Source organism: Acromyrmex echinatior, chromosome 1, assembly GCF_024713525.1.
Source record: "Acromyrmex echinatior isolate Ae372 chromosome 1, ASM2471352v2, whole genome shotgun sequence".
Taxonomy (NCBI): domain Eukaryota; kingdom Metazoa; phylum Arthropoda; class Insecta; order Hymenoptera; family Formicidae; genus Acromyrmex; species Acromyrmex echinatior.
This window is the reverse complement of record NC_141852.1, coordinates 6,150,743-7,196,887: the sequence shown is the minus strand read 5'-3', so window position 1 is coordinate 7,196,887 and position 1,046,145 is coordinate 6,150,743. Positions and strand designations below refer to the sequence as shown.

The 1,046,145-nt window shown below is 34.6% G+C and overlaps 43 protein-coding genes, 8 long non-coding RNA genes and 1 pseudogene across 127 annotated transcripts; 32 read left to right on the top strand and 20 right to left on the bottom strand.

The window, feature by feature from the left end:
- Nucleotides 1-4,267: 4,267 nt before the first annotated feature.
- CdGAPr (GTPase-activating protein CdGAPr) lies at nt 4,268-17,577 on the bottom strand. Of its 4 annotated transcripts, none has more exons than XM_011062341.2 (8): nt 17,050-17,577; nt 14,945-15,151; nt 13,747-13,884; nt 13,280-13,684; nt 12,830-13,160; nt 12,409-12,742; nt 11,412-12,327; nt 4,268-11,067 (listed from the first exon to the last, which is right to left on the bottom strand). In XM_011062341.2, the coding sequence occupies exons 2-8, from the start codon at nt 15,023-15,025 to the stop codon at nt 8,614-8,616; spliced, it is 4,659 nt and encodes a 1,552-aa protein (XP_011060643.1). In that variant the 5' UTR covers nt 15,026-15,151; nt 17,050-17,577; the 3' UTR covers nt 4,268-8,613. The 4 variants fall into 4 exon arrangements, with proteins under 4 accessions (XP_011060643.1, XP_087267300.1, XP_011060644.1 ...); XM_087411174.1 differs by having other exon boundaries at nt 17,185-17,577; XM_011062342.2 differs by lacking the exon at nt 17,050-17,577 and adding an exon at nt 16,529-16,636.
- On the top strand, nt 16,786-45,477 carry ACC (acetyl-CoA carboxylase). Of its 7 annotated transcripts, none has more exons than XM_087411156.1 (12): nt 16,786-16,902; nt 29,735-30,038; nt 35,266-35,389; nt 35,478-35,808; nt 36,017-36,314; nt 36,410-36,623; nt 36,687-37,020; nt 37,097-37,557; nt 37,698-41,537; nt 41,735-42,014; nt 42,097-42,377; nt 42,459-45,477. In XM_087411156.1, the coding sequence occupies exons 2-12, from the start codon at nt 29,845-29,847 to the stop codon at nt 43,071-43,073; spliced, it is 6,972 nt and encodes a 2,323-aa protein (XP_087267282.1). In that variant the 5' UTR covers nt 16,786-16,902; nt 29,735-29,844; the 3' UTR covers nt 43,074-45,477. The 7 variants fall into 7 exon arrangements, with proteins under 7 accessions (XP_087267282.1, XP_087267293.1, XP_087267281.1 ...); XM_087411155.1 differs by lacking the exon at nt 16,786-16,902 and adding an exon at nt 23,351-25,317; XM_011062338.2 differs by lacking the exon at nt 16,786-16,902 and adding an exon at nt 27,339-28,061.
- On the top strand, nt 20,416-22,256 carry LOC147910905 (histone-lysine N-methyltransferase SETMAR-like). The gene is made up of 2 exons (XM_087413357.1): nt 20,416-21,264; nt 22,137-22,256. The coding sequence occupies exons 1-2, from the start codon at nt 20,416-20,418 to the stop codon at nt 22,254-22,256; spliced, it is 969 nt and encodes a 322-aa protein (XP_087269483.1).
- A 2,404-nt stretch (nt 45,478-47,881) lies between the features above and the next one.
- Nucleotides 47,882-53,636, bottom strand: LOC105149726 (SID1 transmembrane family member 1). 3 transcript variants are annotated; one of them, XM_011062335.2, is made up of 10 exons: nt 52,956-53,238; nt 52,701-52,882; nt 51,720-52,015; nt 51,452-51,599; nt 51,298-51,381; nt 50,236-50,550; nt 49,427-49,973; nt 49,090-49,358; nt 48,820-49,029; nt 47,882-48,726 (listed from the first exon to the last, which is right to left on the bottom strand). In XM_011062335.2, exons 2-10 carry the CDS (start codon nt 52,872-52,874, stop codon nt 48,439-48,441), a joined length of 2,331 nt encoding a protein of 776 aa, XP_011060637.1. In that variant the 5' UTR covers nt 52,875-52,882; nt 52,956-53,238; the 3' UTR covers nt 47,882-48,438. The 3 variants fall into 3 exon arrangements, with proteins under 3 accessions (XP_011060637.1, XP_087267311.1, XP_011060636.1); XM_087411185.1 differs by lacking the exon at nt 52,956-53,238 and adding an exon at nt 53,437-53,636 and having other exon boundaries at nt 48,820-49,358; XM_011062334.2 differs by having other exon boundaries at nt 48,820-49,358.
- Nucleotides 53,637-54,588: 952 nt separating this feature from the next.
- On the top strand, nt 54,589-65,361 carry Pi3K92E (phosphatidylinositol 3-kinase 92E). The gene is made up of 10 exons (XM_011062333.2): nt 54,589-55,337; nt 57,548-58,006; nt 58,085-58,522; nt 58,611-59,041; nt 59,116-59,406; nt 59,487-59,765; nt 60,041-60,310; nt 60,391-60,705; nt 60,796-61,258; nt 61,341-65,361. The coding sequence occupies exons 1-10, from the start codon at nt 55,173-55,175 to the stop codon at nt 61,470-61,472; spliced, it is 3,243 nt and encodes a 1,080-aa protein (XP_011060635.1). The 5' UTR covers nt 54,589-55,172; the 3' UTR covers nt 61,473-65,361.
- A 136-nt stretch (nt 65,362-65,497) lies between these two features.
- Nucleotides 65,498-71,313, top strand: LOC105149723 (eye pigment precursor family transporter white). 2 transcript variants are annotated; one of them, XM_011062331.2, is made up of 11 exons: nt 65,498-65,598; nt 66,710-66,938; nt 67,061-67,371; nt 68,152-68,350; nt 68,427-68,565; nt 68,631-68,967; nt 69,117-69,248; nt 69,987-70,032; nt 70,096-70,215; nt 70,640-70,745; nt 70,825-71,313. In XM_011062331.2, exons 1-11 carry the CDS (start codon nt 65,509-65,511, stop codon nt 71,096-71,098), a joined length of 1,983 nt encoding a protein of 660 aa, XP_011060633.1. In that variant the 5' UTR covers nt 65,498-65,508; the 3' UTR covers nt 71,099-71,313. The 2 variants fall into 2 exon arrangements, with proteins under 2 accessions (XP_011060633.1, XP_011060632.1); XM_011062330.2 differs by having other exon boundaries at nt 69,987-70,215.
- A 1,852-nt stretch (nt 71,314-73,165) lies between these two features.
- LOC105149724 (protein scarlet) lies at nt 73,166-86,556 on the top strand. Its single transcript, XM_011062332.2, has 15 exons — nt 73,166-73,399; nt 74,731-74,871; nt 74,935-74,983; nt 77,892-77,941; nt 78,019-78,158; nt 78,969-79,139; nt 79,205-79,443; nt 82,292-82,487; nt 82,567-82,598; nt 83,182-83,287; nt 83,423-83,650; nt 84,227-84,362; nt 84,438-84,543; nt 85,056-85,156; nt 85,222-86,556. Exons 2-15 carry the CDS (start codon nt 74,742-74,744, stop codon nt 85,389-85,391), a joined length of 1,854 nt encoding a protein of 617 aa, XP_011060634.2. The 5' UTR covers nt 73,166-73,399; nt 74,731-74,741; the 3' UTR covers nt 85,392-86,556.
- A 10,549-nt stretch (nt 86,557-97,105) lies between these two features.
- RhoGAP19D (Rho GTPase activating protein at 19D) lies at nt 97,106-139,714 on the top strand. Of its 6 annotated transcripts, XM_087414912.1 has the most exons (23): nt 97,107-97,816; nt 104,375-111,966; nt 118,391-118,574; nt 119,324-119,515; nt 119,596-119,835; nt 120,308-121,949; nt 122,319-122,405; nt 123,045-123,248; nt 123,371-123,448; nt 124,256-124,373; nt 125,794-125,911; nt 126,010-126,093; nt 126,180-126,395; nt 126,563-127,090; nt 127,176-127,556; nt 127,637-127,775; nt 128,010-128,128; nt 128,293-129,084; nt 129,387-129,525; nt 130,220-130,280; nt 132,821-133,143; nt 135,380-135,624; nt 136,294-139,714. In XM_087414912.1, the coding sequence occupies exons 5-23, from the start codon at nt 119,596-119,598 to the stop codon at nt 137,272-137,274; spliced, it is 6,495 nt and encodes a 2,164-aa protein (XP_087271038.1). In that variant the 5' UTR covers nt 97,107-97,816; nt 104,375-111,966; nt 118,391-118,574; nt 119,324-119,515; the 3' UTR covers nt 137,275-139,714. The 6 variants fall into 6 exon arrangements, with proteins under 6 accessions (XP_011060627.2, XP_087271034.1, XP_087271038.1 ...); XM_011062325.2 differs by lacking the exon at nt 118,391-118,574 and having other exon boundaries at nt 97,106-97,816; nt 104,375-104,436; XM_087414911.1 differs by lacking the exon at nt 118,391-118,574.
- Nucleotides 139,715-139,857: 143 nt separating this feature from the next.
- LOC105149761 (mutS protein homolog 4) lies at nt 139,858-151,255 on the top strand. Its single transcript, XM_087414925.1, has 17 exons — nt 139,858-140,713; nt 141,455-141,593; nt 142,424-142,497; nt 142,554-142,702; nt 142,852-143,045; nt 143,573-143,694; nt 143,772-143,989; nt 145,532-145,726; nt 145,813-145,999; nt 146,089-146,228; nt 146,292-146,395; nt 147,165-147,384; nt 147,461-147,562; nt 147,826-147,939; nt 148,372-148,580; nt 150,041-150,236; nt 150,324-151,255. Exons 1-17 carry the CDS (start codon nt 140,605-140,607, stop codon nt 151,182-151,184), a joined length of 3,333 nt encoding a protein of 1,110 aa, XP_087271051.1. The 5' UTR covers nt 139,858-140,604; the 3' UTR covers nt 151,185-151,255.
- A 145-nt stretch (nt 151,256-151,400) lies between these two features.
- On the top strand, nt 151,401-153,491 carry LOC105149760 (uncharacterized). The gene is made up of 2 exons (XM_087414928.1): nt 151,401-152,484; nt 153,367-153,491. The coding sequence occupies exons 1-2, from the start codon at nt 152,265-152,267 to the stop codon at nt 153,489-153,491; spliced, it is 345 nt and encodes a 114-aa protein (XP_087271054.1). The 5' UTR covers nt 151,401-152,264.
- Nucleotides 153,492-159,304: 5,813 nt separating this feature from the next.
- Nucleotides 159,305-189,533, bottom strand: LOC147910904 (uncharacterized). 2 transcript variants are annotated; one of them, XR_015547545.1, is made up of 4 exons: nt 187,801-189,533; nt 180,503-183,656; nt 165,126-170,888; nt 159,305-160,792 (listed from the first exon to the last, which is right to left on the bottom strand). It is a non-coding gene; the product is annotated as an uncharacterized LOC147910904 (long non-coding RNA). The 2 variants fall into 2 exon arrangements; XR_015547544.1 differs by lacking the exon at nt 159,305-160,792 and having other exon boundaries at nt 164,709-170,888.
- Nucleotides 189,534-189,967: 434 nt separating this feature from the next.
- On the top strand, nt 189,968-219,506 carry LOC105143865 (MAP kinase-interacting serine/threonine-protein kinase 1). Its single transcript, XM_011052400.2, has 5 exons — nt 189,968-191,565; nt 207,039-207,173; nt 212,327-212,683; nt 213,118-213,688; nt 213,782-219,506. The coding sequence occupies exons 1-5, from the start codon at nt 191,511-191,513 to the stop codon at nt 214,236-214,238; spliced, it is 1,575 nt and encodes a 524-aa protein (XP_011050702.1). The 5' UTR covers nt 189,968-191,510; the 3' UTR covers nt 214,239-219,506.
- LOC147910903 (uncharacterized) lies at nt 207,180-212,058 on the top strand. The gene is made up of 2 exons (XR_015547546.1): nt 207,180-210,262; nt 211,237-212,058. It is a non-coding gene; the product is annotated as an uncharacterized LOC147910903 (long non-coding RNA).
- A 142-nt stretch (nt 219,507-219,648) lies between the features above and the next one.
- On the top strand, nt 219,649-228,975 carry LOC105143869 (uncharacterized). Its single transcript, XM_087413780.1, has 2 exons — nt 219,649-227,635; nt 227,717-228,975. The coding sequence occupies exons 1-2, from the start codon at nt 227,460-227,462 to the stop codon at nt 227,850-227,852; spliced, it is 312 nt and encodes a 103-aa protein (XP_087269906.1). The 5' UTR covers nt 219,649-227,459; the 3' UTR covers nt 227,853-228,975.
- A 611-nt stretch (nt 228,976-229,586) lies between these two features.
- On the top strand, nt 229,587-234,082 carry Skp2 (S-phase kinase-associated protein 2). 9 transcript variants are annotated; one of them, XM_087411606.1, is made up of 8 exons: nt 229,588-229,884; nt 230,321-230,386; nt 230,744-230,875; nt 230,968-231,288; nt 231,425-231,713; nt 231,794-232,230; nt 232,301-232,428; nt 232,495-234,082. In XM_087411606.1, exons 3-8 carry the CDS (start codon nt 230,832-230,834, stop codon nt 232,839-232,841), a joined length of 1,566 nt encoding a protein of 521 aa, XP_087267732.1. In that variant the 5' UTR covers nt 229,588-229,884; nt 230,321-230,386; nt 230,744-230,831; the 3' UTR covers nt 232,842-234,082. The 9 variants fall into 9 exon arrangements, with proteins under 9 accessions (XP_011050697.2, XP_087267732.1, XP_087267737.1 ...); XM_087411611.1 differs by having other exon boundaries at nt 230,321-230,430; XM_087411624.1 differs by lacking the exon at nt 229,588-229,884 and adding an exon at nt 229,902-230,059.
- Nucleotides 234,083-235,543: 1,461 nt separating this feature from the next.
- LOC105143863 (GIGYF family protein Gyf) lies at nt 235,544-246,160 on the top strand. Of its 5 annotated transcripts, none has more exons than XM_087411566.1 (16): nt 235,544-235,674; nt 236,558-236,602; nt 236,692-236,926; nt 237,906-238,079; nt 238,486-238,687; nt 238,776-238,986; nt 239,062-240,028; nt 240,355-240,717; nt 240,789-241,103; nt 241,225-241,317; nt 241,402-241,832; nt 241,920-242,121; nt 242,237-242,437; nt 242,531-242,930; nt 243,062-243,291; nt 243,725-246,160. In XM_087411566.1, the coding sequence occupies exons 2-16, from the start codon at nt 236,571-236,573 to the stop codon at nt 243,848-243,850; spliced, it is 4,182 nt and encodes a 1,393-aa protein (XP_087267692.1). In that variant the 5' UTR covers nt 235,544-235,674; nt 236,558-236,570; the 3' UTR covers nt 243,851-246,160. The 5 variants fall into 5 exon arrangements, with proteins under 5 accessions (XP_087267692.1, XP_087267689.1, XP_087267686.1 ...); XM_087411563.1 differs by having other exon boundaries at nt 242,528-242,930; XM_087411560.1 differs by having other exon boundaries at nt 242,237-242,443.
- PIG-A (phosphatidylinositol glycan anchor biosynthesis class A) lies at nt 245,765-251,616 on the bottom strand. Of its 2 annotated transcripts, XM_087411645.1 has the most exons (8): nt 251,131-251,616; nt 250,812-250,968; nt 249,825-250,004; nt 249,524-249,758; nt 249,142-249,439; nt 248,610-248,970; nt 247,874-248,069; nt 245,765-247,769 (listed from the first exon to the last, which is right to left on the bottom strand). In XM_087411645.1, the coding sequence occupies exons 1-8, from the start codon at nt 251,154-251,156 to the stop codon at nt 247,735-247,737; spliced, it is 1,488 nt and encodes a 495-aa protein (XP_087267771.1). In that variant the 5' UTR covers nt 251,157-251,616; the 3' UTR covers nt 245,765-247,734. The 2 variants fall into 2 exon arrangements, with proteins under 2 accessions (XP_087267771.1, XP_011050696.1); XM_011052394.2 differs by lacking the exon at nt 247,874-248,069.
- A 158-nt stretch (nt 251,617-251,774) lies between these two features.
- Nucleotides 251,775-254,117, top strand: LOC105143859 (U5 small nuclear ribonucleoprotein 40 kDa protein). The gene is made up of 6 exons (XM_011052393.2): nt 251,775-252,022; nt 252,093-252,222; nt 252,303-252,616; nt 252,825-253,097; nt 253,583-253,748; nt 253,857-254,117. Exons 1-6 carry the CDS (start codon nt 251,909-251,911, stop codon nt 253,907-253,909), a joined length of 1,050 nt encoding a protein of 349 aa, XP_011050695.1. The 5' UTR covers nt 251,775-251,908; the 3' UTR covers nt 253,910-254,117.
- Nucleotides 254,118-254,422: 305 nt separating this feature from the next.
- RhoGAP93B (MyTH4 and RhoGAP_KIAA1688 domain-containing protein RhoGAP93B) lies at nt 254,423-269,186 on the top strand. Of its 4 annotated transcripts, none has more exons than XM_011052387.2 (11): nt 254,423-254,932; nt 256,517-256,618; nt 258,806-258,944; nt 259,632-259,796; nt 259,874-260,417; nt 260,554-261,123; nt 261,217-261,624; nt 261,706-261,894; nt 261,980-262,833; nt 262,940-263,383; nt 263,673-269,186. In XM_011052387.2, exons 1-11 carry the CDS (start codon nt 254,919-254,921, stop codon nt 263,865-263,867), a joined length of 3,624 nt encoding a protein of 1,207 aa, XP_011050689.1. In that variant the 5' UTR covers nt 254,423-254,918; the 3' UTR covers nt 263,868-269,186. The 4 variants fall into 4 exon arrangements, with proteins under 4 accessions (XP_011050689.1, XP_011050688.1, XP_011050690.1 ...); XM_011052386.2 differs by having other exon boundaries at nt 256,514-256,618; XM_011052388.2 differs by having other exon boundaries at nt 256,440-256,618; nt 259,874-260,378.
- Nucleotides 264,511-299,011, bottom strand: LOC105143857 (pancreatic triacylglycerol lipase). 5 transcript variants are annotated; one of them, XM_087411592.1, is made up of 10 exons: nt 298,679-299,011; nt 274,473-274,642; nt 273,307-273,461; nt 271,021-271,140; nt 270,529-270,675; nt 269,925-270,153; nt 268,753-269,184; nt 267,445-267,571; nt 266,221-266,436; nt 264,511-265,631 (listed from the first exon to the last, which is right to left on the bottom strand). In XM_087411592.1, coding segments are annotated over exons 1-10 (1,701 nt in total). In that variant the 5' UTR covers nt 298,681-299,011; the 3' UTR covers nt 264,511-265,528. The 5 variants fall into 5 exon arrangements, with proteins under 5 accessions (XP_087267718.1, XP_087267723.1, XP_087267725.1 ...); XM_087411597.1 differs by lacking the exon at nt 298,679-299,011 and adding an exon at nt 276,405-276,514; XM_087411599.1 differs by lacking the exon at nt 298,679-299,011 and adding an exon at nt 274,925-274,991.
- Nucleotides 299,012-299,109: 98 nt separating this feature from the next.
- On the bottom strand, nt 299,110-316,721 carry LOC105143858 (pancreatic lipase-related protein 2). Of its 2 annotated transcripts, none has more exons than XM_011052392.2 (8): nt 315,630-316,721; nt 312,532-312,803; nt 311,820-312,090; nt 306,268-306,507; nt 305,403-305,636; nt 303,204-303,531; nt 301,489-301,650; nt 299,110-299,197 (listed from the first exon to the last, which is right to left on the bottom strand). In XM_011052392.2, exons 1-7 carry the CDS (start codon nt 315,775-315,777, stop codon nt 301,539-301,541), a joined length of 1,605 nt encoding a protein of 534 aa, XP_011050694.1. In that variant the 5' UTR covers nt 315,778-316,721; the 3' UTR covers nt 299,110-299,197; nt 301,489-301,538. The 2 variants fall into 2 exon arrangements, with proteins under 2 accessions (XP_011050694.1, XP_011050693.1); XM_011052391.2 differs by lacking the exon at nt 299,110-299,197 and adding an exon at nt 299,512-300,405.
- A 34,399-nt stretch (nt 316,722-351,120) lies between these two features.
- Nucleotides 351,121-352,630, bottom strand: LOC147910902 (uncharacterized). Its single transcript, XR_015545698.1, has 2 exons — nt 351,525-352,630; nt 351,121-351,408 (listed from the first exon to the last, which is right to left on the bottom strand). It is a non-coding gene; the product is annotated as an uncharacterized LOC147910902 (long non-coding RNA).
- Nucleotides 352,631-365,353: 12,723 nt separating this feature from the next.
- Nucleotides 365,354-372,804, top strand: LOC147910901 (protein Cryzl2). The gene is made up of 4 exons (XM_087409878.1): nt 365,354-365,743; nt 367,035-367,213; nt 367,392-367,532; nt 370,593-372,804. Exons 1-4 carry the CDS (start codon nt 365,567-365,569, stop codon nt 370,771-370,773), a joined length of 678 nt encoding a protein of 225 aa, XP_087266004.1. The 5' UTR covers nt 365,354-365,566; the 3' UTR covers nt 370,774-372,804.
- Nucleotides 372,805-374,688: 1,884 nt separating this feature from the next.
- On the top strand, nt 374,689-907,309 carry heph (polypyrimidine tract-binding protein 1 heph). Of its 18 annotated transcripts, none has more exons than XM_087409779.1 (18): nt 374,689-376,952; nt 413,995-414,019; nt 592,673-592,828; nt 658,751-658,807; nt 691,394-691,447; nt 746,696-746,800; nt 785,655-785,804; nt 826,285-826,473; nt 852,632-852,769; nt 876,231-876,282; nt 881,736-881,794; nt 886,182-886,401; nt 888,813-889,027; nt 892,046-892,079; nt 893,663-893,755; nt 894,520-894,736; nt 894,813-894,954; nt 895,647-907,309. In XM_087409779.1, the coding sequence occupies exons 1-18, from the start codon at nt 376,945-376,947 to the stop codon at nt 895,713-895,715; spliced, it is 1,983 nt and encodes a 660-aa protein (XP_087265905.1). In that variant the 5' UTR covers nt 374,689-376,944; the 3' UTR covers nt 895,716-907,309. The 18 variants fall into 18 exon arrangements, with proteins under 18 accessions (XP_087265905.1, XP_087265927.1, XP_087265913.1 ...); XM_087409787.1 differs by having other exon boundaries at nt 374,690-376,952; nt 888,828-889,027; XM_087409782.1 differs by having other exon boundaries at nt 374,692-376,952; nt 888,816-889,027.
- Nucleotides 376,959-378,093, top strand: LOC147910900 (uncharacterized). Its single transcript, XR_015546253.1, has 2 exons — nt 376,959-377,156; nt 377,420-378,093. It is a non-coding gene; the product is annotated as an uncharacterized LOC147910900 (long non-coding RNA).
- On the bottom strand, nt 388,834-395,367 carry LOC147910899 (uncharacterized). Its single transcript, XR_015546255.1, has 2 exons — nt 395,233-395,367; nt 388,834-393,494 (listed from the first exon to the last, which is right to left on the bottom strand). It is a non-coding gene; the product is annotated as an uncharacterized LOC147910899 (long non-coding RNA).
- LOC105143852 (uncharacterized) lies at nt 393,458-413,344 on the top strand. The gene is made up of 2 exons (XR_845804.2): nt 393,458-397,658; nt 413,195-413,344. It is a non-coding gene; the product is annotated as an uncharacterized LOC105143852 (long non-coding RNA).
- LOC147910898 (uncharacterized) lies at nt 430,432-451,553 on the bottom strand. The gene is made up of 2 exons (XR_015546256.1): nt 444,012-451,553; nt 430,432-443,912 (listed from the first exon to the last, which is right to left on the bottom strand). It is a non-coding gene; the product is annotated as an uncharacterized LOC147910898 (long non-coding RNA).
- LOC105143853 (esterase FE4) lies at nt 457,128-465,246 on the bottom strand. Its single transcript, XM_011052378.2, has 9 exons — nt 463,363-465,246; nt 462,443-462,583; nt 461,905-462,064; nt 459,948-460,414; nt 459,688-459,856; nt 459,222-459,397; nt 459,025-459,169; nt 458,009-458,150; nt 457,128-457,767 (listed from the first exon to the last, which is right to left on the bottom strand). The coding sequence occupies exons 1-9, from the start codon at nt 463,594-463,596 to the stop codon at nt 457,491-457,493; spliced, it is 1,911 nt and encodes a 636-aa protein (XP_011050680.1). The 5' UTR covers nt 463,597-465,246; the 3' UTR covers nt 457,128-457,490.
- Nucleotides 501,847-510,313, bottom strand: LOC147910897 (uncharacterized; annotated as a pseudogene). The gene is made up of 2 exons (XR_015546243.1): nt 504,241-510,313; nt 501,847-503,899 (listed from the first exon to the last, which is right to left on the bottom strand). The product of XR_015546243.1 is annotated as an uncharacterized LOC147910897 (transcript).
- Nucleotides 662,717-690,437, top strand: LOC147910896 (uncharacterized). Its single transcript, XM_087409884.1, has 2 exons — nt 662,717-671,433; nt 671,500-690,437. Exons 1-2 carry the CDS (start codon nt 671,351-671,353, stop codon nt 671,795-671,797), a joined length of 381 nt encoding a protein of 126 aa, XP_087266010.1. The 5' UTR covers nt 662,717-671,350; the 3' UTR covers nt 671,798-690,437.
- Nucleotides 907,310-916,678: 9,369 nt separating the features above from the next.
- LOC105143851 (uncharacterized) lies at nt 916,679-921,695 on the bottom strand. Its single transcript, XM_011052377.2, has 4 exons — nt 921,607-921,695; nt 919,613-920,206; nt 918,340-918,523; nt 916,679-917,502 (listed from the first exon to the last, which is right to left on the bottom strand). Exons 1-4 carry the CDS (start codon nt 921,691-921,693, stop codon nt 917,252-917,254), a joined length of 1,116 nt encoding a protein of 371 aa, XP_011050679.2. The 5' UTR covers nt 921,694-921,695; the 3' UTR covers nt 916,679-917,251.
- A 589-nt stretch (nt 921,696-922,284) lies between these two features.
- LOC105143850 (uncharacterized) lies at nt 922,285-924,139 on the bottom strand. Its single transcript, XM_011052374.2, has one exon. The coding sequence runs from the start codon at nt 924,009-924,011 to the stop codon at nt 923,280-923,282; it is 732 nt and encodes a 243-aa protein (XP_011050676.1). The 5' UTR covers nt 924,012-924,139; the 3' UTR covers nt 922,285-923,279.
- Nucleotides 924,140-925,855: 1,716 nt separating this feature from the next.
- LOC147910895 (uncharacterized) lies at nt 925,856-927,749 on the top strand. The gene is made up of 2 exons (XM_087410414.1): nt 925,856-925,965; nt 927,195-927,749. The coding sequence occupies exons 1-2, from the start codon at nt 925,954-925,956 to the stop codon at nt 927,678-927,680; spliced, it is 498 nt and encodes a 165-aa protein (XP_087266540.1). The 5' UTR covers nt 925,856-925,953; the 3' UTR covers nt 927,681-927,749.
- A 4,823-nt stretch (nt 927,750-932,572) lies between these two features.
- LOC105143868 (uncharacterized) lies at nt 932,573-935,544 on the top strand. Its single transcript, XM_011052403.2, has 3 exons — nt 932,573-932,753; nt 933,618-934,236; nt 934,860-935,544. Exons 1-3 carry the CDS (start codon nt 932,742-932,744, stop codon nt 935,033-935,035), a joined length of 807 nt encoding a protein of 268 aa, XP_011050705.2. The 5' UTR covers nt 932,573-932,741; the 3' UTR covers nt 935,036-935,544.
- Nucleotides 935,545-939,418: 3,874 nt separating this feature from the next.
- LOC105143867 (cuticle protein 2) lies at nt 939,419-942,263 on the bottom strand. The gene is made up of 3 exons (XM_087408178.1): nt 942,105-942,263; nt 941,169-941,425; nt 939,419-940,333 (listed from the first exon to the last, which is right to left on the bottom strand). The coding sequence occupies exons 1-3, from the start codon at nt 942,117-942,119 to the stop codon at nt 940,120-940,122; spliced, it is 486 nt and encodes a 161-aa protein (XP_087264304.1). The 5' UTR covers nt 942,120-942,263; the 3' UTR covers nt 939,419-940,119.
- Nucleotides 942,264-945,094: 2,831 nt separating this feature from the next.
- Nucleotides 945,095-946,517, bottom strand: LOC147910894 (uncharacterized). The gene is made up of 2 exons (XM_087408171.1): nt 946,356-946,517; nt 945,095-945,817 (listed from the first exon to the last, which is right to left on the bottom strand). Exons 1-2 carry the CDS (start codon nt 946,365-946,367, stop codon nt 945,326-945,328), a joined length of 504 nt encoding a protein of 167 aa, XP_087264297.1. The 5' UTR covers nt 946,368-946,517; the 3' UTR covers nt 945,095-945,325.
- A 1,200-nt stretch (nt 946,518-947,717) lies between these two features.
- LOC105143849 (cuticle protein 2-like) lies at nt 947,718-951,387 on the top strand. Its single transcript, XM_011052373.2, has 3 exons — nt 947,718-947,945; nt 948,734-949,030; nt 949,549-951,387. Exons 1-3 carry the CDS (start codon nt 947,934-947,936, stop codon nt 949,756-949,758), a joined length of 519 nt encoding a protein of 172 aa, XP_011050675.1. The 5' UTR covers nt 947,718-947,933; the 3' UTR covers nt 949,759-951,387.
- Nucleotides 951,388-955,677: 4,290 nt separating this feature from the next.
- LOC105143847 (uncharacterized) lies at nt 955,678-957,125 on the top strand. The gene is made up of 3 exons (XM_011052372.2): nt 955,678-955,823; nt 956,077-956,358; nt 956,631-957,125. Exons 1-3 carry the CDS (start codon nt 955,812-955,814, stop codon nt 956,802-956,804), a joined length of 468 nt encoding a protein of 155 aa, XP_011050674.1. The 5' UTR covers nt 955,678-955,811; the 3' UTR covers nt 956,805-957,125.
- Nucleotides 957,126-958,987: 1,862 nt separating this feature from the next.
- LOC105143845 (MYG1 exonuclease) lies at nt 958,988-962,973 on the bottom strand. Of its 2 annotated transcripts, XM_011052366.2 has the most exons (6): nt 962,839-962,973; nt 962,544-962,666; nt 962,070-962,165; nt 960,532-960,768; nt 960,262-960,463; nt 958,988-960,190 (listed from the first exon to the last, which is right to left on the bottom strand). In XM_011052366.2, exons 2-6 carry the CDS (start codon nt 962,660-962,662, stop codon nt 959,843-959,845), a joined length of 1,002 nt encoding a protein of 333 aa, XP_011050668.1. In that variant the 5' UTR covers nt 962,663-962,666; nt 962,839-962,973; the 3' UTR covers nt 958,988-959,842. The 2 variants fall into 2 exon arrangements, with proteins under 2 accessions (XP_011050668.1, XP_011050667.2); XM_011052365.2 differs by lacking the exon at nt 962,839-962,973 and having other exon boundaries at nt 962,544-962,767.
- LOC105143846 (apoptosis regulatory protein Siva) lies at nt 962,657-964,724 on the top strand. Of its 6 annotated transcripts, none has more exons than XM_011052368.2 (5): nt 962,657-962,798; nt 963,596-963,843; nt 964,025-964,218; nt 964,288-964,439; nt 964,512-964,724. In XM_011052368.2, exons 2-5 carry the CDS (start codon nt 963,720-963,722, stop codon nt 964,555-964,557), a joined length of 516 nt encoding a protein of 171 aa, XP_011050670.1. In that variant the 5' UTR covers nt 962,657-962,798; nt 963,596-963,719; the 3' UTR covers nt 964,558-964,724. The 6 variants fall into 6 exon arrangements, with proteins under 6 accessions (XP_011050670.1, XP_011050673.1, XP_087268018.1 ...); XM_011052371.2 differs by having other exon boundaries at nt 962,663-962,798; nt 963,696-963,843; XM_087411892.1 differs by lacking the exon at nt 962,657-962,798 and adding an exon at nt 962,880-962,897.
- Nucleotides 964,725-964,838: 114 nt separating this feature from the next.
- ATP7 (copper-transporting ATPase 1) lies at nt 964,839-989,036 on the bottom strand. 5 transcript variants are annotated; one of them, XM_087411821.1, is made up of 15 exons: nt 988,510-989,036; nt 987,792-987,848; nt 986,479-986,530; nt 972,667-973,073; nt 972,036-972,346; nt 971,700-971,921; nt 971,068-971,297; nt 970,809-970,998; nt 970,484-970,717; nt 969,517-970,387; nt 968,850-969,436; nt 968,558-968,761; nt 968,261-968,481; nt 967,979-968,140; nt 964,839-966,634 (listed from the first exon to the last, which is right to left on the bottom strand). In XM_087411821.1, the coding sequence occupies exons 4-15, from the start codon at nt 972,953-972,955 to the stop codon at nt 966,505-966,507; spliced, it is 3,651 nt and encodes a 1,216-aa protein (XP_087267947.1). In that variant the 5' UTR covers nt 972,956-973,073; nt 986,479-986,530; nt 987,792-987,848; nt 988,510-989,036; the 3' UTR covers nt 964,839-966,504. The 5 variants fall into 5 exon arrangements, with proteins under 5 accessions (XP_087267947.1, XP_011050665.1, XP_087267940.1 ...); XM_011052363.2 differs by lacking the exon at nt 987,792-987,848; XM_087411814.1 differs by lacking the exons at nt 986,479-986,530; nt 987,792-987,848; nt 988,510-989,036 and adding exons at nt 975,371-975,476; nt 976,284-976,634.
- Nucleotides 989,037-989,448: 412 nt separating this feature from the next.
- On the top strand, nt 989,449-993,735 carry Alg11 (ALG11 alpha-1,2-mannosyltransferase). Of its 2 annotated transcripts, none has more exons than XM_011052356.2 (8): nt 989,449-989,955; nt 990,491-990,721; nt 990,986-991,218; nt 991,588-991,805; nt 991,892-992,176; nt 992,249-992,508; nt 992,968-993,102; nt 993,182-993,735. In XM_011052356.2, exons 1-8 carry the CDS (start codon nt 989,936-989,938, stop codon nt 993,267-993,269), a joined length of 1,470 nt encoding a protein of 489 aa, XP_011050658.1. In that variant the 5' UTR covers nt 989,449-989,935; the 3' UTR covers nt 993,270-993,735. The 2 variants fall into 2 exon arrangements, with proteins under 2 accessions (XP_011050658.1, XP_011050659.1); XM_011052357.2 differs by having other exon boundaries at nt 989,449-990,003.
- On the bottom strand, nt 991,474-997,148 carry Rtca (RNA 3'-terminal phosphate cyclase). 6 transcript variants are annotated; one of them, XM_011052360.2, is made up of 8 exons: nt 996,055-996,636; nt 995,228-995,345; nt 994,841-995,162; nt 994,616-994,757; nt 994,399-994,538; nt 994,024-994,177; nt 993,683-993,949; nt 991,474-992,613 (listed from the first exon to the last, which is right to left on the bottom strand). In XM_011052360.2, exons 1-7 carry the CDS (start codon nt 996,094-996,096, stop codon nt 993,725-993,727), a joined length of 1,143 nt encoding a protein of 380 aa, XP_011050662.2. In that variant the 5' UTR covers nt 996,097-996,636; the 3' UTR covers nt 991,474-992,613; nt 993,683-993,724. The 6 variants fall into 6 exon arrangements, with proteins under 6 accessions (XP_011050662.2, XP_011050664.2, XP_011050661.2 ...); XM_011052362.2 differs by lacking the exon at nt 991,474-992,613 and adding an exon at nt 993,136-993,255; XM_011052359.2 differs by lacking the exon at nt 991,474-992,613 and adding an exon at nt 996,711-997,148 and having other exon boundaries at nt 993,538-993,949; nt 996,055-996,199.
- A 61-nt stretch (nt 997,149-997,209) lies between these two features.
- Nucleotides 997,210-1,001,065, top strand: Vsp37A (Vacuolar protein sorting 37A). Its single transcript, XM_011052355.2, has 5 exons — nt 997,210-997,451; nt 997,882-998,071; nt 998,656-998,770; nt 999,254-999,778; nt 1,000,113-1,001,065. Exons 1-5 carry the CDS (start codon nt 997,363-997,365, stop codon nt 1,000,457-1,000,459), a joined length of 1,266 nt encoding a protein of 421 aa, XP_011050657.1. The 5' UTR covers nt 997,210-997,362; the 3' UTR covers nt 1,000,460-1,001,065.
- Plod (procollagen lysyl hydroxylase) lies at nt 1,001,066-1,013,042 on the bottom strand. The gene is made up of 9 exons (XM_011052354.2): nt 1,012,803-1,013,042; nt 1,009,533-1,009,764; nt 1,009,025-1,009,365; nt 1,008,081-1,008,534; nt 1,007,449-1,007,676; nt 1,003,106-1,003,427; nt 1,002,929-1,003,033; nt 1,002,685-1,002,831; nt 1,001,066-1,002,002 (listed from the first exon to the last, which is right to left on the bottom strand). The coding sequence occupies exons 1-9, from the start codon at nt 1,012,900-1,012,902 to the stop codon at nt 1,001,718-1,001,720; spliced, it is 2,214 nt and encodes a 737-aa protein (XP_011050656.1). The 5' UTR covers nt 1,012,903-1,013,042; the 3' UTR covers nt 1,001,066-1,001,717.
- LOC105143836 (immunoglobulin domain-containing protein oig-4) lies at nt 1,003,632-1,005,076 on the top strand. Of its 2 annotated transcripts, none has more exons than XM_011052350.2 (4): nt 1,003,632-1,003,791; nt 1,004,098-1,004,285; nt 1,004,361-1,004,510; nt 1,004,630-1,005,076. In XM_011052350.2, exons 2-4 carry the CDS (start codon nt 1,004,103-1,004,105, stop codon nt 1,004,786-1,004,788), a joined length of 492 nt encoding a protein of 163 aa, XP_011050652.1. In that variant the 5' UTR covers nt 1,003,632-1,003,791; nt 1,004,098-1,004,102; the 3' UTR covers nt 1,004,789-1,005,076. The 2 variants fall into 2 exon arrangements, with proteins under 2 accessions (XP_011050652.1, XP_087268038.1); XM_087411912.1 differs by having other exon boundaries at nt 1,003,642-1,003,791; nt 1,004,082-1,004,285.
- LOC105143837 (immunoglobulin domain-containing protein oig-4) lies at nt 1,005,724-1,007,435 on the top strand. The gene is made up of 4 exons (XM_011052352.2): nt 1,005,724-1,005,883; nt 1,006,110-1,006,292; nt 1,006,675-1,006,824; nt 1,006,970-1,007,435. Exons 2-4 carry the CDS (start codon nt 1,006,116-1,006,118, stop codon nt 1,007,126-1,007,128), a joined length of 486 nt encoding a protein of 161 aa, XP_011050654.1. The 5' UTR covers nt 1,005,724-1,005,883; nt 1,006,110-1,006,115; the 3' UTR covers nt 1,007,129-1,007,435.
- On the top strand, nt 1,009,771-1,011,540 carry LOC105143838 (uncharacterized). Its single transcript, XR_845803.2, has 2 exons — nt 1,009,771-1,010,447; nt 1,011,422-1,011,540. It is a non-coding gene; the product is annotated as an uncharacterized LOC105143838 (long non-coding RNA).
- Nucleotides 1,013,043-1,017,169: 4,127 nt separating the features above from the next.
- On the top strand, nt 1,017,170-1,019,997 carry Gbeta76C (guanine nucleotide-binding protein subunit beta-2). The gene is made up of 6 exons (XM_011052348.2): nt 1,017,170-1,017,570; nt 1,017,836-1,017,981; nt 1,018,422-1,018,721; nt 1,019,199-1,019,400; nt 1,019,491-1,019,707; nt 1,019,793-1,019,997. The coding sequence occupies exons 1-6, from the start codon at nt 1,017,502-1,017,504 to the stop codon at nt 1,019,897-1,019,899; spliced, it is 1,041 nt and encodes a 346-aa protein (XP_011050650.1). The 5' UTR covers nt 1,017,170-1,017,501; the 3' UTR covers nt 1,019,900-1,019,997.
- Nucleotides 1,019,998-1,020,372: 375 nt separating this feature from the next.
- Nucleotides 1,020,373-1,029,629, bottom strand: Neurl4 (neuralized E3 ubiquitin protein ligase 4). The gene is made up of 13 exons (XM_011052349.2): nt 1,029,188-1,029,629; nt 1,028,506-1,028,721; nt 1,027,986-1,028,429; nt 1,027,094-1,027,294; nt 1,026,776-1,027,001; nt 1,026,597-1,026,696; nt 1,026,071-1,026,247; nt 1,025,638-1,025,946; nt 1,025,363-1,025,556; nt 1,024,774-1,025,063; nt 1,022,201-1,024,692; nt 1,021,476-1,021,628; nt 1,020,373-1,021,405 (listed from the first exon to the last, which is right to left on the bottom strand). Exons 1-13 carry the CDS (start codon nt 1,029,335-1,029,337, stop codon nt 1,021,210-1,021,212), a joined length of 5,148 nt encoding a protein of 1,715 aa, XP_011050651.1. The 5' UTR covers nt 1,029,338-1,029,629; the 3' UTR covers nt 1,020,373-1,021,209.
- A 4,046-nt stretch (nt 1,029,630-1,033,675) lies between these two features.
- On the top strand, nt 1,033,676-1,044,844 carry LOC105143832 (retinaldehyde-binding protein 1). 3 transcript variants are annotated; one of them, XM_087404949.1, is made up of 6 exons: nt 1,033,678-1,033,933; nt 1,038,621-1,038,689; nt 1,040,090-1,040,430; nt 1,041,397-1,041,525; nt 1,042,895-1,043,129; nt 1,043,635-1,044,844. In XM_087404949.1, exons 3-6 carry the CDS (start codon nt 1,040,131-1,040,133, stop codon nt 1,043,664-1,043,666), a joined length of 696 nt encoding a protein of 231 aa, XP_087261075.1. In that variant the 5' UTR covers nt 1,033,678-1,033,933; nt 1,038,621-1,038,689; nt 1,040,090-1,040,130; the 3' UTR covers nt 1,043,667-1,044,844. The 3 variants fall into 3 exon arrangements, with proteins under 3 accessions (XP_011050647.1, XP_087261075.1, XP_011050649.1); XM_011052345.2 differs by lacking the exon at nt 1,038,621-1,038,689 and having other exon boundaries at nt 1,033,676-1,033,933; XM_011052347.2 differs by lacking the exons at nt 1,033,678-1,033,933; nt 1,038,621-1,038,689 and adding an exon at nt 1,039,652-1,039,757.
- Nucleotides 1,044,845-1,046,145: the final 1,301 nt, after the last annotated feature.

Below are 1,046,145 nucleotides of genomic sequence, written 5' to 3'. Positions count from 1 at the left end.
TGCGCGTGTCAGGCGGGTGGTGAGGCGCCTGCGGGGCACGTCGTGCTTCCAGTTGGGGTGAATCCTAATACCTAGATAATAGGAAATAATTGCGAGGGATCAGAGCGAGCGAAGCTACTCTGTCGGCTGTCGGGCTCGGGGGCAGCGGGATGCGTATAGTCGTATAGTCGTATAGTCGTATAGGAAGAGGAAGAGAGAGGAGGGAGAGAGGGAGAGAGCCGAGAGAGGGTGGCGCCGCGTTTCCATCCCTCCGTTCCCTCTTCCCGCTTCTCTCCTTCCCTACTTTCCCTTCTCGCCGTCGATTCGCGGGGGTGGAGAAAGAGGACGAAGAGAGGATCGTAATCGTGTTATCGGGACGAAATCACGAGGTACATTCTCGGATATACATCGGGTAGATGGATACGCGGCATTGCGACCGTACGCGAGACCAATTCGCGTGGAGATTTACTTCCGGCGAGATATATATATATATATCGGGGAGAAAGAAAGAGGGTGAGTTTGTATCGATGTCGCGTGTTCCGTAGCGCGTTTGAATTCTCGAAGGAAACGCTCTTTCAGAATTTCACAATTTCTTCTAAACGACATATTGGAGTAATACTCGCGAACGAAATGCGAAAGCCGCGCTTTGCCGGCAAGGCAAGGCAAGGGGAGGTCTTTGACGACTCTGAAGTCTGACACGCGCGTTCTGAGTTTCTAAGAGTAATAGTGGAATGGAGGGGGACTTGGCCTTTGATGTGCAGGAAGATAACGTTGGCGTTGTTTAGAGGAAGAAACACACCCGAGCTGGCCAGGTAAGCTGGTAAGCTAAATGAGATCACGGTGCCATTTATGACGTTTATTAGATTCCGTTAAGACGTCTATTATTACGGTACGTAAATAAAAGGGGGAGAATTCGCGCCCCTCGTCGAGGGAGACGAAGCGGAATGCGGCGAAAATAATGAAATAAAGGACAATGAAGTGGCAGGTACAATGGCCAATAGGGCATAGAACGAGAGGACGGGCAAGGCGCCAGCGGGCGATGAGGCCTCTCTCTCTCTCTCTCTCTCTCTCTCGTACGTGGAAGGGGTGTTGCAACAAGGGGTTACAGAGCGCGGCTCGCTTTAGTTCGGCGGGCTAAATGCAGTGGGCGTGTTCCATTACTTTCATTATTTTCAGTCGCCGGGGGTTCGGTGGGTATCGATGCCCGAATGTAACCGTAGGTCGCCTCGTGCGTGCAACGTAACGCAACCAGCGAAAGGTGGGCGACCTACGATTTTCGCCCTTCGAGTCGATGCGAATCCATCGACGGCGACGCGGCGACAGCGAATTCGCTGTATCGAAGCAGCGATGTATACAATATTATACATGTGCGAGCGCATGTGTGTATGTGTGTCGACCGAGATCAATTTAATCCGTTCGAAAAAAAAAAAAAAAAAAAAAGCGAAGAGAAGGACGAGAGCATTGGGCTTCGAGTCGAAGAGGCCGCACGCGAGGGTGAAGCCGTTAGCTTAACAAGCTGTCAAGACGTCGCCGCGTGTCAATCCGCGGCTCTCCAACGATCCCCGAAATAAAGCCGCCTAAAACCCTTCAGTCGTCTCTCGTGCGCGACGAGCCGCGGATGAGAGTTTTCAGTCCGGTCGCGAAACGTCCGGGTTCTTCTCTCCTTTTCTTCGAATTCAAACAATGCCTATATGCACATTTATATTTATATTTCTGGAAATATGACTGTAGATATTAAATACCTACAATTTTTTTCTCTGTCCTTAATACTAGAACCGTGCCAACTCAGCTGATAATTCTTTCTTTTTCGCTTAATTTATATTTGAAGCTTTACATATTTGCGACTTTTCATGAACAAGGAATTACAAATAGTTTTACTTTTTTGGTGACATCCTTCCGTATAAAAATCCAGATTTACCTTGAACCGCGATTGGGTTAATTTAGACTTACGGTTCTATGTGTTAATTGTTTCACTTTTTATTATTGATTTAGTTATACAAGATGAAAATGAATAAACGTTAAATATTTTAGGAATGTATTCCCATTTATCAAATATTAAAAAAGTATGGATATAGAATATAGTGTAACTAAAATAACACCTACTATCATATAATGCTAATCATATAATGCTATTCCTAATAAAAAAATTGAGATGAAAAGTCCTCTACCATTTTCCAATTTTCGTAATATTTTTTTTTAATTATCCAACAAAAAAAATATTTAAAATTGTGACGTATAAGGCAGCTTTAAGATTTCTTTAAGAGTTCTTTAAGAAAAATTTTCAAAATATTTCACAAAGAACACGAAAAGATTAAAATTGTCTTATATTATCGATTTTATCTGTTTATTCGGCAATATTTGAAAATTAATATCTCGTTAACTATTGCGAAAATTGCAAAATGATAGAGGATTTTTCGACTTAGTTTTGTATTAGAAATAGCACTGTATGATTAGTGGACGTTATTTCAGTTACACCTTGTATACACGGAGAGATTTTCTTTTAAAATTTATCCTTAAAATATGATAGTTGTGGTGCAATACAATATTTTAAAGATTTTTACCATTTACACTTTAGTAAAATTAATCAAACTTATTTTATATTTTATTGTAATTTTATTAATAAATGAGAGAAATTTACATTCTTCGAAATAAATGTCCCACGACTATCATATTTTCAGGGTAAACTCTAAGAAAAAGTTCTCTCCGTATAAGTTCTATGAACGCTTAGTTTTAGAATTATTAAAAATTTTGCAATTTTTTTTTATAGTTAGTACATATATATATGCAAGATTGAAAAATATGAAATATGATATGGCTAGACCATTTTGAATAATTTTTGTAATAAAATATTTAAATGTTTCCTAAAAAAAATAAATGTTCAAATGTTGAAAAATATTTAAATATTTATTTACTTATTCTGTTATTTTTTCAATATTGTGAAACAATAAAATTTCTCCTATCTCAGAAATTAAAGAATCTTATAGATACATTTTTTAAATATTTGGTCGATGGGAATATGTTTCTAGAATATTTCATGTACCTATTTACACTTTTCCATGTAACATATAAATAGTTTTTTCTTTTCATATATTATACTTGTTACATTATTATATATATTATTGCTCTTATATATATTTACTTTTCAAGCATAATCTCTGTATGATTGATTTAATGGGACTTGTCTCAGAAATATATATAAGTAAATGATGCTTCTGTTTTCTCTCCGCGCGAAAATTCCAGGTCGATCTAGCCTGCGGACTCGCGGGAGATCGCATGGGAAGAGGACTCGCTGAAGACACGTGACACGCGAGGCGAGGAGAGGATATTCACTATAGAGACAACGGCGTTACTGCCCACGTGCCGTTTAACTCGATCACAGTGGCAATCTGGCCTCGTTTCAACCTCCGGTTACTACGACGCTTCCGCTAACAAATAATATTGTCGTCGACCCTGCGGGGGCGTTCTGATTCGATTTACGCACCGTGAAAGCGCGCTCGGGGAAGGAGCGACACGCGGTGGCGAGCGGTGGATGCGAGAGGAGCGACACGCGGCGAGGATGAAAGGCCCCGGTCGGAATTGTCGGAAATGCCCCGCTCGTATGCTCGTCTCTTGGCGCGCTCCTAATCAGTAATTTCGAGATGCGCGAGTCGGCGCAACTGTTTAAAAGCCGCGCTACCCCATGGCAGAGCCGCTATATGTATACTCGCGCAAACTACGGGGTGAAGACACGGCACCCCGCGATACATTCTGTCCCTTTCTCCTTCTTTCTCTCTCTCTCTCTTTTGGTACTTGACGAGATCACTATCTACACAGCGTGTTTAAAAATAATTGCCGTAGTAGATCCAGCGATAGTCACGGAGTCGCCCTCACCTCGGCGCTTCCTGGCCTCTCGAGTGGCCCTCGTTTCTACGATATAAAGGCGAACCTCAACCCCTCGAAGTTGTGCGAGGGCACACGCCGACCTCTTCCGCCATCGGTCGAGTAGTACCCCACCTTTCATCCACTTTATCACGGCGTTTAAAGAAGTAAAGACTAAAGGTCCTTTATACGTGTCGAGTGAGCTCACCTCAAGATGGACCCGCTCGAAAGCAGTCGAGGCTTTACTCGTGGCTCGACAACGTGACGACGACGACGACCATGACGGAAGGAAATGAAGCGTCCGGTTTGTCGCGCGAAACTAAAAAAAAAAGGAATGTACTGATACAGTTCCCATTTAATTATCGCATTAATTATCCATGCATTACGTAGATATGCGCGGTCATGGAAATTCCAAGAAACATCACTCTGCTTTCTCGGTGTTTACAGTATTTATATTTATTTCACGTACAACTTGCATATATTATAATTATAATCGACAAACAGTAGTCTCTCATAACGGAAACAATTATCATTAAATGCGATTATAACTAAAAGGGGCAAAGATGCGCCCAGCCGGATAAGGCGTGAGCCTCTTACACTCAAAAACAAGATTACTATATATCTATATATATATATATTAGCCTTTGAATATTACAGAATTAGTCTGTGTGTCTGTGTGTGTGTGTGTGTGTGTATCATTTTATAGGAAACTTTTTACTTTCCAATAGTTTTTAGTATTGTTTCGTATCGTTTCTTCCTCATGCCTTTAATAAGAACTTCTATCGACTATTTTATAGGAGACTGTGGGAACCTCAAACTTATTAAAAATACACATCGCTCGCGGATGTATTGTTATTGCGCGTTATATTGTGCACAAGCATTCGTCATTAGGTACCTCTTTGTAAGGGGGTTTTTAGAGACGTTGTCTAGACATTTCTCTCTTTTTAGGCCATTACCATTTCGGATAAAAGTACCCAGGGAAGCGCGCGCAAGCGCGACTATTGGATCTCTGTTTTAACAATTAATAGTCAATAATCGTAAATGTACGTTATAGGTGCGGCATCCATTTGGCATTACAAATACTTCGAAGCTTTTAATTGACCAATCAATAAATGCTACCGGAACATTTGTAGCATCAAGTGAACCGTGGCCCATGCGTATCTGAATGCTGCTTACAGATTTTCGCGACAGAGTTACATGACTAAGATAATCGAACCAGGAATACAGGGCATGCGGGAGAGCACAACAATGCAACGATCGTTGATATCAATTTCTGATTATCATACGACTCGACGTTAATGCTGTTCAACAAAAAATTTTTTTTCTCGAGCACAAGAAGAAGCGTAATCGTTTCCTAGAATTTTAATAAAAATAACTTTTTTGACTTTTTAGCATTAAATACGATCTTGTGTCCAGATTGCTTAATTACGTCACAATTTGGAGGTATTTTATTATTTTAATACTTTGATAGTCATGTCACTCATATCTGGGTGACGGTTTTATTCATCCGATATAAAAAAAACAATTTTATTAAATATATAGACGTTAACAAAAAACAATGTATATATTATATAAAGACATAAAAAAAAACATTTACAATAACACATCGAATTTATTGAGATCAGTGTCGAAATCAGAAGTTAAAGCGTTAAAGTTACAAAAGAGAGTAATTTTAATACATTTTAGTATATTGTAATTATGATGTTTGTTAAGTCCGACCTACATAGTGCGCAGAACGCAGGTCACAAGTCGCAAATGAAACACATTTCAGATTATAATAGGTCGCAGACCGCAATACGTAGAACGCGAAAGTTGAAGTTCAACTTCCTGTGTGTCCTGCAACCTATTATAATTAAAATACATTAAGTTAGTTTCTAGTCTTGTAACCTGCGATCCATGTTATATAGATCAGACTGTAAAGAAATTTTATTATAATCCAAATCAAGTGTGTTGATTGTTACATTAATTTATATTAAGTACATTTAACTAATTAAAAGGAATTGGTTTTGTGATTAAAAATATAATAGTGTTAAAAATATTTTACAATTATAGGATCTATTGTGTCAAAGTTGTGACTTTAATGTTACAATAGACTTTATTAATAATGCAGATATTTTTAACCGTAATCGACAAAATTGTTTTTAAAGTCTTATACAAATCATATTTGAACAATTCAGCCAATTGACCAATGCGATTAATCAATTTTTTTATTGACCGAGATCTCGAAGCAGTTTCTAGTATTGTGAACACAAAACTTAAGGGATGAAAGTTCTAACATGCTTAATTTTGATCGCAATAAAATTTTCTCAACACGTCATATATATAGTTACGTCGACATATACATTAAAATGATCTTTTTTGCAACTTTCATTTTTCAAAATTATTATTTAATAGAACAATTTGATAAATAAGATCGTATTCAGTGCCAAAAGAACCTAAATGGAAAACTAATTTCGTTCTTGTGCATTTTTTATTAAACAGTTTAATTAACGTTAAAAAAACAGTCATGTCGACGAGCGAAATGAAGAAACATTGTTCAATACGAAAACCACGATTTCGAATCTTCGCATGCAAGAATTTAAACATCATTGCGCGCGCAAATAATAATTCTAATTAAATGCCTTGAGAATATGCAAGAGCAAAAACTATGGCTGCATTCGCTTTGACGCTCACAGCTTTAAGCATGTCTTCATCCTTGTTATTTATCAAATATTAAAGATAAATACTTAATAAACGCTACAAGCATCAAAGTGAACGCAGTCTATATTTCCAGCTCTTGGAGTATTAAATTGCAGTTTGTTCGTTCGTCGCGTTCACAGAAACAACGCAAATACGACCGAAATCGTATTCAAGAATTAGTCCCAGTCTTATTAAACGGTTTTTAAACCGTGTTTAAAAGAAAGAAATGCTCAGCTTTTTGCGCTTTTACGAAAACGATAAAAAAAAAGGAATATTTCGCGCGCGAAAATATCATCGGTCTCTTTTCCATAGAAGAGACCGATTAAAACTGCTGAGAAAAAAAAATGAAATGAGATAAAAAAAAATTACAAACGTAAAACTAATCTCAATGTCGCATGACATATAACTTTGTCCCTAATAGGGGTGGGATGAGGCGAGATGAGGTAGCTAAGCAGAACTGCTGCTTAGTAATACAATATAATGAAACGCGAGGCCAATACACGCGATACTATAGAATAACCGCTTATTTAAGATAGGAGAAGTAATCCTGTGATCCGATAGTAATCTTGATTTTAAGCAAGCCTTCCGTCGACAAGCGCATTGTTATAGAAATTAATATGTTACACACATATTAACTAACTGAGAGAATTAACATGTTTCCAAAAGATATATCTGTAGATATCGCCATTATGGACCAGTCCATAATGTGAGAATAACATTAGCGCGCGAATGAAACGCTCAGTTTAACGTCGTGAGTCCATCGAGACTCGCAATGCGCAGTTAAATTTTATATTGTATATACCAGAAATTTCCGCTGCTACGAGAGAGAAAAGATGCAAGACTCACCTAAATTTCGGCGGAATTATAATTTCGCTAAAGAGACGACTAGGTTTTATGTAGCTCGTAAAGGAATTTAATCTCTCTAAAGAATTTCAAAAGATTCTTTTTTTCTATAACCCCAGATCTACAATAGATTTTTAAGTCTTAAGTTAAGGAATGGACGAATCACTTATTCTCCTCGTATTCGACTGTAATTGAATCAATTTCTTACGGCTTACGGCTTAAAACACCTATTGTAGATCCGGACTAAGAGATTTTTACCTATGACATGTAAAAGCAACAGGTGAGTCCAACGTCTCGTGTAACGTCGTGAGACTCTACATGAGACGAGATATTATTGACTCTGGTACATACAAAGCAGCTGAGATATTACATGCGCACGCGCGTTTCCTTTTCACTAGCGTAACAGTACAAAGAATATAAGTAAATATAAAAAATCAAATATAATAATATTAATAATGATAATAATAATTACAAGGAAAATCGTTATTAGAGCTTCTAACAATAATAAAAATGAATACCTTTCTTCAAATTCATAATAAATTAATAATATTGAAATTTAAAAACGTTCGTACAATTCAGCTAACAATGGCGATCGACGATACAAAGATAGATCGCGCAACTCGTTTCATCCTCATCATAATTCACCTTTATTATCAACCACGATATGCTGCGGCCTAACTGATGAGATTCAAGTGAAAGCGATTTAGTGAATCTAGTAAAAGAGCGTTTGGCAAAATTACATAAACAATATGTTGTCGAATGCAACGGCATTCGCTCGTGTAGTACAAATAAGCCCAAGTTAGCGTACATATATATATACCTGGGATATTGAATATAAATTCAATAAAAATATATACGAGCCGTAAAGTTATGTAATTTAAGATAAACGCATTCTCTATTATTACCGTTTAGACATACATTTGCTCGATCAGTCCCATCATTCTAATTAGTTGCCTCATATTCAAAAACAAAAGCAGACATGGCGTTAAGAACAAGGTTGATAGAATTTGGTCGTATGATTGATTAACTTGACAGCTGTCCTACGTAATTCGCGCTTGTTCTAAAATGCAGATAGATAGTAGATATCGCATTACGCGTTAACTACTCAAAAATTTATTTTTACTACTACAAGAGAACGATCTCGCTCTTTCTCTGTCTTTCTTTCTCTCTCTCTCTCTCTCTCTCTCTCTCTCTCTCTCTCTCTCTCTCTCTCTCTCTCTCTCTCTTTCCTGATCTTACAAAGATCGATTTTTATTAATGAAGAGACGGTCTTGAAGCTCTCTGTTTCAACCTGGTTAATAACGCCTGCTCACTGTCATCTTCTGTTTTTGATGAAACTCCGCGAAAACTCTCCGACCGATACTTGTCTCTCAAGAACGTCCTTCTCTCTTCTTTGTACTTTTCGATTCTTTCTCTACACTGCGGATCTCCTAGATCTAGACCGCCGAGATTCCTCAGGTGAATCTTTTCGGAGACGCTCGAGCAGATACCGGAGCTGCTACCGACGTTAGGCGTCGAGCAATGCTGCACGTCCTCGGACGTTGGTTTCACCGACAGAGAGATGTCTCCCGTCATCCGGTTAAACTTTGCCTCATCCAAGGAGCGGCTCAGCGTTGCCCGAGTCGCCCTCGCGTGACGTGCTCGCAAGCAAGGTGGTAAATGCTGAGACGGCTCTTCGAACTTGCCTCTCGCGCAGTCCAACTCCTGTCTCATCTTACTCTCTCTAACGATCTCCCTGCCGATCTCCGAATCGAAGCTTCTTCGCTCTCTAATCGTTTCGCTCTCGTATTTTCTTCTTACGGGTATGGACATGTCTCCTACAGCGCCTCCAGACAATCTCTGTAGGGCTAACTCCTGCAAGATCGCCGCGGTATCCCGTGGTGGAAGAACCACCGTGTCGTCGACAGTCGGAGACGAGGCATTCGTGAATGTACTCGATGTGTCTAATGTCCGTTCCATCAGCTCGGATGCCCCTTCTGGGGCGTGCGCTACTTCGCAAGGCTCAGCCGCATTCTCCGAAGGAATTCTCACTTCGATGTTGCCTCGTATTTGACTGGCTTGTAAGCTAGCGCCCTTGTGACTTTCGTCGCTACGTTTGGAAGCGCATTTGCGTATCTGTTGCGTATTACTCTGCTGCTTCTGTAAATTATTATATCCGAAACTTTGGCACTTTTTTGACAGTCCGTTCGTACAGTGGTCGTTGTCACAATCGTCTCGTATAACGCTCGTTTCCTGATCCCCCTCAGGTTTATTCGAGAATCGCGGATGATTCGTGACGTGTAAGGTTCGCGTCGCGCAATCTCGTTGCTGCGCGCTGATGTCTCTCGATAGACGACGATAGTTCTCGAAGGTTTCCATTTCCCCAAACAGTTCTTTATCGTTGCGTACTTCATTCCGATTTGTACCAAATACGTTTGCGTTGTCCGCCTCGATGTAACACGCACGAACCTGTTGTTGCTGCTCTCTCGCGTTAGACTCCTGGCTCGTATTTACATTCGTAGTACAAGAATATCGATTGCCATTCTCCCGGTCGCATAATCGAGAATGGGCGTCGTCCACAAGATTATCCTCGTTTACGAGGCTCAAACTCGTCTGTAAATCAGCCTCTTCTCGTTCGTGCTCGTGACTCGTGTACTTCTTCGTATCGGTAACATCGAGTATCATCTCCTCGCTTTCTTGCGTCGATATACGACTTCCCGTCGAATTGTCGACTCTCATGCAGAAAGTCTCCGCGGTTGGAGACAAGGTGAGTTCCAGCAATGTTCCGGGAACGTTCTCCGACGCTAGATTCGCATTGCTTTCCACGAAGGAATCGTTGGGACTAGTCGATTCGCTAATTGGCGTTGTAAAGGAATTAACCACTGTTCTTCCGACGATTACCCAGTCGCCGGAGTCGTTGCTGCTGCCCGTTGCGCGCGGACTTTTCGCATTGGTGAACACTTTGTCGGAGGTATCGCAAATTATGAATTCGGACTCTTGCAATTCTTGCAGAGTTTGTTCATATGACATCGGAGAATCGAGATCGGTCGTATTAGATGACAATCTTGGCAAATCGGCGGTAAGGCTATTCGATGGATCGGATTCGTCGCATCCTTTAACTGTTTCTTCTTTCTCCTCATATGATTTAGATGATGTCTCCACAGAATGTAAACTCAGTCCGCTTGTCACGTCCTTACGAGATACGGCAACCCCACTAGATACTGTCTCTTCGCACGAAGAGGATAATTGGTTACACGATGTCATCTCTGTATCATTGAAAACGGAGGCAACCGTACTCGAATGAGTTGCGACGCGATTTTCAGTGCGCGAAAGCGATGTGGTGGTTACGTTCCTATCGCGCAATTCCGCTCGCCTGTCGTATGTTATAATCCTCTCACATGGCTCCAATCTTTTGTCCCGATCTTCAAAATTTATAGATAATCTATGGTTAGGATCCGACGATTTTTCGGAAGACGACACACTGGTTTCCTTCAACTTATTCGTATCGCTTCCATCGCGCTCATCGCCAATCTCTAACGGCAAAGTGAAACTTCGAAAACTTATTCTAGGGCTATTAGCCGGTGCCGGTGAGGTGGAGTGAGACGTGCCTTGCAATGTGGCAGGGGTTAACGGCGTAGAGGCTTCTGATAACAGCGGTAGATAGCCTGGTGTTTGTAATGGAGACGGAGTATCGACACTGTGAATATCCGCACTTGTTGCTACCATGACCTGAAACATTTTAATTAGACATGATGTATGCTCGAATTTAAATGGCTAAACTTCGGGAGCATATAGAGAATTCGGAATCGATAAGTTGAGAAAAAAAATCCTTTAGAGATATGCTCGTTTTTGTTTGATTTGGAGAAAATCGGTAAAACGTAAAAAAATAGGTAAAACGTAATTTTCGAAGTATTATTATTTTTAAAATGGAATATTATTGTTTTCGTGCATATCTCTGAACTTTTTTTTCTTACTTTATCAATCCCCTACACTCCCAAAGTTTGACTATTTACATTTGGAACATTTTCCTGTATATGGAAATTGATTTATATTGACTAATTTACGTTAATTACCTGATCGGGGCTTTGGCTATCTATGAAACGCAACTCAACGTCGCAATGCAGTCTTTCTTCTAAACGAGATCGTTTTCTCTTAGATCCACCGGTTGCAGTGGCACATTGATTTCCTTCGGTTCTCTGTCGACGCGGCGAGGCCTCTACCGACGCCACTCCGCCACCTTCCTCTTCCGAAAGCATTCGCATCTCTCGCTCTTCGAGATCAAAATTGAGTTGTATTTCTGAGAGATCCAACGGCGAGGATGCGTTGGGCGCATCAGCCAAGTGGTCAAAGTACGAGTCATGCGAAACGGATCGACTATGACCGCAGGTTCTGATAGGAGGTGGTCCTCCTAAGAGGGGACCCAATCCATCCTCGCCGTCTAGACTGTCGGCACTTTTGACGGGTCTTAATCGTCGCAAGGAGTTCATAGAACTCGGCACTGTTTCCACTTGAGATGGCGTGCCAATTTGTCTCGTTTTCTCGACAGCACCCTTGCCGAACAGTGCTCTCCAATTAAGAGAAGGTGATCGTTTCGAGCCATTTCGTTTGCGTGGTAGCTCTATGACAGTATGATAACGCAGAGGCAGGCCAGTCGGACCCGCACCTACTTCTATGTAATCGGGTTCACCTCTAAAACTTCTATTGCGCGCTTCCTCCAAAGTAAGCAGTCTCGCGGACGTAGTGATTGCTAAAGATTTTGGTCTGCCGACTGGGCCGTCCCCGAATATGAGTTCCGCGTAGCAAACTAGAAATTCCGTCACGACTGCTTGGACCCCGACGCCCTGAAGCGCCGCCACGCCACCCACTTCCAATTCCTTGCATCTTAAGAGATTTGGCGCCCAGACGATGGCCACGTTGCGCGGAGTCATACCTGTTTCCGTACCACGTGCGGCTACCCTCACCAGATGACGCATCAGATATTCCAGTGTCCTGAGTATGATTTGAAAGATAGAATAAACTGTTGATTGCTACGACAGAACGCCATAAAGTGAAAATAAAGGACAAAATTACCTGTAATGCGGTGGCGGTAACTTTCTAACTGCGTCTCTCATACGTCTCAATCTCTCGGCATCGCTGCCAGCTTGAACCGCATTGACAAAAGTGGAATAAAGTTGGTATGTGCACAATGGATTTGGCAGCTCTCTAAAATACATCTTCAATAACGACGCTACAGAGTGGATATCTTGCAAAATACTTTCATCGGAATGCAACGCTGGTACTCTATCTTCGTCAAAGGCGTTCCGCAGTTTTTGAATGTTGGACGTTACGCCACTAAGGCGGTATATACCGTCGACTAGACCATGTTTCTCTATGAATTCTGCACAGCATGTCAAAACGGTAGGCACTACAAAATAAATAATGTTTCTTTTTCTTTGTACAGTTTATACTCAACAAATATAAATTATTAAATGTGCTATAGAATAAAATTTACCATCTTGACCAGAGTTTAATAGATGTTCTCCCAAGTCACAACCAAATACACGTTCTCGCAATATACCCGATTGTTTTAATCTCCGCCTAGAGGGTCGATTTAGTATAAAGGATCTAAAAAAAGCGATAAGTTTGCCATGTTTCCGGAGCACGGGCTTTACTGGTAACCTTGATCTGACCGTCGTTGAAACAGTCAAGTGACGCGGTACTTTGTCCCCAATTACAGCGACGCATTCGGCTGGGAAAAACCCAACCGCGAATCCATGCTTTCCACGCCACCACGTGCTTTCCCCCGGAGGGGGCATGTCTATAACGGATATCATATCGCCTACCTGTTTGTCACGCAAATCGTTTTAATTAGTAATCGTCACAAATTTTCATGACACAAACATTTACAATGTAGCCAATTGTATTTTTTAAACAAAAGCGTTTTAGTGAGTTATGCCGTTACCTGGAAAGAGATCTCATCTTGTGCTTGAGCGGTGTAAGGTCTCACGGCGTATGCTGCAGCGACGGCTGGAGTATTAATAGGACAGGAATCTGATTCGGGTACCAGAATTCTTCTTCCTCTGTTATCGAGTTGTAACCAATTTAATACTGGGCCGCAGTTTAGGCCATCGTGATTCAGCTGCGAGAACCGATTCAAGTAATCTTTTAGCATATCACAGGCATTTTTTGGCCGAACATCTGGAAGCTTCGTTAAGGAGGAAAACTTTCTGTCGAATATGCACCGATGTAATTGCTTATCAAACATGACAAAGTTGTCGTAAGATCTCTGTAGCGTCCAACACGCATCTCCGGATGTTATTCGAACGGCGTAGCTCTCCGAGTCGTTGGAACCTTCATTGACGGATACCTGAAAGCCGAGTTGTGTCTCTTAACTGGATCTTTCGCATGTGTTTCGCGTGTCTAGCGTACCTCCAGAGTACCAAGCTCGACATGCTCGTAGTGAAAATGGGCACATTCGTCGAGTTTCGGAAAGCGTGCGATATTACTCATGTTGCTGCCAGAACTAATAGGCGTGCCGAAATCATCCGTCCGATTACCACCCAAGCTCTGTAATTTCATTCAAAAGAATAAACATTGAGAATTCAATCTGGAAGTTAATATCAAATTTATATAATAAATTCAATATTCTCTTGCCTAGGTTTCAAATCTGGTCTACAATATATATAATAAATCTTTAAATCTTTTGCCCTAAGCTCTAAACTTTCCAATTGTAATTTGATTAGTATGCTTAAAGCTTATGATTCAAGGAAGTATTGGAAACGCTTCTTGCTAGGAAAGCAAGACATCACAATTTAAAGCATAGAACAAAAAGTTAAAAATTACATTCATTGTAGATTTTAGTCCTGATCTATTAGCGAATTCGATTGAATTAGTACATTTGGTGCATGTTAAAGCCGTTATACCTACATTTAATTTCAATATAAAAATGCAAATATTTTGAATTATACAATATATTTTACTTTTTCTTCTCTTCTTCTTCTTCTTCTTCTTACGTTAGGTCTCTAACCTGTGTGTTACACCTCTCTCATATACTTGTGGTGTGCTGATTATTCAATTGCCACGGGAGTATGGGATCTACACTTTTAATGCCGATTCTAAACGGCGGAATTTTTCGAGAGATGTTTTTGTAAACAAGAATACTCTCGGGAGGTTGCCGGTCTTTTTCGAGAGGAGACACGATAAATAAATATTTTAGTTTCTACTGGGATCGAACCTCTGAAATGATAGATCAGTGTCTACCATGCCAACGCTCGCACTCGACATTTTATCTAACAGTATAATAAAGTGTATTGAATATTTTATGATTTAACTGGTTTTTATAATAAACATATATCTTTATGTACAACAGCTTTAATGTATACCAGTACACACCGAGTCAATCGAATTCACTATGGCAGGTGTAACAAACTTTTAGTCCTTTGCCTTAAATTCTAAATTGTAACGTTTGCTCTATAAACTTTATAGTTGAAATCTAGCTTGCTTAAAGCTTAGAAATTATGGCTTAAGGCAGCAGTGGAAATGCTTTTTGCCAGAAAAAGACGTCACAACTTAAAGCTTAGAGCAAAAAGCTACACGAATTCATAAGATGCATTTTAATTTCTTTAACCTTCGTCTGAGACTCGATGTCGGTGAGTCGGTGAGCACGAGGTCTCTCCTGCGTCGTCGACGGCCCGGGCATCTTTTGCATCCTCTCCGTGGACGAGGATGAGGAGGACGAGGATCCAGGCCTTTGACCCGATTTGCCACGTGCCAGGGTGACGGCCGAGTTTCACGTTCCTCTCGATCGAGCCATCGTTTCCTTCTCGCAGTTTTTCTACACAGACGAGATGAGAAATCTGAACACTGTTTTCAAGGCACGCTAGACACAAAGTTCTCGTAAGGATGCCTCATTCGCATCTTTCAGAGAACAATCACTTTTGATGTTGGCTATTTCAGAACTCTGTTCATTTAGGATTTTAATAAATTCACTAAAAATATATCTCATGTCAAAATCGATAGAAATTTTAATATAATCATGAAACACAGCGCGATTTTATCGACCGACGTTTCCCTCTCATCTATGATACATCTTTAGCGTGTCTGCGATCGTTCGCAAAGAAAGCATCCGCTTTTGGAGATGAGATCCGCCTGCGACACTTTTTTTTTCCTCAACAGCTCACCACATGCGCTGTGTATCGCCTGTTATCCAACGATCAACGCAGATAAAACTAAAAATAAAGCCGCAGTAGATAAAAAAAAAACAAAAAAAGATCTTAACTACATAATTCTATTTCGAACGTATCGTAAACGTTATTTTAGCACGAGCAGAGCGAGACGAACATTTTGAATTTCGATATTTAACTCAATTCTCCGTCATTCCTCACGATAATTCCACATCGTCGGGACGTTCTCGAGCACGGCACGGCATCGTTCCTCCTGTCGTCGTGTAAATCGTGTCAAACGCGCTTCGGGGCGTTTTGATTCGATCGACTCCTGCGTCCGTCCACGGTGCGTGATCGAGGAAGGTTGTAATGCGCGCGGAGGGGGCTGTCGGCACTCGGCACGCTTAACAAGGCGAGTCTATTATCTAAGGCGCGCGCGGAAGTGCCAATAACCCGAAGGCGTACGTCGACAGCGGCGACGACGACTGTTGTCTCCGTTTCAGCCTCCAAACGGTCGCTCAGTAACCATGCGAATCAATATACGCTTTTTACGAGAGGACTTTAAAGAGCCAGAGATCCACTATTTCAATCAACTCATTTGAAGACGATACGGCCCATCGAATTGCCAACAATCCAGGCCTAAGAAAAGGGAGGTCTTCCCGACTTCAAAACTCAACGCGGGGCGTATTTTAACATTAAAATTTAATATCGAGCTTTCCGACGCGTCGCGCGACGACGTGAGAGAGAAATCGCAAATTCGCGTGCGCCGTGATTCTTGTATCGCATGTTGCAGCGCGTTGGTACGATATGCGAAACCGCGAAGCAACAAAGTAGCGGATTCACGGCACTCACGCACGCACGCACGCACGCGACTCGAGCGAGGGGGAGAGAGAGAGAGAGAGGGGGGGGGGAGGGCGAGCGGGAGACGTGTATATTTACATCGCGACGTGAACGGTAGGCCATGGGAGGTAGAGAAGAGGAATCGCGGATACGCGGGACTGAAGGGGATAGACGCGGAGAAGCGGAGAGAAGGAAGGGTTTATACACACATCGAATGTTCGCGCACCGGCGAAATCGCAAAGACTGCGAACAGCTGTGAGCCTCCGCAGCTTTTCCCCCTCTCACGTACGGTCCGAATCTTCCTTCGCACGGGGGATATAACGGCGCTATTATGTCACGAGAGTGGTCTCTTTCTCTCCGCCTCACTTTCTCTCTTTTTCGTTCAGCGGGACGTCCGACGCTCTGTCGCGCACGCTCGAGGGTTGGACCAGTCGAGAGGCATCGAGAGGCATCGAGAGGGGAAGGATGGGTCAACGCGACACGACGTTTACCAACGTTTACGAAGAGAGCCGCTCCGTTCGATCTCATTCTGATTTCTGACGTTCTCTCATCGTTCTTGTATTAATACGGCGCAACTGAAGAGGTATCGCTTTGGAAACAAATGCTACTTTGATTACTTCATGTCGGATAATCATTGGTCATTAAAGAGGAACACAGTGCTCCATCTTGGAACACAGGCCGGGCGCGGAGTCGCGGACTTGATTCGACTTCCGAAAGGGAAATAACGTACCCGCTGCTGTCGCTCCCGAGTCCCGATGTCCCGATTATGAGAACCCCTGGTCAGCCGGATGTCCCGCCGCGTGTCAGAGAGGAACGTACGCGCTTTCGCACCGCGTCTGACTCCATTTGCCCTTCGTTTACGTACGAGCGCCGTGACGTGACGTTGAGGCCGTTGAGGTTGCTGCTCGCGCGAACCGAGTCCAACGCGACGGCGATGATCTCGCTGAGGTCGCGTTTTCACTCCGCATCACTTCACCGTTCCGCTCGCCGCCGATCACCGATTCCTGACGATCCTGATGCGCACAAACACAATCGCAAGGGCGGCCGCGCAGAGTTAACCTTCGTCGATAACAGACGATCGACGATCAAAGATATTTCTTTTCGACGCGCTGCCCACCCACCCGCTACCCGCTGACCCACCTATCTACAACTACTCCTCGATCTAACCTAACTTTGCTTAATAACCTAACCTAGATGAACTTAATTCGACGCCAGAGTTAGGATATATCCATACAATTTGCATAGCCGCATACACTTATGCATAAAGAAAATTATCCAATCGTATATCTCTTACAAACTTGCACGTAAAATGTGATTGGATAATTTTCTTTATATATACATTTATGCGGCTATGCAAGTTTGTGGATATACCTTTAGGGGGCTCCACACAATAAAAGGAATAGGGAACAGAGAACAGAGAATAAGAATTTCAACCTATTAGAAACTATATATTCCACAATACATGATTTTTGATAGTTGAAATTCTTATTCGCTATTCTCTCTTCCCTGTTCCTTTTATTGTGCGAAGCTCTTAGGGCCATTCCACACAACTTGCATAAACGTATGCTTAAAGAAAACCATTCAATCATATCTTACGTTTGCCTTTATGACAGAAATGTGATTGGATAATTTTCTTTATGCATATGGTTATGCAAGTTGTGTGGAATGGCCTTTATGACCGCAGCACAGACTTTTGCACAACGCATAACGCATAGTGTATAAGCGAATCAACTAATCAGAATCTTTCCTTTCTTTCCATTTCATAGAAAAGAAGAATTTCGGTTGACAAACTCCTTTACAAACTCCTATTGTTTTGTCGGTACCGGAATCTGCAGCGCCCTTGCTTAAATAACTCATGAGCGAGAATTAAAATCTTATGTGCTCCGTCATATTAATGAAAAATATATAATGGAGTAAATTTTACTTCCACGAATTCGAGTTGAAGTACAAGATGAATCAGTGATTCCGTCTATGACCGCATCGAAAGAGAAGTATCTCCAATGCTGGCTGATTTTTGAATGTCTAAGAAATCGGACTGGTCTTCCTGCTAAACTATGACTTTCAACGGGGGATTTCGTGAGTTTTTTTCAGCAAAAGACTGACGTGTTTTTTCTTGATTTTATACTCTACATTTACCAACGAGAAAATATATCAAAGACGGCCGACCTTGGGAAAATTTTTGTGACTATCAATAGAATCTGGGAGATTCAGAGATAATTGAAGAACGATAACGTTATCGACATTTGATATAAATTTGCGATTATTGATATAATAATATTTGGATAATACATTACTAAATTCATGATTTCTTATTACGTAAATGCTGCATAAATAAGTATGTATATTTCTTGTATATTGCCGCACAATTATTTTTTTCTCTCTCTTAGTACTGTATTATTAATTTTTTTACTCTTAATCACTTAAATTTTAACAGTCGTGAACTTCCATAAGATCGGCTACTGTTTTTAATAATATTTCATTGGTGCTATATTCTAATCAAGAAAAAACACGTCAGTTTTTTGCTGAGGAAAACATGAAATCCCCGTTGAAAGTTTAGCAAACGAAAATGGATTGAAATGAATTGAAATCATGGATTCAGATTTTCAGAAATATTGATTCACGAATGTTAAAATGAATGCTTTTCAATACTAAATGCATTTATATTCATTTATAAGAATTTATAAGAATTTTTATTTACTAATAAGGTAAAATGCAAGGTGAATCAGTGATTTACCACACCGAAAAAGACCAAGTACCTCCAATAACGACTAATTAATTTCTAAATGTTCTAAGACTTAAGAAACAAAACGAATTAATTTTCTTTCCAGCAAACGAGAATGGATTAAAATGGATTGAAATTTTTTTCTATCCGAATGCGTATTTTAAATAACGAATACTTTTTTAGATTTAATTGGATTCAATTGGATTCAATTAGATTCAATTGGATGCAATTGAATTGAAAAATTGTATTTCCTATTCACAAAATTTTGAATTGAATAGTATTCACAATGCACAGAAAAAGTTAATATTATTTTTAGATTGAAAGGCATAGAGATATGCTTCATGCAATTCCTATAAATGAATAAAAATGTGTTTAAAATTGAAAAGCATTCATTTTAACATTCGTGAATCAATATTTTTGAAAATCTGAATTCATTTCAATTCATTTCAATCTATTCTCGTTTGCTGGGAAGACATCTTTTAGTTTTGTCGGAAAGACAACTTAAAAAAAACATCTTTTCGTCATCTTTTTTTGGTTGTCATTTTGCAAAGCAAAAGATCGACTAAAAGATATCTTTTCGTATTGCCGAAAAAACAACATGAAAGATATTTTTTCGTTATTTTGGTACTTTTCATCACTCATTTGCGAGTAATGCGCGAGATCGCCACCAGATGGACGTGATGGAGTTCAGTTTCTCGTTTGAAAATTATATGGAACAGAATAAAAGATGCAGCATTATAAGAAATTTTACTCATGTTCTAACGAATACTAATCAAATATTGTTTTGTAATCGGGTCCCCAAAGGAGACTATGATGAAAGAAAATGACTCGCACATAGGACGCGATAAAGATTGCAGAAAATGGGACGTATATTGTCAGTCATGCAATTTTATTTTGTTTTGAATAACAATTAATTTAGGAATTCGATGTTATTAAACTTTATATGTATCAAAATATAAAAACTAAAAGAAATATTAAAGATGATAAAAGATATCCAAAGAAGTCATTCTTTAAATATTATATGGATAAGACTATAAAATTATTAATAGTGCGACATCTGTCGTCTTTTAATCATCTTTTCGTCTACTATACCAGCTTGATCAAAAAGTTTCCGGAAGAGACCACCAGGTGATGCTCTGAATCAGTTGATTTGAGTTCTTTTTTTTGGCTAGGTTGCCACATCTATCATTGACATTTCCATCAAATTTTATCGCCATAGCTTGACATTTGTAAAAATTACGCCGTCTTGAGTACATCTACCTCTGCGCGTGTTTTCGATTTTTTACAGTTTTAAAAATGGAGTTGAATTTGCAACAACGAGTTTGTATTAAATTTTGCGTTAAAAATGGATTCAATGGTGCGAAAACCTTGGAAATGTTGGGAAACTGTTTCGGCAGTGATATTCTAAAGAAAACAACCGTTTACGAGTGGCATGAACGCTTCAGAAGTGGTCGTGAATCCGTCGAGGATAACGAACGCAGTGGCAGGCCGTCGACATCGAAAACCGACGAAAACATCAATAAAGTGAGAGAAATGTTGGCCAATAACTGCAAATTAACTATCAGAGAGCTGGCAGAGGACTTAAACATTGCTTATGGATCCGTTCAGGACATTGTAGTTAATGATTTGGGTTTGCGCCGTGTTGCTGCAAAGTTGGTCCCAAAGGAACTGAATTTCATGCAAAAAAGGGACCGCGTTGACATCGCCAAAGACATGATTGCCAAGACTGAATCCGACTCAACATTCATCAAACGCATCATTACTGGAGACGAGACGTGGGTTTATGAGTACGACACGCAATCCAGACATCAGGCGAGTGAATGGAGAGCTCCAAATGAGCCAAGACCAAAAAAACCACGTCGTTTTCAGTCGAAAAAGAAAGCGATGCTCACGGTTTTCATGGATTACAACGGTATTGTACATCACGAATTTTTGTCAGAAGGTCAGACAGTTAATAAGGAGTATTATTTGGGCGTTATGAGACGTTTGCGTGAAGCAATTCGCCAAAAAAGAAAGGATTTGTGGATAAACAACTCGTGGATTTTGCACCATGATAACACACCGTCGCACAGTGCCATCATTATCCGTGAATTTTTGGTCAAGAACAAAACGAATACCATCCAACAGCCATCGAATTCACCCGATATGGCTCCCTGCGATTTTTTTCTGTTCGATCGAGTCAAAAAACCACTGCGGGGAACGCATTTTAACAGCCGAAAGGAGGTAATGGAAAAATCGAAGACGGCTCTGATGGCTATACCAATAATAGAGTTCCAGAAATGTTTCGAGAGCTGGATCAAGCGCTGGCATAAGTGCGTTGCAGTCGCTGGAGAGTACTTTGAAGGGGACAATATCACTTTTGATGAACTTGTATTTTGAATTTTCTGAATGAATTCCGGAAACTTTTTGATCAAGCTATATTCTTATAGCTTGATCAAAAAGTTATAGTATTCTTTCACTAAAAGATATCTTTATGACAATTAGTTATCTTTTAGTTATCTTTTAGACCACTTTGTGCTCTCTAAATATCTACCTAATATTCGTTATCTGTATTCTGTAATCATATTTCTTGTGTAATTCTTCCTATACAATTATTTATTATTATAAATTTTTATAATTAAAGAAATACATTTTCATGTAAAATAAATATCAAAAAATACAATATATTTTTCTTCGCTATTTTAGATAAACTTACTTTTTACAAATAAAATATAAAATTTATTTCATAATCTATATTGTAATTAATTTTTTAAGTAATCCAATTATAAAAAATAACATTTTTTAAAAAAACGTTTTTTAAAATTAACTTTTATTTTAGTCCATTAATTTTAATTTAATTCAATTAACAGAAAAGATTAATTTCTAATCTAATCCTTAAAAAAGAACAAAGTTTATGTCTCATTTTTTGTTTTCTTGATATTTTCGTCTTCCATCGTCTCTGCTTGTTTCTCCCGAGCGGAATGATTACGAGATACGATCGATAATAAATTGGTTGAAAGTGTCATTTGCGCTCCAAACGAGCTATCTGTTCGTAATACCTCGAAGCAATGATCCCGAAAATTGACATTCCCACTGTGTCTGATAATATCGCTTAGTGCGATGCTCAGTACGCGACAGGATTTGGAATTTTGATCGGAAATGTCATAACTATGATCTACGGTTTTTTTATTCATGCTCAGGTTCCGTTAAGCAAATCCAAAACTGCTTTAATTTAAGACGTTCCTGTGATGCGACTTTGTCCTGCAATTAAATTCGATAGAGAATAATGATCAGTATGACAAATAAAAATAAACGAGTTAATAAGGAAAAAGTGTATTCCGATATTTTATATATGTTATTTGTGTATCACTACTTTTACTCGTAAATCTTAATCACATCCGTAGTTAAGAATTGGCCAATTACAGTCATTTTATTCTTCAGAGGAATATCTATGGTCCGTTTCAATAATTACGGATGTTATTAAATTCGATTAAGGATGCTATGTAAATGTAATTACTAACAAAATATTATTGGAGATCGAATTTTGTAGAAGTTTGTGTGAATAAATTTTGTTAGTAGTTTTTAACTAATTACTGTTCATAATAGATTGATTATTCATATCAATAATAATTGTAGAAAAAACTTTAGAGCGTTTACAATATAAGATATTATTACGTTATAAATATATGCATTCTTATTTATAAAATATCTGTACTATATTACATACAGTAGAGCTAATGTCTATTTTCAAGTCTATCTCTAATGCAGATCTATCGAATTTGTTACTCGGTAAAAAATTTTGTATACATGAATATATATAAATATGTATAAACATGCCTAACACGCATAAATATTCATAAACAGATAGAATTATACATGATGAAATTAATTATATATCTATATATCTTTTTTTTAATAAAATTTCTTAAATTTTTATTAAAAATGATAATATTTTTTTTTAACATCAAAAATAATTAATGGGACAATTTTTGCATTATTTGTTTTAGAAAAAACCAAATTTGAAAAAATGCCACAAAATTTCCTCATACATAACTATATACGTATAATTTTATATACAATTATTAGGTGTTGGAATTAATTCGTAGCGTTTTTTAATGAAAGAATGTTATTTATTTCACATGAGCATTAAAAAATACATTAATGAAAGTACTTCCCATCACTTGTAAAACGCTACGAATTAATTCCAACACCTAATACAATATATATGGGCAATTTTTTTACATTTTTTTTACATTTCTCTAAACTTGATTTTTTCTAAAATAAACAATGTGAAAATTTTCCTTTTAATTATTTTTGATGTTTTCTTATTATTATTATTTATAGTATTATTATTATTATTTATAGTACACTGAAAAGTATTGTAATTTTATAAATAAAAGAAAGGATATATGAACGCATATGCATGTTGACATATCTCATACATAATTATGTATCTTTATAAATATTTATACATGTGTGTTTATACATATTTATACAAGGTGCGTCCCAAAATTTTCCGAACTTTTGAAATAAAACAACGGTTTACTTTTTTTTTCAAATTCAAATTGTTTATTCAAAGTAGTCCCCGTCGGACTCAATACAACGTTTGGCACGATCTAAAAGCATTTCAAATGAGTGTTTTATGTCGTTCAAAGGCACGTCCTTCAGAATAGTGGTACAAGCCCTTTGGATGTCTTCTACGTCCACATACCGCTTTCCTTTCATGGACAAATGCATTTTGCCGAATAGGTAGAAGTCACAAGGTGCCATATCAGGCGAATACGGGGAATGGTTGATTGTTAAAATGTGATTTTTAGTCAAAAAATCAGTGACAAGTGTCGAACGGTGAGATGGCGCATTATCGTGTAACAAGCGCCAACTTCCTCCTTCGCGATATTCTGGCCGAATACGACGAATGCGGTGCACCAAACGCTTCAAAACGCTTACATAGAATACAGCATTAACTGTTTGGCCTGCTGGAACGAATTCTTTGTGCACAATACCCTTGGAATCATAAAAACTTCGATGGAATTTTCGTTAATTGTCGATTTTGGGCGACCTGTATGTGCGTCGTCATTTATGTCCTCACGACCGTTCTTGAATCGCGTATACCACTCATAAACACTGGCACGGGCTACACAATTATCACCATAAACTTGTTTCATCAAATTATGGGTTTCGGTAAATGTTTTACCAAGTTTAAAACAAAACTTAATATTGGCTCTTTGTTCGAAGTTCATTCTCGTACCGATGTATACAACATACTGACACTTGAGACGCCATAACTTCGTTTCCACTGAACCAAATGTCATGAAATTTTTACTGGAAGTCAGCTAGGGATGTACCTTTCAAATGCGCAATCGAACACACGGATGGCGCCACCCGACCTATCCCTTTTGAAAAAGTTCGGAAAATTTTGGGACGCACCTTGTATATATCCATGCATAAAAATTTTTTTATTAGGTACTAAACAGCAGAATGTCTAGATGACACATTCTTGGGATGTCCTTGAACATTCTTAATTCATTGTAATTCATTGTATCTTTTTTTTAGATATATTTAAAGATATGATCAAATATCTTCGTTATTTCGAATAATCGCCGCGTCTATTTATCTACTAAACATATCAATGGCCGGTATTCATAGTCGGATTTTATTATAATTAAGACCGCATTAGTGACTTAAAACATTACTTAAAACAGTCTTAAAATAAGAACCGACTATGAATACCGGCCTCTGATTGATCCATGACATCTCAAGACTGTACTTAAGACGGTCTTAAATATAAGATGCGACTATATGCGAATATCGGCCAATGAAATAATTATAATTCAGACTTTGCGTAGACGGCGTATTTGTGCGCCGCACCTGCATTGATCAGAATAACGTGTATGTCGTACATCTTGACTAATCCCGACCGGTAAGGACGAGCGCGAACGATGACAGTACAGTGGCATGGGCATACTCGTCTGTTTTTTACGTTTCACGTAACGATTGCGCGCGATTCAGTAGCGAACGTAGGGATCGTCCGACGTTCATGTGGAGAAAAAAATAATTACATATAGACGTATATAGTCACGCGGTGACGGTGATTCGGCCTGTCGCAAAGCGATCTCGACGATCTACCGGCGTCACTCAGATGAGGTATAACGAAACACGGTGAACGACCGAATCTCCGAATTTCCATCCCTTTCGCGAAATCGCCGACTCGTCTCGAATGACAGAACAAGAGCGAAGGGACGAACTTAACCTCCAGGAGAAGCAGCGGGTTGCTCCGGCCCGCAAGATTCGTCATCGGTGAGTCGACGTTGTGTCTCCTCTCATTCACGCGCTTAGATAATGAATAAATTTCTGCGAGGCGAGGCGTCTTCGCTTCGCGCCGGGATCAGATCGGCGAGTGTTGACACGCGATCTTTCTCGAAATAAAAACGTCAACACATTGACCAGATTCGTCAATGAGATCCGTGGTGCGGTGGGTCCAGAGGTGTTACGTGGATCGCCTACATGAAGCATCACCAGCATCGCGCCACGTTACGTCACGCCGCGCGCGCGCGCAGCCAATCAGCACCGTTCCTGCGTCGCCTGACATTCGGCTCAGCCAATCGTCGGCTCCCCTTAATTTTTCGACATTCTCGTGTGGAAATCTATGGACCACGCGAGGACCACAGTCCACGAGTCGTCCGTAATTTGAAATGGGACTTCAAAAGAGAAATCGAAAGTTCTTCCTTCTGACCTTCAGAGACGCATTTAGATTTTCGATCCGAGTGTTCTTCGAGTATCATGTTATTCTTGTTTAATATTCGGTAAACAGAAAAATGATACCTGTACTCCGTTCTTTCGCACGTGGAAGTTTCGCGCGAGAGGTGATACTCGAGAATTTCGAAAACTTAATTGACTTCTAGTCCGCGTGTCGAGGAAAGTTATCACATGTTTTATTCACTTTGATTTTCATTTCACTTTCATGTAGATGTAGATCATTCATTCGCGAGATCAAAACCGCTTGGGAAATTGTTGATGTTTCGTTCGCACTGAGAAAAAAGTGTTTGGTATTTGTGATTAATTGGATGGTAAAATAATTATGATTAGGAGCTCCATTTTTATAGTTATTATACTGTTATAATGTTAGTAATAATTATTATATTTTTAGTTCTGTCAAAAAATATATATAGTTAGCACCGAAAATGACTATAAATTATGATAAAGTGTATAGTGAAATAATTATAGTTAGGCTCTTTTTTTTATAGTTTATAGTTACTGTACGTTAGTAACAATTATATTTATAATTTTCAACAAAAACATAATCGGCACTGAAAATGACTATAAATTACAGTTATATTATAGTAAAATAATTTTACTGTAATTTTGCATGATGAAATAATTATATTCAACAATTCCATTTTTATAATTATTACGTATATAACGTTAATAATAATAATAATATTTATATAGACCTATCAAAGATACAGTTGGCATCGAAAATAACTATAAATTTATAGGTAAATGTAATTGTAAAACTATTATATTTTATCACTCGATATGCAAATATCTTGTTGAAGCACGATTGAATATATTTCCATGTATAACGCGTTCACAATACTTGGCGACAATGTAAACAAAAACGCATACCTCGACCTTGTTCTTTCATCCTTACGCGTGTAAATGAACGAGTGCCTATAGACCTATTTTTTTGCCTGAACTTTTACGTTAATTCATCTTTCTTCCTTTTCTTTTCAAGAGGAAAGAAGAGGAAGAAAGATGAACTGTTCCGGCTCACACAGCGAGAAAAATTTTGGATATTTGTAACTCTAAATACATGTTATTATAATTATGATTATTATTGCTATAATGTTAGTAATAATAACTACAAAATGGATACTAAATATTCTAAAAGAATTTAAGAGATGATTCCAAACTTTGTATATGATTAAAATTTCATCAAAATAATTCTAGTTGTCGAAAATACACACCTTATATCTTTGACTTTAATTTGTTTCGACTTTGTTTTCGAATCATCTCTTAAAATTTTTTAGAGTACTCATAGGATTTATTCTGTACGTTTAAAATTCTATGCACACATATATATATATATATATATATATATATATATATATATATATATATATATATATATTTGGCAACTGAAAATATCTATAGTTATTAGGTGTTGGAATTAATTCGTAGCGTTTTACAAGTGATGGGAAGTACTTTCATTAATGTATTTTTTAATGCTCATGTGAAATAAATAACATTCTTTCATTAAAAACGCTACGAATTAATTCCAACACCTAATATTACATTACAGCAGTAATAATCATAATTATAGTAAAAACTAATCTTAATATTGTTTATAGTGAAATGTAATTATAGTTACAAGTGCTACAAATTTTTTTCCCAGTATAAAATTCACTTTTGTTCATTTACCCAAGAATATGGCACGGCAACAAGAGATTGATGCGATTGTCGGGTGAAGAAAAAGAGAAAGAGGCGTGAGAAATAAGCTTGACGAGGATTGAAGAAGTAGGGCCTCAACAAAAAAACAGTCGTGAAATGTGGAACCTAGTCGTAGATCAACACGCTATATTTTGTCAATCTACAACTACGACTTACGTCTCACGACTCAGTTACGGTCGCTTTGTTAGACCCGTGGAGGCGGAGTAAATTTGCAATGAATACAAGACGCGCGAGAACTCCGCGTGGAATGGATGATCGACGTGATTGCCGCATGATCAGCCGACGTTACCAAGACGACCCTTGAACCTGGGCGAGCGTCAGACGTGTTCGGCTTGTGCGAAACGTAGTTGAATGCCCCGCCACGGGACAGTGCAACTTGTTTCACTTCGATCTCCCTGCTTCCAGCGAAGTCAGTGTAGTGCGCGCGATCCGGTGCGAGACGTTGTCGTCTTCAATATCCTTTCGGCCGCGTATCTCTTCAACGCGGTGGCCGGTTTGCTTCGAATTTACATGCCGCTCGTAAGAGAAGAGGAGATATCAAGAAGTGGAGTGAACGTAACTGGGTTACTACGCCGTCTTCTGGACTTTCTGTACGGTACTTCCTCGTAATTCATATACCACATACGCAAGTCCACGTGCATTTCTGGCGAAAGGATCGGAGCGTAAGTTGAATGTACGAGGAAAGTGACACTTCCAGGAAGCGGAAGAAGCCTAAATTGGAGCAGTGAAACATAAACGGGGGATTTACTTTTTGTACCTTAATACTTTGATTACCTTAAACGTTATGTTATATTTGGATGATGCGTAAAGAAATTCACGTGAGTCATCATTCATTTAGGAGTGATGGTTTTATTTATCTGATTTTATTACGCTGGCAAAAAAACTGGTTTTATTAATTAAATATGATGTCAAGGCTGTGTTCAGATTCTTACCAGCCGAATGTCATCCAGGTATCATTTTGTCTTTGTTGTTTACTGTATGTTAAACATGAATGACATGACATCTGGGGAGGAAATCCGGATGAAAATCCGAACACATCCCATTATGTTTGTTGGAAAAAGAACGAATTATAATGTTTCTAGAAATCATCATATGATTAATTCCTTCTTGTTAAGTATATGAGAATTTCTTGATAATGATATTAAAATTATTTAATTAAGTCAGTATAATTTTTTAATGAAGAAACGTCTAGTAAATATAATTAGAAGTTGTATATAAAAATATTGATTAAATTCTTATAGTTAAGTCTAACTACAACAATCACTAGTTACAACATATCGAGTCCAATCATGATAATCAAAAATTCTGTTTAGTTACTAAAATGTATTCTATCATATATGCTAATAATAAAAAATTTTTCTTAATGCAAGTATAATATTTAAGACATTAAAGAGTCAGTATAAATTATAAGCATTTAAAAAGTAATAAAGTAAAATAATATTGGATTTATTAAACTCAATATCGGAATCAACTTGGCAGTCAAAGTTTTAAAACGCTGCTCCAATTTAAGGGCCGCGACACAAACTTTTGCATGAACTGTAACGCATAACGCATAAAAGAATCAACCAATCTGAATCCTTCCTTTTCTTCCACTTCGTAGAAAAGAAGAATTTTAATTGATTGATTCTTTTATGCGCTATGCGTTACACAAAAGTCTATGTCGTGGCTCTAAACCTCCTGGAAATTTCGATTACGTTTCTGTCACTTTTCTTGTACACTCGGTTTACGCTCTTTTCTTACTTCCGCTAGTAACCGTGTCTACTTGACACTTGAGGGTCTTTCCCTTGAAATGATCACGGGATTCATGGACCACCACGTGCGATGCCACAATGCATACTCTTTCTTCTCTTCTTTCCTCTTCCTATTTTTTCAAAGGGAATGTCCCTTGCAATGTCTACCTGTTTTATATTACCGCGCGATCCTCTTAATAGTCGCGGGGTCTACAATAGAAGTCATAGCGGTCATTGGGTCTTAAGTTGTAGAAAATTAACCAATCGCAGTCGAATATAAGAAGAATAATCGACTATGACTAGTCAGTTTTCTACGATTTTCTACGACCACTACGACTTCTTTTATAGATCCCGCGCGTAAGATCCTTTATATCCTTTATATCCTTTTAATAATAAATTCTTTCGGACGAGTAGCAAGCTTTTCAAAGTGTCCTTAACGTTGATCCTTCTAAGAGAGATTGTCATGTGGTCCAAAATTTTCTTCAAAATTATCGATTCCACGGGTGTGTACATCCGCGAATGTGTTTTTAAAGGTAACATCGAACGCGTGGAGTTACCGCCTTCCGGTTCGGCGGAATCCAGTAAGGAGACTGTGGAGACTGTCCACTGTATCAATCCGTTGGAGTCCGTTCGCGCGAGAGAGATGGAATCGTCGGTGAGCTTTGTCGTCGGGGACCCCGAGCATGGCGAACAAGAGCTCAATCCCAATCGCGATACTGATCCTAATGAGGTGCAGGAAATCGAAGATATCTTCCCGAGCGATGGGAGCGATAACGGCAATTTGCAGATGCAGATCAATGTCGCGGCAGGATTGGTCGAGCGGCGTAAGCGCCTCAGGTGATTTTTGTATCTTTTTTTTTTTTTACCCCATTACATTGGGTGTGATAATAAGTAAAGATAGATCCCATTAGATGTCCCCCCCTCCTCCCCCCCCCCGATTGCTCCAAACGAAGAGAACTTTCAGCAGGTTTGCATCGATTTGGATTGGATAATGTTCTATTGGTTGACGTTATATGTTTTACCAATAGAAGAGCATACAACGTAATTAATCCAACATAGATTGATACAAACTCACTTGGGCCGAATACGCTATAAAGCTCATCAGGGCGCGACAGGATTTACCATTCGCACAAATCTTCGCGAAAATGAAGAATAGGACGGCTGAAAATTAGTAAATTTGTGTGAACTTTTGAGAAGTACATTTTTAAATCTATAGTGTCAAATTTAACCTGTTTTAAGTCGCCACTGCTCCTACTTAATGTATCGTTACTAAAACAATGGATAAATTTTATTGCTTTAGTACAAATTAATGATATATTGAATAGGAATAATGACAATTTAAATTTTTTATTTAGGTTAAATGTGACACTTTTAGATTTAAATATATAATTTTCATCGTATAATATTAATATAAACACGTATAGATTTAGAATCTTTAGTATTAAATCTACACTATAAGAATTATATGAACATTGCATGATGTTAAAAAGGTACGTCGGAGTATGACGGATTGAAAAATGTTATCTTTAGCATGTTGTGCTGTTACTGCTGTTAAGCAATTTATTTTGACAATTTAATTTGGTATAAACTAAATGTTTACGTTTTAAATAATACATATTTAAAAATGTCAATGATACTAATTTTGGCTAAGATATAATACAATAAAAAATGTATTGTTAAACTTTATATGATTGATATGATTCTTTGATTTTTAAGCATCTAAATTTTGATCTCATTTTAATCTTAAATAATGTCGCTATCGTTTGATCGTGTTTTCTAAAATAATAATTTTGAACAAAATGGCAGCCATTTAAAGTTATCAAATTTTCACCGAAAGTTGTTGAAAATTATTTTTTCTTAAAAAACCACGATCGAACGAGAATAGCAGCATTTAAGATTAAAATAAAATCAAAATTTATTTTAGATACCTAGAAGATTTATTTTAGATACCAAGATAAATCAACCGTGAAGTTCAAGATATTTCTGTATTATATTTCAGCAAAAAATTGTTTTTAAATATATTATTCAAAATGTAAATTTTTAACTTGTATCAAATAAAATAATAAAATTGTGTGTGTCAAATTAAATTGTGTGTGTGTGTGTGTGTGTATGTGTTGTGTGTCAATGTAAATTATTAATTAACATCACAATTGTATGCTAAAGATAACTATATTTTTTTATCCATCAACCTGACGTCTCCTCTTAAATCTGTATATTTTTTTAAACCCATATTTTTTAGAATTTAATTCCTGTAACCTTTCTCACCTCTGTGGCCGCGCGACAATGAACGTTTGAATATTCAAACAGTGCAACCTCGGTGCAACTTACAATCGTTTCCTTCTGCGAAAATAGAAGGTATTTTAAGTGCGTACTGTGTTGTCGTGGACTTCTTAACACTGTTATCAGGAACATTTGCGTTTTAGATAAATCATAAAGCATTCATGCGCGCTGTATAGATTGGTTTCTCCGTACATTTCAAACGCCGCGAATGTGATTCGACCTTACACGGTTATCGTCAGATACTTTTGAAGAACCGATAATGCAAAGACTGATTTTTTTTTATTTTTTTCTATAAACACACACACATACACGCGCGCGCGCGCGCGTGATCACTTATACAATATGAAATAATAAAAGGATGTTATCGGAATAACTTTCGACATGTGGTCGGTTTTTTTCTTTAAAAATTAAAATATTGGATGAAAAATCGTTGTTTTTATTCGTAAGATTATTTATACGTTGGACGAAAAACGAATCGTTACATAATATGTTATTACGCTGTGTTTCAATTTTAGAGTGTGTCGTAATTCCCGTGAATTCGCAATCTTTATTTATATTTAAGCATAAATATTTGAATGTTAATGTGTAACATTTAAATGTAAAATTTATCGCGATTTGCTTGCATAAAGGAAAAATAATCAAGCGAATTTGTGAAAAGATTAAATAGGTTTTTAAATTCTTTTAACGTGTGTAATTGATGACGATTGCTTTTCGCTTAGTATGTGAATAAGCTTGATAAGCAAATTCTAAAACGCCATACTCCAATTGCATGATCGATATAATGATATCAATACATCGTATAAATATAATTTTATCTTTTTTATTCCGATATTATAACTTTGTTAATCGTAATTATTGTTTTGATAAAATTATTGAAAGATTGCAAAGTAAAGAGATGTATCATATTTTATCATCTATGGAATATAAAATATATCGCACACGCAAATCTATCCTATTCAAAATGATTGATGCTTTTTGGCCTGTTTCGATACTTTTATAAACATAATATTAAGGTAAAAGAGAACTAATTCCTATTTAAAAAAATGTATATGTAATTAAATATGAATGTACATAATTATATCATTTTCTTAACTTTAAAAGTGATAACTTAAAAAATTAAATTTTCCAGAAAAAGGGACAAACTATTTTTCAAATTGATAGAAAATTATTGACTAATTAAATAATGTACAAAAAAAACAATGTATTATTAACATTATGACATTTTTGTTATTTTTGTTTCACAACTCTTAAAAAAAAACGATTTTTTTTTTAGCTGTGATGACATTTTAAAAATCTTTTTAAGTAGCGCCGATTTTCTATAAAGTTAAGTTAATTCACTTTTGATGAAATAAGATGATGTTTACTTAATTCGTCATTTATAGTAATAACTCGAAAATAACAGTTTTTTATTAGGTGTTGGAATTAATTCGTAGCGTTTTTTTAATGAAAGAATGTTATTTATTTCACATGAGCATTAAAAAATACATTAATGAAAGTACTTCCCATCTCTTGTAAAACGCTACGAATTAATTCCAACACCTAATAGTTGTGTCATTTTGTATCTTTTCTTTTTCTTGTATAATTTCTTTTTGCGTACAGGAAAAATAATAAAATGAAGGAATTGAAAAATAATTAGAGATAATTTTTGCATTTTTTTTAAATAAAAAAGTAAAAATTACCACATATACATAAATAGAACACAAAATATAATTGCTGATCAAAATCGTGTACACCAATGCCTACTAATGTCCATTAATACCTTAGTAATCTCCTAATATCTTAATAATGCCCATTAATACTCTAAAATTGGCTTACTAATACCCAGTAATGTTTTAATAATGCTCTTCAGTACCTAATAATGTATAATAATGCTTCATACCGCTTATTATAATACACAATATTATAACTAGTATACTAAAATTATATAGTATATTTACACATTTTTCACGAATTATGCTTACTTGAAGTAATGTGCATAATTTTAATTATAATAGTTACCGAGATATTAATTTCTAAAAATTGTCGAATAAGCTGATAAAATAAAATCGACGCATAAGACAACTTTAAGATTTCAGAATTCTTTGTGAAATATCTCAAAGGTGTTTTTTAAAGAACTTTTAAAGATATCTTAAAGTTGTTTCATGCATCGAATTTAGACATTCTACTTATTAGGTAACTAAAAAAAAGTTGCGAGAATTGCAAAATGGAGGACTTATCGACTCAGTTTAATCCGTCCTATCTACAGACGAGTGCTTTGTCAAAACTTACCAGACACCCTGTATATTGCAATCCTCTTTTTCGCAATCCTCTTTTTGATTAGATGATAATATGAGAAGTATCGGAAGTTGACCATATCGCAGAGCAGAAATTGAAAAGGTACTTTGCTCGCAAAACTTCAAATCGAAATAACTTGCATAATTTATAAAAATAATTTTGTTATATCATAACAAAGAACGTTAGAACTCGCTGCAACTTTTATTATATCATATTATTTATTTTACTTGCAAAAATTATGCATGTTCTTCCGTTCTCTAACATGGATAATTTTTCCAAATGTTCACTGTGCTCAGAATAGAATTTAAGTAGATACTATATTTATTAAGTTTATCTCTGCTAGTTTACTGCTAGTTTAAAGATTAAAAGAAATGACCACTTATTTAGGGATACCCCGTATAATATATAACCCCGTGTAACATATATAGTACGAAAATGTCTAATAATTATTATCATAAAATGGTTGCAATTAATTATAGTTAAATGATAATAATTGCGTTAATCTAATAACTAGAATAGAATAGAATTTATTATACTTCAGCATATACAGCCAAGAAGGGGACTTGGTTTATATATAAAACTTAATTCATTCACACTTCCATATCTCATTCGCATGCTATCACATATAATAATAATAACTATAATTGTAGTCATTTTTGGTTGCCAACTATATATATTTGTTGATTGAACTATACATATAGTTATTATTACTAACATTATGACAGTAATAATCATAATATATTATGGTAACATGTAATTATAATTACAATATTACAAACGTATACAAAATTATTTTCAAATATGTATCTATATATGCATATATATAGCTAAATTTTAGGCTTGCTCAGCAAAATCATTATTTCTGTATACTAGTTGTTTTCCTTTGCATGTCTGATCGCGTGACGGAAAGCTCTCGATAATTTTTTTATGACGATATGCAGATAATGATAATACCGAACTTGATTTACAGAATTATTTGTGCATCTCGAGATCGCGGATTTTAGCCAATATCTTCAAATTTTTCGTTCTGCTTAAATAAGAAAAATTCCTAGCTAGTCCATGAATGATCATTTTTGGAGTTATTTGATTTTTATCCTGATTTTTGTAATCGCGCGCGTTTATTCGTTTCTGTCACTCTGGATTTAAGTATTTAGATTTATTTATCTACGGGAAATCGCATGATGAGATGGATAAAGAGATTTATCTTGATATAAGAAAATACATAGAAAGATTCAAACTGAAGGAACTTTCTTATTCAACAATCCGTTAATATCTCTAAAAAATAACGAGGAGAATATCAGTCTCGAAGAATACGAAATGCGAAACATCCATTGGTTTCAAGATTTAAAAATGTAAATTTTATTTTGCGAATATATATGATATATTTATGTTGTTAAGCATCTTAAACTACTGTAAAAAATTTATTGTGAAAAATATAATAATTTGCAGAACTTAATATATGTCATCAGGTATGATAATAAATACTCATGAACGTATTATTGTTCAATAGGCCTAGCATGTCGCAAGGTACGGTGATGATCCAGACGCAAAATCGGCTTCATGAGAAGGACTTTACCGTTGCAACTCCTGAAGAGTTTGTCCATCGCTTCGGAGGTACCAAAGTTATCAACAAGGTATAAGCATTTGCTTCATCCGTTGCTTCAACTCAAAACTATTAAAATTTGTTACGGATCTTTATGTTATCTTGAATTATTGTTTTAGGTGTTGATTGCCAATAATGGTATCGCAGCAGTTAAATGTATGCGATCGATTCGACGCTGGTCATATGAGATGTTCAAAAACGAGAGAGCTGTGCGTTTCGTGGTGATGGTCACTCCGGAAGATTTGAAGGCAAACGCGGAATACATCAAAATGGCAGACCAGTACGTGCCTGTACCGGGTGGGACCAACAACAATAATTACGCTAACGTGGAACTTATCATCGATATCGCAATACGTACTCAAGTTCAAGCAGTTTGGGCCGGATGGGGTCATGCTTCAGAAAATCCTAAACTTCCGGAACTACTCCATAAAAATAACATCTGCTTTATTGGTATAAATAACATTTAAAAAATCGGATTAACAGATTAAAGAAGTTAAAGAAAACCAAAGATATGCACAATTTGCGTTTCTTCTGCTATTATTTTATAGACATTATTGATAAGAATAAAGAATTAATTATCGTGACAACTGTTCACAGAATTTTAATATTTGCGCATTTTCGTGTCGATTTTATATTACATTTCTACATTTTTCGATAGGACCGTCCGAAAAAGCTATGTGGGCTTTGGGTGATAAGATTGCATCTAGCATAGTCGCTCAAACCGCGGATGTACCAACACTTCCCTGGTCAGGATCGGAATTGACAGCGCAATACAGCGGGAAAAAAATCAAAATATCATCGGAACTTTTCAAAAAAGGATGCGTTGCCACCGTGGAAGAGTGTCTAGCAGCGGCTAACAAGATCGGCTTTCCAGTTATGGTGAAGGCGAGCGAAGGTGGTGGTGGTAAAGGAATAAGAAAAGTAGAAAACGCCGAGGAATTGCCCGCTTTATTTAGGTAAAACCCTAAAGTTCTGCCTAAAAAAAAAGGACTTTTATTACATATGTAACACTGTGTAATACATTTTTATCGCAAGGATTTCTAACGTTTAGGCAAGTACAGCTCGAAATACCTGGCTCACCAATATTTATTATGAAATTAGCCAAATGCGCTCGTCACTTGGAAGTGCAATTACTGGCCGACAATTATGGTAATGCAATATCATTGTTTGGGCGCGACTGCTCTATCCAGAGGAGACATCAAAAAATCATCGAGGAAGCACCTGCCGTGATTGCTAAGTCAGAAGTTTTCGAAGAAATGGAAAAAGTAAATATCACAATAATTATATCCTCGACAATATGTTATTGATTGTTTACTATCGAACAATAGGCCGCTGTAAGATTAGCAAAAATGGTGGGATACGTTAGCGCGGGAACCGTCGAGTATCTGTACGACACATCTGGCAGATATTATTTCTTGGAGTTGAATCCTCGTCTTCAAGTGGAGCATCCTTGTACCGAGATGGTATCGGATGTGAATCTACCGGCCGCCCAACTACAAATAGCAATGGGCTTACCATTGCACCACATTAAAGATATACGTCTTTTATATGGGGAGAGTCCTTGGGGCGATAATCCGATTGATTTCGACCAGCCTCGTCATAAACCTCAACCGTGGGGCCACGTTATTGCAGCTAGAATTACCAGCGAAAATCCTGACGAAGGTAAGATAACTTCTTATCTACCGCAAAAAATTTAATTTTTTTTCTAAAAATCATATAATTTATTTGAATTTTTTAGGTTTCAAGCCGAGTTCCGGTACGGTGCAAGAGTTGAATTTTCGATCATCCAAAAATGTTTGGGGTTATTTCTCAGTTGGAGCTTCAGGAGGACTTCACGAATTCGCGGATTCTCAATTTGGCCATTGTTTTTCGTGGGGTGAAGACCGTAATCAAGCTAGAGAGAATTTAGTCGTGGCTCTAAAAGAACTGAGCATCAGAGGCGATTTTAGGACAACGGTTGAGTATCTTATCACATTGTTGGAGACTGAATCCTTTCTACAGAATAATATAGATACTGCTTGGCTCGATTTGCTGATCGCCGAATGTGTTCGAAGTGACAAACCAGATATTATATTGGCTGTTACGTGCGGAGCACTTCATATTGCCGATAGAACGATTACAGCGGCTTTTACTGGCTTTCAAACTTCCTTAGAGAAAGGCCAAATACAGGCTAGCAATGATTTAGATAATGTTATTGATGTAAGTTCCTGTCCTGTTAATGTTATTTGATAATAATATTATTATACACAAAATGTGCTTTTTCGAATTATTTTGGCATTGATTTTGAGGTATATGTTATAGACTATTTTTATTTTTTTCTATTACATTTCGTATTGCAGGTAGAGCTTATTAACGACGGATACAAATATAAAGTACAGGCTGCCAAATCTGGTCCCAATACCTACTTCCTCGTGATGAATGGCTCCTATAAAGAAATTGAAATCCATCGCATGTCGGACGGAGGATTGTTGTTTTCACTGGATGGTGGCAGTTTTACGACTTATATGCGTGAAGAGGTAGATCGTTATAGGATCATAATTGGAAATCAGACATGTATTTTTGAGAAAGATAACGATCCGTCCTTACTGAGATCACCGTCGGCCGGCAAGTTAATCAATTTCTTGGTCGAAGACGGGGGTCACGTTAGTCCTGGTCAGGCATACGCCGAAATTGAAGTAATGAAGATGGTCATGACTGTTACCGCCAGCGAGATGGGAAGTGTTTTTTATGTAAAGAGACCTGGTGCTATATTAGAAGCCGGTACATTGATCGCGCATCTCGAATTAGATGATCCGTCATTGGTGACGAAAGCGCAAGAATACACAAGACAATTTCCTACGGCAGTAACATCGGCTGTACCGGAAAAACTGAATCATCTTCACACCAAGTATCGAAATGCTTTGGAAAATACTTTGGCTGGCTACTGCTTACCCGATCCATACCATTTGCCACGTTTACGTGAGCTAATCGAAAAGTTTATGTTCTCGTTACGCGATCCTAACTTGCCGTTGTTGGAATTGCAGGAGGTGATCGCGACGATATCCGGCAGAATCCCTGTCTCGGTTGAGAAAAAGATTCGCAAATTGATGTCTTTATACGAGCGAAACATCACGTCGATCTTAGCTCAATTTCCCAGTCAACAGATCGCTGCTGTAATTGATGGACACGCGGCGACCTTGTCCAAAAGAGCCGAGCGAGACGTGTTCTTCCTGACTACTCAAGCTATCGTGCAATTGGTACAAAGATACCGGAACGGTATACGCGGTCGAATGAAGACCGCCGTGCACGAACTTCTCCGACAGTATTACACGGTTGAAAGCCAATTCCAACAAGGTCATTATGATAAGTGTGTCTCCGCACTGATAGAAAAGTACAAGGATGATGTAACCACTGTGACTGGTATGATCTTCAGTCACAATCAAGTGACAAAGAAGAACGTCCTAGTTACTATGTTGATCGATCATCTGTGGGCTAACGAACCCGGTCTCACGGACGAGCTATCGAGCACGCTAACGGAATTAACGAGTCTGAATCGTACGGAGCACAGCCGCGTTGCATTGAGAGCTAGGCAGGTATTAATCGCTGCCCATCAACCTGCATATGAGCTTAGACATAATCAGATGGAATCTATATTTCTTTCCGCAGTGGATATGTATGGGCACGACTTCCATCCAGAAAATCTGCAGAAACTCATTCTCTCAGAAACGTCCATCTTCGACATACTTCACGACTTCTTCTATCATTCCAATCGCGCGGTGTGCAACGCAGCCTTAGAAGTCTACGTACGACGAGCTTATATCAGTTATGACCTGACGTGTTTACAACACTTGGAGCTATCCGGCGAGATCCCATTGGTGTATTTCCAATTCGTTTTACCCAGCAATCACCCTAATCGTCAGAATCAATCTCTGGTGGACCACAGAGCTGGCGCGATGGCGGCCTTTCAGGATCTCGATCACTTTAATCAGTATGCGGACGAGATTTTGGATCTACTGGAGGATCTATCGAGTCCCACGCCGATAGTGTGTCCGAAATTGTTGGAGGCGGTGGAAGCCGCCGGGAGCGAATCGAGGCACAGTACGTCGATCAATGTCTCTTTGAGTGCGGCTGAAACGACAACCACGACAACAGCAGCAACTACTAACGACAAATCCGCAGAGCCAAGTCACATATTGAGCATCGCAGTCAAGGAGAATGGCACCGAGGATGATGCCACTATGTCCAGAATGTTTGGAGATTGGTGCGCAAACAACAAAGATGAGTTAATATCTCGTGGCATCCGAAGAGTTACGTTCGCCGCACTCAAGAAAAGGCAGTTCCCCAAATTTTTCACCTTCCGTCAGCGAGAGGGCTTCGTCGAGGACAGAATCTACCGGCATCTCGAGCCTGGTTGCGCCTTCCAATTGGAATTGAATCGTATGCGAACATACGATCTCGAAGCACTTCCAACATCCAATCAGAAGATGCATCTGTACCTTGGGCAAGCCAAGGTCGCAAAGGGCCAGCAAGTTACGGATTATCGCTTCTTCATTCGCTCGATCATACGACATTCCGACCTCATCACGAAAGAGGCTAGCTTCGATTATCTTCATAACGAAGGCGAGCGTGTTTTGCTTGAGGCCATGGACGAGCTGGAAGTTGCGTTCTCGCATCCTCTCGCTAAACGTACCGAGTGCAATCACATTTTCTTGAACTTTGTACCCACAGTCATTATGGATCCTAGCAGAATAGAGGAGAGTGTGACGAGCATGGTGCTACGATACGGGCCAAGATTATGGAAGTTGCACGTCCGACAGGCAGAGATAAAGATGACTATTCGACCCGCACCAGGGAAACCGACTTCCAACGTACGTCTCTGTATCGCCAATGATAGTGGATACAGCATCGACTTGCATTTGTATACGGAAGCTACCGACTCCAAGACGGGTATCATTCGCTTCGAGTCTTATCCGTCTACTACAAACGGGACCAATTGGAGGCCAGGTCCTATGCACGGACTACCGATCTCCACGCCATATCTGACCAAAGATTATCTCCAAGCGAAGAGATTTCAGGCACAGAGCGCCGGCACGACTTACGTATACGATTTGCCAGATATGTTCCGGCAACAACTCGAGAAGTTATGGCAGAGATACGTTGAGGAGATGTCGCCAAGCAAGCAAAATCCGATTACGATTCCTAATCCAGTGATGGATATCGTGGAGTTAGTATTGGAGGGGGAACAATTGGTCGAACAGAAGCGCCTGCCGGGCGAGAACGACGTTGGCATGATCGCGTGGCAGTTGACTCTGTATACTCCGGAGTATCCATTTGGCAGGGACATTATACTTATTGCCAACGATTTAACATACATGATAGGCTCATTCGGGACGCGCGAGGATCTTGTGTTTTGTAGAGCTTCCGAGAGAGCGAGACAACTTGGGTGTCCACGTATATACTTTTCTGCCAATTCTGGAGCACGTCTTGGTCTAGCCGAAGAGGTGAAGGCTCTTTTCAGGATCGCGTGGGAAGACGAGAACGAGCCGGAGAAGGGTTTCAAATACATATATCTCACGCCGGATGATTATGCGCGCTTGGCCCCCCTCAACTCGGTGAAGGCATCGTTGATCGAGGATCCTGCAGGAGAATCACGTTACAAGATCACAGACATCATCGGCAAGGATGATAATCTAGGGGTAGAGAATTTAAAGTATGCCGGTCTAATCGCGGGGGAAACGTCAAAAGCATACAACGAGATTATCACAATCTCTATAGTGTCATGCCGTGCGATCGGTATCGGCGCCTATCTGGTCCGTCTCGGTCAAAGAATAATTCAGATTGAGAATTCGCATATTATTTTAACCGGTTATAGAGCATTAAATACTGTGCTGGGTCGCGAGGTTTACGCTAGCAATAATCAACTGGGCGGTACACAGATTATGCACAACAATGGGGTATCTCACGCGACTGACGATCGGGACTTGGACGGGGTGGCGACTGTGCTGAAGTGGCTAAGTTACTTTCCTAAAAATAAAGGTGCCTCGTTGCCGATACTGTCACCCATCATGGATCCAATCGACCGAGAGATCGGTTACGTGCCTACAAAAACAGCTTATGATCCGAGATGGATGCTAGAAGGCAGAAATTGTACCGAGTCGAACGTCTGGGAAAGTGGCTTTTTCGATCGAGGCTCGTGGCATGTGAGTCCTTCTGTCTTTCGATCTTAAAGCAACTCTAATGAAAATTTTTCTTATTAAAATTCTTTGTTAATTTTTAGAATTTTTATATAAATTCCCAAATTTTTTAGAATTTTTATATATAATTTTTTAGAAAACTCTTATTTTTATTAGAAAACTCAGCAGTATTGTTAACTTACTTTTGTGTTGTTACAAAACAGGAAATAATGAGACCATGGGCGCAAACAGTAGTAACGGGACGAGCTAGACTCGGTGGCATACCGTGTGGCATTATCGCTGTCGAAACGAGAACTGTTGAGCTGCATTTGCCAGCTGACCCTGCCAATTTAGATTCGGAAGCTAAAACTATATCTCAAGCAGGACAAGTTTGGTTTCCGGATAGCGCGTACAAAACTGCTCAAGCTATTCAAGATTTCGGAAAAGAGGAATTGCCGCTATTTATCTTTGCTAATTGGAGAGGCTTCTCTGGCGGTATGAAAGGTAAGCTTATCTTCGATTATCGATCATTGCTCGACTATTGTCCCAATTTCACTAACTGCTTTAATTCATTATGTGCTTACAGATATGTACGAGCAGATCATCAAGTTCGGCGCATATATCGTGGACGGATTGCAACAATATTGCAAGCCGATATTTGTTTACATTCCACCGAACGGAGAACTTAGGGGTGGCGCTTGGGCGGTCGTTGATCCTATGATAAATCCTCGTTTTATGGAGATGTTTGCCGACAATAACAGTAGAGGTGGCATCTTGGAAGCCGATGGTGTTGTAGAAATCAAATTCCGTAACAAGGACATCGTGAAGACTATACATAGAGTTGATCTTGTTATAATAAAATTAAAAGTACGTAAACGCGATTCTTCATTTTTTATATCAACTCTTGGTATTACACTTATGTAACGTTTATGTAACTGTGTATTCTAGGAAAAATTAACAACAGTAAACACAGCGGAGGAACGTGCCGAGATCGAAGCGCAAATTCGCAAGCGCGAACAAATTTTGGAGCCAATTTACCGTCAAGTCGCTGTTTATTTCGCTGATTTGCACGATACGCCGGAGAGAATGTTCGAAAAGAATACAATTCAGGAGATAATACCGTGGAAAAAAGCGCGTCAGCTATTTTATTGGCGATTACGCCGGCGACTTTTTGAAGAGAAAATTAAGACTGAAATTCTGTCAACGCAGCCTAGTTTTGACGTTAGACAAGTGGAAGCGATGCTTCGACGTTGGTTCATCGAAGACAAAGGAGCAACGGAGTCGTATTTGTGGGATCAAGACGAAGCTGCAACCTATTGGCTGGAAGCTCAATGTAAAACCGACGACAGTGTGGTATCGCGCAATATAACGTGTGTGAAGAGAGACGCGGTAGTAACGCGAATCAAGGAAGCGTTGGAAATCTGTCCGGAAATAAGATTGAACGCAGTGCTAGAAATTGCACACAGATTGCAACCAGCTGAACGAGCAGAGTTGCAAAGAACTTTATCGCAGTTAGAGACTGCGGGACAGGAGCATCACAAGGATTCAGGCGTTTCATCCTGAGTGCATTTCGCGTAAACGTACCTGCTCCATGTTATGTATTCATTCCAACTTATTAACATTTAAACGCACATCAATAGTACAATTCATCTTCAAAGACATATATAATTATTCATATTAATGCAAATCTCTTCTCTATTAAGGAGAATAACTGAATAGATACTTTGAATAAATAGTGTTTCATAAAACCTGAATTTTTCAAATATTGATTGGAATGTGAACACAATCATCATTTGTTATTAACATTGAATATCGAGGTTTGAATTTCGATAGTTTAAATTTCGATTTTATTGAAATTAAGTTTTATTTAAAAATTGATGATATAAGAAATTCAAAGTATACCAGAAGAGATAGTGTTTGATTAATTTATTAATGATTTTTTTTATCTCTTTAATGCAAAGTGCTTTATATATTCAAAGATAAAATTTAAGAAAAAATAAAAAAACTCGTCAGTGCCATTCTGACAGATTATAATTGTATACAGGAAATCAAAAAGATTCATACTAATTAAGATATTGGATGTTGCCTCAGTTCTTGAAATTTTGATTGTTCTCATAGAAGAATTTGCTAGATTTTTTTTAGTCTATTGAACTTTCAGAAATTGAACATTTTTATATTCGATTGTAAATATGAAAATTTATATTGCAGTAAATTAAGATGAACGTTAACCCAAAAATCAAGAGCTAATAATTTATAACTCTTGTCATCTTGGTGCACGCGTATCTTAATTTTTTTCAATATTCCACAATATCTTATGATTAATATTTGATTAGCAAGACTTATCAGTTTGGGGCAACCTGTATCATATATCTAAAAGAATATCTTAATTTATTAAATGTATAATATTCTGTATATAATTATATACATACACGTGCGCGCACAAATATATAAAGTGTATATTTTTCAAAGAAAAACGTTGTGAGAAACTTTAACATTATGGACAATATGTATTATTTAAATAACATAATCACGATAGATGCGAAAATGTACATTTTATGTAGTCCTTTTTTCTCTAAAAATTCTAATTTCTTTTCTCTGCGTTTTACGGAAAAGATATATATATTTTTTAAATATTATTATATATATTCTTCATAAAAAGTGCCATCGAAGCACTGGAATCAAAATTCGTTGCTTTTAACAGATAACTCATGGAATCGCATTTATAGCTTATGACGTTTATTCGGTCATAAGTTAAAAATGCAAATTAATCTAAATCGAAACTGGATGATAATGTGTAAAACTAATGTGTATTATTAACAATCCTTTAACCTGCATTTACTATGATGATTCTAAGTTACAAATATAGTCACTTGTCCTGACAATCTTTATTTATCAGATATACTCTGATTTGACAACTCATAAGACCTCAGATATATAATGTAAGTTTTTGGGTATCTTTTAAACAAAATTGATATTCTATTGTTTGCGTTTAATATTTCAATTTTAATATCCGTCTATCGAAATATTCTATCTATAATTCAATGGACAGTTGAAGATCTTCAATGGATGATTATTTCTGATCTGATTTAATACTCACGATATATTTTTGGTTCGACAAAACGCCTCGTTTATATTATATTGAAATTTAATGTAATGCTCAATATTTATTAATATTCAAAATTTATTAATATTTCGTTGTTACATTGAAGTAAATGGCCTAAATTGTAATTGTCTGTAATAATTTTGTTGATAACACTTACACACAAGTTTTACACATTACCATTCAGTGATACATTAGCTTGCATTTTTTATTTATTTCTTTGAAGTCTTATTATTCGAGATATATATTGTTTATTCGATCTAATCGATTTCGCACGCATTTTTTTTATGCCCACAACACGTTTCATAAGAAATACGTATACATACACTCTCTTTCCAAAAACTTTTATATATTTTAGACAATTCTTTTGTATAATTATTATTCTATTGTAGATTGATATTCAAGAGAATATTTTATAAAAAGTATCTTTAAAAAACTGGTTTTGACTCTGATGTATGTATATCCGTTAGAGCATCATCTAAAATAAGTAATATCAAAAGTAATATAAAAAAAAGGACAAGGCTAATACTGAAAGAAAATGTCAAATGGCATAAGAATAAAAAAAGTTCAATAATGCGCGAGTTTACAGGCTGATGTAAAAGTCTAAGGAACAATTAATTTTATTCGCAAAAAAGTACGAGGCTGCTTTCTAAAAAAGAAGATATAAATAGCGAGTGTGAGAAGAATCCTTGTGGCAAAGCTACAAAAATAGCATAAAATATTTATATTAATTCAAATTAAAAGGGTCTTAATTTTTTATACGACCGCAAAAAAGAGAAAAGAGAGAGAATGTATATACCTTCATTATTTATGTAAAAAAATATGTATAAAGTTAAATTAGACATAAATATAGCTGATAAAAACGCAGTGAAATTGCCTTGTTGATATTTCCGAATATTGCGAGTCCAACATCATATAAATTTTCTAGTACAAGTATATAAGTGTAACTATATGAATTTATAGTATAAGAATCTTGCTGAATAAAGCGACCGGAATATTTGGAGTAAGTGCTATACCGCAGTATGCCTTGTGTTTGATTCTCTTACAAGATATCAACGGCACACAAAATAAAAAAACATACTTGCAATGTATTATTCTTTTAAAAAGGCCTCTGTGAAATTTATATCGTCTCATGTAATTGTATTTGTACAATTAGAGAGAACCCAGATAGTCAACCGTGATTTAAGAGGGTATTCTCATTTGTAAAGCTAAAAATTATATGATTATTCAGGAATTTTTTTAAAAGAAATGAATTAATATATTAATATGAAACTTTTTGAAATTTTATTTATACAAAATAGATATTTAAAAATTATTTTTTCGTGTCCATATGTATAATATAAAAAAAATACGCGGTGATACGCAAGACGTGAAAAAATTTCTTTTTGACGCATTGATATCATTCCGTTAGTTCTAGTAGCCTGAAACCAAAAAAACCAAAGAAATTATTAAATTGTAAGAGTTACACTATTACTGGAACTATAAGGCGTATAATTTTGCTTATACCGTTTTTTTCCGAAATTCGAGGCTTTATTGTAAAAAACTGGTTATTTATGATTCAAAGTATTGTCCATCGCTGGCCACTACTTTCTGTCATCTTTCGGGCAGCATACAAATCCCGCGTCGAAAAAACTGGTCATCTTTTGAGGCGATCCACGAATCGATCCAATTTTTTACTTCTTCATAAGACCGGAAGTGCTGGTCAGCCAGGTTGTGTGCCATTGATCGAAACAAGTGATAGTCAAAGGGAGCAACGTCTAGAGAATACGGCGGGTGGGGTAGGACTTCCCATTTCAACCTTTCCAAATATGTCTTGACCACTTTCGCAACATGGGGTCGAGTATTGTCATGCTGCAAAATCACTTTATCGTGTCTCTCGTTGTATTGCGGCCGTTTGTCTTTCAATGCTCGGCTCAAACGCATCAATTGCGTTTGATACCGATCGCCTGTGATTGTTTCAGTCGGTTTTAACAGCTCATAATATACTACGCCGAACTGGTCCCACCAAATACAGAACATGATCTTGGAGTCGTGAATATTCGGTTTGGCTGTTGACGTGGAAGCATGGCCGGGAACTCCCCATGATTTTCTGCGCTTAAGATTATCGTAATGAACCCATTTTTCGCCCCCAGTCACAATGCGATGCAGAAATTCCTTCCGTCTTTGCCTTTCAAGCAGCTGTTCACAAGCAAACAAACGCCGTTCAATATTTCTCGGCTTCAACTCGTATGGCATCCAATTTCCTTGCTTCTGAATCATTCCCATGGCTTTGAGACGTTTTGAAATGGCTGATTGACTCACTCCTAATGATCGTGCCAATTCTTTTTGATTTTGACAAGAGTCTTGATCAAGTAATGCCTTCAATTCTGCATCTTCGAAAACCTTCTCTCTTCCACCGCTATGGTCTTCGACGTGAAAATCACTCTTCTTGAAGCGTTGAAACCACTTACGACACGTTCTTTCATTAATAACTTCACCATAAATATTTGAGAGCATTCGATGAGCCTCAGCCGCAGATTTCTTCATATTGAAGCAGAAAATTAAAACCTCCCGCAAATGACAAGAATTTGGCTCGTAAACTGACATTTTCAATCGAGAATAACTTTATGATGCAGACACAAATCGACTAATGTTTCTATGGTGTTATGTTGACAGATGCCCAAGTTTATTGTGTGACGTCTATGATCTATTTATTTCGGTCACCAATCAAAGCCATCTATACGAAAAAGGTATAAGCAAAGTTATATACCTAATAGAATATGAGAAAAAAATTGAAAATTGTTGAAACGGTAATGTTTTGAAAAATGGTATTGATTTTTACCTATAAATTTGTTTGGTTTTTTTTTATATATAATAAAGTGGAATAATCGTAAATTAAATTCCACAGTTCCAGTAATAAAAGAACATATACTAAATAGACACACAAAAATTCAAGTCGATCGGACGCTTAGTTCCCGAGATATTATGTCTACGCAGTTGAAAAATGTTATTTTGAGAAAAATGCATCTAAAGTTTCAACTACAATTTACAAATAGATTAATTGTAAATAATAACCTACAGTTATCTCAGTCTAATCAGCTATTGGCTTTGATAATATATTTTCAAGATTATCAACTTTTCGAAAATGCAATAAAAAAAATCGATTTTTTTGACCCGACAAACGAGAATATCCCCTTAATATATTAGGCAAACTATTATGTAATTAAAAATAATATTATATTGCTGGCGCGGGAAGGTGGAGGGAGAGGGAAGAGAGACATACACGCACAAATATATAAAATGTATATTTATTTTTAAAGAAAACATTATATAGAAGACTTTAACATTGTGAACGATGTACTGTGTAACTGTCGCAAACATATTACCTCATGACAGATGCAAAAATGTATATACTTTAAATGTAAAACATTAATCTTTTTTTCTCTATATTAATTTCTTTTTTCTACGTTTTGCGGATATATATATATATATATTTTTTTTTCCATTTTAAAACATTATCACATACATTCTTCATAAAAAGTGCCATCGAAGCACTGGAATTAAAATTGGTTTTATAGCAGGCAATTTATGGAATTGCATTCGTTCATACATTCATTTGACCTAATCGACGTCACATGCATTCTTTGGTACAAACAATATCCACATACACACTCTCCTCAGAGCCTTTTTTTATATACAAATTCTTTCGTGGAATTACTATTCTAAGAATTCTACAATTCTTTTTGTATAATTACTATTCTATTATATGAACTGTAACTTTACGTCCGAGAGAATATCTTATGTAAAATTATAAAATTTCATATAATTCTCAACTCTACATAGAGCTCTTCAAAAAACTGGTATTTGACTCCGATGTACATCCGTTAAATCATCATCTAAAGTAAGTAATACCATAAAAGAAAAGAACATAGCTAATGCCGAAAGAAAATGCCAGATGTCATGAGAATCAAAAAAGTTCAATAATATGCAAGGTTTATTATATAAGCGAGATTGAGCTGGTGTGAGTGCCCAAGAAATAGTTTTATTCACGAAGAAGTACAAGGCTGCTCCCCAAAACAGCATGGATAAGATGATATAAATCGCGGGTGTAGGTAGAATCTTTTCCCTGTGGCAAAGCTAGAAATAAGATTTTTCATATTAATGCAAATTAAATAATTCTTAGTTTATTATACGGCCACGGAAAAAAGAAAAGAAAAAGAATGTACATACCTTCATCATTATGTAAAAGAATGTGTATAAAATTAAATTGGACATCAGTATAGCTAGTAAAAATGTAGCGAAATTGCCTTGCTGATACATGTTACCAAATACCGCAAGTCCAACGTTACATAAATTCGCTAGTACAAGCATTATAAATCTTGCGGGATAAAGCGGCCGGAGTAAATGCCATATGCCGCAGCGCGCCTCATGTTTGAATCTCTGCAAGATATCAATGGCAAATGTATTTTGCGATGGTACAATAAAATCAAGGAGACATACCTGCATCATTCTTTTAAAAGCGCCTCTGTCAAATTTACATCGACCCATATAATATATTTGTACAGTCAGAAAGAAACATATTAGTAAATGCAGGATGGAAAATATTATTAAAAAGGTTTTGGAACCATTTAGAACTCCAATCAATCCTGCGAATATTATAACAGCTAACATTCCAAATGTTACCGGTGCTCTAGCGTTTATATCAGGATGACGATTTTGATAAATCTTGATCATACAGAGTACCGCGATTACGTACATGAAACTGGTGTCTAGAAATTAAATAATAATATTTAATAGACCACCAAAGACAATATGTTTTGTTTTTAATACAACTTACCAAATTGAAAATTGCTATGGCTAGGGCATACATGGTAACTCGCCGACAATATACCTTCCATTATTAATGCAGTGCCCATTGCATAAAATAAACCATAGTGTTGCGGTATGCCATAACATTTAATTTTCTCTTTATCTGGTTCGTTGTGTTCCCGAGAATAAGTCAAAAATATAAATAGTAAACCCAGCATAACGTATCCAAAATTTGAGAATAGATGATTGAAGTCGGAAAGCAAACCCAATGGATGAGCACATAGGAAATTGTAATAGCACATGTCTTGATTTCCAGTTGTATGAAGGACACGCTGATATGTTACCGCCAATTGTACGACTGGCAATGTATAGAATATCGCGACAGTTGTCAAGTAATATAAATATAAACGAGATTTATGTCGCAATATCCTTGGTTCTTTGCGAGCGAGATCACAGACCGAGAGAATGACTTTTGTTCGTATCACATCCTTATCAGAGAGAGCATCTTCCATTAGATCTATATCATCCTCATCTAGGGATGAATCTTCTTCCGTAGAATTCAATTTCGGACTATTCTGACAAAATATGTAATATAACATTCAATTACAAATATTAAAATTATTATAAATGTACTTTGCAAAATGCATAAAACACAGACTGCACGACACAGAATGAGGCATTTCTTTTTATTTTATTAACGCACTATAAATCTGCTTTGAAACTAAAATTTTTATTCAAAACATTTTTTTGTACTTCTTTAATTTTTGAGATATTCACTTATCACATTTTATGTGCCTCATTCTGCATATGAAATATGAATCCATTATTATTAGTTACCTCTTTTACCATTGATGGACTCGGTATGTGTTCATTAAAATCTTGGTTTTCATTTATCAAGTCTTGTGTCGCAAGTTTCTTACTTTCTCTGATACTGAACACTATTACAGCCGTTATATAAATGATACAAAAACCTAATACAATTGCTGCTGCTGATACCGATGCGACAACATAATCTCGTTTGGTAATAGTTGGATTTACGATTAATGTAACATTTTTAGTACGAAGAAGATTACTACTAGACAATCCATTACAGTCAGTGTCTTCTCCTTTGACAACAAGTACAACGAAGAATCCTAACGGATAAGCTTCTCTCTGAAACAAGTATTGTAACAAATCCATTCTTGGAATGCCAATGTTTCGTGAACCTTGCAGTCCACTTCATCAGGGCGAGGAACAGATACTAAGTATCAGGCTGCTCCTCGCCCTGATGATCTGGACACGAAGAAAATCCGCGAAACGCATAATCTTTATGTAGAAAGCTTCAAGAATATTAAATATTGTAACAATTTCATGTTGTGACAATTATATATAATACTGTTATATTATAATAGCATATTATAACAATTTTATATCATCATTGTATATGCAGGTTGGAACATGGAAATTGATTTTCAAAATTAAATAACAATATAAAATATAATTTAGATTTACTTTCTTATTATATAAGATGAAATAATGAAATATGCCAATCAGATACAAGAGCTAATTGAGCACTCAATGAGCAATTATAGTACTGAATGCCAAAACAGCTCAATAAACGCTCAATGATTCTTTAATTAATTCTTGTTTTTATTTCTTCACTAGATTATTGTAGGAACCAATCATATATATAATCAAGAATCATTGAGCGTTTTCTGAACTATCTGCTAAATGCAGTTACATTGTCCAAATATATTCAAATATACTCAAATGATATTCTATTTCCTAATGTTATATAATAAGAAATAAATTAATATTTAGTTATTTTGTTATTTTATTTTAAAAATTGTCAGATTTTCATGGTCCACCGTGTATAAAATACAATTACATATTCCGAAAGATTATTATAGTTCAACTTACCGGTACTGTAATACCTCCTCTTCTACTTACAGTCTGCCAGTGTCCAGAAAACTCAATGTTTCGTTCCAAATCAAATACAGGACACTGGAAAGGAAAGATAGAGATTTGTAAATATTTTATTAAGAACTGTGTCATGCATTTTATCATGCCTTACAGATGTATTCTGTACAGAAACGGTCATACAGATATCATTGTCTGATTCCACACGAACAATGACCGAGGAATTCTCCTGCTTCGAGAAGATGTAGCCATAATATATAGGTTCGGATGGAGAAATTTGTACTTCTACTTTTTTTTCAGAACTACAAAGGATAAAATGTAAAAATTTATATGCGAGCGTATTTTTGGTATGTTTCTTAATAATCTTGTATTTATATGATACTACAAACTACTTGTATTTATATGATAATACAAATACATGCCTTAAATAAAAGTCCATAACTTCCACCACACTAATAGAGAAAGTGATATTCTCATGACTGGCTGTGGAAATACCGACAATAACATGTTCATCATCATTTTGTGCGTATCGATAATACTTTGTGGAGCACAGAGTACGACTAGTTTTATTATATATCACAGTATCTAAATCTGCGCTGTTGACAAGCAAAGGTATTTGCCAGGACAGAATACCCGTTGTTTGACGTACTACTATTATTAATGGCAAACTATGAGTCGCGTTGCTTTCTATTGTAATCCTAGCAGTTTCCAGAGTGACCTACAAATATACCATTAATATATAATTAAATATAACAAATGTAAATATATAAATAAATAATATAAATAAATGTAAATCATATTTTAATCAATAATAATACAATACAATTTATTTTGATTAATTTTTTGTTTCTCAATAAATAAAATTTTTTATAATTTTTTTACACTGAAAGAAAATATACTTTTCTAAAAAAAATTTCATCACTCATTAATTTTTAAAAATTCTGCTTCGAATTTATCATATAATAACGCAAATTTATTATCTATAAAAATTTTAATATTTTTTTACAATACAAAAATAAAAGGAGTAATACAAAGTCCTTTTTATTGTTTATTATTACAATTTAAAATAATATTAAAATAAAATTTATTGGAAATATTTAATGTAAAAAATTACACCGATTTATAAAGATTTTGTTTTTCAACACCTGAATGATTTTTATTTTACTCCATAAAGAAAATAATAAATTGTTTGAATTTATAGTTTTTCAAAAATACAGTCCTTGATTTGTCAATATCTATAAATAATGAAACTTTTTTGAGGCTTTATCTTATTTTCTTTTTTAGTAGTTAAAAATATGTGATAATCATCATTCAGGTATTAAGAAATAAAAATCTTATAGCAGTATAAATAGAAGCAATGTAAGTAAAAGATATGTATTCAATGAATTAGTTCTAGGACTTACATTGCTGGCAGGATACAAAAACATATATTCAACCGTAGAATTTATGGTTTCATTATAAGAATGTTCATATTTTGCTTCTACAACGATTGGAGAAAAAGATGGAGATGATATATTTACAGCTCTTACAGCATCAAGAAGCAATAATACAGTAATCAATTTCAAAGCGTTTGGCATCTTTATTGCTAGAAAAGAGACTAAATGATTAGAACAAATTTTGCTAGACAAGAAAAACAAATTTAAATAAACGTGTAGTACCTTTGTATATATATATATATATGTTTGCAATATATATGTTTATAAGATAAAATTATACAATTTAACTACAGCACATAAAAAATCTATAAAATTAGGCTTATTCGATGCGTTTTTACATGAAACGGAAGAATTTGACAGAAATAAGCGTCATTCTTCCTTAAGAATCGAGATATTAAATGTTCAAGTTGACGACTATTAAGGTTAGGAAATCTGTCACAACTACGAAATACTGCGACACAAGCATGTACAAATATATTGCAACCTGCGGTCACATTTTCATGTTCTATCTCTATGGACAGTATGGCCACATGCGCGTGCGTTTTTGGTATTTCTCGAAATTTGAACTTAACAAACAACTGTTTTGAAACAAGCGCAATAAATTTGTTAAAAAAACGTGCATTAAAATAATCCTTCTCTTTTGCTATGAATGAAATTATATTGTTGAGAATATGAATTATAACATCGATCTGTTGATAATTACATTAAACTAAACGCGAGAGATGGCATTATTTTTGAAAGTTGCTCATCTGTCAAAAGTTTTGAACATCACTGTTGCTCTTCCCTTTTTTTAGATCTTGGTATCAAGCGGTCAATTGCGAGGCCTTGCAGCGGTGATATTTGATAATTTTCTCGTTTCAGATAAATTTGGAATAAACAACCTGTCACTGTACGAAGTACTAGAATTGATCTCTGCTTTGACTCGATATTGGGCCATCTAAAAAGTATTCGCGGTTTTTTGTCACTAGATGTGTGTTGACGGTCATATATCTAGTGACAAAGTACCGCGGATACTTTTTAGATGATCCAATATTAAGATTAATATTACACTGTGATCTTTTTTGAAGTTTTTGTTCCTCTCTTGCTTTCTTTTCGATTGTAAGTTCTGTTCTAATTAAATGACTGGACTTAAATGAATCGCGTATTCATTTTGTTTAGAAACTTTCAACAGCTACGTGTAAAAAATTGTAAATCCATGAACACGAGTTTACAGGTGTAAGAAATTTACTGGATATAGATACAACAGAGATACCAACAGCGTCAGGGCTGTGTGGCTTAGTGACAGAACGAAAGTCTACCAAATCGGAGGAGAGAACAGACAGGCCTGAGTTCAAGACGAGGAGTGTCCTGATATTTTTCTCTATGTCGTCAATTGTTTACACAGGTTTTTAAACCGTTGAATTGGGTATAGGATAGAATCTATCCGATAGAGAGATCCGAGGACTTTTCTGTCGTACACATATTCGTCGTGCGACAAAAACGCAAAATGAAATAGCACCCTAAGCCTGATAATTAAGAATTGACCAATCGTAATCAAACGAGAGGAGGATAATCGATTATAATTAGGTATCGATTATAATTCTACAGATTACGGCATAATAAATTGACAGAATACGGCCACTACGGCCAATATAAATAATCTTTGCCTGCTATAAAAGAGAATCGATTCTTAAAAAAAAAAAAGGAGAAGCGATTCCTTAAGAATCAAAATTCTCGAAAATCGATTATATATTCCCGACCAGAACATCGACTCTCAAGAATCGGGAAAAGAACGCGGATTCAACAGTCGAGTGACTGCTCGTTGTTATTGGTGTATTCTTCTAGATCATCCAATCAGATTCTTAGATCTAGAAAAATATACACCAATAGCAGTGAGAACTCGCTAAACTGTTGAGTTCGCTGAATGCGCCCAATTTCGCATGACTGAACGCGAGGTAAATAATGGCGGAACTGTGTATTGTTATTACGCGTAGACGATAATGGTTATTTGTATCTTGGCACGTAAACGTACGAGGTATCGGTCTTATTTGAAAAGATGCATCAATTAAGACGTGTTTCCGCCACGTCGCAAATGTGAGGCGACGCCCGCGGCGCGAGAACGCGCAAGAATTCCCCCTCGAAGAGAGAGAGAGAAAAAAGAGAGAGAGAGAGAGAGAGAGATTGTGTCGTAATTCGGAGTGAACAGCGACATACCCTGCACCGCGACGTTCCCCAACGTTTCCTGACGTTTACGATACCTATTTCGCTTCCCATTCGTAAAACGGACAGGATGAGCCGCGGTTTCGTCCGGCAACATGAACGGTTTAGGAGATATTTTTGATAACGCTCCCGTTTCCCCTTGTGATGTAAGGAGATCTTGACGTACGTGGTGCTTCGCCCACCGTACGTGCGTGTTAACTTGTGCCTGAAAGGAGTATTCGAGAGATTTTGTTATTCATCATGGTGCACGGCAACATACCGAATGCATACAAATATAACTTTTGGGCGGAGAGGCCCGGGGACGCGCACGAGCCCGCTGTGGTGGAACTCACGTGCCTGATGCCAAACGGTGTTGTCATACCGTTTGAAATCAATCGCAATATTACCTTAGATCAGATCAAGGAGGTGAGTATCTTGCGTATATAACATATATAATAGTGAATTCAGTCACTCGCTTTGCATTGGATGACTATATATTAAAAGCTGCTTTGTACAAAGTATTTAAATACAGTGATATAATATAATCAACTTTTGCAATTAAATAATATATGTATATTCTGTTAAATAAAGTGACAATATTTCCAAACGGCAAGTTATCCATAGATTGTTGTCAATTTATTTGAAACAGATTTGCTTAAGTTGCCTTCAATATTAAAAAAAAAAAAGAATAGTTTCTGATTTTGCTTATTGGATTGCTGATTCTTATTAATTGTTTAAAGTGTTTATATACTTTTATATTTAATTATGCTAATTTCATATATAGCAGCTTTTAGTATATTAATCATTAATTAAATGTAATGCAAGGGATCGAATTTGCTACAAGTCTGTTGTTTATTGCTGCAGTGGACTGTACTAACTTTCTTACTTTTGCCAAATGTGAAATGTATATATATATATACACATAAAATTTTAAGTATAAGGAGTATGTATACTACTTCAGTTATAAAAAACAGACCTCCAAGGGGAACAACATTCTCTTTCTTATTCTTTAATCCTTTGACTGTATCAATGGAATATATATTTGCATAGCGATTGATATACTAAATATATGACTTGAATATAAAAAATATGAAAATATGGTTACATTTGCATCTTAGGATGTTTTAGTTAATTGTTCACAATGCTCATTTGTTTTTATTTATTCATAAGGAAATAATAAATAGTGATACTAAATATGTGTATGTGAATTTATTATCCAAGTGACATAAGGATATAAACATAAAGACTTGGATTCTCTTATAGTAGTTGGATGAGTGCAAAAGTTTGTGCTAGATTACAAAAAATTTTTATGCAAGTTTAGAACACAATATTTTACTCATATTGACAATTGTATTGTTTAATAGAGTAAAATTTCAGCTTTAAGAATCTGTTTTTTTTTTAATTATACAATGATTTTTAACAGAGTTATAAGCAATCAAAGTGAAAATGTTCTCTCACTGACTTTCAGAGTCATAATCTTGTATGTCAAGGTCGTGTTTGGAGATTTGTAAAAATGAAAATAACAGGAACAATCTCAAAAGCCTTGATTTTGACAAATGTTACCAAAGTCATAATCCTGAACAATATTTGAAAAGTTTTATCAGTCTATATAGATAATGTTATAATATTGATGATATTATAATTTTCAAGCTTTAGAACTCAAAAAGTACTTAATGGAAAAATATTTCATTATAGTATTTTGAGAAATTCTCGAGATCTACAAGAATGTACTATATAATAAAAAAATGAGGATTGAAAAAAGTCGATTTAACTTTGACCCAATCTTGGCGATGCCACGTGTCAAAATGATAAGATCAGTAAAAAAATCTTTTTAAACTCTACGACTTTTATCTGAAACACTTTTCTGTAAAATTATATTTTACGAGATATTCAGGGGTTGCGGTACTTTTGTCTCACCCTGTATGTATATGTGTGTGTGTATATGCAGATTGAAGGTTTGTTCACGTTCCACGTTCTAGCATGCTCCAATGTGCTCTTGTTATAGCAACGAGTGCATTAGAGTGAATAAATGCTACAGTAGGAGCATTTTAGAGCATGTTAGAGCATGCGACGCGAATAAACCTTGAATCTTCATGACTGTATTAACGTTAAAATGAATTACTGCAACTGGAAAGAAGACAAGAGACCAAATATATGAGAGAGTAAAATATTCATCTCTCTTGGTAAAACGTTGGTACAACTAGATTAAGATTTATCTGTGTATAGTGAAATAACCATGTATGTAAAACATTATGTTTTTGATGAGAATCATCTCATATTCTTGCTTGAATTTCATAAATAATTATAAGGATGAAATTACTGCAAGAGTGTTACAAGCGTCACGCAACACATGTTGCATAGAACACATCTTTAGATATATATATATATATATATACATATTGTATATATAATATAAAAATGAAACGTATATTTATCTAACAGTTATAAATATACTTCAGTACACATATTGTAGCAGAAATACTAAAGAATATTTATTTAAATTTGCAATTATTTTATAAATATAACAATGTGAGCATAAAAGATTAGTCAGTGCACATAAAATATTCCAATATTGTACAGTTAAAGGATTACTATCATAATCATTGCAAAAATATAAGCTGATGGATACTTAACAGGATCTGTGGGATGAGGCTAGTAAATATCCTCTTCACGGAACATTGAAAGACGCGCCGTCATATGTATTTTCGTGTATTAATTCGAACGCAGAGATAGAAGAATTGCGAGATGAAACGAGACGTCTCTGTGATATAAAACCCTTTTGTTCGGTATTAAAAGTTATAGAACGGGAAGGTATAAAAAGTGATAGGAATTTAGACTCGCAAATTGGCGTTCTAATCGGTAAGGGATTGCACGAGTTCGCTGCCCTGAAGAATTCCGAGGTCAATGACTTCAGATGGAAGATGCGGCTCCTGGGAGACGACGTAGCATTAAATAGGCAGAAAAGATGTTGGACGGAAAAAGTGCATTATCAGTTTCCTTCGAGGATAGCGCCGACGTCTACCGTGCCTAAAAATATTGAGAGTCGTTTGAAGGACGGAAATATCGTTTTAGTCACTAAATTCGAAAAGTCAGAGGTAAGGCAAAATTATTTCCATCGAAGAAAGGAAATATCGTTCGAATAAATTCTCATAAAAAATGATATTGTTTTGTAGGTTGCGTTTACCTTTCAAATAGCACATACTACTACACCTCCTGAACTGATCGAGGCAATCCTGAACAAAAGGGCAAATACTCTTAAAACTCGCGGCGAACAACCAAACGATTTTACGCTGAAGGTTTGCGGGCAGGAAGAGTATTTAATTGGCGATAAAATTCCGCTTATACAATTTTGTTATATTCAAGATTGCCTAGCGAAAGACATTATGCCTACGCTGGTTACGCTCAGCAAACAGAGTGTACCTGTGGACCAAGATAACGCCTTCGACAATCCGGACGTGGATACGTTGCAACGTACGAAACCATCGTCCTCTACGTTAACATTACGTAAAAAGGGCAAGCATATCTCAGCGTGGAAACTCGAAGAACCTTTTGTCTTCAACGTAAATGGAATTTCTCGCCTTAACTGTGATGCCGCGCATCGTACTGTGGAGGTGTGTTTCTATTTCTTTGATATTTCTTTAAAATAAAATTATTTGAGATTTGTGTAACTTTTGTTCCTTATTTCTTTTGTACATATAGATTGGACTGCAAGCTGGCCTTTTTCACGGTGGAAAATCTCTCTGCGAAAGTCAGAAAACCAAAGAAATTATTGTAAGTTCCGATGGTAGCTGCGAATGGGAAGAGACTCTCAAATTCGACATTAAAGTGAGGGATATACCGCGAATGGCACGGCTGTGCTTTGTATTATATGAGATCAGTAAAACTGCGAAGGGTTTAAAGAGCAGGAGACTGATTAGGGATTCGAAGCAGGAGCTCTTCATAAATCCTTTATGTTGGGCGAATACGACAATATATGATTTTAAGTCACAATTAAAAACGGGTGCTATGACATTGTATACATGGACATACGCGGAGGACATACAAAATGATGATTTGCTTCATCCCCTTGGTACAGTAGTGTCCAATCCACATATAGATCGGGCAGCTGCTCTCATGTTAACATTTCCAAAGTAATTATTTGTTTTCTTATTTAGGAAGTGAGAATATTGCATTATGCGTCACATCTGCTTTTATTATTTTATAGTTATGGAAAAGATCAATGTGTCTTATATCCTACTCCGGAAAAAATGGTAGAATATGCCCAAACATTGCGAGAACAATCTAACGAACGCTTAACTAAAGACGAATTAAATCAGGAGTCTGATGTTGGTAGTCAACAATTGGAACAATTGAGATTGCTAGCCGACAGGGATCCGCTGCACGAATTACATGAACAAGAAAAGAAGACGATGTGGACGTTGAGGCATCATTGTCTTCGCGAAATCCCGACTCTTTTGGCTAAACTGTTACAATGCGTTGAGTGGAACGATCATAGGTAAGAAATTAATCGATTAATTGCTTATAAAGTTGTTAGTGAAAGATAACAAACAGATTAAGACTCGTGAACTTTTGTAGAGAAGTTGCAGAGGCCACAGCGCTTATACAACAATGGCCGAAACTGCCAGTAGAGAAAGCGTTGGAGTTGTTAGACTACGCTTACGCTGATCAAAATGTTAGAAATTTCGCTGTCCGCTGTTTAAGAGACGTGACAGATGACGATCTCAGTCTCTATCTGTTGCAGCTGGCTCAAGCCTTAAAACATGAGAATTATTTGGCATGTCCTTTGACAGAGTTTCTTTTAAAACGGGCACTTAATAATCAGAGGATAGGACACTTTTTATTTTGGCATCTCAGGTTAGAGGCAACAGAATTTGCATTTTATTTACTCATTATAATTTAAAATCTCTTTTAGTATTATTACATGCATTAGTTTATTGTTCTAAAAATAAATCATCTTATTTTTTATTGAAATTAATTGTATTATTAATCAATCTGGCATTTATAAATCGAGGCATATGTGAGGTGACAATCGAGATTAAATAATTAGTCGATCGCTTTACATGAAGCCTCACGATTATTTTTATTCCTTACACTTTAAATTAATTCACTGCTCATTTCTTGAAAATTAGATCAGAAATGCAGGTTGGCGCAGTGTCCGTTCGTTTCGGTCTCATATTGGAAGCATATTGCAGAGGAAGCCAACAGCACATGTTATCGTTATTTAAACAGATGAAGTGCTTGGAGAAACTGAGGAGTGTTTCGCAGCAAGTGAAGCAGAAGAAGGATCGTAAGACCGCCCTTCAGGGCTTTCAGGACATCATCCTGGAACCACACTGCCAGGAGGCGATATCCGATGTCCTTAATCCCCTTGATCCGAGTTTTAGATGGAATCACATCAAGTGAGTTTACTATTTTTATTTGTTGAATATGTTATTTTTTATAATACATTTCCTACATCATCTTGTTTTCGTTTTATCAGAATCGAAAAATGCCGATTAATGGACAGCAAAATGCGTCCGCTCTGGTTAGTTTTCGAGAATAGTGATCCTTTTGGCGAAGATATTTACTTAATTCTCAAACACGGAGATGACTTGAGACAAGACATGTTAACACTCCAGATGCTACGTATTATGGACAAGCTCTGGAAGAAAGAGGGTTTGGATTTACGTATGAATCCATATGGTTGCATATCTACGGAGAACAGAGTCGGGATGATAGAGGTGGTGCTAAATGCGGAAACAATTGCGAACATTCAGAAGGAAAAGGGCACATTTTCTGCAACGGCGGCCTTCAGGTGAGTAGTGAAAATATAAAATATAATTGACGATATAATTCAACAAATATATGTCAGTGAGATTTCTTCACAATTTCTTTGTATTTACAGGAGAGGTTCCTTATTAGCTTGGTTGAAGGATCACAATCACACGGAAGCGGCGTTGAACAAAGCGATCGAGGAATTTACTTTAAGTTGCGCGGGTTATTGCGTAGCGACATATGTTTTAGGGATAGCCGATAGACATTCTGACAATATAATGGTTAAGAAGACTGGACAACTGTTTCATGTCGATTTTGGTCACATTTTGGGTCACTTTAAGGAGAAATTCGGATTCAGACGTGAACGAGTACCCTTCGTTCTGACCAATGATTTCGTACATGTCATAAATAAAGGTCAAACGAAGAAAGGGCACGCTGCCGAGTTTCAAAGATTTCAGAATCATTGCGAGCAAGCCTTTTTAGTTCTGCGCCAACATGGAGGACTTATATTGTCTCTGTTTGCTATGATGATATCTACCGGCCTGCCTGAACTCTCGTCGGAGAAAGATCTGAATTATCTTAGAGATACTTTGGTACAGTAGCCATTAAATTATACATTAATATATCCAATTAAGTATAATGAGTACATTCAAATGCATTTAAATACGTTTACAGGTACTAGAAATGTCCGAAGGCGAGGCACAAAAGCATTTTAGGAGCAAATTCGACGAGGCTCTCTGCAATTCGTGGAAAACGTCGTTGAATTGGGCGTCGCATAATATGTCCAAGAACAATAAGACTACATGAATAGCAACAATTATCAATAATGTGAGAGATTCTACGCATCTAAAAATATTGTCACATGACGTCATCGAACGTTACATCACATTACAAAATGTAATGTTAAGACGTTGTGACACATCTGACAAGCACATCGCATTTGGCTGTTTGTCAGAGATTGGAGGATTGCAAAAAAATAAAGCTGTCGTTTCTGACAGATGTCGTCAGGATTGAAAATCGACGACCGTAACCAGTATTTGAGACTGCATAAAACGATCATTGCTGCTGATATCAGCGAACACGTACTATCGAATGATGATTTAGTAAAATGATTTCTCGAGACTTGGATACATTCGTACTGTTTTAGAGCTCTACTTTGTGCAGCACAAGCAGTGTCTATGTTCAATATGATAGTACTTTTCTTAACTAAGGACGATAGTAATTAAACAAGAAATCTTCTCTTTGATTAAAAATTAATTTAAAACATTTGGAATTCCATCGATTGATTTTAAATCTTAATTTGTTAAAGTCTAAGATTATCTTCATTTTGTTAGATAATTAAACCTTATTAAGATGGATATCATTCTAAAATCAACATTTATCACGAAAGCTTGTGATGATATACATGAGAATGTTACTTGCAACAATAAACCGCCAAATATCTCTACTCGTTAACATAAAAAAGCCGATCTTATTTTAACACGAAATAGACATTTGCTATACTCGATTTATCACAAATATAATACGGAAATATACGGCATACGCCATACGCCGCAATGTTTAATTAAAACAGGATTGTTAGCGGAAAATCTGGGAAAGCTGGGAAAAGTTAAGAGAATTAAAAATAAAAAAAAATAGAAGGTCAAAAAAAATCGGGGGAATCGGGAAAAATCAGGGAATCAAGGAATTTATTAACCTAAGATAAAAATAAATTACTGTTATACCAATTCTAATTTTTAAATTTTGCTTTTTAAAAGTGATTAAATAAAATTAAAAAAATTTTTTTAAAGCATTGTAAATATTTTTTTAGAATTTTTAATTTTGCAGTTAGCATATTTGTAAAGTCATTAACGCACATTGTTAAAAAGAAAAAAATCTTGTAAAAGTCAAAATATATATGTATTAATGACATTTCTAATATTAAAATTAATTAAAATGATAATTAGATAGTGTTTAGTGGGATGATTAAATCTCTATAAGAGAGCAATGTGCAAAATAAAGATAAAATATACTGTTTTCTGTAAAATTTCATTTGTTTTTTGACTCGTAGTCATGTTGTAAGTCGTATCGTATTGTTATTTATATTTGCAACTTGTTTCTTAAGGTAAATAATTCTTTGATTTATATGTATTATAATTATCGATTAACGATCTCTTTAAAGAAAAGTGCACGTAATACACAAAATATATAATCTAATACATGATAAAGAGTATACATATATACATTAAAAAAGTTTATGATATAATTGCAGATTATAAATATATTATGAAAAATCTTTATGTTTATGGCCGGTTTTTAACGTGACAGGAAATATTTTTCATTGATTTGCAATTAATCATTGTTCATGTCTGTGTTTTTTTTTTGTCACAAATTAATTTAGTATCGCTATAGCAAAGAGACCCATTTTAAAAAATCTTCGTTGTCAACCAAGTTTAAATATATTGGTCTTCTAGAATCACTTTATTCAGAGTTTCTTTCAGACTTTATAGTCAGAATTTTTTTAAAGGTAATTGGGAAAATCGGAAAATATTAGAAAATTTTCTTCTGTTTCGCTAACAATCCTGTAAAAAGAGCGAAAGGTTTCGATGATCATTTAGATAACAGATGATGACGGTTTATTCCGTACCACTGGCAATGACAGTGTGATAATTAAAAGCAATATCTATTTTGCGAAATTGCCCAAAACGATACCAATAAAGGTGTTACGACCAAAACGATCAATTTAGGATGATCTCAATTGAAATAATCGAATGTTACAATTCGATGCCTATTGCAAAAAATTTGAGCGGTTGTACGCACGTGCGAAAAATCAAATTTTATAATGCAAATAAATATTGATTGCGATTTCCAAAATCGTTCTTTGAGATCCTTTTTTTTGGTGGATTGTATCCAGAGATTGTTAAAAGTCTCACAAATTAATTGGTTCTAGAACGTTATACTTTTTCGTTCTTTATTTGAGATCTTGCCAAGTGACTAGTTGATATGATGACTTCAAAATTTTTATATTTATTGTTATTTTTGAAAAAATTAATGAGTATCTGAAACTATTTGGAATTTTTCATATAAGCACAAAGGACTATCTTTAAACAAATCGTATTTCAAAAGCGCGTTTGTACTTCTCCAGTCCTCCTCTTGTTAGTAAAGATCGAAATAGGTTTTGCAAACTTACAGTCAATATAATTACACTGAGTGCGTGCGAAAATTTTCTAAAGATTACGTAAGTATTGGTCGGAGACAGTTTTCTATAATTTCTTAGGAATTTTCTAGGAGTAATTAGATCTTATAAGAATATAACGTTGGTTTAAAGTTAAGTTTTAAGAAATACAAATAGCGCGATTTTTAAGATTTTGATGTCAAATATAATCGCAAACGCCGTGTCACTGACACAATTAAACCCACGTAACTTTTGGAACATAGTTATTTGTATTGTAAAATTTGATTCATCGCACATACAATCGCGCCTGAAACTCGCACTGGTTATTGTATTGTACAATCGCGCCTTAGACTTGCACTGGTTATTGTATTGTAAATACCACACACATATGTTAATGAGTCAAACAAGTAGATTTGAAATAACCAAGTGTTTCCTTTAAATACGATTGTGCGAAGACTTGCGGATTAATTATCGATTTGCGTAAGAGTGCGCTCTGCCGAAGATATTTTCTTACTTGACTTTTACGTTCACGTTCAAAAGTTCAATCTCGTTTAAATGATGATATATTTCGTGCTGATGACTCGTAAAACTTCTTAGTTATTGTCACACGTGATATCGTGTCTAAAATAATGGAAAAAAAAAACACTATGAGAGATATATATTTTGATATATATAAATATACCGCAATATATATTATTATTATCCACATTAGCTATATATAATTACATCAATAGGGCCATTCATACTTCAGCGCTGTCTTACGTAATAGACCGCTACGCTTTCTAAAACGGCTCTAAAACGCACGACCGTACGCGCGCTCTCCACAATGTAAGGTAAAATAATGATCTCTAATACATTAGGAAAAAAATAAATAATGTTGCAGACTGCGTCAATGCTGCATATCCATATCACCATCCTCTTATTACTTACTAGCACATTATATTTAAATTTTAAATTGTCGAGAAACGTACAAGGAAAAAGAACTTTATACGCATAATAAATATACATGATAGATACCTAACTATGTATGTATATATATATATATATATATATATATATATATATATATATATATATATATATATATATATATATCTTGAAGCCTCTTGATTTTATTTCTCAGTGCTGCTTTTGATTTCTTTATAGACAGATTTATGCGGATTTGATCCGACAAAGCGTATATAGGTACTGTAAATATGCAGTATACGGTAACGTATTGGATATGGAGAGGGGCATACATTCGTTCCTCGAACCAATCTCCACACGCGTATTTGTCGTGTATGTTCTTTCACATTGTACGCAGGTGTACGTCTGTACGCATCCGCGATACCGTAATCCCGGGGAAAGAAGCCGGCTTGCTCTTCGAACATATTTTCTGTTATATCTCGAACAACAATCATTCGTATAAATCGGCTATTTTTTCTATCGTCTCACAACAAAATATTTCTCGTATCAAAACATGTTATTTCGTACGAAACGTGAATAGATCTTCTGTATTAGTCTCAGTGTCTCTTGTAAATAAAACCAACTCTGAAGCCTGAATGTCCTTGATTACAACCGATCTTTGGAGAATTACTGCGTTATGCGAATTACTGTGGAATACGTAAAAGCGTTCTATTTATTAACAGATAAGAGACTCGTATTTTAATCAGTGTACTTGTCGGTGCGTCGGAGGAAAGTCGTATAAAAATGACGGCTACCGAAGAAACAGAACCATTGATATCTACGACATCTTCTGTTAATAAGATTCAAAGAGTCACTTATCGTACAATTTCCTTCGTAAGTAAGATACTTATATGATATAATTATCACGTTCTGTGTCAATGCGGTACATCGAGAAATAGCGAGTCGATGTAGCGATTGTGTGACAAATAATTTTTAGTTGGAGCGTTTTGCGTATTTTAAAAAAATTTATTTTACGCGTACATTTTATTCTCGTACTCGTGACAGCTTTTTTAAACTCAGCCTAGACGATTTTCATGCCTATGGCTTCATCAGCTTCGATTATCTGATGGATGTAATTAGGTACTTTTTTTTTCTTTTAACAAAAGTTGACACTAAAGTTGAGATTCATTCAATATTCAAAAATAATAGAACTTTGATAAATTAATTTTTAATGTTAGAAAATTAAAAAAGGCATAATAACGATAAATTTCTTGATATTTTTATTCAAAAATTTTGTTTTAAAATTGGCAAGAAATACGTAAAAAATATTCGATAGCTTGTATGAAATTCTGATGAAAGATTTCTTTAGAATGCTATAACTTTTCTATAAATTTTATAACTTTTTGAAAAATTTTCAGATTTTCTTATATGAATTAATTGGAATTACTTCAGAAATGCTGAGAAAATATCTGCATTTTTAAAATAACATTTTTTTCTAGCGAAAATTTTTCTAAGGTTTCCTCATATAATTTTTCGAAATTTCTGTATAATTTTATAATATTTTAGAAAATTTCTCAGATTTTTCAAATTGAAACACTTCGGAAATGCTAAGAAAGTTAATATCTTTTCTAAAATTGTTTATATACGTGAGTTCTAAAATATTCTAAAATTTTTCATTGGAAAATCTAATGAAAAATGGTGCGATTCGGTTTCGACAACTTTATTCTATATGGCCTAAATATATATAAATTGTGAATTCTAAATATTTTAAGATTTCTCATTCTATCATTTCCGAAGAAAACTTATAAAATCAAAAGAAGTTTAAGATCTTTTTTTAGAAGTCTTCATAAAATATGAAAAAGTTTTAAAAATATTATAATATAAAAATTTTTTTCCACTAGAGAATACTTTATACACAATGGAAAGAATACATAAAGTAAAGATGTACATTATTATTTCTCTTCAACAAAATCAAAGAGGAAAATACGTTTTACAATCATTATAGGAAGATGAAGGAAATACATTGGACAGAAACTCTGAGAACTCGTTTGATCTTAAGCCGATTTCGAGCTTGTCGACAACCGCAGATTTTAACAATGAAAATTTTGACAACAATATTACGTATATGTGGAGCAATTTGAATGTGTATTGCAGCGTGAAAAATGACAGAATTTGGGATCGGCTGATGTTCAGGTCCAGAAAATTCGTTGCGCAAAAGCACATATTAAAAGATGGTAAAATAAAACGAAAAAACAAAAAAACAACTTTTCGTCTATTTTTTGTACATTTAACAATTTTGCAAAATACATTCTAGTCATTATTCTAGTCTTTATTTTGTTCTGAAATATCATTCTAGCATACGGAGTAGCTTACCCCGGTGAACTGCTCGTAATTATGGGTGCGTCAGGCGCAGGCAAGACGACTTTATTGAACGCACTGACGTTTCGTTTAGCAAACGGACTGTCTGCATCCGGTCTGATGGCCGCCAATGGCCAAAGAATATCACCGGGCGTTCTTACCTCAAGGATGGCTTATGTGCAACAAAACGATCTGTTTGTTGGCACGCTCACCGTGACGGAACACCTAATGTTCCAAGCGGCAGTGCGAATGGATCGGCAAATCCCTCGTAATCAGAGAATTAAGCGAGTTAATGAAGTCATTAATGAAGTAATTTGATCGTGTTGTCAAATATATCATCACATATCTTTACTATATTGCAAGCGAGAAAATTCAAAATTTTTCTCTTAATAATTGTACTATTAATATTTAATAGTACGAACAATTATCAAGAGAAAAATTTTATAATGTTTAATAATTAATACTTAATATTTAGTAATTAATATTTAAATATTAAATTAATAAACCGAAATCGACTAATCACGGTCGAATGTGAGAAGAGTAATCGACATTAATTTCTTATGGCTTATAAGATTTAAACTTAGATAATGATTTATTTAGGAAAACTCATAAGTTAAAGAACACACGACAGAAAAACATTTTGAGTATGTTTTTAATTTAAAATATGATCTTTTGCAATCAATATACCGCTCTGCTTAAGTTTTTAATTTTTGCTATTGAGAGTTCTCATTTTTTACAATCGTTTTTAATTGATTTATTACAGCAGTTTCAATTTATAAAGTATCATCGAATTACTAAAGAAAATGTAACTTTACATCCGGTCTTCTCATCCGACTTGTCTTCCCCTACTTAATTCTTGTCTCCGAAACTATTGAAAAACTAAAGATTTGATATTCCAGAAATCAAGCTGCTGTAACCAAATAATTAAAGACATTTATAAAGAGAACAATTATTCAATTGATGATGCAAAAATTGAAAAAGAAAATAGATCAGAGCAATGTATATTAATAACATATTTTTTATTTTATACGATTATTGTCTCAAAATTTATGGACAACTTGTATTTAATGGCATCCCTTTTGAAAGTAGCTCGCTCTGTCGAAATGCCGAAACACAGTGATTGGAATACCCGGTAGAAAGAAGGGACTCTCGGGAGGCGAGATGAAGAGATTGTCTTTCGCTTCCGAGGTACTGACTGACCCTCCATTGATGTTATGCGATGAGCCAACGTCGGGTTTGGATTCCTTCATGGCTCATCAGGTTGTTTCCATTCTGAAAGCATTGGCGGGTGAGTTTGTGCCGATCCTTATTATATAGCAAAGCTATTCTGCATTGAAAAAATTAATAAATAGACAATTCAACAGCACGTGGTAAAACGATCATCGTCACTTTACATCAACCGTCTTCGGAGCTGTTCGCTCTGTTTGACAAGATTCTGCTGATGGCCGAGGGAAGAGTCGCTTTTATGGGTACAGCTGCGCAAGCTTGTACTTTCTTCAAGACGTAAGTCTAATCCAAGGATTGAATAGTTCATTTTTAAGCCGTTTTAAATTCACATTTTGTTGCAGGCTCGGAGCTGCCTGTCCCAGCAATCACAACCCTGCTGACTTCTTTGTGCAAGTGTTAGCTGTGGTACCGGGACGCGAGCAAACTTGTAAACACGCGATCGAAATGACATGCGATACCTTCCGGAGAAGCGAATACGGTGCAAATATCATTCTGAAGGCTGAGGCCGTTCATGACGAATTCGAAGATACTCTCAGATGGTTCAATCATTCCAAGAATTCCAGCCGATCGGTTTACAAAGCCAGCTGGTGTGAACAATTCCGTGCGGTTCTATGGCGATCTTGGCTATCGGTGATTAAAGAACCGATCCTCATTAAAGTCCGCTTCCTGCAGACTATCGTACGTTTCCCTCCAATATTAAATCTATTTGCAAATTTAATCCTCTTTACGCTCATTGACGCACTACTTATTTGCGCGAATAATCGTTGACAAGTATAAAAGATAACAAAGACAGTTACGAAAAAACGAATTTAAATTTTTTGCTACAGATGATCTCGTTGTTGATCGGCATCATTTACTTCGGTCAGCGAATAGATCAGGACGGTGTGATGAACATCAATGGCGCCCTATTTATCTTCCTTACCAATATGACTTTCCAAAATGTCTTCGCAGTCATTAACGTGAGACTTTAAGACGTAATAAATCATTGAATTGATATTTGTAATTCCGTGACGGTGACTGAAAACAATATGAAAACTGCAAAATTAGTATTCTATTAATGTGAATTTCTACCACTCTCTGTAAATTAAATTTAATCTCGGTTTAATTTATTCTTTATCTCTTTCTAATTCTTACTAGAATATCATTCATGTATCCATTTTTACCAATGTAGATTAATTTTAATCTCGATTTAATTCTCTCTTATCATCTTTTTTTAATTCTTAAGACTAGGAAAAGATAAAAAATAAATTAAACTGAGATTAAAATAATCTACATTGGCGGAAATAAACATCAGAGAAAAATGTTGCACCTTTTTCTAATTTTAATAGTAATTCTAATAATTCAAGTTAATAATAGTTCTTTTATACTTATTGTGCGAAGAAAACATAGTGAAAACACCTATATAGATGACAACTATACAAGTTTTATATGTAAAATTATTATATAATAATTAAATAAACTATTTTATAGGCATTGCAAATATAAAATAGTTTATTCAATTACGTATTAATTCTACATAATATAAAAATTGTATAGTCATCTATATAGTTGCTACCACTATATTTTTTTTGACAATGATTAATGAAAACTATTATTAATTAGAATTACTAGAATTATTATTAAAACTAGAAAATAATTTGAATCAAAACTAAGTAGAAATAGACATAAAATATACATGTGTGTTGTAAAATATACAGGTGTTCTGCGCCGAGTTACCGATATTTCTTCGCGAACACAAGAACGGTATGTATCGCACCGATGTCTACTTCATCTGCAAGACGTTAACAGAAGCGCCGATATTTTTAGCGATACCGATGATCTTCACCGCCATAGTTTATCCTATGATTGGTCTTTATCCAGACGTAAAGCACTTCTTCGTCGCTACTGCTATAGTAGCTCTCGTCGGCAACGTGTCGACTTCATTCGGTAATCGAAAGCTTACGGCATAGGTATATTCAGGATGTTTTTTACGGGGAAGATTTTTATCAATTTTTTTATCACATAGACGAAAACATTTTGTGATAATGAATCGTTTTTTTCGCGGATACTTTAAAGTTTAAATATTTCCTTCTCGTTTCTGATTTCTAATAGAAATTCTAACTAATGGAAGTTATTTACATGGTCATAATGGGCAAAAAATATTTTATATTTTATATGCCAAAAAATATTATTCAGAATCAAAAGTAGAGAGGGAGAATGATATTTTTTTTATAATTAAAAATGAAAAAATAGAAATTTTAGAGCAGTTTAAATCCTTCCAATTCTCCTGGATACGTTTAGATAGAATATATTAATATAGTGTGTTATCTTTTTTTTTTAATAATTATTTAAAGTTTTATTTCTCTTGCAGGCTATTTAATATCTTGTATTAGCAATCGCGTATCTGTGGCGCTCTCCGTTGGTCCCCCAGTTATAATTCCATTTTTACTTTTTGGCGGCTTTTTCCTAAACACAGCGTGAGTATCTCACATTATTTCGAATAACAATGACTGAACAACAATGCTGATTAAAATATCGATTTTTCATGTGTAATAGATCCGTACCATCCTATTTCGTATGGTTTTCATATTTATCTTGGTTTCGTTATGGCAACGAAGCACTTTTGATCAACCAGTGGTCAGAGGTCGATTCTATAGCGTGCACCAGAAGCAATGTGACATGTCCAAAATCGGGACGCATGATTCTCCAAACTTTTAATTTTAAAAAAGAGGACTTTTGGATGGATATTATCTGCTTATTTGTGCTTATCATCGCGTTCCGCTTTCTGGCATTTTTCGCGCTACTATCAAAAACCTTCCGCTCAAAGTAGCCTTATATATATATATATATATATATATATATCATCAGCAACGATTTAATTCTAATGCTGTGTGTACTTTTAATAAACAATTTTAATAACATTTTTGTATCTTGCACTTGAGTGTCTCCGCCATCAAAAAGATATTCACAATAACTCAATATCACACTTAATATATATATTATTATTTTGAAAAATTACTGCTTAAAATAAAAATTTACATACAACATTTTTACTTAATTTTTCGAAAATTTTCTTGCTATAATATTTTGAGCCGAAAATTTTGAGACATATAAATATTTATACAGCCTGCTTTTGTTGGAAACCATTAATCAAAAATGTTTATTATATATTGTAAAATGAAATTGTATATAGTAGAAATAAATAAAATTTTCTAGATAGCAAGCTGATGTAATTTGTCATTATTTTAACGTTTTTATTAATCATTTTGTATTTATTTGACATCAAAATTTTCTAGATAGCAAACTGATGTAATTTGTCATTATTTTAACGTTTTTATTATCATTTTGTATTTATTTGATATCAAAATGACAATAAATTATGTCAGTTTGCTATCCACATTGTGCATATAATTTAACATATAATATTTTTATTATTTTACTCATCTTATAATAAAATAAAAGATAATATAAAATGTTTGATAGTCCTGCAAATAACATTTTTATAAAATTTTTTACACGAAAAATATTAATGGATATTAGATATTTTTTGTCAAAATAACCATCCTTACATTTAATCAATTTTTTACAATTTTTTACTAATCTAGGAAATATAACCGCAAGTTAATTTTCTGACGGAAAACTTTTTCGTTTATCTTCTAAAATAGTTTACAATTTAGTTTTAGAAAAAAGTTTCTATATGACTGTAATTATTTTTTTTAATTAAACAATGCTACATAAATCACAACTCTAGACTAAAATATAATATTAATGATAAAGTTCATGAAACGTTGGCATTAGCAATAGATTACGACATAAATTGAACTTATATAATTTTTCACTAAAATATTACTTAATTTTATATGTGCAATTTCGAATCTTTTGAGAGAGTCTGCACATCTAGTTGCAAGTTTGGAAATTTACAAACATGATTATTAAGTGTAATTTATGAATGCTGTTGAAAATATCGATGTTGACGCGCGATGACCACAAAAGGCCACGTAATAAGAACTTGGAAAAAATGTGCTTTGACATAACGAAACAACGCGGTACAACTACCACCTACATGCCAGCCGCATTTCCTGTATCGGAGCTGACTCTTTCATTCGCTAGATATTATTACAAACCGGTTATCATACATACCGTGCGACCGCACGTGTGATACAGAGATATGGCAAACAATCTCGGGAGATCTTCAAGTATGTCGTAGAAAAAAAAAAAAATAAAAAGTAGAACACCGAGATCTATATAGATGATATATTACTCGCGATATTGCTGTCGGTCCGCGAGTTGAAGATTGTGCCGGGATTGTCGGCATTCGACTGGAAGCAGACAGGGAAGAAATAAGATACAAATGCGAGGAAAAAGACCGTTATCGTCACTGCTAATGTTAAAAAGCAATGTGCGACAATTCCAATAGCGAAATAAGATCAGCCCGAACTGGCCACTCGTCTGTCTCGCTTGACGTACGCGTAGGGTTTCGGTTTTCGATTACCACAAGTCGCCTGAGTCACGAACATTTACTACAATGAGGACGGTATTTTTTTTCAGAAACGGGAGAAAGCCTCGGATGGGTGTCTATGCGCTTACTTTACGCATCCGCGAATCGGCGAACGAACTGTCGATTCGTAAGTGTCAAATTATTGCTACAGCTGTTTAATCATTGTTCGCACGTGCCGACTCTGCAATAATCGCAATAATTTCACGTTTTTAATATTAATAATAATTTAATGTATCGTGATCATTAATATTAATATTTAATGAGAAAAGATAAAATGTGTGTATTCGTATCTCTCTAATATAAGCTTTTTGCGATCGATAAACTTGGACGAGTCTTTCTAATATTGTTGTTATATTGCGTTAGTACACGCGTGATGTTTGGTTGAAAAGAAGAAAGGAAGTGAACACAGGCGAAGTGCATCAGGTGTATCGAGTGGTAGACCAGTTACTCGCGTTGACGAGAAGCAAACGCGACGCCTACAAAAGTTGTGCTTTTATTGTGTCAATATTCATTTCGCGATACATCTTATCGGTTTCTCATCCTTCTACAGTCACGTGTAACGTTCTACAGTTATTTGCATAAATCGTTGTGATTATATCCTGTTGTTATCAGGATTACATCAATATAATAAAGGTAATTTATTTATGCCATATCATGTCTCTTACGAAAATATAGTATAGTCTAAAAATTAGATTTGCAGACACCTTGCGAAAATTTTTCTTAAAATTCTTATACATATTATTTTTAGAATTTTTAGATAAATTTCTTCAGAATTTTTTACAATTTCTATATAATTTTTTTAATTTGTCGGATTTTTTTTTTATATAAATCAAAATGTGTACCAGAAATGTTGAGAAAGTCGCTACATCTTTATCGAATTTTAAAATATTCTAAGATTTCTCATTATGTAAAAAATTTCCAAGAAAAAACTTATAAACTCTAGAAAAGTTTAAAAAGTATTTTTTTTAATCTTCAAAAATTTAATGTATTAAAAATATTAGAAAAATTTTTTCACCAAAGCAAGCTAAATTCTATCTTATAAAGACTTATCTTATTAAGCTTTGAAGATATTTCTGGTAAAAATTTTTAAAAAAATTTTTCATATAATTTTTTAGAATTTCTATATAAATTTCAAAATTTTTTAAAAATCTGTTACTTTTAAAAAATTTCTTGAATAATTTATCAAAAAATTTTTCAGATTTTTTTATATGAATTGTAATATTTTTTTTTAATTCTAAGAAAATCTACAGAAAATCTTTTCGAGAATCTTTATATATACAATTTTGAAATATTCTAAGATTTTGTTTCTGTTAAAAGTTATTTTTATCAAGTTAATAAACAAGTATATCGATTTTTATATATGGTTCTATATATTCTATTTAAATTTTTTATAATTTTAATATCATTTTACATTTTTGACACAATAAAAACACTTCACTAATTGCATGAAAATAATAATTTCGTAAAGATAGGCTTTTAACAAAATATATAATACTAAACAACATATCAAAGTATTGATAAATGTAATATTGATAAAGTATTGATAAATTTAGTAAATTATAGCAACACAAAGAGCGGAATCCATAGACGTTGCTCAAGATTCGAGATGATCCAGTGCTTGAAATATCTTGAGATTAAGAACAGATTATGAATTCCGGCCAGTGTTGCTATAAAAGAGTTATGTCATCATATTTAATATTGATAATATCATAGAACAAACAGAAAATTTTGGATATATTAAATGTAGTTGAATAATTATTAAGAATGTATGACATATCACTATCTACGTATGTATCTTGTTACGATTTTAATCTGACTATATTTGAAATTTTTTTTGTTATCGTGTTTGGAGATCGCTTTTGTAATTATCATAAGATAAAGATGTTTCGAAAATTGCATCTCTCTAAAGAAAACAATTGAGAAAAACCAGATAAAATTTATTCGTTTTGCATTCTCTTACCAAGTTTAGAACGTAATGGATGTTAAGCTTGATGTACCTCGACGTAGAATATATCAAGAAGGAACGATGCTTTCTTGGCAAAACTTATCTATTTATGCGATGGACCAGAACCGACGCACCATAAGCAAACAGCTCATCAACAACGGTATTTAAACAAAATATATTATTTCATATGTAACATAAAATGAAACGGTGATGGCACTTTCAGTTCGAGGTGTGGTACGGCCTGGCGAACTTACTGCGATCTTAGGCGGCAGGTAAGTTATCCATAATCACTGCACAATTAATACATAGATTAATTAATGTTCGTAATCAAATTAATAAATAGTAAAACTAGGTCAATACATTAAACAAGCTATACTTAGGTATACTAAACAATATTTATTAATCACAAATTATAATTTTCCAACGATAAGTTTCAACGATACATTTCGACTATACTTAGTCCTCATCAGCCGCAGAAATACATAAATAATTATATTATCCAAATATAATTATATTAACATATTATAAGGATCATCTCACATTCAAGTTACGATAAATAATATAACAGATTTCTAAAAATCATCTTACCTTCGTGTTACAAAGGATGGTATATCGCAACCATATCATATGTAGTCAAATTTGATAAAAATAAATGATATAGTGAAGAGTCATGATTCCGAATCAATCGGTTAATAGCGAGAAAGGGTAGGCAGTATAAATAAATGAATAAATTTCTGTTATATTAATGATGTAGCTTGAATCAAATCATATAAAAGGTTGTATGTACGTCCTTAATAAAATATTGGTAGATAAACTAAATAAAATAAATTATCGTCAAAATTGACTATAAAGACATTAAACAGTTTGTAACTTAAAAACTATTTTTAACACTTAAAAATATATGGTAAATCGATAATAAATTATAACTTTATGTACGTGTATATATAAAAATTTCATTAGAACAAAAGTACACCGCGAAACATAAATAACAAACACTTTAAATTTATAATGTCAATTAACAAAATTAAATAATTATCAAGAAATAAAGAATAAAGGTTATGTAACATTTATATTAATATGAAGGTAAATACAAATTATATATAATGGCAAGTTAATATTAATTTTCAAAGCAGAGAGAGACGTGCTATTGCATTATTCAATCCTTATTTTATATTTAATGAACGATAATATAAAATTAGACATAATAGCGCTTATAATGCTTTCATCGAATGTAGCCCAAGATATCATGTGTCCCTAATTTAATTTTTACACAAAATAACAAAAAATTGTACTATCAAGAAAATTTCATTTAAACCATGTTTCAATATATGTAGTAATATTAAAAATCTATATTAGAGGAAACCAGAGGGAGGAGGAGAGAGGGGAGAAAGGGAGGAACAAATATAACACGGGACAAAAGTAACAAATGTTATAAAAAAAATACCAATTGACCAATAATTGTCACTTTCCATCTTTATACTCTTCCATCAATCATATTCTTCCTTCAGTTATTGAATATATAATACGTATAAACAAGCGATTCTTTTAATTCTATTGTTTTACTGAAATATTACATTGAAAAATAAGTTTTTAGTATCAGTTTCAATTATACATCAAAGATCACTCAAGCTCATGATCTTGATAACATATGTTAAGGTTAAAGTCATCGGGGCTATATAACTCCCTCTATTGATATATTTACCAAAAAAAATTTAATTTAGTTATAAAGAATAAAAATTTTAAAAATTTGTTTACAATTATAATTAAGTACTCTTATAATCATTCTACTTTTAACCCTTATTACACACCTTCGAGTCATTTGTGTCTTGCGCATTTTTTTTCTTTGAAATACTGAGAACAATACTTGATCAAATACCGATCTCTCTTCTATTCCTAAAAAAATTTGATATCTAGAGAACAAGTTTCGTTGTCGGCCCTAATTCGTATATCTCATTGCGTGCATCCTTTAACTAGAAACTAGAATAACTCCGAAGTTCATCTCTGCGTAAACACAAATAACCCATCATGTGTACAGAGTGTACATTTTTTGTAACTAAAAAAATTTTTATTTTTTTCTATTTTCAACTGGTTCTCGTTTGTGTTGCGGGAATATTTTGCGAATTATTAAAAAAAAATTTAACCTTAGAACAACATTAGCCCTTAATAAATATGACGGTTTTGGCATCCTTGTGTTACATATTGTATGTAATATTATATATCTGCACTGTTATAAAAAATATTTTCCTAATAAATTATAAGTTTTTTTAATACAATAGTAATAATAAAAGGCATTATTTAAAATGGAAATGAAATATATCTTCAATTTGTAACCATTCATGCATATTAAAAAAAACATCATTTTCAAATTACTAAATAATTAAATTTTTTTGACAGGCAACACTTAAACTATTTTTTTCCTTTTATAGTTTGGAATGTCAACTTTAAGATATTGAAACAATTTTTCCTTTAAACATTTTTGTTTCAGAGTTTTATATTTTTGTATGAAAAGGTACAATTTTTCTTATTTTATTAACTGTATTTAGTTATAACAATTTATATACAATTTGTTATAAATATACAACTTTACAAATACTTTCTAAAGCTGTCAAAATATATATAAAAATCACTTAATAATTTTTTTATACTTGTAAAAGTGATAAAAATAAATCTAGGACAAAAGACTCATTGTGTGGCTACTAAAAACTGAGATGTACTAAGGGTTAAACATTTTTTCTATTTTTTATAATCTCAGCGATATTTTTACACTTCAAAAGAAAAAACCGATTTTTTTCTAAGAGATGTTTCACTCCTTAAAAATGCAACATTAAAAAATTCATGTCTCTTATTATTTTTGTCTATAAAACAACAAATTAAAAATTTATTAAAATCGAAGAGGAATGTTTAGGAAATATTTGAGGGGAATATCTTTTCCCTTGGAAGATAAATAAAATACATGTTAATTAACGTATCATAAATGTTAACGTTACTGAAAAAATATATACTTCCATATATGTAATTTGCTTACAAATTGTGTCAGTGTTACACCTGTGTTAATTTTTTACATAATATTTGTGTTATTTTTTAACATATTCTACATCTTGTATTAAATTAACATAAAAAATTGACTGTTTGGGACTCGTGAAATGTGTTAAACTTAACACAAATTTCCCAACTGTGTAGCGGTGCTGGAAAAAGCTCGCTGATGACAGCATTGGCATTTCGCGCAGAATGTAGGTAGAATTCTCATATAATTGAAGCTTTAAAGAAGACGAAGACATTCGAAACTTGTTTTTACTTGGATTGGCAGCCGGCGTTATGGTGTACGGCGATGTTCGCATCAATGGCGTACCAGCCGACTCTTCATATATGAAACGTCATAGCGGCTTTATGCATCAAGAAGACATGTTTATCGAGACGATGACGGTGCTCGAGCACATTTGGTTTATGGTGAGATAACTAAACAATATAGCTTAATATCTAATATATAGCTTAGTATCTAATATGGCCTACTTGTTGTTTGTAGGTACTCAGCCAAATTACATAATACAATGGCCTGTTAATTATAATTTCCCAATATGATTTTAATATAAACTCACGTTTTATATTTTAATTGTATCGTTGAATGAGAAATTACAGTTACAGAGATACGTTACATATATAACTAGTTGCATGTGTGTGGTATTTGCTGGGAGTTACATAGATAGTTAGAATAAGATCGTCTGAAAGTATACACCTCTTAAGAATTTGCATTGAGTTTTAAGATGTAGCTATAACAGTCTTTTCTATTGGGTGGATCCATATATTCGTTCGGTTTTTGAAGGTAAAATGAAACAAGTTTTTTTTCATACAAAGAATGAATTTTAATCAATGATATGATTCTCCGTTTTTGCACTACTAACAAAAACCGAACGAATATATGGATCCACCCAATACAATAAACTATTATCAAAGTTTTAAATCTTTTAAGTCATAAGAAATTGACAAATCATAGTCGATTATGCTTCTCATATATAACTGTAACTGGTCTGCAATTTCTTACGACTTAAGACTTAAAACTTAGGTAATAGTTTATTGTAGAAAGCCTATTAGCACAGCAGCTACAATTCACGTGCTTTTTTGGTTGGCTGATCTGTGTATAAAAGTATTTAAAAATTCGCAATGCTTAGATAGGCCATATATTGGTACATTTACTTTGAAACTTCAAATCCAGTCCAAACATTACGCGCGCTATATCTTTATATCTTTAACAATTTTCAGGCCAGAATGAAATTAGACGGGAGAATTCATTCCTCGGACATTCGTCTCAGGATCAATCGTTTGCTGAGAGACGTCGGTCTGATTGACAGATCTGATACTCGCATCGGTGACGGTGACAACGGTAAGATTTTGTCGGGTGGAGAAAAGAAAAGACTTGCTTTCGCCACTGAGGTGAGTACCCACGTGTAATTCTACTTTAGTAAGCGCTTTCTGCACATTTCCGGTTTTCCTTCCAGCTATTGACGGACCCCGAAATACTGTTCCTGGACGAGCCAACAACCGGACTGGACGCGCATTCGGCTAGTGTTCTCGTGTCGCACATGGTCTCTTTCGCATTGCGTAATCGCACGGTTTTGTGCACCATACACCAACCGAGTTCCACTATCTTCGATAGCTTCCATCGTATAATCTTTTTAGCTGGCGGTAGAGTGGCATTTGCTGGTACCAGTACGCAAGCAATACAGTTTTTCTCCAGGTATACATTTCATCATTCGGACATGAAGTAGATCAAATCATAATTTTATTGACGATAAATTGGTATAGAATATACAATATCAGTCTTCCTATAAAAGAATTTAGCCACGAATGATTTTGTCAAAATTCTACGAGAGAGAAAGATGTAGTTGTATACTTTCTCCTTGTATATACTATGTCATTCTAACTGTGTATGTCTCACTTAATCTTAATTAAAATATATAAAGGGAAAATGTGTGTATATATATATATATATATATATATATATATATATATATATATATATATATAATATCAGAGTTATAGAATATTGAAGTAAAAAATATCGTAATACATTGTTATTTAATTAATGTTTGTCATTCTATTTAATGCCTTGCCAGAAAAATTTTACGAAAAACTACATAGATTGAGACAAGATCTTAGAAATTCTTAGTTTTTCGTAAATATTCGTAGTGAAATATAAAGTAACCTTGTTTGAAAAAAACAAGAAATCCTTTGCTCTCCAACAACGACACCCTTGATGAAAATAAAACGTAAAGCGAGTCAATAAAGCGTTAATTGGAGTGTAAAGAGGGAGTAACAGAAACGTAAATGAAACCTGTAAGAAGCGAAAATTGAAACATGGATTGTAAAGGAAGCGGCAACTAAATGTTAAAGAAAGATAAATAAAAGTATAGATAAGTTCTTCGGCAAGCACGAACAGAATGTGTTGAATGTAAACGGAGCGTGATTAGGCAGTCTAGAGAATGTAAATGAAGCATCGTCGAGTTCTTAAAACGTGAATGAAATGGAATCGAAGTCCTTGATAAGCAAATAATATTTTAAAATATATTCCCTTTATTCGGTAAATATCTAAAAAAAAAGTGCTATGCTCTCTTCTTGGAGCCCTAGGGGCTCACTTCAAAAAATTATTTCATTACAACACAACTGAAAAATCTTTCAATGCTACGTCTTTTGTTCTGTTTGTGCGGTTTTTTTTAAATTCGAGAAGTTAGTTCTCGCTAAGTCCCTCTGGTAGCGGTGCCGCGTACTACTCAACTAGGTTGATTACAACGCTTCGTTTACGTTCGCTGTACAACTCAATGACGCTCCGTTTTAAAATAAATTTTTTTATTTCTATATCCTGGAAGTGTACACAAAGCGTACACTTTCGAATGCTCCGTGTACTTTTTGCCGAACGTTTAGGAAGCGTAAACGAAGTATTAATGAATGAAGTGTTTAGGAAGTGTATCAGTAACGTTCCATGCATTCTTTGCGGAGTGTTGAGGAGCGTATGAGAAACGTTAATGAAAAAAAAAATTTTAAACGTGGGAAATGTAACAGATGTTTTGGACACAGTTTACGGAGCATTTGAGGAGAGTTCGCGTGTGAATATTCAAAACCACTAAAAGTCAATGGAAAGTCAATGAAGTGTTTAAGAAGCGTTAAAATTCTTTGTTCACACTTCTTTGACGCTCCGACTAAGCTTTACTTTTTCAGGGCTTTATTTCATCAGGGAGTCTATGTTTCATTACGAATATCTACGAAAAACTAATTTCTAAGACAAACAAACCCTACTCTATATCCTACTAAATAGTTAGGAAAAATTAAAAATTTTTAAAATCTTGTCTGAATCTATATAATTTTTCTGTACTTTTTCGTAAAAAGTTTTTCTGTATTTTTTTCGTCCAAGGTGCTTTACAAAAGATACTAAAAAATTTCTTCATCAACATCAACACACTTTCTAGCACGAATTAATAAATTGTTTCGGACTTTTTGAAAAATATTTGAAGTTTCACAGATAATATTGATAATATTAAATATCACTTTTCATAATTGTTCTGAATTCTGAATCTCATTTTGAGAACAAATGAAAAATCTAATGACAATCTATTAGAATAAGATTCAAGAATCAAAACAATAGAATAAGGACATTAAACAATTATTTCGATTCATGTTTTCTTATTTTAATACCCCGTAACTCCCCGAAACCATTCGAAATTGGGCATATGTTTATTAGACTTATTTTCATATGCTAAAACCGTTGTAGCAGTTTTGAGCACTATATATAAATAAGGGACACACACTATATAAATTTTGAAATATTTTGAAATTTCTCATTCTGTAATTTCCAAAGAAATAAAATCTGAAAAAATTTAAAACGTATTTTTTAGAAATATACATAAATTTAAAATATTACAAATTTATAAAAATACAATATTTTGACATGAGAATTTTTTTTACCAGTCATTCTTTGAAAGAAGCCGCATTCTGAATATATTATTAGGTGTACAAATAAGTTTCCGCCGTTTGACAAAAGACGGCACTAGCAAGCTATGGTTAAAATTGTCTGATGTAAAATCTGATTATATCGTAAGGTTAGATATCTGTCAACAACATAACCTTGAAATACTAGCGATTTTGTATCAGCATCATATATTTTTTTTTGTGCGAAAATGCTGAGTTTTGAGCCGAATAAGCGTCATTTGCGGAAACTTTTGATTTACTTCTTTAATTTGAAGAAATCTGCAACTGAGGCTCATCGATTGCTTGTAGAAGCATATGGTGAGGCTATCTTAAGTGAGAGAAGTTGTCGTGAATGGTTTCAAAAATTTAAGAACGGTGAATTTGACATCGAAGACAAAGAACGTAGCGGAAGGCCGAAAGTGTACGAAGACGCGGAATTGGAAGCATTATTGAATGAAGATTCATGCTAAACGCAAAAAGAACTTACACTTACATTTTGACTTACATCAATAAAACATTATGTATCGTTCTTTCACAATAAATGCTTAATTTTTGATAAAAAACGGCGGAAACTTATTTGTGCAGATTAAATCATTCATTGTCATTACCATTGTCACCCATAGTCAAGGTTACGAGTGTCCATGCAATTATAATCCGGCCGATTTCCTGATGGCGACTCTAGCAATCGCACCCAGCGGCTCGGACGGTAGCGGAAAAATTGCACAAAAGATTTGCGACGCATTTCTCACGAGCGAAGCATGCAACGAGATCGATGTTATATTACAACGAGAATTCGATACTGCTTGTTTGCAGCGTCACGTAAGTGGAATTGTTACGTAGACAAATGTTAATGATTGATTTAAAAGAAATCACGCAGAAATTTGTCCTTTTGTTTCAGACCGGAGAAAATAGTCGCGAAACGCAAGCTTTGTGAGTACCTCATACTAAAAAAAATTCATTAACAGTGCAAATATATCAAAAGTATTTAAAGCCTGTATTCATAGTCCAGTTTTTATATTTCAAGACCTAAGTATTTAAATATTAATACGGATCTGTGATTGATTTATATCCTCTAAGACTGTAATTAAGAGATGTAGATCTTAAATGTAAGAACAGATATGAATATCTCCTAAAGTGTAGCCCAAACTCCGATAAGATCGCTGTTTTACCATCTATATTTTAAAATGTAGCACATCGACATATCTTTATCTTACTACTATGTCAATATCGTACGCACTCATATATATCAATTTTCGTAGATCAATAGTGTTTTAATTAGACTGAATATAATTCTATAAGCCTCAGCAGAAAGATAGTCGTAACTGAGTTACAATATTTTGGTCAACCTACAACTTATGTTCTATTGATTCAGTTATGACCATCTTTATACTTAGGCTCTAAGATGTTGCATTTTATCAATGGAAGTGATTTCGTCGGAATTTAAGCTTCACTTTAGGATCCCCTTAAGAAAATCTGATAACTTTAACTACATTTACGTTTTTATCTAATTCAGCGTAGAACCGCGTTGCTGGTTGCGGCTCTACTGGCTAATCTATCGTGGATTTTTGCAAGTTCTGCGGGATCCATCAGTGCAATTGATCAGGATACTGCAGAAAGTGGTAAGTAAACTGTGGAACAAGTCAGGTTCTGTGATCTTTAAATGATCCTAAAATCCGGATAAATATGCGTACGACGAATCGATTGAATGACTTGTCAGGATGTATATATTGTTATAATAACGGATCCCGTTGCAGAGCATCGCAACGACTGCCGGTCTGTGTTTCGTAGGAGCCATCCACCTTGATCAGTTAGGCATTCAGGCTGTAGACGGTGTTATTTATCTCCTGGTATGTGAAAACGCATTCTTCCCCATGTACACTACTTTGGCGTTGATCCCACAAGAATTACCGCTTCTCCTTCGAGAGTACAAGGCGGGCATGTATTCCGTCCATCTTTACTATTTGGCACGAATGATATCGCTGGTAAGTTCGATTCATCAAACAACCTACCCTTGGCAAAGATAAAAATCAGAACATAAATGGAATATAAAGGAAGCATAACAGAAGCGTAAAAGAAACTTTTCGGAACATAAATTAGAACAGCGAAATGTGAAAGAATCGTTTTAAAAGGTAAATCATCCAATAAAGAAAATTAACTCCAACCAGTAATATAACATCAATGTTATAATTTTACACTCAAAAATATAAATATCTAATAACGTATGGTACCTAACATTTATATTGTAAAATTCTAACATTGAAATTATTATGTGTTAGATGGTGATTACTGGGTTTCTTTACGTTTCATTGTTCCGTTTACGCTTCCTCAAAGTTTTGCTTTTGTTGTTTTCTCTTTATATTCGACTTACGCTCCGATTTTTATTTTTGCTAAGGATGTACAGATACAATCCATACAATACATACAAAAGCTTGCAACAACATTGGTGCAAATGTTACTGCAATATTGCTATAACGTTGCAATATTGTTGTAATATTGTTGGAATGTGCTGTATGGGAGGAAGTATACTTATCGATTTGCGAAAGCGTTGAAATTTTCAGATACCTGGACTGCTGATGGAATCAATTCTGTTCACCATAATAATGTATTGGTTGGCTGGTTTACGTCCCACAATGGACGCTCTTAGCCTGACCATTTTAGTAGTTATATTTACGATAAACGTGTCTACCGCTTGCGGTAAGTGTTTCTGTTTAAATAGCATAATGGACAATAAGTTTAAGGTCCATTTATGCGCGTTCTCATGTACTCCAGGATGTTTTTTCTCTGCCGTTTACCAGAGCGTGCCATTGGCAATGGCGTACTTGGTGCCCTTCGATTACATTCTTATGATAACTATGGGGCCTTTCATCAAGCTTAGGTATTTATGATTATCTAGGATACTTATAAGAGTACTTTAAAAGATTTTAATGATGATTTCTCACACAAATTCAAGACGAAAATTTCGTATCATCTATCTGATCATATGTCTGAATGACTTATCCAGATAGTACAGAGAGTTCAAAAGAATTCGAAAAGAATTCAGTCGAATGTCATCAATTCTGAACTCATTTTCAGATACAACTAGAATTCTTTTTGCATCTGAAAATGAATTCAGAATTGATATGACATATCACTGAATTCTTTTTGAGCTCTTTGTGCTATTTGAGTAGTTTCAAAGATACAGGATGTCAAAATTGAAGAAAAAATTTTTTTTCCAAAATTTCGAAAATCACTCAATTTATTTTGATGAAATTTTGAACAAACAAACATACAATTTAAACATACAAAGTTTGCGTTATACGGGGATCTACTGTAATGTAGATTTGGTCTTCCTTCTCTTTTTATATCGCGAAGCCTTTTTAATTCCTTTTATTGATGCACGATTATCAGTTCATTACCTGTATACGTACAATGGATAAGATACTTTTCCTGGCTACTACACTCCACAGAAGCTCTCACTATTATCCAATGGAAAGGCGTACATAATATATGTAAGTTTCATTGAACCTTATTACTCCTCTATGAGACGCATAATGGAACTGTTTTCTGTAAACAGCCTGCGAAATAACCGAGCTACCCTGCCTCACCGAGGGTGCTGAGGTGTTGGATCGTTACGATTTCAACGAGCGCGATTTCTGGCCTAACATTATCCTCATGGCTGTCATTTACGCCGTCTTCCATTTGCTGGCATACGTGTTTCTGTGGAGGCGATGCAAATCGAAATAAACGGATCTTAATGCTACCTGAACAAATGTCATATATGTGTTGTATAAGTTATATTTTCATAACGCATCTTAAAACCAAATGTTCCCCCCTAACTTCTGTTTCTTAATTAAGGTTTGCAATCATACGCAATCATATCCAAACTTGATGAACATTTTTTGTGGAATTCTTCAATGTAATTTAACGTAATTTTTCAGAATTTCTATATAAATTTTGAAATTTTTTTTAGAAATTTTGTATACATTATATATAAATCTTTTTTAGAAAATTTCTCAGATTTTTTCATACATCTAAATTGCAATACTTCAGAAATATTAAGAAAATCTACATTTTTTTTAGAATTCTTTACATACGTCAATTTTAAAATATTTTAAGATTTCTAAGATTTTTTAATCTAATTTTCGAAAAACTTACAAAATCTAAAGAGAAGTTTAAAGTTTTTTTCAGAAATTTTTATAAATTTAAAAAATGAACAATTCTTAAAAATATTATGAGATATTATAAGAATTTCTTTCATCAGGAAAATTTTTACAATTTTTTAAATTGATTAAACCGTTAAAAAGACTAATTAGATATATGTATACATGTATGTATATAAGAGACACGGTATAATATTTCGAGCTAAAAAAAAGTGCAGTATCGAAACGCGAGACCGATCGTGAATACACACACACACACACACACACACACACACACACACACACACACACACATATGACGGCATGCTTTATTTGGAAATCAGTTTAAAAATGAGAGTGGAATGAGAAATCGTTCGCTCTAGCGAAGCGACTGAACGTTGGTTGTCAGAGAGACGAGAGAAGGAAGAATAAACAAGAAAATAAAGCAACACATGAGTTGCTGACATCTCCGCTTTATTGTAAAACAATTTTGTCACAAAAATTCATTGCTCCAAGGGTTTCTTGAAAGGTCAATCTTTCCTTTAAACAATTCCCTTTCATCACTTATAAATCTACGATCGAATTAACCCTTATGTTACCACCCAAAAAATGTCACACTAATGACCACCCGGGGTACCCAGATAGTGCGGCTGCCTAAATCTTATACCTGCAGAGGATTATAAAGGTTACTGTATACGAATTTATTATTGTACTTTGCTCGAAATATCTCTATGAAATATTAATAAATCAATATTCATCCAATACATAAATTTATTTTCAAGTTTACGACAGTTTTACCTCAAAATTTCTGCATGGGTACCCGGGTACCCCGGGTGGTAACATAAGGGTTAAAAGGAGATGTGAAAGAGAATCAGCCTTCGATGTATATATGTATATGAAGCAGTGATAAAAATTTGCAGCTGACAGATCAACGATATTCGCCAGGAGAATACAATATGAATTTGAAACAAAAGTTTGTTCTTAATTGATCACTAATAAGATTACTAGTACATCGATTGGTCATTTATCCTAATCATCATCATTAAAGTATAAAACTGTAAATAATACATCGTAAATAAATGACATCATTAATTGGTAAAAAAAATAGTGACGTCATTATTAAATTCTTAGGTGATCCAATTCACGCTCACAATGCTTAAAAATCATTTCATCCTTGTTGTTTATTAAATGTCAAACAAAGATAAATAACGCTTGTATGATAAGCATTGTGAACATGAATCGGACCAATAACCTTAAATAGGTTATGACGTAAAAATTCTATATCAATGTCAAAATAACGACAGCTTGTTACCTGGGATCAATATTCAACAAATGTACATTAGAAATATTGTTAATAATAATAAATATATAATAAAAATAATAAGAATTATAAAAGCTAAGATCCAAAAAGCAAGGGATCGGTTGTATATTTCGAAATGAGGTGAAAATTACAAAAGTGAACAAATTCATTAGAATATTCATAATTTAATTTTATTGGTCAATATCTAGTGAATTTGCTCACTTTTGTAATTTTCATCTTATTTCAAAATACACAATCGACCTTCAGATTACATGTCAATAATTCAAAATGGCTAAATTAACATCAAAATGAAGGCAGCTTGCTATCTGAGAAACGTTTTATGGATCAATAAGGCAATTAAACGCGGCAATCCGCAACCGTGATTAAAATCTGTTCTTTTTGGCTGAACTTGCACCAGTTTATCTTTCTCCCTCTTCTTTCCTTCTGGAGAGAAAAGGAAGAAGAATGAATTGGTGCAAAAGTTCAGCCAAAAAGAACAGGCCTATTGAGAGAGCAACAAAGAAAGAGAAAATGAAAGTGCATGCGCACTTCGAATTTTGACGGACATCAAATCGAGCATCAGGAATTATGATGCTGTGGCATGTGCTATATTGTGCACTTGCGCTTTCAATAGTTCATTTCCTCTAAATTGTGCATGCAGTTTACATGCAAACTTATGAGGGTTTTACCATTTTTGTTTGCAAAACAATTAAACACGTTACGCTATGCAATGGCTTGATACTATTGCACAATGCACTTGATACTATTTGTTCGATACTAATTGCAACAACTACAGAAGTAACTATAATATGGATGAGTCCGTAACGTAGGATGTGAGTATTTCAACTCGTCATTTAATGTAAGTACATCTCCCAATGTTGATTAGTATCACCGACAAGATACTATTAAAGACTGATATTCATTCGGAAGTTCGCATATCTCTCTCTCTCTCTCTCTCTCTCTCTGTCTCTCTCCTCACTCTCTCCCCCTTCTCTCTCCCCTGCGCGCGTGTGTTAAATGTTCACTAAAACTAAAAATTTATGTGATTAATTAGTTTCGTAGATATATAAAATTGTATAAATAATACTCGATTTTTATTAAAAACTGTGATTTTAATGTCATCGTCCGGGTTTGATTATCGATAGAAATGATAATTGTAAAGAAAAAAATTTTAATTTTATAACAATACCATATATAAGAAATAGCATTACAAGTATGCATATTTATTTATGGAGCATTTATACATAATAAAAAATCATGAATTTAATAATGTATTAACTAAATATTTATGTTAATAATTTGGCAAATTTATAATGCTAGCGTTGAGCGTTCTTCAGTTACCTCCGGACCTTTTTATGATATGCCTATAGGCACATAATATTATTTAATATTAAGTAATATTTTAAGCATATTCTTAGAAATTATTGTACATTTAATTGCAACCTATAGGGAATTTTTGTCCTCACAAAAAGAGCCCGGAGGTAAATTACATTTAATATTTTAAGGAGAATATGCTTAAAATATTACTTAATATTAAATAATATTACGCGACTATAGGATATGTCTAGGGTTGACGGTCTTTAATAGTATCTCGTCGGTGTTTGTATTCACAGAAAGAATAAGAAAGTCGCATTCATATTTGAACCATCTACGTATTTATAGTTAACCGTGCTTAGCCTAATCTTACCTAATGGCTGCCTGGAACCTGCCAAGCTTTTACCCTTATTCCTGTCAATGCATGGATACACCGCTGGATTTCACTGCTACTACGTTGCACATGCCTCTAGAAAAAAAAAGCGTCTCTAGGAACGCATTAGTCTTGCAGACTCCTGTTCTTGTCAGTCATGATATGTTACAGTAAGAAAGACAATCAATCAATCGATAGTACTAAAGTATTCATCACGTTCACGAACCAAGCTTTTAAACTATCATATGTATGCTAGCCATTCATGACTCAAGATCCTTCAGACATTAGCATCTGCATTCAGCAGAACACAACAGTTTTGCAACTATTTTATTCTGATTGTCTGCTGAGATAGGACTATTCCTCTAAAAGTAATCTAATCAGCGTGAAAAAAACTTCCAATAGTTGCAACATAAATATTCTGTTGAACACAACCATTGTCACAGCTCCTGATATGAAGATTCTGTAGAACATTAATTCTCAGTTGTCTTATATGAACTCAAAATATTAATCTTCAGGCATTATCACGTGATATGACAAAGGATATGACATTCATATGTGCGTATATGATAGAGATTCCGTTAACGTATGTTATTCTTGAGACAAATGAATGATTAAGTGATCATACAAACTTCATGTACTATCAAGTACATTATGAAACCAGAATAAACTGAATCTCACTCTCGTGAAATCATATTGTGTATATGAATAATACTCACCCAGGATGTAGGACAATTAGTGACAAATTTACGAAAAAATATAAGTGAAACTTTACGGAAGGTTGACTTATCGATCGATCGATATAAAAATCGTGAATATATTTCACGATTTTTATCGTGAATACGCAAAGTATCATCTGATAATATAGTCTTTATTCTTTTCTTTATCTGCTGCTGTAAATATGATAGAAATATATCATGAAAGAGTCATATTATGAAATGAATTCTACTCATCACAAAAATAATATTGAAAAAAATTTATTATTATCTAGTGATGATAATTTATCAAAAAAAAATCGTAAACTATCACTATTTCACGAAAAATGGTTAGAGATTGAAGAATTGAAATATTGGTTACGCAAAGAACCACGTGATGCAACTAAATTTTTCTGTTTAATTTGTAATAAGTCTTTCTTGTACACTAAAAAGCGAATCTATTCTCATGCAATTAGTAAACTACATATACATATAAATATAGTTCTATTGAAATAAGCAAATCAAATGAAGATTTTAAATTTCAAATAGTAAATCGTTTGTGACATTTGAAAAGTATAGAAAAGAAGCGGAGATTAGATATGTCGCATTACTCACCGATCACAATATTTCTTATAGACATTCGCACAAGATACTTAATTTATTTCAATATGCAGGAGAAGGTCTTAATGTATCGAAAACTTTGCACATGGACAGAACAAAATGCACAAAGATTATTACGAACATTTTATGTCCAATCGAAACGAAACATCTCGTTAACAAAATTCAGAATACCAAATTTACAGTATTTATTGACTTCACGTCTGACATTTATAAAGATAATATATGGATGAGTTTTCAAGTTTGATACGTTGACTCAGTAACATTAGATGTACGTTCACAATTAGTTGAATTAATGTGTATCGATGTCAAAGATTTCAGTGCAGATAAATTATTTGAGAGACTTAGAAATAAAATATTGGAATTAAATATTCCATTTTCAAATATTGTTGCCTTATTATGCAACAACGCGTCTGTCATGACAGAGAATCATTCGTTATTTAAAAAGGAATTTAAAAAATTATGTCCACATTTAATGACGTTTCTATGTTCTTGCCATTCTGTTGCATTAGTAACGCATAATGCGTGCGATAAAATACCCACATTTTGCGAAAAATTTAGAAAAGATATTTTTACTTATATAAATGATCGCCCAAAACATTTGTCTACATTTAAGGAATTTTGTAAATGTTTCCAAAGAACGAATCATAAAATATTAAAATATGATATACACTGGATTTCTCGCTACACTTATGTAGAAAAATTTTTGGAATATTGGGATATAATTAAAAATTTTCTAGAAACTGTGAGAACACAGTTTGCAAATAATTTATTATTTACAATGTGCATGGTAGAAAACTTATTTTCTTTTTTTAAAATATGTTTTAAATTTCTTTAATACATTTTTTCAAACATTAGAAATGCAAATTTATTTATTGCAATCGCAATCTTTAATTCTTCAACAAATTTGTCAAAACTTTTTAAAGAGTGAGCATTTAACATCTTTATTAACAGATGTAGACTTCTCTTTAAAGAAGAATCAAAAAATTCTTAATACAATTTTTTAGGATCAAAATGTGAAGAATACCTTAATAAATTAATGATGCAAAGGCACGAAAACGTAGTTATGGCTGTTCGACAGAACTGTGTGATGTTTTATGTAACTGCTGCACAAGAAATTCATAAAAAGTTACCTGTGAAAAATATATTTTTATTAAAAAATTACAAGTTTTTAAAAATTTGTTTGAGACTGATATAGAAACATCGTTCAATGATGTTCCCTTCATAGTTAAAACTATTGGTGATTTTGATGAAGATGCTTTAAAAAAAGAATAGATTTCATTAGCGTTTACAATAGAGGAAAAACGACGCCTTTCTTTATTAAGTTTCGATAATATGTGGAAAGAAATTTTGTAATGTCGGCACCCAAATAATATTGCCAAATATCCACTTTTAACAAATGTTTTGAATGCTATTCGATCATTTCCAAATTCAAATGTCGATATAGAAAAAACGTTTTCTCTGTTAAGTTCTACATTGAGAAAATGTCCCATCATTTTACCAACTATGATTAATGCCATTTGCGTTTTTAAGTCAGCATTAAATGCGAGAGGAGAAACTTCCTTAAACATGACAATTGAGAAAGAATATATGTTTCTTCTATCGGCGAACGATTTATATGCTTATAAAGATAAAAAACGTACAAATAAAATCATAATAAGTTCAAGATAATATTAAAAATGTTTTATACATATTTTCAAAACGATAATAAAATTATGAAAAAATTACAGATTATTTTAAATCGTGTCTAAAAATAATACAACAAATTTGATTTACTATCTGGATCATAAGTTATTTTAATAAATAGTAGTATTTCTTTAAATTTGATCTAAAAATATAGAAATGTGTTATAAAATAAATCAATAAAATCTCAATTTTTTAATATAAGTACATTATATATTCAAGAGATTATTTACCTAGAGTTACATTGCGATGCATGAACTAGTTGTCCAGTAAATAAACTAAATATTTTTTTGTTCTATATTTTTGTAACTAATTAGTGAATCGCAATGAGAAATATAAATAAATTATTTTTAAGATTGGAAAGTAAAGCAGACCTTATAAAAAATGTAAAGTTTTTATCTTTTAAAAAATTTTAGTAAAAAAAGAAATAATAACCAAAAAATAAATAAAATTACAAAAAATATGTATTAACCCAACCTGATCTTATTTACATAACTTTTATACGTGTATAGATTTGAAGTGCAAGTATTAAACATGCTTCCAAATTTAATTTTTTTTGCAGGAACTGTATGTGCGATACATCCTCAAGTAGAAGTCATTTTATAAAAATTATAATGATTTTATCAAATGACTTCTGCTTAATATTATCATTTGATACACTTTATTATGATTTTATGGTAAATTCTTGATGGCAAATGATTTTTTTACAATAGTTTTCTTATCTTAGGGGTTGGAATTAATTTCGTAGCGTTTTTAATGAAAGATGTATTTATTCACTAGAGCATTAAAAAAAACCATTACGAAAGTAATTCCATCATTGTCAACGATCCGAATAATTCCAACCCTAATATTCTATTGTGGAACTATGTATATAGGAAAATAAATCGCGATTACATCAAAATTATATCAAACAATGTCAAAATAACAAAGTAACGTCTAATTATGATCAAATGTGAGTATATTTTTCTATTTTTTTTAACATCATTTTGATGGGGAAGATCCTGTTTGCCTACAATCTCGATTGCACACACCATATCAACTGATGCTTAGTAATTTTTCACTGCTTTACCAATGAGAATATTTTATTTTTAAATTGGCCAATTAGCGATGCATGTATGTGATATGCAATGTACAATCGGAGTCTTCCCATTTTGATGTTATTGTGCATTCAGCAAAATATTTATTTTGCGATTATTAAAAGTTTTCTTTGCTGAGATAAAGCATTTATTTCTTTAAATCTAAAAGTATAATCTTTACCAAAAAAAAACGAATGTAAAATAAACATTCTCTTGAATGTGGCTATTATGCCCAACAAACGAGAATGGATTGAAATGAATTGAAATGGATTCAGATTTTCAGAAATATTAATTCACGAAAATTAAATGAATGTTAAATGAATACTTTTCAATTCTGAATGCATTTTTATTCATTTATAGGAATTGCATGGAGCATATCTCTATGCCTTTCAATCTAAAAATAATATTAGCTTTTTTTATGAACAAAACACACACATTGTGAATACTGTTCAATTCAAAATTTTGAATAGGAAATGCAATCCAATTGCATCTAATTGAATCCAATTAAATCCAAAAAAGTATTCGCTATTTAAAATATAAATTCGGATAGAAAAAGTTTTAATCCATTTTAATCCATTCTCGTTTGCTGGATTTTATCTGAAATTTACATAATATATTTGTCAAAGAGTAAAAAAGAAAGCAATTAGATATTATATACTATTTATATAATTGTATCTTAAGAATTTTACAATGCTGTGTGTTACAATGCAAAATAAATCTTCATCAATATATAAATGCCATTAAAATGCATAAATATGACATAAATATATCACCAAAATCTTGTAATAATAAACTTTGATGTTGACAAAAAAAATATTTAATCATGTAATTCGAGTTTGCTAAATAATTCCCAAAGTATTACATGCGGCAATTATATAATTGATACGTAGCAAATCTTATAAAGATATTTCGATGTATCGCATTTTATCTATCGTAAAGATTTCGTCGGAGTTCGGGCTTTATTCTTAAAGAAAAATTTTCGAATCTAAAAGAGAAAAAAATAATTGTAAATACAAAAATTAAGGTCTCTTTCACCAATTCCAATTGCGACGATAATTAATGATCGACTCAATCATTATGATTGCCAACGTGAGGACCATGAAGAATAGAGATCAGTTGCGGGATTCTTTAAACTCTGTTTTATCGACAATTGTCGCTATCGTTAAGCGTGATATGCAATAAGTTACAAACTCTCCGTCGCCAGTCGCAATGCTTCGCAACAGCCAATCAGAAGCAATAATAATTAGTGATGTTTCGTATTTGGGAGTTTTCTAATATCGTGTATTTAGATACGGTGAAAGCTAAAGTTATGTTATTTAGTAAAAAGTCGAACTGCGCACGGTATTGCGAAACTCCCTATTATTAAAGATGTCTTTACATGGCAGCGTCAAACGTCGAGCGTCAGAGCATGCGTAATAATATGTTTAATAATTTTACTGAAATTGAATTTAATGTACAGTCGACCGCAGAAAGATTGCAACACCTTTTTTTCAATGGATTTCGGAATGCAGCTTAGGCCCAGTTGCAATATTACTTTAATTTTAAGCGAGGCTTAAAACTCTCTTTGTCCCTGTCTCTTTTCGACTTTAAAACGAGATAGAGAGAATTTTAAGTTTTGCTCAAAATCAAAGTAACATTGGTGCAACCGGGTTTTACTCACCGAGCGATTGATTCTTATTCATGAATCCACAAATAAGAAGCATCGCTCGGTGAGTAAACTGCATTCTGAAATCTATCGAAAAAAAAGTGTTACAACCTTTCTGTGACTGGCTGTACGAGATACACTAAGTGTGAAATCTTGTAGTTTACACTATATGTATAATGTGAATAAATATAATTTTCATCATTATATGTTAAGATAGTAATGTATATTATTGGGTCATCTAAAAAGTATTCGCTGTTTTTTGTCACTAGATGTGTGTTGATGGTCATATATCTAGTAACAAAGTATCGCGGATACTTTTTAGACAACCCAATATAATCTCCCATAATTTACCATTTTATTACATAAGAGTCTGGAGATTCAAACTTCTGCGCAATATAATCTGCGCAGATGTTCGACGCTTGACTCTTGTTCCCACTGAACTATATATTCAATGGTTACGTTCAGCAGAATACAACAATTTTGCAACCGTTTTATGATTCTCTGCTGAGATAGCATTCCTCTTGATTTAAAAGCATAACCCAATCAGCGCGAAGAAAACTTCCAACAGTTGCAAAATAAACGTTCTGCTGAACGCAACCATTGGAATGGGCATCGAAGAAAATTCGTATCGCAATTGATCAGCCGCCATTTTAGTTTGGACGAATCAGGAGCGTTCGAGCGCGCAGCAATCGATGTATCGATCGATGTAATATTGATATATGGAAATCGATATGGACATGAATGGTATGTAAACAAAAATGTCACTTCAATTTTATTAGTACATTCAATAAAATAACATTAATAATACTTTTCATATCCTACATCGTTAACACATGTGCAGGAATTGATATATTTAATATAAAAATTCTTATCTATGAAATGAAATGCCCTTTTTACTTCTCTGTCCACACCCAGGCACACAGTACTTCATGTTGATGCTTTGCATATTTTACAGTCATGCGATTTTATAATCTTTCAAAATAATCTTTCAAATACAGCTCCATACACAAGATAATCTTGCTGACATGCGTCTCACTAAAAAATACTAAACATAAGTGCGCATGAGCACCTGAAGGCTTTTGATTCGCTCTTATATTGACCAAATTAAAATGGCGATGATCAATTGATGCTACGATTTTCTATGCTTTATAGCGAAGGTGTATGTGATGTACATTCCAGTATATATATAGTTCAGTGTTTACTCCGGATCTATAATATATTTTTAAGCCTTAAGTCATAAGGAATGAATGAATCACAATCAATTATTCTCCTCGCATTCGACTGTAATTGGTCAATTTTTTACGGCTTAAGGTTTAAAACACCTATTGTACATCCAGACTAAGGCCGAAATCAGACTATGCATTGAAGATTGAGATTGAAGATTAAAGATTGAAATTTCATCAATAAGAATAAAGAAATTTTGGCTCTTTTTGTTCTGATTGGTCAAACTTCAATCTTTTAATCTTTAATCTCATTCTTCAATGCGTAGTCTGATTCCAGCCTAATGGCACTTTTAAAAACGGACGACTCTGAACAAATTTTGTAAAAAAATGATGACAATCAACTATTATTGAGTTTTATAACGTATATCTATAAAACTAATAAATCATGAAATTCAAGTTCTTACTTTTATCACTTAAATTTTAACAGTTATGCGAATTTTCGTAAAATTGGCCGTCTTTAAGTTCGGATCTACAAAATATATATATGAACCTTAAGCCGTAAAAAATTGATCAACTACAGTCGAATGTGAGGAGAATAAGTGATTGTGATTCGTCCATTCTTTATACTTTCTTCTATGTTCATTTCCTTAGCTCGGATTTACAATAGATTTTTAAGCCTTATAACTTAAGACTTAAAAATCTATTGTAAATCCGAGCTAAGAAAATGAACGTAGAAGAAAATATATTTCTCTAGGAACCAATGGCTGCGTTCAGAATAAACTTCAAAACTGTTAGGGGCTTCGCACAATAAAAGGGAACAGAGAATAAGAATTTCAACCTATCAGAAATCATGTATTGTGGAATACACAGTTTCTAATAGGTTAAAATTTTTATTCTCTATTCTCTGTTTCCTGTTTTTTTTTTATTGTGCGGAGCCCTTATATGATTCTTTAAGAACCATTTTCACCAAGCTCCGATTAACTTAACAGGGTCTAGTAACTTTACAGGATTCCAACTGAAGTCGGAGAAAAAATGCAAAGAGAGAAATTATAAATATAGATTTGTAATATTAATTTATGTAGCAAGGTTTCTCTCTGGTAGCTGTTTGTTAATAACCTATTTTTGTATTCAACATAATATGTAAAATTACAGTTAATTATAATTAATAAAATATGTTTAACTTTTCAGTTCACATTTTCTCTCCGACATCAGTTTCAGTTGGAATCCTGCAAAGTTACTAGGCCCGTTAAGTCAATCGGAGCTTGGTGAAAGTGACCCTAATATGATTAATTTATACATTTAGATGCAGATATGGAACCAATGGAGAGCAAGACTAATTACATCAAAGAAATTTACAATACAATAGTTACAATATAAAGCTGCTTTTTCTACTGAACGCAGCCAATAGGAGCACTAGTGAGAAACTGGGGACTTGATAGCGGGGTGGATAGCGAGTATTTGCGCTGGGGGAACGACGTTCTCGGCTGCGCCGCGCAGCGCAACGCGTCGCGCATTCGTATTCCGATTTCTGAGTTCGGAGACTTCGGAGTAATCGGAGCCATCGGAGGGAGTCCAGTCTGGCCATGTTATTAACGCGGTCATCTCATACGTCGTCGTTAATAAATCACAGTGCCGAGAAGATAATCGCGCGTTTCACGTAACGAAGTTTTCTCCACGACGACGGTCGACGTAGCCATCCTTCCGGGATACGAGGTATTGCGTGTAGAGCCACGGAGCCGCGGTTAGCTTAGCTACGTCATGTGCGTCTCTCAGGTCTCTCTAGTGTCACAGAATTGAGGACTCCCTCTTCCCTTGGTTGTCCCCTCTCTCCTCCTCCCCCCTTCCCCCCAATTCCCTCCTTTCCCTCCTACTCGTGTCGGAGTACTTCGACGGAGGAGCGAGAGAAAGACAGAGAGAAGAGAAAAAGAGAAGCGGAACGACAAGAAGAGCAGGAAGAAGCCACGCTATAATGCATCCCGGAACGGCGGCCCGTCGCCGATGCGTCGTTGAACGCTGTCGGACGTTTCTCCGGTCGCGCGAGGCTACGTCGTCAGTCTCTCAACGCAACATCGTCGGACGCGGATGAGAAGAGGCGTCCCGCGTCTTCGTGGGCCAGCGGAGGCGCTGCGAACAACTGCGATTAGCGCGTGATATACTCTGCGCGAGGTAAGTCCTAAGTACGTTACACGCAGGAAAGAAGCCTGGTCTGGTGAGCGCAATGAGCGCAATGAGCGGCCCCTCGTACACAATTCTCTTCTCGCTTCAGGGGTCTCAGGGGCCTCAGGGCCCTCTCCCTGTCCCCTTTCTTCGCTTTCTGTCCCGTCCACACGGAGCATTAATCCTTCACGGATCCTCTCGCGCGTCCGTCGCGTTCGTACCGGCGCGATACGACATATTCCGTCTTCGCGAACGTTACTCTGCGCTTAGTTCGTGTTACATTACATATTAGTTCGGAAATCGGGTCTACAATGAATTGGTAATCTGTAGCTAGTCTGAAGAATAATCGGCGAGCCGGTGAATCGAAATCGGTGAATCGGTAGAGTTGGCCAGCAGCCAACTTCTGAAGCTACCGCGACTACCGACTCATTGTAGACTCGGATTTTGAGATCGAGATTACGAATTGAAGATTAGAATTCAATCAGTCAAATAATAATAATAATTTTAACTCCTTTTGTTCTAATTGGCTGAATTCTAATCTTCAATCCGTAACGCGTAACATAACATGAACTTTAGCGCGTCTTGCTCCGAATTGAAGATTGCGGCTCTTTGCTCCAAAATGCCGTCGAGATCCCAATCCATACTCCATCGTCAACAACGTGAAGAGGAAAAGTCCTTGTTTCCGGCAATTTTCCAAGGAACGCAACTCTTATCCTGTAGGCGATTTGTTATTGAAAGAGACGCGCGTTTAACATTTTGCAAGTTTAAAAAATAGGATGGTCGGACAATTTCCTCCTAGAAAAAATAATTTGTACGCTCTAAATATATCGCCCGCATGGTATAGATTTATAATTTTATATATGCATCAACATGATGTGGATTTTAAATAACACGGGTTTTAAATCCATACTATTATGGTGTTGATATAAATATGAGAAGTTTGTAAATCTACACCATATTGATACTGATATAAACACTAGAAGTTATAAAGCCATTCCATGTTGTGGTTTAGATAATATTAATTCTTATACAGTAAGAATGAAATAGATACCTCATGGTTAAATACTTTTTAGAGTACTATCGATATGTTGAAATCTTGTCCCAATACCTTCCTTAATCTGTACGTGGAAAAAATTATTTAAAAAAAATCATTTTTAATAATTTTTAAATAACTAATTACCTAATATTTTTTAACTACGTTAGTTAATAGCAATTTAATTGAAAATAATATAGCGAATTCAGTCACTAAATTAGATTAGTGTATACTAAAAGCTGCTATACATGAAATTAGCAAAATTAAATGTGAAAGTATATAAATATTTTAAATAATTAAACTATTTAATGATATTACGTTATTTAACAGAATATATATATATATATATATATATATATATATATAATATAAAATTTCATTGTTAGTGTTGATTATACTATGTCAGTGCATATATTTTATATAAATTAGTCCTTTTAATATACATTAATCCAGTACAATTGAGTGTAATGCAAGTGATCGAATTCATCAATAAGTCCGTTTTTTATAGCTGAACTGGTATCAGTACACTCGTACTTAAAATGAAGTAAATGTGTATATATTTGAAGTTTGCGAAATGGCGAAAGGGAGAAAAAAGTTTTACTGCAGTTGCTAAAGAACATTGCTATTATATGTACAATTGTACGAGAAAAAAATCTTGTTGCGTAAATTGGAAATCTGGTAGATATAACTGGAAAGATACACTGAAAGAAAAGTGTTTGATATTTGCGATTATAATTGTATGGTAAAATACGTATTAAGAGTTCCATTTTTACATTTTCAATTTTTATTACTGTTGTAATGTTAGCAATAATAATTATATTTATAGTTGTACCAAAAAATATATTGGCACAAAAAATTATTGCTGATAAAATATATGGTAAAATAATTATGGGAATTCATTTTTATAATTACTGCTATAATATTAACAATAATTATTATTATTTACAGTTTTATCAAAAAAAAACATGTGTAGTTGGCAAGGAATATAAATTGTGGTAATTGCAATCATTTTTTTCCTTAGTGTACAAATCAAATACTTATATAATTAAGTTTATCAAATATTCTAGCTATAAATATTGAGATAGAAATTCCACTAAAAATTCTCTCTGTCTCTGTTTTCACTTTTGGTATCCATAATGTATTAGTGTAGATGTTTTGTTGGTATAACCATAATATTTTTAATGTTTTCATTGTCAGTGTATTATAACTTAATAACAATATTAACAAATTACATTACTTTTATTTTAATGAAATATTATTTAACACAGAAGTAAATAGAGAAGCGAAAAATGTCATTTATTAATATTGTTATTGACTCAACAAGATTATTTTCAACTAGATTACGAGTAATGCTGTCAATACATTTTATCACTTTGTAACTTGTATATAATTTCATTTTATGCAAAGTATTATTGCGAAAAGCTTTTGTAATTATCGGCTTTTGTAATTATCGGAGGGAAATTTAATTGTATAAGGTAATTCATTCTTCATCGAAGGAAATAAGGATGTACTAATTAATTTAGTTAAATGAGCAATTTTCTTTCTCAATGTGCGTGTATTTGTATTTTATGTTGTCGTCAAATGGTTGTTGTTTATTTTAAAGTTTCTGAGAAATGAAAACGCGAGCTATGTGAATTAGCGTATTAGGCTCGGTTTGATTTTCGAGAAAGCGATTGTTTTCGATGTGCGATAGCATTGAGAACAATTTATCGAAAACGATTCATGATGAATGTCGCCTCACAATAATAAATGAAGCGGTTAGAATCATACACACAAATGCACGCGCACATGCACGTAGAATGCATCAAAAGCACGTGCGTGGTTGCGGCTATTAATCGCTGATTACAAACTTGAAACAACATCGTGCTTTCGAACGAACGGCAGGATGAAAGGCGCCAATATTTTGCGCATTTACGTTTTCAACTGTTATCAATTTGTTACAACACCGCATTTCTTACGCGACGGTATGCAAAATTATATACCTAGTTATTTTGGTTTTAAAGCTGCACGGAGAAAACAGTTTTAAATACTTTATTGAAATATTAAAAAATTTAGCTAGATACAGATCTGAAAATGAATATATTTAAATATGTTAATTTGAATAATTATATTGAACGCTCAAGTCGGTTGTTAAAATGCTCAAAATTGTTTATAGCATTATTATTTTCTTAAGCCATCCTATATAATTATTTTGATGGTCGAACATAATTATTTTCAGATTTGTATGTAGCTAAATTTTTAAATATTTCAGCAAAGTATTAAAAAATTCTTTTTGTGTGCAGCTGTAAAAACTGAGTTAATCACTTGAAATATCTCCGTTGCTTGTACCGGTGCCAAAAAAATAAGTAAGAGATGAAAAAAGTTATTTTTTCACAGGAATAAATATCTTGGTCCACACAAAATTTTAGTCAAAACTTATTATAAAATTTTCAAATTTTATTATAATAATTATGTATTTTAGTATGAATTTTTTTTTTACATAGATTAATTTTCCTTGTCGTTTTCGCATGAAAAAATATCAAGACGGACTGCCGCAGAAATCAATACTTTACAAGATGTTTCATATTTTACGTGCCGATATATATTCCAACGTGAAACACGATCTTGTGCGGTATTCGCTTTTCAAGCGGTCAAGTTATAAGTACGAAACTTCTCGCACGCGCGCGTGCAAGAAACTCGGTATTTCGAGTTTTACCTCTGGAATAACGTCGAGGCGCAATTTCCTTTTTCGTTGGTTGTTTCGCTCGCTCGACTCGACTTGGAACATTCCGTTTCCGATTTCCATAAGTTCGCATCGATCGAAATTATCGCGCGGTGGGTGCGGCATGTGTTATGTATTTATGCAATGCGCTCTTTCCTTCAAAATTTACGATAGGCTCGCGCGATGATCGCGATGATCCGCTCGTCCCGATCGCGATTTAGCATTACGTGAAAAATCGCATGCGAGAGCAAACGAGGCCGCTCCCCGAGAGCCGGTAATGACGGATCGCTTTTTGCGAGAGAGCCTCTTGCGATCACCTTCCAATCGCGCGGCGATGCAGCTGCGGCGAACCGAAGACTTCGTCTCGTATAGTCCTCGACTTGTGTGCCCGATAAATACAAACATTTGTAATTGAGCTCCAAATTGTATTTATTCAAACTCAAATTGTATTTACTTTCACATAAAAAAAAATGTTATTATATAATATATTCATTCAAAATTTTGAGTTTTCAAAAAATATTTATTCACAAAAAAAACTATAAATATTTAATTATTCATATTCATTCAAACAAAATATAAACTGAAAAAGAAAACTCCAATAAGCAATCGTTACCTCTTAACTACAACCGGTACTTTGATGACTTTAAGTAAAAAAAAAATGAATTTTATTTATTTTTGTCATTGTAATGTTGATATATATTTTTTATTTATAAATCTATCTATTTGATAGAGCGCCATACATATTTAATATAATAATTCCAGTTATATGACAGTAATGTTATAAATAATTTATAGGAGATCTTGAGTGCGACGTTTATTGTGATCTGTGGACATAATTAAATTCCGAGATATATTATTTAGTCTCAATAAAAATGTCTTTGTTTAATCTACAGATTAAACAAGGAGGACGCCCGTCATATAAATCGCAGACTAATCGTAGCCATTGTTTTTATACAATAGATTTCTGTTTTCTCTTGTAGGCTTGCGAGCTATGTGCAGATAATACAGAGTAAAAGTGAATACGAAATGAAAATATTCGTAATTATATTTAAAAAGTATTCATTCAAAATTTGAAATGAAAAAATATTTATTCATTTCTTAATGAATAAAAGAGAAATGTATTCGAACGAGTATTTTCATTCATTTTTTATTCATTTATTCGAATATTAGATGTATCTTCGACGCACCAAGTAGCGACTGCGTGCGACGAGCTCGATCGCGATCTCTTCGCGGTGCAGTGCCGTAAAAAAAGATAATAAAAACAAAAAATAAACGCGAACACCCGTTGCGAGGAGAGTCAACCGCGTTTCGGAGTAGGTAATTACCTGCCGAGTGTCTGTACAACCGCTCTCGATTGGTATATTAGTACATATGTATACGTATATAACGCGTTTACATTATATATAACGTGCGGATACGCACGCTCGGTTTCGTCGTTATTCCTGTACAGGAAAAAATCGGTTGCATAATTATCTACTAGATAAATTTCAACCAGAAGATCGGATACTTCAGCTGTGAACATTTTTCTTAGAATTCTTCATATATTTTTTCAAAATGTTTACGTAAGAATCAGAATCTTTCAAAATTTCTGTATAATTTTATAATACTTTAGAAAATTTCTCAGATTTTCTTATAGAAATTGGAACTGTTTTTGAAAGAGAAATTCTACATCTTTTCTAGAATTTATCATGTATGTGAATTCTGAGAAACATGATATTCTAAGATTTTTCATCCTATTATTTATAGAAAAAACTTGAAAAAATTTTAAAATATTTTTTCAGAATGCTTCCTAAATTTAAAGTATGATAGATAAATTCTTAAAAATATGAGAATTTTTTTACGATTATATACAGAAATAACAGTTTTTCTGAAGTATCTAAAAATTTAATTACATACAGATCTGAAAATAATTATTTATAAATTTAATAATTGTTAACAAGTATTAATAAGTTTGATAGAATTATACATATAAGAGATTATTATAGCATTAGTAATCACAAAAATGGATCTCCTAAACCTTAATTATTTTATCATGCATTTATGGTCACGAATATTAAACACTTTACTCTCAGTATATGCGCTTAAAAATAACAGCTGATTAATTTCAGCAACTTCCCATGGGAACTTCCCTTGTGTAACCAAAAACCTTTTTCTCGTGTGCGTGCAATTTGCGTGCAGTCGAGGGAAAATTTTACGCTGACCTGTTCTGCGACACCCCGTTTCTCCCTTAATATTTTGTACCACGACACGTCACCGATCAACCGCAATGATAGCCAAGTTTGCCTGCGACAACAACGTTTTCCAATATGCGTGCGTGCGTACGTACGTGCGTGCATGCGTGCGTGCGTGCGTGCGTGCGTGCGTGCGTGCGCCAGCACTCGCAATGCCTTTCGTTTCTCGCATAAAACCACGTCAATTCGCTTAATGACGTTAATTCTGCGGATGCCAAGATGTCGTTCAAGAGTGAACGACGAGTCCCGATCGTGCGAGGTCAGATAGAGTAGTCGGCCGTTCGCGATTTGATGGGGAGAATCATCGACCAAGATACATCGCGATCGCTAATCGATCCTCGAGCAAATCGAAATCACCTAGAAAAGTACCCTTAAACAGCAGAAAATTTTGTACGATCTTCTATTTATACGTGAACCACTAATTCGTTCGAAAAATTCAGTTAAATTAGCCATAACTTGATAGCCTTGAAAAAACAGGATCAACGATTTATCAAATTCATCTATCCATGAAGTGGTTTAATTGATTTTATTTTATTTTTTTTTTCTATCTAACTTATTACGATAATATCTTCGTCTAATCTCGCTATATTGGTCGGTTTCAGGACAAGGTGCAATGGCTGACGACCGAAATAACCACCGGGGCTTCGTCAGGCAGCCGCACGGGGTAAGTGACGTTTTTCGCCACGTTAATCGCCAAATAGATTGAGTCGCCGATTAGCGTGTCCTCGCGGATTCGGTCCTCGGCGCAACACGCGGAATTCGCGTAATTTTAGAAAAGCTGTGGGACCGAAGAGCGAGACGAACGAGTTATATCTCGCGGTCGTCGAATCGACCACGTGGCCGCACCTTCGATCGTCCCTCCTGCGAGAGCGTGAATTTTTAGATCACCGTTCGGAATGCACTCCATGCTCTGACATTGACCGCACTGCCGCCGCACTCATCTCGCGAGCAGCGGCTCTCATTTTCCATTCTTATCGAGGATGGATTTCCTCCGTGAAGCTCGTCGGAGAGTAGTGTTCATAGTTTCATCAAGATCAAGAAATTCAAGAAATCTTGTCTTGGTTCAAGAAATTTTGTCTTGAATCAAGACAAGAGCAAAACAAGAAATTGGAAATTGATTTCAAGACAAGAAATTGTTATCAAGATCAAGATTTCTTGACAATAAGTCAGGAAATTTCTTGAAATTTCTTGAATTTCCGTGACAGTTTTTATTTTTAATGCTTTATTATTTTATTATTTTATTTCTGATTTGAAAAGCTTTGAATATGTTAGGTTTCAACATTTTTGTATTTATTGTATTTATTGTATTTATTATTTTGTATTTATAACAGGTTATATAATATAGAAATGTATATTCGTACATTTTCACTAAATAGCAAAATAGTATATGAGCAGAATGTAAATCGATTAATGAAAAAATGAAATTCCTGATTTAATCAAATTAAATTATACTCACCGATACTTGTTGTACCAGATATTAACCTTTACATTTATGTAAAGGAATCTGTATAAAATCAATATTGCGAAATTACTTGCAAAAGTATATTATGTATAAACATTTATATATTTCTACTGATAGTATCAATTAAATCAGGAATGATTAAAATATATAGTAATTATAATAATTATATCTAATAATCTCAGGAATCTAATAATCTGAAGTAGTTACATTGGCAGTAATCTCATAATATTAAAAATGATAATTTGAGAAATATTTTTAATTTTTATTAATAGAGAATTTGTCCATAATAGATAGTATAGGCACACTTTTAAACTGTGAATTTAAACATAGTAAATAGTATTTAAACATACGAGACGATTCGACATTCAATTTGTTTCTTATTATCTCTTATGACGTAACGTAGTCAACGAGCCACAAGGGCCCTGCTTAAAAAATCAAGAAATTTCAAGAAATTCAAGATTCTTGAATTCAAGACAAGAAATACAATGTCAAGAAATGGTCAAGACAAGAAGAATGAAATTTCTTATCTTGAAAATCAAGATAAGACAAGAAATCTTGTCTTGATGAAACACTATCGGAGAGAGACAAACGAAACGTTCGATTTTCCGGGGTTTTCGGTTTCACATCGATGACGTCTGGTCCATCGAGAAACGAAAGTAGAGAGAGTGTCATCATGTAATTTGTCGCGAATCGCTGACGTCTGTCATCGAGATGTTCCAAGACTCGCGGCTAGGACATTTCGGAAAATCGATGAGCCACGTAAACTATTTGACGGCTACTTATCATTTTGTTAGCTAAATGCTCTTCGCTTGAGGAAATAAATCACGATGCACAGTCATGCCGAGAATCAAGAAGATTTTTAGTAAACAAGAGAGAGAGAGAGAGAAGAAGAGAAAGATAGATAGATATCGTTATTTATTGAGCGCTTTAAGAAAACATTTTCTCAAGTTAAACAAAATATGATCGATAAAGTAAATATATTTTACTGTTTATTTGATTAACCAAATTAACAGTAAAAATGAAGTAATAATAATGATTGAAAAGTATAGGAAAATAATGAAAACTCTACAAATAATAGAAATCAAATAATACATAAGTATAAGTACAGAATAAAAAGAAGATAAGAGACAATAGTAGTAGTAATAATAATGATAAATAACAAGCCAAAAACAAATTCATGTAATGTATAATTCAAAGTAAATGGTCACATAATTTACATTTAAAGACACCTAAAGAGATAGCGTTATGAATGTCAAGTGGGATATCATTCCAGAATTTAAAGAGAGAGAGAGAGAGAGTGTTTGTGTTTGTGTGTGTTTGTGTGCGGTGTGTAAATGCGCGCGCGCGATAGCAGTTTGCGTAAATAAGCAGCTTAAAAATAGTTCACCGAGTGTGTTATATCGGAGAGCAAATAAAGCCTACCCGGCTTTAAAGTCATAGAGTACGAAAATTTCCCTGAATACACTCATCTCTCCGCTCTCGTTCGTTTACCGCAACGCGAAAAATCTACCGAGGCGGAGGCGTCGCCGCGTCACTTTAACGGGACACGTAAATAAATTTGCGTTCGCCACTTGAGAGAAGAGACATTTACATTTGTAAGAGATTCTTCATAAAACTAGAAATTTGTTTTCAGTTTGACACGACGCCCGCCTTGCGTACTGCACTTGTCAGAAAAAATGATATAGCGGTGTTAATTAATAAAGCTAACAGTACAAGTTTGTATGTAGAATTAATAATATATAATTGAATAAATTATTTCAGTTGTTGCAATTATAAAAGCAATATATGATTAACCCTTTTTTGAAATTTAAATCTCCCTCATTTTTGAAGATATTTATATTCAATTGAGCTAACAAAAAAAAAAACCGCAGGACTTTGTGAACAACTAAATACATTGATTCTATTACATATAAGATTTGTATATACCTTGTCACCTTTATAGTTGTTGTCATTAAGTTTTTTTCCAAGTATATGTATATAATTATTTCACGCGTTTCCATTTTATAGTAGCCGGCAACGAGTAGCGCAATTACTTATATTGTTCCGCCTATACATCTTACAGATAATCTTTTTCAAAGTGCTCACTTAAGTTTGTCTCGCGTTGACCCATGGCATAATCACGCAGAACGTACCATTATGCTCGTTCTTTCGCCACAATGCTCGCTCATCGATTACTTCTCCGATTAGTCCATCCATCGTGTGCGCCTGAATCTGCTTACGATGACGCAAATCCGGCCGACATGTCGGAGAGCATCGTGCGTTGTTTCGTTAAAAAAAAAAAGAGAGGGAAAACAGGCTCCGTCTTCGAAAAAAAAAGAAGAAGACATTTGAACGTAAAGGGCAATCTCGACGATCATTTCCAAAGTTAATGAGTTCATGAGTTTAATCGAACGTTGAAAACCCCTTGAATTATATACAGAATAAAGATGACTCGTGTCATCATTTAGTACTTGCTAAACTCATGAAGTGTTGCGTATTTGACATTTGTAACACTTACGACTAAATTACTATTAAATTATTATTAAATCGCAACGTCTCGAGTACCAACTCATCGTCGGTATAGGACGAGCTCTTCGCCCAGCAATTCGCTCGCAAATTCCTCGTTCAGAAGTCACGATCTCCAGTGAAAAGAGGAGACATTCGTAAGAGGCATTCCTCAGACCTCCTGAGATCATCACGCAACGCTAATTAATCAATTGTTGCTGCTCCATTCTCGTGTCTCTAATTTATTCTGGCTATGCCCGTTGCTTTGACCGCGCTTTCTGCAGTGTCTTCCCCTCTGTTTCCTTTTTCAATAAACATTTCGATACAGCTGCGTTCGTTTCATTCCGAGTTTAGAAAATATAATGCGGCGTGGCAAACAAAAGCTGACAGCGACTCGTGCCAGTCGCTTGCATGCGCTCGCGTGCAAAATATTACACGAGTCTGTCGCAACTGCTCGCGAAAGCGCGTCGGTCCGTTGCTGACAATGAGTCCTTTTCATCGAAAACGAAGCGAGAAACGTCGAAAGTTCTCTCTCGTTCCGCAATTCGCTTTTAACACATGGACGACGCGTTCCCTTCGCGCCTTTCGATGCCATCGCGGTTATCAATTCGATCTCGCGAATCTGACGAGTCGCTCATCATTTGCGAAGCAAAAGGCATAACGTAACGGTCGACAAAACAAGAAAATTAAGAAGATACATCCTGTAATTTTGTTTCAGCCTTTGACCACATTTCCATCGAGAAACTGATTTCGAAATCGTCTTAACCGCGTATATCGAAGAAAAAAAAAAAAAGAGAAACGTGTGAAGATTGCGTATTATATGACTTTGGAAAACTTTTGCTCAGAATGTGACTTTGACTTGAAGTGAGTTTCTCGATTGAAAGCAGAAAGTTTTATTTTTTATATTTGCACTTATAAACTGAACGACAGCTTCGAGTTCTCTTCTTTTTACTTCTAGCTTTTCTTATTGAGAATAAATAAGAGGAATTTATTGGATATTCATTTTTCTATAAAATGAAAAAATGTTTCCTTCGATTTACGGTGGAAGTTGTGTTATTTTTAGCAATCGGTATACATCGCATGTTTCAGTGGCAAAACCGAAGGGATCTCTCGCAGAGATCCATGATCGGAGAATTGATCGACCGGTTTAACTTTCGCGCATGACGAACTTTCGCGTTTTTCGACCGTGAGTGTCGTCTCTGTCTGTGTCACGAATTCGACCGCAACCTCCATTAAACTTATCGTTATGACGCACGCAGACGCTTTCACGTAAACCATTTTGATAAAGTATTTCGACAAATTTTTTGTTTTCCACATTCTGAAAACTTTATGTCAAACTTTACTTTGCACAAATGTGTTTTTATCTTCACTGAACGAGAGGCGGAGATTCATTCGTCTTTTTATATCCTATACCAACGCCAATGGCAAATCACATTTCAGATGTGATAGAGATTTATCAGTCGCGTATATCTGTTTGAATTCGATCGCTGAAGCCAAACAATGATCAAGCATAATTGGTCGAATTGATGATCGCTGAGGATAGGATAACGTTTAAAGTTATTATATTAAAGTTAAAAATTCGAGTTAAATCTAATAATCAAGTTTATTATTTCTAGAATAGTATTTCCTAGAATTCGAGTAATAGTCATAAGAATTAGTATTTTATATATTCTACTTGCGAGGTCATCGATCTCGACTAATTTCGAATTTTAGAATCTTGGAATGAGTATACATATATACGAGTTGACGTCAGAAGTCAGTAATAAAACTATAATTTTCCAACTTTTTTTATTTTTGGCACAAAGTCGATCAAAGAAGGATTTTTAAATCTGTACTGTATATAAAAATAGTTGTAAAAATACTTGAAATATAATCGACAGAACAGACTTCAGAATATCCTTAAGGGATCTTAAAGTGAAGCCCTGAACTGGAATTGTTGTTTTATTGATAAAATATGATAAATCAACACCTTTACATACTATACATCTATACATACATAAATTTTCGACAAATGATAGCGTTTTAATTATACGTCTAAGTCTAATTCCTAAGAACTCGACGTTGTTTTTTCGTGTAATTTATTACTTCGTAGCTTTCAATTTTATAAGCACAAATTGCAGAGCTTTTATATCAAGCAAATGTTGTTGTTGCGATTTGACAGCTTGACGTCATATTGGACTAAAAAATAGTTAAAAAAATCGCAATTAAAAAAATTTCTGTTGTTTTTGGTATTAATTTTAAATTGCAGATGCGTATTAATATGAATATGCGTATTAATTCTGGAGAAGAATTTCCAAATTTACAACAGTAATATATGCGATATTGTTCTATAAAAATTATTGTATTTAATCGATAAAACAAATGAGAATCCCTTATGGACATGCTGGCAATCATCTATTTTACTGACAAAAATACGAAAAAATATTACTTAATTACTCCATTCATTAGTTTTACAGAATGAAGATTCCTTTTCCATTAAATGGATTGAATGATAAAATATACATGCAGCTAATGCATCTGTGTATTTTGTGTCTAAAGCAGGAAAAAATAAAGAAATTACAGATTTCTTTATCCATTTTTATCTTAATATGGCGAACAATATTAGCAATTTATCGAGTATTTATTTACTTCGTGGAACACTCAAAATAAAAGTAGAACTAGATGTAAGATAAAGAAATTAATATATACGAATCGTTAAAATTAAATTTGGAAACATAAACACAAAAATATTTTAATATGCGACTAAACTGTATATATACAATATAATGTGCTTGCGATATTGATGTAGTATATAATGATATTAATATCTCGTAAATCGTATGTGTGTAAATCGCATTACTTAATTCTTGATCAATAAAACAGCGATTCCTTTAAATATCTTACAGATTCAAATTTGTTGGCGTAATTTCAAATTCTCTACGATCACTTTAAAAAATAAAAATAGTACTCTGAAGTAAATTTGAAATTGAATGAAATGTTCGAATCTTCTAAGAGTATCTTGAAAAACAAGAGCGTTCCTAAATGGATGAATCTGGATCAATATGTATGTTCGAAACGTTTTATGAGTATATTTTATTAGAAATTTTACGTTGCTTCATAACACACAAATTAAACCGTCTGTATAATGCAACTATTTTAATATATGATTTTTAATATTTAATTATCAATTAGATATTAAAAGACACACAAAACAAAATTTAAAATTTGAATCCGGAGATTACATCATGATATTCTTACGTATAACAATATTCGCTTTATATATGAGTTTTTATACTTTGTACGTATAAAAATCTTAGTTTGGACTAGAGATTACATGAAGAAACAATATTGAGTTCTTACAATTTAGGTTTAGGTATCTAATATGAAAGATTAGTTAAAAAATTTGTACGTACATATTAACATAGTAATGTATAGTGATATGTCAACGGCACATAAATCATATATGTGTAAATCCTAAATCAATCCTGAATCAGTAAAACAAACGACTTTAGGATCCTTTTAATCTCATCATTAGCGACCATTAGTTTGAGAACATCATGTGCCATTAAGGTGGTTCATTAAGGGCAGAGGACCAATGGACCATTTATCCATTAAAGAGAAAAAAGTTGAAAGAGCGTACTCCAAGGCATTTTAAGAGGACCGGATATCCGTGAAAGAAGAAGAAGAAGAAGAAGAAGAAGAGGAGGTCCAAAGGAGAGAGGACAGAGATAAGACGCGTCAAGTCGAGAGGTCCTCAGCCGTCACGTCGGTCACCGGTGATGCCGGTGACGGGGACGGCTCGAAAACGCGCGTGCCGTGGCCGCGGCTATCGCCAACGACTATCGCTGTTTTGTAGGAGGTGACGATAACGATGACGCTACGTCGTCAGGAGGGAGTAATGCGCATCGTGCTCGCGAATTCTCCATGGCTGGGCCGCCGTTGGACAGCAGTTGGTCGCGGCAGTATCGCCTTGACCATCGGCCATCGCGCCGGTTATGGCCGCGAACGACGACGTCGACGTGACGTTCACCGGTACCGATTCTTCCGCCTCGCAGTCCAGGTCCCGATAAACAATCATACGACGATTTCGTGCCGTGACAAACCGCCGTGCGATGGGTTCTCGTTGTCGGATGTTCCAACACGACGCCCGCGCCGGCGGGAACGATAACGACGTCGATCGCGACGACGATGGTTTACCCGGAAAATTAATCCGCAAGAGAACCCGTCCGTCATCTTTCGCGATGAGTTTCGCGCTTCATTGATTCATGGGTAAGTCGACCGACAGTCTAACGCGAAATTTGTCCGACGAGGAGCCGACTGAGCTTTTTCTTGGAGAAATCAAAGACGCCGACAGGCGCTTTTGACAGCGAAAGCGTGAATATCGTTAAAAATAATATCCATACATCTCTCTCTTATCAATTTTTCAACAAAATGGATCGTTTCCAAGACTAAAATTAGAAATGTAGGGCATTCGAATTTTGATAGCATTAAGCATTTAGCAGACTGCGGTTGTTCTCATAAAGATATCCATCTTTTAGCCTTGGAAAGAAAAGACTTCGGGCAACATTTTGCAAATTTGTACGACCAATTATTCGTTTGTTCAACTGGCTCAGAGTCTCCTGGGAGATCGTACGTTGCGTGCCGGATGTAATATTCTTGTCCTTCTGGATTAACCGATTTCACACTCGGCGTTAAAATGAATTTCTCGCGAGAGGTGCGAGTTTCCGGGCGTGAGATCCTTTCCCGCCCTTATTTCGCTCCTCGCTTTTCATTCACTCGCAGGAAAACGCAGTGGCACGTCTCTTTTTCCCTGAGTCGGTTCTTCTTTTCATTTTCTTTCGGCAACGCGCTACGGCGAGGTCACATCGTCGTAAAGCATTCTGCCTTTTAAATACAACACATTTAAGGCTCGTGCTCGCCTCGATTCGAAGCACGTACACGACGACGAAAAGGAAACGAAGGCGTGCTCGATGTCCGCGAGATCACTTTTTTTTCATTTCAAGATCGTCGACTACATAAGGCATATGGATCGCGAATGATCGATCAATGTATAAAATAAACTGTTAAAATTGTTTAATACGATTGGCTCATACATGACAAGGTCGGTTTTGCTGAAGTACCTGAAAATTTAGCTAGATAGAAATCTAAAAATAATTTTGTTGAACCGTGAAAATATTGAGTGAATGCGACAAGTTCGTTCTGATTCCAAAAAAATTTTTATGTAAGTTCAGGATGCAATGATTTTTCATGAAGTTGAAAAATATTCTTTTTATTTAATCTGCGATCACTTGGTAAAAAAATCTTAGGAACGATTTTTAAAAAACGGTTTTGTAGGGAAAATTTTAAGCTTTCACGTAAATAGTCGAAATTTGTGCAAATTTTTTTTTAACACGTAACAGACTCACAAAGTGAGAAGAACATTTTATCCTGCTCGTAGTTTTCTATACGTAAAAGTCACTAAACTCGCAGAAATTAAAAAAGAATGCAGTAATTTTAAGTTTAAAAATTCTTTTTGAAATTAAAATTTCATTTATTTCTAATGAAATTGGAACTACTTAAATTTTGAATAATAAATCAAACACTCAATGTTTGCACTCACCCAATAATTATGTAGAACGTTCAAAGAACGGAATTGCTAGAATGTAAGAATTTTTTGCAACATTTTGCTCATCATACTTAAAATTCCAATGTAATCATTTTGATGGCTCAACAAAATTATTTTCAGATCTGTATTTAATTAAATATTTCAATAATCGTTCTTTCCGTGTACATTTAAATTTTTAGATTCAGCGAGGAACTGAAGGCAAGACCAATTATATTAAAGAATTTCGTAACAGTTGCATAGCTATACTTTCTCTGTCGAGCACAGCCATTGTGTATACACACAAGTGGAATAAATGAAATAAACGAAGGTTCAAATGTTGAAATTCCAGCGAAATTTCGATTCTCGATGCGGCTGGAGAAGTTGGGAATCGACTGTCGGTCGTCGATCGGAGTTGCTTCTTATATAAGAGTCGCCGGTAAAACGAAATTACGTAAGCCACTCGTGAGGGAAGGCGGGACGTAGTACGTACTGAATCGTGTTAGCACTGATACAAGGAAACGCGAATAGTGCGTGACGATTGGCGTGAAATGAGAATAGTCGTCGCGTGTGAGCGATAGGAGACTAGGAGAATTTATCGCATATTATTGTTCGTGCGACTAAAGAGTCGAGTGCAAAATCTGACCAATTTATTTGTCTTCGAGAAATACACGAGAACACACGAGAACTCCATTTAATCATATCTTTTTCCTTGAAAAGCGAGCGAGCGAGACTATCGTTTATTACCGCTGTATATCCTGTTTTTAATATTCCGCACGTTTCTGCGCTGAGAAGTGAGAGTCGCTCGATCAACTCGTACAACGATCGTTCACTCGATATTTCTTTAAAATGGTAAACAAATGGCTGTAACGCTCCCCGGAAGTTGAGGTTATCGATGTCGGAACTGCGCACCGCGTGCTCCTCGTCGGCGAAGGTGAAACGGTGAACGTCGCGGTTAGCGAAAAGGATAACAGATCTCGAATCAAAGATCGGTACCTCTCGCGAGCGTGAACCGGTTTGCGATCGGTTAACGGCTGATTAAAACTTTAGACGAAGTTTCCGCGGGATCTGGAAGGAATTCTTCAGGAGAATCCCTATGTGTTTCGAAAAACTCAAAAACTTAAGCTAATGTTGTCTTTTTCAATCTATTTTTTTTTTTAAGTTTTCTTCTATCTATGACTCAAATGATTAACAAAAGACTGTGTTAGTTTCTGGCAAATCAGTAATAATAATAACAATTATTAATCTATCGTAAAGTATATACAATAGGTATAGTTAACAAAGAGACGAAAAGAAATATGAAAGATAAACATATTTAAAATTTGAATATGTTGGAAAGTGACATAAACATTATGGAAAAAATTAACACAAAATATATAACGCAATTTGAAATTTGTGATCGAATGATCGAAGCATATTTTTTCAGTAAAATTAATATTTTGATTTATTAAATTAACACGAATTATATTTCATCTTAGGATTTTGAAATATATTATTCTTGTTATTTATTTAATTACTCAAATTATATTACTTTGTCACTAATCAATTTAATATAAAATATTTAAATAACACAATTACATGTTAAATTAACTTACATGTAAAAAATTTACAACACAAATACCAAATGTTTTTTACACATAGCTGTGCACACAAATGTTGAGGCACTAATAAATCAAGTGTCAGAAAGAAAAAACGACAGACAGAATTCTTTTCTTTAATTAATTTCAAACAGAATGAAAAAGAGAGATATGATTTGAAGTTTAATTAAAGTTGGAAAAGAGAGAGAGAGAGAGAGAGAGATAAACGATTGCATGCTCATCAAAGAGAAATCGTCTCCAATTGATAATTAACGATTACGATAACATCCGGTAACGCGATAACGACATCAGGGAATATTTTACGAAATATCGTCAAGCGAATATCATGTAAACGTTACTTGGCAGCGCAATGAGGCTTTCATGCACGACGCCGTCGAGGGTGAGAAAATGAGTTCGTTAATGTACTCGCGACCTTGCATGGCACGGCGTTCCCTCTTCTCGCAAGTGGATTTCAATGTGCATACGTAAATATCTCTCTTCCTGGCCTCTGCCTCCCTGATTCCTCCCATCACCGACTTCCCGTCCGGGAGTAAGACGTGTTTAGCGATATATCGAACGTCGCGATTTACGATGCGTGTCCCGAAGACATCGCGACACAAACGTGCCCGTGTATAATTATTGACCGTTGTGCCGCTTCGCACTCTGCACGGTTTGGTGACCCACTTGCCGTTGACAACGCCTATTCTCTTCTGACCTACATCGTCATCGACGCTCGCTCACGTTCGTGCGATCTGTTTTTCATGCACAGGAACATCCGATCGACCGACTTCACTCGTCCGCGAAATACCGGAAAACCGCACGGTGCGAAACAATAATAACGGGAAAGGTACGCAGTCACCCTCGACAAAAATCCCGATATTATCGATTCCCTTTATTCGCGACTATCGAACAGGATGGCTGAATAAAAAGGAAGATGCTATCGATTGACGTTTCGAAATGGTACCGTTAATACGCGTAATTTCATGGCACTCGCGCGAAATGCATTCGAGCGGATTAGATAACGCGGCAAACCGCGCTGTCTTATCGCCATTCCGGCCATCGTTTACTTTAGTTTCTAATCTTATTCATCATCTTCTTATGTTTGAGATAGAAATTACACTTCCGTCATGAGTTATGCGGAAATTAACCCTTAAGTGCCTTTTCGATATTTTCTAATGATTTTTCAATGCTCGCAACTTTTTTATTAATCCTTTGAGGCTTTCTGACAAAAAAACTTTAAAAAATATTGTTTTTTAAAGATTTTTCGAGTTACTGAATTCAATTCTAGCCTCAGAATTGAAAAATATAGGTAAACAAATTTCAAAAAAATTTATCTGATTATCTCAGTTAAAATTCAGTAAAACTCAAGTTTAGGAGATTCTTGGAAGTATCGCTGAATGTGAATACAATCTGAAAATGTCGAATTTCAAAAGAGTGACTGCTTCCAATGAAGGAGGATTTACCGTTATAGGACTTATAATTAGAATTGGAAAGTCAGTTTGGAAATCAATATTAACTACTTGCATAGCACTGATAGCTTTAAATCAAAACTGGAAACTTGATATTTTTTTATCCCCCATTAAAAAAAATTCTCAAAGCTATATAGGATTTATAAAATTATTTCTAATAATTCTATATGTTGGATCAATCATTTTGAATTTTTCTTTTTGATCTCAGATTTGAATAAAACATTATCAAATTAATCTATAAGCCAAATGAAAATCAAGCAAGTAGTTTATAAATAAGAGATATGACTCCAAATGGGGTCAATTCACAAAGGATTAATGAAGATACGTAGATATGTTTGCTTACCTCTGTTATTTCTCTAATATCTGGCGTTTTGATTGACAAAAATTTCGCTAGAGAGGATCCGGATACTGGCTGTAATATTTTTCGCAATAATAATTCTTCAAATTGTCGATCAAATTTAATTTCGTGAAACTATTATTATTATTATTTCAGTTTGATTGTGTTGCAAGTTCTAAAGTAACCGGCGGGCAGTTATAAATTTAAAGTAAATGTTTGTAGAACAGATTATATTCCAAATTATATTCCAGAATTATTATTCCAACATCTAACTTTGACCGCAGTTGGTGCTTCTTCTTAATTGAAAAAAATTGTTTACATTAATATATTTATTTTTATGAAAGTCACAAGTATAATCGAATTAGATTGGATATGCTGTAAGTAAAGAGTGTTTTTTTTAAGCCCGATAGATTTTTTTAAGCCCGATAGAACTTAAAATTGTAAAAACTAACACAAAAATTAAATTATAATCAAAAAATTTTTTTTAGTCGAAAGATCAATGCATGGCATTAACATTTGAAAATGATTTCGGGCGTATGGCCACCGCGGCTGTTTAATTTAATTTTTTGTTTTATTTTTTACAATTTCAAGTTCTATCGGGCTTAAAAAAACACCCTTTATATATATATATATATATCTCATTCATTAAAAACAAGTTATCTTATATATGTATGTGTATATTAAAAAAGGGAAGAGAACTTGAAACGTTCATTTTATTCCAGAAAAAATTCCTTGATCTCTTGATCTTTTAGAATCTTTAGTGTTCGTTTTTAAAGTTTTATTACGTTGCATTTTTCTCGACAATATCAGTATCTCAGAGACGAATATTTCCTTGTGCTCGCTTCCGACTTTCATTTCGAGCAACACGAATTCCGCTCATCCCGCAAGGTGCGCATTATAGCGAACTCGAGCCACGTATTTTTTGGCGATTCGCCAAATTTTACTCAACTCTACCCGCGCGATAGAGAACGAGAATATGCTAAACGTCTTTCCAGCTCTCCGCTGCATCCGCCTCGGAGTCGGCTTGGAATAATTCTTGGCGGATATCCACGAGTCTGTCTGCCGAGTTTTCAAATTGGATCGATTTCCTAATATCAATCGATCTACCCAGACGGTACAAATCAAGAGAAGGAGAGGGAGGGAAGAGAGAAAGAGAGAGAGGGGGGGAGGGAGACTTGATCGATGTTTCGTAAATATACAGTTTGCGTGCGAATTTGGAATTCTATTTCGGTAATTCGAACCTAATCTGGCTTTTAATGTTTGACAACTGTGTGATGTTTTAGCTGTTCAAGCGATGATAGCTGCTAACACTCATGTTTGCGTATTGGAAATTTCACGACATGCGAGATGTATATTTTTGCGATAGGTAGATGTATATTCTTACTCGTCTTGCTCAAATGTGCTTATCATTAATAGTGAGCGAGAGATCGAGATAATTAAGTATAGTCAAGTGGTTTGAATTTAAAGGAGAAAAACATCTAACATTAATAATAAAATATATCAGATGGAGAATAAAATACAAATATAATTATATAATTACATTCCATATCATGGAAGGGAAAAAAGTCATAACAAACGTTCATTTTTTTCAATGGAATTCTTGACATTGCATTTATTAGTCATTTTAATTTTTAGACTTTTAAGAATATCTAATATATATCAGTTGTATTTTTAATATACTTTTAATCGACAATTTTCCAATTAATGTTTCTGGTATAACTAAACGAAGGCATAACCAGCTGCAGCGTTTGGCCGACGTGAAGGTGTGAACAGGATTGCGCAAGAATATTGCGAAAATTCTTAATATGGAAATGCCTCCGCCGGAATTTAGTTCTGTAATTAAGGAAAACACACGAGCAAAGCTAGTTGTGACAGCTCGGCGACATTGCGAACAAGAATGAAGTACCCTAAATGTAAGAAACGTACGTGCTCTGATCATCGCGCCCTTGTCTGCATGGATTGCTATTCTGACAGAAATTGAGTCATGCTCTAATATATCACACTTGTTTCTTTCTTTTTTATCAAGAAATTTGTTTTTTAATAAAGATAATAAATATTTTTTACAGAATTTTCACATTATACACATTTCTATTTCCCTCAAAATTATCCATTTTCAACACTGGATGAAAAATAGATCGTTAAAAAATTTGAAAAGAAACCAAAAGATTCGTATTCGATCTTTCCTCTTCAAAATGCAATATGAATTTTTTAATTTTGATAATTACAAAAAAATGGCGACCATTAAAAAAAAACATGTCATTTTTTTCAACGCAGGGTGTATTTCAATTTAACTATGCTTTAGATTGGGACAACTTATGCTGTGGATTTTTATTTTTAATTAAAATAATGTTTTTCAACATTTACATCACCGAGACGAAATTATTCCTTACCCTTTTTTCTTTAAATCGAAAAAAAATATCAATTTAGCTTTATTGTAAACGGAGTTATAAACCGCCAAAGCTACGTGATGCAAATTTACACCTATATGCTACATAAAAGTCGCGAAAGGTACGATATATGCGAGCGAAGTGTTAATACATTCTTCATCGGCGCTTAATAAAATTTCTAACATAACTAATTGTAAGTAATTGCTTCTTCCAAGGATTACCGTTAACAACAATCACCGAGTTTCGTGTAAGATTCATCAATTAATTGTACATAGGTAGGGCACTCGTCTCCACCGCCACCAGCGCCGAATTCAGGCCCTGGTTCAGGAGATCCAACGTCTCCTAGATCCGTTCAGAAGGAGAACTCTCCACCTCGTGGTCCTCGAACCCTCCTGCTTCGACGTAGCGAGAATGGATATGGATTTACGCTGCGACATTTCATCGTTTATCCGCCCGAGTCCTGTTACGTGAGTGTCATCGACCGAAGCGAGTAATGCGGGTTCTTGAAATCGAGTGAGAATGAAAGGGAATCCTTCACACGTTGCAGATGCTGTCGGGACACGAGCGGACCAAGGTTGACGAGCCCATGGACACGATCTTCGTGAAACAGGTGCGAGCAAATTCACCGGCGGCCGAGGCCGGATTGCGCACCGGTGACCGCGTCGTCTCCGTCGACGGAACGCCTACTCGAGGCGAGCAGTACGCCAGCGTGGTACAACGCATTCAACAAGCGGGACCGTGGCTGCGCCTCCTCGTGGTCTCCAAAGAGGACGACATTTTGCAGCGAGTACGTGAGATTTTTTTGCATTCGCACGAGTAACAACCTTTCTGTCCGCAAAATGCCACTTATTTTCTACTTTATTTCTGATATTTTTATTCTGATATTTCTGCTATTTTTTTCTCATATTTTATTAACGCGATGCCGTATTGATTTATTAATTTTTCTTAATTTCCAACGCGATTTAATATTTTCTCCGCTTTTATATGACTACACAGCGATTTTACTAAAAATTTATCTAAAGGTTTAGGCAAGTACAGATCTGAAACTAACTTTGGAAATCAAATTAATTATATAGTGAGAGGAATGTTTCGACTTTCTAGCAATCTTTTGATGGTTCAACAAAATTATTATATTTTCAGATGAATATTTTTATCTAACGTTTATCTAACTTCAACAAAATCGTTCTTTCCTTGTTTCCTTGTTTAATAAGAATGAACGATTATAATACGAATAAGAGATATTTTTCTAAATTTTTTAGTACTTTGGTGATACGGCGCATAATCCCGAGACGAATCAACGACCACGGTTACGTTCTCCGGAGAGACTGTCGCAGAAGCAACGTAGGTCAATGAGCAATATGATCCCGGGCGGATCGCCGAGAACGCGACAGTCTTGGGTTTGTACTCTACCATCGTCCGAGAGTCCAAATCATCTCGAGGAAGCAATGTGCAGGATACCGCCATCAATGATGTCTCAAGTTCCGATTGATTCTCAGATCGCGAGCGCATTGCAGCAGCGAAGAGGTATATCAGAAGCAAGCGCGTTATACGACCTTTCGGAGGATTCTCGAATTTCTGGAAGGAAGCTGCAATTGCTGCACGAGGATAACGTGCAACCGAGCGGCCGATTGTCCTTGGATTCCAAGTATGATCTGTACGACAGAACGCGACCCGAGTCAGTATACTCGCGGCCAAGCAACGAACAGCTCTATGACAGAATCAATGATCCGATTTACGAGCGTGTGCGTGTCAGCGAGCAGCATTATTACCAGCCGTCTTTGCTGCGTTATCCGGTGTCGCAGGCAGAGCCGCAGGTACCGATCTACCGGCCGATCAAGCGAATGGTGACGCGACGGGCCAGCGAGGGCAGCGGTAACACTCTCGATTCCGAGACGGCGAGTTACGGCAGCATCGACGCGCTGAGATCAAGCGAATCCAGCAGATTGAGCATCGAATCGAGACGAGACTCGTCGCCGGCCGCCAGCAAGGAAAGTATGTCTCCCTACGATTCCAATTCGACTCTGACCGGCAACGAGTGTTCCGATGATTCCGTCATCATGAACAGACTTCGTAAGAGCTTCGAGCAGAAGGCGGAATTTCTGCGGCGACCGAGTCATCCCATCGGTTGGTCTCTCGATTCGGCGACGTCGCTACTGTCAAATTTCAATCAAGCTTCAGTGATTCAGAGGGAATTCTACGCGAGGCCACAAAAGCTGCAGAGACAGATCTGGCCGCCCGGACAGAATGATCAACAGCAGAGACAGCAATCCCCTACGAGAAGATCTCAAGAGAGAAACGTCGTTACCAAGACTATCACAAGTCTAGTGAACAAGCCGTCGAATCAGAGTGTGCAGAGGATAAAGGATGTGGACTCTAACTCTGAGTATTCAAAGTCGCGAAACGATCAGCAATTTGAGAACAATCAAGCTAATGCCGGAGATCACTGTTACTCGTCATCACTTCTCTATGACAATGAGCTCGCAAAAGAACAATACCGAGGCACAAACAAAGGTAGTTTCGTCAGCATCCTGTCAAGAATACACGAGAATATTAGTACGAATCAGCAACAGACGTCGCAAGAGACGCGAAATGGTTCCTCATCGCTACCATCTTCTCCGGGACCGGATAAGAAAGTCAGCACCGACGCCAGGTTTCCAGTACCACCGCAGGGCCTACAGATCGTCTCGAGACGCGCCAAACAGTTTGAGTCTGGTCGTTTGCTGAGTGACGAAGACGAGCCCACGGGCGATCGAACGAATCTTTACAAGAGTGAGTTGTCCAGATTGTCGAACAAGAGAAGTGTACCGAATGTGGCTGTGCGAAAACGAGAGTTCGAGTCTAAAGCCGAAAATCAGGACTCGAGAAGGCTCCCGACCAGAGAAACAAAGTCTCTTGACACTGGTAAGCATCAATTAAGAGCAATGTAATCGCTTTTCCATTTTTAAGTTGATGCAAACTGATTGTCGTCACATTTGTCAAATAAAGTTGACATTAGAACAAAATTGAAGCAAAATTATCTCGCTACTGTCTTCATTATATTTATTTTTTCATTTGAGGAGATACTTTTTAATTCACAATAAATAAAAACTCCGACGTATTAACTTTATTTGTCGCGGAACGTGAAAAAACTTTTTGCACCTAGTCTAATATTTCATTGTAGATTCTTATCGACCGGTGCTTTGATGATAATTGTTATGAATCTCACGATTAGGATTAGATCAAACTAGTAATACTCAGATCAATGCTCAGTAAACAAGTATCATCGTTTAGGTGCAGTATTGACAGGCAACAGAATAATTCCTATAGGCAGCAAGCATATCCATTGCGAGCCACCAGCGGACTATAAAGAGAGTAAAGGTAGATAAAAAGAAGCTGTGTCGAATACTGTTTGTCGTCTTGTGCCGCTCTTGTGTTGTCAGTGATTCGTTTGCATTCAGTGTGAATGCGATCACGATGTGGCGTTAGCAATAACTTATACTATATTGATCATATTATAATCATCAATATATATATATAATAATTAATGCACCTTACCCGCTTCTCACGCTCTAACTAAAATAAAAGTAGATATATTTTTATTCCTACAGCGCGATATAGATAAAATTGCAATTTTAATAATTCATCGTTTAGAACCACGTGTCTGATAGAGACGCGCGCGATCTGTCCGAGATTGTTTCCAAGCGGAAGTAACCGGATAAAGCCGTGGAATTTGTCGATACAACATTATACACAAAGGGGACATTAACTGCCCCCTTGCATCCAACGTTTTTGTTGTCGTGCTTCTTACGATATGTCGGTTATTCAAAATAGCAACGACGTATCCGCTGGCGCTTTTACATAGTGACAACAACACAGCACATACGCTATATATATATATATACTCCACTTCCGTTGGTTATTAACAAAGCGATAAATGTTGATCGCAATCGTTTATATTAAAAATATAATAATACGCCGTAACGATGCCTATAATAATCTCGTCGTTTAATCGAGTAGATGTGCCTACTATGGAGACAGAATCAGTGCGTTTGAGAGCACGCAGCAATAGCGCGGAATCCTGGGAAGCTACGAATGGTCCAACGGCACGAAGCAGCACCAGGCATACGTGGCAGACCGCTGAGGAGAAAGGTAGCACCGAGGACAACAGTAAACCCTACCGCAACCAGGACAATTACTTGCAGTCGGCCAAACTGCAAATCGGTTAGTCCCTTCGACCGCTACCACTTGTCTTTACAGATATATATCGTATACTCACACATGTCCGTATTACATAAAGGTCGAGCATAAAGCGTTAATAATCGTCCCATTGATTTCTCTTTCAGCGCCAGTCAATGGTTCTTCGCCCAACGGCTCGACTAATAATGCCGCGGTACTTAGGCGACAGAAGAATGCACAGATCAGTGAGTTTAAACGATGAAGATATTTTTAACATTACGTGCAATTATTACGACGCATGCGTTAAGCGCGACGAGGACGCGTTTTATCGAAATTATGATCGCGCTCGCGCTTGCACCAGAACTTCTCTCTCACACGTAATAAATCAGTTATTTAAAGCAGATGCTACTTGACGATACAATACTGTTATAATTCAGTTTGATATCCGTGCAGAAAAAAAGTGATTGTTTTTACAAATATGTATTGAATTATAATACAATTGTAGTTTTAAGTGGTGTCTTCTTAAACAATTGATTTATTTATTGATCGAATCATTTAAAACCTTTATCAATGAGTGCCGCTTATATAGTTATAAATCTAAAAGTTAAAATAAAAATAAAATAAAATAATAATTGGTTCCAAGAATAAATCCAATACAAATAAAATGCTTATATACTTCTGTTGCTAGTGCGTAAATTATGCATTCGTAAGTGATAAAATACAATTTGCAAGCAATTAGCATGTATTAAACGAAGTTAAAAGTAAAATATAAATCTATGCAGACGTTTCGACTCTAAATTTGAATCCTGACTTTTTACTCTTTCTCTTTAAATACATTTTACTTTTAACTTTGTTTGATAAGTACAATATTTTATCGCTATAAATATATAATTTACACACTGACAATTATGGAGATTTACATAGGTATTTTATTGGTGTTTCAACATTTCAAAATGTAATTAATTAAAGTAATTAAAAGAAAGCGTCACAATTACAATTTCATGAAATAAAAAGGAAATGATATTAAAATCGATATAATCGTAATTTAATAGGTGACGAGGATCGTGCTACCAGACGGGTGTCTTATCTGAAAGCGACGTGGGGCGAACGAATGCATGTCGATAGTGATTTGGAGCTCAGCGATTCTGAATCCGTTCACATTCACAGAAGGTAAATAATCTTTTATAATTCGTGCTGAGATTTCAAGTCACCGATCTGTGTTTTCTCAAACGCACAAAGATATTGTCGATAATACATTTCTCCTCTCATGCTTCTCATAAGTTTTGCTCGCACAAGATGAAATAATGAGCAACGTTGGCAATTTCGTTATCACCTCAAAGATGTTAACTGTAAGTATGTCTCGAAGCTGTGCACCTGTTCGTATCCATGTTTCCAGTGCACATAGACGATGGCGACCGCCGTTATTTCCGAGCGACATAACGCCCCTGCGACGCATCTTTGAGGATATGACACAGGGCGCGTCCTTACATCGAAACTCTCATCATCGGTGAGGGCGAAAGATTCCGTTTGCGAAGCACGGAAAAAAAAGTTGTATTATCTATGCTCCGCGTCTCCTCCTCTAAGCTAATGTACATTTGCCTTCGCTCTCTCACTCTCGATCCGCTCGTCGTTTCTGTATATATACGTTTGCGCTATTTACCTGCCTGTAAATGGTGACGAGTGTCGAATAATCGCGTAGCAATGCCGATAGAGCATGAGAGTTGTATATTTTGTGTATCATCTTTTAGCGACATTCCGAAAAAAAGACATGGCCATTCATTTGTGTACTGTTTTTTATATCACAAAGTTAAGAGATTTAAAAACTATTAAAAAGATTATTATTATTATTTACATAATAAAAAATAGAATAAAATAAAAAATGAGAAGTTCTCGAAAGAAATGAAAAATTTCATCTACTACGCTACCAATAAAATTTAACACAATTTAAATGAAAAAAAAAACATTAAAAAAATAATGTTTACAAAAAATAAATTCAAGATGAAATGAGAATAAAAAATTAAATAGCTTAAAATCAAAAATAAAATAAAGAGTAGGAAAGTGTAATGAATAAAAAAAATTGATAATTTCTCAATAGAGATATATACTGAATATATCACGGCCTCGCAATTCGTACTCGTTAATTGCTCGCGAGTGGCGTTAGATAAGATATTCTTTCTTGTTTATTATTCCTACTGTGATAAGGGACATAGATGCATAAAATGCGACACATTTCTGTTCGTGGCTCTGATATTAAAATCATATGTTGTGTTCGTTCTGTTATGCCGTTCTAGATTTCCTGACACTATAGATGGATATGTTAGTGTCCTTTCAGATATTGATTTGGCTGATTGTTACTAATGGAATGACATTAATAAGCTAAAGATCGATGTGACCGCTGTTTTCAGTATCGTTTTCAATTTAGAAAAAAATAAGAGTATAGAAAGAAATGTAGTTGTATAATTTTACCATAATACTGTGGTAAAATTTCTCCTATTATTTTTGAAATCGAAGATGGACGACTGTATCACTCTATAGATAAACAGAAAGTAGCAGTGCACACATTTACAAACAACTTTTATTTCTTTTCCAGTAATAGCATTACTGCGGTGCATAGTACCTCAAATAGCTGCGACGAAACTGTAAAGGATGTTGAACCAGTGGAACGAGAGGGAACACTTCATGTTAAATTCACAGTGCTCGATGGCAAGGTAAGATTATAAGTTCAACAAATGAATTTTATTTAAATGCGTTAGAATGCATTGACTATTTTATATTTATTTTTTAATTATATTTAATAATCCTTTAGCGATCTACCGATCGTTCCTGGAAGCAAGTTTGGGGTGTTCTCCGTGGTCCTATAATATATTTCTATAAGGATCGTCATAGCCAGGTGAATAACATTTAAACGTTACTATTTACATATCGATCAGTAATCATCAAACAAAAAAAAGTATAATATTTTACGCTTCGTTATAGAGTCCTTCGTTGAGCACAGACAGTGAAACAAATGCGGGACAAAGTGTCGACGTTAGATGTTCTGTGGTTGACGTGGCTGAAGACTATACGAAGCGGAAACACGTGTTACGAGTGGCAAATCCTACGGCAGAGGTGCTTTTACAAACCGAGGATGCAGCATCCATGGCTCTTTGGTTAAGGTCACTTCATTCTCACGCTGCTGCAGAAAAATCATCGGTGAGCATTAATTATAGGATATTGTTTTCGGAATCATTTACATTAGAAACAATAAAAAAGAATAGATGAAGATACGAAGTTAACACTAACAATCTTCTGTTATTTCTATTTGAACAACTCCGAATTATCTAAAACTCCTTGTTACATAAAAACATATTCATTTACAGGACGCTGTATCTTGTACGTCGAAGCAGCAAGCCGTTCCGCAAACTCCCACAACTCCGAATAGCAGCATTCCTCCGAGTAACATCCAAAGATTGAGTCCTCTGCCGAGCCACAAAGGCATCAAGAAACTGACGTCATTTAGGAATCGATCGCCAACGGGTCAATCGCCGGTGAACAAAACGCGCAAGCCAAGTAATCAGATAGTGGAACCTTTACCATCGCCTAAGTCGAAAACTTGGAAGGGAAGAATGGCGAAACAATTTAGGAGAATGCATGGTCAAGCTGGTGGCGCGCCATCTTCACCTACGGCGCAATTACCACCAGAAGGGGCCACTTTCAAAGTACCCCTCGAACTCTGTCCGCCATCCTCGTTCTCCGAGTACGTGCCGCTAATTGTCGAGATGTGTACGAGCATTGTCGAGGCGAGAGGACTTGAGGTTGTGGGCATCTACAGAGTGCCAGGAAACACTGCTGCAATTGCTCAACTTACGGACAGTGTCAACAGAGGTTTCGAGAACATTAATCTTCAGGTATTCTATCTGACAATGCTTCCGCGAGGCGTGGATATTTTTCTTGAGATTTTTTTTTCTTGAGATTTGACTTAATTTCTTCCAGGATCCGAGGTGGAGCGACGTTAATGTAATATCGTCGTTACTGAAGTCGTTTTTCCGACAACTTCCTGATTCCTTGCTCACAGCAGAGCTGTATCCCATGTTCATCGACGCCGATAAGATAGAAGATCCACAGAGGAGAATGACCACGATACGAAAATTATTACGAGATCTTCCAGAACCTCACTTTGAGACGCTGAAATTTTTAATGCAGCATCTAAAGAAGATAGTAGAGCATAGTGAGATCAATAAAATGGAAGCGAAGAATTTGGCCATTGTTTTCGGACCAACACTAGTGCGAGCGAGTGGTTCAAGAGACAATATGGTCACTATGGTCACCGATATGTCGCATCAATGTAGAATAGTCGAGAGTCTACTGAATAACGTAAGCCTTCATTAAATAAGGAAAACTTTTTTTAAATGCTAATATAAAATATCGATATGTTTCAATTCAATGTATTTCAGGTTGATTGGTTCTTTTTGGAGGACGATCTGGACGATTTAAGCAGATTGAGCGTAAATTTAAGTCTTCCAACCGATAGTTGCGAAGTTGAACCAGTATCCAATCATAGTCTTCTATTAAACAACATTCAGAAAATCGAAGGTCATTATATATATTATTTTTTACGTTACATCATATCTACTTTCTTACGTATTATTTTATATTCAGTCATTTTTCTTATCTTCGATGTATTTATCTTAAATATAAATTTTGTTTTCGTTCTTTTTTATTCTATTACTAACACTGTTAGTACTTTTAAAAAATAATAGTTGGAGCATGCTATACATTTTATCTACAAAAGTAATGTATTTATCTCTTTTTTTATTAATCAAACAGGCATGCGCGATATGGCATCCGCTAGAGACATCGTATCTTCAATTATATCCGCAGCTAATAAAAAGATACAAAGAAGACGAAAGAATCAGGATGAAATCGACAACAGTGAACATGATAAGGTTAGTACTAATCATTTATGATCATAATTAGTTATGATTATAATATAATATTATATTATAATAAATATTATATTACATTATATTTATTATATTATGTTATAATTATAACTTTTTTGTCTATGTATATATCTCTCGACATATTAATTTAATATTTAATAAATTAGACCAAGTCGAAGCAAGAATCGGAAAATTTGCCGACGATTCGACAAAGTATGGCCTTAAATGAGCGACAGTGTTCCGTCAGCGAAATCGTGCAGATGCATGAAAGCAAGAATCAATCGAATCATTCTACGGATCGTTCTCTGTCGGTTGACGCGAACAGTGATTTGTCACACAAAACGTCTTCATTGAATCGTGCCAAATACGCGATTCAATCCGCACCTCCGTCTGTAGATTCTACGAGATTGTCGATTGATACTGGTCTAAGTTCAGCGGAAACGAGCTCCACCGTATCCAGCAACGCGTCTAATCAAACGAAGCAAAGTAACGACGAAGTAACGATTTTAACGTACGCCGGTTTAAGCGCGACCACTCAGGAGAGAGTACGACGATTCGAGGAGGAAACGAAAGCGATGCTGCAGAGAGATCAGCATCGACAGAAGCTCGAAGCTGAGAAAAGGGAGGAGGAGAAACGGAGAATTGAGATAGAATGGCAATTAGCGAAACGAGAGATGGAGAATGACGATCTGCTCGATAGTATAGTCGACACTACGGTGTCGCCAAGTCTCTTATCGGAACGTCTCTCCGGTCTAAACGAGAGGCTTGCCGATAAATCATTAATAGATCTGCCCGAAAAACATGGCAGATCACGATCTATAACGAGACCACCGCTATCCATAGCCGTGCAACAACATCCCACGATACATAAAAAAACCCAAGCTAGCAATCAACTAACTAGCATACTAGGGGAAAAGATGAACAACGGTGTCATTAAGAAATTTAAGACGGATAAAGATGTAAGTTAATTACGATTTTTGTTTGAACGATCATGGCATAGTAAAGAGTCAATTGTTTTCTATGTGATATATCAAAATCAAATAAACTTTCAAGAAATAGAAATTGACTTGCGCATTACTTTGCCACTTGATAAAAGATCTGTTTGCGTTGCTTGCACTTTTTGCAATATTTGCTTTCTCTCGTTTTAAGTACCAAAATATTTAAAGATTTCAAGCAGTGCGAATAAATCTATTGATACGAGATCTATTTTATTTTCGACTGATAGAGCTTACTTACTTATACGAATTTGTCGGTGTTACAGCCGTCCATGGAGTCGATTTGTTTACCGCCAGTTCGATACGGAAGTCTGGACTCTTTGCACGAGGTTCACAATTTTTCGCAGTCCTCTCCATCACCGTCGCAGCAGCAGCGAAGCGTTCCCGGCGACGGCTCGGATGATGGTTAGTATCACATTTTTTTGTAATTCTATGTAATGTCGTGTTCTGAGTCTTCTCATATGCACTAAATACCGAAGCAAATTTTTCGTGCTATTAATATATTTCCAGAGTTATATATTGCGATAAAGTAAAAGTGTATCTGTGTGAAGCAGTTTATGAACACACGACAATGTTTCTCTTGTACTCGACAGGAATATTCATAGATAATTAGCGAATATCATATAAAAGCTAATAATCGGAATTTGAGCGAGCCATAAAAGGTCTCTATATATATATATGTGTGTGTGTATATGTATATGTATATATAATGTATTATATGTTATATGTATAAATAGGGCTGCACAAGAAAAGTAGCGATACATGATTAAAAAAACAATTCCATCGCTATTTCTGCAGCATTTCATCTATATATTAATTTCGCATATATATATATTGATTCTTAAAAAACGTGAAAGTTAAAGCTGCGAGTTTTATAACGAGTATAGTAACGTACTCATTGTATAGGAAAGAATGTAGGTACATCATTGCTTATCTCTTTTCATTTCTCCGCGGATATATATTCGACTCCCATTTCTTAAATCCGTATATAATTAGGACGCGTTTTTTCTATCTCGTAATATATATCTGTCTCTATTCATATTCTCTTTTATATCTTTTTTCTCTGTATAATATCGCTTCTGACGATCGGTGAGTGTAGCAGGATCTTGTTTTCTGCAGTGGACACAGAAGATACTCACTATTAACAAAAAGCTTTCTAGGTACATTCTCTCTTCTTATTTGCTTCAAACGATTTTTGTCGATTAATTATACGATTATAAAATGTATGTTACAAAGTTATCACGGAAATCTTTCGATTCTCTTACGTTGCGTTCGCCATTATTATCGCGCGAACACAGTTCGGAGCGTAGCAACTTATTTCGCATATTCTTTAGTACGAACACATGTTCACGATACACGAGGCTTCTTGTAACGAAAACAGATCTTTAATTTTAGAAAATACTTATCTTAGTTTCGCGACCGAGCGCAAGGAGGGTCGGCCAGAAAGAGCGCTGGATAAAAAAAGAAGAAGGAATAATACGCGATACATTTCGTCCGAAGGACGTCGCGTGGACGTCATGATAGCTTGCACGTCATACAGATACCGTGACATGTGTAATATGTTTTTCGAGGTGTACTGTGTGTATATAGTCTCTGGCCTATTATTAGACGGATTTTTTGAAGTTTATCTTGAGTGATCGATTTTCTTTTTACATATCTAAAGTAAGGTTTTCTCATTTGTTTCTCAATTAATAAAAATATAGTTTTGTTAGTCATCCAGTATTTATTTTTTTTTTAATAAAAAGATATATAACGTATATGTTTTTTAACTATTTTATTAATCACCATTGGCAACCGTTAAAATCTTGATTGTAATAATATATAATATTTAAATTAAATCTTATACTGACAAATAAAAAATAAACAAACGGATAAAAAAAAGGAGTATGAAATCACAGCACTGGATGAAATTTAATAATTTATTACATTGATAAAAAATCGTTAGACGTTTTGACCACAATCTGGCCATCTTCGAAATCACAAATATTAGTAAAACGCAGAATTTACATATATCTAACATTCAATTCAGCCGTCGTATAATATAAATATGTATAAACGTGTTCTTTCATCTTGTGAAGATGCATCGTACAACATTGTTGCAACGCCAATTATCATATTGCAAATTATGTAGAACAAGAATTTCCAGATTGTGGTCGAAACACCTAAGGATTTTTTATTAATTCATGCTCCTTTTTTTATATATGTTTGATTTATAAATCACGTTCGTTATAATTATTTATTTTGATCAAATAAAACGGAATTTTTATAATAAGAACGGAAGATATATGAATTTTTTTCTCTTTTACAACTGTAAAGAGTTCATACTTTTTTATACATACATTGTAAGCGACGAGTGAATTAAAATATCCATTTTATAGACAACTATTTTCTTTACATATTTCAATCGGTTACAACAATGATGATAAATCTGATTTTTAAAAGACAATAAATTGTAAAAAGTATGATGTGTCTAATAATATGGCCAGGAATTGCGTATATCTTTTTCAGAGTTACACATCGCGCCTGTTGGCCGATCCTCTATTTATACGCTGTTGTCATGTGCTGCATGCCACTCTTTGGCTTTCGGCGTTGAGAAAAAAAAACAGATTTATTTCACACTGGCTGCTTCTGCGATCTTCAACGACTTTTTCTCATAGATGTAGTCGGCGTTGCAAGGACTGAGACATCTTTTTATCTTATTTTCTCTCTTTTATACTCGATATCTAACGGGAGAAAGAAAATACTCCTATTGGATATCGTTATGAAAATAATTAAAAAGAAAGTATATTTTGAACCCTTCTAACGCCGACTATGCAAATTGTCGGATAAATAGTTTCTCTTGGCATGCATGTTCTTGGAGGATCTATTGTAAGCGCTTCGAATGATTCTTCAACGATTGCTTGCCTTCACAATGATAACTTTCTTAGAAAAGTCACACTTTACGTCTCGATCGCGAGCAAAATTTTTTAACGATGCAGTTTGAAGGCATTTTCTTACACGTGACCATCGTAAGCGATAAGTTTTGATGGGGCGGCTGTTTTGACTGTTAGTGAAAGTAATCTAGTCTCGCACCTTCCCATCACACACGTGCGCATTTCTGAATTACACACTTATCTTACTGCTCGTCTGCCTGCCTAATTATGTCGTTAACGACTGCCTCTGCCGATTGATTGTGCTCTTAATTATATAAACTGATTATCTGCCCGCCTCAGTCTACGTCTTTGCGATCAGACACGCCCGAAAAAAAATATGATTTCATAGTTGGCCCGAGACGGCGTATTCCTTCGAAGATCCATGGGCTTTAAAAGGAACGAGGACTAAATCCGTCGACCACGGCTGAGAAATGGCTAAAAAATTCAATTTTCCTCGCTCTTTATCACCGCGCTTTTCTCTCTTTTTATTATTATTTTTTTTCTTCCTCTTCACTAAGCTCAGTGTTTAGTCTCTCCGTCGTGCAAGGCATTTATTTACGTTTTTTTGAGCGGATCTCAAAAAGATAAGATCTAACGCGGCGCCAATCGGTGAGGAATACACCTCGGATAAGAGTAACAGCTCGGATAGAAAACCATAAAGACATACGGTGAGTCCAGACGCAAAGGAGGAAGACGAGAGGAAGAAATTTGTGCTCTGCCGCGCCGGCCATCACGAATTATATGACGAGTGCGAATGACGAAACGAAATGGTTGAATACCACGTATAGGCATACAGCAAGCCCGGGTTTTTGGTGGTACATATCGTCCCACCTGTACGGTACCGCAGGTCCCGGTAGCGCCGCCCCGAAGACACCGACCCAGTCGCCAATGTCAATGCCAGTGCCGGTCGCAGCGGTTCCAATGCCAATGCCCATGCCCGTGCCCGTGTCAGTACCATCAGCAGGAGCAACAACAACAGCAACAGCAGCCGCAGCAGCAGCAGCATCATCGCTGGCAACTGTTGTCGCGTCTGCAGCAGCTACCGCATCATCGGCGACCAACGGCGACGAGCCCACCACCACCGCCAAGACTCTAAACCGATTCCTCCGAGGTAAATTACAGGTCCGCTCTGCCAGACCAGAGAGTCTGAAAATCAGCCGCATCCAGCATCCGAGATGTTCAACGAGCTGACAGCTGGCTCACCCGAATGCCTGGCTTTGACACACTATTTTCAGTTTTACATACATTACTAAGCACGCGTTCATACACGCAGACATATACATACATACATTGTTATTTGTGTAATACTTTTTCTACGACTAACTGTCTATTATACGTCCATTTCTCTCGTTCATGCTATCCACCCATTCTCGTTCGCGTTCATCTCTCGTTGCGCCCAATGTGAATTTGCTGTAAACTCCGTCAGTATCTGCAACTACTATCGAGAAGAATGTCAGCGAGTCTCATGGCTTTCACGCGCGCAATAACGCTGGAGACTGTTTCCTCGTTTTTTTTTTTTTTTTTTTTCTTTATTTTGACTCGCTAGACAGGAACTATCTTGTCTCGCTGGTAAGCAGAAGTTGCGCTCGACGAAACCTGCAATGTCGTTTCCCCGTGCTATTTTATTTTTACCGTTTGTGCTGTTCGGATGTTCGAGCGTATGATTATGAATGGATTCTATAACATATATGGCGTCACTAATTGCAAAAATGTAACACGTTATTTAGAATGGAAAGTATTTTATGCAAAGATATATCGAATCTCGCTCTAAAAAAAGCGATAATAAATTTGGCGATTTTAGCGGATGTTGTTTCAGTTTTTGATAAGTATTTGTTTAAGTATTTTTTTTGTTAAGTACACTTGGGAAGAACGACTTTGCTAAAGTAAAAAATGTAGCTAGATACAAATCTGAAAATAATTATATTGGATGTTCAAGTTGTTAGAATGTTTTTTTGCTAGAAAATTTTTTGCAGTCTTGTTGATCATTGAGCGTCCTATATAATTACTTTGATGGCCAACATAATTTTCAGATCTATCTTTAGTGACAAAAATTTTCATCTCATATTATTTTTATAAAAATTTATCTTTTTTTAATTTATGAAGATTTTCGAAAAAAATTTAAACTTTTTTAAATTTTATAAGTTTTTTTTTTCAGAAATTATAGAATGAAAATTTTTTTTAATTTTACAATATTAAAATTTACATATAGCAGGCCTGGGCAAAATACGTCATTAAAGTATTTGAAATACAAAATACTTCTAATTTTTTCAAATATAAAATACATCGAATAATCTTTTACTTGAAATACAAGATACAAATTACATTTCAAATACAAGTATTTAAAATATGTTCAGCTCTGATATATATAGAAAGAATTCTAGAAAAGATTTAGACTCTTTCAGCACTTCTGAAAAGTATTTCAATTCGTATAAGAAATTTCAGAACTTTTTAAAAAAGTAAGAAATTATAAGTAAAAATTATAAGTAGAAAAATAGAAATTCTGAAAAATACTAAAATTTACATTAAAATTCTAAAAAGTTATATATACAACTAAATTTTTAAATATTTTAGCCAAGTCGTTCTTTTTGTGTATATTTTATATGATTTTGAGCTTCTTAGCAATACTGTTCATATATTGTTTTTAAATACTTTTATGTATATCGCGTATCTCCCGTCTTTTCTTTTCAATCTCTATTTTTATGTTACTTGACGATGCCCTTTATGAAAGTTGCAATTTACAAACATTTACTTACATTACGTACATCTATGTACATATCTTTCTCTACATATACTATGTACATAACTTTCTCATCCTGTGTTTTCAATTGTTTAAAGACATTTTCTTCATCATTTTCATGCTTTAGCACGAAAAAAAGAAAAGGCGTTGATGATGCTAATTATGTTATTATTGCAATGTATACAGCTATCGAAACAACGATTATTTTATTAATAACAGCAATAATAACCGAATGATATGAGAATGCTGATAAAAAATTGAAAATGTTAATGTATTAATCAATTCTTTTGCAACAATTTTGCGTTTACTATCGACGGTGTTTCGATGCTGCCATTGTTATTGTTTATATTATTTCTATTGCAGTTTTTTTTTCGCAGCGATTTTGTTTCCGCAGGAATGCACTCACGCAAGAATTCACCAGTCGCGCGATAAACGAAGCGCATATACACTTACTGGTATTCACTCTGTTTAGCGATTGTGTCACGATTATGTCCGTTACAATAACGACCAAGTAACCAATTCGGTGCTTTGAGTGTTTTTTTGGCGTATGAGTTCGCGCCGCGTCGAGCCTTACATATTCCGCGTGATTAACACAGATCTCCTGTTACAGGTAGCGACCTTCTAACGAGCCTCACGACTACGTTCGATCGCAAGTGGAGGTCCCTCGTCAATCAGTCATCTAATCAAACGCAGCTTCCTCCAGAACCCACAGCCTGCAACAAGGACGACATTACGGAGCATCCGATACAGAAGTCAAGCACGTCCTTGAGATTCAAATATCCGTCTGCCGAAGCTTATCGTGACCCAAGTCTTCATAAATCGCTCGACAAGAGTCACCTTTCTCGCTCGAAGGATGTAAGTATGCGATATTGCGCGTTGTAAAGCTTCCGAAGCTATCATTATCCTCAAAGCGAATGGACTGACTATCTCAAATAACAAACTTTCGTTTAGATTTTAGCGAAAGCGAGTAATTCCAAAAGAATGCAATGTATACGCAAACACGCGATCGTATTCTAATGTGTAATAAGTCAGACAGACATATTTTGCTTAATACTTTGACTGCTATGTGTATCTAATTAGACTGTCGCATATGTATGCGTATCAGTTTAAATATACACACATTTGCTACTTAATATCACTGTGTCATGTTGGGGAATTTTCTTCTAAATTTGGAAGTTTTTTATCCAAGGATTTTTTTTGGGAGGGAGGGAATTTTTTTGTATTTTCTTCCCCCCCAAAAAAATATCCAAATTGTGGCTAAAATATTGAGAAAATAATGACAAGTTACATTAAAAAGTAACGAGTTACAAATTACAAGTTTTTTTCCAGTAATAAATGACTTTTCCAACCTGTTTTAAGTAACTATTGCGCCAACTTTGATATTATATTATCATAAAAAATTCGCAACGTTATTATCAAATAGTTATTATAATGTAGTAACTGAATAACGGCAATTACTAGTTATTTCCATCCTTTATAGTTATTATTTATCATTATCATCAATGTCCATTTCGTTTACCACAGGACGCTCCTGAAAAGGACACCGACTCAACGGTAGCCGATGACATGCCGCATCCTTTGGAATCCGTCACGCCGAACAACGACCGCGGCGCGAACGACAAGCAGAGATTGGAAACGAAGTCTGCGACAAATCACACGACGGAAAACGAGGATCAAAAAGATGTGGACGAGGGGGACGATCGTCTGCGTGTGGGAAACCCGAAACGATACGAACTGGCGAACGAAAAGAATCTTCAGGAAGGTAAATCGGAGAACAACGACATTAGTACAAAAGTGGAGGATAACAGCAGGAGTCATCATTACGAGACTGGAGATTCTAGTTACTCCAACAAACTGAAAAAATTTGAAAGCTTAACGAATTGTCAGGCGAGGTCTCGCTTAAAACGGTCGGAGTCTCTGAATAAGAGGACATGCGAGAACACCACATCGCGATTAAAAAGATCGGAAAGCTTAAATAAACATTCAACCGAGAGACTATTACCGCTCAAACGATCCGAAAGCTTAAACAAGCACTCCGATAGATCGGAGTCGCCGGGCAGTAAACTAAAACGCTCGGAATCGCTGACGAAGACTGAAAAGACCGAGTGCAACATCAGCAAACGGCGACAATCGGTGCGAAAAGAGAGCGCCACGAAATTAAAGCGGAAGAACGGGATGTCGGAACGATCGATCAAACGAAGGCACACTGTCGGTAGCACTAAGGACTTTGACAAGGTACATTGGCTCGATAATAAATTGCAATCGGAAGCCGAGAGAGTCATTAGAAGCGACTACAGACCGAAGAAGAGCCAGCTCAGAACCAGCTCCCCCGATCTCAGCACCAATCGAGTTGGCATGGCTGACACGAGCTTTCTGATCGAGGTGAGCTTTCGTGGACCCAGTAACGTCGTCTTCAACGTAACCAACGCCGCCCGGCCGCAGTCATTGCCGGACGCGAGTCTCGCGTCCAAGGTTTTCAAGGTGCCCCTCGAGAGTCACGTATAATATACACTTGAATAAGTCACTCGATATATTTCTATATTCATCTCTGAATAATACATGCACATGGTGCTGTTGTCATATCTATATCTACCTGCCATCATTTTTAATATACTTCTACCGATTTATATTATATATAAACGGAATTATATCAGATTTTTATATACTCCATAATAATTGGATCGCATCTTTGTTCGCCGGAAACGCTGACATTCATTAATCGCCAGTGTGCCAAAAATCTATCATTCTATGAATCATTTCTCGTTAATCGTTAATCGAATGATAATATCGAAGATTCATTATGACGGCTAGATGGATTAGATAAAGGAGAAAATATCTATCTCCACGTTCTCTGCACTACAATGTTTTAATATTTAATTGAGTGTAACGTTTAATATGAAATCATTCGAAATGATCGAAAAATCGTTCTGGCTTATCGAGCCAGAAACTATTAGATTATTTCTCTTTAAAGAAAAAGATAAAACACATTTTACTGATCTGCGGATAGCAAAAATGAAGCTAATCTACATTGAGGCAACGTAAGAAAGTTATTTAGTGATTATATATTGCATGTGGTATCTGCATTGTGTCAATTTTATATATAAATATATAGGTAAATATAAATACATATGTATACACATTATCTTTTACTTGTGAATTGTGATTGTGACATTTTTTTGTACATACGATGTATAATGCGAGCTGATTCGATTAAGCATTAACTATAGTAAGGTAACTGACTATATATATTTTACGTCTTTAAATTTATATTTTAATAATCACTTAATAATCATATTGCAGATGTTCTATTTGCGTGCAAAACTAGCTCGATCCTTGTGTGCGGATTATTGGCTATACGCGAGAATGCACTATTTTTAACGCAGATATGACAAAGGTGATCATTAAGATAAAAATAATGATCGTGCATGCGTTTTGTAGGCTTATAATTGCCGACTTTGCACGACATGTAGTCGCGAGCGATCGGTATACTTGAAAGTTCTTTAAAAAGTAGCATCCATAGCGTTAAGAAACTTTTTTTACGTAAGCTCTCCGATGAAAAGTCTACAATGTGATAAAAACTTAATTGATCGCGCGCCTGTACGTCGATGTACGTACACATATCGTTACGCGTACTACGGTTGTGTTGCGTGCATGCGTGCGTGCATGCAGAGATTTACACGAGCGCGTGAAAAACCTATTTTCTATGTGCATTGTGATCGATATTAACGATCAGTCCTGTACTCTGCTGCTGTTGCGTCATTGTAAATTTTATTAATACAGTAAAAGGCAAGGCGCGAACGGTGCCGTCAATTATAATATACATTCGGTGCCTCGCACAATGCGGAATCTGCCCGTTTTAAGGTAAACAACGATGAGAATTCCTACGCGAATCTGTTAGAATTCTCGACCGTTTTCCTAGATCGGCCAGATTTCCCATTGTGCACCGTTACGAGGATGACACGTTAATCGGTGCAAAACGTATGTGTATTGCTTGTATCGCCGTAAGATAGTTTACTCAATATCTCAGATGCTTGGGTCTCTTGTGTGGATCGTTAGTGTTGCATTATTTGTACCCCGAGAACTATATACTATGCAAAACTTTTTGCCTTTATCTTACCTTTGTAATTTGCGTTTAGCGCGCCGCGTCGCATCCAAGCTATCGATAAGCGAATATCAAACGAGAAATTTCGATCACTGATACACGAAAAAAAATGTATTAACAGCATTAATTAACAGCATCTAATTGAAAACAACCTTATTGAATCATGACGTCAAACGAAAAATGTCGTTCGCTTATGATGTCAAGATTCAATATGGCTAAGATTAAATACTCCAAGAGTCTTAATAAAACATAATATTTTATTAAAACACGATGTGTGTTTTATTATTAATATTGAATTAACATAATTATCTTCAACTAGTTAGTTATGCTGTTAATAAATCTTTTTTCTTGTACGATATCTGCGAATTATAGAGAAGTCTCTGTATACGCGACATATTAATCGCGATTAATTTTAACCTTAATATAAATGTAGAATTCACTCGGGATCGGCGCAATATGTTATACGTTAAGTTTATGTGTTAGAAGATTTAATCTGTAAATACGTACAGCTAAATTTTTTTTCGCGAACTACCGTACATCACGTGTTATCTCTTCGTCTGTCCGGAGCGAGGCGTTTAAACAACTTTACGTAATACCAGTTACTGTCGCGCGAATTGAGAAATCCGAAGAGAAATAAAGTAGCCGAAGACAATCGATTTGATTATGCATGTAAATACAAATGTAACTAAATTCTAAGAGATGACGATAAAAAGAGCGATAATTTATTTCGAGAGGGATATAATGATTGTGATCGTGTTATTTATTATTAACCCAAGTGAATAATATGTTCATCGTAAATTCTTAAAAGAACACGAAATTGTAAATAAATATATTACTATGAGATTGAGAGATAGCTTTTAAGTGTTTCCTTGTCTTCTTCTGTATATAATTTAAGTCAATTATGTTATCTCTCTAACGCTCAACATTTTTTGTATTTGAAAAAAGTTGTATCTATAATTGAAGAAGTTGCATACAGATATGCAACATTGTAAATATTGATTTTGAAATATGAATTAATAATTAATTTTAAATTCTTTAACATTCTATTATAAAAAAATGATTTGTTTATACTTGTTTATACTTTGTTTAACTTTGGAAGTAAATGGATGATGGTGTACAACACTGTATACGTATATAAATCATTGTTATAACTTTAGCTATAAAAACTTTAGCTATTACGTGGCATATATATAACATTTTTAGTAAAAGTAACAAAACAGTTTAAAGTTAAACAATGATATATACTACATTTTGAATATTTTATTTTAGGAATACTTTTACACCTAGATATTTTGCTTCGTTTCTTCTTGTTGGGAAAGATTTTTTTTTTTAAACCGCTATAAACAGACTTTTTAGTTATGAAAGAATAGTATACAAACATATTACTTAGTTATGTTGAAAAAATTAAGACTTAAAAAATATAGATATATGAATATAGACACATAAGAATTCAAATAAATAACACGGCGTTATAGGAGGTTAAACCAGGTTAAACTTCAAGCGATATTTCGAAGGATTTGATTGGCTGTATTTATCACATGATTATGAGAAGATACATTCAGGTGATTCTCGAAAGAATAAGCGACGAAAGAGTGTTGTTCTTTGCAGCTGAATTTTTTCGACCTTTGAGTTTAATACTGTACTACTACATAGAGATCTATTAAAATTTATACGGCAAGCTGCAAGATCTTTAAAATATTCTATAGAACCAGTTCGCCTCCTCGCTGAACAAAATGAATGTGATACAAGCCGCTCCGCCGAGAGGACGGCGTGCTTATGCGAGAGGCAGAATCGTTTCAATATCGAATGCGCAACGCGCCACGAATATCTTTCCGAAATATCGTAAGCATCATATCACTACTAAAAACTTAATGTACATCTCATTTCCATGATATACCGATTTACATTCAGAAAAATTAAGAGAGTATTCTTTTCACTTTAGTATTATTTATAATCACTTTTTTAGGAAATTTTTTTTTTAAATATAACAATCATAAATTTGAAATTTATTGTTACATTTATTCTTCGATATTTGAATATTTTTTACATGTATAAATTTGTTAATAAATATCAAATCGTTTATAATGTTTGAAGAAATTTGTAAAGAACATTCAAATATCGAAGAATAAATGTAACCAATTTCAAGTTTATGGCTGTTATAATAAAAAAAAAATCCTAAAAAGTGATTATAAAATGGTATTAAAAGCGAGAATATTTTAATTGAAGTAATACCCTTTTGAATTGAATTAATTTAATTAATATAAATAAGTGAAAAAGATTTTATTCAGTCAAGCGGATCTTGATGCTTAATATTTTTTTCGTAAATTAAAAAACATTTTCCAGTTCAATTAAGACAAAATGTAATTCAATTAAGAAAAATTTCAACAAAATTGTTAACGATTATCGTTACGGGAATTTACATGCTTCATTTCTAAAGGTCAATTGAGTGAGGTCCGTGATATTTATCACAATTTTTCGTCAATTTTTAAATGTCAACACATTTTTATTTTTAATCTGGCTACGTTCTCCATCTTGCCATTCGAAACTTGATTTGTCATGGATGTACTATTTCTACGGATGTAGAATTCGACTCGGGTTTTCTGAGACCACCGGCGAATTCTGGACCCGCAAATCCCAATGCAAAGACGCCAAGGCATAATCGCAGAGAAAACTACGTCTCTACGTCGTCCTATTTGCCGACCACTTCTCGCCGTAGTGTAGAGTGAGCTATAAATCTCGTGCCTATAAGTCTCTTTTTACAAAGAAGCTGATTCTACAATTTTGTCAAGGAACGCGTCAAAACTAATATTTCTTTTCTCTTGACGAATGATTTTTAACTTCTTGGTATTCTTATACACACACAATATGATTGAAGATAAATAATTATCTAAACTAATAATTATTAAGAAAAGAAATGTGTTTTATTTTAATATGTTCAGTGACAAATATATAAAAATATTATATTTTATCTTGATATTTTTAGACATTATGTTATAATTGAAGAGAGAAAAAATTACAATACAATTATAATAGAGATATCATAATATATTTGTCAATTGACATATCAAAACAAAATTTTTCTCTGTTAATTATTGGCTTTTAGAGATAATTTCATTTTTATTCTCACACAGTAAAAATATTTCGTATTTGTGATAGAAACAGACCATTCAAGTCCTAACATTTTGTGTTAAATTTTTTTCACGTATTCGAGTATTAATTTAATGTGATTATGTTATTTAAATAATTTAGAACATATGAAATGAGTTAAATTTGACATAAATTTTTCAACGGTGCCTAATACCTACTACATGATAGAAGAATAAATCGATTTATATAAAAAAGTTATATTTCTCATTAAAAAAAGGTACATATCTACATTTTTTTTCTACAGAGTCATCCTTGTATCTATGAAAAAAATAACACTATTTTTCTTTCATTTTTGCCCACACAACTCAATTATCCAAGAAACGTCCAATTTATAAAATCACCTTGTATAATCCTATTTTCCTGATATTTTTTTATTACAAAATATAATGTCTCGATATCTATTAGCTCGATTAATCCTACGAAATCGGCTACGACGCCATTCGGCACGTCCAGCAACGCGGAATCCTGCGTAGTGATTGGTGAGTGAATGTAAAATAATAAATAATGCAAATAACTTACTCTGCCTTATTCATAGCGTTAACTGCCGGCCGAGGAGATGCCAGGAACGAAGTCGGTTTGGCAGCAATAGATCTTCAATACCCATACTTGATTCTCTGTCAGATCAGCGATTGTCAAACATATGTGAATACTCTGACGAAAATCAACGTTGTCGATCCGATAGAAGTGAGCACGTTTGGATGAAGCTTTTTTAATTTTAGAAGATAAATAAATTAAATGAATTAAAGGGATCATTAATCCGATAGAAGAAATAATATTTTTCATGGGAGTTATATCCTCGTCATGCAATTTTTTTCTTTTGTTATATTTTTAAGATACTAATACCGGAAACGATGTGCGAACATCGTGGTCGTGGGAACAAATTGTACAGATCGATCAGAGAGAAATTTCATGCACTCAACATCACGCCGATTTCGCGAATACACTTCAACGAGTCCACCGGTATGGAACGCGTGCGAACTCTATGCGCCAGGGAATATTCAACCGTGGAGCTAATAGTAAAGCAAAAGTAACGCTAATCAAGATTAATTCCAATTAATTCTACATTACTCGTCTAGTTTTTTTTAACGTATAATTACTCGCGCACGCGGAATATTTTTGATATTTCAATTATGTTTTAAAATTTTCATCGTGCTCTTTGATACTTTACAATAATACATTAAATGAAATACATTAAATAAAGATTAATAATATTTTATGCAGTCTTTATAAATAAAGTTAAATGTAAAATCATTTTTAATTGTAAAAGAAATTTGCGCTGTATATAATAATGTGCAGTATAAATAGTATTTATACATTAAGCGAATTTATAAGTATCCAGGAATATCCTGGACACTCCACGCGAGTAATAAAGAGTTAATTATAAAGCGCCGATTATGTCCGCTATTCATAATAGGTTCTTATATTTAAGATGGTACAATTTTAAAGATATAAGCCAATCACAGAGCTGTATCAACATTTTAAGACATTACTTAAGATATTCTTAAGATAATAATCAACTATGAATATTGGTGCGGCTATCTGTTTCGATCGTAGGTATTACGCTTTAGCTGCTGCTGCGGCATTGCTGAAATATGTGGAGTACATTCAACATATGGTTTACGCTCCGAAATCGATGAGGATAGAGTTTCAAGGATCACCGAATACCACAATGATCGGTAAACTATTAATTCGAATCCTAGTCTCGTACGAAAACGGTGGGTGTAGGGTGATAATTGCAATTGGTATTGTGCAGATATAGAGAGTGCACGAAGTCTCGAACTGGTCGTCTCGCAGTCCAAGCAGTCCATCGTGAGTCTGCTGGGTACGATGAACCGCTGCTTGACCCCCATGGGCAGAAGACTCCTGCGCGCTTCCATTCTTCAGCCTTCGTGCGACGAGTGTTTAATCGCCTATCGACAATCTTGCGTAGCGGAATTAGTGGCAAATTATTCTCTGTGCACTAGTCTTCAGGTTGTCGCATGTGGCTTACTTAGACTGACATTTAGGGCGGTATCCGTAGTTTGTTCTTATTTTAGTTAATTTTGGTATCAATATATTTCTTTAATATATTTATACTCTTTAACCATGCCGATTATACATTATATTATAGCTATTTCAAGTATATTACTATTTTTTTCTTTTACACATTTTTTAGTTATTAGAGGAAAGGCCTCTATTTGAGATATCGAGTTCATTTTGAATAAATGCTAGATGTCTACAGGCAGAATTCAAAAAAATAATAAGGTCATTTTGAAGGGAATTTAATAAGCTTTAAGATAACGTTACATAAAATTTAATTCAAGTTCCAATTTTTTTTAAATTAAAGGAATGTAAAAAGTGAACAAATCGCAAAGTTAAAAACTGTGCTCCTAATATGAGATCTCCGAGAAATCGATAGTAAAACGCAAAGTATATCAGTATTGTAATTAAAAAAAAAAAAAACTTTATTTACTGTTTCTAAAATACAAACAAACACAGCCAGTGTGCACGAAAAATGAGCATGCGATAGATTATACCCAGAACTCGTTTTCAGGTAGTTGGAATCAAGCATCGCAGATATAAGCACTCAACGTTCATTCCGGTTGTCTTTTTTATTATTGTACAATAACATTTATACTTTAGCAACAATTTTCACTATAACATAGCAGCATGGATTATTTTATATGAGAAATACCCTATCTCATATTACATTATTTCATATTACGATTTCCACGTCTTATGATTTTACGATCATCAAATCTAACTTCTGTAATTAAACAATTCAACATATTCCGTATTTTGCTAGTACGACCTTACTCTATCACTACGTGAAGAATTTATTACCAAATATTTATTTATTAAATAGTAAACAAGGTTTAAATGCTCATCTCAATGAAACTTGAAAATGTCTAAATTCTAAAATCTTGTTTTACAATTATATATTATAGGCATAATCTAATAATGAATTTTTTCCACGAAATAGTTTTTCACCAAGAATAAATTCATGGTGGAACCAATAGATAGCGTTTATTAGTTTAGCAGAAACGCTGCTATCTCATATTAGGCGCCTATCTCATAATAGGGGGCTTTCCTCTATTAATTATTAATTATTAAATAGTACGCATAAGAAAATATTTGCGATTGCATTTATTATATAAAGATATTTATCATTCATATCTTGATATTTTAATATATTAATATTTAAAATTAGAGTACAATTCAAAGTACAATATTTCATAATCAGTAGAACTATAAACATTATTATAGACATAATTATTTTATCATGCAATTATAACTATAAATATTACGCACACGTATTACATATACTTACACATTTCTCAGTATCTTAAATACGATTTTGAAGCAGTGTACGGTAATTTCATTAACGGAATTAACTGGATGGAATTTTAAGATCGCCCATAATCAGGTTGATCTTGAACAAGATTGGAATGAATACTATATGAATGCTATAATAATTTCAACTTTTTACATTTAAACCAACAATTTTACCATATCTATAACGTCTGTTCATAGCCGGTGGTACAACGCTTGTTCGGTACGGATCGTTTATTGATGTTGGCGATTAAACCTCTGCACGTCAACGACATGCAAAATGCGGAACGAAATTTAAATTATGCGCTACTCTTAAAAAGCTGCCTGGACACCATTCCGGAATTGGAAGCGATTCTTGCGACCGGTGTTCATCCGTTCTTTGTAAAAACACGAAAGGTTTATGCTTTCTAGCAAATATTATAATGTTATCTGTTCGTGATTCATTCACGTTGATCACGCAACCAATGGTTCCATGCTTGCAGAACTTAAGAAACTCAGAATTTCAAGTTATGAAGGATAAAATTTTAACACTGATACATATGGACGCGAGATTCGTGAAGGGATGCACTTCCTTGAGTATGCAGCGGTGTTTCGCTATAAAAGCTGATATCAACCAGTTATTGGATGTCGCTCGCCAAATTTATTGCGAGTTGATCAGCGACATGAAAAGTATAAATATATTACAACAATATATTTAATACCGTATGAAACTCTAAATGACGAAAATTACTGAAAATTTTGGACTCTATTTAAATTAGATATGGTGGAACAGTTAGCTGTGAAACACAAGCTTCCATTATCCTTAGAATACAGCATAAATTTGGGTTACCATATAAATGTTGTCATACCAAGAGGTTCAAACATGACAATCTCGGACTTACCGGTGGAATTTATTCAGGTAACTTATTGCTAATCAACGCGGAACGAATAATAGCCTCTATTACTTTTCGTGATTATGCAGGCACGAAAGAACAGAAGGTCCATCACAATGACAACAACGGCGCTATTAACATTGAATAAACAATGCAAAAACGCTTGCGAGGAGATTTACATGATGAGTAACACGTAAGTTACTCTGCAAAAGCTTATATCATCATATTAACGCTTATATAGTGTACACATTGAGAGAAAAGTTTTTGGTATTTGTGTCTATGGCCGATATTCATAGGCCGTTCTTATTTTAAGATCATCTTTAAGTATATTTCTTAAGATACTAATACGACTTTCTGATTGGTTCGTGACATCTTAAAACTGTAATTAATTAAGACAGTCTTAACTATAAGAATCGATTATAAATATTGATCTATAATTACATGTTACCACAATTATTATATGCTTATTGTTACTATAATGTTAATAACTATATATATAGTTTTATTAATAAATATATACGTGCATGAAGTTACCACAAAAAAATGATTATAGTTACTATTATCATAAAAAAAGTTAAAATTACTATAATTTAATTATAATTTAAAGTCCATTTTTGAGACAATTATATTTGATATGGTAACCTCTATAATTATATAATCACAAATATCAAAAGTTTTTCTCTCAGCACGATAATTTTTTTATCCTTCACTGTATATATGATAGGTCGTTCATATTCTAAATTAATTTTTGTTAATTTTGTAAGTATACAAAAATTATTAAATGATTCTTCATATAACATCTTTAATATCTTTATAAAATTGTATATTAAAAAAAGAAAAGGATAGAACCAAGTACATACATTATTTAACCAGATGCTGTTAATATTTTAAAGAAAACGAATGTGATGGACACGAATGATCTAACTATGTGTACTAAGAATTAATCAGATAATAATTCGTAGATTGTTGACCAATTTACTGGAGGACATTCGACAACACGTCGGCTGCTTATTTCAATTAAGCGCTGATGTGGCGGAGTTGGATTTAATTTTATCGTTGGCGCAAATCAGTTCTAATCCAGAATACGTGAGACCGTCATTTGGAGCGAAATTAGAATTAATAAACTCGTTACACCCCATTATGGAATTATTTAACAGAGATCTTCCCGTGGCTAACGACGTGGTAAGTTGAACGTTAAACAACTTGTATATCTTGAGAAAATATATGATATTTTCTTATTTTATGTTGAAACTCGCAGAACGCTTCGATTACGCATAATTTTCACCTGATAACTGGACCGAATATGAGCGGCAAGTCTACGTATTTAAAGCAGATCGTTCTACTTCAAATCATGGCGCAGGTAACACAAATGATACATTTACTAATTGACTCCCTTCGCATTTGTCTTGCATCATTACATTAATTACATAAAATATTCATTATTATGTAATATGTAATAAAATTGAAATTTCTGTAAAAGAATCATTCCATCTGTAGCGTAATCACGTGTATGTATATAATATTCGACCAGATAGAATTTTTGCTTGATAAAAGCGTTTCGTAAAACTAGGTAATGAGCCGACATATCGGTATCTCGTACCCATTACTCGAATCTCATTGCAGATCGGTTCCTATGTACCGGCATCGAAAGCAACGTTCCGCGTTGCGGATCGCATACTTTGTAGGATTAGCTCTCGCGATGACGCCGAGCTCAATGCATCCGCCTACGTTCTCGAGGTGAGCGAGATATTTTATACTTTACATCAAAATATATATAGAATAAAGTGTAAAATATTTTGTAAATTATTTTAGTTCTCGATATTTTCACCTTAAGATTTTTACGCAAATTAAATAAAAGAATCATTTATGCATGAAAATTATATAATTCCATTTAAAAAATAGCATGAGCTCAAAAAATTGTTTTGTTCGAATATTAATTTTACCATTATTTGTCTCTCTTTAAACCAAACAACTTTTATTTTCGAAATATTTTTTATAAAAATCATTTCTCACTAAAGTGATCAGATACTATGACCATTCCTAACGTTACTCGACTTTAAACGTTTAACAAGAACCAGTACTTCTAATGCAAAACTGTTGACATCTAATTGTACTGATGATTTGCAGAGCGGCGATTAAACGTAATTACTGATGATTTGATTGTTTCAGATGAAGGAGGCACAATACATCCTGCAATCCGTCACGCCCAAGTCTCTCGTCATACTTGACGAGCTTTGCAGGCATACTACAGTCGAGGAGGGTTCCGCCATCGCTTGGGCGATATGCGAGAAATTATCGCTGACGACCGCATTCACGTTCGCCGCGACGCACTTTTTACATCTTACCGCACTGAGCAATATGTATCATAATGTAACATCGTATGTGAAAATCGTGCAGGAACATATTACACATATATTGATATATATATATATATATATATATATATATATATATATTAGGTGTTGGAATTAATTCGTAGCGTTTTTTAATGAAAGAATGTTATTTATTTCACATGAGCATTAAAAAATACATTAATGAAAGTACTTCCCATCACTTGTAAAACGCTACGAATTAATTCCAACACCTAATATATACAGAGTGATTTTAACATATTTCATCACTCATCATGAACAGGTAGAGCGAATCGAACTGAGTCGAAAAGTCCTGTACCATTTTGCAATTTTCGCAATAGTTAACAAAATATTAATTACTGAAAATTGCCAAATATTGGTCTTGAATTTTTTACTCAAATACTATCAACTTTATAGAAAAGCTGCAAGAGACAAAAATCATTTATTTTCTTCTCATAAAGTTCTGAAAATTTTTTCAGAATTTTTTAATATCGTATTTTCTCATGTTGGTAAAAATAAGAAAATGCAGTACTAAAAAGTTGATAAAAAATTCTGAAAAAATTTGTAGAGTTCTATGAGAAGAAAATAAATGATTTTTGTCTCTTGCAGTTTTTCTATAAAATTGATTTGAGTAAAAAATTATTAAAGATCAATTTGGCAATTTTTAATAATTAATTTCTCGTTAACTATTGCGTAAATTGCAAAATGGTAGATGACTTTTTGACTCAATTCGATTCACTTTATCTGCTCATGACGAAATATGTTAAAATCATCCTGTATATATATAGGGTGTCTCAGAATAACCACCAAATATTTGTGCTGGTAGAACGGACTAAACTGAGTCGAAAAGTCCTGTTCCCATTTTGCAATTTTCGTAATAATCAAGATATTAATTACTAAAAATCGACGAATATTAGACTTCAATAATTTTTTACTTAATTTTATTTGATTTTCTTATCACAGAGCTCTAAGAATTTTTTCAAATTTTTTATCAACTATTTAGTTCTGCATTTAGTTTCTTATATAGAGGGTGAATCAGAGTCGTTGAATTTTTTACCCTATGAAAAGATTATCGACTTCATACCTAATTGAATTATAACGTGTGCAATCAATTATTTTCTCATAGGATAAAAAGCTGGTTCAACGACTCCGATTCATCCTGTATGTATTGGCAACTATTTTGACCAACATGAGAAAATGTGATACTAAAAAATTCTGAAAAAAATTCTTAACACTCTATGAGAAGAAAATTAACAATTTTTGTCATTTGCTGTTTTTCAGTAAAGTTGATAGTATTTGAGTAAAAAGTTATTCAAGGCCAATATTTAGCAATTTGTAATAATTAATACCTTGTTAATTATTGCGAAAATTGCAAAATAGTATTTCTTCGAGACAGTTTAGTTCACTCTATCAGCACATGAAATATTTGGTGATTATTCTGGACTACTCTATAATAGAAATAAGATATTTCTATTATTGCCTTTCAGCCATTGTTTCGAGACGAAAACTGCGGAGTCGGAAGAATCGAACGATCTGCATCTAATATATACTCACAAATTGAATCCCGGAAGAGGACCTACAGATCACTATGGGATCGCTCTAGCGGAAGTATCCTCTCTACCAAAATGTGTTACAATTAAAGCGCGAGAATACGCGTCCCAACAATCCGTCAATATACAAAATGTGAGTCTATAAATAAAATATAAATGTTCATGAAATTACTGAACACATGTGATTATTAAACATTATTCGAATATTTTACTTTTTTAGAATAATTTTCGATCCATCACGACTTCTCCATCATGGGAAAAATCATGTTACAATGCAATCGTTCAGCTACGCGCACTATTGGAAAATAATCGTTTCACTTTCGCAAATATAATAAGTATCATGAAACAATTGGATCTAAGCAAGCAAACGAAAAGAGCTGCGCAAGTTCAAGTAAAATCCCCCAACGTCGTGCAGGAATGTAGAGAACAAGAGAAATGTGAAGAAGAAAAAAATCTTGTTGTTGCGTCGAATAATAATTTGACGAGGACAGAAGACGTCGTATCCTTGTTACCAGTACCGATGAATAAAGATGAACAAAAGGTGATTGAAAACAAAGTCCAAGATGAGCCGATGGAAATCATTGAAAATGACAATCGGAAGGCAGACGAGTCGATACATGACGTTATACTAAATCAAAAGGCACTTTCATTGCCAGAGACAGTCAATAGAAGTCCATCGATCGCTAATCCAGACTTTTCTTTACTGAACGATCCGCGATTTTACGTTTGCACGTCGTTCACGGCGAGCACTCCAAAAATAACATTGCAATTTTGTGAAGCAAATCTAGGATCGAGTTTTACTGCAAATTCATCGGTAGCGGCTTCTCCATCCTTTAACGCTTCTCAATCGATCGAATATCACGATTATTGCTTATCCGAGGGAGAATTTGACATCACTCTACCGTCTCAATCAACCCCGAGTGATATAGCGAAGATGACTGCGCGGTCGAAAGAGGCGAAGATTTTTCGACAAATCGAGGGCGGTGACTTTAACGAAGACAGTTTCTTCAATGATACACAAACAACATTAAAATTGAATCTTTCTATGGATAATGATGACGTGATGATGTTACCAATGTAAATAAACATGTTTTATTATATCGTTGCGTTGAAAAGTGACACAAATAAAAGTTTTCGAAATAATGAAAGGAATCAATTCTACAGAATTATTATTATTAATAGTATAATAGTATTATAATAAGAGTATTATTATTATTATTATTAATAGTATTATACTTTTGTAGAAAACCGTGTCAAAATGAATAGCTTTTCCGTAAAAATTTTATTTTTTAAATCTTGAATGGGACAATGTTTTAACCCTTCAATGAAATCGAGGTTGGATATGATCTCATGGCTTCCTCAGTCAAATCGTTTTTGTTTTACTGCAATTATTGAAAGTTAAAATTGTATTTTTTCATCTATAAATAAACATTCATCTATAAATAAAAAAAGGAAAAAGAAGTTTTATGTTATTATTTATTACTTTTTTTACCCATTTTGTATATTGATGAAAAATAAAGCTTTTATCATCCTACAGATATCTTTAGGCTGTCTCTGTGATATAATTTAGACTTTTCTGGTGTATGTACTGCAATTTTATTATAGTGTACATTTTATTCCTTATCAGAGTTGTGATACTTGTCCATGTAAGCAATGTGTTAACAAATGTCGTTTTTCCATAAAAATATATTAGATTTAATAACGATTTTCTTTCATTATTTAAAAAATGCTTATTTTTTATTTAATCTTCTATTAAAAATATATTAATTTATGTGTGTATACGGCAGAAAATAAACAAAAATTCATCAATCCGTCAATTAATTAATATCTTTATTACCGTTCATGCGGTAAAGATTAATTAATTAACGATCTATTTAACGTTTTATTTATTCTCTTATCATACCTGTAGAAAACATGCTGCATTGCCGCCAAATTCACATTATCAAACGGCGAACATATGAGAGTGAGACGAAGACCTCATAACGAAATTGACAGGTCCATTTTCGAGGAGATACATATAAAAATTACAAAATCGAGTAGCTTCACGACGTAATGAAGACGAAAGGACGATAATGATCTTCGTACGGTCGACAGTTATTTTCAATATCGCAAAATCAAAATATAAAGGTTAAACTACAGGGAACGAGACTTTCACGCGAGAATGTCTACTGACCTGCTACCGGAATCAGTGAACTTGTTTCTTGACGACTTCGAGACCAGTCTCTGCCTGCCCATTCTCGTGGTTATGGTGCTCTGCACTGCTCAATTTGTATTTAATCACGTCTTCGGTATCGGATACACGATCTATCAGAACGTAAAGAAGCCAGCGATGAAGGAGAAAGAGGAGCAGGATAAAATTAATATAATGGAAAAATTTAAAGGTCTCAAGCATATAATATTCTATGTGCCTCTCAAAATAGCATATAATATATAATGATATAATTACATATTCAAAATCTACAAAGAATAGACAAAATAATATGAAAAAATATACTATCTACTTGTTTTATTAATAGAAGTTGGCTTACCGTTAATTACAGATTCTATCCTTGTTGGAATAGAGTCACACATGCTTAAATAATATATAGCAATTGCTAATATAGTGCAATATATCATATCATTCTTTTAGCAGAACATCTTCTAATTGTTTAAAAGTCTTAAAAGATATTAGAAGAAAAAATGTGTTTCTGCTCTTCAATGTATGAATAATATTTAAATTAGGCATTGGTCAGGAAAAATGTTTTGGAGAACAGAAAGGCAATTTTGAAAAATAGAAAATTTCCTCTTCCAATATCATTTATTGCCTTCAATATCATTTATTACCTCCATCATTTACATATAAGCAATTGAAAGATATTCTACTAAAAGAATAATACAACATTCCATTGAAAACTATTCAAGCATTGAGTGGTTATTCCACAACAAGCATGTGTATGAAAATATGTATCAAATATGTATCAAATATGTAGGTCAACTTATTGATAAATAAGTGATATAATAAACAGTTTATTTCTCCCAGGTGTTTATATCATTTTGTTTATCCCACTTTGTTTCTGGTTCGTTAAGTTCTCGTGAATATTTAACAATTCCATAAGAGTTATGTGTAAAGTTGAATGAAAAATATCACATTTAAACGGCATTCTATTCCAAATAATTATAACTTTAAGAGATCAAAGTATTATCACTGTCACAATAATTCACAAAATTTTTATATAACGTAGGCGTTCATTGATTAACACAAATCCCTGTTATAAATCCGCCAGGAATGCTGACCACTCTAGGTATCAAAAAACCCGATGTAGTAACTACGAATCCACGTAGAAATCCAGGTTGCAATATTCAATCTCGTGAGGACGAATGGGATTACTGTGAAGAGGATACTGAATGAGATAACAGAATGTTCCTGTATATGTCATTACAAGTACAATATAAAGCGTATAGTAAACAAATAAAAGTGTCTTAAACAATCTTTTCCTCATTTTTGTCGTACAATCAATTTCAAATATTTACGTGGAATAACTTGAGGATATAAAAAGAGATACTCACGTTAAGATCTAATAATCGATTCGTTCACGATCATTATTGATAAGAGGAAACAATCTAACGTGGATTAGCCGATATTTTTATGCTGCATATCTTCGTCTTCGATAAGCGTCGTCTAAGGTTCAAGTTTTAAAGCGCGTGGTGGAACGTGGAAGTGGGGAAGAGGAGACTGGTCGAAGACACGAGACTGGGTCAAGGCTAACAGCTCGAAGCTCTGTTAGCTTCCACGTATATCGCAAATGAAGCTTAATTAAGTCCACTTAAAAGTAACGACCAAATGCGAAAATTGTCGGGCTATTGTTCATCGGGGAACACTTTTGACACTTCGCTGTCTCAGTCTTGCTCTTCGGAAGAACTGTCAGCGAGTTGAATCTCAGATTGATTGTTTCCACATCGAAAACTGGAAAAAAACTACTACAGCGTACGCTACACTATTTCTACATTCATTCATGTCTGAACTTTCCTAGACGATGCCAATCTGAGACGAGGCCAACGCCTAGCGATCTCGATGTTTTGCACCGCCGCGCCGAGTGGCCTTGTAATTACAATTGGATATGCGAAAACGTCACGTGTGAAATATCACTCTGTTGTTGAAAAACGATTTGGTACGCATTCGCGCACAACGTCCTCGAGAAATTGTGTTTACACGATCGATTACTATTATTGCCCACGATTTACATAGTTAACAATGAACTATGTATTCGGATAAATGTTTCGTTACATTATGCGTGTGTGCGTAAAATTGCGTAGACTGGTAATTCTTGGGTCTTTTCTTTCGAGCATGCATATTATATTTGTACAACTAACTTTCTAACGGATCGAGGAAGGAGGACATTTGCCATTTTGCCAATAAGTCTTTTGACAATATGTTTTCTTAACATACTTCAAGATACTTTTCCAAGCAACTACAGACAAAAGTGCGAAAATTAAAGAAAGCAACATCGTCATGTAAAAATATATTATAACTTTGATCAATTAGGAAAAGTTAAGTAATTTAACTTAAGTGCAAGAAGAACAAGTGATAGGAAAAAATACTAAATATATGTATATATTACAATTTTTTAAAAAATATTATTATATATCTTTCTTTATATTTAATTTTTAAAAATGTATGTGCATAAACACACTATAATTTTTATCTCTTCTTTTTACACTATTTCTTATATGTGCATAGTATTTTATGTTATTTATCTTATATATATATATATAAGAGTGCCGAAAATTTTTTCCAATCGCTTTTATGTAGATAGAGTAGACTAAACTGAATCGAAAAGTCCTTTACTATTTTGCAATTTTCGCAATAGTTAACAAGATATTAATTACTAAAAATTGCTAAATATTGGTCTTGAATAATTTTTTACTCAAATACTATTAACTCTATAGAAAAGCTGCAAGAGACAAAAATCATTTATTTTCTTCTCATAAAGAATTTTTTCAGAATTTTTTCAAAATTTTTTAATATCGTATTTTTTTATGATAAAAATAAGAAAATGCAGTACTAAAAAGTTGATAAAAAATTTCAAAAAAATTCTTAGAGTTCTATGAGAAGAAAATAAATGATTTTTGTCTCTTGCAGTTTTTTTTTAAATTGATAGTATTTGAGTAAAAAATTATTCAAGACCAATATTTGGCAATTTTATTTATTTTTTTTATTAGTAATTAATTGGCAAAAACTTTCGGGACACACACACACCCACACACACACACACACACACACACACACACACACACACACACACACACGCACGCACGCACAATATTTATATATCCAAGTCTATAAAAAAAATATAAAATTCTACCTAGAGGAAATAACATGCATTCCGCTGCTTGACGCGCAATACTCGTATCGACGATCAATATTTCTTTCGAAGGACGCCTGCTTAAAACGTCCAATTGAATTAGATTAAAAATTAGATATAGTCCAATTGCTTTTTTAGTTCGTAAATCAGGTTCTTATCTGATATATCTGATAAATTCTCTTTTCTTGTTCTTCTCTTTACATCGCATTGAAAGGTAAGTCGTTTATCATTAAAAAAATAATTCTTTCTTTGATTCATTATCAGATTATATTACGATATTTTATTTGAAAATAGACCATCAGAAAAAATATTATTAACAAAATTGTAATAACATAAATAACTTTAATTATTTTTATGCAAAAATTAGTATATTTTACGTTATTATTACCATTTTGTAACATTTTTTTAACGGTATTTTTAGTTCAATATAAAATCCACTGGTACATCTAACGACTGTACTTAAGATGGTCCTAAATAAAAGATTCAACTATAAATATCACTCTTAGTATCCTGTATATATATCCTCACATATTCTAGTCAATATAATGTACGTACAACGATGATTATTATATTACGACCTTTGACTTATACATATATTTACGTTACTACATACAGGCGTATCACAGAAATTTCTCTACAAAATACGAGATTCAAAACTAAAGACATACAACTCGCGGCTAGGATAACAATTGCAAATTTTTCGTTCGTCTATATGCATCACGCCTGGATGTGCCACACCTTGTATTCATACCTCCGAGATCTCCTGCAGTGCATTAATTCGTGCGAAAGTTAAACGTTAAAATACTCAGCCGCGCGAAAAGTGTTCTTCTCGCCGAGCGTTGGAGAGAAGAGACGAACACTCCTTGCAACCGTGAAGAAAGTCGAACCATATAACCGACGATGCGTGGGAGGGCATTAGTTACGAAGCAACGGCAAACAAGTCGACAAGTAGTACCGTTATTCACGTGATTTACGACGGCAGTGATCTATACAAGCCGCGGGAAGAGAGGAGGAGGAGGGAAGAAAAAATGCGTCGCGCCTTCCCTTTAAATTCATACCGTGAAATTAAATCCAATTTGAATCATTTTTAATCATTTCTATGGATCGTCACTGCTGCTACTTGTACACATCATTAATTTGATTAAAACAAAGTTAAACAATTTGAGTCACACAAATTTAGTTTATTATTTACACTAAGAAAAAATGTACTAAATTTTAACAAATATTTGTTTGAATAATGATAGAATATTCACTAAATATAAACGTACCTATATTTATTTGGTAAGAACCATTAATTCAATTTAACTATATCTTTTTATTCTGCAAATATTTATTTTCCATAAATCAACGTTATATTACTATTATTCAAAGAATTCTTTATTAAAATTTAGTACATTTTTCTCTCGGTGTAAATGCACGTAAACAAATATTTGATTAAATTAATTGATGATTGGAATTCTGAAAAAAAATGAACGATCCAGAATTCGTTAAGTCTACTAGAATTCTATTCTAAATTTAACCAGAATTCTGAGTTATTCATTTTCCATTAGAATCTCAGTTAATTCAACCAATCATCATTTCTCTCCGAGTGTACACATTAATAAATATAAATACTGTTTATTTTAAAACTAATCACGGAAATGAATCGGATTTACATTTTGACACACGGAAGTTAAAACTAAGAAAATATCATCATTAATTTGATTAAAACAAAGTTAAACAATTTGAGTCACACAAATTTAGTTTATTATTTACACTAAGAAAAAATGTATTAAATTTTAACAAATATTTGTTTGAATAATGATAGAATATTCACTAAATATAAACGTACCTATATTTATTTGGTAAGAACCATTAATTCAATTTAACTATATCTTTTTATTCTGCAAATATTTATTTTCCATAAATCAACGTTATATTACTATTATTCAAAGAATTCTTTATTAAAATTTAGTACATTTTTCTCTCGGTGTAAATGCACGTAAACAAATATTTGATTAAATTAATTGATGATTGGAATTCTGAAAAAAAATGAACGATCCAGAATTCGTTAAGTCTACTAGAATTCTATTCTAAATTTAACCAGAATTCTGAGTTATTCATTTTCCATTAGAATCTCAGTTAATTCAACCAACCATCATTTCTCTCCGAGTGTACACATTAATAAATATAAATACTGTTTATTTTAAAACTAATCACGGAAATGAATCGATTTACATTTTGACACACGGAAGTTAAAACTAAGAAAATATCATCATTAATTTGATTAAAACAAAGTTAAACAATTTGAGTCACACAAATTTAGTTTATTATTTACACTAAGAAAAAATGTATTAAATTTTAACAAATATTTGTTTGAATAATGATAGAATATTCACTAAATATAAACGTACCTATATTTATTTGGTAAGAACTATTAATTCAATTTAACTATATCTTTTTATTCTGCAAATATTTATTTTCCATAAATCAACGTTATATTACTATTATTCAAAGAATTCTTTATTAAAATTTAGTACATTTTTCTCTCGGTGTAAATGCACGTAAACAAATATTTGATTAAATTAATTGATGATTGGAATTCTGAAAAAAAATGAACGATCCAGAATTCGTTAAGTCTACTAGAATTCTATTCTAAATTTAACCAGAATTCTGAGTTATTCATTTTCCATTAGAATCTCAGTTAATTCAACCAATCAAAAAGATGAACGATCCAGAATTCGTTAAGTCTCCTTAGAATTCTATTCTAAATTTAACCAGAATTCTGAGTTATTCATTTTCCATTAGAATCTCAGTTAATTCAACCAATCATTTCTCTCCGAGTGTACACATTAATAAATATAAATACTGTATTTTAAAACTAATCACGGAAATGAATCGGATTTACATTTTGACACACGGAAGTTATAATAAAACTAAGAAAATATCATTTAAAAATATCATTCAAGAGCTTGCGTTGCCATTACTCCTTTGAAATCCAACGCGTCCAGATACGATTATAGCGCGTGGCTGACCACGCAACACCGGACGGACGCGGATAGTCGCGGCGATCGTTACGATCTGTGAAAGCGAGCCATGCCATATCGTACAATCGATGGGAGCGTTTATATGCGTGACGGCGTACAGAGAGAATGTGTGTACGCTTGCTTGCTTACTTACTTACTTACTTACGCCGTATATAATGTAACGTATGCAAAGCGTAGGGGCGAGTAATTTATGCGCCGTACGTGTTTACGAAGCGCGTACGTGCGATCGCGTTGTCGCGAATGCGAGATCGTAACTGTTAGACGAGAGGAAGTTTATGTAGAGGCCCTTGAGAGAGGTAGACGATGATCTTTCGGGCCGCTCCTCTCGCAAATGTTTATTTCTTTGCGAATTAATAATAATAATAATAATAGATAAGCCACTGGCGCGATAGTTCGATGCCTCGCTCGACGTCTTCATTTAAGTGTATAAATATCTATACTGATACATTAACTCTCTGAAGCCGATAGTGGGTCTTAAACGATTCCTAGATGATCAATATTATTGAATAATATTTGATATTGCAATATTATTGATTGACTGGAAGCCATATTGAGAATGCAAACTGTTTCTTTTGAATTGTTTAAAGGCATCAATATTCTACAAAATAATTGTATAGTATTGAATGTCTAGTGGTCGTTTTATTCAATTTATCGACTCAATTATACAGTAAGAGAAAAGTATTTGATATTTGTGATTACAATGATAAAATAATATGTAATAAATTGGAAATAAAGGTTCTAAACGATTCGTTGTGTAGCTATTGTGGTCTTTTAAGACACTTTGTATTAAAAAATAATTATGATCGAGAGCTCGATTTAGTTATTATACTAAATTTTTTTTCTTCCAATGTAGTGCTTTTAATTAACATAAATTAAATAATTTTTACGATCGCAGCGACAGTTAATTCTGTTAAATTGTTCAATCATCATTCATCGTATCCGTCATCTTCTCCGTTATGCAACGATAAGTTACGAGACTTATTATATCTTCGATTTCGCAGAAAACCCTACCGGTCTATGTTGAGACAGGCATGATACTGTCGCATAATTCCACAAATCGGGTCAGGTCAAGCCGTAATGTAACAAGAACGTTCTTGAGAGGCTTCAAATTCTTAATATGTAAGCGCCTATAAGCGCCTATAAGTTTTCGAGTCACCCGATCCACGGTAATGCCTTATCTATAATGCCGACATCTTGCCTCTTCTTGCTCGCGTCACGTCACGTCGGCTTCGCTCACTTCACAGAGAAGAAGTGCAAAAATGTTATCTCAATCAGGCGCGGACGTGAGCTAAGATATCTGCTTTTTTCCTTCGGTGTCACCAGTCAATTAACTTTCAAACGCAGTATAACCGACGCTGGGTTCGATAATGATACATTGAGGAAGTATGAATTACACCTCGCCAACATCAATGGATTTCACCAGGCGGTCATTGACCTGAACTGACGACGGAGTGGCTGTTGTCAGTCCGATTGTTCGATTATGTTTGACAAATACTAAACGGTCCTCTCCTTCCTGTACTCAGATGACCGCGGTTTCTCACGTAACGAACATTACACATTGTTAGATGTCAAAGGAGCAATGGTAGACCAATCCTTCGAGTTAAATATTTTGTCGTTTTTAACTTTCATATATGTTAAAATCAATTAATTTCCTTGTTAATAGTTTCGAAGCAAATATCGTTCATATTATATAACGCATTTAATAAATAATAAATTAAATTTGAGTTAAATTTAATGGAGTTTAATAAAATAAAATAATACAATTTATTTAATAAATTTATTAAAGTTAAGTTAAATTTTTTTGAGTTAAATTGTTTAACTCCATTGTTTCAAATTAACGGTATATTGGATGGGAATAGTATCTATAGAAAAGATTAAAAAGAACTCAAATTGGGTACAATATGAATTTAATAGTGCATGTCGCGGTCTTTATCATCGCAAGTGATAATCGGGATAATCCTCTTTGTGCCACCGATCCGATTTTGATATGCACATGTATTATACTTAATCTGTTATGAATAAGTACTGGAATAAAAATGTTGCGCAAACGAGGATTTAGCAATCGATGAAGACCTTCATGGCCGATCTCAACGTCTTGCGAAGAACGTGATAACGTTACGTAAGAAATTTAGCCAAGATTATTTAACATAATACGTAATGACTTTTATTAGTTCCTGTTTAAATCTTGTGTAATTCCATTTTCAAAAGTCCTTACTTGTTTTGAATATTCTACATATAAGGGGGAGTTAAAGGGATGATATATTACAAAAGTAATTGGCTGTAAACTTCTCGGGAAGAGTTATCAGATGATTTTTATATCTCTGCAACAATAAAATAAAATTCACTCACGTAGTTGTTTTTACTGTGGCTATTTCTTCCTATTCTTTTTTAAAAAATATTGAACTCTATATATAATAATTCCAAATAATTATAATTTATATTTTTTTATTTTTTATTGATATATATACACGCACGCATGCACACACACACACACACACACACACACGCACGCACGCACGCATACGCATGCACACATTAATGAAAAATAAATAAATAAAAATTATGATTATTAATTACACACACACACACACACATACACACACACAACACACACACACATACACACACACACATATATACGCGCGCGCGCGCATCGGTCGATTCCAATGCGTTGTTCTACATTAAAAATAATTTGCTTTATCTTTATACATATTTTTATTAATATTACTGAACATTTACTTACAATAAATAAATATATTTTTTCAATGAGAAAAATGATATAGTTAAATCAAATCAATGATTCTTGTACCAAAAATAAATTACGTATATTGCATTTAGAACTAACAAAATATTTACATTTAGTAAATATTTAATTAGTACTATTTACATAAATATTTAATAAAATTTACATTTTTTTTTTTTTTAGTATAGCTAATGTGATTATGCTCGAATATTTATTATACCGAAGGCACTGTTGAAAGTGTGGATTACGCGCGAAGGACGATCTTGACAAATATAATATCCACTACAATCGAAAGGCTATTCGCGTCGTGACGTCTAACACTATGTTACACATTGTATATTTAAATCCGCGTAATATGATCGAAGTGATTTGCGGGGGAAAGAAGCACAAGATTCCGTGACTGAAATGTTAATCTCTTCACGATAGCGAAAATAACTTTATTAACAACGAGACGATGTGTACACTGTGTGTACTTCGAATTTAGTATTCGTATCAAATTATAATCAACGTGTTGTATATTCCAAGAAGGTTTCCCTAAAGATTACGTAAATATACGAGTCTGACGAAACACGTAGTACAATTTATGGTACTACAGAAAAGGTAACAACGTGTTGAGTAATAAACTGTTAGCATTCGATTGCTAAGTATTACTATTAAGACACAGAATAAGTATTAGTGTATATCCGAAATACACGATATATATTATGTATGTTAGTGTTTAGTTCTTTACTCCTTATGAATATAGATGACACATAAATGTCTAGATGTGATAAATATTCATATATCTTCATTATAAAGAGATATATTTCTGAGAAAACGCCTGTTTAGCGGATGTTTATACACTGTAACTGTATACATTAACAAGACGCACTGACCATCCGCAACTATTCGTTACTTTATAATTATTATCAATACAATTTTTTTCAATACAAGATAATTCAGTTCCGTTTCTTCATAATCGATAGCTTATCGCGTTACCAATGTAAATTATATGTTGCAAGTACTCTAAAATTAACTGCAACGTTTTTCTCGTAGGAGTAAAAAGTTTTGATGTGTCACTGAAACATTTTTATGCGAATTAAAACAATCTCTATACGGTTGCCGCTTGGCATTGCAGTGGCTGCAAATAGCCATTACAACGCTGGCATAATTCCCGGTTTAACCGTATAATCGTTATAAATATCCGCTCTGCAAAGTCCTCCTTCCCCGCCGCCAGGTTACAATAAACCAGTGTATGCCCTGAGAATCTCGTGACCCGTATTAAACTTTGATCATTTTTGCCGTCATTGATGCTCGCATAAATATATCGTACTTGCGTGCGAAGAAACTTTCACGAAATTAAGCCATTGTAAATTGTGTCATGCATTTAATAGTTGATAGTATCAGAGAAACCTGTTGTGTTCTTCATTTTCGTACAATGACACCTGAGAGCGGAATTTTATTTCTTAACTTGCGCCAACAAACCGTGACAGCGATAAAGTTGGAAAATAACAGAGCGTAAAAATATTTTTTTAAAAACAATAAAAATATTAAATAACGTTGTTTGCGTACTTTGCGCGGTGACTCATTCGACTTATTGTAAAACTGTTCATTTGTAAAACTACTTTTTTACGGAAATGTAAATACATGCGCGATAAAACTGGTTCTTCTACGTAATGAGAAAAATGTTCCGCGTAAATGCTTTATTCTTGCTGGAATTAATCTGTAGCAACAGAAAGACGATATTGTTGTAGAATTTCTGTTGAAATCAGGACCGTCACAAGAAAATATGCACATTGACAAGGGGGACACTAAGTTAAGTTTTAATCCTTCGTCTATAATCGTATTTTTATTCTTTCCGTCTTCAATTTGAATTTTTTGCTCAGCCCTATTCTAGACTACCAAAAAATGTGAAATATTTTAAGATTATTTTTCAATATTTTTTCCCTTATTAATAATTGATATTTTAGGAGGGCAAAATCTAAACTACACTCTTCTTTATTACGGAGAAATTTTATTTGAACAAAATAATCAGTATAAAAAAAAATTCAGATTATAAAAGAAAGATTAAAATCAATTCTTCATTCCTAACTGTGTTAGCACGCTTCTATCAAATTTTTTCTGAAATGTCCCTTGGGAAAATTTACTTTTAACGAAATTAAAGTTTATAAAAATAATTAGAGTTTACTTAAAAAATTTTAAGGTAATTTAAAATATGTAAAAGGTTAAGCCAAAATAATCTTAATTTTTTTAAGTTTCTTAAGGACTTTAATATAATCGGCACAGAACGTTAGTTTGTTTCAGTTGTTCTTTAGTAAGTTTTAAAGTTACTTTAAAAAACAGTTTAATGTTTAAATTTACCTTATCTAAAAGATTTACTTTAGAATTATCTTAAAATTTACTGTAAAGAAAATCTAAAAGCCTTTTAGGTTTTCTCTAGTAAATTTTAAGTATTCTAAAGTAAATTTTTTTAAGTTTTCTTAAGTAAATGTTTCCAAAGGATGTATTTTGTATATTAATTTAAAGAAATCAAAATCTAATCGCAAAATCTATAACCATCGGAACAGATAATCATTTATATTTGCCGACATTACCAATTTGCCAAAATTTTTCATTATATGGACCATGATATACATACGTACAAAATCATCTTAGTATCAGGATACTGATTATTTTTGTAGAACAGAGATATAAAAAATATAAAATATCTATTAATTTTAATGATACAGAAATTTTCATTTTTCACATTTTCGTTCTAAAAAAAAAGTAACATGATTAATATAAATATATTGTTAATAATCCTTACTTAAAGATATTTATTTAAAAAAAATTATTTAAAAACATATTTAAAAAAATAATAAATAAAAATTAAGAGAGGCGACAAAATCTTTTTTTTCACAAAGGCATTTTAAATATCAACGGCGACCTTAATTGATACACGCTTGTCATATCAAATGTATATTGCACTGAAAGAAATCACAATTATTATCATTTAATTATTATATAATTTATAGTTATTTTTTATACCAACTATATATTATTTTAATAAAATTATAAACATAATTATTACTAGCATTATACTAGTAATAATTATAAAAGTAAATCTTCCACACTCATAATTATTTTACTATAATTTAATTATAATTTACAATTTGTATCATCAATTATTAATGCTTTCTAGTAACAGACGACACCATAAATATAATAACACAGTGCTTTTCAACTATGACACAAGTTGACACAATCGTACGCAGCTAAAATACTGTGTTTGACTATGTCGTCACTTTATACCCCTTCACGAAAAAAAAAAAAAAATCTTTACATTTCATTTATTTTTCCATTTATTTTTCTAGGAGTGATACTATAGGAGTGATAAGAAGTTTCAAAATTATATTCGAATATATTTGGACATAGATGTACGAGATCTTTTTGTTTCACTCTGATAGTAAAATAAAAACGTTAAGCAACGTTTCAACTACAAGTCGACACTGCGTATTACTGTGTTTCGAAAATACTTATTTTATTTTTTTTACAAAACTATAAAGATAATTATTATCACTAATATTATAACAATAACAACTTTAAAAATAGTGTTCCTAATCATAATTATTTTATCATGCATTTTACCATAATTTAATTATATAATTTATAATTATTTTCACTGCCAATTATATATTTTTTAAATAAAACTATAAATGTAATTATTATTACTAATATTATAACAGTAATAACTATAAAAATATTACTATTTTTCTAGCTTCTAACCATAATTATTTTATCATGCAGTTGCAATTACAAATAGCAAACACACTTTTCTCTCACAGTGCGCTGTGTTTCTACCCTGATTAAGATTATTCCAAAAAAGTTGAGATTGCGAATATCTTTTCTACCCACTGAATTTCTCGGAATTTTTTTCAGACGCTTTCACTCACCGATGATTAGAGAAGTGGCGCTACTTCTTTCGTTCTGCAAGAGTTGTTTGAAAATATCGTCCAGAATGATTATGTATCATTACATTAACATCGAATATTACATTTTATTCAAGTTGAAATTATCGCTTTCGCGATAAGAATCACAGTACGCGCGACTTTTCATTTATAGCATTCTAACTGTCACTAACTGGCACTTCTAACTGCCAAGGGAGACATTCGCTTGGAAATATATATACAGGCTGATTCATTCGATATTTATACTTCAAAACTTGTAGGTATAATTTTTTTTTTTTTTTAGAGATGCAATACAAATATTAGATAACTATATCTATATCAGGAAGGCCTTATTTAGTGAAATTCTGTACAAATGTTACAAAGTCTTGTTGAATAATCCGAATCTTAAATTCTTAAAGCGTAAACAATGTGGTCCGATGAAAGCGATAAGTGATTAAATATTATGTTTTTGCTACAACGCCAGAATATTACGTTTAGATTTAATCTACATCGTCCAAATATTGTGATTTTTTTGTCGATTGATAACTCACTCGTTCGAATACGCAACGTCATAATATTATCAGCAATTGCGATGTTACGCGAATAACAAGGTCAGTCAGATAACGCGATGCTGCTATTGGTATACCCGACTTTCGATTGGACGCATCGATGTGAAAGTTTTGCAATTCAAAAATTTCTTGCATGAAGAAGAAAGCTGTTTGATATTTGTGACTATAAAATAATTATAGTTAGAAATTTTTATAACTGTTATTATTATGATATTAATAATAACAACTTTATACTATATTTATAATTCTATTAATCATGAAAAAATTGTGCTATAAATCATGACATAAATCATTTCATATTTTAATATAAATATTTGTATGTAGTGAACGCAGTCGCAATTATCACAAGTAAAACTTTTTTATATATTTGCTTAACATTGATACGGTAATTTTATCTAAAAAATGTTTGAAAAAAATAAAAGAGTCCTTTTTAACGATGTAATTGTTGAATGCATAGGTCTGATAATTATATATATTATATATATATATGTATAGTATAGGTGAAGCGATTATATTTGCGTGGTTAAAACGACTATAAATACGTAATTGGCAAAATGACTATAAATGACAGTCGATTATAGTTAATTATTTTCTCAGTGTGTGTATGTGTCTATAAATACAAAATAAAATAGTTATAAGGTGTGGAAAGGGAATGACTCATGTTGTGATACCAAGTAAAAAATACATATCGCTCATTTGTTACAACAATGATATAACAGTTTCTCAGAAAATGAATTCCAATGTGTTGAGTCATTAAAATTTTGTAATATTAATTTTAAAATACAATTAGGTATAACAATGTAAGTAAAACTAATTATAAAGCTGATTATAAATAAAAGTATGTTTTTTAGAATAGGTATATTTCGTTTTCTCTTCCCGTCCTTGTCTGCAAGCATATAACTAAAAAATGAGTTATTTGAACTAATTTTTTAATTATATCGTTCTTGTAACAAATGTAGCAACAAAATAAATAATATATCAAGATAATTACATTTTCGATCTGTTATATTCGAGGTCTTTAAGAATGATCCTTAACAATGATCTCATCGATACACCTACATTGGTATTGTCGTTTACATGATAAATGTACAAACAGTTACGTTTCTCGCAATTGCGAGTACTCTTTCATGCACACAGAATACGTGCAATTCGGAGTAATTGATCTTTATTTTCTTTTTTTCAAACATATCATGGCATTGTTTTCTGACCCCGGCGAGGAAGCGACTTATTACGTATGCAAGTGTTTCATTATGCTGCACGGCGTTTCGTTTAGCCCAGCAGGTAGATAAACGATAAACATGCAAGTGCGCACAAACCTTGCACATGGCAGAACGTTCTATTCTGGATGCAGACAGAAGAGAAATCAATTTCGGCGATACACGTAGCACTTACATTATTTTTATCTCCAGCTAATCATTTCACGCGCGCCGGACTGAACTGGTATTCGTCAGTTTTTTTCTTCTCGTCGTATTACGAGAGCGAACTTTTCAAATCAAGGTAACAAAGAAAACGACGGCGGAAGTGATTGAAGGTCGTCGCGTCTATTCGCCGGAACGTCACGCTGAAGGGGATGCGATAGACATCCGTACGAGAGCATGCTCTACTCTCGGGAATACAAATTCGATTATCATTTCCCAGGGCCACGGACTATTGTTTGCAAACTACGAATGTGACGCGAACGAAACGATCCTTGTAAACCTAAACGTCCTAGGCCTTGAACTTAGTGAAATTTATGACGCCTCGATCTTCTATGACGAAGTCACGTTTTATTAAAGCGACATCAAGCATCGGCCACGCTCACCCGAGTCTTTAACCTTTGCCGTCGCGAGTTAAATTGTTCATTGGATTTTATCTTGGTGCATGTTTATATCTGCTCTGCGTTACGAAAGACTGTACGCAACATTTTACACTATTATTATATATATTTGTTTATAAAACATTCCTGCACTCTTCTTCCGTTTCTAAATCACGAATATGTGTGTTCTTATCTAATTCGTGCCAGAAAAAAATTAGATAGGATAAAATACAATAATATTTTCTATGATAAAAACAGACGCTTTCGAGTATGAGCAAGTTAATCTTCTCTCGTATATCTCCTTTAGATTAGTGCTGGCTGTCATGTATTCGTTGTTTATTTTATGTAAACACGCATACAGTGAATGCAAGTAATAATCGCACACAGATTTTTTTTATCAATAAAAACTTATTTGTAGAAAATAAAAATTAATTAGTAGTTTATTAACAATAAATACGTTCCGTTCTAAAACAAAAGAACCTTGTAAAAATAACTGTCGTAATTTGAAATTATAAATTTCTCGATTTCAATATCACATTATTAATATCGAAAAATTGCATTATTTGAAATAAATTGTTGTTTATTATTAAGATAATATATTTTAATTGTACATTTATTTAGATAAGATTATTTTTAAAAATATACAATCTACTTTTATTTATTCTTTATTAAATTGCAAATTAATGTTTACTTTCTAAAAATAAAGTTTCCTAAAAATATATCTAAAAAGATACGAATACTTTTTGCACTCACTGTATAATTTTGTAGTGTCTAAATGTAACGAGATATACGTAAAAAATTTACCGAAAATGGGTCGATGTTTTCGGATAAGAATCGCGATCGGTTGAGATTGATTCAATAGAGATTCGTAGGAATCGTGCATTCGTAACACGAAACGGAGATAAACGGTCGCAGACGCAATTCTTGATTGATCTTATCTTATCATTGTTTGTCCAATGGAAAATATTTGTGTTTTGAGCGCAAACGTGAACCAAAACGTGAACCGAGCAATGCAAACACATCGAAACGGTTATGTAATAATGGGGGTAATTTAAATCTGTACAATACTATATTATTACGATATCTAATCTCTTCGCGATATTTGCTGACAGTACACTTAAAAAAGTCTACTATTAATAAATTACTAAAGCTTTAGTAAAATAATTTTAGGTAAATGTTTGTTTAATATAGTCAAAATCAATTATATACAAACACTAATTTTACCTTTTAAATATTTAAATATTAATATCTTACTTTTATAATTATTACCAAACAATTTATTACTTTATTATGTTCGGAAATATTTATTAAATATTGCACCAATATTAAATAAAATATCCCATTTGATACAATAATCCAATTAATAAAACAGCAAGTCAATTGAAAAGTGATTTAACGATTATTTTGGAATCATTTTAACATCATTTTGATTGGTATGTCCGATGAATACACCTAAAATATTCGAATAAATGAATAAAAAATGAATGAAAATACTCATTCGAATACATTTCTTTTTTATTCATTAAAAAACAAATAAATATTTTTTCATTCCATTTGAAAATAAATATTTTTTTAATATAATTACACAAATATTTTCATTTCGTATTCACTTTTTTACTCTGTATTATCTGCACATAGCTTGCAAGCCTACAAGAGAAAATAGAAATCTATAAAAGCAATGGCTACGAGCTATTAGTCCGCGATTTATACGATGGGCATCCTTGTTTTATAGATTAAACAAAGACATTTTTATTGAGAATAAATAATATATCTCGGAATTTAATGTCCGTAGATCACAATGAACGTCGCGCCAAAGATATCCTATAAAATATTTATAACATTACTGTCGTATAACCGGAATTATATCGAAAGATATATGGCGTTCTATCAAATAGATTTATAAATAAAAAATGTATATCTTTCTAAAATATTTTTCAAAATTTCCTTTATAAAATCTGAATATTACAATGACAAAAATAAATAAAATTCATTTTTTTTACTTAAGTCATCAAAGTACTGGTTATAATTAAGAGATAACGATTGCTTATTGGAGCTTTTTTTTCAGTTTATATTTTGAATGAATATGAATAATTCGTAAAATATTCATAGTTTTTTGTGAATAAATATTTTTTGAAAACTCAATTTCGATGTTACTTGAGTACACTGAAAAAAGAATTTAGTAATAGTTACCAAATGTTGAGTGAAATAATTTCAATTGAACATTCGGTTGATATAACCAAAAATAATTTTACTTTTCTAAACATTTAATAAGTATTGCCAAACACAATCAACGTTTGGTAACACTTACTAAATGTTTAGAAAAAAATAAAATTACTTTTGATTATGATAACCGAATATAATTTGATTGAATTACTTCACTCAACATTTTTTTTGTAGCTATTACCAGACTCTTTTTTTCAGCGTAGCTATCAGATTTTTTTTAGTGCACAGAGAAAATATATGAAAAACGCGCTATATATTATAGAATAACAAGTTTCAATGGTCTTTCTATTATAAATTTTTACATTCCGTTTCGACGTTCTTTTTAACTCCTTCGTGCTTCCGCCGCGTCTCGACAAAGTCCAGAGGGTCCATAGTAATCGCCGCTGTCTCGATAGGTGGCTCGTCTGCGAGAGAAAAGGAAAAAAAGGAGCGCGAGCGCAACGAACGACAAAGTGCGCCGTAAAAAGGGAAAGGAGATGGCTGGCTGCGGCGCGTTGTCGCGGCGCAATAAAGTCAAGGTTTTCCGTGTGGCGTAACGCGCGCGCGAGCGAACGCGGTGCGATGTACCTTTGCGCGCAGGTTGATTGCACCCTGAGAATTCCCCTGGGATGCACACAAAACACACACACACACACACACACACACGCATATATAACACGCCGCGCGCGCACGCTACGGATTATTTACACGCCCGATTACGACGTTACCTTTGACCTAAAGTCCCGCGCGCTTTTTCCTCCGCTCGCTCGAGTCAACAGGAATAACTGCGTAGCCGTTTTTTAAATAACGACAAAAATAATAGCCATTCGATCTCTCGTATTCTCGGAGATTAATTCCCTCGGTGACGTTAATAGCGTTTCTGTGAGTCTCGTTCTAAAGAGAAGTCGGCGTGCTGTGACCTTTATCTCTTCCGGAATAATTGAATAACAGATACGTCTTCGATATGTGAGAAATTACGGCAATTAAGGTTTAGGAAAGTGTTTAATATAAATTAAATGATAAATTAAATTAATATAAATTCTTAAAAATGCAATCAGACAAATATAGTCGATGTACAAATATCTGCATGGGATCGATAGGTTGTCTCTTGGAAACGACTATATTTCGGGATTCGCTGAGCAAGAACAGCAGTTTCGGGTCAATCAAGTTCATCGCCTCTTTTTCATAAATCCTTCGGTTCAACTAAAACGATAATAATTAAAATTATAATAAGATTATCGAATATTAAAATATACATATGTGTGTGTGTGTGTGTGTGTGTGTGTGTGTGTGTGTGTGTGTGTGTTTATCTAATAATGGCATTCCATTTATTATTGTTTAAAATAATTCTATTAATCCTTACTTCCTTCATTTATATATTTGATGGATAAATAAAGTTTAAATATCTATCTTAACCAAACAATTCATTATCATAATTATTCATCGTGTAGAAAGCAAAACAAAAATCATCATGACTTCAAAATGACATCAAGGTGACACCGTAATGATATTATTAAGTCACATCTTGATTAGTTACAATTCATTTTAACGTTATTTTGACGTTATCGTGACTTGTTCTGTTTGGGATGATAAGAACACAAAAAGTCTGTTATTTGTAATTAAACTTACACTCATACTTAAGAATGTATTACACATATTTTTGAAATAATGAAAAAGTTGTGATAAAATTACAGATTATTCTAGATCACGTTTAAAAGTAATACAATAAAGAAACAATTCTTTTGCAAGTTTTTACCAAATTAAAGCAATTTTAGACACTATTTTATAGTCCATTGGTATGTCTTTCTTGTATTTTAAAATCATGTTTAATGATATTACTAGAAATACTTCTTTTCTTTTCTTTCTGCACCTTTCTATACATAATTACCTCACTACTGCCATAGCGTTAAATTTAATGATGCCTTTAATTATTTTGCGTATAAAAATATTAAGGTAAAGACAAAAAAACTGATAGTTTATATACTTAATATTTCATATCAATATGTGCCAATTAAAATAAAGTATAAAATATCTTATAATTTTATATAAATCAGTTTTTTGTATAAGTACTTTAAGTAGATAGATATTCAAAATATTTATGTAAAGTTACATTGTGATGCAGTGATTAGTTGTTCTCTAAATAAACAAAATACTTATTCTTTTTAAAAATCCTTGCAACGAATTTCTGAATCGCCATGAATCTTGGAATAAATCATTTTAAATACTTAAAGTATACAAAAAATTAAAATTTTTGCCATTATTTCTCTCTCTCTCTCTCTCTCTCTCTCTCTCTCTCTCTCTCTTCAAATTTAATTTACAATAAAATACTAAAACTAGTAATAAGTAAATAAACAATAAAGAAGTATTATTCAATAACAATAGAATGTTTCAAACATAATTTTCATATATATACCAAATTTATTAAAAATATAAATATTAAATATATTTGTAAAAATGAGTGCAATACATCCTTAAAAGAAAATAGATATATATTTGAAGTTTGGCGAGAAAAAAGAGAGCGAAAAAGAAAGTTTTAGTGCAATTCAGTGCACGATAAAAACCTAAAATTATAATCGTGCACATGTAATACTCAATTAATCGATCAAATAATGTTTCAATGCACATGGTGGCTGCGGAAATATATTGTATACAGCAAACGGTTATTTATTTCAGTCTGATTATTAACACGCGTGCAAACTTATTCGTTAAGCCACAAACCTATTGTAAGTACTCAAGCGTAAAGAGCTTCTTAATAAGCGAGCTACGCCATGCGGGAATGCGTAATCCTTTCTCCTTGGACGATTTTGCTTTCGTGAGTCATTCATTTTGCTGTTCGCTCCTTACTACGGAGAAAGACCACTCGGGAGCAGGAGGAGGGAAAATAAAAAAAAAGAAAAGGAGAAGTATTGTGTCAGTAAAGGTTTCAAAAGCCGGTTTTTACCGGCGACAAGTTATCAGTGCGATAACTATCTAATAAAATTTCATAATTTTTAAAAAAATAATCTATGTACAGCAATTTACGCGAATGCATACACCGAGAGAAAAATATTTGATATTTGTAACCGTAATAATTGCATGGTAGCTAGCATTATAATTTATAGTCGTTTTCAGTTCTAACTTTTGGTATACAGAAAGATTTGGTATACAGAAAATAATTTTGTTGGACTATCAAAATAATTATGTAGATCGCTCAAACTTGTTGCTAGAATATCAAAACTTTTTGCAGTATTGCTCATCACGTTAGAGATTCTTATGTAATTATTTTAACGAATCTAACAAAATTATTTTCAAATCCGCAGTTAGTTGTAAATTTTTAGATACTTCAGCAGTTCTTTTCGTGTATGTATAATAAAATCGCACCGAAGAAAAATTTGTTCCACTAACTAAACACATTGAACAATTTGTTAAGCAGACTACGATTGAATTCGATTAAATAAAATTTGTAGAATAAACCAAATCTGCAAACAACTAAATGTGTATTTAATTAGTTGAACAAATTTTTTTTTCCATGTACAAATATAATTATATTATTACTAACATTATAGCACAATAATAATTATAAAAATAAAGTTCCTAACCGTAATTACTTTTATATAATTATAATCATAAATACCAAACACCTTTCACAAGTATACTAGAGGAATAAAATAGTGCTTCGAAAGGCATTTACCCACACATCCACATCACTTATTGTATATATTGATATCTACCCGTATTCCTTGCATAATGCAATACGTATAATTTCCATCGGTAGCAAATAGAAGGTCGCAATAGAATTTGATAATACTCGACTGATCTGCTCGTGAACGACGACCAACAATTTATCAGCGTTTGACACACGACTCTGTAAACCACCTCGTGCTCTATTAATTAATTATCTATGTTACGAGACCGTTATTTATGGTTGGTACACCGCCGACATCGCCCACTTCTATAATACTTATCTAAACGTTATTATAGTCCGGACTAATTCTACTATCGAAACAATCGCACATAAAAATAAATGTTCTCTCTCTCTCTCTCTCTCTCTCTCGATGCGTGTCTTGTTAAAAATTTATTTGCGCGCCGACCACGATATTTAAATCAGCAGAAAGATAAAAGTATGTTTTGCTTTATCGTTGATAAATATCGATTCGATAGAAGCCGAAAGTCGTTGGCCACGGTGTGTGATTTTACGATGTGCAAGATAAAATACCATTTGCAACGTGTCTACGGAGTATTTCTCGTCCGCATTATGTCACGATTAAGTCTGTGATTCTTATTTGTCGCGCGTTATTTCAATCCTGATGCGTAGGATCGGAAGGTCATCAAGTTCATAAAACTTAGAAGGGGAACCACGGTCGAAAGAGGAAATAAGAAAAAGTTATAATATTCTGATTTTATATCCTTCAGAATATAAAATAAAGAAAAAAATATATGTTTCGTTAGGCAAGAGTTAAATCCATTCGCACACTTGAGACTATTAAACGCGATTGTCCATGGCAGATAAATCGATCTCGTATCGATAATAGAGGAACAATCATCCGTCAGAGCAAACATTGTTATCTGCGAAGTTAATTTTGTGCCGCGTTATCGAGGTATTTATTATTGACGACGGTGTTCGATGGCGAAATGTGATAGCTCTTTAAAAACGAACGATCTGGCTTTTCGCTTTCGATCGAACGATCCTTATCGATATCGCGTGACTGTTTGCGTTTTGCGCGGATCGGATCCGATCGATCCCTTCGAAAGATACAACGCATGTGTGGAACGTGAGGAATATGATTCATCTCTAAACGTTGCGTTACCCAGATTGCGCGAATAATTGAGCCACATGCGCAAGTGTGGCGACCACGGTTGCCATTTGCTACCTTCAAACTAGTACATGTTTCGCCGGAAGTCGAGTATCAAAAAAAGAGGAAAAATAGAGGAAGTAAACTACACAATAGTCGCTGCTTCCCCCCCCCCCCTCAAAAAAAGGTCATCAGATTAAACCTATCAAAGTTGCAAGATATTTCTTTTCAAAATTAGAAATTCCAATTAATTACCACATTTTCTTATGTCATTTGATTGTACCCGCACCGCCAATAAAACCGTGCATTGTAAAAAAAATGTGTAAAATTACATAAATAATACGTGTAAAAATTACAAAATTTATAGTAATCGGAAACTTCGGTTTAAAAAAGCTGAAGAAGGTAACTGTGTGGCAACGCCAGAAGAATAAATACTGACCTCCGTAAGGCATGAATAATTACCTCGTTAAGTAAAAATCACAACAACAATGTCTAACAATATGTCGAAATGTATGAGCGAGAAGACCCGGCATGTTTGCCGGCCGGCGCGACGCGGCGTGTCGATTCGGCCTCGTCGATTCTCTCGCCACTCGCTTACGTAACTTCGTCGCTATAACCGTCATACCGCGATCGTTCTCCTTTAAGCTCGTCGGGAACACGCGCGTTTCGTTCCATCGTGTGCAAAACATACTCAGCCCGCCCGAAATTTTTTAGATTACCTTCGCTCGCGTATATATACACGATAATCGTTTCCTTTATGAAGAATGCGCCACGAAAATATTTTCTTTGTGACACACAAGAATGCAATAACATCTACGTAGCTCGAAAATTTAAAACGAAAAAGTTTGTTTTATTTTTATTTTTATCTTTGGCACGAAAAAATCTAGTTGAAAGCGAAATCGCACGGTTAAAAATTTTTTGGTTTCTGTATCGAATCTGTATCTCGAAGTTTTAACTAAAATGTCTGGAAGTGAATGTTTCCAATTTGTGAAAATATATATCGAACAATATATAGAATCTTCCTTTGAAAATGATATTACATTAATTTAGTTGCTTGCATTAAACCAGATTAACGCATAAAAGCTGTTACATGAAATTAGCAAAGTTAAATATAAAAGTATATAAATATTTAAACGATTAAATATCCAATAATGATATTGTCGTGATTATTTAATAGAGTATATATTCCAGGCAAATGTTTCGAAATACTTTTTAAAAATTAATGATATTTTTGTACTCAAATATCCATAACAATGTGTTTTTTTAAATAATAATTCTTCAAATTAAATAACAGTTATTGGATTTAAAAAGTTACTCTAGTCTGATAAAACAATATTTTAATAAATTTAACTGTTTTTTAAATGTGTTTTTGCATGAAATTCGTTTCTTTCTAATTTGGCTATTATATCACAATTTTGAAAAAAGTGATAAAAAAAAACGATGATTTTTAAAGTTTTCATTGTAACGCCGGCAACAAATTTTTTTCTTTCAAATCTTGTCGATGCTATGCGAAATTATCAACTTTTATCTGTAAAATGTGTTTTGTTTTATTTCTGAAATATAGCAATTTGAAAATAACCGTATTTTGTTAATTTATAACTATAAAATGTTTTTTTTTATTTATGATCCAAAGTACGAAAACATTTATTTTCCATATAATGTAGTATTAAAATAGAATGAATTTTTCCATATATTATATATGGAAAAAAAGCTATTTTCAAATTGCTCTATCTCGAAAAAAAAAATCATAGCAAAACGGAACAAAATGCATTTTAAATGTTAATATTTTCCTATAATATTAACAAAATTTAGAAAAAAATTGCTGCCGATGCTACAACATCATAAAAATTCTTAAAATTATCGTTTCATTACTTCTTTGACGCCATTTTTCCACAAAAATATAACGTAACCAAATTAAGAAAACGAATTAGAGTTTAGTAAGCAAAAAATACAGCATTTAAAAATACAGATAAAATGATTAAATACAATCTATTATAGTACATTAATATAATTTTTCAAAATTCAATTATTAGATCTAAAGAATTATTATTAAGAAAAAAACATTATTATGGACATTCGAATAAGTAATTGTCAATCAAAAATGTCAATTTTTAAAAAGTTTTGGCCTGGAGCGTACACGTATTATTTCATTGTCAAACTTGATCGAATTATGCTGCTGAATTTAGATACTTGATTATGCGGAGTAGTCTTTTCAACATATATTAATTCAGTGTAGTGACCGAGTTCCCGAGTTCATCATTAGACGAATGAATTGCGTTTCAGGTTGAATTAATTTTTGTCTACGAACTTAATCGTCGCACTTACGTACGTAATCGTCATAATACTGGTGAGTCATAAGGACAGCGCGATAACAGCGCCTCCTCATTAAAATGAATAAGATTCCTCTTGAACTGTCGTGCGTATATCACAAACGATTACTGACCGGACGAGTAGTCATCGGAGCAATTAGCGCGACTTTTTAACGTCGATTATGCGTCGCTAACAGGACGCATCGTGTTTATTGTCCGCACGCTCGAATTTATGCGCTCGATTCTTGGCGCACGTCGACACATAACCACGTGCGATTACCTTTATCACGGTAAATATTATTTATTAACGTGTATCAAGAACGATGAATAACTACGGGATAAGCGCCAGATAAAAACCTGATAATTTGCCTTATGAAATAACGGGTATTCGTTTCGTGATACTCCGCAAAATCGCTGCGTAGTTCGCGGAGAGACCACGTTGATTACGAATTAATTAAAGCGTCAACATCTCGTTTGCTTTTACGCGTCGCAAGAATCGCAAAATGCGACGGTCGTAACGAAAAGAATATTCTCATCGCGGGAAGAAGAATGCGCGAAAAAAACAAGACCGTGCAATGTGGACAATCGAACAGAGGACTTATAACCGGGCAACAGAATCAAGGTTTCTGGTTACTCGTCATTATTATCTCGGATTGTGATGTCAGAAGTGAGAAAACACAATAAAAATTCTGACAAAATACAGAAATTTAGAAATATTTTTCAATAAAACAATATTTGCAAAAAAAAAATCCACAGAATAGATTTATAAATTGCACCGAAAGCTATCTTTTTATTTTGAGAAGGAATTAAATCATATTTATTTTTATAAATATATTGTTAATTTGACGGTTATCATAATTGTAAATGTACATTGCAGGCCAAAAGTTTGAAAATACTTCTTAAAAATTTACACTTTGAGATTACTTATTTAAATATTTTTAACAATGTGGTTGTTTTAACAATAACTCTTCATATTAGATTCAATAAGTTACTGGATCCACACACACAAAAAATTATTGGTAAAAAATATATTAAGGCTGCGTTCAGCAGAGAAAGCAACTTTGCAGCTGTTGTAAAATTCTTCAATACGATTCTTATCTTTATAATTTATTATGGATTTAAATATTGGGTCATTTAAAAAGTATTCGCGGTTTTTTCATTCAAAAATTGAACAAAAAATCGCGGATACTTTTTAAATGACCTAATATATAAATTAAAATCATATTGAAAAGTTTTACAATAAAGCTGCAAAGCTGCTTTCTTTGCTGAATGTAATATCATATTGTTATGAATGGTTAGGTAAGTAATTCTAAAAATATCAATTTTAAAAAGTCCAAATTTTAGGCCTAAAGTATGTTCACAGTTATGACAACTGTAAAATTAGATTCAATAACTATTACTGGATCTAAAGAATTATTATTATGAATATTTGAGTAAATAATTTCAAAAAACATTAATTATTAAAAACTTTATCATTTAATTTATGTTTCCAAACATTTGGTCTGCAGTGTAGCTTACATTTCGTATTCATCAATTATACATAATTCATTTCCAAATACGTAATCATTAATTAATTAAATAAAAGGAAAATTTTCGATGTATTTTACAAGTCGATTCTATCGATTGCAAGTGTTGTTTTATTGAGATATATTTTAATACATTTTACAAGAATTTTTAATATATATTTTCTTGCTTCATATCGCAATCCGAGATAGTATAGGTATAGTGATGAGTAAACAACAGTCTTAAATGCAAAATTTTTATTCACGTGTATTCTTTTGAAATGTCCGGCGGCAAAAAAGAAAGTCACGTGAGCATGTGCTGGCATAGGAAGACGCAAGTAGGTAGATTCAGTCCAGGCGATTCTGGTTCAGGCACGTTCGAGTGACTCGTGCCACGTGCAGAAACCGGTTTGGCACGATTATTAGGGACGATCGAGAGCACGAGAGTTGTGATGGTAAGGTCTTTCGAATTTTTGATGCGCGAGCGCAAGAAATCCGAAAGGGATTTCTTTTCGCGGAACTGAAAAGAAGCGGACGGCCAAGAACGACTCTTATGTCTATTTCAGCCAATATTTTAAATGACCCAACGTAGATTAATTTTACAAGAAAACCCATGGAAATGTTCCCCACCGATATTGATAAATTTTGAATATGTTATTTTCTAGAGAAAAATAAGGGGCAAGGTAATTTCTTATAAAATACGCCCAATCATACTTTTTTTTAGGGAGTATATCTCTTTGAAGAAAGAGATATCAGTGAATATCATCGAAACTGTAAGAAATATGGAAAAAAAATGTTCTAAATAAAAATTGAATGGCTAGAAAAATACTTTATAATAATTAAAAAATTTAAGATAAAAAAATTTTTATTTATAAAAAATAAAAATTAAAATAACTTTCTAAAAATTATAATTATTAAGCACTCTTGAAACTAATTTTTGTTTTAAACATTTTTTTCTATCTCTTACAATTCAATGATATTCGCTTCGAAAGACAATACCTAATCGATTTTCTTTAAATAGATGTTATTCCCCCTGAAAGTGCGATTGAGGCTTTATAAAAAAAATTCCTTACTTTTGTTTAGAAAACAACATATTTAAAGCTCAAAATCAGAGGAGGACACTTCCTTTCTTGTTAGTTTAACTTTTTATGTTTTTCTAGTTCTAAGAAAATTAGAAAAGGATAAAAAGTAAGTTAAATCGAAATTAAAGTTAATCTATATTGGTAGAAATGAACATTAAACCTTAGAAAGGAAATGTTATCTGTGTAGGAAAGTAGGGTCAATAGATTGGTCAGTGGCTTTTTCGAAGATCACTGTACGTACAGTGAGTACATGTACTTTCGCAATCGTGACGTAGACATGACACTCTTCCCGATTGGAACACCGAAGTGTCGACGGTCCTTCAATTGTATTATTAGTCATCTAAATCTAAAGTCTAAAGCTAACGATCTTACGTCTATTTCTGCCATCGACCATATTTAAGATTTCTTTACTTACTTGATTTAAAAGCATTTTATCGATTGAATTATCGCACAATGATCACACAATTAAAGAAAATTTTTTACATATAATATATTTATATATTTTTATTATATTTATATTTTAATATATTTATTATTTTTTATATGTTTTTATTTTAAAAATATATAAATATATTATCGATTTTTATTTAATTGTAAAGTATCAAAGAAAACAATAATGAGATATTTGAAAATTGGAAATAATGTTAAGATGTAACACGAGCAATTATCATTTTTAAAAACCATGTAAGAAATGTAGAATTATTTACCTATTTATCTATTAATTAATTAATTCATATATTTATTTTATAACTCTTATATGAGTGCATTATTATAACTGATGTGTGCCATTAATTAACGCATTAAAATTGGACGAAGGTATAGTGATTTTACAGGAGCTTCTTGTTAAGAAATCGATCTTTATTTCTAAATAATTGTTACACTGAGAGAAATGTTTGGTACGTACAATCAGTGATTATTCTAACCAAATTTTGATTAAAACAACACATTTTTTAATGAAAAAATAAGAAAGTTTTTATCAGTCACATATCAATAAAGAAATGATTATATGTACCAAAACATTTTTCTCAATATACATTATCACATGAAGATTGCACGATGTAGACGAAAATGTCAACAATGTTTCAATCGATCGCGACTCGAGGAAGGTTGCAATAAAAATTAATTAGCAAAGAGAAAGAATGTATAATTTACCAAACAAAGATGGATTCCTCTTTCGATGTAGACGAGTCCCCCAATGCTCCGAATTTCCTCCAAGAAGAACTTGTCAATTATCGCCAGTTGTCCTGGCGTCGATCGTTCTCGACGAGCATAGCGATTATGTAATCTTATTCGCGAACGCGCGATCGGTGGGTATTTTTTGCGATCTTCAGCCAGTCAGTCGTAAATAGTCGTGAGACGGAACGAGAGAGTCCGCGTCATTTCTCTTCTCTCTCTCGACCTTGAAACGGACGCCGAAGACATCAGCGAGACCGGAGATTAAAGCTATGTGATGATTATATTATATTTTTATACCCTCTCTGTCGTCCTCTTTCTTCTCCCCCCCCCCCTTTCTCTTTCTTTCTTTACTTTCTTTTTTTTCTATGGGACAAATTAATTAATCGGCTGATATTTTTCTCGAGATAAACGATACAACTTGACGCAAATGCTAATCTCGTACATTGCGGCAGCAATGCACGATATATTTCGACGGCGCTTTAACGGCGCTGATAGTATATTATTTTCGTTTCTGTTCTTAAATAATACGCATACGCTTCTCGAGAGATTACAGAGATGCGCGATTTACAAAATTATGCATCGTGAAAATGTGTGATTTTTCTTAAAAATCGTAGTGAATGTAATATATAGCATCACGATTTTTATCATGATTATAATTTTGAATTGTGCGTAATTTTATATTATAAATGCAATTTTGAAGCGTGTTATTTTTATATAATAAACACGATATTTTGAATTACATGTATTTTAAATTTTATGTTAAAATAATCAAAATGTGTAATAAAATTCTCAAAAAATGCTTTAAAAAAAGATAAACAGCATATACTCAATTATATAAAAATTATTTATCGAACTCTTACTTCTTTAACGTTAAAAAATGTATATCTATATAGAATAATATACAGTAAGGGCAAAAGTATTCGTACAAGAAAATTTTTTTATAAAAAAAATTTTATTTGTAAAAAATAAACATTAATTAGCAATTTTATACAATAAATACATTTTATTCTAATATAACTAAACAAGCTTCGCATGTATTCCTAATTTTAGAAGCTAAATTTCTCGAATTCTGTACGAATACTTTTTGAGCATCCAAACAACAGAATTTTTAATTTTTCCTTATTTTTCAGATGATGTACTTTCTATACTATATAATTAATACACATTTTTTTGATATATATATATATATATATATATATATATAATTTTAAGAAACATATATAGTCTATTATATTTTTTATGAATAAACTGTTCATTACCCAGAAATGATCGTCAATTAAACGTCAAATCGACGTCAAATTGGTATTGAAATCATTGTATTGATATCGATTCGATATCAGTTCGATGACTCACTTCTCGCTGGATAATATTTATTTTTTAAAAATAAAATTTTTTTAAAAAATATTTTCTCTGTACAAATATTTTTTGTACTCATTGTATATAACATAAAGAATATGTAAAATATCATATTAATAATAGAATAATTAGGAACATGATTAAAATTTATTTGGCATAGGAAACGAAAGATATACATTTATTGCCAAAAATATTAGTTGAGCTCACAGACTTGTATATAGAAGTCTATAGGTTAAACTGCATGCTGCTCTTAAACGCGTACACTTTTCTGTCATCACTTTTTTGCCTTTGCTAACAACTCGTTTGAATGTTAATAATTAGAAACAAGTGTGCCTCATGCATTTAAATCATTTGAGATAAAAATAATTTTCATTTTATCATTGTATACAGTGAGTGCAAAAAATATTTGTACAGGGAGATATCTTAAAAAAAAAACTGTTGTGTTAAAAAACATATTAATTAGCAATGTATTAACAAAGAATGAAATAAACTGTATATTTCTCAAAATTATCTAAGAAGTATAATAATTAAAATATAATATCTTAAAAATAAGTGAAAATGAAAAATAGTATTATATATTTGAACGTTCAAAAAATATTTATACCAGAGAAATTTAATTTCTGATTAGATCGTAAGATCGGAAACACATAAAGTGCTTTTGTTTATATTAGGACAAAATGTCATATAACATTGTTAATTGATGTTTATATCCTACAAATAAAGCTTTTTTATTAAAATTTCTTTTGTATGAATATTTTTTTGCATTCACTATAAATACTTCATTACAAGTGCGATTAAATGATAAAAAATCTAATCGCATATCGTACTGCAATACAAAAAGAATCGGTGCTAACAATATATCGCAAAATCGTACATCTCCTTGATAGTTGGATATTAAAGACAGAACATAAATAATCCATGCATAAGTAAAATTGGTCGATAAAAATAAGAGAAATAGAACGCGAAGATGGCCAACCTCTATCTCTTTTTATTCAATCAATTACAGTACGTCAGAAAGTAAAAAAGATTGGTCATCTATACGCTTCCCCTCTCTCTTATTATTTATTGACTATAAACAATAAGATTGGAAACAAGACCGTTAATGTTAAATACATTACTTAAAATACGAAGCGCCACTATGGTCTGAATGTTAAGATGTTGAACTATTATACATATTCATATCAATGAATTAATTTCAGAAATGATAATTGCATGCCGATATAGTTTTATCGGACTTTCAACGCAATCAATCTGAAATATTAATAATCCCCCCAAACTTAAAAAACTGTAATAAATTTTGTTGACTATATTTGATACACCATTCATTCTTACATTTGAGAGTGTCTTAAATATAGTCTTAAGATGTCATAAGCCAATAATTAGGGTTGTATTAGTATCTTAAGACGTTACTTAAGACAGTTTTAAAATAAGAACGGTCTATGAATATCGCCCTTAGATACGAATGGCGCAGTCCATGCTCTATGTCTTGATTGAATACCCACTATATATGTGCACACCGTTGCGTTGGCACCATCGCGTGTTTACACGAGGAAGTGCGCGTCGAGCTCCAAAACGATAAACAAAGTTCGGCAAACTGGCAATAACAACTAGTAGTGTTACTCCAACCGCCCTCATGTCAGTTTCATTGTCTAACGTAGGGTTACGTAACGGTGACGCCATCCCCGGGCTCTTTGGGCGCCGCGCTTTGGGAGGCGCGTTTTGCGAATTCGACGCAGTTCGGGGTCACATTCGTCCCTACCTCTGGTGTTCGTTTCTATAATAAAGCCATGCGCGTCCGCTCATCGATCAAGAGATTACTTTTCATCGTCGAAATTATATTATCAAATAACGTTTTAATGGAATGTTAAAATGTTTAAATTTAAATTTGAGCAAAAAAAAATGAGGAAAGAAATTTGAGAGCGAAATGTCGCTTGTGTCAAAAGAGATCTAGATCGCAGATGGAAGGTTAAAATTCTAAATTATAAATTATAAAATTTCTTCTCCCTTTTAAAGATTAGTAATTTTGCCGCCGCGTGGGCGAATACGCGTGGTTGTGACGTACTGTCGATGTATTGTTGAACTTGAGAAAACGTTTCCGGACCGGACGAATCGAACAGACAGACGGAACGATTCCACAGGAAAACGAATATATATAATCCTTCATCTGCAACTAGAGTTTTTTTTAGCACAAGCGGAAAGATTGTAAATCATATTTAGAGATGAAAATGACCAAATTTTACGATAAATTACTCGGTAATTTACGGTAAATTAGTCAATAATTTATGGAGGCTGGTAAAATGGTAATTTAAAAAAATTATAAAAATAAAGTAATTTGATTTAAGAGTATTTAAATTAAGTTAAAAAAGTTGAAAAACAACTTTATTTAATATATATCGATAGAATAATTAAGAAACCATATAGATACGTAGTCACTAGAAAAACTTCAAATAAATTTTTTATTAAAATTTTTAAAACAAAAAGTGTGACAAGTACAGTAGTCTTTAAAAGTTAAGAAGTTAATTATATTTTTCATATTTTCTAAACTTACCCTACGTAGTAAGTAGTAAGCAAAACTTTAAATAAATTTTTTAATTTTGAAAATAAAAAGTGTGACAGATACATAATCTTATATTACATTTTTCATACCTTATAAACTTATTATAATATTTTTATTTGCTTGCTATTTTATTTTTTAGCAACTGTCATATTTTTACTAGAAACAAAAATAATATAATCACATAATCATATAATCAAACAAAAATATATTAATTATATTTATATTAATTGATTTAGTGAGCTTTGTTCCGATTAAATTATACCCTACTGAAAAAGATTACGTAATTTGAAAAATCACAAGATATTAAAAATAATTTTATCTATCATATGACTTTAATTTTATAGTTATTAAATTTTAAATTTTAAATAAATTAAATAATTAATTAATTAAATAATAGAAATAGAAGAAAAAAATATATATCATCTAATTTTAAAATTTTATACATAAGAACGAAAATACATTCTATTTGTGCATAAAATTATAACAAACAAATTTTATCAAAATTACCATAAATTACAATAAATTACCATTTTACCGCAATTTTACCGTAAGTAACTGTAAGATTGAATTTTACGGTATTTTTGCATCTCTAATCATATTAATCACATAAAAGATATACTATTAGGTGTTGGAATTAATTCGTAGCGTTTTACAAGTGATGGGAAGTACTTTCATTAATGTATTTTTTAATGCTCATGTGAAATAAATAACATTCTTTCATTAAAAAACGCTACGAATTAATTCCAACACCTAATATATACAATATGCAAAATATTTGTAAAATATAATTTTTAAAGCAACTGATGACTAGATGCGATCTATTTGACATTATAAATGTTTCGAATTTGATTGACCAATCGGAAGAAAAGAATTTTACTAACTGACTAAACAAAAAACGCTTCGAACCATTTATAGTAACAAGTGGATCGTAGTCTATGTGTCTTTACACCAATTGATTCATCTCATTGTTCTGTGCATAAAAGTATTAATTAAGATACAGTTATCAAAAAATAAATAGGTTAGCAGATAAAGGTGTTTTCTAGTTAGTTCGATTTAAGTCAAAGTAGCAACTTTCAAATAGTGCTGTCGCAAAATCTATCCATTTTTTATTGGTTTACCTAAGAAAATTTTTAATTAGCATTGCATAATTTACAAAATCACAGTTTCATACTTCGGTTCAATTTGACTGAAGTCACGTTTTCTATATTTATGTGGAGTCTTCTCATTTTCAAATTCCTTCCACATATCAGACTAGGCATTATAGGATTGAATTTTTATATGAATTTGAAAAATTAAAATAGAGTTCACTAAGCTTGATAATGGTTTTTTTCTTCTGATTGATTAAATTTCAACTCCAATTCTAGGTTGTATAGTCTGATATCGGCTTTATAATCAGCGGGGCGCGCCATGTTGGTCTCTCTTCTATTATAAAAGAAAGCAGCGGATTTTCAGGACGACGTAGATTAACGAAGATCATAAACATGACAACAGTAGAAAAGGAGCAGAGAGAGAGAGAGAGAGAGAGAGAGAGAGAGAGAGAGAGAGAGAGAGAGAGAAGAGGGGAAATGAAAAGAAAGAAAGGCTTCTGAGTTATTGAATCATTAATGTCGATTGCATAACAATACACGCTGTTCGTTGGTTAAATTGGCGTGATGCCGATCCTGCTTTACTGGTAACAAGTCGCCGTGATCGCAACGTATCATGCGTATACACGCGTAGACACGAGATAGACACTTGTGCAAAGAAGAAAAAAAGAGAATAGAACAGGACATGGAAAGAATGAGCGAGTTGAAGCCAGTAAAGAGACTAGGCATGTTTGCCGAGTAAATGAGCATGATTGGTTCTAACTTATGGATCCAATCATATTTAATTATTGCTCGGCGAGCTGCTATGTTGACTTAATCGTATCCACTGATTTTGTTCTTGAAGGTACTTAAAAATGTAAATAAATACAAATCTAAAAATAATTATGTATATTAGATCATCAAAATACATGAAACTCAAACATGATGAGTAAAAGATTTGGACTTTTTAGCGACTAGCTTGAGCTACAATAATTATTTTGATAGTCCAATAAAATTATTTTTAGATCTGTTTTTATATTTGTTTTTAAATATCATACTTCAATAAAAAACTGTCCTTTCTATGAACCCAATTGTTATTTATGTACTCTACTATGACCTCCCTTCGGTAACTCTTAATGATAGTGTCAGTGTCATTATCGTTACGACATGCAGGTTTTATAAACGATAAGAAAAACTGCACAATGACAATATAAGAACATCGTTAAGACTATAAGTTTTTCATTTTCTGATTAATTATGGTTAGGCTTAACCTGATGATAATATAAAAATTGTATTTTTCTAGTTATCGACAATCACTAAACTGATTTTGTAGTAACTTTCAAAATTATCACTAGAAAACTATTGGTTTAATGATTAATCGTAGCTGAAAGAACACAATTTTTACATCATCAAGCAATAAGTTAATCTGAACTACAATTAAATTTAATCAGATAATGGAATGGGCTTAAAAATTAGGGGTTTATGTATCTTCAAGTGTTAAAGCATGATACATAATTAAATTATAGCATTATTATAAATAATCAGATATGTGACAGAAGTATTTTTTAAGTGAGAAACAAATAAGTAATTAAAAGAATAATATTCGGATACATTTGTGCAGTTCTCCAATTATGATATAAAAAGACCAAGTCTAACATTACGCATAATGACAGCTATAATGAGGCAAGTTTCTAATAGCGGCCTTATATTAACTTATAAAATGCCAATTCTGATTGGTCACAAATGTCATTACTTCGCGAATGACTGTACATCCTTGAAATTGGTTCACCTGGTCTTCTTATATCATGGTTCTAACTAGAGTTGTACAGAGAGAGGGAAGGAAGGAGATAGGGAGGGAAGGAAGAAGGAAAGGAGAGGGGGAGAGGAAGGGGGAGAGTGCGACGCGGCGAGAGGCTAGTTTCGAATTCTCGGCAAACTTCACGCCGGTGCCGGTGTCTGCTCGATGTAAACACAAAGTCCTCAAGTCTACGCAACCGTAATTAATATACAAATTTTATATATATATATATATATTAGGTGTTGGAATTAATTCGTAGCGTTTTTTAATGAAAGAATGTTATTTATTTCACATGAGCATTAAAAAATACATTAATGAAAGTACTTCCCATCACTTGTAAAACGCTACGAATTAATTCCAACACCTAATATATATATATATATATATATAGAGAGAGAGAGAGAGCGCCGGAAGATCAATGTATATATACATTATTCCGTATTCATGACATTTATGCGCGCGCCGCTCCGGCATGCTCCGCACTCGACTATCTTCTCACCTCCTCCCCGAATCACTCGTTCATTTCTAATACGCGTCCCTCGCCGTTCCGAATGATCTCGACTTGCCGAGGCTGCGCGATACGCGTCGGCCTGTGGCGTACGTGACCGGAGAACGGCCTGCGCGCGCATCCCAACGCCGAAAACAAGCGGTGGAACATGAGCCAGCGTCGCTCGGCGTCCTTGTCTTAACAATTTCGGCCACGTGAGGGACAAGGGCTAACGTAAACACGCCGAATGGGCCGACTGTCCTCCTCACGAAGGAGAGAAGAGTCGAACGCCTTGCTCACTTTTTTTTTTCTTTTTTTTCTTTTCAGGAGTTGGACGCGCGCAGGGGTTACGGCGTAGAAAACTCTGGCGCTCCCGTATTATTACGCGCAAAATGGCGAAGCCGGCGAGTTGGAGCGAGCGAAGCGACGCCAGCGATTCTCACTCGTGCGCATCTTCGTGTTGTCAATGCCGAGACAATTCACGCGCGCGCGCGCGCGCGCGCAGTTTCGAAGCTTCGCGAAGCGGAGGTATAGCTAGATATCGTATTCCGGTAGCTGTCGCGTCGTTTCGCGTCGGACAGATACGAGTATGATTTACGTAGCATATTGGAACTCGTGTGGTAAAAGTAAAATCAATGCACGAGAGCAAACATCGGTTTCCCAGGACGGATTTCCTAGGAATGATTTCCTAAAAACGTTCAGAGAATATTCTTAGAATATCTCTCAAATAAAGGGTGTTGTATGGGTAGGTTCCTTCTCTCCTTCCCCCCCCCTCCCTCCTCACTGCGTGACACCTGCTGCGTGAATCCCATTCCAAAGCAAAAATACAAGTCCCGATAAGTTGAAATGTTAAGGATTCGGCTATGTAATATCAGTCTCAAAAAATCAACTATAAAAAAAAACAGAAATAATTTGATCTATAATGACTTCATGCAGCGAAATGATTATATTTTGCTGCAACTTCAGGTAAATAACTTTTAAACGAATAAACGGATTCAAACGTATTGTATTTCTACACGAATGTTTATTGAAGTTTTATTAATTTGATTCTCATGAATTCTCATAATGCTACGAACTTATCAAGCAAGTAACTACTACAAAACGCGATTTTGTATAAAAAAAAAATTGAGGTTAACCAAAAATTAAATAACTTTTGAATTATTAAGAGTATTGGTTAAAATTTTATACAGATACTCGGGTATAATAATGGAACAATCTATGAATTTTTTTATTTTTAGTATAATATTTTGTGACGCTATATATTTTTAAAATAAAATTCTACAGATCATTCCAGCAATATTACATTGATATTGCAAACGTCACACTAATTTCTATGCTGTGTCGTAATTAAATGAAAAGTGACTTAAGCCTGATTGCACGTTACTTGGCTTTAAGTAAGACTTAAACATCTGTCTTTATCTTTCTTTCTAAATAAATAAAGACAGATGTATATTTAAGTCTCTTAGTCCCAGTTGCGCCAATGTTACTTTGACTTTAAGCAAGGCTTAAAACTCTGTCTCTGTTTCTCTTTCGCTTTAAAATGAGACAGAGAGTTTTAAGCCTCGCTTAAAGTCACGATGATGTTAATCATAGATTGGACCTTCATAATTATTTTAGAGCTATTTTGATGTCATCTTGAGATAATGATGACTCGTGTTTTGCTTATTGATATTCAGTACAGTACATAATTAATAATAAAATAATGAATAGAAAATAACAATATCAATTTTTTAAAGTTCAAAATTGCTAAGCAATATAATGAGAGGTCAGAAACGAGCTAATAATTAGGTTAATGAGAAAATCTAGTTTACTAAACATGAAAATCAAAGAAAGATAGGATTAAAACTAGTTTTTCAACAATAATAAGTCAATGTAAAACTGTAATCATCCTAGTTATCGCGCGATTAGCGATTGACGATTACTTTTGCACCAATCAGAGCAAAACAGTTGCTCCGAACGTCTTTCGATTAAACTCAGTCTTTCTAAATCGAATTAATAAATTACAATAGAGAATAAATTAAGAAAACAGAAAACTGAGACACATAAATACCGTAATAAATAAACATTGGAAGGGCACAGAAATAAAATATAAATACCTAATCGTATTCCAAGCTACTCGCGTCGCCGAGGCGAACGTCACTGAAAGAGGAGAGGAGGGGAAACGAAAAAGAAGTAACGCGCAAAACAGTCGCGAGCAGCTGCTCTGGCGGACGTTCGTCAAGATAGAAAAAAAAAATCAAAAAAAAAAAATCGTGCGATCCTCGCGTGACGTACGTGGCGGTAGCGTGAAATGTCACCGTATTCTTTCGTGATTTCGGAAGAAATATTCGCGAAGAAGTTGCGTCGCGGGCCTCACGCCAAGAAACCTCGCGGTTTGCGTCATTCTGCGGCGGAGCCGTTGTCTGAGAACCACGTTGCCTACGTGACTCGCAGGGCGTCGACGGAGCCTCGTGATTCGCCGGCGGATGGTGGCGAGAGAGAGAGAGAGAGAGAGAAAGAGAGAAGGAGGGAGAAGGAGAAAGAGAGAGAGAGAATCCACGCTATCCGCGGTGGGCGGTGAGACGGGTGGCGGAGTGTTAGTAAGCAGGAGCCGGCCATCTTGTCGAGCTCAGTCGGAAACCAACTGCCGAGCAGTGAGGGACGGTGATGTGGAAGAGAGGCCAGATGTGTTAGACGAGGGGTTTTTAATGCGCTTCCGAGCCCGATTGCCGCTACGTGCGAGAGGCTGTGCGATAGCGACGACGGAGCCACGACGACCATCGCGGGGCTTTCGCGAGCGAAAAGGCCCGGTACATCCGGTTAAAAACCTTCAGCTGGGCGGGAGCTGCGGAGGAGCGGAGAGAGGCGGAGGAAGCGGCGGCGGCGGCGGCGGCGGAGGAAGAGGAGGAGGAAGAGGAGGAAGAGGAGGAGGCAGCGGCAGCGAAGAGCAGGTCGCGGAGAAGGTTCTGGCGAGAGGCTGACACCGAGCTTAGCTTCTCATCAGCGGAAGGGCTTGGCCTGCTCGGTTGCGAGAAAAGGAAGACACACCGGCGAACAAGATCGACGCCGAGGGCGAGAGACAAAGAGAGAGAGAGAGAGAGACAGAGAGAAAGAGTGAGAGCAGAGGATGACCGACCGAGAGAAAGTGCGGTGTCAAAGTCTGTGATAGTATTTATTGAAAAAAACAACAACATCGTTATCAGTAGCAGCACCTGTGGACGTGTCATCTTCGTGAAAAAAAGAGGACGAGCAATTGCGGAGGAGATATATATATATATATATACATTAGCGAGAGAGAGAGAGAGAGAGAGATAGAGGGATAGGCTTTATATATTTATTTACATCTGTGATATCGACGCTGATATACATCAACCTTCTTCGCGAAAAAAAGGAATCGAAGAGGAGCGAAAGAGAGAGAGGGAGAGAGCGAGAGGCGAGTGACGTGAGATTGAGAGAGAGAGAGAGAGAGAGTGAGTGAAAGAGAGAGAGAGAGAGAGAGAGAGAGAGAGAGAGAGAGAGAGAGAGAGAGAAATATCGCTCCGAAGAAAGATTATATCAGTTTCTTAGTGGATAGGGTTTTTTGTATATACGACTGACTCTTTTTTATAATTATTACTATCGGTGCGAGGAGCGGAGAACACGCGCTCGAACAAGATCTCTCGACAGTGGTGAACCAGAAAATTCTCCGGTCTTTCCCGAACGATCGTTTTGCAAAGGCGACGAGAGTACGCGAGAGAGGAAACATGGTGGAGAAGATTCTGGAGGAACGAGAAGACGGCACTCAAGAGGCCGGACGAGGTGAGTAAAATTCCACTTCCATGTCTTCATAATAAACGAACTTAGAGAAACAGAGAACTTCGAACAGAAATTTCAAATTTTGCTGGAGTATTCTAAATTGATCGAAATACACAATTTTTTTTGGCTTGTTTGAGGTTTAATCGAGCGTTTGTTTCTGGTCTCTGTCAACATTTCCAATGAAAAAAATTCCGCCAGAAAAAAGGATTTCCTGATTCTTCGAGGAATCAGGAGCTTTGTTCTTGAAAAATATTGCATACAAAAATACTATAGTAATGTTTGTAGGCTGGTTTCTTTCTGAAAGATGCGTGTGCCATTCTATGGTTTTGTCTTCAAATTTGTCGCGTTACATGAAATCTACAAACTTTTTTTTAGCAAGAGAGAGAGAGAGAGAAAGAGGGAGGGAGGGAGGAAGAGCGAGCGAAGTGCTGATTGCAAAAAGTGCAAGCAACAGACCTTTCATAAATCATTGAATGCCAAAGATGTTTGTATTGACTGTCTCCTAAAATCCGCGTCGTATTACGAATTTGGATTTCGAGAAATTGTGAATTGAAGATTACAATTTAGCCAATCAGAATGAAGTTGATCAAAATGAAAATTTTCTGGTCGGAATTATAATCCCTAATTCTCGCAACTTTCAGTCTTCAATTTGTATTATAAGACAAAATCGAAACGAAAGCAGTCAGAATATATTATTGATAATATATTATAGATTTACGCGATACAAATTCAAGAATATTAGGCCCTGTGATTCGAGGAATCACGACAGCCAGTCACGGCCGTCATGGGACTGTCTTGCCATGTATTGATATACTATATTGATATTTGTTTTTACGAACCGGCTAACTTCTCAGAGTCGGCGGCCGGCGCGGCGGCCATTTTTGCCGGTCGATGTGTAATATAACGACCTGGTAACGGGTGAACGCCGGGGCGAACGTTCTTTCGCAATTTGCGTTTTCACCGTTGTCGCGAAGCGAGGTGGAAACGGCAGGGTGGAAACGGCGGGGTGGAGAGAGAGAGCAAGAGAGAGAGAGAGAGAGAGAGAGGCGAACGAAGGAAAGGAACGATTGAGAGGCGGGTTTGAATGCTCTAGTCGTTGACAGGAAGAGGGAAATCCTGACGAGAATGCGACGAAACGCTCGCTCGTTCAGCGATTTGCTTTTCGTCGCGGAAAATCCGCGTTGCGAATACGGAATGATACGGGGATCGACCGCGGAAGGGGCGAACGGAAAGAGAGAACTTTCTCGAACCGGCGCGACGGCACGTCATACAGTCGTGAGTCGCCTATCGCGCGTCGGCTGGTTAATTGAACACGGCCATTTATGCCCGTTCCTTGCACACAGAAAAGTACATACCGTACGCAAGTAATAATTATGGTAAATTCTGTCACTCATGCTGTACTGTGTTATATTGATACGTTTAAAAGCTGCTTTATATCAAGTCAGATAAAAATCATGTTTTAAATTGTTTAAAACAGGCTTAATCGACCTTATTTTTAACACGTCTCTTTTTTTGTAATGTTTAAAGCATATGTGAAACGTTAAAAATATATTTAAAAAAACTCAATATTTAAGTCAAACGTATTATATTTTTAAATACATTTAAAAAAAAAATAAAAATGAATTAAATTAGTTTACTCAAATGAATAATTTTTTTCTTTGTGTAGTCTTTATCTTTTTCTGATTCTTACGGCTAGAAAAAAACAAGACCGAGATTAAAGTTAATCTATATTGAAAGAAATTAATAAGCAGGAATTTGACGCGTTTTCTATATTTGTGAAGATAATACAAAAAGTTTAGTGGCGATAAAATTTTGATAAGAAATTGTTTCAACAAAAAATGGACGCGTTTTTAAAAAGTAATTATGGTGAAATTAGAAATTTTTATTCAAATTATAAAATTGTATTGTTAAATACAAATAATTGATCTACTATTTAAATTGCATATAAAGCATTAAAAACAATTTAAAAAATTAAAAAAAAACATTGTTTTATTTTTAAAAAAGAATATTCTCCCTGTCCTCTGTATGTAACGTGTAATTTTACACAGAAAGTATGAATTTCCAATTCCAGTGTTTTCCGCTTTTTTTTTTGCAGATACTCTACATCTGATACAATCTTAATACTGGAAGGTAATAATTAGACCACTTATTTTGAGTATCAAAAGTACTGTATAGTGCTTTTAATATTCAAAATAAATAATTAATCACTACTTTTCAGTACTAAATTGGTCGGTATCTGATACATGTAAGAGCGTTAATTTCGCGTTAATTTTCAGATAATGATAATAACGAGCGACGCGTTTACCGATTTTCTCGCTGACGGAATTCCGATTCGTACAACGTTTACGAGAACGGGTTTCGTCACGCCGCGTGGAAATGTGGAATCGCGACGTGCAAACGGGCTTCTCTGCCGAGGCGCTTATCGACGAGCATTATCGGTGCGCGTACATCGATTTTTTTCCTGTTACGCCATCGTGGTGTCGTCTCCGCATTCTACGCGTTTCGACGCGACTGTCACGTTCAACTTTTGGCTGTTTAGGAAATGCGACAAACCGAGTAAATTCCTGGTTCACTTCGTTTACGCGTGTCGCGACAAACGGTTTATTCCAATACACGTTCGCTTCTGTTTACGTGTACACTTTTCCGTGGGTTTTTCTACTCCTTCGGCCGGTTGTTAATCGAGCTAGCTGGTCGCTAATTATACCATGCCGTGTCTTCGTTATCTCTAAAAGCGGAAACCTGGAAGAATAGTCGAGGTCTGGATGGCGCCGCGTCGAAAATTATGCAATGCATCAGCGGGCATAATAAAGTAAAAACAGAGACGTGCAGTTAGCGTCCAAAATAACAGGATGACGAAACAAATGCGTTTCGCATAATCATCTCCCGCTCGACAACCTTCTAGCTCCACCTCGTTGTCCGTTCATTGACACAGTCAGTCCGTTAACACTATAGAAAGCGAGCGGTCATTACTGACCGTTTCTATTTTTTTAGATTAATATTAGATGAATAGGGGATTCTAACATTTTTGTCGATATTTCAATTCTCGATAATTTCTTTTATTATATTTTACTCTTTTATTATATTTACTGATGAAATATTTGGTTTTTCGTCATTTCCTTTATTTTTATAGCAATTCGCTTCGTCCTTTTCGACTCAGTTTTGTATTTTGTGGTAAACTTGTGGTTAGACTTGATTGGTGATAATATAAAAATAGATTTAATTTGATAATAATATAAAATTGTATTTTTTTCCAGCTACAGTTACGTCGTTACTAACTGAATTTTAATTTTTAAAGTTACCATTATGAAACCATAATTTAGTAATTAATGATTGTCAGAACGTAGTTTTTATTATTAAGTCACGTAAGATTAAATCTAAACTGCAGGTTAATACTAGAAAAAGCTACAAATTAGTACCAGAAAATGAAAAACCAGGCCTAAATGAATAAGAAATGTTGATATTTTCAATATTAACGGTGCACTCGCGTATTATTTATAATATATAACAGTACAGATATAAAATCTAGTAATTGTAATCATCTGCAATTTCTCCTTACACAAGTGAAGAAGGAAAAAAAAAAGTTTCTAGCTGCGATTGATTATGATAGTTTTGTAACAATTTTTAATAATAATTTTTAATAAAGTTATCACTATAAGTAACTTTCAAAGTTACCACTCACTAAAAACCGTCAGTTTAACGATTAATTATAGCAGAAAACATCATTTTTACTTCTAGTATTAATGGTACACGCGCATATATATGTAACAGTACATATATAAAGTCCAGTAATTATAGTCGCATCCGCAATTTTTCCTTATTAAAGCGGAAAAGGATGAAAGGCGAGGAAATAAGAGATCGATGTCTGTATAAATATACGAGATCGTCGAATTCTTTACTTCTGTCCACGCTGCGAAAGTTATTTCGCCTCGTTCGCGGATCGAATCACGCCAACGCCCGCTAATCTCGTTTGACGAGACGTCTCTTCGAGACGATTTTGCGCCAATATCTTTCGAATTTCGAAGAAATAATATTTTTGGAGCTAAATAAACTCCGCGCACGAGTGAACATTTTGCAACGTCGCTTCGAAACGGCGCATCGCGTCGCGTCATGTCGCGTCGCGTCGTTGGCACGGCGAATTATTTTTTGGACGGAGATAGAGGAGGGCAGGGGAGAGGGGGACAAGTGGGTTAGTCGGTATATGAGGTTTCGAGAGGGGGTCTTGGGATTTCTCGGCACCGCACCGGCGCGGCGGTTCGTGACGCGAAGGGAGAACGCGAGTCGGTTATAGGGCGACCCAAACAAAGAACGAAGGGAGGAAGGGTCCCGGGCTGCGCATGTCAACTCGACGCGTCCTTAAAGGGAAACACGCGCGATACGTGGAACAAAAGAGTCGACGGTTTACGTATCGTGTTTTATACGAGTGTACTGGCCGTTCGATCGCGCGAGCTGAGCAACGGAGAACTCGGCGAGAAAGCGAGTACGAGCGAGTACGACATTCGGCCGATGAATAAAAAGAGACACCGAGGCTATATATATATATATATATATACACGATACGTGCGTTATCGCGTCTTCTGCAAAGGAACCGGACGAATAAAGGAATAAAGGAATACGCGATGAGTAGGAGAGACAAAGCCACCAGGCGACGCGAGCGGCCCAAATATACTCGATGACGCCGCGGACAAAAGCGCGACAAGTGTAACTACGATTTTAACGAATTTATTTTACCCCACGCGAAATGGAAATGTCGAGGACAAATGTCTACGTTGGTGTTTTTTTTTTCTCTCTCTCGGATTCCTCCTTTTATTCGATATCAAATCGGACGAATTTCGTGAGCAATCACGGAAAGAATACACTGATAAAAATTTTGATAATAAATGAGTTTAGATGATAGTTACTAAAGCTCTGTGAAGTGAAATAATTTTAATTAAATGTTTGGTTAATTTTATTGAAATACCTAACAAAATTTAAATCTTATTTATATGAAAAATATCTCAAAAAAAATTGAGCTAAATGCAAATCTCGAAATAATATCGCTGTACCATCAAAATAATTAAAATGTAGAACGTTTAAATATATAGATGACAATGCTGCCAAAAGTTTAACATTCACAGGGAATCAGTTTCTACTCCTAACATAATTATTTTGATAGTTTTCAAACCAAGTTATTTTCAGATCTGTATCTGACTAAATTTATAAATACAATAATTTTTTGTTTAAATATTAATAAAAGTAGTATGTAACAATGACACTAGTTTTTTTAGTTTTTTTCTGAAAAACATAATTTGATAAATCTGGAACTTGTAAAATATGATATAAAACAAAACTGAGATATCTGTTCGATATATCATGTAGAAATGTAAAATAATTTTTGAAATAATGGTATATTTCTCAGCTGTCAACAATCATTGCAAGAATTTCAGAAATTATTTTATACTTTTACATGACTTTTACATGATTGTAGATCATCAGACAGATATTTCAATTTGTCACATATTTTATAGGTTTCAGAATTACGAAATTATTATATTTTTAAGGAAAAATTTAAAAAATGAGGCAAGTAATTTATTTACAATATGTAGTTTTTCCCTCGTATCGTCGCTAGAAAGTCTTAATATTTGAATGAATACAATGCAATCCAATTCTACAATTTATATTTACATACAATCCAATTAAATTTTTAATCTTGAAACGTTATTCAGTTGATATTTTTAAAAATGTTTATCAACGTAAATATATTTTTAAATTACTTGTTCATTTAATTTATTATATTACTATTCCAATTTTAATTAGGATTGCGTTTTAAGACAGAAAATTTAATTGACGCGCAGTTTGAAGAATTTGATATGCAAATTCATTCTAACATGTTATTACGTATGAAGATCAAGCTTGCATCAAAATTTCTTTTTTTAAAAACAATAAGTCTTAAATTAAAAAATAAATAAACTAATCAGAGGTGTCTTAAGATATTAAAATGGTCTTGAAATCAAAACAAATTATGAATATTATCTAAAGACTGAAGCTTAAATAAACGAAAATTATATGTCACAAATAAGTCATTAATAATAATTCAAAAATCAAAATACAAAAAGTAACGGTAAAAATCGTTATTAAAAAATGTTACTATATTACCGTTATGATTAAAAAAAAAATACGGATATACAAAAAAAGTAACGCGTAGTTATATAAATACATACCACTAAATTACCAAAAAAGTAACTTGTAACTGTAACTTTGTTACTTCCATTCCGTGGTTGAAGTTGAATTTCCAGTTGTATACGTAATTATTTCCAACGAAATTATATTTAAATCTATGTATTAAATTTTTAGATACAGAATTTTTGACAGAACTCCCGCGTGATGGTCTTTCCATGTAGGCGAAGCAGTCGATATGTTATTATCTGCGAGATGGAAAATTTCGAGATACGCGATTTCCGATCTTTCGCGTCACATATGTGCAGCCTCACGTAACGACAACAGCTGGAAAAATAGAAGTCACGCTCCGTCACGTCACGTGATTACCTCTCCTTCCGCCTGACCCTTTAATTAGGCAACGGCATTCGCGTCCCGTCGTTTTGCTCCTTTTAATTTATGCGATCGTTAATGATACGCTATTATACGGAATCGTATTGCCTTCCTCTCGAATTCTTGATCGGCCGAGATGATCTTCACGATTCGATATTTCGAACATGGCTTTCGGCAGGTTGAGTCTCAACATAATTATAAAGTAAACGGAAGGGTGGCGCACGAAATCTCCTACCATTTCCTTTTTTATACATGATAATACGTGTATTTTTAAAATGAAATTTTAAAATAGAATGTAAAATACAGAATTGATCAGAATTAATTATTAAAAAGAGTTAATTACCTGCCTGAGGAATTGGACAATTAAATAGTAATGACATTTACTATGTGTATTTCCTATCGTCGAATCGTTCAGGCGGCGTAATTATAAAGTTGATCAAAAGTATAAACGTATATAAAATATCACCCCACAAATTAACTTAAACGGAATTAATTAAACTTTATATTTAATGAAAATTAAATTGGAACAATTTTTGTTGAAAGATAATATTTTTGTTTTTACAACAATTTTAATGAGAATATATTTATTCCTATTTATTTTTATTAAAATTTCAATAAAATGAATTTTAAAAGTAATATTTATTTTATTAGTCTAATATCTAATTTTGACCGTGATTGACGCTTTTCCAATTTGGTTGATATTCAGTCGATTTATTCACACAGACGATCCTGTTTATAATCTCAATATTTATTTTTATTAACATTTTGCTAGTTTCTCTTTGGGTTTCTATTACCGTTCATCGAGGATGCTTTATACTTTTCAAGACTGTACATTTCGGAAGCTACTTGCACGTGTTTTATTTTAATCTGACAAAGATTAAGAGTCTCGTTTATTTTCATATGTAAGGAGTATTAATTACGCGTTATATACCGATGTTTCCTTAACGACTTGCGTAAGAGAGATCACCCCCGTGACGATTTTCACGTAATCAGCAGCTCCCGCACGCGCGCGCATACACGAATAGAACACTATCGTACGTGCATATCTCGCGTAAGATGGCGGCGTTCCTTTTCTGTGCCAGTCATTGAACTCGTAGTGTCGGTCGTTGTGCGGCGTCGGTGGCGACCGGTGAGGCACGAAAATACATTCGCTGCACTACCGAAATTATGATCACGCGTGAAAATGCTAGAACTGGCCGCTACGCGCGCTGAGAGATTAACGACACTTGATACGAAATCAGTGGAGAAACTGGAGAAGACGTCGATCGTCTTTTACTTCCGACCGAAAGTAAAATAGAGGAAGGTGAGTCTCGCGTGACAATTTTCAGTGAGGAGCGACGCGATCCTGCCGAAGTTTCCTGTCCAATCCTGTCTCGTCCTTACCTATCGATTGTCTTTCCGTTCGAAGAGACGCATTCGAGTAACACTTGAGTCGATCGATTCGTCTCGAGTTTTCCAGAGATATGACGAATCCTTGAAGGATTCCGCTGCGATTGATGTCAATTAATATGTAAATTAACTTTATCGATTTAACTTATTTTTTCTCCCGGTTCTAAGAATTTAAAAAGAGTACAGAGTAAATTAAACCGAGATCGAAGTTAGTTTACATTGGTAGAAATGGGTCTAATGTTTATTTCTATAGATACGTAATATCGATTTTAAACATGGTGAAGAGTAAACTTACTCTTCATCTTTTTCTAATTCTTCAAACTTAGAAAACTTAGATTTTTAGAAACTTAGAAAAAGGTGAAGGATAAGTTAAACCAAGATTGAAGTTAGGCTACATGATAGAAGTGGGTGTACGTGACTTTTCGTTCCGTTTTTGCATCCGAGCCTCGAGGGTGGCCTGAACTATATTTGTCATCGATTAACGCAGTCATCGTCACGCGAGTTAAATATAACTCGCGTGCACCAGGCAGCGTCCACGATCAGATTGCTCCGGGCAACGCAATGTGGCGATTCGAGCTGTCTCGGTGGTTCCGACTCAATAACCGCTTTTCCCTTTGTCGTATTTCGACTCGATCCCCCCGCCAAAACTCTCGAAAGTCAATCGATTATGATTGTCCGGGGACATGAACAACAATGAAGAGTCAGCCGGCCTACAGTTATGCGGCATTCATTCCCGATCTGACTCTGATTTCTCCTCGACCCACACGAGCGATCCGCAAGTGCTGTCTGTCCATTCTCGAAGGAGTGGCACGAAGTCGAGTCGATTCACTCGCGCATTCGCCGGTACTCTTTGTTATTCATCGCTGTTGTGTACTGCGAGTCACCGGCGATCGTCATCGCGATGTCCTCGCCCACGCATCAGCGCGAACCTCTTCCGCGTCGCGTCCGCTCGAAAAACACGGCGCGGTTTATCCTTGTAATCCATAGCCACCACGTCATTTCCTCCGTTGTATCGTTATACTTAATCTTTAGTTTTTTTTTATTCCTTGGTTAACTTGCGGTTAGACTTAACCAAGTGATAATGTAAAAATTGTATTTTTCAAGATATGGTTAATATATACGGGGTGTCCCGAAAGTTTTTGCCAATCGCTTTTGTGTAGATAGAGCGAACTAAACTGAGTCGAAAAGTCTTCTACCATTTTGCAATTTTCGCAATAGTTGACAAGATTAATTACTAAAAATTGCCAAATATTGGTCTTGAATAATTTTTTACTCGAATACTATCGACTTTACAGAAAAACGGCAAGAGACAAAAATCATTTCTTTTCTTCTCATAGAATTCTAAGAATTTTTTCGGAATTCTTTATCAATTTTTTAGTTCCGCATTTTCTTATTTTTAATAACTTGAGAAAATACGGTATTAAAATATTCTGAAAAAAATTTGAAAAAATTCTCAGAACTTTATGAGAAGAAGTAAATGATTTTTGTCTCTTGCAGCTTAACCATAGCTAGAAATACAATTTTTATACTATCAGACTAAGTCTAAATCATAAGTTTACCAGATAATGAAAAATTTTAGATTTTAAAGTTATCTCCACAAAACCATAAATTTGGTGATTAATCATAATTAGAAAGATGCAGTTTTTATATTATCATCAAATTAAGTAAGATTAAATCTAAATCTCAAATTAACTAGAAAATGAACTGATCTTAAATGAGTAGATGAAATATTTACAACAAATCAGGTTTAGTTTTCTTTACAATCTTGTTCTGGAAAAGGAAAATAAAAAGTATTGCTCAGAAATCGTCAGTCATTATCTTCCTTTATATCTCATAAGAGTATGTAACTATTATAAATTTAAATATAACATAATATATATGTAAAAAGCATAACTATAAAATGAAAAATTTTTTGGAGTATTCTAAACAGCTCATCAATCAATTTGCGTGTTTTTAAATCATCTTCCCACTTAAAGGTTAAAGAAATCGATTAAAATTCTTCAAGAAGATTTGGTTCTCATTTGCATTTGATTATAACTTTTTGAAACTTAAATAATTTTTAATCCTTTGTGATGTTTAAAATAAATGTTTCTGTTTCTCATAAATAAACGAAATATAGATATTTTCAGCGTTTTCAATTTCATCGACTGATTTAGTATACGATTTAAGGAATTTTTATTACTTGGAGAAATTTATGTAGATCCTAAAAATATAATTTGCCTAAAAATATATTTGCTATTTTTTTATAATAGCATATGAATGCAATAGATTATTATAATATACGTTGAGGCAAACTCATAAGACCACAAAGAGTCTGTCTATAAATACTTTATCTAATTCACCATTGTGCCATATACTCAAGATTACGTTTACATGGAATTTTTACGTATAGATACGTTATTAAATTTACACGAACCTTTTTCATATAGGCAGGTAATACAAATAATGTAAAATATGCAAATTATAAATAGGATAACACAATACAGAAAGAAGTTTTAGTACGAAAATATATTCCGTGTCTCACTCGAGACGTGACGGTCGCGGAAACGTCGCAGTAAGGGCGCGTTCACACCTCGACGGAAAAGCAGAAAGCGGAAAAGCAACAGCCAATCAGAACTCATTTCTGGTAGTCGACAATTTCGGTGTCTTTTGTCCTACTTACTACCAGCGCGAGTTCTGATTGACCATTGACTTTTCCGCTTTCTGCTTTTCCGCCAAGGTGTGAACGCGCCCTAAGATGCAGCGTGACCCCGAGCGGTGAGATATACATCTCGCGTAAATATCTGCTGCCGTCGTATATCTCCGTTAACACGCGGATCGTGAATCGCGTACCGGTTATCGGTCCCTCCTGGAGCTGCGCCTTCGCGAGTGAACTTTCCCAGCGGAGAGAACAGAGAGGGAAACGCCGAACTGCCGATGCCGCCGCACCGGCACGACGGTCTTGGTATCAGCGACCAACGATCCCATTTTTAGCGGCTGAATTAGAAAGTGCGAGGACAGAGAACCTATATTTACAGTGTGTACCGACTAAGCTGTGCAAGATCAAATCGCTGGTCGTTGTCGCGAACCGGCGTTAGATTCTAGGCGAAGTAATTTCACTTCCAGGACATTTTTATTCGGAACTTAATCGACCGTCGCGTGGATTGTTGGACAAAGACCGATTGTCGACTGTCACGATTAATCTTCCTGCTGACGTCAAAATCTATGACACAGTTAATGACGTTATACTCTAAAAGTAGGTGTAGATTTAACACTCAATTCTCAAAACACACCAACATGGTGTGGATTTGACACTATGAGTTTTAAATCATGATGTTAAATTCCATACCATGTTAAAATATAAGTGTGGACAACACCATGCTGGTGTTTATATAATTCTTATCGTACAATTAATGTTAGTACAAACATCAACACAGTGTTGACTTAACCATAAATTTTAAACTATATGTTAAATCGTCATTAATATGTTTATATTAACATGATGAAAATTACATAAACACCACATGATTTTTATTCCATTTACATTCCATTTCTTACAATGTGATTTTCTGCAACCTATTTAATTTCAAGGAACCAGAATGGCAATTCGTATTAAAAAGAATTAATATATTTAATAATAAATATATTTTAATAAGAATAATCAAAAATTTTGTGTAACATGCAGAAAATTAAATTGTTTCACATCAAATAAGAGCTTTTCGAGCTCGGCTTGTATTTGTGTGACTGTACTCGTATTATTAATATCAAATATTACATAACACACAATATAATATAATTTCAAACATTTCGACCTTTCATGTGATCCTTCTCAATGAATAAATTTAATAAATAATGAATGAATTGTTTGACATTTTTGTTAGAAATATAATTGAGTGGTTTCACTAGACTGTTATAACTCCGAAGGGTTAAACATTCGTGCGGCTACCGTGTTCGAATTCTACGAGGGCTCGGCCCATCGGATTATTCTGAAACGTACACGTGTCCAAAACACGCATAGAGAACCTACCAGAGAAGCTTCGAGAAACTGCCATTGTTATGCCGAAACGGTGGGGACAGGGAGAGGTAGAAACGTACGAAGGGGGGAATTATTCCCATCTTCATTTAGCCTCCGGCTAAATCGATTGCGCTTCCCATCTCCGCTGGGCACAAAAGTTCGGTCCTCCTCTGTAATCGTGGCACCCCTGTGGAATCCCGGGATTTCCCCCTCTCCCTTGCGTGTATTATTACACAGGGGAAGTACCCCATGCGATATTCGAGAGCCCGAGGGAATGTTCGGCCAAAAAGGGATGATGAAATAGCAATTCTCAATAATATTTCTCTCCCGCTTAATTATTATCCCATCATTTTTACGATTAACACGATATTTGAGTTTCTATTTTGAGGTCGAGATAGCGCAGACCGAATTATCGTGATCGCCACATAAAAACGCATTAAACGCCGGTAATTTTACGATGCGTTGGAAATAGCTAGGGATACGTCAACATCTATCAGGTGATAATTATAACGATACGCGAGCATTATTTTAAACCATCGACTAATGAGAGTATGGTTATTCATAAAAGCGATGTATCTCGATGAATGCAAAGCTCCCCTGGTTACGCAGCGTGAGACTCTTTTTCATAACAGTTCCATTATCTTTTTTTTTCCCTTTTTCAACGAACTTCGAACCGCGTCGACATCAAATGTCGATTGCGCGACGTATACGCACTCGTGAAAGTACAAAAAGCAATTAAGATAGAACGCAATATGCACAATAAGCGAAGGAAATTACTTAATGACGAATCCTCACTGTGTATATACGAAAAGAATGGCTTGTTGAAGCATGTAAACATTTAGTTAGATGTGTAAATTGTGTAAATAATTATGTCGGATCATCAAAATATACACAGTGAGTGTAAAAAGTAATTCGTACAGAGAAAATATTTAAAAAAAAAACTTTATTTTTAAAAAGTAAATATTATCCAGCGAGAAATGAATCATCGAATTGATGTCGATCGATACGCTGATTTTATCACCAATTCGATTCGATGTTTGATTGATCATTTCTTACTGGGTAATTAACAATTGTCCATAGATAATAAAATAGACTGTATGTTTCTTAAAATTATATATACTAAAAAGATATGTATTAATTATAGAAAATGTATCATCTGAAAAATAAGCGAAAATAAAAAATTCTTGTTTGGATGCTCAAAAAGTACAGTCGAGATATTTAATTTTTAAAATCAGGAATACATGCGAAGCTCGTTTGTTTATGTTAGAACAGAATATATTCATTGTATAAAATTGCTAATTAAAGAAGCGTCGAGTAGCTCCGTGGTCGGTTCGCGAATTTACAATTCGCGGATCCGAGTTTCGATTCCGCTTGCGTCTCACATATGTGTTTGTTTTCCTGTTCCCAAAAAGTTAATAACTTGTTTTATATATACATATATATATATATATAAATCGCACTGCAAATATAAATTTTGCACATAGCAAACAAAACCGCAAACTCGTGGGTGGAATCGAACTCGGGATCTTTAGATTCTGAGTCAATCCACCTCAGCGAGTAGCTAAAACCCACAATTTGTACTATCAAATATGGCAGTAAAGTAAAAATTCAGTAGATTCTGAAAAAAAATTATAAATATAATATTTATAATTGTATATATTTTTTACAAATAGACTTTATAAAAAATTTCCTTATACAAATACTTTTTGCTCTTACTGTATATATTAGACGTTTAAACTGATTGCTAAAATGTTAAAATTTTTAGTTTGTCTTATTATACATATACTTCATGTAAAAAGTTCGGAAATGCTTAAAAAATTGACGTTTTTGGGATTACTTATTCAAATATCTGTAACAAAATGTATTTTTTTATAATAATTCTATAAATTCAATAACGACAATAATTATTAAATTTGAAGAATTATTGTTAAAAAAAACACATTGTTATGAATATTTAAGTAGATAAGTAATCTCAAGATAAGTAATATTTTTTACAATTTTTAAAAAGCATTTCGAAACTTTTGGCCTGGAGTGTAATTATTTTGATGGTTCAAACATAATTATTTTCAGTATTTAGTTAAATTTTAGATATTTTAGCAAATATTTCAGTAAAATCGTTTTTTCTGTGTACCATATTAATTTTTTTATTAATTCCTATTATACTTTTATTACAACATGTGTGATAGATTTAAAAACGTTATACATCCGGTGATGAAAATTATCGTTAGTGTGGTAACGAGCGGTGAACTCTCGAGAGAATGACTAACAGTCGCGTCGCGCGATGATACCGCAGGCGTCGATAAGCTTGCAATAATAATAAACGACGATAACGCGAAACGCGAGTCCGTCACGTGTGGTAGGCCACGATCACTTTGTCCGCAAATAAACATGCTTGTTGCGCAACCACGTCTTCAGAGATGCTCCGTTTTACGACGTATATGCATATTCACGCTGAAAAATTACTTAACTATTTTTAGATCGCACCGTCTTTGTCTCGTCATTGGGTCAGTCTTCGTTCATGTTAATCGTATGAAAAATAGGCGAATTAGATTAACAGTAGTTTCAAGTGCTGTCCGCACTTGTGAAATATGAACTTATTCATGTCCATTAATGGAAATCCGTTAAAATCGTTAATGAAAGTTTTCATACGGAAAGGACGGTTTTGCTGAAACATCTGAAAATTTAGCTAGATACAGATCTGAAAATAATATTTCATTGGATCATCAAAATAATTATAAAGGACATCAAACTGATTGTGCTAGAATGTGCTGAAATTTGTTTGCTTCATTGCTCATTTGCTTAAGGAGTTTTTACGTGATTATTTTTATACCAAAGAATGATAAAAATTTAGCGCTAGATATAGAAATTTGAAAATAGTTTTGTTAAATCATAAAAATAATTATGGAAGACATCAAATGATTAGAACGTCAAAACTTTTTATTCGTCACGCTTGGAGTTTTCTTATAATTATTTTTATGCAACAAAATTATTTTCAGATCTGTATTTGATTAAAGTTTTATACGAAAAGAACGATTTTGCTGAAGTATCTATAAAACTTTTAGAGGTTTGAAAATAATTTTTGTTTGAATCATTAAGATAATTTGCAGCATCGTTCATCGTGCTAAAGCTTTTCTTCTACATAATTATTCTACATAACATTCGAACAAAATTATTTTCAGATCTCTAATTAAATTTTTAAAAACTTCAACAAAATCATTATTTTTTTTTGTGCATTAAAGCTTACTCTACAATGTGTTCTTTGTTTCCTGTTTCTTATTTTTTACCTTTTGCTTTTTTCTCCTTTGCATTTTATCAACAATTGTATTTTTTGCTACGTATTATTCTTTTCAAAGTTCGTCAACTTTTACTTCAGACGATATATAAAACAAAAAACCTATAAGATAAGAAGAAAAAAGACAAGATGTGAAAAAATAACAACAAAAGGCGAGAAATAGGAAACAAAAAGCACAGGCTTTCGTAGAACAGGCTTAAAATCCATCCGCGGAAAAAAAGATGGAATTGATCAACGAATTGACAATATTTAACAATGAACAATGATATGTTTCAGGCGATGGGACTTGCCGGGATGTAGCTTCGACAGGAGAATCTATGAGCGCGGTGCAGGCTCGTCAGGAGGAGGCGAGACGCAAGAGGCGCAGGAAGAGACGCTCCGGCTCCTCTGTGGTGTCCTCCTGCTTCCAAGGTAAATTCGCACATATCGGCGCTAAAACATAAGAGAGGGTGTTAAGAGCGTCGGTGTTGTCACGCGAAGAAATTGCGCGACGGTCCGGATTTTGTCGCAAGAAGGGGAAGGGGGAGAGAGAAGATATTAAACAAAGAATTTCTTGGGCCCTGTAAATATGATTACGCAACAGAGAATAAATGCCTTTCACCATCAAGGTGGATCTTAATTGCTGAAATGATTCGATATGTGAATTTATATACTACATGTGCAATCATTTAAATTGCTCGTCAAAGGAAACGAGATAAAATGAAGAGAGTAAGCGAGAGGGTGCGGGATAGAACGGCGATTCTCGATTTTTTGCGGGACAACGCGATGTATTATTTCATGTACCTACGCATCCCGCAGCTCGCTCTTTCTATCTATCTGTCTGTCTGTCTTAAACCAGTGACTTGCAGTCTTTCTTCGTAGGTCCGACCTTGAACAAGTTCGGAACGCTCGAGAAACTCACGCGGGACGGTAATCGATCGCGCAGGCGGCCTGGAATTTTGCGCGCCGCTTGTTTATAAACACCGGAAGTCCGCCCTTACTTCTCCCTCGACGTGCCGGGTATCTCTAAGAGAATAGACCGAAGTAGAACAATGGCAGGATCCTCTTTCTTTTTCTCGGGAGAATCTTGAGTGGATTTCTTTTCTGCTTACGTGTCTATATCACGCACGCCGTTCCATTTGTACTGCTGACGTAATCGAGTGAAGAAACGTCGGTATTTGCGATCCTTGGAATAACTTACGCATAGAGGCGGTTTTTGCACCCCCTAGCTGGTAAACTGGTTGAGAGATGCGAAGAACGCCGGGATCGGAATTAATCCGAGCTGGCTGCGCAGCTGGCTGGCATTGCTGGCAAATACGGTTATTCGGCCACGGAGGCTCGATCGATACGACGCGCGGCCCACCAGGGAGCCATGAATTCGTTGTACGTGTTTTCGGCACGGCAGCCTCGCTCGACCCTCGAACTCGAGGACGTTTCATATTTTAGCATCGTAATTTGTAAATAATGTATTATACAATTATTCATCAGCTATTGTCTCTGGGTTAATTGATCAATATTAATATCGTGACACAGAATAATTAATTTTTTAAAGAGACTTAATTTGTTGGAATGTTCCTTTTCATTTTTAATTTTGTTCGATGACTAGCGTGAATAATTTTGATAAATATCTATATATAGATATAATATGATTAGAATTAAAGAAGTTAATGTTAGATATAGATTTTTTATTTTTATTTTTTATTTTATTTTATTTTTTTTTTTTAAGTAGTACATTGTACAGAAGTGATGTTATTAAAATATATACGAGAAAAAATATTGTTGAAATTGTTTACGAAATTTTGGAAATTTTATTTTTACTCTTGCCAGACGAGCGTACATTTATTTACGTTTCAGCAATTGCATGAAATGTAAATAAATAAACATTTATCTTTGATGAAAGGAATTAATGCGATCTGTAACATTTCCTAAATTATTTCACTACTTTCGCACGTATGTTATTCTATTCTTTAAGAAATATTTATGTAACTTTAATTTCTTTAATTCTAATAAATTATACTTAATATTTTTTAAAATTTTTCGTACAATTATCCGCATTAATGACCGGATGTTAACGAAGATGTACGATTAAAAATTGATCATTGTTACGCCATTAAGAAATATTGATCACTTTAAATAAACAAGAATCAAGTTCACAATCTCGGCCGGTTGCGTCATTCCACGTGATCGATTCGCGAGCTCGGCTCAGCTTCGAGAAGCTTCCACTGTGCTCTGAAATCGTATATACCATCGGCGTATCACTAAAAGTCGACATTTGGCCGAGTCCGCCGAACTTGTACACGAAGGGTGCTTTCCTTTTAGTGACACAAATCGAAACAAATGTTTTATTTTTGTTCCTCATTGATACACCAATAAAGATAGAAGATATTTCTGTTACTAATGTCCGTTTCTATCAATGTAATTTAATTTTAATCTTGGTTCATCTGACTTTATTTTCTTTGATTCTAAGACTTAGAAAAAGATATGACTATATGAGTAAGTTAAATTGAGATTATTTGGTAGAGCAGAGTTGGTAAAGACTGTTTTTTTTTTTTTAAGAATAAAACGTATTGTGTTTTTTCTTAAATATTTTTAATGCTTCAAATATGCTTTAAACAGTACTATAAAGAAACATATTTAAAACATAATAAAAATCAATTAAGCATGTTTTAAACTGTTTAAAACACGTTTAAAACATGTTTTTTTACCAACCCTGGTTGGTAGAAACGGAGATAAGTGGAAAACATCCAATATGTCATTGGACATCATCTAAATTCATTATCAGGCATTTCCAATTTCCTCAAAGACGCTTTGCGATTGCGTCGTTATCATCCTTAGTTTGCGATATTATTGTTCTCGGATCTCTAATTGCGAGTGGGTCGATGATCGCGCAATTTTCGAGGCGCTATTTTCGAGAGGGCCGCTGTTAAAATTGGCACAGAACGACGTAGAGAGACGTGGAGGCATATTATCGGCTTCTGGTTGCTAGGCGCTGAGCGACGCTGCCATGCGCGCGTATTCTGACGTATAATATCGGAGCGATGAGGAGGTGGGATGGGTGGGTGGCGAGGGACGCGGTATAACGCTCGAGAGGCGGACGGCGGTAGGGATGGACCAGGGAGAGACGCGCGAGGTAGAGCTCGACGTTGTTGGAGGAAAGGAGCCGGCGACGTAGCCTGGCGCGCGGACTTCCGAGAGAGAAGGAAAATTCGGTGTATGTGCGTCGTAGTTCCTCGCTACGATCTCGGCCACCCCCTCTCGACCTTGACATTGCCTGGTCGTTAGAGCAGGACGCACACACACACACACACACATACACACATACACGCTGAACACCGCACGTACGAGATCCAGAGCCTGTTTAAACCAGAGATAATTGGGCCTTTTCGAGCGTAACAGGCAATCGCGATCAAACACGATACGCATCATCAAAAAGGTCAACGTGTGTGCGTTCCTCCTTCAATGACTCGCAGAGAGTCCGAGATGATACAAATATTCTGGTGTTCGTCGCGACACACAGAAAAGTATATTCTGTTGTACGCAAGTAATAATTATTACTTCTCTGAAAAATCCGTTTAGTTGAATCAATTAAGCTCTTCTTTCACAAACAGATTCTTGGTTGATGCAATATAAAATAACTTAGTTCAAACATCTGAGAAACTTATTTTGTTAGGAGCAAGTAAAATATTGCAATAATCAAATGTTTTATTTCGATTAAATTATTTTATTGCACCATTCAAGGATTTGTTTGTCCAAACTGGAAATTAATTGATTCAATTAAATGGGTTTCTCAGTGTTGTTTCAAGTATTTTAAAAATTCATGTATTCTAATTTCTCACTAAAAAAAGCTTATGAAAAGCATCAAATTTATTCAATATATATTCTGAAAATTCTAGTAAGTTTAATTATACTTCAATCAAGACTATTAAAACAAATCCGACTTATTTTTATTGTAAAAATCGCTTTTCCGAATAATTTTATAATATTCTTCAAAAGAAAATAAATTCTTGTTTTGATGAATACATAATGAGTTTAAAATTTGTAATAAGTATATTTTAAGATTCTTGTCAAGAAAGTATTCTTTAAAGATAATCGTTACTTAAAAGGAAGAAAATAAATTAAGTAATTACTTTTCTTAGTAATAGATTGATATTTTTCTGCATGAAGGCTACACTCTAGTAGTACATACATTTATGTATTTTTTTAATACACAGAAGAGTTTTTATTAATTAAAAATCATATGGTGAGTGGTATCATGAAATTTTTTCAAACTTACAGCGTGATATTATTGTCTATTATATTTATAATAATTTATTGTGAGGAGAGAATCCATTAAGTCACCTAGTTTTGAAATAAACTCCTGTTGCCTCAATACACTTAGGCTTGTGATGAACATATGATAGATTTGTGGATATAACGAACTTTTGAAATACTTGAAACAAGTGGCTATTAGGCATATACTATTTTTCTGTGTGTAGTAATAAAATTTGTCTTGCAGGGATTCCGGTTAGCGCGACCAATCGAACTGAAGGAAAAAAAAGGGTGTCTCGACTATTTCGTCGCCAATGACGCCGATCACGTCGCGGAGGAAAAGCGTTTCTAACGCGCTGCTCTCGAGCGCTTCGATCGATTCGTTCTCGGTGTTAGGTCCCTTCTTGCCATTGCAATGACAACGCGATATGGTACAACGTAATCGCCAATCGCGCGTGCTCATAGAGAGCGACGCGCAATTCCATGCCGAATGAAGTATCACGCGGTCTGTCGCATTGATTCATCGCGGTGAATCTATACGCTCGCGGATTCGAGAAGTTGTAATGCCTTTTGCTTCGATGAATTTGAAAGTTTCGCAAGCTTTGGATACATAAGTGTATGTTTGATTCCAGAAATGCCTTAACGTTACCGCAAATATCTGAGCACTTAGTAGAGATGTTTGTACATCTCGAAATTATACGTCCGGCGAGCATGCAAATGTTTGAACGCGTAAAAGATTAAGGATAAGAATAAAAGGTTATTAGCGGATCACATAATAGTTTAATTAACAGATAAAAGTATGGTTTTAGATCTTTTAATAATTTAATCTAGAGATACAATGGATAATGATTTGTCAGATAACTGATATCGGATCTTATCCGATAAAGTATATATTTAATCTTAGCTACGAGTATGAAACAAAATTTGACGTAAACATTTTATATCTGATGAAAAATAAATTAAAAATAGTTTTATTAAAAAATAATGTTAATTTTTATAACTCTTTCAATACTTATTTTTAGTCCTCCTTTGATTTTTATTACTGGCAGTTCATATTTTTTTTAGGAAATTGAGAATGCTTTATACTCATACCTAAGGCTATATTTTTATTTTATTCGGGAGTGCTTAATATGAATAACAAAACATTCATGCGGCTTACGACACTTGCTAGATTAGTAGATGTGTGAAGTGTGTGTGAGAGTGTAAGATGTGTGGAATTGTCGAGTACTTTCAGTTTTTCATTTTCCTCCGTTCTTCTGTCGAAGAGTATGATGTGTCGATCGAAGAATTAATCTAAGAAATGAGTATATAAAGAAGAACTGACGTTGCTGTTACAGAACTGTACAAATTGACTGGAGAAGTTCTTGGGGAGGGTGCCTACGCCTCGGTCCAGACCTGTACATCTCTTTACACGGACCTCGAATATGCTGTGAAGATCATTGACAAGATCCCCGGACACGCGCGTGCCAGGGTGTTTAAGGAAGTCGAAACGTTTCACCATTGCCAGGGCCATCCGAACATCATACAGCTAATCGAGTTCTTTGAGGACGAGGAAAAATTCTATCTTGTGTTTGAGAAGATCAACGGTGGCCAGCTATTGAACAGGATTCAGGAACGGATTCACTTCACTGAGAGGGAGGCGAGCCAGATTGTCAAAGAGATTGCGAGTGCGCTTGACTTCCTTCATAAGAAAGGTAATTTCGACGAGGCGGGGAGGAATAATCGCACGAATTCATATAATTGATAAAAATCGATAAAAAAATGACCAATGATCTTTAGAATATATATATCATTGATTATTTTTTTATCGATTTTTATCAATTATATGAATTCGTGCGATTATTTATATAGTTTGTTATTCTCGAAACAGGATACAATTCACTTCTTATATTCTTTTTAATACTCTCTCTCTCTCTCTCTCTCATAACCTTTAATTTTTCAATTAACCTCTTGTAAATAAAAGTATATATAGAAGGGTATCGGAATCAATTCAGAATCAATCACTTACGAGTTGACTACTCTCAGATGCATGCGTCATATAGAAATATAAGAATAATTTTATATAAGATAAGAATTATTAGGAATTGGTCATAATCTTTATATCTTATATATTTTGTTGTGTGTTCAGGTATTGCTCATAGAGATCTCAAGCCCGAGAACCTCCTGTGCGTATATCCGGACAAGTTGACGCCAATCAAGGTATGTGACTTCGATCTTGGATCGGGTATCAAGTTCAACAACTCGCTGTCTAGTCCTGTGGCAACGCCGCAACTTTTGACACCGGTGGGCAGCGCCGAGTTTATGGCGCCGGAAGTGGTTGAGGCTTTCATCGGCGAGGCCAATTATTACGACAAACGTTGCGATCTCTGGAGTCTCGGTGTTATTATGTACATTCTGCTCTGCGGTTATCCGCCCTTCTATGGAAACTGCGGCACCGATTGCGGTTGGAGTAGGGGAGAAAATTGTCAGGCCTGTCAAGAGTTGCTCTTCACCAGTATTCAGGAGGGCAGATACGAGTTTCCCGACAAGGAGTGGAGATGCATCTCCGAGGATGCGAAAGATTTGATCAGAGGCTTGCTCGTTAAGGAGGCCCACCAGAGGCTCAGCGCCGATAGTATTTTGAAACATCCCTGGATTAATCCCGGGCCGACCTCCGTCGAAACTGGTGATCGATCACTTACCACGCCTCATATCATAAGGTGAATATCTACCTGAGTGTGTGATTACTTCTTTTACGTTTTTGTTTTTTTTTTTTATTATTGCATAACATGTTCGTTAATGTTTATCTCCAGGAGGAACAACTCCGCTAGAGAACTCTCAGCATTCGCTGAGTCCGCAATGGCTGTGAATCGCGTGGTACTTCAACATTTCTCTCTAAATCTCGAGGAGCTGGCGGAGAACCGGGAGCCCAGACTATCCACATCGTCAACCGATGACGATAATCATCCGTACGGTCACATGTCCGATTCCAGCAGCGAATTATCTGAGAACAGTAAGCACTTGACGACGCATTCATCCAGCGAGTTTGATGGCACGCGACCAAAATCCTGCTCTGTACGCTCCAGCGTTGATTTGAACGATCCCAAAATCATCGGAAAGAATCGCGTCATCGGTAAGGACTCGCTGCAGAATTGGTTTGGGCTATCACCGCCGACCGAGAGTCGTCTGATGCAACGCCGTTTGAAGGCACGCTCAGACCTGCTCGAACGTCAAACCGGCAAAGCGGTAATTGCGTCTCCGAGTGGCTGAGAGGTCGCTGTAGAACCGATCACTTTTTCTCGCTACAGTATCACTTGTCTCTTTGTAGCTACGTGAAAACGCAAACGATGTACAATACCTTTTCCAATGGCTTAGGAAGCTAATGTAGCATGTAAGTCGAGTCTCTGATTCTGCGCGGATAATGAGAACAGGCTCAATCATTTACGATAGTGACGACAGCGATAATAATCGAAAAGTATTCGCCGCGAAAATAATCGAACAGAATATTGTCGTTATCTTCTTTTTTTCGATAGTCCTAAGCTTCTTTTGTTTTAAACCTTTCCTTTTAACAGGCAGTTGGATGATAACCAGATTGTTTTTATTTCCAAATGTAAGATTTCTTCACTCTTAAAATTAATTATATATATATTAATTGATAACGCGATAGTTATGACTTTAAATAATGTAACTATTAAATTAATGTTTGAAGAAAAATGTAAAGTATAATATAAGAAATTTGTATAGAGATTTTTGTTTAGAGTGTAAATTGTAATCGTAATATAATGGTATATGCGCTGCAAACGCATTGTGAAGTGTACCCTGCTGCGGGTACAAAGACGATATTTATCATAATCGAAGCAGGAGGAAAGATAATATACCACAGTTTGACTTCAATCATCGACGTTGCGCCTCCGTGCGCGAGTAATTCCTTTGTCATATTTCATGGAAATAAAAGCAAGTCTGATTTCTCATCGAACGCTGTTAATCGCGCTGCGTGTAATTATTCACGCAGCCGTATGTTGTATATTGTACAGAGATAGCTACACAACACGCGCATCGAACATTGTATCATCATTTGCAGAATATGAATATGAATTTACATACATACTGATATACATTTGAATATTTCGTTCATTCGCACGTTTGACATCGTGTTGTGCAAGTGAATCAACATTGTGGATAAGCATCCCGAGCATGATTCGGAACAGTACGTTGATGTGTCAGTTGACACGATCTTATTTTTTTGCGTAGTAGTGTGTATGTTAAGACACATGCGCGCGTTTGTGTATAGAGTCTGGAAGGAAAGAAGAAGAAGAAGAAGAAGAAGAAGAAGAAAAGGAAAGTAAAGACCCTCGTGATCGTGATAGTTCGTGCGCTGCTGAACGTACGAATGTCCTATTACGTAAATATAATTTTTATTTTTTTTGTTTGCTGAATTCTTTAAATTCGAAAAAGAAGAACAGAAAACGATCGACAGACGCAACCGACGTAAGGCGAAAAAGATGTTCCTTTTACTGCTTTTTTGATATTGTTTCACATATGTTCGAGCTGTAATATATTCTCGAATCGGAGCAAACAGGGGTGAGCGTATCTCGGCCCACAGGTGCAGATTTGTTTGCTCATGTTAGATTAATAGAAACGCGATAGATCATAAGTCGGCAGATTTCAAAGCAACATTTGAATGATTAGAAGTTACGAAATTGGATAAAAAAGAGAAAATGGCTAGTTTGTTTAAAATTTCTCAGTTGTTAAATTACGGGATATCGTTTATTGATTTATGTGTTAAATGCGTTTTGTAGAGTTTTATCGACCAAAAATTGTTTTAATGTCAACCCATCCACGATAATGCTTTATATCTTCGTACAAATTATTATATTTTGTCTTTTCTATAAACTTTGTTCTATTATTATGCACGAATCTACAAAGCAGTTTGGTTCGAGTAAAAATAAATTATCGATATATTTCTTTCTTACTTTATCGTGTGTTTTAGATCAAAAAGAAAAAAAAAATATATGAGAAAAATTTCTTTCATTCACATCTTGATGCGGTGGACAGATTTTACTCAGGGCAGCTGGGAGACCGCTGCGCACGTTATTCTATACTCGTACAATTTGAAAGCGATGAAGATGGAGAGAGAGAATGCGAAGAAGCTTATCTGTAAGATTTACAGAATGCGGTCCCTCTGGAATTAACGTTGGGGTTGTATTGGCATTTACTTCAGGATTCCGGTATCGTCCTTGTAGAAACGTGTAATTCCGGAGGGCTGCGAGAGCGTAACATGCGTTTGTACATTGTAATTGCATCATTGGAAATTTTCTTAGAGAGTCATTCGCTTGCTATAGGACATGGCGGATATGGCTTTTGTCAACCTCTGTCTTCTTTGTACTTTGTAAGTACCGGTAAGATAAAGATTTAAAGTTTATAGCGCGCGTGGATGAGATTATATGAGAATCCGTGTAAATAAAAAAAAGCTATGATGAGAGATACGGAAAGCAATATATATAATGCGAGCTCTCTTAAGAGGAAATATTGGAAGATTAATATATTTATCGACCTCTTTGCGCAAGGTTGAATAACTTTTTGCGTCATTCCTTAAGCTGTATAACACAAAATTATCTTTTTACCATAAAAAAAAAAGCTTATTTTTCTGCTTGTCTTTTTTAATTTGTCTTGCGCGAAGTTTCATACAGTGTAATCCACTTTACACATTAAGCAATTAAGCATGTACCGCTTGAAAAAGCTATAAAATTGTTTATTATCTCTTCTATCGAAAGGATTCCTGAAACGAAAGGATTTTTCTTGTGTCGATCGTGCGTTTTGGTAAAGTATCAATATAGGCTCGAATGTGAATGCTCTTTCTTTTTCTTAAAAAAAAAAAATAGAAAAGAAAAAGAATATATATTATAAGAGGATATGAAAGTGAGGTGCGTGAGGAAGTGTGTTCGTATGGAAAAAAAATATAAAAGGAAAAGAAAAAAATATACAAATGGCCATAATACACAGATCTGTAAGCGTAACGAGTTTAAGATTGTATAATAGAGTGTGAGTATAAGTGCATGTGTACACGTGTGTATGGTGTGAGAATGTGTGTGTGCGTGTGTTTTTGCAAGCTTGAAAAGGAGAGGATGTGGAAGAAACTAATTGCTAGCCTTTAAGAGAAAACCCAACACCTTATCGTAAGATGTAGCGTAAGGTACCGCTGTGTCATACCGACCGATTGTCAGATTGTTTATTTTTATCTTTTTACAAGCTCATCTCTCCACATTGTACCGTTTCGGGAACGGCTCGACCTGATGCCCTTTCGTTCGCCCATTTTACGAGAGTTAGAGTGGCCAACGGTAATTGTTTTCGATCGCCGAAGATTGGAATTGTGATAATGCTTCTTGTGCAGTGGCTGGACCATAATATTGGACTTCGGTATAGCGCAGCGGTCGATTGTATTGTACATGCGAAACGCGGACATCATCATTCTCATTTTCTTCCCTATAGTACACAGTAAGCGTTGTAAATCCTTTTGCCGAGTGGCAGTTAACGAGAGAGAATGTAACCGTTAAGAGGATTAAGATGGGAGACGTTGGTGTTGTTTTCGCGTCGTGCCAACGCTGTGGCGCGGTAAAAATCTACGAGGAACGAATCACGATGCGAGAAGAGCGGAGAAATTTTCGTTACACTTTTTCAAGAAAAAAAAAAGCGCGGAAAAAAACGAATAAAAAATAATCGTCATGTGTATATCGTCATATATATATATATATACATATATATATACATATATATTTTAAGTGGTACGCATCCCGTTCCTCTCATCTTCTACTCGCACACTCTTCGTCGGGTTTTGTCCCGTCGTGAAATCCGCTTGTCAAGGTAGTACCCGCGCGGTTGACACATATCTTCACAAAGGAGGCGCGTCTTCTTTCTTTTTTTTTTTTTTAAAGAAAAAAAAAGAAGCTTTGCATCATCAAGTGAACGACGAACGCCATCCTCCTTTTCACGGGAGAGAAATAAGAGAGATATTACGCTCGAAAATATGTCACCGGCGGTCTTTGATTTCGATGAAAATGTTCTGTTGGAATGTAAAAAAAAAAAAAAAAGAAAAGAGTGTGCGGCTTGACAAGAGCTGATTTTCCATCACTTTTCTTATTCTTGTAATCGTAGTAGGTATATCGAGCGGTGACACAGCAAGAAAAAAAACTGGAGAATGTAAATAAGATTTATCTCGTAGCTTATAGTGCCTATATCCTAAAAGAACTAGATCGATAGGTAGTGCTCCCCAGTTTTCACTCTACCAATCTTCCCTCCCTTCCCCCACAAAACACAACGTATCTCCCCTCATATTTTCACGGCCTTCTAACCTGGTACCATTCCTTTCTCATCCGTTCCTTTCCTCTCTCCCTCGAAATTGAAACATTCCTCTCCGAATTAACCCCTCCTACCGGGTCCTGCAGATCCTCTCTCCTTTTTCCTGCGTCACTATCCTTACTTCCATGCGTCCAAAAAAAAAAAAAATTGTTATAAAACGAGAAAAATGGCCAAAAAATATTTTTTATTTTTCATACCCACTTATATGTAGAACATATACGATATATTTTTTTGACACGGTTGAGGAGACGGAGCTTGATTGCGAAGAAAGAAGGGAGCGGTCGTATCGCATTCCCGGGACCATTTCTCTTCAGATTCTGATAAAAAATATCTGGGAGAAACGTCGGGGGATACGATGGCCTCTCTTTTATTCCTTGCGTTTGGTGCGATATCTTACTGCTTAGTATTAGTGATTTTGTAAACCGAAATCGCTCTTCAGTTTTGTGAAAGAGTAAGAGAGAGAAAGAGAGAGTGTGAGAGCGAGCGAGCGAGCGAGAGAGAGAGAGAGAGAGAGAGAGAAAACGTTCGAGAACAAGGGCTGAAGTCCATTTAATAACGTGCTCACGTACAATTTTCAAAACTTTATTATACAAAAATATTTACGCTTTTTTCTTGAAAGGAAAAATATTAAATATAATTAAACCCCCGCAAGATTCTTTCTCATTTTATTGCAACAAGATTAATCATACGAATCGTTTAATTTTGATTTGAAACATTGTCGACAGCTTTTCGACGTTTGAGTATGGGCGATGTTGTCAGATTCTAAAAAAAAAAAAAGAAAAAAAAAGAAAAAAAAAAGAAAAGGGTACGTCGTGAGCACGTGAGGCGCTAATTTCTCGTACGTACTTTTATCCGTATTTTAAGTGGCGCGCGTTAGTAGCCTAGCGCGAGAAACATGTAAATGTTGAGACTGGATTATGAACGTACAAAAATACCTTATACCTGTAAACAAGACATGTTAATCACTTTGCGATTCGATCAACGCGTACGATCGTCCGAGGGAGCGAAAGAAACGCTCATGATGCGATTTTTTATTCGATCCACGTGCGACAATTCTAACGACTCGAACATTCGGTCCACGAATCTGATTGCAGACCTGCAATGGCGTGATTTGATGAAAATCTGATTTGTCATTAATTCCTCACACGATTGATCATTAAAATGTATATTTTTTAAGTGAAATATTAAGACATTTTATTACATTCTTTCCTTACACACACACACACACACACACACACACACACACACACACACACACACATACACATCCTACAGCACAAAATTTGTAGCAACATTGCATGTTGCAGCAGTATTGCAGAGATTTTGTAGCAATATTGTTGCAAATTCTGTGCTGTATGGAACGAAATTACAGAAATTTAATACTGTAAGTATTGAATAGGTTACAATAAAAAAAATTGATTAAATCTTAATGTATTTTTTCATAAACTCACAACATCTCGCACATTACACTTGTCATTTTTGTTATACTGGATATTCATATTCTATTCACACTAAATTTATCTGTATCTGGATATTCATCTTGATTCTATTACTAATTTTTATTTAGACACCTTTAAGTATTCTGTTATACTGAAGATATTCGTAGTTTATTTCTTAGTTTCACGATTGTACATTTCAAATCGATATTCACCTCAATAATATATGTGATTTTATAATTAATAAAGTGATCGAAACGTTTGTATATGTTTTAGTTTATTTATCACACAATAATATATAGTATTAGCACACAAACTTGCTAAGCTCAGACAGCCCCTTCTTATTACACAACTTTGAATTGTTATTCAGTTGAATCTTTTAATTATTATATTAATTAATAAAATATCTATTAATTTTTATTTATTGTAAGGATAAAAAAAACAGAGCCAAAACGTCTAATTTATTTGTAATTTTTTTACTAATATATATTTTACACATTAATGTCTTGTGCCGGCTCACATTGATTTATTTTAAGTTTCTGAGTTATTTCTTGGATCTTTATTCGGTTATATATTATTTTTTTTTTCAATGATACTAAACACACTTACAGTAAATGAATATTTACTCGATAAGAATAACAATTAAATCAAATTAATGATTTTTATATTAAATAAATATACGTTTACATTTAGTAAATAATTTAATATTATTAAAATAGATGTTTTTTAAAGTTCAGTACATTTTTTTCAGTGTAGTGATTAATTACTTATTTTGAGTATTAAACGCATTGTGCTTTTATAATGCTCAAATAAATAATTAATCACTAATCAATTTGATACTTACAGTATTAAATTTCTCTAAAGAAACACACACACACACACACACAAATATACTCACACATATATCTCGACATCACATTTATTTTCTCTCGATTTACCTGGCATATCCGCGCCATTGTTTTGCAATCGTTCAATCGATTAGAATCGGTAAGGTTCATTTTATTTTAATTGCAGAGAAATCACGGTTATTGAATGATTCACAGGCAAGCATGCAACTGGAATGTTGATATTAACTTTCGGAAACTCGATTTCATTGATATTGATAAATAACACGCAAAACGAGCTGTGAAAGGCATCAGTTAGCCGAGGACAAGATATACATATATTGATACATATATTGATCCATTGGAACATGAAAACCAGATTTTAATTCCGAGAACATTAACGTCTCATGATCTCATTCGCAAAGACGTATCAAATTAACTTATTATTAGAGGAGAAGCCCTCAAAATATTGAAGATTTGTGTAAAATCGTGTCCATGTCGAACGAATTAATTAGAGAGTAGCTGACTTGTATACTTAACTAAAAAAATAAAAAAAAAATAAAAAAATCTAGGGGTTCGTCGAAAGAATGCGGGAGACGTCAAAGGATTGTTACGCTCGCGTCGATCTTAAAGCGCTTCTCGACGGGATTTCCGGCATGGGATGTGCATTTCGACATGGCCGCGGTTCCGGGGAACCAGGAGACCATCACGAGATCGTTATTTAATTTCATACATGCACGCCGTCCTTGCGCGACGTTCAAGTCGGCCACAAGCGTATAAATGAGTACAAATTGCAGCCCTTTAACCTTCGTGTTAAAAAAAGTACAGGCGGGATGTAGCCTTCTAACGAGTGTAAGAAACCTTGACGATTCGTCGTGTTGTCAAAAATGGACATATCTTCCAAATGGTTACGCTCTTTCTTTTCAAGTTTACTCTGGTGAAAAAAAATCTCATAATATCTCATAATATTTTTAAGAATTTGTCATATTTTCAATTTATAAAGATTTCTGAAAAAACTTTTTTAGATTTTATAAATTTTAAAAAAAAATTATAGAATATGAAATCTTAGAAGTCGTAGGATATTTCAGAATTCATATATATGAAGAATTCTACTAGATGTAGACAATTTTTTGTAAAAAGTATTCCATTTTCATAAAAAAAATTTTTTAGAAAGTTATACAAGTTATATAGAAATTCTGAAATTTATTTAAAAATTCTGAAAAATTTTATATGAAGAATTTTAAGAACAATTTTCACCAGAGTACTTTTACCCTGAGCGATCGTCGATGCTTTTTACACTTTTTATGAAGCACTCTACGCAGTCGACGAAGGCAATCGACAGAAATACAGTTGGACCTCTATATTCTAATCTTCTATTCTTAACTTTTACAGTTTACGAAACGTTCTGACATCACGAAATCAATATTATATTTTGCATCCTATTATATCTTAAATATATAGAAATTAAGAAATATTATTCAATATTTAATTAATATTTATTTTATATGAGGAAACATATAATTATCTATAAGCGTTAAAATTTTGCTTAGCTCATTTGTTTATTTATTACAGTAATGGAAATTTTAATTCGCTGAGTTGATCTTTGGATACTATTAGATCATTTAAAAAGTATCCGCGGTTTTTTGTTCAATTTTTGAATGAAGAAACCACGGATACTTTTTAAATGACCCAATATTATTAAATATGTAATTTTGTGATTTTAAAAAAAGAGCTTGCGGTCCTTCAAGGATTAAAGTGTTAAATTTCCACAATTGAATTTCCACAAATTTCATTTTTTTTCTCTTATACTATTCGATTTCTCCACGAGATTTATGTCGTCTTTCATTCACTTTCTCATTCCGAATTAATCGCTAATGTACTATTTTGTTTCCCGTTTAAAATTATTAGAATATAGGAGATTAAAAATAGGAAGGTTGCGAAATTAACTAAGAATACGGAGATTCGACAGTACATCTGATCGATTTGTAGTTACTGAAGCGTCGAATCGTTTCCTCTACAAAAGAAAACGATATCGATTTATCTCCCGCCCCGCCTTCGAACGGAGAATCACGATCGTGTTTTACTAGCCTCATTCGACAACGAAAAGCTCCATTGAAAGCTAAAGGATACTTTCGAACCGGTCATATCCTATAGAAAAATATTATGTCAGGATACTAAGCGCGAATTGAATACAAATGGATAATAAATCACAGGGACGAAAAAGAAGCGGAAATCGGCGAAGGTGAATTTACTTTCCGCTTCCGGCGAACGCACTGCCGATTGTAACATGCTTTCTGCGTAGCGAAACAATCGAGAGGCTTAAAATTCGGTATCTTTGAGAAGGCCCCCAAGTATTTTTCTATAAGGACTCGAGGACGTTCTTTTCGTGATAGAGTTTTAAGAAAATTCGTCCTGTATGTTTGCGTGCGTGTATATCAATCAAGTCCGGAATCACATAAGAATCTTGTTGACCTTTTGCGATGTTTAATTGCAGTTACGCGGTTTCGGGATTAATGAGAATCCCTTGTTAAATCTTGAAACTATTTCTATGGAAGAAAAGAGAGAGAGAGAGAGAGAGAGAGAGAGAGAGAGAGAAAGAGAGGGGGGGGGAGAGAGTATGTCGTCACGGTGATCCTCGAACCTCTATGTATTTTTCGATTACGCAACGGCGCGGACGGTACGCTATGTCGGTATGTCCGTATTAATAGTTCATAATAGCCGAGGCAAGGAATATAACATCATGTTAACATTGACTTAACTTTGATTGCCATATCATCCATATCCAGGTGACACATAAAATTCGCAAGTTTCATCATTTATGGATGATCGTCACTCGCAAATATTCTTTATATTTTAATTAATGATAATTTGCATTGTCTCTTTAATATCTTAAAGTCTTAAATACTTAATAAAATCAAACCAATAAAAATTGTCAGTAAGAGCCACAGTTATTAGTGCTGAAATATTAACAAATTATTAATAAATTACACAGTGCTTGTAAAGATGGATACAAATAATTTAAACATGCAAACGTATTTTTACGATGATATGATTATTACACCAGATTAATTATTGTATATTTGTATTGTGTATTTGTCTAACTTTGCTGATTCCGGATTACTCTTACGCATGTCTTTGGATTTTATATAATTTGACTATCAGAAATTTTATTCAATTTGCGTTGCGGGAGCTGTAGGGATTGGAATTTTTTTTACTTTTTGTTTCTCATTTATCGAAGAGGACTCGAATTAGACGAAACGTCTGCATTAAATTGTTTGTCATCATCTTTGCGAACATTACGTAATTTATTAATATTTTAGTATTAATAACTACTGTAACTCTTATTGGCAATTTTCAGTGGATCGTGATTTATTCTTGGAGCCAAGAAAATATATATAATATTTTATTTAATTTAATAAAATTATTCTTAATCGGATGAATAAGATAATGATTTTATTTATCTTAATCATCATTTTGTTTATCCGATTAACTTTTACAAGATGAGAGAAAAGCCACTATAATGGCAATGAAACAATATCATATTTTGAGACGAGAAATAATAAAATAACGAATTACATCAAATCTTATGCAAGAAAAAACTAACATTTAAAAAGATCCTTATCGTCCTTTTAAAAGTTAAGAATGATTTTATTAAATATACTCATTCGTAAAAAATATGGATCACTGTATCGATAAGTGATCTATAATATTTACAAGTGAATATTTAAAATATTAAAGAAATAATATAAATTATAATTAATTAAAATGAAGAAAACAGTAAAATATTAAAATGATACACTATATTTATTAAGCTCAATACCGAAATCAGCTTGGCAATCAAAGTGTTAATATATTATCGCTATGAATGACAAGGCGATGATTGGTTTCGATTCTTTGAGGATAGAAGTGCAGAAATCTGAAAAATAATCGTGAGACTCGACGATAACGAGGACAAATCGAGATAGTGTTAACGTTATGTCAACGGCTGATTTCTAAGAATTTTACGAAGCATTACGAAGCTGTGAAATAAATCTGCTTAGACACGATTATCACGTATATAGATCGCGCGGTAAGAATGTAACGAAGGCTGTAAACGTCCTATAATTAATGCGAATATAACTGAGGATTCTGAGGGGGCTGCTTTTTGTATAACACGAGGTAACGAACGCGACAAATACAAGATAGACTGAAAGAGAAAAAATAGAGAAGAAAAGTTGCATGTGTATGTGTGAGTGAGATCGAGAAATTCTTCGCCGGGAAAGAAAATAAAAGAGCGATATTTTCGCTTTCCGAAAACGGCCGCTCCTTCTCTCGGGAGCTCCATTCGTTGATATGTAATTATTTAATCGGCAGGCAAGCGTGAAGAGATAGCACGGATATTAATGGCGATAAGGAGATAGAGAAGCGCCAAAGTCGATAAGAAGAAAACGAAGAGAAAGTCAGAGTCAAGAGAGATTTGTAATATCGTTGCGCCAGATTATAATTACTATTAGCCGTACATATACTTTATTGGAATATATGAATTATTAACGGGGAGAAAAAGTCGAAAATAAAGAGAGAGGCAAACATGGAAACATTGTCTCGATCTTGTTATTCTACAAAACCCATTCTCTTCCAATTTCTAACAAAAATAAAAATCGGAGCGTATAAGTCGAATGTGAAGGGAAAATAACAGAAGCGTAAACGAAACTTCTAAGAAGATTGGATCAACGAAACATAGAAAAGCATTTATATCTCGTAAAACGTTTCTTTTATTTTCCACTCCAATGGTTCTCATAGAAATTTCGTTTTTTTTATTTACGTTATGGTTATAAAATATTTTTTTTAATTCATCATATAAATAATTTTTCAGAATTTTTACGTAAATTTCAGTATATTTTTATAACTTTTTAGAAACTTTAGACTTTTAGATTTTTTTCTTATACGAACAATTTTATTGGAACAATTTTCAGAAATGCTGAAAAAAATCTTTTCTAAAATTAATATATATGTATATAAAATATTTTAAGATTTTTAAGATTTCTCATTCTATAAATTCTGAAGAAAAAGTTTAAGATTTTATTTTTTTTGGAAATCTTCATAAATTTGAAATATATGACAAAATTCTTAAAAATATTATAATAAAATTTTTTTTTATCAAGATACTTCTGTTATTCTTTCTTTACATGAGAATTTAAAATTTTCAAATAATTTTATTGCGAAAATATTTACATTTTACACTTAGACCAAATCAATGCACAACAGCTTTAATATTAATATGCCCAACCGAATTCGCTATTAAATTTCTTCCTGAGGAGGAAGGGAGGAGATTTCTCGGCCATCTAAAATAGCAATGACGGAATGACGTCTAAATTGTTGTCCTTGCAAATGTGATATTTTCGGGAGGAGAATGTCACCCTCGCTCGCTTATTTCTGACAGCGTATTTCACAGACAATATTGATCAAATACGGTGGTTCATGCACGTCGCGGAGACACGCACGCGGCACTCAACGTAAAGCGGAGACGAGACTTAGTTGAGTATTCTCGACGACAACGAGACGAACGCGACGGAAAAAAATTGTGTTGCGAAAATATGTCCGAACAACAAACGGATTCGTACGACTCGAGACCGGTAACGTCGAAGAAGTCAGAGAGACCGCCGTTTAAATTGTGTTTCTCGCGAAACCAGCAAATCGGGAAATCCGACGCTTGCATATCAAAAACAAACGGTATATAAATTATTAAAAAAAACAGGGTGACTTCTATATCCAATTAAAAATCCATTATTAATTACATATTGTATATTATGGATTGTTCTGCAATTTATCAGTATTTGAAATCATTATGTGTATAGATTTATTCAATATTTAAAAAAAAGTAAATAGAAAATTAAATAAAAAAAAAATAGTTTAGATTCTCGATCAGTAAAGAAAATTATTGTGACTGAGCTTTATTTTTTCGTTGCTGGAATGTAAAAATAATTCCATATTATTATTTCCGGGTTAATATATATATTTCGTCAATGGCAGAGAATTTTCTTAAATTTTACTCAGATAACGGCGAAAGGAATATCCGATGGATTTGAGACACCAATACAGATTTCGAAAAATGACACGTATGTCAGAAACGGGAATACTAGTATATATTCATAATCTCTGTACAATTTTGTTAGCTTCAAATTTGAGCTATCGATTAAAAATTAACGAGACTGCCATAAAGTCTTGCCGCGAAATTAATCCTTAATTGATATCTTGGAATTATAACGAATTCAACTTGTTATTAATTTTGTTCGGCTATTAGCTGAGTAAAATTCTCAAAATTGGAGACATTAACTATTCAACAGTCAAAAATATTTTAGTTTCTTTTTAAAATAATTTTTAAAAAAATATTTATTTCCTTAGACAAAATACTGTTGTTTTTAAATGCAATACCTAAATACAATAAAATTATTACAAGAAAAATAAAAAATTGATACACTGATAGGAAAAATGATCGTTATTATCATATTTATAATTTAAATCTAATTTTTAATCATTTTCTAACATTATTATACTAATATTACTAACATTAAAACATGGAATTATAAAAATGAAGCTTCCAATCATAATTATTTTATCATGAAATTATCACAAATACCAAACACTTTTCTCTCACAATTAGTATTTATTTCAGCGTAAAATAAATTGTTCGCTGATGATCCCACAATACTTTACATGTAATAAAAGAGGAATATCAGTTAAGGATTAACTTGCGGTGGATCGTTTTTCATTGGTGAACTTGCTCAATCTATCCGAATTTATTAAACACGAATGAAAAAGACGCAGTGTCGGCGCGATCGCGATCTCGATTTTAGCAAAGCGAAGCTACGAGCCAAGCGTAATACGATCTGAAATAAATGCGCACGCGAAGTTGCAAATCAATTGCAGCGGACTTCGTCACGCCGAAATTCTACTCGAGGGAACTCGAAGACGCGCGAAATGCGGACGTAAGCGACATGCTCGAGAAACTCGCCACGGAACAAGACAAGAAGCCGAGGAACTTGTACCAATTGCCGTTATTGACTAGCCACACGTAATTCCTGCATCTTAACGATCCGCACGTCGATTTTCTCGGATATCTACCGTTCCAACAGCTAATTATGACAATTTTCAGTTACGGTTGGTGGCACGACAAGGGGATACATCCGAAGGACGCGCGGTTTGACTTTCACAAGAGAACGTCCGACCTGGTGAGCTTCCAGATGAAAATTTACGCCGAGGATCGAAAGTTGAAAGGCCTCAAACAATAAACTCGAAATCAATATTCGCGAATTCAGCTGTTTCATATTTCATCATTCGCAATTGAAGTATAGTATTTAAGTATAATATTTAATAATAATTTATGTAATAATAGTAATTTAATTATAATTCTATAATACAATAAATTCAAATGCATATTCTGATTATCATATAATAGGATTATTTATTCATTTTTGAACCTTTTTGATAATAAAAAAAAAGTGTTTTATTATAAATGATATGTACAAATAAAAATAATTTTGCTATGAAACGCAGGGCTTATAAAAAATTGTCAAATTTGTTTGCTGTTTTTATCAAATAAATTCACATGTTTGATAAATATTTTGTTCCAAATCGTCTTTTGTAGCGAGTAATAGTAATGTTTCCATTTAAAGATGCTACTCAAGCAGAACAATAAGTCAAAATTACGTTAAAATGAATCGGAAATGACTAAAAAATGATTTTTAATGATCATTTTGAAGACATTTTGATATCATAATGAATGATTTGTTGCTCTGCTTGGATAACTATAAAATTAAAATAGAGCTTAAAGCAAATTCATGTTAAAATTTTAAAGGTCTGTTGTAAATCGGAATATTAAAGTCTCAGTTGGTTTAAACGCATTCATTTCTAGTAATATTAAATTAACATTAATCTCGATTTAATTTACTTTCTTTTAAGTTTTAAAAAAGATAAAAAATATACATCCGCGTTTTGAGAGTTGATTGATAAAAAATGGATTATAAGGGTAAAAATTTAGTAAAATTTAGCTATCACCCGGGTATTATTCTTGTTTAATATTCGGTAAACAACAAGGATAGAGTGATACCTGAGTGATATGCGGGTGGAAATTTAAATATAGTCCTCGTGGATTGTGCCATTCGTGTAAAATCGATAAAAATGAGAGAGATAGGACGCGAAGACGATCAATTTCAATCTCTTTCTATTTAACCAATCATAATATATTAGAAAAAGAAGGAAATCAACTGTCTTTAGAGTCCAATCGGAACCACATTTTGACTTTCGGCCGAAACCGAAAACGAATATTCGGTTGCCGTTCAATTTCGGCCAAAAACAAAACCGAAACTTATTGTTAGATAAGTCTTACTTTAAAAAAAAAAAGAGAAAGAAAGAGAGAAATTAAAACGGAGTCACATATTTTTCTGCCGGAAGAGTCGAAATCGACACTTTTGGATTAAATTGACAGAGATCATATGATTTTCAGAAATCATGACAAATTTATGTATTCTTTAAAAAATAGGATTTTATTAAAATATCTAACTATAATAATATAATAATATTGCATTCTCAACTTTTAAAGAAATCAAATCACATCAAAGTTATTATCGAAATTTTCTCTTAATTTCGGTTGAAACCGAAATTTCGATCGGTCTCTAGTCGTCTTCACGATCCTTCTCTATCATCTTTGTTGATCACATTATCATTTAGATAACGCAGTTTATCTGCTATTTCATGTCTCATGCCTTTATTTACCTTTTCAGCTAGGTATACACATCGATAAAACCAAATTCGGTGCGCATGCACGAAAATCAGGACGCCGATGAAACGTTGCGCGAAACCACGCGATGACGCGGTCACGCTCGTAGCCGAACTCCGAAGTTGAACATGAAAAAGGCGCGAAATCGAGATGCACGGTGCGCGGCGCTGCTGTCGCGCGTTGCGCATGCGCGGCGCACGTTCCAGCCGTTTCGATATCTCGCTGCGTTCCCGCCTTTTGACGGCCGGCCAATCTACGGTCGTCTCATCGAGCCGGCTCGGCGGGATAATCACGCGCGCGCGGGACGGATCGCTACGGAGCGATTTGTTTTGCCAGGATATACCAGTATATACGGAGCCAGTGGGGCGCGCCTCAACGAGTGGATTTTGGTATCTTGCGGAGATTTGAAAGGATATCCAGGCTGGCTCGCGGCGGTTTTCGCTAAGGATGAGTTCCATTGTGATCGAGCACGCACGACTACACGAAAAATCGAAGAAGTTCCGTCCGTCGAGATCCCAGGAGTCAGAGATCTCCCTGCCCGAAAGGTTAGGCTTTATATCCTTGTCATGTCGCTTTTGGTTATCTGCTAGATCGGCCTCATACCTACTCCAACTTCTTTACCTGTTGCCTGTGCTTTCTTGGGAACGGGGAGGGGGGGAGAGGAAACAGGACAGCAGGTGTACACTGTACACCCGCGCGCGCTCTTTCGCTCGCCCTCTTGTAAGTAAGGTTACCGAGATATGCTCGGGGCGTTTTGTTGTCTTTTCTTGGTTGCGAGGAACGTTCTGAATAGTATTGAATAGTGCTCAAAGTATTCTACGACCGACTGTCCTGGCTTTGTTGTGCCTCACAGTGAACGCTCGAATGTACTGCGATCCATAGTCGAGATTTTGCTGTCGAGAAATCGCCACGTTTTTGGCTGTCGGTCGTAAGTTTTTTCCTGTATTTTCGCAAACAAATTCAATGTTCGTCATATTTTAGGAGAGTTTCGGATTTGGGAAACTTCGGTTGTAATCTTAACGGATTATCTTCGTGATTTTGTCAAATGTAAGATTGAAGTTCGCAATTGTACCACTCATGAGATTTATGGAGTAAATATGTGTTCTTAACAAGTAAAATAGTAAATAACAGCAAAACTATGTATATTTTTTTTGGTAGACCTTTGGCAAGGATTGGTTCAAATAATATTCTTTTGCTTTTTTATATGCATGATCATATATAAATGAGTCTCTTAATTTTCTCTTTGCTGTTATGTACTTCTTTGTCTTTAGTTTTATTTAAGAAGACAAATTTATTCTTTTTGCGATTTGTATGTAACATTAATAGTATTTTGCATTGTGATCTTTGTGATTAATATCTAATATACTTTGTATGTGTAATTCAAATACTAATCCTTTCCTACAGTATTTGTCTGGTTTTATAACAGTTCATTGTAAGAACTTGATATCATTTCAATTTGGAGAATAAGAGCTTCTGTATCTGTTCACATATAATGAATAAAGATCCATCTTCTTCATCATCACCTTGGTGGAACAGGTTTATATATAATTTGTTCCTTTACAATTGAATTGGTATGTTTGTATTTAAGTTGTTTTTTTAATAAAAGAGTTCTCCATATATGTTCACAGTAAACGATTACGTTTGGACGACGGCTGTAATAACAATTTAAACAATACTCTCAACAGTCACTCTGAAAATAGTACAAAATGGCCATATTCTGGAGATGCCAGTCTCATTGAACCTGAAATCCTAGAAGATATGGGCGTTAGCATGTTAGAAGATGGAATAACTAATTGTGAAAATACAAAAAGACTACAATCCGAAGGGTGTACGATCTTAGCGGAGAATTTAGCTAGTAATAATAGATCAATAATAGATGATTCTGATATTTTTGGATATCAAGAAGAAGTTTATACAAGTTCTAGTTTGGAAATTGCGATTTCAGAAAGGTTTGTGATAACAAAAATTGCTGGTTTTAAATTATGTCTATTATTCACACACACACGTGTATATATATATATATATATATATATATATATATATATATATATATATATATATAAACATATATAATTATTCTTACAGGGTTCAACAAGATTCATGTGATACAGATGATTTAACTGGATTTGGTGGTACAGAGAATGAATCTGGCTATTCTTCAAGAATGGAAGCTGATTACTTTGGAGATTTAAAAGACAGCTTTACCAAGGAAAAGATTAACACTTCTGCCGAAAAAAATGAGCAATCTTGTTTAGATCAATTTTGCTTGTTTAGGAGAAAAAAAAGACCTTCCGTTTATGGCGAGGATAAGTTTAACAAGTTATCAGATGAAATAATTTTGATGATATTGAAATGGTTACCTAAGAAATGTTTGGTAAGAATAGTAACACAGTATTAAATGTAATTTAATAAATTATGTACATGTCTCAATTGTATAAATTATTTCGTGTGCAGGTACGCTCTATGCTAGTATGCAAACGTTGGTGCCAAATAGCTCAAGATGAAGCATTATGGACTAGATTAGATATGGGTAGTAAAGTTTTAAATGAAGGCACATTAGGGCATATATTGCCGCGAGGGGTTCAAATTTTAAGACTGGCACAGGCGGAAATTGCGGATCCTGTCTTTTGTGAAGGCAATCAAGTCCTTAGCGATTCTTATATCAGTAAATTACAGTACTTGGATTTGTCTATGGCGGTCATATCACCAATGAGTTTGGCTATCTTATTATCCAAATGTAAATGTCTGAAAAAATTGTCACTGGAAAAATGTATAGTAAATAGAGATTGCTGTAGAGCGATTAGTCAAAACACTGAATTAGAAGTTTTGAATTTAACAATGTGCGAAAATATAAATATCGGATGTATTATGGATTTAATGGAACTTAAATGGTAAAATTATTAATCTATTTCTATATGTAATAAATGTTTTCCCAATTTTAACACAATCGGATTGTTTCAGCTTAACTGCCTTCAACATAGCATGGTGTTCTTTGGATAACGAATGTATAACGTTACTTTGCAGAACATTGCCAAAATCCATTACTCGCTTGAACTTAGCGGGTTGTAGAAAGACAATGACTGATGAAAGTAAGTATGGTAATTAGGATTTTTATTATTTACTGACTTTAACATGCATTTTTTTCTAAATTTCAGACGTAAAGGACTTGTTAAGAAGATGTCCGGATATTATAGAATTAGACCTGAGTGATTGCGCTATGCTTACAATGCATACCGTCCATAATTTATTAAACTTTTCAAAGCTCGAGCACTTATCACTGAGTCGTTGTTACAGCATCCCACAATCGGCATATATAAGATTAGCTACTATGCCGTGTTTATTGTATTTAGATGTTTTTGGCTTAATGACTGAATCAGTGCTTAAATCATTACAAGCTACTTGCCGTGAACCTGAAATTAACAAGTACCTATATAGTTCGGTAGCGAGGCCAACAGTCGGTATTCGAAGAACCAGTATTTGGGGTCTTCGAGTTAGAGATTAAATTTAATATGTAGGCAATTCATCAATTTACAAGAGATTTCATCGATAGATCGAGGGATGGATTTGACCAAAGGGTAACTCTGATCTATATATAATGTTGCATTTTTCTACTCAGACTGAATATTGTATCGATAAAAAGTTAAATTTAATTTGGAGAAATGAAATGTAGATTTTTAAGGTAATAGTATAGTTCTTCCAAAGTTTAATATTGAATTGTTGCTCAGATATATAGAATTCTTTGTAAGTAGAATATCTCAGACTTATCGTTAATGGCAGTTTTCCCAAGGTTGTTTTGACATGAAAATTCCAATACTAAAATGTAAGTAATATATTTTAAATAAAAAGTGTTTATACGCGCACAATAGTGAAAATGTTTTCAAGCATCATTGATATAATTCTGTATATGTATATATCTTCACTGTTATGTGATGTCATATTTGAGCGAACAAAATTAGGAAAATTTGATCGCTCAACTTTAAACACTTACTTAAAAATTATTGTTGAAAATGATTAGGAATCTGCCATTAATGGGTATTATAAGTCTGCAACACTTATATACGTACTATTCCTATATGGAGCATTTGCTGATATTTAACATACTAAGTTATTTCGGCTGTGTGAGACCGTTTTACTATTTTACAATTTTCTAATCATGGTATATATATTGAATTTTGTCAAGGACTTATTTTGCTATACATGTATTAATTTTTAATAGTAAAGATCTCAAAAAAATAATATAATGATGGCCAGGTATATATATACATATTCGTATATTATTTACAACAAAAAGAAGTCATAAAATGCAAAAGTTCAAATTTACTTTGTATTTGTGATAAAAAATAACTGCCTACTATTAGTAAAAATAATTATATAAATTGATCAATTTGTTGTGCATACAATAAAATTGCTTAAACTGAAAATTGGGTTTTTTTTATGTTGAATACATATTTGTCATTGTCATATTGTTATATTGATATGCAGTTAAAATATTTTTAATTTAAATTTATATATAATTTTTTAGTGTTCTTATATTAAGCAGTAACTTTAGTTAATTATTCGAATAAATATTATTGTACGTTTAATTAAAATTGCAACAATTATGTATGTATTTAGGCACGCATATATCGTATTTAAATATTTGTATATGAATGATTTTGTGTGTGTTTTGCATAATAGTCATGATTTTATTCATGTTAGAATAGTTAGCGGAAAAGAATTTACAAATAAAACTTTTGAAATTGACATTCGAAGTTTTGCTTTGTGCGATTTTCTATCCCGTCAGATTTTTCTAATTCTGATTTTTCAAAATTTTTATTTTTTCCGAATTGAATTTATTACTTAAAATTTAGAGATTTACTCAGAATCATAATTCTTAGAATTAAAAAAAAATTTAATAATATTAATATAATTATAAGATTAATAATTTATATTAATAAAAAAGGCTGATAAGAAGAAAGAGAGAAAGAGAAAAGAATTGAACTGATTTTTTGTGCTAATACGTGCATCACAAATTAATGAATATATAATGATAAATTAATAATAAAATTATACAGACGTGCGTTTCGACTTTTAATGCAATCATCTTTAACGCCAATCGAGTCAAATAATAAAAACTAAACCTAATACAGCAATTAAAATGTTGGATTTCGATCAAAAAATTAAAAGTAATCGTACGTATATTTTACACACACACACACACACACACACATTGTATCGATGATTTCTTCAAACTATTGTTAAAAATTGTAGCACGCATAACGATTTTAATATTAATTATCCAAATATAACAAGTAGGGCTGTTTTCTTTCGAAATTTAGGAAAATACATTATATATTTGTAAATCTATATTTTTAAATAAAAGTATATATCATAATTTAATATAACTATTAGCTACATTCAATTAACAATTGTATAATTTCGATTCTTTGATTTTGAAAGATTAATAGCCAAATTTCGAAGTTTCAAAGTTCAAATGTTTGAACACACACATTTTGCTATAACCTACACTTAGCTCTAATAAAAAGAGCGTTGCATATATTAACAAAGAATGAATAAATCTCTAGAAGTATGCCCCAAAAATTGTGCTGAGATGTCAGACAACAACAATAATTATTGTATATGCTAGAGAAATATCGTCAAATAAAGGATTTTTTAATATTTCCATTTTTACAATTTGAATTTTATGTATTTAAAATTTTTATTATAACTCTCGAAATTTTAATTAATGTTACTTTTTATCCGATTATATTTTTCTTTGATAATTTTTGAATTTGTATATTTTTGTGATTTACAAATATCGATGATTATGTATGACCGATAAAATCAGTATTACTTTTATCGATCGTAAATAAAATATATTATCAATACTTAATTTCCTAGAAAATTTAAATTCAAAAATAAACAAATGAATTCGGGAGAAGATTTTTAGGTAAGAGATAAATTACAAAAATTCGAAGATTTGTAGTATTCCAAGAATCTCTCTCGAAAAATAACAAAATACTCAAACATCAACGGCCTCTTTCGCGTGTTCTCCAAATATTAGAAAAATTAAAATTAGCCTTATCTCCATTGAAGGAAGTTCAAGAAGAAGGGGAAGAAAAAGAAGACATGTGCCTTCCTTTAGAATCCCTATACTAAGGTTCTAATCTTCCAATCGTTTCCTATTCCGATCAGTTTCCTCTTTATTCGCATGCGCGATAATTCTAGTAACTTTCCACGCCTCCTCCTAAGCATACCACAGACGGAGTTTCGCATGCGCTTCATTCCAAAAAAAAACCATCAGCCATATTGGTGTGTTGTATCGCTGTCCTCAGTAATTTCGAAGATCAGCAAAGGTATTTTTCCCGTAGGCCCGTCGCCGTGCTCTACGTCGCGGTCGTGCGGGATCCGGCCGACTGATCGTTTTCCCTGTGGCCGCGCCGTCCCTTTCGCGATCCGTCGCGCATGCAAATCACCCCGATGTTCGCCAGCAAAAAAAGTTTGGTTAATGTTGCCACCTCGGCTCGCGGAGTAACCAGCTCCGCTCGCGCTTTATGAGAGCACGTCATGGAATACACATGAAATACGCGACTGTCTCGCGGTAACGCGCGTCCGTGACGCTCGACGTTGCCACCGTTGGCTGTGTCGCGACGCCATGTCCCCCGGGGGGATGCATGCGATTAACGAGGTTCGCGCTGCTGCTCTGTTGTGTGCCACCCTCCGTTCGTTTCTTTTCAAATCTACGTCGCTTTACGTGTCACCGCGTTCGTCGAGGTGACGCGCGCGCGATCCGGTACACCTTTGAGCAACAGGTACAGCCTGTCGGCTTGTACATCCTGCTCCGCGAAATCGTTGCGTTAGATTTTTCGTATCATACACATCACAGGTCCGCATTCAAGTTGTAACAGATGACGGATCTCCCGCCGTGACGGGGAGCAAATTTTTTTATCTATCTGTGATTCCTTGCTAGAAGTTGCGTTATCCTACTGCCTTTCAGTTTCTTACTAATTTTCACACAGTCTGGCAAACATTTGTTTTGCGAATATCATTCAGCACCTGATAAAAAACACCTCGGAACTGTCACGTTACACAATCTGATTCCTGTGTATTCAAGATTTTTGTAAGATGCTTTCTAAGACTTATCTTTATAGCGTAACATGTTATGTTTTTTTATATTATATTATATTGTGCTTTTTTATAAATTGTAGATTTCATTTGTCTTGTTTTTCTTTTTTTCAGGAGATAGTGCATCATGACTGATTCCATGAAATTTGGTCCAGAGTGGTATGTGATTTATGTCACTGGTGAAACATTAGAACGTCATTTAGTTATGTTTAGAATTGTATTGTATTTATTATATTTATTGTATATAGGTTGCGCAAGGTTTCATCAGGTGATAGTTGCAATACTGGTAGTGGTGGTGGAGGGACAACAACCTTGAGTACACCTCGTTATCAGTTAGCAGAGCATAGATATGGTCGGGAAGAGATGCTGGCCTTGTTCGATCGCAATTGTAAACCTTCGGAGCCATTGACAACTTTTCCAACACTGTATGTGGAGAAAACTCAGTTTCCATTGGCTCTCACAACCATGACAGATGATGAAACGGTAACTTATCACATAAAAAGTGTAAAGTGTATGTAATAATACTTTGTTCTTTGATGATTTTGTTTATTATATGAAGCCTAATTTAATTTATTTTTGCTAATAAGGAAAGAAAAACGCTATGAAATTGTAATATTATTGTATATTCTTATTTCATCTTATATTAGAGATTATCTAAAAATTAACAATTCCAGTTTTCTTGCAATAGAGTTCTTATAGAGTTATCATAAAATTGGAAATCAAAGAATTAGCAAGGAAATTGAAAACGATCAGGAAAAAATCAGGGAATTTTGCAAAATTTTGTTGAAAATAAAAATTCTTGGCTTTAAAGAAGTTTAATGTATTTTCATCACACTGATAATAGTTTTAGGACATTACCAATTTAAAAATGCAAGTGTGTTAGTAGCATTAATGATAATTTACATTGCTATGTTAAATTGATCTCTTAACAAAATATAAAACGATTTCCAATCTGGACTAAAATACAAAAAAACTTCAAAATTTTATTAAATGTTAGAGAAATCATGACATTTGTAAAAATCAAGGAAATGTTAATGGAATTTTAGGATGAGAAATTCATGAATACACTCGTATGTTTTTATCAAAAGTATTTGTTTGTTTGCATTTTAATGATAATATTAACGATAAATTATAATTAAGTACTTTTATTTGATATTTTTTTAATTTGTTATTACAATGTATTATATTAAATATTTATTTTTAATTGGGCATTAACCCAAAATAAATTGAATAAACATTTTTTTTTACGGCAGAAACGGTGTTCTCGGTTGTAATCTTGAAGTTTTGAAAATTTTCGCTTTTTAAACACTATTTTAACAATATTATGAAACAAATGTATTTTTTTTGAATAATGTTTTTATATGACTGCTTTGTTCAGGGTTAGGTATTATAAAATTATATACAATTGGAATAAGTTTATTTTATGAAATATAATGTAAATATATGTATTTGAATTTTGCAGCGTATGTGGAATGGAGGGATAACTAATATTGGTAGTAGCCGTGGAAGAGGTAGCAGTGTGGATCGTGGACGTGGTAGAACTGGAAGAGGAGGCTTGTATTCGTCTCATTATTCACGCGGAGTTGGTTTTGATGATTCCGGTGATGGGATACGAACCGAGAGCCAATCATTCCAGGTATGGAAAACCTTTTTTTAAGATATGAATGTGCTTTTTACTAATTTATTTTAAATATAATATTTTCTCTCTCTGTATTTTCCATTATATATGTATAAATTATGCTTAATATATATGTTACAAAGTAAAATCTCAAATTTTACTTTGGCTACATAGCCCTGTTTAGACTAATCTTCAAGCTATCTCAATTTTTTTTACACAGTTTTGATATATCTTAATATTTACTACCATTCCAAGTAAAACCCGATATTAAAGTATTTTTTATTATTTCTTTACCATAGAAACTTGAGAAACTAGATATATCTTAAAATTTATGTACTAGTCCTTTTTATTAAAATTTGTACTTTATGATCAAATGTAACAGGCTCAACACAAAGTGGCAAAATCTCGTAAATTTGATTTATAGGGAAGAAATAGGACGTTTGATAGATCTCAAAGCGAACGCAGCTGGTCAGAAAGAAACGGCGCTTCAGATCCGATAGAATGGAACGGGTCGACTAGTCCTAGAAAGGATATAAATCGTGGGACTAGTAATAGTTCGCTTATGGAGAGTAATTGGAGACGTCATCGTGGAAGCGGAGAGGACGATGATAGTTGGCGCAAATGGGGTAAATACACGTCCTGTTTTTTGTATTTCTTTCACGACTGTTATACGCATATAATATAACTATATAATGAAACAATATATTTATATAGGAAGAAATAATTGGCGCGAAGGTGGTAGCATGGATCGGGATAGATTGGATCGAAATGAGGGTGATGGAGAGGAGGGTAGAGGTGGACCGGGACGATGGGAGCATCGAGGAAACCACAGACCTTCCCATGATTCTGGTCATCATCCACCACCTCGCACTGCTCGCACTTGGGAATCTAATCATCACGATAATCATGACAATCTACCTGAATGGCATGTTGAATGAAATGATTTCTCTCTGTAGAGAGTATATCTCTTTTATCTTATATTCTAAATTTTATATTATAGGGCAACGGAGAATCCAAGTGAGAGTGGCAGTTTTGATGCTTCGGGTGCATTTCACGGTGGAATGTATTCGGATGATGATGAGGACGGTGCAGCCGGTGCTTCCCAACAAGGCAGAACTCGACGCGTCTCGGAAGGAAGTGCTTCGAATGTAGTGAGATCTAATAGCAAATCATTAGCTTTTGGAACAGGTTCTGTTCAATCCTTGAATCGCCATACAAGTAATACAATAGCCAATACATTAAGCAAGGAACGATCAAAACCATTGGATTCGCTTGAAGATAAGGATGATTCTATGCAGAAAGAGAGGAGATGTACCTCACCTTCTGTTAAGTCGACTACTGTGCCGTCGACTGAGAGCATTCCCACAAAGACTTTAGCATCCTCAGATCTCTTGCAGAAGAAGACTATTGGATCTACAAATATGGATAAAATTGAGACTTTAGGTGAGAAATCTAGCGAGCCTCCGAGCGGATCTCATAATAAGGAGAACGTACAACCAGAGATTAAAACGGAGCCACAGATAACTGCTGTGACTAATCGACAAGTTCCTTTAGAGCATCCGAAGCTCGTACATAATACAGGAACTGCTAATGTCAGGCAGAGAACAGAAGATGATCTAGATAGAATGAAAGAGGAAGCCGACGCTTTGGTAGCCAAATTAATGGCAGATGAGGAAAGTCACAAGGAGAAAACAGCCGCTACTAGTGTTCCGCCTGCAATTGGTAATCAATCTTCCACAGTTTCCTCCACGGGTAATCCGGAAAAATGGTTTTACCGTGATCCGCAGGGTGAAGTTCAAGGACCATTTTTAGCTAGTGAAATGGCTGAATGGTATAAGGCTGGTTACTTCACTACGGGATTATTTGTGAGAAGAACTTGCGATGAGAGGTACGTCACACTTGGTGATTTGATTAAGATGTTTGGAAGAGTACCGTTCACGCCTGGTCCACCAATACCTCCATTAAAGGTATGATTTATTATATCATACTTTTATTGTGTTTTAACAGTATTTTACTAATTCAGAACTTGTATATAGATTACACATCAATGTAACCAGTTTATATAATGTTGAGAAAAATATGAAGTTTAAAATTGAATAATATTAGAGAAGAAAGCAAAAAAGGAAAATTTTATTTATAGTCATCTAAAATATTCAAGTTTTACCGTATAAAGGGAAATTCAGAGATTTTGAAAATGAAGCTCATGAAGTTATACATTATTATTACATTCTCAACTTTTCAATTGTTGTTGAATATATTCATATTAGTAAGATTGAATATTTTCATTTGTTAGCAATTAGCAGAACAAGTGATTCCACCACCTGTTCCTAATGCTGTACCGGCTGGACTAACTCCTGGTGTTATTCCAAAGGCTGGATTAGAAGATCCATTACTATTGATGACATATCAGCACATGCAGATGCTACACAATCAGATGCTATTCAGGCAAATGAGAACATCAGCGATAGCGAAATTGTCGCAATCGGAGCACTGGTCTACATTAACTCCTGTGGAGCAGAATCAATTGATTTTACAATACGTCATACAAGATGGAATGCAGGAAATTCCGGAAGTGCCGATAGCGACAAATCCGTTTGTGCCTCACCTAACGTCTCAACCTAATCCTGTTATGCAACTTTTCACTCAAATGCAACAAGTAATGTCTTAGTATATTTTTGCTAATCTGACAATTTATTTTGCATCGTAATAATACATGATGTTATGCAGGCGAAAACGCAACCTGAGACTCATTTACCAACGAATCCACATACAACGGCGTCGGCCCATCCAACAGCAATGGATCCTATACAGCAACTTATCCAACAAATGGGCGGTTTACAAAACTTGCCCACTATGCAACAACCAAATATTGCTCCGACACCTACACCGACGCAAGAAGACAATCCAATAAAGTCTTTGTTACGTCAACTTAATGTCAACACAAATGGTCATCCTCAGGCAACCACCCATATGGATACTGTTTGGCCGCAGCCCCCGCCGCAAATGGTTCCCCAATTTAATGCGCAGAATTGGTTAGCGCAGGTGTGTTGTGGTTATAAATTAATTTACGTAAAAATTTAAGTGTTTAAGTGCTAGTAATTTAAGTGTTGATGATTTTTATCTATTAGTAATTTCATTTGTCTATTAATATCTTGTTTTCCAGGTCGGACCCATTCCCGCGATGCCACCAGGTCAATTACCTGGTTCTCTCTGGGATTTACATGCTAAAGATATGAAAACCGAGCAGCAAATATTGGTAAATTGGCTTTTATTCGGATCTCTCTTTGTATTATTTTTCACGTAGTTATAAGATAATCAATGTCTGATTTTCTTTTATTAGGAAGAACAAAATCTTAAGTTACAAGAAGACAGAAAAAAGGAAGAATTACGAAAACAAGAACAATTGCAGCGTCAAGTGGAAGAAGAGAATGCAAAAAGGAAGCAAAAGGAGGAACAAGCTAGACAAGCTGAGGAAGCAAAACGTAAAGATGAGGAAAGAAAGAGAAAGGAAGACGAAAAGAAACGAAAAGAAGAGGAAAAACGTAAACAGGAGGAAGAGCAAAAAAAGAAAGAAGAAAAGAAACGTAAAGAAGAAGAGAAAAAGCGTGAGGAAAAGAGGAAGCAGGAAGAGGAAAACTTTAAGAAGAGACAGGAAGAAGAAAAAAGAAAGCGGGAAGAGTTTAAAAAACAAGAAGAAAAACTAAAGAGAGAAGAGGAAAAAAAGAAAAAAATAGAAGAAGAGCAAAGAAGGCAAGAAGACGAGAGACTCAGGTATGTCTGTGAAATTATAAAAAGTTAATATTAGCTATTAACAAAGAATAAAATGACAAAATAAAATTTGCATGATGAAACTTATAGAAAAGAGGCGGAAATACGCCGACAAACGGAAATAGAAGAGCAAGCGCGTCGTGCGGAACAACGACGAAGAGAAGCCGAGGCATTGCGTAAACTTCAAGAGAGAACTAAATCCCCGTGGGCTCAAGCTCCACGCACATTGACTCCCGCCACTCACACTGCTTCGCTTGCTGAAATACAGAGACTCGAGAGAGAAAAGAAAGCGGTAAATTATATATATATATATATATATATATATATATATATATATATATATATATATGTATACACATATATATATTAATATGTGTTACATGTCTACATCTATTACCTTCTTACAGGAAGATCAACGGCTTCAGCTATTGATGCAACAACAGTTGGCACAGCAAAAGGCAGTAGAAGCAGCACAAGAAGCATCGGTAATCGACTCTTCAAAGCGATTGCAGTTCAAATGGGCAGAAAAGGCTATTACCGCTAGTAAACCTCTGCAAGTGAAGAGTCTCGCGCAGATTCAGCAAGAAGAGCAGGAGCGCGTCACTAAGGTAAAGGTACTTATTACCTCTTAAATATGCGAATAACGCAAAATATTGTTTTTGAAAGATTTTACATAATGAAGAATTGAAATATCTTAGCAGGAAAGGGAACGGCTAGAAAAAGCTAGTCAGAAAGAATCTGCGAATATGCTGCAGAATTCCGGAATATGGGGTACAGCATCACAGTGCTTGAATTGGGCTAATTCGAATGCATCAAGCAGCCAAATGTGGTCCACAAATTCCGGTACTACTACTGGGTTCTGGGATCCTACTCCTATTAAGTCGTCCACCCCCATAAAGCAGCCCGCTAAACAAACTGTAATTACAAAACCTGCCTCCAGCCAACAACAGCAGCAAAATAATAATAACAAAGCGTCCAAAAGTAAGAATAAGAGAGAAGAAGAACTAGTGAAGAAATTGTTTGAACAGAACACTGCCAAGACCGACGAATTCACGCAATGGTGTAATAAAGCATTGAGTAGTATACAGGCGTCTGTGGACAGTAAGTATTTTATATTGAATATTCTCAGAAAGAGAGAAAGAGAGAGAGAAAGAGAGAGAGAGAAAGAGGTAGAAAAAAGAGAGAACGAGAATGAGAATTTTGTTTTATACGCATATATAATACATTTACAGTCCCTACGTTTGTTGGATTTTTACGAGACATCGAATCGGCGTATGAAGTTAAGGAGTACGTTCGCGTTTATCTTGGAGATACCAAGCAGAGTGCGGAATTCGCCAAGCAATTCCTTGAAAAACGAAGCAAATGGCGATCAGCGCAACGTCCTCAGGCACAAGCGGATGACTTGTGTAAGCCAGCACCCGCTGTTAATCCAAATGCACCTGCAGAATTTCAAGAAGTTAAGGTATAATTAGAAGTTTATAATTACATATATTATCTTTGTTTTAAGGTATTCTTGTTAATATTAAATCATCTTGATATAATTATATATATAATATTAGGTGTTGGAATTAATTCGTAGCGTTTTTTAATGAAAGAATGTTATTTATTTCACATGAGCATTAAAAAATACATTAATGAAAGTACTTCCCATCACTTGTAAAACGCTACGAATTAATTCCAACACCTAATAACAAGACATAATATTTAATTAGATTTATTAAAATAAATTATATATTCTCATCAGAAATAATTTTCTTAGTACAATTTACATTATTATAAATATTATAATATTAAATTAATATTAAATATAAGTATTAATATTAAGTACAAGTATTTTTTTTCTCACATCTATGAAACATTGATTATTGAGAAATTTTTTTTTTTTTTTTTTTTAGGGAAAATCCAAGAAACCAAAGAAGGGAAAGATGTTCAAAGTAGATAGCAGGATCCTTGGCTTCAGCGTAACTGCTGCTCCCGATCGTATTAACGTAGGTGATCGCGATTATGGCGAAGGCGTCTGAACTGTTTCACCAATTTACCTCGTAGAAATGATGCGACGCTCGTTTCATTAAACGGTTCGTTATTTATTTATTGTACATGCCAAACCGGTGCTGAGAAACCCAATGCGGGTATCTCTTAAAGCATATGAAGACTTTTTACAATCCAACACACGAAGAAAGAAGCTCATCCCTTCAAAGTTGATCGTCAATAAAGCGATCTTTATTTAGAACCGGCTGAGCGTGGCGTTATTTTCTTACATTACACACAAAAACTCCTTTGTACATATTACTCAAAGAATATTTCGCATGAAAGAAGATGGACTTACTTTTTCCTATGTACACAACTAAGGTTGGAAACTTTTATAACATTTCATCTCGCCATCGTCACTGAAAATACACAAGAAAAAAAAGGAGAGAAAAGTATGCCGACCGATAATTGTTCATGCGGATATATGGCAGTCAATAGCAATATGTGTATGTAAAGGTGTTCAATGACAAAGAAAGCAACATTATAGAACGTGCTTGAGATCGCGAAAATCATCACTTCTACGTCAAATACTGAATATACGGTGCGTCAGTATTTGTCCTTATTGAATCCTATGGATTTTCGCTTCATCGCAGACACACGTCGAGAAAAGAGATTTACTTTATATTACTATACATCATTTTGCAAATGATTTAAGGTGCAATTTAGCATGAAGAATCTTCCCTCACTCTTTAATACTTCTTCGCTGTCATAATATTGCAGTAATGATACTTTAAGCAGAACATATGATTATCGTATATGAAAGAAATACAATAACAGAATGGATACTTGTATTATATTCTGAAATGATGGACAAGGAGAAAAAGCGATTCAGAGCGTTACTTTCCTGATATTATGAGGATAATTATATGAAATAAAACTAGTGACTTTTGACTCAGCACAGTATTCTTCATTAGAAACTTTCGGTTTCATGATAGAAACACAATAGCGATTAAAGGTAATGTTCATAATGTGTATTACTACTTCCTCAAGAATATCGCATCAGATATCAGCGTTGATATCTTGGATGAAATCCTGGTAGCACTGATTACTGCATATATGGATCTCGTTGTCGTCGACATAGACTTCTTCTATACGCTGTAGTCGATCATATAATAATAAACATTTGAAAATACGAAAAGTTTGTGAAAGATTTAAGTGGAAGACGTAATACGTACAGAGAAAAATGGTATTTCTTTTATAAAGTTTTATTTTATAACTCTGTAAATGTCGCGTAGCTAAAAATCCGTAACTGCTTTTTAGCATTTTTAAGAAGGTTAATTTGGTTTTTTTTCTAATTGGACTAATATGCGTTTACACAAGTACGACGTTGGATAAGCGTGGAATGTTGTGACAGATCTGACCACACGTAATATTATGATGGTTGTTAATTAAGGTTCACTGATCTTCTTTTGTACAAGATGGAAAACAGGAGAAGATCATAGATCCTTACATGAAAAGATTTATGTATAAATAGATTAATGTACAGAGTAATATAGTGATGATTAAACAAACCGATTAAAGCGATATAATAAAAACAGATAATTGATATTGTATCAATATATTCTATTATTGTATCTAACATACAACGTAATGAAATAAATATTATTATATTTTCAATTTGGCTTTCTTATTGTTTTAGAAATTAATTTATGTATCGAAATTAGATCTTATAATATCGAAAGAATTATATATGTGTATGTATATATGTATATATATATATATATATATATATATATATATATATATATATATGGCTATAGCTGTATATGTAACAATATAAAATGTTTTTGTTAAAAGATAAATGTATAAAAACATTTGTATATTTTTTCTTGTAGATTAATGTATTCTATACTTTATATACTCTGTATATGTGCGGGTGATAATAGATGATTCTGAATGAAGATACATTTGTAATGGAATCACAAGTTCGAGAAGTCATTTTATTGATTCTTATAAAAAAAAAAGAAAAACCTTAGAAAAAAAAAGATATTGATAACAGAATAATGTTCCACGACGGGATTACATGAACATGAATTAACCTTTCTACTCCACATATTGCTACAAATAACTGCTTAAAAATTAGCGCGGATTGTTTTAAAAGTAAGCATAAATGATTCGTAATACATGCGACGATATTTTGTAATGCTAATGGACGCAATAAATCTTTCTTAAACATATGTACTAAATGTATGCGGGGTGAGCGGCGTTGCGGTTGGATATCGTTACGAATTGTTATACATGTTGTGCATTGATTCATACGATGTCATGTATCATAATAAAAATCATTTAATGGACAAATTAAATCTCTGTGTGATAAACATCTAGGCATGAATATCTCTGTACATATTTATATGTATATATACATATGCATGCGTGCGCGTACACACCACACACACACACGCGCGCGCGCGCACACACACACACACACACACACACACACATACGCACAAAAACTATAATATATATATTATATATAATATATAATATATTAGGGATGAGATATTCGAAAACCACAAAACTCTGAAAAGTTTTAAGTTTTCAGAACACGAAACTTTACGCAATTTTTATTTTGATTCAAAACTCGAAACCTGAGGAAGAGATACTAGTTTCGGGACGCAACAGCATGTGGAAGGGATACAGCATGTGAAAGAGATAATAGTCAGCAATCTATAGTAATCTAATTGGTAGATAAAAGTCTGATAAGATTGCCATATTTTGTAGATGAATAATCATCCCCTTCACAGCAATATATCCTTTCATCAACTAATATTAGTAACGCTCAGTTAAAAATATTTCTTTTGATAATAAAATACATAAAATGAGCTCTTGTACATTTTTCACTAAAAAAAATCGACCTTTCGACATTTAAAATTGAGATAAATATAATTTTTCTATATTAAGAGATAAAACAGGATCATTACATGAATACATCAACTAAATAAAAAAAAAATTATGATCAAAATTAGATATTGGAATAATATTTCTATATATATTTTAATAATATATTTATTTCAGATATGACAGCGCGCCGATTACTTTGGGACGTGCAATACAATGAAAATAATAACAATAAAATAATCTGAAATAATAACAATCTTAATTAAATTTGATCGTCGACTTAATGCTACTAGCATCTTTAAACCTGTAAAAAACTTATTGTAAAAAATATTACTCTAGCAGAAATTCAAATTTGGATCTTTCAAATTCTGTGCGGGCGTCCTCTCAATTTGATTATCGAGATATGTAATATTTATCATAATAACACATTGAAAGATGCACAATTATATATGTGAGATAAATATATTTAAAAAAAAAAAAATATATATATATATATATATATATATATATATATTTCAATATAATTTGACTACAATTACCGTTTCTCTTACTATGATTGTTTTCATTGGTAGAAAATAATTTTATCAATATTTTAATAAAAAAATCATGTCAACATTTTTTTTATTTATTATCTTACGAGTTTTATAATTACCCTTTTAATTAATATTTCAAAATTTTCAGAATTTTGAGAATTTCGATGTAAAAATAAGGTTTCGATTTATCTCTATAATATATAATATATATTTATATATATATATATATATCATACATATATATTATATATATATATATTATATCATATGTATCTATATATATAATTATATTTTTTTAATTTGTCGGTAAATGCAACGACAGTTATTCTTCTATGCGAAGATATACGATAATTACCTGTATAACAATAACTTTTGCTGAAAAAACAAATTTTCTGGAATGTTTCAAAAGTGTAGAATAAAATATTTGAACACATTGAAAAGTTTATATTCCAGGCTTCTGTGATGATAGTCAATCTTCTTTTCTTTTCCCATTGGATGATACAACATTAATATCGCTGTAATCTCGTGCAATATCGATATACTGAAAAATATTATTTTTATAAATAAACAAATTTGTTTACTTGTAAATATAAAAATTATTTTTGATATATATACACAGTAAGTCAAGATCGTGGTTGGCCTTACTCAAAGCTAATAAAAGATATCGCCCTAAATCTATCATGAATCTAGAGGGCACCTTTGTCCTTGATGCATTATCAAGGAAGATGTCATTGAACTTTCTTAAGAGAATCACATTAAGCACCATGAGTACCGAATACGTATCACGCTGTGTTCCTCTGCATTCACCCGAAAGGTCCAAAAATGTCACAATTAGCGACTGCTAAATATATGAAAAAATCGAAATCATTCGTACAGAAGTGGGTGCAGCGATATAATGTGGCAAAAAATGTCGATGATTTAGCGGAACGTGGCAAAGTTGGATATGCAAAGTGGACAAAAAAGACGATAAAAAAATAGTGAATCTATTTTAACAGGAAATCCTGGCTTAACACTGCGTCAAGGACAAGCAAAATTGAAGCAGAAAGGTTTAGATATATCATACGAAATTATTCGAACCTATCTCAAGGCTAATAACATGAAATAATGCAACACAGCTTTTTTATAAATTAACTCGACCACGCTCTTACTTGACTTACTGTATATATATATATATATATATATATATATATATATATATATATATATATATAAAAGATGTGCTGCATACATTAGTAAACAATTTTAAAAAGTAAAATTAAAATGTAAGCCAAAAAATAAAATTTACGCACAAAAAAAAAATATATATATATATATACACACACACATTAGAATTAAAGCATACAAACATAAGAGAGTTAAATGAGTCTGATTTTTTTATTACCTTTCTTGGGACGAGAAATTCCAGAATTTGTAATATTATATAGCACAATGACACTACAAGCAAGTAGGCCAATACACCGCTTTGTATTTGACTAGCTAATCGTTGTCCTAGATTTCGTTTTGCTTCACGTTTTACTAAATTATACACTATTTCTGTACGTTTGGTAATGTTGAACCAATTATAATATAAACCTATTCTCCTATGTATCTCGAAAGGGCATCCGATATCGCCCTTTTTGTAATCCATTATAGCCATCTCCAGTCCTTCAATTAATGCAGGTACAGTAGGTTCCACGAGGTAAATCAGATCCGGTGGCAAAACTTCCGGAATACCTCCAACTTTCGTTGACACTACTTGCAAACTATAAAACAATATTTGTTATTGTATATTTATTTTCGTTTATTCAAAAACTTTGTTAGTAGAAGAATATATGATAATTATTATTTGTTAAAACAATTAGATTCAAAATAAAATCCAAATTAAGGGTACCATAAATATGAAAGACGGCAAAGTGTATTATGTCGTAACTTACCCACAAGAGGCTGCTTCTACAATAGCCATACAGTAAGCCTCTGTCAGGCTCGTATTTAGGAAAATATGACCCTTGTTCAGAACGTGTCTGACTTGAGAATGCTCCAGACTGCCTAATAAAGTTACTCTATGTTGCAACAGATTTCTTTCCCGCACCTCTTCTATGAGCCATCTTTTCGGACCGTCTCCGCCAATTAAGAATTGTACATTTTTGTGACGTAAACAGATCTCGGGTATTACATGGGCTAGAAGGTCAACGCCCTTCCTATATACTAATCGCGATACTATTACTATGGTAACTGGAAAATCATGATTACAATTATGGCAATCAGAATGAAACCTTGTTAATACAGACAACTATAGACCTCGGAAGCTAAACTTACTAAAATCGTTGTTCCGTTTACTGATATCGGGTGTAAATAATGTGGTATCAACTGCATTTGGGATAACCGACACTTTTTCCTTTTGCACTTTGGCTCGTAATACTGTATTTTCCTTTCCAGTATGAGACACGCATATGCAATGATCGCAATCAACTAGCGATATTTCGAGAAATTTATTTGTCAGAATAGCGGACGCGTCCGCAAAACCAAAAAGAGAATGATCCGTGAAAACAGTCTGCAAAAACACAGCGTAGTCACTTGATACTACCCGAATTTTATCATTGGATCAATGAAGACTTACTTTTAGTCCCATTAATCTACCGATTAACATCCCTTCGTGGGCTAAAGCAGAGAATGCAGAATGGCCATGTATTATCTGTATCTCCTCTCTGATGAAGATATATCTAATGAGTGGAAGAGAGCATACCATCGTTGGAAGAACACATTGGTTATAGAAAACCTTGACAGGGATATAATATACCTTAAATAAGACACAAGGATATAAGAATAGAAGACAACATGAAGAAGTTTAAAGAGATAATTGAATAATGATGATTTCATTCACTTGCATTACATTAATAACGAATTTGATTAGACACTCAAATGTGCACTGTTGCATATTAAAGCCATTGTATTGTATTTTGAGTAAAATGAAATGCAAATATTTCAAATTATAAAAAATATATTTTACCTAACAGCATAAGTATATTAAAAATTTTGAGTTTAATCTGTTTATTATCTAAGTATGAAAAAATAGCTAAAATAGATAAATTTTTAGCAAGTACTGCAATATTGATGTATATTGCATCTAATCATATAGATGACAGACATAGAATTTAGATTTATACTATAATTCTATGTGTATGATACATTAATTTAATCAAATACAAAAAAAAAACAGCTATAATTCTGGAGCAGCAAAATATTTCTTTGAGTATATATTTATATTATATAATCATATATATTTTTACATGAATTTGTATACAATGACTTTAATATCAATGTGTGTTGATGCTTTCAATAGAATTTGTTATTAATTGTACATTAAAGGTTGCTTTATACAAAATATCTAAATGCAAGGTATAATATAATCAACATTAGCAATGAGGTACATATATATGATTGAATATTAATTATTCGAAATATTGATACATTATTATGATTTTACATTTAATTTTACTAATTTCATATAGAGCACTACAGCAGCTTTTAGTATGCATTAATGTAATATAATGCAAGTTCGAATAAGAATTCGAATAAGAGAATTCATTATAAGAGTGAAACATACTTTCAGACCGTTTGTCATATATCTTATTCCTACTCTATCTCCATAGGAGTGGGTGAGTATTACCACCTTGTGCCCATGTTCCAGAAGACATTGAGAAAGATTGAAGATATGCTCTTCTACGCCGCCCATGTTTGGATAGAAGAAATCTGAGACCATGCTGTTTGAAATAGTATATTATATGTGAATAAAATAAAATAGATATAATATGTTTATAAATAATGTGTGTGTGTGTGTGTGTGTGTGTGTGAGAGAGAGAGAGAGAGAGAGAGAGAGAGAGAAAATAGTACGTCATTAAAACGAAAACATTACGAGTACGAACCAAATTTTGTGTCTTGCACCGTTCATCTTCACACCCGTGCATGATTTATACTGTTAGATTTAAATTTGCGATTGCAAATTTGCCGTATCATCGCCGAGCGCATTCGCTCATCACGCCGTTTTCGCTTGATGATTCTATTACTATCTCATTGTGGCGCATGTCAATTTTCCTCGAATCATGTTTATGCATTTCTAATCAACCTATCCGCGTTGATTGATAGCTATAGACAATAGTGAATAACTAATGCATATCCATGAGAGCATTCTAACCTCAACAAGAGAAAAAAGATCCAAATTCTCTTCGCGCGGGATTCAAGCCACTATAGGAGAGAAGTTGCGATAAGGACATTGAAGGACATAACCTGCACAACACTGCTCTCTGGCTGTGTTTCAAATTTAGTTTACTGCCAGTTTACTGAAAATGCGACAGTTTACGTTACGTGCACTATAGATTTCCAGTAAAGGCAGTACAGGCAGTCAATTTTGGAACGTACAGCCTCTGTATCATGCAGACAACTTGTGTTCTCTCTGTCGATACATCGATTTAATTAACCGATTATCTACAAGATTATCTATCGGTAAAGACAGATGGATAATAAAAGAGTTATCGGCTGTAGACAATCGAATTATAGATTCGAAGTTTTGAATGCAGATGTCATCAATTCGTAACAGATTACTTAAGTGTTCGCGTCTTCTCGTGCTGTTGAAACCAAATAAATAAATAATAAGAAATAATAAGTAAGTGCTGCAGTTGAAGTGTGAATCGATATTCTGTTGAGATGCCGATCTTGGACAAAAGAAAAGGGGACGATATTCTAGCATTGGTTCCTGCTTCGAAAAGGACCAAAAATGAAGTCGTCTTCAGCAGCAGAGAGAAGGCGGTTGTGCAAAGCGTGAGTATAGCCACAAGTATATATCTCTTGAAACTCTTGTAATGTTTGTGCACATAATAAAATTTTAAAGGGCCCACCACGGACATCCTCCTTAATGTCAATGATAATGCTCCTCGAGGGTCATCAAGGAGACATTTTCTCAATAGAGTTTCATCCGGAGGGACAGTACCTCGCATCCACGGGATTTGATCGACAGATCTGTATGTTTTATACATAGATCGACATATTTGCACATAAATTTTAATTAGTTTATTTAATGAAGTATATTGCGCCTTTACAGTCATTTGGAATGTTTACGGAGAATGTGAAAATATTGGCATTATGACTGGACACAGTGGAGCAGTGATGGAATTACATTTCAGTCCGGATGGCAATCATTTATACACAGCCAGCACAGACATGACACTGGGTTTGTGGGATATAGTAGCTGGTACGCGAATTAAGAAGTTGAAGGGCCATACTTCGTTTGTAAATTCTGTATCAGGCGCACGAAGGGGACCTACGTTGCTCTGTTCGGGCAGTGACGACAGTACGATACGTATTTGGGATCCGAGGAAACGGGGGCAGTGCTATACATTGAACAATACATATCAGGTACCATACAATACATAAAAGTATTCTTGTTGAATAATTTAAATTATGTGTCTATTGATTAATATTTATAATCTGTTTTTATTTTAAGTAATGCCTAAGATGTTAACACATCTGTGATTATTTTATAATATCTTAAGATTATATTTATAAGACTAATTATAAGAACCTATTGTGAATACTAGTTTATGTATGAACTTTTATTATCTAGGTTACTGCAGTGACGTTCAATGATACAGCAGAACAAGTGATTAGCGGTGGTATTGACAATGACATAAAGGTGTGGGATCTTCGAAAGAATGCTGTGCTCTACAAATTGAAAGGACACACTGACACCATTACCGGATTGAGTCTCAGTCCTGATGGATCTTACATACTTTCCAATGCTATGGATAACACGTTGAAGATATGGGACGTGAGACCATTTGCTCCTTATGAACGTTGCGTGAAAATACTGTCTGGACATCAACATAACTTTGAAAAGGTAGTCTAATATTTTTTTCTAATCTAATTGATATCCATAAGTTACATTTGACATCGATTCTTTTTACTTGATTTATTTAAGATGATTTTAATCCTCTGAATTTAATGACAAAATTTCTAGCACAGTTATTAATGTTGAATTTGTAAGATCTATTTAATTTGCTTTAATTGGAAAGCATTAATTAACTTCTAAGAATCAAAATGACATAACTTATATAGAAATCTCTCTCAATATGCTAGATATAGTTTAATACGAATAATTCAAATTTACAGAGGTAACATAAAGAAAATTCTATTGTTTGATATTTTTGGCAAAGAGATTTATAATTGAGTGAATCTTATAAACTCATCACTGTCAGATTTGGAGGGTTAAATATAATAGAACAGACTGTATGAATACCAGTCTGTAATAGTTTGAGAAAAGAAATATTTATATTATAAATCTTGGGATATTACATTGTTTGATAAATTGTACATTTTTTTTAGAATCTTCTGAGATGCGCGTGGTCACCGGATGGTAGCAAAGTATCGGCGGGATCGTCAGACCGATTTCACTACATCTGGGATACTACGAGTCGTAGAATATTGTACAAATTGCCGGGACACAATGGATCTGTAAACGATATCGATTTCCATCCAAAGGAACCTATAGGTATGTAGTGATTCCATAAGATAAACGACACTATAAATATAGAGAAATGTAAATTTTGTATATTTTCTAATTTATTTCGAGGAATAACAATGTTCCAATTTATTTCAGTGTGCTCGGGATCTAGCGATAAACAAATCTACTTAGGTGAAATCGAGACCTGATAACACGGAACTCATATTTAATACATTTATGTATTTGTAAAAAAAATAGAGAGAAGAAAAGACAGAACCGTCTTTGAATATCGATAATTTTTCTCTTTGTTTCATTTCCTTTACTATATTGTGCATTGTTCAATTCGTATGTGATATATTTACGTATTTATAAAAAAATAAAGAGAACAAGAGAAAGAAGTGTCTGAATATCAGTAAATTTTTCTTTCATTAATTTCATTTCCTTCGCTACATTGTGCATTTTCCTATTGTCCTTTCAGAGATAATCAACATCAATAAATCACATGCGAGCTCATAATAATACGCGGAGCCGATAATAATAAGAGTCAATCGCCCGAATCGCTTTCTACAATTTCTACGATCGACAATATAACAAGCGCATCTCTCTGGCACAATGCACATACAGTACAATCGTTCGATTAATCGCTCTCGATTAACTCGTGCGAGAGTTCGCGGCGCAGTTCGTGGCGCAGAGCGGGGAGCACACGCGACGTGCGCGTGCGAGAGAGCGAATTTTTGTCACTACCCGTAGGGGAGTGCTGGCGGCGGCGGCGGGGCGGCGAAACTAACCACGAACTAAACAGAAGAAAAAAAGATGGCCGCCGCGAGGCTGCCATGAAGGGGCCGCGTCGCTGCTCGCGCTCGCGGAAATGGGACGTTGCGACATCCGAGTGTCATCATCGTCATAGTGAGAAGTGTCAAGCGTGCGGTGTACATCGGCGAGGGTGACACGGTGCGCCGAAGACAGTCGGCGGGGTGATTTGAGTCTTGAGACTGGAGTGGAGTGGAAGAGCGGAGCGCGGTAGCGCGCCGCACCGCGCTGCACTCGTCCTCGTCGCGCGTTCTAACGACGACGGTGACGAGAAGAGAGAGGACGGTGACGGTGACGACGACAACGACGACGGCCGCAGCGGCGACAGAGGGATCAGAGGGCGCGACAGCGACGAGGACGACGACGACGGCAGTAGCGACGGTGGCTGGCAAACTAGAGACGCGCGAGATGGCATCCGACGGGTAAGGGCCATCGGTCAGACGAGAAACCTGTCTTTCCCTTTAATTGCACCCGACTGCACCCGCGGGGTGCAGCGCCGTTTGCTACTCTAGGGAAAACGCGACTCACACGGGTACGGGACCGACGGTGCTCCGCAGATCGATAGTGAATTTTTTTTTACATGCACCCGTCCCAGTTTTCTCCCTCTCTCCGCGTCTCCGTCTTGCACTCTACTGTCTCCGTTCTTTCCCTTCGTACGAGCAGTAAGAAAGAGAAAGAGAAAGAGAGAGAGAGAGAGAGAGAGACACAGGAGACTTCACCGTCGCCTTTCTGATAACGGAGCGTGAGCACAATTTTCCGCTGCACTCCGTACTTCTTTGCGGCGCTTTCGCTCTGAAGTTCGCCGCTTGAAGTAGTTCGCAATTGGGCGGGTCTCTCTCTCTCGCTCGCTCCTTCGCGTGCGCACATTTTTCGCAGTTCGCGTTTTTCGCTCATTTGCGTTGGTCGCCGTAACGCGTTTTCCTTTCGGTACCGTGTCTCCATTTTTTTTTCTTCTCCCGTTCTCCATCTGTTCTATTCTCCCTCTTTCTTCCTTCCTCCTTCCTTCCTTCTCTAAAACGATATTCCGCACATACGCTCTCAATCCATGCGCGAATGGATCTCCGCGGCCTATTTCAGCCAATTAAACGGCCAGCATGACATCAGAGTGGACAGCCTCTCTCGTTGCATCGCGGCCCAGCATTCCTATCAATTTGCGGGGTCCGTTAAGGCAGGGGTGCGGCAAGGGCACGGACGGATGGACGGACGGATGGACGGGCGAAACACCCTCCTTCTTCGTTCACCCCGATTATCATCGTGTCGTCGTCGAGAACATTCTTGCAATAATTCTTGCGAATTTTAGACGGTCCCTCAATCCTCTCTTTTTCCAGCCCCCCTCGTTTAGTTTGTAGCGACGATTTTTTTTCCCCTCCCGAGATCGAGCAGTACGACGTTCCAATTAGATTCCTCGATTAATAATCACAGTTAATCACCATCGTTGCCCGCTTTGAAACGTACACATACTCGCGATATCGCGAGACATCTCTTTCTTTTTCACGCCCGGTCTATCCCGAATTCCTCGTGGAGATCGATGTTGCCGACGTATTTCCCGAAGATTGCAGCGAAATGCCGTGGATGTAAATAAAACATGGAAGCTACGGTGCTTCGTCGGTCCCGTTGCAACGCGACGATATTTCCGTCGATGTCTTGCACCCGGAATCGCCTTTGACATATCGATCCCGCCTTACGATTTTATCGTGAAATATATATATATATACACACATGTATATATATATATATATATACACACGCACACACACACACACACATTCATCAAAAGTATATGTATGTACTTCACTTCATATATATCATTTTGTGAGTGATAAAAAATTGTCAGAGGCGCAAGTAACTCGTAACGAGTGAAAGTTTAAAGGAAAAGAGTGATTTAGAGCTGTTGCGCAAGGTATATACCTTTGTCGCCGGTTATTTTAGGATTCGATAGATTCGCGATCGCAGGAGAAGTAAGGCTCCCCCCGACGATAGATATTAATGGCTGACAATTACAGTAGGATGGAATGGGTGGAGATCATAGAGCCACGCACCAAGGAACACATGTACGCGAACCTGACCACGGGAGAATGCGTATGGGATCCTCCACCGGGTGTACCTGTGTAAGCTACTCTCCTATATTGACTCTTTAATGCCTATTTCTATCAATGTAAATTAACTTTAATCTCCGTTCAACTTATTCCTCGTCTTTTTCTAGTTTTAAAGATTAGAAAAAGATGAGGAATAAGTTGAACGGAGATTAAAGTTAATCTACATTAGTAGAAACGGGCGTAATAATTTTCGTCCAGAATCCTAGGCAAATTTTTTTTAATTTTTTAATATAATTTTTTAGCATTTCCATATCTTCTGAATCCCGTTTCAATTATATGAAAAATTGAACCCGGTGAAATAATTTTCACACACAATGTAGGATGCATTTCATCTGGCGCTCACAACATTTTTATTTGAAAAGCAGTATTTGTAAAACATTTGTATTTTATATTTCAGCAGAGCACAAGAAAGTTTTTGTATTTTGTACTTCATGGGAGCATATAAAAATATTTTATGTTTGGTATTTCATCATACTTATTAATAATAAAAGATTGAAAGTATTTCGTATTAAGATCGAGATTATTCTTTAAATTACAAAATACAAAAGATTTTCAATTTTTTGATTTTAAATGCAAAATACAAAATACACTTATATTGCAAATACTATGTTTTAAGTAAAAGTATTTCAAATATACATCTTTCCAAGCTCCTTATTCAACATTTGATTTGAACAAGAAATAAATGGCTGCGTTCAATATAAAAAGCAACTTTGCAAGTATTGTAAAATTTTTTAATATAAATGATTTATACATATAAGTCTATACCTATATTTGAAATTGTTTTAAATACAATTTTAAGATGTAAGCCAATCAAAGATATTAATATCTTAACATAACATTACTTAAAATAAGAATGAACTATGAATATTATTCTTAGATTCAGTGAGAAATTAAGGATAAGGCTAATCATATTAAAGAATTTTACAACAGTTGCAAAGCTGCTTTTTCTGCTGAACGTAGTCATTTGATTCCAAGAGTGTTGCAGGGATCAAGTGGAATGTAGTCATAGTATTGTGGTAAACAAAAAATGTTATATAGACACAAGGCTCCATAACGGATAGTTTTTGAGTAATGGTATATCAAAGGTGTAAAGCTTGGGATAATTGAAAAACAATAGGAACAAGAAATAACAAATTTTAAACTATCAGAAATTGTGTGTATATAGATAAGTTAAAATATTTATGGTTTCTAACAGATTGAAATTTGTGTTTCTTTGTTCCTATTGTGTTTTTTAATTATTTTTTAGGTTTAAAATTTATATTCATAGATCATTTGTACACTACAGTTGCTTTCCATTAGACACAAGCCGATACAAGCTTTATTTTATTTTTCTTAGTATTCAGTGAAGATAGAATGAACAAAGACAAAACGACTTGTGTCACTAAATAGAAAGTATCCTCATAGCTTAAAAGCTATCTATTATTGAGTCTTGTGTTTATTTCTTTTTTTGTTTACTACATTATAAGCTATTTTATATGTAAAAACAAATTCATTTCACCGGGATCCAATTTTCTATATATATAATTAGTCTTTTTTAAAATTAGTCTTTTTTATAATTAGTCTACCTTTTGTCAGAATTTCTGTATAATTTTATAACTTTTTAAAAAATTTCTCTAATTTTTTATATAATTTGGAACATTTGGAACATCAGAATGTTAACAAAGTCTATATTCTTTAAGAGTTTTTTTATGTATGTGTGAATATTCTGAAATATTCTAAGATTTCTCATTCTATATTTTTCGAAAATATTTATAAAATTTGAAGAAATTTAAGAGGTATTTTTAAAAAATCTTTATGAATTTTTAAAATATGAAATATTCTTAAAAATATGAAATTTTGTAAGAATTCTTTCGTCAGAGGTTTTCTGCATCTATTCGATATTCCTGAAAATTCATGAAAAAATTAGCCTCGAAATATTTGTTACAATAAATCTATATAGGTTTTTTAAATCACCGGTAGATAGTATATTTTCAAAGTTGGATCAATATGTAAGACCTAGTTAACTTTTATTTTAAAGTTATACTTTAAAGTAAGTTGTTAAATTCAATTATATCCACTTAATTTAATTATATTATACGTACCGGCTAATTATTTTAAAGTGGTATTATTGTAATTACTTTAGAGAAAGTTGTCTTAGAGAAAGTACTAAGTCATCAGTTATCACAATATGTAGTACACGTCCCGTTTTATAATCTATAGGAAAAAGACGGACAACAATCAGTGGTGGGAGTTATTCGATCAGAATACCTCGCGGTTTTATTATTACAACGCAACGTCTCAGAAGACCGTATGGCACCGCCCGACGGATTGTGACATCATACCGTTGGCGAAACTTCAGGTAAAATAAACATTTCGATATCGTTTGATTTGATTTAACACATTTCTTATACAATATTGGTGCTGCGAGATGTGAGTCACACATTGATTGAGCTACTCCAGTGCGTTCAAAGTACGATAAAATCCAGATAAGATCGTGCCCCTCATTGGGATATCTGTCGGGATCTGTACTTATGAATCACATAAAATCTGCGAGTTCCGCATATCCTCTCGAACGCGCGCGAATGTGTACATATTCATAGATGTGTGTAATGATTTGTGAGTTTCTCTGGAATAACGTACGTTACAGAACTCGTGTATCTTAAAGTGGCGGAGATATAAGTGTGCAAGCGCGTCTGCTCTCTTCTCAGCTATAAATAGACGTTTGCAGCAGGGAGAAAAAATTCTGGTTTACATTATACTACAGTACTATCATGAAACTTCTTTCGTGATAATGTTATTAGTTCATTCTAGATTTGACAAAAATATGGTTGCCAGATGTTCCGGAAAACTATTCTACTTCACACCTACCTATTATAATATACGATTAAATGTAACATTATAAATTACTCTCTATTTGTGTCATAAAACATATTGTATTCTACATTTTATATATAGAGAAGATTAATGTTGGCGATTAATTATCATTAACTTATAATTATGTTTTATAAATCCGTTAATTTATTTATAAATTCTTATATTTGTATAGACGCTAAAACAGAATACGGAACCTGCAAGCGGTAGCACATCCGATACTCAAAAGGTAACTGAGCCGAGAAAGAAAGAATCTGTTTCGACGCAGACGCAAACTCCTTCAGTTAGTCGATCGACACGATTTAATCATCAGGAAAATACGAATCTCACTCCGACATTGGTAAATTTAATTTTCTCACAAGGATTAGACGATACATACATTTGGAGATTTTTACATGGCTACATTTTTTCTCGTAGCAAGCTCTTTCTCTTGGTACGAATAAAACACGGACTTCTACGGTTGGCGTTGATCTTCAGACTTCTCCTCCTTCTCCGTCTCCGTCCGCGAGGCGACATCATCATCACCATCATCATCACAATAACAGGCATCACAGGCACCATGATGTACCTACAACACGTACCAGACAACACAATCATTCACAGGATTCTGGTAGATCCAGCGACAGTTCCGTCTCGCATAGTAGGACCTCCTTGGAGTCGACCGGTTATCGTTTGTTGGATTCGCCGCATAGGCACCATCATCGTTCAGCCGCGCAAACGCCGGTGAACACCGCACAATCCTCTCCTAGGCAGCACAGTAGCGGCACTCTGGAGACTAGATGCCACAAGAGTGGGACTCTCGAAAGTGTGAAAAATCAGAAATCTGTATCGTTAGTAGGAGAACCACCGCCACTGGGTCTATCACTTTCGACCAGCACACCTCTGTTTAAGAAGAAGACATTCACTGATCCACAACGCGAAGGTAGGGCTGGAAACTTGGACCTAGACAAAAGTAAAAATGGTAAGGATGTATAATATATTTATGTTTTTATGCTTTTGCCATAATTATTTGTTGCAAGCTCCCCCTCCCCCCCCCCCACACACACACACGCGCGCGCGTATTTTTCTTTGTATCGATTGATTTTTCGATATTTTAGGCAGAGAAAGTAGTAGAGGCTCGTATGGTCCTGAGCCGAGTACATCGCCATATCGCGATTCTCTGATGGAATCCCGAGTCTTCAGGCAGGAAATGCCACCATATCGTCCGCCTGAGGTTCAACTTAGCCATAGTTACAAATCACAGAGCGAGAAGTATGGTTCCTTAATGGAGAGTGGCAATCGTTACCATAGGGATAGAGAACGGGAAATGCAGCAACATCATCGAGAACGAGTCAATAGTCTTGACAAGACGAACCCGCCAGGCTTTTATCCGAGTTCCATACATTCAAGAAACATGAATAAACAGCCGCAGGATGGTACAGGTAGCATAGGTAGAAGACATCATGGATGTTCCGCGTCGCTTTCGGAAGCAAATGTCAGGGACGTATATGGTGCAATGTTATCTGAGAGAAACGATCCTGCCAAGAGTCTCGGCAGATCTGCTGGCGTACATAGTGGTAATTCTTCAAAACAAAGAGGTCTTGAAGCGGTAGAGCGGGAGAGAGAGCGGGAGCGAGATAGGGAGAAGGAGTATAGGCGAAACACAGCGTGCAATAACTCATTGGATAGTAAGCAAGATAATCTTTATATTTCTTTCGCCACCTTCCTGTATATATGTGCACGTATCTTTTGCAATACATGAGTAATTATTATTTTACAAGGTGTGCCGCAGCCGTTGGGTCGTAGTTACAGTTTTGTGCAACAGCAAAAGCAGCAACAAAAGATACAGCAACAGTTACAGCAACAACAGCAACAACAGCAGCAAGCTAGAAGGAGAGAACGAGACGACGATGCTATGCACGAACGTTACTTGATGATAAGTCAAACCCACGAACAATCTAGACAGAGACTCAGTAGTAATACTAGCAGTAGTAACAGCAGCAACAGCAGCAGCAACAGTGCCGCGGGTGAAGAAACTGAGGGTCACGCCGAAGGAGACGATATCAAGAAGAAAAGAAGTAATGGAAATCCCAGTCCTCCGCCATCGCCGTTTTACGGTAACCTTCTGGCTGATGCTGATCATCTGTTACCGTTACAACATTATATCCTTCAACAAGCAAAATTATCAGGTAATAAATCAAAAATTTTTATGATATTGCAATTTTGTGCGATGGAATGTTTTATTATTTTTTTTCTTTTATTCACAATAGGTTGTTACAAGTTTGGAGATCCTTTATTAGTAGAAGAAGGGGAAGATTCTTTAGATGAAGAAGGTGGTAGAGGCGAAGGTATTGGCGGAAGAGGTGATGACGATTCCGATGATCAATTCGCCGACGACGAAGCGGCCAGCAATCAAGGCGATTCTTCCAGTCAAGAATATCTCGAGGATCATTACGCGGGTGAGATATTATTTTGAAGAGCATAAAATGTTATACGTTTTTATTGAACAGTTGTAATTAACGACGTATCTTGTATGTTTTTTAGATTTAGGTAATTACGATACCGCGGGCTTAGCGACTTACTATACCACAGCCGATACCCTGACAAGGCCGCAAGCGCGACCACCTTCACCGCCGAATATCGTGTCTCAAACGGAAGTGAGAGATAGCGTAGTGACTACTAGACAGGTCTCTGTACCCACCGTAAGTTCAACTCCGAGTATTGGTATAACGAATGTCGATAACACTGATCTGGAGGAAGCGCGAAGAGACGACAGTACGGGCGGTGGCGACATCGAAAAATATGCACAGGACAATCTCAATTTGAATTGCGGCAGACCGAAAGGACTGAGACTGCTATTTCGAAAGAAGTTCAGCGTTCGAGACATTCTCAGTTGGTCGAAAGATCCAATTCCGCAACCGATGCTCGCGATGGTGGACGGTGAGAAACTACTAAAAAGAGAGGCTTGCAATTTATTCCGATTGGTTCAAGTATATATGGGAGATCGCAAAGCAAATGTTGGTATGACATTGGACGGCGTCGCCATGGATATCGTGAATACCGCGTTCACGAAGCCGCCTCTGCGGGATGAATTGTACGTTCAGATCTGCCGACAGACGACGGAGAATCCGCGGAAGGAGAGCCTGCGACGCGGATGGGAATTGATGGCTGTGTGTCTGGCTTTCGTGCCGCCTAGCGCTACATTCGAGCCCTACCTGGAGGGCTACATGAATAGGCATCGCGATCCAAACTTCCAGTTTCCTGAGGTCGCCAAGTGGCCAATACACGTGCAAGTCAGTCATTACGCGACTGTAGCTTGCAGACGATTACAGCGGATCGGCGCGCACGGTAAACGACAGCCTCGCAAAGCTACGGTGGAAGATATCGACCAAGCGAGGGTAATAATTTGCACTAACAATTACTAAAATATCAATTATCGAATATAGATTAATTCACTTTGCATTACAATACAATATTCTGACATCCTTTGTGCTTTTTTTATAGATACAAATCTTCCGCGCGTCTATGTTCGGCGCGACACTCTCGGAAGTAATGGCTTTACAAAGGGACCGCTTCCCGCTTAGAGAGTTACCATGGATACAGACTACGCTGACACGCCAAGTGCTTGTGCGTGGTGGTACGCTAACTGAGGGTATCTTCCGGGTGTCTGCGGACGCCGATGAAGTCAGCGCGTTGAAATCTTGTCTGGACAGGTTTGAGGATGGTGCGATTCTGGCAGCTTCACAGGACGCTCATGCACCCGCCTCCTTATTGAAATTATGGGTACGCGAGTTGTACGAGCCGTTGATACCGGATTCCTTCTACGTAGAATGCGTGTCCATGCGGCATGACGATCCGGAAGCGTCTGCGGCAAATGTGGCTGCGCTTGTCGAACGTTTACCGGATCTTAACCGTCGTGTGCTGTGTCATCTAATACGCTTCCTACAGGTAAGAAGTCATTTTATACATAAATCGATAAGAGAAAGTCGAATGAAAATTTGTCTGTTATTTTCATCGTGCGCTTAGCGATGTGCAATCGTGTGATTCTAAATTTATATCGAACAAAATATCACACTTCTTTAAATAAAGTATAAACCTATATACACAGTAACATTTAATGTTATACGCATGGTGAGAGTATGAAGACTCAAGAGCAGCATGCACTCTATATCATTGAATCAAATTGAATTGAACGTCTTTGGAGAACATGTGCTACGATACTGAAACAATTTTACAGATATTCGCTAGACCCGAGGTGGTTGCCCGTACTAAAATGGACGCCAATAATCTTGCGATGGTGATGGCGCCGAATGTATTGCGGTGTACGTCCCAAGATCCTCGGGTAATTTTAGAGAATGCACGGAAGGAGATGGCCTTCGTCCGTACTCTCATCGAGTCATTAGACACCGCTTGGGTCGATGATCTTCACTGACCGTATCCTATCGCGCTAGAAAAAAGTCCGCTCTAGACTATTATGCCAAATGAATCAGCTGTATAGTCACGTCTATTGTTAGTTATCTCTTTCTCTCTCTTTCACTGTTCTCAATTTATCTTCACACACTCTTCTTGTTTGTCCAGTCACCAGTTTTTCCCCATAGTCCTCCTATATAAATGTTCTTCGTAACGGTAATTTAGTGCTAAAGTCTACCAAGCTAATCGATCAAACCTGCTCCCTTATTTCCTATTTATTATTTATATACAGATTCTATGTTATATGACAGATTTTAGAGATTATATTAGATTATATTATGTATATCGCTATATTATATCATATTATATATTTTACCAATCCCTTGTTACCGCGTCGAACAAACGTGGACGGCTTTTTTACTCAATCATTGTTGAATCTCGTGTAAGATAAAAGAGAAGAATCATGTGTTACCGTGTATAGCTGCGCTCCGCGATAATCTTTTTGTATAAGCGACGGATTAACGTGTAAAGCGTTTTATCGAGGAGTAAACACTGCGAAAGATTAGCAAGCTGTAGTCGCAGGTGTGTTTCTTCCCCCGAGATCTCCAAGAACAAATATAACACATTTTACATAAACTTCCACGAATACACAAATCTCACATATATTTTATAAAAATATCCCCATTTTATTTTTGTGCAATAGTATCCATACTTATAACTAATAAACTTTATTTTACAATGCAACAATCTATACAGATATAAAAAAAATAGCTCGGAGTATTCTTGTCATAAACAAGAATTGCCTTTTCATTACATGTTTTGTACATTTTATTTATAAAGATTATGAGCAAATAGCAGTATAGTTTGTCGTCTTTGAGTCACCGCATTTTGCGCATCTTTTTTTTTTTTATAGTTCTTAAGCAAGAGAATATCACAACCTATCGTTATATTTGTATTGCGAGAGACAATACGATAATCATATCATCGTATGAAACAGAATAAGTGTTAATGTATAATACATAGATCGGCTTAATAGAAGCCTTACATTAGTAATCACTCAAGACTCTCTAGCGATAATCACATCCATAAGAAATTAATTTTAATGCGTTACGTCTACTGTTATATACAACATGTACATAGTAAATTGATCAATACTAATACTGAAGAAATCGTTACCAAAAAGAAAAAAAGCATAGCGAGAAGTTCAACTTTTCTATCGAAAGCACGCTCATGGCTTTGATTTCGCTTCTAGACGTTTATTCGCTAAGAATTTCTCTTCTTACGAACTGCTTTCGCAATCAATCGTGTTATTAGAATCTAATCTTCGCCGACGGGACAAATCTCCAGGAACTCGATTATAGATGTGTAGAGCAATGAGTTGCGTCAGATCGTCTCGTCCATAGAAGTGTTAATTGGTAGCTCGTGCCGCATTTGAAGAAAACGGCAGATCGCGATAAATAGAGAAAGAGAGCACAAGTACATAAAACCGCCTCTTCCATCGGTATATTGTCGGCGAAAAAAATTACGAGGATTACCGCGATTCTCTCGTTTCGTTTCATCATCATTATCGTCATCATCATCATCGTTGTCCGACTTTCAAGAATCGCCTCTGGATAGTAGCAGCTGCGTTTTTGTAATTATATGACGCGCCCAAAATGCGATTTCCCGCCGCGGAACGGATCGTCAGCAATTGTCGACGAACGTGGCGGTAGATCCGCTCGCGATCTCTGCGTACTCTTGTCTGCTAACCGAGCAAAGCTTGCTGGAGAAATCCGCTTCGCGTTTTCTAAAAGCGGTACAAAGTTAAGTGTATATCTACAAGAAGACAATCCCAAAACCATTATTGGTTGCATTCAACAGAAAAAGCAGTTTTTGTAACCCAGATAGCACACAAATGTTTTGTGAATGTTCTATAAATATTCTAAGAATATTCTACGAATGTATATTAAAAGCACTGTCAAATATTAATGATATATTTATAGTATATTCAAATGGCATAATTATAATGTTCTGTGAACATACTTAATATTTTGTACAAAGTTTCATGGAATATGCTATGTATTTTTATACGAATATGTTATGGAACATTCTATAAATGTTCTTTTCATTATGAATATGGATCTAAATAGAATATTTTATGTATATTTATAGAACATTTGAGTCAAATATTATGAAAAATATTTGTATTTTACGAGAATATTCATCGAATGTTTTATGCTATTTGGGAAGATTCTTTAATATGGTTTTTAACGTCTTACCGAATTTAATATAAACTAATCATATTAAAGATCATATAGATAATCATATTATCTTATAACGGTTGCAAAACTACTTTTTCTGCTAAATGTAGCAGTTGTCACACTCTAGTTTCTCACCCTCTGCCCGGAAGATCCATAGCATCCACTTTGACGCTGTTAACATACAGACGATCATTACACCAGAAGAAGCACAGGGATCTGGGCTGCAGTACGTCCATGTCGTAGACCCAGGAGAGTTCAATTCGTCGTATCTTACCGATGTTGCCGATGGAACCGGTCGGATGAGCAACGACCATCCGCGCGGTCGATCCGTGCTCCAGTTTCATGTAACCGCTGCGGGGGAGGGATAGTTCGTTAAAAAATAGGCAGGTAGAAAAGAACTGGACGGGGGAGGGGGAGGAGGAGATGGGCGTTCGAGCGCTAGAATATATATTCTCCGATGTTTTTATGTGGCTCGTTGTTTACGATCACGCAGCATCGGTTGCGAAACGTGAAATTAAATATACATATATAGTTGCCCTGACAACAATTTTTCTTGGAATCCTTTATATAATTTTTCAGGATTCAGGATTTTCTGAATTTGTCAGAATTCTTGTATAATTCTGTAATTTTTTAGAAGTTTCACAAATTTTTTACGGACTGGAACACTTAAAAAGTGTTGAGATAGTCCAGCAAATAAGTGTAAGTCAAAATGACGAAAAATAATATCAGCTTGTTTGCTGAACTTTCTCAGTATTTCGTCAAAACGACAACAAATAACGTTAACTTGTTTGCTGGACTTTCTCAGCATTTCGTTAAAACGACGACAAATAACGTTACACGGAAAGAATTTTTTTTAGAGTTTATCCTGAAAATATGATAGTTCTGGGACAACACTATTTCGAAGAATTTTATGTAAATTTCTCTCATTCATTAATAAAACTACAATAAAATATAAAATAAATTTGATTAATTTTACTAAACTTTACCTGCACAGTAAAAAATTTTCAAAATATTGTATTGTACCGCAACTATCATATTTTCAAGGAATTGAATTTTAAAAGATAATTCTCTCCATGTAGCTTGTTTGCTAGGAGTCTAGATATATCTTTTCTGAAATTTTTTAAATACATAAATTCTGAAATATTTAAAAATTTCTCAGTCTATCGTTTCCGAAGGAAACATATAAAAAGTTTAAGATATTTTTTAGAAACCATCATAAATTTAAGACACGATAAATGAGAACTTTTTTCACCAAGATGATTAATTTGTATTATTAATCTTCGCAGTCGCAATGACCAAGAGCGACATAGACGAATGTGGGTTGTCGAAGCGATAACGTTCGCCAGCATGATTACTTACCTGGGCGTAAGATCCATGTTGCGTATCATGCCTTTGTCGGCGTGGAGAGTGACTTTCATGAAGCCCTGCACCCAGCTCTCCGCGGTCGGCGGTTGGGCGAGGTTGATGGTAATTCTATAATGTCTTCCTAAAAGGTGATTATGATTGGTATCAGAGAGTATCTCAAGAGAGATCGAGGGGGAAAGAAGAGAGAAAGAGAGAGAAAGGGGGAGCTCCGTTTACTGCTTTTATCGCGGTACGCGCGCGGAGAAAGTCGCGTCTTTCGCGATAGAGAAAAGCCGCATTGCTCAGTAGATATTCTTCTCTTCGCATCGATAGCGAGAAGTTAACAGACGTCTATACAGGCAAATTGAATAAATTTCGATCGAAATTAACGTTCATATCTGGCGGGCAAGATTTTTAATTGCGATTGCAATATTTCTTGCACGACGTTATGATATACAATCAAAATATCTATTTAAAATCATGAGAGAACATTGCATTGTAATGAAACATTGTAATGGAAAGCTGATGATTTCGATGATGTTCTTAAGCTACAGTTATTATTACTGGGAAAGTTAATAGTTATCGTTTTTAATTTTATAACGTCAAAATTCATCAGCATTAGCATAAGTAATCTTAATATCGAAGATTATATAGCCAACCTGGATTATACGTATCTATAGATACTAGATAGCAAGAAATAGCGTTTGAATTTATTTTCGTTAACACCATTTAATCCTTCGGAGCTAACGATGAACTCCACGAGTTTTTATTACAGTTACTGACGTTGGATTTGTAAGACTCATTTAATTTATGTTAATTAAAAGGCTCTCTAATTAATTTCAAAGGACTACCTAAGCGGAACAACAAATCACAATAATATTAAAATGGCGTTAAAATAGTAATGATTGAAAAGTAACTGTTATTCATCATTTTGGAGTCATTTTGGTGTAATGATGACTTGTGTTCTTCTTGAGCAAAATGACATAACTCGTATAAAAAAGAATGTATGTAAGACCAGTATTTATAGTCGGTTCTTATTTTAAGATCATCTTAAGTAATATCTTAAAATATTAATGCAGCCCTCCTTCGTAATATTTTAAGTCTGTACTTAAGACGGTCTTAAATATAAGAATCGATTATAAATACCAGCCTAAGTATATTTCAATAAGAATAATCTAAATTTGGAGATGTAACATAAAGAAAATTTGAATTGTTTGACATTTTTGACCAAGAGATTTATAATTGAGTGGGTTCAATAGATCTACCGTCACTTCCGGAAGATTAAGAATCTGCTCAACCGCTTTCAACAGATATCGTACTCACTGCAATAAGGATCATCTTTGCCCGTCATAAAGAAGAATTTGGAGCCCAACAAGGACGAGACATCTTGTCCCATGGCTTGGCGTTTTATCAGCGCAGGACTGGTGTCCGCGTGGTAACCCATTACGCCGCAGCTCAGGCTATTGTTGCTCTTGCAGGAGAAGCACTCGCCTCGCAAGAAGCTTGCGTAGCTCGAGCACTCGTGCGCCACGTACTGGCACTTGGAGTTGATGCTCTCGATGAAGAGTTTGAGCGCGCGCACGTGGTTGCAGGCGACCAGGACGCGCGAAGCCTCCTCGAGGCCCTCTCGTATTAAGGTAAGCGGCAGTGATGGCGTGGTCTCGCTCAGATCCGTGCAGCCGGGCTGTTCCTTGCCGTTGTTAGGATAGAAATCCAGGTGTCCGCAAGGCTGGCTCATCCCATATCCTGGAAGGCCTTGCCATGTACTACGTTAGTTTAGAGAATGTGACTCACAGTGGGAATGCGACGGAGCTCCATTTATTAGAGAATGATTATCGAAATGATGACTGACGAATATTGTTACACATATATTTAATAAATAAGGATTTTATCAAATAAAGCTATATTCTATCTAGAAGCTATATGCTATCTAGAAAGAAAAAAATCTGATCGTATTAATTGAAAATTGAATAGAGTATGTCTTGGAAAATAAACGAAGCAAAATTCTTCTATAAATTATGAGATAAGCATGATTAAGTCCTTCCTGTTAAACATACTAAAATTTCTTGATAATAATATTATATAAAATTATTTAGTTTGATCAATATAACTTTTTAATTTAAAAAAAAAAAGAACATTTAGTGAATACATTAGAAATTTTTTTAAATCTGTTTACGTTGCTTGAAATTTCCAAAAATTTTTACACTTAAGATATTTCTCTTTTTAAGAAGTTTTTGAATTACCAAGTTTTCACATGAGATTTTATAAATTGATGAACTTAGTTTTCTGAATTCTTGTCATTCGCTAAGTTACAAGTGTTTTATAATGTTCTTAGCTGATTGGAAAATTAAACATTGATTTTTTCGTAATTCTAGTAGATTCGTCATCTTTCGAGTGTTCATTCTAATCAATAGAACTTCCTAGTTTTTCGTTACATGCACGGTCGAACTCAATAAGAAATCTATTCGAAGCGGTAGTGTCTATTGCGCGTTTACCTAAGAAAAATATGCTCTTTCCATCGGTGTGAATTACGTCTACCAGTCGGGCGTCCGTGTAATCTAGGCGAAGATGGCTCGGCATTCCTTGGAAATATGGCTCCGCAGGATCCAACCCGGTAATACGTCCAATATTGCCACCCAATTTCTCGCCCGCATAACCGGCTGTGTGGGCACCGAGGCTGTGCCCGATTAAATGTACGTCGTTCGGATCTAGGCCGTAATTTGTCTGAAATTTTATCAGAAATAAGAATAAATATATAAATACAGTATTTTGCTACAATCATACAATTAAAAAAATATATAACATAAAACTATAAAACGATTTACGTCATACTTGATGCTACGAATGTTTTAGAGATTTTTTGATTAGTCAATTAATAATAAAATTCTTTTTTCTGATTAATCAATTAAATGTTTCGCAATACTTGTAGCGGTAAGTGGATCGGATTATAATAATGTGTATAAATGACGTACTTATATATTTAACGTTTGTATATATTTGTATATATTATATTTAGTGAATTTATAAATCTAGGATGACTTGGACACCCCACACGCGAGTAATAAAGGATTAATGGGATAATCTAGAAACATCTCTTACTTGTAAGTGCTTGATGAGATGAGCTATTTCGAGTCCAACCAGTCTCGTGTTCGCTGTCGCTTGAGTGTACAAAGGTAGACTTCCACCAGCCCAATCGACCACGATAACATTGTAATCACCGTGCACCAACAGTTCACTCCTCATTTCCTACGAGTATATTTTGTGGGTAAATAATTGGCGGTAATTTTCGCTTGTTATTTAAGAAACTGCGTCTGTCATCAAATGTAACTGTGTCACTAGGTCGCGTATATCTATTTGAAACATTGACGCAATGTAGCAGAAAAGTACATTTCTTTACCAATACGTCTAGCTCGCAATAGACGACGATGGTCGGGCGATGGAGATGCACGATGTAGACTAGTTTTTTACATACATGCAATTGGTATTATAAATACGACAGTTTGATTGCGAATACATAAAGCAAAGATTTCTATAAAAATCTAGGACGATAAACGAGTATCTGTATAGGAATAATAAAAGAATAAAGCTCACCTTGACCCAGTTGCTGAGTGGAGTGTCTATAAAGCCATGTATAATGAATTTGGTTTGTCGCTTAGGATTGAAGTTCGAGTTTTCGATGGATTTATTCTTGGCCACTTTTAATATTTGACCCTGAGGGAAAAATGACTGGACATTATTAAGTGTACACATCTGTGAGAGAATAAATTATTCGAAGAGTTTGTTCAAAATCATTTATGTCAATTTTAAATCTCAAATGCATGACGCATATACATTATTATTATTGAGAAAGACAAATGCATGCTAATTGCAAGAATTATATTCATATATAGATACGCGCGTATTTGTTTCCAAGGAAAAAAATATTAGCAAAAAAGAAAGTTATGAGATATCACAGATTTGCATTATGTTTTTTTAAAAAAATTTACAATTATCTTATCTTAATTTACAATTATTACCATTCGAAAGCAAAGTGCAAGTTTCAGCTTTAAGAATCTATTTTTTGAATTGCAGTGCGACGATTTTTAACGGAGTTGTAAGGACGAAAGTTAAAATGCTTCTTTTATTTAATTCGCGAACTCAGTAAAAAATTTTAGGAATATTAAAAAAAAAAACAATTTTGTAACGAAAACTTTTACGTTAAAAAGTCGACATTTTTCTCAAATTTTTTAAGGCATATAACAGGTTTATAGCATGAGAAGAAAATTTCCTATTTTGTTGAGCTTGTAAATTTTCTGTGTAAAAATTATCAAACTCACTGGAACTCAAAAAAACATAGTGACCTTCTAAAAATATTGATTTGAAAGCTTCCAAACTTTTTCTTTTAATTTAAATTGTTCATTTTTAATGAAATTATACACGCACAGCTAGTTGAACATAGAAGTTCGATATAGAACTACGAGCTTTCATTTCAATCCAATATTTGCCAATTCCGTCAATCGTAAAGCGTATATGCAAAAGCATTTTAATTTCACGATTCAGCGGTTTTATGCGAAGTAAGTGATATACGTTTGCGTGTGCAGTTATGGTAGAGGTATGTGATTTCACCGCTCATGTTATGTTGCTGATATATCACGCTCGATACTTCGCACAGACCTGTGGTTCTCTTCCTCCTATTCATTAATTCATAAATCAGAGATCTTATCAGAGATCTTCGCGCACGTAAGAATAGTGTGTGGCACATTGCACCGCTGCCTGCACATTGATATTAATGGAGTTAATTAAGATATCCATTGGGTTCAATATCGACAGCTGATCCTATACGCGATATGAGACAAGAGGATGGAGGATATTCTCATTCGGTTATTCTTGTCGCAAGACAGACTCTGATGAGCTCTTTCAATACAATTTCTCAATATACGCGGTTATATGCGGAAGCGTTTACATTAAATTTACTAGCTATGAAATTCCAGTCGTCGAAGAATTTTGATCCATTTCACCCAGGTTTCACTTTCGCGTTAAGAGCCAAAACGCAAGACGTACTTTCGAAACACCCGTGCGATTTTTATTTGTAAAGTATCATCCACCTTTTCAAGACGTTCTATATATATATATATATATATATATATATATATATATATATAGTAAAAATCGTTGTGGATTTGTGTTGGAAACGATTCACTTACGGTTTTGTTAACAGTTCGTGTCGAATTTTTTGAAACTAATCACAGAAATGGATTAATTTATATTTTGACACATATGAAAATTAAAAATATGTTATTTATGTTATTTAATTCAAAATGTTATTTAATTCAAGGGATTGTATTATCATTGCTCCTTTAATTTCTAATAGCGTGGGGATAGTTAGGATTTCCTATTCCAGGTTCAAAATGAGAGTAATATTTTTCATAATAAATTCTTCGTATTTTAAGATGTTTATTAAATGGATAATCAATTTAATTTATGATATTATTATTTCAGCTTCAGTTTATGATTACGTTTTAAATCGGATAGTAATTAGTGTGCAGTTTATACAGGATGATTCACTTTATTAATCTTAACAGGTAAATATTTTGAAAATATACAATTTTATCAAAAAACATTTCAAATAAAAATTGTACAGTATATAGAGAGACAATGATAATAATATTAGTTTTGAATGATGATAATATTATTTTTGAAATATTTATCTGTCGAGATTAAAATAAAATCTGTATAACTGGAAGATGTATTTAAAATTTACATTTTATTTATTATTATAGGATTTAATCTTGACTACGTTTAGCCTTTATTTACTTTACTTTTTTCACTTATTCGATTGATTATGTAGCGGTCTAGTTTAATTTTTTGCTATTTATCGAAGCATTGGTCTTTACTTACGTCCAAAGGATTTTGATTCGTGTAGAGGATGAATCTGGTATTAATAACTTCTCGCGGCAACGGGAAAACGTTGAGAGGTCGATGAATGAGGTGATACCAGCTCCTGGTGATGTTTAGGCAACCCAACTCGTCATAGCAGCGTGTCTCGTTTTCGACTAGAAAAAATTGTCTCTTCAGTGATTAATTTTGTTCGTTATAACAAAATTTAATTCTATATTCATAAATAATATGTATCTACTTTACAAAAAGAAAAACTTCATTGCTGGCAGCCCACAAGAGATGCATGTGTAAAAAATAACAAATTTTAATATACATATATTTCATGTATTGCACTGCCGGTCGAAATCATATATAAAATTTAAGAATATTTCAATGAAACATTACTTAAAAGTTCTGTTACATGCTTTATTTAATTTTTTTTCTTAATTTGAAGTAAATAGGTTAGTTGTGATTAACATAGTACTATTCAATTTTAAGAAACTGCTGCAGTAGAGTCTTTTTTCTAAAATTAAACTATTTCACACAACTGTTGATTATTTTAGAAGATGAATAGAAAAGTCTTCTATCAGGAAAAAAAATTTGTAGCTAGATCTAGATGCAATAAGTACAAAATACTCCTAAAATGTATGAATATTTTATTAATCTTTTTAATATTCATATAACATTCTAGTAATATTGTGTTTTATGGAGATTATTTAGATTAGTAAAATAATATATGAGATTAATTGTTAAGGTGGTTACTTTAACAAAAAAGGAATCTAATTTAGTGCTTTTATTGTAAAAAAAGTTGGTAAGAACATATTTTGTAAAATTTTCAAACATTTTATATTATTGTTCATTTTATTATAAAATATTGAATGAAATAACACACAAAAATTAAATATTATATTACGTAATCATAGTATATAATTGTTTTAACATAATTATATTATGAAATATTATATGTCATGATACATGTTATATAATAAAAATATATTAAATTATACGTTATAATATTATATCAATTATATTAGTCTGCATATTATTCATATAGTAGACATTTTTAATTAATGGTCTCAAACTTTCGGCCGGCAGAGTATACGTGTCTTGGACATTGTAAAGAAGAATAAAATGTACTCCCAACATTACTGCGATCGAATTTTTTATCTAATCTGTATGATAGTTACAAGGCAGCCAAGGTATGTTGACTTCGATCCGATCGCTGCGCGCCCACTGCCAAGGGTCCAGGATTCCGGCGGAGCAGATAACAGGAGTCAATGCGACGAGGAGCAGGATCAAAGTTCCTTCGCCATTGTCGCCGACTCCTCGTCCATTCATGCCGCTCCTCATCCTCATCCTGTAAAAAAAAAAACCCGACGCGATCGATAACAATTTACACAGTGTCGCTAATTCGCTAATGTACTAATGTTGCGTACTAATGTTTGAATCATGATGATGAGTTTTCTTTCATTTTTTTATACTCAATCGCCAATTAAAATTAATGTAAATTTTCTCCAAACAAAAGGATTGTTTTGATAAATAAAAAAGTAAAGAAAAAAGTATTATATATCGAAGATTATTACGGAAACATATTGCGAGCGCACTGGAATACGAATGCATGCAAAACTATTGAACGAACACTATGACTGTTTGTCGAACTTGTATTGGGCAAATATTGCGTGTTGCACGAGGATTAAATCACTACTAAATGTTTGAAAGGATGATCACTGAATCTAAAAGCGCTGAGAATAATGTTGGTGGGAGTTGAAGAGCCTTCGAACTCTTGTGAGCTAATAAAATCTCCAATCGTTTAGGGGAAAGATATTTGGCAAGGCGGACTGCACACATTTATGTTCAGATCACCTCGATGTTCAATTAATTGTTACCTCATGCTTCAAAAAGAAGTGGCCGGATTTTTTAATTCACTTCTAAATGATCACGCATTTTACTTTACATTTGACATTAGCGTCTATAACGTTTAATGTTAAGGTCTTGGTAGAAAAATTTTCATGCATGAATATATATATACATATATATATATATATATATATATATATATATATATATGCAGAAATATGTATAAATATTCACATACATATCTAATTATGTACGAAATACATCCATACATTTTTTTCTTTTAAACTTATTTTTTGTAAACTTTTTGTTCTTTTAAACTTATTTTTATTTTTTGTAAACTTATTTTTTAGTGTAATAAAAATAAAATAATAATAATGAGAAAATATAAAAAATAATTGAAGGGACAATTATCGCATTGTTTGTTTTAGTAAGAAAATCACGTTTAGAGAAGTGTAAAAAAAATTGCTGGAAAAATGTAAAAAAAATTGTATGTATAATTTTACATACAATTGTATATCAGTAACTTTTTTACATTTCTCCAAACTTTCTTCTAAAACAAATGGTGTAAAAATTATTCTTTTAATTGTTTTCAATGTTTTTTCATTATTATTATTTTTATTACACTAACAAGTAATTTTAGAAAAAAAGAAGGACATATTTCATATATAACTATATATATTTATAAGTATTTAACAGAATTTTATGTTTACACATATTTATATACATTCATGCACGAAACATTTTATAAGCCGACAGTAACATTTGTTTATCCGGGTCTTTGTCTGTTCGAATTGACGTTGTCATAATCACGCGATGTATATGCGTATATCATTACTTGCTCTACGATATTCGTACTGCGTGTGATTTATAATGACATGTTGGCGGCCACGATAATAGAATGAGGAAGAGGAAGCCAAACCTCAGTTAACGTATTGGATATTTCGATGATATAACTCGGCCTATCTGTGTTCATCGTTACGGGTTTCAGACGTCACTTTTGCAATAAAGAAATGATCGTTAATCATATATTTGTTGAATAATAATCGCGTTGCTAATTGCATTCATCAATGAGCGAAATTTGCGAGTTTTTCAAGAAATTCTTTGCCATGCATCGGAATCGAGCTCGAACATTAATGGAATGATTGTTCTACTTGCAGCCTTCATTAGCTTATGCAATGAGGATTAGCTTATGATTATGCAATTGCGCGAGTATCGCATCTCATTGAATCTAAGATTATGTCATGCGCGTATATTGTACTTACGTAGAGATCGAGGGTTCACGATTGCAGGGATATATAACGGCTAGAAGCAACTCCTTGTGAGCATTATCACGTTAAGTTACCATTGATGCACGCTTTCACCGGCCAACTAAGCTATTCCGGTTATTCGTAGCGGAAAACGTGCATATTCAACGATCGACGTTAATAGATTGTTAGTTTAAGTGCACTATCCGGTAAACAGATCGCATCGAGTCATTTGGAATTGGTCGAGATCAACGAAGTGGCACGAGAGATCATTATTTGCTGGCGGAAACGCGATAGAGAGTGGCGAACAAAATGTCTTTATTATAAAAGAATCAAAATAGTTTCCAGAGTTTAATGGAAAATACGAATGTTACACATATATCGGCACCTACTCTTAGCACCGAGACATTACCGTATCTTTTGATATTTCTTCTTATTGTCCAACATTGATAATGAGAAAAAATATGTGGATACATAAAAAAAGAAACGATTGTCATGGATTGATTATCATGGAAATAATAGCAACATGTAAACAAATAAAATATTAAGGAAATATTCATATTTACTGTAATAATATTGCAATTATATTTACACAATTGGATAATTTGCATTAAAATTAACACATTTTATATGTTCCAAACAATCCATTTAAATTTTTGCATTACTTTAATACTAGATAAATATGTTAGAAAGTAACACAAATATTATATAAAAAAAAATAATATAAAAAGTGTACTGATATAATTTGTAAGCAAACTGCGAAAGCATATTTTTTCAATAAAATTTATAATATATTAAATTAATATGTATTTTTATTCACTTATTTTAGAATTTACGTCTTAAAATGCATTATTTTTATGTTACTTATTCATTCATTTATAAATTGTGTTATTTTAATATTAAAAAATGTCGAACATGATTTAAAACGTTCAAATAACATAATCATAAAAATTCAATACAAATTTTTGACAAGGACTTGACAAAGACGTTTCTAACATAAATACAAAAAATGTTTTTAATATATACAAAAATAGTATTAATTTTTTTTAGATCTAATTTTTTTTACATCTTGATATTTTGTACTATATCAATACTAATTTGAAATTATCATGATTTATAGTAGAATTTTTCATAATTAGTATAATTATAAAAATATAAGATCACTATTACTACATTATAATAGCAACAATTATGAACATTCTTGACCATAATTATTTTATTTATAATTACAAATACCAAACACATTTTTCCTTTTAATAAAGCCACAAATTTTTTAATTTTCGCTCTTCAGAAAATCTCGGAGCATTCAATTTTTCTGCGCAAAGATAAAACGGAATTGAAATCCGATAACATCTTTTTCTGCCTCTTCGTAACATCGCTGAAAGACGTCATGAAATTAAGATTGGAATGGAGTCTCTGGTTATCGTTTAAGGTAAATTATTCTTGAATTAATTATTTACAGCGATAAATAGATAGATATCGGGGTGGAGGTATGCATTGGAAGGAACGGAATGTAACGGGTGGAGCAAGAATAATTCGAAACCTGTTGCCGAACAAATATGGGCAGCGCCGCGCGTTATTTTCTGCATTCCTCAAATGAGCAGCTGTATATTGAGGCCTGGAGGCTTGTCTTCCAATCGCATACGTCGTTTCAATGAGTCACGTATAAAGAATACAGTATAAACAGTGTTCTGCCTTGGAGCGCTTTATTATCCGCCTCTATCATGATTGTGAGCAATTCTGAGGCGTATACACAATACGTGTATATCGTTTTCGAGCTGTATGCATGAACTGTTCAGTTCATGCATACAGCTCGTTCATCAACTGCTCATGATATGGCAGTTGTTTTTTTTTTGCCTTTGTATCGCCACTTTCCCTCTATTTCCGCAGAATATTCCTAGAGGCGAAATATGTAAATGTTGCGATTATTCTCGGTTATCCATGTCTGATTGGCGTAGAACGACATTGACACAATAATTACCGCAGTATCTCGAAAGTTGTATGTTAATGTCCTTTTATCCAGTCGTTGCTTTATTAATTGCTTGCGTTGCTTACGATTTTAATATGTAGAATAAGGTTGCTGAAATTGCATCATTTTTAAGATAAAGGCTTATAACTCAGGAATTGTAAAGAATATTCTTAAGTTTTTTTTTACAGCATAACAAATTATAGTCTCTTTTCTCTTCCTTGTATATTTTTATTATTTTTTGCGTTATAACGTTTTAAATGAGAATTTTTAAATAAAAAAAATTTTAAAATTAAAGGAGAAAGATTGTATTTTAATATGCTGTTAAAAGTTTAAGAATATTTTTCATAATTTCTGGAACAAATAGTAATATTTTAGAAGGTAATTCAAAGAGTTTCTATGTGAAAAAAATAAATACTTTGCAGATTTAAAGACATATATATTTTTATATATATAATAAAAAGGAATAAAAATGTAAGAAATTATTATAAGTAAGTAATATAAAGCATGCGATTTAGAATCGAGATTAGATTGTGGTACAATTTAGAAAACTAAATAGAGTTTTTTGCAAAACTTTATTTATTTAATCTATTGTAAAGAATGTAAAAAGAAACTTTATAATCTTATTAATCTTATTTTAATAATAGCATTTCAATCACGACAATGTATCAAAACACAGGCTATTTAACTTACATTTTCTGCAATTCAGCTATATGAAATATGTTGAAAATAGCAATACTTACGTTTTTCCTTATTTACATAAAAAACAACTTCTATATTGCGCTTTGTATCACTTAGTAGTGCAACACAGCAGTGTTGCACGAGTATCATCCCATGTAGTTCTTGAATAATTCATGAGTAAGTGTGTAAGTATAATAATTGAATTTTTAGGCGAGATAATGCTATTTAAGAAGTCGGTACAATTTCGACAATCTTACCTTACACGGAAAGAATTTTATCTAACATAAGTATTTTAAGTAGATCTTAAATTAATTTTGTTGGCCCATCAACACGATTATGTATAATAAATTCAAACATGACGAACAATGCTACAAAAAGTTTTGAGATTTTAGCAATCAGTTGAGCGTCCTATATGTATAATTATTTTATTTAATAAAATTATTGTGAAATCTGTATCCAATTAAATTTTTAAACGAAACCGTTCTTTCTGTGTACTCTGAAAAAAGTCTTGTTGCATTAATTTCAACAGTACGAAAGTTGCAGCAATATTGCTTCAATACTTTTATATCGATCTGTTATATATAACTGGATATTGTGAAAAATATTGCATAAAAATGAACATTTAACAATTTCTTTTTAATTAAATTTCATTAGACATAAAAAAATATTATGATAACGAGCAAATATATGTGCCTTCATTAATAAAAAGATTGTAGCAAAAGTAAAAAAAATCTCGAGTATGACACACTAAGAATGACACCGAATAGCTAATTGAAATTTTTATAGATTCAACTAGAAGAGTGCAAATCAAACACTTACAAATCTATCGAACAGTCTGATCGAAGTAATCAGAAATTCAATTACGATAACCAGAATTCTGATCAGTATGAATTAGAATACGTTTTGTTTGTACTTTTTATTGGTACAATTATTTTTTTCAATGTAAGGTCGAGATAACGGTCCACAACGGTCATGACAGGCTTCGAGATCATGTTTTTGCTTCGTTCGAAAATTACGGGTATTGTTTTTGTGCCTTTTATTGCTCTTGCCATTGCAGTGCTACCGACTCTCGGAAGCTGTCACGAAGTGGGAAGCCGAAAGGAAACCGGTCCCCCTCTTTCTTTTTCTTTCTTTCTTTCTTTCAGTCGAGTCCCGCATTTCACCGTTTGCTTCGGGTATTAAATAATTATTATTTCGAAAGCGGGAGAGCGTATATGTAATATACGCGGCGCCAGTCGCTACTGGAGGAAAGGAGAGACGCAACGTCGGCCTCCTGTAATTGTGGCCCAGATTCGGCGTCCTTCCCTGCGGCAATGCTGTACCACTTCCTGTATACCTTTGTGCGCTCTCTCTTCTACTCTTTCTTTCTTTCTCCCATACGCCCTCATCCGTAAAATCCATATCAGACTGTACAGTAGTTAGAAAATTGTCTTAAAAACATTTTACATAACCCAAACGGTTCACTTAAACTTTATATTAATTTAACAAGATAAATATGTTAGAAAGTAACACAAATATAAGGTAAAAAAATTGACACGAAAAAATGTAACACTGATATAATTTATAAGCTAATTGTGGAAACATTTTCTTCAGTCAAATTAATATTTATGATGTATTAAATTAATACATATTTTATTTATTCATTCTAGAATTTTAAAACACGTTGTTTTTATGATTTACTTACTTATAAATTGTGTTATTTGTATACTAATTGTAAGAAACGTTTATATTTCTATTTAAACGTTGAATATCAATTTAACACAAAATATTCAAATAACATAATTACATTATATTAAATTATATATGTATGTTAAGAATTTAATATGAAATTTTAACAAAGACTTGACTGGACCGTTTCTGATATACGTACAAAATGTTTTTTACTGTGTACGTTCGAATTTATGATTATTGTTACGTTTGTTTATTTATTCATAAATTAATGTTGTTTTAATTGTAAGAAATATTAAACATCAATTTAATTAATACAAAGTATTTAAGTAATACAATCACACATTGTGTTAAATTAATAGTCAGGTATTTAAAAATTTAGCACAAATATTTTGAGGATTGTATTAACCCAAACGAAATGTTTTCTGCTGTGCATCCTTTTCCCATGTCAGACTGCAAATTAAAGATTGCGGATTATGAACTGAAGATTCAACTGTAAATTTTAATCCTTCTGATTGATGGATGGATTCTAATTTCCAATTTGTAATTTTTTATTTCCAATATGTAACGAATTTTATACATTTGAGCCTTTTACACATTCCTGACTCCATTCATTTCTGTTCTCTCTTTTCCCATTCTGGCAAGCTTTTATGTTATTCTTGCGACTGTGATTACGCAATTATTTTACGTTAAATTTCCCTTGGAGAGGGATTTTCAACAGCTGCTTGCGTAAAAATACGCATGACAGAAATTCTATACCGAAGAAATGTTATCTTCTTTCTTGCTTACAGCTAATATGAACAACGACACGTAATAATCATCACATTTTCTCGTGACAAACGAAAATCTTCCGCGAAACTCCGGGTGATTCTGTCCTTCCTTCTTATCTTTTCTCGCAGTACATTTTCCGGTATATCTCCGTAGTTTTCCTTTCTTACGCGAGCAACGTGATGCCGTGACTGATTGTACAGGAAGTTTATACTAGTATGTTCTTTATCCTCTCCTCCACATTCTTTGTTTATGTCTATCCTCTTGCGCTTTCGCGATCGCCAAGAGCATTTTTACGACACGTACTCAAATCGATTCGCGTACTGTGTTACAAAACATATCTGACGTGCGAAATCTTCAGTCTGAAAGGTTGAACTTTTCCACAATGTTTATACAATAAAATTTCGATTATAGATGTTATTATAATTACATCTCACTTGCGATTTTCGCAAGAGTATGTAGTATTAACATAGACCACTATTCATAGTCCGTTTTTATTTTTTAAGTAGTATCTTAAGGTGCTAAACGGCTCTATGATTGATTGATTTATGATGTCTTAATCCGTACTTGAGATGGATTTCTAAAAATAATTGACTATAAATACCGACTATAAATTCATATTAAGAATCTTCTTCTAATATTATTCTGAATGTAAGAAATGTCGAAATTCTGAGAATTAATATTGTGCTACAGTAATTAAAGTATAATTATGTTCAATGCATTAATAATTCATTAATTAAGCATTTTAATGTATCGAGAAAGAACATTGTTTCGTGTTATTTTCTATATCCAAAAAAAGTTCGCAGGTAAATGTCTCAATGACTAATACAAAAAGGTATATACTGTATTATATCATATCGATTGTATCAATTACTGACCTTCTAATAAAATAAATTGTTTAATTTTAATTTTTAATTTCTTACAATCATAAAAAAGCGCACTACACATTTATTAGATATATGGTATATATAATATTTTTAAAAAATTTAAAAATATAGACTGCCTTTCTTAAGATAGTAAGAAGATGAGTGAAAATATAATATAACTACGAAATAAATAATTTTTGTCGCAATATATAACTTGCGATCAAAATTATATTTATTTATCATTTTCATATAAAATATATTTAATTTCTTCTTCCTTCAATTTACCTTTTTCTTGCTATTATTGACAAATATCTTAATAATTACAAATATATATATTATTAATTTTTTAAATCACTGAGCACATTCAATTACTGGGACATTTATTTTAATCGACAATTCGCTTGACGGATTCTAGAAGAGCGGAATGTCTCGATGAAGGACGCGTTTTGAAATCGGGACGAAAGTCAAGTTGAATCGCATAAAGAAAATGAGAGAGTGCGGCAGAAGAGCGTCAACATCATCGTCATGACCTAATCCAATCTCGAGACAGGAGAAATTCTTCTTCCGATCTTTTGCTTACTCGCTACGTAATCGCACCTTTCTCTATCTTTCTCCCCCCTCCCTCTCTCTCTCTCTCTCTCGTTTCCTCATAGTCGCTCGTGTTTTTATGCGTTCTTCTTTCGCGCGTTACGCAACACGCGTGCGGCCGTAAATTCGTACGGACCCCGGCATAAATTTCACCGTCTCATCTCATCTCGGGCTCGGCACGTTCGCCGAGGCTCGCATCGCGTCATCACGACGATAATTTAAAAACAATTTCCACCGCCTCGTTTCTGTTCGCGCCCGATGTAATCAGAGGTATCGCGTAATTTAGCGAACAAAGTACTCGTTTTCAGCGGTTGGCGCGTACGAGGGATCTTCCTTCCCTCCTTCCGTCCTGCAATCGTGCGATGTGTAATATAGGTTTCATGCGATTAAAAAGGAGCCGGATGAGATCCGACGAAATCGAGGAAGTCAGCTGGCTGATGGGAACCTTGGTATGTACGAACATTACGCGAGTTTCGACAGCTGCGACTCGCGCAAGAAATCCACGAGAGATAATAATATACCGAGAGAAAAGTTTTTAATATTTGTTACTACAATTACGTGTTACTATAATTATGATTATTACTGCCGTAATGTTGGCAATAATAACTATATTATGTTCTATCAACAAATATATGTAGTTGGTAACCAAAAAATAATTATAATTATAGTTATTATTACCGTAGAAATAATTCTAATTGCTATAATTTATTTTTTGATATATAATATGGTAAATTACTAATAATAATAATAATAATAATAATAATAATAATAATAATAATAATAATAATGATAATAATAACATGTTACAGTATCAATAAAATTACCATAAATATATCATTTTTTGGAATAATTATATAATATGGCTGGCCCAAAAAATGACTATAAATTATAATTAAATTAAATAATTGAAGCCATTTTTATCGAATTTTTACTAACATTATAACAGTCGGTTATTACTAACATTATAACAATTATAATAATTATAATTACAGTGTAACATGTAATTACAGTTACACAGTTAAATACCGAAAAATTTTTCTCTCAGTGTAACGTCACATCTGAAACGAATATCCAATTATTTCGCACCGCACGGTTACAGATCTTACAGCGTATACGGTACAATGAGAATTATGACGTCACGTAATTGCGACTTTACGCGTCGAGGACCACAACTTTGCGTGTCCGCGCAAAGCTTACAGAAAGGAAGACGCTTCGGCCGGCGCGATTAGTTTTTACGAAATTACGTTTCTCCACGACGTGCGATTTTTCCGACGGCATTTATTTATCATCGCTAAATTGAAAAGCGACGTTTTAGTAGTTAAGCGCGCGTAAGTGAAACGCGAGTACGGAAGTACATATCGCGCGTTTGTCGTCATTTTGATAAGCCGTTCTTTACTTCTTTTCTTCGTCCTCTTACGACGACTCGCCACTTAATTGCCGCGACAAGTAGCTTTTCTCGTGTCGCACCGCGAAATCTAATCTCGCAACACCTCGGTGATTCGGCGTTCACTGTTGTCGACGGACGTCGGACTCCCCGCGTCTCTGTATAGTTACGTGCTTTAACAGTCATAGTAACATGGCTAACGATAACGTTCTTGCAGTACAATTAATTTAAGATTACGCGAAGTCCTGACGAGTCGTTTTACCGGCAAACGAGTCGTTCAACCCGGAATACAGGAATCATTTTATTACACTCACACGATTATTTTCTCGTCTCCCGTTGATATAACGAAGTCGTGTTTATTGCAGAGATAAGTTTGAGCATAGATGATAGGAGAGAAAGAAAAAGGAAAACGTCAAATAATCGGACCTAAAATAACATTTAATTTTGTCCAAGATTATTTATGTAACGACATATGTACATATGTGTGTAACTAATTATTTAATCAATGATTATTATACCTTATTTGTAGTTACAATTTGTAGTTACGATTGTTTGATTGATCCAAGGACAAAAAAAATTGTCAAAAAAGGATCCAAAAATATCATAAGAAAATGATTAAATAATCATGGAACAAAATAAATATCTGAATAGTTACAAACAAAAAATATATAAATTGTACAAATAATGATGTTGTTTTAGCATTTCAGCGAAATATTGTCTTTTGTCTGAGCCGTGTAACAAATGCTTATCGAAATGCTCGCCGTTCGAAATTTGGCTCGATAATTTGGGCATTTTTAAACCATACAATACAGGAACATTACATGTAAGGGTGGCCCATCCAAATTTGATTGCTTATAATTTTCATAAAAATGAAACTTTCATATTATTATAAAAATTTCTTTTTAATCGAGACGCCATATATTAAGGATCATTATAACAGTATCAAGCAAATGTATGTATGTTCGTTACAAAAAATTTAATAAACAATGGGAGAAGCATTTAAAAAGTTATTGGAAAAAAAGTTAAGTGTACCATATCAGAAAAGCGTTTAAGGATTAATGGTTCAGTTGGTTGTTAAAATACGTCATACAGTAAAGAAATTTATTGTTCATATCATTTTTCGTCGCTTGGTTCTGATTTCTAATTACGTGTAAGTTTTTATTTTATCGTGAGGAAGTCTGTCGTATAATAATTTATATAATAATAAGTTATTCGATTTAGCCTTTATCACCAAATAAGTCGGAAACACACAGTTATGTTGATAGAAACCGTATATAACAATCTCATATTTTTATAACATCGGACTTAATTCATGCAAGGTAAACGAATCAACTATGGACTTCCTACAGGATGGATATTACCAAAAGATTTTAAGGGATGATTTCTTACATAAATTTAAGATAAAAACTTCATACATATGTCTAAAATTTAACGATTTAATTTCAAAGGTATAGAGTGTGTCAAAGTTGAAAGAAAAATTTCGAAAAGTTATTCTGCTCGAGTTATTCTTATGATGAAACTTTAAATGTACACGAAATAGATGTCAAAGTATATGAATATATCTCCGTTTTAACATTTATAATTTTTAAAAATTGTGATACAACTCTTTTAGACGTACTTGACGCTTGTGTTTTATTTAACTTATTTTTGACATTTTTAAGCTGTTGCGTTTTTCTACGACATGATTTATATGAAAACTTTCTTTTTTCTATTCTAGTTCGATTTCTATTCAACATTCGATTAGTTAAATGTTTTGCGAACGAAAAGAACTTTGTTTAGCGGAAAAGTTCCGCTTAATTTCATTAAACGTACACATGTTTTATTAATTTAATATCTATTTTTGTTCACTTACTTTTTTTTTAATCTTACATTTGTCCGAAAAAACATTCCTGCATACTTGAAAGCTTTAACCACGAATTTTTACTATCACAGAAATCGAATCATGTATTTTACTTATTTTATACAGCTTTTAATTTATCTACCAGAATTCACAAATATCGATTGTGCCTTTAAATTGCAAATTTGTCGACAAAGTGTTAGTAATATAATAGAAAATAGGATAGAAGAATTGTTATTTGGATAATTTTTACGGTAATTATATAATATACAAAGAAATTTCCCAAACACTCTCTTCCCCTCTCTCTTTTCCCATCACGAGTGTGAGTGATACCCGAGTTTGCCGTCACGATTGATAGCTTTCCCAACGATCGGCCTTTACACTGACCTACATACCTGACGTAACAGTACTCGGCTGGTGTATACATATATATATATACATATACCTGTAGAATCAAAGTAACGGCTGCCTTGCAATCTGCATGTACTCACGCGTGCATACAGCTCGAGCGAGGCTTGTTCACGCGTGCCATTACAAGCTCGTGAAGACGAATGAAACGGATGCGACCGACGGCGCCTAGCTTAGCGGTGAAGTTTAATGCGCACCGTTGCACAAACGCTAAAACGAGGAACGCTCGGAACAACGATCGGTGGCACCGTGACGTGCAGCTCTCGGTTGCGAGAAACTCTCCTTGCGGTGAAATCCTCCTCGGTGCAACGCCGCGATTTAACGTGGTGGCCGCACTTTGACGAGCGGCCGCACTTTGTAACGTTACGAGTGTTACATGTTACGGAGATCTTGCGATTATCAAGACTTTAAATAATTCGCGTAATCGTGAGAGTGTCGTACACGTATTTAAATAATATTATGTAACGAATATACTGTCCTTCTGGCATTTTAATTACAGTGCCGAAGAAAAATTGCTTCGATTAACCTGAAATACGCATATATACGCATATAATGTAGGATGGAATTTGTATTAAAAATAGATAATGGACCGATCTCTTATTAATAAAATAAGTAGTGTATTTTTCAGGTGTTTACATTATTTCGTTCGTTCTTTGTATGTTATGCGTCTTCGATTTTATTTTTAATAGCGGAGAGATTATAAGAAGTTCTCTCTAATTAATCCTCAATTATAGCTGTGAAAATTATAATTAAGTTCTAAAGAGTCTCGTGTAAAGAACCGAATGCAAATGAATCTCCGTCTTTGATAGAGAAAAGTTCAGTTTTTTTTTATTTATTTCAAGTTTTAATTTATTCAATTTAGGACTTCATAATGCATAGATTGTGCAATTCAAAAATTTTTGCTTCGGGTTTATATAAATGACTCATTGGTTTATAAATAGAGGTTGTATAAATAGAGGTAAAATTATTTAAAAAAGAAAAAAGAAAATTGCCTTATATACCTAAGGTATTTTAATTGACTGTGCATCTGCATTAGTTAAAAGAGAACAAAGTTATTAATAAAAACTCATATAATAGTTCAGTATAATATTCAATTTAGCATGATGATTGATTTAATGGATAAAAAGAAAGTGTTAAAAAGGAATTAATTTTAATTAAAGATAGAAAATATAAATATTGCTATACGAGTTTCCAACATAGACGATGGTCCAAATGAGGAGTTGCTGTAGTTGAGAGTTAAACGCGAATTGAAATGCTATATTATAATTAGAAGTTGATGCAACTTTCGGAGTTTTAATTCATGACAATGTTAATTCGAATTTTTCAGGTTTCACGCCAGGAATTTGCTTCCATTCCGCTCTAATTAGATAATCGTCGTGTTCCCTACTTTATTACGAACACGAAGAAAGCCGACGTTTCATCTCGCACAATTTTTATACGGCACGAAGCTGTCGCGGGAAAGGCTAACTTTTTTGCAGCTAAATCTAGCGTGTATTTCTCGCTCAAATGTAATTGATTCTCGAGTGATTCTAGGATCTCTAGTCGACATAAAACACGCCGAATTCTTTCGAGTTTCTGAGTTCCATCAGAAATAGACCTTATTTTCGTAAACTCACACTGAGAAAAATGCCTAGTTAAAAATGGGCACATCAGAAGATTCTGATTTTAATCATTTGATGTTAATCAGAATTCCAGTTTACAACTGGAATTCTAATAGATCAGAGAAGTCTGATTCTCGTAATGTTCAATAAGAATCGGGATTAATTAAATCAGACATTTTTTTCAGTGAATGATTTAGAGTTTAAATATTAGGAAAATTTCATATAAAAAAATCATGATCTAAAATAATTTATCATAATTTGAAGATTTTTTATTGATAACTTATTTCGTATTTTATTAATAATTATTTGACGATATGTCTCTATTGACATTTTGGAATTAATGTTTACTTTAGATATATGTCTAATTAAACAATATATGCATACATTTGAAATTTTTATATATTTGAAAACATTTCAAAATAGAAAAGCTTGATTAAACTGCGAGAATATATACTAACTTAAAATTAGTAAGTAATAAATCCTCAATGTTTTCACAAATTTGAACCAAGGCTGGTAAATAAATTTTCCGCTTTTCTCGTGGAATTTTCTCTCGTATAGTCGCAATTAAGCGCCTTCGTTGCAAACAAGTTCTCATCAGACTAATTACTCCTCAGTTCGGAGGAGTCATCGATGTACACCGCAATTTCCTCCGGCGTCTTTCAATCTCTTCGATAAATCAACGCGACGCGAATATGCGTATCTTCAGTTTCACCTGCGACCTGCCGCGGCAGAAATTCAATGTCATGACATTTGCACTTGGATGACGTGCCGGAATGGAGCTGCATTTTCCAATTTATGATTCAATTTGCGTTTTGCCGGAAGCACGCACGGTGTTTGCGGTATTCCGTGTAATGAGGCTCGGTGTTTGAGGTAATTACTGCTAGCAATTAATGAGATAAGGCACGCAAAGCCGCAGATTCATTAACCAAATTTCTAAAAAATAAAGATGTGGTTTTAACACGCCGTGAGTGTTAAATATAATTCTCACGTGTCGGTGTTGATATAAACACCATTATCTTTTACAGAAATTTACTACTGGAAGGTCGTGATTAATTATTTGTTATTCAATTTGTTTTTAACAATGTTTTTAAAATAAATAATTTCCAGTATTAGCCCTCCGTTCGCAATTATATTTTTACTCTCTTAGTTTGCAATCTGAATTTTTTGTCCAGCTCAAGTTTTTTTTACAGATCTATAGGCTTTCAAAAAATGTAGAAAAATTCAGGGTTACTTTCTAACATATCTATTATTACCAAATAATCTATGATTTAAATGTTAAAATCTTTATTTAATAAAAAAAATTTAAATTTGAGCAAAATTGAGGAAGAAATTTAAAAGTGGAATTTCATTTGTGCTTAAAAGATCCAGAAAGAAATTATTAAATTGCCCATTAAGGGCAATTAGAATGTAAGGAATGGTGCATGTGGAGTAATACTATAAGTTTTAAATCGTGGCGTTAAATTCACATCACTTTGTACTAAATCCATACCATGTTAGTATTTGTATCAACACTAACGTGATGAAAATTATATAAATGCCACATAGAAATGGACATAATCGTGATTATTCAATCAATTATCTGTTATTTTTTTTGTCTTGAATAACAGACAAGATTATTTGTACTTTGATTGCACTATAGTCGATAAACGCAATCGATTTACAGTCTCGCATCTATTTAATTAATATAATCATTTTCAAAATCTCTAATTTAAAACATCTTATTTGTTTGAATTAACAGATATTTAGTTGAATTAACAAATATTTGCTCGACAATCCGTGATCGCTACATTTAGGGATGAATCAACTAATATCTTTTTGATACAGCAACTTTTTTTCTCAGTGCATTTAAGGCGTTTGGCTAATCTCGTGTCGAAAGCAGCAAGTTATTCTATCGCTCAATTAGCTCATAATTAACACGTCGTTAATCGCCTCGTGAAACGACGATTGCTGCCGCGAGCATCGTTTCGTCAAGATCCTTCTCTTCGATATGCCCCGGCACGATCGATCTAATCCTCGCGCTGGCGCGCACAATTCCGCTTTAACGAGGCTCGAACGGACGCGGAAGCGACGGACGCGCGCTCGCGAGAGATGCGGCTGGCAAAATAGGAATGCAGATGCATCGCGATGCAAAGCGGACGACGACGATCGCGAAAGTTGCAGCCGCCGGCCCGCCGAGTTTCTATACGTAATGACTCGCGCCATGTGCTCGCGCGAGCTGCGATTTTTTTCTTCCTTTACTTAAACATTTCTCTGCCTCTCTGGCACCGACGACGATCATGCCGTTGCTCGGTGATCACGATTTAGCACTTCAATGTCGCGTCCATGTGTACGTTCCGCTTTTCTTCTCTGTTCATCGCTAACGACGAGATCGGCGACGACTGTGGACGAAAGACGAAGAAGACGAAATAACAGCAGAAAGATCGATCGTGAGAATAGTAACCGATTATTAAAGTGACTTGAAGTGACGATTGGGGAATCAAAGGGAGGCGTGCTAGACAAGGTCGGTAGAGATCCTCAAGTCAGAGATTGGACGCCATACGTTTGATCCGCCATGTTTTTCAGGATGTGCTTTGGATAGAATAAAATAGATTATGCGTAGGACAGAATCTACGTATTTCATTCTATCTTGAGCATCCTAAGGAGTATGGTGGATCAATCAGAAGTCGACTAAACGGTCCTATCTCTGACTTGAGGATCTCTAGGTCAGTGTAGATTACAGAGGAAAATAATGTGAGGAAATACATTTTGTGTCAGTTCCTCGTGATGAAATATGAACGGCAAAGTTCACGAAACATTGGCATTAGCATTGGATCACGATACGGCGATAACCCGCAAACCTTTTGGCATCTCTAAAGATAAAAGACATTAAATAAAGGTATAAAAAAAAAATATTAAGTAATATCAAAATAACGTAGATATTAAAAGCGATAAATGATCACGAAAAGTAATAAATTCGATATCTTCTCTCCAGAAAATTTTAATATAAAAAAAACATCTTTTAAATTAAGAACCGGTTCTTTTACTCGATTTTTTACTTCGAATTAAAAGGAACCTGTTTTTTTTTTTTTCATCTTTGCCCCGGAAACACCTGTCCGAGAGTTTGTTTGCGACAAAAGAAACTCTCCGATCCGCGGGCGCCAATTCCTTTTCCGGCTGTAATTTTCTATCGGGTCCGGCCTACGCGCGCAAACGATAATTTATAACTGCACACCACGTTTCCTCAGGCTCGCCGAGAGCAAGTCGTTGAGATACGCTGCACGAGCCGTTTTCACGGTTTTCGAGCAGCTTGCTCGTGCCGACACGCAGCCCGCGCTTTTGCACGATTAACGGGGAAACCGCGTTGTCTTGCGGAAGTGCCGGGCACGCCGTGGAAAAACACCGCCCGTATGCAGTACGTACAATCGTATAACTCGTATGCAACGTTTTCTCATTTGCTGATCATTACATAAACGGGCCCCGCGAGCGGCCCTTTACGAGACCTTCACGCTTCGAGATCTTCGATTAAGAGATTGAACACCAAATATATTAGGTGCGCAACTAAGTTCTCGCTGTTATTTTGATGCATTTTCATCAAAATAACAGCGAGAACTTAGTTGCGCACCTAACATAATCCGCTATATTTTTCAAGAATAAATTAGATCATGTATCTATCTCATTCTATCTTAAGCAGGTCCTGAAAAATATGGCGTCCAATCTCTTACTCTGCAAATTCAATAAAGTAGTAAGCCTTAAGAAATTGATCAATCACAGTTGAATGTGAGAAGAATAATCGACTATGATTGATCAATTCTTTAAGGCTTAAGGCTTACTACTCTATTGTGTTTGCGAGGATCTTATTTAAAGGCCGCAGTACAGACTTTTGCATAACTCTATAACTAATCATAGTATGATACATAAAAGAATCAACCAATCAGAATCCTTTCTTTCCCTCCAAGAAGAACTTTAATTGGTTTAGTTTCTTATGTACTATATATTATGTGTTTAATTTACAATAATGTGTTCTTTGCTTCTTGTTTCTTGCTTCTTATTTCGTGCTTTTTTCCTTCTTTGCTATTTTCTTTGCGTTTTATCGACAATCGCGTTTCCCTTCACGCTTCTGTTTCTTCCGAAATTCATCAACTTTTATCTCGGGCGACAGGAAATGAAAAAATAGAGATAACTAAGAGGCAAAAAGGCAAGAAGTAAAACATGGTAAAAAGGAAGAGATAATAAATAAAGAACATTGTAGATTAAAATTAATTACAATAATGAAACGGGCATAGAAGAGTCAAGCAAAAATCTTTTATTCTAGAACGTTTTTCTTAAATTATCAAATCCGTGTCGGCTTCCTTTCATCATCAGTGTACAATTCATTTGCTTTATTTCTCAAATCTCTTGTGGGAAATATACGTGACATCGAGATTTATTTAGTCTCTACCACAGATTATTTTACTTTGACGACTATTATATTCAATAATTAATTTAATGAAGTGTCTCGAGTATGTATTTTGTACTTTTATACCGGATGACTTTCCACATATTTTGTGTGTAATTCTCGATTCCCTATGGATAAGTTTTTAATCAAAGAAAATTTAGAATTTTATCAAGTGAAGAATATCGTCTCATTGGAGGATCTAAGCCAGTTGGTTTGATAACCAGAGCGATATTCACAGTACTTCTTCATAAGGGATTTGAGAGATAAAGCAGATGAATTGTACTGATGATGGCTCGAAAAGAAGCCGAAACGTTTGTCAATTTATAAGAAGAACGTCCTAGAATAAAAGATTTGTTGTGCTCTAACTATCACGCTTGATTCTTATATGCCTATTCCATTATTGTAATTAACTTTAAGTTTAAAGAGTCTTAAATTATTTAAGAGGCTCAATTTTGATCGTAGATTAAGCTTTAGTCGATGTGAGACAAATAGAGACGATGTGACGACAAATACTGATTAGCCAGCGGAGGATCAGCGAAAAATCGAATTATTGCGACATTAGCGACTGTGCCGCGTTATGTAACGTTCTTTTACAATATTTTTTGCGATAAGTTACAACAAAATCCCGCGCGGTAAATGCGTTCTTAAAATTTTTTGCGTCTGTTGCTGTCGAAAGAGAAAGAAAGGTGAAACGCGAGAATATTCACTTAAGAAAACCGTGATGTTGACTAGACATATTCTTCATTCTGAATTTATGTCACTCGTACCTGGCATGACAGGCGCTAGAATCATCCGTTTAAGTTCCATGATTAATAGCGAAATATAAGCCTAGGATAATCGGCGCAACTATAGTCATTCCGTGATGAAATGCGAGGTCGTGCGTGTGTTAATTTTAATGGAACGTTTCATCTGTGGAAAAGCCAACGTCCGCGGAAGGAGAAGCCGCGATCATTTCCTTAGATAACGAGAAAATAATTTCTTTAAGCGATTGGGGTATCGCAGACTTGCTAGCTCGTTGAGACTTGCTACTCGCAAGCGTCCGCCAAACTACATTCGCCGCCGATTTCCTTTTTCGTGCCACTGCATTCGTGGTATTTCAAAAAAACCTCCTCTTATTTTTTCAGAAAGATTCGCGTCACATGTTCGCAGATCTGTAGGAGTGAGAGTTAAAGGAAGTTGTAAGGGCATATATATAAATATTTACACATATATAAATATTTACGCTTTAAAACTACATATACATGTGAAAGTTGTGTTCATAACATTCTGTTTTTATTAAGCAACACATTTTTATAGATTATTTATTTTATTTGATATTAATTTTATCGTTATAAACAAAAATTTTAAAAATAATAACAAAAATCTAAATTTTTTTTATATGTACACATATCAATGTTTTAAGTAAAATACTAAAAATGACTCATGCAAAGTTTCATTGAGATTCACCAATTAGTTTGTAACAAATAAATATTTTGTTTATTTACTGAATAATTAATGTCTGCATGTCAATGTAACTTTACATAAATATTTTTGAATTTATAAAATATTTATATATAAAAAAATTGAGATTTTTATCATTATTTTATAATACATTTTCATATATTTCTATTAGCGTACAAATTTAAAAAATATTATTTTTTATTGAAATAACTTTTGATCCAGATGATCAATTGTCTCTAATTTTCTTGTATTACTTTTAAATGCAATTTAGAATAATAATTTGTAATTTTTTCAAGTAATGCTTAACATATTGCATTTGCAATCTTAAAAGTTGCTCCGATCATCGTTGCGACGCAGTGAAACAGGATTCCACGTACATCGATCGTTAGATAAATTTTCAAGCGTCGTTAAATTTGATTAGATCACGATGATTGTTTTCATTGTTTCATTTACTTTGCTATCTTAATGCTTTGGACCTTGGCCAACATGTCTCAGAGACAAAGATCTTTAAATAAAAGGTGTTGTTTAAATTGTCTGGGACTTTCATCTTACTAACAGTGGAAATCTATTTCCACTGAGGCGGGATCGATTTATGTATGCAAGCTCGTTGACGCAGCAAATATTTAATGATGATTAATCATAGTAAATAAGCGTAAATAAGTACGCTGTAATTATCTCGAAACTTGACATACGAGTTGCTGACTTGAATACGAAAGGATAGAAAAAAGCGAAAATTATAAACGCGTTCTTACGGGTCATATGATTAGAGCTAGAACTAATCGACAGTACGTGCAACTTTAGGATTTCTGTGTGTGTGTGTGTGTGTGTGTGTGTGTGCGTGTGTACGACCTTGACTTCCTTATGCACAGAACAGTTTTACTAAAGTTCTTAAAATTTTAGCTAGATACAAATCTGAAAATAATTATATTGGACTTTAAATAACCAAATTGTTAAGTTGATAATGTAAAATCCAATTTGAGAGTATCCATTATCTTTAATCATTTCTATAGATAGCCTATTGCTTCTATTCAATATATCGTTAACTAAAACAGTGGAGTTAAACAATTTAACAAAAGAAACATATTTGACACAAATTTAGCGTTTCCTCTTGGGATACACTGAGTGTAACCTCGCATTACACCAGTTGCGTGTAAGTGCTGCACTGCAGTGTACATACACCATGGTGTACACTACTGCACTTCATGCTATCGTGTTTAATTCTACTTGACGTCCATTTTCAAATTTTTAATGTCACACTGACTCTACACCGTCTCTTTGAGATGGTGTAGCAAAACCCCATTTCGGGCATAAAATTTGCACTACACTATATAGCCACGGAAACACATTACACTGAATGAGTTCGTCTACCACCAGCCAAGGAAATACGCTATCTGAGTGTTGCACTGAGCTATAGTACAGCCAAGAGAAAACGCTATTAGTTTATTAAATAATATAGACGTTGTTTATTTTGGAATTAAGCAATTCAATTACAGAAATGGATCGATTTACACTTTTATATACATGGAAAATAAAAATAACAAATTGTTATTTAACTCAAGGAATAAAATTTAAATTACTATTGAGCCTTTGATGTCTAATAGCACATTGAATATTTGGCCTAAGTAAAAAAACAAATATTACTATCGACACTTTGATATCAAAATGATGTTATTTAATTAAATGATAATGCTGCAAAAAAATGTTTATGTTTTAACGACCTTCTTCTCACTTAGCAAGTTGACGTTATTTGTTATCACTTTGGTGTTGAAATGACAAGTAACTCATCACTTGAAAAGCTTTGGTTGCTAGGATGTCAAAACGTTTTGCAACATTATCAATAAATATGTAGGTTGATAGTTCTGCATAATTATTTTGATAATACAAGATAATTATTTTGTGTGATCTGTATACTGTTAGATATCAAAGGACAATAATAACTCTGAATTCTACTCTTTGAGTTAAAAATAACATTTTATTATTTTTAACTTCCATACGTATTAAGATGTAAATCAATCCATTACATGCTTAGTTTCAAAATAAATTACGTTCATATTAACATATGCACTTCTAATTAGTAAATAATAAACTAAATTTGAGTCAAATTTAATACATTTATTGAATTAAACAAATTTAATACATTTATTAATTATTTAACCTTATTGTTTTTAATTAAATTAACGACGTATTAAATAGGAGCAGTGACCTATAGAAATGATTAAAAATAACTCAAATTGATATAAATTTAACAGTATATTTGACTGAATTTTTATATTTCAATAAAACGATTCTTTCCATGTAGGAATCGTAATAGATCGGTGTCGTCGTAATCAATTTACGCGATGTGCAGCTTCATTAGTTTAAGGCTTAACTAGATGTCTGGTACGATTTCTGCCTTGCGATAGAAGGTCTGCGTGTACATATGCCTACGTATACATAGGCTTGTCTCTTGGAGAAAGTCGCGTTGCCTGTCTTTATCTATACATGTCTACAGTTGCCGTTCTTTTCATCGCAATCTCTGCACGCGCGCACATATTTCCGAAATCTTCAAAGCTATCACGTGAGAGCGCTTTCAGTTCGAGAAAGCTTTTTTTTTACGCGCGGATTGGACGCTTGATTCAGTTTTGTAGTTCCGTAAACCAGTTTTGAAATTCTTCGAGATGTACTCTGTGTATTGCGAACGCGTGATAAGCAGCTAGATACAAAACTCGTTATTCTACGTCGAAATGTACAATCATGATGTTAAATGGCACATTAGTTTGAATTATTTTTAATTATTTCTATTTATACACAATATCAGATCACAACTCCTACTTAATTTGTCGTTAATTTAATTAAAATAATGGAGTTAAATAATTTTACTTGAGAAAATATATTAAATTTGACTCAATACAGTTTATTGTTCACTATAAGCAAACGTTAATGTAGACGTTGTTTATTTTGAAATTAACCACAGAAATGGATTAATTTACATTTTGACATACACATGAAAGTTAAAACAAAATATTATTTAACTCAAGGGGTTAGATTACTATTGCTCCTTTGATATTTATAACAGTATAGGAAATGCATTGTTAACTTTAAAAAAAAGATGTTTTAACCCAACAAACAAGCTGATGTGATTTTGACTTCAAAGATGACATTTTGATGACATTTTGATGTCAAAATGATGACAAATAAATCAGTTTGTTTTCTAGAAGCACATTCTTGAACAATATCGCATATAAAAATATTGTAGTATACAATTACGTATATACATGTATATTACTCGAGGTTTCCCTAGTATCTTCGTACGTGATTTTTTTTAGAATAAATCCTCTGTATTAGAAATTTTTTATAGTAAAGAATAAAAGGAGCGTTATTGATACATTGACAAATAAATCGTATTGCAGCACTGCAAATAAAAAGCTACGCGATCAGACATCGCGTCGTGATTTTCGAACACGTGTTTTGAATCAGAATCGTCTCAAGAGCGACGCACTCATGCGTCGCATAAACGGTGTTTTTCAACGCGACATGAGTAGTTAAGTGCTTAAGAAAGTTAGCTGACGAGTGTAGGAAAACAATAGCGATTAAAATATTTATTTATATATCTAAATTATATATATAGATATATATATCTAAATAAATCTGAATAATATATCACTAAATAAGATTAGATATACATGCATTTCGGATGACTCATGTAATTACATGACATTATTTTGTCAAGGTCGTGATTATAATGTAACTACTTTTACGTTAAACATTTTGTAAACAGGAAAGAATCTTTCAGATATTTTTAAGCTTCCTTTAATTATTTTCTGATTGTGTAAAATTTGTTTTAAGAAATAAATGTGAGTGTCGTGTATGAATCGTATTAAGAGTTGATTGAGTTTATTGAGTTTTACAGTCATAAAAATATTTTTTTACTGTAAGCCCGTTCACAGTTTATCACTTATCACACAATAAGAGAAAAAATTATTGCAACAATTATAACTTAATTATATAATTTATAATCATTTTTGTGCCAACTATATACTGTTTTTGTAAAACTATAAATATAATAATTATTATTACTAACATTGTAGCAACAATAATTATAAAAATGGAGTTTCTAATCATTATTATTTTATCATATAATTATTATCACAAATATCAAACATTTTTTTCTCTCATACTTAGAGAAAAAATGTAGCAATTACATATAAAGGTGACAACTATTCAAGTTTTTATATGTAGAATTAATACATAATTAAATAAACTATTTTATAATTATTGCCACTATAAAATAGTTTATTTAACCTTTTTTTTTGTATATTATGTCTACATATAAAATTCATCAGATAATTGCTATTACTATGTATTTCTCTGCACGGAAAAATCAATTTTGAAAATTTAAATAGATACAAATCTGAACATAATTTTGTCGGATTATCAAAATAATTATGTAAGAAACTCAAGCATGATGAGTAATGCTGCAAAAAATGACATTGTAGCAATTAGTTTGAGCGTCAATTATTTTGATAGTCAGACAATATTTATTTTTATCTGTATCTAAATTTTTTTTTGCTTCACAAAATCGTTCTTTCCATATGAATGCAGTGCATGACGCTCAAGTCAGTGTTTCTCTTCTGTCACGCATATTCATTATTTTTTCAACGTTGATACGACGAATCCTTGCAATCAACTCACATTTTCGCAGCCGTTCTCTCATGTCACGCGACCGTCGTCCTGTCTATCGGTCCATCTTGCAGAAATTTCCCACGCAGCCGTTTAAATAGTAGTCGCGGGTATATCCACGTGATCTTCGTAAACCTAATGCTCAAAGCTCACATCACCCTCGCGAACCTCTCTGTAGATCCAGTGTACTTCGATACTGTATTTTGCTGACAGTCAATGCGGAACTCTGCCTTCGTTCCTCGTTCAGGAGAGAGAACGGCGAGGAAAAGTGCGAGCTGCAGCTCGTTCCGTTGACGTATTCGAGAGAGGAACGAAATGTTGCGCGGTGAGAGGCCGGCACTCGACTGTTCGAATGCACAGTGGATTCGCAACCTGCTCCGGAATACCTGTCTGCCCACCACCGGATAGACCATCAGGTGTCCGAGGTTTATTCGGGGGTATATGAAGGTTTATTCGGGGGTATATCCCGTCGGATTATGATCTGAGTGAAGACGTCTGGAGGAGGAACCTCCGTTATTTTTTTGAAAAACTCTGTGGGTGGAAAGAGAATGACGAGGAAAATTATCAATACTGAATTACCTCACTTATTAAAGATCAAGAAGTAAAACAAACTAATCTACGTAGCCAAACGTAGACGACGTGGCGATAGAAAACGTGAAGTGAATGCGGAACTTGGTTGCCAAGCAGCAATGACTTTGAGATAAATTATATATTACTTCCTGTATGTTTTTTTCAATTCGTTAATTTCGTCTTTTTTACTTTTGGACAGCTCTTATTTCTCGAGTCTGTGATAGACATTCAAGTATGTACTGAAAACATATTACTAATTACATATTAATAAAAAGTTTTGATATTTTTTCTAGTAATTTATTCAGAATATTGGCTTTTATAAATCAAATATCGGAATCACAATATTTTACGAAATATTTCTACATGAATTTCTTGTATGTACATTTAAAAATAATCCTTAAGAATAATCCATAATACAACTCTGATGAAAAAAATTCTGATAATATCATACAATTTTTAAGAACATTTTTGTATTTTAAATTAAGTAGATTTCTGAAAAAAATATCTTAATCTTCTTCAGAGAGAAAAAAAATCTTAAAAATCTTATAGAATGTTTCAGAATTTTTTTCATAAGAATTTTAGAAAAAAATGTAGACTTTCTCATTACTTCTAAAGTCTAAAAATTTGTACAAAAAATTTGAGAAATTTTTTAAAAAGTTATAGGATTACAGAAATTTTAATAAATGCTAAAATTTATATAAAAATTAATAAAGAATTATTTAAAAAGTTCTAAAAAATATTCTAAAAAATTATCATCAGGGAATTATGAACTTACTTTATATCTAATATATTATGTAATGAAGTGTATGTATAAATATGTGCTGGCTTGAAATTAAATAATTCACATATTATATTAAAAGTCTAATTTAGCGAAAGTCTAATTTCGCTCACTAAATCTTAACTTACAACATTGTCTTTCAGATCTCATTTCTTCTTAAATGAATTATGTTTGTTAAATCTAGCGATCGTAAAACTATATAAGGGCGAATCCTCTAACTAAATAAATCGACTCGACTCATATTTACCCTTTTGTGGAATTTTTTATAAATTTTCATAGCTCATTTGGTATGCAGAAATCGTACTCGTCGCACTTTGTATTACGGCCTACTTTTGCTTAATTCAATGCGACAAACGAGATTACGAAATTACCATCAGAACGTCTCTATCATCTGTATACAATAAAACAATCAAATGTTACACAATACCAACGCATTAATTGTCTTAAATATGCTACTAGTTCAGAAGTATTTTTTCACGCAAGTGTTTTTCAAAACATTTTATTTCTTTTCTCTCGTCTCATAACATCTCTCATTTCTTCTCTCCATATTAGAAACCTTCGTCATAAAATTTATTGCGCGATGCCATGTGATTAGTTACGCCATTGTTACTATTAAGCCCATCATAAGTGAACAAAGTGGGATTGACGCTTTTACGGTCACAAATTATGGGGTCAGCGACAATTTATTGATGTGACGACGACATTACACAAAAGCGTCTGGCGAAGGAGGGACAGAAAAAGAAAGAAAAAGAGAGAGGGAGAGAGAGAGAGAGAGAAAGGGAGGATGGGGAGAGAGAGAGAAAGAGAGAGAAAGAGAGAGACCCCGGGCGCATAATGACAGTGAAAGGATCGTGACTTTGCCATTGGCTGCGAGGGAAACCGGCGCTATTATATGCGATTCGTGCTGGGCTCGCGATCGGCTGTTCACCTATGACAGTCGCAAAATAAGCAACTCGTATCGAAACGGAATTTCCGGAGATTAAATGTTATCCACGTGAAGTCGATTCCCCTATGAGGATTATGAAGACAAGCGTTTAATTTATGGCAATTATTCTTAGAACTCCACGTAGAATAATGGCATTATATAGACTGAGAGGATACTTTTCCTGGCATTATAAATATTCTCCTTTATCTCTAACTTTCATAAGAAAGGATAAATGGAAAAATTTCTATAGCCTTCAACATTCTATCGTGCAATTTCCTTCGCGCAATTTCCTTCCCTAACGACTCTTATATATTTCTATAAGGCTACAACGAGAAGATCGTTGACTTTTATCATCGATCTCATTGTGAGCAAAATTTGAAACTAGTATAATTTCAGCGATTTTTTATTAGTTTTCTACTCTTTATCATGCTACGGATAGGACAGAATTCGTTCTTACGATACTTTCCGTAAACAAGAGATTTTTCATTTAGATATATCTCGCGAAATAATTATAAATAATTTCAATTATGTCAACGAAATTATACTTACTTCAATCCTTAATTGAGAAAAAGTGAATACACGTGGATTTTATTGGTTCTTTATATGAAATTTGTGTTGTGTGTGTGTTCCATGTTGCGACAATTATCCGTGGTAAGAATCTTAGGTTTGTTAGTGATTAGTGCTTTCGTATCGTCCGGACATAGCGTGACCCTGAAAAAAAAAAAGGAAAAATGGCAGTCGATTACGTAATTCTATTTAGCAATTGCATCTAATAATTATGTAGTTATCTCTGCGCAATTATATAAGTAATTACGCTGTTTAATAATTAATGCAACTAATATGTATATCTATCAAATTCTATAAATGTCAGCAACTCGTTTATTGCGCCGTTCCAACTTATTTCCTTTCATCGCTGTAAAAATATTCGCGCATAATAAAAATTGCACGGGAGATAAGCTGGAGCGGCTATAAAGCCGAGAAGAAGTTATAAAGATGCGAAGTTATAAACGTGCGAAAGAATAAGAGAGATTTACAATTATTTTCTTAAGAATGTGCTAGATGTATAAGTAAAATATTTGTAAAAAATGATTGAAATTGGAAATTTCTACTTTTTGATAAAAATAATTAATATTACATATATAATGAAACAGTTCAATAAGGTTAACAGATTTAGCATTTAATAATATAATTTTATAGTAAGTTTGAATGAAAATTTTACCACATTTTATCTTTAATACACTAATTTACAAAAAATTATTTTTTTTATTTTCAACCATGTGTTTCTTATAGATTGTTCAATGCTCAAAAAACAATGCTTTAAACTAAATTTCATTAGAACGTCAGATTTTTTAAATAATCGAAGTTAATATGCAAAAATTTTTTTTGCGACATTGATATTTTTTTCTAAAAAAGTTTAAATTATCTTATTAATATTTCATCAGACATTATAAACGTATTATTCATTCTTTATAAAATGTATTTTTTTAAATGTCAATATTTTACCAAAAAAGTTGTTTAACTATGTTATGAATGATTTAAATACACACAGGGTTTTTCTATAACAGCAAATTTTCTGTCTATGACAATAAAATCATATACAATTATAATTTCTAATTTATTGTTATTGATATACATATATAGATTATAAATTTTGAAAACATTTTTTTTGAAATTTTTTTGAAGATATTCGAGATGAACAATTAAAATGAGACATTGTGTGTGTGTGTGTGTGCGTGTGTGTGTGTGTGCGTGTGTGTATTTTTATGTGTGCATATATGTAGTAGAATTTATCATGATAAATTACACTATGTATGCGTAACCATAAACTAGAAATTATATATATATGAGTTCATTATCATAGGCAGAAACTTTACTATTAAAAAAACTGTATTTAAATTCTTTATAATATAGATAAACAGTAAATTATCGAAATTAAAAAAATGCATTATATGATAAATAATACATTAATGACTTCTGATTATAATTTCAAGATAACGTTAAATTTTTTTCACAAAAAACATCAAATATTGCAAACAATCATTCTTTGCACATTAAACCTCGCAATCACTTTGGAATACAATAAAGAAAAATTTGTAATTTTTTCTTAATTCTTTCATTTTGTTAAAAAAATATGTGTAATATATCTTTAACCCTTGCATTCGAAATGTCACGTGTTCAAGAATTCTTATGACATACGATTCCGATCTTTTTTACTAGATATTACTTCTTCGACAGCAAGCCGCGAGGTAAGCAGAATTTCTTACCCATGATCAGTCTCCAAGTTTTTTACAGTCAGCATGTCGATATAAACCCGTGGCGTATGGAACAGTCTCCATGTCAGTGGGTTCCAGACTCGGGTCTCATATTTCCAGATAATTTCCACTGAGTGCGGCTTCCCGACAACGTCACCGGGCAGTACGATGGTGTGGGTACTACCAGGCTCGTAGTACTTCGAGGTTGGACTCAGCTGCATCTCTTCGGTCTTTTTACCGTTTACGCCGATCACACGTACAACGAATAACCCGACTTCTCCGCCGTGTAACAAACTTTCGTTCGTCTTTGAGATATTTATCGTCAACTTATAGTGAGCTTCTGTAATTTAGAGAAACGGTATTCCAATTATTTGAATTTTAGTTTCAGTTCATCCATAAAGATAAATGGATTGTGTGACCCGCGTTTAATTTCAGTTTTACAATAAATACTTCTCTGCCAGCTTTAAAAGGCATAGTCGATAAGTTGATTTAAATTTTGGTAGATATATATAAAGAACTTTACTAGTCTTTACTAGTCATATGGAAAAATCAATTAATCAAATTGATTGAAACTGTAATATTTATTTTGTAACTTATAAAATGTTGATTGAAAGTTTCTAGACACAATCAAATAAAAAATGGACAGATTTTGCTGTAGCACCATTTGAAAGTTGCTATTTTGGATCTAATCGATACTGAAAAATATTTTTAGCTACAATACACATTTTGTTTTTGCATATGAGTAATGCAGAGTCCTTTAAATCTGCAAAAATAAGTAAAAAATAAATTCAACTTCTACGAGATAGTAAAAATTCGTTGTTTATGCTTTCACAAGTATGTAAGAATTTTTTCAGATTTTTGCAGTTTAGAACAGTGGAGTTATCTGGAATAGAGTTGTGCTTAAATAATTAAAATTATCTAGATAAAGAAATAAATTACATATAAGATAAAGATGACTTGCTAACATTTATTTTATCTAAAATAAAAATGAAGATAATACACATTTTAATAATGTAGATTAAAAGAAGATAAAACAATTTTAAATATTTGTATTAGATAAAAATATCTAATCTAGAAAATTATCTAGAGAATCATTTATATTAAATAATTTTATCTAGATAACGGTAAATACTGATCTAACACAATGTAAAAATCTACACTGAAGCTAGTATGCCCGATGAATACAAAAATTTGTAATTGAGCTCCAAATTGTATTTATTCAGAATTTTTACATAAAAAAAAATCATATATTCATTTCAAATTTTGAATTTTCAAAAAATATTTATTCACAAAAAAATTATGAATATTTAACGAGTATTCATATTCATTCAAACAAAATATAAACTAAAAAAGAAAGCTCTAATAAGCAATCGTTACTTCTTAACTATACCAGTATTTTGATGACTTTAAGTAAAAAAAATGAACTTTATTTATTTTTGTCATGTAATATTCAAATTTTATAAAAGAAACTTAGAAATTTTGAAAAATATTTTAGAAAGATATACATTTTTTGTTTATAAATTTATCTATTTGATAGAGCGCCATATATATTATATTTCTATATAATTCCGGTTACATGATAGTAATGTTATAAATATTTTATAGGATATCTTGGGCGTGATGTTTATTATGATCTGTGGACATTAAATTTCAATATATATTATTTATTCTCAATAGAAATGTCTTTGTTTAATCTATAGGTTAAACAAGGATGCTCATCGTACAAGTCACGGTTTAAGAGCACGGTGTAATCGTAGCCATTGTTTTTATAGGTTTTTGTTTTCTCTTGTAAGATTCGTAAAGTAACTTGTAAGTCTTCGTAATCATATTAAAAAAATATTCAAATGGAATGAACAAATATTTATTCGTTTCTTGACGAATAAAAAAGAAATGTATTTGAATGAGTATTTTCATTAATTTTTTATTCATTTATTCGAATATTAGGTGTATTCATCGGACACACTAACTGAAGTTCAATGAGTGTGCTGTATGTCCATAACTTTTTGGTTCTTCCGTGAATGAGTGAGTGTTATTTTTTAGTTCTCTTCCATGTTATATCCATTTCATGCAGCATGAAAGAAAACTAAAAAATCGTGGTCATAGTACGAAAGAGAATCACGGAAAAGAATCAAAATATATTTTACTGACGGAAGATGTAAAATTTAACATAGATAGAGGCCGATAAAAGGGTACAAATGAATTGTTACTAACTACAGAATGGTTTATCCGATCCGGTCATCAGATACACAGATGCGTGATAATTTCCAGGCTGAGCGTCCAGTCCGAATCTAGGACAATATTGGTTTACGCAGTCGAAACAACTGCCCTCTTGGAATTTGTCCCACGAGCTGCAGGGCACGGCTAAGAATGGGCACGGTGTATTTATGCTTTCAATGAAGTACTCGTAGCTACGGATATGATTGCATCCTAGAAATCTTTTAATGCCTGAAAAAAGAAGTGTTTTAGGTTTGAATTTGGATATATAATTTTTGGCAAATATATAAGTCGAATATTCTTTTCTCTTAAAGGATACAACGATGATTAAATAAAAAATCGATTTCTTTTATATTATCTAAAAGTTCAACTATTAAAGCATATATGTATTTAAACTTTTATTTAGAACTTCAAAGAACTAAGGAAATTATAAAATAATATTTTCGATAAAGTATATTTTCGAGTTTAAGACATGAAGAAAATGGTTTGATTTCTGTCCTATAAATCAAGTTAAGAAGAAAATGCGTATTTGATTTCGAAATTGTCAGAAAGAAAAAAAACTTGGTAGAAAAAAGGTACATGTGTTAATATTAAATTTAGTAAATAATTTCATAAAGTGTCACTATGGTTCTGCTATGCATACAAACTGACCTTAAATGATCGCTATTTTGTTAAAAATTATTAAAACTGCTATAACAACATAATTATTAAAATTCTACATAAATATTATTTCAGATGTCTAAAAGAGAACCTTGATAATCATTAAAAGTATGAAGTATTATATATTATTAATATTTTTATATTCTTTTATTTTAATATAAAAGCGTATTTCGAATTGTGATTAAATGAATCAGGAACTTACCACGAATGAAACTGCCGCGTTCCAAAGTAATGGAATTCAGCACACCCTCGTTACAGCCAGGCTGATTGCGACCGCTGTTCGGATAGAAATCAATGTGACCAACGGGTTGGCTAATGCCTAGGCCACCGCTAATAAAGAGATCACAATCGGTATGAATGGCTGTCACGAAGTTTGCGTCCGTTGGATCAAGCCGGACCATCGGATGTGTATTGCTAAAGTGCGGTTCCGCCGGATCAAGACCTTGAGGAGAGAAATTGTAACGTAACAAGTGTTAGCGTAAATCGTATTTCGTCAACCGAAATTGGCAACCGAAATCGGCGCACGAGTTTGGCAGGGACCACGCAAATACGATGCGTCGTCAGTGGAATAAATTTGTAGTAAAGAGAACGAATTCTGCATTGAAATTGGACGTTAACTGATAAAGAATTGTTGATTCTTCTAGAGATTTATCGTATTTTTTTCTTTAGTTTATGTGTGATCTAAATTTTGGCGAATATACACACATATTGTATATGTGTATAAAAATATATAAATATACAAATATAATATATATTATTATGTTAAATATTTATAATTAAACTATCTATATATATATAATTGTTTATAATTGTAATATATAATTACTTACTTATATATATTTGTATGTATATGTATGTAAATAATATAGATATATAAACTTTAATAACAACTTATAATAACTGAAGAAGTTCTTTAATAACTATTTTCAATTATTTTTTACTATTTTTAATAAATTCAAAAAATGCTGAAAATTATTAATGTACTTTAATAGTAGTTACGACAATATTTACATCGCAATAAGAATTGTGAATTAATGTTTTCATGTATGTCGAAGAAATTAAATTTTGGAGATGATACGAGCTACAGCATTTATTTTTAATGCAGGTATATCGTTCTATGATCTTAATGAATGTTTAATGAATGTCTTTTGTTCGATTCATAAAGCACACATGGTTCAGTTCCTGTCACGTAAGGATTACTGAAAGTTCTATCGTAATACTGTAATATATTACGCAAAAATGAAAGTTATTTTGCGATTTGTAGAGACAAAACATTAACCGTTCAGTCTCTTTACTAAGATAAATTTCGTTGCGATGATTTACCTTCGTAAACGTTCTTGCATCATGGCGCATAGCATAATTTTTGTTTCCCTGGACAAAATTTACAGATGGCATGCAGGAAACTCGGAATATTTTGCGTAGAAAAGATTTATTACAACGATGATTGATGGCGAACGATTTACATTTCAATATTAAGCCAGAACAGGATAGCAATATGAATGCATCAATAGTAAGAGAAGCGTCATTTACGGTTAAAACCAGATGTTGAAATAATACATCTATATGTATTTTAAATAAAGGAAAGTTTCAACTTTCACTTTTTCGACCGTTAGGGGATTTTATGATTCTATTTTCTTATTTTTCTTCACGAAAACTGAAAATTATCATAATATTGATGTTACACTCAAAGATAAATTGGTCGATATATTACAAAAAGAATAAAATTTTTATTTACGAAATTATTTCCAGTTATGCTTCAATCATTTAATTAATTCAGACAGTTGTTGAGTCCAATTTTTTAAATTAATTTTTAAATGTTTGAATTAATAATAATTGATTGATTTCGTAATGGTGTAATAAAGATTTTATTAACTTTATTTCACACACAGATTATATACCATTTTTTTCTTAAGTGCAATATCATTATTATGATGATTTTTGATCTCCATGAAGGAAAATAAATATATATAAAAAAAATGAAATAAAATAAAATAATTCTCAAATGACGGCAAAAAAAGTTGCATCCTCCTTAATATCTCACATACATACATTACTTTCGAATTTGCAACACGATCAAACTGAAATAATAATAATCCTCCAAATTAAATTAGACTTGACTTGCTACTATCTTGAAGTCTGTGAAGAACTTATTGCGAAATTTCGGATTTGCATTTCGCTTCGATAATTTTCCTCAGAACGCACTCTTTCACGCCTATGATTGATGATATCCCATTATCTTTCTCGTCCTTATTCGGGAACGAGGCCTATTCTCCTGCTATCCTGCCACTTCTTGGGACAACGTGCTCTCTTATTCTGGTTGTTTACCGCAATCTCGGACTCGGTCTTTGGAATGCAGTCTCTGGACGGGTCCAGGAATGACGTTTCCCTTTCGCATCTTCGACGCATGTCTTGTCTCGTCGGCTGTCCTCGTGGAACCAAGACATCCTCCTCATTAGGGGATATCCTGCCTCGTGGTCGCGCCGAGGCGGAGAGAGGGCGTCGATTCGCCTACCCTCGGCGAATTCTGCGGGTCGCTTCGCAGCCATTGACGATATAGGCCCCGCCGTCGCCCTTTAACACACTTTGCATCTTCTTCTGTTATCCTGGTAGTTCCCGATGGGATCGATAGCTTACGTAACGACCAAACCCATCCACCTCCGATCGGGTGCGTTCGATCTCATCGATACTGGCGGGGGAGGGAGATAGAAATTTTGCAAAGCTGTCTTTTATACGTACAAACTCGCTTTCGTACGCGTCTAATCGATTTATCGTTGGTATTGCAAATTACATAATAACAGTACGATTTACAAAACAAGAAAGAATGGAGTATTATTTTAAAAAGTGTGTAATAAAAATTAAATCTAGATGTGTCAAAATTTTGGTGAAATAATGTAAATCGAATGTTAATATGACTAAACGTTTAGTTTACTTTTCTAATGATTATCAAACGATTGATTACGACTATTACGTTTAGAAATATTTACTATACATTGCTAAACAAAATACATTTGCTCTTACTATTTTTTTTTTTTTAGTATATCCCTACACAATGATTATATCTTTTAATGTTATATGATTTTTAATTTCCGCATGTCGCGATACAGCGAATTACAAACCGTCATCATGCTCAAATGATACTTATTTATTCGCTGTCTTACGATACTGCACATTATATAAATTCCCCGATGGCACAGGAAAATATAATGAAAGTAACATAATTTTACAGTCGTTACATTCACTGTAATGACGATTGTTTCGTATTTGCTTGTTGTAACGAGAAGAATCGTTGAGTCTTAGCTCATTATGTTTGAAAAAAATGTTACTAATCATTTAAATTATAAGTTCGTGAAATGGAAATTCTGATGGAAAGTTGAAGATTCCGATGGTAAGTTTTAGATATTAAAATATATGTGCATGATGAATAATCAGACGAATAAAACGAATTTTGATTATATCAAGTAGAATTCTGGTTTTATCTTAATTGAATTTTTAATTATTTTAATTAGAATGTTTGATAAATATAAATATATATATATATATTTGTTTTGTTCTTTTTGGTTGAATTTATCAGAATTTTAATTAATGAATATTCTTTTTCCAGTGTAAGAATAATGAAGTTACAGAGTTGAAAAATTAAATTTAACTTGTTTTATGTATTCCAAACAGTCAAATTTTTGTGTTAATTTAACACAAGATGAGTACGCGTTAGAAAATAATATAAATATGTAAAAGTTAACATAATAAGATTAATACAAAAATTTTACGTTTTAACACAACTTAAAAACAAATTGTAAAACATTTCTTTAGTAAAATTTATATTTATAATATATTAAATTATATACATTTTTTATTTATTTATCTCAGAAATTAAACTACACTATTTTTATATACACTATACTTGTTCACTTATTCAAAAATTGTGTTATTTTAGAAACATAATATTTTAATTAAAAAAATATTAAGTAATAATTTAACACAAAGTATTAACATAATCATATTATGTTAAATTAACATCCGAAAATTAAAAATTCACAATAACAATTGTAATAAAAACCAATTTTAACCTAGTTCAAAATGTTTCTACTATGTTTACTGTTCGAGAAAGTATCTGACTTTTGTTATTAATAATTTTATTATTAAAATAATTTTTTATTCCAATTTTTACACGGTTAATAACGCTTTAAGAATGACGTTGAATCTTTTCGAGCAAGACGTTTCTGCGGCGACTGCTATCCTGATCATCTACGATTCAATCGGCTATCTTCGTAATGCTCCGAGCTGTTTGTGACTGTGGGAGGGGACAAGCGACCCACTTGATACAATGACCAATTTTAAGTAGAAAAAATGAGGAAGAGGAAAAAAGCACCGTATCGATCTGCACCTTTATTCTTTCACATATGACTTCATTCCGTGTTTTTCCTTTCTCCTTTTGCGTTTTCCTTTTGCAATCACTTCTTCAATCTTACATAAAGAGGGTTTTTACGCTCCCTTCTTGTAATCGCTTCTTGAACTTCTTATAAAGAAGTTTGGTTTTCTTATTGCGTAACATAATCTTCGGAGAACTAATCAGTTTACATTCTTGCTTATTTATCCACATTGTATAAAAACTTGCTTGCTAATTATTGTGCTATGTCGACTATGTTATATTGCGCTATTTGAAAATAGATAATATATCGTGATATGGTTGCATGGGTAATATATCGCTCTCTTATTAAGTTAAAGATGATAATTTAAAAAAAATTAAATTCTTCAGAAAAGAAGAAAAATATTTTTCAACTTAAGGGCTACATCTAGTTACAAAATAAAAAAAAAAACAAATTTTCGTGAATTTCTTTTTGGAAAGATGTATGTATAATTTTGTATAAAAGATTTTGTATTTGAAAGAACCTTTCTTGACAGTCTTCATATTTTTTTTTACACAAAAATATATATTTATCTATAATTCTATATTCTAGTTAACAAAGTTATAAGAAATATTTGGGAAGTTGATTTTTAAAAAGTATTTTACGATGAACAGTGCTGCTCGAAACCAGATTATTAGAGATCAAAAATTCAAAAAAATTGAGTTTATCTAGTTTTTAATCGATTAATATTTCAACAAATTGGATTCCTACCAAATGGCGGTTGTTTAATGTTAAGATGCCGATTTTCATTTAAAAACGGATATTTTTTTAGTCCATAAAATAAAAAGTATACATTGAATATAAAAACCCTTCGATTAAAGATTTTGATATTTAAAAAAATACACAAAGTGTGTGTGTGTGTGTGTGTGTGTGTGTGTGTGTGTGTGTTAGAGATAAATTAGTGCAGTGATTTTTGAAAAATTGATTTGTTCAAAATTTTTAACTAGACGTAACCCATTAATAGAAAATTGTTGACTATAGTCTAACTAATTCATGATAATAAGACGAAAATCATTTCGTCCAATTTCCTGAATTCCTTGTGTTATATTGTTAAATCTAATCAAATTTAACCTAATATGAGTCGCCACTGCTCTTACTAAATATATCCTTATTTTTTACTAAAACGATTAAATTTGACACTGTATAATGTTAAATTGACCCTGTATAGTGTCAAATATAACCATTGTTTTAATAAAAAATAATGATATGATTGAGTAGGAGCAGTGACGACTCACATTAAGTTAATTTGACACTATAGATTTAACAGTATACTTCTAAAGTAAGGAAACACCAATTGCATTTTATAATACATATACAAAATTTATATCAATAATTGTTCATTTAACTTTACCTGTAATTCGAGCTAGTGTATAGTTGTATCGAACGCGTAAATGGAATCCGACGTAACCGCAAGTGTGAGCGCCTAGACTGTGGCCGATGCAATGCATCTTCGAAGGTAGTAATTCCGTGATTTCGATTAGTAGTGCTGCCATACGAGCTGTCATGGCACCCACTAGCCGTGTGTTCGCCACCGCTTGTGTGTAGGGTGGTCCAGCACCGGCAAGCCAATTGACGATCACAACGTTGCAATCCTCCCGCAACAGCAACTCCTTCATCACTCTCTGGCAAAATGTTTACATGAATGAAGAGTTTGATAGCAGTATAATCGTATATTTTATAGATGATTAATAGAGTTCTGTATGAATAATAAATCGTGGACTTTATAAAGTGGACTTTATAAAGTAAAATATAAATGAGAGAATATTTGAAGCACAAATAAGTAAAAGAGCATTAAATATAGTCAAGGCTGAATCTAATAATCAGAAAACATGATAGTGTCTCAGTTAATATTTCTAAATTCCAAATACATCTTAAAGCTGAAAAATCATTATAGCTATATTGAATCATGACATCAGAAGTGAAAAATGGTAATTTTTGTCACGATTGAACATGGCTGTGGTGACTACTCAAGAATCTGATTACATAATTATTCTTTTTTGAAAGATATTTATGAAATATCGATTTTTCAAAAAAAAAAAAAAAAAATTGTGAGAGACACTCACCAAGACCCAAGTTTTGTCACCGTTGTCCAAAAATCCGTGGATAATGAAATACAAATTATTTTTCTTGTTCAAGGGCGATTTCCGGATTGTTGAATTTCCATCGATCTTTAATTCATAAGGTTTTCCGGTCTGTTCGCGTGTATAAAGGATGTAATGAGGATTGATACTGTCTGGTCTTGCGGGAAATGTGGACACCGGTCGATCCTCTCCAGACCAGGGTGGTCCAATGTAAAAGCATCCGAACGGCTCGTAACATCGCCACATATACCATTCTAATTAATAAAAAGTTGTTTTTACTTCTTTAGTATTTAACAACAATGAAAATACAACGATGATTTAAAGGAGGGTATGTACAAATCTGAGTCCAATTTTGGCTCAGAACGGACACATTAAAAATCTATTTATCATGAAGGTCCATAAAAAAAACTCATTTTATTCAAGAAAGCTTGTAAAAATTTTCAAAAGTCATAAAATAAGTTGTTTTAACGCTTTGCAAAAAAAAAATTATTTTGTTTCTAATGATGCGTTTAGATATTTTATTCTGACACATGTTGACATAAAATGTCTCATAAATATTTCATAAACTATTAATTTTTTGATAATCGTACTTTAATAATTTTATAAACAGAATAATAAAGTGAATTAATTAGTATAAAAAAACACAGTTGTTTATTTATGAAAAATTTTGCCTAAATTTTTTTTAAGCAACTATGTGTTTTTTTTGTACTAATTGATTTATCTTATTAGTCTGTTCTTAAAAGTATTAAGGAGGTATTCTCGCTTATCGTTTTTTACAGAGAAAAATGATTGATTAAATTAACAGGAATTTTGGTGGAAAATGAACGATCCAAAACTTTGATTAAACCACATTATTTTTTGATAAATCTATTAGAATTCTAGTTGAGATAACTAACATTCAGAATTTTCTTTAAATTATTAGAATTCTAAATTTACTAGAATTCTAGTAATACTTTAATTTAATGCAAAATAAAGGAATCATACAGTAAAAAATTCATATAATTTTATTTAAAAAGTAGAAGTGACCTTCATATCTTTTTGATGCATTCACTTAAAACGAAAAAAGAATACCCAGTGAGAAATGATAATAAAATCAATTTGACGTCGATTTAATGATTTCGTCATCGATTCGACGTCGATTCCATTATCATTTCTTACTGAATATGGACGAAATCCATAGTTCGTTCTTAATTTCAAGACAATCTCAAGCAATGTCTTAAGATGCTAATATGGTTCTCTGATTGATCTTAATTTCATGACATTTCAAGCATTATAGCTTAAGACCATCTTGAATCTTGAGTAACGTCTATTAATTCCGCCCTATATATGTGATCAATATACATCCCCTTTGAAACCACGCACGCGCGCGTTCTATTTTTGTCTAAAATATTTTTTTTCTAAAATAAAAAAAAATATTATAGTTATTGGGGATAGGACATTAAAATGGTCTATTATATATTATATTATATAAAGTTTTGACTCAGTGTCAATTGCAAATATTTTGACATGCATATCTAACTGGTTTATTCGCTGTCCTTTACTAACATAGTATCAACCGTTTCGAGAGACCAACATTAATGGGATTACTTTTCAGGGGTTATCAACGCACTCATATCTCCGCACGCAGTTCTATCAGTTCCTCGAAGACCCTGGTGATGTTTTGTCTCCGCGTTGGAGATCAGTGATTAGCGATAAGGGTAATATACGATTGCACGTGACCGTACACTAATTCTCACTTTATTATAATTTTTTTTCGACCTTTGGATATTTTCTTAACATTCAATCAGTATTCGTGAACCCGGAGATATTTCCAATTACGCCAAATATTGTGAAAAATTGTTTTAACAAATGTTTTTTACAAACTTATTTAATTTTAAATAATCTTATTCCTTATAATTTTAAATTATATAATCTTATTTCTTATAAATTTAAGTTGCACAATCTTATTCCTCACATTATAACCTTCAAAATAAAAAAAATCGTTCAATTATGTTAATGTTAAGCACAAAGATATTAATTAACTAGTGTTGTTTCCATTAGATATTAAATTTTTCAACGCTTGTAAAGATATAGGTAAATTAGGGATTAAATAAAAAGAATATTTAAATAATAAAAATGTTTCTAAAATTAATGAGTTTCATTTTATTAGCCTTTGAAAAATAAGAATCCAGCAAACCCACAGTTAGAACATGTAATATTTTTTCATGACGATACTTAAGAGGATCCTAAAGCCGTTTGTGTTACCAACTAAATTATATAATTTTTGTATAACAAATACTTTTTTTCTCTTTTACAGATTCAAAAATCTTTTATTCCAGGGTTAAAGTTTACGCATTAATTCGTGTTTGTGAGGTAGAGTTTATGCTGAGAACGATCAAAAATTTCGAAATCGATATATGTTTTTTCTTAGTGTCTCAAGCTGTCAAAGTTCGTGACAACGTTTGTTTGATACAGAAGTTTCGTAATCTGTACTTACAAAATAGTAATCCACAAACACGTTTGCACGAACAAATAACATCGAATTCTTAGAATTAGACTTAGACACTTTATTGCGACGAATTTATTATATGAAAATTGACACGAACGTGCGACTGAGTGTATCATAGGTTGAAATATTGGTGTGGTAGTATATAAGACTATAAGAGGGTCCGCACAAAAAAGGAACAGAGAATAGAAAAGAGAGAATAAGAATTTTAACCTATCAGAAATCCAAAAGGATAGTACAAAAATAACTTAAGCATTTTAAGGAAACAATAAATCATTAGAGGATGAACAACGTTTGGGTTGTCCATTTGTTATTGAAGGATAAACTACAATATATGTGCTATAAATCCACGAAAAAAATATGTAAACGTTACGAATAAAATTACTTTTCAAAAAAGTTCAAAGTGTTTAAATTTTTATCTAAAAATCCGCACAAACTTTTTTCGATACTCAACACAAAGAAGCAGCAAACACAGGTTATTGTTTTACATTCTCCTTCTTATATTCTTACTTTTTCACGGAGTATTTCAACCTACAGAGAAATTATTTTGAAAATAAAACAAGATTATAGTAAATTTTTCGAAATTGACACTTACGGTCGTCGAAATCAAATTTGTTCTCCACCTCCACCGGCGACAAAGTTGTAGTATTCTGAGCTACACTAATATTCCCTTCCTTTTCGGGCAAGGTAGACATCATTTGGGCTGTGTATGCCAACATTATCATCTCGTTAAGGAAAGACATGTTGGAATATTTTTTGTACTAACAGATATTCATACAATCTTCACGTTGATGTATGTATATAACTTACACTTTTTACAATATCGAGTTCTTTCGTATTACGATAATTTGATCGTATCATACATATTGTTGCACCAAATACTAAAATAATATTGCAACATTAGGCGTCTTCATAAAAACAAGTAGAAACCTTTGCACTGTTATTTATTTGTCGAGTAAATTATGTTATCACAGTGTTCTGATGTTAACTTCATGCGTTAACTTCCAATGAAAATAAATTATAGACGATACGTGAAGAATCTCTTTCTTTATTACTTCACTTTTTTTAATGTTAAAATTTGAACCTTATCACTTCACTTTCTCTCGAAAGTTAAAATTTGAATCTTCAGAACTTTCGTGGTCAGTCGAAGATGGACACTTCGCTTTAAATACTACAGAAATATGTTGCGACGTCCTTGGCGTCGATTCTACGAAGATCTCGTGAGTTCTAAATGTCTGTCTCGCCGACGGGGCAATTCATCAGTGCCAGCCACTATGTAAGCCGGATGATAAGAAGTAATAATAATGAAAAAATCGATTGACGCAAAGCGCCAATGATAGCACTCGTGTCGGTGGCTGTCTCGATATTGAGCGTTCGTTTCCAAATAAATGAAATTTTAATAGTGCGCGCATTCAGTCGCGCGGCACACTAATTGACTGTGATATTTCAAGTCATTAGTGTTTTCTCGATTCTTCTGGAAATTCTTAATTTTTATATTTAAGCAATTTTCTATTTTTAAATCTATAAAATTATCACTTTTTCATGTAGTTTCGATTTTTTTTAATGATCTTTAATTTATGTAGTTTTAAACTTTCAAAAAAAAAACACAATTTTCAAATCACACTTATTGCTGTGAACAATTCCCTTTTCGATCGATCGCTAAAAATTTTCTATCATCCGACAGATTGATTACGTGAAGAGAAGAATCGGTTAGCGATGACACGGTCACGGTCAAGCGTCGTCGATGAACTGCAGTCCACTGATCGGCCATGTACTAATCACTCAAATTTCTGCTGACCCAACTGAACATCATATGTTTTCGTTTCACCCCACTCCTCGAAGAGTTCAACTGGGAGCTTCTCTTTCTCCGAGCGGTCCGGTTTCAAAATGGAAAGATGAGACAAAGATTACTATATTATTTTAAGATTCTTTTTCTTACAAAAGTAGAATCACTCATTTTGACAGTGAGGTGACATTGTAACATATTGTATTATATTTGAATGAAAAACAAATTTTGGGATTGCTTATATCAAACACATAAAAAGTAATTATGTTTTTTTATATTATTAAAGAGAAATTTTTGGAATTGATTTGTAAAAACTAAATATAAAAAATTTTAGTTTAAAGATAATCAACAATTTAGGTTATGGAAGTTACTTATGTTTCAAGTTTATTTTTAATAATTTTATCGATATTCTATTATGGTCTGTTCATTCGATACAATTATCTTCTTTACTCTTTGCTTTTTGTCCTCTTCCTTTGTCGATAATTTTATTGTTAATTAAGTTTTCTTGTCTTATTTAGAAAAAATATATTTCCTAAATGTTACATTTGAGGTAGATTACATTTAAAGTATTTCTAAAATAAAAGATGGTAGTATTGTATAAAAAAAGATGATTTTATCTCTTGGAAGTTATATTATTAATTCAGATTTCAGATCGTTTTTGGAATCGTAATATATTTTACAAAATAAATAATATTTGTTATTTTTTATAAAGGCTTTTTCTCGAAAAACAAAGCGTTGAACAAAAATAGCTTATTCTATATTTTTGACTTATTTTTGTATAAGAAATCTCTTTCAATCCAGTTATATTATAAGTTTATTCTGTATTTATAACTAATTAATATATTTAAAAAAATTTACAACTTGTCACAATCTATTCCGATACTTATTTCCTACGTGGAAGATTATTAAAAATATTACCTTCTAATATTTATTAATGTGAAATAAATAAATTATAATTTTACATTAAAAATATTTATATTATACGTACACAGCTTTTGAGAAATCTTTTTGCGATATCCGTCTAATATATAAGTTGGCTACAAAAAAATCATGAAAGAAACGTAACGGTAAATCCCATATGTCTCCCATGTGTATGTGTGTAGGATGATTTTTAAGTAAGTAAAAAAAATTAAAGGGATCCTTGATTTATTTAGAAACAAAATTGTATGAACACATATCCTAAATTGCTTCATTTCCAAAGTATAACATATTAAAGTTGAAAAAAAGATGAAAGAAATTTGGAAAAAACTCTTAGAAATATTTTATTTACTAAGTTTGTGCGAGTATATATGTAGTATCATGTTCCAGGAAAATCATTTTATACTGATAAAATATTTTTACATACCTAGGACACGTATAGATAATATGTACTTTGAAAATAAAACAGTTTAAGACATACATTCACAAATTTTGTTTTTCTAAAATAAGCAGAGAAATATCCTTTTCAATTTTTTGCACTTACTTAGGCATCACTTTATATATTGACATAAATTGATATAAAGCGCAGAATTTCAGAAGATATACTTATTTAGACATTTCAGTAAAAGACTATTTATTTTTTTCATATAACAATATCTCGTAGATATATCCCAGTTTCTTCATTTTTTTCTTCAAATATTGAACTCGAGAAAAATCTGTCTAAGTTGACTGACACTTTGTGAGTAACAGCCGTTCAAGGCGGATCATTAAGCGAAGCATTTCTGTCTGTTCTACGGAATTCAGAGAGTATTATCCAAAGTACCTCAAAAAGACCGCCTTTTTTGTGGCAACCGCCTTTTCGTGGAAACTTCATCTCCTCTCAGACGGTATGAGACGATAAATCTGCCGGTAGTTCAGCGGCTCGCGGCTAATTAAACCAGATCAAAGGCACTCAAGTGCTCGTTAAGTCATTCGTTTTTCCTCCTCGTCCCAAGTAGCGCGACAACTGTTCTCCGCATCGTCAAGGTGCAGTATTACGATTGTCGTGACATGATCGCGTGCATAAGAGACCGTGTTACGAGTTTTTGCAAGTAAGAGCAAAAAAAAAAAGCAAACGCATGGTCTTGTTGCATCGAGGTCAAACTTTGTTCCTGAAGATGAACAGGCATGTGGGAGTAATTCATGCACGTAAGAAATGCAATAAAAATTGACTTTCACGTGATTTTCAAGTAGATCCTTAAATGTAAATAACGTATTAATATTGCCAGTTGAAATACAATTATTTTAAGCGGCTTCTGGATGCTCAGTATTATTGTTTATACAATTATATTGTACGATAATTATTGTATAATACTACTCTTTAAACAATTTAAAGCAAATAGCATAGAAGCTTAATATAGTCTCCAGACAATCATTAATATTATGCAATATCAAATACTCCGATGAATTAGCAATTTAACTGAAGCAATAATATTAACTGTTTGAGGATCGCCTTAAGAATTACTATTAAGCTAAAACAATTTTATATAATAATTTTAATTCTAGTTTTTTACTTTAAATAGTTTTTTAGTTTATTGGGCAATATAAACGGTATGAAAAAATTGAAAAAATGAAAACGTATCAGCTGTATTTTTCGAACAAAGAGGTATACTTGTTTTTCGGATGAAACATACTTATTTAGTGAACCGATGGTGAAACTATTGTTCACGAGCCTCATTCAAAATCCCTTTGAAATAGGATACGAAGTGGGCTTCACGCGAGAACGGGATAACACAAAAGCTGTTTTCCGGCTAGGTATATCGAACCGATCGATATACGGGTGGGTCGAGAGCCGGTAACGCGCGCCATAGAATTGGCGTACCGCCCTATGGGGTGCCATCAACCCCGGGGTTCTGCCTGCGTAAACGAAACCTCGCATATATCTCCAGCATCCCCCTTCGCGAGTCACCCCCGTGGGGTGAAAATTCTCCTCCTGCTCGATCGTGAATCCCTAATACCTCTCACCCCCAAGATTCTCTTATGGTGCGAGCTATTACTTATTAAAACATTGGCGAGATCGCGTAGTCGAACGATGCGCCAGGTCCGCGGGACTCCTAGCTATTCCTGCGGGCTTGGTAGTTGAATCGTACGACTGTTGCATCGTGATTACTGCGAAAAGTATGAATGACAGCTGAGCGGAATGCTGGGGTTGCAACCCCTGCCATCACCGGCCTCATGCAGGATCTGCGTTCACAATCCTGTTTTTTTAAGCGCACCGTGTATCTACATTTGATCTCGTGATAGTTTTAATATGGTATCCACAATAATTTCAATTTTTTTAATTTTACAAAGAATATTTCCTTTACGCATTAGAAAATTTAATTTAATCTGCAATTATATCTTTTACATTAAATACACAAATATTTATGTGTTAAATAATTATATTTATTTTTATGTTGAAAATAATTTATGTTCATATTCATGATTATATTTATTTGTATTCATAAATTATATTTATATTTATATTCATAATTACATTTACATTTATACTATATCTTAACTAATTAACGTGTGATGAAAGACTGTGTTTCTCTTTTACGCGGCACGTTTAAGTGTTTTTATGAAAAGCATGAGAAAAGTTGCTAGTAAAACCGGTTTTCGCGTTTACACTTTAATCAATTAATTAGCTAAATTGCGATATTACATGCGGTCGTTTACCCCAAAAAAGAAGAAGGCAGCATGGAGGAGAAAAAAGGGGGATTGAATGAAGAGGTGTGCTCGTCACTCGCGCGTGGGTAGCCACATACACCACAACGTGGGTCTTTAATGATACGACGACTGCCGTCCCCCCTTTGACCTTGAAGGAGCCCTTGAAACACTCCTGACAACCCTTGCTACCCTGTTACATTGCCCTATCCAATCCCCATTCATTTACATGCGCCTCCGTGCAAGGCGACCTTCGGGCTCGGCCGAGCCACGAAGTGATTTACCTCGCTGCGCCAGCAACATAAAGCAACCCGCACGAAGCGCCGTTCAGTTAAATTGCTAATTATTCATCGGAATGTGGTCGCATTGCGATGTACTTAGCAGCAACATCGTATTTCGCAACGAGTCTTTACAGCTGTATATTTACGGTACAATTTATCTTCAAATTATAAAGCACCTGTAGATTGATGCATTAAAGATATGCATATATTATCAAATGATAATAAATAAATTGTTAAAAAAACATTGACAAAAGAAAAAAAGCCTAGTAAAACTGACAAAGAACTGAAATATGAGTATAGAAATTTTAGTGGACAATAAATCGATTATTTAATACTTATATTTCAGTTCTTTTGTCAGTTTTACTTGGCTTTTTTTCTTTCTTCAATGTTTTTTAACAATTTATTGTTAAAAATTTATTGTTAAATTATTAATCTTTTACTTAATTTCTCTGACTTATCTTTCAAAAAGCTGACCGGCGAAAAGTTCTCTAAATTGCATGTACAATTCGAAAATTTATATTAAATTGAAAATATTTTATATGTTCTAAACGATCCACCCTAACGTTTTATTACGTATTAATTTAATTTTATACGTATTAAAAGTTTTATACGTAATTTAACACAAGATGTTAAGAAGTAACACAAATATTATGTAAAAAATTAACACAAAAAAAGGACTAAACTTTGTAAATAAAAATTATGGATGCACATTTTTATTCATAATATTATATACTAAAATAATTTGTTTTATTCATTTCTTATAATTTACGTTTTGAAACACATTATTTTTTATATACTTATTTATATATTGTTTTATTTTATTACTAAAGAATGTTGAATATCACTTACGTAAAATTTAAATAACACAATTAAATATTATATTAATTAAATATTAAATTAATACTCGGGTGTGTAAAAATTTAACACAAAAGTTTTGACAAAGACTAGTTTTAACATAAATACAAAATATTGTTCACTGTGAAGCTGACGTTGAGATAAATGAATAATATTTGTGTACTACATCACGATGATGTAAATTTAATGTGTAGACCTTAAAATTTTTGTTTGTGTATAATATTTGTTCGTTGAAACATGCGTCAAATCTGACTGTACTTTGCACTTTGTTAATCTCCCGTTTAGTTAAATATGTATTTCGGTCAATGTACATCAGATAAGAATTACGTCGCGGCATAGGTCAATCGTGGCAAGATTTTCTTTTAAAAGTAGATAAAATTAGAAAAATCCATGTCAATAATTAATGTTTATAAATGCTTAATTGCTTCCTTCAATATGATATCGTAATGAACTCTGGACAAGTAGCAATTTCGCTCTGTGGAAAAATGTGTGGCAAAGTTCTGAGTTGTAAACTTGCAATGTGATGATATAAAACTATAAACTTTGACTTTGTTGTTCACTTTTTCAACTGATGAACCAGGATTTCCGCGATCTTAGAAATACATACACTTAATAACAGGTTCGCTACAATTTAAACATTATTCTAAATATAATATATATGTAGATAAATATGAAACAACATTTTGCACTTTTATGAAGTTTGTAGTCTTAGATTTTATTTTAAAGAAATTTAATTTTACATCGACAAAAAAAGAAAGCAAAGAATATAATAATGATATCACCTATGTACATTCATTATAAATTATAGCAAATAATTAGCGAAATAGAATGAAAGTTGAAGAAGTCTGCGACTTCGAAGAAAAAAATCACGAGCTCGTAAATTCACAAACTTTTGGAATCAATCTTTTACAATTCCTTTCCTTCGCAATTCGCAGTCTTCCCTTCGCGTTTCCTCCCTACTTCTCGAGCACGTACGCCTTTATAGGGCTCACCGATTTAAACCTTGTTCGTCTTTATGAATCCCTGTTCTATTCGCCGACACGTGTCCGTCTGGGGTTGCGTAACCCTTTGAACGTGCGGCTCGACGTGCAAAACTGCGACACACATTATTAATCGCACGATGTCGTAGAAAAGTTAAATGAGAAGTTAAGCTAGAAGAAAAAAAAGGAACATACAAAACCAACTTCATTTTTTTTATCAGGCGAACATGAGAGCGGAGAAGCGAGGCTGCACGAATGTTACGCGACGCGATGCGACGCGACGCGACGCGACGCGACACGCCGTGGCGGTGCGTACGTTGCGTATAGTTTCATACGGTTCCATATCGTTGACCAAAGTGAAAACCACTTCCGCCTGCGTGTTTTACGAATACCAGCTGTATGTAAAGGTGCGCATATACCGTAACTAGAATTATACATATATATTGTTCCACGTTTAATGATCGACCTGGAGTGAAATTTTTGTAAACAAAAATTTGTATCGCACATCTCATTTGTCTTCATTCTAAGGAGTTTAAATTTAATTAAAGATCTGCGAAATCAAAAATAAATGGAAAAGTCTTATTTTTCAGATAGTTTTAAAATGTAACGTTTAAATAGAATTTTTATTTAATGTTGAATTTTTATTTAATTATATATAAAAATGAAGAGGTAAACTTTTCCACAGAATAATTATGTATCACCTGTCTTTGAGTCCGAATCTATAATAGGTTTTTAAGCCATAGAAATGGACAAATCACAGTCGATTATTCTCGCGTTCGACTGCAATTGGTCAATTTCTTACGGCTTAAGGCTTAAATCATCTATTGTAGATCCGGACTTAAGGAGCTCAAAGGAGTTCTTGCGAAATTAAAATCTCAATAAATAGATTAGTCTTATACGTCAGCCAGTTCTAAAGATGTGTCACTCAAATAGAATTTTTGTTTAATGTCGTTAATATAACATTTATATATAATTTTTACTTAATGTTTATTAAAAAATAGAGAGACAAACTTTTTCGTAGAAAGTTAATAGTTATTATTTATCGTCATGTATCATCAGTTTTCAAATTTTAAGGAATTTAAATTTAAGGATATCTCGCGAAATCAAAATTCAAATTAGTAGGAAATCTTATATTTTAGCCAATTTTGAAGATGTTATATAATTTTTATATTTTTTATTTAATAAAGTTTTAATAAAGACGCGAATTTTTCCATAGAAAAATGGTCTAGCCGTGCAGTCCTTCCATGAATGTATTCAACTCGCTTTGATTTTATTTGCGATAGCTTTGTGCACTAACACAAAACTCATCATATATAAATGAATTTAATTTAAAAAATAATTTTTAAAGACAGAGAGAGAGAGAGAGAGAGAGAGAGAGAGAGAGAGAGAGAGAAAGGGGGGTCACACACAATTATTATGAATGCATCGATGCACGTGAGAAGATGCACGATAAAAACCGGTAAAACGAACTAACATTTTAATATCAATCACTTTTACAACGTCACGCAAGCGATGTGCATTTCGCGATAAGCAATTTTCTCTTCATAGTCATGGATCCGGAAGAAAAAATCCTTTCCTATTATAATTACACTATTATTTTTATGATAATTTTACCATTATATACATACATTTTTATGATAATGATATAACTAGTGTATATCATTTTAAATTCCTTTATAATTTTAGCAACTCCAGCGCTTATGTACAAACGCATATATTGTTGATTCAAATATAGAAATAAATTCGAAATATAGTTTTTGAATTTTAATAATTTAGTTCGCTCAATTATAAATTATAAATTATATTGCTTCAATTATAAATTACTTCGAATAGCATTATCTTAAGAAAAAAAAATGGATAATTCTTATAGATAATACTTTTTTTATTTTGACTGATAGATTCGGAAAATTTTATTTTATCAATTATTAAATCATTAAAAAAGATTAGCTAATTTCACGTCATAGAAAAATAATTTAGACTTCCATTCTGTAACTCTATAAGTGGCAATAATCTATTAAATAAAATAAGCTAATTGTTTTTATTTTAACAAGTTGATAAGATAAAGTTTTTCGAACCTATTAATTGAGATAAAAAAATTATCTATATGAATTCGTTTCTCTTGTCTCTACTAACATTAGGAATAATAATGCTATAATTCGAAATAGTTTATAATTGAGTGAACTAAATTATAAAAATTTCAAAATCTGTATTTATTAGTCAATACATGATTCACATAGTTTTTTTTGTGTGGATGGAATTTGCGTTTAAAATTATAATTTATATAAATATGTCTTCATGAAATTAAAATACTGTAGTTTATATTATTCCTCTTAGGTGGAGATGTGCAAATGTTATATTTATTAGTTTCTCTAACCATTCAGATTTAGTCAGAATAACTATAAAATAATCTATTCAATAAAAAAAAAAACTGTCAGAGTTTTTTATCATAATTTACATAATTTTTATTTAATGATTGCAGCTAAAAAACTTATAAATAACTGATGATTTAAGTAACTATAACTATAAACATTATTTTTAAAAGTCAGTAACTTGTAATAGTAATTTGTAACAATAATTACTTTTTAAATAAAAAAACTATAACTGTAACTAGTTCACAAAGTAAAAAAATTCCCAATCCTGTTAATATATTAATTTTATTTTCTTCACTTTTTGTATTTAATTGACCTCTAATTAATCTTTATTGTAAAGCTGATGTTTAGATTTAGTAAAATTAATTCTACATGTAAAACTTGTATGATTTTCATTTTATATACATATATATAGTTGCTGCTACTGTCTTTTTCTTCAGATGCATTAGATCATGATAAATATATGATTAAACCGCTTCTGGCGTTATATCTTCAAAGACTGCCATTGCGCCATTGCCCTTTCGATAGGGATTATGGTGCAACAGTCAGGACCGAGAGTCCCCAAAAGACTTACGTGCGTGTTCTAAGACCCTGTGAATACGGCCCTTCGCGTGATGGCCCTAAAGGGGTCAATGAGCGCGTGACTCGTTCTGCTCGACGCGCGATTGTAATTCAACGACACGCTCGGCACGCGCCTCGTCGACAATGGTGTCGCCGTTGAAGGGAAGTCAGCTGGTGACACCGATTAGGAGAGCATATCTCGAGGAGTGCTGGATAGGCCGCGCTTGAAATTCAATCCTGATAATTTCCATTTTTAAAGAGATTTGCATAACACGTTGATGACAAAGCCCAGTTCGATTATTCCATCTTGCTTCTTCTTTTAATTGTCGATAACTATCAATCGATTTAGCCAAATGTGCAAAGAATATACACATTAGAAAATTTGTATTAAATTTAATACAGATTTGTCTAAAATAATCCATTCAAATTTTTTATCGATTTTAAGATGAATATGTTAGAAAATAATATAAACGCTATGTAAAAGAAGTAACATAAAAAATATACTTCGACACAATTTGAAAATAAATTGTAGAAGTATATTTCGTCAACAAAATTAATATTTGTAAAATTATTGTATGTTAAATTAACACGTGCATTTAACTTTTATTCTATCTCAAAGTTTAGGTTTGGAAACTACATCATTTTTATGTTGTTTGATTACTTTCTCATAAGTTGTGTTAGTTTGATACGTATCGAATTCCAATTTTCAATTAGAATCAAAGTTTTTTTTTTTAATAAAACAATATTTATTAGAAACTCAGAATCTTTCATCCAAAGAATAGGAAGTGAAACTTTTTATGAAAAGTGTAATTTTATGTAGTGTCTAATTCCACTAAGATTTGGTTTTATATTATTATTGTCTTTAATTAGCATTATGTATTTATAAATTCTCTGTCATGTATAATATTTCTGTCGACTTTATAAGAGTCAGAAATAGCGTTCTTATATTTTGTGTTCTATATTAAATTTTCATTGTAATTAACGATTAAACATGTTATGTTTATAACAGGTCGATATCGTCGTTTTATTAAGTACTCTTATAAAACAGCTAAGAGAATTGTTCTCAAAAATTTGTCGACCGGTTTATAGTATCCTGTTAAACTTCAACGCTGATTTGACTTTCACCTCTCGAAGCCCTTGGCAAAGTCGTGAATAACCGGAAACTACTTTCGTCGTTGAATCGAATGTGTTTTATCAGATATATCTCTCTCATCTATACAGAACGCTTTATATCAATATATTATAAGTTTCAATTTTCAATTTCGCATATTAATTATAATAATTATCGCATATCTGCTTATTTATGCAGTTTTAAGAATCACAATTTGCATAAACTCTGTAACGTTACATAATACTATATATATATATATATATGTATTAACAAGTTTGCAATATACATATTACGCGTATATTACTGCTTTCATATTGTGTTTCGTATTCGTTAATTAATGATGAATTCGGTTTCTTGCACTACACTGAATTAGTACACATTAAAAGCTTTTATGCAGCTTTATACAGATAAAATATCTAAAATGTGGCATACACTGTTAAATTCAATGCCAAATGGTATTCAATTTGAATTATTTTTAATTATTTCTATATAGCCACTATTTTTCCATTTAATATGACACTAATTTAATTAAAACAGTGAAGAACTAAAAAATAAATTTAATTTAAAGATATACATATAGCTTTACAAATACATTGTATTATATTAATATTTATATGTTAAACAAATGATATATATATATATATATATATATATATATATATATATATATATATAGAAAATCTGAGTTTATAATATTCTATTTTTATTGAACAACGTACTGTTATAATATATTTGTTACAATTTGTATTGTTATAAATTAAAATTTAAAACATAATTATGAGAATCTCAATTCCTTTATGTAAGTATTTTCAGTATTTAAACGATTTGTAAAGTTTCATTACGATCTGCAGTTACAAAGATTTAAAAGAAATATTTCGTTTTTACAAAACGACTAATGTCCGAATCGCAATGTAACTTTATATAAGTCATCTTGAATACTTAAAGTACATACATTAAAAAATTGTAATATAACAAAATAATAACAATGTAAAATAATGACAAAAATTCAGATTTCTGTCATTATTTTCTAATACATTTTTATACGTTTCCATTAGAATAAAGATGAAAAATATAATATTACTTATTATCATTGAAATAACTTTTGATCTAGATAATAAATCATCGCTAAAAATTTTATGTATTACTTTTAAATGCGATCTAGAATAATTTATAATTTTTTCAGAATTCTTTTATTTTGAATTCATTAATCATATATTCTTATGCCATAATTAAATTCTTGGCTGAAATTTAGTTCGTTATTTCCAAGTACATACATATGGATATGTTCATTTTGATGTTAAAATTAATTCAATCATAGAAATGGATTACGTTTTGATATATGTGAAAATTAAAAATAACAAAATGTCATTTAATTAAATTCGTTTAGCATTGCTCTTACGATAATTAATAATGTTATATAATCAATTTTAACATCAAAATAATACATGTATATTAAATAACGTGATAATATCAATAATATCAGTTGGCATTTAATTATTTCGAATATTTATATGCTTTTACATTGAACTTTACTGATTTCATATGATTTAATATATGCAGCTTTTAATATATACTAATCCAATGTGATACAATAGGCGACTGAATTTGCTATAAGAAATCGATGCGACGATGTGGTGTGGGTGTTGCAAAATGAAAGTTTCGCGTCGCGTCGCGTCGCGTCGCGTCGCATCGGCCGACTCTTGCGGACGAGCGTTTATTACATTAACGCATCCTGGAAAGTTCGTAAATACACTACGGCAAGAGGCCGTTATGGGCGCCTGGATCCCTTCTCAGGACTGCCGAAGGGCTCTCGCACGTGTTTCGACCAGTCCTTTCTTCATGGTTCCCTAGTAAAAGTGCGTAGGCGTATGCCCTTTAGGGATTAAGAGTCACGGGGTCCCCCATAAAAGGGTTCGCTCAGGAAACTCGCGCTGAGGGTGTGTCTTGCGGAATTTCGCGACCCCGGGGTTGTCCTTCGCGAGATCATGGGTTCCTGTTGCGTTAGTTTATCTTTAAATCAGAGCGTTGAGCGGCCGTCGCCCATAGCCTTGTGTTTACCTCATGTCATCGCCGACAAAAGGGCTCGTCATTGTCATCCTAGCCGCCCGCGAGAACGAAGATCCAGGCTCTCATTGGGAGCGTGAGACGACTGCGCATGAATACTAATTGGCACCGAGGAAGATGGAATTAGGCAATCATCTCTGCGTGGAGGGTACGCGTGTAGGAGGACACGAAGAGATTAGGGCGATTAAGGGTCCCTAAAGTGGAATTGTGGGACGTGGGGACGATGTCGACGTACCTTCGTACCTTATGAATTGTAAAATCGTTGAAAGCGGCAAACGAGAGGAACCGCCGCGCTGCTCGGTTCTTTTATCTTTCGCTGAAATGGTTGGAAATTGAACGGAACGCAGAACGAAAATGGACCGATCGCGAAGGTAATTAAGATTCATTTTTATACTACTTGGATGATAGTGCACTAAACGTCAGCGGGTGTTTGATTTTTTTATCAACTTCCGGATGACTCGATCAGGAAATCATGGCGTGATTGTGGCTCGCAACTATGACGGCTCGGCTAGCATGAAAAGTGGAACACGATTCACTATGGTACGCTTATTTCCAATTTACGGAAATCTAGTTTTACAGAAATATTCCTTTTTCTCTGCTTCGCGAAAGTGACACGCTCTTGTTGATTTTTCGCTGAAAGAAGTAGAAGCATATATATTTTTAAATAAAATTTTATAATAAAAATAATTATTTATTAATTACTAAAAAAGTACATATAATACGTCAAGCATATAAAAAAGTATCAAATGTTATATCCTTAAAAAAAAATTTTTTTTCTTGATATTTAAAAAGTAACAAATCCAAAAATGGATATAAAATCAATGCAATTATGACGTATACGTTAATGACATTGCAATCTTTTTTGATGAAACATTTAGCTAATTGCATCGATGTCCATTTTTATTCAGTTACTTTTAAAATACTAAGAAAATGTTTAATTTTGTAAAGGAGACATTTGATGCTTTTGTACTTGATGTACATTTTTTCTTTTGATACATGTAATTGATAAAAAAATTGCTTTTATAATTTCTTATACTTTTTATTCAAAGTAGAAGAACATAAAGATATTGAAATTAGAGATTTCTTCCGATTTGCGATACCTATGTAAATTCATTTGCGGAACTATTCTTACTCTTGTTGAATGATACTCGTAATTATGTGTCAATTGTCAGTTCCGCGCGCCAGTTTCACCCACACAGGTGAACGCGACGGTTTCGTTGAAAAATCGGTACGTTAAAAAGTGCGAGTTTTTTTTTTCGAGAAAGGAAGAACACGGAATCAGGAAACCATGGAGACTCCAAGGTGCGCAGAGAGAAACGCCCTTGCTGCGGTTAGCCGAACCATCGCGGGAAGTGCGTCGCGTCGCGATTGGCCGCGGGCTTATAAACCCCACCATAAAATTACGTTTGCCTCGTGGCAAGGCAAGACAAATCGCCTGGATGTCAACGATACCAGGAAATCATGATCAGGTCGCGACGGCCCACATTTCTGGCGGGATCGACGCGAGAGAAGTCCTTTTTTTCATCTTGACGCCGATCTTTTTCTCACCTTAATCCTCACTCTGGCAATCGAGTCTTGACTTTATATTAGAAATGCAGTAACGATCAATTCTATGTTGCGTGTCAAATTATTGCATCCAAAATATTATTGGCAAACGCGATTTGTTTTGCCAAATTATTAACTCTCAAACGATATAATAATGTCCAATTGTACTTAATTTGATTCATTCTTAATTATTTTTACAGATCATCGCAGCTTCTTCTCTATATAACGTTGATTTAAAATCATTGAAAGAAAAGATTGGCTGAATATGACATAACATTTTTAATTGGTTCCAGCCTAGTCAAACAATTTAACTTAAAATGATGTATTAAATTTCGAAATTTAATTTCGAAATTTAGTTTATTATTTTTTAATGCATTAATAATTGTTTACGTTATAATTAATCATAGAAGTGAATTGATATTACATTTTGACGCATATGAAAATTAAAGATAATAAAATATTATTTCATTCAAGGAATGGAACTGCCAGTGCTTCTTTGATATTTAATAGTGATCCACTTCAGATGTTTTTTCGAAGGCTGGCACTTCTAAAATTTTCAAAACTAATCTACCTGGCAAATTTGAATACATTAGGATACCCTTCTTCTTTGGCGTAAAGGACAATGTTAATCGTCATAATGTCATATTCAAATGTGTAATATTTTTTGAAACGTTCGACTATGATATATTTTATTTTAATTCAAAGTTTCTTTTTTTCTCGGAACAATATTTAATTTAAAAAGTCTTAATTTTTCACCTTTTATCTTGATTTTTAAACAAATAAAAATTAAAAAAGAATGATATTCCAAAATTCCTGTTTTCTTCTTTGTTGTAACTTTTCTAAATTAGTAATGATGTGAATAAAAATTTGTCGTTATTCTTTAAAGTTTAGCGTTTTAATTTTAAAAAATTGGTAACAATACATTAATTTTTATAAAAGTTATTAGCAACCAAAATTAGGTTAAATATGTCATGAATGTGTCGTTTCTGTGATAAGACGGATAGCGTATCTCTTATAATAAACTTGTTTCCGCTGATATATAAATATGGATTATCTCGGTATGTACCGTTCGGTCGAAAGCATTGATCCCTTTCACAACGATTTTTTTAATGATTTTTTTACGACGAGAGTCTCAGCGAATACGAATGCCCACGTTACAACGGTACACACAAAGCCATGTTCGCTTATCGGAGTCTCTCGCCTGTCATTCGTTCCTCTGACGCGACGCAAGGCGCAGACGTCGGGCGGAACAAGAAGGGATCGATAATCTTGGACAGAAACCGGGAACTCACCGAGGGTATTAGGATATTATGACTGTGAAATACATGACGTGGCCCATGGCCAGCTTCCTGATCTCCTGGGGATCACTGACGCCTGTCGGCGTTGATACCACGCGCTGGAGCGCTTATCGAGACGTGCGCGCGTCAGGCGACGCACACACTATCTGGATGACCATTTTCGCGCATACATTACAAGCTCACCTATACACTGTTATATACTGTTATATATCAAAGCAGCAATGGTAATTTAATTCTTTACGTCATGTATACACCCTGCCGTTGGTGGAGGAGCGAAGTAGTGTACATGTATTCCTCTCGTGTTCGGAGGAATTTGATGACATCCTTGTGGCCAGTCCCTGATTAAAGGATCTTTAATGCGCTAAGGAGCTTCTGTTTCCCCTAAGCATGATTTTACGAAATTTAAAGAGCTTCTCAATTCATGTGAATCGTGATCGATAACTTTGAAAAACAGCAAAAGTTTATAATCCATTTAAGTAAGTTTATTAAATATGAAAAAGCAGGGAACGGATAAATTAATTATTTATCTATGCGACTATATTTATATTTATTTATACCATTTTATTTAAACCGGCACTGCTCCTTTTAATTTTGTATTAAATACAATTTAATTTCTCATAATGAGATATATATGAGGAATGCCATTGCTTCTTGTTCTGTTGATGACGACTTTGACAATGATTTATTTTTAGATGTAAGGAGACTAATAATTGTAGTATTTGTTTATTTCGAAATTTGATTTTGATTCGTACCATTATTAAAAATTCAACTTTATTTATATTGTATAAGTCGTGAAAAGATAAAAGATGCGCACAGGTAAGTGTTTGTTATACAACTACACGAAGGACAAAATGTAATTTAACACTCCAATTCTTTTCGAAGAATACTCTAGAAATTTCTGATTTAAAATTTCTAAATAAGGAAATTTTATCTTTCTCGTTTCATCTTTCGAATTATCCCGTTATCCGAGTTATTTGAAAACTTATATCATCAATTCAAAACGTACGGTTCATCATCTGTCGCAACGTACGCGTCCGACATCTTTGTTTTTATAACTACGGAACACGTATAATCAGGATACCATGGTGTCGATGTGGCAGTGCTGTCTGTGACAGAAACGAGCGACAATGATGACGCCAACCGTTTCGGATTCCTCAGGAGCTTCGCTTGCGACGTGAGGTGACGCGTAATTCGCCGTTCTAGCGCAGCGAATTCAATTTGTCCCGGTTGAAGAAAGATAAATCGCGCAGATGTCAACGGTATTAGGACAACATGATCATAAAAGAAGAAGCCTAGGGGGACCAGCCGGCCTTCGAATCCCGCGGAAAATATGCGGTGGAGGCGACGATAAATCCCGTCATCAATCAGACGTCCCTTCTTGAAGAGAGAATCATCATCCAAGTGAGATGCCCTTCTTCATAAAAGATCGACATATTGTTTAAATGTCAAGAAACATTCTTCATGAAATGTGCTTCTGATTAAGAATGAACGTAGTTATTATATTTGATGGAATTACGAGGATTCTTTTTTTATTTTTAACTTCTTCCAAATATTTAAATAATAGTAATAAATTTGTTCATTAATTTACAGCCATAAATATGTGAAAATATTCAATATTCATACTGCGATTATCTTTGTGTCTGTCATTTTTATCATAGTCTTTTACCGATGTGATCACTTTCGACAATATGTATAGTAAGTAGTAACTTATTCATCGATGCGTTTTGAACTCGTATACATAATTTTGTTTTATTTGACATTTGGCTTTATTTATTATAATTACTATATATTATTTATCATAATTACTATATATTTGCTGACCACTCACAATGGTCTTATTGCCACTGCATCACTGTCTTTTTCTTACATTGTTTTATGAATCTGCATCGATCACACAAGGTACGATTACTTCGATCCCTCAAAATGAAAGTGATTTTCGGAAGCATTTTTAGCAAGGAACATGAGAAAAATAATAAAAAAAAATCCTCCAATCAACAGATACCAAAAAAATTAACAATTACAAACAAAAAAATATGATGAATTTCGCTACGTGTAAAAAGTGGGACCCTCTCTAGACAGGTATACTTTCTATACCGATTCGTACCCGAAATGTTGGCGTTATAAATCACAAACTCCCTTCGTACCGATTCACAAGATTATGCCAAATCTCAATTTGAAAAATTAATTGAAAAAAATTAGAAAGTTACATTCAATTATTAACTGATGTGTATATCTCTACGCAAGTCTCATGAAAGAATCAATTTAAAAAAAACAATAGATATGATATAAAGATAGAGTAAAGAAGACAAAAAAACTATTAAGAAAAAAAGAAGATCAAAGGACGTATAAATATACTAAATGTTACTAGACTGAGATTGATTTTCCGAGTAATTTTGGAATACATAAAAGCAACACAATCACAATTATTTGTTCGATAATGTTGCAAAGTCTAATAATTAATAGCTTTTATATATTTCATAATTTATTCATTATTTATTAAAAAATACTTTTTAATTTCATTTAGTTCAATCATTCATTTTAGTTCAATCATTTTAGTAAAATATACGCGGCCTCTAAAACACGCTTCCCTGCCGTACAGAACTCATTTATCGTGTCCTGCTTGTTATCGATCGTATTTGATGCCAAGATACCATTTTATCAAGATATCATAAATGAGAAGAAATTTGCGAAAGGCAGAGACTATAAGGTAATAATATAACCTATAGCAAACCGAAAATATAAATTTGCTTATTCTTATTGTTTAAATTTTTTATGTTCCATGGGTTTTAAAGTACAGCGAAAGAACACTGCATTTGTTCTGGAAGAATATTATATTTAGCTTCTTAGTGGATTTCAATTTCTTGGGGTAAAATTATCACTGAGAAAGTAATTTTCTAATTTTTATCTTATTCAAAAAAAGTGTACAATTACATTCTAATTTGAAATTATTTTAACGTTGAAATTCCCTTAGGTTGATTTAAATAAAGAATAGTACTCATAATATATGTATATATATATATATATATATATATATATATACAATATATATATATATACAATATATATATATTATATATATATATATATATACACATTAAACAAATGTTTTAACGGATTAGCAGTTATAATTATTCCATTATCTTTTTACAATGGTAAATTGTTACGAAAGACTATCTCATTCAGCGTTATCTTTTACAAAATCCCTACTAGTACCCGAATGTTCGTGTCACCAATAAATATATTTCTCTGAATCAGGGCTGAGTTGAGGAATTATGCGTGAAAATTGCTACAAAATCAGTAAATTGTGCAAAATCAACAGCAATTTTTGAACAGTAATTGTTTTTTATCTGAGCGATGTTCCTATGACACCCCGGACGGTTGTCCAAGTCATATATTCCACAGGAGAACGGTATCGATCGTGCAGCAATCCAGAATATCGTTTTAGGTATTAAGATATTATAAGCGAGGAACAACTTGCAGAAAGTAGAGACCGTAATATAAGGTAATGCATGATATAAGCTATAGCAAACCCAAAATGTGATTTGTTTATTCTTACTGCTTAAATTTTTTATGTTCCATGGGCTTTAAAGTACAGCGAAAGAATACTGTATTTGTTCTGGAAGAATATTATATTTAGCTTCTTAGTTGATTTCAATTTCTTGGGGTAAAATTATCATTGAGAAAGTAATTTTCTAATTTTTATCTTATTCAAAAAAAGTGCAACAATTACATTCTAATTTGAAATTATTTTAATGTAGTTGAAATTTCCTTAGGTTGATTTAAATAAAGAATAGTACTCATAATATATGTATATACTTACAATATATATATATATATATATATATATGAATATGCATTATACATTTATGTATAATATATATATATATAAGTATATATATATATATATATATATATATATATACACATTAAACAAATGTTTTAACGGATTAGCAGTTATAATTATTCCATTATCATTATTTTTACGATGGTAAATTGTTACGAAAGACTATCTCATTCAGCATTATCTTTTACAAAATCCCGACTAGTACCCGAATGTTCGTGTCACCAATAAATATATTTCTCTCAATCAGGGCTGAGCCGAGGAATTATGCGTGCAAAATCGAAAATTGTTGCAAAATCCGCAAATTGTGCAAAATCAGCAGCAGTTTTTGAACAATAATTGTTTTTTATCTCACTGACCGACCATGACACTTTCCATGACACCTCGGACAGGTCACCTATTCCACACAAGAGGGGGTATCGATTAATACTTGGGTTCAAGGATACCGTTTTAGATATCAAGATCTCATAAGCGAGGAGTAATTTGCAGAAAGTTGAGACCGTAAAGTAATGATATATGCTACAACAAACTCAAAAGGTTAATTTATTTATTCTTACTCCTTTTACGTGTTACTACTTAAACGTTTTGTATGCCATAGCCTTTATTTCTTTATGTTTTTCTATATGTATTTGCTTTAGAGTATAGCGAAAAAGGTTTCATTTGTTCTCAGAGGATATGAGTTTCTTAGTTAATTTCAATATTTTTGGATTATAATAATTTTTGAGAAAGTAATCATTTTCTAATTTTCATCTTATTCAAAAAGAAACAAAATAGTACTTATAACTTAATATACACATCAAACACGCAAATAGATTAGTTGTTATAATCATTCCAACACTTTTTGCGATGTTACTCTTTGGATTGTTACTGAAAGACTATCTTACTCATTTGATACTTTCTATACGACCCCGACTCAGGCTTGAAATGTTCACGTCTCAATCACAAACTCCCCTCGTCGATGGTTCGCCCCACCTCTTATTGATCGGACGAGACCCAAGAGATATCAGGCTATCATAAGCAAGGAGTAATTTGCAGAAAGCGGGTGCAAGGAGTGAATGATCGCGGTGGAGTTAGCATTTGAAAGGAGCATGAGAAGAGAAGACAAACGCAAAGTGATTTTCCCTGGCTTATCCGCCATATATCCGTGTTATTACCTACTCCTGAGTTCGTATTTGTTCTCATTACGTGTATAATGTGCGAAACGGAAAAGAGAAACCGGGGAATCGATAGTCATCTCAGTGGTTATTCCGAGACCATCCTCTCGGGAATAGCGAGCCAACACGCGGCGAGTCGAGCTCGGGGGTGGAGAACGGAAAGGGGACGGCTTCTGGCACCGACGATCACGGTTCTCTTTCTCCTTCTCTTTCTCTTGCTCTCTTTCTCTCTCTTTATACCGATCGTGGACAGCGAGTAGCGTCTTGGCACGCGTCAAGAAAGCCGAGGACAATGGAGCGACTTCTCCGTGTCACAGGGTAATATGAGCCTGGAGAAATCACCGAGTCGATCGATCAGCACGGGACACCACCCTGTCGCGTCCGCGACCAAGGAGGCCGACCGCGACCTAGGTCAATTAATCGAGAATAAAAGAATCTCGGTGTGCCGTAACAGGACAGCATGTCCGCTCCGGTCGTCGGCCACGATCGATCTCGTCGTGGTCGACGCGGATGGACGACGTGGGGGATATCGATGGGCGTTGGGTCGCCCTCCGATGACGTCACGGATACGATGATTCAGGCATGCGTCAGCGATGGCTGCCTATCGCCTCGTTTTGTCAGACCTTGCCAGAGCTCTCAGTCTAAACTCTTACTGTTAGACTCTAGTTTCTAGTTTATCATAATATTTAACTTTCGACACGCAAAAGCTTGAAATGACAAAGGATATTTGTATGTTTTATTTGCTTTAACGATTTTAAGGCTCTGTTCGCTCACTATGCTATATATCTCAAACTGTGAAGTTAGAAAGCATTATGAAAATTCTTGTAAATTATATTTGAATAGAAATATTTTTCAATAAAGTAACATTTGTAATAGAATAAATTTATAAAAATATTCAAACAAAACGTCTTATTTAAATTGTATTATGTTTCAAAATTTACAATAAACAGCTAGCTAGGAGTCCTCGTAGTCCTCGATTTATATATTTGATATTTATACTGAAAATTATTTTTTTCGTTTTCCGGAAGAAATTACATTATATTTATTTCTATACATATATTATTAATTTGTCATAGCTGTAAACATAATTTATTTCATTCTGGTTATGCAAATTCATTGTATACATATATTGTTATTTATTGATCAATGAAAAAGGAGAGTTTCCGATAAATTTTAAGTCAATTTTATAAATTGAGTTAATAAGTGTTGTTTTATTGAAAGGTACTTTCCTATTTTGCGAGAATTTTTATAGTTTTCTCTCTTTTGACATCACAGTTTGAGATAGTATAGTAGAGTTGAGTAAACAGGAGTCAGGAGCTTTAAGGTGGTACCTATAAAATCAAAACAATTAATGTTCATTTTTACTAATACAAATTAACTTTTATTTCAAGTTAATTAATCTTTAGCTTTTTTAAATTCTAAAATTAGAAGAAGAAAATTCTTCAAATTAGAAAGTAAGTTAAATTGAAATTAAAGTTAGTCTACATTGAAGGAAAAGGAGTAATTGTCGGTATTCCTATCCGACGCCTGGTAATTCTCTTTCCCAGAGAGACTACCGTGAGGCGTGGTCGCGTGGCCTCTGTGGGGTGGTGAAGCTAATTTAAACCATCGAAACAGTCGAGTTACTTCTCCGCCCAGATGCGGTCGTCTCGCCTGAGTGATTCCGCATAAAAGGAATGCGGTGACAACGATCAGGACGTCATAATGTCCGAGCATCTGAAGGTGCCGGGCCTCCGCCATCTTGCTGTCATCGGCAACAACCCTCGATAGGAGGGTCTATCCCACGACCGACTGCAGGCTATCGTCCGAGTACTATATATACGTATAATACACGAAAATGTTCGTCCGCGCCTTTCTGTGGAATCGATTTATTTAACTTGGCGCTCGGCATGATTGTTCTGCGGCGGCGAACGCGGAGGAAGAAGTTGCGAAAGGGTTGTAGGCGGTAACAAACCATTCATAGAAACTCTATCCGGCGATTAGGAACACGAGGAGGCGATTCGGCATTTGCTCCCCCTTTACGAATGCCGGCCGTTGCCGCTTCTAATTGCGGTGGTCCCTCGTCGGCTCGCATTCGGCACGACACGTTTGCTCGTCCGTGTGTATAAATCGTAAAGGATCACGGGCGTGGGTGACTTGAGGAAATTATGCCGATTAATATTAATAAAGCGCTGGAGAATAAATTCCACAGGTTAACAATCGTACAATCTAAGAAATTTATTCTTTATTGTAGATTGATTATTAAATACTTTATTATAAATCAACATATTGTAATTTATTGTTAATATCGTATAAAAGTATGATTTTAGTTCGGTAAACGAAATCATACATGGTCTTTATAGAAATTCAGTTTAATACTAAAAGATAATGATTAATTATCTTTTGAGTATTAAAAATACTGTTGTTCGGTTAAAATAAGTAATTAATTATTACTTACATTGAGAAAAATTTGTTTATTTGAAATTTAGTTGTATTTTATTTTATTTTTTTTTTCATTGGAGAATATATGTATTAAAGTATCAAATGTTTGACTTAAATACATACGTTCTTCATCGAAAGAAATAAAGAACTAAATTAATTTGGTCAAATAAATAATTTTTCTTCAGTGTAATATTTTAAGTTTCTGTAAGGTGATTGAATTTTCTGATAAAAACAAACAATTGCTTATCCGCTTCTCCAGATCTACTGCACGGATATAAAATTACAATTCTCTTTGAAAAGTAGAAGAACTGTATTTCTTGCAAAGAGAAAATTAACGTCGGCGCAATTAGCTTAATTGAAAACTAGAAAAGATACATGTTCCATAATGTAAGTTAACTTAATGTTTACAAAAATTATAAATCATAAAGAAATTATTTACAGATGTGTGCTAAACAAATCGTGAAAAATTAACTCTCCGGAAGAGTACATTACCATTCTGACAGTAACAAATGATACATGCAAGCACGTCTGAGGCTCAGATAAGATAATGTATAATTATGGCTGTTAGACGACGACCAGCTCAACTCCGATAAATGACTGTACACGGGTCACGCCTGCCCTTGTTCGACGTGTTATAGAGAAGAAAGGACTACCCCCTGTCGGCGCATGCAACCCTAGGATTTTCCACCAGTTTCCTTTGTTCGCGAGATTATCATTATATCCCATTATGTACGACGATTGGTGAACGGTCACAGTTCTGTACCGCAGTGTAATTGGATGGATTATTAACGGACGTAGGAGGATTATTGGCAGGGTAAACGAACTGTCAGGAAAGCAGAAAGCGAGGCGAAAGCCTATCGAGACGACCGATCGATCGTGTTGTACGTCCTTCTCTTCTTCATGCTGTATTATGTAAATGAAAACTGTGTAATAAATAGACATACCGTTATAAATTGAACTAGTGAGAATCAACGTGGAACAAATGGTGCGCAAATTATTTGAAAAAATATTTTTAATAATTCAAAGATGATTTAAGAATACAAGAAAGAAATTTTGAACTTTTTAGCCATTATTAGCAAAGAGAGCATACATTTTAGAATAATATCCGCATGTGCACGATTCTGAGTTATTAAAAATATTTTTACAACTAATTTGCGCACCTACAACTATTCTACGTCGATTTTTAATTTATTGCACGTTTTGAATTACCGGGAATCTTATTGTCTAAATTAGTGCAATAAATAGCTTTATATCTTAATGATTATTAGGCATAAATACGTTCTTTATACTTGGACGCGTCGCGTGGCAAAATATTAATTAATTAATTTGTTTTTATTCAAGCATATATACGTATATGTAAGATTTCTTTATTTATATATTTCAAATAGAAAATAGAATCTTATATACTTAGCTAGACATTCTTGCTCTTAATTAGCATTATAACCAGTTGAAATTATTACAGTTATCTTTCTCCCAATTTCTGCGTTTTGCACACATTCCGCGCGCTTTTTGCAGTAGTGCATTTAAATAAACATTTCCGTTTTATCGAGATCCTTACGTTTCATCCTCACTTATTGTACGTTCGCGACACTCGCCAAGGAGTTCGTTTCCGTGTCGTCTGTCATTCATCGCGAGAGTTTCCTCTGATTTTTTTTTCGACACCAGGACTGTATGGTGAGCGGGGGTGTGCGATCGTTCTATTTGGCGCGGCGATCAGGCGGAATTCGTTCTCTCCCTGAGTGTGGGTGGTTGGTTTCCAATCAATCGGCTGCTTCCGGCACTATCAGAGCAACATGAGCTGGCCGGGAAAATCGAACTTTCCTATCGTTTCCCGTTCGCGCGCATTTCGCGCGTGTGTGAAAAACGTGCGTGTCCCCGGTCGGCGATGCGTCGCTCCTGATAGACGGCGACGCGTCCAAGACTTTTAAAATCGTCCGAAGAAACCGCCGTAAGGAAATCGAGGGGGAGGGGACTCTGGGGGAGGACGGCTCGATCCCTCGATCCCACGTCGTACAGTCGCTGCGCCGCCTTCACATATGAGAACGATCGCTAAGACAGAAGGAAAGAGTTAGTCTTTCAAGTGCTTCGAGCCACACATCGCGACAGGGGCACCATGAAGCGGCAGAAGGTTTCCTAATATTCGGTGAGGTCGTTGGCCCCGAGACCGCCCCTCGATCCCACCGGATGGCAGATGGACAGCAGCCAGGAGAGCCTCGATATCCACGAACCCTCGCCATTCGGTTTATTGATTTGTTTGCGTGCCCGAATGCGCCAGGTAATCCCCACAGGGGATTCCGCGGACCTACTACAGGAGGTTTCTATTTCGGGTAAACTGCTTTCGCGGAGCGAACGAACACTGAGAGAAATACAAACACACCGAATGGTATATCATTTCCAAATCTGTCTTACACGTCAATGTTCAGTAAACGTTTTAATTTGAGAATTTTTACACTTTTTTAAAAACTAACGTTTGTTAGATTTTTTTCTAATAAATCACCTGCTTTGTACATAAAAGAATAATCGTCGTGCAAGAAAAGAAAGAAATATAGTTGTTGTGATAATTTATATTTCTATATTTTTTTATAGATATATATTTCTAACTGTAAATCAATTAAGGTAAGTACTAATATAAATTTCACAGTCGCACTTGATCGCGTATTCTTCTCGATTTAGCTTAAGAAATTCGAAGCTTAAGAAATTCTAAATCAGCATTTATTAATAATCTCTGTTATATGGCAATGCTAGAAAACGCTTTTAAAGAATTTATAGGCTTTCAAAAGCTAACGTATTGGTGATTAGATCTTTCTAGTAAATAATTACTCTATATACACAAAAGATAAGCAATCCTCGTGTACATGATAAAAGAATAAATTATATCATTATTACGATAATTTAGCTGTTCCTGACTACAAAATAATTAAGATACTAATATAAAATTCATAGTCGCACTTGTATTCATTTCAATATAGATTAACTTTAATTTCGGTTTAACTGATTCTTTATTTTTTTCTAATTTTTAGAATTAGAAAAGAATTAAAAAAACATACAGATTAGTTCAACCGAGATTAAAATGAAGCTGCTTTGATAGAAACATTAATCGCATATTTTTCTTAATTTTTAATTGATCTTTTATGAATTCTAAATCAGTATTCATTAATAATTTCTGTTCTATGGTAATGTTTAGAAAGTCTTTTAAAGAATTTATACTCTATCTCAGAAGTCAACGTTTGTGATGAAATCTTTCTTGTGAGTAAATCGTCTACTTTGTGTATAAAAGATTAGTATAATCTTCGTGTAAGTAAAAGACAAGACAAATTATATATATATATATATATATGATTAAGATAATCATTATTAATATTTAAGATATTGTTTCTAATGATAAAACAATTAAGATATTAATACAATATTTATACACTAAAAAGAGAAGTGTTTAACTTAAAAATATTAAAATATTTTGTTCCTGTCTTTATTTTTTAAACACTTAAAGATGTTTTAGTTTTAAACTTTTTCAATAAACAAAACACTGTATTCGGATTGAAAACCCTATGTATTAAAAAAAAACACATAGTGTTTTGTTTATGGAAAAAGTTTAAAACTAAACATCTTTAAGTGTATAAAAAATAGAGACAGAAAAAAACATTTTAATATCTTAAAATTAAACACTTTTTTTCACAGTATAGTCACATCTGATCGCATTAATATTTCTCTATTTTTAATTAAAGCCTTAATGAATTTTAAATCATCATTTATTTCAAATTTATTCTCGACTTATGATTCTCGACTTCGATACCTCCCAAGAATCACCTCGTCAGCTGCTGAAACCGGTTTAATCGAAAGGTGCTATCGAATATCAGATATTATAATTAATAACACATTCGGTTCGTCAGGGCAATCACGTGTGACGTTAATCATCAATTATCAGAACGTCAACCTTTGCAAAGGATGGGAAGAGGGACGTAGACGTTTCATCGATCGGTCTCTCGGCACATTGTTATGGACGAGGAACAGGCAAGAATCCTGACGAGGAAGCCGCTGGGTTTCTTGAGTTCGTCCTCGACGAAGACTGACCGTCCGTTCGATCGGCCGTCGTCGATAGGGAGGTGCAATGTGATGTTCGTTGGTATCAATCGTCCCGATAATCGGAAGGGCTATCGGCAGTCTATTGGTTTGATCCCCCGTTCCCAGGCTAGCAGAAGCGGCCGGGTGGTCGTACGAAATTCCCCGAGGGCCTCGTCGTCGTGGTAGTGGCGCCGTCATGGTAATCACGCACACGCACCGCGCGCAACGTCGACCTCGTCCGCGTCGCCGGTCGTCGTCTTACCGAAATATACCATTGTCGTATTGCGGTCGTCTCGACCTCTCGCGTATTTATCATTTTTTTAAGCCGTCAAAGCTTTCTCCTTGCTCGTACGAGACCGAACTAATTGTAAGGAATAATCGAAACTCTGCCCGAGTTTTTACCAATGAAATTGATAGTTGCGACCTTTGATTGATTTTCCATTGAATATCATTAAATTACTGTTTGTGAGAGAGACTTTTTCCTAGCTATAAATATTAATTCCAATGATTAAGTCGGAATTACGTCACTTGATTTTATTCACCAATTTTAATTATATTAATTTTAATTATATTAGAGAGCATTTTCTACTTTGATTAAATTAATAAATTGTTCTATGTAAGAATAATGTGTTTAATAAATACGTTTTTTAATCGCAATGAGCAGTGTTATAATTGCGCTGCTGTGTTATTACTTTTATACTTTCTGAGTTTTAGCGTTTTTTAAAATCATTTTTTTTTACTCATATGTATAGTCTTGTAAAAAATAAATCATTAATATACGTATAAAGAAAAACTTTATTCATTATTACATTCTCTGTATATGTACCTACCTACTGTTTACATTCTCTATTTAATTTTATTTATTTTATATGCTATTTAAAATTTTTTATTTAATATAATTTTTATTTATATAATATAATGTTAATATAATATAATTAAATTATTTTTTAATTTTACTTAAAATTATTCCAAAAAAAGAAAAAAATATTTCTACAATTTTTAATTTTATTAAATTTGTAATAAGATTTCTATTATTTTGTTACGCTTTACTTTATATTACTTTAATAAAATAATTTACAATAAAATATATAAACTGTCCTACCATTTATCTCTCTCTCTCTCTTTTTTTTTTCTCTAAAAGGCGAACGAGGCACGTTTATGACAAGCTATTCTTCCGACGTAGGAACGCCGCTCGCGGTCGCGACAAGGAAAGCAAGTCGATGACGGCAACCCCGCGGCGGGAATAATTTAATCCCGTGCCCGAGGGAAAGGGTTGAATAAAATATATTCACATATTCGCAGCAGGCGAGCATCCCGTGCGAGAAAGTTGCGTTGCGTCGCGTCGCGTCGCGTCGAGTCGCGTCGCGTCGCGCGCTCATAGCTTCGTTCCTATCTTCGTTCATTCGTTCGTTCGTTCGTTCGTTCGTTCGTTCGTATTCCCGGTATATCCGCGCGCGGTCGATCGTCAACGATGGCCGCCCGATCGTCGTCCTTGGGGACTCATGCTGCTCTGATCGCCACTCTCGCTCCTCGGAAACTATCGTTTCTCCCGGACGCCTCGTCCGAACGAGGACGCAATTAGACGAGAAGAGGAGGAGCAGAAGGAGGAGGAGAAAGAGGAGGAGGATGAGGAGGAGAACGTCGACAACGCGATTCTTCTCCGAGGCCGACAGGGGTTGGAGCGAAAGGGTTTACCTCGTCGGGATTCCACCCACGCTTTTTTCACAGGGTAACATCCGCGCGAGAAATCCGGTCCGCCGCTCTTTCGTCACGGGAGAACCCACGCTCTCAAGGTCGATGACATCGCGCTGAAGAAACTGCACCGCCTTGAGAATATACGCTAAATATACGCTGAGTCGTTGGGTTGGGCGGCGCATTAATATGTGTCGGCCACGCGAATCGCATATCTCGAATATTTGTATCTCGGAATAGTCGAGACATCACGTTTTGCTTTCATGGAAAATCGCGCGATAAGTTTTGTGAGGTTTTTTAATATAATTTAATTAAATATGAAAGTTTTATATTCTCGCGATTAATGCAGGATCTCTCTTTGTGCTTTAATATTTCTTGTGCGAATTTATACGTAATCTGATATTCTGTATATTAAGCGTCGTATTTTTCGATCTTGAAACACCATTATGAGCAGAACCAGAGTAATATCACTTTATTAAATTGACAAGCAATTTAATAATTTTTTATGCTAGTAAGCATCTAGTAAGAATATTCTTTATTTAAATATATCTCGAAAACTAATGTGGTTCTAATATTAAAACATATAAAAAATAACTAGACTAGAAGATTTTAATATATACAATTTTATTTAAATTAGAATCTGGAAATTCTTGTTCTACACTTTTCTTGATATAACAACTGGCGTTGTAACATTACTGTATGAAGCATCTTCACATATAAAAGAACATGTTTATTTAATTACAACTCTCGACTGTTGAATTTAATGTCAACTTGAAGTAACTCTGCGTTTTAAGAATATTATTGAATTACTGAAGATGGCCAGATTGTGGCCGAAACGTTTAATGTTTTAATTAATGTAATAATAATTAAATATCACAAACTATTATATAACTTGTGCTGTGGTTTTTTATGTTCTTTATTTAATGTTAATAATTATCTGCTAATAATCTCATTATCTTTTAAAGATAATATTTTATATGCGCTCTTGCAGATATAAAAGGAACTGTAAATTAATGAGATTATTTTGTTGCAAACATATTTACTCGCGGAATTATTCAATTTATTTAATTGATAATTAGAAGCTTTTGTAAAATTAAATCTCGAGATGAGAGATGCTCACCCTGAAATTAATCTTTATAGTAAAATAAATAATTTAAATAGTTAAAACACAAAACAAACACTGTATTATAATTACATTTAAGAATAATGTTATAAAACACTGGTGAGTTATGTAATTTGTTAAGCACATATGTATATATGTTAGATAACATAACTTTGATTGTAAGTAGCTTTTTCGTATTTATAATTGATCTATTCAAATAGATGGTCCTGTTTGTTTAATCTTAATAGGTGTTGTTTAATTTTTTAATCACATCCGAATTTTTATGTAAATCTCTATATGTATTAACAGTATAAAGTTTTCTGAATCCAATATAATGAACTACTCCCATATAAAAGTTTATATGTATCATATATCTAAAACAAAACATAAAAATTTTATAGATTGTTCTATTATTATGTCTGGATAATTGAAGCAGAATTCTTTTATTAGTTTAAAAGTTGTTTAATTTTTTTGTTTATTCTGATTCTTATGTAAAATTTATTATTGACATTATGAATTTAACAGTGTATATTATTCAAATTTTTTGAATGATATTGGTTGATATTAACTTTTTTTAACTGATTGTTTTGACTGATACTCTCATATTATAACTGAAACATCCTTAACATCTTCCATTCGATCATACGATTATCTCTTACTTTTTACGGTTATATCGAAGGGTTTTTAGGGTTGGCGCCTTGTTCGGCTTGGACGTCTGAAGACCTCCTGTAGGCTGATGGGTGCCTGGACGTTGTCACCTGCGGTGTAATTAATATTCATACGTATCCATTATGGGTATGATCGTCCGTATTCGCGCAACGTCCGTTGCTCGCACGTTGATTTTATCAGCGTCTGTAGCGTGTCCGAGGCGTGTCTCGGTATTACATCGTATATATTCGAGCGTCATCGAATCGATTGAGGTCACGGTCGGCATTCAGTTGGGGTCGCTCCAGAGAAGAGAAACCCTTTGAACACATTCGCGACCCAACTATATCAGGATACCATGAACCGCCGTGGACCGCCATTGGACACCATACAAGAGTGGTAGGCGAGCATAAATCGTGTCGTTTTCTCGGGGCGATGACTGGCTCGTCCGCAGCCGATCGATACGATTGTCCGTCGATGAGGATGCGAAAGTGAATGACGGCCGTTTGATGATCTGTGACCGATCTTAGACAATACAAGAGTAAACAAGTCGATCAGGTGGACATGGAAGGTGCAGAGGTGGTCGCTCGACCCTCGAATTAGGGGGTGTTGAAATAGGGGATGGCATGAGGCTGACTGCTAGTCCCCACCAAGGGGCGGTGCGGTGGTTAATGGCTTGAATCATCGATGGGTGATTCGCCGTTAGGGTGAAAACAGTCCTCGTCGCTCTGTCATCCCCGACATTCATCTATATTCAAATACGAGATTGCTTTTTGTATACCTATTATGCCACAGAAAACGTAATTTGACACATTCCTATTAGTAAAAATAAATAAAGTTAACATCAAACATATCGAATCGTTTCTTGAAGTATCTTTCATAGGAATTAATATATATTTATCGTTTTATTTTAAATTTTCATTTCTTTCGAGACGTAAATGTAATTATATTTATTAACGTCTATATAAGTAGTAATAATATGATATAATATAATTTTATATTTTACATTATAATTTTTTAAAGTCCGATAGTAATGGCGCGCAATCCTATTTCTGAGATAAATTCATTTAAAGAATATACGTGTATGTATAATATTAATTCAACATCTAACTTTGATCGTCTAATCGCGCTTCGTATTTAGGAGATGCCTTCACATAAACTTATCACAGTCTTATTTCCAATTTTATTAATATAATTTTATAAATATACGAGCATTCTCAGTTTATTGTTTTTCTTGCATGGAACAGGAGATTAAAAACAAAATTCAAGGAAGAATTTATAAAACGTTAAAATTGTTATAAAAATAAATATTATTTTCCAAAGTGTGCTAATTTATTTTTCATCAAATATAAAACGTTTACATCAAATTTGTAAGGACGCTTTGTGTTTTTATAACTTTGGCCAAGGCTGTATATCCAATCACGCGCGCGTGCAAGCAGGATCAAGTACTAAACCTCTGCGAAAACGTACAATCGCACCGCAACTGCAGAAAGAAACTAATAATTCCCAATTCAAACTCGGCAGACGCGAGTCCGTTCGCGATGTCCGCCTTCCACGTTGTTCAAGCGCTGGATCGCGCCAAGAGAATGTTGTGGCCTAATCGGTGTAATCAGAACACGGCTCATTCACCTATCGAGAAGGGCCTCCTACGGCGTGTCTTCTGGGCGTATATCTGTGCCGTCACACGGTATACACCTTAACCTTTGGGCGTTTCCGCTCTTTCTCGGCCTTTCGCCAAGGAGATCGTCGCGATTTCGAGCCTTCGTCGTCGCCAAACGCACTCGATACTTAGCGGTCGGCCTTGATTCTTCTGCGCCGATCGACGACCTGGACTTTCCCTCCGCGAGGTGACCTTTCGATCGCGATAAAAGAATATGTATATTCTTTATAAAATTATATCGCGATGTGCCGGCACGCGATTCCGCACCGCCTCTTCATGTCAGGGTTCCGCCCCGCGAGTTTGACGGCCTGCCCTCCGCGGGAGCCGCCCCCGCTCTTTGAACAGGAACACAGGAATCCCAAGGAACTGATCATCTGCCGATGAACCAGCGAAAGACGGCGCCAATTCGCGAGCTGGACCTTTAATGTCCGATCGAGATCTGTCGCGAATCACGTTACATTTTGTTGCGTATATAGTCGAACATCTCGTCCGACGAACGTATGTCCGTTGTCGTGTCGGATGACTGTCGAAAATACATCGATCGCTTCACCGACAATATGAGAACATTTTAATGGTTTCGCTAGTTTAATTAACGCCATGTCATGGTTTATGACACTTGTGTTACCACTTGTTGCACCGTATTGCATAGTTGCTGTTAGACATCAAAGGAGCAATGGTACATCGATTCTTTCGAGATAAAAATAATATTTTGTTATTTTTAACGTCTATGTATGTATCATAATACAAATTTTTCCATCTCTGTAGTTGAATCGCTCAGTACCAAAGTAAACAATGTTAAAATTATTAAATAATAACTTAAAAACTTGGCCAATGTCCGCCTTCCAGTTGTTCAAGCATTGGATCGCGTTACGCCCAAGAGAATGTTGTATTCTTAAATATAAATCGATAAAGTTTCTCTTGAGTTAATTCTTTGTTTTAAATTAATAATATATCGAGTAGAAGTGGTGATTTTTTAGATATGATTAAAAATTACTTAAATATTAGGTATATAAATTAATATTGTAAACTTAAAAACACACGTGTTTTGTCTCTATTTCTGCAGAAAATCTTTTCATGCGGTTCTGCTGGATTACGTTGCCTCGGTTTTATGCATTGTGATCCATCTTATCTTTGTGATCATCAGCATTGACACGTAATGGATGATTGTTCAAAATATTCAGCTAAAATTTAGCATGATGTATGACATTAATCATACCATAATAAGCTAACAGAAGATATTTCCTCGTTACATCGAATATTTCAATCATGAGCAGGAATTTCACGTTGAATTTGCACGCGTTGGATAAAGCAACGTATATCGCTGTGAAGTATACATATGTATATGTACATCTATTATACATATATCGCGCAATGTAATAGATGTGATGTCAAAAGAGAATCGTACCTCATGTTCTCCTAGCTCTTCAAGCAGCAATACCGTTGTAATATTGGTGCGATATCTTGATTGCTCTTGCGCGTTTCTGCTGTGCTGACTGGACTGTGTATAATGTGTCCAGTGTGGTCTTGAAATAGTGTGGATTCTAAGAGCGGTATATTCATAGGATCGTATATTTAAGATCGTTTTAAGTACAGTCTTAAGATGTCGTGAACCGATTAGCAGCCTTAATATTTTGAGACATTATTTATAAGACACTCTTAAAATAAGAATCGACTATGAATACCGATCTAAGATCTCTGGAATATTCACATCTGATGTTAGTCGCGTAAAAGACGAAGTGTGTATTTCATATATACACACAGACATACGTATACATAACACACACACACACACACACACACACACACACACACACACACACGTATACAAAACGTAAAAATTATTGTTTTATATATAAAAGTTTTTACGTGGAAAGTCAAAATCTGATTTAAAAATACTTAAAAAAATTAATTAACTAAATTACATTACATGTTTAATTACATTATGAAATATTTTCCACACGAATATATATTATTATATAATAAGTAAAATTATATACTATAATAAGTAAGTATAAAATAAATATAATAGTATAAAATATATTATAAGTATAAAATATATACTATATAATAAGTAAAATTAAGTACGAAGTCTCATTTGCAGATTATACTGAGAGAAAAGTGTTTGATATTTGTGATTATAATTATAAGATCAAATAGTGATTGGAAATTCCATTTTTATAGTTATTATTGCTATATATTATATAATGTTATCATAATAATTATATTTATACCAAAAAAATATATAATTGGCCAAAAATGATCATAAATATACCATTAAATTATAGTAATTGTGATTATATTTCCTCTCAAGACACGATTTAATAAAAAGTGCTTTCATAAATACATATTAAAAAGCTGTAGAATTATAAGCTTTATACTTATAACGTTGTATAATCCAATTAAAAGACATTAAAGTCTGTACTGAAATCTATAGGGTTTTAATCATGATATAAATACTTGTCAAGAGAAAGGTAGAGGAATGCAGTTTGTAGCTGCCGGCTGTTAATCGACATTGCTTTCCCGAAGGCTGTGGCGGTTTCCTCAACCCCCGTACGAGCGTCTCGTGGCTTACAATCGATTGACCCATCCTGCAAAGTCGCCACCCCGGGGATGCGAAAGACCAGCCCTCCCGCTTACCCTCGCCCAGGTCGAACGACACGGATCGTCCTTTCAGCATGCGTAAACACGCGGGCTGCACCCCTTGAAACTGCCGCTGGCACAGGGGGATGAAAAGCCCCTTCCAGAAACCCATAATGAAGCGCGCAGCGCGCATTGCGCATTGCTGGTCGTGTCCCAACGCGGAACACCGTGGGTAGGTTCCAGGATAGGGTAGATGAGCATGCGTGTGAATCGCCCAAAAGTGTGCCTGTGTACGTACAAACGAACGTGTAGGCAGTGATGGATTTTGATGATCGGATACCCGTGTGCCATCTAATTTCAAGACTTTTAAATAAAACATTTTTATAAATCGCAAAAATAGAGAAGAACGTTCATTACCTTTAAAGATTGAGAGAAGATACTTCGTGAGACGTGGAGTAATTTGAGCTGGGATGCAATTTTCACTTTTTTTTTTTCAGAAACAAAATTATCGTGATAATAATCACGAGAGAGTCACGAGACATTATCTCGAACAATCTACAAATCTTAGTTAATTCTTTTTAGCTGAACGTCACTTCATCTTTCGGCCTTCCCTTTTCACCTGGGAGAAAAAAAGAGAAAAGATAAAACTGTACAAAAAAAAAAAGCTAAAAAGAACAGATCTTTTATGAAATAGAAGATTTTCTCTTTCGAGATGCCTCTCGAAGGTCTCAGCACACATCTCGCGCCTGTAAGAGGATCCGCTACTGCAAATACGTGTATGTGTGTATGTGTGTTCGGTGTGCCGGAGGAACGGGCGAACGGATGCCAGTGTTGGGGGATCGGTGGCGAGGATAGGGCGAAGGGAGCCGGCTGGACCAACCTCGCGGCACCGAAGGCTCGCGCGGACGACGCGAAAGGAGGAGAGAGCGATCGGCGGCGGTGTGGCTCGCGGGAAGTGAAGCTGGTCGGCCCGGCCGGCACGGCATGGGACTGGGGACTCTGGGAGTCGCGAGGTTGGACGGAAGGGCCGGGCGCGCGAGCCGCTCGAAAAAGGGTGCGACCTTCGACGGCCTCGGCCAGCCCTCGGGGAGACCGCGCCCACGCATTTTTAGCAGGATCCCAGAAGTCGGCTGGAGCTCGTTTGGCCTTGGAACGTATCACTCCGTCTCTCTCCCGGTTCTCTCCCGTTCTTCCCTCCCCTCCCCTCCTCTCCCGCTCCTTTCTACCCGACTCTTCCTTCGCGCCCGTCGCGATCTCGCTCTCGTACGCGGTCCTCGTAAGGGTCGTGTCAAGGGCCGCGCCGCCGGACCCGCTGCGGCAGCTGCTGCTGCCTTCCCTTCTCTTTACGGCGCAGCGCATTGCGCCGATCGCGAGAAACGATCGGCCGAACGAAGAAGCGAACGAAGACCAAACGAGTTTTCAGAGGCCACTGACTGCTATTCCCTCACGCTCCGCTTTGTCGGATGTATGAGTCTCAAGATATTGACTTGCCTTTCGCTAGCACGATCCTCGAATTTTGGATTCCTGGTACTACGTTACATCGAAAGACCGAAGGGCGTAGTATGGGAGAACGCGGTGCAGGTGCAGGCGTTTTTTCGCGGAGCAGGTCTTTTTGATTGACGAATTTACGGAATTCATGAATACACCTGATTTTTATAGATTTCTCATAATTTTAGGGTAAAAAGATCGTTATAAAAGGCGAAAACGGAAAGCATTGCGTAAACGGAAGCATTCTATAACATTAATTATTTTTAATTTCCAAATCAAAATGTATTATTTTTAAACATATAGAGAGAGTTAAAAAAAAAAGAACCATATTTAATCAACCCATTTCTATCAAATTGTTTCAAACTAAACAGCGTTCATATTAACGTACATACATTTAAATAAAAAACTAATTTGAATCAAATTAATATTAAGATAATATATATTTATTTAAAATATATGTATACTCGTATCAGTTTAATACCTAATTTTGATCGTCAATAAATTAACGCTTCTCGTATTTAGTTAATTCATTAATATATACACTGAAAAAATTTTTCTGGCTAAAAATGAGCGAATCAGAAATTTCTGATTAAATTTATTAGAATTCTATAATAATTGAAATAATTCTGATTGATATAATATTTCTGGTAAAATCTACTAATATTCTTATTTTTACCAGAATAATTATATTAATCTGCTAGAATTCTAGTTATCTCAATTAGAATTCTAATAGATTTAACCAGAAAATTCTGATTTGTCCATTTTCCATTAAAATTACTATTTAATTCAACGAGATGATTTTTCTCAGTGTACACTTCTTGAGTTAAACTATTATATTTAACTCCGTTGTTCCAATTAAATTAACGACACACATTGAGCAGGAATAGTGGATCTACAGAAATGATTAAAAATAAATTGGATATAATTTGAAATTATGAATATTTAAAAATGTTTATATGGATGGTAAAAGATCCAAGAGCGCACGGGAGAAAGGAGTAGTCCTACTTTGGAAAATTATACAAAAATAACAATTTTGCTGAAGCTAAAATATCTAAAAATTTAGCAAAATACAAATTAAAAAAATAATATTATTGAATTATATTAACCCTCTACCCATATTCATATCATATATTATTTATCATGTTCAAAACTTGATCTTTTTGTTAATAATGTAGTAAGTATCACACACGAGAACTTTTTAAAAATGCTTGGTCAAAAAGACCCGAACACGGATAGAGAGTTAAAATAATTATATAGAATGCTCGAACTATATAGAATGTCAATTTCTCATCATGCTCCAGTCTTCTACATAATTGCTTTGATCGTTTAGGAAATTATTTTCAGACCTGTCTAACTAAATTTTTAAATATTTCAGTAACATCGTTCTTTTCTCACACGTCTCGATGTTCAAGAGTATCACAGAAATTAGCGATACTCTTTTACCGAGCTTTGCATGCCTGATACTACATTACATTGAGGATAAAAGGTGAAAAGGCACGATACAGCACGAGTGCGTATCGACGTGTTTCGAGAAGAAACATCTCTATGAATTACAACTATGCAGAATTTTTGAATTATCAAATTTTACACTTTTGACATTACACTACATGAATACTGAAACGTTGAAAGTCACGTTACATAACAAATGCAATTTACATCACATTATCATTATTAAAGCTTAGATTTCTTGTAAAATAATTGTTCGAAATTTGATTGGAAAGAATAAAAATAAGAAATTGATTTTATAGATCTGCACGAATTGTGTGATATATAAAAAGATTTTTATTCACAACCACAAACAAAAACAATTCATCTTGGAAAATTGGATCTATAGAAACAGACCCACGCATTTTGACCAGGATTTTATCACAGTTTAAAGGTAGATAAAGGACATGCGAATCCTTCAGGATGAATATATTTGCTCATTTATGGAAAATCTTTTTTAAAAGAAGATTATAATTTATATTTTTTACTATTTTCAATATAACATTATATGCTTTTTCTATGCGAATATTTTTTTTATTTTTTTATCCAGGGTTATAAGTCTTTTATTATTATCTATTTAAATCTATTATATATAATAATAAAACAAAAATAAATATAATAATAAAATTATCTGATATTATTTTTTATTATTATACATTTTTTATTATTACATAGTTAAAAAAAATATCAGTCCACGAATGCAATTTATGTCATATAAACGCAAATATTTATTGTGCTGAAATAAATATTCACAAATTGCAAACTTTAGTGCAAAGCTGACCGAATAATAGCAGTATTTTTTAATTCACTCATATTTCTCCGTATTTGCTCACATTTATAGTTTATTTATAATTTAATTTTTCATAATAATCATGATACGTGAACCACGTGAAATTACACGATTTTGCAATACTTCGTTTTAATAAAAGGCTTATTTTGTGATATAAAAACTTTCAAGACGTCCGATTATAATAATTATAAATAATGTAACAATATGCCGAATAATTTAGTTTTATTTCTACAAAGTAAATATTGTCAAAGATGCGAAAAATATTTAAAGAATTACATGTTTTCTGTATAAAGTTATTTGGACACGCATGGTGTGTAGCAAGAGAATCTTGCCGTATGAAGATATCACGCACCATGAAAATATGATGTGCTCGCATCATAACGTAGCTCCTGTACATTCTGTTCCCCTATCTTGCGACATATGAGAGATATGAATCGCCCTATCTACGATGTTTCCCTTAGTTGAGTATCCTTTTAGATTCCTTTTAACTTTTTTTATTCAGTAATATTTATAATCACTGATTAATTCGATTAATCGTGGTAACAATCGTGGTTTGAGAATTTCGATATCGAGCATTTCTTGTCGCAATTAGGTATCGATGAAAAAAACTCTGTCTCAAATATCGCTTGCAAATACCACTGTTAATACTAAAATATCGAAACTAGTAAGAAATAACGAGACGTTAAAACGATACGTGCAACGTGCATGATCGTCGCACATTTCGCAACGCACCACACACATTTTCATTACTATTTCAGAAAAAAATGATACAATCGCGTTACCGTCCTCCTATAAAGCTACTTGCCGGTCTTTACTCGGACTCAACTGTGTACGTAATAATAAATAGATGATATGACACAACGCTACCTTCTTGCTTCGCGATAATATGTGCCTCTGGTTCGCGATTTCCCGCCCTGTCACCTCCTCGGTCCGTTTATTCTCCTGCTATGCCGATGTAACGGAGTTGTTTACACTGCGCATGTAATATGGCATCGATGCGCTTTTCTCCCGTCATAATTCGCGTCTCTGTTTCCTATATACACTCCTCCTCAGCGTCGCGAGATCTCGCGTCTCCTCGTTTCACGCCGCGGCGTTTTTCAGCGTCTCTCCCTCTCGGCGGCGCATTTTTGTCGCGTACGATCATGTCATCTCGAGCCTCTCGTGTAATTTACATATATATTTATTCAATCGCGAAACCGCGCAAAACTAATTTCCTCGCATCCGTTACATGGACTCTTTCTCCTCGAGCGCGATGCCGTCGACGTTTTCGCGAAACACGGAGAGACAGGATCGCATTAGCGCGAGGAACTGGAATGTCCGTCTCCGATATACGCGATGGAGAGTATCACCGGAGATTTCCTGCGGGAGTTGCTAGCAAGTGCTAAACGCCAAAAACCGGTCTCAGGTTATCGCGATACATCTCCTACCAGGAATGTATCTCGGCTCGGAGCGTACAAGGCCGCGAAGGGAAACGCGTCGTTGTGATGAAACTTGTTATGCAAGCGAAACGACAATCGTAAATGGAAGCTGGAGAGCGAATAGCGATACACGACGGATCAGGATCGCAGCCCTTCGCGAAAGGGTAACGTGCTTCGTTTCCGGCGAGCTCGAGCCTCGAGGGCTCGTTAAATTCTCATTGCAGTGTGGCTTTGTGTGTGTGTGTGTGTGTGTGTGTGTGTAATTGATTTTTACGCTTAAGTGTTATCTCTTTATTTCTAGCGTTATAAAAATGATATCAGAGACTAAAGAAGAGACTGAATAAATATTTATAATTCGATCTGCTGTTATTTCTATGCGAAATGTATGATATATATATGGATGAGTTTTTTTCAATCTTTGTACCATAATGCATCACACGTGACAGTTCTCTTCGTTTACTCTGGTATCAGGTAAAAGAAATAAGATCCGCTGACCAAAGGGTCCGTAAGGTAGCAAAAAGGGTCATTCTGTTCATTCTGTCTATACTCCGTTCCGCCTCAAACCACAGAAACCCGATGATGAGATATGAAAAAAATGAAAAGTGATATCCGTGCTAACAGGAGACCATCATCATCGCGGAGTTTGCCGACGGAAAAAGCTGGCATTTACATTTCTCCGAAATCACGTTTTGTCACGATTTACATGGAATATTTGCAGCGCTCGGCTTTATTGATAATTAACGTTCAACAAATGCCGCGAAATATGTGGTTGCGTTAAACTGCATACACAGCATTTCTCTTTTTGTTAAAAATGACGTTTCGCAATTTGTTACACTGTTAAATATCAAAAGATTGATGCAATAACTTTGTAGTAAAAAATAACATTTTGTATATGTAATAAAATTCGACTTATATTTGTTTTATTATTTATTAAATACATACGTTAATGACGTTAATGGCGTTGTTTACTTTACCTATAAAGCAATTCAATCATAGAATTGGATTGATTTACATTTTGACATACATGGAAGTTGAAAAATAACATTTTTATTTTTTGTATGTAATTAAGTATAAATCAATCCATTTTTGTAAATTTGCTTAATTTCAAAATAAATAACGTCCTTTAACTAAATTTTTTAAAACTGAATTTGACTCAAATTTAAAACATTTCTTGAGTTAAATTAATTGATTTTATTGTTTTAATTAAAGTAACAATACATATGTATATTGAATACGAGCAATTTAAAAAATATTAACAATTTATAAAAATATTAAAAATAATTAAAAATAATTCAAATTAAAGAGAGCATAATTTGATATAAATTTAATAATATTTTTTGAATAAATTTTATATTAATAAATACGAGTTTGGAAAGAATAATAGTTAAATTTATTTAACTCTCGTTCTATATTGTTATAAATAATATAAATTAACAATATATTGAATAGAAACAATGGCAACCAATAGAAATAATTAAAAATAGCTCAAATTAAGTATAATTAAATGTTTTAAATTTAGCAGTGTATTCTTTGAAAAAAAAATTATATAAAAGTATGAGCTTGGAAAAGGATAATTGAAATGATTTCTATTGTTTTAGGTAAATTAACAACTTATTGAGTAGCGGCCTATAGAAAATAAATGATTAAAAACAAATCGAACATAATTTCACATTATGAATTTAACAGAGTATTCTTTGAATAGAAATGAAGAAAAAAAGAGTATGAAGTAAAAAAGATTAAAAAATGGGCTTGGAAAGAGAGGATTGTATAAAGATAAGTCGAGTAACGCGTCGCGTTGAAAAGTGGAAACGCGAGTTTCGACGAGAGATAACGTAGTTATGCGCATTGCGTTGTGTGCGCACACGCATATGTGTTTACGTGTGCATCAAAGCGCGGTGCATCCTGGTGTCTTCGTGCTTGCCAGCGGGATTCGCGGTGGTGTCATAATGACGGCAATTAGTTTCGCTCCATTGAGTTCTAAATGCGGAGACTCAGCCATCAGGGATGCAGAGCGCCTGAGGAGGCTCGAAGGATCCTCGGCCGACGGCGTTGGCCGCAGGAACCACGGCGGCACGGGTTCTCCTGCGGTTTCATCCTACTATCCTGGCCGCTGTCGCCGTCTTTCTTATTAATATGCTAATAATATGCTAATTTTATCGAACGTCCGAGGATCAATTATGAACGAGGATTCTCACGGGTCCCGTCTCGGCCGTGCCCGACGCCGCCGGCCGTTAATGTCCGCGTCGATGTCGTCCAGGGTGTTTCAGGGATTACGGCCACGTGTAATACGAAACACCTGCGATCAGGGAAGCATAGGACTATGCAAAGTGGACTTATCCCTCAGGAGCCACATCTCCGAGACGCGCGACGTGTATCTCGAAGATAACTGGAAGATAACGTTATATACCTGCAAACCTTCCCCGCGTTATTCGTGAGAAATGTAAATTAATTTATTTCCGTTTACAATGCGCAACATGGTGGTCCTTGCGGCGTAACGATTGGCAATGACAATTTCAATTTTTGTCTGTGAGTTTATTATTAATTTTAGAGAACACAACAGAATTTTATTGATAAGCAAAAACTCTATGGAATAATGACAACACAAATAATCGAAAAAGATTATATTCAGCCAAAGAATCTTTATTGTTAGAGCTTGAATTAAAATAAAATAAAATATGTCATAGTTGAATATTTCAAAAATGTAACACACACTTTGGTATGGTAATGTAAGTTATTATGAATTTTTAGTTGTTATTATTTAATTCGCTAATTAACGTTGTCTTTTATGCCAAAGAGTATAATGTATTCAAATATGCCAAGTAGATTAGGTAACTTTGAAAATTTTAGAAACTTGGAAAATTTTGTCAACCTCTTCGAAAAAAGCGTTTGAGTCACTATTAAATTTCATCAGTTATTATTAAATATCATCACAAGAGCAATGGTAACTCAGTTCCTTGAGTTAATAACATTTTGTTATTTTAACATTTTGTTTTTTTTTTAACTTCCATGTGCGTCAAAATGTAGATCAATTCTTTCTGTGGTTAGTTTCAAATTAAACAAAGTACACATTAACACACTTGATAAATAATAAACTGAAGAGTCAAAAATATATTTTCTTGAGTCAAACTTTTAATTGTTTTAATTGAATGGTACATTAAATAAGACCAATGACGATCTTTAGAAATGACAAAAAGTAAATCAATTATTATATAATTTGAAATTATGAACTCATAGTATTGCTGCTGAATAGTATTTTTGAACTGAAATTGTAAGATTCACGCAAAGACATTATTAAATACGCTTTGATCGAATACAGCGATTTTTCTCTTATTTATGTTGAGGATTGTATCATATAAGTCTGTCTTTCCTGCAGAGATATTAGTTCCCGATTCGTTTATAATGTTTTTCCCATCCCCTCTCTTCAAAGTTTCACTTTACAAGCGAAATTCAGTAGTTTGACGTATTTCTCTATAACGCCCCACGCAAGTTGCAGCACAACGCGATCCGATCGCGTCGAAATATAAATGTACATTGAATGAACGCGCTTCGCGCGAATGAATAAAATACGCGCACGAGCACGAGCTTAATTCTATTATCGACCTGCGCAGTGCGCTGTGAGTTTCTCGGCGAGGGCGGCGTAAGCCCGAAGGGTTGCGGACACGTTCCTGAAGACGGTTCCAGAAAGATCGGGATCGCATCAGGCCTCAGGATCGCTCATGAATGCCTAATCGGCCGCCCTTTGTTAATCCCCCGGAGGGTAAAAAGATTTGCCGCTTCAACGGCTTTGAAAGAAAGTGGGACTGCCGGCTGATCAGGAGTGCACGAGAAGATGGAGGCAGCCGAATCAGAAGACGAGTTTTGTCAGCTATGGCATACCCAGAAAGTCAGTACTGATTCTTCAAGTGAACCAAGAGCAGATGCTGGAAAGATAGGGAAACGCTTACTTGAATGATAGAATTTTTTTAACGCAAATTATAGAAATCAAAGAGGTAGACAGTTCTTAAACAGTCTACCTAGATCTTAAATGCTTGTATGATTCTTGTGTGAATTTATATACTACGTATGTAGTTCCTAGAAATGATTTTTCGGTCTTGAAAACGGTAACTCTACTAAACTACCGCAGTAATATCACGAGTTAAATTGGCTAGCAATTTAACAAATTTTTGATGCTTATTCGCGTCTTCGAAACGATCTTAATAATGTTGAATAACATATTAAAATCTATAAATAATTAATTCTTATTGCGAAAAATATTACCTCAGCCGGGAGTCGAATCCGGATCTCTTGCATTTCGTGCGAGTGTCCTTTAGACTACCGAGGCATTTTTTTATTTTCAATTAACTAGCTTGTCGAAGAATAGATTGATTAAATAATCTCAACAAAACTTTGCTTAAATAGAATTTTAATTCGAGACTTGATTTTATACAGATAATGTTACATGATAAAATGCAATGTTTAAAAACAAAACTTAAATTAGCAATAGGATTCTTAAAAAATTCATCTCAAGATTTCGTGACGGTCTATATGATAAATACAACGTCATTGATATAGCGATGGCAAACGCGCTACATTCGAATGAATGAGTTCGCCAATAAATGTCTACGGTGCCATCGCTGTTCTCACTGTTGCGGCGCAAGATGACGATCCTCGTTTTGCTTCGAGACTCATCGGCGGCCATTTGATACCAAACTCAGACTGCACCCCATCAGGGTATCATAACAACGTCGCGTATCATTTCAGTCGCGGGCAATAAACTCGTCCGCGTCAAGAAGAAGTTCTGATGCCGAATCAGTTATGCTTGAGCAGGTTCGAACAAATTTCGTCCTGGCTTCCAAGGATATTATAAAAAGCACAGCAGCGTCCTGTCTTGAGAGATAGAAAAAGAGAGAGAGAGAGAGAGAGAGACATCTTGAGATTTCATCTCTCTTTTCAGTTCAACGATGCTCTCACCATTCCGCGAGATGATTCCCTCGCATGCACGGTACCGATTAGGATTATACGAGCGTAATTTAACCGCAGTTGTAGGCGCGGATATCGTTATGTGAATTTTTACAAGGGGTGCGAACCAACTCGACTGGCGATTAGGGGTATATAAGACAGGTATACGACAGAAGGATAGCGAGTGGTTCAATAAATAGTTAACCACTTCATCTTCGATTTATTCGACCAGTCTAGCTCTCACATGAACAGGAGAACATCTCGGCGAGGGTAAGATGGACGGTAAACGGTGCCACGACACAGAGAACAGGAAACGAGTAGGCGTGAGTTATGACGACGTATAACTTAACGACCGAGGTCATTAAACTGTGCGTGTCCCATGAGTAGATCTAGCTTGGGACAAACGCGAGAGGTAAATGCCAAAAGCAGCGAATAGATAAACAACCTTATGGGGATCTTAGGAGCGAGCAGAAGGTCGAACGCATGCTAGAGCCAGCCCTATAGTAAGGCCGAGAGACGAGGGCTCGCCTGCCTTTTGTAAGAGAGTCGCTTACCTTGAAAGGTAAGTCGAAGATGATAGGTAAACTATCATCTGATGGTTTTTGTACGAGAAAAATTGAACGTTGGAAATTGGAAACCTCTGCAAATTGGAAACAACATCCAAGGAGATTGTAGGAAAATGGGCTACGCAAGTTTTAGAAAAAACTCAAGATTAATATATTTTTGATACTCTCTCTTTGCAGTCCATAGTCTGTATTAGATTGTAGGATTATTTCATTGAAATAAATTACGGTTGTGATATAAACGATACATTTTTTATTATAAATATATTGGTATAAAAAGCACTTATAATATATATGTAAGATTTAGATCACCTTGAAGGCTTAAAAAATTGAAAACATTTTTTGTCTTAAATAATTTATGTAATAGTCTTAACTTTATAGTCTTAAAAACAAGATATAATTAGTTTTAATACGAAATTATTAATACTAAAAATTTTTTATTTAAGTTTAAAATATACTTAAAAGTAATTACTTATTTCTTTCGTAATTTTGCTTTAAAAAATTCATAAATTATGTATGATTTTCGTGCCTCTAAGATGGTTTAACTAACGTATTTTGTTTTTTAGTGTAAAGTTTCTGTTTAGTATAACATTTTTCTTATCAATAACACGTCTTAACTTTTGCATTTACTTTTATTCTTTCAAACAATTAAAAAAAACAGCAATTTTTTCTAAAAATATATAATATTGTAGTTATATTAAATCTTTTAGACGATAAATATAACTTTTTAAGACTTTTTATAAAATAAAATTGATTATAAACTTTGTATTTTAAATTTTATTTAAATGTATTTTTTTTATAATAAGTTTTGAAATAATATTCTAGATGTTTCATATTACATTAAAGATCGTTTAACTGTGTCACATTACCATAATCATACAGTATGTATATTATATTCAGTACTGTTCAATCATATTTATACGATTTATCTTAGCCAATAGCAATGTTTCGCTTATATTTCACAACTTGCGCACAATAGGCCTATTCTTTATCGTTGCACTGTGGACTGCATTAAAATTTTCTCTCTTTTTCGCTTTCACTAAACTTCAACTATTTTATTTTAAGCGAATACATATTTATTCAGCAATAAAGAACAGATCTATGTTATGATTTAGTGTTAAACGACAAAAAGAAACAAATACGTGTTTTCTCATTCGCAGCCAGAGAGATTTATTATAAATCTTATTTAATAAAGAAACTAATTCAACAGTGGTGGTATCGATCGTTTATTAATTTTTCTGTCGTCCGCAGGGAAAACAAAACGGAAAATTAAATTATTTTCACATAGTCTTTAAAACTTTTCCAATATCTGTAAATAATAATAATAATAATAATAATAATAATAGGTGTGTGTATGTGTGTGTGTGTGTGTGTTAATAAGATTAATATTCTTATACCGCAACAGCTGATGCTGTTCGATGGACATCGAATGCATGAAGAAGGCTCTGTGCTATTAGTTGATCGTAAAGTTTTAAAACTAGATTTTATAAGATTGAATTTCTTAATAAATAGACGACATAACAAACTTTCACATATCGTCATACAGTCAAAATTATTAGACACCTTATTAACTGTTATTTAACGTTTTAATTAAAAAATTGATTTATAGCATTTGTTATAAATTAGCCTTTGTTGAAGAACTCTTTAAACTTATGTTATGTAGCAATTATATTTTGTGATATTATTAGCACAGTGATCGTTCGATTAGAAATCTCGTAATTTTTACGAAGTAAATAATCACACATCGAGAGAAAACGTAAAACATGATCGATTGGTTATACGATCGTCTTTTTTCGAGTAACTCGAAAGGAGGAATTTGTAGGAAATGTTTAAATGCGATTTGAGAGGTTATAAATTATGAAGTTGTTCGCTAACTCGCGAGCTGTTATTGAAAAAAATTTAAAGATATTTCAGCGATATATGAAACTTGATAAATTGGCTACAAGTTTAAAGAGAATTCGGAAGATAATCGAGCCAACGAGGAGTACGCAAACCGGTAGAAAACTACGAGCTGCAGTACTCCATGGACCATGTAATTTGAAATTAGACTACATTCCTGAAGAGGAGATTCAGCAAACACAGGTTTTTATTAAAAAAAGGCCTCTTCTTTCACGTAGTTCGTTTATTATCTTAAGCATTATAGAATAATTTTTCAAAGAAACTCAATATTTTCGGATTTAAGGCTCGTATTCATTTATTCCAAATTATATCAAAAGCGAGAAAACATACAATAAAATTCTTGCGAATTATATAAAAATACAAATATTTTTTAACAAAACAACATTTGTAATTGATATAATATAAACTTATAAAATATATCAAAAACTATCTTTTTATTTCAAGGAGAAATTAATTCTTATTTTTTCATGTATTATTAATTTGACAGCTTGTCATAGCTTATTTTATTTTCGGTTATGCAATAAAATAAGCTGTGAACATAGCTTATTTTTTTTCGGTTATATGTAATTATTATTTATTTCCGTATGATCATTTATTAATTAAGAATATATGAATCATAAATGAAAGTATTATTTCAAAATATTGTATTATCAAAACCTATTTATAAAAATTTTATAGATAGTTCTATTATTACATCTGTATTATTATAAATATTTGTGTACAATTTGAACACAATTTTTTTTATTGGTTTAAAAGTTGTTTATTTTTATGTTTGCTTTTATTTGTAGTACTTCGCAAATTTGAGGAAGTAGCATTACGAATTAAATCAAATTTTTTATATAAAATTTTAATAAATATTTATGTAAAATTTCACTTCATATAACAAATTTCGGAATCCATTTATATATATTATATACTGGTTTAAAAGTTATTTATTTAAACCTGTAACAAAATACGGTAACAAGATGGTAACTACACTGGACAAACTATTAAAAGCTAAATAATTTGTTTTGTTTTTTGCAGTTGATTTTATATTTATCAGCATATTTATGACAAATTTTTTTATATTAGCTAGTATTAATCTTTTTGGCTGATACTTTTAATTAATTATTACACAGCTAAAATATACTAAAACCTTAACAAAACAAAAAAAAAGTTTAGAGCATGGGCATACAAACAATGGAAAATTAAATCTTTGTTGTCCAATTTGTAACTCACATTGTTATTTATAATAGAAAGTTCGTTGAAAATCTTCAAAGGTTTTAATATATTGTATATAAGTATTTTAATAATTTTGTGTGAAGATATAAATTTTTGGCCTCTTTTCACCTCGGATTAAAATTCTGGGTATGCCGGTGATTGTAAGTGTCGTTTTATTGAAACATATTTTCGTATTTTGCAAGGATTTTTATTACGTATTTTCTTGCTTCTAATCATAATCTGAAATAGTATAATAGTAGCGAGTATGAGAACGTAGAAGCCTTAATTCGGATCCAGCGGCTTTTTCCCTGTCTCATCACGAATTGATCGCTACTTCCTGTTTTCCACACAGTAATTTCTACCGCGACTTATGAAGTCATACTGGCGAATTAAACGCCAGTCTCTTGGTGAACTTTAACGCCGCTACGCGTTGTAATGTCGCGCCATCGCGATTCCTGATCAAGGAATTTCATAAGGCATCGGTGGCTTGTATCTTCGCCTCGTGAAAATCTCGCTTTCACTTAAGGATCGATTCGCGATCCGAGCACTTTTAACGAAGGTTAAAAGTCGCCGGGCTGAAATTCAGCGAGCGATAGACACTTTCTCCGCTCGCTCGCTCGTTCATTGATCGGCCTTATCGCCGTCCTTCCCTTCTGCGCGAAATTCACGAGAGATTCGTTGAAAGGTTCGCGTGAACGTACACTTCTGCGGACTCACCGGAAGCGACGTACTCTTCTGGCGCGGCGAACATCGCAGTACTCCGAAGTCGACCATGGTCCTCGGTTTTGAGGTGTCCGGCACAATCCTAGAAATGGGTAGATTGGCACACGAGCAGACAGGTTATCAGATGGGAGAGGAAGTCGTCGTGCATAATTATCCCGTTTGCGGCGGCCTGGCCGAGAGCTGCTTGGCTCATTACAAAGTAGGACATTCTATCCTGAAGAAGAGAGGCGTCTTAATTTGTATGCTTCAGATCCGCTCGCGGATATCGCTGCGAGATCGTAATTTGTATATGTTATATGTAATACCAACGCCGTCGGTTTGTGCACGCCAACTTTCTTCATGCGCGCCGCATTCCGTCGGAGTCGGTCCCGCTGAGAGAATAATTGAACCGGATAAACGTTAGGACGTGTTTAGATTAATGAGACGGGCGTCTCTGAAAAACGCGGCGGCCGTCATGGACGATTATTTCTCGGCGTTATTGGCGATTGGTCGTCGAGCACGTATCCAAAGAAACGAGTGCCTTCTCGTTAACGCGAAACACTCGCGTTCTGCTCTCGCTGTCATCGATCTCGCCACACGAGTCTTCGGAGCGAAGGTATTCGTCTCAATCTGATTATCTTTATATATAAGTATAATGAATATAAGTAAATAATGAAGAAAAAATGAAAATTGCATTACATTTCTTTTTGGAAATATATCTGTTTTTTTATTAAAGCAATAAAATGAAATCAAACTCCTACGCACATACAAGGAGATTTTGTCGCTTAACTTAAAAATTTAGGTGAATATAAATCTGAAAGTACTTTTGTTCACTAACAAAAGAATCTAATTGTATTAATTCTAGTAGAAAAAAATGGACAAATCAGATTTTTATAGTTAAATATTATAGTTAAATCTATTGGATCATTTAAAAAGTATCAGCGGTTTTTTTCATTCAAAAATTGAATTAAAAACGGATTAAAAGCGGATACTTTTTAAATAACCTAATATTATAATTAGTCATCATGATTGGACATCTGATTATTTCAACTAGAATTATGTCCAATCATGATGATCGGAATTCGGATTCATATGATCAGAATCTATGGTTCACTCATTTCCAATCAGTAATTTTTTTTTAGTAATGAATTATCAAAATAATTATATAGGACGCTCAAGCTGGTTGCTAGAATATCAATATTTTTTGCAGCATTATCTATATTGGAAAATTTTAGTTGTATTAATTGGAATTCCAATTCTTGGAAAATAGACAAATCAAAATTTTCTGATTGAATCTATTATAATGATATTGAGATGACCAATATTTTGATTAATATGATCAAAATCTTTGTTCATCTTTCTTCTGGTTCATCTATTTTTAATTAGAAAATTTTTTCACAGTTAGAATATACAATACAGATTATTCCAGCAATATTGCGATGTTCTAACAATATATATTACAAATGTTGTAATATTGCTACAAGTTTTATGCAACATATTTAAGTTTTTTATACACATATAATTATTTTAATAGTCTAATAAAATTATTGTCCATATCTAGCTAAATTTTTAGGTATTTCAGCAAAATCGTTTTTCTGTGTATCTCAAGATCTCGATATGTTTGTTTTTTTATTACTTTTTTATTTATTTTTTTGACAAAGTTAATTATCTATAAAGATCTCGACATGTTTTTGTTTTATTAATTACTTCTGGACACCTATCATAGAACAAATCGGAATGGATTTCAATCCGAATTATTCAATTATTCCCTAGATTTCTATTGTGTTTTCTAGGGAAAACGGAATTCATTCCGACATGGTCCATGATAGATACCCTGTATATATATTATCTATTTTGTAGATAATTATACAAAGCAGTCGGAATTTTGCATTTTTTATTTTTTATAGCCGATAGCTATATGTGACGATGCAAGACGAGCTCAGTTATGCGCGAATCTCGGCGCGACGGTAATATATAGAAATGAACGTTGTCTACCGTACAAGTTGAAGAAAATCAGCGGAAAGGAAGAAGTGCGCGTGATGATCGAGACCGAAGGCGAGCCATGCATTGAGAACGTTGTTAAATGGTGAAATCATACGTATTATGTTACGAAATTAGATTACGAGGTTTCTTTTATTGGTAGTCGGAGGTGGCAAAAGTCGCGGTTGTGAAATGGAAATTGAAAGAGATGTGGAAAGTAGACCACCAGATGTTAAGATTTGTCCAAAAAAAAATCGTGCATCTTTGTGTATCTTCTTTTTCAGCTTGGAACACGATAGTCTGATTGCTGTCCTCGGTAGTGCGCGAAATAAACGATGTCTCGATTTTTTCTTTGTGCCAATGAACTGCATGATGTTTGCAGTCGCCGCGGAGTATTACAAAATTGCCGATACATTGGTATACAGGTCAATATTGTTTTTTAAGAACCAATTCTGACGATAATTTTTCTTTGAATCTTCCGTATAATTTTTCAGAATTTATATATATTTCAGAGTTTTTAAAAATTTTTATATCTTTATAATTTTTATAATTTTATACAAGTATAAGGCTAAAAAGGTCAAAGTAAACGAGTAAAAACAGATGTAAAATTAATCAAAATATGTGTACACAACTTAATAAATCAATTAAAAAGAACAAATCTATTTTCGGTCAAAGAGCGGATCTTGATGTTTAAGTATTTCAGAGTGAATTTATATACATATCCAATTTTGTAAGTCAATTTAATAAAGTTAAACGAGTATGTTTCGGCTCAACAAAGCTCTCCTGTAAAAATACAACAAATACAATTGAAGTATTTATTTTATATATATAAATATATATACACACATATATATACAGTATTCCAAAATGATCGCTAAATATTTATATCATGTGAAGAGTTGGTAGCGGACTAAACTGAGTTGAAAAGTCCTCTACCACTTCGCAATTTTCGCAACAGTTAACAAGATATTAATTAGTAAAAATTGTCTAAAATTGATCTTCAATAATTTTTTTATTCAAATACTATCAACTTTATAGAAAAACTGCAAGAGACAAAAATTGTTTATTTTCTTCTCATAAAGCTTTAAAAAAAAAGCTTTAAAAATTTTTTCAGAATTTGTTATCAACTTTTTAATACTGCATTTTCTTATTTTTATCAATATGAGAAAATACGAAATTAAAAAATTCTGAAAAAATTTTGAAAAAATTCACAGAGTTTTATGAGAAAAAAATAAATAATTTTTGCCTCTTGCAATTTTTCTGTAAAGTTAATAGTATTTGAGTCAAAAATTATTGAAGACCAATTTTCGGTAATTTTTAGTAATTAATATCTCGTTAATTATTGCGAAATTGCAAAATGGTTGAGGACTTTTCGACTTAGTTTAGTTTGTCCTATCTGCCCATGAAATATTTGGGACACCCTATATATATACGTTTTATTTAATTTGATATATGTTTTTGTTCATTTACTTCGGCCTTTTTAACTTTCCACTTCTATTTTAATACAAATAGCTTCCGCTTTTATATAATTTTATAACTTTTTAGAACATTCAAAATTTTTTTATATAAATTGGGACACTTTTTAGAAGTACCGAGAAGGTTTTTTAGAATTCTGCATTTTGTGAATTCTGAAATATAAGATTTATAAGATTCTGTAGAAAACTTATAAAATTTGGAAAAGTTTAAAATATTTTTCCAGAAATCTTTTCTAAATTTAAAATATGATAAATTCTTAAAAATATTATGGAAATTTTGTGTGTACCAAGAAAATGATCATTTGTATTGGATTGAAATAAAAATTCGTAGCGCTACTTTATTTATATCATAACTGTACATTAAAAAAAATTTGGTAATTATACCATTCAATAAAGCAAAGAATCTGTTTTTTGAATTACGAGTGTGATTTTTAATATTATTATGAGCAACCAAAGTCAAAATGTTCCTTTTATTTAAACTATGATAGCACAGTAACAAAAAAATCTTAGGAAAATTATATATATATATATATATTATTATAATAAGTTTTCATGATCGAAAGATGAAAATGTTTGAAAATTTTTTGAGCATGTGCCAACAAAGTGAGAAGAAAATTTTCCACCTTTTTTATCTTGTAGTTTTCTATGTGTAAAAATGATCAAACTTACAGGAATTCGAACGACATAGTTACTTTTCAAAAGAGAGATTTTAAGCTTTAAAACTTTTTTTTAATTAAAAAATAATAATAATAATAATACAACTAAGTAATGGCTTCTAGTTAATCAATCCAATATACAAAAAAAGCATGCAAGCCAATGTTGGTTCTTATTGCGAATATCTTAATGTTATTTATTCATAACAAACTGTAATAAAGTCTAAATTTCTCATCATACCGTAATTAATAATAATTATTAAGTGCTTTAATTGTCCACAGACCCAATTTAAAAGATGTCTATAAAAGACAGGGATCATACAGATATCATGTCGCAGCACAACCTTCACCATTGTCGAACAGAGTGTCATAAAAAAATGACTAATTTTGTATGGAGTATCGCAGATTTTTTAAATATATGTAACTTTATAAATGTTTTATCATCTAGTGACATTAAAGCCTGTTCTACAATGTGCTTATTGTTTCCAGTTTCTTGCTTTTTGCTATTTTTTTACATCTTGTCTTTTTGCTTCTTATTCGCTTTTTTTATCGCCTGAGATAAGAGTTAACGAACTTTGAAAGAAACAAAAAATACATAGCAAGAAATACAATTGTCGATAAAACGGTTGCAAAGAAGTTAAAAGCAAAAAAGGTACAAAACAAGAAATAGGAAACAAAGAGCACATTGTAGAATAGGCTTAAAGGGAACTCATGCAAGATTAACATTAATATGTCGTGTCCGACATTAATGTGTGGTGACTTCTCTCATATGCTTGTGATGCGCTGGTTGTGCACAGAGAATGGAGTGTGACTGGCAGAGTAGACAGCGCATGCATTTGCTATGCTAGAAATCCTGGGTTTGTTTCCCGATAAAAGTAAAAATATTTTATACACTCGTTCTTCTTTAGAACGAAGCGGCAACCCACCGAGAGTAATAATAATAACTATTGTAAGTGCGTTAATTGTTCATAGATCTAATTTAAAACATCCAAAAGGGATCATACAACTTGAAGATCATGCTGCGACACGATTCCTGTATGATCCCCTTGTCTTTTGTTGACATCTTTTGATGTAGGTCTGTGAACAATTAACGCACTTAATCATTATTATTAAGATATGATTGAGAAATTTAGACTTTATTACATTTTGTTATAAATAAACAAAATTAAGATATTCGTAATAAGAATCAATATTGGCTTGCATGCTTTTTTTGTATATTGGATTTTTTTAAATTTAAATTTCGTTTATTTTTGACGAAGCTATATTTGCTTGGATTTTGAAATGCTTAGTGCTACGTACTTTTGTTTCAAACCAATATAATTGATCGAGCAGAAGATGACATTTCCTTCTTTTGTAGAGAGACCATGCAGCATGTATTGGATTATAAGTCGGAGTGTGCAATTCGTCCTCGAATCTCGGCGATCTTCGGTCTGAATCATATCAATGATGCGTTCAATTATTACGCAAAAGTGCCGAGTGGGAAAGTGTTGATCGACTTGAAAGATCATGATCGGCTAATCTTATATGATGAATCTTAAGCATTAAATTTGATCAATCAATTTTATCTAATCAATTTAATTTATTGCTTCTTTTATAATAGCTTAATATTTACGTTTGTTTTACGAAAAATTTTTCAAGCATATGTTAATCGGCTGTAAGACAAAGAAGTTCTCAAATCTCTCTATCTTATAGCTAATCGACGGTTCGAAAAATTTTTTAGATGACAAATGTATGTATGAATATAAGTCTTATTGGTTTTTTCTTTTTTTTAAAATTAATTTGAGGTGATTTCGATTTTGCATCAAAATAATTTTAAATTAGTAAATGTAAGTGTGGACTTTTTTTAAATAATACGAGATTTTTTAAAATAATATTTTTAAATAATATGAGAATTAGAAAATATTTACTTTCTCAAGGACGATTTCAGTACAAGAAACTGAAATTAACGAAAAATTTAAACACGATATCTTTCAAGAATAAAAGTGAAATATTTTTTTGCTGATTTACTTTTTACTTTAAACAGATTACTTTAAACAGATACACAAAAATACACAAAAAGTTTAAATAGTAAGACATAAATCAATTAAGAGAAAATAAATCTTATTTTTTCGATCGTGAAGCAGAGTTAGGGCTTAGTACTTTAAATACTTTAATGTGAATTTATATACACATCCAATTCTGCAAATCCGCGCCTAAACCGTTTTCAATCTTAAAACGCACTCATGAAGAGGACTAGTATTGTAATATCACATTATACTGATAAACAATTTAAAAAATTTTTGATGTAATATAAGCATTTTAGAAAAATATCAATAACTTTATACTATTATAAACATTTAAAAAACTATAAATAATTTTGTATCAGTAAGACATAAACAATAGGCAAATTAATATTTTGATTTGCTATAACCTACGTTATTCACCATCTCTACCTACTTTCTGCAAATTCTCCTTAGTTATGATACCCTGATCTAAAATGGGATTGAGGTGGATCGATAAACTGAAAAGTAAAACCCATGACAATAACGTAAGGCAAAAACCAAGGTAGCATGGCGTAAGCAGTAGATAAGGGAAACGTAACATTAGATTCGCTATTGGCCTTACGGTCTCTACTGTGATTGGTTAATTCGCTTACTACTTACGTCTTACTGCCTCACGTTTCTGTGTGTGGACTTAAGAATGTGTGAGTACCCGAACATTCGGGACTCGTCCGTATTTTCGGGTACTCACACATCTATAACAAAGTGACATCGACGCGATGAGGGAAAGAATCGGATTGATAGCGCGAATATTTCGAGTGGGGATCTTATAGAAGGTATCGAATCAATAAGATAGGTCTTTGTTAACAATGTGCCGTCGCAAAAAATAATGATGAAGTTATTATAACAGCTAATCTGTTGAAACACTTGTTTGATGTAGATCTTATATGTATGCATGGAGAGGACAAATATTTTAACATGATTTTTCATGTCTTCTCCGATACGCATGCAATTTCAGATATATATTTTTTAAATTTAAATCAACCCGAGGAGATTTTGATTACATTAAAATAATTTTAAATTAGTTAAAATATTAATTATGGACTTCTTTTGAATAAAATAAGAATTAGAAAATAATTGACGGAGGAGATATTATGACCAGAAGATAGATATTGAGTTGGCAAGGAAGTAATTGCGTTTTTTCAGCTCAAAATTGTATATATAATATCTTCGACAATAATGAATGAAATTGAAATTTAAAGAAAGAATTTTAAAGTTTGAAATCTCTTTTAAAAGCTTACCACATTTTTTAAGTTTATATGGAGTTTGGTAATTTTTACATACCAAAAACTACGAGCTGAAAAAGATGGAAATTTTCTTCTCACTTTGTTTGTAACGTAAAACAAATTTGAGAAAATTTTCGACTACCTATCGTGAAAGCTTGATACTTTCCCTACAAAATTGTTTTTTAAAAATATTCCTACGATTTTTGGTTACAGAGTTATCGCAGATTAATTAAAAGAATCATTTTGATTTTAATTGCTCCGATTTTAATAACTCCGTTAAAAATTGTTGTATCGCAATTTAAAAAAGAGAAGAGAGAGAGACAAGCTGAAACTTTACTCTATCAAGATATATTGATATTGGTTGGTAAGAAAGTAATTGCGGTTTTTACTGATAGATATCTTTTAAAAGCCGCAATTACTTTCTTGCAATCTTCAATCCAATATATAACAATCTCTTAATTTCTCGTTATTAGATGGCAAATTCTATAGCGATTATTTACAAAATTATTAGTTCAGTAGTTTGTTACACTATAATGCTAATATGTCAATACACAATAATAAGTATTTATTATTGGTTATTAACCAAGTTACTTCATAATCATAAAATATAAATGGAGTGCCATATAATATCACTTTTTCCTGTTATTTTCTCAAGGATGATTTTAATATGATTTAATGCAAAAGAAACTGAATAAAGAACCTAAACGCTTATTGTGCTGTTAAGTATAAGCTCTATATTGTATAATTTAAAATAGTTGCATTTTACTTTTATACAGATTAAAAATCAGTATACAACTATCTTAATATGCACTAATTCGTTCAACTGAATTCACTGTAAATTCTAATTTTATCCTGCTCACGATATTTTCCAAGATGGCGTTAGCAGACGGTGCATATTTTATGTTGTAATTCATCATTATCATTTATAACGTTTTCAAATTGCCATTAGCAAACTTATATCTTCAACGATTAGTAGAAAAAATTTTTATATTCCTAAGATTATTATTTTTTTATATTTATATTTGATAATGCTATTTTTAAAAGTAATCTTCGCTGTAGTTTTCCATTTGCTTCTTGTATCAACTTATCAAATGGTATTACATATGATTATCCCAATTAATAAATATATGTAAAATTTGTGTATGTATATTATATTTATGAGACTGCAAGAGTTCATTATTGCAATCTTAACAATTAATAGTTTAATTATTTTTAAGGACTTATTTAAAAATTAAGCTTTATCCAGAAATGTTGATTTTTGATAGTATCTCGTTGAAATCTTAATGCAAAAAATATAAACAATATTTTATTTATTATTTATTTTAACAAAAATTTTTATAACATAAGAGTTTACCGGCTGTGGATAAAGTGGATTTCTTCTTAAGCAAGCTTGTGTAAATAAAAACAAGCAAAACAATTATAATTTCAACTATTCCATGTTCACTTTTTCTTTAATCAGAACCAACTTTGGTAATAACATTTGTAAATTATTAAAGAAATCAAATGCAATTTAGTTAAACTCAATGTCAACATCAGAATATGTATGTTCTAAGAATTAGAAATACATAAAACTCTAGCTTGTAGCCCCTTCTTGTTATTTATTGTTTAAAAATAAGCAATCCGTATAACAAAACAGCAAAAATCGATTTGCAGTCTATCTGTCTGTCCGATTTTCATCACATTTCAATTTTGCTGCGTCACGCATTTCTCGTAGAAATTTAATACTGGAAGATAATGATTATAATTGTTTAATTTGTGTATTAAAAACACTGTTGTTCAGTGCTTTTAATATTTAAAATAAATAATTTTCAATATTAATTTGGCTAATATTAAAGTGGAATAGATGTACTATAGTTTGATATTTAGCATAAGAAAAGAAATTCTATGTAATTTGATGCAAAAATAAAATACAAGGTTTATTTTTTAATTTTCTATAAGTGTAAACTGGTATATATTTTTGGAACTTAAACTTAAAGTAAACTTTTGGAATTTAAATGTAAACTAGATCTGTGAGTTTGACAAAAGCAAGAGAGAAAATTCCAGTACAGTTTAGTGCAACAATAAATAATATTAAATTTTTGGATCAGACTTACACGCATTTATGCTTAAAATATAATAATCTGTTGTATATCTACGTATATTTATATATTACATAAAACTATATAAACTATGTTTTACGTATCAACTATGTTTATGTTATCATTGCACTAGAGTACTTCTAAAATTTCAATCTCGTTTAAGAATATATTTTTATTTAACAATACTAAGGTCTGCAGATATATTAACATTCAAAACTTAATTACTTCTTTCTGTATCACGCTATGCAGTTTTTATAATAATCTATATACATTGCATGTAAATATTGTTTACATGAAAAATATTTAACTTAATGCAATTAACAACATTATTTGTCATTTATACGTAAATTTACACAAATCTTTTTAAATTTTTACGTATAGTAAAAATTCTGTATAAACGTAAGCTTTTATTCATAGCTTTTATTCATTATTTTATATTTAAAATTATCTTAAGATGTATAATCATATATGTGCAATCATAAGAGCCATATCGTAAAATATTACTTTAAAATGATAATTACGGTTTAAAATAAAAATAGTCTACGAATATCGTTTACAGAGCTGTATTAGTAGAGAGTTTTTGCAATAACGTAGATCCAGGTATAATGAACGCTAAAGTTACATTACTCTTTTTTTAATTAATTGTTAAGATAAAGATAACGTGATCCTTAGTGTTCACTGTATCTGGATAAATGGTATTGCAAAAACTTTCTAATATTTTAAGATATTACTTGACCCAGTAAACCAGAATGGATTAAAATGGATTGAAATTTTTTTCTATCCGAATGCGTATTTTAAATAGCAAATATTTTTTTTTGAATTTAATTGGATTCAATTGGATTTAATTAGATTCAATTGAATGCCATTGGATTGAAAAACTGCATTTCCTATTCAAAATTTTGAATTGAACAGTATTCACAATGCACAGAAAAAGCTAATATTATTTGTAGATTAAAAAGCATGAGAGATGCTCTATGAAATTCCTATAAATGAATAAAAACGCATTCAGGATTGAAAAGCATTCATTTTAAAAGCATTCGTGAATCAATATTTCTGAAAATCTGAATTCATTTCAATTCATTTCAATCCATTCTCGTTTGAATATAATGATGATGTGAATACAGGTCGTAATCTTGAAGCATACAGTGCAGTGCATTAATTCGCTGGATCATAGTAGCGGCCCGATTTATCGGAAATAATAAAATGCATTACTAAAAAGTTGATCAAAAATTCTGAAAAAAATTCTCAGAGTTCTATGAGAGGAAAATAAATGATTTTTGTCTCTTGCAATTTTTCTGTAAAGCTGATAGTATTCGAGTAGGAAATAAACGTCGATAAGTCCGGCCGCTATTATGATCCAGCGAATTAATGCACTGCAGTATGCAACTCTGCATTGGATTCGAGACGCAAGATGGCGGCACGCTGCGCGAAAGTGGCGCGCGTCGGACGCGACGATGCACTTCGCGACCGGACCGGCGCGGCGCAGCCGAAAAGCGGTCAGCGCGTGGTATCTGTTCGGCTGCGGAGTCCGGTCTTCACGTCGCGTTGTTACGATAGTAGATCTTCCCCTCCACGCCCGTTCCCCGGGCGTGCCGGCGGTGTATCGTCAACGTGTACCTCGACGGGCATCTTCGCGGGTACAGCATATCGTGAGTACAGTCCGAATTCGTCGTTTACGTCGCGGTAACTGACGAGGAATCGCGCGAGTGTGACTTGTCACATCGCCGTCTCGCACGCGGCGGGTCGACGGAGTGTATGAGAGAGAGAGAGAGTGAGAGAGAGGGAGAGAGTGAGTGAGTGAGTGAGTGAGAGAGAGAGAGAGAGAGAGAGAGAGAGAGAGAGAGAGAAAAGGATCGCGCTGTGGAAGAAACGCTAGAAGGGGGTGGGGTGAAGGAGCGAGACGGAGCGCGTGCGACGAGCACCGCACGGCGCCGCTGCATCGCGCTCGTCGGCGATCATATCGCGTCGCGTCGCGCCGCGTCACGTCATCCCGTAATTTGCCTCGCTTTTTCCTCGCGCGCCGTCGTCCGGCTGGCTCTCGTCATCGTCACCGTCGCGGTTCGCGGTTCGCGGTCTCGTGCCGTCGCGTCTCTCGTCCACCCGTCCGCAACGCGCGCTCGCTCTCGTCGATACACGTCGTCCGCCATATCTCGCGACGTACGAGGTACGAGACGACGGCGGGGACGGCGGTGGTGCATGCAACCTGTTGTTTTCTCGCGGCGCGCTCCTCAACCCGTCTGACACGCAGCCGTGCTGAGCGGCGACCTAGCGACGTGCGGCATCCGACGTGCTGGCGGCCGACCTAACCTCGCGCCCGCCGACCTGGGAAACGCGCCGGCTCGTCGACGCTGGGAGCTGACGGCAGTATGAACGGGTAAGAACGACACGCTAGATCTAGATGATTAATCAATTTTGTTCAACTTTGTCACCAAATAATATCTGCGAGAGAGGAAGGGAGAAGGAACGAGAGAGAAGAGGGAAGAGAGGAAGGAAGTGAGAGTGACAGTTCTCGGCTGAATGCTCGCATGAATGTATGCATAGACAAGGAAGAAGGAAGGGTGTAGTCTGTAGAGACTCGGTATGTATGTGTCGGAATGTTATATTGGGTTGAAGAGGAGAGAAAGAGAGAGTTAGAGAGAGGAGGGAGAGGGGCGGGAGAATGCATTGATTTGCGGTTGTATGTGGAGCAAGATAGATTATTGAAGGAGAGAGAAAGAGCTAATAACATAGGTATGAACTTTTCTTTATTATGTGCATTATTCTTTCCTCTCTCTCTTTCTCTCCCTTTCTTTTTCCTTGCTTTGTTTTTGTAAGAGTATATATGTGTAACTCTCGTTCCAGCTGCCCGGATGATGCTATCGCGTGCAGTTTGGCGAGATGAATGAAAAAGGAAAAGAGATCTAATTTATTATCATTGAAAATTAATTGAGCACTGTCAAAGTCCTTTAGTCTTTGATATTGCAATGTATCTTTGATATATGTTTTGGCTCTTTTACAAAAACCTCCTTTTCCATATACCATATATCCTCTTCTTTCGATCGTTTTTCAACGAGCGAAGCGAACGTGAGCCAATACTCCGACTCTGTAACTCTTAACGGCAGTATCGTTATATTGTCATTGCACAGATATTAAATATAATGACGTAAGTAGTTTAAAAACGTAAGCAGTAAAAAATCAACATGTTGCCATTCATGCTTACGTTATAACCCTAAGCTATAACACATTAGCGATTACACAGAGAAATGATATTTATGATTAACGATTGACAATTATTTTTTAATCAATCAGAGAGAAAACAGCAATCAGTCATCGTTTGCTTTGTTCTGATTAGGTGCGTTCAGCAGATTTAGTAGTTGAGTGAGCGCCTGCTGTTGTTGGTGTATTCTCTTAGAATTTAGATCATCCAATCGGACTTCTAAATCTAGAAGAGTACAAGCAGCAGACGTTCACTCAACTGTTGAGTTTGTTGAACGCGCTCAATTAAAAGCAAAGCAATTAATGACTACTTGATGTTCTGATAAAAAATAATTATCAAAAAAAATTTAATTAAAAAGTAGTTGTGAATCAAAATTGCATAATCACTATTATGATTACAGTTTTACAGTTTCCACTGTGTTTGGCCAATCTGCTTACTACTTACGTTTTACTACTTAAGTTTGTGTGCCAATTATCATATCCTTTATACATGATAAAAAAGCTGCATAACGACAATGTAAGTAGAGTGTTTACTTTCTAAATTTTTTAGAGTGGATCATCATTCTAAAGAATAGAAATTGAGCCAGTTTTGAAAAAGAGTGGCTTAATTTTCAATCTTTAAGAATGAGATTTACCCTGAGTTTTAAAGAATACCTGGAAGAATTTGAAAAACCTGGAATTTTTAGGGGATTTCTTTTTTACTGAGGAGTTTTTAAGGAATTTCATTGATTTCGGAGAAATTTTATATTCTATTTCTTTTTGAAAATATTGTTTTTTCTTTGATTATTTTTTTCTTGATAATGCAAAAAATGTTAACAATCGATTAGCAATAAATATGGCATACATATCCGTGTATATTTACGTACATTTTTACGTGTCTCGTGAATTTTTCTAAAAGAAACTAAATAATGGTATAAGACAATACTTATTGTTAGCAGAAAAGAGTTATAGATATAAGTTTCGTAGCTCCAATTATAGAAAATGATAGCTACAGTTTTGTGGAAAGTTTTCTTATCTTCTAATTTCCAATACATGGTTTGTTTGCGTTGTTTACACTCCACTTTATTTCAAAGTTGAATTTAAAAAATTATCTATTATAATATTTTCAATAAGATTAGAAACAAGATCATTTATATTAAATACATTACTTTAGATACGAAGCGCCACTACGTTTGAATGTTAAGATGTTGATCTATTATATATATTCATATAAATGAATTAATTTCAGAAATGATAATTGCCTGCCGATATGGTTGTTGGACTTTCAACGCAATCTAAAATATTAATAATCCCTCCAAATTTCCCAAATTTAAAAAACTGTAATAAACTTATTGCAAAAAATATTGCCTCAAGGCAGTTTTATGCGCAATTATCATTTCTAAAATTAATTCATTGATATGAATATATATAATATAAGTTTAATATCTTAACATTCAGACCGTAGTGGCGCTTCGTATTTAAAATAATTTATCTAACTTTCTATGAAATTTTGATACCTGGGAAAAATTCGGGAATTTTTATAAAGAATTTTTAACAACATATATCAGTAAACAATTTGAGTATCAAATTGTCATTGAAAGTAAATTGCTAAACGCGAAGCACGATGTATCGCCAGATATCAATACTACCAATGATCGTTTTCGATCGCTGCGAGCGCGTAGACTTTTTTTTTTTCCTGACAAAGAAATAGGTTCTCGTCTCTCGAGGTCGTCTCGCACTGTCTCGCAGAAATCGAAGTTGCGTACGTACGTCATGAGATATACGTAGCGAGGTGTATTTACGTGGGAACGTTATGCACTGTTCCCGGGCGACGAGCCTCCCGGAGCTTTTAGCCATGTTTATGAAAGCCAGCGTAGCCCCGCTCGGCTTTCACGCGCGCCGTATTTTATGAGTAATATTCGATTACACCGCGCAACAGTATCCAATACGTATCCAAAGCGCGTATGTACATTTACACGCCCGCTGGCGTCCTTTTGCCAGACCGTGCACGAATACGCCGCTTCCATAACGCGGCTCTACTTATATTTCACCGGCGCGGAGCGCCGTAAAACCGCAATGTTTTCAGGATAAATTCGGGTCTAAAGAGGGCTTTCTATCTGTACTCTGACTTCTCGGATTACTTCGCTCGTGTAGATTTAGCCCTACATGCATTTGTTCGATTCTTAGCCTTAGTACGATAACATCGTACGCGATTATATGAGAGATATATATGTTTATGTAGGAGAAAACTCGGTATTTAACCCTTCGGTGCTGAGAAGTAGGTCTATCGGACGCACTCAGTTATGGATCTCTTTGTCAAAAATGTCAAACAATTAAATTTTTGTATGTTACATCTGAAAATTTGAATTATTCTTATTAAAATGCATTTATTTAGGGCCGGTTATGAAAGCGTTATTTCATCTTCAGATAAACTATGTGATAATTTATTTTATGGAAAGAAAAGAGTAAAAGAGTAATGATGATTTCTTTATCAATAGATTAATTTTAATATCGGTTTAATTTTTTTATTTTATTCTGAGAAATAGAAAGAACAAATTAAACCGAGATTAAAGTTAATCTATATTGATAGAAATGGACAGATTTTATTAAAGAATAAAAAATAAAAAAAATAAGAGAACTCTGAAGTTTATCTATATTATGAAAGTTGAAATAATTCAGTTTTAGTATCCATTCTTTTCTATATGACTTATCATTTTGATTTCTTGAAATTCAATTTTAGTATCCATTCTTTTCTATATGACTTGTCATTTTGATTTCTTGAAATTAATTAATGTTTTTTAATTAACATAAATTAAATGAGTTGTATAGTTTTAGCGTCAGTAGCATAATAGATTTCGACGTTAGTTCCGGAAAGTTAACCCTTTTTATAAAGCGTTTTACGTACAAAATCGGTTAAAAAAAATATTTTATAGAAACAAGAAAGAAATGAAATTGTGTACAGAGGAAATATAATACTGTTTCGCTAAAAGTTTCACTATCGCATGATCTGTTTTTGCACTGTTCTGCATAAAATATAATGCTCTATTGATCGCGTTTGATGAAAGACTCGTTTCGCGTCTGATTCAGTATTCCGATTTCAGCAGCTGCTGATTTTAAAACTGCATTGTGAGGATGCTAAATAAAAAAAAAACAAATTTGCATATTCAAAAGAATTGTATATTTATCGAGTGTTCGTTGACGCGTAATGCGATTAGCGCAAATTCATATTATTTGTTGGCTGACCCTCTTTCCGAAAAATTATTGAATTTTGATCGCTTAGAATTTAATTCTTTTGCTTGCCGAAATAAATACGCTGAGATAATAAAAAGTTATCAATGCATATTTATATACTTCAATGACATAGTTAGGATTATCAGATCTAACCTAATCTACATAAACTGAGTAAATATTCCTGATTAAAAAGTAGTGCAAAAATAAAACATCAGAATTCAAAAGTAGGACATTTAAATTGTATACAAAATAATACAGGGTCCGGCAAAATGATCTCCCACATTTTGTTTTTATTAAAGATTAAAATATATATATGAACTCAAAAGTGGAACAAAAAGTATATATATTTCAAAATTTCAAGAACGATAAAAATAGGTAGTAACAATAATAAAACTTTATGTAAGAATACTTAATAATTTTCGAATATTTTATCATATATATATACACATATATATATATACAATAATGATCAGCTTACGCTGTATTATATTTCATGTACGATGGGCTTAATAACTTTCGGTCTTAGTTTTTTTTCCATAATAAGAATATAATATTAAAAAGAATATACCCTGGACACGCTGAAAATCTGGTCGAATATTCTCGGACATTTTAAAAGAGGTACATGTTTGAGAAAAGCAGGTCATTTGATAACCTTAAACATAGTGATTCCGATATCGCACAATTTCGATCGTCGAAGATTCTTTTTCTTTCTTTTTATTTATAGCTCTTGATTCACAATTTGAGATTTGATTTGGTCAGTAATAACCAATAGTCGGATTAAGTAAATATGGAATCGTGAATATGTGACAATACTTGTTAAATTATGTTATGTACACAAAAGACGATTAGTTCGTCAGAAATTTTCTTAGTGCAAAAAATATATTGGATTGGAACATAAATTTGTAGCGCTACGAACTTCAAAATTCATGCAACTCCATTAAAAATGAACAAAGTTTAATTTAAGAAAATGGTTTTATAGTTTAAACTCTCTACTTTCGAAAGATCATTATGTCTTTTGAGTTTGGTAATTTTTACATTAGAAAACTACGAGCTGAACAAAATGGAAAATCTTTTTCTTCATTTTGGTAGCTGTAACTTGTTTTAAAAAAAATTGTAAAAATTTTCGATTTTCTAACATGAAAGATTAAAGTTTTCCCTACAAAATCATTTTTTTAAATATTCCTAAGATATTTTTGTTACTGAATTATCATGGATTAAATAAAAGGAGTATTTTTTCTCTAAAAATATTTTCTTTAAAAATCACTAATTAAAAAAAAATCAGATTTTTAAAGTCGAAATGCTTTGCTCTATCGACTGGTATAATAAATTAAAAAAAAAATATACACGATACAAATGAAATAGCGCTATGAACTTCAATCTAATACAATTCTTTTTCTTATCTTTCAGAAACTTTAACAAAATTTTATGTCCGCATTCGGCGACTCTTCTAATGTAACTCGATCGTCAAGAACGGTTCTTTGGCGTCTGTCGCGGTTTTCTTGCGAAATGCGGCAGCGAGTTCGATTTCACGCATCACGGACTGCCACGTGCCATGTGTGTTGGCATCAGGCTTTAAACCCTTCGGTCGGTATTCGGACGCGCATGCGGTAACTCGCTTCCGCGCGAACAAACGAACGGATTTTATCAACCCACGGTCACGTCGGCGCCTCGATTTCGACAAAGTGTTTTATTTCGTCCCTATCGTTGGATGATAAGAATTTCCCTATCGCGATTATTTATTCCTTTTTCCTTGGCGCATATTTTACATGCGTACGTACCGGACCAGTTAGACGCGGCGAATTAATTAATTGAACGCTCTCAGTTTAATTAAGTCGCCGCTCGTTCCGCTGTCGTGATGAATTGACCGTTGCGTTTTACCGCCACTAGAGAGTTTACTATGTCACGGCGACCGCTATATTCGTTTCACGTAGGTAATGCTAAGCCGGAATTAGATTTCGTCGCTGCGAGAAGCGTGCAGTGAGAGATGCCTGGCAGCAATCGTGGATTTCGGCGCCAAGGAATGACTTGTTCGCCTGCGATTTGTTTTTGTCCGATCCGCTTCATCTGATTTCACTTTCTTCTTTCCTTATTCGCTTCGTTTTCGTCTGATGTTTTCCATCGAGTGATATCGAATAGAAAAAAAAAAAATCTACTCCGCGTAAGGTATCCGAATGCAGTGGATGGCCTGAAGCACACAAAAGCGAACAGCGTACATTCCTCGCAATTTTGAATTTTCGCGAATTTTTTTGCGACACTAGAATCTAGGTGACTGAATTCGTACATTTTGCAAAATCGTGTCAGATTTCACGCCGTATTTTCGTAAGGCATGACTCGCGGAAACGTGTAGCAACCTACGAATGTAGCTTTTGGTGGAAATGTTTCGTTGCGAAAGACTCGACTTATGCATTATGGATTGGCACTCCGCCGATGAGTCGGCGATAATGTCTTTACTCTGTCAATACTGATTTAGAATCGTGGTTTTTTCCGTCAAAGTTGGAGTTGTATTTATTTTTCTTGCGATTTAAAAAGCGATTTCGAAGCTTTATTTACATCTCTATAAAATATAATTTGTTACAATAATATTGTTATATATAAGAACTACATAAGAAGTGTAGAAAAACTCATTAATAGTTTTATTTAACTTGATTGTAAATAACTACAAAATATTGTAAAAAAATGAGAGAGAGATTTGAATATCTTGAAGTGTATCTCATTGTTCACTGAGAAAAAAAGTAGTAATTACCATAATTGAAGAATTTAATTATAGGTATTTTCAGTATCAACTATATATTTATGTAGAACTATAAATATACAATTCAATAAGCATGATGTACAATAATTTTTAAACTAAATATTTATTGTAAAAAAATGGAAAAAATACACATATAGTACACAATCAATACTAAATATTAATAAGTTGTCTAATCTTCATCAATTATTGTCGATAATTATTTATCTTAAAAGCATGCTTTTTACCAATTTTACGACATAGTCTGTCTAATAAAAGTGTAATCGGGAAAATTTTTATATATAGGAATTGTTACATCAAGAAATTTAAATGAGCAGAGTAGAGAAGAATTCTTCCTTTATTTGATCATATTTATTGTTTGACTTTTATTAAAGAATATATTTAATACAAAATTCGGAAATTTTTTTCTGTGCATCATATAAAGGACCGGAAATGTCGCAGGAAGCAGCTGCCAAAAAGTAGGCGTTTAGAAAGCAGCTGAAAAAGCAATATGAAACAACAAATATCACTGAAAATTTGCCAAAATAGTAAGACACGAAAAATGTTTCGAAAGTCATGTCGGTCATGCTTTTATTAAACAGATTGTAATCATTATTACCAACATTATTAGCAATAATTGTAAAAATGGAAATTCCTAATCGTAATTATTTTACCAAATGTAATTATAGTCACAAATACTAAATACTTTTCTTTCAATGCTCTCTAAAACCAGCGGATACAATGAAAAAATATTGTTTCATTAAATTCAATATTTATCTCGATCTTCACAACTTAAGCCAGCGGCGATACATGTTTTCTTGCTTTTATTTTAATAAATTATCAACTAGGAATTGTGCTGTGCAATTTTATTAATTTACTAGAACGCAATCAATCCATCAAGAAAACATGCATGTGCATGGCTCAAGCTGTGATTGGCTGAAGATCGAGATAAATATGTACTGAATGTATATGTAACGAATTTAATATTTTCTCTTCGTTATATTTTGTTTCTTTAAATTCTTTCAATCCGCATGCATACCGCACTGAAGGAATTAAATGAAAATGATGAACCGTACCTGAAAGAAAATTGTGTAAAATTATGCCTGAAAATGCGGAGATACAATCCGAATGCAGAATCGCTTTTGTATCGACCGCCGTCCAGTCACGTTCATCTTATATATGCAATAACGGCCGCGTTATTAATGTATGTGAAGACTAAATTAACGTGCATGAATACTGACTCGCCATCCATCTTCGTATCTGATATTACATTTCACTGCGACCGCGCAGCGCACCGTCGATGCAGCTGCGATGAACCTGGCAGTGCTTAAATCAGGCGGTTCGCGAGAATTATTAAACACGAATTTCCGCGGATCATCGAAACATCCATGAGTTAGGATGCATTCCGAGCCATTTGTTCGCAACGCATCGATAGAGGATCTCTCTTTGCATCCATTACGTTGCGCAAACGCCGCGGTAAAATTACCAAGTTCTGTCCGTCGTGTCGTGATAAAATTACCGAGTATTCGTATCACGGAAGTGTACTTCTTGTATTTGCGCGCGTGTTACACCTGTACGACATCCGCGGCGTCTTGCCAAGCATAAGGCCGGAATCAGACTGCGCATTGAAGACTGAAAGAAAATGAATTGAAATTCGACCAATCGAAACAATAGGAGCTAAAATTTCTTTGCCCTCTGTCATTGATCCAATTTCAATCTTCGATCTTCAATCTCAATCTTCAATGCGTTGTCTAATTCCGGGCCTAACTTAAATGCGATTCGCGCGAAGAACACGAAGGTGAAGATCTACAGTGAGACACGTATAAAAATTCGCTAAATCGAATTCTTTCATTACGTCGATGTTTGTACTTCATTTTCGTGCGAATTAAGGCTTTAGATATTAACAAACAACTGCTATCTTTGATCTAATCTAGGTTTTTTCCATCATACAGTGGATGTAGCGAAATTTTTTTGTTTTTTTTTTATCTTGACAGTTTTGGAACACTGTTAGATATTAAAAAAGTCAATCCAATTTCATGAATTAAACAACAATTTTATTGTTTTTAATTCCTATGTATAAATCAAAATATAAATCAATCCATTTCTATAGTTAGTTTCAACGTAAACATCTATATTAATGTATGCATTTAGTAAATAATAACTAAATTTAAGTCAAATTTAATACATTTTCTTGAATTAAATTGTTTACTTCATTGTTTTAGATAAATTAACGACATATTGAATAACAGCAGTGACCTATATAGAAATAATTAAAAATAACTCAAATTGAGTATATAATTTGACATTATGAATTTAACAATAAAGAAGAGAAATGGGCATAGAACTCTCTACTATTGTTCTGTACGGCGAATTTGGTTTAAGTAGAAGAGAAACAATAGTGTATTCTTTCAAGTGAATAACTGTATTATGACCTATCCTATACGTGTTAACATTGCATAAAGCGGTTGTCAAATTAAATATAATATAAAATTAATAAATATGATTTTAATGTAAAAATAACTTTCGACACAAATGTATCAACTTATGCGTAAGTAAAATTTACTAACAATAAATATCTCATAGTCTTGATTACATGACTAGTAGTAACGATTAAGATAGTTTCAATTCTGTACTCCATCCAATGCTATACGTCGATAGTTCTTTTTTTTTCTGTTCTTAGAGATTCTCAAATAAGAGATTGGACACCGAAATATCCTCAATATGGCGAATTAACTGCTTAAGTTAGAATAAGATAGATATCTCCATGCATCTCATTTTACTTTAATTAAGCATCATCCAGAAATATGACAGATCAAATGTTACATAAATCCAATCAAAAGTTACATAAATGATATCTCATCTCTAATTCCTTGTTGGATCTAACAATAAGTGAAACTTAAAACTAATTATATTATAGAATCACTGACCGTTTATTGGATGATAGATCAATTTGATCTAAAATGGATGGCGGTCGAAAGGAGTCGATATACAAGCCAGTTGTCGACATTAATAAATAAAAGAATTACGCTACTCTTGTTTAGCTCTAGTGTGAATAGCTCGACAGTGTCGCAATATTGCGTCGCATTATTTATTTCTTACTGCAACTTTTTACATCTCAATACGAAGTGTCGATAATGAAACCAACGAAGCGAAATCGAGGACAGGCGGAAACGACTCCTAATTTCGAATCTGATTAAATCGACATTGCGTTGTTACCATTCCGTTGTACCAATTCACCGGCATTAACTATGCCTCGTCGTTCCATCACGCGTTGCGAGCCTTTACGTTGTTGCGTTACACCGTAACAAGCCTATACCTTCGTGCGTGCGGCGCGCGGGTCAAACTTCATGCATCGTCACAGCAGCTTCATAGAATATCATAGTGAATGCATAGCACCGCCCGTATATGGTACCGAGAACGCGCCCGCATTTTGCCGCTATCGACGCATTCATCGAACCAGAGTCGTGCACGGCTCTCTGCCACGGGTAAATGCTTATCGGGCCGACCTGCAGCGCTCGATGATAATTAAAATAGACAAGACTCGCAGTAGCGTATACGCAAATATCTCAGCCGTCCATCAACAGCCGTCGTCATCGCCGTAGTGATCCTCTATGCGATATATTCCGTATTTAATAATATTCATTATGTCCTTCGTCGTGTCCCCGAAGTGCTGCTTACGTGGTGACGTAAGCAACAGCCAATCATTACACGTGCGAGAATTGATAAACGGAGAGTGCGAAATCTGTCTTGTCTTTCGACTTAACATGGTGTACAATTTTTCTCGGGTAAGATATACGAGCTTCTAGCGAGCGTTGCCGTAGGGACGTAGGATATAAAAACGAGTCTCTCTCGTCTGGCTTACGGCTTAATTTTTGAAAATTGCAACATTCCGCCTTGCCTCGGTGCACCTGCGCCGAAGTGGAGCGTTGATTATTTGAGTAGGAAGTGTGTATGTGTGTGTGTGTGTAGATAATACACCGAGCTTTTAAATAAGCTTTTGGAGGAGAAGATGCTAAAAATCGACCGAGTAAATCCGACGCTTATTTAGGAGATGCATTATCTACAGTTTAGAGCAGCTGGAGAGCAACACCTGTTTGCAATAATAACTTCGACAATAATAATGCGGAATGTTACATGGTGTTTCGAAACGCCGCGAATTTAATTTCTAACGCGGGTTAATGGCCGATTAACATACGGCCATTCACTTTCCGCCTTAATGAATACGATATGTGTAATACAGTACAATATGTCGTTTCCGAGAATGTCCGAGTATTCTGGTCGGCATTGATCTCCGACTCTGTTTCATCGTAAAATATAAATGTAATTTGTACGCGATATATCTAATGGCTTTGAATTTTACACAAAGTATGGAAGTATTACAAAGTTATCATTATATTTCTATTAGAGACCAGTCGAAGCAAAATGTTAGTTCAACGAAGGTATCGAAGTTATGATAAAACTCGAGATCTTATCGAATTTTACATAAATAAAGGTCGATTCTGAAGCAGTAAAAACTGAATGGACTTTATCTGAGATCGAATGTATTTTTTAATCGATTATGAATAATATCGTTTATTCATCGTCGATTTCTACATATTGAAAAAACATTTTGTATTTGTGTTGAGATTTATTCTTGAAAATTTTGGTGTTAAATGTTTAACATATTCGTGTATTTAATTTAACGTAATGCGATATTGTTATTTGAATATTTTTTGTTAAATTGATATTCAACATTCAGTATTTAAATAATACAATTTATAAGTAATAGATAACATAAAAGTAATAAGTGAATAAATACAAAATAACATAAAAATAATATATTTTAAAACGTTCTAAGATCAATAATAAAGGTAAATTCTAAAATAAATGAACGAAATGTATAAGTAAAATATTAATCTAACATCTAATGTTAATTTTACTGAAGAAATATTACACAATTTATTTCGAAATTGTGTCAATATCATATATGTATATTTTATTAATATTTTATTAGGTGTTGGAATTAATTCGTAGCGTTTTTTAATGAAAGAATGTTATTTATTTCACATGAGCATTAAAAAATACATTAATGAAAGTACTTCCCATCACTTGTAAAACGCTACGAATTAATTCCAACACCTAATACTTATACATTTTGTTCATTTATTTTAGAATTTACCTTAATAATATTTTATTAATTTTTTCATAATACATTTACATTATTTTCTAATATTCGTCTTGTGTTGAACACAAAAATTTGAGTGGCTCGTTGGGGTCAAATGGGAAATATGTTAAATTTGAAATTTTCCAACTGTAAGATATTTAACTCATTGCGATCCAAATTGCAAATAAGCAAAGATCAGATATTTTGTTCCCAATAATTCTTACCTATAATTGCGGTATAATTGGCTAGTTTTATCAAATGAAAAATAGGAATCAAATAATTATTACTCAGAGGAATTTATGGAGATTCCAAAAATATAATTTGCTGCTCGATTGTAATAGCATATTTACAAATTCAAATGTTTAAAGAATTATGTGCCATCGTAACGCGAGTCTAACTCGGTATAAAATCAAAAATTTAACAGTCTGAAAATCGCGACCTATTAAAGACCTATCGAGTCCGAAATATCGACTTCTAATATTTTAGTGAAATACTCGGGATTTCGGTGAAATATTTGACGCCAGGAATAGGTTGATCATTTTGAAATGGACTGTACAATGGACGAGACGCACCGCGGCTTCCCTACGATTTGTGGAATCCCGTGATCGAACGTGAATCGCACTAGATGGACGCTCGTGAGAGTAACGTGAGAGTAACGTTCAACGGCGAGCCGACTTCGCGTCTCCGCAAATGGCCGACGGACGACCATTGCCCGCGGAATTTTATTAACGGCCGTAACGTGCCGACGGCCCGATATTTGATGGTTACCTCGGCATCGATGTCGAGCGCGCGCTAATTAAAACTGACACACCATGTCCCATGACATACACGCATATCCGTGTTGAGAAGTGACGATGCCACGGGTCCGCATTTTGCGTTGACTTCATCTTGCATTGTCTCCCTTTTACTGACTTCGTCCTCGCTTCATCCGAGACCGTCATCAGAGGGTATAGTGCTTTAATCGACTAAACTTCCCTCTGATAAAATCTACAAAAATATCTAAGATGCTGAGATCACTTATACTTTAATCTCATTCATCCAACTTTGACCTATAAAAAAATTAAGGAATTTAACGGAAAGAATGGTTTTGCTCATATTTATTATCATTAGTGTGAATTTTTTTTTAACACTAATATTTTTTAGAATAAATATTTTTGGCAACATTGCTCATTATTCTTGCGTTCTTCACATAATCATTTTATACATAATTATTTTGATAGTTCAACAGAATTATTTTTCAGATTTATGTCTTTTTTATATTCTCCCCCGTGGAGTTTATTATTTCTTTGTCGCAATTTAATCCCTCTCTGCTATACCTAGGGTAGGGTAATATGAGAATCTAATTTCCGCATCTCAAACATCAGCCGAAAGATTTTCGAATGACCGGATTTGACGCGTTGTGTGGCAGGTAAAAATATTTATGGCGAATATCTGATCCGCCGAACAACTCCTTATATCCGCTTCGCGTTCGACTGGGCTCGGCGTCTCGAAAATCATCATCGTTGGGGAGAAACGCTGTTCGTAGCGGAGGGAATATCTCGACTCGACAAGCCGTCCCGATATTTCGATCCTAAAGGCACACAAAGCTCCACTCGAGGGTGATGCGCAAATGACAAATCGTTCGGCAAATAATAAATCGCGGAGGCGGCATTCGGCTTGGGGATCCAGGGGGGTCGACAACAGAAAGGTGAAGCCGAGGTTGAGGGGTCGCGTTCACAGCGTTCACGCGTAACGCAGGTCGGCGAAATATTGAATATTCCTCACGCTCTCCGCATTTTTCGTCAACCAGTTAAATCGGGAAGATCTGGACGGAATATTTCGTCCGGAATCTTGATTTTCGCCTGATCCATCGGAATATATCGCGTTGGATGATTCTGGAAGAGCTTTCGATACAAAGGCGTTATTTCGAGATCGCGAAGTCACAGTAAGCGGAAAAATGAAAGAAGAAAAGCGCTATTCCGAATTCTTATTGAACAAAATAGACGAACTTATTAATTACGATAAATTAACTGTCGGCATTAGAGACGTTGTTAACTAAAATTAGTCTGTAATAAATGTTATTTTCCAGTTTGCGTTTCTATAAATTATTGCATAAGTTATTCTGAAGTTTCATTGAACAAAATAAATAAACTAGTGGTTGTAATAAATCAACTGTGATTAGAAAAGTAGCGAATAGAAAAGCAGAAACACCCGTTTTCCAAATTGTTGCTAACTTCAAATTGTATTATATTAGGTGTTGGAATTAATTCGTAGCGTTTTACAAGTGATGGGAAGTACTTTCATTAATGTATTTTTTAATGCTCATGTGAAATAAATAATATTCTTTCATTAAAAACGCTACGAATTAATTCCAACACCTAATAATAAATATTATTTTCCAACCTGCGTTGTATAAACTATCTACGATAATTTAATCTTCACATCTTTCCTCTACAGCCAATTAATATCTCGATGATCGATAGTATGTTATGCGATCCTATATTTGATTCGAGGAGCACATCCTTGATTGCGATGCACTTATATAAGGACGAAGTACTTCCCTTATCGATCTCAACTACTCTATCGGTAGTCACTCTCGGAGAACATCAAAATTCGAGAGATATCGGTTTTACTTGCGAGCTCTCTCTCTCTCTCTCTCTCTCTCTCTCTCTCTCTCTCTCTCTCTCTCTCTCTCTCTCGGCACGTGTATCAGATTCGCTCGTTCCGAGCGTTTCCTAATTATTCCGCAATTCCTGCAGTCTAGCCGTAGGCAAGCAATGGTGTGGGTTCCTAATTTTCGTCGTTATTATGTTAATTTGGAATCGAATAGTCCAACGGGGTGAAATCGGATTTGCTCGCTTCGGGGGTGAGCATCGCGCGAGCGAGCACCACGTTCGGCACGGTGTAGGATTCTCTAATTTCATTCTAAGGGTCCGGGGGTTGCGCAGCCGCCCGCTCGCGTTCGCGCGTGCTCCGTTAATGCCGGCTTCTCGGGTTTACCGGGATTTAACGTGCGATATTACGTGGCCCTGATGGACGTGAAATCGGAGGTGACGCCGAGGAGGCGCATGAAGAGGCGCGCCGACGAGAACCCGTCATTGTTCGTTTCATTAGTCACATGACTCCCGAAGCTCGGATGCGTGGATTCGTATCATCTTGCTCTTCTTTTCCTTTTGCTCTTTTTTTTCTTCGCGCAGACGAAAGTAGGCATTTCCGTGAATGGAAATAATCTGAAAACAATATATGCTTGATTGAGTTTACTTTTTCTTTTTTACATCAATTTAATCTTTTAATGCCACTGTCGATATAGCATATCCAATTTTTAAAATTTTTTTTCCGAAATTTCTATTTTGTTGTTTACAATTTTTTTTTTAGTAATAAAATTACATACACGTTTGCTCGATATCGTTGTATTCCTCAATGTCTGGCGTTTTGATTGGGAAACAATATGTTTATTTTTATGAAAGTTTTAAATAAGCAATTAAAGTTGGATTGGAAATGCCATACACAGATTATTGTACTCTATTTTGTATGACAACGGTATAGTGTGTGGCATTGAAAGATTAATAATTATATATAAAAAGTTGGTTATAATCTTAGCAAATTCAGAAAAAAATTCTTTGTAAAGAATCATACGAATTCTACTTTAATGATTTTTTATTTCAATTATAGAATTTTGTTTTTGTGCAAAATTGCTATAAATTACTACTTTAAAAATTCAATCTTTCTCAGTTTATCTTCGTGTACGAATCACAAATTAAAAAATCACAATTTAAAAAATATATAATATATAGGTCTAAAGAAAATAAATTACAACAATATAAATGTTTGTAAGAACTTATTCTAAATATTTATGTATTTTACAAATATTAGATTATTAGAATATTATTGTTAAGTGCATTAAAAGACAATAATCTAAATGCTTCCACTCACAATTTTGATTATCTTTAGTAAATCTATAACTATTTACCTAAACTAAAATTATATTGTCGCATATTATCGTATTATAACAATATGTTAACAACATATAATCATGCGGTGATAAAATCGAATTATTCGGTTGTCATAAATAGATTTCCCGTAACTAGTATCAGAATTTCATCAAAATTGTAGGTCGAAATGTTTAGATTATTATATTTTAATGCATATTTAATATACAAAACACCAATACCCAATATACGTTTTTACAAGTATTTACATTGTTGTATCTCAAATTAAAGTTCCGTCAATACGGAAATCTATTTAAAGGTTCAATAAAAGATACGTCCTTATCATCTATCCGCAAGTCCAAAATTCAATTGCTGCAATTCGAGAATTTGATGCCGCACGTAGAGGCAACCTAAATTCCATCGAATTTTGCCTCAAGTGTCCGTAATGGAGAGATAGCGCGCGATTCCTGAGGCATATCCTGTACACCCTTCACTCCCTTCCGTCAGGCGGACCGCGCCATTGTACGTTGCCTGGGCGCGTACCCTTCGACCGGAAACCCTCCGTTGGGATTAACGGCTGGGAATGGACAGTTGGGCCGCGAACGAAAAGCCTGCGGGGATGGCGAAAGGTCCGTACAGAGAACCCTCTCGATAGCACGCGACCTCTCGCCGCTCGTTCGTTTCAATTTCGATCACGCGATTGTCCGTGTAGAAGGGAGAGGAAAGCTAGATCTGAAAAGAGCAAGAGAGAGAGAGAGAGAGAGAGACGCTCTCGTTCGCACAAGATTAACTCCGCTCTCGTCGCGTCGGGAAGTTAGTCGGACGTAGTAACGAGTGACACCAGTTCTTTTCTGCGTGTCCGATCGATCAACCTCCTCCCTTTCGCGAAATAACGAAACGCCATTATTTTGCGAATGGAAATTATATGAGGTCCGAACCGTAACGCTACGACCGTAAAACGGACATTGGCCGTAAATTGGATATTCGATATCATTTCCGGTAACAGCATCGTGATTGTGTGACGCGTGCTTTGGCGTTGCTTCTACTTCCGTGAAAAATGCGGATTAACATGAATGACATTTAATCCTTTTTTCCCCCCTTTTTCAAAATAGAAGAATCTCGAACATAACATGAACGATGTATTTCGCGACATCCGATCTCACGCATCGATTAATGTGTTTATTACAGAATATTGAAACAAAGTAAAAAAAAATTATGATATATTACTGTATGGGATACAGGAATATGTGCTGAATAAAAAAAAGAGTTTTAAAAATAGAATGTCATCCGCAATGGTTTTTTCGAATTGAACATTATCGATGTAATGAAATAATAATGTTCTCTTTTTGAAATTAACAATTTTTTTTTTTATTATTTAAATGACTGTATCAGATTATCTGTTACAAAGCCAATATGAAACAAAGTTAATATTTCTGTTTAATTTTAATTCAAAGGAAATGTGACCTATTTTAATATTTTAATATTTGTGTAGCTATCTAAAATATTAGTATAATAACGTATGTAGGTTATTCTATTCCAATTTATTTTATTCAATATCAAATTTGCGCAGTGTTCGATATCTTTCAAATATATGTAATTTTACCTGAGGAATTATTAAGGATTCTCTGTCGAAGTTATTTTTTGTCGTACCAAATATATACATATATATTGTATAAATATAAATCTAAATTTCAATTAATGACTATGCTCTAGATTTCGTGCGTCCATTCAAAGTTTATCGATATTGCTAAATTTCTCATAAAAAATAATAGTTTGAGAAAGTCCAAGTTATTCTGGATAATCCATTGATGTAGCAACCTCGCAGTCGATTGATTGAATTTGGGATTAGTTGCCCTTTTGCTAATTAAATAACTTACATTAATGATTATGTTACAAATCACACTTTCTGATCACACAAAAATGAAAAATCATTTATTAAACCATTGATAAATTGTTTAATAAATGTTGACATCACGACGATAATGCGAAATATTTAAATCTCTCTGGTATCGAGTATATTTCGATATGTTGCGTGTAAAAAGGGAATGAAAGGATGGCTGTAAATCACACGATACCGCCCGTTCTTTGCTTTGTAAAACTGTATGGGCATTCGTTTTGAAGTACTTGCATCATTTGTAAATTGAATCCTCTCTCGTTGGAAAGTAGTTCTTTCCTCTGTGATGGTATGTTCGAAAAATTGAGTATTAAATATCATAACGATCTGCTATTGACTGTGTACATTTCGACGACCAATCGAAGCAATTTTCGATGAATAAATCCTAATGGTTGCGTTTACCAGAGTTACGTTTGAATCTGCGCGAATATAAACGCGAGGAACAGTCATCTCGTTAGAAATATAGCGAGTGAAACGAAGCGCCGCGCGCCGTTCCGACGGATTATAATAAAAAAAGGAAAAAAAGAAAAAAGAAAAAGGTTGACTGAAAGCGTCGGCGACGAGCAGTTAACTCACCCTGGTCGAGCGTGACGCGAAGTGCGGCAACCTAATTATACGTCGTGCCGCGCCGTCCGTCTACGGCCGTATTAAAAACAAGGAGCGATCAGTATGCAAACGAGAGAGGCAGCCTCGTTACGTACCGAGGGAAAACTGTGCAGCATCGACTCCGTCGACCCAACGTCGACGTAGGAGAGACACTCGGCTGACTCGCTGCGTGCACGCGTGATATAAGCCGACGACGCGGGAAACGCAGCCACTGGACCGCGCCGGGACGGGATAAACGATTAAAATGCTAATTCTTCTGCGCGCGAGCACATTCTCGCAAAGAAATTCCGCTTATATTCCAATCGAAATTACATTACGTTATAATGTACGTTGCAGACGTTACGTTCTGCAGTACAGAAGATCGCCACACGGAGATACAGTGAGAAAATTTGTACCAACAAATTGCTACCCTATCTCCATACATTCAGGGCACTAAGGCATGAACCTAGTCATTACACGGAGAGAATTTTTTCTTAGAGTTTATCCGGAAAATATGGTAGGGACAACATTGTGTTTCCAAGAATTTTAATGTACAATAATATGTCAAGTAAGAGCGTGGTCGACCAGCGTGGTGTTGCACCATTTCATGTTATTAGCCTTGAGATAGGTTCGAATAGTTTCGTACGATATATCTAAACCTTTCTGCTTCAATTTTGCTTATCCTTGACGCCAGTGTTAAGCCAGGATTTCGTGTTAAAACAGATTCACTATTTTTTTATCATCTTTTTTGTCCACTTTGCATATCGAGCCACGTTCCGGTAAATCATCGACATTTTTTGCCACATTATATCGCTGCACCCATTTCTGTATGAATGATTTCGACTTTTTCATATATTTAGCAGCCGCTAATTGTGACATTTTTGGACCTTTCGTGAGTGCAGAGGAACACAGCGTGATGCGTATTTGGTACTCATGGCGTTTAATGTGATTCTCTTAAGAAAGTTCAATAACAACTGAATCTTTCTTGATAGTGCATCAAGGACAAAGGTGCCCTCTATGGATTCATGATAGATTTAGGGCGATATCTTTTATTAGCTTTGAGTAAGGCCGACCACGATCTTATTTGATTTCTGTAAATCTCCTTCATTCATTAATAAAAGTACAATAAAGTATAAAATAAGTTTGTTAATTTTACTGAAGTGCATGGTAAAAATCTTAAAAATATTGTATTGTATTGCAATTACTGTATTTTCGGAGTAAATTTTAAAACAAAATTCTCTCCGTGTAATGGATATACGCCTAGAAAAAAATTAGTTAAAAAAAATTATACTGTAGGGGTAGTTTCTTTTAATCCGATTAGACCTTAAATAAAAAAAAAATTGCTACAGTCAAATCTATCCATTTTTTAATGGTTATGTCTATGAAGATTTTTTTTTTATTAACATGTTATAAGCAACACACTACAACAATTTCAATCAATTTGACTGAGATCACTTTTTCATAAGATTAGTGCGGAGTTCTTTAATATATTTCACATTTCAAACCTTTCGCCTAAATTTTTCTGTTAATCAACACAAGATGAATATGTTAGAGATGTAACACACATATTATATGTAAAAATCCCGAATTAGGTAATATTTTTTGCAATAATAATTTTTTAAATCGATGACCAAATTTAATATTATTAATTAACGTAAGATTAATATTATTTCAGTTTGGTTGTGTTGCAAGTTCAAAAGTAATCGGCACGCAGTCACATCTAAAGTAAATATATTTAAAATAAATTACATATAAAATCACTATTCCAACATTTAACTTTTGATCATAGTTGGCGTTTCTTATTTAATTGGTTCATTCACATATTATTCTACATACAATACCTCTCTTTCAAGACTTCGCGCACGTAGTTCATTGGTAAATTTAATTTTGCAGAAAGCAAGTCCATAATTTTCAGATATAATGATATAAAGCTGCAAAAGATACTCGTAATATTTAAGAGCCATCACTTCAAGATATCGTCTTTGTGATTCTCTCTCTTTGTGATTTGATTCTCGCATAACGTCATCGGAAAATAACCGGACATCTAAAAACAACTTATCTTGATGACATTTGCTATTTTTATGGCAAATCCAATATATTCCTGCCGACTTCGTCGCCGACGGTCGGGTTGAAAAATTCATAAGACCCGATCGACCGCGCCGAGTGTTGTCGCCCGACTCTCGTCAGTGCGTCGCCTCGTTTCGCGTGCAGCATTGTGTGCGGAACAATGCACGGCTCCGGCGATTATATGCCGCTTTGTGTCCGATAGATTCTTACGCTCTTACATATTTCATGTCGAGCTCTCCGCTTTTCCCCGCGTCGTGCCATTAAAAGTTTCTATGACTGCCAAGTGGTTCGTTTCGCGGTTTCTTCCTCGTATTCGCCCCGCATCGTCAGAATTAATCATCTCTATCTTCGTGAGTTTTGAAATCTCTCTCTCTCTCTCTCTCTCTCTTTCTCTCTCGAGCTTATACGGAAAATCACTGCAGCGACCTGGTAAACTTCGATAATTGCACCCTTGGATTATTGTATATCCGACGTACGTCTTTTTCTCTTTCTTGTTTATACACGGCGTCGATTCGTAATTACTAACTTTTATCATCAAAATGCCTTGTCTCGTCGCGGCGCGAAATGCTATAAGTTTGCCAAACACGATGAAGATTCTAAAGATACATTTCTATTCGAGATGGCGCGTGATGTCGCAGCGTGCATATTGTCTTTAATAAACTAAAGGAGCTGTAACAAGAAAGTCTCTCACTTGTTGTATTCTATATACAGAGTATATAAGACAGAGTTACAGTTTAAGAAACTTTTGAATGTTATTGTACACGAGCTTCGTAATGTATATTAAATGTAGACGTATCAAATTTCTCAAAAGAGAATTGTTTTGTAACATGTACCGCGTCGTTTCGTGTTAGACGCCAGAAAGGATTTTTCTTTTAACCCCTAGAAATAGTCGTGGATATAAACAAGAATTTTAAAAACACGTAAAACACGTTACTGTGCGTTTTAAAAGCCGCTTAAGCCGCTTCGAGGTATTCGCGCAAATACTCGCCGTTCGATCGCGACCATAAATTCGAGCCAGCTCGGCGGAACTAACGACAGGATAACGAATAATAATCGTCCTCACGGTATTGAAAGTTGTTGCACCATTCGTTGAAAATTGAAGCCTAAGCTTCAATTAATAACGTTTTAAATTGGGAAAATATACCATCAAATATTTGACTCAAAAGCATTCACCGACGTAGGTTTTTTCCGGGATTTTTCGATAAAGTTAAAAAAAAAGTTTTCTGCCAACATGTGAATATTATTTTATTGTACACAATGAGTTGAATTAAAAAAGATAAATAAGATAAATAATAATTGATTAGACTTTTGAATGTATACATTTCTGAATCCATTATTCTTTGTTGATCGGTGCAATTTTGAATTGGCTTTTGCTTTTTGTGCAGAAAGAGAGCCAGAAAGAATGAAATTATTTCGAATGTAATTATCGTTGAACGCACTTTGAAATTTTTCTGCCCGAGGTATTTAAGGCCCATCTCTGGCACATTCTTGTGGGCACATCTCTGGAATTTCAACGTCAAATGAAACGATAACATTGTTTTATAATAATTTGTCGGAATTAAGAGTAACGTAATAGAGAAAGGGAACAGCAGCCGCAGGCATCGCAATGCGACGACGATAATAAATGAAATTATTAAAGAGAAGACCTTTCTTTTCTCTATTTTTATATTTCTTTTTTCTTCCCGACATTTTTTGCGGATAAAGAATAAGATGATATTATGTAAATAAGCGAACTTTGACGAAATTGAAAAACAAGCATTACGATTCTTGTTGTTCATAAATTGAAAAATGATGAACGCGAGGAAATGCAAATCTTTCCAAAGACTTAAAGATTGGACATCGTCCTAAATAGCAGACCAAACGCTTAAGATAGAATGAGATAAATCTCCATGTGTATCTCATTCTGCCTTATGCATCTGTTTTATTCTATCTTAAGCACTGTCTTAAATATACCGGACCAATCAAAAGTTGTCTCTGAAATGATTTACAAATCTCTTATTTGAGAATCTCTAACTTATGCACATAGATATCGTTCAGAATTGAGTTATTTATAAGAGAATTTAATATTAATAAATCATTTTCTGTTCGGCATTTATTATGTAAGTTCAAAAGCATAAATCAAGCAGCAAAATTAAATAGCAAATAAAGAATCAGTCGCGTTTCTCATTACTCAAACTTCTCTGTCAAATGTAACAGTCAAGGAAATGAAGTATTCAGCTCTCTCTCTCTCTCTCTCTTTCGATTTTCTTGTAGTTTTCCATTCTTTGTGACATCGCGATTACTCGATATTAAAGGGTGTTTTTTTAAGCCTGATAGAACTTGAAATTGTAAAAAATAAAACAAAAAATTAAATTAAACAGCCGCGGTGGCCATATGCCCGAAATCATTTTCAAATGTTAATGCCATGCATTGATCTTTCGACTAAAAAAAATTTTTTTATTATAATTTAATTTTTGTGTTAGTTTTTACAATTTTAAATTCTATCGGGCTTAAAAAAATCTATCGGACTTAAAAAAACACCCTTTAGTAGCTATGTATGTGTTTAGTTCTGATCTGATACATCAATCGTATAAAAGTTCAGTTTGAAGAATGCCTTAAGAGACATTTTTGTATAAATTAATAGTTTGGTACGAAGTCCGTATTCTTTTGCACCACTAAATTCTGCTTCATGCGCAGCCATGCATATTTTCATACGAAATTTACCGAAAAGGGAGACTTCAGTCCGGTTAATTCGCTTGTAGCCACGTTGGTTATTCCGTTTCTTTAGTTAATTTCAACTCTGTGTGTGACTCCCGTTCTTTTGCAAGAACAATATATTATCCGCTCTTGACCTCTCTCATCGTTCTAATTAGCCGTCGTATAATAAGACTGTACGTGTGGAAAGTATTAGAGGATGGGCGTGTCACGGAAAACGGTCGGCTTTTGATATTTAATCACGTTTAACACAAGCATACCGGATCGCTTTTAATTCTGTTTGTTTCGCGGCGGAAAGGTGAATTTCCCGGACGGTTCGCCCACAGGGATCCTGCAAAAGGATCATGGGATTACAGTATTGCTAACGGATCTATCTTGTTAATCTCTCTCTACCGTTCCTTTGTCTGATCTTCTGATTCTTGGTAAGCCTTATCTCTGTTATTATACATTTGACATTTTGCTCCGTTTTTGTTTATACCTACCTAGGCTTGAAGTATCAAACACACATTTGCTCCTGGGCATCTATTATAGAATTATTCGGAATTATTCCGATCGAAATTATTCCCTCTTCTCTAGAATCTGTTAAATTTGAAAAGTTGAAAAAATCTAGTTGATTGAAATCAACGAGAAAACAAGATGTTTTCATTTATTTGTACCTTCCAGGCTTAATTGGCCGAGATTTAAGTTAAACTTCTATTTCTATTTTCCAGTTTAATTCAAGATGAACAAAATTGTTACCAGTATTATTCCGCGATATATTTCATTCTATTTTGTACTTTTCTATAGAAAGGATAGCATTAATGTATTCAGTAGGCAATCTAAAGTTTTAATTAAGCGCGGTTTAAAAGGCACACCGGTCGCGTATGTACGCGTCGAAATTAACTAAATTTCACGTGTTTTCCCACGGTAACTGAGTAATCTAGTTCGGTGAAAAAATTAAATGTATTCTGTGCATAATATGACTCTAGACACTACGTGTGTGTCTACAAGTTATGAAATATTGGTGCTGCGTATATTTTTCTTCATCTTCTATGAACTGCCATAACTATCAACCTCTCCGTAAACAAATTTCTTGTTACTATCCGCAAGAGTGTTGCATTATCCCATGTATATCTCACGAAAATGAGAAAGAGAGAGAGAATGAATATTTTTAATATTTTTTAAAACAACTGATAATACAGATAAGCATAGTCTACTCATTTTTTAAGGAAAATGGAGTTTCAAGATTTAGAAATTATTTTATTAAATAATTTTAAATATTATTCTGCTTTTTATCTTATCTTTTTTCTTTATTTTTCTAAGCAACAAATACGATACTTTCTTGGTATTCTTCTCAAAATTATGACAAGGATAAATTCTGATTTAATATAACGTCAGTGAGTTAATTAGAACGTTAATGATGTTTTCAACAAATCCTTAATGTAAGCGCCACGATTTTGCTAGCTGTAATAATAATTGTATTTACTTAATATAATTTACTTGATGTAATCCCAGTTGGCGCAATACTGGTCAGTATTTACTGTCATCGCACGCGTCCATGCGTTCTCGTTCTCAACCAATCAGAACTTAATGGGATTGTAAACATTTGCGTATGAAGATCAAATAGAATATCTCGTCGGTGTCATCGTACCATCATACGTCATAGACTTGCGTCACTGATTGCGTTTGCTGAACCTCGAATTAGCCACGCTACTTGGTACAAGTTTTCCATGCATTTAATACTGCTTCATTTTTCTAAACCAACTGGGAACATTTAACACCACGCTCAAATAAGTAGCGTCCTGGGTACGTACGCCGATCGTAGCAGGTCGAGATAATTTATTTAAGACTCGCCCCCGCGCATTTACAGGACGGACATACGCTAATCGCGCGTAGATACAGAATGAAAACGGTAGGATGTTCGCCCCGTCGTCGCCGAGTTCATCCATGAAGCCTTCAAGATCCTGGCGATTACTCCGACCGGGTTTTTGAAATTAGCTCCGCCACCTCGGTGCCCGAAGTAATCCCCATTTATTCCCTCGGTTCGGTCCACCTTCTTTCCACCCTCGTCCACCATCTGCCTCCCTCTCTCGCTCTTTTCCCCTACGCTTCGCTCTTGCATCCCTTTGGCCAGCTGTAATACTTTTTAATAATGAAAATCCAGTCTGAACGCCACCGCCGCCGTGCCCTGTAAAGACTAGAAGGAGGTGAACGAGAGAGGCACACCCCGCTTGGGCACGAGCTCGGGAACTTTTTAATGAGCGAAAATGTAGCCGATATACGGCCAACGGCTCTCGGGAAATGGGATGAACAGCTCGTAAAAAACACCATCGGGTTCTCTCCTACTCCCGCCCGAAAAAAAGGGGGAGAGGGACTGGGGAAAGAGAGAAAGAGGAGGGAGGGAGGAGGGAAAAGTTAATATTGAACTTCGGTCTATCGCTCTCTCTGAGAGAGGTGAAATTCTAGCGGTGGTATTAAACTTTTAACCCCCGATGGATGCACGCGCGCGCGCCGGCCGCGGCGGTGGTTTTGCCGATTTTTATCAGTTCTCATCCGGTAAATAAAGTCCACGCTTTCGCGCCCCCCGCGAGCACCTTTCTGCGCCTGTTTTTTTTTTTTTTTTTACGATTACTCCGCGGTATCACTGTAGGACGTAAAATTGCAAGATTTTCGCTTGTAAGCACCTTCCGTGCCTACGTAAGAGCGTCGCGACGAGTCGTCGCCTTAGTATGATTTATCGTCTACATTTGCGGTAATTAATTTAGATTCTTTTTTTGATTGATTTTTGAGACGGTTAATGTTCATTTCTATTCACTCGTTTCTTTTTTTTTGTACACGAATTTTTTTCTAATTTTACACAGAAAGAATGGTTTTGCCGAAGTACATAAAAATTTAGTTAGATACAGATCTAAATATAATTTTGTTGGACCCTCAAAATAGTACGCTCAAACACTGATTGTTAGAATGTTAAAACTTTTTGCAGCATCCTTCATCATCATGCTTGAATTTCCCATGTAATTATTTTGATGATCTAAGAAAATTGTTTTTAAATTTGTATTTAAAGCTAAATTTTTAAATATTTCAGCAAAATTGTTCTTAATTCTGTGTAAGAATTAGAAAAGATAAAGAATAAGTTAAACCGAAGTTATTGATAGAAATGGAATATATATATATATATATATATATATATATATATATATATATATTTGTGTGTACATTTACAGGCATATATAATATAGATTATATATAATATATTTATGTGTGTAATAAATTGTACCGTGGTTTACAGCAGGGCCTCAAAATTTAGAGCGGCGACTATCGTCGTTTATAATTTTATGAAATAATTGAAACGAAATAATAATCATTTTGTTATGTCGCGTGTTTTCGACGAATCGCCATTCGATCCCAAAATTGCGAACTGCGAAACAGAAGGCAAAAGAGGAAGCCGCAACGCACGCTGTTTGATGTCATTTAATAATCAATTTGCTCAAATATACTAGAGATTGACTAAGGCGGAGTTTGCTGCTTAAATATAATTAATATTTGTCAATAATAACATAGTGTACACGTGCATTTGATTAATATTATTTGTGTGACAAATGTTTGATACGTTTTGAGATTTATGCAAATTCATGATAGCACTAAATGCTTTTTTCACAAGATGCCATTTTTGCATATAATTTTTAAATATTTCTATATTTTTTCTTTCTTTATTTTTTTGTATGTTTTGCATGTTTTCTGCAAAATTTTCTGCTAAAATAGCAAATGGCACATAAATTTATATTTTCTTTTTAAATAAATCAAGTAATAAATATCCTATAATAATTTTAGTTATTTAGAAAGATATTCATTTGGGACCATTAGAGCGGATTGAAACGTGTCTTCGAAGTTATTATTGTATAACTTAATCTGACATACTTATAGAACTCAAGAGAGTCATAATTGAAATCCATTCTCGCAGATAAAATCGGCGCAAAAAATCGCTAAGCTTTCCATTTGTGATTGTACATTTGGGAATGGCGTTTACTGGCGAAGAACGTGTAAAATGAATACGCGAAGATTATGTTTGGTAATGTAATGTAAAGTTTGTTAAGCGAAACGTGATGTGTGTTGCGTGATTCATATTTTTACTCGTTGCATTTGCATAGCAGCGCGTAATTATATTAACATGGAACTACAAGTCCATTTAATAAAATGAACAAACGCGGGACTTTTTTTGTGCGGCGATATTAAATTAAATATAGGAAGATGAGCGAGATATTACGTTTCATCCATTCTCTGTGCTCCCTCTGTGCAATTAAATTCCGTTAATTATTACGAAAACTTTTATTTTATTCTACATTATTGTCGCGTGTCGATTAATCAAAGTACGAACGCAATGCCTGTAATTAATATTGAAAAAGACAATAACAACTGCAAATATAACAGCTTATATATATAATAAATTATATTAAGTTGCTTATAAAGTACAAGATATTTTATACATTAATACACATTATTACGAGCACATTGAGTATTAAATTTTTTTTTTTATAGAAATTATAAAATTGTTTATACGAGCGTATAAACGCGTATAACGAGAATAACAGCATTACAGCTGAAAATTCTCATTTATCTCACGTTTTCCTCGCTCTAATTTTACCTTTCACTTCCTCATCTCATTATGACATTTCAACATTCTCGTCATACTTTGGCTATCAGTCAAACTGCTTCTTGTGGGCCACTTACCATTTTAAGGAAACCCCTTCTAGGCACTTATCTAAAACTATGTCAATTAAGCCGAGAAATTGGGATCAATTATCGCGAGCTGCGGAGCTACCGAAAACGTTTTTCCATTAATCCTCGCGGCTCCGACAAGTGCGAATACATCGGCCGCGTTGTAGCTGTGCACGCCTCATTTGCATCACCGACGGAAAAGTTTCTCGTTCGACTCATTAGCGTCGTAAATGCATGTCGGAGCCGGCCCCGTGAACCAAATGAGGATGGCCGGGCAATCTACTTCGCAACTCGAAGTTGACAAATCGAATTTCACGCTTTCGATCAGAATTATTCGTTTCGTGGACATCTTCCGTTTTGTTATTCTGACGACTTTACTTTTATAAATATGTTATAAAATCGCGTCCTAAAAAAGATTTTCTTACACTTGTGCGTGTGGATATATTGCAGGAATAATCACACTGAAAATTCATGATTTGAGATTAAAATCATAGTTTCGTTGAATATTAAATATCGAGCTGCAGAGGAAGATTATTTTAAGCGATTGCATTTTTAAAGAACGATATAATAATTATTAATTTTTATGAAATTTGAAGTCGACAGACGAACGAAATTGTACTTTATTATTATTTTAATATCTCGATACATCGTATTTTGTTTAAACACGTTTCGAAAAAAAGAGATATTATCTGATTATTTCTGATTTATTGTTAAAATTGTTTACGAATTCTCGATATTACATTATTATGCGTTACAACAGTGTAGTTTTTTATATTATAAGAATTATAAGAACAAAAGCGAAATACGCGCGTGATATATGATATGCCGCGGCATTAATAATCCTGAATTTTATTTCTACTGTGTATGGGATGGATTTCTATTTTTCTCTTTCCCTTTTTCTTTCTCTTGCGTGTTGCTCGTTTTGGCCGCGTGAAATGGAAATCATTTTACCAGTACGCTTATTGCCGAATGTCGGGGGAGGAGAAAAAAGCGTTCGTTCCAATCAACGTGCATCGGCTATACAGTTAACCGAAATATCAATCGTTATACGTCGCGGCCGATGCGTTGGTTCCATTAAATGAAAACGAAGTGCAAAACGTGGTTTCGTTCTTGGCTTGAATTATGCCGACCCTAAAAAGTAAAATATCGGAATATGTGAGACTTCCTGGCACCGATCTTTCGTACTGTGATGACGAATATTTTACAAGGACAGACTTTAGTTTTTAATGGAACGATTTGTCAGTTTTCAAGATAATGATTTTCTTCCATTATGAATTTAGCATAGACGGACTGAAAATAAAATGCGTTCATAGAACGTATTTGAATCCGCACAAAATTAAATTCTCGTTCAACTCGCATAGCGGCTGGGAATTGAGATTAATAAAAGGGATGGGAGAGATTTTTATTCTCTTTAGGGAATATGTTTTCCATTGTATTAATTACTTGGTATGGATTTTACAAAAGGAACTTTGAGCGAAACCATTGAAATCGGCGGTTGATCGCTTTGATTAAAGTCGCATATTGTTAATTTGTCAATTTAATTGGCTTGCTAAGAATCTTTGTGAGATTAAATGATTCAAGGTTTTCAAACAGATATAAATTCGCGCTATAAAATGTTTTCCGTTGTATTAATTATTTGTATGATTTTTACAAAAGGAATTTTGAGTCGAACATCAGTGGTTGATCGCTTTAATAAAGTTCTGTATATTATTTAAATATTAGTAAACATATTATTTAAATATTAATAAACAGACTATTCGAATTAATTTAACGCAGTTAAGGTAAAATTAGGTAATTTGGACAGGTTAATAGATTTATTGTATAATTCAAATTATACAATAGATTAAAGGTCGCGTAGTGTATTCAATCAAACATATGAAATATATATTACTGATGCAATAATAAATATTTTGCATGTTTGATTGAATCAATACATTATGTGACCTTAATCTTTTGTACAATTTGAAAGTCAAGACATTTTATATTGAAAGTTTCTGTTAAGGATGTTTCATAGATATTTTAAAATGATAATAAAATTATGAAAAAAATAATTATTTTAAATCATATTTAAAAGTACAACAAATTTCATAACGAATTTCATTTATTATCTGGATATAAGTTATTTTATTAGGTAGTAGTATTTTTTTAATTTGTACTGTAATAGAAATATGTGAAAAATGTATTATAAAATATGTATTGCAAAAATCTCAATTTTTTAATGTAAGTACTTTATGTATTCAAGATTATTTATGTAAAGTTACATTGCGATTTATGGACTAGTTGTCCAGTAAATAAACAAAATATATATTTATTTGTTCTCTAAATCTTTGTAAATTGCAATGAAACTTTGCATAAGTTATTTTGAATACTTATTAAAGTATTTACAAACAAATAAGTTTATGTTATCATTTTTAAAATTTTAATTTATAACATTAAAAATAATAGTAAATAAAATAAAGTAAAGAAACTATAAAAATGTGTTGTTTAATAAAAATATAATGTTATATGACACAACTTTTATATGTGTACAGTTTGTATAAAATATAAATATTAACACATTTGTAAAATATCCACTTATCCAAATTATCATGCTTTATCCTAATGGTACGCAAATTTTTTAAATAAAAATGTCTTTCATTAAAATTTATAACAATAAATAGATATGTTGCAAAACGAACATTTCGACTATGCTTTAAGTCATCTTTAGCGTAGAATTATTATACATTAAGCTGTATTTCACGTTTTTAAAAATCAGGAAAATCAGAATGAGTTTTCACTACCAATTTGAAAAGTATTATATTATAGAATTAATAAGACAAGAAAATAAATTTTAGCAGTCAGTGTTAGAATGCGGTAAAAAAATGGCATAATTAATTTGCAATTTAATTAGCTAAAAAATCTTTGTAAAATTAAACGATAGGTTCTCAAACAGACTCGTACCATAAACGCACCACTGATTACGGTAAATGATTAATGCTCGATGATGCAGATGGTGGAGAGTTCACTTTGCGACAGGATCACGCGAAATGTCATCATAAGTGCAGTTTGTGTACATGCATGTATGCATTAGCCGCTTGACGAAGCATGTAAGCAACCCTGTCAGTTTGGAGGCGCGTAATAACCAAGTAATTGAACTGTCCGAGATATTGGCAACAATAATTTGGTGCCCAGGTCTCCCTTCGTACAGGCCCGTCCCTCGTTCCCCTCCCCCACTTCGTTTTGTCTCTGTCCCCGTCCCTATCTGTCTATCGACACAATCACCCACGAGATGGTCCGTCCATCTCGTAACTTCGACGTTCGCAGCTTAAGTGGAAATTTCGTGCGTCACGCTTTGGCGGTGTCTCTTTGCTAATACGTTGCTTGTTGAAATCGCCTTTGACTTTGTCGACTTTGTTGCACCACAGCTTCGGTTACATATGCCGGAAATGGAGACGCGAAAGTTTCATTCACGTTCATTCTTTGTTAACTACTTTGCTAATAATAACTGGAGGCGGCGGAACATCCGCTTTTCACTTTGGCTGGTACTGAGAAAAATTTCTGGTTGAAAATGAATGAACCAGAAGATTCCGATCAAATCGGTCAGATTCAGTCAGAAAATTATGATTCGTTCATTTTTTTTAAACCAGAATTTCAATTGATCCAACCAAACTCTTTTTCAATAGGTACTACATTAATCTTGAAATTTAAGGGATCGTAATCTCGCTTTACCAGGTTCTTCCCGGCTGCCGCCGACTCTCTTCATTCGCTGTTCCGCCAACCGTAGTCCTAGGAGCTTCGAGCTTTCTCATCGGTCGAGCTTTCGCCGGAAGATAGCTATCGGCTCGGGCAATTAGACGGCTCCGTGCGCTTACCATTCGATCAATCCCTAATTACATTTACCTGTAGCTGCTGCATCATCCTACCCTCGCTTATCCGCCATCTCTCTAGCACGCGCGCACACAGCTACCTTTGACCGAGCACACATGCACGCATTTGCTCGATGAGGATGCCGTATGTACGGTATTCACGAGTACCAATCGCGATGTGGTATCCGTTGATGCGCGTGCATGTGCTCCCGAGTGTCTGTGAGGGCCTAGGCAAAACACGTCCTACATGTCAATACGACGAGTCCATACGAGTGTACAACGTGAGCTGAAGGAACGGTAAAGGATCACGCTGTGGATGATATCAGGATATTTTAACGTGATAATTTTACGTCGATCGCGTTTTATGTCGTGAAATATTCGCGACAGCCCGTTTCATTTTGTTTGATTTTTTTTTTTTTCAATTAATTTTGCTAGTCTGTTCAAATTTTCTATATGTCATATCGTTTGAGTCAATATGATTAAAAGACTCTAAGAAAATAAATAAAAAAAGTAAAAATTTTTAATAAAATATTAGTAAGAATATAAATTACACATTACGAATCAAATAGATCCGAACAGACCAGCAAGATTAATTATAGATAAATTGTAGATAAAAATAATGAGCTTTATCTTCCGCATCCATCTGTCTTTAGGCTTCTTATTATAAATTAGGCTGTAATTGCTATTGTTGTTTTTCAAATGTTTATTATATTATCGTTTAATAAAAATATATAGAAATATATGAAATAACTGATACGCAAAAGCAGTTAAACTGTAAAAAAATTGATATGGAGCCGTTTATATATTATGTAAGTATAATTGGGGGGGGGGGGAAGGTCAAACAAATTCTTACGAATGCTTACATGATGGGGGATCGTACATATCCTTACGTAAGATTTTGTCTGCTATTGATGAAAAATGACGAGCATTATTTGCAAAAAGCTTTCCAAATCTGCAGTGACAGATACACTGTTAGAAATGTTCTTAAATTTTATTAATTTTTAAGTTACACAATTTAAATTTAATTTCATGACATTACATTAAATTTAATGTATTTATAACTAAAAAGTATATTTGAGTACGTATATATAAAATTTAATGTATTTTTCATGAAAATTTATGAAATTTAATGTACTTTTCATAAAATTTTATTAAAAGTACATTAAATTTCATAAATTTAATCTACACATTCATTTCATTTAAGTAACTACTGTAACTTAATTTTCAGTTAAATTATTCATTACTTTTAATTTTGTCCATAATCACGAGTTTTATTTACATGTAAAGGAAGCTCGTGTTTACATTTTTAACAGTGTATATTATAAAGTATAATTTAAATATAATGAGCTGGAGTTGACAAAACTTCACGGACTAATGACCGCATTTAAGTTGACCGAAGTTGCTAGCCTATTCACCGAGCTATTGAACGTGATTGGTTGGATCTATAAGTATTAGAACCATTCATGTGCAATTACTCGACAAATAAGCAAATTGCTTTATCGACTTGAACACGACCATTATGCCAAAGAACCTAGCAAACATCAAGTGTAAAGTACATGTTAGTTGTAATTTCCCATTCAACAATATAATTGTAATATAAAACGTATGTTGTATTTTAATCTAATAAACCAATTTAACGTGCAAACAGTGCAATTCAGTATTAAGAAAAAAAATTATATTAGGTGTTGGAATTAATTCGTAGCGTTTTTAATGAAAGAATGTTATTTATTTCACATGAGCATTAAAAAATACATTAATGAAAGTACTTCCCATCACTTGTAAAACGCTACGAATTAATTCCAACACCTAATACAATAACATAAAATAAAATATATTAATTTTGCCAACAACATATGGTATTTATATATTTATTTTCTCACAATATATTTTAGATTGAAAATATATTTAATTTGCTGATATTATTAATAACAGTTCGTTTTGGCACAATTCTTGCAATGTTATTGTATGATTCTTTTAATAATGTAAAAAATTCATATTATTGCGTTGCAATTAGTTTTGACATGATAAAAAATGTCATGTCGAAACTAATTGCTGTCAATGATATCAGGAAATTAATCTTTTTTTTTTTGCGTGGCATGGAAAAATCTAGTAATTACAGGGGACAGAGGGAATCTTAGAAATCCTTACGTTTGCTTACATGGAGGAAGAAAGAGGTTAAAAATGGCCAAAAATGGCCAAAAATTTGCTTACGTAATATATGAACGGCCTCTTCTGGATTTCTTAGTTTCTTGAAATTGAATGTTTTAAAAATGTAATGAAATAGATACAAATCTTATAAAATCAAGTGAGAAAAGTGGGATCTAATTACAAAGGAAATTATATCCCTACTGTTATAGGAAGAAAAATGCAATGAACGTTAAATTCTCAAATCCCTATTATTGCAAATGCAGTTACATCTATCATAACTAATAAAAACACTTTAGTTTCCAATTAAAATTCTTTTTCTAGCTTTTCAATTTAGTTTCAAGTTAAAATTCTTTTTCTAGCTGCAAAATCTGTCAATTATGTTCTATTTTAATAAAAATTGTATTAGAAATTGTGTTTCACACTCCATATATTATATATGTGTATATATATATATATATATATATATATATATATATAAAATACATGTTTTGTTAACTAAATAATGAATTTTTTTAATTAACAAAAAATGTTATTACTTGAGAAAAATTATACAAGTTTTTTGCTCTCGATAAAAGAAATTTCAAATGGAGATAACGACTTTTGCCAATAGGCTACACATTTGATATAAATGTATGTGAGTGTCCGCAATGTATTGAGCTCGCGTTTATGAGCTCGCTAAGCCTAAATGACTGCGCGGATCAATTATTCCTGCAGGATTAATCTGACTTACGATCTACGGTATAGAGGGACGACACGTAATGTTAAACACCCTACATAATAAGTACATATAGAAAAGAATTTTATTCTAACGAGATTATACGCGATTTATGTACCGCGCAGTATCCGCATTATATAATCGACAATGTTGTGCGTCACCGTAGTCCGTATCGCTGTTTGTTGACATTGTTTAACATCATTAATTAGCATAATTAATACAACTAATGCAATAACGTACATTGCGTTGTTACGTCAGTATACGATTCCATTCCGATTAGGGGACTTCGATGATATATCGTGCAATAAGGGGAACTGGCGCAATCAGTATATTGCGATTTGGCTCTTCACCCGAGATGTTTGCTTACCTATAGCTCTAGTATACACGTAATCGGACTCGAAATAGTCCACTGCCTATCCACGCCACCTCGTGTGCCATTAATGTAATTATCTAAAATTAATGGACTTCATCGATATTATTTACAAATGCGGGATCTGTATTATATTATCACCATAACGAAAGGCTCACCGCATTTGTTCTATTAACAAAATTGTAGCATATTATCATTTCCATAACAATAACATTAATTTGCGAGACTTCTCAGCATAACAATTATTATTGTTAAGGCACTCATTACAGATATTTAGCGAGGAGGCATATATAATGTATTAATAAAAATTCTTTCAAAATATAATATGTTAAAACAATCTTAAGTACATCAGCAAAATATACCGAAAATTTTTTTTACTTTGGATTAAATAGAATTATATTTACTTCAATAGCTTGTGTTTTTTTTTTGTTATTTATTAATTAATATAAGGGAAATTTTCAGTTGTCTTATAAATTTATTCTACTCGATTGCAATTTTGTTTAATTAAAAAATATTTACATCTTAATGTAGCTTGCAAGAATTTTTTTTATTTTGTGTATTTTTCTCGTTTCTGACATCACAATGCAATATTACTGTACAGCCAAGAGCCTTAAATACACTGTTTTCTAATTATTTTAAGACTATTTAAGTTAAATTTTCAAGAGCAAACCATCGATGAAAAAGAGAATAGGCATTATGGCAACATTGACTGACGGGGAGGTGGGAAGAGGGGGGGGGGGAGGGTTTCTTTAACCATAATAGTAGAATAAGCCGCATCCGCGGCCAGAGTTGCGGTTTACTCGTTGTTCGCGTTCTAAGTCGAAATTCTGCTTACATTAAGTTTGTACCGTTGCGATCTGCACGCTAAGGGGAAATCCCCGCGTGTTATCGTGGACCAACAGGCAGCAATTCGCGAAGGGCTGATAATGCGCCGACGGCGTGCCGACTAATTAGAATTCGTCGCCGGCGGTACGCAAGCAAGACGCGAGTAAATTAAACACGCGGGGGCATTATGCGGCGCCTCGAAAAATCGCCTGGGCCATTGCGAGCCGAAAGTTTATGCAAACTTCAGCCGCTGCTTACGTAAATAGTATACCTAAGGGGAGAAACTTTGCCTTACGTGCTGGACTAAATTCACCTCGAGAGTTTTCTTCTGCTTTCGCAAAAATAAATTTCAATTGGAATTAATTTAAAGGAGGGAGTGAGAGTCTCGTTTAATTTTTGTTCGTAAAATTATTATACAGAGAATTTGTTATGTGTATAACATATATGTGTATATGTGTGTAATTATTCATTATGTTTATAGACGAAACCGCGGTTTGATTGCGCTATGAAAAAGTACTCTCGACTTTTTTTTTTTAAATCAAGTTTATTTTTAGACGACATGAAACGTTACGCTTATCTCTTCATTGTTTTCAGTTCCCTCAATCTGGGCTTTCTTTCAGACCAATGGTTGCAGCTACTGATATTCGAAGACGGAGACGGAGCTACCTCTCAATATATTTAGTTTTCAGATATTTTTAGTTTTTAAGTTGTAAATAAAAATTGAATAAATAATGTTGGGACGCATGATTGTGGTTTTTGTATCTTTTTTTTCATTGAACCTCTTATGCGCGCAAGTCGACAGAGTTTTATATTGAAGATTTTTCGCGATTTTTATAATATAAATACAGTGAATATCAATAAGAAACTTTAAACTAACTAGTTTTTCTTAATCAGTAATTTTTTAGATTTCGGCGCGCGGTTCGCAGAATTGGATATGTATATAAATTCATTAATATTTAAGCACTAAGATCGAAAAAACTTCGCTTCGACCGAAAACAGTAATTTTTTTATTTTGTCAGAGATAATATTTAATCACTGAAATTTACTTAATTCACAAAAATCGTCCATTCTGCCACTTTAGCTTTACATGTTTTATTTCTATCTTTTTACTTTTCTATCATCCATGTCTTTCTCTTTCTTTCTCTGTCTTTCTTTCATACACTCGCACACATTTACCTTCATATTATTGTGATCTTTATTAATAGAATTATGTTGAATTGAAATCGCCTACTGTATCCGCTCTCTCTCTCTCTCTCTCTCTCTCTCTCTCTCTCTCTCTCTCTCTCTCTCTCTCTCTGTCTCTCTCTCTCTGCCATATCTATCTATCTGTCTATCTACCTATCATATTTATGTACACTTTTTCTAACTCTTCTCTTTTCTGTTTTACTTTACAGAGATACTCTTCACAGCGGGCAGAAGGTACGAGCTCTCCCGTATACGCCACGTTTTTAGTTTTCTTCTTTTTTTTTTACTTCTATCTCTCGTAGAACTCTATATCTATATCACGCCCTTCCTTCTCTTTCATTCTCGTATATTATTCTCTTGCATCTCTACGACTATCGCTGTTTCTCTTTCCTAATTTCTTGGTGGAATTAGTACATCCGAAAAAAAATTGAAAAACGTAGTTAAGATATTCATAGAAATAAGGAGTAAAACTTCTACAAATTGAATTACTGACTTTCACATGATGTAAGAAAGAAAATTTTAATCAATATTGATAAATATTTATAAAATTGTAAAAATTAACGTCTTGTAGTAGTAAAATGTTTTCATTTTTATAATGGATTGAAATTTTGAAATGTCGAAATAAATAGCGCGATGCTAAATGTTAAAGAAATATCTTTTTTCGGAAGGAGCGTTTATTTACATAATCGCGAAGAATGGTATCGCGTTTTTTGAAAAAATCAAAATAAAAAAATTAGATAATGCCGATGATTGCTTTATCAAAATCGTACGACATATTTTGACTTCGGTCCTGTCCACTTGTAACGACCAAAGCCTGTCGATGTGATGTCCATACTTGCACTTGACAGTCCTTCCACCTATCTTCTTGAAACTTCTGCCATTTACACGTAAGTAGACCATTTTTTTTTTTTACTGACTCTGCGAATTTTTAATCAAACAATCATTTTTTTCTATTTATTAAGAAGAAATTGTTTCGAATTGTATACCAAACGCACATTTTCTACTTTTCTATTTTTATTTTACTTTCTTTTTTTATATAGAATAAAAAGTTTTCCAAAATAAAAGAAAATATGCAAACAAATGTAAGTACATATAAAAATATGAAAAACAAAAAATTTTTAATTACAATTTCCTGTTATCATGTGACAAAATAATCTATAATAGGTTATTTCATTACATGATATAAATGATTTTAAGTATATAATTGAACTAAAAGCATCTATCCATATTTGAATAATATGTTAGAATATTATATGTCCTTGATTTTGGAGCTTATAAGAAAAATTAATAGAAAAATATGATTTGAGTGTACGTACGCACGAAGTTAAATAAAATAAATAAATTAAATAAATTCTCAGATTGTATCATTTTATTAACTTTTTTTATAAGCTACAAAATCATAAACTCAAGGTCTTAAAATATTTTTATATGTTATTTAAATATGAATAGACAGAGAAGAGTTGCTAAATACGTACCGATTGCTTAAATCGTATCTCATAAAAATATTTTATATTATTACCTTGATTATGTAATTTTGTAATTTTGTAATTTTGTAATTTTTAATTATGTAATTTTTTCCTGAATCGATATTTTTATAAAATCTACTAATTGTAAGTTTTTCTAAAACGTATACTCACCATAAGATAAAACTGCAAAATTAATAATTGATAAACAAATAATTGCAAAAATATTCAAGTTTTATTTCAATATCCTTGCTTTTTTATTATTAGTAAATACTTATTAAATATTTGACCTTTTTTCAATAAATTATTAAAAGTAGATATTAGTTATGCATAATGATTCTTTTTGTTAATCTCATATTTAATTATTTTTATAAATAATTATTTTTATTCAAAATTCAATGCTTTTAAGGAAGATATGATCTAAAAGATCATAAATACGATTTAAGCAACCGCGGTTAGAATCGTATCTTTCACAGCATATTATAAAAAGACTTATAATAAATTAATTTGTTATTGATGAAAAATTAAACTACAAAATAAATGCCTGAAACATCAAGTTACAATTTCTAATACTTATTTTAAAAATTGATATCAAATGGAAAATATAATAAAAAATAAATTAAATGGTACACATTTCGCAACATTCCGTTACTTTTTAATTTGATTGTATACTTAAAAATAGTTAAAACCGTATGTGTGTAAATCGGTTTCAATCGATAAGACAATTCTATCGGAGTTCGGTTGTCACTTTAGAATATTCTTTTAAGTCGTTAATTTTAATTTTTAGGGTAAAATCGCTTTGGTTTTATTAATGTAAACGAGAAAAAGCCCGCGAATGTGCTTCAAGAGAAGTAACTTCCGGAAAGTATCGTCTGTGACGAAACTTCATCTTCGAGTCTCCGCGCGAACGTCGCTCGAGAATTAATAAAGGCAATTTATCAATCATTTTGGATCGACAGCAAATGGGATTTCCCGTACTTCCATGTTATTTACTGTCGGCTTCGAGAACCCATGGTGAAGATCCAAGAAGGATAGATCCGCGTGTATCGCGGGACATATTCTACCAATCAATTTTCAAGAGACTGCAACACTAACGTCAAGCAAGTAGCCATGTACAAGTATATTATTAATTTCTCTTTAAAAAGTTTCTGCGCATTGCAACGTTTACCTGAACTCGGAATTGTCGCATCACAATTTTTAAAACTACAACTTATCGATATTTCGTTATGATATTTCGTTTGCAATCTCGGACGCATTCCGTAAAATGCGTGTAGATTAGTAAAATTTATCAGAACAATCAATGAATAATTATTTCGCATTTAATTTTTTTATTAGTATTAATACTAATTTAAAGTAAAAATTGACTCTCTCTCTCTCTCTCTCTCTCTCTCTAATTATAGTCGATTTTATTCTCAAACTCGACTGTGATCAATTTCTTATTCCTAACATTCCCAGACAAAAAGAATAGTTTTGCCGAAGTATCTAAAAATTGAGATATACAAATCTGAAAATAATTTCGTTGGATTATCAAAAAATAATTATATTGAACTCATTCAAGCATGTTTAAAAAAATTTTACTAATAAATTTTACTAATAACCCGCTTGAGCGTTGAATATAATTATTTTAATAATTCAATAAAATCATTTTCAGATCTCTACCTAAATTTTTAGATATTTCAACCAGATCTTTCCGTGCGGACGCCTTAAAAAGAGAGAGATGACGTCCGGAGAAAAGAGAATAGCTCATAATTCTAACTCTAAACCCTGATTTGAATTACGTTTGACAAGCGGCTAAAATTTCGACGATTATTCTCAGCGTATCGAGTATTGTCCATGCGCATTTGTAGCTCTTCTTACTGGTTACCCAAGTAAGTTGACGCTGGCTAGCGAACGCGATATCAAAGTTTCTCCCCGAACGTGAATCGGTTGATATCCGACCATTGTTGGATTCCTATGTGACACGCAAGTTTCAAATGCGATCCATTCCGGCTCTTTGTCTATCGAACCCTGCTTCTTCGTTTTCCGCCCACTCTACGCTTGACGTAGTGCGTAACCTTTCGACGGTAACAAGATGACGTTTCTCTACCACGTGAATCTCCTCTCTCAGTTGCTTTGGTATTACTATACGTTGGATGTATCAAATTAATCAAATTGTGCTATCATTCGAAGAGTACGGATAAAATGATTAAATTTAAAATACATTTGTTTACTATTTTCTGTAATATCATAATGTAATAATGTGTACAATACTCTTATAATACCACACATATACGCACAAACATAGATTATTACGCGCGAAACGAAATTCCAAATATTTACGGGGCTTTAATACATTAACGCGAGCATTCCGGGAGGAAGGGGGGAGGGGGGGAGGGGGAGGTAACAGACCAACAACAACAAAGTCTGTTGTTTAAAACGCGCGCGTTCTCTCTCATCCTCGTGGGTAGAATTTTCTCTTTCCCGAACAGTGAGGATATATCGCAGTCTAACGAGTCTCAAGCCGTTTAACATTTTATCCGTTGTAGCATCGGGCGGAAACGGCGGTGTTGAAGGTTTTGCGGAGAGCTCGGCTAATCGGCACCGGTACCACCTCGGTCAAAGCGTCGGGAGCGCTTAAACGTAAACGTGGGCAAATACGATTCAAAGGCCCGGGTTATATACGCAGACGACCGTAAGTCGTGAAGGGGTGGGGGGGGGGGTGGGAGGGGGAGAGAGATAGAGGAGCTTGTATAATTTGGAGCTTCCTAGGCACAGCTAATGAATAACATAACAAACGGAATAGCGCGCGGCACGTGCAAACGCTATCGAGCAGCCGAGGATTAAGCCGCGCGGTCGCGATAATTGCCCCTTCCTCGCTATAATAACGTGGAATATTGTGTCAGGGACTTAACGGATTACGCGTAGATCACGTAATTGCGGCTATTTTGCCGCGACGAAATGGCGGTCCGATATATGTCGCGCCGCGCGACGCTGCGAGTATTTATGCTATCGATACTCACGAGTATTCCTGCGAGTATTTCGCGGAGTAACACACGTCGAAGCGAGGCGAATCGTCTGCTCGTTAGGCGCCGATCTAACGCGCGCAAAGCCGGATTTCGCGTTAGACATTGGTAATGGTAACACCTCAACGCCGTTTGCCTAACAAATTATCGGACTATATTCGAGCTGCGTACGTACGATGTAAACCTCGGATTAGAATATTCTAAGGAAACTGAGGCACGGAGCACAGTACATTTTATCCTCCGGAACTCAATTAAAAATCTCTTCGTTAAGAGCATTAAAATTTTTTTTATATTACATCTACAAATTTGAATTATTATTTTTATTAAGATGCACTGAGCTTTTCTTGCCATTCTTATCATGACAAATTAAATCCGAGATTTCTTATTGTATATGATACAATTCTTTTACTAATAAGATATATAAATATTTATTACTGTTATATTTCTTAATGCTTAGAGTTTTTATTGAAAAAAAATTTATATCTAATATGTTCGTTTTTATGCGATATTTATACATTATCCATGTGGTAGATAAATGAGAAAATGATGTAAAGCGAAGAGTTAGTATTTATTAATTTATTTACGGTGATCCGTTCCAATTGTTCGTCTGTAAGATTTCTTAGAAACAGATTAATTTTTTCAAATTTTGGTTTCGCCAATAAATACCCAAAGACTTTTGTTAGGTCCAGCGAGATAAGAATCATACACTTCTCAAAGTTGTTTTCTCCTAATTTACTTCTCTAAATTTAATTCTCTAGATTTATTGAGCGTGTAATTATTGCGAATGCATTCGTCATTCGATAATGATATCGTGATAATTCGTGATAACTTCACGACAGTTAAATATTATTTTAATTGTCACAAAGTTGTAACGAATCGACTAGAATTCATTGTCGTGAAGTTGTCACTAATTATCACGATATCATTATCGAATGACGAATACAAATGCATTCGCAACAATTACATGTACAGTAAATTTAGAGAAGTAAAATCTTTATATCGAAAGTGCTTCCAATTTTTTAGACTTTACAGGAGTATAAGTAGCTCAAATTATTACGACGGAATTTTACCGCGAGTTTAAAGTTTTTAGAGAAAAGACCTGAAGAAATGTACTATTAATTTTAAATCGTCATAAATCAGTGAAAAATATCGTAGCGTTATGATTAAACAAGCATTTTAAGAAGGAGATGTTATGTCTTACACTTAAATTTGCAAGAAAAATTTTATTCTTCGCGTATACGTCATCAAAGTTGAGGTTTATTCCTCAATTGTTCAATGTTGATTTTAAAATTAGTTTGTAATAAAATCGTTACAGAGACACGATATTTGAAGCATTCGAAAGATTTCAAAAAACTTTTTTAAACATCACTCTGCAATCATTTCTTACAAAGATACGTAACTTTGAATTTAGCTTTTCTTTTAACACTAATTTTAGGTGATCCTTTTGTTAAGTAATATGTATTAGCCTTGTTTAAACATGTGTATTGTTTTCATACACGAACGATTTATGTTTAATCGTCGCTAGATGTACGCTCATTCATCCAATTACACGATTGCAGACCGCATTCGTATCTTTCACATCGACGCGTCGCAAAATAATTGTGAACACATTCGTCGTCACGTTCGGCGAAATGTTATTCGTAATGAACTCACATGCTGGCAGACCAAGTAACATGTGAAAATCATGAAACAAGTCCGACACGGTAGTTAGTGTCGCGTCGCGTACCGACACGGTCCATCGAGATTCGTCGCATTGTATCGATATTCACCTGTGTGTTTGATAACAATGCATTGGTCATCAATGCATCTGTGTATCGTCGTCACGATAAAGCAACCACAGAGGGTCTTATATTGATCATTCGATCGTTCAAGGGTCTCCTCTCCGTTGCGACCCTTCCATCATCTTTTTATCTTTGCACAGAACACAAACCACACTTCTCTTTTCGTCCAACTTATTTCTTTATTATATTTCAACTATATTTGCTTATTTATTGATACGTTTATCTGGTAGAAGTTACTTAATTTTTTTACTTAAACAATTTAGAGTGTTTTCACACCTCATTTAAAAATCACTATTATTAATATATTATTGATTATTTTCTGATTTATTTTAGAACATTATGAATAAGGATTTACTCACAATTTTTTGAAAAAAGTAAGTAGAAATTAAGTAAATGTTACAAATTGAATATGTATATTAAGCCTATTATGAGAGTATTTTTAAAAAGTAAAGATGTTACTTAATAAAACAGTTTTTATTAAGAATTTTTGATGGAATTGCATATTTAAGGATTCATAAAGTAGTTATTAAAAAGAAAGATAATATATTAAGCAGCCTTCCATCATCTTTTTATCTTTGCACAGAACACAAACCACACTTCTCTTTTGAATCGTCCAACTTATTTCTTTATTATATTTCAACTATATTTGTTCATTTATTGATACGTTTATCTGGTAGAAGTTACTTAATTTTTTTTACTTAAATAATTTAGAGTGTTTTCACACCTCATTTAAAAATCACTGTTATTAATATATTATTGATTATTTTCTAATTTATTTTAGAACATTATGAATAAGGATTTACTCACAATTTTTTGAAAAAAGTAAGTAGAAATTAAGTAAATGTTACAAATTGAATATGTATATTAAGCCTATTATGATAGTATTTTTAAAAAGTAAAGATGTTACTTAATAAAACAGTTTTTATTGAGAATTTTTGATGGAATTGCATATTTAAGGATTCATAAAGTAGTTATTAAAAAGAAAGATAATATATTAAGCAGCATTCATTTAATAAATAATTTTCCTCTCTTCAATTCGCTGGGGTATAAAAACGTTAATTAAATTAGTGTAAATTATAAAACTCTTGAAGATAAATACGCGTAAAGATAAACGGATTATAAATCAATTAAAGTTAATAATTACATTATTGAGTCAAAGCAGTGGAAAAATTTCTTTTTGATTTATTTTCTTGCACTTAATTAGAAAAGGAAAAGAAGAAAAGATAGTAATTCTCTTATGTAGGTTTCTCTCTATCTTTTTCTTTTTTATATCAATCGAAGATTTGCAATTAATATGTACATGAGTTTTTACATCAATTTTTTTTTCTCACAAAAATTCATATATGTCCATTTTTATAAAATGATGAGTTTTGGTCAAATCGTTTTTTATTAATAACGTCATACTGTGAACAACTTTATTATGGCAAAAATCAAACAGAAAATGGAAATCATAAGAGTATAAAAATATATTTGCAAAAGATATTTGTTAAGAATAATTTGTAAAATTTTGTAGGCAAAGAGTGAAAAATTATATTGCTTTATACTTTAAATATTTCCTTCCCTACTTTTATCACTATTAATTATAATATTATTAAAAAACGTAAAATATGGGATAAATAATAAATATAACATCTTCGCAAGAGAACTAAACGGATTCAGAATTTTTTTATTTTTTTAATGAATCCTAAAAACTTTAAAACCTAAAACTTTATTCTTATACCTATAATATATGTCTGGAGAAAAATTATCAAATTTATAGAATGAATCATTTAAAGATGAAAAATTTTATTTCCTGAAAATTTTACTTTTTAGACTTATTTGTGTGTGGTTTTTGTGAAAAAATCTTCAATTACATTCCAATCATCGAATACTTTCAACCTCTTACCAATTCTTTCCTCTCTTGTCAGTTCTCTCGCGATGGTCTCTTGATCTCGAGGGCTTTACCGAGTCGACATTGGCGCTCTCTCTGAAAGCCATCATTAATCTCCTCGAATCGTTAATTAACCGTTTGATATTATGCTCTCTCCCCTTTATCCGCGTTGTGTATGCAAAGCCTTTGCCCGCTACTTGAAATGTGTTTGTTATTCGTGACAACGAAACATCGTTTAGTAGTTTGAGAATCCTCGACGGGCCTTCGAACATGAACGACGTCGCGTGGACCTGTTTCCGATTGAACGATAACGGGAATGAGGTTTACGGGTCATGCGGATTCGATAGAGCGATTGAATTTCGTTCGCTTTGTTGGCCTGAATAATGTCGATTCATCCATGGTGAGTAGTCCACCGATCAAGCGGCCAGCCTGCCTCTCCATTTTGCATTAATGGCAATAAATACTTGTTTAGGATTCGACAAATCGTTATTTATCGAACAAAATGACTACTTATTGTATTTTACTAAAGAAAAAAAATTAAACATTTGCGTCTCTGAATAAAAATGTGACCCATTATTAAATCTTTACATTGTGATAAGTCATGCCCATCATTTAATGGCTTCTCAATATCGATATACGTATTTTCGCACGCAAGATGATGATATGAGCTGATGGCGTAAGCTCGCTGATCGATTAGCGAGAGAGTCGATTTTCTCTCCAGATTAGTGCAGATGCGTAGGAGCAGGCAGGAGAAGCTTAACGGACATACGTCCACCTCGATCTGGCCGCGTATATAGTCGGATAATTCAGGTCAGTCTGGGTTAGGTTGTTGGGGTCACGTCGGCACTAAGGGATGATTTCTCTCCTCGATACACAACAATAGTCATTAACGGATTAGATACGTCGACGATGAGGACAGTGATGTTCATGACAACGTCGAAGAAGACGATAGCGATGACGGTAACGATAACGACAGCGTTGACGACATAATGGGCGTTGATTATACGCTTGCGAAACCTGCGTACAAAGCTAAATTGCGTAGCGCTGTACTCATCGAAGAGACTCTCTGCAAGTACTTTATACTCTTGTACTTGTCAAAGACTCTCTATAAATACTTTATTGATTGTTCACGGAAGACGAAGAGATACCATGGATTCATTTCGTTTACGGACTTCGTCAAGTATCTGCTTTGTGCTGTGATGAAACTGATTAAATTAATTTTCTAAGATGCTTATTAGCATTAATATTATTAAATTGCTTGTCAATTTAATATGTGATATTACTATTTCAATTTTCATTTTAGAATTGTGTTTTAAAATCGAAAATTGCCTTGACGCGCAATGCAGGACTATTTATAAATTTATACTGAAATATTATTTAAGTTCTACTAACATCCAGTTCATATCGATAAATTTCTCGTTACTTAGTTACGTATTCACATCTATAATATCATTTATTATTGTTTAATTAAAAATGATAAAACTAAGACTCTTAATATGTTAAATAATAATGAGTTAAAAAGGACATATTATATAAGAGTCACTTGCAGAATTTGTTGCGTAAATTATAAATAAGAAGTTTGATACGACAAGGTTTACTTATATAATAATAAATACGTTAACAATTAATATTACACAAATTGGTTTATCTAAGCTTAAGATGAATTTTCGAAAGCCAAATATATATATATATATAAAATATAATCAGAAATTCAATTACGGTAACTAGAAGTCCGATTATGATCAGAATTCATTTTGTTTTATTTCTTGTTGGTATATTAAGTACAAACAAACTAGAACATTTTTTTTTTTTAGTGCAGTTCCTGTTTTTGATATTAAATATTTCCAAGGAATTTGATAAGTTAGATGTAAAAAAAAAGTTCTCACGAGAAGTCTGGGAATGTTTCGCAAAGTATGTAAATCTTAGGGTCAAGTTATGACTCTTTGGTGAATAAAAAATGTACACATTAATCGCAGGCGACAAGAATCTTATCTCGGGATCCATAATCAGAGCGGTCAGGATCTGTGTCTCATGTATAAGGATGCGATACACCTGAAGGAACTTGTATATCACTATATTCATACATGCACATTATGTATACGGGTACATAGATCGCATCAGCGACCGCCACCTAACATGCACATTAAAAGGGACCGAACCTCTTCATGAAAGATTCAGGGTCCGCTTCTCTCGTTGATCCTGATGTATCCGAAACGAAGCTCGCCTTTTGCTGAACGCAAAGCACATCTACTCCGTTTCGCGTTGCCGACTGTCTTAACATCCTCACAAATCGTCCGCTAATTAAAGCACTTTCTTATGATAATGGATTATCTTTATTGCACTTGTACGAAGATGTTAAATATCTAAATTAATAATCAGAATTCTGATTTATATATAAGTACTTGTACTTAGTACAAGAGTACAAACAAATCAGAATATTTTTCTCAATGTGACTCTCATCTGCGGTATTAAAAATTCCTAGAGAAAAATTTGATAATTTAAATACAAAAGAAGTTCTCACGAAAATACTTGGAATGTTTCGTCTAAACTGGAGTGTGAGAGAGGAAAATTTTATAGTTTTCATTTGTTTAAAATATACAAAGTACCTAAATGCGTGAAATGTCATACCATTTAATTATTCAATTTTTCAAGTTTTAGTAATTAATTACTCTGTATCAATTTTGCAACAATTTTGTTAAAAATAAATGTGTTATATTTAAAGTAAAATGATGTGCGCCATCTTGTAGAAATATTCTTGATATTTCATGATATTCCAGCTTGCCAACAGAATTTGATACGGATTTTATCTATTCTTATATCATTTATGAATTTTCTAGATATCACGTTTGGTAAAAGCGAATGTACAGACATGTGTACATGAAATATTATTGGTTGATATTTTTATGTACAAATCTATAATAGTACATTATTATTAAGCCATCATTATCGTCGTTGCTTGCAAAGTCTTTTTATCGTGTCTAATAAGGGTTCGTTCTCGAGGCGAACAACAACTGACATGATTTCAACTTTTGTGATACATTGGCAAGTAATTCGAGCTCATTTCTACTTCGCTCTTAGCTGGAAACTTTCCAAGCCAATCCGAAATATCGAGCAATTTGGCCATATATCCCTTAATAATTCTTGCATCGTACCGTCCATGAGAAAAATTAGCGGTCGAGTGGCGGGAACGCTTGTTAAACGATTTAACTTTGGTATGCGCTATTCATCTGTAAAAATCCACAGTTCGAACATTCCTCCATTTTGCTCTTCACAATAATTGGCAATGCTCGAACAATATACGACAGTAACAACTGTATTATTAAATTTAACAGTTATCCTTCCGATTCACTACGCAACTAAATCCTGTTATTGTAGTTATTCGAAAAACATTTATTAAATATATCAATCGACCGTTATTTTAGGATTTTTGATTATTCAAAAAATCGTGAAAAAAGCTTTGTTTGGAGAAAACAAGAGGTGCTTGTTTCGCTAACGCGATTTTATTCTAACAATACGGTCTCTTTTTAAACTTTAATTTTTTAATTCTACATATTAATAATCTCAGATAGAGATAGTGCAAGAGAAAGCTGACGGAATAAACCTTCCAGCTTAAGAATTTTCGTTAGATGCTGTCTCCGTACGTCGTTTTCTAGCCTTACTTTTCACGATGCACAAACAATTTTGGCGCAAAATTACGTCGCCTTTAGAGGCTGACTGCTTCGAAGGCAGATCGAGGGGGTGAAGTCACTCGTGTGCAAAATGAAAGTCAGTTGGGTAGGAGCTTGCAGCCCTCATAGGCTCTAGTACTACGGCGCCGACGAGCTTAATAAGCTGCGAGGCTTAATTCGTTCGTCGTTGAGCGTTGCATATCCATATAGTTCATTCAACTCCGCGGGACTATAGAATTTCTTTAGTTTTGCAGGAATGTTAGGCGCGAATACGCCTAAAGCAATAAACACGGATATTTGGAATAACCAAGAAGTCAGACGAACAATTACAAATGATGAAAAAGAATAATCATTGACATGTAGAAAAATAGTGCATTCCTGATTTCAGTATTTCTGTTTGGTTTAGAAAAAGAACGTAATATTGAATCATGTCAGCATCTTTCTTCAACTTAATACGAGAGAGAGAGAGAGAGAGAGAGAGAGAGAGAGAGAGAGAGAGAGAGAGAGAGAGAATATAGACAAGATACAGTGAAAGAAAACGATATATTCAGTTATCTTGCTCTTTCTAAACCGATAGTGATAACTTCATAGGAAAGCGCAATCTATTTTCATTACATCTATGAAAATAAGAAGCTATGATACTGCATAGCAGCGATAACTTCGTTATGAACTAGTGTTATGAAATTATCGTAAAATTCCTTAAAATTCGCAGAGTGTCATTATTTTCTAAGGTAACAAAGAATGAGATTACTTTGTAGAAATGTTTATATACGTGATATTCGTACTTGAACGTTATAAAGAAATTATTCGTTATACTTTTAATTAACTTTAAAAAAGAAAAGGTAAATCTCTGTCTTTTTCCTTCTACATAATACCTCCCGTCTGTCTACATTACAATTAGATAAGCGTCTTACGTTACTTCAGTTATCAACTGTTCATACAATTCCGAGTAAATACGTCTCCAAGTTCTTCGCCGTAATCGGATATCCTTTCTGAGGGCCATAAATGTTTATACCGATTTTACTGGCTCAGCAGGGGTGTGCACCCTCTTCGTTAACGCATTAATTAACGCCCCGTGCCGACGACAGTGCGACGGAATGACTATAAAGACTTCGTTACCGCTGCTACCGGGCTTTCGTTCAACATTGAATTCCGTGTCACTTAACGCCATGATTCCTGCTCGGATTATACGCGAGACGTTTCTCCATGCGAGTGAATATCTTAGCTAGAACGATAAACGTAGGATTGGATTAGCGAGCGTAGGAGAAAGGGAGAGAGAGAGAGAGAGAAAGAGAGAATTTCGCCACCGTGATCATGATGTCGATTGTAATAAACTCATCGCAATTATAATTGAGGACGAATAAGAAACTTCGTCCGATCGCATGCAGTTGTCGTCACCGTCGCAATCAAATTAATCGAACATGAGACGAGTCAGAACGAGACAGGCTGTAAAATCACACGAGAAATATCATAAAATTATCTTGACTAGAGTAAATAGCTAGACTCGAGACTTCCGCCGTGGATTTACGACGCGCAATAAACGTACTATACGACAGATAGCGACATATTGATTTCGGTGTAATCCTTTAGTGAGTAAAACAAGCGTTGCCGTGCGAAATTAATAAATTGATGTTATGATGCGGTATTTGTACTTGATAACAAAAAATAAATGTTAGCGTTCCTTCATCGGCGTTGTTAGGATATTTAATAGTGCAATATGCTTTTTTGCCGTAACATTTTGTAGGTGTTACGTGCCACTTGCAACAGCGGTGGCGACTACACTTTCTACAATCGAACTGTCAAGTCAGTCTACAACAACAATAATAATAAATTCAATACATTTATATTATGATATCGCTTCTTTATTTCAAAAGTCAATAAACGTGAGTTTTGAATTGTTTTCATCCCTATATGTGTAAATGAATTTGCCGTCATAATATAGGATTAGCGTTCAAAGCAAATTTTTTTTCTCTGTGCTACTTCAATTGTAGAAAATAATAGATATTTATATTAATAAATGTCTCGTGAAATCTCTGTTTCAGCTAATTTTTAATTCATAATTTGTTTGCATTGCTTGCAGTCTAATTTATTTCGAAATTGCATTAAAATATTTTCTAATCTTATCTGGAATTTTAAACAAAAATATCTGAAAAATCTAGGAATTCTGAGGGAATTTTTTACCAGATTTTAGTAAACACCTTAATAAAGTACAACCTTAGCCGAAAGTATTAGGTACTTATATTTTTCATTTATTGTTTCCCAGTTATTAGCATTATGCATAACTTTAAAAGATTCTTGAAACAAAAGATAATTCACAGCAAATCTATTTGAGTTAAAACATTAAATAATGATTAATAAGGTACCGATTACTTTTGGCGAAGGCTATAGTTTGTTATGCTGCGCTACTTAATAAATTAATAATATTTGATAACGATAAGCGTCGTTTCGTCGTTGGGGTGTTTAACGACGCGGCTACAGTAATCGACATAAGATCGATATACGCCACTTATAACAGCGAACAGTTGAGACTTGCACAACTAACAGGAAAACTATCAAGTCATTCTGTTTCGAGATTCCTATCAGTGTCGCGTTTTCGCGCGACAGCGCATTACGATGATTAATGTCACGGTCTTAGAACCGCGCGAGGCGCTGTCATTGTTGCTGCTGTCGACTAATAGATACAAATGTACGCATTATGCGCCAAGATGTAATTACCGTTTAAGCCGTGCAGGCAAACCCATTCCGTGGTATCCTATCACCCTCCATATTGTCCGAGCGCTCCGGCTTATTTAGTGCCGTGGATGCCTTAAGCCCTCTGTCCGCATTTTCCCAGTTAACCGGCATCTTGACAAAGTTGGTTTCTTTCAATCTTTCGTTTCTACAATAAAGTCGTGCCCGAATAAACCAACGCGAGGACAATTCGCAGTTTCGAGCATTTTGCACGATAACTATACTTTACGTGCCATCAATCAGGAACTGATATCACCTGGAAGTAAGATCTCAGTTTAAATAGAATTAGGGAATATATTTATGTAAAGTTATATTAGGTCATTTAAAAAGTATCCGCGGTTTTTTGTTCAATTTTTGAATGACCCAATATTTATATGAAAATATATTTTACATTATAGGCACATATTACATTTTTGGCCAAAATATAAAGCACTTTTATAAGTAAGTAATAAAGCCAAAGGAGGACTAACAAAATATTAAAATTGTATAATAAAATTATAAAAATAAATATTCTTAAATTAATGTAGATCACTATGTGAAGATTAAATAAATAAGGAAAAGACTAATATAGTCGAGATTAAAATCTTGATATCTCTGTAATAATATTACATTTTTATATGTAAATAAATACATTTTTCAATTATATAAACTGCGCGCTTACTGTGGAACTTCAAATATAATAAACTGAAGCTGAAATGATAATATTACAATTATATTAATTATCGAGGTAACATTTTTCGCAATAAGTTTTTTTTTAATATTAGCATTTCGACGATTAATTTAATTACGATGTTATTTTACCTTTAATTTATAATTGCGTTTTTTTTTTAGTAGCGTGCAGGTTTATATGTAACTAAAAAAAAGAGGTCTTCAGAGTTTTCATATAAAAATATTATTAGGTATTTCAAGAACTGAATTTGCCCGCATATATTTAACCTTTCTTTATTTATAAATATGTATCTTACTAATTTATAAATACATATCATGTTTCAATAAAACTGCTTTTTAATTTATTTTTTGTTATAGAGGTAAAACGTTTATATCAATTTTCGAAGGATATTTTATATTAACATTGTGCTTTTTTGTTCATAAATATCGATTTAATAACGACCAAGTACCAGTAATATTAAATTATCGCCAACATTTCCCTAGTCACTAGTTTATTTTATATTCTTCGATAGAAGTATACGGTAACAACGGTCCCTGCGGAGCGAGCATTTTCACCGTTTAATTTTCCCGTTTCGTATTACTAGTTCTCCAGTTACACAATTTTCGATTCGAAACGCGAGAAAGGTGGTGAAGAAAAGGTCACGGCGCGGGAAACCGTCTTCCACGTCTCGACGTGAGTTATTCATAGAGAATATATTACGCGGGGACTTGGCTTTGATCTGGACCAGACCACGGATTATGCCGACCTCTCCGCACTCAGACGTGAGAGCGGGGTGGATCCTTCGGTTCACAGTGATATGTGCGGGTATGTCCGTGTGTATGTGTACGCACGGAAGCCTAACCGGGCAAAGTGCATTACTTATACAGAGTAATGTGTACGAGCGTACTTATCAGAAATTCGTAGAAAACATAGAGAAGCTTTATGCCTGAAATAGGGGATGTCAGTCTATAATTACAACTAGTTTATTAATTTTTAATGATTTTCATTACAAGGAATGGAAAACACCTTTTTAAAAATGTATTTTGGATTAAATTTGAATCTGTCATCAGAGAACAATCTGCGTTAGATCGAACTTTTTAAATATAGCATATTGATTGCACTGATAATGACGTTACATTATTATATCGTTTATTTGACACAGAAATATTGCACAGTCCTGTCTCGATTTGTATTACGAAATAGAAATGTCGAGAAGATGGTGTAACAGTTAATCCAAACTGTTTCTGTTGTTTATGGGCAATAATATGTGATTGGAATTCTAATATTGGACTCTGATTTTTATCGTCTGACGTATGTAACTTACATAAATAGTATTCAGGTTTATTCAGGTTAAAGTGAGTGTTCGTCAAGGAATCTTGGTAAACAGAGATCTTTCAACGTGAGACCGAGAGTGTCGCAGTGCCGATAAGTCTGACCAGTTATTTGTATTACTACTGAAGCACAAGCACACAGGTTCGTCTATGGGTCAGCATACGTAGCCGTCGTCATTGATTAATTTCGCTTGACATTTATATGGATCGACGTGACGGGACGATGAACGAGGATATATTCGAAACGTTATCCAATTCGATATTGCTCTTGATGGAAACAAACCGATGTCTTATTTACTTCTAAATGGAAAGAACGTCTTTCTGACGTTCAAATTAAAATCAAATTAAACTTATCCGCGCGTTCATCGACCCTTTATAAGCGAATGTTACAATCAATTGTGACAAATGAAATCGATTTGCTAAAGAATTGTGCAGATTCGAGTCCAAATAGTCGCATAAGGAAAAGATGATTTTGCTCAGACATCTAAAAATTTAAGGAAATCTGATCCGAAATTAGATCTAAAAATAAGTTTGTTGGATTATCAAAATAATTATGTAGGAAATTCAAGCATGATGAGCAATGCTACAAAAAGTTTCTACATAACAATCAGCTATTTGAGCTATTATTCTACATAAATATGTTGATAGTTCAATAAAATTATTTTCAGATCTGTATGTCTAGTTAAATTTTTAAATATCTCAATGAAATCGTTCTTTCTATGCATGAATTCCATACACTAAAGAAACGATTTCATTAAAGTATTTAAAAATTTAATTAGATACAGATCTGTGAAAATAATTTTGTTATACCATTAATATATAATTATGTAGGATCAAGTTGATTGTTAGAATATCAAAACTTCTTGCATTATTGTCTATTTTACGTCCTCTCTACATAATTATTTTAATAACCCAATAAAATTATTTTCAGATCTAACTAAATTTTTAAGTACTTTAACAAAACCGTTCTTTACGCGTGTGGTAGCGTATTTCTACAATCTACATTGTAGCATTATTATTATAAGTATTATCATTAAAGTATATAAAGTACTAATTTATATTTATGTTTCACCTCAATTTGTTGCTTCTGAAGTTTGCATCTGCGACGCTCTTCCACATAAATAGCTCGTACCGCCAGCTGAGACGAAGCCGACGATGTTATTCCCGGAGATGAAAACATACCGCCATACAGGCGGACGTTTCAGTGATTTTAGTCTGTCGCTGTAGGGAAACGCAGAACGAGGAAGAACGTTTAAGCATCGCGGAAAATTCAATTTGGAAAAGCGATCCGGTCTTGCGTATCTCGGCTTCAATTTACCAGTCTCGAAAGGATCATGCTCCCGTTATGGATACTGCGGATTCGACGTGAACTCCATATCGCGTTGCCAATAGAAACCAGAGACCGTATCAACCCCCGGGGCTGATAGAGCGCCGCTTTGCCATAACGGAGGCAAGTTTATTTCCGCATGTCGGCTTCTTAATTTAGAACGATTCGTTTCCGAGAGCGCCGCAAAGCATATGCTGATGAAATTGTTTCTTAGCGGATAAAAACGTGCGTAAGAACCCGCTTTTGCGTGACATTAATCAGCTCCTCCGGAGCTAAAATTTGCAACACTCATTACTGAACCTGTAAGATCCATTTATGCTCATAATTAAAAGGCTAATTAATTTCAAGGAACAAAAAAATAACATAAGTCATATAAAAAAATAAATATTAAGTAGATTTTAATAAAAATAATCCAAATTTGCAAACATACATAGAAAGAATAGTGTTGGTTAAGTTTCCTAAGTTTTAAAAATATAGATACAGATGTGAACAAATAATTTTTTTATTAACTATTAAAATAATTATATAGGACGTGCAACCTGGTTACTAAAATATCCAAACTTTTTGTATCATCACGTTTGAGTTCCCTACATAATTATGTTGATGACTCAGCAAAATGATTTTCTGTATCTAAATTTTTGAATACTTCAGCAAGATTATTCTTCCTGTGTAATATAAAAAATTAAATTGTTTGATATATTTGACTGAAAGACATTTATAATTGAATAGGTTCAATAGATCCACCGTCAACTCCACAGGATTAAACGAGACAAGCACATTTAAAAATAATTTTCTTTTTAGCGATTACATGATAAAGTTTTCTCCGATGATAACTTTATTACTTCGCTTATTTTCGACTTTCCAATATATGTATGAAGAAGCAATTTGATTACGTTATTTATTAATTACATCGTACATTTTAATATTCGAACTGTCGCGTTGCTAATTAACCTTATTGCTTCAATAACATTATTCTGAAACCGGCGGAGTCTATATCTAACGGAGAAGCACAATAGCGTAATCGAGGAGGAGTTATATAAGCACGAAGCCATCTACTTATCTGTCCATTGTGTTCATCTTTTGGTGCATTCATCCTTTGTAAGAAGTTTCCGTCCGCGATTAACGATATCGATTGTTATACTTCTCTCAGCCTGTACGGCAGGCCGTGAATCGATCCATATTATATGACGTTGTATTAGAATAGCGATATTATGCGTTTTGAAATAACCTCCCTTAAACCGGACTTCGGCCTTTTGAAATGATTTTATCGTACCTTTCGCGCGGTACAATAGTTATTAACATGATCCATCGAGAAATCCTGCTAGATAGAAATTTAATTTTCGAAAATTATTATACTTCTATTGCAGCATTCGCTTTATGGGATCAGCGTATTGTTTCTGAAATTTCTCTATTACTATTGTATTGAAATGATTAGATAATTCTTTTTCCTCTTTTTATTAATACATTAAAAAAAAAATAGTAAAAAAAGAAAAAAATATATCTGGTGATAGCTAAATTGAATGAAATAATTTCAATCAAATATTCGGTTAATTAGTATTAAAAATAATTGTATTGTTCTAAATATGTAGTAAGTATTATCAAATATAATATGATATAATATGATTTGGTAATAATTAATAAATATTTAAAAAAGCCAAATTACGTTTTATTATATTAACCAAATATTTGATTCAAATTATTTCATTCATCGTTTGGTAGCTATAATTAATTTTTTATTCAGTATTTCTAATATGTAAATTTTTGTGATGCAATAATTACATAATCCTTGTATATATGTAGAAGCATTATAATCTCATAAAACATTAAAGATTTATTATTATCGTTATCGTTATCTTTATCATTATTCTTACAAGGAAAGAACAATTTTATTGAAGTATCTAGAAATTTAAGTATAGATACAGATCTAAAAATAATTTTATTAAACCATCGAAATAATTATGTAGGAAACTTAAACATGATGTGTAATGTTACAAAAAAATTTTGTCATTCAAGCAACCAATATCATCGTCCTACACTAGTTTGATAGTATAACAAAATTATCTTCATATCTATTATCTGTAACCAAAATTTTCGAATACTTAAGCAAAATCATTCTCTCTCTCTCTCTCTCTCTCTCTCTCTCTCTCTCTCTCTTTCTCTCCCCGTGTATTATTATTAATCACACTTAATAAATTTATGATGTAATAATCTAAAGGACAACATTGAAAAGTTTCGGAAACAATACGATGATCTCAAAGTAAGTCTATTCCATGTATACTCAGGAATCATGAATGTTCAAATAAGCTCAGTTTTCCTGCAGTACACTATGGATAACTTTGCTTCAAGTTTGAATGTCACATCCAATGGGAATGTTGGAATATGCCGTTTGCTTTTCAATGTAGGATCGTAGCGAGAGAGGAGCAGAGAATGAGAGAAAGACAAAGAGAGCGAGAGGGATTTCCCAGTTGAGCTTATTTCATTTCATCGGCACCGAACAAAGTTCTAGATAACGTTGTAAGTTAGCCGGATCGGACTGCGCTCGCAATCAAACCGTCAACCGGAATTCGTACCAAAGCCGACGAGCAATGTCCACAATGTTCAGTCGTGTAGCCAATCAGCTTCGTGATATCCATCATCTCGGTACAAAGGGAATTGCAAAGTATTAGCGGTATTGCCGGTATCCTGATTTTGCGACATGTTATTGGAACAGTATTACATTACAGCTTACAAGTAGTAAAACTCGGGAAATGTAAATGCAACGTAATGACAATGCACACAAACATAGAGAAAATTAAAGCATTTATCATAAACCTCTATTTACAATAATGCGTATAATTGCAGATGAAATCTATAATGTGTTTTTACTATGAGTAATTAATTCAACGATAATGCGTTCTAAAGCTTGTTAACAGAATTTGGTTAATTAGCACATAGTAATGTATAGAGTATATACACCGCACCTATCAAAAATTTAATTTATTAAGTATTATTTACTGTGTTTAAAGCAAACAAATTATCAGTAAAAACTTTGTACTATCTACTATTATGAAAAAAATATTAGAAATCTGAAATATTTATATTTCGTATTAAAAAATGAACTTTTTCGAACCTTTGCATTTTTGCCATATATCCCATCCTATAAGGATGGGATATATGGGATATATTACTTATAGGAGGAGAGGGGGAGGAGTATGGCTCATAAAAAATTTACAAATAATGCATATAAATAAGACGTAAAATGACACAATAATTTATAAAATGCGTTTATAAAGTTTTATTAAGAAATAAAAATGATAAATATGTATATGAAGTAATATTGGGTCATTTAAAAAGTATCCGCGGTTTTTTCATTCAAAAATTGAACAAAAAAAGCGGATACTTTTTAAATGACCTAATAAATAATAATCTTCCCAGATGTATTAGGTGTTATGACATGAGGTACATATTTTATGTAATGCGTTTATTGTATTTAGTGCACTGAGTTCAATCTGCGTTACTTTGTATGCTTTGTATGCAATGGACATAAATCCCGCCTGTTAAAAATGCCATATATCCCAAACAGGTGGGATATACAAGACAACAAACTAAACAAAGAATACAAGAGCAAAGTACTTGTATTTTGTTATACAACATGCTTTACTATTCCTTTACACTTATGTATCACGAAATAACCACTTAGTCTTTTACACGTCCTATAGTAATCATTTTATGTAGATTATAATTTATGATGGCGCTATTTAACATAGTTAAGTAAATAAGACAAATCGATTAAACTCACAATAATTTCATTAATATGAATAATAAGAAACTGAAATCATAACACAATACTAATGTAACATAAAGGCATGTAACAGAGTAGTAGCGGGAAAATTATCCCCACTCCTTCTATTTTTTTCTGACTTCTGCGACTTAAATCCCAGTGCGGCGTATTTGCCGGAGTTACCCTATTATTTGAACAATAATAATAAATGAATATATCCTTCTTTGTTTAATTGTATTGTACGTTATTTATATGTAATAACGTTCATGTAATGTGTAGTGTGTAAATTTGAGTTACCCCGCAAGAACAAGGTTTGTGTGAGCACATTAAATATAACTCTTTATAACTTGCCTGAGTCAATACGGGCTCATTTATCTTCGTAGCCGCAGCGCGGCGGGGTTCGCTAAAAATCGCGTTATGCAATTGTGATTTTTTTTTTTATGGTATTGTTTCGATATGGCTTTTCAATTTAGATCCAGCATCCATCGTAAATTTAATTGCAGACGTAATACAGCCACCGACAGAAACAGATTTTGATGGACGTTACACATCTGGGTGCATTGTTACGAACTAATGATATTCAAACGCGGCAGAGAAAGAGAGGCGAAGCGAGCTGCTCGTTTGAAATACATATATTGTTAATGAATTGCGTAATTAGGTACAGGGTAGAAATTTGGTTTCGCGTAAATTCCGACCGCCACGATATTCCGGTGCTGCCTCCACGTTAAATCTACGCTCGGAATTGTTGCTCTTTGTCCAGGATACTAACAGCCACGTTGATGCGGACGCAGTCAAAGTTATCGTGCGGAGTACGCGCTAAATGTTTAATGCTTGACCTTTGACCCATTTGCCGCCGCGATATATACACTACGTGAGCGAAAAATAAAAGTGTCTTTTTTGATAAAAACGTAATAGACAAAGATTCGCTGAGGTTAGCATCTGTGCTCTGTTAGAAAGAATTAATTGAGTCATCTCAGCATTTTTCTTTAATACTTTTTCGATACTTTAGAGAAAGATAGAGAGAGAAGGGAGGGGGGAGGAGGGGCGTGATTTTAAGCTGTCTTACTCTTTTTAAACTAATAATAAAAATTTTATAGAAATGCAGAAACAGTGTATTTTTATTAGAAAAAAAGATAGTAGTGTATATACTGAACAAAAAGTCTGATAACAACTATCAAATGTTGAGTGAAATAATTCTGCACAAATATTTGATTAATACAATAACAAAAATAATTTTATTTTTCTAAATATTTAGTAAATGTTATCAAACGATTGATTATATTATTAATAATACTTACTAAATATATAAAAAATTAAAATTATTTTTGATTATTATATTAACCGAACATTTGATTAGAATTATTTTACTCAATAACAAAAAAATTCAAAAAAATCAGGGCAAATGAGAGTCAACGTGGTAATTAATATGCAATCTTAAATCTTTATCCCAAAAAATACAAAATAGTACATTTCAGTTCACTTTGGAATCCTCAGCAATACAATTTCAAAATATCAATCCCTTCATGTCCAAGAAAAAATCACCATTAAATTAACAAATTTGATGTTGTAATCTATTCGAAACATTAAAACAATTATCTTATAAATATTTCAAAACCATTCTGTCCAATAAATTACAAAATTAACATTAAAAAAACTAGTGACTCATAAATATAGACAAAATTCGTCTCGACATTGGATTAAAATCAATTAAAATTAAAATTGATTTTGATTCTTTCTGTCTTGTGAGTTACCAGTTTTAATGTTAATTTTGTAACTTGTTGGACAGAATGGTTTCGAAATATTTATAAAATAATTGTTTTAATGTTTCGAATAGATTACAACATCAAATCTGTTAAACTGATGGTGATTTTTTTCTTGGACATGAAGGGATTGATATTTTGAAATTGTATTGCTGAGGATGGTTCCAAAGAGAACTAAAACATACTTTTTTGGAATAAAGATTCTATTTTTTGGAATGAAGATTTAAGATTGCATATTAACTACCACGCTAACTCTTATTCGCCCTGATTTTTTTTAGATTTTTTGTTGTTGAATTTGGGAGAGATTACAAAGAAAGATTACATTATTACTATTTATTTTACTCAACATTTGATAGCTATTTTTTGCTATAGACTTTTTTTTATTGTAGGCTTCCATTCTTTTTTTTGTGTAATATTTTTATTTTTTGATTATTTTCAATTCAATTATATTGCAAACGATAATTTATTTTAGTGATTAAGATAGTGCACAAAATGGGAAGAATTGTTTAAATGAAAAGAGTAACTATATTTATGATGTAACTATCTGAATATGATAAGGATAAAGTTCCCCTTTTTAAGAATTTAATTTCTTTAGATCTGTTCAGATATTCCTTAAAGTACAAACAGTTTGAATTCGTAGAAAATTCTAACTGTATTAAGATGTTTTCAGATTCAGAAGTTTCTTTTCATGAATACGTTCTCCTAGCAATACTCTTGTTGATTCTGTCCTCGTAAATGTTTACTATGAGCATTTCTTTTCCGCTATGTAGATATTTCTAGAAACTTCTTAAAATCATTTTACAATGATAGCTACAAAGATTTACGAGAAACAACGTTCTGTAATATTTTTCGTTAAAAATCCTGGTGGCCCATCATATTACCCATTTATTAGAAAATCTAATGTAAAAACATTGATAAAATTTAAATTTAATTAAGTCTCAACGAAAGCATATTTATATAGTCATTCAAGCTTACTTATCTTCTAAAAATAGGAAAACAGCATCTGAAGAATTAATTTAGGATATAAACTCGTTATAAATTACCATATTAAAGTTAACATTGAAAATTATACAAAAAAATTTTAATTATAATAGATGAATATCAATTGTCAACAAAAAGATCACGTCAATCGTGACGACAATTATTTTACAGCTTTAATATTGATCTAAAAACAAGTAAAAAATCTTTTGCAAAAAATGATATTAATTTAAAAGTTAGAATTTCGAGTAGGGCTCATATTACTATCTTCTTTTTACATCTATAGATTTTAAATCGCAGTTCGAAAGATTGATCCGATCATTAATGTTCATATCAGAGATCAAGATTGGATTGGAATTTTACCAATCAAAGCAAAGTTCACTAAATCTATTGTTTTTTTTTTCAAGTAAGAAACAAAAAAGGCTTTAATTTAAAAATTATAAACAAAAGATAGAGTTACGAGCCAAAGCAAGGTCTTTAATACTGAATTACAGTAATAAAATTTAATTTAAAAACAAACGTTTCAATCCTAATCTGATTATTTTCAATGTTAAATACGCAATCAATTAAAAATGATCAGAACTGGTACATAATTAGTTATTAGTTATAAGTTTTTTTTCTTTAATTCCAATTCAATCTCAATCTTAAGTCTGATATTAGGAAAGGCATACAAGTCTGAGAGCGTTTTTGGGAGATTGGGACGTTTGACGATTAAATTTTATTACATATATGTGCAGTGTGCACATCCCAACATATCCGGCGGGAAAGCCGACTTTATTCCATGTCCTGCTTCTCCTCCTGATCTTCATTTTTCTGTCATGACCGTAAAAGACGCACGGTAAAGCCGCAAGGAGGATTATGGAAAACTTGCTGAAACTCGGCCACTTCCCGTGATTGCGGCTACCGTTACCATTCTTTTTCATGACTTCGTGGGTTATTTACGTCCGCGCAGGTTGTCGGCTATTTCTCCTCTTATCCTCTCGCCTTACGGCGAGGTGGGCCGCAGGTGCGAGTTCGCCCGAAAGTTTTTATTTTTCAATCTTTCCAACGCCGGCCGCACTGAAGCACTTCATTATTTTACATAGCGTGGATATTTCAGTATCCAACCTTTCCGAGTTGTGTTCAACGCGTTATGTATGCGGTATCTCGATTATGATTTTTACTTGAAATAATATTTCAAACTTTCGTAAACTATCGATACACGTCCGCGGCGATTACGATATCATTCTAATCGATTAATCGATCTGACGTATATTGCAGGCGACGCGATGATTTCACGTTTATATGCGCTCGTTTACGCGTTAATCGTTATGCGCTCGAAAAGCTTTGATGTCCGTGTCCCGTCCGTTGCTTTATTTCGTTACCTTCAGATCGGCGCCGCTTTTGTATGCCCGCGTACCGTTTAATTACAAACTTGGAGAAAGCTACGTGTGCACGCTTTCCCGTCTCGTTCGTCACTTTGTACTGCATTTTCCCATCGTGGTCGTTCTGACAATCCTGAATTGATCGGCCTCTTCCTTTGTTAATATCTTGCTCGCGAATGAGGCGTGTGTGCGCTAAATTTTTTACAACAACGAGGACAGAACGAGTCAACAGTGATACGAAATTTAGATTAAACGTCCAGATCTACTTTTCGCCTCTGAGAGAAAAGTGTTTGATACTTGTGACTACAATTACAACACATGGTAGACTAATTATGATCAGGAACTCCATTTTTATAGTCATTATTGTTATAATATTAATAATAATAATTATATTTGTAGTTGTTTGTAAAAAAAATATATAGTTGGCACCGAAAATCACTGATAAATTTATAACTTTTTCTGCCAATTGTAATATTTTTTAAAAATGGAGCTTCTAACTATAGTTATTTTATAATGCATTATAAACACAAATACTAAACACTTTTCTCTCGGTGCGTGATAAGATAATCTCTCGTGAACACGCGCTGTTAATTTATCGCTGGAAAAGAATAGAGCCAAGTACCAGCCAACTTTTTTGACGACACTTTTCTACGAACTTTTTAAGCTTACAATAACGATGAGCTTTAATACCTTCCCACCAGCACTTTGCCTTAGTTCCACAGAGGCGTACTGGACTTACCATGGGTCACTAGGGCTTATCGTATTATTTCGAAGAGGTACTGCGTTACGGCAGCAAAAATATCGCAGTCCTTTGGCAAAGGGAAGTCGTTAGTTTTTGCGGCAGGAAAGCGCGACGATCACAGGGACTTTTTGTCGCTGCCGCGCGATACAGCGCGACGGAACTTCCACCGGAGCGGAATATTAACACGGAAAGCTTTGTCGAGAAAGCAGCGAGTGGTTCCCTGTCGACGACGACGACGACGATGACAACGACGACGAGGTAGGAACCGCCCCGAATAAGAGAAAGAACGAGCGAGCTCGTCACTGACATGAAACGCGCAGGCCAGGAATAATAGCAGTGTCCTCGGCGGTTTTGGACACGGCTGCGGTTTTCTCTACAGTTCGCAAGCCCCGCTTTAGCCTGCGGTCGCACCTGTCGATTTCGTCCAGCGAAAAGCTACCTGGTGACCGCCGTCTTTTAGCGTTTTGTTCCCCTTTGTCGCCTTAGTTGCTGACGACTTAGTTTGTGATGTTCATTCAACGCGAAACGTCGGATTTTAGGATTTTCTTTAGAGACAAGACACAGAAGTTGCGTTTCTAACAGTGCAATAGTAAAAAAATTGCACGAACGAATGCACTTCTCGAGCCAGAGGGATCATTGCGATATGATTTTTGTGATAAGAGTACACGGTATTTTTTTATATCCTGTAAAATTAATAATGTATCTTCAACTGGCAGTTTACAGAATGTTATTATCCCCGCGGTCAGTTTAACTTAAGTGCACGATAAGTGCATGGAATTGGAAGGTAAAATCGTATTTTACTCGTTCGCAGGCAGAAAATCGAGATTGGTTTGAAAAAAATCGATTTACAGTAAAATTAAATTTTTTTCGTGGTTACATAAAGCGCAAATGTTTCGTGGAGAAATTGATTTCTTTTGAAACGAATTTTGTAGGGAATTTCGAAGAATGAATGCTAATTATACAATGGAAAACATTTGTGCATTTGTGTTAAAATCGATCCACTCAAATCCTTGTAAAATGTTTTTTTTTTTACAGTTTGTGTTTTTTTAACATATTCGGGTGTCAATATGTGATTATATTATTTGAATATTTTGTATTAAACCGATAATTAATATTTTTTCGTGTTAAAATAACACAATTTATACGTGAATGAACAAATACATAAAAATTAGGGATGCCGGATCGTAAAACTACCGGATATCGGATATCGGGCAGAATGTAACATCGGATATCCGAGAAGACAATTTCTTCGAGTCAGATATCCGACATTTTTTTTTCCGGATAAAAGCCTATAGAGAAAAAGATTGTAATTTGGCGACAATGTAGGGGAGACCGAGGCTAATAGACTCATTTTTCAGTTTCGAATTTTTACAGACAAAATTAAGAGACTTACCGAAAAATGAATTCTACACCAATGAGTTCTACTACATACATTTGACTACCTAATAATATTTTAATAATAAGGGGAAACATAACTAATATGAAAAAAAATGCATTTTTCTAATGCATTCCATCTGATTCAACTAGCCCCGGGACCGGAGTAATTCGACTAAGATTATTAAAATAAAGATTAACATATTTTAAGCTACATCTTTGGCTACATATTAATAAAACTTTTATAAAAATATATTTTAAACACAAACATTCGCTTCGCAGGGCAAACAATACTTCTTTTTGCAAAATTTGTCATTTCGTGTAAAAATACATCGAATAAGCCTAGTTTTCGAGATTGACATGAGGGAACTAAACTTATAACATTTACCACTGAAGAAAATATCTTTAAAGGAATAAAATTTTGAATAAGTATTATAAGAGTCGTCACTAAATGAGTCATACAATTCCATGCTGTGGTTAGTCTACTATCCTCATCCGTTCATTTTTTAAAAACATTAACAATATACATTAACAATAATTATATATATATATATATAATATAGATTACAGAGACACATAAACAAAAAAAATCTGTCAGACTTTATTAAATAAGTTACACTTACTTTCTAAGTAAAAATCAAATATCTCAGACAATCATATATGATAGTAAAACAAAAACTTTAAGAATAAAAATATTTACTTAGGTGTACGATTTTTTAAAATTGTGGCATAACTTCATAGATGTGTTCACAACAAGATGTTACAGCAGACTTAGCGACAGTCGCTGCTGCGTGCTCAGATACGTTTACGCATGTTCTTGCGTGTTTTTAATGTAGTCTCGCTTATTTTACTTACCCTTATATTCAACTGACCCCGGTCTCCCCTATAAAATAATGTATTACAGCATCATGAATATGCATAGGGTAAAGTCGCCTAATATTAGATACCTTTTTTTAAAGACTAATTTATTTAATTTGCAAGGTGCAGAAATCCCGCTATATTAGGAACCTATCCCATAATAGATGACCTTATTCTACTTATTTCTAGAACATTTGTATGAGAAAAAAATCAACAATTTAATGATACCAAATACCTCCCTGAATAATAGTGATATCCGAATAGTAAAAAGATTGAATAGTAAAAAAGTGCTGGATAATACCGGATACCAGATACTTTTCGGATATCCGGTGCATCCCTCATAAAAATAATATATTTTAAAACATAAATTCTAAGATAAATGAATAAAAAATACATAATATTTATATTACTTTCTATTTGTATTACTAATATTCATGGTGTGTTAAATTAATATAAAAATTAAAGGGGCACATTTTGGGACATGTGAAATGTGTTAAATTTAACTCAAATTTTCCAACCGTATAAGTCTTATCCATTAACCGACTACGGTGACGCAAGGATTCTATATTTTATCGAGTGTAGTAAAGTCAACTTTCGTCAATCTTCGGAAAGATAAGCGACAGTAAGGAAAGTGAAGTAAGGAGACTGCATCTCGAGGAAAGAAGAGACAGAGAAAGAAGAGACTGAAATGACGGAGAGATCCTGATTCGCTCGCACGCCACCGTCTCGCGAGGAGACGTTTCTTGCTTCGAACGGGACAAGAAATAGGAGGCCCCGCTAATTGTTGGAATAATGAAGAAAGTTCCTACTTCTCACCGCGCCACTCCTCTTAGCAGTTATTCTTGTCGCATATACATGCGCACCTGTTCGCGTCGTTATACCAGCAGGTTCGCCGTTGTCATCATCGTCGTTATCGCTCGTAATCCTTCGACGCTGCCTTTCATAGCTCGCTGAGGCTTTTGTCCCTTCAGAGAAATCCGAAAGATCCACTTTGCGTCTGCTCCTTATTGTTAGTCGTGGCTTACAAGTTGCGGAGCGTTAACAAGCCACGCTCTCGAACCCGAGGCAGTTAACATCGGCAAACTGTCTGCGGGCGCGCTTTCGTATCGTCCGATCGTTACGATTTGTTATCACGCCGTGTCAAGTGCAGTTGTAGTCGGCACGACAACGACCGGCGGATGTATTTTGTACGTTTACGATTTTTCTACACAGTAAAGAACATTTTGTATTTGTTAAAATTGATCCTTGTTAGAATTTTTGACACATTTAAGTGTTAATTTAATATGTTTGTATTATTTGAATATTTTGCGTTAAATTTTTTGTTAATTTCTTAATTTATCATTAATCACTTCTGGTGGAAATCCTGATCGTCTTGCTCATCACTTGTTACATCCAAAATTATTTAGAAAAAGAAATGCTGCATCTTAAAAATTGACATGCTATACATATCTTAAAAATGATATGTTGTACCTTAATATATATTGACGTTTTATTAGGTGCGCAACTAAGTTCTCGCTGTTATTTTGATGGCATTTCCATCAAAATAACAGCGAGAACTTAGTTGCGCACCTAATATATTTTAGAAATTTGACATGATGAATATTTTTGAGGCGGTAGATTTCGAATTCAATGCCTAAAATACTTTAAAAAGAGTTGTTTTCTATGCTTATATTAAAAGTTACTTAAAATTTGTAAACTAGGGTAATCAACGTTTATTAAAAATACATTGAAATGGACATTTCGATTTCAAACCATTTTCAACAAATTAGCAAAGCGTATAAACATATTTTTACGCCTTTCTAACTGCTAAATTTATCACAAATTCTCCAACTATGTAGCGTGAGATTTGTTCGCGTATTTAAATAATAATATCAGTATATAAGTATAATATATATTTCTCATAATTTCTTTCAGTTTGCGGAATAAATGAATGAACAGTGGTGCATACAGATTAACCAATTTCTTTCGGTTAGTAAACGCTGTGATGAACGTAAATAGAAGGGATGTTCGCGAGAGAAGCATATTGTTGTTTCGCACTCCAGCACTTGTAACGAAAAGAAACGTTTCACGACGTACAACGTTGTTCCATCTTCATGTGTCTTTTCTGCTTCACATACGTTCGCCTGAATTTGTCTTCATCTTATGTTAGAATTGCAAGTAACCATAGTGCCGCTCTCTCGCACGGCATGGCGAAACTCTGAGAGGCTAATGTCGCTCTTGTTACACGGTTGCCTTATTTCGTGCCTGGTGGCGAAGACGAAAGATCGTTTCAATTATTCAGTGCCTGAATCCGTCGCATATCGAGGTGGTTTACGTCGTAGATATACTATTGCGATGTACACAGATACCCAGGACTTGTCGGGAATCCTTGGAGTACGATATAAAGTTACGCAAATTCAAGTGAGCGGAAGACTTTACGGATGTTACGTGAACGTTACGTTACCTAAACATGAGTTTTCCAAAGTGTTTTTCTTTTTCGATGTTAAGATCTTCTTTATACTACGTGTCTCGCCAAAAAAATGTATGATTGTAACTTTTTACTACTATAAGTTATTAATCCTTTATTTTAACACACGTTTCGACCCTAATTGGGTCATTTTCAATGTTAATCTTGATATAATATAAAAATCAAACAATTCCAATACGAAATATGTAACCTAATTTAAAAACTGACATCTAATAATATAAAAGTTTAAACGTGATGTATATACATCTATCATTGTAGAAGGTTATGAAAATTTTCCAATAAAATGTGAATACGCCAAAGAAATAACTTATCTTTCAGAGAGATTAGAATTCTTGTTATCAGAACATCTCAATTTTCCATTTTGTACAATGTTATTTCCAAAAATAGTTCACTATTAGTTATCAGACTAAATATTGCGTTTCATTGGTTTTTCAATTTTCTATAATTCCAAACTTTTGCAATTGCGCTTTGTAAGAACCACTAAAAGAACCGTTGACGACCATCAAGCGTTTATTCCACATTATCAGTTTCTTATATCAAGCAATGCTGCTTTGGAGTATTCACATTTTATTGGAAAATTTTCTTTAATTAACCTTCTACAATGATACATGTACATACACCACGTTTAAACTTTTATATTATTAGATGTTAGTTTTTAGATTAGATTTTATGTTGGATTTGTTCGAATTATTATTCGAATGATTGTTGGATTTTTATATTATATTAAGGTTAATATTGAAAACAATCCAATTAGGGTCGAAACGTTTGTTAAAATAAACTGTTTTTGTTTTATGATGACTTAGCATTAAGACCTTGTTTAACTTGTAGTCCTATTTTTATATTAATTTTATAAATTATTTAAGTCTTTATTCTTATATTACTTAAACGAACAATGAAAATTTTTTACGTTTTTTGGCTCTTATTAGTCTTTTAGTATATCTCGTTGTCGTATTTTAATCCTTAATATACACGATAATTATAATTTATTTTATAATTATAATTTTCTAATTTTTACTACACATGATTAGTCATTCATGTTTGGGATAATTTTTAACAATTTCATATTTTTACAATTATCAATTCTTGTATACTTTTACAAGTATACAAGAAATTATTAAATAATTTTAAATAGATTAACATATTTAGAAAGTATTATTTATATTTTATTATAAGGTTATGTATTCAGAAGAAAAAAAAGATAAAGACCATTATTTAGTTTAGTGTTTCTAATAAAAAAAAAATACACGGAATACGGATAACTATCATGTATACTAATATAAATGCTTATATTCCAATATACAGTAAAAATCATTTTGTATTTGCGTTAGAAATGATCCACTCAAGTTCTTGTTAAAATTTTTTGTTGAATTTTTAATATATTAATAATTTTAGTGTTAATTTTTAACATAAAATGATTATGTTATTTTAATGTTATGGATTAAATTGATATTCAACATTTTTTAGTATCAAAACAATATAGTTTATAAGTAAATGGACAAGTAATATAAAAATGATGTGTTTTAAAACAATTTTTTAAATAAATGAATAAAATACGTATTAATTTAACATATCACAACTATTAATTTTAAAAAAATATTTTTATATTTTGAAAAAATATGATTCCACAATTTGCTTATAAATTATGTCAATATTATCTTTTTTTATGTTAATTTTTTTACCTAATATTTATGTTACTTTTTAATATATTCACACCTTGTCTTGAATTAACATAAAAATTGGATTATTTGGGATATGTGAAGTATGTTAAATTTAATACAAATTTTTCAACTGTGTGTAATGTCATTATATATTAGAACGTGTTTTATAATATTAAGTGTTGGAATTAATTCGTAGCGTTTTTTAATGAAAGAATGTTATTTATTTCACATGAGCATTAAAAAATACATTAATGAAAGTACTTCCCATCACTTGTAAAACGCTACGAATTAATTCCAACACCTAATATATTTTAAAATAAACTTTCGTTTGCTAAAAATTATTATTCCTTTATATTTATAATATAAATTTGAAGGTTTATCGATATGTTTATAATTGAATTTTGATACTTTCTCAAATATCAGAACCACGTTTCGAATTTCTCGTCTTTTTCCTCTTCTCTCAAAAATTTTTAATAATGTTTTTACAATCTTTTTTTTTACAAAACACGCTTACACCGAACGGTTCTCTATGTTTCTATGCTTTTTTGACGATTTCGCGTGTCGGCTATGTTCTTTAGCGAGCTTTAAAAAGCGTCCTGTTTCTCTCATATAGCATAGAAGCGCTTTTCCCAGCGCTTTTCCTCGTTTCGGATAAGAAAATACGTGGAACGGATATCAAGAGCTTGCGAAAAGCCATGGGCGAGGAGAGAAGCTCATGGGTCGTGACATGTACTACCGAAAAATCGATTGTTCCTCTCTTCCCGATCCGCCCAGACCCCCGTTCGTTTTCCCGGCTTTTCCGACGAGGCCAGTTTACCCACCGCGGTGAAAGCTGCGGACAAAAAAGGCGCGACAATTAACCTCTCTTCCGCATCGAGTGGCCGAAAACGCAGTCTAGCGCGAAATACGTCGACTGGTCGAAGGTTTGAGAGCCGACTGAGAGCAGTGTGGGAGAGGGAGAGAATACGGTGAGAGGAAAAATGTATACGTGGATGGGGAATGTGGGATGAAACAGGAAAGGGTGACTCGCCCAGAGAGTATGGGTTGAATTGCATCACCGGAGGCTTCCGCAGCTTCGCTCGTCTCTCGATACGTGACATGTAAATTCGTGCTGCGACGAAATCCTCCTTTTTTATTCTGCATGCTCGCTTCCTTTCACTGAACCTTTTCCACGTTTTATACCTTCCCGTCGTTACACCCGTTCATGGAGGCCAGTCGATACTCGTGAATGTGCTACGTGACTCTTGTCTCGTGCACGAAACAAAGCTTAAACAGCGATCATTGTATAGCTTTTGTGTTTGCGGATGTGTATTCTGATCTCTGATCTTTTAAAAGTCCGCTTGCATCGACTTGCACGGGAAGTCCTGACAGAAAATCCTGTCGCAAGAATGATTAAGCAACGGTTGTCGATTTGCTATTCAGTGACATAACATTGAGGTAAAAATTAGTGAGAAAGCGAGTTGAATTTCGTGTAAAAACCGAAAATTTAGATGTATAAATTTGGAGGAAGCACGAAACGGCTGTAATGACTTCCAATATGATGAAACTCGTTTAATAATTATCAGTGTGATATAAATTAATTCGGAAAAACACACACACACACAGTATTTTTCACCAATTTATATTTTTGCGTAAACAATGTATACAAAAAGAACAGTTTTGCTGATGTATCTAAAATTTAGTTAGATACAGATCTGAAAATAATTTTGTTGGATCATCAAAATAATTAACTATATAAAACGCTTAAATTGGCTTCCATAAGAATATTAATATTAATAAGCATAATGCTGACATAATTCCCATAATTTTTCCCATTATTAACTTACAATATGAGTCGACACATTCAGGTTAAACAAATAATTTAAATATTAAATAGATAATTAAATTTTTAGATATTTCAGCAAAATCATTCTTTCCGTATGGAGTGTTTTATACCCCAATGAAAAGTCATTATTATTAATTGCATTGTATATTATTGATTATTCTACAATTTATAAGCATTTGAGTTTATTACGTACACAAATTTATTTTCTAAAAAAAAAAGGAAAGAGAAATTTAAAAAATGGAAGATTTCTGATTTTCAATAAAAAATCTACGAGACTAAGCTTTATTTCTTGCTACTGAAGTGTAAAAATCACCCGAGGTGATTATACCCTGATTAAGGAAGTGGAACAATGGAACTCCAGCGAGTCGCGTATTGTTTTGATACCGACTTCATTACTCTTTCGTAGTCGAAATTTGCTTCGTATTCATATAGGGAGCGAACTACACGTGCAATTTCCATTTCTTAGATCGTGGTTTCCGGGAGAATGAGTGAGGCGAGAGAAATCTACGGCGGAATTAGAACTAGCGAGATTAGAAGGTTGCCGGAATATTCGCAGGTTGCGAAGCGGCGCCCGTCATCGTACATATCTACCTTATCTCTACTCTCGGATTTTCAAATATTCATTTTCTCATACCAGCCGGCCATGAGTGCATCTGCTTCTACCTGATTCGGCGCCGCAACCGCCAACCACCAACCCCCTCGTCGGGAGATGCAACGAATTACGCGGTAATACCGTAACGGTTACATCTCTCTGAGGTCCGAAGGTGTCCTAAGAGTTAAAGGGATGAACACACAAGATCCTCGTTCGCAATGTTACGAAGGAAAATGTTGTAATGAAAGTCAAATGTGTAACATGGGACAATTTTTGTAGCAATGGACAGTATCGAATGCTTAATCCTCCGGACTGATGTGAAATCTATAACACAGTTACTGACACTGTGAGATTCATTTAATATTGCTTGTTTAATAAAAAAGTAATTTAAAGGTTGATGTTGTTGAGATAGCGACAGAAAATCAATTCTAAAGACATACATATATAGCTTTTGTTGGAAAAATAACACATTTGTAACTCTTTTAATTTATTGCTATGAAGGCAAAAGTGTCATTTGTCTTCTGATTAATTTCGCAATAATAATTGTTTACAGAAAAGAGACACTTTTTAAGTTAGATAGTCTGAAGAAGTCTTGTTGGTGCTAAAATAGTTATATAATAGGGAAAACATCCTTTTCGAAGTTATGTGTTTTCTTAAAAGATCATTTTTCCTTAAAAGGTTTTTTTTTTAAATGTTGTCTCAATTCAGAATTTTTTAAATGCTCTTTTGAAAAGTTATTAATTTTAAAACAAGTTATGTTTTATTAATTAAACGATGTATTGATTAAAAGGCATTAATTAATTTCAAGAAATTAAAATGACATAATTATTCATATTAAAAAAGTGAATAATAAATTTATTTGAATAAGAATAATAAAAATTTGCGGATGTAACATAAAGAAAATTAAATTGTTCGACATTTTTGGCAAGGACATCTATAATTGAATGGTTCCAATAAATGTACGTCAGCTCCAGAGTATTAAAAATAGGCTTATTGTTAAAGTTTTTCCTTGAATTTACTTTATAAAAAAGGAATGGTATGAATAATCAAAGTCCTACTTTTCTTTCGATTTTTTTCGATTGACTGGTTTCGTATATTGATAGTTGCTATCAATGGGCACAGTGTCATAAAGAACGATAGAGCATGCGGGCTTCCTATTGTTGGATATATAACGAGGGGCAATTTTTGTAGCAGCGAACAATATGTCGCATTAACGTATTGTACTAGCGCGACGTCGACTAGCTGATGCTGTCATGCGACACACCGGTATCGCAATTCTCGACGCTCTGCGATTTGCATTTTGTGAAAAGGCGAATTCCCGCGTATTCGAGCCACGGAATCTAGGACATTTTTATCCTCATTATATCCTCGCGATTCGGAAACGAAAGTAAGTTGTGCAGTACAAGCAGAGCATCAAATCACGTAAAAAATTATTTTTTACATAACAAAAGTTGAATTGTAAAATTTTATAGGTTGCTTTGTGGATTAACTAAATAACATATTAATCGTACGCAAAATTCATTTTTCTTCAACGTTTTCTTTTGATCTTGTTGTAGGTTTTATTTTCGAATTAGCACATTTAAAGTAAATGTTTCAAAACTGAATGTTTCCGTGTGATTGAAAAATCAACAATATATTTGAAATTATTAAGATATTTCTCAATAACAATAAGAAAATTAAAACGGAGAAGTTATAAATATCTTGTACGAGAATAAATAATAAGAACACATAATTTTGATTGCAAATTATTGCAAAAAGAAATGTTCATTTCAAGTTTCGCAGGAGATAGTTATATTTTCAATTTAAAAAAAATATTGTATTTACCTAATACAGAGTGTTTTTATGATTGTAAAAAATTGAAAATTAAATTAAAAAGGTTTATTTATTAGAAATTTAGTTAATGATATAATCAATGAATTTCATTTAAGATATATATACGAGTCTGTGAACAGTTAGTGATCATGATCCAACTATTAGATGAAAACAAATTTTAAATATTAAGTTTTTAATAACATATATAATACGATTTAAAATAAACTTTTTGTTTATAAAAATTTAATAGCGAATTCATTTAAAGTCATATATATTATTAAAAGCTTAATCGTCATTTAAAATCGTCATTTCATTCAATAATTGGGTCATGTCTACTATCTGCTGCATTTAAGTGTTTTTTAAATTTATATAATTTATATAATAGTATTTTTCGATCGAAAATAAAGTATCAATGTATAATATATTAATTTCTTTTGAATACTACTAATTAACAATCAATAACAACAGAACTGATCACACTTTATAAGTTCTTATAAGTTCAGTCATTAGGATACCTTATCAGAAAAATTATATATTTAAAAAATTCTTTAGAATTTTAATTACGCTTTGTCGGGTTTGCGATATATGTATACAAAGGGATATTCAAAATTAGCAGACACTGCGTCAAGTCCAAAGTCCTCCAGCGTCGACAAACGTCCGGTTTTGCAGGAAATTGGCACTTCGGTAGATTGATTCGAATTCCAATGAATTCGAAGGCATCTACGCGCTTTCTCTTGCGCACCATGTACACTTTCAACTCGGAACCGCTTCGAAAACAATCATTCGGCCACCGCGCAAATAGTAACGGACAGTTCGCTTATCTCTTTGGGGGCCTATTTACCTATGCAAATCGTTAATCAACGGCATTTGCTTGTTATCCTCTTTATCGGCATTCATTTCAAGGCAAACGGTACACGGCTCGTTTGTGGCACGAGAAAGAAACGTTTAAACGTGATTTAAACATTTGTCGTTAACGTGAACGGTCCTACACATCGAATGAGCTCGACTGCCTCGACTATACGTTTATTTTTAATTCTTTGTTTACGTGCAAGAGCCTTTCTCACGATATCTCCGGTGAGTTCGGAAAAAACACATTTTGCCCGCGTGTCCGTTTCCCCCTTTCTCCCACGTTACTGGAATCCTGCTCCTGTATTCGCTTGCGCAACGCCCTTTATCTCAAACGGTAGTGCATTTTTCACGTCAAAGCGCGTTTTTCATACGCACGTGACCGGGAGCGCAAAAACAGACTGGAAATGCGCTCGTGGCCGCGTGTGTTTCCCCAAGTATTGTCGTCGGAGACCGCGACAAAGGCTGAAATTACAATTTAAGCTCCGCGCTGGAACGCGCGGAAAAGTGTGTCCCGGGAGATAATTCGTGCTCGAGATAATACCATTTTCGTCCTGTGAACGCTTGTGAACAATGGCGCCTTTTAACGTGGATAAACAGATCAAGCGCCTTGCAAATTCTACGGTCTTAATGTGAACGATGACAAAATTTTTCTACTAAGAGGAGTATCAAGTTTATACGATAATTTATATTTGGATTAAAATAAAAACGGAGAACGTGGGAAAGAGAAAAAAGATAGACGGATGATAGATAAAGGTGGTTTTTTTATTCTTATTCTGGGACAAGCCCTCTGAAAATATAGAAGTAAGGAACATGGAAATAAAAAAAGAGTGAAAAAATAAAAATATACAAACAGCAAAAAGAATACAAATAAGATATGAAAAATAAAATATAAAAGCTTTAAACTATATAAAAGCAAAGAAAGAAAACAAAGAATAACATAGTATATAGATGGAGAGAGTATATAAATAGAGAGAGAGAGAGAGAGATAAAGGTATTTATATTATTATTTTAGGACAAGCCCTTTAAAAATATATTAGGTGTTGGAATTAATTCGTAGCGTTTTTTAATGAAAGAATGTTATTTATTTCACATGAGCATTAAAAAATACATTAATGAAAGTACTTCCCATCACTTGTAAAACGCTACGAATTAATTCCAACACCTAATAACACTAAGTAAAAGGAAGAGTAAAAGAACAAAAATACAATAAGAAGCAAAAGCAATATAAATAAATCACAAATATTTTTATATTATATTGGAAAAGGCTGTAAACAATGTAAAAGCAAAGAAAAAACAAAAGATAATACAATAAGCAGCGGATATAAATAAAAAGAGAGAAAGAAAGAGAGAGAGAGAATTATTAAACTCCTGCTTATTAAATTTATCGCTACATCAGACTTCACATATACCTTCACGTTTCGATAAATACGATATTTGTGCGCGATAAGTCCGTGGATTTTGAATATCACATTAGCGCGAAGTATTTCGCGAATCTAATTCCGAAGCCACGAAACGGCACAGCTTCGCGAATGCCGTTAGCAGAACTCTATTCATTAGCAATGAGGAAAGTGGATTAAGTGCATCGACTGTCTCGAACTTATAAAGAACACTGTCTCGGTGTAATACGCGCAACGGAATTCTATTTCGGATACGGAGAACGCCATTGTTGGCAAAATTATTTCAATACGAGTTATACGAGTTCATTTTATTATACTTGTCCGCCAAATATATAAACGAATTATAAAGAAGGAATTTTCCCGTTAAATTGCGAAAGCGTTCGGTTTCACGTAAATAAGTCCCTTTCTCTATATTTTAATTCGTCCACTTTCGTACAAAGTTAACGCTCGCGGCCGGTAAAAGTTGACGTTTCTACCGGCGTTTCTACATACGTGACTTTAATAGCTTTTAGTTTCGCTACCCTTCCAGCCCAAGGTGTAACAATATTATCTTTGCATGTCATTTCAATTGGCGCGGTCACGTGTAGTTTAAAACGATAGGAATTTGGTCGCTTAGCGGTTCCCTACCGTTATCCTACCGTTAATTAGTTTCATGCTTTGGGCAGAATTAAATGTCAAATTGCAAATCAACTTAAAGCCGAACGCCTAGAAAATTGACGAGGGACAAGATCAGAATCACGCTCGAATATTCAAATTGAAATTTACATAAATGTAAAACTAGTAATAAACATTTCGTTTCCTTACTTAAAAATGACAATTTAAAAAATGTGATTTTCGAATTATTATTATGAATGAATTTATATTGAGTTTATATTGAGTTAAATAAACATTATCCTAGCAATCATCAAAAGTGAATTATAATAACTTAAAAGAAGTAATTCCATTTTCGATTAAAGTAGATCTTAGTGCTTAAAATTCGCTTTAGTCGAAAATATAATTATTTCACTTAATTGATTTATATATTCTTGTCGGTCTAACTTTGAATTATAATTGTGAAATTGTTAACTTAATCTTATAAAAAAATCGTCAAAATTTACTCTTAAAATTACAACTCAAAAAAAGGGAGATTTTTTTAAGTTAAGAATGAAACGAAAATGACAAAAATGACATGTGCTCATATGAATGTACGTTTTTTACCGATATTATTATTTCGATTAGTCAATAATTTTTTGTTAAGTTAAAGAATAGGTTTCCCTTTTCTGAAACTTATTTTTTTTGCGTTGTGTCACTTTTGAAGTGAGAGAGCGATTTTTCCGATAATATTCTAATTTTATCGTGTATATTGTATGTGTATACGTATTATATAATAATAAATAACATTAATTGCGAACGTAGAGCCAATAGATATCAATACGCGACACATGATTCTATTAATTAGTCGTTCGCGATCTCAAAAAGCATGAAGGCGCATTTTTAATTAATTTCCTGCCTCTGTATCGACAGTCAAGAGTTTCGTGTTTGCATTTCCGCTGCTTTGGATATATAAGAGGCGCGCTGGCAAATATTTGCGCAAACTTTGATGAAAATATGTGGCATTTGAATAAGGTGGCTCGCGAGAAAGACAAGCGCGTCGGCGCGTCGCGTTGCATCGCTCTTGTAATAACGAAATATTGCCGGTACGACATTGTCCGGCTAAAATTTAATATATAACTTTAATATATAAATTCCCGGTTTGTTATTCGCACTTGATTATCAATTTTTTTTTTTTTCGTCAATTTCATGCTCGCTATTTAAGTTTTCACGAGATTGCAAACGAAACAAGGATAATAATGTTCAAAAAACAGCTGTTAATATCCAATAAAAAATATGTACACGCAATAATTTGTATAATATATTAATTATATATTAAAAACAGTTTTGCTGAAGTATTTAAAAATTTAGCTACACATGTAGATCCGAAGATAATTTTGATAGATTATTAAAATATAATTATATGTTAAATTATTAAATTATTAGATTGGATTATTTTGTTGGATTATATTAAGCATTGACGACAAGGCTGCAGAAAGTTTTAACATTCTAATAATCAATTTGAATAATTACATAATTTTACATAATTATTTTGATTGTCCAGACAAAATTATTTTGAGATTTGTATTTAGCTAAATTTTTAGATACTCGAGGAAAACAGTTTTTTCCATATAGTATTAAATGAGTTCTCCGTGGAAAAGTGTATAAGTTAGCAATTGGAATGCATCCGAATGTGTCGACAGTTATTTTAATTGAGAAGAATAGTTTTGTTGAAGTATCCAAAAATTTAGTTATACAGATCTAAAAATAATTTTGTTGGATTATCAAAATAATCATATTATATATAGAACGCTTAATCGATGACAAGACTGCAAAAAAGTTTTGACGTTTTAACAATAAGTTTGAGTATTTTACATATTATATTAATGGATCACACAAAATTATTTTCAGATTTGTATTTAGCTAAATTTTTAGATACTTGAGCAAAACTATTCTTTCCATATGGTAATGTTAAATGGAATTCTCCATGAAAAAGTATAAGTTGCGCACCGGAACGCGTCCGAAATCGTCGACATTCGTACTTATCTCGCTGCGTCACAGTAAGGTTTACAAAAGACGAAAGCCGTACGATAATCCACGTAGAATCCCACAGATCTCGCGGATTTACATGGCTGTTAGCACTTTTCATCCTTAAGAGAGGCACGACGATACGGTCTCTCCGGTGGTACTCCGGGCGACGGCACGGTGTTTGTCTTCGTTTCATCGTCGTTGCATAATCATCGCTCGAGAGGACGTCTGATCCTCTCTTTCTTTCTTTCTCTGCCGTAATCTCACTCTCGCTCGCTCGCCTTCGCGGCGCAACGTACGGCGGCGAGCACCTCCCGCGATACATCCGGAAACGGAATGGAAAACGGAAAGAAGACAAACAGCGGTTGCCTAGGGCGGATGATTAATTTCCCCGAGCGCGCCCAGGTTCGTCGGGAAAACTGGAAGCTGCATATTTTATATGCGCGTTAACTCGTCGTGTGGCGAACTTAATTTCCAGCGAATTTCATTATGTCTTTCGTTTATTAGGCTCTCTTTAATGCGACGGCCGCCGCACCGACCGTTGGGGACTTTTGATGACGTTAATCTCGGCTGTAATTGCAAGCGGAAACGCGAATGACTCTCGGGAGCGGTCGTGATGTCTGACTTTCAGTCATGATTTGTGCTCCCATACGATGGAGGCATAATAACAAAAATATTCAGAATAAAAACGGAGGAAACGATAGAGGAGAATATAATTATGTAGATATACCGGCCAATGTACATAGATATATTGATCAGCAATTTGTATGATTAATTCTACTTGACTTAAATCTTAATCGGTATTCGCAGACTTCAGTGAATCTGGAATTTTCTTCAACTGAATTTTCTACATCGTGAATAATTATTTATAACAAATGTTTTTCACAGCTTTACATCATTTTAAATTACGCAATCTTATTCTCTGAGCTTCAAAATGAGAAAAATTCTTTCAATTACGTTAACTTTAAGTAAAGATACAATAAGATACATTGGACCAGCGAATATCAGTTAAGAAAACTTCAGAGCGAATATCGATTAGGATTAATATTCTCATAAATAATTAATTTTAAAATACGCAATTTTATTCTCTCTCCTTGAAATTTTTTGACTTATCTTATTTTTTCTGCGGGAGTGCGATATATTTTCAACGTATTGAAATATAATTTTATATGTACTTAAATATAACGCGTGTTTAATTTTGAAAATTTTAATAATCCGGATTAGGGGATTAACGGAAGCTTGCACCTGATGTATTTACACAGTCAAATTCAAAACTTTCTATTTATGTATCTTTCGAAACTTTATCGATGCTATTAACAACTGTATCGTTCTCATATCGCGAGAGAGATAACGTCAGGTAGTGAACGAAACAGCTTCGCTCCGTGTTTATTAGCATCGTTACTTTTTACTGACGCGGATAAAAGTAGCTTCCGTGGAAAGTGCATCGAACTTTAAATATATCTTGAGTCACAAAAAAAAACGAGTCATATGTTCCATATTTTTCTGTAATGCATCCATATTTGCTTTACATTTATATCTACTTTTGGCGCTCCTAAATAATATTTTATCAACTAACAAGAACAATATATTTCACAATAAATATTTTTATAATTTACCTACAAAACGCTGTTTATTTATATTCGCGTATTTTTTTCTTTGCATTTATACTACAAACAGTTTTTGATATATAATTTGATCTTTGATTTGAACCGCCCAAGTGGAAATATCATTTAAATAACATACGTGACAAGATGCATGGAAAAACCTGCTCAATATCAGTTTATAACTTATGCGAATCATCATATTTTCGCTATATAATTTATTTCCGCGAGCGCAGATTATAATTTTGTTCATATATAAATAAAAATTATCACTAATGATGCAAACTGAACTGTTAATCTATAATCGATTGCGTTAGCGTTATTGATAATGCCTTCCGGTGGTTCGTTGACAAACACGTCATTCGTCGATTCCATTGATTCGTTCATCAGTTTCTCCCAAAATCTCATTCTGTTAGGCAGGAAATCGGTTTGCACCACAGTTTCCGGCGATCTGTCAATCCCGAATCTCATGAACTGATGATTGCGGTAGTTGGGCCATGTGGGGATCAGCCATGCTTTTGGAATTCTGTACATATGAAATAAACATTACGATCGGTAAGAATATCCGGTCGTCGCTGTATAGAACAGAATTTCCTAGCGATTTAGTATTCCTATCGGATTTGAAAGACGAATCATGCAATGTGATGCCGGAAATAGAATGATAATTGAACGTAATATACTTGAAGAACTTTTGTTTTTAAAAAATTACAATCGAAATAATTATCTTATTAATCTTTATAATCGTATCATATATTAATTTTATTTACCCATTTATCACGAAACTTGTCCACATCTCTGTCATGATGTTAATCATAGTAATATCGCTCTGTGTATTGTGCAATTGCATATTTTTATACATATTATTCAATATAGGAAATAAGTAGTTTAATTCGTCGCCATGTGAAACAGCTGAAGGAATAAATTATTAATTATTAAAATTCACTCATAAATGTCTGCTTAATGTTTGATTGCGGAAGATAGTCGATATAATTATAATTGATGATGAAAGATCTCTTGAATCCTTCTTTTTCATATTTTTTTTTCAACATAAATATTTTTGTTACGTTTAATGTATTTAGAAACAGTAAGTATTATTTGAAATCAAGAAGAAAAATATTATCATATTGAAACCAGTACTTTTAATTATTTATTTTCTTTACTGACTGGAGAAATAGAAAATAAAATTTAAACTTGGAGAGATTTCTTATGTATCTTATTATATGCGTTAATTTAAACTTTAATAATGTTATAAAATAGAAATTATTTTTTACTTGTATTAAAATCTGCCCTTGTTACAATTTTTAATCCCCGCATTAATGTAACATAATGTACTTGTGTTATTTGAATATTGAATATTCTGTATTAAATTAATATTCAATCATTCTTACAATTAGTGTTAAAATAATGGAATTTATAAATAAGTGAACAAATAATATAAAAAAAATATAGTTTCAAAAATGTAAATTCTAAAATAAATAAATAAAATAAATAATAACAGATAATAAATGTACACATTAATTTAATATATTATAAATGTTAATTTTACTGAAGAAGTGTGCTTTTACAATTTGCTTCAAAATTATGTCAAAGTAATTTTGTGTTAATTTTTTACATAATATTTGTGTATCTCTCTCTTTTAACATATTTATCTTGTGTTAAATTAACACAAAAATGTTATAAAAATTTGGATGGATTGTTTGGGATATATGAACTGTGTTAAATTTAACATAAATTTCCCAACTGCATATATGGAAATGATTTTAATAATATACGGATGACGTACCATAAGCAACGGGGACGCCTGAAGCGAAGGTGTTCGAAAATGTGCCTACGTATGCGAAGAGGGAAAAGTAAATGCTGGCGTTTCCTAGATTCGATTGATATTGTGCAGCTTCAATTATCGACCATTTCATAAAATCACTAAACATCTAAAAAAATTATCTCGTCAAACATTACTCACGTATTCATCCTAGAACTCACCTCTGTAATGTTATCCATAAGACCCAACTTCACATTTCCGTTAAAATAAAAATCTTCTAATGCAGAAACGAAAACAGTAGTGTTGGAAATCACTTCGTGGCACTCCATAAAATAAGGCAAATATTTTTCGAAATTCTTTATTAATTCGTCCTCGACGTCGGAATCTATGTATAGAGCTGAAACGAATAGGTACGGATATTGTTAAAGTTTTTTTTCTCCGTATTGAAATTTAGTTAAAAATTTAAAAATTTTTTCATTGAAACAAACATCAAATGACTATTGACTGCTCTAAAATTTTAACTTTAGTTGATATAAAGTTAATTAATGTAATAATAATAATAATTGTAACTATATTTCTTCCATCTCGGAAAATTATCCGACGCCGTTAATTAATTTGCACGATAACTTAATTAATATCATTACAAGAAGTAATAACGGAAAAGTCCGTTATTACTCGTAAAAGTACCGAGTGTCTTTACTAAACCCTCGTCCTTCGTGACTTGTATTATCGCCGGTATATCGCGAAACAATCCGGCCTTTATTATTTTTATTGGATGCACAGTCATAATGGCGTCCTCTGAGTCATCTTCCAATGTAGGACCAAAGTTACATATTGGTTTTGATCTCCAAACAAACTAATATAAAATGATACAAAACTATTGTTATTAGACATATTAATATTTCTATGATAGGAGTCTATAATAGGACTCTATTGAAGGTACTTACGAAAGAATGCGTCATCTCTTCTAATCTCTTCGCATCGATCGTTCTCATGCATTTTATTATCTCTTCGTCATTTTTTACTTTATAACCCGGATATAAAATGCCTTTTGTGGTCAGATCGAAGATAAGTGTTTCATTCGGCGTAATTACGTCATCGTCTTTTTTCAACAGGCAGCCAACAAGTTTTGCCAATTTCAGACATACTTGTCTATATCTTTTCGGAGAGTGAACATTGTATAAATTTAAAGCGGAACTCCCTAATAAAATGTATCTGTGAAAGAGTCCCTCGGTCTTCTTTGAGAGAGCAAGAACATGAGTCGCCGCTGCACCGGCACTGTGTCCCATAAGGGTTACCGATTCAGGATTCCCATCGAAGCTGCGAATATTCTCTTGAATCCATTCGAGAGCCATTTTTATATCTTTAAGACCGTAATTACCTGGCGCAACTTGGTTCGTTGTGCTGAAAAACCCTAAATGATTCGAACTCGTCGTCATTATTGTATAAATTGTAATAAGATTTATTATTTCTTACACAGAAAAGTCGGTTTTACTGAAGTATTTAAAAATTTTGCTAGATACAAATTTGAAAATTTTATTAAACTAAACTGTTCGACAAAAAAAATTTTTTGAACACTGGAACAAAATTAATGATTTTTTAATATAATTTCTTAGGTACTGAATACGAATTCATTTTCGGAATTATTCTATCACGTAAATTTTTAGAAATTTGCTGATAAATTGCAGTTAATTTACGAAAAAGACTATTTTCATGTATTTTGTCATCATAATTATATGTAGCATGCTCTGGAGAACTTTTATTGCAATTTAAATTACATATGTTGCTAGGCCTTGTAGTCTTTAAAAGGAAAATAATTTAATTGAACAATCAAAATAATTATATAGGAAATTCGAACATGATGAGCAATGCTGCAAAATGTTTGGACAATTTCAGCAATCAGCTTGAACATTCTACACAATTAGTAGCATTGTTCGATAAAAAAAGCCATCAGGACGAAACTAGTTAGCTTTCGTAGTTTTTGGACATTGAAATTCAAATTAATGAAAGACCTCTACATATAAATTTTTGTAGCAATTCGAACATTTTTCAAGTTTCGACATTCTCCAATATTGAAGCCACCATTTTGCACTTGTCAATTTTGGATTCGTATTTAACGATCTAAAAATTTAAATAAATATAATCAAAAGCTATTATATAAATCGCCAATGATCTAATTTAATCGTGCATTTTATTAACTGTATAATCAATGCTAAAAAATCTATTTGAGGACTGAAAGTCCGAATAATATATTTAATTTTGATTGCAACAAAACTTCTATAGTATAGTACGTCACGACAGTTATAATGTGACAAAATACGTGAAAATTTTTTTTACAAATTTAAACAAAATTGTGGAGCAATTTGAAACCGGATTTGTATTAAGCGGTTAAAAGACTACAGGAAATGATTATGCAAGAAATTCAAGCATGATGAGCAATGCTGCAAAAGGTGACATTCTAGCAATCAACTTGAGCATTCTACATAATTATTTCAATAGCACTGTTTAACAAAAAAGCACCAGAACGCGACACATAGTATTTAAATATATACTATCAGTATTGAAAATTTATAGTATGCATAACGTAAACTGTACATTTCAGTACTGGCAATGCATACTTGATCTAATTACATTCTGGTGATTTTTTGTCAAACAAGTGCAATTGAATAATTATGCAAAATGCTTAAACTAATTGTCAGAATGTTAGAGCCTTTTGCACTGCTCATCACGCTTGAATTTCCTACATAATTATTGATTTAACAAAATTATTTTCCGATCTGTACCTAGTTAAATTTTTAGATATTTTAACAAAATTATTCTGTGCTTCAATTTGCGATAGATCTAACGCGTTATTGTAATGAAAAAATCGCTGACAATTACATTAGATAAACCTTTTCTTCTCACCTAAAACAGAAAGTCGGTAATTCAGCGTGACAAGGATTATATCCTGCTCCAACAAATAATCCGGCGCATACAGATTGCTATCGCTACTTCCTGTTACATATGCACCCCCATGCACATAGACTAAAACCGGTAGTTTCGTGGATATCTGCCGGTCTAAAATCTATAAAGATTTTTAATACAAAATTATAGAATGATAAAAAAAATCATATACACATTTAAATAAACGTAGAAACGAAATATTTAATAACTATTGCGCTAAACATTTATCGTAAAAAATATCGTATCAACAACGTAACCTTGATTCGTTTAAGTTTAGTTAAGCCTTGTTAGACCTCGTGGTCTAATTGAGTTCGTTCGCGTTTGTTCTTGAAACATTGTAATTTTCTATTTACTTTGCAATTTTTGGCAAAACTATAAAAATAGCGCGCGATGTTAACTATTTACGTGATTATGAGAATATTGATCCACTATTAGATTTTTGTTATTATTGCGTTCTATTTGTTATTATTATTGAACGATAATATTTGTATGCACTCACATAGGGAACGAAGATGTTTAGATAAAGGCAGTCCTCACTACCGACAATTTTTAAGGTTTTCGAATCAGTTTGAATGCATTTTTGCCCATCGATCGTAGCGTTCCGAACTTTTGTCCACGTGTGATTCCATCGTTGCGGGCTCTAACAAAATATTATATAATCCAATTACATTGCTAATTAATGTCGCATTCGGAGTGTAAACTATGAATGTGATTTACGTTTTCTTACTCGCGTCAGTCAAGTAGTTTCTTGCAGAAAAATATGAATTTTCAACGAATTAGATGAGTCATGGATAAATGACTCGATTTAATTTTTATACACAAAATTATAAATATTTATAAAAATAAAAAGAATAACAGAAAAACGGTTAGATTAGATTAAATATTAAATATTTCATTAGATGTAAAGTATTATTAAAAGTCTGTTCGCTTTGCTGGCACTTTTTGCGTATCGCTAAATTTATAATGTCAAATTATATTCAATTTGAGTTATTTTTAATAATTTCTATAGGTCACTATTATTTCTATCCACACAGTATGTCATTAATTAATTAAAATAATGGAATTAAATAATTTAATTCAAGAAAATGTATTAAATTTGATTAAAATTTAATTAATTTATCAAGTATATACGTTAATATGGATATTGTTTTACTTTGAAACTAACTACAGAAATGCATAAGTCACTTTCGTGGTTCACGCTCTGTGTTATTGCGATATAATTCGGATTTTTAGTTAAAAGTAAAATATATATGTAAAATATATTTATAATTCTGATTTTTATTTGCTTGGAATTAGACAAAAATCAATCTTCCAAAATCTTCGCAAGTTCCACAGATGAGTTGATCCTCATATATCATTAAAGGATACACAGAATAAATTAAATTAAATTATACTCGCTCGTGTTCAAACAATACGTACTCTGAATCTCAAATCGCCTATCGGGGGTAGAGCGTACGGTATGCCGAGAAAATTCGCGACCGACCGATCGCGTATGGTTCTGCTCCATTTGCCGCGAAAGATGCCCCATTTCGTGTTGACGAGAAGTCGATTTTCGGAATCCATGAATAAACCGTCAACGAGAATGAACAGGAACACGAGAACACTTATACATAGCCAAATCCTTTCGTTCAACCGAAGACGAAGCGACGACATGTTGCAGCGTGCGAGAGATTCACTTTATCCCGTATTTATCGCTAGGGATGTTGCGCATATCATATGCATAAAACGACTGAAATGTAGCACAACTTCACTTGAACAACCGCGAGCTGCTTTATCGCGAACCGCCACGTGATATGGACGCAATACGTTTAATTCCTATAGAAGTGACGAACCAAGCCGAGCCACGCGACTTTACTTTACTGTCGTTTAAGTTTATGATAGGTCAATACAAGAATAGATATCATGGAATATTTTAACGTAAATATTTCATTGAGATCACAGTTATTAAATCGTGTAAAGAGTATTCGAAGTGCATTTAGAAAAATAAATCACACATCATTACATACGTTCACATGCCGTTATAAATGTATCGCGTAATAAATTTTGATAATCATTTGTATGTTGCATTTGTTCATCACAAAGATGAGCTTAATTGCATGAGAAGTCACTTTAAGATGTTAAGCCACTTTACATTAGCGATGATTTTATTAGATTTGCTGTTATCAAACTTATCTTTATTGAGTATTCATTTTGACTTAAAAATTTATTAATAGTTATATCAGTAAAGATAAGCGTTAAACATATATGCTTTCTGAAATTTTAGAGTGAAATTTTACTCTTAAAGATTGAAATTTTTTTTTTAACTCTGATTTTCCACTCTAAAGGATTTGGATAGTAAAGTCACCAAGGACATATTGTATAATTTATATAAAAAAATTGATAGGATTGTCAATTTAACTTTACAAAATTAAAGCATACAGAATGGACCAACAAAATGTATTATAAATATAATGCATATTTAATTATTTCTTTGCGTTTGTCTCTCGAAAAGTATGAAAGTCTCTGTTTTTCATAGGAAGTGATTGAATATTCCGTCCTCGCCCCGCCGTCTTTACATCATTTATTCACCAGAAGGATCTCTATCAACCGTGACGTATTATTAAGCGAGGGGTAATGCGGCTTTTGGCGGAGCTTAGCTACATACTGTACATTATTATAGATGAGCAACTTAACCCGGGTTACTCGTAACCATTCCATTATTCAACACGTTGCATTTTAGCTCTCTGCCATGGCACTACATACTTCACAATGTCAACAATCGCGCAAGGTTATTTGAAACTCGAAATGCAAACCATTTCGCAAGAGCTGTCGCAACGGTGGAATAAAGTAATAACTTAAAAAAGTACATACAAAAAATTGCAGCAAAAAATCTAACGTAATGATAATGCCTTCCTTTTTAAGAATTTCGAAGATTCGACATGAACCTATAATTTTCCTAATTCTCTCATGTATATTAATATTCTCTTAAATAAAAAAAAATATTTGTTAAGTTATTTTGTTTAATTTATTTAGCTTGATAATATTTTTCGTAATAAATTCTTTACAGTGTTTTATCATTATATTAACTTTTAGTACACGATAGATCATTCGTATCTAGGATTAATTTTCACCACTCTTATACAAAAATTATTAAGTGATTCTCACATATATATAAATTTTTTTATTTAGCTTAACACGTTTGAAAAATATTTATAGATGTATTAAAAGAAAAAAAAGAAATGGGGACCATTATTTAGATCCTATAGATGCTCCTAGTACTTCAAACAAGAGAAATGCATGAATAACCCAATCATGTATAAAATGTTAAATATTAAATTGGCGATCAATTGAATTTGTAATATTATTACTTCGGCTTTAGTTTAGAATTGCATTTTCAAAACTAATTGTATTTGGCGTGCAGATTGAAGAACTGGAAAACATATTCAAACGTTCATATAGATTATTATAAACTAAAATTTAATCTTCATATTCGGCGCTTATTTATTTATTCGATTTACTGATTTATTTTGGAGTTAACAAGCATATTTTTCGAAAGCTCTTGCCAGAGGAGAATTACCTTAAATGCCATCGCCGATTGTTTTGTTCAAAATCCTGAAACGCAGAGACGTTTGAAAAGCGATCGTTCTTTATTTATCTCAAATCGAACGACCGTCTAATTCGGGTTTCACTGACGCTCTTACCGCATCCCGTGGGTTTTCTTCTCCGGTTTTCTACGTCGACCGTCGCCGCCACCACCATTACCGCCACCGCCACTACCTCCGTTGCTGTGGCGGAGGATTCACTTCCGCCGGCGAGTTCAAGTCCTAACAATTTCCTGACAAGAGGGGCTTCCCCCGGGAGTTTCCGGTCCGTTTCCGCACGAAATCTCCATGGCACCTTCACTCGTTACGCGTCGTTTGCCGAGCCGTGTTTATCTCCTCGTCATTAGTTATGCTGTGTTACTTGGTCGCAGATTTCTGCTGATTATAGTCTTTTGCTTCCTCCCTATAATTACCGGCTTTTCTTTTTTGTTTTGCTCTTAGATTTAGTACAATAATTATTACGATAAAATCTTGATTATACGAATCAATTGAGAAGCACCATATTTGGATCTTTCAAATAATTGAGTAATTACACCCTAACTTCAAAAGCGATCAAGCGATTTCTTATATAATCAATTTCGATACAATTTACTTTGCGCAATAAATTTAAGCAATATAAATATATAGAAAGAACGATTTTTTTTTGCTGAAATATTTAAAATTTTAGTTAGATACAGATTTGAAAATAATTTTGTTGGACTATCAAAATAATTACGTAGAACTTATAATGGGCAATAATGCAAAAAAAGTTTTGATATTCTAGCAACCAATTTGAACGTCCTACCGTCTAACTGAATTATTTTCAGATGTGTATTTAGCTAAATTTTTAGAGATATTATTATTAGATATATATTGTATAGAAATAATTCATTGACTGACTATTTACTAATAATCATGTATATCTATGTAAAAAATAACAAAAGACAACAATGCTATTATCACGTTATATTCCAACAAAGCGTAATAACGTCATAAATTAAATGCAAAGAGACGTCCTGTCATTTTAAGTTAGACTACTAAACATTCTATTATTTATTATCGCGAGCTTACTTCGTCTTTGTTACTTGTTATTAATTAATTAGTATGCATTGCTTTGTTCGTGAGCTTGATAGCGCTAAATAATGGATAATAAGAGCATGAGATATGAAATCACTGAATCGTTGAATCAGTTAATACGCACATTATTATATTGATAATGTAATTAAAATTAAAATTAAAGTTAAAATTAAAAGGGATATGATGAATGCATATATACTTACACTTAGCGTTACTAAATAACGTTGTGCAAAGGTGAATTATCAAACCAAAAGTAGCAATAAAAATAGCGCGAAGGAATTGATAATTTGATGACTGGCATGCCAAGAATGTTCTGATTTTTTATTATACGCTTTTCCAAAAATTTGAGAACTTATGCGGTATTAAAACTCGCGTTTTGACAATTGTAGAATATAAATCAGTAATTTAACTTTCACGGAAAGAAATAGATTTGCTGATTCAGCAATGCTATAGCTTTCTACGCGAATTCATTTGTAATTAAGAAAATTTGATGGCTCAACAAAGAAATTATGTCTGTAAGCAGTCATCAATATGCTCTTATAACAAACTCATCTTTGGTAATATTATCATTGTTATTGCAACAAATTAGTTCAGTTGAAATAACTAATTTAATATGCTTGCAAATACATATTTTAATCTACACAGCATGCTGAACGCGGGTCTCAAGTTGCAAAATTAGACACAGTGTGACTAACATATTTTCGGTCGTAAGACGCAGAACGCAGGACGCGAAAATTTAACTTTAGTGCGTCCTGTGTTTATGTCCAGAACCTACACGTGACTTATAATTAGATTAAGTTAGGTTCTAATCTGCAACTGCATCCTGCGTATTATGAAGATCCAGCTTAATACATTTAAATAACACTTTAAATAAAAATTGTATATACGTTTATTGTATTACGTTGATTATATTACTCAATAATTCAAAAATTGCACTTTTTTTTATTGTATTAAAATAAAAACCATGTATTTATCAGAATTTGTTGTCTTAATTAACTTGAATTGTTAGAGCAATTAATTCTTTACTACAATGAAGATTGCTGATGAAGATGTAATAAGTTTCTTCATTATAGCAGCATAAATATGCGCTATCTTAGTGAGCATGTTTTGTTATAAATGTTGACCTTTATAATAAATTCTTTATGATAAATTTTTTCAGAAATTATCTTTGCTGTATTAACAAATTTGCTATACCATTCGAACGAATATGATTACAATTTTTAATTTAATTCAGCTACAAAACTTTGCTACTTTAACATAGAAAACTAGCTGTTCCTACATTACGGCTGTAGATTTGCTAAATAAATAAAGCTGTTTTAGCTGTTTTAATAAATCTTTTTTTTTCATGCTGATATGCGATCTCGTGAGCAAGTGATCGATGTGTTTCTCCTTATCTTATATGTTTGTAAAAAATTTACTTTTTAGAAAAGCGTTGAGATAAAAGAAATCAAACGGTTTTCCTGTTTAATAATAAAAGTTGCATCAAAAGAATAGTTAATAGTACCTAAAAATTTAGCTAGATAAAGATCTGAGAATAATTTTCTTGGATTATAAAAAAAATACTTATGTAAAACGCTTAAGCATTGATGATAGTGTTGCAAAAAGTTTTAATATTTTATACATAGCAACTATTTTGAGCGTTTTACATAATTATTTTACATAATTATGTAAAACATTTTTTTTACATTATTATGTATTATTTTAATGGCGTAAATATAATTGTTTTCAAATTTGTATTTAGCTAAATTTTTAGATACTTTAGCAAAATCATTGTTTCTATGTATTAATTACTAATGATCATAATTAATATTGATCCTTAAAGCATCTCATTGAATTAGTATTGATGTTCTTAAAGCATTAATTGAATGCTTTAAATCTTGAACAGAGAGAAGAGTTTCCACAGAGAGAACGATTTTGCTGAAATAGTAAGTTCAAAAATAGTAAAAGTTCAGATAGATACAGAAAATTAAAAATAATTTTAAATTATCAAAATAATTATGTAAAAAGCTCAAGTTGAGTGTTGGAATATCAAAATTTTTTGTAGCATTGTTCATTATGTTTGAGTTTCCTACATAATTATTTTTGATGGTCCAACAAAATTATTTTTAAGTCTGTATCCAACTAAATTTTTAAATACTTCAGCAGAAGCGTCCTTTCTGTACGTAATACAATCTAGCCTTGACTTAATTAAAATTAATTATATGATCTAGTTCTTTTTAACTTAATACAATTCACTTTTGTTTACCTTTATATTTCATTTATGTACGATCGTGCTTTATAAAATGTTAAAATTAAAAAATAATACCTATATAATTATTAGTCTTCTAAAACTGAAATTAATTTTCTTGAAATGTTAAAGACAACAGAAAGCAAGGATTAATTCGGTATTTGTTCACGTAATGGCGGGCTTCGTGGCATGAGGGAATCGAGTAGAACGTCAATATGATTTAATATCGGCTGTTTCTATGTCCACGTGCATGTAGGAGCACGTCGTGTTTGATTAAAGGCGGACGCCGCGCTGGATTATGCATTCGTCTATTTGTCACGTCGTGGACTAATTGCAGTGCGCGATGCAGTCACGACGGCAAGAACCGGCTGGAAATAGCGCAGACCTTTGCATCGGCGATACGGATCAATTTCCCTCATTTTTGACGATACCGTTAAAGTTTGCTTTGCTGATTACTTTATACTAATTTTCCCGGTTGGCGCACGACGTGTCCGAAGCAACATGTTACGCTTGCCTTATTAATATCGTCGGATGTAAACAATTACTTCCTCTCCACGTACGCAATTATGAACTCGACTGAAAATCGCTTAACGTTTGTATGATTAATAATTGTGGTCGTTAAACGTTTTAATTGCATTGTCATTTCCATTCCTTTAAATCTGTAATTCTATTTTAAAATTGGACGTCCTATGTAAGCTGGAAAGTGCTTTGTCAATACCGCGCTGCGTTATTAAATAAAGAGAGGTACGTAACTTTGATCATACGTGAGCGCATTATAATAATGAAACGTAAACCGAGTGCTTTACCGAGAGTGTAAAACTACGGTGTGTTCTACGGACAAGACAATGGAAAAGCTAGCACGCGTGGTTTTTGTACGGTAAATCTCGCGGGAATCGTGATGACACATTTGCGTAACGAGATGATTTTCAGGGACGAGGCGGCCGCATGTTTTTCCACGCGATGACGTCATCACTGCATTCCGCGTAAATTTGCGGAGAGACACGAGTTGTTGTAGAGCGATGATGTGGCGTGGTCATCATATCTGAATCACAAGAAAAAAGTACATATGTACATATGTACGCTTTTTTAAAAAAGTGTACATAATAATCCGGGAGCGGAAGGAGGAAGTATAACTTTACGCGTTAAATGTAGGTATTTAATAAAAAAGTAAAATTTTTAGAATATAACTTTTACTAATTCTGATATTCTTATAATTCCATAAATGTAAAGTAATGACCAGAAGTTTCACGACCTTAAAGAGTACATGTACTTACTAAGATTACAACTGGTAACTCTAGGCGCGAGCAATTATCAATCGTCGATTTGAATCGCCGAGGCACAAACATTTCCTAATCTGCAATGTGCTCTTTGCTTTCTGTTTCTTACTTTGTACCACTTTTTATCTCTTGCCTTTTCGCCTCTTATTCTGTTTCTTCGTTTTCGTTTAAATAAAAGTTGTCGAACTTTGGAAGAGACGAGAAAACACGATTGTTAATAAAACGGTCGCAAAAAGGGAAAAAAGTAAGTTGTAAAAAGTAAGAAACAGGAAAGAAACAAAAAGCACATTGTAGATCAAGTTGCATTCGCCCGGTGACTTTTGCCAGGGTTTAACGCATATCGCATTACGTCGATAATGTTGAATTTAATGTAAACGTCATTATGCGTGCTCCCGTATGGGCGAGTGATTACACGAGAAAACGAATTTACAGCCGACGCGAAATTATATTGTAACGCGTCACGCGGAAAATGCAGGACGTGTATTAAATGTCGTGAAGCGATGAATTAACCAGCGCGAATGGTCGCCACGGTGAAATTATTAATCGCGATATTATTTATCGGTGCTCAAGCTAGCTTTGGCCGTCTTCGTAATGAATCGTCCGTATTTGCACGACGACATTATTATATGCATTTCAGCCGGATAGCCGAAATTATCTTTTTTTTTTTTTCATTGTCGCGGTTTTATCTTTGTTTAATACCGTCGTTGAAAAGCGCGTTTCTGTAAAGGAATTACGAACAAAGGAAAAATGAGAGCGCTTGGCCAAATGAGAACCGTACGTCTTGTTTTTCATCCCTTTTATGCTCTGAAAGGAAATTTGATTCGAGGCGAATCACTGACGAACCAACATCCGGACATAAATACGAGACTATAATAAATAAAGCATCTTTTTATCCTAATTTTGTATTATGGCGATTCCACGTGGAAGATTGCGATGCCCCGTGTAATTCAGAATTTTTTGTAATTTTGAATTTTACTACTATAAAATTTTATTTGGTATTTTTGTTATTGGACACATTTTACTTTTATCTTCTTTTTTTTTGTTAAATAGCAAATAAATAATATAAGGTACTTTCTCTGCATTTAAATTCGTCTTGCTCATCTCTTTTAGAATTTAGATTTATTGTCATTTATGTCATTTTATATATATATATATATATATAAATCTAAATTTTAAAAGAGAAGAGTAGAACGAATTTTATTTAAAGAATATTTTATTTAAATTTTGATTTTTTAACTATTACATATAAATAATATTACATATACCTATTAATATAAATAATATAAATAATATTACATATAACTATTACATATACCAAAATGGCAGTAAAATTATTCTAAAGAAACGTTTTCGTTTTAAGAGCATTTCTTACATTTTTTATAATATAATATTTTTTTATCATACGAGAAGATACGGACTAAAAGTTTCGGAAATGTTGAGTAAGATGCTAAAAGTGTTTTATTCTCGTGGGATTACTTTTGTCAAATGCTATAATCGTTTACTCTCTTTTTCGGACGCGTTTTAAAGGGCAAAATATCAGGAGCACAAGAGTGAATAATATATAAGACTTCGTTGAAGAAAAATAAATTTTATCGCCGTTCGCGGCATAGTTATTGTAAAGTTTGAATATATCACATGAAATACCAGGTGGTGCTTTATTCATAAATTTGTTTTAAACATATATAAATAGAAAATTCAATCAAAACAACTCTTCGTATCTAATATAATAATATGCGAATTTATATAATCTTTTTATTTTCGAAATATAACTTTATTCTCGAATCTTACTATCTCTCAATTTTTAATGATAATTGAAAAATCGATTTTTTTTAAGTTGTGGAGAAATGTAAATTTATCAAACTTTTCACTTGAAATAATTTGTGCGATATATCTTTTATTATCAATTTTAAGAAAATTATGGAAAGAGGAAGATAAGAAATTAAAGAGGAAGAAGATATTAGGATTGTGAATTAAGTTTCCCTGTAAGTATATTCTTGAAATTTTTTGGAGTGAAATCTCATTCCAAGAGAGTTAAAATACGGCCATTATTGAAAAAAAAAAATGAAAAATTTGCACTCTCGAATAAGAGTGGCAGTATTTTAACTTCTTTTGGAGCGATTTCAACCCACAAAATTAGTCGCAAGTGATATTTTCTAAATTGTCAATCTATTTACGTAACTTGCACAAAGTTTCATTAAAATCAGTGTTTGACATTTTGAGAGGTGCCCTTGTAAGTGAATCTAAAGCAATCCCTTCTTAGCTTTATAGGCTGAAGTAAATAAATTTCTTCCTTTATACTCGTATTGCCATGATATAAAAAGATATTTGGAGTAAAAGCTCCTGTTATTGTATGTGCTGATGCAATGTCGATGTTTCTGTCAGTGCCTAAACGAAACGTTCGCGACAGTCTTTGGGAACGTAAAAAAGGTGAGATTTTGAATCACAGAAAGTCGAAATTCTTTAGCCACCGTCTTTCTCGTTACGCTCTCGAAATTCTCTTTATAATTCGGCTGGTCGCCGAAGTCGAGCGCGAATCTACTCGAGAAAGTAGAGGAGAAACTAGAGAAGAAGAAGAAGAGTGGGAAAGAGAGAGAGAGAGAGAGAAACAACCGGCGGCATTTCGGTGCCGTGCGAAAGTGAAATATGCACGTTAGACTACCGGCGACATTGCTACATGAACCACCAGTATCAGCAGCAGCAGCAGCTTTCGTAGCTTGTATGCTGCAAACCGCGTGCGAGTGCATACACACACTGCATGCACCGCGGCGCGTACGCGAGAAAGCACTGCAGCCCGGTGATGCATTGCCTCGGGAGATTAATGCATCGCGCCGCACAGTTTGTTAGGGTGAATAACGACCGGCTGCAATAATGATATTGCCATTAACCTGTCCGTGAAAGTCTCTCGATTCCTCAGGAGCTCCCGATCGTCCGGATCATAGGAGTGATTAATTCAAGATATATCGACACTTGGGATCGTACCTATTCCTCTTTTCCTACGGAATATCTCGGAACCGCGGAAAACTCGTTGACCGCGAGCCTCGAGCTTTGCTTATTTTTACTCGTCTCATCTTGCAGCATGAGATGAGCCAGCGTGGATTTCGTCGATTTTTAAAAAGCTCTGCTACGTGCTCTAGAAAAGATACATAATCCGGAAAGAAATATAAAGAGAGATAGATGGAGACTCTTACAATGGTGGATGAGGGTTGGGAATAATACCAAGCACAATCTTGAAATTATAATACATCTGACTTAATGTTCTCTCAAGAATTTCTCATCGCACATAATGGAGCGCGAGCTGAAAGAAAATTAATTAGAAAGGTCAAAGGTACACGTCAATCCGCGAAATGAGCGTCGGGTATGGAAACAACGTGATTTATTAACTTAATTCGACTTTATTACCGTCTCTCATTACTTCTATTATGTAAATTTAGCTAGATCTGAAAATAATTTTGTTGGACTATCAAAATAATGCTGTACGACGCTCAAGGTTATTAGAATGTCAAAATTTCTGCAGCATTACTCGTCTTGCATAATTATTTTGATAGTTCGAGAAAATTGTTTTTAGATCTATTCAATATCTACCTTAATTTTTAGATACTTTGGTAAAATTGTACTTTCCATGTTCTATTTAAGGAAGACGTATTATATTAATTTAGATTGGTGATCTAAATTAAAAAACGGTCTTTCAGTGTGTCACGTAAATTTATCAATTTAATTATAAAAGATCAATTTTTGTAACTAAACTAGTATACTTTTGGAACTTAAAGTGGAATATATGAAAAGAACAATTTTGTTCCAGTATCTAAAATTTAGATAGATACAGATCTGAAAATAATTTTGCTGGGCCATAAAAGTTCAAGCTGGTTGTTAAAATGTCAAAACTTTTTAAAGCATCATGCGACTATCTTACATAATTATTTTAATGGTTTAGTATACTTATTTTCAGATCTGGAAATTTACCCTGGAAAAAAAGATTCTGATCATAGCTAATTTTGATTAGTTGAAATTGTATTTGCTATGAAATTTGCTGCTAATATAAGGACGTGATAGTAAAATATACATGTCTGTTACAGTCAATTTATTTAACAATATGAAGTTAATTGTCATAGTTATCGGATATGTCCGGGTTAAAGAAAATTGTCTCTACCACAATTAAATATGATTTGCTGAAATTATCCTATTTGCTATCAAATTGTCCGCTACACAGAAAACGTTTGTTGCAATGATCATACATCGACATAATAGCAAAATGCTTATCTGTTACAATGATAATATTTAGGACTCACAGCTAATGGAAATTAGACTTTGCAGATCCGACGTTAGGTGTCCATATAATACTATCGAATTTAGCTGTCATACCAAATTTTTAGCTGTGGCAGCTAATCTTTTTTTTCCGTGTAACTAAATTTTTAGATACTTCGACCAATTATTTTTTCCGTATATATTTGACGAAAGCGAAAAAAAAAAGAGTATTAGCGCAATTTAGTACAGGAATAAAAATGGACTTAAGATTGTGCGACAATCTAGAATCCATTGCGGGCGACAAAAGACATTACAAACTCAGCGCAAATCCGATATACTTAACGCTTGTTATCGGAGTTATCTGTATTCTTTTCTTCTTGTAACAATCCTCGTTCAGTGGCTCAACAAGCCTGAGAACATTCGCAACACCAGTAACTCCTCACGCCGTCCATAATAGCGCCGCTGATTGCAGCTCAGCCGTCACGAAAATTATACGATAATACAGCTGACTTAATACGCCGAGCGGGAGCGGAGGGCGAAACGCGCGCGGAAGATAATCAAGGCGATTACTCGGGTGCCTTAATGACACTTAATGCATTCTCTCGTAGCGCGATCTCTCGCTTTACGTACAGAACGGAACGTCGGGGAGAGCAGGAGAAAGAAATGCGGCGCGCTGTCTGCGCGTGCCACACGGGGGTTGCTTCATTTACCCCGCGATTTCTCCCGGCCATCGCTCGGCCACGGGGGTGCAGTAACGCGCTAATGAAGTATTTACCATTCTATTACTACGTGCTGCGAGCCCGCCGCCACTCTCACCGCCCTTATCGCCATATCTCCCCACGTTCTCGGCCGCCATCGCGTTTCCTCGCCACACCGGAGGTGCTCGAAGGTGAATCGCTCCTCGCGGGCGTGTCCGAGAAACGATATGGATTTCCACATCATCATGGATGTTGTATGGATTATTATAGCTTTGAAAGTTTATTGGCCTAAGTTTAAGCGAAGTTCAAAGTCGGATATTCGATTCATCCGCCTCGAATTCTCAATGAGAACGTTTGAGCCGAATCGAGTAAATGCATGGAAAGAAAATGTTGCTGGCTATAGTTAATTCTGATTGATGAAATTGTATTAGCTACTATAGTTATGAAATTTGCTAATATATACAAAGGATTTGCTGCTGTAGCTAATATAAGGACGTGATAGCAAAGCATGTTTACAGATCAATTTATTTAGCAGCATGAAATTAATTGTCATAGTTATGTCAGTAAAAGAAAATTGTCGCTACCACAGTTAAATAATGGTTTGCTGAAACTGTACTTGCTACGAAATTGTCTGCTACACAGAAAACGTTTGCTGCAATGATAATTTAGGCCTAGTTAATGGAAATTAGACATCGCAGATACGACGTAATATTCATATATTACGACTGAAATTTAGCTATCACATGCAAAATTTTGCTGCTGCAACTAATCCTTTTTTTCCGTGTGTTCTTCAAGATATTAACTTAATCTTTCGTCTGCAATCTTTTTTGATACAAACGAAATTTCACTCTCAAACTTCTCTGAAATAAAAAAGAAGGCAGAATTCGATTCTCACTCCTAAAATATCTTGTTAAAAACTGTTTGATAATTTAATAGAGATGTTGGAAAGCAACTGAATTTTTCCACATTTCTGAAAGCCTGGAATAGTAAAAAATACTGGCTGGACGGAGAGAGTAAAAGTGATTACAAATGGAAGATTAATTGAAGGATTTTCTGCAACAGTGAACTAACGTAGCTGAATTGTGATATTAGTAGAAATGGATGAGTGGCAGAAAGAGAGAGAGAGAGAGAGAGAGAGAGAGAGAGAGAGAGAGTCTTCTATTTGTCTCAAAAGTTGAACTAACCTACTGTAACGTTATGTTTATAATTTGTATTTTTTTTATCTCACTCGGTATTTTTATCACTCGATATACCACATCTGATGCAAAAAACTTTTATTCTTCTCATAATTTTCCTTATTCATATCTGCAACTTTTAATAAACTGAATTATGCCAAAATATCAGAGTTTTTGTAGCAATATGCATATAAATGTGTTTTTCCCATCACTTTAACTTTACATATCGTTCTATATTAAAGGATCAAATTTAAACCAGTTGCTTAAATTATATAACATTTTGTTATTTTCCAAGTATGTATTATATATCAGAATGTATTATTTTAATACAAAACGTGTGGTTAAAAAAAAAACCACATCAAATTAACCCATTTCCGTGGCTGAATTGCTTTAGTTTTAAAGTCACAGCGTTTAAATTAACGTAGGTATGTCCACTTTAATAATAAATTAAATTTGAGTTACGTTAATACATTTCTTCAATTAAATTGTTTAATTTCATTTTAGTTAAAATAATGACGCATTAAGTAGAAACAGTGACGACTTATGGGAATAACACCATTGCAGCGAATCCTTCAATTAGATTACTTATTGCGGTAATAATTTGCATTATGCAGCTCTTTATTTAGATATAATACATTATGAGACGAGATCGCGAAATTATCTTACCATTTCTTTCCGACATTCCAAATCGCTTACTGAATACGTAAGGACGTGCCGCAAGCGAGCTAATGAAATTTCGCATTAGTTGCTTCGAAGTTACTTCACACCGGACTGCCTGCTTAAAACTACTCGGAACATTCCTTAACTACCAACTCGAGTTCCAAAGTTACACGGACGATATTTCGGTATATGTCATTGACGACGCGGCGAATAAATATTTGATATCGGATGCACGGCTACGCGTATTCTCTCGCGATGGGAATAAATGTTTTTCCTAAAATGCGCATGTATCTCGGCATGCACGGAATTTCTATCAAGAGCCACGTACAGGAGAGAATCGCTTTGCACCGTTTCTCGATACGCGGCGGTCGGGCGGCCTCATCTCTCAGACGTCGACCGCGCGTGTAGATCGGATGGAGAAAAAAAAGAATTGTATTTCCGCCCGGCGCACTTTTCATCAGTTTCCGTCGGCATTGACGGATCATAACCGCACATCGACAGCGAATCCAAATATCAGCGCCGGCAGTGCAATTTTAATCTACGCAATCCGCTGCCGGACGTATTATCGGGAAGCGTCCGCGAGATTCAGCGTCGGCGCGACCCACTCGACCGATTTCGTCGATCTCGCATATTATTAGGCGAAGTATTGACAGTTACGTCGATACGCCATTAAGATTCTCCGGAAAACTCGCACATGATTGGTCACTCTTCAAAGCAAGTCATAATGCCAATCGCAAATTTGCAATTGTACGGAATTACATGAGGCACGTTGACATATTGTGTTAGGAAACAAGGAATAATTAAGAAAATCAAGCAGCGAATTGATCGGAAAACTCATCTATTCTTTGCTCGGTTACTGGAAATATTTATTTTTAATTCGTAACAGAAAAACTTTTTTTATGACGAGAAAGAAATATATGAGTCCTTGGAACACACTACAGTTTTTTTTATTATTAATTTTAGAAGCTTCAAAATTTGTAACTGTAATTGTAACGCTGAAAAAAAGTCTTAATTTCAAAGAAATATTTTTTTGCTCTCGTATTAAAAAAAATTATTTCTTTAGATCAATGAAAATTTCTTTGAAAATAAGATATTGTACAATATCTTATTGAATACGAGCGAAGAAATATTTAAATAAGTAAAAAGAAATATTTCTTTAAAATTAAGATTTTTTTTCAATGTATAAAAAATTGCAACATTTGATTATTGTTAGCATAAATACAATACGATAATTACCCATAAATGTAACAAAATTGTAAAAAATAAAATTGTGTGTGTGAGAGAAAAAGAGAGATAGAGAGAGAGAGAGAGAGAAAAACATAAAATTTAATCAAATTTAAATCGTTACATTATTTAAAAATTAAGAATATATCACTAGGTCCCATATGTCTCAATTACAGATTAAAGATGTATTAGATACTTTCAAAATAATTATGAAAAAGAATTAAAAACAGGTAATACAAAAAATTTAGCAGCAATTTAAAACGGGGATTAAAAATGATTTCATTAAAAACTAGTATTTTTTTATTTATACTTTAATGGAAACGTATTATAAATAATGGCAAAAATCAAAATTTTATTTTAAGTATTCGAAATGATTTATATAAAGTTTTATTACGATGCAAAAATTAGAGTTATTTTATAAATAAAATTTATTTGTTTGCATTGTTCGCCAAAAAATTGAGAATTTTATTATTTTAAAAATTTTAATATTTTTTATAACAATACAAAATAATAACATGTAAAGTAAATAAACTGTAAAAATGTACATGCTTTAATAAAAATAGAATGTTTTAAACACAACTTTCATATGTGCATAGTTTATTTAAAGTTTAAATATAAATGCATTTGTAAAAATTGATGTGATACTTCTTTAATTCTAAAAGGAAATTGAATGTCCGTTCTCCATTTCTATTTTCACGTTTTGCTGTCACGTTTTTCACGTATCGTTTCACATACTTGCAAGATTTTCAGCAATTTTGTATATTTTCGCGAGTAGAACATCGACTGTCAACGCGTCATCAACGAACTACTACGTACTACATTTCTGAATCACATTTCAGAACGACATATTATATGAATAAGAAATATTTATTAAAATCTGTTTAAAAAAGTCGGTTTGTCATATAAATACGCTTGTATTTCGAATTTCAATTCTTACGTGACGAATCGTCGCTATACCGGCGATCATTCGTGTGCATCTGTGATCTGCATGTCTCCCGGCGCGTCAATCGCGAGGTTCAATTTTTTTTTTTTTTTCGCATGCAGCGTGGTCCGGCGTTTAGCGACCCGTCAGAAATGGATGGGTTCGAATTCTGAACTGACGAGGCTTTATTCCATCTTCCTCCCGACGGCGCACGATGAGTGCGTCCCCGTCAATTCGACGATATCGCACGTAAAAGCGCCAGCGTTCGGTGGCGCGAGAGCAATGCATGCGCGAGCACGCCTTGGGCTGTATCGCGCTTTCCAATGTTGCGCTTTTGTAAACTATATAAATTCGCGGCGGCGAATTACTTCCCTCGAAACACGACCATCGTGAAAACAGCTACGCTCGCGTACGCCACCGTTAGAGGTAGCAGAGGCAAGAGATAGCCAATGACAATCTAATCCCTTGATAAAAATGTAACATTTTGTTATTTTTGACATTCATGTATGTCAGAATGCAAATCAGTTTATTTCTGTGATTAGTTTTTGTAAATCAATCCATTTCTGTTGTCAGCGAAGTGATTAACGTGAAAAAGAATCCTTCGCAATAAAATCATATTAATTATCCTATTTTTATTAGTATAATTTATTCACGGAAAAAAAACACAGCTAAAAACTTCACTGATTCAGCAAATCTACAGTCGTAATATGTAGACAGTCAATTTTTTATGTTAAAGTAGCAAAATTGACAGCTGAATAACATTAACGATTTATTAAATCAAACCTATCAAATCTTCTTAGTTATAGATGTTGAATCTGCGCAGTAAGTTACAGGTTTGTACCGCCCAATTAATTTTTTTTCTGTATTGATATTCGATATGATTACGTTTGTACAATATTCTTTAAAAATCATAAAGAGAAATAAGAATTAGCTGAATGAAGAAAACTACTGAGACTGAACTCCATTTTCCTACTGTTGGAATATAAAATCACTTCAAGTGACTAAATATTCACGAGTTAAATGCGCGTTGAGAAAGTAAGTTATTGAGTTGAACAGTAATAAAAGTTGGACAGTAATAAAGTTACATTCTGCACTCTCCCTTTCTATTGCCTCTTGATGTATTATACAATATTGATAAATTATGTATTGCATTCGATCTCGCAGAAAACTGTGAGGCTCGAGCAAATACATTCGGGTTCTGCTCTGCGATTGATGTTATGATTTCGGGATCGCATCTCGCAAATAGAGTTGTTCTCTATTTTATGTGTTGTGCGTGTCATGCGCCATTATTATCCCGCCTTCGAAATGCCGTTATAAATCGAATACGTAGGACATGGCAACACGATAGGTGGTATACGTCGGGGCCAGAAAAATAACGATCGTTTAGATCGTAACGAGCTACGCGTGCAATCGTGCCACGAGCAAAAGCTATCGTTAATGCCCAAAACTCCCAAAACCCCGAGATCTCGACAACGCGGCGCGAGATAAAAAATCGTGAGGTCGTCGATAGCGTGTTCTATCTCATACATCGTTTGAGCAGCGCGATCGACTCATCCGATAAGTCCATATATAAGGGAAATAAATGGACTCTTCACGCACAGGTAAATGCCAGGGGAGACGTGTAAAATTTATCGTTCCGATTACTCAACACGTTTTTATAAAGATGCATCGCAGAATGCGATGTTTTTCCGATCGTTTACTCCCTTCGTGCAAAATCACAGGGCGCGCGTCGCAGACTTTAGGTCTGTTTTCTCCATCTCCCTGCACTCTCTAAACTGGTGCAATAAGCTGAAGTGAAGCAAGTATATGTTTGTTTCAACTTATTACACGCGTGCATCGATTCAGAGAGTCTAGAAATAAAGAACAGACTTATTGACATCTGGTGACGTTCGTGTCTTATCGTCGATTAACACTGTTAATCTGGGCTGCCGAGGGTTGATTTTTAATTCTATGCAAATGGCACAGACGCTCACACTTTCGCGTGGATTCAGAGGTCGCGTACCACACACACACGTATACATGATGTACACATACATATTACTTGGCAGTATAACAATCCGTAAAATCGCCCACTCGCTGAATTTTACATTCGGCACTCGCGTAAATGGCGATGTGAGTCACGCGTCGCCTTTGTAACGCCACCGTTGTATGGCGGCGCGATCAAATATGCACGCCTGCATGCATGCAATCGGGTACATACAAGCGCTTACCGACGTTATCTTCCGCAGGGGTCACCTCTTCCTCTCGCGAGCTTCGGTTGATTCACCGCGCGCGAATAACTCCGATTGCTAGTCTCTCACGTTTTCGTATTTTCGAAAATGGAACTCGTCAGCGTTTCTGTATGTGCCTTTTGCGAAAGACTCTGCAGCTACCGCGTGGAAAAAAATCCCACTTCCGTTACCACGGTACGTGGTACTTCTATTTACAAAATGGTACCCCCGAAGATAGTTTCTATGCGAGGATAAAAAGGATGTAAAAGTATTGTTTAAAAAAAATTATTAATTTTATATCGATGAAAATTATTTACTTTATATACTGAGAAATTAAAAAAGAGAGAATTTAACTTAAGCTATTATTATTACATTGAAATAACGTGTGTTAAGACATGTATACGTATTACATAAAAATAACAAAATATGAAAAGGCTAAGGAGCCAAGCTTGTTGTTCGTGTTATTCTATACAATATTTATATGTTTAATGTAGAATAACAATTATAAGTACAAACGTTTTTTACACCAGGTCATCTTTAGTGTAATAAAATTATAGCTACCGCGGTTTAAATTTCAAAATTCTGTGTCTAGATCGAGATCAAATTGAGACTCTTATACCTCGAGAGGACGCAAACAATTGTCATAATTAAAGCGATTTTTACTAAATACAAAGACCTTGTATTTACCAGCGAACGTCGAAAATAATATGTGAAATATATCAAATCACATATTGTGTGAAAGAAAAGTTTGGTAAATGTACTATACAAATGATTAAAGCCTATCAAAATGATGAAAAATCACTGAAATGTGCATAATTAAGACACGATGAATTTAATATTGTAAATAAAAAGATTAATTTTCGTACGAAGTAGGATAGACTTACTGATTGTTTCGTACGATAATTTCCGTTTAATAAACGTCTACCTTCCCGTTCTTGTAGTTTTGATCGGATCTTTATGCGGAAATTTATGCCCGGCGATCCCCAGTCGATCCCTTTTCTTGCCGAACGTTATCCCGATCGGTCGATCCTACGCTCGATTCCACGGATCGTTTTCGCAAGCCGGGGACGCGCGTTCGCGGGGGACGAATAAATTACCGGCAACACGTGAATACTCGGCGACGCAGGGACCGCCGGCTGAGTCGTGCGAAATCCTCATGCATAATTTTCCACCATTCTATTCGGATGCGCGTTTACACGCGCGAACGTGCACACTCGGGATAGGAAGAGAGCTCGCATTCGCGAGCGTATGTACAATGTACCCGTCCGCGTGGGCTGAAAACGCGCGTTGACCCGCGCGTGCATTCGCGTGCGTCGTTCAATGCAAATTTCCCGGTGCAAAACCCGGTCAACCGCGACCACGTTGTGTGTAAACCTGGCTCCGTCGTGCCGACGAGAACTAGCGTGTATAGTTCGTGGACGCTGCTACTACTACTGTTACTTACTGCTTGATGTTGCTGTTACCGCTGCTGCTATTACCGCTGTAGCTACCGCTGTAGATACGATCGATTCTTCCGTGCGATTATATTACTGTCGAGATGCATGTTTGCACAGAGAGCAAAAGCAAAGATCTACCGGATGCTGAAGTTCCGTTCTGACATCGAAAAATTCGAGGTATTATCGAGAAGAAAGGAAGGAAAGGAAGGAGAGAATTTTGTTTCGAAATAATCCGTCTCACTTTTATCATTCCAAATATCTTTAAAGAAGTTTAATCCTTCGTTATGCAGTATATCAGTACTTTAATGCGGATTCAAGCAGTTTGATCTCGAACAGCTGTTTACGTAAAACATTGAATATTAATTTATATCTTTGAAAGATTCTTGTTAGATGTTATTTTATATGTAATGTATTGTTTGTAATGAGATAATAAACTCGTTATTTATGTTACATTAAAGCTATACAGAAAGAACTGTTTTGCTGAAGTATTTATAAATTTATTTTAGCTAAATACAGATCTGAAAATCATTTTGAAATCATCGAAATAATTGTGAAAGATACTCAAGATGTTAGAATATCAACACGTTTTATTATCATGTTTGAGTGTTTTCTGAATAATTATACAATAAAAAAACATTTTATATTTGTGTTAGAAACGATCCTTAATATTCAAGTCCTTGTTAAAATTTTGTTTTTCAATATATACAAGTATTAATTTATATATATATATATATATATCATAATGAGATTTTGTATTATTTAAATATGTTGTATTAAATTGATGTTCAACATTTTTTAATGCCAAAATTTATTATGTGTAAGTGTCAAATAATACAAAAATAATGAGTTGTAAAACGTAAAAAAGATTAATGAATGTTTGTTAATAAAAAAGATGAATAAAAATACGTGTTAATTTAATATATTACAAACGTTAATTTTAAAAAGTATTATATATTTTCACAGTTTGCTTAAAAATTGTGTCAGCGTTAACTTTTTTACATAATATTTGTGTTACTTTTTAATCCATTCATCTTGTGTTGAACGGAAATATGAGTTTGACAAGATTATTTTCAAATCTATATCTACAAAATTATTAGATACGAGTACTTCAATAAAATTCTTCTTTTCAAATTGTTCTTTTGTAATGATTTTTTTTCTTTCGTTAAATTTGCGTTGAATTTTTTTCTTTGAAAAATTTAATTGTAATTATGTCCGGATGTTCGAAAAATAGGACACGCGAAATCGGATCTCGGAAGTAACGAGATGATTCCTGGCCATGCGCATCCCCGTGTGTATACAGCAATGCCATATTGGAAACTGATTAACCGGTCGGATATTATTGAAGTGTTCTCCATCTTGATTACACGGGGCATTGACGAATAGCAGACACATTTCCGATGGATGTCCCACCTGAGATCATAGTTAATTCGGGTTGTCATGGTAACTTCTGATTTCGAGTATCGTGGATTATTGGGGGCTATTAATAAAATCTTGATCATCCCGAGTGTGCGCGATTATTCGCGATCACAGTTGTCCTTCCGCTGGAATGACATATTCATGCCGTTTCGTTAATAGGCTTCGTATATTATCGCCGTGCGCAGATAATTAATTAACGCTATCAGGAATATACGTTAAATTAATTGCAAACACAACGGTCAATATTAGAAAATATCGTTAATTGCATTGTGTGATTCTTTCGTCGATAATGATAGGGGCGATCGATTATCAGATCAAAACAAAATGAAAGCTTTGTGCTTTAATAAATTACTAGAAAAACTTTACTTGAAATATTTTCTTGTGCGTGCTGTTAAATAATTTATATATAAATAAAATTTTAAATTGTCAATGCAATTATGACTCGCAAATTTTGAAATTGAAAAAAAGATATGAAAGTATAATTTTTTTTCTCAGTCGAGATTTTTGTTCTTATCCAAAATATATCTTTATTATTGCTTTATATCCATGTCAACGAATTGGACAATAATTTTTAATAATTTTTATATTGTAATAAGTTTTATATTTTTCTCACACAATAATTAATACGGTAAGGACAATGTGCACACATGATTACCTATATTCGTGAATTCTCGTAGCTATACTGTCGGTGCCATTGATCGTTTCAACGGCTTGTCGCTCTGCAACGACGCATTCTAAAATTCATCGTATTCTGGATCCGGAGCCTAGTTGGGTGTACGACCGTGATAATCGAGTGGTAATCGACAATACGCTATTATTTCGAACTTGAAAGCCTATGCTTGCTTAGTATGCTTGCTTGTGACTCGAAGCTTGATACCTATTAGCAGAGGCTCTGATTTTGGTCTAGCAAACCATCGTACGTTTGGACAAACTCAAATATTGGACAAAATCAAAAAATGAGACTAAGATAAATTAAAGTTATTTCTACTAGCTTTAAAATCACCGAACTTTAATAATAAATAAATAACGAAGATAATCGAAAACGACTGTTTACATCCAAACAATTTCTTAAAGTTTTACCTCTGAAATACGTTCCAAAATAATTTTACGGTGATTAAATGAGTAAATAAATCATTTGCGATAGACGAAACTAAGTAGCGAAACTAGTACAGCGAAAAACCTGTAAATATTGGAAGATCTTTGTTAAAAATATCGAAATATAATACATTACAACTTTAAAAAATTAGCGTTTTAAATTGCTTTCAGTTTGCCTTATGTTACTTAACATCTCATTGACTTTTAACCTCCTTACGGTCAACTGATTGACTCATACTTTATCTCGATGGAGAAAATATTTAAAAATAATTCTATTAGACTATCTATATAATTATATAAGTCATTCTAGTTTAGGAAATTGTTAAAGAATTGCTCATCATATTTGATCATATTAACATGTATAATTACCTACATAATTATATTACTGATTAAACAAATTATTTTTAAATTTGTAAATTATTTAAATTTGTAGATTATTTGTAGATTATTTATTTGTAATTATTTTTTAAATTTTAGATAATTAAATTTTTTTTAGATAATTTGGAGCAAGACCGTTTCTGTGTACACAAAGAAACGCTATATTTCAGGCAAAATCATCTTTATTTTTTTCTGTATCACTCTTTCATATTAAGCTTCACGATAATCCAATTTACTTCATTTTACTCTTGCTTGAAGGCAGCATCATTCACGTTTTTTTTCCGTTTTTCTATGCGTTATCGCCGTACAGTGCGAAAGCCCGTATATTAAGTCATATCGCAGAATGAGCGATTCGCTCATCGACCAATATTGTCATATGGGAAATGAACAGCCGTGCGTTGAATAAACATGCGGTCGTCGCCATCGGTCGTACTTGAAGCTATTCGCGAGCACGCGTATGCAAATGACAATACCCGCCCGCGTATCATGGAGATCATGGTTTCTCTTTCGAATTCCAGATTTCTCGCGTGATTGACAATCAATTCGCGAAGGAAATGCTTTTCTTTCTTTGTATCTTAATAATTTTTTAAAGTTATACAGATAGAAGTTCTTTTCTTCAATTTCTATTTTCGAACCATCTAAATAAATGATTTCGAACAAATGAGAAAGAATAATCGATTTCACGAGTAAATGATATGTAAATAATAAATTACTCACCCCTCTGGTTGCTCCACCGTTGTCCGATGTATTGCAGGCTTTTTCCTTCTTATTTTTAGAATTCACGCACTCATTTACTTTACCACAATCAAAGACGTAAAGTATGAATTTCGCCATCTGGATGTAATCGACAAAAATGAGAGAAGGAGAAAGCAAAGGCGGCCAGTCTTTATCTCTTTCTGTTCAATTAATCTTAGAAATTCTTCTCTTTCATTTTTTTTTTGACCACTTAGCGCTGCAAATACTCCGGATACTTCAAAGTATTTAATTGACTAATCGGAAGAATTTTACTAATTGACCAATCAAAAAATGCTTCGAATTTGTAGCAAATAGACTGTAACCCACATTTGATGTACTATTTAGGTATGGACGTGGTTTCTCTATGTCTTTGACATACATAATCCTCACAAAAATGTTTAATTACGATCGTACGAACTGATTAGCAAGATACGACCATCGCGTGATATTTCACACGATATTCTAAAATTAAGATTAATTAAGGTGCAAAGATGAATCATCCGCGGCACGCTTTGTCGGTGAAAACGAACGCACATGGAATGTGTTTGCTATATGTGAGTCATTTCAACTCGTGGCAGAGTTTTGAATATCTTATGATTATAACAAACACTTACACTTTCTTTCTCTATTCTTTCTTTCACATTCACTCGAAGTACCTTTGTATCAAAATTGTTCCTGTGAATTATGATGAACGAAAAGAAATGAGCTCGAGTTAATTTATCATACTTTAGAAATATTTATGATAATTATTGCAAGATTACACTTTGTCAATTTCACAATTTAGAAATGTACGGAGAAGTATAAATTCTCGATATTTCGTATCGATATGAATAAAAACATACAGAACCAATATGGCGATACTATATTGACTGGAAATGATTCGGTACGAAATATCGAAAGTCTGTGCTCCCCTGCACATCTCTATATAATTGTATTTCTAATTCGCTTACTTTTTCTTTGGCTGTGTGTTTCCAAAATTCACTGTCGATGCTAAAAATCTATAACAACGTAATATAAATTATAGCCTTTCAATGCTGGCTGCTGATAGACTGACGTTTGGAAACACAGTCTTTATTGAGTCAATTGATATGTAATTTCTAGATCCAATATGTTACGATCCAATATGAAAACTCAAGGGAACTTAAAATTTCGATGCGAATATTAAAAGTGTAATGATGCGATATTTCGAAATATCACATTGTATCGGAATATTCCTTATACAGTCTCATAAGTGTTAAGATCTTCGAAATTGATCATCAATTTTTATAATGTTAGCAATGTCTTTAATGTCTGTAACTTATTATAACAAATATCATGTGATTTATTCAGATACAGATCTAAATGAACTTATTATTATTGTTAGTAATAAACAATTGAGTAGTAATAAAATATAAATAAATTATTATGTTACTTCCCTGTGATTGTATTATAATTGCATTTATATCTACATTAAACGTTATTAAATTTTTCTATAATAACATTATATAAAAAAAATTATGTCAGATATTAAAATACTTTTGGTGTCTTTTCTGAAATGTACCAGGATACCAAGTTAGAAATGTCATCTGATACAATTGTACCAAGTCTGGCAACACTGAATTGGCGACCATGTATAGATATCTTGTAGAGCGACAGTTGTAGTGCAAACATTGTGCTATAAAAACGAGCCAGGACACGAAGACAACGCGCCAACCGACTTGTATCGTTCTGAAATGTTTAATATTCCACAAAATAAATTTACGCCGAGTATTCGGTTGCTCACGTTAATTTCGATGAACGACTCATCGAAAACAGTATAGATATTATGTATATAAATTTGTATTTATTAAGAGTGTATAAAACATTCATTTAATAGAAAAGATATTTATTTAAGAAAATTAATTATTTACATTATTATTTGTTCCTCTATATGTCGACTGCTTGTGTTTCAAGAGAGGAAAATTAATATATATTAATTAATCCTGAAATGAATATTAATAAATCTTTGATTGAAATTATTCATTGTTCTTCTTTGTGATTATTATACTTTCCATCGACTTTTATTCGCTGCAATATCTATAAATTTTATTTTTAATTTTGTAAAATGAAATTAGTGGTGTAAATATTTCCTATAATTTGTTAATGTAATGTACGAGTATTAATGTGGGCGATGTATATTCTTAGAATTGACGTTTATCGTGTAAAGCGGAAACCGAAGAGTGTCTTTTGGACGCCAATTTGAGGAAGCTTAGGACGGACATATTGATGGAGAGCCAAACCGAGCTTTGCAGGCTTGCCAAACAGAATCTCACCAAGGTATTCTGTAAGCTTCGTAATGGCCGATGCGACATTTATGATGCCATACATGCTGCGTTATGGCAGACTGTCCTGACATGACACACGTATAGATTAAACGTTTCCATAAACTGCGTCGTTGCATTCCGAGAAAGCGACTGTTTTAAATGCCGATTATTTTAACAGACTAGTAACGGTTACCAGATGGGTTTGCCGGATTACGATAGCGACGACTGTTCTCTGTATTTGCGTAAATATGCTCTAAATAAATACGGTGATCGTAAAAACATTTACATCACGCTGTAATATTAGGTGAATAATAACGCGAATGTAATCGTCATGACGTAGGTATTCCAGTGACAGCTTAAATTTGTTTATCATCGTGATAATTATGTAAAATATCGAGATTATTTCGGTACCCGTGTTTATTAATTACATTCCCTTTAGAGAGGAATATTGAATGTGAAGAATATTCAAAATTACAAAATATATTACTCATGTGTTATAACATGTAGAATTTTTGTAGTGATAGTTTTCAAGGAAATAAATTTTTTTCTTTTTTCCTTTTTTTTTTTTTAAATTAAAGAAACAATAGTTTCAACATTTTTCTTTATGATATGCCTCGTATATTAATTTTGTCACGTAATTTTGACGTAATTCGATTGTAGAGGAATAAAAATATTATTTTTAAAAATATAATATATATACTTTTTTCTTTCTTTTTCTTTAAGCAACTCGAAAATGACAATTTTTCACTTATGTCATTGTTCTACAACAAACGAGCGATATTACTTCATTCGTGAACGAACAACTATGCGAAACTGTTACTTGCAAACAAAAAGAAGAAGAGAAGGAGGCTCGGAAAATCGGCTGTGGCGAAGGTTCGAAGAGTGCGAAGTTCAATAAACGAACCTATTCAACGTTTATCTCGCGCAACTTGTAGACACACCGAGCCGCACAATACGATCCGCTGTTTCTACGGGGGCACATAGGTGTCGGTCTCGCGGGTGTTGCAGTCCCAGTGGGTGCACGTATGTGCTGAAGCTGCCTCGTCTATTCGTTCGTAGAACGAACCGACGGAATGCTCGTTCCGCGATATAACTGAAGTCAGGGTTCTCAACTTGGTTCTCTCTCTCTCTCGCGAAGGAACCAAGTGGTAGTTTCGACAAATGCCGAATAAACATAAAGCAAGCCGTAATTACACTAGTGATTATAATTGGCGATTACTTTTTAGTCAATCAGAGCGAAGCGATCAGTGACTGTTTTGCTTTGATTGAAAAGTGATCACCAATTGCCAATCACAATCCAATCGGCAGACGATGATCGGCTGTGATTACGACTTAAGGCGAATCTCGAGTTGCAAGAGTTGATTTTCTTATCCAACTCGTCCACTTCATTAACATTTTTATAACGGATTCTCTAAAGGTTTAAGACTGCAGCACAGACTTTTGCATAACACGTATCTAGCGTATAAGAGATATTTCTGCAAGAGATATTCATTTTCTTATGCACTATGCGTTATCTATACAAAAATGTGCTGCGGCCTTTAAGATTAATCTTTGGAAGGCAGGGATCTTACAGCTTTCGTTTCATATTTGTTATAAATTAATTTCACTTTTCCATAAAGGTTAACGTAATCTCGTTGAAATTAATTATGTCAGGAATAACTATAATTAGACTTAATAATTCGCGCGGACATGTCGGGAATTAAGCTTCGATTCGCTTGCGAATCCACCTCCGCGAAGATAAAGTGACGGTGCCATTAGTCGCAGCCAAATCGTGTACGTCGCGAGAAATGGCCATCCTTGTGCGAGCGCGTCCGTGTACGTCGCTTCCGAGAGCTGCGGCTGTGGAAGTGCGCGATTCGCCCGCGATACGCACCATTATCATTAATGTATGCGGCTCGCGTGCACGCGAACTTACACCGGCGAAGTCGGTTATCAATCATCGTTGAAGGAGGGAATACGTGCCAACAATGCCGAACAATAGGTATTCCGAGACTGAACTGCGCACAATATATCGACGTTGCTTGCCCGCGAATTCAGCAAATGTTTTCGAATGTTGTCGGCGCGTAAGCTTTTTGCTCGGCGGGACTCCCGTTGGTATTCAAACGCATTGAAAATTACCTTTGTATCTCTCTTTCTTTTTTCTTTTTTATTCTCCATTTTCCTTGTTTCCTTTTCGTGTTCGAGTAATCGTCCGCGCTCTTCGCGATCGTTCCTTGTCGCTTTTCGTTTCCCTTGTTCCTCGCGTTATAAAATACACTCAGGCGCAAAGGATAAAATTTCCCGCATTTGCGGTGAGAGAATTTAATTTGCCTTTGCGGTCGGCGATGTCGGCGTAGAATAAAAGAAAAATAATCACTTGTGGCGCACCGCGTGCGCCACGTTCGAGTGGCGTAATTCCTGCGATACGAGAACGAATTCTTTAGAAGTCACCGTGGATCTCTGCATGTTTTTTGAACAGTCCACTGCGAGCTATATAAGCTGTTGGTGAAATGATTTCGGAGATGAGCCGTTGAAATCGTGGAAATTGCGAGGTGTCACGATACACAAGTATCTGATAAGGTCTCACAAACGCACCTTTTGCCGCGCGTACTAAAAGAGCCACGCGGTACGTTAACGTAATCGATATTACCATCTACCACGATTCGCCATTAATGTAATTACGGACCTCCATCGTAAAGCCAGGCAGACTCACGTTGATCAAATTTCCAATATTCGAAACATTATACCTTCCGATCGGATTACCGTGTCGCGTAGATTTGGAATTACGAATTGATTTGATAACGAATAGATTCGCCTGCAGGTATCCATTTTGGAAATATGCATCATCGTTGGTTGAGCTGCCTGGGAAATTGAGTTTTGTTTAGAGTCGCGTCAAAGGGAGAGAGTATGATGATCTATTTTCACGTATATATAACATAAATGGTAACAGTTATTAAATCAAAAATTTCAAAGTTCGCCCTCGTATATTATTAATAGGAACGAAAGAAAGATAGCGAATGAAATTCGTAAAACGAGTCTTAATTGAGCATTCACCAGAAGTGTTTCCTTGAAAGAGAGAAGTTTTGACTTTGTTGTGACGAGACATTACCGTAAAGATTCACTTTGTAATGAAATAAGTTCTTTCGTGCGTCGAATTTTCGTGGGGAAAGTTGCATTTTAGTGACATAATTCCGTCCGTTTCAATACGACACCGCAAATTTAAAGATTTATATAAATCTCATTTGCAAAATCGTGCAAATTGCATTATAGAAGGTGCATTTGCGGATTTTATCGAGTTATCGAACAATATAATTTGACATCAGATTATATCTAATAAGTTAAATACAAATGATATTTTATCGTATAATAGTAAAAACATTTTGCATTTATGTTCGGTCTTTAAAATTTTTATATTGAATTTTTAATACATAATGCGATTGTGTTATTTGAATATTTTATGCTAAATTATTAATTTTTCAACATTTCTTACTAAAATAATACCATTTTTAAGTAAGTAAATATGAATATAAATAATATAAAAATAATGTAATTTTAAAACATAAATTCTAAGATGAAATGTGTCGTGAATTTTGTGGTTAATATTTAATACATATTTAAATGATAATTCAACATAATGTTATTATGTTATTTGAATGTTTTATGTTAAATTAATAATTTTTCAACATTTCTTAATGTTAAAATAACACAATTTATAACTGAGTGAACATGAACATAAAAATAATGTAATTTTAATGTAAAAATTCTAAGATCAAATGTATTAATTTAACATACAATATTACATAAACGTTAATTTTACTGAAGGAATATGTTCCCATAATTTTCTTATAAATTTTGTTAGTATTTTTGTGTTAATTTTGTTATATAATAATGTTATATCACTCTTAACATATTTATTTTAAGTTAAATTAACGCAAAAATTTGGGTGAATCCTTTGGGAAATATAAAATACATATTAAATTTGCATTAAATTTGTGTTAAATTTAACGCAAATTTTTTGCAATTACGCAACGAAAATTTAAAAGTCAACTCACACGTCAGCACCACGTTCGATCAACGATTTTGTGTGTGTGTGTGTGTGTGTGTGTGTGTGCGTGCGTGCGTGCGTGTGCGTGCGTGTGTGTGCGTGTGTGTGTGTAAATGACGTAGTGAATAAAACCTCTAATCTTGAATCTGGATTTACGTGCTGAATTTCGGAGGTAACTGCGAGGCGAGTAAAGAATCGCTTCTTAAATTCGTGTTCATAGACGAGGGGTGGCAACCATCGTTCGTTTTTATACTTCAGCAAAAACTCTTCTCCTCATTCTCCGTACATTAATTAACGCCGGCTTAATAACGGTAATGTAACCACATCTGCCGTATGTACGTTTAAAACGTGATGCATGATTTCGAGACCCTACGAATTTTCTCCACGACTCTTTCGCGCGTGGAGATTTATCTGTGAAGAAAAATTGCTCGAAAAAATGAGAGCGAAAACAACGTGGGCGCGTTGCCGTGAGTATATATACCGTGATTCACGCACAAAGCGAGATATCCTTGTACGAAAAGAGGAATACAGTAGATACTGGAAAATTTAATGGTCGGAGATTTTATATTTCGCAGATTATATCTATTTAAATAATGAGAGGTCAAATAGTTATAAGAGCTCACGTAGATGTGCGCAAAATAAGAGATTAGCGATAAATTTATTTCAATCAGTCATTCAATAAATTAAATGTATACACAATCAAAGGATGCATCTTTTGCAATCTTTATTCATGTAATCTCTTAACAATAAATTTATTTTGTGCATCTGCGTGGGCTTTTATGGCTATTTGTTGACCTCTCATTATTGATTTATTCTCAGAGCCTTATTTATTTTATCATTGATATTTATTTATTTACTCACTAAAAAGTACGGCCGCGTGCTTATTCCTATATATTTAGATCGTGCTACTTGGAATTGTTTATTTTTATTTTAACATGTGATCGGTAGAAAAAAAACGAAGCGTGGCAGACTTTAAGGTCACGCGATATTGTCGATACGTGGATTCCGCGTGTGAAACAATGGCAAGATGGTGGCTATCAGTCGGAAGGTCGATGCGATAATATTGGTCGTTTTACTTTTTATCGACACAAATTGCATCGTCATTATCCATAAATGTTATCATTTGTGAACTTCATAGCTTGCAAGTGCACTTTATATTTCGCACGGTGAAAATTTCACGTATCATAACGACTTCCGTTCTCTTCGTGCCATTTCTACCGTCTCTTCCTGATAGATTCCTTCAAGCTTTCAAGGAAAGATCGACTTCAAATTCATCGAGGAATATTAATAGCGGGAAAGGAATTCACAGCGAGAGATATTCTTTAGACCAGTGAGTGCAAAAAATATTCGTACAGGGGAGATATTTTTTAGAAATCTGAAAAAAAACCTTATTTTTAGAAATTAAATATTAATTAGCAATTTATCAATAGAATAAAGTAGATTACTTTAGATTATTAATAGAATAAAGTAGATAATTTTTATTTGTGTATTTCTCAAAATTATTATTTCAAATTCTATATATCTTATATTGGGTCATTTAAAAAGTATCCGCGGTTTTTTCATTTAAAAATTGAACAAAAAACCGCGGATACTTTTTAAATGACCTAATATATAGAATTAATAAGAACGGAATATTTTAATTTATAATTTTATCTATAATTTATTTATAAAAATGATTTATTAATGTAATGATATATTAAATATCACAAATATCTTGTGCTGTGGTTTTATGCTCTTCTTTTTGTAAGTTTTAATTTATAAATCACGTTTGTTCTAATTATATATTGTAATTTTATATATTTAAAATTTTTATGAATAATGAATATCTCAAAATTATTTTAATCTAAAAAGATATAATAATTAAAATATTTTACAATATCTTAATAAAATAAGTGAAAAATAAAAAATTGTATGATTTGGACACATACAATGAGTATTCGTACAGTCGAAAAATTTAACTTCATATATTAAGACAGAACGTATTCATTGTTAATAAATTGCGAATTAATGTTTACTTTCTACAAATAAAATTTTTTGATCAAAAAGTCAATCCAACCCGAATACTTTTTTATATTCACTGTATTTCTCTCTGTCTTTAGACTTATGTTCTATCTATTACGTTCGGTAATGATCTCATTACGAAGGACGTTTGTAGCTTTCATTTTTAAACGAAAAAGACCGGATGCGACCTTCCTTCAGCCAATAGAGCGTGATATATCGTCCAAGTTTTAATGAAGGCTATCTAATTCCGCCATCTGTAGCGGAATAAAAATTAAAACTTGCACCGAAACGTCAGGACGGCTATAATCGAATTGTCGTGGAAAGTTTCAGCTTTCGCGCGTAACCAGATTTATTTCACGAAATATCCGTGACTAAGGGCGTCGATATATGATTCAATTTAATATCCGATATCCAATTTAAATCGTAACGTACATACGGATTAAAACGAGCGTATTGCCTGCGAAAAATTGCGTTTCCCTGCGCCGACGGCAGCAACACTCTGGCGACTGTTTACGAAGGAAAAAGGAGAAAGAATGCAAAAAGCTTGTTATCGCCGTGCAACCGAGTTCGTGATTAATTCGCACCGTAAATGATACGCCGCGCTTTTTAAAAATATAATCTGCGGACCCTCTGCCGCGTTGGATTTTGTGCCTGTCACGTAGCTTTAAAAGACACCTTTACGCGAGCTTAACACTTTGCACTCCGCATGGGCTATCTTTTTATTTCCGCGCGACACGGTTTTATCGTAAATAAGATTACCAGCAACAGTAATTATTCGGACATACTACTTGTCTTCCGTTTTTGTCAGTTTCATTACAACAATGTTTTTTTCCCAGTCGGGCTAATATTCAGGACGCGTTGCGTTTCAATTTCCCGGATGTTCGGTACGAGATACGTGGATTCGAATCCGCCTGCTACATCATCATGGTTGTTTATGCGTCTGGGTCAAAGCGTCAAAATACACGAAACGTTCCCGGTAGACGGTGTTTGAACGGCGCGAAGTTTTGGCGAAATCGTTATGTCGGTAAGTCAAATAGCGACCGAGTACGAAGTCGTCGTCGTGGTTGGGCGAAGTTGGCGATGGTCCCGGTTTACGTTTTCTCTGATAGAGATAGAGATAGGCGAGAGAGACGGATAGACTGGCGGGTGGGTAGGTATGTATCACGTTAGGAAGAGAGAAACAGAGAGAGAGAGAGAAGCGAAATGCAAGGCGGCGAGGATCCACAGCCAGATTCTAGGACCGCGTTTAGTAAGAGACTCTGACGTGGTGGTTAATTAACTCGCTATACTGCGGCAAGCTGTGCGGGATTGACTTGTCTGCGGCAATTAACGCTCCCGTAGTTTCCGCAAAAATAGCTTTTCGCAACACGCGATTTATGACGTACTTACTCAGTAGATCATCGCGAGTCATCGCAATTATTCCAGAGATACCAGATGCAAGTGGTATGAAACCACTTTTAAATGCAAAACCATTTAAGATGAATTTCAAGTGTTGCTGATGGACGACCAAAGAACGCGCTGGTCGATTAGTAAATCGGCTAGCTAATGTCTGGCCGACGGAATTAGAAGTGATTGAAATGGTGCCAACCCGTCCTTTCCTTTGAGCATAGCGTCGCCGACGACGTCAAATTGTCATTATCTTTCACTATGAATTATTGTTTGGCTAAGATGGTAACGTCGTTCAAATTTCGAATGCCGTCGCAGACAAAACACTAATCATTTTCAGGAACAGCAGTTAATAATACCGAGAAGAGAACGCGGATTAAAGTATTAAATTTATGAGATTATAACTTAGCGCCAGTTCTTGACATTAACTTTTTATACAAATTATATACTTGAATAAAATAACGCAATTTTGTGATATAATTTTTGAAGAATAATTAAAGCTATCATACTTGGGTTGAAATAGGAAGACCTTTGTAGGAGTATAAAGGTTACATATTACTTAGGATTTATTGTATAATTAAAGATAGTATCACTTGGGTGTAACTTTTTCATTTGGTACAACAGTTTTCTCGAGAATTAAATTTCACGACGTGCGCATTAATATAGCGGTTCAATTATATAAATAAAATTAGAAAAATTACGCTGAGAGAAAAGTGTTTGGCATTTCTGACTGTAATTACATAATAAAATAATTATATTGCTATAATGTTAGTTATGATAATTGCACGATAAATGAGTCAATAAGTAAAAATCTTAATTTCACCTTAAAAAATCAAGGATGTGATGTATTTAATTTATTTATTGATTCATTATATATTTATACGTAGTTTAACAAAAAAAAACATAGAATTAGTAAAAGAAAATGACTAGAAATTATTATATTTAAATTATGGTAATTATAATCTTCTTTTTCTTTCAATATACGATAAAAAAATAAGTTACCAAATGATGTATCGAGTTTCGTATTTTCTCAAGCTAAGAATTTATTGTATCTGATCCCGTTTTTTTATGATTGTCATATATGGACTTCGTTGTGTTGAAACAGTACGGTCTGTAAAACAGTGGAAGAAGAGACATATAAGAAAGGCGGAGTGCAAGCAGAGGGTCAGACAAACGAGTCGATTAATTAACCAAGAGACGTACAGCAAATGGTTTGTGCCATGGAGACGTAAGACATGAGATCGACTGAAAAGGAAAGACAGTAATTGAAAGTGGTAACAATTGCAGCAAGTAATTTTTACAGTTCTGAAGATTCAGTACATCTCGGAAATATTCATATCGTTCTGAAAAAGGATTTTCAAATTTGCAAAAAAAAAGGAATTGCGACACAAAAATTATTCCATTTAATCAATAAAATAAATTAATGACTACAGAATCCTTTTAAGCTGAAAAGTGACAGGAATTTGTTCTACAAGATACCTATCAATTTAAACAAATATTGAAAAGGAATACATTTGTTATAAATTTATGATTACTATAGAGAAACATTAAATATGACGATGAAAATAAAAAGATACATTTTTATGTCTATAGGATCTCTCTAAAAATTCAGAAAATTTGTTGTAGCTCCAATCATTGTTAAAATACTGAGCCGCAATTCAAGCCTCTAACTTCAACGTCGACGTTCTTAGTGGGCAGGAAAGCGTCATTACTTAATTTAGATTAATTTCAGTTCCCCTTGCTTCTGGATCGTCGCTTGCGTAGCTTAGTCATCTCGCAAACATTTCTCGAAAAATTTACAAAGCGACTGGCGCGCGTAGCGACGCAAAAAAGAATATTAGAGACGATATAATTAAGACGTTTTATTTGATGATTCACGATGATTGTTATCATGATAACATCATTGGATGACGCTTAAATTTTTTACTGATGACACATTGTTTCAGTTAAATTAACAGAACGTAATGTTGATATAATAAGTCGATTTAAAGACCTCGAAATTTGTGTGCAAGCACATCCATCTTCATACATATATGCGACGTATAAAGTATCAACATTTCATTGGCAATAAATATTATGACGAAACACCGGTATTCGCCGTGATGCTCAGGGTAGTAAAATAAGAACATTCGTAGGAATCTGATAAATTGTCGAACATTAAAACCCGTGGCGATGGAGGACACACTGGTTAGATAATATTTCTTAAACATAACGCGCCCTAAATTTCGACTCGCATAACGCTACAATTACATACACGAGTTTGTTGTTATTGCGTGATTATGGAGGGATTTATTAGACAGACGTTGTGGTAAAATATAATCCGGTCCAAGAGTTTAGCAGACATAAATCTGTCCTCTTTTCTCTCCAACGAGGAACGTATTGAGTGACGATAAAGCGACTAGTTATATACGATAACATATCTCATTTCACTATATAACGTACCGGTTAAGACAAGCCTCGTTCTCGAATTCAAGTTCACGGTTATCCGATCGGGATAACTGATAACGTCGAATCCAGTTGAGTAATCACACGACTAATCGCTCGCGTTTCACTTCGATTACTTTCGCTGAAGCAAGCACGCGATACCAACGATATTACAGTCTAGATTTACTTTCGTTCGAGATGGTTAGTTCTTTGACAGATTAGTTACGTAAAGCTCTTGAAAAAAGTATATTTATTCATAGATGAAAAATTTGTGTTAAATTTTATAAACCAATTAGTTCCAAATGTTTGTGTTAATTTTTAAAATAAGATAAACATGTTATAAAGTAACATAAATAATAAAAAGTTAATAATAAAAGTTAAAAAATACAATTTTAAACAAATTGTAGAAACATATTTCTTTAGAAAAAATTAATATCTATAATGTGTTAAATTAATAAGTTTTAGTAATTTTAATATTTATAATACTGTGCAATATTTTTAAACTTTTTCATGTTTCGTAACTGCGACTGGTGATTCTGACAGATTTTTCTCGTAAATTACGAATCCGTAATAAAAAATGCTCCAGCATGTCAAATTTTTGAGAAAAATCCGGTTAAATAATAAAAAACGTGTTTTTAATCATTTCTAAAGTTGTTTAAAAAAATGGGACGTTATAGAAATTCGAAGATTAGTTTGAATGGAAATTCGAATTTTGAACTACAACGTGAAATAATGATAAGTAATATGACAAAATCTTTTTGTATCACAGATTTTTTGAGGAGAGTGTATTAACTACAACGTATGTTATCTCTTTATGCAGATTGATTGATTCAAAAACATCAAAAATCCTATTATTAAAAATTGTAATATGTAGCTAATATATGTAACATATGTAAATAATTCTAATATTATTATATAATGATCTACATATTTATAATTAAATTGTATATATACAATTATATGTACATGTGACATACAATATTATAATATGTAATGAATATCTTATTAATTATTTAACTTCAATAAATTAATTAATCAATTAGATAATTATATTCATAGGATTTTAATGTTTCCCAAAAAATTAATTTACATAGGACAGTGGACGGCATACACGATGTAGTTGCTTCTAAGAAAATCTGTGCTACAAAAAAATTTTGTTTTGTTACTTATTTATTCTTATTTTATAGTTGTAGTTTGAGGTTTGAGCTTTCATTCAAGCTAATTCCCGAATTTTTATGATGACCCATTTTTTTAAACTACTTCAAAAATGAGCAGCAACGCCATTTTTAAATTCTTTAACCAAATTTTTCTCAAAAACCTGAGAAAAAGTATTTCAAAAAGTACTTCTTCAAAGATTCAGTGATTTGTACATAAATTAAATTTCAAAAATTTTTTTAGTTTTATAATAAATTTAAATTTCTATTTTATGTGATATCTAAATCTGTGTGAATGTCGTATATTGTAATAAATGAAACATTTATTTTAAATGTATATATATTACAAACATCGTATAGAAATAAACGGCAGAAACTTTACACGACTTTACAATCTCGCTAAACAGTTGATTGATTTACAACGATCTACTTAAGATAGATTTTTCCGGGGCTGAGCGTGAGAAGTGCAATCGCTCGCTCGAGCAAACGTTTCTAGCTGTTTGTCCGAATGATGAACGGCGCCAGTTGTGCCAAGCGAGTCGTCATCTACATTAAGACAATTCGCGCGATCGTAGGTGTTCGTTCCCGTTCAAGTTTCAAGACTTCTCCGTCTCCGTGATTCTCAAGGAAACGAAGCCTCAGTCAAGAGAATCCTTATAGTTTCCTTAAAGTTTCCACGCTGATAACTCTTAGCGCATGACATAATAGTATACAACAATCTGTAATTATGCTAGTCATGCTTAAAGTCTAATGAAAATTCTACGATCGGGGACGAACTCTTGTCCGCGATCCAGCAACGTGGGCGCGAGGCCCAAACTTGCAGCGAGCTAACCAAGTCCCATAAGTCTTCGTCGAGACTTTACGGCGGCGCGAAAAGGCTTCTTGGTCAAACGGCGGCTGCGATAAATCTTAATTCGCACGTTGAAACGCGGCGTTTAGCGTTCCACGCCAGGTGAGATATGGCCCACTCGCTGTCTCTTGCCTTCACGTCGTGAGTGCTGTTTCGGGATTTGACGCTGCAAAATACCCCGGCGGAAAATTCGCAGGAGAGAAATACTCGTCTAGCCTCTCTCTTCTTCTCACGACCTCATTTGCGTACTTTATTACCGGGCGACATCGATGAAAACGCTTTATTTCCGTTGGATGGCTCGATAGGGTCGAGTAAATTCCCAGCCTTGAATCAGCTGATGATGATATGAGTCACCGTTTTATCGACTTCGCTAACGTACGTACGTGGGGATTTAGATTTGTTTAAAGTCTCACTAACATTTTATGATAAATCTGTGGTGACACACCATGATATTCAAGCGTCCATTTTTAAAGAATTTCGACTTTTATACATTTGCTATTTTAATAATAAAATTTTTAATTGAGAATCTTCTTTAAGATTGGAGACATACATTCTATCTTAGAATATACATTTTTTGGTTGACGTTACATCTCATTCTACTAAAATCTGTACAAATATTCGCAGAATGAGAAGTTTGTTTATTCAAGATGTACAAGCCATTTTATTTTCGTTTCGGGAAACGAAAACGATAGACGACCTTGAGTATATAACGTCATGTCGTGGATGGTTCGATAAAATAAGAGGTAATTTGAAATAACTGTGTTGAGCCATTAAAAAGATTAAATTATAGTTGCTTTCTTCTCAAACGATCACGACAGTTCTAAAACAAACGTTATAATTTTCATGTCATTTGTGATGGGGTCGGCTTCAGCCTTGATAAATTAATAATCGTCAAGTTGCATCGATCGTAGTAGGAAACGAACACATTACAATCAATCGACTCGTAACAAATATAAAGTCGCATATGATTGCCAATGATGGCGATGCATGATAAGTACTCCTATGTAAACAGGACATTAATAACCACATGCGAGAAATCGATAAACAATATTTTTACACACAGACGCGAGAAAAAGAAATGTGACGCGTCATAAATCTTATTATATTCCTCGTACAGTGAGTATAAAAAGTATTCGTACAAGGAAAATATTTTTTTAAACAAATTTCTAGAAATTTCCTTTATTTCTAGAAAGGGTAAATATTAATTAGCATTTTATTAATAACAGCATTTTATTAGAATAGAATAGATTGTATATTTCTCAAAATTTTTTTTTATTTCACTTAAAAAGATATAATAATGAAAATATATTATTTTCTAATCGAAAATTTTATCATCACGCGAAATTTAAAGTAATCAATATGTTAAAAAATTATGTTATCTATTGTACAAAATATTCTTACACTATTTTTAATTTGGATAATATATGAGATAAATTTGGCACTAATTCACAGTTCGTAGTCTTTTATTATTACATTGGCTAGTTCAGCAGACTCAACAGTTGAGTCTGTTATTGATGTATTCTTCTAATTAGATATAAAAATCTGGATGATTTAGAAGAATATACTATTAACAATGAGCGTTTCAGTCAACTGTTGAGTCTGTTGAACATAGCCAATGTAATAATAAAAGATTACAGACTGTGAATTAGTGCCAAATTTATCTCATATATTTATTATCCAAATTAAAAATAGTGTAAGAATATTTTGTACAATAGATAACATAATTTTTTATACTCAGATATATTTAGATTATTATATTATTATAAACGCTGTATAAGAAATAAAATAAAAAATTATGAAAAATTAGATTTTATATTGCATTTGAAAATAAGACAAAAAATTTAGTGGCTATTTATAATATAAACTGGAGACAGATAAAAAATTATTTCATAAGATAAATATAAACGTGTTTTTAAAAAATTATTAAGATAAAACGAGAAAATTTTCATTTAAACTATAAAAATGCATTGTTAAATATAAATATAAATGTTATTGAATTATTCTATATGTGTATTACATTTTTATACAAAGATATAAGTTTTCTAGTCATTTTTTGCAAAGACTGTATATCTGATACATCCTTAAAAAACATACCATTTATTGTACTCATTATTAATAAATTACGCTAATTGATTTTTTGAATTTATTTTCTACAAATAAGACTTTTCTTATAAAAATCTCTTCTGTACGAATACTTTTTAGACTTACTGTATAAATTTATTTTATCCTACAAGGATATTGGATAAACTCTAGACTCGAGATGTTAAATTGAATCAAAACGAATTAACGATTCTTCAAATATTGAATTATGCTAATCAGTATTGACGCAATCAAACTTAAACATGAAATTATTCGATTCCGGAATTCATGAACACACGTAGTTTTTGCGATCTCGTGTGATCTGGAATTCAAAAATCCACTCTTCTGCGAGCGATAAAGTTTGCAAATCAGTTAACTTTAAGACGATAAGTCGGCCCAATAAAAACACTTCCATCCGTCCCTGTGTGTCTTTATCCAGTGCGACTCTCTTTCCTGACGATGAATTAGGTTTTCGAGTCGAGAACAAGCCCAAGCAGGGAAGGTAAGCCCGGCATTCCCTTTGCTACTCAGGCGAGGAAGAGCTCACGCGTATCCCTCGTCGAAATGGAAAGTAACGATCTGACCCCGTCCCAAGAGGGAACGATGAACCTTCCGCCCTGCGGTATCCTACATTTTTAAACGTGATCTTAAGGCCTTCGTCCCCGTATTCGTACGTGCCTTCGCGCTGATGCATGGTTAAACCATGGAAGGGGGACAATACGTGTAGGTATATAGAAACTCGTTCATGTGCACGTCCATGGTGCACAGGTGAACGTGCAATCGCTCGCCTCGCGAGTATGCGCGCAAAAGGCTCGTCCTTTGTGCAAGTATAGGATCCTGTAGGTATGTTCCCATGCAAATACCCAGGGCCGCACGATTCACCGCTTCCTTTGTCCAGCACAACGCCAGACATCCCGCAGCACATATTCACGTCCGTATCGCACCTTCGGAAACGAGACTGACGTCTCGAAATACCTGTTGTTCGCAGAGATAGTAACTGACACCTCCCGCGTTACGAGAGAGAGAGAGAGAGCTTCGTCAAGTTAACTCCGAGGGTCTATTAACTTTCCGACATGTGACCTTCGAGGGTTTTTTTCTGTAATTCATCTTTTCTTCTAATTACACGATATACAGTCGTACCTACATATAAACGCTGAGTAACGTAAGTAAAGACATGCTTAAGCGTGAAGGGCGATTCTAGTTTGACAGCCCAAAAAATAGGAGGATTTTATTGAATTTTGTTTTAGAAAATTAGTAATGATATCGCTATGAACTTTTTTGGGATATGAAGAGATATTCTTAGACTAAACAATTTTAATTTTTTTAATGTTTTTTATTATATACCGAATAAATGTATAAAAATGTAAATAATTTCCGGCAATGCGGGCTTTGTTGGCGTACAATGTAGCACCTGTTACAGTTATCTGAAAAGCAAAAACTGAAGATTTTCTCAAAGTTAGATAATTTATGTTGGTACTAAACCTATTTTGAATATGAGAAATTGAAAAAAATGTCATTTCTTCGATAAAAAAGTTCATTTTATATTGTTGATAAATAAGTTATAAATAAACAATAAATTTAAATGATTGGTCTAGTACCTCGAGAAATTTATAACGAATCGAATGAGCTTATTTGTTCGAAGATGATCGGTCAATTAGTTTTCGAGTTATCGTGTAGATCAGTTCGAAAAATGTGATTTCGGGAAAAATGCGTTTAAAGTTTTTAATAAGTTTCACAATTAGTTTTACAAAAAAATCCATCTCACCATATAATTTGCTATTTCGGGACCATAAAGTACGCCTTCCTCTTTCTCAAACATATCCTGTAGAGTTGTTTTTTCCATTTTACGAACTGTACGAACTTGTTTAGATTTTTAAGCTGCGACACTCCGTTCTTTGTAGCCGTTTCTCATTGTATAAATCAGCGAATATTTTACATTGTTGACCGATCGCGAGGCCCATTGTTTCCAAAATCTGGGATATTCTTCGTTGAATATTGTAGTAGTCAGATAAGATAACAATTTCAATTGTTTTTGAGTGAAGATGTTTTCGGAGTCAATCGCCAAATGATTGCATTAAAATTTTCGTTGGCATTCTGTGTGCATGCACCTAAATATCTTTCCAACAAATCATCTCTGGAGACAGGTCTTTGTAAATTGGTAATAGATAATTTTGATCCGGTTTGGATAAAGCAGGCTGATGTTTGAATTCGTCAAGTTTTTCAGTCGCTTTTATTAATCGAGCATATAATATTATAGTAAATGGCCATTATGACTTTTTTCATTTCACTCACGGAGTCCGGATGTCTTCTTATCGCTAGTCCATAATATTTCGTCAATTTTTTAATAAGTGCATCGGTCATATTTCCTTTCTCTCCAATTTTCGTTGTTTTTAAAATATTTTTTAAATATTTTAAAAAGTCGAGTGTTCATTATTTTCTCCACGTGTTCAACATATTCGCTTTTTTTAAAAATATTATTTACATCTTCGCCGTAAGGCTGTAAATCTAAAAGTGCTTCAAAGATCTTCAAGTCATCACCAATGTAATTGACGTATTTCACGCCAAACTTTTTTTCAGATTTAGCAAACATTTTTTTCATTGAATCAATTTCCATTTGTTCTGCTGATGTGAGAAAGATTAATGGCGCACATTTCTTTATAATCTTTGAACCACTGTAAATAATCTGCAGTGCGCCATTTGTTTTTCCAATAAATGCAAGATTGACAGCAGCTGCTTTTTACGACGAGATCGATTATCTTTCCAGTGTTTTTTTCTATAAGTGTGATTACACTAAATAAAGACGAAAAAGCTTTTTCCAACTTGCGTCACTAGAAACGGTAAAATGCGGCAATGACTTTTTTTGTTGTGAATTTAGTTCCTTTCCTTCTTCCACGGCTTTGCGAATCAACGTATGGAAGACTGCATTTGACGCAGTATAAATGTTATTTACGGCGGCGTAATAAATTGTATCGTTTAAATCTTTACACATATATCCATAAGTCTACAAAAAATATTTATACTTTCTTTGCAAACTCCCAATGGTCTCATAACAAATGTAATTCTTCGGTTAATTTCAAAAGCATTGTTTATAAAAGAACTGGAATCAATCTTCGTGACACCACATGAGCACATAATAGTAATTTTGAAATCTAAACCACGATTTCCCGTTTCACCAAATTTTATATCTTCCTTGCACTTTTTACAAATTAATATTTGTGAAAGAGCGTTAAAAATGGAGAAAATTTCAGTAAACCAATAGCCATGATTGAGTTTGAATTACAATTTGTCATCCGCAGTTTTCAATTTTTTTGCCGCAGAACTCGTTGCTTCAGTTTCTGCCTCCAAAATAAATTGATTTCCTCTAAATGTTCGCTTTGGTGGTCTTGACAGACGATAATTGTCGAATTTACTTCCTTTACGAGGCATTCTGTACGTTCGTGCAGCTCAAAATCTGAAGCAACACTGAGGATAAACCCAATCCGCGTGACTGTTTCACGTGTACGTAACACACACATAAATACACACACATAAACACACATATTCACATATCTTATAATAGAAAATTGCATTTTGAAAGAGGCTTCTAAGACAACAATAGATCGATCTTAGAAACCATTATGGTTTTAAAATTTGATCGCTTAGCGTCGACTGCTTGCAAAGTCGAATTTTGTCGCGCTTTAAGACATTAAATAGGCTTTAATTTTGTTAATTGTATGATTTCGAAGTTAAAGTTTTAAGAGCATATTTTTTAAATGTTCTTTCGATTTGTTTTTCCAATAAATGGAAAAAAATCGATTCTTTTTACATATCATATTATAGAATTCCTTCGCGTAAGTAACTCCGAATTTGTTTAATTGCCTACAATGATTCTATTAAGCACTGAGAAACAAAGTTACTAGCTGATTAAATTAATTACGACATTATTTCTTAAAAATGTATATATTTAAGTTAATATATTATATAGTCTTAATTCTAACTGTAAAGCATCTTCAATTTATTAATATTTTTTTTCTTCAGAAAACGGTAATAAAATCCAAACAAAAACTAATAAAATTCTATAAAAATAAATATTATTTTTCAATAAAACGAAGTTTTTATTTATTAAGTAATGTAATATGGCAAACTATAATACTTTATAACTTTACTTTATAATTTTACAGTGTTGGTCTGTCACCCGTCCAGTTGTTTGCCTGCAAAAATAGCTTAATTTTTTTCAAATTCTGGCAATAAATACCCAAGGATCTTAGCCCTTTCAAATCAGTTGAGCAGTAAGCAGGTCAAAAGTTAAGTCAATGAAATTTTCAGTAATATAGCGGAAATAAAGAAATATAAAGAAAAGTGTTAATTTAACAGGAGTTGTATATTTCGACATTTAAAAAAAAACGAAGTTCTCCTAATAATTAACTTTGTTACATCCGTTGCAAAGGATTTACTTTTCGTTACACACAGACCATTTGCATCAATTTGTGTGAATATTTTATATCAAGACGATATTTGATTTAAATACATGCATTCGCTAACAAAATAAATTAAGACGAAACTAATTTAGTTAACAAATTTGTTTCTCAATGTAAATTAGCATTTACACAATCTTTACAAAGATGCGCTTAGTACGCCTTTCAAACACTTGAAAGTGTTTTTTGAATTATTCCTTGCACAACAAGGCCGTCTCGGGATTTTACGTGCGCTTAATGAATAAATTTCACTGATTAGTTGGCTGATACGTGATACCGTTGGTATTACGGCCGCCTCTCGTACGATAGGAATGATTTCGTCGTCGGATTTCATTTGATGTGCTCCTACGGTTACGATTCGTTTATCACCTCTCATACTAATGCCAGTATCACACTAGCGATTGGAGATTGCGTTCGCGTTTGCGTCTCTCGACCAATGAAAAAGAAGCTGACTTTCGGCGGGTCTTTTCTGATTGATCATCAACAAACGCACATGCAGATGCAATCTCCAATAATATGCCCATATCACACTAGCGATTGGAGATTGCGTCTATATTTACGTTTACGCTTACGATTAGACGTTTTTCAATCACACTAATGACGATCAGCGATTACATTTTGTCAGACATTTCCCGCAACGCATATAAGAAAAAAATACAAAATTATAAAAGAAGGAATTCACATTTTTATATATATTTGCATCATCACTGAATTATAGATTTCACATTTCTCCAAGAGATATTGTCTTCAATTTTCGTTTCGATACATGAACTAGTCACATGACTATAAAGTCGCTTTGTGATTGGTTGCGTCTGCGTCTCGATTATGAAAAATAGACAGATGTCTAAATGGGAATCGCAATCGCTAGCATCTCTTTTCGCAAACGCGATCTTCAATCGCTAGTGTGATACCGGCATAATTTGCAGAATTATGATGCGATCGTAGTGCACGTTTCGTACTTTCATACTTTCGGGAATCAATCTCGACGTATATCTAATGAAACATGATTAAAACGTTCGACTCTCTGAAAGCATAAATCAAAGTAATGGAGAAGTGTAATTGCTTTATTATTTTATACACATAAGTGGAAATTCTCACATGACGAAATTCTTATAGCATTGATTTTGAAGAATGTCACGCGCGCTACGAAATTTAGATAAAAGGAAAGATACTGCTCTTGAATAGACTATATAATAACATTTGTTGTCACATAATGTAATTCAAAATACGCGATCTATTTCGTTGTAAAGTATCGAGTACTTCTTATCGTGCACCTCGAGAGGTAGTTAACACTGATATTTATAGCCGGTTCTTATATTTAAGTACGGATCTTAATCTTCCTGTCTGCAAATCATATTTTTATACTGCTTCCGTCTGAAATCTGAGTGAAATCTCTTTTTTTGTCTAGCCCAAGTTGTTTTACTTCTCTAGGTTTTCAAAAAATGTAGAAAAATTCAGAGTTATATTTTAACGTCTCTGTTCATTATCAGATAGTTTTTAATGTTTCGCAAATGTTATTTAATAACAGTTGAAATTTGAATGAAATGTTATTTAATAAGAATTGAAATTTGTGGGTGAAATTTCTCTTGTTAAAATAATCCAAATGGAGAATTAAGACGTCATGGAGCCATATTAGCATCTTAACATTAGAAGAATCGAATGACATTACTGACTATTTCTATTTGTTAGATTATTATGTAATATTTTTATGTAATAGATAGTATTCTGAAAATTTATTGTGAGAGCGCACCTTTGTTGCACAAACGAGCTTCTACATTGAGGAAAGAGTTGTTAACTAATTTAGACTGAAGAAATATTTAATTTTTCATTATTTTCTTTATTTTCAGAGTAATTTATTCGTTTGGTCGTTTTAGTGGTCGAGTTAGAAATATTGATACTAATAGATAATGTTAAAACATTACTTAAAACGATCTTGAAACAAGCTGGATTATGAATACTGGCCTAAACTCCTGTCGATCGCCGACAGATCGAAGTACATTTATTCCCGCGGATTTGAGAGGCATCTAATAGGGGCATCGGTCCAAGTCCCCTCTCTCGGGATCCGTTGTCAAAAATACGCAGGTCCGCAGCTAAAAATATACTCACGAGCGAAAGTGTGTGTACACATGGGGAGGGAGGAAGAAGACCGTATCGAGTAACACACATCGCGCAACTTCGAAAAATACTCCGGCATTCGAATGTAAAAGTGAAGCGGCAATCCGGTTTTCTCGCTCGGTCCCGTCCCTCGAAATCTCGTCCTTCGCCGGTAACCGTAGGAGGAAAGGGACTAGGGAGGGATCCCGTCCGGGAAGCCGGTCGTATGAGAGAACCTTTATGTGCGCACTACGCGCGGATCGCAGACGGTCGAGTCGAGGGCCCTTCTGTGCCCTTCCCCTCCTTTCCTCCGTCTGTTCCGGGCAGGCCCTGGCACTCTTCCCTTCGCACAACTGCCAGCCGACACAAAGCTTCGTTCTCCGAGCGATGTACAAGGTCTCCCGTTCATTTCCCCGGACACCCGGTGTCCGTCCCTCTTTCCTCCACCCGTCCGTCCTTTGCCACCCTCCTGTGTTCGTCTCTCTCGTCGCTTTTTCACGGCGCGCACCATCCTTGTTTCGCCGATTCGTTTTTCTTCCTCGGGGAAGCCGCTCGTCCCACCTCCTCGTCTCTCCTCGTCTACGTCTCTTACCTTGCCGTGCCGCGTATTCTTTTCGTCCGTGTGATCGTCCTGCGCGTTTATATACCGGGTGAAACGCGCGCGCGCGAAGCGGAATTTCCTACGTGTTTTTTGCTTACGGTGAATTCGAATATTCTAGAGAATACCGAAGGCGAGCCACGAGATCCACACAGTCATCGATTCAATAGCGATGAATAATTCTAAGAGAATTTAAAAAAAAATTGTAAATTTATGATTTAAGTATTTTTATATGTAAACACATATAACGTTATAAGGAATGTAGAATTTTTGCGATGTGTTAAATATAATATATCTTGCGATTTTTATAAGATTTTAATGATTTTGTTCAAACATTATTAGTCTTTGTAAATAATCCATAAATTCAATTGTCAATGAATAATTCCAGAAAGATTCTAAAGGAATTATGAATCTTTGATGTAGAATAATATTAAGAAATTGTGTAGAATTTTTGTGATATTGAACGTATTATCGCGTCGATAAAAACACGAGTTAAAAATTAGTCTTAGGATAAGTTGTTTTAAAGAATATACATAATTAAATATTAGGTGTTGGAATTAATTCGTAGCGTTTTTTAATGAAAGAATGTTATTTATTTCACATGAGCATTAAAAAATACATTAATGAAAGTACTTCCCATCACTTGTAAAACGCTACGAATTAATTCCAACACCTAATATATATAATTAAAGAATATATATTAAAGAATATATAATTAAATATGTAAATATAAATGAAAGTATGACACGGAAAAAAGTGAAGTTATGTTTACTATTTTTTTTAATTAAAATGTTCCAATTCAAAATTTTAAAAACGAAAAGTTGCTTATTTTGATTATTTGTCTATCATGTCTTGCGATATTTATCAGACTTTAATGAATTTTTTCAAATCTTTAATAGCTGCCTTAGAAAGCAATTCATAAATAGCATTTTTTTTCATATGTTTTACTTTGAAAATTATAAAGATAGCATTGTTCTTCCTTCAAAAGTGACACGATTAAAAAATTTTTTGAATTATTACTATGAATAATTTAGGTAAACATTATCTTATAGGATATTAATCATGAAAAATAAATTAATTAATCATAAGAAATCGTCATAATAAAAAAAATTATTTAAATTATTTAAAACAAAAAAGTTTCATCGTGTTAAGAATAAATTCTCTTTTGTCAAAATGATTTGATTAGGCAATAATTTTCTGTCAAGTTGAAAAATAGTTTCTCGATAAACTTAATTTTTAGTTGTATCACCTTTGAAGTAAGGAAGTGATATACAAATTCTGGGTTACTTTCGGTAGCCATCATGAATAACACATTGAACACGTAGACAATTCTTGTCGGGGATACGTCAACCATTTTCGAACGATAGAATATTACTCCAGTGAAATAAAATCGAAATTTGGATTATGCAAATACAAACAGGATCCGTATTATGCAAATACAGTCAAGATGTGTGCTATGCAAACTCGTATTATGCAAATGTCCTCGGCGGAACATTTATTTCCACTTTCCTACGGGGCGAGAGCATTCTAACGCTGGAGTTTACACATTACAAACTACAACCATTGCATGGCGATTATTTACCGCGCGTTACAACGAATTATAAATTGCACCGTGCTTTCGCGCGTGCATTAACACAGTGCAACCGCCATTATTATAAAATCGTTCCGCCCAGGGAGAGCCGAAGGGTGAATAGCGCGTAATCGCCAACGAATATCATGGACACCCCGTATACACCCTGACGCGCCTCCTACGTCGTTTCGCCAACACATCTGAACACATCGGCGGCGCACGGCGATACATCGAACCCCGCAAGAACGACGAAGACAACATTAAACGACCGCGTAGGAAGCGTGAGCGAGATCGTAGCGGATCGAGCCGAGCCGCGTCGGCTGTTGCCGTTGCCGTTGCCGGCTGGAAGCCTGGCTCCCTCCTCCTCCCCTCCGCCCCTCCCGCCGCCCGCTCGGCCCTCCCATCTCGATTCCCGCGAAAGCCTACGTCCCCCCCCCCCTCTCTGCCGCGTGGAGCGTCAGTCGCCCCGCGTCCCTCCAACGAGTTAGAGTCGTTGTATCGCTCCCCACTCACGTGACCCCGCGCCGCACCGCCACACCTGGTCCATCCGCCGCGCCGCACGCGGCTACGGTAAGCCTGCTATTCTCTCCCTCCTCCTCCTCCTCCTCCTCTTCTTCCTTCTCCTCCTCCTTCTCCTCCTCCTCGTCCTCCTCACTCCACCATCCTCTCTTCGCGCGTTGCGTTGTGCCTAACCTTCTCCCGCCCGTAACCGTAGATCCGCCGCGTCTCCAACACGCGCTCCCTCTCTCTCGCCCCCTATTCTCTCATGGCGCGCCGCGATTCGTAGCAAAGTTTTCAACGTCGCCTCGCTTCTTCCATCTTTCTCTCTCCCTCTTTATTTTTATCCATTTCTCTTTTTTTCTTTCTTCCAAACGGAATATATACAATTTTTAGCCAGGATTCATCGCGCGTTGTATGTACACGTTTTCGAGGTTTTCACTGGGATTTTTCTGTCGCGAAGTTACTACCGGTGGATATATTCGGGGAATCTCTTCTCCCCCTCCCCTCCCGCCCTTTTTGCCTGCTCTTACTTCAAAGTAACGCTGTTTTCATCTTTGTTGTTCCACGGATCGCGCTTTCGTACCTTTTTGTTTATTTTCCTCCTCGACGAATGTTATTTATCCTTTTCTCTCTGTCAGTCGTTTACTTCGGTGTTTCCCCCCCCCCCCTCCCACCCCTTAACGCCGCCTCGGCAAAACGGACGATCGGTTTTAGTAGTCGGAGTCGTATGAACGGCGTGCAACGTGACGCGAGGATCGTACAGTCGTGTTCTCGGTAGACCCTCGTGTGGGAGAGCGCCGGAGTGAGAGGGGCAGACCGAGTAAGAGAGAGACCGCGGCCGCACGTAGCTTGTAGGGAAAGGCGGAGAGAGGAAGGAGAGCAGTAGCTAGCCGGTGGTGCGTCGTCGTCGTGCGCTTCCTAACCTCCAAAACGAGCTTCTCGCCTCGCCGATAGCCGACGCGTAAACGCTGTAACGTACGTGACGAACGGAACGAGCGACGCCGCCAACCTCGACGCGCGCGCGTGTGTATGTATACGTGCATGTGCATGTGCATGAGTGTGCCCCGTCTTTCCCGTGACGTCGCCTTCGATTCATAACGAACGAACGCGATCCGCAGTCGTCGCCGTCGTAACTTTGCGACAGTGTGTTTCCACGCGTGTGTGTCATCGCGGGGCGAAGAAAGAAGGCTTGCGTCGCAAGTACCGCGAGGCGGAAATATCCGTGAGAGAGAAAAGGGGAAAGGTGATATCGGAGGGGAGTTTTTTTTTGTTCTCGCTTTCGAAATTTCTGTACGTCGTCTTTCTCTCTCTCTCTCTCTGTGTCGCGCGGCGTCTTTGTGAGTGACACGAGGAACACGCGAGTTGCTTCACCGCCGTTAACACCGCCAGGTGCACGGATACTCCACGGAATTCGCCTGGACATTCCTTCCATCGTTGCTGCCACCGCTGCCGCCCGCTTGGGAGCCCTACCGTGGACACGGTTAGTACATTTGGCCAATAGCCGATATGCCTCATGACGACGTTCCGCTTGGATCCCCGATTCCCGGCTTGAGGCTCGATTCTCGATTCTCTCGGCATGGCACCACGTTGAGCCGAGCGTTCCCGGCGCTGCCGCACGCGGCCGCGCGCGAATCCGCTGCGCGCGCCCCGAAATCCGCGCGGATTTCTCCCCCGTGTTCCTCCTCACCCTCGCGTCGGCGTGCGCCCTGCGAAGGGCGCATGTCCGCCGCGCGTTCGCACGTTGAAGCAGCGTTCAAGCACGTTGAAACCAGCCGTAAGCCGTCGTGAGTTCCGAACTCCTCTCCCTCTCTCCACCCCCCCCCCCCTTCACCCCGCCGATGCTGCTTGTTTCGCACGTGGTCGCGAATTTCCGTCGACGACGTGGTCTCGGTCTACTCGGCCGACGAGCGATTGTTTCTCCCTCGGACGGATACCATCCGTCACGGTCTCGCGGCCTTGGCCCTTTCCTACGTGCATCGCTGCACCGGAAAGCCGATTTCCCGCGCTGGTTTCGGAGCGCAGCCTGGCTTGCGCAAACGAGCGGAAATATGCTTCTGCTGAGGAGAAACAGGTGCTGCCGGCTGGATACACGTGACGGCTTTCTTTCGAGGTTGCGAAAGTTTGCTGTGATTGGGATCTCTTCGTGGTGTCTACAATGGAGTAATAATGCCTTAAGCCGTAAGAAATTGACTAATCAGTCGGATGTGAAGAGAATAAGCGATTATGATTAATGGCTTCTTATTGCTTAAAGATGTCGTCTTCATGCTGACGCTTGACGCTTGTTTTCAGTGTCAAAATAGGTTATATATATTTATGATCGAAATTGACGTCGTATAGAAAAAGTGCATGAAAAGGGTGTAGCTGCGCCGTCCAACCTCGAACCGAACAATCTGGGAAGTCAGTCATGTAACTTTTTCTCTAGGGGAAAACGTGAAAAGTGAAAATTTTTATTTTTCACGTTTCCGCCCTGAGGAAAAATTACGTGATTGACCCCCCCCCCCCCCCCCAAAGGAAGCTGTAATCACCCTGTTGCTTTTTAGCGTTTCGTGAAATGGCACCTTAAGTTTGGATCTGCAATAGGTGTCTTAAGCCCGGTTGTACCAACGTTACTTCGATTTTAAGCGAAATTTAAAACTCTTTATCTCGTTTTAAAACCGAAAAGAGACAGGGACAAAGAGAGTTTTAAGCCTCGCTTAGAATTTAAGTAACGCTGGTGCAACCAAGCCTTAAGGCTTAAGCCGTAAGAAATTGACCAACTACAGTCGAATACGAGAAAAATAATTGATTGTGATTTGTCCATTCTATAGGGCTGTCGCAGACAAAATTTCTAACAGTAACCTTAAGAACAGTGAACTTAAGCCGATAAGCCAATCAGGATACTGCTTTAGATCTACGTGCTCTAATGGAAATAGAAATAGCAGTAAACTTATCCATAAGGCGAGTTTCAACCGATTGAAATTCACCTTATGCGAGGTTATGGATAAGTTTATTGTTATTTTCATTTCCGTTAGATTACGTAAACCTAAAGCAATATTCTGATTGGCTCATCGGCTTAAGTTTACATCTTACGGTCACTGTTGCGGAATTTTGTGTGCGGCAGTTCTTCTTAATTCTTAAGCTGTAAGGAAATTAACGTGTTCGAGTAGCTACTACTCACGTTATGGACTTACAGTTTCTGCTGTGATTGATTGATTCGCTTACTGTTTACGTTTTACTGCTCAAGTTTGTTTGTGTGTCATGGCCCTTATTGTAGACACCGCATTAAACGATGAAGGATAATATACTTAATAGTTTCAATAATGAGAAATATCGCAACGTTGATAGAAAAGTGGCACAATTCAAAATTAGCAACTTTTCAATAAAATATTTTGAATTTTTTTTTAATCAGAGCGTTTTACTAATTTAATTAGGATAATAAATATGCATGACTTTACTTTCCATGATACCTTCAATTATAACGTATTATTTAAAATTACTTTATTAATTTTTAAAATTTAAACACTGCAACTTTAGTATAAGGCTGCGTGAATTTTATTTTCTTTTGTCAGATTGTGACTGGTTATCATCTCGTCGGTTTTCAGTCGGAGATTCCGTCGAGATTTTTAAACAGACGAAAAGAATTTCCGGCTAACTATTCCAAATTTTCATGACTCTTTTTTTTTAAGTGCCTCGCGTTTACTTTTATCCAGTTTCAAGAAGAGATCTTGACCCTTTTTTTTTAGAGGAAGCATTTTTTTTTAGACAAAATTGAAATATCAATGACAATCTATTTCTAGCAAAAATATTAATCTTTGGCAGTAAGATTAGATCTGGTAGACTTTTTCTTTTTTTAGAGAAACTACAATAATTTCGCTAATTTCAGCAGAACACTGCGACCTCTAAAAGAGAATCTTCAATCTCCTGATCTCTAGAGACAAAAGGTGAGGCAACCTTGTCCCATTGTGGTGAATACTAAAAGGAGGGACCAAACAGGAAAAAACTAAACTTTAATCTTGAAAATTGAATCCAAATCTTATTTCATTTATAATTTATACCATGTTCGAAGTGTATCACTTTACTTACTTTATTTCATGGGTAAATATTTTATTTATCTTTATACGAGTGATGTAACAGTACAAATACGGTATTATACTTTTTTAAAGGATACTCGATCTCCTAAGCGGTGATTTGTTAACATTCATTAATCTTCACTTTTAGCAGGAAGCGTCTATAAATTGCGCTCTTGCATGCTCCTCTCCTCGCCTATTTATCCAGTACCTTTGTACCTGTGTCTAATGTCGTTGAATATTTATGTCTCGTCCACCAGTAAATAATTTTCTGTCGTCTCGCGAGGCTTCAAACTAGGACTGATAATAGACCGGTTCTTTTCCACGGGCAGGAACTCGGTTTATACAAACGTATCTCGCGCAACAATCATTTACCGTTGGGAAAACGTCGCTGGCGCGCAGGGGCGGTAGAAGAGAAACGACGATGGGCGATCCGACGAGCGTTTAATTGGTATCAACGAGTCGCCGTTCCTGGTTGCAACACACGACGACGCGGCGACGGAAGAGAGCGCGTTTTTGCGAGGCGACGGGCGTAAAAATCGCTGCCGTAAACAGTCCGGCTTGGCTGCGGTGGCGCAGTAGTTACGCGCGGCTTATCGCGGCGCCGCATTGCGCGACGCAACATCGCGTCGCGTCGCGTTCCTCGAACCCACGGCCTCGTACGTGCGAGCCGCCGTGTGCATGTGTGCACCTGGCCTACGGTACCCCGCGGTTGTGGTACGTCAGTCGGATCGGTATGCCAGGTTCTTCAGGATCGTGAGAATCACCATTGCGCGCGTCCCCGCGATCGTGCAGCCCGACTGCACGCGACTTTGGAGAGACTTTGGAGAGCCGTCCCTTCTCTTCTCGCGACGCAAACTCTTCTGAGCTTGTCAGATATCCCAATCTAGCGATCGTTGAAACAATGGGCGAGTTCAAGATGGCAAAGCGGCTAGGCACCGCTGCTTACCGAGCGGTTGAATATTGGTTGGATCTGAGTAACCAGTTATGTTCATTTCGCGGTGAATCATTCAGCTCTTTCTAGTTTTAGAAACTTTCCGCGGTTTAAGAAACTTTCTTTTAAGGACTATCCTGCGCCAAGTGCATCAGATAGTTTCGGGAATCATCTAACTGAGAAAAAATTACACTTGTATATTTTAGCTTGTCATTTATACTTATTTTTAATGTCATCTATATTTTCTTTTGAGAATTATGAATATGATTATTGACCTGAGACCTCCTTTAGATTTATTCTTTCGGTCTAAATTCATATCATATTGATAATGTTGCAGCAATAATTAGAGGCTTTCTAATAGAAAAAATAATATCAATTTAGGTGATGTTATTCTTCTGCAAAAATGGTACGACCGTGATATACAGTATTATATTTATTAATTTACTGAAAAAAATGGCATTCGGAGAAAAAAATATCTGGTTGGATTAAATTGAAATTCTGATTAAAAATAGAATCAAAATTTTCTAGTTAATTCTACCAAATTCTAGTTCAGATAACTGGAATTTTGGTCGATATAATCGGAATCTTCTATTTCGTCCATATTTTTTCAGCTATTTTTCTCAGTGCGGTTGAATGAAAATTGACATTAATAACAACAATAATCTAGGATAATAATTATAAAAATGGAGATTCTAGTCATAATTATTTTATCGTGCAATTATAGTTGCGCAAATATCAAACTCTTTTCTCTCTGTGTCTGAAAAACATTAACTGGCTTGAAAATAATTTTTCTAAAATATTACTCTTTCGTTCGTTTTGAAATATGCAACTCGTCTTAAACGCAGCTCATTATTTCGCTTAGCTCATTTCGAAACTTTTCCGGCACTTTCGCATTCCTGACGTGAGGATGAAATTTGTATCTTTTGGACCTCGCCTCATTGAGCAAGATTTGTCGCCGTCGTCAATGGCGCCATTGTCAATAGAAACTAGGCTGCAAACTGGCAATCAGAGCGTACCTTCTTGCAAGCAAGAGCGAGTCTCGCCAACGAACGAGTGAAGCAACTTACAACGCGTAATTGCTTCCTCGGGAATTAGAAACCACACCTTTTGTGCCCGTACGCGAATGTCGCCGATCGACGTAATAGGAAATCTACTGTAATCGCGATTAGTTAGTTTTTGTCCAATGGACAAAAAAGGTTCCGCGTCAGGCTCAATCACAGCTTGCTAATCAGGGTGATGTGTGTGTACCTGAGTTCACAAATTAATTTTCGTGATTATGAAATTTTCAATCTAGAGGATCTGGCGTAGTTTTCTACACGTTGGTAGAGATGGGAAAAATATTTTCTCTCTTTCATCGTGTGTGATCTCCTATTTCTTATTAATCTTTTTGACTTTCCTTGTTGTGTTAATTTTTTCTTTATTCACATCTTCTTTATGTATTATTTTCTCATATTCTTTGTTATTATTGCTGCTTTTTATTTCTCCTTTTTGTACGTTCTCGCCTTAGAGAACAATAATAAACGCTTCATTTATCTATCTACCTATCCTTCTCGATAATTTTTTTTACGTCATGTGTTGAAAGGGTTCACAGGCTACTTCGTAATGCACGCCATATCTCGACCTGAAATTCCACAGTCGGTGATATCGGCCGTAATTGTGGCCGTGATCCGAATGTCGATGACTAAGACTGTCTCGAGTGTATTTTCGCGCCGCGAATGGTAATCGCGCGGACTATTTTCTTTGATGATGCACTCGCTAACACCTGCATTTGTTACATCGCGATGTTGCTTTCGGATTATGATTGAACCATTTCTGCCGTGGTACGATCATCTTGCCCGAATCGCGAGAACCAGTTCTATCGCTAAGCCCTCTTTTTCTGTCGCCGCTGGCTGGTTTTATTTCATCGGCGCCGTAACTGAAGTCGAAATTGACCACCATGGTTCATCATTATGCGAGACGCGTTTCGTAATTTGAGAAAAAAACTCGAGCTCCTTGTTCAACCTCGAATGCCTTTCGTCGAACCGACGCGCTCTAGACTTCGCTTTTGCCATTTGCGAGAATATTTGCCTAACACGAAAATCTTTTCGTTGTCGTTTGAAGAGTATGGAGTTAAAAAGGATATGAAACAACAATTTAAATATAATTACTGTATTTTATCTCTATTTTTGGGAGATCGATGATCGCTAACGATTTTTTTTTAACGGTAACGTATATTTAATGTAAGTATTCGTAGCAGGAAATCCAATTGTATGACTATTGGATAATAATCGACGATGAATTTTATCGGTTAGTTATAGAATTATTATTGAATTTCAAAGAAGCGCTGACAGGTTGCGAAAAAAAACTCGTTTGCTGATATTTTATAGCATCAACCATACGCTGTGTGCACGTTAGGTGTCTCATTTTACCTTGATATCGATCCGACGTGTCATCCGTTTAATCTTTTCTTTCTTTTTGTTTTTCTCGTCGTTTAGTGTTAAAGCACTCCGGCCGACGTTTTCAGGACGTATCATACTCGCAATTTATGGGAACCCTATGCCAAGAATGTTGAGCATGCGCTGGAACGATCTTAGAGACCTACGAGACGACTAAATGCTTCCCATAACCGAGATATTAAAGGATTTATTAAGCGCGGAAGGTCAATTTGGCATCCTTCCTTTTTTACAAGTTAATAACCTTTCCCTCCGCGCGGAGATATTTCCGCGGACTAAACGCTGTTACTGTTATCTTAATTAGGACTGTAACTATCGATTTCATGATAATTAAATTGCAAACTCAGTTCCGTTTTATCTTTCTATACCGATTACTTTTTATACTGATATGGCATAATAGTTCTTTCGCAAGTACACGCCAATATAATGCGGTATCTTTTTTAAAATCACGACTTACATCGATGGAAAATTTATGTTAAATTTAATACATTTCGTGTTTCCTGAACGGCCATTAAAAATTTTTGCGTTGATCTAATACAAGATGAGAATATGTTAGGAAGTAACATAAATATTTTATATGATAACTAGATTGTTGTGTAAAAAAGTACAATGATATGACACTGACATAATTTGGAACCAAGTTGTGAAAAACAAACATTTCTTCACAAATCAACATTTGTTTGTAGTACATTTTAGTAAAATCGACATTTACGTATAGTATGCTAATTTACACCTTTATCTTAACTTTTGTTTTAAAATATAATATTTTTATGTTAATTGTTTACCTACTCATAAATTGTTATTTTGACATGAAAAAATGTTGGATATCAATTTAACACGAAATGTTAAAATGACATACTCATATAATATGTTAAATTAACATTCGAATATATTCCACACAAAAATAAAATCTTAAAGAAGATTGATTTCAATATAAATATAAAATGTTTTTTTACTGTTTTTATACAGTTTGAAACACACAAGCGATAATGTACAATATTTCGTTAATAATAATGCATTTAGAATTTTATGTATTTATTCGTTATTTCAATTATTCATTATTTTGTACATTTTTTATTATAACGTGGGACGATTGTTTTCCTTTTTTTTCCTCTCTAGCATCTGGAAATTGAGAAATTTTGTAAAAATATTGTTGCCAGCGTTTTATGATGATAATGTTTATAAAATTCGAAACTATTTAAGTGACATTTAAGTCAAACGGCCACCCACGTAGTGCGCGAGCTCTTTTGATCATCAAGGTCGTCCGACTCCCGCAAAGCGATCCATCAATTCTCCTCCTTCGCAATGCGAATGGAATATTTCCTTTCGAAGTGTTCTTCTCTTCTATTTTCTTTACATCTTGGAAGTTTCGTATTTTGGGTTCGCGAGGCGTATCATATTTTTCTATCGCGACATTTACAGTCGTTGCATCGTGGCTCGTCGATTTTTCTTCCGCGATTCGAGATTTGTAAGCACGGATTATGTCCGGGAAACTCCCAGAAGACGCAAAGGACAACGAGAATGCCTAATAAAAAATTTAATATACACGACACCCGGCACCCGAGGAAATTTTCAATTTGTATTTTTTTTTCTTCCTGAATTTTTGTCGTAAAATCTTTTTTTGTCTACATACATATATATATATTTTTAGATACATGCCGTCGAGCAATTTCGCTCGAATTTCCGTGCATCCGCATATTTATAGCCCGTCAATCTGGATTCTTTCCAGCATTTGTTTGTTCTGTAATCGCATCGATTGTCGATCGATGTGGCGTTCGTTTTGTAACGCTTCACAAAGCGGTTGTCTGGAGTAATAAGAGGGCGATTCCTCTCCGGTAATCGATTGCTCGACGGTATTTCCCCCCCCCCCCTCTCCCTCTCCCTCTGCGTGATTTCCGTGTTTCGCGATTTGCGGTTTTCAAACCGCCGGCTAGCTTTCCGCGGAAGAGGGTAGCATTGCGAGAGGAGTAAAAGAATTCCTCTTTATCTCTCCTTCCTTACGTCTCTCTGCCTCAGTCGGAGTCTTCCGCTCGGGTAAACATCTACCGGAAACTATCTCGTGGAAAAATAAGCAACGCAAGGTTTTACGTGGCATTGACGTGACGTTACGTTCTGTGCGAGAGGTGATACGCAATTTCATTCGGCATGAAACAAGTGCGGTAACTCAAGAGCTGCCATCACGCGAGAGAGTAAACGCTCAAGTTTTACCTTTACGTGTAAATCGTACGAGGCTTGTAAAGAACTTTGTCATCGTTCTAATATTTTTTCATAATACTCTAAAAAAACGGGTACAACACGTATCACTGAATGGTTGCATTCAGCAGAGAAGGCAGCTTTGCAAATGTTGCGAAATTCTTTTACATGATGTGCGATCGTATACTCGTAGTTCCTTATTGGAGCTAAATGTAGAAACCAATTGTATTAAAAAACTTTACAACAGAAGCTGCGAAGCTGCTTTTTCTACTGAACGCAACTAATGTAAGCTTCTAGCTGATTTTGAATCGGTATATTTTATCGATTTTTTTTTCTTGCTTCCCGATTTAGCAAGATTCAAATCTGTATCGCCGAAATGCCATTTTTCTCGTTTAGAAGATGGACGAGAGGGGTTTAGTGTTTAGGCGCGTCACCGAAAAGGCCGACTCCATTTTCTCGGCGATCGAACGTCCAACAGGGTACTCGTAACTCATGTCGCGGGAAATTAATTAATTAAATCGCCCTCGTTGCGCACGGGGATGATCGATACTGAAAATTAACTGCCACCGTAATATTCACGGCGCAGGCCCGTCTGTCTTTCGTGGAGACGGCCTGTTGTCGACGGAGACGACAAATTAACGAACGACGGGCTAATAATCGCGAATACGATCGCGTGAGGGTTTTGATTATTCTGCTTCAGTTAATGGTTCGATGGCAGAAAAATTCGTAAAAAGCTTTCGCGGTTTTACTTAAAAATTTTTACGCTACAACTTTCATTCTCACTTTACGATATCAATAAGTGATTATGTGAAATCGTCGCCTAAATAGATAGCCACTTTTTCTAACATAAACTTTTTATTTTTTATTTCAAATGGAAAAGTTCGATCGATTTTCCGCTCTTTTTTATTCTCTTTTCTGAATGTGTGATCTCACGGATTTTTATTTCTATTAATTTGCGAAAATAAGGTCGTAAATATACATATATATATATATATATGTGTGCAGTAAAAAATATTTTGTACTTGTTAAAACCGAATCTCATTAAAATTTTTGTGTTGAATTTTTAATCCTCAGGTGCTAATTTAAAATAATATGATTTCGTTATTTGAATATTTTGTATCAAATTAATATTTAATGTTTCTTAGTGTTAACAATTTATAGGTAATAAACAATTAACATAAAGAATTTCTTTATAAAACGTAAATTCTAGTAAGATAAATGAATAAAATGTGTTAATATATTATAAATGTTAATTTTACTGAAGAAATTGTTTCCATAATTTATTTCCAAATTGTGTCCAAGTGTTACATTTTTTGTGTTACTTTTTACATGATGTTTGTGTTATTTTCTAATCTCATCTTGTTAAATTATTTTTCAAAAGGCGGATATCTGTTTTAAAAACGTTACAACTCATCTCTTGCCTTCTCTCTCTCTCTCTCTCTCTCTGAATAAGATGTTATTTAATTCATTACTTCATTATTGTACATCATGTTTTTTCAAAATACACACAAAAACACTGTTTCAGAATTACTATGACTTTTCCTGTAAAAGTTGATAAAAATTTGAGTGGTCCGTCTGGAACACGTGAAATGTGTTTTGATACAAATTTTCCAACCGTGTTTAGAAGTATACGTGTAGATTTGTTCTTTTTAACTTCTTGCATGGTACATTTTTCCTTTCACATTGAAGAGAAAAGAGATGAGCTGTGCAAGAAGTTTAGTTAAAAAGAACAGATCTTATGTATTCCGAGTCGTTGTGATGTCGCACCTGCAGATGCCGCGATGATAATAATGTGTAACGTCCCGATCATCAACCTGAACATCGCCTGAGATTTTCAAAACGCAGTCGGAATAAAGGATTCGTTGATTTCGTCGCGTTTGGTTTCGTGCCGTAAATAAATCGACAGAATAGCGTCGCGGCGAGCCGCTGAAAATAACGCCATGGAGCCGCGGAGCGTTGCACCGTCGTTCGTCGGCCGGTTTCGAAAACAATTCCGTCGTGTGTAGCGACAAAAAATCGTCGACGCAGCGTATCCAATAATGCGAGTATTCGATGATCCGATCATGTCTCCTCGTTAATTAGATCGGATTACCGAGATTGCGCGACGAGAGTACGATTTTTGGTCGCGCGCGGACGAAAGCGATTTGCTCTCCCTCTCTGTCTCCCTTTGTTTTTTTTTCCTCGCTGTCGAAAATCAATTTCTTGTTACGCGTAAGCCGCGGAAGCGTTCTCGCTATCATGCGTATTTTGGGTATATCCGTCTGTGGGAAAATGGTTTTTGGTATAGTATACATGATAAAAAATGGATTAGTCGTTCTGCGTGCAGATGGATGGAAAATTCTTGTCACGTTTTCACATTTTCGCGATTCCGATATTCGATTTGGCGAACATTAAAATAATAGATCTTCGCGATACGTCGTATATTCTTGGCTTTTCGAAAAATGACGTTTTAAGATAGTAACGGAGGGAAACTCGATACGTACCTTACTTTCCGTTATTCGCGGTTGCGGACAATTTGCCGTGTTCGATAATACTAATTATTAGAAAATGACGCGATGTAAACGGAGCTCAGCGCGCGTCGGTTTCTCGCGTCGGCGAACAATCCGAGGCTCTTCAACCAGGAAGCGAGTAATTTCGCCATCCCGCACGTCCACCCACCGAGCGGAGAGAGATACTTAATTAATTCCATTGCTCGGTGGAACGCCGCCGATATTCTTGCGCGATAAAAATGACGCGGCGTAGTGACAGCCGCGCGGGTTTCATCCGGGAAAAATAACGGAGAGTGACTTTTGTGATAGATCTGGCGAAGCGCGATTTTATAATTTTATTTGTGGTCGAATATCTTCCTCTCTTCTTGTGCTTGCAGATATTATTGGGTCATTTAAAAAGTATCCGCGGTTTTTTTCATTCAAAAATTGAACAAAAAACCGCGGATACTTTTTAGATGACCTAATATAATTCAGAAAGTAACTTTGTTGTAAGTTATAAGTATTGTATTTTATTTAAACGTGGGTGTACGTTTCATTCTTATTTTTTTCCTCTTTTTTTTTGCAAACAACTATCTGACAGACTATATTGTTAAATTCATAATATTAAATTATACCTAATAATTGGAGTTATTTTTACTTATTTCTATGTCGTTAATTTAACTAAAACAATGGAGTTGAACGATTTAACTTGTGAAAATTTGTCAAATTTAATTCATATTTAATATATTATTTTTTAAGCGCATACGTTAATACAGACGTTGCTTACTTTGAAACTAACCATAGAAATAGATTTATTTCCATTTTGATGGAAGTTAAAAATAACAAAAAGTTATTTAACTCAGGGAATTGAGTTACCGTTGCTCCTTTGATATCTAACAGTGTATTAGACGAGAGTCAACGAAACTCGGCTTTATTAGTATAAGTAAGTTTTTCTTAAGTTTTCTTCGAGAAAATGACGCTTCAGGCTTCTTGAAAATTCAATCACTACGAATGTGTGTCAGGGCCAACGAGGGACAAAGTCCCTTACTTCTGTTTTCATTCCAAGACTCATTAGTGTGAGCAGACGTTCATCTGCAGGCAAATGGGTCGGCTTTACGGTCACAGACCAAAAGCAATCGAATTATTGCGTCCGGGAGTGCTTATTTAACTTCCATTGGGACTGGTTTACATCTATTTTGATTTAGATCAACTCCAGCCAATTCAATCTTTCGTCTTTATTTCTGACGCTAAACTAAAAATGCGGAATTAAAAGAGTCAACGAATCGCAAACTAATTTTTATTATTAAATTACAATTCAATTTAATTGTTTCATGTGAAATGTTGAATTTATGGCAATGAAATAATATTAAAAAATTAAAATGTACTTAATAAAGTTTACCTTAATTGAATTCTTATCTCAGTCTATTTTTGACAAAAATTTATACGAAAATTTTTAATTCCTGATTAAGATTTATTACTCGCTCACTAAGGCAGTTATTTTCTTAAGTCATTTCCGTGGAAATTCAAGTTTGAAAATTTAACACTTTACATACATACAAGACCACGTAATATCGCAAAGTATTTCTTAAATCCACGCATTAGCGATCGTTTATTAGTTCCGTTCGAATAATCAAGAGGCATCGGCAGCTGTTTTGCGTCACGTATCTCTGCTCATATATAACTCAGTATTTCGAATCGTTCTCTGAATCACTTCACGAGTACGACCTTTCGATCTGGCGGGAAAGGTTATTCGGGAATCGGTGCGCCTCTGTTTGCGTCCTAAATCAGCTCGTTTTCGCTGAAGGGAAGAAAGTTCGAACGGTTGAGTACAGCTGTTCGAAGTCGCACATGCTCGAGACACCAGTGTTTACATTATTACCGACTCTTCACTGTCGTGGATTTTGAAGAGCTGCACCTGCCTGTACTGTCAGTGACTCGTTAACTTGCTTGCTTGATTAGTGGCTTACGTATCGCGATAAAAATATAGTGACAGCTTTTTTATAAAGAGTACCTATCACAAAGTGTGATCTTTTACGAGAGATAAGTTCGAGTTTGTGTAAGTAATGCAGCTTGCTATACAAAAGTCCAGCCCACATAATACTCGGTATAACTCGAGATCTCGAGTGCTCTTGAAAGTAGCTCTATGTCATATAAAAAATACTTTGTGCTTATATATATATAAAATTAAGATAAGTCTCCCTTAATTAAGATGTTATACACTTTTGATATTATTTTAAAGTATGAGAAATAAAAGAGAAAGAGAGAAAATTGCGAAATATAATTGCTTGAATAAAAACATTATTACAAATACAGTCTTGACAAAGAATATTAGGCACACCAATAATTTTTTTAATTATCTGGAACTTTCTTACTTGTATTGTTTCCGATTGGTTATCGATATTATACATAAATTTAAAGAGTTCTTGAAACAAAAGATAATTCACAACAAATGCCATAAATCAATTTTTCAACTAAAACATTAAATAGTAATTAATAAGGAGCTTATTATTTTTTGCCAAGGTTGTATATACACAATTATGAAATAACGGCGCTTTTGAATACATTCGAAAAATTCTTAAATGGAATAATTCTTCATTGGAATAATTCCGCATTTCGAACATGTGATAAAATGATAGCACACGACAGCTGGTTGGCAATCGTCAAGTGAAATAATCTGGCGAGCACATTCGGGACGACAATTTGCGCATTGGATGCATTGCGCGCGTTCTATTCGCAAACGTATCGTCATTCCGTCTGGCAAAGGTATTACTCAGCACGATGAGATTATTGCGAAACGAAGCATTGTCGATGCACTCTTCGAAACAATAATCGTGCTCGGATGGACGCGTTTCGATTATTGGTGGAGAGGACAATTTCATTTTGCACGCATAATTGCGCAGCCGATGTGTTTAGCTGTGCCTAGATTTCGCGTTATTCGAGTCGAAACTGATCGAACTATTCCACTGGCTCAACTACCGGTAGATTGGCGTATTTCGCGTAAAATAATGAGATTTTAATAATGAAACTTCACCAAGATTGCTTTATTCCTATTTTTCTTTTCATCAATATACGATAGCAGTCAGAATAGGATAATTGCTTTATCATTTTTTTAAGCATATGGTTTTCTTACTTGAAAAAGTGACAACTGAAGAAATTTGATTTTGAAGATAGTATCATGAATGAAGTAAATATTATCCTGTTAATCGTCAAAAATAATCAATTTAACTTCATAAAAAATCGCCACAATCGTCTACGTAAAGATGGTTTTTAAAAAAATCGTCACGACTATCAGTTTGAAAAACAATACAGATAGAAAGTGTCTCACAGAGAAAGATACTTAATATAAAAAAAAAAATATATTTTGTTCGTGTAATATCTTGGAAGCTCAAAAAAGGATGATTAAGAAAAAACGTCGAAATCACAATTTATAAAGAAAGATTTCTTTTTTTTTTTTTAGGATAGTGAAACAAAAATGACAAAAATGACATTATATTCTTTTTGCCGACATTATTTGACTAGCCAATAATTTTCTGTCAAATTGAAAAATAGTTGTTCCCCTTTTCTGAATCGTGTTTAATTTTTTGAATTGTGTCACTTTGAAATAATAAAAGAGAGTTATACAGGTATTTCTCGATGTGCATTTAAAGAGGGGTTTTATCTTGATAATTAATTCATGCGCAATCTATTTCTAGGCTTTATAAGGCTCACGAAACTTAAAAGGGGGAGGGGGAGGGGGTAAAATAAATTACGTCTGTTGGAATAATGATCAGTCCATGTTTTTCCACCCGGAGCTAGAACGTATCGCTCGCTCGTGTGTGTCGCAACGCTCTTCGATTACATTGTACCCATGTCGGCACTGTCGGCAACGGAAACGAGGTTACCGTCTGCGTGACGGTGATTTAATGAAAGTGACGTCTTGGCACCGGGACGCGCCGATCGGAGATTAATCCGATGCGCTACGTACATGAATGCGCACATGTGAGAGCGCAATGCGTTACCGAGAATCACGCTACATCCGCGCGCTCCTTTTGTACATACAGACACGTACATACGCACACGCACACGCACACGCACACGCGCACACGCAGGATTTTAAGTCCGCTGCCTAGGTTGGCACGAGGCGAGTGCACGCTTTTATCAGCTTATCTTTGAAAGCGACGGTAAACATTTGAATTATTAAGCCGCCTCCACGCTTTGAGACGCCCCGATGGATGAGGCCGGCGAAGGAAAGAGAGAGGCGGAGGCCACATAATAGCTACGGGACGAACAAAGGGGACTCGAACAACGTCGAATGCAAGAAATTAACCCTCCGTGAAACGGGGTCGCTTCTACCTGCGGAAACTTTGGAAATGTGATATTTTCCCTTGGTAAAAGGGAACTTGCGAATTATAGGCCTCTGTGAACTTTACGGAGAAAATCCTGTACTTAAATTTCACTGTGTGTGCCTCCGTTTTCCCTAAAATCTAAAATACACCGCGAAACATTCGTCAAATGCAAAAGTTTTGGTCTAATAACATGCGATGATAAATCCTGATCGTAAATCCTGATAGTACTCGTATCCAGTAAAATACCGCAAAATATCTGATAAATTTCAAGGTTCTAGTGAAATGATTAATCCTAGAATATTGTTACGCAGGACAGTTTTGTGCGTGCTATAAATCGGATTATATAGAGATAAAATTTGTAACGTAGAAAATGTAATAATCGAAACGCGAATATTGTTTGTTATTTGATACGTTTGACGTCATTTGTGTCCATTGTTATACAGTATATTTCGTGCAAAACTGTATTGTCAGCTCGGAAAATATTGTACATAGAAAAGATCGCACAAAGAAAGATATTTTTATTTAGGAAAAATATTATTTTGATCGTATAATATCCTGAAAGCTCTCAAAAGTACTTTCATACAAAAATATTGTTTTGCGTACGCTCGATTAATATTTAAAATTATTAAACTGAAATATTTGTGGTGTAGGTATATAAACCGGTGAACAGAACCAGAACAACAATGAACGATTGACAGGGAACCAGCAGAGTATAAAAAAAAGCGGGAGAACAAAAGAAAAAAAAAAAGATCAAAAACAAGGAAATATCCTAGCTCTTGTATTTCGTGGAATTTATGTTCTTTGAAACTGTTCGACAGTAGTGCTCAACTTGCATTGTGCTTGATATCCGTGTTAAATTGTTCGTTGCAATTATACTTATCTTAATGACGCAATCAGTAGTGTGACGCGGATGCTAGTAAGCGAAGTGTAACAAATACAGGAGAATCCATTGAGGTCAAGAACCATTTGCAATGTTTGCGAACACTCTAGTATTCCTATGGCAAATACAATATAGCTGCAAATAGCAGTACAATAACAGTATAAAATTGACAGTTGAATATCTGTTCTATTGTCACCTTTTTGTGACACATATTTGTAAAAATTCATTTAGTTATTATTTTAGAGATAGATAGGAATGGGTTAAAATATATTGTTTGCTAGAACAAAAATCTAGTCACACGGTATACTATTTTTAACACATTGTCTGCTCGGCAATTTTACGTTTTACGTCTTATGTGTGCGTCACGGTTGAATTTTCGTTATCACAAGCATATAATGATATCGTTCGCATGTTTCAAAAATGACATAATTAAAAAAATGAATTTTCCAGAAAAGAGGAAAAATTATTTTTGAACTAGATTGAAAATGATTGTTTAATCAAACAATCTCGGCAAAAAGAATTCTTATAACACGATCAATTTCATTTTTGTTACAAAATTTTTAAAAAGCTATTCTTTTGAAATATCTAATTTAATAAAAGTTAGTATTAAACGATGTTTCGGCTACATTTTTAATCAAGCCTACTATTTCTTTCTTTCATTTTAATTATCGGGAATCTTATTTGTTTATTAATTTAAGTTAATTCATTTTTATTGATAAATGTTTACATTCATGATAATAACTCGAAAATATATTAATTATGGGCGTTACCAGCAGAGGAAAGAGAAGACCTTATAAATCTTAAAAAACAACAATAATTAAAATCGTTTAAACGGACTATGCTTAATGATATTCGTAAGAAATTAATTTTGAAAAAGAAAAAAGAATTGGAGATGAAATATTATAGAGAAATTTTCTGAAGACTTCAAAATAATATTACAATATATAATTATATATACAAATTTAAGTTTTTCTAGTTTGAAGAGTCAGCTTATAATTTCGAGAGAAAAATAAAGTACATTAGTAAATTAAATGTGTGATTTTGTGATTTATCTACTAGTGATTAATTAAAAATATAAAACAAAAATTAATAATACTACTCGACTATTCTTCTCGTCCCCGTTCAATTCAAGTCTTACCTCCCTCACTTCCTAAACGAAATCTTGGCACGCCCATGGTGTTAATAATGATATTTTAAGATATTGGACGGTATTAGCCAGATAATATTACTTTCGAATTTATCTAGCCGTTGAAGTTCACGAAGTCGTGCAAAAAATGCTCAAGCTTGAGAAGAGGCTGATGAATTTGTTAGGAGTTTTTTTGGAGTAACTTCTATCGCAGAACCCTCGTTATCGATGTGTTTTTATTTTTACTTGGAAGCGAGATTAGGTCTTCGCGATTTTGATTGGATCCCTTCGTCAATTTGCTCACGTGCACGAAACATGAAAGGGATTGCAAACAGACTCACCTTCTCTTTCTCTGAATGGAAAAAAAGTGAAAGTATGTTGGTAGGTCAAGTGTGCGTAAGAATATCTTGCGTAATGGTGCGATTCTCTCGAAGCTTGAGTGTCTCGATATCTCCTTTTTTTTATAGTTTTCTTGTTCATGAAGATTTGATTATGTCAGTGTCTGTTCTGCGTCGCATTATGTTTCATGTATATTTATAAAAAGTGTGTCGATAAAACTCGCCTTTGGGAGACTATCAACAACCGAAGTATACTTTGCCTATAAAATATTTTCATGTATATGCGAGCTATATCAGTTGACACGATAATAAAGTATTGATATTACGACATTGATATTTTTGTGGTAATACCTAAGTAACGCGAAACTTTTCGTGCGATAGTTTCCGCTATCCAGACCTGCGATACTTTCCAAGTATCGATCTCGTTACCCATCTCGACGACCACGTGTTTGCGCGTATTCAGAGTGCGGACCACGTTTTCGTAACTTCTCTTCGTAACTTCCCTTCTCGGATAATTTCCCGAAATGCTCAAGGCCGTGGAATCGAAATCTCCGAGAAAACCGAGACCACTATGTATTCGTATACTGATTCCTCGGAACCAGTTCCTGAAAGTTTCCTTTTTTTTTCTTCTTCACTTCTTTTCTTTACTTGACCTTTCTTGTTCACGCAGCTACACCGGTTTTCCGCCCCTTCTGTCTTTGTTCGCTTTTGTGACGCAGCACAATCATCGTTGGACATCATGCATTTCGAACGACGATTATAGAAGTTTCTCGAATTTTAAGGAGTGTGAGTAACACGGGACGAAGGACTATAGGTGTCTCTCAAGTTTTTCATGACTCGATCGTCCGACAGTCGACATTCTTTAAACCGGTTAATTTGCCCCTCGCTTTTCTCTCTTTCTGTCTACCGTTTTCGTCCCTTATTCCCCGATCAAGCGCTGTTTATTCCCTGATCAATAAAATAGTTTTCCTTTTCATCGACTTTGGTTTTGGCAGATAAATAATTCTATTCAGTTTTATTATTTTTGCAAGCAGTTGATTTTTTTCGTAGCATACACAAAAGTTTTATCATTTACTTTGTGGTTTTTTTTTTCAATATTTAGAGATTAGATTTTTTTATACATGGAAATAAAGTGTATAAAAAATTTAGCTGGATATAAATCTGAAATCATCACTGGTTTTGGACCATGATGAAACATTTGGAAATACGCAGCTGAGTAGAGATTCGTCTGATATGCAGGAGAGTGAAAATTTTATTTTTTTTTTGTTGATCTCGCTGAGAATGAATTGGTCGAAACGTTCGAGTTCAGCAGGTCAAATATAATTTATATATTATATATACAGTCGAACCTCCGTAAGTTAATCTCTGTTTTTGTTTCAACTCGCGTAAAACTTATGTCTTAACCTCCTATTCATTGTATATTAAATACCGCATCGAACCCTAATTTCCTACATTATTTTAATTTCGAGAGTCCATAACTAATAATTCTTACAAATTAATTTTATTTGAGCGCTTGCTAGAATATTAAAATTTCTTGCAGTATTGTTTAAATTTATTGCAGCATTTTACAAGATTTAAGCGTTCCATGTTTAAATTTTTGGATACTTCAGCAAAACTGTTCTTTCATTCTAGCATTCAGATTGTTACTTGGAACAACAGTCGACGCAAAAATATACACAGTAGATATAAATATACATAGTATTTTGTTTGATGAATATGTGCGCACGCGTTTACGCACGCATTTGATCAATTTAATTAGGAGTTTTACTCTCGATTAATTATGTTGTCAGATTAACAAAGGTGCGCGAGTCAAATAGCCTTTGTCCCGGGCGCGAGTTGTAATCATGTAACGCAAAACGCAACCTACTTTGAAAATCGCCGAGATGGGAAAACGATAATTATAAGCGAACCGGTAGCTGCTTGATAAGCTTATATTCGGTGAAGGCTGGCGATCGCGCAGGTTAATACAGCATGTTACTTTTGCACGCGCGCATCGCTTCGGTAACGCGCAAGTATTAACGGTCCGTTATTATCTGAGCAAGTGTGGCGAAAACAACAGGTCGTGTTGCATATAAATATGCATACGGGCTATTTGTACATGTATTTGTCCGTTATATGCCTGGAACGTGCGCGTGCAGCTGCAAGCGCCGACGTTTCGCGCGAGATTAAAGCATGTAGATATCGTACCATCGTCGTCGTCGTCAGTCATCGTTAATTATTCAGACAGGCAAGATGCACGGAAGGATGTCCGAATATTTAATGCTAAGTAGGAACCATCGACTCTACCAAAGTTATTTTTTAACAAAAATCTGTAGGTTACAGAATTGGAAAATTTGTTCTGAATCATATATTTCGTGCGTCCCAACACAAATATTATGTAAAAATTAACATAAAAGTGTAACACTTTGAGTGTAACAATTTGAAAATATAAAATGTGATAGTATATTTCTTCAGTAAAATTAACATTAACATTTACAACAATATACAATATTAATGTAATATTGTTATATCATTTGCTTGATTTTACAATAAATATAAAACGTTAATTCAGAACATAACTGCTTATATGAATATATCAAATAAGAGGAAAAGAATAATATTTTTATATATGTTTTTTGAATATATGTATATATATTAGATAAAATGTAACCACTCGTCGATACTTTCGAATTTGCAACACAAACAAATTGAAATAATAATAATCTCACAAATTAAATTTAATCGTCGATTTATTGCTGCTTCAATCTTTAAAGAACTCTCTTGAACTGATTATTTTTAAAATTTGTCAGATTATTATTTCAGTTTGATTATGTTGCAAGTCCGCGCGAAAGTAAGTTGGCGTGCAGTCATATCTGAAATAGATGTATATAAAATACATGTATAAAAATATTATACCTTTGTGAATATTAAGTATCATTACATGTAATTTTAACCGTTAATTGGCACTTTTCTTACGTAAGTGTAAAATGTTTTTTTTTTTTTTTACCGTGTACAATGGATTCTAAATTTTCCACGACAAATGCGGAATCAAGCCGTAGATTTTATATAGACAGATAATAATAATGATGAACATGTGATTTATATGATTGTTCTCACGGTTAAGCGTCTAATAATATGTATTTATTAAGAGAATCAGAGGTTAACAACTTTCGCTGTGCGTCACAGCGAATACTTTTCACTATAACCTTGAGGATTCGCAACTGAGAACTATCGACAAAAAAAAAATAACGTATGCACAATGCGTCAGCATCTGTAGTCGTGTCTGCGTATGCAGACGAGCACGCTCGAAAATACTTTCTTTGATCGATCAAAATTCTCTAATCATACGACGGAAGTCTCCTCTTTTTAATCCACTACCGGATGCCACCTTAAAAGCGTCGAGGGTATGCGTCATGTAATTCTCTCTCGCGCGTTGTTCATTTCTAATTTAACATCGCTCGTATCCTTGTGCATTTTCTATGCGAGGAAAAATGAAATAAAAATTCTGAAGGTGACGGAAAATGCAATCCTTTAAAGCGAATGCAGCACCGTCGTCGGGGCTGTCTACGTAATATACATATGTACGTTATTCTATACTTAATTTTTCTGCATATATGACTTTGCGTTAAATCACAAGCATATAATTGTGACTTACGTAATCGGAATTATTTACCGATTACACGTTTCATCGAAGATCGACTCATTACTGTGCGAAGGAAACGATTTTTTTTTTATTAGATATTTTTTCCGTTAGATTCGGTTTTTTAGTTTTTATTTTTTTTTTTTTTTGTTAACTTGGGGTTTGGCTTGATCTGGTGATAATGCAAAATTTGTATTTTCGTAGTTATGGTTAATCACTAGAGGGATGACTTTTAAAGTTATTACTACAAAACCATTAGTAAGAATACAACTTTTACATTTATCACCCAGTTAATTAGATAATGAAAAACCGAGCCTTGAAAACATGTGTGTGACCTCCGGGTTTAACCTTAACCTTCACAATCTTGCGCTCGATTACCTTTCTGTAAAAATTTCTGTAACTTTAATCATGTACGTGCATACGGTTTTATGGAGTCTTGCGCAACTCGCGCGAACGGATGTCACTTGTAGAATTTTAATCGCTTACGATATTAGAAAGTTTGTAGTAATTTCCGCATTCTGTGGATTATTCGACGAGGCGAGGCGACATTGTCTGTATACGCAGAAAATTCGCGTGCCCGAAACATCGCTGAGCGACGCGACGGCACAAATACATATCTCGTCGATATCTTGTTCGTTCCACGTGGCTCACCTGTGTAACCTTGTCCGATATTTTTTGACGTCACGCGTAGGATTGTGTCGGTCAAACAATGGAAAGTTCGATGGAGCTCGTGCTCAAAATTTAATGACGAGTTTAGGCTCAATTTTAAGAAAGTGATCTTGATATGGCATTAAATAAATTAACATCTCCATTGTACAATTTTTTCGGCTTAAAATCGATTCGATAAATTAAATTATAGCTAATAATCTTGTTTCACGCAACTTTCTTTCCTTTATGTAATTTTAAGTTAATTAAAGATCACGTTCTCGATAACATTGTCGTACTCGATGTTGACTTTTTATTCAATCGCCATACATTAATTTTCATGATTATATTGAGTAACATATCATTAAGTTAATTTAAACGAACTTTTTTCAATACTTTCTGGTTTTTTAATACCTATCACGTAAGGCAGTATTTATAGTCTCTTATATTTATATAATATCGTTTTAAATAATCTTAAGATATCATGAATTAATTAGAGAGTTGTATTAGCATCTTAAAACTTTACTTAAGACGATCTTAAAATAAACACTGGCTATGAATACTAGCCACGGAATACAATAACGCGCAAATGAAGTTAACAGTATCAGACAATGTATTTGTGTGCGTAAAAAAGATACGTCATGATTGTAGCGTGAGTTACGCTGCCGATCGATTGAATCACACGAAAGCGTTGAATTTATACGAGGCGTTTACGCGATTTAATCAGCCATACCGAGGAAAGAACTAGTAGAAATCAATATTTTGGTCGATGAGTCAGTCACTGAAGTGCCTCTCACAAAATTCACCAACACACTTTGCGCTAATCTTACGCGTATATGATCAATTGGAAGCCTCGAAAAAGAGAAAAAGAGAGTTCGTTTCTCTAACTAAAATACGATTGATTTTTTTGTGCCGGATAATTCAACAGGTTTCATTACGTCCTAACAATGGATATGCGAAAAATACGATTTTAACGTCGCTTTTTAATCACATTTTATGACGCGTCAATTTTTTAATTACACGCCCTGCGAAAATGAGACAATTACATTCGAGGCGAAATGAATTCTGTTAATTTCGTGACAGATTGTAGGCATTTAAATACAACAGGAAGGACACGATTTTAAATCAATACATTTATATACAAATACACTTATATACAAATGTACGCTACAAGTTAAACTTATAATGTCAAATTATATCCAATTCGAGTTATTTTTAATTATATCTATACGTCACCACTGCTCTTATCCAATGTGTCGTTAATTTGACTAAAATAATGGAGTTAAATAATTTAAGACAATTTATTAAATTAAATTAAAATTTAATTTATTATTTACTTTAAATGCATACATTAATATGGATGATGTTTACTTTGAAACCACTGAAACGAATTGATTTACATCATTGATTTTGACGCAGATGAAAATTAAAAATAACAAAATGTTATTTAACCGAAGGAATTGGGTTATCATTGCTCCTTTGACCATATATATTTAACCATATATATATATATATATGCTATTATCTTTCGGAAAACGTCCGTTAACCGCGATAGTTTGCGAATGTGCTTTTATTCGGATCAAGTGAGGAAAAAAACTGCCTCTCGTTTTCGTCGCTCTCCTCAAATGTTAATCGACTTCCGAAAAAACACGGCCGGTTATCCATCTCTTTGTCCTCCTGCTCGTAAAGCGCGTCGGTTATTCGATCTTTTGTAAATATATACATCGGTCCATCGATATCGTATTTGCTTAACCGAATTGGTGGTTGCACGCGGGATCGAACGAATTTCAAAGCGACCAAGTGCGCGATTTGGATTCGGAATTCGCGTCAGCTCGGTGAAGTATTATACATAGGAAAAATAATTTATTGTTAGCGACGGGTAATTTACTTGTTAAAACGTTGATTATTTCGTTGAATTTCCTAGCTAAACGAGCGAGTTTATTTTTTGCCGATCGGTCAAACGCGAAATTTACCCAGTTTAAATCGCCTTTATTCCCCAGTTGAGCATAGTGTAATTATATTCGGTCTGCGCTTTACATAAATTTATCGATTCGCCGATGTACCACGTATAGTTGATGAATATTATTAAACCAGCTAAATTTACGGATATGATTGCCGCGGTTGTGTTATCGATTGATTTGCGTCGTATGTATGAGAATGGATTATTTATCTGGTCCAGCTGAACGGTATATTAAATCTAATTAATCGTATTAACGGAACCTACATAAAACAGCAATCTTCATGCAACGTTAAGTGACTCTTATTAATGAGGACTGCATTAATTTTGACGTTGATGTAACGGCCGGATGTGAAATTGCAATATGCAACTCAAACATAATAGGTAAATTATGATTGTTGCTACGTTAAAATAATTATTGCTGTTCGTACAATAAATATTCCTGCAGTGCGTTTTCGTACTTTATCGTGTTGATGAAGTGAAGCTGCCACGAGTTCGATTCAAGATATTCCCGATTCCGATTCAGGGGACGTCATCCAGAATTTGTGAATACGAAATTGGTGAGGAACGCGATCGGCCGATCGACTCTTCGGCTAAAAGGAAATTCGTGTAACGGAGGGAATAGCGAGAATTACATAAATGCTCGGAACCGCAAAGTTTACACGATGATCGAATTACATGGCGTCGGTTTGCTGGCCAAGGGCCAATCGGCCTCACATTGGCGTTACGAATTCTTTTTGTTAGTTACGTGAGTCAGGCAGCTGTGCCGGCATATTTTTTTTTTTTTTTAGCGTTTTGTGCCGAAACGACTACGGATTTTTGGCGGGCTTTTATTTTTGAACGGGGTTTCAACTCCGATACGCGAAAAAGAAACATTCGAGATACAGCGTTTTTGGCAAAAGTATGTTGTCGGTTTCGTCACTGACGGGAAGTCAGGGTGACGCGAGTCAAACGAATTTCTGACGGATTTCAATTTCGGGGTACGCGCGAATGCGATGAAAAGAACCGATTGACGTTTATTCCTTCCGATAAAAGTGCTTCGTTCTCATTAATGACTGTAACGTCGGGTCAGTTAGCCGCAATAGTTTTGCTCGGTGACGCAGATGAGAACGAAATTGCTATATCCACGCAAAGTGGCCCGATGGAATTACTGGGGGGAGAACGGCCACCTCCAACTCTCAGATTGTAGCTGCCAGTGCAATTTTTTAATCGAGTTAGCAACTTCCGCTTTTAGCTACGAGCGCAAATGACGTAAACTCCGCGCGACCAAACTTTAACCCTTCTAGAATAAATCTAATTTTTCGAAATCAACCGCGACATAAAGTAGCCAAACTACAACTACACAACTTTCATGTGAATCGAATAATTCTCGCGGTACGTTTATCGAAACCATTTTACATAATGAATAATGAATTAAAGAAGCGTTTCAATGTTGCAAAGTAAAAATGAGAGACGAGAGAACATTTAGAATTTGCACAAGTTGCAAAATCGATGAGTCGCTAAACATTTTATGACGGGAAATTTTCACATCAACGTGTCGAAAATTGCATTTAGGAAGAGCACGTACTATTCTTGCATAAAACAGGGAATCATCGTGTTTTCGGACACATGTACATTGTCGGTGCAGTCGTTGCACGTGCAGCGAAAGCTGCACGAGACTATTTGGAGGCCATTGGCAGGGACCACAGACACATTGGCGGCGTTGGCCAGTCAGTTTTCTGAATTATTGAAACTAGGTTGGACGCAGCTCCACGTAGATATCGCTGCCTAATGCTTCTGACCGAAACGATTCCATCAATATAAATATATCCTACATTATATATATATATATATATTTACAATATAATATATTATAGAGCCGTATATGTGATAGCACAAACTGCAGAAATCAAAGTCTTAAACGAGCTGGATCTTAAGCTGCTTCGGTAGTTAAATAAAGGCTTAGGAATGCAAGAGATCCGGGTTCGAGCCCCGGCCAAGGTAATATTTTTTGCAGTAAGAATTATTTATAGATTTTGATATGTCATTCAACATTATTAAGATTATTTCGAAGATGCGAAACATAAAAAGTTTGTTAAATTGCTAGTCAATTTAGCTCGTGATATTACTGCGGTAATTTAGTAGAGTTAGCGTTTCTAAGGACTACATACGTAGTATATAAATTCATATAAGATATACAAGATCAATTAAGATCCGTTTAAAGCTTTGATTTCTATAGTATATATATTCATTGTATATATATATATAAAATATATAAAATATATGTGTGTGTGTGTGTGTGTGTGTGTGTGTAGTTAAGTCATCGATTTTGACTTCGGTTACAATCATGCGGCATGATATATATAAACATTAATTCTATATTCAGATGTGACACAAAGATAAAAAATGATCGTTGGTTGTTGGGAAATAAGCGTTCACGCCATGTATATTTTTATATCTATTATTCTCACTGTTTAAATTTGAATTATGTATCTACGAGATTTGTATTAATCATAGATTTCATTCGATTTGCTGGCCGTTTTTCTGTTCAGATTTACCTTTATTTCCATCTTTTCGCGAATTTCTCTAAAAGATTCTATACGAAGTTAAATGAAAGTAAATTTATAGAAAATTCAATAAGAATTTCTGTTTCGTTTTCTCTGCAAGTCATCTTTACAAGTATTACCAAAATCAAAATTGAATATATTTTATACATAAGAAAATAACATCCACATTATGGTTGCTACTTTTAGATTAGTATTCGCGCTGGAGATGAATAGTTTTCCTCTTCCGGGAGATTTCTTTTCGAAATTGGAAGAAAATTCTTTTCGATGCTCTTCAAAATAGATTATTAAAATTTAAAATTAGTCCGAGATTTTTTTCTGTTAAAAAGGAGTTTTCAACTAAGAACCGGAAAGGTCACAACTAATTTTCGCAAAGAAATAACACTCGGTTTTATGCTTAAGGTTGTATTAGCTATACAGTCTCTGCAAAATTTTGCAGAGAAAATAAAAGTATATTAATATTTATATATTTTCTATATAAAAATATATATAAATATTAAAACTATGTATATACATATGAAACAGCTGAGTGAGTATTATCTGTTTAATTATATATTTTTAGATTATTCATTTTAGGTTATTCATTAAATTATTATTATATTTTGTTGCTATAACTTTAATGTAAAAAATAATAAGAGTTTTATTACGATTTATTTGGTTCTGTAAATAAAGTTTGCTTTATTTATTAAATAATTTTTTTATTCACAAAAATTTAATTATCGCAAAAAAATTTTGCAAAACGTTGAAACTCTTGTTATCATTTTTCACGTTGAAGTATTATAGTAAAAAAATATAATAATTCAATAAATGATCTATAAAAATGAATTATTACAAATATAATAAACTATTTCATAATTTCATACATACATATGGTTTTAGTATTTATTTTTTTACAGAGAAAGTATAAATACTAATACATTTCTAATTTCAAAATTTTACAAGGACTGTGTAGTTAATCTTAAAACTATGTAGTCAACTTTATAACGAGTTATTTTAGCCACGAGTGGTTTTATCAAAATCTTACAAGAGAAAGATATATATATATATATATCTATACTTCTTCCTCCTGTATAGTTTATAACTTTAACTTATATTACACTACTTTTATTAACGTATATTATTCATTCTACAACTTTAATTAAGGTATAGACTGAGACAGTGAGATACAGAGAGAGAAATATATACGAGTACCTTTCTCTCAAGTAGAGTTTTAACAAAATTGCTTGTGGCTATACTCTGTTATAAGATCTAGCTTAACCGAACGATGCAATCATCCCGATTGATCTGCATCGATTCTGCATCTCGCATGCTAATGGCAGACTAACGTAAGCCGTATGCGGGTTGTGAATTCGCGAGATTTGTTCGATGCCGGAAACTCGATACGGCAATTTGTTCCCGTGTGTCTGGTGTCGGTCACCGAGAATAGATTTTTACCGCGACAGAACGGCGTGCAGCGTCGCCAATCGGCGTTCATCCTGGTGTTGCGCGACGAATTATTTACTTCTTGCCAGGAATAGGCCGGCCGTAAATTTATTTATCCACTGTGTCCCTGCTCGCAGGGCATTCGACCGAAATACAGTTTCGTTCCGAAAGACTCGTCCGGCTTGCCTTCACGGATCTTGTCTGATTTCTCGATGTTCCAGCGCTTCAATGCTAGTGAATCTGCCTTGGAGCGAGTTCTCGGCGACTTTGAGCCGGGTGGTTTTTGTTACCGCCTTATATATCTCGTACAATGCAGTGTTTCTCAATGAAATATCGAATTGATTTTGTCTAATTCTCGTTTCAAATCGATGTAATAAATCATTGTCTTCATACAAGCCATGTAGCGAGTGAAATATTCTGATGATCTGAAATTGATGGGGAAGCATAAAAATATAAAAGTGGACAATTATATCAATTGCTATAATTATAGACTTTCATTGTTCTGCATATTCGAAGAGGTAGATTTCTTATATGTGTGAATATTTTTTTCCTGTAAAATTCTGAATCTAAATCTGATCAAGACTGTGTTTCAAAATTCACTACCAGCAAAAAGAAATATTTGTACGATCCTTGTTGCGAGAAATAATGGATAAATTTAGCAAGGCTATATTCCAAAATTCACTAGTCAGTGCTAAAAATCTATAATTTATGTTACGTGCACTATAAATTTTCAGCACCGGCAGTGAATTTTGAAACGTAACCTTACTAGACTTATGTATATTACATAGATTTTATACGTCGATTATTTTTCGCAGGAAAAATAATATAAATATTTCTCCTCGTCAAGGTGAGAGCTGCGAGGTGAATAGAATGTTGACGAGGCACTCGTGAAAAGTGCAAGGTGGGCGGAAGGTGCGACTTGAGAACATTCATTGTGGTAGACGAATGAGCGCGGGCAACGTTGGCCGACAATTGCCAATTACTCAGACCGACCTGTTAGGTCAATTGGATTCGCGTTTTCAGCCGATTCAGGAGTCCGGTCATGTCCTACCATGAAATTACTCGCTGGCCACACGCATCGTTGGTGTTCTCCTGGATTGCCGTCTTTATCATGGCGAGACCCTCGATAAATACCGTTTAGCTGTATCATTTTCGTAGATCAGTCTTAATATTTCACAACACGTTACTGTAACTTACTGAAACACAAAGGAATATTAAATAATAATCTCGATTAAATGCTAATTCGGAGAATTACGTTGTAATGGAACGATACGCAATAATATAATAAAGAAATCTCATTCTGATTGAAAGAAAGACATCTTGCAGACTCGAAGAATGTCGGCTATTACTGGTTCACTGGTTTGCAAGCCGATTTTTGCCCGAGGCTGTACACGCACACGTGTGTGTATCCTCGAGGCGCACGCATGTTCGTCTCAGCGACATATGGCAGTGCTCCAACAAGTGGCGGTAAAAACGAGTTGTGCGTATGTATGCGTGCGTGCGTGCGTGCGTGCGTGCGTGCGTGCGTGCGTGCGTGTCTGCGTATGTGCGTTCGTCGCTCGCTCGCTCGCTCGTTCGTTCGTTCGTTCGTGCAAGCGTACCCGCGTCCGGATATCGGTTATACATGCGATGTGACGTCTATTGTCCAGGGGTGGCCTATGAAAGGGTGTCGTATATTTCACTCCATCGATTTCCTATTCGAAAATTGTATTCCCATCGAGATGAATGCGATACTGCTGTGAATTTTTATGATTCGAACATGGAGTTCTTATTTAAGGTTTTTACGAATTTATAAGATGGATAACAATCGAGTGTTTATTGATTCCGAGAAAATTCAAGCTGATCTATTTTACAAATTATGAACTTGCGAGGAAGAAAGAGAGAGAGAGAGAGAGAGAGAGAGAGAGAGAGAGAGAGAGAGAGGGGGGGGGGGCAGGAAGGGAAGAAAAGAGAAAAATAGAATTGCATCACTTTATTCTCATCCTTTTCCGTGCCCCGATATTTATCTTCGTTTTGGATCATCTTGCATCGTCCGTAATCCTTTCGCAAAAATACGCGACGCATCATCAACGTAACGAAATTAAAGTAGCCTGCTCTGTTAATTTGTTTCTTGATGAGTGCACGGGTTAAGAATAGGTAATTAGTTCTGGGGGAGAATTTTCTTTTTATTCTTTATGAACTTGCGAATTTTGCTTCGTCTTCGTCCTTTCTAAACGAATTCCATTTGTTTCGGGATCCAAGATTTATGACGATTTTATGAAAGGCGACGTGTTGGTGACGTAATAAAATTAAAACAGGGGAGGTTGTTGCCTCAGGTTATTTTTTTTATCTGACCGGATTAAAAATATGTGATATTTGATCTCGTGTAAACTCGGATTGTTTTCTGCAATATTTTTTCTTCTCATATCTTTATAAAGTATGATTTATTTATTTTATTTTAATTATTCACTGATTATATATATATTATGTGTAATTTTGTCTGACGTGATCGGAACAGAATCTGTATAAACCAAAAGATTAAAAGTCTTCTGCCAAGGAACTTTTTAAAAAATTATTATACAATTCCTATATTCTTTAAAAGGAAGCTAAGAAACTCTAATCATAACTCTCGAAAATTAAAGTGGGGATGATAACTTTACATGTTCTTCTGCAAAATCATCAGCACCTCTCCTCTAATACAATTGTAATGCGTTTTACAAATCGTGAAAAAAGAGAGTTTGGTTGCATGAATTAGAATGCTAACAGAAAATAGACAAATCAGAATTTTCTAATCATTTGCACACGTACTTCCTGTATTGGCTCCTTTTTTTTACGTAATTGATTTATTCATTTGAGCCTAAATTGTTTATTAAATATAAGAATTATAATTGTTTTGTAATAATTGTTTATAAAATATCAGAATTTTGTAGTTATAAATACATTATAAATCTAGTCGAAATAATCAGATCAGAATGTTCGTTCATTTTCAATTAGAAATTTTCCCTCAGTATATTCCTGATCTTACAGTTTCAATCATCGATCAAAATAAAGAGAATAACCGCGCGCGTTTATACTTTGGGAATTTATTTTGTATATGTATAAGCCATGTGTGCACGTAAAATGCCAGAAACGCACGATCGCCGTCATAGGACGTGGTGCGAAATCGCCAAGGCCAAGGTCAACCAGTGCTGTGTCAAGAGGCTCTCGTTCCACCTGGTTCCTCTCCTTACCATTGTTCCGAAGAACGTCCGTTGAATATCATCCCGAGCAATCTGGCGCAGAGGCGCGTGAAGGAGAAGGAGGATTAAAAACAGAACGGCAGGAAGAAACGAGGATAGGGATGGAGAGAAGTGAAAGAGGAGAGGTGAGGAACGGGAAGTGGGGAAAGGAGGAAGAAGCGCGGTAGACCAGCGGAAGTGTGGTTGCTCCACTGGCTCGGCAACGCGTGAGGAGGCGAGAAAGGATGAGGAAAAAGGAGAGGAAAATAACTCGCATTACACGAAAGAAAAAAAAAAAGAGAAAGAAAAACGGAACAACGGCGAACGGTGGGAAATTTAGCATAAAATTACACGGGAATGGCGGGTGGTTAACGAGAGGTGTCGGATGGACGGACGGACGGACGGATGGACGGCCACGGCACGGCGGGATGCACCGATTGTAATTCAAATCGCGGCCGCGCGTACAAGCGTCGACAAAAGTTCGCAGTGAAACGCGATGCTCGTTGAAAATGAACGGGCACATCCCGTCGCGAAGCGTCGCGTATCTTTGTTCTCGATGTCAGTATTTCCGAGATGTAATTTTTTCTTCTTTTTTTTTTTTTTTTATTTGAGGATTAAATAATGAAGGACGCTTTAGAAGAAGTCGTCGCGAAAAATCCCAAGGATTCTTCTAAACGTTGTAGTTGTCCTTCGGATCTATCGGATTTTTCAGGAACATTTCCGATTGTCCGGGAAGCGAGGGAGCTCTTTATCGATGTTCAGAAGAGACTGGAGTCTTGCAAGAGAATAATTTTTGGACAGAAATAATCTACGAGAGGCTTATTTCTGGTCGGTACGATGCACTGTTCGGTTTCCCTGGTGCGCTTCCTTACCGTCGGCGGATGAAACTAGGGTTTCTACCTTATCTTCCAGTGGCCAAGAGAGTCAGCTGTTGAAGAAAAGGTCAGCTGATTGATAGACACGTCACGCGTCGAAGCGGAACGGCCAATTAAATCGATTCGCACTCGAGAATCGCGGCGCGGTTTGGCTTGATATCGCTCGACTAAATCGCGTCCATATTTATGTCTCAGTGCAACGAACTCATATTGAGAAAAATGCCTAATTAAATTAATTGGTAGAGATAACCGAAATTCTGATTTACATAATTCTTCTGGTTCGTTTTGGATCCGAATTTTAATTATTCCAATCAGATATTTTTCTCAGTGCAGGATAATGTTCTTCTTTCCTTGCGAAGGAAGTCTTCTATAACATTTCTTTCTCTCGTTCATCTTTTACACTCATCTCTTCGTTTACTTGCACGCGATTCGCGCGGCTGAACGGCTTTCGACCGGCTCAATCTCGATGAGAAAAAGAAATCTTGATGTTTCGTACGGATGCGTTTCCGTTAATTGAAGACTCCACTAATTACCGTCGAAAGTTCTAGACGTGCGAACGTCCGAGTGCTGACATTCTTGGGAAGCGCCGGAATGTGCATGCGTCTTAACGACTTGGGCGGATCTTACTTTCGTTAATTCTTTCTTGTGCGATGGAAACTTTATCGGGTGATGAGATGGATAAGTGTGTCAGCGTTTTCCTCTTAATTCCCATCAGTCATTTCATTCTTGTTTCTCTCGTTAACTCAAGTGTTCGTGTGGAGGTCAAATTGACTTGGATGTTTAAACAAATGAAATATTACACTGGAAAAAGAGTCTGATTGTATTAATTTGGAATTCTGGTTGAAATTATTATAAAGCACAGACCATTTCAACAATATTGCGGCGACATTGCACTAACATTGCGAATGTTGCAGCAATTTTTCTCAATGTACTGAAGAAATATTTTTTAAATATAATATTTGTTTATAGGTATTGCTTGAGAAATTCCCCCAAAAATTTGTAAGGCGAGATAAATACATATATATTTGGACATTGGAGACAGAAAAAATGAAAATTCTGAGAGCAAAGAGTAAGCAACACGAACAGACATTTCTTTTATGCATTTCTTTTAATTTCTAATGATTGAAAATAATTATTTTATGTTTAAAATAAAATCGTGCGTCAGTTTATAATTTGTTATAAATAAAAATAAATTGCTTATATATAGAATATAAATATCTGCATTATAATGTAGATTAAATTGATTTCTAAAAAAAACACGATTTATAAATTAATAAAGAATCAAGAAAAAGGTCTCTACTTCTGATTTCTTACGTTAAACGGATTGTTCTATTTTTTGTTGAACTTGTCAACTTTGTCTATGTTTAGAGAATATCTTTTGCAGTTGCATCGATACAAATTAAAATTTAACACTAATCAGACTTGATTTGACAATGTTATAATAATTTAAATATATAAAGAGACAAATCTAACAATTTCAAAAACTGGCACTTCGACTCCAAGCTTATGCCCAATTTCTTCACTTGCAGATAAGTTGCAGATAACCTTATCCAAGAGATATCTCCATTGTAAAATGTGGGAGATATCTCTCGCATAAAATTATCTACAAAGGTGAAGAAATTAGGCATTAACCTTCGAATTTGCTTGTTATTCTTTATTTTAGACCGTCTTTTGTATTTCGTGCTGTGTTAATAATGTATCCCGAGGAAAGGGAAAGTGGTCGCGTCATGAATAAATTGAAACTTCATTGGAGCGGATGTCGACCGAAGAAAGGCCTGACCGTGTTGTCTCGTTAGCATGCAAATTCTGCGAGGGTGTCAGATCTTTTTTCCCTCTTTGGGAAATTTGTCTTACCTTCGCTTCTTCGTTTCTTCCTTCTTGTGGACACGAATCTTCCCGTGTCAGATCTTCCCGCTTCCGATCCTTATGTCAGCAGTTATTCAGAGAAACTGCGACCACCATTCTGTTATCTCGCTCGGGGATTATGTTACTTGATAACGCACGTTTCTGCTTCGCAGTAACGATCTTGGGGGTTTGCTCGTCACGATACGTCAACGGTATTAAAGCCGCTGTTTCGCGTCGATTATATTTGTAGAGTTTTAATCCTTGTTTTTTAATCATCGTTACATCGTAGTAAGCTATTATCATATTATTTTATCTTAAAGAGAATTTTGTAGATAAATATAAAATATCATCTGGTATTGGAATATTTGTTGTATTTTTTTTCGAAATACGAAAATATAAAAGAAGATGACAATAACAACAATAATAACAGTAATGATGATCGAAAAAATGATCTTAATTTTTGAAATAAATAAAATCATTAACTAGCTATTGGGAATTAGTGCTGTAAAGATGCACGATAAATATAAATATTAAAATATATATACCCGTTTTGTCGTTACTAATTTATAATAATAATAATAGTCATAAATAATTGATGTACTGAAATTATCGTTCAGAAATTTGTTACTCAAATAGCAGGAACATCCCTGCAACGCGATGTAATAACGTAAAACTGTGCCCAATTGATTATCATAACCAGAAGAAATCTTGTTAAGAAGGAAATATGTTACTTTGCGATGGAGACATTCCTGTTTCTTGCTTATATTCACCGCTGCTGCTGCTTCCTTTATTGCACCGCAAGGAAAAGCATAGAAATTTGAATTATTGCTCATTAAGGTCTCATACCGTGAGAATAAAGGCCGACTTCTGCGGAAGGGACGGCGCGGAAGGGACAGCGGGGGTGGATAGGCACGATTATAAATTCGTGAGATAATGGCGGCGCGGTACTTTTAATTAAAAAGCCGCGCGACTCTGTGCCACCGCGAATTACGTTAATACAGACTTACATCTCGCGATGGTAACTGCAATGTAAAATTTGCCCCGCTTGATTTCTGTGTTTCGCGACGTTTATCGCTCCTATCTGACTAACGACAAATAAAGAGATTTCTCAAGGCGCGAGAAATTAGCGACGCGTACATCCATTTTCCCTTTTTTTAACCTTCTAGGAATAACAGCATTGCCCTAGCTGTTAATTAAAAAAATAATTTTTTTACTGACTTTGCTAAAAATGATCTCTCGTAAGTGTGTGTATGCATCGATGTTTAATCTTTCTGGTGATTAGAAACATTATATTTCAGTATTGAATTTATAAACTGAAAATTGAAAGAATAGGCTGCACTCTAATTCTCTAATTTTAGTGCATTCTGTGCTAAAAAAATGTTATCACATCGGTATCCCTTTTTAACTCTATACTGAAAAAAGTCATGTTATATTAACAGCATTAATTGATAACAGTTTAATTGAAATTTGAAATTGAAAATAATCTTGTTAATTTAATGACAATATTAATGAAATAATACACCATGCTTTTGTTTTAATAAAAAAATGTGATCATATCAGTATCCCCTTTTAACTCTACACTGAAAAAAGTAATGTTGTATTGATAGCATTAGTTGATAAAAATTTAATTGAAAATAATTTTGTTAATTCAATGACAATATTAATGAAATAATACGCTATCCTCTCGTTTTAATAAAATGTTATTTGTTTTATTAATATTGTCATTAAATTAATATTATTTTTAGACTATAGTCGTTGCCTAATGTTAATACATTTTTTTCCGTGGATCGGCACCTCTTTTCAACTTTATATTTTATGCGTAGTCTATAACGTCTATGCTCTTTTTATCTTCAGTTCTTAAGTGTAACTATACTATAATAATTTGCACAAATCTTGAATTTATCTCGAATTTATTTTTTAAGTGAATGTACGCAACATTTGCCGTTAGAGGGTTAAATGGACAAACGGAAGAGTCATTTTTATGGACACGTTTTGCGAATCGCTCCGTTAAAAAAAAATTATTAAAAATTTCTCTTTCTGTCCCAAGTTTCTTTTTTTCCATTCGCAAGATAATTCATTTAATCGAGGACGACATTTAACGTAGTTTGCGAGCAAAACGTGCGAAATTTAGGCATATCGTCGAGGCCCAAGACAAACTCTGGTGAAGCCTTGTCCTCGTCTGTCTCTCTAGCTACTAGCTTGTGGAAACTTCGACTGTGAAAGTTGGAGCTTTGGCCACGACAAGTTGGATCGGCAAAGTTACTCCTGGAACGTTTTCGCCTCGCGCAGCCTCAGTCTTCCTATGGAGGTGAAACATTTTGAATCCGTCCTAGCCACTGTTGTCGTCTTCGTCGTCGTGTTTCGTGTTTTGAAACGCCGGAATTGTGCAAGGACGAAGAACTGCGGAAGTGTTGGATGTTCACTGCTTTTACTTGCGCACAATGTGAGCGCATGTAAAAGTAGTCTCTCTCTCTCTCTCTCTTCGTGTATTTCTTCTTTTATCTCTGTACATTTTACTTGAAGTTACGTGATGGATGTTGCAAAAATTTGAAAACTATCTTGACGATAGTATAGAGATTTTTGTCCCTGACTTATTATAGTATTATTCTAGCGAAGATTTGCATAGAATAATACATATTGAAAAAAAAAAGTGTTTGGTACTTGTGACTATAATTGAAATGAAATAATTATGGGTATTAGGTACTCCATTTTTTCACTACCATAATGTTAATAATAATAGTAATTGTATTTAGAATTTTACATACAAAAAATATATTATTTACAGTCATTCTTGTTGCCCATTTTCATTGTACAGGGTCCGGCAAAATGATCTCCCACATTTTTAAATGATTAAAGATTAAAATGTGGGAGATCATTTTGCCGGACCCTGTATATACATATATATATTTTCATATAGAACTATACATATATACATAGTAATAACTGTGGTAGTGATACAATAATAATGGAACTTGTGGAACAACAATTATTTTTACCAAGCAATTATATTAAAGTTACAAATATCAAACACTTCAGTATACGGACAAAAGCGTGGGAGGATTCTATGCAATTTTGAGGGATGTCGAATGATTGAGTCAAACGCTGAAAATAAATGGAAGCGCGCATTTGGAATGGTCAGTTTGCATGCGCTTTTCAACTGTTTACAGAGGAAAATTTTATATCGCGTGCTATTTTTTTTTTTTATCGTTGATGTCGATAAAAAAAAGTGGTGTGTGCCGAGGCCGATAAAAATAAATACGAATATTAAAAATAAAATAGAAATTGAGATGGAATAAATAAAAACTCCGTAGTAAGTGCCATTTTATAATTAACTGCACGTTAAAAGTTTATACACGCGAATACGTGCGTGTAAGGGCACATGTATCCCAGGTATGCGCCGGTCATTTTAATTTCGAGAAACGGCCGTTTCGTGACGCGAACGTTCACGGGTTAATTTGTTCAGTGACGGTGCGAAACCGCTGTCATTCGTCGCTGTCGCATTTCGCTCCGCCGTGTTCCCGTTCGCGATGCGCGCTGCAACGAAACGCAAGCGTCCACGTGCGATACGATGCGACACGTACGCGACAGCCGGCGTGGAAACGAGCGGCGTGCGTGGCGCGTCGCGTCGCGTCGCGTCGCGATAAAACGTGCGCCGAGAACGTCGCAGCGCACGGACGCAGCCTCCGGGCACCTGTTACACGACCGTGACAAATCTTGTAACGGTTCGTTGCGCGCAGGCCGCGCGATAAAGCCCTTAGCCACGATGACTGCGCGGATTGTCAGTGAATTATTGGCCTGTCATCGCGTGCCGATACTGCCAAGGAATCGCTCTATGCAATCGTTTGCGTTTTTTTTTTATCAACAGTCGTTTTAGATCACTCTCATTCTTATCGAATTTCATCGATCCGCATGTTGCATTTGAGAATCAATAACAAGCGTGTCGGAATGCGCGTCTTCAAATGTTGATGATTCTATTTTCACGTAACGTTATAGATATAAAATATATTGAGATATTGATAAATAGGACACGGGCAATTGAAAGATTTTATGTTTTTATTTTGTGGAATTTTCAGGACAAAAATCCACTACGCATTATTAAATTCTTGTCATATCAAATTATACTCAATTTCAACTATTTTTGATCATTTCAATAGTTTACTACTGCTACTACTCAGTATGTTGTTAATTTACTTAAAACAATGGAGTAAACAATTTAAGAAAATGTATTAAATTTAATTGAAATTTAGTTTATTATTTTAGTTTATTATTTGTTAAATACACATATTATAGACTTTGAAACAACTCACGAATGAATTATTTTACATCTTGGCGCATTTAGAAGTTAAAAATAACAAAATGTTATATTTAACTCGATGGATTGGGTTACCATTGCTCCTTTGATATCTAACAGTGTAGTAACGCTGAAAACAGTGTCACATTTTGGAACAAGGAATACATTATTGAATATCAAAGGAGCAATGGTAAGCCAATCCTTTGAGTCAAAATGTAAATCAATCCATTTCTATGATGAATTTTAAACATTTATATTAATATATGTATTTATTAATAATAAACTAAATTAGAGCAAAATTTATTACACTTTTTGAATTAAATTGTTTAATCTCTATTATTTTAACTAAATTAACAATACATTAAGTAGAAGTAATGGCGACCTAGAAATGATAAAGACTAGAAATGATAAAAAATAACTTCAAATGGGCACACTGTTAAAAATGTCATGAAATTTAATGTATCTGTAATTAAAAATATTTGTGTATATGTACATGAAATTTAGTGTACTTTTCTTAAAATTTTATGAAATTTAGTGTATCTTTAGTGTATCTATTAAATATTATGTGACTTTGCATGAAATTTAATGCACGTGAACATTAAATTTAAATTATTTGTAACTTTATTGTCAACATTAAATATTTTTAATATATACCTGCTTCAAATTTACTTCTGTTACATGTAATGGAAGCAAATTTTTTTTTAATAGTATACAATTTGACATCATAAATTTAATAGTATACAATAAATTATTAGATAAAGAAAGGATACTTAATAAAATATTAATATCGGAAATGATTATTTTTATTTCAATAACTACTTGTCTTTATTATTTTCACTCTTATTTCAACTCTGACCGTTGACACCACATGAACTTTACGTCGAGTCGAGTGAAAATGATTACATGTAAGTTTAATAAAATTTAAACTCAGACAAGTGATTTTATTTATTCTCTTTGTTAATTTTCCGTTTTTCTTATGAATGATTAAATAGAAAATCTGACCATTTAGTGAGCGAGGTGGCTTTGACTATTGACACAATGTATACGACGTTTTTATTTTATGTAAGTTTTTATAATGCCATTGTTAAAAATTTTAATATATATGATAATCACAATGTACATGACATCGTTTTTATTAGTGTAAAGTTTTTATAATATTATTGTAAAAATTTTGTATTCATTTGGCTATTCTTTATATAACAAAATTGATATTTGAATAAGAAAGAACATGCGAGTTTGTCGTGCTTCATTTTAAATGGATAATTGCACCGACTTTAATTACATTTTTGAATAGGCTTACTTAGGTAATTTAGAATAAGATTTCATATTGATAAGGACCCAAAAAGAAGAGTTGAAACGTTTATTATCTCGTTATATTCACACAAGAACAAAGATATTTATGTGCATCCGAATATATATAATATATATATATATATATTATTGAGTGATTCGTTCGAGCCTCTTTTCATTGGTTTGTTTAATAAATTTTATTCAAGAAAGTTATAAGATTTAAAATATAGTCTTCAAAAAGTCAAGATTTAATTGTTTAATTCGCAAGTTTAACTCGTGAATCTACTGCGCTGCGAATTTAAATATTAGGATGTAAGTTTGCCATGTCGTGGCGCCACGTAGCCATGGTGTTACGTTCGCTTTATGCGACAGTTACGAAAGTTTCACGTTTAGCGTAGATCCGGTTACATCCAATGCCTCTTTCGGACTCAGGCAAACTTGGCGCCAATTTCTCGCTGCAAACTCGAGGAATTTTTCGTCGCCCCCGGAGCGTGTAAATCTTGTAAGCAGAGCAATCGCCGTGGAACTCGGGAGAAATTTCCTAACGGAATTACTACAACTTTTCGTTAGCAGAATTTCTCGATACAACACGATTAATAACTTTGTATTTTTTTATCATTACACGAACACGCGCGTAGAACCATTCTACGTTTAACTCTGATCAAGTCGTTTAATATTATATTATCGCAGTTACAAGCAAGATATTAGTCGCTTATCGACAATCAACCGAATAATATGAATATTTTATTTCGTTCAATACAAATGCGTGACAAATATTTACGAATGATAACATAATATTTACTGTACGTTGCTTTTATTTTTGACATTATACTCTTCGCTGTGACTCTGATCGATCTTAACTTTTTTTTGCTTTGTTTATTTCAGGTGAGTTTGCTTTTCGTTTCTTGAGAGACAAGAGACTTCAGCGCGCCGAGTTGGTGAGTTAAGGTCAAAAGTTTCGTAAAGATCTCCCTCGCTGGACTCGAAGGAGATTTGCTGCCGAGAGGATTTCCGCCAGATGAGTTTAGTATCGAGGTTCTCTCCGTCAGCATTGAACTTCCTCTGCTTTCATCGAAAGTGAGATTACAAAGTGAGAACGTATACATTAAGTCTAAAACTTGACCGTTAATGATAACAACTAAACGAGGTCAATTATTGTTGCCTTATTGTCAATCAAAGTTCTTAAGTTAAACGGGGGGGGGGGGGAGGGGAGCATTGATAAACAACGAGATATATATTCCTCGTGATAAATTTAGGTAGGCTTTAAATTTACAAACGTTCTAATCGGACTGTACACTTTTGTTCTGCGTTATTTCCATCAGGTACAAGCGAGTTTTCGCAGCGCGCGGTATATAAACAACAAACGTTCTCGGGAAACTTTGTAACAAGGTTTATAGGCCCCCCGATTAGGCTTATTAGGCGGGCGGGTAAAACTGTTGGCCGACGGCCGCCAACAGCCAGTTCGTTTTTCACGGAAATTGCGACGACGCGTTTGCTCAATGTTCGCCAAAGTAAGTAAAAAGTCCGCCGTCCGACGGGAACGGGTCGGAACGAGCGCGGGCGATTGGGAAATCGATGGGGCCGTGTCGAGAGCCGGTCGCGAAATTCTAAATAACCGATTGCACCCTCGGGGACGTCGGCCGGTTACCTCGTCAACCGTAGACGGCCATTCTTCGGGGGGTTGTGCGAAGAGGGAAACGGCCCCGCAGTGGCATTATGCATTTACAAAAACGGAATTGCGTTTCTTCAATCTGCGGTGCTTGGAGCCCCTCCACGTTGGTTTCTTCATGAGTTTCCCGTCCCATCCGCTCGTTTCCTTATTGCCCGAGTACGAGGAGCGCCGGCGGACAAGTGAGGCGCCCTTGACTCGCGCGATATGCGATGCCGAGGTCCTGTCTAAAAATCTCCGACCGAAATAACTCCGTCCCGCTTCTCCGCTCCGGTACTTTCCGCGAATGCGGAGCGCTCCCTCGTTGCGAGATTAAAATAAATATTAGAGCGCGTTCGACGCGTGCGATCCATTTTTTTTGCGCTCGCCCCCGGGGAAGCGCCAATCTACTTAAAATGTTAAATTAAAAAAGAATAGTAGCCCGTTTTTTCTCAGCTTGTTAAAGGTATTGGAGTTACGGAGGCACGTTACTCTTTATCACGAGGGAAGAAGCACGATAAGGCACGTTAAGGATACTTCGTAACGTTTGTTGCGGTCTTAACGAGAGGGACTCCTTGCGAACGGTTGATTTTCGGAAATTACGAAGTGGCTTAGAGCACAATGGTTCCCTCACAAACATTATCTCGCTAACGAAGCCGTGGAAATTAATTGTAACGCCTGACTCGACCCACGACGCGTTGGGCACATATGTTGGGGGTTTATGCGACTAATAACTAAGTAATTTACGATGCGAATCATTTAGTCTCTCCGGTTCATAAAATGACTTATTCTCCGACTAGTAAGATTCATTGGGGCTCATCAAAACACATTCGCGCGCGCATTCTGCATGAAATACAGACTTCTTTAAATGTTTTTATATATTAGGTCATTTAAAAAGTATCCGCGGCTTTTTGTTCAATTTTTGAATGAAAAAACCGCGGATATTTTTTAAATGACCCAATAGTTTACGAGAATAATATTTTATTTAATAATTATATTAATCCTGGAATGGTGTTTATATTTTTCTTACATATATATTTTTCTAACATTACTCTGAGTGACATTTATCATAATTAAGAATTTTTTTACTTACGCTTTTTTTATACATACTTTTTAATAAGCAAGGTGTTAGAATAACTGAACCATTTTAATATTTGAATGTAAAAAGAAACGAACTTTAATGTTAAACAATTTTAGTGTTATTTTAAACTGTAAAAGTTTTAGTAACATAAACTACTAAACTCAAAAAGTGCATGGACTGAAAAAAGATACTTAAAAATTTATTTGTGGAATATAATATTTATTTCACTGAAATAAATTTTTATTTAAATGCAGTGAAACAAAATTTTTATTAAATAAACTATCTATTGTATTTTTTTAATAATTAATAGAGATGTATTGTACAGAAATATATATTTCGTCATTATAGTAAAAATTTTTTATAACCAACAGATATCGAATAAAAAAACGACGTGTAATATTTGTTTGAGAATATTTTGACTTTTTTCTGATTCTATCTCAATCTTGAAACGCTACTGTCAGCGAAAATTCACTCATAGTAGTGTTTCGGGGTTTAAGGTAATCTTAAAAATGAATTCGGTTGGATTGTAATAAATCGTAATCTGTAGTGTTACATACAATATAATTTGCACCGAGGAAAGAAATCTATTTTGTACTTTTTCGCTTCGAGCTCTCGCTCGAATGAGTCATTCGATTCCTGATAACGCACCAGATCGACGCATGATCAGGCATTGTTTCGCGGACCATTATCGATTTCCCACGCAGCGCAGTTCTCGCGGGAATCGCGAATTCGCCTGACGTTAACATACTCGGCGTCGGAAAGCAGGAAGATGGCCGGCGAAAACGAAATTGCGTTACCGTACCAGCGCGGACGCTAAAGCGGGGAAGTCCGGGGCCGGGGACGACGGCGGGCAGCCGGTGCGTGGAAATTTTCCCCACCTGTTGCCAAACAATTCCCATGGAAACAAAGTTACAGCCACGGTTTCCGGTGGATAAATACCGCGCGTGTAGGTAACAACGTACGCGCGCGCGCTCGCTCGCTCCAACAATTCGCTCGACGAGAAATGTTTCCCGAACGAGAATGGAGAGAAAACGGCTTTCGTCGACCTGCCGCAAAAGGGACATCTGACTTAAAATACATTAACAATAAATACACTGCTGACTGGTCAACTTCCCTAACAACACCAAAGTATATTCTGTAGTTACAAATATTCCGCACTTATCACATTTCAAGTAACGACTTTTCTCTTCTTGATAAATATTTTTGGAAAATTTGTTATATTGCGTTTAAAGAAAAAGATAATTATACAATTAAAAAAATATACATATACATATGTAGTTGAATAAACTATTTTATAGTTATTGCAACTATAAAATAATTTATTTAACTATATGTATTAGTTCCAAGAACTTATACAGTTAATTACTTAATAATTGCTGTCACTCTGTTTTCGGCTGACAATGAGTGTACACTGAGAAAAGTTTGGACCATAATTATACATTATCATGATTATGACATTACTGCTATAATACTGCTACATTGTTAGCAATAATAACTATAATATTAGTAGTAATAATTATGTGTATAATTTTATCAACAAACATATATAATCAGCAACAGTAATTCATCATTTCAATCATTTTCCATGCTAATTATATGCATTTGTTTTGCATATAATACGGAAGGAACGGATGTTTCGTTGGAATACAGTAAAATTGTTCTTTCGATGTAGCTATTATTTATTATTAAAATTATATTAGTGATACTCATGATTATGGTAACATATAATCATAGTCACAAATACTAAAAACTTTTCTCTCAGTAAATGATTATAGCGGAGATTATTGAATTAATTAATCTTACTTCATCGTCAGACGTTGATCGATGATGCACAGACCAAGATATTTTATATGATATATGAAAATTCAATATGGGTAATTTAATTAAGAACTCATATTTTAATGAATGAACGTTTAGTATTTCTGCCGAGTGTCTCTTGTACTTTGAGACCGACGAGCGAATGAGATATTTCGATTATTTTTTTTTCGTCTTTTTTAAACGTCTAATATGCTTGCTATCGCTCTGATGGAAAGTGCTCGTCGAGACGAAGCATGTCGGCTTAAAAACTTAGAGAGTTTAATTAGAGACGTCTCTTGTCGCCGCCTCGAAGATCAGAGTCGTAATATAAGGGTTGTCGTCGCCGACGTTGTCACGGTCTGCACCGTAGGGGGTGCAATATACCGAAGGCCACGGGGGTTGTCTGCAAGGGGTTGTCCCACGTCGTACCGCGAGGATAGGATTTATATTTTTTAATCAGCAAAACTGCCGTTCCCGACAGTTTTGCAATGTTAGTAACTTTTTAATTTCTTTTCGCTCTGATGACGCGAGTGCACACCGAGATATCTTCTATCTTACGTTTTCTCTAAAATACGAAGTTACGGGGGAGGAGGAGGATAATCAAATATCTGTAAAAGTCGAAACTCGTGAAAAATCTCCACGAAGTATCTGTTTAATATTCGCATGTAGATATCCGGCTGTAGAGCGTCAAGTGATGGACGGCGCCGCGTTAACGATAAATAATCCCAGGTGTTAATAAACATCGCGCAACCTCTCGGACGGCGCAGTTCTGCCTTTCGGGAAATAAATTGCACCGCGTACATCTTGCCTCTCGCCGCGCGAACGATGAACGCGCGTCTAATAGAATTTTTCTCTCGACAAAGCCGCGGCGCGAGGATGCGGTACGTGATTTACGACGGTGTACACAGTGTCGCCGAAGACGACGTCTCGAGTTAATCGTTATCTTCCCACGGGACCGGCCCGAGAGCCGGACGAACACGCGTCGTGGCACGTCTTCCGAGTATGTGTAGCCTGGGTGACTACAGATATCACCTGGGCGCGTTTTATCGCTCGTTGAAGGCGCGGCGGGGGTTGGCGGCCTAATAATTTACAGCGACAAGGACGCACGTCCCCGTTATTGGCCCATAAAGAACTCTCGCTATGGTCGTGTGCTCGTTCACTATTGCCCTCCTTCGTTTTATATCATTGCGTTCGGTTCTTCATTGTTGGATTGCCAGAATGTCGACTCGCGAGATAGAAATTGTTTTTTGATGTTTTTTTAGGCGTCGCAAATATCGAATTGTAAACGTCGTATTGTAATGGCACGAATTTGTGTTACCTATCGATATATGGGATGGATTCAGCATCGTAATGACTAAATTTGCGTATGCTGTAAAATGAGAAGATATTAGGTAGATATGAGGCCTGAGGAGAGGAAGGGATCGATTGTGTAAAATGTTTTGACATGAAATGAAAATCACAAAAGTAAATAAAATCACTAGAATATTTATAATTTCATTGACACTCGTCTATACTCAAAAATATTGGTGTGAATTTAACGCTAGGTCAGTGTCTATGGATTTGTTTTCTATTTTTGGACTAAAAGTGAACTGAACTAGTGAATAAACCAGAGCTGACGAGTGTAGTGTAAGCAGACAAAGAATCAAAAATGTTCTAGTGCAAGATAAAACATCCCATATTGTTTACATGCAAATATTAGATTCATATGATAGAACTGAAAGTATTAAATAATAATATGAAAGAGGGCTATAAGCCTAATATAAAAATGTTTTTAATAATATAAATAGTTAAATCATAAACAAAAAAAATCTAAATAAAAAGACATATAAATTAAAAGGTCTGTAGTATTTTAAAAAATTAATAATTCCTTCTTGTTTTGTTACTCCCATTCACATTTCCTTCTCTATATCCCTTCCAATCTTTCCAATTTTGTACTGATCTTTGTTTCCTTGAGATTGTCTCATATCATACTGTCTCTCGTTAAGAAGCACACACTTTCATGTGTTTTAATTGCAAGTTTGCTCCAATATATATTTTTATTAACATGACTACTTTTTCTGCTGTTTTATTAATCAAGATATTTATATTATATTATTGGCATTTACACGTTAATTTATTTGTTAATAGGTTATAATACCATTGATTGATTTTTTTTAAGTTTTAACATAATACCATTTACGAATTTTATTAACATTTACACGTGAATTTAATTGTTAATAAGTTATGATACTATTTTTAACAGAATGTCAATCAATGCACATTTCGTTTAAGTTTAATGACTCTTTGGAAGTATTGGATGCGTATGAAGATTATATATTATTATTTACCAAATACTGTAAGGACCAACACAGCGTTTATATATTGCGATAACTTAGAATTTAGAGATATTATTAATTTTTTAAAATACTACAATACTTTTAAATTTATATATCTTTTTATTTAGATGTATTTTATATTTTATATTGTAAGTTCATAACCGAATTTGTTAATATTGAAAATGAACCGATCGGGTACGAAACGTTTGTTATAGACCATTGTTTTTATTTATGATTTAACTATTTATATTATTAAAAATATTTTTATATTAGACTTGTAGCCCTCTTTCATATTATTATTTAATTTTATTGAGTCTTTTGACATATCGTTTTGATTGAAAGTATTAACGTAATTCCACCATTATAAAATTCTTAATTGAAAATAATAATAGAACAAAATTTATATATTATATATATATATATATATATATATATATATATATACAATATATGTAGGCTTAGTACATATATATTTTTACCGTTTTATTATTTGGGACTCTTGTACTATTTGCACGAAGTCTGTTTTTTCTATGGCTGAACTAGTACACTGAGTTTTGCAATGGCAAGAAAGTGTCTGATTTTAGGGAACGCTTCAGTATATACTTCTTGAACTAGTGTAACCAATACAGAAACAGAAAACCTTATATAATTCTCACCGTATTAGTATTAACGCCAATGTGGTAAGAATTTAATGGGTTTAATTCATACCATGAACGTGTTGACGAACACCAGGGATTTTAAATCCATATCACGTTGATATTAATATCAACACTTTATTAATTAAATCACATTAATATTAATACCAATATGGAGAATTATATATGAGACATGATGTTAAATACTACACCGATATTTTTCAATGTATGCTGAATTTGCTCACTTTTGTAATTTTCATCTTATTTCAAAGTACACAATCGATTTTCTCTCTCTCTCTCTCTCTCTCTCTCTCTCTCTCTCTTGCTAGCATTTCATTGACGATTTAGTCTTCCTAGAATTAAATCATCAATGAGATCCTAGCAAGAGAGACAAAACAGATTTTCTATGTATTTCTTATTCTACAGCAGATGCATGTTTGGCTCAGTCCATGTTACTTTTTTCTTTTTCTATGTATTGTTTCAGTAAATGTTTTTTAGTGAATTAATATAACCAGCCACTAGTACACAGTACTCACGATTTATTGCATTTTCTTGAAAAAAAAAAAAGATAATAAAATCCAACTGAAAGTTAACAAAACAATAAAATTATTATAAAAATAAACATTATTTTTCAATACATCTTTTTAATTTATTTTTCGTTAGATATAGAATTTAATTTGTAAAGACTTTGTGCTTTTGATTAAGGCTGTAGAAGCTCAAATTGCTTTAGTTAACAGTGAATACATTATGACATAATAATATACTTTAGATGATGACGTAAAAGAGGAAAAAACTGAATTCATTTCGAGATGCATCTATTCAACGTATATATTCTTTTATATATGTTGGTAGTTTGCTCAGGAAGATCGTTATTAACTTTATTATATACTTTTATCAGAGAAGTATTGTCGCGGCTGTAAACCTGCGTCTCACGACCGGCGTCCGGTTGATAAGAGATCAGTGCAAAGTCGTTATGCTCGTAAACACGGTAATTTTAGGATATCCTTCTTTTTCGCGAACAAATCTCACAGTCTCTCGTAAGTCATGATGTTTCTTGCGTTTATCCAAGACAAGCGGGTCTAATTCAGAAACACCCGGTAAAATCTTAACGGCTAGTTTCTCAGACACGTTAAATACTCACTTCAAAATAGGCACCATCGGATTACCTCTGTCAGGTCATTCCTCGTCGCTGTTACGTGACTGTGCACACAACACGCGCGCTTTGTTACATATTCGTTTATGGACCGTGCAACTCGATTAACGGCGAGTTGAATCGAATTTTCGCGTTCGACTTTCACGCGGTTTCAAATTCACGTCGTTTAAAGTTAAACTAATCGACGTTTCAAAGTGAATTAAAAATAAACCAAGACCGACGCGTTCGCGGAATTATGTATCTTTACGTGGTCGTCATTCCCGTCGTCGTCGGTGACGACACTTTGGCTTAAAGGGTCGCCTTGAGTGCCTCTTAATATTAAAGTCCGGGGACTAACGGCTGCCGTTATTGGCACCCTCATATTAATCCGGTTACGGGCGTTGTAACGTGGAAATTTGTAGGGAGCCATAAATTTTAAAACTTGCTCACGCACCTGCGTGCGCAAACTGCTCTATCCGTAATGATGTGTGATTTTATATATATTAATCCTTTCGTTCTTAAATAATTTAACAGCTGCGACAAATATTTTTTGTGCATATTACAATAAGCGATTTATTAAAACATTTTGATATTTAGAAAACGTACAAACGGCTTTTTTATGTATTTTTGTTGCATGTATAATAATTTTCATTATGCAAAATTATTATATATAGTAAAAACTCTTTTCTTCATCTTCGGTAAATCTAAAGAGTCTATCTTAAATATTTCGAGGAAATTATAATTCTGCAAGCATTTACTTATGATACATATTTATGATAACTTTTATTAGCGAATCGTAACGGTAACAAATAAAAGGCGATGACTGAGACGTTTTTAAATTTGTCAATGTATGTATATCAAGATATATTATTAATATAAATAATAAAGTCTTTACAGCTATTTATATAAGGTAATATTTAAGAAACTGAAAAATATATGTGTATATTTATATAGATATATTAATTTTTTGTTGTAGTCTTATTAAGTAGTAAAGACTTTAAAATATAGATTAAGTACAGATTGATAGAAAAATATAGACTGCAGTGGGAACAAAAAAAAAAGATAAAAATGAATCATGGCCTCGTATGATTGTTTTACTTTTCTATTTCTACAAATACAAAAATCTTGCGTTCGAAATATTTTGACTTTGATTATTATCTCTCCGACTCGCGAAAAATCCTCGATTTTTGTTTCCGCCATAATGACATGGGAGTAGAAATCCTGCGCAATTACGGACGGATTAATTATTGTATTAATATTTTATGACGGGGCAGTGGCGCAAATGTTAATTATGTAACACGGTTGATTGTGCCCCGTTTTAATAGCTTATTAATGCCTCATTATGCGTGCACGAACATTAATTATTAATGTAAACGGCGTGTTGCGTATGCAGCTATTGTTTTCCTTCCTTTTTCGCAATACCGGATAGCTAATTGTCGATAATCATATACTTTTCTCATCGGGCTTCGAAATATATACACAACAATTGTAGACTTCTGTCTGCGCTCATAAACATTATAAAATACAAAATAAAGCAGCAACACATGCTCCTGTTAATAAACGAACGATTATCAAAGAATAATAAGATTTAATATTACATAAAAGATTTACAAATGAGTTTCAACGTGGATTGTTTTATTTCAGCCCAACATAATTTGGATTCGTTATTTATTTAGGATTAACGTTGTTTCCAATAAAATTGATCGAAGACTTGTCTGAGGGTTGTCTGCCGGTTCTGATTGGCCAACTATTAACGACGATCGCCCATAACGATTGCGGTCCGCGACAAATACAAATTAATTAATAACGTTCATAAACCATTTGTGGGAGTAGCCTTTAACGGCACCGTTCGAACGGGGTTAGTTAATACCCGTTAAATTATCTCCGGTACTTACGCAAAGATCATTAATTTATGCTCTATCGCATATCGCATTTGTGCGCGTGTATAAGCGATAGGAACAGGCTTGTTATCTATGTCCTTTGGAACAGGACACCGATTTGCACGCAGAGGTGTTCAACGAGAATTTTATAAGAGATTTACAAATGTCCCACAATTTCGTTCGCATCTTTTTTCAGATCTCGCAGTATTTTATAAATAATGTGTTTCGAGACACAAGACGATTGATGATGTTACTTTCGAAATAATGATCATAATTTGAGAGCTTATATATTAGAATATTACCATAAACACGCTTCGTGGCGGTCTCAGAGAAATGTTTTGTTGTCAAACAAATTCTCTCGAAAAGCTTTTTTTTTTTATTTCTTAGCTCGAAAGCTTCGGTCCTTTACTTTCCGGAAAGATTAAAGTCTAAATGTCGCGCGCCGCATCTAAAGAATGAGAGAGGAAGAGAGGAAAACGCGATGGATGAAACGGCGCGGTGGTAAGGTAGTTTTTTAATTTCTCTGCCTGCGAGCAGGCTCTTTAAAGCGATTGCACGCGCGCGTTTTTCCTGATTGACTTCTATTTTGCAGAAAATCTTCTGGTGTATGTAGCGGGTAAAGATGCTTCAGGCGTTTTTCTTTTCCACCTTCTCTTTCGTTCTCTCTCTCTCTCTCCCTCCCTCTCTCCCTCCCTCCCTCCCTCCCCCTCTCCTTTTTTTCTATTGCATTATTGGACGACTCGCGTTTATTTCGCGATGCTATACTTTTCGCGCGAGTTCACCGCCGGTAATTACTCCGGTTCGATTCTCGCTTACTTACTTCACTCGCCTTTCTTCGTCGGCCTTTCTTGCTTCTGCGATTAAGTGATTGCAACCAGGAGCATTGCATTTGCCTCTCTCTCTCTCTCTCTTTCTCTCTCCATATTTTCCTCTCTTCTATTTTACTTTATTCCAAGACGAGCAATTATTCTTAATTAACATACCGATCGGTCCATGACGTCACACTAAGAGATCCTATCGCAGATTCGTGCTATCATGCATTAGTCATGATTCTTGATATTTTTATGTGTATGGAACAAATTATGGAAGCGGCCTTTTATATTTACGATCAAGTAAGGTCGCTGAGAATTTTATGACGGAAGATTTGCCTTTGAGCTTTTTTGCAGATGAATAAATGATTCTATCACTACACTGAGAGAAAAAATTTGGTATTCACAATTATGTTACTATAATTATAATTGTGTAGTTAGTATCTATTAACTGTCTGTTCTATTCTACAAATATATATATATATATATATATATATATATATATATATATATATTTGTTGATCGATACATATAGTTATTATTAATATCAGCAAATATACATATATAATTGACAACCCTAAAAAAATGAAGATTATATATATTTGTTGATAGGGTCAGTTGACTATACTAACACTATAACAATAATAATCATAATTATAATAACATGTAATAATAAGTGCAAATACCAAAAATGTGTTTGCAATTTTATACGTTCGTCACATTTAAATTATTTTATATACATGTATATATACATAAATTTGTAAAGTATCAGTTTATTTCATTTCTTTTTACTCAACTTATGAAAGTATGCCAATCAATTTGATTAATTATCAGTGTATCCATTTATTCCATTTTCGTTATTAGTACAAAACTATTTATCAAACATTCATAAATTATTACCGAGACGAAGATACGTAGAGAATTGAAGTTGGCCATTAGTCGTGCGGGCGTTAAAAGCTTCGGCAGATCGAATCGGATACATATAATGATTGTTAATCGTAGCCCAGTTTGTGGGCGCGTTTTTATTATGGCAATGCCGATAATGCGGGCTATTATTTTCTGCCGTGTGCATGCGTTAAATGGAGTATTAAATCGAATACTAAAATCGAGCCATACGAAGTTCATCCGTGCCGATGTGACACCTCGCTGCTTCTGGCCGATTGTTAAAACGTTTCTGTCGAATGACCGCTCGTAAATCAGTCGCGGCTTCGTTCGTTCGTTCGTTCGTTCGTTCGGACATTCGTCATGCCGCGAACAAGTTTTTTTTCTCATTCGTTTCGACCGATAACCGAAAAAGAATAGCGCAGCGATATGAAAAAAGTGACGATAAGCTTATTGGATCTGTTCTTTTTAGTTGTCTGTTATGCATATTGTTTATGTTGTTTGCCTCTCTGCAAAGTGTAACTTTTTATACGGAGGGGGGAATTTGTATGAAAGTGCATCTGAAGAGGACAAACGTAATATCGGTGGAGAATGGTCAGCTGTGTAAATTGGGAATCGGTCTATTTTAGTCGATGCTAAATTACCGTCGAAATTGCGGTTCAATTAGCAAACGAGAAATGCGTTCGGAAATTCGCAGAGGGAAACCGCGTGAATGGAAAAAGCCCCCGTTCTCGCGTGACAATTGTAATTTTTGCTAGCATCGGTTATTAATTAACGTTTGTCGAACTTGAAGTGACGGTAATATCTATGTTGATTGAGATTCTCTTCGCTTTTTTTATCCAGGTGTTATTTTATCTCACTTCGTAATTTCTGCGTGATTGTCATGCCACGTTCTAACTCATATTTACGCGACCACAATACATACATTGCATATTTCATGAGATTTAGCGCACAATATTTTTTCGCGCCCGGACATAAATTTTCTTCGAACATTTACGTTTCGTATTTCTTTTTTCTTGTTTCTCTTTCAGTAATATTATAATAATTTATAAAGTATTCTTTTTTCTTTATAAATATTTCTTTTTTTGACACAGATAAAAAGTATCGTGAAAGTCTGTTAGAATGTATTGTGAGATTTTAGGAAAGTGCGACTAAACGCTGAAGAAGAGCACTCGGTGTCCTAATGATTTTGCGATAACGAAAGATTTTCCCGAGATTTCACAACATTTCTAAAATGAACGTCGATTTGAAAAATTTACCGAGTGCTGACGAGTAGTTGTCGAGGGTCCTCGAAGGAAATGCGAGCGGGAAGGGTCGCGTCGTAGACATCGTTCTAACTTCCGATCGAGTGTCAATGGCACTTAGATGTGGTTCGTTAGTTCTTAGGATTGCACCTGGATTTAGCGAGCCGAGTTACCTGCGGCTTCTCACCTTAAGAGACCAGCGGACACGTTTGCCATCGTTAGACGATTGACTTACACAAATGTAATTTCCTTTCCAAGCATTGGTGTTGCCTACGTGCTTAAATTCTCCATTATAATCGAGTCACGTTGTGAATATGCCGCTTAACTGTCGTTCCGATAGAAATCAGTTGTGTTTTTAGAGAAAGAACAATTTTGCTGGAATATCTAAAAATGTAGCTAGATAAAGGCCAAAAATAAAAGAATTTTCTTATTTATCGTGTAAAATAATTTTGTTGGATTGTCAAATTGTAAGAATGAATAAAAATTAAAAAAAAATTGATAGCAATTAGCTTGAGTATCTTACATTATTTGGATGGTCTAATAAAATTATTTTCAGATCAGTATCTACACTGAAAAAAAAGTTGTAATTACCGTAATTTGACTATAATCTGCATTTATTTTTTATACTATAATAATTTTTGTTGATGGCGCTATAAATATCATTATATTAATATTATTGTAGTAATTATAAAAATGGAACTTATAACCAATTATTTTATTATTCAATTATTATCACTGTTAAGTATTGAGATATGTTATGATATTTACTTTTATTTATATAGCATTATATAATTTATATAGCATTAATACTATTTTTATAACGGTTCGATTATCAATAATAAACGAAGAATGTGAACCGCTATGTGCGATTGAGACGAGACATTTTTCCATTAGCTCTCGGTTAAAGTTTGTCAGAACCGGCGAGATAAGTTCGCGAGTGTTTCATGTCATAGGAAAAGTTCCTCGTCAGGCGTAGAAAGAATCTTTTTAATGAAAAGGGATAATTTGCTGAGCTGCGCTGGGACAGATTCGCTCCGGTCAAACTTCGTTCTTGAAGCCCCGATTGAGGCGCCAGTTTATATAGCTGAAAGCCTATGCGCAATTTTATAACTAATGACCGGTTACTACGCGAACTATTACGTCGCAGATGTCGGAAAAGTTCGCTGAAGTTTCGGGTCTGGGTTCGCTCACTCGTCGAGGGAGATTTTTAGCGCGATTTTTTACGCATCGTTAGCCCTCAAGCGGATTTCGCAGAAGCCATTTTATGTATCGATCGTTGTCTTCTCTGTCGCACGAAATATCACGGGTCTGCAAGAATCCATTCTCGCGAAATGGTAATTTTTGATAAAATGCTTCTGTAGAGAAGTTTATATGAATATGTTATTTATATTTTCATAAGCAGGCATTTTTGTAATCGTAAATTGGAAAGTAACATTCGAATAGTTTGTTGATTTTTTTTGGAGAAAGGGACAGAACTATCCATCTTTATTCATGTACATATCAACTTTAATCCTTCGACTGCAATAATATTTTTACTCCCTCCGTCTGCTATGTAGGCCTTTTTTCTTCAGTTCAAGTTTTTTTTAATTGTTCTAGGTTTTCAAAGAATGTGAGAAAATACAGGATTACTTTTCAACACACATCTTTAATACTAAATAAATATTTGAGGGGAGAAAGCCGGACTTCACTATTTATTTCGCAGAAATAAGAGTGAAATTTTTACTAGTCGCATGAAACAGACCCAAAAGATGCCAAAAGAAGCTTCTGATTGCAGAAGGAAGGTTAATCTCACTTTAATTTATTCTTTATCTTTTGGAATTAGAAAAAGATAAAAAGAACAATTAAATCGAGATTAATTAAGTTAATCTATTGGGTTATAGAATACAAGTTCAAAGCATTACTTCATTTCTACTGGTTTAAAAAAAATTGACAAGTATACTCTCTAAATCTGAATCAGTGATATCAATATCACTAATCACTGATATCAATGTCAAATATGCCACTGGTAATCAGTGAATTAAATGTGGAGATCCTTAACCTAGCTAATCTTTATTATGTGATCTAATTAACCTTGTTTTAATACTTAAATTCAATGAATATATAGTATTGGAAAATTAAAATTAACATATCAGTATTTTAGTTATATTGTATAATGTTCAAACATTCTTCCTTTTTTAGTTGAACTTCACTGATTATCAGTACTAAGTATACCACCGAGTAATTAGTGACTACCTACTGATTCAGATTTAGAGAGTATCATTTGAAAAAGCAAAATTTTAGCTTTAAGAATCTGTAAGTATTTTGAATTGCGTAAAATAAATGTACCAGTTAGTAGATATGACCCAATTATATTATTGGACGAATTTCAAATATTAAGTTTTTTAATTACATGTACGACTCTAAATAAATTCGTTATTTAATTTTTATAGACATCGAATTCATTTAGAGTTTTGTACATATCATTAAAAGCTTAATATTTCAAATTTTTGTGTCATTTTGTTCAATAATTAGATTATGTCCACTAACTAGTACATTTACCGTACGATAATTTTTAACGGAGCTATGAGTAATTAAAATCAAAACGCTTCTTTTTTATTTAATTCGAATGAGTCAAACAAAATTTTAGGAATATTTTTGAAAAACGATTTTATAGGGAAAACTTTAAGTTTTCACATTAAAAAGTAAAGCATTTTCGCAAGTTTGGACGTGACAGGCTCCCAAAATGAGAAGAAAGTTTCTCATTTTGCCTAGCTTTTCTGTATAAAAATTATCAAACTTATAGAAACTCAAAAGACATAGTTAATGTCACGAAAATAAGATTTTAAACTTCAAAATCCTTTCTTTACTCTCTAAATCTGAATCAGTAGATAGTCTCTGATTACTCAGTGACATACTTGGCACTGGATAAACCGTGAAGTTCACTTAAAAAAGAGAGAAAGTTAAAACATTATATAACTAAAATACTGATATTTGTATGCACGTTTTAATTTCAATCTTCCAATATCATATTCATTGAATTTGCATTAAAACAAGGTTAGTTAGATTAGAGATCTCACATTTCATTCACTGATTACCAGTGGCATACTTGGCACTGATATCGCAGTGATTATCCACTGATTCAGATTTAGGGAGTAAATTTTCATTTCGTTCGTTCTTCACGAAATTTCTGTAGCTGCTTGAATTTTGAAGTTCGTCGGGCTATGGACTTTTGTTTCCACTACAATCCAATACATTGATATAATAGAAATGAACAAGAGACGTTTTGGAATGGAGATGTGAGCGGTGGCGATTGCTTTCTGTAAGCTTCGCGGATCTCGATACGCGCATCGCGTGGGTAGCCCTTTCGAAAGGAACAGAATAATCGGGAAAGACGTTACGTCAAAACTATGCGTCTACGAGCGGCGACACAGACGCTCTTTATTGCGCACTGATGGTTTTTCCGATGGACGCCACGTGCGCGAAAAAGCTCCTTCGTCGGTACGTATCCGCTGTCGTGCTCACGATCTCCCGAAATACCTTCGTGACTAATGTACGAAACATTCCTTCGCATTGGTTCTCCGAGAACGTCTCATTCGACCCTCCTTATGAAATTGTATACGGGAAAGCGACACGAAATCGTGTTCCGTTGCACCTGCTACATACCTTTTTCAAGAATTTTGTATTACCGCGATTGCTTTTGGTGGCGTACTGATCAACTTTTCAGTTATTTGACAAGATTTTTTCTGATCACGTAGCAACAATTTGCTGGGTATAAATGTACAATTGTACTTTCCGAGCAGAGATAGTAGATCTGCTTTTTGTTTTGACTGAATTAGTATACACTTTTGGACACTTGAAGTGAGATAGGGATATGTTTGGTACACCCAGAGAAAAGATTTCTTCGATTTAAAGAAATGTTTCTTTGTTGTACGGTTAAAGAAAAAATTCTTTGAATATAATTTCTTTAAATGAAATAAATTTTTTTATTTGATTTCAAAAAATGTTTAAACCAAGGAAATAATATTCAAATTAAAGAAATTTTTTTCTTTCACCGTATAGCAAAGAAACGTGTCTTTAAATCGTAGAAACCTTTCTTTAGGTGTAGAGTAACGATTATATGGAGTGGGAAATTTCCAAAGTACTCTTAACTTTGAAGATTTCAAAATCGAACGATAGTCAATCAAATTTTCACTCAGCAAACGAACTTGCGTCGAAGTAAGGTGCAAAACCTTTCGTAATACCCTGTAGTATTGATGATATTAGAAATGTGAATGTAGAGAAATATGAGAGTTTTATGTCAGAAAATCCTCTTGTACTCGATTGTATAGGTACAAATCCAGAAGTTTATGTTACGCTTCCGCGAGGGGGTATTAAAGTCTGCTCCGACAGATATAACTTTTCTAAGCTTTAACAGGACGGTGGGGGAGTGGGAGGGTTAACTCTTTGATAAATTATATTACAGCGTAGCGATCCTGAAGTATTTCGCAACTTCGGAAAGCGGTAATACTTTAATAGGACGGTCGATGGCGCACGCTTGGTGTCGAAACATTTTTGCACGAACTCGGCTTCTCGATGCGCTTGTCAATGTTTCGTCCTTTTTTTCAATCCCGTGGGATGTCTTGCACGTAGAGACGAAAGTAAGATGTCAATGCCTCGAGTTGAATTTTATTTTACGTGGAAGTTTCGATTTTGACTTTTCTTTGAATTTCCTTCGTTATTTTCAAAAATTTCCGCACTTAAACATTAATTTATGTTCTGTGATTCTAGTAAGTTGAAATTGGAATTTTATCAGGTCATGTTTTTTTTAAATTATTTTATTTTATTTTGTATTTATCACCCTCTGATTTTTTTTCTTAGATTTTTAAGATTAATTTTGATTCTCTATTTATTTCATTGATTATTAATTAATCTTTAAACGAAACGTGATTGAATATATGTTTGAAATATTAAACTTTATTTTGAGTATTTTGTCTGATGTATATTTTTTAATATAAATGACGATTACACTGTTTGAAAAAAAATCAGAAGACAAGATTTTTCCCGTAGATTTTTTTGAATGCTAAATACGAATCCGATTTCCAAATTGTTCCATCATGTCACATTTTGTTAGAAATTTACATTTAAAGTAAAAAAGATTTTTTTTGCAAAAAGGATTTTTACATATTTTATCATATTTTATCGTATAACTATGATATATGATGTGTTAGAGAATTTTTATTGCAATCAAAATGAAGCATATTGTTAAGATTTCTCTAAAGGATTTTTTAGTGTTGATTGTGCTTAATAAAGATATTCATGGTTAAATGCGGAATATTATATAATAAAAATGCTGCATGTTATTAATGATTTAACAAATAGCTTTCAATCATATTCATTTAAACTTTAGAATTTTTTAGGCCGTTGAATATGAATCTGATGTTAAAATTCAAAGTGATGGATTCGATATGACAAATATTAAAATTTGAAAAATGTTCGGATTGTTTCAAAATATACAGATATCTTTCATGATTTTAAATTTGACAATTTTGACACCAACCCAAAAAAACTTACATTTAAATAAAATAATTGGAATATATTTAGTAAATCGTCAATACAATCGATCTAATTCATCTTCCCGCAATAAAAGCTTACATTTAACCATGAATCGTAGTCAACACTAAACAAAAGAGGGTTGAAAGTCATAACAACATATTTAGTTTTGATTGTAATAAAACTTCAGTCATACATCGTAGTTATAATATGACAAAATATGTAAAAATTGCTCTTTTTGTAAATTGAATTGCAAATTTCTCAAGATTACGACATGATGGAGCAATTTAGAAAATTTGTATTCATCCAAGAAAGTATAAAAAAACTTATGAACTTATGACTTTTACGAAGTATTATCAATATTTGCCTATGTAAAATACAGTTAAATGGGACGCAATTATTTTTACATGATATAAAATTGCGTCGTCGATACAAAAGTTTAATAGACCTGCGCTCATATTTCCTCGACTATTCATTCTCAATAAATGCACGACTTCTTGAAGACATCTTAATTGAACACATCGTGAAAACCATTGCGTGTTATTGGTTGAAAACGCGTTATCGATACACGGTTGATGTTCTATATCAATCACCGATATTTAAACGACGCGGAACGCAAAAGTCGAATGAAGTGCCGCCGATAGAAAACGCCGGAAAAGTAATCCGGGTAATGGGCTCTCCAGAACTCTAGGCAGAAACACTCGCTGTTTCCGGATTCATAGAATTATCGGCACATCCCCACGCGGGATTCCCATTCGGGGATAGCGTAGCTCACCTCCATTTGGCTTTCGCCTCGATCCCCGAGCGGTGATAGAATAATAGACGAAGGTGAAATTAAAAAGAAGCGAATGGCCGCGATATACTTCTGTTCTGAAACACCGCATCTAATTTTCGCGTATTCCGCTCGGTTAGTTTAAGAAAAAAAAAAACAGAATTTGCCATTGTTTATGTACGTAATTGGAGCTTAGTTTAAAATGCTTCTTTTACTAATGAAAATCTATCATCTTGTACAAAAGTTTGATTTTCAATTTCATGTGTATGGCAAATTCTTTTTGTGCATTTTTTATAAGATTTTTTCTGTATCTCGTTAATGTCAGTATTGTTACATACCGATAAAATTCTCCTATTCTTTATAGATATTCTTCATAGATATTCTTCATAGATACGATATTTATACTTTACTTTTATCTTATCGCTAGATTTCCCTATTTTATCTTTATTTCGGAACCGAAAATTCCTTTTCTCTTTTATAAGAAAGTATATTCAGTTTCTTTATTTAAACATTCAAATTAACAGATAGATCACGTCATATACTTTTATGCGTCATAAAAATTATCTACAGATTATTCTAGAAAGAATGTCTAAGAATATCACACGATCTTTCTCAAAGAAGCCCTCCTATAAAATAACAAATATAAAAGCGTACATTAACATTAATAATAATGTATATTATAATAGCGTTTAACAATTAAGTAATTAGCAATAAAATAGAAATCTTCCTGAATGCGAGAACGAATATCTTTTTTTTCCCTTTTTCTTTTTCTAATAAAGTTAAATTAATTTTAAACATATGAATGTAGTGAATTCGCCTCGCATAAAGGATATTAAGGAAAACCGAATTTTTATAACAAATTGTTAAAATTCAACTATTACTTATTAAGAATAAACTTGTAGAGTGGGGAGTAGGGCTTACGCGGAGCCTTGCTTATCTCAAGGAAAGCACGAGTATAGGTTCTACCAAATTTTGAGGAGTGTTGATTGGTTCTGAAAGGACACTCCCACACTCATTTTCAAACTACCAAAGACAGACTTCAACACTACAACATCACTGCACCACTACACGACTGCACTGCACTGCTCTTCTTTTCCTTTTTCGGTCAATTCATCAGTCACCCAGCCAGTCAGTCAGTCGGTTATTCAGACAGTCAGTCAGTTACAGTTATATTATCACAGTTACAGTTACAGTTATACTATCAAAGTGAGAACTATCCTCGTGCTTCATCAGAACCTCATTTTTGTCTTACTTATAGCATTTAATTCTTCTTTTTAATAAACGATAATATTAAATCGAATCTATCGACGGAACCTCTAAATCTCTAATCTCTAAATCTACATACAAGTACATATACATACATGAATATCTGAGGGGTTGTTAGAGGTTGAGAGAGGTATTGACTGTCGCTGCCAATAGCGTGGCTCCCGTTTACGATGGTTCTCCGGAACATTATAATTCCTTTTTTTTGCATCACCTCCATGTCTACCAAAGGCGGACAAAGAGAAAAGAGATTGAGGTTCCAAGTTAAATCGGCCCTTATTTCAAATCAAGATCCTTTCCCCTATTTCCAAAAACTTGCGCAATTGCTAGACCAAGACAAATCAGTAGACCCCGCGAACTTGTCTACACTCTAAGTAAATTGGAGGTCAACCTCACGTTTCCTAATTACAAAATCATTCCAAAGCCCGATCCACGTAGATTCGCCTATAAACTTCGTGATCTTTTTGACACCGAATTCAAGATTACCCTTCCTTTAAATTATCCAGTACTTCCCAGTGAACCGCATCCTTAACCGCACAACTTAATCTCCGGTAAATACATTCCCCGAGTAAATACATTGACTCAAAAACGGAGAAAAATCTCAACAACAACATAGACGTAACAATATAGCATTTTTTATTTTTTTATTTAGTATATGGAAAAAAAATTTTGCTGAAGTATATCTAAAAATGTAATTAAGTGCAGATCTAAAAATTTTGTTGGATTATCAAAATTGGACTATCAAACTATTCAAAAAAAAAATTATGTAGGACATTCAAGCATAATGAGCAATGCTGTAAGAAGTTTTGATATTCTAGCAACTAGTTCGAGCTTTCTACAATAGATATCTAAGAAGTAATGACAATTCAATCCCTTGAGTTAAATAATATTTTACCTGATGAAGTGAAAAATAAAATCATTTTTTCGTGCAACCTCGTTAGTTCAACACAAATAAATAAAAAGCCCGTATTTGATCAAAGCGGATATTCGTGACTAATATTGGCTGCGTTTAGCAGAAAAAGAGGCTTTGCATCTGTTGTAAGATTCTTTAATGTGATTGGTTTTTGTTCTTATATAATGCTGGATCTAAGTATATCAATCATATTAAAAAATCTTACAACAATTGCAAAGTTGTTTTTTCTTCTTTTATAACTGATGTAATCATCAGTGAATATTTGAATCTGCAGAAAATCATAAAAATGAATCAGTGTATTATTACTGAAAAACAGTGAATATTCGCTGATGATTACATAAGTTATAAGTAGCACTGCAGTCATTGATTCACTTTTAGAAAATGTTGATTGCCAGCCAATATTTTTGCATATTCTTACAATTTTCTTAGTTCAAGCAAACTGCTTACAATGTTATGCTCATCCTCGTTCACGATCTAGCTGTATTAATAGGTAACAATCTTCGTCACGTAGCCAACCAATTACATGAAACAATCAGTTGTGATCGTCGCATGACATCTCTTCGTGCTAAAACGATCAAGCATCCAGAGCCTGTCAAGAGTCAGTTCGACGGAGTCTCCAACCCTTCATTGCTCGTAAAGGGGTGGTTGCATCGTCGGAGATGCTAAACCCGGCCCAGCCTAACCCATGATTCAACCTCCAGAGTAAACTCCTTAGCAGCAGCCGAATTAATTAAATATTGAGTACGAAGACAATACCCGAACGACAACGCCGACAACATCCCCCTTTCCCTCGCTCTCATCGATCTCCATCGATTTTCTCGAATCCTCCTCCCGTTTCCCCGTCGTTCAACCTTCGATGTCTCTTGGTCTTCAACGGTGAGATGCTTGTCCGTCATTCAGTCGTGATAAATGATGCAACGAGGCAACCGGATCGCATTACGGAAACATCGCAGGAGTTCAGCGGATAGTCAGGTGGTTGTCAAATGGAATCGCCGATGTCGTGCTTGACAGTAGTCATCTCTTCGTAGTTTGCACCAGGTCGTGGTTTGTCCTGTTGCGATCCTTGATCGCGGCTCCTGCCTCTCATAATGTCAATTTGCCGCATGCATTAACTCTCGGATTACCAATATACGCGGCTCGTTCTTGCGACATTAAAAACAAATATAAATCGACAAAGATAAAACGTCGTCCCGAGCAATATCGAATATAAATGTTGTACGTTGTATTTATAATAGCTTTTCGAACGCGGCCGTTTCGGAGTCTGCACGGTCCGAATGTCATTATTATATCCGCGCGTATATCCGGTTTCGATTAATCTTTTATTGACCGCGCAGTCTTAATTGGGATGTCATCACGTGTGATATGATTCGCGCTCTGTTTTTGTTCGCACTGAAATTAATCTCTGAAATGAATTCGATCGCAAACATGTGCTGAGAGTTTATCGGTGCATCGGCCAGAGAGAATATTTGATTTGTTGCGCAATCGGTGAAGATCGGCGGTAACGATAACAGCGACGACGCGTTTATTGTATAATTCGAACACGGATTTGAATACGGCCATGATCGACGGTGAGAATCGAGCGGCCGTTATCGCGGCAAATGTGGCGTTGTTTGAAAAATGCGCCGATATTTACTTCGCACTCCATTTATGTGTATCTTTTTTTTTAAATTAAATTAAGGCTTGTGTTTGATTTCCATCTGCTTTCAAAATAACACGGAAGTGCGCTTTATTAAATTAAAATAGTAAAGTACCACGCGTGGCGTTTTTTAAAAATTTATTTCTGTATTTTCGAAAATAAATTGCTCAAGTTAAATATATAATATCTGTAATTACATCGTTAAGGTATGCATACATCCTCTGTAATTTATTTGCTATATAATGTTCATTTCTATCAATGTAGATTGATTTTATTTATTGTTTTAGATTGATTTTAACGTCAGTCTAAAACAATCAATAAAATCAATCTACAATTTGTTTATTTTTTTCGAATATTTTATGACATTTTTAGTTTCAAGTATATTATGATAGATATACAAGATAGGAAAGCTTATCTGAAATGTGCAGTTGCAGCTGACAGTAATAAATAACAGCTGACTACCGACAAGGTTTTTTTATTCTCGCAGTGGCGCATCATTAACGTATTTCTCAAAGTAAAACTGCTGTTATTCTTTGTTTCCATGTCTTGAAGGCGACTTGTCTCGGTATAATTTCACGACAAATAAAGCAATGAAGATGATATTGTTCTTGATCGTGGCTTTTGTTTTTGTCACTTGAATTTATGCGATTTTTTTATTCCGTTATTAGAATGATTGTGTCTCATAATGTTTAAATTTTCTGAAGTTGACGTCCAAAATTGATGTCTGTAACACAATTATTAACGCTGAGTTCTGTAAAATCCATTTAAATTATGTTAATTAAGAAGATCTAATTAATTTCAAAATGACTCGAATAAAAAGAATGAATGCTACAGTCGCTGTCAAAATTTTCGATTAATGAATAATTTTATGATATCGTTCAGATAAAGAATCTTTAAGAATATAAAGATTCAATATACTATTCTAATATTTTAAATATTACGTTTCAAAATTATATGAATTTTATTAATTTATTTTATTATCATAAAATTATATATTGGCCGAAAACTTTTGGCAATCAGTGTTACACCCTTAATACTACTAAGTATATTTTAATAATAATCCCATTTGCAAATGTAACATAAAAAAATTGATTTAATTAAATACGAGAATTCCTATATTCGGTTAAAGCAGATCTTAATGCTTAAATATTTGTGTGTAAATGTATATACATAAAAAATAGAATTGACACTTTTGACAAAAAGATTTGTAATTTAGTAGGTCTAAATAGACTATTAGACTATTAAACATTATCAGTTCCGGAGGATTAAATTGCTAACTAGATAATCCTCAGTATCGTTCTCAAGATCATATCGTGTACATGATGATACTTCATTGACATACGAATGAAGGGAAGGATAAAAGATAATGGAAAACTGACGCCAGGTTAAATTTATGCTTTGAATCTCGTTATGCCACTCAAAATGCAAAACACGCGCATGTCATCGCTAAACGGGAGATACGAGTTTCCGCATATAACTCGGCTACTTGAGCAAGAGCGTAACCTTTACCCTTCTGACGCGAGTTTCTGAAATCCACCATCTCTCTCCCGTCTTGCCCCTGTCAATGCGTCGTCGCATGATGCGAATGTGCCCGCAAATCGAACTACTGCCAAACTACTCACGGTGATTAGTAATAACTAATTAGACATTGAGGGCGCGCGGGCGTGAGAGGGCCTCGTGGCGTCTTCAAGAGCTCGGAGAAACTTGCACGTGTCTTGGAACTGTATCAGTGTCGTCGACAGAAATCGCAGCACCCGTCAAAATACGACATAGAGGTATAACTGTGGCTTCAGGAGCGCGATCGTTATTCTTAATAAGTTTCTGTTAAATCTCAGTAGTCGAATCGATGATTAATCAGTCGTCCTCACTAATTAATCTCCTTCGTTTTATTGATTTTTTTGTATGTGTCAATGTCATTAGAAGCATTCATAAATTTACATGTAAAATTATGTAAAGAACGTTTTTGCTAAAGTATTTAAAAATTTAGCGAGATACAGATCTGAAATAATTTTGTTGGAATATGATATACTGCGCAATATTATATACTGCAAAAAGTTTTGACATTTTAGCAATTAGTTTGAACATTCTACATAATTATTTTGATGGTCCAATAAAATTATTTTTAGATGCGTATCTAGCTAAATTTTTAGATATTTCAGCAGAATCGTTCTCTTCGTGTAAGCCTGTAATTTTTTAAATGTAAAATATGTACCGTTTTCATGCATTTCAAAAATAAATTCCTCACTCGTTGCCTATGATTCTGAAATAAATACTAAATAAGAGACATTGCGCTCTTAATGCAAATTATTCGTCTTAAACGCAAATGCAAAATAAACTCGCGTCAGGTACCTGTAATTCGTGGATTGCATTTCGGCTAAAGTGTAAACCAGGCCTCCCCGCGGTTAAGGGTTAAATATCCCTACTGCATTTCACCCGGCACAAAGAGATATCTCCATGCGATTCGAAAGCTTTTTCGTGTATTTTCCTGCGGCAACAAAGACAGAGACTATCGGCAGGAGAGAGGAAGAAATGAGAATGCCGCGATTTCCAGATAGAGAAGGATGGAAAGGGGAATCGACCAAACCAAACCGATGCATTCATCGCATTCAATCGACTTTCAATTAGTGTCGGGCTCCAATTTTCCGTCAGATTAGAGGGTAGCAGAAGAGAAGTGGGGGAGGATGAAAAACAGGGTTCCACTGATACCAGTCATTCGCGTGGTAAATCGCTCGTGTTTGTCTGGAATGTTGCTAATATTACCTCATTTCGCTGTGTACATCAAGAATTAATGTTCCTTTCACTTAATGTCTCGTTTACATCTGCACTTATTCTCGTGAGATGAAACTCTTGGACGTGAGCGGGAGATAAAACTTCTATATATATTTGGAATCATACGCAATTTAGAAAAATGAAAACGATATGATCTTCAAGTGAGTTGCCCTTATTCATTATGTTGTTAAGAGGACTTTTTAAAGCAAAGGCATACTTTGACGATATCAATAAATTTTTCATTTTCAAACTAAAAATATCGAAAATAGTGATATTTTTAATTCAGTTTCTTACTTAAGTTTCTTAAAATTTTTCGACAAATATTATCACCAGATGACAGCTGTACCTGCCAAAAATAAGTGATATTTTTAATTTTTCTTCGCTTTTATGCAAAGCCAATGTTTGCAATAGTTATTTTTGTGCGTACTTTAATCGTGTACAAGAATTTTGCAATTCTATAAAGACAGTTCAAAGATAGTTTAGAATTACGAAATATGGTCAGTAATTCGCTTTACTTTAGGATCCCCTAAAGAGATAAAATACTTTCGATGCTCGACATTCTTAACTTGTAAGTGTTGGTAAAATTCTTGCGTGTTAATGGAGATCTTAAGGAATTTTGAAAAGACATTTTTCATCGAAAGCTTTATTAAGGATATTACGTTACAAATATGCAGAATGTATCAGGCGTGGCGTATTTTCTCTAGATTATAAAAATTCCTGGCCAATTTGAAGTATCTCATAATGCGAGATTTTGGTCTCTTCAATGTTTTACGGAAGTTTTTTTTTTTTATTGTACTGTTCCCTGTTGGGTCAATCTAATCATTTAAAATTCTGTTTTAGATAGGCTGGATTGTTTTTTTTAATATCCAAAATCTTTCTATAAAAATGTTTACTAAATGAGATAATTATCAAGGAACAACCGATAAATGCACTAATTTGTACGAATCATAACACGCATTAAGTGAGATTTTCCAAATATACATTTGAAATATTTTTTAATCCGGTATTGGCGATAATGTTCTCGATAAAATCTAATTGTAAGTTTATTTCGCTTTACGATATGTGAGTTTTTATTTTCTAGAAAACTTATAACGCTTCCACGCAATTGCCAGATAATTAATAACATATATGCTGAAATAATATGTGATAATTTTGATAATAATTTGTTTAAATTTAATATATATTTTATTTTTATTGCGAAATGATTTAATAAAAACATACGCTACCATTTAAAGGTTTTGAAGCAATTGGAAATTTAAAAAAAAATTATTAAGCTTTAATTATTGTGAAATAACAATTTACAATAACTCTCTCTATTTATTATTTTTAATTATTCTTATTCTCTTTTGATAACAGAACATTGATGTAGCACGTTTATTCGGTAATATTTTTTAAATGAAATATTTCCTTGGAAATATGATTAGAAATAAATAGCAGTGTTGTATAATTAAAACAGATAATTAAGTTTCTTATATGGCGTTTTTCTTTAGAAGTATCAGCGCTACTCCCTTTTAATTTTCTAAAAAATGTGTTCCCAAACTATTGAACGTAGTAGTGTAGTAGTGTACATCTCTTTTTCCATACATCTTTGGATTCGAAGGTCCAGAACATTTTCCTCTCTCTAGGGATTTAATTATTAAATTCTACACGTCTCAATTTGTCGACGTCCGTGCCGATCGATCGATTGAGAATTTTGGTTTTCGATCAGCGACGTGTATGAGCAGCTGCTGAGTCGATTAAGCACCGAAACGAGAATTCACGACAGGATCGCAGTACTTAGTTACAAGGACGAACGAGGTTAACCCGGAATTGGCTGCTTCGGAGGCTCGGAGTCCCGGACTCTGGAATCTCGGTTATTCTGATTAAGTCTTCGTCCCAGGAGTTGCGGCGGGTGGGATACAGTTGGAAACGTAACACCAGTATTTCGCGTCTCTTCGTAATTTGCACGATTGATCTCGCGATTTGAAGCGTCGGTCCTTCGAGTATATGTAGGTATCTCTCTTGCAGTCTCGTATCCACTTCGATATGTATCGATAATGTGCGATTTCAGCGGAAGATGCATCTCTGCACAGTTTCTCAAATGTGTCTCTCTGTATATACATTTTTTGCACTATATTTGCGATTGATTGTTTATTAGTATTTGTAATGGTAATTGTTACTCAAGAATTTTGGGTGAAAAGAGCGTGAGCGCGTGAATTGATGTTTTATTTTACCGTTGTTTTGGATTATATTGTACATACAATAATATTTGTGGAAAAAAAAGGATAATATTGATATTAATTCACAATGATAGGTAACAATTTTAACCTATTCTTTGAAATAATATTTTGATGTGTATCAAAATATAAATCCATTTCTGTGGTTAGTTTCAAAGTAAACGTCTATTAATGTATGCACTTAGTAAATAATAAGCTAAATTGAGTCAAATTTAATATGTTTTCTTGAGTTATGTAAATCGTTTACCTTTATCGCTTTAATGAAATTAACGATACATCGAGTAGGTACCTTGGCAACTTATAGAAATAATTAAAAATAACTCAAATTGGGTATAATTTGACGTTGTGAATTTAACAATGTAAGCATGCGCAAGATTATACTACGATACATTACATAGCTGTAAAAGAAGCAGCCAAATTAAATGAAACGCTGAGGTATCGACTTTTGGTTTAGTCATGGGGTCAGGATAGTCTCGAGAAGAATAAAAGATGGGTACAAAGCCGCCTTTGGGCGCAGCGTTCCCGGATTCGTTAATTCGGTAAACGTAGGGTGCATCAGGGGCGGCCTCGATATTAAACGAGGCGAAGGCAAAGGCGAACAAGGGTCGTGAAGGATTTGTCGACGAGGGGACGCGGGAAGAAAGGACGAGGCTCTGACAAGGCAAAGCCGTCTCTCTTTTGCGGGATATAGAAGCGAGCGCTCGCTTCCTTATCGAAATTCTTAATTAGAAAATTTTAATTATGTTTTGAGGCTACGGCGACGTCGGCGTCGGCACGACTAAGACATATATAGAATGTACGTGCGCGCGCGCGCGGATACACGTGTAATGACGGGGGCCAAAAAGGGATCGAGAGAGAAACTCTGTGCACCAGCTCTCTGCACCAACTCTCTCCGCGCCAGAAAGATAGTAAATTTCTGCAGAAGGAAGAAGGCTTGTTGTTCTCGGGGATAGGGACGCGAGATGCCGAAGGTAATTAAGCTTGCGCCTCATAAAGATATTCTGACGGCATTGTCTTTCTGAGCCGATATTAAATCGCCGCGCTGCCACGCGTTTTCGTCGGCAAATTATTAAAAGATGTCTTGTTCTCGCACTTTACTTAAACATAATGGGATAGATTTTTTTTTTTTGCATCTGCGCTCTTCCAGAGACAAATAGGATGATACTTTTACAGTTTATTATGGAACTGTGGAATTTTTGTTTCGCATATATAATTCAAGCTATTTTCTTGTAATACTCTTTTACGGCTGTAAAGACGAAAAATATATAAAGATCGTAATTAAAGAGTTTAAAATCTAATGAATTTTTTCAAAGTGTAAGTCGCGGCATTTTCGTGTCAAAATACTTAAGCATCTTTAAAATCCCTGATATTATTAACTTTATCCACTTTACAGTAGCTCGAGTATATAAACGTTGGTTTTCACTGTTGTATGTTTGTAGCTCAATAACCGTAGGGCATATTCTTTGCAGGTGTTGGTAACCAAAGGATTAACCTGTCGATAATAATTCGCAAAGCGTGCCGTGTAAGGGGAAGCTGCCGCTGCCGTCGCCTCTTCGTAATTCCATCGACGGCGGGGGTGTCGCTAGACGAACTCCATTAACTGTTTAACGAACCGCAATTTATTACGTTATAAACCCATGCATGCTTTCGCAGGATGACGCCTTCTTGTCTGGGACACATTTCCTTCGGCGCCGTCGATCTATGGATTGCGTAATGCATTCCACACGAGATGCTCGGAGAGGCTCTCTCTGCTGTTCAAAAGCGACTCTTCGGATATATACATTTTCACGATCCTTCTAATTCTTTACGAAGGACAAAAAAATTCCAATTATTTTCTGATGTGAATAATTATCATCAGTAAGGTCAAGTTTGAAGCTAACCAGAAAATACAAAACTGAAGCTTCAATTATATTTTTTAGGTTACATCTCCAAATTTCAATTATTTATTAAGATGAACTTAATATGACACACATACACACGTACTTTTTTTATGAGTTATGTCGTCATTTTGGTCCCTTGAAAGTAACCATTAGCACCATTTAGTGAACGTAAATTAATCTCACAGACTTAGCGTCAGTGACTATGTACAGATTTTGACGTCAGCTTTAAAGGGTTGTTAAGTGTAAAGAGTGAATCTATTATAAAAGGCACAACGTTCTGTAAACCATGCTATAAATAGTAACGTCCTGCAGCATACTTCTCGCTCTACACGAAACAATGGCGATCGATTATCCGCGATGAGGCCGGCGCGCTTTAATGTCGTAACGTGGCACGTGCCGTTGCCTGCAATCGCATTTACAATCTGACTGAAATTCAATTCGGTGCGGTGGCCGCTGCAGTGAGCCGCGCGTGTGGAACCTGTTGCCTGGAATCCGCCAGTTTCGTGAGATTCTACCGATAATCGCGAAACACCAGCGACTGTCTATCGATGTCGATTACTTTGATTGCGAGTACATTAGCGTCCGCCAATGTTTCTATGCGCGGTTCACGCTCGCAGAGAAACCGAATCACGACGTTGGCGCCTTTGTCGACGTTATCGTCCAGTTACAATCGTTATAATGGGTCGGTTGCGATAATGGAAGACTATGAGGCGATTGTCTGACGTACAATCGGGAATTTCCTGGTATTAAAGCATTTTGATGAATGTAAATTGATCTATCAGCTGTCTGATAATGACGTTAATTATTATAATCTTGTTGCAAAATTCTCGTTGAAAAATTTGCGATCGACGGTCTTTTAGCCACTTAGTAATTATATAAAAAATTGCTCGGTGAAATGAGTTAGTTGCGATGCACAAATGATACAAAGCTCAATAATAGATAGTTTTTGAGCTATGGTTTATTAAATGTATAAAACTTATGCTCACAGAGCACCATTTTTGGACTTTTGCGGCTGATTTTGTTTATTAAGGAAGTCTTAAAAATATATCTAAGTCTAAAAAGAAAATTTATGTACGATTATTCATTTGTTCACAAATAACATTTTGAATTTATTCAATTTTTGGACGTTGAAACACACACACATACACATCATTATCAGTTCCCTTAATATATTATAACTATGAAAAGTATTAATGTATCTTATGTCTATAACATCTTTTATTTACATATACATTATGAACTACATTATATATGTAAATGAAATCTAATTAACTTCACCGGAACCCAATTTTCTATATAATTAATGCGGAGTTTTCTGGATGATTTATAGCAAATCAGGCAAATGAATCCACTTGCACATTTCGTAATAGACAGACCATGATGTTTTTAGATAGTTACGTGAGATAAACGCGTAGTCAAAACAGCCAGAAGACGATAGCTAGAGGATATATCAGTTAAGTAAGACTGCAACTGTGCTGTAACTCGGCATATTCATAGCAGAATTAACGATCCGTGCCTAACTTGGGTACCCACTGCTCTTCTGGGAATAGCTGGAAGGAAGCAAGAGGTTTCCTTAGGATTCCGTAGGTACGTGTCCTCCTTTCTGCCTTCCTCCTCCTGCTTGTTCAGGCGGAGGAAACGCTCGGCGGATTATAGGTAGTTAGCTCGTATTTGTCAAGTCGATCCAAGTATTATATCTAATAATATTTAATGAAAAAACGAGAGAGAGCCTGAACTTTGCAAATTATACATATATAAAATAAAATTAAATGAAATAATTTAATTAAACCTAATAATATAAAACGATGAAGATTTAATCTTCCTAATTCGCGGCGTTTAATTAATCTGTGCTGCCGTTGAATTCGGCAACAGGTATGCTAACTTGAACCAGACGACGTGAAATCGGTATTTGTGCAAAGAGGATAGAGCAAGAGAGGGAAGGGGTGGGAGGGAAGGAGGGAGGGGGAGAGACAGAGAGAGAAAGAGAGAAAGAAGGCCGAGAAGTGTATCGTTCGACTGAGCTTGAATGGCTCGAATATTGGCTAAAAATGTAAATTGCCTCGATACTGTCCAACCCGGCCGTTCTCTGAGTCATTCTAATGCATCCTCCCTGATCGTGGCGCGTTGTGAAATAATTGAAAACACGCGTCACATCTCCGGGCTATTCTGACTAAGAACCGCTCTTCACATTCATGCTACTTCCGTTCTGTATGCTCTCGGCGAACGTGCTCTTGCGGAAACTTCTGAAGCGACAAAAAGCAAGAGAATATAAAGTCTGTACCTGTAACGCTCGGGGAAATGTAACTCACAATCAGATGTTAAATTAAGATGTATGTATAATAAACTACGAGTAAGTATTTTGTAAAGTGTATTTTTATTTTTTGTTACACGTATGCTCTATAAAACTTTTTTTATGTTCGAAGAAGTATAAATAATATATAGATACAGAATATAAACACAGCAAGTATCACGTTAAATCCGCAGTAGTATATGCCTATGTATAGTCAGCCTTATTTAAGAATCGCATGTATCATCTTTTTGAATTCATTATCACGTTTCCGTATATCAAAAATTTTTATTATTGCGGTATGTATGCATATAATACTCGAATATTCAAAATTAATTTTATGTGTTATTTAAATATGTCTAATACGAATTGACTTTCAGTTCGAAACTCTTGGATAGATACAATCCGCTTCGTTATACGTACACGCATTGTTTTTGGGATAGCTCATATTTTTCATCACGTCTGTTTTTGTCTAAAGTCCTTTTGGGATGTACGTAAATTTTAGAAATGGTTGAAAACGGAAAGTGTGCCGGCCATACTCGAATAACGCTACGATAGAAAGCACGGAAGGAATTTGTTTTCGCGTCGAGAAACGTCGTGGCTCGTGCCGATAATACATCACTGTTCTGTAACGGTCGAAAAAAAGAAGAATTTTTTCCAAAATTCTCTCTGAAAGCTGCGACACATTCAATTTGTCATTGGCGCCGCCAATGTTTTGTATCTCCCGAAATAACGCGCGCATTAACTCGGGACTTTGACACTTTCATTCTCATGTTCGCCTCCATTAAATGGTCACGTGCCTTTCTCTCTCTCTCTCTCTCGTTTGAGAAAAAGCATTAGCATAAGTTCTTTCGTACCTTCTTCTTCTTTTATTGGAAGATGAATTATATAGGACTTTTTTTTAGGAATTCAAATCACCGCTGGAACAGACTGAATAAATATATAGGATTTACATCTTTCTGTCATTTTTGAAGTTGGCATTATTTCTTTTTCTCCACTTGCACGCTTTCTTGACAGATGCAGAGTTAATCAATGTTGAATTACCTGTAAGTGAATGCAGAATTAATCAAATGCAAACTGTAACGGGAAAAGTGCTGGTATGCCGGAAGCACGAGTGAGGAGTGAGGAGAGGCATATGCGGCAGATGGAACGAGAGCAAAGAGAGAATACGGAAATCGAGGGAAAGGGAATCGTGGCCGGAGGGAAACGCATGATGTAGGGTGAAAAGGGGAGAAGAGGAGAGGATAGGCGAAACGCAGAGGGTGGCGGATACGAGTACAAGAGGGAAATGGAAGGAGAAAGAGATAGGATAGGGGTGACGGGGGTTGCCAGGGAAGGGACTGGACACAGTGAACACGCTACTGCAGCTTTATCCGTATTAATGTGGAATAACACGCGCAATTGTTGCTTTGAACCTGTCATCCAGAATGCGTGCTTCGTCTACTTCGTCGCGTGTGCAAATGAGAATCGGATGGTAAAGCGCGTATTGCATTATCATACGCACTTGTTTCGCGGAGATGTGCGATAATTGCTGCCGCTATAATGCGACCGAAAAGTTGTTTCCATCATTTGAAAAAGAACCGGGATGTTTTGACGTCATTGCGAATTAACTTTTGAATCGAATCCTTCATTGGAAACTCAGTATGGCGCTATTAAATATCAAAAGTACAATTGTAATTCGTTCTCTTGAGTTAAAAATAACATTTTATTATTTTTAACTTTTACAGCTATAGTTTTTACAATATAGTTACTTTAAGATTAAAGGTTACCAACAGATCCTCAACGAAATTCATTCATGAATTTCTTGGTTACCTTTAATCTTCAGATAATCATATGTTGTGAAATCGAGCCTTAGAGTATCAAAATCATTCCGTTTTCGTGATAGAGTTTCAAAGTAAACAACGTTCGTATTAAACGTCCATATTAATGTAAGCATTTTATAAATAATAAATAATAATAATATTATAATAATAATGATTAATTAAATTTGAGTCAAATTTTATGTATTTTCTTTAGTTAGATTATTTAATTCTACAGTTTTAGAAGAAAATACATAAAATTTGATTCAAATTTAATTTATATTATTACTATTATTTAATTTATCATTATAGGAGCAGTGACTATAGAATGATTAAAAATAATTTAAATCGATATAATTTGACATTATGAATTTAACAGCATATAAATTTACATAATGGACCGTATTTCGTAAGACATTCCGAATGCTGCGATAATACCAAATTGCAGATAGAAAGTACATGCCAGATTTTAGAATACATTCTAAAATCTGGCATTAAAAGGGAATCTGTATCTCGAACAAATTTTTAAGTCACTAATCAACGGATTTGAATTCTGTACGAACAGATCCATGAACAAAGTCACGTTAGTTGACAACGAGAGATCAGGTGAGCCGGACTCAATTCACCAATCTTAATCCGTCGGATTGAACCCACGGACCAAATCCATAAAAAAACCGCTCTTGTATGTCTAGCTATTGACGCGGGATCGATTCGGATTATGGTCCGTGATCCCGGATGATGAGTGTCGCGGTCGACATCAAGGCTTCGAATTCGATATACGCGCTTGTGAATCGTAATACCGCGAATATCGTCGATCGAACTACCATCCGACGTAATCCTAATTGGCGATTGCAATTTACGACTCTGTGTGATATTTTGTGCTTGGATGACTTTTTGAAAACGCCGGAGCGGCGCGCGCTTTGCTTTGTACGTCCTGTACGGATTACGTTACTCTTTTTTTTTTTTTTATTGATATGAGAGGAAAATAATTTAGTGAATATAAATATGCGACTCGGATAAATGCAATATTCATATTGCAATTAGGTGTCAGGTGTTGATATCGATGCTAGCTATTATCCTTTATCAATTTTTTGCTTTAAAGTAAACACATACGAAAAATTCATGTACATTTTCCCGTGGAGCAGTACATCACATATTTTGCTGTTATAGCGATATTTGTTTTATCACTGCACTCTTATGCGATGAGCTGTTGCGCTCGAGATAATATGAGAAAAAGAAATATTGGAAGATTTCGCTGAAGAATCGTCGTTTCTACTCTTCCATCATGCAGGATGATCCTTAACCGTAGATGTGCGGTGAAGTAGAAATCTGTCTACATAATTATATGCCTAATTAATTAAGTAGGAAACTATTTAATTGAAATGCCGTATTATTTATTATTATTCTTTAGCTTATTATGCTCTATCGATATTATCAAATTAGTATATTTTTATGAATTGAATTTTTGTTTGCGAAATTTTTTATTTATGAAATAGACACAGTGAAAAAAACATTTTGTATTTCTTAAAACCGGTTGAAATTTTTGATTGAATTTTTTACGTATCCCCAATATAACGCATTGTGATTGTTATTTGAATATTTTGTGTTAAATTGATGTTCAATATTTCTTATTATTGAAATAACACAATTTATAAGTTGATGAACAAATAAGAAAAATTTACATATTTTGAACCGTAAATTCTAAAATAAATGAAGAAAATGTGTTAATTTAACATATTGTAAATGTTTACTGAAGAAATGTGTGCTTTCATAATTTACTTACCAATTGTGTCAGTGTTACATTTTTGTGTTAATTTTTTTTACTCACGTGTTAAAAAGATTTGGGTGAACATTTGGAACACGTAAAGTGTATTAAATATTTAATACAAATTTCCCGATGCAATTTTTCCTATGCGGGTTAAATCAAATCTATTTAAATCTTAATTAATATTTTTCACATTGATTTTTTTCATCGTTGCGTCATTGCGTCAAAAATGGACAATTTTCATGCATTTCGAAAAAAATATTTGAGATCTGGTATTGTAAAATGATTTCTACGCAGAGATACGTTGTAAGCATCGCAAACGCCGAGTATCTGGCGTTTTTCACTTGTACATTCGTGTATGTTATGGGCGATGCACGCATATACGTTACGTGTGAACTATTTTTCAAAATTTGTTGTATCTCTCATGGGACTACAGGCATATCCCACATATTTCCGTCAGTATTTACGCCGCGAAAAAAAATTCAATGAGAGGTACGTGGACACGCGTTTAACCCTTAACTGGGTGTGACGATGCGGCATGCTGTGCAAACGCTACGCTAGTTTATAAACGGGGAATAGCAATAATTGAATCGCATTTTAATACGATAACGGATGCGGCGGTGGAAACGCGGAGATGCGAGATTCTTTATGGCGGATCGTTTTAGCGAGGAATGTTATACGGGACATTAATGAGCTGACGCACTCCGTTGGAAATTGCATTTGGAAATCCCCTTCGGGATTCGATCGTGGCGCGAGCACATCCCATTCTACTGCTGTAACAGTGGTCTTCCGGTCGTGTTCCGGGGGTGTCCGGGCTCGCGTGGAAGGGGCGCGAAGGGCTGTTTTATGCAGGCCTTGGATTTTATGCAATGAGACTGCAATATCAAACGGCGCGCGAGCGGAGTGCCGTTGAATAAAATATCCGGTACTGTTGAGGAAAAAAGCAGCGAGACGAGCGGGTGGGATAGGAAAATGGGACGAGGAACGGCCGCCAGACACATTTCGATTTCCCTATACCTGGCTGTGCTGCACAATGGATACCTACCTACACGGGGGCTGTGCGATCGCGCGGGATCTCGCGGGTGCATTAAAGTGCGCCTCATATTCCCCACCGATCGTTGCGGTAATTTATTACGCGCCCGATTCGCTACTCGCCGTCCCGTTGTTTCTTTGTTTATTGAAACGCGGCCTCGATATTACCGTCGCTCGATTTTTTTTAACTCATTCAGCGAGTTCTTCCGATTTTTCAGTCCTTCGAGAGAAAGGTCTGAATTTTTCACGAGTCCTTCGCACACGACAGCATTGATGTTTCGTGAACTTTCGCAAAGATTTTTGAATACTTATATCAGAATCGGAACACGTAACGCGATATTTACATTTGGACAATCCTCATTCCTCGTACGAGATTCGATTCGTTTCGTGACGTCGTTCTATCGAACCTGTCACGAAATTGTTTTCGTCGCTTCGTACAATTATTTCAGAATCAGCAGAATCAGGCAGATATATATTTAAAAGCGTAATATATACGCTAGAAATGAAATGTCATTTAATTATAATGTATCGTGCGCTTTATCCGCGTAATTATTGTGAAATTTACATACCCAGCTATTGGTCATTTCAACGGCTATGCTGACAATGTTCCCTCTTCGTCATTGTTTACAGTCATTCACTGTGTTTAGCAACTCGGTCAACTTATGCGAACGAATAATCTCACTTGACGTCATGGAATGAAAAAATGAAACAATGCGAAAGCAGTTGAGTGCAAAGAGTATTGTGAAGTAGAAAGGGATGTGTGCGGGAGGGAGGGGGAGGGGGAGAGAGAGAGACCTCGAAGCCTAGGTCATTGGTGTCACGTGGCTCTCGGCGATCTAAAAGAGCCGGGAGGGATGAAGAGAGTGCAGAAAAGGGTAGAGGTAGACGGAGAAAGGGAGAGAGACGGGGGAACGCTGTAACAGCACGATTCGAGGCGGCTTAACCGGCAAATCCGAGGTAAGATCCTTCGCGAAATCTCTATTTCCGCGAACGCCATGTTTCCACGGCGCTCTCTCGTAGCCGCCGGAAGTACTCTTCCGCCTCTCCCCGATTTCCAGCCGATTCCAAAACCCTACGTCGGGTCTACCTACGTCGCGTGTCTGCCATGTAAATCTTAAAGGATTACGCTCATAATTGCTTGCGTCGCCGCGTAATTGAAGAGCACTTAGACCGGCTCAGAACCGACGTGATACGTGACTACCTCGCACCAGGATCGAAGATCCCGCCGAAACGATTCCGTGGATTCTCATCGTGCGACGCGCGAACGTGGCAAAATGCTATGGACGTCTCACATTAGATGGGATACAGGGATGTCGTGGTACGTGTACGTGATACTGTAGCTATTGCTTCATGAATGTAATATATTTGTATCTTCAATCTTGCAAATATATGAAAAGGCGATAAAGATTTTAACGAGAAAACACCAGCTGCTTCCAATAAAAAAATTTCTTCTTCTGACATTAATATTGATTTCTACTTTAAAAACCCATTTTAAATACTCACATTTAGATTTTTTATTGAAATACTGAAATGTCATGTGATACATGTGTATTTAATTGGATACATATTAAATATCAAAGGAGCAATAGTAAATGTCCTGAGTTAAATAACATTTTGTTTTTTTTTTAACTTCTATATATGTCAAATTGCAGGTCATTTCATTTCTGCAGTTTTTAAATAAACAAAGTAATTTTAAAATAAATAATGTTTATATTAATTTATGCACTAAGTGAATAATAAACTAAATTTGAATTAAATTTAATACATTTTTTTAAATTAAATTGATTAACTCTCCATTATGTTAATTATATTAATAATATATTAAGTAAGAATAAGTTAAGTGATGAGTTAATTTTCATCACTTTTGCAAGTATTTATAAGAGAGTAGAAATTATTAAATGATTTAAAAAATATTATTTTTAATGTTTCTATAAAGTATTTATAAAGTAATAAATTTATTTTAAAAAAAGGAAAAAAAAGAGAAACTAACTTTTAGCCAAATACTTTTAATATTTCAAAGAAAAGAAAATAGGACACGAATGACTCAATCGTGTCTGATATAATCATTTAAGGGTTATTAATTCTAGCTTACATAGCGTTTATAACCAGGCATTCAATTGTCGAATATCATTTGTTGCGTGAACAAAGAAGAAGCGTAGTTCGTATTCGGCACCTCGAGCAATGCAGACGAAAGTGAATATATCTATATTAATTTTTTTTTTTAAGAAAATTTATGCCGTTCCTTTGTTGCTTACACGTGAAATATTATAAGTATTATTTTTTTGGTCAGACAATTTGGATATCATATATTGATTTTGAAATTTAATAATTAATCCCTTTTTTTATTGTTAATATTACAATAGCTGTAACTTATAGTTACGTATAAAGAATTTAAAAAACTTCGTAATAGATTATCGCTATGTTGCTATATTATTTCAAAAATGTGATTATTATTTAATTGATTTGCTCTTGGATCTTCGATATCAAGGTGATCAGCCCCAAATTCTGGGACGCTCTTAATCGTGACTTTATTAACTAATGAAATCGTAATCGTGCGATCTTTGACGCAGCTCGTCGACTTTCGCGCGATCCGATCTACGTCCAAACTTAGTCAGGTTCCCAGTACAAGCCTAAACTCGTGATACTGTCGGACTTAATGGATTAATTTTGTAATTGAGTGATTTGTATAATTGAGGCACGCACACAATTACGTAACTATGACCAGTGATGACGTGGGTGTTTGTGACAAAATTTTAACCGAACTTTTGGACTTTCGCTCTGACGAGAGTTTTGGGACTATGTTCGGAAATGTCAACAGTGCGTTACCGGTTTATGGAAAAGTTGGGATACGAAACTATTCCGGGCTTTTGTCGGAAGCTTCCATCGGCGCTTTGTAGAACCACAATCGATTGGCGTTTCAGTGATTTACCGATAAAGTGACAAGTCTGTTAGTCGATATGGTCGCGGCGAATATTTTCTGCGTGTATAAAACTTTATGCTGTTATTTTAAACGAATTCTGCGGTATCAACCAACAGTTGCGATTTTAAATGTTAAATTTTTGAACGTGTTAAATTTTTTACTTTTTAGTTTTAATCAAGTTAGTTTTCGAGAAATATCTATTATTTTTATTTTTCTACAATCTTTGCAATATTCGATATAGTGTCTTTGGTGGCTCTCGGTAAAGATTTTTTTTAATTATTAGGTTGGAAAAGTTACAAGTTTCGAAGCACTTTTTAAATTTAAGTTTTGAAGCTTCTTTTAACACTTTTTCTTTTTTTTTTGTGTTTCAGGTAGGTCTAATAGGCAATAGAATTGATCTGTGTTCGATACATCGACGGAAAATACGTGTGAAGAATTTAGACAGTATGATGATGACAAACCTACCCCCTGTTATGCTGCCACCCATTACGGACTACGGGATGCTGACACCTACTCTCGGAATAAAGGTGAGTTGATTTACCCTCCGGCAATCTCAACGAAGAACTGAGTTTCGCGATTATACAATCAAATATCAATTACAATTTTATTCATACTCTGATCATACGCTTATTTAGACGTATTGGCGTATATTCGGAAAGGACGATTTTACTGGAAGATTTAAAATTTTATATTGGATAGGTCTGAAAATAATATTTACAGATCTGAAAATAATTTTGTTGGGCCATCAAAATAATTATGATGGAAACTGAAAAAAAAAAAATGATGAGCAATACTGCGAAAAATTTTAATATTCTGTCAACCAGTTTGAGTTCCCAATAAAATTATTTTGACGATACAACAAAATTAATTTTAAATCTGTATCCAGTAAAATTTTAAATTTTTTAGCAAAATCGTTCTTCCGTATAAAGTATACAAAATGCATAGATTAATCTTTCGTGTAAAAATATTATATATAAACAAAACGCACGAGAAATCTTTTGAGTTTAGTGTAAATGCATATCGATCGCTCTCGCATCGATATATTTTTCTACCGATAGTTTTTTGACAGGCCGACTACAAAATCGCCGCGGGCTATTTTAGTGGTGATTGTAAACATTTTTTATCGAAAAGGGGTCTGTTACTCGTTCTCGCTTCTATACGGTTTTTTTCTCGGAATTGATACGTTTTACTACCGATGTAAAAGCACTCCTAGCGGGTCTTTCGAGCATCGCCTTTTACCTCCGCTTTTACAGCTTCACACTACACTCTTGTGTGAGCACCCTACAAGCCGCGAGATATTAATTAAAATTCCGTCTGAAATACTTCCAACGCAGGAGGGTGAGCGCGGTGTATTGGCTAACCGGCGAGATGGGGAGGTTTGTATTGCACCGGCGTGTCTAATTTACTCGGCGATCTTCCACGTTCTCAAATAAATAAGCAATAACAGCTATCAACATTCTATTATGCTACTTACATCAACTTCGCGTTACGGTTAAAGCTAATAGTTGCATTCATAATGCAAGTGAGGGATGCGATTAAAATAGCTAAACCTTAACATTGATAAAAAATTGATTAAAAAATTAAGACAAAATAAATCTGTACAATTGTATAAGAAAGAAAATGAGATGTAATATGAAATTATATGTGCAAAACGTATATACGATTGTTATTTTTATACAGTTGTGTTAAAGTAAAAATTATCCTTTGAAATGTATACAATATTTGTATTACATTTGATAGAAAATATATTCTAAAAATATATTCGATAAAATATAGAATACATTTTTGTATACTCTGTAATAAGATTATATTTTTATAGAATAATAGGATTGTTTTAAATAAAATAAAACATAAATAAAATTTCGTATGCGTTTGAACAGAATAAAAGATCATAGAGACTGAATTTTCTGTGCAAGAGAAATAGTCAATTCCCTTTCACACGATATACTAAGCGGTGAAAAAGCGAGGTATTGGTAATAATTGGCCGTGCGATGAATTCCACCGATTATCATGCGCGCACGTGCGTGTACGTTGTTAACGCGTGACTGCAAATTTTCCGGAATTTCATTGCTCACTTCCTTGCGTTGTTTACAACTACAACCGCATTACATTATCGATGTTTAGCGAATTTTCCCTGTTGAGTTTTACAATTTACATCGTTTCAACTTGTAAACGTTATTAGTTATTAATTTGCCAATCGTGAAAACCCAAACACAAAGCTACTTGAATAAACTTGGCCGTTATTCTTGCGTTCATGAAATCTTTTCGAATCGATAAGTGAAATAATTAAATGAGATCGGAGACCGGTATATGGTGTACAAGGTAACTCGGAATTCTTGTATACAAGGGACGATAAGAATCTGTCTGAAATGCAACCGTCACGGAAAAGAAAGGTGAGATCTTATTATATCAGGTAACTCGTGCAACTTATCTTCGTTGTCGCGAAAAGATGCGTTCTGTTTTCCTGAGTAGGAGGAAGTCTCTCGAGCAGATCGACGAAGCGTGCTTTCAAGGACGGATAGTTAGCGATTGAAAGAATCCGGGATGCGTTATTCTCGATTCTTTCTCTTCAGGCCGTACTACTGTGTTTTCTGAGATACTGTATTTTTCAGTGGCTACTTTTAACTCTAAACTATTTTCAGAAAAATATATATAACCGCATAAAATATAAAAGTACTGCGTTCGTAAATCCGGTAGAAACGTCATTTCCATCGTATAAGTAAAAATTACGCTTGTCGAAATTAACTCGATATTATATTATTACTTGAATTCTTTACGTTCACCTTTTTGATCATCTCTCTCGAAAAGAAGTCGACTTCATGTTTCGAGAAGCGATCATATATAAGTAGAGAAGAAAAGATATTCTAAACTTCGATATTGAAAATATCTCTTTTGTAACTCGCCTTCTGGTAGTTGAGAAAAGTGGAGATAGTTCTGCGACACGTTGTATAAGATTTTTAAGAGTTCAATGCAAAGAAGTTTGTCGGCTCGTCGCGGGAAGTATGCAACGCGCAGATTCATGTCGGATAAGGGAGAGAAAAGAGGGCGTTTTCGGGCTGCCGGCAAAGAAGCGCTTCTATAGAAGCGTCGCGAACAAAAAGCTGAATAACATTAACTCGCTTAATGTATTCCCTTAATTTTAATACACAATGCCCGTCGGTACGAGGCCTCCGAGCCATGTTCTCGCAGCTAACCACCGGCGAAGATTCTTACCGCCGTTAAATCTCCACATCTTAATCTTTTTATCTGATTAATATTTATGTTTTATTAACATCAGTCTTGCTTTTAGATTAGAGAGCGATATAACGATATTTATTGTAAGCATCAAGATATAAAGCCATAAAGCCATAAAAAATAAATTTTTAATTTATGCCGTTATAATTGTTCTTTTGTGTATTAATTTAGGGTATTTATTATCTTTAATCTTGATGATGTTTTTAGCATTCTCTTTGTACTATAATTATTTGGTCTCTTGTCTTTCTTGTCACAAATGCATTTTCTGTATACAGAAAACAAAATGATATGTTAACAGCATTAATCGGCAGCAGTCTAATGAAAAATGTTTATTTAATAACATTAATCGTTCAAAAATATCATAATATTTATATAGATATCCAAATATCTCTGATACATTGAATATGATATAAAGTTTTTCATTGTATATTATCTTATCAGTTCATCCTATATTCTTGCGTTTATTTTTCTATAGAAAATATGTTATCTATAAAAAATTTTCAATAGTTTTTCGGAAACAAAAAGAAATTTGACTCGTAATTCTGGGTTTATTTTTTAAGATAGAAAAATTTTATAAATATTCACATTTTCATATATATTGGAGATATACATATATTTACATGTCGAAATATGAATATTTATAAATTTTTTTTATTTTAAAAAGAAACCTAGAATTATATGTATTGCTTCCTAAAAACTATTAAAATTTTTTTGGCGAATTTTATTTTTAAAATCTTACAATTTCCCTTGAGTAAGATTCGTTATTTCATTGTATTTTTTTCCTCAAAATATGATATCGTTTTAGTGCCTGCAGTGACTTTCTCTGTAAAAGTTAACAAAATTATTTTCAATTAGACTACCGTCGGTTAATGCCATTAATATTTTTCGTGTATAATTCTCAGCGTATCGTATCTCCGTTGCGTTTTCTCGTTGTCGCTGTTTGAAACAATACTCGCGAACAGGCCCGCGGGATCCTCGCTTGATGTTTCGCGCAGCGAAGATTACGTTCAGGATCGATTTTCTGCACATTACTTTGATCAATTTCACGACCATTCGACCAGAAGGACTTTTCATATACCGGCGGTGCCTCCTTCCTCGCCTAAAGGCCGGCATTGTTTCCCAAAGCGAGTACACGCCAGGCCTGATCGAGTCGAGCCGTATCGCATCGCATCGCATCGTACGACTCGTCGTTTTCTCGCCGGTGTTTCGTATATTTCCTTTGTGTTAATCGTGTCCAGGTCGGCTGACCCCACGTATATGTACCAGAAACCAGCCCCGCTCGAACTCCCGAGGCGCTCTGACGTCACTCGTATTATTTCCACGCGCGTCCCACCGCACTCCGCCCACTTGTCAAACGCACGCATCGTGCGTGCGAGAGAGCGAGAGAGCGAGAACGGCTAACGCGTGCATCAAATTCGGGACGATTTGATTATTGCGGGGAGCGGCGAATTAATTTCCATTCGCGACGCAGGTATACAACGGCGAATTTCGTCTATCTCCCGGCAACCGCCCACCGCGTTTATTAATAAACGTTACTCTTGGTATTTATTTCGCGTCGGAAGAGATATCGGCTAATTGATTAACAACGAGGAAGCGGCGTACGCGATCCCGTAATAAATTCGCTTAATTTTCAAAACTCTGCATTCCCCATTCCCTTCGGCGTTTATTTATTACTCACCCTCCCTTTCTTTCTCTCTCCGTTTCCGCGTACGTTGATTTGTCCGTTATTCATTGTAACGTAAGAATTCATACGCCACGTGTAATCAAGTCGAATTAATCTACCTGTAATGTACGTATATCACGTGAGCATTAATTTCATTTGAAATTATATTTCGATATTTTCATCGCAATGGTGCCTCTATCGATCTTGCGATTGCTCACTTGATCGTCCGCTTATGCATATACGTTTGTTGTACATGGACTGCACGACAAAACGAAGAGGACAGAAATGCGCATGAATATCCTGGCACCCCGTTGGTGACCTCGTCTCTTCGTTTGCATACGCAAACAGTGGAATTAGGGCCGGACACGTCGCGCTGCATGCTCGATCGGAGGTCCTTTGCCCTCGGGAGCGCGTTATTGTCGTCTCGAGCAGGTTATTGTCGTCGAAACACGTCGGAACAATCGACAATATTGCCTGAAATTTGACGGGTCCTCGGGGTCTCCGTTGGTAAACCACGTCTGCCACTCTCCCTCCCAGTTCGACTTCTTTTCAGTTGCGTTAAGTACACTATAAAAATATATGGGTGTCCTTTATACGGGGGTGAATTTGGCACCATGCGGTGTTTATAATAATTCTCACCGTGTTGCTTAATATTAACATTAACACAGTGTGGATTTAAAATCCCCGATGTTTGTATCAGTGTCATCAAGGTGTGGATTTCAAACTTATAGCGTTTAATCCACATCCATATTTTTAGAGTACACTTAATTTATAATCGCTTATATTTTCTTTGTTTAACAAACTTTATAAATTTTCTTTCATTGAATTCGATTTGGTGTGATTTTGCAAAACTGAAGTTATAATTTGTTGAATAAATTCTAAGAATTATTAGAAGTGAATTATGATTTACATTTAATTGACTTGAGAATATCTAAATAAATATGTTTCTTTTATTATTATTATTATTATTATTATTATTATGTCTATCCAAACACTGTCTCGAGTTGAAAGAAATCTGCGAATGATTCACGGATTAGGGGCTTCTCATGAAAAATTCCTTTGCACGACGGGGGTTGATTTGAATTTTCTATGTCGGCTCAACCTCGCAGCGTCCCTCGCCGTCACAAGATTCGTCGCATCGAATATTCCATAAATAAATCGACGTTTAATAGAAAATCGGAGAACTGCGAGATACCTCATCGCTCACTGTCACGGCACTTCTCGCTAGTATCTCAATAATATTCAGTTTATAAACTTCGAATGGATCCCTTATTACGTCCCAACGTAGTTCGCCCTTCTTATTATCACTCTTCCAAGGGTGTCGCCATCGCACCGATTTATTTTATGATTTTATGAGCGTTGAATAAGTATTTAACGTCACTATTTTTCTATTATTTTTGCTCCAATTTTGTCTGTTATCCGGTTTACTTATTGATTTTTATACCTTTTTGACGAAAAGTTTTGACGTATCGAAAAGTCATTGAATTGATTAATTTTTAATGTATGCGGATCTTAGCTTAATCAAAAACATAATGATATACTTATATCGAATGTAAGTTAAATGGACGGACGGATCCATCACAATCGATCAAGCATTGTTCGCGTCTCGATAATTTAATGCTCAAGCGACTAACAACGTATCTTAGGCTATCCATCTTTTTCCGTTTCTTCCCGAATTTCGCGCGTGAAGATATACAACTTTCTTATTTCAGAGAGTATCACCTATCTCCTCCTAAACAGACGAGTTTCATAAATAGACAAAAGTTCAATCTCTTTTCTAATATAACAAAAATCTATAATATAATAAATATAATAAATATAATAAAATGCTTGTTTTTTAATTACACATGTAAATACGGATGTGTTAAATTTGTGCATTCGACGTGATTTTTATCTTAAACCGACATTATCATCACTTATTTCGCGTATGCAACGTATGACTTGTTGCAATATAGAGCAATGAAATATATCATATTTGCGAACACACGTAGTAAAAAACATTTTTATATTGATGTTAAAACCGATTCTTCTTCAAGTTTTTGTGTTAAACTTTTTACATATCCGTGTGTTAATTTAATATAATGCGATTGCGTTACATTTTGTATTAAATAATATTTAACATTTCTTCAATGTTAAAATAACTCAATTTATAAGTAAATGAACGCAACAAAAATAATATATTTTATAATGTAAAGTTCTAAAATAAATGAATAAAAGTGTGCAGAATGTATAAATTAATGTATTTTAAAAGTTAATTTTGCTTCCAGAAATACACTTCCATAATTTGCTTTCAAACTGTATCAGTATTATATTTTTTATGTTAATATTTTACGTATTATGTTATTTCCTAACGTATTCTTTATCTTAAACAATTATTATTATTAAATTAACACAAAAGTTGAGTAGGTCGTTTAAAACACATAAAATAAAAATGTGTTGAATTTAACACAAATCCAATTGTGTATTACAGAAAAATCCCTGCAGACACATTAACTTGAAACGTAAAGACCCGATTCGCACGCTGTGTAAGCTTTTCTAAATAAGCACAATCATGAACGGTAAAAAGGGTTTAACAGTATATAGGCGCGGTATATGAGCGTCCATTTGCATCGGAACGACAATGAGGGTGAACTTGGGTGGCCCCGATTTGAAATTATACAGCCGCATCGTTGATGCTTTTCTATTGCCCACTGATTTCCCTGTCTCGATGTTTTCGCCGATCCATGTTTCGCCCTCATCCCTTGCGCGCCGCACATTTCCGCGATCGCTCGCGGGCTCCTCTTCTCTATTTTATTAGCCCGGTTACACAGCACGGTCTCCGAAACAATAACCATTGTTAGACTCGCGCGCGCGGCACTTCCAGTGCGCCACGTTTGTAGGCCGCAGCTTCACGCTTTGTTCGCTCGCAGACGAGCGTTGGTACTCGCGAGATGGAGGAGACGGTGGAGCTTTCAGATGGGTTTGCGTTCCTCTTCTCGCCCCTCTCCTTCCCGGCCCCATCCTGACTATTTCCAGCGGTCGTAACCATCGTCGCTAACGCTCGCAACCCCCTCGTTCGCCACCTGCCCCCGTCGGCGTTCTCCGATGTCGTCCTTTTTCTTTCTATGCTATAGTTTACAATGCGAATCATTTCGAATGCTTGCAGCTTTTTAATTACATATCTAGCCGGAAGGCCGATTTACGATTTCTATGGAAATGGGATTCCGCTCTCTCGATGTCGTTTTTCGTACTTTAGCGATATTTTTCTCGCGCGTGTTTCGGCTCGGGGCGAGAAAAGTTTAAGGACGTGGGCGTTTTCAAGGGACGCGCATATGCTGGTGAAAGTTTCGCGCCGCTGAAATATTTTCCACTAAATTTAGTTTCGACTAAAACGCGCGACAAGTATCGGCTCTCGATAATATAACGGCAAAACAGATAGATAAGCGGCGTGTTTTCGAAGTATTACGAAATGCTTTCTGGAAAGTGTTCGGAAAAAAATATATCGAGAAAGAGTTTCGGAGATCAAGTGCCTCGTAAATGCGCAATCTCAATTTCTTGCATTATCGCGTGCAATTATACACACGAGCGTGTTCGACTGAATACGAGGTACGTATTTGCCCTTCGATAATGATAGGGTGCGTCGTGTTTCCGTTCTCGCGGAATTGCCTCGTAGCTGCTGTCTCGGCTGCAGCTTCCCGAAAACACGGCTTTCCCTATCGGCATCAATCCTCCCTCTCGTAATTAAACTAATGGAAATCCGACTTGATGCTTTTATGTGATTCTGCCTTATGTGTGTACGAGCGAGCCTCAAACACCGAAACGCAATCCATTCAAGATTCTAAGGCGACAAACGAAAACCGCGAAACTATGCAACTTCGGATGCATGTGGAACGATTGTAACAATTAAATGGAGCTCACACGTTATCACCTCATCTATCTCAAGAGACCGTAAAAGAATGATTAAATATTGTTAATTACACACAAAAGAGTGCGTGTATTTTAGTACGATATATTATTTTTTTCAAAAAGAAATTTTCTGTTTTCTCGATAAATTCTTTGCAGTGCTTTAAGATACTTATTAGCGTTCTTATTGTTAAATGGATCAGTTTGTAATATTACTATTCTAATTTCAGTTTAGAATTGTGTTTCAAGTCCCATAGTAATTCTAGTTTTTAGTTAATAATTATTTTAAATTAGATGTTTTTGATAGATTTTTGGATGCTGGAAATGATGCCTCAAATTTTACGAATACATCAGGTTTCTAAAATAATTAAGATTTAATGTGCAAAATAGTAACTTATGATTTTGATTTTTTTTTTGTAAAAAAGGATAACGTTATTTTGAAATTTTGATTGGAAGTTGTAAATGTATTATTTATCTCCTCTAAAAATGCATATTTTCTCAATATTTTACTTTTTAGCTATGTTATACTAGAAAAAGAGTTTGATTGCACTAATTGGAATTCTGGTCGAAAAATAACAAAGAATTTGCTTAGTTGAATCTGTGATAAATTATTTGAAATAACTAGGAATTCTGATTGATATAATTAGGATCTTTTTATCAGGTTTGTTTATTTTCAACTAGAAATTTTCTCCGTGTTGAAAGATTTATCTAAATACAAAGTTCTGTTAAGATGAGAAATTTTTTTATCTTTGACAATAAGATCATGTATATTTACAATTTCTAGTTTATAATTATTGATACGCATACATAATTTGAGATTTATCGTAATACATTTCGCTAAATATATGTGCTAAATATACATTATTATTATTATTAAATGTATATGTATATATGTGTTTATATATGTAAATAATATATTTAGTTAGGAATTTATCAGGTAAATTATGCAAGTGTATCGATAGCTACACTAAAACTACAAATTATAAGTATATATGACTTTATTGTATGGGCAGAGAGAAAGCTATCTTAGCAAAATTGTTTAAATCTCTCATGACTAAAAAATTAGATAATTAAAAAATGCATTTTATAAGGGATGCATATTGATTTTTGATCAAAATTTTAGCATTAATCTTTTTTACAAGAAAATTTCGAATATCATAAAAAGCCATTTTTTTACATCTTAATTATTTTGAGAATCTGTGTTGATGAAATTTAGCTTACAATATCATTTTTAGTATTCAAAAATCTATAACAAACATGTACCTTATTTTGTTCAAAATAATTAAAAAAAATTTTTTTTTAAACTAATGTAATCGGCGATCAGTTTATTGAAACTGAAAGATATATTTAAAATCTATATGGAAATATTATTAAGATCCGCCTCGTTCATGTAAGGTGTCTATTTACTTATCTGTGTTGCTTTTTTCTTGCTTTTGCGCCTCATATTTCTTTCGAGTTCGCAAAAATTATTATTACGTTTTTCGCATTGCAGGAAATCAAAATTCGGAAAAGAAATGTTTTTAATCTAAACCGACCCAACCTAATCCACGTTGCGGTAAATTTGGCTTGCAAATGCTGGACGCTTTTAGAGCGAATGAAGCCTGTCCGATAATAACGGAAGTGAGATAGCCATCGCATGTATTGCATTACACGTAATGAAAACAGCTATCGCATTACGCATAATTACAATGTTATTTCATTATATACGAAATAATTTGCGAAAGTTTACGAACGCGTGGAGTAATTGGGGGGGATGAGCCAGCGTTACGTAAATGAACTGGGGATAATTGCGCGTCATTGTTCATTATTTTTTTATCAAAAGCCGGAGAGCGTGTCATTACAGTCCCTTTGTGGAAATATTTTATTGTTTTCAATTAATGCCACGAGAGTTTTCGCGATGTAAAATCGTATACGAGCTCGTATACGGTTCCCCGCCGGTCACGAATCACCGTCAGCTCGATAGCGAAGAGGGAGAGACGATCTCAATTAATTTTAATTATCGTTAACAAAGTGCCGAAAAGATGTAACGTAACACGGTTGTGTGACCGTTAAAAATTAATGACGTTCGTCAAAATGGAACGCCAGGGTAAACACGCGTCATGCCAATACCAAAAAACTCGAGAGTCAATTAATTGCCCTGATGGACACGATGACGTCGCATAAACGTCGCGTTTGTTTTATGCTCGTTTATTTTTCTATAACTGTATTTTTACGTTTAAAATCACGATCATGCCGGCATTTCAATCTCTGTCCGTTCTTTCGAGGAACATTCGGTCCATGTTCTCGAGTCGCGCGAATTTAAAATCAATTTCTATATCTCACAAGATTTTCGCGAATTTTCTCCAAACTATTAACACGGCGCGGTTATTTGATCTTGGTGTTTTTTTTTTGATGCTGTGGACTTCTCTTCAGCTTATTGTGGAGGATCGGATTAGTGTGAATAAACGTTATTTGATAACGGAGACGTGTTTTGAAAGGAAGGAACGTGGGCGAACGTCGGTGAAAAATTAATGTCCATTTTCCCACGTTGGAAATTTTGGGAATTGACGCGTTGTGCGTGCGCATTGATAAAAAAGAGAAGGAACGTTAGGTCGTGTGAGTCTTTCTTCTTTTATGAGCTCCGTTTTTGCAATGAAGATCAGTGTTGTTGAATTTATAAAATAGCGTGATATGCAGGATATACTAAATCGCCCTGACTCGCGAGAAATTTTTAACGCTGCGTCAGCTGTCTCTTTTATAGAGGAAAATATGTCTTTTGCATTTCTGTTAACGAATAATTGTGCGCAGGTAATGGCTTCATGTCTGTCTGCTGTACAGATTTTTCTAAATATACACACGATAAATTGCGGATATTTTTTCAAACGTAATAATGCATATAGTTTAAAAAAAATATGTCCACTATAAATTGTTTTTGCAACCGTGTGTTGTAACTGCTGACTAAAGTAATTTGATACGTAACATATCTATTACAATGAATTGCAATTTTCATCAAATTATTTACTATTAGAGGCCGAATCAGGAAAAATAGCGTTTGTGTCATTGAGCCATTAATAATATTTGGATGATGAATATTTGAACATCGAAAGATTTTAATAAATTAAAGAATTATATATGTATATATTAATAAATAATATATATAAAATTTAATGAAACGATTCTAATTTATTTAATTAATTTTTAAATTATTCAATCATTACATATAATGAAACAATTATTAATTAATTTAATCAAATTATTAAAATTGCTTGTCAATTTAATTCGCGATTACTAGAGTAGTTTTAATTGCGTTTATAGTCCGGAAAAACAATTCGGCGTGCCGTTCCAAAAAAACTACATATATAGTTTAAATTAGTAATTTAAGATTGAATTATTTAAAGCGATGAAGATTCAGCTTCGACCGTAATAGGCATTTTAAATTTCTAGTATTGATTTAATTAATTTAATTTTTTACGAATTATTAATGAATTATAAAACATTGGAATTTTCGAGAAATATCGGAAACTTTTATTAAAAACTAGTTAACTTTTTTTTAGAAATTTATAATCTATTTGATAAATTTCAATTGAAAATAATTAGACGTGTATATAATTTGTAAGAAATTGCAATTTGTTTCCATTTGCCATCTTGTACATGTGCCGAGCATCAAACAATACCTTGAATCGATGAGATGTTTTGCTGAGATGAATCTAATGATGCGTTCTCTCAGGACTCGAAACAATTTTCACGAGAATAACAATGTCTCCCCGACTGGTGGTACTTCTTTCTTTAGCGTGTCACCCGCGCATTTAGTTTGACAACTTTTCAGCACTCGATTCGAAAAAGTTTCTGCATGAGAGATAAAGACAGAACAAGTGCAATCAGCGGCGTAAACGGGATTTTTAGATTGCCGATGGAAACAGGAGGTTGATGCGTAAGCACAGTTGGAAATTTCTTTTCAAGAGTAAGAAAGGCGGAGAAATAAAACTCGTCTCGCAAAATATCCGATATTTACTGAGACAGAAAGTTTCTTCCTCCCCTCTTGCTCAAGCTTTTAAGAGCATCTAAGAGTCCGATAATTTATTCCAATAAGAATCGATAATTTATTCATCTGAGAGTTTTGCTGGTCGGCTTGCGTTAGTTCTTGGCTTTAACTGTGGGTTTTAATGTGCCTATAATCCATGCTTTAATTTATCTATGTAACAGTATATAGCTGAATACAACGTTCAATAAAATAATATTCTCTATCATTCAATAAAACAATTTTTAATTGAAAGTTATCATGTACATTGAATATTTATTTAATTATTTATGTTTTGTAAAGTCCATGTAGTTTAAAAAAAAAATAAAATTTCTATTTTTATTGATAAATTTTTACCGATAAATTTAGAAAAAAATTAATTGAAAATTTACTATTGGCTATTTATATATTTGTAGAAAAGATTTTGTTATATTTACATATTTTTTTTATAATATATTAAATTTTTTAAATAATAAATTAAGTAACAAATAAAAATATATTTGTACATTAATGTTTTTGTTAAAATTTTATATTACATCTAAATTTATATTATAAAAATATAATAGCATATACATGTATTAAAAACATAATAAGAAATATATATGTAATATAATTACACATTTTTTATGGCTAATTGAATTTGTTAATATATTCTGAAATTGAAGTATTTTTAATAAATTGATAAAATTTCAACATAAAATCCATAAAAATATCCTCATAATTATTTATATTATTTAATTAAAAAAAATGGCACTGAAGTCTTATTAATGATATACTGCGAAAATACACAATAGTACTTTCATTTTTTATAATTATTTTAATCTTGGACGATGCGTTTACTATTTACACAAAGAGCAAGGCAAGGAGTAAATCAAATTTTAATTACATTAATGCAGCGGTGTATACATTAATTCTGGCTCCTTTCTCAGCTGCTAAAAGTTTCATATACAAGAAATAATCAAAGCATTCCTCTCCCGTGACCTCTCTATCATCTTCGCCCTTTCGATGCAGCCTCGAGGGTACTCTTCAAGTTCAAGTCTTAGAAAGCGGCTCATCTCTTGAGCAAGCGCTTATGTACTCGTTCCGAGTACGCGCTTGGCCGAAGTATCGGACTTTTTTTGTCCGGCCATTGTCTCTGATGCACTCGAGGCAAGTGGCGATAAATAGGCATCGAGAGTTTTGTCATAGACAATGCGGTTGTCACGCGATCAACCTACCCCTCGGGCTGTCATGCCGCCACCAAACAAGGGAATGAGCTAGGCAAGAACGAAGATGTCACGACGCGATATCACCTATAACATGCTCTGATCTCGTCCGGGAATCTCTCTGCTCAGATGCCGCGCTCTACGGAGAGCTTAACTCGGTCGTAACTGTTCAACGTATGAGTCTGACAATGGAAATTCTTCTCGACGCGAAGCAGATGTTTAATCTTTAGATAGCCGGGATAGAGGGAGGTATTTTCACATATCCTGAAGATTTCGTTAAAAAGGAATCTTCCAGTTCTCTCAGCATGCTCAAAAGCTTGCACTTCTCATTAATGAGGAAGGAATTTATCCTATTTATTAAAGCACGATAAAGATGCAAGAGAGAATGGGCTCGGCACGCGGTTTTCCAATAAACGTTTCTACCGCCCCGGAGAATAGCGAAATCGGAGGTATCCACGCTGATAGCAAATGGAAAATTGAGCCCTCGTACGATTTTAGTGCGGCACGTGTTGGATCTGAGAAACGCATATTGCCTCGACGTGCTGCTATCTTCCGTCATACTGTATAATACTCTTTCGAACTCGAACGTTTTCCAAGACAATATAAAATCATAACTACAAAGAACTATAAACGTCTAGTCAGCCATATTAAGTACGCAATACACAATGCAATATGTGTTTCTGCACAATGTTGCCTTCATATTTAACAAATGTGTTGCAAAAGGAGCACTCCGTGAAAAAGAACTCTTGACTTTCTTCATTACATACACAGAAAATTTGTATCTATTAAATTTAACGCATTTTACTTATCTCAAATTTTTGTGTTAGTGGATTATATAAGTCTTGGTGATCCTGAGAAATTTTTCTAATTCTAAACTAGTGTGATTTGGAATAATTGTATATTTCACGCAATGTTATTCTTAATAGTTTTGTTATATTCACATACGCTAATTATCGTACTACATTTATGTTAACAAGTTCGGAATGTCATGTGGCTTCGTGTGAGAGCAAAGGATTCGTAATGAACGCGGCAAATAACAGGTCGCGAGTGCACATCCCGCATTCTGTATACGGAAAATTTCGTAATCCGTACTGACTTAACGCGAGTCACAGAGTTACTCTCTCTTTAGAGGGTTCTAGGTGACTCTTTGACTAAATTCGTACAGGAATTGATATATAGTTCTATCCATCCCTCTCATTACTACTACTATACTATATTAAATTAAAGTGTCGCAATTCATAGGAGATAAAACTAATAAACTTTCGTAGGTCCCAAGGATTTGTATATTTTTTAGCTGAAAAAAATGTGTCTCTGTTAACATAAGATAAATACATTTGTTAGGACGTAATATAAATATATTATGTAAAAAATTAATAATAAAAAATTAACACAAGCTAAAAAATGATAAATTTTTCTTTCATGAAATCAACATTTATAATATATTAAATTATATGATTTAGTAAAATTAACTTTTTATAATCAATCAAATCAAATTTAAATTAACATTTTATTAATTTTTCTTAAAATTTACGTTTCAAAGTACATTCTTTTTATGTTATTTGTTTATGCTTACTTATAAATTGTGTTGTATTTCAACATTGTAAATAATAAGAAATGTTGAATATTAATAATATAAAATATTCAAATAATATATTTATCTCGTGTTAAATTAGCACATAATTTTGAGTGGACCGTTTGGGACCTCAAAAATATATTAAATCTAACAAATTTTGACAAATGTTTCAACGATGCGGTGTACGGTAAATTTTATCGAATGCTATTTCTGTGAAACTTTCGATTTCTCGATGATAATATTTTTTAACGCTTTCTGTTTAATTAGACTTTTTACTCAGTATTAATACACCGAAGAGACGAACTTTAATTTGTTATTTAAAAGTTAGAAAAAGTTAGAAAAAGAGCGGTTGACAGATATAACGCGTAAAGGGATGGGCATTCAACAGCTGTGGGAAATATATACTTTTAAAGAGAAGCCGCACAAGTTATCTTGCCTATTTTCCTCACCTTCTCGTACTTCGTCATGACGCTCGTCGCCCTCTCTTTAATTCGGTTTGCGCGAAACAAACAGTTCGCTCAACCGGCGTATAATTGTCCGTAATTCGATCCTCTAACGCAGTTTAAACGCAAAAACTCACGCGTGGCCTCTGCCAGGTTGCGGTGCGGGTCCGAGCTCTGCGCGCTCGTGTGTTTAATTGAGTGTGCTAATTAAGGGTGCGATTGAATCGTACGTGCAGTCCCCGGAGTCCATGTATGTTCATCTCCGAACGTGCGTCCATCCGTAACTTCAAACACACTGTTGTCTCTGTCTCTCTCGTTTTCTTTCTTTTTCTTTCACTCTATTTCTATGTGGGTTCGTGTGAGCGACGAGCGTTCTGTGGGTGGTTCTGTGGGTTGCCTGGCGTTTGTGGGTGTCGCGGTGTTGCTTCGATCAGAAAAGAAAAACGAAAACGCAAGTGCTCGGCAAGGCTGACTTTGTTGAACGTTTCTTTTTTCGCCTCCCCGTGCTTTTTTTTTTCCCAAAAACATTCCGCATGCATTGTAACAATGTTGCTTGCTGCGATGGCTGCGTTCTGCCGCGAAATGGAAATTTCGCGGCCGAATTCAGTTCTGCGCGAAGTTCCATTGTTCCTCGTACACACTAATCTCTCTTTTTTTTTATTCTACTTGTCACAGTTAGTTTAACGGAGCTTTGTTGTACTCCATACTAGGGATTACGCGTAACGACGTCAACATTTAGTTATCGTTCCACTTTATATCGGATTTTCAGGTAAGATAAAGATTAATAGCACGTTATAGAAGAATGATGCGGTTGCAATAATGCGAAAATGAAGCCAACGCATATATTTTCGATCATTTTCCACGCGAGATGACGTCAAACATCGTCTATGTATGACACAGGGGAACTATACTGAATATGTAACGGCGATCAGAGAATTCTCAATTTGCGGCGTATAATTGCAATTCACGACATGTGACTTTTATAGATTTACATTTCAAATTTGTACCGTATAATTTTTCATGCAAGTTTAATTATGTCTGTTAGAATAGCGAATCGGCAATACATAATGTTGAATTAATAATGTCTATTGAACATCGTTAAATTTATTTTGCTCTCTTGTACATAACAGATATTCGATGTATTATTAAATGAAATATATATATATATATATATATATATATATATATAGCTACGTAAAAAGTTATCTATAAATAATTCGCTTCAACGCGCCGCTTCCTCTTAGTGTTCCTTTCTCTTATCACTTTCGTTTGATATATCTTTACGTAGCTTCTCTTAGATTGTTAAAACGATCAGAAAGAATCTTTTAGGCAGCTGTGCACATCTAATGAGAGGGCGCCTTTTTAGCAGGTCGCTAATTTCTCTGTGCAATTACGAATACGAATGCGAATCATAATTAATTTTAACTGTAATATTATACTTCAATCCGTTGAGACTGTCCTAATTTGAATGATTAGACATTTTCCTGGATAAAGTTTAAATGTTATCTACAATAAATAAATAGCAATTTCATTACAAAGTTAATAATCATAATATCTCTTGCAACAATTGCTGTATATATCTTTTTTTTATCCACTTCCTCGATCAATTTACATTATCCAGCGTTACAACGTTCTTATTTCTTATTTATGATCGGATTACATTTATGATGCTTCTACCTACATTTACGTGTATGTCTCATGCATGAGATTATGATACAATAGTGTATAAGAACCGTCAGAGGTCGGATGCAGGAGAAACGGCACAATAAATATTGCATATAAAATATCACGGTAAACGGAGCACATTGTGAGTGCGTTATCGTTATTATCATTTTTATAGCAGCACAAAGCAGCGAATCTCCGTGTTCCTTTCCATGCTCCGCGAAGCGCGGTTTCCCGGCTGCGGGATTAAAGAGAAGAGAATGTGCTTCATGCATTAGGACTAAATGGAGATGCGACAAAATTAAGATTCTTCTCCCATTGGGAGAGGTCAAACGTTGAACGAAGGAATTATGCCAATTTGGAGTTGGATACGGGATTCGCGAAGTAGAGTCGGACTTTTCGCACGATTAATCAAAGTCAACCGGTTGCTTAGGGTCGGAAGTCGCTGCTTTGTTCATTTACAGATTACGTTCGCTATCTCGCATCGATCCGTGCTTAAGCGTTTCGCTTAATGCGACTTGTCTATCTCAAAGTAGCGTGCTACGGTACAACGAGCTTTTTCGTTTCTCGAGAGAACGCTGCTGTCGCGGTACTTAACCTTTTGAGATGCACTCTGCTATACATTGAAATAATATTGTCTTAAATATGTCTTTACATAATACAAAATTTATACGTAATAATATTTGTAATTATGAATGCATAATTGCCAAATTTTATTATTGGTTAACCCTTTATTATTTGTATAGAGTATCAAGGATACCAGTATTATAAATTTGCATGAATCTGTACACATAATTATATTTAGCCCGATTTAATTGTAACATAAATTAGGCAGTGTTGCCAGACTTGGTACAATTATACCAATATAATACAATTGTAACTATATTGACACTAAATTGTAAAAAAAATGAACAAATGGAAGAGATAAACCAAAATTGTTTGTATATTTTGACTTAATTTACTATATTTTTGCCATTTAATTATATAAATTTATTTTTTGGTGCTGGCAACACTATCTAATTTATGTTACAATTAAAAATAGTTTATTTTATAATATCTAATAAATTTCTAGAATATATTATGAATCTTTATATGTAATCGTATAAATCATTAGAGAGAACAATGAAAATTTAGATATAATGTTGGATTGTTAGAAATCTATTACACGAGTGATTATATTTAAATAAACCAAGCGAGTGAATTAATCCTAATGTATAAGATTAATATGTTAACATTTAGTGCTTTTTTAAATAATTTTTACGACCGATAGAACACTATTTCGCATGAAATGTGTAAGATTTATCTTAAGACACTCGATATTATTTTATAAATGATTCCAGTCACGTGTTTTCTCTCTGACAACTCTGAACTTTACGAAGAACATACAGTTGAGAGCATCTGTCTACTGTACAGAGTCGTGCGCGTTCACGCGATTAAACGCGTTACTGTCTAAGAGTTGCTTCCGCAAATGTGCTCTCCAGACGAAGGAACTGTTTCTATAGAGAGCAGTCCTTGGAAGATAAACCTCTGGGGGATACGTATCGTTCGCTAAGTAGGGTGAAATGATAATTCAATTCAGGTCCTCACATTTTTTGAACACGTTTCAATTCTGAAAAATAGGATCAAGAAAAGATAAAAAAATGAATCAAAGTCCAATTAAGATTAGGAGTTATTAAGCTTTTGTTTAATGTTTAGGCAGTTAATGTCGATGAAATGTTGATCGATTTTAGCCAGTTTTAATCCCGTATTTAACCATGGTAATCGAGAATGGATTGAACTTTGAAAAGTGCTTTTAAACTTCAATTGCGCGCAATTTTTTATGAATTTCATTACATTTTTCTCGTTTGCGATTAATTTGATCTGGTGGTGTTATTAGGCTATGAAAGGAAACTTTAAACGGTGGTTTATTTTGATAGTTCATTTTCGGAGAAGAGCTACCTTGATTCACGCAGAATCATTAGATCAAATCAGTCGCCTTTCACGCGTCGAATTTTATTATATCTTTTTCATTTCATGAATTTAATGGGCTTCGGTCTTATTGGATCGGAGGTTACGCGAGAGTTAGTCTATATATGTAGCTATATATATAGCTTTTATTTTACTTTCTGTATCCCAGGTGTATCACTAGTTCTACCTTCGCTTCAGCCTATTCGACCGCTCCTCGGCGACGAGCTATTAGACCAAGAATTTTTATGGAACGTAGTAAAAGTATCCAAGTAGATCTCGAATAGACTGTCGAAGAACAGTATCTCTTACCGGAATAATATTCGAGTCTGATGAGAACCTCGAAAATCGATTAGGAATTTGTTTTCTCTCTTAGATACACCGTCCATTCTTGTACTTTGCGGATCACTCGGTCGCAAATTCTTCGTACATTCTTGTACATTCTTTCCGCGATGATAGTTCGTATGAGAAATGCGTTCTATTGGTTCGCGTTTTATCGAGCTATTGTTGTGATTTACAATAAACGTGGAATTTGATATGTTTGCTTCAAACGATCGGCTTCAGTGAGGATGCGCCTTTAAGAGAGACGTAGCTACGTTGCAAATTTGTCTCTTATACGTTTCTACGGAATGAAAGCCGGAATTCTTCAAGATTGTACATTCAGCGTATGTTATAAGGATCATCTTATCAGTGTCTTTTCTGAAATTTATCAGAATTACGTTAAAAATGCATCCTCAAATATGACGTGTCTCTGCGATATTTTTATCTTTCAACTTTGACGTTCGCGATAAGGAATAGGAAGGAATGAAAATTAAGTAACATGTCATTATTTATTAAGACTGAATCATGCGAGTGTCGTATTAATTTCGGAACAGAAATTCGCTACGAATTTCAAAATTCAAGCAGCTGTAACTTCGTTAAAAATAAACAAAATGTAAATTAGAAAAAAGTATTTTAAAACTTAAACTCTTTACTTCCGAAAGCTCAGTGTCTTTTGAGCTTTTATGAGTTTGATATTTTTTACATATAGAAAACTACGAATTAAACATATTGGAAAATTTTCTTTTTATGGATGTCACGTGCTTAAAAAAACTTGCGAATTTTCAACTTTCTAACGTGAAAGTTTAAAGTTTTCCTTACAAAATTGTCTTTTTTAAATATTCCGAAGATTTTTTGTTACTGAGTTATCGTAGATTAAATAAAAGAAGCATTTTGACTTTGATTGCTCGTAACTGTTAAAAATTATCGTGTACTGGAATTCAGAAAACATTTCTAAGCTGAAACTTTGCTGTGTTGAATGGCATAATTGGCAAATTGTTTTAAAAACGTGTAAACGTACAAATACGAAAGCTTTTTAGAAATTTTTACGTGAAATGAAATAATAAATTTATTACCTCTCGTATGAGTGACGAAAATGATTAGCAATGATTGAATTAAGATATAGAATAGAATTTAGTTTAACCTAAAATTAACCTTGAATTTACTATAAATGTGTTACATCTGGAACAGACTAAAATCTAGCATTCGACATTTCGTTAATCTTCCGTGAAATTAAAGCAAACGGGGCGTTCGCAGAATCGCGAGGCGCAAGGATTGTTTGATGACGATCTACCAGTAATTTAAGGGTGGTTTCGCACCGCCGCACCCTCGCGTCTGTTACGTAATGATGGTCCTCGTTTCGTATCCTGACGCAATTGTCAGCAAGGAGCAAGCTGCATACACTTGGCTGGGTACACAAACGCCGAGATACGTGTGTATGTATTTGCATATACGTGTATATATATATCTCAGCCTCTCGAACGAGATCTTAATCGAGAGCTCATGGACCGTTGCAGGGGTAAACTCGAAGATGTCGAAACTAGATGGCACAAAGATTGCGAGGAGTCGGGAGTCGTCGCAATTCGTGGCAATGATTTATTTACTCGGGTGGATAGGGTAATGAACTGATGGAAACTTGTTAACCCGGAAACGCTCCTCGCCCGAGAATACCGGCGATAGCGCGTTTGCTTTCGTTCGGTAAAACGTTGGCTATCGAATCGTATTGCCCGCTGAATGTGTCTCCTCTGTGTCTCCTTGCGATTAATCGGGGAGCATTAACTCGACTTTTTTTATGCAATCGATCATCTGGGGTGTATTATATCCTGATTAAAATTATTATTATTAACAACATATTAATTGTTTTTCGATTTATTAGTGTTTGAGATATTATGGATGTGGATATTTAATTACAACTTTCTGGAAAAAGTAAGTAGGTAAATGAATGTTAAACGAAATAAACACGTTAAATAATTTATTGTGATAGTATTTCTAAAAAAAAATTAAAGTTTTCACTAATATGTACTTTTTTATTGCGGGTTTTTGATGGAATTGCGTATCTAAAAAAATTTAATAAAGAAAGTAATTATTAAAAAAAGATACATGTTGTTGTACAATAATGTTGAACAGCATCCATATAAAAAAAAATATAATTCACATTTTTTTACTTCAGAAGCATAAAAATACTCTCAGTGACTGTTCCCAGCTTAAAACCCTGCTTTATTCTGTCAGTTCCGATCTACACATACGATAAAAAAACGTCTATGGAGAAATTGCACGAAGGTGTTACATTAACACGCAAGATGTACGAATGCTTAAACGCGAGTTTTTTAAATGAACATTATCAATAGATGGTGCCAGTAGATAAGGAGTTAATTACGGACGCGCGCAGCGTATGACAGGACGAAGCTGGTGTCGTTAACACCTGGTCTGTTTGGTCAACGAAAGATACACAGGAAATGTTTTTCGTTGCTTCAGCCGTGTAAACAAGCTTTTTCTCTTCTTCGCCGCGCGGACTTTTGTTGGCCGTGTCGGGATTCTATTTGCCCGTCGGCTACAAATCACCCGAGTTTTCGATCCTCGCTAATCCTTTGGTTCCAAGGGTGAGGTATCGACGAAAGGGATTTTCGTCTCCAGACCGGACTGCCCTGAGCTTTCACTTCTTGTTGTGGATCTTCTGACGAGCGAGCTATCCTCCTTTTTTCTTCCCCTGTTTCCTAGGTGTCCTTACGTTTACATCCCGATAAGTAAATCCGGTAATAAATTTTTAGAACAGAACAGAAACACGTCGTCGTATTGATATTTCTTTATTTCGATTATTGGTGATATTCTTGTAAAATCAACCGGCTAACAATTAACTATTCAATGTAGTCGTTCAATTTAGTCATTAACTGATTGAACAATTACGGGATGACGAAAAAATTTGACCACAAAGCTCCGTGTTTATTAAATCATTAGTAATATTTATTTAAAAAAGCAAAATTCCTAAGTATTAGTTATATATATCTTATTAAATACTCAAAATAAAAATTAACATTTAAAATCAAAGCTCAGGCAGCCAATAGAGCAGTCTTCAATTCATCGATGAAACTCTTTTGATGCAAACCTTCTAAAACGGACCACAGAGAGAAATCCATCAAATTTAAATCTGGAATTTGCAAGCCAAGGTCCATTTTGATGTTGTGCAACGAACTTTTTTCAGCGATAATTATCAAAGAAGAATGGCCTGCAAACTCTCCAGATTTTTTATCATCCTATGTACAATGACTGATATTTTTGCATATTCACTCATTTTTTTGGAACACTTGAGATTTATACTTGTAGTCATATTCTGATACGTCTGAACGAAAGAATTCGTTCCCGGGCTTCTTGCAGCGATAAATCGATTAGGTGAGCATAGGATAGAAGAATGATAAGATGACCGGTGGTATGGTCGTCCAGGAGCGTAATCGGTCTGCTGGGAACCAGGAGAGACATGAAAATCGCGACGACGGATGGTAACTCTCACAAAAACGAAATCGGCGGAAATGGAGGATCGATCGATGGAGATCGACTGAGCGTTCGCTCGCTCGTTTGCTCTTTCTATCTCAATCTATCTATCCATCTGTATCTCTATTTATATCTGTATCTTTATCTCTCTCTCGATGCACGCGAATGTGTACAGGCCGAATCCCTCCGCGCGATTAAATCCCATCGGAAACGCCAGGTACTCTCCGTGCAGACCGCGGACGACCGGTCGCTCGGGGCTTTAAATAAATAAAGAGTGACTCGCGAGAGGAGTGAATGGTGGATTCGGCGGGCCTGAGAAGAATAGTGGCAGGAGAGAGCGGAGAGGACGGACGGGTGGCCGATGGTCGGCATACTGGAATGGTTGGTGGTCGGAAGAATGGCAGATCGAGAGGGGCCGAGCCGCGTCGTGGGAGCCATGCATCAACCCCTATTACCCGCGACAGCCTAACTATTGGCTTCCCGCTGGCTGTAACTGAAATCTACAGGAAACCCGTTCACCTCGTTCCCCGGGCGTCGGGCCCCGGGATGCGGCAGATTCGCGATTCCGCAGCTACGATGGGGAGAAAAGAGATTGAGGCGCGCGATCCGTTGCTTATCCAATTGCCGATCGAGCGATTTGAGAAATCGGAGGTAGGAATCCAAGAGTTTATTTAAGAGAGTCTGTTAATTACGTGCGAATTGGAAATATCTGTTGATACGCTTTTCATTGCGTGCCAGACCACTTTTTATGCCCGAGAATCTTTGGGATCGTAAAGTTTTCATTTTCTTTCGAACGACGCGGGAGCTCGTCCTATCTGGAAAAGAGTTTGCCGCGGAAACGTCTCCATATTTGTCATTACGATCCATCAGTCTATTTTATCGTGTTTTCTGTTGTCATAAAAACTTTCCCGTCACGGTGTTGTGGAACTGTGACGATCGGTAACGGGGAAGTAACGACGAGATAAAGAGGCGATTCCCTGTCGTACAAGTTTTCCGCGCATCGCGTGACTTCCGGCGGATAAAATCGGTTCCGTCGAGAAATCCGCCGGAAAATCGGCGGCTTTCATCGTCGGGGGATGATTATATGATTAACTCGCGCTATATACATTGCGTGTAAAGTATTTCGCGACCGTTCCTGCCTCTGTTTCCTCGACAAAGCGTAAAAGCGATGCACGCGCGTGGTGTTATTCATTGCAGAATAACGTATTTAGAGGGTAAGATTGCCGTGATCGATTGTTACACGCGAAACACGAATATTTCCGTTCTTATTTTCACCGTCATGCACTTAAAGGAAAACATAGTGGCAGTAACTATTGTATAAGTAACTAATACACAGGGTTGAAAAATTTGTGTTGAATTTAACATATTTTATATACCTCAGACAATCCAAATTAAAAATTTTAATTTAACACAAGATGAATATATTATAGTGTAACACAAACATTATGTAAAAATTTATATAAAATGTGAAACCTTGACACAATATGGAAACAAATTGTGGAAGCATATTTCCTCACTGAAATTAATATTAATATTTTTTTTTAATTAATACGAACATTCATCTTTTATTCGCTTTTTAAAATTTACGTTTTTGAAATCACATTATTTGTTCACTTATTTATAGATTGTTATTTTAATAATAAGAAACGTTAAACATCAATTTAATACAAAATATTCAAGTAATATAAAATTTCCTATATTCAATTTAATTTATGTCAACATAATTTAATCACATTATGTAAAATTAACATTCAGATATGTTAAAAATTCACAAAAATTTTTACAAAAATTGATTTTACAAGTACAAAGTTGTTTTTAAGTTGTGTACAAGTTTTATGTTACGTAGAATTAATGTACGTAGTTGAATAAATTATTTAGCTTATTTCAACTATATACATGAATTCTACATATAAAACTTGTGCTATTTACTACCACTATATCTTTTTCTCTGATCGCGAGTGTATAGCGATTCATGAATCACTTGTTTGGGGAACACGATTACCGAGTTTCGGTTAACAATCCCGCTGTTGTTGCTCATCATATCGCTTTTCCGTCGCCGCGCTGAAATGTTTATCTCGACGAGCGCTCGTTAGCGCGAATATCGAATCTCTATTTGAAAATTCGTATTTAGATCTAGAGCTGACGTGTTGCACCGATTAATATCGGAGTTTCGTTAACCGGCGTCAATCTGCTCGGCTACCTGATATCGGTTTATTCGGTTCGCGGATAACCCTGAAAAATACCAAATTGTGCAGTTAAATTGAAGCTAAATTGGTCGAAGGAAGAATGTATTTGTGGCATACAGACATGTATCTGCGAACTACGATATTATGTGATTACGTTCGGTTTATTCGATCAAATTAGAGAATGTGTTCCCTTAATAAAGCCAAAGCGATTGCACACATTTACAAAAGTTTGTTTTATCCGTTCGCCTTTATTTCACACGTCGATTGCGTGATTGACCGGGCAAAGTGCGATTCGTCGTGACCTTTCGTCTGCTGATTTCTGGCCTCGCAAATTCGTCGATTGTCGTACGGGGAAATGGGAACAGCAAGGAAGGAACTACCCGGTATTTTCCTCCCGAAAACGGATCGAGCTGTACGAGCTGAATTCTCTGGGGGACGAAAGTTTCTCGTGAGTGAAAAAGGTGTGGCATGCAGTTTTTTCGACGTCCGATAATTTCACGACACGACCGAGTAGGTGTGTCGATACGCAACGCGCGAATTTGGAAACGGCAGTTATCGGTCGGAATCGACGGGGCATAATTTTGTTTTGTTTTGAATTATTATTGCGGTCATCCGCTAACGTGCGCGCGCACGATCAACGAATCCGATTACGTAGCAACTGTCCCGTCTGTTAAATTGCGGCGGATGATTGATGTCGAGTGCGGACGATTGACGGGAAGATTGCCCGGAGTAAACGCAAGAAATCGTAATGGATTATTATCGAGAGCTATTTATCGGTTATGAAAATCAAAGGTGCCCGCAGCGACTCGTAATCGAGCTTTGAACTTGGCCGAGGATGTGACGAATGCATAAACGCGTAAACGATTTGTCAATACTGAATTATTTAAAGATCGTAACTTTCGCGACAATCTATGTAGATATGATCGTCTTATTGTCGTTCCTTAACGCGTGAAATTATTAATTTAGTTTTCGTTAATGCATTTGTCGAAAGAATACACATTGGTATCTATTTGTATCAGGTAAGAAGTTTGCTTCTGAATATAAATAATAAATTATTTTGCTGTAAATTTTTCTAGCATATAAATTGTCATGTTTTTTTTTTAAATAAAAAACCAGAAGTCTACTTTATAATGGTGTTTTATGTTTTTAAATTTTTGATATTGTTTCTCCTTCTACGTAAGAAATAAAATCGATTAGAGATAATAAGGTATGAGTATCGTGAATTTTTGGTTGGATGCAAATCTGAAAATAATTTTATTTGGACCATCAAAATAATTACGTAGAATGCTCAAACTGGAATGTCAAAACTTTTTGCAGTATTGCTCCTCATGTTTGAGATTTTTAATTATTTTGATAATTATTTTGATTATCCAATGAAATTATTTTCAGATGTATATCGTGCTATGTTTTTAGATCCTTTGCACGGAGAGAATTTTCTTTTAAAATTTATAAAATTTACTCTGAAAATATGGCAGTTGTGGTACAATACAATATTTTAAAGATTTTTACCATGCGCTTCAATGAAATTGATCAAACTTGTTTTATACAATACTTTATCGCAGTTTTATTAACGAATGAGAGAGATTTGCATAAAAATTCTTCGAAATACAATGTTGTTGTCCCACGACTGTCATATTTTCAGGATAAATTCTTCGGAAAAACTTCCTCTCCGTGTAGCAAAATCGTTCCTTCCATGGAGGTACCTTTCCAAATCATTGGCATCGTCGCGAAAATTTGAGGGAGAATTTAACGGTTTCCAGAAATAGTTGAGAAGGGATGAAGGGCCCATCAAATAGATTAAACGGGCGAGTGCCGCAGCTGTCGCGCGGCATTTCGACTTCCCGATTTCGCGCGGATCCTCTTTGCGCCCCTCCGGGCCGGCGGCTGAGTTAATCCTTAACGTACGTCGCGATTTCGCGATCTGCATACTGCTTACTCCCGAAGTAATTTCACCGGGGCTTAGAGAGAAGGGCGGCCTCCGGAGGAGGGCGCGAAACGGTTTGCCCGACGTATTAAGTCGTCGGCACGGCGGGATTAACGATCACTCTAACGTTTCCTCGCGATTTCGTTCGCACCTACTTCTGGAGGGCTCAGGCGCGCGATGTGCGTCCTTAGAACGTTATTAGCGCTGTATTAGGGCGAGGTTTGTAGTTAATTCGTAGCCTCTATCGACAGCGTGATCCGTTCGTCCAGAGAGCGATTGTACGTCAGCTTCGCTTCGTGAGTTTAACACTAACTTAAACTTAAACTTGATTAAGCGATAAAACTAATAAAATATGTACAAAGAAAATATATGGTATAGGATTAAAGGAGAAAAAGAAATAAATATATTTAATTATATTTTTGTAATATTTAATACATTGTTTGTTAAATATAGGTTTTAATGCTATGGTTTATAAAGTCAATTACACAAAGCCAATTTATTTGAAAATTCTGATTTACTTCACAATATCTGCTTGCGAGATGTGTCATATGCTGCGTATAAAATACATTAGAGCAGACTGCGCCGAAGTTTGCTCTGCCTTTGTCTTTTCGCGTGCTTTTGATAATTAAGATGCTTCTAAGTACACAAAGTTATTGTCAAATCGATAGAAAGTATAAAGATTGAAATACAACATAATGATTAATCAGATGTGAAGATGATACTTTTTAGAAGAATTTATATATTTGACAATATCGTATAAAAAACAGTTATTTTTATGTCAATTGGAACGATGATAGAATAATAATTATATAAGTAGAATAATAATTAATAATAGACATGCTTATGCCATTTTAACTTTATTTTATTTCATGCCATCTTAACTCCATTTTATTTCATGTATATTACTTTATATTTAATATGCGTTGTTTATGAATGTAAAGGTATAGAGATAAAATTTTTTATCGTCAATTAAATTATTCATATTCTTTATTGAGTAGAAATTTTTTGAAAGGCTTGTGTGAATCAACATATTATTACATTAATACGATGTGACGTCCGTGTATAATTCCCATAATAATTTTTGTTACAGGTAAGCGCTGCCGGCCCCCTTTGACATCGTTTTCTCTGGCACACAAAGCTTTTAGTAAGTTAATTAAACTTTCCACAAGTAAAGGCGCGCGGCTGCCTTTCAGCTGCGCGGCTTTAATTTCGTTGACGTAATTAAAAATATGTATAAAACGCGGCGGACGGTCGATAATGAACGTTAAAGCGATTGTACGATACGCGGTTTAGTTTTAGGCGAGGATCAAAGCAAAATTAATTCGGATAATTTACCGAGAATTGCGGGCATTTGACGTTCCGCCGTATTTCGACGGCGTTGAGATTTTTAAGATTTCGCATTTTCGCGGTTGCAGCAATTTTTTTGACGGCGCAAATTATTTGCGTCGTACGTCGACCATGACATTTCGCCATGACTGTGCTTAATTAAACAAGTATCACTGAATTTTCTACCATTTACTATTTGCAATAAATCTATGGCATATTGCAATTTGATGAAACTGGTGCAAATAGTTGGAGCTGCCTAAAATTTTTTGTTTTATTTTTGTTTCATTTTGTTTCACCGCGCTCTCCGTATTTTATAACATTTCATTTTCTATATTTGACGATAGGTATTTTAAACACGAAAGTGCAGTTTAAATGAAATGACATTTGGAAATGTAAACGTAGATAGAAAACAGTACTAGTGCGCGCGCCCTGGAGTTTATTAAAAATCGCTGAAATAAATCTGGGACGAGTGCAGCGCTCGGAAGATACGGCTTCTAATTTGAAATCTGCAAATATTTACCAAATTGGTATACGTTTTTAAATAACAGTACCGTTTTTACATAATTTTACATGACAAGCTTGATACTTCTGCACCGCGGAGAGAACGTACAAAGCCTTTATGAAAGTTGCGAGCATTTACAATGACTACACTCTAGTTTTAGTCTGCATAATAGCGTTCTATTGACGTCACTCCTTGTAGACGGAGATACATCTGATGTAATAGATGTTTTCCAGAAAAATTCTTTGTGCCGGTTTATTAAAACTCAGTTATTATGCGTTCTGAAAATTCTAAGTATCCTCAGTGTTCCATGCCTGATTATTTTAACAACCGAGCTTTTAATTAAGGATCAATTAACCTTTCAATATACTACACTATATCGTTTTGTCATAGGTTGCATTGTGTACGGCATACCCAACACAATTTTGACTGTTTATATAATTTTTACAAAAATGGACATATTGTTACAAATATTTTTTTTTCAATCAAAACACTAGATATTAATATAAAGGTATCAAATATATGTATGTATTTTTATTAGTGAAAAAAAGTTGTAAATAATTAAGTAAACGCAGAAGTTTCGAAAAAAACTATTTTTTTGAAAAAAAAATTGAGTATGCCATACCGGGAGTGCCAATGAAGGGTTTTTCACTATGACTGAGAATAATTGAGATGTCAATATAGAACTCAGTTTTCATATAGATCGACATATTTCACTCTCGTTTATTTGTCCCTTTGGTTTTCTCTTTAGCAGCTTTTTGTCACGATTTGTAATTAGTTACGACTTTCTTCGGCAATCGTATTACTAGGCGTTTTCAGGCGGTAAATATATACACAGTATAAATTGCACAGTATAATCATTTTTTTTTAAAGCAGCTATGTAAAATATCTTATATACTATTGATTTTTTTATATTTCTATTTTGATACTTTTATATATGCAGAATAATTAGAGGAATATTTTGTGATAAAATTATATAATTTTATTTAAAAAAATAGAGATGATCTTTATATCTTTTTGGCGTTTTCAACTGGAACAAAAACAATGTGATTAAACTATGTTTTCCTCCAAAGTCGTTCCATCTGAAACATTTTTTTGTATTATCAATAATTTCAGAAAATTGATTAGATTAAAATGTAATTAAAATGTGCACACCCTTATGTTTGTATATATTAGGTTATTTAAAAAGTATCCGCGGTTTTTTGTTCAATTTTTGAATGAAAAAACCGGATACTTTTTAAATGACCCAATACTTTAAATTCTTTGGAGTGAAATTTCATTCTAAAGAATTAAAATCGAGCCAGTCTTGAAAAAGATTGTCTCAATTTTCAATCTTTAAGAGTGAGATTTTCACGCTTCAGAGTGAGATGCACATTAAAAGTTTTATAGAGTGTGATATATATAATGAAATGCCCTTGCAAATGCCCATGCAAATCGTTCGCAAGCGCAAAGTCGGTCCTGTTCAAAGTCCGCTTCTCAAGCTTCGACTTCATCGATTGCGCAATCAGTCCCAAAGAATCCATCCAAACCCGCCACGTTAGGTGGTAGTTCTGCCATTTTCATTCTGACATCAAGGATGTCGAAATGGAAGGAGGTGATTATGCTCGAATCTTTTCCTTATCTCTCCGCTCTTTCTCCGATTCTCTGTCTATGTCTTACCTCTCTGTCTCTTTGCGAAAACAGTAATCTCCGCCTCGAACAAACACTCTGAACTTGCTGAGAAGCGCTCGTCGAACGAATGGCAATGCGCGGTCCTCCCCCGCCTCTTTTCTTCACACTTACATCTTTCTCTTCGTCGACTTGAGAATCAGTGATTCGCCACCCCCGTCGTCAGCTTCACTTTCGCAGAAATGCACTCACGAGGCTTCTGTTTACGCGTTTCCACCCTTCTCCACCGTCGTTATTTGTCTCTGAAACTTTTTCATCTGCTCGACTCGCTGATGCTCGGTATGCGAAAGTTTCGGTTGTTTTAGCGGCCTATTGCTATAACGGGGCCAGGCTGAGTAGAGCCAACCATTTGCGACGTCGGTGCTTTATTGCCATCCATTGAACTTCTTCAGTGTACTTTTCTCGGAGAATGTTATCGTTAAGCGGCGCGCACCACGGTTGTAACTATGACAGTGCACGTTAAAAGAAACGGGTTTTTTTTTAACGGCCAATGTTTAACCTTAAACTCTGGCTATTATACTAATTACCCTCGCCAGCAAGTAAGACTCGCTTCAAGTATCGCTTGAGAATGTTACTACTTTCTATATCAACTTCAAAGTATATGTCTGGAAAAATCAAAGAACTCATTTAATGGAATGAAAATTAACAATTAGATTAGATGTTAAACCACTTTTTATTTTATTAGTGCGAAATATCCTGATACATTTTGTTATAAAAATATACATTTAACTCTCTAGAACTGATAAATCTGTGACTTTATTGCCTCTGGATCTGTGATCTGTGAGACCCATTTAATTTGTATTAACTAAAAGATACTAATTAATTTCAAATAATTAAAATAACATAATTCGTATAAAAGAGAATATATGTACGTGTATGAATACTAAGTTTGTTTTAATAATAATGATTTAAATTTGCAGATGTAATATAAAGAATATTTAGAGTTCTGGATTATATAAAGTACGGTAGGATGATATTCAAGCAAATTTATCTTTATGGTTTATAAACTCTTTTATTACTAAATGCATTGCGATAGATTCATACGCGACAAGAATCAGTAGTCGAATCCTAGATTATTGTTGCGCAATATTATTACAATAATAATAAAAATATAGAAATACTAAAATGAATGCCTAGAAAAATTCATACATTTTTATCAGAGAATTTCATAAAAGAATAAACACAAAGAGATCCAAACTGATCAACTGAATAGAACTTCATGAAACTTTTACTACGTTCTGAGTCATAAAATCGTACAAATAAAAAAGATTTTATGTAGAGATAATCAAGAGAGTCAACATGGCGGCTTGCAAAATAAAGCTGTTTTTTTTTTATCACTTTGGATCAATTTTAGTATATCTTGGGAAATGAACAACTTGATAGATCTCCATTGATTAAAGTAATATTCCTGATACAAATATGCAATTAACGTAAACACCAATTATTGTCTATATTGATAGATTATTATCAGTCAAAATATTGCATAGTTTACTTATTTTCCTGTTTTTGTTTAATAAATAGGTTCATATTTTGTACCTCTTTTGTGCGCAGTAACTACAAGCAAAACGTGTTGCATCGGGGGATTGCTAAGTAGTTTTACTTCTCAGATACCAGACAAAAGTTGATGTAATTATCCAATAATTGCTCCAAAAAATGCATATATTTTATCAAACTGATATAATAATTGAAATTATCGAATCTTTAATAACTTCATTTATCGGTTTAAAAGATTCTGATTATAAGATTCCAGATTGCTAACGTATTTCCTTCATAATATGTTATTTGCCTTGATCAATAAAATCGACATTTTTCTTCGAAGATTGATAACAATCGAGATTGAAATTCGCTAAATGTAATATATCTGAAATCGTTCAGATAGTACATCTTCTTAAATCTTCCTAACATACAGGCAGGTGGTCTTTCAGAGGAACCGAGTAGAATCTTGGCTCACTCGCGGGGAAGATCTAGGATCCGTTCAAGCGCATAATAAATACAAGCTCTTTCCCTTCCTCTTCCCTCGATCCCCCGCGCACAGAGTCTGTTTCGTGACGGCGGGAGGGTGGAAGCTTAAGAGAGCGGTTTCGGAATCGCGGTGGCGCCTCTCAGATGGACGCGTCCGCGCGCGTGGGGTCGTTGCGGAGGAGGGCAGCGTGTCGGGGCACCGCACCGGTGAGGGAGAAAGGTGAAGGCGTGCGCGGATGAGGCAGCAGGGATGAAAGGCAAAGGGTAGAATCGAGAGGGAGAGAAATAGAATTGGAGAGAGTAGCTCTGCCACCGCGCGCGGCGCGCAGACTCGATTGGTCTCGTACGGGCTCGCGTTCTCTCGGCGTGCTCTGATATCTCATTGGTTACGCGCCGCCGTTCACTTGGTGGGGGGTCGAGAAAGGCATGTTTGAAAGGCGCGTATACGCTGTAATCCGACTCGACGGCCGCAGCAGCGGTGGTAGCGGCGGTGGTGGCGACGGCGGTGGCGGTGGCGGCGGCGGCGGCGGTGGCGGCGGCGACGGCGGTGGCGGAAGCTTTCGCGGCGCCGCGCGAGAGACGCTCCTCAGTTGTGTCAAGCTAGGCGATCGAGTAGGACGCACTTTAATCGTTCCGCCTCCGAGTTACTCTCTCTCTTTCACGAACACACACACACACAACACACATACACTCACACACATTCTCTCTTCCTCTTTTTCCCTTCCTTTTTCTCTTCCTCCGCCTCTGCCACGTCTGTCTCCTTCTACGCTAGACTCCTTCACCACCAACCGACACACGTCCGTCACGGTACACACGTCCGCACATAAGCGCTCGTACAACAGACGCACACACAGACAAACACACACGCGCCACCGTCACCCCACAGTCAGCTTTACCTTGGTCCGCTCTTCCTTCTCTTCGTCGCGCGAGCAATTCTTTCGATTCTCTTCCGCTTTCGTTTTATCTTCCTACGCTTCAATTCGTGGAATACGCGCGCGTACGAGCACCATACGAGCCACCCTCGGTCCACGTCGTCATCGTCGTCGTCGTCGTCGTCGTCGTCGCTGCCGTCATCGCTCACCGTCTTTGCCCGTCTTTGCGAGACCGTCTTGAGAAACGCAAAGCTAAGAAGAAAAAAGGCAAAGGAAGACCACGACAGAACAAGTCCACGTGATCAGCCGTCGCGAAGGGACTCCCCCAAGCACGTTTAACGCCATACTTCCTCGCTCGCTCTCTCCCGCTCTTTCTCTCTCTCTCTTTCTCTCTCTCTCTCTTTCTCTCTCTTTCTGTACGCCGAGTACGCATGCATAAAGCAGCCCTCTGACTACTGCGCGCCCCATTGTCTCCCCTCTTTGAGTCCGTGTGTGTGTGTGTGTGTATGTCTGTGTGTGCCGAGCGCGAGCCACCGGTGTCGTGGAGCGACAGCTTGCCGGACTGAACTGCAAACGATTCAAGGTCGTCATCGTTGTTGTCGTCGTTGTTCATTGACACACGTTCCTCGTGACACACACACGTCAATCGGGAACAATCTGGGCAAGGAACTATCGATGGCTCTCCTAGCTTCCCTCTGATCGTCCGATCATCTGATTGTTGCTGGAAAGAATATGTCAAGCTGAATGAAAGATTGCTGCGAAAAGTTACGAGAGACCGGACATTCGGCAAGAGAAGCCCCTCCGAGTAGCCGAGCAGTCAGCACGAATAGATATCGACGAATACATATCTCTGCAAAAAGACACGAGTCCGACCACGCGGCTGTCCCGTTTCAGCAGTTCTTTCGCCGATCGTCTCGAGTAAGAGCGATCGAGAAAAAGAGAGAGAGAAGAAAACAGCGGAGAAAGACGTGTTCCTTATTCTCTCGCAAGATTAAAAGTATCATTAATTAAGTCACTAAATGATAGTCGTTCGGACGTTAAATCGTCGAAGCCCCGCGAGACTTGAGAGAAATCAAGTAATAGTAATAAAAGGGAGAGTTTACGGTTGTTAGATGTGTAAAACGTGTAATGTGTGTGCGTGTGTAAAAACGAGTCTCGTCGCTAAGTTTTTAGGCTAAAGGTAGGAGTTAAAATAGAGAAAAAAAAAATTAAGAAACAATCGCGACATCTGCGTCATCAGGTGACCGTCGAGGAACAAAAAGAATCGCGTCAAGACAATCAATTGTAATTGTAGTGGGTTGGGACATATCGAAGGAAAGAGAGGGGAAGCGTTTAGTGACTTCTTTTTCGACCCGGGCAGTAATGTACGTGTCTATTGCGAAATAAGAGGTCGAGCGATCGTATCTTTGTGATCTTCAGCCTCTGTATCGATTCTACGTGTGATTCTACACGTTCTACATTAATATCTATATTATATATATATATACACACAATTGATATATATATATATATAAAAACACACATATATATATATATATATTTACACTTACGTTTGTACGTGTATAAAACATATCCGATCGGTCGTGAGTCGCTGACACGTGATTCGAAACACGGCAGAATAATAGCGAGGAGAGCGTAAAGTGATACGAGATTAAGACATATTAGAGGATAAAAAAAAAAGAAACCTAAGGATCTCTTTCTCTGATCCGGCAATAGAATCTACTCTCTGTCAATCTTCGTGACAATCATTTTCAGCTAGCTTTCTTAGTGTGTAAACTCAGAGGTGTATCACCTTTTTTCGATAGAATAATATTCTCTCGTCGAATTATTAGGAAGGAATAAACGAGAAGAAGTGAGCGTAGAGAAGGATTAAAAGAAGAAGAAGAAGAAGAAGAAGTAGAAGAATATATTTCACATACCTACGTCGTTTCAATTACACGTACGAGCAAGAGAATCGTGCGAAGCGAGAGACGAGATTATCTCCGTCTCTCTCGCGCCTCTTCCGCACACTAAGTACATATTTAATCCGCACGCGTAAATCTCCCCTCTCTTTCTCGTCTATCACCCGCGTCACCATCCACCCCCTTCACGGATCTCCCTCTTCGTGATATTGTAACTGTTGCCTCCTTCGCTCGCTCACACACTTGACAATCATATTCGGAAGTTCACTCCCGACGACGCGTTCGCGTTCGCGTTCGCCGTTCCTCCTAGAGCAAATCTCCTCGCACGTATCATTTAGATATCCCCCATTCGACTGTCTCTGATTGCATATGTAGATAACCCTTAGATCACACACGTCGTCGTTGTATCGATGTAACCGTAAGAGTAGTAGCGCGTGTGTAACGTCTTGCGTGCGTGTGTATGTGTATAGCTCGTAAGTCGAATTCAGAGACTGTTCGGTGTACTCACGTACGTACGTAATCAGAGGCCCTTCGCGATCTTTCGTCAAAGAGTCAAAGAGACCAACCGTAATATCGCGCGTTTCTCCCGTCCGGACGACTATCCGTATCCCGCGCGATTCGATCGTCAGCTGAGTGTGCGCTCTCTTTCTCTCTCTCTTTCTACATCGCTGTTCTATCGAAAACGGCGTAGGACTCGCCGTAACGAGAAGTCAGAACGGACGTCAGGTCAGTCGGCGGGGCATTGAAGGAAAGGAGAGGAAAAGAAAAAAACGGCCGATCGTACGTCCTATCCCAAGGGGAGGACGACGAGGTAGCAAAAATAAGAGAGACACGAGGAAAACGAGCGTCCCTGAACGGGGACCGGCGGGGAGAGGAGGACTCGTTCAAGGGAGGGTACTCGTTCAAGCTGTGGTGGCCCTCGTACGAGTGGAGTCGTTCGTGCAAAACGGAAACCGCTCGCTGCCAGGCCGCGTCGCTGGAACGTGCCTGCTGGAACGCACAGGAACGCGCACGGACCCTCTGGGGTCTGCAGCAGTCGTTTGCGGCCGCCGCGAATCGCAATCTCTTTCTACATCCATCGAGCAAATCCTGGCTCGCGGAGACGATCATCGGCGCTGACGAGACACGTTCCCCCATCACCACGTATTTTCATTCGTACCCGTTCGTCCCGGGTGGTGCGGTGCCCCTGCCCCCGCCCCTGCTAAACGGCATTAACAACCCGGCGGCAGCAGCGATCACCCCGGGGCTGGTAGGACATCTCTTTGGTGCTCAGCAGGCCTGCAACCTCGCCTGCACTTGCTCTTGCAACATCGTTGCTAACTGTAACCCCCATCATCATCAACACCACCATCAGCAGCAACATCAGCAGCAGCAACAGCAGCAACAGCAACAGCAGCAGCAGCAGCAGCAGCATCACAGGACACTCGGTACCACGGCGGTCCTGCTGCAACCAGTTGATCATATCAAAGACACTATGGTGAGTCCACCTTTCTTCGCTCAATCGTTGCCACGAGGAATTCTGCCGAAGGTTAGTCCATCTTCTCTGACAGTATCAATTATCTAGCGATAGATCTGATGATTCGGATCCTCCAATCATGTCCTCTTCCTGTGGTCTATATCAATAATTATCGAAGACCCTATGGACAATCCACTATGGATATCCTATAATATACAGTTGTTGAATATTTTCAGGGTAAATAATTAAATAACGATAGTCTTATTAATTGCTTTTTGTTAACTCTTATAAATAGATAGCCTCAAAGAATTTGCAATGACTCGCTCGTTAGACTAGATCGTTATTCGTCGACCGAGCCATCCGAGCTTGCGTCCTCTTATGCAATTACGTCGATCGCGCGGGAATCAGTTGCCTTTCGCAATCTTGACAATGGCGCTATACTCGATGGGAATTCCGAGCATCCGCGTACTCCGCGTGTCTCCGAAGACAAAGCTCTCACGGGGGTTCCTAGGAGGTAACGAACCCTCCGGCAGCCAGTAACGAGGGTACTTACTTACCACCGGGCACGAGAATAATATTCCTGTGCACGGCGAAGGATAGAGGCGGTGAATCAGGAATGGATTTACTCGCGACGAGCCACGATGAATTACTTCCTACGTTTGCCATGTAAACAGGAGGGAGGATCCTCCTCCGAAAACCTGAGCCTCGGTGTAAATTCGTTGCCTCCGTTCACGCTTCTCCTCCTTCTCCTCTTTCTTCTCCTCCACCGCCGCTCGGTAAACCTTTCGCGGGGAAACGTGCGCGCTTTAAATCCCGGACTGTCTCTACGGGGGCATCCTCTTTAATCCTTCGATCGACAGGTGTCGAGCAAGAGAGGAGAGAAGGAGCGAGAGAAGGAGCGTGAGTGGAGCCGTCTCGCTTCACGACGTGACATCCCGCGCGATCGAGAATCCCGAACAAACCTACCCTTTCCGCCTGATCGGATGATCGCGTCGCTCATCGATCCTCCAGTACTCCTCGGCACGAGAACCTAATTTTCTCACCCGTTTCGCATTCCGGGTTCTCTCTCCCTTCCTTCCTCTCTCTCTCTCTCTCTCTCTCTCTCTCTCTCTCTCGCTCTCAGTTCGTCTCTGTCGATTTGTCTCATCCACCTTCGTGCCCGAGTTTCACCGCGCCTCGTCAAGCATGTAGCGAAAGAATCACATTATCGCCGACGGCGTACGACGTACTTGATATTTTGTAGTTTCTCTCTCTCTATATATATATATATATATATATCTGCACGCACGTTTAATTGGCGCACATGTAATCTCTAGCCGCAGTTGTTGGAGCGCGGAACTTGGGAGTGTGGGAGTCAAGACGGGCGTGTCGGATGAGATCCGCGAAGTTTGCCTACCACGATCGTACGCGGCGTCGAGATCTCGCCAGATAGTGCGGGCTCGAGGAGCGAATCTAATTTGGTAATCATTCGATCTGTTGGAACACGTAATTCTGTGTACCGCTAGAAAATTCGCCCGTTCCGGCCTGCTCGATCTCGTTGCGAATTAAAAATCATTATATAGGTAGTTTCCACGTGTCGCTGAATATTCACACGATTATCCCGCAATTTCCGCTTCCTACGAACGGATTACGCTCGAGAAGTTGGAAAGAATGGTCGTTACCTCCTTGATGGGTCGTTGATGGTTCGAATGCATCACTTTCGCGGAAAGATTTACGCGCTCTCCGGATTTGCGCGAGTCGCGATTTTACGACGTTTAAAATAAACCGATCGCTCGGTTTCCCTCTTCTTTTTCTCTTTCCGCGCTAGATCTATCGACACCCCGTTGCGAAAGGAATTACACTTCTTTTCGACAATTGATTGATTTATGTTTGCGCGAATCTCAAATCGGACGAAGTATATTCTATCTAGTAAAGATTAATGTTTATCGCTGTCAATTTTTTTCAACTAATATCAATATATTACAGGGCTGTCTTTTTAAAAATTTTTTTATCCAAATTATTTGTAGAGCTTGAAAATTCCTGTTGACATTGCGATCCTTCAAGTAGTCGTCGAGATCGTTTCGGTGGCAATTGCTTTCGCATCCCGTCAAGCGAGGTAATTATGTTAAGTGCCTCGTTCGAGCTCCCATTTTAAGGGGACGGTACGACGCGCGACTCATTTCGTAACGATATGCGGAGTTTCCGTTCCCCTTTTCCATCCCGTTCTTGTGGTCCTTTTCACGTTTCCGATAAAATGGGTCATCCTCTCCCTCAACGAGTGTATCTACGGTTTCTCTCTCCTCTCGAATGAGGCTTATAGGAAATGTCAACAGCAATGGAAGAGATGGAAAATTCGCGGAAAAAGGAATACGCACTCGATGGAAATCTCTTTGGAAATCTGCTTTCTTGCTCGTTATTGCAATATTCCTCGGGCGCACTACGATTAATGTAACACGTGTTATTACATCGAAAATGGCATGCTCGACGAACGTCTAATATTGTCAGAGAGAGAGAGAGGGGTGGGAGGGGGGATTGAATTTTATTCGAAAAGGACAGAGCTTAGGAAGAGGGAAAATTAAGGTGGGAAAAATACTATCTTTTAGATTTACTTCCCGCAAACATTTTTTAGCATTCAGCTTTCTTTCGTTGCAATATTTTTAATCTGTCGATTCTCCAACGAAAACGCAGAGTGAAATAATGAATACATCGATTTTTGCATTCTCGTGCAACGAAATAGGATGAATATGCATTTTACTGTCATTTCTAATGACATTTGGAAACACTATTGAGATATGAGAAAATTTTAACACGATTGATTCATTCTGCTCCCGTAATTATTTTATTTGACATTCTGAAATTTTTTGAAAGAGAAAAAGACGATATTGCGATTTGTCGTTTGCATTAATATTTCGCGATACAAATGAGCGAAATATTTTTATCTTTTTTTAAGGGAAATCTTTTATTTAGAGCTTTTATTATCCAAGCGGATCTTATAGTGCTTAAATATTTCGGCGTGAATACTGAATTTATATGCACACATTTACATATATAATATTGTATATATACACACACATATTGTATATAAATTATTCGCTGTTTTTAAGATTTTTATTAACATCGAATTATTGCCTAATATTCTTATAACTTATAAAAATATTTTTGTTTACATAATTGCGTTTCAAGACTGAAAAAGTTTCAGTGCACGATTCGTAGAATTGGAATATATATAAATCTACACCGAATTATTTGAGTTTATGATCAGCTTTGACCGAATATATGGTTTTTATTATTTACAATTGAAATGTATTCTCATCGGTGCGTTATATTCGTCTTTCTTCCTTACGTTTGTGATATAAACGCTGACAGACGTTTGGAGGGCCATATTCTCGAATTAAATCAGGTAATGTCGCTTTAAACGCAGCGCTACTGTTAATCAAAACGGAGTGTCTCTGCGGGAGATAATTATCGGACGTCGCTTTTGAGGGACGAAACCATCGGTCTTTTCCCACACGTACGTAATCCTTTCTCGGTTCTTGCCCTTTCCCTTCCAAATGAGACGCCGTTTCATCGCTCCGTTTAATAGCCCCCTCGTATTCCGTCGACGAATTCGCCGAATGGTTCGCAACTCCAGCAGCTAGGATGAAAAGCTGGCGACGCGTCGAAATGAAAATGGACGTAAACTCCCGAACGAGAACCATTTCGGCGCGACTTCATGCATCTCACCCTCGCGTCTTTCCTTGCCTGTCTTCCTGTGCGCGTTTACCAAGTGTGACATGTGCATCAACCCGCCAACGCCAAATCCGATACACCATATCCACGACCGGAAATTCAGTGCGCCCGTATTTCGTATCGTGCGAGGAAAAAATTGATACTTTTCCAGTCAGCCAAGACGCTTTTCGCACGAACTTCCTTCTCTATTCATTACAACACTGCTCAAAAGGAAAAACGAGAGCAATTACATTTAGAAAATGAAGGAATTCAAAGAAAAGTGATAAACAGGATAAAAACCGAGTAGGATCCAAGTATTGATTAAAGTTCGTAACAATTGTCAATTATACGAGACAACAAACGTTGTTTCGATCTTAATGTTCAGGGTGTTAAATTATATTTTAATATTGTGTCATATCTATCAGTCTTGATGAGACCTGATGAATTCGAAAGGGATGCAATGAAATGCATATTAATGCTCGCGTAATAAATAAAGAAACTTTAATTTAAAGGACTTTTCGTATCTAGGCGAGATTTATTTTTGAAATGTGTTTCCTTTGGCAAAATAATGACTGTGTAGCACTTTCGTTGAAGTCTTGGTTCTTAAAATTCACCTTGCACACTTTTGTGATAGCGCGAAAATATTGTGTATACGCGGCTTTATAATGACCGCGATAATTTTGTCCCGTTTGAGTATACATAATTAGAGTAACGTCATACGTGACATAATGTGCGCTTTAACATGTAGCCGCACATGGAACACACATAAGCTCGGTAAACTCCATCGTGGTATATTCATCAGGAAACTCGTGTCCAACAGTTTCTCATGCCAAGTTAAATTGTAGCGAAGAACCGCCGCTTGTGTTGCAACCGCATTGACCGAACGTCACATAAGCCTCGCTCACACGTCATTCATGCTTCTTCGAGAATTTGGAAGTTCTCGTAGGATCATGTTTGACCGAGCTGCTCGGCACATACTCGCGTAGTTTTCGATTAGTCAGTATACTAAGCTCTGATCGAGCTTTTTAAATTACAGACATTTACGACACGAAAATACGTAATAAACTGCAAATTTTATGTAAAATTACAATAATTAATATAGTGGATGTGTTAATTTTGACAGCCAGTATTAAAGATATATGCACGAAAAAAAAAATGATGTATTAATAACATTAGTGATAGCAATCTAATTGAAAATAATCATGTTTCGTAACAATATTAATGAAACAAATATTCTTGTTTTAATAAAATATTATTAATACTGTCCGTTAAATTTAACAAGATTATTTTCAATTAGATTGCTGTTGGCTAATGTGATTAACGCATTATTTTTTGCGTGTGTGCTTTATATGTGAGTTAAAAGTTATAACTTATAAATAAAACTATTCTTTATATTATGTAATTAAATAATTTGCGAAAGTAAGTTTACCATTAAAGTATATAGAAACATTTATGTAGTGATTTGTTAACAAATTACATACAACTTTTAAACTTTTTATGGATGTATGTACGAACATAAAATATAATATAAAATATAACATTATATTATCATTATTGTATTACAAAAATTTGTACATTTTTTTTACATATAAAAACTATGAAATATATTATTATTATTTTTTGCGTAATATATAAATATATTTACACAATTAGAAGTAAAAGTACTAATATTTTTGTAAAAAAGTACAATTTTACATAATTTTACATAATTCCAAATTGTATAATTTTTACAAATATTTATATAATTTTACATTCTTTTTTACAATGTACGCATATGACAATTGCAATTAAATAACAGAATTTACCTTCTTAGCTTTTTTACATCTCATAATATTTTTCTACTTTAATTTTTTTAAATCTCATTATTATTGTTCGGTCACGAGTCACGACAGAATTTTATTTCATAAGAAGTTTGATCGTTTTATCGTTGTATAATACAAATTACAGAAACGAGAAGTGGAAAAAAAAATGCACGAAAGAATTCTATTACCTTCTTTGTGAAAATTCTTTCGTCCAGCTGTTTACGCGGTAATAATCTCTCAAGTGTAATCGCATCGGAATGCACTAAGATCGTTGTAATATGGCGTTGATCCGGGATCGTATGTGTCCGCTTGCTCGCGTCGAATTTGTACTTTACGATTTCGAGGCGATGCAGCTCGACACGGCTCCGATGCAGTTCGATGCGCCGCTGGATTTCGCCACCGGCACACCGATTCTCTTCTTTACGAGTCGACGAAGCACAAACGGGGACTCTCTTACAGGCGAATATCCGACGCGCGACACAGTTTTATCGACGATGTCCTACGAGCTCGTGTTTTTCCCGCCTCTCCGATCCGGCATATAAAATGATCACGACGAAGGTGGATCGCGAAAAAAGCGACGATTGATAATTCGTCGAAGATTTTACCCGCGAGAGATGCGAGTTTTTTCTGTTCGGTTGGACGCGCGACGTGTGTTAACTGAATCGTAAAATTTTACGAAAAAACGCATAGCGACCGATGTATAAATAAAAAATAAAATCGTACAAAATGTCGAGATGCACTTGCGTACGTTCGGATATACGTACGTTCTATCCCGTGCTTTTTTCTTCTTTCTTTTCGTAAAGCGCGTGCTTTCGTGATACTATTAGTTCGCACCGCGTCTTCATCGCGTTATAGACCGACCGATAAAGCATAATAATACCACGCCGAGCGGAAACTTCTCGATAAGCGCGCGTGATGCACGACGTAATTAAAATCCGTAAGTAACGAGAGCTTACACGCGGATCGACTCGAGTGATCTGCATAATACGACGCCGCGCGACCCAAATCCGCGTAATAGAGTTTCCATGGAAGAGGATAAGAACGCTTGGAGAGGAATACCCATGTTCTCTTTCCTGATGCTTTTCTCTCTCTCTCTCTCTCTCTCTCTCTCGCTGTCTTTCTCGCTCTTCCCAAAGAGAGAACCTCGTTTCCTTTTATGCACATCGCGGGCCTACTTTCGATCTCGTTTTCGAGGATCGCCTTCCATCATGCGTCGCACATACTTCAGCCTTCGAGTGCAATTCCGTTGCAGACGAAATGGGGATGGTGGTGCAAAAGGGGTGATGCAACGTGGGAAAGAAGATACGGGCGGGGAGGGCGATATCGTAATGCAGTATTGTGAAGACGTGCCCCGAGGGTTGCGAGACAGGTTTTCGTGCAGTTATGTACGCCTCTGCTTCTTCCACTTTCAATTTTTCTTTTTCTTTTTTTTTTTGGATATGTTAATAAATATTCTTCAGTTGTAGAATGTCATTGAAAAATTGATTTATATTTAAAAAGTGTTGCTTGACAAAAAAGGATAGCGAAGAAGAGCACGAGTACAGTGACGTGACAACGTTGACTACAAGCGAATTTTCGCGGCTTGTTCGACATGGAAAATCGTTCGCACGACGAATGGGATGGTTTCCGGACTCGGTCAAGCGGAAATTGATAATCCGATTTTGAACGCGCGAACGTTGGCAGGCCGGTAGATTTTAGTGTGTCGATGGATCTCGATTTTGCACTTTTCCGCGAAAGTGATGTACAGCGTGCGTTGCTTTTAAATGCACTTGGAGTTTACGGAATCGTACGTAGAATCGCGTTTACCTGAAAAACCCTCTTCTCTTTTAACAATTTCAAACAGAATATAAAATTGCATCGAAATCTTGACTGTTCCTTTCGAGAATCTGTAGTTTTCTGATTGACCAACTGTCTATTTGTTTAACGGACATGATTGAATTTCAATTGAAAGTACGGAGGAAAAATATTTAGATTTGTATCTGCCTTGTATTTTTCTACGAGAATAGCGCGGCTAACGGGACGATAACTCATTTATAGCGTCAGTTGCATGCTGAACCATTTTAAATCGATACGCCTTTACAGTCATTTGCAGTACTTTATTTCTGAGTTTATTAAAAAAAACGCTTTCAAGTTTTTATAGCCGATGTTATTTTTTTCTCCGAAAGAAAACGAATGCAACTTCTATTTTTGAAAACGAACAAAATATTTACAATACTGACGAGAGAAAGATATTTTTAGAACCACTTTTACAACATTCGATTATTATATATGTGAAATTTAGAGTCATACGAAGCTGTTTCGGAACCGTAAATTAATAGCGATTTCGTAATCGATTAGTATTATATTATAGATCTTAACTGAACCAAAACTATATATACACGTAAATACAATAAAATTCAAATATTGAAAATTGGTCCAATGAATTCTTATATAATTTCGATTATAAAACTATTACTAAAATTCATTGCAAGAATGCATGAATATATTAAGCAGTTATATTAATGAATCCAATTATTGTATCACACAATGAATTAACTGGACATTAAGTCGGACATTGATTAATGATTATTCATTGGACTAAAAATGACCAAAATTTTTTTCACCGTACGAAAAAAATCGTGAAGATCGTTGTCAAGAAATCACAAATTTTCGCGACTCTAGCGAGTTTTGTAGACACATCCTATGACCGTCTTCAATGCTGGAAAATGCGCTCCAAGTATCCCGGTTATATATCCTCCGAGCATAGTAACGCGAGTACCTATCCGTGGTAAATGTATGCGGTAAAAACTACGGGAAAGAGAAAGAAAGAGCGGAGAAGACTCCTGTTATGTGTACGTCAAGAATGGTCTCGCACGACCAGGGCGAAAGCACGTGAGAAAGAGTTTCCGTGGGATTATGCAGTCGTTTTCTGCGTTCTACTTAAGGATCGATCGTGTCCTGGCGTTGGCTTGCCGCCGTCCGATGGTGACGAAAGTAACCAACCTCCACGTTGTTTCTCTGAGACGTGGGCTTATCGGTTTACCGCGACGAAAACACGTCGGACATGCCTTTCCCGGAAATGTCCGCGAGAAGGGGTACGAGGAGAGAATTCTAATTTTGAGTTACTATCAGCTTGCTCGAACCGCTCACCTTTATTCTGTTTCGTTTTTGAATAAATGATACGAGAGAATATATATATATATATATATATATATGTATGTATATACATCTTCGGTACATTGTTATCGTAGGCGTTGACCTCACACGAAACAACTTTGCAGAAATATTTTAAAATTAAGGTACAGATGTAAAAATAATTTTGTTGGATCATCAAAATACTACAGTTTTGGCATTACGTATAAAGCACTTTCAATTTACTACATTTTCTTGGAAGAAGCACTTTTAATTTATTGTATCTTTTTGGAAAAAGCAGTAATAAAACTTAAAGGAAAATTAACGAAACATTAAAATTGTTATAAAAATAAATTTTTTTCATAAGGTTGTTTTTTAATTTATTTTTTGTTACATGGAAAGAACACTTAATAAAATTTATTTGATTAAAAAAACATTATGTTCGAATTCAAGAGAATTTTTTCACGAATTAAAGAAATTTTAACCAAAATTTCTTTCAAACCGAAGCAACCTTTTCTTTGGGTGTATAAGTAAATATAAAGTATTTTCAATTTCTGCATTTTCTTCGAAGAAGAGGTATAGTAATAAAACCCAAAGAAAAACTAAGAAAAAAATATCAAAATTGTTACAAAAATAAATATTTTTCAACAAAGCTGTTTTTTAAATTTATTTTTTTGTTACACAGAAAGAATACTTTTGCTAATGTATTCAGTCATTTAAAAAGTATCCGCGGTTTTTTTCATTTAAAAATTGAACAAAAAACCGCGGATACTTTTTAAATGACCTACTATCTAAAACTTTAACTAGATACGGAAAAATAATTTTATTAAATTAATTATGTAAGATGCTCAAGCATAACGAGCAATGCTGCAAAAAGTTTTGACATTTTAGCAACCATTTTAAGCGATCTACATGATTATTTTGATTGCCTAACAAAGTTACAGATCTATGTCTAGCTAAATTTTTAGCTACTTCAGCAAAATCGTTTTTTCCATGAAGCAAATCGATTCCACGATTGAATCGAAAGACTCGATCGAGAAACGATTCTTCCAAGATCACTAAGGTCTTTCTCAGTTGCGAGCATAGAGATTGCGGCGTGCAATTTCTCCTTGTCGGGCGGTACGGTGATTTAGGGGAATCCATCACAAGCTGCGGCTGTCTAGATCTATTATTGGGCGCCGGGACGTAAGTTAGCGACCGCGGGGGTTGGACGGAGGGTGGGTGAAACTGCAGAAGGGATTCGCGCCGATGGTGTCTAGGGATAACGCGGCGGACGTATTAGGTAATTGCGGGGGCGAGTTCTGTCGGAGGGAAAGGGGGTTGGAAAAGGGGGTCGCCGGTGGCGTAGGCAGGGAAAGGGATGTGATTTATATCGCTGGCACGTGACGCGCCAGTTAGAAATTATCGTTAGCCACCTTACCGCGGATCGTCGAGCCTTTACGTATGGCACCACTTACCGCATTATTCTCTCGTAGGTTAGTTACGTAGAAGTTACGTATAGATTCGTCTCGGATCGGATTTTACGCGTGCGGCGTCACCGCGTATTTTCGGCTCATCTTGCACGTTCGGTCACTCCACGCTGTATATTTTTGGGGACTACGGGACGTTTACGTCAGTTTGTGCCTGCATTTCGCCGTTAAATGCTAGGTGTTTATTCGGCGGAACCCGAAAGATAACCGTATTGAAAGTAAAAAAAGTATATATTACGTTGGAACGCTATTCAAGTAACGTTATTTCGTTAAGTTTCCTTGTACGTTTTTCAAGTTTTACCATGTGAAAATTCTTTTTCCACCTGGAACGAATACAACATATTAATCTTCTTCAAAGTATTCCCTGTTTATTTTGGTCAGTATCGATTATCGCGTTTTCTTAAGCGTGACGGTTGATCGTGCATGTTATTGCATTTCGATCGATAGCCTGTTCGAGGGCGATACCGGAGAGAGGAGTATTTCCTTTCGGAGCACAATGACGCGCCATATTACGGGAAGGGAAATGTTGTATAATATGAAATCGCTATTCGAAGGACGTAGTAATTTTCTGCCGGGAATCGATTGAAAAGTGTCGATTAAACAATCATCCTCTTTTTATTATCTTGTCTCGTTTCCGAATTTATTATACTGCATGACGTTATCAGTTCAAGATCTTTTAAACGGTGTTATTAGAGATGATATTTTTTAACTGCTAATGGTATCTATTCATACAGTTTCGTATTTCGTGTTTCTATATTTCTTGCACTGCAATATTATATTGTAAAATCTATCATAGTAAACGTATACATTCGATTACTTTTTCTGCGTTAAATGATATTTTTATATATACATATATACATACGTTTGTATTATTTTAGATATTACGTATAGGATGAAAATACGCTACTGTTACAGAGCTTGCGAAGTATTGCGCAATTTCACGTTTTCAAGCTTTATTGTTCTCTTCTTCGAAACGGCAATTTATTATTAAAGCTTGGACAAATGTACTCGGCAATCACTAATCAATGTGCTTTAATTTATTATCGAGTCCGCGTCTAGATTACGTTTGGCCACTGCGGTATTTAACGTATGATATTGCGCCGTTCGTGCTGTACAATTTTGAAAGTCGCCTCACAGCGTTATATTCAATATCCTCGTTAATTATTCAACATACATCGTTGATGACTATACCCTTCACAAAGAAGTTTTTTTCAATCCTTGTTGTTTACAAACCCTAGTTTACCGTACCCTTTTTTATAGGATTTTTTTTATACGCCGAATATGTGACATTTGTTCACACGCAATCCCAAGAGACTTTGTGGTCTACGTATCTAATGATATTAATTAGAATCGCGTGGCTGAGGATTCGCCTTTATTCTTACCACGAAGCATTTTCGTTTACTTCTCGCTTCTCTCTGTCTTTTTCGAATATTTACTTTTTTCGTATTTTGCTTTCGCGAATTTTCGCTTTCTCCGTACGAAAAGAACAATTTTGTTGAAATATTTAAAAATTTAGCTAGAGATGCGGACCTGGAAATAATTTTGTCGAACTATTAAAATAATTATGTAAGAAACTGCTAGAATCTCGTTTAAACTGTTAGAATTTCTATACTTTTGTAGCATTACTTATCATCATGCTTGAGATACCTACACAATTATTGTATTTTGACCGAGCCAAATTATTCTCAGATCTGTACCTAGCCTGTACCTAAAATTTACTTTAGCAATATTATTCTTTACATGTGGCAATATCAATTGCACTCAACTTCTACTAATTTCGTTTATAAACTCGCACGATCGACATTCGCGATATGAAATTAGATGAGAATGTGAAAGTCACCCATTATTTCCATTCAATTAATCATAAGTGCTCTACTCAGGATAATATATCGATATAAATTAGATGGAAAATTTGTCATTATATAGATTGTAAAATGTTTATTTGTCCTGTATAATTACATCTTTTGGAGTATTTTTTATTTGCAAATGTAAATATTGATTACACCTCTGGTACCGTATATAACTCATTTAGAGGAGATGTACACGTACTTGTACACGTACTTCACGATACTGCGAAGAACTGCTGACCATAATTCTTTCGTTGAATGGAGCGACGCGATAGAAAGCGAAATGTTTAATTCCCGCTCAGATGATAATTAACCGCGTTCCAATTTAACGCCAGCACTGTAAACGACGGCGATGGAAGAAGAGGTGGGTAGACTAGAAGCCGCGATATTGAAAGTAATTGCAAGGTGCGGAGCTGTAATTTCGTGCTAACGAGTGGTTACATCGAATAAGCGTGTTTTAATCCGCCGTTTTTTCCTCGGACGATCTCATCGATCGCAATCCTCTTTTTTTCTTTATATCAGCGCAATGGCATGTTAGGGTTAAAAGATACAGGTACACTTTTAAATCTGTAGCGTTAAATTTAACTTAATTTAAGTCGCCACTGCTCCTACTCAATTATATCGTTATTTTTATACTAAAACAATGGTTATTATATTTAGTAAAAGCAGTTATTTTACACTATAGATTTAACAGAGTCCGTATATTCTGGAGTCGGAAAATTAACTTATCCAGTAAGTTGTTTAAAAATTTATTCCATATTCTCATCTCATTTTCAGTTCAACTCGACATAAATCATACACAGAAAGAACGATTTTGATGAAGAGAGAAAAATTAATAAATAAAGCCAACGAATATTTATCAATTATAGAAGTATCTTTATTCGAAGCAAACCTTTTTCTTCTTTTTCTTCTTTTTCTTCTTTTTGGGAAGAAGTATTGCGCCATAATCAATACACGTGCTTATTCGCTCGAAGTCTGTGGCTTGCAACATATCTTGGAGCTCAGACTCGTCGACGAGCGACGGTTAATGACGAGGGTGGGATAACCGAGTCAGCGGGGGTGGCGCGGCAGGCAGCGGGAGACAGTGACAGAAACTGGGGTAACAAAGGGGGGTCGCGCGACCCTGCGATGGGGCCCTGCGGTTTGTCGGTACGTTACTGCGGTACGCGGTGCGGTACCGAGCCGTCAAGTTCATATTGCCGGTTTCCTGTCATTAACGCGCCACATCGGGTGCCAGCAACACCCTCCTAATTCCCTCCCCCGGATCTCCTGTCCCTCCTCCTCCCTCTCTCCCTCTCTCTCTCTTTCTCTCGAGTATTCTCGAAATATACGCCTCTTGCACACGTAGTACCTAACGTAGTTACCGGTGACTCTGACGTGAGTAGTCTCGCGCTGACACGCGACGTTCGTTTTCACAGTTGGGCGGCGAGACGAGCGATATGACATAAGTTTCGTTCACGCGATATCTTTTCCACATCATATTCTCGCACGGAGAAGAAAAATCTAGAGGGATGATGCAGCATAAGAATAACGTAAAATTCTATTCAGGTGAAATTCAGGAAGGAATTAAAAAACAAAACCTTTTTTCGTGCAGAAAATTGTTTAAATAGGGCTTTAAAAACGTTGTCTGGAAAAGCGTTTGAATGAAAGAAATTATTGGCGATAAATTGGGAAAGAATGCAAGTAAAATAATTGTCTGACAGATCGGGACGGGATAATTGCTACCAATCTAACGCGAATTTTGCACGAAAATTTCATTCATTTATACACTGTTATATCTATTTGTTAAGCGAGCCGGGGTTGAAACATTGTTACACCGTTTTGCGCGCCGTCGAATATGTGGGGGCTGTTGTATCTGCTGCGAAGTCGGCACTTTGGAAAAAAAATCGAGATAGGAATGTTTTCGTTGATGCTGTCCATTGTACAAGTGAGCTGTCGTGTCGACCTTAAATCAAAATCACACGTTGAAAAATGGGACGTGGATAGGATTTGATAACATGCCCTGTGAATTATCTCTGACCTATGCGACTACGCGTCACAAGTGGATTAAATGATAAGGAATAAATCGTGATTATAGGACAATCGTTATAAAATAATTTTTCTTCTCCTTGAAGTCTCTCTAATGAAATTGAAAGAGACTATCCGGAGCTCAAAATACATAAATTCTCGCCTAGCACAGTTTGTGCGAATGATAAGTTCACCTGTACACCTATCGCGTTCTAATGTTCTATTTGCCTCGATGGATTGTCAGGTCGAGTATAGTCACGAGGAGCGGGAAAACAGGTGGTCCGTTTGAAACCTCGATAACTGGAACTTGTCACTTTGTCGACGTGACGACGGCCTCTGAATTCGTAATCATGCTTCCATGTTCTCTCTCTCTCTCTCTCTCTCTCTCTCTCTCTCTCATTGCTAATCACCAGAATCTTTGGATTAGCACGTAGCTGGAGTGCCGGTCGAAGTACTGAATTCCTACCGAGCTCTCCGGATCTACATTGGGGATGCAGTTTGACATTTCTACAAGATTCATGTCGAGAAGCGATTTTATCACGAAAAGAATGATATTGCTCAAGTGTTTAAAAATATAACTATATATATGTGTGTGTGTGTGTGTGTGTGTGTGTGTATACACACACACACACATTGGTTGCGAGAGAAAATTTTTGATATTTTTAACTCTATTTATACATATTTCTATAATTAGGATTACTGCAACATGTTAGTAATAATAATTATATGTAATTATATCTAATTCTATCAACAAATGATATATATAGTCAGCAATTTTCCGAAACTGATTATAATTATAATTATTTTACGAAAAGATTTTGCTGAAATATTTAAAAATTGAGATAAGATACACATTTGACAATAATTTTATTATATTGAAAATAGTTAAGAATAATTAGGAATTTATATAATTAAAATTAAATGATGAGGAATTTTAAGTGGTGATCGTATTGCAAAAAGTTTTGACATTATACAATTAATTTGAGTATCTTATATTATTTTAATTTAGCAAAATTATCTTCAAGTTTGTATCTTAGCTAAATTTTTTAAATATTTTAGCAAACTCTATTCATATTTGCTCGTACGTTATTACGCCAATTTAATTATATCGACGATCTTTTTATCATTAAAGAAACTTTATTATAAAAAAATTAAAAAAAATACTTTATCATAAAAAAAGTTTCGTCAAACTTCTTTCTGGCGTTTTTAGCTTTCCTTTTTAATTCTCCTTTGATTTATAGTTTCAGAACATTAGTAATTGGATTGCCGTCAATTTGCAGGTTAAATTATGTACGTTTAGTTAATCAGTTGCAGTGAAATCGCTGATTTATTTGTCACAGCTGTGAGTCCATATTTGTGTGTTCCTTTGTAATGTATTTGAATATCATCTTGCTTTGTAAGCGACGGTACGTTTCATGCGTTTTGGTTCCTTTTATCATAGAATTCCGAATGAATGGCGTACGCGCGTGTCTTCGCGTGGGAACAACAAAACGTCGGAGCAACAACAAAAAAATTTGTCGTATTCCTTGGATACCATTACGCGGCTTGCTATACGACAAAGAAGTTCGGCGTGCGTAAATCCCTTTAAAGCATCCCGCGCCGCGTCTGTACGTGGCAGCATCGCGGAAGAAGGGTGCGTCATCCCCCGTCGCAAATTCCATTCTTCTCCACCTTTTGTCTTTATGCCACCTTTCCATTTGCCCTCCTTTCCTTTCCTCTTTTATTCTCACATCCACGCCTCTCGTGTTTTTCCTTTTCTCGTTTTTCACGAGTGAAGAAATTACAATATAAATGAATCCATACCCTTAATAGTTTGCCAAACTTTGTTAATCATTCGTTGCTGATCGATTGTTGAATAATTTGTTGAATGATATTCGCTCGATTTAATTTTCTTTCGTCACTTTTCGCAAAGTCCCCCGTTATTTCGAGAATTGCTAGGGTTTTTAACGTACGAATGATGTAATTGCAACGCGCCTTTTACGTAACTCTACTCGGAACGGAGTCTGTAAGAGGATTACATTTGTTAGAGTTTGACGGTAGCGGGACTAGCGGGTTGGAATGTCAGATGGACGTTCATGTAGAACGACTCTTGCTGGAATTTCAGTGACCCGCGCGACAGAATCATTTCGACTATCCGCTCGCTGTGACGAATTACTATTGTGCGCATTTCGATTCTGTCATACCGACGCGCCGTTGCGTCGTGTCTGCTGACAGAATAGTTCTCACTTTATTGCAGGGATTGAGTCGTTCCTTTGTAATAGATTGCATTCCTCGAGGATCTCCGTTTCCTGCATGTCATTGCCATTTTTCCGCGATTACGATGCGTCGTTGATTAACTCGACGTACTTTTTACATTATGATAATTGTATAAAATATAGTTATTATAGTATAAGAAGTCTATCGTATATATGTAGTACTATAATTATTATATTATTTACAGTTCTATATATCTATAATTGGCATCGAGAATGATTATAATTCACTGTTGTCTTTGTCGCCAATTAGATATTTTTATTGTATATAGAACTATGAATATAATTATTGTTACTAACTTTAGCAAATAATTATAAAAATGGAGCTCCTAATTTCATTATTTTATTATGCAATTATATTCGTAAATAAAATTATACTCATAAATACGAAATATTTTTCCCTCACAATCAGTATATAAGATATTTCTACGAATTTGAAAATTTGTTTTTATTATGAAAATATAATATAATAAGAACTTCCATATGTATAATTTTTTTTAGGTTTTTGAAATATACTCTATGTACCCTTTTCACTTTTTTTTTCTATTTTTGTATATGGATTAATTTCTCAAGTTCGATATCAAGTAATGTAATACTTTGAGCAATATAATATATTATAATTTTTGCAAATTATAAAAATAGTAGGCTACGTGGCAGCGAATGCACCTGTGCGGTTAATCTATGGAAGTGTAAACGTTACCTCGAGATAATACACGTGCGATAATTTTCATGCAAGTAACTATAAAGCATAGACCATAACTACAAGCGCGTAGGTATAAGCGATAAAGCTTAAATCTACGCTTACATCTGACGTTATACATGCAACAAGGTAAACATTATATTCCTCTGCCGCGAACAACAACGAATCCATTTTCTGCGTCGAGGATAAATTCGCGCGATATCGCGTTTCCGATCGTTTCTTCTCGTATTTCAGGCGCGAAGATGCGCGTTCTCCTTATTTCGAAATGATCGCACTATTTCGAAAACGTTTGCCAATCGCTACGAACTTACGAATGTGTTCGAGGACGAATAAATTTTGGAAGTGCGGCGGAGTACAAAGGGACTCGTTGCTTTATGAAAAGAATTTCGTCATTTTTGCAAAAAGGAAAAAAAAAAGGAATATAAAACCAGTTTTCAAAGACCATATGAAATTACGACTCGCGAAATCTTTTACGTGCAAACATGGCCCGAGATTAAATTTTCTTATTTAAAATAAGAACGTGGCGCGCTTTGCAAGCAAAATATTAAAAGATCCTGTGACACGCGGAGCATGTGACGGAAAAGTTCGCAAAAGTACGAGAGTTGGGACATGATCCACGACCCACATTTTCTTTAACCTCAAAGTTCACAATTCTCTCTTTATTATCACGGTCCAGAGTTTTGTTGCTTTTCATTGGACTCACGTACATGTTGTTCGGTTCGTGCGGATCGGACATCTCATGAAATTGGCTTCTCGTGGATTAAAAAGCGAATCTGCCGAGCTGAACCGTCCTTCTGTTTTTCGAGACTCAAACTTTAGACGCTCCTCCGTTCGCTTTTCACAGTTCGCGCTCTTCTCTCGTCGGTGAAAAGCTTCCCGCCCTCCCCCCCCCCTCTCTCTCTCTCTCTCTCTTGGTCGCGGCGAAAGCTATTTCTGGAGATTCTTGGGAGGATTATTGCGGCGCCGCGAGGCGAGAGCGGCGAAGTAGACCCCCTAAGTCTACTTAATGCTCAAGTTGCCGGAATCGTTTAATTATTTCGCGCCGCGGTGCTCGACGCCCACGGCCTTCCGAAGCGTTTTTCGCGCGCGGCGAAGTTCGTGAAAATTATTGTCGGCGCCGAAGTTGCGTACCACGGCTGGGCTGTTTCAATAATAATTACAGTAATCGCGCGGGATGGGTTGTCGTAAGTTCCGCACGTATCGGGGGATATTTTCAGAAATTATAATTAATTTATTCATGAGCAAAGAAGAAACCATATTTGGTTTCGTCTAAAGCGGATCTTAGTGCCTAATAATATTTTTCTATGAATTTTTCCAACTTTCGGTTTATGCAAACTGCGTGCCGACTATTTGTCGATATCTTGAAACAATCCTATATTGAAACTGGTGCATGTAACATTAGAAATTAAATCGACTGCTTGTCGATTTAATTATATTGGTGCTCAACGACCATTTTTCTCACCGTCTTATTTTAAGATATCTTTTCAATGTATATGTTGAAAAGATGTCTATTCTTTTCTCCATGGCAAAAAAATTGAACAGATGCTCCTATGATGTCCTATGAATATGACTATGAATATGGGAAGAAATAGGTTAAAACGCTATAAACAATTTATTGCAGAAAATATTATCTTAACTAGAATAAAATAGTAAAAATTCATACAGAAATATTACTATATAGGTATCAAGATCCACTCTGACCGAATATGGCTCTCTTCTTCGCTCATTTGTCTCAATTATTCACAAATATCGGTTAATTCCTTATTTCTTATTTATGTCTAGCAATATATCTTGTAATATTGTCAATATCTTTTCTTGAAATTAATTGTTACTTTTAACTGTGCCTAGCTGTTTTTAGAACAGATTTGCGTCTAACGTTATCATCGGTTCTTTTTGTCTTATCTCCATTACATCACAACTATGGCAATGGAGAGTTTTAAAGAACCGTTCGCGAGGACACTCAGACAAAGTTACTGATACATCCGACTGCCTCTCAAGAGTTAACGTATCGTTTCCACGAGACTGCTTTGCTGAGGAGGACATACTTTTCGCGTCGTCTGAAATTCCTCTTCACAATGGTAGAGGATATATTTTCCCTTCGACGAATCTCGCGCGTCTCCACGGTGACGGAGCAGTGTAGAACGTCCAGTATCCTTGCAATGCTCGCTTCTTTCTTTCCTTTTCTTCCTCGCGATTCCTCTCGCAATGAGGTTTCCATGGCGCTCGGCTGCGTCCCCGTTTCGATCCTGAAGCGCGTCATCTTATCCGTGAATATCTGCAGAAGGAATATGTAAATAAGCCGACTGAGATATTCATGCTCCTCTTGTTGTATTCCCGTCTCTATCCCGATTGTCGTCATCCGCCTCGTGGATAAGTATGTTTGTGCGATGCACATGTGACGCACAAATGCACGCTCGTTTATATAGGATTTCCTCGCCTGAATCTCAACTCGCAAGTTTCCTGCTGATTTTGGAACAGATATATTCCTATTAATGATTTTACTACACAGCGTTTTTCTCCAAATCCAAGTGTATAATAAATATTTTCGTATATATATATGTGAAAATATTTATTGTACAAGTTTAAATATGTAAATCCATTTTTGTATGTAATATAGTATGTTATTTTTGCACGGGACAACTAAATCCTATATATAGGGGAGACCGGGGCTAATAGACTTATTTTTCAATTTCGAATTTTTACATCACGAAATTAAGAGACTTATCGAAAAATAAATTCTACACCAGACTACATACATTTGACTACCTAATAATATTTTAATAATAAGAGGAAACTAATAAGTAATATGAAAAAAAATGCATTTTTCTAATGCATTCCATCTGATTCAACTAGCTTCGGGATAATTCGACTAAGATTATTAAAATAAAGATTAATGTATTTTAAGCTTTCTTACATCTTTGACTATATATTAATAAAACTTTTATAAAGATATATTTTAAACACAAACATTCGCTTCGCAGGACAAAACAATATTTCTTTTTGCAAAATTTATTTATTTGCAAAAACACGTCGAGTAAGCCTAGTTTTCGAGATTGGACATGAGGGAACTAAACTTATAACATTTACCACTGAAGAAAATCTCTTTAAAAGAAATAAAATTTTGAGTAAGTATTATAAGAGTCGTCACTAAATGAGTCGTACAATTCCATGCTGTGGTTAGTTTACTATCCCCATCCGTTCATTTTTTAAAAACATTAACAATATACGATAACAGAGACACATAAACAAAAAAAATCTGTTGGACTTTATTAAGTAAGAACTGCACTTACTATCTAAGTAGAAATCAAATATCTCAGACAATCATATACGATAGTAAAACAAAAACTTTAAGAATAAAAATATTTGCTTAGGTGTACGATTTTTTAAAATTGTGGCATAACTTCTATCATAGATGTGTTCACAACAAGATGTTACAGCAGACTTAGCGACAGTCGCTGCTGCGTGCTCAGACACGTTTACGCGTGTCTCGCGTGTCTTGTTTTTAATGTAGCCTCGATTATTCTACTTACCCCTATATTCTGACCCCGGTCTCTCCTACAATATATGAAGTCACTTGCTATACTTGGATTTACAGTTAAACACTCTTGGAATAATTCACTGAATATGTTTTGGTCTATTAAAGTTTCTATTTAATATTTCACTGAATGTAAGTTCATACTCAGCGATATTTATTAGTTTATTAAAGATAATGATACACGATTTTCTAATTTCTTTGCTGTACGATACGAAGTGTGTTTTAAACGGCATCTACAATGAGATTTTAAGGCGTAAGAAATTGCCCAATCATAATTGAATATGAGGATGATAATCCACTGTGGTTGATCAATTTCTTACGGCTTATGGCTTAATTAATTTTACGTCTTAAAATCTCATTGTAGATGCCACCTTATGATTATGTTATTCCAAATGGAATCTATTAGTGATAATTATAGAATCTCTATTTATTTGTAAATGATGATATAATCTATTCATTTGTTAGTTATTATTAATATTAAGGTGAGGCAATATTGAAAACACAAGTCGCTATCAAGTTGACTATTCGACGATAAAATTAAAACTGAAACGTTTAAAAGAAATTAATGACAGATCAAGCTCTTCGACATTTACGATGTATATTAAGTATGCAGTAAAATCTATTTCGGCACGTACAGCGAGAACATCTACACGATCGATGAAATTTTAAACAATCGGCCAAATAATTTGCAGCTCCATCGAAAGGAGGAAATATTGCTACCTCGGTTTACAACCGGATGAATCTTCTGACACGCTGACGACACGTGTCGCGAAAAGCTTATCTCTTATTATTTTCTAAGGTTCAAGCACCGCCAAGACGCGATCGTTACTCGGCGAGGTGCTGGAAAATGCCTTTATTTCTTCTCCGCGAAGTTCCAAGGAGGCGTGGGAAACGTGGGAAAAATCCTTTCGATCTCCCAGACACGAGTCCGCCAGGTTGTTTTCTTTGTTACCTTTCTCTCTTTCTTTTCTTCTGCAGTTTTTCTCCTTTCGCCACTGTAGGTTTTACTCGTCATGAAATCGGGCGGCCAAATAAAGCAAACTGTCGTACCTTTCTCGCTGGATGACGTCGACGACGCGAAAACGAGGGCGTCGCGGCGCCACTAAGGGCTTTCGCGTATTTCTCGGCTGTCACATTATCGTGATAGTCCACGAAAACGCGTTGTTGCTATAGATGTCGGAGCTCGCGGGCATCCTCCAAGCAGCAGCTGTTCATCCAGCTTATTCAAGTTCCCGTTTATCTCGCAATCGTCATCATCGTCGAACGAAAGATACGCTACGTCTAATGACGGATATCGCACCATAAAAAATGGACTCTAACGAACAATATATTTTCGAAGCGAAGTTTTAGTTTTGACGTGCGGGAAGAATCTACTTGAAATAATAATATTCAACAATAAGTAATATTAGAATATGCTATTAAATAGGATGCAATTAAAGGAAAATGCTTTATGTGATCTGACCTATTATAGATCTTAGTGTGTTGAATAATATTTCAGAGTGTGAATTTATTATATGTACATGTCTGTTCTGTAAACTATGCGCAGACTTAATTTTTCATCTTAAAATACAATCTTGAACTGAAATGGAGATAATAATATCGCAAATTAAATTGACAAGCAATTTTAGTGCTGATAAAAATTTTAATTAATTTTTACTTAGAGTACAATGTGTGGTGATTTTAAACCCGAATATTTATTTTAATCGTAAAATAAGGTTGTACTTATAATTAACTTGTATTTTCTTTATTTATTACTACAATCATGAGCGACGCGCATGTAAATTACACTTATGAATTATTTCAAACCAACCGTCAAAAGTGGTTTTGACAGCGACAGGTGCACTTTCACGGATAATGTTTCACGTGTCTATATACTCACGTCTCTGTGGAGGACCGTTCGGAAGGATACTTGGTCGTGGGCCGTGATTACAGACTCGGTTGCCCCATGGCGGTCAGCCGCCATTGTGTATCGCTTCGAAAGCTCGATGGACATGCACCCGGGTAGCATATACCGATGTATAATGCAATAATGCAATAACGCATCCTGACCTTCGTATAGGCTTACGAAGTTCGGATATTGGTTACCGTGTTTAGGACATGGCGCTGCCATTATACACGTTGCTCCGTTTAATCCTTTTCCTCATAAGCACTTTGCGAACTGCGTTATTATGGGACAGAAATATCTCGGATCCATTAATGAAATGAGATACGCGACAAAACAGAAATAGATGTTAAAGAAGTCCTTTCGAAGGGATGAGCGTTTTATATTTATCTATCTGAACAATTTTTTTTGTTGCTTAGTGAGTCATTACTGTATACGTATTTTAAAACGTGTTCTTTTGCTACTTATTAATTGATTACAGAGTGTTTCCTACCTAGAAAAAAACTTGGAGAAATCTGGAAAACCTAGAATTTTCAGAGGATTTTTCCTTTTACCTTTGAAACTTAGGGATTTTTTATAAAATTTTATTGGGTCTCAGGAAAAGTTTTGGAATTTTATTTAAATTCTGTCTCTTTCTTAAATTATTATTATTATTTTTTTTAGTAATTTTTTGTTGATAATGCAAAATGTTGGCAATTAATTAGCAATAAGTTGGATATACACATCATATATTCGTATATTTTCATTTGTATATATATTTCGTAATCATATTATATATTTCGTGAGTTTTTTTTTTAAATCAAGGTAATAGTAAAATATACTCACATTTAGAATAAATATACTATTTTCTAGTGATATCCTTTCCTCTCTCTCTCTCTCTCTCTCTCTCTCTCTCTCTCTCTCTCTAGTATCTTATAATTTCGCAGCTCCATGTATTGTAACGGTAAGAAATGGTAGATATCGTTTCATAAACCCTGTCTGCTAATTTTCAATAAATAGTTTGTTTACTTTGCTTGCACTTCAATTTATTTCAAAATTGCATTAAAAAATTCTCTAATTTTATTTGGAATTTTGAACAAAAATATTTGGAATAAATTCGAGAATTTTCAGGAAAACTTTTAGAAAATTTTGATAAACGTCCTGAATTATAAACGTAAAATTTAGCAATTATTTTTTCATCATACTTTTTGAGTCCCTTTGATATGAGAAATTATTATTATCGTCTTCCTTTCGCTTGTAATGATATTTTGTGCAAACCATATTTCGACTGCAGTTTATAGAGACTCGCTTTGAAAGTAAAATTCGGAGCATAAGAGCCATAAGTCTTTTATGGCATATATCGTGCGAGTCAAGGGGAATTTCCTTCATGCCACCGCCCACTTTCGATCTGCACAACCGACGTCGCGTCGTTTTCTCGGAAAATCAGAAAAAGATTACTTATGCTATCCTTAGCTCGGAGTGCACTTTCAGCAAGAGCGTCTGAGAGTCGCAATTCCAAAACACTAAAAGGGATGTATTATATATAAAAGGGTGTAAGAGATCAGATTACCACTTTGACACGAATAACTCTTGCTCTCTTTGATTTAGAATTATTTCTCTTCACATTGCCGCTCATATACTTTTTTATCTTCCTACGAACTTCCGCTGTAACTTTCTACTATATTTCTGAAATACTGAATTGCTATGTAATGTATGTCAAGAAGAGCTTAGATGAACTATATATATGTAGAACATAAGAAACGTAAAATATTACGTTTTAAAATACAGGGGTGCCCAAATATTCTTGAATCAATTTCGAGAGAATTTTCAGGAATTTAAAATCTGAAGACTTGCAAATCGCGAAAATTCATAATTCTCAAAAATCGGTGAAGAAGAATATAATTTGATATGAGATAATATATTATAGAATTTTAGAATAATCATAATAAAATGATTTATTACTTTCTTTGGTTTACATTTAGGAATAAGGTTGTGATTTAAAAAAGGCAGAATACATTCACAATGTAATATAATATTTTGTTTTAACGATTGTTGAGTAATAGATACATTTTGGTATTAAAAAAATTTGTTTAACGAGAATTAATTTATGTTGTGATTAAAACTTGTATTTGTAACAACTTTTTGTTTTTCTGAAAAATATGATTTTGCGCGATTTTTTAGAGAAATATTTTTGTAGACTTGTATTTTCATATACATAGATAGATATCATATACATATATCCTCCTTTCTGCAAAACTTTTATTCTCTCTCGTGTCTGTTTCTGTTAACCAGAGTTAGAACTGATTGTCCGATATCTTCTTTAAATCTCACATTTTTTTTATTGAGCTCTTACTCCAACAATAATTCAAGCAGTTCAAATCCGGCCAAAAGGAAGAAGAAGTCGTTTTCGTGAATCTTTTTCTGCTCACGCTGTGAAATTGTTTCCATCGTGCGCGGAAAATCTACAACTCGGCGACGAAGTAAAAAGCTTACGCGTATGCAAATTTGTTGGACTGTTTTTATCTTAGTGTTTCCGTTTCGTATGAACTTCATTCTTTTCTGTATTTTTTGGACTTTTCAATATTCTCACGTCCAGCTTTTTCCTCTTCTTTCCCACAATCCATTGCATACACAATTATACGACGCCATTGTTATTGTTGACTTGTGATACACATTACATAAATCTTAATAATCTTATTTAATATTGTTATTGCATTTCTATTTTATTGATATCACTTCAATAATACTTAAAAATGCTTCTTAGAAATGTCTAAAAAAAAAATGATAATACACATTCGAGGATTTGCATGAATTGACGTAGTATCTATTTCTATGCATATCGATTCATTGAACATGCTATCGCAATCTTGCATCATGCAAGCTTGCACTCAGTCTTCAGCTAGTATCTAAACTACTATGCATTGCAGATTAATATTTGTGAATTGAAGATTAGAATTAGGTCAATCAGTTTAATTTAATAGTATAATTTTAATTTAATTTATTCTAAAAGATTGATTTTCTTTTAGACAGACTTTTAGATTGTAGCATCATTATAAAATTTATAATCAATTTTATTTATAATATTATTATTTCAGCTTCAGTTTATGATTGCGTTTCAGTAATCGGCAGTTTATGCACTGAGAAAAATGTCTGGTTGGATTAAGAATTCTAAGTTAGTCAGAATTTTTTGAACGAGAATTAGAATTTTTTTGTTAAATCTTCTAGAATTCTAGTGATAATCGGAATTCTCATTGATATATAATGGTATCTATTTTTAACTAGACATTTTTGTTTCAATGTATAACCGTAAAAATTTATTTTATTCTAATTATTTAAATTCTAATTTCCAATCCTTAATCTCCAATGTATTGATACGGGTTTTAGCAGAGTTACAGTTACAGCGTGCAATTTTGACGCAGTTCGAAAAACACTGATCCATCCGATTCACTTTTCTCTATTTTTGCGTGCGACCGCTACGTATATACACATTTTGTTGTAAAAAAAAAATAGAACCGCGTCATAGTCAACAACCATGAAACAGCTGTACAACAATTCCTGTCGCATCCAGCCGGAAGCGAACATTGAGGTGGAAACAACCGGTGTCGACCGACGTGCGGGCTATATCGTGCATAATGTACATTACGTCAATCTTGTCGCTTAGATACGCCGTATCAGTTCAATTGTGGTTCCAAAACACACTTCCTCGGAGTAATTATACTTAATTACAGTTTAACGTCGGATTCGTGACGAATAAAGCATTTTGGCGGTCATGTATAAGTTTGCTCGATCATTAATTTCTAAGAAATCGCTAATAAGATTTCTTAGGTTTGCAATTTTCTTCCAATTTCTTCGCGATAATTTTATCGAACGCAAAATTGCGTTGCAAACACAATTATGCGGACTCGCGTAAAAGTTTCCACGCTTCCGTCGCACTCCTTAGAAGTCGGAACTTCAGACGATGGATACTTAGGTGTGCCTTGACTTCAACCTTGAAGTCGCGGAATGCATGTAAAGAGGTGGTTTGTCCCGCACATTCCCACTTTATGCACTTACGCGATGCGCGATCACGTGCACTTAATCATTGCACTTTCTTTGTCTTTTAGCCAGTTTTCTTCCTTCTTTTGAAACCCACACGTTTTATCCTTGTCATGCGTCGTCACATTAAGCCTCTCGTGTACGTTTGAGCTATCCCTATCCCCTCGATCGATGGACGTAGTCGTTTCCGCTTTTAGATGGAAAGCTTTTTTAGATTAATTGCCTAAATCTCGAAGATCTAGTTCGACAGATAAGCCTGTTTATTTGGACTTTTTATGACTGGATGACGTGATTTCTTGAGTACAAAAGATTTTACTGAAAAGTAAGATAGGAAATATCGTGATGGAAAATGAAGACTACGAAATATTACTTTAACACGCACAATTATTTTAATAATAATAATAATAATAATAAATTTATATGTGGGAATATATAATGTTACCTAAGAATTTAAACCTAAATCTAAAAACTAATGTAAAATAAAATTAAAAGTAAAATACAAATTATAATAGTTATATTTAAAAGTTAAAAATAAATAATAAAAACTAAGAAAAATAAATAACAAAAGAAATAAAAAATAGAATGCAATTAATATCTCGGAAAAGTTTTCTTGCGATATGAGACAGTTGGTGATAACGCATTTAATTGAGATATAGTTTTTACTATCAGCGAGAGAAAAGTGCGTCCTCGACTAGTATTTCTGACCCTCCATTCGTTTCTTTAATGTAAGAAATACGACGAAGTAACTTGATAGAAGAAACCTGTTGTCCTTGTTTTATCACGCTTGGCTTTCAGGCGTTCTTCCGGCGAGCGATTCTATGACTGATATAGATTTATTTGTATATTTTCTCTACGGGTAAATCACGCAATTTAGAAACACGAAAAATACACGAGGCGTGAGACCATAAAAAAATGGCGATGTTTTTGAATCATCGATATAAATGATTGATTTATGCGACAGAAATAAATTACAGCAGCACTTTTGGTGTTTCAGTGAACCGATACATTCCGATAAATCACGAATCGCGATTTATGTACGTTTATTATAAAAACTCACATCACGTAAAAATCTGGGTTATCTCCTTGCACTGTCATGCGTATATTTTCATGAAACGTTCGGAAAAATTGTTTAAATTGGCAAAAAAGTTTTGTCTCTTCGAATCTGTCAGGAAACGATTGACGTATTGAATTCAATTGATTTCAAAATTATCATGCAGTTATTTTATTTCTATCTTTTTTATGAATAATAATTAATATAATTTTATAAAGATTTCTATGAACTATTTCATAGTAATTTGCACAAAAATTAACCCTTAATGTACATGATTTTTCGATCTTTTTATTATACAGGGGTCATTCGTTAATTTTCATCAATCAAATATAAAAATTATCAAGTGATTCTTACATATACTTTAACATCTTTAAAAAGTATTTATAAAGTTATGTATTAAATAAGTAGATGGGATAGCCACAGCACATCCAGGTATAGTTTTCTTTAAAACCTTGTTCTAAGAAACGGAAATAAAATTGCTTAGATGTCCAGAAGTTTAAAGTTCGTTATTTTTACTTTGCTCTATCTCATAAGAATACAACTAATGTAAAAATAAATTTAAGAACATAATACACTTAATAAAAAAATGTAGCTATAAAATTAAATTTTTGTTTATATTCTCTCTCTGAATATCTCACTTACCAATTTGCGTATCTTCAAGCCACCTACTTAAAGAAAAAAAAAAAACTTAAAAAAGGTTAAGAAAAAGAAAAGGATAGGGATCGTTATTTAGCCAGGAGCTTCTAGTATTTCAAAGAAAGTAAAAATGCTCAGGACACGAATAACTCATATATTACGTGTAGGTATTAAAGGCCGCAGTACAGACTTTTGCATAACGCATAAAGCATAAGGCGTAAGAAAATCAATGATAGTATAAAATAAAGGAATTTGATCGTTTGATTTTCTTACACCTTACGTGTTATGCAGCGTTGTGTAAAAATCTGTACTTGGGTTCTAAGGATTAACGATGTTTCTCGATTCAAGTGCTGTAATTAGATTTCGGACGCCACCAGCAACAAACGCCGTTGCAAAGACGGCGCGTGTGAAGTAGTAAAACAATTTCATAGTAATTTGAAGTTACCAAATGGACGGTGCCCGTGATACCCCATCTCTCCGTATCTCCGAATTCAACAGGTTGCAGCTGGTGGCTGGAGGAGCGCCTCCTCCTCATTCTTCTTTTGCTCGCCCTTGCCTTCATTCCTTCCTTCCTTCCTTCCTGCCTTCTATCCTTCCTTTCAATTAAGTGGCTTGCGACGCGTACTCTTCTGCAGCCTTTTTTTAGCCGCGAGCGACACGCTTTGATCTCACGTTAATTGCGCGCGTTAATTGTACGCGGTCGCGAGCCACGCGTGTGTATCTCTTGGAACGATCGCAAGCACGCGGCCGTTAGCTTGCATAAACAAGCTTGTAATACGTTAAATAATGTTCGCTCGTTGAATATTAATATATATCAGTTTATTTATCAGACCGAAAGTATTTTACGATCTTTCTACGAAGGATTAAACTCTTAATTATCGCAGCTCTCGATAAATTTCTTACGTACAACTCGCGGTCGCAGAACCGGCCGGAAGGATAATGGAAGTCACGGAGGGAGAGTATAGAACGAAAAAAAAAAAAACTCCCACTGCACACTTCCTGTCGATTATTGCAACAGACCGTGACGGCCAGACCTAAGTTGGCGTTGTGCGCCAACGTGACCGTTCATTACGACTTTATCTGCTTGCTCTTTCAAGCCCGCATCTTTCACGTAATTATTGAGACGATTTATTGGACATAACTTTCAACTTTAAGACTTCAGAACAATTTAGCGAACAATAATACTTGAAATACTTTTATACGGTTTAAAACGTTATCATTATCTAGACATAATTGTTTGTTTCTTCCGTTGCAGGTAAGAATTCCAGACCTTTCGAATTTTCGTCCGTTCCCCACAGCACCGTTTCCGGTGGTAAGTTTAATTCACGTCATATACACCATGCAATTTAATAAAATATTACTACTCTAAATATTACATCGTATTTACGTATGTTAAACAAATGTGTAATATTTTCAAGAAAAGATGTTTGCATAGGCACGTTGTACATATTCGGTTTGTTACAGTTGCGAAAATTCTTTAAAATGGCTGTTAATTAGCGACCACGCTGACGGCTAATTATAGTTTGCAGCCGGAAAGTTCTTGAGACTACTTCGAGACTTTCAAGAACGTTATCGAGTATGCAAATTTTATCGTGCCTTCATTTCTCTTGTGTGACGACGAGACAAATGTCGCGCCATTACGTGTTTCCGTTACGTGACCGTTTTATTGCTACGCTACGACATTTATTTTATTGTTCTTTTACATGGATCTCGCGCGCTGACTCTCGCGTTCGTAGCATAGTTGTGATCAGAGACAACAGACCGATCGAATCCCGAATAAATAGTGCTTCTGCAATCATAAAAGTGTGAGGAATAGAAAAAGAATAGACTAAAGGTATTCGGCGCCGCGATAATCATAAAATTATTACCCTGATATTATTTCTATTTTATTATTTATCGGCCGAGGCAAAGCGCGCTTATTTTTTTCTACAAATTTCTTATGATGATAAGGAATCATTTATTAGCAGAGAAAGTTGGAAATTTGAAATTTACGTTAACAACAATTATCACATTGTTAATTATTATAAATAACTATTTTGTTGAAGTATCTAAAAATTTACTAATCTGAAAATATAAATTTGGTTGCACTATAAAAATAATAACGTAAGAATCTCAAGGATGATGAATAATACTGCGAAGTTTTTAGTGACCACACTGAGAAAAATAATCTGGTTGGATTAAATAGTAATTCTAGTAGAAAATGAACGAATCAGAATTTTCTAGTTAAATCGACTAGAATTTGATATAATTATTCTGATAGATTTTACCAGAAATATTATATTAACCAGATTTCTTTCTCTCAACTAGAATTCTAATAAATTTAACCAGAGAATTCTGATTCGTTCATCTTCAACCGGAAATCTTTTTCAGTGCAGTTCGAGTATCCTACATAATGATTTAGTTCAACCAATTATTTTCAGATCTTTATCTGTAGCTAAATTTTTAGATATTTCAGTAAAACCATTTCCGCAATCAATATCAAACAACAATATATGTACGCATTATATTGTTGGCAAATACAATTACATTTTTCTATCGACGTCAGCACAATGCTTAACGCATTAATATTTTTACATTACCGGCTGGAACATTTCGTAAGCCTTGTAGAAAGATGCCAAGGTGCATGGCGGGTTAAGGAGAACATGAAGCGCGCAAGAGAAGGCGAACTGATGGATAATTGCTCACGGACCGCGGCAACGATCTACGGATCGAGGGTCGTCGTTGCAATTTAAACGGATTTATGGTACTCTCGGTACCTTTAACTCAGCCGCTCCCTTGGGCATCGAATTTTCGTAGTCACTTGCTGGTGCATATGTGTATGCGCGTGTGCTTGTGTGTGCTGTGCTAGACGCTCACACGAACTTTTCTGTCATGGTCGATCGTGTAGCTTCACGCTTTGGTGGAGCGGAGGAGGCCTCGCCGGATTCTGGAAGAGAAGGAGAGAGAGAGAGAGAGAGAGAGAGAGAGAGAGAGAGAGAGACAGACTCGGAGAAATTTCGGGTCGTTTATCACGATTCACAGAGCGCTCTACCATTTTCGATATTTATACCGTCGGCAGACTGCTTGTACGAATTCGAACTGCATCCGTAGAAGGCCCGCGAGAAGTGTTTTATCTTCCCAGAAGAGTGATACACTCCATAAGAAGATAACGATCGCAGAAACTCCCCTGACTCTGTTTTTCTCCCTTCTAAATGCTATTTTAATAGTTAATTAGACGAAAAGCGTCTTAAGTACGTTCAACACGATCTATTTCTCCGTGAGTGAGATTAACTGTTAATTTTTGGGCAACGAATAATGCTGTCCGACAGAAATGACAGAAATGTACAGGTTCTGTATTATTTTCAAGTTTATCTCATTAATATCCTAGAAAGCATAAATGTATACTCTCTCATAAAGACAATATGATAGTTTAATTATATTGATTCAAACGTAATTGCTGTCGTTTTGTCTTTTTTTGTAAATGTAGATTTCTTATTCAGCAATTGTTTAACTTAGTCTTAATCGTCTATGTGAAGTAATTCATCGCAAATATTTTTCCTCGTAAAAACTGAGAATGTCGCGTGTTAGCGCGCGACATTGTATACTTGCCAACTTCTAATCACTTTAACGATGTTAAATTTGAAATTGGAGAACTGCTAAAAGCAACTACGAGACCCGTGCACTGTTCAGTGGAATAAAGTGTTTGCTCCGCCATTTTCAGCCCAGTCAGGAAGGAGCAACTCGAAGACGGGTCATTGTTCTGCATTCGATAATCGTCTTCAGAGTGCTGTCGAAGCTTCGTGTTTACCCATGCCTCGGAAGCCCGTAGCGATCTTTTCTTTAGACTGAAGCAAAGTCCGTTAGAGCGGCACTAATTTGGCGGCGATAGAGAAGCGAAGTTTCCGATTCTCATTTAACTTGAGTCGCAACTCCTTGCTTTACTCATCAAAATTCCGAGCATTGGTTTTATCAGCTCCGGTTATTTCAATCTATCAATAATAACAATGCTGTCTGCGAAATTGTGAATCGGATATACAGGGAAAACTTACAATTATAGTCATCTCTCTACTCCAAAAAATTTCATACTTCAAAAAATTCTATACTTCAAGTGTATCGCAGATTGTTTGATATAACAGTAATATAACCCTGGTCAAAAGTATTAATTATTTTATTAATCATTGTTTAACATTTTTTAACTCAAAAATTGATTTATAGCATTTGCTGTGAATTATTCTTTCTTTCAAGAATTCTTTAAATTTATGTATAATTCTGGTAATTAATAGCAAATAGTAGGTAACAGATAAGTGAAAAAAATATAGGTGATACTCTTTTTGACTAAGATTGTAATTTATTTAGCATGCACGGGAAGAACGATTTTGTTGACGTATCTAAAAATTTAGAGACTGATCTGAAAATAATTATGTTGGATTATCAAAATAATTAATATTGGATACTTAAGTTTTTTGCTACATTGGTCACCATACTTGAACTTTCTATATAATTAATAATAAGTTTATCATAATTATTTAGATGATCCAACAAAATTATTTTCAAATCTGTATCAATTATAATTTTTAGATATTTTAGCAAAATCATTTTTTCCATGTAGATCCTCTCTTATTAGATACACAAGTATTTGTCAAAAATATATATGTAAACTTATTCAGAATATGACCTGCCATTATGACATAACGATTTTATAATGTCAAAGGATAAATCTCTCGCCTTCCAGCAACCCCTAAAGTTCTCTTTCTCACGAGAGATTCTGAACGCGTCGGCGGGACAGCAGCGGGTAAAATGGGACGCAAACAGTTTTCACCATTCTATAAGAAATTCGTGGTATTATCATGAGCAAATTTGACTTTCCGCTCTTCCACTCCCGGAGATTCGCAAACCGCGCGTGCTATCCTCTCGAGAAGCTTCTCGCCCGCAATAACCGACCGACGGTGCAGCGGATAATTCCCGGTGGGGCTGTACTACCACCAGCATCCTGCTCTTCAGCATCCGTTTCGTAACCGCCACGGGATCGGCTATGCATCAGACGAATTCCGGCGGTCCACCAATCCGAGCCTGAAACCCTAAGATTCCGCGGCAGAGTGAAGAAAGACAGCGCGAGATGACAGTTAAATAGCTGATACTTTGCTTAACCGTGGCTACGCGATTGCAATTTTTCAAAATTATAATATCGGGTCATTTAAAAAGTATCCGCGGTTTTTTCATTCAAAAATTGAACGAAAAACCGCGGATACTTTTTAAATGACTTAATATTTCCACAAGATTTTCTTACGCCAGACTTAGATGTTGATTACTTCGAGCATTAAGTAAGCGTGAGCGACTCTAAAACTCGCGTTTTGATCAATTTTAGTCGATATTTACTACGGAATGTTAGGGGAAAATCCAAGTTTTCTCGGCAGTCAATTTTTATCATTCATCGCGCATAAGATGGTGAGCCGTGTTCCCATTCAGCCAAAACCATCCGGTGCATACTCAACGCGCCATATTTTTCGTTTCGTCCACCGGAAGACAAGCGCAATCTCTCGTAGTCGATTCAACCGAGGGAGGGGAGGGTCTCTTTTCGCACTTTTATTTCCACGTTCCAGAATACTTTCTTTTCTTTCACGACATCTGTGATATTCCTCCTTTTTTCCCTCTTTCTCATTCCCTTAGTCTTCCGTCTTTCCTTCGATACCTTGCATGTCGCCAGAGTCGAAGAAATTCACGCTCGAAAGTGCATTCTTGAACACAGTTTCTCGAACATCTCTGCCGTTTCTTCTTCTCCTTGGAGGACTCCGAAGAGGAACGAGGGTTGGAAATTTACGCGCCACGGATTTCGCTCCTCGTTTACCCCTCGGTCCTACGGAAGTCGAAGATCGTTCGAGCGTATGGTGCGAATCATGATATCTCGATTAGATATCTCGTTACTCCGGCCGAGCGGAAGGCAACTCTTCTTTCTGAGAATCTATCCGTCGTTTTGATAACGCACCTTTCCTTCCACGGAACTTTTCACGCAGGAATCTACGTTTCGGCGAATAGATCTCATTTGCGAAAAGTATCGAGTCTTCGTAATGTCGCGATGGCTTAATGTAAGCCGCACTGTAATTCTCCGTTTCACATTTACTCATATTTCTTTTTTTTTTTTTGAAACAAGAAATATATTATCGTTATTCACAAAGCTAATAAAATTACTCAATAAAAGTAATAATCTTTTTCATACAGAAACAGAATAGAAGAACAGTCTTGCTGAAGTATTTAAACATTTATCTAACTACAGATCTGAAAACAATTTTATTGAATCATCAAAATAATTATGTAATACATTCAGAATGTTAGAATGTTAGCATTTTTGTAATGTTGTTATCATGTTTCTAATTATTTTAATACGTCCAACAAAATTATTTGCAGATTTTTATTAAATTTTGGACACTTTAGCAAAACTGTTCTTTCCGTGCACAAATAATCAATTTTTTAAAAAATTGATTTGGATAAAGTTATTTTTCTAAATAGTTCTTTAAATTAAAATCTATTTAAAATTAGCTGACAAAGTTGAGAATACAATTATTTGCACTATCGATAAAAAGTTATTTGTTTATGTCTGATTATGCGACACTCACTTGCCGTGACGATTCATTTATCCTTCTCAAAGCGTCACATCATACCATATGCTAATAGAATTTAATCACTTAAAGCTTAAATTATCAAAATTGAATGTAAAAGCATATAAATATTTTAAATATCCAATAATAACATTATCGCGTTATTTAGCAGAACAAAGTTGATTATTAATATAATCAACTTTGTTCTGTTAAATTCTACTGCATTTAAATACTTTATTTAGAGCTTCAATGTGTAGAGATTCAATGTAATTCGAATAACCGAATTTACGCGAATAAATTCATAATGTCAAATTATACCTAATTCGAGTTACTTTTAATTCATTTCTATAAGTCTTACTCCTCCGATTCAGTATGTCGTTAATTTAACTAAAACAGTGAAGTTAAACAAATTAACCCAAGAAACTATTAAATTTTACTCAAAATTTATTATTTACTAAGTGCATACATTAATATAGACATTGTTTACTTTGAAATTAACACAGGATTAATTTACATTTTGACACACAAGTGGAAGCAAAAAATATCAAAACTTAACTCAAAGGATTGGGTTGAATTGATGCACACAGCTCCTTTGATATCTAACAGTGTAGAGCCGCCATCTGCAGGATGTGCCCGATGTAATTTCAAGAGTGGCACGCAGCGATGGACGGCACGTGGTTAAAAATTAAACGAATAACGCGTGATTGCCAACATTGCCGGACGAAAAGCAGAGCCCGGGTGGGATTGGTCGTGCAAACGCGATTAGACCACCTACGTTCCGCTCTTCGTTTTCCAGCCTATCTGACTGGAAGTCATTCCGAGTCGAAATCCGGGGAGGCAACATGGAACACTGCGTCCTCTGGGACCTACCACTAGCACGGCATGTTGTACCCTCCTTCGTTGCTCTCCCGTCTTAACTCAACTACTGTGGGATTTCAAAACTCATCGTGGAACGTGCGCGGAAGACCGAAGTGGTCCAGCAATGGTGCTTCTCGATGGCACAGAGGTAGGAAGATCCTTAATCGTTGGGAAAACTCTTTTTCTGGATATAACGTGCAGATCACTCCCGGTGCGGGAAGGTAATTGAAGATTATGGTCGGAGATTCGAGGCAACTGGAGAGAGAGCGTAATCGGGTTTCTCTCCCGTAACTGAGTGGCTGAATTTAGGGAGTAGTAGTAGTAGTAAGTCTCGATTCGTGATTAATGTTAAATGTTGGAATACTATCAATGTTTGACATAATTTAATCTTTTTGAAAATTTTAGAGAACGAAAAGAATTTTATTTTTACGGCTTTTCTCTGCTTCCTATTAATCCGCATTAAATTTTATCGACTTTATTTGCTATTTCCGCTTATGCCACCGTCGTAAAGTTGGAATTGTTCTTTGTTCGCCTTTCATTTAATTAATTAATTTCTTAGTTTGAGCTCTAGTTGGATTTTGTAAAATTCACGCTTTCGCGATGGTCGTAATTCTGTTCATCTGCATTTCGGCCGAACGATAGCTCTCTTGGTCCTTCTCGTGATTCCTCTAATGGACTTTTAGAGAATTGGGGCATGCGTCACGTACATAGCCCGTATTAATATCGTCCTACAGTCTCCGTCTCATCCCTTCCTAAGGAAGTCTCAAGGGAGAACCAACGTACCGTTGATAAGTGCGATATTTACTTTAGAATCTCGCTCCAGAAATTTCCTCGTAGGTCTATTTACTAAATTGATCTTTTAATTCCGTAATTGCTGACCGTAATTGTACAACACTTTGTCTTCTCATTTCTAGCACGATTTATTTCGAATTAATTTAACATGTAAACTATCTTTCGATGCTTGGAAGTTTTAACTACGTTTCACATATATACATAAGTTTTTTTAATTATCTATGATCAAATTATGTGGTGCAGTAATTTCTTTAAAAGCTTAACCCTCCAGAGAAGATTGGATCCATTCAATTACGTTTGTTTGTCTTTCTTTCTTTTTTTTTCTTTTTAAGAAATACCAATTATTTTTTACGTTACATCTGCAAATTTGGATTATTCTTATTAAAATATATTTCTTATTAAATTATATTTATTTTTCTTTATATGAGTTACGTCATTTTGGTTCGTTGAAATTATTCCTCTCTCTACAATCGTATTCTACTCTCTTCGCTCAATTTAAGTTTTTTTTTACTGTTCTCTCTTAGACTTTCAAAAAATATGGAAAAGTACAGTTAGTTTTACAGTTACTTTTCAATATCTCTATTACTTTATCAAATAAAATAACTTTTAGAACAAGATATTTTAGGAGGAGAAATTGGACTTTGCTCTCCTTTATTTCAGAGAAATTTGAGAATGAAATTTCGTTTGTACCAAAAAGACCCAGATGCACACGAAGGATTAATTAGTGCCTTTTAATTAACATGAATTAAATGAGTCTTACAAACTTACCGTTAATATCTGTGTTAAAGAGTTCTTGACGTCAGTTCTAGGAAATTAAATATGCTGTGTTTAGAATTTAAATTTAAATTAGTGAATTACGAACAGATGATTCCATTCTATTTATTATTATTTATCAGTGTTTTGAAAATTTTATAATCTTACGGATTCGAAAATGACAAGAAATTGAGGCTAATGAGAGTACGGCAAAACAAGCGCAAAAATTATCAACGTTTTAACAACATCAAAACTTTTCTTTGAAATTCTTTCAACGTTTCCACTCACTTTTGAAGTCCTCAGCGACTAATAATCTTTATTAATTTCCTGTCCATGCCCTGCTATTTCAAAATTTCATTTGCCCAAAGAGCTTTCGATGTATTCGTCATTTTCAGACGTATATCTTCCAATCGCTTGCCGCAAGCGTAATCACGAAGAGGTTGGCCTTAACTCAACATCACGCGGTGTCAGGTCGGTCGAACGGTGGCTCGCGCGTGCATTCCATCGCTGAAATCTTCTCGTGCCGCGTCGGTTTACGGCGCGTTGGGAGCGAGCGATACTCGGCAGACTTGCAAAATAGCGCGCAGAAATGCCGCGGGATGCATTGTTACGAGCCCGTGGCCTTGGTCATTAACCCTCCCGAGAACAAGGGAGTTTGCTGTTCTCCCCATCTCTCCTTTCCTCTTCTGGTCCGGCTACAAAACACCGAGGCCGACACGCGCCGCGTCCATCCTCTCATGGTCTTGTCGGTCCGCTTGTCCCTTCGGTAACGAGCCGAGATGCATGAAATGCTCTCATGAAATCTCGTTGAATACTTGGCCACGCTATATTGCTCACCCGTAACGGCACGGTGCCTAGCCTGTGGCCTGCACGGTCTGTCTATGTCCGACCCGCAACTACTTTGAGTCGTCGCTCAAACATTATGATTTAATAGGAGTTGATATGATAGAACAATAGAGGGGAGAAGATATAATTATTTCAATGTACAAGATTACGTGCTATAAAATACTCACACATAGCTTATCCAAAACTTACACGTTTTCTTCTTCGATAATAATTTGATATTGCAGAGCATTAAATGCGCGCGTCGCGGTGGAAATTTTAGTTCACTGCGATTTATTTCGGAGCGAGCTTTCGGAAGGTAATGTTTCGTCGTATAGCTGAGGTAGCTCAGCCGAAGCATCGTATAAACGTTCATCTTAACCAATAGGTACTTGGATGTTCTCTCTATCTCTCTATTAAGTTACACGGTGATAAACCGAGAATCACGCGGGACAATAGTCATCCTTTATAACGATACCGGATCGTGGAATATACGCGCGCATTAGGTGTGTCGAGGCATCGGACGTACTTATGGTAGTTCGTTATTGGCCGTGGACTCGTAACGTAGAAATTACACGCGTCCGAAAGCACGTGCGTCGATAGAAATACTCCCTGTGTACTCTTTATATGCTATGTACTCTCTAAATTCTTTGGAATGGGATCTTACTCTAAAGAATGAAAATTGAGCCGGTCTTGAAAAAGAATGGCTCGATTTTCAATCTTTAAGAGTGAGAATTTACTCTTCAGAATAAGATTCACTCTTAAAGTTTTACAGAGCATACGCGGAAAGAAGAAGGTCCGTCTTGCTGATCTAAAAATTTTAGCTAGATACAGATGTGAAAATAATTTTGTTGAATTATCAAAATAAGTAACACTCTAACTAGTTGCTAAAATGCCAAAACTTTTTGCAGTATTATGCAGTTAGGATCGTCATATCACAAAATTTTTTAACTAGAATTTACAGGTCTAAAAATGTCGGACATTTTGTTTACAGTCCGGATGCATAAAAATTTGTGTAGGTTAAAATTGATTATTAAAATTGAATTGCATAAATGAATAATTATTTCACATCTAATTGTTCATTAGTACTTAGACAATAAGTTTTGATCTACAATAGATGTAGTAAACCGTTTAAGAAAGTGACTAATCATATTATTCTTCGCACATTCGACTGTGATTGGCCAATTTCTTACGTCTACTAGACTTGTTGTAAATGAGGACTAATATCCATGCATGGAAAAGATGGTTTTACTGCCTATCTAAAATTTTTAATAGGGATTTGATTATTGGATCATTAAAATAATGATGTAGGGCTCAAATTGTTTGTTGTAATATCAAAATCATTCCTTGTGGTAACATGAGAGGAGGTAACACAAAAGATTTCATTGTGTGATTTACAGAATTGGACATGTATATAAATTCATATCGAAATATTTAAGTACTAAGATTCGTTTTGACCGGAAATAGGTTTATTTATTCTAATTTATTTATTTTTTTATTTATTTTCATCGGTTTAATTTTAAATTATAGTTATTTAGAAGATTTCGTGAAACCTCGGACATAATTATTTTGGATGCCTTTGGAAAATTCCTCTAAATGTCCGCGGATGTCCTAGAAAAGAAGAGTGTTTGAGGAAAGAGGACGAGTAGCAGCTCTAATCATATTTGAGTTTCCTACATAATTATTTTGATGGCCCAACAAAATTATTTTTTACTTAAATTTTTGGATATTTCAGCAAAATCGATTTTCCTATGTTTATCCTTTTCTACGTTAAAACTAATACCATTAACAATTCGATAAAACGTACCTATTACATTATCGCGTCATTAGTAGCGTTATGAAAAACTGTTACATATTATATGACTTATAAATTGAGCAAAATTATATTACGCGAATTTACAATATTCATTACAGACACGTTCGCGCGAACGCTGGCTATTAAATTTTCAATACTTATTATTATTACCGCTCATTATACATTCGTAATACAGTTTACGTTATATTTATCATGCAGACTCATTATCGCCGCTTTGATGTAACAGTATGTTAAATATTCAAAAGTTCGAAAAAGGTGTTTCACGTTCAACGCGTCAGCAAGACGTCGACAGCCGTGAGACTCTTCACTTCTCTCTTGTAATACGTCCATCAATCAGTCTCCCGATTTTCGTTGCACGTCAGAGATTTCTCGACGAATCAACGGCCCCGTGTGCATTCCACCACGGAGTTTCCACCGGCATTCCGAGGACAAAGTCCTCGCAGAAACGAAACGGAAGATAAATAACATCGCACTCATCTCACGCATTTCGGGAGCATCGTATATATATATATATATATATAAAACGGGGATTAAAATAAAGCGAGACACGCAAGACGGGAAGATTTTCGCGCATGGTATGCATTTAATGCACCGACGGATCTCGCCTCTTAGCCACGAGAGTGGACATCGTGATTCTCCTATTTTCCTCGGTGCCGAAGAGCTGTAAGCTCGGAGAGTCGGTGTGCGTTCCTTCGTATACGCGTGCGTGTACGCTCGAGTGCGCCAGGTCGGTTTTAATTAGAGAGCCTGCAGCACGTACCCAGGACTGCAGGACTGAGAAACAGGCTCTTCGATTAAATTATTAATTAACGTTCTCCTAGAAATACCGCATCGTGCGACACACGCGCGCGCGCCCCCGATTTATGCAGGTTGGGAAGCGATAAAAAGCGGAGAAAAGCGCTCGGATGGTGGACAAGGATTGGGATTTTACATGCATGCGTGGATGCACGCGTGTAATCTTCACGCACTGAGAGAAATGATTTTATTATAGGAACAAATCATGGGAAAGCAAATGTGATATTTGTTAAAAAACCGATCGATTTGTTACGAAATTGCAAATTAATTCGTCAATGTAACAAATAATCAATAACATTGCCAGCAAATAAGAGGCTCATATGTGTATATAAGTCGTAGACGATTGCAGGATTCCAAATCGTAAGAAATTCACCAATTCTAGTCAAGTATTCTCCCTACATTTGACTGTGTAAGATTCGCAATAATCATCTTCAAAAAAAAAAAAAAAACTCTTTATTTTTGATTTTTGTACAAAATTCACTTTATCAATTCGCAACAATTTTCATTTCTAGATGCGACCGGTCTCGCAGGACTCAATGGACTGACTAACTTAGTCCAAAGCTCTCTATTTTAAGGCTTCGGAAATGCTTCTGGAAAATTCGAGTTATTGAGTTGTTAAACGGATACCTTCCGTTTTTAGAAAGTCTTATTTTTATTCTTATCCTAAAGGACCTTTGTCCATAAGTAAATGTACAAGGCTCACAAAAAAAAAACGAAACATAAGAAAAATAAAGAAAAGGTCGTATTTCTAACGCTTTCTTATCCTAAGATTAAATTCTAAAATAGATATATGGACAATGATCACTGTCACAATGAACTGTGTTTGATCGGTTTCCTACGATTTAAGACTCCACGATCATCTACGAATTCTATGTAATAATAAATGAGCCTAAAGTCTATCCAAAAGATAGATTAGATTCTATATAGTTTGCTTCTATTACTAATAATTGGTTGGTATAGCAGACTAGCAACAAACACCACAACAACAAAATTTGTTGTCACACATATTTACCATTCACCGGTTAAAGATACTGACTTGCTAAATTAACAAAATCCTTTCTCTCAGTGCGGTATTGTACGATCGCATGACGACCCGCGTGAACCGATCTCTCGTCCCTCAACTGTAACAATGCCTCGAAGTGCATTTATGACATCAACGGACACGACGCGACGCGGGACGATGTTTCCACTTGGACTCTTGTTTATACGGTGCCTCTGCAGCCAACCGTGGTATCGCGGAATATGCGAAGGCGACGTCATGCGTATTAAACGCATTAAAATTCAAGCGAGTGCTCGAAACGTTCGAATATATTGCGGATTTTATCGCTGTTTGCCTGTTTCTCGACCCGCGAGTGTAAAAACCGTTCTTTACGTTTGTGTTTTATCACGCGCAGCTATATACGAAACGCGAACGGACTGAAATGGTAAAACGCGCGGTTCATCTCCGATGCACGATCTGTGGGTGAACAAGGGGGTTGTAACCGGAGAGGGCGAAGTACGCGCGCCACTCGGCGTCCAGGAGAGGGTCAAGTATGAAAGTGCCCATAACGGCTGTCAAACCAATTAAGCTCGTCGCATTGTAAAGGCTGCTTTTAGGGCGGAAAGAGAAGAGGAACGAGAGGCTTTGTTGTCAGGCGGCGGTTATGGCCACGTAACCATACCGGCTGCGTCTGTAATGGATCAGTTTTATGGCCGCACATCGATGATACCCGTGCAGTTTCCGCGGTCCACGAAGCTGGCCACAAAGTTTGTCAAAGTGCATTGTGCCGCAGGACAGACGGATGGACGAGTACGGTACACGCTCGATGGTATGCCGATTCTGGAGACCGCAGAGAACGCCACATTTCGCGTAATTATATATATCTATTGTTGCGCACTTCCTTGTTGCGACTAGAATGGAATATATTCAGGGCTGAATTGAACGTTTGAGTCGGATAATATGGTGGGTGCGTTTCGGAAGATGCTATTATATCTATGCTCATTATATATATTTTTCCTTGGTATTGCATCTCAATACAGTTGTTATTATTATTATTATTATTATTATTATTATTATTAGCGCTATTTGCGTCATTCTATTTTTACTCATTAGACGTAAAATAAGAATAGAATGGTATAAATTGCACTAATAGTCTCTTCGAATGAGTTACTCAACGAATAGTAAATTATCAGATAATTTCTATCAACGTAACAATGATGATCTTGGATTCAGCATGAATAAGGGCAAGAAGATAAAGGATTAACTCTAGAATTCTATCTATATTGTGTGATATAATAGTGCTATATGTAAATTTTACGAGGAAATAATTGCTTTTAATTAATGTAACACAAGTTTTTCATACATTTCACATTTTTATGCTTGTTTCTATCAATTACGTAGATTAATTTTAATCTCGATTCAACTTACTCTTCAAATTTTTTTGTATTTCTTAAAACTAGAAAAACATGAAGAATTAATTGAACGTAGATTAAAATTAAATTATATTAGTAGAAACGGACATTAGTGATAACATATTTATAATTTAAAGCTTTATAAATACAATCTAAATATTAAAAGGAAAAATAACTACACTATCAAATTCAAACACTCAATAACCTCGCTCATTTGCACGTCAAGACGTATGTATGATAACATTGAAGGCTAACGTTAATGAGCTATATGTAAAAAGAATGGTTTTGTTTTGTTGAAGTATCTAAAAATTTAGACAGATACAGATCTGAAAATAATTTTGTTGAAACATCAAAATAATTATGTAAAACACTTAAGTATTGATAACAATGCGATAAAAAGTTTTGATATTCTGGGAACCAATTTGAGTTTCCTACACATATATACTTTGCTGGGTTAAACAAAATTATTTTTAAATCTAGATCTTAAGCTAAATTTTTAAATACTTTAACAAAATCGTTTTCCATGTATAATTATAAAAAAATAAGCATATAGATCGCGTGAATCTGAATTAACGAATCATCTCAAATAGTTCCCTGGTCGATTTGCGCTGATTGAATGTGGCAAACGCTATGATGAATAATAAATGCTAATTAATGTCTGTAACGCTCGTTTACAACTCCCTGCCATAAATGTCTAATCAAGGGGCAAACTTCGGCCGTCTCTAGCAACCGAGACCCCGCTCTCCTTAAACCCTTGAGTTAGTTTCCGGGGTAGTTTCCAGCATTCTGCCTTCAACTCCCCGTCCCGCTTCTTCATCTATCTTTCTCTGTTCGAACCTTCTCTTGTCCCCACTCTTCTCTCTCTCGTTCTCATCTCGAAGAGCTCTTCAGTTCCTTCCGTCAACTTCTCCCATCCTCTTTCGTCATATTTCTAAGTAAATTTCGTGGTATAATTAACGTTTAATAGCTGCCATCCCTTGTCGACTACCGCGTCGTTTACGTCACGAATAGCGAGATCTTTAAACTAAAGCAAACTTCCATCTTTTCGCATAACGGATTAACCAACCTGAGTGACAATTTAATGATTTGTCACTGGTATTCTGCGTAGAAGGTCAATAGTGAATGAGCTTTTGGTCGCGCGGAAATCGAGCTTTCCGATAGTGAAACGAGGCTGTGGAAAAAAATTATCATTCATCAATTCTCCCTTTATTCTATTCCCTATTTTATACTCTAAGAGGAAAATGTTTGGTATTTGTGATATTTATTATTTTTGATTAAAATAATTATAAAAGTGTTTGGTATTTGTAGCTACAATTATTTATGACAAAAAAAGAGTTTTATTTTACAATTATTATACTGCAATGATGTTAGTAATAATAATTTATAGTTTTACATAAAAAATATATGTCTCTGAAAACAACTATAAATTACAGTAACTTTCGGGAATCAATTGTGTATATTTTTTGTGTTTAAGAACTGTAAATATAATTATTATTATTAGCATAATAATACACTGTTAGAAATATAAACACGAGTTTCCTTTACATGTAAATGAAGCTCGTGATTATGAATGAAATTGATAAAAGTAATGAATGATTTAACTGAAAATTAACTTACAGTAGTTACTTAAATGAGAAATGAACGTGTACATTAAATTTCATAAATTTTCTTGGAAAATACATAAAATTTTATGTACATGTACACAAATATATTTTTTAAGTTATAAATACATGAAATTTAATGTAATGTCATTAATGTAATGAAATTAAATCTAAATTGTGTAACTTAAAAGTTAATAAAATTTAAGAAACATTTCTAACAGTATAATTATATTTATATAGTAATAACAATAAAGACGGAGCTTCTAATTATAATTAATTTTTCGTGCCATTATACAATATATCAGTTATAAAAATACTGAACACTTTTCTCTTACAATCAGTATATTCATGCCCTACCGTCATTCATCGATAAGAAAACAAATATAACGTCGCGTCGTCGGCAAGATTTTCATACTTTCTTTCGTCATCCGTGCGACAAATGCGACGCACGTTCACCGCGAGAAATAGAAAATATATCTTGCGGGGTGCGAGGATGTCCGTTTGCTTCGTCGACAGGGATCACGAGTCCTCTGCGGAAGCTTCTTCATCCTTTTACCTCTACTTCCATCCACCCTGTCATTTTTTCTTTCACCCTCGGTCTCTCCTCTCGGGTCATACGCACGAACCTCGATCGTGAGATTCGCAAATCCCGAGATCCGGAGATGTATGCTGTGTGTGACGTATTCGAGACGCTTTGCAGCGATACGATCGGGATCTCCGCTGTTTGTTCACGTTTATCGAATCTTTCGGGCGTTCTCGTTGCATTACGTAACCAACTTGTATCGGTGAGATATTTCTTAGCGTTCTTGAAATCAAGCAAGATTTTTTTTAGTGATTCTTAACGGTGAAACTTATACATGACATAAGTAGATTTTTTTATACTATGCATTTTATAGATCAATTTGTACCGCATATAAAATATTCATAAACGAGACAGACGGATAACTGTTGACATTTAGCAAATTTAACGGATCTGTGAAACATTTAACTCCTAACTGGAATATATTGATCTTGGTGACGCTGGGACATTCTTCTAAGTTTTGAATAGTTTAATGATTTGGAATAATTTTATGTTTCACAATTTTATTTTTTACTATTTTGTTCTATTCATATCGACTAATTATTGTACTATAATATTTACGCTAAGTTGAAATAAGCAATTTTTTTTTAAATGCCACATTATGAAAACAGTACACTTAGATATAATATAGCCAACTCAATTTTATTGCTTATAACTTTCATAAAAATAATTATATTGTAAACAATTTTTTGAATCGAAACGCTAGACATTAAGGAACATAATGACATCATAAATATGTAAATTATAATATATTTATTTTATTAATAAAAAAGTTATGAATAATGGAAAAGTATTGGAAAAGCATTGGGAAAAAAGTCGAGTGTGCCGTACTGAAAAGGTAATTAAAAGTTCAAAGAAAATAAAATTAATAACAAAAACTTTAGTAGGTCCTCTAAAGATTCTTTCTTTAGCATCACAAAAAAGATCTGTTATAGATCAAGCAGAAACTGATCTTGCGCTGTGAAACAAAGAATTATTCATTAATAATATTCAAATAATGTATATTCGAACATCAATGTGAAGACTTTCAGTGAAGATTGTTCATGTATATTGCGAAAGAGTTTTGTTTTTCACTTTCCGAGCGTATAATAAAATTAAGATGGATCTGTTTCGAAAGCAAGCCTGTTTCTCGTGGGATATTGAACGAAAACCACTGAGGATTAGGTGTTTTTATTTTTTCTTAACCGCGAAATCTTCTCGCTTCCTCCTCCACTCGGATGTCAGGTGCTGGATAATCGATCCTGCTAGATCCTTGCGGAATAGCTCAACCATCCAATAAGGATTCGCTTATCGTTGAAATAAGCGGAGGACCATTTGTAAATCGAGACGACACCTGCCGTTCGTGGTTCGTGGCGCTTTTGATTAATCGACGCCTCCACCGACGTCGATTAACCGTTTAACCGCTCTCAGTAGAGCGTATCTCGTTTCGCTTCTGGTTCTTTCTCAGGTCGCTTATCGCCCCCACAGACTTGTATCTTTCCTCGCGTATCCTGCTCGTTCCCACAGGGAATTCCGTCAGTAAAAGGGACGAGAGAGAAGAGAGGAAAAAAAAAGAAGAGAAGAAGAAACGAAGGAAGAGGCTGCATAGGGACGACCTGTCCAGTAGAGCTTCTATTATTTTTCAATTGCTCGGCCGAACAAGCACGAGGTGGGATTCCTGTATCCCGGATGTAATTGGAGTCGGCTTTGCCGCGGCGAACGTAACCGGCGAAATAAGACGGCCTCGGATGGCGCTGGAACGAGGGATAAAGAATGGATACTGTCCTGGATCCGACGTTCCCAGCAGGGCGAGCGAGGATTTGGAGGAGGAATGGCCAGGGCGACGTGAGCGGCGTAACTTAACGCGCGAGCGAGATCCAACCAAGGGAATAGGTAACGAAATATGCATGTAGAACACGCCGTGCAAGACCGCGTGATCGATCCTGGACTGGCGACGAGCGGCCATCCGTAACTGGATGCGGCGCGTTCGGATCTCGAGAAATATCGAGGAGCAGCAGCGGTTGGGTCGGCGGCGCACGAAATAATTCACGACTTGCCGCCTACGTTCCCTTTACGCCTTCGCTCTTTGTTATGTATTATTTAGGGTTTAATTTTACGTCGCCGCGCCGGATCGAACGTCGAAAATATTTGTCTGCCATGTGGACATCAACCGGTAAAATTTCGCCAAATCTTGTGGGACTGAATCCGAAACATGTAAACGTCCGCGGAAATTGAAATTCAAGCGATCACGGATATGCAATATACTTAATAGCTACACTCTAAAAAATATGGGTGTGGATTTAACACTACGCGATGAGGAAAGAGTTCAGTTACATTAATTGGAATTCTAGTTGAAAATGAATAAATCGAAATTTCCTGATCGAATCTATTACAATTCTAATTGGGATAATTGGAATTCTAATTGATATGATCAAAACATCAAGTGGAGCTCATAGCTCTAATGATTGAACTGAAAGAAAAAAAATAAATCGTCTTTTTAAGGTGGACAATGATTTTTCGTTAGGCTTCTGCGAGATGCTCTCGAGTTCGAAGGGATAGGCAAACCGCGGCCGACTTTCGTCGCGAGTTTAATTAAACTCCGGAGCACCCGTTACCTACATTTCGCGGCGATGCGGACGGCGAATGCATTGTTAGCGTACGCTAGTGCAGCGAGACAATTGGCGATCGTGTATCGTCATTGCCAGCCAGCCCGGGGAAGTCGATTTCCTGGCCTGGCTCCGTTCCTCTTTCTCTCTCCCCTCCCGCGTTCGACCATCCTCCATCCCCCGTCGCTGTCACCCTCCCTCGACGCGCAACCCTCTCGATGCTCATTCTTGCCTTTATCTACCTCACATTGGCCGGAGGCCGCGATGGAAAGGCGACGCTGGCTTCAACCTCGGTTCCATCCTACCTAGTTCTCTTGCTTCGACTCACTCCTTTCTCTTTCTCTCGTTAGCGATACGGGATCCAGATATGAGATGTCGTATTGTGAGGGAGGACTCCAACCTCGCAAACGCGGCCGCGTTTAAAGCTTGATTCATGTTAGAAGAGATTGTTCGCGAACTTGTTACGTTGCAGTCTAATATCAGTGATATTTTGGTGATGTGTATATTCTAAAATTGAAATTGATTATTTTCTTGTAATTTTTAATCCTCTGTGGCTGACGTGGGTTTATTGGACTCGCTTAATTATACACAGAAAAAATAGTTTTGCTGAAATATCTAAACATTAGACAGCTTCTAAAAGCTAGATACTGATTTGAAAATAATTTTGTTGTACCATCAAGTTATGTAGGACGCTTATTCTTTATGTTATATCTGCAAATTTGAATTATTGTTACTAAAATGAACTTAGTATTTATTATTTTTTATACGAGTTATGTTATTACGGTTTTTCAAAATTAATTAGTGCCTTTTAATCAACATATTAAATGAATCTCATGAACTCAGTATCAGTAACGGATTTTGGTGTCAGCTCCGGAAGATTAGCAGCATTTAGTACCATTTGAATTTCAAGATGTCGTCAAGCAATCGTTGTGAACGTGAAGTAAAAAGTGCGAGCGCATTTAGATCGACTGCACAATGGAAATTCAAGTTATTGATATGTAATATGCATTGTTGGAAAAAAAATGTTTTTAATGCTTCATATGATTCACAGAAAAACGAATTGTCTTTTCTGTAATAGATGAAACTCTGTTTGTTAATAATAATAATCGCTGTCATGAATAATTGAGCGTCTAATACGTCATTTTGATTAAATTTCATTACACTGGCGGCGTTATGAAATTGCGTTTTGTAAACACTGAATTAAATAGCAACATTACTATTATGACATTATATAGTAATGCCCTTACCATATAATAACGGTTGCGTGCAATTTATAATGCAAAATTTCTCGTTTACCTTGCTTGCTTTTGTAGTTTGTTGACCCGTACAGTGGCGCTCATCGTGTAATATTTATTACACGATTATTTTCTCGAGAAATAGAATGTACCGTGAAATTTGTATTGTATTTATTTCGATCAATATATTGTGTTCTAAATGTTATTGTATATATACCAGTTAATCTCAATTAATAATTAATATAATCTGTAATTAATTTTGTTCTATGTCAATTTTTATATTATTGCTCCATATTGATTCCTGTTTAAATTTATTGTTTTGCACGAAAAGCGATATATGAGAAAAGATATATAAAAATTAAAATGCTATAAATTAAACAGTATATGGAAAGAACAACTTTACTGAAAATTACCTAAAAATTTAGGTAAATACAGATCTAAAAATAATTTGGTCGAGCCCTCAAAATAATTATGTATGAAACCCAAGCATAATGAGCAATGCTGCAAAAATGTTGATATTCTAGCAACCAAAATGCGCGTCCTACATAATTATTTTGATGGTCCAGCAAAATTATTTTCAGATTTATATTTAGCTAAATTTTTAAATATCTCGGCGGAACTACCTTTACGCATATATTAGGTGTTGGAATTAATTCGTAGCGTTTTACAAGTGATGGGAAGTACTTTCATTAATGTATTTTTTAATGCTCATGTGAAATAAATAACATTCTTTCATTAAAAACGCTACGAATTAATTCCAACACCTAATACAAATTTACGAAATCAGAAAAAAGTCTTTAATTCGGTATATACGCCGAGATATTAAAATACAATTAAGAAATAATTCTGTTTCTATATATAAAAATTCAAGAAACAGATTTCGATATTGTTTTTTACATGTACTACGTACAAGAGAGGCGTAAAACATACCATCAATTTTATAATTACGCTTTCTCGATTATGTTTCGTTAATATTCTCGTTCCATGTTAATCGGAACAACCAGTTTCGATCGAAACTTACTAATACCGAGGCGAAGTCGGTCTTCTAAACGATACAAACTACACATGGCCGCAATCATCGGTATTGTTACTTCGATCCTCGCCGACGCGCCTGCGGCGGTGCTGTGCCTCGTATTTGGGGAAATTCGTTTCCAGCTTTTACCCCTGGACATGCTGGAAGCCATTCTTCATCTCTCACGAGGGGCGCCGAAACGAAATTCCGCATTTCTCTGTTGCACCGTCGATCATTTGATTTCGCACTGCCGATACGTAAATAATAGACTCCGAGAACGTACGCGGCGTCGTCCCGAATCGACGGGAATTCGCTGATTGATTTCGTATCAGCTTCCATTTATATCGACGTCGCCGATTGTAGTTTCGCGTTGAATCTGTGTTATCACCGTTATTTTCATCTCTGTTTCTTTCAAGTATACATATGTATATGTGTATTCATAAATTTATGTGATTATATAGTACACATACGTATATATTAATATACGTATTTATGTGATCCGGTTATCTCAATTAGAGTTTAGTAGATTTATAACAAAACAATTTTAATTTGTCCATTTTTTACCAGAATTTTAATTCTGATCAGAAATTTTTCTGAGTATATGTGCAAAAGGTGCTTCATTTTGTGATGCAATTTCATATCTTATATATATATATATATTTTTTTTATTTATATATTTAGTATATTGTCGAACAAAATGCTCAGATTTTAATCCATGTACTTGTTATCAATTTGTTCTTTTACATTTGCATTTAAAGTAGTATATGTTAATAATAGTTATACAAGTTTTATTAATCGAACAATAATTAATCAATTGCAATCCGAGATTATGAATTATCCTCAAAATAACGATGCGATGACACAATGTGAGAATGAAATCAATCCTGTATTGATCTAATTCTCTTTTAACAGGTTTGACCGAGTACTGAGATCTCTACTTGAGACTTTGATCTTGTCACTTCCGTACGAAATTCTAAGCCGGTTGGAGGCGTAACGCCAGCAAAACGGAATATTGATGAGTTCGGAGTAATCGGCTGCCGGTTATCGCTATTAGCGAGCATCGCACAAAGCGATGCACTAATTAAAACGGATAATACAGCGGCCCGTACAACGAGGCGGTAATTGGGTGTGGCTGCGCGGGGGTTCGTGCCCCATTATTATTAATTGCCTTGTTAATAGGGTACCGGAAGTATCTCTCTCCCTCTCTCTCTCTCTCTCTCTCTTTGCTCCCTGCCCCCTCCCTCCTCTCTTTCTCTCTCTCTCTGACAAATGCGACTCTTTTACTCAATATTAGAAATTCGAATCGATGAGATATCAAACGTAACGTTTGTGAGTCAATTGTACCTTATCAAATAATCCATTCATCTTTCTTAATCTTTAAGTAAGTGGGATGCTCAAAAAATCTCAAATGAATTTTATCTTTATATTATAGTTACATTTTTCAATCATGTGTAAGTATAGTGTTAAATTTACATTATTTATACGTTTGTAAAAATAATAAATAAATAATTATAAAATTATTCCAGCTCGAAATTGCATCAACAATAATCCATTTAAATAGATAGGTCAAACATGAGCAATAGGATAGTTCTAGAATTGAATGAGATTATTATAACAATAATTAAGAAATAATTAGTTGATCAATGATACAATAAAACCAATGTTACAATACGCAAGTTATAATATAATACATTGACATAAAATATAAGAGTAAATTGATACAATAATTGATTCTGATTATGTATTATACTTTAAAAATAATAAATTGTAAGATGTCTGGGCAATATTTTTTTCTTTTTCTTTTTTAAAGCAAGATTTTTGGTGATGTTGTGGCTACCTGCCTACTTGAAAGTTGATTACAATGAGTTAAAATGCGTACATTTATATATTTTTTTACTCAAATCATGTGCGACGATTAACGTTTACCGATGTAAAAGATCTCAGCAAGCTTTGAAAATGTCCTATCTTTAGAAGTTCGATTTCCGCCGAATATCTCCGACGAAACCCTTCGACGATTAACGCCGCGATTACCAGCGCCATCGGCGTTATCGGCCGCGTTTATCAGCCAGCGCTACCGTTTCCCGTGAATCCGTTTTTACAGGTTTCCCTCTTTCTGTCTCCTCCTCCCCCGCGTCTCGAAGTCGTACATTTACGGGAAAAGTTCGTAGATTGGTTCGATCACAATGATTGCATGCTCGACACGATTGAACGTTATCGTCGCGATAGGAATACATCCCGCAATGTGGGAGGGGAAGGATGGCGTGCCAGAATCGGTTTGGTGAATAAGGGTAGGCCGACATCCTCGATACTGTCGCGATATGAACCAACAGGCTTCTCCCTCGTCGTGGGATCGGCAACTTGTCCCTTTTACGACGTGATATATCCGCGGAAACGGCCGCTCGACAAAGTTATACCGTAAACTACGTTATACTAGTAGGGGACCACCGGAATCAACAAAACGATTTCGCTTCGAGTAACCCCTGCGTGGCTCGTTTTCTCCCGGTTGACTAATAAAGCCCAGATCGCATTTGACAAAGAAAAGAATTAATTTAGATTGCAAGCTGCGCCTCGATATTATTCGACGAATGATCGTTGCTAGTCGATCGATAAGAATCGTCTCTCGTTTCTCAGGGGATAATATATAGTGCTGAACAAAAATATTGGCACAGTGCAGTTGCTATTATAAAATTGCCTGTATCTTTAAAGACAACAGTAATAAAATGTTAATTTTTATAAAACATTTAATTTTTTATTTTTACATATAATTATATGCAATATAAATAAATTAATGAATGCAGTTACAAGAAAAAGTTAACGTTTCATCCTTCTCGGAAACGTTTCATCCTTGGATAAAACTCATAAAACTGAGTATGTGTATTGACACAACGGACAGATAATGTGTATTCATGTTGTTAACATAAATCAATCATCTTTTATTAAATAAGGAGAGATACAGGGAAGTCTCGATGTTTATTCTTTGTGTCGTTTAGATTAGGTTTTTTATTGAGTTGCAAATAATGAATTATATTTCTTTTATGATTATATTTATTTATGTCAGTTTATATAATTATGTTATCAAATATAAAGTTTCTATGAAGTAAAAATTTTTACAAAAATAAACTGTTTTGTTTTCTTTGAAAATATTTTATTTTACAGTAGCAACTACGCTGTGCCAATACTTTCGTTCAACACTGCATCTATGTTTCTTCGGGGTTATATTTACAGATATAAACGTACTTTCGAAGTTACGACGTGCGTACAGTGCCGATTGAAAGTGTTTGAGAGTGACATCAGTAGAGAGACATTGTTAAAATTTGAGCGTTAGATTTTTGACTTGACTTGTATAGACTTTGTATATTTTACAAATTCTAGCTATTGCAAAGGTCTAATGTAAAGCAGCAATTAAGATTAAAGTTTAATATGACAACATTAGACATATATAACAAGAGGACACTCGAGTCAATAAAGAAACAGACGTTTGAAGTTGGGATGTGCTGTAAAAACCTCGCATTTGGCAGTCAAATGCTAAGCTGCAGCTACAAAAAGTGACTTTAATTTCAGTGATAGTTAATGAGGTATCAGACTTTTAATGAGTAATGTGAACTTCCTCAAAGGTCGGACAGTTTTGAAACCGTGTTCGACCAGAGAGCCTCTAGGCAATCTCAGGGTTTCTAGGGAAAGACATCAAAGGAGATTCGTTTTGCGTACTGAACGAGATTGGCAATAACTCTTACAACATCGCTCGATGGAAAATGGAGAAAAAGCAGGGAGAAAGAGAGAGAAGGAGAGAGAGTCGCGATATTTTATCTTCTCCTCGTTTACTTAAGACGTACACCGAGATGATTACGTCTGCGACAACCGTCTCCGGCGGTTGTGTAATTTATTTACGCATCCCGATATCAACTTCTTTGGCTTTAATATTTTTACCTCCGAGTGTAATTGCACTCGGATTTCTTTACTCGGATTTCGTTGTAATATCGAGGAAAAGCTAATAGCGCTTCCTAATATTAATTTTCAAAGACCGTACACGCACGACGACGTTTCAGTCAAATTTTTATCTTCTAAGACAAATATTATACCAAATAAATCATATGCTGCGTGTGAGAGACTCTCTGAAATTTATTCTGCAGCCGAGTCAATTTTTAATCCGAGGACTTGCTGTTTCTGAATGTAACAAACACCCGAGCGTTTCATAGGAAATAAAACAGAGAGGTAGGTTGACATACATAGCAGATACATTCGTACATAGAACATAGCTTTCGGCTACAGGCCGTTGCGGCATTTTGAAAATATTCCATTTTGACGAGAAAGGCAGAGAGAGATTGCTCGTGTCAGAGAAAGTCAAAGTAAAAGCGCGAAGACACCGCGATGTAATCCTTCGTGCATCCCTGCAATTTCTCTATTGTCTTCTTTTTTTTTTATCTATTCTTCCTTTTCTTCTTTTCTGTATCGCAAATCTCAAAGCAAGCGAGTATATTTGTTTCATACAACGAAATGATGTGGCGGTGTCGGCAACGGCACGGTGGTCGGAATGGGAAGACGCGTATTGTTTTTCCCGACTGTATTTTTACATCACATTTCTTCCTGTGTGCGTTAACGTCCATCGCGTGTCCATTTAGTATCCACGTACATTATGAAATAACGGACTCTTTGTATGAAATCCATCCGCTTTTACCTTCCTTTCGTAGAAAGCAGCCTCCTTCTGACGTCCTCCCTTTTTCCCCTTCGTTTCCTCGTTTCCTGTTTAAACGCGTTTCGTTGTGAAAATAAAAGTAATCCGCCGGCAATTTCGTATTTGATGTATGCATGAGAGGTGCCTTAAAATAATGCGTATAACCGTCAGGATTTCTTAAGGTAAATTAAAAAAGTCAATTCTCTTTGAAGAAGATGTAATTTGTAATTTTCCGTCGTTGACTCTTTAAATTTCCTGCTCGGCGAGAGACTGCTTGAATTTTTAAGGCAAGACTTCTTCGAACTCTTTGCAATCAACTTATTAACTGAGGCTCTGATTTAATTCCCTCGTATATATTCTTAGACATTTAATACACTGTTTTTTTCTCATCGAACAAACTTTTCTTACCTACGGAAATCGTGCAAATATCGCGTAAAAAGTTACTTAACTGAAATAGGAAAGAAAAAAAAAATCCCAGTGTCTGCCGCCGGTCAACTCCGAACTCCTAATTTTCTTAAAAATTCGAGGAACCATCCTCGATACGTATGCAAACGAGAATCGAAGACGGGTAAATAAACCATTTGGAAAGATGGTTGCCACTCCTGCACAGAGGAAAAGCCTTGGAAACCGCCCAGTCAGCTGATACTTAAATCTCTTCGTATCGTCGTCTACGATCAGCCGGTGCTATCGCGCATTAATGGCCGCTACGTGTTCCTGAATAAATCGACCCACTAAACAGTTTTTCGCCGGTATTATTAACCGGCGATCTCTGATCATTCCTCGGAATTCTTTCGTGACTAAATTTTGCCGAATGGCGCATCAGCGACACCTTTAACACTTTCAAGTACGCATGAGTAAGGGATAATTTATTTTGGAAAGTTACGTTGCGAAGAAATAGTAAGTGTTTGCATAAGGATACAATCGTAATCAATTTTGGAAGCTGGTTTGAAAGGAATTTGCCGTCAAGAATTTGAATTTTGCTCTTTACTCGCTGATTTGTATTTTTAAATTTGACAACTGATTATTTCCGTTGTATACCTATGGCCGTACTTTTATTTACTGAGAGAAAAATTACTAATATTTTGTCATACACCTACATGTTATAATTATGGTTATTACTGCTATAATGTCAGTAATAGTAATTATATATGTATGGTTCTATTAACAAATATATGTTATATACTTATATAGTTGGTCCCGAAAGTGACTATAAATTATAGTTATTATTACCATAAAAATGACGATTACTGTAATTTAACTATAATTTACAGTCATTTTCGATGCTAGCTATATGTGCTTGTTAATATAATATGTAGTTATAATATTATAGTAGATAGTAATAACCACAATTATGATAAAACATGTAATTACTGTTACGGATACCAAAAACCTTTTCTCTCAGTATATACTGTTTGTATTACAATAGTTAAAATTCTATAATAAGATCTCGATATAGTGAACATTAAATTAATCAATCGGGAAACGTATAACGCAACAATGCGTATTATACAAGATGATTCCTCTTTTAAAGATAAATTCGATAATAAGCTTCTGGACAGGGCTGATATAGATTACTAGCCTTCGTAGATTGTCGTTGGTAGTCGAATGAAAAAGGACTCTTAGTAGAAAAAGAGGGGGGGGGGAGGGGGGGAGAGAGAGACGCGACAGACCGGAGATCCATTGAAACGACACGTCTTTTGTGATTTTCTCATTACTCGAGTGGAAGGTCGATCCTGGAAGCCCAACTAGTTGTTGGAGCGATTTCACCCTCTCGCTCTTTGCTGTTTTCCCGCACTCATTTTGATTTGGCTCCTTCTTTCTCTTCTTTCCATCTCTTCCGCCATTTGGTCCTCCGTATCTTCGCCTGTACATACCTTAATGTTTCTCACGGATAACTACTTTGCATCAAGGTATCTTACGTAACTGTATATGTGGAATCACTCTTTCCTTGCTTTCTTGGTAGGATATTTCGACGTCCCTTTGCCTCCTCCTGACTCCTGATTGGCGACAGATCGGAAAATTATATTTCCTTGCGCTGCCATACAATAGCCTTACAGCCGTTAAGCCTCTCTCTCTCTACTATCACTCCATCAATCTCGGCTATTATCTGTCCATTGTGTTCCTCACCACCTGTTTTTATGTCCTGAATGGTTACCACTGTCTCTTTTCTAATCGCTATACGTTGGTTTTATGGAGAACGTAGGTGAAAACGGAAAATTCGAGGCCCACGCGATGAGAGAAGATTCGAGACTATAAGGATAGTTTAATCAGGATTTAATATTAATTCTTTCTCTCCGCTGATTCTATTGATTGAGTTTGTCGCGAGGTAGCTAAAGATTGAGTAACGAAAAATATTATAAAAGTAGATACTTAACAAAGTAAAAAATAATAAACTTATAATAAGTTATCATATATAATAACTTAAAACAACTTATTGATTGAATACTCAGAATGGTTATCTGATTATCTGTTAATATTTAAAATTAATTAAAGTTATGTTTCTTACATTCGCCAACCTTCTTCAATTTTAAACTTTTCTTCAAAGAGATAAAAAAATCTGTACATTCTCGATTATTCGTTTACACCATTGATAAAAACTAGGGCATCGCTTTGAGTCTCTGTGAACATTTCCCCATTTTTGCAGAAAACGCAACGAGTGACGTGAATCGCTTATCAAACTGGTGTTAGTTGGGAATAGTCGTTCCTTCCCGAAACAAGTTTGCATCGAGTCGACGTCTTTGTCAGTGATTTGCGGCGCCAATTTGTGAAAGAGGGAACACAGAAAGTGTGTGTGTGTGAGAGAGAGAGAGAGAGAGAGAGAGAGAGAGAAAGCCGAAGTCGTTACGCGGCATTGTTCGTGCATTGTTGCTGAGGCATGCGCCGACATTCCTCCTAGTGGCGTGTCCATTGTCAGGCGAGCTCGTAGGCGGAAGTGAGGAGAAGTCGAAGACTATCGTGAAGCGGAAGGGTGCACCTTGTGCCAGCACGCTTTTATGCTTGATCCAGCCGTCTCTTGTCTGTCTATCAATTAACATCGTAAGGCGTTTGTATGTACACACTTCTGCGAACGAACGTACTTGACGGAAACACACGTTAACTCTTCCTGCATGCGCATCAGCGGTTGGCGTGTGTTTCTTACAATTTTCTTGTGAATGAATAAAGTCGAGAATAAAAGAAAATGAGAGGAAAGAAAGAAAGAGGGAGATCCAAATGATATACTACTACCCGTTTTCTGGGTGTCCTGTTAAACGCCAAGGAATACCGAAGGACTTTACAGTGGATGTAAAAATCCTACATAACCCTCGAAGATCGGGGATGCATCTTGAAGGTTTTCCCCTTTTTAAAAAACATAAAAATAAAAAAAATGAGAGAGGAAACCTCGCTTGTTTCGCAACTCTTCAATTTTCATTAAATACTCTCCGAGTATATAAGTCGGAAGTTGAGATTCTGTTAAATTAAAACCCGCTTGAAATTGAACGAATTAAAAGTTTCGATGGAAAATAGTCCACTTGCAATTGACAGAAAAATAAGATTTCGTTATCCGCTCGTGCCGCTAAGGCTCAATTAATCGAAACCTTTTCACTTCTCCAACTTACGTAATGGTATCTCCGACGTATTTTGAGTTAATGCTATCAATACAACTACTCGTATAGTTATTATTGGAAGGACGTTGACAGCGCTCGGAACGTTCCTACATGTAACTTGTACGGATGCAGCCTTCGTTGCACGTTTACACGCGTCACGCATGTGTATCGACGTGAGCTCTACGCGTATACTTACACGTCGGACAAGCAAACGGGCTTAATCTCACAAAGGTGTTCACGCATACATACATTCGGCCATGTACGTGTTCAGTTGCGCGTAAATGCGCGTAAACACCGACCGTTGCTTCCGTTAATTTCATCGACGTTCCCTTCTTGCAGTCATCATCCATGTGTTAATAGAACGAGATAAATGGCCTTATCACTATATATCATAACGTTACACCTGACAAATTTTCCCCTTAAATCCATCTGCTCGTTGGGACTTGCTGGAGAATGTGAATGCTTTCATGCTGTAAGGGTTGTATTTAGTTCGTCCGTCTGTCAAGGGTGGAGACTGTACGGATGAAAAGTGCTGTTAGTCGAAATCCGATAGGATGTTGGAGTCATTCCTTAAGTTTATATTGGCTATAAGGCGAATTAATGAAATTTACTTAAATACAGAAGATAAATTTAGGTATATAAGCATGTAAACATAAATATGTTCAGTTTTAGAAGTTTAGAAAGTCTTTTCAAAGTTATTGTAATTGTTATAAATATACTTATAGGCATGTTTTGGTTGCTATACTGGACTGCATTAAAACTTCTTTCTCACTTTCACTAAACTTCAAATATAACAGTGTGTTATCAGAAATATTGCATTATAGTTTAATTTTATGCAATTAAGGATGTATTGCACATACTTTTTAACAAAATGAAAAAATTATGACAAAAATTAGATTTTTTTATATTGTATTTGAGAGTTAGTAATTCAACAAATTTGTCGGCGATTTATAATCTGGATGAAAAATTATTTATAAGAACATGTTTTCAAAAACAATTAAAATCAAGTGAGAAAAATTTTATTTTAATTCTCTCTCTCTCTCTCTCTCTCTATAAAATTATATTAAGTATTTTTTATTATAATATTGACCTTATTGAATTATTTTATATGTATATAAAATTATTTATTTTCATGGAAAGTATACTAATTCCAGTCACTTTTAATAAAAAAACCCAAAGTTATTTTATAAAATTCAAATACTTGTTATAAAAAGTTAAAAACTAGTATTCTTGATATACTTACATCATTTTATGCCGAGACTGTTTAGCCAGTACATTCTTAATGCATAGCGGAATGGAATTCTTGTGATATCGTGCGTATTTGGAATTCGCGAAGAAGTTGGGAGATGCACGATTGAGTTCTTTTCTCATACACTCGTGTAAGAGTACATTCGCAACTTTCGCAATTACAGCGTAGGAAAAAGACCGAGTCGATCGAAATTGGCGCAATGGAGCTTCGGTCAGTCTCGGTTACGCTGTTTATCAATACGCGAAGGTCTCGATCAGCGATATCGATTGGTATCGTCCTGTGCATATAATACGTAACGCGTATCATTAAAGATTTCTTTCGTATTACGAATTGCGTGTGCATTTACAAGAGCGTGTTACGAATGACCGATATCGGTGCGCACGGTTCCGCCTTGTCGATTCCGTGTCAAAGAGCATACGTAAAGGCTCGCGAGAAAAAAAAAGTCAGCCAATCGTCGAAGTTGCGTGACAAAGGTGGTAAAACGCTATCGACCGCGTCCTCGGTATTTATGTAAACACGTGCCTGAACCACATCCAGTGGGATTTCTTTCCGTCCTGTTCTCTTCAGTTGCCCTTTCCAGTAACAACATTGCCGCGGAATTTTCTTCGTTATCGCATTTATCGTTCGTGCACGTGGACGATCTTTATGATATCTGTGAAATCTCGTTCTGTTACAAACTTCTATTCCGTACGCTATTTTTTTAGCGTTATAACTGACACGCACGTGTGAGCTCGAAATTTGTTTAATATTTATTTTTACGCTGTCGTTACGTCATGCAATTTCTGCAAAATGTTTTCCAATCATATAAATGTTATAAGAATTTTACGATATTTTTTTTCATCACTCCGTAGAACGAGGTGCACCATCTGTGCCACGATATTCTCGTGCGATTTTAATAATAACAATTGATTGACGCATAGCATAACGGCAACACAAAAATAAATCTTAAAAAAGTATAACATGTATTATTCCTGCATGAAAAATGTCTGGTTTACATTAATTAGAATTCTGATTGAAAATGGATGAATTAGAATTTTCTGATTAAACCTATTAGGATTCTCTCCCTCTCTCTAATTGAGATAACCAGAATTCTTATTGATTATCAGAATCTTCTGGCTCGTCCAGTTTTCAACCGGACATTCTTTTTAATGTACCGTATATGTATTATGCTGTATATAGACGTAACGCAGTTTATACATACATTATTGAATTATGAACGTGCAGACAACACGTGTAACGCGAGGCAAATTTTCCGCACGGCAACGGGAAATTAGGTTGTCCGCTACGATGCGATTCGGAGCAAACTGTACACCATATGTGTGATTTGGTCGATAGGTTCGCTTGTCGACGTGTTAATCTGGCTATTAGGTGGCGCAGCCGAGATATCTCGCGAACTCAGACCATGTGTGCCAGATGGCACGATCGAGATAGCTCGCGCCGTGCATCTCACCAAGTGCATCATCGATATCTGCTCCGAGCTCGCGCTTTTGCTCCGCGAATTAAATCGCGGAAAAAGGAAGCCTTTAACTTGCGCGAGCAAAAATTGGAGTGAGCCTGAATTGCAATATCCGGCGCCGGTTAAGAGCGAAAGTTCGACATTAATTTGAAAAGAAGAAAAATAAAAATTCTCCAACGGCTCTTGCGCAAAAAAAAAAAATCATTTTCACGCTTGTAGCTAGCTAAATTTTTAAGTAAGCAAAATCGTTAGAGATAAAATCTAATTGATCACTTCATCGAATTAGATTTTTATTTATCCGAATTAGATATCAAATACAGAGGTAAAAAAAGCACACTAGTACTTTTTCATCTTTGTATTTTTACGCGAAAGAAACGATTTTGCTTATTTAAAAATTTAGCTAGCTACAAGCGTGAAAATGATTTGTTTTTTTTTTTTCGGATTTTCGAAATAATTATGAAGAACACTCAAACTGATTGCTAGAATATTAAATTGCGAGAATATTTGGAAAACTTTTCGCATTGTGTCATCAACGTTTAAACATTCCTCATAATTTTGATAGTGTATTAAAATTATTTTCAGACTTGTATGTAATTAAATTTTTAGATACTTTAATAAAACCATTTTTTTCATAAATGTATGGATATTCTAACGTTTGAATAAAAAGTTTTTAAATTTCTTTCTGACGTACACTGGAAAAAGAGTCTAGTTGCATTAATTGTAATTAGTTGAAAATAGACATGTCATAATTTTCTGGTTGAATATATTGTAATTAAATTCTAGTTGAGATAAACAGAATTCTGATTTATATAATTAGAATCTTCAAGCTTGTTCATTTTCAACTAGAATTCCAATTAATGCAACCGGACTCTTTTTCCGTTGTGCGTACGTCGGGAAAAAATTTAATATAATAACTTTTTATATAAACATTGAAATACGTAGACACAAAAAAATATTTTTGTTAAAGTGTCTAAAAATTTCTAACTAGACATCAATTTTTCTCAGTATACAATATAATTTACCACCGCATGACCACCATATTCTCGATCACTTATCACTTATTCTAGATAAACATTTTGAATCATGTGACATTATTAACCCTCTGCCTTTTTCTTTTGTTTCCAGGTGAGTGTCCAGGAATTCCAGTACGCACGCGGGACGGGCGCGTCCCTGACGATGGTAAGCCACAAAGCAATGTACATCGTCACTTTATCCGCGTATTACCTCTACTTCCGCCGAAAGGCTCTTTCCCGGGACGATGTGGTTCGTGAAGGATATGGGAAGAGGTCCTAATATCTCGCAGGCACACATCCGTCTTAATTAACGTCGCGATACATCTCGACTATCGCACGGGCTGCTGCTAAGCGGCATTTGGTTTAATATGTGTCAGCTTACTCCTCCTAATAATCTCGCTGCCTGACAAAAATTACCGTAGAAAATTAACTCGTTTCCTTTATTATTTCATTATATCATCGGAAAAATGCCTTTCGTAAGCCGTCATGATTAATAGACAAGACGGACAGATAGGAGATTATGTTTTATTGCACTTTATTTCAAAATAATACATAGACAAATGTTAATTAGATGTGCTTCTATCGTGTGTCACGTTATCCTCTTCTATTATCCTCGTAATTTGAACTTTGCAATTATCTTGTAATTTACGGCATTAATTATCGTGAAATATGTGCATCGCTTTATAAAATCTGACTAGCATGTTGTATGTGCAACATAAATTTCGTAATTTAGTAAATTTGACGTGGATTCGGTCGTGCAGCTCTTTACTACATTAAATATAAATGGCAATTCTGTTGGGACATATAATCACACGTGAATCAATCATTTTAGCGTGATAATAAATATTGGCGTCGATGTTTTACGTATTGAAAATAACAGTTAGTCAATGCCAATGTTTTCCATCGCTCATGCAGTCTGGTATATTAAGCTGATCTAATGCGTCAATGTATCGTAACTATAGCTCACTGCATTAATCCATTGATGTCATGATGCTTTTATTAAGCACGCTTCCAACGCTAACACGATGAATCGTCACTTGTGTACTCGTGCAATTTTCGTGAAACGCGGAAGATCCCACGGCGTTAATCAAATACGACGCGACGGCTTAATTAATTAAACTTTTATGGAAACAACCGTGTGCAAACAGCTAGCAAAGATCTGCTCCCATTTTGCTTCGGCCTGGAAATATAGATCTCTAAGATCTAAAGATGGTCGTTGAGTGAAAATAAAACGGCGGTAGAGTGTCACGTTTGAGGCTCGTTCTTAGGCATTTTTAACCGCACGAATGCACATTGCGGATGCAGTTTCAGTTATACTGCAAGTGGACTCATTAGCTTTTATATCTACCGTGAATTTCGCATGACAATTTCGAATAAGTCTGAACGTCTATTAATATTTCGTGGAACATCCGTGAAGAAAGTAAAGACTACTCTTACAAAAAAATCGGCAAACATTGCGCAAGAACTGTACTGCGGTTGATTAATCTCTTTGTGGATGACCCCGTTTTGGATATCGTCTTTTATTTTGTAAACTGCTTGCTCAATTTTCATGAAATTTGGTCTGTGGGTTAATTTGATAATGCTTTATTCAAATTTGAGGTAAACAATTCAGCCTGTTGGATCCAATATGATGAACAGAATTTTAAAAAATCTGATTACCATAAATCTCGAGTTTAAGGAATTTTCATTGCGAATATAATAACATTAAGTTTTCGGTCTCGGTTTATTTAGCTCGTAGCTCAGTGCTAGATGATTGTTTTTTAAACTCTGATTATGAGCTCTGTGACACCTCATTCTCCTTCATTGAAGGTTACTATCCTTTTGAAATTCGACATTTTCAGAGTAAACTCAACGACGCCAACAAATTCTAAAATTGAGAGAGAGAGAGGTTTTATGATAATCAGATTATTTTTTTGAAATTTCAATCTTAGTGTTTTGCGGCCAGAATTGAATTCAGCGCACAATCCCAAAACCCTTTAAAAAATAAAATCTTTTTAAGTTTCTTTGTTAGAAGGCTTTTTAAGAATTAAACTAGGCCCAGTGATAAAAAACTCGTGACACGATAATGATGCACCATGAGATGACTATAACTACTAGCTGCTTCTGGGAGAAAAATCGAGATCCCCTATTCGATTGCCTGTCTACCTATTTACCGTCGTTTCTGGCTGTCCTTACCGGCGTGAAATAAGAGACGTCTCGTGGTCGACAGTGACGAATGTGTTAGTATATTGTCAGTTCAGTCGTCAGGGATGTTACATGGGAACACGTAACGCACGAAAGAGCGTCGCAAGGTGGTTGAAACAGGCTTGGAACGGACGGAAATATTTTTACGGAAATATGACGTACACGTCAAACAAACTGCATGGAATTCACGTTAATAATATTAGAATGAAAAGGTTTTCTGATGATGTGTGAATTTCTCTCTTTCTTTTCTATCTGCTTCTTCGATACTTCGAAATAGATGCGCCAATGCGAATTTTTTTCTTACTTCCCTCTCTGTTTCGTTTTTCCCTTTTGTTCCTTTCCCTTCCTTCCCTCTTTTTTCTCTCTCTCTCTCTCTCTCTCTATTTTTTGATAGTATTTTCTGTATTTGTTACAATGAAATACTTTACCAACACGTGTAAATATTGCCATGGATCCTTCGTCCGCTCTGGCGTAATGTTTATGCATGTTTGAACAACAACAAATTGAAAGGGAAATAGAATGGACCGCTTTTATTTCGAGTCGAATGTTACGGCAGGATTTGTTATTAACCACGCATCGATTGCCGTCGCGCGTCGCTTTCAATCGTGCGCGCGATCATAAAAGGGTTCGATCGTTCAGTTCTTTATACTGCGTTTTATTCGAACGAATCAACTTCTCTCATGCGTCACGGACGCTGATTCGAAAGCATGATCCGAAAGAGAATATAGTACAGGGATACAAAAAGTGACTGTAAACCGAAATGCGCCGTCGGATGAGCGACTGGCTCAGCATTTTTAGCATTCAGAAGCTCCTAATAATAATGCTTCTGAGATCCGTCTCGTTCCAGACGGTTTCATACGGTTTTTACCGTATCACTGTGTACACGGTACATTGCACAATGGACTTAACGATCGCGATTGTTTCAAAATGCGGCGTGCTCCGACTTATGACCCGCATTGGCAAATCTTATGACGCATTGGCTTATCTTTATTCCGCGCGTAAACCTGCAGGGGCAACGGGTCTTATCAGCGTACAAGCCTCCAGGTATCGTTAGAGCGCGACACGCTCCCGGCATGCCGACGAACAAGCTGACCATTAGCATTTATTTCCTCGTTACGGGATCCGCTCTTTTCCCCATCTCATTACCGGAAGTTCCTCCTCCGTGTTTCGCGAGGAAACTCCGAGCGTCTTTTACCTCCGGCGCTGCGCTTTCACGCGTCTTGTATCCGCTCATGAATATTTTCTTGTCCCATTTTGTTAATGCCATCATATTTTGTATCATTGATTCTGTGCTGCATATTTCAAGAGATGTACTTAAAGAGAGAAAAGTCTGTGCGCGGAGATAGAACAAGTTTGCTAAAGTATTGAAAAATAGGTATATACGGATCTGAAAATAATTTTGTTAAACTATAATAATTATGTGGGAAGCTCTCAAACAATAATGAGCAATGCTGCAAAAGTTTGGATATTTTAGTAAGCTTTAGTGTCTTCTATGTAATTATTTTATTAGTTCAATAAAATTATTGTATTTTCAGATTTGTGATATTTAGCTAAATTTTTAAATTTGCTTCAGCAAATCCATCTTTCCCTATATTTTTCACAAACTAAGTAAATACGGAATCCGTGAAATTGATCATAGTGATAATGATACATATTTCAGTGCATATTACAAATGAAGGGATTAACACCTCAAATTTAGCATACTAATAGTAATTATTCGCTAATATGAATCATTAATAATACTGGTTAAAATCGGGATTCGATCGTGAGTAATCTGAATTAATGTTTCCAGTTGACAGCGATATGCTTGCACAATATTCTGATGAAATATTCACCGGGTAACCTCTGCACCACTTAAAATTCATATCTGGTCCCATATATGTCGCAGAATGACTGTTTCTCTCTCATCTTCGGACGATTTCCTGCGTGAAAACGCCTCTTCGCGAAGTGTTTCCTCTGTGAAGCCCAAGACCTTCTTCTCTCGGGGCTTTCGCCTTTGTGTCACGAGCTTACGTTATTCGCCAGGACATCAAAGCGTACGCGGAGCATGGCGGTTTCTCGCCCTTGCGATTTTCTGGACGGCAAATTTCCGAGAACGTGACGTAACGTGAAAACCGTTTCTCCGCGAATCCTCGGCTTGACACTTCCGGCCTATAACCCTTTAACCAACTCGCTACTACCAGCATGTGAGTGACTTTAAAGGACTGAGAAAATACCATAATATTGTCAGTTTTACATTTAGATTGTAACTAGCCTTTATATATAAATATATATGTAGTTTCATTATTTTATAATAAATTCGAACTTTTATCTTTATTATAAGTAATTTCTTACAACGTGAGAATTTATTCGAAGAAAATTAAATATGATGCATTAGATTTGTTTAAAGAACACGTATTTTAATCAAAAGTGTCTTACTGTGCTTACTTTGGTTCGGAAAATTCAGAATAAATATGTTTAAATTGTTTTATTCTTATCTATCTTATTTTTGTTATAAATGTTATGTTAAAAAAAGAAAATACACATAAAAAAAATCGCAAAATAACTTATTTAAATTTGCATTAGACAAAAGGTCTAGTTGAAGCTTCTTGACTAGAGATGTCTTGATCACTACTCATTTCGCAGTTTCATTTCGGAATGATAACCAAGCCGATATGAATTTTATTTTATTTATAGCTTTCGGCTTATCTCGATCATTGTTTTGTCTACATTAATGGCATTAAAAATATAAAGCACTTTGTTCGAGATCGGTAATTCGAAAGAAAAGCAAGAATTCTTTCAGTCGATCGACATTAATTGTCATTGAACGCATGCACAAATTGAGCTCGTGATTTCATCTCAAACATGATTTTAATCTTCGTTAAAATCATCAAATTCGTCGTTCTTTGTTCCTTTTGAAAACAATTCGTTACACGCAAACAAGTTGTCGTTACCGGCAACGGACAATCGAAGGTTCTAGAACAATTCAATTCGCGCACGCGAGCGCCGCGCTCCGACGAATACGTCACGCGCTGTCACCAATCCCACGCACGGATTTTCTGTCGCGCATGACTGTTACGTTGAACGTCGCTAGAAAAGAATCCAAAGCGCCAATCAATTTTGTACACCTAATGCCACGTAATAATTACGATTGTGGCAAATTTTTATTGGATTTTTCCCAAAAGGGAAAGCTCAGATCGAAAGCAATAAATGCCTCGATCTCGCCGTCCTTCTCCTTTACTTCCAAAAAGTTCTTAGAGTTCTTAGAGTCATAGTCGCGCTTCGTAAAATCGCCGTGCTAACCGTTTAGTGAAATCGCTATAACCGAATCTTTCGAGAAGCTTCGAGGAAAATCGCCGAGATTTTCCATCACCGCGATTCCAAGCTCAATTTGGAAAAGGTGACCGCATTTAATATTCTGTTAATCTGATCTTTAATTAATTATATCTTTTGACTTTGTAACTGAATACATTAAAGAAATTCTTTTGTTAAATTAAATGAAACGGAGTTCTCTTCACTGTCGTGCATCATATCAACCTTGTGCCGTTTTCTCACTCGAATCTGTCAGCGCGGTGCGCTCTCGCACATTTTTTGGTCCTTCGAGCCGGATTTAAACTAGCGAGAAAGACAGTAAGACAAACGCCGCATCACTTTAAAAATTTCACGATCAGCGCTCTCGCTCTGGTTCGCTCTCGCACATTTTTTGGTCCTTCGAGCCGGATTTTCGCCGGCATCCGCAGTGTCGAGTGCATCGCGTCCAGTGCGCGCATCATCAAGAAAATCAGAGAGAGAAAAATTCGCAAGTGAAATCATGAGTGACGAAATAAACGTCTTGCTGAGCTCCCAGCGCCGCATCCATGATCGCATGGCCAGGTCAATAACCAATTTGAAGAAAATGGAGACGGCCAACATCACCCTCCGCGCTGTCGAAATCCGCTCGACGCTTCTCGACAAGATGTGGGCGGACTTCGAAAGGCACCACAAACTTATTCGAGCACATTACAAGGAAGCCTTCAAACAGAGTGAGTACAACACGTCTCAATTCGTCGATTCCGCCGAAAACACGTACGTGCAGCTGCGCGGCCTGCTGAGCGAGTACCTGGCAAAGCTCAAAGCTGAAAATTCGAGTACAGCTCCTCCAAGTGAACCGGGAACCGATTGTTCTACCAAGTCGGCGCTGCCGCGCTTAAAATTCCGATCGTTTGTGAGCAATTCCACGGACTTGCCAAACCATGACACGTTGCTGGACTTTATCACAAGGAGAACGCTAACTCTCAAAGCCGCCAAACCAAAATCGCTCAAGGTCTCCGACAACCCGTCGCGATCCGCCAAGTCGCATCACGTCAAGAAACACACCGAGTCTTTCCAATGCGTCCTATGCAAGGGTAAGCACCACGTGATGATGTGTGAAGAATTCAAGAAAAAATCCGCGGCCGACCGCAAGGCCGTCGCCAAAACTCACAAGCTGTGCTTCAACTGTCTCGGCTCTCATAAATTCGCGAAGTGCCAGTCGACGAGGACGTGTGCTACGTGCCAGTCTCGTCACCACTCAATGTTACACGACGCGTACGTTTCATCGAAACCTCACGAGGTCAGCTCACTGTCGGCGGTGCGCCGCGACGACGACCACAAGGCTACCTTGCTCGCAACTGCGCGAGTTTCCGTCGCTGATCGTCACGGCAATCAGCATACCACACGCGGGCTCATCGACCAAGGTTCGGAAACCTCATTAAAATCCGAGGCTCTGGTCCAGCGCCTACGCTTGCCACGCTCTCGATCCGCAATCGAAGTCATCGGCATCAACGGCAAAAGCTCCGGGCCCAGCAGGGGAAAGATGACTCTCAAGGTGACCTCGTTAACCACAGGGACCGACTTCAAAGTCGGAGCCTTTATTCCGCCACGTCTTTCGCTTTACCACGGCTCTCACGCCAGGATCAGAATGGAGGGGCCACATCTAAAGGGGCTCCAATTGGTTGATCCGGACTACGCAGCGAACGACTCGATTGAGCAACCTTTTGGAGCGGAGGTATGCTCAATCATTCTCGAGGGTGGTCTCCGCAAGGGAGGCCCCCAAGCGCCTATCGTTCAAAGGACACAGCTCGGCTGGATCTTATCGGGAGGTTGCGACCAAGTAACCAACTCAGCACAGCGCCACTCGCCTCAGTGCACCTCAGATCATGAGTCAGCCAACCTTGTGCACCGCTCAACCGCCGATCACGCCGATGGTCAACTCGCCGATGACGATGGACCACGTTTCCCTCGAGGCGCAAATCCGTTACGACCCGACTGCTGCGTCGACGATGTCGCAACCGGAGCGCCTGAAAAGGACGACGCTATCGCTCTCCAAGAAGAGCTCCGCAACCTCTGCACGGCGGGCAGGTTCTCTCTCCGAAAGTGGGCCGCCAACTGCCAGGAGCTTCTTCGCGACATTCCGTCTGAGTACAGTCTCACCAGAGACTCGAGGTCGTGGGAACTAGAGAACCACTCAACGCTGGGATTGCGCTGGTATCCAACCAGGGACGAACTCGCCTTCTCTGTTCCTCCTCGCACCGTCGTCGCGTTCACCAGAAGAAGTCTGCTGTCGGAGACCGCTCGATTCTTCGACCCGCTCGGATGGCTGGCTCCAGTGACCATTCAAGCAAAAATTCTCATGCAGTCGGCCTGGCTGCAGCAGCTAGAGTGGGACACACCATTGCCGTCAACCATCGCTGGAAAGTGGAAGCGGCTCTGGGAAGAACTTCCATTGCTTGAGAAGCTCAGAGTCGGCCGCTGGCTCGGCACCGGCGACACGAGCTCTCAATTCGAATTGCACGACTTCGCAGACGCATCCGAAAGAGGTTACGCCGCTGTGAAGTATCTCCGCATCACCGCAAACCACCAAACGAAGACTCTATTGTTGACAGCCAAAAGCAAGGTCGCGCCGATCAAACCTGTTTCTCTCCCGCGACTTGAACTCTGCGCCGCCACCGTACTGTCAAGTGTACTCGTGCACACGCGCTCTGTGCTAAAACTAGTTGCAACGCCAGTGATCTTGTGGTCCGAATCCAAGGTCACGCTCCACGGAATTCGAGGTCACGTCTCCCGCTGGATTCCACAAGTCCAAGCAGTGGTCAAGCGATGGCTGCATCAGTGCGTGACATGCACACGGTGGAGGGCTGCCACTCCGCAACCAAAGATGGGAAACCTTCCTCCAGGAAGAGTGACTCCCGCACGACCATTTCTTCACGTGGGCAGCGACTACGTCGAGCCTATCTTCATCAGGACGAGCAAAGGGCGTGGGCACAGCGCTCACAGGGCGTTCATCGCTGTCTTTATCTGTTTTAGCTCCAAGGCCGTTCCTCTCGAGGCTGTTTCAGCTGACACCACCAACGCCTTTCAGACTGCTCTCCGTCGATTTACATCTCGCCGAGGACTGTGCACGGACATCTACTCCGAGTGCGGCACCAATTTTTCGGGCGCCGACCGGCAACTTCGTGAGATGCTCCGAGCCTCCTCGTCACGCGAGTACTTAAATACTCTGGCTACCAGACCGAAATGGACCAAGGATGCTTTGCCACCACGCCTTGGATCGCTATGCATCATTCGCTCCGAGCTCTCGCCGCCAAATAAGTGGCCACTGGCACGGATCACGCAACTACATCCTGGGGACGACAGCGTAGTGCGAGTGGTCACAGTCAAAACCGTCTCATCCGAATTAATTCGTCCTTTGATCAAATTAGTTTTATTGCCAGACGAGGCTAACGCGTTTATCTCGCACGCAAATGCATCAAATGTAAAGAAGAGCTTGAATTGATCGCGTGTATTTTCGTGAATCATTTTTTGTCAATGTTATCTGTCATACAACTCTCGTTTACGGTTCAAGTTCTTCCACGAATTCATTGTATTGTATCGCTTGTTATGTTTTCGCGTTTACAGTTTTTGTAATCTCTATACGTAACCTTATACACATATCGTCACGGAGATGACGAGGCGGGCGGGATGTTCGAGATCGGTAATTCGAAAGAAAAGCAAGAATTCTTTCAGTCGATCGACATTAATTGTCATTGAACGCATGCACAAATTGAGCTCGTGATTTCATCTCAAACATGATTTTAATCTTCGTTAAAATCATCAAATTCGTCGTTCTTTGTTCCTTTTGAAAACAATTCGTTACACGCAAACAAGTTGTCGTTACCGGCAACGGACAATCGAAGGTTCTAGAACAATTCAATTCGCGCACGCGAGCGCCGCGCTCCGACGAATACGTCACGCGCTGTCACCAATCCCACGCACGGATTTTCTGTCGCGCATGACTGTTACGTTGAACGTCGCTAGAAAAGAATCCAAAGCGCCAATCAATTTTGTACACCTAATGCCACGTAATAATTACGATTGTGGCAAATTTTTATTGGATTTTTCCCAAAAGGGAAAGCTCAGATCGAAAGCAATAAATGCCTCGATCTCGCCGTCCTTCTCCTTTACTTCCAAAAAGTTCTTAGAGTTCTTAGAGTCATAGTCGCGCTTCGTAAAATCGCCGTGCTAACCGTTTAGTGAAATCGCTATAACCGAATCTTTCGAGAAGCTTCGAGGAAAATCGCCGAGATTTTCCATCACCGCGATTCCAAGCTCAATTTGGAAAAGGTGACCGCATTTAATATTCTGTTAATCTGATCTTTAATTAATTATATCTTTTGACTTTGTAACTGAATACATTAAAGAAATTCTTTTGTTAAATTAAATGAAACGGAGTTCTCTTCACTGTCGTGCATCATATCAACCTTGTGCCGTTTTCTCACTCGAATCTGTCAGCGCGGTGCGCTCTCGCACATTTTTTGGTCCTTCGAGCCGGATTTAAACTAGCGAGAAAGACAGTAAGACAAACGCCGCATCACTTTAAAAATTTCACGATCAGCGCTCTCGCTCTGGTTCGCTCTCGCACACACTTACATATTACATTTATAACTTTGAGATGTGTGAAAAAAAATTTCTTGAAATATTGAAGCATTTATATCTTTGCTTTTCAAATAATTTTCAATTTTTTTTGAAATAAAAAAAACGATAAACTTTTACGAATAATCTAAATCTTTTTCTTTCCGATGCTAAAAAATGTGGGAAACCAAATGTTTATCAACGATTATAATACTTTTCTTCAATTTAAAAAAATTAATATTTGCACTTATGCGTGCCCGAATCGTTCAGCCTAAGTTTGCCACCCTCGTTGGAATATCTTGGAGGCAGAAATGTCGCTATGATAGATTACTTTTACTCGCGCACCGGCTTTCGCCGTCATTGAGCGGTTCAGCCGCGAATACGTCATTCCGTCGCGAAAATAGATTCCGCGCGATTCACAGCACGGAAATACCATTCGTTCGTTGGCATCGGAAGTACATTGGAAGCGTCGGAAGCGAAAAGTGGAAATCGGGTGCTGTCGTATATATAAGTATCGTACATTCACGAACATAGAAGCAGATAATGAAAGTACTCGGTGGTAGTACTGAAAAGTATTAATAAAACTGTTTTTGGAATTACTTGGGGAAAAATTTTCTTTTTAAAATATATGAGGGTTAAATTAAAGAAGCGTCATATGCGAAAACAGATTGAGAGTCAATTTCAGTATGAATTAGACAATAATTAAAATTCCGAGACAAAAAGAAGTACTACGTCTGCGATGTTAAAACTTTGAAGATGCTGCCAAAGTTTTGCAATTGCATTTTGCCAGAAAGAGAGAGAGAGAGAGAGAGAGAGCGCTGGTCTCCAATTTAACGAAAGACTTAACTCTAAACCTGGTTTTCGTATCGACATTTCTACCGGCACCTCGTATGTGTGCACGTGTGTTACCTTGAATCTCCTTCAATGTCTCCTCAGTGAGTGGAGGATGACTCGATCTTTCGAGGAGCACGACTCAATTACCATCTCTGTGATGCGTGAAAATAGCTCATCCCTCCCCTTTCCTCATCCTTCTACTCCGGCTCGCTTTTCCACGTAAAACCACGAGCACGGTCTATTACACCCGTTACACTCGCTCGAAATGCTCCAAGTGCACTTCTCACACCTGATAGTTCATTCGGTTTTCTCTCTTGTAAATTAATTGTGATTTACGATTATTGTTTCGATACTTTTTTACAAGGAACACGCGGAACATCGATTAATGCTTTTTTCTTTGCGACATAAAGCATCAATATTTAATTCATTACTTTTGTAAATAATTTCACAGTAGTGTGAATTATTTCTGCAATACAGCTTTTCTCCTTTTAATGCAAATTAACATAAATTATTACGCATTTCGCATTAATGTATTGCGACTAAACTATGAATCAGAAATACTATAATATTTTTTACTATATTTATGTGTATAGAAAACCTAATTTTAGAAAATTTAATTTTACTAAGATATGTATATATATTGGGTCATTTAAAGAGTATCCGCGGTTTTTTCATTCAAAAATTGAACAAAAAACCGCGGATACTTTTTAAATGACCTAATATATATGTATCTTAGCAAAATTAAATTTACTGTACAAAAGTGGTTTTCTATTCTTCTTTTGCATCGTTCAGAGTAAATCCTCATTAATTTCATTTTAAGAAAAAGGAAAAACAAGACGAGGACGCGCGTTAGATTAATTGCGAGACGCGCCGGGGAAACAGTACTTACGGCTGTCTGCAAGAAAAGGTCATCATGTGGTTTTTTTTCCCCGTCGAGACAACGACTGCACTTCTTCAGATGCGCTCCATAAATGGTATATTGTCGTGAGAAGGACGTCATAAAACGGTCGCTGCGTAAAGTCTACTACTCATCGCGGCGCGCCGCACTTCCGTGACATAAAATCCGATGATAACCCTTGTCCGCGCATGTATAAGCCATTTGAGTCTGCTGTCTTCTGGGGGTTGTTGACGATGCCGATAAAATGAAATTCCTGATGAGAGTCGAATCGACACTCAGTGTTGCAAGAAGGTATGCGTTTTATGTCGCAATGCTAATGAGATTTTAATTCTTTTATTCTTGTAGCTAATAACATATTTACATACAAGTTTGCATTTCTTTTTCGCAAAACCAAATTCGAATTAAAATGCTACAATTATAATTTTTATTTCTTTCAACGCGTATCAATCCAAATCACAATTACCTTTTTCAGTTGTGAATTTCTTTAATCTTAGAATACGATATTTTGTACGTACAAGTGAATGAGGCTAATAAACGCTAAATTATACCTTCAGTGATCATTGGAAGGTTCAATTTGCCATGCTAAAAACTAAGACCGGAGATAAGCTTTTAAAAATTCTATTTTAGGTTTTTTTACACGTAAAGAGCGATTTTGCTGAAGTATTTAAAAATATAGCTAGATATAAATCTAAAAATAATTTGATATGTTGATATGTTGAACCATCAATATCAAAATATTTATGTACGATGCTCAAATTGATTACTGGAACGTCGAAGCTTTTTAAGGTATTGTTTATTATACTTGAGATTTTTACGTAAATATTTTTGTGGTTCAACAACATTATTTTTAGATCTGTACTTAGATTAACTTTTAGGTACTTGAACAAAGTCGTTCTTTCGTGTATGTATTAATTAATTTTGACTTTCTGCTGAGTTTATAATAGAGTTTTTAATTGTTTATAATGCAGTTTATAACGGAGTGTAATTAAATGATTTCAATTTTTAAATAGTTTTGTGATATTATGTAGTGTTAGTATATATTTTATTTAAGTATTATGACGAGGCACACCATTGGACCATATCATTTCAAAATTGAATTTGATAATGCGCTCTTTCTTTCTTTCTTTTTAAATTAATAATCAGATTATTTGTATTTAAAAACGGTATAAATACATAAGCGTTATAAATACAAATTATATAATTATTTTAAAAGTATAAAATACGTGAAAAACCCTTGTTACATTAATTAAAATTGGTCTATTTTCTTGTAAAATTCACGCATCAATATAGTAATATTACTCGACAGTATTCTAGATTTTAATCTGAATTAATCTCTATTCGCTCGCCGTTATTACATGACTGGATGGCGGCAAAATTTCTGTTTATATTCTTCGCGAAACATTCTGGTTCATCAGTAGTAGTTTGACTTCTCATTTTCAAGAGAAACACGCTTAACATGTAGCGCACGTGCGCTTCGCGAGACAAGGATCGCGTCATGGAAAGAGTTACGCACATCCGGTACATCGTATCTCGAAGTTCGGAGTAAATCCGGTATTGTAGGATCGAACTGCGCGGTATTGCGCGCCGATCGAGACAGATAAAGTGAATTTCTCGGGGTTAGAGGGCACGGCGGTGTAGAGGCGGGTAGAAGGGACTGGGCGAGAGAGAAAGAGAGAGAGAGAGGGAAGGGGGGATGAGGGAAGGGCGGCTGGGCGCCGATCGAGGCTCGAACACGTAACCGCCGTGTTATCTATTAGCTCTCCGCGTGATAAACGATTCGCTTCCTTCCACGCGAACTTCGCACGTAAATCGCCTGGAAAAGGATAAGCCCCGCACATAGAGCCCAGTATACCCTCGCTCTGACCCCGCTCCGTCGATTTCCCGATCTGCTTTTTTAAACGCCGTACTCTTTTTTTTTTTTTAACTTTGCTCCACCGAATCTCACCAACGTGCGATGAGTGTACGTACGTATGTATGTACGCATGTGTGCTCTCTTTCTCTTTTTTTCTCTAAAGTTTATCTGTCTATCCGAAGTAGAAATACGTAATACACATATCTACATTTATACACGTGGAATTTGTGCTTTTTGTTTTAATAGGTTTTATGTCACTGCAGTTGTGATATATATGAAAAAAATATAATTTTATATTAATCAACGAATATATATATATACCTAATTATCTTCATAATTATTTTTATGAATTGTGTTCATATTTATAATAAAAATACTGGTTGAGAAATAGCTGCAAGAATAATTCGGAATATTCATATTTATAATTTCTGAAGACATAAGCTAGGATTTAGATCGAAACAATAGAAGGCGTTTATTGTACAGGACGATAATTCTGGTGAGGATAAGCCGTGTCGAATTTACTTTCGTTTTCGCATATGCAATGTTCGTTTTCGTGGAAAAATCGCATGTGGATTCTTATTTGCGAAGAGGGGATGAGAGATGGTGGACGATTCTTTGAGTTTTCGCTTCAATGATCAAAAGTACATCGGTGACGGGCAATCCACTCCCGGTTTAATTTAGTAAATCGACTGACCGGGACGACTAGCCAAAGGAATGAGTTCCTGAGTAGCTGGGCAATAAATATATCCGTTTATAGGCATCTAGAGGAGAGTTTCGCAAATCGTCAGAGACCCCGAACTTCCGGCGAAGTTCAATGAAATAGGACTTGGAGCGCGTCCCCGAGGATACCTCGGCATCGTATTATGTCGCTGTCCTCGTCAACAAGAGAGGGGTGAAAGAGAGAAATGAAAGTACTAGAAATGGGGAGAAGGAAAGAAAGGGGGATATCAAGGTCGATGAACAACTCTGGAGGTAGCTCGTGGTGTTTATAACCCTTAGGTCCTTCATAATTTTCCAATATTATTAGAGCGCTCAGGACTCACTAACATTATCTCCTCTTTTTATCTTCTTATGCAAGTTGCTCTTGATCTCTTTTCGATATATTTAGCGAGTAACGTGTTTGCGATACTAATCGAGAAATGTCGAGCGTAGAATATACACAAATTGAGAAATTGAAATATTTAATTAACGAGGTTTATATGTACAATATAAACTTTATATTCACATATACAATAATATATAATTATACACTATTAAAATATAATTATAATAAGTAATAATGTAATATAATATAATTATATAATTACACCAATTATAAATATATTTCATAATTATTATTAATTATAATATCGCTCCTTTACTTCAAAAGTGATATAACTAAAAAAATTTTGAGTTATCACTGTGAACGAGTTTATTAAATAAAAAGGAAAGTTTTCTATAGAGAATATTTTGAGTTGAGATAATTTTGGTGATTAAAGTTTGAAGAAGAAAAGTTTGTTTTATTTTGAATTTAGTCATTTTACCTGATCAGAAACTGTTGATTATGTTTTCATTTACATATGTTATTTTTGATAAATTATTCCAGATTTGTTATAATTTTATAAGATAAGCTCAACTCAAAAAGAATGGCTTCCTTAAGGAGAGGTTCTAGTCTAAAGCTCCAAAATTGATGTATTTTTTACCAATTTTTTTCATAAGGAAAGGAAAGAGATATCGAAATAATACTTTTTGCATTATGTTTTTTATATTTCATATATAAAAAATTTTTTTATTTTTAGAAATGTAGAAAATTGCGGTTGTAACCTACGGATGCATCAGAGCGTGCAGCGCGTACGTGGCCAATTGACAGGAAATTTCGACTGTCGACAGTTTATTTGAGACAAAAAATCAATTAAATTATTAAAATATATTAAATTTGTGGAACCATGAATCTCATTTCATTTGAAAAATTTAAAAATTTATAGAATGGCAACTATTTGAAATTAAGTGTCAATTTTCACGAACTTTTTTTCATTTTCAACCTGTTCAAAGAAATAGTTATTTTGGAAAATTCATGATATTTCTAGATTCATGGCCTCATAAAAATTGTCTATTTTACGAGGGAAAAAACTTCATGTCAATCGAATGATTGGTTGAAGCTATTTTTCCGCCAGTTTGAAAAACGTGAATTCGAGAAAAACGCATTAAAAATTTTACTTTATGATAACAATATTTACTTTTTGTTAACAATATTTTGCAACTTAATTTAGCGATTCCTGACCTATAAGTCAATTTCTTCTCCTGTTCGAAGAACAAATTTTGCTGCCCTTTTCTTTCAATTCTTACTTGTTTTGCGCGCAATATCATTGAACTCTCTTGATTTTCGACCAATGCAAGATCTAGTTCAACAAAGTCATAAATTGCTTTAAAATTTTGAATATTGCAAAATTTTTTGACAGACATATTCTACACACTTTAGAGATGCAAAAAATGTAACAAAAAAGTCCATTTTTTAACCCTCCAAAGTAGAACCTTCCCTTAAGAGTTGCAAAACGAAAATGACAAAATAACATTCGATCATGTTACAAGCATATATTCTTTTTGCCAACAATATTATTTAATTAATCCATTTTCTGTCAAGTTAAGAAATAATTTTTTTGTTCTGGGGTAACTTAATTTGTTGAGTTGTATCACTTTTAAAGGGAGCGATATATATATATATAAATATTCTTGGAGAAGTGCCGTTATAGTTTCCTTCTCGCGACCAGAGGGTTGCCTTATTATTAAATGCGGAAGTCTGCTTAAAGTGCACTTCCTGTGCAGCCCCGCATCCGCCTGGCTGTAGTTAATAGAAATTTCTGAGCGTCTCGTGTAAAATTCATTTTTGCGGCCAATTGGTAAAGCAGCTTTCGTCAGTTTATAATCCATACTCGTCCGTGCGCAGCTCGTTTACGATAAATCTTTTATCGTGTGTCAGTACATATTTGGAATGCTTATACATTAAATATAGATGTTCGTAACACATGTACATAATACATTGTATTAGAGGAAACGAAAAACAATAATTATTATCAAAGTACGAACTTAACATTGGTAAAAAATATGTATAAATAAAATGTATATATAAATCACACATATCCGCGAAAGAAATAGATACGTAGGAAGAAATAGAAATAGATGAAATATGAACTTATAGAAGTGACGTGATATAATTATTCTGATACATTATATTGTTGATAAGATAGATTGTTCCCCAAAGAAAGTTATTCTTACCAGAACCTGACGAGGAGGAAATTGTTTATTTTTTTTTTACTATCTTCATTTATCGAATGTCTTATATTTACAAGGTATCACAACCCCGATTTTCCGCGCGGCAGATTGGAGAGGATCATGGAGATTAGATTCGAGGGATCGAGTTCTCCATTTAGAGAAAGGTTCGAACCGACAAAAGGGTCACCAAACGACCCTTAAGACATGTATTTTGCTACACGTTGCAATCCTCTCGTTGCGCGGAAGGTATTTATCATCCGAGGAAGATAAAAGTTATTTTGCGACGAGCACGCCCTTTCCTCCACACTCTATCGGCATTGTCCGCCCCCGTTTAACTCTAACTTCGAAAGTGATCGACACAGCGATCTTTACCTCCTTAAAATAAACCTTCGATCTTTTCACGCTAGAACTCTCTTCCGCGAAATAGATCTCTCTTGCTTGACAAACAAGGATGTGAGACGAGGAATCGTATGAAACATTCATGTTTAGGGGTTGTTTCCGAAAATGTAGTAAATTCGTAACGCAATTGTTATTCTTGGAAGAGCATCGTGATACTCTTCTAGTAAAAATGTAGCCCAAGGCTCCTATTTGCTTTTTCTGATTTTTAATATTGAATAAAGTTGAAAATAGCGCTCTGTTTTAGAAAATTCGCTTGATAAATACGTATATCGTGAGAAACGAATGAAAAAATCAAATTCTTTGTTATCGACATGTTTCAAAATTTCAGTTCGGTCGTCGGCCATTATGACGGATACTTGGCGCGGACGAGAATCCTAATCTGGTTTCCTCTCGTTCTGCCTCGATGCCTTTGGCATTCACACTCTCGCCAGGCATGAGGTGTGTCCCAAAAAGATAACCGTGCATACTCAGTTTCTGGTTAACTATAGACGCCGTGCAAATGGAGCTAGTGCGGTGTTATAACTCCGCTAGATAAGGAGACAATGATACAGAAAGTCGAAATGTAAGTGCTTTAAAATGTGCATATAATTTAATGTAGAAACATATTAGAATAGAACCGCATTATAATACAGAACGTATACTGGAAAAAGAGTTCGGTTTAATTCTCGGTAAAGAAATTCTCGGTAAAGATGAATAAATTAAAATTTCCTAGTTGAATCTATTATAATATTTCTAGTTTTAATTTTAGTTCCTTGAAATAACTATTCTAATCGACATAATTAGGATCTTCTGGTTCGTTTACTTTTAATCAGAAATGTTTCTCAATGTATTAGAATAACTAGAAACCAAATTGACGAGAAATATAAGCCAAGCAAACGTTTTCTGGCGATGTATCAATTTTATTACAAGATTTACGAGCCGTAAGTAGCGCTTTCTACAGCACACAAAACACACACACACACAATAAGCCATTATTTATAAAGTTTCAAGTCTTAAGCTGTAAGAAATTGAACAATTACATTCGAATATGAGAAGAATCGACTATGATTGGTCGAATTCTTTCTACTTAAGGCTTAACAAGCTTATTATGTAATGGCTTATTGTAGAAAGAGCCTCTAATACTCACCGTTAAAATAAGAAATAAAAATGACAAAATGATGTTAAAAAAATTGTGGAGACACGCGTAAGAAAAATTGCCACAATTATCGTTATTCAAAATCACGTGCTTTGAAATGAGTCAAATGGCTCCTCTCCATTAACCTTGATGCTGTCATTTGCAAAGCGTTTTTAAACGGTAATGAAAGCCGGCCCATCTGTTAATTGCGACAGCCGTAAAATAGCGAAGCTTGTTGCGACGACATTAGACACCTTAACGAATATTTTCACTACATTGAGAGATCTTATCGACTCCAGCGACTTGAACTCCAATATTCTGTGTGATTTTTTTTATCAAAGAATAAATGCAACTGTTTATGACTTCGCACAATGGAACTTAATAAGACGTGAAATTTTGCACTTTCTGTTTTCAACAATGTCTGTCTTTGAGCTTCAGTCCATATTTTTGTATTGTTTACTGTATAAAAATCTGTAAAAAATTCTTGAAAGCTTTAACGACGAGTTTTTACTATCCTTTACATATTTAAATATGTAATATTCTAGTTATTAGAAAAAAGCACACAGTGCAGAAATAAGGACTTCTAGGAAGAATTCTGATTGTATTTATTTTTTATATACTCTAACATTGATGTAAATAATAATATTATATTATTACTCTCTCTCTCTCTCTTTCATCATGCTGGCTAATATTAACACCAACACAATGAGAATTATATAAACACCGATATTTTTTAGAGATATTTTTTATATTTAAATTTATCTATCAGAATTCACAAAATTAAAATATTGATCGAGCTTTCAAAGTCAAACTTGACCAACGGAAAGTTAATTTAGACAAATATCCGAATTAGATACATTCATATTTGCGACTGTTTGCTATCTGAAAAATATTAAAGCCGTACAACATGGTGTCGGTCACAGATTTTTCGATAAAATTGATTTTTTATTATTTACTAACTTTTTTTTATTCCGTAACTTTTTAATATTAAACGCCAATTTTTAATATTAAACGTTCCAAGAATTTTAATCGTATAGTTTTACTATTTTCACATATTGTTTTTGTCACTCGTCAACATTATATCACTGTTAGCTTTAACCGATTTGCACTTGTAAGTATAGAAATCGATTTGTCCAACGAATTACCACTTATTTATCCAATCTGATTTGAAGGATATCTTAACTTGGGTTCATTCGTCTTTCAGAGATGCCATTACAGTTACCAGTTAGTTATTCTTGTTTCTCTTCAATCTCAGCGGCGTGCATAAAAGTTCTGCAGCATTTTGCAAATCGCTCGTAAATCTCTACTTCAACGGACGTCCCGATCCTTTACGCAACACACTTGTTGCCTTATGCAGGCGATATCATTCTAGATTTAGTGCTGTTTCCCGATAGCTAGAATATTAAATGTTAACTGTGTAATGTAGAATATGTGTATAACTTTTGTGTACTTATGATTCGCGATATCATCTGTAAATTTTTCCACGAACTTTTGCATATTGTTCTTGAAACAAAACTTATGTACGTATTACAAATTTGCGAGAAATTTTTATAGTCAATATTTCATTTAGGATTAAATTTCAATCAGGATATAAGTATGTTATTTATCTCCATTATTAAAAAAAAAGTCGTTGGAGTATTGTAATTTGATAAATTTTTTGTACAAAGATGAGGAGAAGATCCATCAAATTACTGCGGAGGAAGAGCAAATAAACAATTTGCATGCCGTGGTAATTCTTTCTAAAATACGTACGTACTTTCTAAAAATAACTACCTACGTTTATACCGAGTTGCCCACGGGCGACATTTAACTTTTAAAGGAAGTAAATCTTTGAGCGGCCACGCAGGATTTAATTTTGATTGGCTAAAGAAACGAGATATAAAGATAATGTTTCGCGATGTGCAATGTACCAATGATTCATGTAGGCGTACGAATTACTATGGTAATTAATATTAATGCGCCGCCTAAAGAATACTCGCGATCGTACGTGCGATTACTGCATACAATAAATGCTAGAGGAATCTAGGCGTTTTCTTTGGGAGGGAAACGTTGCGGGAAATTGGGGATATATTATTATTAAGGAATAAAAGATAATCAGGAGAGATTACCATCGAGGGAACGACACGCAAAGTGGTACGCGTCTCACACAATAATCCCGCATCCGGTTATTTCCGCGCCGCGTTACGTTAGATTAATTAGATCCCCACAATTAATTGGCATTCATCCATACATTCGGATGCGTATAAAATTTACCGGCGCGATGAATCTTCCCGCTGTTGTTCGCTGTTGTTGCGCGTTTGCTCCTCGCGGAATAATGTTTCGTCGAATAATGTTTCCGGTGCAGAAATTTATCGCGTTAAGGAAATTTGTCCGGAATGGCGGTCGTTTGCAAGACGGACACGCGGTGATAATCTATCGGAACCTTTTTTCTTCCTTTCTTGGATATTGCATGTCTGCCTAGCTGGCCCCCCATTTAATCAAATCTTAATGAATAAATTATATAATAATGCGCTATTTATAATCGCTCTCAAAATCCGCAAAAAAATTTTTGCGCTTATTTCGTTTAGCTAAAAAAAATGTTTGTGGGGAGGCCGTCAGTTAATCCCCTTATATGTTAATAATAATCGAGTTGAAAAATCAAATACACAGGATTTATGCACTATTTATTCACATAGTTTTAATTATTGCGCTGCATCTCTTAAGGCACTTCCTTCTTGGAGCAGTCATATTTATTCTTAAGTTGTTTAAAATTACAAAATTTTAAACGCTATCTAACTACAAAATATATCTTCAATTTATGCGTTATTATTTCCAAGCAATTTCACAACTGGAAATAGTAGTGCATAAATCGGAGATATGTTTTGCATAATTTTGCAATTTTAAACGACTTATGCCCAATTTTTTCTAGATAACTTTATCTAGAAAAGATAACTTTATCCAAGAGATATCTCTCAGAATACAATGAAGATATCTCCTGGATAAGATTATCCGCAACTTATCTGGAAGTGAAGAAATTGGGCATTAGAGATGAATATGATCGTTTGTTCCAAGAGGGAAGTCCCTTAAGAGTTGCAGCGCAAAAATTGAAACTATGTGAATATGAAAGCGTATTAATAGTGCATAAATCCTGGATATTTGATTTTCCAAATCGGTTGTTATTACACATTCACTGAGTAAAGATTTACTCAACCCCTCACAAAAAAAAATTTTTTTTTAACTGAACGAAATGAGCGCTAAATTTTGTTTTACAGATTTTGGGAGCGCATAAATATCGCATTATTATATAAGTCTCAGTGTCGAGTTGGCTAAGACACTTTTCCCGGCAAGTTGAGAGATCCCAGGTTCGAACCCTGGCTGAAGTAATATTTTTCGCAACAAGTTTCTTTCCGTTTTTTAGGGGTTTTATTTAGAGGGGGTTATGAAACATTAAAATGTTTCATAATGATTGTGTTGAAAGTCCGACAATTATCGGCGCGCAATCATATTTGGAATAAAAAATTGATTAAATATATTCGTAATATCTAACTTGGACCGTTCGGCGTTCTTTACTTTATTCGATTATATAATTTATTTATTAAGATTTGGAGCCAGCTGGGCAGACATGAATAACGCCTTCGGAACGTAATACAATACGCGGGATTCACGCAACGGTCCGATCGATTCTAATGCGGACCGCAACAGGGAGAAGGGATAGACAACGGGATACGAGGGATGGGAAATATTAATGTTCTCATTAGCCGTGCTTCATATTCATGGCATGAAAATTCGTCGTTAATTATGTAACAGACCGCTCGTTCGCGAAATCGAACAAAACGGTCGGCCAGCCGATTATCATAAACGATAATCGGCTATATCCGGCCGCGGATGAATCGGATATATATCAGGAATTCCGCCATTTTTATCGTACGAAACGGTTTGTTAATAAGGCTAGTAAACCATTTTCGTTATGTTGCATCGGGATGCAACGTAAAGCAATGTAGAACAATCCCCTCATTATGCAATAATTATCATAACAACTGGAAATAACTTGAATTTCTTAGTTGAATTTTCTCGTCGCGTTGAGATGGAGATGTTTCGAAAATCTACGATATGAATCATCTCTTGAAATTCCATAATTATCTCAGTGGAATGTACAAAATCTTCCGTACCTTCTTCGCGACTCGTGAAAAGGACCGTCGTATATTTAATCCGAGTCGCAATTAAGCGAACGCCTGGCGGTCCCAACAATTTTAACGAAACGGGAATTTTCGTCGGTGAGGACAGTGCTGCCCTGTCTAGGAAAAGAGAGAAAGAATGACGGGAAATAAAAGAGAAAATAGCGGTCGCGAGGTTGCACTTTGCGTCAGATTTGTTGTTTCTTTTTTCCATCATCCCCCGCTTTCCCTACCTCGCCTTTTGGATCTCGCGTCTTTTTTTTTTGTTTGTTTTTTTTTGTTTCTTCATCCATTCACATTAATCACCCCGGCGAGAAAGAGAGAAAGAGAGAATGTGAGTGCGGTCCTCCTCTCTCGCTTTCTCGTTTTGTTTTCACGCACGCTGTGTTGCAACTGCTACCTTAATGGGTTTCCCCCAGCTTGAAACGAAGCAGTGGATTATGGAGCTAACCTATCAGAACCGCCGCGATAAACTTCGATAAGGTCGAGTTAAATTACAGGCGGAGGGAGAGGATACCTGTTTTTCTTTCCTTCCATCTTGTGAACACATTTTCTCACCCTTTCTTTTTTTTTCTCATAATATGCAGTTGTGAAAAGAATAAAATTTAGTACCTTCAGCTTCAATACCGTTTGTTTCCGCGTCCCAATTTATGTGAAGGATGTCCGATTTGATGAATTAAAATTCTTACTCTAAATATACATCTTGGATTATAAAAGCCTTGGATTATATACATTGCATAAAATAATTATTAAAGATAAATTACGCCGCTCCATTTTTGTAATTATTATAGCTGTTATTGCTCTCAGTTATTGTTGCTATTATTACACAATAATTATAGATACATTTCTATTTATACACACATATATAAAATGACTACAATATAAATTATAGTTAAATTACTAGGAGTTTATACAATAAAGACAAGGAGAATAGTGGATATTTTAATCTTAGACATAATGAAAAGAAATTTGTAAAGAGAAAATTTTATGTATGCCAGTAATATCGGTAGAACTTGGAATGATAAGATGGGAACGCGATTATTCCTGTAACGTTCGCTCTTCGTGTTACACGGATCGTAGTCGTATGACTTTCCGAGAATTTTCCTTCGAACTTCGGTAGGACGTCGATAGAATTTAACGCGGCAAATGGAAACGCGTCTCGGTTGAAACGGAATATCGATAGGCAGCGGCGACGTGTTACCTCGCCACACTGACGGACTATTTCGTCAATAGCACTGACGTGTCATTGTATTGGCGACGAACATCTCGCCAGGCTCGTCGAAACGCGTTAAACGCTGATCAAAACAACCACGCTTCAATCGCTGAGGTTAACATTTATATTGCGGCCGTCCTCCCATTAACACTTGAGCGTTTTCATTTACCTGCTTTGTGGAAATTTCGCCTAATACCTACATCGCGCGTACGATTTCCAGATTGAGAGTTTACTTTTAGTAAAAAATATGGACCGATGAAAAAGTTTGTCTACAAAGTTTCGTGTTCATTAAATCGTTACCCAGGTTGAAGTCAAAATGATGACATCTGTCAAAAAATAACGTCAGTTTTTTATTGATTCTTACTCTTAATTTCGCATTGAATTTAAACGCATGAATTAATCGTATTGAAAAATCTTACGATAGTTGTAAAACTGCTTTTTTGCTGAGCCCAGTCATTGTTGATTATACTTGAGATTCCCACGTAATTATTTTGATAATTTAACAGAATTATTTTTAGACGTACTAGCTAAATTTTTAGGTGCTTCAGAAAATTTTAGATACTAGCAAAATCATTTTTCCTGTGCATAAATTTAGATATTTTTATATTTCCACAACTTAACGTTATTCAGGGCGATACAGACGAGATAAAATATGTATTTACGACATGTGTCGAATATGGCGAAATAATCATTACCTCTGCAATTATTCGTGTTTCTTCACAGCCTCATCTCTTTTCCTTCATCCGTTCTTTCGCCTTTGCGAATCCTCCTAACCCTTCCTCTCCCTTTCCCGATTATTCGTGATGTAATTGCACTCTAGAGAGTCGGTCGGCGAAAAATTTAAATTGTTCGTCTGACTACCGTGTTAAATTGCCACCGCCAGTCTCTTTTCGCCTATCTTTCATTCATCTTACTGTCATCCCAAAATTTATTTGCACCACCTACGTGCAACCGCGTGCGGCTTGGATATAAGAAAACGAAAAAGATGGAAAGAACTAAGAGTCGGCTCAAGGAAAAATTGTTAGTAAATGTTGGACGCGAGATGTGATTTGAAAATCGTGTTATGCACGCGTGCATATTTTGGATGCTGAAATCATCGAAGGAATCATCTATCTTTTCTACAGCCTTGATTCCTAGCCCTCGTCATCGTTTTCTCGTAAACGAGTTTCGCATCTCATGGCATCTTGATAAATTTAAACGTTGGTCATTATAGTTATGCACTTATAAGTGACTAATGATTAGAAAATTCTGCACAAACATACCAGGTATTTCATAGAACTTTTTAAATGAGCAACATTAGAACTTAAGATAATGCAATTGTTTGAGACATATTTTTGAAATAACTAGAGACTTTTTGTGTTTTTGGTACGTTTTTATTAACTTCAGTAAGTTAGAATGAGATAGCATATACAGAGTGGATATTTTTTTCTGAAGTACTTAAAAAGATTTTAAGGAGTCATTCCTTATACATATTAAAGACGAAAATTGTATGTCTAATTTAGTTTCAATAGTACAGGTGTCAAAATTGAAAAAAAAATTTGTTTTTTGCAAAAATTTCGAAATCTACTCAATTATTTGATGAAAACACATGTATAAACACATTTAAACACATAAAGTTTCATCAAAATAACTCGAATTTTCCGAAATTTTTTGAGAAAACGAAATTTTTCTTTAACTTTAACATGTATCTTTAAAACTAAGTCATTTCAGACGTATAATATATGGCCATATAAAGTTTTTGTCTTAGATTTATGTAAGAAACCTCTTAAAATTTCAGAATACTTACTATCCATCCTGTATAAAAAGAGATCATATATACATTTTTCTTTCTCTCTCTTGTTTTAACAAAATTGCTCGTGACTAGATTCTGTTATAGAGTCTCTACATATAACTATTAATAATAAGCAAACGCTACTACACTTTAGTAAACGTCTCTGAAATAGAAGTACCGTAATGTATTAGATACATTAAACGATTGAACGGTTAGTAGAAATTATCATAATTAATTGCTGATTTTAATATCTAATGAATCAGCAGTACAAGAGCATTTCGATATGATTGTGAAATGTAACATCCGGCAGAATCGTTTGGAAACCCTCATGAGTGCATTTCTGTGTACCATCGGGTGAAATGTTCGGTAAAACGAAATGTCGTGTCGGATGTCGTTTTCGCGATGCACTGGATATTGCATATCAAACTTGACGTTGTTTCAATGAAGCGGAAACTGCGTTTTCAAGTTGTCGCGGCGAACTCTAAAACATACAGACGCACGTTCCACTTTTATCATATGAATGATAAAGACCGCGTCCTCCGATATTAACTCGAGAACGATAACGTTACGAGAAATCAACGTTACATTGTAAGCGAAACGTCATCCTGAAAATGCAAAAAATTTCTAACCTCAGTATTTCATTCGTATTTTTTATTCATACGATATTTATTTCTACCGTTGCTTTTCATAGAATTGTATATGTTTCATAAGCATTCCGAATTATCAGTATATATCAGACAATTCAAGTATTTGTTTTTACCGAACACCGAATTGAATCAACGATAAATTGGATGCACAAGAAATGATTCAATTAACAGTTATTAGAAATTAACAGAAATTAGCGTGATTAGTCGGACGGGATACGCGAGCATAGATGAAAAGGGTACAAAAAAAAGAAGCGTGGTGTTTCGGTGCGAGGAACAACTTTACGTCATGCAAGTTTCACGACTCGACACGTACAGACGCCGTTCTCGAAAAGCTCAGCAAATAAATCTTATCGTAGCGTTCGTATGTGTAATTGTCGAGGAAATAAAAAAAGTGCGGATGGGAAACGCAAGAAGGAAGCCGTTGGAAATATTTCTGCATTATTTTGTTATGTATCTTTTACTTTTCTCTTCACAATTGACATCTCTTCGTTCTAATATCGCGATATGAAAATGCGATTGGAAGTTTAGTAATTAGACATGACAATAACATGCATAATTATTTTTTAAAGAAATTATTAAAAAGTGTACAACAAAAAATATTTTGTACTTGAGTTAAAAATCGGTCTTTATTAAAAGTTTTGTTATTAATTTTTGAAACATACCCGCAAACGTATCTGAGAATTAATTTAATGTTACATGATTGTGTTATTTTAATATTTTATGTTAAATTGATAATCATATTTAATATTTCTTAGTGTTCTATAATAGTGTTTCTATAATTTTTTTCTAAATTGTATCAAAGTGTTACATTTTTTACGTTAATTTTTTACATAATTTAGCACAAATTTTTCTACTGTAATATATTAATTGCATAATTATATTCAAGGATCTTTATTTATATGCATCTTTTTTTTAACAAAATGAAAAAATTAAGTCTATTAAGCTAGCACAGCCACTTCAGCACATTCAAACGCGATCTATACCACATTTTTTTACTATTTTTTGCTAATTTTTTGCTCTTCCCGATTTTTTTGCTCACTGTTTAAGTCGAAAAATTCGACCAAGAGTCTGGCTGTGCTGATTCGCGCACAAGAAAGTTTCGACTTAAATGAACAAAAAAATTCTGATTTGTGATATTCTTAGAGCAATTAATTCTACAAACATTTTAAGACCAAAATAAGCTTAGCAATTAATTGCTTTGAGGTACTTTACTCTTGTATGCGAGCCAGCACAGCCATATTCTTAGTCGAATTTTTCGACTTAAATAATGAGCAAAAAATCGGGAATAGAGCAAAAAATTAGCAAAAAAATAGCTCTTCAAGAATATATACTTGATCTTTCATTTGCTGCTTTTTTTCTTTGTGGCTGTGCTAACTTTAGTCACAAGCTAGCACAGCCATGGGTTTTAACGAATCGGCTGGAGCAAAAAATCAGGAATAGAGCAAAAAATTAGCAAAAAAATAACAAAAAAATATGGTATAAATCGCGTTTGATTGCATTGAAGTGGCTGTGCCAGTTTAATAGACGTAAAAAATTATAGATTTTTAAATGTCGGATTTGTTATATTTGGAAATAATACAAAAAGTTTGACGCATTTATAATCTCGATAAAAAATGATTTTGTTAAAAAAACAGACATGTTTTACCTATTAGACAAATAATTGAGATGAAATAAGAAAATTACTATTTAAATAAAAATGATATTATTAAACATGAATATTGATATTAACATGAATATTGTTTTATATAACACTCATTATTACATTTATTTATGCGGAAAATATCAATTCCAGTCACTTTTTGCAGAAACTATATACCTGATACATCTTTAAGAATTTCATAACTACTATGTTCAACGATTCAAAATATGAGAAAAACAAGAATTTCAATAACGACAGCAGCAACAATAATTTATTAGATAGGTTTTCAATCAGCTTTGATTCGATGCAGAAATTCGCCGCATTTGCGAGGGATGTCATTCTGCTAGTGCCAAATTGCATCGTCAATATTTAATGATCAGCCAGGGGATCGATACTATTTCTCGCTGGAAACGAGTTGCTGCTTATCGGCGCCATCGCCGTCAAAATAGCTGCTTTCATAACGCACGATGCCGTCGAAATAAGACGATATCGAGGGACTAAGAACTAAGCTGGATTCCTTTTATCGCTGGATCGGTCGATCTTGGCACTGAGAGTTCATGTCGTAGAATAACCGATCGCAAAGCGAATTCAAACGACTCGTAGTACTTACACAAAGTGTGTATCGACGCTCGGTTGGTTTTATTAATTGATACATCTATTAACGGCTTTATTCAAGCATATTCTGACTCCATTGAATCGAATTAATTAATCAATTACCATGAAAATTATTGGCCGACTCATCGGTCCGTAATGTTCTCGTACGCTCGCGTTCTTTGATCGAGACAGTTTTTGAGCGCCACTTTTGTGCGCCGCAAAATTGCTGCTCCATAGTTTTCGCATTAATAATTCCAATAGAATGGAGCCACTAATTATATTACGTCAAGTGGGTTGCATCATCGTTGCTACATCGAGAGTACTGACAATATTAGTCGTACATTTATTATACCAATATTTTAAAACTATTAAAAAAAAATGTGTTGTAATATGTTATATTGGTGTAATCATAATGCAGATAAGCGCTAATAGGTAAGTAATTAACGTCAATTAACTGAAAATAGATCACAAATAGCAGTCAAAATTATACATATAATAGCACATTTGCATTGAAATGCACGTTATAATTCATCAAGACTCAACTATTCGATGCGTTATCTAAAAGCGAATTAATCGGTTGATATGCCGGATAACAATGGTAGTTTTCTTCCAGAGGTCTGCTTATCTAAAAGATTAACGTTGTTTGCGACGCAGTTGATTCACGAGGCATGAGCGAGACAAAATCCCGGGATTCGTCGTCTGCGAATTGAATCGATCCGCGGTAGGCATTCCGATTAAATCCAAGAACGAACTACCGGATTAAACTCGTGGCATCGCCGCATCTCGACTCACACGGGGGAAAACGAACCCAGAAGTATCCTCTCGGAGAAAGGATCGCGCGCCCTTTTTAATCTACCCTGTGCGTCTGAAGAAATTGCGTTAACTCCGGCTCCGCGTGATTCTTCTCTCCCCCAGGTATTTACTCAGATGGAATAACACGTTAGCTTGCTCTGAAAATAACGCCGTTATTTCGCCGCAGTTTGCTAAATCTATCAATACTTTGTGCACTTTCGATATTTTTATGATATTGGATTTTACGAGTGTATCTCGATCATGCAACGTTCGTACCTTTGAAACAGTTTGAAAACTTGTGTTAAATTTGAAACGTTTTACGTGTCTCTAACGATCCATCTTATGTTAACAAGATGAATATACATTAGGAAGGAACACAAATATTATGTAATAATTAACAAACAATGTAACATTGATACAATTTACGAGCAATTTGTAGGAGCATTTCTTCAGTAAAATTAACATTTTTTAATATGTTATATATATTTATGTTAAATTAACACGTTTGATTTATTTATTCCAAAATTTATGTTTCCAAAATATATTATTTTATGTAATTTGTTTATTTATTCATAAATAAATTGTTGCTTTAACAGTAAAGAATGTTAAACATAAATTTAACACAAATTTTAAGTAACACAATCGTATTGTATTAAATTAATACTTGGATGTCAGAATTTCAACACAAAATTTTTACGCAAATATAATATGTTTTTATTGTATATTATTAATTCTCAAGTGCTTTTATTTACGAAAACTTCTTTCACAGTAGATACTTTGATTATAACTTACATGACCTCATTAAAAATAACATTTTCAACATTTCAAGATGAAAAGGTATTACACAAGGGTTTTTTCCTTCTTCTTTCTATCATTTTATACATGTTCATCAAAAACACATTTCAAGGATGCTGTGAACTGTACAAGACGTAAAATGAGGTGTAAAATAATAGTGACAGTCATAACGCGGGTGATATCTAAACTCACAACGAAAATAAAAGATGTGTTGCACTAACCTGGTAGTAATGAGACCATATTGATCTTGGAAACTGGGTTAACTGGGGCACGGATAAAGATGATGCGGCTCTGTTCGACGATTTCTTGCCATGATATTTCCGTCGCGATATTACTGTCGCGTCCTAATTATACTAGCGTACGTACGCTTCTCGTCGTGGTTTTACTACTATCTGGAATTCAGTCTTGTAACGTTCTTGGAATATCAATGTGTCGTATAGGAAGTCTAATGTTTATGCGGTATGCACGCGCCGATGCACAAGGAGAAAGCAGAGAGATTTAAAAAAATGGCAAGATTTTCGAATTCTGTTCTCGCAACCACTCATCCCTGTAATACTCAGACGTCGTGTTCGGGATGCAGCTAACGTCGACGTCGCGGCTGCGACGACGTTTTGTCACCACGGAGGATTACAGAACGCAAAAACGATACATATTTGATGTGGTTAAAAGCAGATCTCTCACGAGATCGACTTTCGTTTCGCGAGAATGAAGGTCCCGCGACCTTCCGTATTCGTGGCCGAGCGCGGTTGGTTGCAATCGTGTGCAGTATTAATTCGAGTGCTCTCAGATGGGGTGAAAATTCGATACCACCCTTCCGACTCTATGCAACCCCGCTCACCGTTGACTCTCTCCAGCGGGATACTTTGCGTGGTTTTCGCGTCGCATGCATATACGTGGTGTCGTTGAACGAGCGATTTCTTTCCTCTTTTTTTCTTCTAATGTAAGCAGGAAGTCGATTGCAGAAGAAAGAATTGGACACGTAGGAAAAAAACATTTTCTTTAATTTGTTTTAGAACGAACATTCTATCTCTACTATTATATATGCGTACACAACGTAGAACGAGGGGATTTAGCAGCGCTCGCCACTTTAATTGATCTTTGATTAAAAATAAACATCGTCGATACGTTTGTCAACTCGCTCTTTCTTCGGTTAATTTGTGTATAGCGGAACCATAAAGCTTGTTGGTCGACGACACCCTGTATACATTGGGTTCTCCGACTAACGTCACGACGACGGGTATTACGTTGTATTCCGAATGTATTGCCAGGAGAGAATATTCAATGGTCTGGTCAGGTAAATATTGGATGAGCCTGCACGACGCTCGCGCCGGATGTTCGCCGGTGTTTCACCCCTTGAATATACACACATACATAAATATATATATATATATATGTATCTATGTATATACATACATTTAAATTGAGAAAAATATCTCTTTGGATTAATTAGAATTCTGATTGAAAATGGAGTTCTAGTTGATACAATATTTCTGGCAAAATCTATTAGAATACTTATTTTTAGAATAATTATATCAATCAGAATTTTAATTATTTCAATTAGAATTCTATTATTTTAACCAGAAAATTCTAGTTCATCCATTTTCCATTAGAATTACTATTTAATTTTTTCAATATATATATATAAATTTTTTATATAAATTTTTTGGAATGGAATCTCTAAAAAATCGAAATTGAGCTAGTCTGAAAAAGAATGACTCTCAATTTTCAACTTTTAAGAATCACAGATTTCACTCTTTAGAATAAGAATAATTCACTCTAAAAGTTTGAGAGAGAGAGAGAGAGAGAGAGAGAGAGAGAGAGAGAGAACATATGTATAAATAATTAAATAAGTTTATATATTATATAATATGTACATCGATGTTTTTTGCTTGACTCGGTGTAGCGCTTTATTCGATACTTTTTCACGAATAGACGCGACAAAATTCTGCGACAGGAAATGCAACGGGAAACGGGAGCTCTTCTCGCTTTTCTCGTGTCTAAAAGTGTATTTGCGATTTTATGTTTGAGAAACGCGAGAGTGTTCACGGGCAGTAGAACGTCGAGAAAATACGGTATGTAATAGTGAATAGCGAGTGTATGCCGCTCGACACGATAAACTGAATCGGAGTTTGAATCCTGTTTACCCGAAATGAACTAGAACAAAGTTTCGACGGGAGCATCTGTATGATGAACAAATACTAACCATTAGAAAAAAAATCAAATAAAAAACGAGCGAAAAGCGAGAGGTCAGGCGACGGTGAAGTATGTTTGGTAAAACTGTAAACTAGAACCGACTGCTCCATATGCTAATAATGCGCTCCATTTCACGCAAACTACCTATAACCTTCCACATGATTGAGAGATTAAGAGAACGCGAAGCTGGTGATTTTCTCGTCGACTAACTGCCGCAACGAGGAGGCGCAAAGATTTATCGGTAACGAGAAGAGAACAATCTACTCTGATGTTTTCTTACTTTCCGTTTTACGTTTCTCGTGATACAACGAAAAAATACCGATTGAAATCGAATAATGAAACTATGAATTAAATTTAAAATTGTGAGAATAGTATATAGCACTTTAATCTTACGATTTTCTGGAGCACTATAAGATCTCATAACATGTAAAAGTCGCGAATTGATTGTCTTGGTTTCCTTAGATTCCAAACTTAAATTATCTTGAAGATTAATGCTGAGAGAAAAGTTTTTCATCTTTGTAACTATAATTAATTAATTAATTATATGTTATCATATATTATACTCTGTAAATCTGAATCAGTGGATAGTCACTAATTATCCAGTGGCATACTTTGCACTGATAATCAGAATCTGAAGTTCAATTAAAAAAGGAAGAATGTTTGAGCATTATATAACTAAAATACTGATATTTGCACTTAAATTTCAATCTTTCAATATATATTCATTGAATTTAAGCATTAAAATAAAATTAGTTAGATCATACGATAAAGATTAGCTAGATTAGGGAATCTTACATTTAATTCACTGATTACCAGTGGCATACTTGGCACTGCTATCAGTGATTATCCATTGATTCAGATTTAGAGAGTAGTTATCGTTGCTATATAATGTTATGTTATGTAGTGATAATAATTATACATGTATAATTCTAGTAATAAATATATACATTTGGCACTATATGATTATGTATAAATTATAATTAAATCACAATAATTACAATAACTATTTTTTATAATAGTACAATAACCGTAGTAGTTATTTGCAATGCCAACTACATATTTATTGACTGAACTTACGTATATTTATTATTATTTAACGTTATAATACATTAATTACAATCGTGATAACAGATATTAAAAACTCAAATATCAAAAACTTTTTTCTCAATGAGACTTTGAACATAATGAAACAATACTCTCAGAGTGAAATAATATTCTTTAAGCATCGATCAAGAATACATTTTGCCACAAAAGCAGTATATATTGGGGCAATGTATGCTTGATGTTTGAAAAGTATTGTTCCAATTACTGTTACATTGTTACCGTCGATTCAAACAACGTTCTCGTATTCGGTGAAACAACGTGTCTTTCATGTCGGCATGAATTATGCAGAGGTCTCATCAATTTCCCGAATATGCAAACCGGTCTCCTACACATTGGGTCTTTTTCCTAGATGTTAACGCAGTTCCATGGGGCATGGGAGGGAAAAAGGGAGCACGGTGGGTAGCAACCCCTGTTTTTCCGATATTTCGCACAACGTCGAAAAGCGATTGAGGATCAGAACGCTTTTTCACGTTCGCGCGTTTAAATTAATCATGGACGAGAGAATCTCTTCCCCTTCTCTCTTTTCAACCCCGAGGCGATTCCAACGAGAGAAACGGGTGCGAGAGAGCGAAAAAAGCTGGAGGGGGAAACACGTAGGTCAGGGGATCGCGGATATACACAACGCGAGTGGATGGATGGCGAACGGTGGGTGTTCCGGCTGAATAGGGAGGGTCGTCTGCATAAATATGGAAATTTCGTAAATCAAGTTAGTTGGCGGAGTGTCGTCGAGTTTTTTAGGGAGATAGAGGGCAACGTTATTTCTCAATTTTCTACGACATCGTGCTTTTTTTTTCTTTTCTTTTTTTTTTTTGCACCCGTTCTTGCGGCCGTCGCGCGAAGGTGCAGCCCCGACGATTTGGCGGGCAATTAGCTGCCAGTTTATATACGTCGGTCGGCGATTGTGCGCCTTTCCTTTTCACACGAGCTAATTAATTTATAAAGAATGTTCTGCCTGTTATTATTTTCGATGATCAAGGGAAAATACGGAATTGTTAACGTAAACACGGAGAATAGATGGGGATTTATTTGAAACATTAAAACTCGAGTTAATGAATTGTTTTTGTGTTAACATCAAATAAGATTTTAGACTGTAGCTATAATAGCGGAAGTACTTAACGCAATCTAATCCAACATAATCTTATGGTAACGAAATTTATTTCGAATTTATCATAATCAGTACGAAATTTATTCTGAATCCATCATAATCGGTACGGTGATAAATCGACCATTAAATTTTCAAATAAAAAATCGTTCGTGTAGAGAATATATTTTATCTCTCGCTAAATATGGTGCGCTAAATATGTGCGTTTTTCCTCGTCAACGGTGAGCGATCTCACCGGTTCGCGTCGAAATGCAGCGTACGTTGCGGGATACGTCGGCCCCAGTTAATTTCGAAAGTGGATGATATTGGGTTAATCTCCACGACCGGGTGGAGCTCGCAACAGCGTCGTTTTAACCGCCGGGACTACATTTGCCGATTTAAGCCGCTGCTTAAATATTAGTTCAAGCGCGGCGGCGGCGGCTGCGGCTGCGGCTTTCGACGCCCCGCGGATAATGGTGATGCCTTCAGTGCCGTTTCCAAATGACCATCGCGAGCGTCGATATGCGCTTTCGAAACAGCGTCGCATTCAACGTGGATTAAAAGCTCCGAAAGAATAATCAAAAGCTTCGGATGCGAGCGTAGTTAATCGCGAAAGGGAACAAAAAAAAAATAGAAATGCCCTGCTTGCGTAAAATGTCATTCAGCTCGAAATAATTGAGCTTCTGGAAAGCAAAACCTCTTTTGCGTTCCAGGTAGATAGCCTATAAACAGAGACTGGCCAAGAGATTGACGAACTTTCGATTGGTTCGTCGATTCGGTTTTGTCGATTCTCGCTCAAATTTCAAATTTTGCTAATCTTATTAAATTTAAATAAGAAGAGTAAATACATGATAAATATTTTTGTTATTAAATAAGTTTAATTACTATATGTTTTTATTTTTAATATATATCAACAAATTTTTTAAGTAATACAACATCTTTTTATAACACTGCCACTACTTAAATATATACAGTATATTAAAGTTATGAAATGAGACAATGAAAGAAGAATAAGTACATATATGTATATATTATTTTTTTCACACTCTCGTTCTAATAAAATCTGTTATAGATTTCTAATTCCATGTTCTTTTCTTTTTAATGTGTTCATATGTGTGTGTGTTTTTTTATTGTCCACATCTTCATTCCGAAGAAGTTATTAAACATTTGAGTCTAATCGAATATCCATTCGACTAACCGTCCAAATAAACTTTATTTTGATATCACACACGTGAAAGTATCCTTACCACAAAAACGAGAATTATTACTGACAGTCAGCGGAACAGTCATTTCACCTGAACGTAATTGAATTCCGTTTTAATTCCACGATCGATTAAATAATAAAGAGCGCTGTTCTTTGTGAGCACACATTGAGAAACCCGTAATCTAATCTTGCCAGAAATTCAAGATCATAGAGAACACTGTAACCTGGGAACTACCGTGTGCCTTCTCCTCTTCTCTTCTCTTCTCTCTCTCTCTCTCTCTCTCTCTCTCTCTCTCTCTCTCGTCACGGGTTATCGAGAAAGCGAGTTAGATGGATAGGTGGAGAGGAATGCAAGGGGAAGACAGCACAATACAGCAACGACAACGAGAGATAACGGGAAAAGGAATCAAATTAAAATCCAATTGTCTTCGGTTGCAGCTTCGTAGTTCACGCAATGGCATTTATTCGATTTGGGAGCGAAGAGGGCGGCGAGTCCGACGGGAGACAGAGAAAGAGAGAGAAAGAATGGGAGAGACTCTTGGCAGGTCTGGACACCATTGAAAACGGCACCCTGGGGGATTTTTCGTCGCGCAAGCTGCCGCCCGTTCTTTGCGGTATTTCATCTCGCGTATTTACGTATTTCATCTCCCGCGGGCGCGTGTGCGTCCGTTCGCGCACGCTTTCTCGCGATACACGGGCGCACGTGGGACATTCGAATTTGATTTACGCCTCGCTCGATGCTCGTATGTCCTCTCACTTCGCTCTGAATCTCGCCGAGTCCCTGGTATTTTTTGGAAAAATAATATGCAGACACACACACTCACACACACGCACGCACGCACAGGTAGGAGTGATACAAATTTCGGGAATGCCATGGGGAGATCAGCAGAGAGTGTTGCAGTTAGTCGGTGATTTATTTGTTGATTTCCGATCTTTAAAATATTTACCGAAATAGAGAGAAACCAAGAAGTTTCCGTTAAACGGTAATCTTATTGAAAAGAGATTCATGTTCGTACGTATAACGTAAAGGAAAAGAAAAAAAAGACGTGGCAAACGGAGAAGCTGCAATTGCGTCATTATCTTATAGTCTTTCTCTGAATCCCGCGGATTTCACTTTCTTTCAAAGAATTTATTCAGATTGTTAACTCGTACTTTTGAAATATGCTACCTCTGAGATATTCGAGATATTTTTGTCGACGTATCGTTACGTACAATTTATGCTCTCGTAAACTTTCTAGGCATCTTTTTAACTGTCGAACCGGAATTTGTTCTTGTCGAACTCAAAAGGGTGCTACCTGTTTCCGAACGAATGATCGATTATTCTTGAGAACAGGAATTTTTTGTTATTTAGAAAGTTTACTTTAGAGTTTATTTATTGAGTTTATTTGACTTTCGAATAAATGAACGAATTAAAGCGACAATTATATATTTACGTAAATCTATTAAAGCATTTGACTAATATTTTATCAACCTTTCATTACTAGCGTGAGATGTCCAGAATATCCTCGTCTTATAAATTTGCTAAATGAATGCTATTTATACACATTATATTTAGCGCGAAAATTATTTCTAATTAAAAAAAGTTTTTACATTTATCTTCATTTAAAGAGTGTATAGAATACTATCAATCTTTATTTAATTGTACATTATCAAAAAGAACAATGAAAATTGAGGTATATATATATATATATAATGTTGAGATGTTAGAAACTTAACACGAGTAATTACGTTAAAAAAATCACGCAGTAATATATAAAGTTAAATATCCTTGGAAACAGAAAAAAAAAGATTATTTGTACATACACATAAACGTCCTATTTGACACTCACAATGCTTGCGAATATTATTTGTCCTTATTTAACATTCGACAAAGGTGGAATATTTCATGAATGTTGCAAGTGTCAAGTGAAACGCATAGATATCAAAGGAGCAATATAATTCAATTCCTTGAGTTAAATAACAATGTGCTATTTTTATTTTTCATCTGTATGAAAATGTAAATCAGTCTATTTTTGTGGTCCCAAGTAAACATCGTTTATATTAATATATGCATTTAGTAAATAATAAACTAAATCTCAGTCAAATTTAATATATTTTTTTAAAATTGTTTAACTTTACTGATTTAGTTAAATCAATGACATATTGAATAGTAGTTATACTAGTAGTTATACTAGTTATGGCGACTTATAGAAATGATTAAAATTACTCAAATTGAGTACAATGTCGTTATAAATTTAACATTGGTGTAAGAAATAATACTGAATCGTGTTTAATTTAATGCGATCTAGTTTCACAGATACATCTCTCATTCGTACCGTGTATAAGAGAGAGAGAGAGAGAGAGAGAGAGAGAGAGAGAGAGAGAGATCTACAAGCTTCCTTTTAAAATTGCGCCTTAATTGTCCCGTCACGATTGCAATCTGCGGTGGACTTAACTGGGGCGTAAATTATTTGCCCCAACGGGCGCGGAGGAACCGGCGCTTTGTTATCGTGGACAACTCGCAGTATCGTTTACCAAGGTGGATACGAACGAGTGGGGAAAGAAATCGTTTTGGGTTGAACGCGATGAATGATTAAAATCAAATTCCGCGGCTCGGAAGTCAGGGAAACGTTCTGACATAGTTACGAACTCCCGACAGCCCCGACTGGGAGAAAACTGGTCGGACCCTTCCGAGTCGTCCAATGGAATTACTTAACTCATCCATCCATTGCTCGAAGGGAAAGAAGAACCAGGGCGGGATAGTCCATTGGAAGCGAGAGAGAACGAGATGGGGTGGTCTAACGGGGACTACCACAGTTGCAGTTACAACGTTTGTTGATGACGTTAAGTTCTGGAAATCCGATTTGCTCAGTCTCAAGGAGGCCCACTACTCATAGCTCGATAAATTTCTCGCTGATGTTAGTTTCCTCTTCATTAGATGAAAATTGATATTTTTGATATGATCTCTTTGTAGTGTGTTTTGATTTATTAAATTTATGTTTAATTTGTGATATTATTTCAGCTTCAGTTTGTGATTGTGTTTTAATTCCGACGGTAATCGGCGTGCAGTTTGTAACTTTGAAAAATATGTTTAAAATTTATTATTTGACATCATATATATGCAGGTTTAAGACACATTTTGCTGAATTATCTAAAAATTTAACTAGGTACAAATTTGATAATTTTGTGGATCACCAAAATAATTATGTAAAACACTTAAATGATGATGATAATGCTGCAAAATATTTTAGCAACTAGCTAAGCATACATAATTAATTATTTTGATAGTCCAAACTTATTTTTAAATCTGTATCTAGCTTTTTTAGAAGAGATACAGAAATTGTTTGATTCTTAAGAATAGAAATTGCTTGATTTTTAATCACTGTGTTCAAGTGCGAGTAACATGACTACTGTCACTAAATCGATTTAATCACAATTAAGTAACATGTATTTTATATTAAAGATCTAAAACGATGAAAGTTATAAAAATCGACATGAAGTTTATTTTTTAATTTATGACAACAGTCTTATTTTTCTCGTATAAATCCGCACGCCCAAATGATCATTATTGACACATCGTGTTGGCGAAATTTCGAATATGTCCACTTGTTACGGAAGTGTGATGGTGAGTTTCTCAAGATGATAAAATTTCGCTAGGGCGCCGCGTTGACACGGGGGTTCAAACTCCCTTCAGTATCCCAGACGATCTATCCAAGATTACTTCGCAAACTTCAGGAAATAACTGGCGTATAGCTACGTACGACGGGTTCCACGTGTACGGGACGAAAATAGGTTCGCTTCGCGCAAATGTGTACGTTGCATCAAGAGTCGATGGATAAGGGATTGTTTTTAATTACGGATCTCGTGAGTTTTTTTTCTTTCGCCCATCTTCCGTTTTTCCATCGTTGAAACTTTTTTCCACGACGACGTCCTCCGCGTTCCTCCCTTCCTACGAAGTTGGGGAAAGTATTGAAGTTCGAACGACCATCTGTTGATCTCCACAATCGTCAGTCGAGGATAAAACGGTTCGCTGTGGGTCGCGAGATAAAGGAGAGAACGTGTCCCAGGATTTAATGGAAATAAGTATCTGTTGTCCTTCGAGATAGTATATATTGTAGATAATGAATGAACTCCAACTTATTTGAAAATAGTGGCAACTAATACAATAATTAACTTTTTCTTTTTGCATAACAAAATCGAATTTAATCGGAAATCTGAAGGAATAGGTGCTAAATGATTGTACTAAAATTAGTTTATAATCACAGCTGAAAATTTCGTTGTTTATTCATTAATTTATAAAACTACACGGAGAGAAATTTGCTATAACAGTTAATTATTGCTATAATTTTTATTTGTAAATATAAAGACCGCAAATTATTTTTCAAATTATTTGTAACAAATACAATACAATAGATATTCTTTTTTGTACTTTCTAAAATTACAAAAATTATTTGCAACAAATATAAAATATTCGAATATGCAAATTTGTTTTGCTATAAACAATATTGACAATTACATTTTGCAATCCCTTTATATTCATAACAAAATCATTTTTCTCCATGTTGTGTACAACTCTTTTGGCCGTATATAAAGCACCTTCAATTTATTGCTTTTTTTTTTTAAAAGACAGCAAAAGCTAAAGCAAAACCAACAACATGTTAAAATTGTTATAAAAATAAATATTATTTTTCAATCAAACTTTTTAAATTTATTTTTTGTTAGCTATATAACGTTTACATTAATTGGGGATATTTTATCGAGGGCTTGCAACGTACTTTAAGTATAAAAATATAAAACTTCGACATTTTCGTTAACGAAAAATTTCTGAGTAAGGATGGGATTTATAGCGGATATACCCTACGTAGCTTTCATCTGCACGGACTTATTTCCTCGCATCAAATTGTGCGAAAATGGCAACGTGCGCCAAGTCTAAGGGCCAATAAACGCGCGGTTGAAATCGCGTCGTCGTCGTCGGAATTTCGGAAAGAAGCTTACCGTGACGGATTCCCTCGTCGCGCTCATCTCGCGAGATGCGTCGGAAAATTCGAAATTCAGATGTAGAGCCCATCGGCGTCACGTCGATGCGTCGCGTTCTCGGCTCGGAAAAAGCGAGGAAAACTAACCGGGAGAACGAGAGTGCTGCTTCACCGGGGTCGGGTTGCGAGCGGAGAATGGCAGGCGTGGCCCGAAAACTTTTGATAACACTTGCAAATTGCTTTCGAAAATAGAATAACAATCCAATTTCGTTGCTCGCGGCGGTCGACTGAGGCTGCCGGCTCCCGACAAGGCCACGAAGGGATAGATTCGAAAGGGGTGAATTCGGTGTGTATACGCGCACAGCGGTTGAATTCGATGGACTTACGGACAGACAATCCTTGAAGACCTCGAAATTGAAACGACATTTAACGTTTTAACCACCGGCGAATTTTTTAACGCCTGGTCGAGTTTAAACGATGTCGAAGAGTCGTTTGGACAAGCGTGGGCGTAGATAGAATATTTTATCGGAATAAAATTGGACCGCAATATACACGATAAATTGACTTTAGTATCATCGTTGAAACGTTTTATATATATATATATATATATATATATATATATATCAAAAAGCAGTTGTTTTTAGGAAATTACGTTAAAGTTTTGCAGGGTTCTTGTATTTTATTTAATTATTTTATGTAAATTTATAAAATAAAGAAACAAAAAATTTGAAGCAAATATTTAAAGTACGAAATTATAATAATTCGGATTAATGCGAATTTTTGTCCGTTTTTCCGAATGATCTTTACCAGCTTGTAGATAGAATGACAGTCGAAAAGAAGTTTCTACGAGTTAGAAATGACGTTCTCGAACGAGGTGAGTTCCAGACAAGAGGTCTGAATGGACAAGAAAAGACGAAAATCGGCTTCGTGAAACGTGCTGGCGACGGCAATCTTCGCCGCCTTCCGGACAATCGGACAGAGCGTCACTTCCACTTCCGGAATCCATCCGTCGTTTCTGCCAATATAATTGCCTTTATATATCCCGAGGAAAACGGTCGTTTTACCGTCGATCGACCAGGGTGGCCTCGTTTTCATCGCACTGACGAAAAACACACGATTACTGAAGCTTTCCCCTTTCGCTCATGTCATTTTCGCTTGTAAATCAGTTTTTTTAGAATTTTGAATTTCAATAAATCCTTTCCTTCGGCAAAAATACGATCTTCGCTTTTCCATACTAAAAATAAGATGAACGTTTTTATAATCGAATATTCTGATCTCCGCTTCTTGATGGAAGAACTTATAAACGTAATTTCAACTCGCGTCAAATTTTCATTTTCAGAGTAAAAACAGGATCTTTCTTAAGAATTTTAAAGCATTTTGAAATTTAAGAGGAAATCGTTTGTACTGTTTAGAGCTGAACGCATTCGAAGAATATACGAGTAGTTTCCCTCAACGGATCTCAGCTTCTCTCTCTCTCTCTCTCTCTCTCTCTCTCTGTCGTCTATTCTTATACTTGGCTCAAAGATGAGACTAAACCAGTCTTTACGATCAAGCTGACGGCAAAGGCATTATTTTACAAGTTTCTCCGCTATACATCATGACGCGTACGGCTAATTGGACCTCTTTCAGCGACTTCATCGCTCATTTCATGGTGTTCCGCCTTTCATTGTTCTTGCTCTGAAAACAGGGTTAACATCCCTTCAATCTACTTTCTTTATAGGTGTCCTTTAAAGAAGACTTTCTAATCTACTGAAAGATATTTTTTATTATTACAAAAAAAAGATTCAAGATATCTTTCTATGAATTTGTATATAAATATATGCAGGAAAATTTTACAATTAAATGAAATGACAATGTAACGAAGGATTATTAGAAGGAACATGGAGCGTTAGTCGAGATCGATTGAACGTTTTTGCTTTTCTTGCAATTAGAGACTCTTCGTTAATCGATGAGTAATTATTCCCTCATTTTATCCTTTCGTTATGTCGTTCGAATCGTATTCTCTTCTGAGATTAGTCTATCTTATCTTCATAGTCTTCCTTTTTAGACGTTTTACCAATGATTTCTAATCAACAATCCTTTAACTGAATAAGACTAAACAGAGAAGAATAATATTGAACAGATAAGTTGTAGCGCGAAAGAAATTTAAATCTTTCAAAAGCATTACTTGTTCTAACTGCAGAATGCTTGAGATAATTAATATTTTACAACTCAGAGGAATGATTATTATATTATATCATGCAATTAATATGTTAAGGGAAAAATATAATCAATTTCTGTAATTTAAGTCATTCAAGAGATCAAAAAAATGTTATTGATAAATTTTAATCTGCAAGATTTTAATACTCAATTAAATTAATTGCGGTCAACATCGAAAATAATTATTTTATAATTAGTTAAATGTAAATATGTTTCGTTTATCTATCGCTTCAAATACATTGAAATATTGTGAGAAGATTCGCATCCACGAGAAAGTGAAATATCGCAGTTGATAGATATACATGCTTTTATAGCAGGATTGAGAATATTCAGCGCATGAATGGCGAAGCATATCGCAAAGAATCGATGAGAGGAATGATGCTTTAAATTTCATCATCGCCACGTTCGACCTTAATCGCATCCGGCCGACTAAATTTCCCATTCAGTTTTCCCCGTGGGACTGTCTTCCGCAGAACTTCTTCGTAACAGAATTATAAAAGTGATCGCGCGCAAACTCTTTCGCGAAAAATCCAAATTGTATCGTTTATGGCTCTACAACAGCATAATAAAACCATAACGGCTATTACATTCATCTGATGCAATATTCGATCCTTCCTCGTCTGTTAAACCAGCGAATGAGACATAAAAAAATCTGTTGTTGCTTTGCCGTTAATTTATTAATCTATTTTTCGCGGGGATAATCTTCTGAATTCTTGAGATTTAACATTAGAAATATCGAGCGATTCTTGTTGATCGTTTCTATTTTATAGATTAATTTTATATTTTTTACGTAAAAAATAAGATTTTGAACTTTTTAATTTTAAATAATTATGTTTTTATACTGATAAAATATATTTTATTTTTTATTACTTTCTCTATTTTCATAATATATTTTCATTATAAGTAAAAATTTCATTAAATTTTCATAATATCTTTATCTCCATAATATACAACAATCAAAATTGGGTATCTTGTCAACCATTGTTTAATGTTTTATTTCAAAAATTAATTTATATATTTGCTGCGAAATTTTTTATGCTATATTTTAGGAATCCTTTGAACTTATATAATGCCGATAATTAATAGAAACGGTACAGATAAATGAATTCCAGATAAATGAAAAAATTACAGGTGTTTAATAATTTTTACCAAGGCTATACTTTCATTATATTTTTTATACAAGATTCTGTTAAGGAATCTTTTTGACTTTTTAATAATTCTGTACTTACATACTGATGAAATATTTGATTTTTCGTCACTTTCTTTATTTTAATTATTTATTTGCTTTCCTTTTAATGAGTAAGAAACGTTGGGATTTTCATTGTTAAATAAACTTATGAAATTGTTTCAAGCAAAAGCTCGATTTATTTGTTTTCTTATCAATTCAACTAATCTCCGTTTCATAAGTAAGAATATTAAATCGTCTACGAACACATTACAATTACAACTGCGATCATAATAAAGCCTTGAACGGGGACACGTAAACACTAATTTTCTATCAGTATCGAACTAGACTTCGTCAGTGTCGGACACGTTTCCTCGGTGCTCTGTTTTCATAATACGTCTGTGATTTGATATTCCTAACCGATATTCAAGATGTTGAAGATATTCAAGAAGATGATGAAAGTGCTGAATCTGAAATATAAGAAGAGAAGAAAATTGAAGACGAAGGTACTACGCAAGAGGTGTGCTAATGCGGCTCGCAGAATAAATTTCCATAGAGCGAAAATGCGGGAATTCGGGCAAAAATTGATTATTCGTCTTAGACTTTCAATTCGCCCACCGTATGGATTGCCGCCGCGGAATTTTTCTCGAAGGATTCCCGTAGGATTCGACCCGCTTTCACGATTTATCTGACTTGCACCAGCTTTCAAGGAGTCACGCTACTTCCAACCGATAGCCTAGTTTTGGAAGGAACTTCATATTTCGACCGACTTTTCCGTTCAGCTTCTCAGATGCTTTTTTTCTCGATCGACGACTCGCGCACTCGCAAAACGTAATTCCTTTGAAGAAGTGCTCTGTATGACTGGCGCTCCTCGTACTTTCTTCTCTTCGATTCACAGCCACATCCCGGCATGACGAATCTTATTTTTGTGCAACTTTGGACTCTCATTGTTTCTCATCGTCGTCGTTGTCGTCGTAGACATTCGCGCAAAGCTTTTTAGCTCGCACGAAGAACTCTTAAGTACCTCTTGAAAAACCGTCGGTAAGTCTACTTTCTTCCACGATTATGGCTTATTAAACCGTCGTGCCTTTATTAGGGTGAGTTTCCCCTTTTGTTCCCCAAAGATTTCAAGATAATCGCTCGTAAAGGCGACTTCACTCTGGCTCATCTTTTATCGACGTGGCATCTATTTACTGTCACTCTATTTCGCCCTTTTCAGTCGCCTGGTTGAAACGAAATTTCTATATAATCTCAAAAGTAATTTTATTGTGAGACGCAAATTGATGAATTTGCGTGTCTCACGATAAAAATGGTAGCAATAAGGATTCAAAGTGCAATAATAAATATAGACTGAACAGAGCGGCCTTTATTCATACTTTTTACAAAAAGTCAATGTTAATTATGTCCTTATTGTTGTTACTTGAACTTTTGTGCTATTTTCTTACACCGAGAGAGTGCTAAACAAGATTCGTAAATTGTTTTGTACACACACGATGGAAGTTTACAGAGCGTAAATTACGATGTTCATTTAAATAGTAAGTTTTTTGCGCACTCTCTGTCCTTTATCTCAACCTATGTTCTTGCAAAATGTAACTAAAAAAGGAGGGCTGGTAATGCTCGAGGTCGCCGGTTATTGCTATGTTTTCTCCGAAAACTTCCTACATACTTTTTAAAGATGCGTTATTCTGAAATTCATGAAGTCGAACGACGTAATCGCGATAAAAACGAAGTGTGGAAAGCTCTTGAGAGAATCTCATCTCGCGTATGAGGTCGAAAACTTCGTCTTGAGATTATATTTCCAAATCAGGATTCAAGATTGCAACAGTGTCCTACAATATGTGTTGAAAGATTGAAGGAGAACGAAGGTCGGCAAGCTAAGTGTAATTTTGCACATCAGTTTCTTGCAAATTTCTGTCGAAATTGCAATTGATAAACGCAGCCACTTTCCGCGCTAATTGATTAATTTTCTCCATTATGCTATTTTTACGAGATATTTGAAAGAGAATTTGAGACGCTGCAGGATGAACAGATTTATCATTGAAGCTACAGTTACTCTATGTGGATTATTTACCCAGGTACCGAGTTCTTTTTCATTGCGAAGTTGCGCTCGTCGAAACTTAATTTACTTTGCGGAACGCAGTCGGCAGAATTTTCCGCATGCATCTCCCATCTTGTGTTTGGTTTTCGAGAAAGTACTTGCACTTGTACACCACGATCCGCACACATACACGAAATTCGTCGTCGAGGCTTTGCTCTCCCGCGAAGATGCTCGCGCGTATTTTGTAGGCAGCGGGCCGGGACATTATTTTGAAATTCATGAGGTCGAATAACGTAACCGCGTAAGGGCGAAGTTTGGCACGAGGGTAGGGAAGAGGCTGGCGAAGTGGCCCGGTTGAAGTAACTTTTGTTGAATACGAACGTCGGCGTGAAGGAGATGGCAACCGGTGAAGAAAAAAAAATGCGCCGCAACGCCTCGTCGGCAAACACATTCGCTATTTTGCATGCGTCGGCGGAAAGTGCATCGTCGATATTTGAATATCCACCCCCCCGTCTCCGAAATTAAATATAATAGAGAGAAATCAATTTTACATCGATGAACGGAGGTTGCGGTTGGTATTTCCGGTTAGCGTCTCACGCCATATTATTTGCTACTTTATTGTTTAAAAAGTCAACTCATGCAATAAAGACATGTATTGTGTTTCATGTATCTCATAGAGAGTCGTTTATTCTTGCAATTTTAATTATGTTAGAGGATTAATTCTTCCAACAATTGACGAAGAGAAATTGGAAAACCATTTGCGATATTACTTCATTCATTTGTATCATCCATCAATTTTCCAAGATGGAATATTCCTGCTTTTGTTGTCATACTTTGAAAGAAACTACGAGAAGCTCATTCGACGTAATTTATATTAAACTATAGACAAAGTAAAGTACTTGTAAATTATCAATTTGCGCGCAATTTGTTGGACTAATTACTCATATTATTGGTGAAATTGCATCGTATTATATAATAAAGCTAAAATTAACGGCAAATTAACCTATAAGCACATAATATTCCTAAAATATTATATGAATATTAAAAATTAAAATAATATTGTTATAATATTTCGAGAATTGTATTAAAGAAATATTATATATAATATTATTAGTATTACAGGACTATTCTATTGATGTTATATGTTCACTTCATATAATATTTTTGGTATTATTCTCTTAATATCTATAGAATATTATTAATAATAATAATTATTATACTTTTTTATGTTCATATAACATTAAATAATATCATTTTTTAATCATTATATTATCAGTAGTTCACATATAATCACTTATTAATATTTCAGGAGTATTATTTAAAATATTACATAATATTACTGAAATATTATACTAAAATATTTATATATTTAACATTTTAAGAATATATGTCTAGAATAGAATATTACGTAATGTTAAATAATACTCCATGCTTATAGGATATAATTCGTCTAGAAGTGAGTGTTGCATTTGTAACATTTACTTTAAATTTATTTGAGATAAATTCATTTTGAGTAAATTCGAAATCTATGCAAATTAATTATACTTTAGTATTAAAGCTGAAATGTATATATTGATAAATGTCGATATGTATTGATATAGATTCTTTATTTACAATATTTGGAATAAAATCAGTAAAAAGAAATTATTTTCCTAATTTTTAAACGCCGCACTACGGGAACAACTCACTGGTGTATGGCACATCCAACTCAATTCGATTATTTATAATCATCGAAATAAGCATATTGTAAAATTTTTTTTTTAATTGAAACATCAGACATTAAGAAACATAATGATATCAAGCAAATGTATTTTTATTAATAAAAAAATTACAAGTAATGGAAAAAGTATTATAGAAAAGATCGAGTACGGCATACCGAAAGATATTTAATGACAAGGAGTGTTTTTCATTTATGTTTTTCATTTTCCAGTTAACTTGTAGTTAGACTTAACCTGACGATAATGTAACTGATTTTTTTAGATTTATGGTTAATTACTAAACTGATGAGATTTTAGAGTCTATCCAAACTATCAATTTAGTGATTAATCAGTTAGAAAAACACAATTTTTATATTATCAAGTTAAGTGAGGTTAATCTAAACGAAGAGTTAATCAGAAAATGAAAAACTTGGTGATACAAGTCGATACAAATATTGTTCCATCTTTCTTGGCATTCCATGAGAATTTCTAACAAAGACAGAATAATACTTGTGTCATGGAAGGCCCTCTTTTAAAGCGGTGCCGCCCTTTAGAGGATTAATCGACATAAGAAGATATTCCAATATTTACTCAACTAAATTTTTTTGTTTTGTACAAGTTTCTAGCGCTAATATGATCTATCAATTTCGTACTGGATCGTTGGGAACGCATCGGCAGATTTCTCCCGACCACAAGATGCAAATGGAAACCTCCTAGCTGCGCATGCTAATTAAAGCGAAATTCTCGATCCTCGTATCGACTTCATTAGCGGATAGATATACGGCGGACTGCGGAGGGAAACACCACTAATGATGATAGTTATGGATGTCTGCCGTACTAGTAGTGTCGATGATCGGCGCCACCATTATGTACAGATCAAACTTTTCAATGCGACCCTTACTATCACGAGCATCGGATTAACAGTTCCGTTCATTAACTCTAGCAAATCTTCACACGAGAGTTATCCGCGATGAAAGATGTCCTAGAATCACCGACGTTCCTTTCATCCAGTTTTCTTTTCAACGATCAATTTTTCTCCACTTAATTTTTTTTTTGACCTCGGTCGCGTCAATCTTTTTCATCGTTTGGAGCCAAAAAGGTCAAAAGACGAAAGGACACTTAATTCCCATTTCTACCAATTACGTAATTTAATTTTAATCTCGGTTCAACTAATTCTTCATCTTTTTCTAGTTGTAAGAATTAGAAAAAGATAAAGAATAAATTGAACCGGGATTAAAGTTAATCCACATTGGTAAAAATGAGTACGAGAGTAGTGTTTAGTATTTGTAATTTGTACAATTGCATGGTAAAATATTAAAATTATGATTAGCACTATATAATTCATGATTATTTTCGGTGCCAATTATATGTTTTTCTATATAAAACTATAAATATGATTATTACATTGTTACAGTCATAGTTATAATAAAAATGGAATTCTTAACTATGATTATTTTATCGTGCAATTATAATCTCAAAGTTTGTAATCATCAAACACCTTTCTCCCAGTAAAATATCTTATTCCGTAATCTACTTAAGTGTTAAGTCACGACGAGCCAAATTCATTCGGGAATTTGTCCGTTGCGGAGAGATTTCGTAATCTTAAATAAATTTTGGACGGAAATAGAGTAGGTGAACCACACGGTAAGACGCAAGTCAGGCGATTATCGTAGCCGATAATCCTGTTTACCATCCGCCGTTCGATCCGACGAGTTCGTAAAATTCCAACGCGTCCCATGTAAGAGAAGACGCGATCCACTTTCGCGGCTCTTTGTGTGTTTCGAATATCGGATCGTTCCATCTTCTCTGTTTCGCGGTTCAGTGACGCCGAAGCACAGCGATCGCAACAGAAGCGTTTCATCCTAACGAGCGGCTTTAATTTCTGCCTTCTTTCCACGTCATTTGCCGTAGAGGAGGATCTCGACGAGAATCACGACTCGGGGAAACTTCCGTTCTCAAATTATCCAGCTTGTAGGCAAGTCGTGATACAAGTTGCATAAAGGTTCCTCTTATTAGTAGATAATTATATCCGATATCGATTCTGTGATCTCGTTACTTCTTCTATTGCATTTCGATTAAATTTTAATTGAAATGAGGACACTTTTGCTAAAGTTAAAAATTACTAAAAACCTTTATAAATTTATGTACTTAAAATTGATTAATTTTACGTCTGCAATTTATTAAAAGTTTCACTGCCATCATTCAATCTGTTATATTGACCTGTCTTAAAGTTTTATTTTGATAACACAATGTTTCTTCGCTACTATAGTTTCCAACATGTCAACGAAACGAATTGACACTTAATCCCTCATTGGCAGTTTTATCGATAGTATTCATCCTTCATTACATAACGATGATCCGTCGCAGGTGCGTGATGTCGATCAATTGTCGATAAATTTACGTCATCAAACAGACGTCATTAATAACTTCTCGTGATCGCGGAAACTTTATTCATCAACGGTAATAAGGTACGCGTCTAGAAGCGTAGATAGCAGGTGATATGAAGAATAGGATTCGTGCATAATCCTGTTCCATGAAACGAAGTATTCCAACTCTCTTTGGTCCTAAAATCTTCGTAATTTCTTCGGCTAAAGTTTTGATCGGAAGCTCGTGTATCCAGAAGTCATCTATCTCGAAAGGCAATAATAGCATCCTCGCTCCAACCAACCAAGCCCTTTCCTTGGCAGCCTATCACCAGGGCTATCTTCGGCCAATATTATTTTAGCTACGTCGTGTATTTCGCATCCTTCCATCACCATCGTCATCATCGTCGTCTTCGTCCTTTGCACGAGACGACTTACCGAGAAAATTGACCTACCTACGGCTAGGCAATCACCGGCTCGTAAGCGGCCGACGAGTAGCCATGCCCAAGAATAACAGGATCACAGCTAAGATTGCTTCCGGTAACAATTTTGATATTCAGATTTCGGTCGAAAATTGCGTTTTATTTTCTATTTGTTTCTTGACTACGCTTTTTCAACTATCGCCGGATCGAACAGAATTTAATACACTCATTCGTGCATTCGGTATTTATTCATCCGATAGTTATCAGATCCAGATGAGCCCAACGGAGCGTGTCACGAGTTTTCTTCTTCGATAGCGTCCGTGGCCGGAGAGCTCATCGGGCTCGCAGCCGGCGCGTGAGATTGGTTTGTCATCCGAGCGAAGCTTCATCGTTCCCGGGTATCACTCGCTCAATGTACCAGCGTCCGTCTCCACTTCCTCTGTGCGGACGATCTTGAGACAATTCCGTGCGGGTCGTCGGGCACGTAAAACGCTCTTCGCCGGGTCGCACGGGAGATTTTCTTTCAGCGGAAACACGAACGAAAAAAAAGAAAGCGAAATGGAGAAAACGGCGATCGAAAGGTGGGTAAGGAAGAAAAAAAAAGAGAGATACAGCGGTTGCTTCTTGGATTTAAGATCTCGACGGTTCGCGAAGATCGAGAGAAAACAACCTTGCGATCCGCGAAGTTGAAAGAAGAAGCCGGGACGGGAATCGGGGATGGTAGTTGTTCAGGGGTGGAGAATTGAGGGATGAAAGCAGAGTAGATACAGCGGGGGAGTGAGGGAGAAACCGGAGTTCGTGACGGTGGTTACGAAGCTCTGAAGCGAAAGGGGAGCTGGCTGGTCCATAATCCATACGTCCGCGGGAAATAAATAATACACGAGCACCGGGACCGGGGCGGACAGCACCACCGGATGTTGGTCAGAGAGGATGAACCCCTATCCCCATATCCGAGGAAAATATGGAATCCGAGTCCCTTTCCGTGGCTTGTCTCCACCCAGACTGCTGCTTCTCCCTCTTTCTTTTTCTATGATCCTGAGAGACGAGAATCTCGTTCCATATAAGAGCTCCTTCTTGCCGCTCTTTGAACAATATTCCATCTAACAGCGCGCACTCAATGCGCTGAAAACGTTCGCGGTGTACTTTCGCAAGATAAACCGTGTATGAAACGTGCGTCGTCGCAGAGAACGCGTTCTTCTAATTGCACTTGCGAAGCTTTCCACGTGTATTTATTTTTCGAGTTGGGGATAAACACTTTTGTGACTTTCCGTACTTCGGACGAGTAGATGTACATTTTTACAATGTATATGTACATAACATATTTTTTACATTGCATTTAATTTACGTTATCGCGTATTTCGTGCGATGCTACTTACACTGAAAAAAATGATATTGTCCGAATACTTGTAGTATTATTTTTTAATTGAAAATAATTTTGTCAATTCAATAACACATTAATTAAACAAATACGTCATGCTCTTGTTTTAATAAAATATTATTTGTTTTATTAACATGAGCTAACAAAGTTATTTTCACTTAAAGATGTATCTGATATACGCAGTCCCTATTAAAAGTTTGAAGTTAAAAATGTGTTAATATTTACACTTTCTGTATAACAATAAATATCAAAATTAAATAGATACGAAACAGTTATGTGATCATATTTTTAATTAACAACACTTTTTTATAGTTTATTTATTGAACTTAAAAAATGATAACAAATACAGTAAATAAATAAAAAGGTGTTGTTGATTAAAAATATGATGTTAAATACACAATTTTTGTATATATGTATATAGTTTTCATATTTATTTTTATGTAGAAAGTGTAAATATTAACACATTTTTAATTTCAAACTTTTGGTAAGGATTGTATATCTATAATAAGGATAGATATGTTCTTAAAATAATATTATTGATACAACATAATTTTTTTCAGTGTAGCTGTCTCGAGTGAAAAATTAACTTCTAGAAGTAGTATCGTTTTATCATTTAAAAATAATATTTTTTTACAGATTTTACTCAAAAATATCTTGTGATTGAAAAATCTATCATTGTATGCACTCTATCGATATCAATCTATCTCTATTAGTACATATATTGGCAAATAATTTTTTCGATAGTTTTTGATAGTTAGAAGTGCACTCATTCGTGCCGGAATCTCGTAGCGAACCTCGAATTAATGTACAAAATTCCTTCCACGCGCTAGAAGCATGTGAGTAGCATGAATGAGATAATAGAATCGTGACTCCCAATAAGACCCTGAATTTCATGGTTTAGAAGTGAAGTGGGGACAACTTCGTTTATTACATTCAGCGCTCTGAACCACGCGCTATTACGAAATTCCAGTGTTTAATGCTACATACATTTCCATCTTTAGTACTTAGGTATAATTAATCTGCATAGATCCCGAATTTAATTTTTAAGTGAACGTTTTAAATATACAATTTTTCCTAGAGAGTTAAAAGAAACAAAATATTTTCAGAAACAAAAATATTTTCGTATTTGCTTCTTGCGAATTAAATTGACTCATTGTTTCTGATTAATTACTGATTATATCCTGATTTACCAATCGCAGTTGAGGTATATGTACAATAATTTTATTTATTAACGTACACTTTAATAGGTATGGTTGTCTATTAAAAGGATTGTATATACTAATAATTTTGAATAATTGAATGATCATTTATTTATTGTTATTTTAATTTTTATGATCTATTTTATTAATTTGATAACAGAATGTGTGCTGGTACATTTTTATTTAATGACTCATCATGTTCAATATTTTTATCATTATTTTATTTTATACTTATTGCAACTGTTATAATGGAAGAATATAAACAATAATGTTAGAACGAAAAGCATTGCATTGTGCGGAAGGTAGATAGAATAAATACTATCAACTTTTTGCGTAACTATAAATTGTATAATTTTGACCGTTTGATTAATTTTGTCAAATTTGGGTTTAATTTTTTGACACTGATGACCTAATAATAAGATCGAAACGTTTGTTCTAAAAATTTGAAATATTAGGTCATTTAAAAAGTATCCGCGGTTTTTTTTTGTTCAATTTTTGAATGAAAAAACCGCGGATACTTTTTAAATGATCCAATATATAAAATTTAAAATATTATAAAAATCTGGCTTGTAGCTCCTTATTTATTGTTTATTTCCATTAAATTTCGAGAAAGCAAAAATGCTTCCTTGTGTAAAGCGAAGATTAGTAGATATTAATTTTTTTTTTAATTTATTCGAAGAAAATCGCAAATCATGGACTTTGCAATTCGCAATTTTGCTCTTGGCTTGTTTTCTGAAATCGAAAGAAATCTTTGTAAATGATAATAAAATCGGTTATTTTGTAAACGAGTGAATGCAGTTATTTAAATTGGTCAGCAACTTTTCCAGTTAACATTCAAAGAATAACGAAGTCAAGAGTTGCTCTTGTCTTTTGTTGCTCGATGACCCGAGGGTTAGTCGCGAGTGAATCTGCCATATCCTATGGTTCACTTCCTTCTGTTTCGTTCAGTCGTCTTTTCAGTCTTTGATTTTGCATTCCGTCTCGACGTAGCCGAAGTTCTCAGTGGTTTTCCTTACGAGTTATGAATTATCTTTCATGCATTTTCGCCTGTGTAAGACAGTGAAGGCTTTCGCTGTCAAAGCTCATCTACAAATTTAACGGACTATGTCCAACCACGATTGCATAATATAGCTTATTTCGTGAATAAATGCAGCAACGGTACAGCGGGGAATAAATATTTTGTTAAGCGATACACGATGCATGCGATCTCCTTTGACGTTGAACGTTGCCGACGAGAAAACCGCGATTCTATAATGAACGGCATGTGAATGAGAAAAGTTGTAATCGTGAAAAGGCGAGTCTCCGCTACATCAACAAGGAAAACATGTTCCTAAAAAGAAATCGTATTATTTTTTTAGATATTTGTTAGATTTTCTATACAAAATATCCGCGGAATAATGTGACGATGTTAAATGAAACTAATTTCAGACAAAAAATTTGCTAAAACATACCATAAAGGCACAATCTGATTGATTAACTTTTTAAACGCTACATTACGGAAACAACACTAAATGTGATTATACCCAACCAAATTTAAGATTGCCTATAACTTTCGTAAAAATAGACATATTCACCGAAAGAAAAATTTATTATATTATTTATTTGTAACTATAATTATATATATTGTTCTTGTTATTAAACATTATAATAGTAATTGTAATAACAATTTTTTTTCTCCATGTAAATTCTTTACAGTAATTGCACGTAGGTCGATTAATGTAATCTCTCAAGAGTTGAAAGTAGAAGTTCTTGTGATGATTTGCGAAGGAAACGAAGGTTCATAGGGATTAATTATTAATATCTCGCGAGAGAAATTCTCTTCGCTCGAGTGACCGCAACGTTTTTCCGCGTCCGAGAGTCTCCGTTAAGTATTTAGATTCAGACCTATGTTAAAAGCATCTTACTACTACACGCTTCTGACCCGTTTCTTTTGACGCCAAGTCCGAGATTTATCAGCACTCTAAGAACGAGACATCGAATAGGATTTTGCTGAAGATCCGCTTCTTTCCACTTTTTAAGTAATCGAAAGATGCTCGACGTGATAATTTATTTCAATTCCTCTCGAAGTTCCGAGGATAAAACGAGACGAGCGATTAATACTCGTGGAATATTGTATCGTCCAACTTAACGTTATTCTGTAAAATTACAGTAATACTTTTACGATTTACATATTGTTGCAATATTTTTTTTTTATTGGTGCTCTGAAAATATATTGTATAATTAATAATATTTGAAAATCGTCGTAGAGTTACAAAAAAACGCGCGACGTTCGCAATAATTCTGAATTACGTTATTGCTCGCTGACGTAATATGTAACGTGACGTGGAAAGTGGAATTTATTGAGGAGTCGTGTAAAAGAGTTATTTATATCAAATGTATTCTCTATTGTTGCAGAGGGGTAGTGACGAGCTTCTATCGCAAAGCGGGGCAGTCAGCAATGGTGCTTCAATGAGTCCGCAACCTCATCACGCAGCCGACAACAACAATGACGCTAAGAAGGTGAGTGGTTTTAATTAAAATAAGATACTGCGAGCGGAATCCGATATCGTCAGATTTCACAGAGTTCAAAGATAGGCTCTAAGGCTTTTGTCTAAACGGCCGAGAAAAGAATCTTCTGACAATCTTATTAGAATAATTATCGTTCATTACTTAATTTTATTCGATGATAAACCGTTGCAACGGAATAGTGCATGTAACGAAATAACGAAATAGTACAGCGAAAAATCAGAATTTGAAAAAGTTAAGCTGTTTATCCAATACCTATTACTAAAAATCTCATTGACTTTGATCTTTGATCCCTTTACGGTCAAATGATTGACTCATATTTTGCTTCGGTGGAACTGAAGTCCTTGAGTATTTTTTGCTGAAAAAGAAATTTGAAAAAATTAAGCCGTTTTTAAGAGCAGACGAATAATTGAACGGACCAACACTGTAAAATTATAAAGCAGTTCTCTCTCTCTCTCTCTCTCTCCATACTGCACTGTTTAATAATTTTAAAGAACTCTAAGAAATGGATGGTCGCGTAAATCCTCCGATATTTTATATTTCGTTTCTCTTCGAAAATCTCTCTTTTCTATTTCGGCGACTGTGTAGTAATACACGCAACACGATCGAATAAAATACAAGGAACGCCGATAACTTCCTTTTCGGTCCGTCCATTTCGCCGATGGCGGGAGCGGTCGTGCGGAGCTTTTTGGAAGAGCTTTTTTTCTCCCTTCCAGCTACCTCGGCGACGAACCGACCGCAACCAGAACGCGCAACGAACCATAAATCATTGCATACCAAAGAGAAATTCGTATGCAGTGACCTCGATTGAAATGCATCCATTGAAATCTGATCGGTCGCTTTCGCGTCCCCGAAGAGTTCTCGCGTTCCTTCCGGCCTTCCCAGTTGCGACGAACGTATGGCTGTCCATCAAAGGGATTGGGAATCGTTTTTTCGGACAAGTCGACTAAAGCCGAATCGTTGCTCGTAGAAATTTTTAACAAAACGAGATGGAAAAAAAAAATACTCGGCGGATGAACTCGCGAAAAGAAACTTAAAATTTTTCACACAATCTATTAACGTATCAGCGCATGTCAACGAGAGATACGACAAATATTAATTAGCCTCGTGTATGCAATGTCGACAGTCGTGAGATAATCGTCGGCCGTTGGACGAAGAGAAATTATCGACGTGTAGTTCCACAGGAAAAATTAATTCCTGGTGCAGCCCTTACACGTCACTTCGAGCCGATGAAAACTGTAGCAGAAAGAAAGTGGCCATCCGATAGATAGAATCTGACGATTATTAATCGATCTACTTACAGGTTATAGCATCAGTGAAAGAATGGATGATTTTGTGAATGCCATTAAGCAGTCTATTTATGTCTCACTGAAATTGATAGTCGGGTCAAGTGTAAATATTTTATCGGAATATTTCGACGGGACGTCAAAAGTCGACGTCGGCAGTGGAGAAGAGATAAAGAAAGGATTCCGTACTAATTAAATGAATAATTGAGTCTTGATGAAATGAGTTACTTTTCACACATAAATAGTGTCTATAATGAGATTTTAAGGCATAAAACTTAAACTTCGAGCTTTAATCCGTGAGAAATCGATCACATTTGACTATGATTGGTCGATTTCTTAAAATTTAAGTTTTATCTTAAAATCTTATCGTAGAAACCGCTTAACGTAGCTTATAGTGAACAAAAGATATGACTTAATATCGAATAGTTTTGAAGATATGATGCGTCAAAGGAATAAAACTTGTATTCATAGAGCATCTTTGATACACCATAGTTAAAAATTATCCATTGAGTGAGAGCCTAATATCTATGATGACTTTTGTTTACCACATTCTAAGTTACATCATACGTAAAAACTGTTTTATTTCTGAGTCCAATTTTTCATGTAATTATTGCAGAATACTTTCTGCGAACGTTTAAAATTTTCAAGAGATTAAAAAAATTCACGCCTTAAGAACTGAAAGAGTAAGAGGGCAACATTCGTTTCGTAAGAGAAGGGAATATAAATGTGGGCCGTAAGATACGGCTTTTTAGCGTGGTAATGTACCTTAATTAATATTTTGCGCGCTGCTGAGGCAACAGCCGTTTATGGCTCAAGCTTTGCCACCGTGAGGAGGACGAACGACACTTTTCTCGTGCACCTGCTCTCGTCACGTATGCTCAACGTCGTCACACGTCGTTTCAACGAAGGACGGTGAAAAAATGGTGAAATTTCCGGGGACGCGAATGGCGACGACGACGAGGACGCCGACGTGTCTGAAAACCGCATGGAACGCCGGGCGTGTCTCGGATCACTCGGTTGCACGTGCAACCGCCGGATGTGCCGAAAGTTCGACCTCGTTCCTCGCGTCGTTAATCATTTTCCGTATAGCTAGTAAACAGAAGCAAACCGTGGCGCGATACGTGTAAAGCGTTACGCGGCCGCGGGCTTTCATTTTCCGTGGAATTTACCGAAATTCCTGTTTAACTGAATCCACGAGTTTGCGTCACCGAAAAATGCCGATACAGTTTGATTAATAGCTTGGTCGGAACGTAACCCGTGCTTTCGCCCCGTTCGCCCGTCCGTATTTTAATCGGGAAACGTAATGACCGATGCACTCTTTAAAGCCCCTGAGTTATCTTTTGGCACATGTTTTTATAAATTACGAAGAGACGTGTGGCCATTTAGTGTGTGCGGCATAAATCGACGTATCGGGCAGTAACGCCGCGCGTTATTTCTCCCAACGTTACCGTCATTTTTGATCATGACAAACAATGCCATTTGAAAATGTCAGGACGATCTTAATAGCATCGTTAAAATAACTGCCGGAACGAAGCCGTTCCCGCCGGCCGGTTTGACTTTTTAGCGGCTGAATAGACACGTCTAAAATATTATTTTACACGGCTCACGTTTTAATCACGCTAAATGCATTTTAATTATCATGAAATGCTCGTTGCGAATAATAATAATAATAATAATAATTTTCAAAGCGATCTTTGATACATTGATATTACTTCTTTTGCAGAAATTAAATGCTAATTAATTTCACCGTAATTATATCTGCTGGTAGCACGTTCTTTTTCTTGTCACAAACAACAACGAGTGATAACTGTTTTATAGAACATTTACGGAAATGAAAATATGTCGTGGCGCCTGATGTTTCTCACAATACGAGTTGCATAAATATCTCGACGAGAATGCGAGCACATTACAATAGCACAACATGTAACGCAAAACCGTTTGTGTCTATCGACGATCATTAATGTTCGCGTGTCCCTTTCTTTCTTTCTTTCTTTCTTTCTTTCTTTCTCTTTCTTTTTGCGCGCGCAGACGTGTACTTTTTACGCACGGCGTCGCGACGCGCGAGGACGGAGAGAGAGCGGTGTAGAGATTCGGTGACAAAGCTGAGCCCTTCGCGTTGCCCGCCTTTTACTTTGAAAATGTACACGCTCTCTACTTTTCGACGGTCTCACACGACGAGAAAAACTCGAGAAAATTATTAGCCGTCGTCGAGTATACGTATGCTTCGCGTTACATGAAATTGCAACATTTACGGAGCGCGCGAGAAAATGCCGCGAGAAATACCATGTGAGTAGTTACGTTAAAGCTAACTTGCCAGATTGTATAAGGCAAGTGATGAGAATTTACAAGGAAAATGTTGAAGAGTTGGAAGTGCATGTGATTATTATCGATTTACATAATAACAAAATAATCAGGATATTTACTTTACATGCAAAAATCTGAAAAAGCTGGATTTTTTAGATTTTCTTTTTTTTATCTTTGTCGAGGAAATTAGGATAAAATTGTAGTTGGAGACTCGGGAAATTCTTAATTTTTTTCTTTTAAATTAAAATTTTATCTTTTTCCGAAAATATTTCTTAGGTTATTTTTTCTTAATAATGTACAATATTAACAATCAACAAATGTAACATTTACATTCAACAATAAATATAACATTTATGTTCTTGCACAACTCGTGAGTTTTTATTATAAAAAAATGATGGTGAGAGACAGTAAAAGACAATACTCAGTAGAATAAAGTAACTGATATTATATTGTAATAAGCATTATACTATTTCATAGCTTCGCGGCTCCAATTGCAGAAAACAATAGAAAGTCTTATAAAAAATCCCTGTCTTCCATTAATTTTCATATATATTTATTTATTGCTTGCTACTCTAACTTATACTTTTTGCATTAAAAAAATTCTCTAATTTTTTTTACCTGAAAATACATGGAAAATACTAGGAATTTTTTTTATAAGATTTCAATAAACATTCCGAAAATAAATAAAAAGTTTGTAAACGTATTTTGATTTTATTTTGAGAAAAATAAGCTGTTCTTGGAAAGATTGAAAAAATTCATATTTTGTGTCTACAAAACAATTCGAATGGCAAGTTGTCGGCTTCTTTCCTAAAGATAGCTCCGAAATCTTTTTTCGATTGCTGAATTGATCCTCACCACAGCAATTTCGCCCTCGACTCATCGCGGTATATATTTTGGGACGATGTTGTCATAACACGTATGCTTCTCTCAGTTAATATAAATTGATGTTCGAGAAAAAGTAGGAGCCTATTTATGAGTGAGAAAATTGAACTGTTCGCCATGACTGTAACCTATATTAAGAAAAGTGGATTCCTTGTGGAGAAGAGGGCGATTGCGATTTCATTCCAAACGAAACAACGTTTTCTTATCATACATATTTGGGGGACATGGGCGGGTGCCCTTTTATCTTTTCTGCTCGAAATTCGGGAGCTAACCGAAATACATCAACCATTCTCTATCATTGAGTGCGATATATATATGGGGTGTTCTTTGTTAAATCAGCTACCTTCTGCCCATTTCAATTTTTGAGATAAAATTTTTTAAAAGGACTTAAAATTTTCCTTGAAATTTTTCGACGATGTGATGTTTTTAAAAATTCAAAATGGCGGGCCCAAAATGGCGACTGGAATGAAAAAAGGTAATGGAAAAATTAATGATATCATGAATAAACGTGTACGATATGATGTAGAGGTCTGATCCGTGGCAAAATGAATTACGTTGAAATCAATTCTTCTTCAATATCCAGTGCTTATCAAGACATTTGCATACAAAATTTCAAATTATAATTCGATCATTCTTTGCCCGAGAAAGTACGTCGTGAAAAAAATCTATGATAGGAATATTATCGTGCGTTAAAAACAATTTAGAATTTAGGATAATAATATAGGATAATAATATGATAATTTAATTAGTGTTGAAGCTTTATATTCTTATAAGAATCCCTTTGCCTTTCACGTTTGGGATGCTTGATTTACGTGAATCCCCTTGCTTCTCACGTGCGTGTGAAATTTTGTACGCAAATGTCTTGATAGCTACTGGATGTCCTGTTGAAGAAGGATTGATTTCAACATAATTCGTTTTGACACGCATTAGACCTCTACATTACATCGTGCACGTTTATTCACGATATCATTAATTTTTTCAATGTCTTTTTTCATTCCAGTCGCCATTTTGGGTCCGCCATTTTGAATTTTTAAAAACGCTATACGGCATCGAAAAAGATAGACATTTCCAGAAAAAGCCCTTTTAAAGGCTTACAGAATTTTTTCTTAAAGAATTTTATCTCAAAAATTGAAATGTTGTCTTTGTGTTTCATCAAAAGTCTTCGACGTTTTACTGATCTAAGAAGATTTTCGAAGTTCTTTAAAAATTAAATAGCTTTTTATAATGTATTAAAAATCGATGGAAAAATTATACAACCTTGACAAAAAGTATTAGGCGCTTGTAATTTTTTTATTTATCTAGATTTTTTTATGCTGCATTTTTCCTATTGGTTATCGACATTACACTTTGTTGAATCCTTGAAACAAAGGATAATTTACAGTAAATGCCAAAATCAATTGAACTAAGATGTTAAATAATAATGATTAATAAGATGCCTAGTATTTTTGATCAAAACTGTATTTTATTTTTCGAAATATCAATCAATTAATTATTTTTTTTATTTATGTGTTATACGCGTTGTAATAAAAATGCGTTTATAAAAAATGCGTAATAAAAACATAAAAAATCAGACAAATTAGTTTCTCTGTAAGAAAGACGACGCGTTGAAGAATCGCTATTTCCGCGATGCTTGCGGAGTGAAAATCCGCGGGTGCGAAGAATCGACCTTCCCGAAGCGAGGAAAAAGGAAGAGGCCGAGAAAAGGCGGGAAATTCTCTTTCTCTTGGGAGGCGCGGCGTTGCGGGCGGATGGCGAGACGGAAAAGGAGAAAAAGGAAAAAGAGAGAGAGCCCTGTCGATGTTCGCGTAGACGGTCTGAAGAGGTACGCTCGAAGCTCGTAGAAGCTCCCATTCATTGCGCCTTCCAGGCTGAATAAAGCTTCGAGAAGGAAGGAAAGAAAGAGAACATACAGCTTTCCACTGCCTCCACCATCATATTTCCACTACCTTGCCTTCAGGGCTTTCCTCTCGATATCAATCGCTCCGGATTCGCCTTCAGATTTGTCCTCCTCTTCAGCAAATCTCTGCGGAACGACTGTTCCCATCCGGTTGGGATATCGTATCAATCGAGGACGAGTCGAGTCCCGGGACAGGTTTCTCGATCGTCGCCGGTCACTTAGGATTCTTTACCCAATCCTCCAACTGCAGGATATCTGTAAGTGGCAGTCTTTTATATGCTTTTCTATATTGCGAAGGCAGTCGCTCACGTTTTCACGGCACTTGCTTCGCAAGTACGTTAATATTACTTGAAAAAACTTCTCTTGCGAATGTATAAGAACGTAGGATGCATGCAATGTACGCGATGCGCTTAATACGACGTAACGTAAGATGAAAAACAGTGATATCGATGATTCCCTGGTGGGTCGATGTAACGCTTCTATCCTTTCTTGGACGATGGACGCATAGCTGGAAATTGTATAATACAATATTAACTCCATAACGCTAAGTGGATGTGCATCCGCTTTAATCTGGATTTTTAATTCGCTCTGTAAGATCCCGTCTAGCGTGAATAATCGCGTTTGGGAAACGCGGATTAAATGCGGGTATATAAATTGATTAGTTGCACGCTCGGCTTAATGAGGACCGTGTAATTTACATTCCTGCTGTTGTGAATTGCTAATTTTAATAATCGCGAAACTGGGCTCGCTGAAACGTAAATACTTCTCTATCAGCGTCCCATTTCCGTTTTGTAAATAACACTCCATATAGAATTAATATCGCAATTTGTATTTCCATCAGTCAGAAGGGCTTGATGAAGGCCATGGCGATTCTTTCGAAAATTCAGCGTTTAATCTTTTACCGGTTTTTGTATGCACGTTTTATGAATCGTCAATTAACTTCCTGTAAATCGTGTTTTGTCAGAAATGGGAAAATAATGATAAATAATACCATTGTTCTTTATAGCATTTCTGAACTTAAATATATTGAGAAAGTTGTTGTAGTTGTATCAACAAGAAGTATAAGCAAAACACAAGATCATATGAATCATAATTCTAATTGTCGTAATTGAATTTCTAATTATCTCCACTAGAAAATTTGATTTAGAGTTAACTAGAAGATTTAACTATAAATGTCTGAGATTTATACCTTTCTGATTAATTCCATTTAAATTCCAATTAATAACAAGATTTCCAGATTTAAATCTAGTTGTGTCTACAAATATTAAGAATAATTAAAATTACTCGTTAAAAAAGTATCTGAAGCATTAGATAATAAAGTGGAAGGATATTATATCTTGTAAAATTCTGTTTGTGAAAAATCTGCATTTTCAACTTTAACACCTTCTCTTCAGCAATATTCCTCTTGGCATCAACTATTCGGTTCTATATTTGGTTCCACCGAATATCCTTAAATTTCGTAGGGCGAAAGACAAGATGTTAGGACGAACTGGACCGTCGTAACATCTTGTAAAAACTGCTTTGGTGTGCTCGCCACTCCACTTTATTAGGGCGACAACGGATCTTCTTTGTCCCTCTTTCTTTTTGATGTACCATTTTCTCCTCGTTCCGTCCCATTATCCACGAATGGTAGCCGTGTTACCACTTAAACGCGCGTCGGCATGCTTATCCCTCATACCTGGACATACTACAGAACAAAAGAGGAGAAATAGGGAGGAGAGGAGCGAAAGAGAGAGGGAGGAAGGGGACCGAGAACGTCAATTAGGTTTCGTTAAGACTGTTACAATATATAATCGATTTTATTTGTTCTTTATGTTCTTTGTATTTTTTAAAATTATTTTTTGTACATGTAATGATTCTATAATAATTGTACTCAATACTTTATCTAATTTGAAAAAAGCTTGAAATAATCTGTTTTATTTTATAAAAATCGACAAAAAGTAAATACTTATGCGCTCTCTCTCTCTCTCTCTCTCTCTCTCTCTCTCTCTCTCTTATTTAAAATTTTTATTTGAATGTCATAAAAGCGTTTTAACATTTTTCAACAACGTTAAAACGTGTTTTATTTTCATGAAAATAATTCATGTGTTATAATTCGAATCACGATTTATATAGTATATCGGATTTTACGTAAATGGATTTTACTTAAATGGATTAATATGGATTAATAACAAGTTCTCTCTCACGCAAATAAAGACTTCAGTTGATAATTTGATCTATTATAAATATGTAATATTCCTCTTTGTGACATAGATATGTTAAAAGATTGGACACTTATTCTGACGATATTGCAATGCTTTCATTTTCTGGCTTAAAGAAGGGAAGGTCAACGCGTTTCTGTCGGATAAATCGTCGTTTCTGAAGCGACAACCTAATTCTGAAAGCCCCCAAGGAAGCCGCAATTAAGTCCTTTCATTGCCATGCTGGTTTTTTTCAAACAATCTTAAAACTGACGAATAGCGAAATGCTTCAAATTAATATCGAATTCGAATGGAATTTTTAAGATTGTTGCGCGCATTCAGTGCGCACTGATGTATATCAAAACTGTCGTACACGAATTGATGTAAAGATGTGCGTTTAATATAAAAATAGAAACGGATCAAATTGCGAAATCCTCAATACATTTTATCTGTGCTGTTGAGTAAAATGTGATTTTATGATTCGAAATATTTGCATTTCACTTTTATGCTCAGATTAAATCAGTATACGACGATTTTTATATGCGTCCAATTGAGTTTACTATAAGAAGAGGTGAAAAATTCAGTTCCTCACTAGTCCGTGTTGTGCAAAAAGCAAGACATCATAATTTTTATGAATTTCTCTTTGGGTAATTTAATTCAATCAGACGTCAAAAGCGCAGTGGATCTTCTTTAATTTTATTAATTCAAGGAATATTCTATATATTAATTCTGCGAAATGCGTAAAAAAGTTTAGAAAAGGAGCTATGTGTTTTTCTAAAACTGACGTGATATTAACTCAGAAATTTCTACCAATACATCTGCGCGAAATGTATCAGTTGTACATTTCTTGTTTCTACATTCTATTCGCTAAAAGAATGTCCATGTGCTCTTTCACCAGGTTGCTTACTACCAACCTACCAATAAGTTGACGTAGCCATGTCGACAGCAGCAAAGTATTCGAGATTGTTGGCTACGCGCATGAGGAGTTGCTCCTGTTCTATTCTCCCCGCGAATCCCGGAATTTTATATTAAAAACGCATATATACGTACACATACACGGGCAACTGGGAGGGCCAATCACCAACATGGGACGTCTGAAACCGGACTAGAACTTCTCGCTGGCGTGTCTGACATATTTCATGTCGGAATGTTTCTCTCCGAATGCACCGGAACGTCGGGCACAATTTTCGAATGCCAGCCATCCTCGTGTGGATAATCTCGATTTCTCGATTTAAGAACGGCAATATCATATGGCGCAGCATCGCGCAAAGTATCGCTGGTACGATATACATCCGGCAAATATTTCTGCTTACACGATTAAAGGAGTATTCTGATTTGAAAAATTGAAAAAAGTTGTTCTTCAGGTTTTTTTTTTTCAGGAAAATATAATTACTACAAAGTTTTGTATTATGTTAATATTTTTTTTATTTAAGAAATGTTACTTTCTCGCGTATTATGCATTAGTTTATTAGAAGTTACTAAACTTGTAAAAAAATACATAGAGGCACTGTGATAAATAACAGCTCTCCTAGACAATGAAATTAAAACTTTTTATTTAACAGAAGTACAGCTGTATCGATTACAGCTTATAGAATTAGAACTAAGAAAACCCTAATTTGATAAAATGCAGTCTTTGTATACAATTATTTTATTTATCCTGAAAAATTGTAATTATTTTTTTTATGAACAGAAAAAATAAGTACATAACAATTATTCTCTTTCTTAGAACAAAAGAAGGACATAGATAGTTGTAAAAAAAATTTATATAGATATTACTATATTTATATAGATATTACTAGTTTTCAAGAAATTGATTACAGAGGATGAAAAAAACGTTTCGAGAAAAATAATTTTAAAACGTCAAGTATATTTTTAAAATATATTTTTTGTTTATGCATGCTATTTCTGTTACTTTCATTACGCTAATTAATTTCAGATATTTATGATTAACTTTTCATTTCCTTGAATTTGATATTTTGTAAATCTTTCAAGTTTTCTCTAATCTCCTTCGTAGCCTGCAGCGTATGTTGCGCTGTTGCTTTGCGTAAACAAATATTGTTCTTTTGTCAACTAATATCTTTGTTTACGATCTAATTTTAACTTTCATTATTTCAAGTAATTAATCATAGAGAAATTGCTGCTTCTATTATAATCTGTACATTTAATAAAGACCTTTTTCTTTTGTTAAGAAAAATTTTCCTTCTTATTCAAAAATATCTAACATAAATATCATGCTAAATTAGACGCTTTGATTTTGATTTAATTATACATTGCTCGCTTTTTTAATTATAACTTCGTACTTTTTAAAGTGAATTAGTGACTTCTGTGCGCGCGTTACACTTATTGACGTAATTATCAGCGAATATTTTCAATAATAATATACTAATTCACTTTTAAAAATTATAATTTTCTACAAATTGTAATGCATTTTAATCTGCAGAAATCAGTAATAATACACTAACTCACTTTTAGAGAGTAATAATTAAATGTTTCCTGTTTAAAAGACTGCAAATACGAATATGAAAAAAAAAACAATTTTTTCAACCAGAATACTTCTTTAATTTAAATTGCTTGCAATCGAATATGTTACACAGATTTACCTTTTTTTCTGTAGTTAAAATGTAATTTCAGTACAGAGAATTTGAGAATGCAATATTGAAGTAGTAAGTGATTACGAAGTTTATTAATCACAATTTTCGTTTACTAATCGCGTATGAATGAAATAAATTTCGGACTTCTTTAAAGTGCAATTTTGCGCAAATTTAAAATATAATAAATGTTGAAATGACCAATATATTATATAGTTGTGGTATTTTGAATAGAATTTTGATTGTCTTTCGTAAATAATTTTATGCCAATCCGTTTAAAATTCGATGAAAGATAGTATTGTGTCGTATTTAAAAACATCAATTAATAGAGTTTATGTCAAAAGCAAGCGACATCGAAATCGAAATAGACGATGAATAGGATTTGTCGAATTAGGTTACGACTGATCTGAACCACGATGTTACAGTCAGGAAATAGACGACCCGCGGTATTCCCACAACGATTATCGATGGCAATCCTGTTAAAAATATACTGTCGCGTCTGCAGTAAACGAAATAAACGGCTGAGAAAAATTAGAAATCTTTGGAATTATTCTAGAAACAACAGGATTTTAATTCTCATTTTTTGTATTATATTATATTACCTACATTTTCTTTATATTGATATATAAAGTCACATTTCCTTAAAAATATATTTTTAAGACATTTTTAATAATGATATTTAATAAACATATATTAGCAAATATCATATTAGCATGGCATTAAATTGACGCTCCATTTAATTCGTGATATTATTTTACTTTCAACTTATGATTGTGTGCGTTTCAAGTCCGACAAATCGATGCGCAGTTTATGGAACTGAAAAATATATTCGAAAATTTACATAAGAATATTATTAAGCTGCAAGATCCGCTTCAACCGAATATAGAATCTTTCCCTTATTTGAATACATTTTTATTTATTTAATGACTCGTAATTTAATTCGTTAAATAGCTTTCCTGTGTAAATGGATTTCTATTCGTGTGTTGCATAATACAATTATAAATACATGTCAATTACGCAATCAGAGCTCTGTTATCTCCAGACAGGTTGATGTGGATTAAAATCTCGAGATCGGCGAAACGAAACTAAAGAGCGTAAATAGAAAAAAAAAAGCTTTCTTCTTTTGTACGCGATCGCTCGACGCTTCGCCAATTTGCTTCGCTTTTTCACCATCGACCATCGCACGCGTTCTTTCTTCTTTCTCCCAGTCTTTCGGCATGATCCATGCTACCAATATGGATCCGCGGTGCTCGACGTTGACGTATATAATCGCCCAGAAGGCAACAAGAGCAGTGTGGACCGACTGGTAGCATCAGCCCGGAAGGTACAAAAGAATCAAAATCCCGGCGACGTAATGGCGGTGTGCCCGGCCAGTAATATTACGAATGGCCTGTGCTTTCGGTCCAAGTGACCTCACAAAGCTGTCGTTTAGATAAATTGCTTCCACGGAGGGAAGTCGTCTCGTCGAGCATCGGCCACGTGAATCGCACGAATGTACGAGTAAGCGACGATTGACGATTCACTTCCCTCACAGGACACTGTTACGAGATACGCAGAACCAAGATTGACGCACTAAATCAAACGCACGATGTGTTTTATTAGGATGTATAGTGCCAAGAAATGTTTATTTGTCATGCAATTATTATTTACGGACGGGGGTGTATAGTCTCTGCAAAAATACTTTCTGTATGAAAAATGAATGTTATGTACATAATGAAACACAATTCAATGAGGTTAATATTTAAATTTAAATTTAACAAAATTTTGTAGCCTGAATAAAAACTTTTTTATTTTATTTTAATTATTTTTTTAAAAACATTTTTTGTTTATTTTTTATTGAAATAATTTTTTATCCATGTTTTGAATCGCCATGAAACTTTTTGTATTATTTTCAAACACAGCATAGAGGAACCAGTAATTTTTTTCCTTCTGTTAAAAAATACGTGTAATACATCTTTAAGAAATTGTCATCTTAAAATAATTGTACAATTATACAGAGATAAAAAGTATTTTGAAATTGAAACTCACATTGAGAAAAAAATTGTTTGTTTGACTGAATTAATTTTCGTTCTCGTTTCTTTCGTTGGAGAATGTATTCAAATATAGCGTGCTTGACTTACATTCTTTATCGAAAGAAATAAAAACTGAATTAATTTAAGTGAACAATTTCTTTTTTAGTACAAATGACATCTCAAGCAAACGCAACATTACATCTACAGTTGTAAATTACGTCCGCGACTGTAACTACGCTGACAAATGATAACGATCGACCTTCACGTGAAATACCAGGCAACGTTCGATGGCGCAATCGAAACGATCATCTTTATCTTGTTAGTAGACCAGTAGTCGACAAGTAACTGGACATTATTTTCTTTGGGGGGGAGGAAAAAATTTTACGTCCTTATTACGAGTTTAATGCACTGACGTCACATTTGCTAACGAACTCGATAACGATGAAAGTAACGTTAACGATACGGACGACGCTCCGACTATCTTTACGATGGCTGTTATTTGCTGGATAAGCAGCAGCTGCGGAAACGTTCTCTCGTAACGGAAGCATGTCACTTATCGAGAGGAACGGAAGGGAAAATCCGTGGTGCACGAGGCTCGTTGTTCCTTTTCTGCGACGCATGTAATCGGCTTGAAAATGCGAAGGTGCGACGATAAATTTATCGACGCAAGAAAGCTTTAAAGTAACTTCCGCTAAGGAGACAAGCTTTCGAAATATTTCCATACTGCGGAAGAAAAACGCGAAGAGGGTTTCGTCTAAAAATTCTAGATTTAGAGTAACGCAAATGATTGCCATGTTTGAACCTAATAGACATATCATGTCAAAGAATTATTACACTGTTAGATATCAAAGGGATGAAATGATAATCCAATTCTTTGAATTAAATAACATTTTATTATTTTTAACTTCTGTGTGTGTTACAAAATGTAAATCAATCCATGTCCGTGGTTAATTTCAATATGTTAATTCCATATGTAGGCTTAGATAGTAAATAATTTGAGTTAAATTTAATATATCTTCTTACGTTAAATTGTTTAATTCCATTGTTTAGTTAAATTAACAATAAATTGAGTGAGAACAATGGCGATCTATAGAAATGATTAAAAATAATTCAAAGGTATAATTTGACATAAATTCACAGTGTAAGCGCTTATTTGACGATAGACCAATTGGGTAAAAAATCATTGAAATAAGGACAAGCAGCCAACAGGAAAACGCGGTTATCGGTATGCTCCAGATAAAAGAAATCTGCTACTCTTGTAACTCTGGAGCTCTGTAGTTTTGTTTTTCATTTGGGAAACAATCTTTTGCCACTGTTCAAGATGATTGCGTAGGATCTTTTATTCAGTCATATTATTCATTTTTTAAGCGAATCTTACAAATTCGTGTCTCGCGTTGTTGTACAATCGTGCGTCATGAATTTCCTTTCCTTTTAAATTCGCGTGAAAGAAGCGTGATAAATCACGCAAGCATGTGGAGATTAGGACAAGCGGGACATAGAACTCCTATCAAAGCAGTATGTGACGAGTAACAAGATTCCTATTGAGATTCAAAGCTGCTGGAGCCGTGCCAAGTCGCGCCTTCTGAAAACGCGAGTAAAAGTGCATACGTGCATGCACACATAAGATACATTCGTTTCTCGCGAATATATATAACTTGAACAAATCGCGATCTCGTACGCCCGATATTCTTCGAATACATCTCATTAGTCATTCTGGTCCGTCTTCGAAATCGTTCCTTACCCTTAGGATATTAATTCCTCTTTGTCAGTTCTATGTAAATAATAAAAATTAATATCTCTTCATTCCATTTCTTTGTCAAAGTACAGTACGCGATAATATATACGAATTTAGCTTTAGTTGAGAAAGCGTGTTTGTGTGAAACATCAAACACTTTTCCGCACCGTCTCATTTTCCCGTAATTCTTGTCTTCTCTTCTGAATTTTGATGCGCATTCAGCGAAGTGTGCATTTCAGAAGCGTAATGAAGTTGCGGTTTCTTCTAACGAGTGACCATAATCATGCCGCGCCTGAAGTATCTTGAATTTACGGACTATGTTCTGAATTGTCCGTCTTTCTTCGAAGCAAAAAAGAAAAAAACACAAAATAAAAGAAACATTTTGATATTCACGCGCATGTCTGAAAGAACGTAGAATTTTTTACAATTTGTCGAGTATCCTTTGAAACGCCCAGCTCGCATGAAAGCACAGTGTTTTATTTTACGGGATCATCTAACGTATACAATGTATACACGTATTATCTTAGCCATTAGCAATTATTCAATTACTTTTTCTCGTAGATAAAAAAAAGCTGTTTGTAATTACAAACTGCGTGCACGCGTAATTAGCGCACCAAGATTCAAGAGACATCGTATCTTTGTGAAATGGAAACAATGAGCTAGAAATAAAACCATATTTTTTGTGATAATTTCTTTTATGATGGAGTATGATTTACAAATTTACCTATTGACTTTATCATTTTTTGCAATGTGCAAGTTTATTTCTTTAGCGGAAAAATAATTGATTTCGATTACTGCGCAGTGAATATTCATTTGACGATCATAAAAGTATAAAATATGATTAAAATTATTACTTTTATAATTATTGAAAAGCATGTAAAAATATTCATGCGGAATATTAAAAATGTTTGAGCAAAATGCAATTTCGCGATTATTAATATTAATTGTAAGAAAATATTTTGGATTCAATTATTAGAATTTCTGCTTATAAAGTACAGATTTTGATATTAACATTAATATGTAATCTAATATTAATCGGGTTTTGCCAACCGGATTTGCTAATGAAATCATTATTAACTAAGCCATACTATGCATATGTCGGAAGAGACTGATAATGTATCAGTGATTATGGCCATATTCGAACGTTATTAATATTCGTTATTAATAATAATTTTAGCCATAAGAGATATTAATTATAGTATTGATAGATTATTAAACTAATCTCTGCTAAAAGTGCATTGACAAAATTTGATTAAACAGAGAGGCCTTTAGTGCCATAATATTTTTCAAGAAGACTGGGCGACCATAACTAGAACGTCTGAAAATAAGTGAGAATTCATGAATTTAAAACAAATTTAATCCAGAGTTGACGTGGATCTATTGGACTCACTCAATTATATTACCAAACGTTTTCAGGAAACAGTCTGGGACTTTTACGTGCTATAATAATTAAAAACATTGAAAACATTTTTAATATTAAATTCCTATTTACCTATAGTGCAGTTTGTTAAATAGAATAAGACAGTACAATAATTGTACATATGGATCACTTTTATTTAAAAAAAAAGTAAAACTTGTCTACGGATTTAGTTTAAAAAATCTACAAATTTAAATTATTGAAATAAATTTAGTATTCATTTTTTTAATATGAGTTATGTCATTAGTTCCTTGAAATTAATTAGTGCGGTTTAATTAACACAAATGGATCTTTTCCAATGCCTAAACCTGGCATATCAATAATAACTGTGTTACAGATTGTGGTGTTAATTTCGAAGGTTGAAATCTTTTTAATATGATACATCGAGACTCGTAAAAAATTTTTTCGTACATCGAAACATCCTCGACTTTGAATCGGTTCACTTTGTCGCGATTCTCACGGAAGTTCAAAAGTTTTCCATCATTTTTTTCACGCAGAGGCCAAATTATCGCGTGATAAATCAATGTTCCGTTAATACAGACACCTCGATATATGTGTGCGTGTGCGCGCGCGCGCGCGCGCGCGCGCGTGTGTGTGTGTGTGTGTGTGTGTGTGTGTGTGTGTGTGTGTATGCATTTATACCGAGTTTATCCGACGCGTGTCTCGGCAATGCGTTCCTCGGATCGAGTTCCCGAACTTACAACGCACGTACAAACGATAATATCCCGATAAGCCCCTCTAGGCTGTCGGAACTTACTCTTATGTTTGAACTTGTTCTGCATGCTGGGGATTCTAGAGCAAATAGAGCTCTGCCGCGATATTAATCGAAGAGGGATTCAGGCATAATCAGACTTCGAGAGGCTTCGAGCATCGCTTCATAGACGTAAGATGATTGATATTAATGATGATATGATTTTTTATGCCGCGTCTGGTACACAATTCTACATAACTGGTGGCATAAAAATTAATACAATGAAAAGAAATTTGTCGCACGCGGAATAGATGTAAGTGATATAAATGATAAGGAGCTATATATTATAGAATTGGAACGCATCAATAAAACGGAATGAATGAATAATTTCATTATTGAGTGATAATTTATTTTTTTGTTTGCATATAATTTTTAAATATATAGGTGACTGCAGGATTTCGTGTATAGTCTTAAAAATCTTATTCTGAAAAAAGCCAATGAAAAGTATTGTCCAAAGTCTTAAAGTTTATTGTTTTTACATTTTTCATTAATCTGCTTGGTTTATAATGGTTTTGATTTTTTACGTTTATTGTTGAGTCTTACTTATTCATTTGATTTCTTTTACAATTTTGTATTTTATAAGATAGATAGAGGTAAATAATATATATTTAATTCTATACGTAGATACTATTAAAAAAATATAATTATAAAAATATAACTTTTAGAATGTTCTGAGTATCCGCCTACTTAAACGTTTATCGAGATCAACTGATGTCATAATAATTAAGTCGATCCCTAACGCGACAACTTCAAGCTAAGTCGATGTTGTTACGTACTGCGTCATTAAAGTTTATGTTTGCAAAGACCGTAACATGCGCTTAATATTTTGAACGATCGCGCTACACAAAGGTCGGACAACAATTAAGTACAATGAAAATGATAATGTAATTAAAACACTCGTGCGAGACACTAGACTAATAATATCGAAATAATTTTAATTTATGCTATTAATTCATATTGAGTTACAGAGTTCACAGTGCAATTCTCGATGCAATTTGCTGATCACAGTGATATTTAGTGCAGGTTTATTTGCACGATTTAGATGATGTTTGTTCGAAATCGTAATTGTTTTCGATTGATATCTGCAGTATTCCATTAAGGATACCAAACGAACGCAGGGTGAAAATTGATTGAACTAGTTTGTACGCAGCCAATGTTTTATTGATGTCATCACAGTTTCAAACTAGCGTCAGCCAGCCATGGCGTTATAGAAGCCCCCTGTTGCCAACAATCTATTTACTTCGATCAATCGTCGGACTAAGTTCGCGCACCTCAGTTTCACTAATCGTTCGCGTGTCTCTTAACGGAGCGGATTAGGTCTTTGTCGTCGCAAATGGGCGCGTAATCGATTCGGAACGATGGTCAGGAGCGCGACAAAGCCGCCTCGTTCTCGTGTGACGGTGACTCATTTTGAAAAGAAAGAGGAACACGATTAATCACTTTGTCGTGTACAAACTGGCCAAGTTGGCGTATCCAAATATTCATTGTACAGCCTTGCGCACATGCCAACGGTGGACATGAAGGGGTGAACGTGCGCACGAAGGGTGAACGGTTCATCAATAACCAGCACGTCTCCCACCGACCGTCCCTCGAGCCTCTCTTCGCTTCCCCGTGAAAGCAATGAAAATGTAGAAGTTCCCCATCACGATATTCTACCAATTTATTAACCGATCCTATCTACTTTTCTCCTCCTATCTCTCTTGCGTCCTATCTCTTGGTATTAACCGCGAGACTCGACTGCGATCATGGCGATTTTACGGAGTGATTCTTATTGACAGGTTCTTTACTACGAATTGCGTGTTGAATGCATATTCATGGGAAGTTAAAGCCTTTCTTGCCGGTTGAAAGTTTGGAACGAATAGCACGATTCACTCCCGGTGAATTTAGTGATTTCATCCTGTTCAATCTCAGAACTTGATCGTATTTCTCGCGAGGATTCTTAAACTCGTCGGTATAATTATCATGAAACTATCATCTGCTGTGCAAAATTGGCTCGCGTAATATGTAGATTCATCCCGAGCCCGCGTATTATCCGTTCAAGATTGCGGTACCGCGGGAAAATGCATTGGAATCTCGATCAATTATTCGCGAAACTTTGATTTGGTTTAAGACGGCGCTCTGCGATTAGGGCATTTACGCTTCTCGCTCGATCGATCATGATCGGGACTATCTCGCGAGATTGATTTCCCGTTAAACTTTAATCCGATCCGCTGACGATCGCAACGATCAGATTTGATAATGTCCATGTTTAAATTCGTCCCATCCGATTCGTGCATCATTTATCGCCTCGCTGGGTACAGACGAGGGGTTAGAAAGACGAAGAAGAAAGGACAGGTACATATTCTCGTGTCTCGTGTAACAGGCGACAAAATCGATTTCTCCAACAATTCGATTACTCGCATGATCTGGGATGCGAAACCATCACGGTGCATTCTGCAATTGCACGTGCAATAATATCGCACGTCCGTCAAATCGATTGATCACATTCCGATTTTAATGTCCATTTTATTATTGCTCATCGCTTCTCTTGTTCCTTTCGCAAGGTGAAAAAATTTGTAACATTTGCCTTCTCTATCAATATATTTAACATTATCGCGCAACTCACTATTGTATAGCTGAGAAAAATCTGGTAATAATAATAATAATAGTAAAGCCATATACATTAAGATCAGTTTTCCATTATCTGATTGACTTGCAGTTTAGACTTAATTTTTATAATTTGATGAGTAAAAATTGTGTTCTTCTAGCTATGATTAATTACTAAACTAATGGTTTTGTGATAATTATAAAAGTTACTCGCTACATAACTATCAATTTAGTGATTAACCCTTGCTAAAAAAATATAATTTGTTACCATCAGATGTTGAGCTTAATCAAAAGTTAACCAGAAAATAAAAACCCGAATCTAAACCTATACTTATTTTGTTAATTATTACTAAATGATTGATTATTATTATTATTATGTTTTGTAATACTTATTAAATATTACGTCAATACGCTAAAAAATACTTTGTTTTTATCAGACTTTTTTCAGTACATCGGTCAGTGCATGGGAAAAAATGTTATATGCATCCATTGCCAGCGGGCCAATCAGTAAAATTCAAAAATCTATTGTTAAAAAGACAATTTGTTTTCCATCGTTAATTCATAGTATTTGCGGTTAGTATTTCCGCGTTTAATATATGTTTGAAGATCATACTACGTACAATTTTGTTTTGTTGCAAAATAACATACACTGTGAAAATTTCTATAATTATTTTAGCGCTTTGCGAAGAAGTGATTATGGTTAAAATGTTTTTTTTTTTTGCAAAAATCAGTATACACACGGTAATTGGTATCGTTTTGAAAGTTTGCTGAACCGTTCCCGAAAAATCTGTCGCTAGCAACACGTTTCTATCGGTGATCGAGCGTGTCGAATTGACAAAAGAAAAGGAATAACGAGTGAATTTTTTCCTGAAAGTAAAGGAAAGGATAGTCAAGTTAGCCGAAAAGGAAAGAAAAGAAGGGAAGAGAAAGAGAAACCGAGTGGTGAGATTGCAGATTGTCAAGAGGACGTTCAGAGGGTTGGATCTCCCTAGGACGGCCAGAAGAGGATGGTGTTAGATCCGGGTGGATGGAGAGACGGCGACGTAATGCATATTGACGTTTTGCCGATAATTCTCCCGTGGCGTCCCGGCGCTAGGCGTCGAACGAGGAAACTCTGGGCCACAAGAGCGTTTTGTGCGCCAAGTCTATGGATAGAATGCGTTTCCGGGATGAGGAAACGAGAGTGGGAAAATCGGGTCTGGTCGGATGGTCAGAGAGGCAAGATGTTCCAGATAACGGATACTGCTTCTCGATCGAAGTCTTCGCCAAGGGGGTTCAACGAACTCTCTCTCTCTCTCTCTCTCTCTCTCTCTCTCTCTCTCTCTCTCTCTCTCTCTCTCTCTCTCGTCTCTCGTTACTTCTTTCTTAACGAACTCTTCTATTTGCGGCAGCGTGAGGCAAACTAATTCTTGCAATTTGCTTTAATTTTTCACATGTCTACTACTCACAATATTATCTTTTGTTTCCTTTTCTCTACTTTTATAATTTGTATATTTTTTTATTGTTACTTTTTGTTGTATCATTTTTGTTGCTTTATATTTTTTTGTTCCTTCGCTTTTAATTTTTTTCTTTTTCTCGATCTTTTTCAGAAAGGAGCTGCTTTAGAATATTAATAAATTCTATCGTCTATTTATATATCTACCTTACATCTCCGCAATTCTCATTTTTTCATTTTGTCATTATTTTTATCATTTTTCAAGGTGATAATCGAAGTCGATTATCACAGCCATTAAATAGCTTTGTAAGTCAATCGAGAGATTTGTATTTTTGCCGGTATATATATAGGTGACGCAAATTGTCGAAGAGCCGATCGAGATTTTATACTCCGGTTATTTTTATTACATGAATAATGCTCGATACGCGCTTGTTCATGCGTTCGATACGGACGATGTACTCGGCTATTTTTTATAGACACATGTGTTTGTTTAACATTTAACAAAATACGTCCGACGCGTATTCATAAACACCGATGGGTCGCTACCGACCGCGTTGATCACCATCATGCCTGCTTGTTTTCACGTTTCAATGCACGCGTGCGATTTCACCGCGGCACTCGGACCGTGACAAATTTTTTTCTCTAACCACTTTGACGTTCGACGCGAACCGGGGAAAAATTTCTAACGCTTGCGAGCGATATTATTTTTTTTTTTCTGCCTGCCGACTATCGAGTTACCGCTCTCGCGTTGCAATTGTCGAAAACGCGAGAGCAATTTTACACTCCTGGACGCTGTCCGGCGTGCACAAATTATTCCCCGAATGCAACAACTTCGTATCGTGTAATCAAGCGAAAACGGATTACTGCGCTATTTTCAGTTCGGTCAATATTATCGATTGTGTTTACATAAAAAAACTGATACGTGAATCCACTCGAATATTCAAATTAAAATACACATAAAGTTTGTGCAATTACCATATGATTTAACGTAGACATTACGATTTTATTAATTATTTGAAATTTAATTCGCTTCAAACCATCCAATATTTTTTGCTATTCAATAATTACAAAGTAATTGGTTCTCAATTCGTTGGGGAAATTTATTACTAAAAATTAATGTGGTAATCGTATGGGATGTGTTATATCGATAAAACGGGTTAAATAAACGACGAAGAAAAATTTGCTGATATGTTAGAGAAATGGATTTGACACGTGACTGCGGTAGAAAAAGAAATTAAAATTAATATCCATCGTTTTTATTAAATGCGCAGAGGTTCCCGGCCACGTATTTGTAAAACTCACCCGACCATATTTACCCGATCGGCTCCTCAATCGTTTCGCGAAAACAACCCCTTCATCCGTACAGCCCTCGGCATATGAAATTCGATCGAATTAATTAATCCGCGGTGGCAGCCGCCGTTACACTACATATTCGCGCGCTTTTACACGACGGGTTCGCAGTTAATTCCACGAGTTCACAGAGAGAGGGAGGGAAGGAGAGAGATCACTGGCCAAGGGTTGAAAGGGGGATTGCGGAAAGCCAGGACACAGCGAAAAAGCGCGATGTAGGAAAAAAAAAGGGACAAGTGTCCTATCGAAATCGATATCGTGCCGCGGCTCGCCTTCATCAGAGTCAAACCCGCACGATGATTGGCGATCGGTGGGTGCTATCAGTTACTGCCGCTGGGCTGTTACGAGGGCAGGGACCGTATGAGATTGCGGGACGGGGAAAAGGGGGATGGAAAACGATCGTTTGTACAACTGTACGCGGGACCAGGTGGCGGTTGCCCGCGGCATGGCGGGTCCGTGCCAAGCCAAACAGAAAATAACTCATTATTGGCGTTAATTAATATCGAGAACGGGCGCCCGCACGTTCGCAACGTCGCGCGTCTACCCCTTCCCCCCGCACTTTAACCCTTCCGCTTCAACCCCTCCGGATACATTCTTCATCGCTCCCTTTCGCTCTTTTTCGTCTCGTTACGTTTTTCGCAGCCGTACCTTTTCGCTGCGTTGTTATCTCGCTTCGCTCTCTCTCGTTCGATTTCTCTCGTTTCTCTCCTCTTTTCCTTCTTTTTTTTATCAACACCGTCGTGTGATTGGGTTTGAGCCAACCAGTCGCTCCTTTTCTTTCTGCCCATTTTTTTTTTTTTTTTTTTAGAGGGGAAAGCGAACAACCAATTAATTGAACCGAAGATTTTTCTTTCGTCACTTTTTTGAAAGTTTACGTCAATAATATCAATGATCGATTGTCGCTCCTGACTATTCTCCGATTCTCGTAGTCTGTGCGTTTTTCTGGGTCGCCTGGAAAATGAATTTAGTTCTCACGCCTGGAGCTCAATTTCAGTGCTAATTAATCTATTCGATAGCGAGAAAAAGCGAATTGATTGCTGATTCCGACGATTTAAATTATGCACATTGAAATAAATTTTCGACCGCCCGCTTTCATGAGAGAGAGAGAGAGGGGGGGGGGAGGGGGGAATTCTCAGTCACACCGCATATTAAATTGGGAGAACGGAAATAAAAATTCTTGCTTCGTATTTAACGTTAAATATAATTCTACTTTTCTTGATTTTCGTTTATATTACGTATTATCTCATATTCCATAAAAGTGAGGAATAACCTTTTCCAACGGTCATTTTCAGAAGGCTATTTCAGAAATAAGTAAAATTTTGCATAATATTTATTTCGTTTGCATAAAATAGAAAATATGACTATGTACTCGGCTCCGAATCGACGAACCGCAGAAAATTTACTAGCAGACAAGTTGCATATAAAGTGTCGCTGCCATATAAAGTATCATATATTTATTACAATAAAAATCTATAAATGATCTATAACAGTAATGCACAACCTGCGACCGCATGCGGCCTATCTGTGAATTTTTCACGATTCGCCAGTTTATAGCCGAAAATATAAAATTTCAAAACAAAACTCACACAAGGTAACAATGTGTAAAAATATATTAAAAAGATATACATACGATAAACGTTTCTATTTTTGATTTGGTTCTGTTCAATATAAGACAAGTTAATAAATTAAGTACTAACTGTTATAATAAAATTCTTATTTAACATATCGTTATAAAATCATATTTGCTTTTATGCAAACGGAATAAGCATGCTATCCGAAAGATTTTATCTATTTCTAAAAAAAATCCTTCTAAAATAAAAAAAATGAATCTTAAAAAAATTTGCGCATCACTAATCTGTAACACAATGTAACTGGAAAAAATCTATGGACGCAAGATGTTCATTTCGCTAATAAAAAAACACTTCCGGCACACAAAGACAACATTTATAAGTATTTTACAAGGAGTTATTCGATTACGAGTTTGCCAAAGAATTCACGATTAAAATTTGATGGCGAGGCGCGTTCGGTAGAAAAGCAGGTCGTCATAAAAGATTCGTCCCCGGAATCTACGTAGAGATGAAAGCTCGACAACCCGGTAACGCGAATACACTCCATTGTGAGAGGCTGATGGAAGAGAGGAGTTCTTTTCTGCATCACCCTCGAATGCACTTGGGTGCATCTGTTGCGACGCTTATCTCGGAACTCCGCAGACGCTTCCGGGTGACTTCCGAGAAAGGGAGACCCGGATTTTCCTACGGGGTGGAAACGGGATTTGGAGGCGGGGGTTGGGACACCGCGTAGGAGGATCCGTAAGTTCTGTACCGGTTGCCGTGGGCTCCTACTTGGATTTCTAATGGAGATGCGACTACCGCCTGTTGCGTCCTTCGTCGTGGCACGTGCCATCAAGTCTAAGTATATTCGTGCCATTAGACGCGAATTTAGACGGAGAATTGAGAAACGCAGAGATATCACGATGAAGTGATTTTGCGTAAATAATAACTCTCTCAATACTGAAGGAATGATTTTGCCGAAGTATCTAAAAATTTAGATACAGATTTGAATATATAATCTTGTTAAATCAAATTAAAATATAGAAAATTCAAGCATGGTGAAAATATGGTGAAATATGGTTGAAAAGTTTTTACTTCTAACAACAGTCCTACATAGTTAATTTAACAAAATTATTTTTATCTGTATCTAGGTAAATTTTTTGGATACTACAAAATCGTTTTTTCCGCTTTTGCGAAATTGGCGAGTACAAGCAATTGAATCTATTGTTATTATTGTTGGAATACGTGTGCATTGTGTAATATTTGTGCGAAACAAACAGAGGGTTAAATTTAGAAAATATGCATATTAATACGTAATATTCACGTTCAAGCGTACGGCGTATTAATTATACCAATTCAACGCATTTTGACGTTATTAATCGTCGATGAAAATTCTAATTATACCAAATGAAAACAAATTTTGACGCTAACACAAACCGGAGAGTACCTTTACGAGATATCGGAATTTGCGAAATCTAGCGAGCACAGTCGAACCTCCCCCCCCCTCCCCCCTCCCCTTCATCATTTACATGAAATAGAATTTTTAAACAGTCTTGCAGCTTTAAAGCTTCACTTTCGTTTCAAATTGAATGAACACAACTTCGGCTCGGGACAAGCTACAAACAAATTCTATCTGAATACTTGATAAAAAATTTTAACGTGATTAATAACTTTGTTTACCGTTCATTCTTCCTATTCATTGTTACTGAATTATTAAAATCACCCGCAAGAATCAACAAAAAAAAGTATGCATGGTTTCAAAATTCTGCATATTATTCGTTATACCAACTATAATAAAAAAATTTTATTTAAAATTATGACACTTACAGTGGGTAATTTTGTGATTTTATTAAAAATTTATATTTATACATGTAAATAAAATTGCAATTCACGAACATTTTTTCTTATACTGTAAAAAAAGATATGTAAAGTATATAAATAATGTGTAAAAATTACACAATTTGTGGAAATATATAAAATTGTGCGTTTTTACAAAAATGAGAGTATTACTTTTACTTCTAATTTGATTATGTAAATATATATCTTTATAGACTGAAAATTTTATAATAATCATACTATTTTATAATAATCATATATTATAGTTTTTTATGTAAATATACAAATTTTTATAATATTACAATAGTAATCATAATAATAATCATATTATATTTACGCATTTTTACGTTCACATATATTGATAACATAGTTTAAGAAAAATTCGTTAACGAGTTAATAATACTTAAATATTTGTATAAAACTTAACTGCATTTGTAAATTTATTTTTACAAATTGTTTAGTTACTACAAAGAAAAATAATTTTATTTATATTTTGTGATTTTCTTTACTTGTAAAAATACCTTTAATAATAGTTTCTAAAATTACCTACTATGATTATTTTAATTCTACACAATATTTTGAAATATATATATATAGATGATACATTCGCGCACGTCGAAGGTTCAGAAAACGTAAAGAAGTGGAGAAGTTTACAAGTTAAAGAAATAGAGAAAAAAATCAAGCACGAATTTATCAAGGCATCTTTAGTAAAATGAATATTCAATAACAATTTCGGAGTGCAGGCTCTATCGTGTATCATACACATTTTTTTTGGTTTACATTCAAATTGCGTCTACGTAGATTTGCGTAATAGTCACGTGACGTGTGCGAGGCCGGTGGAGCAACGCGAGGCGCGCCGAGTCGCGGCGGAGCCGACCGAGCGGCAACGCGAGATCGACCGGGCGATGCCGCAACACGTTGTTTCGTGTGCACGCTCGCGCGCGACGGACGCCGCGTCGCGTCGTCGTCGTCGTTATCGGCGTCGGCGGCGGCCGCGATAGTGCGACTATGTTTCGATTCGTTAATAAGAACCTCGCGGTTGGGAGTGCGGAAATGGCGGCAGTGGATCGCATCGGTGTCGGTGTCGGCGTCGGCGTCGGTGTCGGTGTCGGCATCGGCGTCGTCGGGCAGCCGGTACCGCTCGACGTCTACCGCGAGTCTCACCACCTGCTGGCGCTCGGCGGATCCGTAGGCATGCGCGGCAGCATCAAACACGAAACGTGGGGCAGGGGAGGCTCGCATCTGAGGATGCGCATGGATTTCCTCGACGTAAGTATAGTTCCACCTTACCTCGCGCCGTGTTACGAAACATCTCCACGACCCCCGTCCGTTCTTTCGCGCGAACTGCTCGGAGCAATATGGCGCTGGCTATCGATAATGCAAGCATGACGATCACGTGGGACTAAGATTCGAATCCCCTAAGCGTCGAGATCTTCCAGCGCAGACAAGTCTTTTGTCCATTCTTGTCAATATAGACTTTAATTTCTCGGTTACTTACTCTTTAACTTTTTCTGATTCTTAGAATTAGGAAGATAAAAAGTAAGTTTAAACTCTACAATGAGATTAACTCGCCGGAGATGATGGTTTATTAGATCCATTCTGATTATGAATCTCTTTATGAAAAATGTGAAACAATTCGATTTTTTTTTGTATTATGTAGCAAATTTGGAATTTGTTCTTATTGAAATATATTTAGTATTTATTTTTTAATGTTATTTTGATTTTTGTGAAATTAATCAATACCTCTTAACTTTTAAATAGATGACAACAGCATTTCACGCATAGTTATTCTAAAAATTTTGTTTTGGAAAAGAAAAGTAAAGGTATTGCCCAGAAGTTTTCAAGTTCATTATTTTTATATTTTTCTATTTTATACACTGTTAAGTATCAAAGCAATAAATCACTGAAAATCCCTTCATTTTGCTATTTTTAACTTCCATGTGTCAAAGTATAAATAAAATACTATTTATATGATTAGTTTTAACATAAACAACGTATTAACGTATGCTCTTAGTAAATAATAAATTAAATTTGAGTCGAATTTAATACATTTTCTGTAATTACATTGTTTTGATTAAATTAACGACATATTGAGTAAGAGTAGTGGCACGTATAGAAATAGTTTAAATTGAATATAATTTGGTATTATGAATTTAACAGTGTAAAGGCATAAATAATGTAAATTTAATTAAAAAATGTAAACTTTACATATAAAGTAAAATGATACAATTTCGAACATGATACAATTCTAAACGAAATATGACTTGAATTCAATTCTCAAAGTTCAAGTTTAATTTTATCTTGTTTAGTATCCTCCCTTCCGTTATCCTCCACATAATGAGAGAGTTATTGAACCTCGTAAATTGGATTCAAATTTTATTTTACTCAGAATTACTATGTTCCAATTATACCATTTTACCTTACTATTGAAAAATATGAGTATACGTGATAAAAGATAAAGTATAAAAGATAAAGTTTGTCTGAGCTATTCTGTGCATCCTATCTATCTACTTAAAGGTTAATTAATATAAAGGTTAATTAACTTAAAGGTTAATTAACATTCAATGAGTCTTACAATCCTAGCAGTAACTATATTACAGAATTTGGCGTCAGTTCCAGAGAGTAAAGTTAATCTATATTAATAGAAATAGAGATATTCATTAGAGATGCTTGGCGAAGTGAATAAGTACGCTCGACATGACTTTTGCATCTTCCCTCATGAAAATGTTTATTTGTCGGAGCTTTGAACGTCGGAAACTTAGGGGCGAAATTGTGTTTCTTTCTCACTATACATTTGCTTCACGATACGAAAATGGTTCGTGTTTTTCGATAATACTTTTCGCGCTTTGCCTCGAGTACTGTTTCCATTGCCGCAAATATTGTAAACTACATTTATTCATAAAGAACGAGTCTACGAAATGACATTGTCCTACATTCGATGAAAATGGCACGAGATCCGCATATGACGAAGAAATATTCCGTGAAAATTTTCTCATGAAATATATCGTCGTATATGCATCTCCTTATTTACGATGTATTTCTATTTCTGCGGCAATTGGAATTGTACATTGCGAGAGAAAAGTGTTTATAGTTATAACTGTATGATAAAATAATTATTATTTTTATAATTCTATTAAAAAATATATATATATATATATATTTGATATATATATATATATTAGGTGTTGGAATTAATTCGTAGCGTTTTTAATGAAAGAATGTTATTTATTTCACATGAGCATTAAAAAATACATTAATGAAAGTACTTTTAAAACTTATAAATACTTTGTAAAACGCTACGAATTAATTCCAACACCTAATATATATATTTGATATATATATATATATATATATATATATATATATATATATATATAATATATATATTATATGTATATATGTATGTATCGAAAATAACTATAAATTATGGTAGTTGCAATCATTTTTTCTCTCGGTGTATTGCGTGTCGGAGAAGGATAAACTTACACTGAAAAAAAAAAAAGATTGATTGCTGCAACAATTTAGGTAGTAAAATATGGCATAGCAATTTTTATATGGCTGCAGCAACCAGTTTTTGGTTGTAGCAGCAAATTTTTAGTTGCGTTAGTCTATCGAAATCATATATTGACATTGCGGATACGCAATTAAGGCTAACGCAATTAAAAATTTGCTGCTACAACCAAAACTGTTGCAGCCATATAAAAATGCTATGCCATATTTTACTGTCTAAATTGTTGCAGCAACCAATCTTTTCTTTCTTTTACATAAGTGTATACTTATGTAAAAGAAAACCGGTTGGTCAGAAGGTTGCTCTGAATTCTAAGATTGCTCCCCCAATCTGAAGTACCCCGGTCCCCTCTTATCAATTACGATTGAACGAGGCCGAAGGTTTGATGCGGCTCGCTGCGCAACATTTATCTTCGTGTAAGAGGCAAGAAAAACAGCAAAAAGCCATGGCGCTCTTCTCCGGTTTTCCTTCATTTTGGAAAGTGGCAGGGAGCGAGCAAATGAGGCGAACGCGACCAACTGCCCATTACGGGATCGAAATTCCGTTTTTCCCTACGTCCCCTCTTTACATTTACGCTTTATTTGACCATTCTTTAATCTCAAGTGTATTCACGATGTGGTCCTTCGGTGACTAATAATATCTCGTTTAACCGCGCTTTTCAGTATTGATACGTAATCATTTTTATATACATTGTTAGATATCAAAAGAACAATGGTAACTTAATTTTTTGAATTAAATAACATTTGATTATTTTAACTTCTATATGCGTCAAAATATAAATGCAATCCATTTCTATCGTTAATTTCAATGTAAACAACGTTTATATTTATTATGCACTTAAGAAATAATAAATTAAATTTGAGCCATATTTCATACATTTCTTCTTAAATTGTTTAATTGTTTAATTCCATCGTTTCAGTTAAATTTATTACGTGTTGAATAGAAGAAGTGGTGATCTATAGAAATGATTAAAAATAATATAAATTATAGACATATAATTTGACATTATAAATTTATTATAACAGTTTAAGTTTCTGGATCTCACAGTATCGAACACGAAAGGAGAAAATAAGGAGTTTTTGCAATAACATGTGAATCCAGATACGGTGAACGCTAAAGTCACGTTATCCTTTTTTTATGTAGTTGTTAAGAAGAAGATAACATGATCTTAGCGTTCATCGTATTTGGATAAACGTATTGCAAAACTCCCTAATATCACCGCGTAATATGTAATATCGTCTGTCTTTGTTTTACTCTGCAGCGGAATTCTTGATTTTATCGCTGTAAATTCTCGGATCGCTTTATCGCTAGGTAATTTGTATTATAGCCTACGGCGAATAATTGTGACTTAATGCGCCGTTTATCTTACATGCTTGGAGCGTTCACGAATTATTAATGCAAGGCGCCACGTAAACACAATGAACTCGGCGACTACGACGTTTGACTGTTGTAAGTAACCTTGAGACAGAAGCAAAGCTTAGCATGATTGATCTTATGTGCAGCTATATAGACCGCAAGTTTTGTTATGCTCGCGAAACATGAACGTAAATTCTCGGTATTGCACGCGTACTTCTTAATCGCGATAGAAAAATAAGCGTGAATATGAATCACTCCTATCGCGATATATGTTGAAATTGCCGCGATACTTTGCGATATTTTTAATATTTATTGTTTCATTACGTTTTAATTGAATATAGTACGGAAGAAATAATTTTACTACAGTATCTAAAAATTTAGATAGAACCTGAAAATATAATATTATTGGACTATCAAAGAATAATTAATCTCTAAATTCTTCGAATTTTACTCTAAAGAGTGAAAATTGAAAAAGAGTCTTGAAAAAGAGTCAATTTTCAATCTTTAAAAGTAAGATTTTGCTCTTCAGAATGTGATTTACTCTAAAAATTTTAGTGACTGTACACTGGAAAAAAAGTCTGGTTACATTAATTGGAATTCTCTCTGATTGAAAATGGACAAATTAAAAATTTTCTGTGTGTGATTAAATCTTTGAAAATTATAATTCTACTTGAGATAACCAGAATTCTAATTGATACGATCAGAATCTTCTGATTTATTCATTTTCAACTAGAAGTTTTTCTTAGTGTAGGAAACTCAAGCATAATAAGTAATGCCGCAATTGTAGCAATCAGTTTGAGCGTTGTACGTAATTACTTTGATAGTTCAACAAAATTTATTGTTAGATCTATATTTAACCTGATTTTTAAGTACTTTAACAAAATCGTTTTTTCCGTGTACGTATTTATATTTGATTTGTAAGTATATTATGAAATATACCTTCAATAAAATACTTTTACGATTATGAAATAGTTTCCATTTTTTTATAATAAATTCTGTAAGACAATTCAAACATTTCTATATGGATCACGGTCTGTAAAAATACGCAAAATGAAAATACGATTATTTTACACCGTCGGAAAAATTCTCGCGTTACGAGAGAATGTATTTATCGTAACGTGAGATTTTTTTTTTCGTTGTATTTGTAATACAATAACAGATCGCAATGTACTTATTTACTTTTCTCTCTCTCTCTCTCTCTCTCTCTCTCTCTCTCTCTCTCTCTCTCTATACCATACATATTTTTTTCCAGATAACTAATACCTATCTTTTATGTGTTATAAATGAAATAATTTAATTCTTTGGATTTTGAATTTTATTTTTTATAATACTATGATATTTTGATATAATAGATATATTTCTTCTAAATCCGTGATAGTTGAAAGGGTGAAAAAAGGGTTATTTAAGGGAAAGATTGATGATGATTCACCGCCAGCTATGTCAAAATATACGAATTGTCGATTCATTGATGTATCTATTTCCCGTAACGATCGCTTTTGATGATCGACATGACTATGTAACAGGCAGCATCCGCTACGGATGGCTGCTCTCATTTACAGATAAAAGCCGGCAGCATTCGCTTAACGGCAGCGATGCCGTAAAGATTATTGACGTGTTAACTTCGCTTTTACACGCTTTACCTTTGACATGTATAGAACGCATAGGGGACGAGAATTACGATCGTGTGTTTATCGCTCATAAGATTTCCTAACGGCACTTCACCAGACGTAAACGTATGTTTACGTATGTTTATGCAAATCCTTGTAATACGTACACAACGAATCTAGTTACCACCGCTTTCTGCTTTACAGCCTTTTAAATCTGCGGCTCGTGTAGAGTATTTTATTGGAAAATACGCGTAAAAAAACACGGATATAAGCGTATCCGCATTTTTTTGTTAAAGCTATTATGGCGAATCGCGATGATGTAATGTGCTCGCGTCTGAATAATTCACGCGCCTCCGAATTTTACAATGGGAGTTGAATTTAGTATATTATAGTATTCAAATAACTCGGACGTATAAGATAATAATGCGTACTGTTATTAATATCATTAAAATTGGAGACATTTCTGAGAGAATTATTTTCTATTACAGCCCTTAAAAAATTTAATCGCTCTTCTCTTTCCCTCTTTTTCTCATGCCGAAATTGCCATTGGAAATTTTTATCAATCGCTCGTGTGGCGTGTATGATGACATGTAACATCGGAAAATATATGGCTCCGTGTCAAACAAGAATGCACGCTATCGCGACCATGCAGCGGCGCATTTGTCAATAAATCAGATCGCAGGGTCACGTTCGACTTTTGGTAGCACCCGCCGTTGTGACGCACGAGGCTCTCACGTGGCCTATTTCCTACGAACGATTTTCCACGAATTACCCCTATTATGCTCAATTATCGGCTCCGATGAGATTTGTCTCTTCGGACGATAACAAGGAATAGAAAGGAATTTTGCAGCGAATCTCGATTTTACTCTCTATGGAGAAAAAAACAAGACTAAATCTAAAAACACAAAATCTATTTAAATATCTTATATTAAAACCTTCCTTTAGCGAACTTTACGTACGAATAATGCATGATCCGTATACATTGGCAAATGAACCAACTTTAACTTTTCATCATAAAAATAATTTTCATAATTTAACCTGCAACTGGAATCTTTAAAGGGTACCGTTGATATTTTGAATGTGAATTTTAGTGGATAAATTTAAATTTGTAAAAAAATAAATAAAATACTATTCTATGATGATAAAAACTTGGTCGAAGCTTTGACAAGTATAGAATTATTTTTTCATCTTTTTATTATATATAATCCGGAACAATTAAAAAAAATTGCTCTGTTTTTCGAAGATCTCTGTTATCGGCAAAAGAGTTAAATTTTCATGTTAACAACAGAGGGTTAAAATACTTATATTAAAGCCAATCTTCCAGGATCTTCAGCGAATTTTCGCATGAATAACGCATGACTATGCATTGGCCAATGAACGTTTAACTTTTTTCTCCGTAAAAATGATTTTTATAATTTAATTGTTTCTCCTTGCCAAAATTTAGAGAGGAGGGGGGAGGATTCCTTGCTCTTCTTGTGTCTTATACGCTCATGTTAAAAAAGAACGTGCGATTGTTAATGAAAAACTTGTCCTCCAGTAGAGAACTCGTGCTTGGCACTAACGATTCGGTTATTAAAACTTTTTCGGATATAATGGACTGTATACTTTTAATATGTTTAGCCTTTATTGCCAGAAACGCCTTACAATAAATTTTCGTCTTTTATCATAAGTGGCCATATATGTCTCGTAACACACATAAACGCCTCAGTTGACAGAACAATATACTGGAAAATAGCAACAATACTAAACTTAATTTGAATACGATAACAATTGCATTAAGTTACTAGTGACTTGAGATGATTTTGAACATAATCGAGCAAGTAAGTCGAAGGGGTTGAGAGTGTTGGCGTCTCACCCTGTGTACGATCAAAGTGGAGAACCTGGAAACATGTCGTCCGCACTTGAAACGAGAGGAATGATGGTGGTAGTGATTCTCGAAGCCATTCTGGACGGTGAATGAACGTCACTTGAAGCGAACCTTGTTTGGGCGACGTCCGCGTTTCTCCGCGGCGTGATTTCCGCGTACGTCGAAGAAACACCGAGCAATTAAGGCCCTTCTTCTGGATTCGACAGCCACTCACGTCGTATTCTCGACGTTTCCGGAACTCTCGTGGAATTCTTCGCGTCGCTGTCGCGCCTCCTCCAAACATTTTCGCATTTAGAGTCGATTCTTTCGACGTGCGGTTAACGCTTGTTTCTCAACTCACTGCACGTTCTTTCTATTACGTCTGCTGTAACCACCGTGTTACAACCGGTGATTATGACGTAGGAAACAAAAGAGCATTTAGAGTCTTGCTACTGGTTGCTCTGTTATTCCCTTTTGTTTCCTCGTTTAACAGAGAAACCTTTAGGAAGGATCGATCGAGAAAATCAAGGAGTTATTGCTTCGCGTAGAGTCAAGAACGTACAAGAGATTGTTTTCTCGCACACTAAGACAAGACTTCTAATCAACAGATTTCCAATTTCCGTAATTGATTTTTTTATATGTACATTGAATGTTGTACATAAAGTTTACAAAGTACTAATATTAATCATAATTAATATGTGAAGTAACATCGATTTCATCTCCTTTTCATCTTCTTTTATACTTCTATATAGTCTTTATTGTTCCTTATATTATTCATTTGTAGATATAACAACGATACGAATAATAAAGAAAAAATAAAGAAAACGAATTTCAATTTTTAATTATTAAATTTTTTTTGTGATGCAATTTTAAAATGCAATTTTGGTGTAATGATTGTAGACCAACAAAATTATGCTCTTTTAAAGTATATTTTTTTCTTTTTTTCTTATATCCATTCTTTTTGTGTAAGCAACTAAAAATGACAATTTTTTAGTTAAGTCGTTGTTGTAGCAAATGAATGATGTACTAATTCTTTTTATATTCTTTTTCATCTTTTTGTATTTTTAAAGATTTGTAACCAAAAATTAAATCATGGTCATTCTATTGCGACCTGTTGAGCTAGAAACACTTTTCATAACGGACTGTCGTCGGCCATCCTTGTAATGGGAACCGCCTTATTGCGACGTCGGTATACCATCGTGATACGGCACAGCAATTCGCTTATAATCCGATTTCATTGTTGTGTTGTCGTCGCTGTTGTCGTCGTCAACGTCACAGCAGTTCGTACAAGCGTGATTAAAGCGCGACGTCGTGACTGCAAAAAGGACTCCAGTAAAATTGAGGAGAACGTAAAGGGACATTGGCCAGAGTTGATTTTTAATTCATTCGCGAGTAGTCAAATTCTGCTGGACATAACTCGCCAGAGTTCCTCTTATAATTGAGTTAATGCCGACCAATCCTGATGTTTATGAGACAGAAGATAAACTGTTTAATTCTCACTGGATTTTCCTATTAAGTATTCGGATAACTTGCTCTACATAAGTTGAAAATAAGTTGAAAATAAGTATAAATTGAAAATTCATTGTTTAATTGAATGTACATTACAAAGGATAGACATAACAATATTAACACCTAGGTAATGCAGTATTTATTTTACTATTTGTTTTATTAATAAGCGATTGATCTGTTGTTTGCTTTTAATATATTCTATACTTATTGAAATAATAATTTTTCAATGTTTGAATAATTATCAATGGAATGTTGTACTATCCTTTTAGTAGAACATTTTTCAATTGCTTATAAATGCTTGTATAAATGATATTGGAGAATGAAATTTTCTTTTTACTCAATTTTCTAATTGAATAATTACTAATGAAATGTTGTAATATTCTTTTAGTAGAATATCTTTCAACTACTTACACAAATTATATTTTTATTACTCCAAAATTACCCTTTATTCTTCAAAATCAATATCTTTTCCAGACAATCGCTTTTAAACATTATTTGTATGTAGTTTTGAAGAGCAGAGTGAAAAACAGATTTTCTCCTCCAATATATTTTGAGCAATTATAAGATATTCTGCTAGAAGATTGCACTGTAGTAGTTGATACACTATTCACGTATGACTATTTCATCAAGAATAATGGAATAGTAAAGACAAATATTGAGGATGGTAGACTCCAATTCTTTATTAATAAAATAGTAGTAGATAAAATATTTTTCAGATGCTTACATTATTTTGTCTACTCCAATATTTTATGATATCAGAATCATCGATCGTTTCTAAATAATGCTTGGTCTACCATATTCTTTGTCTGCTATATGATATAATGTGATTATACGCGGTTCCATTTATAAAATTGGTTCGGTTTATCAGATGAACATATTATATAATTTAAAAGTTCCACTTATTATATATTCCATTTCATTGCCGTGGGATATTTATATTTCCCCTACGCTGTACATACAAATTCGTTTGCGCGATTAATTGATCAACTGATTAATTAAATCAATTATCCGCTAATAACTCGTAATCCACAAATTATTTTTAATTATCTACCTCTTGTCCTACTTTACATTGTATCGATTGATTCAAATAAAAATATCCACCACTCGTTTGAGCTCCATTCCAAGACGTGAAAGAGGAATGAGGGGGAGTGGAGGGGAGGGGGGAGATTAAGGACGGGGCGTCTCTGAAATATCCATCTTCCTTAACCCGGTAAGAAGCGCATTTTCCGATCAGTTAAGCCCGACTAAACCTCAGCGACGTTTCTAAGAGAGCCTCGAAACGGCTTAGGAAAAGTGGCAAGGAAAAAAAGGACTAGGAAAACCAGCGGCAAAGCCGAGAGAGGAGGATGGATTTCGGTAGGTTCTTTCCGAAGCGAGAACGGAGGAAGTGCTCTCGAGTTCGACTAGATAGAACCGTGATTGAAAACACCGCCCACGGCGGCACAAGCTTAAGTAAATGTACACACATACACAATAAGGATGTATATGCGTGCATATCTTGCGCGTTCTTTCACTTCCCACTACTGCATATGGAATAATATAAGTGGCCGAGAATTCTGTAAGTTCTTCTCTACCTCGCACGCGAGAATGGGCTCCAGAAACTTTCACCGGACTGGCTGACTGCATCCGTCTTTTTCTACTAGAATCGTGCGAGCTTGATTCTTCGCGTCCCGCGTCGAAGAATTCGAATCGGTCTCATCCTTCCTTGCGGCGATTTTACAGACTGGAAAATTAACATTTCTTAAGTGTCAAAGTTTATAGTAATTATGTAGACGACACTGTTAAATTCATAATGTCAAATTATTATATCTGTATAATTTGAGTCATTTTTTTCATTTCTATAGATCGCCGCTTATCTTATATAATATATCGTTAATTTGATTAAAACGATGGTCTTAAAAAATTTAACTCAGGAAAATGTATTAAATTTGATTCAATGTAATTCTATTATTCATTAAATGCATATTTTAATATGAACGATTTGAAACTAACACAAAATGGATTGATTTATATTTTGACACACATGGAAATATTAAAAAATTGTAATAAAATTATTTAACTCAAAAGATTACGTTACTATTGCTCCTTTGATTAATGTATGCTTAATGCTCTAGCATGTTTTATTAGCAATAGTTTGATCTTTATAGATAATCTTTGTTGTCTATGTAATTCTTGACAAACGATTTTTACTAATCGTTAAATTTCTTTGTGTTAAAATTCACATTATTGTTTAAAAGTTTGGAAGCTGTTTAAAAGGTTAGACGGTCAAAATAGCGTCGATACTTTCAAAACGCCATATCATAATATGAGAACTTGGTCTTGACTAACTATTTCAACTACTTTAAAACGGTACACTCGATAAAATTCTCTAAATAAAATATTTTATGTATTTTTTATTGTAAGTATAATATAATTAGACTATTCAACATACTTTTATTTGTATTCTTATACTTTCAAGGAAATATTTTATTTAAAGAATTTTACCGTGAACCAAGTGAACATGCTATGTCATTGTTATATTATCAAGAAATAACAAGTTTTCATGGTTTGAATGAAATGTAATTATTATTATCATTATTATTATTTGTTTATTAATTACAGTCTGACATTATAAAGAGATCGATTTTTTTATTTTTTACAATGTGACTAATAGTATTTAATAATTAGTTTTACAAATTAATAAGCAGGATGTCTCGAATTTGGCAATAAAAGAAATAGACATTTTAATAAATCAAAAATATAATGAAATTTCAGATACTAATATAATTAATTTAATCAAGTAGTTAACAGTTAAACACAGCAACTAAAGCTTTATATAATTGATTTTTTACTGTATATCTTTTTACAAGTTTATAAACTTCCTTTTGGACGAGTAATATAATACCTAAAAAAAATAAGGCAATTAATTCATAATTATAATTGTAGAACGATATGCGAATATTATGACCTTTATGACGAAACGGACTGTTTAATTATCTTAAAACATATACATGAGAGCTTAATTATATTTAGACAATTAACCGTGTTGTAGTCTTGAAAAGACAGTAATGAGATTATTTTCTTAGGTATTACATGATCCCAACATCTTTTCTTATTTATGAGTACCATTTATATCTTTTTTCCTTTCTAGGCTATATTTATGGTGACGTAGACATTAAGTTCTCAGCTCATTTTATTCGACGACTCACCAGGGATCCATTCTTTTTGTTCTAGGTTAAGCTCGACAAGAGTCACAGCGGCAAACCTTCCAGAGTCATTCATATCAGGAACATACCTAACGAGGTGACAGAGGCAGAGATCATTCATCTAGGTCTACCGTTCGGTCGTGTTACCAATGTACTTGTTCTCAAGGGCAAGAATCAGGTAAGTCCAGATTAATTATAATACAAATCTCTTACTCGACTGTTATCTATTTCAAATGTTGTTTCAAAAGATACGCATAAAAGGTAATTACAAATCGCTACTTCGTACTAATATCAGCACAAACTAAAAATAATAGTACAAAATTAACGATGCATAAAAAAGAAAAATTGAGTGGAAGAATATCCCATTTATACGGGTTGCCGCCCGATCGCGATATCTTTCAGCGCTGCAAACGGCACCATCATTCCGTATAACGGCGCCGTTTGCACGTGCTCTGCGACATTGTACTCTTGCCAGACTGGAGATGAGAGTGCTGCAACGCGCTCGAGAGAGAGAGAAAGAAGGATAGTGGGTGAGTGAGTTTGTGCCGCATGAATGACGCGTTTCGACGGCCGTGACGCGCATGGATGGCCGTGCAATAGCGGAGACAATCGAATCGCCGATACGCGATCGAATCTAGTCGAGTCAAGTCGAGTCGAGTCGAGTCGAGTCGAGTCGAGTCGAGTCGATTCGATTCGAGTCAAGTTGACGATCGTCCGTTTAAGCATTATTATCCATTATTACCCGCGCCGCATTCCACCCCGCATCGCTACAAAGGCGCCCGCGTGCTCTCAACCCTGTAGAAGCGCAACCCCTCGACGTATCGTCATCCTCGTCAGTTCTGATCTGTCTAGCAACCCTTTCTATCGACGCTCGTTCGTGACGCTACACGCATCGCAAGGCTATTATTATTTCGTAGAGAGAACCGGTTTATCGAGTTCCAGTGTCGGTTTATCGAGCAACGTTTCCTATCGATCAGCTTGTCTCGCTCTTGTGTTATCTGCTATAGATGTTGTGCTTAAATACACTCCCTTACTTCGGTGGTAAGAGAGTTGAAGAGGTATCTTTTACTTTCGGCCATTTTTTGTTTCCGTTGATTCGCAAAGTCTTACGTATCTCTGACATTTATATTGGATTGGAACAAAAGTTAGTAGCGCTACTTCATTTTTTTTTTACATTTAATAGAGCAAAGTTTTAACTTTAAAAATCTGTTGTTTGAATAGCGGTACGATAACTTTTAACGGAATTGCGAGCATTTGAGCAATCAAATCAAAATGCTCTAGTTATTTTGCAATCACTCAGTAACAAAAAAATCTGAGGAACATCTTTAGAAAAACGATTTTGTAAAGAAAACTTTAAGCTTTCATGTTAGAAAGTCACAAATTTTCGCAAGTTCTTTTTTGGGTACACGACAGATCCACAAAGTGAAAAGAAAATTTACCATTTTGTCTAGCTCGTAGTTTTCTGTATGTAAAAATTAGCAAACTCATAGAAACTCAAAAAAATTTTTCAAAGATGGAGTTTTTAAAAACTTCAAAACCCCTTTATAAATTTAAATTTCGTTTATTTTTAGAGTTACAACTGCTTAAATTTTGAAATTCTTAGCGCTACGAACATTTCCAAATCATTGTATTATTTAATATTTAATTTTTTAATATTAAGTAAAAATGGATCAAAATGGACTGAGAAAAATGCAACATAAATGAGTGAAGAGAGCCATATTCAGTCAAAGCGGATTTTAGTGATTAATAATAGTTTCGAATTGGTAAGACGCTTATACAGAATAAGAGAGATTAGGATTCGAATCCCTGCTGAGGTGACATCTTTCACAATAAATTCTTTACGGTATTTTAAATATTACCAGCATCAATAATATTAAATCGCTTATCAATTTAATTTGTATTTATATTCTAATAGCTTCAGTCTAGGACTGTTTTAAGATCGACAAGCAATAATAATTGGCACGCAATTTACTTGAACTGGAAATTATAAAAATTTACACATAAATATTAGACATCAAGACGTACCTTAACTATATATGGTCCTCTTCATCCATCTACTTGATTTTTATTTTTTTATTTTTTACTTTTTTCAATATAAATGTTGTTTATTTCTTTTAAATATAAAATATTGTTAAAAGTTTGCATTCGCGTATATAGAGGAATCCTTCATTAACGAGGAAATAAATTATCTATCGCGTTTTAGTAGCAGTAATTGGGTTGATATAAATTTTAATGCTTTCCCTTCACTGCGCGTTACGGTTGGATCAAAACCGACGGAATGGCAAATTCGGAGCAATTTCGTGGCGTAACTATCGCAGTGGCGCGATCGAGTTTTACGAACGATACTAACCATCCGCGATCTCTCCCGGAGTACGCTCAATTACGCACAAACGAAATTACGTTTACGCGAGCGTCGTTTCAGCCTGCGTGATCAAAATATCAATTCATTTTGGCGATATTAATTCTCTGCCCGCACGTGCGACAATACTCGCTAGAAGGTTAACGTCGCTTCATAAAGTTATGCGGGTTTTGCGACGTTAATGATGCTCGTCCATCTCTTAACGCATTGCGACTTTGCGTCCGCATATCGCATGTAAGTGCAATCGCTGTAAGTATCCCTCAGATACACCCAGATGCTCTGTATCTCTATTTGTATATTATGATTCAATTTTATATTATGAATACGTTTGTATATCTACACGAATATTCGTAATTAATTTAATCGAATAATAATATTATTTATATCTTACTAAGAAATAATTCGAGATATAGAGGTTTTTATACTCCGTTATATATATAGATTATGTAATATTATATGTATAATCTAATGTTAAATGTTTTATTGTGACTAATTTTATTATAAAAAAAAATATATACGGATTATCTACATGAATATTTATGATAAATTTAATCAAGCGAAATTATTTATATTATTTATATTCCTAAGGAATAATGCACAGATAATTTTTTATATTCTATCGTTATAATTATATAATATTATATAATCTAATGTTTATATTTAATATTATTTATGTATGTTTTAAATGCCATGTACTTCTTATATTCATATACTACACTGCTTCGTGCTTAATTTTTAAAGAAAAAATTAAGTTTTTAATTAAGTTTAAAAAAAAAATAAATTTTTGAATTTAAAGATAATTTTAAGTCAATTTTACTCATCTCTGTAAGAGAGAGAGAGAGAGAGAGTTTGATTATATATTTTTCTGATAAATTACTTTCTATAGCGCTTTATATGGCTGTTTTATCTGTCTACAAAAATAGAATTTTATGTAAAAATGAGCAATGCACATCCAACGCACTGCCACAATGTCTATAAAATCCCGCAACTTCCAGTTGCAATGATTACTTTTAGCAATGTAGCAAGCACGGATTGGAAAAATGGACCAACAGCTTCATATTGTATATATACGCTGTGCCAGATTTCAAATAACGTAGATAGTCGGTACACCGAAACTTTGGGTATTCTCTTCACGTTTGAAATACACTAAAAATTCAGATTCACGCGTTTTGATACTTCAAAAATTAATAACTATATCCCTCGAAATAATATATATATAGTATATTTAAATACGACAAAATCCACTTTTAATATTTCACCATCATACAAAAACCGATATCAAAAAGAGGGTTTATGTATAGAAGAAAGGTCTATTTATAATTTAAACATATATCCGGTAAACGTCACAGGCGAAATTCACAGAATATTTTATTAATTTTACTGATAAAAACGATTAAATAATATGGGATTATATTATCCTATCCTTTTTTTAATCTCACTTAACATTTGTGCTCGTGCCAGATCGATCAATGATTCGTTCGAATTTACTGGCGGTACACCGAAATCCGCTTTACCGCAAATTATTCCGGGAGGGATGTTTTTCATGCCAGCGATTCCTCGAGGTCGCGCAAAATTTTTTCGATACGAATTAATGGCGAATCGTCTGAAATCAGGGGAGGGTCGAGTACGAGCGGCAAGGATGTGATTTGAGGGCGGACGGGCTTTGAAGGGGATTAAATTGGAACACCGAGTATTCATCATAGCTTACCGAGCGGGGAATATTTGAATAACTTGTAAATCCTCCCCCGAAATGCGTATATGATGGCGCGCTTCGATTTTGAATTCTCTCACGGCTCGTTTTAGTTCCCCGTTTTAGTTGCCAATGTCTAACCACCCCTCTATACTCCCGATTCGATCATACTTCGCCTATACCCTCGCTGTAAATCGCTAATATATAATTTTAATCAAAAAGTTAACTCATTACGTCGATAAATGATCGCTACCTCTAATCTTGCTTCAAAGTACTTGTTGGGTTACATTATTAACAAAACGACTGCAGCGCAAAATTTCGATGTGAGACAAGTTAACAATCTTAAGATTCGTTCTTATAAAAAAATATGTTTCCATGTATACTTTCACGTGATCATTGATCAAGAACATTCTGAATTTTCTTTTTACTTTAAAGCGATATTTCTGTTTGCACTGATGGCAAGTGAAATTAATTTCGCGAATTACGATAACGCTATTACGATATCGTGTTGTTTCGATGTTTTCGTTATTTTGACTGCGCTTCGAGAAATTTGAGCCCCTTTTGGGTATAAAATCAGGATATATGTATGGAATGTATGAACCTTTCATCATTTGCATGTCGCTTCAAAGCGCATTGCCTAATCAGCGTGGTTAATTGCAGTATGCGCTTTGCACGAAATACGCAATAGGTGAAGCGTCCTATTTGGAATCCATTAAATGACTGCACTATAAACGGACACAGAACTCCTTCAAAGGAATGTTTGTTCAACCGTCATTACATTATTCGAGTCTTGCAGGATAATTCCCTATTTACAGTATATCTTCGTATCGTGAACAAGCTTCAACAAAAGGATTGGATTGTGGTATCAAATCTCGATATCAAATATTCGCTGTGCAAATATTTTCGATCTCTATCCGTTCCCAAATATTCCCATATATCTGATGCATAAACGACATCAACATCGCGGCAACCATTCTCATAGAAACGGCGAAAAATTGTCATGCTTTTTTCCCACGCGTTTTATTGTGTTTATTTTGAAAAATGTTTTATCCATACACAGGATAGAAATAAATTTTAATTTGAGTAAGCGATCTCGAAAAACTTTTTCTAACGTCAATGTCGATCCTGTATCGCACATCTTCTATATCTACAAGATCGCAACGTGCCACGCGACACGTGCGGTTTTACGTATAGCGGAAGTCTCGCATGTTGTTTGAGCACCGCCACTAATGCGTATGTAATTTGCACGAGGGGATAAATCTCTTCATCTGGCTCAATGCGGCGAACCGGTGCATCGATGCATTACTTTAATCCCCTCCTGGTATAAACAGACCAGCTCGATTCGCATTATCATACCTGTTGTGCGTTACCGTATTAGAGTTATCAGTGCGCGTATGCGTGGGGTATGCACGCAAACATTAAACGCACTCGCATAATCTCGAGAGGGGGGGAGGGGGGAGAGAGAGGATGCGGTGCGTCGACAAAACCTTGTCGACGATTCTCTGAAAATCAGTCCAGTGACCCCGGTGATTTTTGCAAATCTAAACGTAAGAGAACGCAGTTTTATCGACTATCCGATTCTCACGTTATGGATCGACAATTTTCAATTTTTTCATACGACAAAATCATTCTGTTGTTCGTACATTAAACATCTTTTTTTGGCACCGGCTATCCATTGACAACTGACATAAAATCTAATTTCATCAGCGTTATTTAATACTGCTTGACGGAACTTTCTTTTGTCTACGTGTTATTTAATCATAGAAAGACATTTCTCACTCATCAAAAAGACTAACCAAATCCATTAATATGAAAATTAAGAAAATAAACCAAATGTTTTATTAGTATAAAAGACATAATGATTGACAGGTCAAATTTTAGAATCCTATCTTTTGTGCAATAAATGTAATATTAATCTTCTAGCGATAAAAGATCTTTAAAGGCATCATTGATACTTTGAAAGTGAATTTTGCGAAATTTAGATAAATTTAAATCCGTAAATAATAAGCAAAATACAATCCGTATTCTGTGATGATAAAATATCGTTGTTAAAGCTTTAGCAAGTATACATAATTTTTTATATAGGGTGAATTTTTTCAGAATTTTTTAATACCGTATTTTCTCATGTTGGTAAAAAAAAGAAAATGCAGTATTAAAAAGTTGATAAAAAATTCTGAAAAAATTCTCAGAACTTTATGAGAAGAAAATAAATGATTTTTGTCTCTTGCAGTTTTTCTGTAAAGTTGATAGTATTTGAGTAAAAAATTATTCAAGACCAATATTTGGCAATTTTTAGTAATTAATATCTTGTTAATTATTGTGAAAATTGCAAAATGGTAGAGGACTTTTCGACTCAGTTTAGTTCTCTCTACCTGCCCATGAAATATTTGGCGATTATTTCCAGACACCCTGTATAATAAAAATATAATAAAAATATTCGTTTTACTTCTCGAAGATCTCTATTACTGATTGAAGATAAAGTTGCTGGTAGAAGATTAATCTAAAAAATAGAAACTATTAATAATGACTTGATATTTCTGGCGTTATTGTGACCATCAGACGCCTTCTGCTTCCGACGGAATAATCTTGCCACCAAACACTAAAAATACAAGAATAACTGCATTATTTTTTGAACATAAATTGCTGTTATTGTATTTACCTTCACTTTTACGTGTTCTCTCAACAAAAAGTTATCCCATTTTTAATCCGAAAATATCTGATCACATTAGATACGAGAAACGAAAGTTCATATATAAAAAAGCATTATAATAAAGTATCTATTTGAGAATTTCAGTCTCGATAATTCGAAAATGTTTAATCCATTCAAAGTACGATAACCTGGACAACAGAATTTACTACCATCACAAATGGGAATTACAATAGCAATAATTAGGAAATTATGGACAACAGATACAACCACTAGCCGCAGCTGAGAAAGCTTCCCCAGTCGAAATTATGGTAAATCGCAGACACGCTCTGTGTTTCGTAAATGCAATTTCCCGACCACCGGTGGCCTCCAGCCGTTCAGGAATCGCGATTCGCCTTCCCCTGTTCGTTTTCGACGGCGTGTCCGCCCGCGGCGGCCAAGACAATCTCTAAGTAACTCGATCAAGTGGGGAAACTCGCGTTATTATCGTACACCCAGGCTTAAGCTTCCCAATTACACGCAAACAAACGGCCACGACGAAGACAACGACGACGACGACGACGACGACGATGACGATGACGATGACGACGACGACGACGACGACGATGGGGAGGACCAAGGAGGCGCATGTGCATCACGACGCAGTAGTAAATCGAGTTTCACGATGAACCCTCCGTTCCCAGACCGGGCTGACCCCCGCGGGCACTTTCGCCGTGTTTGCTTTGATTCGAAGTTTCCGGTTAAGTTGGTTACCGGAACGGGCCCTTTGTCCGATCCCGCAAACTCCGCGTTACCATCCCTCTTGTATCTCGCTTGAGGATTTTCCGCGCCGTTCAACGCGAACACGCGGTCTTATCGACCCTTCGAATTGGCGCGATTTATCTAGAGAGCTTAAATGTGACGAAGGAAATGCTTATCGTTTGTAAAAAATAAAAAACTTTGTCGCGTTCGTCACCGCCGTTTGCGTTTTAAATGTCTGCCGCAAAGAGGGTTGCCATTAATCCCTTTTTCCCCCGGACATTTTATCCTCCTCTTTTTTTAGGGCGTCCAGGGAAATTTTCCGAAAGCATCTGAAATAATTATGAATGTCCGGAGTTTCAGGGAACCTTCTAAATATTTTGCTTTGACTCCTCCCGTCACTACTATCCTGTAGTCCTAATCCATTGTATGGACTAATAGATATAGTAAGTCTTAAGAAATTCATCAATCACAGTCGAATGTGAAGAGAACAATCGATTATAATTGTTCATCAATTTTTTACGTTAAATTAACCCTTATCCTACTAGGTACAATTTGCTCATATTAACGAAGGCGAGGAGGAAAGGGGGCACTAGATTCATTTTTTTCACCTATTCAGAATGATTAAAAAAAAATCTTTTAAAATTCATCAACATTCTTTCAACTTACTAGAATAAATATTGGCATTTCATTGAAAAATAATAAAATGTAGTATAATTTATAATTACCGAAAGACGCAAAGAAATTTGCACGAACAGGAATCGCTCGGTAATTAGTAACCCCCCTTAGTAAGGTAAAAGGGTTAATGTTACTAAACAATTGGATGTAAAATAATTATTCATTGATTATTTTGACCTGTAAATTTTAGTTTTGAAGTTTTTGATAACTCTGAGTGTAATGAGTTTTAAACTGTAAGAAATTGACCACTTACAGTCGAACGTGAGGAGAATAATTGACTATCGTTGATAAATTTCTTACGTTAAATTGATACTACTAATGAACAATTAAATGAAATAATTATTTATTAACTGTTTCTGATCAATTTTACTGACCGACACGCCATTTTTGTACACGTCCGAGTGACGGGAGGGAGGAAGGGAGGGAGGTTGCAAATGTCCGGGGTTTTCGGTCTGTAAGCTTTAGTTATGAAAACAGTCTATTCGGTGCAATGTACGTATTTTTTAATTACGCACAAAAAGTTTTATAATAATAAAAATATTTTTGCGTCCCTAAAATAAATATAACGCATGTGTGCCTTCGGGGAGACGCGTAGATCGTTGGAAAAACAGTCTACTTTATTTATCGATATTGAACATCGCGAATTTCTTCCTGTTACATCGGCCATTTTTTTTTGTTCATGCTGTTGTTGATTCGCCATTAGGCCGTTTTCCGCCGAAAAAATTCTCACCGCACGCGTTTCAACTTTACGCAGATATCAGTCAGTCAGACACGCGTTCGTCGAGTTTGATTTTTCCGTTTCTCTTCGTTTTAATTAACGGGCGCAGCGCCGCCGTAAGGGCCGCGCCTCTCTACGTCGGATATCCGGCGTAGGGCGCGGCTCTCGAGGAAAAAAAAAAAAAAAGAAAGAAAACGAAAACTATCGATCAACTATCTCCGGCATTAGAAATGTATTTCTGCCGCGCTTTGTTTAATCCTCGAGCGTTGTCGGCGAGCTTTCCATTCGCCGCTGCTGTGTTTGCTCGGTCTCCGCCCTTAGGCGGCCTCCGACTTTCGCGCTGGTGTTCGATCTACAAAAGCGACAGCCGTGCCTGCAGAGTATCCAAATACGAGCGTTGGCGTTTGTTGTATCAGAACCTCCTAGGATTTCAGTGACGTGCGCCCAGCGAAGTCTCCTTTTAATCCTCGACGAACGCGAGGCCCTTGACACATGACGGACGCATTATCCCACCCTGAGTTTCTCGGACTCGATTGTTATCTTTGTTATCCGTTAAATTTGCATTAAATTCGATAAATCGTACTTAATTAGTATTGAGTTGGAACAAAAGTTCGTGGCGCAACTTACTTCATAAAATTCTAAAGTAGCTATAACTTCGTCGAAAATGAAAATTGAAGTTAAAAAAAGAAATTTAAAATCTCTACTTTCGAAAAGTCACTATGTCTTTTGAGTTTCTGTGAGTTTGGTAATTTTTATGTATAGAAAACTATAAATTAGACAAAATGGAAAATTTCCTTTTCACTTTGTAGGCCTGTCACATGAGCAAAAATATTTGCGAAAATTTTCGATTTTCTATCGTGAAAGCTTAAAGTTTTCTCTACAAAATCGTTTTTTAAAAATGTTTCTAAGATTTTTGGTTACTGAGTTTTTGCGACTTAAATAAAGGAAGAAGTATTTTGACTTTGATTGCTTATAACTCTGTTAAAAATCATCGTAATTTAAGAAACAGAATTTAAAATCGAAATTTTGCTGTGTAATGATGTAATGGGTATTTTTGTTTAATATCTAATATCTAATAATACAAATGAAGTAGCATTACGAATTTTTATTCTAACTTAACACGTTGTTAAGAAAAATTAGAAAAAAGGAAGTAAAAAATGGCTCCTAAGCGATCATTATTATTGAACAATATTGCACACTATTATTGATTGTCTGGAAGCAATATTGTCTGGAGGGAATATTATGCAATCAATCAAAAGCTCTTTTATATATTATAGTATGTCAGTCGAAAGTTTGAAATATATTGTGCAACTTGTAAAATATTGGTCAGTCTGTGAGTACTATTTCTCAATAAGGTACCAATTTAGCGATCAACGCTTATTTTTAGCGTTATAAATAAATCACGTTATCAAAATTGCATTAATCAATTTATGTCCAACTATCTAATTATCACTAATGATAATTATTAATAAGACGTTAAACTTATAAGAAGAATTAACTAAGTTACACTTACTGCACTTGATTGAAAATTATTAGGTGTTGGAATTAATTCGTAGCGTTTTACAAGTGATGGGAAGTACTTTCATTAATGTATTTTTTAATGCTCATGTGAAATAAATAACATTCTTTCATTAAAAAACGCTACGAATTAATTCCAACATCTAATATATTGAGAGTTATATTAAATTATCTAGAGAGGATATTATCAATAATATTGTAAAGTATAATTGAACAATAATATTGATCGTATAGAGATCGCATAATATCTAATCGTGATCTTGTAAATGTTGGATCTTCATGAATTCACATCGCTCGTAAGCATCATTCGTCCTTGTTTAAGATCTGGCAGGAGTGACGAGTCAACTCATTTACATCTCATTTGCGGTGCAGACACATATCTGCAATCTACTATATTTTGTCGCGTAGAAGAAATATTTTGCCATGAAATTTTTTTTATGTTTTACAAGATCTGCTAAAGAGTAGAATTTTACACTCTCATTCAAAAATATGTATTTTATAATAAATAATATAATCTCTACTTCTTGCCCGTAACGGAGATATATATCTTTGTGTTGTATCTTGTATTTTATCTTTTAAAAATAATATTGCATCATGAGATCTTTTCAATTTCTTTTTTTATGAAGCTGTGAAGCGTTACGGTATCAGATTTTGTAATTTGGTTCTTAAAATATCATAATAAATGAAATGATCCGCACCTCAATTGCACTATAGTGCAGATTACATGAGATATTGAAATGAATTAAATTTTACTCTTTAAAAAAAAGCTATACACGCCTTCAGGTGACTTTTCAAATTACATTGCATTTTCTCAGTATTTTAATCATAACTTTAGCATAAAGAAATTCGTCTCCGATAAAGGTCTCCGTAGTCTCTCCTGTCGACCCTTGGCATTTGATAAACATGAAATTTCAAAAGCGTTGTAAGCAAAATCGAATCTCTATATAGGTCACTATTCATTTATAAAAATTGATATGAGATCGTTATCTAGCGTAAATAAACGATAAGATAGAAAACGTTCGGCGATATTCAACGCTTTCGGTACCGGAGAGTGTATCATCGAGTATTCGTAACCCGGATTTCCTACCGAGTTCCTGTTTGTCTTTCATCTCAAATCTCGTTTCTTTTGAGAAAAATATCCGCGAGGTGCCACGGTACCCGTTTTCAGAGACATCAGTCGCCAATCTCTCGTACATGTAATTTAATTAAGAATGGGAGAAAGCAAATGGGAAGAGAAAAGTCCCTTCGGCTAACTCTCATATGATTAATGGCGACTTTTCAATTTTTGGCTAATTAATTTGCCGACTGAACAACGACGTTGTTAAAAGGGGCTGCAAAAAGCATTGGTTGCGCACACTCGGAAAGAGTCCAGGGGTCAGTGAAAATAGTTGTAAAGGGCAGAATGCCACGAGCACGATAACGCTGCGGGCGGGAAAATGTAATAACTAGTGACGATAATATTATATACATATATATATATATATATATATGTATATATATATATATATTTAAATTCAATTTAAATTCAATTAAAGTTGTATCCCACACGGTACTATAGTAGCAGTCGCGTCCATTGCAGGCGGAAGCGGTAATCACATAACGGAAGAAAGGAAGCAAGAACAGACGGAAAAAAAGATCGGTTGGATTGGGAGTTTTATTTTGTACTCAAACGGCATACTCTAATTATCGCACGTGTTCGTTTCCCCGAGCTTTCCGATAGCCGCAACGACTTTTTTGCGCGATCTAATTAACGATTCTTCTGTCGTACATCGATTAGATCGACAATGAAGTATTTGTTCTCGAAAAAGCACGACGATGGTGCAGAAGAAGTGTTCGGTAATTCGCGAAATCGATTGACCTTGTCGCGAGTTGCTGCTACATATTAATTTTGAATAATTTTCGGGGCTGATTCGCGCGTGGAAAATAATTAGATTGTCAAACACAATGAAATTCTCATTAGCGAGTCTCGGGCAGTCCGAAGCTTTTCTCGCGGTCGTCGAAACTCTATATATATATATATATATATATTTCGAGAGCTTTGCAAGGAGAGACGCGTTCGACCCGACGCCGGCCGTGCGTTACGCGACACACGCGTATTTAGATTGAAATGAAATTTCCATTATGCAAATGCGCGGATTCATGGAATGCGTGATCGTTTGCGAGGCTGAGCTATTGATTCGCTCGCTTGCGGCATATCGCGTGCAACGCACTCGTTTATCTAAATACGGTATCTGCCGTCTCCTCGAAACCCGACCCACTTTTTGCGTTCGCGAATGACATTTTGATACGCTCGCTTTTTGTGCGTGACGAATCGTCTCTCTCTCGTCTTGGTAATAAATAATAATTCTGCTTTCATTCCGGTGAAAATTCATGTCGTCTACTGCTTAAGAAATTCCAGAAAAGTCGGAAGAACGTCAGAAATGAAGGAGAGCGCGTGTACATCTCTTGAAATCCAAATAATTCAATTCTTGATTCTCGACGTGAAATGTTGATTAGGGGGATGTAATTGAAACGTTAGCGTATAAAAAGAACTTACAGATTAAAAATTTATATAAAAAGAGAACTTGTAGATTAAAAATGCATATAATTCGAATCGACCATACTTGTAAATTCTGCGAGGATAAGATATATTTGAAATTCTTCAATGGATATCAATATCACAATGTCATTTAAAGAGATTCGAATTCTTTAATGTGTAATAATAAATTCGTACGTATGAAATATGTGAATTGTAATAGATTTACTTTCTGTGTTTTATTTCAAGAATGAGCTACACGACGAGAATACTTCGCGAGAAGACTCGAGGGCGCGGCTTGTTCCTATTTTGCAAGCATGCGTATTTTGCAGTATTTTACAGGCTAAGAAAGAGAAACTGAAGCAACGCGCGGTATGATATCTCTCTGAAGGCTCGAGGCATAAGAGGAAAGAAAAAGGCTCAGCTCGTCGAGTACAGAAAATGCAACAGTGATATCTACTTACATTTATCACAAAAAATAATTTGCACTTTATTAGTCATTCTTGTTGCCATTTTGACAAATTAATCCGAAAGTTTTAAAGACCTCTTTGCTTATTTATTCATCATTACTAGGAAAATCTAAAAAACTTTGAATTTCTTTTTTTATCTTTAAAAATTAGAAATTTTCGTGAAATTTTATTATGGAAATTTTTGGAACTCTACTTTTAACTTTATTAATAGTCTGTAATTCTAAAAAGAATCCTGAAACTATAAATTGCATTATGTATTTGTTTATGTTATTTACGCTACAATTTATTTTAAAGTTGCATTGAAATTTACCTAGAATCTTGAATGAAATATCTTGGAAAATCTGGGAATTCTCAGAGAATTTTTTTACAAGATTTTTAATTAACACCCTCATAATTTAAATATATACAATTTTTGTGTGATTACTGCACGATTTAATAATATTAAAACAATATTATTATATATTTTTAAGCAACATCTAGAGTCGTAAAATTTTCGCGTCATATATGAAGTACTTAGAATTCTTACGTCAAAGTAGGCATTAATCTGTTTATTTGTAACTTCTATTTGCGTGCATTTTAATATTGTTACGTGAATAATACATACCGCTCGTATATATCTACGACGTATTTGTGTCCCGAATTAATTGGCCGAATATCTGCCGCAGTCGCAATCGAACTCTCGTTTAATCTTGTAATTTCGTTAGCGATTGCGCATTTTAATTCGTACCCGCGCGATTGCCATTTTTCCTGAACATTCAATTTGCGCGAAACGTTAATCTCGTTTCCTCGTTAATACGTCTCAGCGTCTCCTCGTCCCACCCGGCGTTACGGAGAGATAGAAATTCATCCCTTGTACGTGTGCGGCATCCTTTAAAGTTTACGACGGCCGGCGGACGTATGTTGAGCCTCGGCGAGTAAAAAGCTCCGACCCTAGTTGGTCGCAAAGCGCGTCGACAGACGGCGACTGCAATAGCGTGACGAGATAACCGTTTCACGATGTGTCTTTCCCTTTTTTTTTTATGCACAACCTGCAATTGCGATTTCGCGAGTTTCTTTTGCGGACGATCTCTTGATGTCGCTTTAATTATCCATTACAAAGATAATAACGCGTTAGCGTTACGGGCGCCGTATAAAATACAACGTTGACGAATGTTAATTACAAGCAGAACACTTGCACGTTGCAAAAAACAGAGAAGAGGATCGTTAGTTACGGTATTCGATTATGTCGCAGTTTCACACAGATTTTTCTCGAAAATTATCCTGGCAGATGCGCGATACATTGAACTTAACGATGATGCGATGAATAAAACCACATTCACGGTACGAGGATGAGCAGTATTTTTCTTTCTACAATATAGTTTATAAATTTATAATGTCAGATTATACTTAATTTCAGTTTTTTGAATAATTTTTATAGATCGCTATTATTCATAATTCAATTTGTCGTTAATGTAATTAAAATAATGAATTTACTTAAGAAACGTATCAAAATTGAATCAATAATAAGGAAAACTTAGAATGAGAATCAGGCACGGTAATTGGTGTAAATTGATAATTTAATGTATTCTTAATCTTAAATATGAAGAAATGCAGTTTTCTTGGACAGATTTTCATCTAGTTACCGACTAGTATTACTATATTCTTATTAATTGTAACAACATTGCGTAGGAAATGGACAAGAACTTGATGAAGTTTTATTCAATAGCTGAAGCAGTTTTTCTGGTAAAAATACATACAATTTACATAGACATTTGTCTCGTTATTGTCTAGTATTAATAGTTTACGATTAGTCAAAATACTCCGTAGACAACATATTTTTAGTCCTGTTTTTGTTTAGTAAATCGATTCAAATTTTGTGCGCTTTTTGTGCGTAGCAACTCCAAGCAAAACGTTACATCTAAATTGAAATTCTAAGTAGTTTTACTTCTCAATTACTTGACAGAATTAATGTAACTATAATTGGTCAAAAAAATGTATGATATTTTATCAGAGAAATTTAATTTAATACTAAGTAAATTCGTTGAATACTGTTTTATTTGAAACTAAGCAATTGAATTAAAGAAATAGGTTGATTAGATGTGATTGTTTCTTTAACTACTTAGTTTGCACTAAAATAATAGATTTTGACACACTTGGAAGTTAAAAATAACAAAATGTCATTCAACTTAATTGATTTAAATTTGTTAAGTAATTGATCAAATTTGATCCTGTGATATTTAACAGTGTATAAGATTCGTTTCATGTATTCTACTGTTTTTACAACCGTCTAGTTTCCTTCGCGACCAGTCGCGCGTGCGTCGACATATTTCTTTTTAAATTTCCATTAAGATTCTTTTTCGAATTTGACGTCAGAGTGCTGCACGAAATTTTCGATGGTTCCTTGAAGGGAAAAGGCTCCTTTAAGCTGCGACTTCTCGCGAATTCGGAAGAGCGATTCGGCCGAATCGTGGAACGCTCGGACGTTTGGAAACATTTGGCCGTCATTGCGAACATGTATAGCCACAGGTATACGTTTAGAGAGAGTGGTCACGTCTCGAAATGGGTTAAAGACTTTTACGACCAGCCTCTGGAAACACGTTTCGTTGCCGTTCTATTCCGTTCCGTGGAGGAAGGGTTACAGTTCTCGGTTCGCTTCAGACATCTCGCGAGACAGCCTCGCTCCGTGACGAAATTGCGGACGAGAGCACTCTCGTGTTTTTTTTTATGACTGTAAATGACGTAAAAAGAACGCAGTTTGGTGGATGAACGCAGTGCAGTTAACGAAGTCTCGTATGCCTTTTCCTCGTCGCCGGCGGATGTTGTTATGCGCGATGTAGGCAATGGCGCGTCGATAATTTGCTGCTAATCGCAGTTTCACGAATGAGCGAGGATAACAACAGCTCATCGGAATAGAATCGTGTAATTGTGTGCATAGTACACCCTATACAATACGCTTCACACGCGATCCTATGAATGGGAATAATTGCAAAAAGAATAGACGCAATTAAGAATTAATGCAAATTTATCTTTAGCTTGTTGCAAAAAGAGAAAGGCGTGGCGAGTATATATAACGAATATATATTTTAGATAAGTAATTGTATAATAATGAAAAAAATCACAAATTACTTTTTTTTAGCGTAAAGTTTAGATTACAGTATAATTTAAACTTTATGTTAAAAAAAAAGTTAGATTTTAAAATGATTACGACGATTAATAATTCACAAATTACTTTTTTAAACATAAAGTTTGCAGTATAATCTAAACTTCTATACTTTACGTTAAAAAATGTAATTTGCAAATTATTAATCGTTGCAATTTTACTTTAGAATCTAAAAAAATATTTACAATCGAAAGTGCGACGATTAATAATTCGCGAATTATTTTTCTTTCTTTTTCTACGTAAACTGTATTCAGCGATATTAAGACAATTATTGTATAGTGCAGCTGCACTGTCGTCTCACTTACATCTAAACAGCATCGCAAAAATATTACCAGTGGACGTTGAAAAATACTCGCTGTAACTACGTTGTCGTGGTAAATAGTGGAGCGAAATAAGAAAAACGGCGTGGAAATATGACGCGATGCATCCAGTGGGATACAAGTGAAACTTCGGTCTCAAATTTTCAAACTGGAAATTTGTTGATTACGTGCCGTATGAAGAAGCACCTCAGAGACTTAGGGAAATTAATTGCTCAAGATGAGGGCGGAATTAATGATCCAAAGAAAGGCAGCAAAATCGATAATTTGAATTGATTTAACTAATTACGAACTTTGTTCGTTCATAAAAAAAATGTTTATATTTCTCCTTGTGTATAATCTGTTTTTATTTACTTGGAATACTATCACTATTCTAAAATACTAAACGAAAAGCGCCGAATACTTGAGGACAGCTAAACGCTTTTGAAATAGAAGAAACATCCTCGCTCTGTCCGGCGCGATATGATCGATTCGCTTGGACGCGCAAGGCCGATTAATAAATTGCTTCCGTTCAATTATAGGCCGTGATAAATCGAGCCGTCTACAGGTAGTCGCCTGGCTCGTCGACGAGGAAATTGAGCAACGCCCTCTCTCGTTCCTTCTCTTTCTCTCCCTCTCTCCCTCTCTCTCTCTCTCTCTCTCTCTCTCTTGCACTATCGAGCACGTACGTTCACGTATACGCATACAGCGAGTCTGCACCCTCGCAAAGTTGGGAGGGAAAATTGAAAAGTTAGTCCCGTCGAGATTGACTCCTCCCGATCTCGACGCGCGGATCGTTCGTGAATGTTTCCGCGGGAGTTAAACCGGAGGAAGCTTCGCAGAGCGCTCGCTGAAATCGGCTTTTTTTGTGTTAGTCGTAATAATGCGGTTATCCGGATTCGATAGTGTCACGTAGACGCGTTCACGCGAATAAAGTTTGCGAAACTTATTTGCAAGACTTAAGTTTGTGAACTTTTCGCAACCTCACTTTCGCGTCGTTCAATGTTGAATGTAGGATGTGTAACGTCCTCCTGTCCCCCTGGAGAAGATATTGCTAATTCTTTTTTTTTTTTTATTATATATATAATGTTCTAATGCGCGTTCCAAATCGCATTAATGTGCAGCCGCTGGTCCGTGAAACGAGAGTAAAAATGTAAAATTTTGTAGGGCGTTAGTCCTGCATCGAGGAAAATACCGAATTCGAAACGAATCTGCACGCACGAGCGAGCAACGCCCCGGCGTGCCGAGAGCGTCGTACGGTCGGGCGAACGACAAATTCGTCGTCTCGACATCGTGGAAGGTAACTCGGTTAAGCGACAGGATCAATGCCGGGGTTATACCCGGCCCCGGTCTTAAGCGAGTTACTTTAATCCAATCGCAAACAGGATGGGATCCGATTAACCCATGTTAGCCGGCTATTTCCAGCGATCCTGATCGAGCTGAGCTTCGAGTTCTCACGCTGCTCTCGGCCTACACTGTATTTCTTCTGTATTTTAACAATGAGGCTTTTTTATTGTTTGTGAAAATGATATATTGCTCCCTTACTTGAGAAGTGATGTAACGAAAAAAAACGTGAGTTTTGAGTTATCGCCATGACTGAGGTAGATAAATACGAGTATTATCCCATCAATCATCAAAAAGTAAACTAACTTAACTTTATAAAAAAATATACTTTATAGAGTAATATTAAAATATCTTAAATTAACATTTTATTCATTTATCTTAGAATTTATAATTGAAAAACATTTTTATATTATTTGTTTACTTACTCGTGTTATTTTAACACTAATAAATGTTAAGTATCAAATTATAATATAAAATATTATAATAATATAATCATATTATATTGAATTAACACTTAAATATGTTAAAATTTAATCCAAAAAATTTTAACAAGAACTTGAGTGTTTTTAACACAAATACAAAATTGTTTTTGCTGTAATATATAAAGGTATGCTTTTAGAGCTTATCAATTTCTTGATATTGCGAAATTTTGAAGTTCTTCCTCGTCTCAAATCTCTCATTGTCAATACGATCAAACAACGTTATGCGTATTTTACGCACGCGTGAATGTAATTCAATCATTTTGTTGACTGTTAGGTTGCATAAATTGTATTATCTGATAACACTGCGTCGCTTATTAAAGCTTTCCGTAACGTAATACGATTTTACATGCTTTGTTCGTCTACGATACCGCAATGAATGTAACGCATACATTATTCGCTGCTTTCCACAGCGATTCCGCATTTCTCGTATTGCAAAAAAGAGAGAAAAAAACGAACCAGGACAGAGCTGCTTTATTGTACCAACATGACGGATACGATAATCATTAGCACCATTAGCGCAACCTGCATTCGAGATCAAACGCTCCACTACCGGGTTGCTTCGTTCCATCAATAACGACTTGCTATTGTTCACGTCCGTTCTCTCTCTGCTTTTCCCTATTCTGACCAAAATTCGTATAAGCGAGAAAGAAAGGAGATAAAACTTTTTTTTTTTTTTTAAGGAGACTATTGTACAAAACGAAAAATATGGCAAAATGACATGAGAGACACGTTAGCGATGAGCGGGGATGAAAACAATATGATGTTGACAATGAGATAACACAAATAAGCAAAGAGTTAATCAAGAGAAAACCATAGTTAATCAAAGATAACTTCTTGGTGCCTAATAAAATTTTTGTGCGAATTTTATAACTTCCAATTCATGCATCCAACGCACCGATTATTTATCGGTCTTGAAACAGTCCCAAATTGAAACTGGAATGCATATCACAAATTTAATTAATAAGATATTTAATAATGCTGATATCGCTGATGCTAAAAACCACCTTCATCTTCAGTCTACAATCTGGGTCCTTTTGTCCGATCCAATTTCTTTCATTTATTTTAATTGTAAGCTTTTAAATAATATAGAAAAATTTAGAGTTACTTTTCAACATCTCTATCGCGTAAGACCCTATTAAATTACTAACAAGATATTTTAGCACAATAAGCACGAGGAAAAATGAGACGTGAAGATAACGAAGTGAATAGCTGGTGAAGAGTTAATTTTTCAACTCACTCGCATGCATAAACGAGAGAGCATGTTCATCAACAGATTTTCCGCATATCGACCGTAAAACAATGTGTGCGTACACGCAAGAATGCCCTCGACTGAACGGGATATGCTCGTCAACGCGTGTTCACATCAATGTTTGTGCGTTCGAAAGTCGCGCCTTTATTTCTTGTCTGGCCTCTCGAGAATCGACTCTCCTGAGAATCGAATCAAGCGAAATTCGATTCTCAGAAGAAATTTTGCGATCTACAATAATATTTCGCGGCGATTTAGCAATCTTCTTTCACGCAAATCAATTCTGCTTGGAAAAAATGCTTACGCTCTTTTGTTGTTTACTTATTACCTTTTGGTTATTCGGCAACTTTTCTTACAGAAATATAATACAGAAATATATAATACTAGCTAATGAAAGACAGTAATTAATTACTTATTTTATTATAAGTATCAAGAACACCGTCATTCATACTTTGGTATTCCAAATAAGTAATTAAATGTACTGTCTTGCGGTAATAAATCAGCAGATATTAAATTGATTAAATCTGAATCAGATTGAATCTCACCTGATTCGATTTGTTTTCGAATAATTCGCGGATCTCTATTGAGAAGACATAATGATCGATCGATTTAAATGAGCGAAGCGTGAAACTGCATTTTACGCAAGATTTATCTGCCGATGAAATAACGGCACTGTTGCGGATAATTACGATTATTTTGTATAAATTGTTAAAAATAATTGATACATCTCGGCGCGATGAAAATGCAGAAACGATCCTGCCAATTATCAACGACGGTACGCGTATATCGACTTACATTCGCCATCAATTCTTTACGGCATTTGAATTTTCCGGCAGACTGCCTTGAATAAATATTACTCTCTCAATCATGTGTAAGCACACATATGTACATACACGTAAGATCATCTCTCTTGCGTCCTTTACCGGCGATAATAATGAATCTGAACAGCTGACGGATTATAGCTGTAGCCGGTCGAATAATCATGCACGCGCGTTTACCGAGCTACGCCGAAATTTTCGATTCATCAGCGGACTGTCTCGCGCGATCTACATACGCATGGTGCGTTCAAGGTGATGGGAAAGCTGCAGCTGATTGAGAGGAAATAACCGATCCCGCTTTTCGAGACTATCACGTTAGTTTGCAACGCGTTAAGCCGTCCGTATTAAATACACGGCAAATTCGAGAATGCAGCTCTCGCGAAATTCGTCGAAACATTACACTGCCCCGCGAATCCGGCGCGTTGTTAAACCACTTTGGGATGCAGTGCGTGTATATTTTTGTATACCCCCGCAGGGAGAAAACATTTTCTGTTGGGGTTTACGGATATGGTTGCTTTTCATCATTCTGCTCTAAAAATACGTCAAATATCCTCGCGTTCTGTGTTCGACGCACCGCGATTTTTTTTCCAGGTTGCTGATGAAACATAGTGGAATTTAAAATCGCGCATTTGTTCGACTTTCTCATTCAGAGGAGTTGATTCTCATAGTGCAACATCTGATGTCGTTAATAGAGGGTGGGACCAAATTTATAATAATATAATATAATTTAAAATAATAATGAAAGTATATTAAAAATTTATATACATAATTTATTTCATCAAAATAATCCTTTAGTCAGGCATATCATTTTATTTAATAGGTTTAATTATTTAATAATTTATAATTAATTAATTAAAAAGATATGTAATATAAGGAATATTATATATTGAAAATGAAAGGTTTTTATGACAATAAGAAAAAAAAATATAACTTAATATAATGGATTCCTTGTAACAAAAATAAGTCAAAAGTTATTACAGAATAAAATAATGTTGAAGACAGCGAATATGAGTTACCTAATCTAACACGCGATTATAGTAAAAATATATAAAAACAGAAGTATTAATTAGGCAATAAGGATATAATTTACGTTTTGGCTCAATTTTTTTAGACTATTCGATATTAATATACAAAAAGTTCCATTGCTGTTAATTGAGAAACAGAAAACTTCTTATATAGGAAGACATATATGGGACATAAACATGATGACATCTATGATGTCTTTCCATAAACCGTATTTTTAAGAGTGCACGCCTACTCAACTTGATTTCCTCGAAAATAAAACTTCGGACGAAAAGTTTATTCTGCACTTTCGACTTACTTTTGTACAAAAAAAATCTCCCTTTGTCCAGTTGTATTATAAGTTTATGCTTTGCATTTCACACGCAGCGTTGATCTTGTTAGTTGAAAATTAGGTGAAAGTTAGGTGAAAAAAAACAGAAGAGAACTGTCTTGCGAGTTCTCATTGAGGAAAGTACTTTTCCTAATTCCTTAAATTCTTGTATATGTTTTGACCAACCGAAGATGGTATTTAATCTCTTCTCTCGTTTGAGGGTTACCCGAGTGGTTTCCATCGCTCCATAGAGATCCTGCTTTTTCAACCGAAATTCCATGAACTTTGGACCTTCTCGTTTGCTAATGATGTCCTCAAATCCCCAACGACTGCTTTACAAATGTGACCAGCTCTCAGATTGGAGATAGCTCTTCTCTTTACGGGCCAAGTTTTTAATCGCTTCGAATCCGCCTGCGGCCGCACTTAACTGTCGTTTTTCCCAAACCCGGTATAATGACGATATTAAGTCATTTCTCTTCTTTATAGATTGTTTTTTATTTTATTTGAAATTACTGATGACTATTTAAATTTCCATAGTATAGCGTATGTTTCTGATAATATTTTCCTTAACTCTTAATTGTAGATATTACACATTAGTGAATAGGAATTTTAGGAATTCTTATTTTTAGATGTGAAAGAAGGTAGGTAAATAATAAATTGTTCTCTACTCTCTATTATTAAATTTATAATTGTAAAATTATATCGAATTTGAGTTATTTTTAATTATTTCTATAAATCGCCGCTGCTCCTTAATACATTGTTAATTAACTATTGTAAGACAAGCTAATTAATTTAACTCAAAAAAAATGTATTAAATTTTAAACTTAAATTTAATTTATTATTTAACGTTGTTTACTTCAAAACTAACCAGAAATGGATCGATTTACATTTTGACCCACATAAAAGTTAAAAATAAAATATTATTTAACTCATGGAATTGTGTTACACGGAAAGAATGATTTTGTTGAATACTACCATTGCTCCTTCGATATCTAACTGCTGATGTATTTTCTTATATTTTATGCATTAACTGTAATAAAATTTAAAATTAAATTTTATTAACTTTTTTCAGAAGAAAAACACAATTATATAAAGTTAAAATTACAATATAAGTGAGTTCTAAAGTATTCACACATCTACAGTTAATAGTTAAAATTTTTCATTAATCTCATTACGGTTAAAACAACTTACTCTATATACACACACACACACACACACACACACACACACACACACACACACACACATCATTCATCAAAAATATATGATTATGTAGTAATAAGAGGATTAGAAATTTTCTATATTTTTCCGCAATGTGTACGAACAGAAAGAAAAAACGGCGATATACTACATAATAAATACGGTTTCGATAATTAATGGAGGAAATGTTGCGGAAAAGGATTTTAATGAATGAATTTTCAATCAAAATCGAAAAATAAATTCCTGCATAACATACATTATAAACAGAAAAACAATGGATTACGGGATTACTATCTTGCGCGTATGAAAATATTAATTATTTTGTCATTATATTAAAATATTAATTAATATACCATAATCTTTGCGCAATAAACAAGAATGACTACAGCTATACAAACATAAATAAATATGCTTTTTCGAATTAAAATTATAAATATTTACCAAAAATTCGTAGCTATCGAAAAACATATATATTTTATAAAATATAAATGCACAAAAGAGTCTGGTTGCATTAATCGGAATTCTAGTGGAAAATGACAATTTGAATTTTCTGGTTGAATTTATTACAATCCTTGATTGAGATAACCAGAATGTTGATTGATCTAATGGTTCATTTATTTTCAATCAGAAATTTTTTTTTGTAGATATTTTTTGTTGGTTAAAAGTAGATATATTTTATAAAACATATTACTTCGTCCACAATCTGAATCTTTGAACTTTAGTGCAATTTTTTATAATGTTTCGAACTGTTTAAAAATTAAAAAAAATTAAAAAAATGTACATATTTACGAAATCTTTAATAATGAATTTTTATTATCACAAAAATTAGATTGTATTTATTTATTTTACTTATTTTTCACCTTAAATTTACCTAGGAATACAATAAAAAATCGACTGTGCTTTTAATGTCCAACACTGCCAGCAGAGAGTTAACGAAAGAATATTAACGAAAGAATAGTCTGAATTTGATTGATACGTATACACGAAAATCGCGCGTAAAACCGGTCGTTAATAAATACAAAGGGAAAAAGGAACCTTCGCGTGTCTGAAAAAGCATTCACAAAAGTTTGTTCTTCTTATGTCCGAATAGGCCGAACTTATTATCGAAACTCACAAAGAAGTATCAGCTTTGTTGAGTGGTGCGGATGATCTAAGTAGCACCCTAATGAAGAATAAGAAAACTTTGAAAGTAAACGAAGCAAAAGTACGGATGAAAAACTCTTGCGGCGAATTTGTCGAGGGAGTGCAAGAAAAGGAGGGGAGGTTGAGGATGGAATTCTGCGCAAAAAGGAGGACAGGTACGATAAGGGTGGTGAAAACCTCCGAAACGAAGAGGGATGAGGGAAATGCCCGTCGTTGGCGAGCCAATGGGGATCGAAGCCACAGAAAAGCCTTTGGTGGGAACTCGGGGTGGTGACCCTACCACTATCGTCTCTGCGCCCACTTTTCCCATCGCACTCCACCCCTCGGCTTTCCCCCAGCTCTCGCAGCGTTCCCCTTTGCCGTCGGCAGAGTCATACAAGTCGAGCAAAGCCGATCGTACCGCTCTGTATCATGTAAGTTCCTGCCTCTCGCCCTCCTTCCTGCGCGTCGCCGTACTTTACCTTCTAATATCCCCGAGTCTTATCATTTGTAACTCCCACGACTGAAGTTTGGAAGCGAAACGCACACTCGCAAGGCTTGATTTTTTGACGAATCGCTTTTCCTTTTTGCTGTCGTAAATTGTTCAAGCGTCTCACGTTAAGTTATAATTCGAGATCGTGTCTAGAATTTTTTTTCGAAACTTCTTTATTTTGTTACATAATATTAAACTCTGATATGAGGAGCCTCTTTAGAGACATGCGTTAAACAGCATTCGATATTAATTAATTAATAATTATTGAGGGCGAACCTAGTTTTATGTGCAAGGCTTTCTATCCCTAGAGAGAAATAGAGAACGCATGAGAATGATAGTACTTGGGCACATAATTTAATTTCTCTGTTCCGCGAGGTTTTTCTTTTTATTTTTCTTTCTCTTTTGTCCGTTCTTTGTTCTCTCGCCACCCACAAATAAACAACGGACCGTCCGCTTGCCATTAAGATTTTTTTTTTCCCTTCGACCAACGGAAAAGTTTTCATGCTGCCCCCTTTTTATAGGGTGGCAGATAAGAAAATAGTCTTACAACCATGACATTGTTAGAAAGTGTTATTTCTGGATGTGAAACTAACTCGAGATCCCATCTTACTGTTGTTATTAGCTAATGGTATCTACTGAAGTTCTGCGAAAATTCGAAATCAAAGAGTGAGTAATAATAGTGGTAGTAAATGAATACACATCTAGAATTTAATTCAAGTCTTCTCGAACTACTATTAGCAAACTTTACAGTCGTTAACGAGATTAACATTTTCCAAGACAGCAGAAAGATACTTGATTGAAACACACAGACATTCGTACACATATATAAAATAATTTAAATTTTTACATTGTTTTCCATTCACTTAATTGGCAAAAATGATTAATTTTTATATATAAGATGATATAATTAAGATCTCTAAAATATCTTAAGGAGTGATTTTTTACACAATACGAAAACTTCATGTGATATATCCGAAATGGTTTAGTTTAAAAATAACGTGTCAAAGTTAAAGGAAAAATGTTGTTTTTTCTTAAATTTCGAAAATTTTTAGATTATTTTGATAAAACTTTGTTTGAATTTTCATATCCTTTAGAGTATACTTAACTACTACTGTATAAAAAAGGCTCCGTATTAATTATATGAAAAATTGGTGAAACGAATTAGTTTTTATAAATTCATTATTGAGCTTTGTGTCTATCCTTGATATCCTTTCTTTACATTATGATCTATATTATAAGTGAAAACTGACTTATTTAACCGGAATTCAATTTTCCATTTAATTAATAGCCTGTTAATTAAATAGTAAATTGAGTCTTGATAAAATGAGTTAATTTTCATGTATACAGCTTACAATGTGGTGAACAAAAGATATTATAGACTTAAGCTCAATAATGGATAGTTTAGCTCAATAATGGATGGAGCTTTGTATATCAAAGATGAGTGGATTACTTTTGATATACTATAACTCAAGAATTATCCATTATCGAGCCTTATCTATGACTTTTATTCATTACAATATGCACAATATAATAAGCAACATATGTAAAAATTAACTTATTCTATCGGTACAATTTTCCATATAATTAGTGCGGAATTTTTTTTTACGGCTTCTTTTGGTCGTTAAGATATTGTAAAATTTTATTTGTCACAATCGTTGGCAATCTCGAAGACTCTGGCGAAAATGCCAACAGATCGATTCGGTTTCTGATTTGTGAAACGCCGCAAATAAGTTCGCGTTACCGAATAAGGGAGAAACGACATTTTCTTCTCGCGTGGGAAATTTCGGGGTTGCTTCACAATCTTCACACTTTATCTAACGGCGTTAGTGATCTGTCGGTATCTTAGTCCGCCGCGACGGGAGATTATATGACGTACTTAAATTGCGCCAAAGAGTAAATTTCGCCGTTCCGGAATAACGCAAGATGCACACAGATAGTACATTGCCGTCGCTTTTTCTCGCGGAAAAACGGAATTCCGTGATACCGCGATATTGTCGTCGTGCACACGCGAGCCGACATATTCGCGTACATGTAGATCTATATGCCAAATTTGCGGCTATGTGTATCTACTTGTGCAGCCAAGCTTGTCGGAACGAGCTTTAATTCGAACCGATATAATCCACTTATCTATCAGGGCGCTCATTAATTTTTAGACTAGCAATTTGATCTCTGAACAATGCAACCGAATTTCACGTCGATCGGTCGCAACCGAATTTGGCGAGAGGAAGAAGATAAAAAAAGGAATAAACGGACTCGACATAAGAATAAATCATGCATCGCATAAAACGATAGATAAGGATTTGCGAAATGAAAGATGCATCCTTTTATTTCGTCTTTTTTAACTATTTTCAAAAATAGAATGTTATACGGAAATTTGTGTATCGTCGACAGACGTTTACGGTCGTTGTACCGCTTTTGTTCGCGTTGCGGGCTTGAGGAAAAGGGAAAAGCTAATCGAGAGAAAAGGTATTGCTCCACTCGATCTCGTTGGAAAAATGTCGGGTTTTATAAAAGGAAATAAATGGCGTTTGCATTGCTCTCACGATCGCGGGACCAAGCTCACGAGAGAGTCACGTTGCTCCTCCTTCCGTTTTTTATATGATATCTCCCCATTATTATTGTTCGACTTCTATACGGATTATATTCAACCTCACAATCAGTTTTTATGACGAAGATATAGAAATGAAAAATTTGTGGTCATATATATATACATATATATTTTTTAATATGTTAGAGAATATATAATATGAAAAAAATATTTGTTTTAAGCTCTTAATCCCTTTAGACTTGATTTTAATGAAACCGAAACTAAAATTTTTTTTTTAATTCAATCCAAGAGTACCTTATTAAGTAGATAATTTATACTATTGTAAAAATTGTAATTTTTTTCAAAATTTTGACTTATTTTTTCAATATGTACATTATTATTACACCTGTTTTTAGATGATATCGATAGAACTAAATAAATTTCAATGGATGATACATTCAAATTTGATGTACATTGCAATATACACAGAGTGTGAAAAGGTTAATGTAAAATATAATACATACATCATTTATCACGCAGAATTATTCGAAAATGGTCTTTTGTTAAATTCATAATGTCAAATTATATCCAATTTGAGTTATTCTTAATCATTTCTCTGAGTTATCATTACTTTTATTTATATATATTAGTTAATTTAATTGGAAACATGAAATAATTTAATTTAAGAAAAAATATTAAATTTGACTAGAATTTTGTTTATTATTTACTAAATATATACCTTAATATGAGCGTTGTTTACTTTGAAAATATAGAAATTAATTTACTTTAACACACATGTAAGTGAAAAATAACAAAATGTTATTTTTAACTCAAGGAATTAGATTATTGTTTTTTTTTATATCCATTCTGAAAAAAGAGTCGAATTGCATTAATTGGAATTCTGATTGAAAATAGATAAATTAGAATTTTTCGATTCAATTCTATCTGTTATAATTCTTGAAATTATAATTTATAATTTATAAATAAAATTCGTGGTAAAGACGTTCAATTAAATAAATTCAAATATACAATATTATAATTTATAATTATAATTCTTGAAATGATTGACAACATAATAGATACTTGTAAATAATACATAACACAGTTTTTGACACACTTGGAAGTTAAAAATAATAAAATTTTTATTTAATTCAAGGGATTGAATTATCAGAGCTTTAATATTTAGTAATGTAGCAGTATTATAACCTTTAACTATAATAATTGAGTATTTATTAATTTTTCGGAGTTTGTTCATTCGTCTCATCTACAAATGACACGTCTCGAGCGATCCTCTTTCGGCGTCGTTTGTTCCGATCAAAAGTTCGATCATCATGATTACCTTTTTTACAACAAAAAATGTTCGCCCGAGCTTTCACAAGCTTTGTTACATATAACGGCATCCAGTCATGATTCGGGCTACCTTCAATGCACCGATTTCAATTTCGCGGGATAAAAACGCGTCGTTGAATGAGAGGATGGATCCCTTACATTGGTTTTGTATAGGATGTATCAGATGTCCTGCAGATATCCCACGAGTTTGGCTTTCAATATCTGAAGCTCAGAGAAAGTGCGCCACTTCCGAGACAGCCTGTGTATCGATAACCCGCGTCTCGACATAGGAAAATATGACATCGTCACGGATGGAACATATATTTCGGCAGACGCGATAAACGGCCGAATTAAAGTCGCAATGTCATCATTGAAATGAACTCTAACGTTTTTTGATTCACGTATCTATCAATATGTGTACCTTTACGGTATTTTCTCGTAAAATAAGAAATCTTTCATCGAAATCGAAAAAAAGAAATCGAAAATTATTAGAAATGCAGCGTCTTTTAAGCATGATAAAACGATTTTATCTGATATATTACACGGAAAGAACGATTTTGCTGAAAGATCTAAAATTTTGCTGGATCTAAAAATAATTTCATAGAATCATCAAAAGAATTATGGAAACTAAAAAATGATAAGCAATGCTGCAAAAAAATTTTGATATTCTAAAAACTATAATAGTTGTAGTGTTCCTATAACAAAAGTTAATACAATGAGGTAATAATTCTTTATCGATTGTTTAAATATATCACATATAATAGCCAAGACAAGCGGAAATTTTAAATATAATATTTAAAAATAAAAAAAATGTTATATATGTATACACGTTAAAATATTATAATTAAACCTTACTTTCTTCTTCTGATTTCTATTTCATACAATTGATATCGGTAAATATTTAACCATATATTTCGTATATCTTTGTCAATACATACACATGTACCAAAATATCAACGTTAATTTGGCTGAATATGACAGCGGTTCTTAACTTTCATTATAAAAATTCTGACCAAAAATTCTTGACATTTTCAACAAAATACTTTATAAATCTATATCGAACAAAATTTTAAATCTTTTAGCAAAATTTTTTTTCCGTGTACATAATGGGAAATTAATATTCCATGTAATTATAAAATGCAAAAGAAGATTAAAAAGATTATTAATGTATTTTTTAAATGTTTATCTTTTAAGTTTAATGGATGTATAATTTATCTTAATTAAGATAAGGTATTAATTTACCGTAATTCTTAATGTTCGAAAGTAGACTTCTTTATGGTATTAGCATCATTTTCTACAGATTACTCGACTCAGTTTCGCAATATAGATAATACTTAGAAGAGCGAGCATCTTGGAAGAATATAACTAAGAACATAATTAAAATTCCGCATTATTAATTCTTATTAATAAATTTACCTCAGTAGTCATTGACTAAGAAAGTATATTTAAAAAATTCTGTTGTGGAGAGAGGGATATATATATATATATATATATATGAAAATAACATATATATATGCAAACTATAGATAAGAGATAGAGAGACATTTCTGAAATCCAGATAATAATACAACGTTTGATTTATACGGAAAACATAATATACCGCCATGCATAGAAGGATATGCACGGAAGGAAGACTAGGGGGAAGGTTAACGATTTCCAGTCGGAAAATATTGATATACGCAGAACGCATATTTTTATAGGGCCCATAAAAATCGGTCGCACATGACAGCAGTCGCGTCGAAAGAATCGTAAAAATTTCACGCACGCACGCGAGACGCCCATGCATTCTTTACTTAGTCGCGCATTCGCGATCCCAACGAACCTATAAGCCGTAAACAATAGTTACGCCCGGTATATAAGGCGCGTCAAATTATCAAGATATATATTCCTAAGGTACCCGCGGCGGCTGAAAGGCTCGAAGAGAGTGGTACTGGTGCGAAAGAGTGAAACGAAAAGAGTTAGCAAAAGGAGAGAGAAAGAGAGAGGCTTTCGCGTAGGAAAAAAGGGGGGAAGAGAGAGTGGCTGGCTCGGGCTTGGATGGTTGGGAAATCGACAGAAGGAGACTGCTGGAGGATGGTAGTACGCTCCACGCAGACACCCAACGGCCCCATTGCACCCTGGGGTCTGTATTAATGATATAATATTTCTTTGATTCACCGGAGCGGCGTATCTCCCTTAACAACCACCCTCCTTGGGCCCCAAGTTGATCCCAACCTCCGTAAGTATTCTCCCTCTCCTCCCTCTCTCTCTCTCTTCCTCCTTGAACCACCGAGGGGGTAGAAGAAGACAGTGGACGAGTTGAAATGTAGTTTCAGCCGAAGGAAAACCCGTTTTGCGTCCCTTATAGCGGAGATAAATTACATTCATGTTCTCTACCCCGCGCGTCCGCACCCCCGTCGCCTGGAGCAACTACCCTTCGGGCACCGCGCGAGTCCCCGTTCGAATCGTCGTTGGAAGACGAGATTCGAGGAACGTAGCGGAGTTTATTTAAATCAGAAATAACTCCATGTCTTCCCGTCTTCTCTCTACTGGAGCATATCCCACCGTCTTCGTCTCTCTCACTTATCCCCCAATCCTCTCGCAACCTCTTTCCCTTCTCTGTACCGAAACTCGCTAGAAACTTAGCGGCTGGCTTATAACGCTTATAACTCCGTCAATGATAACGAGGTTCCGCTTCTATCCGTTCTAATAACAATCTCATGACAAATTGCTCATCTCTATAGCGTGATGTTATCGTGATTTCTTTCTGCCACTGACTGATTTAAAGAAGTTTAAAAACTTCTTTCAAGTAGAGATCGAATGAAAATTTTCTTACTAGTACAATGATAAATAATAATGACATTTTAAATATATTTCGATATTTCCCCATATTCGAAGAACTTGAAAATTTAAATGCAATTATGTCGAAGACATATGTACATATCTACTTATCTTTTTTTTCCCCTTTTATATTCGCGTATTTTCTGTGAAAACACGACAGATTCACCAGCAGAATGTCAGTAACTCTATGGTTGTCCGCGATTATCGGACTTCGATTATCGGACTTTCTAAAAATACTATTCTTCTCAAGTTTACGAAATGCGAAATGTATCGCTAAGAAAGCACCCGCGGGAATTTGTGAACTCACGGACGGACTTATTCACCGAATGCGAATAAATTTCGGCGAAGCTTCGCGAAGTTGAACGATGCGGAAGGGAAGAAGATAGAAAGGTGGCTTTCTGAAGGATCGATTTTTCAAGCGAAGGCGACCGTCTTCGATCCATCGGGACGACTCGTGCCGCGCACACTGCGAACACAAACACGGCCGCACACTTAGTGTGTATGCACAATACGTTGGTGGGTTAGATGTTTATGGCGAGTATTCGATCCAATAACGTCTTTATAGCTCGACGTCGAGCGAGCGCCACGGTTTCTCGATGGCAAAATGTTAGGAAGTTCGTGGCCAGGCCGGAGGAGAACTGCGGATAATCCAGGATCACAAAGGGTGAGCTGTTCGTCCAAACCGAGATCGGGGAGCCAAGCTCGAAGCGGAGGATACGAGAAAGGAGAGTCCGGGATCTGTCGTGTGTCACGACGTGGGGATTATAGAATTTCGGTCGTGGCGAAACATGTTTGTGTACCGGGACTGTCAATCTAATTCCGATCCTGATGGAGGGAGTAACAGCTCAAAGGGAGAATATACGTTGAATTTTTAATTAAAAATTATTACGTAGTAGCAAGGTGAATTGCGCAAGTGAATTATGTCACTGTAATTTAAAATTACAGTGATATAATTGCGCTCATACCGTCAGGAATAAAAGCTTATTATGCATCAAAGAAAGCGAGACAACGCTTTGAATATACGTTGTAGATATGAAGAAAGAATAATATCGCGCACCATAGCGCGAAAAGGAACAGGGCAAAAGAAATGTTATAGATATGCGACATCCGACTTTCCTGATCCCGAAGTCAAGAAGAAACATCGCATGTTCTTGTTGCAAGCCACCGATATATAAACGTATCCACAAAATAATAAAGTCCTCCGGCCTTTTCTCGGTGATGTACGGCCCTATAAATGTAGCAGGCACCCTATAATGTAATGGGGTTCTGCCGACGACTGGTGGTATACGCCCGTACGATTACCACCGCGTCACCCTTATTCCGAGATTTTTGCGATTGGCTACAACATGTGTACAACATTTCGCGTTTCTCGTGCGTGTATTAAAAATCCTATCGCTAAAAATCTCTCCCCTTAATTATACTACTGGAAATTGAAATTGCAACATCAAGAAAGATATATAATTTTGGAATTAAAACGTATATAAGTATGTTGAGGGAAATGCATAATTTTTTGATTGAAAAATATTAAATTTTATGACAATATTTTATAATCTATTATCAGATAAGGCCACTGTGTACTTGAAGCACTAATTCTTGTGTCGAACAGGTGAAGATGTATTAAATCTCTGTAAAAAGTGATTGGAATTGGGAATTTATACTTTCCGTATGCAGGGTTGTTACAGATCTGAAAAACCAGAAAAACCGGGAAAAGTCAGGAAAATTGATATTGGTCATGGAAAACCGGAAAAAAGTCAAGGGAAAATGTAAAAAAGTCTGGAATTTTGAAATTTGCTCACAATTTCCTTAAATTGCTCCTATTCCAGATAATCGTTATAATTTTTTAATATTATATCTGACGTTTATAATGAAATACGTTCGAAACTTGCACACTTTAAACGACCAATAAAATAATTAAAATTTATATTTTATTCAGTATTTTTATTTGATCGCTCTTTTTCGTAACTGCATTCTTTTTTTCAATACTAATTTATTTTTCGTTAACTTGAATTTGCACCCAAAATTTTAGTAGCCATTAAGCCTTTTTTGCGTTGTTTTTAATAGTATAGGCTAGCTTTCCTACAACTCTTGACTTTAAATATGTTAAAATTTACATATATTGGAAAGTTTTCCATTTTTATCTAGAAAACCTGGAAAAATCAGGAAATTTTTTAATTTATTTTTTGTGGCAACCCTGGTATGAAAATTGTATACATATAAAACAGTTTAATATTTATATTTAACAATAGAATTTTATAGTTTAAGTGAAAATTTTCTCATTTTATCTTCATTATTTTTTAAAAACACTATTCTAGTCTACTTTTTATTAACATAATTTTTTATTCAGATTCTAAATTTTAAATCGCTGCCAAACTTTCTACATTATTTTCAAATGCAATTTAGAAAAATCTGTAATTGTTTCATAACTTTTTATTTTATTAAAAAATACATAATACATGTTTAATCATCCTATGGTATTGCATTCCAAGCTCGTTTTATTTGTTCACGAGAAGCAGCTGGAGTGAAGTTGTAAGTACAATGCAGCTCATTAATCGAGTCCTTTTTGGATGTAGTTAGTATAGGAACCCAGGCGGATGATACTACTTCATTGGCTGGAATTGCTGTAATCCTACATTATCCTACATCACAGAGACTCGATTACGGAGCTTCATTGTACCATCTTCAAAACTGCGAACGGTATCACATAACGCACTCGCGGATTAAAAGTTAATACTGAATGTAGTTTTATAAAACTTTAGTCATTTTTTTTATACACAGTAAAAAACATTTTGTATTATGTTAGAAATGATTCACTCAAGTCCTTATTAAAATTTTGTTTTGACTTTTTAACGTATTCGAGTATTAATATAATGTAATTAGATTATTTAAATATTAAATTAATATTTAATACACACACACATTTCTTATGTCAAAATAATACAATTTATAAAATAGTATAAAGAAATAACTTAAAAGTAATGTGTGTTAAAACGTAAATTCTAAGATGAATAGAATACGTATTAATAATTTAACGTATTATAAATGTTAATTTTACTAAAAAAAAATATGCTTCTACAGTTTGCTTACAAATTGTATTAGTGTTACATTGTTTATATTATTTTTTACATAATATTTTATTTATTATTGTTGCTTTCTAACATATTCATCATTCATCATTGTGTTAACATAAACATTTAAGTTGATTATTTCGGACATGTAAAATGCGTCAATTTTAACACCAATTTTCCAACTGTATACAATTTCCATGAATGATAGTATCGAATTTCATCGTAATTAAATGTCTTATACTTTTTGATTTAGTATTGCAATTTCAATTTCTGACAGTGTACTCGTATTTTTCCCAAAGCAATTCTTAAATCATGAATTCTCAGAGTGACGATTTTAGTATTCATTGAGCGGACAAGTGCGATGACCGTCACGAGTTACTCAATTAGGATGATTGATTAACTCCAGGGTGGAAAAACTGGAATAATGCATCGCAGTGTAATGACGATGACATCGCGTAACGGATTATATTTAATAGATTTCAAATCCACTGCTCGCGCGGATCGCTCAGCGAGGAGCGTGGCATCCTCGATCATAATTAAACGCAGCACGGTGACGCGGAGAACGTGGGACGACGAGTTGCAAATGGTCGCGGAAAACATTTTCCCGGATAGTCTATGAAATCCGAAACGCTTTCGAAATGTCACGATAAAACGGCAAACAACGCGGAACATCCAACAGCGAAACGTATACGCCGGTCCCGTCGCCAAAGAATGCTCTTATTTGCGTTTGGTGCTGTGGAAACAAAATAAAAATGAAAAAAAAAAAGAAAAAAAAAGAAAAATACATGGCGTGGAGAATCGCCCGTAAATGCTCGGCTTTTGTAAAATACAGCGGCTGCCCATAACGGCGTGCCGTTTGCTCGATAATTATCGACGCGCTCGTACGTGCATACTCGCGTGTGCACATAGTTTTGCAACAAGATCTTTTATCCAATCCGTCGAGCAGTACGAAAAACATGGGTATGCAAATCGTTCGGGAATCGTAACACGTACAATAGAAACGCGCCCGTTCATTCAACGATGTGTAAAACTAGTTTTCGGTAACTTTTCACGTAAATTTCTCCCATTAAACTCCGATTGCGGGCCGATTGTTAGCCACGATCGCACGTACGGAGGTTTGCAGCCTCCGCTCGATTAAAATTCATCTGTGTCCGAAGTTTCCGTACGTCTGAAAACGTATCTTCTCTTCGATTAATGCGATAGGCTTATCGCGATACGTTACATCGTTCTACTTCGCTATTCTAAAGCGCACGCTGCGCGTTCGACGGATGCACACATCCTCGTTAGGTAGCTGAATGGATCATTGTGCCGAAAATCATGGCGCTTGATCGTCAAAGCGAGCGACGTGATCGTGCGGCCAGGATGCGTGTCCGCCAACATAAGGGTTGATCCTGGATTCAGCAGATTCCGCGCGGAGGATTTCGTCCCATTCGCACGGAAACCCAATTGCGCGGCTCTATGCGTCATTAGCGCTGGAAACGGAGTTAATGCCGTTAAATCCGGGTCGGTCGGTCCAGCCGCGATATTATTCACACTTGTGCCAGCCGTTCGTTCATTCGTTCGTTCGTTCGGTCGCACAGATTCGTCGTCTCTACGTAAAATGACGACCTCTCGTGCGAAATGCGAATGAGCGATCGTTCGTTCCGAATAACCTCATTTTCATCAACTAATATTTTTTCTCTCTCTCTCTCTCTCTCTCTCAGACCTAGTTCTCTCCGACTTCCTGCATCCTCTCGAAGCTTCTCACAACTCCTTTAGTTCCAGCTTTAATTCGTTAATTAGGATCGGCAGATCCGTCAAAGAGGATACACTTTGTATTTGCATGTACATGCAGATTCAATTCAGTTGATATACAATTGTGTTAAAATTTGTGTTGAATTTAATACATTTTACTTATTCCAAAAAGACACTCAAATTTTTATGTTAATTTAATACAAGATGAATATGTTGGAAAATAACATAAACATTATGTAAAATTTAATACAAATGCTTTGAAGTATTTTTTAATTGATTAATTAATAAAATTCTTTCTTATAATTGGTCAATCAAATTCTTCGAAACATTTATAGTGTGTTAAGTGCACTCTTTGACACAATTTGGAAACAAATTGTAGAAACTCATTTTTTCATTATTAATCAATTGATTTTACTTTTAATGTTAACATTTATAATATATTAAAATAATACACATATACATTTATTTTTTAGAAACTACATTATTTTTATATTATTGTTTAATTATTCATAACATAAATTATCATTTTTTGACATTAAGAAATATTAAATATCAATTTAACACAAAATATTCGAATAACATAATCACATTGTGTTAACTTCACACTCAGATATGTTAAAGACATAAAAATGTTCACAAAGATCAGTTTTCACACAAGTACAAAATAATTTTTACTTTGTACAAGATGGTATTTGTAATCTCTCCACTTCTTACGTCTACAAATTCAAAACTAATTTTTATATATCAATAAGTTCACAGCAAATGTAAGAAATAATCGCATCGAATTTAGCAAAGATTGGGAAAGTCTTGATAATAATCACGGTTCGAGAATTATGCATTTTACGTAGTAAAATAAATTTTTCTTACGCCTGAAAAGTTACTGACGAGAAATTTTATTTCCTTTAACGTTCTATCAATATCGAATCTCGTCTCTTTGCCAATATTTTTCATGGCTTATTCGGCAAATATTTTCGATCTACAATACACGAACTAAAAACTGGGTCACTTTACTGATGCAAAATGGACCACTACGCAGAAAGAGTATTTCAATATTTTTACATTTACTAGTGAATTCACAAACGTGTAAATAACTTTTGTGGATATAATAAACGAATGGATATAACATGATGAGCCGTTAAATGCACAATACTTCATATTCGATAAAAACAAATGCATTTATTACGCGCGTCCTTAAAATGTTTATTTTAATCGTATGCATTTAATTAAATATGTCATAATTTGTTTATGGATACCCGCATGATTATATACGTTGTTTACGAGCCGCGAATTACAGTCGTGTATTCGCTACATTAACAAATTGCTTTTTCACTAATTGAAAGATTACATCAGCTACAGATCATAGAATGTGTAGAATACAAAGGATAGTTCGTTGAAGTTAACACAAATACTCCGTGAAGTAATATCACTGTTTGCTTAGTGTTTCACTTGTGCGTTTACAATTAATTAATTTGTCCACCACATGTTCCGTAATTAGCGTGAGTGTTTGGATACAAATCCGAAACCCGTTGACGTGCGTAGTTAGATAAATTTGAAATAATACGACTCGCATAACGCTACAATTATTCTGTCATCTAGTTCATTGCTTAGATTAACTGGCGCAAAATTAATCGATTGTATTTGCGAGACTTTTAATGTGAAAATCACAAATTTTTCCGGAAATTCATTCCGACTCTCATTCTGCGCTTAATCTAGCCAGAAAAGACAAAAGTATGAAAGTAAATGCTAATGTCAGATTCGCTTGTGTTTACACAGCCTATATATTTATCTTATTCTTCGAAATTATCGCGAGATCGTAACTTTTTTTCTTAGAATGTAATATATTATATTAAGTTGTTATTTCTCTCTATTAACTGAAATACATATTGAGGAGAAGAGCTCCTTCAAATATTCAAACACGACAGCTGCATTTATGCAAAGTAAATTAAATATCACGAAAAACTACACACAATCGATAACGACGTGCTCGCGGTAATATCATTCAACGGAGAAAACTTATATTAGTTTTGCGAACGGAAAATATACAACAACGAGAGGGATATTTTATCCGGATAAAATTGCATTTCTCGATATCAAGTTTTCTTTGAAGCGCTCAAAAGCTTCAAGGTAGTTTGCAAAAAGATATACGAACTATAGGTTATTTTTTTATCCCTTTTACCTGGACGAGATAATAAATTTTTAAGAAAGTTATCAAGTTAAACGCATAATAAGACATGCCTTACGGCACTTTTTCCTAGTGCTTGATTTGCGCATTACACAATAACGACGGAATCCAGCTGATTCACCGAGATCCTCACAATCGAGCAGCGTGCCTCGTGCTTTTGTATATAAGGAACTATCATTCCCATTTCAATACTGGTCGCGTCTCTCTCATGACGAGGAGACGCGACGAGGCTTTAAGTGATATCGATATCGATACGAAAAGGGCGGGTGACGAACGCAGAAGAAAGAAGGAGCGTTCGAGACAGAGAGAGAGGATTGGGGGAGGAAGAGAAGAAACGAGCGTTACGAATGCATCGATATTGAATTGAAAATGGATCGGGCGGAAAACGGAGGGGAAGAAGAGCTCTGCTTCGGCGGCGAATATAACATAAATATCCTCTTTCCTTCCTTCCTGTCTTGCGCCTTTCATTCCCCTGCTTATTCACCGTTTATACATATTATGAGCTTGAAAATGCAGATATCGCAAAATGTTATCCTTGCTTCTTCGAGACGATTATGCGACATTAAATTAATCTTCTCGCGCTGTTTTTCCTCCACTTCTTCATCCCCCCACCCCCACGCGGAACAAATCAATTTTCTCTATATCTGTGGGCTCGATTTCTATCTCAGCAAAATCTCGCCCTTCTTCCTCGCCTTGGTCGCGATAATAAAACGGTCGAAGGACGGTGGGGGGGGGGTGGGGGCGGTAATGCTTTTTATTAAGTTTTCCTCGATAAACGTACCACTTGACTGTCGCGAATGCGACTTCGCGACCGGAGGTCTTCGGGGAATTTTTCCTTTACGCTGAGTTGCGCACGAGGACGATTTAGAAATACGGGATTATTAATTTCATGAACACTCAAAGGAGAAAAGAATCCAAGCGAAATTCACTCGGGGTCTCAAGAGAGACGTTTTTCTTTCTCCTTTATACGATTATACTTTTATTTCCCGACGAAATTACAATATAAATTATTACGATACGTAATATAGCGCTACACGATAGAAGTTGTTCCGTAAAGGTATACGTTTGTTTAAGCAAACGAAAAAAAAATAAAATACCCAAATAAAAGGAGGCAGTTTTGTAAAACCAATTGCCTTCTTGCCACGGAACGATGTAATTAAAACGAAATTCTTGTGCGTATACAAACTTATTTCGAACTATACCCCGTTTTCGTCCCTTGTTACCCCTTGAAATTTTGCCGTCTGTTTGCCCGTACGCGAGTTTCAGATATTCCATTACGACTTGCGCTCCGAGGTAAATATAAAAATGCTTCCCGTTCTTCCTGCATGTTTTACCTTTCCGCGCATAAATCAGAAAAGAATCTCGACATAACTTCCCGAGATCGGTTTCGGGTTAAAGTAACTGAGCAAACTTGGACAGTCGTGTGTCCCCTTTTATCTCTCAAACTGTGCAAGAGAATTTTACTCAGTAAGACTGCGATACGTAAATGCTTTGTGAAATTGTATACAGCGTGTAGTAAAGTAGTTAAGTAGTAAAAGCGTATTATATATCGGACTTCAATTCATTAGTCTCGCTATGAATGTTTAAGCTATTTAAATATTTAATCACAAATTAGGCGCAACTAAAATATGTTTTAAAAGCCCTTTGATATAATTATCGTCAATTAGTGGTGACAAAAAAATTAAATAAGAATTAATACGCTTATGTAAATTATGACGTCGCTTCCTTATTTCCTTTAAAAGTAATACAACTCGGTAATATTTGAGTCATAACCATAAAGGAATTATAAACATTACTTTATCAAAAATGAACTAACTTAACTTCATAAAAAATAGTTAAAATTGTCACTACTGAAAAAGAGTGGATTAAAAACAATCGTCAAAGTCGTCAGAACTCAAGATGATCTTTTTAAGGTTGAAATTGTGAAATAAAAGTGACATTTGACTATATTAAAAGTATATCTTTTTGCCAATATTATTTGATCAGTCAATAATTTTCCATCAAGTTGGAAAATTGTTTTCCTCCTTTCTGGAAAACTGACTTTTTCAAATTCTATTACTTTTAAAGTAAGAGAGCAATCTATTTATTTAAATATTTGATTTATTTACATTTACTATTTGAAAAACATTTGAAATCAAATTTGAAACAACTTTTGCGTGCTTTTGCAACTGATGGAATCTTCTTTTTTGTTACAGGCGTTTCTCGAAATGGGGGACGAGAATGCTGCGGCGACCATGGTGAATTATTACGCTACCGGCGTGGCTCAACTCAGAGGCAGAGCAGTCTACGTGCAGTTCAGCAATCATCGTGAACTCAAGACGGATCAAACGCACTCCAACAACGCGGTCAGTAGCCCAACAAATGATGTCGCCAACACCTCTGAGGTCTGTGTCATACTTCTCGCTTCACTTCTTTCTCGCTTCACTAAACTTCGGGAATGGCCGCATGAACTACTACGCTATTCTCGCCGAACTAACTCTCTTTCGATCTTCTTCTAACACTTGCTTCTTTCCTTTTCTATCAATGACGCAGATACCTAAAGTGATGTTGAACTTTATAAGTTAATATCAATGACATATATACATAGATCAAGTGTTCTGTTCGTAGCTTGAAGCTGGAAGATGCAGTTTAACTAGAACCATTGCTCTCTTCCTATCTTAAAAGAGAGGAGTGTTCTTAACAGTCGCAGGTGTGAGATGGATTGAGATAACACGGATCCTCAACGATCTCTTAAATAGTCCATTTCCGGCTTCATTCCCTACCACTGAAAGCATGAGAATGCTTGATCTATGTATATATGTCGTTGGAATAGATACGTATCATTTAATTGTAAAATTACATATTTTATAGATGATAAGTTTTTAATCGATGAAAATTGACGTAATAACGTTGCTGAAAAACAATTTTGATGAAATGAAAACGTACATAATAAAAATGACATTTTGATTAGCGAGACCAAATAGAATTTCTTTTATATCATAATAAAAAATTCTATTTGGTCTCACCATAGACGTAATAAGAATAAAGATACACGGCCAGTCTTGTGCTATTCATGGCGTGCTCTTGATGCCGAAACACTACCGTGTCTCTTGATAGACGCGCATTCCTATAAAGTTGTACTTTCAATTTAGAGAGAAAGAAGTAATAACATATCGCTCTCTTTTTCTAAAATATCGAGTTAAAGAGAAATACTCAATTTTTTTCTAATGGAGTGCAGACGTCAAGAACAGATAAATCTATACTGAGAAAAATGTCTGGTTGAATTAATTGGAAATTTCTGATTGAAAATGGACGAATCAGAGTTTTCTAAAAACTAATTCTTGTTAATCTAGAATTCTAGTTGAGTTAATCGAAATTCTGATTGATATAATCGGAATCTTCTAGTTTGTCCATTTTCCATCAGAAATTCTTCTCAGTGTATTCTTCTGTGTCTATGGATCTTATCAAAATGTCATTCTTGTTGATCCAAGTTGTTTGTTAGTTCAATCAAAACATTTTCCTCAGTTTTACATATCTGTGAAGCAAGGATACGTCCCGTCGATACGGTGACTTCGATGCCTCGAGGCGTTAGCCGAAGGCGGGCAAGCATGAAACCAGAGAATCCTGTCAATACAATAGTTGTTACGCGTGTCAAATTAGCTTCGACGGTATGTTGTTTATGCGGGCTAATTAATTAAGCCGATATCCTTGCATATATCTTTGATCATCAAGGTCCAAACGCGTATACGTGCGCGATCATGCGAGAGCGGGTGGAACGCCATGGCCATTTCGTCGTCAAGTCAATCTAAACACTCGCGTCCGCAAACTCCGTTATAATTAATGCGTCCATAATTTATGAACGATCCCTCGGGCGCAAACGGGTGCGACGGTTTATCCCGCTACACCCCGTCAAACCCTTCGTCTACGTGACACACGGTCGTGCATACTACTTGCAACTTGCGTGTGTCATCATGCTGCCGGTCATCATCGGAACTAGTTAATTCACTGCGCAATTTGGGGCCGCACGGCCGTTTCGAATGAAATTTGTCAACGAATTAATTAGCACCCGAATCGAACTGGTGAATCAATTAACGGAATTCAGTTAGGTCTACTCACGTCAATAATTATGTTCTGAAGACAAAGCCGTTCACCGAGAGCTCAGTGATTCTTTATTATATATATTTAGATCTATAAAAAATATAAAAGCAAGAATCAATCTTATTAAAGAATGAATGCTCGTTGAGCGACTTTATCTTCTGAAACGCTGCTATCGTGCATACATGTACATACCAATTCTGTATTGTTATTAGACGTTCAAGTCACTACAAAACAGCTAGCCTGTTTGTTGAGTGATTAAACATGATTAGTTTTTATTTATAGACTTAATAGAGAGCGTATATAGGAAAGAGACACCAACTAATCACGTGACCGTAAGTAAGTACTTTAGTCAGTATCAAATTCTTTGCTTTTAAGCAAGAATTACTCTAATTAATCATAAATTTTATGATCTTAAGTAAGAATTACTCTAGCCGATCACAAGTTACTTGACTCTGTTAGTGTTCCTCTCCCTTTAGACTTTAGATCCAATTAATCACAATCAATCGTAAACAGGCTAGTAGCTTCATCCGACTCGAACCCGGCCATTATGTTCGCTCCATCACGTCAAAATTAACTCACATTTCTTTTTAAATATTACTACTGAAGCAATCTATGGATTTGTTGACTCAAAATGATGTGGAATGTTTCCACTCGGAAATCCGTCGAGGACATACAGCGGTGGCTTCGAAGCGTGTGCTCGGCGAACCCGTGCCGCGGCATGTCATATTGTCTTCTCACTGTCGTCTTTCAATTCCGCCGTGGGAGAGTCGAGAGCGACGTCGAGCGGAGCTAGTATTATCGTTAACCAGCCCCGCCAATTCGTGTCGTTGACGTCGTAACTCCGTAAGTTTCCCGATGCCATCGTGTCGGTCTGTCTACCTTCCTCCCGAGGACATCCCTAGTCCTCCCTCCTCTGAGTTACCGAACTGCCGTTGCCACCCCCGGGGGCGCAACTTCGCGGTGGAAACGGACACCGATCCCACGGGGAATCCTTCGGGAAAGTTTCACGTGTATATCGGGACGGGTGGAAGAGAGGGAGGATGCGAGGTGGTGATGGTCTGCACGAAAAATAATAAATAAGGGAGTAAATAGCCCGGCGACGCGCTTCGTCGCCACCGATGCTTTTTCTTGACACGTGGAAACTTTCCGCACACGTGACTGTGGAAACTTTACAATCCACGGGATTTACAGGATCGCTCGGTTGCTCGAGAAAGAAATTCATCGTATTTCTGAGAAATTTCTGTACGCAAATTTTATGTTACCTTCTCACGATGTCATTAGTGCTTCATTAAATGGAGGCGATCGTAAAACGTATGGAACAAGAAGTTGAAATGACTTTTTTATGTACACTTAATGTATACTTTCTTTTTCATACACCACGCAAGATTCTATTTCGTTTCCAACTTGCTACGTGAAGATTTAATTTTTATTTTTATTTTTGTATATATATATATATATATATATATATATATATATATCTGTAAGCAAATTTTACTTTCATAATGTTTACTTCAAGCAAGGGAATATTATACATATATTTGCTAAATTTACTACTAACGTAAATTCTGTTAAAGAAAAATTAATTGCGAGCTATGTTAAAAATAAACATCTAGAATTTATATTTAATGTAAACTTAAAAATATACGTACATTTAAAATCTTTCTTCAATTATTAAGGTAATACTGTTGTCAGAGATAAAACTATTTGTATCAAACATTAAAATAATTTTTGATTGTGATAGTGAATTTTTTTCAAAACAGAAATGATATTTCCGCTCATCAAGAAAGCATTATATTCATATTAATTATTTATTCTAGAACAAAAGAATGTACTAATTTTGTTTCTGTTCTAATTTCCGTTCTAAATCAAAAACTCGAAATATAGTCTATAAAGAAAGTACATTTCTTCAAGCGTTTTTAGCAAACCGTAATTTTATTAACAGTACGTTTTTGTAGCTGTATCTGTAAATGTCTCTATTTGGCCTTTCTGTATTTATTTGATTTATTCAAATAGCGATCTAGTTTATTATTTTTTATACACGTTGACCTTTCAATACAGTCTTTCCTTGTATATATTAGTTATTGCATTGTCACATGCTTTAGTAGTCAAATTGGAACTTGTTTCGAATGATCGGGAGGTTCCAGATTCAAACCTTGGTTGGGTTAATATTTTTTTTTAATAAGTTCTTCGCAGTATTTTAAGATGCTTAAGAGCATCATTATTAAATAGAGGATCAATTTAATGATATTATAATGTTAACTTCAGTTTATGATTGCATTGCAAGTCTGGTAGTATTCGGCGCGCAGTTTATATAACTGGAAGATATATTTAAAATTTACACATAAAATATTAATAGACACAAGATCTAACCTTGGCCTTTCTAAATTTATTTGGTTTAAACATTCCGTTTAATTCTAAAATTAATTAAACGATGCTCGTACATAAAAGCGACATTAAAATTATCCTTGCATCTTTCTTGGGTAAAAAAAAAGAAAGAAAACGTGACGGTGTTTCCGGGGAATGCAAAGATGTTCCGCGGAGGATTTCATGGCGCGTTCGCTTCGTCTACGGTCGAATGATTTCTCGCCGAGCGTCCGGACTGACAAACGACACCGAAAAAGCAATCACCGTGAAAGCCTCGGCAATGCACTGCTCGTGCATCGGCCTCTGTCTCTACGTGAGCAACGATGATGCCGGAAATTTTGCGGTCCAAACACAAGACAAACATCGTGCCAGTCTTTGCGTTTACCTGCTTGGAACGAGAAATCAATTTTGTATGAACGAAGGAAAAAATCTGCGACGACGGCTGCCACGAAACGTCAACTCGATGCCTTTTACTCTCGATTACAGTATTATCGTGCGTTTTCAATGTAGGACGAATCACATCAGTTTCTTCATTGTTACTCATTGTGCAATTGAATCTTTAAAAACTTATGTAATGATTCTGTATTTTTACTTTTGACATTGGTATTTTTTTTTAGCTTACTATGTCTTGGTTTAAGTATGCATCTGAACTAAAATTTTATTACTACAGTATTTACTACTTCAAAAATCTAGAAAACCTGGAATTTTAAAGGGATTTCTTTTTTATTTTTATAATTTTATAATATAAATTAATTTTTTTCCTTGAAAAAATTAGGGATTTTTATGAAATTTTATTAATATTCAGGGAAATTTTTTTGGAATTTTACTGTCTCTTTTTTAAAACATTTTTTCTTTGATCATTTTTTTTTTATTGATAGTGCAAGATGTTAACAATAAATATGACATGACGCGTATATTTACGAACATTCCTTGTCATTCATGTCTCGCTAGTTTTATATAAAATCAGAGTGACAGTAGAAGACAATACTCAGTAAAATAAAATAACTCGCTGATGTTATACTTTAGTGAGCTTTCCTACACTATTCTATATATAAGTTTGCCAGCTTCAATTATAGAAAATGAAGAATAGTTTGGTGGAATCCTTGCCTTTTACTAATTTCCAATGTATAATTTGTTTACGTTGCTTGCACTTTAATTTATTTTAAAAAAAGTTGCATTTAAAAAGTCTCTAATTTTACTTGAAATCTTGAAAAAATACCTGAAAAATCCGGGAATTTTTTTACAAAATTTCAGTACTCCTTGTCCTACTTTTCTTATTGATTTCGTAAATATAAGAAGCATTTGTTATCATTTACGAAGGAAATTAATAGTCTCTTAGACTTCGAAGTCTTCCAATATTAACTATATGATATATAGATAATACAATTGAATGCGAACTAAACTAAATGAATCGAAGGTACGAACTAGTTAAAAAAGATCAATCAAAATCAAATTTAGTGAGAAAGAAAAAGAGAGGGGGAGAAATATATTTGAGTTAAACGTGACAACCTCTGAGAGTGATGCGTTGATTAAGTAAATGCCTGGTTGGCGAACTCGTATAATAAAGACGCTATGCGTCGCGGCGCCTTGGCTTTGTTTAGTAATTAATTTAGAGCCAAGCTCGCCACCTCGCAACGAGTATAGGTCACCGCACTGTTTAGAACGAGCGAGATAAAAATAAGTATTTCGAACAAGTAATAAAAACTTGGGCGTGTTACAATGTAACGACGTGTGTTGTACCCAAAAATAGATTATTATTAAAAGAGATCTAATTACAGTCAAAATAAATATTGTTAAAGTAAACTGCATGAGCAATTGAACGCTTTCAATTACGCGCTTGGAATGTGTAAAATTACATGGAAATTGAAATAATATATTGATACATGTTTGAATATTAGATTCACTGAAATTACATTGAAATTGAAAATGTGTTTTAATAATGGGTGCTGAAGACAAAATTCTCTATATAATACTGCCCCTTAAATGTATCAACTTTTACCTAATTTTTAAAACATAAACATTAGCGTAATCTCCTTGCGGATTCACTTTTATGTAAGTGTTGCGCTGTTTCCAGATTAATTTATTTTTACGCGGTCACAAAGTTTTGGAGGCATCACAATCCACTGTTAATCTTTCGAAATACACTTTTCTTGAGTTTCCAGTCGCGGAAAGCTTTCCGTCGTAGTCCAGAAATCCGTACCCAGAATTAAGAGGTATTTTTACATGGTTTCTCGCTCGTCGTACACCTTTCCTCGGTTCCACGTTAGTTCGCAATTTAGATTAATTCAGACATTCCTGACTGCTTTTACGTGGCCGCTTTTATCACTATTCCTGTCCTCGTTCGAATGATTTCGCTTTTGTACTCGGAACGTCGACTCGGATTTAATTTGAACGTGCGCGTAAATACCTTGGCATGCACCGCGAGTGGAATTTCACGGTGATATATATTTATTTATAAATAGAATTGTGTTATGGAAAAGCTAGGACTTGGAGAACGCATGAACTTAGAAAAGGCAAAGAAATTTGAGATTTTTTTTTCGTCTGACTGATGCATTATTTACTGCATAGCCTTTTCATGTCGTTTATAGTATATTTGTTCTCGATATTTTCATTAAAAAATTTACAATATGTACGATGTCAACTTTAGAAGGCAAAAGGTAAAAGGCATTCTGGAGTTTTTAATTATAACAGGCTCCGCAAAATATACATATCCGATATTTCATATTGTAACCTCTCGGCGCTAATTGGTATTTATTCCGCACTTTTACGTATCATTGTCAAATATGCCAGTAAATATAATATGCCAGGAATAACAACCGTAAACCGCAGAGCTTTTCAACGCAAGCTATGTGTTTCACATGTCGGCGGGATAAAAAAACATCCCTCAATAGTACTTGAAACTAAATATTCATTTTTTTTTTGTTCCGCTACAAAACATCCGAGCATTTAATTTTATTTTTTAAATATAATCACGAAGGAAAGCCAGTTTTTGTCTCGAGGTTTGCTTTATTATATTTTTGAAAAATCAACAAAATATTTCGCGAAGGGAAGGCCGGGCTCAGAAATTAATCCGCTTTTTATTCATCTCGAATATTTTTATAATATTTAGAAAAAGTTGATTTTTCGTACGCAGCGAATTGCGTGCACACCTTTGTTTGACGCGGACGCGACGGGCCGAACAAACGACTATGCGGGACGAAAATGTTTCTGAAAATTTTCGCGTTTCGTCAGCTACGCCAAGCTCGGCGAGAAAAGCTCGTCGTGATAGGCCACGCGTGGAAAATTTTTATCATCTCGCGAGGTGACTGCTGAGGTGGGCTCTTGGTTCGTGATAAAATAGATTCCGCTTGACGACGGTCATAACAAAACCGATGACGAAAGTGCCCGACTAGAAATTTATCCAAGGATTTTAGCAGATCCTAATCAGATTGAACTTATTTCGTTATTAGGTTTTGGTAAGGTAAGTTCATCGGGACCTGATTAGTCATGTAACGCAGCACAGTAACCGGATGAGGCTATCCTCAGATCCTGATGAGGATCTTGATAAGATTCTTATCAGAATAATGGTCCTCATCAGGACCTGATAATGAAATAAGATCAATCTAGCTGAAATCACTGGATAAATTTCTAAGTCGGGAATTGTTCAAATGCTATTTAATTTAGCATCACATTTCAAAAGAAACATAAAACGTATATTTCAGAGATTCAGAAAATATACTCTGAAGGAACTTTATAATCTCTAAGAGATTATCCCAATCGACTTGCATACGCCTTCTTATAGAACTTATGAACGTTTTCTTCTTTTACGAGTAACCCGTCCATCTCGTGGCGTGGCTGAGTACTAGAAACGAGGTCAAACATACTCAAACCTAACGAGAACCTTCTCATTATATACAGGTATATCTTATTCAGGATTATTTTAGATCAAACAAATCAAGTATCAATCTTATAACATATAACCTTACAAAGGTCAACCATACTCAAACCTGATGAAGATTTTCTTAGATATACCTTATTTAGGATTATCTTAAGTCAACCAAACCAGGTCCTTATAACATACAACCTTGTTAGGTGTACCTTATTTAAGATTACCTTACATCAATCAGGTCCTTATAACATATAAGATTAACCTGACACAAATTCTAGTCGGGTGTGTCGCCTCATGCACAAAAAAGAATACGCGCTGTCGCTAATGGTTTTCTCCAACAATGAAACTTTTGGTAGCCTTTAGTCGCTCGTTCACTCGCGCCTTTACTAATTAAAAATCCCACGTCTCGACCGTAAAAAGACAGTTTTGTGTCCTGCTACAACAGCGCAATATAATTCTACTTTATGCCGTCAGCGAGCAGGCCGACGGCAACTTTTTCTGTTTCTTTGGAAAACTTTCCATCGATGGAAAAAAGGAGTAGAGATCAAGCTCTTTGTCGGGACGATCCTGCGTAATCAAGTTTTATGTTAAATATGACCTCTAAGGTCTGCAGGTCTGTAATAGTTGAATCCCGTATAGATGATCAGAAACTCATTCTTTAGTACGTTTCTTTAGTACACAGCATTCTTAATCGTGTTTAATAACATCCGTAATTTGTATTGTAAAATTGGCCAATCATAGCTCTGAAAAATAGAATGACTGTGACTGTCAGTTTCATAACTACGGATGTTATTAAACCCGATTAAAGATGCCGTGTAGAAAAGTATGATCTGAGTGCTGTTTACAAAGATTAAAGAGTATTACGATCTGATGGTTTGTTTGACTATCACAGAAATGTGTATTTGTTTCTATCAATGTAGATTAACTTTAATCTCGGTTCAGCTTACTCTTTATTCTTTTCTAATTTTTAGAACTAGGAAAAGATAAAAAGTGAGTTGAATTAAGATTAAAGTTAACCAACATTGGTGGAAACAAATATGATCACAGCGCTATTTTAGTTCCGGACGTTAAACAGCCAATCAGTACCTGTATTGAATACTCATAAGAACTAATATGGCGGCAGCCAACTAATCTAACCTAACCAACTCAATATCGAATCTCTGGTCAATCAGGATTCTATGCAATAGGAGTAATAAGCCGCAAGAAATTGATTAATCACAGTGAATGTGAGGAGAATAATCGATTATAATCGATCCATATCTTAAGGCTCACTATACCTATTATAGAATCGATTTAATTCATGAACAAAATTCAACGGAATCTCATGGCATTGCTTCTGAGTTTATTTCCGAAATATAATGACACTTATCCGAGCTAAAAGTGTTTTTTTTTTTTGTGATGGTTGATTGTGGCTTTCAGAGACTGTTTTTGTCTAAGTCGAGGCGTGTAAAACAGAAAAACGTAATAAAAAGGTACACCTCGTGAGCATAAATTTTCTACAATTAACCCATGTCAACATTAACATTTTTTCGCCGACGTTTATACTGGCGTGGTGCGCGATAAACGCAACGATCATGAATAAATCAGCGTCACGGAGTAAACGTGTTCGCTAAGCGACGCGTTTGACTAAAATCTTGTCGTTGCTTTTTATTATGGGCTGCTGGGTTATCGTTGGTATACTTTCGCGCACATTGTAGATACTATCGAACCAGCGAAAGAGGAAGAACGAAAAGAGAACCAGAGAGAGAGAGAGAGAGAGAGAGAAACAGAGAATAAGAGAGATGGCGATTTCTGAGTACAGAAAAAGCAATAGAACTAGCATGCAAAGTAATATAGCGACAAACTGAGAAAAACAGAAGAGGTAGAAAGTAGAAAAAGTAAAATTGAATATTCGATTCAACAGCGGGGCGATAAAAATTTGCGGAGAGCGAATGAATGGTGTGCACGGAACATTACGTAGTGTACAAAAATCATTATAGGGCACGAAGTGGGATAGAGATAAAAGGAAAATCGGGACGGTTGGGGGCCGGTGATTTAAATTAAAGACTCGAAATTTGTTAACAATATACTTTGCGATTAGATTGAAAAAGCACCTAACGTTCAATTAAAGAGTTAAATAATACGTACTGGCTTAATCTCGACAAGGATTATTAATCTGTTTGCCGCGCGGCCATTGTTTACGGGCTAATGCTTTCCACCGGGGTAATTGCGAGCAACATAAAAGCTGGGCGTTAAAGCCGGAAAAGTGATCGCGCGTATATATATAATCTTGCCGCGTCCGGGAGAGAAACCGGCAATGGATCTCACACTCTTTTTCCCTTCAACCCGAGTATATACGGCGCGTCGGAGTACCGTAATTTGGGGCATTGTTCCCATCCCGAATACAACGATGAGGGTGCCTCAATAACTGTCCCTCCCCGTTACATTTAATAATTAATACATGCGATACAAACCCGCTATCGCGATTGTTGTATCCGCCGCTGTTGATTTTCCTTTTACATCTTAGTACCATCTTGCTTTTATAGGAACCATTTTTCTTCGCGCACGACTTATTGCGAATTTCGCGATGGGCTACAATTCGCTAGAATATTCACTATTTATCAAAAGAATCGCGAAAAGTTGCGTGATTTTTTACCGTTAATTAGCAGCAATTAACACTTAATGCTTGTGTTGGAAAAAATACTTGTGATGTGCATTTTGCATTCCAAACTGAATCGTCGTAAATTTCGGTGGTATAAGATTTTTCGGGGACACTTTCGCGACTATGAGTGGCATGGAAAGGGGTGAGTAAGGCGGACAAGAAGAAGGCAGGTGAGAAAAGAGGGTTGAGAAACGGGGAAGATACAATGCACGAGGCGTCTCATAGAAACAATGCAACGCGCCGTAGATCACCCGAGACACCCTCCATTAAAAATATTACACCATCTTTTTTTTTCCCCCCCGCGCATAGCCATCTTCCGAGCTTCGCTGCCGCGCGAACCCTCTGTATCCCTCGTGGCCGGCGGCCCGATCTTCCCTTGCGCAGCCACCCTGCTCCACTTTGGTTGGCAGCCGCGACAGGTCCGAATAACAATGTGCTATTGTTAGACCTACATTCACTGTATCGAGGACTGAAATATGCAAGCCATGAGGACCGTCGCGCTACAGAGATCGAGTCCTCTCCACGCACCCTTAAGCCGAGCGCGCACCCCTCGCTTATCCGATCCCTACGAGCGAAAGCTTTATCGCCAGAGGAAATGTTGTTTTCGCTTCCACTCATCCGGACAAAATTTCGGTCCAACAGAGAACATCTATTTCGCAGGACGAACAAAATGTCCGCGGATATTATCTTGTAACATCATCCATACTTTATCTTTTTTATGTATACAACAGCTACTTGAAAGAGATTGAATTTCGTAATATCGATCATCATACTATACGTGAAATATAGTTTATTTGTCAGTTAATTGAATCAGTCATTTTAGAAATCCTATAAGTCAATTTTTGCCAAAATTTAAATGTGTAGAGAATTCAAAATTAGATAAATACAGAATAATTTTCTTCAAAAATCACATTCCTTTTCTAAATATCAAATCTGCAAAACTGTCATTTACATGAGAAACAGATTTATGGTAACTTACATTTGATTTTTCTTACTCTGTAAAAATATACTCAATAATGAATCATTTTAGTATACTGAAAATTAATATTACATGTTTGTTTTTTTTAATGAATTTTGTGTATATTTTTTAACAATAAAGTTAAATATTATCTTTTGCAAGCTACAACTATAGAATTCTGTTAACACCAAAATTTCTTAATTAAAGAATGTTATATATATGTACAAAAAATGCATTTTATTCAGAAACAACATAAATCAATATTTTCAAAATTAGTTTTCTCTTTAAAAATAAGTTTTAAGTAATATTCTACTCACTTATACGAGATAACGCATTTATATATATTTTAATTATTTTTCAGTATTATAGTAGATTTTTTACTTACAAAATTTCTGAAATGACCGATTTAATTTATCAATACATCTGACAATTTTATTTTTATTATCGAAAATCGACTATTTTTACTTAAGTTCGAACGTTATTTTACCTTCCACCTTTGAACCTTTACATCGGTCGCTCTACGAACATATCGCATTATCACGTCAGAAACGAAAAATTGCATGTAATTTTTTTCTTGCCGGTATGGTGGCCGAAATAGATGAACTTTTCGCTGGCACGCGGAAAAACTTTCAGACATGCCGCAATTCAATAGTGCAGACTGCAATTTAATCTAAACGGCCGTGTAATTTAATGTTCAACATTTCCGACAAAAGTAAACTTTTACGGGACGGTTGATTAACTTCCGCATCTATTTATTAATTCACGATTCACGAACGGAGTTCTCAGGACATTTTATGAGTACATTTTATCGCGGCCAGCGGCATACGAGTGAGCTCGTTTATTTCAACGTATGCGGTATGCCGCAAGAAAAAGTGCGAATATATGCGACTTTTGTCGTAGCTCTGACGTCGTAGCTGCATGCATCAGCAGTATGCATAATGCGTTCGCGTTCGATGTGAAGATAGATATTCATTACTCCGACAATTATAATGTGCGGATGGAACATGAGATAATCGTAATTGCTGACAACGGACGTTATTGCAATCGTTTGCGTAGAGATAATGGACACCGTTATTAGCATGGACACAATAGTTAACCACACCATTCAGATCATTCGATGAAATACGACGTTATGTGACCCTGTTATTGTGACCGAAATGTTAAACAGACAAAGGGAGAGAGAACCGTATATTTAACTCTCATTAGAGACGTACGCAAATAGCTCGCGACAAAAGGAAACTTCTTTTTCACGAGTTAAAGGCATAAACGGTACCGACCTAATCCATCATTTCCGCACATTCGACGCTCTTCCCGCGTCCTCCGTCATATTTCACCTTCTATCCATCGTCGTCGTCGTCGTCGTCGTCGTCGTCGAAAGAGAAAAAGAGCCTCCCTTTGCCGATGGCGAGAAAAATCGAATGTTTTCTAGCAACAAATCTGAAAAGTTGCCGTCTCCTCTCTCCCTTACCCAACTGAAAGAGTACCACCGTTCCTCTCTCTTTGTACACCCACTCTCTGGTATCGGATCTCAGTATTGACGGCTTTGTACGCGTATCGCGAAGTCGCACACGCAAGCCTATTGGCGCTTCACCAATACGGAATCGAAGCGAGAGGGTCGCCGAGAGAGGCGCGCGAAGATAGATCGTTCAATTTTTCCCCCTGAAAAACGTGGAAATTCGAGGATCAAAAAGTAGGAATGTCTTGGGAGCACGTGTCCTCGACTTTTCGACGAAATTCGACTTCACCGCGTGAATTTTTTAGGTGGGAATTATCTCTTTGTTTCGTGGGGTAATTCGGAAAGTGTCACGCGTTATATAGGGGTGAATAACGTAATATCCGTGTGTGCTGGGAGCAATTTCCTAGAAATGCATAATAGATATATTATATCACCGCGATGACGTGGCAATGAAAAAAAGGAATGAAAATAGAAAAGGAATGAAAATAGAAGCATCTTCACATAGAAAAGAACATGTTTATTTAATTACAATTCCCGACTGTTGAATTTAATGTCAACTTGATGTAACTCTGCGTTTTTAAGAATATTATTGAATTACTGAAGATGGCCAGATTGTGGCCGAAACGTTTAATGTTTTAATTAATGTAATAATAATTAAATATCACAAACTATAACTTGTGCTGTGGTTTTTTATGCTCTTATTTTTTTATATGTTTTAATATTATAACACGTTAGTTTTCAAGATATAGAAAATAGAAAAATATTCGTGTGACACATCACCAATAAAGGAATTGAAGAAAAAGTGTGCGAAAACGGTGTGCCGTGGATTTTTCTCTTCGTCACAAAATCGACCGAGTATCATACAGTTCGCTGTATGTTTCGATTTCGTTCGGCATTACGAACGCATGGTGCACCAAGAGTGGCTACGACGATTCTGGACGAATTCCCGCGTGGCACGAGTGGCTTTGAAGGTGTGGGAGGGAGGGATGCGACGTGGTGGAAAAGGGGTGACGCTACAAGCCGGGAAGACTGATTATTCTGACTGCAGAAGAGTCCGTCTGGCTGGGTGGGCCACTCCATCATTTTGACAGCGGCGAATCCCGCTCGTAATGTCGTCCAATGAACGCGCGTTCTTTATCCTGCTTGCGAGCGCGAGGTATGTACGAGCTTTTGAAAAAAAAAAGGGAGGGGGGCGGGGGAAGAGAGCAGAGAAGGAAGAGGGAGAAAGGAAAAGGGGAAAACGAAAATAAAAATCGTGAAAAAGCGAGACTGTCGGGGGTCGAAAAACTCGGCGCGTATAATGGAATACGCGATGTCGCGCGCGTACCTGAAAGGGGATGAGAAAACGGTGTCAGGGTTGCGCATGATTGAAATCGATGGCAGTACCATCGACCCGGGCCAACAAATTTTCTCCCCGGTCCAAACTACGCCACCGATGTCGTTAACGGCGCCAATGCGAACCGGAAACGTAGTACAAAGACCAGTATCGGGCCGCAAGATCGAGCCGTGAACGAATTTAATGGATGGAATTTAATTTGATGGAATCGCATATGGGAGTTTTTTCTCGCTTGAGGCGCTTCCTCGTGTCGTCTGTCGTGTGATGTACAGAGATCAGAGCGAATTGAATTCGAACCAAAATAGACGTGCAAAGCACATTGAGGATATAATAAAAATCAAAGCATTGTAAATGCACTTACGATTTAAATATACGATTCTCTTTACTCAGCTCCTGCAATATCTTTCTCCGATTCATGCATCTCGAGAATTTCATCAGTGAAGTGAAACGAAATATTTATTTAGTATATAGAAAAAAATTAATATCGAAAGTAAAACTGATAAATTCTAATTAACGCAATCAATGTTTCATTGTATAAGCGACAATATAAAATATTCTTAAAAAGATTTAATAGTTTTAAATTTTAATGATATTATAAATTTATTTTGATAAATGATGATTATATCTAAAGAATATAGTATAATTATTTAATGCTAATAAAATCTTCTTTTGATATTTTAAAAAATTATATCAAAAAGAGATCGAAGTGTTTTTTTATTCTATCTTTATATATGTCAAACTTTCATTAAATTTCTTCTATAATAAATATAAATGTATTTTTTTAAATATTTTTTTATAATGCAGCAGAATTCGGAAAACTGTAATTTTGATTACGAAATATCATTAAATTAATATTAACATTACAAAAAAAAGGAATTACTACTTTAAAAACTTTTAATAATTTACTTTGATAATATAAATCGCTTTCTCTAAAAAAGATTGTCAAAGTGAAATAATTTTGTTTTAATTTAAAAATATTATAATTCTCAAATTTAAAATATTTTCTATCGAATATTTTTTCTTAATTTATAGAAATTATTATCGAATGATGAAAATGCATTTTTTTTTTATAGAACACTGTTAAATTTATTATATCAAATTATACTCAATTTCAATTATTTTTAATTATTTCTATAGATCGCCACTCCTACTCAGTATATTGTTCATTTAATTAAAACGATGCAGTTAAACAATTTAACTAATAAAATGTATTTTTGACTCAAAATTTAGTTTATTATTTACTAAGTGCATATGTTATTATGGATGTTGTTTATTTTGAAATTAACCATAGAAATGAAAATGAATTGATTTCCATTTTGACATATGCACTGAGAAAAAAGTGCTGTTGATTCAATTAAAGTCTATATTACGGGCTGTCACTAACATAAGATTATTTCATGTATATTTTTATTAACATAATTATTATTTCAATAATCAAGGCTTTTATGTCAATAAAAATATGAATTAATTACTTATGTTAGTAACAGCTGCTGCATTATAATATAGACTTTAATTGAATCAATAGCATTGTTTTTTCTCAGTGTGAAGTTAAAAATAGAAAATATTATTTAACTCAAGAAATTACTTGATGCTTTTACATCCAACAGCGAACTATAAAAAAATGTCTTTATGTAAGCAATTTATCTCTGTTTAATTGTACATAATTCATTTCAATACAGAAGTATTGAAAATATAAAGATATTTTTAAACATTCTTTTTTCTGTATACAGAGCGTAAATTTTTCAAATTATCTACAAAGTAGGACTGGGATTGTTTTCTCTCTTGTTTTCTCCACCGTTTCGGATTTAAGCGCGGGGCCGTCGTTGATGAAGTCCGTCCGATTACTTTTTATTTCGCGCCCTTCGCTGTCCATTAGCCGTCACGGTCGCATCTTCCGTGTACGTATACGAGCGGAAATTCCATCGCCGTGCACCGGCCGATGAATTATTCAGGAAAAATTTTTGCGCTGTGCTCGTGTAACGAGCGCACTGCACTCTCCGCGCAGTTTTCTTATCGCGCTCCTCGTCGTTTTTTTAAACGACGCCTCTCTTCTGCCTCCCTCATTCATGGAACATTCTGCGGATAGCCGTATTCTGACGTGTTATCCTCGCTCGTTTCGCCAAGAAATCGCGGAACGTTTCCCGGCAATCCACCGCTGCTTCTCGCTTCCAAGTGTTCATTAATTCTTAATTCCTTCGTTCCGCCTTCGAGCGCATGTTGCACCGCGAAAGAGGTCGTTTCGTTTTCCCTCGGAATGAAGTTAAACAATGTATCGTATAGAATAATCATTGGGATATTAATTAGAGATTAGTGAGAGAGAGAGAGAGAGAGAGAGAGAGAGAGAGAGAAATGTTTGTTAAAATTCTTATCGTCTATTTCCTGAAAAGTAAAATTACACAAGAGTGCCAGGAGAAATCTCTCGTTAGTTAATATGAAAAACTTATTAAATTAAGATAATAATTAAGCGTCAGATCCTTTAGTATTTTTGACTGATATGTTATCGAGATACTATATTTTCGTAATCAACTGGTTCAAGTCTAATAGGATGCCGCAACTCCGCGTCCGAGTCCAGACAGATTTTAAAGCTACCGGTGATATTCGCGGTCTGCGGAATCCTCTTATTTTCTCAGACACTATTATTTTCTCGGGCAATTCGACAGAACGAATTGAGCGGGACAGGCGGGACTTATTCTCGAAATTTTCATCGCAGTTCTCTCATTCCATCGAAACAAATAATTCCCGGACGAATGTAATTTATTCGGAATTGCGAATTAAACGCAATTAAGCAATAGGGACACGAAAAAAAGATAACAATGTCGGAGTAACGTTATTAATCATTCTCAGAAGCTGCTGTCACATTTTCAATAACTCCAGCGAGGGAGAGTATCATTACTCAAATTCAATGCAATTAAACGAACGATAATGTATATCGCTCGATATAACTGGTTTTGACAATACAAGTCTAAGAAGGGGAACGATATAAAAAAGACGACAGCCGTCGTAGCCAGTCATTAATCGTCGTCATCTTTTCCCTTTCAAATTTGAAAGGGTTGTCATTTTAACGTGAGATACCTGATTGTATTTTATCGTGGGAATTATTGCCGCAACATTGTTATTTATCACTTTCATCCAATATCATCCATCGAGCGCCGAGTCTGAAACGATCTCACGTTTTTGAAAGAGAAAGCCGGAAAGCTTGCCGCGTGGAGGGATCTTTGCGAGATTGTAAGAATGAAACGAAAACTTGGGGTCGAAAACACGGGGTCGGTCTTGAAAGATTCGGAAGTGAACTTCTTCGATCGTGCCGAAGTTTGAAAAGTCTCAGTCTCGAGCCTGAGCCAAGATTCGCTCGGCAAGAAAGATTTATGTAGATCACGACGATGTTAGTGCGAACGGATCGGCTTATTGTACCTACCGCGTGGAGAACGGGTTGCAAATTTCCGGGTAGACCGAGAAAGATGTTGAGAAACATCCGCGGCTCAGACCTTCGCGAAAGATCGCTTGTAAAACTTTAATGCCCATTTTCGCGCCGCGATGCTTCTAGACGAAGCTTTACGACATGATCTTGATTACGATCGGTACCAAGATCAACCACAGCCTCGAAAAACAGGATCGCCAAGGTCTTGTGGAGTGTCGATCGGAAGTAAAGATATCGATATTTACGATTTTCATGATATTTACTTACTTTGTAGATAGTTGCATGGATATTTAAATCTTCACTACGCCTATGTAAATATCGAAACTGACTCATATCTTCAATTAGTGTTCAGAAATGTTTCCTAATTTGACTCTGATCAGCAGTTTTTAATATTGGCATCTAATGGCCATAATATTGGCTATAATGTTGCTATAATGTTAATAATAATTACATTTATTTCTATATATGTACCAAAAATATATCTGTATAATTGATGTAAACGATTACAGATGATAATTCTGTATTTCAAAGAAATACATAGAATTATAAAGATAATTGTTATTATTATTACTTACATTATAACGGTAATGATCATAAAATAATGGAATCCCCAACCATAATTATTCTATCACGTAATTATAGCAGTCACAAATATCAAACACTTTTCAATGTAAGGTGGATGTTCAGAATCAAAAAAGTGAGGGTGAGGATGGAAATAGGCGGATCGGCTGCAACGAGTAATGGAAGGTTATGGTAATGTTCTTAGTCTCGGCACTCACCGTTAGTTCCGGGGCCGAGCTATCAAAGGGGGATAGAAACTACCCCTAGGAGTAGTTATTTCACCCCTTGAAAGCGGCTTCGGGCAAGTGCATAGTCGCGGTAACGATCCGGACCGACGAGGCGTTCCGCCGCGGCAATCTCGTAGCCCCCGGAATGCAGGCCGCGCGCGCGTTACGGATCACAACATTCTGGGGCGATATTCACAGCTTTATCACTTGCCAGTCTATTTTTAGTGAAGTAGAATTCGAAGTAGATGTACGCAATGTGGGTGAACCCTTAGGCGAGAGGCAGATAATTTTTCCTTTCGAAACGTGTCCGGCTTCATGAAATCGGGTTCATGAAATGGACATTAAGGAGGAAAACGTATAAGAACGTGAGAATTGTAAATGTAATGCGAATGGAATGTGAGCTATAAGCAGTAGACGTGAAAACACTTGACTGATTAAAGATAGAGAAGAATCAATAAGAGATAGTAAAAAAAAATATGATCGGAAATAAAGAACATTTTAAGGCTCTTCATTCATCTTCAGCTCTAGATTGTTCTGTCTCAGATTGTGACGTCAAAAGCGAGAATATGCAATAAAGATTTGTGCATAATATATTAATATGGAAATATGCTTCAGTAAAACAACACTTAAGTAATCCGATCGAACCGGCTTATAAAATATACCGAAAACTCTTCTTTTGTTTCGTTAATTAATAAATAATCATTTATCTGAAAATGAATTATGCATAAACAAAAACAAAATAAGCTATATTTACTGATAAAATGTTAAATTAATAATATATGGAAATAAATATTTAATTTCTTCCTGAAACAGGAAGACAATTTTCAATATATTCTATGTTTGTTGTATTGATTGCAAATGGTGTTTTAAAGTGAAAAATATTTCTATTCAAATATAATTTGCAAGAAGTTTTATTGTGTATTTTCTCGCTTCTGACGTCACAATATGAGATAGTAGCGATGAGTGAACAGGGGCCTTAATTATATCGCAATACCGAGAATAAAAAATAAAATTATTTATTTTAAAACACTAATTCCAAGTTTTGTCATACATTTATGTACTACAAGGATAAAATAAAATAATGATTAAATACATGATTAAATTTATGAATCAATTATCTTATAGCTAAACTCACCATTTGATCATCCGATAAATATAAAAATGTGAAATGTACATATAATTTTTATTGTTTGAAAATTGTAGTATATCGCGTGATGATCAAGTCACCTCGTATATCATCGGGTTTGTCGAGCACCGTAAAATAACGTCTGCTCCCCGTTATTTCTCTAGGCTTCTATTATGCAATTCGCGATAACAATAATTAGGATTATTATTTCACGGTGGGAATTTCGAATGGGAATTGTAGTTTTCGGGTAGAAGACTCCTTCCTCTTCTGAGGATCTTTCTTTAGCGGCTTAGAGAACGGCTTTAATTGAGCCTTTCCAGACCGCGCTCGCAGATGGTGACTTTATTATCGACATTCAGTATAATTAAGTCTGTCTAAACGGCGGGAAGGCAGCAGATCTCTTTTCCGCCTTGCCATCGTAATCTACAAGTACTGGAACGTCCGTCTTTCAACATTGACGTTTCTCTCGTTGAACAATAGACGTACTTTTACTGCAAAAAAATTGCGGAGAAAATGGACGTAATACGAAAAGAGTTCAGGACGAGAAAATATATACGAAATGAAAAAAGATATTTTATTTATTTAATTGCAATTCGCATTCGGAGCCATCGTGTATAATTAAATAATGCATAATTTATAGACGCAAATTTTTATTTCATTTGCAACGTGAATTCTGCGAAATGCGTGAATAATTTTCCGCAAAAATGACGGAGAAGCGCTTTAGCATGCGGCGCAGTTGGTATGCCATAATTCTAACATGAGCACAATATTATAATTTTAATTAGAAACTAGTTAATACCCGTCATATATAATAGTAAATATTTAGTATACGTTCTCTGTACATGCGGCTGTTTATTTCGATATAAATTAATGCGGCCAGTCGTGCAGATGATTCGTAACTAAAATAAGACGATGACAACTGTAACTTCGTTATTAATTTCATGCTACGTTCTCGAGAGCGCCGCTAATGGCTACGACGCGATATAATGGAAAATCTTTGCGCACGAGGTCGAGAGATTTATCGCAAATCCGAAGAGTTTATTACGGAAGATGTAGAATATTATCCCGCGGCGTAATTAGCCGCGCGCGAAATTCACCGGCGTTCGCACCAGCAATAAATACACTGGATGAACCAACCTCTCCGGCGACCAAAGAGCTATAAGCATCCCTTATCCTTTACGATATTTGATTTTCGTTCTGATAAGCGAGCAAATAAAATTAGATTTTCCAGGTACGTACTCAAGCCGGAAAATTTCTTTCGCGGCGGGACTTGATGGGATTCCAGGAATCTCTCGATATCGCGTGTCTCTCGCGGAAGATGCATGGTTTCGATAAAAAGGGATTGCACGGGAGGAGGCAGGCGGTCCTGGGAATTTCTTTGGAAAAAAAGATGGAAATAGGGGATGGCGGGAAGGAAATAAGAGCGAGGAGCGTCGGCACGAATTTATGCTCCGCACGCATGGAAATTTATGGGCCGCTAATTGGAGGGATGGGATCGGCATCGAGGTGAAAAGATGGGAAACGGAGATGGAACGGTGGAGTGCGAGAAGTCGGGGATGTATGCCGCGCCGACAACTTTTAGGATTAATTCCCGGATAAAATGGCCGGCCGCACGCCATCCTTACGGCCGGCGGACAGAAACCCGACCGGAGAGGAAACAGCCGTCAGTTAACGTTTGTCAGGCTAATTAATTAGCAGCTGGCTGAACTTTCTCTCGTCTCCCCTGTCTGTCTTTCTCGCTTTCTTTTCTCTCGATACCGAGACGTCAAAATTAATCCTTCCGTCTTAAGAAAGTGCGGCGATCTCGAATATCATCCGTCGCGAAGGGTCATCAGGACATGAATTTTGCCGAGCCACTTTATTTATATCTCTAAAGGCTAAAACGAAACTAATTTCATGTTAGAGCGATTTAACGGTGAAATGGATCCGTTAACATTTGTTGCAAATTATTCATATCGCAAGTAAGCGCAAAATTAAAAATCAAGGTAGCTATGCTTTAATTATCTTTAATTTTTTATGAGGCAACATTTGCCGCATCTCGATCTCGTTCAGATTATTCTTGACATTTCCAGTCGCTCTCGTCCATTTTAATTGGACTACTTTTATCCCGCTTAATCCACGTCCAGTTCTTTCGTAAAACATTTACGTTTGCAGTTAGAAACACTTATACATCATCAACATTGCAGAACAAGGCCGGAAGCCGTTTCGGATCTGATTCGAAAACTCGACTAAACCGCGAATGCACGTTGCAAACTTCCATAAAATTGCTCATAAAATTATTAGCGAGTACGGTAGGAAGTAATAATATCCGCCGAAGTCTCGATCTGCTTTACATAATTAAACGATCGTAATTAAACGATGATGCACGCATGATGTCGAAGTGTAACTGAATTACGCATTAAAAACTAGCGCTCGAACGCAGCCGTCAAAAACGGAAGCGTTTGTTACAAGCGATGGTTGGTTGGTGTGAAGAAACGAGGGCACGAGATGAGCCGAGGTTTAGCATGCTCGTAAATTCCGTGTAAAATCTAACGCGCGCAGCGAAGGAAACACTGGCCATTTAACTATTCATTTAGCCTTGGTATACTGTCTGCGAGAAACGATTCAGCATAACTTTTTACATAAAGAATGGTTCACACGTTGCTGTTAACCTTTTTTCCTTTTTTGAAAATTTGAAATATACCTGCGAGTTATGAAGCGTTTTTATATGTGCAACATATTTCTTTTTCCCTGATCTCTTCTTTTTTTTTTCTTGATACACCTTAAGATGTGATTATGAAGTTAAAAGAAAAGACATTATTGAACTTATGTTTTTTTCATAACAAATATTTAAGGACTGTAAAAAGACATCTGGATTTTTAATTTTTTAATCCGCTTGAGAACATGTAGTTCAACATCGCTACAAAAAAAAAATGAAAATTCTTACGTTAAAAGCGTCTCTTGAAATAGAATTTCACTCCTTCGCCGTGCACTCGGGTTATTTCTTTCGAATTGTTGCGATCATCATTTGCTGCTGAAGAACTATATTCTGTAGCTTGGTTTTACTTCTCGCTTTTATGTCCTTTTTCAATGCGTCGTGTTTTTGAGCTCAAGACATTGCGGTTAAACGTTGCATCTTCTGAGCACAGCATATCGATTACATTTCTTCTGTGAAGATGATATTGCAATTACATGTTCTTAATTGTGTCAGCCTTTTCTTGTTTATCGTTTCAAAATGTCACAAGATCGTAAAATGTGAAAACACAACTAAATAACGAAAGCTTACTCGATATAAGATAGATCTCTTTGTTTGAATATTTTGGTGTGAATTTTATATACATATATAATTTTGCAACTGCGCGTCGGCATATTTTTAGTCTTGAAATACAATCATAAACAAAACTAGTATATTATAAATTAAATTGCCAACCAGTTTAATAATTATATTGATACTAATAAGCACTTTAAAAACAGCAAACAGTTTGTTGTGAAAAATATTACTTCAGAAAATCAAATCCGGATCTTCCGAAACACAATAAGTATTATGTAAGAACACGTATTACTTAAAGCAAGTGAAATAACTAAAATGTCATAAAGACATAAATAGACGGTATGAGCTACAATGTTTGAATATTTCGATGTGAATTTTATATACCATACGTGTCCAATTCAACAATTCCAAATTGCCTTCGGTCGATCGTCTCCATTTAATACGGGAATAGTCACCTGGAGTATTTTTGCGACGTGAAATTGCGAATTGTCGTAAAATATTTTGCATGGATATTATTTTTCTTTTTTAATAATTATTTTTTATGAACCTTTAAATATGCAATTTGAAAATTTGCAACAAAAAAGCGTTACATTAATAAAATCCTTTTTTTTTTAATATTGTTATAATATATAAATTATTTAACGCGCTTATTTCGTTTAATATTTGTTTGATTTCTATTTACTTTTTTCAGAAAATCATGATTAAATTAATATCCATAATATTCTCAAACGCTAATAAATCGGAAAACAATCAATAATATTCAATACATTGTAATAACAGTAATTTTAATTAAAATGTAAAAACATGAGGTGATTGTTGTTTACGTAAAAAAATAATAATTTTTTACAAGAAAGAATATACTAAATTTTAATAGATCATTTGTTTGAATAGTACCAACTAAATATGAAAATATATTTAGTATAGGAAAATTAATTTTATTTAACTATTTTTTTAAAATAAATATTTATTACTGTAAGTGTTTAATTGGTACTATTCAAATAAATATTTATTATTATTATATTTTTTCTCATTGTTCTTACTCTCAGGTTAAAAATATCATCATGGAAATTGCTACGCGAAGCGTGTGTTTCTTTATTCCAATCTTATCCGTAATGGCTTCCCATGTATGGGGAAGATAGTAACATGAATTATAAATAATAATCAGTTCATCTTTATATCCTGTTCTTCTTCTATTTATTTGTTAAAGATATTCTTATATCTATCTATAAAAAATCTATGAGGTTATATTAAACTCGTATCAGACCAGAAATTAAAGTTGTGTGATTAGAATTTAGCTAATCAGAAGAAAGAAAATTGATATCAATTTAATTAATTTTGCTTTGATTGATGAAATTCCAATCCGATCTCAGTTGAAATCTGATATGAATGCTTTACATAAAGTATAGCTTAAAATTAATTTTCACTTAAACGCATATTTATAAGAAAATCTTTGTGTCTATCTAATAATCAGCTCGTTATTTACGTCTAAAAATTTAGCTATCCAGCGACTCTGTGTGAACTAGGAAACGAGATCATTTCGCGTCGTCGCCGTGGAAATTTCGTTAGGATACGCTCGAGAGAAGTTATTTTTACGAAGTCAGATTTAGGAGCCTCGCTCGGGCGGGTGCCGCGCTTTAATCTACATCGAAATTCTAATGTGGCGCGTTTCTTTAGCATTTTATGCTAATGCTTGCCGCGTCGTATCCCCTTAAAGTTCACTTTGACAGCTTTACCGGCAGCGGCAGCTGATGAAAACGGCGACAGTTCGCGAGACGCATTTCGTACGTGCGAAAGATGGAAAGAATGAACCCACGTCAAATTTCTAGCACGGTCTTAAATTAATTGAAAGACTTATCTTTAGAAAATTACATAGATATATTTTTAGTCTAAAAAATATTTAGATATTTTGATAAATAAATTTTTGGCAGCGAAGAAATATTACCTTAAATCTTCTCAAAGTGAAGATATATATTTATATATTCTATGTTAAATGTGTTTCACATTCAATTATTTATCTAGTCAGAATGTATGTCAAATAATTACCTGGCAACTATTGTCCTGTAAATTGATAAAACAAAATCTTATAAATTGATTATTATAGAATTTGCACATTACGTTGCCACAATTTCTTTTCCAATTCACTTCTCTTTCGAGATCTAATATTAGGGTCGAATTTACCGGATGTTTCATTCAGCGAGGCTCAGAAAGACACGGTTCCTTTTAATAACCCACCAGCGCCATCGTCCATTATACGGCTCTCACTTACAAAGTATAATATCTCCTCGTTTTTACACTTAGTATGCGTCCAATTTTAATACTCTTGCATCTATTTTCGTTTGCTCTCCCGCATTTCTCTCCGTTTTTCTTCTGACGCTCGCTCTTTCTGCTTCTCGCTTCAAAGAAATCATTTTCTATTCCGCTTCATCACGCTCAGCAGACACGCCGAGAGAGAATTTCCGTGATCTGTATATCGTGCGAGGAAGGAGGATCATGCATCGCATCGAAGTCAGTAAGGTCATTCATGATGTATTCTTTAAACCAGGAAATTTCCAATTATTTCACTTCCCCGACACAATAGCTTTTTTTAATACTATGATTTAAAAAATTATGTATAAAATAAAATCTTCATTTGTGTTACAATTTGAAGATAAAGTCAAAAGTTTTTGTTATTTCCAGAAAACTTTTTTATTCCTCTGCAATGAAAGCGTTCCAATTTCAGACACTGCAAATAATTTCTCACATACAAAAGTAAAAAAGCTTTGATATTTATTTCATTAACAATTTAATATATGCTTTAAATTTCGTTCGATATTAATAATCGTGATACGTATATTGCATAACGGAAACAGAGCATTTTTATATCGATGCTTTTAAAGACCTTCAGCTGTGTTGGATTTTAAAATAGCTATATCAATTATTAAAATTCCTATTATATTATTATACAATATCTAATTAAAGGCTTATTGTACATAGACTTCTATTATTATAACATATTATTATTATTATTATTATTACATTGTGCTAACAATAAAACAATTAATGTAAATAAGTCTTCAATTATTCGCCTCTATACGAAGTCCTAAAAATACAAAAAAAAACCAAGTACGAAAATCACTTCGTCTGTAAAGTAAAATTTGTACCATTCGGAACTTTGGCAATTTGTATCTTCAGTACTTCGGGCGACGCGTAAACGTCGATCGCAATTAGTTTGTTCCTTCGAAGTTTGCTTAATTCGTCTCCACTTTTCTTCTCTGTTACAGAATTCGAACAACCAGGTCGCAATTGCTGGACAAAATCAGGTGTCTGGACCTGGCGAGACTCAGGGCGGACCCAACACCGTACTCCGAGTCATCGTGGAGCACCTGCTCTATCCGATCACTCTCGACATACTCTATCAGGTGAGTGAGCAATCGTCCCACCCGGTACGTGACGGCCGGCTCATTTATTATTTCTTCGTTTTATATTGAAAGTGGTCGCAGTCGGTACGTTGAATGCAGTATCGCGTGTAATGAGACGATGAATTATATACATATTCAAGTACATACGCGTATGTATGTTAGGAAGGGATGGACATTTTTCACGATATTTTTCTATGTGACTGCGGCGTGTTGAAGGAATTTTTTTTGAGAATTTTTTAGAGAGAGAGAGAGAGAGAGAGAGAACTCGCAGACTGTCGTAAAATTATGAAAACAAAAGAAAAATATAACTTCGCATGCAAACTGTGTGTTCGCGTGTTGCCAATGAAGGGAAAGTGTCCCTAATTGGAGGACGCAGGGAAACGAAAGGACTAACGTAATTTAACTTCGACGGAGGCCGTCGCCGAAAAACATCGCGCGCGCACCGAGAGTTGAATTAGTCGAATTTCACAGACAATCCCGCGGTCGTTAACTCGCTCACGGATATTTGATCAACGTTTACAAGTCGGGCGTGAATTCCGCTTGATTAATCCGCGCGGCGCGCGGAGTTGCGGCCGCGGCGAAGTTACATCGCGCTTTACATATTGAGTGCCTCGTTGCGAACGGTACTCCGGCGACTGTTTGCAGTTTTAAAATTGAATATACGCCGGTAGCCTCGGCGAGATAACTGAATTCTAAATAATTGATTGTTAAAATTATAGAATAATCTCCTTGCCGCGACCACCAGAATTGTCGGGATTTTGCCTGGTACATAGTAATACACTTTGCGCGATATTCGTAAGACGCTAATTGCACCTGTCGCGGAATCGACACTTTGCTTTGTTATCGCACGCCGAATACTTGGAAGGTAGTGAATTAAATTGGAGCGGTTCTAAACATCGCACCGCGATAACAAGGTTTATGTATGCAGATTCATGTAAATACGCGTTGTATAAAAGTAAATTTATCACGAAGAAGTGAGAGATAATCAAATAAAAGAATTTTATGGAATAATAGAATTGATAGTCTTATATTTTTGCAGAACTTCTTCATATCTCACTTTCGTCGACAAATGCGCGTATTTAGCACATAATGTATACATATGTCAAGAATATAAGAAATAAATAAAAGAATTTTATAGTATAATTAAATTGATAGTCTTACGTTTTTGTAGAACTTTAGATCTGCGTATTCACACTTTATTTTGTATTACAATAATAAATGCGTGCATTTAGCATATAGTTTATGTTACATGTATTCATAGAACCTAAGAAATAAATAAAAAATTCTTATAGAATATAGAATAATCAAATTCATAGTTTTATATTTTTGTAAAGCTTTAGGTCCATATTCACATTTCATTTTTATCGATAAATGCACGCATTTATGTCTTAAGATGAAGTGTGAATACAAATCTAAAGCTCTATCAGTTTGATTATTCTATAAAATTCTATTATTGGATTATCTTTCGCTTCTTCTTCGTGATCAATTTACTTTTACAATATAACAAAAGATTACGACTTCGGAAAATAATGCTTCGTAATCTTAAGCCGAAAAGGAGATCGAAAGATCATTTAATTGTAACGTATGACCTTTTTTATTATTTTCACGTGTAATTTCCTCGTTCATGAAAATAAAACGCCTCGTAATCTTGCGAGGAGCGCGCTAATGCACGAGACGGCGCACTATTTTCCTCTTGGTGGGAAAACAAAAGAGCAAATATTGCTGGTCATCATTAAGGGCGGACGAGCCTTATCCCTGAGGATACTGGATAACAGGATAACTGAAGTGCTTCCGGTTCGGGTTGAGTGGCCCATGCATTTTTAAACGAGCTCAATAGCGCAGCGAATAATATTCTCGGTGATGATGGTGTACATACACGAAAGCCAGTCTTTCTTTCATAAGTTTGTGAAAACAGGATGTTTACGCTTGCCACGCCATCCTTAACCGACGATATTATTTTTACATTGATAAAACGAGCAGCAAACAAATTCGAGCATCAAACACATTCTTTGCTAATAAATTTTTATTTGCGTTCGTGACAAATTTTTATTGTCTCACTGAATGAGTGTCTCTTTGAATGAGTGCAATGATAAATTGAAATTGCCGGAAAATATGAACAGTCATGAAAAACAGACAGCAGTACGATTTGTTTTATATTCCAAAAATTGTCGAAAAATATAGTTTACAAATTAAAATTATTACTGAAAAAACGTTTGCAGGATTCACATTATGTCGATCGCGGCATAGAGGATTTTTGCGTTTCTCTTGCGAATTCCCTTTTGAGGAATCGCGAATGCGAAATGGCGTGTAAAGAAACTATCTTTAACGCTATCGATTTATCCAGAGCGTCTGGAATATAGGGTGACGTTTCCTTTTTTCTCACGTGGAATCAGGTCGTTGCGAAACGGAGAGAGTGGCGCGGGAGCCGCACTAAGCCGATAATGGACCGGGCAGAAAACATTCCCGGATTACCAATCGACGATTGGCCGGCTACATGTTCAGCCGTGTGTAAGTAGGCTTACACCGACGGTTTTGGCAGAAGCGGAACTGGATTTGTGTCTGGTTGTTCGCGACTTGTAATCAGCTCGAGAGATTAACCCGCGTCAAAGCCAGCCACCTGGAGCTTACTTATTGCTCAGACGAATCCTTCGATCTGTTAGGGTATCGTATGATTTGTGTTATATGTATATAAGAAGAAAATGCTTGTTATACGGACCGACACTTATCTCAAGAAATCCGGATGAACCGTGAAATGACTAATTCGACTTGATGAAAATACGAGCCAGAGAGATAAACATTTAACTCTGCACTCGAGTTTCACTATGTGATTAATGCCCGTTTCTACCAACGTAAATTAACTTTAATTTAAGTTCAACTTACTCTTCATCTTTTTCTAACTCTTGAAAAAGATGAAGAGTTAGTTTAATCAAGATTAAAATTAAACTACATTGGTAGAAATGGGATTAGTGGGAAGCGAATTACATATCAAAGTCCGTTTATATAAGTTGTTTTAAACCTTGAAATTTTAATTATTTAATTTTACGCTGTACTTTGAAATTTTAACGACGCGAATGAGTTTATTGGATTCTGTACGTTCTATGCGTTGTGCGCGCTTTGCCGAAGTCTGATCAAAGCTTGACTTGTTCTACTGGATATAATCCGACGATGCTTTGGAGGAAAGCGTTTGTTTTATTTTCTCAAAACTGATTAGGCATTGCTTTGAAATTCTTATTTGCCTCTGTATTTATATATTTTCATATTTATTATTATATTATTTTATGTTTCTTACAACGTTGAAGTATATTAATAATAAATTGGAGATTAACGACATAAATTATGTACAGATACTTTTTCGAGAATGTACTTGCATCTAAATAAGTAAAAAGTCACACATATTCCGATGTACATTTTACTGTTAATTTTATTCCGCTTCTTTTTAAGACAAAGAGAGCTTCATGAAATTTCCATGTGTCTCCCTGGATTTCTCCTAACTTTGCTGAAACAATCGCAAATGCGGTTTCCCCAGTTCTTGTGTTCAGGACTTCGATTGTTTCTTCCGGCCGAATTGAATTTTAACTTTGTTCTTTATTTGTTCCCGGTTTGTTGCTCGGTCGCCGCGACCTTCTCGCGCGATTAACCGACCGCCTCCGGCGGCGAAGCCAATTTACGTGGCGGTGGTGTTTCTTCCACCCCCTCTCGCGTCTCTCCGCCTTAGAAATCCTCCTCCGATATTTAACTTTACGATCTCCTGAGCCGAGGCGGCTAAATGCCGCGAAAAGTCTGCCCTCGCGGAGCGGAAACTTCTTCGCGCGACCCCGCGGGAAAGAGAAGAAAGGTTGCGTCCTGGGAGAGTTGTGAGAAAGGGGTGCAGGTGTTTAGGCGCGTATTCTCGGTGCAGAATACAGTGCTGCGCTCTAAAAACTTTGTAATCCCAGCCGATACCATTAGTCGGCGTTCTTGCGAAAATTCTTAATGATCCTTGAACAAGAATGTGTCGCGCAGAAAAAAAGGATTGAACTTATGGAGTTTTCTTTGTAGTTTTTCCTCATTATATTAGGGATCTCGAGTTAACGTACGATAATTTTAATGAATTGCAATATAAGCTCTGGGCAGTTTAATTAACAGCGTAATTATTTTGCGGGTTTTTGTATTTAGTATTAGGATTAATATTTTATAATATTAATATTATTCGACAAGTAATATATCGATAACAATAATCGAACTGTATAATGAAAGTGCATGCTTCCTCTGGCATCATCAAATTAACGTACAATATTTATAGAAATCTATTTTGTTATTAATTTCACGTTTCGTTTCTATAAAAAAAGTTAATGCATGATAGGTGGTGGTTCTATGAATTCTTTTCTAAATCCGATTACGAGACCAGCGGATGAAAAAACTCTATCATCGTGAAACGATGGCGATTCGAACGAGCCGTTTCTTCGCAGTAATTTCTGCTCTGCGTTTTTTCTTCGCGATGCTTTAGAAGTATGCATCGCATTTTTTTCTCCAGCTATCACTCCGCTGATCTCGAATGCGTCGAAACTTGAATGTAAAACCGGTCGTAATGTTTGCGGATACGCGCGGAACGTAAAGGGAGAGACGGCGGGCTTTTAACATTTACGTCCCGGTTAAATGGTCTGGGAACTCCGTCGAGGTACACGATATAAACTGCCACTGCTAGGGCCCAACGTCTGCCACCTGGGACGCTCTAAATCTCATCTTGTTAAGGCCCGTGCCAGCCTGAAATAGCGACCGCATCATCGGCGACGAATGAAGAGTAATTTCGCAAAATGTGGCAGATTTAATTATCCTTCTTTCATTCCTTTTTTCTTTTAAAGCCGCCGATCAAACCAGTCTTCTTAATAAAAAGTTACTTTAAAAATTACAGCTGATGAAATTATTCCAGATAAAGTTATACTCCGAAATCACACATTATAGAGAGGTTTTGGAAATTTTTAATTTTATTTTTCCATTAGTTTTTTTGTTCAAAGTTATAATTGATATATAAATGCAAAATAATATTGATGATATAGAAGATACAGCTGTGGTAAAAAGTATTGGGCACCTGTAATTTTTTTATTTATCTGGAATTCTTTTATCTGTATAGTTTTCTATTAGTTATTGACATTATATATAAGTTTAAAAGGTTCTAAAACAAAAGGTGAAATTCACAACAAATGTCATAAATCAATTTGTGAACTAAAATGTTAAATAAGGTACCTATATATAGTATTTTTGGCACCTTGTGTGTGTGTGTGTGTATATATATATATATATATATATATATGTATATGAAGTCGCACAATTCAGCGAAATGATGAAATATATTATTAAAGAGATAAATTCGATATATTTAAAAATCGATGATTTATCCTGACATTACAAATCATTGAAGCTTCATATAAATTGATATTGTGGTTTACATAATGAAAATTATTTGAAATCGTGAATTATACATAAATGTGAAATGATGGATTTTACAAATGGACCGTCATCTAAATTTTATGTTCAGTAAAATGTTTTCTATACAACACACACACACACACGAGAAGAGTCCCATGTAATATTATATTTTGTAAATAAAAGTCGTTGGTAGAATTATCCGAATATACGGGATGTTTCTCGTGAAACTCGAGATGGCAAAAGCAACGAGCGAAACAATGGATATAGTAAATAAATTAATCGTTCGGCGATGGTCGGTAGTTTCGCGATGTGATCTTGATGGAGAACGGCGATGGAACCCAAAGAACGGTGACTCGAAAAAAACCAGGAAGAGAGTGTGAAAATGGGCGATGAAAGGGGAGGAGTCGAAGTTAGCGCGTACAGAGGGCAACATTAATCACCTGCCTCTTCGTCCTGTATGATTAATGGCTGCTGGTAACCGTCTAATGTCTCGGTTCGATCGTTCCAGTTGTTCGTTCGTGTACAAACAGGCGCTCCAGGGCGCGAGTGTTTTACGCCTTCAATCCTTTGGAAGCTTCAACTCTACTAAAATGTGCAATTATAACGATTAACGTTGCACAGATCGAAGCGATTATTTCAATTGTTGCGTACTTTTTAATTAAACGTGAAAACGTCCTTTTTCATATTCCAACTGATATTCGAGCGTTGCAGCTTACAAGAGAAGCGCCCACGTTCGGAGGAGCGTCTAGTTTAACTCTTCGAAACTGAACTCCAAAATCTATAACACAGTTACTGGAGTTATCAAACTATATTGCTGCTTTGATAGAAAAATGACACACATTTCGAAATTAGTAACTTTTTAGGAGAGCATTTTTTTAATTCTTAATTGGAACAGCGTTTTAAGGAATCTTTTGAATAAAAATGGCATAATTTTAAATTTTCTATATCTTTTTTGAGAAAAATTTCTTTTTCAACCATCAGAAAATTCTGATTTGTCCATTTTCAACTAGAATTTCAATCAAAATGCAATTTTTTTCCAGTATATTTTAACACCGATATTATTTAACTCAAAAAATGTTTTTATAAACATCCTGAGAACAATAAATGACACTTTTATCTTTTAGCGATAAATTGAGAGAGTTACAAATTTTTTACAATATCAATGTTTTCCAATAAAAAAAATACGTTTTTGAAGTTTCCTACCATCAGTTAACTGAAAAATGCTAATTTTTAATAGTTATATTACCTTTCCATTAAAGTGGTGATGTGTTGATTGAAAAGATACTAATTAATTTCAAAGACTTAAATTGTGACATAACTGATATAAAAATTGAATTGAAAATTATAAAAATTCATATAAAAATATGATTTAGGCATCAAGATCCGCCTTAACCGATTATGGCTCACTTATTTATGTTAAATATTTCTCTACTTTTTACTTAATATTATTTATAAGAAAGAATGAATATACTAGATAAGTATATTTTAATAACTATACAATAATGTAAATTTGCACATGTAATATGAAAAGTGTAATTGAGTGAGTCTAATAGATCCATCAGCTCCGGAGGGATATAATTGAATGAGTTCAATAGATCCATGTCAGCTCCGGAGGGTTAAACATATGTCATGAGTATCGATGCATTCGTGACTATATAAATTTCTACATAAAGTACCTCGTTGTGCAGGATGACAAGGGCGTTTCGCGGTAATCGACGAAGTTTCACGATATTTATCTCAAGTTTGCTCTGAATTACGCCCCGTTCCCGTTATTCATGTTAATGGAGGGTGAAATTGCGTCATTGAAAGTGCGGACTTGCGAAGGAGAAAATCGGCGAAAAAAAGAAAATGATTTTCGCGACAATATCTTCGATGGCGTTGTACTTTCGCCGACACAAGGATATTAAAAGTTATCTCGCTAATGGGCAACGCCTATGACACAGCTTTTGAAAGCTTGCTTGTGGCCTGTACGGCCCTATAGTTACATCAGGATGCATTTTGTAGCGATTAATAATGCAGCCAGCATTAACAGTCCCAGTTTATATATCGCATCAGCCACGCGCAACTGCGCAATATGCACTCTAAAACCTTTTTATAGGATTTGTGAAATTCTCGCACGCAGGTTACAAATAAGTTGATGTAAATGTAATTGTTTCCATTAATTGTTAAATATAATTATTCCCATAAATTTTATTACAATCAAAAGCTTTTAAAAGATATGAAAAGCTCCACGTTATGATTTTTTTTTTCCCGAAAATTCTATACTTTTTTCGAAAAAAACCTAAACCTGGTTTCAAAATTTGCAACCATATCTTTTTTCCTTTTTTTAAAAACACAGCCTCGACTAAAAGAATTAGACATCGTATTAACCATTATTTTATTTTACTTCCAAAATTAATTTATGATATTTGCTGTGAACTTTTTTATTTTTTGTTCTAAGACTCATTTCAACGTATAATGTCGGCAATTAATAAGAAACAATGTAGATAAAAGAATTCCAGGTAAATAAAACAGATATAGATACCAAATACTTTTCAAGGCACATACTTAAAAAAATATAGGTGTGGAATTTAACATTATGTGATGTTTACATAGTTCTCATTTTTGGTATTAGTATTAACCATGTTAGTGTAGATTTAAAATTCTTGGTGTTTATGTCAACACTATTACAATGTAGCTCTAAAACTTATTTAAAACTTGAATCTATATTGTTGAGATTAATACATTGCATTAACACGGTGAGAATTATGTACACAGAAAAAGACTATTCTTAAATCAACCATTATATATTTATATTTGTATAAACAAAAATATTGCAATATTGCTTCAAAGATTTTAGGCTTAATTTGATTAAATTTATATTTATGCAAGATTTTTTAGTAAGCAAGTCTTGTATTGAATGCAAAGTAATACTTGCATCAATACAAGTCATTCAATCAAATCAAGACTGAAATCTTTGAAGGAAAATTACAATATTTTGGCTTATACATGTATAAGTATATTATGATTTAAAAATTTCCTCTGTAGACATGATTTACATTAACACCTACATTTTTTAGAATGTATGTTATTAATTTCTACAGTTTGATCTCATAAAAGGACTCGATTTCGTACGTTGGTCTCACAATAGGGAGAAAAATCCATTTCGCCCGCCGACAAATACCGTGATCGCGAATAGTGGACTTCTCTCGGGTCGAGAAAAATTGATCTCGCGCGTAACTATAATTGCACGACTCCCGAACTGCAATCGTTGCGGCCACGATACGAAACATATTTCCCGAAAGAGGAAAAATCCGCGCAACTTCCAGAGAAACTTTTGCGGAAATCCCTATCCATTTCTCGCGGAAGTCCACCTGCCGTGTCGCCCGGCGACGGCGAGGGGAGGGAATAAGTTCGAACCTTTTCGCCCGCAAACTCCGACCTGCCGTCAGACATCGGGACACCCTCTCGCCCTCCCGTCGTCGTCGGGTGTCCCTTTCCTCCCACGAGCCGTCGTGTCTAAATGAATAACGACGGATCGCCGCGACGCGGGAATTGCGTTGCTGCTATCGCTGTTATTGCATTACGGAAACCGCGGAGACACCGAGCGGCAGCAGACCGATAATCGAGCACGCGAATTAATAACTGTTACATCAATCAATACCCCGGCGGTAATGGGCAGCTTTTGCGGAATGGGGATGGGATGAATGCGATGGAATGGGAGGAGTTTGGTCACCTGTAATCCCTCGATACGAGGGAATCCCCGCGGGATCCGTGAGCGATGGCCACCGGCCAAAGGGTCGCGTTCGATTTAATAACGAGCTGTTCCCGACATCTTCTTCCCTCCCTTCTTCTCTCGATCCTTTCCCTGTTCTTCCTTTTTTCGAAAGGGAGATTAAGGGAAATATCACAACGGGTGATTACGTCGCTTTCTGTACACGTCGTAAATAATGGGAATTATATTTTTTGAGTATGATGATTGTAATCGTGAAGAAGTTTTCATAAAAATCAAACAAGTCCGAACAATTAAATTTTTAGAAAACAAAAGATTTTCCATCTTCAAATCGTTTATTATATAAATATGATAATTTTTCTCTGGACATATGTATAATAGCTGTAATAACAGTTTTAGGCTTTGATTAATATTTTGAGGACCTATAACTATTTAACAAAATAAAAAACTTCTTAACGCTTGTTCAGTTTATTTTTTTTTAATTTTATGTTCACTATCTAATTTATTCCATAATATTTTTAATTTATCTTTTTTTTTTTTATAGCGTCAATAATGATAAAGACGAAGAAAGAATATTATTTAAAGTAATTATATAAAGCAATAATTTTTTTATATAAAGCAATAACTTTTTATTTACAAAATTTTACAAATTGCTTTTTTTCCAAACATTTTTTGCAAACTCTTATATTTCTCACTTTGTATTTAATTCTTATCAAAACAAAGTTGTTCGATGTGACATTAGTGATAGAGAATGATTTGTTATAGCCTATATATCTTTAATGGATTTATTTGGTTTTCGCAGATTTTACGGTTTTTGTGAGTAATCCTTCAATTTTTGACAAGCCTTTCTGTTCCGGCTACTAGTTATTATTGTGTGCGATATATCTATGTACGTATAAAGCATTGGACTATTTAACTCTGTAGTTCTATGCGATTAAATCTTTATGAAAATATTGACTGAGAAAAGCCGATTTCGCGAGTAGAATAATGCAAACATTCAGTATATTCATACTGGGTTATGGGGGTAAATTTGCGCGCGCGAGCCGGATCGAGGGCCACGTTCGAAATATATGGAGGAATGTTTGCAGAAGAAAGGAATGAGTCCCTTTCTGACGAAATATCGCATGAAATTGTTACACGAGCGATTTCTGTGCGTTCCATTCATTTCTCAATGGTAGCAATCCTTGGAGGATTCCAGGTCAGTTTCTTTATCGATATTAATCTTCGTAATATTACAAACACGACTATCAACTCTTTGTTTATTAATATTATTTGCATACCCAGTTCGCGTAGACTCTTATAAAATAATTGTAAGCGAAATGTAGTGTTTACAAAAATTTCCAAACGTATCTTAAATCAAAATTGTGATAGAGCGTTTAACAATGAGGATTACGAAGGGATATTCCGATTTCCATTCTTTTCTTTTACACATACATTTTTTGTTTAAATCGTGCCATTTTCCTCTATTCTAAATTTAAGTTTAATTAATTCTCCTTTTTAATTTATGTTTTTAGGAATAAGCCAGAATATTAAAGACACGCAACACGCACGGTTCTGTCAAATAGTGACGCAAATTGATTCGCATAGTCGACATGCCACAGCGAAACAGGGTTAAGGGGGGTCGTGTAGGTGAATTAACGCAAGCACCCTCGAAATAACGCGAGTTTCTAGCACAGAGTAAACCGATAATCATTTAATCAGATGCATATCTTACATTATTAGAGAGAGAGAGGGGGGGGGAGAGGGAGAGAGAGAGCATTCATGAAAATCTGTATCTTGAAATCATAGTCTTACCTATATCTGCCACTATGTTAATCTTTAAGTAGATGGTTTAAAGATACGCATTAGTAGATGGCGGATTCAGAATCCAAAAAATTTTGATTTGATATATTTTTATTTATTTTTTATTAGTCTATTACATTATTAGTCATACTTTTTTTAGATAGAGGAATGTAAAAATAATGAACTTTAAAGCACATGGCACATACAAAAATATAAGCAATTAATTATATATAAGATTATTGTTTTACGTTTTCTATTGTGATTGTCCGATTCGCTTACTTTTTATGTCTTATTGCCTTATATTTTTCTATATGTTTCTGACTTTTTATGTGTTTAGACTTCCGGGACAATACTTTTTATTGTTCATTTCCAGAACAAAAATTCAAAGAAACTTATAATTGGAGTACCGACCATCCAACCTATCCACTCAAAGGTTAATACATTTTTGGAATATAGAGAAAACAATTTTGCTAAAGCGTTAAAAAATTTTACTAAATACACAGATCTGAAAATAATTTTGTTAGACTATCATAATAATTATATAGCTTTTCGTGTTCAAAAAGAACTTGCGAAAATGTCCAATTTTCTAACGTGATAGCTTAAAGTTTTCTTTACAAAATCACAACAATTTTTTAATATTCTCAAAATTTGTTACTACTGAATTACTGCGGATTAAATAAAAGGAGAATTTGGATTTTGATTATATAATAATATTCGTTAAAAATCATTGTATCTCAATTCAAGAAACAGATTCTTAAAACTGCCGATCAAATGATACAATCGCAAATTTTTTTTTAATACATATAGATTTTTTTACATGCAAACATGATACAAATGAAGTAGCGCTACGAAATTTTGTTCTGACTTATTGTAGCATTTAAAAAAGGAATTGTCAAGGATACATATATATAAATATGTTTTATTGAGAACATTTGTCGGTAATCTACGACAGTGGATTTCTCGGTTACATCGAAGAGTATAAATTTTTCTTTCACAGATAATCCTCTCAATCGCGTAGACCAGTAAGCACTCCAAGGCAAGTTTAAAGTTACAATCTTTCTTATATCGAAAGTTTTTTTTATTGTACACGAACCGGAAGTCATGACAATGGCTATTTCAAGCCGCGCGGAGTCATGTACATATTTTTCCCGTTGCTTTTCACAGTGCAATCCCATTTCGGCGGTGTAAGTGTGGCGAGGTAGCTGGAAACATAATGCAGGAGAACAAGGGAGACAAATAAAATATTAACGATAGCTTTTGCGAGCCGGGTATAGATGAGCAAACGTGAATTCGCGTACACAAGCGCAATGTCATCGAGATTGCGACGCACAATGCTCTTTGTCCACAATAAACAAAAGTTTTTTAATCAAACTACGCGCCAATTTGAGCGTGCCTGTACATAAACAGAATAACTTAGAAAAATCAATGAAATGGGGAAAAATCGCGTTCGAGAGTGATTGCGTGAGAGAGACAAGGCGCGGCGAGGCTTGAAAATTCACTTTACGAAATTAAGAATTGCTAGCCTTTTTTCCCCGTAATTTTATCAAATGATATTCTATTAATAATTCAGCCGTTATTGAATAATTATATATCCGATTCGCGTAATCGCATATCGAATAACACGTATTTCGAGGCACATTAATTTCATCGCATTACAATCGCTAATATGCGGGGCAGACTCATTCAATTTCAAGTTTCAATTACATGAACTTTAATGAATCAAATCAAATCAAAACTTCACGTTGTGTCGGATAATAATAATTTACGCCTGTGAATCATTCTTAATTTACTAACTTTACATACCTTTTTTAACGAGAATTTTACAATTTTTATTTACATGCGTCGAGAGAATCAATGGCATTCCTTCTCATTTTTAATTTAGAATAATCCAATTGTCCAATAACGTCTTTTATCCGATTTCTTCGCAGTTATGTGAAGATAATACGCAATTCCACGCGTAACTTAACTTGCGATAATTAAAGAGCGTCGTTAATCGGCGCAACGCGCGTTGTTCTCACGCAGAATTTCTGCCGCGGAAAAATATTTCAGATCAAACAGGAACCTCCAGATAACTCTCACGGCCGGTCTGATTGCAAAAGTTATAACAACACCGTGTCTTTCGAGCGTTCGTTCGACGACGGATGCGGCATACGCACGCGTGTACGCGTACACGGACGTATCGATTGCAGATGTAGAATGCACGCGCGAAATGATTTCCCGCGGGAACCTCTCGAGCGCGCACACAAACGATCTCTCTCACATATACGGTCGTGGCCTTAAAAGTAGCATAGCACCGACAACGAACAGAAAGCGTCACGCTTCGCGCAGAAATGTTATGGCAGTTTGATTGCGATAACGACCGCAGCTTTTCCTAAACTTTTGCGAATCGATTTTGGAAGCTTGCCATTAAATATTTCCCACCTTCTCTCTCTCTCTCTCTCTCTCTCTCTCTCTTTCTCTCTCTCTTTCTCTTTGTCTTCTAATTTATATTGTATTATTCTATATATTATTAACTCTCCGAAGCTGACGCCAAAATCTGTAACACAGTTAGTTGCTGACGTTGGGTCTGTATTCGGTGTAAGACTCATTTAATTTATGTTAATTAAAAGGCATTAATTAATTTCGACACGGAGCAAAATATAACTCGTATTAAAAAAACGAATATTAATGTCACTCGTATTAAAAATATTAATATAACTCTAACGTATTAAAAAATGAGTATTGAGTATATAACCATATCTAAAATTATTAGATAGTCTTGTTTTTATAATTTTTAATATATAATTCAACAAACAGCTGTAAATTCTTTACAATAATGATCAAATTTAATTTGTGAAATTGTTATTATTTCAGTTTGATTGCAAATCTGAAAGTAATCGTCGCGCAGTCATATATGAGATAAATATATTTAAAATACATACAAGAATATTATTCCAATATTTAACGTTGATTGAAATTGGCTTCTCTTACTTACAATTAGTTGATTTATTGATATAATCTTGTTCTAACTTGTTATTAACAATTTTATTTATTAATAATTGATTAATATTCAATATTAATATTAATATTTAATATTTTATTAAATTTTTTTTGTTTTATAACTTCTATTTAGTAACTTCTTTTTAGTAAACTTCCTACTAATTTTCTTGTGAATGAATTTGCTGATATCCTTCCATAGTTATAATTTGAAAGTTTTGTTTCAAGATGCATTTTTCGTTCCAAATCTTTTTCTTTAAGTGTATAATATATGTTTAGTAATCATAAATCTTCAATCAGTATCATTCAATTTGAGGACATCGTCAATCTATAATATTGGTCCTATTTTTTTAACCATATCATACTAACATTTATAAACACAATTATGTCAATAAATTTTAAGAAAATTTACGGACAACTAATTCCAAGAAATCATTAAAATAAAGAGCAATTCGTCATATTTTAGAAAATTGCTAATTAATAAAATGTCTAATAAATTTAGGACTTATATTTTGCTAAGAGAGTAATTCAAATTTGCAATAACATAAAGAAAATTTAATTGTTGTTTGACATTTTTTACAAAGAGATTTATAAATAAATGAATCCAAGTTTGTCAACACTTGAGGATTAACTTGTTAACTCGAAGCATAATTTCACGAAATAGCCTTCGGACGGACGATCGAAAATTATAATAGACTCGCGTTGTGTTGCGATTTTGACGATGTAATTATTAATAGATTTCAAAACTATTCTGAGATCAATTGACCGCAACATTTGACCTTCTGCCGTAACTAAAATAAAGTATACTCCTATTTTTTGTTTCATCGCAACTCCAGTCTTCTTTATTCTGGCATTCAATAGCACGGTTCTCTTATTTTAGACGTCAATAGTTAAAATAACTGTTACATTCAGCATCCACTTTATTCGGCCCTCATTAAAACTTCCGTCGCAAATGATGCGCGCGCGCGAGACCGACTCATCGTCCCAGTTTCAATCCGGCGCAGAACTTGAAACGCCGATTTTCTTTCATCGGCTGCCAAAGCCGGCTGCCGACTTATTTTCGGATTTCCTGATTTTCCCCGATTTCGCTTATTTACATCTCGGCCGACGAGTGTATCTCGCTACTGTTTATCTGCCGGGGCGTGAAAGCGGATTGCCTTAATCCATTCGTCGCAAAGTTACAGATATCGGAACTTCCAATATTATCGATATTAAATACTTTTTCAGCGTCAATATATCCGATGCACAATTTGTTGGCATGTATATTTTTTAGAATGAAGCGAATTGAACAACGAATACCAGATGAAAGTTTCGGATCATTAATTGAAACAAAATCAAACTTATCCCTTGTAATTTAACACTTGTGTTTTTATTATTTTATTCAATGTTTTATAATGAAATGAAAAATAGTATTAAATATTTTTTGAAAGAAAACTAAGAATACTTTTTTTGTCACTTAGGTAATTTAGTTACAAATTTATTTATTTTTTTTTTTACAAAGGATTTTTTTTCATCCATCTTCTAGAACAGTTCATAGAAAAAAAAACTTTATGGCTACAGTTGGAATTTCTCGAAATTAACTAATATTATATTGATCACAACTGCAATAAATATAATGCCTGTTTATTTTTAAATTAATAAAAATATTTAGTAAGACATAAATTGAACTTTTAAGTAATATTTCACTAGAATTATCTTAAATTTTATAATAGTTTCAAACTTTTAATTAGCAGTGTAGATCAAAAATTTCATTAAAAAAATAGTTCACAACGATTAGTTTTAGAAAAAAGTTTTATGATTGCAATTCTTTTTTTTTTTTATTATAATTAAACAATGTTATGTTAATTGCACTAAATGCACAATACATATTTATTTTTAAATTAAAAAAAGTATTTAATAAGATATAAGTCAGACTTTGAAATAGTATTTTACTGGAATAGATAAGTTCTTAAATTATATATGTGGTTTCAGATTTTTAATCCGCAGTGTAAACTAAAAATAGATTCCCGTATCGCAATATCTTGTTGATTCTAGCTATACAAGATTTGTTGATGATAAGGGTGAACAATATAGACTGTTACCCTGTTTGATGATAACTGTTGATATGTAACGGATGACATAATTTCAATCGCACGTGTCGCACGATATACAGTGTATCGTGAAATAATGACGTAGGCCGAGTGTACTTTCCTAATCTCTATAACAACAGTAGGAGGCAAACGCTAACGACGGAATAGGAGAATAATGGTGCCATAACGAACAGAAGTTTGTGTGTAGTCGGCGGCAATCGTGGAATGCATCAACTGTGCCGATAATAAACGTTACCGCCTACGGGACTCGAAATTTCTCCGAAATTCACAGGGACAATTTGTGCCAGTGTGCAGGAAGCGGAAAATTTGTCAGATTTCGAGTAATTAATTAAATGCCGGTTTAATTAATTTTATTGTACAGTATGTTTGTAATGGACGCGCGTAAATGCCAAAGGAAGGCGGAGCTTTCCATTGCGCTACCAATGTTTATACGACATCGATCTACCATCGGCGTTACGTTTCATCACGCAAAACAAATTATGAAAGAAGGAATTAACTAAATAACAATTTCATATATATATATATATATATATATATATATATATATATATATATATTATCACGGAATTAATTATATAAATTTATGAGAATTCGAAATTGTCCCTCTGACGAAAACTCCGCGTCAACAAACTGTTGTGATTGAGCGGCAAACTTTTTATAAAATCAACTCTCAGAAATAAAAAATCCGTAGGCGTAATAAATATACACTATATAATACACTATTAAATTTATTATGCCACTATTAAATTGTGCCAAATTTCAGTTATTTTTATATACATTTCATAGGTTTTATTCATATTCCTGCCGAATGTATCGTTAATTCGACTAAAACAATGGAGTTAAATAACTTTCAAGAAAATTATTAAATTTGATCATTTAGCTTATTTACCAAGTACATACGTTAAAAGAATGATGTTTACTTTGAAACTAATCATAGAAACGGGTTGATTTACATTTTGGCGTAGATGGAAGTTAAAAGTAACAAAATATTATTTAAGTCAATGGATTAGTGATATCTAATATTGCTTCTTTGAGATCTAATAGTGTATCAGCATCTCTCTTCAACTCAAATCTTAATAAATAGAGAAAAAGAAAGAAAAAAAGAAAGGAAAGGAAGCTACTTCAGGATATGATCAAGCTACTTCATTCTTTCTTAACCGAGACTGATAGGAACCGATAAGGTACTTCATAGGAGTGTGCAGAGTTTATTTTTATTACGTCGATGAAAAATTATAGAACTGTCCGTGGATTATTTCGAGATTATCTCTCCCCCGTGCTCTGCGATTTCTCGCGATTATCATCGATCCGTCCGTTTATTGGCGCAATCTCGGGGTAAATACTGGCGGGATGCATCGCGACTTCATATCCGCTCGTGATCGAACTGTTTTCGGTTGGACGCATACATCCTTCGAGCCGGAAACACGACCGGCAAAAATTCGAACATCAAAATTGAAATATTTTCCGTTTTATCGGAAAACGGATAAAAACATGTACGGCCCGACGGTGCGCCGCCGCCGCCGCCGCCGCCGCCGCTTTCCGTATTACGCGTTGTAAATAGCGTGCACCGTTTACCGTTCTAGGGAAAACGCGCGGCAGTTGCAGTTGCAGCTGCAGCCGTGATGGCGAGCGAAGGAGAGAAAGAAGAGAGAAATGCGCATAGCCGAGCGAGCTATTACAGGCGGTCTTGCGGCCTGTAATGGACGCTGCGCGATGTATGAACGTAATGGATGGAACTGTAATCCATATATTCTAAACATTATCATCGTTATCACCTTTTCCGCCTTCGCAAGCCTCAGCCTTCGCTGAATCCGTCCGCGCGAACGATCCATCTACTTTTAATTTACTCGGTTTACAATCTCCGAGTTTAACACACACATTCGCGATAATGGTCCTGTGATAATCGAATTCTCTATTTGATGTAATGCGAGTCAGCATTGTGAATACCGTGCCGCCGTACATCAGGTTGAAACATAATAAGTAAGATAAATAGAAACATAATAAGATAAATGGCGCAATAATTGAATATGTTCTAATTGAGAAATTAGTAATATACATATTTGTAATTATTAAGATATTTGTCAATGATAATAAAAAAAAATGGAGGAAAGATAAAATCTTGTATCAAAAAAATAAATAATAAAAATACATATAATTTTAATTGCAAATTGTTGTGAAAAAAATTATTCATTTCAAATTTCGCAGAGGCGATCGTATTTTCACTCGTCTTGAATAAGCAGACATGTAATGTTGTTTATGTTCAAATCTTTTATTATATTATATTTATCTAAACATGTAGTACTTTTTATGATTGTAAGAAACTGAAAATGAAATTTTTAAAATAAATTTTTGAATTTAATTTTCAGTTTCCTATAATCACAAAATAACCTTATGTGGTTAAATAAATGCAGTACAATGTTTTTAAAAAATAGGTAAAAGAAATTTTAATTAATTTATTTTATCCATTTTTACCTATTTTATTAGTATTAATTGTTACTGATACAATTAATACTAATAAAATAAATATGATATAATATATCAATGATATTACAGAACTGATCCCTATCTTTTTATTCAGTCATTGAGACATTTACCTTATTTTTTAGTCAAAAGCACTTACGTTGTGCAGTATTATTATCGCGCTATACTCGCGTTACAGAAACAAAAAAAAGAAAGAAAGACTTATCGTGAAAAAATGCAACATACGAGTCTACATGTAATTGCTAATTTCGAAAATTTCGAATCCGAGCACAATTATCGTAAAAATGATTCTTATTGCTTATAGCGGAATATAAACGTGTAACGATAATGAGATCTACTCGCGAAGATGCACCAATTTTTATCGTTATCGATGCCTCTTTAATGGGCAGGCTTTAATTATTATACTCGACGTTTATATTTAGGAAAATTTCGCTATTCCGTGAATACAGTCTTGTACATTTTAAATGATTTTTAAAAGTCTCTTTGGAAAATTTTCTCGCTCTTTATCGGAAAAAGTTAATTGTTACAACGTACAAACGGACGAAAAAAATTGTTAAGAAACGCACCAATTACGCAATATCTAAAAACAAGTATTGTCTGCCTGTAAGCTTTAATTTGGTAAGAAAAAATTAAGGAAAGAAACGATCGTGAAATTACCAAGGCATTGTATTTTCATAATCTTATTTATTTTAATGTACAATAGAATTTTGTACTTTAACTATTACACACTGAAAAAATTGGTTGAATTATGTATTATCTAAAGTAATAACAGATTGTTTTGATGAAATATGAACAATTCATAATCTTAGTTATAATAAAATAAGAGAAATTTGGTCGCGTATATTTTAATTACGATAACCGGACATTTGATTGCATAAATTCTAGTAAAAATAACAGGATTTTTGGTTGAAATAGATTATTTAATTATGATAAGCAGAAATTTGTTAGTTCTACCAAGTACTTTTTTAACCAGATATTATTTTGAATTTGGATATTATTATTACACACGCATTAATCAAACTCTAACCGATATCATATTTAAATGTTCAGATTGCGTATCAAAATTTAATTATAATAACTAGAAATTCTATTTACTTTTATCAAAATTCACTGAACTAAATACTTTATACTATACCTTGTGAATTCAACCATGACTTCCTTCGTGCATTATTTAATTTCTCGAATTAAAAGTTACTAACAATTATATGTTTTCATAAAATCTTCTGAAAACAAGACAGTTTTTTTTTTTTAATTTGTTAAAGAACATTGTAATGTGATTGCATTTTCCCTTATTCGTTTAAGTAAGGATATTTTGCGGCGATCCGGCTTGATTAAAGAATTTCATTTTTCGAAATTCTTTTATTCACTCTATATAATTCGCCATGGGTGGGCATTGCGCACCAGAGAACATCGCTTTGTCGACTTGTTTAAAAAAGTAGTGCCGTAGTCTCGTTCAAGTTCTGCCCGCGTCGTTCACGAAAAGTCTTTGTCCCAATTGGTGTATGCGTATATCACAGATACAATACGGTTGCATACATCTTTTCTCCCTGGAGTTCCACTAATTACAGAAGCGTTGTGTAAAGCTCGCGGTGCGTGTTTCACATTCTTTCGAGCCGCTTCCACGTTGCGTATATTCCCTTTTAGCATCAGAATTCCATTTATTATTACAGCAATTTTTTCATTTCCCATGCAGTAATATGAAAATTGAGAATTAATTAATCAAAGAATACACTTCTCTGCATTCGCCGCTATTTTGCGATGTAGACATCCACGCATTCATTAGCGAGTTTTAAAAATTAGTTTGCATTACTGCAAATTACGTCTCTTATGCGATTTTTCTTTCTCCAAATGATTTAATCATTAAAACGTAATTTTTTCAAACATAGAGAGAGAGAGAGAGAGAGAGAGAGAGAGAGAGAGAGAGAGAAGGAGGAAGAGAAAAGTAGTGACGTGGAGTCGAAGAAAGTGTCATCACATTGGTTTTGCGAGAACAAACACCTTCGTAGATTTCTGCAAAGCAATTTTCGAATGCAAGAGTTTTACAAAAGCCGTAAAGATCACGAATTTGTTTATGCATCGTACTTGGCGTGCTACGGTCAAAGGAAGCGCGATCTCAAAAGCGCGGAGCAGAAAATACAGCTTGCAAGAAATGCATCCTCATACGCAGTTTTATATCGCGGCGCGACGTTCCGCGATATTGAGGTTTTGTTTTTTTTTTTCTCCCCCTATTCTTCCGACGATGCGTTTCTCTATTTTCAATTTTGCGAATTTATCGTCGCGTTAGCGGCGAAATATAAACTTCCCATTCGGTGAGCGGGTCGCGTGCAATATTGAATATTTGGGAGCTAAAACGCAGCTCGCATTAGCGTTTCCCTTCCATCCCTCCGTCCGTTCCAGTGTCCCGCTTGGAAATTTTTCATTTCTCCTCGCGGTCACGCTTTTACGAGCTTTTTACGTATTTACTCGACGGAGGACGCCCTTTCGACAATCTCGAGCGTCAGAAAATAACTCGGCGTGGGAAATCACTTATATAGGTTTTATTAATACTAAATAGCTATTCAGAATTATTCGGTCGTGATGTCGGGTGTAAAGTTAGCACCTCATTTTTTAATTGTTATTTTAACCTGGAAATAATCACATTCATTTTTTGCGTAAATGATGAGATGTTTTTACATCTCAATTAAAATCATTATTATTTATAATGTGCTGTATATTATTGATTGTTTTTCGATTTATTAGTATTTGAGAACATTGTGGATTTAATTATGATTTTCTGAAAAAAAGTAAATAAAAATTAAATAAGATATCGAAAGAAATACATAAATAGCTTATTATAACATTATTTAAAAAAAAAACAAATAAGAATTTTATAGTTAATATAACGCTTTTTTATTGCGACTTTTCGATAGCATTGCATATTTAAAGGTTCATAAAGAATAATTATTAAGAAAGTAAAAAAAAAACATGTTAAAGAATATCCATACAATATTTCACAATTCACATTTTTTTACCACTGGGGTATAAAAATACCCCAGGTGACTATTCCCGAGTTAAGTAGTGGTAATCGCCGGAACTTTTTAAAAACATTAAAGAACTTCTCTACTCTTCAAAGGAAACTAGAACTCTAATCAAGAACTCTCTGAGAACTGAAGTTAAGGTGTTAATTTCACGTGCTCAAATCAATGCCATTTGTCAGACCAGTCTAATGAGCCACTAATAGACGTGAGATCGAAATAATGATGTTTCTATAATCAACAATATGATGAATTTATAATTAACAAGAAGAAATGATTTACAATCGGTCAGGGTTGAAAAGCCGATAGATTAAAAAATCATTAATCCCTCGGTGCTCCGATGCTACGGCTAAGCCGCGGGAGAACCAACCGTACACAGTTGACCGTTGCGAACGCAACGGTTATACCGGGCCAAATATTTGCATTCGCGGTATTAATGTGATCATCGGCATTGTCGACCAAATATATGACAATGACGGCCGGCGGTTTGACGTGAGCCGTGCGCGATTATTAGCCCGCGGCTCGACACCGTATATGCCTGTAAATATTGCGTGATACTGCTCCCGTCGCCGTGGCTGCCGCCGCTCGCCAAAGAGGCTTTTGAAAATTCATGCGAACGTTACCCCGGGCCTTTGAATATATCGCCGGTATTTATGCAGAACGCCATTCCGCGACCGCGCCTGTTGTGTCGCAAATCAATTTTTTTAGAAACGCCCGTCCGGTTATCGAGCTGTAATATAACGAGCTGTTTTACCGGGGATTCCGATAGCTGCTTTTACCGAGGATAATTGCCGCATTATAAGTCTGATAATCCACGCGCCCGTTTTGTAGCTCGTTGCCCTGAAATAAATCGCTTTGTCATAATATCCACACCAATTATTTTGTAATTTCGTCGCTGCGAAATACCGCCGGTTTGCCAAACTCATAATTTTCATCGGTCACGTCCTCCCCGAGCTTGTGTGCAGCTATACGATTATGATAATTGTAGTCTCGGACGTTAATTATGAGGCTCAATCGAGGTAATTTTTCGCGAAACGCCTGCGGGTCTCATCGCCTTGAATTTCGTTATCATTGTAAACGAATATGTAATTATAATTTTACAGGTTAATTCATCCTTGTAATTATATTTGCTGATTAAATTATTTAACAAGGAAACACAATCAAATGTTCTATTTTAATAATTTATAGACAAAACTATAAGAGACACATATTTTTTTCTAAATGCTTTTCTGCATATTAAGTGAATAAAATCTTCTTTTGAAAAAAAGAATTTTATTTCTTTTTCTTCCTATAAGTGAACGAATTAAAAATTAAAGATTATTATTATTATTATTATAAAGAGAATCCTAAAATTCAACTTTTATCTACAATATTTTTTTTTATATCTGATGGTTTACTGTTAAATTTATAATGTGAAATTATATTCAAGAGTTTAAGTTATTTTTAATCATTTCTATATGTCGCTATTGCTCTTACTGAATATATCGTTAATTTAATTGAAACAATTAAACACTCAAGAAAATGTATTAAATTTGACTCAAATTTAATTTATTATTTACCAAGTGCAGTTAACGTGGATGTTATTCACCTTGAAACTAATTAGAGAAATGAATTAATTTACATTTTGACGTACATAAGTTAAAAATAATAAAATATCATTTAACTCAAGAGAGTTATCATGGCTCCTACAATATCCAGTTAAACAATATTCACTTAAGAAAAAAAAAACTGATTTTTTTCAAGGGAAAATTTTCACTTCACTTAACATTCTAAGAAAGCACTTGTAAAAAAATTTGTATCTCTCTCTCTCTCTCTCGCTCTCTCTCCTCATCTCTTTTTAATATATCTAAAGCTTGTTAAAATCGAAGGACAACAAAGTATGTTCTTTTGTAAGAAATAAAAATCATGAGATCCCTTATAGAAAAATCAATTGAGGTAAGATACCTTATAGATTATAAGTCAATCGATTTTTTTTCAGCCAAGGCTTATTTTGTATGTTGCAGATTTTCACGCGCTATGGCAAGGTCCTGAAGATCGTCACCTTCACAAAGAACAGTAAGTATCGTGCTTAATATGTGTATCGTCGTATTGTTTCGCGACCTAGAATCGATGTGCCAAAGGGAGAACAACGAGCGGAGCCGCGGCACTTTAGCAAGCGCTGCACAGATTCCGCTCTCGTTGGTAGATAGGCCACTTGGCACTTTAGTACTTCAATGTGCTTCAAGTGCGTCCTGGCCTGTCGGCGTCGTTGCACGCACTTGGCACCGTTAGTAGTTTCGCAATCGCGCCGAGTACCCCAAAGGGTATCTTCCTGAAATTCATCTCGAAGCGAGATCGTTGCGAATGTTATGAAATCGGGGCGAACGATGCATGAAAATTTAATGGCAACAAAACGTTTATTGTGTAAGGATCCATGTCACATTTCGAAGTATTACCAAAAATATGAAAATTTTATTGTTTATTCTGTTAATATATCTAAATATCTATATAAAGTTCGAATAGAAATATCTTATTGATTTTAGTCATTTAACTTTTTTAAGTTATTTAATTTTTTTGTTTTGATTCTTATATAGAATCGCGTTTTTTTTTTTGTAGTATTTATTACAAATTTTTGACGAAGAACTAGCTTGAATTAAATCATTTTTTTTTTATAAATACTAAAACTGTAACAAATATTCGCGGTCAAAAATTTATTTTGAATCTAGTTTATTAACTTGTTTAAAAGTTATTTATTTAAAAGTTATTTTTATTTAAAATTGCAGCAAAATATAGTCATACGACGCACAAGCTAAATTATTTTTTTTTTTCTTCTTGCAGTTAAAGCTATTTATGACCAAAATTGTTTACTTTTGACTGATACTGTACAGTCAAAACATCCTTAAATCACGAATTATGACTAACTTACAAATAATACAAGCTTTTCGTGCAGCACGGCGTGTAACAAAAGAGAAAATACCTCACGACACATTTAAAATCTTAATGAACTGTCTCAATGATGTCTTAAAATTTTCTCTGTCCTGATCTAAATTGTTAGCAGGGAGTTCAATATCGCGCAATCTCTCGGTACACTCATTATATAAAAGGTACAAGGAGAGCCTTCGGTACGAAGCCAGCGAGCGTGTTACTAATTCATGTTTGCAGTAGATGAGCGCGAGAGAACATCATTATTCCGTGTGTGCATGTGCGTCGGTGTGCGTCGGTGTGCGTCGGTGTGCGTCGGTGTGCGATTGTGCACAAATGCGTCGGTGTTTGCTGCGTCGCAATAAGCGATGCGCGAGTCGTGATGTCGAGCTTCCGCGTGGTTGCATACATATACACACGCTTCGGGGGTCCTCCCAGAATTCAGCAGAGATCGCCAGCAGGTCTCGACTGTGAAATGCCCCAGTCTGTGTTTGTCGTCTACAGCTTTGGCCATAAGTACAAAGCACTTCCACACTGAAAAAAGAATGCATGAATTGGAAAATTCTAGTTGAAAAGAGACTTGATCAAAATTTTCTGGTTGAATCTATTATAATTCTAGTTGGGATAACCAGAATTCTAATTGAATTCTAATTGATTTCTATCTAATTCTTCTTTCGTTCGTTTAATTTCAAGTAGAAATTTTTGCACAAATTGATGTTCTATATTTAACAAAAAATAAAAAAGTTAAAAAATAATATTTCTTATAACAATTTTAATATTATTTTATTACTCTTTTTACCGTTGTTATCGCTTTTGGCAAGAAAATAAAATTGAGATTCAAATATTGATAAAAAGTATATATGAATTTAATACAGTCAATGATATGCAAATTTTTTAATTTAAAATTGTCTTTAATTAAAATTATAACAAGAGTCAAAAATTAAATATGATAAGAATACGTTTTTTAATAGTTCACCTTTTTTACTATTGTTACGAATTTTAATTAAAGAATTTTAAGGTGAAGAATTTGAACATCAATAATTGCTTTAGATTTATATAACCTAATTATTATAATAATATTTGAATTTTATTTTATATATAAGATCTTCATTACTATAAATTTATCCTTTTTTAATAAATTGAGAGTATTTTATTTACGGCTAAGACTAACTAAGGGAATGCGTAGTACCGACGAAAAATTTGAAAAAAGTGCGTTTTGCGTCGCGAGAAACTCGTAAATAACATGAGGATTTTGCATTAATGCAAATACATATAATTTTGCGCGTCGCAAAATCGTTATCGAATTATACGAAAAGACGTCACTCACGAGCAGCGAAGGAAATCTCAGACGATATTTAAATTATTCCTTTTAAATAACGCAGAATTACTCCGACAGTAAATAGCACAAAAGCAAAATCGTCGGCGGTACAAAAGTAAATTATCCCACTTTACTATATTATTCTGGTTTACGGCTCGAACCTCGGAATTTTCAAATAAGAGATTGCAATAAAAAAACTTTTCAATGAAAATTTCTACGTTCGGTTACTGAAGCACGAGGTTGCGTCTGCGAAAGCAAAGTAAACGTTATCATCGCGATTACCCGCGTTACTACAGCCATTCTGTCTGGGGGAAAGGGAATTACGATTGTCATGAAATGAAAAGCGGGGCGCGCTTCATACTTCTTTTTCTAACGTAACATCGGGGCTCTCCACTGCCAGGGGGAAGAGAGCTCTCTTTTTTCGCTTCCGCAATTCAGATTCAAAAATTAAATAACATCGCCGCGGGCGCCGATCCTTTGTTTCGTATCATACGCGCTCGTAATGAAATATCACAAGTGGGGCGCGCACGGCATAGTCGGAGTTGCACGAGTTTAACGTGTACGTATGCGAGATTAAAACTCGCGAAATTGCAATTGCCTTGCGACGTTTCATTTAATTGATATTTAATGACAATTATAAACCTGACCGCCGCACGCGCGAGTATACGACTCGATGCGAAAAGCGATATTCTGTATTAATTTCGCAAAACATCCGGTCTGCTCGGCGCGATGCCGTTTTAACGTTTGCCTTCTTCCGTAACTGTTTACTCTCGCGAATCTGTATACGCGATTTGTGTGGAGCACACGTAAAGGCGTCTCGTCATATTAGTATTTATCTGCATAATCACTCACTTTACACTGTAAAAAATATATATATAAAATTATATAATATGTGTAAAAATTACATAATGTAGTGGAAGTATATAGATATATATACATATATTAGGTGTTGGAATTAATTCGTAGCGTTTTACAAGTGATGGGAAGTACTTTCATTAATGTATTTTTTAATGCTCATGTGAAATAAATAACATTCTTTCATTAAAAAACGCTACGAATTAATTCCAACACCTAATATATATATATATGTATATATATATATATATGTGCGTTTTTATAAAAATTAATACTTTCAGCTCTAATTATGTAAATATATCTTTATATTAAACGGAAAATTGCAATAACAATATATGTTTCATAATTTTTTTATCAAAATATATAAATTTTTGTAATATTATGTAACGTAATGTGATAATATTATACTTATATTTGCATTCACGGTAATATTAATTTTACATTTGTACATATAACTTATACAAATGCAATTTGTTATTGAATTATTACAATATTTTTACAAATTAAACTTTGATTGTAAATTTGCTTTTGCAAATTATATAATTACTTTAAAGAAGAATAATTTTATTTGTAAGTTGTTATTTACATGTGTAAATATACATTTTTAACGGTGAGCCCCAAAATTATCTACTACAATTATTATTATAATTTTACCTGAATTTTTTTATAGTGTGATAAAACGAACATGATAAATTAAACGTCGGTAACTGATTATCAATTAGGGAGTTGTTACTTTTTTAATAGATACATCAATCAATCATCTCGCCAAATCTAATTGGTAATTTTCAGAAAAAACTCTGACGTAGCTAAATCGGCAAACTCGTTAATTTTACAACGTTTATGAATATTTTACTCCAACGTCGTACAATTGCGCTATATATATGCTGCAGCAAATTTAATCAAATATTTCTCTTAATTCGCATAAAATCCTACATACGGAATTATTCTGGATTCAGGAAAATAAAAGGTTTCTATCAGCGTGAAATCGTGTGCGTGTGGGTGCGCACACGCGTGCGCACGCGACATGTTTGGGCTTTAGCGTATTATTGTAAAGAGTTCCATTATCACGGTGGAGCAAATTTGAAAATGAAATAGCGTAGCCGCCGGCTGGAACTTTGGTCAACGCTGCTAACGAAACAATTCCGGCTTTCCGGCCGCATCAGAAAAACGTATTATCACAGAGTTAGTTTCTCGCAGCGGTCGCGCACTAAATTAACAAATCACCGCTTTTTGTACCCAGGATCCAGTCGGTACTTCAAATACCACACGTATTTAACGCTAAAAAAAATATACGGTTTTCTCCTCCGAATCAAATTTTCAAGAGTTTACATATTTTGCATTTAGAGCTGCATTCTCGATGGCGTTTTGCGCGCCTTGCACTTCCAACGTGTTTCACAGAATATCTCGTAATTTTCATTTTTTGGTTTTTACGGGTTTATTTTATACCTTGAAAGTTTGCTATTACGAGAGAAAGGCTCTGGCCACTTTTACGGAGTCGTTATTTACGTAACGCAAATCATGCAAAATTGTACGATACGCCATTAGGGAGCGGAATAAGAAAAGTAATCAAATTTTGCGTTTCCATCTCTTAAAATGTATTATTAATTACATTATTATTATATAAAAATCGTTATTACACTGAAAAAATGGTTTTGTGTGTGTGTGTTGAAATATATAAAAATTTAACTAGATATAGATACAAAAATGTTATTTAAACTATCGAAATAATTATATAGACCGGATCGATATAACGCTTGAACTATTTGTTGAATATCACAGAATGTTAAAATTTTTGCATCATTGTCAACACTTAAGGATATATTAGGTGCATAATTTTTGCAGAAATTACTGGAATTGGAAATTTAAATTTTCCGTATAAAAATGAATATTATAATATATACATAAAATAGTTCAATAAGAACAATATTATATGTATAATGTAATGTTTAGCAGTATAATTTTAGTTTAAACGAAAATGTTATTTTATATTAAGTTTCTTAAAAACATATCTACTTCTAATATCTAAAATAATTTTTTTATTCAAGTTCTAAATTACTACTTCAAATTTGTTGCATTATTTTCACACACAAGTATAGAAAAAATTTATTTTTTCATAATTTTTAAATTTTATTTTAAAACACCTACAATACATCCTAAGTGTTCTACGTAATTATTTTGATAGTCTAGCAAAATTATTTATGTGGATCTGTGTTTAATTAAATTTTTAGATACCACAGCGCATAATCATTCTTTCCTTGTTACTGATCTATTTTCCCGCTCAATGCCGCTCTCAAGTTTTACCATTCGAGATGAATTTATCGGCCACCGCGACTATCCATTCTTTTGCGATCTCGAGCGCGGCTTGTGCGGGAAACTCGTAAAATTCACCAACGGACGACGTAGTCTCACGGTTTTTATCGCTTCTGTGTTCCAGGCTCCTTCCAGGCACTAATACAGTACGCGGACATGCTGTCGGCGCAGACCGCTAAATTCGTAAGTATCCACTTGACTTCGCTTCCACTTTAGCCGCCTGGTGCGTCCTTCCTTCATTTCATCCTTCCGCCATCGGTGCGCCCGTTGTCTTCCTCTTTTTTCTTCATTCTTTCGTTCTTGTCTTTTCTCTCTCTCTCTCTTTTTTTTTTTTTTGCCCCTCTTTAGTTACTTTTTTCTTCGTCTCCGCCGTTACGGCGGTGCTTATCCGTTGAGCTCCCACGGGACAGATCGAAATTTTCTGCGGAATATCTCGCGTTGGGAAAATATTTTCCGAGATCCGCTCATCTCGACGAAAGCCACAGCGTGGGGCTTAATTGCCGGAAGTAAGCCCGATGAATGTGTAATCAAAAGATTGATGGCGGAAGAAGGAATCCCGTCGAGGGTGGAGGGAAAGGAACGAGAAGATCGCGCGGTTACGCCCGATACACGGTATTTCCCCGGATTTATGGAAATATCGGCTGCTTTGCAAACCAAATTAATTCTTGAAGCAGACCACAGATGCGCGATCGATCGTGTTGTTCTCGCTCTGTTCCTTGTACTGTTCGCGCGAATATCAATGATGTAGACTTCGGTTATAGCATTGTATCTCTTCGGAAAAAAAAAAAAAAGGAATATATTAGACCTTCAACTTTATAATAATCGTTTAACTCGCAAGATTTAAAGTTCCATATTCTGATGATAACTATTTGTATTTTTCTTTTCTTTCAAGGAGGTTGAGAAAGCTGTAGCATTAAACTTGCCGCTGCTTAAGGTACTACGAGTTGTGTCTCTGCCGTAAATTTTGTTTTACCTGTAATTCCCTACGTAATCGTTTCGTCCCTGTAATCACGAGTTAAAGTACGTGTCCTGACGATAACTATCTTTCTCTTCTTGAGGAAGTTGAGAGACTTGCAGCATTGAAGCGGGCACTGCTTGGAAATAAAAAAAAATGGAGAATGTGCGTGTTAGTTTCTGTTCCGAGACTTTGTCTATTATGAATATTACAACTAATTTCCGCTATGAATCCGTCTATATCACACAGTTTCCTAACAACGCACGTTGTACCATAATGTAGAACACCTCCGCAAAATTAGTTTCACTCTGAACAATTTAGGAAAACGAAGAGAATTTCATAAACTCTCTTTCTCAAGCAAAAAGAACCTCGAATTAACTCTTTTCAGACTCCTGACCGTAACTGTGTACGTTAAGTTTGGCTTTCTTTTTGTTGATCTAAACAATTTTTCTTTTCCCCTCGTTTTTGAAATCTATTGTACATATTATGATTTGATTATACTCGACTTCTCCCAGCTGTCTTATGAGTGTTTGAGATATTAGATAACTTTTTGTGAAGTGATGTGACGCAACCCACTTCGCCGGTGTAAATACCGAAATGTGTGTACTAATTTTCTCTGTTATTCAATCATTGTCATTTAAAGTTCACTTATGTCCTTACTTCTACCAATGTTAGGTTAACTTTAATCTCGAGTTTACTTGCTTTTTAACTTTTTCTAATTCTCAGAACTAGAAAAAGATACAAAGTAGATAAGTTAAACCAAGATTAAAGTTACTCTAATTGGTAGAAATGAACATTATTCAACAGGAATTATTCAATAGAATTGGTACAGAATACGCCAAGATATCTTCATCTTTATTTCAAGATTCGTTTAAAATAGAACGGAAATGACATATCTAAAAGACATTTATAGCGATAGGAAAGGACAAGCAGATCCGAAAGGATTTAACGAGGTGCGGCTGCAATCATTTCATGACATTCGCACCTGGAAATTACCTAGTTAGAAATTAACTATATACTAATCGGCGTACTCGCGTGCGGGATATGTCGCGTTGTTTTACACCGGCAACGACAAGCCATCGCGAACGGAAGCTCGCCAGAAACTTCCGTCCCTTCCCATTCCCGCACTCCATTCGAATCCACTACCCCCGTTCGAAAGCCCCTCTAGCCCTCTTTGTGCCTCACCACCCGTGCCATAAGCTCGACGCCGCAAACTAGTAAACCTGTGCGATGATCAAAGGGAAAATTAATTCGCTTGAAATATACCGGTTTCACCGCGAACCAACCCGGTAGCGCGCAAGACAGAAAATTAATTTAGCTTTGTTGCGGATATCGCTCTTCTCCGATTTTCCTCTCCTTTTCCTCGCTCATTCTACTCGCCTTTCTTCTCTTTCCTCTTTTTTTTGCCCCACGCGCGTGCTGCAAAAGCACGAAACGGCAACTGTACGTCGCTTCGGTTAGATTCTTGTCGAATTTTTTACGCAAACGCATAAAATAAATCTGTTCAAATTATATATGTAGTATGTACCTCGAAGAACGAGATTCACGTATCAACTCAGGATCAGTTTAATTGGAAACGTTCATTTTTTAATTACTAATCTTTCGAAAAGTTAAGGGAAACACTGTTGTTCCATACTTATAAAATCGATTCTCTAGTTTCAATTATGCATACACAGAGAAAGATGCATACTGTATTCAAATATTAATTACTTGTTTTAAATATTTCAAAAGTTTATATATCCGCAAATTTATCATAAGTTCATCATAAGCATCAAATTTATTAAAAATATATTTTGAATTCTATAGTAAGTTTATATAATACTTTAATGAAGATTATTAAATTAAAACGAATTCGATTTGCTTATTATATAAAGTTGTTTTTTCAATAAAGTTTTATGACGTTCTTTAAAAGAAAAAAACTACTTCTTGTTTCGAGCATATGATAATGAGTTTTTCTCTAAAATTTATAAGTATATTTTAAAACTATTACTAAGATTAAGATAATTCTTTATTAAAGGTATCTTAAAACTTAAAAGATTTACTTAAAAGATAAAAGTAAACTAATTGTAAGTAATCATTTTTCTTAACACCGGAATGACTTTGATATAAATGTGTAACCTGACTTTTCGAATATCTTGCCACCGCGTAAAAAATAATTATTCAACAATCGAGATTTAAGAATACATTTTAACTCGGAAGTTCCAGTATCTTCTCTAATTGAAATTGAACGGAACGGTCTTTTTACATTACGGATCTCTTTCGAGAAGCAAAGGAAAACATGTTTGGTATTTGCAAAAATTGATTCGCCTCGTTCTTGATTATGCATTATCAGTGTTCTCTCGGATGAATAAACCGCCTGAGGAGCAGAGTGAGAAAGAGAGGAACCGCCATGCGCGCACGCCTGAGGCTCGCGGCGCGGGCCGACCCGCTAATTATGTACGAAATTCATTAGCCCGTGTAAATATGGAGCGGTCGGGTGTGTATACACCCGCGTGATACCCCGGGGGATACGCGGACGCGCGGCTTCGTCGCGCGCAATGCGTACCACGCGCATTGCTCAAACAAGCGACCTGGATCCCGCTTGTGTCCGTATTGAGCGCACGAAACGTTCGTGCATGATATATCGCAACGTACCTACATTGGATACGTCTCAGAAGCACTTGGATTAATATTGCGGAGGATGATTAGCGGAAACCTCGGATCTAATACGAGAAATCGGACTGGTACACGGAAAGAACGCTTTTATCAACCGACCGAAGAGCCATCTGAAAATTTAGGATACGTTCCGTTTTCATGCTCATGTGCTGTAAGCATCAATTTGTCCTTGTTGTCTATCAATATTAAACAAGAATAAATGATGCTTACAGGCGCTAAAACAAAAGGCACTCTTGGCTAGATCTCTGAAATAATTTTATTGACTATTAAAATAGTTGTTTGCAATGTATTATGTAGTTGAAGCTGATTGCTAGAAGTTTTGTAGCATTGCTTCAATTTTCTACACTGAAAAAAATAATGGTCGAACGAAATTACTTTTAGATTTGTATTTAACGAAATTTTTAAATATTTTAACAAAATCGTTCTTTTTATGTACTTCTCGTGAATCTCGTCGTTAAGGTAGAATCGGTTTTCTGGATTTCTTTAAATTTGTTCGGCGTTCACACCTTCTTTTGATCTCTCAAAACTTTTTCGCTTATAAAGCTAACTTCTCTTTTTGGTCTTGATTTGTTGCAATGTGTGTTTCACGAGACTTTTATCTTTGAAACTAATAGAAAAATTTTGCTCCGATATAGTATGATATCCAATAGAACAATTCTTTTCTAAAAAAATTTAATATTTTTTTAATCAAAATTTTATGTGTGTAATTGATATTCTATTATAACTTTATAAAAATGACATAATAGATAATTATAAATATCTCAATTTTATTGAAGTTTTAAATGTATTAAGCTAACGGAAAGTTATTTATAAAGCGACTGGATTTTTTAAAATACAAAAGAATTGACTGATGTTTGAGTCGTAATTGTATTATTCTGTATTCTGTCACCGTGTGTTCTGAGCTTAAACATACTCCTATCTCTTCTCAAATCACAAAGAATTCTACAATTTCTTGTGCAGTCGCTCGACGGGCAGAACGTCTACAACTCTTGCTGCACGCTGCGCATCGACTACAGCAAGATGCAAAATCTGAACGTTAAATACAATAACGACAAGTCCCGGGATTACACTAACCCGAATCTTCCGACCGGTGACGCCAGTCTGGATGCGGCATCGCTCGCTCTTGGCGGCGAATTGCTGCTGATGGGTGCCGGTTCTCAACCGCGTGCCAGAATACCCGGTGAGTATTGTCAAATTCATACCTGATTTTCGATTTCAATCACATTTGCCTTACAAATGAATCGCTTTTAATTATTTATGAGGATAAGTAAGCGTCCCGTAAAGACCGTGACAACATTTGAGCTAGAAACACATACAAAAATATAAGACAATAAGACATTAAGCAGTAAGCGAATCAGCTAATCACAATGAAGAATGTAAAATTCTCTACTGTGATTGGTCGATTAATTTTATAAAAAATATGTGTCCTTATTTTTGTTTAAAAAACAACATAAAAACTCATCAAAGTCGAAAAGGGATACTTCCATGGGTTATCTTGTGAGTTTATTTGAAATGAAAATTCTAAATATTAAATGTTGAGACTACAATAGTTTTTGATAGTTAGAATAAGAGCTTTATGCCTAAATTCTAAACAAAATTATAAGATTCGTAACATATTCTCGTAAGATTTATAAAAACTTTGAAGTGTTTGTACCTTTATACGATATTTTTACAGCTTTTTACTAGCCATAAAATTTACAAGAAATCGTAAATTTCTTCCTTCTTGAAATTATCTCAAGAATTTATCCTTAATTGTTGTTATGGAACAAAAAATGCGCGATCTGAGTGTTTCATTATATTTTATTTTCTAGTAGAGACATTAATATAATATTTATATTTGTTATTCAGCAACGCACAACCTACGTACTAAGAAAATTTAATTTAATGATAATTTAATGAAAGATAAAGAAATTATTATAAAATAACTCATTTTTTTAATTCATATATTTTTCTATTTTTTTTATCTATACAGAAACTTGAATCAATAAAAAAACAATAAAAAGTTAATTTGATTATAACATTATACATTTATTCTGCATACTATCAATCATTTTATTCTCATTAATGCACAAAATTACCAACTTTGAAAATATTACTGGGTATGTTCAAGTTTATATCATAAAAATTGCTTAATAAAATATTTATTTAATTCGATAATTTATCTAACCGTAAAAATCTATTATATCTACAATATAAATACCAATTATGTAGACAAAATAAAGTCGCCATTTTTTTGTTCGTTACTGTATATGTATATACATTATATATATATATATATATATATATATATATATATATATAAAAGTTATATACATATGTATAATGTATTAGGTGTTGGAATTAATTCGTAGCGTTTTACAAGTGATGGGAAGTACTTTCATTAATGTATTTTTTAATGCTCATGTGAAATAAATAACATTCTTTCATTAAAAAACGCTACGAATTAATTCCAACACCTAATATTATACAATGTGGAACAGACCACGTGCGATATGTGATCGATAAACGCATTAATCGTGGACAATTTTGTGCAGTAATGCTCAATAATAATTAAATATAGTTATATAGTTCGCATTCAAAATTGTTTTGCAAAATTCATCGTTATTAAACGCTAGCGAAATTCGACCAAAGCAATTCTGAATATTCCACGAAACGTATAAACGATGAATTACATTACTCTTATACGATTTCGTGTAATAATAACCTGATAATAGTTGAATACGTATTCAGTAACTCGTGACAGGCGAGCTTTACGGGATTCATTGTCGTTAAAACGTCTATTCCGAATGAATTTGAGACGTTTTTGTATTTTTATTTAGCTAACGTAAAAGCTCGCGGAGCTTTGTGAAAGATATAATTGAAGGGTTGATCGGGCAATTAACGGCGTTACGTTTATCGGAATTAATTACGTTAGTAGTGATACCGATTTTACGTCACTCGAACGTCGGGCTGAATTATTATTATTATCTCACGACGGTAGAAGCAATTTGCTGGCGTTTCAAACTACATTCTGTCCGCTATGTGCACCAGTCGGACGTTATTATTTCCTCGGGTAAATTAATTAATTAGTATAAAGTACTCGGCGGACGATCCGGCTCGCCGAATCGTCTGGATTTTTGCGTTTGTATCGCGGCGACAACGGCTAGTTTAAATTACACGCTCGGCCCGGCGCTTGTTTGGGTTAAATTAATTTCACGGCGTTGTTGTTGGTATTTAATCTGTAACAATGTAATCCACTTTTGCGTCCTATCTCATTGCGCAAACAGTCCGTTGATGACTGAGGATTGAGGCGATCTCGTGACGGTCGGTCGGTCTCCGAAAATCACGATGAAGAAACGCGATTAATTACATGACGAGGAGGTCGTGATGAGAAGCATCGACGGACATGACCGTTCGATGAATCGCGAGATATCGTAATTAGAAACGCGGCATTTTACGCTCGGATTTTATGAGGGATTTTACGATTCCAGAAATTCTGGAGACAGGATCGCGCTCGGTCTTTCGTCTATCGTGACTATACTTTCTTTTCTTTCTAATTTTTTTCAATTGCAATATCGACAATGATAATAATGTCGTCTGAACTTCCTGAAGTAGAGTCCATTGCAGGGGCACCGGGTGTGCTGCCCACGCCCTTTGCGATGCACGGTCTCGCTTCGCCCTTGGCCGGACCTTACAACGGCGTACCTCCAGCCGGCGGACTTGCCGGTCTCGGCGGATTCCCTCTTGGCGCGGCTGGTCTAGGTGTCCGGGTCCAAGGAAGCGCGCAAGCATCGGCCGTACTGCTCGTCAGCAATCTCAACGAGGAGGTAAGTATTTCGAGACCTCGAGTTCCATCCTGACTCCATTCTCCTCGATTCGTTGTTCTCCAAAAACGAGAGGTCGTATAAAACTCTGGCGTCGTATACACGAAGAAAATTCGAGAAAGTCTGAAAAAATTGGAAAGTTTATACCTTTATTCGCGACTGCAATTAAAGATCTTCTGGCAAATTATCGTAATTATCTAGAGATATTCCCCGTTTTCTACGTCCGGAAATTTTCTTCGTGTATCACCTTCCTATCAACCAGAATTGCATTGAATGCAGAGGAGATGGAAGATTCCGTTTCCATTGAGTCGTGTTCGTTTAACTCTTTGTTTCGATTTGCTAAGACGATTTTGTATTATAAAAATCTGCGCTTTATTCATGTAAAATCTTGAAATTGTCGGGACCAATCGCGTCTTGGCTTGGATGGGTTCTCTTCAGTTGGAAGAGAATCAGTTCCGACTAAAAGCGTGCGAGATAGTGAATACAGTGTAGATTTCTAGATACAACAATGCACTGAGGGAAAAATATTTGGAATTTGTGATTATAATTACATGGTCAAATACTTATGGTTAATTTTACCGTTATTACTGCTATAACATTAGTAACAATAACATGTTACAAGGTTTTTGTTTTTTAACATTTAAATGGTGATTTCTATGTATGTTTAGTTGCTGAAAAAGAATATAAGATTAAGAAAAGTTCCAACATATGTATGTATTCTGAGAAATCAAATACTTTATTTAAAAAAAACTTAATAAACTAACATTTAAAACAGTCTAAACTTTTCCTTTTATCTTATAGAATAAAACATAAAAATTATCATTTAAATGTGATTTCAGATAAATAGAAACTCTTGTAAATTAACCCTTGTAATTCTTAATTTTAAATATTGTTACAATAAATTTTACTATCTTAATATATGATTTACAGTTGTACATAAATAATAAAAGGAACTTTATATCATTGTATTTATTTTTATGTATTTTAAAAAACATAGTTATATTATATTTATTACACGAATATATTTGCGTTAATATATAAGAAATTTGGACTGAAGTTTTTAAAATTTGAGAGGTGGTGAAACTTTTTTTGGAAAGGATATTCTTTTTTAATGTAAAAAGCTCTATATAAGAAATACTTATTACTTCTTGAGAAACAAACAGTTGATCAAAATTTGTTGTGTCATATTTACTTTTATTTGAAAAAATAATTGGTCTTAAAAATGACTATGAATTCTAGTTAAATTATGTGTCTAGTTAAATTAATTGTAATTACCATACATTTCTCTCAGCGTACATATATTTAACGAGACGAAGTGTTAAATGATGCACGCACACGACAACGGGGGTGTTGCGCGAGCCGTTCGAGTAAATCTCGAGCACTGAGAGAAGTAGGCCGCCATCACGTACGAATAAGTGTGTTGTATGCGAATAATATATCTGTTGTATGCATCTGTCGTCTCTATGCAGTGTGTATGCGTGTGTATGGGCGCGTGTATGTGTATTAAAGCCTCTGGTCCGCCGTATCTTTGTCACGAGAACATTATCGTCTTGCCCGGTGCGACACACGCACACATACGCGCAACCGCCTCTTCTCTATCTTCTCTGTACCATCTCACTTTTCCCTTTCTATTCTCTTCTCGTTCCCATCTCTCGGGCTCTCGTACTCCTTGTTATATACCCCTAAGAGACCGCACGCTATTTCTCTCAGTGTGTGCGACACGCGGGACCAACCAGCCCAGGCAATCCTCCATCCGGTATATACGCACGTGCATACACGTATAATTACACGGCCTAACGAGCGAGTTACAACGTAGTGCTACGTAGGCGAACCCCGCAATTTCTCGACTTTCCGGCTCGATCTTTCCACCGGGCTGAGTTTCGCCTGATTTCGCCAACTGCGAACTTCAAGACAGGAGATTGCAAGCTCTTTGCAAGCTCGACAATACGTTCGAAATCGATCATTAATGTGTCTACGAGAACTTGTAATCTGTATTTACATTTGTTACCGAGATGGAAAATTACTACAAACATTACGAAATTGTACAAATACTTTTTTGTAAATATGTAGGACAAATTTAGAACAAAAATTTGAACGACAAAGATGTTAAATTGTTTTAGAATTAAGAGAAAAATGCTTGATTTTTTTTGGTCTTTTTTTATTTATTTGAGATTATGGAACGACTCTCCAAGATCCTCCAGTCGAGTAGGTGGAAAAATCGAGCCGCGATGCGTATGTGCCCTGTTTCGTCACGAAACCTTTGATTCTGTTCCCTATTTGCCCCCATCATTTTCGAAACACATACAAATCACTCCAACGTGTCACCATCCTGCGCCCTAATTAATTCGTAGCGTCGTCGATTAAACGACGTTACTTCTTGCAAGGCGACATTTATCACGATTTACCTTCTCATACTTTGGTTTACAATATTCCGTGAATGAATATTATATTTTAATATCTAGTTTGAACAATTCTACGCTTTGTTACGGGCATTTATACATGCCCCAAGCTATCAGCTCCTGTATACGAACTTAGATGTTAACGTTCGATGACAAAAACGACGAACATTATCGCGTAAGAAGCTTCAACGGGATGATAAATGTCGCCTCGACAAGAAACTGTGTGTCGACGTCACACTTCGCAGCTGCAACTTGTCACTACTGTACTATAACTGTATGTACTACTATCGTTGTGTCGCGCACAAGCCTCGCAGTCTCTCTCAGACGACTCTTGACCGTCTTCAATTTTTGCAAAAGAAAAAAAAAAAGACAAAGGCCACGCGTTTCTATCGAAATTTCTTGAAAAATTAATCATATGGATAATCACATATATCTGTATGCACCCTATAAGAAAATGTTTTTTTTTCTTCTTGTCCTAACAATTTTGCACGTAGCATTTCTTTTCCGTAGCTATGTGCGCGAAACTTGAAAAACGCGATTCTTGTGCGCACATCAACACTATACATTTAAATCCTATTATACTCGCTGACTACTGACTGGACTCTGTCTGTTCTCTGTGTAGATGGTCACGCCTGACGCTCTCTTTACCCTGTTTGGTACGTCTCCACATTTATATTATTAATTATATTACATTATTAATTATTATATTTACACCCTCGCGCTCTCACATCTACGTAACACATTACACGGAAATCCACGGACGCGCGATACGCGACACATACGTCCTGGAGACATTTCGCTGTACGCGCGAATTTAATTGAAATGGAAAAAAAGAAAAGTGATAGAAAATGGCAGACGAAGACGTTCGTCCGAACATTTTATTTTTTTCATTCGGTCACGTAGTCATATTCTTCGCGATAGAGACGAACAAGACAAACGTGTTACACGCACAAAAACGGAACATGCCAACGTAGAATCTCTTTCGTACGATTGTCACGTCCGAGGTTTACGTTTCATACTGAAAAATAGTAAAAGAAAGAAAAGATCTCTTCCTTCTTCCTCGATTTTATTTTTATTTCACTTTATTTTTTTTTTTGTTTTGTTTTATTCGTATGATTTTTTTTTCACTCTCTTTTTTTCTTTTCGGCAACTCACAAAACTCGAGCATCGTCATTCTTTCCCTCTCGTCATGTTTTACCCTCCGTGAGACATCCGCCATAACATAACTCTGATTAACGTTTTAATCCGTACTCTTTCGATATTTTCGTGATTTCAACTTATTTTATTACTACAAGCTACTCCATTCGCAAAATCATGATCACCCGTCATACCGTCATCACCATCGTCATGCCGCCATATCGGCACCGAACACGTTCTCTTCACAGATCTCTATTTCCAAGCATCTCTTTATACAGATTATTTCATTCATATTTTATTAATATCAGTTCCACACAACCTTTAATATTACGTAAGCTTTCGCTTATTTTACGTAATTCCATAGGAAACTCACTATTAACGAGGCGTAGCGACTCGGCTGCGGTCATGTTTCTCCTTTCCGTGAGCGATTGTTATGCAGATTTTTCCCGGATAATTGTAGACGAACGTACAACAGTCACGTACTGCGTTACAGAGCGCGTTTTAAAAAATTATTAAAAATTTTCTGTCCGTCCCGTAGACATCCATTTTTCGACTTTTAGCCAGCAAAAATTTCATTCGCTTCGCTCGGCAGCTACGTAATATCGAAAAATGTAAAATTTAAATGAATTAAACTTCGTGGAAACACATATAATAAATTGTTGCTGTTTCGTTGATTTTTAATGCGTTTTATTTTAACAAAAATTTACTGGATTATGAAGATTAATAATTGCAAATTATTTATTTACAACTTCTAGCTTTTCTAGTTTTGTTAGCAAATTATTATTAAAAAGTAGAATATTACATAAAAATGATGCGCATTCTGAAATATAAAAGTATCAAGGAGATACTATTAATATGAATAATTACAATTTTTTATTTTGTAAACCGTGTAACTTTGTACTTTGAAAATAAAGCTTCTAGCCGAATCGCTCGCCTCTTGCATGTCCCGATTCTTAGATCCGATCGTACCCCGATTTCGATCGACTGAAATATTGTCCCATTCATCTTCGATAACCCTCAAAGCAGCCTCTCTAAAAAGAATACGCGGTTTGTCGCCACCACCAGAGTTTACTAAAGAGAAATTTGCGTATTGTGCATATAGGCGTTTACGGGGATGTACAGCGTGTGAAGATCCTCTACAACAAGAAAGACTCGGCACTAATACAGATGGCCGAACCTCATCAGGCGCTTTTAGGTGAGTGGACATTTTTTTAGCTATGTGCAACGATAACTCGAAATTGCATTTTGTAAATAATCCATTTGTTTAACCCTCGACTACGGCAGTTACATTGTACATTGAAAAAAATTTCTGGTTGAAAATAAGGAAGATTCTATCAATCATATCATATATCAATCAGAATTCTAACTATCTCAACTAGAATTATAATGGATTCAACCAGAAAATTCTGATTTGTCCATTTTTAACCAAAATTCCAATTTAAAATGCAACTAAACTCTTTTCAGTGTACAATCTATACAATTAGTACTATGAAACTCTAAATTGTTGGTAAAAACATCTTTGAAAGAGGAGAGAGAGAAGAGAAATTTCATTTATCAATAACCGTAAAACCTATGGCACATGATGCATTTTTTCCTGCTGGATTGTTTTCATTTTGATAAATTATTAGAGTTGCACCATACACAAAATTTCTAATTTACTGACATGCAAGCAATTTGGTAAGAAAAGATATATCGTGTGCCGTAGGCATATTATATTAAAAGAGAGATTCACAAAGCATTTTGTACTTGAAACAAGACGTTTTAAAATTTAGATACAGTTTTTATAGCTGTAATTTAGAATCTTTTCATAAAAAAAAATTATATATATATATACGGCCCACTTTTTTATTGTGGGAAATCAGAAGACACGGTTTCTTATTCCACAGCTATATACTGTAATTATGTTAAGATCCGAACACATATCAATAGTTATTTAACATTGTTTAATCTATATGACAGCGCTAACCCATATGGACAAGTTAAGAGTGTTTGGAAAGCAAATCAAAGTAATGCTCAGCAAACACCAAACGGTTCAATTGCCAAAAGAAGGTCAGCCAGACGCGGGCCTCACGAAAGATTACACCAACAGTACTCTTCATCGATTCAAGAAACCTGGCTCGAAAAATTATCAGAACATCTATCCGCCGAGCTCGACCCTGCATTTATCAAACATTCCGTGAGTAATCCAACAACAATACATATTTCGCGCTGCTTCTCTTGGTGGTTTAACGACATTCAATTTGCTCTTTCAGGGCTACGGTAGCGGAGGAAGAAATCAAGGATGCTTTCACCAAGAACGGCTTCACCGTGAAAGCTTTTAAGTTCTTCCCGAAGGACAGGAAGATGGCTCTCATACAAATGCCTAACATGGATGATGCCGTGGCTGCGTTGATTGTAAGTCATCATTGTTGTCATTAATAGCCCAAGTCGAACTGTGATCAGACGAAAAGCTTATGCAGATCTTGATTTGCTCCTTAATTTCATTATAGCTGTAATTTTTATGAAAAAAGATTATAAGTTTCTTGCCTAACTTTCATTTTGGAGGAGCTCTGTTTTTAAAATTCATTTATACAATTTTATTATTATTATTTAAAAATTTTTCTATCCTCCCTTTAACATACATACCGTAATTTGTCTGTCTCTTTAGGATTAAATTCATGTTTTCGGTATTTTATTTTTACAGAATAGAATATTTTTCTTCTTTAAATTTCTAGTGTTATATTTATAGAGTTGTTTCGAGAATCAAAATCGGATTTTTTGCTCAACAAACAAATATTAAGCTATTCAGCACACCACTGATTATAAGTAGCTTTTGTAATTAATTCATTACTTTTACGAGAAACAATAATCCTGATGTTCTGTAACTAAAAATAAAATTTCTCAGGGCATCGAGTTTATAAAAAATATACATATCGGTACATTCTCCTCACAGCATGCCTCCGTATATATCGCAAGTATTTTTAAAGAAAAAGAAAGTAGAACGAAAATATTTTAACTTTACTTGAAATCTAATTTAAAGTCAAATCCGTGAAATGTAAAGTTTAGTTGTTCGACTATAAAATCGATTCGTTCTTCCTCTTTCACAGAAAATGCACAACTATCAGCTTAGCGAGTCCAACCATCTCAGAGTGTCGTTCTCCAAGAGCAACATCTAACAAGAATCGCCACCGCACGAGCAGCAATGGTACCAGCCATACGCCCTAGTTCCCCTTTGGTCACCCGCTTCGGTCTACGACTGATGGTCACGTAGTTGGATCCACTCAGGTGCTCGTCCGTTCCTGCGAGAGTCGCTACGCTGTTGCTGGCTACAGCAACCAATGCAGGACTGCGTCGTACTCGGACTTTGAAGCAGCACAAGCGGACAGGAGCTACCTCGTCCGAGCGAGCTTAGGATGTTCTCGAGGCCTTGCCCTTGTTGTTGGGACGTCTATATGGCACGCACTTATTTTCGCATCCGGTTGATTTTGACGATTTGAGGGGTGTTACTAGGGTGTTTTGAGATGTACCAGGGCTGCAAGCGCTCAAATTAAACGATGAAGAGGCAAATTCGCGACGGCCTTCTCGAAGGTAGTTTCCGGTGCTGGCTTTCGAGCGTATTAACGCGACAGTTTCATAATTTTAGAAATATGTGAGGAATTTAGAAACAGACAAGGATCGCGGAAAAGGAAAGGAGGAGAGAGAGAGAGAGAGAGAGAGAGAGAAAGAGAATAACGTGATTATTCTTATGAAAGCCAGGACCGTCGCAGGAAGAGAGAAACATAAAGAGAGAAAGTGAGAAAGAGAGAGAGATATGCAAAATAAAACAAAGAGCTTAGCAGCCGGGCATACATAGAGAAAGCATGTGTAAAAGAGGGAAGAGAGATTAGGATTAGACGGGAGCGAGGAAACAGCACAGTGGCGAACAGTCCTCGACTCTTGTACAGAGTTAATGCTTAGGGAAGATAAGATATATTATTATACATGTAAAATTCATGATCGCGCGGCCCAAACCGCTACAGTGATTACGGTTAAGAATTTTTCAAAGTTACGTGGACACAAGGGCGACCATCTCGCGATAAGCGCGCGCGACGGCGTCCGTATATCACAGTTCGGAAGTAGGTCTCCGTCGTCAACGTGCTCGTTCGATGAGCGGACTCGAGAAGAAATGCCAAGTGGAAACAAATGGACCGCGAGGTATCTCAAGACGATCGTCGTACGTTCACGCGTGACGCGACGGCCGACTATCGTGAATCAGCAGCGTTTACCACGAGACAATCTTCATTCTTCTGACGACCAAACACACATGCGACCGAGCGTACTTCTTCGTGGCTTCCGTTCCGTTTCGAGGGCGAGACATACGATCGACGAGGCTGACCGATCGAGTACGACGGGAACGACGTGTTTTAATTGACCGGGTATCTAAATAAGAAAATGGCCAATGTCACGGGACCTTTTGCATGCTTTCACGAAGTACTACTACTACTTCGCCGACGAACCGATCGCCCTCGTTGATTTTACATCGCAAGATTGGCAGCGGCCAAAATTGGAGAGGAGAGTTGAAAGTGGCGGAGCGCCGAATCGGCCTTCAAAATTCTTCCCATATCCGTTACTTATCGCGATTGGTTGATCCGTTCGTAAGGCGGAAGCGAAGCAATTATCAAAGTCGTTCGTTGCGTGCTGAGAGCAATTCTAATTGGAGTATGCTACTCCGAACGTATCTGGCCCGCTCGACCTATGTTTTATGTTTCTTCGCGGGGCGTATTTCTCCCGAAGGTACCTGCAGTATTCTCGACTATCCGGCGAAGTCGAACGCTTCTTAGGGGAAGATCGAGCGGTGCCTGAACGTTCAATGACCGAGGCGAGTTCTCCGCTCCGCAGACCCACGCGACGCGTTTGCGCGCGTCGTTATACGGTCGTCACAGATGGCATTTTTATAATTTGTACGTTTCAGTTTGGAAATAAGTATTATAACGCACCCGCACACGTATCCGCGTCTTTATGAGACCGTACAATTATGCAGTTATACGTACACGGACAAAACACACACATTCATGCACGCGCCGCGCGCGAAAATAAATATTTCGACCGCCCTCTGATTTATACACACACACACACACACGTACACATACACACATACATACAGACGCATAGATACAACTGAATGCGCGCAGATTTCTTAGTTAGAATAGATGCTTAGGCATGTGTTAGGATCTTAATCGTATAGTAAGCGACTAGATAAGTAATTGACTAGGAGAGGAAGGAGTGAACCGTTGAACATATCGCTAATTAAAAAGTTTGCAACGTACGGGGCGCGCGCGGAAAGTTGGTACCGATCGTAGCGAATCAACGAGTGCACTCAGGATACCTCGAGGATGGTTCGCATCGATGGACAGTATTCGAAGAAGAGAGAGGTACTATCATGTCTCTGTGCCAACAATAGATCCATCGTTTGACGAGCTTTGATCCACCCCATCGAGAGAGTTCCTGATATCAAAGCATTCCTTCAGTAGTCGGCGATTGTGAGGATTCCCCGTAAATACAAGCGAATATCTCGAGGAAGCATCGCACATATATAGATTGGTATTCGAGGAGGCGAATCATCGTTCGAAACGATTCATTTGTAACGTTGAGACAAAGCGTTGAAGAGAAAAGCAAAGTAATACGCTAGAATCGTATTTACGGGGATTTAGTAGAATTGTGCAAGATCGATTGGGGTGGTCGCGTCGAGATGTCTGAGGTGTCCTCGTCGAGAAGCGCGAAACGGAATTTAGATCGGACGTCGCGAAGTTGAGAACAATTGATCTTATTTCTATTATGAATGAGAATCCTGAAGTCCTTAAACGTAACGTGCCGCGCGCGCGCCGGCAAAGCCCACGGGTTTCTGTCTAATCGACGTTCTGTTGGAGTCAATTAAATTTTACTGATATAACATAACTGATCGTAGAGAGAAGTAGGAAAAGGATTAGTGTTGGAAGGAGACTGTTATGCAAAGGCGTAACTGAACGAGCGAGAGGGAGGGAGAGAAAGAGAGAGAGTAATTGCGTGAGTGCGAGAGAAAGAGAGAAACGGAGCGAAAGAGTTGTATTCACGTTGAATGTATTGTCGCGCGACTTTGACGGATATTGAATTATATAAAAGGGTAGGAAGAGGAGTTTCTCCAAGCCGAGAACCGCGCAGCGACCTACAAGGCAGGGGGAATGACGAAACTGTGAAAAAAAAAATAAAATAAAGCGAATGCCGGCTCGGGCATGATGTGCTGTTTGTGCCAAAGTAGGCTAGCCGATAAAACTCTAGAACGGGATCTCTTGGTGAGCAGTGCGAATGGGATATCCCTGTTCGATCGCGTGGACGCCGATCCCCGGGGGTTCTCCTCGTATGATCGTAAACGTTTCCGCCGGGACCCCCTTCGATCGGCGGTCTCGCCTTGATCGAGTACCGACCAATCAGCTAGTTGTTTAGAGACGTAGCGAGTAGCCGGCATGAGCGAAGGGGCCAGTCTTTGCATCTATGATCTGTGTCTTTCGGACCTCTGATACTACGTTATTTACTTGGACTGCATTTATACATTCTTAACCGGACACACGTTCCGTTGCACTGCAACGTCTGTCAACACGAGAGATATTCACGACACTTACACGCGCATATACACATGCAATACATATTAAGCAATACACAAAAATACACCTCCGCAATCGCCCACGAATGTACATACAGATTCCAGCGCGCGATCCAGTTTTTATTTTATCGACTATAGTAGTCCCCTTATTGTTTTAGGTGGCTCGCTTAATTCTCTGTGTATTGATCTAGAAATTCAAGAAGCGCTTCTCTTACACTACCTACTTTGTCTGTCTCATTCGGATCGTCTTTTTCGTGCGATACCTTTAAAGTATCTTATAGCAGCCCGCGCGCTGACGTTTACACGTTCGTATCTCCTCGATTCTTATCGCATATCGCGGAACATAGCGTGAGAGTACCACAAGGAGGGAGGAAAAAAAAAGAGGGAGAAACTGTGCGGGAGAGCTTTCGTACAATCCTTACTTCCGGCACGAATATCGTCTAAGCGTACCTGAACAGCTCGCACAGAGAGTTACTCGATTTTCCGAGCTAATATATATATATATATTATATATTTCGATTTATACATACATACATATATATACACAAACACGCGTGTATCCTTTTCGCGAATTGCCAACGTCGAGCACCCACCGTTCACGCCAGGTCGCTAATTACATTTTATTACTTGCCGGCCGTTTCTTAGCACATTCCTGTCGACGCGTACAACACGCATCCGTACACACCAATCCACACGGAACATACGATACACGTGACGATCCACGTAAGCGCACGCATCCAGCGTTTTGTTTCTGTCTTTATTTTTTTTTCTCTCTCTCGTTTTTTCGAATTTCTTGTCATAGAGCGTCGTAAACCCGAACGTTACTTTTTCTTTCTTTCCTTTTTTTCTTTCATCATTCACGCCACTCTAATGGTGACAATCAGCTCTTCTCGCAGAAGGAGAAGTTCAGCGCAAGATTCCTCCGAAGCGTTATCGCCAAAAGTAACTCGTTTCGACGAGCGGCGCGAGCCGTTCTTTCCAATGGACTTATTATTAGTAGAAAAACGTACCGGAAAACGGGGCAGCTATATACAGAACTATAGATATCTACAGGGTGCCCGACGTTAAATCGCACATCTATTCGGTTTATTCTGTCGCCGTTACGACACACGTTAGATCGGCCTTCCTCCTTTCCGTTCGGACGGTCCTGGTGCGCAAAAATGAAAAGAAGAAAAAAAAAGTGATGAGGAAGAAGAGGCACCCTGTAGACGGATAGATTGATTATATCACTAGCTGGGTTGAGGGGGGCCGAGGTGAGGGTTGGAGTAGCCAGCACTCGCTACATGGTGTCGTAGATTATTCAGACTCCGAAATTTCCCCAGACTCGTCGCGCGAGGAATCAGCCGGTGACAGTTCAACGAGGGTTCACTTTCATCCCTCCCGCGATGTAAACATTTTCGCATATCCAACAGAATCTCCGGTAAAGAATGATACTGCGAATGAACGCGACGAAAACCTTCGTGAAAGACACAATGCATGGATAACAATCAAAGAAGAAATGATTTCTATCGAATGAGGATATTCAGAATAAAATGAGCATTAGGACTCAGTCACAGTGACTGCATTCTGTAGAAAAAAAAAACAGCTTTACAACTGTTGTAAGATTCTTTAATATGATTGATTTATACATTTAGATCCAGTAAGAGGAACTAAGAGCAAAGTCAATCATATTAATGAATTTTACAACGGTTGCAAAGCTGCTTTTTCTGCTGTACTTTTTCTGCTTGTAATCAATGAAAAGCATAGACAATAGGAACAAGAAATAATATACAGGTAATAGATTTTAACCTATCAGAAACCGTGTAATATCAATGCACAGCAATTTCTGGTAGATTGAAATCTATTGTTTTCTTTATTCCCTGTTTCTGTTGCCTGCGTTTTTCATTGTGTCTGAGTTCTTAACATTTTCATTATCCTGACGCGAATGTCTGTTTTCTGTCAAGCAAAATTTTGCATATTGAAGATCGCTCGGTTCATTGAGGTCGAAAAAGAGTCGTGAAGACACGATAGAAATCGGCAGCGCGGCGACGTCGGTGAGACATCGCACTCGGACCAAGGAAATTCGGGGTCTGGTAGAGAGCCACGTTAATAGAAGCTTAGCCTACACACAGAGGGTATTCACTAATCCATTTATGTACGCGAAATATACAAACAGACATACACACGCTCCAGACGCGAGTCGTGCACACACAGACCCAAACACACATACATTCACGGACTTATATCTATTATATATTTGATATATCGCATTGTAACAGGTGTGTCCTGTAAAATGCGGCTACAATCCGGATAATCTATATTTTATTAATAAGGGATAACTATATATAGGGTTACTAACGTGTTACGGATTATCACATAAATTAGAGAGAAGATTAATCTATATAAATATATATATATAAATATATATTATATAATGCGCGGCGGAAACTCAAGTACATAGAACCGGCAAAAACGGAGGAGGACACGTGACACACGCACATATACACGCAACGTACATACATACGCAACGTTAACGTGATTGGAGGTGTGAGGTATAAAAAAAATATATGTATATGATGAGTTTTAAATGACTATATCTGTGCTATCTTAGGTATATCGTTGAGAAAATTATCAGGAATATGATCTGCTTGCCTAATCGGGGCCTTAGGCGTCGTTCAAATCAAGAAAGGAACGGATCTAAAACGTGACACGCGCGTGCCGTCGATGCAACAAGCCGACGGCATCCCCGTTTTCTCGCGTCAAATTCTTTTCCCGTGTTTCAAAGTTAGGGTACATCGCGACTCGCGAGTAACCCCTTCTTCTAGTATTGGGAGAATGATTTAAATGTTACGTGGTAACAGGCGGCCAGCAGTAAGAAAATACTTTGATGACACCCATATAGTACGAACTAAGGGACATCTTAAAGACATCTAGAGGACGATCATTCTAAGGATGTTCTCAGGATGTCCCTTGGATGTGTGCTGTGTGGGCAAATATGCGCGAACATACATAACACGCACAAACACACATATTACACTTTCACTTACATGGAGAAACTCAGCTCGAAAAATTATAATAAGTATACATTAGTTTATCGCGAGAGGGGAGAAGCATTTAAAAGACACACAGGGTCTCCAAAGTGCGGACAGTAACAAAAGTCTTCGGGATAGAGCGTCGATAATCCTTAAACAGAAAATCCAGTACCGATCAATTTAATATTGAAAAGTAGTGATTAATTATTTATTTCGAGTATTAAAAGCACTGAACACAATATTTTTAATACTCAAAATAAGTAGTCAATCACTACTTTCCAGTTTTAAATTTTTATAAAGGAGATCGTACCGACGGGTGTTTTACATAAAGGATTAGGAGGATCGAGATAACGATCTGTTCAAATGTCGACATGCTGTAACATTAAAATAACCACAATTGGATGACACAATCTGAATAACAAAGGAAGGAACTTCCTTGTAAAGATCATACTTTACTTTTGTATCAAACCGCCAACAGTTCGTATCTCCCTTGCTTGAATAAGGCTGCTGTCCTTAGATTCGGCTCTTCTAAATTGGCACGTTGGTTATTATCTCGATCCTTCGGGCGCGGATGGGCGAAGGGAATCCGAATGCGAGGTTTCTTTTTCTGCGTGCATAACGTCTCGACGTCGCGCAGGTCGCTGGGACACGCGGATTATTCGTTGGTGTGCCTGTTGACTGAGTGATTTCGCGATTTTTTTGCCTGCTCTTGCTTTCACGAGAGTCACGCCAATTTAGATCTCGAGGACGAGACGGTGGGACCGCGGATGAACGAGCTATCAATCAACTTCTGTCAATCATCATCTTACCTTTGTTTGCGTTGAAAGGAACGGTTCGACCGCGTTCTTAGGTCTCGAATTCTCGATGGGATTTCTTATTTTAAAGGGGGAAATAGCGAAGAGAGGCCTCGATGAGATGGAGCCGCTATCAAATATTTCAAATCGTACCGAGACTGTATCGCTATCGCTATTGCCACGTCGATATAAGGTATACCGTAAGAGAAAAGGAACGAACATAGAGACAAACGTACAATTCAATGGAGCCTAATTTTCGAGGTGATAAAGAGAGAGAAATAGTGAGACGGAGAGATCGTTCAGAGCCTCTCGTGACGAGACGACACCTTTGTAGTCGGAAATGTATAGGATATCCGTTTGTTTTTTTTCTCGATTAGCGCGCGTACAAAGGACGGCTGAATTTTAAAAATACTGAAGAAAAAAAAACACTGTACGTTGTAAGCCAGTGAGAATTGTAGAAATTAACTAAGCAGTAGTCGTTAAGACGATGAGAAGCGTTGCTTAAGGGAAAAAAAAAAGAGAAGATGGAAGAGAAGCGCGATCCTGTAACGAAGAACTGTTAGCGTAAAAAGAAAAAAAAGAAACGTTAGTAGCGTCTTAGAGTCGTGTAGTAGCTCCTTTCTAATTAAGCCTCCAGATTTAAGTAATGTGTATAGTTAAATGACAATCACTCGACTTTCTGTATCGACAATTGACGAAGGGAATCTCGGAAAAGCCGTGATAAGCTGCCTACGCACCGAACCCCTTTCTTCTTCGTGTTCCCTTTTTCTCGGTCCCCCCTCATCCCTATCTCCTGTTCCGCAACGAGACTTTCTCATGTTCCAATCATGGATTTTCCTTTTTCGAGAGATTTTCACCGAGCTGGCGGACAACTCGGCGCGATTTCGCAAGATAGAATTGTAAATAAAAGAAGATATGAACATGAAGATACGTTGATTCGTCTCCGGCTCGCGTCGTTATCATGACTTATTTATCCGAAAGTGTCTATAGATTTGTGATCAGATCGATGTTTTTCCCGCAAAATGATTATAATTGTTGGAAGAACGGTTTATGTCTTCGAAATATTTATATCGTGGCCGATAAAATATACTTTTAATAGATTGCCTTTTAACGATATTTTAGCTACATTGTTGAGTTTTTTTATTAGTTGGCACATAAATGATGAGAAATCTTACAAAAGTCGTTTGTGCACGGATTGAATATTAAAAAGGAATATTTCGTTCGATAAATTTATGAAACTTAAAATGTAACGTCTCGAACGTTTCTCATCCTTTTTCGCGTTCGAGAATTTTGTGAAAAATCTCAGGTTGTACATATACTACTTCTTTGACGTCGCTCCAAGCCTTTCCGAGCAATCTTGCCAGCTATTTTTCGCCTGTTTGCAAAAACTTCCAAGCCTATCGTGACAAGTGTCAACTCTGCCTTTTAGCTCTCGAACTTTCCAAATTCCGTGCCCAGGAAGATCCTTGGTTTTCTGCGTGTACCTTCCTTCTTTCCCTCGTCTCACAGTCGTCGTTTGCCGATCCGATCAACAGCTGATGACAATTCCGCGCGTAGAGCGGTGGTTTCGATCCGATAAAAAAAAGGTAGAAAAAGGAGATTCATCCTTTGAAAGATATTTATTCTCTATTGTCACGGAAATAATATTTGCAAAGCGCAAGCATGGTTGATAAAATCTAGAATCGTGCGGGATCGCGTCATCAGGAGCTCGATCGTCGGCAAGGCGCTCTCTAAAAGCTGGTAAATCTTTAAAAAAAAAAAAGATATATATGTGAGAGAGAAAACCAATCATGGGCCAGGAATTGCGTTGCAAGTCACAATCAGCTCGTCTCCGGCAAAACAGACAATTTTCTTTCGACGAGAACCATTGTCAGAGCGGGCGTTTTACGGTTAAGCTCTTTCTTAGTAAGTTCGATTAGGGATTAGTCTTATCGATAGGAAGGCGGAGATCACGAGAGTGATCTTGTATTTTTTTTTTTTTTTTTTTTTTTCCCATTCGTTGCGCCCTGCACCGCGGTGCGAATCGCGATGGAAGCGCGCGGCAGGAGAAAAGAAGAAAGTAAGAGAAACAAAAATTCAGGGAACAGTTGTGACGTGGGAGAAAAGAGAAGGAGTAAAAGGGAAGAGATTTTCCGGATCGTCGAGATGATCGGCGAGACGCGATCTTTCTATTGTCGGTCAGCATTTACGCGAGAGACGCGCGCACATCCACACGTTCGCATTTCATACATCACTTATGCATGGTGTTTAATATACATATATATTAAACACGAAAGATATATACTTTTTGACACGCGTGAAACACATACGATTGACGATCTTCCACGTGCCTTTTTTTGGCGCGAACACGCTCACACGAAAAACCAAACACATGTATAGCGTACGCCGACGCGATATTGTTAACATTATCGCATACAATCTTTTTATAGCTCGACTCTTGGACCCCAGCCCCCTTTTACGAAAGTATTTTTCTCTCGATTTTCCGTCTCGACAGATCTGGAGGCGCTTTTACCGTTCGATCTCAAAAAGATCGATCGTCGTTGGCGCATCGTTTTATTCCATTGGCTGTATACCGTTCCATATTTTGTACCATAAATTAATTTTTTCCTTTTTCTTAATTTAAATTTCGTCCTTCACATCATCCGCTTGTGAATGAGATTCTTTTCTCATTCTTACTTGTATTCATAATTTCTTCTCACGATTCGCAAATCGCGCGCATAAGTAATTTGTTTCAGCCCGAAGGAGGCGATAGACTAACATAACTTTTATGTGAATTAGAGATAACGTTTTGCGAATCTTACCGCGAGAAAAATAGTTCCTTTACGTTATGCGTGCTCGTTCGTGAAATTATCTCAGGAAATACTTAAGGGAATGTGTACATATCACAAGTGCGAGAAGTTCGATTGTACAATTATATATCTTCCAGGTCTGTCCGCGTTTTAGCATCTTACGAGTATTCCCGTTCTATCACTTTGACATTATCGGTATTATCATCGTTCACTACTTCTTCCCGCTAAAGCTATCGTATTTTTTTTTTGTTTGCGTTTTACCCCTGCGCTTCTTATCTTTTACTTTTAATTTTATTTTTATACTTTTTAATTGTCGTCGGTTGCTATTATTATCGCCACTGCGATCCTTACTGTTATTAGCTCTAATTAATATTAATTATCTACTCTTATTATATATAATTATCTTATTCTTATGTTTAATAAATTCTCCTTCCTTTTTTTTATCTTAGCATTAACGACGCGCTTGATTTACGTGCCGAGAGAGAGAGAGAAAGAGAGAGACTGCTCTTCTCGCAAGAAACGCACTTCTTATCTCTTAATGTATTCTTATCGTTATCATCTTAATTTTAATCCTGTGGACTATCGCTTTTTGATAATAGTACTACATGTTTACTCTATCTATCACTATTTACTCTTATCTATCATTACTACTACTCTACTCTTATTACTCCACTACTTCTTACTATCACTACTCTCACTATCGTTAATCACTCTACTACTCTACTCTTTCTGCTTCATCTTTTCTCCCTTTAGCAGAAAATTATAACGATCCGCATTACTAGGATTAATTTAACTGTGACATCGATAACTGTCAATATTAAAAAAAGGAACATGCCTTATCTTCTTACAATACGTGAATTTAATGACAATGCAGATCGTTATCATTCTCTTCGTTCAACATCTATAACTGTACTATCGTTTCTATCTCTATCTCTACCTCTCTCTCTCTCTCTCTCTCTCTCTCTCTCTCTCTCTCTCTCTCTCTCTCTTCATCATCTATATTACTACTCTCTATCTCTCTTAATCTTTCTCACATACTCTCTCTCTCTATACATATATTATTATTATATATACATATAAATTGTATGTGCTTTATACTATACTTCTATTCTTATCATTACTATATTACTCTACTATTGTATTACTCTACTATACTATGAGTGCTACTGTTGCCGCTCCGACCAATGTTTGCTCTTATTGTAACCGTCAATGCGTTTACGGCTCGTAAGTAACTGTATGTCCTTTGCCTGTTTTTTATTTTATCCTATTTTTAACGAAACAACGACTTTTAATCAAAATTTCCACCTATCCCTTTCCTCTTTTCCCTCCCCTGCATCTACTTGGTGTTGCGAATCTCTATACCGATTTTTTCTTTGTATCACTACTCTCCCGACACATTTATTTCTTCCACTGACCCCTTCCTTCCTTTTCTCTGATATCACCGAGTGTCGAAGCGAGAATAAAAAGACTTCGCGAGCGAGCGGGACGAAAGTACATATACATATAATTAATCTTCGATTTGTCAAGAAAACGATTGAAACAAGAAAAAAAATAAACCTACCCGTTTTTTTGTGTTTTTTTCTGTATGTCTCCGGCCGCCTAATCACCCTTTTCCCTTAATCATCTTCCATTTCGTGCGATCCTCGGGGGCGACCTAAAGAGCTTCGTGCGATCTTACTTATTCCGAACAGGAATATATAATTTATTTTTTATTATATTAAAGGATACATATATATATATATATATATATATATATACTTGTATATGTATAAAAAATATATAATATATGTATGTATTTATATATCATATATATGTATATATATATACATATGTATATATATATACATACAAACGTACGGATGAATCTCACCTTACGTCGCTCTTTACGCGCGATCCTTAGACTTTCCGCTCATGATCCACTCTATTTTATCTTTTTTTACTTCTGCCTTTTTTTAGTCAAGAGAAATCACGTTGATGTGGATCAAAACAGAGTGAATCGTAAATTGCATGCGCGACGATCCACATGCACGCGACTCTTACGATTCATATATAGGAAGAAAGGGTGATTGAACTTGTTATTTCGTATCTTTCAACGCGTCTGGAAACTCTGCATCGCCAGGAAAACACGGGAAGAGCGCATAATTAACAGACTAATCACAATTGTTCGATTTTTTGATGATTTGCAATCCTACATCGAAATAGATACGAAGTAAAGGAATTTTTATATTGAACTACAGGGTGGGCCATCTATTGGTACGTTTTTGAATTTCGTCGTATGGCAACACCGAACGAGCTACAGACCCGAAATTTTGACAGTTTATTAGTCATACCGTCCGCGGCACGAAACAACATGTTTTCTCTTGAAGAGCGTTTTGAAATTTTAAAAACTTATTTTCAAAGTCAGTGCTGTGTCGCCGAAACTGTACGAATTTTGAAAAGAAATATGGGTCGTGATAGAGCACCCACCGAAGGAGCTATACGCAAATTGGTGAGGAAAGTTCGTGAGAAAGGGATGTTAGTGGATGACATTATATTACGACTGTTTTGAGTGAAATTGGCGCCGAGGTAGTCCAAAATGTCATTAATAATTGGGGTGACCGAATGGCATACTGTAAGGCCAGTAGAGGGAGCCACATGAACGAAATCGTTTTTCATTCTTGACGCGGATACTTTTAGCTTCACAACAAAAAAAAAATTAATAAAAAATATCAATGTATGCTCATTTGATCGCATTTTTAAAAACGTACCAATAGATGACCCACCCTGTATTTCCCCAGATTATTTGAGACGAAGATTGAAAACATCGAAATCGTCATATATTTAAATTTGTCGATCACTTTTGAATAATTTGAATAATTAAGGGCTTGTACTTTCCATTTATGAAAATACAAAGTCTCGCTTGAGAATTACGGTTCTTATAGTTATGCGCTTTTATTAAGAAATTGCCCATGAATTGTGTTGGAATGGGCAGAAAATTTTCGACGCGTCCGAAGATCAAGCAACGAAGTTCCGCCGTTCGGGAGTGAGGGAGAACGATTTTCTTGCGCACAAGCTCGCCCAAAACAATCATTAGGAATTGTGCCTAGATGTTTAAAACACTGTATTCTATGGGATCAACGTCATTACCTTTTTAGAATCGAAAAAGAGTGCGCGAAGTGAAGTGACGAGAAGGTAGGAGAGAGAGAGAGAGAGAGAGAGAGAAAGAGAGAAAGAGAAAATGAGATAAGATGTGCAGAGAGGCAAGAGGCATCTAATGTGGTGTTAGAGAAGAGAAGAGAATAACGGATCGAGTCACGATCCACAGAGTAATTTATATATGCGTTGGCAATGTCTTCGTCGCGACACGTCGATCGACCGAGTCGAGATTGCGAGCACGATCGGAAGCCGTGCGATTATTTTGCTCCGGTGGCACTGAATTTTTGCCAACAAATGTGTATATAAATATATACAAAAAAAATATATATATATATACACATACACACATACACTTCCGATATACGTCAGAGATCACTCCCGACGTCCATCCAGATCCTTCGGAACGAGTGTCAATGTGTCGGAGCAAATAGACTTATATTAAATTACGCACTAGATATGAGAACAACATTAGAAAGGAGCAAAACAGTTGGTCAGATGCTTTCTTTGTTTAATTGTACAATGTGTGACAAAGAGAGTAACAGACCACGCATATCTCTACCCTTCATATGTTGTCTTCAGTTACAACCTAATACGTAATTTATTATATAAGTCTATGATTGGAGCGCGAATCGCTCTTTACCCTTAACATGAAAATGGAAGAGATTAAAATCCTAATTAACGATTATCAATTAAAATATCGGTTTGAACGAGAATCGTTATCGGGCAGAGGTCGAATTGAATGAATGTTAAAATTCTTGCAAACAAAGAGATTGTTCAACGCGTTGTTGAGAAATACTCGATGTAAATACTTGTATTTTTATTGAACAAAATGCATATATCTCGGGGGAAGACAATATTTTGCAAAGTTTGTTGGAGCACACATTCTTTGGGAAACCGCTGCACGAGCTATCGAATGGACGTCGCGTTTATCTCTGACGAGCTTGACCACTATCGTACTAACGTTTTTGTATTGTCAACAAGTTGCATAACTATGTCTAGTGGCACTCTATATAATTTCGTATTCTATATATCATATTCTACTTGTACCTCTAGCGTTCCGTATATCTATGTAGCTCTACATCTGTCTGTATACTATATATATACATGCTATATATACATACACACTCTTATCTCAATGTATATATATGTACTATACCCTATCCTTTTCTACCATTTCACGATTCAATAATGCGCTCTTTTTTCCCCTCTACGTAACTTACGAGGGAGATACCTCACACGTTGCTGTGATACTTGTAATCGCGATATCTTTATTCTACAGCAATAATATCTATACTAGAGCTTTAACTTTCAATGGGATCCTGTTTGATGATCTTTCCATTTTCTTTTTTGTTTAAAATCGATCGACACTTTCTTTCTTTGGGGACATGATTGTAATTAATTATAGAAGGATCTTTTTAAGAGGGATTTAATTTTATATTAATTTTTCAGATCTCTGTTTCGATTTCTCTTTTTTCCCTCCCGATGACTTTTCTTCCAGCTCGAACTGATCGTCGAACTATCGCTATGCTACTGCCTGTCGTCGTCTTCCCCTTCGCCATCTACTTCGAACGGCCTACTATTACTACTACTATTACTACTGCTCTACCACTGTTACTATATAATTCTACTATTACCGCTATTACTGGAAACTTTGATCTTTTCGGCACGTGGACACTCGCTGAGACGATTACTATGTCGTTATTGGCTCGATAATAGTGTCGCTATGCATGAGAATAGATATAATGATGATAATGATCAAACTGTCTTGTTAATTTTCTTAGTATACACGATGATTTTTCGATACTTTATACACGTGTCTGATTTAATTTTTAACACTTTTATAAGTATACAAGAATTGCTAAGTGATTCTTACATATACTTTAATTTTATTTTTAAATATACTTTATATACTTTATTTTTAGAAGAGGTATTTGTAAAGTTGTGTATAAAAGGGAAAGAATAGAGATCATTAAGAAAGAATGATTTTACTGAAGTGAATCTAAAAAGTTAGATAAATACAGATCTGAAAATCATTTTGTTAAATTATCAAAATAATTATGTAGCTCTTTAATTGCTAGAATGTCAAAACTTTTTGCAACATTGCTCATCACGCTCGAGTTTCTTATATAATTATTTTGATGGTCCAACAAATTATTTTCATATTTGTATTTATCTAAATTTTTAGATACTTCAGAAAAATCGTTCTTTCCGTTTATCTAGTCAAGTGTTCTTAGTATTTCAAAGAAGAGAAACGTGCAGTATTCGAATAATTCAATCGTGTGTTCTAAAGATTAAACAAATAGTTCATAACGTAACAAGTATGACAAGTATGACAGTGGTTCGATATTTTATTATATTAGTAGATATTCTTTTTTAATATTTTATAAAATATCTCTAAAATCGATGCAGAACGTATAACAACGTCGAATCAAGAACGACATGTGACCGGTGTCGCTACAGTTTCCGATCTCCGAAATCTTTCTCCTGCATGATGCTGTTCTCTGTGCATCATTGTGTGCTACACGAGACACACGTTCGCAGACACACCACGACACCTTCACGAGCAGCAAGATACACCTAAAACGCAACTCACGTATACGTTTCCAAAGTCCGGCGCAACACTTCCGGTTCACCATTTAAATCTCCCCGACTCACGACTGATGTCTCTAATAAGTGACGAAACTTGCCGATTTCGTTGGAATGAAACGATGATCGGTCTAATAATTGATTAATCGCCTGCCGAAATCGTCGTATGTGTGGTATATGCGCGTGATGGAGCCATCGCGAAGGCTTCGTGTAGATAGGTAGCTAAATGGATATTCAGATTATGCGCTTTATGAGGAAGAGCCAACGAGGCGAACATGTTTGCGTCGTGAAAGACAAACTCGGTTCTCCGATCGCCAGGAAATTCGCGACGGTGCCGAACATCTTTCAAACGTCATAATCGGCATACATGTTAAGATTCACGCTGATTAAACATAGACCGGCTCATACAAGTTAGATAAATTACTTTATAACAAATAGCGCGATCGCGCAGGTAAGCGCAATATATGGCCATATAAAGTAGTTAAGTATCTCTCAACGTTTCCAAGAAGAAAAACAATGGAGATTATTGACAAGTAGTTAAAAATTAACGTAACATAAACATAGATAAGCGCTGCTATTTTTTTTCCATTGAATAAGAAATACAAAAATTTCAGTCTTTCAAAGAAAAGATGCGTCTGAAGTTCAATCTCGTCCGATTGCAGCGTATCGATAAATTTATTTCTGAATTAAATATATGAATAATAATTATCTAGAATATAAAATAAATTTAAGAATAAGAATATAAAGTAAATTTACTTCTAAATTAAATAAGGAAAATAACAAGAATAGAAATTAAAATCTCTTCTTTTCTCGAATTAAATAAATTTACTTTTTAAACGTGACAAAGAATTTTTCCTATCTTCCGCTTTAATTTTATCTTATACTGTAAATACATATATACAATCACGAAATAAGTTTTACGAGTCGCGGGAAAAAAGTAGGTGATAATAAATGTATATTTCTTTTATGTGTAAATTCGTTAATACCAGTGGAATAATTAACAATTATTAGTTTCTAATAATCAACGATGTATAAAAATAATGTATAGACTCTAATTGTGACAAATTGAATCTTCAAAGAAAAAAGTAACTACAAATTTTATTATTTTATTTTTTATTTTATTATATATATTTTTTATTATTGTTTTACTTTTAAATGAATATTAGTGAATTTAACGGTACGCTGCAAATAATGTTGTGCGATAAAAGGATAAATCGCAGAGAGCAAAATGTTTTTTCGTTTCTTCGTATAGATTATAGATTGTAGATTATAGATTCTATAGACTTTATAAGTATCGTACTGAATCATTTATTAGGAATGGCAAGATGACAAATCAAACTTAGTATCTTTTCTCTATTATATGTTTTATATAAAAATTGTAATTCTTTTTAAGAAAAATCTATACTTTATAAATAGCTTTGTAGGTTAATCTAGAAATTGTGTTTACACTTTAACGTGACATTATTAATAATTGAGAAAATCAGGTTAATTATTTTATTGAATTAAATTACGTATATCTAATTAATAATATCATCATACGATGTATAATTGCATTTATAGAGCCAATTAATATTTGTGTCATGTTTTTAATAATACTTTTTCCATTCCTGTAATATTTTTATTATTCTCTTTCTATATTATGAGAATCTTATCAGTATTTTAGAATTTTACTGCGAACATATGCATTCGTATGAAACAGTATTAAAAACTTTGCTCTATTCGCAACATGCAACAATCTAATATTTCTTGAAAGTCGAACACAATGGGAACAACAATACTTCCATTAGTATCTCATTGAATACCGTCAAAACAAATGACGCGCTTGTAATATGTAATGTTATTGTCGTTGTCTGTTGTATTGTCGATATCGTCTCTCTAAAAAATCGATCTAATATTTCCTCATGCAAATTTTCCAATTTCTCTTATCTCGCCAATTCTTTTTGTTCGTTAAGCTTATCGCGCTAACAAAAAGTCATGTATATTCTTTCTTCGTGCAGTGCACGATTAACCCTCTAATTTTTTCCAGGAAGCATGACTGTGCGAATGACGACGAGGCATTTTAGTGAAAGTCTGGGCGTGAAGATTAGGGAGAATACTGTTTCAGACAGCGTGAGAGGGAGAATGAGAGAGAGAGAGAGAGAGAGAGAGAGAGAGAGAGAGCTCTTCGGTGTTTGATTACAAGTTCTTTTTAGAAACGAGTACGGAGTCAATTGTTCATAAAAAACGTGCGCATCTTTCGATCATAGTTAATCGAAATCGTCGATACACAATTATAATTAAGTCAGGACGAGATCATTCAGCTAATTATAGAAATTTGAGTACTCACACATGTACTTACACGTGTACCAAGAAAAAATGGCGCGTACATTATACTCATATACATATTTATGCAAAGAGGAAAAGAAGGATATTGATAATAGCAAATTATATATATAGAGAGAGCATTAAGTAATAAATTTTATCGTGTCGTGCCAGGTAAGTCGGTAATAGTTTCATAAAGCCTAGCGCAAGAAAGAGATATAATAATACAAAAAAAAGGACGCAAGAGAAATTTTCGGATTTTCGACAGGCCGCGTCGTCGCATTTTCCATCCGGATGAGAATCGCAAGACTATGCTCAAGACCGAGTATCTCAAAACATCATGGTTAAATAATCAAATTGCTACAAACAAAGCGTCGCACGCTAACGCAGGAAGCAGCTTTCGCGAAAAACCGATTGCTCTTGTTTCCATGCGTCGGCGACGGTACGATCGCACGAAGTGTAATCCCCCGCGAAATCCGAATTCGCGCACGCATCGGCCCGATCGAGTTTCATTTTCGTTGATATTTAAAAAAAATATACCAGCCACACGCGCGAATTAGAAAGAGAAAAAGCGAACAAGACGTAGATGACGCATCCGATTTTCAAGACATTGGCGAGGGATAATTGCGCCATGTCTTCTTTATATTTTTAACGGCATTCTTATATAAACGGCAAAAGATATCTAAAGGATTTATTTATCGCAAACAATTTTTGTTTGAATCTAATCGTGGAGAGACGAAATTAACGAGAGATTTTTTTTCGAGATCGTCCATTCGAAATTTCTTTCGGTAATGTCACTCAAAATGAGAGAGAAGAAGAGAGATTTCCCCCCCAAGCAGAGTAAAAGTCTTGATGACATCAAAAAATACGTCGAAATAGCTGCAAAATGATTATTATAAAAATCACGATTTATTTTATCCTCATGTTATTGCGACCTGTTTTCCTGCTTGGGTCCATTTAAGATTACAAACGTAGTAAGAGGTTTTGAAAAAAAAAAAGACATTTTTAGGAAACAAATGATCGAGACGATCGAGGAATACGGCAGAGATGATTAAGTGTGAGAATTGTTTTAATTAGAGAAATTGAACTATCATTTTTCCATATATTGCTCACGTAATTTTAAGTAAATATTTTATCTTTTGCAAAGAGATATTCCGATTGTTGCTGCGCTCGATGCGCACTATGCGTATCGAACGTCGCAACGAAATGTTCGCATGTATAGTAGTTCATGCCTGTATAAATTCTATATCCTGTTTTCTCGATATAATTTCGCTCGCATTGACGTGAATTCGCGCGCTCTGCGAGAGATCTCCGTTGGAAGCTGCGCGGGTCAATAAAAATCGGTTCTCCAGGGCATTTCTCAAACGACTTTTGACTGCCAAATTTTACTCACCCGCGCAGCTTCCACGGGTTTGTGGTTATTCGATATTCGCGACAGGCAGCGTTCACAGGTACAAACGCGTATCCGCCAAGTGTAAGCCAGTACTTCGAGATGTATCTTCTAATTTAAATGGATATATAAATATATTCGGAGCATTCGCACAATGTAAGCTGTATATGCAACGTTCCATACATCGCGCGCTGCAATTATCCGTCACTGGTAGCAGCATAGCGAATATATATCAGGTAGAGAAGGGAAAATAGGGAGAAACCACGCAGATCGATGAACAGATAGACAGTAACTAAAAAAAAAAAAAAACAAGAGGATCGGAGGGTATCGATCATCCGAGCTTCGAAGTCAATGCGTTTGACGTCTAGAACAAGTGTGTTATATATAAATATGAACATTATAAATACATATTATAAAATTTAGATTTATATATATATATAAATATATATGTAAAAGAGAATGTTATGTATAGAGAAATGGATAACGGCGGGACGTGGAGAGGCACAAATATCAATTATGTCGTTATAACTTTCCCTTCAAACACAAAAAAGTCGCAATTAATATAATTTTATTGTGTCATTATTATCGTTGATGTTAATTATTATCGATTAAATGTTATCGGGCAGCGCTATTATTGACAACCTGTCGCTTTCGTTATTTGAATCACCGTTGCGATCTACGCCTATCGGCGGTTTCCGTTGTTGTGGCTTAAGTACGTGGGAAGCGGACGAAGCTATAATCGATCAGCTGTCAATTAATTTCCGATGAGACTGCTGCAACACGAGATTCATTCTGATAACGAATCGTACAGCGATCCATCTTGAGCTTAAATTGTCCACAAAGAATACACGGTTGTGACCGTAGCAATTTTTCACGATGCAAAGAGAATTAGGACTAAATCTCAGGCCATTAAAAGTAGACCAGCGTAAAAATCTGATACTCATATAAAACTAGAGATTGAAATTTGATTGGAATTTAATAAAAAAAAAAAAAGAAAAACCACTGAAAAAAGTAATTGTACTAATTTGAATTGTTTGAAAATGAACAAATCAGAATTTTCTGGTTGAGATGATAATTCATGATAATTCTAGTTAAGACAATCAGATTTTTGATTAACATTATTAGAACCTTCTTATAGTTCGTTCATTTTCAAATAGAAATTTTTCTCAGCCCAATCTCAAATTTAGTGAACAAATTTAGTTTGATTAGTCAAATTCTAATCTAATCTGAATCTCAATCTTTAGTCTGATATGAGCTTAACATAATTTTGAAAATGAGTACATCTAACGAGGCAACGTTGCGTTGCGTTGGGAATAACGTTTGTCTTTTCGAATCACCAGCTCCGTTTTTTTGGGAACAATTCAATCAAAGATTTAAGACTCACGAGACGGAGTTTAAGTAAAATTTTCACATTGGTATTTTCCATTCATGTTCAAATCGTTCTGATATCTCTTGAACACGATTGAAATGTTGAAAGTACGCTTCGTTCTGATTGTCATATCGTGTAAGTGCAACGGTTGTTATATGTAGTAGTTTCATGATTTTATTATTGGACATTTTACATTGATTCTTAATCAGTCTCTCTCATCAGTTATTCGACAGTTATGTAAGGAGCTACGCCAGATCTTTTTCCTTTAAGTCTTACTATTTAATACATCTCATTTATACGCTTAACATTATTTCTCATGCTATACTAATCTCCATGACGATGGCGGCGATGGCGACGACGATGCTGATTTTGATTGTCCTTTATCCTTAGTATCGATCGTATACGTGTACTACTCCGTTGTATTGTCCGACAGCATCCTGCATTATTTTGTAAAGAAGAATAAAAATATCTTGACAAACGCAAAAGAAGAGAGTCCCCAATCCAATTTAATTATTTCAGGTCGTTCAAGCTTTTTGTTCCAGTCAGTGAGAAAAAGTTCTGATTGAAAATGAATGAATCAGAAGATTTTGATCATATATCAATCAGAATTCTGGTAGATTTAACCAGAAAATTCTGATTGTCTATTTTCTGCCAGAATTCCAATTAATGCAATCTCTTTTAGCTTTCTATGGATCGGATTTCCAGGCTATTTCTAAGATGTCTACAGAACGTTGTAAGTGACATAGTGGAGAGGCGTCGATGGTACGTATCTGATGATGCTTGATTGCGAAGAACTTAGTGGAATCGCGTTCAGCGGTGCGATCGACAAAGGATTGACGGTGCGAATTTGTTCGGTCGTACTAGTCGTACGTTGCGACAGTTGCTTTTTCTTCGGCGTCTCTGCTTCCTTGGTCGAAATCACCGTTGCGCTCTTCAAGGCCGTTGCCGCTGGTGTGATTACATCGGAAGCGCCTGCGGAGAAGAATGGCGAGACGATCAGTTTTATTATACGTCGATTTTCTCACAAGATCTCTCATTTCTAGTTCTACCCTTTATAATTTGCTGCAATTTGCATGATTTGTTGCAAAACTAATTTACGGTATCAACAAACGAGTTTATGAACCGGTCGCAATCGCAGAGGGAGAGGAGTGACCTTAAGACGGTCTTCGGTCCCGGAAATGGGACGACCTTCGGAAGAACGGCGGAAAAAGTATAAATGAAAAAAACAATCTTGATAAAAATTGTATTTTTTAATATTTTTTTAAAAAAGTAAAAATACATAGTTATAATCTTTCTTTGCTATTAAACAAAAAAATCATTTAAAAAATTTAAATAATGAAATAATTTTAAGAAAAAGCACTATGTTGAAAAAAGTGACATAAGTAAAAAAATTAGCATTTTTGAGAGAGTAAAAATAAATCGACTCTAACGACTAATGTATTATACTAAAAAGACTGAAATCAGTGGGACTCTATAATAGAAAATTATTTAGAATGGTTGACAATTTAAACTGATTAACGATTAAATTTATTATTAGTGTTTTAATCATTTAAATTTTTACCTAATTAAGGCTATCCTAAAATAATTAAAATTGTTCCAATTCAGAATTATAAAAATGCTCTACTAAAAAGTTGCTAATTTCGAGATATGTATCTTTTCTATCAACACGACGATGTGTGTAGAATTAGTGGAGCACTATATCGAGTAGAAAGCTTCAAGTATTTAACGAAAATAGCCCATAGCGATTTAATATTTATAAGCAGAACAGAAGAGAGAGTGAACGGTAAGGTGAGTTACAATTATAATGACCTTGAGTGATCGATGACTCCAATATAACAGAAGGCTCCAGCTCGTAGTTTCCATAAGAGATCCGAAATATCGGCACCGCCTGTTGTCTCGACACCTGAGATTGCGGCACGTGAGAGTAGATTAATGGGATCGCTGGGATATTTGAGCCGTCGATAATTTCCTGCGATAATCTTCCAACGAATTCCTGATCATGTCACAAAAATGTCGATGAAACGAAAATTTTGGAGCGGAATATTATTAATATTTGGAAACATTTTCTATCTCGGGCATTCCATCCGATTTAAGAATATGTAAAATTTTTACGAGGACCAAAAAGTCTATTAAAAATGTCATTTAAGATTGTATTTTAAAAAGTGTATAATTTCTGCAAAAAGTGACTAAAATTGAAAATACGTTCCGTGTAAAAATGAATGTTACACGTGTATGTACGAAAGTTCAATAAGATCAATATTCATATTTGATAATGTAATTTGATAATTTAAATGAAAATTTTCTCATTTCATTTTAATTATTATTGAAAAACATATTTACTTCTTATTGAAATAATTTTTTATCAGAGTTATAAATAGCCGCCAAACTTCTTGTTTTACTTTTGAATATACATTAAAATCTATAGTTTTATAATTTTTTCATTTTGTTAAAAAAATACGTGTAATTATCCTTAAAAGTTTATTATAATTCTTGTTTACTTATTGCTATCTTGAATTGTAATGTCAAAAGCAGAAAATATATTAAAAAATTACACAAAATACATTAAAATATAAATATTTTTCTAAACAACATTTACATTTATGATAGAATACATTTGCAAAATGTATTAAAAAACGCCTCTTATATTTCAATAATCAACAAACAAGTTTATTTTTTTAGCTGAACTTGCATTATTTATCTTTTCTCTTTTTTCTTCAATGTGATCAGATGAACCATGCAAAAAACATGCATTCAGTTAAAAAGAACAGGCCTCATATATTTAGAATTGTATTTCGAAAATGAATTAAACAGAGCTGTCAAATTGGAACAAATTTATTTTTAATAGTTTCATTTTATTTCAAAATAAAAGAAGAGTTTTCGGAATATTTTACAAATGTGCTCTATCAAATAGAAATATTATTAAAATATTATTAATTAAAAAAATATTTATATTTCAATATATTTTGCAAGAATTTCTTTATGTTTTTTCTTGCTTCGAACATCACAACATAATTGCAGAGAATAAGTAGAAACCTACACATTTTGTAAGCCTATTGTCTTTGCCATTTCATGATTGACATACCTTTTGCGTACTCTTCTCGCTTGCTTTGTCAATGCCGCTTTTCGATGCAATTGCTTGCAGAGTCTCGTCGCTATCCTTCGGCTCGATATTCTTCGCGTTCTCCAACACTTTCCGCTCCCCTTCGTTCAATGCAATTTTCGTGATGGTAGCTCCCAACTGTCCTAGCTTCCTATGGAGACCTGCATCACCTTGATCTCCTACGATTTTCTTCTCGAGTGCATTCTCCTGATTCTCTTCACGATGCTGAGCCTCTTCGTCTCTCTTGAGTGCCATTTCCAAGGCCTGAAGATGCGCGGTGCGCGCAGCCATCACCTCCGGTGTGTCTTGGACCGGAAGCGGTGCCTGCGGGAGATTCGTCGCGATTACTTGAAATCCATTCTCACCATCGGCGAAATATTGCGCAGTCTGGATAACACCGGTTCCGTCGACGTAGCTGTAAGTGCCTCTGGTCGCACCATTGGACGTTCTGACCTCCGATCTGGCTGATCCTGGCGCGCTGTAGCCGAAACTGTATTGGCCCAGGCTATCTTGATAGCTTAGGAACACTGGCGGCTTAGCAAAGCCGGTGCTTATCAAACAGTAGACAATAAAAAGCTGAAAATGAGATCAACTTATGTTTCATATACTTTGCTTTGCGGTTTATGAGACCTGTCGTAGATACATGAGAAACGTTAGATGTTTAGAATTACGGATTAGCATCGCCGGATGATATTACGGTGTGATCAGCAATTTACTTTGCGAGAATAGTTTAAGTTAAATTCCCGTTGTACCAAGAGAATCATTTGTGAAATATAAGTGTTTAAGAATATTAAAAAAATAATAATTTTTAACTTAATATAATTTTATTGTATAAAATAAAAAATATAAATTTATTGTTTTTTTTCTAGACAAAGAGAATAGAATGTGTTAATAGGAAAAAATTAAACATTGATTCTTGATGATTTACTCCGAACAATCTTTCGTAAAGATAATTTCGACACACGAAGTTAAACTCAACCAAGGATCAATTCTGGAGCAGTCAAGGACTCAGGAGTAAAGTCAATGAGTTTAACAAGGGGAAGATGAGAAGTGAAAACGCGTTTGTGAGATGCGATTTGTTATAAAAAAAAATCTTTGTATCCATCTTAAAAATTCGAACACTAGTTTTAAACATTCCTTAATCTATTTTCCAAAAATTAACAATAAATATAAAAATCTTAAAATTTTCCGAAAGATTAAGTAATATAAATATAGTTCAGATTAATACGTTTTTACCATTGTCTCCACACTAAAGCGAACAGCAGCATTGGCTAATATTTAGGCTAGGTTCGCATTAATCCGAAATATATTTATACTGCCTAAATATAGATATTAAAAAAAAATTTGTTCTGAAATATTGTAATACTTAACTCTTTTTCACTTCTCTTAGGATCTATTATTCTGCCAAGTATTCTGGTTAATTATATTTCGCATGACTGCAGAATTTTTATATTTATTGTTAATTTTTGAAGAACTAAGAGGTGCTTGAAGTTAAGATTTGAAATTAATATTTGAAGTTAAGATTTGAGATGTTTAATATAAACGTAACCTTTTGCAACAAACCGTATTTTAAAAGCGTGTTTTCACTTCTGGCTTTCCCCCGGTAAGTCGGTATTCATAATCGATAGACTGAGAAAAATTTATGTGATTAAAAGTAAACAAACCAGAAGATTCTAATTACAACAATTTCTAATTCTAATTATCTATCTCAAGAATTCTAGAATTATAATAGATTCTAGAAAATTCTAATTTATTTTTAATCAGAATTCCGATTAATGCAGCCTGATCCTTTTTCTAGTATAGTTCTTACATTTAAGACTGTCTTCAGAATAGTCTTAAGATATCATAAACCAATCACAGAGCCGTATTAGCATCTTAAGACATTACTTAAGACAATCTTGAAATAAGAATGGACTATGAATATCGCGCCCTTAGAATCGCGATTCTCCCACGCAAGGAATCGGACGAGCACTTACGAATACGTTTTTCATGATGATCGTATCGACAGTATCGCGGTATATGCCTCGATGCCAGGACACGTTTATATACGCACGCGGTCGCATGCAACCACGCCCTGTGGCGTCTTAATGCTGCCCTCCTGCGTCCTCTTCCTCTTCTCACAAAGCCGCGACGAAATTCACGAAATCGTTATCGTGGACCACCATGGCGAGAACTGGTCACGCGAGTGGTTCCTTCGAGGTCGCGATCTTCGGAATCCGGCTTCGCGGATGCTTACTTTCCATCCGAAAGAGCGCCAGACGATGCCTTTTTTCCAGCTGGGATCCGCCCGGCTATGCCCTAATACGTCGATCTTCAGGGTCGCGTATAACATCGCGCGAGTGTTATTGCATAGGGGGTTGTTGAGCCGGGATCTCGAGGAGAATACCACGGATTATTGCTAATTTATCGTTCGATTACCTGGATCGTGTATCCAACGAAACGTCTCTTGATGGCGAGGACATCTCGCTAATGCCGATTGATCGTTCCCAGGGGTGCAAAATTTTTCTACTTCACGCGAGGATCTTTCATGCGAAATCTTATAGAGACCAATAAAATATGGAAAATTTTGTTGTCATCTTACATTTGCGTTGTATCGAAAGAAGTATTGAATAGCTTAGCGTGTAAAATATGAGCGGATTAAATAAAATATCATATTCATGTAAGATAACAAATTTATTCCTTTACGATATATTGGCTTTACGTGGGTGTATATATGTGTATATATTATTTATTTTTATATATTTAATACAGAATACACAGATATAAGTTTGGAGTGATAATAATAATTGTCACGCAAAACAGATGATTATATATTATTCTATTACTATCCTATCAATTTTTTTTTCATTTTTTATTAGAAAGAATTTCTTAATTCATAGTTTCCAACAGATCTATAGTATATGGAAGAGTATATGGAAAGAGTTTTTTTTTAATTTAGCTAAACACAAATCTAAAAATAATTTTATTGAATTATTAAAATAATTGTGTAGAGGCATATTTCAATAGTACTATCTATATTTACTTAATGTAAAAATATATTTAATGGTAGAAAAATATTAATTTGATTTAACTATATTTATTTCCTTTATTAAGTAAATATTTATTGTGTAATTAGTTAGTACTATTGAAATAAATATTTATTAAAATTATATTTTTTCTCGATATATATATATAAAACATTTTATTAACTATTTTGAAAATCTATAATTATTTTAATGATCCAACAAAATTATTTTCAGATCTGTATCTATATAGCTAAATTTTTAGAATACTTCAACAAAACTGTTCTTTCCGTAGTCTACTATTATTATCCGAAATTCCGTGATTATTCCATACAAAGTTATGCATAAATACACTGAAAAAAAAGCGATATATGTAAATGCAAATGTTATTTGTGACATTTTCTTCGAATATCTATTAGTTGTAACAAAATTGGATTGTGATGGCAAAATATATGTCATTGTCCGTATTAATTGTAAACAAATAAAATAGATAAAGTTTATTTTCTAGGAATAAAATTTTATTTCGCCTTAATTGAATAAGGATTTATTTCAGTAAAATAAACAATAAACATTATATCCTACTAATAAATTTTGAAGTATCTTTTTCTCAGTGTAAGCTGTATTTCCTTTAAGCAGCAAAACCTTCCTCAATAAACTAATCTGCCGTAAGCAAGCGCTCTTCCAGCGATCGCCAAAGCATCGACAGATTTCACGTCGTTCGCCAAATTCTGATCTCCACGCGCAGCCACTTCCGGTACGTCCAATGGCTTGCCATTGGGACTGATGGGTACCAGAGTAGCAATGACGTTGTTGCCAAGCACCAATGGCACTACACGACCGTTCACGGCATTTGGGAGAGCATCGCTGGATCTCGCAACCTCGTTCATCGGAGAGATCTTCCCGTTGGCACGCGCGGTCGCGACTTCCGGTGCATTCAGAATCCTGCTGTCGGCGACGTCAGACGAATCCACCAGTGCACCACCGTTGGACCTCGCAATCTCGTTCGCCAGGTTGATTCTCTCGTGGACATGCGCTGCCGCATGAGCCACCTTCGCAGCTGCGACTTCCGGCGTATCCACGACTCTGCCGTCGGTGCCAAGAGGTGCGGAAGACGTTATCGGTGGCGCATTATCACGAAAAAGCGATTGTCGTTCTCGTAAGGATCCAACGGCTGAACTGGCAATCCCATTCGCCAACTCTGTCCTCTCGTTAATGTGCGCGGTTTCCGGTCCGTCCAATGCTCCGCTGTTGATACCAACTTGTATATCAGATGTCAGGGCAGTCAGGGGTGTCGCGTATGTCAAGGGTACAGACAAAAAAGTGGGTTTGGCTGAGACCAGGCTGGTCAAACCGAGTAGTACGATCGCGAATAGTATCATCTCTCGTTTTACTCAGTTACGTTGAAATGGTGATCCCACGCAATCGTAAACGACGAATAGAGTAACGTCGCGAAATGCACTCGATGACTCGTACTGGCGCAATTGTCGGGTCGCCTTTATAGTCCTCCTAGATCATGTAATAGGACAATCGCGTAGGAGGACGCAAAGGGAGAGATCTCGATTTGAAAAGCTGCATGCGGTCAACTGCTTCCGTTTCGATCGGTAAGATAAGCTTGTTTGTAAAGCGAGAGTTTACGTTGGATAAGAAGAGATGAGGGACGCAATGGTGAACGACGAGATGAAACGGAGAGGGATTTTCTTTCCGTTTCTTTCTTACGAGGTCACGAAGACATCCGATCCCGTTTCCATTTCTCCGCCAGATCGACCGTGATCTAGAAGGTCGCGCCTGCGACGATGGCTGACGTCGATCGCGTAATCAGATTCTAGAACGGGCTTATTGTCGTTTCTGCTCGATTAGGTAAGAATGCCTGCCTACCTGCTTGATCCTTATTTATTTCAACAAAAACAGATTTGTTGATCCACATTCATTCTGCGATCTATCTTTTAATATCTTTTAATTAATACAGTGATTATAGATTTTGATAGAGAGAGAGAGAGAGAGAGAGAGAGAGAGAGAGAGAGAGAGACCCATTATATCTTTAAATATGTATTTCTTAAAATCTGAAAGTCTTAGGAAGAAGGAAAAAACAGATTTATTATTCGACTCCCGGCCGAGGCAATATTTTTCTCAATAAGTTTATTACAGTTTTTTAAAATTAATTTGGGAAATTTGGGGGGATTATTAATATTTCAGATTGATTGCATTGAAAGTCCGACAACCATATCGACATGTAATTATCATTTCTGAAATTAATTCATTTATATGAATATATATATTAGTTCAATATCTCAACACTCAGACCGTAGTAGCGTATTTTTAAAGTAATTTATTATTATTTAGTTAAATACTCTTAATATGACAAAGAAAAGAAATGCGCAAGATATGAATATTGTATACTAAAAGTTACATAATTTTTACAAATATACTTTAACATTTTTAGAAAATATTTGTAAAATTGCGTATTAAAAAAGAAAGATAAGAATGAAGACTATTATTTTGCGAAGAGTTCCTAGTGTTTTAAAGAAAAGAAACGCGTAGGAAACGAATGACTCTTTGTGTGTACTAAAGATTAAGAACTGAAATTAAAATAAGAATATTAATTCCATTTTTAAAAAACTAAAAAAATTTGTCTTACAACAAAATTAATTTAATTAATTTAATTAATTACATAATTATATAAAACTGTCATAATGTATAAAATCAAAATGAAAAATTTTTCCTTTATCAAAACAATACGCGGCTCTCCTGAAGAAGGATTAAATATCTGCGTCAGCAATTAATAATTAAATCCAATAATAATATCCGTTTCTACTAATATATAGAATAACTTTAATCTCGGTTTAACTTTCCTTCTTTAATTCTTAGAATTTGAAAAACATGAGTTAGTTAAACTACGATTAAAATTAAACTAGGTTGGTAGAAACATAAAACGGAAGAAAAATCAGCTGTGATGTGACGATAAAAAGAAGGCGAACGCTACGAATCGCTCGATCGATCGTTTTTTAAATTTTAATTAATCGAGTCGGTAGGGGAACCAATTTACGGGCGGGAGGATCGACAAAGCCGATACGACTCGTAATTATGTGAACGGGAGTGAATATGGGCATCAATGTCAAATACATGACGGCTTTTATTGGACACTGATGTTTATGTTGTGATGGCATACATCCTGGTAGTGGTGCCTGGTTCGGCACAAAGCCTCTTTTACCACGGGGTATATAAAGCCGCGTGTACGGGGTAGTGTACGACACATTAGCTGAGTACCTTGGCGAGTACTGATCTTGATCGGCAGCGCTAAGGAGCTGAATAATTTCATTCAATATGAAGGTTTTGGTGAGTATCAATAAAAACTTTTGTAAGGAATATCGTACTCAGGTTACTGTGATTTTATTATTATTTTTTATTATTTTACATTATAGGTTTTTTGTTATTATTATTCTTATTATTATTATACATTGTCAATCGCGATAAACGATAGAAACTGATTGACTTACGAATTGCATTTCTCTCCATTTTTATTATATAAATGGCACTTTTCTCACTTAGTGGATTCATTCATATGACGGTTTTGTTTCTAACTTATTGTTTTTTAATATAAATTCTATATTTCTTGCTTGTCAGGAATCATGATAATTATATGACAGTTTTTTTAACTTCTATAAAAATAACAATTACAAGTAAAATAAAGATAACAATTAAGAGTAAATTACAGATTTCTTTAATTAATGCAATGAAAAAAATTATTTCTTTGGATCAATAAAAATTTCTTTGAAAATACAATATCTTATTTCTTTGAAAGTAAAATTTCTTTGAAAATACAATATCTTATTTTCAAAGAAATTTTCATTAATCCAAAGAAATAATTTTTTTGAATACGAGTAAAGAGATATTTCTTTGAAATTAAGATTTTTTTATTGTGTATTTATTATTGTATTAGTTAAAGGAATCTTTAATTTATTCGTAATTGTTATCTTTATTTTACTTGTAATTGCTCTAGTCATCGTATCTTTATTAGATTGTAATTGCTCTAATTATCGTATCTTTATTATTCTCAACATAGAATCTGGCGTAGATTCCTTACGCTCAGCTTAATGTCTCATTTATATTTATCATTTTATAAAAATGTATTCATGTTATTACTGTTACATTTGAAGTACAATCTAATGCAATTTAATAAAAGAGCATAAGCTAAAATTAATCAAATTAATGTATAAACAATTTCTGAATTTCATTAAACCTTCGAATTTAACACAATGGATATCAATTATAAATCTCTTGTCAAATCAATTATAAATTTCTTTATCAAAAATATCAAACAATTTAATTTTTTTTATATTACATTTATATAAATGTATTACTCTTAAAATATACTATTCATTCTTTTTTTATTATTTAGGTTTCTTGAATTAATGCCTAATTAACAATTGACTAATTAACAATTAACAAATTAAATAAATAGAGCTTACAGCACCATTAAGTGTGTATAAATATTTCAGTTGCGGAGAGGGTTAAATAAATATTTATCTAAAAAATACATTATATACAACACAATTTTTTTCCAGATTGTTCTATCCGCCATCTTGGCTTGCGCCTTCGCTACTTCGCCACTGATTTACGCTAAATTGGTGCCCGGTGCTCCAATCGGCCTGGATGGCCGAGTGACCGACACTGCGGAAGTTGCGTTGGCCAAGGCTGAACACGCAGCCGCTCATATCAACGAGAAGATTAATTTGGCTGCGGAAGCTGCCAGATCAGCCGACGTGCTCGCTTATGTAGCTCCGTCCAACGTAGCCGTGGTCGACAGCAGCGTGCAGCTGGTGCAACCGGTTGCGGTGACGGCGAAACTGGCCTCTGGTGCGCCGATCGGGCTCGACGGCCGTGTCGTCGATACGCCGGAAGTAGCCCTCGCCAAGGCAGAACATGCAGCGGCGCACATCAACCACTTCAACGAGAAGCTTGGCTACGAAGCTACGAAATCGATTTACCATGAGCAACCGGCCGTCATTGTGGATCGTAGCGCACCATTCTTTCGTTACTACTTTCGTTAAATCAAGTTTGCTGACACATACAGGCTCATATATATAAAATGTAAATAAATTCCCCTTGCGTGCTTTAATCCACTGGCTGATTTATTTTGATTACCTTCCTGTTATAAATTAAGATCAGTAGTTTTGCAAAAACAGTTTTCTCGTAGGATAATTGCAAATTTCGATATTGTTAATATCATTAATTTCTTAATTTCTTTTTTATATTCTTACAAACTTAATATTATCAATTATGGAGAGAACATATTTTTTAATTTTGAGTTTCAAATTTGAGTTTGAGATTTGAAAGAATTGTGTAGAAATTTCATTCGCCTGTTAGAATGCAATACAGCTAGCGATAAGTACAATGTGAATGCGTTCTAACAGGCGCGCCTAATACAAAGAGATTGACAAAAGAATAATAAATATGTATTGTGTTACAAATATTTTTATGGCAATGTTTTCAATGATTTAAGATTTAGAAAAAATATTATTTCAATATTTAGAATAATAATTAATTGTAAACTTGTATAATTTTTATTCTTTAGAAACAATGACTATAGATTGTCGCAGTATACAAGAAATATTTTTAATAAATAAATTCAGTTTTATCATTACAATCATTTGCATTTCACAGATGCACTGTTTTAATATAAATAAAAACTTTTTTAAAAGCATCTCTTCTATTAATCCGTTTTATATTTAATAATATACTATCAAATAAAATTTATATTTAATAATATACTATTTATAAAACGAATTAATAGGAGAGATGCTTTTAAAAGGATTTTTATTTATTCTGTGAAAATAAACATAAATATAACATAATCTTTTCATTTATTGAAAACTAAATAATGATAAAAAGAAACACTGTTAAAATTTAAAGAAATTGTGTTTCAGGCTTTATTCTAATAATAATGAAATGTGTCACGACACGTAAATCGTTCATTTTATTGATAAAATAGCAATTCCATCGAAATTCAATTTTCACTTTAGGATCCCTTTAATATTGGCTAATTTTAAACTAAAAATTATTTATTTATAATATAAAAATCACTCTTGCTAAATGCTTTCAATACTTAAAATTGATAATTAATTAATAATTTCCATATTAAATTTCTGTTAAGGGTAAGTACAAAGCATCCTCAATTTTGCATTTAGCTAGGTAATAAAAGTTAAAAGAGAACAATAAAATATCAAAATTGTTATAAAATGAATATAATTTTTTCAATAAAACTGTTTTAATTTTTAAAACTTTTTAGATTTAAAATATATATAAGCTTTTTAAATATATTTTTTATTAGATATAGATGATATCAATTTGTGAGAGTATTTTGTATTTATGGTCAACAAATGCGTCTTGTAATTCTGTATGTTACTGTAAAAATATGTAATTCTGCCGATAATGCAATAATCGAGACTACGAGGACAATAAGAGACTTGTTGCGTACGATTTTCGGTCGCTTCTCGCACAGTTGATTTTTTAGGTCATCAGAGGTTTTAGGCGCTAAGTGGTCTAACGTAACGTCGCCGGCAGGAGGCCAACGTCGGTTTGCAATCGGTGGGTTTTGTCGCGAGCGCATAGTTGGAAAAAGGAGCAAGAACCACCGCCCGCTTTCTCGTATTACATTAGTTACTTTACACATACGCGATTACCGTGACGTTTCGCGATACTCTTTTGCCATTTTACGGAACAAAAATGTTCGTATACCTCAGCTCGGCTTGCTGTCGAGTCTGTTCAGTTTGGAATGCGTCTCACGGGACAGGGCAGAGGTGTTGACATTGAACGCGGTAAACGGTCGCTTACTGTCGCTTTCGTATCGTATCAACATGCAGCGCTTGGTGAGCGAACGGCTCAGGGGTGGTCGATAGATCACTCATCGATCCGATCGAACGAATAGCGATGAAGATGGATAAGATGTGATAGTAGAGCAACGGCGAGGAAAGGCGCGGTCACGTACAATGATAGTAACGCGTCACTTTGCTTGCTGCGTTTGTCTACTTGCAGCGTGGGCTGGTCAAAGGTGTTCACGTAGCGATAGTGTCAAAGATATTCACACGACATGTGCGTGAGCATCGTATCCGTTTAACATATATTCATTTAAAAAATATGTATTAAATTTTAATAAAATTTTTTTAATGTAGTACCAATTAATATTTACTAAGTATGAAGATATATTTATATTTGGTACAAGAACCATTAATTTGATCTATCATTTTTTAATAAGTAAATGTGTACTGTAGGTAAATATTTAATAGATATTATTCAAATATATATATATATTAAAATTTAATACATTTTTTCTTAGTGTCAATATTTATACGAAAGTATTTTTTAGCAAAATGTGCAAAAATTAGATCAATATGTTAAACTAGATAATCCAGGAGTATTCCAGGAGGATTTTTTTGCGTAAATGGCCATCTAGGATGTTTTATTCAATCACTATTATTATTAACATATTGTACATTATTGATCGTTTTCCGATTTATTAGTACTTGAGAAAATTTTCTCAAATGGATATGAATTCAATCACAACTTTTTGAAAAAAAATGTACTGTAGATATTAAAGGTGTAATGACAATTTAATCCCTTGAGTTGTTATATGTAATATTTTGTTATTTTTAACTTCCATACGTCAAAATGTAAATCAATTCATTTTTATAGTTTCTTTAAAATAAACAACGTATACATTTCATATTAATGTATACATTTAATAAATAAGCTAAGTTTGAATCAAATTTAATACATTTCCTTGAATTAAATTGTTTAACTCTATTGTTTTAGTTAATTCAATATATTTACAATATATTGAGTAGGAACAGTGGTGACTTATGAAATGATTAAAAATAATTGAGTATAATTTGATATTATGAACTTAATAGTGTAAGAACTAAACAAATATTAAAATGTTATTTAAGTTCTTCTTAAATTATTCTATTTTATATTATTACGACTTAAAATCTCTTAAATTAATTTAATAAATTATTAATTTAATAAAGCCCACTTTAATAATCGTGCTATTTTCATCTTAGATAGAAAGAACGACTTTTTACTAAAGTTTAATTTAAACATTTATATAGATACAGATTGGAAAATGATTGTGTTGGACCATCGGAACAATTATATTGGATGATCAAACTGGTTACTAGAATATGAAAATCTTTTGCAGCATTACCGTCATGTACATAATTATTTCCAACTCTGCATCTAGTTAAACTTTTAAATATTATAACAAAACCGTTTTTTATATAATGCCAAATTAAAAATTATGATTGAATACAAACTAATGTAATTGTAATCATTTTTAAATTAATTGTAATGCTTTGCAGTCTTTATGCGTGATAAATATGTTTGAAGAAATTAATTTTTGATCACGGTAGGGCGTGACTTTTAAGTAAATTTACGGCATGGATCGCAAAAGTCCATATACATCATAACGAGCATTGCGAGCAATGTGCTTTGTATTATATGAGAATGTATTCTTAATACAGTTCGTCCTTCGACTTCGAGTCCTTCGTTCGCTCAGGGCTGGTGAGTTGTTTAGCGTAAATACGCCTTTGTTGTTTTTCAGCGCCGAGATCCCTTCTATCAGTGACATATGATTTAACCAGGATCACGAGGGAGTAAAAATACAAGCTCTTTTTGTTTAATAAAAGAATGCCGGATCGACTTACGCATGACTTGGTGACAGGCAATTAATAACTCGCTACTAATTGCTGGAAAATTCTATGAAAAGAAATAAATATTGTAAAAAAACGTTTGGTGTAATTAAAATATCTTTCAGTTTTATGTAATTCAGCAAGCAAAAATCCTTTCTGCAACAATCGATGATAATTTTAAGTCTGTGAACTAAGGACTGTGATCAAACTTCGATTAATTTAATCAATAATTAACTTAACTTAATTTAACTAAGAGAATCGGGACAGGATCTTTAATATAAACTCTCTAAAACTTTTAGAGCGAATTGTCTGAAAAATGAAATCTCACTCTAAAGCGCAGTTTCACAATTCACAATTAACTCTTAATCGTGGTTCAATTTATTCTTCATCTATTCTTCCAATTCTAGAATTGAAAAGAGATGAAAAATAAGTTGAACTTCGGTTAAGAATTAATCATGAGTTGTGAAACAGGGCTTTAAAGATTGAAAATTAAGTCATTCCTTTTTACTTACTTACAATTATCACTCCTTACAGTGAGATTCCACTCTAAAGAATTTGAAGAATATAATTTATTGTTTTCAATACATTTTTTTTATGCATTAAACATAATGGATTAATTTAATATTTTTATATTATTTTCATATTATTCAATAGTGCTGTTTAAGTTAATCGGAGTTTAGTTGAAATCGCTCGTTTCTACCAACGTAAATTAACTTTAATCTTAGTTCAACTTACTCTTCATCTTTTTTTAATTAGAACTAGAAAAAGATGAAAAGTTTGTTGAACCGAGATTAAAATTAAACCACATTAGTAGAAACGGGCAGAGAGTCATTTCATCCACTCCGAACTTTAATCCACGATTAGATTTCTTTGTTTGGAATTGATTAATCGCATTTGCCATTTTACTTTACAACAGATGTGAATGGTAAATTTTAATGGATCAAATCGTCGATTAAAATTAATCGGAGTTGATCGAACTAATTCTAAGATGCAATTGAGTACATCAATAGTATATATAGCTTCCCGATATGCTTCCGGTCATGAAGTGCAGAAATCGCATTTAAATTTCAAGGTCGCAATTGGCGAAAGATAAACAGCGAAAGAAAGAGAGAAAGAGAGAAAGAGAAGAGAATAGCCTTCCCTTTTCCGATCTTTCCGACAAACTTCCCGGACCATCGGGTTATAGCCGATCACCTCTGGCTTCCCCCAGGTCGCTGGCGATCGACTGCACGTGGAAGGGGACAAACGAATGCGACTATAAATGGTAGCAACCAGCCGTTCTCCAGGAACACAAAACAGCGAACCGACGCCTGGCCCGGGTCCCTCACTCCTGGGAGCGAATACTGACAGACAACAGCAGCGCTCTTTTTATTAGGAAGAAGGTGTGTGGGAGTTCAACGAAGGATACAACGCCCCTGGATCATCATGAGAGGCCTGGTGAGTGATCCCGGGACAAAGAAAAGTGAAAGGTTGGGGTAGGTCGAAAGAATCCGCCCAGCAAAATGCCGATCGAGATCGCGCAACAAGATGACCTGATAAGCGGTGGATCAAGTATCGATTATGTATTGGTAATTCGTCACGATTAAAGGGGTCCATCGTTTCTATCAAATTTTTCCCAGAAGACAATTAACCCTTCAATATTCTTATGGCTTTTTTAACGTAATTACTCGCGTGGGCTGTTTTTGACATCCCAATGTTGTATACCAATCTTCATTTTTCTCTTTGATAATTTACAATTTAAATAAACAATTTAAATAAAAATTGATATTAAGATTAATAAAAAAATACATTTTCATTTAGCAAATTTATGCAGTCGAAATGTTTTGGACACTCCACACGAATAAAGAGAATTAAAAGTCACCTGCGAAGTATTACATTAAAGAAAAAGCAAAATTAAAAGCGAAATAATGCTTTTTGAAAACATAGAATAAAATATAAAAAAATATAATAAATCAAACAAGTAAAGAAAAAAATATGATCAAGACTAGATCTTGATGCTAATAATTTATAAGTACATAAATTTTAAATATATATTTTCCAGTTATATAAACTGTGCATTGACTATTATTATTGACCGAATTATAAATTGAAGTTGAAATAACAATATCACAAATTAAATCAATCAAATTTAATTTAGTCAATAAATTTGATTAATTAATTAATTAAATCGAATTTAATTAGTTTAATAACGATGCTAATAAGCATTTTAAAATACTATATTTAGAAAAATGCAATATTTTTTCGTAAATATATATTTTTCAAATTAGGATCTAATTGCTCCAATTCGTTTTTTGTTTTTAGATTTTCCTGCTCGCCACGGCGGTGACTTGTAGAGCCGCATACGTCAGTTCATCCCCATATGGGAATCCTCTGGTTCACCAACAAGTTGCACCGAACTTCGCGCCGCCCGCTCCGGTTGGCGAAGACGGCAACGTCATCGACACGCCGGAAGTAGCGCAGGCGAAGGCCGCGCATTTTGCTGAATTCGCGAGGGCCGCCGCCCGCGCAGTTCAAGATGAGAAGAACCAGCAAGGCTTGTCCGATTATCAACCGCAGATCTCATCACCCGCATATAGTTACTCAGCTGCTCAGCCAACTGGAGTGCCTTATCTGAAACAAGCCAGCTACCAGCAACCCACTCCGATCTATCAGACTGCCAACCATGTACCGGCGCCCATCTACGTGAATTATCAGCAACCTCAACAATACGACGCACGGGCTAACTTTGTAGGTCAGAAGAGTTACACGCTCCCAGCAAAGCCCACCACTTTCGTACCGGCGCCGTTGGCCGAGGACGGGACGGTCTTAGACACGCCGGAAGTGGCGGCCCTAAAGGCAACCAGATTGGCCGAACTCGCCGAAGCAGAGGCTCGGGCTTACAAACACGCGAGCGAGAATCCGAGTGAGCACCAGGGTCAAGGTGAGCGAAGCAGGACTGGGAAAGACCGATGAACTGTCGCGTGGGCCGCGGCGTAAATCGTTGACGCAAGGCGTGAATAGGAAACGTGTTTTGAGGTCTGCTCGCGGAAATATAACATTAAATACAAGATGTAAAAGTTTGATTGATTGTCGAGAAAATTGCAGAAAAAATGGATGAAGAGTTTAGAGATTTTTGAAGATTTTCAGCATAAACGTAAAAATATGACATTTTTGTATCTATAAGATAAAAATAAGTTAATGTGGAAAAAAATCTGAATAGAATATATTAAAAGATATTTTTATTCTACAAAAGAAATAAATTATCTTTTTATATTTAAGATAAAAAATAAACTGATGAAAAAGTATGAATAGAGCATTAAACAATATTTTAATTTTATAAGAAATGAATTACTTTTATATCCTTAAGATAAGAAGTAAATTAATAGAAAAAATATGAGAATAGAACATTTTTATTTTACAAGAAATTATTCTAAGTATTAAGTTTGTTGTATTCTTTATCCCTCCCTGAGTTATTCTAATAAGTAACTGCTAGTATATACGTGTTCATTTTATTCTTTGAAATCTATCGGTTTTCTTAAACGGTGTTTTCTATTATTATTTTAGCTTATGGATCTCCATCCGGTCCCGCTCCCGCCAATCTAGGACACTATGGCGCTTCGCGAGCATTCCCAGCATCTTCATACCCGGGAACTCAGTCTTACGCCACGCAACAAGTGTACAATCCGTCAGGTTTTCAGCCTCGTCATTATCAGTCCCAGCATCTGATAGGAAATTTCTAAACCTAGCGGATCACGGTCGATCAACATGTTCCGGTGCCTGTACATATTCTAGATGAATAAATTGTTTTCCTATCTTTACGAATTTATCATGTTTCTCGCGACGCAGGTCACTCGCTTGTACATCTCTCTTTTTTAAATATTTGTGATACATAAAGACTGCTGGAAAAAAGACTTAAATAGAAGGAATGGACGAATTTCGTTCTCTCCATCTTAATTCCTATCTTTTTTTCTTCTCCTCTTTATTTACGACGATTTATTACACAATAACTTCCTGATTAAATTAAACTAAATTTTATATCTATTCGTATATATAAATTAAAAATGAGAGGTACAAGTTGATTATTCTTATTGTGAATTAATGAGCGTATTGTGTGTAAAATATTTTACAGTTTACATGATTACAAAATAATATAATAGTACAATATAATGATTAGTATTTCTAATTCGTCATCGTATAATCTCAAATAGGCAATTAAATTTTAATAAAGTTCTATTTATGTGCTGGCCTACTTCTCGATCTTGCGTTGCGTCTAACGTAATTTAAGTAAGGCTGAAACGTTTCTTTACCACTATTAATTAAGATTCGTCGAACACATGCAATTTAATTAACTTTTGCGAATTAGAAACTCGTACTGACTTCTTTTTATATATTCTGTATTAATCCATAGCATTAAATTTATATTAAGATAGATAATTAATTAATATTTTTTGTCATTTTTTAAGGCGCGCAAAGAAAAGAATTCGCGAAAGATCGCGACGTGCGATATCTCGTAGAAGAAATCGCGGTGATTCGTGATGCAACTCTTGATTTCTTAATCTAGATAGAAATCGGAAGAGCAAGAAGAGAGCGATTGGGTTGTCGTGGGACGTTGATTAGGAAAGTTTTGCGTTTTGCGGTGCGCGGGACGGTATCGTAACGATCGTCTTGCGGCGAATGCAGCACACAATTTTACGTAAGCAAAATCGCGACACCTGTCGAATAAAAAGAGGTGCATTGTTCCATGAGCTAATCGGCATCGTGCCTTGCGTGGTGCACACATAGATACCAATTTACTGAAAAAATATATATATATATATTATTACTTTTTATGCGTTTTACATATTTCTCAGGAAATGCATAATGTGAAATTTATGACATTCTAATGGCAATTTAATTCTGAGAACGATGAAATATCATGTAAATCCTATTGAAACGTATAGTCACATCGCGTTACGGTTGTGAATGTTGCCACATAGGTCATCGGTGTACGAAAGACGTGAGAAGAAATGAGCAAGGGAGCGGAATAATAGCTTCGTTCCTCGAGAACGAAGCCGAGCACATCGTGATTCCGAATACCTCGCCGCAGAAAGGTCAGGAATCGTAACTTTGTAACTGATGCAGAATATGCAAGAAGAATGGAATTGATCGCAAAACGAAGCTCGAGAATCAACAAAAATCGAAATGAATGCAGTGCCATTTCAGTACTTTCACATAGGGGTGAGTGGGATAGTGGCGTTTACTTAAGAAATTTTATTAGTAAAAAATTTTTATTTTAAATTAATTTTTCATCGAAATCTGTTTATTCTCTAAATTCTTTGGAACAAAATTTTATTTTAAAAAATAAAAATTAAACCAATCTTGAAAAAGGATGATTTAATTTTCAATCTTTAAGAATGAGATTTCATTCCTTAGAGTAACAATTCACTTTAAAAGAGATTATATGTATAATGATATATTATTTTAGATAAAGTTAATATAAAATAATATTATATGTTAATAAAAAGTAATATACATATATTATTGTTCTTTTAGAATTTTCATACTTTTAGTCGATTTAACCCGTTAAGCTCCTATATGTGTGGTTTAATTTTTCGTGAAAAAGATACCACTATATTTCATGTTTAAATGTGTAAATTTATTTTTGTATGCAGTTTAATATGTTACAATATTTCAAGACATTTATTACGCACTTGGATTTGCAGTGTATTTGCCAAATATGAGGTCAGTTACACCATCGGCTCAAGTTGACGAATTTACGTCGTCAGAAACGATTTATCGTCAAGGCGCTTCATCTCGAGGGAGAAAAAAACTGAATTTATTCGCAACAGAGCATGCAACCTCGCTGCCCACTCCCTACTTACCCTGCGCAATTTGAACTGACCTCGATATAAAGATACAAGATCGGATGGTACGCCTACCTGAGAAGAGCTAAAAATTCTGTGGGCGCGCGGAGATCAACGGATGCTGCGTGGAATATCGCAGCCACGTCCGCGACCGTAGTCTTAACTCATTACGTGTACGTCGCGGAGATTACGTATTATGAGACCCCGTTTTGCGTAGATTGCGCAACAATCAGCAAGCTAGTCGATCGAGTTCTTCCGTCTCACATTACGATGTGAATCGGCGTCGATTATAATGGGGACAAGATCAAATAATCTTCTCGTTCTGCTCTGATGACCTCAAAACTGAATAAATCTATCCAGTATCGCATTTTATCGCAAACAGAAAAACAAAAATTGCAAAAACAATGACATAATTTATAATATATTTTTAATACATCAAATGCGATAAACTTAAGTTGACGATTTTTAAGAAATTAGCTGATATTTGTTAATACACCAAAACTGTACGTAAATACAATAAAATATTCATTAATTAAGAAAAAATAATGAAAATTAGTCCAATAAATTCTCATAATAATGATTTAGGTTATAAAATTATTGCTAAAATTCATTGCTAGAATGAATATATAGTTATATAAATGAATCCAGTTATTCAATGAATTAACTACATTAAGTCGGACATTGATGAATGATTATTTATATTGGATCAAAAATTTTTTTCAGTGCAAGATTAAGTAATCTTCTTCCTCATGCTACTCCACAATTTTGCGACTACAAAGAAATGTAAGCGGATGTATTGTTATTATGGAGCCAAAAATTGCTTGCTTTATACGACCGAAACAAAGAAATTAATAAACGCGTCTATTCAAAATTTTTAAAGTAACTCTGTAAAAGATCAATCTTGTATAAAATTATAATAGATTGATATTCGTGGCGTCATTTCTGTGTCAGGCCGAGAACTTTTCGAATTATCCTCATACATATCAAAAGAAATTGCGAAATAATGGAATATTTACTGAATACGACGGATTTAATTTAAGCTCACCATTTTAAAGAAATAAAAAAACTTGTGATATTTGTTAACAAAATTAAATAATTTTCTTTCTCGTGCTATTTTGCTGATCTCAAATGAAACTAATTTATTTCATACCACATTATCGCCGAAAGATATAAGATCTTTTTTGAACAGTGAAGCATAAAGAAGCACATTTACATTAAATACAAGAAATAATTTAAGTCGACCGGTTTAAAGAAACTGACAAATATTTGTTAATAAAATTATTCAATCCCTTAAAAGGAATCTATACCTTGAGATTTTTTTTGTTCTTTCAATGATCCGTTGCCAATTTTTGAAGCAATAGACGCCAAAAAGAGGACTACCTTGAAGGGATTGTCGAGTAATCCATGACCGGTTGTCCGCGAATCGGGCGTGTTTTGCAAGAAAATTTCATTCGAATACACATTATGTTGACGTTACGGATCGTTGCATAGAAAACATCGTGCAGAATGATTGAAAGCAACGAACATCTTGACATTAAAGATTCTGATTAACTAATAGATCTTTGAATGTTTGATTGCAGGAAATGAAAATTCGATTGCGAGAAGAAACGACGAGAAAACCGGTTTCTATAATTACGAGATAACGTAAGACAGTTATCCTGCGAGATCCTAGACGGCCCGTATCATTAGTAAGGACGCGATTAATCGTGCTTAACGAGGTATGCAACAATGAGGTTCAGCAGATAACGATCTATGCTGTCGCGTACACTCTCGCAAAAGTAGATCTGACTAACGGTGAATGTGATAATATCGAAATAAATATTGTACACAAACAGCCGTGAATGAATGTAACAGAATATTTTCATTCAAAGAAGAAGACCAGAATTAAAACATTTGCAACGCAGGTGTTATTATGTATTTATACATAATAATTTGTATACTGAGAGCAAAAATGATTGCACTTACCAATTTAACTATAATTCAGTTTTCGGTACCAAGTATTTATTCTTTTAGAATTATAATATAATTATTATTGCTAATAGTATGGAGTGATAATTACATATAAAAATGAAATTCATAAGTACTTTATCATGCAATTACAGTTACAAATATCAAGCATCTTTCTCTCAGCATATAAATTCTTAGGAAGGAATTATTTAGATCTCTAGATTATATAAATTTAAAAAATTAAATCTTTTAAACATTCAAATCGAGTGGATGTTGATTGGACCATGTGCAGAAGGACAGAATAATTATTACGGAATAGTCTCTTTATGTCACTGCTGTTCCATATGAATATATATTTTTTCTAACATATACATCGGAAGTACGGATATTTGTGCGCGATAAATAGGAGATGCATGAAACGTGACGCTGCAAAATCACCGCAGGCGAAAAGATTATCGGGAGTTGCGATCGAAGGATCAGCGAGAGAGAACCATTTGTTTCGGAGAGGTAGTTAGTAATATCTTAGTGAATCTTATATAGTCTTCCAATTCTTGAGGTAGCTGCACGAAAAGAACAGTTTTGCTGACGTATCTAAAAATTTAGCTTACAGATAGGAATCCCAAAATAATTTTGTCCGACTATTAAAATAATAAAATGTTCAAATTGCCCAAACAGCACAGAAGTTTGCAACAAGTGTTGTAACGTTTGCAATGTTATTGGATGTTGCTGCAACATTATTAAAATGATCTGTACTGTATGAATGGTAGCTGGAAGTTAAAATTTTTTCCAACATTGTTCATCATGTGAACACTTTACATTTTTTAATTATTTTGATAGTCCAACAAAATTATTTTCAAATTTCTATCTATATTTTTAGATACGCCGGTAAAACCGTTTTTTTCGTGTGGGAAGGATATCGAGGATCATTGGTGGATTCAACACAACCAATCGTGTTATAGATTTCATGGGATCGTCGACGTCCATTGAACGAGCGGAAATGCATTTCGCTCTGATCATTTTTTCTTGTAGTCGAATTAATAGTAGCTGCTGGCCGGGCCGTCCCAAGCAGGATTGTAGACACCATTGTTCCAGGATGGATCGTAGGCGCCAGCAGCAATTGGATCGGCTGGACCGGCCGGCACGCGCCGCGCTTCCGCATTGTAAAGAGAGAAATGTACGGCCTTGGCTTGCTGTACCTCGGGCGTGTCAACTACGCGGCCATCCGGACCTAGTGGGGCTGGTGGTCCACTGCAAGATGTATTCAGACGATTTTAGAGAATTAAGTATGATTAGATTGTGTGATTCTTGTTATAAATTATATTATATAATTATATGATATGATATAATATGATATGATATAATATAACATGATATGATATGATATGATATGATATGATGTGATATGATATAATGTGATATGATATGATATGATATGATATGACATGATATGATATGATATGATGTGATATCATATAATTATATTTTTTAATACATATGATTTATATGTATTAAAAAAATAGAATCTTGAAAAAACAATTCTTTCTAAATTGATTCTACACTAGAAAAACATTTGGTTGTATAAATTAAATGAAAATATTAGATTCAATCAGTACATCTGTTGGAAAGTGAACGAATCAAAATCTTTTTGGAAAAATTATTAGATGAGAATAATTAATTCCTTCTTGTTAAATATAGCAGAATTTTTCAATGATAAATTTATTTAGTTAAGTTAGCATAACTCTTTAGTAAAAAGAATATCTAGTGAATGTAAGTAGCAACTTTACAGATCCACTTGAAGATATTAATAAAATCTTTATAGTAAGTGTATGTTAAATCTATCAACTTACAGAAATCCAATTTAATATTAGAAATTATTTTGAATATTAAAAGCACTGAATAATAGTTAATCAATTTGATAATTCTGTTTGATCTCAGTAAAAAAAAATACATTTTATCATATACATACGTTTTGTTGGCAAAATAAAAATTTTTCTCAATAATTCTTTACAGTTGCATTTGGAAATAAGAATTTACGAAGACGCTTCAGAGAGATCCAGTCTAGTAACGCATGTTTGATACGAACCTGTAATGCGAAAGGTAATTTCCGGAAGCGTATCCGCTGGGCTGGGGATAAGCGCCAGGGTAAGCTCCTATTGGTCCCGGTCCTTTTGGTGCCCGTGCATTAGCCTCCGCTAGAGCACTCAAATGAGCAGCTTTCAACTGCGCGACTTCCGGTGTATCTACCACACGACCATCGGGGCCCAACGGCGCCGGAGAAGCATGGGGTCCGTACCACTGTGGAGCCGCCAGAATTGCGCTTGACATTGCAGAGAAGAGAATCTAAGAATTAAGAAATAATGTGATAAAATATTATCTTCTGGTTGATTTTTCATTATTAGGTCTATTTTTATAGCTGAACCAGTGTATACCCTTTGTATTTAAAGTGAAATAGATAGATATGTTTGAAATTTAACAAAAGCGAGAAGAAAAGTAGTTTTAGTGCAATCCAGTGTAGCAATAAAAACAAACCTGTTGTTTCTTACTAATATTCATTTTAAATATACATATATTAAGAAGCAAGCGTACAAAATTGAAAGAAGAATTTCCATTGGAAGAACTTTTCCTTTTTCCGCAATATCGAAAAGAAGAAAACGACATTGATTAAATTAATAAGTTACATGAGAGATTAGTAATAAAGGATTGATTAATTATCGACGTTAATATATAAGACTTAGAACGGGTTTTAGTTAGCCATTAATTATAAGTGTGTTATAATTATAAATGTGTGAGGTTTAAGAGAAATTATAAATCAAGTCCCTTCTTGACATGTAAGCTCCGAAGTAATAAAATTCTTATTCTTATATAAGGGTGGGAATAATAAAAGACTTAGAAAGTGAAGTAATATTAATTTCGTAAGAATTTAATATTAATTGTCGAGATGCGAGGAAAGTCGGTTGGGAGGAATTCCAGGTACTGAAAATCTCACAGCACCTCTCCTCGAGTTTGCAAGCGTACTCACGAAGTATCCGATCATTGCGGCGATCACTCTGCGTATCCCAAAGATATTCCGTCACCCTTAGATCTCGGCAAGACACTGCGGCTGTCGGCACGTGCGTTTAGATCCGCATTACGGTTGCCATCAACGCGTCTGGTGCAATTTATAGGGGTACGAGCATTGATCGGGCGTGTTGCTGCTGCCCGTACCCCGCCTGATCCAGCGCGACTCGCGGGGTAACAACCACACCCAGGAAAAGCGTTCTCCTTAACTGCAACGCCGTGCCCCGTAACATTTACTTACGCTAACAATGACACCCGTAAGCACGCGTGTCTCGTGACCTCGTCGTGTCAAGAATAAAAATGCGCCTAGACTATGCCGTGTTAAACTATGCGCGTCATCTGCGGATGCAGTTTACCGTCATTAAAGTCACTGACTTTCGCCAAAGTGACACTGGCACCGCGAAGCGAGGTTTATTAACGGAAGGTTACACACGATTAGGTCGTTTGTGCTCTGCGCATTTTTTTCTTTGAAATACTGGAAGTGTCAAGTAACTAGATTATAATACAATACTAAGTTATAATACAATAATAAGCATCAAAAGTAATTATCAATTAGTTACAACATGATAATAATGATAATAATAATATTTTAAATTTTTTTAGAAATACATTATTTAAGCAAAGTATCTGAAAAATTTTAAAAACTTTCACATATACATGGCTTTAATATAGCTTATAAACCCATGAATAAAATGAATACATTTATAAAAACTGGAAAAGATCCTTTGCTTAAGGATGACCATCGTGGAGTAGTTTACAAAATAAATTGTTTAAATATTGTGAATCTTCTTATGTTGGCCAAACAAAAAGGAAATTAAAAGAACATAAGGAAATACTGACATAAGAAAATTCATTTCCGAGATGTCAGTGGTTTCACGTCACCAGTTGAATGAGATGCATGAATTGGATTGGGATAACATAAGAATTTTAGACACAAAACAATCATTAATGAAAAGAAGAATTTCTGAAATGATATACATTAAAGGCCAAACAAGTGGTATCAATAAGCAAAGTGACACTGAAGGTTTGCCTGATATTTATCCCTCTTCTTAAGAAAGATCTCTCTCACACTTAATAAATAAACAAAAAATTTTCTAAACGTTTGACTCATATATATAAATAGTGGTAAAATATATGACATGATAAATAATAACACACAATGTCACGACTTTCCATCTGTGCAAAGGATGTATTTGAGATTCATCATTATATATTTTTTTGTTGTAAAACAGGTAACGATTCTATTCTTACACATTTCGATTAGAAGATATTAATGATACGATATTAATGATAAATTTGTTAAATTAGAATCTGGAAATTCTCGTTCTACACTTTTCGTGATATGACAATTGGCAGTGTAACATTATTGTACGAGACTCCTTCACATATGAAAGAACACGTTTATATATAATTATATCATACGATGGTTGAATTTAATGTCAGCTATATGTATATATTATATAACTCTGCGTTTTAAGAATATTGAATTTACTGAGGATGGCCAGATTGTGGCCGAAACATTTTAATGTTTTAATTAATGTAATGATAATTAAATATCACAAACTATAACTTGTGCGGTGGTTTCTTATGTTCTTCTTTTCACGTTTTTTAGAAATATATATAGATACTTCTTTCCTAAAAAAATTTTATTTAAAAATTCACAATCACACACATAAGAAAAATTAATTGTTTTTATTTGTTCAAATGCTGTATGGACGATACAATGGGTAAAGTTCCCAATAAATTTTCATTGGCATTTTATTAAAAGGAAAAAGTATAATTCCTTGTCAGACCGATTTACAATTTTATCTTAGACTTATATCTTCCGGCCACAATCATGCAACGAGTTACACCCACTACACCCTGCAGTTTATGGGTTTATTTATCCTCACGTGTCATATCAATCACAATAGTATGTCAGGAGGTGGCGATAACAATAGTTGTTGAATAACTAAAACGGAGACGGTGGTGTCGCAACTGGCCACTTGGCCAGTTCATCGATCGCGCCCTATTGGTACGTCTGATCTGAAAAGTATTGCGCGTTTGTCACCAACGCAATACCGACGTGTTTAGGCGTTTAGTCGAGCTTGACGAAGTGACAGTCGATCGTGAGTGATCGATACGCACGATCGACATTCGAACTCGTGCTTCTGAACCGTAATTGAGCTCGGCATGTCGTCAGCACTTCACCGCAGAACTGCGAAAAAAAGTTTGTCTAACCGCGTGAAATAAAACATTTGTACTCGTTGTATAAATTATTCAAAAGGCAGAAACGCACGAAGGTAAAGAAAAAAAAAACATCGCATAATTAATTTCTGTTACTCTTCTATTTAACATTAGAAATACCAAGCGGTCATTATTGGCTGTTTTTGTTTTTTAGACTAATATTTTTTCTTTTGTAAAAGCTAGAAATCTGAATATTTTACTATATAATAATTATGTATTCCATATTCTGAAGAAATATTTGGTTTTTCACTCGTTTTTTTTATTTTTAAAACAATTTATTAGCTTGATCTTTTTAGTGGGTAAGAAACATTGACATTTAAATTTATAATATCAAATTGAGTTATTTTTAACCAATTTAAGTTATTTTTAATCATTTTTACATAGGTCGTTATAATATTGCTCTTACTTAATATATCATAAATCTAAAACAATAGAATTAAGCAATTTAACTCAGAAAGAAAAAAATTTTGTTTGTTATTTACTAACAATATAAATGCATGTGTTAATATATGGACGTTGTTTACTTTAGCTATAAAATAATTTAATAAATGGATTGATTTACATTTTGATACACTTGAAAGTTAAAATCAATGTATTTTTTAACTTGTTTAGAAGTATTATTGCTTCGTAGATGGATTATTAATTCTCTTTTGATATCTAACAGTTCTATTGTCAAAGTCACGAACTTGTCCGCAATATATTTGCACGCAAAGTACAAGAAGAAAATTTCTGATATAAAATTATTTATTCACATGTTACATTTTTTAATTATTGTATCGTTACATATTTATGTCGTGCGAATACAAAATATTTACGTTCATCCAAGCTGCACATCCGCCAGCGTGAACGTAAAAAGACGTGTTGTCACTTAATCCTTTGAAGTCACTGCTTTTACGCTATTAATACAGATAAGGAATTAGATCCTTCCGGAAAACGTATGTTCCACGTTAAAGGGATTCAATATGAGATGTGCGGATAAGTGTTCGCGTACGATAGATGAGCAACCTTGGACAATTCGTGAGCGTGGGCGGTGAGATGCGCGGCCTTGGCATGGGCCACTTCCGGCGTATCCACTACTCGTCCATCGTGGCCAAGCGGTGCTGGTGGACCGTGATATTTGCCATGGTATCCGGAGTAATCGTGACTTCCGCCCGCGGGAGCAATTATGCCCTTGTATCCTCCGTCATAACCTCCGTCTCCGCCCCCGTAATATCCTCCCCCATAACCTCCCCCATAATGTGCCGTTTTGGCAGCTTCCTCTGCGTGCGCTGCTAGATGTGCCTTTTTGGCGTGAGCCACTTCCGGTGTGTCAACTACCCGACCGTCATGGGCCAACGGGGCCGCTGGTCCGTGATAATATCCTCCACCATGCACCCCGTTAACGTACGGCTGATAAGGTGCGTACGTTGGCATTGCCAGCGTCGACAACGAGAGGCACGATAAAACGATCTGAAAGGATGAACAGACGAGATATTTAGTTGGATCATCAAGATAAGGAACTACTATCATAAGAGGCAACTGCTATCATAAATCTATGTGTGCACTGCAAGATGATTCACAATCGGGATAAAATTATATTTATTATCAGACATAAAACTGATATGTTCATTGTGTGGAAAATTTAATGGCAAAGCCTTGTATAAAATATTTTTTTTTATCTAAATTGAGTATTATTTTAAGTAATTTAAAAATATTATTATTTTTTATATAATTGAAGAATTATTATTAAAAAATAATAATATTGTCAAATAATAAAAATATGTAATAAAATAATAAAATAAAAAATAATAAAAGTTAAATTAAATGGTTAGTTGTATAAAAAAAAATTGTTATTCTAAAAATAATAATATAAAAAAGTATTACTTTTAAAATAATGAAACAAAAATATAATTTTTAATTTGGTATTATTTTTTCAAAAAATAATATTTTTGTTAATAGACAATTGTAATTGATGAGGAATCTCAGGATAGGGTATCAATGTACTTACAAGGATCTTCATGTTTATGCGCGCTATCCAAGATCAGGCGAATCTCTGTCCGTACAATCGGGCCACGTAGACTTTATATAGCCGACGAACAATACGAGCGTCTAATACAGACGTCTGTATACTAAATAGAGTAAACGCGAAACGTTTTCCAACACGGGCCCGCCCTGATTTTCATATGATAAAAACACGAAAAAAGTCCGGTTTTTTTGTTTAATATCCCTAAAAGCGAAATGGAGACACATCAAGTGGATCATTTTAGCGAAAAAACAAGAAGAGAGATCAAAAAAAATCATAGCACAGAGAAAAAACGAGAAAGAGTTAGAAATAAAGAGAGAGAGATAGAGAGAGAGGGGGAGAGGGAGGGAGAGAGAAAGAATAAGAAAAAGTGAAAAGGGGAGAAATAGAGGGAGGCTGGAATGTCAGCAAGAACAGAATTATGATTGCGCCAAAACGCGAACATTCTACAAATGATGTTGTACAATTCGCTTGGCAAAAAGTGTCAGCGGGCGATGGGAACGTTTGATCGATCGCTGTATCTCGTCGATCTCCCGATTTATTAGCGAATGCTCGCGAAGAAAGACTGAAGATTGGACCCAAGCAGAGAGAACAGCAAGTCACGATAACATTATATATAATGAATCATAAAGTTAAAATTAATCATGACTGAAAAAATAAGTTTTAATAATCGTTTTGGAATCATTGTGACGCTATCTTAATATCATGATGACGTTTGTTCTTGCTTGGGAAGGTCCAATATAAATCAGGAAGAGCAGTGAAGGCTGAAACAAGCGTTTAATCGCAAGTTTTTCAACCGTGTTTATTATATCGAATTTAATGTGACGATTAAACGCTGTCAATTATTCGTTCGTGAGAAGAAAAGCACTCTTTAATATCTTTGAAATTAAAATTATTCTGGACATTGACATTCTCTCATAATGAATTATAAAATACAGATTCGCACGCATTAATAACCATAACGTAATCCGCGTAATTATTATCTTGAATTAAAAGCTACTCGAAATTCCGTCACGTAAAAGCGCGTCTAATTACTTAATGAGCCATCACAATTTACTTCGAGAGCAATATAAGAAAAGAGTTAATAATTGTATCAAACATAATTGAATATCCGATCTTTTATTGTGAGATCTAATGAATGATTAACAATTAGACGAACGATACTTGGATGATTAAATCAATTACATCTTCGCGCACGGAAAAAGAATAATATATGAAATAATTAAATAATTAACATTAGCTAACAAAAAAATTTTGTTAATTGAATAACAGTATTGATACAACAAATAATATTTTATTAAAATGAGGATTTGATGTTGATGAGAAAAACATCGTTTTTTTTTGTAATACAGTCTCACACCGCTGATGCAAAAATAGAGAAATGTATTTTGTCACTTTAGTAAAAATCGACCAATCAGTTGTACGAATATTAGCCGAACAATATTCATCATTGGTGGGGTGATACTGTTAGGTAAGATAAAATCACCGATTGTATATAAACCGAGCATTTAGTTCTCGATGGTTATAAAACGGTGACACTTCCATTCAGGATTGAACATAACAATGAAGTCTTTGGTAAGTAACTTTATTGGATTACGACTAATTTTAACAGTTAATCAAAAAATTCTCTCGAGAAATTTAATATTGTTACAGCTATGACACACAAAAAACATAAAATAGTAAGATGTAAGCAGTGAGTGAATCGACCAATTACAATAGAAACGTGAAACAATAACATAAATCCAAAATGTTGGTTCACTAATTACTTACGTCTTACTGTTTAAATTTTTTGTGTGCCATAGCATTAATAGTTAGTATTAATATTGTAAGTATTAAATTTATTAATGATTAATTATTTATTTTATAAGTATTAAAAGCACTGTTGTTAATATTTTTAATACTCAAAATAAGTAATTAATTATTAACTAATTTAATACTTACAGTATTGAATTTCTCTAAGGATTATTGAAAACTTTACATTATCATCCCTATCACTAATGATTAAATAAATTATCGGAATTGCGATAAAATTTACAATGAGAATCGCAAAACGATAAAATATTCCCTTCCGATTATTATTTAGAGATTAATTTTCCTAAAATGTTAACATCGAGGAGTGCTGTTTTTATTCATTTTTGGAAAAAAAATGTTTGGTTGAACTAACTGGAAAATAAACGAGCCAAAATTTTGGTTAATTCTACTAGATTTCTGATTAAATTTACTAAATGTTGGTTATTTCAACTATAATTTTAATAGATTTAATCGGAAATCTTGCAGATTTATAACTAAAATTCTGGATTATTCATTTTCCATCAGAATTCCAGTTAATTCATCCAAACATTTTTTTCTGTGCGTGTTCATAGATTTTCTTAATCATCAACGTTGCCATAACTTTGGCTACGCCAACGCATTACCAGTACCACGGACCACCGGCGCCCATAGGCCATGATGGCAGGGTCATGGACACGCCGGAAGTAGCACATGCCAAAGCGGCACATCTGGCTGCCGTAGCGGAAGCTGTCGCGAAGGTTCCGCATAGCGTGGCTTCCTACGTGGAAAATCAGGACTATCGCGGATATGCAAACCCCGTATCGGTTGATCATCAACTGTATCACAGCGGATACGGATATCACGGGCCGCCTGCCCCGTTAGATCATGATGTAAGATTTTTATTCTATTCATTGTCAGTCGAACAATTGGGGAGTTCAATGCACTTCGTGATTTGATAATGGAAATAATTCCTGAAAATGTGTCCAATTTAGATCATCATTTTCGAATTCTTAAAGATATGAATTATAATCTAATAATAATAAAATATGATATTAATTATTCTACTCTCTCTCTCTAAAACTTTTAGAGAGTAAAATCTCTCTCACTCTTAAAAATTGAAAATTAAGCCATTCTTTTTTAAGACTGGCTCAATTTTCACTCTTCGGGTGAGATTCCACTTCAAAGAATTTAGAGAGTATGCGACTTGTTGTACAGCAATAAAGATATTATTATTAATGGTAGTTTACATGCTTGAAATTTTGTAAATTTCTAGAAATGGACTTTACATTCTGTCATATAGTGGAAATTACAATAATTGATTCGAAAATAGTTTGACAACTATCAGGGAGGAAAGTCAGACGCAAGAATATCATCGCTCTCCATTTCTCATTGTCCCTTTTATTTTCAGGGTCGCGTAATAGACACGCCGGAAGTGGCCCGAGCAAAAGCCGCGCATCTAGCGGCTTACAATCACATAGCTTCCTCGACACCTGTCGCGTATGATCATTCGCAGATTTACAAGCCACCGGTTTACAATCATGACGGCTATTATAACAGTGGCTCGTCAAACCCCCAGTCTCACGATGACAGAGAGATTAACGGTTACAACGATTACTAATTTTGATTAAAAGAACGTACGCGGCAACGTCGAGTTGACACTGTCGCGATTAAATGATGACGTCGCGTTTAAAATCGACGCGACAAAATTATGAAATTGACGTTGCCACAAAGTTGCACAATTGGAAAAAGCGTTCCTTAATTTTATATGGATGGTAGTTAGTTATACAATGCGTTTTCAAGTTTCGTGATACGCTGTAAATGATATGCACCTTGCATCATCGGCTTTCAGGCTGAACCGTAAGATGCACGCATCGGATTGTTATCTAAGACGCATTTTAGCCTGTAAGAAATATAAAGCATTCCATTGTTGTTTCCTGATTTCCTATTTTATTACAACAGTATGCTCCCAATACTGCTGGTTTTACTGAATTAAGAATTTCTTTAACGGATAGCACAGATTTTGCGTAGATTCCTTTGGGAAAAATAAGAAAAATGTACGGAATATATTTTGTATCTATAAGAAAATTCAATATTCGTACTTAAAATGTATTTGTATACACAACAACTGAATTTTAATTTATAATAACATTATCACATGTAATCTTGTTATACTATCTTGATTATGGAAAAATCATGTTTAATTATGATGTATAAGATTATGATTGTTAACGTAGATATATAGAATATTGAACAGAATGTAACTTTTAAAATGACGCAATATAATATGTTCTGTGTTATAATTTATAAACGTTAAAAAAAGGGCGCAATTTAAAGAGATATATTTTAGTAGCACGCTAATAATAATAATTAAATCTTAATATCATAATAATCAATTGCAATTCATAACATGCATGTAATTTTATTACTATCTTGACTACAGAAGTTTAATTACAATATAAGATCATGATTGCGACATAGATAGAATGTCGAACAGAATGTAATGTTTTAAGTGACTGGTTCTGTATTACAGTTTATGAATTTATAAATACATAGAAGAAAGAGTGCGATTTAAAGAGATATACCTGTTTCGGTACCTTTCGTTATAATAATCTAATCTTAATATCATAATATGTATTATTGCAATTATGTCGACTACGAAAAATCATATATTTTATTACCATGTAAGATTATGATTTCTAACTTAGATGGAATATCGAATAGATAATATTTCAGTGATCGATCTTATGTTATAATGTATAAACGTTAAAAGGAAAGGCAATTTAAAGGGATATATTTTAGTACAGCTTGCTATAATAATCGAATATTAATATCACAACATTATTGCATGTAATGATACTATCTTTAGTATGGAAAATCATGTTTATGACGTAAGATTATGTTTGTTAACATAGATAAAAATCGAACAGAATGTAATGTTTTAAGTGATCCTATATTATGATTTAACATTAGAAGGAAGAACGCTATTTAACAGATATATATTCCAGTGTGTGTGTGTCTGTGTGTTTGTATATGTTAGAATAAACAAATCTCGATAATATAATTTTATTTCTATATCTTGACTACAGAAGCTTATGTTTAATTATAATATTATGTAAGATAATAATTGTTATAACTTAAATAAAATATTGGATTGTAAATTAGGCTGTAACTTTTCAAGCTATGTATGAAACATCGGCACGATTAAAATTTATAGTTGCAAGACGAAAAGACGAGATTTAAAGAGATATATCTTGGTACAGCACATTATAAGCAGCATCATATCGTTGTCGAGAAACGATGTATGCAACAGGCGTACCTGTCAACATCCGCCTGCGGCCTCGCAGGCTGGCTAGCGGCATACCTCGTCGTCTTTTTACATTTGCGAATGAATCCGAGGAATGATTGATCCGGTCACTTAACCATGTCCCGAGCTCCCATTCCAAATACGTCGCAGTCGAATTCAATTCAAGGTTCGCAACATTTCACACGACGACTCCGACATCCCTTGAGCTATTGGTTTCATATTTTACGTCGACATCACGTTGACATCATTTGCGATATCGACAAATCCCTCACAGTCCATAAAGGAACGTTAATTTCGAATATTTTATGATTAATAGAAAACCTTAATCTCCATTTCATTAAATCTTTGATAGTTATCTTTTTTGTTCCTCTTTTGCGTGTTTTCTTTCAATGTCTATTTGCATTCACGTTACATGTATTTACATTTAATTTGATGGAATATAGCTGGCTTTCTCTTATTTTCACTTCTCTTTCGTCAATTTTGAAAGTCGATTTCCTCATAATGAAGCAATTTTCCATAGCAATTTTCCACGCAAATCTCAAAGTATCTTATATAATTACGCGTGTAATTATCTTAGCACAAGGAATCGAGGTTTATCGCAACAACTACTCGATTCACCTAATCAGTACTTATAGGAATCGCGTTAAATCGATGAGTCGGCCCACACATGCCTGTTCGAAGGAAAACAACAAGTTAGCCGGCTAATTGCAGACGTCGTTTAATGGGCATTTAAGGCCATGCCCGGCTCGATTATGGCCATATCCGTATGTGTGCTTATGCTAATAAACAATAGGGACGTCAGGCGTGTCAAGATTATCTTGAATTCCAAGGAAAAGGGCTTTTGTTCCTCGCAACAGTCACGTCATTGCGTATCAATGCATTATGATAAAGCGAATACCAGGAAAATTTCTCAATTTTGAAATGGTGAAAACAAGTGAAAATTTTTATTCGCACGCGTTTAAAGAGCAATTAACAACACAACGTTCCGAACAGCGGTCATGCGTTACTCGTTGCGAAATCATGTTACTCTACATATGAGATGTGCCAAAGTAAAATATTACCATTTTTTAAAATTATTCAAAAAAGGGGAAACGTGTTTTTTTGAAAACTATCTTGGTGAAAATTTTTCTCAGAATTTTTCATATAATTTTTCAGAATTTCTATAATTTTTCAAAATTTCTATATAATTTTACAACTTTCTCACATTTTTTATACGAATTGGAACACTTCTCAGAAAATCTACATCTTTTCTCAGAATTTTTCATATATTATGTTAATTATGAAATATCGTAAAATTTCTAAGATTTTTTGTAAGTATAATTTCTGATGAAATGTTATAAAATCTAAAAAAATTTTTTAATATTTTTTTTTAATTGTAGGATGAGAAATTTCAGAATATTTCAGAATTCATTTGTATGAACAATTCTAAGAGAAGATGTAAACTTTTCGAAGATGTAAACTTTCTGAAAAGTGTTTGAATTCGTTTAAAAATTATGAGAAAAATTTATACTGCTTCAAAAGGTTGTTTTTACAAAAAATTATCGTAATAACTAAAGACTTAGTCAAAAAATTAGAAAAATTTTTAATTTAAGTTCAAAACATTGTAAGTATCAATAAAAATGTAAGTGAAAATGTAGCATCGCCACACCTCATTTTTCTCCGGTTATAGCAGCACTTTCCATCAGATATTAGAATCTAGAACACAACACACTTACAACTCATTCATACAATAAAATGCGTTTGCACAATTTTGATACGTATATTTTGCTATACTATTATAATGAATGATAATAACCTCATATTTTTATAGTTATAAATATGAAACAATAATTGTATAATATAAATCATGATAAAACATCAAGATAAGATGGATAAATAAAATAAATTTATATAGCAAATGAAATTGCAATTATAAATGACTATTTTTTTATTTCATTTTTTAATCACTTACTATTTACATGGTAATAATAACAAAAAAATGTAGAAAATGTAAACAAATAATTCGTAAATCGTTTTCATGATTTTTATCTCTATTTTGTAACTTTTAACTCTATTTTGTAATTCTTAATTATTTTTGCGTAGTTTTTTATCATGTATAAAACTGTGTATATCAGTTATGATGATTATAATTTTGTTGAAAAAGTTGAAACAGTTATAATTTTCATGGTCAAAACAACTGTAAATGTACACTTGACACTGAAAATGACTATAAATTGTTGTTAAACTGTGATAAAAACTTTTTTTTCAATGCATTTTTTATAAGTGACTACTTTTAATACGATCTCTCATTAATCATTTATTAAATTATTTAGAGCGATTTTACTAATTAATCAATTCTGTTAATTCACCATATTTACGTATGTACGTACAAAGTAATAAGGTTAACAATTTGCCATTATGTGCAAATGTATCTTACAACTCGGTCGTGTTGCTCAACGATATTACATTGGCGTGGCGCGTATAATGAATTAACGTAACACTTACAAAAACGCACGTTATGAATTTACTACATTTCATTTTAATAAATGTAACAGATATGAATCGCTTAAATAAATATTAAAAAGTAGTTCTGCAAATTTCAAACCATTCTTCCGCAACTACAAGTTTCCTTGAATAAAATTCTCAAACGATTTCTAGAAAATATTTTCTCTCTAAAAGATCCTAGAAAATTAATGCGTTTTAATTTCGATCGGAAGAAGCTTCCATTTTTGAGTAAAATAACAAAATTCTTGACTCCTTGAAAATTTTCTCCCGCGAGATATTACGGATTCTTAAACGTCGAGCGGTCGAAGCGGCTGCATGAGACCAGCACAAAGAGAGTTTCGTCAGGAAGTGAGACCTTGAGGAAGTGGAATTTTCGATCGAACAAAAAGACGTACTTGCACCTGCCGATACGTATCGGACATCGCTCGTCAAAAAGCGACCCGTCCTGATCTCATCCAGGAAAAGTTCTCGATTTCGAGGACGCGCGGCCGACCTTCATTTCGCGCTCTTTTTCTACGTCGCACCTCATACATTTTAATTGCGCCTTGTCCCTTCTACTTTTCGGCAGCTTTGATATCGGCAAGGACGGCCGTTGATCGGCCGCACCTGACAGTATCGGGAAGTCGTGGTATAGTCTTGTCTTAACGCAGTGAACGGAGATCCTCCGTTGGAGGTGCGCAACCTTGTTGATTTTGTTTTTTTTTTATTGAAGATTTTTCTCGCGGATAAATATAGGGATCTGTCAATAAGACACTGACAAATGCGATTATAAGTGTTCAATATCACACTTTTACACCTTTTATTATACTTTTAAATAGATGCAATGAAGAGATTGCGAATACATAGCAAAATTAATTGATCTAGATTAAGGCTGCATCCAGTTTGGATACTCAGGCATTATAAGCTTCATTCCGTTTTCTTTTCACAAATAACGAGTGATAAAAATAGAATGAAGCTTATCATTAACCTGTAATTAGATTATGTGGCTCTTGGTAAGCTTAGGACATTTTCCTAGTTTTCAAATAGTGTGATGATTTGGAATAATTTTTGTTTCACAGTTTGTTTTATTTATGTAGTACTATCATCATATTATATACTAACTATAAGTTCAAACGTTGCAATTCTTAAAGAAAATAGAACTAATAACAAAAAGTTAGGTTTCAAGGACTCATGTGTTCTTTTAACATAAAAAAATATGTATTATTGTTAATGCTAATTAAACAATTAAGTTAAATTATATGCAAGATCCAGCATAGAAAAAAACTGATGTATTTGTCTTAACTTTAATTACGTTGCTCATCAGTTAAGCTTCACTTAATACGTTATATAAATTCACATGCGCGTATAGGAAGATGATAGTCTTGCACCTTGCGGTTATACGTCCATGAAAGGAACGCTCATTATCCATCATATTCGCGATAATAAACAAGGCTTCATGGCCGGAGTCACTTTCCACGCAATTCATCAAGCAAAAAGTAATCGACCCCTTCGTGCGGCCAACCGCGCTGGACTTCCTGTTGGATCAACCGGGCTCTTGGCGGTCTCTCTTGACGATGATGATGAGGAGCGTGAAAGAGCCGGCCAACGAAGTCGGAAGACTGTACGAACGAGACTGACCTCGGTGATGCATCCACATCTGAGGAGAGGTGTATCCCTTCCAAGACAGATTCAGACGATCAGGCAGAGACTCATTAACGTAATGTCAATGTCAGATCTTTGAGGCATGACACAGGGTGTGGTCCCCTCCTACGGGTTGACGACTCCCTACCAGGATTCACATATATAAAAGGGGATACGAGCTTCAATACAGTACGACATAGCAGTCCATACTTTAGGGCGAGTACTGGTAATCACCCAGCAGCGCTTCATCACGTTGATAAAACATGAAGTCTCTCGTGAGTACCATCGGTTAATGGAGGGCCTCCGAAAGTTAATCTTACGGGCGAAAATTGCATACAATGGTCTATTCCATGATCAACATAATTATTGTCACACCAATGATACAATATGTATTTATTAGTTTTAATTGGAGCCAATATATTCTTCGCTATTAATTTTTTCCGTAGTTAAGTCACTCCAATTTTGGGACCAGATGCTTCGCAAATATTTAGGATAATTATACATAGAATTTACTCGTGTATTTTGCAGATTGTTCTATTCGCATTCTGCGCCATCGCGACGGCAACACCAGTCTTAGACACGCCGGAGGTAGCGCAAGCGAAAGCGGCGCATCTCGCCACCCAGGCTTATGAGGCCGCGAGGAACACGATCGGTTATGGATGGCCCGGTTATGGATGGTCCGGTTATGGATGGCCCGCCCTTTATGCACCTGCAATTGCATACGGCGCTCCCATCGGCGCGGATGGCCGAGTGATAGACACACCTGAGGTCGCCCAGGCCAAGGCTGCCCATCTCGCCGCTCACGCCCAAGTATGACACTCTTGGTTTAGAGATGGTTGTGCAAACGGTAATAGCTATTCGTGACCGATATTCAACGTAGTATCGCTCGTTATTATTAAACGTCGAGAGTCGCCGAGACAACGTCTCTGTCTACGGTATAGAAATATTACATATATTCAGGTGTCAAGCCGCGATCCGATCATTTTGTTCCAGAGACTTTTTGGTAACGTTAGTTCATCTTTTGTGATTCCTCTGCATCGCAATGTCATATCGACGATTTAATTAAATATTTATTCACATAGGAGGCTGCCAAGATCGGACTGGTTCCATACGGTGCACTAGCATACGCCACCTCGCCTGCATTCTATGCTTACGCTCCACTTGGACCTGATGGCAGGGTAATCGACACTCCTGAAGTCGCCCAGGCTAAGGCAGCACATTTGGCTGCGCACGCTGCAGCCCGAAATGCTGTTTAATAAATTGTAAAGTAATCATTGGAAATTGCGTATTGATAAAATCAAGCTATCTCTACCCAATTACGAAAATACATGCGGAGACACTTGTGCCATGATTAACCATGTTTTATATGGATCTGATGTGAGGAAATTTTAACAATAAACAAGCCATTTTTAAAAATTGTATGCGATTTGGATTCGTTCTTATTAAATAAATTAAATTCAGAAGTATTTGATTCACAACAATTCAAAAGATAATATAATTTTCTTATATTGTGAATATTAAATAATCAGAAATAAATAGAAATAATGAATCTTTAAATACAACGAAATGTACACAAACGAGTTAAACTTTTCGTCGATATATAATTTTGCACCTTCCATCAGCAATCTGGATCTTTAAATTTTTCATTCTTTACGGTTCCATCCTGGGTATTTCCTTACCAACCGATTCCTGTTCGTGCAAATTTCTCGTAAATATTCTACGAATTAAATCGTATACTGCATTTTATTATTTATCAAATAAAATTTAAACGTTCTTTAAAAAGATTTACATAGTTTGCAAAATCAAATATGTACACAAATTCATACAGAAATATTTAAGTACTAAGATATCCACTTTGACCAAATACATACAGGGCTTCTGTTATTTAATTAAATTTATTCTCATCGGTTCAAATTTGTGTCATTATTTAAGGGGTAACATCTAGATGAAAATTTTCAAAAAATCAAAAAAATTTTTTTTGTCTGAAATGATGCTTTAAGTCTTAAAAATAAGCAATTGGTTTTATACGTAAAACAATTTTTTTAAATGGTTTTACGATTTTTACGATTTTTCTTAAAGCGCATCAGAGAAGCGCGCAGCAATTTAAGGCTTCTGTGTTCTATAAGTACATAATATCAATGTTAGTTCAAAATGTATTAAAAAAGCAGCTGAAGAAGAGAAGAAACTATCGATAGTAAAAGGACATAATAGAATTACTGTGTCTGGCCATAGAACGTGGAGAACGCGAGGATTTTCGTCAATTCGACTGTGTAGTCGCTCGCTCCGAAAACGTCTTCAAGCAAAAAAATAATTGACATCGCTGCAAATATCGCGACTTGCATTTTCAATGAATTATCAAATACAATGGAAATTATGTAAGTGTTACAACTGACTATAGGCCACAATTGCTATAATTTCTGCGTCGAGGCTGACGCGCGTTAAATTTGTCGAGCTCTCGCTTACAGATGCCGTTAAGGACATAGAGCTTTCACATCCTTCAGAAAAGAGGAAAAGGAAACAAATATCAATGCGAAAGAACAGTTGTATGATGCAGACATCGTAGACTAAAGATAAATAAAAAATTTCTATAATTAAATATGAAATAATGTTACTCAAAACTTTAAACACGTTTTTCTCGAAATCATGTTTTTCTAATTGGCTTGCAGCATAACTTTAACAAACTTTATCCGATCCACTTGAAATTTTTACAGTTGCTAAATTAAATTCTCTAGAGAAGCACACATGATTTGTATGATCGATTAAAACTTCTTTTATTATAAATACTTTTTTATTGAATTTTTTGGGTGAAAATGAAACTTTATAGTCACATGTTCACCATTTCTACAAAAATCAATATTTTAATATATAGGGGTACTTGTGAGTACTTCTCTAGCAAATTTAATGTAGATTAGAAAAAAATTTTGCTTTTTGTCTTTAGTGAAAGTGTACGGCACTTCTGCAAGTCCCGGAGACCTATGAGAAAAACGCAGTCTCACTTATATTATAGAGTTCCAGCGCCGCTATCTTGACACAAAAAAATTAAACAAAAATTGTTTTGTGTCTTTATATATATATAGGTACATTAAAGACCTCTTCAATCCGAATTTTCACTCATCTTATTATTTGACTATAAAAAATTTACAAAGTTACCCTATGTTTTCAAGCGTTCACGTAGATGTTACCCCTTAAACATTTGTTTTAGAAAGTTGAAAGTGTGTTCGTAAATTTTTAGACAGTGGTACACTTGCACACTGTTGCAATTGCCCACTGCCAATCACAGCGACTTCTACATAAGGAGTTTTCTTTAATTTTTTTTCTAGCTCTGTGATTAGCTTGTGCGCAATTGGCTCGTGTGTAATTGATATACACGCAATTTTTAAAGATTTTAAAATCATTTTAAGAGTAGGTAAAAAAATGAACGGATTCAAGATACTCAGACTTATACCAGACATCGTTTTTATTTCATACCGCAAGGGTTATATAATTTCAAACTGTATAAAAATCTAAAAAAATTCTTGCATACTTGTGAAAGTTTTAACGAATTTTTACTATTATAAAAGTCAATTTTAATTATTTTTTAAGCGTTTTCCACTAGAAAACCTTGTCCAGCACCAGCGCTAGATTTTGATGCTATTGATATACATCCAATTGATAGCTATCACTCGGATTGTATAATAAAAGTATTTTTATTTTTTTTCTATGTATCCTGAGCGGAGATACATATAATTACACAGACCTAATTGTTTATTTTACAATGATATTCTGATTTATTTACTTAGTTTTAAAAAATTTTTTAAGATTAAGATTTTTAAACATCAAAATTTTAATGTCATTTACGTACTTATTGTTAGAAACACCAAAATTAAAAACAATTTTGTTGTATGAAGTTAATTAGAATGATGTTATATCTTAAAGCATGAATACAATCTGAATTTATTTAAACTGATTTCCATTATCTTTAAAAAGGAAGAAAACTGAACTTTAGTATAATGGTGCTTTTTTGCACCAGTTTTGTCCGTGAAAGATTACACTGAAAATATGTAAACTGATTTTCACAATGAAACATACAATAATACAATTATACTTGGTGCTACACTAGTTTCCTCAACAAAAAATGCTGTACAAATTGAAATTTATTTACTAAAATTCATAATAAAAATTGACTGTTTCTTCAAAATCCCACATTACCAGCTGAAGGGCAATTAATTTAAATTGTTTTCTAAAACAATATTCAATAACCACATCATAAAAATTCTAAAAAAGATGAATGATTCAGACACCGTCATTCTGCACATTATTCGACCTTTCCGATTTCGAGCGCTTTCCGCGCCATAGCCACCGCGCCGTCCTTGGTTTTATGACCGCCGATGAACCGAACAGAATGCACGAATATGGCGCCTTCAATTCCACAGGCTTCCACAAGGGCATTAGCGCGCAAACCGCCCCACGCTGCTGGCAAAAACATCCTGCATACGAAACTTCCCAGCGCTACCGGCATACATTGAACCCGATAAGCGTTATCAGCCTCAAAAATGGCATACTTTATTGACGGTGACACGTTCATATCCTTCTCCAATTGAAACAAATGTTCCTTCCACGGTACTGCTTGCGACAACGCTATTATCTCTCCGCTAGGATCGACCTTACGGAAATATTTTAAATTTAAACCACAATCGGAATGTCTGAAAGCAAAAAGATAGAGATAGTCCTTACTTCAAATCGATTCTCCACAGCGCGTCGCACGAGATCTCTTGCCGGTAACCATACGTTTTTCGAATATTGTACAAATTCTAAAAATTCCTCCAAAACCAAAGCCATAGCTTTCTCAAATTGTTTCTCGATATCTATATCCTGACTATTCCACTGAGGATTCAGTCTGCTTACGCGCGCACTTAAGTCGGTAACTATTCGATATCTAAAACAAACGCAAGTGCAATAATTTTGAAGAAGACTGCTGTGTAATGTATCATCATAAGTGCTTACAATGGTTCAGCATCATACATGGGTATGCCGTTATCTATACCATCAATTTCCTTGATTAGAGTGTCGTAGATCTTCTTGAAAATCTCATCGATGATTCTATCCTCTGTTATATTCGAAAGTATATTCCTTAATATCTCATGACCAAAATGGCAGTAGATCAGTCCGGCACTGCTTAGTTTTATTGTCCAATCGTATCCTGGTTTTTTCATAACGGTACTCATCGATTCTTGGAATTCTCTGGTACGAGAAAATAATAAATAACACAATGCGATAAAAATAGAGATTTTATTTAATGGCGCCTCTGGTGAAAAATATTTCATAATATCACATAATATCTTCAAAAACATGTTTTAAATTTATAAAGTTTTCTGAAAAAATACTTTAAACTTTTTGAGATTTTATACACGTGTTTTCTTTAGAAATTATAGAATGAAAAATCTTAAGAATACTTTAAAATAGCTTAAAATATTTCAAAATTCACATATATGAAGAATTCTATAGTAAAAAAGATAGTAGACTTTCTTACTATTACCGAAAAGTATTCCAATTCGCATAAAAAAAATCTGAGAAACTATTTAAAGAATTTTAAGAAAAATTTTCATGAGAGGTATCATTAATGACGCTGATGTCAAAATCTGTAACAAATTACTGAATCTGTGAGATCCATTTAATTTATTAATTAAAAGACACTAATTTCAAGGAATTAAAATGACATAACTCATATAAAATAATGAATACCAAATATTTTTTTAATAAAACTGACTCCAAAGGACTTCTAATTATATGACGGTAGATAGAAAATTGGGTCTTAGTGAACGAATTTGTTTTTGCATATAAGTAGTGTAGCTTATAATGTAATAAATAAAAGATATAGAGTTCAATAATGAATAGTTTTTGAGTTATGAATATTATAGTATAGCAAAGGTGTAAAATTAATATTATATATTGTATTGTGTTACTATTATATTGTATTATTATACTGAATTATTGTATTTTATTATATTATTATTACATTTATATATTATATTATATTGTATTGTTTATACATTAATGATCATTAATGTATATTAGATAGTAAAAGTCTTGCTTGTGTTTTACCTTTTTTATTGTTGCAATAAATCAAATTAAATTAGAATTTGCTCATAAAATATCTTTGATACACTATATCTTAAAAAATCCATTATTAAGCCTTACATTTATAACATATTTTGTTTATTATATTATTAGGTGTTGGAATTAATTCGTAGCGTTTTACAAGTGATGGGAAGTACTTTCATTAATGTATTTTTTAATGCTCATGTGAAATAAATAACATTCTTTCATTAAAAAACGCTACGAATTAATTCCAACACCTAATATAAGTTACATTATATGTGAAAACTCATTTTATCGAGATTCAATTTTCTATATAATTAATATTTTGTAGATGTAGGACAAAAAATTAAATAATTTGACAGAGATATAGTATAGTTAAGTAAGTCCAATAGACTCACCGATCTAGAAAAGTAAAAGTAAATTAAAAAGTATGTTAAGTTTACCTCATGTGATGGTCATATCGATGCCTGGATGGATCATACTCTCCACCAACGTCCACCACGATATCACAAGTATCCAAGACACTCTGACTTCGAGATCTAAAAATGTAATGGGATATCCATGGATTCTGCAACCCAATATTTTCTATTCATTTCATTTCAATAACTAATTCATGTCATTTAACTAATGTCCTTTGCCAACTTTATCAACATGATTTAATTACTTAACAAATATAAAAATTTATTGATTATATTTTGTTGAGAATATATTGAGTTATATTGGACAATATTGTATCAATAATTGCTATTAATGTCTATATTTCTATATACCAATGTAGATTAACATTTAATCTTGGTTTAATTTACTCCTTAGAACTAAAATAGACAAAAAGTAAGTTAAACCAAGTTAACTTAAGATTAAAGTTGACCTACATTGATAGAACAGTAGGGTTTCAGCTTTAGCTTTGCTACAATTACCTCACTATAGAAGCATCCTTATACTGCGGCAGTAGTTTCAGAAGCGCGCAGGCAAGGACTTCATCGCAATGAAAAGTCCCGTCGTGCGTACCGATCTTGATGGTTGACTTGCTCGACATCGTTCTGAGAATGAAATCGAATAGACACGTTTCCCGCCACGTGAAAAATTTAGAGAATTCGCCGGAACGCGCGTTTCTTGATAATCGATTGAAAACTCGGATCATCGAAATAAATTACGACTTGAAGCTATATCAAGTAAATGTCTAGTATTACTATTAATCTTATGAATTCTCACCAAACCGTAGCGAAACGTGAAATCCGCTGGAAGCTCTTTACATGTGGAAGTAATCCAAAGTAAAGTAACCTTTAAATTGAGGTTATATGTCTCAATGATGCATATCGCTGACTATACGTTTTATAGAAACACATATGTATATTTGATCTTTTTGAATCCAAAATCTTTTTCCTACCGGCGATTGGTTGATACAAATCGAGTTTGAGTCCAATAGGATGACATACATAACTTGTTGCTCGCTAATATTTTTAGGTTAAGTGAGAATTATTCAACAATGTAATTTGTAATTTCCCATGCGAAACGAGATTTATCAATTGTTTACTAAATGTAATCTTAATGTATTTAAATGTATTTAAAATTTAAAATATATTTGCGAGGATGATGTCAAAATCTATAATAATTATTAATACTGTATCTGTAAAACTCATTTATTTTTATTAAAAGCATTAATATAATTTTAACATATATAATTTTAAGGAACTCAAATAAGTCAAATAAAAAAGAACAATACTAAGTATATTTTAATAAGAACAATCCAAATTTACAGATGCAACATAAAGATTGTTTGATATTGTTGTGTAAAGTGGCAATTGTTACAATAATAAATATTAGAATTAAGAACTAATAGTAAATTCAAACTTTCAATTTGTGTCATTTTTCTTGTGAGAGTGCAATATGTTGTATTGGAACTGTAGTAACATTAGGTATTAGTCAAGTTGCTTGTATTTTTATATAATAACTTTTAATGTACTTACAGAATGGTACAAGTGACTAGCCTTGTAGCAATACGATTCCACTTGATGCAATAGTTCCTCTTCGTTGCCAGTTTATAACGTACTACTACTATGTTATTTTAGTTCGTTTAAAGCTGGTCTTGAAAAATGCCAAAACGTACTTGTCCCTTTGAAGGGGACTGTCATCTGTTGCCACAGATGAAAATGCATGTAGGAGAAAAGCAGGTGGATAATGGTATATCGAGTGACCAGCGGATGAGAGATGTCTATAGTAAGTATTAAGTTCGCTTTGTGAGATGTATGCTCTCTTTTAAATCTTAAAATTCGTTCCTACTGAAGCTGATCATGTTGATCAGCATACTAACTTCCTCTACTTTTATAAAAAGAAAGGAACTTAGTTGAAACAGTATGTCAATTCAATGTGGATGGTCTTTGACTTTATGTATTTCCAGGTAGAACCCTGAATTTGCTTAAAGCAGGTGCGAAGACACTCTCCCATAAATTAAACACGTCAGGGCCAATGGATTCTCTAGACTTACCTTCACCTCAATGTCTGTCACCTTGTAAATTCAAATCTATATCCAATATGAAACAGATGCTGTTGACTGACAAATTGCAATTGAAAACTAGTGATAAAGTTGTCAATGTGGGTTGCGGAATTATATTGGCACTTGGACCATCTTATATGGCTTGTGACTGTTTGTTTTTCTTCCAGGATATCCGGGTAGACCTCTGCGGATGTTACCGATTGATAGATCGGTCTATAGTAAGCGCATGTTATTACTGTGATCAGGCGTTGTGTTCCTCTTGTCAGTCTATGTGCGCCAATTGCTCAGAATTGTTTTGTCAGAACTGCTCTCTACCTGTGTAAGTTATTAGCTATGTATGCCTTTATAAAAGCTTCATATGTGCGTAACTGTATGCGTTGTCTCATTTCAGATATAATTGTGACGAACAAATCATGTGCCTTAATTGCTATCGATAACTGTCAAAAAGAAAGATATTTTTACGCGAGTCTTTTACGAAAATTGATATTTATTTTATAGTATTATTAATGTAAAAAGAAAATTGGTACAAATATATTTTAAATATTATTATGCAATGAAAATTTACAAAATGAAAAAATAAAGTACAAATCTATGCTAAAAAAAAGTTTTGTTTGTTTTATCCTGTAGGTGTTTTAAATATTAGATAATGTTTCATTAGTATGTAAAAAATAAATATATTTAATATAAAAATTTTTTAATGTAAAAGTAACGAATAACATTGTTGCTCATATTTCTTTTTTATTTAATAAGAGTTGCAGCTTAGGATTTCTTATATTTTACAATACATTTAAGTAGATTATGATTCTCACTCAGAGTTGTAAATCACAATTAATCGAAGATTTTTAACATGAAATCTTCTGAACTCATAAAAAATCCTGGCTGAGGTAATATTTTTCGCAATAAGTTCTTTACCGAATTAATTTAGGGCAGGATTATTTCATATATAGGAATGTCCGAATGTTTCGACTCCTCATCATGTTTATAATATTATTAACATTTCAGATCGATTGTAGTTAATGTCCAAATGTTTCGGCGCACAGTCACATCTGAGATAATTAAATTTAAATTAAGAATATATATTCATATGTATTCATAATATCTAACGTTGACCGATTATTGGCGCTTTCTACAATATGTATGTTATACATTAAAAAATATTTAATTTAATTTAAAAAACTTAGTTGAAAACATAACAAACTTTAAAAAATTTTTTTAATTCTAAAATTTCCTAGTACATTTTTTATATAAAATAGTTTTGTATTTTATATTTTGTATTTTAACATCTAGAAAAAAGAGTGTATGTAATTTCTCAGTGTATAAAACGCATATAAAGTATATAGAGAGTAAAGAGACATATATAGAGAAACTACTTATATTTTATAAAATATATGTAAGATGTAATTTTTCTCATTTTCTATTTGTTAAGTACGTTTGTATATAGTTTCCTAAAAGTGTGAAAATCTCATAATAATTTTTGTAAAAATGAAGCACGTGTTCCGATATTTCAAAAAAATATTTCTAGCTTTTGGTGCGAGTGCTGGTCAACGACATAGTACGCAAGAATTATTTTAATTTATTAATACACAAAGTGAAAAAAAAAATTTTTTTTTAAGTTAAATAGGAATATAGAAATTTCTTCGATTAGCCTTCTTCCAAAGCCACAGGCGAGGTTAGATTTTGAAAAGGTTTGTCGCGATTCTTCATTACAAATTTTTAGCGTCACCTTGCTACTAAATCTTCTCTTCAATTAACGTAAAGGAGAAGAAAGCGTGGTCAACTCCATACTCCATATTATCATATAATCAGTAGGGATATTCAGGGATACTATGTGAAAAAACGCTGCCCAGTGTATTATTATCACAAATTAAATTGATGTGAATTGCAGCTGCGACATGTTCTCATGTCTGTACACAGAATGATAAAGAGAAACAACTTTCCACACTTTTAAAAAACCCTGTATAATGAGATAAGACTATATTGTTCATACTTGTATTAATTGCAATGAAAAAAGTTATATCCTGTTATCAAACATTTATAATTAGATAAATCAGTATTATTTATACATCTTAATATATAAAGTCTATAAAAATATATTAACTGATTCGTTTGAGCATAAATATCACTCAAATTAATTTGTCAACTAACAAAGTCTTATACAAATTACTGATATTGCTTTTGTGATGTAGCTTATTTTTAATGTGACAGATGAAAATTGTCTTGTGAATATTATAATAGAATTATTAGTTGTGACTTTTTACATTTTTCTCTGTTAGTTTTTATTATAATATTAAAAAAAAAAAAAATTATTGACATTGAACATTCAATCAATTTTCTACAAAATTAACAGAAGAAAAAATCCTTGTTAGATAATACTCTTATAAAATTTATACAGAAGTTATGTCCGCAGAGTTCTTCACGTTTTTACGATAATTTGAAAAATCCACAGCTAAATCAATTTCATCTGTTTCCTCGCCAAGAAGATGGCCTTCCTCGACTTTTGACTTTCCAAATATTCTGTAAATAGATTTTGTGCAATGCGCTAACATTAATTTTAATATTAGCTAATTTTTCACTATCCATAGATTTGTATGTGACAATGGTATATAGCGTAATAATATATTATATTAGTTTTGTAAATGCAATAAATTCAATAAATTATATATTTGTTATTTTTCCCAATGGAGATGTAATGTATTAACAGCATGAAAAATATAAAAATCTGCATAAAATATACTTCTTTTCATGTAAAGTACATTCTATGGAGGTGATTACTGCAAACGTATTAGTCACAAGTAGGATATAATTAGGTAATATAATTAAAGATGCACATATGAGTATTTATCCATTGAAAATATTTGTACAGTAGAATAAAATTCATACATTATATTCATACAGTTTTTCGGACACAATTACAATCCACAGTGTAACCTATTTACATATTTCACTATATTATCTATATAATTTATTCATTAATTACTTAATCTCATTCACTATTCATTGTAAATAACTATTTCTATAACGAAGATAATTTCAATTAGATAATAATACATTTCTCCGCAGGCGAGAACGTTCTTTTTCTCAGTCTTATATTTTGTTATAAGTAACGAACCAGCATTTCTTGAGAATAAGTGAAACTTTTGTAATATATGAAATAAAATCTTCTAGCAGAAATCATAATTTCAATCAAATCCATTATGAAATACGAATAACGTAACTCATACATGAAATTACAGCTTGATTTTAGAAAACACATACAGAATGATTCTTAATTCAATATATATAGTGATTTCAATTTCTTTTCAATCTCTCAAATAAGAAGTTAGGCAGAAGTTGTATTTTTATACTTTGGAAAAATTTTAAGAAGTGAAAATTATTAAGAAAATATATTTCAAAAAGAAAATTGTAGGAAAACATTGATTGATATTTTCAAATTAAAATCAAAATATGCATTTAAGAATCATCATGTATAAACATTTTATATATATATATATATATATATATATATATATAAATAATATAATATATAAAATATATTTTACAAGATCTATGTTTATCAAAATATGAACTTAATTAAATTATATAAGTTATTTACAAAGAGTATAAGCATGAAGTTATTGATTAGTTACATATGATTATATTATTCGCAAACAATAAACACAATATTCAATAAGCAATAAGCGAAGAGAGGGAAGAGCATAAGTTGCATTATCAAAAATAAGTTTGGCATTTTGTACATGGTTAGTATAAGAAACAAATAATTTCCTCCCAAAGTTAACATCAGTTAGTTGTGCAGAATGTTAAGCAATGGAGTTGCTGCCAATGGAGTTTTGTAAACGCAACATATTCATTTGCCTATACCTGGACAATGTGGATGTCGATCTATTTATTGGTACGACCGAATCATCCAATCCACGATGAAGTGATATCGTATCTAATTCGATCGTTCGAGCTGTGGAATGGGCTTGCATAGCTGCTGTATATTCGGAAGTTTCCAATGTAGCTTTAGTTGGTTTACGATAACTGCATAGATAATTTATATACATTAAAATATCCTATTCCTTATGAAGTAATATAATTTTTCTTTCTTTTTTTAAAACGACATAAATATTTAAAAAATTAAAAAGAGATATAATTACTCACAGTTTCAATAATAAGGAACTTCCTACTACTGATACGCTACTTAAAGCCATGGCAGCGGAAGACATCCATGGCTGTAGGAAGAAACCAAAGGAGCTAAATACTCCGGCAGCTATGGGAATGCCCAGAAGATTGTAGACACTAGCGAGTAAGAAATTCAGTCTTATCCTACAAACTGTTTTTCTCGATAGATCTAAACACGCGATTACGTCCAGAAGATCATTCTGCAAAAGATTTAACATCATTTTCATGTAACAATTTGTAGGACATATTACTTTCGCTTATTGGTATATGACTTACGCGCATCAAAACCACGTCGGCAGCTTCCACAGCAACATCTGTTCCCGATGCGATAGCAATGCCGACATCTGATTGAGCTAAAGCCGGACTGTCATTGACACCATCTCCCACCATGGCGACTCTTAGACCCTGATCCTGCAGTCGCTGAATTTTAGCCACCTTGTGTGATGGTAAGACTTCCGCGAAAACTTTGCTGATGCCAACCTATATATTCCCAGGAAATAAAGCCAATAGAAATTGATTTTATCGCAGAAATTAAATCTTATAAGTATAAGAGGATCTCATTTTGTACCTGTTTGGCAATCGAAGCCGCAGTTTTCCTGTTATCACCCGTCAAGAGAATTACCTGCAATCCCATTTTCTTTAGAGTGTAAATGGCGAGATGTGCCTCAGGTTTCACCGTATCGGCAACACTGATCATGGCGACAAGCATATTGTTTATTGAGACTAGGACTGCAGTGTGTCCTAGATCCTCCTCGTTAACCATTTGCCTCTCAACTTCCTCCGGAATATTGATCGCATTCCGACGCATCCATTCCCGGTTACCGATGCAGACCTCGTACATGTCGTCTAAGTCACCTGGATCGCCACGCATACCGGGACTTAAAAGTAATTGTAGATCTATATTTTGCTTCTCTTGTGTTATCTCGGCAATCGGCATAGCTTCGATAGGCACGTTATTGAGAATGTATGTTCCAACTGGTGAATCGTATGCATGATTCATGTAGTTGACGATCTGTTCGGACTTTAATACTTCGAACAGTGCGCCGTCCAAATGAGTTACTTTACATTTTAAACCGCAACCGGCAACCGCTTGAAAATTCGAGTACTGTCCAGTAGTCGTCAATCCGAGTGTCTCTTTCACGAAACGTACGATTGCTTCAAAAAGAATTAACGATCATTACACGTTTTCGCGTAATTAAACATTAATATAATTACATAAGAAACATGATGTTTACCTGATGCGATAGGATGCTCGCTGTTTATTTCCGCTGTGCCAACGACTAGCAGCATCTTCCCCAGTGAACAGATCCTCTCTTCCACAAATAAAGCGATCTTGGTGACGGTAGGAGTACCGTGTGTCAATGTTCCCGTTTTGTCGAAGAGAACGCATTTGACTTTGTGCGCATTCTCCAGCGGCTCAGCGCCTTTAATTAGGATGCCGTTCAGCGCGCCTACGCCTGTACCAACCATAACCGCGGTCGGTGTGGCCAGGCCGAGCGCACAGGGACAAGCGATCGCGAGTACTGCCAGGGCACTTCTAAAAGCGTACTGAAATATGATCTCCTCGCGATTCATACCATGCTTATTGATCTGATCATTGTGTGATATGGGCAATTGCTCGATATTTATGTAGCCGATAATAATCCAAATCACTAGCGTCACTATAGAAACTGCTATGACCAGGGGTATGAAATACCCGGCTATCTTGTCAGCCAGATGCTGAATAGGTGCTTTGTTCGTTTGCGCCTCCTCTACCAAACGAACGATCTGCGCCAGCGTTGTGTGTTCACCCGTGTGAGTGGCGGTGACCAGCAATGGTCCATTCTGATTGATCGAACCGCCGATTACCAATGAACCTTTCTTCTTTGGTACTGGCATGCTCTCACCTGTAATAAGACTTTCGTCGCATGCAGACTGACCGGACAGTACACGACCATCAACGGGCACTTTGGCGCCTTGGACTACTTTCAGTACATCGCCGCGTTGCACCAGATCGATGCTTATCAAGCGTTCAGATAGTATTTCATTATTGGATCCTAACGAAACCAACACAGCATCTGTGGCTTTCAAAGATAATAGTTTTGAGAGAGCTTCGGATGTTTTTCCCTAAAAGCGAAATATATATTTTAAAGTTATTTTTCATATGAATAATGATATATTTTATACATCTTTTTACACAGAAGAAATTAAAGTATAAAATACCTTCGCTACATGCTCGAGCCATCTTCCCAGACTGATGAAGACAAGAAGCATTGGTGGAGTGTCGAAGAACGTTTGTGGACTGACGTTCTCTTTCATTATTATAGCGGCAGTGAGAACGGCAATGGAGTAAAGATATGAGATCGTGGTAGTCATTGAGATTAAAACGTCCATGTTAGTCGTACAATGTTTCAAAGCTTTATAGGCTTGCACGTAGAAATGCCAACCGCCAAAGAACTGCATGCGCGAATAGTAATGCGAATAATTAATTCAAAACATACACGGTCAGATACCGTAAAGGTAAATGTGTCTATTATATTGCGCATACCTGCACTGGTGTGGAGAACACGAGGAGTAACAGATTTTCCCAGGAAAGCCCAGGCACTATGCAACACATCTCCTCGTGCGTTTTATTTCCATAGGACATAACTATCATAAAATACGTCATCGTTGCCATACATGGAACTCCGAAAATCAGTGATACCAAGAACGCCGTTCGCCATTTACTTATCTCTTCTCTGCAACACAATGATCATTAAAAATTCTTGTATCGCAATGCATACATTATTCATAAAAATTGTATTTACTTTTGATCCAAGTAGTCTCTACTCTCCTTATCTCGATTGCTAAATAGTTGGGCCGTAAATCCTAATTTATTGATACATTCGACGATATCTCTGATACCGGTCTTTTCTACGTCATACTTGAACTTTCCCCGCTGCGTTGCTAGAGCAACCATCGCCGATCGTATACCAGGTAGTCTCTTCACGGCTGACTCTATTTTATTCACACACGATGCGCATGTCATGCCCATAATCTGAAATCAACTTGTCAATCAGGATTGTGCTACATAAAATGTATATACGAAATAGTTATGTTCAGAAGACAAAGCCACTGAGCGTTCTCAGTAATTCTTTATTATGATTGATTTGTACATTTAGATTCAGCAAAGTACTAAATGCAAAAATCAGACTATGATTCACTTGATATTACAAATAATTGACCAGAAAAAAGAATTGTTAAGTGCTCATTGAGCAGCTTTATCTTCTGAACGCAGATATTATCTAACTTTCTACATAATTTAAATTAAAATCTTTTTATACCATTATTATAGACAAGTGGGATTTATTTACCAATTAAATGGCCAAAGAGATATCTGTTTTCAATTAATATTAATGCCACAATCTGAAAATATAACTTAAATTTTCAACTATCTTACTTTTAATTCGACATCGCCTTCTCCACTCCCACATTCCTCGATTAAGGTCGTAGGGAAACCCAATTCTGATATACTGGAAGCGATATCCCCCGGTCTTATTTTGCTGGGATCGTATGTGACTTCTGCCTTGGCAGCCATCAAAGCCACTAATATGCTGTTTACGCCATACAGCTTTTTGCAATGTTTCTCTATCGCAGCAACGCAGGAACCGCAAGTCATACCCTTTTTCATAAAAAAATCAATCCATTATCCAATCGTTTATAATGCTAATGCGAAGCGTTATATCATTACATGGAAAATTTGTAAATATATACAAAAATACGAGGCACAACGTACTGTTACATGCAAGAAGCACTTTTGTTCTTTCGACAGTTCTTTGATATCACCAGCTCCGTTTGCTTGCAATATCACCTCCTTCTCCACCTTTTTCTTCTCCACTTCTTTCTTTTTCTTCTTTTTATTAAGAACAAGATCCGATTGCGATCTCTCAATGTCGTCCGTTTCTTTCACATACGCGTTGAAGCCCAATTCTTGTATATAAATTGCTATCTGATTGGGCGTTAAATCAGTACTATAATAAATTTTGGCTTCTTTATTCTTCAGGCTGATGCTCACGTTCTTTATACTGGGTTTTTTGGACAGAGCACCTACAAAAGAAGATATATATGACTCTTACAAGAAATATCGGATCTAAGTAATGTAAGATCTGAATACAAAGCATAAAATTTCAAAATTTTAATTTAGTTATTACTTATATATGAACAAGATTGACAATGATTGCTTGTTCATATACAAATAATCATTGACAATCAATCTTGTTCATGTACAATCTTTTTTTTAAATGAATGCAAAAATTACAGATAGAATAAATAAGAATTTAGATTCCCTAGTATTCAGTTTTCAGATGGTATCGATGAGCGCTGAGTCACGCACTCCGAGTTTATTTTATCTTCAGATGTCAACTTACCGGTGATGTTTTTAACACATGACGTACACGTCATTCCTTCTATGTGAATGAAGCAGATACTGGTGCTAAGTACTGAAGAAATTTTCTCTTCGTATTCCGTAGACTCGTCGGACGGGGTAGCGGTGAACCCCATTTCCTCGATTGCCTCCGCCAATATTTGTGGCGTAGTCTCGTTGGTCTTATACTTAATATAGCCAGCTTTCTCCTCCAAAATCACCCTGAGGTTAACGACATCGGGCCGTTTGCCAATTATCCTCTCGATGTTCGTCACGCAACTCTGGCAGGTCATGCCCTTAATGTTGATTTTAACCGTGTTGGTCTCCTCCACGAGCTGCCGTGTTTCCGACACGCGCGGTACGCGCACCAGGTGTGTGGTACCCTCGTAATCGGTGTCGTCGGAGCCATCCCTGTAAAATTTAACAGTAAATTCAGAATTGTGCAACGCGTAAGTGGTTTCTATAGCTTTGGCACAATAAAGCCGAGACATTATCGATCTTAATTTAGTTTTTCGCAGAATATAATGTATTTCATTATTGAAATTTAATGTAATATGATGTGTAAAAAGTGCCAATTAATAATAATCTAAATTTTACTAGTTTTTATGTAAAAATATCTATAAAAATAAATCGCTTTAAGGTGACTTTTATATCTATATGGTGCTTTCACGTGAAAAAAAACAACTTCAATCCCGTAAAAAAATACGTCCTTCTCGAAACTATTTTACTTTCATCTAAAACATTTTTTCGTACCATCAAAAATAAGTAAAATATTCAAGGTTTTCAAGTTAAATGGACCTCATCTTGTATAATATTTATGTCATACATATAGTAATTATATATTATAATATTATTGTCAAATATTTAATATTTATATAATAAATGTAATATATATATATACATATATTAATATATATATGTATATATATAAAATTGTGCAGAATAAGTAAAAAATATGTTTTAAAACTTTGTAAGCATATTTATTCTTGGATAAAAAAAACAAATGTTCCTATTGATAATAATACTACTATTGAATGAATATTAGGTCACAAATGCTTCGAAATACAGTATTACATATAATAGCTCTAAAAGTCAAGTGATATATTTTTTTATTTTCACACACGCCTAAGCATACTTGACCTGATTTAGTTATTATTTTAAATTTATTTGTGTTCATTATTTCGATAATAAAGCATTTGCGATCAAATATTCATATCAGGAACATTTATTCTTCTTTTTTATCTAAGAACACACTCATTTATCTTTTGTTCTTTAATACATTTTACTATATTATCTTAATAAATATATTGCTTAATATTATTTTAATAAATTAGTAATCACATTTTATATTTAGGTTTTATTACTTCTTTTATATTCTACATATTCTATTCTAAAGCTTTATGTCCATAATACTAGAAATCGCTCGGAGATTTTGGAGAGAGAAAGAATTAACAAATTATATTTGAACAATTTAATCACATGATAAATACGATTAGTCAATTCTTTTTCCATTTAAGATCTCGGACCAATTTTTAACATTGTGGACCGAAGACTTAAGATAGACACAAGACGATTGTGTGATTATCACATAAAATAAATTGCGAAATGACTAATCACGATGCAATATTTTGAAACTGGTTAATATTTTATTTACTGTGGTAATCTTTTTTATACATTTGCTCAATCGTCTAACTGACGCGATAAACATAAATCTCATATTCATCATTACGTGAATAAACAGTATCGTAGATAAGATCACAAAAATTTCGAGAAGATTCAACAAAATTACAAGTTAATTGCGTGCACTATTAATTTACAGTAGAGAATTTCAGCTGATGTTAAACATGCAATGATCTATCATCAGAAGACAATGGAAAGAACCTCAGTCGGTCATACATATCTCGAATTTCGTCAAAAATTCTCTTTATCTGCAATTCACGACTCGCGGATAACAATAATATGTCGACTGCGGAAACAAATTTCTCAGCGAGTTCTGCAGACAACAATATTCATCGAAGTTGCGATATTATAAATTGTTGTTGCATTATAAATTGCATTGAACAAAGTTGTATTGTAAACGTCACGCAGATAAATTGATTCACTCGAATACTACGCAGACAGGATTATAATTTATAAATTTGATATTAAAATATACAATTATACATGAAAAGAACAGTTTTACTGAAGTATCCAAAAATTTAGCTAGATACAGATCTGAAAATAATTTTATTAAAAAATCAAAATAATTATGTAGAACGTTCAAATTGGTTTCTAAATATCAATATTTTTGAAGTATTGTTTATCATGTTTGAGATTCTTATACGTAATTATTTTGATGGTGATCCAACAAAATTATTTTCAATCTCTATCTGACTAAAATTTTGAATACTTCAGCAAAGTCGTTCTTTCCGTGCAGTCAAGAAACTGAGAAGAGTTAATGTGCGAGTTCATTTCGTTTTAATTTGATGTTATTCTTGTGTCATGTTGATGAAAAAAATGCTTAAGAAATTATGTAAATAATCATTTCTAAAACTATTCTAAAAGTGGCTGAGATCCCTTCAAATCTCCATTTTTTTTTATTTCATTTGATTTACAAGGAAATAGAAAATCAATTAAATCTTGAGCAATTTTATAGAAATCGTTTCTTAACAACGTTTCTTGAAAACGTAACATTACATAACAATTAAGCAGTTCTCCAAGGAGCTTACCAGAAAGTATTAACGGCGCCATAAGTTTTGCCGCCAAGAAGAGGCAATCTTTCTTCACTATTCATCATCAAATAGAGTCTGAAGTTTTCCAATAAGTTTTTTAAATCTTAAAATTTTTAAAAATATTTTTGTTGCAATATTTTACGTCATGATTTCTTATCTTCTTCAATTCAGACTCTTGAAAATTATCTATTTCGTTTCCGGCACGATAAATAAGTACGCAGAGTTGAAAAAAAAATTTGGAACAAAGTTATATTTTCAACAAATCGAAGTAGATATTTGCTAATTTAAAAAACTGTCAATTTTTTATGTTGAAATATAAGGGCGTTCAGGAAAATCAATTATGTAATAACATATTGCGTATATGACTTGTTCTTTCAAACTTTGCAATGATCGAGTAAATAAACAGGAATATCTTTTTGAAGTAATTATTTGTCTGAAATAATTTTCAGAAACATGCTTGGCTATGTTCAGAGAGCACGCTATCAGCACTAATTACATCATTTTAGCCTTGTTTTGCGTCCAATGAATGATAAAGGTAGAATGACACAATAGTGCTGATAGCGTGTTCCACAAACGTAGCCAAAGATATTAGCTTCTGGAAAACTATTTCAGAAAAATAATTACTTCGGAAGGATATCCTTGTTTTTATTTACTCGAGTATTGTAACAACGTTTTAAAAAATAAATAGCATACGCAATATGCTGTGTAAATTTCTATGCAATCGGTTTTCCTAAGTGAATGTTAATCATTACGAGAGAAGTTCTCGCGGGAAAATTTTACGTTATCAAGGAAAATTCTGCTTCATTGTCCGCCTATCTATTGGCGCTTTGATAAAAACCGCGATATAAAATCGTGATTCGATTTCGAACCAACGTTAACAAACTGAATCGAATTTCTTATCGCTATTCACCAAATGAAAACTTCAACGTCCGACTATTTCAGACACGCTGTGGAGAGAACGATCCAGGGAAACGAACGATCGTCAATCGCGATCGGTCACCCTTATAGAAATGCGATTTTTCGCCAGCAGATTGCAGAAACGTTCGCGATTTTACGAATCGAAGGCGGCGTATAAGTGGGGAACATACGGCACCAAAATATTACGCGATACTCGACACGAATTGATATCACCGAGCGACTGATAAACTTCACTAATCGCCTGTCCCACGATCGGTTGCTCACGGATTGCCTTTTTGCCCACGGCACTTCTTTGTCGCGTCCAACAGAGAGGATAAAAGCCGGACGATCGCGCGTAGTCAGCTGATATGCGACCAGCTCGGCATACGTGACAATGCCGACCTGGAGGCGCCAAAGGACCGTTCAATGAAGAGCTCGAATACTTGGAATTCCATGGAAGGTACCGGGATAATCGAGACTAAATTGATTTCACCCTCACGAACGAAGACTGAATTTTTCCTCAAATATTTTTCCCTCGTCCTATTTTAATCTCGAAGAAATAATTTTCGATTCATGATAGGAAAAATTTAACATACTTTATGTGTCCCAAACAATTCACTTATATTGATCAAGAGTATGATCAACGTAATGCTACAAATGCTTTAAAGCAATTTTTGATTGGTCAATTTGTAAAATTCTTTTTTGTAATTGGTCCACCAAACGCTTCAAACATTTGTAGTGAGACTTTGACCGCAGCCTTATGTGTGTCAACACGTGGGAAAATAATAATAATATTTCTAAAATAATAATAATTTAGAAAGATAAAAACAAAGATAAGATCACACATCCACACACACATACACACACACATAACCTAGAATGATTTGAAATGATAAACATAAATGGGTAATCCTTATCATTCCAAATTACTCTTCATTACACCTGTCATTAAACTTCATTACGCTAACCATTAACTTAACACTTATGATACTATAAATGGATTATCTTTACTTATCTTTAAATTATTGTTTTGAATATATTATTATTATTCCATGTGTTGACACGTGAGCCATAAATCAATATAAGTTGGAATGAACCGTTTGTTAAATTTAAAACATTTCACGTGTTTTAAACTAAAGATGCATAGAGTCGTAAAATTATCGAATATCGGATATGTTAACGCCGAGACACTATCCTGTCTCCAGATATCGGATATCCGAAAAGAATGTAACATCGGATATCCAATGTCCGATCGGATATCCAAGAAGGCAATTTTTCGAGTCGGATATCCGATATTTTCCGGATTCCGGGACAATGTCTAAAAAAAAGCTAAATAAAAAAAAGAGAGTAAAAAGCAAAAGTACTGTAAGGGAAAAATAGTAATAATAATTATGTTATCATCCGAGTTTGATTATCAATAGAGATAATAATTAGAGAAAAAAGTAGAGAAAGAAGTAGAGAAAAAATAATTTTGCAATATATAAAATATTATAGCATTGAGTATACATTTACAGAACATCTATATAATTAAAAATTAATGATATATATCATCCAAATATGTTAATAATCGTAAATTTATCAATTATTGATAATGTCAACGTTCTTTAATTACTTCCGGGCCTTCGGAATCTTTTTAAATGGACGAAAATTTATCTAGGGTTGACTTTAATAATATGTCAGTGGCAGATATATCATTTTATCCTTCTTTAGTATTCGATGAACAACAAGGACAAATGATGCAGCAAGTGTTTCATGTGTAATTCGGAACACGCTCTATTCCTATTCCTGTTTTACGTCTAATGAATAATAAACATAGAATGATTCGATAACGCTGATATCGCCCGAATACAGTCTTAGCTGAACAATTCTTGCACAATTTATCTTTTTTTTTTATTTCCCCAACGTAAAAAGAAGAAGAGGAAAACTGTGTACAAAGTTCAGTTAAAAAGAATTAAAGTCTGCATCAATGACGCAAACTTTCAATATAAAATTTCAACCGGATATATTCCCGGATATTAATGATATCTGACTATCCGCTCAGATAGTAAAAAAATGCGAGCTAATACTGGATACCGGATACTTTTCGGATATCCGGAGCATCCCTATTTTAAACGATATTATGTAAAAAATTAACACAAAACATTAACACAATTTGTAAGCAAACTGTGGAAATATATTTTTTCAGTAAAATTAACATTTATCTATATTAACTTAATATTGTAGGATTTTATTAATTTATTTTAGAATTTACGTTTTAAAATACATTAATTTTGTTATTTATTCATTTACTCATAAATTAGCTAAAAAATGTTTAAAATATCAATTTAATATATCCAAAAAATATTTTAAAAACTCACATTATGTTAAATTAATATTCGAATACGTTAAAAGTTCAACACAAAATTTTAACAAGGACTTATAAGTACTGATTTTAAGTAAATTGGACTTAAGTACTTTTAAGATTTTAAGATTGAACACAAAAATAAAATATTTCTTATTTTTGTACGATACAATTATAAAGCTATAATTACGTATTATATAACTGGCAATGTTTACGAGCGCATATTTCCTGGCTAATGCTTTTTTTGGAATATAATAAATGTAAAAGATAAGGACGAATCATTCATTACGCATATTACATTGTATTATTCTTCTACAGATGTACATGCACGAGGATTTCCTAATCGCTGAACAACGCGGCATTTTATTATTACAGAATGTCAAATTAAACGCGATAAGTCGAGCATGATCGAGTAAATCCAACATTGTCAGGACGCTCGTGGCGTGGACGTATCTTGGTGGTTTTGTATCGCAAGACGCAACGATAAATTCTGATTGTGTAAGTTACACAAAAATATATAAATAGATATAGCTTATGTTCAAAAGTCGCAAGATACTATAGGCGATTTTAATTTTAACGCGCGTGAAAGTTACTAGTTCAAGTAAAAGGCACGCTTTCTGCTCATGATAAACTTTCATTTGGCAAGCTAGACACATATGCATGCATACTGAAAAAGAAACTTAATGAAAATCCAAATACGTATTAATGAGATTCTAATAAGAATTCCACTGATATTGCGACCATTGTACAAGCTTATAATACACTATTGAAGCATAATACTTCTTGGTTCCTGAAAAAACATCATGTGAAATTCTCATGGTACTCAGAGAAAAAGATAATAGCAGCAACTATTATATATATGTAGATGATGTATACAAGATTTATATAAAATTAATGTACAGTGAGTGCAAAAAGTATTCGTACAGAGAGAAAATATTTTTTTAAAAAATTTTATTTTTAAAAAGTAAATATTATTCAGCAAGAAATAAGTCGTCGAATTGATATCAAATCGATATTGATATAATGATTTCAACATCAATTCGATGTCGATTCGACGATCATTCTTGCTAATTAACAATTTATTCATAAAGAATAAAATAGACTGTATGTTTCTTAAAATTATATATACCAAAAAGATGTGTATTAATTATAGAAAATATATCATTTGAAAAATAAACGAAAATTAAAAATAATATTGTTTGGATGCTCAAAAAGTATTCGTACAGTTGAGAAATTTAATTTCTAAAATCAGGAATACATGCAAAGCTCGTTTGTTTATGTTAGACTAGAGTATAATATTCATTGTATAAAATTGTTAATTAATGTTTATTTTTTACAAATAAGATTTGTTTATAAAAAATTTCCTTGTACGAATACTTTTTGCTCTCACTGTACATATATAATTGAGAATAAATTATTTTATAGTTATTGTAATTATAAAATAATTTAACCATGTGTACATTAATTCTATATATAAAACATGTACACTTATCGCTTATTAATAATAATATAACAATTGTCAACACTATTTTCTTCTGAATGAATTTTCTTGCCCATAAATATGATAATAATTATTTTCATCAAAGCATGAGTATTGAATGATAAGTATAATTATCGTACAGAAATGAATCAAATAAAAACTATATATAAATCATTCGATTTTATCATACAAAAAAATGCTTGATCTAAGCAAATACGAGATATATGATTTAATTCGAAGCTGCTTTATAACGGATATTTACATTTTAAGATATTCGATTTGAAGCAAATAATCAGAGTTGGACTCTTGAGTCAAATATTAAACAAATAGAAAAAATGGACAATTAAGAATCTTAATACGCGGCTCAAATTGAACCGAAACGTTCAGTTATTATATTTATGTAAGATTTGAAATATATGTTGATAATATAATCGCACTAATTATCGCGTAGTAATTACGAGTCCTAAATAAGACTCGTAATTGTCCGTTTTTTCTATTTAATATGGTTAATTTATAGAATAATATGACGTTTTAACCGGAAAAATGTTAAACAAGCTACATCGAGATTAACTCTAGAAAATCAACGACTTAATTTCTCGGATTTGACTCTACTTACATTCAAGACTAAATTTTTGGAAACGCTTTTTATAAATTAACATTTTTCTTTGAATTAAATTAACATTTAAATTAACATTTAAATTAACATTTTTCTTTAAATCCAATAACTATTATTAGATTTAAAGAATTATAATTTAAAAAAAACACATTGTTCGGAGTATTTGAGCAATTCCAAAAATGTCAATTTTTTAAAATTGTTTCCAAACTTTTAATTTGAGTGTATGTATAAACAACAATTTTGGATACTAACCCAAGTAATCTTATATTTTCATACGATACCAATGAGCGGTTCATTTCATTCGTCGTGATATCCGCCAAACTGTGATATCCACGTCTCATCCGATGCACCAATGGACCTCTGAACTTAGTCATTTTGCTTTAGATTAAACAGAGAAAATCATGACGTCAAGTCAAGATTGTGACTTATTTTGTCACACATCAAGTTATCTCTCACATTTCTCTCACTAGCCAAAGATTAATCCTAAGCTAATCCTAAGAGATAAATATATCACAGTAAATGTCACGTGTACATCGCTGCAAAAATGAGACAGGAATCTCGTATGACCACGAGCGATGATTCACTGAAGTAATCGTCACTAGTCTTTCGCGTATCTAAAAAACTGAACTACAATGAAACCGCGTTAAGTTCCCATTTTCGTTTTTACAAACATTTGTTTTTTAATTGCTGCACAAAGTGCTCTAAAACTTTTCGTCTCGCTTTAGTTAAATTTCAAACATATGTTTATTTCACTTTAATTACAAAAGTGTACACTAGTCTAAGTATAAAAAAAAACGGTCCTCTAGTAATATTTTAAATTAATTCCGCACACCGTAACAACATTGTATCTAACCGTAAAAAGTTATCGTTTAAAACATATATTTTGCGTCTAGAAAAATTGATCATAATGATCAAAGATTCAGGATGAAGCACGACAAAAACACCAATCACACCGCAACACGTTATATGAAAATGTTACATGTTTCACAAGCAAAACCAAGGCGAGAGTGAATATCCGGAAGATCAGGTGAGTCAGACTACCTAGGCTGACTACTTGGGACAAGTAACTCGGACGAGAGAGAAAGGCTGTGCTCTAGATAACGATTCCAGCGAGATTGAAGGGGACTTCGTGATATTCGTGCATATGCGTGACGAAAGAGAGAAAAATAAATTATCGTGTGTCTTATATACTGATAACGCAAGAATATCAAGAGACTTGAAATTCCGACATTCAATTTCAGAGGAGTTCTTAAATTAATTAAGGAAAGTGAAAACTCTTTTAAGTTGATGATGTTGCGAAAGAGAGAGAGAGAGAGAGAGAGAGAGAGAGAGAGAGAGAGAGAAGTCTGAAGGATAAATACACTTTTTACTCAAAGTGTCTCTGCATAGTAATATCAAGTATCTATTGCATTTTAAGCATAACGTATCAAAGCAAGAATTAATATTTCATCTGATTCGAAAAGTTATTTATATGACATGGTTTATATAAGTTATAATTAAGTTGATTTTCAAGTTGGTGCATTTTAAGTATACGATAAGAGTATCTCGATTATTAAACCTTAAAGATTGCATATGTACATGAAAGAAAAAATGATGTTGTATTTATATCGGCATCAATTTAATTGAAAATAATCTTGTTAATTCAATAACAGTATTAATAAGGTAAACACTTAACATTTAAATATGATGTATTCATTTCAATAATACTATTAACAACTTGACAAAATTATTTTCAATTAAAGAGTAAAATGTGTGCTATTAATAACATTATTTCTTCCATATATGTATAATTAAGATGTTTTCAGATGTTTTCGGATATGCATGATAAATATTTCTCGCGAAACGGAGTAATTAAGAAAATTTAAATATAACGCGCTTTCAATAAATACCGAAAAAAATGTTATTATCTGCAAATTGTCCAATTAATTTGAAGTTAACCTTTTCTTGCTATAAATTTTATCGTTATCTTTTTTCAAAAGATCATAATTTTCAGCATTATTAATTGATTTTATATCTAGTCAATATATATATATATATATATATATATATATATATATTAACAACAATGTTATTGCATTCGCTTCAGGCGCGTGATCTCGCTTAACAGTTATTAAACTGCATATAATTTAATGTCATGATCGTTGTTTATCATGAGTCGCTGGGAATCACAATGTACACACGCTCGCGTTTAATAAAGTAAGAATGGTCGCGAACATTAATCCAATTTTGTCGGTCATGTCTCTCGGAATTCATCTCTGAACAAAAGAGACGAATTGCTACTGGCGGACAAAAAAATGATACGGAGATAATTATAGGAAATTAATGACAAGAATAGAGCGTGATTCACTTAAACAGACGAGTTGATCGAGAGTGAGAATCTCTGAAAAAATTCAAATTCAATTCCTATACTCAGCACAGACATACTGATAGCGACTATTAGGTTAAATATTTTCCATTTTAGTATATGAGTTTATTTCTCAATTAGAAAACAACACTTATATCTTAATGAATTATATATTCGTTATTATTTGTAATAATTTGTTGCTATTTATTATGGATAGCTCATCTACACTAGGAAAAATGTTATGTTCTACGAATCACAATTTTACTGTAGCAACAAAAATTTGATTAAAATATACCGAACAAAATTATAATTTTATACAAACTAAATTGTTCATTTAGTAAAACAAATATTTTTGTTATTTACAAAGCAAAGAAATTATTTTGCAAAAGCAAAATTAACTTTTTGTTATACAAACAAAATATTTAATTTATTAAAAAAAATTCCTCAACTAAATAGTTTTGCCACCGACGAGATACTATTAAAGTTGGCGCTTATGGAAATTCGCGTACCTATTAAAATTTAAGTGATTATGAGTAAGAAACTAGTAATACGATACTAATTTCATGATTTATTAGTTTCGTAGATATGTATATATATTTAAAACTTATATTATAAAAATAATACTCGATTTTTATTTAAAATTGTGATTTTAATATTATCATCCGAGTTTGATTATCAAGAAAGATGATAACTGCAAAGAAAAAATTATAATTTTTTCGCAATATATAAGATATTATAACATTAAAAGTATGCATACTTATTTATACAACATTTATATAATAAAAAATCATGAATCTAATAATCTCTCTCTCTCTCTCTCTCTCTCTCTCTCTCTCTCTCTAGATAATTGAATAAACTATTTTACAGTTGTTGTAACAAAAAGTCTATTTAACTGTATATAAGTTTATTCAATTATGTATTGAATTGAAACAAAATTCAAGGCGCAACGAACTTCAAAATTCAAGTTGCTGTGTATAACTTCGTCCAAAATGAACAAAATTTAAATTTAAAAAATTTTATAGCTTAAAATCTTTACTTTCTAAAAATCACTTATGGTTTTTGAATTTTTGTGAGTTGGATAATTTTTATAGAAAACTATAAGCTAGAGAAAATAGGAAATTTTTATTTCAATTTATAGACCTGTTATGTGTAAAAAAACTTGGAAAAATTTTCGACTTTTTAATGTAAAAACTTAAAATTTTTGCTGTATAAAATTTTTTTTTAAATGTTTTTAAGATTTTTTATTATTGCGCATTAAATAAAAGGAACTTTTTCATTTTGATTGTTCAATTCTGTCAAAAATCAACGTGCCATAATTAAAAAAACGAATTTCTTGGAAGTGAAACTTTGCTTCATCAAATGGTATAATTAATAATTAAAAAAAATATGTACATATGATACAAATGAAATAGCACTACAAACTTTCCGAACATATTAATTTTACATTTAAAACTTATTGTCACCTTTATAATTGCCATCATTATGTTTTTTCCGAGTGTACAATGTTAACAATTATATAACTTACCCAGAGGCAGATGTCTCAATTAATACGTTGTATTTCCACGCATTCTTAGAATTTCGTGCCATTTCGCTACGTGTCACTCGGAAAATTTCCCCTTCTACGAATTACTTCAGATACACGTACTACTATTTCCATAAATTTAGATCTGACAAAGATCTTTTCTCTGTCCGCTACAATCACTTTTGCTTCTCGTTAATTGCTACATCTGATTCTCATTGAAACGAGACGTATATAACTAATAAAAAAAAGTTCCATAATGGAGTCGTAACATCTCAGATAGATTCGAACATACACTGATATTGCTCCGGGCGATTCTGTACACTCGATAACACGAAGGACGATGAAACACCTGTTAATACATTCACGTTGCGCTCTGAACGGATCCGGATCAAATACGACGATCTGCAAGACTCCAATTTCGATATTCGATCGGTCCTCCGATTACAACGACGCTGTAGATACGTTCGCAACTATGTTATCAAACAGTATCACATTCTCGAGATTGTACTTGTAAATTATGTTGCCTAACAAAAGAATTCAACTACCGCGTTACAAATGATCGAAAATATCGAGCCAATATCAGTGCCAATATCAGTTTTTATTTGTATTAGTTTTTATTTGTATTGAGATTTGATTTCGAAAAATTCTTTAAACGCAAGAGATTGGAGATTCGTTAAAATCAGAGTACTGCTTAACATCAAAAATATTGAGCGGTCATTTTTGACCGTACCTATTTTTTTAGATTTATATTATATTTGTTAATGTAAAAGAACCTAAAGTTTCTTGACAGTTTAATAATTATGTCCTTCAACACATTGATAAAATATTTAGTTTTTCAACACTTTCTTTATTTTCATAGTAATTTATTTGCTTGATTCTTTTAGCGAATAAGAAACGTTGATATTTTCGATATTAACTTTTAGAAAATTATTACTGAACAATCAAATGATTATTTTCTTACTGATAGTGAATACGTGACATAGATATACTTAAAATAAACTTAATTAAATCTTGTTCGACGAAATAATTTTTACCATAATGTTGATAACTGCGATAACGCTAAATCGCTAAATCGCGCTACGTGTCCTGTCGCCCTAAGTGACATTAGAATGACTGTGGTGTTTTCGATTAAATCGAGTGCAACTGATTCATTTTTTTGTACAAATGTATTGTATGATGCAATGCTTGAAGAAGTCTAGCTGCAGCAGATAAGATAACCTTGATGACAAAATCGGAGATCTCTTACAAGGACATTATTACGCTTTTAGTTTTTGAACGATATTTGCTTTTGCAACAAAACATGCAACAAAAACTGAAGTCGATGTCGTAATCCTTCTGCATTCATTGGTTCAACGCTCTATTTATCTCAAGGTTTTTAATTTGATTAGTCTCCCACATCATCCTTTTTAAATAAAGCAAAATGATTAAAATCTCAAAAATTTCGATAGTAAATCAGGTACACTCTATCGAATATTTTAAACTTCCGGTTCCGGAAATGGACTATCCAGACAAAATGTTGAATTTGTTAAATATGTATACTTTTTATTGCAGATTCGGATTACGAAAATAAGAAACTTTTATTTTAAATATTTCTTCTGGAAATGCTTTCATTGATCTTAAAATAATCTTGAAAGTAAATAAAAAAAGTAAACTCTGTTGTGATAAAAAATTCAACATCCGGTCTAGAAACCCCATTTCCGCTAGGAACCAAAAGTTAAAAATATCATTATTCAAACGTATCTGATTTATTTACTAAAATTTTTTAGATTTGTTATAAAAATTATTTCCCTTCGTTTTAAAAAAGGATGTACAAATCTGAGACATTCTATATAGAAACATTTGCCTCTTAAATTTTAATTCAAATAAAAAAATATTCATAGATATAAAGATGAATATCTCACTCACCTTTTTTGTGAAGAACGATTTTGTGCCTTGATATCTCCAGCATCGATCCTCTCTGCAAATAAATTTAATTAAACAATATAATATCAATTAATAAATAGTACTTGTGCGCGAAAGAATATTATATTGATTCAAACAAAATTTCAGAGAGTATTGGAACAATATTTTTTATTTAATTTAAGAAACAAATTAAGCAATGTATTTAAATTAAAAAAAAAATAACGAGTATTAATATTAAAATTGTAGAAAAACTAAGTTGACTGAAGACTTTTATCTTGCTAAAGATAATAAATTTTTGGATCGTTCATGCATGATAACGATCGCATATAAAACTCAATGATTTGACGAGCTAAAATGCAAGTACTAAAATTTGCATCACGGAATGTTAATTTCAAGGACGAAATGTTTTAAAAATTACAGGATTAATAATAAAGGAAAATTATAATGGAATATTCTAAGAGAGACATTTATTGTTAGGCAATGTATTTAATTTCTTTGCTAATAAAACATACAAATTTTTATGCAAATGATAGAATTTGTTTTCTTTGTTATCTATTATCACAAGCTAAGAGTTTTAAGACATGAGACAAAGGTTTGGATCGTTTACTCATATTTAAAAGTAGACATTATCTTCAATTGTTTAATCCACTAAACGATTCATGTATGTCTTGAACACTACTAGCTCTGTTCTTGTCGCTGCATTGAATTGCAATGGGAGCTTTTCAAAAAAGACACATCGACACAGAAGTCATTTTGTCTTTGTCCAATATCCAATGAAAGACAAAAACAGAATACTTCTGTATTGATACGTATCTCTCACGTTCAGAAACCAATGCACCCGGGTATCATTTTATCCTTGTGATTCTGAACGTTAAACAAACGATAAAATGATAATTGGATACATCTGGATGAAATTTCTGAACGTAGCCTTGGAAAATTCCCACCCAAAGGTTCGTTTTCACAATATGTGGTTACTTAAAGATTAAAGGTTATCAAGAAATTTATGAATGAATTTTATTGATGAATCTATTGGTAACTTTTTAAAACTTTCTTCTTACTTTCGCCAAACTTCAAATATGCATCTTTTTTATTTTAAATATGAGTGTACATTAGTTTAATTACAAAGAAACAAACCTATCATTGAATAGCTTTCTGTATCATGAAATATTTTTTTATCATTTAGAATCTTCTTTTTGTTTAAGAATATCTACCAATAGTGAAATAGAATCAATTGCACTGCGTTAATACATATTAAAAACTCCTATACAAAAAGTTCTTTAATAATAATGTCACATTTTTAACAGAATTTGTCTTACCTTATTCTTTGTGAATGAACTTAGGGTGTGTTCCACTTGATGCTCAGCAAGCATCATCTTCGTTTAACATTTGATAAACAACAAGGATAAAATAATTTTATAAGTATTGCGACAGTACATTGTTATACTTAAAGTGAAAAAGCAAATATATTTAAAGTTTGGCGAAAGTAAAATAGAAAGTTTACTGCAGTCCATGGATATGTTCAGATTCCTACTCTACTGTCATCCATATATCATTTTATCCTTGTTTTTCATTGAATATTAAACAAGAATAAAATAATATCTGGGGAGTACTTGAGTGAGAATAAATGCATTCCATTGCAGTGATCAAACATTGTAGTGACAGATCTTATACATTACGTGCTTATATTAAGCTACATTTAGAGCACCATTCGAGTGCCTCAAAGTATTATTTTATCCTTGTTTAACATTAAACATCAAAGATAAAATAATACTTACAGTGATATTTTTTTAATATAGTCTTACTTTTAAACTTGAATACTTTTATACATTAATTTAGTGATTAATCATAGCTAGAAAAACATCACAGCTAGTAAAACAACACAACTTTTACATTATCATTAAGAGGTTAAGTCTAAATTACAAGTTAATCAAATAATAAAAAATCGGACCTTAGAGAATTATCTGGAAAATTATCTGGGAGAATAATAATAAGAGAGATGATTTCTGAAATTTAGAGAGAGGCGGTTCGACGTACCATCATCTGTATCTATGGGGTCACTGTCTGAATCTAGGGTTTGACACTCCACCGATTCCACTCTCTTCACCATCGCCATTCTCTTTTATAAGACGCAGCTCGGATGTGTTAAAGCGAATCATGCCAATCTATCGACCATCCCCTCAGCATCTCCACGCGTACATCGGCGAAGACCCGCGTGCGATGTGTAAAAAAGCACACACAACGCGGACAGGTGTTTCTCGGTTCACTGTTCGCTGCTAAGACTACTCGCGCGAGATTTCTAACCTAAACGTTTGCCACACGGAGGAATCTCTTCGGAAGCGGAATGAGCGCGTTGCACGCTGAGCGTGAGGATGACTATCTCGTATCGACGGGCGAGAACAGAACGGTCGCGTGGATAAAATTAATCAGCCGCGCGGAGGAAACGGTGACGGTGACGCGAAGATACGAACAAGGTAGAACAAGGCGGCAACTCTAGACGCGCGATGTGACGCCAGGCGACGACGCACGACGGTACCACAGTATATATGACGGCACTATGACCGACGACCGACGACCGACGACGCGACGTGCGCATGAATGCACACGCGCGCAAAAAAAGTGCACACGTGACGCACGATGCGAGTACAGCGGAGCACAGTATATGATGCGAGCTTCCCAGTAATCCCTACATTTCCAGCTGACTGAAGTAAATTGACAGGTCAGACAGCTGACCGCTGTCCTCGGATTATACGCTTAAAGGATTTTAAACGTTAAAGATTATATATTATAGCAATTTGTTGCAAAGATGGGAAGAATAATGTAATACGGGAGTAATAAAAGCGAATTAATAGTCTAGATATATAATTAATGTGCGAGATATGGAAGAATGTATTAAAAAATATAAGAAAATTAAGAAATAAATATTAAATATTGGAAAAATAAAAGAATTATAAGAATACAATATTATGTTGTTATCATGAAAATTTGATCATTATTTGAATTTAGAGAATTGCTCGTTTTACATCAGTGGAGATTATGAACTTTAATCTTGATTTAACAATTATTCGAATGCAACAAAAGTTGCACTTCTTCGCACTTTATTTTTGATATCTATTTCTCCTCTTTTTCTCCTTCATATATTTTTTGCGAGCAAGACAACATTATTTATCAATTATCGACGGAAGATCGAACATTCCTCACAAAGATAAATATTCACTTGCGTTCATCGACGTACTTATATTTAAGGTGAAAAAAAGAGGAGAAATATATGTTCTCTCTCTCTTCTCGCAGTTAGTGAGGTTAGTTTAGTTCTCGCGCGACATAAGTGTGGCTGTGACTATTGTGAGGTTAATTCCCCGCTCACGAGGGATCATCCATTTGAGGACCGCCACGAAGTTATATTACACGTTGGCAAGTTCTAACAAGTTCGGCAAACAATACCACGTGCAGAGTGGTCGCGAACATGATTTTTTACTTCTTAATGTAAGAGATACCGCTCGTTAGCAGCTCGTTAATGCGATCTTCTGCATGGTGTGTAACTGTAAATTTAGCGTTAAGAATATTTTTTACGACTAGTTATCCGTTTTTTTTATTGTACCTTATTAAAAATAGACTCTTATTCGATGTGAAGAATTTTGCGCTTAGTCTCAAAATTCATTTATTGATTTAATTAGTTTCAGATTATATTTGTAAAAGCCTTGTATGTTTTATATTAATTAATTTTTTGCAACTATATATTCATAGTTTTGTCGTCTGTTTTTTATTCATTGTTATCTTAGAATAATTAAATTTTTATCTCTCGTTAAATGAGATTATTTGTCTAAGGAATGAATGACTATTCTCAGTTGCAACATTTGTACCGACTGCCATGTAATTTAACCAGCTTTATATTATATTTGTAAAAGTCTTGCTTATGTAGTGATATTCTATAATATCGAGCAAGAAATTGTATCTTTATGATCTTTATGATAATGTATATTGATAAATATATCTATTTAATACAACTTTATCTTTGTAGGACACCCATAATCCTATTCGTAAACATGCTGTTATTAATTGCTCTATGTAAAATATTCTGTATACTTGTTCTTTTGCCAATTCTGTTGATAAAATGGAGAAAGTTTTACTCAAAGAAGCGCGAGGAGAGACAACAGACTGGAACAGTTGTCGGTATTTTTCATCCATACTGCAATGCAGGTGGAGGAGGCGAGAGAGTACTTTGGGCTGCGGTTCATGCTATACAGACCAAGTATGTGCCAAAATAACATTTTTGTAAAGTTCATATTAAGAATGTTTGATATCAAAAGCACTTGTGATCTGTTCATCGAAGCTGAGATTATTTGTTGCACTGTTATTCACATTAGATGCTTATCATTTGATGACACAAGTCGAAAAACAAGTATCATTCTATATTTGTTACTTACTGAATGTCAAGAGAGATAGAATGATGTCAACTAGTATCACCAAATGGAAACCCACTATATTTTTTATCTTGTGTATTGAACACTTTTAGATATCCTGACATACACATAGCTATATACACTGGCGATCTTGATGCAGACCCTGAAAAGATTCTCAGCCAAACTGAAAAGACATTTAATATGAAATTGCAACCAAATATCGAATTCGTCTATTTGCATGGGCGAAAATGGGTGGAGGCTTCTACATATCCTTATTTCACACTTCTGGGACAAAGCCTGGGATCCGTCTATCTGGGTATCGAAGCGTTAAACAATCTTACACCAGGTGATGTAATAGATTGTTTAACCTGTAACTAGAACATACAGATTCTGATGACAGGACATTTTCCTAATTTTTAAATAGTATAATGGTTTGGAATAATTTTATTTTTCATTCTTTTGTTCTATTCGTATAGACTAATTATTGTACTATATTTATACTAAGTTCAAATGTTGCAATTCTTAAAGAAAATAAATAACAGGAAACTTCAATGAATCCCAAAGACTCACATGTTCTTTTATAATGTCACAAAAAAATGTGTTCTTGTTACGGGTTAAATATAATATTTGTACTATTTTATAGTTTCTATTAACAAAAATACATAAAAGTAGATACAAATAACACATAGTTATACAATACTTGTACAAATCGCAGACATATACATCGACACGATGGGTTATGCGTTTACATATCCATTGTTTAAATACATCGGTGGTTGCCTAGTCGGATCGTATACGCACTATCCCACTATTTCAACTGATATGTTGAAGTACGTCTACAAGAGAGTTGTCGCGCACAATAATCGAAGGATCATCGCTAGAAATCCATTGCTTTCAGGAGGGAAATTCCTTTATTATAAATTATTCGCATATGTAAGTATACAAATTCGAATAATTATTTTGTGAGGAAAAAGTAGACGAGTTTTTTCAAACAGTTATTCCACAATAGAACATTTCAGTTGTACGGATTGGTTGGTAGTTGCGCCGACATCGTGATTGTAAATTCCTCGTGGACCGAAGAGCATATCAATACTATCTGGAAATGTCCACTGAAGACGCATCGAGTGTATCCCCCATGTAGTGTGGAGCATCTGATTGGACTGCCACTTCTCAGCGATGAGGAAAAGAATAAATGCATACGCATAATTGCGATCGCTCAATTCAGGCCGGAGAAGAATCATCCACTCATGTTGAGGGTGATGTTCGAATTAAGATCTATTCTTAAGGAGGAAGTCTGGGAGAAGGTGAGTTAATGATTTATCTTAATAGATGTATTCTAAATACTCCAGATGTATTCTAAACTTAATACTATTTAGGTCAAGTTAGTCTGTATTGGTTCCTGTCGAGACGCCGAGGACGAAAGACGCGTTAAGGATATGCAAGATTTGGCTAAACACTTGGCTTTAGACAAAAACGTTGAGTTCAAGTTGAATGTACCATACTCGGAACTTGTGTCCGAGATGCAAAAAGGAGCGATTGGTCTGCATACAATGTGGAATGAACATTTTGGTATCGGCATCGTGGAGTGCATGGCGGCGGGATTAATTATGGTGGCCCATTCTTCCGGTGGTCCGAGGTATATACTTGGCTCAGTATTTGTGATCACATTGTCAAGTGCGGTACAACTTTGTCGTAATCGCAGGTTCGCGACAACCTTTCTCTCGGCAATCTTAAGCGACGTCTACAATGAGATTTTAAAGCGTAAAATTTAAGCTTTGTGATTTTATGGCATAAAACTTAAGCTTCAAGCCATTAATCAATCATAATCAATAATTTTCCTCATATCCTTCGATTGTGATTTGTCAATTTTTTACTTAAAGCTTACATTGTCGCTTTAATGCTCAAATATTAATAACAAACCAGAATTGGACGTCAGACATATAAGAGACCACTCATTTGCTAAAATTACTAATTAATTATAATTTCCATTTAATTCAATAAAATTGCGATCACGAAAGCCGACAGCTCAGCCATGTAATTGACTCGTAAAGTTTTCTAATAAAAATTTTACTTTAAAAAAATATTCTAATTTTAGAGCAGACATCATAGAAACACGAATGGGTAGTGTAAATGGTTTTTTAGCAGAAGATGAAATGGAATATGCCAAAGTAATAGCGTCCATCATACAAATGCCTCCAAAGGTTCGAAATGCTATTAGAATTGCAGCCAGGTAAGATCAAGGATATTTTATAATTCTTTAATATTGTGAAATAAAGATTTTTTTATATATCGATTTTTCGGTTTTTTAGGTCATCTGTAAATCGTTTCTCATGCGAAATCTTCGAAAAGGAGTTCCTACGGGCAATCGAACCGTTTTTCAGATCTAAACAAGAATAATGTTGTTGCCTTACAATTCCTCTAAAATCATAAGTGACGAATGTGTGTGTAAATGGCTCATTTCAAAATCAGAACGCACTTTCAGTACATGTTACATCATCCTGTATGTATAGTAGCGTGTGTATGTAACAAAAGGTCATTTTTTATGCGAGATAAGCTTGTATTCGTTTGAAAACTTTTTGCTTGATGTGTTAATTTTAGGATACAGTACATTAAACAAATAATCATGATTTAGCACACAGAAAATCATAGCACATTGTATATATAATGATGTTTGTTAATGAACTGTATTACTTAAACGACTTCAACTTCTTACAAAATTCTCTTGAAAGTATATGTGAATGTTAATGTCGACGTTGCAATTTACTTAATAATGGCAAATATGAAAGCCAATTGATCGACATAATACTTACGTCAAAACATGTGCGCAACGATAAATATAAAACATCATATGTTCATTGTTTAACCACATTATCGTTAATCAACCCACATCCCTGACATTCCAAAATATAAGATGAAGTGTCCCCATCTTCGGCACTTTTTGACAAGTTGAAGCGAAGTCCGCGTTTACCCAACATTATTTCTGCAACCTGCATAGCAGTTTCCGTGTGACAAGTGAGCTTCTTATCTCCGACTTTGATTTGCGAAGTACCTTTCGCCAATGTCATTAAAATTATCATCTGTAATAAATAACGCATTAATTTGATTAATTTGAAAAAGTTAAGGTATCTCTTCAAACTAGCTACGCGCTTACCTGATCCTGCGTATGTTCGTCAACACACGCCCCTGCCAGGAGTGGCTTTAAAATCTCGTTAGCTGCTGTTTCACCTGCCGGCGGTCCTTCTTGTCTTCCGGAACCTAATCCGGAGCCGCCGAGAACGCATCCCGTGCTGGTGTTACACACTATACTAATATTTATTTTATTTTTACATTTCTGTCATCAATTTTTTTATCTGTATCTAATGAAATAAGAGGCCTGTTCTTTTAATTAAATTTTTTGTACGATTTATCTTTGTTTTCTTTCTTTTCATGTTAAAGGAAAAAAAAGAAAAGATAGTTCAGTAGGAAGTTAAAAAGAACAGGAAATTAAAAAGAATAGGAAAAAAATTTCAATATAGTACTTTCTTACTTAATACCAGAGCCGTTTCCAACAGCCATTGCTCTGTCTTCTCTGTAAGCTTCAATCGTAATTGGTGGTACTCGAATGTTACTTTTCACTAATTTATTTGTTAAAATTGCTTTGGCATCATTGGCCATTGTATGCGCTTCCTATGAAACATGTATTATAATTAATTCAAAATTTACTAGGAGAATTCATTTGTAGGTTTAATCGAGGTGATACATACATTTATGTGAACTGATCCAGCCACATAAGACCATCCTGTTATTCCTCGAGGATTTCCCAGATCAATTAAGGTAATCGCGTTTAAGCTACTGATCGGTTTTATGCGTAAATGTACCTCGCCTCCTCCCTTTGGATAATATCCCCTCCATTTATCATTAATTTTAGTATAAATAGAACAATATAGCCGTAAATTTAACATCAGGTACAATAAGTTGAGTGCATATACCTCTTCACAACTACGAAATCAAAGTTTGCTCCGAATTTGTTCAGCAATGGTTTGAATACTTCTGTCATATATTCTATGTGTGGCCCCATAGGAACGTTCGTTCCACCCTTAAAGATGAGCGTGATCGTATCGTTACATGGAAAGAAGAGGGCACATGGCAGTGCTACTTGCGCCAGTAAGCAAATGCATCCAGCAGTTTTTGTGTCTGCTACAAACGTTCTCTTGGTTTTGTTTAGTGGACCCGGACGGAATTCCAAACGTGTCGATCCTATGTATCCACCTCTGACTTGGGCATTACACATCTCCTTAACAAGTTCCACACCTATAATAATAGAATTTTTTATCACATAATCGAATATAAAATATTGATTTCTATTTTTGGATTACCTTTCAAATGTTGTGCCGCGAGACCAGGCTTGGGCCTTCCAGCACGTATATTCTCGATTTCGATGGGGATACCATAGAGCGTGCTCAAGCTGAGAGCAATTCGTAACACTTGTCCACCCTTCAAAGAAGAATTAAGATTATTGTTTATTATAGATATCGTGTTTTTTTTAAGAGGCAGTAATTTATAACGTGAAAAGGGATAAAAGAGAATGAAAGATGTAGTCACAACATAGAAAGATAAATTAAATACTATAAGAGTGTTTCAAAGGACAAGACATATTGTAACATTAAACAATTAAATCCAAAAGACAGATAATAAAATTATATTTCAGAGCACTATTCGCTCATTATAAGACATATGTTATAGATTTATAACATATCTATTATGTTAAAAAGAGAGAATGAAAGATGTAGCTGTCAACATTGACAGATGTAACACAAATACTGTAAAAAATATTTCAGAAGATAAGTCATATCATAACATTAAACAAATTCAAATGACATGTACAATAAAATATTTTGGAGTATTGTTTGTTATCAAAATATAAATACATCTATAATAAGAGAGAGACAGTGAAAGATGCAGCTGTCAACATTGACAGATGTAACACAAATTAAATATTATACGAAATATTTCAGAAGACAAGATATATCATAATATTAAACAAATCCAAGACACATAGATAATAAAATACTTTGAAGTACCACTCCTTTTTTTCAAGATATAAAAACATGTATATTGTATTTAAAATATAGTATATATGTGTTTAATTTTAAAGAAATTAAAATTAAATATTTAGAGGATTTTCTGTTTCATATATACTTACACCCTCGCCCAAACTGCCGTCTATCTGCACGAGGGACGACATGGTGTGATTCCTGAGTCTTCCAAGCACTACGATCGCGTCAAAGGAGACGTCTGTTCCCGGCGTCACGCCGGTTCCGTGTTTATTTTCGGCCCACTGCGAATTTCTGGGGAAAACAAAGCTGTATGTAAGCTGTTGTAAGCGCTTAGGGAGACACTTATATCTAACTATAGAATGAATCCTGCTTGCTCATAAAGCCCGCTGGGACAGACAGTCCTTCTTGCGCCAACAAAACGTAAGAGAGGTCTGATAGTTTTCAAATCCGATTGTGTTCTTCTCAAGAAAAATTAATCTACTGATAATCTAATTGTTCCGCAAAATTCCGAAAAGACGCAATTTTCACGTCAGAGAATCTTTTTTATATATTACAAAAGCGATATATCGTGCTATTTTCTTTCTGGCATATATTGTCAATATTGGAACGATAATCGCGGATAAATTAACATCTCCTGCTTGACACGATCTTGACGTGTGAGTTCTTATAACAATGCTGAGCAATGCTCCGAATGTAGCGTGAAATCAACATATATAAAATATATAAAATGTTATCTACGGAGAATTCAGAAATGTAGCAATGTAGTTCAATGTGGACGTTTCATGAACATAGAGAACTCCACCTTCGAATTAGGACCTTGAGATCGCCTTGAAGAGTAGACTGGATGTTCTCTCTCTCTCTCTCTCTCTCTCTTGCTGACTCCTATTTTTCACTTTCATAAATACGAAGTAGGCGATAGTACTTAGCTGACAAAATCTCTCTTTCTCTTTCTATCTTTAGCTTCTCTTATTATCTTCTCTCTTCTTTTGTTTATGTCTTCCTTCTACCTTTCTCTGACTTTTCTCTCATTAACTTTCTTCTCTCTTTCTAACCTCTCTCTTACTTTTCTCCTTATTACCTTTTTTTTCTCTCTCTTTTTCTCTGGTTTCTCTTTCTTTTTCTATAACTTCTCTCTTTAGTCAACTCTTTCTCTCTTACTTTTCTCTCTTTAATCTCCTCCTCTCTTTCTAACCTTTCTATTCTCTCTCTCTCTCCCCCCTCCCTTTCGCACTATTTTTGTGTTCTGGTTAACGCGAGAAGGCGACAGTGGCGCCGTTTGACAGCGCAACTAGTAACCGAACTGAAGCGAGCTTCGTATTCTCGCTCAGGCTCAGACTCTTCTGTCCTTCTACGTGAAGTGTGACGAGGTTAAAACAGCTGTTCTGCTGGATGGTCGCGTTGACAGGAACGACGATCAAGCGGATGAGAGATCTATCGGAAATCCAGGCACTTAAATGATATCGCGAATATTCCGTGGGGAAATCGAGAATATCGCGGTTAAACGCAAACGGCAAATCGACACTCTGAAAATCTTTAACGACAAGTAAGGGTGAATTCTCGTCATCGTCGTCGTCGCAGGAGCTCCTCTTCCCCCCCTCCTCTCCCCCCGTTGTAACCTCTCTCATTAACCTCACTTGAGCCATATTATCGTCGATATTATGCTCGGTATTGTCCTACGAATGGCTACCTATATTGCGAAAACAATTAGATTGCTCGTTTCGCTGTAGCGCTGTGTTCTCTCGATGCAATCGGAAATGGTCACGAGTTCCTCCCATTATGACAGTAGCAATCGCTTCCAAGATTTTTTTCCTGGAAATGGCATTTGCGTCATTGTCTTACATCTCGCAAATGACATTTTGAATGCTAAGCTAATAACATTAAGATTAATGCTGGCTCAAGGTCACAATTGGTCTCGTAGATTTTTACTGGCCGCAAGTGTCTGCGGGAAGTATAATGCAATAAATGTCTTGCAGTGTGATAGAACTCAGAGAAAATGTGGACTATCAGGTGGAATTTCAAGCTGGCGAAAGACGAATGGCTATTATGGTTTCCCTGTCGCCAAATTTTCCATTGGAGAAGCCAGTACTTAGAGTTTCCCCACCGATAAGCCATCCCTGGTGTAATGAGCATAGTGAAATTACCAGTGCACCAGGATTACTCAATGTAAGCGGAGAAATTTATATAGAAAACTTATGGTACAAAAATATATAAATAATATAATTAAAGGACTATGAATTAAGTTAAGTTTTAATGTTAGTTAAATAATAAACACTAAGTTACAAACAAGTCATAATGAAGTGTTAAGAAAAAGAGATATAATATATATTAAACTTATTACTTATATCCTTATATGACACACTTATATCATTTTTTATAACACTTCTATCATTTATTATGACTTTGTAATTAGCATTTGTAATTATTTGTAATTTAAGATCTATTCTTTTTCATTAAACTTCTTACATGATCTATCATTTTCCTTTTTCTTTTTACGTTAAAGAGAAAAAGAGAAAAGATGAATTATGCACGAGAAGTTCAGCTAAAAAGAATAGACAGATTTCATTGATTGCATTTAATATTTTAATCCTTTAATTTGATTGTTTAATTTTAATCTAATAGACCTTTAATAAGTTAATTCAATAAAAATATGTATTATATACATATATTATTCTTTATGTTTCATTTATGTATTTTATTTCAATGTCTTTTGTATATTTGAGATAATAAATCTCTTGTTATTACGGCAGTTTTCAGTACACAGTGATCTCGGTCGGGTCGTCCAAGCTATTATCAGAGAATTCAGCAAGAATCCGCCACAGTTGTTAGAGGATATTTCACCTGGTTCTAGTAAATCTCATCCAGGTATCGCTATTTCACCTGTTCTGTTATGCATCGATATAATGAAATACTTTAACATGCAACAATTATTTTATTTACTTTATATTTATATTACATTTAAAAATAAAATGTGTTTATATGTTTGACATAATGTTTGTCACTTTTATTAGATTATTCTATTGTTGAGTAAAGTTGACATGATCTTCTAATTTTTATTCTTCTTTTTTATATTTTTTAATTATCATTCAATTTTGTATTCACACATATGGCTATATTTTAAACATTATGATTTATTTATTTTGATTTGGCTGAAGAAAACTCAATAAATCAAAATTGTCCCATCACGATTTATTTTAAAATAAAACTTGTTTATTTTTATTCGACATCTTTTTATCGCTCATCTTGACTTTCTTTCTTGTAATTACTTTATTTCTTGTAATTACTTTATGTAAAAACGATTTTATATTTTTCTATATTCATTGAAATACTTTTTATGTGTTATTACAGATCTGCAAGGAAGGAACTCGCCGTCTTACTCGCTTCAGCAGTATCCTGTCGAAATTCCATCGACGTCATTCAATTCATATTATAAGACGCAGTTTCCACATCTGTCGTCCTCCAATGCGAACACGTGCATTTATAATTACAACTATACAAACTCCGGTCACACGTATGTCTCGACTTCGAAATCATTCGGCAGTACATCGCATCACTCACCGTATCTTACGAATTCGAGGAGCAGTGCGCTTCAAAATTCTACGCCCACGCGGTATACCTCAGATCAGCACAGCACGCCTTACCTAAATTCGCATTATGCGAATGCGAACTATCAGCAGCTGTTGCCGAATCAATCGCAGACGAAAGCGCCGCAAAGCATAATATTTCCCGAATTAAACAATTTAACTAATGAGGAATTAAAGAGGCTCAGCGAAGATGACGATAAGCTGGATGACTTTCTGGAAAAACATTCCCAAATTAAAGATATAAATGCAGCGATCGAAGATGCTATGGATTGGGTTGAAAAAACTGCCGGTAAGAACAGAAATATAAATATCTTTACTATTGAAATGTTAAAATCGCAGAAAAACTTCTGTCATTTCTATTAATCCTATCTAAACTTGCGAGGAAAGTTAAAATTTAAAGTTAAACGCTTCCCCTTCATTATTTCGTTGAGACAAAAAGAGAAAACAAAAACAATAGATGTTAGAACTTAGTCTATTGACTGGCTGCTCTAATATCTATCCTTTTTCTGTCTCACTCAATGAGACGGAGAACGTTTAACTCACAAGCTAAGTTTTGGACAGACCTGCAGTTTAATCTTTATCTATTTAATTGCTTATTAATAAATTTGTATCTCTTCTCGTAGAAGCTAATGCAGCCAAAGAACCCGAACTGAAGCAGCTGCAAGTTGATGTAGCAGATAAGGTGAAAACAGTGGCAGCACTGAAAGCTAGATATGACCATCTCATACAACGATACAATAAATTATCCGAGGTTTTTACGCCGGATCACATAAAAGAATGTTTGAGACAAGCAGCAGACGAGAGCCACGAAGAGAGTGAGCAGATTGCCGAAGATTTTCTCAACCGGAAGATCGACGTCGAGCGTTTTCTCAGCACGTACATAGAGTGCCGGAAGCTGGGTCAAGCTAGGCGAACCAAGGAAGAGAAACTGGCGCATCAGTTGAATGAATTGAAACGAGCTGGTTTCTGAAATGAATATAATATATATAACCATTTTTTTCTATGAAGCGAACAAAAACTGTAAATAAGACTTAGTTAAATTAAACGTTATTGTGAATTTAAGTTTATAGCATTCGTGATTACCAGATATCTGATGTGGCTAGAAGATTTGACAGAAGATTTGGTGGAAACGTATTTTGCATAAACATATTACATTTAATTCGCTTTTTACTTACGCTGCATTTTAAATTATTTTAAACCGCATAGCATTCTAGAATTGATAGATATATACATACACATACAAGTGGCGCTAAATGCATGTGGTTGAAAACCGAGAGTGCTTTAAGATTAACTTTTGATGGAATACATTACACATTATATTCCGGACAATTTAATAAGATAAAAAAAGCAATATAATGAATGGTTAAAAGAATTAAATCCGCGTTAAAATCCGTGTAACAAGTTCAATTGAATTCAAGTATGAGTACTTATTTCATAGTGAAAATAACAATGGCTTTAATTATATTAGTTTTGCACAAGTGACATGTGTACTGTCGCGATTAATTCTGGCACAGAGGTACGTTTTTTACTCTGTAAATAAATGTGCAGGGATGTAATTAAAATCAATTTTTGAAAATTTGCTATTCGGTGACGTTATTTTTAATTATTTATCCTATTAATGTTCCTAATATTGTAACATATTGAAAAATTATATAATAGATATATGATAGAAAATGGAAAACAAAAATGTTGAACTTGAAGAGATTTAAAATCCTTTTCCTTTCGGCTAAAAAATAGCTGAAAAATATTAACATGATTAATATGATATTCATTATATTTGATAACATTTATTATTATAAATTTTATTATTAATTTCTATTTATGTATACTGAAAGAACTGGTCATTCAGATGTCAATGAATATTGCACAATATACATATTCCAGTTTTATCATCTCTCATAAATTGGCAATATTGCTAACTATGAAAAACACGAGTATGCATTTTCAGAGTATAAAAATAATACATTGATTTTATATGTATATATACATATACATATATATATATATATATATATATATATATAAGCAGCTTTCACACATCTGTTAAATGCACTATTCAGTCCATCAGTAGCAATTGACGTCGACAACAATAATGAACACGTAGAAATTACGATTCTTTTTGATACCGCGCGCTAGCTTTCTCTTCTTTTGATACTTTTCATTCTTGATACAGTGGCAGTACATTTTTTAATAATGATTACAGTTTATAGATTCACAGTAGGATTCTATCACGGATCTACGAAAGAGATCATGATGTAACGTGTGCCCGCAGTCACTAGCAATCCCTCGTGATAGTGCGTCAGTCTTCCAGGATGCATCAGCATCCAGCCTGGCTTCGTGTCGGTAACCGAGCAATTGTATCGGATGAACCTGCATCCACCGCCTTCATAATCCACTCCCGCTTGATTCAGGGCGATGTTGATGGTATAGGTCGAAGAATCATGATGCGGCCTCAAGGATGATTGCTCGTCCGGGCGATATCTCACAACGAAATTCATGAGGGACCGTGGTGGCTGCCGACATAAAATTAATATAACATATGGTTCTAAGTAAAATGATTTACAGCAACTTTGATTGATACATTTCCCAAGCACAGAACAAAAAGCATGACATCAAAACTGTGTCAAAATGACTCCAAAATGATTATTAAAAATATATTTTTTATTAGTCATGATTTATTTTAACGTTATTTTGATGTTATTGTGACCTGTTGTTCTGTTTGGGTTCTCAAATAACATGCACAGCGGTGTAAAATCGACATAAATTTCAGTGAAACTTTCATCAAATCTCAGTTAAAATATCAATCGAATGTTACTTAGGGGAGGGAAGGGTCTTAAGTTATTATTGTTCCTTAATTCAAAAATCTACATACATATAATACAGAGATCCCAATCACTTGCTACGAAGCGGTACAACCTAGCTAATTAAACCGTGTGCGTTTAGCGAGTGCATGTACCATTGTGAGATCTGTGCGAATTAAGATCCCTTCCATATACCCAAATTTCAAAATCTTACGTAGTCATTATATCCTGTAAAGACATGTTCTTGCAAGGGATTGACATAATCTTTTAGAAACTTTAACCAGGCGTCCTGGAGACCGACTTGATTCATGTGAATATCACGGGTTGGTACCGCTTCGTATCCGGATTCCAGTCGAGGATCCTAAAAAGATCAGTGAATATAAATAAATCTTACATCGTGAAAGTAGCCAGTGAAGATGAACTCCTGCAACGGCCTAACGTATTCTTTCAAGAAATACAACCATTGTTGATCGTACTGAACTTGGTTCATGTGAATATCGCGGGTTGGTACGTTTTCGTAGCCACCCGACAATCGTGGATCCTGCCAAGAAAGTAAATCGCACAGTACTAGAATTCTAATAACATTATTAAGCTAATTGACGATAAAAGACTCATAAGGAATATTTCTCTCAACTTACGTGATTAGTTCCATCCGACCATTGTCCAAAAGTCTCAACGATTCCTACGAGCTCCTTGGTGAACCTGAGATTAACAATGGGAAACCAATAGACGTCCGGACATGGCTGCAAAAAAATCAAGTTGAACAGGAAGTAGATAATAATTAAGAGAAATTCTTTACGGCTAATCATCTTTACCTGTATCGGCTTGTTGTCGGGATTAAAATTCTCACTGTAATTCGAATGAATGTATCTTTTCTCCCAATCCAGCTTATTTTCTATGATCTGGTATATGTCCGGATAGGTGAGTCGGATGTCGTAGGTATCGGGATCGACGAGATGGCCAAACTCGAGTCGGTTATTGACGTACATAAACAGGCCCCGCTGTCGATTTCCATGGGCGAATGCCATCTCCGTGTCCAGGTCGCCAGCCTCGTAGGTTGGCCGGGTCGCCTTGTTTGCTATAATCGTTGCGTTGATCAAGTAGCAGTTACTGACGAATGGCACGTTCCACAGTCCCCTGAAACAGGCATCAACGTGATTCGGCAAATTGCATATCAGAGGAGCGCTTCGGAGAAGGCGTACAACGAGCGCAACTAGCAGAGAGTACTTGTTTGCCCCACGGCTGGGCACGATGGCATTTGTTTTCCGGAGGTCGTCGCTTAAGTGTTTTGTAAGGTGATCGCAGTGGTAGCCGCGATTGGCCGTTGAACATACTTGGCAATGAGTTATGCATAATTATCCAATTGAGATTCATAACTCAGTACATCAGCGTGTGACTGCGCGCGTCGCCTCGTGGTTTCATTCGTATTTTAGGTGGTAGGACCTAGCGGATCCGTAATACGCTCGTGCCAGAGATCAGCCAAGTCCTCCGTATCTTCCTGGTAAGAATAGCGAAATGCTCTTTGTGCACATTGATGAATTGCGTTGCGCTGCGATTACATTGTAAATTGGCACATTATTACCTGCGGAACGCGATTCATTGATCTCATCATCGAATTTCTCACGACCGCGAATCGATATAACATTATAATGTAATATATATACATATAAAAAGAGTAGTGGGTAATACTATATAATAGTGATAAATGAGTTCGCGATAAGGTATATAAAGTGCTCGTGACAAGGCCCGCGTGCGTTGTTGGTTACTCTTCAGTCGTCTAAGTTTCTCTAGTTCATTCTGGTTATAGATCAAATGACGAGATGCCGGCTGCTCTATTTGCTTCTATTAGCGGCCCTAATGATAAGCACAGAGGCGGCGAAGGGCGGCGGTGGTAGAGGGAGAGGCCGCGGCCGAGGAAGACTGTTCGGCTCGCGAATGCACATCCTGATACCTAATCGAAATCCTGCGAGTACGCACTATTATGAGAACAAGGATGTGAGTTGACGATGGATGTGTATCTTGTGTATCTGTGCCACGATCTAGTGATACCATTTCTCGGGTCTTTCGCAGGGTGCCAAGATCGTGAAGGCATCCCACTTCGAGCTGGACTACATGCTGGGCAGAAAGATTACGTTCTTCTGCATGGCGATCGGTGTCCCAAGACCGGAGATCACCTGGTTGAAAGACGGGATCGAGCTGTACCATCATAAATTCTTTCAGGTAAGCTAATCCACAATTAAGATCTGGGACTGGTCTTCCCTAAAAGAAGTCCACTGTTAAAGATGGAAAATTGGTTTCTCGGATAATCGCGAGAATCTGGAGATCGTTTGAATTGCCAGGTGCACGAGTGGCCTGTTGGTAATGACACGATAAAGTCGAAAATGGAGATCGATCCTGCGACGCAGAAGGACGCCGGATATTACGAGTGCCAGGCGGACAATCAGTATGCCGTCGATCGCAGAGGCTTTAGAACGGATTACGTCATGATCTCGTATTGAACGTTTTCCCTGATGGATAGCTCTGCGATTGCCATAGTATTAGAACAACTAATATCCTGTGTGAAAATAGATATAGACAGTTTGTTATTGATTTGTTACATGATAGATTTTTATTTGATAAGCAGTTAGTTTAGTTTATATACTTGATAAAGCTCTGATCCAAATTAATAAGGAAGACAACCCATTAAACTAGTAACAACATCAATTATAATTTTACATTCAATAATATAAATATTACGTATTTGTTACATAACAGTTACGTTGTTGAGTACAAAATTTTAACACTGATGTTATGTTATTGTTAGTGCTTTTCTACCCTCCCCAGAAGGCGGTCGTGATATTTAAGAAATTAATCCAACTTTCTACGTGGCGTCAGCGACGTAAAAATTAAGGTCATAACAATTTATCTTTTTCCTTCTGATATGAACAAAACGGACCTCTTTTGGATCATCAACGGACGTGCGAAGGTACGAAAACAAATCCAATGGTTCCCCCCAATTCGTTAAAGCATGATTGACTGTTATAAGGGGATATGTGACGCGAGGAATATATCGAAAATGGTCCATCACTGCAAATTTAACAAGGCAATTGCAATGCGCGACAGTGGCATGGAAGGGCGTACTTCGCTACGTCGCCACCAATGACTGCGACAATTTGTAGCACAGTGTGAAATAAACAATCTGCATGAATATTATACGAACGCTGTGTATAATAATTACAGTTATTTCTCCTCTATACAGCTTCCATTTTCCGGTTTTAATTCTTGAATTTGAATACGCGTGACGTATTGTTGCAAATTTTAATTAAGACGCGTCGCAGACAACTAATTTAAAAGTCACTTGCAATTGTACCGGAAATCTGAGTCATCCGGAAGGAATGGACAAATGGTTAAATTAATGGATAAGCGCTCTGCATATTTGATAGGAATTGATGGCGATCATGTAGTGCAAAGGAATAACCGCTGTGCATATAGCCCGACATACATTATCTGCATATAAGTCTGTAATAGATGCGAGAGGACACTAGGGGAGTAATGAGTAGGTGACTGTCAGTTACATCGGAGTTCCGTGTGATCTACGAACGCTACAACGTACAGTGAGTATCCTCAGTCTATCTCCGCTGCAATAAATAATAACATCAGGCGACAATTTTAGCATCTTCCGCGTCTTTCTATAATCTCATAATAACAAGATTTTAATCTCGATTTGTGTTAATTGCGGATCATTTCGATCCAAAATCAAGGCAACATACGAGCAACATACGAATCTGTAAATTTGAAAAATCGCGTAAGGTATTATGTGTAATGTTCCACTCTTATTAGATTATCATGTCACGCTCCATGCTGTTGCTAATCCTGCTGGGTATATTATTGCTCAATTGTCAAGAGATACTTGGTAGAAGAGGACGAGGAAGAAGCAGGAGCAAGTCCCGTGTGCAAATCGGATTGCCCATTACCGGAAAGTATCGCGATCCGGAAAGCGATCAGTATTACAACAATAATAACGTACGTAAAAAAAGCGATTGCTCGAGAGGAACATTTTCGTTCTTGCACTACTCTAGGGTTTATCAATTCAGAGAAAAACATAATGACAATAACGACAATAACAATTATATAAATGACAATTATATAAGTTTTATATTATGTGGAATTAATATACATAATGTAGTTAAATAAATTATTTTATAGTTGAATAATTACAAGATAATTTATTCAACTATGCATATTAATTCTGATATAAAACTTAAATAAATTGTTATTTATATGATTACTATCATTGTCTCTTTTTTTAAATGCAATGCAATAAGAAAGAAATCATTGTCTCAATTTAATCTAAAGTTTCAATGTAACTTTCTCACTAGTTATTATCACTAGTAATTTCTTTTAGGGAGCCAAGATACTTCTAGCGTCGCATTTCGATCTAGAGTACGTCCTGGGACACAAAATAGCTTTCCTCTGCGTTGCTCGTGGCAATCCACGTCCGCATGTTACGTGGTTCAAGGATGGCGCCGAGATTTACACGCATCACTATCTACATGTGAATATATGCACATTTTCAATGTAAAAAGCAACAATATAAAATTATTAACTGCGGAACTGCAAAAAGCAGTCAATTGAGTTGCATTTACAATCAATAGTGGCTTGATATTTGATCATTACTAACGACATTTCATTCTCTGCAGATACACGAGTGGCAAGTCGGTCCTGACAAAGTGAAATCGAAACTCGAGATCGATCCTGCTACTCAAATGGATGCGGGGGTCTACGAGTGCACGGCGGATAATATGTACAGCATCGATCGAAGGTCTTTCAAGACTGACTTCTCCATCGCTTTCGATTAGTGCGAGTGTATGGCAGATCGCAAACAAACACGTACAATTAGATAAGAAAACATATAAAGCCCAGGTAACACGTAAACTTTTTACGATAGACCCTAAAAAAAAAAAAAAAAGATTTAGAACGATATTGTACGACTTCCAGAAGGAGACTAAAATTGTCTTAATCCGGAATGCGAGAAATTGTTCTCGATTTTATCGAAGCGCAGCGTTGAAATCGGCGTCTATCTAGAATAATAATAATCGACGCTTCCTTTTCTTTATGCGTACATATTGTAGTTCAAGCGAAAAATATAGAAGATTGATATTTGTATGTTTCGCTTTACCTGCGTTCATTTTTTATTATCTCCATGTAATCGAAGCTCCGTGCGTAAAATCCATCATCCGTTATGGCGCCCCAGAAATTGCTCCACGCTTTAAATGGACGTATGAGCAAGGGCGCGACGATCCCTCTCTGTTGTTCCACCAGTAACTTCAACGTATGCTCATTGTCCAGATGCGCAACTGCGTCGATCGACAGATATCCGGAACACTCCTTCAATAAGCAATGCTCCCTGAAACAGATCGTTTTTTAGCATTCCTATAAATGTCACGCGTTCCTTCGTTCTAATGTTAAATAGTGTAATACGTCTCAAATCTTTAAATCACAGACTTTTATGTATTATGGACCGTATTTTATACCGAATCTTTATAATAAACTCATATCGTTATATTTAGTAGTTTTTGAATAAAAATCTAATTTTATTACGTATGCAACATGTTATAGCCATTTTCCAATATTTTTGTTTAAAATTATAAAATTATCTTTTATTTATTTAGATTAAATCACATATTCTTACTGCATATTATCCTTCAGTAAATATAGCTACCAACTTCACATTTTACCTTCAAATTTACTAGATGTAAGCGGGTATAAAAGTCTGTGCTTTATATTCGTAGAGTTATGAGTTCTGCTTACATTGCCAACTTCCTCGCGTCAACTTCGCTGACATCGTCGCTCGGCAATATTCGCTTCGCGCTCAGATATTCCTGGCCAATCTTCTCAAAGAAATCATCCACCACGTCTTCGTGATAGGGAACATTGTTGTGAATAAACAGATGTAACTTCGACTTTGGATAGTATTGACGATAGATAGCTCGGAAGAATTCTTCTAGAAACGGCGTAGGACGCTCGATAAAAATGGCTATTAAAATAACCGGATATGTTTTCGATTTGATCTTGTCGAGTTCAATGGTTTGGTCCCAGCATGCCAAACACCCCTCATCCGGCGTCCAAGCGCGGGCCAGATAATTGCCTAAGGAATTTAAGACCAGCTTGCTGGGTCCGTTGCCATGAAGCACCAAGGGCACTGTGTTGTAAACGATGTTTTGAAGATAAGCCTCTTCTCCCTTGAATCTGAGCTCTACATCGGCTGTAAAAGACAATAATGATGATAACTATCCAGTCAGCAAAATGTTAGCAATTGCTTATAGATTGCTGACAAATTCAATCAAAAATATTAACAAATTGGCGTTAACTGTGTTTGCTTATGTTTTGCCGACAAAGTTTGCTGACATAATATGAGGGGAAATTGTCGGCAAACCCAAAGATCTCCAAAACAGTTTCTACATAAACCAAGCAAAACTTTCGCCAGTTTTAGTTTTTGTAGTCAATTTGCAGCAAATTGTCAGCTGTCAACAAGCTTGCAGAGTTTTTGCTGACAATTTATTCTCATATTACGTGAGTAGATTTTTGTTGTATATCTGTCACTAACATCGAATGATATAACAGAATGTGAATCAAATTTGATCGACAAAATTTGTAGCAAACATCTGACAAAATTTATTTTTGATATATTTGATTGAATAAAATACAATTACTGTATATCGACGCTCTTTGTTGCGTATTCCGCTTGCTCTTACCTACCGCACCGTAGAGATTCTGAAATATCTCAGATTTGTGATCTAGCTTGATCTTGTACCGTAACCTAAGCTCATCTTGCAGATATACGGTCGTGTAGAATAACTGATCATCGTCTTCATCCTTGATAACAGCGGTCTCTAAGATCTTATACACATCAGACGCATAACCGATGAAACCACCGGAATTCAAGTATCGTTTGCCCCTTGATACGGGCGGATACTGAGTTGCCAGAGATTTATCCGGCCAGCAATACGCCTCCGCGGAAAATAAGACTCGAGCGTCGGTATCCAGGAAACGCTCGACGATGATGGATAGATCGCCAAGAAATATAACGTCATAGCTAAAAGCAGGAAATATATACATTATAAAATATCTTCTCTGCAGTAACAGAATAGTTCATATGGACACTCCAGCAATAACATTGCAACTCTTATAATATTACTAGAATGTTTCAATGTTGCTACAATATTGTTGAAATATTCCATATTATCAGAAGGATGTATCTACCTATCAGTGAACAAAATAATCTTCTTTTCATCATTTTGATAATCCTCCAAGGCTTTTTTGAGGAGATTAATTTTGTATCCACCACCGGCATAACGCACAACGTTACCGCCTTTCCAAGGCTCGCCTAGACCAAGGACATTCAATTTATCATGAAATCCATGAATCTCGGTCGATCTCAGGTACCTTTTGAAGCCATCTGTTTCGTTGGAAGCAACGGTAAATACCAGGACATCTAAAAAATAATGTTATAATTAATTGCGAGATGAAGAATTAGAACATGATAATTGAAAACACACTTTTTAACAAAAAAAGTTACGCATAGGTCTAAACGTTGAGATCGTTTTCTTATTGATAGATATCGCTCAATATATAACATCTTTATCACAGATCTCATTGAAAAGAATTGAAAGAGTCTTGTGACATTTTGCTGTATCCGTCAACGTTTCTGAAATAATGACTTTTTATCTAAATTTGTGTGTAACTTCTTTTGTCAAAGAGTATACAACATACAGAAATTGTTATAGCTTTACAAAAATTTTTTCTTTGTCTTGTTAAAGAGCTTAAATTCATACAGGAAAGAAGATTAAGCAGATTGATAAAGAATTATTGCGAGCGATACTCGAGGATGAACCGTCCTTTTGCATCGGGACTACGATATATCGATTCCTTCATTGTTCACTCAGCCGGTGAACTCGTTTACATTACACCAAACTCGTGATGTCATGCCGAGAAGTAGCGCCCATAACAGCCGCAGCACACACGCTGGCTGTATTGAGAGAGAACACGCGTCTCCAGCGCTTGTATTACTAAGCTGTCGATATATACTTACGCAAGCAACACGAGATATTCTTAGAACGCAGAACCCATGGAAATTTGAGGAAACGCGCTTTCAGAGCAAAAAGCTTCGTTTCAAAGGTGATTAAAGAAAAAAGAAAACTGTTAAAATAACAGCTTCCTTGGAATGATTTACAAGAAAATTGTAAAATTAAAAATGCGTACAATGTGTTAATAGCTGTGTCAGCAGAAATGCAGCTTTGCAACTATCGTAATATTTTTTAATATGATTAGTATGTATTACATTTAGATTCAGTGAGGACCTATATAGAAGCAAGACTAATCATATTAAAAAATCTTACAACAGTTACAAAGTTATTTATTCCGCTGAATGCTGTCAATGATAAGATGAAATGATCTAGTAATTATATCAATTGAAATAAACGATTAGCGTTAATTTAACGAATTATAAAACGTCGCTGAATAAAAAAATTTATAATAATTAGAGTATCTCTCGAGTCTCTGCTTGCGCGATGAGCAACGCCGGAAATGTAATGATAAGAACCGATCCAGTGGCATGCCAAAAGAACGGAATCGAATTAATTAAATTAGTTCACGTTCCATAAACGAAACGATCACGTCACGTGTTCATTATATCATTCAATCCTCATTGAGAGACTTGAATGATAAATTATATTTCTACGCATGAATCATATAGAAGACGCATTTTGTTTTAATATAACAGACGTTATTGTGTTCATGCTATTATGATAAAACTAAAGAGCAGCGTTTATAATCATTCAAGCAGCAATTAGAAGGTGATTACGCAATGAGATATATATTCGACTTGAGATCATGTGTAGATAGCCTTTGTGACCCCTTTCTTGACTGTTCTTCGACTCAACATTTATTTGCGGAAATTGTTTCCAAAAATTCAATTAATCAAACATACGACCGTTATAAAGTTAAATACAATTATACATTTAAAACTTTTGTTTCATAGCAAACAGTGCGTAAAATTTTCCAGGATTATTATGTAGTTAGCATTTTAAGCTGATGTTAGTGAAGGTAACGAGCTGTATAAAGTGTGTCTTGCAGATAAAGTATTATTTCAGGCGCGTCGCCTGGAGAAGTTAAGAAGAGCCGAACTCGTCGCCAATCGAACTGCGGTCTACGAACGTTGATTATTTCTCCACTTTCCCTTCCAAATAATAAATAAATACATATTACTCAAGTCTCATTTTCTGTCGTAAATAAGCTTGCGACTGCTTTCTTAGAAAGATCGAAGAGATGCGGTCGTGATTAAGGTAGGATTCTCCAAAAGAATTTCCATCTGAACTGACGAGTGGGTGTTTGGAACACCGGTTTTAAAAGAATAATAAAAAGAGAAGAGAGCTGTGGAAGAATCCGTCAAAGAATCCTTTGATATTGAAACTTCAATTCTCTTTTCATTATTCACTATCGTTGTAAACGATTCTGATAATATATTTTTGATAGAAAACTTCGTAACTATACATATATTCTTTTTTTATTAATAATATATTAATGAAAAATATATTTGATATATTAATAATACAAAGAGAGCTGAGGAATAATTTTGCATCCATATTGTGCACAATTGCAAGCAATAGATCTGGCTTTCTCAATTGCATTTATATCTTTTTCTTTTTCTATTTGCCTAAAAATATAATCACATTTCGAATGAAGAAAGTGTAATATAAGCGCGACAGAGATCTAATAGATCACAAATAATCATCTGAAGTTAGACTTTAAATTAAAGCTCTTTTTCATTAATGTTTCATTAATATAGACATTCTATTAAAAAACTATGAAATATAAAGTCTTCATCCATGTTATGTATAATTACAATAGATCTGATTTTTTTAAATTCTAATTTTACTTTCCTTTTTTTAATAGACTGTTACATTTCAAGTGCAAAAAATGTAATATGAGTGAAAATGTAATAAGGATAGATTGACAGTTCACATACAATCATCCAAAATTTAGATTTAGTCCAAATAAGAGCATCGAAAGAAGTTTTCTCTTATTAATTTTTCATTAATAATTCAATATACATTCTATTAAAGAGTTATGAAATAATTCATTTCTGTTGTGCACAATTGTATGCAGACAAATAAATCTGATCTCAATTGCGTCTTATCTTTCCTTTTCTTCTGTTTACCTTCAAATAACTGAAGATACACTGTTGCATTTCAAGTGAAGAAAATACATGAATGACCCAGGAACTTAATTACTCACATGCAACCTGAGTTTTATACTCAGTCCAAATAAGTACATCAGAATCTGTATCTACCTCTAGCTGTCTCCTAATTGTTAACTTTTTAAACTTTTGTTATTTTTTGACAGAATCAGCTTGCCGTGGACAGTCTCCCTGTCTTTCCTTCTCTTTCTCTCCCTCTGTATCGATCTCTCTCATGATACGCATGGAGTGCATGGATTCATCCATTCTAGTCTGAAAGGGCGATCGTGTCATACCATTAACATCGGCTGGTGTCTCGCTGACCACGTGGTACGTCAGGAAGATGTAGCACCACATGAGCCAGCATCCGATCGTCGTTCTCTTGCTGCCGAACATCTCACTGTCTCTCTTTCTCTCTCACGAGTGCACTAGCTGACAGAATCCCCGGGGTGATCTGCACCGTTCGTCGGTGACACACATCCACGTCCGTCGCTTGGCGTTGCTTGACGCCGACTGCGCACCAATACAGCAACACCAAGAGCATGGAGACCGACGGAAACCGTCCGTCGTACAGATGCAGAGCCGTAATCAGGAATTGCAGCGCCCGCAGCATATTTTCAACGTGATGGACACGCAAGGATCGTGCAGTGGTTCTCTACGTCGAATCTCGGAGAAGTTTAAAAATTCGGAGCACGTCGAGTATCTACAGGATGCTTGTCATTTTCAAGGACAACGAGAAGACCATGAGATCGTGAGGAGATTAGGAGGAGACCATAAAGAGAAGACTACATAAGGAGGATTTTGAAAATCGCAGAAAATTCTGTTAAACTCTAATTTTCTTATGGCCATTCTACAATAAGCCATTAGTCATAAATCAGAAGTTAGAAGTTGGAAATTGGCAACTGTGATTGGTCAATTTCCAGCTTCTAACTTCTGATTTATGATTAATGGCTCATTGTAGAATGCGTGTTATAGTTTTCTTATAATTTATAATGTTTTATCATAAATCATAAGAAGACTATAAGAAGACTAGAGACTGTAACAGAGTCTGGTCACGAGTGATTTTCAAAAACTTATGAGAAAGATATATATATTTTCTCCATGTATATATATATGCTATCTCACTTTAATTTTAAATTCGGTTCCACCAATGTAAGATTAATTTTAATCTCTCGGTGTTCAATTTATTTCTTATCTTTTTCTAATTTTTAGAATTAAAAGAAATAAATAGTAAGTTAAACCGAGATTAAGTTAATCTCACATTAATGGAGTCACGCGCGAACTTTGATTAAAATTTTAGAGTGAAACAGTATTTAAGTTAAAGTGAGATAGTATATATGCAGGGAAGAAATATATACTTTTCTTTCTTCTATAGGATTTTAATAAAATCATTTGTTAAAAGATAATATATAAAGATGTATAGGGCACATACGAATCAACGTAATTAAGTATAAATGTAAGAATTATAATATGATAAATTAAATGTATAAAACAATTCTATAAATAAAATCGTTTGTTGTCAGACTGTTATAAAGTTTGTAAAAAAAATATAAGAATTATAAAGAAAACCATAAGGAAATGATGAGAAAACATTTCCCTGAATGATTGGCACATGATAAACATGATTTACCGACTTTTTCGATCAATAAAATAAAAAAGATTTGTTGCTGATATTTTTTTTATTAATTTAATTTTTAATTAATGTTATAAAAAAAATCGAGCTTCGTATTCTCTCATGATCAAAATAAGTATTAATATTACTCCTCGAGATTTTGTAGTGGTTGCGAAAAGGATTGCACTTCAATATACCTACAAAAATCAATGAAGCATCCGCACATCCCTGGTGAAAAAAATCCTCAAATCTATTTTTAAGAATTTGTCGTATTTTAAATTTGTAAAAATTTCCAAAAAAAGATTAAAGAATGAATGTTTTCAGGTTTCAATTTTCTTTAGAAATTATTAGAATCCATAGAGTAGTTCGAAAAGTTCTTGGCCTGACAAAGAAAACATATTTGGAAAATTTTTTTTATTTTTCAACATAGTCCCCTTGTAAGTCAATACATTTAGACCAACAATATTCCAACTTCTTTAGATCTTTACTTAGTACAATTTTTTTAACTCTTCAAAATAAGCGTTTATCTCAGTGATGACCTCCGTATTTGAAGTGTATTTTTTTCCAGCGAGTCATTTTTTCAGATTTGGGAACAGGAAAAAATCACTGGGGGCTAAATCTGGTGAGTACGATGCGTGTGGCAGCAATTCGAAGCGCAATTTATGAAGTTTTGCTACTGCAATTGCAGAAGCAAAAAATTGTGAGCAAGTGCATTATTATGATAGAAAACCATCTTTTTCTTTGTCAAACGCGGATGTTTGGCCTTAATAAAGTATCGTTTAATTGCTCCAGCAATGCTGCATAATACTCTCCGTGTTAATAGTTTTGCCTTTTTCTATGAGCACCATCCCATACGAATCTCAAAAAACAGTCGCCATCACCTTTCCTGGGGCAGTTTTCGCCTTCTTTCTTTGGAACACTTCCACCCATTGTTTGGACTGTTTCGTCTCTGGCGTGTAATGGTGAATCCATGATTCATCCACAGTGATGAATCGTCGCAGAAAGTCGGTTGGATTGCGTTTAAACACTCTTGAGAAATTGGAATGCGTTTCTGATCGACCGTTAGCAAATGCAGTACTCATTGCGCTGAAAGCCTTTTCATGTGCAAATGTTCGTGTAAAATGTTATGAACACGATCTACTGAGATGTTACAATGTCAGCAAGCTCACGCACTTTCACTCGTCGATCATTTAACACGGCATTATGGATTTTTTTCGATGATTTCCTCAGTCGTAGCGGTTTTTGGGCATTCTGAACGTTCATCGTCATTTATGGATGAACGATCACATTTGAATTCAGCAGCCCATTTTTTTCACTGTTGAAAACGATGGTGAAGAATCTCTCAAAGTAGAATCCAGCTCGTTTTTTGTTTCCGTTGGTGTTAAACCTTTCAAAACGAAGTATTTTAACACTGCACGACATTGGATTTTATCCATTTTTCGAGAAATACCAAAATTTATTTTCTTTACTCGATGCAACAGACAATGTTCAACCGCATCTGTCTGAAACTTTTTTGGAGGCTCTCTGAAGAGGATCAAACTTAAGAAAAATCATAGCCATTTGATACTCTCGATGCTATCTCTATGTCAGGCCGAGAACTTTTCGAACTACCCTCATATATGTGTATGAAAAATTCTAGAAAAGATATGTTGATAAGATGACAAGTTATTAAAATATAGAATTTTTTACAAAGTTATAAAATATACAAAAATTTTGAAAAATTATATAAAGAATTTTTGAAAAACTTTTTTTAAGGGACGTTATACAGAAACAATCGATATTATTAGATTAAAAAAAGATTATTTATAGATTGCGCATGGAGTCTCTTTTTCCTGCATTTCTGAAGAAATAAAATTTTGCAATATTGCAATTGTAATTAACAATACAATAAATATGAGAGACAAAGTACCTGTTGTATCAAAATCTGATGTGCATTTTTTCATTGGTCTGTATCGCTCGATGACGAATGATTTGTTATCCGAGACATCTCTTTCACACGAGAGATCATTCGAGGGTACATAAACATCATGGCTTTGCTTCGTTTTACATACTCCTTCTGCATTTTCTGCTGCAAGTTGATCTCCATATAACAGTAGAACGATTGATAGCGTCAGCCTTTCCGAGATACTTCGTGTTCTCATATTGTCTAACTGTTGTTGAAAATGTTCTATCAAAACTTATTTCACAATCAGTTGCCAAAAATTCAATTGTTAGAATTGTACACCGTAACTCAACTCGTATCTACACTGAATTGAAATTATGTGAAATTATTTTACTCTAGCCAAAATAAAAATTGAAATGTAAGTCGAATATAAGGAAAGAGTGACGGAGACGTAAAAAAATCTTTCAGGAAATTATGTGTGCTTTTCAACAAGCAACACAGTGCGACACAGTAATCATGTCATCTTTAACATTGGCAAACAACAAGGATGTAATGATCCATTATGTCACATATCATTTGTATCGCTTGGAAGGCACACAAATTGAGATAACGAAATGTAGAAGAGTGTTTACACTTCTTTTTATTTTTATGTTTAACTTATTTTTAAATTATTTTTATTTTCGCCCGAGTGTGTACTACTTCACATGTCTTCAACATTATTTGACTACATATTCTGTGTTTGCTCTAATGATTTATCTGGATATATTTATAAGTAATATTTACTTTGGCTCTTCGAGCTCTGAAAAATTTGCAGATATCGCAGATAAATATCCGACACCAATCACTGTGCGATTACATCGAGTTACATTGATCAGTACCAAAGGATTCGAACATTTATAGGAGAAAGTGGGAGACTCGAAAGCGAAACCGTTGATAGTTTTTGTGGTCGAAAAGAGTGGCTAACCGTCACACCGTGTCGACGGTGTTTTGTTCGCGTGATTTCCTATTCCGGGGGAATATGCTATCATCGATCCATGAAGTTCTACAAAACGTAAATGAAACATTCCAGCCTGATCTGTCCTGTAAAGGATTTTTTATGTACATTTACATTAATATTAAATAAATAAAAATTTCATTATATTTGCAATCAACTTATTTTCCCCCTTTCCTCTTTTAATAGAACATTTCTTTTATCTCATTTTTTATCTCTTTCTTTAATTTTGTGCTTCAATTTATATATATTTTTAAAGAAAAAATATATATTGCAGATATTCTTTGAAAAGCGTTATCGTGTATGTAAGGTAATTAAGTTACGTGAACGAGACGAGCTAATGCCCAACAAATCGAATTAACTAGCGACCTAATATGATTACTGGGGCAGCGGGGTAGACAATCCTGAGGCTTCTTTTGTGTATTGTCGGCAGTTTTCACATGTCGAACGTCGGTGACGTTTGATTTCCATATTTTTCTGGGCGCTGATAAAGCACGAAGAAAGATAAAAATGGGCAAAGAAGACGCCGAGACTGTAGTCTTGAAGAAAGAACTGGAAGCTCTCATCAACAAGTGCAAGGTTTAAACGTTTTACTGTATAATCGAGGAATTAATTCATTAATATTTCACACAATTGCAATTTTAATTATGAGAAATTTAATTATGGAATTGATGATTGGTCAATGTGATAATTCTCATTCCAAAACAAGCTGGAATTATGTATATTGGCCAGCGATTATGTATAATTCCTTAATTAATAAAATTTCTTGTAACATATGTAAATATATGAAGTTATTCGACAGAGATATCTTTACTCATTCTGTCAGTTTTATTTGCTTCATTAGGAAGAACAAAAGAAGCAACAGGATACAACATTGGAACAAGCGTGCGGTGGGGTGGCGGATGCTCCGAAAGTTAGATTGTCAACTAAGAAGATGTTGAAGGGACACATTAATAAAGTCAATTCAGTACACTATAGTGGCGATAGTCGGTCAGTTTTAACATTAGTTTTCATAATTCTTCGATTCGTTATGTTGAAATGTTTTTACTGTCGAAATGTCTTTACTTCTTTAAGAACGCTTTCGCTTTAAATCTTAATGTATCATTAGACAATTTATCGTATCTTAAAAATCTTTTAGTTCTGTTCTGGAATAGATGCAATAAGCCTGTAACTTTTGCCTCTAAATTCTGAACTATGATATTAATTTGCTCTAAACTCTGAACTTTATAGATATCTGGCCAGTTTGTTTAAAGCTGAGGAATTACTTCTTGATGATCATTGGAAATACTTCTTGCAAAAAAGCATTTCCGAAAATAGAAAATGTCACAATTTAGAACTCAGAATAAAAGGCTTACTACACCCATTGTCAAATCAGGAGACTGAGAATAATGGAATAACATTTATAAATTGATCTACGTTTTACGTTGTAGACATTGTGTGACTGGATCGTTGGATGGAAAGCTAATTATCTGGGACACGTGGACTGGCAATAAGGTGCAGGTCATCCCGTTGCGTTCGGCCTGGGTGATGTCGGTAGCTTTCGCACCGTCCGGCAATTTCGTTGCATGCGGTGGTATGGACAACATGTGCACCGTTTACGACGTGAACAATCGCGACGCTACAGGATCTGCCAAAATCGTGAGGGAGCTTCTGGGTTACGAGGGCTTCCTGTCGTCTTGCAGATTTCTTGACGACAAGAAAATCATCACTGGATCCGGCGACATGAAAATGTAATTACGTAATTTAAAGATAAAATGATAACTCAGTAAAAGATAATATGATAACCCAGTAAAAAACACCAACTAACAGTAACATAATAAAAATAATAATAATTACAATGCAAAAAAGGCTATAGGAATCAATGGTTATAAAATAGTGATAATTTTTAATAATGATCAAATATAATATCTGATACATATCTTGTAAGTTCAAGGTTTATATATGTATCAGATATTATATTTGATCATTATTAAAAATTATCGTTTATAACTAGATATTAGATCTTTAAATTTTTGTCATTGTTAATTAACAGTAACATAATATCAATGTTATAATTTCCTACTCAAAAATATAATGTAACACATGTTGACAATACATAACAATTACATTGTTAAGTGTGAAATTATAATTGATGTTATGTTACTGTTAATTGGTGTTTACTGTGAAATTAATTTCCTGAGTAATTATCGGCGGTACTTTCACACTAGTTGTATATGGGACCTTGAGGCAAACAAAAAAACAACGGACTTCGAGGCACACTCGGGCGACGTGGTGAGCATCAGTTTGTCCCCCGACGGTAACACTTACGTCACCGGCTCGGTCGACAAAACCTGCAAATTGTGGGATTTACGAGAAGAGAAAGCCAAGCAAACGTTCTTCGGTCACGAAGCTGACGTAAATTCTGTCTGCGTGAGTGTTTAGTATTTCGCGTGATACTTTTCAGATTAGTTGCGGATTTAAGGATACTGCAATATTGTATCCATTACTTTGTTCTATCAGTATCATCCTTCCGGACAAGGTTTTGTAACAGCGTCCGAAGACAAGACCGCGAGACTATGGGACTTCAGATCTGATCAGCAATTAACTACCTTTAAACCACCGAACTCGAATCCCGGGTTTACATCTTGCGGTCTGTCTCTGAGCGGCAGATTTATATTTTGCGGTAGCGATGACAATTCCATTCACATATGGGATACGTTGAAGAATCAACACAACGGTAAGTTCATCTATCATCAGGAAGAAAATTGTTATTATGAAAGATAATTATGTCAGTAAAAGATTTTTTCTTCTCTTCTTTCAAGGTATCTTATCTGGTCATGAGAACAGAGTGACATCACTTTGTGTCTCTGGTAATGGAATGGCAGTGGCCAGCTGCTCTTGGGATCAGAATGTCCGAATTTGGGTGTGAATACATACAACATTTAATACATTTAAGAGCTGTCTGAAGCAATTGATGAGAGAATACTGGGCGAGATATATTATCACAAATATATTGATTATATAAAGCCTACTGATTTTTCTTGCACGAAACCTGCGAATAATCTTGCTAATTCTTCTAACGAGTTACTGTCTAGAGTTATTTTAGTCTAGAATCACAGCGTAATCGATTAATTTGCATTAAAATGTTCTTTCTGCATTCGTTATAATTCACTATAATCCATTACGTTAAACTAAAAAATATTAAAAAACAAAAGTTTTTTGTTGTAAATTAATTCTGGATTCATCTTGTATATTAGAGATAAATCTTTATTTAACGAACAATTGCATTGTTAACTATATACGTAAGTAATTGTGACGAATTGTACAGAATCTACAACAATAAACTTCTTTATTTTTTCAAGCTGCAATATAGAAACATTTATTGACTTGCGAAACGGACGATTTGGTGTTGCCAATGCGAATTTATTTCTAAAATATAGACATATTATATGATTTCTTCCTATCTGCTGCAGAATATGCTGCAGAAGAGTGCGTTAAAAAAATTGTATCGTGTCTTAAAATTTACATACTAATGCGATACAATAAATTTATATATACCGATTAGGCGTGAAGCGCGGGCGTCAAAAATATTGTATTTCCTTCGCACAAATGAGTATCATTGCCGTGATAATACTGTATACTTCATACATACACTATTTGTTTTCGTGAGCATTAACTTAGGCCAGTCTAATGATACCTGTGATACATGTGTGTGTGTGTGTGTGTGTGTGTGTGTGTGTGTGTGTGTGTGTGTGTGTGTGTGTGCGTGCGTGTGTGATAAAACAGTTTAAAACTTAATTAAAAGTCTTTTATAATGTCACAATTGCTATGATTATCGCGCATTCTACAATGAGTTTTTTTCTAGGAAGATTCTATATATATATATATATAAATTACACAGTTATCTATGCTGTACATATTAAGCATGTTAAACGTTAAGGTTAAAAGATAATTAAAACCTCGATTAATCTCTAGCACATAAATCTTTTGGTAAAGTTCACTTTTTAACGATTAAATGCACGAGGAAACTTACGCAGAATCTAACACAAATGTACAGCGCGACTTCGACGGAATTGAAATATATCGATCTCGAGAGTCTCTTACCACAGTCGTGACAACGAACTTCGTATGTACAAACACTTGCAGTCTGATTATAGATCATATGGGTGTGCTCGTTGAGGACAGACATGACGGGGAAACGTAAGTTCATGGAAAACATTTTCAGAAACGGGCGTCGAATTAAAATCCGTCTAGATGAACGAGCAGGGCGACAATCACCGTGGCACCAGCTTCTTTGGTGGCCCACTTATTAGACTCGCAATGTAGATCAGTGCTGTCCTTATCGCCAGGACTAATCGTGTATGAGCCGGGTCTCACCAGTAATTGAAACGCGGTCGATGCGTTCAGTTTCTTATTTGATTGCATATCGATATATCTATAAAATAAAAAATTAAATTATGATATATGCAAAATATGTAGAAGTGAAATATGTAGGGGATACTCACGGGTACTTTTTCGTGAATTCATCGGAAGCTGCGTACTTGATGCTAGGCGAAAACGACACTTGAGGATTTTGTTCCTCACTCTTTGTGCCTGCTGTTAAGTTACTCACGTCCAGTTGTTCTTTGGTCATTAGCTCTCCTCTATCCAAAATCAATCTAAATCGCACAATGTCATATTAATAAAGAACCGTGAAGAAGTTTAATTGTTCCATTCAGAGCCAGAGTAAAATTATGGCAAACGAAGCACTTGCTCCATATGAAAAATTTGAAGTAACGCAAAAATAGCAATATAAATTTCTATGTATTGTATTTTAATTCATTCGCTACTAACAATGATTATAATAACTCGCCGTTAAGCGCTCAGTATATTAAATGAAAGTGACGTATATGTGCAAGGATATAAATGTTGAAAATAATTGACAATTTCGCGGCTATCAGAGCATAAAAAGTATTACTTTAAATGAAAAAAATAGTTTTTCCGTGAATTTTTTCCAGAATTAAGTTTACTGTAATTTTAATAACTATGATTCATTCATTTGTAACATATACATAATCTGTATCTCTATAAAATTAATATCAATATATTAAGTACTACTAATTAATATTACTTTTTATTATATTTTATGTGCCATAAGAGAAATATTTTTTTGTTACTAAGAGATGCATTTTTTTCTTTTGAACACCGTAATACTCAGTCCGGTTCTGTATTCCAAGATTAATCGTATTACCTTATCGCGTCTAGACGTATACCGTAGAATGCAACATGCCATTTGTCTGTCGTGCTTTGTGGGATTTGATTGGCATTGATGCTCTGCTTCAGTGGGAATCTGGCCCAGCCGACCGGTATCGCGAATTCCGCCGGAGGCTCGCCCTTTTTGCAGGTAGCGTTGTCGCCGTCCAACTTATAGCACACGCTACAGTAGCACAGTATCTCGTCAGTAGAGAAAAACTCGTCTGGAAGAACGAGCGACTTCTTTAGCTGCATGCACGCCTTCAGGTAATCGCACTTTCTGGACGACGCGACGACGGTGGACCCAAGTGGAGTGGACGGTAACGACGACGGTACATATGGTATCGAGGATGCGTTGTACATATCCCGTTGATTGATCGTCATGTTCTGGCTCGGAAGTATATTCCCGTTGAAGGAGTTGTCACGAATGTTATCCCGACTCGCGTAGGACCGCGATTCGTGGAAGCTGGAGCAAGTATTATTGGGAAGATCCGACAAATTGTTCTGTTGTGCGCTGTTTACAGTATTGACTTGACTATTGGACGCTATGCTTTCGTTAATTGCGTTGTTAGCGTTCGTCGCGGTGATTGCCGCGTTCAAGCTAGTCATGTTACTCGCGCTGGCGACCATACCTTTCTGTATATTAATGTTAGTCGCGTTGTTTATCTCTACATTTGTACAAAGGGCGCGATTTTCTGCGTCGAGATTCGACTCGCTTGAATTGTTCTCAGGCTGCTTGTTCAACGTAGGCGGTACAACATTGTCTAGGTATGCTTTGTTCTTAGCGCTTCGTGTATCGTTACTGAGCTCCGAGCCGGAGTCTGAGTTATTACTGTCGATACTCGATGCCGCTTTGATGCTTACAACGCTATTGTTTGCTACATTCGTGCTATTGTTTGCTACATTCGTGCTATTGTTGCTACCAAAGGATGAATATTCGGGCTCGAAGTTGCCATCTTTAGCATTTGAACTGCACTGGCTCGGCACACTTGGTGATGTCAAAGATGGCGAGAGATCCGACGAAGTTGTCGCCATTGCGCTCTCCTTCTCGTGACATTCCAAATCAGCTTTCTCGCGTGAATTCTCTACATCCTCTGTTTCCATGTTCGCGCACTCGATAGGAGCCGCAAGCGAGTTGTCAATTACGATATTCGAATAGGAAGGCTCTTTGTTGATTCCCACGATGGATATTTGCTCACACTGCCCATACAAGTCGATTACAGCGAAAACATGCGGTGGCAAATCGGTCGCGGCCACTCCCTGATCTATGTTATTGATGAACAAGTGTAGTCGATTGTCTTCATCGATAAGCAAGCCCACGCTAGAGTTGCATTGAAGGTTTTCTAAGCCAGCGCCGTATTTCGTCTTCACCCTCATGCCATTGTGAAATATCCAATCGCTGCAGATAATCCACGAATGCCTCTTAAAGCCAAGCGCTGTTAACGGAAAACTCGCTTGCTTCTCCGGCGATATGCAAGAAACGCCACAGAGGATACTCGACACCCACCGATCGTTCAGCTTCTCTATTCTAACTTGAAATGGTTTGCTTTTTATCAACGGACGACTGGACATTACCACACCCTGATTGTAACTAGCTACTCGCTTGGCGATCGTCTTCGATTCCAGCTGAATGTTCCTGCCGTGATTCTCATGGAACTCATAACTCCAATCCCCGTCGCTAGCGGTCAAACCGGTGGCGGTGACTTGCGTTGGCGTGAGCGTTGTCTCGTTAATCAATTTCCCCTCGGATACATCGATGGATGTATCCATTCCTGCATCATTTCTTGGCGGCATTGGATCCAACAGCAATTCTAGTGAATCTTGCAGCCTTAAACTAGCGTTCGGAGATATCGCAGGATTTTGCTGTCTGCTGCTGGTGATGTTCACAGCCACGGTACTGCCGAAGAGTTCGATCACTGCGTACACCATCTCCGGCACGTCGGATGCAGCTACGCCCATGTCTTCGCCATTCACATAGAACTTCAGGTTGCCCTCGTGAGTGCGCTTTACGCCGATTTTGTCGCCCACTCGCAACCAATCCAAGCTCGTACAATAATTCGAAGAGAGCGTAAAACCCATATGTCTTACCTCGTTGCCCGTCAGATACCAGGCATCGCTGGGAATGGACGTCATACCAGGTACGAGATTCATCGACGTCAACCAGTTGCCTGTTTCGTTACTCAGGACACCTATTCTCAGACAACCACTCCACTCACGCGCCACTTCCTGGATAGTGATTTCGAAGAATTCGTTATTTTCTAGAGCTGCTTCGCTCAACAAGACGGCGTTATTGTACTCCCTGCATCTTGTCGCCACTATTCTGTCACTATTCAATTGAATATTCAGTCCGACTGACTCGTGGAACTTGTGCAGAATTTCAGTTTGCACTTGAGGCTGAATTACCGAGGTTGGTTGTTGACTAATACTGTTCTCCGATGGTAAGTATTGTTGCGTCAGAGGATCCCTACGCTCTGGCAATACGATCGTTACCTGAGATATATTATTCGGAATTAATACGCTGAGATATAATTGTTATCATCGGACAGATATATACAGGTATATATCATATACCTGTGCGCATTGACCATATAAGTCGATTACTGGGTAAACATTCGACGGTAAACCGGTACAGGCGGGACCTTGGTCTACTCCATCCAAAAAATAATGTAGAGAGGAATCCGAGCACCGCATCATTCCAATTCGGTTACCTTCAATTAATTTATCCAAATCGCAGCTGTAGTTATTACGCAACGTTACACCGTCGCGCATCACCGTTGACCCAGATAGCATCCACGTATCGTGATCGATGTCTGTCATAGTAGATGGAAATTCTAACTCATCAGGTCTTATCACAGTGACTCCTGTAAGCAGTTTTGTGCTTGAGAGATCATATAGAAAATGTTTATTATATTTATAATAAGTGAAAATTAACTAATATGTGATTGATACAAATAAAGAGAATAACTATATTCGGTCAAAGGATCTTGACGCCTAATAATATTTTTACAAAATTTCTAGTTCATACAATTGAAAATTGTAAAAATTCACATTGTAAAAATATTATTAAATAGCAAGATTCACTTTGATCGAATATAGCTTCGTTGTAAATCTTTTTTAAACTTATTTTATTATATTTGATGACAACTCAGATAACAATTACCTGCTTCTATAGCACCGGACCATCTAGCAACCATCTTATCTATCGTTACTTCAAACATTTCACCGTCGCGTAGCGCACGATTCGCAATCACAATAGCTTCGTTGAATTCACCTAGAGCTCGCGGCCTGGACGCCGTTAAACCATTGTTCGTAATTCGCGCGTTTTTACCATGCACGTGATGAAACCTTAGATCGCTGTCAACAGATTTACACAATCATCTGATTGCGGATCAATGATAAATCATTAATGTGTCGATATGTCAGAAGAAATCGTACCTATACAATGTAGTATTACTAAAACTCGAATTGTTCGTGGTCGGACTGTAAAAGTCCATGTTGTCGACTATGGTGGCTTGAGCAGCTTGCCCATAGAGATCAATCACTCCATAGACTCTCTCGGGTACATTCATTGCGGCTACACCCTGATCGGCGCCGTTCACATAGAAGTGTAGTGTCGCGTTATCCTTCCTCATTACGCCTACACGATCACCGATCTGCAGACGGTCCAAATTCTGGCCATATTGATCTATCATAGTGGTACCGTTGTGCATCACGCCGTTGCCTGTCATCATCCACGTGCCAGATCTGCAATCGTTACGAGTCGCCTTCGAGCAAGAACATAAGCGGATAAACAACTTACCGCACACATCAACTCGGTGGCAACAACCATGTGGCAAACTGCTTGAGATTGACGCGTGGTCTTACCTACCTCACATTTGTCATAGTAAACGGAAACTCCAATTCTGTGGGAGAATGCGTGGTGACTCCTATTTCGATAGAACCGGCCCATTTTGTGACAATTTTATCCAGTCTGACTTCAAACAATTCGTTCGGCTTTAACGGTCTCGAAGTCAATACCACGCCGTTATTGAAATCGTCTATGGCACTGTGAAAAAAAAATTTACATCTTTTATTAACCGTTTATTACTCGTGTAGGATGTTCAGGCTCATTTCAGCTTTATAAATTTGTTAAACGTATAAATGCTATATATACATATTATATTTAGTACAAATTGTTTAACAGTTTAAAATATTATACATTTATCTTTATCTAGCTCTAGAGGATGTACAAATATCTATCTTTATTTAATTGTAACTCATCAAAGAGAGCAATAATTGAGATATGTGTTGGAGTGTCAGAAACATCCCACGCATAATTACGTCAAAAAATCACGCGAGTAATGTATAGGGAACACGTGCAATTTCAAATAAGTTGTGATATAGTGAGTGTTTACTTAGGTCTATGTGCTGTACGCCCATTGTTGATTACATCGGCGTGTGTACCACAACAGGGATGAAACATCAGTCTATCAGGAAGCTCTTCTTCTCCAGCTTCTATAAAATTTATGTATATATCACAATATAGCAGGTTTTATTTCTGTAAAACTTGTCAGAGATCCGATACAAGCATTACCTTCGCTATCTAGACCTTGTAGCTGTAATGTGTTTCTCCTAGTGACTAGATTCTGTTCTTCTCTTTCGTCGCGGTCGACAATGGTTACTTTTACGGTCATTCCATAAAGATCTATTACGCCCCACACACTCGTTGGTACTTTAGCAGCAACACCTTGATCTAGACCATTTATTAAATAGTGAAGATCTCCATTACTCTGCCTAATCATTCCCACACGATCCCCTTCCTAACAAATGTAATGATGTAAAAAAATAACGATTTGAAGAGAAAAATAAATTTAAATCAAGATTCAGTATTATAATTCTGGTCTTATCATACCCTCAATTCATCCAAATTGAATTCACCGTATTCCCGTTGCGTGCCTTTTCCATTTGTTAAAATACCACAGCCAGACATCATCGTTGTACCCGAACGCATATTGGTCATCGTTGCTGGAAATTCCAGCGCTGTAGGACTATGAGTAGTAACGCCAACTTCTATACTCCCTGACCATTTGTATACTAATCTGTCTATTCGTATCTGCAACATAGCAATTTGTACAAAAAATTAAAAAGAGTAAGTGATTTTTGATATTTTTCGCAACAAATTTTTCGGTTTAAAAAAATGCTTATTAGATGCAATATTATTAAATTGCATGTCGATTTAATTTATAATAGTACTTTCAGTTTTAGTTTAACCCTTATTATATACATATTAGGTGTTGGAATTAATTCGTAGCGTTTTTAATGAAAGAATGTTATTTATTTCACATGACCATTAAAAAATACATTAATAAAAGTACTTCCCATCACTTGTAAAACGCTACGAATTAATTCCAACACCTAATATGATAATTTTTCCTACATACGATGGATCGTTCGTGTGTCCTAAGTTAATTTTCATTATTTTTAAAAATATATAAAATAATTAATTCTTTCAAATACTTTAATCTTTAGAAAATATTTGTATATTTAAAAAAGGAACGGAACAGAGACCATTATTTAATTAAGTATTAGTATTTCAAAGAAAATGTGCACAGAAATGATCCAAACGCTGAGACTACTTTCAAGACATTTTTCTGTTCAATTATGTTCACAATATTAGTTTAATATCTCATTTATTGTAAATAATTTTTTATAGAATCATAAACATGTAAGAATTAGATGATCTTGTTTTTGCAATTTAATATATAAATATTCTTTCACAATTGATTTCGTATCCGAATGCTTACCTCAAACAGTTCGTTATCTCGCAGTGGCCTGTGAGTCATTACAACACCATTGTTAAACTCGTCAAGTGGCCTCCGCCTCTCGGCGGTTCTGGCATTATTAGACAGTTTTACCAATGAGCCAACTCTCTCATGAAACTTCAATTTATCTTCCCTTATAGCAGCAGGAGTTGGATTTTTCGGTAAGTTAACATTTACATTAACACTTAGATTAACATTTAAATTAGCGACTAGATTAGTAGTTGAGGAACTGGAAGTTTCCCCCGCAGCATAATCATTATTAATCTCGACTTCGTCTTTCGGCACATTACACAAACTAGCAAGTTTCGGAGTAACACTGACTTGTATACAATCGCCGTATATATCTACAACGGCAAAAATACGTTCTGGAATGTTGTTAACGGCAACTCCTTGCGAGACACCATTGATGTAGAATACCAGTTCATTCTACAATTATAAGATTATCATTAATTTCTATGTAAAATGATGGATGTAAATGATGGGCTAATAAATTACAAATTACGTTGGATGTCCGCATGACTCCCAATGTGTTCCCCTCTTCTAGATCATTAAGATCTGCCCCGTACGTTTCCACGATGCGATCTCCATTGTGAATTATACCAGAGCAGGTCATAATCCAAGATCCATGACAGAGGTTTGTGGCACAGGGTGGTATCACCAAGGTCTCGGGATCGCATTCTGTCACTCCAATGTCTATGCTGCCGCACCATGATATGATCTGCGCAATACCATTTTCAAAGTTAACGCAAGTGAACTTTAACACACAATTATCTCAGTATTGTCATATAATACACAGGCCTGTCAATAAGCCTGTTTTTTTCAGCTGAACTTCTTGCACTATTCTCTTTTTCCTTTATTATGGGAAGAAAAAGAGAAAAGATGAACTATGTATAAAAAGTTCAGGTGAAAAGATCTAATATCTCTGGAAGAAATTAAATTAAATTAAATATTTCATTTAGATATATTAGACTGAAATTAAATTAAACATGACAAGTATTAGCTCACGAAATAAATAACACATAGGATATTTATTTATCAAGAAAACACAGTGTGTATGTATAATTAGCACGTAATTAGATACATTTGTTTTGATATTTTTTGTTCAGGCTGAGCCTTAGCTATTGAATATCCACAGAGAACGGGCGGCTCTCTCGCAAGAGATATGTGTGTGCGCGTGTGTATACCTTCTTGTCGATGGTGACTTCGAACAGCTCGTCATCCTGGAGTGGCTCGGCGCTGAACACCAGGCCGAAATCGTACTCGGAAAAATTGCGCGTGGCGGTGCTGCTGTTGTTGCTGAGAGTGATACGGTAGCCGCATCGCCGATGGAACATGTCGAACGCAGGTCACCCCGTATGTTGTCCGTCGCGCCGCGTCGTGCTTTACGATGCGGTGCTGCGGTGCAATGCGGTCGGATCGGTTGACACCAGTGGACACCAGTCGACACACCAGAAGGCGCGCCACGCTGCGCCGCGCCACGACGCATAGCATCACTGCCCTTTGCCCTCCACCGTCGTGGTGCTAGGGTTCTTCGGTTGTTTTATTTTGCGGGAGCAAAGAAAAACGAAAAAAGCGCAGACAGGAATTTTGTTCCTTCTTGAGAATTATCTGCATTTAGATTGAAATAATTATCGCTGGAGATATTGTCGCTGTTTGTCCTTTTAAATTTCAACTTTCTCGGTTCAAACTTTTCCCTTTATATTCCTTTTCTTCGAAAAATATTTTACTTTTATTACGTTTTACGTGTGGAAAATGTAATGCAAATTTTTTTAGTACTATCAATATTTTTCTATTAAGCTTAGTACGAAATATATTGGAAATAATATTTGGAAAAAGCACGCCGTACAATTTTCAATTATTTGGAGCATGATGATTGTTTTATGATTTGGAGCAGAATGGAATGAATAATTTTTGAACTCATTTTGTTATTGAAATGCCATCTAGAAGTTTATTAGAAAAATATCTACGTTATAAAACAGTCGATAATAGTTCCGACGTATGATAATTATTAAATTGATAAATTTTTTATCGCAACGTTAATAATTTTATTTATTTATTATATGTATAATATATCTAAGAGTGTATTATAAATTTCAAGATAACATTATATGAATTGTTTATATTATTTTTACATGAATATTTTTCTGTAATGTAAACAATGTAAATTATTATTAATTGAATACAATAGAGAAAAAAGTAATTTTTCTAAGATACATTATATTCCTAATAATTGAGAATATTGATTAAAATGGATTGAAATTTTTTTTATGTATATTTTAAGCCCATTAATATTGTGTGTGAATCCAATTCCCGGAATATAAAATATTTTTCATGAATATGTATAAATATATATAAACATTAGCTGCGTTTTGCAAATCTGAAACGTCGGAGTGCTCTTTTTTTACAATGCACGTGATATATGTTATAATATAAGATTTGCATTACCGAATGTAGCTATAAATGTTCATAAATATGTATAATCATATATGTTAATACATGTTCATATTCTCTTTCTTTTTTAAATTACTTTTTAATATAATAGAAATAATAATAGTAATGTGAAAATACTAAAAATAATTAAAGGAATAATTTTCTCATTGTTCATTTCAGAAAAAAACAAGTTTGGAAAAAAAATTGCTCATATACAATCAAGCATAATTTTATATGTAATTATACGTAAGTAATATTTTACATTTATTCAAACTTGATTTTTTTCTAAAACAAATATGTGAAAACTTTTAGTTATTTTTAATGTTTTTACATTATTATTATTATTTCTATTACACTAAAAAGTAATTTGACAAAAGAAAGAAAGATGTATGAACATGTATGAGCATATTTCATATATGATATATTATAGATATTTATAAATATTTATGTATGTTTATACATATTTATACATATAAAATATTTATGTATATAAAATATTTATGCATATAAAATTTTTTACCTAATTGAAAAAAAAAGTGTTTTATTTAATGGGATTTAATTGGATTGAAAAATTATATTTCCTATTATATATTAGAATTTTGAATTAAGCAGTATTCACAAAGCATAAAAAACTGACATTTTAAATTTTTAAAAAGGCATAGAAATATATGTGTGCTTCATGCAATTTTAATAAATGAATGAAAGTGCATCCGGATTAAAAAGAATTTATTTTTATGTATATGAATGTATACGAATGCGTATTTCTGAAAATCTAAATCGATTTCAATATCTCATTTACTGGAATTGTAAATAGGATTATCTAAATATATGTATAAGATCGGGTTTACGAATACCGTCAAAGATATTTTATAATTTTATAAAGTATCTTATATCTCGATTTACAATATCTTTAAGGGATATCTTTATTTATTTTAAGCGTAAGAAGTGACAAAATAATTATTTCAAGAGTTTTAAGACACTCTAATATCAAAAATAAATAAGGAAAAGTACACTGGCATTATCTTAAAACATCTTAAAATATCACATACACAGATATTTCAACATATCTTTAAAATATGATATTTTGAACTATTTACAATTAGATATGTTCAAAATAAAACTAATATTTATAATGATTCGGAAATTAATTTACAAGGAAAAATACAAGAGAAAAAATACAAGAAAGTAATGTTTATTAAGATCTATTTGCATAATTTCTATATCGATCAGTTTATTACAATAGGTAAAGATTAATTTTGTTGTGAACGAAGTTAAGTTAGTTTCTCTCTCATGGTAACATTAAATTATTGAATTAGAACAAAAGTTTGTAATACTTGAACTTTAAGCAGCTGTAATTTCGTTAAAAATTATGAGATTTAAATTTATGCAAAGAATTTGATATTTAAAATCACTACTTTTGAAATGTCACTTTCTCTTCTGAATTTTTATGAGTTTGATATACAAAAACTATCTGTGGAAATTTTTTTTCTTACTTTGTGGGCCTGTTACGTGCCCGAAAGAAATTTGCAAAAATTTTCAATTTTCTAAAGTGAAAACTTAAAATTTTGCCAACAAAATTGTTTTTTAAAAATGTTCCTAAGATTTTTTTTTAGTGAGTTATTGCGTTAAATAAGAAGAGCATTTTGACTTTGATTATTCATAATTCTGTTAAAAATCATCGTATCGCATCTTAAAATGAAAACATTACTTATATTAATACAATCATTATATTATCATAAAATTATCATTTATTGTATTAAAATTATATATTTTTTATTATCATTTATCATATTATTGTTTATCAAATTAATATATTTATTTTTATTATTATAATATTATCACTATATTATCATTATATATGATTATTATATGTATTATCATTGTTCTATTATCATATTATTTCTTTGTCTGGCTGCTTTTGTTTTTGATAAAACTTCAACATGTTCTATGGAATATTTTAGACTTGTTACATCTCATAAATTCAATAAAAAAAAGTGTGTAGATAAAATCATTATTAAATAATTTAATCAATTTTTTTAGAATCATATGGAATATAACTCTGGCAATACTCTTAATAGAATCTTTTAAAAAAAAATTATACTTAATTGTAAAATATACATATATAAAATGTATATGTACGTTTCTAAAATATATTGAAGTTAGAGTGAAAAATAAATTTCAATGTTTGCTTTATTTCTGAGCGCTTTAAATTAAGATTCCTTAAATTAATACGTAGTATATTCATTATCTGTATTGACTGTATTATATTCTGTTTCTTATCTTCACAGTTAATCTATCTTTCTTTGATTCTTTAACACGTCAGCAATCAGTTTCGACTAACATCGATGTGCGATAATAGATATCGAGAAACAATAGTTTTCAAAGAACAATTATTGCACGGATCAAAGTCTACTCATAATCTGTTGATCTGTTGCCGATTACTACCCTTTCTCTCATTCTCTAAATCAATTTCGATGATTAAGAGGATCGAATATTATTAGTTGAGTGAAATTGTCGCAAAAGAATTATTTCCGCAAAAAATATCTCTCATTATTACTACTATCTTCATTAACAAAAGCAGAATTAAGCAGAATTAAAAGCAAAATTAATAGATTTATGTTTACGTAATAAAGAAAATTAAATATGTGTTCTTCAAGAAGAAAAATAAATAAAACTAATCTAATTATATAACACGGTAAACGAATTAAATTTATAATATCTTATTATTCATTACTATTATCTTTTTCTTCAATAATCAATCCATTATTTCTCACAAGTCATCTTTAAACACATTAAATGAGATGCACATTAAATGAGATGCAACAAAAACTGACTGGGTGTATGATCTCTGATAAGAGTTTTATCGGTCAAGCTTGTCTTAGCATAAATACATTTTTTCATTGAGTAACGTATAATTTCTATTCTACTAAAAATACTGGAGCAAAATGGACGATTAGGATAAGATGTTACTTCAATAATGTGATTTGAATAATTAATAAACAAAGATAAATGTTTCCGATAGCAAAGTGATGTTATTTTGTGTTGTTGTCATTTTGATATTAAAATTTTTCTTTGATCACACGTTAAAAAGACGACAAGTTTATTAGCTAGGATGTGTCTTACATAGCCAATAAATACAAAATCGATGTTCGTTTGAATAAAAGCGCGGAAGATACGGACTCGGAATACTGACATGGACTTTGAGCGGTCAAAGATTGTCCCATGGGTGATACATAAGAGCTACTCTCCTTGGGTGGTGGTGGCTGTAGATAAGTGATGATTGTCCTGCTGGGAACGTTCCTCAGTGATCAGTTTGAGCACAGCGCGAGATCGAGAAAGGAGCAACGGGAAAACAAAAAAGAAGCAGCTCGTGAAAATGTCTTTCGCTTTGTTATTGGACCCACCCGGGCCCGAAGCCAGAGCTCTGGCCGAAAAGGAACTCAGGGAAACTGAGGAGAATGTGAAAACAGGCATTGAGACTCTGAAGAAATATATCGAAGGTTGGTCAATTATCATTTTTTACAATTTAATTCTAAGGTATATAAAATTTATTCGAACATTTCAATTTAAATTTGCGAAATCTTCATATTTCTTTGTCTTTTCCAAAATATTGTCAAAATATTGTTTAATTTTTTGATATACCTAAATGTACTTTGTATTTTTTTCCTAAGAAGAAATATGCGCTTTTATTATAAATTCGCTCTGTTGAGAATAAATATCAAAAAAAAAAAATTCTGTGAACACAAAGGAATTGTAAAATGTAATTGTAATCAAATTTGTTTGCTATTTATAGAAGATAAATATTTTTAAATTTTATTCATTGCGTGTTTATTAATAAATTATATACAGTCTGTTACAAACTTTGTCGTAAAATAAAAGAACTCATCAAGAGTATAAATACGGCTGTTTAAGAAACCGCAACGAATCGATTCGTACATAAAGATATTGAAATTCAAATTCGTCTTAACTCTAATATAATGGGAACGTATTCTTCATTACGTATTCTGAAAGTTATGAATAGAATATTATTGTTTAACTATGTAGTAATTGTTTAACTATGTTTAACTTTGCACAATAACAGTATATATTCTCATACGGTACACTTTTTCTAAAGAATATTCTGGGAACGTCCAAAGAATATAAAGATATATTTTTGGACGTAATTTATAATTTGTAAGCTGTATGAGATTATTCCGAAAATTTCAAAAATTCATGCAGACTTGTGTCTCTGGAAAACTTTGCCTTTGTTTTTTATCTGCAAAAATTAATATTATCGCATTATTATGCTTTTACTTTAGCTGCGTTCAGTTTGAACGCTTACGCGCTTAATCATCACATTCTGTCTTTATCATTAAACATAAAATAAAGAAAAAATTACTGAAAGTATTGAAATCGTCCAAACCAAAGGCAGCTTATATATCTGTTATACTCGTTTCCATGATTACTTTAATTTTCGTTAGATTAATTTTAATCTTTGTTCAACTTAACATTCTACATGCGTCGTAAATATCCTATTATCTGTCACAATATTTCGCAATAGCCAATCAGAAGCGTCAATGGTAATTATTGATGCTTCCGATTGACTATTACGTTAAGCGATTGGTGACGGAGTGTTTGCAACATAGTGTGGAACGCCTTTTACTTTTCATCTTTTTCTAACTTTTAGAATTGAAAAAAGATGAAGAATAAGTTGAAATTAATTTATGTTGATAGAAACAATCATTAACTATTATCGTGTAAATGTCGATCGAGTTTTTTCAAGTTTCTGTTAAATAAGTAATAAATAGATGACTATTAAATTAAAAAAAGGCAGCAAACCATCTTTAGCTGGTAAAGAAAAAACTGATCAAGCAAAGAGCCACTTTAGAAATATTCTTTCTCATGTACACGAAACGAATCATTCAGGGATTAAGAGTTTTCTATACTTAATGTTACTTTAAGAATATTATCAATAGTTATTTGGACGACATAGAGCCGTCTCTGAGTAGATGTATTGAAAGAAATGTTAAGGTCAGAATTGTGACACTTCAATAATCTCATTTCTTTTTATCTTTTCTCGCTACAGAACGCTCGGTGGATTCCGATTTTCTTGAAGATAAACTTTTTAAACCGCGTGATGTTGACTCTTAAAATTAGTACTTTTATATCAAGACATAAAATCATTACAAAACACTTTATACTTCGAGCTTAGTTTGTCGCAAAACATTTCAAGTTTAATCATTTAGTATTTTAATTGAATGGAAAATAAAAAGTAATTATTAATTATTGAAACGCAGTTGCGCATTTGCGTTATCACTAAATAAAAATACGAAAGCAATGTTTAACACGTTTGTGCAAAAAAAGTAATCTGAATATTTAAAAGCAAATATGTAATGAGCGTGTATTACTTTTTATATAACTTAATTTTTTGAATAAACATTAAGTGTTGCAAATAGATCGTGCATCTATAATGAGACATGGAAACAGACATGGAAGATATATGTTGAAAATATGTATTAGTATATTACATATATTATATCACAAATACGAATTGTGCAATTATATAATAAATATAAATAAAAAGAGATAAAGAAATCTGATAATGCGATTGATGCACGAGTCAAGCATAGACTCTTGAACATGTGAAAGAATAGACCTGTTCTTTATGGCTGAACTTTTGGCTGAATCAGTTCATTTTTCTTCTTCTTCTTTTCTTCTGAATAGAAAAGGAAGAAGATGAACTGGTGCAAAAATTTCAGCTAAAAAGAACAGATTTAATAGTAACACATGATATCGCGTCGTTCGAATGCAACTTTTCAAGGACCTTTTAAGTCAGTAGATATGATTCTTGAAGATCCCCTCAGCATTTGATACTAAAAAAAATATCTCAAGTTTACACGGAATTGCGTATCAGATAATTGAATTTGGCACAACGTTTTTATCACTCAATAAATTCGATACGATATAATTCGATTGCATGATAAACTATAAGATATCGCTAGATTATTTATTTGATAATTAAACAACATTTTGTATTCGTTGCTACGCAAATATTATTGAGCAGTATTCATAATTCGTGAACGTCAATCCTGAAAAAAAATTTATTTATAAAAAAATATATACATAAATGTATGTAGTTATACATATATTTACATATAAAATATGTCCATATACAAGGTGTTAGGTAAGTTAACTTTTTTTTTTTAAGTTAGCTTAAAGTTAACTCCTTGAAAATTTAACTTAGTTAAGATATAAGTTAGTTTATAATAAAATTAATTGAATTAAAAGTTAAGTTAAAAAAGTAATTGAAAAGTTAAAAGTTAAATTTGTTTTTTATATTTTTTATTTCATAATTCCAGGGTTTTAGTCTTACAAATAATGGAAATGATAAATATATACTTTATTTAGAAAATATTCTATATAAAATACTGTATAGAAAATACTCTATATTCTATTTACATGTTTTGTTTATATATTCTGTTTACATGGACTGTTATATGTATTGACAATTACTGTTTGAATATTTTGTTCATATATACTTATTAAATATAACTAATAAAGCCATTTCGAAATTTTTCCTGCACTGAACAGCCAGCCAACGTGAGCTGAAGATAGTATTGATGTGTTATACTTTAATAATAAGGAATAATAGATTTTAACCTATCAGAAACTAGATACATTAAAATACACAGTTTCTGACAACTTGAAATCTGGAAGTCGATTGTGTAATTTGAAATGAGATGAAAAAAGTGAGTAAATTCACTAGAATATTTATAATTTCATTGGTTAACATCTAGTAAAGGTGTAAGTCTTATTGATTTTTGCAATTTTCACCTCATTTTAAACTATCGCTATTACTGCGTATTATGTCTGAGACTTAACTTTAAAAAAAAATTAAATAAAAAATTAATAGTTACGAATAAAATGTAACTAAATAAAGGTAAAAAGTCTAAATTGTAACTATGTTAAATTAAAATTAATTTTGTAACTTTTTAACTCAACTTTTATCTTTTTAATTTAGCACTACCCAATCCTGTTCATATATAATATATTTTTCGGTTGTATAATTTCTGTTTGTATGTACAAAAGAATAGATGATAAAAAGAAATAAAGAATAAATAGGTAGTCAAAAAGAATGATGATTTATGATTTTTAATATTCAAAGTAAGTTAATTAGCCAGTATTAAATTTCTATAAAAGTTGAAAAGGAGGCTAAATAGAAAAAAATTGTTGTTTAAAAAAAAGGTTGTTAAAAAACATCTTAAAAATAAAAAAAATAAAACATATTTTATATATAATTATTTCTAAGTATATATTATAATAAAAATTATTGTTTCTGTTGATGTTATTGTTATTATTATTATCGCAAAATGAATGACACATCAGTAGAAGTTTTATACACACACACACACACACACGCACGCACGCACGCACGCACGCAAAATATCTCTTAAACTATTAGTTTTTTGCTGTATTTTAATATACATAGAATAACTAGAAGAAAATATTAGGTAAAAAAATCATATAGGTACAATTCTATTAAAAAATCCTTAAAATTTTTGAAACGTTTTTACTTATAAAAAAAAAATATATATATATATATACTATGTAATAATTACCTTGAAATCAACCTTTGTATAGAACAATTTTCTCTTGAACGTTAATTTATAAATTCCTTTAAATGCAAATTAGGTTCAATTTATAAAGTAGAATGTTGTATATAATGTAATTTTAATCTCTTGTTAGGAAAAAGAAGTTATTTCTTATAATATTTTTAAATTATTCTTCTTATTATTTTTTTTGTATATATATATATATATATATATATATATATATATATGTGTGTGTATATATATATATATATATGGACAGAGATTATATTAAAAAAAATAAAAAATATGTGGACATATTGTATGTATATATATATATATAATAAAATTATATCTATTTTTATGCCAAATTTTTTATTGGCATATTTACAAATTTTTCTGTCTGTCATTCATCACTGGCATTACACATTTGTGTGCTTAAGCATCTATTTAAACTTGAAATAGAGAATAAATAGCGGCCCTCACGTGCAATTTCCCTAATAAGGAGCACCGAGGTAATTGCTTTAAAAATAGGCACAAGACGAAACTTTTGAAACTTTTGTTTTGGGGCACTATAATTATGAAAATGTTATTAATATATTAATTTCATAAATAATAGTTTGATGCCGTTCGGAGAGATAATCTCAAAAACAGCAAATTGAACTTCTTTTGCGAAGACTATTCCAATGTAAGTAAACGTTTCTACCGCCTAATAAGTATATGTTAAATTGTCAAATTGTAATTTTTTCGATAGCATTTCATCTATTAATAACTCCTTATATAATTTCTTCTCATCGTGACCTCGCACGCAAAATTGCCCCGAAGCGATCCAATGGCTTTTATACCATTGAAGCGTGAGATGAGCAGAAATCGGCAAGGAGATAACGACTAAAAATACTAAAATTAATGGATTTTATCGACGCCTGAGCCATAAAAGATGCTATATATATCGAAAAAAACATGAAGAAATGATGAAAACCATGTTAAAAAAATAATGACAAGCAGTTTATTTCGTGGGAGAGGTGTGAAGTCCGATCTATGTCGGAATGCATGCGAACTACGATTTTTTGACGAGAAAAGGTTGAAGCATAGTTTAAGTTGTATGAAATGGAAGAAGAGTCTATATAGCGCAATGTTTATTACTCATAAATTACACAAATTTACGGAAAAATAAATAATTGAATAAATGAATACGAGAAACAGGATTGAAAATCAAAGCGATTCTCATCCTTAGACATAAAATTTAAAATATTGCGCTATAGACTCTTCTTTAATTACTTTTGCTTTTCTCGATATAAACCATACTTCGTACGGTTGCGTTCCGACATACACCGGTCTTCACACCTCACACGAAATAGACTGCTTTTCGTTAATTAATTTCTTGATATAAATATCTTTCTTCGTATTTTTCTCGATACAGTACTTTTTGCGATTCAGGCGTCGATATTGTAGACTTAATGATTAACCAGGTTCGTTTATTACTTGCAAACCAGGTTCGTTTATTACTTTATTTTTAATCATTCATTCTTGTTCTCTCTTTCAAAAGTCCACGCACTGTAACTGTTGATTATGGTGACACACAATTGACTATGTACCTTGATCGAGAAGTATATTTTGATAACGTGACAAAATGATACAAAGTCCGATGATTCTGACAGATAAGAGAAATGATCTAGCGATGAATCATGAATTGTCATTGTGTTAGAAAGATGCGTACATTCATGTCTGGCTATTCATATCACTCACTTTGCACAAGGTTGTTGAATTGAATATTTGCAATGATATAGATATTATTGTAATAGAAAATAGAATACAATAAAGTTATAATGTAATGTAATATAATATAATATTATATATTATATATATATATATATATATATATATATATGCAATGATAAGAAATATTTGCAATGATGTCGAGATTATAATTTTGAACGAAATTAATAGTTTGAACGATTTATTCGATAACAATTTAGTTCGTTAAATTAAAAAGTTAGCTAATTTTAGGAGCAGAGTGATCAATATTTATATATCTTTACATATCACCGATAATTGCCGAAGTTAATAAAATTATTACTTCTGTTTCAGAGGACAAAACAATTTATTTTTCTACCGACAATGATTTTCTTATGATCTTCCTTCGTCCTTGTAAATTTTATCCGGAGAGTGCGTTCGAATTAATGAAACGAGTCGCAGACTTCAAGGTGAAGCACGCAGCCCTGTTGCATAATCTAATACCGGAAGACGAAAAGAACGTTTTTCTTGACCACAATGTTGTTAATATTTTCAAACATAGAGATCACAAAAATCGTAGAATAATGTTGGTAAATTGCGGTAAACTCTGGGATCCGTCAAAAGTTTCCAGCGACCAAATTTTTCGCATATTCTACTTGACACATGAATTAGCTATGTGCGAACCAGAAACACAGGTATGAATAAAATATTGTAATTACTAATTATGTTTCCTCTTACATATACATGCAGGAATTAATCAAATAATTAAAATATTTACAATTAGATTAGCTTTAGACACAAATTTAAATGTGTTACAATATTAATTGTAAAAAATATGAAAGAAATTTAGATTAAATTAGATATTTCTTCTTTTGTATGTACAAATCTTCGTATATTATGAATTACTACTATACAAAAATGCATCAATATTATGGATACTTATGCGTGTATATAATTATCAGATTGAACGTGTCATAACTCACGATCAGCAAAATTCCATAATTGCCTTGACTATGCAAAAAAGAAACTTAAATTTTCGTACTTATTGCCACAGGAGACAAAATTGTATACAGTATTGACGGTATTACATGTAATTATAAAGTTAAATTTATATATGCTAATTAAATTTAGCTAATAGTAACAAATTATTTAAATTTAAAGTTAAGCATCATATTTAATTTGGACGTAAGCGCAAGGCGTAAAACTGCACTTTGTTTGATTGAACGAATATAATTTCAATATCAATAAAACAAAAAGGAAAAAGAGAGAAAAATAAAAAAATAAAAGAAAAAGAAAAAAATATTAAGCTTGTCAAAATAAGATATATTAAAATTATTAAATAATGAACACTCTGAAATAATTTAATTCTTTAAATTATCTAATTACAAGAGTGTTTAATTAAACAAGAAAATTTTTATATATGGTTTTATATATGGTAAAGAGAATCTTAATGCTTACCTGAATATTTTTGTGTAATTTTATATACATATTTGATTTTGCAATCTGCAGAATGCTTATTTACATCAAAATTATTAAATTGACAATTAAATTGAGCAATTTAATAATTTTGATGCAAATAAGCATCATTATTAATAATTAGATGTTAATGAGAATTTTAAATCTGTAAATATTTTTTTTACAAGTTTATTCTTTTTTCTTAGATATTTGGTAGTGTGGTGATCATGGATTTCGATGGGCTCTCCATGAAACAAATCACGGGAATGACACCATCCTTCAGCATGAAACTTCTTAGTTTTATTCAGGATGCGATGCCACTACGTTTGAAGGAAGTAAGTATTAATATGATAGCAGATAAATAAAATTACACAAAATTACTTTGCGAAAAGAAGAAGTTATCTATTTTTACATTGTTACACACGAATAACTAGTGTCGGCTTACATTGGTATTCTCATTACAGCATTATATTTATATTGAGTCTATTTTTATAATATAGACTAAGTATGATAACAATAAATATTATGTAAGATAACAATAAATATTATGTAAGATAATCGACGTACAATAATCTATCCAAACTTTATGATTTTTATTTAATTTTTTGCTGAATCCAAGATTAAAAACTGATGATTAGATTTAAAAGAGGAAACGTTTCTAAATATTAAAAAAGTATAAAACATATTTAATATATTTAAAATATTTGTACAAATGCTATAAATATTTTAAGAAAAAGTAGCATTTATAGATCATATTGAATATATGTATTTAATATGATCTAAAATCTAAACACTATTTTTTCTTAAAATCTTTATTTAGTATATGTTTTCTTCCTTTAGTAAACAAATTGGAGAAATAAAAAATAAAGTAATCTTGTTATGGAAGTAATATATTACTTCCATAAAATTATGGAAAGTTACGATTTATTAACATATCGACGTGTTTAATTGACTTGTAAGACTTATCTATATACAAAGAAATATTTTCCAAACAATTGATATTAATATTTACTTATTTATTTATCTATTTATTAACTTATATCCGATATTTAGCAGGTGAATTATAATCCTTGGTTTGTAATAACAAAAGTATTTAAAAAATTTAAAAGCAATGTATATCCTCAGTATGTCAATTGGTCATATTGGTTCTATCTTATAAAGACTTACCTCTCTTTGGTTTATAAATAAATCATGACAAACTAAATACAGTATTATAAAATATAAATACGGAACTGTAATAATATGAATTACAAAAATTAATAACTATTTCTTGATAACTATATAAAGCAATTACTTAGATATTTACGAAATACATTACATTATGAGTATGACGTTTCGCATTTTGCTTTATTGACAATAATAGAATAAATAAATTGAGCAATAAACTGATACAATTGGGTCAGACAGACAGCCTGTATGACTTACTAATATTACCTGTTAAATTCACCTTTATAATCACACACGAATAGCGAGTAGAGCATATTGGGTATTAGGTCAGAGAATCCGGTTATCTTACTTGCTCGTTTTATTTGTGACTTATGTGATAGCAACCATTTTACATTTCTTATAAATCAATTCTTATAAATCAATATTATTATCTAAATATTCTATATATTATCTATATATTCTTATATATTACATAAGTAGTATATATTTCTAATTATATAATTATGCACATTCTAATTACGTTTGATATTTATTTAGATTCACTTTGTGAAACAACCGTTCCTGTTTAAAATGGTGTGGCAAATGTTCAAACCTTTCGTCCGGGAGAAATTGAGAAATCGTATGTTCTTCCATGGTTCCAAGATGTCTTCCTTCCACGCTCACATCCCACCGAGTCATTTGCCAAAAAACTACGATGGTGAACTGCCAGAAATAGATTATACAAGTGCCGATTGGTATCCAACCGTGATGTCTCACGAAGATAAAATTAAAAGTATGAAATAAATTGATAAAAGAAAAATATACATACATATACATATATATATATATATATGTATGTGATAATTGCATAAAGTACTTCTGCAGTTTTAAACTTTTATATCTTTTGTTTTGTACATGATAAAATTAATTTCATATTGAGACATGATATATATATCTCGATTAGATAAATAATTACACAAATGTAATCGATTTTAAAAAATATCTTGAATTATGTAGATACGTATCAGTCCTAGAAATTATCTAAAGAATAAAATTTTACTAAATAAATATAAACAATAGTTTTATATGTTTTTTTAATATGTTTTCAAAGAAATCTAATGATATCAAATTTGATCATAAATGTGGTTCAAAATTAAATCATTTCTTTAAACTATCTATTAGAAAAATTTGATTTTTTAGATTAAGTTTATTATGCACAAACCGAAAGTCATAAAAGTTAAAACTGCAACACTCATACACATACATATGTAATTGATATCTATCTGTTCATTTTACAGAGTGGAACACTTATGGATACGTGAAGAAATAAATAAGCTGAATTTTCGTTCAGAGATTGTCGTAGATGTTATTAAATATATTTTTTTACAATTCAAGCGAATTCTGAATTTATGGATAATTTAATATATTATGTGTATAATATTTCAAAAGTACAATACATGTACATATTTTTTTACATATGAGTAATTCTTTTATAAAAACGGAACTATTTTGTATTTGTGTATACGTATCTATATATAATTCTGTTAATAATAAAAAATTGATGAACAAAGAAAGATAAGAGCGCGGAAATTGTTATAATATTGCATTTTTAATGAAAATTAATTTGTAATTCAATTTAAATTTAAAACTTTGAATTGTGTTAGCGAATGTGAGTTATTAAAGTATGTTTTATATGCGTCAGACGTTGTTATGCAATATATCATATTATGTGTAATATATGTAATACTATTAGAGAGTATATTATGTTGTAATATTTGTATTATTATTATTATTATTCATTATTGATATTTGTTAAAAAAAACAAGAGAATTTTTATTTCTAAGTTATCAAATAATGTTGTGTATTGTATTGTATACAAATGATCTATTTATTTTAAAATATTACACAAATTTTCTTGTTCTTTGTTTCTTTAATTGCCAATTTATTTCCATTCTAATTTTATTACGATCAAACTGCAAATACTTTATAAATTTTGCGTACAAAGCTTTTATATCTCTATGTATTAGGGTTTACTATTATATGTTTAAACGAAAACACGTTTATACGTATAATTAACATATCAGTTTATTAGAAACGTTTTTCCGAATATACGACACGTGTTTTAAGTTGGGCTCGCTATTATACATTTAATGAAATACATTTATACGTATATTTAACACATCTACCTATGAAAACCGTCTTTTCGAACATTTTCACGTTTTTATACTAAACCACGTTTTTATTTCTTTATTATATTTATTATATATATGGAGTTATCTTAGTGAGACGGGTTGAAAAAATCGATAACTTTTTTTGGATGTAAAAAAGACATCTGAGAGTAAAAACGAAAAAAATATGTATATAAAATATTAAAACGGTGTATTCGGACAAATGTTTCTACTAAACTAATATGCTAATTCTACGAATAAATTTTTACGTCGACTTGTGTATGACGGCTTTAAAGTGCACTTTAAAATGTTAAACTATAAAAAAATGCAAAAAATAAAATCGATTTTTAATTTATAAATAAAAAAAATATTAAAATATTTGACAAAAGACGGTTTTCATAAAAAGATGTGCTATATACGTGTAAATGTATCCTCGTTTAAATATATAATTTTACATATACCAGGCCCTTACTTAAAACATGTATATGCATGGAAAAACGTTTCTAATAAATAGATATGCTAATTATATATACATGTAAACGTTTACTTACAAGTAAACTTTTTTCTAAAAGTGAATATAAACAGATAAATTCTATGTTTACACGTATCTTCTAAAAACGGAATAAAATCAGAGCCTTAATGTGTATGAAAGCTGATAAAAATAAATATTACTACTTTTATTCTTTCTGAATAATTTTTAACCCTTTTCTTTGAAAATTATTAAACAGCTATAAAAATATTTGTTTACATTTTTGTAGACATACATGATTGATTTTGTATACATATAATTATTATACATGAAAATTATTGTTATATTAAATAAACAAAAATTTGAGTGAATCTTTTGGGACATATAAAATGTTTTATATTGAACACAAATTTTCCAACATACAGTGTACAATTGAGGTTTACTTATATGTTACAATCATCTATGTAACACTTTAAGAAATTAATTTCGTAATTTATTGCAGATATGAAAATACCAAGGCTATATTAATATTTTATTTTACAAATTATAATACGTATAGTCATATAAAACCGGTCTTTTAATCGGTATGACATAGTACTGATATGCCGCAAATGATTCCCACTGCAAATGTACCGCAAAAATTTTATAATAGAAGAGATAAAAAGAAGCGAAAGGAATAAGAAATAAATAATAAAGCGGTTATATGTTTACATGGAGCTTGTTTTATTATCTCTAAGATTTTATCTTCTATCTATTCGTTTAATTTCAAAGAATTTTTACTTACAGACTTAATATGATCACTTTAATTAATTTAATGATGGCTTTAATTATTTTTATTATTTATTAGGTGTTGGAATTAATTCGTAGCGTTTTTTAATGAAAGAATGTTATTTATTTCACATGAGCATTAAAAAATACATTAATGAAAGTACTTCCCATCACTTGTAAAACGCTACGAATTAATTCCAACACCTAATAAATTACAACAGATAGAAAATTTAATGATCAGAACTTTACAATTGTTTTATATTGTTAATACGTACTGAAAAAAAAAACAAATTGGAGTCAAAATGTATATAATTTAAAATGTTTTATACTGCACTGTTAATAAGCTACGCTAGATGTCATGTGCAAATTAGTTACATATAAACAAATAAGTTAATCAATAAATA

Coding starts and splice junctions, on each gene's coding strand:
- CdGAPr (XM_011062341.2), bottom strand. CDS start 15,025: ATGCAAAAGATGCCCGGGCCGTCGACGACGCAGGAGAGACCTCGTGCT. Junction 12,328..12,408: donor TTACCGCCACCGCATTACAG/GTAATTTTGTCC, acceptor AATCATACTCAG/GACACTGGAATATCTGATGC. Junction 11,068..11,411: donor ATAGCCAAAGCCCCGATCAG/GTAATTAACGTA, acceptor AAAATGTTTCAG/GTCATGGTAGCAACAAGTGC.
- LOC147910905 (XM_087413357.1), top strand. CDS start 20,416: ATGTTGGGAAACTGTTTCGGCAGTGATATTCTAAAGAAAACAACCGTT. Junction 21,265..22,136: donor ATTTTAACAGCCGAAAGGAG/GTAATGGAAAAA, acceptor AATATCGCTTAG/TGCGATGCTCAGTACGCGAC.
- ACC (XM_011062337.2), top strand. CDS start 27,823: ATGCCCCGCCACGGGACAGTGCAACTTGTTTCACTTCGATCTCCCTGC. Junction 28,067..29,734: donor TCTTCTGGACTTTCTGTACG/GTACTTCCTCGT, acceptor GTGTTTTTAAAG/GTAACATCGAACGCGTGGAG. Junction 37,021..37,096: donor CAGCGAAAATCCTGACGAAG/GTAAGATAACTT, acceptor TGAATTTTTTAG/GTTTCAAGCCGAGTTCCGGT.
- LOC105149726 (XM_087411185.1), bottom strand. CDS start 52,874: ATGCCAAACGCTTTGAAATTGATTACTGTATTATTGCTTCTTGATGCT. Junction 51,600..51,719: donor GTTATGGACTTTTATTTAAG/GCATGTATTTGT, acceptor TATCCTTTGTAG/TTCTGAAAAAAAAGTAGAAG. Junction 51,382..51,451: donor TTTCTGTACAGAATACATCT/GTAAGGCATGAT, acceptor TTTCCTTTCCAG/TGTCCTGTATTTGATTTGGA.
- Pi3K92E (XM_011062333.2), top strand. CDS start 55,173: ATGGTGCACGGCAACATACCGAATGCATACAAATATAACTTTTGGGCG. Junction 58,007..58,084: donor CTAAATTCGAAAAGTCAGAG/GTAAGGCAAAAT, acceptor ATTGTTTTGTAG/GTTGCGTTTACCTTTCAAAT. Junction 59,042..59,115: donor CTCATGTTAACATTTCCAAA/GTAATTATTTGT, acceptor ATTATTTTATAG/TTATGGAAAAGATCAATGTG.
- LOC105149723 (XM_011062330.2), top strand. CDS start 65,509: ATGACGGCTACCGAAGAAACAGAACCATTGATATCTACGACATCTTCT. Junction 66,939..67,060: donor AAAGCACATATTAAAAGATG/GTAAAATAAAAC, acceptor ATATCATTCTAG/CATACGGAGTAGCTTACCCC. Junction 67,372..68,151: donor TTAATGAAGTCATTAATGAA/GTAATTTGATCG, acceptor TTTTGAAAGTAG/CTCGCTCTGTCGAAATGCCG.
- LOC105149724 (XM_011062332.2), top strand. CDS start 74,742: ATGGATGTTAAGCTTGATGTACCTCGACGTAGAATATATCAAGAAGGA. Junction 74,984..77,891: donor ACTGCGATCTTAGGCGGCAG/GTAAGTTATCCA, acceptor CCAACTGTGTAG/CGGTGCTGGAAAAAGCTCGC. Junction 79,140..79,204: donor GACTTGCTTTCGCCACTGAG/GTGAGTACCCAC, acceptor TTTTCCTTCCAG/CTATTGACGGACCCCGAAAT.
- RhoGAP19D (XM_087414917.1), top strand. CDS start 104,386: ATGGCTGACGACCGAAATAACCACCGGGGCTTCGTCAGGCAGCCGCAC. Junction 122,406..123,044: donor GGACTATAAAGAGAGTAAAG/GTAGATAAAAAG, acceptor TTAATCGAGTAG/ATGTGCCTACTATGGAGACA. Junction 130,281..132,820: donor ATTAACAAAAAGCTTTCTAG/GTACATTCTCTC, acceptor TACCACGTATAG/GCATACAGCAAGCCCGGGTT.
- LOC105149761 (XM_087414925.1), top strand. CDS start 140,605: ATGAATGTGATACAAGCCGCTCCGCCGAGAGGACGGCGTGCTTATGCG. Junction 140,714..141,454: donor GAATATCTTTCCGAAATATC/GTAAGCATCATA, acceptor CTACGGATGTAG/AATTCGACTCGGGTTTTCTG. Junction 143,695..143,771: donor ACCGAATACCACAATGATCG/GTAAACTATTAA, acceptor GGTATTGTGCAG/ATATAGAGAGTGCACGAAGT.
- LOC105149760 (XM_087414928.1), top strand. CDS start 152,265: ATGTCTACTGACCTGCTACCGGAATCAGTGAACTTGTTTCTTGACGAC. Junction 152,485..153,366: donor TATAATGGAAAAATTTAAAG/GTCTCAAGCATA, acceptor TAAATCCGCCAG/GAATGCTGACCACTCTAGGT.
- LOC105143865 (XM_011052400.2), top strand. CDS start 191,511: ATGGTGGAGAAGATTCTGGAGGAACGAGAAGACGGCACTCAAGAGGCC. Junction 212,684..213,117: donor TGACTTCCTTCATAAGAAAG/GTAATTTCGACG, acceptor TTGTGTGTTCAG/GTATTGCTCATAGAGATCTC. Junction 213,689..213,781: donor ACCACGCCTCATATCATAAG/GTGAATATCTAC, acceptor GTTTATCTCCAG/GAGGAACAACTCCGCTAGAG.
- LOC105143869 (XM_087413780.1), top strand. CDS start 227,460: ATGCGCACGCGAAGTTGCAAATCAATTGCAGCGGACTTCGTCACGCCG. Junction 227,636..227,716: donor CCGTTATTGACTAGCCACAC/GTAATTCCTGCA, acceptor GACAATTTTCAG/TTACGGTTGGTGGCACGACA.
- Skp2 (XM_011052395.2), top strand. CDS start 229,787: ATGAGTTCCATTGTGATCGAGCACGCACGACTACACGAAAAATCGAAG. Junction 229,885..230,967: donor GAGATCTCCCTGCCCGAAAG/GTTAGGCTTTAT, acceptor ATATGTTCACAG/TAAACGATTACGTTTGGACG. Junction 232,231..232,300: donor GATTTAATGGAACTTAAATG/GTAAAATTATTA, acceptor GGATTGTTTCAG/CTTAACTGCCTTCAACATAG.
- LOC105143863 (XM_087411553.1), top strand. CDS start 236,571: ATGACTGATTCCATGAAATTTGGTCCAGAGTG. Junction 236,927..237,905: donor CCATGACAGATGATGAAACG/GTAACTTATCAC, acceptor TGAATTTTGCAG/CGTATGTGGAATGGAGGGAT. Junction 238,688..238,775: donor TGATAGTTGGCGCAAATGGG/GTAAATACACGT, acceptor ATATTTATATAG/GAAGAAATAATTGGCGCGAA.
- PIG-A (XM_087411645.1), bottom strand. CDS start 251,156: ATGAACGGTGCAAGACACAAAATTTG. Junction 250,005..250,811: donor ATATGACAAACGGTCTGAAA/GTATGTTTCACT, acceptor GTCTTATTTAAG/GTATATTATATCCCTGTCAA. Junction 248,971..249,141: donor GTAGAAGCAGCCTCTTGTGG/GTAAGTTACGAC, acceptor ATTGTTTTATAG/TTTGCAAGTAGTGTCAACGA.
- LOC105143859 (XM_011052393.2), top strand. CDS start 251,909: ATGCCGATCTTGGACAAAAGAAAAGGGGACGATATTCTAGCATTGGTT. Junction 252,023..252,092: donor AGAAGGCGGTTGTGCAAAGC/GTGAGTATAGCC, acceptor AAAATTTTAAAG/GGCCCACCACGGACATCCTC. Junction 252,223..252,302: donor GGGATTTGATCGACAGATCT/GTATGTTTTATA, acceptor GCGCCTTTACAG/TCATTTGGAATGTTTACGGA.
- RhoGAP93B (XM_011052385.2), top strand. CDS start 256,497: ATGGCTGACAATTACAGTAGGATGGAATGGGTGGAGATCATAGAGCCA. Junction 261,124..261,216: donor GTGCAATAACTCATTGGATA/GTAAGCAAGATA, acceptor TTATTTTACAAG/GTGTGCCGCAGCCGTTGGGT. Junction 263,384..263,672: donor ATCTAATACGCTTCCTACAG/GTAAGAAGTCAT, acceptor ACAATTTTACAG/ATATTCGCTAGACCCGAGGT.
- LOC105143857 (XM_087411588.1), bottom strand. Junction 270,676..271,020: donor CACTCAGCAACTGGGTCAAG/GTGAGCTTTATT, acceptor ATATACTCGTAG/GAAATGAGGAGTGAACTGTT. Junction 265,632..266,220: donor ATGGATCTTCCGGGCAGAGG/GTGAGAAACTAG, acceptor TACCGCTTTTAG/AAAACGCGAAGCGGATTTCT.
- LOC105143858 (XM_011052392.2), bottom strand. CDS start 315,777: ATGTCTTTCCTTAACGAGATGATAATGTTGGCATACACAGCCCAAATG. Junction 312,091..312,531: donor GTGACAAAACTTGGGTCTTG/GTGAGTGTCTCT, acceptor ACATTTTGCCAG/AGAGTGATGAAGGAGTTGCT. Junction 305,637..306,267: donor ACGCGGCAGTTTCATTCGTG/GTAAGTTCCTGA, acceptor TTCTTTTTTCAG/GCATTAAAAGATTTCTAGGA.
- LOC147910901 (XM_087409878.1), top strand. CDS start 365,567: ATGAGACGGGCGTCTCTGAAAAACGCGGCGGCCGTCATGGACGATTAT. Junction 365,744..367,034: donor CACGAGTCTTCGGAGCGAAG/GTATTCGTCTCA, acceptor TATTTTTTATAG/CCGATAGCTATATGTGACGA. Junction 367,214..367,391: donor ATTGAGAACGTTGTTAAATG/GTGAAATCATAC, acceptor CTTCTTTTTCAG/CTTGGAACACGATAGTCTGA.
- heph (XM_087409779.1), top strand. Junction 785,805..826,284: donor TTCTCAAGGGCAAGAATCAG/GTAAGTCCAGAT, acceptor TTTTTGTTACAG/GCGTTTCTCGAAATGGGGGA. Junction 892,080..893,662: donor CGCTCTCTTTACCCTGTTTG/GTACGTCTCCAC, acceptor TTGTGCATATAG/GCGTTTACGGGGATGTACAG.
- LOC105143853 (XM_011052378.2), bottom strand. CDS start 463,596: ATGTCGTCGCTTCGTCTTCGGTTGAACGAAAGGATTTGGCTATGTATA. Junction 459,857..459,947: donor AAGAGATGACGCATTCTTTC/GTAAGTACCTTC, acceptor ATTTTATATTAG/TTTGTTTGGAGATCAAAACC. Junction 457,768..458,008: donor ACAAGTTTCGTGATAAATGG/GTAAATAAAATT, acceptor TCATATGTACAG/AATTCCAAAAGCATGGCTGA.
- LOC147910896 (XM_087409884.1), top strand. CDS start 671,351: ATGCACGATCTGTGGGTGAACAAGGGGGTTGTAACCGGAGAGGGCGAA. Junction 671,434..671,499: donor GGCGTCCAGGAGAGGGTCAA/GTATGAAAGTGC, acceptor GGCTGCTTTTAG/GGCGGAAAGAGAAGAGGAAC.
- LOC105143851 (XM_011052377.2), bottom strand. CDS start 921,693: ATGCGACCGCGTGCGTATATAAACGTGTCCTGGCATCGAGGCATATAC. Junction 918,524..919,612: donor GCGAGAAGAGTACGCAAAAG/GTATGTCAATCA, acceptor TGACATGATCAG/GAATTCGTTGGAAGATTATC. Junction 917,503..918,339: donor GGAGTCATCGATCACTCAAG/GTCATTATAATT, acceptor TCTTCTCCGCAG/GCGCTTCCGATGTAATCACA.
- LOC105143850 (XM_011052374.2), bottom strand. CDS start 924,011: ATGATACTATTCGCGATCGTACTACTCGGTTTGACCAGCCTGGTCTCA.
- LOC105143868 (XM_011052403.2), top strand. Junction 934,237..934,859: donor GAGTGAGCACCAGGGTCAAG/GTGAGCGAAGCA, acceptor TTATTATTTTAG/CTTATGGATCTCCATCCGGT.
- LOC105143867 (XM_087408178.1), bottom strand. Junction 940,334..941,168: donor AATTACCTTTCGCATTACAG/GTTCGTATCAAA, acceptor TACATCTTGCAG/TGGACCACCAGCCCCACTAG.
- LOC105143849 (XM_011052373.2), top strand. Junction 949,031..949,548: donor CTGCCCCGTTAGATCATGAT/GTAAGATTTTTA, acceptor TTTTATTTTCAG/GGTCGCGTAATAGACACGCC.
- LOC105143847 (XM_011052372.2), top strand. Junction 956,359..956,630: donor ATCTCGCCGCTCACGCCCAA/GTATGACACTCT, acceptor TTATTCACATAG/GAGGCTGCCAAGATCGGACT.
- LOC105143845 (XM_011052365.2), bottom strand. CDS start 962,767: ATGATCCGAGTTTTCAATCGATTATCAAGAAACGCGCGTTCCGGCGAA. Junction 960,464..960,531: donor ATGTATGATGCTGAACCATT/GTAAGCACTTAT, acceptor CGTTTGTTTTAG/ATATCGAATAGTTACCGACT. Junction 960,191..960,261: donor CTGTGGAGAATCGATTTGAA/GTAAGGACTATC, acceptor TATTTCCGTAAG/GTCGATCCTAGCGGAGAGAT.
- LOC105143846 (XM_011052368.2), top strand. CDS start 963,720: ATGCCAAAACGTACTTGTCCCTTTGAAGGGGACTGTCATCTGTTGCCA. Junction 963,844..964,024: donor GCGGATGAGAGATGTCTATA/GTAAGTATTAAG, acceptor ATGTATTTCCAG/GTAGAACCCTGAATTTGCTT. Junction 964,219..964,287: donor CTAGTGATAAAGTTGTCAAT/GTGGGTTGCGGA, acceptor TTTTTCTTCCAG/GATATCCGGGTAGACCTCTG.
- ATP7 (XM_011052363.2), bottom strand. CDS start 988,588: ATGGCGATGGTGAAGAGAGTGGAATCGGTGGAGTGTCAAACCCTAGAT. Junction 970,718..970,808: donor TGTTCTCCACACCAGTGCAG/GTATGCGCAATA, acceptor TCGCGCATGCAG/TTCTTTGGCGGTTGGCATTT. Junction 968,141..968,260: donor AGTTCCTTATTATTGAAACT/GTGAGTAATTAT, acceptor TTATCTATGCAG/TTATCGTAAACCAACTAAAG.
- Alg11 (XM_011052356.2), top strand. CDS start 989,936: ATGATTTTTTACTTCTTAAT. Junction 992,509..992,967: donor CATTCTTCCGGTGGTCCGAG/GTATATACTTGG, acceptor TTCTAATTTTAG/AGCAGACATCATAGAAACAC. Junction 993,103..993,181: donor GCTATTAGAATTGCAGCCAG/GTAAGATCAAGG, acceptor TCGGTTTTTTAG/GTCATCTGTAAATCGTTTCT.
- Rtca (XM_011052359.2), bottom strand. CDS start 996,096: ATGTCGTCCCTCGTGCAGATAGACGGCAGTTTGGGCGAGGGT. Junction 994,758..994,840: donor GATTTCGTAGTTGTGAAGAG/GTATATGCACTC, acceptor TGATAAATGGAG/GGGATATTATCCAAAGGGAG. Junction 994,539..994,615: donor CTGGATCAGTTCACATAAAT/GTATGTATCACC, acceptor CATGTTTCATAG/GAAGCGCATACAATGGCCAA.
- Vsp37A (XM_011052355.2), top strand. CDS start 997,363: ATGATATCGCGAATATTCCGTGGGGAAATCGAGAATATCGCGGTTAAA. Junction 998,072..998,655: donor GTGCACCAGGATTACTCAAT/GTAAGCGGAGAA, acceptor TTATTACGGCAG/TTTTCAGTACACAGTGATCT. Junction 998,771..999,253: donor TTCTAGTAAATCTCATCCAG/GTATCGCTATTT, acceptor GTGTTATTACAG/ATCTGCAAGGAAGGAACTCG.
- LOC105143836 (XM_011052350.2), top strand. CDS start 1,004,103: ATGACGAGATGCCGGCTGCTCTATTTGCTTCTATTAGCGGCCCTAATG. Junction 1,004,286..1,004,360: donor ACTATTATGAGAACAAGGAT/GTGAGTTGACGA, acceptor GGTCTTTCGCAG/GGTGCCAAGATCGTGAAGGC. Junction 1,004,511..1,004,629: donor ACCATCATAAATTCTTTCAG/GTAAGCTAATCC, acceptor TTGAATTGCCAG/GTGCACGAGTGGCCTGTTGG.
- LOC105143837 (XM_011052352.2), top strand. CDS start 1,006,116: ATGTCACGCTCCATGCTGTTGCTAATCCTGCTGGGTATATTATTGCTC. Junction 1,006,293..1,006,674: donor AGTATTACAACAATAATAAC/GTACGTAAAAAA, acceptor AATTTCTTTTAG/GGAGCCAAGATACTTCTAGC. Junction 1,006,825..1,006,969: donor ACACGCATCACTATCTACAT/GTGAATATATGC, acceptor CATTCTCTGCAG/ATACACGAGTGGCAAGTCGG.
- Plod (XM_011052354.2), bottom strand. CDS start 1,012,902: ATGTTCGGCAGCAAGAGAACGACGATCGGATGCTGGCTCATGTGGTGC. Junction 1,003,428..1,007,448: donor ATAATAAAAAATGAACGCAG/GTAAAGCGAAAC, acceptor TGCCTGTTTCAG/GGGACTGTGGAACGTGCCAT. Junction 1,002,832..1,002,928: donor GGTCGGATGGAACTAATCAC/GTAAGTTGAGAG, acceptor CTTTCTTGGCAG/GATCCACGATTGTCGGGTGG.
- Gbeta76C (XM_011052348.2), top strand. CDS start 1,017,502: ATGGGCAAAGAAGACGCCGAGACTGTAGTCTTGAAGAAAGAACTGGAA. Junction 1,017,571..1,017,835: donor CTCTCATCAACAAGTGCAAG/GTTTAAACGTTT, acceptor TTGCTTCATTAG/GAAGAACAAAAGAAGCAACA. Junction 1,018,722..1,019,198: donor GGATCCGGCGACATGAAAAT/GTAATTACGTAA, acceptor CTTTCACACTAG/TTGTATATGGGACCTTGAGG.
- Neurl4 (XM_011052349.2), bottom strand. CDS start 1,029,337: ATGTTCCATCGGCGATGCGGCTACCGTATCACTCTCAGCAACAACAGC. Junction 1,026,697..1,026,775: donor ACAAGGTCTAGATAGCGAAG/GTAATGCTTGTA, acceptor TAAATTTTATAG/AAGCTGGAGAAGAAGAGCTT. Junction 1,026,248..1,026,596: donor CGTACAGCACATAGACCTAA/GTAAACACTCAC, acceptor TTTTTTTCACAG/TGCCATAGACGATTTCAATA.
- LOC105143832 (XM_011052345.2), top strand. CDS start 1,033,810: ATGTCTTTCGCTTTGTTATTGGACCCACCCGGGCCCGAAGCCAGAGCT. Junction 1,040,431..1,041,396: donor TGTGCGAACCAGAAACACAG/GTATGAATAAAA, acceptor CTTTTTTCTTAG/ATATTTGGTAGTGTGGTGAT. Junction 1,041,526..1,042,894: donor TGCCACTACGTTTGAAGGAA/GTAAGTATTAAT, acceptor ATATTTATTTAG/ATTCACTTTGTGAAACAACC.